We start from the raw sequence: 995,187 nt of genomic DNA, 5'->3' as shown, positions 1-995,187 counted from the left end.
TATACTATGTGTGTCATTACCTGAGGGTTGTAGAAATGAAGAAAAGACATAATTACGGTAAATGCGGTGGTATTCTATGTCAGGTTAATGTACATTTGTCGGCTGAAGTTTTGTTCGGTATCAGTTGAAAGTCGTCTTCTTTGCGCTGTGTTGCCCATTAGGTGTGAGCAAAAAGCTTTGTCAATGCCATTAGATTTACAAAAAAATGTTGGGCTAGCGTAAGTTTAAGAATTCTAGGGAAACTGGGGATCCATGGCAAAGTTCATCAAATGTCCATATCTCAAGTGGTCAAAACTTCTTCTTTGGTCTATCCGTTGTCTGTATAGTGTCTCGTCAACTTCCTCGTCCAAGTGGGTCTTTTTATCTTGGAGAAAAACCAGAAAAAAACAGGTGAAAGAAACGGACCGTAGAAATCGCATTTTCATCACATCATTGTTTCTATCATTGGGTCATAAATCAAATCCAGGTTAATTACAGTTTCCTCACTCCTCAAACTCATTACCTTAGTACGACGATTGCACCTCATTAAAGCCTGACCGCATCTAAATATCAAACCGATCGTTATGATAACACCTAAGATACATAGGAGAAACTTCCCAACATCCATTATGACTCCTTGAGCCCAGTCTCCCAAACCGGAGAACCAATTTCGCGGGTTCAACCATGACACCCAACCAGTCAGCTCATTACCTACAGCAGCAAGAGTGAGATTGTGTTTTCGGCGAAATTCCCACTTCAATTGGAGAATATCGTCCATCTTCTGGTCCATGACCTCGACCGGATCCTCGGTGCCATTCGTGATATACGTGCAACACTTCACGCCGTACTGTGTTGCCAATGTAACACAATATCCGCCTGTCACTGCTGTGAGGTAATTAAGAACCATTCTATGCTGCACCAGTTCTGTTTTATAAGCTTGAAGTTCCCTTCCAGTATATCTAAACGTGTCATCATACATTTCAGTGATATTATCTAACAAATTTGCGAGCGCCGATATGTATTTATAATTCAGCACTCCTCTAGCGGTGCGAGTGAAATCTAACGCGATTAAGAATTGAATCCCGGTGGATTCACTTATCAGATCAGAGGCCGGATGCTCTGTCTTCTCTATCAGGTGCCTTTTAACGACGTGCTCGTAATGGGTGTGAGTATAAGGAGCTTGGGCACCACAATGTATGTCTTTCATTTTATCATGTGTTACAGTCATTACTTCAGGCAATACTTTTCCAATATAACACAATCCTTCAGAGTTTGGGGCAAGCCACTTGTACGCCTTTCTCCCGCATATGAAATATGCATCATCGGGGAGAACATATGGGACGGAGAAGGACATAACCATATTACACACCTTCCAGGTGAAATCTCCTAACCCTAATTCTTCCATCTGCTTAATACACGTATCAGGTTGTACGATATGTGCACAGTATCCTGGTGATACTTCTCCAACTCTCGTAATCCTATTTCCTAAGGTGTACCTATACCGGAAAGATTTTCCTCTACTGGCTATGTGGCGTACAAGCTCTGTATCTGTAGGCATTCTATCTGCTCTATGCGAAAAGGTCATGGTGTGGTTACTCCATGACACTTCCCAATTTCCCGGTTTTCTGGGATTGGAGATGTTGAAACATAATAGGGACCTATCCACATGGTATTGGTGGAGCTTCAAACTAGGAGGGCTGGAGATATTAAACCTCCTGTCCACCGGTCTCCCACCATTTAACTCAAGTACCTCCCCTATCGTTAAAGGAAATGGTACTAGCCCTGATTTGCTATGACCTTGAGGTACTTGAGAGCATACCCAACAATCTGTTTTGTTTAACACATTACCCACTAAGGAGTGATAGTCACTCAATGGATGCCGGTCCATATGGATATTAAAACTGGATTGGCATTTCTTAATGCACCCATCTTCAATGACATTGTTACAGAGCCTACAGATACAGTTTTCTTCAGCTAACAATCCGTCACAATTTCTTCTATGGTCAATGCTATCGGATCGTTTTCTGATACTCGCCTTTGCTTGTTGGTTAGGTTGATCTTGGAAAACTACGCCTCCATCTTTATCATCAGAACCCATTCCAGAACCTCTATCGACCTCCATGGTACTCTCGCCGGAACAGACTGCTCTGGTCAACATCATGGTCAACAGGAAAATCCGGATCACAGTCTCTTGGGGCAAGTCCATCTTATAGGAGGAAACGGAGAAGAATGAGAAGGAGGAAAAATAAATTTGAGGGAGAGGGGATGGGAAGTGGAGAAAAACAATAAAAGGGAGTGGGGAGTCGACAACAGCTCTCGGTCTTCAAGGCTCAGGTGCCGCCTCAGTCCTCCTGGAACAGACACTCCAGTGATACAACCTCTACCGTCTGTTCCTTATCACGGGACTTCTCTGGATCAGCAACCTTCTTGCAGTGGGATGAATGGACCCAAGTCTCTCTCTCAGCAACCTTCAATGCCGTAGTGCTAGTCAATAAGACCTGGTATGGTCCTTCCCATCTGTCAATAAGGCAACCTGAGCGTAGAAAATTCCGTATCATTACATAATCCCCAGGTTCAATGTCATGACAATTACTATCAGGTAGATCAGGAATCACCAACTTCAGACTATCATTTTGATTCCTTAACTGTTTACTCATGTTAATCAAGTACTTTACAGTTACTTCATTGTTACATTTCAAATCATCCTGAGGGTTAATCATGGCATGCGGTTGTCGACCAAACAAGATTTCAAAGGGAGACAGATTAAGAGGGGACCTGGGAGTGGTTCTGATACTGTGCAATACAATGGGTAAAGCTTCTGGCCATGTCAATCCTGTCTCTGCCATCACTTTACTCAATTTATTTTTAATAGTGCTGTTCACTCTTTCGACCTTCGCACTCGCCTGTGGACGGTACGGAGTGTGCAGCTTGCTATCAATTCCCATCAACTTACACATTCCTTGAAAGACATCACCTGTAAAATGGGTACCCCTATCACTTTCGATTATTCTAGGGATACCATATCTACATACAAATTCCTGCACAATTTTCTTAGCAGTAAACATAGCGGTATTTGTAGCCGCAGGAAATGCTTCGACCCAATTTGAGAAAACATCTATACAAACAAGTACATATTTCAAATTCCGACAAGGGGGTAATTGTATAAAGTCAATTTGTATTACCTGGAAAGGGCCGCCGGCAGGTGGGATATGGGATGGTTCTGTAGGTATTGCCTTTCCAATATTCTTTCTCAAACAGGTAAGGCATGACATTGCTCTTTTACTCGCATGAGAGGAGAATCCTGGGGCGCACCAATAGGCTCTTACCAATTTGCACATCCCTTCCTTGCCTAGATGAGTCAGCCCGTGAGCTGCTTCAGCCAGACATGGAAGATATGCTCTGGGGGCTACTGGTTTACCATGTCCATCCGTCCAGAGTCCTGAGGACTCCTGACCACATCCCTTTGCCTTCCAGACTGCCTTTTCCTGTGTGGAACACAAATTTTGCATTTCACACAACTTCTGTGTGTTAATGGTATTAAATACCATCAATTGTGTGGTGTCTGTCTGTATGGGGGTAGCAGCTGCTAACTTAGCAGCTTCGTCTGCTCGGCTGTTACCAAGTGATACCGGGTCTTGGCTATATGTGTGTGCTTTACATTTGATAACAGCCACTCTGTCGGGTTCTTGTATCGCTGTTAGAAGCCTTTTTATGTGAGCTGCATGCGCTACCGGTGTATCAGCTGCCGTCATGAAATTTCTGAGGCGCCATAGGGCTCCGAAATCATGGACTACCCCGAATGCGTATCTAGAATCGGTGTAGATATTGGCTGACTTACCCTTAGCCAATTCACATGCTCTGGTTAGGGCGACCAGTTCAGCAACCTGGGCTGAGTGAGGTGGGCCTAGCGGTTCCGCTTCTATGGTGTCTTGGTCATCTACGACTGCGTATCCAGTACACAAGTCTCCCGAGTCTGACTGTCTATGGCAACTACCGTCCGTGTAGAACGTGAGTTCTGCATCTTCCAGTGGGTTGTCACTGATGTCAGGCCTTGCGGTAAAATTTTGGGTCAAATATTCCATACAATCATGTGTATCTTCCTTTGTATTAAATCCTCCTTCCCCATCACTCTCACCTTCCACCCTTTGTGCCTGACCAGGCACACCTGGGAGATACGTTGCAGGATTTAATGCACTGCATCTCCTTATGGTGATGTTTACGGGGGCCATTAGTGCCAATTCCCATCTTGTAAACCTCGCTGATGAGACGTGTCTGGTTTGGGCAGAATTCAATAAGGCTGATACTGCATGTGGCGTATGGATTGTGAGGTTGTGGCCTAGCACGACATCTTCGCTTTTTGTCACTAGCAATGCTATCGCAGCAACGCTTCGCAAGCATGTGGGGAGGGATCGCGCTACCGTGTCTAGCTGAGCGCTGTAGTATGCAACTGGCCTGCTGGCATCACCGTGTTTTTGGGTTAGTACACCTGCCGGGCAGCCAGCACTTTCTGTTCCGTATAGTTCAAAGGGTTTCCCATAGTCTGGCATACCTAGTGCTGGTGCCTGCGTTAGGCACTGTTTGAGTCTCTCAAATGCTGTTTCGGACTCGTCTGTATGCGAAATCCTATCAGGTTTGTTTGAGGAGACCATTTCCTGCAAAGGTAACGCCAAAATGGAAAACCCTGGGATCCAATTACGGCAATACCCACACATTCCTAAAAACGTTCTGATCTGTTGCTGGGTTTGTGGCAGAGTCATGTCTCTAATTGCTTGGATTCTATCAGTGGTCAGGTGTCTCAGTCCTTGTGTTAGACAGTGTCCCAAATATTTTACCTTAGTTTGGCATAATTGTAACTTGTCTTTGGACACCTTGTGTCCTGTGTCTGAAAGATGAAACAGGAGCTGCTTCGTATCCCTCAGAGATGCTTCCAGTGAATCTGAACACAGTAACAAATCATCCACATACTGTATCAATACTGATCCACTGTCTGGTTGGAAAGACTGTAAACAATCATGCAAAGCCTGAGAAAATATACTTGGACTATCTATGAAACCTTGGGGTAATCGAGTCCACGTGTATTGGACTCCTCTGTATGTGAATGCAAACAAATATTGGCTGTCAGGGTGCAGAGGTACCGAAAAGAAAGCGGAGCAGAGGTCAATAACAGTGAAAAATTTGGCAGTGGGAGGGATTTGCATTAGGATGACAGCTGGATTTGGCACTACGGGGAACTGACTCTCAACTATTTTGTTAATCCCCCTTAGATCCTGCACTAGTCTGTAACCCCTCCCCCCACTCTTTTTCACAGGGAAGATGGGACTATTAGCAGTGCTGGACGTTCTTACCAGAATGCCCTGTTGTAGCAAGCGCTCTATTACTGGGTAAACTCCTAACTCCACCTCTGGCTTCAGAGGGTACTGTGGGATTTTTGGAGCTATCCTACCATCTTTTACTTGTACAACTACTGGAGCTACGTTTGCCATTAATCCAGTGTCTTGTCCGTCTTTTGTCCAAAGTGACTCTGGTATCTGAGATGTCATCTCTTCTATTTGGGATGGATTCCTATTTGTCATAATGGTATGTGACATTAATTTCGATGGGGAGTCTAACATGTCTCGCACTTCCTGAGCGTGTTTCTCAGGTATGTCCAAGAATACACCTTCAGGAGTACAATAAATGACGCACCCCATTTTACACAGTAAGTCTCTTCCCAGGAGATTGGTTGGTGCCGATGCAGCCAGCAAAAAGGAATGCTTGGTATGCAAAGGCCCTATTGTAATCTCGGCTGGTTTGCTAACAGGGTAGTGCTGGACTACTCCTGTTACTCCCATGGCTGGAATTGTCCTACCAGTGGTTCTCATGCCCACTGTCGAATTTATCACTGACTTGGCCGCCCCTGTGTCTACAAGAAAGTTTAAAGTTTTACCAGCTACATTAATTGCGATCTCGGGTTCACTTCCAAGATTGGCAATTAATTTTACTGGCTGCAGATTACAGGTATGGCCACACCCCTATTGGGTATGGTGACCTCCCTGAATCCCGCTGGCAGCAACTACTTGTGAGGGAGATAGTTGGGAACTACCAGAGGCATGCCAGTCTCTGTTTGGGGGATATCTTTTTGTTTCCCCTGTATGTGGCTCATAACTCCGTTTCTGCGGACCTTGCTCCCAATGTCGTGTGTCGTGTCGTTGTCTAGGGGGTTGGTATGAGTTTCGTGGATTCTTTACTCTACAATCTCGTGCCATGTGTCCCTGTTTGTGACAAGAATAACAAGTAACCATACTTGACTTACCCACAGGATTTGGTGATACAAACAAAGGCTGCCTTGTGGTCAGAGCCTGTATACTTACTGACATTAATTTGTCACCTTGTTGTTCCCTGTGTCTGGTGATGTTTCTGTCGTGATCAATAGCAGCCTCTCTCAAAGTAGCCACAGACAGACCTCGCCAACATGGTTGTGTGGTCTGTACCCTAGTCTTCAATGACTCTTTTAAACCATCCATCAGTACCGATACTGCTACTTCCCGATGGTTTGTGTCTGTTTTAATGTCCTCTATGCCTGTGTATTTTGCCATTTCTAATAATGCTCTGTGAAAATACTCTGCAGCTGTCTCTGACTCCTTCTGATTAATGGAGAATATCTTATTCCATTTAGCTACTGCTGGGAAATACTCTTTTAACTGCAAGTTTATTCTTTTCACATTATCTTGGTTGTACACATCTGTAAGAGGTACATCATGATCTAGTCCGCAATCAGCTAAAAATTGAGTTGCGTCGACATTTGAGGGTAAACATGCCCTCAGCAATATCTGCCAGTCTTTATTGTTGGGCTCTGCAGTGTTACCTAAGTCTCTGATGTATTTTTGACTGGCAACTAAGTCTTTTCTAGGGTCAGGAAATTCAGACACTATGGTCCTTAATTCCATTCGGGAAAATGGAGTGTACATGGCAATGTTCCTAATGGGAGTGGCTCCTGATGCGTCTGTTTTCCCATTTGGCACTGCTATTACTCTAACAGGTGTAATTCTAACAACCTCATTCTGTGTAGATTCTACAGGCTGTGGTGAAATAGTTTCAGCATAATGCATGGTGCCGTACTTACCAGTTGATACGACCTCACCTATCCCTCCGCTAGGGGCCTTTACTAATCTCGTGGGTGGAGCTGTGCCTACTGTGGTCTCTGCTATGGTGGCTGCTAGAGAGAGCGCTGAAATCGTTGCCGATTCGTCCTCTTGATCACACTCCTGAGGAAAGTTCAAAACAGGGTACAACTTGCACGGGTTAATACTTGCATGGGTTAATGGGTTAACATTATCATTAACATTTACACAGTTACTAAGTGATTTTGTGTTACACCTTAGTGCGTCTTTCTCCGCAATCAACTTCTCTCCTGATATGTATGGTGGCGGCGGGGCCGTGGCAATCAGTTTTCTGTTAGAGCCAGATCCCGCCGCCTGAGCCAAACCTCTCTGTATCTCACCTTCCTGTTGCCACAACTGTAAATAATCATAATGCTGGATTCGTCTCTTTGTTGATTTTATGAGACATATCCTCCTCCTTAAATTTTGTAACACTTCTGAGCTGAAGCTCCCTACTCTTGGGAATTTCTCCCCGTCATGTACAGTCATTCTCTCCCATTCATCACATAAAGTTTCTGTGTGACTTCCATATTTCTCACACATTATATACCTGGCCGACCCAATTGGTCGGACCACTGAATCAACCCGAACCGAGGTTGATCGCCCCCTACCTGAACAAGTGGCCCCCATAGTTCGAAAGTGTTGCTTTATTTAGCCAACCCTTTACGCAAAACCAAATGCCAACAATAGGCTGACGGTGGCGGTTTACCGAGTACCCCACTCACTCGCCCACGCCGACCAATACGACCTGATCACACCGATATGGTGCTGGCGTACTCGACCTAGGGCCCCTGCGACCTGAACCTCTATTTACTGGAACCTGCGAGGGTTATCCGAAGAACACTTACTCTTTCCAGTAACTATTGGTTGCTGGATAGTTCCTGAGTGAGCAGCGAACTTCCCTTAAAATAAAAAAATTACACAAATCACGTTAGAGTGTACAGATAGCGTTTGTGACCCCTTTACTCTAATGGTATTAGGTCAGATTACTAACTACTGCACACACTTACGTGCGGTCCAGTCGTTCAGTACACAAACAACTAAGCTTATGTACGGAAAGACCAATGGAATCGAAACTTACGACTGCGAATTCCTTCAGCCAGAGCTTATATGGCCTATATGGGTGTTGCACCAACCCTTTTCGGTGTTGTGCCTGTGTACTGTATAGCGGACTTCCTTGTCGGCTGTACCTGGACCTCCTGGTCTGTTATGACCTCCTGGTCTTGTTACAGTATGACCTCCTGGTCTTGTTACAGTATGACCTCCTGGTCTGCTATACTCTAATGCTCAAAATTGTATATTTAACCAGAGATGCCTCCCTAGCCACCGTGCACGTCACTTACACGCATGTACCTCACGAGTACTCGACTTTTCTTGTGGTTCAACCTTTAAAAATTGTAAAAACACTCACTCATCACATGTACACTTTTGTTTCTATTTCTATTTCTGCGCAGAAATTTTTCTTCAGATCAGGTGTGTTACCAATTAGGAGCAGGATCTGTTAATTAAATTTCGGACACCAAAAAATAGACTTGCGTTATTTCTCGCCTCGCGTTATTTATCGCTTTGCGTTAAAAATCAACTTATCGTGACTTGAGCTACGTGGGCGTAACCGGACGCTCCATTGCGTAACGTACGCTGCGTGCGTCGGCCTTTGAAATGCGTACGCAAGTCTTTGTTAGAGACACGTATACGCAAAGCAAAGATCCACCGTAACACAAATTTATACTTTTATCAATGTAGATGATCCTTGATCATCTACCACACAACACACTGACTTCGCCTTATCTCCCAGGCAAAACTGTGTGTTTGTCTATCTTTTAACTATATTATCTTTACTCTTAAACTATGAAATAACGGCAAATCTTTTTTTTTAGCACTTCTATCAACTATAAAACTGGCAGACAGGAGAGTGATATACGAAAATGAAAAAGAAAAAGAAATGCAGATATATATATGTGTGCGTGCGTGTGTACGCAAGACAGAAAAATAAACAGTTTTAAAAGACACTAGCGTTTTGTTCTTACCTCCGGTTCCCGGATTCCTTCAGCACTCTTTACTTAAGCGAAGCAGACGCTTATCCTGTCAGCACTACGAGGGATACAACCTCCCGCCCTTTGCTGAGGGATAATGTCTGCTGATCTACCTAGTGCAGATATGTGAAGGACGGGCGAGCCGCCAATTGATAAAGCTGAATATTTATCGTATATAAATCACTTTAAGAGGTCTAAGAACACTGTACGCTATCTACGTAAGAAGTACCGTAAGGGTACGCAAATTGTGTAGCGATCGCTCAACCGTAGTCGAGACGCTCAAGCGTCACGTTCGCTTACGGCCCAGTGATCACAGGCAGGCACGCTATTGGCTGCCGACTAACGTAATGATTCGCTATAGCGTAGCGTACGCTCGGGACCACGAGGAGATCACCAGCGGTGCAGACGCTTACAACGTTAAACCTTTATATCTATACCTTTAACAGTGAGATACACAGTATACCTTAGTGTAGAGACAAAGTGTAAGTGCAACCTGGTGTAACCTGATTAACTACAAAGCTGCTTGAGCGTCACCGACGCTCAGAGAATACTTAACACTATAAAGAATACACAGATACCTGGGCTTAGGGTCCGAAACCTATTATATGTATTATGACTATTATACTTGCAAAAAGAATCACAGTACAAAGCATACACTACAATATAACATAAACCAACTAACCAGATAAACTACACAGGAAATACAATACAATACAATTAAAGGAAAATACGAGAGAGATAGAGAGAGAGAGAGAGATAGAGAGAGAGAGAGATGGCTCACAGTAAGACAATATGATTACGGAGAAAACTTACGCACAAGGGGAACGATCGCATGCGCCTCGATATCCAGCTCCCGATTATCAGCAATGAGAACCGTTGAAGAGAGAGAACTGGATACGGTCGGCCTGCCTATTTATGCCCCACACACAATACAATTCAATGGTCCCTACAATCTCATTGTTCATTGGACATAGGAATTCGGCTTCGTATTATAACAAAAGGTCATAGGTTGATTCATACAGGTGGGCTGTGACTATTTCCAACTGCTCAGGTGGGAGGGAAACTGGGTTTCCCGCCGCATGGGTAATAAAGTGCAAATAAAGTAAATGTTCATAAACTTCTTATGTCCATAACTATTCGCACGAGCGATTGATCTGTTTCAAACCAACACCGGAATATTTCTAATTAAATATTCTTCCGATGGATACTAAACACCACTGTATTACTCCTGTCTGACCCTTCGTATCAAACAAAGAGGGATTCCTCTGTTCATAAACATTCTATATTAACCAAACTTTCAGAATCTATCAAAGGGACCATGATCTACAAAATACATTATTAGTGAAAATATGTAATGATTGAGTTGCACGCTACGATCGCATAAACTCTACCGTAAATACGCATACCATGCGCCTGCGGGTGCCCGCGACTGTGAGTATGCGCACGTACGGGAGAGCGTACGCATGCGCAGCACGGACCTGTGTGAGGTGCAAATATGGTAGTGTGCATAGAGATATTTTTCTGACTTTGACAATGGTAACAAGGGACAGGACCATTTTTGTAGTTTATTAAATTCTACACACTGGATTTGAAATCCAAATTTTGATCCGATTGTCCGTTTGGGCATTATAGTTCACGCAACGCAAGCCACGTATCGGTAATGCCGTCATTTTGTCAACCCCCTTTTCATCCCGTTTGGTATATTAAAATTCTAAGTTTCCCATTTTTCCTATTTCCCACCTTCAGAATACCTATGTCAAATGTTATCTTCTTAACGTATTGGGAAGTAAAAGAAATTATGATGAGTGAGTGAGTGAGTGAGTGAGTGAGTGAGGGCTTTTGCATTTGTGTAGTATATTAAATTCTACACACTGGAGGTGCAAACCAAATTTTAATCCAAAAGCCTATTTGGGTGTTATCGTTCACGGAATGCAGGCTACACATCGATAATGACGTCATTATGTCAACCCCCTTTTCATCCCCTTAGGGGAGGTTTATTAAAATTTTAATTACGTAATTTTCCTATTTCCCACCTGAAGAATTCCTATGTTAAATTTTAGCTTCCTAACATAAGAGAATTAGGGGTCTATTGGATGGAGATAAAGTGGACAGAGATAAAGTACCAGCCAATCAGCTCCTGTTGGCGTCGGACCTCCCGTTGGTGTACGCTGGCCAGAACTTTTACCCAGGGAGCCTGTTCTGGGCCTTCCACTGTAAAGATTTTAAGGAAAACTTTACAAAGTGGTAACATTGGATTCCAGAAGACATACTAGAGGGTTGGGGTCCCAGTCAGATCTCCCATTGGCGTATGCTGGCCAGAAGTTTGGCACAGGGAGTCTGTTCGGGGCCTGCCACTGGATAGATTTGTAAGAAAACTTCACATAGTGGTAACATTGCATCCCTGAAGACATATTAGGGAGTTTGGGTCGGTCAGACCTCACGGCTGAATACTCCAGGAAGAACTGTGACAACTGGAGCCTGTTCTGAGCCTTCTACTGTATGGACTTGAAAGAAAACTTCACAGAGTGGTAACATTAGATCCCAGAAGACATACTAGGGGGTTGAGGTCCCAGTTGGACCTCCCATTGGTGTACACTGGGCAGAACTTTGACACAGGAAGCCTGTTCTAAGCCTTCCACTGTATGGATTTGGAAGAAAATGTCAGAGTGGTAACATTGGATCTCAGAAGACATACTAGGGGGTTGGGATCACAGTTGCACCTCCCGTTGGTTTATATTATGCAGAACCTTTACCCGGGGAGCCTGTTCTGGGCCTTCCACTGGATGGATTTGGAAGAAATATTCACAGAGTGGTAACATTAAATCCCAGAAGACATACAAGGAGGTTGGGGTAGGTAGGACCTCACGGTGGAATAATCTGGGAAGAACTGTGACAATGGGAGCCTGTTCTGGGCCTTCTACTGTATGGACTTGTAAGAAAACTTCACAGAGTGGTTTCATTAGATCCCAGAAGACATACTAGGGGATTGAGGTCCCAGTTGGAACTCCCATCGGTGTACACTGGGCAGAACTTTGTCATAGGAAGCCTGTTCTGGGCCTTCCACTGTATGGATTTGGAAGAAAATGTCACAGAGTGGTAACATTAAATCCCAGAAGACATACTAGAAGGTTGGGGTAGGTCGGACCTCATGGTGGAATAAGACGGGCAGACCTTTGACCCTGGGAACTGTCATAACCTTGACGAAATTTCTTATGTTTTAGGTCTTACCTCTGCCATCACTTCTACAGTTCAGCACACAAGCTGTAGTCTGTGTTTCCTGCTGCTAACTCTTTATTAGTCAACCGCATGAGAATTCTGGATTCTGTGTTCGGCAGCTGGTCTTTTTGCTCATTGTGCATAATTGTTAGTGAAGTCTATACATGCTGCCTTTATATAATGCTCTCAGTATTCCATGTGTAATCCTCAATATGATCCTCCATAGTGTCCCGCTTCCTGGTGTTTGGGCCTAAATCAAAAAAGTTCCTTCCAAAATCAGCCATGGACGTCGCCATCTTGGTTCCAGTCAGCTGACTCTCTTCTGTCCAATCCTGTGCAGTCTGATCCTCAGCTGACACTTCCAACCAATCCAGAACAAACCAGAGGTATGAAGCTTCCTGCTTTCAAGGGCGCAGGTTGCCAGTACCAAAAGTCACACAATTCAGTGTGTTAGCCATGTAACTACGCTCCTCTGTGCTCATAGGTATTGCCTTAGAACCTGCTATCCTTTGTGTCTCAGCATTCCAGTCTGGTTTCAGTCCAGTTTCAGTCCGGTGCCATTCCAGTCCAGTTCAACTCCAGTCCAGTTCCAGTCCTGCTCCACTCCAGTTCGGTTTCAGTCCGGTTCCACTACAGTCCGGTTTCACTCCATCCGGTTCTAGTCCAGAAAGTGTCATTATTCCGGTTCCAGCCTGGTCAGCACTCCTTCAGTCCAGTTTTACTCCAGTCCTGTTCTAGTTCAGAAGTGTCATCATTCTGGTTAGAGCCCGGTCAGCACTCCTTCAGTCTGGTTTTAGTTAGAGATGAGCGGGTTAGGCTCCCTGAGAATTGAACCCCCCGAACTTCAGTACCCAAGCCCGGATCAGGTTTTCCCGCCTGATTCGGAAACCAGAATGAGGCAAAACATCATCCCGCTGTCAGATTCTTGCCGCGCGTCGCCGCGCGTCGCCGCCATTTTCACTCCAGTCCCAGAGAGTGTAACGAGAGGATGAGTCTCCGTCCTCAGTGTCTGTGCAGGAGGGAAAGTGGGGTGGCGATTCCAGTGCTGTCTTGTGCTGCTCAGTCCAATGTAGTGTCTTATACTGCATCAATCCAGTCACAGTGCTGGTGTCCTCTGCTGCCATATGTCAAGTGTAGCTGTATAAGTTCAGTGCAGTGGTGCTGTGTTGTCCTGCATCAGTACAGTGGTAGTGTCTTGTGCTGCATCAGTCCAGTCACAGTGGTGGTGTTCTCTGTTGCTATATGTCCAGTGCTGCTGTATAAGTCCAGTCCAGTGGTGCCGTGTTGTGCTGCATCAGTCCAATGGTGGTGTCTTGTGCTGCATCAGTCCAGCCACAGTGGTTGTGTCCTCTGCTGCCATATGTTCAGTGCTGCTGTACAAGTCCAGTCCATTGCAGTGGTGCTGTGTTGTCCTGCATCAGTCCAGTGGTGGTGTCCCTGTGCTGCTGTATAAGTCCAGTGGTACTGCCGTATGTGTCCAGTGATACTGCCATATATGTCCAGTGATACTGCCGTATAAGTCCAGTGATACTGCCGTATAAATCCAGTCCAGTGGTACTACCGTATATATGTCCAGTGATACTGCCATATATGTCCAGTGATACTGCCATATATGTCCAGTGATACTGCCGTATATGTCCAGTGGTACTGCCATATAATTCCAGTGATACTGCCATATATGTCCAGTGGTACTGCCATATAATTCCAGTGATACTGCTGTATATGTCCAGTGGTACTGCCGTATAAATCCAGTCCAGTGGTACTGCCGTATAATTCCAGTGATACTGCCGTACAAATCCAGTCCAGTGGTACTGCCGTATAAGTCCAGTGGTACTGCCGTATAATTCCAGTGATACCGTATAAGTTCCAGTGATACTGCCGTATAATTTCAGTGGTACTGCCATATAAGTCCAGTGGTGCTGCCGTATAAGTCCAGTGGTACTGCCGTATAAGTCCAGTGGTACTGCCGTATAAGTCCAGTGGTACTGCCGTATAATTCCAGTGATACTGATGTATAATTCCAGTGGTACTGGTGTATAAGTCCAGTGATACTGCCATATAAATCCAGTCCAGTGGCACTGCCGTATAAGTCCAGTGGTACTGCCGTATAATTCTAGTGATACTGCCATATAATTCCAGTGGTACTGGCGTATAAGTCCAGTGATACTGCTGTATAAATCCAGTTCAGTGGTACTGCTGTATAAATCCAGTGCTTCTGCCGTAAAATTCCAGTGATACTGCTGTATAATTCCAGTGGTACTGCCATGTAAGTCCAGTGGTACTGTCCTGTACTGTATATTATTTACTCCATTTAAAGGGGTTATTAATATTTAATCCAAATCATTTTTACAGGGTGTGTCCTGTGTGGTGTAGGGGTACGCTCGCCTGTGCTTCATATTATTATAATAGCTCCAAATAAAAGGGTTATTATTATCCAAATTAATTTTACAGGCATTGCTGTGTGTGTGTGTGTGTTTGTGGTTTAGGGGTACGCTCTCCTGTGCCACCAATATTGTGCGTGTATTACATCTGGGCAAATTCCAGCACGTCCCATGTTGTTTGTGCCGCACAATTGTGTCGCTTAGTTTAGTCATACAGCTACCTCATTGCACCTCTTTTTCTACTTTGCATGATGTGCTGTTTGGGGCCTAGTTTTTTTAAGTGCCATCCTGTCTGCAACTGCAGTGCCACTCCTAGATGGGCCAGGTGTTTGTGCCGCACACCTGTGTCACTTAGCTTAGTCATACAGCCACCTTGGTGCAACCTTTTGGCCTACAAACAATATTGTGAGGTGTGAGGTGTTCAGAATAGACTGGAAATTAGTGAAAATGAATGTTATTGAGGTTGATAATACCGTAGGAGCAAAATTACTACCAAATTCTGTGATTTTAGCTGTTTTTATGTTTTTTTCAAAAATCATCCAGATCCAAAACCGAAACGCGAAAGGGTGGTTTTGGCAAAACAAATCCAGATCCAAAACACGAGCATGGAACCAGAACCAAAAACAAAACACAAAACACGAAAAGTGCCCGCCGCACATCTCTAGTTCTAGTCCAGTACGGTATCAGTTCTATTCGAAAAGTGTCATCATTCTGGTTCCAGCCCAGTCAGCACTCCAATCCAGTACCAGTGCAGTTCTAGATCTATATATTGTATGTTATTATTCCAGTTCCAGCCCAGGTGACCCAGTCAGGGGGCCACGACCAGCCTGTCAGGTGCAGCGAAACCCAAACCCCCTTGCAGGGATCCCTGGAAAAAACCACCGGTGGGGCAATACTCTGCTCCCCTGTTCTGGTTTCAGTCAACAACCTGGTGCTAGTTCTAGTGAATCATCTAACTCAGAGAGCCTCAAGTCTCTCTGACCTCATGAGCAAGAACTATATGAAACCATAAAGTTTTTGTCAAAGTACAGCTCCAAGCACCAGTAGCTCTGGCCTTATACTGGATGTATTTGGATGAACTTTAATTAACTGTAATAACTGACAGAAATAACCATAATTCAAAATAACTGACAGAAATGGATGTGGGAATACAAAAAATGTTGTGTACCCAAAAGCTTTGGCTTAGCAGCATTGATAACAGAAAATATTAAACCTATCTCGCAATGGACAAGTGATTATAAAACTGAACAGAAAGAAAAGCTGGAGATCAGGGCTACTGGCAACACCCCAAAACCAAAGTCAACACTGGGCAGCCAACTCATAAGCTACTAATTATTTTTAATATGTTTACAGTTAGATCCAACTCACTGATAACTTAATAACTGGAAAATTTAAATCCAGGCAACGCCAGGTACTTCAGCTAGTAGATTAATATTACCAACCTTACTGTCAGGTAAATTAACACTGACAGTCTACAGTATATACTGTATTTAATTTATAATAGTGGATCAATTTGCAAATTAATCCCATGAAAAAATATACAATTACAGTACTTGTACTTTACAATTATGTAAGTATGCTTAGATTCTTTATGTATGATAAAACATTAATAATAATAATAATAATAATAATAAATTATGATAATAAAATAATAATTAAAATACATGTCACTAGTAACAATACCAATACTGTACAAGTAACAGTAAACAATTAAATTAAAAAGAGTCTTGCAATGCCTATTCTCTTTCTAGAGGTAAATTAGCCATAAATGTATTTATTATCTATTTATTTAACAGTTTCTTATATAGCGCAGCAAATTCCGTTGCACTTTACAACCGGACACAATGATAAGACATTGATAAGACAAAACTGGGTAATAACAAACAGTCAGAGGTAGGAAGGCCCTGCTCGCAAGCTTACAATCAATGGGGAAATAGGCATTGATACACAAGGGGGGTCATTCCGAGTTGTTCGCTCTGTATTTTTTTCTCGCAACGGAGCGATTAGTCGCTAATGCGCATGTGCAATGTCCGCAGTGCGACTGCGCCAAGTAAATTTGCTATGCAGTTAGGTTTTTTACTCACAGCATTACGAGGTTTTTTCTTCGTTCTGGTGATCGTAATGTGATTGACAGGAAGTGGGTGTTTCTGGGCGGAAACTGGCCGTTTTATGGGTGTGTGTGAAAAAACGCTACCGTTTCTGGGAAAAACGCGGGAGTGGCTGGAGAAACGGAGGAGTGTCTGGGCGAACGCTGGGTGTGTTTGTGATGTCAAACCAGGAACGAAACTGACTGAACTGATCGCAGATGCCGAGTAAGTCTGGAGCTACTCAGAAACTGCTAAGAAGTGTCTATTCGCAATTCTGCTAATCTTTCGTTCGCAATTTTGATAAGCTAAGATTCACTCCCAGTAGGCGGCGGCTTAGCGTGTGCAAAGCTGCTAAAAGCAGCTTGCGAGCGAACAACTCGGAATGACCCCCAAGGATAGGTACTATCTATTGCATAGTTGTCCACCAGATTGCAAAGGTTCTTGGTGGGCAGCATGATATCACAACACAGCAATGATGAACCAGGGTCAATAGGAAGGGAGAGTGAAGAAAGAAAATATGTGGAGGATATGTGTGGACTGTACAGTGGTGATATAATTGAATAGGAAAGCTTATGAACGTAATGTGAGTGGTTCTGGAATTTGATAAGCTTGTATGAATAAGTGAGTTTTCAGGGAATGCTTGAAGGTTTGGAGACTAGAGAAGAGTCTTATTGTACGTGGTAGGGCATTCCACAGAGCAGACAGAAGAGATAATATATGTTGGTGTAGTATGGTTAATAGCCTTGTGTGTGAGTAAAAGTATTTTATATTAAATACCTACCGTATTTAATATAAAATACTTTTACTCACACACAGGTAACCAATGGAGGGACTGACATTGTGGGTCTGAAGACGATGAACGTCTAGTGAGGAAGATTAGCCTCGCAGCTGCATTCAGAATGGATTGTAATGGTAACAGTCTCTTCTTGGTAAGACCAGTAAGAAGACTATTGTAGTAATCTATTCAGGAGATAATGAGAGCATGCATTAGAATTTTAGCAGTGTCTTGTGTAAGGTATGGTCGTATTTTGGATATGTTTTTCAGTATGCATGTAACATAATCTTGAGACAGATTGAATGTGGGAACAAAGGACAGATCAGAGTCAAGGATGACACCTAGGCAGCGAGCTTGTAGGGTAGGGTTGATTGTAGAGTTCTCAACAGTGATAGAGATATCAGGTTGGTAACTGCTATTGGCCGGTGGAAATATAATTAACTCTGTTTTGGAAATATTAAGTTTGAGATGGCAAGATGACATCCAAGATGAAACAGCAGAGAGGCATTCAGTGACATGGCCCATTACAGTTAGAGACAAATCAGGGGAGTATAGGTAGATTTGAGTCATAGGATAGGTAGATTTGAGCCATAAACCATACTGGGACCTTTCCTGGCAGGACATTTTCCTGAGCCCCCCATTGTCTTTAATTTCTTAAAAATATTGTTTCCTTCTGATTTTTATATCAGTCATGTTGCAGAGCTCATCCAATCAGGTCTCAGCACACACTCCTCCGCTCAGCATCACATGACAGTTCTGTATTGGGAAGACTAAAGCAGCAGCAGGAAGAGAAGCAAGAAGAAAGAGGAGGCTGTAGCTTCATTCTTTAACATGTGGCTCTCATCTTAGCTAAACCACTCTCTGGTGTGTATTGTGTTGGTCCCTCATTATGATGCTCTGTGTATTGCATATCAATACTTTGAATTCTTTCTGTATTGTATGGTGGTGAGGAGAATGCTCTGTGTGTTTGGCTGGCTCTCTAATTTAAGATGCTTCTTAGGATGCTTTTTTAATATGTATGGTGCATACTAAGATGCTCCTTGCATTGTAAGATAACCACCAGGGTTCCCTCTTGATAAAGTATGTCAGTCACTAAGATGCTATCTGTATTGTATTAAAGACATTAGCATGCTTTCAATTTATTTTACAGTCCCAGAGAAGCTCTCTGTGTAGTCACTAGGATGCTTGTTGTAATGTATAATGCTCATAAGGAAGGTTTCTGTATTGTCCGTTGATTATTATGATGCACTCTGTATGGGATGGCAGTCACTAGGATTCTCTCTGTATTGTATATTGATCACTAGGATTCTCTCTCTGTTGTTTATTGGTCAACATGATTCTCTTTGCATTGTATAGTATTTACTGACATGCTATCTGAATTGTCATTCCTTACAATGTTCTATGGAAATCACTAGGTTGCTTCTCTAGTGTATGATTTTTCACTAGCATGTACTGTACAATAGGATTCCCTCTGTATTGTATGTTGCTCACTAGGATGCAATATGCATTGTACAGTAATCTCTAGGATGGCATAAAGGTCAGTGGGACTAGGGGTAGTAAGAAGTCAATTATTTCCAAAAATCCTTCCAATCTTTATTGTAAGCCGGGCATGCATTATAGCATTATCGGCCCGTTCCGCAGTATATTGGTGGTCGAGCCAATAATTGCTTAGTGTATGACTGTGACCGATCAGTGATGACCAGACATTCTTACCAGAAGTGCCGATGGCTTGATGGGCCGGTCTGACCTCACAGAGAGACAGGCTGGCCGAGCAGCACAGACTCCTGGTACTCTGCTCGACTGCCCATTACCTGGAGACAAGGACTCGTTGAGCAGCTCCGCCTCCCGGCGCTCTACTCAGCCACTGTACATACAGAAACACAGGGGCATGCCACATGGCCACGCCCCCATGAGCACATGACCCGCAGTATGCCAAGGCCCTTGAACCGCCACACTCCATCCCTGCTTGCAAAGGTTTTATGTTTTGCAGTTAGTACTGTCATTGGACTAACTAAGGGGGTCATTCCGACCTGATCGCTCGCTGCAGTTTGTCGCAGTGCAGCGATCGGGTCGGAACTGTGCATGCGACGGCGCCGCAGTGCACGGTGCATGGCAGCTTTCGTTACCTAGCGATCGCCTCTGAGACAGAGGTGGTCGCTAGGCGGGAGGGGGCTGAACGGCGGCGTTATGCCGCCGTTTAGGGTGAGCGGTCCGGCCAACGCAGGCATGGCCGGACCATTGGGGGGGGCGGGCCGTGGCGGCTGCGTGACAGATCACGCAGACGCTGTGGCCAGCGGGAGCGACGAGCAACTCCCGGCCAGCCGCAGGACCTGCGCTGGCCGGGAGTTACTCCTCAAATACAAAGGCATCGCCTCTGTGCGATGCTTTTGTATTTGTGGGGGGGGGGGGATGGCACTGACATGCGGGGCGTCCCCCCGCATGTCTGAGTTAACGATCGTAGCTGTGCTAAACTTAGCACAGCTACGATCATCTCGGAATGACCCCCTAAAGCATTACATTGATTGTAAATGACAGAACAGTGGAAAGTATGCAAAAGGTTATGTTCCAGTCAGACAGCCAAGGTCACAGTAGTGTGTATTTGCTGTTCCTGTGGCTACTGTTTATTTTTATGTGGTAGAAAGAAAACAAAGTTAAAATAGTTGAAAACTTTGTACTTTTGGATTTGGATATCTCCCAATGTCAAAGAACACCATTATCAGAGCACAGACCAGAGTACAGCAGCCATCAGCTCCGGGTCTCCAGAACTCAGAGTGGAATACTTGGAAGGTTTTTGCAATTATTCACTTTTTACTCTTAAATTATCAATAACTAAACTGTTTTTTTTTTTGTTTGCTATGTTTTAAATCTTAAAATGACATATATGAGATATAGGGATTTCTAATCACAGCTCAAATAATTTGGGACTTCATTTTAATTTTATGGCACATTAGTTATATTTTGTGAAGGAATCAGTGTATTGAGCTATTTAGATGAATTTAGGTTTTATATTTGGGGTCATGTGTTGTGCTTCCCATGACTTTTTTCCTTCTCTACAGATAACATCATGACAGTCCAAATCGTTTTGCCTCTTCTACTGGTTCTCATGCAGATTTCACTGGCAGAATTATCCTGTTCATCATGCAGAGCTTTCAGCCAACCTGTGCAAGCTCAGGTTGAGAAAGAAATAGCCTTGGAAGTAGCCAAGCAGAATATTCTCAGCAAACTTCACTTACAACAGCGTCCAAATATCTCACACACAGTGCCCAGAGAGAGCCTGGCACTGGCTTTGCTGCGACTGAATATCACACTAGATGAGGACCACTCAGTACAGCTGCCAACACAGAATGGTGAAGAGGATGAAAACTTGGGTATTGATCAAAACCATGAAATCATTAGCTTTGCTGAAATAGGTATGTGAGTTTGCTTTTTGAGAATGCCCCAATGAAGTATCCAAATGGTGTTATTAATATTATAGAATTATATGCTAATTCTGTATAGTATAGAACACTTAGGTGCTGATACTGAGTCGGACGCACTGCTGATATTGGACTCAGCGGAGTGCATGTGTTTATGTCGCACTGTGCATGCATCCAAGTAGTCTGCCCACAGAGACGGAGTTGCGATTGAGGCGCACAGCTGACGCATGGTCTCACAAATGTGTTACAAATGTAGTGAGTGCTTCTGGGCGGTGGCAGGGAGGTGGCTTATTGTGCACATGCAGATGGTCCATCTTATGGGCGTGTTCTGGGAGTGTCGTGGCGTGGGTGTGCTGTTGAAAGTATTTGTGTATTCAAATGCTCACACAGGAAGCCATACATGGACGGAGTATACAATGTAGCTCAGGGGATGGCTGGGCAGGGGGGCGGGTGCCACCTTCCCCCCGGGCCATTGCAATATAGGTGTTCCAGGGTCACATGACTACAGATTCCCTGAGAAAAACTGGGCCGCTTGCTTGAGTCTGCCCCCCAGCCCATGGTGTAGCTGCACTTGCCTCAGCGCTGGTGCAAGTTTACATGGTTCCACCAATGACATGGATGTACAGCAGGGAAGGATTTTGTACCGGTATTTGCATAAAGACGCAGGCGGGCGACCAACCGTCAATAGAGGCAGCTGCGTCTGACAAATGTTCATGACAAATGTTCACTGCATTATATGAGATTCTGATACATGTTATATATAGGCTATATATAACCAGGGGCATAGCCAGAACTTTGTGGTCCCGAGAGCAACATTTTGAAGGGGTCCCTGTCCTAATGCTTCTAGAGACACCTCTCACCAGCAGTTTAATTTTTATGCCCCATCACAGTGCCCTGCTTCATTTTCCGAACTACAGTAGTGTCCTAGTTAATGTTAGACCCTATAGTAGTGCCCTAGTTCACCTTATGTCACGGTGTAGGGCTCCTGGTACACATTATGCCAAAAAGTACCCCCATTTCACTAGAGATGAGCGCCGGAAATTTTTCGGGTTTTGTGTTTTGGTTTTGGGTTCGGTTCCGCGGCCGTGTTTTGGGTTCGACCGCGTTTTGGCAAAACCTCACCGAATTTTTTTTGTCGGATTCGGGTGTGTTTTGGATTCGGGTGTTTTTTTAAAAAAACCCTAAAAAACAGCTTAAATCATAGAATTTGGGGGTAATTTTGATCCCAAAGTATTATTAACCTCAAAAAACATAATTTACACTCATTTTCAGCCTATTCTGAACACATCACACCTCACAATATTATTTTTAGTCCTAAAATTTGCACCGAGGTCGCTGTGTGAGTAAGATAAGCGACCCTAGTGGCCGACACAAACACCGGGCCCATCTAGGAGTGGCACTGCAGTGTCACGCAGGATGGCCCTTCCAAAAAACCCTCCCCAAACAGCACATGACGCAAAGAAAAAAAGAGGCGCAATGAGGTAGCTGACTGTGTGAGTAAGATTAGCGACCCTAGTGGCCGACACAAACACCGGGCACATCTAGGAGTGGCACTGCAGTGTCACGCAGGATGTCCCTTCCAAAAAACCCTCCCCAAACAGCACATGACGCAAAGAAAAAAAGAGGCGCAATGAGGTAGCTGTGTGAGTAAGATTAGCGACCCTAGTGGCCGACACAAACACCGGGCCCATCTAGGAGTGGCACTGCAGTGTCACGCAGGATGTCCCTTCCAAAAAACCCTCCCCAATCAGCACATGATGCAAAGAAAAAGAAAAGAAAAAAGAGGTGCAAGATGGAATTATCCTTGGGCCCTCCCACCCACCCTTATGTTGTATAAACAAAACAGGACATGCACACTTTAACCAACCCATCATTTCAGTGACAGGGTCTGCCACACGACTGTGACTGATATGACGGGTTGGTTTGGACCCCCCCCAAAAAAGAAGCAATTAATCTCTCCTTGCACAAACTGGCTCTACAGAGGCAAGATGTCCACCTCATCTTCACCCTCCGATATATCACCATGTACATCCCCCTCCTCACAGATTATCAATTCGTCCCCACTGGAATCCACCATCTCAGCTCCCTGTGTACTTTGTGGAGGCAATTGCTGCTGGTCAATGTCTCCGCGGAGGAATTGATTATAATTCATTTTAATGAACATCATCTTCTCCACATTTTCTGGATGTAACCTCGTACGCCGATTGCTGACAAGGTGAGCGGCGGCACTAAACACTCTTTCGGAGTACACACTTGTGGGAGGGCAACTTAGGTAGAATAAAGCCAGTTTGTGCAAGGGCCTCCAAATTGCCTCTTTTTCCTGCCAGTATAAGTACGGACTGTGTGACGTGCCTACTTGGATGCGGTCACTCATATAATCCTCCACCATTCTATCAATGTTGAGAGAATCATATGCAGTGACAGTAGACGACATGTCCGTAATCGTTGTCAGGTCCTTCAGTCCGGACCAGATGTCAGCATCAGCAGTCGCTCCAGACTGCCCTGCATCACCGCCAGCGGGTGGGCTCGGAATTCTGAGCCTTTTCCTCGCACCCCCAGTTGCGGGAGAATGTGAAGGAGGAGATGTTGACAGGTCGCGTTCCGCTTGACTTGACAATTTTGTCACCAGCAGGTCTTTCAACCCCAGCAGACCTGTGTCTGCCGGAAAGAGAGATCCAAGGTAGGCTTTAAATCTAGGATCGAGCACGGTGGCCAAAATGTAGTGCTCTGATTTCAACAGATTGACCACCCGTGAATCCTTGTTAAGCGAATTAAGGGCTGCATCCACAAGTCCCACATGCCTAGCGGAATCGCTCCGTGTTAGCTCCTTCTTCAATGCCTCCAGCTTCTTCTGCAAAAGCCTGATGAGGGGAATGACCTGACTCAGGCTGGCAGTGTCTGAACTGACTTCACGTGTGGCAAGTTCAAAGGGCATCAGAACCTTGCACAACGTTGAAATCATTCTCCACTGCACTTGAGACAGGTGCATTCCATCTCCTATATCGTGCTCAATTGTATAGGCTTGAATGGCCTTTTGCTGCTCCTCCAACCTCTGAAGCATATAGAGGGTTGAATTCCACCTCGTTACCACTTCTTGCTTCAGATGATGGCAGGGCAGGTTCAGTAGTTTTTGGTGGTGCTCCAGTCTTCTGTACGTGGTGCCTGTACGCCGAAAGTGTCCCGCAATTTTTCTGGCCACAGACAGCATCTCTTGCACGCCCCTGTCGTTTTTTAAAAAATTCTGCACCACCAAATTCAAGGTATGTGCAAAACATGGGACGTGCTGGAATTTGCCCATATTTAATGCACACACAATATTGCTGGCGTTGTCCGATGCCACAAATCCACAGGAGAGTCCAATTGGGGTAAGCCATTCCGCGATGATCTTCCTCAGTTGCCGTAAGAGGTTTTCAGCTGTGTGCGTATTCTAGAAAGCGGTGATACAAAGCGTAGCCTGCCTAGGAAAGAGTTGGCGTTTGCGAGATGCTGCTACTGGTGCCGCCGCTGCTGTTCTTGCGGCGGGAGTCCATACATCTACCCAGTGGGCTGTCACAGTCATATAGTCCTGACCCTGCCCTGCTCCACTTGTCCACATGTCCGTGGTTAAGTGGACATTGGGTACAACTGCATTTTTTAGGAGACTGGTGAGTCTTTTTCTGACGTCCGTGTACATTCTCGGTATCGCCTGCCTAGAGAAGTGGAACCTAGATGGTATTTGGTAACGGGGGCACACTGCCTCAATAAATTGTCTAGTTCCCTGTGAACTAACGGCGGATACCGGACGCACGTCTAACACCAACATAGTTGTCAAGGACTCAGTTATCCGCTTTGCAGTAGGATGACTGCTGTGATATTTCATCTTCCTCGCAAAGGACTGTTGAACAGTCAATTGCTTACTGGAAGTAGTACAAGTGGGCTTACGACTTCCCCTCTGGGATGACCATCGACTCCCAGCGGCAACAACAGCAGCGCCAGCAGCAGTAGGCGTTACACGCAAGGATGCATCGGAGGAATCCCAGGCAGGAGAGGACTCGTCAGACTTGCCAGTGACATGGCCTGCAGGACTATTGGCATTCCTGGGGAAGGAGGAAATTGACACTGAGGGAGTTGGTGGGGTGGTTTGCGTGAGCTTGGTTACAAGAGGAAGGGATTTACTGGTCAGTGGACTGCTTCCGCTGTCATCCAAAGTTTTTGAACTTGTCACTGACTTATTATGAATGCGCTGCAGGTGACGTATAAGGGAGGATGTTCCGAGGTGGTTAACGTCCTTACCCCTACTTATTACAGCTTGACAAAGGGAACACACGGCTTGACACCTGTTGTCCGCATTTCTGGTGAAATACCTCCACACCGAAGAGCTGATTTTTTTGGTATTTTCACCTGGCATGTCAACGGCCATATTCCTCCCACGGACAACAGGTGTCTCCCCGGGTGCCTGACTTAAACAAACCACCTCACCATCAGAATCCTCCTGGTCAATTTCCTCCCCAGCGCCAGCAACACCCATATCCTCCTCATCCTGGTGTACTTCAACACTGACATCTTCAATCTGACTATCAGGAACTGGACTGCGGGTGCTCCTTCCAGCACTTGCAGGGGGCATGCAAATAGTGGAAGGCGCATGCTCTTCACGTCCAGTGTTGGGAAGGTCAGGCATCGCAAACGACACAATTGGACTCTCCTTGTGGATTTGGGATTTCAAAGAACGCACAGTTCTTTGCGGTGCTTTTGCCAGCTTGAGTCTTTTCAGTTTTCTAGCGAGAGGCTGAGTGCTTCCATCCTCATGTGAAGCTGAACCACTAGCCATGAACATAGGCCAGGGCCTCAGCCGTTCCTTGCCACTCCGTGTGGTAAATGGCATATTGGCAAGTTTACGCTTCTCCTCCGACAATTTTATTTTAGGTTTTGGAGTCCTTTTTTTTCTGATATTTGGTGTTTTGGATTTGACATGCTCTGTACTATGACATTGGGCATCGGCCTTGGCAGACGACGTTGCTGGCATTTCATCGTCTCGGCCATGACTAGTGGCAGCAGCTTCAGCACGAGGTGGAAGTGGATCTTGATCTTTCCCTAATTTTGGAACCTCAACTTTTTTGTTCTCCATATTTTATAGGCAGAACTAAAAGGCACCTCAGGTAAACAATGGAGATGGATGGATTGGATACTAGTATACAATTATGGACGGACTGCCACGGTTAGGTGGTATAAAAAAACCACGGTTAGGTGGTATATATTATAATAATAATACAATTATGGATGGACGGACTGCCTGCCGACTGCCGACACAGAGGTAGCCACAGCCGTGAACTACCGCACTGTACACTGGTTGATAAAGAGATAGTAGTATACTCGTAACAACTAGTATGACACTATGACGACGGTATAAAGAATGAAAAAAAAAACACGGTTAGGTGGTATATATTATAATAATAATACAATTATGGATGGACGGACTGCCTGCCGACTGCCGACACAGAGGTAGCCACAGCCGTGAACTACCGCACTGTACACTGGTTGATAAAGAGATAGTAGTATACTCGTAACAACTAGTATGACACTATGACGACGGTATAAAGAATGCAAAAAAAACCACAGTTAGGTGGTATATATTATAATAATAATACAATTATGGATGGACGGACTGCCTGCCGACTGCCGACACAGAGGTAGCCACAGCCGTGAACTACCGCACTGTACACTGGTTGATAAAGAGATAGTAGTATACTCGTAACAACTAGTATGACACTATGACGGTATAAAGAATGAAAAAAAAAACCACGGTTAGGTGGTATATATTATAATAATAATACAATTATGGATGGACGGACTGCCTGCCGACTGCCGACACAGAGGTAGCCACAGCCGTGAACTACCGCACTGTACACTGGTTGATAAAGAGATAGTAGTATACTTGTAACAATTAGGATGACACTATGACGGTATAAAGAATGAAAAAAAAACCACGGTTAGGTGGTAGGTATATAATAATAAATAATACAATTCTGGTCGGACGGACTGCCTGCCGTGTGCCGACACAGAGGTAGCCACAGCCGTGAACTACCGCACTGTACACTGGTTGATAAAGAGATAGTAGTATACTCGTAACAATTAGGATGACACTATGACGGTATAAAGAATGAAAAAAAAACCACGGTTAGGTGGTAGGTATATAATAATAAATAATACAATTCTGGTCGGACGGACTGCCTGCCGTGTGCCGACACAGAGGTAGCCACAGCCGTGAACTACCGCACTGTACACTGGTTGATAAAGAGATAGTAGTATACTCGTAACAATTAGGATGACACTATGACGGTATAAAGAATGAAAAAAAAACCACGGTTAGGTGGTAGGTATATAATAATAAATAATACAATTCTGGTCGGACGGACTGCCTGCCGTGTGCCGACACAGAGGTAGCCACAGCCGTGAACTACCGCACTGTACACTGGTTGATAAAGAGATAGTAGTATACTCGTAACAATTAGGATGACACTATGACGGTATAAAGAATGAAAAAAAAACCACGGTTAGGTGGTAGGTATATAATAATAAATAATACAATTCTGGTCGGACGGACTGCCTGCCGTGTGCCGACACAGAGGTAGCCACAGCCGTGAACTACCGCACTGTACACTGGTTGATAAAGAGATAGTAGTATACTCGTAACAATTAGGATGACACTATGACGGTATAAAGAATGAAAAAAAAACCACGGTTAGGTGGTAGGTATATAATAATAAATAATACAATTCTGGTCGGACGGACTGCCTGCCGTGTGCCGACACAGAGGTAGCCACAGCCGTGAACTACCGCACTGTACTGTGTCTGCTGCTAATATAGACTGGTTGATATTTAAAGAGATATTAGTAGTATACAACAATACTATACTGGTGGTCAGGCACTGGTCACCACTCCTGCAGCAAAAGTGTGCACTGTTAATTAATATAATTGTACTCCTGGCTCCTGCTAACAACCTGCAGTGCTCCCCAGTCTCCCCCACAATTAATTATAAGCTTTTAATTTATACATTGATGACTGTGCAGCACACTGGGCTGAGCTGAGTGCACACAGACTGAGTCACACTGTGTGACTGACTGTGCTGTGTATCGTTTTTTTTTTCAGGCAGAGAACGGATATAGCAGAGAGAAGTGAACGGATATATTATATTAAATAAAAGTTAACTAGCAACTGCACTGGTCACTGACTGTGGTAAACTAACTCTGTCTGCGACTCTGCACAATCTCTCTCTATCTAATCTATCTATCTCTATTCTAATGGAGAGGACGCCAGACACGTCCTCTCCCTATCAATCTCAATGCACGAGTGAAAATGGCGGCGACGCGCGGCTCCTTATATAGAATCCGAGTCTCGCGATAGAATCCGAGCCTCGCGAGAATCCGACAGCGTCATGATGACGTTCGGGCGCGCTCGGGTTAACCGAGCAAGGCGGGAAGATCCGAGTCGCTCGGACCCGTGGAAAAAAAAGTGAAGTTCGTGCGGGTTCGGATTCAAAGAAACCGAACCCGCTCATCTCTACATTTCACATTATCACATACAGTGCCACCAGTTCATGTTATACCACACTATAACGCCTCCACTTCATATTGTGCCACATTACAGTGCCCCCAGTTCATATTATGCCCCACTATAGTGCCTCCACTTCATATTGTGCCACATTACAGTTTCCCCAAGTTCATATTATGTAACAATATAATGCCCTCCAATTAATGTTATACCACATTACAATGAGCAGGTCCAAGGGCATAACTAGTGTGACAGAACCACATAAACAGTAAAGTCCAACTCACTTTATTTTTCACCACAGGCAAGTTACACAGTTTCATGCAGGTTCAAAGGTCAGGTTTTACAGGCAGCTTCAAACAGCAACAAAAGTCACAGCACAACAGGGTACAGTCTTCTTAGTTTATACAAAGAGCCAATGGTTCCTAACGTAGTCCCCAAACACCCCTCCTATTGCCTGGCTGACTACTTCAGCATCAGGAATAGTTTCCCAGCATCTCTGCTGCTTCTTTTACCAAGCTCACACAGGTGATTGTAATCATGCCTGCTGCTCGGGATCCATTCAATTTGCCGGCTGTCGGGATCCCGGCGGTCAGGGTGCCGATGCTGGAATCCCGCCACCCGACAATGCTGCCAGCCGGAATACCGGCGCACAGGGGCTATTTCCACTCATTGGTGTCCATGACACCCATGCAATGGGAATAGAAAATAGAACAGCTCGCCACCGAACCCACAGAGTGGCGAGCACAGCGAGCCCGCAAGGGGAATCGCACCGCTTTCCGTGCTGCCGGCATTCTGCCGGGCTGGATGCCGCTGACGGGATACAGACAGAGAGGGTAATACAGACCCTGCCGCTAATTAGGATCGCAGTGCAGTTTTCCAATATCGGCAAACTGCGCAGGCGCAGCAGCCACATTGCAGCTGCACAGCCACACACATTGCGGCCGCATCCCCAATGGACAGCAGTGAGTATTTTTGGGGCAGTGATGCTGTGTTGGGGGGTGGGGGGGGGGGTGCTATACCCTCTACTCTGGAAATATTGACGCAATTAGACTATTTTCATTGCGCCAATCTTCAAGTTTAAGTTCACTACCCAACCCCTAAAAAAATTTGCATGAAGATACATAGCCTATATGTTAACGGACCGTCTAAGGAACATAATTTTAAAAATGCGTTCAGCAGTTCCTGAGTTTATAGTAACATAGTATCTGAGGTTGAAAAAAGACAATTGTCCATCGAGTTCAACCTATTTGAGTCTCCTATGCATGATGATTTGACTAAAATTTCTGACTGATGCTGCTGTCAGCCGTTGCATTTTATCCCTTTTTGTAGTAACTATAATGCATGACTATGCACCATAACCCTGGATATCCTTATCCATTAGGAATTTATCTAACCCATTCTTAAAGGTGTTGACAGATTCCGCCGTTACAACTCCCTCAGGCAGGGAATTCCAAACACGTATCGTCCTTACCGTGAAAAAGCCTTTACGACGTATTGTGTGGAATCTCCTCTCCTCTAACCTGAGCGAATGTCCACGAGTCATATGTATTGATCTTACCAAAAACAGGTCCCGCGCAAGCTCTGTGTATTGTCCCCTTATAGATTTGTAGATGTTGATCATATCCCCTCTTAGTCTCTGCTTTTCCAATGTAAACATTCCTAGTCATTCAAGCCTTTCCTTGTATTCCATCGTCTCCATGCCCTTAATTAGTTTGGTCGCCCTCCTCTGAACCTTTTCTAGCTCCAGGATATCCTTTTTGTAGTATGGTGCCCAGAACTGTACACAGTATTCAAGGTGTGGCCTCACTAATGATTTATATAACGGGAGTATAACACCCTCGTCCCTTGCATCAATTCCCCTTTTTATGCATGCTAGTATCTTATTAGCCTTTTCTGCTGCCATCCTACTTTGGGAACTGCTGCTTAGTTTGCTATCTATGAGAACCCTTAAGTCTTTTTCCAGTACAGTATCCCCTAATGTTACCCCATTCAGTTTGTAGGTGTTATTTTTGTTCTTGCTACCACAGTGCATTACCTTACACTTGTCTGTGTTGAAGCGCATTCTCCATTTGGCTGCCCATGCTTCTAATTTAACTAAGTCGTTCTGAAGAGACTCTGCATCCTCCTCTGTATTTATAGCCTTACACAATTTGGTATCATCTGCAAAAATTGACACCATGCTCTCAAGATCTTCTGTTAGGTCTATAATGAAAATGTTGAACAATAGCGGTCCTAATACCGAGCCTTGTGGCACACCACTTAACACTTCAGTCCAATTTGAGAAAGATCCATTAACCACAACACGCTGCTCTTTGTTATCTAACCAATTCTTGACCCAAGTGCATATAGTGCCTCCTAGCCCTAATTCTTGTATCTTATAGATAAGTCGCATGTGTGGTACTGTGTCGAAAGCTTTGGCAAAATCTAAAAAGATTACATCCACGTCTTTACCCTGATCAAGGTTTGCACTTACTGTTTCGTAAAAACCAAGTAAGTTGGTTTGACAGGATCTGTCCTTCACAAATCCATGTTGATTCCTTTTAATGATTTTATTGGCTTCAAGGAACTTCTGAATACTATCCTTTAGAATACCTTCCAGTACTTTCCCCACTATAGATGTAAGACTTACTGGTCTATAGTTACCCGGTTCCGCTTTATTTCCCTTTTTGAATATAGGCACTACTTCTGCTATACGCCAGTCTTTGGGAACCATACCTGATATAACTGAATCCTTAAAGATCAAAAATAGCGGTTTTGCCAGTTCAGAGTGAAGCTCCATTAGAACCCTTGGGTGAATTCCATCGGGCCCTGGTGATTTATTAATCTTTAAATGTTTTAATCGGTCACAGACTACCTCCTCACTTAAATAAGCACCTATCAGTGGGATATTCTCATTATTGAGATTGTGTGTCAGTCCCTGAATTGGGTCCTCTCTAGTAAATACTGTTGAAAAAAATTCATTAAGTATGTCCGCTATGTCATTATCATTTTTGATTAAGACTCACAACTTGTCTTTTACAGGGCCTATACTCTCCTTCTTTAATCTCTTGCTATTAATGTATTTAAAGAATTTTTGGGGATTTGATTTGCTTTCCTTAGCTACTAGTTTTTCTGTTTCTACTTTAGCCGCTCTTATTTCTTTCTTGCATATTTTGTTACAGTCTTTATAGTGCTGAAATGATTCCACATTCCCATCAGATTTTTATTTTTTAAATGCTCACCTTTATCTCGTACAAACAACCAAACAAACAAACAAACGTTCCTTACCCATCATTGCCCGGGTATTTAGAGTTCTATCCGTTCTATTCGACTAAACTTGGGTTTACATGTCATCGAGATTGTCACCAATCAGCTTAGCGACCTCGAAAACTATGAATTTGACACTAATGTCGAACATATTGGACATTTTATTTTTCCCCCTTCTCACTCCCCCATACTGATGGGGGCTGAGCTTGGACTGAAAAGGCATCGGGAGTGTCACTATTTATCTCAGCAACCCTGAAAACTATGGTTTTATACATATCATCCCCTTCCCGCCCCCAGGGGGTGCTAGGGGTGTCTTACCCCCACAGTATTTGTGTCCAGATTATAAGTCATATGTGTACCAAGTTTGGTGTAAATTGCACCAGGCATTCCAGAGTTATGCTGGAACATACATACACACATTTGTATATATATATATATATATATAGATGTGTGTGTGAGTGATCATTAATTAGTCATGCTATTTATTTATTTATGTATTTAGCTAATTAGTAGTAGTTGTTGTTAGAGCATAGCGACGACATTTGATCTCAATCCTGTCTCATCTCTCATGTAGGCAGGCTCGGACTGGCCCATAGGGGTACAGGGGAAACCACCGATGGGCCCCACCGTCTCAATTATACATTATGAATATGTTACATGATACTGCACAGGACTGTGGTGTATTTTCTACAGTGCATTACTGTTATAAATCTGGTACATTATCATGCATGCACTAGCAGTATTTACTATATATATTATTTATCAAGGGGTCCAGACTGTCACAACTGAGGGCTGGAGACCGTGACTGGGAGCTTCAGTTGTAGGGGTTGACGTGTACCTGAAGGTTGGAGGAGCGATGGGACTCCTAGACATGCGTAAAGACTGTAGCAAGGACGCCCGAAGGCGTGACCACGACAACTGGAAATATCTTTCAGTGATTTTATTAAATGAAAAGTCATAAAACGTGCAAAAACAATAGAAAGTCACAAGTGGAAATTTAGGTGTGCAACTGGTTAATACCAGTAACCTGGAATGTAGAGAAAAGTTCTGTAAACTGTAAATGAAGCTAGGGTTCGCTGGAAAACTGTAAATGAAGCTAGGGTTCGCTGGAAAACTGTAAATGAAGCTAGGGTACGCTGGAAAACTGTAGTTGTTGAAGAGTGGCTGCTGGAAAGCCGGAATACAGACACAGGTGAGTAAGGTAATTTTGTAGAGGGTTAATCACAGAGGTGTCGTGTTACACCACAGAGTGTAACACAGAGGAGTCAGGCTTGAATGCAGGAGAGTTCACTGGAGAATCTGTAGAAGACTGCACACAGGAACCACTGGAGACAAATGAAGCACTGACATCTATCTGGCCCAGACACAGGATACTTATACCTGCAGCTATGCAGGCATTGGCTGGGCAATTATGCAGATTTCAGAGCCAGTAGATTGGAGGAGCTGGAACATGTGATTGCATCCAACATGGCTGCGCCCATGCTGGAAGTAAGATGGAAAACCTGGTTTGGAACACAATGTAGAAACATAGTAGTAATGGCGGCTCCGGCCGCAGAGGACAGGAGACGCCAAACAACAAGTGCATGCTGAGACACGTGGAAGGCCGCGGAGGGCGTACAACCAGAAGGGAGATAGTGTCTCAGTACTCGGATCGTGACAGTACCCCCCCTTTTAGGAGTGGCCCCAGGACACTTCGTAAGTTTTCCTGGCCATCTGGAATGGAATTTCTGGAAGAAGACTTGTGCCAACTTGGAAGTGGGGAATCCATGACAGAATCCATCGAGGAATGAACCCACGAACGATGAGGAACAGACAAGGAAACCAGTTGCCTAGTGGGTGACTGGCGGGATACTTTGTGTTGGGCAGATTTTGGGCAGGAGGCCCCAAATTCAGCAATGTCCTTTTTTAGGGTCGGCCACCAATTTGACCTGGAGACGAATTTTAAGGTCTTACGTATGCCCGCGTATCCGGCAAAGCGAAAGGAATGTGCCCGATGCAAGAGCTTCCTCCTGAAAGCCGGCTTCACAAAATTTTTCCCTGGCGGGGGCATAGAGTCCATCCTCACTGCGGAGAACACCACTGGATCAACAATATAATGCTTGACAGTAGACTCAGACTCATTTTCTTGCTCCCGGGAGCGGGAAAGGGCATCAGCCTTGTGATTCGGTGACCCTGGACAAAACTGTAGTTTGGAGTCTTGGCACGGAGGAGACAGGACATCAGAAGACTTGTAGGAGGATAGACGAACTGGAAGCTCTTTTTGGAGACAGGTCTCAGAGCAGGAAGGACCCCATGCCAGGATATGGGTCGACTTCCAATCAACTTGAGGGTTATGCAGACGTAGCCATGGAAGGCCTAGGACCACAGGATGGGTGGCCCTGGGGATAACCTGGAAAGAAATCAACTCTGTATGCTGATCCCCTACCTTCAGACGGATAGGTAGGGTCTTGGAGGTAATCACCGAATCAGGAATCCTACTGCCGTCCACGGCAGTTAGAGATATCGGTGATGACAGTCTCTCAGTGGGTAGAGACCACTGCTTAACGAAACTCTCTGTAATAAAGTTTCCGGCTGCTCCGGAATCCAATAAGGCAGTGAGATTCTTAGTACGCAGAGCCATCTGCAGAGAAACGGAGAGATTGCAGTTACTTGGAAATGGAGAGAAATTCGTCACTCCTAGCTGGTCTTCTCCTTGGTCGGCTAGGACTTGAGGTTGTCTCGGACGCTTGGGACAGGACTTGATAACGTGAGAAGATTCGGCACAATACAAACAGAGACGCTCAGCAAGACGTCTACTACGCTCTGCCTGAGATAAACGAGAGCGACCTATCTGCATAGGTTCCTCCCGAGACGGAGATGGCTGGCGAGGAATGGAAACAGTAGGAATCCTGGGAAATGTGGATCTTCCTCGTTCAACAGCCCTTTCACGGAACCGTAAATCGACCTTAGTGCAGAGGGAAATGAGCTCGTTTAAAGTTAAAGGCAAGTCTCTAGCAGCGAGCTCATCTTTGATACGCTCGGATAGCCCTCCCCAGAAGGCTGCATAAAGAGCGTCATCATTCCAGGAGACTTCAGATGCCAAGGTCTGGAATTGCACCAAATACTGACCGACAGTTCGCGTCCCCTGACACAGTCGAAGGATCTCTGAAGAGGCTGATGTCACTCGACCTGGCTCATCGAAAATCCGTCTGAACGTTGCCACAAAGTTAGCATAGGATGACAACAGAGCATCAGACCTTTCCCATATAGGTGAGACCCAGTCTAGAGCGGCACCAGTGAGTAGAGAAATAAGGTATGCCACCTTAATGCGGTCAGTAGGGAAACTGCTGGGTTGCAATTCAAATTGGATCTCGCACTGGTTTAGGAAACCCCTGCAGGCTTTAGGGGATCCATCATATTTAGCAGGAGTCGGCAAGTGAAGATAGGGAGCAGGAACAGGTATGGTGGGTGGGGACACCACCAGAGGCGCTGGAGTCGGCACACTGGACGCCCCTGATCCACGGAGGGCCGCTTGAATTTCATCCAGCCGGGAGGAGAGGTCCTGGAGACAGCGAACAACATGGTCCTGAGCAGCCTCCTGACGTTCAAGGCGGGTTGCCAATTCTTGTATCAGCCTAAGCGCTTGGGCCAGGTCTCCGGCTGGATCCATTTGGTCAGTGCTTACTGTCACAACTGAGGGCTGGAGACCGTGACTGGGAGCCTCAGTTGTAGGGGTTGACGGGTACCTGAAGGTTGGAGGAGCGATGGGACTCCTGGACATGCGTAAAGACTGTAGCAAGGATGTCCGAAGGCGTGACCACGACAACTGGAAATATCTTTCAGTGATTTTATTAAATGAAAAGTCATAAAACGTGCAAAAACAATAGAAAGTCACAAGTGGAAATTTAGGTGTGCAACTGGTTAATACCAGTAACCTGGAATGTAGAGAAAAGTTCTGTAAACTGTAAATGAAGCTAGGGTTCACTGGAAAACTGTAAATGAAGCTAGGGTTCGCTGGAAAACTGTAAATGAAGCTAGGGTTCGCTGGAAAACTGTAGTTGTTGAAGAGTGGCTGCTGGAAAGCCGGAAAACAGACACAGGTGAGTAAGGTGATGTTGTAGAGGGTTAATCACAGAGGTGTCGTGTTACACCACAGAGTGTAACACAGAGGAGTCAGGCTTGAATGCAGGAGAGTTCACTGGAGAATCTGTAGAAGACTGCACACAGGAACCACTGGAGACAAATGAAGCACTGACATCTATCTGGCCCAGACACAGGATACTTATACCTGCAGCTATGCAGGCATTGGCTGGGCAATTATGCAGATTTCAGAGCCAGTAGATTGGAGGAGCTGGAACATGTGATTGCATCCAACATGGCTGCGCCCATGCTGGAAGTAAGATGGAAAACCTGGTTTGGAACACAATGTAGAAACATAGTAGTAATGGCGGCTCCGGCCGCAGAGGACAGGAGACGCCAAACAACAAGTGCATGCTGAGACACGTGGAAGGCCGCGGAGGCCGCGGAGGGCGTACAACCAGAAGGGAGATAGTGTCTCAGTACTCGGATCGTGACACAGACCATGCACTAATGGTTAGCCAAGCCTCTAAGAATGGGCCCCTACCACTGCATTTCACCGGTGGGCCCTTCATGCCCCAGTCCAACACTGCATGTAGGTGGCATAGTGAGTATTACAGTATGGGTGCATTTTCTTTTGGTATGGTAGTGAGGTGTGTTACACTTTCCACCAGACAATATAATAGAGAATAACATTTTATAGAACTATTTCCTGCAAGTAAGGTATATACAGTACTGTAGCTGTCATTAAATGTAATTTCCAAAACCTCTACTATGATACTCTATACCGAGTACAAACCTTTCTCATATATTTTAGGCCATATAGGGCCCCAGACAAAGCAAACATGACAAAATACACATACTGACCAGTTTTTTGGGTATGCTACAGGTTATGTTTGCTTGTGTTCTTCCCTGTTTAATGCAAGCAGAATGTACACAGAGATAGTAGGGATACATAGGAAGCCTCTGGGATAACTTCTTGCTATACTGAATCAAACACTACCAGTCAAAAGTTTTAGGAAAACACAATTTTTCCAGTATTTGTTGAAATGTATTCAATTCCAGTCCAGTAAATAACCTGAAAGGGTACAAAGGCAAACCTCCCACCTGTCCCGATTTTTGCGGAACAGTCCCGCTGTCCCTCCCGCGTTCCGCAGTGGGAGGCTTCTCTGTCACTCGCTGCTCTGCTTGGTGCAGAGCAGAGCAGCGGAGAATAGACGCTGTCTATTCATGGGTGGCAGAACGACTGGGGGGCATGCTAGCAGCTCACACAGCGCTGGCCGTGCCCCACAAGTGACGAAAATGAGAGGCGTGGCAGGCGGTCGCGGCATGCCCCCTTTTTATGAGGCCACGCGCCCTTTTCGCTCATGCGTGCGCCTGTGCGCAGAGGAGTCCTGACTGGGACCATATAAAAGTTGGGAGGTATGATAAAGGTAAGAGGCTAAAAGAAAGTTTAGGTTAGCAAGAAGTGAAAAATAATGTAAATCTCAGAGTTATTAAAAAAGCCGTTAGCAGGAAGCAAGTAATGGGTTAAGAACGTAAAGCTGTTCTACAGCAACAAGAAAGAGTCTTTCTTGTGACATGAAGCACTGCCAGGGACTACTGAAGACTGGAAGAAGGTCTTATGGACCGACGAATCAAATGTGACATTTATACAGATGTAGCCACGTCATCTAGCCTGCAGCTTGCCGTATGTGCGGCAAGCCAGATGGGCAAGTGTGCCCGTGACTAGGACATGCGTATGCCTCTAAGTATGCGCACCCATAGAAATACATGGGCTGCTTACTAAGGCGCAGCTCGGTGTACAAAGACGCATGTGTGCCTAGGCGTGGCGTGTGTGGCCATGCCACAGGCTGGATGAACGTGGCTACATCTGTAATTCATTGTGTAGGGTTCAATATGCTATCGAGTAGGTGAACAGATGGTTCCTCAGTGTGCGGCATTTATTTATTAAGCGGTGTTTAAGCCCATGGTTTGCTATTAAAAGCATTGCTCTTTTAAATTTTGGGCCTAAACATGCTGGGAAGCGGCTTTGTAAAGAAACCCCTGTGACACCAGCTGTCAGACATGGATGAGAGTGGTCTGGCAATCTTCAGCTGACTTGCACATACAGGCTGGGCGGCCACAGCATTTTGCTAAAATAAAACAGACCTGCTTTTTTTTACCGTGTTCTGATAGGCATGCACGGATCCATGAGATCCGTGCATGTTTATCAGTGGGAAGGGGTGGGAAAGTGTTAAATTTGCAGGAAAAAAATGCGTGGGGTCCCCCCTCCTAAGCAAAACCAGCCTCGGGCTCTTTGAGCCGGTCCTGGTTGAAAAAATATGGGGGAAAAATGACAGGGGTTCCCCCATATTTAATCAACCAGCACCGGGCTCTGCGCCTGGTCCTGGTTCCAAAAATACGGGGGGGGGGGGGAAGCGTAGGGGTCCCCCGTATTTTTGAAACCAGCACCGGGCTCCACTAGCCAGGTACATAATGCCACAGCCGGGGTACACTATTATATTGGTCCCTGCGGCCCTGGCATTACATACCTAACTAGTCACCCCTGGCCAGGGTACCCTGGAGGAGTGGGAACCCCTTAAATCAAGCCCCCCCCCCCCAGCCACCCAAGGGCCAGGGGTGAAGCCCGAGGCTGTCCCCCCATCCAAGGGCGTTGGATGGGGGGCTGATAGCCTTTTTGTAAAGATGTGAATATTGTTTTTAGTAGCAGTACTACAAGTCCCAGCAAGCCTACCCCGCAAGCTGGTACTTGGAGAACCACAAGTACCAGCATGCGGTGGAAAACCGGGCCCGCTGGTACCTGTTGTACTACTACTAAAAAAATACCCCAATAAAAACAGGAGACACACACCTTGAAAGTATAAGTTTATTACATACATGCACACCGCCAAACATACATACTTACCTATGTTCACACGAGGGTCGGTCCTCTTCTCCATGTAGAATCCATGGGGTATTCAAAAGAGGGAGAAAGAGACGTATAGTCTCAAGGGGCCATGCACAGGCTATTAAACAGTATTAGTTTAAGGATATATAATTAATTAATTAATTAATTAATTAAGTAGTAACCAGCCAAGTTAAGAAAGACAATTGAAAGGGTAGGATACCTTCATTCCAATTAAATTGGGCTGGAGGTGCACCAGTAAGCAAAATGCAATCTGAGAAGGGACAAAAGGGAAGGACGATCATAGACGGTCGTCACCCAAGGAAGGCTTACTTTGTGGTGCACTCTTTTTTAATATAATTTGTTAATGTTATAAAATTAAAACTTAACATTTATTGAAAATATTAAAATGAAGTAGTCAGAAAAATAGGACACATAAACAGAGCAGGTTAATCATGATATGGTTTGCACCTGCTATAACAAAAAATATAGTCAAGGTATATGTATATTGATAATCAATTCATAATATAAATAGCTTATAATTAATTCCGTAGTGGGGATGACCCAAACAATTGTAATTGCAAAAATGCAGTATTAGAAAATGTGAAAAAAGTGAAATATCAATTGAATAATATTACGGGTTACTCCAAATTTCCAGAGATCTTTTTTGTTAAATAATTAGATCTCATCCTGAGAGTGTATACCCGTTGTGGCGGCCTCTGTCTATTTTATTGGTGTACAAAACCCTTTTTAAAGGGAGTAACGGTCCTCCAAGAGGACAGGAATGGCTTAAATATACGATCCAGCAATCTATAATAGTTGATATCGCACCTAATACATCAAAAGATCAATCAAGGGATAATCAAATAACAGTTAGTATCTTAATTTTTAAACAATACACGTTTGTAAATCAGTTTCTTGATTGTCCAGGTTGTTATAACGCTTACATCTCCCAATTGCGCGTAGTGACTGCTGTCAATAATACAGAACTAACATAGTAACAATTCATTGAGAGACATCAGATGTTGTATCTGTTAGTACCAACATTGTTTCATAGTGATATATACCTTGTTGCGAGTAAATGAGCTGCTCACTCGTTTTTAAGTTTGTATAGAAATCCATGGGGTACCTGTTGGAAAAATTCTACTCACATAATCCAGTGTAGATCGGTCCTCTTCTGTTCTTTGTATAATCCACGTACTTTGCAAAATAAAAAAAAAGGAACACCCGATGACGCACTGAAAGGGGCCCCGTGTTTTCACATGGGACCCCTTTCCCCGACTGCCAGGACCCCCCCCCCCCCTGACTCCTGTCTAAGAGGGTTCCTTCAGCCAATCAGGGAGCGCCACGTCGTGGCACCCTCCTGATTGGCTGTGTGCTCCTGTAGTGTCTGTCAGGCAGCACACGGCAGTGATGCAATGTAGCGCCTATGCGCTCCATTGTAACCAATGGTGGGAACTTTGCGGACAGCGGTTGACCGAAAGTAACCTCACCGCTGTCCGCAAAGTTCCCACCATTGGTTACAATGGAGCGCATAGGCACTACATTGTATCACTGCCGTGTGCTGCCTGACAGATACTACAGGAGCACACAGCCAATCAGGAGGGTGCCACGACATGGTGCTCCCTGATTGGCTGAAGGAACCCTCTTAGACAGGAGTCAGGGGGGGGGGGGTCCTGGCAGTCGGGGAAAGGGGTCCCATGTGAAAACATGGGGCCCCTTTCAGTGCGTGGTCGGGTGTTCGTTTTTTTATTTTGCAAAGTACGTGGATTATACAAAGAACAGAAGAGGACCGATCTACACTGGATTATGTGAGTAGAATTTTTCCAACAGGTACCCCATGGATTCTACATGGAGAAGTTGACCGACCCTCGTGTGAACATAGGTAGGTATGTATGTTTGGCGGTGTGCATGTATGTAATAAACTTATACTTTCAAGGTGTGTGTCTCCTGTTTTTATTGGGGTATTTTTTTAGTAGTAGTACAACAGGTACCAGCGGGCCCGGTTTTCCACCGCAGGCTGGTACTTGTGGTTCTCCAAGTACCAGCTTGCGGGGGAGGCTTGCTGGGACTTGTAGTACTGCTACTAAAAACAATATTCACATCTTTACAAAAAGGCTATCAGCCCCCCATCCGCCGCCCTTGGATGGGGGGGACAGCCTCGGGCTTCACCCCTGGCCCTTTGGTGGCTGGAGGGGGGGGACCCCTTGATTTAAGGGGTTCCCACTCCTCCAGGGTACCCCGGCCAGGGGTGACTAGTTGGGTATGTAATGCCAGGGCCGCAGGGACCAATATAAAAGTGTCCCCCGGCTGTGGCATTATGTACCTGGCTAGTGGAGCCCGGTGCTGGTTTCAAAAATACGGGGGACCCCTACGCTTTTTGTCCCCCGTATTTTTGGAACCAGGACCAGGCGCAGAGCCCGGTGCTGGTTGATTAAATATGGGGGAACCCCTGTCATTTTTCCCCCCATATTTTTTCAACCAGGACCGGCTCAAAGAGCCCGAGGCTGGTTTTGTTTAGGAGGGGGGACCCCACGCATTTTTATTTTTTATTTTTAACAATGTTTTTTTTTTTACGAAAGGTGCACAATAAAGCCCAGCACGGATTTCACAGATCCGGCCGAGATTCATTGTGTTAATGTCGGCAGTGTTTTACAATTCACTCCCGTAAAACACTGGCAAAAAATACGAATGACATCGACATCGGAAAATACGAAAATGCAGAATACGACAGCTTAGTAAATTAGTCGTAATAAATTCAAAAAGTTGCAATTTTACACTTTCGATGTCATTCGTGTTTGAACTTTAACCTCATTCGGAAAAATATGAATTTTAGTAAATATACCCCTACGTCTTTATACTCAGATATTGTGCGAAAATAATATAAATAATAAATGTTGTATCTGTCGAATTTGTATTGAGATGTCCACCAGCGGCTTTGTAAATCCAAGCGGCATCAGTCACAGATCAGTCGATTATTGGCCTTCCGAGTAACCATGTGGCTACTCGGAATGCCTGAAGAAATGAATGGCCTAATTCAGACCTGATTGCTATTGTGCGAAACCGCAAGGCGACTGATTATCGAATGACTGTGCATGCATACGGATCTAATGCCAGGCGCGAGGCCAAACTGCAAAAAAATCCATCGCTATGTGAACGCAGGCTGATTGACAGAAAGAGGATTTTTGGGGGTGGTAACTGGGCGTTTTCTGGGAGTGTCTGGAAAAATGTAGGTGTTCCCAAGTGTTTTCAGGGCGGGTGTGTGACGTCAGCTCCGGTCCGATCAGCCTGATTCTTTTGCATTGTAGGAGTAAGTCCTAGGCTACACACAGACTGCACAGACTGGAACAATCATTAGATGGTGAGTGAGTTACGAATGGATATGCAGCTGGCCGGTGTTTGTAAAGCTTTTCGCATGGCATATGCAGACTTGCATGGGGTGGTTTTACACTCTGTCTGGGCGGTGACTATCCGATCTCAAACCTCTGCAAGTTTGCAGAGGAGCGATAAGGTCTGAATTAGGCCCTAAGACCACAGCACCAGTGTACTTGTGTGTACAAGGATGCAGGGGCTGGCTCTAACATGCTATAAAATGGTCACATAATGCCCTTGTAAGGCTTCAAATTGTAGAATTATGCCAACACATATGATTTGTCTAGATTCCTGGAGTATTGGATTACGTCAGAGGTTCTCAAACGCGGTCCTCAAGGCACAGACGGTCCACTCAGCTCGCCACCGAGCCCGCAGAGTGACGAGCACAGCGAGCCTGCAAGGGGACTTGCACCGATTTCTGCCGGGCTGGATGCTGCTGCCGGGATACTGACAGAGAGGGTAATACAGACCCTGCCGCTAATGTGTCTCGCAGTACAGTTTTCCAGTATCGGCAAACTGCGCAGGCGCAGCAACCACATTGCATCTGCACAGCCACACATATTGCGTCCGCATCCCCGATGGATGTTACCGCAATGTGATTGACAGTGGTGGCCATTTGTGGGGCGGCGGCGCTGTGTTGGGGGGGGGGGGGCATCCCCTCTACTGAGATATATATATATATATATATATAGATAGATAGATAGATAGATAGATACACACACACACACTAGCTTTTTGCCAGCGGCTTCGCCCGCGTGGAAATATTCACGCAATTAGACTGTTTTCATTGTGTCCAACTTCAAGTTTAAGTTCACTACCCAACCCCTACAAACAATTTGCGTGAAGATACATAGCTTATATGTTAACGGACAGTCTAAGGAACATATCAATTTTAAAAATGCGTTCAGCAGTTACTGAGTTTATCTCGTACGTACGTACGTATGTACAAACAACCAAACAAACAAATGTTCCTTACCCGACATTGCCCGGGTATTTAGAGTTCTATCCGTTCTATTCGACTAAACTTGGGCTTACATGTCGAGACTGCCACCAATCAGCTTAGCGACCCCGAAAACTATGAATTTGACACTAATGTCGAATATATTGGACATTTTATTTTTCCCACCTTCTCACTCCCCCATACTGATGGGGGCTGAACTTGGACTGAAAAGGCATCGGGAGTGTCACTATTTATCTCAGCAACCCCGAAAACTATGGATTTTTACATATCACCCCCTTCCCACCCTCACCCCTAGGAATGCTAGGATTGTCTTGCCCTCAAAGTATTTGTTTTCAGAGTGTAAGTCATATGTGTACCAAGTTTGGTGTAAATTGCTCCAGGCATTCCAGAGTTATGCTTGAACATACATACACAGTCACATATACATCCATTTTTAAATATATATAGATGTGTGTGTGTGTGTGTGTGTGTGTGTGTGTGTGTGTGTGTGTGTGTGTGTGTGTGCGTGTGTGTGTGATCATTAAGTAGTCATGCTATTTATTTATGTATTTCGCTAATTAGTAGTAGTTGTTGTTAGAGCATAGCGACCACATTTGATCTCAATCCTGTCTCATCTCTCATGTAGGTGGCATAGTGAGTATTACAGTATCATACCCTCCAACATTTTACACATAAAAATCGGTACAAATTTGAAAGGGGGCGTGGCCACAGGTAAAGTGGGCATGGCCACACCCCTTTTCCTATACTTTCAATGGAAGTTTGGAGAGCCAAAAATCGGTACAGACCATAAAAAAAGGTACTGTACCTGCCAAAAAGGTACAGTTGGAGGGTATGCAGTATGGGAGCATTTTCTTTTGGTATGGTAGTGAGGTGTGTTACACTTTTCTCCAGACAATATAATAGAGAATAACATTTTGTAGAATTATTTCCTGCAAGTAAGGTATATACAGTACTGTAGCTGTCATTAAATGTAATTTCCAAAACCTCTACTATGATACTCTATACCTAGTACAAACCTTTCTCATACATTTTAGGTCATATAGGGCCCCAGACAAAGCAAACATGGCAAATTGAAAATACACATACTGACCAGTTTTTTGGGTATGCTACAGGTTATGTTTGCTTGTCTTCTTCCCTGTATAATGCAAGCAGAATGTACACAGAGATAGTAGGGATACATAGGAAGCCTCTGGGATAACTTCTTGCTATACTGAATCAAACACTACCAGTCAAAAGTTTTAGGAAAACACAATTTTTCCAGTATTTATTGAAATCTATTCAATTCCAGTCCAGTGAATAACCTGAAAGGGTACAAAGGCAAACCTCCCACCTGTCCTGATTTTCGCGGGACAGTTCCGCTGTCCCTCCCGCGGTCTGCAGTGGGAGGCTTCTCTGTCACTCGCTGCTCTGCAGAGCAGAGGAGAACAGATGCTGTGTGTGTCTATTCACGGGTGGCAGAAGGACTGGGGGGCATGCCAGCAGCTCACACAGTGCTGGCCGTGCCCCCCAAGTGACAAAAACGGGAGGCGTGGCAGGTGGTCGCAGCATGCCCCCTTTTCATGGAGGCCATGCCCCCTTTTTGCTCGTGTGCACACCCGTGCGCAGAGGAGTCCTGACTGGGACCATATCAAAGTTGGGAGGTATGACAAAGGTAAGAGGCTAAAAGAAAGTTTAGGTTAGCAATAAGTGAAAAATAATATAAATCTCAGAGTTATTAAAAAAGCCGTTAGCAGGAAGCAAGTAATGGGTTGAGAACGTAAAGCTGTTCTACAGCAACAAGAAAGAGTCTTTCTTGTGACATGAAGCACTGCCAGGGACTACTGAAGACTGGAAGAAGGTCTTATGGACCGACGAATCAAATGTGAAATTTATACAGATGTAGCCACGTCATCTAGCCTGCAGCTTGCCGTATGTGCGGCAAGCCAGATGGGCAAGTGTGCCCGTGACTAGGACATGCGTATGCCTCTAAGTATGCGCACCCATAGAAATACATGGGCTGCATACTAAGGCGCAGCTCGGTGTACAAAGACGCATGTGTGCCTAGGCGTGGCGTGTGTGGCCATGCCACAGGCTGGATGAACGTGGCTACATCTGTAATTCATTGTGTAGGGTTCAATATGCTATCGAGTAGGTGAACAGATGGTTCCTCAGTGTGCGGCATTTATTTATTAAGCGGTGTTTAAGCCCATGGTTTGCTATTAAAAGCATTGCCCTTTTAAATTTTGGGCCTAAACATGCTGGGAAGCGGCTTTGTAAAGAAACCCCTGTGACACCAGCTGTCAGGCATGGATGAGAGTGGTCTGGCAATCTTCAGCTGACTTGCACATACAGGCTGGGCGGCAACAGCATTTTGCAGCACCATGCAATACCCTATAGTCTATACCTAGTTGGTTAAAGGTTCATCCTACAGCAAGATAATGATCCAAAAGATACCTCCAGATTATAGGATGGCCAAACTGCGAAAAAATCCATCGCTATGTGAACGCAGGCTTATTCACAGGAATAGGATGTTTGGGGGTGGTAACTGGCCATTTTCTGGGAGTGTCAGGAAAAACGTAGGTGTTCCCAAGTGTTTTCAGGGCGGGTGTGTGACGTCAGCTCCAGCCAGATCAACCTGTTTCTTTCGCACTGTAGGAGTAAGTCCTAGGCTACACACAGACTGCATAGACTGGAACAATCATTAGATGGTGAGTAAGTTACGAATGGATTTGCAGCTGGCCGGTGTTTGTAAAGCTTTTCGCATGGCATATGCAGACTTGCATGGGGCGGTTTTACACTCTGTCTGGGCGGTGACTATCCGATCTCAAACCTCCGCAAATTTGCAGAGGAGCGATCAGGTCTGAATTAGGCCCTAAGACCACAGCACCAGTGTACTTGTGTGTACAAGGATGCAGGGGCATGCTATAAAATGGTCACATCATGCCCTTGTAAGGCTTCAAATCATAGATTTATGCCAACACATATGATTTGTCTAGATCCTTGGAATATTGGATTACGTCAGAGGTTCTCAAATGCGGTCCTCAAGGCACCCCAACGGTCCAGGTTTTAGGGATAGCTATGGCTCAGCACAGATGGTTGAATCAAATTGACTGAGGTGCTAATTAAGTCACCTGTGGCTAATTAAGTCACCTGGGCCGTTGGGGTGCCTTGAGGATCGCATTTGAGAACCTCTGGATTACCTGCTTTGAAGCAAGTTTATTATTAGTAAGCAGAACACCTATGGTAAGGGGTCATACTGTTCATCTGTTTCTCACTTTTATGGTGTCTACAAAGAACCTGCTACATGTATTGAGCAAGGTTGCATGACATCTAATTCTTAAAGGGACAGTGGCTCTCATTCAGCTTTGATTGCATTTTCAAAGCTACACACAGGCAGCTGTGCAAATGCAATTACTAAAAATGTTACACAACTCCTTGCTGCATTTGCGATCCTAGTGCTGTGACTGGTATCGCAGCCTGGGATTAACATTTTGATCGATGGTTGCGATGTTCACATACCTCCCAACATGACCCTCTCCAGGAGGGACAGAATGCTCTGCTTCTGAACTTTTCTCTTAATGTATGATTGCCATCACCTGTGCTCAAACACCTTTCTTATTCATTAACCTGTTCAACACAAGTGCCAGCAATCATAAATTAGGAGAAAAGTCCAGAAGCAGAGCATTGTGTCCCTCCTGGAGAGGGTCATGTTGGGAGGTATGTGTTCCCCACAAATGGCCAGCTCAGTAAGCATCAGTTTACTTAGGCTGGCCGTCACAGAGGGCATTGCAGTGCCAAGAAATCTGCATTTCTAGATGCAGACCTTGGAATCGCTATTCCCGGAAAATGGGTGCGACACTCCCCCACTTCTGGCAATGCCGGACGCAATCATTCCCTCTCTGCCCCCGAATGCCTCTGCCTGTCAGTCAGGCAGAGGCTAACGGAGGGCTGCCTGCAATCATGCAGGAAACATTCTGCACATGCAGTTTCCCGATAATCGTTGAAACTTCACTGAAGACCACAGTAGTAATCAGTACTGAATTAGCCCCAGTGTCCCAAAAATCACTTATACATCTGCCTCGGGTTCCTTTTCAACCTGTTTTTCAGTGCACTTTAGGGTGATTGTTGAATATACAGTTTTACACTATGTTTGTTGTTATCTTTTTTTTTCTAATGTGAATATCAGTATTTTGGGCCTAATTCAGCAGTTTTGCAAAGCAGCAAAAATCGCAGAAAATGCGGAAAATCACAAAATCTGCACCATATACCACAAAAACTGAGAAAATAAATACAACTTCTGAGACAAAGCAAAATCTGCGTATGCACTATGAGAAGTAGGCGTGTAGGGGGCTGGACTCGCAAAAACTACAAGCAGGGGCGTGTTGTGGGGCGTAGGCTGATGTTCGGTGCATACGCAATTTTTACAACTGATCGCACATTTATTTTGTGCAGTTTCTGAGTGACTACAGGTCTACCTTAAAATCTGCACAAGCTGACCTCAGTTGTAGAATGTTCCATGTATACTGCAATCATTGCTTCATTACACCCAGCTGAAGCAGCTCACACTGCTGACCACAATTCAGTTTATTCAGCTGCATTGAAACTTCTAAACATGTAAGGGAGCTTTAAACTCTGTAAGTTAACACGTGTCTTTATAAAATATATGTTAGTAGCCTAATTGTTTTTACACTTACTAACAATCGAGGTTTGACAACCACACTATTTTTTAAAAGCAAACATTAATTAACATTTCCAAGCATTTAGTTTTGTAGGATCTGCTTAATGTCTTTTAGCTTCCTAACAGTTTTTTTTATGCTTTTTAAGCAACCAACACGTTTTTTGTTAACAAAACATACCCACATACATTTGGATAATTTTTTTTTTTTTTGGGGCCAGGAAAGTAGGTAGTGCAATATTTGAGATTAAAACACAGTTGTTTGCAAAAATTGCAACATCAGAAACATGTAGTCATGTAAGCAAAAAATGCGTAAAATTGTAAATTTATATGCAAATAATGCATATTTTTTAAGGTTTTCTCAATATTTGCATATTTCACAAGCCCACCTTTTTTTGTAACATTAATTTAGTGTTGCAGTTTTTCTGTTTGGGCGTGCTTTCGCAATTTTGCGAATGCTCGCAATTTTTGTGAATTTTTAATTTTACAATCCTTACTGAATCTGCCCCTTTGTCACCATTATCAAACATGGAGAAAATAAGAATTTACTCACCGGTAATTCTATTTCTCGTAGTCCGTAGTGGATGCTGGGGACTCCGTAAGGACCATGGGGAATAGACGGGCTCCGCAGGAGACTGGGCACTCTATAAGAAAGATTTGGTACTATCTGGTGTGCACTGGCTCCTCCCTCTATGCCCCTCCTCCAGACCTCAGTTAGGATACTGTGCCCGGAAGAGCTGACACAATAAGGAAGGATTTTGAATCCCGGGTAAGACTCATACCAGCCACACCAATCACACCGTAGAACTCGTGATATTATACCCAGTTAACAGTATGAAATATAACTGAGCCTCTCAACAGATGGCTCAACAATAACCCTTTAGTTAGGCAATAACTATATACAAGTATTGCAGACAATCCGCACTTGGGATGGGCGCCCAGCATCCACTACGGACTACGAGAAATAGAATTACCGGTGAGTAAATTCTTATTTTCTCTGACGTCCTAGTGGATGCTGGGGACTCCGTAAGGACCATGGGGATTATACCAAAGCTCCCAAACGGGCGGGAGAGTGCGGATGACTCTGCAGCACCGAATGAGAGAACTCAAGGTCCTCCTCAGCCAGGGTATCAAATTTGTAGAATTTAGCAAACGTGTTTGCCCCTGACCAAGTTGCAGCTCGGCAAAGCTGTAAAGCCGAGACCCCTCGGGCAGCCGCCCAAGATGAGCCCACCTTCCTCGTGGAATGGGCTTTCACTGATTTAGGATGCGGCAATCCAGCCGCAGAATGCGCCAGCTGAATTGTGCTACAAATCCAGCGAGCAATAGTCTGCTTAGAAGCAGGAGCACCTATTTTGTTGGGTGCATACAGGATAAAAAGCGAGTCAGTTTTCCTGACTCCAGCCGTCCTGGAAACATAAATTTTCAAGGCCCTGACTACGTCCAGTAACTTGGAATCCTCCAAGTCCCTAGTAGCCGCAGGCACCACAATAGGTTGGTTCAAGTGAAAAGCTGATACCATCTTAGGGAGAAACTGGGGACGAGTCCTCAATTCTGCCCTATCCATATGGAAAATCAGATAAGGGCTTTTACATGACAAAGCCGCCAATTCTGACACACGCCTGGCCGAAGCCAAGGCCAATAACATGACCACTTTCCACGTGAGATATTTCAGATCCACAGTTTTAAGTGGTTCAAACCAATGTGATTTTAGGAAACTCAACACCACATTGAGATCCCAAGGTGCCACAGGAGGCACAAAAGGGGGCTGAATATGAAGCACTCCCTTTACAAAAGTCTGAACTTCAGGCAGTGAAGCCAGTTCTTTCTGGAAGAAAATCGACAGAGCCGAAATCTGGACCTTAATGGAACCCAATTTTAGGCCCATAGTCACTCCCGACTGTAGGAAGTGCAGAAAACGACCCAGCTGAAATTCCTCTGTAGGGGCCTTCCTGGCCTCACACCACGCAACATATTTTCGCCAAATGCGGTGATAATGGTTTGCGGTTACTTCTTTCCTGGCTTTCATCAGCGTAGGAATGACTTCCTCCGGAATGCCCTTTTCCTTTAGGATCCGGAATTCAACCGCCATGCCGTCAAACGCAGCCGCGGTAAGTCTTGGAACAGACAGGGCCCCTGCTGTAGCAGATCCTGTCTGAGCGGTAGAGGCCATGGGTCCTCTGATAACATTTCTTGAAGTTCTGGGTACCAAGCTCTTCTTGGCCAATCCAGAACCACGAGTATCGTTCTTACTCCTCGCCTTCTTATTATTCTCAGTACCTTTGGTATGAGAGGCAGAGGAGGGAACACATAAACCGACTGGTACACCCACGGTGTCACTAGAGCGTCCACAGCTATCGCCTGAGGGTCCCTTGACCTGGCGCAATATCTCTTTAGCTTTTTGTTGAGGCGGGACGCCATCATGTCCACCTGTGGCCTTTCCCAACGGTTTACCAACAGTAGGAAGACTTCTGGATGAAGTCCCCACTCTCCCGGGTGTAGGTCGTGTCTGCTGAGGAAGTTTGCTTCCCAGTTGTCCACTCCCGGAATGAACACTGCTGACAGTGCTAGTATGTGATTTTCCGCCCATCGGAGAATCCTTGTGGCTTCTGCCATCGCCATCCTGCTTCTTGTGCCGCCCTTTCGGTTTACATGGGCGACTGCCGTGATGTTGTCTGATTGGATCAGAACCGGCTGGTTTTGAAGCAGGGGCCTTGCCTGACTTAGGGCATTGTAAATGGCCCTCAGTTCCAGAATATTTATGTGTAGGGACGACTCCTGACTTGACCAAAGTCCCTGGAAATTTCTTCCCTGTGTGACTGCGCCCCAGCCTCGAAGGCTGGCATCCGTGGTCACCAGGACCCAGTCCTGTATGCCGAATCTGCGGCCCTCTAGAAGATGAGCACTCTGCAGCCACCACAGTAGAGACACCCTGGTCCTTGGAGACAGGGTTATCAGTTGATGCATCTGAAGATGCGATCCCGACCACTTGTCCAAGAGGTCCCACTGGAAGGTCCTTGCATGGAACCTGCCGAATGGAATTGCTTCGTATGAAGCCACCATTTTTCCCAGGACTCGTGTGCAGTGATGCACCGATACCCATTTTGGTTTTAGGAGGTCTCTGACTAGAGATGACAGCTCCTTGGCTTTCTCCTGCGGGAGAAACACTTTTTTCTGTTCTGTGTCCAGAATCATCCCCAGGAACAGTAAGCGTGTGGAAGGAACCAGTTGTGACTTTGGAATGTTTAGAATCCAGCCATGCTGTTGTAGCACTTCCCGAGATAGTGCTACTCCGACCAGTAACTGCTCCCTGGACCTCGCCTTTATTAGGAGATCGTCCAAGTACGGGATAATTAAAACTCCCTTTTTTCGAAGGAGTATCATCATTTCTGCCATTACCTTGGTAAACACCCTCGGTGCCGTGGACAGTCCAAACGGTAGTGTCTGGAATTGGTAATGGCAATCCTGTACCACAAATCTGAGGTACTCCTGGTGAGGAAGGTAAATAGGGACATGCAGTTAAGCATCCTTGATGTCCAGGGATACCATGTAATCCCCCTCCTCCAGGCTTGCAGTAACCGCCCTGAGCAATTCCATCTTGAACTTGAATCTTTTTATGTATGTGTTCAAGGATTTCAAATTTAAAATGGGTCTCACCGAACCGTCTGGTTTCGGTACCACAAACAGTGTGGAATAGTAACCCCGTCCTTGTTGAAGTAGGGGTACCTTGACTATCACCTGCTGGGAATACAGCTTGTGAATTGCCTCTAGTACAGCCTCCCTGCCCGAGGGAGTTGTCGGTAAGGCCGATTTGAGGAAACGGCGGGGGGGAGGCGCCTCGAATTCCAGCTTGTACCCCTGAGATACTACTTGAAGGATCCAGGGATCCACCCGTGAGCGAACCCACTGATCGCTGAAATTTTTGAGGCGGCCCCCCACCGTACCTGGCTCCGCCTGTGGAGCCCCACCGTCATGCGGCGGATTTGGAAGAAGCGGGGGAGGACTTTTGTTCTTGGGAACCTGCTGCGTGTTGCAGCTTTTTTCCCCTTCCTCTGCCTCTAGACAGAAAGGACCCGCCTGTTTTTCTGGGGTCGAAAGGACTGTACCTGATAATACGGCGCTTTCTTAGGCTGTGAGGGGACATGGGGTAAAAATGCTGACTTCCCAGCTGTTGCTGTGGAAACAAGGTCTGAGAGACCATCCCCGAATAACTCCTCACCCTTATAAGGCAAAACTTCCATGTGCCTTTTAGAATCTGCATCCCCTGTCCACTGCCGAGTCCATAAGCCTCTCCTAGCAGAAATGGACAATGCACTTATTCTAGATGCCAGCCGGCAGATCTCCCTCTGTGCATCTCTCATGTACAAGACTGAGTCTTTTATATGCTCTACGGTTAGCAATATAGTGTCCCTGTCTAGGGTGTCAATATTTTCCGACAGGGAATCTGACCAAGCAGCAGCGGCACTGCACATCCACGCTGAAGCAATAGCTGGTCTCAGTATAACACCAGTGTGTGTATATATAGACTTTAGGATAGCCTCCTGCTTTCTATCAGCAGGTTCCTTTAGGGCGGCCGTATCCGGAGACGGTAGTGCCACCTTTTTAGACAAACGTGTGAGCGCTTTATCCACCCTAGGGGGAGTTTCCCAACGTGACCTATCCTCTGGCGAGAAAGGGAACGCCATTAGTAATTTTTTTGAAATCACCAATTTTTTATCAGGGAAAGCCCACGCTTCTTCACACACTTCATTTAATTCTTCAGATGGGGGAAAAACTATTGGTAGTTTTTTCTCCCCAAACATAATACCCTTTTTTGAGGTACCTGGGTTTATATCAGAAATGTGTAATACCTCTTTCATTGCCTCAATCATGCAACGAATGGCCCTAGTGGACATTAAATTTGACTCATCGTCGTCGACACTGGTATCAGTATCCGTGTCGACATCTGTGTCTGCCATCTGAGGTAGTGGGCGTTTCAGAGCCCCTGATGGCCTTTGAATTGCCTGGGCAGGCACGAGCTGAGAAGCCGGCTGTCCCGCATTTGGCATGTCATCAAATTTTTTATGTAAGGAGTCGACACTTGCACGTAATTCCTTCCATAAGTCCATCCACTCAGGTGTCTGCCCCGCAGGGGGTGACATCACATTTATAGGCATCTGCTCCGCCTCCACATAAGCCTCCTCATCAAACATGTCGACACAGCCGTACCGACACACCGCACACACACACAAGGAATGCTCTTAAAGGAGACAGGACCCCACAAAAGCCCTTTGGGGAGACAGAGAGAGAGTATGCCAGCACACACCAGAGCGCTATATAATGCAGGGACTAACTGAATTATGTCCCCTATAGCTGCTATAATATTTACTGCGCCTCAATTTAGTGCCCCCCCCTCTCTTTTTTACCCTTTTCTGTAGTGTAGACTGCAGGGGAGAGTCAGGGAGCTTCCTTCAGCGGAACTGTGAGGGAGAAATGGCGCCAGTGTGCTGAGGGAGATGGCTCCGCCCCTTTTTCGGCGGACTTTTCTCCCGCTTTTTTCTGTATTCTGGCTGGGGTAATTACCACATATATAGCCTCTGGGGCTATATATTGTGGTTATTTTGCCAGCCAAGGTGATTTTATTGCTGCTCAGGGCGCCCCCCCCCCCCCCCCCCCCAGCGCCCTGCACCCTCAGTGACCGGAGTGTGAAGTGTGTATGAGGAGCAATGGCGCACAGCTGCAGTGCTGTGCGCTACCTTGGTGAAGACTGAAGTCTTCTGCCGCCGATTTTCCGGACCATCTTCTTACTTATGGCTCTGTAAGGGGGACGGCGGCGCGGCTCCGGGAACGAACACCAAGGACGGGTCCTGCGGTCGATCCCTCTGGAGCTAATGGTGTCCAGTAGCCTAAGAAGCCCAAGCTAGCTGCAAGCAGGTAGGTTCGCTTCTTCTCCCCTTAGTCCCTCGTTGCAGTGAGCCTGTTGCCAGCAGGTCTCACTGTAAAATAAAAAACCTAACATATACTTTCTTTCTAGGAGCTCAGGAGAGCCCCTAGTGTGCATCCAGCTCGGCCGGGCACAGAAATCTAACTGAGGTCTGGAGGAGGGGCATAGAGGGAGGAGCCAGTGCACACCAGATAGTACCAAATCTTTCTTATAGAGTACCCAGTCTCTATTCCCCATGGTCCTTACGGAGTCCCCAGCATCCACTAGGACGTCAGAGAAATACTGAATATATGTCATCTATTCCCAGTGCTCGAAGTACGGCAGTATATGGAGGTATGACATACCGCCACTTATTTTTTGCCACAGTGTGAAAAAGGTGTCGGTTGGCTCGGGTATGGTCCGTTGGGATGACCAAACTTAGGTCATTAGGTCGACCACTATAGCTGGACATCCATTAGGTCGACCGGTCAAAAGGTCGACATGAGTTTTTACACTTTTTTGGGTGTTGTTTTCTTTGTAAAGTGACGGGGAACCCCAATTAGTGCACCGTGTCCCCTCACCATGCTTTGGGCAAGGTGCCTCGATATGCTACCGCTGCGCTCGGCACAGGTTACCATTCCCAATTGTAGTCCACGTGGATTGTAAAGTATGAAAAAGTCCAAAAATGGATTTAAAAAAACCCTCACGTCGACCTTTTGACCTGTTGACCTAGTACACGTTAACCTAATAACCATGTCGACCTAGAGTCACTGTTGACCTAATGCATGTCGACCTAAGTGGTGTCGACCTAATGACACCGGGGGCACATATGAGAGCATGTGGGGAAGCAGGCTGCTGGTGATGAGGAACGGGAGACTCCGGGGGCACATCTGGGACATGTGGGGAAGTAGGCTGCTGGTGATGGGGAATGGGAGACTCCGGGGGCACATATGGGGGCATGTGGGGAAGCAGGCTGCTGGTGATGAGGAACGGGAGACACTGGGGACACATATGAGGGCATGTGGGGAAGCAGGCTGCTGGTGATGGGGAATGGGAGACTCCGGGGGCACATATGGGGGCATGTGGGGAAGCAGGCTGCTGGTGATGGGGAATGGGAGACTCCGGGGGCACATATGGGGGCATGTGGGGAAGCAGGCTGCTGGTGATGAGGAACGGGAGAACTGGGAGCACATATGGGGGCATGTGGGGAAGCAGGCTGCTGGTGATGGGGAATGGGAGACACCGGTGGCACATATGGGACATGTGGGGAAGCAGGCTGCTGGTGATGAGGAATGGGAGACACTGGGAGCACATATGGGGACATGTGGGGAAGCAGGCTGCTGGTGATGGGGAATGGGAGACACTGGGGGCACATATGGGACATGTGGGGAAGCAGGCTGCTGGTGATGAGGAACGGGAGACACTGGGGGCACATATGGGACATGTGGGGGAGCAGGCTGCTGTTGATGGGGAACGGGAGACACTGGGGGCACATATGGGACATGTGGGGAAGCAGGCTGCTGGTGATGGGGAATGGGAGAACTGGGGACACATATGGGGGCATGTGGGGAAGCAGGCTGCTGGTGATGAGGAACGGGAGACACTGGGGACACATATGAGGGCATGTGGGGAAGCAGGCTGCTGGTGATGGGGAATGGGAGACTCCGGGGGCACATATGGGGGCATGTGGGGAAGCAGGCTGCTGGTGATGGGGAATGGGAGACTCCGGGGGCACATATGGGGGCATGTGGGGAAGCAGGCTGCTGGTGATGAGGAACGGGAGAACTGGGAGCACATATGGGGGCATGTGGGGAAGCAGGCTGCTGGTGATGGGGAATGGGAGACACCGGTGGCACATATGGGACATGTGGGGAAGCAGGCTGCTGGTGATGAGGAATGGGAGACACTGGGAGCACATATGGGGACATGTGGGGAAGCAGGCTGCTGGTGATGGGGAATGGGAGACACTGGGGGCACATATGGGACATGTGGGGAAGCAGGCTGCTGGTGATGAGGAACGGGAGACACTGGGGGCACATATGGGACATGTGGGGGAGCAGGCTGCTGTTGATGGGGAACGGGAGACACTGGGGGCACATATGGGACATGTGGGGAAGCAGGCTGCTGGTGATGGGGAATGGGAGACTCCGTGGGCACATATAGGACATGTGGGGAAGCAGGCTGCTGGTGATGGGGAATGGGAGACTCTGGGAGCACATATGGGGGCATGTGGGGAAGCAGGCTGCTGGTGATGGGGAATGGGAGACACTGGGGGCACATATGGGACATGTGGGGAAGCAGGCTGCTGTTGATAGGGAACGGGGAAACGGGAGACACTGGGGGCACATATGGGACATGTGGGGAAGCAGGCTGCTGGTGATGAGGAACGGGAGACACTGGGGACACATATGAGGGCATATGGGGAAGCAGGCTGCTGGTGATGGGGAATGGGAGACTCCGGGGGCACATATATGGGCATGTGAGGAAGCAGGCTGCTGGTGATGGGGAATGGGAGACACTGGGGGCACATATGGGGACATGTGGGGAAGCAGGCTGTTGGTGATGAGGAACGGGAGAACTGGGGGCACATATGGGGGCATGTGGGAAAGCAGGCTGCTGGTGATGGGGAATGGGAGACTCCGGGGGCACATATGGGACATGTGGGGAAGCAGGCTGCTGGTGATGAGGAACGGGAGAACTGGGGGCACATATGGGGGCATGTGGGGAAGCAGGCTGCTGGTGATGGGGAATGGGAGACTCCGGGGGCACATATATGGGCATGTGAGGAAGCAGGCTGCTGGTGATGGGGAATGGGAGACACTGGGGGCACATATGGGGACATGTGGGGAAGCAGGCTGCTGGTGATGAGGAACGGGAGACTCCGGGTGCACATATATGGACATGTGAGGAAGCAGGCTGCTGGTGATGGGGAATGGGAGACACTGGGGGCACATATGGGGACATGTGGGGATCAGGCTGCTGGTGATGGGGAATGGGAGACTCCGGGGGCACATATATGGGCATGTGAGGAAGCAGGCTGCTGGTGATGGGGAATGGGAGACACTGGGGGCACATATGGGGACATGTGGGGAAGCAGGCTGCTGGTGATGGGGAATGGGAGACACTGGGGGCACATATGGGACATGTGGGGAAGCAGGGTGCTGTTGATGGGGAACGGGGGAACGGGAGACACTGGGGGCACATATGGGACATGTGGGGAAGCAGGCTGCTGGTGATGAGGAACGGGAGACACTGGGGACACATATGAGGGCATATGGGGAAGCAGGCTGCTGGTGATGGGGAACGGGAGACACTGGGGGCACATATGGGACATGTGGGGAAGCAGGCTGCTGGTGATGAGGAACGGGAGACACTGGGGACACATATGAGGGCATATGGGGAAGCAGGCTGCTGGTGATGGGGAATGGGAGACTCTGGGAGCACATATGGGGGCATGTGGGGAAGCAGGCTGCTGGTGATGGGGAATGGGAGTCTCCGTGGGCACATATGGGACATGTGGGGAAGCAGGCTGCTGGTGATGAGGAACGGGAGAACTGGGGGCACATATGGGGGCATGTGGGGAAGCAGGCTGCTGGTGATGGGGAATGGGAGACTCCGGGGGCACATATGGGACATGTGGGGAAGCAGGCTGCTGGTGATGGGGAATGGGAGACTCCGGGGGCACATATATGGGCATGTGAGGAAGCAGGCTGCTGGTGATGGGGAATAGGAGACACTGGGGGCACATATGGGGACATGTGGGAAAGCAGGCTGCTGGTGATGAGGAACAGGAGAACTGGGGGCACATATGGGGGCATGTGGGGAAGCAGGCTGCTGGTGATGAGGAACAGGAGAACTGGGGGCACATATGGGGGCATGTGGGGAAGCAGGCTGCTGGTGATGAGGAACGGGAGAACTGGGGGCACATATGGGGGCATGTGGGGAAGCAGGCTGCTGGTGATGGGGAATGGGAGACTCCGGGGGCACATATGGGGACATGTGGGGAAGCAGGCTGCTGGTGATGGGGAATGGGAGACTCCGGGGGCACATATATGGGCATGTGGGGAAGCAGGCTGCTGGTGATGGGGAATGGGAGACACCGTGGGCACATATGGGACATGTGGGGAAGCAGGCTGCTGGTGATGAGGAACGGGAGAACTGGGGGCACATATGCAGAGCCGGCCATAGGCATAGGCAAACTAGGCAATTGCCTAGGGCATTTGATATGCCTAGGGGCATCAGCAGCTTCTGCTGATTAAAATGATATGCGGCATGCCTATATTCTGTGTATAGCATTTTATATGCAGATACAGCCACAGTCTCACACAGTATATAGGCATGCTGCATATCATTTTAATCAGCAGAAGCTGCTTGTGCATCCTAGCCATATAGCAAAGCAAATAAGATGCATTTTTATTAATAAAAGGTGCCTGATGTTAGCATTGAGGCAAGATTTATGAGGACACATCTGTATCCAAGCAGAGGCAGAGGTCACTGTGTTAGTGGCAGTGTGAGTGCTGTGTGCATGTGAGTGGGTTGGTTGTGCAGTAGTGTTCGGAATATGTGTAAGGAGCATTATGTGTGTCATATAAAAATGCATTAATAATGTGCAACATATGTGTAAGGGGCACTATGTGTGTCATTATGTGTAGCAGGCCATTAATAATGGGAGGCATATGTGTAACAGGGTACTACTGTATGTGTGTCATTATGTGTATAGGGGCACTAATAATGGGCAGCAAATGTGTAGGGGTCACTATGCGTGTCATGTGTATAAGGGCATTAATAATGTGCGTCATATGTGTAAGGTACATTATGTGTAAAAGGGCATTAATAAAGGTTGTTATAATGTGTAAGGCGCATTATGTTTATAAGGACATTAATGATGTGTCTCATACTGTATGTGTAAGGGGCATTACTGTGTGGAATTATGTGTATAAATGCATTACTAATGTGTGGCATTATGTGTATAAGGTGCTTTACTATGTGGCGTTGCATATAGAAAGGGCATTACTTTGTCGTCTAATGTGAATAAAGAGCAATAGGGTGTGGTATAATGTGAATAAGGAGCAATTCAGTGTGATGTAATGTGAATAAGGAGCTCTACTGTGAGGAGTAATGTTTATAAGGTACAGTGATACTACTGTGGGATGTAATGTGAATTATGGACACTATCGCATGATCAAATGTGAATAAAGTTGCAGTACCGTGTGGCATAATTTGAATTGGGGTTACTATTGTGTGGCCATGCCCCTTGCCAGCAAAAACACACCCCTTTTTGGGTTGTGTGCCAAATGTGCGAATTGTTCCTATTTAAAATATAGGGGGTACAAACACCAAAATGAGGACTGTTATGGGTGAGGGGTGATGGTGCTGGGAAAGAGGTGCAAGGTCAGAGGCGGAATCCGCGGTGGTGCTAGGGGGCACCAGCCAAAATCTTGCCTAGGGCATCATATTGGTTAGGGCCGGCTCTGCACATATGGGGGCATGTGGGGAAGCAGGCTGCTGGTGATGAGGAACGGGAGAACTGGGGGCACATATGGGGGCATGTGGGGAAGCAGGCTGCTGGTGATGAGGAACGGGAGAACTGGGGGCACATATGGGGGCATGTGGGGAAGCAGGCTGCTGGTGATGGGGAATGGGATACTCCGGGGGCACATATGGGGACATGTGGGGAAGCAGGCTGCTGGTGATGGGGAATGGGAGACACTGGGGGCACATATGGGGACATGTGGGGAATCAGGCTGCTGGTGATGGGGAATGGGAGACTCCGGGGGCACATATATGGGCATGTGAGGAAGCAGGCTGCTGGTGATGGGGAATGGGAGACACTGGGGGCACATATGGGGACATGTGGGGAAGCAGGCTGCTGGTGATGAGGAACGGGAGAACTGGGGCACATATGGGGGCATGTGGGGAAGCAGGCTGCTGGTGATGAGGAACGGGATACACTGGGGGCACATATGGGACATGTGGGGAAGCAGGCTGCTGGTGATGGGGAATGGGAGACTCTGGGGGCACATATGGGACATGTGGGGAAGCAGGCTGCTGTTGATGGGGAACGGGGGAACGGGAGACACTGGGGGCACATATGGGACATGTGGGGAAGCAGGCTGCTGGTGATGAGGAACGGGAGACACTGGGGACACATATGAGGGCATGTGGGGAAGCAGGCTGCTGGTGATAGGGAATGGGAGACTCCGTGGGCACATATGGGACATGTGGGGAAGCAGGCTGCTGGTGATGAGGAACGGGAGAACTGGGGGCACATATGGGGGCATGTGGGGAAGCAGGCTGCTGGTGATGGGGAATGGGAGACTCCGGGGGCACATATGGGGACATGTGGGGAAGCAGGCTGCTGGTGATGGGGAATGGGAGACTCCGGGGGCACATATATGGGCATGTGGGGAAGCAGGCTGCTGGTGATGGGGAATGGGAGACACCGTGGGCACATATGGGACATGTGGGGAAGCAGGCTGCTGGTGATGAGGAACGGGAGAACTGGGGGCACATATGCAGAGCCGGCCATAGGCATAGGCAAACTAGGCAATTGCCTAGGGCATTTGATATGCCTAGGGGCATCAGCAGCTTCTGCTGATTAAAATGATATGCGGCATGCCTATATTCTGTGTATAGCATTTTATATGCAGATACAGCCACAGTCTCACACAGTATATAGGCATGCTGCATATCATTTTAATCAGCAGAAGCTGCTTGTGCATCCTAGCCATATAGCAAAGCAAATAAGATGCATTTTTATTAATAAAAGGTGCCTGACGTTAGCATTGAGGCAAGATTTATGAGGACACATCTGTATCCAAGCAGAGGCAGAGGTCACTGTGTTAGTGGCAGTGTGAGTGCTGTGTGCATGTGAGTGGGTTGGTTGTGCAGTAGTGTTCGGAATATGTGTAAGGAGCATTATGTGTGTCATATAAAAATGCATTAATAATGTGCAACATATGTGTAAGGGGCACTATGTGTGTCATTATGTGTAGCAGGCCATTAATAATGGGAGGCATATGTGTAACAGGGTACTACTGTATGTGTGTCATTATGTGTATAGGGGCACTAATAATGGGCAGCAAATGTGTAGGGGTCACTATGCGTGTCATGTGTATAAGGGCATTAATAATGTGCGTCATATGTGTAAGGTACAGTATGTGTAAAAGGGCATTAATAAAGGTTGTTATAATGTGTAAGGCGCATTATGTTTATAAGGACATTAATGATGTGTCTCATACTGTATGTGTAAGGGGCATTACTGTGTGGAATTATGTGTATAAATGCATTACTAATGTGTGGCATTATGTGTATAAGGTGCTTTACTATGTGGCGTTGCATATAGAAAGGGCATTACTTTGTCGTCTAATGTGAATAAAGAGCAATAGGGTGTGGTGTAATGTGAATAAGGAGCAATTCAGTGTGATGTAATGTGAATAAGGAGCTCTACTGTGAGGAGTAATGTTTATAAGGTACAGTGATACTACTGTGGGATGTAATGTGAATTATGGACACTATCGCATGATCAAATGTGAATAAAGTTGCAGTACCGTGTGGCATAATTTGAATTGGGGTTACTATTGTGTGGCCATGCCCCTTGCCAGCAAAAACACACCCCATTTTGGGTTGTGTGCCAAATGTGCGAATTGTTCCTATTTAAAATATAGGGGGTACAAACACCAAAATGAGGACTGTTATGGGTGAGGGGTGATGGTGCTGGGAAAGAGGTGCAAGGTCAGAGGCGGAATCCGCGGTGGTGCTAGGGGGCACCAGCCAAAATCTTGCCTAGGGCATCATATTGGTTAGGGCCGGCTCTGCACATATGGGGGCATGTGGGGAAGCAGGCTGCTGGTGATGAGGAACGGGAGAACTGGGGGCACATATGGGGGCATGTGGGGAAGCAGGCTGCTGGTGATGGGGAATGGGAGACACTGGGGGCACATATGGGGACATGTGGGGAATCAGGCTGCTGGTGATGGGGAATGGGAGACTCCGGGGGCACATATATGGGCATGTGAGGAAGCAGGCTGCTGGTGATGGGGAATGGGAGACACTGGGGGCACATATGGGGACATGTGGGGAAGCAGGCTGCTGGTGATGAGGAACGGGAGAACTGGGGCACATATGGGGGCATGTGGGGAAGCAGGCTGCTGGTGATGAGGAACGGGATACACTGGGGGCACATATGGGACATGTGGGGAAGCAGGCTGCTGGTGATGGGGAATGGGAGACTCTGGGGGCACATATGGGACATGTGGGGAAGCAGGCTGCTGTTGATGGGGAACGGGGGAACGGGAGACACTGGGGGCACATATGGGACATGTGGGGAAGCAGGCTGCTGGTGATGAGGAACGGGAGACACTGGGGACACATATGAGGGCATGTGGGGAAGCAGGCTGCTGGTGATAGGGAATGGGAGACTCCGTGGGCACATATGGGACATGTGGGGAAGCAGGCTGCTGGTGATGAGGAACGGGAGAACTGGGGGCACATATGGGGGCATGTGGGGAAGCAGGCTGCTGGTGATGAGGAACGGGAGACACTGGGGGCACATATGGGACATGTGGGGAAGCAGGCTGCTGGTGATGGGGAATGGGAGACACTGGGGGCACATATGGGGACATGTGGGGAATCAGGCTGCTGGTGATGGGGAATGGGAGACTCCGGGGGCACATATATGGGCATGTGAGGAAGCAGGCTGCTGGTGATGGGGAATGGGAGACACTGGGGGCACATATGGGGACATGTGGGGAAGCAGGCTGCTGGTGATGAGGAACGGGAGAACTGGGGCACATATGGGGTCATGTGGGGAAGCAGGCTGCTGGTGATGAGGAACGGGATACACTGGGGGCACATATGGGACATGTGGGGAAGCAGGCTGCTGGTGATGGGGAATGGGAGACTCTGGGGGCACATATGGGACATGTGGGGAAGCAGGCTGCTGTTGATGGGGAACGGGGGAACGGGAGACACTGGGGGCACATATGGGACATGTGGGGAAGCAGGCTGCTGGTGATGAGGAACGGGAGACACTGGGGACACATATGAGGGCATGTGGGGAAGCAGGCTGCTGGTGATGGGGAATGGGAGACTCCGTGGGCACATATGGGACATGTGGGGAAGCAGGCTGCTGGTGATGAGGAACGGGAGAACTGGGGGCACATATGGGGGCATGTGGGGAAGCAGGCTGCTGGTGATGAGGAACGGGAGACACTGGGGGCACATATGGGACCTGTGGGGAAGCAGGCTGCTGGTGATGGGGAATGGGAGACACCGTGGGCACATATGGGACATGTGGGGAAGCAGGCTGCTGGTGATGAGGAACGGGAGAACTGGGGACACATATGGGGGCATGTGGGGAAGCAGGCTGCTGGTGATGAGGAACGGGAGACACTGGGGGCACATATGGGACATGTGGGGAAGCAGGCTGCTGGTGATGGGGAATGGGAGACTCTGGGGGCACATATATGGGCATGTGAGGAAGCAGGCTGCTGGTGATGGGGAATGGGAGACACCGGGGGCACATATGGGACATGTGGGGAAGCAGGCTGCTGGTGATGAGGAATGGGAGACTCCGGGGGCACATATATGGGCATGTGAGGAAGCAGGCTGCTGGTGATGGGGAATGGGAGACACTGGGGGCACATATGGGACATGTGGGGAAGCAGGCTGCTGGTGATGGGGAATGGGAGACTCCGTGGGCACATATGGGACATGTGGGGAAGCAGGCTGCTGGTGATGGGAAATGGGAGACTCTGGGAGCACATATGGGGGCATGTGGGGAAGCAGGCTGCTGGTGATGGGGAATGGGAGACACTGGGGGCACATATGGGACATGTGGGGAAGCAGGCTGCTGTTGATGGGGAACGGGGGAACGGGAGACACTGGGGGCACATATGGGACATGTGGGGAAGCAGGCTGCTGGTGATGAGGAATGGGAGACACTGGGGACAGATATGAAGGCATGTGGGGAAGCAGGCTGCTGGTGATGGGGTATGGGAGACTCTGGGAGCACATATGGGGGCATGTGGGGAAGCAGGCTGCTGGTGATGGGGAATGGGAGACTCCGTGGGCACATATGGGACATGTGGGGAAGCAGGCTGCTGGTGATGAGGAACGGGAGAACTGGGGGCACATATGGGGGCATGTGGGGAAGCAGGCTGCTGATGATGGGGAATGGGAGACTCCGGGGGCACATATGGGGACATGTGGGGAAGCAGGCTGCTGGTGATGGGGAATGGGAGACTCCGGGGGCACATATGGGACATGTGGGGAATCAGGCTGCTGGTGATGAGGAACGGGAGACACTGGGGGCACATATGGGACATGTGGGGAAGCAGGCTGCTGGTGATGGGGAATTGGAGACACCGTGGGCACATATGGGACATGTGGGGAAGCAGGCTGCTGGTGATGAGGAACGGGAGAACTGGGGGCACATATGGGGGCATGTGGGGAAGCAGGCTGCTGGTGATGAGGAACGGGAGACACTGGGGGCACATATGGGACATGTGGGGAAGCAGGCTGCTGGTGATGGGGAATGGGAGACACCGTGGGCACATATGGGACATGTGGGGAAGCAGGCTGCTGGTGATGAGGAACGGGAGAACTGGGGGCACATATGGGGGCATGTGGGGAAGCAGGCTGCTTTTGATGAGGAACGGGAGACACTGGGGGCACATATGGGACATGTGGGGAAGCAGGCTGCTGGTGATGGGGAATGGGAGACATCGGGGGCACATATGGGACATGTGGGGAAGCAGGCTGCTGGTGATGAGGAACGGGAGACACTGGGGGCACATATGGGACATGTGGGGAAGCAGGCTGCTGGTGATGAGGAACGGGAGACACTGGGGGCACATATGGGGGCATGTGGGGGAACAGGCTTTTGATAATGGGGCATGTCAGGGAGAGGCTGGGCACAATTGGGGTACACAGGAGGCCATGCTAGGGAGATGCTGGGGGTAGTTGAGGATTCAGTGAGACAGCTAAGGAGGGTTCAGTGAGACAGCTATAGAGGATTCAGTGAGACAGCTAAGTAGGGGTCAGTGAGACAGATAAAGTGAGGTTTATGAAACAGCTAAGAAGGGGTCAGGTCAGGGTGCAGGTGGAGGAGAGAGAAGCAGATAATGAGAGATGGAAGCAGGGAGTAAGCGGTGCAGGTGAGAGAGAGGGAAGGGCTGAGAGGTGCAGAGGGTGAAAGAGGGAATTAGGGTGAGAGGCGAAGGGCTGAAAGGGTAACAGGGAGTGGGGGGTACAGGGGGTAAGTAAAGGAGAGAGAGAAGCAGGTCATCAGGCAAATTTACTAAGCCTTGGAGAGAGAGAAAGTTGAGAGAGATAAACAACCAACCAACCAACCAGCTCCTGTCATTTTTTCAAGCACAGCCTGTAACATGGCAGTTAGGAGCTGATTAGCTTGTATTTTATCTCTCTCCAAGTCTTAGTACATCTCCCCCACAGAGAACACAGGGTGAATAGCCTTACATCATATAATATGTTTTGTATCATACTACATAGTACTAAAATACTACATAGTACTAAAAAGAATCTAAAATTAATCTCATATTATCAAAATCCTGAAAGCTACTGGGGGCTTGAGGCAGCCCCTGAACCCAGCAATTCTATTAAAATTTCCATAATCGCGACTTATAAGTTCACACTTCGAGCACTATCTATACCATAGGATTTGAGACATTACATTATAACCAATTTTGTCATACTCTGGAACACTATTGAGTTCCTGTATCTTGGGTATTTTGGCATATTTGTATTATTTTTTGATTATTTAGTGGTCCTCAGTTTATACGAAGGGCTGTAAGTGCATAGTCGCCTTTTTTCTGCCTAGGGTCTGTTCCACTTTCTGTTTTTTTTTTCAAATCATAGATTGGCCAGCACAGTACCCAGACCTAGGGGTATATTTACTAAAGTGTGGGTTTATAGACGTGGAAACGTTGTCCCTAGCAACCAATCAGATTCTACTTATCATTTATCTAGCACCTTCTAAAAGATAATAGCTAGAATCTGATTGGTTGCTATGGGCAACATCTCCACTTCTATAAACCTGCAGATATACCCCTTTAAACCCCATAGAGCTGACTTGGAATTATTATTATTATTATTATTATTATTATTCTCAGTTTCTTATATAGCGCAGCAAATTCCGTTGTGCTTTAGAATTAGAACAACAGTAATAAAACAAAACTGGGTAAAAACAGACAGACATAGAAGTAGGAAGGCCCTGCTCGCAAGCTTACACTCTATAGGGAAATAGGCATAGATACACAAGGAGAGATGCTATCTATTGCATAATGGTCCACCAGATTGCTAGGCTCTTAATGGGTTGTATGATATGATAACTCCGCAATGTTGGCCAAGTGTCAGGAGGGTGTGAGAGTAAAGAAAGACAAAATATGTGATGTTATGTATACTGTACAGAGAGGATGCAATTAGATAGGGAAGCACTGAAGGTTATGTGGGTGGGTCTGGAATTTGATAGGCTTGTCTGAAGAGGTGAGTTTTCAGGGAATGTTTAAAGGTTTGGAGACTAGAGGCGAGTCTTATTGTGTGTGGGAGGGCATTCCACAGAGTGGGTGAAGCCCGGATAAAGTCCTGTAATTTTGATTGTGAACAAGTAATGCGTGTGGATGAGAAACGTAGAGCTTGTGCAGAGCGGAGAGGTCGGGTAGGGAGATATTTTGAGATGAGAGAAGAGATGTATGTTGGTGCAGTTTGGTTAATAGCTTTGTATGTCAGTAAAAGTATTTTATATTTAATACGGTAGAATATTAGTAACCAATGGAGGGACTGACAGAGCGGATCTGCAGACGATGAACGTCTAGCGAGGAAGATTAGCTGCATTCAAAATGGATTGTAGTGGTGAGTGCCTATGTTTGGGAAGACCGGTCAGGAGACTATTACAATAATCAGTGCGGGAGATAATGAGGACATGGATTAGAGTTTTTGCTTTATCTTGTGTAAGATATGGTCGTATTTTGGATATGTTTCTTAGATGTATGTAACATGATCTTGCAACAGGTCCTGTCTTAGAGGAAGAGGCCACGGATCTTCTGTGAGCATTTCCTGCAGATCCGGATACCAGGTCCTTCGTGGCCAATCCAGAACAATGAGTATTGTTCTCACTCCTCTTTTTCTTATTATTCTCAACACCTTGGGTATGAGAGGAAGAGGAGGAATACATAGACCGACTGGAACACCCACGGTGTCACTAGGGCGTCCACAGCTACCGCCTGAGGATCTCTTGACCTGGCGCAATACCTTTGTAGCTTTTTGTTGAGATGGGACACCATCATGTCTATTTGGGGCAATCCCCACCGACTTGCAATCTGTGCGAAGACTTCCTGATGAAGTCCCCACTCTCCTGGATGCAGGTCGTGTCGGCTGAGGAAGTCTGCTTCCCAGTTGTCCACTCCCGGAATGAACACTGCTGACAGTGCACTTACATGATTCTCCGCCCAGCGAAGAATTCTGGTGGCTTCCGCCATCGCCACTCTGCTCCTTGTGCCGCCTTGGCGGTTTACATGAGCTACTGCGGTGACGTTGTCCGACTGAATCAGCACCGGTCGGTCGCGAAGTAAGGTCTCCGCTTGACGTAGGCCCTCAGTTCCAGGATGTTGATGTGAAGATAAGTCTCTTGACTTGACCAAAGGCCTTGGAAATTTCTTCCCTGTGTGACTGCTCCCCAACCGCGGAGGCTCGCGTCCGTGGTCCCCAGGATCCAATCCTGAATGCCGAACCTGCGGCCCTCTAGAAGGTGAGCACTCTGCAGCCACCACAGGAGAGAAACCCTGGCCCCTGGCGACAGGGTGATCCGCTGATGCATGTGCAGATGTGACCCGGACCATTTGTTCGATAGGTCCCACTGGAAAATCCTTGCATGGAACCTGCCGAAGGGAATTGCTTCGTATGTCGCCACCATTTTTCCCAGTACTTGAGTGCAATGATGCACTGACACTTGTTTCGGCTTCAACAGGTTCTTGACTAGAGTCATGATTTCCTGCGCTTTTTCTTCCGGAAGAAAAACCCTTTTCTGGTCTGTGTCCAGAATCATGCTCAAGAAGGACAAGCTGCGACTTTGGAATATTGAGAATCCAGCCGTGTCGCTGTAACACCTTCAGTGAAAGGGATACGCTGTTCAGCAACTTCTCCCGTGATCTCGCTTTTATGAGGAGATCGTCCAAGTACGGGATAATTGTGACACCCTGCTTTCGCAGGAGCACCATCATTTCCGCCATTACTTTGGGCTTTCCACGGCCCCGAGAATTTTCACCAAACGGCAACGTCTGAAATTGGTAATGACAATCCTGTATCGCAAATCTCAGGTACGCCTGATGAGGAGGATATATGGGAACATGCAGGTATGCATCCTTTATGTCCAGCGATACCATAAAATACCCCCCTTCCAGGCTGGCGATGACCGCTCTGAGCGATTCCATCTTGAACTTGAACCGTTTTAAGTAAAGGTTCAGGGATTTTAAATTCAAAATGGGTCTGACCGAACCGTCCGGTTTCGGGACCACAAACAGGGTTGAGTAGTACCCCTTCCCCCTCTGAAGCAGGGGAACCTCGGCCACCACTTGTTGAAGACACAATTTTTGAATCGCCTGTAACACTATCTCCCTTTCCAGGGGAGAAGTTGGTAGCGCCGATTTGAAAAACCGGCGAGGAGGCACCTCTTTTCGAATTCCAGCCTGTATCCCTGGGAAACAATTTCCATTGCCCAGTGATCCACCTGTGATTGAACCCAGATGTGGCTGAAAAGTCGATAACGTGCCCCCACTGGAGCGGACTCCCTCGGGGGAGCCCCAGCGTCATGCGGTGGATTTTGCAGAGGCCGGGGAGGACTTCTGTTCCTGGGAACTAGCTGTGTTGTGCAGCTTTTTTCCTCTGCCCTTACCCCTGGCAAGAAAGGACGATCCACTTACTCTTTTGCTTTTATTTGAACGAAAGGACTGCATTTGATAATGAGGCGCTTTCTTAGATTGTGAGGGAACATAAGGCAAAAAATTCGATTTACCTGCTGTAGCTGTGGAGACGAGGTCCGAGAGGCCCTCTCCAATCAATTCCTCACCTTGTACGGCAAAAACTCCATATGCCTCTTTGAGTCGGCATCCCCCGTCCACGGTCGGGTCCACAAGACTCGCCTAGCAGAAATGGCCATAGCGTTTATTCTGGAACCCAGTAAACTAATGTCTCTTTGAGCATCCCTCATATATAAGACAGTATCTTTTATATGCCCTAGTATCATTAAAATGGTATCCTTATCAAGGGTCTCAATATCCGCTGATAAAGAATCTGTCCATGCTGCTACTGCACTACAAACCCAGGCCGATGCAATTGCCGGTCTGAGCAACGTACCAGAATGAGTGTAAATGGACTTCAAGGTAACCTCCTGCTTGCGGTCAGCAGGATCCTTGAGGGTAGCCGTATCTTGGGACGGGAGCGCTATCTTTTTTGATAAGCGTGTCAAAGCTTTGTCTAACCTAGGGTAGGATTCCCACCGTATTCTGTCCTGTGACGGGAAAGGATACGCTGTTAGAATCCTTTTGGGAATCTGCAGTTTTCTGTCTGGAGTTTCCCATGCTTTTTCGCATATTTCGTTCAGCTCATGTGAGGAGGGAAAGGTGACCTCAGGTTTCTTTCCCTTATACATGTGTACCCTCGTGTCAGGGACAGGGGGTTCCTCAGTAATATGCAAAACATCTTTAATTGCGATAATCATATATCGAATACATTTAGCCACCCTTGGCTGCAATTTTGCATCATCGTAGTCGACACTGGAGTCTGAATCCGTGTCGGTATCTGTGTCAACTATTTGGGATAGTGGGCACTTCTGAGACCCCGAAGGTCCCGGCGACATAGGGACAGACATGGGTTGACTCCCTGACTGTACCCTAGCTTCAGCTTTGTCTAATCTTTTGTGCAATAAATTTACATTAGCACTTAAAACATTCCACATATCCATCCAGTCAGGTGTCGGCACTGCCGACGGAGACCTAATATTCATACACTCCCCCTCCTCCTTAGGTGAGCCTTCAACCTCAGACATGTCGACACACGCGTACCGACACACCACACACACACAGGGAAGCACTTTTCTGAAGACAGGTTCCCCACCAGGCCCTTTGGAGAGACAGAGAGAGAGTATGCCAGCACACACCCCAGCGCTATATGACCCAGGAAAAAACACAGAATGTTTACCCAGTAGCGCTTATGTATAATGTATATGCGCCAATTATGTGCCCCCCTCTACTTTAAAACCCTCTTTCGCCATGTGTCAAGCAGGGGAGAGTCCGGGGAGCTTCCTCTCAGCGGTGCTGTGGAGAAAAAATGGCGCTGGTGAGTGCTGAGGGAGAAGCCCCGCCCCCTCGGCGGCGGGCTTCTGTCCCGCTCAAAATTACAAATAACATGGCGGGGGCTCTTTTTATACATGTACAGTGCCCAGCTGTACATGTATATATGTGCATTTGCCACCTTAGGTGTTTATTGCTGCCCCCCCTGCGTCCTTACCATTGACCGAAGTGTGTGAGGTGAATGGGAGCAATGGCGCACCGCTTCACTGCTGTGCCTTCTCTCTTATGAAGATCATTTCTTCTGCCGCCTCTGAAGTCTTTTCCTCACATACTAACCGGCTTCTTTCTTCCGGCTCTGCGAGGAGGACGGTGGCGCGGCTCTGGGACAGACGGCGATGGTGAGACCTGCTTACCGATCCCCCTGGAGCTAATGGTGTCCAGTAGCCTAAGAAACAGAGCCCTGAAACTCAGAGAAGTGGGTCTGTTTCTCTCTCCTCAGTCCCTCGATGCAGGGAGTCTGTTGCCAGCAGGCTCCCTGAAAATAAAAAAAACCTAACTAAAATACTTTCTTTTACAGGAAACTCAGGAGAGCTCCCTGAAAGCACCCAGTCTCCACTGGGCACAGTATCAAACTGAGGTCTGGAGGAGGGGCATTGAGGGAGGAGCCAGTGCACACCCAGATCCAAAGTCTTTCTTAAAGTGCCCATGTCTCCTGCGGAGCCCGTCTATCCCCATGGTCCTTACGGAATCCCAGCATCCTCTAGGACATTAGAGAAAAGCAGATGACCTAAGACTGAGCCTTGCGGTACTCCAACTGAGAGAGGTAGCGAAGAGGAGGTGGTATCAGAGAAACGAACACTGAAGGAGCGATTAGATACTGTAGGTAGGATGAGAACCAAGAAAGGGCTGTGTCCTGAATACCTAGGGATTGTAGTGTTTGTATGAGAAGAGAGTGGTCTAGAACACTGAATAAGTAGAGAGTAATGTCCTTTAGATTTAGCAGTGACCAAATCATTCACTACCTTAGTCAGTGTTGTCTGTGGAGTGTTGGGCACAAAATCCTGACTGAAGTGGGTCCAGTAGGCTGGGTGAGTTAAGAAAGTGTGTGAGGCGAGTGTAGGCAAGTCTCTCAAGTAGCTTGGAGGGGCATGGGAGCTGAGAGATGGGACGGTAGTTTGAGAGAGAGAGTTAGGGTCAGAGTTTTGTTTTTTTCAGAATGGGAGTAATCACTACATGCTTCTATAGAGAAGGAAAGATACCAGTAGACAGAGAGAGATTACAGATTTTAGTTAAGGTGGGGATGAGCACAGCAGACAGAGGTTTATTAATTTGTGAGGGTATAGAGTCAAGGGGAGAGGTATTAGAGTAAGCAGATGAAAAGAGTGCAGATACTTCATCTTCATTTGTAGGATCAAAGGAAGAGAAGGTGTTAGAGGGTTCAGGCAGGGAATTGAGTAGGTCACTTGCTGTGGAAGAGCATACCATTTCATTTAGGATCTTTTCAATCTTGTCCTTGAAATAGGAAGCAAGATCTTGCGCACTGACAGTGGCTGGTGGGTTGGGTGAGAGAGGGACAAGAAGTGATTTAAATGTATTAAAAAGTCGCTTGGGGTTAGAGGCTTGAGCAGAGATGAGAGATTGAAAATATGTTTGTTTGGCAGTGTCCAGAGCATTATGATAAGAGTGGTAGGTGGTCTTATATGTGGGAAAGTCACTTGAACTACGAGATTTACGCCACTGGCGTTCTACTTTACGTGAGAGTTTTTGTAGGTGTCTAGTGTATTTAGAGTGCCACGGTTGACATCTAAGTCTAGATGGAGTGTGATGGGTAGCTGGAGCCACTTCATCAAGTGCTGTTTCTAGAGTTTGGTTAAGGTGTGATACAGCAGTCTCAGGAGAGGTGAATGTAGAAATTGGTGAGAGTAGTGGTTGCAGAGAAGTTGGTAGTTGTTGAAAAGTAATAGCGTTAATATTTCTGCGGGTTAGAGGCGTATTTGTAGAATTTAGGGACATTGGGGTAAATTTACTAAGATGGGAGTTCTATTTAAGATGGGATGTTGCCCATGGCAACCAATCAGATTCTACTTCTGATTTATCTAGCACCTTCTAGAAGATAATACCTGAAATCTGATTGGTTGCTATTGGCAACATCCCATCTTTAATAGAACTCCCATCTTAGTAAATATACCCCCTTGAGTTTGAAGTAATGGAGGAGAGCATGCAGGTGATAAGGTTGTGATCTGAGAGAGGGAAAGGAGTGTTAATGAGTTCAGAAACAGAGCATAGTCTGGTGAATACAAGATCAAGACAGTGGCCCTCCTGATGAGTAGGGGAGTCAGTCCATTGGGAGAGGCCAAGAGAGGAGGTTAGAGAGAGTAGTTTAGAGGTATGGGAAGATTGTGGACTGTCAATAGATATATTGAAATCGGCCATAATGATGGTGGAGATGTCAGAGGATAGAAAGTGAGGGAGCCAAGCAGAAAAATCTTCCAGAAACTTTTTGGGTTGCCCAGGTGGGCGATAGCTGCAACACGCAGAAAAAAATGGGTGAAAATCCTAATAGAGTGTACTTCAAATTATGTAAATGTGAGTGAGGGAAGTGCGAATGAAAGGATCGCAGAGCGGCGGCAAACATTTTTTTGTGCAGTTTTAGAGTAGCTCAATACCTACTGTGACAAGAACACTGGGATAGTGTTTGAGGGCAGGTATATTTGTCCCAGGTTCTTGTCTTACATGTTTTAGAAAATGTTAACTTCTAGGAAAAATGCTTTTTGTTTTGTCTGAACCTTTTCAGTTTGCTGTAAAAGCTGGGTAAAGGCTCTGAGAGAGAGATAAGGCGAGTTCTAGACATTGGGCCCAGTTTGGGTCTTTGGCCTCACAGAGGGCTAATCAGGGTTTCAGCTGTGTAAGTGTGTTATAGTGCTGCTAACCTGATTAGTATGAGCAGACTGCCTGGGAAGGCTGCAGGATCTGTGTGTGAGAGACACGCTTTCTGATGCAAGTGAGCTATACAGTATGTACTGAAGAACTCTGTGTTTTGTTTAGTGACAGTTAGGAATATCTTATGTTTAGTTAGTGCCGGACAGGCAAGGTATTTTTATTTTGGGGTTTGTTTTATTTTCTGTTTCAATAAAACTGGCCGGGGTCAGTTGTACCAGAAACTGGACTTGTGTTGTTCCTCAGCTGCTGCGTGCTACCATATTCCCCAGGAAAAGGCGCCTTGCACCCTTACAGTGTTACAACTTGGTGGAGAATGCGAGCAACCCCGTTCTGCGCATAAGTGAAAGCAGCAGCTTTGTGAGGCCTGCAGAAAACGGTGGTTTATGCAGATACAGCCCAGTGTGAAGTTACTGAGACTCACCCCTGAGGGTTTGATATATGTCTTGGGTGAAAGCAGCTACAAAGCCGCCTGAAAAATCTGTCGACATGGAGGATCTGCTTAAAGCCTTGCTGCAAGCTACAGCGGCTCAGCAGGAGGCCAACCGACAGCAGCAGGTGGCAATGGAGGAAAATAGGAGACAGCAGCAGGTGGCTATTGACGAACTTTACCGGCAACAGCGTCAGGATAGAGAGGCCTTAACAGAAGTGGTGCAGAGCCTTGCAGCCCGGATTGGAGATGTGGCCGTCAGTGCTCCGACCAGCTCTAGTTCTGTACGGGCCAGTCACTTCCTGCAGAAAATGACAGAGGCTGACGATGTGGAGGCCTACTTGACCACGTTTGAAAGGACTGCAGAGCGTGAGAACTGGCCAAAAGCACAGTGGGCCAGTCTGCTGGCACCTTTTCTGTCAGGTGAGCCCCAAAAAGCGTACTTTGATTTAAGCCCTGCTGAGGCTCGGGACTATGATAAACTAAAGACTGAGATCCTGACCCGCCTGGGAGTCACGCTGTCAGTACGAGCACAACGGGTGTACCGTTGGGTGTACGCCATGGAGAAGCCTCCGCGCTCTCAGATGCACGACCTTATTCAGCTAACAAAAAAATGGCTACAGCCAGAGACATTAACTGGTCCCCAGATGGTTGAAAGAGTTGTCATGGACCGCTACTTGAGATCTTTGCCCATGGTCCTGCGCAAGTGGGTGAGCCATGGAAACCCGGGTACTGCTGACCAATTAGTGGACATGGTAGAGCGGTATTTGGCAGCAGAGGAACTACCGATGACCACCCAGCAACCCATAGATCCTCGACAGCGCCCTTCAGTAAAGACTGGTAAGACTGTTCCGTGGGAAAACGTTGCTGGGCGGTTAAGAGAACGCAAGGCTGGAGAGACTGTAAACACTGGCCCTGGAGACAGGCCAATGGGGCTAGAACGGTCTATGTTGCCCAAACGGGTTGATAATCGTGTGGTTAAATGTTTTAGATGTGGTATGCCAGGTCATGTTGTTGCCAATTGCCCAGTCATGCAAGAACCCATGCAATGTGATGCTGCCTTTGAATGTCGCAGAATGTCTTTCTTTGCTAGGTTAGCCTGTACTGTGGTACCTTCACCTGAGCTGGAAAAACAAATGTGTGATGTGTTCTTAGAGGGTAACCGGGTAGAGGCCTTGCTAGATTCAGGAAGTTTAGTTACCCTCATGAAAGCTGGGTTAGTGAACCCCTTAAAGGTCCAGCAAATACCTATTGGGGTAACTTGCATACATGGGGATACCCAACATTATGCCACTGCTGAGGTGAATATAGAAACTTGTTGTGGGTCAGCAATGGTTAAAGTGGGACTGGTCCCTACCTTGGTGCATGAGGCCATAATAGGGAGGGATTTTCCTCATTTTTGGAAACTGTGGGAATCACGGTTATCAACAGATGTGAGAAGTAAAAAGCCAGTTGATAATACCGGTGATTTTATGGATGTACGTGGGTCTTCGGAACTTTCTGGCCCTTTGCCTTTTGCTAGTTTGGCTGGGGAAGTGACAGATGGGGAGTCCAGTGAGGACCCTCTTGCCGGGAACAGAGACATAGTAGTTAGAACTGAAAGCGTGCCTGACCTGGAGGTAAAGAAGGATCTGTTTGCGTCTGAACAGTTAAAGGATCCTACCTTAATAAAGGCTAGAGAGAATGTTAAGATTGTTAATGGGGAACCTGTGGTACCAGGTGACAGGGTTACGTATCCCCACATGGCCATCTGTAATGAGCTCTTGTACCACATTGTCAAAAGGGGTGAGGATGTGGTAGAACAGCTGGTAGTTCCCCAGCCTTATCGGAGAACGGTACTAGATTTAGCTCATAGTCACGTTACCGCAGGACATTTAGGGGCAGAAAAAACCACTGAAAGAGTTTTACAAAGGTTCTTTTGGCCAGGGGTTTATAAAGAAGTGTCTGAATATTGTTCTTCCTGTCCTGAATGCCAGTATCATGCCCCTAGACCCCATTTCAGGAGCCCACTAGTTCCCATGCCTATTATAGAGGTCCCGTTTGACAGAATAGCCATGGATCTCGTGGGGCCCTTGTTAAAGTCTGCTCGGGGCCATCAGTATATCCTGGTAATTATGGACTATGCCACTCGATATCCTGAGGCTGTCCCTTTACGCACTATCACAACCAAGGCGATAGCTAGGGAGCTGGTGCAGGTATTTAGTAGAGTGGGAATACCAAAAGAAATTTTGACTGACCAAGGTACTCCATTTATGTCAAGGATCATGAAAGAATTGTGCAAGTTATTTAAGGTCACTCACCTCAGGACGTCCATCTACCATCCCCAAACTGACGGGTTGGTGGAAAGGTTTAATAAAACATTAAAAAGTATGTTAAAAAAGGTTGTTGAGAGAGATGGGAAAAACTGGGATTGTTTGTTGCCCTACTTGTTAATGGCCATCAGAGAAGTTCCTCAGTCCTCTACTGGGTTTTCTCCATTTGATTTGTTGTATGGTAGACACCCCAGAGGGCTGTTGGATATTGCCAAAGAGACGTGGGAAGGACAGCCCACTCCTTATAGAAGCGTTATTGAGCATGTAACACAAATGCAGGATAGGATTGCAGCCGTGGTACCTGTTGTCAGAGAGCACATGGAACAGGCCCAAAGTGCTCAACAGAGGGTCTATAACCGGAGTGCCAAGATACGGGAATTTGCTCCTGGAGATAGAGTTCTTGTTTTGGTACCCACTGTGGAAAGCAAATTCCTAGCTAAATGGCAGGGTCCATTTGAGATTAGGGAAAAAGTGAATGAGGTTAATTACAAAGTATACCAGCCGGGAAAGAGAAAACCCGAACAGATTTACCATGTTAACTTAATCAAACCCTGGAAAGATAGGTTGTCTCTGTCAGCGGAGCCTTGCCCTTCGGTGTCTTCACCCCGGTTGCTTCCCGCAGTGAAGGTGTCAGAGACATTATCAGCTGATCAGAACAATCAGGTTAAAGAATTTCTCATCCAAAATAGGGAGGTATTTTCAGAGCTGCCTGGCCGAACGACCATAATAAAACATGACATTGTCACAGAACCAGGGGTCAGGGTTCATTTAAAGCCATATAGGATTCCTGAAGCTCAGCGAGAAGCTATTTCTAAGGAAGTTAAAACCATGTTAGAACTTGGAGTCATAGAGGAGTCTAACAGTGAGTGGTCCAGTCCCATAGTGCTCATCCCGAAGCCCGACGGTAGCATACGCTTCTGTAATGACTTTCGTAAGTTAAATGAGGTGTCCAAGTTTGACGCATACCCCATGCCCCGTGTGGATGAGCTTGTAGAAAGGCTGGGAACAGCCAGGTTTCTCACCACATTGGACCTGACCAAAGGTTACTGGTAAATACCTTTATCTGATAGCGCCAAAGAAAAACAGCCTTTTCGGTTCCGGAGGGGCTGTACCAGTATAAGATGTTACCCTTTGGGTTGCATGGGGCTCCAGCAACCTTTCAACGGGCGATGGATAAAATTTTGAGGCCCCATAGAAAATATGCAGCTGCCTATTTGGATGATGTGGTAATTCACAGTACAGACTGGGGGTCCCATTTGGTTAAAGTACAAGCAGTACTGGACTCAATCAGAGAGGCAGGGTTAACTGCTAACCCAAAGAAGTGCTGCCTCGCAATGGAGGAGGTCAAATACTTGGGCTTCACCATAGGCAGAGGTCTGATTAGGCCCCAATTGAATAAAGTTGATGCTATTCAAAACTGGCCTCGTCCAGTGAATAAAAAACAGGTAAGGGCTTTTTTGGGAATTACTGGGTACTATAGACGGTTTATTCCTAATTTTGCGACCACAGCGGTGCCGTTGTCAGACCTTACCAAAGGGAAGCAGTCAAATGTGGTGAAATGGAACCCTGATGCAGAAAAGGCGTTCCAAGCGTTAAAAGTGGCTTTGTGTTCACAACCGGTGTTGATAACACCAGATTTTTCAAAATAATTTGTGGTACAGACAGATGCCTCAGAGGTAGGGATAGGTGCTGTGCTGTCCCAAACCAGAGATGGGGACGAACACCCTATCATTTATTTGAGTAGGAAACTCAATGAGCATGAAAAAAGGTATGCCATTGTGGAAAAGGAGGCTTTGGCCATTAAGTGGGCACTAGATACCTTGAGATATTACCTCTTGGGTAGACAATTCAGACTAGTGACAGACCATGCCCCTTTAAAATGGATGTATGTAAATAGAGGCAAGAATGCTCGTGTAACTAGATGGTTTCTAGCGTTGCAGGACTTTAAGTTTACTGTCGAACATAGACCGGGAACACAATTGGCCAACGCAGATGCATTGTCTCGCATCTTCTGTTTGGGGGCTACAAGTGTTCCGGCCCCTAGGTCGAAACAGGGGAGGGGGATATGTGACAAGAACACTGGGATAGTGTTTGAGGGCAGGTATATTTGTCCCAGGTTCTTGTCTTACATGTTTTAGAAAATGTTAACTTCTAGGAAAAATGCTTTTTGTTTTGTCTGAACCTTTTCAGTTTGCTGTAAAAGCTGGGTAAAGGCTCTGAGAGAGAGATAAGGCGAGTTCTAGACATTGGGCCCAGTTTGGGTCTTTGGCCTCACAGAGGGCTAATCAGGGTTTCAGCTGTGTAAGTGTGTTATAGTGCTGCTAACCTGATTAGTATGAGCAGACTGCCTGGGAAGGCTGCAGGATCTGTGTGTGAGAGACACGCTTTCTGATGCAAGTGAGCTATACAGTATGTACTGAAGAACTCTGTGTTTTGTTTAGTGACAGTTAGGAATATCTTATGTTTAGTTAGTGCCGGACAGGCAAGGTATTTTTATTTTGGGGTTTGTTTTATTTTCTGTTTCAATAAAACTGGCCGGGGTCAGTTGTACCAGAAACTGGACTTGTGTTGTTCCTCAGCTGCTGCGTGCTACCATATTCCCCAGGAAAAGGCGCCTTGCACCCTTACAGTGTTACACTACTCAGCGCTTGCGATCACTTCAGACTGTTCAGTTACTGTTTTGACATAACAAACATGCCCTGCGTTCGTCCAGCCACGCCTGCGTTTTTCTTGCCACGCCTGCGTTTTGGCAAACCCTCCCTGAAAACGGTCAGTTGACACCCAGAAACGCCCTCTTCCTGTCAATCACTCTGCGGCCAGCAGTGCGACTGAAAAGCTTCGCTAGACCTTGTGTGAAACTACATCATTGGTTGCATTTGTACGACGCGCGTGCGCATTGCGCCGCATACGTATGCGCAGAAGTGCCCTTATTTGCCTTATCGCTGCACAGCGAACGAATGCAGCTAGCGATCAACTCGGTATGACCCCCATAGATAGGTTAAAAGCTCATGAGTGTTAATAAGAGGGGAGTGGATTAATGAGGCTGCAATGTGTACAGAGCGATAAATAACAGGAATAGTGAAGAACGATGTCATTTTATAGAGGATACCATGAAGTGCTATTAGGAAAAACAGTTTGTGGAACATGGGCCAGTATTTACTAAAAATCCGAGTTTGGGCGATTTGTGTTTTTTTTTCTAAGTCCCAATCCGGGAATTCACTAAGCAGAAAACTCGGCAGTGTCTGGTCTATTCGTAATGGTTTAATTGGCAAAGTTCTGAAATACGAATGAATAGACCATCGGTCAAACGCAGCTGTTATTTCATACAATACGGGCATTTACTATTCATTCGTATTTGGGTGTTAGTCTCTGAGTGCTCAAGTGTGGGTCTACTTTTTTTCGATTCATTAAAAAAAGCAGCAAAAAAATAGACCTGCTTTTTCCAGTCGAGTTTGGATAACCATGCACGGATCAGTGAGACCTGTGCATGGTTATCTATGGGAAAGGGTCTGTTTAGTGTAAAAACAGGAAAAAAAATTGTGTGGGGTCCCCCCTCCTAAGCACAACCAGCCTCGGGCTCTTTGAGCCGGTCCTGGTTGAAAAAATATTGGAAAAAAATTGACAGGGGTTCCCCCATATTTGATCAACCTGCACCGGGCTCTGTGCCTGGTTCTGGTGCAAAAAATACGGGGGACAAAAAGCGTAGGGGTCCCCCGTATTTTTTGAACCAGCACCGGGCTCCACTAGTCAGAGAGATAATGCCACAGCCGGGAGACACTTTTATATAGGTCCCTGCGGCCCTGGCAAATCACTAACTAGTCACCCCTGGCCGGGGTACCCTGGAGGAGTGGGGACCCCTTAAATCAAGGGGTCCCCCCCTCCAGCCACCCAAGGGCCAAGGGTGAAGCCCGAGGCTGTCCCCCCAATCCATGGGCTGCGGATGGGGGGCTGATAGCCAAGTGTAAAATAAAAGAATATTGTTTGTTGCACAAGAACTACAAGTCCCTGCAAGCCTCCCCCGCAAGCTGGTACTTGGAGAACCACAAGTACCAGCATGCGGGGGTTAAACGGGCCCGCTGGTACCTATAGTTCTTCTGCAAAAAAAATACCCAAATAAAAAGAGGACACACACACCTTGAAAGTACAACTTTATTACATACATTCTGACACACACATACTTACCTATGTTCACATGCCGACTCGGCCTACGTCTCGACGGCGATTCCAGGGCACCTGAAAACAAAATTATACTCACCTAAATCCTGTGTGTCGTGTCCTTTTGTAATAATCCACATACTTGGCAAAACAAAAAAACGGAAACCCGACCATGCACTGAAGGGGGTCCCATGGTGAATTTACCAGGTTTTTAATGTTCTTTAGTGTTTTTTTCAGCTGTTGGTGTAACTGTTCTTTTTAAAATTTCCTAACTTTGTAATTTCCAAACTTCGTATATTTTTAAACACTGACAACGGCCCCCTCAGACAACTGCCCCATAACTGAATCCTAACATATACTAGGTCTAATTAAAAAAGGCTAAAGCTAAAGCCAATTAGACATCTAATCAGAGCTTAAATAACCCTGTGTTATGTAAACACCAGTCCATGTATGCTAATAAACTACACTCCACTGACCAACATCTATACAAGACATAATATCAACTATAAGCAAGTACTAATATAATACAAATACAATTACATACACTGCTAAATTATACATTGGTGTGAATTCAGATCAAGAGTTATAGTTTGCAGGAATCAAGGAGAAATTACATACATTGAATAAACAGCTGAGGATATTTGTGGGTTAATGCAGAGATGCAGGATTCATCAAAGAGAATGAACTGGACAAAAGGATGAAAGCAACCTACAGTACTAGCGCAACACATTTTTGGAATCTTCTATAAGAGTGTTGATTGTGTTTGATTTTCATTATAGAAAAATCCCTTTAGTGTGTTTGGAGGATATATCTGCAAAAGGTGCCTTCTTAGGTGACTCAAATGTAGATTCAATTTTGTTAAATAAAATTATTCTACGATTTCTTTTTTTTCTCCAGTCAATAAAACTTCAATAAAAACTGGAAAAATGGCAGTGGTCTAAAACTTTTGACTGGTAGCGTGTATATATTCCCTACAACACCCACACTTTGCATTGGTCTGTTATATCATTAGACATAGTTTTTTGTGCAGCTGTCTGTGTACCAGTCTTCATCAAAAACAACTCATTGCATTATTACAAGTCCATTATGACCAAACTGACTGGGAATATATCTTGTACCACCAGTGGCGTAAGTTCGTCCCAGTTGCCCGGAGGCAAGATAAATGTTGCCCCCCCCCCCCCCCCTATTTCCTATATTAAGATAAATAAATGTATGCATGTGTGTTTTGAAAAAAAAAGTATATACTGTATTTATACATTTAATTGTCTTTTATTTTAAATCCCACATTTCTTAGCAGTCAGACCCAGGATTAGAACCCATGACCTGTTACACTGACAGCAGACACTTTACTGATGGAGCTATTTGCTCCTGTACAGGAAACATGAGGATTCTAACTATATGAAGTTGCGTGTAATTGTCAGAGAAGTAGCTTCATATAGTTAGAATTCTCATATTTCCTATACAGGAGCAAACAGCTTCATCAGTAAGGTGACTGCTTCCAGTGTAATAGGTTGTGGTTTCTAATCCTGGGTGTGACCCTTGTAAAATGTGTTTATTCAGTATAATAAAGAGGGTGTGATTTGTAAGGTGCAGGGACCAGTGAGGAAGTCGGCCACTAAAAAGACAGCGACAGATATCAATTAACTTAATTCAATGGTGTCACAGAATGGGAGGAGAGGTGCCCCCTTTAGAGCAGGAGCCCGGCGGCAGATGACTCCGTTGCCTCCCAGAGTTCTGCCTCTGTGTACCGCCTCTTTCTTTTCCACTGTACCCCTACATACCAGCAGTACTGTAGCCTCAAATATGCTTTTGCACATATTTCACTTCCACCTCATCCCCCATTACCCATACCATTTACTGACCTTACCCTATTGCCATTCTTTTTGCAAAAGCCCCCCACGCTACTGTACAGATTACCAATTGAGAGCCTCCAGCAAAGACTCCTCCTTGCTAGACTGTTTACACAGACCATCAATTGTTGTATTTATTTTTTTCAGACACCGCACTGAAGAATTCTTCTGTCATTGCCATTTATCATGTACATACTGTACTTCCACTTGCGTAGGACCTACCTCTTTTGTACAGAACCCCTTTCTCTCTCTTGCATAGTCCTTGTACAGAATATGCATCACAGTTTCAGTTTTTTTTCTGGACTTTGTAGAGACTTGACCCTTACCTACTTCTAGGAGTTCCTGAGGTGTGGAGTCCTGCACTTCTTACCAGAACCTTCACCTGACATGTGCTCTATCTGAGGGTTTCAGGCAAAAATGTAGCATCGAACCTTCAGACAATCCATATGTCATGTGGAGTTTCTGCTTGGGGAAGTACAAAGTTGTCAGCGTCCGGAGTCTTACCGGTACGCTGGGGCTGGCTTCTCAGGCGGCGTGCGGGCAGCGGCGGAGGTGGGCTGCTATGCCGGGTCCGAGGGCAGCAGTGAGGGGGTCCGCTCGTGGCGGCGGGGCGCCGCTGCAGCGGGTCGCTCTTGCTGAGCCATTGCTAGGAGACCAGGGGCAGTGAGCTGTGTGCTATGCAGAAAGGTCTGCATTACTGGGCGCTGCCATGTTGGAAATCAAGTTTGAGGCATAGTTCTTGTTTCCTGTTTCTTCCAGCCAATCCAGGGGAAGTTCTCCCTATAAAAGGGGGCTGGTTTAGGACAGGGACGCCAGTGCTTCAAGTTACAACCCTGTTGTAGGTGCTTTAGCCTGTGCTCCCAGGATTATTGCCGTATTCTGGTTACTCCTGACCCTGCTCGGCCGGTTCTCTGTTGCTGCTGCAGCCCTGCCGTTCCTAGCCTGCTGCTGCCTGTGGAAGCGCTCCTGGAAAACCCGGTCCAGTAAGACTCTTTGGACACGGTCGGTCCCGGGTCTTCTGCCTCGCCTTTCAAGCCACACTCCACATATCTTCATCTCCAGCCACGTCTTTAACCACCATCCACAGTTCCGCAGTTCATAATCTACAGCCTCGTCTTTCAAGCCACAGCCCACAGTCCTTTGTCTCCAGCCACGTCTTTAACCACCATCCACAGTACCGCAGTTCATAAGCTACAGTCTCGTCTTTCAAATCGCAGTCCACAGTTCTTTGCCTCCAGCCACATCTATAACCACTATTCACAGTTCCGCAGTTCATTATTCACAACCTCATCTTTCAAGCCACAACCCACAGTTCTTTTTCTACAACTACATCTTTAAGTCATCGTTCACCAGCCACAGTTCTCTACCTCAGCCCTGTCCATAAGAACTACAATCTACTGACTCTTAGCTCCATTTACGTTCTTCATTGCCCCTTGTCCCATGAGAAGGAACTATATCCAACCCCCTCATCTCGTTCATCCACAGCCAACTACCTCCTTGGGCAAGTCTCAGCTGCCGGATCCTCAAACCTCGCTAGATGTGACAAAAGTATTGCTAGGACACAGGGCCGGCTCTACCATTAGGCAGCTTTAGGCGGTTGCCTAGGGGCGCCAGCTCCTGGAGGGCGCCACTGAATTCATCTAGCAAAAAAACTAAAGGATATCTCTGTATGCGGCCTCCTCCTTTTACACTGCGCTGGCTGCTGCTGCGGGTCAAATCAGATCCAGCTACCACTATCAGGCTGTACCACATAATGCCTCAGCGCTTCCTCTGTGCCGACATGAGTAACATCAAGTCATGTGAAGGCACATAGGAGGCGGATGTAACTGTAGTTTCCTAGTAGCTCCCACGGCCGCTCCTCATAGCCCTGATGCACCTCCTGCAGGGGGGTTGCACGTTAGGGGGCACCAGGTTGAAGCTTTGCCTAGGGTGCATAGAGACCTTGCACCGGCCCTGCTAGGACAGTACCTACCTACAGCTGCTGAAATATCACCAGGTCGTGAAGGCCCCAGTCTGAAAAATGTGATAGTGACTGTGGAGATAACACTGATGCCTCCAGTTTTTACAAGAATTTGAGTGCTTGCTATATTTACTCTTCCTTGTACTGTACAAATCAAACCTACAATAGGCAAAAATAGCAACCTGGTTTTGTATGGAGGATGCTAATAAGTTATAGGGCTGCTGTTAGAAGAAACTCAGACATTGCCTTCTTAATGTGGCTACCAGGTTAGACAGGTTTTAGGACATATGTCCAACAATGGAATACAGCCATTCCAGTTCAGAGATGACTGAGTAAAGGACAGAGGGGAGATACATATTGCAGTTTACAGCCAGTAACTAACAATGCAAATAGAGTTGGATGTAATCATCTCTGCGGATCATCCTGTCGTACAGAAAAAAAACCAAATCATCTATTTAGTGGACCCAATATGTAATTCATGGGTTGGGATCGTATGACCATCGGCTGGGATCCCGGCAGTCGGGATCCCGACCAATAGAATGCAGGCAGGGGGGCAAGCGCAACGCAGCCCCTTACGGGCTCACTGCGCTTACCACACTGCATGCTCGGTGGTGAGTCGAGCTCGCCACAGGTTTTATTCCCACTCTATGAGTATCATGGACACCCACGAAAGGGAATAGTCAGAGCCGTAAGTACGTGTGTGCCAGGTGTGCCTGGCACACAGCGCAGTCGCCCTGAGGGCGCAACTGGCCGCATCCCCATGACTTTAGTCAGCGGCATTGTAATAAGTCACACTGACTCATTACAAACCGCCTGAGAGGAGCAGCAGCGCCGGAGGCAGGGGAGGAGGAGGAGAGAGGGGGACTCGGGAGCAGCAGCAGCGCACTGTAATTGGTGGCGGAGCTGCTGCAGCTGTCCCTCTCCTTCCACATAGGCTGGCCGCCTCTGCTGTGAATGCTGAGATGCGCTTCCCTCATCCCAGCATCCACAGCGGCGGCATCCAGCCAATGTGGAAGGAGAGGGACAGCTGCAGCAGCGCTGCCACCAATTACAGTGCGCTGCTGCAGCTCCCGAGTCCCCCTCCCTCCTCTTCCCCTGCCCGGGATCTGCCAACAGCTGCAGCACCGAGGAGCCTGACTGCCTGTTCCAGCGGAGAGACAGTAAGTATTTATCATCTATTCTTTCTGGTGTAATGTGTAAAAAGGGAATGCTGTCTGCCGTAATGCGTCAAAAGGGGTACTGTGTGCCGCAATGTGTAAAAAAGGGGACACTGTCTGCCGTAATGTGTAAAAAGGGGGCGCTGTCTGCCATAATGTGTAAAAAAGGGGACGCTGTCTGCCGTAATGTGTAAAAGGGGCTCTACCTAGTGTAGTGGCACTACTGTGCAGCGTAATTTGAATAATGGAGACCACTGTGCACCGTAATATAAATTGGTGTTATTTTGTGGCCACACCCCTTCCCTATGAAGCCACGCCCACACACAGCGCTAAAATGTCTAGTTACTGCACTGGGAGTAGTCCCTGTGTGTCGGCATTCTGACTATTGGCATTTCAAGCGGTTGGGATCCCGGCATCGGTATACTGACCGCCTCTATCCCATTCCCTACCACCGGTAACGTGACTACATCCGGTTATTCATAGTATTGTTCAGCAAAGAAACATCTATAAATATTTTGTAAGAAAACATTTTCAGTTTGACCCCAGATAATATTTTTATGGGGCCTGATTCTCAGATGGGAGTAAAGCAAAAACAGAGAAAGTATCAGTGCACCTGGACAAACAAGCCAAACTGCAGTGCAAGGGATGCAAATGCATTTATATTTTTATGCATGCAGGGTACATTGGTTCATCTAGCCACTGAGAATTGGTGCCCCATCCCGATTTGGACACCAATCATCCTTATGCCACATTGATGCACTTAACTTGAAAGCTCATTGTTATTCAGTTACAATACACTTTATTAATTAACACATATCAATATATGCCATACCCAGGATTCAAACATAAAACCTGTTCAATTTTAATCAAATACCCTACTCATTGAGCTACTTGATCCCACATTAAAACTATGAACACTATATGAAGCTACTAGTACAGATGGAGCCACGCCAATCGTGGCTCTGTCTGCAACTAGGTGCGCCCTGCCGGGTGGACCGCTGGGAACGAATGGCACGCGCGTGTGTCGTAGACGTGCACGTGCCCCATTTACTTTGACAGGGAGCGTCTGTGTACGCTCGGCGGCAGGCCAAGGCTCAGGCGTCCCCAGGCATGCTGCTCACCCCAGCCTGCAATGCAGCCACGCTCAATAAGCTTGGCTCCATCTGTACTCTGTAAAAAAATAATCAGCATTGCAATTGAACAGATCTAAGTAGTGTGCAGCCACACATCCAATCTCTTCCAGCCACACACTACATAGATCTGCTCAGCCGCAATAACTCAGGCAATAGGCAGATAGCTGAATGAATAGATTGTTTGACTGCAATGCCACAAGCAATGGGTTTGAATCCCGGGTATGATTATATCTTGAAATTTAATAAAGAACAGTGTGACTGAATAACAAAGAAATCTCAAATTGAGTTCATAAATGTTGTATAGGTACAGTATTAGTGAGAGAAGGGGTCAGGGTAGGAAACAGGGGCGGTCAGGAGATGCTGGCCATTAAAAAGGGGAGAAGTTGAAAGTGAAAGCAATTAAAACAGATATTTGACAAGTGATGTCAACAGAACCCCCAACCTTGCAGCGTTATATGCGGTGCCCCCTCTGCGCACACCTATTTATGGCCCTGCTGTCATCCATTTGTTTCTTTAACTGAAATAAGCTATTCTTGCCATTGTATATATAAATACACTATGGGGGTCATTCCGAGTTGTTCGCTCGTTGCCGATTTTCGCTATATTGCGATTAGTCGCTTACTGCGCATGCGCAAGGTTCGCAGAGCGCATGCGCTTAGTTATTTTATACAAACGTTAGGTATTTTACTCACGGCATTACAAAGTTTTTTCATCGTTCTGGTGATCGTACTGTGACTGACAGGAAGTGGGTGTTTCTGGGCGGAAACTTGCCGTTTTCTGGGCGTGTGCGAAAAAACGCTGGCGTTTCTGGAAAAAACGCGGGAGTGTCTGAAGAAACGGGGGAGTGTCTGGGCGAACGCTGGGTGTGTTTGTGACGTCAAACCAGGAACGAAACTGACTGAACTGATCGCAGTGGCTGAATAAGTCTGGAGCTACTCAGAAACTGCTAAGAAATTTCTATTCGCAATTCTGCTAATCTTTCGTTCGCAATTCTGCTATGCTAAGATACACTCCCAGAGGGCGGCGGCTTAGCGTGTGCAATGCTGCTAAAAGCAGCTAGCGAGCGAACAACTCGGAATGAGGGCCTATATTTGATTACATTGAAAGTTTCACAAGCTGTGCTCTTCAGTAAGTATTGATAGAATTCATAGTGAAAAAGCCCTATGAAATGGTTAAAAATGTTCATCATATTCGATCTCCCAAACTCCCATGAGAGACTGGGAATTTCATTGAAGTGGTAAACAGAACACAGTGGGACGACAATATTTGTGGCTTATCATTCGCCCTACCACAGCATGAGGACACGATTTTGCTTATCATCCTGGTGCTCACAGTAGGCGTAATGATGCAAGTCATGTCACTATATACCACCCACGCCGGCTGCATGGAGCTTCTCACTGCATCATGGAGTTAGGATTGGAGCATGTCATCTGAAGCATGGAGTTAGGATTGGCGCATGTCATTTGAAGCATGGAGTTAGGATTGGAGCATGTCATCTGAAGCATGGAGTTAGGATTGGAGCATGTCATCTGAAGCATGGAGTTAGGATTGGAGCATGTCATCTGAAGCATGGAGTTAGGATTGGAGCATGTCATCTGAAGCATGGAGTTAGGATTGGAGCATGTCATCTGAAGCATGGAGTTAGGATTGGCGCATGTCATTTGAAGCATGGAGTTAGGATTGGAGCATGTCATCTGAAGCATGGAGTTAGGATTGGAGCATGTCATCTGAAGCATGGAGTTAGGATTGGAGCATGTCATCTGAAGCATGGAGTTAGGATTGGAGCATGTCATCTGAAGCATGGAGTTAGGATTGGAGCATGTCATCTGAAGCATGGAGTTAGGATTGGAGCATGTCATCTGAAGCATGGAGTTAGGATTGGAGCATGTCATCTGAAGCATGGAGTTAGGATTGGAGCATGTCATCTGAAGCATGGAGTTAGGATTGGAGCATGTCATTTGAAGCATGGAGTTAGGATTGGAGCATGGAGTTAGGATTGGAGTTTGGACTGGATTTGGACTTTGGCCCACTCACATCGGGTGGGATGCAGCAAAGTTAAAACTGTGGCCAAGGTGGTCATTCCGAGTTGTTCGCTCGGTAATTTTCTTCGCATCGCAGCGATCTTCCGCTAATTGCGCATGCGCAATGTTCGCACTGCGACTGCGCCAAGTAAATTTGCTATGCAGTTAGGTATTTTACTCACGGCATTACAAGGTTTTTTCTTCGTTCTGGTGTTCGTAATGTGATTGACAGGAAGTGGGTGTTTCTGGGCGGAAACAGGCCGTTTTATGGGAGTGTGTGAAAAAACGCTACCGTTTCTGGGAAAAACACGGGAGTGGCTGGAGAAACGGAGGAGTGTCTGGGCGAACGCTGGGTGTGTTTGTGACGTCAAACCAGGAACGACAAGCACTGAACTGATCGCACTGGAAGAGTAAGTGTGGAGCTACTCAGAAACTGCACAGAGAAGTCTTTTCGTAATATTGCGAATCTTTCGTTCGCAATTTTGATAAGCTAAGATTCACTCCCAGTAGGCGGCGGCTTAGCATGTGCAAAGCTGCTAAAAGCAGCTTGCGAGCGAACAACTCGGAATGAGGGCCAAAACCTTCATAATTGCTATTTTTGGAGGTTTGACTACTTTTTGCATATGCACCAATCTCCAGAATCTGATACATTCCAGATCTTAGATGCCATATTTCGCATTTCCCCCTGAGAAGGATCCAATTTGATCCATCCCAGTACCCCTTCGCGGCATGTACGGCACTTGACGCATGCGCAGAAGAACTCCAGGTCCTTTGCAATTTTCTTGAAGCATTCTACACTAATAACCCCCATTATGCTTGTGATGACTGGCGGGATGTTTTTTTCATGGGTGGGGTAAACAACACATGGATCTATTTATTAAGTGCATATCATATTACACGTGTTTCAGTGACCTGTATGGGGGGAATTCAAATGTTTGAAAAGTCGGTTGGGTGTCTGTTTTTTCCTGTCTATTAGATAGGAAAAAAACAGACACCCAACTGACTTTTCAAACATTTGAATTCCCCCCATATGTCTTATTCATTGTATGGTTTACCTCACACATTGTAACCAGATGGCTGCCCCACCACTTCAGGTAGGATGAAACAAAGGGGTCTACGTACTAAGCCTTGGATGCAGATAAAGTGGATAGAAATAAAGTACCAGCCAATCAGCTCCTAACTGCCATGTTATTGGCTGTGTTTGAAACATGACACTGGTTGTCTGGTCCTATATCTTTATCCACTTTATCTATCACCAAGGCTTTGTACATAGACCCCAAAGATACTTGGAACCAGTGATGGCTCCTACCTTCTTCTAGGCTGCTGCTACCCGTGCCCGTAGAGGAGGCCGCCAGCCACTGCCTACCGGGTTCCAGCACCTGCACAATAGATCTGGCAGGCGCAAGAACAAGTATGTGCGCATAACCGGTAATGGGGACTGCAGCAGCCCATAGATGCCAGCTAGGGCTCACGATGAGACCGGATGTGGCTTCCCTCAGGAAACACACTCTCTTCCACTCACAGCCTGGTCAAAAACCCAAAGGCTAAATATAGTATCAAGGGTACTGGCTGCATTGGGAGAGGAATCAGTAGCAGGAAAAAAGAAGTAATAATGCCACTGTACAGGTCATTGGTACGGCCTCATCTGGAATACTGTGCCCAGTTCTGGAGACCATGGGCCAGATGTAATGCAGTGCAAAACATCCGGAGCTCCATGATTTCGGACAAACTCATACATTATTTTACAAGCTGCAATCATTTACATGGCAAAACCAACCTGATTTTGCCTTGTAAATGTTTGCTGCTTTAAAAAAACTTATGAGTTTGTCCCGGAATCTAGCAGCTCCGGCCGTCTAGCACTGAATTACATCCGGATCTATATCTCAGAAGGATAAAATTACATTGGCGAGCATAAAAAGAGTGGTTACTAAAATGGTGCATGTTCTATATCACGAAACTTACCCAGAAAGACAAAGAATTCTTAAAATGTACAGTTTTTGGAGCCAGGAAGGGAAAGAGGGCACATGATAAAAACTTTCAAATATACCAAAGGTTTTAACAAGGTACAGGGGGGAAACATTCTTCAAAGGGAAAGAAATACTATTATAGGAGGACGTGCCCTGAGACTGTAGGTAGGGAGGTAGGTTCAGGGTAGTGGACAAGTGGAATAACCTCCCATCAGAGGTGGTTGAGGTAGAGCAATTTAAACATACTTGGGATTAGGCATATGAATGTCCTGACAAAGAAATAAGGACCAAATAGGGTTGAGGTTACCAAAATGTTAAAAACGGGGTAGACTGTATGGGCCAAATGGTTCTTATCTGCCGTCAAATTCTATGTTTCTATGTCTGGCAGTCCCAGAGGGAGGAAACACCTCCTAATGGGACTGCCTGTCCTGCAGGTGACTGTCAGGTACAGTTGCATTTCCAATAGGAAGTCACTGCCAGTCACAGTAAAGACAGTGCAGTCATGGACTGCAACTGGTGGAATGAGGTGTCAGATTTTAATGAGGGGGCTGTAGCCAGGGCCGGAGCTTCCACTAGGCAGCTTTAGGCAGCTGCCTAGGGGCGCCGGGACCTGAGGGTTAGCATAGTCCTACCTTTTACAGCCACTGCAATCCCCCAGAATGCATATCTTACAGTAGCCGTGACTGCTAAGCTCCCGTATTGCAGCCTCCAGCTCCACCTCCACCCGTCACAGGCAGTAACTTTGACAGCTCCTGGAGTCCTGGCTGGGGGTGACATGCAGCACTGCTCTGTCTTCATTCCAGGCTCTTTCACAGACTACTCTGTTTCAACTCTGCACTGCAGCCTGCAGGTAAGGTGGCTGCACAGTGCATTCTCTGCATTGATAAGGAAAGAGGGCGAGAGCAGAAGTGTGGTGAGGGGGTGGGGGGAGGAGATAAGGAGCAGGCATGCACACAGTCTGGGGGGATGAGCAGCAGCATGCACACAGATTTTGGGGGGATAGAACAGCAGATATTTACCAGAGTAGGGGGGAGGGGGTGAGAGCAGCATGCCTTTCATCTGAAGGGTGGGTAAGGGGAAGGGTGTGTAGTATGGTATGCCGGCGGCCGGGCTCCCAGCGACCAGCATACCGGTGCCAGGAGCCCGACCGCTGGCATACCGACAGCATGGCGAGCGCAAATGAGCCCCTTGCGGGCTCGCTGCGCTCGCCGCGCTGCAGGCACGGTGGCGCGCTAAGCGCGCCATGCTATTTATTCTCCCAACAGGGGGGTCGTGGACCCCCACGAGGGAGAATATGTGTCGGTAGGCCGGGTGTCGGGATTCCGGCGCCGGGATCCCGACATTCGGCAACCAGAAGACCACCTGAGAAAAGGGGCAGAAGGCAGAAGTTTTGCCTAGGGTGCCGAGAAACCTTGCACCGGCCCTGGCTGTAGCCCTGCAGCCCATAGGTAAAATCTGCCACTGCTTGGAACTGATTGTTATGTAAGGGCTCTGCCTCTAGCTTTAGTACACTGCAACTTCCCCACTCTATGTAATATCTTCTAGGCGCTGCCTTTTCATCCAGGGTAACCTGTGTAGTGCGCCCAAAATGGATGTCTCACATGGTACCTTTTGTTGGTGGGTTATGTAACCTGTGGAATTTATTAACCACAATGATTGCACCAATCCAGCATTAAGCTCATTGTGCCCATTATGTTCACTATTTTTCAGTTTGTTTTCTCATACGTCCTAGAGGATGCTGGGGTCCACTTCAAGACCATGGGGTATAGACAGTTCCGCATGAGCCATGGGCACTCTTAAGACTTTCCAATGGGTGTGAACTGGCTCCTCCCTCTATGCCTCTCTTCCAGACCTCAGTTTTAGAAATGTGCCCGGGCAGACTGGATGCACTCTGAGGAGCTCTACTGAGTTCTCTGAAAAGACTTGTTAGGTTTTTTATTTTCAGGGAGAACTGCTGGCAACAGACTCCCTGCTTCGTGGGACTGAGGGGGATGACGTAGGAACCAACTTCCTGAATTTCATGGTCTGCTTCTGGCTGACAGGACACCATTAGCTCCTGAAGGGTACTGAACTCTAGCCGTGTCTAGATGCTCACTCCCACAGCACGCCGTCACCCCCCTCGCAGAGCCAGAAGACAAGTGAGTAGAAGAAGATCTTCTATCAAGAAAAGTGACGGCTGAGGAATGGCACGACTGGTGGGGAGCGCAGCGCGCCATTGCAGCCCACGCACACAGGCTCTGCAGGGTGCAGGGCGCGGGGAGGGGGTGCCCTGGGCAGCAAAAATACCTATAAACTGGCAAAAAAGGGGGCATAAGATGCCTCTGGCACAGCCCTACCCCCAGCCAGTATAAATATCATAAAAGATGACTGAGTGAAAAACGCGCCATTGCGGGTGCGGAGCTTCTTCCTCAGGCAGCCAGCACACTGCTCAGCACCATTTCTTCTCTCTCCTCAGACTGCAGAAACAACGTTGGTCCTTTCCTCCACTTCTGACTACAAGTATCAGAGTGAAAATAAGGGGGGGCACAAGCGTTTTGGTGCATTACAAGTGTGAATTACTGTGTAAAAGCGCTGCTTGTCTGTGGGCATTCTGTGTTCACAGGCATTAGACACTGGCGCTGGGGTTGTGAACAGGCTGCTCCTAAACTGTGTCGCTCTGACAGATTTTACTGTGGGTCTGTCCCCTATAAGTCCCAGTGTGTCTGTGTGGGTGTTGTACACGTGTGTGACATGTCTGAGGCAGGGAGTTCCTCCCCAGAGGAAACCATGTTAGGGACACAGAGTTGTAATGTGGTGGCGCTGCCGGCACACCAAGAGCCTGCATGGGTGAAAGAAATACGTGATAGTATGCATCATATCAATAGGAGATTAGATAAATCTGAATCTCATGCTGAGTGCTGGAGAAAATCTGTGGAAGATGTGATTTTTCAGGGCTCTGTTCTTCCATCTGCAGGCGACCCCTCTGGGTCACATAAGAGACCATTTGCGAATATTGTGACTACTGATACCGACACGGACACTGATTCTTGTGTCGACGATAGTGACTCCAGAGAAATAGATCATAAATTGGCAATAAAATAGGATTTTAATACCTACCGGTAAATCCTTTTCTCTTAGTCCGTAGAGGATGCTGGGGACTCCAAAAGGACCATGGGGTATAGACGGGATCCGCAGGAGACATGGGCACTTTAAGACTTTAAATGGGTGTGAACTGGCTCCTCCCTCTATGCCCCTCCTCCAGACCTCAGTTATAGGAACTGTGCCCAGAGGAGACGGACATTTTGAGGAAAAGGATTTTGTTAAACTAAGGGTGAGATACCTACCAGCTCACACCACCACACACCGTACAACATGGCCTGTAACTACAACCAGTTAACAGCGTGAACCAAAACGATCAGCAACAGGCTGACCTTAACCAAAACACAACCATTGTGTAACATAAGCAATAACCGTTAACAAGTACTGCAGATAGAGTCCGCACTGGGACGGGCGCCCAGCATCCTCTACGGACTAAGAGAAAAGGATTTACCGGTAGGTATTAAAATCCTATTTTCTCCTTCGTCCTAGAGGATGCTGGGGACTCCAAAAGGACCATGGGGTTTATACCAAAGCTGCAGACCGGGCGAGAGAGTGCGGATGACTCTGCAGCACCGATTGAGCAAACATGAGGTCCTCATCAGCCAAGGTATCAAACTTGTAGCATTTTGCAAAAGTGTTTGAAACCGACCAAGTAGCTGCTCGGCAAAGTTGTAATGCCGAGACACCCCGGGCAGCCGCCCAAGACGAGCCCACCTTCCTAGTGGAATGGGCGTTCACCGAATTCGGTAACGGCAATCCAGCCGCAGAATGGGCATGCTGAGTCGTATTACAGATCCAGCGTGCAATAGTCTGCTTAGAAGCAGGAGCCCCAACCTTGTTGGAAGCATACAGGACAAACAGCGCCTCTGTTTTCCTAATATGAGCCGTTCTGGCTACGTAAATTTTTAAGGCTCTAACCACATCGAGCGACTTAGAATCAGCCAAGGCTTCAGTAGCCACAGGTACCACAATAGGTTGGTTCATGTGAAACGAAGAAACCACCTTTGGGAGAAATTGTTGACGAGTCCTCAATTCCGCTCTATCAACATGGAAAACCAAAGCCGCCAACTCTAACACCCGCCTTGCGGACGCCAAGGCCAATAGCATGACCACTTTCCAAGTGAGAAATTTCAACTCATCCTTTTGTGAAGGTTCAAGCCAATGTGACGTTAGGAACCGTAACACCACGTTAAGGTCCCATTAAGCCACCGGGGGCACAAATGGAGGTTGGATGTGCAGTACCCCTTTCACGAAAGTCTGTACTTCTGGAAGCATGGCCAATTCCTTTTGAAGAAAATAGATAAGGCCGAAATCTGCACTTTAATGGAGCCTAACTTTAGGCCCGCATCCACACCTGCTTGCAAAACATGGAGAAAACGACCCAGCTGAAATTCTTCCGTAGGCGCCTTCTTGGATTCGCACCAAGACACATATTTCCTCCAAATACGGTGGTAATGCTTCGCTGTTACCTCCTTCCTAGCTTTCAGTAGAGTTGGAATGGCCTCTCCGGGAATACCCTTTCGAGCTAGGATTTGGCGTTCAACCGCCATGCTGCAAACGCAACCGCAGTAAGTCTTGGAACACGCACGGTCCTTGCTGTAATGGATCCTCTCTCAGAGGAAGAGGCCAGGGATCTCCTATGAGTAATTCCTGAAGATCCGGATACCAGGCCCTCCGTGGCCAATCTGGAACAACGAGTATCGCCTGAACCCTCGTTCTTCTTATGATCCTTAACACCTTTGGGATGAGTGGAAATGGAGGGAACACATAGACTGACTGAAACACCCACGGTGTCAACCGGGGCGTCCACTGCTATTGCTTGAGGGTCCCTCGACCTGGAACAATATGTCTGAAGCTTCTTGTTGGGGCGAGATGCCATCATGTCTATTTGAGGCAGTCCCCAACAACTTGTCACTTCTGCAAAGACCTCTTGATGAAGACCCCACTCTCCTGGATGGAGATCGTGTCTGCTGAGGAAGTCTGCTTCCCAGTTGTCCACGCCTGGAATGAAGACCGCTGACAGAGCGCTTGCATGTTTTTCCGCCCAGCGAAGAATCCTTGTGGCCTCCGCCATCGCCGCTCCGCTCCTTGTTCCGCCCTGACGGTTTATGTGCGCCACCGCTGTTATGTTGTGCGACTGAATCAGGACGGGTAGGCCACGAAGGAGATGTTCTGCTTGTAGGAGGCCGTTGTAAATGGCCCTTAATTCCAGAATGTTTATGTGCAGACAAGCTTCTTGGCTTGACCATTTTCCCTGGAAATTTTCCCCCTGTGTGACTGCTCCCCAGCCTCGAAGACTCGCATCCGTGGTTACCAGGACCCAATCCTGGATCCCGAACCTGCGACCCTCTAGAAGGTGAGAACTTTGGAGCCACCACAGGAGAGAAATCCTGGCCCTGGGAGATAGGCATATCTTCCGGTGCATGTGTAGATGGGACCCGGACCACTTGTCCAACAGGTCCCACTGAAAACTCTGGCATGAAACTTGCCAAACGGATGGCCTCGTAAGCCGCCACCATCTTCCCCAGCACTCGAGTGCATTGATGAATCAACACTCTTGCCGGTTTCAGAAGTTCCTTGACCATGTTCTGGATTTTCAGAGCTTTTTCCAACCGTAGAAAAACTCTCTGTAGATCCGTGTCCAGAATCATGCCCAAGAACGACAGCCGTGTTGTCGGAATCAACTGTGACTTTGGCAAATTTCGGAGCCAGCCATGTTGCTGCACAACTATCAGGGAGAGCGCAACGTTTTTTCTTAACTGCTCCTGTGATCTCGCCTTTATCAGGAGATCATCCAAGTACGGGATAATTGTGACCCCTTGCTTGCGCAGGAGCACCATCATTTCCGCCATTACCTTGGTGAAAATTCTCGGGGCCATGGAAAGACCAAACGGCAACGTCTGAAATTGGTAGTGACAATCCTGAACAGCGAACCTCAGGTACGCCTGATGAGGAGGATAAATGGGGACATGTAGGTAAGCATCCTTTATGTCGACTGACACCATAAAATCCCCCCCCCCCCCCCTCCAGACTGGAGATCACTGCTCGGAGAGATTCCATCTTGAATTTGAAACTTTTCAAATACAGATTGAGGGATTTTAAGTTCAGAATCGGTCTGACAGAGCCATCCGGCTTCGGGACCACAAACAGGCTTGAATAAAACCCTTATCCCCGTTGTGATGGGGGTACCTCGACAAAGACTCGCTGCTGACACAGCTTTTGTATTGCCGCACACAGCACCTCTCTTTCCGGAAGAGAAGCTGGCAAGGCCGATTTGAAAAATCGGTGTGGAGGCACGTCTTGAAACTCCAGTTTGTATTCTTGGGTCACAATTTCCAGCACCCAAGGATCCAGGCCCGAGAGAACCCAGACCTGACTGAAGAGCTGAAGACGCGCCCCCACCGGTGCGGACTCCCGCAGGGGAGCCCCAGCGTCATGCGGTTGACTTGGCAGAAGCCGGGCAGATCTTCTGCTCCTGGGAGCCTGCCAGAGCCGGCGATCTTTTTCCTTTTCCCTTACCTCTTGCCGCAAGGAAGGATGACCCAAGTCCTTTCCGGAATTTCTGCGACCGAACGGACTGCATCTGGTATTGAGGCGTTTTCTTTTGCTGTGGAGGAACAAAAGGCAGAAAAGATGACTTACCCGTGGTAGCTGTAGAAACCAGGTCCGCAAGGCCTTCACCAAACAACACTCCACCCTTATAGGGCAGAGCCTCCATAGCCTTCTTAGAATCAGCATCACCATTCCATTGATGAGTCCACAACGCCCTCCTAGCCGAGATTGCCATGGCATTGACCCTTGATCCCAAGAGGCCAATATCTCTCACAGTCTCCTTTAGATAGACTGCAGCGTCTCTCTGATATGACCTAGTGTCAAAAGCACGCTATCCCTATCCAGGGTGTCCATTTCAGATGACAAGGTATCTGCCCACTTTTCAATCGCGTTACTCACCCAAGCCGATGCCACAGCCGGCCTGAGCAGCGTTCCCGTCATGATATAAATAGATTTCAAGGTAGCTTCCTGCCTACAATCAGCAGAATCCTTAAGGGCCGCCATCTCAGGGGACGGTAGCGCCACCTTCTTAGGTGGATGTTGACTCCCACCTAACCCTATCCTGAGAAGGAAACGGATATGCCATAGCAATTCTCCTGGGAATCTGCCACCTCTTGTCTGGAGTTTCCCAGGCCCTTTCAAAAAGAGCATTCAGTTCATGAGAGGGAGGAAACGTTAACTCTGGTTTCTTCCCCTTAAACATACAGACCCTTGTCTCAGGGACAGCGGGGTCTTCCGTGATATATAACACGTCTTTTATCGCCACAATCATGTATTGAATACTCTTAGCCACCCTAGGATGCAACTTTACATCATTATAGTCGACACTGGAATCGGAATCCGTGTCGGTATCAGTGTCTGCTATCTAGGTAAATGAACGTTTTTGGGACCCCAAGGGGGTCTGAGTGTGTGGCACCACCTCTCCCATGGATTGTCTCCATGCTTGGTTCTGAAACTCCGATTTGTCCAACCTCTTTTGCCACACTTTTATTTAAAACACTCCACATCTCAACCCAATCAGCAGTCGACGGTGCCGACGGAGTTACTCCCTCATTCTGTTCAGCCCCCCCGCGAGCCTCCTCCTGGGAAGAGCATTCAGCTTCTGACATGCTGACACACGTGTACCGAAACCCCCAAACACACTGGGCTAAAGGGGACAGACCCACAGTAAGGCCTTTTGGAGAGACAGAGAGGGAGTTTGCCAGCTCACACCCAGTGCCCCACCGGTCTGAAGAATTAAACAATGCCCCAGACCTATAAGCGCTGTTTTATAATAATAATAATAATAATAATAATAATAATAAGAACCAACACCAAATTTTCATGCCCCCCCTTGTTTTTAACACCCTGTTACTTGTTACAGCAGTGAAGGGCAAGGAGCAGCGTCTCTGCAGCAAGCTGTGGAGAGAAAATGGCGCTGGTCAGAGCTGGAGGACGAAGCTCCGCTCCCTACATGGCGTGCTTATGTCCCGCATTTTTTTATACTGGCGGGGGTCTCCTAACAGTGCCTCCGCACTGTATATACATGCCAGTCCTTATTTTTTAGGTTTTTATTGCTGCCCAGGGCGCCCCCCCTGCGCCCTGCACCCATGTAGTGCCTGTGTGTGTGGGAGCAATGGCGCGCAGCGCGACCGATGCGCGGTACCTCAGGAAGACTGAAATCTTTTGCTGCCTTCTCTGAAGTCTTCTTTGCTTCGGTTACTCACCTGTCTTCTTTCTTCAGGCTCTGTGAGGGGGGCGGCGGCGCGGGTCCGGGAACGAGCAGATAGGTGACCCAAGTGATCAGACCCTCTGGAGCTAATGGTGTCCAGTAGCCTAAGAAGCAGAGCCTTTCAACTCACAGAAGTAGGTCTGCTTCTCTCCCCTCAGTCCCACGATGCAGGGAGCCTGTTGCCAGCAGTGCTCCCTGAAAATAAAAAACCTAACAAAAGTCTTTTTAGAGAAACTCAGTAGAGCTCCCCTAGTGTGTGACCAGTCTCCTCTGGGCACAGAATCTAACTGAGGTCTGGAGGAGGGGCATAGAGGGAGGAGCCTGTTCACACCCATTTAAAGTCTTAAAGTGCCCATGTCTCCTGCGGATCCCGTCTATACCCCATGGTCCTTTTGGAGTCCCCAGCATCCTCTAGGACGAAGGAGAAATGTACAATATATGATTTTAGCTATAAGGGAAGTTTTGGAAGTCACGGAAGCCACTCCTGTACCTCAGGAGAAGGCGTATTTCTATAAAGAAAAGAAATCCAAAGTCACTTTCCCTCCTTCCCACAAGCTTAATACTCTCTTTGAAGGGATGTGGGTGAATCCTGAAAAGAAATTTCGTATTCCCAAGAGGATTCAAATAGCTTACCCTTTCCCAGCAGAGTTAACAGAAATTTGGTTTGGTTCCGCACAGGAAAAATGTGGTAATGATGAACATAGATTAATACACAGATTGTAGAAAACTGTTCAGGGAATGACCAACGATACTAAGTTTAAATTTAAAGATTCTTAATGAAGACATCTAAATAATTATTTGAGTTGGTGGTGCTCCCAGAGTCAGTAATGGTTAAGCAAAGAGAAGAAAAAAGAAAGACTCTGTGTTGGGGCACGCTTAGAAATTTGAAATAAGTTTATTAAAACTTAACATTTAATTAATAACGAATAAAAGTAATGAGGAGTTTGATACAAAAAAATTGTTCAAGAACACAAAGTAAACATATATATTGACAGAAATCAGGATAAGCCTGATACAAAATTATGGGCACCTGTGGTGAAAAATATACTGAAAAACATAAAAAATTACAAAAAATTAATATTATTAAGGTGCCTGAGTTAATCAAAATTCAAAATTGGAGTAGAGGTAAATGATATGTACATATAATCACCGCAGTGATAATTGTAGGTAAGCACCTAGTCTAAAACCTCATGAGAATAGATGAGAGGCACAAAGGTTCATAATTGAAATGTCAAATGACTGAGGGTAATCACCTGGTAGAGATTCTGTTTGCTAAAAGGCTAGATCCTTATAGATAACAAAGCATTTAAGATAAAAGTATGATTATTAAAGATACAAAAGAGCATTGATAAATAAGCCTAAAGGCAAAGCCAATTGTAGATAAATGGAAGGTTTGCGGGAAAGTTGGATAAGGAATAGGTAAGTTTCAGAAGTTGCTCTAACACTTCTGCTGTTTGTGATCAGAGGTCACAATCTTACTGCACCTGATATTCCCAAGAGGTCACCCTACTAGGTACTGATCAGGCTTATCAGCGCTTAGCTTCCAAGGTCGGATGAGATTGGGCGTTGCTGCTGAAATATGGCAGTAATAAACACTAGGACACAAATGAGAGAGTGTAATGAGTAGTGAGCAACAAGGTACTTCTGCTGTCCAGTTTCTAGCGCAGATTCTCTGTTGCTGTGAGCATTGCAGAGAGTGGTCTCGCATCTGGATGAGAGGGTACTAAAAATAGAAGTGAGATATGCTCAGAATAGGGAGGAAACCCTGCCTTCTGCTGTCCACTGTCTTATATAGATATATAGCGGACAGTGGATGAGAGAGGTGGGTTAGGCTTACCTATTGAAAAAAAGGGTGGTGGGAAAATTAGAAGAAGGAGAAGAAATGGTAATGTGGTGAGATCACAAATTAACAAAAAATTAAGTAAATTATGAAATAAAACAATCATGAAATCAACGATTAATTGGAAAAAGGAAAGTAAACACAGGCTGCATGGTAAAGGCTTACCAAAATGGGTATAAGACCCTGTTTATGCAGAAAGGATTCTGCAAAAAAGTATTACATTTAAAAGGAAATACCAGAAAATGGTTTAGAACAATAATTAAGGATCAAAAATAGCAAACATGGAAAAAAACAATATTGATTATATATCAGTATCAGTTAAATAACTGGAGTCCAAATGGGCACATACAATACCAGGGAGTCCCAAAAGTGATCTGAGCTAGAAAGAGTTCAGCATCACTGAGCACAGACGGACCGTTTCACCAGGGTGGCTTGTTCACTGTGTCAGGGCATAAGGAAAAAGCTGCTGTATTTAAGGCAGAGGAGGGAGGGAACTGGGAGGGCTTAACATCACTAGGGATTCCGATTGGTGGAAGTCCATAGTGACATCACCCTCATTTTAAATAGGGAATTGTGCTGAAAAAAAAAAAGGGAAACATCAAAGACATCAAAAACAGCAGAAGGCTGGCGAATGTTCTTACACCTGAAAGTGTAAATATAAAGTCATGAGGAGGTGGCTGCCGTATGAATAGTTCATTGAGATGTTCTGTATATCGGGATCCCGCGATCGCGTCAGACCGGAAGTGTCGTTCTTGGCCGGAAGTCATGTGGTCGCGTGCGTTCCGGAGTTTGCGTTTCAACTGGACGTCAGGCCGGAAGTAAAGTCATCCGTTTATGCTATGAGGCTGGAGTTGCTAGGTAACCGTTGTTAGATGGCCGGATATACGGAAAAAAGGTTTTATCACGGCTGGAAGTGTTGCAATGCATTCGTGCACTGTTAGTAGCTCATCTTATTGCCATAGTATGCATTAGTGTGGTGGATCTTCATGGCTTGGGTCACATAGGAAACACTGAAAAAATATAAAAATAATAATAATAATAATAATAATAATAATAATAATGATAAATAAATAAATAAATGGAAATATTGGATCTCCTAAAAACCGGGAGAGGGGAGAGAGACAAAGTGGTTAATTAGAGTATTGGTTGCGGATGACACACTTATCGAGTACCACAGTCGATTTGTAAACTCCCCTATGGTATATAACCCATTTCCATAATAGCAAGAGAGTCCCTTAGTGAATATTTTGATGTGATCATCCGTTAAGATTCTATTGGATAGGTTGATAACTTTAAGATGATCAGTTATTTCCTCCGGTTGGTTCTGACAGGGTATCTCGGTGGTCCCGGTTGCAGCCAATCTGTCTGGTCTCGCTGATTTTTTGCTCCCCCTCCTCGTCTTCCTCTTTGTCGGAACTTGGGTCTTCCTCCACCCCTGCCTGCCCCTAAAAAATGGGCTGATGTGTTAGCACTGGGTTCGTCTCGAAAATTATATCGATCAATCTCCCTATCGCCTGAGTCTGAGGGGTCTTCTCCTCCGGATGATTCTGCTTCTGATGAGGAATACCTGTCCTGGAATTTGGAGTATTCCCTGCGTGTATTCGTATGCTTCCAGTGAAAGACATTACCAGTCTTGAAGTCTTTCATGTCCCGAATGAATTTGTGTTTTTTTCTATCTGTAATCCTTTGTTCATAGGGTTCTAGATCTTTTTTAATTTTTTCAAAAGTTTCTTGGAATTTAGCATTTTTTTCCATTCCTCCAAATTTTTAGTGAGTTCTTCTATTTCTTTCTCACAGTCATTAAGTACCAGATGGTTATGTTTAAGTAACACAGCCATAAGGTCTTGTGAGCATTTCAGGAGTATACCTTCCCATTCTGCTGTCAGACTTTCAGTAATTAACTGGAAAGTGGGAAATATGTTGGGTCTCAAACCCCGTGGGGTAATTTTATTTTTATTATAACTTTCCATCGTTTTTATGTCCCAAGATGATCGTAGTCTTTTTTGTAGACAGGATCTTAATTTGTACAAATCAGATTCCCATCCTTTGTTACCGGATGGTGCTTCTGAGATATTGTCAAATATATCGTCAAGATTTTCAGGTATGGTATGTCTACTCGTCAGTTCATTTCTCAAGCTAAATGTTGCCATTTTATGATAAGTGTTGGCAGCTAGTTCCTAGTGTCCTGAATTATGAATCACGTATAAAGTTAGTGTATGTTAAATAAAAAATGTGCTTAATGAACATTCAGAAGTATCAAAAAGAAAAAATCTATTAGCAGAATAGCATTAATTATTAGAAAGCAGTATTGGTATATAAACCGTGCTGGAGCCTGAAACTGAAGATTTAATCAGCAGGGGTTACAGAGTTAACAGAAATTTGGTTTGGTTCCGCACAGGAAAAATGTGGTAATGATGAACATAGATTAATACACAGATTGTAGAAAACTGTTCAGGGAATGACCAACGATACTAAGTTTAAATTTAAAGATTCTTAATGAAGACATCTAAATAATTATTTGAGTTGGTGGTGCTCCCAGAGTCAGTAATGGTTAAGCAAAGAGAAGAAAAAAGAAAGACTCTGTGTTGGGGCACGCTTAGAAATTTGAAATAAGTTTATTAAAACTTAACATTTAATTAATAACGAATAAAAGTAATGAGGAGTTTGATACAAAAAAATTGTTCAAGAACACAAAGTAAACATATATATTGACAGAAATCAGGATAAGCCTGATACAAAATTATGGGCACCTGTGGTGAAAAATATACTGAAAAACATAAAAAATTACAAAAAATTAATATTATTAAGGTGCCTGAGTTAATCAAAATTCAAAATTGGAGTAGAGGTAAATGATATGTACATATAATCACCGCAGTGATAATTGTAGGTAAGCACCTAGTCTAAAACCTCATGAGAATAGATGAGAGGCACAAAGGTTCATAATTGAAATGTCAAATGACTGAGGGTAATCACCTGGTAGAGATTCTGTTTGCTAAAAGGCTAGATCCTTATAGATAACAAAGCATTTAAGATAAAAGTATGATTATTAAAGATACAAAAGAGCATTGATAAATAAGCCTAAAGGCAAAGCCAATTGTAGATAAATGGAAGGTTTGCGGGAAAGTTGGATAAGGAATAGGTAAGTTTCAGAAGTTGCTCTAACACTTCTGCTGTTTGTGATCAGAGGTCACAATCTTACTGCACCTGATATTCCCAAGAATATACAGATTTCTCTTTACTTACCTGCATCCATGATATGATGTATATATATGAACTGCATATGGAAGCGTTTGGAGTTTTTGTCATCTGATGGTTAGAAGTCGCACCCAGGGAAGCCCACTCTCCTTGCTATTATGGAAATGGGTTATATACCATAGGGGAGTTTACAAATCGACTGTGGTACTCGATAAGTGTGTCATCCGCAACCAATACTCTAATTAACCACTTTGTCTCTCTCCCCTCTCCCGGTTTTTAGGAGATCCAATATTTCCATTTATTTATTTATTTATCATTATTATTATTATTATTATTATTATTATTATTTTCATATATTTTTTCAGTGTTTCCTATGTGACCCAAGCCATGAAGATCCACCACACTAATGCATACTATGGCAATAAGATGAGCTACTAACAATGCACGAATGCATTGCAACACTTCCAGCCGTGATAAAACCTTTTTTCCGTATATCCGGCCATCTAACAACGGTTACCTAGCAACTCCAGCCTCATAGCATAAACGGATGACTTTACTTCCGGCCTGACGTCCAGTTGAAACGCAAACTCCGGAACGCACGCGACCACATGACTTCCGGCCAAGAACGACACTTCCGGTCTGACGCGATCGCGGGATCCCGATATACAGAACATCTCAATGAACTATTCATACGGCAACCACCTCCTCATGACTTTATATTTACACTTTCAGGTGTAAGAACATTCGCCAGCCTTCTGCTGTTTTTGATGTCTTTGATGTTTCCCTTTTTTTTTTTTTTCAGCACAATTCCCTATTTAAAATGAGGGTGAAGTCACTATGGACTTCCACCAATCGGAATCCCTAGTGATGTTAAGCCCTCCCAGTTCCCTCCCTCCTCTGCCTTAAATACAGCAGCTTTTTCCTTATGCCCTGACACAGTGAACAAGCCTCCCTGGTGAAACGGTCCGTCTGTGCTCAGTGATGCTGAACTCTTTCTAGCTCAGATCACTTTTGGGACTCCCTGGTATTGTATGTGCCCATTTGGACTCCAGTTATTTAACTGATACTGATATATAATCAATATTGTTTTTTTCCATGTTTGCTATTTTTGATCCTTAATTATTGTTCTAAACCATTTTCTGGTATTTCCTTTTAAATGTAATACTTTTTTGCAGAATCCTTTCTGCATAAACAGGGCCTTATACCCATTTTGGTAAGCCTTTACCATGCAGCCTGTGTTTACTTTCCTTTTTCCAATTAATCGTTGATTTCATGATTGTTTTATTTCATAATTTACTTAATTTTTTGTTAATTTGTGATCTCACCACATTACCATTTCTTCTCCTTCTTCTAATTTTCCCACCACCCTTTTTTTCAATAGGTAAGCCTAACCCACCTCTCTCATCCACTGTCCGCTATATATCTATATAAGACAGTGGACAGCAGAAGGCAGGGTTTCCTCCCTATTCTGAGCATATCTCACTTCTATTTTTAGTACCCTCTCATCCAGATGCGAGACCACTCTCTGCAATGCTCACAGCAACAGAGAATCTGCGCTAGAAACTGGACAGCAGAAGTACCTTGTTGCTCACTACTCATTACACTCTCTCATTTGTGTCCTAGTGTTTATTACTGCCATATTTCAGCAGCAACGCCCAATCTCATCCGACCTTGGAAGCTAAGCGCTGATAAGCCTGATCAGTACCTAGTAGGGTGACCTCTTGGGAATATCAGGTGCAGTAAGATTGTGACCTCTGATCACAAACAGCAGAAGTGTTAGAGCAACTTCTGAAACTTACCTATTCCTTATCCAACTTTCCCGCAAACCTTCCATTTATCTACAATTGGCTTTGCCTTTAGGCTTATTTATCAATGCTCTTTTGTATCTTTAATAATCATACTTTTATCTTAAATGCTTTGTTATCTATAAGGATCTAGCCTTTTAGCAAACAGAATCTCTACCAGGTGATTACCCTCAGTCATTTGACATTTCAATTATGAACCTTTGTGCCTCTCATCTATTCTCATGAGGTTTTAGACTAGGTGCTTACCTACAATTATCACTGCGGTGATTATATGTACATATCATTTACCTCTACTCCAATTTTGAATTTTGATTAACTCAGGCACCTTAATAATATTAATTTTTTGTAATTTTTTATGTTTTTCAGTATATTTTTCACCACAGGTGCCCATAATTTTGTATCAGGCTTATCCTGATTTCTGTCAATATATATGTTTACTTTGTGTTCTTGAACAATTTTTTTGTATCAAACTCCTCATTACTTTTATTCGTTATTAATTAAATGTTAAGTTTTAATAAACTTATTTCAAATTTCTAAGCGTGCCCCAACACAGAGTCTTTCTTTTTTCTTCTCTTTCCTTTCCCAGCAGAGGACAGGAAAAAATCGGAGTCACAGTGCACTGTCCAGGTTGACAAAGAAGGTAATTCTCCCTGTACCTGGTACGGCTTCGCTGAAAGAGCCGGCAGACCGAAAGATGGAAACTACATTAAAATCCATTTATGTTGCCAATGGTATGCTGCTCAGGCCCAATATTGCCTGCGCATGGGTGAGTCGCGCTATTGAAAAATGGTCGGAAAGTGTGTCATCAGAAATTAACACGATTGATAAAGATGAGATACTCCTTAAGTTAGGGAATATCAAAGATGCTGCCGCATTCATGCTAGAAGCAATGAAAGATATTGGACTCTTGAGTTCACAAGCCGCTGCCATGGCAGTATCGGCTCGGCGGGCGTTGTGGATTCGCCAGTGGAATGCTGATGCAGATTTCAAAAGAAACATGGAGGCTCTCCCATATAAAGGTGAGGCCTTATTTGGCGAGGGACTGGATGCGTTAGTCTCAGCGGCTACCGCAGGTAAGTCGACATTTTTGCCCTCTGCACCTGCACCGGCAAAAAAGACCTATCACCCACACATGCAGTCCTTTCGGCCCAATAAATATAAAAAAGTAAGAGGTTCCCCCTTCTTTGCAGGTAGGGGAAGGGGAAAGGGAAAGAAGTCCACAGCGGCTTTAAGTTCCCAGGAGCAGAAGTCTACCCCTACTTCTGCCAAATCTTCAGCATGACGCTGGGGCTCCCTTGCGGGAGGCCGCTCGGGTGGGGGCACGTCTCAAACTGTTCAGCCAAGGTTGGATTCTGTCTGGCCTGGATCCCTGGGTGTTACAAATCGTATCCCAGGGATACAAGCTGGAGTTTCAAGACGTTCCCCCATGCCGATTTTTCAAATCGACCTTGCCAGCTTCTCCTCCAGACAGAGAAGCAGTAACAGCGGCAATCCAAAAATTATGTCAGGATCAGGTCATAGTCCTGGTACCTGTGTCACAACAAGGGAAGGGATTTTATTCAAGCCCTTTTGTGGTTCCGAAGCCGGATGGCTCGGTCAGACCAATCCTAAACCTGAAAAATCTGAATTTCTACTTGAAATGTTTCAAGTTCAAGATGGAATCACTGAGAGCAGTGATTTCCAGTCTGGAGGAGGGCGACTACATGGTGTCTGTAGACATAAAGGATGCTTACCTGCATGTTCCCATTTACCCTCCTCACTAGGCCTATCTGAGATTCGCGGTTCAGGATTGCCAATACCAATTGCAGGCGTTACCTTTCGGTCTCTCCACGGCGCCGAGGTTATTCACCAAGGTGATGGCGGAGATGATGGTTCTCCTGCGTCAAAAAGGAGTCAATATAATTCCTTATCTGGACGATCTCCTGATAAAGGCGATATCCAGGGAGCAGTTGTTACAAAACATCACACTCTCCCTGTCGATACTCCAACAACACGGTTGGATCATAAATTATCCAAAGTCACAGTTGGAACCGACGACAAGGTTGTCTTTTCTAGGGATGATCCTGGACATGGAAGTTTAGAGAGTATTTCTTCCGGTGGAAAAGGCTCTGGAAATCCAGAAACTGGTAAAATAGTTATTGAAACCATCCAGGGTGTCGATCCATCAGTGCATTCGGTTGTTGGGGAAGATGGTGGCGGCCTACGAGGCCATACAGTTTGGCAGGTTCCATGCCAGAGTGTTCCTGTGGTACAAGTGGTGGGGTTCCCACCTACACATGCACCGAAAGATAATCCTGTCGATAAAAACCAGGATTTCGCTCCTGTGGTGGCTACACAGCTCTCACCTACTAGAGGGACGCAGGTTCGGAATTCAGGACTGGCTCCTGGTAACCACGGATGCAAGTCTCCGAGGCTGGGGAGCTGTTACCCAAGGAGTAAGCTTCCAAGGATGAGGGTAAAGTTAGGAAGCCTGCCTTCACATAAACATACTGGAACTGAGAGCCATTTACAACGGCCTTCAACAAGCGGTACATCTTCTTCAAGGTCATCCCGTGCAGATCCAGTCGGACAATGTAACAGCAGTCGCGTACATAAACAGGCAGGGCGGAACGAAAAGCAGAGCGGCAATGGCAGAGGTGACGGAGATACTCCTCTGGGCAGAAAGACATCTAAAAGCTCTGTCTGCAATATTCATTCCGGGAGTAGACAACTGGGAAGCAGACTTCCTCAGCAGACATGATCTCCATCCAGGAGAGTGGGGCCTCCACCAAGAAGTCTTCACAGAGGTGACAAGTCTTTGGGGAGTTCCTCAAGTAGACATGATGGCATCTCGTCTCAACAAGAAGCTTCAGAGATACTGTTCCAGGTCAAGAGACCCTCAAGCGATAGCGGTGGATGCGCTAGTGGCCCAGTGGGTTTTCCCATCAGTGTATGTCTTCCCTCCACTTCCGCTGATCCCAAAAGTGCTCAGGATCATAAGAAGAACAAGAGTTCGAGCAATCTTTATTGCCCCAGACTGGTCAAGGAGGGCTTGGTACCCAGATCTTCAGGAGTTGCTCCTGGAAAATCTTCGGCCTCTTCCTCTTCGCAAAGACCTGCTACAGCAGGGGCCGTGCATGTACCGCGGCTACGTTTGACGGCATGGCTGTTGAGCGCTGGATCCTAGCCCGAAAGGGTATTCCCAAGGAAGTCATCCCCACTCTTATTCAGGCCAGGAAGGGAGTAACGTCGAAACATTACCACCGTATTTGGAGAAAGTATGTATCTTGGTGTGAATCCAAGAAGGCTCCTACGGAAGAGTTTCACTTGGGACGTTTTCTCCATTTTTTACAGGCTGGTGTGGAGGCGGGCCTCAGACTGGGATCAATCAAGGTCCAGATTTCGGCCTTGTCGGTGTTCTTCCAGAAACAATTGGCCTCTCTTCCAGAGGTTAAGACCTTCGTGAAAGGGGTTCTGCACATCCAGCCTCCATTTGTGCCTCCGGTGGCACCATGGGACCTTAATGTGGTGCTGCAGTTCATCCAATCGGACTGGTTTGAGCCTCTACAGGAGATAGAGTTGAAGGTTCTCACATGGAGAGTGGTGATGCTTTTGGCATTGGCATCCGCACGGCGGGTGTCTGAATTGGGGGCCTTGTCTCACAAGAGCCCTTACCTAATCTTCCATGAAGATAGGGCGGAGGTTGAGAACTCGTCAACATTTTCTTCCAAAGGTGGTTTCTTCTTTCCACATAAACCAGCCTATTGTGGTGCCAGTAATTACTGACACGTTCACCGAGTTAAAGTCTCTAGATGTGGTTAGGGCTTTGAAAATCTATGTTGCTAGAACAGCTCGTATACGGAAAACAGAGTCGTTGTTTGTCCTGTATGCTCCCAATAAAATTGGGTGTCCTGCTTCCAAGCAGACTGTTGTGCGTTAGATCAGAAGTACGATTCAGCACGCTCATACTACGGTTGGATTGCCGTTACCGACGTCGGTGAAGGCTCATTCCACTAGGAAGGTGGGCTCATCCTGGGCGGCTGCCCGGGGGGTCTCGGCATTGCAACTCTGCCGAGCAGCTACTTGGTCGGGGTCAAACACATTTGCAAAATTCTACAAGTTTGACACCTTGGCCGATGAAGACCTCAAGTTCGGTCAATCGGTGCTGCAGGGTCATCCGCACTCTCCCGCCCGTACTGGAGCTTTGGTATAAACCCCATGGTCTTGAAGTGGACCCCAGCATCCTCTAGGACGTATGAGAAAACAGGATTTTGATACCTACCGGTAAATCCTTTTCTCCTAGTCCGTAGAGGATGCTGGGCGCCCGTCCCAGTGCATACTTTACCTGCAGTTTAGTTATTACTGTTACACAAGTTGTGTTATCTTCGTTCAGCATGTTGCTGTAATTGGTTCATGCCTGTTGGCGTGTGTTATGTTGAATGCCATGTTGTGCGGCATGGTTGAGGTGTGAGCTGGTATGAATCTCACCACTGGTATTAAAGTAAATCCTTTCCTCGAATGTCCGTCTCCCTGGGCACCGTTCTTATAACTGAGGTCTGGAGGAGGGGCATGGAGGGAGGAGCCAGTTTACACCCATTGAAAAGTCTTAGAAGTGCTCATGGCTCCTGTGGAACCGTCTATACCCCATGGTCTTGAAGTGGACCCCAGCATCCTCTACGGACTAGGAGAAAAGGATTTACCGGTAGGTATCAAAGGCCCTCATTCCGAGTTGTTCGCTCGCAAGGCGATTTTAGCAGTATTGCACACGCTAAGCCGCCGCCTACTGGGAGTGAATCTTAGCTTCTTAAAATTGCGAACGAAAGATTCGCAATATTGCGATTACACATCTCGTAGCAGTTTCAGAGTAGCTACAGACTTACTCGGCATCTGCGATCAGTTCAGTGCTTATCGTTCCTGGTTTGACGTCACAAACACACCCAGCGTTCGCCCAGACACTCCTCCGTTTCTCCAGCCACTCCCGCGTTTTTTCTGGAAACGGTAGCATTTTTTCCCGCACGCCCATAAAACGGCCTGTTTCCGCCCAGTAACACCCATTTCCTGTCAATCACACTACGATCGCCTGAGCGAAGAAAAAGCGGTGAGTAAAAATCCAAACTTCATAGCAAATTTACTTGGCGCAGTCGCAGTGCGGACATTGTGCATGCGCACTAAGCGGAAAAACGCTGTGATGCGAAGAAATTTTCCGAGCGAACGACTCGGAATGACCTCCAAAATCCAGTTTTCTTTGTGCTGTAATACTAAACCTGTGTGCTATGTTTTTGATGGTAGTAAAGCAACTTTGGGCTCAAATCAAATCAACACACGCCCTTCACGCCCTGCACTTAATCGGGAAATGGCAGTTACCTCACCTTAACCACTTGCCTGGCATGGTCGCATCAGATGTGACCACACCAAGCAGTGTTTTATCTGAGCTGGTCGCACAGGATGCGTCCAGTCAGATAAATAGCGTTAGCAGCGGCAGGGAAGAGAAACTTCCCCCCCACTGCTGCTGTCAGGGGGACCGGAAAGGTCCCTCTGCCTCCTTGCACCCTCCCCCAGTGCTGCCTATCATTGCTGATCGGTCAGCCTGGCAGGATCCCCCACCCCCCAGCAGCTGCAGACAATAGCTTTATTTCTACACTGCAATTTAGATTTCAGTTTGAACATACCACACCCAAACCTAACTCTCTCTGCACATGTTATATCTGCCGCCCCCCTGCAGTGCACATGGCTTTGCCCATCTGCTAAGAAATTTGCTGCTACGATAAACTCTGAATTACCCCCTATGATGGTGCTATATAAATAAAGGTTAATAAATACATTTAAGCTGCATAAAATCAATGTTTGAATTTTTTTATCTGCAGATAACTCTAAAGGTGCTCTTCACTTCCGTCTGTCTACTGAGAAAGAGAAGCGTGAGGAGATACACCAAGCACATGTGTGGATCTATCTGAAAACAACAACTCAGAGCAAGATAACCATTTCCGTGACCTGTAAATTCCTGCCCAAGGACCATTCAGTAAATGGCACAGTGCAGGCAAAAACTTTGAGTGGAAGTTGGTATATGGTCCCTCTACCAATGCTCAGTGGAAAAGCTCTTGGCGAGGGTGAAGAATATATATACATAACATTCAGCTGTTTGGATTGCCAGAATTCACTTCAAATGGATAACATCAGTCATGTCCATCGCCCATTCCTGGCATTGAAAGTGCGCAACAAGCAGGAGGACTCTCGAATTCGGAGGCACATCACTGAATGCACTGGTGACATGGATATTTGTTGTCTGAAGAAGTTTTACATTGATTTTAAAGATATTGGCTGGAGTGACTGGATAATTAGTCCAAAGGGTTATTACATGAATCTCTGTGAAGGAAGGTGTCCTCTTCACCTGGCCAGAGCCCCAGGTTTATCAGCATCTAGTTACACTGCGATCTTCAGCCTCATAAAGGCAAACAATGTATATTCTAATCTAAGCCTTTGTTGTGTTCCAACCAAGCGAAGGCCTCTCTCTTTTCTTTACTTTGATAGACACAATTCCATTGTCAAGACAGACATGCCTGATATGATAGTGGAAAGCTGCGGTTGTTCCTAATATATATTCTCAATTTTTTTTTCTCCCTCTCATTATTTTCCACTCACTATATTAATCAGGTTAAAGGCATACTCTGTCTGTGTCCCCTTTTAGTTTTAACGAAGACCACTTTCATTAGAGGGGGCTGCCAAAGAGAGCTTTTTACCTATTATTTTACCTATTATTGCATTGAAATGGTCAGAATAAAAATATATTTTCCCTATTTTTTTCTTCATTGATAGGTTGGTGGATGCAGATGATCAAAATTTGTTGTATTTACTAGCCTTTGCTACTGAGATAATTCAGAAGAAGGTAAATTCCTTTGAATAGACAGCTGATGTGCACCTTGGCTCTATGGGGGTCAGTCAGGTGCAGTTGGATTTGTTATCACTGCTGCTTCTTTGGAAGCAGCAGTAATAGCACTGTATGGTGATGTAGCTGGAGGCATCTATTACACGCAGACGCCTCCTGCCTCTGTAGTAATCCAGGCTGGGACACATTCGGAACAAAGCACCCACCATCGGGCAGCTTGCAGCACCCATGGTGCCGTGCAAGCCGCCCATCGCAGAGGCCAGCAAATCTCCATTCTATGACAGAGATTCTTGGACTCTTCCCTCCCCCTAAATTGTGGTGACACGCCTCCGTTTTTCCAAACGGAGTGCGCCGTTGCCGCCAAAATGTCGGATGTCGCAGGACCCATTCCACACGCACAGAACGGGTCCCGCGCATATGGGGAAAAAAAACGGTACTTTGCGCCGATGGTCTCAGGTGCAACTGCTAGGATGAGGCACCTGATCAATAGGGTGATTGTATCTAATGGGACATGAAAGCAAAAACTGGGATTAAGCGTAACAACATTTGCTCTGTGTATTACAGTTAAGTGAATGTACTGCAAAGACTTCAGTTCATATGGGGATTGTTCTGGCAGTTTTCTATGCTGTGTGTCTTACTGTACTTTCACAAAATGTTGCAAGTAATATATTACCTGTAAATTATTCACCTAGGCTGTTACCTTTCTCTCAAGAGCTTTCTCTTGTTGAACACATCAAATCATGCAACCTGTAAATGATTTCATTGTTCTGTTTCCTATAAATCTTTAGCAGAACATAAAATTAAAAGAAGTGTCAAACATAGGTAAAATAAATAAACCCTAAATACTGTACAAACGTGGCTAAAATAACAAACAGAAGTGTGAACAGGATATATGTACTATTATATTCATCAAACAAACTCTAATGATTTTGCTCATATATACAGTACGTACAGTAACTAGTTGAAAAATTTGTAGCTCAAAAGGACTTATACACTGAAATAAAATAAAACCTCTCTTTGCTGAAAATGTTTATCCTTCTTTACACTATGTTACAGTGCATAGGTTCCGATTTTTCCACTTTGAAGCAATCAATCTTTAAGTTTGTATCGATGACTGTAAAAGGCTGTTACTGGAAAGTATTGTAGATGTGCTGTGTGGCCTGATATAAAACCAAATCAATTCACAATGCATATACTGTACAGTGAGCTGTGCAAAGTAGGTCCTCAGTGTTCAGTCTTAACAGATTGAACTGTATTCAGTTAATAAACTGCTATACTAATGTATGCGAGGTAGGTTCTAATTTCACCTGATGTCAAGTAAATAGCTTATTCACTAAGGAGCTTTTCCTTTTTTCAGAAATGGATTACCAAACTACAGAAAAGGGAACGTTAAAAAATCACTATTCCCAGTTATATTTAATATTATCATTATTGCAATAGTATTACATATGTAATATGTATTGTTATTTCTGTACAAATGAGTACAAAATGAGTTCATCATTAGTATAAAAATTACCACATTCCCAATTAATATATAGCAATAACAAATAAAGATGAATATATTTAATCAGTAGGCTATATACACCAATCAATAACAGTAAAACCACCTGCCTAATATTATGTAGGTTCCCCTAATGCAACCAAGACAGCTCTGACCCCTCGAAGCATGGACTCCACAAGGTGTCCTGTGGTTTCTGACACCAAGAAGTTAGCAGCAGATTCTTTAACTCCTGTAAATTGTGAGACTGGGAGTCCATGGCTCAGACTTGTTTTTCAAGCACATCCCCCAGATGTTTGATAGTATTAAGATCTGGGGAATTTGGAGGCCAAGGCAACACCTTCAACTCTTTTTCATGTTCCTCAAGTCATTCCTGAACAATTTTTGCAGTATGAAAGGGCGCATTTTCCTGCTAAGCAAGGCCACTGCCTTCAGGGAATACCCTTACCATAAAGGGGTGTAGTTGGCCTGCAACAAAGATTGGGTAGATGGTATGTGTCATAGTAACATCCACATGAATGACAGGACCCCTGGTGCCATCTGTTCTCCAGGAAAACAACACACATGTACCCGGACATCCACATGATATAAAGAAAATGTGATTCCTCAGACCAGGCCACTTTCTTCTATGGCTCCATGATTCAGTTCTGACACTCATGTGTCTATTCTATGGGCTTTCAGTGGTGGACAGGGGTTAACATAGACACTCTGACCAGCCTGCAGCTACACCGCCCCAGGCACTGTATGTTCTGACACCTTTCTATCATACAGGAAAAAGAAAATGCAGGTGAACTGAGAATGCTAACAGGCAATATAATTTTTATAAACTCTACAAATAACATGGAGTATACGTATAAGTGAGGTTCTGATGCCCCCCTCACTTTTGACGATTTGCCGCCGAGGTGCCCAACGGACAACGGACGAACCAGCAGCAGGGGAGGGATGACGGGGGGAGTGAAGTTTCTTCACTCCCTGACGTCACCTGGCCCCATAGCCCTGCATGCTAATATGGACGATATTGTACAGATTGGCTTGCAGGCATAAATGACCCGGCACCAATGATGAACGATCTCCGGAGTGCGCATCGTTCACCGTTGGTGCCTACACACTGAAAGATATGAGCGATATATTGTTCATTTATGAATGATACGGTCATATCTTTCACAGATAACGTCCAGTGTGTAGGGGGCTTTAGTACATGTTTGGCCAAAAAGCTTGCCCATCCACCACATCAAAGTGAACCCCATCAGAGTCATCCCTAACATCCCTAATATACTAATATATGTCTCACTTTTATGGCGGTGTGCAGTTTAGTGGTTGGGAGGTTGCGGGGACACTCTTACACCGCTGCTGTAGCTACAGGGAAGTGTACTGGGAGAGGTGCTGCCCCCAGCGTCAGTGGCAAACGCAGGATTTCTAGAAGGGGGTTTCCAAATGCAATCCACAATTTCTCACCCTCTGGAACATGGAATACAATATTAATATTTAACACTATAGCTGGTCTATAGTATAGGCTTTATCAAACATATTTAATATAAATAAGATACTGTAAGTGGTCAACAAAAGGTTAAACATACCATAATAAATAAATAAATAAATAAATAAATACACAAACATAATAGAACCAGTACTGCACTTTATAAGAACACATTCTCCCACCTCATGGTAAAGCTCCTGTCTTTTTCCTGGTAGCTAGTTTCTTTCTGGTCCAGTGCACTGATTGAGGCCTTAGAAGCAGAAGAAGCTTCTACCCCATGGCATGTGCAGCAGCTTAAACTGCATGATGTGGCGGCAGCTCTAGTAATTGTATTATATGCCATTGCAATTGTCATAATTTGAGCTACTTGCCAAGAGGAGGGGGGTTTCCAGGCAACCGGAAACCCCCCCTGCGTTTGCCTGTGAGTGTGATGAAAAACTGGGGTTTGACACATGGTCACGCTCTCAAAATGGGACGGCATCATGGGGCATGGCTGATTGGGCATCATGGGGCAAAAACAAAAACAAATCCTTATTTTAAATGCTGAATAATTGCATAGACCTGGCCGTGAAACTCTGAGCTTTTCCCTAAGATGTGAACCTTGCACCTAATTAGATATGCCACTAAAATTTGTATACACAGTCATTGACTTTACGAGTGGTATATGTGAAGAGTGCATGATAACATAACAATATGGTTACAATTTAGGGCTATATATTTACTAAGGTGTGAGATTTCAGTAGAGGATATCTTGCCATAGCAACCAATCAGATTCTAGCTATTATATTCTAGAAGCAGCTAGATAAATGTTAAGTGGAAACTGATTGGTTGCTATGGGCAACATCTCAACTTCTGAAAAACTCGCACCTTAGTAAATATACCCCATAGAGTGAGAAGATAACCAATAGGATACTACTACCTCAGCACTGTTAATGCTCTGTGCACCACGTGAGTGAGGAACACTCACTATCGCAATTATATAGACAAGAAAGGCGAGCCCAAATTGAGAAACAACCTTTAAAATGTATTGAGAATTGAATGTGAACTCTATCTATCTATCTATCTATCTATCTATCTATCTATCTATCTATCTATCTATCTATCTATCTATCTATCCATAATTGGGTCCAGCACAGCTATGTTTATCTGAGTAATGCATGCAAACAGAACATCTTAGTTGCACCCAGTAGGCACAGCGTCCCACCACCCATGTCATCCAGCACACATTGATAGGAGGAGCTACCAGCAAATGGGATCTCTCAGCTTTGTGACAAAAGCAGTGACTGGTGCTACTGGGAGTGGACACGTGGTGGGATTGGCTGCAGTTGAAGAGGCACCAGCTAAAACCTTGCCTAAGGCACCAAGTTGGCTCTGGGACACATGAAATATATGAGAGTGTAGCAGTTTAGTTAGGTTCTATATTTTAGGTATTTTGTTGTGTAATAATGGTGTTAGAAGATATTGGAATCTGGCTATGTCAGATTCACATTGCTGCGCATTCTGTGTTATACTTGCAGTACCATGGTGGTCATTCCGAGTTGATCGCTAGCTGTTTTCGTTCGCTGTGCAGCGATCAGGCAAAAAAACGGCAATTCTGCGCATGTGTATGCGGTGCAATGCGCACGCGCGATGTACTTTCACAATGGCCGTTGCAATTTCACACAAGGTCTAGCGACGCTTTTCAATCGCACGGCTGGCCGCAGAGTGATTGACAGGAAGTGGGTGCTCCTGGGAGGTAACTGACTGTTTTCGGGGAGTGTGTGAAAAAACGCAGGCGTGTCACATACAAACGCAGGCGTGCCTGGGGAAGCGTAGGCGTGTTCATGACGTCAAAACAGGAACTAAATAGTCTGCAGTGATCGCAAGCTAGGAGTAGGTCTGGAGCTACTCTGAAGCTGCCCAAAATTATTTTGTAGCCGCTGTGCGATCCTTTCGTTCGCACTTCTGCTAAGCTAAGATACACTCCCAGAGGGCGGCGGCTTAGTGTTTGCACGGCTGCTAAAAGCAGCTAGCGAGCGAACAACTCGGAATGAGGGCCCATGTTTCACCACTGTTTTGTTGCTCAGTGCTATTGTGCAGCTTGCTGCAAAAGTGTGTTGCTTTATGTTCGTTTGCAGTTAAGTAAAGTTGAAGCAGCATGCTTGCTGATATCAACTCCTGGGGGTATATTTACTAAAATTCGTATTTTTCAGAATGAGGTTAAAGATCTAACACGAATGACATCGAAAGTGTAAATTTGCAACTTTTTGAATTTATTACGACTAATTTACTAAGTTGTCGTATTTTTCAATTTCGTGTTTTCCCATGTCGATGTCATTCGTAGTTTTGTAAGGTAGAATGCGGCCGATTTAGTGGTTTTGCGGCCGTGTTATGGGTTTTTTTTACGACTGCATCACATTTTAGTCACGGCATTTTCCTAAGTTTCGTTTTTGTCACTCGTCCGTGATTGGTTTGATTCGTGATGGAGGAGTGTCTGTGCACATTACTATAAAAACGCCCCAAACCGTCAGCACCTCGTGGGTTTAGCTAGTGGAGAGGTGAGAGGAAGGTGTGTTTGGAGTTGGTGAGTTTTTTGGAGTTTGTGGAGGATTTGAGGCGGATTTTTGCGATTGTTGAGTGCTGTACTGTGTGTGTAAGTAGTCTTATCATACTTGTTGTGTAGTTATTTAAAAGTTTGTCTACTTTTTTGTCCTTGGTTTTTTTTCACGTCTATTTTCATTGTTTGTGAGTGAGTGAGTGAGTGAGTGAGTGTGTGTGTGTGTGTGTGTGTGTGTTTGTGTGTGTGTGTGTGTGGTGTGTAGTGGTAGTGGAGGAGTGTGTTTTCTGTTTTTTTTCTCAGTGTTATTTGTTGTTTGTCCTGATTATGTCCCAGTCAGAAATCAGTGTGGTAGAGGAGGTGAGTGAGAGGGAGGAGGTGAGTGAGGTGGAGGAGGTGAGTGAGAGGGAGGAGGTAAGTGAGGTGGAGGAGGTGAGTGAGGAGGAGGGGATGGCTGCTGCTGCGGCCTCCAGTGATAGTGATGGTGTTGTCGCAGCCACGCACCACTACAAAGACTGGGCGCAATGTTAAATTCAGCTACGCTGAAAATATGGCTTTGGTGCGGGAGCTGATGAGGCATCATCGGCAGTTGTTTGGCCATGATGCTGCCAAGGTGTCGACACGTAGGAAGTCTGTTCTGTGGGGGAAGGTCATTGCGGCTGTGAATAGTGAGGGTGTGGTGAGGCGGACCGAGGACACGTGTCGTAAGCGTTTCTACGACATAAAGCGCTGTGTCAAGGCGAAGATGGCCAAGGAGGCTAAATCAGCCCGCCAAACCGGGGGTGGACACCCCTTCCGTGCATCTTATCGTGATTGGGAGGAGCCTGTGCGTGCACTCATTCCACCAGAAGTAGTTGGTGCCACTCATGTCCGGGATTCTGACCGGCCAAGGCAGGATGGTGAGTTGTATTTTTAGAATTAAAAGTGTAAACATCTGTGTTTTGTCCTTTGTTGTCTGAAATTTCATCAAGCTAATTGTGATTGTCAGTTTGTTAATTCTTCTAATGTGTTGGTGATGTCGTGCAGGCCTGGCCAACCTGTGGCTCTACAGGTGTTGCCAAACTACAAGTCCCATCATGCATTGCCTCAGTTTTGTTATTAGTGAATGCTAAATCTGTTGCAGGGCATGCTGGTATGTGTAGTTTTACTACATCTTGAGAGCCACAGGTTGACCAGGACTGATGTAGTGTTAATATCAATTATGTATATTTTTTTCCTTTTTTTTTTTTGTTTTTTTCTCTGGTTGCCTTGGCCTTTTCCTTCCGTTTGATATCAGTAGTAAATCTTTCTAGGTGTATTTTAAAGAAGTGTGATGAATATGTTTTATGCAAAGTGATTTTTTAATAAGATTTCTTAGGATTTATGTTTATGGTGTGTTGTTGTGGGTTGTCCTTTGTGTGTTTGATGTGTTTTTCATGCATATTTGTTTTGGCTTTTTACATTTTTGTGCAGATATTTGTGGCTAGTGTTTTCTGGCTTGAATTTAAATTGGTACCTTAGCGTGCAATATTGTGGTTGTGTCAAGCTATGTGATTTGGTTTTTAACCCTTATAATATTGTGCAGTATTTGCCTTTGTGTATGGATTATTTTGTGAAATTGTATCTTATTTAAAGTATACACACCCAATGAAGTCAGGCAGAAAAGCTTAAGCATCGTTTAGTTTACTTATCATCAGGTTCCACATATGTTTACATCACAATAAGGATTTTCAGAAAACATTGTTTTTCAAAAAAATGTTCATAAGGTAATTCTTCATATTTCTACAGTACGCCAGAGAAGCAGCACAGCCAGGCCACAGCCAACACTGCCAAGTGATGCAGATGGTGGGAATGCAGGTAAGAAATCACTGAAAACACATATTCAGCAAACACATAGAAACACAAAATGTTAATGTTTATCTTATCTCATAGGTTCTTCTTCTGCAAAACCCCCTCCACTAAGGCGCCCATCACAGGGCTCGGTGACTGTGCCTAGGAGGCCAACCAAGAGACGGCGTCTTGAGGCTGAATCTGCTGCACCATCATTACCACCCCAACGGCGCATCTCCACAGTGTTGTCCCTGCCACCACAAGCAATTTTGGCGAGTCCACAAAGCGAGGATCCACAATCACCTCAGCTGTCTGGTGAGTAAACATAAAAGTTATTTGTAACAAAATTAAAAAACAGTGTGGTCTATGAATTAACCTGGATAAGGCATAAATAAGTGATAAACCACTGATATGTGCAAGGTGATCAAGGCAGAAGCAAATCTGATCCTAACAGTCAAATTTCAGATTGGACCTGTTTGGCTTGTGCCTTTATCACCTTGCACATATCACTGGTTAATCACTTCCTTATGTCTTCTCCAGGTTAATTAATCTGCACCACTGTTTGTGTACATGCAAAAATAATGTATTTGTGTTAATTCAGAATCCAGGTAATAATCACAAACAACAAGCACATGGGCTTATTTTTGAGGTTATATTTTCAGATGTGATGTTGCCCATAGCACCCAATTTTACATTATATTTAATTTGCAAGAAACAGCAACATAAATGTAATCTATAATCCAATTGTTTGGCATGGCCAACATCACCATTTCTAAACATAGGCCACCTTAAGACATTTACATGCATTTTTAATGAATAATTTGTGCTTTACTTTATTTGTTTAATTTTTGCACACAACACTGACTGACTTGAACAATTTATGAGTGTGTTCCGAAACACATTTAATGTATTGTGTGTGTTTAACAAAAGGAAGGTTCATACACAATCTGTAAATGCATTAATTTTAAATTGAGACAGTTCTTCGTGTTTGCACATTCATTATGGCACAGAGTCCGACAATTCCCTAAATCATTTTTCAACTGAGTATGGAAAGTTAGAAGCCACATATGTCTACAAAAAGGTGAGATACCTAGTTAATTTGAGGCCACAATCTCTGTATCATTTTCAACATGAATATTATTAAGTAAGGCATGTTGACGTAAAGCTAAGAAATATTACAAAAACTAAATAGTGGCTGTTATCAACCCCATACAGAACCAGCCATCATGGACGAGGACCCCCAGCAGGAAAGTGACCAGCAGGCTACCTACACACTACACCTGCAGCCCATCGATCCTACCCAGCCAACCACGCCGCAGGACATAACACAATCACCCCAAACATCCCATAGCCCCCAATTGAGGCCAACACCACCCCAGCAACAAATGGCCCCTGAGTTTTGGAGCAGTTGGGCCACACAACAGGCGCAACACTATGCCTGTCTGAACACACACACCCAATACCTTGCCAGTCTGCCCCATCATCTGCCTCGCCTCAGTCGGAACTCAGGCAGACTGATAGTTCAGGTTGGCAGAATTGCAAATTCAATGGAGCAAATGCAAGCCAATTTACTCCGAATCATGGATGAACAACAGCGGCAGCAACAAGCCTCATACAAATTATCCAACACAACCAACTGATAAACGAAAACCTCTCCAGAATTATTGCCAACAACACTGCCACAAATACCCAACTGACTGCAAGCATACACAACCTGAGCCAAAGCATTAATGTGTTGGCATCCCAACAAATCAGCTCAAGCTCGGGAACTACAACACCAAGCCAGACCCCAGTTACCTCCCCTGTTAGACGCTCCAGCAGAACACGGACCAACAAACCAGGTCAATCCTCTGCACCAGCACACAAAAAAAAAAAAAAAAATGAAGGATGCAGCAAATCGTTGTTAACCAATAAAGTTTTGGGAATTGTTACACCAAAAATGTCTGTGTTCAAGCAAATCATTTTTCAACACCCAATATGTGTATGGTTTAATGTGCTAATGAGTGACAGTGTAAGTTATTCAAATTACAGTATAACTGTAAAGAACAGTATAAATAACAAACACTAACGCAACACAAACAACATTCACACCTACAATACATTTTATAAAAGTGTTTAGCCAAGGTTATTTATAACTAAATAATACTTACCGTTAAAATAACGCCGAATCACTTCTTGCCTTACCTGCCTCCCCACATCTGTACTCACACTGTCACCAGATGTTTCTAACTCCTCTACTTGCTGGCTGTTTTCTTCATCACCAACATGTGGCAGATGTTGACGCAAACACATATTATGAAGAAAACAGCAGCAGAACACAATCCTAGTCACCTTTGAGGGACTATACAACAAAAGCCCAGCAGACTTATCCAGACACCGAAACCTAGATTTCAGCACCCCAAAACATCTTTCTATCACATTCCGCGTAGACTTATGTGCATTATTATAATTGTGTTCAGCAGGAGAATCAGGTTGGGACAATGGAGTAAGGAGCCAAGAGTAGCAGCCATAACCACCATCACCTGAAAGACAGATATAGGTAACATTAGGACATGTGGATTATGGTAAATCACATACAAAAATCAGGAGGTTGAAGTTACCACACATACACACAACACACTTGGAACATACCCAGCAGACAGCCATCAGGCATTTGTCCGTCCTCAAACTTATCGAAGAGTGATGACTGACTGAGGATGAAGGAGTCATGGCAGCCGCCAGGGTAACCTGCAACCACACTCATAATTTTGAGATTTGCATCACAAACCACCTGGACATTAGTGGATTGGCCCATATGTCTATTTGTAAAAATATATTGCCTGCCCCTAGGTGGTCTCAGCTCAACGTGTGTGCAATCTATGGCACCCAGCACATTGGGCATGCCAGCAAGCTCATAGAAAGCTACCCTGACTGCATGCCACTGCGACTCCTGTGTAGGGAAGCAGATAGAGGCATCTATGTGGGGTTCCAAGACATCCAAAACCTGAGTGGACATTACAAAATATAAGGTGAGTGTCATGATCTGTAATCAATACAATACTGTGTTATATTACATAACAGAAGCAACACTTAGACATAGACGTGTATGTATGTTTAAACTCACCTGATTTAAATATTTTGAAAAGGTGGGCTGGGAGATACCAATTACATCGCCAGTCACAGCCTGGAAGCTCCCAGTAGCCATAAAGTGCAACACAGCCAGGAGTTTGTGCAGGCCTGAGACAGAGCGAGAGCGTGCTGTCTCAGGGTCTAGGTCCAGTTTGACAAGGTCATACAGACGGAAAATGTTGTTTCTATTTAGCCGAAACATCTGTATGACCCTATTATCGGACAATGCGTTCAAGTTTAAACGACCCCTAAAAAAACGAGGCCTGCGCAGCCTCCGCGGCACCTGTACAACCTGCTGACCATGTTCACATTAGAGATGAGCGCCTGAAATTTTTCGGGTTTTGTGTTTTGGTTTTGGGTTCGGTTCCGCGGCCGTGTTTTGGGTTCGAACGCGTTTTGGCAAAACCTCACCGAATTTTTTTTGTCGGATTCGGGTGTGTTTTGGATTCGGGTGTTTTTTTCAAAAAACCCTAAAAAACAGCTTAAATCATAGAATTTGGGGGTAATTTTGATCCCAAAGTATTATTAACCTCAAAAAACATAATTTACACTCATTTTCAGCCTATTCTGAACACATCACACCTCACAATATTATTTTTAGTCCTAAAATTTGCACCGAGGTCGCTGTGTGAGTAAGATAAGCGACCCTAGTGGCCGACACAAACACCGGGCCCATCTAGGAGTGGCACTGCAGTGTCACGCAGGATGTCCCTTCCAAAAAACCCTCCCCAAACAGCACATGACGCAAAGAAAAAAAGAGGCGCAATGAGGTAGCTGTGTGAGTAAGATTAGCGACCCTAGTGGCCGACACAAACACCGGGCCCATCTAGGAGTGGCACTGCAGTGTCACGCAGGATGGCCCTTCCAAAAAACCCTCCCCAAACAGCACATGACGCAAAGAAAAAAAGAGGCGCAATGAGGTAGCTGACTGTGTGAGTAAGATTAGCGACCCTAGTGGCCGACACAAACACCGGGCCCATCTAGGAGTGGCACTGCAGTATGTATGTATAAAGAAAGAAAAAAAAACCACGGTTAGGTGGTATATACAATTATGGACGGGCTGCCGACTGCCGACACAGAGGTAGCCACAGCCGTGAACTACCGCACTGTACACTGGTTGATAAAGAGATAGTAGTATACTCGTAACAACTAGTATGACACTATGACGACGGTATAAAGAAAGAAAAAAAAATACCACAGTTAGGTGGTATATATTATAATAATAATACAATTATGGATGGACGGACTGCCTGCCGACTGCCGACACAGAGGTAGCCACAGCCGTGAACTACCGCACTGTACACTGGTTGATAAAGAGATAGTAGTATACTCGTAACAACTAGTATGACACTATGACGACGGTATAAAGAAAGAAAAAAAAATACCACAGTTAGGTGGTATATATTATAATAATAATACAATTATGGATGGATGGACTGCCTGCCGACTGCCGACACAGAGGTAGCCACAGCCGTGAACTACCGCACTGTACACTGGTTGATAAAGAGATAGTAGTATACTCGTAACAACTAGTATGACACTATGACGACGGTATAAAGAAAGAAAAAAAAATACCACAGTTAGGTGGTATATATTATAATAATAATACAATTATGGATGGACGGACTGCCTGCCGACTGCCGACACAGAGGTAGCCACAGCCGTGAACTACCGCACTGTACACTGGTTGATAAAGAGATAGTAGTATACTCGTAACAACTAGTATGACACTATGACGACGGTATAAAGAATGAAAAAAAAACCACGGTTAGGTGGTATATATTATAATAATAATACAATTATGGATGGACGGACTGCCTGCCGACTGCCGACACAGAGGTAGCCACAGCCGTGAACTACCGCACTGTACACTGGTTGATAAAGAGATAGTAGTATACTCGTAACAACTAGTATGACACTATGACGACGGTATAAAGAAAGAAAAAAAAATACCACAGTTAGGTGGTATATATTATAATAATAATACAATTATGGATGGACGGACTGCCTGCCGACTGCCGACACAGAGGTAGCCACAGCCGTGAACTACCGCACTGTACACTGGTTGATAAAGAGATAGTAGTATACTCGTAACAACTAGTATGACACTATGACGACGGTATAAAGAAAGAAAAAAAAATACCACAGTTAGGTGGTATATATTATAATAATAATACAATTATGGATGGACGGACTGCCTGCCGACTGCCGACACAGAGGTAGCCACAGCCGTGAACTACCGCACTGTACACTGGTTGATAAAGAGATAGTAGTATACTCGTAACAACTAGTATGACACTATGACGACGGTATAAAGAAAGAAAAAAAAATACCACAGTTAGGTGGTATATATTATAATAATAATACAATTATGGATGGACGGACTGCCTGCCGACTGCCGACACAGAGGTAGCCACAGCCGTGAACTACCGCACTGTACACTGGTTGATAAAGAGATAGTAGTATACTCGTAACAACTAGTATGACACTATGACGACGGTATAAAGAATGAAAAAAAAACCACGGTTAGGTGGTATATATTATAATAATAATACAATTATGGATGGACGGACTGCCTGCCGACTGCCGACACAGAGGTAGCCACAGCCGTGAACTACCGCACTGTACACTGGTTGATAAAGAGATAGTAGTATACTCGTAACAACTAGTATGACACTATGACGACGGTATAAAGAAAGAAAAAAAAATACCACAGTTAGGTGGTATATATTATAATAATAATACAATTATGGATGGACGGACTGCCTGCCGACTGCCGACACAGAGGTAGCCACAGCCGTGAACTACCGCACTGTACACTGGTTGATAAAGAGATAGTAGTATACTCGTAACAACTAGTATGACACTATGACGACGGTATAAAGAATGAAAAAAAAACCACGGTTAGGTGGTATATATTATAATAATAATACAATTATGGATGGACGGACTGCCTGCCGACTGCCGACACAGAGGTAGCCACAGCCGTGAACTACCGCACTGTACACTGGTTGATAAAGAGATAGTAGTATACTCGTAACAACTAGTATGACACTATGACGACGGTATAAAGAAAGAAAAAAAAATACCACAGTTAGGTGGTATATATTATAATAATAATACAATTATGGATGGACGGACTGCCTGCCGACTGCCGACACAGAGGTAGCCACAGCCGTGAACTACCGCACTGTACACTGGTTGATAAAGAGATAGTAGTATACTCGTAACAACTAGTATGACACTATGACGACGGTATAAAGAAAGAAAAAAAAATACCACGGTTAGGTGGTATATATTGTAATACAATTATGGATGGACGGACTGCCTGCCGAGTTCCGACTGCCGACACAGAGGTAGCCACAGCCGTGAACTACCGCACTGTACTGTGTCTGCTGCTAATATAGACTGGTTGATAAAGAGATAGTATACAATACATACAACAATATACTACTATACTGGTGGTCAGGCACTGGTCACCACTAGTCACACTGGCAGTGGCACTCCTGCAGCAAAAGTGTGCACTGTTTAATTTTAAATTAATATAATATTATGTACTCCTGGGGGCTCCTGCTATAACAACCTGCAGTGCTCCCCAGTCTCCCCCACAATTATTATAAGCTTTGCCTTTTATACATTGATGTGCAGCACACTGGGCTGAGCTGAGTGCACACAGACTGAGTCACACTGTGTGACTGGCTGCTGCTGTGTATCGTTTTTTTTCAGGCAGAGAACGGATATAGCAGAGAACGGATATATTATATTAAAATAAATAAAAGTTAACTAACAACAACTGCACTGGTCACTGTGGTAAACTCTGTCTGACTCTGCACAATCTCTCTCTCTCTTCTAATCTAATTTCTAATGGAGAGGACGCCAGCCACGTCCTCTCCCTATCAATCTCAATGCACGTGTGAAAATGGCGGCGACGCGCGGCTCCTTATATAGAATCCGAGTCTCGCGAGAATCCGACAGCGTCATGATGACGTTCGGGCGCGCTCGGGTTAACCGAGCAAGGCGGGAGGATCCGAGTCTGCTCGGACCCGTAAAAAAAACATGAAGTTCGTGCGGGTTCGGTTTCAGAGAAACCGAACCCGCTCATCTCTAGTTCACATACCTGGTCCTGGTTTATTGTAGCCTCATGGAGCAGTCTCAGGTATCTCCCAGCAAACAAGAAATCTGTACTACACACGGCAGCAGCCATTTCAGAGTGAGAGTTGCTCAAAATGTGCTTGGGTCCCTTTTAAAGGGCCAAAAATTCAGGTGTGAGTAATGTATAATTGAAAACACATGTAAACACGCTTATCAAAAGCAGGTCTACTTTTTTTTAGGACTTTTTTACGATTTGTATTTTCTCACGACCACAAATGCATTTTCACGGTAGAGATTTAAAATACGAATGGTTAGTAAATGACTGTGATCCATGCCTAAACAGCCGTGTTTGACCGATGGTGTATTCATTCGTATTTTTTTTCATGGACTTCCAAAAAAATACGAATGGCCTCATCACTGCCGTGATTTAAGTTTAGTAAATTCCTGAGATGACACTTTGAAGAGAAAACACCATCTCGGTCAAAATCGGGACCTTAGTAAATATACCCCCTGGTCTTCATGTCTGTTTGTGTCAGTGAGCACTTACACAGACACAACAATTGGCGAAGAGTGGCTTCTGAACCCAGGCCACATCTGCTAGACCAGAAAGCAGAGGCAGTGTTTGTGAAGGAATCACCATGCACTCTGTTCAGCAGCAAGCACTGGTAAGGACCCACTGCTATGGCTCTACATATAGGCACCTTAAGTGACTTTGACATTGAAAAAGATGACTGGCTCCTCTATACTGAAAGGCTGGAACAGTATTTTCTGGCAAATAACATTGCTGTAGACAAACAAGTATCAGTACTATTAAGTGCGATGGGAGGAAAAGCCTATGGTCTGCTCCGCAATTTAATGTCCCCTGAGAAACCTGCTACTAAATCTTATGCAGATATTGTTAAGATTTTACAAGAACACCTGTCCCCTAAGCCTCTCCTGATAGCAGAACGGTTCAGATTTCATAACCGGAACCAAGAGGAGGGGGAATCAGTGGCTGCATATGTGGCAGAATTGAAAAGACTGTCTAAGCACTGTCAGTTTGGGGATGACCTGAATGATGGGGGTAATTCCAAGTTGATCGCAGCAGGAAATTTTTTAGCAGTTGGGCAAAACCATGTGCACTGCAGGGGGGGTAGATATAACATTTGCAGAGAGAGTTAGATTTGGTTGGGTTATTTTGTTTCTGTGCAGGGTAAATACTGGCTGCTTTATTTTTACACTGCAATTTAGATTGCAGATTGAACTCACCACACCCAAATCTATTTCTCTCTGCACATGTTATATCTGCCTCCCCTGCAGTGCACATGGTTTTGCCCAACTGCTAACAAAGTTCCTGCTGAGATCAACTCAGAATTACCCCCGATGTCCTTAGAGACCGTCTGGTGTGTGGGATTTTTAGCGGGAGTGTGCAAAAACGTTTACTAACAGAGACAAAACTTACGTTTACACGTGTAGTACAAGTAGCATATCAATGGAAACTGCAGCTAAGGATGTGATAGAGCTCCAAATAGCTGGCAAGTCTGCATCACAAGTTCACAAAATGGTAACAACAACAAAAACAATGCCCTTGCATGCACATGGTCCTCCATTAGAAGTATGCTACCGCTGTGGTGCAGATACACATTCATCCAGGGACTGTAGGTTCAAACATGAACTGTGTAGGAATTGTAACAAAAAGGGGCATATTAAACGTGTTTGCAGGTCGCAGGCATATCAGGCTGAGGCCACTGGCGGGAGAAAGAATCACAGTAGATAAAGGAATACATATGTTTTGAAAGACCACGAGGTGGACTCAGACAGCAGCAATGATCTGGGTAGTTTGGAAGTGTTTGCAGTGAAAGGGGGTGACAAGCAAGCAATTTGGGTCACTCCACAAATCAATGGCCACCCAATTAAAATGGAACTGGACACAGGATCAGCAGTCTCTGTAATGTCACAGCAAGAGTACTACAAATGCCATTTTAAAAATGTTAAATTAAACAAAACTTTGGTGCTGCTTAAAACATATACTGGTGAGAAAATGATTCCATGCAGGGTGTTGTCCATACTTGTGCAGTTTAATGGACTTATACACCGTTCAAAAAGGCGGCCCAGCATTGTGGGGTCGGGAATGGCTCCGAAAAATTCAATTAAACTGGTCAGTCATCAAAAGCATGAGCGTCACACACACCCTGTCTTTGTCCCTGAAAACAGTCCTTAACCAAGCTACAGCTGTTTGTCAACCAGGCATTGGGACTTTGCAACACATTAAAGGGAAGCTAGTGCTCAAAGATGGAGCTGTTCCCAGGTTCCATAAAGCGCGGCCAGTACCGTACACTATCAGACAGAAGGTGGTGCTAGAGTTAGACCAGCTGGAAAGTGAGAAAATCATATCCAAGGTGGATTGGAGCCCTTGGGCAACTCCAGTAGTTCCAATTGTAAAAAAAAATGGCACAGTACGGCTGTGCTGGGATTTCAAGGTCACCATAAATCCAGTATTGCAAACAGATCACTACCCGTTACCAAAAATTTAAGATATCTTTGCAAATCTGGCTGGAGGGCAGAAGTATAGCAAGATTGACCTAGCTGATGCATATCTACAAATGGAGATAGAGGATGATTCAAAGGTGTTCCTCACCATTAACACACACAAAGGACTTTACAGGTACATTCGTTTGATATTTGGCATTGCTTCTGCCCCTGCCCTTTGGCAACGAGCCATGGACCAAGTGTTACAAGTGGATCCTGGTACACAGTGATATCTGGATGACATTATTGTGACAGGTTCGTCTGATGCAGAACACCTCCAAAATCTTAAACTGGTGTTGCAGCGGCTTGAACAATATGGGCTTAGAGTCAAAAGTCTGACAAGTGTGAGTTCTTCATGGCCTCTGTGGCCTAACACGATTGATGCAAATGAACTACACAAATGGCAAGAAAAAGTGGAAGCTGTGTTGAAGGCTCCCCCGCCAAAAGACGTGTCCTAGCTTCACTCCTTCTTAGGGTTCATTAACTATTACCACAGATTCTTGCCTAACTTAGCCACAGTTCTGCATCCATTACACCAGTTGCTCCAGCAGGGTCAGAAATTACTATGGTCTACAGAATGTGAGCATGCTTTCACAAAGGCAAAGGACTTGATAACATCAGACACGTTGTTAACCCACTACGACCCCTCGCTTCCCGTTAGAGGGGCATAATGCCTCATCTTACGGCATTGGAGCCGTCATGTCACATACTATGCCAGATGGACAGGAGCCTCCAATAGCTTTTGCATCTCAGGCATTATCCAAGGCTGAATGTAACTATGCACAGATTGACAGAGAAGCCTTAAGCCTGGTTTGGGGAGTTAAACGATTCAATCAGTATTTATATGGCAAGAAATTCACACTCGTGACTGACCATCAACCGCTTTTGTCCATCTATAACCCTCACAAGGGTACTCCTGTCACGGCGGCTGTAAGGATGCAGCGCTGGGCCCTATTCTTAGGTGGACATTGCTACACTATAGAATTAAAGCGGACAGCACAACATGCTATTGCAGACGGGTTGTCTCGACTACCTTTACAGACTGCCCCATTGCCACAGACAACCGTGGATTTATGGAATGTTTTCACAATGACACAAGTGGAATGTCTTCCCATAACTGCCAGTATAATCAGATGTGAGACTGCTTGGGACCCTATCCTGGCTCAAGTTCTCACAGCCACACAAAAAGGGTGGGTTGCGCCTGTGCGTCGGCAGCTTGCCCCTTACTTTCATCGGAGGCTTGAGTTGACAGTTGATACTGGCTGCCTTCTCTGGGGGCTGTGGATCATTGTGCCTCTCAAGCTGCATGCAAGAGTTTTAGAGAAGCTCCATTGGATCATTTGGGCGTGCTTAAAATGAAGGCCCTTGCCAGAAGTTTTGTATGGTGGCCAGGCTTGGATCAATAGTTGGAGGATCTGGCCAGAGAATGTTCCGGGTTCCAATCTGTTCAAAATATGCCTGCTCCAGCACCATTGGATCCATGGTAGTGGCCATCCACTCCATGGCAGCGGATACATGTGGACTTTGGACTTGTGGGACCATTTCTAGGGTCCATGTTCCTGGTGGTGGTAGATGCCTGTTCCAAATGGCCTGAAGTTTTTACAGTTACTTCTACTACAGCTGCATACACGGTGGAAGTGTTGAGGAATCTTTTTGCCAGAACAGTTGGTTAGTGACAATGGCCCTCAGTTTACCACTGAAGAGTTCCAGACTTTCCTGAAGAAAAACGGAATTCGTCATATTACCTCCTCCCCATATCACCCGGCTACAAATGGACTGGCTGAACACTTCATACAAACCATAAAGCAAGCTTGCCGCTCAACGCGCACAGACAGGGGCACTTTACAACACAAGCTCTACAAATTTATTGTTTGCCTACAGGAGTTTGGTTCATGCCACAATGAATCAAACCCCAGCTATGCTGTTCCTGGGCAGGAACCTCAGGTCTTGACTGGATTTGATCAAGCCAGATATTCGTGGACGGATTCATGATCGGCAACTGAGTTTCTAAATTCAGGTGGTACCAAAATGTGAGATTTGAAAAATGTGTATTTCTTGCAGACCACACAAATCGGCGCACAAATGCTGCTTTTAGAGAAAAATGATCCAATTGGATAACACCCCGAATCCACAATATACAATAGAAAGGAAAAGATAGGGTCATTAATTTCATAAAGCGCATAAAATGGGAAGGTAATCAATCACTTTCCCATTAGAAGATATGGCTTATTGTTTTGCGTACCCCCACTCATGCTGTAAAGGGGTATCTGAAGCACATCAAGGTATCTTTATTCTTCTACATGCACAATCTGAATATCCACAGTCTCAATACAAAAAGAGGAGAAAAGCCTGGGTATCGTACCCCAACTCACACAGCTGTGTAGGTGTGTACTCCTATCAAGGTTTCTTTACTCTGCTATTCGGAGATGTGGTCTCTGGGATAAATTTCTAGTCCAGGATAACCTCATATGGATTGGTGCATAGGGAAAAAAACAACCAATGTGTAGTATCCCCTTTTCTATATGGGAATTAATGTTTTATAAAGGTTATTTCTATGTCAAAACCGCACCAAAGTCGATTTCAGTATATGTTGAATGGTTAATAGTGCATCATCATATAGAGACCCTCCACCGATCAATGGCATATATGCACGTACCCCAACTCACACAGTAGTAAATGGGGTGACTCCCGTAAAGGTATCTCTGAAGTGGTTTATAGGCGTACCCCAACTCACACGTAGATCAAGAAATTGGTTTTCGGAGGGGAGCAGTAAAGATACCTTGATGGGATTCATGTTGCTGATCTACGTGTGAGTTGGGGTACGCCTACAAACCACACATTCTGTGTGTTATGTGGACTACAGTGTGCTGTGGGCTATCTGATAGTTCTTTGTGACGCTCGACAATTTACCCATGCCCAGAAGTCTTTTAGCCGCCTGCAGCCAAAGACTTTGCCTATAGCAGCCGCCTTTCCAGGGCAGATTACGTCCACCCCGTACTCAGATGCCCCCAGTTTTTATGTATAGACAAGGTGGCTATTGGAGGCTGGTCAAGAGTAGGTTGCAGTATGGTGAGACATACACTAAACCCTATCTAGATACTGCTGCACTACACGCGGACAGAGAGAAATAACCGAATGCACATGATTGCAACAATACCCAGGTTGGACTATAATAAATAATTTGCAGTGAGTTCCTAAATGAGCTTGGCAGAGCAAGGCAAGGTACAGATAACAAGATTACTTAGCTGCAGGAGACCTCTGGATCCAGGCAAGGAAGGACAAAGCAAGACAAGGAAAGGTAAGGCTGGAGCTGTCTGAAAGTACTTCCAGGCTACGTCTCACATGTGCAGTCAGGAACTCAGGTGACAGGTAATGAACTCAGGATACTGGCAGGACAGGGTACACAGGATTCTGACTGGACTGGGTATCATCAGTGTTATAATAGCAACTGTACAGATTCTAGATTCACCAAGGAACAGGGGCCGGTCACAGGTACTATCAGGAACAATAAGCTTCAAGCTATAACCGGCATAAGATTCAAGGCAGGCTGGGAAATATTAGGAGCAACTGCCAATCAGAGCAGCCAGGTAGACTAGGTCCTCTGATCAAGAGACTCAATGCATCTGTTCAGACACACACACACACACACACACACACACACACACACACACACACACACACACACACACCAGGAAAACATGGGCAAATTATCTGACAGGTGAAACTGCACAGGCCACACATACAGGAGACAGGCTGCAGTTACACTTAACACAAACAAGTACATAAGAAAACCTGGAATGGTAACAGAAATACAACAAACTCACAAGATAAAAACATAAACAGGAATGAGCCACAGCGGTGGCTCATGACACTGTTATACTTGCAGTACCATGTTTCACCATGGTTTTGTTGTTCAGTGCTATTGTGCAGCTTGCTGCAAAAGTGTGTTGCTTTATGTTCGTTTGCAGTTAAGTAAAGTTGAAGCAGCATGCTGATATCAGCTCCTGGTCTCCATGTCTGTTTGTGTCAATGAGCACTTACACAGACACAACAAATGGCGTGTACTCTGATAGTGATCTGTGGGCCTAATTCAGCAGTAGATGGATTTGCAAAGCCGCACACAAGCGTCTTTGCAAATCCACCCACTGAAATGCAAATGCAGGAGGAGGTATCAGAAACCTCCTTGCTGCACTTATGATTCCAGCGCTGCGGCCTGGAATTAACATCGCAGCCAATGGTCTCGATGCAGATAGCTGAGTAGGCTTACTCAGGCTGGCCATTTGTAGGACACCTTGCGAGACCAGGAAGTATGCATGCAGAGATGCAGACCCTAACATTGCCACTCCCAGAAATGTGGGTGACAGGCTCCCGTTTCCGGAAACGCCAGCCGCCCCCACCCTGCCTCTGCCTGTCATTTAGGCAGAGGCAGAAGTGGGACTGCATGCAATCACTCAGGACCCATTCTGCATATGCACAGTACAAGGAATGTGCCTGCGCTCATTCCCAATAATCAGGAATCTGCCTAGGCATAGGTAACAGCGGCCTGTGCTGAATCAGGCCCAGTGTGCACCAGCAGTATGATATTGGTGTGACATCTGTATAGTGATCCGAGCACATGAGAGGTGTGATATCTGCATGACCTGTGTATATCACAGTGCGACCTTTATATAATGATTGTTGTTTCAGGTGTGTGATATTGTTATGACCCGTGTATAGTGGTCGGTGTATATGAGGTGTATGATATCATTGTGACCTGTGTATAGTGTTGAGTGTTTATCAGGTGTATGATATCAGTGTGACCTGTGTATATGGATGAGTGTTTATCGGGTGTATGATATCAGTGTGACCTGTGTATAGTGATGAGTGTTTATTGGGTGTATGATATCAGTGTGACCTGTGTATAGCGATGAATGTTTATCGGTGCATGGTATCAGTGTGACCTGTGTATAGTAGTGATGAGTGTTTATCTGGTATATGATATCATTGTGACCCGTCTACAGTGATGAGTGTTTATTGGGTGTATGATATCAGTGTGACCTGTGTGTAGTGATGAGTGTTTATCGGGTATATGATATCAGTGTGGCCTGTGTCTAGTTATCAGAGGGGTACATTTACTAAGGTGGGAGTTTTTTTTAGAACTGATGATGTTGCCCATAGCAACCAAACAGATTCCCCGTAACATTTATCTAGCTGCTTCTAGAAGATAATAGAATATTATTGGTTGCTATGGGCAACATCACCAGTTCTAAAAAAACTTGCACATTAGTAAATTTACCCCAGTGTGTATCGTGTCTAATATTGGTGTTACTTATGTATTATAACCAGTTTGTATCAGGTATGTGATACATAGGTGTGACCTGTGTATGTGATAATAAGATTATACTTACCGGTAAATCTATTTCTCGTAGTCCGTAGTGGATGCTGGGGACTCCGTAAGGACCATGGGGAATAGACGGGCTCCGCAGGAGACAGGGCACTTTAAGAAAGAATTTGGATACTGGTGTGCTCTGGCTCCTCCCTCTATGTCCCTCCTCCAGACCTTAGTTAGAGAAACTGTGCCTGGAAGAGCTGACAGTACAAGGAAAGGATTTTGGAATCCAGGACAAGACTCATACCAGTCACACCAATCACACCGTATAACTCGTGATAAACTTACCCAGTTAACAGTATGAACAACAACGGAGCATCAGATCAACCCTGATGCAACCAACATAACCCTTATTTAAGCAATAACTATGTACAAGTATTGCAGAAGAAGTCCGCACTTGGGACGGGTGCCCAGCATCCACTACGGACTACGAGAAATAGATTTACCGGTAAGTAAAATCTGAAGAGAGTATTGACTGCATAGGAGAGAAAAGAGTTAAACATCTGGGGAGGGGTGGACCTAGCTGTTAGGAAAGTACAGCCTTTAAGGGGAGGGCTTGATATATATAGGGAAGGCGAGGCCATTTTAAGTCTCTTGGTGATTTGGTTTCCCTCCCTCCCGCCCTGGTAGTTGGAGATTGTGGCACGTGGTGCTTTGGCTCTAAGTTGTTGGCTGTTTTCGTTGGCTATTTATTGGCGGAAAAGAACGGCAGTTTCGTATGGTAGAGAAAACTGTAGTGTTTTACAGTTTGTTGTGGTTTAGGTGCACTCACCTCCATCGACTTATGGCCGCTTGACCACCCATCCGGGAAGGCAGCGGCAGGGCACCCAGGAGCGGTGGGTAGCCACTGTGGGGGTTGAGTTGTCACCTATTACCGGTTTATGGTAAGCTTTTAGTAAATTTATAGGATTGAGTTATTTAAGTTAATTTAGATTAAGGAGCCGTTCTTTTGGGCCGCCACCATATGCCAGATGGAGCGGCATATTAAATTAATCTCTTTTTATTACAGGTTTCCTAATGGTTAGGGACAAATAAATAGCTAGCAATTTTCTGCCAAATTCAAGTCTCAGTGTCGTTATTTCTGGTTATGATTATGAATGCTTTACTTTCAAAGAAAGGGGTCCACCAAATATCACTAAGATGTTTATATTTTCTCTAACGTCCTAGTGGATGCTGGGGACTCCGTAAGGACCATGGGGATTATACCAAAACTCCCAAACGGGCGGGAGAGTGCGGATGACTCTGCAGTACCGAATGAGCAAACACAAGGTCCTCCTCAGCAAGGGTGTCAAACCTGCAGAACTTTGCAAAGGTGCTTGAACCTGACCAAGTAGCCGCTCGGCAAAGCTGTAATGCCGAGACCCCTCGGGCAGCCGCCCAAGAAGAGCCCACCTTCCTTGTGGAATGGGCCTTAACTGATCTAGGCAGCGGCAATCCAGCCGCAGAATGAGCCTGCTGAATCGTGTTACAGATCCAGCGAGCAATAGTTTGCTTTGAAGCAGGCGCCCCAAGCTTGTTGGAAGCATACAGGATAAACAAAGATTCTGTTTTCCTGACCCTAGCCGTTCTGGCTACATAAACCTTCAAAGGCCTGACCACATCTAGTAACTTGGAATCCTCCAAGTCACGAGTAGCCACAGGCACCACAATAGGTTGGTTCATATGAAAAGATGACACCACTTTTTGCAGAAATTGTGGACGGGTCCGCAATTCTGCCCTGTCCATATGGAAAACCAGATAGGGGCTTTTATGTGACAAAGCCGCTAAGTCTGACACACGCCTAGCTGAAACTAAGGCTAATAGCATGACCACCTTCCACGTGAGAAATTTTAACTCCACGGTTTCGAGTGGCTCAAACCAGTGTGACTTCAGTAAACTCAACACCACGTTAAGATCCCAAGGTGCCACTAGAGGCACAAAAGGGGGCTGAATATGCAGCACTCCCTTTACAAACGTCTGGACTTCAGGAAGAGAAGCCAGTTCTTTTTGAAAGAAAATGGATAGAGCCGAAATCTGGACCTTAATGGAACCCAATATCAGGCCCAAAGTCACTCCCGACTGTAGGAAGTGAAGGAAACGGCCCAGCTGGAATTCCTCAGTAGGGGCATTCCTGGCCTAACACCAAGCAACATATTTTCGCCATATACGGTGATAATGTTTAGCAGTCACGTCCTTCCTAGCCTTTATCAGCATAGGAGTAACCTCATCCGGAATGCCGTTTTCTGCTAGGATCTGGCGTTCAACCGCCATGCCGTCAAACGCAGCCGCGGTAAGTCTTGGAACAGACAGGGCCCCTGTTGCAACAAGTCCTGCCTTAGAGGCAGAGGCCATGGGTCCTCTGTGAGCATTTCTTGCAGATCCGGATACCAAGTCCTTCTTGGCCAATCCGGAACAATGAGTATTGTTCTCACTCTATTTATCTTATGATTCTCAGCACCTTTGGTATGAGAGGTAGAGGAGGAAATACATAAATCGACTGGAACACCCACGGTGTCACTAGTGCGTCTACAGCTATCGCCTGAGGGTCTCTTGACCTGGCGCAATATCTCTGTAGCTTTCTCTAACGTCCTAGTGGATGCTGGGGACTCCGTAAGGACCATGGGGAATAGACGGGCTCCGCAGGAGACAGGGCACTCCAAGAAAGAACTAGGAATACTGGTTTCACTGGCTCCTCCCTCCACGTCCCTCTTCCAGACCCCAGTTAGAATCTGTGCCCGGACAGAGCTGGGTGCACTTTAGTGAGCTCTCCTGAGCTTGCTAATAAGAAAGTATTTTATTAGGATTTTTTATTTTCAGAGAGATCTGCTGGCAACAGACTCTCTGCTACGTGGGACTGAGGGGAGGGAAGCAGACCTACTAACTGCGGATAGGTCATGCTTCTTAGGCTACTGGACACCATTAGCTCCAGAGGGATCGAACACAGGAACGCACCCTTGGTCGTCCGATCCCGGAGCCGCGCCGCCGTCCCCCTCGCAGAGCCAGAAGACAGAAGCCGGCGGGAGAAGCAAGAAGACTTCAAAATCGGCGGCAGAAGACTCCTGTCTTCATATGAGGTAGCGCACAGCACTGCAGCTGTGCGCCATTGCTCCCACATTACACCCACACACTCCGGTCACTGTAGGGTGCAGGGCGCCCTGGGCAGCAATTAGAGACCTCTTGGCAAAGTGGGCATATATACAGTTGGGTACTGTATATATGCATGAGCCCCCGCCGTTATTTTATTATTTTACACAAAATCGCGGGACAGAAGCCCGCCGCTGAGGGGGCGGGGCTTCTTCCTCAGCACTCACCAGCGCCATTTTCTCTCCACAGCTCCGCTGAGAGGAAGCTCCCCAGGCTCTCCCCTGCAGAAGCACGATAGAAGAGGGTGAAAAAGAGAGGGGGGGCACATAAATTTGGCATAAAAACAATGTATACAGCAGCTACTGGGTTAACACTATGTTACTGTGTGATTCCTGGGTCATATAGCGCTGGGGTGTGTGCTGGCATACTCTCTCTCTGTCTCTCCAAAGGGCCTTGTGGGGGAACTGTCTTCAAATAGAGCATCCCCTGTGTGTGTGGTGTGTCGGTACGTGTGTGTCGACATGTCTGAGGTAAAAGGCTCCCCTAAGGAGGAGATGGAGCTAATATGTGTGTGAGAGGGTGTCTCCGTCGACAACGCCGACACCTGTTTGGATATGTGTAAGTGCTAAGGTGAATTTATTGCACAAAAGATTAGAGAACAGACAGGAAATCTACCCATGTCTGTCCCTATGGTGCAGAGACCTTCAGAGTCTCACAATGCTCACTATCCAAAATAATAGACACTGATATCGACACGGAGTTTGACTCCTGTGTCGACTACGATAATGCAAAGTTACAGCCAAAAGGGCAGAAAAGTATTCAATATATGATTATTGTAATAAAGATGATTTGCATATCACTAATGACTCATCTGTCCCTGACACAAGGGTACACATTTTAAGGGGAAGAAAGCGGAGGTAAATTTCCCTCCTCTCATGAGGAAAAAGAGCGGGAATCTCCAGACAAGAGACTGCAGCTTCCCACAAAGAATTCTCAGGCAGTATCCTTTCCCCACTAGGGCCAGGATGTGATGGGAATCTTCCCCTAGGGTGTCACGTCTGCCCAAAAGGTAGCCCTAGCTATTCTCAGGGATCCTGCAGATAGCGTGCACATTTTGGTACACTACTCAGACCGGCGATTGTGTCGGCATGGGATTATATCGCTGTGGCGGCGTGGACAGGTACCTTATCAGCAGAAATTGAGACCCTAGTATGTATATATATATATGATGATACACTGGTTATGCTTATTATACTTACTATATACAATGCCCTGTGAAAGTATATCATGGCGGGAGGCAGAATATGAGCTGGATTGCGGTGGGTAATCTGTCCATCACTGCCGGTCTCACATCTGCCCATTAGCCAGTAATGCACATGAGTGTTATAAACTAATTTATTGATGTGGTACCCTATATTGCTATGATGTCTGTGATACACTCCAATTAACCGCGGTGGGTAATCCCCCCAGCGCCGCTGGTTCCACATCTGCTCAGTAATTAGTTACAAGTAGTTACACTCCATGCAATACACCATTGATAAGCTAACCAGTATTCCACTTCACTAATAAAGTAATCTATGTACTATTGCCATGTGTTAAGGGTGACCGCTACTGTGGATAATGGAACTATAGCCCACTCCCGGCAACCCCCGGAAGTGACGCGTGCGCTCCAGCAAAGACTTCCGGGTTGCGTTCCACGGTGCGCCCGATGCACCGATATCACACACATGGACGCAGCACACTTCCTGTGAATCAGGAAGTGATGCTTGCGGCTCAGCCATGCGTTCCACCCCTCTTCCTGTAAGTGTGGGGGCGGGACTGGTGCCCTTAGCTGGATACTTAATGGGGGCCGGTGAGGCAACATCTCTGTAATAACAGTTACCAAATATGCTGACCACGCTGTGATGATGACTGCTGTTACCACGCTGTAACTCCTTGACAAAGGTCCTGGTGTGGACCGAAACGTTGTAAATGGATATTACATTGGAACTGTGAGATTACCTTTACATTAAAAACTTTTTTTGCTGATTTATTGAAGTAAAGTCTGGAGAGTGCTATCAGTTCCACTAGGTGGATAATCCTGTATGTATATATATATATATATATATATATATATATATATATATGGAAAAGTTTGAATCAAAAGTGTGGTTGGTGCGCTACTTCCCTTCTTAACCAGTATAATATATTCAGGAAATGTCTTAGAATTATCAAACTTGCACTCTAGTTCCACAGGATACCCTGCAGACGGCAGCTCAGTCCTTCGGGGTGTCGCTAGGTTCAGTGACAAAAAAATCTGGAGAAAAGAGCAGAGGACAAGCGCCTAATAGTGCAGTAACTTCATACCAATTTTGGATATTTATAATGAAGTGTCTCTAGGTAATCTGCGTACCGGAAATTTGATTTTTAGCAGGCACATCAAAATTACAGCGGCTGATTCCTCCAGTTGGTTATCTGCACCACAACTGGTCACCGGTTTCACGTGAGCAGATGTCTCACAGAGAATGTCTTCCAGGAACTCCTAGCCTGTATGACAGAAGGCTGAGGTGGGATACTGCAGGAAATCCTGTACTGTATGACAGAAGGCTGAGACCGTGCTTTCTTGCGAATAATACCGACTGGAAGACATTCTCTGTGAGACATCTGCTCACGTGAAACCGGTGACCAGTTGTGGTGCAGATAACCAACTGGAGGAATCAGCCGCTGTAATTTTGATGTGCCTGCTAAAAATCAAATTTCCGGTATGCAGATTACCTAGAGACACTTCATTATAAATATCCAAAATTGGTATGAAGTTACTGCACTATTAGGCGCTTGTCCTCTCCTCTTTTCTCCATATATATATATATATATATATATATATATATATATATATATATATATATATATATATTAAAGATGCTGTCTTAAGAGATATATATCATAAAACATGCCCAAAGAGACATGAGTATACTGGGTCCTAGAGGCAAAGCTATGTCGATTTCTGCTTGACGTATCCTGTAGAATATGCAATGGACAGATGATGCCAACTTAAGTGGCATATGGAAGGCTGAGGATTGTGTGGAGAAGGGTTCTCGGACCTGGTCTCAACAGCTATAGCTGGTAATTCTGATATTTTGCCTTATATTCCTGCACAGCCTAGGAAAGCACGTCATTATCAAATGCAGCCTTTCGAACAAAGAAACAAGAAAGTCCGAGGTGCGTCCTTTCTTGCCAGAGGCGGGGGCAGAGGAAACCAGCTGCACAACACAGCTAGTTCCCAGGAACAGAAGTCCTCCCCGGCCTCTACGAAAATCCACCGCATGTCGCTGGGGCTCCACAGGCCCGGTAGGGGCACGCTTTCGTAAGTTCAGCCACAAGTGGATTCACTCCCTATTAGATCCCTGGGCAATAGATATTGTGTCTCAGGGATACAAGCTGGACTTTGAGAAGATGCCTCCTCACTGACGGCCATGCCGGCTTCCCCCCTCCCCGAGAGGGAAACAGGGTTAACTGCAATTCACAAATTGTATCTTCAACAGGTGGTGGTCAAGGTTCCCCTCCTTCAACAAGGAGGGGGTTATTATTCGACCATGTTGTAGTCCCGAAACCAGATGGTTCGGTCAGACCCATATTGAATTTAAAATCCCTGAACATATACTTGAAAAGTTCAAGTTCAAGATGGAATCGCTCAGAGCGGTCATCGCAAGGGAGGGGGATTTTATGGTGTCTCTGGACATAAAGGATGCTTACCTTCATGTCCCCGTTTATCCACCTCATCAGGAGTACCTCAGATTTGTGGTACAGGATTGTCATTACCAATTCCAGACGTTGCCGTTTGGTCTGTCCACGGCACCGAGAATATTTACCAAGGTAATGGCAGTAATGATGGTGCTCCTGCGAAAGCAAGGAGTCACAATTATCCCATACTGGGACAATCTCCTCATAAAGGCGAGGTCCAGAGAGCAGTTGCTGATTAGTGTAGCACGCTCTCGGGAAGTGTTACAACAGCACGGCTGGATTCTGAATATTCCAAATTCGCAGCTGATTCCTACGACGCGTCTGCCCTTCCTGGGCATGATTCTGGACACAGACCAGAAGAAGGTTTTTCTCCCGACGGAGAAGGCTCAGGAACTCATGACACTGGTCAGAGACCTCTTAAAACCAAAACAGGTGTCGGTGCATCACTGCACGAGAGTCCTGGGAAAGATGGTGGTGTCATACGAGGCCATTCCCTTCGGCAGGTTCCATGTGAGGACCTTTTCAATGGGATCTGTTGGACAAGTGGTCCGGATCGCATCTACAGATGCATCGGCTGATCACCCTATCCCCCAGGGCCAGGGTGTCTCTTCTGTGGTGGCTGCAGAGTACTCACCTTCTCGAGGGCCGCAGGTTCGGCATTCAGGACTGGGTCCTGGTGACCACGGATGCAAGCCTCCGAGGGTGGGGGGCAGTCACTCAGGGAAGAAGTTTCCAAGGGCTGTGGTCAAGTCAGGAGACTTGCCTTCACATCAATATCCTGGAACTAAGAGCCATATACAACGCCCTAAGTCAAGCGGAGTCCCTGCTTCGCAACCAATCGGTGCTGATTCAATCAGACAACATCACCGCAGTGGCTCATGTAAACCGCCAAGGCGGCACAAGGAGCAGGGTGGCGATGGCAGAAGCCAACAGAATTATTCGATGGGCGGAGAATCACGTACGAGCACTGTCAGCAGTGTTCATTCCAGGAGTGGACATCTGGGAAGCAGACTTCCTCAGCAGGCACGACCTACAGCCGGGAGAGTGGGGACTTCATCAAGAAGTCTTTGCGCAGACTGTAGGTCGGTGGGAACTGCCACAGGTGGACATGATGGCATCCCGCCTCAACAAAAAGCTACAGAGGTATTGCGCCAGGTCAAGAGACCCTCAGCCAAGAAGGACTTGGTATCCAGAGCTGCAAGAAATGCTCACAGAGGACCCATGGCCTCTGCCTCTAAGGCAGGATCTGTTGCAGCAGGGACCTTGTCTGTTCCAAGACTAACCGCGGCTGCGTTTGACGGCATGGCAGTTGAACGCCGGATCCTAGTAGAAAAAGGGATTCCGGATGAGGTTATTCCTACGCTAATAAAGGCTAGGAAGGACGTGACAGCTAAACATTATCACCGTATACGGCGAAAATATGTTGCTTGGTGTGAGGCCAGGAATGCCCCTACTGAGGATTTCCAGCTGGGCCGTTTCCTTCACTTCCTACAGTCGGGAGTGACTTTGGGCCTAAAATTGGGGTACATTAAGGTCCAGATTTGGGCCCTATCCATTTTCTTTCAAAAAGAACTAGCTTCTTGATAATGTTGATATTATGTTAGACCGCAAAGCTATACCTCTAAATACACTTTTACCGTAGAGCCGCTATGGCCGCTAGACTGCATACACGTGCTACGCACTTTGTACGCTATTTGCATACAGAGTCCTGCACGTGGTACGCACTTGGCGTACACACGCCGCGCTGAGTGTACGGAGTACACACAGTGAGCGCACACACAATTGATAACCTTTAAACCTTGTTAATGATACAATGTAATGATATGCTTACACTTTAAACCCTTAACAGTAAAGTACTGTAATGATGTAATACCTTTAAACATTAAGTAGCGCTGGCGATACAAAGTACTCGCAGTGCGTACACCTTATCAATGCTATACACCTTATACAGATAAATCTACTTTAAAAGCCCATGCAGGAAAGTGAAAACACAACACTGATTTGTAGTTGCAACCACAGGGTTCTAAGGCCTCAGTGGATTAATTCCAAAAGGTAAAAACAATACAAATCATACACTACAGGCTAACAAGTAAATCTAAACAGAATAATGGCTACAGAGAATATACATACGTGAGAATGTTCGCAAGCGCAACCCGAGTCGGTCCTCAGCTGGTTATACAGATAGCGTTTAGAGTCTTCTGACCGGCCAGGCAACAATGGTCCTTTTATACACAACATGCATACACAATACAATGGTCACTGTAATCTCATTGTCCATTGGACACAGGGATGTGTCTCTACATTACAGAAAAGGTCATAGGTGGATTTGAATAGGTGGGCGATGTCTTTCCCCAACTGCTCTTGTGGGTGGTATCCTCTGGATTCCCGCCGCATACATAAACTATAGTAAATACAGTTAATGTTCATATTCTACTTTTGTACATAACTATACGCAGGAACAAGCGTTCTTTCTCTGCCTAACAGCTTTATGTTACCCTCAAAATACCCTACAGCTGGATACTAGACATCACCTTCCAACCTTTATCTGACCCTTCCTATCATGCAAAGGTGAATCTCTCTGTCCAGGAACTGTTTAAACTATCAATACTCGCTGACATGGTCAAGGGGAACTATATCTAAAATGTACGCTATATGGGTTAAATATGTAATGTTCTAATAACACGCTACACGCTCACAAACTCCGCCGTAAATACCCATATCACGCGCATGATCGCCAGAGCGATCCTACGCAAATTGCGGATATGTGCACGCACGGAGGACTGAGTGCACGAGCAGCGGGCATGTGCATGGGGTTAGTACAAGGTATATGTATTACAATATTTTTCGACTTTGACAGTCCACCCTTTGGCAGTCAATAATAACTGCCACTATCTAAACATTAAACAGAAAAATATACAATACAATATCTATAAAATAATTGGATGGTAAGAGGAGAGGAGTAGGCGGGAAATGTATGACCTAGTGGGATAGTAAAAGCATGTATGTATGAAATCCATGTCTGAGGGGCATGTATCATGGTGCCGTACATGTTCTAGATAAGCTTCGAGGTATTGCGAAGTATACATTAAATCCTTCTTATCCCGTATTAAGGGTCTGTAAGTGGTCCAAAAAACACTACCGAGCTCTTTTCGGCTTCTTGTTCCAACAAATGGGGTGCACATTTAGTTGATGATACATGGAGGGGGAACATATGTGAATGCTAATATGTGGATATCACCTGTCGACTATGTGTGATACTACCTGAAGGTTGTAGAGATGAAGATAAGACACGTAACACAAATACATTCACATAACATTTGTGCAATCATTCTTGGGTGTTGGTTGAAGTCTTATCCGGATGGGTGTATTCTTGCTGTGGGTGTTAATCAAAGTCTTTAGAGTACACCGTTGGCGCTACCACCCTGTAAACTACAAAGTCATGTAATGTTCTTTTTAGTCCAAAAGAAAATTGTGCTTGCAGGATTCTCTTTTTTTCTTCTTTTTTCAACTGGATGTATCTTCTCCAGCGATCAATTCAGAATTTTCTTTATGTGTAGGTATTTCTTGTAAAGGAATATATTCAGTCTCAAGGCAAGCGACGTAGATGATCATGCACATACATTTGGGCTGTGACTAAAGATTGTAATACCAGGATAACACTCTACACGGAGACCGGAACTTTAACTCCCGGTGGGAAGGTGCCGTGTCCCTCCGCCGGTCGGCGCTGCGAGACGGGTGTCCAGGTGCGGTCACCGGGTCCGGGTTAAATATCTCACTTTCGCGAAGAGAAATTAGCTAATTCATCGTGAGCTTCTCTTCGCGAAAGTGAGATATTTAACCCGGACCCGGTGACCGCACCAGGACACCCGTCTCGCAGCGCCGACCGGCGGAGGGACACGGCACCTTCCCACCGGGAGTTAAAGTTCCGGTCTCCGTGTAGAGTGTTATCCTGGTATTACAATCTTTAGTCACAGCCCAAATGTATGTGCATGATCATCTACGTCGCTTGCCTTGAGACTGAATATATTCCTTTACAAGAAATACCTACACATAAAGAAAATTCTGAATTGATCGCTGGAGAAGATACATCCAGTTGAAAAAAGAAGAAAAAAAGAGAATCCTGCAAGCACAATTTTCTTTTGGACTAAAAAGAACATTACATGACTTTGTAGTTTACAGGGTGGTAGCGCCAACGGTGTATTCATTTATTATTTATTTATACACTAGCTTTTTGGGTGATTGGGAGTCACCAGAATACGCCCAGGCTGCTTTTTTCCTCCACCAAGCGCTATTCTCTGTTCCATATATATTTATTGTCAAAGTCTTTAGAGTGTCCATAAAAGTCTTTAGAGTGTCCATAAAAGTCTTTAGAATGTCCATCAAAGTCTTTAGAATGTCCATCAAAGTCTTTTCCGAGTGGATGTATAGTTCATCAAAGTTTCTTCCGAATGGATGTATTTTTGCTTGAGGGAAAAACAAAAGAGAAACGGGTGAAAGAAACGGACCGTGGATCACGTCTTATCACAACATTGTCTCGATTGATGGGTCATAAATTAAATCAGTTGTTGTAACAATGCCCCCGCTCCTCAAACTCATCACTTTGGTACTGCGCTTGCGCCGCGTTAAAAATCGAACACATCTAAATATAAAACCAATCATTATGACAACTCCCAGGATACAAAGGAGAAACTTTCCTACACTCACGATAACATTTTGAGCCCATTCTCCTAAACCTGAGAACCAATTGCGTGGGTTCAACCATGAGACCCAGCCGGTCAGTTCATTACTCACAGCAGTAAGGGTAAGGTTGTGTCTCCTTCGGAACTCCCATTTCAATTGCAAGATATCGTCCATCTTTTGATCTATGACCTCGGTTGGGTCATCAGTGCTGTTTGTAATGTACGTGCAGCACTTTACACCATACTGAGTTGCTAAGGTGACACAGTACCCGCCTGTCACCGCTGTGATATAATTGAGAACCATCCTGTGCTGGATCAGTTCCGTTTTATAAGCTTGCAACTCCCTCCCTGTATACCTGAAGGTGTCATCATACATCTCTGTGATATTATCTATCAGGTTCGCTAGCGCATGAATATACCTAAAATTTATAATTCCTCTGGCGGTACGGGTGATATCTAACGTGAGTAGGAATTGAATCCCGGTGGATTCGTGAATCAAATCAGAGGCTGCGTGCTCTGTCCTATCTATAAGGTGTCTATTAACGATGTGTTCATAGTGAGTGTGAGTGTAAGAAGCTTGAGCATTGCGGTGAATGTCTTTCATCTTATTATGGGTTATGGTCATAACTTCTTGCAACACTCTTCCAATGTAACACAATCCCTCTGAGTTTGGGGCAAGCCACTTATATGCCTTCCTCCCGCATATGAAATATGCGTCACCGGGGAGAACATATGGGACAGAATATGACATTACCATATTGCAAACCTTCCAAGTGAAAAATCCTATCCCTAACTCTCTCATCTGTTCAGTACACGTATCAGGCTGTATGATATGCGTACAGTACCCTGGTGATACTTCTCCAACCCGCATGGTCCTACTTCCTAGCGTATACCTATACCGAAAATACCTCCCACCGTCGGCTATTTGGTGTATAAGTTCAGTGTCTACGGGCATTCTATCGGCTCTGTGTGAAAATGCCATGGTTTGGTTATTCCATGTCACTTCCCAATTTCCCGGCTTTCGGGGATTGGAAATGTTGAAACATACTAAGGATTTATCCACATGATATTGGTGGAGCTTCAAACTAGGGGGCCTAGAAATATTAAATTTCTTGTCCACCGGTCTCCCACCCCTTAATTCAAGTACCTCATCTATTGTTAAGGGATACGGTACTAGTCCTGACTTGCTCTGACCTTGAGGTACTTGTGAGCACACCCAGCAATCTGTTTGGTTTAAAACCTTACCCACTAATGAGTGATTGTCACCCAATGGATGACGGTCCATGTTGATATTAAGGCTGGACTGACATCTCTGGATGCACCCGTCCTCAACTATGTTTTCACAGTTTCTACAAATACAATTTTCCTCAGCCAATAACCCGTCACAGTGCCTCCTAGTTTCTTGACTACCAGATCGTTTTCTGATACTCGCCTTTGCTCGGTGAATGTGTTGCTCTTGGAATTCTACAAATCCGTCCTTGCCATCAGAACCCATTCCAGATCCTTTCTCGACCTCTCTGGTACTCTCACCGAAACAAACTGCTCTGGTCAACAACAGGGTCAACAGGAAAACCCGGAATGCAGTCTCTTGGGGTAAGTCCATCTTGCTAAGGGGAGAGAAAAAGGAGCAAGGAAGGGGGGAAAGGAGGGTAATGGGAGATGGAGAAAATAATAAAAAGGAAAAAGAAATTTTGGTGCGACAACCGCCTCTGGTCTTATAGTTCTCTGTGCTCAGGTGCCGCGACAACAGTCCTGCCTCTCAACCTTCCCGGAACAGACACTCCAGTGGTACGATTTCCTCCACACTCTGCTCTTTGTCACGGGCTTTCTCTGGGTCAGCGACCTTCTTACAGTGGGACGAGTGGACCCAAGTCTCTCTCTTGGCAACCTTCAATGCTGTCGTGCTGGTCAGTAAGACTTGGTACGGTCCTTCCCACCAGTCAATAAGGCAACCTGAGCGTAGAAAATTTCGAATCATTACATAATCCCCAGGTTCAATGTCATGACAATTACTGTCTGGTAGGTCAGGAATCACCAGCTTTAGATTGCTGTTTTGATTCCTCAACTGCTTGCTCATCTTAACCAAATATTTCACAGTCACTTCATTATTGCATTTCAAATCATCCTGGGGGTCAATCATTACATGGGGTTGTCGACCAAAAAGAATCTCAAAGGGTGATAGGTTAAGGGGGGACCTGGGAGTGGTTCTGATGCTGTACAATACAAGTGGCAAAGCTTCTGGCCACAACAATCCTGTTTCAGCCATCACTTTGCTCAACTTGTTCTTAATAGTGCTGTTTACTCTTTCCACTTTCACACTCGCCTGTGGGCGGTACGGAGTATGCAGCTTACTATTAATTCCCATTAATTTGCACATAACCTGAAAGACTTCACCTGTAAAATGGGTACCCCTATCACTTTCAATTATCCTAGGGATACCATATCTGCACACAAATTCCTGCACAATTTTCTTTGCAGTAAATGTAGCAGTATTTGTGGCAGCGGGGAACGCTTCTACGCAATTTGAAAACACATCAATACAAACCAACACATATTTTAAATTTCTGCAGGGTTGCAACTGTATGAAATCAATTTGTATTACCTATAAAAGGGCCGTCTGTTGGCAGAATATGGGATGGTTCTGTTAGTATTGACTTTCCAATATTCTTCCTCAAGCAGGTAAGACATGTCATTGCTCTCTTACCCGCATGAGAAGAGAATCCTGGCGCACACCAGTAGGCTCTTATCAGCTTACACATACCCTCTTTGCCCAGATGACTCAGACCGTGTACCGCCTCAGCTAAACTTGGAAGGTATGCTCTGGGGGCTACTGGCTTACCCTGTCCATCTGTCCAGAGTCCTGAGGACTCCTGGCCATATCCTTTTGACCTCCAGACTGCCTTTTCCTGTGGAGAACACAAAATTTGCATTTCACTTAATTTTTGTGTGTTGACGGTATTGAATACCATCAGTTGTGTGATGTCTGTCTGTATGGGGGTGCTGGCTGCTGATTTAGCAGCTTCGTCTGCCCGGCTGTTACCAAGTGACACTGGGTCTAGGCTGTAAGTGTGGGCTTTGCACTTGATAACAGCCACTCTGTCATGTTCCTGTATCGCTGTTAGAAGTCTTTTGATGTGGGCATGCGCCACGGGTGTGCCAGCTGCCGTCATGAAATTTCTGAGGCGCCATAGGGCCCCGAAATCATGCACTACTCCAAAGGCATACCTAGAATCCGTGTAGATATTGGCTGACTTACCTTTAGCCAATTCACATGCTCTGGTTAGGGCGACCAGCTCAGCAACTTGTGCTGAGTGCGGTGGGCCCAGGGGTTCAGCTTCTATGATACCTATGCCATCTACGACTGCGTATCCAGTACACAAGTCTCCCGAATCCGTCTGTCTGTGGCAACTACCGTCAAAAAAAGTAAAATCTACGCCTTCCAGTGGGTTGTCACTAATGTCAGGTCTTGCAGTGAAAGTTTGGTTCAGATATTCCATACAATCATGTGTGTCAGTGTTTGTACTAAATCCTCCTTCACCATCATTCTCATTCTCCACCCTTTGTGCCTGTCCAGGCACACCTGGGAGATACGTTGCAGGATTTAGTGCGCTGCATCTCTTTATGGTGATGTTTACAGGGGCCATTAGTGCTAATTCCCACCTTGTAAACCGTGCTGATGAGACATGTCTGGTTTGGGCAGAATTCAGTAAGGCTGATACTGCATGAGGTGTATGGATGGTCAGGTTGTGTCCTAACACTACATCTTTGCTTTTACTCACTAGCAATGCTATCGCTGCAACACTTCGCAAGCATGTGGGGAGAGACCGTGCTACGGTGTCCAACTGTGCACTGTAGTAAGCTACCGGCCTGCTGGCATCACCATGTCTCTGGGTTAAAACACCTGCCGCACACCCAGCACTCTCTGTACCGTACAATTCAAAGGGTTTCCCATAATCTGGCATACCTAATGCAGGTGCCTGTGATAGGCAATGTTTGAGTCTCTCAAATGCCAGTTCGGACTCATCTGTGTGCGAAATCCGATCTGGTTTGTTTGAAGAGACCATTTCTTGCAAAGGTAACGCCAGTATGGAGAACCCTGGGATCCAGTTTCGGCAGTACCCACACATTCCTAGGAAAGTGCGGATCTGTTGCTGGGTTTGTGGCAGAGTCATGTCGCGAATCGCCTGTATTCTATCAGCGGTGAGGTGTCTCAGTCCTTGTGTTAAGCAATGCCCCAAATATTTCACCTTGGTCTGGCACAACTGTAACTTATCCTTTGAAACCTTGTGTCCCGTATTAGAAAGGTGAAACAGAAGCTGTTTCGTGTCTTTCAAGGACGATTTGAGTGAATCAGAACATAGCAGTAAGTCATCTACATACTGTATTAATACTGATCCGCTCTCAGGTTGAAAGGATTGTAAACAGTCATGCAAAGCCTGGGAGAAAATACTTGGGCAGTCAATGAAACCTTGGGGTAAGCGAGTCCAGGTGTACTGTACTCCTCTGTATGTAAATGCAAACAAGTATTGGCTGTCAGGGTGCAGAGGGACCGAAAAGAAAGCAGAACAGAGGTCAATGACAGTGAAGAACTTCGCAGTAGGGGGAATTTGCATGAGGATGACAGCTGGATTTGGCACTACGGGGAATTGGCTCTCAACTATCTTGTTTATCCCCCTTAGATCCTGCACTAGCCTGTAACCCCTCCCCCCACTCTTTTTCACAGGGAAGATGGGACTATTGGCAGTGCTGTACGTCCTAACTAGGATGCCCTGTTGTAGCAAGCGCTCTATGACTGGGTACACTCCTAATTCCACCTCTGGCTTCAGAGGATACTGTGGGATTTTTGGAGCTATCCTACCATCTTTTACTTGAACTACTACAGGAGCTACGTTTGCCATCAATCCAGTGTCTTGTCCATCTTTGGTCCAGAGGGATTCCGGTATCTGGGAGATCATTTCCTCTACCTTGGATGGACACCTGTCTATAACAGCAAAGTGTGACATTAACCTTTGTGGAGTCAGAGGCGGAACTACCGGCAGTGCAGGCAGTGCACTGCACTGGGGCCCGCCTCTGTCCAGGGGCCCAAGCATGTAATGAGTCAAACGGACTCATTACATGCCGCTGTGCGCTGCAGGCAACCGCTGCCCGCAGCGCACAGCCGCCCGGAGATAGGAGCTGAGCAGCGGTACAGACGGGGGAAGGAGGAGGGAGCCGGAGGACGGAGCCGCAGCAGCGCTTTGTTACTGGTGGAGGCGCTGCTGCTGCTGCTGCTCCTCTGCTTCCCTATAGGCTGTCTTCCGAGAACAGCCTATAGGGAAGCAGAGGGGCAGCAGCAGCAGCGCCTCCACCAGTAACAAAGCGCTGCTGCGGCTCCGTCCTCCGGCTCCCTCCTCCTCATTCTCTACTGCCCGGGAATCGTCGTCTGACGCAGCTGCACCGAGGAGCCTGAGGGTAAGTATAATTCCTCTTTCTTTCTTTCTTTCTTTCTTTCTTTCTTTCTTTCTTTCTTTCTTTCTTTCTTTCTTTCTTTCTCTTTCTTTCTTTCTTTCTTTCTTTCGCCTGCCTGCCGCAATGTGTAAAAAGGGGGGACTACCTGCCGCAATATGTAAAAAGGGGGGACTGCCTGCCGCACTGTGTAAAAAGGGGGGACTGCCTGCCGCAATGTGTAAAAAGGGGGGACTACCTGCCGCAATGTGTAAAAAGGGGGGACTGCCTGCCGCAATGTGTAAAAAGGGGGGACTACCTGCCGCAATGTGTAAAAAGGGGGGACTGCCTGCCGCACTGTGTAAAAAGGGGGGACTGCCTGCCGCAATGTGTAAAAAGGGGGGACTACCTGCCGCAATGTGTAAAAAGGGGGGACTGCCTGCCGCAATGTGTAAAAAGGGGGGACTACCTGCCGCAATGTGTAAAAAGGGGGGACTGCCTGCCGCAATGTGTAAAAAGGGGGGACTACCTGCCGCAATGTGTAAAAAGGGGGACTGCCTGCCGCAATGTGTAAAAAGGGGGGACTGCCTGCCGCACTGTGTAAAAAGGGGGGACTGCCTGCCGCAATGTGTAAAAAGGGGGGACTACCTGCCGCAATGTGTAAAAAGGGGGGACTGCCTGCCACTATGTGTAAAAAGGGGAATCTGCCTGCCGTAATGTGTAAAAATGGGGACGCTGTCTGCCGTAATGTGTAACAAGGGCACGCTGTCTGCCGTAATGTGTAACAAGGGCACGCGGTCTGCCGTTATGTGTAAAAAGGGGTAATCTGCCCGACGCTATGTGTAAAAATGGGGAATCTGCCTGCCGTAATGTGTAAAAAAGGGGAGCTGCCTGACGCTATGTGTAAAAATGGGGAATCTGCCTGCTGCTATGTGTAAAAAGGAGGAATCTGCCTGCCGTAATGTGTAAAAATGGGGACGCTGTCTGCCGTAATGTGTAACAAGGGCACGCTGTCTGCCGTAATGTGTAACAAGGGCACGCTGTCTGCCGTAATGTGTAAAAAGGGCACGCTGTCTGCCGTAATGTGTAACAAGGGCACGCGGTCTGCCGTTATGTGTAAAAAGGGCACGCTGTCTGCCGTTATGTGTAAAAAGGGCACGCTGTCTGCTGTAATGTGTAAAAAGAGGAATCTGTTCGCTGTAAGGTGTAAAAGGGTCTCTACCTGGTGTAGTGGTGCTACTGTGCGGCGTAATTTGAATAATGGAGACTACTGTGTTGGTATTATTTTGTGGCCACACCCCTTCCCCACGAAGCCACGCCACTATGTATTTTTGCGCGCGCCTACGGCGCGTACTGCCCCCGGGGTGGACTTGGATGGGGGGGGGGGTCCAAAGCATTTTGTCGCACCTGGGCCCACCGCTTGCTTGTTCCGCCACTGTGTGGAGTGTCTAACATATCCTGCACTTCCTGAACATGATTCTCGGGTATCTAAGAAGACACCCTCAGGAGTACAGTATATGACACACCTCATCTTACACAATAAATCTCTCCCAAGTAGATTAGTCGGAGCCGATGCAGCTAGCAAAAAGGAGTGCTTGGTCTGCAAAGGCCCTATCGTAATCTCTGCTGGTCTACTTAAAGGGTAGTGTTGCACTACTCCTGTTACTCCCATTGCTGAAATTGTTTTACCCGTTGTTTTCATACCTACCGTTGAATTTAACACTGACCTGGCTGCCCCTGTATCTACACTGAAAGGTAGTGATCTACCAGCTACGTCAACTGTAACCTCTGGTTCACTTCCAAGGCTAGCAATCAACTTCACTGGCTGCAAACTACAGGTGTGGCCTAACCCCTATTGTATGTTGTGACCCTCCCGCAGCGCGCTGGCAGCTACAATATGTGAGGGGGGTAGCTGAGAATTCCCAGAGGTCTGCCAGTCCTTGTTTGTGGGTTCGGTGGCGTTACCTAGTTCTCTAATAAACCTCTGACATGCGGCTAGATCCTTCCTGGGATCGGGAAATTCAGACATAATTGTTCTCAATTCTGTCCGGGACCAGGGACAATGCATAGCAATGTTCCTGACAGGAGTGATTCCCTGAGCGTCAGTCTTCCCATTGGGGACTGCGATCACCCTGACAGGATTTAGTTCAATAACATCATTCTGGGTTGCTTCTACAATGTGAGGTGCAATTGACTCTGCATAATGTACTGTACCGTACTTACCTGTGGACATGACCTCACCTGTCCCTCCGCTAGGGGCCTTTGCTACTGCTCTTACTGGTTGGGCCGTGCCCACTTGTGTGTCTTGTATGGTGGCTGCTAGAGAGAGTGCCGATATCGTGCTGGGCTCATCTTCTTGGTCGCAGTCCTGAGGGAAGTTTAAGATGGGATACAACTTGCACGGGTTAGCATTAATACATTTATCAAGTTCACTCTTATCATATATTGGTATGCCATTCTCTGTAGCCACTTTCTCTCCTGTAATGTACGGTGGTGGTGGTGCAGTTGCCATCAGTTTCCTGCTAGGGTTGGAACCAGCTGTTTGAGCTAATCCCCTTTGCATATCACCCTCCTGTTGCCATAAATGTAAACAATCATATGCAAAGTACAAAATACCAGTGTGTGCGTGTGTTGCATGCGCATTTGGCGCCAAAACAGAAATTTACAGATTTTAAAAAGAAAAAAAATAGCTTTTGCGTTCTTACCTTACGGATCCCTCCAGCATCCCTTCAAACCATGCAGGGCAGGCGCTTATCTAATCAGCACTTATTATATCCCCCGACCAAGAGAAGGTTTACAGGGGGATACCCTTCCGCCCTTTGCTGATAGATAAAGTCTGCGAAAACTCTGCTAGGCTGCGGGTATGAGAAGGAACCGGACGAGTCCCCAATTGATAATGTTGATATTATATTAGACCGCAAAGCTATACCTCTAAATACACTTTTACCGTAGAGCTGCTATGGCCGCTAGACTGCATGCACGTGCTCTGCACTTTGTACGCTATTTGCGTACAGAGTCCTGCACGTGGTACGCACTTGGCGTACACACGCCGCGCTGAGTGTACGGAGTACACACAGTGAGCGCACACACAATTGATAACCTTTAAACCTTGTTAATGATACAATGTAATGATATGCTTACACTTTAAACCCTTAACAGTAAAGTACTATAATGATGTAATACCTTTAAACCTTAAGTAGCGCTGGCGATACAAAGTACTCGCAGTGCGTACACTACACACCTTATACAGATAAATCTACTTTAAAAGCCCATGCAGGAAAGTGAAAACACAACACTGATTTGTAGTTGCAACCACAGGGTTCTAAGGCCTCAGTGGATTAATTCCAAAAGGTAAAAACAATACAAATCATACACTACAGGCTAACCAGTAAATCTAAACAGAATAATGGCTACAGAGAATATACATACATGAGAATGTTCGCAAGCGCAACCCGAGTCGGTCCTCCGCTGGTCATACAGATAGCGTTTAGAATCTTCTGACCGGCCAGGCAACAATGGTCCTTTTATACACAACATGCATACATAATACAATGGTCACTGTAATCTCATTGTCCATTGGACACAGGGATGTGTCTCTACATTACAGAAAAGGTCATAGGTGGATTTGAATAGGTGGGCGATGTCTTTCCCCAACTGCTCTTGTGGGTGGTATCCTCTGGATTCCCGCCGCATACATAAAATACAGTAAATACAGTTAATGTTCATATTCTACTTTTGTACATAACTATACGCAGGAACAAGCGATCTTTCTCTACCTAACACCTTTATGTTACCCTCAAAATACCCTACAGCTGGATACTAGACATCACCTTCCAACCTTTATATGACCATTCCTATCATGCAAAGGCAAATCTCTCTGTCCAGGAACTGTTTAAACTATCAATACTCGCTGACATGGTCAAGTGGAACTATATCTAAAATGTACGCTATATGGGTTAAATATGTAATGTTCTAATAACACGCTACACGCTCACAAACTCCGCCGTAAATACCCATATCACGCGCATGATCGCCAGAGCGATCCTACGCAAATTGCGGATATGTGCACGCACGGAGGACTGAGTGCACGAGCAGCAGGCATGTGCATGGGGTTAGTACAAGGCATATGTATTACAATATTTTTCGACTTTGACATTCTCTACCTGAAGTTCAGACGTCTGTAAAGGGAGTGCTGCATATTCAGCCCCCGTTTGTGCCTTCAGTGGCACCTTGGGATCTTTACGTGGTGTTGAGTTTCCTGAAATCACACTGGTTTGAGCCGCTTAATACCGTGGAGTTAAAATATCTCACGTGGAAGGTGGTCATGCTATTAGCCTTGGCTTCGGCTAGGCGTGTGTCAGAATTGGTGGCTTTGTCACATAAAAGCCCCTATTTGGTTTTCCATATGGACAGGGCAGAATTGCGGACTCTTTTCATATGAACCAACCTATTGTGGTGCCTGTGGCTACTCGTGACTTGGAGGATTCCGAGTTACTGGATGTAGTCAGGGCTTTGAAGGTTTATGTAGCCAGAACGGCTAGAGTCAGGAAAACTGAGTCGCTGTTTATCCTGTATGCATCCAACAAGCTGGGTGCTCCTGCTTCAAAGCAAACTATTGCTCGCTGGATCTGTAACACGATCCAGCAGGCTCATTCTGCGTCTGGATTGCCGCTTCCAAAATCAGTAAAAGCCCACTCCACAAGGAAGGTGGGCTCTTCTTGGGCGGCTGTCCGAGGGGTCTCGGCATTACAGCGTTGCCGAGCGGCTACTTGGTCAGGTTCAAACACCGTAGTGGATGCTGGGCGCCCGTCCCAAGTGCGGACTTCTTCTGCAATACTTGTATATAGTTATTGCTTAAATAAGGATTATGTTATGGTTGCATCAGGTTTGTCTGATGCTCTGTTGTTGTTCATACTGTTAACTGGGTAAGTTTATCACGAGTTATACGGTGTGATTGGTGTGGCTGGTATGAGTCTTACCCTGGATTCCAAAATCCTTTCCTTGTACTGTCAGCTCTTCCGGGCACAGTTTCCTTAGCTGGGGTCTGGAGGAGGGACGTGGAGGGAGGAGCCAGTGCACACCAGTATTCCTAGTTCTTTCTTGGAGTGCCCTGTCTCCTGCGGAGCCCGTCTATTCCCCATGGTCCTTACGGAGTCCCCAGCATCCACTACGGACTACGAGAAATAGATTTACCGGTAAGTAAAATCTTATTTTTTGTTGAGGCGGGATGCCATCATGTCTTCCTGTGGCAGTTCCCACCGCCTTGCAATCTGCGTGAAGACTTCTTGATGAAGTCCCCACTCTCCCAGGTGGAGGTCGTGCCTGCTGAGTAAGTCTGCTTCCCAGTTGTCCACTCCTGGAATGAACACTGCTGACAGTGCTCTTACGTGATTTTCCGCCCAGCGAAGAATTCTGGTGGCTTCTACCATCGCCACCCTGCTCCTTGTGCCGCCTTGGCGGTTTACATGAGCCACTGCGGTGATATTGTCTGACTGAATCAGAACCGGTTGGTCGCGAAGCAGGAACTCCGCTTGACGTAGGGCGTTGTATATGGCCCTTAGTTCCAGGATGTTGATGTGAAGGCAAGTCTCCTGACTTGACCACAGCCCTTGGAAATTTCTTCCCTATGTGACTGCCCCCCACCCTCGGAAGCTTGCATCCGTGGTCACCAGGACCCAGTCCTGAATGCAGAATGTGCGACCTTCGAGAAGGTGAGCACTCTGCAGCCACCACAGGAGAGACACCCTGGCCCTGGGGGATAGGGTGATTAACCGATGCATCTGAAGATGTGATCCGGACCACTTGTCCAGTAAGTCCCATTGGAAGGTCCTCGCATGGAACCTGCCGAAGGGAATGGCCTCGTATGATGCCACCATCCTTCCCAGGACTCGAGTGCAGTGATGCACTGACACCTGTTTTGGTTTTAATAGATTCCTGACCAGTGTCACGAGCTCCTGAGCTCTCTCTATCGGGAGATAAACCCTTTTCTGGTCTGTGTCTAGGATCATGCCTAGGAGAGGCAGATGAGCTGTAGGAACCAACTGCGACTTTGGAATATATAGAATCCAGCCGTGTTGCCGTTACACTTCCAGAGTAAGTGATACGCTGTTCAGCCACTGCTCTCTTGATCTCTCTTTTATGAGGAGATCGTCCAAGTATGTGATAATAGTGACACCTTGCTTCCGCAGGAGCACCATCATTTCCGCCATTACCTTGGTGAACATTCTCGGGGCCGTGGAGAGACCAAACGGCAACGTCTGAAATTGGTAAGGACAATCCCGTACCGCAATTCTGAGGTACGCCTGATGAGGTGGATAAATGGGGACATGAAGGTATGCATCCTTTATGTCCCGAGTCACCATAAAATCTCCCCCTTTCAGGCTTGCAATGACCGCTCTTAGCGATTCCATCTTGAACTTGAACCTTTTCAGGTATATGTTCAGGGATTTTAAATTAAATATGGGTCTGACCGAACCGTCCGGTTTCGGGACTACCACATGGTCGAATAATAACCCCCTCCTTGTTGAAGGAGGGGAACTTTGACCACCACCTGTTGAAGATACAATTTGTGAATTGCAGTTAACACTGTTTCCCTCTCGTGGGGGGAAGCCGGCAGGGCCGTCGGTGAGGGGGCATCTTCTCAAAGTCCAGCTTGCATCCCTGAAACACAATATCTATTGCCCAGGGATCTAACAGGGAGTGAACCCACTTGTGGCTGAACTTACGAAGGCGTGCCCCCACCGGGCCTAGCTCCGCCTGTGGAGCCCCAGCGACATGCAGTGGATTTTTGTAGAGGCCGGGGAGGACTTCTGTTCCTGGGAACTAGCTGTGTTGTGCAGCTTCTTTCCTCTGCCCCCGCCTCTGGCAAGAAAGGACGCACCTCGGACTTTCTTGTTTCTTTGTTCGAAAGGCTGCATTTGATAATGTCGTGCTTTCCTAGGCTGTGCAGGAATATAAGGCAAAATATCAGAATTACCAGCTATAGCTGTGGAGACCAGGTCCGAGAACCCTTCTCCACACAATCCTCAGCCTTCCATATGCCTCTTAAGTCGGCATCATCTGTACATTGCATATTCTACAGGACACGTCAAGCAGAAATCGACATAGCTTTGACACTAGGACCCAGTATACTCATGTCTCTTTGGGCATGTTTTATATATATCTATCTCTTAAGACAGCATCTTTAATATATATATATATATATCTATATATCCATATATATATATCTACATACTAGGGTCTCAATCTCTGCTGATAAGGTACCTGTCCACGCTGCCACAGCGCTATAAACCCATGCTGAGACAATCGCCGGTCTGAGTAGTGTACCAGAATGTGCACGCTATCTCTGCAGGATCCCTGAGAATAGCTGTTACGTCAGGACTACCTTTGGGCAAACGTGACACCCTAGGGGAAGATTCCCATCGTATCCTGGCCCTAGTGGGGAAAGGATACTGCCTGAGAATTCTTTGTGGGAAACTGCAGTCTCTTGTCTGGAGATTCCCGCTCTTTTTCATCATGAGAGGAGGGAAATTTACCTCAGCTTTCTTCCCCTTAAACATGTGTACCCTTGTGTCAGGGACAAATGAGTCATCAGTGATATGCAAATCATCTTTTATTACAATAATCATATATTGAATACTTTTCTGCCATTTTGGCTGTAACTTTGCATTATCGTAGTCGACACTGGAGTCAACCTCCGTGTCGATATCAGTGTTTATTATTTTGGATAGTGAGCATTGAGAGACTCTGAAGGTCTCTGCGACATAGGGACAGACATGGGTAGATTTCCTGTCTGTTCTCTAATTTTTTGTGCAATAAATTCACCTTAGCACTTAATTACACATATCCAAACAGGTGTCGGCGTTGTCGACGGAGACACCCTCACACACACATATTTGCTCTATCTCCTCCTTAGGGGAGCCTTTTACCTCAGACATGTCGACACACACGTACCGACACACCACACACTCAGGGAATGCTCATCAGAAGACAATTCCCCCATAAGGCCCTTTGGAGAGACAGAGAGAGAGTATGCCAGCACACATCCCAGCGCTATTAACCCAGGAATAACACAGTAACTTAATGTTAACCCAGTAGCTGCTGTGCATATTGATTTTTGCGCCTAATTATGTGCCCCCCCTCTCTTTTTACCCTCTTCTACCGTGTAACTGCAGGGGAGAGACTGGGGAGCTTCCTCTCAGCGGTGCTGTGGAGAAAAAACATGGCGCTGGTGAGTGCTGAGGAAGAAGCCCTGCCCCCTCAGTGGCGGGCTTCTGTCCCGCGTTTCTGTGTAAAATAATGGCGGGGGCTCATGCATATATACAGTGCCCAACTGTATATATATGCTCACTTTTTGCCAAGAGGTTCCTAATTGCTGCCCAGGGCACCCCCCCCCCCCGCGCCCTGCACCCTACAGTGACCGGATTATGTGGGTTTAGTGTGGGAGCAATGGCGCACAGCTGCAGTGCTGTGCGCTACCTCATATGAAGACTGGAGTCTTCTGCCGCCGATTTCGAAGTCTTCTTGCTTCTGTCACCGGCTTCTGTCTTGCGGCTCTGCGAGGGGGACGGCGGCGCGGCTCCGGGATCGGACGACCAAGGGTGCGATCCTGTGTACGATCCCTCTGGAGCTAATGGTGTCCAGTAGCCTAAGAAGCAGGACCTATCTTCAGTGAGTAGGGCTGCTTCTCTCCCCTCAGTCCCACGTAGCAGAGAGTCTGTTGCCAGCAGATCTCTCTGAAAATAAAAAAACCTAACAAAATTCTTTTTAGCAAGCTCAGGAGAGCTCACTAAGTAGCACCCAGCTCGTCCGGGCACAGATTCTAACTGAGGTCTGGAGGAGGGACATAGAGGGAGGAGCCAGAGCACACCAGTATCCAAATTCTTTCTTAAAGTGCCCTGTCTCCTGCGGAGCCCGTCTATTCCCCATGGCCCTTACAGAGTCCCCAGCATCCACTAGGACGTTAGAGAAATTGGCGTGACATCCATGTAGAGATAGGTTTAGTGTGAATACATCAATAAAACATACTGCCACTTCAATAGTTGCCATCTACTGTACTAGCAGCTGTCTCCCCTCTCCTCTCTCGCTCATGAAATCAAGGTCTGCCTATAATTATGCTGGGTATACACACCTATAGATATATCTGCAGATCAATTGATCTACAGATATATCTATGGACGGATGGGGTAGTGTGTTGGGCATACACATTGCCAATCCGTCGGGGACTGACGTCATGAAGTGGGCGTGCATTTTCACATGCCCGCCCAGTTCAGCTGTCAGTCACCGCTGCAGCTTGTGTACGGGCGGTCGTCTGACCTCCCGTAAACACACACCGGCATGCCAATATATCTAACGATATATTGGCCGTTGTAATACAAATGGGATGTATTTCACTTAGGCGCTTTCCAGCATTTACACGTCAATGGAGTATCTTCACACCCTTGTTATTTCTCCTTTTAAAATTTACAACCTAAAAAAAAAGTGTGTGCACGCTTGTCATATAGACAAAGCGTGGTTCACCACACATAAAAAGAAAAACAGACATTCGTATAGTGCAGAGATCCTTATGATGTTATTTGGCTTTCATATAACAAGTTTACACTCACAAAGCAATGTAGGATTGTAAGCACATCACGGATATATTGTCCGTTGCCTGTGCAGCAGGGCTGACGCGATATGTCTGTGAACGATGGAGTTCACAGACATATCGCTCGTACACACTGGTCGACGGCCCGCGATATATCGGCTATTCAAGAGGATGGGCGATATATCGACCAGTGTGTACACACCTTATGACAGTGGGTGTAAATAGATACAATACAAACGTAAGAGACTAAAAGCAAACAAAATATTTAACTATAGCACATTATTTATTACATATTAGTATGTTAACATTTTTTAAAGACAGCATTAAGAGTTGCCACCTGAAGGTGAGCTGTCTCTGTAAGCAGCACTGTGGGGGAGATGTAATAAGCAGTGAAAAGAGTAGGGAAGTGAACCAGTGGAGTAGTTGGCCATGGCAACCAATCAGCATTGAAGTAACATTTATAATTTGCATACTATAAAATTATACAGAGCAGCTGATTGGTTGCCATGGGCAGCTTCTCCACTGGCTCACTTCACTCTATTCACTGCTTAGTACATCTGCCTGTATCACAGTGTGTCACAGGCAAAAGGATGACATCACAGGGGCTTGTCAGGCCATTATAGCAGGCTGTCATAGAGGAAGCAGGTTCAGTTTTGTTCAGCAAGAAACAGATCATGCCAGTTTGCTGAATAATACCATGGATCTAGACAAGCAAACTAATGACACAGATTTAAAGAAAGAACTAGAGACTCTAAGAGTGCAACGTGCCCAACTACACGCTGAGAGTGTAGAGCTGCGTAAGATGATCTCTCTGATGCAGGAAAACCTGGTGCTACGCGCAGCTCTCCAAAAGTTCAATGTGCACGGCATACCCATCCTAGAGAGACACACCTTCACCTACAGAGGTAAGTGGTCCTATGTAACATTTTTTTCAGAAGTGACTTGAAAAGAGAAAAACTGCAAAATAAATCCCTGGAGGTCCTTTCAAGTCGTTGTTATGGTGATACCTGCGAGTAAGTCCATGCATATGCCATACTTATGGAAGGTCAAGATTGACAGTTTTGTACACAGCCCTATATGGCTACAAAAAGAGGTGGATTGGGATGGAAAACCAGCCTAGGAAATGTATGGAAGCAGCCCCAATGGGGATGTGGTCTGATGAGGAGGTGGGGTCTGTTGAGGGGGGCGGGATCCCTCCTCATAGGGCCTCATTGTACGCCTTGTGTCTGCTGCTGAACAGGGGCAGATTGGGAACTAAGGGGTACATTTACTAAGCAGTGATAACAGTGCAGAAGTGAGCCAGTGGAGATATTTCCACATCAACCAATCAGCAGCTCTGTATAATTTTATAGTATGCAAATTATAGATGTTACTTCAGTGCTGATTGGTTGCCATGGGCAACTTCTCCACTGGCTCACTTCTCCACTCTTATCACTGCTTAGTAAATGTACCCCTAAAAGAGGCCCTGTAAAATTTTGTAGAAGTGACCTGACATGAGCAGCACAAGAGGTATAACATAGCGTGTGGTCATGGCAACATCACTGGATGGCAGAGTTATTACTGCAGACATGGAATAACAGAATGAATGGGGACAATGCAGTGTACTGAGTGCGGTAGGCTGCCTGTCCTGTGGGGGGTGGGGCCACATGACAATACACAAAACGGGCCCCACAGACACGTTGGCCTACCAGGAATATTCCTGGTGAGCCCTATGGCTACAAACAACTATCCATTATACACAATTTGGGGCAAAATTTGAGCAATTTGGTGTTTCTACGCATTGTCTAGAATTGAGTCATAAAAGTGTTTTTTTTTTTGGTGCCTAAATATAAAAGTTCTATTTATTATTAGTTAGTGAAAATTAGTGCACAATACACAATCTGGCAAAAAACATTGGGGGTAATTCTGAGTTGATCGCAGCCTCAAGTTTGTTAGCAATTGGGCAAAACCATGTGCACTGCAGGGGGGGCAGATATAACATTTGCAGAGAGTTAGATTTGGGTGGGTTATTTAGTTTCTGTGCAGGGTAAATACTGGCTGCTTTATTTTTACACAGCAATTTGGATTTCAGTTTGAATGCACCCCACCCAAATCTAACTCTCTCTCTGCACATGTTACATATGTCCCTCCTGCAGTGCACATGGGCCCTCATTCCGAGTTGTTCGCTCGCTAGCTGCTTTTAGCAGCTTTGCACACGATAAGCCGCCGCCTACTGGAAGTGAATCTTAGCTTTGCAGAATTGCGAACGAAAGATTCGCATAATTGCAAATAGAAATTTCTTTTCAGTTTCTGAGTAGCTCGGGACTTACTCTGCCACTGCGATCAGTTCAGTCAGTTTCGTTCCTGGTTTGACGTCACAAACACACCCAGCGTTCGCCCAGACACTCCCCCGTTTCTCCAGCCACTCCCGCATTTTTCCCATAAACGGCAGCGTTTTTCCGCACACACCCATAAAACGGCCAGTTTTTGCCCAGAAACACCCACTTCCTGTCAATCACACTCCGATCACCAGAACGAAGAAATTTCTTCGTTAAGCCGTGAGTAAAATACCTAACTTTTTGGCAAATTTACTTGGCGCAGACGCACTGCGAACATTGCGCATGCGCAGTTTGTGACAAATCGCTCCGTTGCGAAAACCACTAACGAGCGAACAACTCGGAATGAGGGCCATGGTTTTGCCCAACTGCTAAAAAATTTCTTGCTGTGATCAACTTGGAATTACCGCCCATGTGCACTGCAGGGGGGGCAGATATAACATGTGCAGAGAGAGTTAGATTTGGGTGTGGTGTGTTCAATCTGCAATCTAATTTGCAGTGTAAATATAAAGCAGCCAGTACAGTGCCAGATTAACGTTCTCATGGGCCTAGAGCTGAAATTTATGAAGGGCCTATTGTGTGCCGCCACAAGGGGTGTGACCAGCATGGTGGGGGTGTGGCTATTGGTATGACGGTGTGACCAGTGCTGTATATATATATATATATATATATATATATATATATATATATATATATATATATATATGCGTGTTTGAAACAGAAAAATCTCAGCTCTTAAATTATTATATTACAATAATTATTTTCTTAAGAGGGGAGGAAAAACAGGGAAGAACAGTGGAAGATGGGAGGAAGATAAGAGGAAGATGAGAGAGCCAGAGATAAGAATAAGGGCTAGATGGGAGGAAGACGGGAGGGATATAGGGGGAAGAACAGTAGGAGATGGGAGGGAGATGGGAAGATGGCAGGAAGAAGGGAGGGAGACAGGTGGAAGAACAGGAGAGGCACATGGGGGATGGGAGGAAGAACAGGGGCTAGATGGGAGGAAGATGGGAGGGAGACAGGGGGAAGAACAGTCTGGTGTTCTGGTGAATGGGGTGGGGGGGATTAGCCTGGCGATGGGGTGGGGGGGGAATTAGCCTGGTGACAAGGGAAGGAGGGGTGGTTAGCCTGATAATAGGGGGAGGATGGGGATTAAGCTGGTGAGGGGGGGGGGGGGGTAAACCTGGTGACAGGGGAACAGGGGAAGGAGGGATTAGCCTGCTGATAGAGGGAGGAGGAGGGTGATTAGCCTGGTGACGGGGGGAGGAGGGCAAGGCCGGATTAAGTCCTCTGGAGGCCCAGGGCACCCAAGACAGGGGGACTATCCCTCCTGCCCATCAACCATTCCCTGGCTGCACCCGCCAAGCTCCTCCCACCATCCTTCCCTCCAACCCACACCCAACTATGCACTCACCCGACCAGTGCAGCAACAGGAGCTGTCGGGGGGATGGCCCCAGGTTGCAGGGTAGGGAGGGTTACATGAGGGGAGAAATGCAGCATGCCGGCGGCTGTATAATGCCCCACGTAGCCGTGCGGCACCTCACTTCCCCCTCCTTTCCGGCAGTGTGGCCAAGGAGACTCATTTAGGCAATCTCCAACCTTTGCTGCTGCTGGCGGTGGAGGTTGGAGAGGGGAGACAGCACCACAGCAGCTCTGGCCGGGAGTCCCATAACACAGGGGAGCCCAGGGTACTCACCCCCTGCCCCCCTCCCCCTTTATCTGGTTCTGGAGGAGGGGGGATTAGTTTGGTGAGGGGGGGTAGCCTGGTGACAGGGGGAAGAGGTGGTTAGCCTGGTGACAGGGGGAGGAGGGGGGTTAGCCTGGTGACAGGGGGAGGAGGGGGGGTAGTTTAGTGACAGAGGGAGGAGGAGGGGGATTAGCTGGGGGTGGGTGGTTAGCTTGGTGACAGAGGAAGGAGGGATTAGTCTGGTTAAGGGGTATTGCAGGATGTGTTATGTAATATTTTCTTTATATTACCAGTTATTGGAAGATGGTGGCTCCGGTAATGCTGGAATAGGGTGCTCTGGGGTACCTGTCCTACCAGCACCGGACACACTGCAAGTAAAATGGGAGGTCCGTCCATCCGCGGCCGCCAATGAAAGAAACAGGAGCTGTCCGGGGATCCAGCATGTGCTCCCGGGTAGGCTGGAGATGTGGTCCGGGCAGCCCGGCGCCCTTCTCGCTGTGATTTGTCAGCGGCGTACGCGGTAATAGCAGAGTCGGCCCTGGTCCCCTCCCACTAGTCCCCTCATTTCTACACTGTAGTGCCGCCGGATCCTCCCAGTGCCCTGCAGCTGGCAGTTATAGAGTGGAGGTGCTGGCTGGGTGGCTCTACTGCTGTGTCCACCAGACCACGGGACCAGGGCCGGCTCTGCTATTACCGCGTACGCCGCTGACAAATCACAGCGAGAAGGGCGCCGGGCAGCCCGGCCCACATCTCCAGCCTACCCGGGAGCACATGCTGCATCCCCGGACAGCTCCTGTTTCTTTCATTGGCGGCCGCGGATGGACGGACATCCGGAGTTGTAGAAGGAATTATTTTTTCCTATTTACAGCAGCACAGCAATATGTAGTTGCTGTGGGCCTATTTTGCTGGTGGGCCTGGAGCTGCAGCTCCATCAGCCCCATTGTTAATCTGGCCCTGTGCCAGTATTTACCCTGCACAGAAACAAAATAAAACACCCAAATCTAACTCTTTCTGCACATGTTATATCTGCCTCCCCTGAAGTGCACATGGTTTTGCCCAACTGCTAAAAAAATTCCTGCTGCGATCAACTTGGAATTACCCCCATTGTTTCATTCTTGAAAGCACCAAAACTCTATGGGGGATATTTACTAACTGCAGTTTCACCAATCCAATCCGCAGGTTCAGTTGTTGTTTTCCGTGCGGATTGTGAACCGTGCAGTTCGCTTAAGGCCAACTCGTACAGCAAATCGCTTAATTCAAACCACCAGATTCGATTTTCCAAAAGGAAAATCGTAAAGAACATCGGACCGTGCCTCCCAACTGTCCTTACAGCGGCGCAACAGTCTCAATTTCATGCAGTTTGTAGGATGTGCTGCTACTGCACACCGTGCAGACATCTACCTCCACATCAGGGTTTTTGTAATCTAGTCTACATTCCCAGATTACTATAGCAATGCCCTCGATTTTGGCAACAGTATAATGTTGGGAGGTATAGTCAAACCACCAGAAAAGAGTCAGATTTTTGTAGTGGTTTTGATAGGCAAGATTGCTCATATCACATGCTGTGAAAGTGTCGGAAAAATGTAAAAAGATGCCCTACTTTCACTCCTGAGCCAGCCTCAGCAGTAACTGGCACATTCTGTAATGGGGAAACTGGAAAAACGATCAGGGCTTCACACCAGAGGCGTAACTAGGGATGATGGCAAATAAAATATATGGAGCCCCTTAAAAGCTGTTCTTTAAAATGCTGATACATTTTTATCCAAATAAATACACACTGGAAACACAAATTAGGGAAGCCTGAGGAGAAGGCAAAACATCAGTATGGCAGCAATGAAAAGTTTAAAACCACATTCACACTCGCACTATTGATGAATGGAAATTTTAAGCGAACAGATGGGGACTGGTGGCCCACTCAGGTATCAAGTTATAGATGAGGGAAGAGGAGGTGACGAGGTCAAAGTCAAACAATGGGAGGCTATCACACAAAGGGAGGATACAGAGAAGTTCAAACGGGGAGAGAGATAGGTACCTATGCCGACAAACAGGTACACATCACATACAGGTTGGTGACAGACAAGCATTTTTATCAATATTATTTGTACTACAAATTATGTGAAAAAGGCTTTTTCACACCATTTTCACATGATTTTAGTATCATAGGAATGTATGAAAGGGCAATTGGAGGAGAATTCGCTAAATATATAATAGTATATGCAGACTTAAAAGGCTTAGGAACTGATTGCACAGTCCCAATGGGAAGTTGTTACCGCTTCTTATACCGCTGGAGGGAGAAAGTCCCAAAGGAAATTTCTTCAATTAGGAGCTTGATATAATAGTCTCAATCCTCACCAATATGCGGAGCTTTGCTTGCGGAATGAATCCCTGGTAGGCCTGTTATATCCACCATGTGTTGAATCTGAACATCCAGTATGGTCCGGGCACTTGTTTTGTAACGAAATGGTCGGTGATCAGGATGGCACCTGACGCGTTTCGCTGCAGGTCCTAATTGAAGAAATTTCCTTTGGGACTTTCTCCCTCCAGCAGTATAAGAAGCGGTAACAACTTCCCATTGGGACTGTGCAATCAGTTCCTAAGCCTTTTAAGTCTGCATATACTGTTGTCCAGTTATCACTAAAAAGGAACGGACACTTCTATTTTACCTCTATTAATTTTGTTGGTGATCATACTGATTTTGAATGGATATTTTATCAGAGTTATAATAAATGTTTTAATCTGTTTTCTTACAATCCATCTCATCTTGGTATCAATTGTATTTAGCGCTGCTATCTTCTTTATATTGTTTTGTTGGTTTTAGGTAATAGGATTGACTAATCCTATCTTTTATCGGCAGCATTAGAACATCAACCCTATTTGCGCCCGAGCAACAACCTTGGTTAATTCCTCTTTGTTGCATGACACCCACCAACTCAGATTTTCATGATACTTTGTACACTTGATTCTACCGCGTAGCTATTAACCCATGCCAAATTTTTCTTCTCTAGGCCTCACAGTTTTCGAAATATAGGGTGTCAAAGTTTAACAAAATTGCTGGGAATTGCCTCTACTGATGCTTTGTTTTTTTCTGAGGTGTATCTAGAAAAAAAATCACATCTCAGTGCCTAATCCACGTATGACTTTGAAAATGTGACCCTTTGTCAATCAAAATATGGAGATTCCAGTAAAAATGTTTTATCAATCTTACCTGACTCTGAGAGTTCATTCCTTTTCTTCATGCTTAATAATTTTTTTGTTGCAAAAAAAAAGTGGGTTCAGTTAGCATTATCAACCTAAGGCAGATGAGTTACCATGTCCCTTTTTTGTGTAAATTAAACCCTAAAATATACTTTCTGGGTGTTTTGAAGATAGTGTGGTCCATCCGGATATTCATCATGTCCTCCTTTTAGCTGTGCTGGGATTATGGGACTTGTTGCTCAGTTATAGTGGTGATTTACCTATTGTTGTTTTGGAGGGCGTGGGATTGGGCTGCACATAAACATTCTCACTGTATTAAAAAAAAACAACACAGTGATAATTGTGCTGAGGGCAGGCCCGGCGACAGGGGGGTCAAAGGGGACACCGGTACCGGGCCTCGGCGTTGTGAGGGGCCCCAAGGTCCGGCTGCAACAGTGCGGTAGCTGCATGGATGGATGTAATTATATACATCATGGCATCACACCACAATGCCGGCCACCCGCGGTGTAGGTAATAGCAGCATGATGCAGCTATTACCTACACAATGGGCATCGGCGTGGCGGCACAAAGCCGCGATGTATATACTGTAATTATCCAGCATGCCAGCATTACTATTACAGCGGTCCCCTTGTGGTAACTCTCCCCCACTGCCCCCAGGTCAGCTGTCCGGGGACAGCTCGGACAGCTGTCCCCGTGTGCAATGATGTTGCGCTATGCACAACGCTATGTCCTCCCCTCCTCTTCTCCCGGCCCGCCCTGACTCTGCTGTGGTATCTAACATAGAGGAGCGGCCGAGCAGTAGCAGGACTGTGACTAAAGAGACGTCAAGACCTGCAGACAGAATGAGCAGGCTGGCAGCTTGTGGGGGGGACTGGTCTGGATAACGGCAGATGTGTAAGTGTGCACTTTCCTGGAGTTTGGGGCTTTGTGTTTGGGAATGTCATGGATGCATGGATGGATGCATGCATGCATTACAGTACAGTCAGATCAAGGAATGTATGTTGTGGCTGGTGAAGGGGGGAGGTCAAAGGGGACACCCGTACCGTGCCCGAGGGTCAGAGGGGCCCGGCCGGGGATCAGGGACACTATTACGAGACTGCAGCTCCTATTAGTAGTTTTTAAACTAACTGCCTGTCCGCTGCCATTTAGCTAATTAAGAGTCTGGCCGCACAATCCTCCCTGCCCCCTCACTTGGTCCCTTCCCAGTGGTGCATGCAGCTGTCACAACATCATGACTATGATGCTGCGCTGGCCCTTCCATGTCTTTTGCCACTGAGAAGCATGCCTGATCCCGCCCAGCCTCCTCCCAGCGCTGGGCACAGACCTGTAACAGGGATATTTACAGACAGAGGGGTGGGGAGGCCCCAGAGCTATCAGTGTATGGGGCCCCAAGATTTCTGTTGCCGGCCCTGGCTGAGGGGTTCACAGGAACAGAGCTCTTTCTTGCAAACTCTATCCATGCATGCAAATTTGAATACACTCATGTGATATTTCCTACATTCATAAACACAATTTTTTTTTTTTAAATTCAATAAGTTTTTATTGGTTTTTCCAGTGCTTTAACATTTAAACAATGCCTAGGGCAGCTATAACAAACATAGCTTGACTAGACTTAAACACTTATACAAATAGAAAGTAATAAAACAACATGCTTACGGTATTTCATCAATAGCATAGTGTGACGTGGTGTTATGTACCTCATTCGAAGTCAGAAATAGCAACAGAGCAGTGATGACCCGGATTTTCTAAATATTATACACACATCTTATTATCTTTTGTCATGTCAGTATCGTGCCTTAGAATCTTTGAATCCGGCCGGCCATGGGCCACCCACCCCAGGGATCCCGCACAGAACACCCACATCGGTTAGTTAAATATATCTAGGGATCAGCATTATTCATCCGTGAAGCGAAATAGCGAGAGCTCAACCACTTTCCCCATATAGCAATAAACTTTTTTTCCGCATTCCTGGCCAGATATACAAATTTTTCATGTATGGTGAACCAGGTACCACTGGCGCTTAATCCGTAAAGATGTATATATAATAGACCCTGGCATGGGCTACCACAAGCACAATAGTAGGGGATACTACCCCTTGCTGGGGGTTAATACCCTGGATAGATGTGCAAACCAACAGAATAAAAACTGGGTATAAAATCACAAATAAACATTTATTGATTAAAACATACAATACATATTGGCTGCCAGTGCAATGGGACTCCAAAGGTGACTAGTGCAATTATAATGTCGACAAAGAAGCTCTCACCCTCTTTCTGTATTTCGGTGGGCTTGCTCAAACAAGAGCTGGTGTGGTCCTGGGCTGATATAGCCAAGCACCACCGCAAAAAACTTATCAGCAATAGGTCACCTCCAGTCCAAAAGTGTAGATCCTCAATCCAAAGCAACGCGTTTCGGTTCTCAGGGAACCTTTCTCAAGAAATGGATGAGGGTTCTTGTTCTGAAGTCGCCTTTATCCACTAAGGAATTCATATTGGAGTCAATTGACTTCATTTTGAAAAATAACTATTTCTACTTTCAGGGAGCCTACTACCTGCAGATCAGGGGAACCGCCATGGGCACAGAGTTCGCCCCTAGTTACGCCAACCTCTACATGGCCTACTGGGAAGCCTCCACGGTGGACCCTCTGAGAGGGCAGGGGGCGGGCCTGGTGTGCTGGTGGCGGTTCATAGATGACATCTTCGTGGTCTGGAAAGGTGGTGAGGCATCCCTTCAGGAATTCCAAACTAGGTTAAACTGCAACCAATTCAATATCAACCTCACCTACACTGTGAGCAATGAAGAACTGTCCTTTTTGGATTTGAGTATCTACATAGAGAACAACCACATCTGCACGAAAACCCACCGTAAACCAACCGATTCGAATGCTTACCTACATATCAACAGTGAGCATCACTACAGATGGCTGGAAAACATACCAGTAGGCCAGTACAAAAGATTAAAAAGAAACTGCACGGACAAGGCCACTTTAGATACACAGATGGATGAAATGACCAATCGATTTCGGGAGAAAGGTTATAAAGATGTACTTTTGGAAAAAGCTAAAGAGAAGGTGAAACAAATAGACAGAAAGGACCTCCTGAAAGAAAAAGAAAAAGAAAAAATCCAACAGGGAGAGAATCCATACCAATGGGCCTTCATCACGAGATATGGAGGATATCATAAGAGGATTGAAAATGTATTCAAGGATAATTGGCGTATACTGAAAGATGACCCGGTGCTTGGGGAACACCTACCCCCCAAACCGGTGTTCATCTACAAAAAGGATCATTTGGTCCAGAGTAGTCTTAAAGAAAACACGGTGATCAGAAGTTGTAACAAGGGATTTCATAGGTGTGGGGCATGTTTAATGTGCCGTACCACATACAAGAAAGACACACCACGCAAGATCACTGAATTTGAAGTTAATGGTGTCAAACATAGAATCAATGATTTTATAACCTGTCACTCTAGGAATATTGTATACCTATTAGAGTGCCAATGTGGACTAATCTATATAGGGAAAACATCGCGCCCTCTGAAGACGAGGACTTCTGAGCATATATACAATATTCGAAAGGGTTTGGAGACCCACCCTCTATCTGATCATTTCAGGACCATACACAACAAATGTGAAGGACATCTTAAAAGGTTCATAGGATTACAACAAATCAAAGCCAATTGGAAAAATAAAAACCTGGAAAAACGACTTGCACAATGCGAAATGAAGTGGATTTTTAATTTAGACACTTTAAAACCTAAGGGGCATAACGTAGACTTTGAACTTAAATGGTTTTTAGATTAAAAAACATTTTAAGTCAATCCAGATATTGATATTCCCTGGAGTCCCCCATTTTATATTTTATATTTGTTTTATTCTTGCTTTCTTCACGCATTACCATGCTTCTGTTTTAATTGTATATTCCTAACCATGTACTTAAAAAGTTTTAACCATCCCCTTCATTTTTATTTCTTTTACATGTATTTCCACGTCTATGGAATATATGGAGACAGTGTGGGATCCCACTGGGGTAATAGGGATGGACTGGCTGGGAATACGAAGTACCACAAAGGAAGGTAACCAGTGGGTATTCCCGGCTGTCTCCTGTTATGGCACTTTAGCACTTTTGCCCTGAAGAAAAATGGCTGAAGAGACCACACTCCATGAATAAAGCGTCTGCAGTATGGAAGTCCTACGATATGTATGGAATGCAAAGCATGTGGAACACAGCGTTGTCACTTCCGGGCGGACGAACAGGTGGAACGCAAACATACACACTACCGGAAGTAGACACGGGACTCCGCACACGCAACTTCCGGCTGGCGGATAGCGGAGGATAAGGTGCTTTTGGATCCAGGACGCGATAGGCACAAAGGTTGCACATTAGGAAAAGAGAGTGGGCAATAAATAAGATGGTTTTTTATAAGCTCTGAGCAAGAGTGAACGTTTTAAGATTAGAATGCATTCATGTCACTTCCGGTCTCAGAAACCGGAAGTGACAACATGATCAATCAATTGAGTCTCATTTACTGGGTATAAAGGCGACTTCAGAACAAGAACCCTCATCCATTTCTTGAGAAAGGTTCCCTGAGAACCGAAACGCGTTGCTTTGGATTGAGGATCTACACTTTTGGACTGGAGGTGACCTATTGCTGATAAGTTTTTTGCGGTGGTGCTTGGCTATATCAGCCCAGGACCACACCAGCTCTTGTTTGAGCTAGCCCACCGCAATACAGAAAGAGGGTGAGAGCTTCTTTGTTGACATTATAATTGCACTAGTCACCTTTGGAGTCCCAATTGCACTGGCAGCCAATATGTATTGTATGTTTTAATCAATAAATGTTTATTTGTGATTTTATACCCAGTTTTTATTCTGTTGGTTTGCACATCTATCCAGGGTATTAACTCCCAGCAAGGGGTAGTATCCCCTACTATTGTGCTTGTGGTAGCCCATGCCAGGGTCTATTATATATACATCTTTACGGATTAAGCGCCAGTGGTACCTGGTTCACCATTTTTTCTTTTGTTTACATTTGTTGGGAATTGGTGTTTTTTCCCCCAATTTGAACCTAGTATCTGGGCAGCTGTATTTGTTTCACTGCGCAATTCTGTGACTGTATATCTCTTCCCCAAATTTTTCATGTATAACAGAGGCATTAACCAGAGCAATCCAGGATTGTGGTGCTCGGGCTTCATTAGCCATCCACAGTCTGGCTATGCAAACCTTGGCTAGAGCACAGAGGTTTACAACATAGCGTCGACTGGGTGGATCTAGAGCCTCCTCATCTATAGTTGCCAATATACAAGATATAGGTGTAAGTACGGTAGAGGGGATACCCGTAGCCGCAATGGCACGTATAACCGCCTCCCAAAAGATTGACACCAAGGGGCATAGCCATATCATGTGCCAAAAGTCTGCTCCCAGACTGCCACACTTGGGACATTTTGAACTATGGGATACCCCTATATGTGACAATCTCAGAGGTGACATGTATACTCTGTGGAGCACGAACAACTGAATTTGTTGATATCTAACAGACGATGTTGAAAGCCGGCTCGATGCCAAAGCACCCTCCCACATATCATCCGATATTGGACCTAGATCAGTTTCCCACTTGGTCCTGAGGGCACCGAGGGGGTCTATATGATGCATTTGGAGTAAACGGCCATATATTTTGGAGACTAAATGACTGGATCCCACCGTCTGCAACATCAATTTGACCGGGGAATCAGTGAGTGTCGGCGGGCCATCGGGGAATTGGGCAGTCATAGCATGTCGTAATTGAAGGGATCGAAAAAAATACGCTGAAGGGACATTGAATTCCTGTTGAATCTGCTGAAAGGATTTAAAAAGCCCGCCAGTGTATAATTGTCCCAGTGAAGTTATTCCCCACGGTTCCCACACTTCCCTGACTTGAAGCTGACACAACTCCGGCAATCCGTATTTATTGTCCAGCGGAGTGTCAGGGTCAATGCCCTGCCCCTGCAATATCCGGTGTGCCTGCCTCCAAATAGTGATATATTGTTTAATAAGTGGTAGTGCCGACCCCTTGACGCCCCCACAGAGAAGTAATCTCAGTGGGGAGCCACCGGGATACTCCTGCAGCACCGTCTGCGAGTGCAGACTTGAGGTGTCAGAATCATTAACCCATTCCCATAGATGTGCTAATTGTGCTGCAAAGTAATAAAAACGAAAGTTGGGAAGAGCCAGCCCCCCTGACGTTCTGGGCCTGGTCAGAGTAGAAAGTTTCAACCGTGCCCGTTTACTAGCCCAGACCAAAGAGGACATCAAACCATCTATCTGTTTGAAAGTTTTCTGGGGGATATATATTGGGGATTGTTGTAGTATGTACAGGAGTTTGGGCTGAAAAACCATTTTCACCAAGTTAACCCTCCCTGTAACTGTCAGGGGCAGTTTCCCCCAGACTTTCACTTTATTGCGGAGATAAGATATTTGCGGTGTAATATTAAGAGAAGTAAATTTATGAGGGTCATTGGATACCCAAATGCCCAGATATTTAAAGGAATTCACCCACCTTAGAGGAAGAGCAACCATTGGGGAGGCCGGGACCTCGCCCTGTAGCGGTATAATGGAGGATTTCTCCCAATTTATCAGGAGCCCGGAGTAACCTCCGAACTTATTAATAATATCTAAAATCTTAGGCATAGACTCAGCATAGCGATCTACAAATAGCAGGATGTCATCGGCATATAAGGCTATTTTCTCCTCTCTGGTGCCCACTGTATAGCCAGCAATCTCAGGGTTCGCTCGCAGAAGACATGCAAGGGGTTCAATGGCCATCGCAAACAGGGTAGGGGACAATGGGCATCCCTGACGAGTACCTCTAGATAATGGAAAGGAGTGCGATACAAAGCCATTAACCGCCACCCTAGCCAGGGGAGAGGAGTACATCAAACGGACAAATTTGATAAAACTGGGGCCTATACCAAACTTGCGCATGATACTCCACAAATATTCCCATTCCACGGAATCAAAGGCCTTAGCGGCGTCCAATGAAACTACTATGGATGAGGTTGCCTCACGGGAGACCTGGAGATGGGTAAATAATCGTCTGAGATTAATGGATGTTGATTTATTGGGCATAAATCCCGTCTGATCTGGGTGTATGAGCTGCGTAATGACCTGATTTAATCTACATGCTAGGATTTTGGCCAGAATTTTAATGTCAGTCGGAAGAAGGGAGATAGGTCTGTAAGACTCAACTTTCCTATGGTCCTTATCGGGCTTCGGAAGGACAATAATCAATGCCTCCGCCATAGATAATGGGAGGGATTCCTGTGTAAATATCTGATTATATAACTCAAGTAAATGGGGGACAAAAAAATCTAAATGGCGTTTATATAACTCAGACGGTATGCCGTCGAGCCCCGAAGCCTTCCCATTGGGGGCAGCGGTGATCGCAGTCGCAATCTCCTCCGGTGAAATAGGTGCCTCTAGGAAGTCACGTGCCTCACAAGTCAGCAAGGGGAGCTGTATAGTCTGTAAATATTCTTCTAATTGCATCGGGGTACAGTCTAATTTAGAACTATATAACCTCCTGTAGTACGACACGAATTCCGACGCAATCTGTGGGGTCTGCAGTAAAGTGGTACCGTCTGAGGCCTCTATTTCAACCACGGTGCTAGCGGACCTCTCACCCCGTGCCAGGGAGGCCAGATATGAACCTGGCCTATCCCCGGAGGCGTAAAAGGCGTGAGAGGAGATGAGAAGTCTATGCTGAGTCTTTTCCATTAGATATTCCCTCCATTCCCCCTGAGCTGACAACCATGTAGATTTGGAACTATCCAAGCAATCCTGTAAATATTGTGCCTCTGCAGCAACACTTATGGTCTCTAGTTCGGACTCCCGGTGCCTGAAAAATGTTTTTAAATTAGCCACTCGTTTAATTAGGGTTCCCCGCAAAAAGGCCTTGAACGCATCCCATAAAGTAGAGATAGGCTGCCCAACCTTGTTTATTTCGAAAAATTCCCACCACGCGGCCACCAGATCGGAGCCATCTCCCATATGTACTAGCCAGAACGGATTGAACTTCCACACTGTCTGGCCTCTAGAACAATTAAAGTCCAGGATCAGTGTTAAATGGGAGTGATCCGATATACCCCTAGTCTCATATTTGCTATCCCGGACCCTAGGAATTAGATCGCTCGAGAGAAGGGCCAGGTCAATCCTAGAGAACGAGGAGTGGGAGTGTGAGAAACATGAATATTGTTTAACAGATGGATGTCTCAGTCTCCAGGGATCAACCAGGCCCAGCCCCGACACGACATCAGCAAAATCATTTCTACCGGAGTGTGGACCGGAGGGATTAGCTGAGAATCTATCCATCGCTTTATCCAACACATTGTTAAAATCTCCCACACAAACCACGGGTGTTCCTGGTGACAAGGCCATAAACCCTGCAACCTTTTTCAGGACATCGGAGGAGTACGGGGGAGGCACATACACGGACAGCAAAAGCAAAGGGGTACAGTGGATCTTACACTTTAAAAAAAACATATCTCCCCCATGGGTCCGTTTGCACTGACTCCAGTACAAAGGGAACAGTCTTTTTTACAAGAATAGAGACCCCCCGAGAGGCAGAAGTGTGTGTAGAATGGAATGCCCACCCTACCCAAGGCCTTTTAATGGCTAGGGTCTTGCTGCCCACCAGGTGGGTCTCCATAAGACATATCACATCTGCGGCATATTGCTTAATTTGCCGAAGCACCAGAGATCTCTTAATCTTATCATTGAGTCCCCGTACATTCCATGACAACATCCTAAGCCCTGCCATGAGTGGCCGTTTTGGTAATAATAGAGGCTGCAGCCCACAGCCAGCCAGATCCACACTCTTTGAATATAAGTAAAGGGCACCACCGCTCAAGTAATAGATTCGTAAGCCACACACACTCAAATTCTAAGTATCCATACCATAGACAACCGTAGCTATTAACTTCCCCCCTCCCCCCACCCTGTACACTACTCCCAACCTGCAGCATACTTGGATCCCTTAACCTAACACCGGCTCAGACCCAGAGCACACAACCAGTTATACTCTGGGTGGAGCCAATTATATAATGGCCCTAAGATAGAGAGAACAAAACCCAAACAAAATATCCCCAGCCATTTGACGAAATCGCCCCCATACAATAGAAAAAGGGGGCAAAACATACAAAGTCACCCCCCGGGACTTAAGAACAAAATATGAACGGGTATATTCGGGCCACTAATATATTCCTCCTCTCCCCCCAGCTCTCCCCTCCCCAGCATCCCAGCAATATGCATATAATGATTGGCCTGCGTGAGAAGAGTAACAGGATAGAAAATAGGGCAGGCAATTATCCCCCCCACCACCCTCACACCCCCAGGGAGCAGCACTGAGATATTTAAACATTTTTCACATCCTGCATCCCCCCAGTATATATGCAGATAATCTTATCCTGTACATAAACTCTCTTGCACCCATAGTCACAGGAATTAATCACGGATCAGCAAGAGCCCGTCTCGCCGGGAAGCGTCTATCCAGCCATACCATCGCCTCTCGAGGAGTCGCAAAAAATTTAGTCTCGCCATCAGCTACCACTCGTAATCGTGATGGAAAGAGCATGGCGTACGGCAAATCAAGTTCCCGGAGTCTCCTCTTAACAGGCAGAAATTGAGCTCTATCTTTCTGCACCTCCACCGCAAAGTCTGGGAAGACCGATATTGGCGACCCGTTCCATTTTAGGGGGCCTTTCGTGCGAGCAAGTTTCAGAACAGTATCCCGGTCGCGGAAGTGAAGGAACTTAGCGATGAAGGTGCGAGGTGGAGCCCCCGGAGGCAATGGGCGCATCGGAACCCTATGAGCTCGTTCTATGGTGAAATGAGTCGAGAATTCATCGGGACCAAATGCCTTCCGAAGTCATGTTTCTAGAAATTCCTCAGGAGATGAGCCTTCCTCCTTCTCGGGCAAACCAATGAAACGGACATTATTGCGACGTAAGCGTCCCTCCATATCCGTCAGTTTTTTGTGCACATCAGTCATCTGAGACTCCAAAGTATCTGTACGCCGTCCCAGTGGAGTGATAGTATCCTCGATAGTATCCTCTCACCCGTTGTAGGTCCTGATGGATAATGGAGAGATCAGACTGCGCCTGCCCAATTTTGTCAGCCAAGCGGGCCTCACTGGCTGTCACGGCATCCAACACTCTTTGTAACGCAGCATCAGGCGGTTCAGATGAGGCTGAGCTGTATGCAGGAGAGGGGGGCGAAGACTCAGCTTGCGTAGTTTCCCTCCTCTGTTGTTGGGGACCGGGGTTACGGACAAACTTCTCCATTGCGCCCGCCGCCGCGTTTTGTTGGCGGCCTTTCACCATCTTGGACAACACAATGCCGCCGTAAACGTCCAATTATGTATCAAAGCAATGCAGGCCGAGAGAGGGGACGCAGGCACTAGCGCGCCGTGTGAGGGCCAAGAGGCACGGGACAATTATATATATATATATATATATATATATATATATATATATATATATATATATATATATATATATATATATATATAAAGGACCAGTGTTGTTGATTGTGTTGCTGCGTGTCGGCACTATGGGTTCGGGAGCTGTAATCAGGATCAGGGAGTCGGGCACTTTCCCACTTTAACAGCCAGCACTTTCCTGGGGCAAAGCAATGCAGGTTTTCACTGTAACAGGCACCAGTCTCCAGGCACTTCCAGCAGGGGGGGTGTGGATAGGAACAGAACTGAGCCTGCTGCCAACCCCAAGATGGCGCCCGGGATACCCCACAATCAGCACAGCCGGTAGTATATCCCTAGGGGTGCAAGGGCTCCTGTATTAGGCAGCGGGGGGTGCCCTCCAGTCAGTGCTCAGGCCTTTCCAAGTTGCGTCCAGAGCTGTCAGGGGCGGGCAGCGGAGCTCCGTGTGCGCGCCCGCCAACCGCAAGATGGCGCCCGGCGGCTTTTCGTTACAGCGCGGCCGCGACAAGCGCCCTGGTCATCTGGCGGGGAAGAGGAGCAGACTGAGGCGCTGTTCGGGTGGCGGGGCCCCCGCGCTATCCACTCACCGGCCGCGGGGTATGTCAGGCAAGCCGGGTGGGAGGCGGATGGTGAAGTTCCCCTGCAGCACTATTCAAGATGGCGCCGGCTGCATGCAGATCTGGAACAGCTCACCCCTTCCAACGGTCTCAGCAGGGACACCGGGCACTGTATCCTCCCAAAACGAGGTCCAGAACGGGCAGCAGATAATGAGGTAGCCGTACAGGGCCACTTGTGCAGTCACTCAGGGGGTGCAGGATATAATCAGGATGTAGTCGGCTGGGGAGCTAGGAGAACACGTCCTACTCCATATCCCGTCAGGCCACGCCCCCCATAAACACAAATTTAGGTGAAAATATCACACTGCAATCGCATTTTAAATCTAGAATGTAGTAAATATGACCCTACGTGTGGCCTATGTGAAATACTTCATAAGTAGCTATTTTGTTTTTATATTCAGTAATAGGCAGTACAGGCTAATTAATACTATCGTGTTTTTCCCTTTTCTATTGCAATATGTCTAGATAAAGATGGGAATCTTAACAAAAGGCCTTCATCCACTAGTCAAGGTAAGCTCAGTCACACCCTTATTATTAATAGCAGAAAGAAGTGAGGTCATGGAGAATGGAATCTATGAGATGCTGCAAGATATTTGAGAGTATTTTCAGCCTAAGGGCGGTATCATACTACGTGCGGTGAGTTACCTTACCGCACGGTAATGACGTTTTTTTTTATCCCAGTAATGCTATTGGGCTATTCAATTACAGCCCATTTTTACCCTGTGGTAAATCACACATTATCGGACGATAAAACATGGGATCCGTGATAAGTTTGTGTACCCATGTGTTACCATCCGATAACGGGTCTCCTGGGGCTGGTTATTGGGGATTCTGCAGAAAAATCCCAGATAAGTGCCGGGCTATGGATCTAATAGAATAGCCCTGGGAGAATCCATTAGCTGCAGTAATTCACCGCAGCTAATATGATACCGCACTATGACTCCACTACAATAACTGTAATTCACAACCAGACCTGGCCAAGGACTAACTGTAGGCTGCTAGATAGGTAGCACAATAATGACTTGTGTAATGTTTGCCTGTTGCCGTAGAATAAAAGCATGCTGAAGCTCTCCAGCTATTGTGAACTGCAAACCCAACATGACCTCTGGCTAGTCGGGCATGTTGGTTCTTGTAGTTCACAAGAACTAGTGAGCGACGGTGAGTTTTTTTTTAATGTCTATTCTTAGAGTTGTTATTCTTTTCATTCAAGAAAGCCCTGTCTTCTTTTTTCTGAGATTAACCGATATATCAAGGCTGCTATTGAGCTGTATTTATTTGGTCAAATATGAGACTACATATATCAATGTGACAGATTTAATAAGTAGCTGTTCTTTTGGTATTCAGTGATTACCAGTACTGACTAATTATAATTAACACTAATGTTGCTTTCCTTTTTTTAATTGCAACACATGTAGATAAAGACAGAGATAATAACGAAATCCTTCCAACCTCTACTCAGGGTAAGGCCACTCAAATCCTTTTTGTTAACTTCAAAAGGTGCAATCACGGGGCGTGGCCTGGCTGGCAAACTGGAAGGCTGTGTTTTTGAGGAGCTCCAGGGCCCAGCTCATAATACAGCCATTAAACTAAAGATGAGCGCCGGAAATTTTTCGGGTTTTGTGTTTTGGTTTTGGGTTCGGTTCCGCGGCCGTGTTTTGGGTTCGACCGCGTTTTGGCAAAACCTAACCGAATTTTTTTTGTCGGATTCGGGTGTGTTTTGGATTCGGGTGTTTTTTTCCAAAAAACCTAAAAACCAGCTTAAATCATAGAATTTGGGGGTCATTTTGATCCCAAAGTATTATTAACCTCAAAAACCATAATTTCCACTCATTTTCAGTCTATTCTGAATACCTCACACCTCACAATATTATTTTTAGTCCTAAAATTTGCACCGAGGTCGCTGGATGACTAAGCTAAGCGACCCTAGTGGCCGACACAAACACCTGGCCCATCTAGGAGTGGCACTGCAGTGTCACGCAGGATGTCCCTTCCAAAAAACCCTCCCCAAACAGCACATGACGCAAAGAAAAAAAGAGGCGCAATGAGGTAGCTGTGTGAGTAAGATAAGCGACCCTAGTGGCCGACACAAACACCGGGCCCATCTAGGAGTGGCACTGCAGTGTCACGCAGGATGTCCCTTCCAAAAAACCCTCCCCAAACAGCACATGACGCAAAGAAAAAAAGAGGCGCAATGAGGTAGCTGTGTGAGTAAGATAAGCGACCCTAGTGGCCGACACAAACACCGGGCCCATCTAGGAGTGTCACTGCAGTGTCACGCAGGATGTCCCTTACAAAAAACCCTCCCCAAACAGCACATGACGCAAAGAAAAAAAGAGGCGCAATGAGGTAGCTGTGTGAGTAAGATAAGCGACCCTAGTGGCCGACACAAACACCGGGCCCATCTAGGAGTGTCACTGCAGTGTCACGCAGGATGTCCCTTCCAAAAAACCCTCCCCAAACAGCACATGACGCAAAGAAAAAAAGAGGCGCAATGAGGTAGCTGTGTGAGTAAGATAAGCGACCCTAGTGGCCGACACAAACACCGGGCCCATCTAGGAGTGGCACTGCAGTGTCACGCAGGATGTCCCTTCCAAAAAACCCTCCCCAAACAGCACATGACGCAAAGAAAAAAAGAGGCGCAATGAGGTAGCTGTGTGAGTAAGATAAGCGACCCTAGTGGCCGACACAAACACCGGGCCCATCTAGGAGTGTCACTGCAGTGTCACGCAGGATGTCCCTTCCAAAAAACCCTCCCCAAACAGCACATGACGCAAAGAAAAAAAGAGGCGCAATGAGGTAGCTGTGTGAGTAAGATAAGCGACCCTAGTGGCCGACACAAACACCTGGCCCATCTAGGAGTGGCACTGCAGTGTCACGCAGGATGTCCCTTCCAAAAAACCCTCCCCAAACAGCACATGACGCAAAGAAAAAAAGAGGCGCAATGAGGTAGCTGTGTGAGTAAGATAAGCGACCCTAGTGGCCGACACAAACACCGGGCCCATCTAGGAGTGTCACTGCAGTGTCACGCAGGATGTCCCTTCCAAAAAACCCTCCCCAAACAGCACATGACGCAAAGAAAAAAAGAGGCGCAATGAGGTAGCTGTGTGAGTAAGATAAGCGACCCTAGTGGCCGACACAAACACCGGGCCCATCTAGGAGTGGCACTGCAGTGTCACGCAGGATGTCCCTGTTATGATTCCCGTACTCCAGACCAGAGGAGATCGTATGGCTGAGGTCAGAGTACTGGGAAGATATGCTGGTTGTGGGAGCAGGAAAGCCTAGTAACCCCTGGCGCCCTAACTCCGTTGTCTCGCCCGTGTTATCAGAAATCCCCTGCGAGACTATGGTTGCTTGAGCCCATGGCAGCCGCGTTCGAAGGGCGGATTATGTCTGCCCAACCCCGATGCCCCCTCAGGTCTTAATGGGAGACAAAGGGAAATCCGAGACAGGGTGATAACAAGGGGCCCTCTGACTAAGCAACCAGGCCAGGGGTTACAAGCTAACTAACTAAATCAAAAGGTATGTGCGGACTAGCCGCCAGGGAAAAGGACAACCAAAGATCCACTGATCCGTTACTCCTATCCAGCACCGCTGGATACCAGAGTGGATCAGGGAGAGCGGAATCCTCCGCAAAAGCTCCAGGACACAAATATACTAAATAATAAACAGTAAGCTGACAAGCCGCAACACACGGCTGCGCCGTGACTCACGAACACCACAGGATGTTAAAGGTGCTCAGTCAGACTCCAGGAAAAGATGACAAATCTCTGAGTACAGGACCACTGAGGACAGGAACAACCGGCTTGAGCAGGACTGGATACTTTCTGCAACTGACATAGGCAAACAGGAAGCTGCCGACACCGACTTTCAGAACTGGAGGACAGGCAGAATCCACTGGAACTCAGGGTAGGACACGGGATCAGACACAGGGACTGACACAGGAATCCACACAGGGACTGACACAGGAATCCACACAGGGACTGACAAGAACCAGCTCAAACTTAAAGCAGACTGCAAACCAAGGAATATCATCAGCATCTGCTAACTGCAGTGAGCCAGCATATATCAGAGAGGCCTAATTAATTATCTCTAGCAGCTGGCCTGCTGCACGACTAAGCTGACAAGATGCAATCAGCAGCCAGATGAGGCTGAACACATGGGAACAAGCTGCAATTGCACAGACTCACCAGCGGCAGCAGACAAGAGTAATCCAAAACAGAGCAATGGGAAATCCTGGCATGCAAGACAACTAAATAAACATAAAATAGGAATGAACCACTACCTGTGGTTCATAACAGTATCCCCTCCTTAAGGGTGAGCTCCGAGCACCCCATGACACCCACGGGGAACATAAACAAAAGTATAACATGAAATACAGAACAAAACTGCAAAACAGGAATGAGCCACAGCCGTGGCTCATAACAGTCCCTTCCAAAAAACCCTCCCCAAACAGCACATGACGCAAAGAAAAAAAGAGGCGCAATGAGGTAGCTGTGTGAGTAAGATAAGCGACCCTAGTTGCCGACACAAACACCGGGCCCATCTAGGAGTGTCACTGCAGTGTCACGCAGGATGTCCCTTCCAAAAAACCCTCCCCAAACAGCACATGACGCAAAGAAAAAAAGAGGCGCAATGAGGTAGCTGTGTGAGTAAGATAAGCGACCCTAGTGGCCGACACAAACACCGGGCCCATCTAGGAGTGTCACTGCAGTGTCACGCAGGATGTCCCTTCCAAAAAACCCTCCCCAAACAGCACATGACGCAAAGAAAAATTAAAGAAAAAAGAGGTGCAAGATGGAATTGTCCTTGGGCCCTCCCACCCACCCTTATGTTGTATAAACAGGACATGCACACTTTAACCAACCCATCATTTCAGTGACAGGGTCTGCCACACGACTGTGACTGATATGACGGGTTGGTTTGGACCCCCACCAAAAAAGAAGCAATTAATCTCTCCTTGCACAAACTGGCTCTACAGAGGCAAGATGTCCACCTCATCATCATCCTCCGATATATCACCGTGTACATCCCCCTCCTCACAGATTATCAATTCGTCCCCACTGGAATCCACCATCTCAGCTCCCTGTGTACTTTGTGGAGGCAATTGCTGCTGGTCAATGTCTCCGCGGAGGAATTGATTATAATTCATTTTAATGAACATCATCTTCTCCACATTTTCTGGATGTAACCTCGTACGCCGATTGCTGACAAGGTGAGCGGCGGCACTAAACACTCTTTCGGAGTACACACTTGTGGGAGGGCAACTTAGGTAGAATAAAGCCAGTTTGTGCAAGGGCCTCCAAATTGCCTCTTTTTCCTGCCAGTATAAGTACGGACTGTGTGACGTGCCTACTTGGATGCGGTCACTCATATAATCCTCCACCATTCTTTCAATGTTGAGAGAATCATATGCAGTGACAGTAGACGACATGTCCGTAATCGTTGTCAGGTCCTTCAGTCCGGACCAGATGTCAGCATCAGCAGTCGCTCCAGACTGCCCTGCATCACCGCCAGCGGGTGGGCTCGGAATTCTGAGCCTTTTCTTTGCACCCCCAGTTGCGGTAGAATGTGAAGGAGGAGTGGTTGACAGGTCGCGTTCCGCTTGACTTGACAATTTTCTCACCAGCAGGTCTTTCAACCCCAGCAGACTTGTGTCTGCCGGAAAGAGAGATCCAAGGTAGGCTTTAAATCTAGGATCGAGCACGGTGGCCAAAATGTAGTGCTCTGATTTCAACAGATTGACCACCCGTGAATCCTTGTTAAGCGAATTAAGGGCTCCATCCACAAGTCCCACATGCCTAGCGGAATCGCTCCGTGTTAGCTCCTCCTTCAATGTCTCCAGCTTCTTCTGCAAAAGCCTGATGAGGGGAATGACCTGACTCAGGCTGGCAGTGTCTGAACTGACTTCACGTGTGGCAAGTTCAAAGGGCATCAGAACCTTGCACAACGTTGAAATCATTCTCCACTGCGCTTGAGACAGGTGCATTCCACCTCCTATATCGTGCTCAATTGTATAGGCTTGAATGGCCTTTTGCTGCTCCTCCAACCTCTGAAGCATATAGAGGGTTGAATTCCACCTCGTTACCACTTCTTGCTTCAGATGATGGCAGGGCAGGTTCAGTAGTTTTTGGTGGTGCTCCAGTCTTCTGTACGTGGTGCCTGTACGCCGAAAGTGTCCCGCAATTCTTCTGGCCACCGACAGCATCTCTTGCACGCCCCTGTCGTTTTTTTAAAAATTCTGCACCACCAAATTCAAGGTATGTGCAAAACATGGGACGTGCTGGAATTTGCCCATATTTAATGCACACACAATATTGCTGGCGTTGTCCGATGCCACAAATCCACAGGAGAGTCCAATTGGGGTAAGCCATTCCGCGATGATCTTCCTCAGTTGCCGTAAGAGGTTTTCAGCTGTGTGTGTATTCTGGAAACCGGTGATACAAAGCGTAGCCTGCCTAGGAAAGAGTTGGCGTTTGCGAGATGCTGCTACTGGTGCCGCCGCTGCTGTTCTTGCGGCGGGAGTCCATTCATCTACCCAGTGGGCTGTCACAGTCATATAGTCCTGACCCTGCCCTGCTCCACTTGTCCACATGTCCGTGGTTAAGTGGACATTGGGTACAACTGCATTTTTTAGGACACTGGTGAGTCTTTTTCTGACGTCCGTGTACATTCTCGGTATCGCCTGCCTAGAGAAGTGGAACCTAGATGGTATTTGGTAACGGGGGCACACTGCCTCAATAAATTGTCTAGTTCCCTGTGAACTAACGGCGGATACCGGACGCACGTCTAACACCAACATAGTTGTCAAGGCCTCAGTTATCCGCTTTGCAGCAGGATGACTGCTGTGATATTTCATCTTCCTCGCAAAGGACTGTTGAACAGTCAATTGCTTACTGGTAGTAGTACAAGTGGGCTTACGACTTCCCCTCTGGGATGACCATCGACTCCCAGCAGCAACAACAGCAGCGCCAGCAGCAGTAGGCGTTACACGCAAGGATGCATCGGAGGAATCCCAGGCAGGAGAGGACTCGTCAGAATTGCCAGTGACATGGCCTGCAGGACTATTGGCATTCCTGGGGAAGGAGGAAATTGACACTGAGGGAGTTGGTGGGGTGGTTTGCGTGAGCTTGGTTACAAGAGGAAGGGATTTACTGGTCAGTGGACTGCTTCCGCTGTCGCCCAAAGTTTTTGAACTTGTCACTGACTTATTATGAATGCGCTGCAGGTGACGTATAAGGGAGGATGTTCCGAGGTGGTTAACGTCCTTACCCCTACTTATTACAGCTTGACAAAGGCAACACACGGCTTGACACCTGTTGTCCGCTTTTCTGTTGAAATACCTCCACACTGAAGAGCTGATTTTTTTGGTATTTTCACCAGGCATGTCAACGGCCATATTCCTCCCACGGACAACAGGTGTCTCCCCGGGTGCCTGACTTAAACAAACCACCTCACCATCAGAATCCTCCTGGTCAATTTCCTCCCCAGCGCCAGCAACACCCATATCCTCCTCATCCTGGTGTACTTCAACACTGACATCTTCAATCTGACTATCTGGAACTGGACTGCGGGTGCTCCTTCCAGCACTTGCAGGGGGCGTGCAAATGGTGGAAGGCGCATGCTCTTCACGTCCAGTGTTGGGAAGGTCAGGCATCGCAACCGACACAATTGGACTCTCCTTGTGGATTTGGGATTTCGAAGAATGCACAGTTCTTTGCGGTGCTTTTGCCAGCTTGAGTCTTTTCAGTTTTCTAGCGAGAGGCTGAGTGCTTCCATCCTCATGTGAAGCTGAACCACTAGCCATGAACATAGGCCAGGGCCTCAGCCATTCCTTGCCACTCCGTGTGGTAAATGGCATATTGGCAAGTTTACGCTTCTCCTCCGACAATTTTATTTTAGGTTTTGGAGTCCTTTTTTTACTGATATTTGGTGTTTTGGATTTGACATGCTCTGTACTATGACATTGGGCATCGGCCTTGGCAGACGACGTTGCTGGCATTTCATCGTCTCGGCCATGACTAGTGGCAGCAGCTTCAGCACGAGGTGGAAGTGGATCTTGATCTTTCCCTAATTTTGGAACCTCAACATTTTTGTTCTCCATATTTTAATAGGCACAATTAAAGGCACCTCAGGTAAACAATGGAGATGGATGGATACTAGTATACAATTATGGATGGACTGCCGAGTGCCGACACAGAGGTAGCTACAGCCGTGGACTACCGTACTGTACTGTGTCTGCTGCTAATATAGACTGGTTGATAATGAGATGTAGTATGTATAAAGAAGAAAGAAAAAAAAACCACGGGTAGGTGGTATACAATTATGGATGGACTGCCGAGTGCCGACACAGAGATAGCTACAGCCGTGGACTACCGTACTGTACTGTGTCTGCTGCTAATATAGACTGGATGATAATGAGATGTAGTATGTATAAAGAAGAAAGAAAAAAAAAACCACGGGTAGGTGGTATACAATTATGGATGGACTGCCGAGTGCCGACACAGAGGTAGCTACAGCCGTGGACTACCGTACTGTACTGTGTCTGCTGCTAATATAGACTGGATGATAATGAGATGTAGTATGTATAAAGAAGAAAGAAAAAAAAAACCACGGGTAGGTGGTATACAATTATGGATGGACTGCCGAGTGCCGACACAGAGGTAGCTACAGCCGTGGACTACCGTACTGTACTGTGTCTGCTGCTAATATAGACTGGTTGATAATGAGATGTAGTTTGTATAAAGAAGAAAGAAAAAAAAAACACGGGTAGGTGGTATACAATTATGGATGGACTGCCGAGTGCCGACACAGAGGTAGCTACAGCCGTGGACTACCGTACTGTACTGTGTCTGCTGCTAATATAGACTGGATGATAATGAGATGTAGTATGTATAAAGAAAAAAGAAAAAAAAAACCACGGGTAGGTGGTATACAATTATGGATGGACTGCCGAGTGCCGACACAGAGATAGCTACAGCCGTGGACTACCGTACTGTACTGTGTCTGCTGCTAATATAGACTGGATGATAATGAGATGTAGTATGTATAAAGAAGAAAGAAAAAAAAAACCACGGGTAGGTGGTATACAATTATGGATGGACTGCCGAGTGCCGACACAGAGGTAGCTACAGCCGTGGACTACCGTACTGTACTGTGTCTGCTGCTAATATAGACTGGATGATAATGAGATGTAGTATGTATAAAGAAGAAAGAAAAAAAAAACCACGGGTAGGTGGTATACAATTATGGATGGACTGCCGAGTGCCGACACAGAGGTAGCTACAGCCGTGGACTACCGTACTGTACTGTGTCTGCTGCTAATATAGACTGGTTGATAATGAGATGTAGTTTGTATAAAGAAGAAAGAAAAAAAAAACACGGGTAGGTGGTATACAATTATGGATGGACTGCCGAGTGCCGACACAGAGGTAGCTACAGCCGTGGACTACCGTACTGTACTGTGTCTGCTGCTAATATAGACTGGATGATAATGAGATGTAGTATGTATAAAGAAGAAAGAAAAAAAAAACCACGGGTAGGTGGTATACAATTATGGATGGACTGCCGAGTGCCGACACAGAGGTAGCTACAGCCGTGGACTACCGTACTGTACTGTGTCTGCTGCTAATATAGACTGGATGATAATGAGATGTAGTATGTATAAAGAAGAAAGAAAAAAAAACCACGGGTAGGTGGTATACAATTATGGATGGACTGCCGAGTGCCGACACAGAGGTAGCTACAGCCGTGGACTACCGTACTGTACTGTGTCTGCTGCTAATATAGACTGGTTGATAATGAGATGTAGTATGTATAAAGAAGAAAGAAAAAAAAAACCACGGGTAGGTGGTATACAATTATGGATGGACTGCCGAGTGCCGAGTGCCGACACAGAGGTAGCTACAGCCGTGGACTACCGTACTGTACTGTGTCTGCTGCTAATATAGACTGGATGATAATGAGATGTAGTATGTATAAAGAAGAAAGAAAAAAAAAACCACGGGTAGGTGGTATACAATTATGGATGGACTGCCGAGTGCCGACACAGAGGTAGCTACAGCCGTGGACTACCGTACTGTACTGTGTCTGCTGCTAATATAGACTGGATGATAATGAGATGTAGTATGTATGTATAAAGAAGAAAGAAAAAAAAAACCACGGGTAGGTGGTATACAATTATGGATGGACTGCCGAGTGCCGACACAGAGGTAGCTACAGCTGTGAACTACCGTACTGTGTCTGCTGCTAATATAGACTGGTTGATAATGAGATGTAGTATGTATAAAGAAGAAAGAAAAAAAAAACCACGGGTAGGTGGTATACAATTATGGATGGACTGCCGAGTGCCGACACAGAGGTAGCTACAGCCGTGGACTACCGTACTGTACTGTGTCTGCTGCTAATATAGACTGGATGATAATGAGATGTAGTATGTATAAATAAGAAAGAAAAAAAAAACCACGGGTAGGTGGTATACAATTATGGATGGACTGCCGAGTGCCGACACAGAGGTAGCTACAGCCGTGAACTACCGTACTGTGTCTGCTGCTAGTATAGACTGGATGATAAATAATGATATAAAAAATATATATATATCACTACTGCAGCCGGACAGGTATATATTATATAATGACGGACCTGCTGGACACTGTCTGTCAGCAGAATGAGTTTTTTAATTTTTATAGAATAAAAAAACACCACACAAGTCACACGACGAGTGTACTTTTTCAGGCAGACATTCAATCACAATATACTATACTGGTGGTCAGTGTGGTCAAGTCACTGGTCACAGTGGTCAGTGGTCAGTCACACTGGCAGTGGCACTCTGGCAGCAAAAGTGTGCACTGTTTAATATGTACTCCTGGCTCCTGCTATAACCTATAACTGCTCCCCAGTCTCCCCCACAATTAAGCTGTGTGAGCACAGTCAGATATTATACATAGATGATGCAGCACACTGGGCTGAGCACAGATATGGTATGTGAGTGTGACTGAGTCACTGTGTATCGTTTTTTTCAGGCAGAGAACAAGAACAGAACGGATTATTAAATAATAATAAATTATAAAACTGCACTGGTGGTCAGGTCACTGGTCATCAGTCACTAGTATAACTCCTCCTAAGCTCCAGTAAGTAAATGAAGTGTCTCACTCTCACTCTCCTATCTATTTTAATTTCTAAACGGAGAGGACGCCAGCCACGTCCTCTCCCTATCAATCTCAATGCACGTGTGAAAATGGCCGCGACGCGCGGCTCCTTATATAGAATCCGAGTCTCGCGATAGAATCCGAGCCTCGCGAGAATCCGACAGCGTGATGATGACATTCGGGCGCGCTTGGGTTAACCGAGCAAGGCGGGAAGATCCGAGTCGCTCGGACCCGTGTAAAAAAACATGAAGTTCGGGCGGGTTCGGATTCAGAGAAACCGAACCCGCTCATCTCTACATTAAACCCCTCTTTCCAGTCTGTGTTGGACCTACATCCTCTACTGCCTCTTGCCCTGATCCCCCCTGTACTTGGTGTGTCGGGTTCCGGAGCCGGGGGGACCTCCTGCCTCCCTGCGGGTTGGGGCCTGCGCGCGTGGCTAAGGCCGGGGACTACAGTTTATGCTTGATCCCGGATGAGGTAGGCCCCGCCACGCTGAACACACTGCCGGTGTTGCTGAAGCCGCAGATACCTATGAGGAGAATATAGCAGCTTTGGGCTCTGGTTCTGGGGGCTCCTTGCCCCCCAGTGGGACGGTGACAACGGGAGCAAATAATGACCCGCCGTGGGCCGCTTTTTGCACGCTTCTGCATACGCTAGTTCATAAACTAACACCCCTTATGGGACCCCCAATGCCGGTGCAACCCTTTGTGGTCCCTGCAGCTAATCCGCCGTGGGCGAACGAGTTATCTGCTCAAATAAAGAAGTTGAACCAGTCCCTGACTACTAAAAAGTCTGACCGTCGTTCGCCTACGTCCAAGGGGTCCTCTAAGCGAACGCTTGTCTCCTCACAATCCACTGCTGTCACTGTCACCTCATCGAATGAAGACGGCACTTACACTGACCCCACATTTTCTGACTCAGATACGGCTGATGGGGACGGTGGTTCACATGTGGATGTTCCTGATCTTTTGGAGGCTATTAAGTTAATTTTACAGATTACGTATGATCCTGAGCCATCCGTTCCTCCTAAGAAACCAGATAGGTTCAAGCGTCAGAAGGTGATTAAACAAGTTTTACCTCACTCTGACCACCTAATTGATATACGTCAGGAACCATGGGAAAACCCGGGTGCGAAGTTTGTGCCTCAAAAGAAGATGCTGGCTCGCTATCCCCTCGCGCCGAAACTGTCTAAGAATTGGTAAACGCCTCCTCCAGTGGACTCACATGTGGCTAGGATGGTGGTTTCCTCAGCTCTACCGGTCACCACCGTCACGTCTCTAAAAGAACCTACGGATAAACGTGTGGAGGGTTGTCTGAAAGCGATTTACACCCTTACGGGTGCTGCACAAAGGCCCACTATTACAGCTACTTGGGCTGCAGAGGCCATTGAAGCATGGGCCTTGGAGTTAGGTGCTGAAATCTCCTCTGACCATGCTAGACAATGCTTGTCTTATATTGTCACAGCTTCTCGTTATAATAAAGAGGCGGCTTCTGATGCCGGTATCCTGGCAGCCAAGGCCTCTACTACATCATTCCTGGCTCGCCGGATATTGTGGATGAGATCCTGGTCTGTGGATCTGGACTCTAGAAAAACCCTGGAGGTACTCCCTTTTAGGGGAGATATTCTGTTTGGGGAGGATTTAAATAAGATTGTGGCTGACTTGGCTACTGCCAAAACTGCCTGTCTGCCAAGTACTGCTCCTTCTGTGTCGAAGGCTAAAGGTACTTCCTTTCGCCCCTTTCGTCCTTCAGGTAAAGCAAAAGGCCAGGCGTACAACAAGCAGGCCCGCATTTCCAAACATGGTAAGCCAAAGCCCAAAAGAGCCTGGGCGGCCCGTCAGCCAGCTTCCAAGACAGATAAGCCTGCCGCATGACGGGGCGGGCCTCCCTCTGGGGGATCCCAGGGTGGGGGGCCGGCTTCTAGGGTATACCCAGGAATGGTTGAAGACCACTTCAGATGCCTGGGTATGGAAGTCGTCACGCGAGGTTACGCCATAGCCTTCAAAAACCGACTCCCTCATCGATTTTGCCAGACAGATGTCCCTTTGGTCAAGACAAAGGCAAACACTCTACATTCGGTGGTACAGACCCTCCTGGATACAGGAGTCGTAGTACAGGTGCCTCTTGCGCAGAGGGGCCTGGGGTACTATTCTCCGCTGTTTCTAGTCCCGAAACCGAATGGGTCCTCCCGGCCCATTCTCAACCTCAAGGCATTGAACAGGTTTGTGAAGGTTTCCAGGTTCCGGATGGAAACCCTTTGCTCTATAGTTCTGGCCTTGGAACCTGGGAACTTCATGGTCTCTCTGGATATACAGGATGCTTACCTGCATATTCCTATAGCAGTGTCTCATCAGCAATACCTGAGATTTGCGATTGGCAACTGCCATTACCAGTTTTGGGCGTTACCTTTTGGTTTAACAACGGCTCAGCGAGTCTTTACAAAGTCATGGCGGTGATGACAGTGGTACTCCGCCGTCAAGGGGTCAGGATACTGCCGTATTTGGATGACTTGTTAATCCTGGCAAATTCCCCAGAACTTCTCCTGCGTCATCTAGATGTGACGGTCCGGTTTCTGCAAGCCCACGGGTGGCTCATCAACTGGAAGAAGTCATCCCTGATCCCTGCTCAGAGCATGGTGCATCTGGGAGCACTAGTGGACACTCACAACCAGCGGTTGTTCCTGTCTCAGGAGAAAGTCCTGAAACTTCAGGACAGGATTCATTGCTTCCTATCTCGTCTGCAAGTGTTGATACATTCGGCGATGCAGGTGCTGGGCCTCATGGTGTCAGCATTCGACATGGTGGAGTACGCTCAATTTCACTCTCGCCATCTCCAGAGGCCGATTCTAGCCAAATGGGACGGCCTGCCTCACCGGATCAGGTCTCAAATGATTTAATTGACTCCGGAGGTCCGTCTGTCGCTGCTCTGGTGGCTCCGGGACCAACAACTGTGCAGGGACCATCCGGTCTGGATATCCAACTGGGTCCTGTTGACAGATGCCAGTCTAAGAGGTTGGGGTGCGGTGCTGGAGCAACACTCCCTTCAGGGGCCGTGGACCAAGGAGGAGTCCCTCCTCTCGATCAATATTCTGGAGTTGCGGGCGGTCTTCAATGCCTTGAACCTAGCCCAGCATTTAATTCACACCGTCCTGTTCAAGTACAGTCGGACAACGCCACCACAGTGGCTTACATAAATCATCAAGGCGGCACTCGAAGCCGCCTAGCAATGAAGGAAGTCTCACGGATTCTACAGTGGGCAGAACGCCATCTACCGGCCATATAGGCAATATTCATTCCGGGAGTCCTGAATTGGGAAGCGGACTTTCTCAGTCGTCAGGACGTGCATGTCGGCGAGTGGGGCCTCCATCCAGAAGTGTTTCAACTCCTAGTGGAAAGGTGGGGCCTTCCAGACGTAGATCTGATGGCGTCTCGACACAATCACAAGGTTTCGGTCTTCGGAGCACGGACAGGGGATCCTCAAGCAGCATTCGCGGATGTGCTGGCGGTACCGTGGAGGTTTCGGCTGCCGTACGTGTTCCCTCCGGTGTCACTCCTGCCCAGGGTAATTCAGAAGTTCAAGCAAGAAAAAGGAATTCTGCTTCTCATAGCTCCAGCGTGGCCCAGACGGCACTGGTTCTCAGACCTGCAAGGTCTATCGTCAGAGCGTCCAATTTTACTTCCACAACGCCCAGACCTCCTCGTTCAGGGCCCCTGTGTCTACCAGGACCTAGCCTGGCTGTCTTTGACGGCGTGGCTCTTGAAGCTTCCGTCTTAAGGGCTAAAGGGGTTTCTGAGGCGGTCATTCAAACTATGTTGCGGGCCCGGAAACCGGCTTCGGCACGGATTTACTATAGGGTCTGGCATTCTTACTTTGGTTGGTGCGCATCTAACGATTATGACGCTTCCAAGTTTAGTATAGCCAAGTTGTTGGCTTTTCTTCAGCAGGGCCTGGACTTAGGCCTGCGTCTGGCCTCCCTCAAGGTTCCGGCACTTGTTTCTCCTGATCTGTCTCCCAAAGAGCGGTCTTTGGATGTGGTACGGGCTCTCCGTATCTATGTGAAGAGAACTGCTCCTATTAGGAAATCTGATTCTCTTTTTGTGTGTTTGGGTTTCACAAACGGGGCTGGCCTGCTCACAAGCAAACTCTGGCCAGATGAATTAGAATGGTGATTGCACATGCTTATGTGAAGGCTGGTCTCTCTGCTCCTGATCACATTAAGGCCCATTCTACTCGGTCTGTTGGACCTTCTTGGGCGGCCCAACGTGGTGCGACCCTTGAACAATTGTGCAAGGCGGCTACGTGGTCCTCTGTGAACACGTTCATAAGGTTCTATGCCTTCGATACTGCCGCTTCCCAGGATGCTTCCTTTGGACGCCGGATTCTTGTGCCCACTACAGTGCGTCCCCTCCCATAAGGAACTGCTTTAGGACATCCCCATTGTCCATTCCTTGTGGAGCCCAGTGTACTCCGCAGCAGAAAACGAGTTTTATGGTAAGAACTTACCTTTGTTAAAACTCTTTCTGCGAGGTACACTGGGCTCCACAAGGCGCCCACCCGGACGCACTTAGCTTCTTTGGGTTGGCATGGCATTAGCCGCTGACACGTCTTCTGTCGTGAGAATGCGGTGTTGTGGCTACTAACTGTTGTCGTCTCTTTTCCTGCTACTGCATTGGGCTGGTTAACTAAAAACTGAGCTCCCGTGCAGGGAGGCGGGGTTATATAGGAGGCGGCGCTATGCATTCTGGGAACAGTCAAAGCTTTGAGCCTGTTGGTGCCTCGAATCAAGATCCTACTCTACACCCCATTGTCCATTCCTTGTGGAGCTCAGTGTACCTCGCAGAAAGAGTTTTAACAAAGGTAAGTTCTTACCATAAAACTCGTTTTTTACAGGAAACCCACTTTAAGAAATCTCTTCATCCTGATTTAAAATCTAAGTCCTACCCCCTTACATTTCATGCATGTGACGCTACACATAAAAAGAGAGGAGTCTCCATCTTGTTAGCCGCCCACCTTACGTTCGAGTTTTTGGACAGTCATGTAGATAAATCGGGTAGATGGCTCATTCTTATTGGGAAGCTAAACAATATCCTTTGTACTCTTGTTAACGTCTATACTCCGAACCAGAACCAGGCCAACTTCTTTACAAGCTTGAATTCACATCTAACCAGACTTTGTAAGGGTGAGCTTATAGTAGCAGGAGAGGTTCTTGATGCTTTGTTAGATAGATCCTCCCCTTCGTCTCCTTCCCCTTCTAACCCTAAACGCTCGACATCGGCATCTCTTGTACTGTCAGAACTTTTGAAACTTCACCTACTTTATGACTCATATAGGTTGACTGATCCCCTGACTAGGGACTATACTTTTTATTTCTCTGTCCACAAATCCTATTCCAGGATAGACATGATCCTACTTAGCCGGGACCTATCCTCTAAATTGAAATCCGTCCATATACATCCTATGATATGGTCTGACCATTGCCCGATCTCTGTCGATCTCCATTCCATTGCCCCCCCCCCCCCCCCCCCTGCCTCTTGGCGGCTGAATGATTCCCTATTGCGTAGTCCGGAAGTTACTGACCAGATTAAGAGTTGCCTTACAGACTATTTTCTACTTAATGACCTCCCAGAGATTTCGCCTATTACCTTATGGGAAGCACATAAGGCTGTCCTACGTGGCCATTTGATCAGCCAGGCCTCTAGGTTCAAAAAGCCTCAGGAACCAAGCTTCCTTTCACTCTCTACCAAACTCCAGAGCCTTGAGAGACGACATAAACTATCCCCTACCCCGCCAACTTAGAGGCTTTGCTGGAAGCGAGATCCGCAATCTCGCTTTCCCTGTCGGAGCGCACAGCGAAGACTCTCCAGAGGCTTAACCAGACCTTCTATGAGAAATGAGTAGTGATGTGCACCGGAAATTTTTCGGGTTTTGTGTTTTGGATTCGGTTCCGCGGGCGTGTTTTGGATTCGGACGCGTTTTGGCAAAACCTCCCTGAATTATTTTTGTGGGAATCGGGTGTTTTTTTTACAAAAAACCCTCAAAAACAGCTTAAATCATAGAATTTGGGGGTCATTTTGATACCATAGTATTATGAACCTCAATAACCATAATTTCCACTCATTTTCAGTCTATTCTGAACACCTCACAATATTATTTTTAGTCCTAAAATTTGCACCGAGGTCGCTGGATGACTAAGCTAAGCGACCCAAGTGGCCGACACAAACACCTGGCCCATCTAGGAGTGGCACTGCAGTGTCAGACAGGATGGCACTTTAAAAAAATAGTCCCCAAACAGCACATGATGCAAAGAAAAAAAGAGGCGCAATGAGGTAGCTGTGTGACTAAGCTAAGCAACACAAGTGGCCGACACAAACACCTGGCCCATCTAGGAGTGGCACTGCAGTGTCAGACAGGATGGCACTTCAAAAAAATAGCCCCCAAACAGCACATGATGCAAAGAAAAAAAGAGGTGCAATGAGGTAGCTGTGTGACTAAGCTAAGTGACCCAAGTGGCCGACACAAACACCTGGCCCATCTAGGAGTGGCACTGCAGTGTCAGACAGGATAGCACTTCAAAAAAATAGTCCCCAAACAGCACATGATGCAAAGAAAAAAAGAGGCGCAATGAGGTAGCTGTGTGACTAAGATAGGCGACCCAAGTGGCCGACACAAACACCTGCCCCATCTAGGAGTGGCACTGCAGTGTCAGACAGGATGGCAGATTTAAAAAATAGTCCCCAAACAGCACATGATGCAAAGAAAAAAAGAGGCGCAATGAGGTAGCTGTGTGACTAAGCTAAGCAACACAAGTGGCCGACACAAACACCTGGCCCTTCTAGGAGTGGCACTGCAGTGTCAGACAGGATGGCACTTCAAAAAAATAGTCCCCAAACAGCACATGTTGCATAGAAAAAAAGAGGCACAATGAAGTAGCTGTGTGACTAAGCTAAGTGACCCAAGTGGCCGACACAAACACCTGGCCCATCTAGGAGTGGCACTGCAGTGTCAGACAGGATGGCACTTCAAAAAAATAGTCCCCAAACAGCACATGATGCAAAGAAAAAGAGGCACAATGAGGTAGCTGTGTGACTAAGATAGGCGACCCAAGTGGCCGACACAAACACCTGCCCCATCTAGGAGTGGCACTGCAGTGTCAGACAGGATGGCAGATTTAAAAAATTGTCCCCAAACAGCACATGATGCAAAGAAAAAAAGAGGCGCAATGAGGTAGCTGTGTGACTAAGCTAAGCGACACAAGTGGCCGACACAAACACCTGGCCCATCTAGGAGTGGCACTGCAGTGTCAGACAGGATGACACTTCAAAAAAATAGTCCCCAAACAGCACATGATGCAAAGAAAAAAAGAATCGCAATGAGGTAGCTGTGTGACTAAGATAGGCAACCCAAGTGGCCGACACAAACACTTGCCCCATCTAGGAGTGGCACTGCAGTGTCAGACAGGATGGCAGATTTAAAAAATAGTCCCCAAACAGCACATGATGCAAAGAAAAAAAGAGGTGCACCAAGGTCGCTGGATGGCTAAGCTAACCGACACAAGTGGCCGACACAAACACCTGGCCCATCTAGGAGTGGCACTGCAGTGTCAGACAGGATGGCACGTCCAAAAATAGTCCCCAAACAGCACATGATGCAAAGAAAAATGAAAGAAAAAAGAGGTGCAAGATGGAATTGTCCTTGGGCCCTCCCACCCACCCTTATGTTGTATAAACAGGACATGCACACTTTAACAAACCCATCATTTCAGCGACAGGGTCTGCCACACGACTGTGACTGAAATGACTGGTTGGTTTGGGCCCCCACCAAAAAAAGAAGCAATCAATCTCTCCTTGCACAAACTGGCTCTACAGAGGCAAGATGTCCACCTCCTCCTTTTCCTCCGATTCCTCACCCCTTTCACTGTGTACATCCCCCTCCTCACAGATTATTAATTTGTCCCCACTGGAATCCACCATCTCAGGTCCCTGTGTACTTTCAGGAGGCAATTGCTGGTGAATGTCTCCACGGAGGAATTGATTATAATTAATTTTGATGAACATCATCTTGTCCACATTTTCTGGAAGTAACCTCGTACGCCGATTGCTGACAAGGTGAGCGGCTGCACTAAACACTCTTTCGGAGTACACACTGGAGGGGGGGGGGGGGGGGCAACTTAGGTAAAATAAAGCCAGTTTGTGCAAGGGCCTCCAAATTGCCTCTTTTTCCTGCCAGTATACGTACGGACTGTCTAACGTGCCTACTTGGATGCGGTCACTCATATAATCCTCCACCATTCTTTTAATGGTGACAGAATCATATGCAGTGACAGTAGACAACATGTCAGTAATCGTTGGCAGGTCCTTCAGTCCGGACCAGATGTCAGCACTCGCTCCAGACTGCCCTGCATCACTGCCAGCGGGTGGGCTTGGAATTCTTAGCCTTTTCCTCGCACCCCCAGTTGCGGGAGAATGTGATGGAGGAGCTGTTGACGGGTCACGTTCCGCTTGACTTGACAATTTTCTCACCAGCAGGTCTTTGAACCTCTGCAGACTTGTGTCTGCCGGAAAGAGAGATACAACGTAGGTTTTAAATCTAGGATCGAGCACGGTGGCCAAAATGTAGTGCTCTGATTTCAACAGATTGACCATCCGTGAATCCTGGTTAAGCGAATTAAAGGCTCCATCCACAAGTCCCACATGCCTAGCGGAATCGCTCTGTTTTAGCTCCTCCTTCAATGTCTCCAGCTTCTTATGCAAAAGCCTAATGAAGGGAATGACCTGACTCAGGCTGGCAGTGTCTGAACTGACTTCACGTGTGGCAAGTTCAAAGGGTTGCAGAACCTTGCACAACATTGAAATCATTCTCCACTGCGCTTGAGTCAGGTACATTCCCCCTCCTTTGCCTATATCATAGGCAGATGTATAGGCTTGAATGGCCTTTTGCTGCTCCTCCATCCTCTGAAGCATATAGAGGGTTGAAGTCCACCTCGTTACCACCTCTTGCTTCAGATGATGGCAGGGCAGGTTCAGGACTGTTTGCTGGTGCTCCAGTCTTCGGCACGCGGTGGCTGAATGCCGAATGTGGCCCGCAATTCTTCGGGCCACCGACAGCATCTCTTGCACGCCCCTGTCGTTTTTTAAATAATTCTGCACCACCAAATTCAATGTATGTGCAAAACATGGGACGTGCTGGAATTTGCCCAGATGTAATGCACGCACAATATTGGTGGCGTTGTCCGATGTCACAAATCCCCAGGAGAGTCCAATTGGGGTAAGCCATTCTGCGATGATGTTCCTCAGTTTCCGTAAGAGGTTGTCAGCTTTGTGCCTCTTATGGAAAGCGGTGATACAAAGCGTAGCCTGCCTAGGAACGAGTTGGTGTTTGCGAGATGCTGCTACTAGTGCCCCCGCTGCTGTTCTTGCTGCGGGAGGCAATATATCTACCCAGTGGACTGTCACAGTCATATAGTCCTGAGTCTGCCCTGCTCCACTTGTCCACATGTCCGTGGTTAAGTGGACATTGGGTACAACTGCATTTTTTAGGACACTGGTGACTCTTTTTCTGATGTCTGTGTACATTTTCGGTATCGCCTGCCTAGAGAAATGAAACCTAGATGGTATTTGGTACCGGGGACACAGTACCTCAATCAAGTCTCTAGTACCCTGTGAATTAATGGTGGATACCGGAAACACGTTTCTCACCACCCAGGCTGCCAAGGCCTGAGTTATCCACTTTGCAGTAGGATGACTGCTGTGATATTTCATCTTCCTCGCAAAGGACTGTTGGACAGTCAATTGCTTACTGGAAGTAGTACAAGTGGTCTTCCGACTTCCCCTCTGGGATGATGATCGACTCCCAGCAGCAACAACAGCAGCGCCAGCAGCAGAAGGCGTTACACTCAAGGATGCATCGGAGGAATCCCAGGCAGGAGAGGACTCGTCAGACCTGACAGTGACATGGCCTGCAGGACTATTGGCTTTCCTGTCTAAGGAGGAAATTGACACTGAGGGAGTTGGTGGTGTGGTTTGCAGGAGCTTGGTTACAAGAGGAAGGGATTTAGTGGTCAGTGGACTGCTTCCGCTGTCATCCAAAGTTTTTGAACTTGTCACTGACTTCTGATAAATGCGGTCCAGGTGACGTATAAGGGAGGATGTTCCTAGGTGGTTAACGTCCTTACCCCTACTTATTACAGCTTGACAAAGGCAACACACGTCTTAACACCAGTTGTCCGCATTTCTGTTGAAATAACTCCACACCGAAGAGGTGATTTTTTTTGTATTTTGACCAGGCATGTCAATGGCCATATTCGTCCCACGGACAACAGGTGTCTCCCCTGGTGCCTGACTTAAACAAACCACCTCACCATCAGAATCCTCCTTGTCAATTTCCTCCCCAGCGCCAGCAACACCCATATCCTCATCCTGGTGTACTTCAACAGTGACATCTTCAATTTAACTATCAGGAACTGGACTGCGGGTGCTCCTTCCAGCACTTGCAGGGGGCGTGCAAATGGTGGAAGGCGCAACCTCTTCCCGTCCAGTGTTGGGAAGGTCAGGCATCGCAACCGACACAATTGGACTCTCCTTGGGGATTTGTGATTTAGAAGAACACACAGTTCTTTGCTGTGCTTTTGCCATCTTAACTCTTTTAAGTTTTCTAGCAGGAGGATGAGTGCTTCCATCCTCATGTGAAGCTGAACCACTAGCCATGAACATAGGCCAGGCCCTCAGCCGTTCCTTGCCACTCAGTGTCGTAAATGGCACATTGGCAAGTTTACGCTTCTCCTCAGACGATTTTGATTTAGATTTTTGGGTCATTTTACTGAGCTTTATTTTTTGGGATTTTACATGCTCTCTACTATGACATTGGGCATCGACCTTGGCAGACGACGTTGATGGCATTTCATCGTCTCGGCCATGACTAGTGGCAGCAGCTTCAGCACGAGGTGGAAGTGGATCTTGATATTTCCCTATTTTACCCTCCGCATTTTTGTTCTCCATTTTTTAATGTGTGGAATTATATGCCAGTAATATATCAATAGCAATGGCCTACTACTATATATACTGCGCACAACTGAAATGCACCACAGGTATGGATAGATAGTATACTTGACGACACAGAGGTGGGTAGAGCAGTAGCCTACTGTACCGTACTGCTATATATTATATACTGGTGGTCAGCAAACTGTGCAAAACTGAAATGCACCACAGGTATGGATGGATAGTATACTTGACGACACAGAGGTAGGTACAGCAGTGGCCTACTGTACCGTACTGCTATATATTATATACTGGTGGTCAGCAAACTGTGCAAAACTGAAATGCACCACAGGTATGGATGGATAGTATACTTGATGACACAGAGGTAGGTAGAGCAGTGGCCTTCTGTACCGTACTGCTATATATTATATACTGGTGGTCAGCAAACTGTGCAAAACTGAAATTCACCAAAGGTATGGATGGATAGTATATTGACGACACAGAGGTGGTTAGAGCAGTGGACTACTGTACCGTACTGCTATATATATAGTTATACTGGTGGTCAGCAAAACTCTGCACTGTCCTCCTACTATATACTACAATGCAGCACAGATATGGAGCGTTTTTCAGGCAGTTTTTCAGGCAGAGAACATATAATACTGGTGGTCACTGGTCAGCAAAACTCTGCACTGTCATCCTACTATATAATACTGCTGGTCCCCAGTCCTCACAATAAAGCAATTAGCACACTGAGCACAGATATTTGCAGCACACTGAGCACAGATATGGAGCGTTTTTCAGGCAGAGAATGTATAATACTGGTGGTCACTGGTTAGCAAAGCTCTGCACTGTTCTCCTACTATATAATACTGCTTGTTATGAACCACAGGTAGTGGTTCATTCCTGTTTTCCATATTTTATGTTTTAAGTTGTCTTGCAGGCCAGGATTTCCCGTTGCTCTGGTTTAAGAAGATTCTTGTTTGCTGCCAGTGGTGAGTCTGTGTAATTGCAGCTTGTTCCCATGTGTTCAGCCTCACCTGTCTGTTGATTGCACCTCTCAGTTGTGCAGCAGGGCAGCTGCACGACATAATTAATTAAGACTCTGTTTTATTCTGGCTCAGTGCAATTCACAGACGCTGGTGATATTTCCTTGGTTCCAGAGTTCTTGAGTTCTGAGCTAGTCCCTGCCAGTTCCTGAGCTCCTGTCTAGCAGTGTCTGTCTAGCTGCTTTGAGTGTCGGTTCCTGTGTCGATTCCAGTGTCGATTCCAGTGTCTGATCCTGTGTCCTGAAGCGTGAAGCGTTCCTGTCCAGAAGTCCTGTGGCTTTGTCTGTGCCTGGTCGAATATCTGGCTTCTTGGTGTCCACCGGTCTGTCGTTTGGGATTCTGCCTGTCCTCCAGTTCCGAGAGTCTGTGTCGGCTACATTGGGGGTTCCTGTCCGTTTGCCAGTATTTGTACCGGTTCCGTGAGTAGCGGCTTTGCCGCGTCCGTCGGCTCAGGCCGCAGTATTCTTTGGTTATAATTTGTTTCTGGTGTTTTGCAGAGGGTTCTGCTTGTGCTGTCACCGCCGGTACACAACGGTATTGTGTCGGCGAGTGGACAGCATTTCCTTTGTTGTTCTTTTCCTTTGGCGGCGTGCCGCACATATATTTAGGTTTAGGGTTGTTAGTAGCCCCTAGCCTTCTGTTTGTTTTAGCTAGAGGTCCCCTTGTTATTATCCTGTCTCGGTTCACGCCTTGTCTCAATCTAAGACCTGGGGGCATTGGAGTTGGGCAGACCTAATCCGCCCTTCAAACGCGGCTGCCGTGGGCCCAAGAAACCATAGTCACTCAGGCGTGAACGGACCACACGGGTGAAACAATGGAGGTAGGGTGCTAGGGGCTATTTCCACACCACACCTTGTTTCAGCGTCACGTTCTGGTGCTCAGGATTCACTACGCAACATCTCCCTAGTTCTGAGCACCAGGAACCTAACATTATCACCAGCCATACAACAAAAAAGAAATAAAGCTTTTTCTTTTTTGGCCCAGCCCGGTGTTTAAAAATCCAGTCCTGTCTAGAACTCAGTGTGCAGAATCCAGTCCGGTGTTTAAAAATCCAGTCTTGTCTTGTCTAGTTTAAATATCCAGTCCAGTCTTGTCTTGTCTTGTCTAGTCTAGTCTTTTATTGTCTAGTTTAAAATCCTCCTATGCCTACTATGCAAGCCCTGCAAGCATCTCTCTCAGCCCTGAACTCTGCTTTCAGTGCTTTGAAACCTGAGCGGCTGGAAGTTTTGCAGCAATCCTTAAAGCAACTGCAAAACCTTCTGACCAAAATTTTGCTTATCTTGCCAGAAGTTATTGAGAGTTCATCTACCTCAAAAGAGACTCTTGCTCACAATATGGTGACAAGAGAATCCTCAGGTTTAATTAGAGAGAAAAAGTTTGAAAGTTTTCTGCGGCCCAGGCTCTCAGAAGAGGAGCGTCTGCGTCGCAGAAACTTAGATTTATGCCTATATTGTGGGGGTTTAGGCCACTATCTGCAGACCTGTGAGTTGCGCAAGCCAAAAGTGTGGCGACAAGTCCTGCCCTCTGGCCAAGTTTAGTCAGGATACAAGACCTACTCCTGTCTCTACTGTGGAAGAGGTACTTGTCACACAACCCACACTAAAAAGCACTCTGTCCTATAATTGGGGTCCTTGAGCTAGGGAGCCCCATTATAGATTCAGGAACCAAAGGAGAATGTTTCTCTCCTCTCTTGATTTTCCTGTGGAAGCAGAGTTGCAAACCCCTGGAGTGGTGCCCGATGCCCAGGGTCCTGGAGTGGTGCCCGATGCCCAGGGTCCTGGAGTGGTGCCCGATGCCCAGGGTCCTGGAATGGTGCCCAATGCCCAGGGTCCTGGAGCGGTGCCCGATGCCCAGGGTCCTGGAGCGGTGCCCAATTCCCAGAGTCCTGGAGCAGTGCCCGATGCCCAGAGTCCTGGACCGGTGCCTGATGTCCAGAGTCCTGGACCGGTGCCCGATGCCCAGAGTCCTGGAGCGGTGCCCGATGTCCAGAGTCCTGGAGCGGTGCCCGATGCCCAGAGTCCTGGAGCGGTACCCGATGCTCTAGGTTATAGAGGGACATCGAATATTATTGCTCAGGTGTCAATACCAGAAGGGGTCTCAGAAGCTGTTACCCCAGGTAGAGTCTTGAAAAGCGCAACTCCAGAGAAGGTGTCTAAAACCATAGTTCTAGAAGGGAACTCGAGAAGCAAAACCCCAGAAGGGATCTTTGAAGTAATATCCCCAAGTGGGGTCTCGAGAGATGCAGCCCCAAAGAAGGGTCTAGAGGTTGCTTCCCCAGGAAAGGACTCAAGAGGCATAGCGTTAGTGGAGGTTCTGAAGGTTATAGCTTCAGCAAAGGTCCCGGAAGTCATAGTCCCGGGAGAAGTTTCGATAATTATCGACTCAGAGAGGGAGGCCGACGGCTCGGTCCCAGAGAGGGAGGCCGACGGCTCGGTCCCAGAGAGGGAGGCCGACGGCTCGGTCCCAGAGAGGGAGGCCGACGGCTCGTTCCTAGAGAGGGAGGCCGACGGCTCAGTCCCAGAGAGGGAGGCCGACGGCCCGGTCCCAGTGAGGGAGGCCGACGGCCTGGTCCCAGTAAAAGAATCCGAGGTGCTGGCCCCAGCGGGGTTCCCGAAGGCCACTGCCCCAGCGGGGTTCCCGGAGGCCACTGCCCCAGCAGGGTTCCCGGAGGCCACTGCCCCAGCGGGGTTCCCGGAGGCCACTGCCCCAGCGGGGTTCCCGGAGGCCACTGCCCCGGGTGGGGTTCAGAAAGTCACTGCCCCGGCTGGGGTTCAGAAAGTCACTGCCCCGGGTGGGGTTCAGAAAGTCACTGCCCCGGGTGGGGTTCTGAAAGTCACTACCCCAGGTGGGGTTCAGAGGGCCACTGCCCCAGGTGGGGTTCCGAGGGTCACTGCCCCAGGTGGGGTTCAGAAAGTCACTGCCCCAGGTGGGGTTCAGAAAGTCTTAGCCTCGAGTAAGGTCAATAGTGACCAGGTCCTAGCAAAGCACTCTAGCCAGTCAGATGGGAAGGAAGCAGATCCTGACTCTGTTGATATCTCAACATCTATAATCTTTGATGGGGACTTAGTCCAATTTCTGGTGCTTTACAAACACTATTACACCATTTTGTTGTTTAGACCATTTCTGGGCATCACTTCAGAGAACCTTGTGCTCTATCTGATATATTCCTTTAGAGGAGAGCCTTTTGAGTGGGCAACCATCCTAATGAAAGCTGAAGATCCCATTCTTCAGGATCCCCCGGCATTCAGTGATGCAGTTATTAAGAGATATGGTTCCAAAGAAATTGGTTCAGGTTCCTCTAGGTCACCCGTCTTATCTGCTGAGAGTTCACCGTATTCTGTAAATTCGGCACAAGAGTCTCAGCCCGTTGTTTTGACTGCAGGATGCGCTTTTCTCTCTTCTTCTAATAGAAGTACTTTGCCTGAAAGTTCAGCTCCCAAGGTTAAGAAACCAATCTCTGATTTGAACCCAGCCTTGCTGGGAGGTACCATCAGTTCAGACAATGTTTGGGGAATTACCTTGGTCAGACCTCAAGAACTTTGTAAAAATAAGAAGAAAAAGAAAAAGAAATGATTATTGACTCTTGCCTTGTTAAAAAAAAAAAAAAAAAAAAAGATTTTTTTCCCCCCTTGTCTTGTGTCCAGTGGCCACCATCAAGGGGGGGGGGGGCACCGTTACAAGCTGTTGTCACAGCTTGTTTCTGTTAGACCAGTGTGTCAGGTTTTTTTTTTATCCTTTGTTTTGGAAAGTCTGAATTTTGGGGTCCTTTGACCCCTCCTCAAGGGGGGGGGGGGTAATGTTATGAGCCACGGCTGTGGCTCATTCCTGTTTTGCATTTTATGTTAATACTTTTGTTTATGTTCCCCGTGGGTGTCATGGGGTGTTTGGAGCTCACCCTTAAGGAGAGGGTACTGTTATGAACCACAGGTAGTGGTTCATTCCTGTTTTCCATATTTTATGTTTTAAGTTGTCTTGCAGGCCAGGATTTCCCGTTGCTCTGGTTTAAGAAGATTCTTGTTTGCTGCCAGTGGTGAGTCTGTGTAATTGCAGCTTGTTCCCATGTGTTCAGCCTCAACTGTCTGTTGATTACACCTCTCAGTTGTGCAGCAGGGCAGCTGCACGACATAATTAATTAAGACTCTGTTTTATTCTGGCTCAGTGCAATTCACAGACGCTGGTGATATTTCCTGGGTTCCAGAGTTCTTGAGTTCTGAGCTAGTCCCTGCCAGTTCCTGAGCTCCTGTCTAGCAGTGTCTGTCTAGCTGCTTTGAGTGTCGGTTCCTGTGTCGATTCCAGTGTCGATTCCAGTGTCTGATCCTGTGTCCTGCCGTGAAGCGTTCCTGTCCAGAAGTCCTGTGGCTTTGTCTGTGCCTGGTCGAATATCTGGCTTCTTGGTGTCCACCGGTCTGTCGTTTGGGATTCTGCCTGTCCTCCAGTTCCGAGAGTCTGTGTCAGCTACATTGGGGGTTCCTGTCCGTTTGCCAGTATTTGTACCGGTTCCGTGAGTAGCGGCTTTGCCATGTCCGTCGGCTCAGGCCGCAGTATTCTTTGGTTATAATTTGTTTCTGGTGTTTTGCAGAGTGTTCTGCTTGTGCTGTCACCGCCGGTACACAACGGTATTGTGGCGGCGAGTGGACAGCATTTCCTTTGTTGTTCTTTTCCTTTGGCGGCGTGCCGCACATATATTTAGGTTTAGGGTTGTTAGTAGCCCCTAGCCTTCTGTTTGTTTTAGCTAGAGGTCCCCTTGTTATTATCCTGTCTCAGTTCACGCCTTGTCATAATCTAAGACCTGGGGGCATCGGAGTTGGGCAGACCTAATCCGCCCTTCAAACGCGGCTGCCGTGGGCCCAAGAAACCATAGTCACTCAGGCGTGAACGGACCACACGGGTGAAACAATGGAGGTAGGGTGCTAGGGGCTATTTCCACACCACACCTTGTTTCAGCGTCACGTTCTGGTGCTCAGGACTCACTACGCAACATCTCCCTAGTTCTGAGCACCAGGAACCTAACACTGCTGGTCCCCACAATAAAGCAATTAGCACACTGAGCACAGATATTTGCAGCACACTGAGCACAGATATGGAGCGTTTTTCAGGCAGAGAACGTAGATATTTGCACTTGCAGCACACTGAGCACAGATATTTGCAGCACACTGAGCACAGATATTTGCAGCCCACTGAACATAGAAACTGAGAGGACGCCAGCCACGTCCTCTCACGATCATCTCCAATGCACGAGTGAAAAATGGTGGCGACGCGCGGCTCCTTATATAGAATACGAATCTCGCGAGAATCCGACCGCGGGATGATGACGTTCGGGCGCGCTCGGGTTAACCGAGCAAGGCGGGAGGATCCGAGTTTCTCGGACCCGTGCAAAAAAAGGTGAAGTTCGGGCGGGTTCGGATCCCGAGGATCCGAACCCGCTCATCACTAGAAAGGAGACAAAGCCGATAGACTCTTGGCATCCCGCCTCAGGACACAGCGGGCGCGGAACAATATTCTGGCAGTGCATACTGATTCTGGCGGAGTTACATATGCCCCAGATGCCATAAATAGTGTGTTTCGGGACTATTATGCTAAACTCTATAACTTAGAGTCAGCCCCCTCGGGACCGGGTCCCCCGGATGTTTTAATTTCAGAATTCCTGTGTAGGGCTGATCTCTCCCGGCTGTCTGAATTTGACTCCTTGGAGCTGAAACATAGAATTTGTCGGCAGATAAGAACCACTTGGCCCATCTAGTCTGCCCCTTTTTTTTTTTTAAATATTATTTTTATCTCTAACCTTATTTGATCCTTATTTCTTTGTAAGGATATCCTTATGTCTATCCCATGCATGTTTAAATTGCTCTACTGTCTTAGCCTCTACCACCTCTGATGGGAGGCTATTCCACTTGTCCACTACCCTTTCTGTGAAATAATTTTTCCGCAAATTTCCCCTGAACCTCCCCCCCTCCAGTCTCAGTGCATGTCCTCGTGTCCTATTGCTTCTCTTCATTTGGAGAATGTTTCCCTCCTGGACTTTGTTAAAACCCTTGATATATTTGAAAGTTTCTATCATGTCCCCCCTTTCCCTTCTATGCTCCAAACTATACATATTGAGATTTCTTAGTCTTTCTGGGTATGTTTTGTGATGTAGGCCATGCACCATTTTAGTTGCCCTCCTTTGTACAGTTTCTAATGTATTAATATCCTTTTGAAGATATGGCCTCCAGAACTGAATACAGTATTCTAGATGAGGCCGTACCAATGACCTATACAGTGGCATTATTACTTCTTTCTTTCTGCTGCTGATTCCTCTCCCAATGCAGCCAAGCATCTGACTAGCCTTCCTCATTGCCTTGTTACATTGCTTACCTGCCTTTAAGTCATCTGAAATAGTGACTCCTAGATCCCTTTCCTCCTCAGTAGTTTCCAGTATAGTGCCATTAATACTGTATTTAGCTTTAGGATTTTTGAGACCCAAGTGCATGATTTTGCATTTTTTGGCATTAAACTGTAATTGCCAGATTCTTGACCATTCCTCTAGTCTACCTAGATCCTCAATCATTTGTTTTACCCCACCTGGTGTGTCTACCCTGTTGCATACCTTTGTGTCATCTGCAAAAAGGCATACTTTCCCTTTAATGCCATTTGCAATGTCACCAATAAAGATATTAAAAAGCACTGGTCCAAGTACAGATCCCTGGGGTTCTCCACTGGTAACATTTCCCTCCTGTGAATGCACTCCATTTACCACAACTCTCTGTTTTCTATCCTTCAACCAAGATCTTATCCATTCAATAATCCTAATATCCAATCCTAAACTTTCAAGTTTATTTAGCAGTCTGTGATGTGGAACTGTGTCAAAAGCCTTACTAAAGTCTAGATAAGCTATATCCATGGCTTCACCTTTATCCATCACTTTAGTCACACAATCAAAAAAGTCAATAAGATTTGTTTGACATGATATCCCCCCAGTGAATCCATGCTGTTTGGGATCCAGTAAATTGCCGGATTTGAGATAATCTACAACTCTTTCTTTTAAGAGTGTTTCCATCAATTTCCCTACTACTGATGTAAGACTCACTGGTCTGTAGTTGTTTGCCTCTTCCTTGCTTCCACTTTTGTGCAGTGGGACTACGTTTGCTCTTTTCCAGTCCCCTGGAATTACTCCTGTAGCTAATGACTGGTTGAATAATTCTGTCAATGGTGCTACCAGCACCTCTTTAAGTTCTTTTAGTATCCTTGGATGTATCCCATCTGGCCCCATAGATTTGTCCACTTTCAGCTTTGAGAGTTCTCTTAGGACCTTCTCCTCTGTAAATGTACTTGTTTCATTTTCCTGAATATCCCTGCAACTTAACTGTGGCCCCTTCCCCTCTCTTTCAGTAGTAAATACTGAGCAAAAATAATCATTAAGATGATCTGCTATTAAATTGTCTCCTTCAACAAGACTCCCAGTGTCCGTCTTTAGTTTTATAATTCCGCCTTTTCTTTTTCTCCTTTCGCTTATATACCTAAAAATAGTTTTGCCTCCTTTACCCACTGACTGGGCCATTTTCTCCTCAGCTTGTGCCTTTGCATATCTGATTACCTTCTTTGTCTCCTTCTGTCTAACAAGATATATCTTTTTGTCTTCATTATTTTGTGTCTGCTTATATTTCCTAAAAGCCATCTTTTTTGCTCTTACAATATTTGCTACTTCTTTTGCAAACCACACTGGCTTCCTTTTCCTTGTGTTTTTCCTAACAGTTTTGATACAAATGTCTGTTGCCTTCAATATTGCACATTTTAATGTTTCCCACCTCTCCTGCACTGTTTCCAAATTCCTCCACTCTGCCAAAGAATCGCTTACACATTTTCCCATCCCTACAAAATCAGCCTTCCTAAAATCCAACACCTTTGTTTTTGTATGGGACGAGTCAGTCTCTGTCTTAATGCTGAACCATACTGCTTGATGATCACTGGATCCCAGGTTTTCACCAACTTTTACGTCTGATAATCTGTCTCCATTTGTAAGTATTAAGTCTAATATTGCATCTTTCCGAGTGGGCTCCCTCACCAATTGGTGGAGGGATGCTCCCTGAAGGGAATTTAAAATGTTCCTACTTCTAGTGGAACTAGCAACAGACACCTCCCAGTTTACATCAGGAAGATTAAAGTCTCCCATGATTATTACCTCTCCTTTTAATGATTAAAAGGATATTTCCGACGAGGAGATTGCTGCCGTCTTGAAAAATTTTAAATCTTCTAAAGCCCCGGGCCCTGATGGCTTCTCGGTTTCATATTACAAAAAAATTGGCCCCATTTTGATCCCCCACCTTAGAGTCTTGTTTAACGTGGTCCTGCATGGCGCCCCGTTTCCAAGCACTATGCTGGAGGCTAGGGTGATAGTTATCCACAAGGAGGACAGGGATCCTCAGGACTGTGCTAATTATCGGCCGATATCCCTATTGAATTTGGATATTAAACTTTATGCCAAAAATTTAGCTTCCCATCTCAACGGTGTACTCCTGAGTCTGATACACTACGACCAGGTGGGATTTATCCCTGGTCGTCAGGCCAGGGACAACACTAGGAGAGCGATTGACCTTATCCATTTGTTAAACTGCAGACACTCTCCTTCAATTATCCTCTCACTCGATGCCGAAAAGGCGTTCGATCGTATCTCGTGGCCATTCCTGTTTCAGACTCTGCAGGCATTTGGGATATCGGCTGAATTTTTAACGGGAGTCTCTGCCCTCTACTCCTCCCCCATAGCTAAGGTTCTCACTAACGGAATATTATCCTCTCCCTTCCCATTATCTAACGGAACAAGACAGGGGTGTTTGCCATGGTCATAGAACCTCTGGCTGCTATGATAAGGAACTCTGACGGAATTCGGGGAGTGAAGACGGGCTCCCAGGAGTTTAAGATTTCGCTTTTTGCAGACGACGTACTGTTGTCTTTAACCCAGCCGCAATCTTCTCTCCCCGCCTTGTATCAGATCATTGAGGAATATGGCTCCTTATTGGGCTACAAAATCAATTTTATTAAATCCGAAGCTATGTTATTACATGTTTCTGGAGATCTTAAATGCTCCCTGCAGTCCTCATATGACCTTCGTTGGCAGACCAATAAGATTAAATATCTGGGTGTCTATATTACTTCCCACTATACCTCTTTATACTCTGAAAACTTCCCGCGGCTACTTACAAAGATTAAAACAGACCTGGCTAAATGGAGGTCCCATATTATATCCTGGCTAGGTAGGATTATTGCCCTTAAAATGACAGTAATGCCACAACTCCTCTACCTTTTTCAAACTTTGCCTGTGAGGGTTCCGGAGAGGGTTCTTAGGGATGCCCATTCCTCATTTGTAAGGTTTGTTTGGAACGATAAACCCCCACGGATAGCTTTTCATGTACTTCGGCTCCCGCGCTCTGAGGGAGGTCTGGGATTCCCCGATGTTAAACTTTATTATCTGGCTAGCCATCTGAGTCAATTGGTGGCTTCTTTTGTGCCCCAAGGCTCTATTGCCTGGATTGATCTAGCAGCCCTTTCACTGGGGCTCCGCTCACTGGCTTCGCTGTGGGGTCTGGGCAGTCCGTATCAGCTCACTCTCACAAACCCTTTGTCCCTCTCTAAAATTCCATCTTTCTATCTGGTATAAATCTCTTAGGAAATACAATTTGTCTTCCCCCTACTCCCCCCTCACCCCCCTCTGGGACAACCCTGCCTTCCCCGATGGGGTTTCATCTTCTCGCTTCACATCCTGGTTTAGTGCTGGGGTTCACGTGGTATATGATCTCTCGCTCCAAGACCACTGGATGTCGTTAGATGATATCAAATGTAAGTTTTCCTCTCTCTCCCCTCCTTTTTTTGAATACTTTCAGATCCGACATTTACTTCTTTCCCTGCCTCAAGCTGACGTTTTAGGGGAACTTACCTCATTTGAATCCTTGTGTACTAAAAAACCCATCGGTGGTGGGCTAATCTCGATGATCTATACTATGTTGGTTGGAGTTTCCTCGGGGCCGCGGACGCGCCATGAGCGGGAGAGGGACCTGGGTCCCCCACCAGACGATGCCTGTTGGGAGGAGGTACGGGAGGGCATAGCTAAAAGCTCTATCTCTACCCGACTCAAGGAGACATCCTATAAATTATATTATCGGTGGTATTACACCCCGGACAAATTGTCTAGGATGTTCCCTTCTGCTACTCCTGTTTGTTGGCGGGGTTGCGGTCAGCGGGGAACTTAGTTCCATATTTGGTGGACTTGTCCACTTATAGCTCGGTTCTGGAATAAAGTACTCGATCTGTTGAAATCTCTCTCTGGCTTGGGGCTTGCACTGGACCCATGGGTATTTTTATTGGCTCGACCGTTTCCAGATCTTGACCCTCTCCTAAATAAATTGTTTTCCCATATTTTTGTGGCTGCTAAATCTTTAAATCGCTAAAAATTGGAAGGCCCCCGCTGCGCCTACTATCCCTGCCCTGTACAATTATGTTTGGTTCGTGGCCAATATGGAGAAGATTACTTATTATCTGCATGACTGTCCCCATAAATTAGAACTCGTCTGGGGTCCCTGGTTGCTTATGATGTCTCCCCCACACTGATAGGCGACATATTCCCATGTTCATCCTACTTACGTATACCTAGCCATACTATCCCTGGATCCTCCCTCCGGACGCCATCTGGCTCCTCTCAATGTTAGATAGTTATTGCCAATTGCCTGACTTATATACATGTATCTATATTGGTATGTTTATACATTATATATTGTTATCTTTGGTATACTTCCCTCCTCATGGCCTAGATCGGCCCTGCCCTTTGCATCAGTACTTGTCCTTTTCTACTTTCCCCCTGCTTCCCCCCTTCTTTTCTCTCCCTTCTGCTCCTCTTTGTTTCTCTCTCTCTCTCGTAATGGGTCCCCTCTTGTAGGACTTCTTTGTTTATCTGTACACTGAAAATTTTTTGAAAAAAAAAACTCCACGGAGACTGGTTTTTACTTTGATGTTGTACAACAGAATCTGTTTTGTATACTTTTTTTGTCTCTCCTGGTATAAATAAAGAGTTTAAAAAAAAAAAAGGTGCAATCACTTCACTTCTCCTTTCGGACCCCTGTGCTACTGCATGCGCAGATCCCTCTCCTGGTAAATTGTGTGTTATGTAGCCCATAAGATACAATGGCTATCACATTCAACAGTAGAGCAGCCCCCATAGAAAACTATGTGGGCTGCTTTTGTGTCCCAAAATATACGATTTCTCCCACAAATATTAATTGAGAAACAAGCACCATTATCTGTGCTAGCACCTAAGTGCGTCATACAGAATTGGTCTAAAGGGGAAGAAGACACAAACAGGGGGAAAACAGAAGGTCTGTGCTGGTACCTGAATGCATTGGACAGACTGGCCTAGACAGAAAACAAAATATGGACTCTACTTTCCAAGGTCACTCTTGTCCCCTTGATTGCAATTTCACTGCACTCTAACCCAGCCTCTGCAAAAAAGAATACAGCCCATGCACACTGGCAATGCTAATTAAAGCTAGAGATGAGCTACGAACATGGGGATCCAAGTCAAATCCGATTCCTGCCTTGGGTTTTCCCGCCAAGCTCGGATTTCAAATCGAATCTGAACATCATCATTCCGGTGTCAGATTCTCGCAGGTTTTGGGTTCTATATAAGGGTGCCGCGGCCGGGACTCGGCGCCATTTCACTCTCAGGCACGCTAATGTATGCTGTGCTGTACTCTGCTATATTGGCTGTGCTGTGTCCAGACTCCAAGCTGTGCTCTATTATCAGTGTGTATAGAGGAACAGTGCTGTATGCTGTGCTGTACTCTGCTATATTGGCTGTACTGTGTCCAGACTCACAAGCTGTGCTTTAAATAGTCAGTGTGTACAGGGGCATGCTGCTGTATTCTGCACTGTATTTTGATGTATCGGCTGTGCTGTGTCCATCTAAAGTGGCTGTTCACAAGCAGAACTACACTGTGTATTGTCACTGTAAGTTGCAACAAAAAAAAAAGTATTACAAATATTTTTAAAAAGTTTTTTTTTTAAAGTAATTTTTTTTTTATTATTTTATGTATGCACAACCTGTGTGCACTGTCCACCTGTGTGGTTATTATTCATGTACATAATAAAATAAAATAAAACCCCTTTGAATTGCTGCAGTGAAACTTGTGCTACGAAGTGCTAAATAAAGATATTCTTGTATTGTTTGTACCGTTTGGTGTGCTTTACCCTAGTATGCTTTGTTCAGGTGCATCTATACGCTCTGCAACTCCATGCAGTTTGAATTGAACTGTGACTCTAAAAACAAACTTGCATCCTACATATTAAATGGGGAAAGTCTAGGGGTAACAGTATTGGAAAAAGATTTGGGAGTACTCATTGATAATAGGCTTAATAACCGTATACAATGTCAAAGCGCAGTAAAAAAGGCAAGTAAGGTGCTAGCATGCATAAAACGGGGAATTGAGACAAGGGACGAGAATGTAATCCTGCAGCTGTATAAATCATTGGTACGTCCGCACCTGGAATATTGTGTTCAGTTTTGGGCACCACTGTATAAAAAAGATATCGGTGAACTTGAAAGGGTTCAAAGATGAGCTACTAAATTTATTAAAGGGCTAGAGGGACTGGGTGACGAGGAAAGGCTTACTAGTTTGAATATGTATACACTGGAAAAGAGGCGACTAAGAGGATACATTATTAATATCTTCAAATATGTAAAGGGGCATTACAAAGAGTTATCAGCTAAATTATTTATTAAAAGAACACTGATTAGGACACGTGGGGACTCGCTGAGGCTGGAGGAGAGCAAATTCCGCACGCAACGGAGGAAAGGGTTCTTCACTGTTAGGGCAATAAGGATTTGGAATTCACTGCCAGGGAAGGTAGTAATGGCGGACTCTGTAAATGCATTAAAAAAAATTATTGGATATATTTCTGCTTGAAAATGATATCCAAGGTTATAACATTTAAAATATCGACGTTGTTAATCTGGGTGTAACATGATTTATAGTTGTTAACTAGTCATAAAACATTACTTCAGTAGGTACATTATAATCAACACAACTTAATACAGGCTGAACACGATGGGCATTTTGCCTCTATTCAACCTCAATTGCTATGTTACTATGTTACTATATAGTACCAAAAGTTTGGACACAGTTTCTCATTCATTTGAATGAGAAAGTGTGTCCAAACTTTTGACTGGCACTGTATATGTAAGTTCTATTGTTTGTACTGTTTGGTTCCTTTACACTAGTGCACTTTTTTTCAAAACCCTGTGACTCCACGCAGTTTGAACTGAGCTACGAGTTCAAAAGAAAAAAATACATATGGATCTATTGTTAGTACAATTCTGTGCACTGTACCCCAGTTACCTGTGGCAATGTTTCATAGATGTGCTATAAACTGCCGTATGTTTGGCCACTGCTCTGTCGCTTAATAACAAGCCAGCACGCTGTAGCCTTTGACCTCAAGCGGATGAAAACAATATTGTGAGCTGTGAGGTTGTCAAAATTGAGTGGAAATGAGTGGCAATTGAGTGACTGTGGGAACCTATCTGAAGGTAACAAAGGATTACCCTTGGTTGCTACAGTACATTGTGCATAGCGAATAACCTTGTGGGTTACCTCCTATCAGGAGCTTGACTGTCTGTTGCCCAGATGGGTCTCATTATAATACTTAGCAAATCTGTTACCTTATCAAGGGGACCTGCGCACAGGTCTCCAAAAACTCAACAGCTTATTTAGAGCAGGGCCTCTTGCTCACAACACACACTCCCATGCTTACACAATAAGTGGGGTCACTTTCTATCTGTCCCCAGACCTAAATGCCTTCACAGTGTAGTAGTCCAAGTGCCTAATACACTCCATATATTGAACATAGACCTATTTACTCCATGGTGTTGTGTGGCCTCTACATTAGCTACTCTGGTGTATCTGTGCTCAGTGTCCTATCCTATGAGGCAAAGTGTGGAAGGTCAGAGCCTTGCGCTCTTTATGGTGGTCAACTTTTTGGATGGGTAAGGCAAAATTGCCACAATACCACAGGCCTAGTGCTTAATTAAATATGTATGTGCTACGGGTCTAGTGGCTGAATTATTTGTTCCAATCCTGACTTCCTTCTTTTGGTATTATTACCATGGAGTCTTCTCTCTCACCTGGTGTGAGTGGTGTACTGGCTGTACCCGCTGCCATTTTGTGATCTCCCATCTTTGAGTCTCTGCTGGTGACTTTGTGCAGTAGGTGGTGTGTCCGGTACTGTGCCCCCCACTGCTAGTGCTGCTAGTACTCCAGATTTGGTTGATTCCATATACCTCTTGCCTGGGTCATTCCATGTCAGTTCATCCAGGCATGACAACCACCGACTCAGATTTTTATGATACTTTGTACACTTGATTTTGCCACGTAGCTATTAACCCATGCCAAATTTTTCTGCTCTAGGCCTCACAGTTTTTGAAATATAGGGGGTCAAAGTTTAAACAAATTGCTGGGAAATGTCTCTACTGATGCATTGTTTTTTTTCTGAGGTGTATCTGGAAAAGAATTCACATCTCCGTGCCTAATCCACGTATGACTTTAAAATTTTGACCCTTTATCAATCAAAATATGGAGATTCCAGTAGAAATGTTTTATCAATATTACCTGACTCTGAGAGTTCATTAGACATTCCTTTACTTCATACTTAGTATTTTTTTTGTTGCAAAAAAAGTGGGTTCAGTTAGCATTATCAACCTAAAGCAGATGAGTTACCATGTCCCTTTTTTGTGTAAATTGAACCCTAAAATATACTTTATGGGTGTTTTGAAGATAGTGTGGTCCATCCCAGAGCCTGCCCTAACCAATATGATGCCCTAGGCAAGGTTTTGGCTGGTGCCCCCTAGCACTGAGCTAATTCTGCCTCTGACTCTGCATCCCCTTTCCCAGAACCATCACCCCTTACCCATAGCAGTCCTCATTTTGTTGCTCCTACCCCCTATATTTTAAATAGGAACAGTGCGCACATTCGGCATACAGCCCAAAAAGGGGCGTGTTCTTGCCTGGAATGGGTATGGTCACACAATAATACTACCAATTCAAATTACACCACACAGTACTGCAACTTTATTCACATTTTATCATGCGATAGTGCCCCTTATTCACGTTACATCACACAGTATTACCACTTTACCTTATATACGTTACTCCTCACAGTAGTGCCCCTTATTCACATTACACCACACAGTATTGTTCCTTATTCACATTACACCACACCATATTGCTCTTTATTCACATCAGACCACACAGTAGTGCCCTTTCTACACGTTATGCCACACAATAGAGCACCTTATACACATAATGCCACACATTAGTAATGCCTTTATACACATAATACCACACAGTAATGCCCCTTACACATATGACACACATTATTAATGTCCTTATAAACATAATGCACCTTACACATTATTCTAACCTTTATTAATGCCCTTATACACATAACGTCCCTTACACATATATGCCGCACATTATTAATGACCTTATACACATAATGACACACATAGTGCCCCTTTCACATATGCCGCACACTATTAGTGCACTTATACACATAATGACACACACAATGCCCCTTACACATATGCCGCACATTATTAATGCCCTTATACACATAATGACACAAATAATATCCCTTACACATATGCCACACACTATTCATGCCCTTATACACATGATGACACACACAGTGCCCCTTACACAGATCCCGAACACTACTGCACAACCAACCCACCCTCACACAGCACTTACATGGCCTCTAAACTGTGACCTCTGCCTCTGCTTGGATACAGATGTGTCCACATACATCTTGTCTCAATATGCCATGCAGCAGGAGATGCCTGGCATAAGTCAGCTGGCAGCTCTAGGCCAGCTCTGCTAACGTCTTGCACATTTTTTTGCCAAAAATGCATCTTATTTGCATTGCTTCGTGACTAGGATGCACAAGCAGCTTTTGCTGATGAAAATAATATGCGGCATGCTAATATTCTTTGTGCGACTGTGGCTGTATCTGCATACGTGATTTCCAGGAATACACTGTAACGTAGCATTTCGTATGCAGATACAGCCACAGTCACACACAGAATATAAGCATGCTGCATATCATTTTAATCAGCAGAAACTGCTTGTGCCCCTAGGCATTCCAAATGCCCTAGGCATTTGCCTAGTTTGCCTATACCTAGGGCCGGCTCTGGTCCATCCGGATATTCATCATGTCCTCCTTATAGCTGTGCTGGGATTATGGGACTTGTTGCTCAATTATGTTGATCATTTACCTATTGTTGTTTCAGGGGGCGTGGGATTGGGCTGCACATAAACAGTCTCACTGTATTTAAAAAAAACAAAACAGTGATAATTGTGCTGAGGGGTTCGCAGGGACAGAGCTTTCTTGCAAGCTCTGTCCATGCCTGGAAATTTGAATACACTCAAGTGATATTTCCTAAATTCACAATGCAAACTTAGGCGAAAATATCACACTGCAATCGCATTTTAAAAATGGAATGTAGTAAATATGACCCTATGTGTGGACTATGTGAAAAAGAATTCATAAGTAGCTATTTTGTTTTTGTATTCAATAATAGGCAGTACTGGCTAATTAACACTATTGTGGTTTTCCTATACGTATAGATCTAGATGGGAATCTTAACGAAAGGCCTTCAACCGCTAGTCAAGGTAAGCTCAGTCACACCATTATTATTAATAGCAGAAAGAAGTGAAGTCATGGAGAATGGAGATGTTGCAAGATATTTGAGAGTATTTTCAGCCTAAGGGCGGTATCATACTACGTGCGGTGAGTTACCTTACCGCACGGTAATAACGGGCTTTTTAGCCCAGTAATGCTATTGGCTATTCAATTACAGCGTGTTTTTACAGTGCGGTAAATCACACATTATCGGGCGATAAAACATGGGATCCGTGATAAGTTTGTGTACCCATGTGTTACCATCCGATAACGGGTCTCCTGGGGCTGGTTATTGGGGATTCTGCAGAAAAATCCCAGATAAGTGCCGGGCTATGGATCTAATAGAATAGCCCTGGGGGAATCCATTAGCTGCAGTAATTCACTGCAGCTAATATGATACCGCACTATGACTCCACTACAATAACTGTAATTCACAACCAGACCTGGCCAAGGACTAACTGTAGGCTGCTAGTTAGGTAGCACAATAATGACTTGTGTAATGTTTGCCTGTTGACGTAGAATAAAAGCAAACTGAAGCTCTCCAGCTATTGTGAACTGCAAACCCAACATGACCTCTGGCTAGTCGGGCATGTTGGTTCTTGTAGTTCACATAAGGCCGGTCCGACGCATACGCGTGGTACGCGGCCACGTTGGGCACAAGAGTGTAGAGGGCGATACTGCAGACAGTGAGTCGCAGTCACTCACTTTCTACAGCACTGCGGCCGCCCTCTGGACAACTATCTCATAAACCCACTGACTAGGCGCGCGTACGGGGATGCCACAACACACCCGCTTCGCAGGTCAATAACCCCGCCAACCCTGCCCCGCATGACGCCTGCGGCCCATTCAGCACTCACAGCGCCTCCATCCCAGTGACTGTGTGCGCAATGGGATGCAAGGACGTCTCACAGTCTCTACCACTGTGCGGCTGCCGGCCATGCTGTGTCTGTGAGGAGAGACGGAGGAGCATGGTGCTCCTCTTTGGAGTACTGGATCTGGACGAGTCAGAAAGAAACATCTCTGTGGCAGTGGCTGCCACTTAGGCAGGAATGGTGAGTGTTTCCTGCCTTTTATCTTAAACTGCGTGCAGGGAAAGAGATGGGAGAGGGGACCAAGTAGGGTGAATATATAAGTAAAAATAAACTGTGTGTGTCAGTGTGCCCCTGCTCCCTGTACAATGTGTGTGTATGTGTGTGTGTGTCAGTGTGCCCATATACAATCTGTGTGTCCGTGTGCTCCTGGTCCCTGTGTGAGAATGTGTGCATGTGTGTCAGTGTGCCCCTGGGTCCCTGTACAATGTGTCAGTGTTACCCTATCTAATATATGTATGTGTGCAATGGCATTTAAAAAAAAAAATTCTTACAGAGCTAGCGGTACGCTGCGGCGGGCCATAACAAAGCAGGAGGAGGCAGTGCTGCCGGAGTAGAGGAGGGAACCCCTCCTCTCTGATACTGTTTGACTTGCCAGACCTCCGACGGAGGGCCGGCTTGAGGGTCATTCAAGAGCCTGCCATTGCTGGAACTATGGGACTATGGGGGTCATTCCGAGTCGATCGTAGCTGTGCTAAATTTAGCACAGCTACGATCTTCTTCCCTGACATGCGGGGGGACGCCCAGCACAGGGCTAGCCCTCCCCGCATGTCAGTTCGGCCCCCCCTTGCAGAAGTGCAAAGGCATCTCACAGCGGCGACGCCTTTGCACTTCAAGAGTAGCTCCTGGCCAGCGCAGCTTTAGCGTGTTGGCCGGGAGCTACTCATCGCTCCCCGGCCCGCAGCGGCTGTGGGCCGCCCCCCCATTCGGTCCAGCCACGCCTGCATTGGCCGGACCAAACCCACGAAACGACGGCCAAATGCCGCCGTTCCACCCCCTCCCGCCCAGCGATCAACTCTGCCTGTCAATCAGGCAGAGGCGATCGTATCCCTGCTACGGCCTTCGGCCGTCTGGCATGCGCCGGCGCATGCGCAGTAGGGACCCGTTCACTCTGCTGCGTTAAAATGCAGTGAGCGAATGGGTCAGAATGACCCCCCATACTCTCCACAGCCTTCCACTGTGTCCAGAAATGAACTGCTCACTTACTGCAGGTTAGAGAAGTTCTCTCTCTCCTCTCCCCTCTCCCTCCTTCCTCTCTTGCTCCCTCTCATGTTAACAGCCCTTGTTTCTCATACGTCCTAGAGGATGCTGGGGTCACCATAGAACCATGGGGTATAGAAGGGATCCGCAGGAGACATGGGCACTTTAAGACTTTGAAAGGGTGTGAACTGGCTCCTCCCTCTATGCCCCTCCTCCAGACTCCAGTTTTAGAATTGTGCCCAGTGAGACTGGACGCACTACAGGGAGCTCTACTGAGTTTCTCTGAAAAATACTTTTGTTAGGTTTTTTATGTTCAGGGAGGCTGCTGGCAACAGTCTCCCTGCTTCGTGGGACTTAGGGGAGAGAAGTATGACCCACTTCCAGTGAGTTCAAGGGCTCTGCTTCTGGCTACAGGACACCATTAGCTACTGAGGTACTGATCACTAGGTACGCCTAGATGCTCACTCCCGCAGCCGGCCGTCACCCCCTTACAGAGCCAGAAGTCAGAAGACAGGTGAGTAACAAGAAAAGAAGGCTTCTTCTTCAGTGACAGCATTTTCTGAGGTACAGCGCAGCGGGCAGACGCTGCGCGCCAAGCTTCCACACACAGCACTACAGGGTGCAGGGCGGGGGGGCGCCCTGGGCAGCTAAAAAACATCCTCATTATTCCACTGGCAAGAGGGGACATTAGTGCCACAGCACTGTCCTAACCCCCGCCAGTATAAATATTAGAAAAAGCGGGACAGAAGCGCGCCATTAATGGGGCGGGGCTTCTTCCTCACAGCTCACGGCGCCATTTCCTCTCCGCAAGCTGCAGAGACGTCGGTCCTCCTCACACTGACAAGTACCAGGGGTGCAAAACGGGCGGAGGCATGTCAATTGGTGCAATATATGTGATAGTAAAAGCGCTATAGGTCTGAGGCAGTTTCTTGGTGATTTTAGACCCGTTGATTTAGCGCTGGGTTGTGAGCTGGCAAATCCCCTCTGTGTCTCTCTGACAGACTTTACTGTGGGTCTGTCCTCTATATGCCCGGTGTGTCTGTGGGTGTTTGGTGCACGTGTGTCGACATGTCTGAGGCTGAAGGCTCTTCCCAGGAGGAGGCTGTATTAGGGACACAAACGGCTGCGGGCGTGATCCTGTCGGCACCGCCGACGCCTGATTGGGTAAATGTGTTGAACGCCTTGAATGCTAATGTGGCTCTTATTAGTAAGAGGCTAGATAAGTCTGAGTCTCAGACCCAGGCATGGAAGAAATCTGTGGAAGATATGTTATTGCAAAGTCAGGTCCCCTCAGGGTCACAAAAACGTACGTTGGCCCAGTTGGCAGACACTGTTACCGACACGGACTCTGATTCCAGTGTCGACTATAGCGATTCCAGATTAGATTCAAACTTGGCAAAAAAGCATTTAGTACATGATTGTGGCGGTTAAAGAGGTGTTACATATCACTGAGGACCCGGCTGTCCCTGATAAAAGGGTCTGTATGTATAAGGAAAGGAAACCTGAGATAACGTTTCCTCCCTCTCATGAACTGAACACGCTATTTGAAAAAGTCTGGGAAGGTCTTGACAGAAAGTTTCAGATTCCCAAAAGAATTACGGTAGCTTTTCCGTTTCCCTCGGTGGATAGGGAAAAGTGGGAGTCACCCCCCACTGTGGACAAGGCCCTGTCACGTTTCTCTAAAAAGGTGGCTCTCCCGTCACCTGACACGGCGGCCCTTAAGGATCCTGCGGATCGTAAACAAGAAACTAAGTTAAAGTCCATTTATGCGACCACAGGTACGCTACTCAAACCTGTCATTGCGTCTGCGTGGGTAAGTAGTGCTATCGAAAAGCGGGCAGACAACTTGTCTTCTGAAATAGATACCCTAGATTGGGATAGCATTCTCTTGACGCTGGGTTATATCAAGGACGCTGCAGCATACCTTAAGGAAGCTGCGAGAGATATTGGTCTTTTGGGATCAAAGGCCAATGCCATAGCAGTCTCAGCTAGGCGAGCATTGTGGATTCACCAATGGAATGCTGATGCTGATTCCAAGAAAAGTATGGAATCTCTACCATATAAAGGTAAGGCCTTATTTGGCGACGGCCTTGATGATTTGGTATCTACAGCAACCGTGGGTAAGTCATCCTTTTTGCCTTATGTTCCTCCACAACAAAAGAAAATGTACCACTATCAGATGCAGTCCTTTCGGCCCAATAAATACAGAAAGGGCCGAGGTTCTTCCTTCCTTGCTACTAGAGGAAGGGGAAGAGGTAAACGATCACCAGCCTTGTCAGGCTCCCAGGAGCAGAAGTCCTCCCAGGCTTCTGCCAATTTCACCGCATGACGTTGGGGCTCCTATGCGGGAGTCAGCACCGGTGGGGGCACGTCTCAAACTCTTCAGTCAGTTTTGGCTTTGTTCGGTCCTAGACCCATGGGATTTACAAATAGTATCCCAAGGGTACAAGCTGGAGTTTCAAGACGTTCCCCCTTGTCGTTTTTTCAAATCGGCCTTACCAGCTTCTCTTCCGGACAGGGAGGTAGTTTGCGACACAATACAAAAGTTGTGTCAAAATCTAGTTATTGTCAGCGTTCCCCAGTCAAAACAGGGAGAAGGTTTTTAGTCGAGCTTGTTTGTGGTCCCGAAGCCGGACGGCTCGGTCAGACCAATCCTAAACCTGAAATCCCTAAATTTCTACCTAAAGAAATTCAAATTCAAGATGGAGTCTCTCCGAGCAGTGATCTCCAGTCTGGAGGAAGGGGATTTTATGGTGTCGGTGGACATAAAGGATGCCTACTTACATGTTCCCATTTATCCTCCGCATCAGGCTTACCTGAGGTTTGCAATTCAGGATTATCATTACCAATTTCAAACGTTGCCATTTGGTCTGTCCACGGCTCCGAGGATTTTCACCAAAGTGATGGCGGAGATGATGGTTCTCCTTCGCAAGCAAGGAGTCACGATTATCCCATACTTGGACGATCTCCTGATAAAGGCGAGATCCAGGGACCAGTTGGTGCAAAACGTTGCACTCTCCTTGACAATTCTTCAGCAACATGGTTGGCTCCTAAACTTGCCAAAATCACAGTTGATTCCGACGACGCGGTTGTCGTTTTTGGGAATGATATTGGACACAGAACTACAGAGAGTCTTTCTTCCAGTGGAAAAGGCTCTGGAACTTCAGAGTCTGGTCAAACAAATTCTGAAACCAGCAAGAGTGTCAATCCATCAATACATTCGGTTGCTGGGGAAGATGGTTGCGGCCTACGAGGCCATTCAGTTTCGCAGGTTCCATGCCAGAGTGTTCCAGTGGGACCTGTTGGACAAGTAGTCCGGGTCCCACCTACACATGCACCGGAGGATAATCCTGTCTTCCAAGACCAAGGTATCACTCCTGTGGTGGCTGCACAGCTCTCACCTCCTAGAGGGGAGCAGGTTCGGGATACAGGACTGGATCCTAGTGACTACGGATGCAAGCCTCCGAGGCTGGAGGGCAGTCACAATGGGAGAAAACATCCAAGGAAGATGGTCAAGTCAGGAAACTTGTCTCCACATAAATGTTCTGGAGTTAAGGGCCATTTACAATGGCCTTCTGCAAGCGGAACATCTTCTTCGAGATCTGCCTGTACTGATCCAGTCGGACAATGTATCAGCAGTAGCGTACATAAACCATCAGGGCGGAACGAAAAGCAGAGCGGCAATGGCAGAAGCCACAAGGATTTTCCGTTGGGCGGAAAAGCATACAAGCGCTCTGTCAGCGATCTTCATTCCAGGAGTGGACAACTGGGAAGCAGACTTCCTCAGCAGACACGATCTCCATCCAGGAGAGTGGGGCCTCCACCAAGAAGTCTTCGCAGAGGTGACAGGTCGTTGGAGAGTTCCTCAAGTAGACATGATGGCATCTCGTCTCAACAAGAAGCTATAGAGATATTGTTCCAGGTCAAGGGACCCTCAAGCAATTGCAGTGGATGCTCTGGTGACACCGTGGGTGTTTCAGTCGATGTATGCATTCCCTCCACTTCCTCTCATTCCAAAAGTTCTAAAGATCATAAGAAGAACAAGGATCCGGGCGATCCTCATCGTCCCAGACTGGCCAAGGAGGGCTTGGTATCCAGATCTTCAGGAATTACTCATAGGAGATCCCTGGCCTCTTCCTCTGCGCGAGGACCTGTTACAACAGGGGCCGTGCATGTATCAGTACTTACCGTGGCTACGTTTGATGGCATGGCAGTTGAGCGCAAAATCCCAGCCCGTAAGGGTATTCTCAGTAAACATTACCACCATATTTGGAGGAAATATGTTTCTTGGTGTGAATCCAAGGGGGCTCTTACAGAAGAGTTTCGGCTAGGACGTTTTCTCCATTTTCTACAAGCAGGTGTGGATGCGGGCCTAAAATTGGGCTCAGTTAAGGTACAGATTTCAGCCTTATCGGTTTTCTTTCAGAAACAATTGGCCTCCCTTCCAGAAGTTCAGACTTTCGTGAAAGGCGTGTTGCACATCCAACCTCCATTTGTGCCTCCAGTGGCACCATGGGATCTTAATGTGATGTTGCAGTTCCTTCAATCACATTGGTTTGAACCTTTACGGAAGGTGGAGTTGAAATTCCTCACTTGGAAAGTGGTCATCCTGTTGGCCTTGGCATCTGCAAGGCGGGTGTCTGAGTTAGCGGCCTTGTCTCACAAGAGCCCTTATTTGATCTTCCATGAAGATAGAGCTAAATTGAGGACACGTCAACAATTTCTACCGAAGGTGGTTTCCTCTTTCCACATGAACCAACCTATTGTGGTGCCTGTGGCTACTGACGCCTTCGCTGAGTCAAAATCTCTGGATGTGGTCAGAGCTTTGAAGATTTATGTCACCAGAACAGCTCAGATTAGGAAAACAGAGGCTCTGTTTGTCCTGTATGCTCCCAACAAGGTTGGGTGTCCTGCTTCCAAGCAGACCATTGCACTCTAGATCTGTAACACGATCGGTGAAGGCCCATTCTACTAGAAAGGTCGAATCATCCTGGGCGGCTGCCCGGGGGGTCTCGGCATTGCAACTTTGCCGAGCAGCTACTTGGTCGGGGTCAAACAAATTTGCAAAGTTCTACAAGTTTGACACCTTGGCCGATGAAGACCTTAAGTTCGGTCAATCGGTGCTGCAGAGTCATCCGCACTCTCCCGCCCGTTCTAGAGCTTTGGTATAACCCCATGGTTCTATGGTGACCCCAGCATCCTCTAGGACGTATGAGAAAATAGGATTTTAATACCTACCGGTAAATCCTTTTCTCCAAGTCCCTAGAGGATGCTGGGCGCCCGTCCCGGTGCGTACTCTATCTGCAGTTATTAGTTGTGGTTACACACATGTTGTGTTACGTTTATTGTCAGCATGTTGCTGCAATTGTTCATGCCGTTGACTTGTGTTTTGTTGAATGCCGCGTTGTGCGGCATGCTTGAGGTGTGAGCTGGTATGAATCTCACCTTAGTTTAACAATAAATCCTTCCTCGAAATGTCCGTCTCCCTGGGCACAGTTCCTATAACTGGAGTCTGGAGGAGGGGCATGGAGGGAGGAGCCAGTTCACACCCTTTCAAAGTCTTAAAGTGCCCATGTCTCCTGTGGATCCCATCTATACCCCATGGTTCTATGGTGACCCCAGCATCCTCTACGGACTAAGAGAAAAGGATTTACCGGTAGGTATTAAAATCCTATTTTTTTTTTCTGCGTGTCTCTCCCACTAATACTTTCACTTCATGTCCCAGTGAGCCCTTTCAACCCAATTGACCCCCTTTACTCCCTCGTACAGGGACCTCAGATAACCTCTCCCTGTCACCCTCTGCCTCTCCCTGTCACACTTGGCTTGTGACCTTTCTTCCCATCACACTATGCCTCTCCCTGTCCTCCTCTCCCAGTCTCCCTTGGCTTGTCGCCCCCTCCCCGTCACCTTCTGCCCCTCCCTGCTAACCACCGCTTATCACCTTCTCACTTTAGCACCCTACCTTTTCCTTTCACTCACTGTCCATCACCCTCAGCCTCTCCCTATTACCAACTTCTCCCTGTCACCCATTCCCGGTTACCATCTCCCTGTCACCCACTGTTTCTCCGTCACACCCTGCATACTACTGTGTGGTGTAATATGAATAACGGACGTTACTCTGTGGTATAATGTGACTAACAGACACTACTGTTCGAATTAGTGTGAATTGGTACTATTCTGTGGCTATGCCTCATCCCCATGAAACCAGGCCCCTAAATATTCCACTCAGGGGCGCCAAATTATATATTCGCTTACCAAAAAAATTAGGCTCGGGCCGGCCCTGAGTTCACAAGAACTAGTGAGTGACGGTGAGTTTTTTTTATGTCTATTCTTATAGTTGTTATAAACCTCCTAATGATCATGTGTGGACCCCTTATTCAAAAGTAAAGCATTCAGTACCTTTAATACCAAGAAATAATGACACGGAGACTTGAATTTGGCAGAAAATTGTTAGCTATTTATTGTACCCTAACCATTAGAAAAACTGTAAAATGAAAATTTTAGTTAACATGCCGATTCAGCCGGCATATGGTGGCAGAAAAAAGAACGGCTATATTCAACTGACGATAACCTCAAAACATTAAATTTCCAAACTATCCTAATTTTAACACAAACTATAAAATAGGTAATAGGTGCCCGACTCAGACCCCCACGGTGACTACCCACCCTGATGGGTGATGACGCTGCCCCCGGACGGGTGGTCAAGCGGCCTTAAAAGTCAATGGAGGTGAGTGCACCTAAACCACACCAAACTGTAAATCACTGCAACTAACAAGACAAACTACACCTGCCGTTCTTTTCCGCCAACAGCGAAAGACTCTCCTCAGAGTCTTCGCACCGCCACCATACCCTCAACCTAACTCCTGCAACACGAGAAACAGATCCTCCAGGAAAAGCATCATCCCCTCATTGGACAGATGCACACCACTGTCACGAAACCGAATCCTAGGGTGGCGAACCACTTTGCCTCTGTGGGTCAACACCCACTTCGCCACCGCCCCATTCACCTTTTGCCTGGCCTCATCAATCAGGCGACCGTCCGCCAAACCTCGCCAACTCAACCTTGGCACCATCATAGAAAACACCAAGACACAATTGGTCCACGCTGCGGCCACACTGGCCAGATCCTTCATCATGGCCCACCGCAGCTCCAAAGATGTCCTCTTCCCCAGGTCGTTGCCACCTAAATGGACAACCAGCACCCAGGGATCCCATGCTCGCTGACCTGACTGACCAATCTACTCTTCAGATCTTTCCACATCATCCCCCGCCAACCAAGCCAACGAACGCCATGAGCCCTAGTAAACATCTGTGCCCCCTCCGAGGCCAAAAACCTGGCTGCCCAGTACACATAAGAGTGGCCAACCACCCAGATTGCCAAATCATCTTCTACCCAACCCGAAGAGAAGGAAAGGGGTAAAAAAATCGGTTAATAAGAATCTAAAGCAGAGTTTATTAAACGCATTAACCTGAAGGATCTGGCAAAAGAAAAAAATGGGGTTTTCGTGTCTTGCAGAAGTAACGGCCTAGCCGATCTGCACAATCTTCCAGCCAATTGAAGCAGAACATAAACACACAATGGGAAAAATCAAAATAATATATGGAAAATAAACGGGGGGGGGGGGGGGGGAAGGTATAACATGGGAAAAACATGTAAGAACTCAGCTGGAGGTGAAAGCGTAAAAACCTGCTGAGGTACTTTGATTTGAACTGATCCACCAAATTGTAGATTAGAATTCAGTCCGTCAAGTCAGGCAAAAAAATCGCAAAAGAACTCCAGACCCCCGCTGCCAGCAGCGGCGAGTGGCTAATCTCTGAGTAGGATAAACAGGGGAGACAAACGGACACACAACACAAGGACGTACTAAACTTTACAACATGACTTATACAACTACAAATAAACAGAACCGTTAGTCAAACAAACAAATCATGCAACGGGGCGAATATATCGTCTGTAACTCGATGACTTCCATCGCCCCACTGCCTGGATTTCCGCCACGGAAAGCCCTGCTGACGCAGCCGACGTCGCAGCCCCGATGCGGAAGGAATGCGTCCCGAAAGCAGCGGGTGGAAGGCCCAAGCTCGCCAGACAGCGACCCAGCATCCAACGAAACTGATATTTCGTCAAGGGCAGACCGTCATAATGCAGCAACCACGACCCCCGCCCACCGGGCCGAACTGCCGCATATTTCGATGCCAACCTCACCGGGCAAATGCTCTCCTCCAGCGACGAAACCAAGGTGACCCATCGACCTCTACGTACTTGGTCCGTCTTAGAGCGACGCAATCTGCACAGCAAGGACCTCTCACCCACCACCACGTCCTCGAGAAGCATGCGCGAATCCACCCGTTTAGATGGCGCTACAAGCTCCAAAATCCGAAAGGCTCCGTGGTAAGCCATGGAGAACGCCAACCGGAACAGAAGCGATTCAAAAATAGACGAAGCGATACCGCCAACCGCCTTGATGACAGCCGGTAGCAAGGCCGCATCAATGGGCCGCCACGCCTATCAGGCGGCGTTGGCGCCACGCGTGCCCACCCCTTCATTGCCTTAAGCAGAAGCCCGCTCTTTGTCACGTCAGAGACACCCTTGATTTTATTAAAGAACGAAATACCAGCTAAGTACCGGGACACCACCGCTCTGGTCCTACCCGTAACAAACAGCTGCCAAATAAAAGAAAGCATCATCCGATGCCCGCTCTTACCTTGTTGACTTCGTCCTCGGACAAACTCCTCCCACTCGCTCCAAGCTTGTCCGTAAGCCTTGAGCGTGTTCGGAGCCGCTGACCGCATCGCTAGACCCTCCAGTCCGGCCCGATCACCTGCCAGACATAACCGGGACATTGAAACCCTCGTTCATCGGCCTCTGGTGCCAACAAACGAAATCTCTCCCACTGACTTTGTGACAATGCGTCGGCAATTCCGTTCTCCAGACCAGGCACATGCTGCGCGCGGAACCACACATTCCTATGCAAGCATGTCAGCAGCAACGGTCCAAGCACCCTCAGGACCACCAGCGACTTCGCCCTCTGGTTATTGATCGCATGCACCATGCCCAGATTGTCACATCTAAACAAGATGCTGCGATGAGCCAGACGATCGCCCCAAACCTCCAGCGCCACCATAATGGGGAAAAGCTCCAGTAGCAAAAGGTCCTTAGTTAAACCCTCGCGATGCCATTCCTCCGGCCACGAAGCCACGCCCCAAGATCCCTCAAGGTAGCAACCGAACCCAGAGGAACCCGCCGCGTCGGTAAACAGCTGCAGCCGAGCGCTGTCGACCGTTGGGGCCTGCCAGATACGCACCCCGTTGAAGTCCCCCAGGAACGAGGCCCATACGGCCAAATCCCTCTTAATCTCGGAGGACAAGCAGATGAAATGATGTGGCCTGGCACACCCCGCCGTCGCCCTCTCCAGCTTCCGGCAGAAAACCCTGCCCATCGGGATTACCCGACAAGCAAAGGTCAAAAGGCCCAGCAAGGACTGCGCCTGCCGCAGCGTGACTTTGCGCGACCTTACGAACTGGCATATAGCTTCTCGGAGCTTCGCAACCTTGGCCTGAGGCAGGCGACATGACCCCGCTACCGTGTCGATTTCGATGCCCAAGAATGATAGACAGGAAACCGGCCCCTCCGTTTTATCTTCGGCCACAGGAACGCCAAAGTGAAAAAACAGAGTTCGGATGCTGAACAGCAAGTCGCCGCAGCGTGGCAAATTCGCCGGACCCACACACAGGAAGTCATCGAGGTAATGTGCGACTCCATGACCCCCTGACGAAGACTCCACGCACCAATGTAAAAATGTGCGAAAACGTTCAAAAAACGAGCAGAAAACGGAACATCCCATCGGCAAACATTTGTCGATGAAATACTCCGCTCCGATCCGAAAACCCATAAAACGGAATGAGCCCGGATGCAACGGTAGCAACCGAAACGCGGATTCCACATCGATCTTAGCCATCAGGGCCCCAGGGCCGTAACTACGGACCAACTCTAGCGCCTCATCAAACGACTGGTACACCACCGAGCAATGAGCCGGTGGTATCGCGTCGTTGACCGACGACCCCGACGGGTAAGAAAGATGCTGAATGAGCCGAAAAGCACCTGGAGTCTTCTTGGGAACTACCCCCACTGGGGAGATGACCAAGTTATCCACCGGGGGTGAGCTAAACGGTCCCTCCATCCTACCCAGCCGTAACTCCTTATCAACTTTCTCTCGCAGAACCGACGGCAAGGCGCGAGCAGACTGGAGGTTCCGGTGAGCCCGGACCGAAACCTCGCTCACAACAGGCAAGCGAAAACCAAACTGAAAACCCTGAAACAAAAACTGAGCGTCTGCACTATTTGGATACCACTCCAACCATTTGGCCATTGCATCCAAATTAATTGGCGTTGGTGCCCTGCGGAGCGCTCCCGCTCGCGCCGGTCTTGTGTAACTTTGCTTACCCCGCGCACCCTGACGACTGCCTTTAAAACAGGTAGAGGCTGGGTGGGAGCCGCCACATTGCAAGCACAAATGTCAAAACCGACACTGCTTGCCGAAGGAACAGGACGCATTGTTAAATGCGAAGCACTTCCCTTTCGCTGCGGCCTGCCCCTCCCACGGACGGCCAATCTACCTGTCTTGCACGATCCGCCGTCCCCGCCGGTCCCTTGGGCGGACGACCCTGCGCGGTGCCCGTCCGCCCCCGGGTTCCGGGGCTCCCTAGCGGGTTGAGAAGTCCGGGTGACCTGGAGCCAGACTTCCACGTCCTTGCAACCAAAGTCAATCACCTGCAAGCAGTCCTGTTTCTCCCGGAATTTCTCGTCATACATCCGCCATTCGATGTCTGACGATGTGTGCTGCATATCGTGTATTAAGTGCAGGTACCTAATGACGTTCATATGTTCGTCAGGCCTATCTTCTAGGTAACAAGCCGCAAGGACGCAAAAACCGGCCAGCCAGTTGTCGAAGGTACGGAAAGCCTCAGCCCCGATGCCCTTCTTAGCTGTCGCTGATTTATAGTCCTTCTTTGCGTCCTTCGTCAGGACGAACATAACAACATAATCGCCCCTGCAGATCTTCCTACGGCAGCTATCCTGCAACCCCCGCAGCACGGCCGTGTAATCGCAGTGGACTACCCCAGGCAAATCGCGGCGCTTCTTGGCCCTGCGAGCGGCCTTGCTAAGCCGCTTACGTCTCTTTCGCCTCTCCTGCTGCCCCGCCGCCCTCTTGGCGTATTTTGTTGCGCGCTTTTTCGCCCTAGTTGTGCTACTGACTTCGGACGCCGGCGACGACAGGGAAGAAGAAGAGGAAGAACTGAGAGAACTGGAGCGCGTGCTGGAGCCCGACGACGACTGCTCAACCTCACCTGATGCTGTCGACTGCTCGGACTAGGAATCCTCCGGTGTGGAAACTGCGAAATCCTCTTCGTCGCTCCCAACCATCTCAACTTCACCGCGATCACCTGAAGAAGAAGATGGAGCAAAGGACCCAGAAACCAATCGGGGCGCATGCCTAGCACTCCGGGGCGAAGGCGTCCCCACCTTGCGCCCTCGCTCATCCCGCACGGGACGGCGTCCTAGCTGCGCCGCGGCTGCCCCCAGATCACGGCAAGCGCGTGCAATTCGCTGAGCGCCGACCACGGCCGCGCACCGGACACGCTCGCTACCGCCCGCGTGCCGGAACGCCTTGCCGCCCCCGGGGATGTGGCCAGCGAGCCCAATGCCGCCACCACCGTTGACAGGGCCGACGCCAACTCTCCGGAGGGGTCCTGACCTCCCCAAAAATCACTGCCGGCACCCGCGGGAGCCCCCGCAGATGCCGGTGCGCGCCTCCCTGCCCGGCGCCCGGCAGGCGCCAACAGGGGGCCCGATGTCCGAAGCACCGACTGGCCCGCTGGGGAACCGGTGGCGCCCCTGACCACAAGCGGCGCGGTCCCCCACCAGTCTCTGCTCCCAACTTGTGCGTGCCGTCCGTCGCAAGCGCTGCTCCCGCCGCTATCGGCCCCCCGCGCGCGCCCTCCCCCTACAGGCCGGAGCTCCCTCCGCCCGCAGGGAGGGCGCCTCGGCGGGACTCCATGCTGCCCTGCTCGCCCCCGTTACGTCCCCCCCGCCGCCGCTCCCCGCCGGACTCCGGCTGCAAGGGAGGCAGCAGGGGAGATGAGGACACCAGTGGCGCCGCTGCGTGCACACGTGCGCGAACGGCGCCACCTGTTGAGAGCGCGGGCGTACGCGCACCCGCGTGGCCCGCTGCTTCCCGCCACTAACCCTCCGCTACTGTGCCCCGCTGAGAGGACCGTCGGACGAGACCCCGCGACAGGCCTCGTCCGACTCGCCACCGCCGCATGGGACATGGGAGACGAAACGGCAGCCTCCGTCGGCCGCCCAACTTGGCGTGCATGCGTGCGCCCGCGGGCGCCCGAACGCAGCACCGGAGCCGCCAACACTGCACCCGGAGGTGAGGGCCGATGCCCGGCCACCTCCGGGCGTCCTGCCTGTGCCCCCAGCCCTCCCCGCTGCCCGCGCCCGGACGGTAAGACCGGACCGGAAACCAGCGGCATGGAGGACCGAGTCTGCCGCGCCCCATCCGCACCGGCGCCCGCGTCGGCCCCGGAAGACGGGTAGCCGGCAGCTGGGCCAGCTAGCCCATCCTCAGGCCCAGACCCACCGCCTGATGAGCGGTAGCGAGCTGTGGTCCCGGCGGCACGGCGAGGGCGAGAGGCGGCCATCCCAAGCAGATTGTGAATTGAAGGGGAGTGGCAAGAAACACAAAGCAATGCAAAGCTAGCAAAACAAGCTAAAAAGTCTAGTGACTCTGCAATGCAGCACTCACCAGAGGCAATTCAGCAGCAAGAGAGACCAAGCTGGTCTAGCAGTCTCTATATATACTGAACCCTCCCCTCTCTACCATGGGCTGTACTTTTCCTCACAGTTAGGTCCACCCCTCACAGGAGGTTTAACTCTCTCTATTCCTATGCGGTCATTTCGCTCTCCTTCTTTTCCCTCAAGAAAGCCCTGTCTTCTTTTTTCTGAGTAAGATTAACCGATATATCAAGGCTGCTATTGAGCTGTATTTATTTGGTCAAATATGAGACTACATATATCAATGTGACAGATTTAATAAGTAGCTGTTCTTTTGGTATTCAGTGATAACCAGTACTGACTAATTATAATTAACACTAATGTTGCTTTCCTTTTTTTAATTTCAACACATGTAGATAAAGATGGAGATAATAACAAAATCCTTCCAACCTCTACTCAAGGTAAGGCCTCTCAAATCCTTTTTGTTAACTTCAAAAGGTGCAATCACTTCACTTCTCCTTTCGGACCCCTGTGCTACTGAATGCGCAGATCCCAATCCTGCAGGGACGGCCCAAGCTTATTTTTTTTATTAACCAAAAATCTATTTTGGCGCCCCTTGATGGGATAAAAGGGGTGTGGTCTTACAAGAAAGGGGTGTGGCTACACAATTGTACCTCCCGTGGTACAGGGTGATAGTGGGTGACAGGGAGATAATAGGGTGGGTGACTGAGGCAGGGGTGACAGGGAGATAGTGGATGACTGATGTCCCCAGTGCAGATACACATATCCCCACAGTGCCAAATATGCCCCCAGTGAATATACACATATCCCCACAGTGCCAGATATGCCCCCAGTGCAGATACATATGTCCCCACAGTGCCAGATATGCCCCCAGTGCAGATACACATATCCACACAGTGCCAGCTATGCCCCCAGTGCAGATACACATGCCTCCACAGTGCCCAATATGCCCCCAGTGCAGATACACATGCCCCCACAGTGCCAGATATGCCCCCAGTGCTGCTACACATGCTCCCACAGTGCCAGATATGCCCCCCAGTGCTGATACACATGCCCCCACAGTGCCTCCCACAGCGCCAGATAAGCCCCCAGTGCTGGTACATGCCCCCACAGTGCCTCCCACAGCGCCAGATATGCCCCCAGTGCTGATACATGTCCCCACAGTGCCTCCCACAGCGCCATATATGCCCCCAGTGCTGATACATGTCCCCACAGTGCCCCCCCCTGAATAAAAAAGTGCTGCTCACCTGCTGCTATGAGGGGAGGAGAGCGCATTGTGCGCCTATCCTACCACTCCGTCTTCAGTGGCGGTGTCTATCTAAAATTCGCCGCCGGCCCGTGAGCCAATCAGAGCTCGCGGTCCGGCAGCCAATCAGGAGCCTCAGCTGCCGGTCCGCGAGATCTGATTGGCTCACGGCCAGCGCAGAATTTCAGATAGACACCGCCGCTGGAGACGTCAGTGCGCGCCGGGCAGCGGTGGCCGGGAGCGGATCGAGCCGCTTGCTGGCACCACTGCGTAGCCCGCGTATGCATCGGGCCGGGCCTGCTCTCCTGGTAAATTGTGTGTTATGTAGCCCATAAGATACAATGGCTATCACATTCAACAGTAGAGCAGCCCCCCTATGTAGACTGGTTTTGTGTCCCAAAATATACGATTTCTCCCACAAATATTAATTGAGAAACAAGCGCCATTATCTGTGCTAGCACCTAAGTGCGTCATATGGAATTGGTCTAAAGGGGAAGAAGACACAACCAGGGGGAACACAGAAGGTCTATGCTGATACCTGAATGCATTGGACAGACTGGCCTAGACAGAAAACAAAATATGGACTCAATTTCACTGCACTCTAACCCAGCCTCTGCAAAAAAGAAAAAAGAACACAGCCCATGCACACTGGCAATGCTAATTAAAGCTAGAGATGAGCTCCGAACATGGGGATCCAAGTCAAATCCGATTCCTGGCTTGGGTTTTCCCGCCAAGGTCGGACTTCAATTCGAATCTGAACATCATCATTCCGGTGTCAGATTCTTGCAGGTTTTGGGTTCTATATATAGGTGCCGCGGTCGAAACTCGGCGCCATTTCATTCTCAGGCACGCTAATGTATGCTGTGCTGTACTCTGCTATATTGGCTGTGCTGTGTCCAGACTTCAAGCTGTGCTCTATTATCAGTGTGTATAGAGGAACAGTGCTGTATGCTGTGCTGTACTCTGCTGTACTGTGTCCAGACTCACAAGCTGTGCTTTAAATAGTCAGTGTGTACAGGGGCATGCTGCTGTATTCTGCACTGTATTTTGCTGTATAGGCTGTGCTGTGTCCATCTAAAGTGGCTGTTCACAAGCAGAACTACACTGTGTATTCTCACTGTAAGTCGCAAAAAAATAATAATAATATAAAGTAAAAAAATGTATTATTTAATGTATGCACAACCTGTGTGCACTGTCCACCTGTGTGGTTATTATTCATGTACATAATAAAATAAAATAAAACCCCTTTGAATTGCTGCAGTGAAACTTGTGCTACGAAGTGCTAAATAAAGATATTCTTGTATTGTTTGTACCGTTTGGTGCGCTTTACCCTAGTATGCTTTGTTCAGGTGCATCTATAAGCTCTGCAACTCCATGCAGTTTGAATTGAACCGTGACTCTAAAAACAAACTTGCATCCTACATATTAAATGGGGAAAGTCTAGGGTTAACAGTATTGGAAAAAGATTTGGGAGTACTCATTGATAATAGGCTTAATAACTGTACACAATGTCAAAGCGCAGTAAAAAAGGCAAGTAAGGTGCTAGCATGCATAAAACGGGGAATTGAGACAAGGGACGAGAATGTAATCCTGCAGCTGTACAAATCATTAGTACGTCCGCACCTGGAATATTGTGTTCAGTTTTGGGCACCAGTGTATACAAAAGATATCGGTGAACTCGGAAGGGTTCAAAGACGAGCTACGAAATTGATTAAAGGGCTAGAGGGACTGGATTATGAGGAAAGGCTTACTAGGTTGAATATGTATACACTGGAAAAGAGGCGTCTAAGAGGAGACATTATTAATATCTTCAAATATGTAAAGGGGCATTAGAAAGAGTTATCAGAGAAATTATTTATTAAAAGAACATTGTTTAGGACATGTGGGCACTCGCTAAGGCTGGAGGAGAGAAAATTCTGTATGCAATGGAGGAAAGGGTTCTTCACTGTTAGGGCAATAAGGATTTGGAATTCACTGCCAGGGAAGGTAGTAATGGTGGACTCTGTAAATGCATTTAAAAAAGGATTGTATAAATTTCTGATTGAAAATGATATCCAAGGTTATAAAATTTAAAATATTGACGTTGTTAATCTTGGTGTAACATGATTTATAGTTGTTAACTAGTCATAAAACATTACTTCAGCAGGTACATTATAATCAACACAACTTAAAACAGGTTGAACATGATGGGCATTTTGCCTCTATTCAACCTCAATTACTATGTTACTATATAGTACCAGTCAAAAGTTTGGACACACTTTCTCATTCACTTGAATGAGAAAGTGTGTCCAAACTTTTGACTGGTACGGTATATGTAAGTTCTATTGTTTGTACTGTTTGGTGCCTTTACTCTAGTGCACTTTTTTTCAAAACCCTGTGACTCCACGCAGTTTGAACCGAGCTGCCAGTTCAAAAGAAAAAAAAGAAAAAAACACATATGGATCTATTGTTAGTACAATTTTGTGCACTGTACGCCAGTTACCTGTGGCAATGTTTCATAGATGTGCTATAAACTGCCGTGTGTTTGTGCCACTGCTCTGTCACTTAATAACAAGCCAGCATGCTGCAGCCTTTAACCTCAAGCGGATGAAAACAATATTGTGAGCTGTGAGGTGGTCAAAATTGAGTGGAAATGAGTGGCAATTGAGTGACTGTGGGAACCTATCTGAAGGTAACAAAGGATTACCCCTGGTTGCTACAGTACATTGTGCATAGCGAATAACCTTGTGGGTTTCCTCCTTTCAGGAGCTTGACTGTTTGTTGCCCCGATGGGTCTCATTATAATACTTAGCAAATCTGTTACCTTATCAAGGGGACCTGCGCACAGGTCTCCAAAAACTCAACAGCTTATTTAGAGCAGGGCCTCATGCTCACAACACACACTCCCATGCTTACACAATAAGTGTGGTCACTTTCTATCTGTCCCCAGACCTAAATGCCTTCACAGTGTAGTAGTCCAAGTGCCTAATACACTCCATATATTGAACATAGACCTATTTACTCCATGGTGTTGTGTGGCCTCTACATTAGCTACTCTGGTGTATCTGTGCTCAGTGCCCTATCCTATGAGGCAAAGCGTGGAAGGTCAGAGCCTTGCGCTCTTTATGGTGATCAACTTTTTGGATGGGCAGGGCAAAATTGCCACAGTACCACAGGCCTAGTGCTTAATTAAATATGTATGTGCTACGGGCCTAGTGGCTGAATTATTTGTTCCAATCCTGACTTCCTTCTTTTGGTATTATTACCATGGAGTCTTCTCTCTCACCTCCTCTCTCTTCAGTCTTCCTTCCAGCAGCTCTTTCTTTTTTTCATTCCAGTGTCTTCTTTCTTCTATCTTTGGGAGCTCCTCTCAGATCCCTATCTGCAAGACAAACTGCTTCTGCCTGACTTACACTGATTAATTTGACCCTCACAGGTGCCTGTATTGCTGGTGCGAGTGGTGTACTGGCTGTACCCGCTGCCATTTTGTGATCTCCCATCTTTGAGTCTCTGCTGGTGACTTTGTGCAGTAGGTGCTGTGTCCGGTACTGTTCCCCCCACTGCTAGTGCTGCTAGTACTCCAGATTTGGTTGATTCCACATACCTCCTGCCTCGGTCATTTCATGTCAGTTCATCCAGGCATGACACCCACCGACTCAGATTTTCATGATACTTTGTACACTTGATTTTACCACGTAGCTATTAACCCATGCCAAATTTTTCTGCTCTAGGCCTCAAAGTTTAAAAAAAATTGCTGGGAATTGCCTCTACTGATGCTTTGTTTTTTTTCTGATGTGAAAAGAAATCACATCTCAGTGCCTAATCCACGTATGACTTTGACATTTTGACCCTTTATCAATCAAAATATGGAGATTCCAGTAAAAATGTTTTATCAATATTACCTGACTCTGAGAGTTCATTAGACATTCCTTTACTTCATACTTAGTATTTTTTTTGTTGCAAAAAAAAAAAGTGGGTTCAGTTAGCATTATCAACCTAAGGCAGATGAGTTACCATGTCCCTTTTTTGTGTAAATTGAACCCTAAAATATACTTTATGGGTGTTTTGAAGATAGTGTGGTCCATCCGGATATTCATCATGTCCTCCTTTTAGCTGTGCTGGGATTATGGGATTTGTTGCTCAATTATGTTGATCATTTACCTATTGTTGTTTCGGGGGGCGTGGGATTGGGCTGCACATAAACATTCTCACTGTATTTAAAAAAAAACAAACAGTGATAATTGTGCTGAGGGGTTCGCAGGGACAGAGCTTTCTTGCAAGCTCTGTCCATGCCTGGAAATTTGAATACACTCAAGTGATACACAATGCAAACTAAGGCGAAAATATCACACTGCAATCGCATTTTAAAAATGGAATGTAGTAAATATGACCCTATGTGTGGACTATGTGAAAGACTTCATAAGTAGCTATTTTGTTTTTGTATTCAATAATAGGCAGTACTGGCTAATTAACACTATTGTGGTTTTCCTATACGTATAGATCAAGATGGGATTCTAAACAAAAAGCTCTCATCCACTAGTCAAGGTAAGCTCAGTCACACCCTTATTATTAATAGCAGAAAGAAGTGAGGTCATGGAGAATGGAATCTATGAGATGCTGCAAGATATTTGAGAGTATTTTCAGCCTAAGGGCGGTATCATACTACGTGCGGTGAGTTACCTTACCGCACGGTAATGACGGGTTTTTTAGCCCAGTAATGCTATTGGGCTATTCAATTACAGCGTGTTTTTACAGTGCGGTAAATCACACATTATCGGGCGATAAAACATGGGATCCGTGATAAGTTTGTGTACCCATGTGTTACCGTCCGATAACGGGTCTCGTGGGGCTGGTTATTGGGGATTCTGCAGAAAAATCCCATATAAGTGACGGGCTATGGATCTAATAGAATAGCCCTGGGGGAATCCATTAGCTGCAGTAATTCACCGCAGCTAATATGATACCGCACTATGACTCCACTACAATAACTGTAATTCACAACCAGACCTGGCCAAGGACTAGCTGTAGGCTGCTAGATAGGTAGCACAATAATGACTTGTGTAATGTTTGCCTGTTGCCGTAGAATAAAAGCAAGCTGAAGCCCTCCAGCTATTGTGAACTGCAAACCCAACATGACCTCTGGCTAGTCGGGCATGTTGGATCTTGTAGTTCACAAGAACTAGTGAGCGACAGTGAGTTTTTTTTATGTCTATTCTTAGAGTTGTTATTCTTTTCATTCAAGAAAGCCCTGTCTTCTTTTTTCTGAGATTAACCGATATATCAAGGCTGCTATTGAGCTGTATTTATTTTCTCAAATATAAGACTACATATATCAATGTGACAGATTTAATAAGTAGCTGTTCTTTTGGTATTCAGTGATCACCAGTACTGACTAATTATAATTAACACTAATGTTGCTTTCCTTTTTTTAATTGCAACACATGTAGATAAAGATGGAGATAATAGCAAAATCTTTCCAACCTCTACTCAAGGTAAGGCCACTCAAATCCTTTTTGTTAACTTCAAAAGGTGCAATCACTTCACTTCTCCTTTCGGACCCCTGTGCTACTGCATGCGCAGATCCCTCTCCTGGTAAATTGTGTGTTATGTAGCCCATAGGATACAATGGCTATCACATTCAAAAGTAGAGCAGCCCCCATAGAAAACTATGTGGGCTGCTTTTGTGTCCCAAAATATATGATTTCTCCCACAAATATTAATTGAGAAACAAGCACCATTATCTGTGCTAGCACCTAAGTGCGTCATACAGAATTGGTCTAAAGGGGAAGAAGACACAAACAGGGGGAAAACAGAAGGTCTGTGCTGGTACCTGAATGCATTGGACAGACTGGCCTAGACAGAAAACAAAATATGGACTCTACTTTCCAAGGTCACTCTTGTCCCCTTGATTGCAATTTCACTGCACTCTAACCCAGCCTCTGCAAAAAAGAACACAGCCCATGCACACTGGCAATGCTAATTAAAGCTAGAGATGAACTCCGAACATGGGGATCCAAGTCAAATCCGATTCCTGGCTTGGGTTTTCCCGCCAAGCTCGGATTTCAATTCGAATCTGAACATCATCATTCCAGTGTCAGATTCTCGCAGGTTTTGGGTTCTATATAAGGGTGCAGCGGTCGAGACTCGGCGCCATTTCACTCTCAGGCACGCTAATGTATGCTGTGCTGTACTCTGCTATATTGGCTGTGCTGTGTCCAGATTCCAAGCTGTGCTCTATTATCAGTGTGTATAGAGGAACAGTGCTGTATGCTGTGCTGTACTCTGCTGTATTGGCTGTACTGTGTCCAGACTCACAATCTGTGCTTTAAATAGTGTGTGTGTGCAGGGGCATGCTGCTGTATTCTGCACTGTATTTTGCTGTATCGGCTGTGCTGTGTTCATCTAAAGTGGCTGTTCACAAGCAGAACCACACTGTTTATTGTCACTGTAAGTTGTAAAAAAAAATAATATAAAAACATTTTTTCTCTATCGTCCTAGTGGATGCTGGGGTTCCTGAAAGGACCATGGGGAATAGCGGCTCCGCAGGAGACAGGGCACAAAAAGTAAAGCTTTAGGATCAGGTGGTGTGCACTGGCTCCTCCCCCTATGACCCTCCTCCAAGCCTCAGTTAGATTTTTGTGCCCGGCCGAGAAGGGTGCAATCTAGGTGGCTCTCCTAAAGAGCTGCTTAGAAAAGTTTAGCTTAGGTTTTTTATTTTACAGTGAGTCCTGCTGGCAACAGGATCACTGCAACGAGGGACTTAGGGGAGAAGAAGTGAACTCACCTGCGTGCAGGATGGATTGGCTTCTTTGGCTACTGGACATTAGCTCCAGAGGGACGATCACAGGTACAGCCTGGATGGTCACCGGAGCCTCGCCGCCGGCCCCCTTGCAGATGCTGAAACAAGAAGAAGGTCCAGAATCGGCGGCATGAAGACTCCTCAGTCTTCTTAAGGTAGCGCACAGCACTGCAGCTGTGCGCCATTTCCTCTCAGCACACTTCACACGGCAGTCACTGAGGGTGCAGGGCGCTGGAAGGGGGGCGCCCTGGGAGGCAATGAAAACCTATTTTTGGCTAAAAATACCTCACATATAGCCTCCGGGGGCTATATGGAGATATTTAACCCCTGCCAGAATCCGTTAAGAGCGGGAGACGAGGCCGCCGAAAAAGGGGCGGGGCCTATCTCCTCAGCACACAGCGCCATTTTCCCTCACAGAAAGGCTGGAGGGAAGGCTCCCAGGCTCTCCCCTGCACTGCACTACAGAAACAGGGTTAAAACAGAGAGGGGGGGCACTAATTTGGCGTTAGAAATATATAAAAAAGATGCTATAAGGGAAAACACTTATATAAGGTTGTCCCTATATAATTATAGCGTTTTTTGGTGTGTGCTGGCAAACTCTCCCTCTGTCTCTCCAAAGGGCTAGTAGGTCCTGTCCTCTATCAGAGCATTCCCTGTGTGTGTGCTGTGTGTCGGTACGTGTGTGTCGACATGTATGAGGACGATGTTGGTGAGGAGGCGGAGCAATTGCCTGTAATGGTGATGTCACTCTCTAGGGAGTCGACACCGGAATGGATGGCTTATTTAGGGAATTACGTGATAATGTCAACACGCGGCAAGGTCGGTTGACGACATGAGACGGCCGACAAACAATTAGTACCGGTCCAGACGTCTCAAAAACACCGTCAGGGGTTTTAAAACGCCCGTTTACTTTAGTCGGTCGACACAGACACAGACAGGGACACTGAATCCAGTGTCGACGGTGAATAAACAAACGTATTCCTTATTAGGGCCACACGTTAAGGGCAATGAAGGAGGTGTTACATATTTCTGATACTACAAGTACCACAAAAGAGGGTATTATGTGGGATGTGAAAAAACTACCGTAGTTTTTCCTGAATCAGATAAATTAAATGAAGTGTGTGATGATGCGTGGGTTCCCCCCGATAGAAAATATGGGCGGTATACCCTTTCCCGCCAGAAGTTAGGGCGCGTTGGGAAACACCCCTTAGGGTGGATAAGGCGCTCACATGCTTATCAGAACAAGTGGCGGTACCGTCTATAGATAGGGCCGTCCTCAAGGAGCCAGCTGACAGGAGGCTGGAAAATATCATAAAAAGTATATACACACATACTGGTGTTATACTACGACCAGCGATCGCCTCAGCCTGGATGTGCAGAGCTGGGGTGGCTTGGTCGGATTCCCTGACTAAAAATATTGATACCCTTGACAGGGACAGTATTTTATTGACTATATTGCATCAAGAGTAAGTGCGATGTCCATATCTGCCAAAAGATGTTTATGGACACGACAGTGGTCAGGTGATGCAGATTCCAAACGGCACAAAGGTGTATTGCCGTATAAAGGAAGAGGAGTTATTTGGGGTCGGTCCATCGGACCTGGTGGCCACGGCAACTGCTGGAAAATCCACCGTTTTTTACCCTAAGTCACATCTCTGCAGAAAAAGACACCGTCTTTTCAGCTTCAGTCCTTTCGTCCCTATAAGAGTCATATCTGCCCAGGGATAGAGGAAAGGGAAGAAGACTGCAGCAGGCAGCCCATTCCCAGGAACAGAAGCGTTCCACCGCTTCTGACAAGCTCTCAGCATGACGCTGAGACCGTACAGGACCCCTGGATCCTACAAGTAGTATTCCAGGGGTACAGATTGGAATGTCGAGACGTTTCCCCTGCGCAGGCTCCTGAAGTCTGCTTTACCAAGGTCTCCCTCCGACAAGGAGGCAGTATGGGAAACAATTCACGAGCTGTATTCCCAGCAGGTGATAATTAAATTACCCCTCCTACAACAAGAAAAGGGGTATTATTCCACACTATATTGTGGTACTGAAGCCAGAAGGCTAGGTGAGACCTATTCTAAATCTAAAAAAATTTGAACACTTACAAAGGTTCAAATCAAGATGGAGTCACTCAGAGCAGTGATAACGAACCGGGAAGAAGGGGACTATATGGTGTCCCGAGACATCAGGGATGCTTACCTCCATGTCCCAAATTTGCCCTTATCACTAAGGGTACCTCAGGTTCGTGGTACAGAACTGTCACTATCAGTTTCAGACGCTGCCGTTTGGATTGTCCACGGCACCCCGGGTCTTTACCAAGGTAATGGCCGAAATGATGGTTCTTCTTCGAAGAAAAGGCGTCTTAATTATCCCTTACTTGGACGATCTCCTGATAAGGGCAAAGTCCAGGGAACAGTTGGAGGTCGGAGTAGCACTATCTCGGATACTGTTACAACAGCAGGGGTGGATTCTAAATATTCCAAAATCGCAGCTGATCCCGACAACAAGTCTCCTGTGCTTAGGGATGATTCTGGTGTTTCTCCCGGAAGAGAAAGCCAGGGAGTTATCCGAGCTAGTCAGGAACCTCCTAAAATCAGTGCATCATTGCACAAGGGCCATGGTAAAAAAATGGTGACTTCCTTCGAAGCAATTCCAGTCGGCAGATTTCATGCAAGAACTTTTCAGTGGAATCTGCTGGACAAATGGTCCGGATCGCATCTTCAGATGCATCAGCGGATAACCCTATATCCAAGGACAAGGGTGTCTCTCCTGTGGTGGTTACAGAGTGCTCATCTTCTAGAGGGCCGCAGATTCGGCATTCAGTTTTGGATGTTGGTGACCACGGAGGCCAGCCCGAGAGGCTGGGGAGCAGTCACACAAGGAAAAAATTTCCAGGGAGTGTGATCAAGTCTGGAGACTTTTCTCCACATAAATATAGCTAAGGGTAAATTTATAATGCTCTAAGCTTAGCAAGACCTCTGCTTCAAGGTCAGCCGGTATTGATCCAGTGGGATAAAACATCACGGCAGTCGCCCACGTAAATAGACAGGGCGGCACAAGAAGCAGGAGGGCAGTGGCAAAAACTGCAAGGACTTTTCGCTGGGCGGAAAATCATGTGATAGCACTGTCAGCAGTGTTTCATTCCGGGAATGGAAACTGGGAAGCAGACTTCCTCAGTAGGCACGACCTCCACCCGGCAGAGTGGGAACTTCATGGGGAAGTTTTCCACATGATTGTAAACCGTTGGGAATTACCAAAGGTGGACATGATGGCGTCCCGTCTGAACAAAAAACGGGACAGGTATTGCGCCAGGTTAAGAGACCCTCAGGCAATAGCTGTGGACGTTCTGGTAACACCGTGGGTGTACCAGTCGGTGTATGTGTTCCATCCTCTGCTTTTCATACCTAAGGTACTGAGAATTATAAGACGTAGAGGAGTAAGAACTATACTCATGGCTCCGGATTGGCCAAGAAGGACTTGGTACCCGGAACTTCAAGAGATGCTCACAGAGGACTTATGGCCTCTGCCGCTAAGAAGGGACTTGTTTCAGCAAGTACCATGTCTGTTCCAAGACTTACCGCAGCTGCGTTTGACGGCATGGCGGTGGAACGCCGGATCCTAAGGGAAAAGGCATTCAGGAAGAGGTCATTCCTACCCTGGTCAAAGCCAGAAAGGAGGTGACCGCACAACATTATCACCACATGTGGCGAAAATATGTTGCGTGGTGTGAGGCCAGGAAGGCCCCACGAAGAAATTTCAACTCGGTCGATTCCTGCATTTCCTGCAAAACAGGAGTGTCTATGGGCCTCAAATTGGGGTCCATTAAGGTTCAAATTTCGGCCCTGTCGATTTTTCTTCCAGAAAGAATTGGCTTCAGTTCCTGAAGTCCAGAAGTTTGTCAAGGGAGTATTGCATATACAACCCCCTTTTGTGCCTCCAGTGGCACTGTGGGATCTCAACGTAGTTCTGGGATTCCTCAAAACACATTGGTTTAAAACCAGTCAAATCTGTGGATTTGAAGCATCTCACATGAAAAGTGAACATGCTCTTGGACCTGGCCTGGACCAGGCGAGTGTCAAATTGGTGGTTTTTTTCTCAAAAAAGCCCATATCTGTTTGTCCATTCGGACAGGGCAGAGCTGCGGACTCGTCCCCAGTTCTCTCCCTAAGGTGGTGTCAGTGTTTCACCTGAACCAGCTTATTGTGGTGTCTTGCGCCTACTAGGGACTTGGAGGACTCCAAGTTGCTAGATATGGTCAGGGCCCTGAAAATATAGGTTCCAGGACGGCTGGAGTCAGGAAAACTGACTTGCTGTTATCCTGTATGCACCCAACAAACTGGGTGCTCTTGCTTCTAAGCAGACTTTTGCTAGTTGGATGTGTAATACAATTTAGCTTGCACATTCTGTGGCAGGCCTGCCACAGCCAAAATATGTAAATGCCCATTCCACAAGGAAGGTGGGCTCATCTTGGGCGGCTGCCCGAGGGGTCTCGGCTTTACAACTTTGCCGAGCGGCTATTTAGTCAGGGGCAAACACGTTTGTAAAATCCTACAAATTTGATAACCTGGCTAAGGAGGACCTGAAGTTCTCTCATTCGGTGCTGCAGAGTCATCCGCACTCTCCCGCCCGTTTGGGAGCTTTGGTATAATCCCCATGGTCCTTTCAGGAACCCCAGCATCCACTAGGACGATAGAGAAAATAAGAATTTACTTACCGATAATTCTATTTCTCGGAGTCCGTAGTGGATGCTGGGCGCCCATCCCAAGTGCGGATTATCTGCAATACTTGTACATAGTTACAAAAATCGGGTTATTATTGTTGTGAGCCATCTTTCAGAGGCTCCGCTGTTATCATACTGTTAACTGGGTTCAGATCACAGGTTGTACAGTGTGATTGGTGTGGCTGGTATGAGTCTTACCCGGGATTCATAAATCCTTCCTTATTGTGTACGCTCGTCCGGGCACAGTATCCTAACTGAGGCTTGGAGGAGGGTCATAGGGGGAGGAGCCAGTGCGCACCACCTGATCCTAAAGCTTTACTTTTTGTGCCCTGTCTCCTGCGGAGCCGCTATTCCCCATGGTCCTTTCAGGAACCCCAGCATCCACTACGGACTCCGAGAAATAGAATTATCGGTAAGTAAATTCTTATTTTTAAAAAAAGTTTTTTTCTTTTTTGGGTTTTTTTTTTTTTAAAGTAAAAAAATGTATTATTTAATGTATGCACAACCTGTGTGCACTGTCCACCTGTGTGGTTATTATTCATGTACATAATAAAATAAAATAAAACCCCTTTGAATTGCTGCAGTAAAACTTGTGCTACGAAGTGCTAAATAAAGATATTCTTGTATTGTTTGTACCGTTTGGTGCGCTTTACCCTAATATGCTTTCAGGGCCGGCTCCAGGCATGTTCGACTAGAGCGGCCGCGTGGGGAGCCACCCTTAATGGGCGCCGCACGCTGGCGCCACCATAGTCGTACCTGGAGCCGGCCCTGTACACTGCAGCTCTCCTCGCGGTCCCCTTTGACTGTGTGTGGCTGTGTGCGCTGCGCAGCGCCGGCATCTGACGTCAGACGCCGGCGCCACGCAGCGCGCATGGAGCGCTCGAGCGGCCGGGAACAGACAGTCGGTGCCCTCAGACGGCAGCACTTCCCCTCCCAGCGCCGCCGCAGGTATTGTGGGGATCATCGGGCACTGTGTGGGGGCATATCTGTCACTGTGGGGTCATATCTGCACTGTGGGGGTACTGGCACTGTGTGTGGGGGCATATCTGGCACTGTGGGGTCATCTGCACTGTGGGGGCACTGGCACTGTGTGGGGTCATATCTGCACTGTGGGGGTCATATCTGCACTGTGGGGTCATATCTGCACTGTGGGGGCACTGGCACTGTGTGGGGGCATATCTGTCACTGTGGGGTCATCAGCACTGTGGGGGCACTGGCACTGTGTGGGGGCATATCTGTCACTGTGGGGTCATATCTGCACTGTGGGGTCATATCTGCACTGTGGGGTCATCTGCACTGTGGGGGCACTGGCACTGTGTGGGGTCATATCTGCACTGTGGGGGCACTGGCACTGTGTGGGGGCATATCTGTCACTGTGGGGTCATATCTGCACTGTGGGGGCATTTATGTATCTGGCACTGTGGGGGCATTTATGTATCTGGCACTGTGGGGGCATTTATTTATCTGGCACTGGGGGCATTTATGTATCTGGCACTGTGGGGGCATATCTGCACTGTGGGGGCATATCTGGCACTGTGGGGGCATATCTGGCACTGTTGGGGCATATCTGGAACTGTGGGGGCATTTCTGTATCTGGCACTGTGGGGGCATTTCTGGCACTGTGGGGGCATTTCTGGCACACTGGGGGCATTTCTGGCACTGTGGGGGCATTTCTGGCACTGTAGGGGCATATCTGGCACTGTGGGGGCATTTCTGTTTCTGGCACTGTGGGGGCATTTCTGGCACACTGGGGGCATATCTGGCACTGTGGGGGCATATCTGGCACTGTGGGGGCATATCTGGCACTGTAGGGGCATATCTGGCACTGTGGGGGCATTTCTGTATCTGGCACTGTGGGGGCATTTCTGGCACTGTGGGGGCATTTCTGGCACACTGGGGGCATTTCTGGCACTGTGGGGGCATATCTGGCACTGTGGGGGCATTTACCTGCACTGTGGGGGCATTTATCTGCACTGTGGGGGCATTTATCTGGCACTGTGGGGGCGGGTGGTCTTCTGTTTGCCGGCGGTCGGGCTCCCGGCGCTCAGTATACCGGCGCCGGGAGCCCGACAGCCGGCATACCGACACTTATTTTCCCTCGTGGGGGTCCACGACCCCCATAGAGGGAGAATAAAATAGTGTGGCGCGCGTAGCGCACCACCGTGCCCGTAGCGTGGCGAGCGCAGCGAGCCCGCAAGGGGCTCATTTGCGCTCGCCAAGCTGTCGGTAAGCCGGCGGTCGGGCTCCCGGCGCCGGGATGCTGGTCGCCGGGAGCCCGATAGCCGGCCTGCCGTAGTGAACCCGTGGGGGCATATCTGGCAGTGTGGGGGCATTTCTGTATCTGGCACTGTAGGGGCATTTATGTATCTGGAACTGTGGGGACATATCTGGCACTGTGGGGGCATTTATGCATCTGGCACTGTGGGGGCATTTATGCATCTGGCACTGTGGGGGCATTTATGGCACTGTGGGGGCATTTCTGTATCTGACACTGCTGGGGGGCATGTCATGTGTAGCTGGCACGGCTGGGGAGCATATCATGTAGTGTTCCCGCTAGGCGTCTGTGGCTAGGCAATGAGTCTCAGTGCTCTGCCTGGCGCAAAGTGTCTAACGTGCTCTACCTGGCGCAAAGTGTCTAACGTGCTCTGCCTGGCGCAAAGTGTCTAACGTGCTCTGCCTGGCGCAAAGTGTCTAACGTGCTCTGCCTGGCGCAAAGTGTCTAACGTGCTCTGCCTGGCGCAAAGTGTCTAGGAGGTTCTACCTGGTGCAGTGTGTATTAACTGCACTACTGTGTGGTGTAATGCGAATTGCCACTATTATGTGGCCACGCACCTTTCCCACGAAGCAACGCCCCTAATTTTTTGCTGCGCGCCTTCGCCGCGCACTGTCCATGCTTTACCATATAGGTAGATGAGCACCAAGCATTACAGTATGTACATCATTTTGCCCTCCTAACTTAAAAATGTGCCCTCCCTGTGATCAGCACCCTGCCCTAAAAAGTGAACACTATCATGTGTAGCTGGCACTGCTGGGGGGCATATTGTGTGTAGCTGGCACTGCTGGGGGGCATGTCATGTCTATCTGGCACTGCACATTGTGTATCTGACACTATACTGGAGACATTGTGTGTAAGGAACACTACAGTGGCTGTTACGTGTAAGGCTGCTAATTGTGTGCGTAGAGGGTGTGTGAAAATAAATTTATTTATAGTCTAATAATATGAAGTTATGAGACCACGCCACTTTTCCAGAGGCCACACCCACTTTTCCTGGAGCGCGCGCGCCTTAGGCGTGCGCATAGGGGAAGTGGGGGGGGGGCGCTTTTACATATTCTCGCTCAGGGTACTAGTAGGCCTGGAGCCGGCCCTGTAAGCTTTGTTCAGTTGCATCTATAAGCTCTGCAACTCCATGCAGTTTGAATTGAACTGTGACTCAAAACAAACTTGCATCCTACATATTAAGTGGGGAAAGTCTAGGGTTAACAGTATTGGAAAAAGATTTGGGAGTACTCATTGATAATAGGCTTAATAACCGTATACAATGTCAAAGCGCAGTAAAAAAGGCAAGTAAGGTGCTAGCATGCATAAAACGGGGAATTGACACAAGGGACGAGGATGTAATCCTGCAGCTGTATAAATCATTGGTACGTCCGCACCTGGAATATTGTGTTCAGTTTTGGGCACCAGTGTATACAAAAGATATCGGTGAACTCGAAAGGGTTCAAAGACGAGTGTTACGCACACCAGTGCTAACAGGAGTATACCGGTGTATGAACAGAGAGGGAAGCGAAGCAAACTAACTCACAGACAGGATAACATAACATACACAGGAGGTGATGGAATAACTAATAAACACAAAGTGAACGGAGAAGCCCAAAGGCTCAGGAATTGGGTGTCTCCCTAGTGTCAGGAATGCTCAGATGGAATAGAGCGGACAATGAAACGAGGTGTAGTGATTTAACATGTGGAGCACCTGAAATGATGTTGCTAAGAGCAACAGAAAAAACCCCAAAGGGTTACCAACGGGTGTGGGAATAAACTCCTTGGTCAGAGATAGAAATATAGACACAAGGAGAGTATCCACAATCCTAACCCCCACTTGCAGGGCACAGGTTCAGCTTACTGCCACTAAACTGACACCTGGACGCCCTGCACAGTGAGGGAGGATTAAGCAAGCAGGTCTGAGAGTACAGCCGCAAACCTACTGGGTTCACAGAATAGCAAAAGAACCCCAGCAGGTCAAACAACTGACTCCAGTCTTACTGCTAGGTCCGGATTGGCAGAATGAAGTACCGAATCCCAAGGCCTATTCGCAGTAAGCAACAAGTAAATACAAAGTCACACAGTACTAGCTAACTCTCTGGAGCTGACTAACAAACAAAGATTCAGCAGCATTTGCCTAGCCTGAGAGGATGGTTTATATAGCAGGTGCTATCCACGCCCCACTCAGACCTCACAGACTGTGAGCACAAAACCAGCGCCGGATTCCCTGCCGTGCACAGAGCCTGTAACCACTACACAGTAAAAACCCGGACCGGAGTATCAGCTGCGCTCAGGTTACTTCGCTAACACTTGCCTCCCGGTTGCCATGGCGACGTGGCAGCACAGAGCAGGAGATCCTAACAACGAGCTACAAAATTGATTAAAGGGCTAGAGGGACTGGATTACGAGGAAAGGCTTACTAGGTTGAATATGTATACACTGGAAAAGAGGCGTCTAAGAGGAGACATTATTAATATCTTCAAATATGTAAAGGGGCATTAGAAAGAGTTATCAGAGAAATTATTTATTAAAAGAACACTGTTTAGGACATGTGGGTACTCGCTAAGGCTGGAGGAGAGAAAATTCTGTATGCAATGGAGGAAAGGGTTCTTCACTGTTAGGGCAATAAGGATTTGGAATTCACTGCCAGGGAAGGTAGTAATGGTGGACTCTGTAAATGCATTTAAAAAAGGATTGTATAAATTTCTGATTGAAAATGATATCCAAGGTTATAAAATTTAAAATATTGATGTTGTTAATCTCGGTGTAACATGATTTATAGTTGTTAACTAGTCATAAAACATTACTTCAGCAGGTACATTATAATCAACATAACTTAAAACAGGTTGAACATGATGGGCATTTTGCCTCTATTCAACCTCAATTACTATGTTACTATATAGTACCAGTCAAAAGTTTGGACACACTTTCTCATTCATTTGAATGAGAAAGTGTGTCCAAACTTTTGACTGGTACGGTATATGTAAGTTCTATTGTTTGTACTGTTTGGTGCCTTTACTCTAGTGCACTTTTTTTCAAAACCCTGTGACTCCACGCAGTTTGAACCGAGCTGCCAGTTCAAAAGAAAAAAAAGAAAAAAACACATATGGATCTATTGTTAGTACAATTTTGTGCACTGTACGCCAGTTACCTGTGGCAATGGTTCATAGATGTGCTATAAACTGCCGTGTGTTTGTGCCACTGCTCTGTCACTTAATAACAAGCCAGCATGTTGCAGCCTTTAACCTCAAGCAGATGAAAACAATATTGTGAGCTGTGAGGTGGTCAAAATTGAGTGGAAATGAGTGGCAATTGAGTGACTGTGGGAACCTATCTGAAGGTAACAAAGGATTACCCCTGGTTGCTACAGTACATTGTGCATAGCGAATAACCTTGTGGGTTTCCTCCTATCAGGAGCTTGACTGTTTGTTGCCCAGATGGGTCTCATTATAATACTTAGCAAATCTGTTACCTTATCAAGGGGACCTGCGCACAGGTCTCCAAAAACTCAACAGCTTATTTAGAGCAGGGCCTCATGCTCACAACACACACTCCCATGCTTACACAATAAGTGTGGTCACTTTCTATCTGTCCCCAGACCTAAATGCCTTCACAGTGTAGTAGTCCTAGTGCTTAATACACTCCATATATTGAACATAGACCTATTTACTCCATGGTGTTGTGTGTAGAGATGAGCGGGTTCAGTTCCTCGGAATCCGAACCCCCCCGAACTTCAGCCTTTTTACACGGGTCCGAGGCAGACTCGGATCTTCCCGCCTTGCTCGGCTAACCCGAGCGCGCCCGAACGTCATCATCCCGCTGTCGGATTCTCGCGAGGCTCGTATTCTATCGCGAGACTCGGATTCTATATAAGGAGCTGCGCGTCGCCGCCATTTTCACACGTGCATTGAGATTGATAGGGAGAGGACGTGGCTGGCGTCCTCTCCGTTTATAGTTACTGTTAGTAGTTAGTTGATCTGATTGCTGCTTAGCTTATTGTGGGGAGGATTGGGGAGAGCTGTTAGGAGGAGTACAGTCAGTGCAGAGTTTTGCTAGTTTTTTTTTAAACGTTCTCTGCCTGAAAAAAACGCTCCATACCATATCTGTGCTCAGCCTCAGTGTGCTGCATGATATATCTATGTATATCTGACTGTGCTGAGTGCTCACTGCTCACACAGCTGAATTGTAGGGGAGACTGGGGTGCAGTTATAGCAGGAATACAGTGCACACTTTTGCTGCCAGTGTGACTGACCAGTGACCACCAGTATATTGTCTGCCTGAAAAAGTTAAACACTCCTGTGGTGTTTTTTTATTTTATTCTATAAACGCATTCTGCTGACAGTGTCCAGCAGGTCCGTCATTCATTATATTATATAAATATTTACCTGCAGTAGTGTTAGATTTTTTTTGTTCATCTCTATCATCTTTATCATCTCTATATTAGCAGACGCAGTACGGTAGTCCACGGCTGTGGCTACCTCTGTGTCGTCAGTGCTCGTCCATAATTGTATACCTACCTGTGGTGGGGATTTTTTTTCTATCTTCTTCATACTAGTAGTTTAGGAGTCTGCTGACAGTGTCCAGCAGGTCCGTCATTATATTATATATATACCTGCAGTAGTGATATATATATTTTTTATATCATTATCATCTCTATACTAGCAGACGCAGTATGGTAGTCCACGGCTGTAGCTACCTCTGTGTCGTCAGTGCTCGTCTATAATTGTATACCTACCTGTGGTGGGGTTTTTTTTTCTATCTTCTTCATACTAGTAGTTTAGGAGTCTGCTGACAGTGTCCAGCAGGTCCGTCATTATATTATATATATACCTGCAGTAGTGATATATATATATTTTTTATATCATTATCATCTCTATACTAGCAGACGCAGTACGGTAGTCCACGGCTGTAGCTACCTTTGTGTCGTCAGTGCTCGTCCATAATTGTAAACCTACCTGTGGTGGGTTTTTTTTTCTATCTTCTTCATACTAGTAGTTTAGGAGTCTGCTGACAGTGTCCAGCAGGTCCGTCATTATATTATATATATAACTGCAGTAGTGATATATTTATATATTTTATATCATTATCATCTCTATACTAGCAGACGCAATACGGTAGTCCACGGCTTTAGCTACCTCTGTGTCGTCAGTGCTCGTCCATAATTGTATACCTACCTGTGGTGGGGTTTTTTTTTCTATCTTCTTCATACTAGTAGTTTAGGAGTCTGCTGACAGTGTCCAGCAGGTCCGTCATTATATTATATATACCTGCAGTAGTGATATATATATATTTTTTACATCATTATCATCTCTATACTAGCAGACGCAGTACGGTAGTCCACGGCTGTAGCTACCTCTGTGTCGTCAGTGCTCATCCATAATTGTATACCTACCTGTGGTGGATTTTTTTTTTCTATCTTCTTCATACTAGTAGTTTAGGAGTCTGCTGACAGTGTCCAGCAGGTCCGTCATTATATTATATATATACCTGCAGTAGTGATATATATATATTTTTTATATCATTATCATCTCTATACTAGCAGACGCAGTACGGTAGTCCACGGCTGTAGCTACCTCTGTGTCGTCAGTGCTCGTCCATAATTGTATACCTACCTGTGGTGGTTTTTTTTTTCTATCTTCTTCATACTAGTAGTTTAGGAGTCTGCTGACAGTGTCCAGCAGGTCCGTCATTATATTATATATACCTGCAGTAGTGATATATATATATTTTTTATATCATTATCATCTCTATACTAGCAGACGCAGTACGGTAGTCCACGGCTGTAGCTACCTCTGTGTCGTCAGTGCTCGTCCATAATTGTATACCTACCTGTGGTGGGTTTTTTTTTTTTCTATCTTCTTCATACTAGTAGTTTAGGAGTCTGCTGACAGTGTCCAGCAGGTCCGTCATTATATTATATATACCTGCAGTAGTTATATATATATATTTTTTATATCATTATCATCTCTATACTAGCAGACGCAGTACGGTAGTCCACGGCTGTAGCTACCTCTGTGTCGTCAGTCACTCGTCATCCATAAGTATACTAGTATCCATCCATCTCCATTGTTTACCTGAGGTGCCTTTTAGTTGTGCGTATTAAAATATGGAGAACAAAAATGTTGAGGTTCCAAAAATAGGGAAAGATCAAGATCCACTTCCACCTCGTGCTGAAGCTGCTGCCACTAGTCATGGCCGAGACGATGAAATTCCATCAACGTCGTCTGCCAAGGCCGATGCCCAATGTCATAGTACAGAGCATGTAAAATCCAAAACACAAAAGATCAGTAAAAAAAGGACTCAAAAATCTAAATTCAAATCGTCGGAGGAGAAGCGTAAACTTGCCAATATGCCATTTACCACACGGAGTGGCAAGGAACGGCTGAGGCCCTGGCCTATGTTCATGGCTAGTGGTTCAGCTTCACATGAGGATGGAAGCACTCAGCCTCTCGCTAGAAAAATGAAAAGACTTAAGCTGGCAAAAGCACAGCAAAGAACTGTGCGTTCTTCGAAATCACAAATCCACAAGGAGAGTCCAATTGTGTCGGTTGCGATGCCTGACCTTCCCAACACTGGACGTGAAGAGCATGCGCCTTCCACCATTTGCACGCCCCCTGCAAGTGCTGGAAGGAGCACCCGCAGTCCAGTTCCTGATAGTCAGATTGAAGATGTCAGTGTTGAAGTACACCAGGATGAGGAGGATATGGGTGTTGCTGGCGCTGGGGAGGAAATTGACAAGGAGGATTCTGATGATGAGGTGGTTTGTTTAAGTCAGGCACCCGGGGAGACACCTGTTGTCCGTGGGAGGAATATGGCCATTGACATGCCTGGTGAAAATACCAAAAAAATCAGCTCTTCGGTGTGGAAGTATTTCAACAGAAATGCGGACAACATTTGTCAAGCCGTGTGTTGCCTTTGTCAAGCTGTAATAAGTAGGGGTAAGGACGTTAACCACCTCGGAACATCCTCCCTTATACGTCACCTGCAGCGCATTCATCATAAGTCAGTGACAAGTTCAAAAACTTTGGGCGACAGCGGAAGCAGTCCACTGACCAGTAAATCCCTTCCTCTTGTAACCAAGCTCACGCAAACCACCCCACCAACTCCCTCAGTGTCAATTTCCTCCTTCCCCAGGAATGCCAATAGTCCTGCAGGCCATGTCACTGGCAATTCTGACGAGTCCTCTCCTGCCTGGGATTCCTCCGATGCATCCTTGCGTGTAACGCCTACTGCTGCTGGCGCTGCAGTTGTTGCTGCTGGGAGTCGATGGTCATCCCAGAGGGGAAGTCGTAAGACGACTTTTACTACTTCCACCAAGCAATTGACTGTCCAACAGTCCTTTGCGAGGAAGATGAAATATCACAGCAGTCATCCTGCTGCAAAGCGGATAACTGAGGCCTTGGTATCCTGGGCGGTGAGAAACGTGGTTCCGGTATCCATCATTACTGCAGAGCCAACTATAGACTTGATTGAGATACTGTGTCCCCGGTACCAAATACCATCTAGGTTCCATTTCTCTAGGCAGGCGATACCGAAAATGTACACAGACCTCAGAAAAAGACTCACCAGTGTCCTAAAAAATGCAGTTGTACCCAATGTCCACTTAACCACGGACATGTGGACAAGTGGAGCAGGGCAGACTCAGGACTATATGACTGTGACAGCCCACTGGGTAGATGTATTGACTCCCGCCGCAAGAACAGCAGCGGCGGCACCAGTAGCAGCATCTCGCAAACGCCAACTCTTTCCTAGGCAGGCTACGCTTTGTATCACCGCTTTCCAGAATACGCACACAGCTAAAAACCTCTTACGGCAACTGAGGAAGATCATCGCAGAATGGCTTACCTCAATTGGACTCTCCTGTGGATTTGTGGCATCGGACAACGCCAGCAATATTGTGTGTGCATTAAATATGGGCAAATTCCAGCACGTCCCATGTTTTGCACATACCTTGAATTTGGTGGTGCAGAATTATTTAAAAAACGAGAGGGGCGTGCAAGAGATGCTGTCGGTGGCCAGAAGAATTGCGGGACACTTTCGGCGTACAGGCACCACGTACAGAAGACTGGAGCAACACCAAAAATGCCTGAACCTGCCCTGCCATCATCTGAAGCAAGAATTGGTAACGAGGTGGAATTCAACCCTCTATATGCTTCAGAGGTTGGAGGAGCAGCAAAAGGCCATTCAAGCCTATACAACTGAGCACGATATAGGAGGTGGAATGCACCTGTCTCAAGCGCAGTGGAGAATGATTTCAACGTTGTGCAAGGTTCTGCAACCTTTTGAACTTGCCACACGTGAAGTCAGTTCAGACACTGCCAGCCTGAGTCAGGTCATTCCCCTCATCAGGCTTTTGCAGAAGAAGCTGGAGACATTGAAGGAGGAGCTAACACAGAGCGATTCCGCTAGGCATGTGGGACTTGTGGATGGAGCCCTTAATTCACTTAACAAGGATTCACGGGTGGTCAATCTGTTGAAATCAGAGCACTACATTTTGGCCACCGTGCTCGATCCTAGATTTAAAACCTACCTTGGATCTCTCTTTCCGGCAGACACAAGTCTGCAGGGGTTCAAAGAACTGCTGGTGAGAAAATTGTCAAGTCAAGCGGAACGCGACCTGTCAACATCTCCTCCTTCACATTCTCCCGCAACTGGGGGTGCGAGGAAAAGGCTCAGAATTCCGAGCCCACCCGCTGGCGGTGATGCAGGGCAGTCTGGAGCGACTGCTGATGCTGACATCTGGTCCGGACTGAAGGACCTGCCAACGATTACAGACATGTCGTCTACTGTCACTGCATATGATTCTCTCCCCATTGAAAGAATGGTGGAGGATTATATGAGTGACCGCATCCAAGTAGGCACGTCAGACAGTCCGTACGTATACTGGCAGGAAAAAGAGGCAATTTGGAGGCCCTTGCACAAACTGGCTTTATTCTACCTAAGTTGCCCTCCCACAAGTGTGTACTCCGAAAGAGTGTTTAGTGCCGCCGCTCACCTTGTCAGCAATCGGCGTACGAGGTTACTTCCAGAAAATGTGGAGAAGATGATGTTCATTAAAATGAATTATAATCAATTCCTCCATGGAGACATTCACCAGCAGCAATTGCCTCCACAAAGTACACAGGGAGCTGTGATGGTGGATTCCAGTGGGGACGAATTGATAATCTGTGAGGAGGGGGATGTACACGGTGATGAATCGGAGGATGATGATGAGGTGGACATCTTGCCTCTGTAGAGCCAGTTTGTGCAAGGAGAGATTAATTGCTTCTTTTTTGGTGGGGGTCCAAACCAACCCGTCATTTCAGTCACATTCGTGTGGCAGACCCTGTCACTGAAATGATGGGTTGGTTAAAGTGTGCATGTCCTGTTTGTACAACATAAGGGTGGGTGGGAGGGCTCAAGGACAATTCCATCTTGCACCTCTTTTTTCTTTAATTTTTCTTTGCGTCATGTGCTGTTTGGGGAGTGTTTTTTGGAAGGGCCATCCTGCGTGACACTGCAGTGCCACTCCTAGATGGGCCAGGTGTTTGTGTCGGCCACTTGGGTCGCTGAGCTTAGTCACACAGCTACCTCATTGCGCCTCTTTTTTTCTTTGCGTCATGTGCTGTTTGGGGAGTGTTTTTTGGAAGGGCCATCCTGCGTGACACTGCAGTGCCACTCCTAGATGGGCCAGGTGTTTGTGTCGGCCACTTGGGTCGCTTAGCTTAGTCATCCAGCGACCTCGGTGCAAATTTTAGGACTAAAAATAATATTGTGAGGTGTGAGGTGTTCAGAATAGACTAAAAATGAGTGGAAATTATGGTTATTGAGGTTAATAATACTTTGGGATCAAAATGACCCCCAAATTCTATGATTTAAGCTGTTTTTTAGGGTTTTTTGAAAAAAACACCCGAATCCAAAACACACCCGAATCCGACAAAAAAAATTCGGTGAGGTTTTGCCAAAACGCGTTCGAACCCAAAACACGGCCACGGAACCGAACCCAAAACCAAAACACAAAACCCGAAAAATTTCCGGTGCACATCTCTAGTTTTGTGGCCTCTGCATTAGCTACTCTGGTGTATCTGTGCTCAGTGTCCTATCCTGTGAGGCAAAGTGTGGAAGGTCAGAGCCTTGCGCTCTTTATGGTGATCAACTTTTTGGATGGGCAGGGCAAAATTGCCACAGTACCACAGGCCTAGTGCTTTATTAAATATGTATGTGCTACGGGCCTAGTGGCTGAATTATTTGTTCCAATCCTGACTTCCTTCTTTTGGTATTATTACCATGGACTCTTCTCGTTCACCTCCTCTCTCATCAGTCTTCCTTCCAGCAGCTCTTTCTTTTTTTCAGTCCAGTGTCTTCTTTCTTCTATCTTTGGGAGCTCCTCTCAGATCCCTATCTGCAAGACAAACTGCTTCTGCCTGACTTACACTGATTAATTTGACCCTCACAGGTGCCTGTATTGCTGGTGCGAGTGGTGTACTGGCTGTACCCGCTGCCATTTTGCGATCTCCCATCTTTGAGTCTCTGCTGGTGACTTTGTGCAGTAGGTGCTGTGTCCGGTACTGTTCCCCCCACTGCTAGTGCTGCTAGTACTCCAGATTTGGTTGATTCCACATACCTCCTGCCTCGGTCATTTCATGTCAGTTCATCCAGGCATGACACCCACCGACTCAGATTTTCATGATACTTTGTACACTTGATTTTACCACGTAGCTATTAACCCATGCCAAATTTTTCTGCTCTAGGCCTCAAAGTTTAAAAAAATTGCTGGGAATTGCCTCTACTGATGCTTTGTTTTTTTTCTGATGTGAAAAGAATTCACATCTCAGTGCCTAATCTACATATGACTTTGACATTTTGACCCTTTATCAATCAAAATATGGAGATTCCAGTAAAAATGTTTTATCAATATTACCTGACTCTGAGAGTTCATTAGACATTCCTTTACTTCATACTTAGTATTTTTTTTGTTGCAAAAAAAAAAGTGGGTTCAGTTAGCATTATCAACCTAAGGCAGATGAGTTACCATGTCCCTTTTTTGTGTAAATTGAACCCTAAAATATACTTTATGGGTGTTTTGAAGATAGTGTGGTCCATCCGGATATTCATCATGTCCTCCTTTTAGCTGTGCTGGGATTATGGGACTTGTTGCTCAATTATGTTGATCATTTACTAGAGATGAGCGCCTGAAATTTTTCGGGTTTTGTGTTTTGGTTTTGTGTTCGGTTCCGCGGCCGTGTTTTGGGTTCGACCGCGTTTTGGCAAAACCTCACCGAATTTTTTTTGTCGGATTCGGGTGTGTTTTGGATTCGGGTGTTTTTTTTCAAAAAACCCTAAAAAACAGCTTAAATCATAGAATTTGGGGGTCATTTTGATCCCAAAGTATTATTAACCTCAAAAACCATAATTTCCACTCATTTTCAGTCTATTCTGAACACCTCACACCTCACAATATTATTTTTAGTCCTAAAATTTGCACCTAGGTCGCTGGATGACTAAGCTAAGCGACCCTAGTGGCCGACACAAACACCGTGCCCATCTAGGAGTGGCACTGCAGTGTCACGCAGGATGGCCCTTCCAAAAAACCCTCCCCAAACAGCACATGACGCAAAGAAAAAAAGAGGCGCAATGAGGTAGCTGTGTGAGTAAGATAAGCGACCCTAGTGGCCGACACAAACACCGTGCCCATCTAGGAGTGGCACTGCAGTGTCACGCAGGATGGCCCTTCCAAAAAACCCTCCCCAAACAGCACATGACGCAAAGAAAAAAAGAGGCGCAATGAGGTAGCTGTGTGAGTAAGATAAGCGACCCTAGTGGCCGACACAAACACCGGGCCCATCTAGGAGTGGCACTGCAGTGTCACGCAGGATGTCCCTTCCAAAAAACACTCCCCAAACAGCACATGACGCAAAGAAAAAAAGAGGCGCAATGAGGTAGCTGACTGTGTGAGTAAGATAAGCGACCCTAGTGGCCGACACAAACACCGGGCCCATCTAGGAGTGGCACTGCAGTGTCACGCAGGATGTCCCTTCCAAAAAACCCTCCCCAAACAGCACATGACGCAAAGAAAAAAAGAGGCGCAATGAGGTAGCTGACTGTGTGAGTAAGATAAGCGACCCTAGTGGCCGACACAAACACCGGGCCCATCTAGGAGTGGCACTGCAGTGTCACGCAGGATGTCCCTTCCAAAAAACCCTCCCCAAAAAGCACATGACGCAAAGAAAAAAAGAGGCGCAATGAGGTAGCTGACTGTGTGAGTAAGATAAGCGACCCTAGTGGCCGACACAAACACCGGGCCCATCTAGGAGTGGCACTGCAGTGTCACGCAGGATGTCCCTTCCAAAAAACCCTCCCCAAACAGCACATGACGCAAAGAAAAAAAGAGGCGCAATGAGGTAGCTGACTGTGTGAGTAAGATAAGCGACCCTAGTGGCCAACACAAACACCGGGCCCATCTAGGAGTGGCACTGCAGTGTCACGCAGGATGTCCCTTCCAAAAAACCCTCCCCAAACAGCACATGACGCAAAGAAAAAAAGAGGCGCAATGAGGTAGCTGACTGTGTGAGTAAGATAAGCGACCCTAGTGGCCGACACAAACACCGGGCCCATCTAGGAGTGGCACTGCAGTGTCACGCAGGATGTCCCTTCCAAAAAACCCTCCCCAAACAGCACATGACGCAAAGAAAAAGAAAAGAAAAAAGAGGTGCAAGATGGAATTGTCCTTGGGCCCTCCCACCCACCCTTATGTTGTATAAACAGGACATGCACACTTTAACCAACCCATCATTTCAGTGACAGGGTCTGCCACACGACTGTGACTGATATGACGGGTTGGTTTGGACCCCCCCAAAAAAGAAGCAATTAATCTCTACTTGCACAAACTGGCTCTACAGAGGCAAGATGTCCACCTCATCATCATCCTCCGATATATCACCGTGTACATCCCCCTCCTCACAGATTATCAATTCGTCCCCACTGGAATCCACCATCTCAGCACCCTGTGTACTTTGTGGAGGCAATTGCTGCTGGTGAATGTCTCCACGGAGGAATTGATTATAATTCATTTTAATGAACATCATCTTCTCCACATTTTCTGGATGTAACCTCGTACGCCGATTGCTGACAAGGTGAGCGGCGGCACTAAACACTCTTTCGGAGTACACACTTGTGGGAGGGCAACTTAGGTAGAATAAAGCCAGTTTGTGCAAGGGCCTCCAAATTTCCTCTTTTTCCTGCCAGTATAAGTACGGACTGTGTGACGTGCCTACTTGGATGCGGTCACTCATATAATCCTCCACCATTCTTTCAATGGTGAGAGAATCATATGCAGTGACAGTAGACGACATGTCCGTAATCGTTGTCAGGTCCTTCAGTCCGGACCAGATGTCAGCATCAGCAGTCGCTCCAGACTGCCCTGCATCACCGCCAGCGGGTGGGCTCGGAATTCTGAGCCTTTTCCTCGCACCCCCAGTTGCGGGAGAATGTGAAGGAGGAGATGTTGTTGACAGGTCGCGTTCCGCTTGACTTGACAATTTTCTCACCAGCAGGTCTTTCAACCCCAGCAGACTTGTGTCTGCCGGAAAGAGAGATCCAAGGTAGGCTTTAAATCTAGGATCGAGCACGGTGGCCAAAATGTAGTGCTCTGATTTCAACAGATTGACCACCCGTGAATCCTTGTTAAGCGAATTAAGGGCTCCATCCACAAGTCCCACATGCCTAGCGGAATCGCTCCGTGTTAGCTCCTCCTTCAATGTCTCCAGCTTCTTCTGCAAAAGCCTGATGAGGGGAATGACCTGACTCAGGCTGGCAGTGTCTGAACTGACTTCACGTGTGGCAAGTTCAAAGGGCATCAGAACCTTGCACAACGTTGAAATCATTCTCCACTGCGCTTGAGACAGGTGCATTCCACCTCCTATATCGTGCTCAATTGTATAGGCTTGAATGGCCTTTTGCTGCTCCTCCAACCTCTGAAGCATATAGAGGGTTGAATTCCACCTCGTTACCACTTCTTGCTTCAGATGATGGCAGGGCAGGTTCAGTAGTTTTTGGTGGTGCTCCAGTTTTCTGTACGTGGTGCCTGTACGCCGAAAGTGTCCCGCAATTCTTCTGGCCACCGACAGCATCTCTTGCACGCCCCTGTCGTTTTTTAAAAAATTCTGCACCACCAAATTCAAGGTATGTGCAAAACATGGGACGTGCTGGAATTTGCCCAGATTTAATGCACACACAATATTGCTGGCGTTGTCCGATGCCACAAATCCACAGGAGAGTCCAATTGGGGTAAGCCATTCCGCGATGATCTTCCTCAGTTGCCGTAAGAGGTTTTCAGCTGTGTGCGTATTCTGGAAACCGGTGATACAAAGCGTAGCCTGCCTAGGAAAGAGTTGGCGTTTGCGAGATGCTGCTACTGGTGCCGCCGCTGCTGTTCTTGCGGCGGGAGTCCATACATCTACCCAGTGGGCTGTCACAGTCATATAGTCCTGACCCTGCCCTGCTCCACTTGTCCACATGTCCGTGGTTAAGTGGACATTGGGTACAGCTGCATTTTTTAGGACACTGGTGACTCTTTTTCTGAGGTCTGTGTACATTTTCGGTATCGCCTGCCTAGAGAAATGGAACCTAGATGGAATTTGGTACCGGGGACACAGTACCTCCAACAAGTCTCTAGTTGGCTCTGCAGTAATGATGGATACCGGAACCACGTTTCTCACCACCCAGGATGTCAAGGCCTCAGTTATCCGCTTTGCAGTAGGATGACTGCTGTGATATTTCATCTTCCTCGCAAAGGACTGTTGGAAAGTCAATTGCTTGGTGGAAGTAGTACAAGTGGTCTTACGACTTCCCCTCTGGGATGACCATCGACTCCCAGCAGCAACAACAACAGCGCCAGCAGCAGTAGGCGTTACACGCAAGGATGCATCGGAGGAATCCCAGGCAGGAGAGGAATCATCAGAATTGCCAGTGACATGGCCTGCAGGACTATTGGCATTCCTGGGGAAGGAGGAAATTGACACTGAGGGAGTTGGTGGGGTGGTTTGCGTGAGCTTGGTTACAAGAGGAAGGGATTTACTGGTCAGTGGACTGCTTCCGCTGTCGGCCCAAGTTTTTGAACTTGTCACTGACTTATTATGAATGCGCTGCAGGTGACGTATAAGGGAGGATGTTCCGAGGTGGTTAACGTCCTTACCCCTACTTATTACAGCTTGACAGAGGGAACACACGGCTTGACACCTGTTGTCCGCATTTCTGGTGAAATACTTCCACACCGAAGAGCTGATTTTTTTGGTATTTTCACCAGGCATGTCAACGGCCATATTCCTCCCACGGACAACAGGTGTCTCCCCGGGTGCCTGACTTAAACAAACCACCTCACCATCAGAATCCTCCTGGTCAATTTCCTCCCCAGCGCCAGCAACACCCATATCCTCCTCATCCTGGTGTACTTCAACACTGACATCTTCAATCTGACTATCAGGAACTGGACTGCGGGTGCTCCTTCCATCACTTGCAGGGGGCGTGCAAATGGTGGAAGGCGCATGCTCTTCACGTCCAGTGTTGGGAAGGTCAGGCATTGCAACCGACACAATTGGAGTCGGACTCTCCTTGTGGATTTGGGATTTCGAAGAACGCACAGTTCTTTGCGGTGCTACTGCTTTTGCCAGCTTGAGTCTTTTCATTTTTCTAGCGAGAGGCTGAGTGCTTCCATCCTCATGTGAAGCTGAACCACTAGCCATGAACATAGGCCAGGGCCTCAGCCGTTCCTTGCCACTCCGTGTGGTAAATGGCATATTGGCAAGTTTACGCTTCTCCTCCGACAATTTTATTTTAGGTTTTGGAGTCCTTTTTTTACTGATATTTGGTGTTTTGGATTTGACATGCTCTGTACTATGACATTGGGCATCGGCCTTGGCAGACGACGTTGCTGGCATTTCATCGTCTCGGCCATGACTAGTGGCAGCAGCTTCAGCACGAGGTGGAAGTGGATCTTGATCTTTCCCTAATTTTGGAACCTCAACATTTTTGTTCTCCATATTTTAATAGGCACAACTAAAAGGCACCTCAGGTAAACAATGGAGATGGATGGATACTAGTATACAATTATGGATGGACTGCCGAGTGCCGACACAGAGGTAGCTACAGCCGTGGACTACTGTACTGTGTCTGCTGCTAATATAGACTGGTTAATAAAGAGATGTAGTATGTATGTATAAAGAAGAAAGAAAAAAAAACCACGGGTAGGTGGTATACAATTATGGACGGACTGCCGAGTGCCGACACAGAGGTAGCTACAGCCGTGGACTACTGTACTGTGTCTGCTGCTAATATAGACTGGTTGATAAAGAGATGTAGTATGTATGTATAAAGAAGAAAGAAAAAAAAACCACGGGTAGGTGGTATACAATTATGGATGGACTGCCGAGTGCCGACACAGAGGTAGCTACAGCCGTGGACTACTGTACTGTGTCTGCTGCTAATATAGACTGGTTGATAAAGAGATGTAGTATGTATGTATAAAGAAGAAAGAAAAAAAAACCACGGGTAGGTGGTATACAATTATGGATGGACTGCCGAGTGCCGACACAGAGGTAGCTACAGCCGTGGACTACTGTACTGTGTCTGCTGCTAATATAGACTGGTTGATAAAGAGATGTAGTATGTATGTATAAAGAAGAAAGAAAAAAAAACCACGGGTAGGTGGTATACAATTATGGACGGACTGCCGAGTGCCGACACAGAGGTAGCTACAGCCGTGGACTACTGTACTGTGTCTGCTGCTAATATAGACTGGTTGATAAAGAGATGTAGTATGTATGTATAAAGAAGAAAGAAAAAAAACCACGGGTAGGTGGTATACAATTATGGATGGACTGCCGAGTGCCGACACAGAGGTAGCTACAGCCGTGGACTACTGTACTGTGTCTGCTGCTAATATAGACTGGTTGATAAAGAGATGTAGTATGTATGTATAAAGAAGAAAGAAAAAAAAAACACGGGTAGGTGGTATACAATTATGGACGGACTGCCGAGTGCCGACACAGAGGTAGCTACAGCCGTGGACTACCGTACTGTACTGTGTCTGCTGCTAATATAGACTGGTTGATAATGAGATGTAGTATGTATGTATAAAGAAGAAAGAAAAAAAAAACCACGGGTAGGTGGTATACAATTATGGATGGACTGCCGAGTGCCGACACAGAGGTAGCTACAGCCGTGGTCTACTGTACTGTGTCTGCTGCTAATATAGACTGGTTGATAAAGAGATGTAGTATGTATGTATAAAGAAGAAAGAAAAAAAAAACCACGGGTAGGTGGTATACAATTATGGACGGACTGCCGAGTGCCGACACAGAGGTAGCTACAGCCGTGAACTACCGTACTGTGTCTGCTGCGACTGGATGATAAATAATGATATAAAAAATATATATATATCACTACTGCAGCCGGACAGGTATATATTATATAATGACGGACCTGCTGGACACTGTCTGTCAGCAGAATGAGTTTTTTATAGAATAAAAAAAAACACACCACACAAGTCACACGACGAGTGTTTAACTTTTTCAGGCAATCACAATATAGTATACTACTAACTATACTGGTGGTCAGTGTGGTCAGGTCACTGGTCAGTCACACTGGCAGTGGCACTCCTGCAGCAAAAGTGTGCACTGTTTAATTTTAATTATAATATGTACTCCTGGCTCCTGCTATAACCTATAACTGGCACTGCTCCCCAGTCTCCCCCACAATTATAAGCTGTGTGAGCACAGTCAGATATATACATAGATGATGCAGCACACTGGGCTGAGCAGTGCACACAGATATGGTATGTGATTGAGTCACTGTGTATCGTTTTTTTCAGGCAGAGAACGGATTATATTAAATAAAACTGCACTGTCTGGTGGTCACTGTGGTCAGTCACTACTAAACTCTGCACTCTCTACAGTACTCCTAAGCTCCAGTAAATCAAGTGTCTCTGTTTAAAATCAATCTCACTCTCTCTCTTCTAATCTAAATGGAGAGGACGCCAGCCACGTCCTCTCCCTATGAATCTCAATGCACGTGTGAAAATGGCGGCGACGCGCGGCTCCTTATATAGAATCCGAGTCTCGCGATAGAATCCGAGCCTCGCGAGAATCCGACAGCGTCATGATGACGTTCGGGCGCGCTCGGGTTAACCGAGCAAGGCGGGAAGATCCGAGTCGCTCGGACCCGTGAAAAAAAACATGAAGTTCGGGCGGGTTCGGATTCCGAGGAACCGAACCCGCTCATCTCTATCATTTACCTATTGTTGTTTCGGGGGGCGTGGGATTGGGCTGCACATAAACATTCTCACTGTATTTAAAAAAAAAAAAAACAGTGATAATTGTGCTGAGGGGTTCGCAGGGACAGAGCTTTCTTGCAAGCTCTGTCCATGCCTGGAAATTTGAATACACTCAAGTGATACACAATGCAAACTAAGGCGAAAATATCACACAGCAATCGCATTTTAAAAATGGAATGTAGTAAATATGACCCTATGTGTGGACTATGTGAAAGAATTCATAAGTAGCTATTTTGTTTTTGTATTCAATAATAGTCAGTACTGTCTAATTAACACTATTGTGGTTTTCCTATACGTATAGATCAAGATGGGATTCTTAACAAAAAGCCTTCATCCACTAGTCAAGGTAAACTCAGTCACACCCTTATTATTAATAGCAGAAAGAAGTGAGGTCATGGAGAATGGAATCTATGAGATGCTGCAAGATATTTGAGAGTATTTTCAGCCTAAGGGTGGTATCATACTACGTGCGGCACGGTAATGACGGGTTTTTTAGCCCAGTAATGCTATTGGGCTATTCAATTACAGCCCGTTTTTACCCTGTGGTAAATCACACATTATCGGGCGAAAAAACATGGGATCTGTGATAAGTTTGTGTACCCATGTGTTACCGTCCGATAACGGGTCTCCTGGGGCTGGTTATTGGGGATTCTGAAGAAAAATCCCAGATAAGTGCCGGGCTATGGATCTAATAGAATAGCCCTGGGGGAATCCATTAGCTGCAGTAATTCACCACAGCTAATATGATACCGCACTATGACTCCACTACAATAACTGTAATTCCCAACCAGACCTGGCCAAGGACTAGCTGTAGACTGCTAGATAGGTAGCACAATAATGACTTGTGTAATGTTTGCCTGTTGCCGTAGAATAAAAGCATGCTGAAGCTCTCCAGCTATTGTGAACTGCAAACCCAACATGACCTCTGGCTAGTCGGGCATGTTGGATCTTGTAGTTCACAGAACTAGTGAGCGACGGTGAGTTTTTTTTATGTCTATTCTTAGAGTTGTTATTCTTTTCATTCAAGAAAGCCCTGTCTTCTTTTTTCTGAGATTAACCGATATATCAAGGCTGCTATTGAGCTGTATTTATTTTTTCAAATATGAGACTACATATATCAATGTGACAGATTTAATAAGTAGCTGTTCTTTTGGTATTCAGTGATAACCAGTACTGACTAATTATAATTAACACTAATGTTGCTTTCCTTTTTTTAATTGCAACACATGAAGATAAAGATGGAGATAATAGCAAAATCATTCCAACCTCTACTCAAGGTAAGGCCACTCAAATCCTTTTTGTTAACTTCAAAAGGTGCAATCACTTCACTTCTCCTTTCGGACCCCTGTGCTACTGCATGCGCAGATCCCTCTCCTGGTAAATTGTGTGTTATGTAGCCCATAGGATACAATGGCTATCACATTCAACAGTAGAGCAGCCCCCATAGAAAACTATGTGGGCTGCTTTTGTGTCCCAAAATATACGATTTCTCCCACAAATATTAATTGAGAAACAAGCACCATTATCTGTGCTAGGACCTAAGTGCGTCATACAGAATTGGTCTAAAGGGGAAGAAGACACAAACAGGGGGAAAACAAAAGGTCTGTGCTGGTACCTGAATGCATTGGACAGACTGGCCTAGACAGAAAACAAAATATGGACTCTACTTTCCAAGGTCACTCTTGTCCCCTTGATTGCAATTTCACTGCACTCTAACCCAGCCTCTGCAAAAAAGAACACAGCCCATGCACACTGGCAATGCTAATTAAAGCTAGAGATGAACTCCGAACATGGGGATCCAAGTCAAATCCGATTCTTGGATTGGGTTTTCCCGCCAAGCTCGGATTTCAATTCGAATCTGAACATCATCATTCCGGTGTCAGATTCTCGCAGGTTTTGGGTTCTCTATAAGGGTGCAGCGGTCGAGACTCGGCGCCATTTCACTCTCAGGCACGCTAATGTATGCTGTGCTGTACTCTGCTATATTGGCTGTGCTGTGTCCAGACTCCAAGCTGTGCTCTATTATCAGTGTGTATAGAGGAACAGTGCTGTATGCTGTGCTGTACTCTGCTGTATTGGCTGTACTGTGTCCAGACTCACAAGCTGTGCTTTAAATAGTCAGTGTGTACAGGGGCATGCTGCTGTATTCTGCACTGTATTTTGCTGTATCGGCTGTGCTGTGTTTATCTAAAGTGACTGTTCACAAGCAGAACTACACTGTGTATTCTCACTGTAAGTTGTAAAAAAAAATAATATAAAAACATTTTTTTTTTAAAGTTTTTTGCTTTTTTGGGTTTTTTTTTTTTAAAGGAAAAAAATGTATTATTTAATGTATGCACAACCTGTGTGCACTGTCCACCTGTGTGGTTATTATTCATGTACATAATAAAATAAAATAAAACCCCTTTGAATTGCTGCAGTAAAACTTGTGCTACGAAGTGCTAAATAAAGATATTCTTGTATTGTTTGTACCGTTTGGTGTGCTTTACACTAGTATGCTTTCAGGGCCGGCTCCAGGCATGTTCAACTAGAGCGGCCGCGCGGGGCGCCACCCTTAATGGGCGCTGCGCGCTGGCGCCGCCATAGTCGTACCTGGAGCCGGCCCTGTACACTGCAGCTCTCCTCGCGGTCCCCTTTGACTGTGTGTGGCTGTGTGCGCTGCGCCGCGCAGCGCAGCGCGCATGGAGCACTCGAGCGGCCGGGAACAGACAGTCGGTGCCCTCAGACGGCAGCACTTCCCCTCCCATCGCCGCCGCAGGTATTGTGGGGATCATCGGGCACTGTGTGGGGGCATATCTGACACTGTAGGGTCATCTGCACTGTGGGGGCATATCTGGCACTGTGGGGTCATCTGCACTGTGGGGGCACTGGCACTGTGTGGGGTCATATCTGCACTGTGGGGGTCATATCTGCACTGTGGGGTCATATCTGCACTGTGGGGGCACTGGCACTGTGTGGGGGCATATCTGTCACTGTGGGGTCATCTGCACTGTGGGGGCACTGGCACTGTGTGGGGGCATATCTGTCACTGTGGGGTCATATCTGCACTGTGGGGTCATATCTGCACTGTGGGGGCACTGGCACTGTGTGGGGTCATATCTGCACTGTGGGGGCACTGGCACTGTGTGGGGGCATATCTGTCACTGTGGGGTCATATCTGCACTGTGGGGGCATTTATGTATCTGGCACTGTGGGGGCATTTATGTATCTGGCACTGGGGGCATTTATGTATCTGGCACTGTGGGGGCATATCTGCACTGTGGGGGCATATCTGGCACTGTGGGGGCATATCTGGCACTGTTGGGGCATATCTGGCACTGTGGGGGCATTTCTGTATCTGGCACTGTGGGGGCATTTCTGGCACTGTGGGGGCATTTCTGGCACTGTGGGGGCATTTCTGGCACTGTGGGGGCATATCTGGCACTGTAGGGGCATATCTGGCACTGTGGGGGCATTTCTGTTTCTGGCACTGTGGGGGCATTTCTGGCACACTGGGGGCATATCTGGCACACTGGGGGCATATCTGGCACTGTGGGGGCATATCTGGCACTGTGGGGGCATATCTGGCACTGTGGGGGCATTTCTGTATCTGGCACTGTGGGGGCATTTCTGGCACTGTGGGGGCATTTCTGGCACACTGGGGGCATTTCTGGCACACTGGGGGCATTTCTGGCACACTGGGGGCATTTCTGGCACCGTGGGGGCATATCTGGCACTGTGGGGGCATATCTGGCACTGTGGGGGCATTTATCTGTACTGTGTGTGGGGGCATCTCTGTATCTGGCACTGTGGGGGCATATCTGGCACTGTGGGGGCATTTATGTATCTGGCACTGTAGGGGCATTTATGTATCTGGAACTGTGGGGACATATCTGGCACTGTGGAGGCATTTATGTATCTGGCACTGTGGGGGCATTTATGTATCTGGCACTGTGGGGGCATTTATGGCACTGTGGGGGCATTTCTGTATCTGACACTGCTGGGGAGCATGTCATGTGTAGCTGGCACGGCTGGGGAGCATATCATGTAGTGTTCCCGCTAGGCGTCTGTGGCTAGGCAATGAGTCTCAGTGCTCTGCCTGGCGCAAAGTGTCTAACGTGCTCTGCCTGGCGCAAAGTGTCTAACGTGCTCTGCCTGGCGCAAAGTGTCTAACGTGCTCTGCCTGGCGCAAAGTGTCTAGGAGGTTCTACCTGGTGCAGTGTGTATTAACTGCACTACTGTGTGGTGTAATGCGAATTGCCACTATTATGTGGCCACGCACCTTTACCACGAAGCAACGCCCCTGAATTTTTGCTGCGCGCCTTCGCCGCGCACTGTCCATGCTTTACCATGTAGGTAGATGAGCACCAAGCATTACAGTATGTACATCATTTTGCCCTCCTAACTTAAAAATGTGCCCTCCCTGTGATCAGCACCCTGCCCTAAAAAGTGAACACTTTCATGTGTAGCTGGCACTGCTGGGGGGCATATTGTGTGTAGCTGGCACTGCTGGGGGGCATGTCATGTCTATCTGGCACTGCACATTGTGTATCTGACACTATACTGGAGACATTGTGTGTAAGGAACACTACTGTGGCTGTTATGTGTAAGGCTGCTAATTGTGTGCGTAGAGGGGGTGTGAAAATATATTTATTTATAGTCTAATAATATGAAGTTATGAGACCACGCCCACTTTTACAGAGACCACACCCACTTTTCCTGGAGCGCGTAGGGGGAGGGGTGGGCGCTTTTACATATTCTCGCTCAGGGTACTAGTAGGCCTGGAGCCGGCCCTGTATGCTTTGTTCAGGTGCATCTATAAGCTCTGCAACTCCATGCAGTTTGAATTGAACTGTGACTCTAAAAACAAACTTGCATCCTACATATTAAATGGGGAAAGTCTAGGGTTAACAGTATTGGAAAAAGATTTGGGAGTACTCATTGATAATAGGCTTAATAACCGTATACAATGTCAAAGCGCAGTAAAAAAGGCAAGTAAGGTGCTAGCATGCATAAAACGGGGAATTGACATAAGGGACGAGGATGTAATCCTGCAGCTGTATAAATCATTGGTACGTCCGCACCTGGAATATTGTGTTCAGTTTTGGGCACCACTGTATAAAAAAGATATCGGTGAACTCGAAAGGGTTCAAAGAAGAGCTACTAAATTTAATAAAGGGCTAGAGGGACTGGGTGACGAGGAAAGGCTTACTAGTTTGAATATGTATACACTGGAAAAGAGGCGACTAAGAGGATACATTATTAATATCTTCAAATATGTAAAGGGGCATTACAAAGAGTTATCAGCTAAATTATTTATTAAAAGAACACTGTTTAGGACACATGGGGACTCGCTGAGGCTGGAGGAGAGAAAATTCCGCACGCAACGGAGGAAAGGGTTCTTCACTGTTAGGGCAATAAGGATTTGGAATTCACTGCCAGGGAAGGTAGTAATGGCGGACTCTGTAAATGCATAAAAAAAATTTATTGGATATATTTCTGATTGAAAATGATATCCAAGGTTATAACATTTAAAATATTGAAGTTGTTAATCTGGGTGTAACATGATTTATAATTGTTAACTAGTCATAAAACATTACTTCAGCAGGTACATTATAATCAACACAACTTAAAACAGGTTGAACATGATGGGCATTTTGCCTCTATTCAACCTCAATTACTATGTTACTATATAGTACCAGTCAAAAGTTTGGACACACTTTCTCATTCATTTGAATGAGAAAGTGTGTCCAAACTTTTGACTGGTACGGTATATGTAAGTTCTATTGTTTGTACTGTTTGGTGCCTTTACTCTAGTGCACTTTTTTTCAAAACCCTTAGACTCCACGCAGTTTGAACCGAGCTGCCAGTTCAAAAGAAAAAAAAGAAAAAAACACATATGGATCTATTGTTTGTGGCAATGTTTCATAGATGTGCTATAAACTGCCGTGTGTTTGTGCCACTGCTCTGTCGCTTAATAACAAGCCAGCATGCAGCAGCCTTTGACCTCAGGCGGATGAAAACAATATTGTGAGCTGTGAGGTGGTCAAAATTGAGTGGAAATGAGTGGCAATTAAGTGACTGTGGGAACCTATCTGAAGGTAACAAAGGATTACCCCTGGTTGCTACAGTACATTGTGCATAGCGAATAACCTTGTGGGTTTCCTCCTATCAGGAGCTTGACTGTCTGTTGCCCAGATGGGTCTCATTATAATACTTAGCAAATCTGTTACCTTATCAAGGGGACCTGCGCACAGGTCTCCAAAAACTCAACAGCTTATTTAGAGCAGGGCCTCATGCTCACAACACACACTCCCATGCTTACACAATAAGTGGGGTCACTTTCTATCTGTCCCCAGACCTAAATGCCTTCACAGTGTAGTAGTCCAAGTGCCTAATACACTCCATATATTTGTCATGACTGTGGTTTTGTGAACCCGGTGTTAGTGAAGTCTGTGCGGGCAACTGGGAGACTATGTGAATATTAGGCTGGTCTGTAGGAATCAGTGAGAAGAAGGAGCAATCCCTGACCGGGGATCGAACCCGGGCCTCGGCAGAGGAAGCCGTATCCTGACCACTGGATCACCAGGGACTTTGATAGCAGGATGATGAATGTATAGGTGAGACTGTACTGGATATAGTGTCACAGGAGTAGGTGCTTATGTACTCAAGGTTACTGGCAAGATAGTAAGACGGACTGGTTACTGGTGAGACTGGGATGCAACTGTAATGCGGGCTGGTACCGGATATAACTAGAAACGCAACTGAAAGTAGAACGATGACTGTAGCTATAACTCTAGTACGAGGCTGAAGAACCCTGCGGCTGTGACGGTAGAATACTGCAGCTGTGGTTTTCAGTTGAGACTGGAATACTGCGACTGTACCTTTAAGATGAAACACTGCAACTGTGCCTTTAAGTTGAGACTGTGGAATACTGTACTGTGCCTTTAAGATGAAACACTGCAGCTGTGTCTTTAAGTTGAGACTGTGGAATACTGTACTGTGCCTTTAAGATGAAACACTGCAACTATGCCTTTAAGTTGAGACTGCGGAATACCATACTGTGCCTTTAAGTTGAGACTCGTGGAAATACTGGATATCAATGGCAACACAAATGTAATCCAAACTGGGTAACAAAGGAACAGAGTTTTTACAGGAACTAAAATACAAGGGTTACCTTTAGGGAGCTCAGCTTCAAAGCTCACACAGAGCTGTGTGTGACACGAGGAACTGGCAGAGTTTCCAACTCCAGCCTTCAGACTTATACTTCCTGGTCCTTGGTGATTGGTGAGCAGTGTCAGGTGATTCAGAGCTGGCACAGGATTGGACAGCTCTGGGTCAGGTGAACAGTCACTGTCATGTGAGTACTCTAGACTAGGCTGTGAAGTGGAGCGAGGCCTAGCAGGCCGAGAGAACACTGAAGCCTGAACTTCTGCAAACAAACAGAGGATGCTGGCTTTTAGGCTTAAACTTCAGATTGCTGAATTCAGACTCACACCAAAGATTAATCACAGGTAGAGCTCGGTAACTATTACCTTCCAGGCAGAGAACTCAGGAAACTCATGGTGCTGACAAGCTGTTTATCTCAGTGAGCAAAACGGCACAGGATCCAGGACAGATGGCAGGGGTAAGTCACCAAATACGAGAACTACAGTCAGGATCGTGACAGTACCCCCTCTTCAAGGGTGGACTCCGGACACCCATCTTTGGTCTTAGAGGAACTTGATGAATAACTTGTACATAAAGATTCAGAAAAGTGGAAACCAGAGGGTCCAGAAACAAAATTTAAGCTGGATTCTTCAGAAGTCTTCCTGATCTTCATCTTCTGAACAGGTAGACCATCCATCATTGACAAAACTGGAATTTCCTTCATCTGAAAGGACTGAGGAATAAACTGTAGAAGGTTCCTTTCCTAGATTAGTAGTGCGAGAAGATTGTGCTTTTGAAGCTAGCACTCCACTGAGACTTAAATTAAATCTTGTTCTATAACGAGGACTTTTCATACCGAGACCTGTAGAGTTTTTTGGTAATTCTGGAACCTCTTCATGCGTTAAAGCATAACAGGAACGAACAGGACCTCCCAGGAAAGGAGTAGCATCATAAACTGGATCAAATTCAGAGTCTGAGTCCAAGTCTATTGGAAGATACCAGTCTTCTTTGGGAGTAACAACATCCATTTTATAAGCTGCATTAACAAGTTTAGAACAACACAAGGAACTTTGAGTGGAATCAATGGAAACATAACCAACTCTTAAATCAACAGGCTGTTGTCTTTGTACTGTTTTCCAACTCTTGGCATCCCTGAAATTCCTAATGTATTGGTTCATCAAGGCATTATCTTGCTCAGAAAGCGATGGGTCAAAAAAACGGAGCATTGGCTGAATATTCTGAAGACTGAGTGGAGGATAAAATTGGACTCAAGGATACAGATGCCACTGAACATTAGACTGAGGTACACATTCAGACATTAGGTCAATAGCCTTGGTATTTTTCTTGACTTTAGATGCTACAGCAGAATTATCCCAACATCGATGAGAAAATATCCTTTCTGAAGTTGCCTCGCTGGAATCCTCAAATGAGACTGAAAAGTCACTTGAAATCTCATTCTGGATGGAGATGCTAGTAATTTTCCCTGAAGCTGCGACACTCGCGTCTGCGACTGAGGCAAATGACTCTGATGACTGGATTGAGGAAGCAACATCATTATCCTTCTCAGCAATATTAGTCTGAAGTCCTTTATCCGAATCAGCAGATGGAACATTAGGTTGCTCAGACAAGCTTAGGGACAAAGCTGAGAAAACTGTACTCAGATCGGTATCCAGCTCTGTAGCACGTTCAGACTTTAAGTGAGTAGCCTTGGGATTTTTCTTGACTTTGGCGGCTACAGCAGAATTATTCTGATATTGATGAGAAGAGGTATTAGATTTCCCTGCAGAAGCTGTGGACTCAATGCTGGAATACGAGGAAACAGAATCAGAGACAGACGGAAGTCTAATTTTAGAACTAGATGATGGAAGTCCTTTACTGGGACTAACTGACAAAAGTCCTTTACTCGGACCAATGCTTGGAATTGGTTTGAGTCCAGATGAGCTTGAACTTACTGAAACTGGAGAAATCTTGGGCTGGACAAGTAGGACCGGATTGGATCCGAGGATACTTAAATTGGCTGGAACCAAAGGAGACTGACCAGGCTGGTCCTGGAATATTGCTGGACCAGCTGGAACCGGTACGGGCTGACCAGGCTGGTCCTGGAGTATTGCTGGACCGGCAAGAGCCGGGACGGGCTGACCAGGTGGAGCCTGGAGTATTGCTGGACCGGCTGGAACCGGGACGGACTGACCAGGCTGGGCCTGGAGTATTGCTGGACCGGCTGGAACCGGGATGGACTGACCAGACTGGGCCTGGAGTATTGCTGGACCGGCTGGAACCGGGACGAACTCACCAGGCTGGGCCTGGGGTATTGCTGGACCGGCTGGAACCGGGACGGACTGACCAGGCTGGGCCTGGGGTATTGCTGGACCGGCTGGAACCAGGGGAGACGGATTCCGGCTGGAACCGGAGTGAGTAGAATCCAAGTGTTCAGATGGTCCATCCTGGACCTGAACCATGCTGGATGCTAACATGGTGGTGCTCTCAGAAGACGGCGAACAGGAGTTCATAACTGCATCTGTAGCACAAAGATTCCCATCTGGAAACTTGACTCTGGATACTTCCCTTGGGGCTGAAACTGTGGTGACCCCTCCTGGGGTTGACGAATCAGACACCTCTCTCAGGGTTGCTATCTCCAGCACCCCTCCTGGGGTTGACAGATCAGACACTCCTTCCTGAGTAGAAGACTCATATGCCCCTACTAGAGCCTGAACACTGGATAACCCTCCTGGGGCTGCACACTCGGACCCCCTCCTGGGGCTGCACGCTCTGAACTCCTCACTGGGGCTGGACGCTCTGAACCCCCTCCTGGGGCTGGATGCTCTGAAGAACCCCCTCCTGGGGCTGGACACTCTGAAGAACCCCCTCCTTGGGCTGGACACTCTGAAGAACCCCCTCCTGGGGCTGGATACTCTGAAGAACCCACTCCTGGGGCTGGACACTCTGAAGAACCCCCTCCTGGGGCTGGACACTCTGAAGAACCCTCTCCTGGGGCTGGACACTCTGAAGAACCCCCTCCTGGGGCTGCACGCTCTGAACCCCCTCCTGGGGCTGAAGACACGGACGCCCCTCCTTGGGCTGTAGGCACGGACGCCCCTCCTTGGGCTGTAGGCACGGATGCCCCTCCTTGGGCTGTAGGCACGGACGCCCCTCCTTGGGCTGTAGGCATGGACGCCCCTCCTTGGGCTGTAGGCACGGACGCCCCTCCTTGGGCTGTAGGCACGGACGCCCCTCCTTGGGCTGTAGGCATGGACGCCCCTCCTTGGGCTGTAGGCACGGACGCCCCTCCTTGGGCTGTAGGCACGGACGCCCCTCCTTGGGCTGTAGGCACGGACGCCCCTCCTTGGGCTGTAGACACAGACGCGCCTCCTTGGGCTGTAGACATGGACTCCTCTGTGACTCTAAATGGCTTGAACATTCTTCTCTGGACGCCCATCTTGGGATAAGGTCTTTTAATCACCGGACCCCAGTCATAAATTTGAGTCTCTTTCAGAGTAGCCTTCTTGATAACCCCGTCAGCAGTAGCAGGATCGGCTACTGTGGATAACTTGTAGACATGAGCACTATGATACTGAGATTTGTCACCATTTCCTGGCTTGCAAAGAATGCAGTCTTTAACAAAATGACCGGAATTTCCACAGTAAAGACAGAGGTGTGGCTCCCTACGCCGCTGACGTTCAGCTTCAGAGAGCTTGGGCCGTGGATAGCTCTGAAGAAAAACTTTTCCTTGCACAGAGGAAGAAACACTATTAACTGGATGGGACAAAACAGGATCAACAACGTTGGTAGTATTCCTGAAGAGATCAGGCATCACAGAAAGAATACTAGACAAAAGTTCTTGTAACTGTAATAACTTCTGGTAGAAAATCTGCAGTTGGTCAAGAGTCTTAGTGCAGAAAGTCAGAGAATCTCTGGAGAACGAATTCCGCTGCAGACACTGTGCCAATTGATGCTGAGTCGACTCCAAACCCTCCAAGCGTCCTGCAATATTGCTTAGGAGGTCCTGCGTCAGACAAACACTTTCGGCCGGGTCCATGCAGCCAGTTCCTACTGTCATGACTGTGGTTTTGTGAACCCGGTGTTAGTGAAGTCTGTGCGGGCAACTGGGAGACTATGTGAATATTAGGCTGGTCTGTAGGAATCAGTGAAAAGAAAGAGCAATCCCTGACCGGGGATCGAACCCGGGCCTCGGCAGAGGAAGCCATATCCTGACCACTGGATCACCAGGGACTTTGATAGCAGGATGATGATGAATGTATAGGTGAGACTGTACTGGATATAGTGTCACAGGAGTAGGTGCTTATGTACTTAAGGTTACTGGCAAGATAGTAAGACGGACTGGTTACTGGTGAGACTGGGATGCAACTGTAATGCGGGCTGGTACCGGATATAACTAGAAACGCAACTGAAAGTAGAACGATGACTGTAGCTATAACTCTAGTATGAGGCTGAAGAACCCTGCGGCTGTGACGGTAGAATACTGCAGCTGTGGTTTTCAGTTGAGACTGGAATACTGCGACTGTACCTTTAAGATGAAACACTGCAACTGTGCCTTTAAGTTGAGACTGTGGAATACTGTACTGTGCCTTTAAGATGAAACACTGCAGCTGTGTCTTTAAGTTGAGACTGTGGAATACTGTACTGTGCCTTTAAGATGAAACACTGCAACTATGCCTTTAAGTTGAGACTGCGGAATACCATACTGTGCCTTTAAGTTGAGACTCGTGGAAATACTGGATATCAATGGCAACACAAATGTAATCCAAACGGGTAACAAAGGAACAGAGTTTTTACAGGAACTAAAATACAAGGGTTACCTTTAGGGAGCTCAGCTTCAAAGCTCACACAGAGCTGTGTGTGACACGAGGAACTGGCAGAGTTTCCAACTCCAGCCTTCAGACTTATACTTCCTGGTCCTTGGTGATTGGTGAGCAATGTCAGGTGATTCAGAGCTGGCACAGGATTGGACAGCTCTGGGTCAGGTGAACAGTCACTGTCATGTGAGTACTCTAGACTAGGCTGTGAAGTGGAGCGAGGCCTAGCAGGCCGAGAGAACACTGAAGCCTGAACTTCTGCAAACAAACAGAGGATGCTGGCTTTTAGGCTTAAACTTCAGATTGCTGAATTCAGACTCACACCAAAGATTAATCACAGGTAGAGCTCGTTAACTATTACCTTCCAAGCAGAGAACTCAGGAAACTCATGGTGCTGACAAGCTGTTTATCTCAGTGAGCAAAACGGCACAGGATCCAGGACAGATGGCAGGGGTAAGTCACCAAATACGAGAACTACAGTCAGGATTGTGACAGTACCCCCCTCTTCAAGGGTGGACTCCGGACACCCATCTTTGGTCTTAGAGGAACTTGATGAATAACTTGTACACAAAGATTCAGAAAAGTGGAAACCAGAGGGTCCAGAAACAAAATTTAAGCTGGATTCTTCAGAAGTCTTCCTGATCTTCATCTTCTGAACAGGTAGACCATCCATCATTGACAAAACTGGAATTTCCTTTAACTGAAAGGACTGAGGAATAAACTGTAGAAGGTTCCTTTCCTAGATTAGTAGTGCGAGAAGATTGTGCTTTTGAAGCTAGCACTCCACTGAGACTTAAATTAAATCTTGTTCTATAACGAGGACTTTTCATACCGAGACCTGTAGAGTTTTTTGGTAATTCTGGAACCTCTTCATGCGTTAAAGCATAACAGGAACGAACGGGACCTCCCAGGAAAGGAGTAGCATCATAAACTGGATCAAATTCAGAGTCTGAGTTCAAGTCTATTGGAAGATACCAGTCTTCTTTGGGAGTAACAACATCCGTTTTATAAGCTGCATTAACAAGTTTAGAACAACACAAGGAACTTTGAGTGGAATCAATGGAAACATAACCAACTCTTAAATCAACAGGCTGTTGTCTTTGTACTGTTTTCCAACTCTTGGCATCCCTGAAATTCCTAATGTATTGGTTCATCAAGGCATTATCTTGCTCAGAAAGCGATGGGTCAAAAAAACGGAGCATTGGCTGAATATTCTGAAGACTGAGTGGAGGATGAAATTGGACTCAATGATACAGATGCCACTGAAACATTAGAATGAGGTACACATGCAGACATTAGGTCAATAGCCTTGGTATTTTTCTTGACTTTAGATGCTACAGCAGAATTATACCGACATCGATGAGAAAATATCCTTTCTGAAGTTGCCTCGCTGGAATCCTCAAATGAGACTGAAAAGTCACTTGAAATCTCATTCTGGATGGAGATGCTAGTAATTTTCCCTGAAGCTGCGACACTCGCGTCAGTCGCAGACGCAAATGACTCTGATGACTGGATTGAGGAAGCAACATCAGTATCCTTCTCAGCAATATTAGTCTGAAGTCCTTTATCCGAATCAGCAGATGGAACATTAGGTTGCTCAGACAAGCTTAGGGACAAAGCTGAGAAAACTGTACTCAGATCGGTATCCAGCTCTGTAGCACGTTCAGACTTTAAGTGAGTAGCCTTGGGATTTTTCTTGACTTTGGCGGCTACAGCAGAATTATTCTGATATTGATGAGAAGAGGTATTAGATTTCCCTGCAGAAGCTGTGGACTCAATGCTGGAAGACGAGGAAACAGAATCAGAGACAGACGGAAGTCTAATTTTAGAACTAGATGATGGAAGTCCTTTACTGGGACTAACTGACAAAAGTCCTTTACTCGGACCAATGCTTGGAATTGGTTTGAGTCCAGATGAGCTTGAACTTACTGAAACTGGAGAAATCTTGGGCTGGACAAGTAGGACCGGATTGGATCCAAGGATACTTAAATTGGCTGGAACCAAAGGAGACTGACCAGGCTGGAACCGGGACGGACTGACCAGGCTGGGCCTGGGGTATTGCTGGACCGGCTGGAACCAGGGGAGACGGATTCCGGCTGGAACCAGAGTGAGTAGAATCCAAGTGTTCAGATGGTCCATCCTGGACCTGAACCATGCTGGATGCCAACATGGTGGTGCTCTCAGAAGACGGCGAACAGGAGTTCATAACTGCATCTGTAGCACAAAGATTCCCATCTGGAAACTTGACTCTGGATACTTCCCTTGGGGCTGAAACTGTGGTGACCCCTCCTGGGGTTGACGAATCAGACACCTCTCTCAGGGTTGCTATCTCCAGCACCCCTCCTGGGGTTGACAGATCAGACACTCCTTCCTGAGTAGAAGACTCATATGCCCCTACTAGAGCCTGAACACTGGATAACCCTCCTGGGGCTGCACACTCGGACCCCCTCCTGGGGCTGCACGCTCTGAACTCCTCACTGGGGCTGGACGCTCTGAACCCCCTCCTGGGGCTGGATGCTCTGAAGAACCCCCTCCTGGGGCTGGACACTCTGAAGAACCCCCTCCTTGGGCTGGACACTCTGAAGAACCCCCTCCTGGGGCTGGACACTCTGAAGAACCCCCTCCTGGGGCTGGACACTCTGAAGAACCCCCTCCTGGGGCTGGACACTCTGAAGAACCCCCTCCTGGGGCTGCACGCTCTGAACCCCCTCCTGGGGCTGAAGACACGGACGCCCCTCCTTGGGCTGTAGGCACGGACGCCCCTCCTTGGGCTGTAGGCACGGATGCCCCTCCTTGGGCTGTAGGCATGGACGCCCCTCCTTGGGCTGTAGGCACGGACGCCCCTCCTTGGGCTGTAGGCACGGACGACCCTCCTTGGGCTGTAGGCACGGACGCCCCTCCTTGGGCTGTAGACACAGACGCGCCTCCTTGGGCTGTAGACATGGACTCCTCTGTGACTCTAAATGGCTTGAACATTCTTCTCTGGACGCCCATCTTGGGATAAGGTCTTTTAATCACCGGACCCCAGTCATAAATTTGAGTCTCTTTCAGAGTAGCCTTCTTGATACCCCCGTCAGCAGTAGCAGGATCGGCTACTGTGGATGACTTGTAGACATGAGCACTATGATACTGAGATTTGTCACCATTTCCTGGCTTGCAAAGAATGCAGTCTTTAACAAAATGACCGGAATTTCCACAGTAAAGACAGAGGTGTGGCTCCCTACGCCGCTGACATTCAGCTTCAGAGAGCTTGGGCCGTGGATAGCTCTGATGAAAAACTTTTCCTTGCACAGAGGAAGAGACTCTATTAACTGGATGGGACAAAACAGGATCAACAACGTTGGTAGTATTCCTGAAGAGATCAGGCATCACAGAAAGAATACTAGACAAAAGTTCTTGTAACTGTAATAACATCTGGTAGAAAATCTGCAGTTGGTCAAGAGTCTTAGTGCAGAAAGTCAGAGAATCTCTGGAGAACGAATTCCGCTGCAGACACTGTGCCAATTGATGCTGAGTCGACTCCAAACCCTCCAAGCGTCCTGCAATATTGCTTAGGAGGTCCTGCGTCAGACAAACACTTTCGGCCGGGTCCATGCGGCCAGTTCCTACTGTCATGACTGTGGTTTTGTGAACCCGGTGTTAGTGAAGTCTGTGCGGGCAACTGGGAGACTATGTGAATATTAGGCTGGTCTGTAGGAATCAGTGAGAAGAAGGAGCAATCCCTGACCGGGGATCGAACCCGGGCCTCGGCAGAGGAAGCCGTATCCTGACCACTGGATCACCAGGGACTTTGATAGCAGGATGATGAATGTATAGGTGAGACTGTAGTGGATATAGTGTCACAGGAGTAGGTGCTTATGTACTCAAGGTTACTGGCAAGATAGTAAGACGGACTGGTTACTGGTGAGACTGGGATGCAACTGTAATGCGGGCTGGTACCGGATATAACTAGAAACGCAACTGAAAGTAGAACGATGACTGTAGCTATAACTCTAGTACGAGGCTGAAGAACCCTTCGGCTGTGACGGTAGAATACTGCAGCTGTGGTTTTCAGTTGAGACTGGAATACTGCGACTGTACCTTTAAGATGAAACACTGCAACTGTGCCTTTAAGTTGAGACTGTGGAATACTGTACTGTGCCTTTAAGATGAAACACTGCAGCTGTGTCTTTAAGTTGAGACTGTGGAATACTGTACTGTGCCTTTAAGATGAAACACTGCAACTATGCCTTTAAGTTGAGACTGCGGAATACCATACTGTGCCTTTAAGTTGAGACTCGTGGAAATACTGGATATCAATGGCAACACAAATGTAATCCAAACGGGTAACAAGGGAACAGAGTTTTTACAGGAACTAAAATACAAGGGTTACCTTTAGGGAGCTCAGCTTCAAAGCTCACACAGAGCTGTGTGTGACACGAGGAACTGGCAGAGTTTCCAACTCCATCCTTCAGACTTGTACTTCCTGGCCCTTGGTGATTGGTGAGCAGTGTCAGGTGATTCAGAGCTGGCACAGGATTGGACAGCTCTGGGTCAGGTGAACAGTCACTGTCATGTGAGTACTCTAGACTAGGCTGTGAAGTGTAGCGAGGCCTAGCAGGCCGAGAGAACACTGAAGCCTGAACTTCTGCAAACAAACAGAGGATGCTGGCTTTTAGGCCTAAACTTCAGATTGCTGAATTCAGACTCACACCAAAGATTAATCACAGGTAGAGCTCGTTAACTATTACCTTCCAGGCAGAGAACTCAGGAAACTCATGGTGCTGACAAGCTGTTATCTCAGTGAGCAAAACGGCACAGGATCCAGGACAGATGGCAGGGGTAAGTCACCAAATACGAGAACTACAGTCAGTATCGTGACAATATTGAACATAGACCTATTTACTCCATGGTGTTGTGTGGCCTCTACATTAGCTACTCTGGTGTATCTGTGCTCAGTGTCCTATCCTGTGAGGCAAAGTGTGGAAGGTCAGAGCCTTGCGCTCTTTATGGTGGTCAACTTTTTGGATGGGCAGGACAAAATTGCCACAGTACCACAGGCCTAGTGCTTAATTAAATATGTATGTGCTACGGGCCTAGTGGCTGAATTATTTGTTCCAATCCTGACTTCCTTCTTTTGGTATTATTACCATGGAGTCTTCTCTCTCACCTCCTCTCTCATCAGTCTTCCTTCCAGCAGCTCTTTCTTTTTTTCAGTCCAGTGTCTTCTTTCTTCTATCTTTGGGAGCTCCTCTCTGATCCCTATCTGCAAGACAAACTGCTTCTGCCTGACTTACACTGATTCATTTGACCCTCACAGGTGCCTATTTTGCTGGTGCGAGTGGTGTACTGGCTGTACCCGCTGCCATTTTGTGATCTCCCATCTTTGAGTCTCTGCTAGTGACTTTGTGCAGTAGGTGGTGTATCCGGTACTGTTCCCCCCCACTGCTAGTGCTGCTAGTACTCCAGATTTGGTTGATTCCACATACCTCCTGTCTGGGCCATTCCTTGTCAGTTCATCCAGGCATGACACCCACCAACTCAGATTTTCATGATACTTTGTACACTTGATTTTACCACGTAGCTATTAACCCATGCCAAATTTTTCTGCTCTAGGCCTCACAGTTTTTGAAATACAGGGGGTCAAAGTTTTAAAAAATTGCTGGGAATTGCCTCTACTGATGCTTTGTTTTTTTTCTGATGTGAAAAGAATTCACATCTCAGTGCCCAATCCACGTATGACTTTGAAATTTTGACCCTTTATCAATCAAAATATGGAGATTCCAGTAAAAATGTTTTATCAATATTACCTGACTCTGAGAGTTCATTAGACATTCCTTTACTTCATACTTAGGGGTAAATTTACTAACATTCGTAATTTTCGGAAAAAGGTCAAAGTTCAATCACGAATGACATCGAAAGTGTAAAACTGCAACTTTTTGAATTGATTACGACTAATTTACTAAGCTGTCGTATTCGGGTTTTTCTTTTGTTCCAATGTCGATGTCATTCGTGTTTTTTTTTCTATTTTTACGGCAGTGATTAGCAAAACACTGCCGACTTTTTAAAAATTAATCTCGGCCGGATCTGTGTGATCCGTGCTGGGGTTCATTTTTTTTTTTTTTTTTTAAATTAAACAGTGTAAAATTAAAAAAAAAATTGCGTGGGGTCCCCCCTCCTAAGCATAACCAGCCTCGGGCTCTTTGAGCCGATCCTGGTTGCAGAAATATGGGGGAAAAAATGACAGGGGTTCCCCCATATTTAAGCAACCAGCATCGGGCTCTGCGCCTGGTCCTGGTTCCAAAAATACGGGGGACAAAAAGAGTAGGGGTCCCCCGTATTTTTAAAACCAGCACCGGGCTCCACTAGCTGGACAGATAATGCCACAGCCGGGGGTCACTTTTATATAGTGCCCTGCGGCCGTGGCATCAAAAATCCAACTAGTCACCCCTGGCCGGGGTACCCTGGGGGAGTGGGGACCCCTTCAATCAAGGGTTCCCCCCCCCAGCCACCCAAGGGCCAGGGGTGAAGCCCGAGGCTGTCCCCCCCCATCCAATGGGCTGCGGATGGGGGGGCTGATAGCCTTTGTTGTAACTGAAAAGATATTGTTTTTAGTAGCAGTACTACAAGTCCCAGCAAGCCTCCCCCGCATGCTGGTACTTGGAGAACCACAAGTACCAGCATGCAGCGGAAAAACGGGCCCGCTGGTACCTGTAGTACTATTACTAAAAAAATACCCAAATAAACACAAGACACACACACCTTGAAAGTAAAGATTTATTACATACATGCACACAAACATACATACATACTTACCTTATGTTCACACGCAGGTCGGTCCTCTTCTCCAGTAGAATCCAAGGGGTACCTGTAGAAAAAATTATACTCACAAAATCCAGTGTAGATCGGTCCTCTTCAAATCCATTTGTAATCCACGTACTTGTGAAAATAAAAAAACGGTGTCCCGACCACGAACTGAAAGGGGCCCCATGTTTTCACATGGGACTCCTTTCCCCGAATGCCAGAAACCCACTCTGACTTCTGTCTAAGTGGGTTTCTTCAGCCAATCAGGGAGCGCCACGTTGTAGCACTCTCCTGATCGGCTGTGTGCTCCTGTACTGAATGACAGGCGGCACACGGCAGTGTTACAATGTAGCGCCTATGCGCTCCATTGTAACCAATGGTGGGAACTTTCTGCCCTGCGGTTGACCTAAAGTGACGTCACCGCTGAGCAGAAGGTTCCCAGCATTGGTTACAATGGAGCGCATAGGCGCTACATTGTAACACTGCCGTGTGCCGCCTGTCACTCAGTACAGGAGCACACAGCCGATCAGGAGAGTGCTACAACGTGGCGCTCCCTGATTGGCTGAAGAAACCCACTTAGACAGAAGTCAGAGTGGGTTTCTGGCATTCGGGGAAAGGAGTCCCATGTGAAAACATGGGGCCCCTTTCAGTTCGTGGTCGGGACACCGTTTTTTTATTTTCACAAGTACGTGGATTACAAATGGATTTGAAGAGGACCGATCTACACTGGATTTTGTGAGTATAATTTTTTCTACAGGTACCCCATGGATTCTACTGGACAAGAGGACCGACCTGCGTGTGAACATAAGGTAAGTATGTATGTATGTTTGTGTGCATGTATGTAATAAATCTTTACTTTCAAGGTGTGTGTGTCTTGTGTTTATTTGGGTATTTTTTTAGTAATAGTACTACAGGTACCAGCGGGCCCGTTTTTCCGCCGCATGCTGGTACTTGTGGTTCTCCAAGTACCAGCATGCGGGGGAGGCTTGCTGGGACTTGTAGTACTGCTGCTAAAAACAATATCTTTTCATTTACAACAAAGGCTATCAGCCCCCCCATCCGCAGCCCATTGGATGGGGGGGGACAGCCTCGGGCTTCACCCCTGGCCCTTGGGTGGCTGGGGGGGGGGGACCCCTTGATTGAAGGGGTCCCCACTCCCCCAGGGTACCCCGGCCAGGGGTGACTAGTTGGATTTTTGATGCCACGGCCGCAGGGCACTATATAAAAGTGACCCCCGGCTGTGGCATTATCTGTCCAGCTAGTGGAGCCCGGTGCTGGTTTTAAAAATACGGGGGACCCCTACTCTTTTTGTCCCCCGTATTTTTGGAACCAGGACCAGGCGCAGAGCCCGATGCTGGTTGCTTAAATATGGGGGAACCCCTGTCAATTTTTTCCCCATATTTCTGCAACCAGGATCGGCTCAAAGAGCCCGAGGCTGGTTATGCTTAGGAGGGGGGACCCCACGCAATTTTTTTTTTGGAAAAAAACCACTTTCCCACCCCTTCCCACTGATAGACATGCACGGATCTCATGGATCCCTGCATGCCTATGCAATCACGAATATAAAAAGCAGGTCTGCTTTTTTTTAGCACTTTTTTGCGATTTGTAATTTTTCACGGCAGTGTTTTCCTCTTTGGAGATTTGCACTTTTTAGTAAATTACCAAGTTCTACTAATTTGCTGGCGTATTTTGACCGATGGTGTATTCATTCGTATTTTTTTACAACTACTTCCAAAAAAATACGAATGCCCTCATCTCTGCCGTGATTTGAGTTTAGTAAATTACCGAGATGACACTTTGAAGAAAAAACGGCATCTCGGTCAAAATCGGGACCTTAGTAAATTTACCCCTTAGTATTTTTTTTGTTGCAAAAAAAAAAGTGGGTACAATTAGCATTATCAGCCTAAGGCAGATGAGTTACCACGTCCCTTTTTTGTGTAAATTGAACCCTAAAATATACTTTATGGGTGTTTTGAAGATAGTGTGGTCCATCTGGATATTCATCATGTCCTCCTTTTAGCTGTGCTGGGATTATGGGACTTGTTGCTCAATTATGTTGATCATTTACCTATTGTTGTTTCGGGGGGCGTGGGATTGGGCTGCACATAAACATTCTCACTGTGTTTAAAAAAACCGAAACAGTGATAATTGTGCTGAGGGGTTCGCAGGGACAGAGCTTTCTTACAAGCTCTGTCCATGCCTGGAAATTTGAATACACTCAAGTGATACACACTTAGGGGGTATACACACGGTGAGATTCGGACTTAACCGATTCTCACTGTGCGACGGGAGGCCGGGTCGGCACTTAGCCAATATCACAAACACATAATGAGTGTGCTTGCGATCCTGGTACTGTGCGATTTTGGCTAAGTGTCAATCTTGACTATCTCTTCTATAGAGATAGTCAAGATTTACTTGCCTGCACAGTCTATTTATTCTGCCGATGCCGACCGCGCAGGGCCGCGCATCGGCATCGGATCGGGATCGCAAGGTGACTGTCACCTTGTGATCAGCACTATCTTTTAGTCAGAATCGGAAGAAAAGATCTCACCGTGTGTACACACCCTTAGATGAAAATATCACACTGCAATCGCATTTTAAAAATGGAATGTAGTAAATATGACCCTATGTGTGGACTATGTGAAAGACTTCATAAGTAGCTATTTTGTTTTTGTATTCAATAATATGCAGTACTGGCTAATTAACACTATTGTGGTTTTCCTATACGTATAGATCAAGATGGGATTCATAACGAAAGGCCTTCATCCACTAGTCAAGGTAAGCTCAGTCACACCCTTATTATTAATAGCAGAAAGAAGTGAGGTCATGGAGAATGGAATCTATGAGATGCTGCAAGATATTTGAGAGTATTTTCAGCCTAAGAGCGGTATCATACTACGTGCGGTGAGTTACCTTACCGCACGGTAATGACGGGTTTTTTAGCCCAGTAATGCTATTGGGCTATTCAATTACAGCCCGTTTTTACCCTGTGGTAAATCACACATTATCGGGCGATAAAACATGGGATCCGTGATAAGTGTGTGTACCCATGTGTTACCGTCCGATAACGGGTCTCCTGGGGCTGGTTATTGGGGATTCTGCAGAAAAATCCCATATAAGTGACGGGCTATGGATCTAATAGAATAGCCGTGGGGGAATCCATTAGCTGCAGTAATTCACCGCAGCTAATATGATACCGCACTATGACTCCACTACAATAACTGTAATTCACAACCAGACCTGGCCAAGGACTAACTGTAGGCTGCTAGATAGGTAGCACAATAATGACTTGTGTAATGTTTGCCTGTTGCCGTAGAATAAAAGCAAGCTGAAGCTCTCCAGCTATTGTGAACTGCAAACCCAACATGACCTCTGGCTAGTCGGGCATGTTGGATCTTGTAGTTCACAAGAACTAGTGGGCGACGGTGAGTTTTTTTTATGTCTATTCTTAGAGTTGTTATTCTTTTCATTCAAGAAAGCCCTGTCTTCTTTTTTCTGAGATTAACCGATATATCAAGGCTGCTATTGAGCTGTATTTATTTTCTCAAATATGAGACTACATATATCAATGTGACAGATTTAATAAGTAGCTGTTCTTTTGGTATTCAGTGATAACCAGTACTGACTAATTATAATTAACACTAATGTTACGTTCCTTTTTTTAATTGCAACACATGTAGATAAAGATAGAGATAATAGCAAAATCTTTCCAACCTCTACTCAAGGTAAGGCCACTCAAATCCTTTTTGTTAACTTCAAAAGGTGCAATCACTTCACTTCTCCTTTCGGACCCCTGTGCTACTGCATGCGCAGAGCCCTCTCCTGGTAAATTGTGTGTTATGTAGCCCATAGGATACAATGGCTATCACATTCAACAGTAGAGCAGCCCCCATAGAAAACTATGTGGGCTGCTTTTGTGTCCCAAAATATACGATTTCTCCCACAAATATTAATTGAGAAACAAGCACCATTATCTGTGCTAGCACCTAAGTGCGTCATACAGAATTGATCTAAAGGGGAAGAAGACACAAACAGGGGGAAAACAGAAGGTCTGTGCTGGTACCTGAATGCATTGGACATACTGGCCTAGACAGAAAACAAAATATGGACTCTACTTTCCAAGGTCACTCTTGTCCCCTTGATTGCAATTTCACTGCACTCTAACCCAGCCTCTGCAAAAAAGAACACAGCCCATGCACACTGGCAATGCTAATTAAAGCTAGACATGAGCTCCGAACATAGGGATCCAAGTCAAATCCGATTCCTTGCTTGGGTTTTCCCGCCAAGCTTGGATTTCAATTCGAATCTGAACATCATCATTCCAGTGTCAGATTATCGCAGGTTTTGGGTTCTATATAAGGGTGCCGCGGTCGAGACTCGGCGCCATTTCACTCTCAGGCATGCTAATGTATGCTGTGCTGTACTCTGCTATATTGGCTGTGCTGTGTCCAGACTCCAAGCTGTGCTCTATTATCAGTTAGTGATGAGCGGGTTCGGTTCCTCGGAATCTGAACCCGCCCGAACTTCACCTTTTTTTTATACGGGTCCGAGCGACTCGGATCCTCCCGCCTTGCTCGGTTAACCCGATCGCGCCCGAACGTCATCATCCCGCTGTCGGATTCTCGCGAGACTCGGATTCTATATAAGGGAGCCGCGCGTCGCTGCCATTTTCACACGTGCATTGAGATTGATAGGGAGAGGACGTGGCTGGCGTCCTCTCTGTTATAGTAGAACACAGAGTGACTTAGTTAGTTATAATTGGGGGGACGGGGAGCAGCTGTTAGGGAGTACAGTGCAGGGTTTTGATTAGTTTAATCCTTTGTTTCTCTGCCTGAAAAAAAGTCTCCACCATATCTGTGCTCACTCAGTGTGCTGCACTGCTGCATGATATATCTGTGCTGAGTGCACTGCTCACACTGCCTAATTGTGGGGACTGGGGAGCAGTTATAGCAGGAGTACAGTGCACAGTTTTTCTGACAGTGACCACCAGTCCAGTATACGTTTGTCTGCCTGAAAAACACTGTGGTGTTTTTTTTTTCTTTCTTCATGCAAGTTTGTTTAGCAGTCTGCTGACAGTGTCGACCAGGTCCGTTATACAGTATATTATATATATAAGCACTAATCAGCAGTACGGTAGGCCACGGCTGTACCTACCTCTGTGTCGTCAGTGCACTCGTCGTCCATAAGTATAAGTAATACTATACTATCCATCCATCTACATTCTATACCTGTGGTGTTTTTTTTTCTTTCTTCATACTAGTTTGTTTAGCAGTCTGCTGACAGTGTCCACCAGGTCCGTTATACAGTATATTATATATATAAGCACTAAGCAGCAGTACGGTAGGCCACGGCTGTACCTACCTCTGTGTCGTCAGTGCACTCGTCGTCCATAAGTATAAGTAATACTAATACTATCCATCCATCTACATTGTATACCTGTGGTGTTTTTTTTTTTTCTTTCTTCATACTAGTTTGTTTAGCAGTCTGCTTACAGTGTCCACCAGGTCCGTTATACAGTATATTATATATATATAAGCACTAAGCAGCAGTACGGTAGGCCACGGCTGTACCTACCTCTGTGTCGTCAGTGCACTCGTCGTCCATAAGTATAAGTAATACTAATACTATCCATCTACATTGTATACCTGTGGTGTTTTTTTTTTCTTTCTTCATACTAGTTTGTTTAGCAGTCTGCTGACAGTGTCCACCAGGTCCGTTATACAGTATATTATATATATAAGCACTAAGCAGCAGTACGGTAGGCCACGGCTGTACCTACCTCTGTGTCGTCAGTGCACTCGTCGTCCATAAGTATAAGTAATACTAATACTATCCATCCATCTACATTGTGTACCTGTGGTGTTTTTTTTTTCTTTCTTCATACTAGTTTGTTTAGCAGTCTGCTGACAGTGTCCACCAGGTCCGTTATACAGTATATTATATATATAAGCACTAAGCAGCAGTACGGTAGGCCACGGCTGTACCTACCTCTGTGTCGTCAGTGCACTCGTCGTCCATAAGTATAAGTAATACTATACTATCCATCCATCTACATTGTATACCTGTGGTGTTTTTTTTTTCTTTCTTCATACTAGTTTGTTTAGCAGTCTGCTGACAGTGTCCACCAGGTCCGTTATACAGTATATTATATATATAAGCACTAAGCAGCAGTACGGTAGGCCACGGCTGTACCTACCTCTGTGTCGTCAGTGCACTCGTCGTCCATAAGTATAAGTAATACTATACTATCCATCCATCTACATTGTATACCTGTGGTGTTTTTTTTTTTCTTTCTTCATACTAGTTTGTTTAACAGTCTGCTGACAGTGTCCACCAGGTCCGTTATACAGTATATTATATATATAAGCACTAAGCAGCAGTACGGTAGGCCACGGCTGTACCTACCTCTGTGTCGTCACTCGTCGTCCATAAGTATAAGTAATAATAGTATACTATCCATCCATCTACATTGTATACCTGTGGTGGCTTTTAGTTGTGCGCAAAATATGGAGAACAAAAATGTGGAGGTTAAAAAAATAGGGAAAGATCAAGATCCACTTCCACCTCGTGCTGAAGCTGCTGCCACTAGTCATGGCCGAGACGATGAAATGCCATCAACGTCGTCTGCCAAGGCCGATGCCCAATTTCATAGTACAGAGCATGTAAAATCCAAAACACAAAAGATCAGTAAAAAAATGACCCAAAAATCAAAATTAAAAGCGTCTGAGGAGAAGCGTAAACTTGCCAATATGCCATTTACGACACGGAGTGGCAAGGAACGGCTGAGGCCCTGGCCTATGTTCATGGCTAGTGGTTCAGCTTCACATGAGGATGGAAGCACTCATCCTCTCGCTAGAAAAAAGAAAAGACTTGCGGCAAAAGCACAGCAAAGAACTGTGCGTTCTTCGAAATCACAAATCCCAAAGGAGAGTCCAATTGTGTCGGTTGCGATGCCTGACCTTCCCAACACTGGACGGAAAGAGCTTGCGCCTTCCACCATTTGCACGCCCCCTGCAAGTGTTGAAAGGAGCACCCGCAGTCCAGTTCCTGATAGTGAAATTGAAGATGTCAGTGTTGAAGTACACCAGGATGAGGATATGGGTGTTGCTGGCGCTGGGGAGGAAATTGACAAGGAGGATTCTGATGGTGAGGTGGTTTGTTTAAGACAGGCACCCGGGGAGACACCTGTTGTCCGTGGGAGGAATATGGCCATTGACATGCCTGGTGAAAATACCAAAAAAATCAGCTCTTTAGTGTGGAAGTATTTCAACAGAAATGCGGACAACAGGTGTCAAGCTGTAATAAGTAGGGGTAAGGACGTTAACCACCTCGGAACATCCTCCCTTATACGTCACCTGCAGCGCATTCATAATAAGTCAGTGACAAGTTCAAAAACTTTGGGTGACAGCGGAAGCAGTCCACTGACCAGTAAATCCCTTCCTCTTGTAACCAAGCTCGCGCAAACCACACCACCAACTCCCTCAGTGTCAATTTCCTCCTTACCCAGGAAAGCCAATAGTCCTGCAGGCCATGTCACTGGCAAGTCTGACGAGTCCTCTCCTGCCTGGGATTCCTCCGATGCATCCTTGAGTGTAATGCCTACTCCTGCTGGCGCTGCTGTTTTTGCTGCTGGGAGTCGATCGTCATCCCAGAGGGGAAGTCGGAAGACCACTTGTACTACTTCCAGTAAGCAATTGACTGTCCAACAGTCCTTTGCGAGGAAGATGAAATATCACAGCAGTCATCCTGTTGCAAAGCGGATAACTGAGGCCTTGACAACTATGTTGGTGTTAGACGTGTGTCCGGTATCCGCCGTTAGTTCACAGGGAACTAGACAATTTCTTGAGGTAGTGTGCCCCCGTTACCAAATACCATCTAGGTTCCACTTCTCTAGGCAGGCGATACCGAGAATGTACACGGACGTCAGAAAAAGACTCCACAGTGTCCTAAAAAATGCAGTTGTACCCAATGTCCACTTAACCACGGACATGTGGACAAGTGGAGCAGGGCAGACTCAGGACTACATGACTGACAGCCCACTGGGTAGATGTATTGCCTCCCGCTGCAAGAACAGCAGCGGCGGCACCAGTAGCAGCATCTCACAAATGCCAACTCGTTCCTAGGCAGGCTACGCTTTGTATCACCGCTTTCCAGAATACGCACACAGCTGAAAACCTCTTACGGCAACTGAGGAAGATCATCGCAGAATGGCTTACCCCAATTGGACTCTCCTGGGGATTTGTGGCATCGGACAACGCCAGCAATATTGTGCGTGCATTACATCTGGGCAAATTCCAGCACGTCCCGTGTTTTGCACATACCTTGAATTTGGTGGTGCAGAATTATTTAAAAAACGACAGGGGCATGCAAGAGATGCTGTCGGTGGCCAGAAGAATTGCGGGCCACTTTCGGCGTGCAGGCACCGCGTACAGAAGACTGGAGCACCACCAAAAAAACCTGAACCTGCCCTGCCATGATCTGAAGCAAGAGGTGGTAACGAGGTGGAATTCAACCCTCTATATGCTTCAGAGGATGGAGGAGCAGCAAAAGGCCATTCAAGCCTATACATCTGCCCACGATATAGGCAAAGGAGGGGGAATGCACCTGACTCAAGCGCAGTGGAGAATGATTTCAACGTTGTGCAAGGTTCTGCTGCCTTTTGAACTTGCCACACGTGAAGTCAGTTCAGACACTGCCAGCCTGAGTCAGGTCATTCCCCTCATCAGGCTTTTGCAGAAGAAGCTGGAGGCATTGAAGGAGGAGCTAAAACAGAGCGATTCCGCTAGGCATGTGGGACTTGTGGATGGAGCCCTTCATTCGCTTAACCAGGATTCACGTGTGGTCAATCTGTTGAAATCAGAGCACTACATTTTGGCCACCGTGCTCGATCCTAGATTTAAAACCTACGTTGGATCTCTCTTTCCGGCAGACACAAGTCTGCAGGGGTTCAAAGAACTGCTGGTGAGAAAATTGTCAAGTCAAGCGGAACGCGACCTGTCAACATCTCCTCCTTCACATTCTCCCGCAACTGGGGGTGCGAGGAAAAGGCTCAGAATTCCGAGCCCACCCGCTGGCGGTGATGCAGGGCAGTCTGGAGCGACTGCTGATGCTGACATCTGGTCCGGACTGAAGGACCTGCCAACGATTACTGACATGTCGTCTACTGTCACTGCATATGATTCTCTCCCCATTGAAAGAATGGTGGAGGATTATATGAGTGCCCGCATCCAAGTAGGCACGTCAGACAGTCCGTACGTATACTGGCAGGGAAAAGAGGCAATTTGGAGGCCCTTGCACAAACTGGCTTTATTCTACCTATGTTGCCCTCCCTCCAGTGTGTACTCCGAAAGAGTGTTTAGTGCCGCCGCTCACCTTGTCAGCAATCGGCGTATGAGGTTACTTCCAGAAAATGTGGAGAAGATGATGTTCATTAAAATGAATTATAATCAATTCCTCCATGGAGACATTCACCAGCAGCAATTGCCTCCAGAAAGTACACGGGGATCTGAGATGGTGGATTCCAGTGGGGATGAATTAATAATCTGTGAGGAGGGGGATGTACACAGTGAAAGGGGTGATGAATCGGATGAAGATGATGAGGTGGACATCTTGCCTCTGTAGAGCCAGTTTGTGCAAGGAGAGATTGCTTCTTTTTTGGTGGGGGCCCAAACCAACCAGTCATTTCAGTCACAGTCGTGTGGCAGACCCTGTCGCTGAAATGATGGGTTGGTTAAAGTGTGCATGTCCTGTTTATACAACATAAGGGTGGGTTGGAGGGCCCAAGGACAATTCCATCTTGCACCTCTTTTTTCTTTCATTTTTCTTTGCGTCATGTGCTGTTTGGGGAGTATTTTTTGGAAGGGCCATCCTGCGTGACACTGCAGTGACACTCCTAGATGGGCCAGGTGTTTGTGTCGGCCACTAGGGTCACTTAGCTTACTCACACAGCTACCTCATTGCGCCTCTTTTTTTTCTTCTTTGCATCATGTGCTGTTTGGGGAGTATTTTTTGGAAGGGTCATCCTGCGTGACACTGCAGTGACACTCCTAGATGGGCCAGGTGTTTGTGTCGGCCACTAGGGTCGCTTAGCTTACTCACACAGCTACCTCATTGCGCCTCTTTTTTTTCTTCTTTGCGTCATGTGCTGTTTGGGGAGTATTTTTTGGAAGGGCCATCCTGCGTGACACTGCAGTGCCACTCCTAGATGGGCCAGGTGTTTGTGTCGGCCACTAGGGTCGCTTAGCTTACTTACACAGCTACCTCATTCCCCCCCTTTTTTTCTTCTTTGCGTCATGTGCTGTTTGGGGAGTATTTTTTGGAAGGGCCATCCTGCGTGACACTGCAGTGCCACTCCTAGATGGGCCAGGTGTTTGTGTCGGCCACTAGGGTTGCTTAGCTTACTCACACAGCTACCTCATTGCGCCTCTTTTTTTTCTTCTTTGCGTCATGTGCTGTTTGGGGAGTATTTTTTGGAAGGGCCATCCTGCGTGACACTGCAGTGCCACTCCTAGATGGGCCAGGTGTTTGTGTCGGCCACTAGGGTCGCTTAGCTTACTCACACAGCTACCTCATTGCGCCTCTTTTTTTTCTTCTTTGCGTCATGTGCTGTTTGGGGAGTATTTTTTGGAAGGGCCATCCTGCGTGACACTGCAGTGCCACTCCTAGATGGGCCAGGTGTTTGTGTCGGCCACTAGGGTCACTTAGCTTACTCACACAGCTACCTCATTGCGCCTCTTTTTTTTCTTCTTTGCGTCATGTGCTGTTTGGGGAGTATTTTTTGGAAGGGCCATCCTGCGTGACACTGCAGTGCCACTCCTAGATGGGCCAGGTGTTTGTGTCGGCCACTAGGGTCGCTTAGCTTACTCACACAGCTACCTCATTGCGCCTCTTTTTTTTCTTCTTTGCGTCATGTGCTGTTTGGGGAGTGTTTTTTGGAAGGGCCATCCTGCGTGACACTGCAGTGCCACTCCTAGATGGGCCAGGTGTTTGTGTCGGCCACTAGGGTCGCTTAGCTTACTCACACAGCTACCTCATTGCGCCTCTTTTTTTTTTTCTTTGCGTCATGTGCTGTTTGGGGAGTATTTTTTGGAAGGGCCATCCTGCGTGACACTGCAGTGCCACTCCTAGATGGGCCAGGTGTTTGTGTCGGCCACTTGGGTCGCTTAGCTTAGCCATCCAGCGACCTCGGTGCAAATTTTAGGACTAAAAATAATATTGTGAGGTGTGAGGTGTTCAGAATAGACTGAAAATGAGTGGAAATTATGGTTATTGAGGTTAATAATACTATGGGATCAAAATGATCCCCCAAATTCAATGATTTAAGCTGTTTTTTAGGGTTTTTTGAAAAAAACACCCGAATCCAAAACACACCCGAATCCGACAAAAAAAATTTGGTGAGGTTTTGCCAAAACGCGTTCGAACCCAAAACACGGCCGCGGAACCGAACCCAAAACCAAAACACAAAACCCGAAAAATTGCCGGTGCACATCACTATTATCAGTGTGTATAGAGGAACAGTGCTGTATGCTGTGCTGTACTCTGCTGTATTGGCTGTACTGTGTCCAGACTCACAATCTGTGCTTTAAATAGTCAGTGTGTACAGGGGCATGCTGCTGTATTCTGCACTGTATTTTGCTGTGTCGGCGGTGCTGTGTCCATCTAAAGTGGCTGTTCACAAGCAGAACTACAATGTGTATTCTCACTGCAAGTTGCAAAAATAATAATATAAAAACATTTTTTTTTTAAGTTTTTTGCTTTTTTTTTTTAAGTAACATTTTTATTATTTAATGTATGCACAACCTGTGTGCACTGTCCACCTGTGTGGTTATTATTCATGTACATAATAAAATAAAATAAAACCCCTTTGAATTGCTGCAGTGAAACTTGTGATACGAAGTGCTAAATAAAGATATTCTTGTATTGTTTGTACCGTTTGGTGTGCTTTACCCTAGTATGCTTTGTTCAGGTGCATCTATAAGCTCTGCAACTCCATGCAGTTTGAATTGAACTGTGACTCTAAAAACTTGCATCCTACATATTAAATGGGGAAAGTCTAGGGTTAACAGTATTGGAAAAAGATTTGGGAGTACTCATTGATAATAGGCTTAATAACTGTACACAATGTCAAAGCGCAGTAAAAAAGGCAAGTAAGGTGCTAGCATGCATAAAACGGGGAATTGAGACAAGGGACGAGAATGTAATCCTGCAGCTGTACAAATCATTAGTACGTCCGCACCTGGAATATTGTGTTCAGTTTTGGGCACCAGTGTATACAAAAGATATCGGTGAACTCGAAAGGGTTCAAAGACGAGCTACGAAATTGATTAAAGGGCTAGAGGGACTGGATTATGAGGAAAGGCTTACTAGGTTGAATATGTATACACTGGAAAAGAGGCGTCTAAGAGGAGACATTATTAATATCTTCAAATATGTAAAGGGGCATTAGAAAGAGTTATCAGAGAAATTATTTATTAAAAGAACACTGTTTAGGACATGTGGGCACTCGCTAAGGCTGGAGGAGAGAAAATTCTGTATGCAATGGAGGAAAGGGTTCTTCACTGTTAGGGCAATAAGGATTTGGAATTCACTGCCAGGGAAGGTAGTAATGGTGGACTCTGTAAATGCATTTAAAAAAGGATTGTATAAATTTCTGATTGAAAATGATATCCAAGGTTATAAAATTTAAAATATTGACGTTGTTAATCTGGGTGTAACATGATTTATAGTTGTTAACTAGTCATAAAACATTACTTCAGCAGGTACATTATAATCAACGCAATTTAATACAGGTTGAACACGATGGGCATTTTGTCTCTATTCAACCTCAATTGCTATGTTACTATGTTACTATATAGTACCAGTCAAAAGTTTGGACACACTTTCTCATTCATTTGAATGAGAAAGTGTGTCCAAACTTGTGACTGGTACTGTATATGTAAGTTCTATTGTTTGTACTGTTTGGTGCCTTTACTCTAGTGCACTTTTTTTCAAAACCCTGTGACTCCACGCAGTTTGAACCGAGCTGCCAGTTCAAAAGAAAAAAAGAAAAAAACACATATGGATCTATTGTTAGTACAATTTTGTGCACTGTATGCCAGTTACCTGTGGCAATGTTTCATAGATGTGCTATAAACTGCCGTGTGTTTGTGCCACTGCTCTGTCGCTTAATAACAAGCCAGCATGCTGCAGCCTTTGACCTCAAGCGGATGAAAACAATATTGTGAGCTGTGAGGTGGTCAAAATTGAGTGGAAATGAGTGGCAATTGAGTGACTGTGGGAACCTATCTGAAGGTAACAAAGGATTACCCCTGGTTGCTACAGTACATTGTGCATAGTGAATAACCTTGTGGGTTTCCTCCTATCAGGAGCTTGACTGTCTGTTGCCCAGATGGGTCTCATTATAATACTTAGCAAATCTGTTACCTTATCAAGGGGACCTGCGCACAGGTCTCCAAAAACTCAACAGCTTATTTAGAGCAGGGCCTCATGCTCACAACACACACTCCCATGCTTACACAATAAGTGGGGTCACTTTCTATCTGTCCCCAGACCTAAATGCCTTCACAGTGTAGTAGACCAAGTGCCTAATACACTCCATATATTGAACATAGACCTATTTACTCCATGGTGTTGTGTGGCCTCTACATTAGCTACTCTGGTGTATCTGTGCTCAGTGTCCTATCCTGTGAGGCAAAGTGTGGAAGGTCAGAGCCTTGCGCTCTTTATGGTGGTCAACTTTTTGGATGGGCATGGCAAAATTGCCACAGTACCACAGGCCTAGTGCTTAATTAAATATGTATGTGCTACGAACCTAGTGGCTGAATTATTTGTTACAATCCTGACTTCCTTCTTTTGGTATTATTACCATGGAGTCTTCTCGTTCACCTCCTCTCTCATCAGTCTTCCTTCCAGCAGCTCTTTCTTTTTTTCAGTCCAGTGTCTTCTTTCTTCTATCTTTGGGAGCTCCTCTCTGATCCCTATCTGCAAGACAAACTGCTTCTGCCTGACTTACACTGATTAATTTGACCCTCACAGGTGCCTGTTTTGCTGGTGCGAGTGGTGTACTGGCTGTACCCGCTGCCATTTTGTGATCTCCCATCTTTGAGTCTCTGCTGGTGACTTTGTGCAGTAGGTGGTGTATCCGGTACTGTTCCCCCCACTGCTAGTGCTGCTAGTGCTCCAGATTTGGTTGATTCCACATACTTCCTGCCTGGGTCATTCCATGTCAGTTCATCCAGGCATGACACCCACCAACTCAGATTTTCATGATACTTTGTACACTTGATTTAACCACGTAGCTATTAACCCATGCCAAATTTTTCTGCTCTAGGCCTCACAGTTTTTGAAATACAGGGGTCAGAGTTTAAAAAAATTGCTGGGAATTGCCTCTACTGATGCTTTGTTTTTTTTCTGAGGTGTATCTGGAAAATAATTCACATCTCAGTGCCTAATCCACGTATGACTTTGAAATTTTGACCCTTTATCAATCAAAATATGGAGATTCCAGTAAAAATGTTTTATCAATATTACCTGACTCTGAGAGTTCATTAGACATTCCTTTACTTCATACTTAGTATTTTTTTTGTTGCAAAAAAAAAGTGAGTTCAATTAGCATTATCAACCTAAGGCAGATGAGTTACCATGTCCCTTTTTGTGTAAATTGAACTCTAAAATATACTTTATGGGTGTTTTGAAGATAGTGTGGTCCATCTGGATATTCATCATGTCCTCCTTTTAGCTGTGCTGGGATCATGGGACTTGTTGGTCAATTATGTTGATCATTTACCTATTGTTGTTTCGGGGGGCGTGGGATTGGGCTGCACCAGGGGCGGATTGGGAACAAAAAGCGGCCCTGGAAAAATTTGTACTAGTGGCCCGCATGGGCAGCACCAGAGGTGTAAGGTCTAGCCATGGGCCATGGCAGCAGCACCCTCCCCCCAAGACTTTCCAGATAGTGGGCATGTCCAGCATCAAGGGGGAAGTTAAAAAGAAATCAAATTAAATATTATGAGCACATTATATGATACACCTTCAGAATTTAGGAAACTATATCATTCTTTAGAAAGATATATTTTCTTGCTTATTACACCAACCGTATCCCAATCACTATTCGCTCAATCTTATATGTCAGCCAAGCAGGCAGACAGAGCATACACTAGATCATCTGCAATCACAGGCTAAGTGGCAAAGTAATTTTCATATATGCAAATTATTTTGCATCTTATTCATTATGTCTATAAAAAGGACCACATGTCCTCAAACAAAACAGGTCCCATGGGTGCGTCGGCCCACCGGGAATCTTCCCTGTAAACCCTATGGCCAATCCGCCCCTGGGCTGCACATAAACATTCTCACTGTATTTAAAAAATAAGAAACAGTGATAATTGTGCTGAGGGGTTCGCAGGGACAGAGCTTTCTTGCAAGCTCTGTCCATGCTTGGAAATTTGAATACACTCAAGTGATACACAATGCAAACTTAGACGAAAATATCACACTGCAATCGCATTTTAAAAATGTAATGTAGTAAATATGACCCTATTGTCACAACTGAGGGTTTAGGCTGACAGGAGGAAGCCTCAGTTGTAGGGGCTGAAATGAAATTAAACTTGGGAGGTTTAATCAGACCCCTGGACATGTAAGTGTAGAAGGATTACCCGAAGGTGTGACCATGACAACCAGGTTAAAAGTCAATAAAAGCTTTATTAACAGGCTCCGTGTTGAAACAACAGTATTCACAGTTGATAATAAGCAGTGGCAAATAATACAGTTCTTGGATCACTATAACCATAGAAGGTATCACAGAGCACTGGTAGGTTGAGGAACAGATGTTAAAGTCCTTTGATGGAATAACCTTACCAGGCCTGGCTGTAGTAGTGAAGGTAGCCGAGGAACACGCCAGTAGATGTATTAGATGAAGCTGGTAACTTGAATAGACTGTTGTAGATACTGGATGGAACCAGCCAGGTGGTAGAGACACGGAGTGGATGCTGAATGGAATCAGCCAGGTGATGAAGATACGGAGTGGATGCTGGATGGAACCAGCCAGGTGATGAAGACACGGAGTGGATACTGTAAGATGCTAGGGAGCGTGGAAACAGAAGAGTTGAAAAGAGGTTACCGGTGGTTGTGGATACTGCTGGTAAGTAGGGATCCGCTGGAACAACACCGGCACTTTAAGGAAACTGGATACTGCTGGAAGCTGACCGCTGGAAGCAGATGGGTTAAGAGCTGGAAGCTGGAATAGCCACGGAGGACTGCAGAGTCAGGCTGCACCGCAGGATGGAAGGCAGGTGCGGGTCTCTTAGTGGATGCTGGAGACAGGAGCTGGAACCTGGAGAAACAACCACAGGAGAGAGAGACTGGAACTAGGTTTGACAACCAAAGCACTGACCATTTCCTGGTTCAGGCACAGGATACTTATACCTGCTGCAAGGCAGGCATTGGCTGACCAATCATGCAGATTCCTCAGCGCAGCGGATTGGTGGAGATTGAACATGTGACTGGAACCAACATGGCTGCGCCCATGTTAGTACTTGGAGGGAAAGTTGGTTTGGAAAACTATGTGGAAACACAGCAGCAATGGCGGCGCCGGCCGCGGAGGACAGGAGACGCCAGACTGACAACTGCACACTGAGACACATGGACGACAGCGGAGGCCGCGGCAGGCATGAGACACCACTCTGACAACCTGCATACTGGAACACAGGAGCGGCGGCGGAGGCTGCGGAGGACAGGAGACGCCATACAGGATTCAAACATGGCACCGCTGTGACAGCATCTCAGAGTGACAGGAGGGATATGCAGAGTGTAGACACAGATGAGATCCGGCCCTGGAACGCTGAGCCAGCCTAAGGAGACATCTAAAAGGCAAGTAATGGCATCCAGATACCCGGATCGTGACAGCACCCCCCCCTTTAGGAGTGGCCCCAGGACACTTCTTAGGTTTTTGAGGAAACTTAGAGTGGAAATTCCGGACCAAGGCAGGAGCATGGACATCTGACGCATTGGTCCAAGAGCGTTCTTCAGGACCATAGCCCTTCCAGTCAATAAGATACTGCAAATGACCGTAACGGAAACGTGAATCCAGAATCTTGGCAACTTCATACTCAACTCCCCGTTGAGTCTGGACTTTAGGAGCCGGAGGAAGTGCAGAAAGAAACCGATTCAGGATCAGCAGCTTCAACAGTGAAACATGGAATGTCCTGGCTATTTTCAAGAAGGGAGGTAACTGGAGTTTGTAAGCAACAGGATTGATGACTTGTTCAATTTTAAAAGGACCAATGTAACGAGGTGCAAACTTCATGCTGGGAACTCTCAACCTCAAATTCTTCGTGGACAACCACACACGACCACCCACTTTGAGAGCAGGAACCGCTCTACGCTTCCAATCTGCAAACTTCTTGTACCTGAACGAGGCTTTGAGCAGGGCCGCTCGCACATTCTTCCAGTTGTTTGAAAACTGACGCAAGGTGACATCCACTGCTGGAACAGAAGTTGCTGGAAGCGGTTGGAATTCTGGAACTTTAGGGTGGAATCCATAGTTGATGAAGAATGGTGTTGAAGAAGATGAGGAATGGTATTGATTGTTGTGGCTGAACTCGGCCCAAGGAAGGAGTTGAACCCAGTCATCTTAAGAGGAAGACACATAAATGCGGAGGAAGGCCTCCAAGTCCTGATTCACCCTCTCGGTTTGACCATTGGTCTGAGGATGGTAAGCTGTAGAAAACTTCAACTTGACTTGGAGGGCTTGACATAAACTTTGCCAAAATTTGGCTACAAATTGTACTCCTCGATCAGAGATGATCTCTTCAGGAAGACCGTGGAGTCGGAAGATCTCTTGAATAAACACTTGAACCAACTTGGAAGCTGACGGAAGACTGGTGAGAGGTATGAAATGTGCCATCTTGGTGAACCGGTCAACTACCACCCAGATGGTATTAAACTTGTTGCACATAGGCAGGTCTGTAACAAAGTCCATCGACAAATGGGTCCACGGTCGACGGGGAACAGATAATGGAACCAGTTGCCCCGCAGGCGACTGGCGGGAGACTTTGTGTTGGGCACACTTTGGGCAAGAGGCAATAAACTCCATGATGTCCTTCTTCAGAATTGGCCACCAATAGGACCTAGAGATAAACTCAAGGGTTTTCTGAATGCCTGTATGTCCGGCAAAACGGGAAGCATGAGCCCAATGCATGAGCTTCTTCCTTAACACCGGCTTCACAAAACTTTTCCCTGGTGGGGGCGTAGAGTCCATCCCTACCGTGGAGAATGCCAACGGATTAATAATAGGATGCTTGCCCGAAGACTCCGACTCATTTTCTTGCTCCCATGAGCGGGAAAGGGCATCGGCCTTGCGATTCTGAGAACCCGGACAGAACTGGAGTTTAAAGTCGAACCTGGAAAAGAAAAGTGCCCATCTGGCCTGACGAGGGTTAAGACATTGTGCGCTTTTCAGATATAAAAGATTCTTGTGGTCGGTAAGTATAGTGATTGAATGAGAAGCTCCCTCCAACAGATATCTCCACTCCTCTAGAGCGAGCTTGATGGCTAGCAACTCCTGGTCGCCAATGGCATAGTTGCGCTCAGCTGGGGAGAACTTCCGGGAGAAGAAACTGCAAGGATGTAGATGACCATCTTTAGCCCTCTGGGATAACACCGCTCCTACTCCAACGGAGGAGGCATCCACCTCAAGGATGAAAGGAGAGTCGATGTCGGGCTGTTTCAGAACCGGTGCAGAGATGAACCGTTGCTTTAATAGATGAAAAGCTTGCGTAGCTTCTTCAGACCACTTGGACGGATTAGCACCCTTCTTGGTTAACGCAGTGATAGGCGCCACAATGGTGGAAAAGTCTCGTATAAACTTTCTGTAGTAATTGGCGAACCCTAAGAACCTCTGGACCCCTTTGAGGGTTAGGGGTATCGGCCAATTCTGGATTGCTTGTAGTTTCTCAGGATCCATCTCTAGTCCGGAACCGGACACAATGTAACCTAGAAACGGAATGGATTTGACTTCAAAAACACATTTCTCTAATTTGCAATAGAGATGATTGACACGGAGACGGGACAGAACCTCCTTTACCCAGAAACGATGTTCCTCTAGATTATTGGCAAAGATAAGGATATCATCTAGATAAACCACGACATGGCGGTATAGGATGTCTCTGAAGATCTCATTCACGAAATGCTGGAAAACAGCTGGAGCGTTGCTCAATCCGAAGGGCATGACGAGGTACTAATAATGTCCATCACGGGTGTTAAAGGCGGTCTTCCACTCGTCACCCTCACGAATCCGGATGAGATTGTAGGCACCCCTCAAATCCAACTTTGTAAAGATGGTTGCTCCGTTAACTCTATCGAAGAGCTCTGTAATCAAGGGTAAAGGGTATCGGTTCTTAAAGGTAATGTCGTTCAAACCTCTGTAGTCGATGCACGGCCGCAGGTCACCGTCTTTCTTCTTAACGAAAAAGAAGCCTGCGCCAGCTGGAGAAGAGGAAGTTCGAATAAAACCCTTCGCCAGGTTCTCCTTGATGTACTCCTCCATGGAATGCGTCTCTGGTAGGGACAACGGATAAGTTCGGCCTCGAGGTGGAACCTTCCCTGGGATGAGATCAATTGGACAGTCCCATTCTCTATGAGGAGGAAGGATATCAGCGGAGGCTTTACTGAACACGTCCGTGTAGTCTTGATATGGAGGAGGTGGAACATCAGACAACCTGGGGAAGGAAGAACAAACAGGAAGCACTTTGGACAAACAGGTCTCAGCACAGGAGGGACCCCATGCTAGTATTTGCGTAGTCGTCCAGTCAATCGATGGATTGTGGAGACGGAGCCATGGAAGGCCCAAAACCACTGGATGTGTGGCTTTGGAATCACTAGAAAGGAAATAAATTCTGAATGAAGAACTCCTACTCTCAGACGAACTGGTAGAGTCCTTAGAGAAATAACTGCGTCAAAAATCTTACTGCCATCTACGGCAGTCAAGGAAATGGACGAGGAAAGTCTCTCGGTGGGTAGGGACCACTGTTTAACATAAGCTTCGGTTATGAAATTCCCAGCTGCTCCGGAATCAAGGAGGGCAATGACGTTCCTATAAAGTTGAGCAATTTGAAGCGAGACTGGGGGATTACAATCATGAGGAGATTTAGAGGAGATCATTACTCCTAGCCGGCCCTCTCCTTGGCGAGCTAGGATTTGAAGTTTCCCGGACGTTTGGGACAGGCATAGATAGCATGAGACGGAGCTGCACAGTAAAGACAGAGAGACTCAGAGAGACGTCTTCGGCGCTCAGCGGGAGATAGACGGGAACGACCAATTTGCATGGGCTCATCTTTGGATGGAGATGGTTGACGAGGAGGAGGAGCAGAAGATTTTGGAATAGATGATCTTCCTCGCTCAGTTGCTCTTTCTCTGAACCATAGATCAACTTTTGTGCATAGTGAAATTAGCTCATCCAACTTAGAGGGCAAGTCTCTGGTAGCTAATTCATCCTTGATACGTTCTGATAAGCCATGCCAGAATGCAGCATACAGGGCCTCGTCGTTCCATGCCAGTTCGGATGCCAGGATTTTGAACTGTATAAGATACTGTCCCACAGTATGTGTTCCCTGGCGTAAACGGAGAATCTCAGATGAAGCAGAGGAAACCCGGCCTGGCTCGTCGAAGATGCGCCTGAATGTTGCTACAAAGTCAGTATAGGAGGACAGCAGGGTATCAGACTTCTCCCATAAAGGTGATGCCCAGTCAAGGGCTGAGCCACTGAGAAGGGAAATAATATAGGCAATTTTAGTACGGTCACTGGGGAAATTGCCAGGTTGTAGCTCCAAATGGATTTCACATTGGTTGAGAAATCCCCTGCAGAATCTTGGAGATCCGTCAAATTTTGCTGGCGTTGGAAGATGAAGACGTGGAGTAGAAATGGGTAAGGTGGGTGGGGTTACAGCTGGTGTCACTGTGGTGGACGCACCGGACGTGCCAGGTCCACGGAGGGTCGTTTGAATCCCATCCAGCCGGGTAGAGAGATCCTGGAGACAGCGGATGATGTGGCCTAGTGCAGCCTCCTGATGTTCGAGTCTGGCTGCCAGTTCTTGCATCGGCCTGGCCGCTTGATCCTGGTCTCCGACTGGATTCATATGGTCAGTGCTTACTGTCACAACTGAGGGTTTAGGCTGACAGGAGGATGCCTCAGTTGTAGGGGCTGAAATGAAATTAAACTTGGGAGGTTTAATCAGACCCCTGGACATGTAAGTGTAGAAGGATTACCCGAAGGTGTGACCATGACAACCAGGTTAAAAGTCAATAAAAGCTTTATTAACAGGCTCCGTGTTGAAACAACAGTATTCACAGTTGATAATAAGCAGTGGCAAATAATACAGTTCCTGGATCACTATAACCATAGAAGGTATCACAGAGCACTGGTAGGTTGAGGAACAGATGTTAAAGTCCTTTGATGGAATAACCTTACCAGGCCTGGCTGTAGTAGTGAAGGTAGCCGAGGAACACGCCAGTAGATGTATTAGATGAAGCTGGTAACTTGAATAGACTGTTGTAGATACTGGATGGAACCAGCCAGGTGGTAGAGACACGGAGTGGATGCTGAATGGAATCAGCCAGGTGATGAAGACACGGAGTGGATGCTGGATGGAACCAGCCAGGTGATGAAGACACGGAGTGGATACTGTAAGATGCTAGGGAGCGTGGAAACAGAAGAGTTGAAAAGAGGTTACCGGTGGTTGTGGATACTGCTGGTAAGTAGGGATCCGCTGGAACAACACCGGCACTTTAAGGAAACTGGATACTGCTGGAAGCTGACCGCTGGAAGCAGATGGGTTAAGAGCTGGAAGCTGGAATAGCCACGGGGGACTGCAGAGTCAGGCTGCACCGCAGGATGGAAGGCAGGTGCGGGTCTCTTAGTGGATGCTGGAGACAGGAGCTGGAACCTGGAGAAACAACCACAGGAGAGAGAGACTGGAACTAGGTTTGACAACCAAAGCACTGACCATTTCCTGGTTCAGGCACAGGATACTTATACCTGCTGCAAGGCAGGCATTGGCTGACCAATCATGCAGATTCCACAGCGCAGCGGATTGGTGGAGATTGAACATGTGACTGGAACCAACATGGCTGCGCCCATGTTAGTACTTGAAGGGAAAGTTGGTTTGGAAAACTATGTGGAAACACAGCAGCAATGGCGGAGGACAGGAGACGCCAGACTGACAACTGCACACTGAGACACATGGACGACAGCGGAGGCCGCGGCAGGCATGAGACACCACTCTGACAACCTGCATACTGGAACACAGGAGCGGCGGCGGATGCCGCGGAGGACAGGAGACGCCATATAGGATTCAAACATGGCGCCGCTGTGACAGCGTCTCAGAGTGACAGGAGGGATATGCAGAGTGTAGACACAGATGAGATCCGGCCCTGGAACGCTGAGCCAGCCTAAGGAGACATCTAAAAGGCAAGTAATGGCGTCCAGATACCCGGATCGTGACACCTATGTGTGAACTATGTGAAAGACTTCATAAGTAGCTATTTTGTTTTTGTATTCAATAATATGCAGTACTGGCTAATTAACACTATTGTGGTTTTCCTATACGTATAGCTCAAGATGGGATTCATAACGAAAGGCCTTCATCCACTAGTCAAGGTAAGCTCAGTCACACCCTTATTATTAATAGCAGAAAGAAGTGAGGTCATGGAGAATGGAATCTATGAGATGCTGCAAGATATTTGAGAGTATTTTTAGCCTAAGGGTGGTATCATACTACGTGCGGCACGGTAATGACGGGTTTTTTAGCCCGGTAATGCTATTGGGCTATTCAATTACAGCCCGTTTTTACCCTGTGGTAAATCACACATTATCGGGCGATAAAACATGGGATCCGTGATAAGTTTGTGTACCCATGTGTTACTGTCCGATAACGGGTCTCCTGGGGCTGGTTATTGGGGATTCTGCAGAAAAATCCCAGATAAGTGCCGGGCTATGGATCTAATAGAATAGCCCTGGGGGAATCCATTAGCTGCAGTAATTCACTGCAGCTAATATGATACCGCACTATGGCCCTCATTCCAGGTTGCTCGCTCGTTAGTTTTTTTCACAACGGAGCGATTTGTCGCAAACTGCGCATGCGCAATGTTCGCAGTGTGTCTGCGCCAAGTAAATTTGCTAAAAAGTTTGGTATTTTACTCACGGCTTAACGAAGAAATTTCTTTGTTCTGGTGATCGGAGTGTGATTGACAGGAAGTGGGTGTTTCTGGGCGGAAACTGGCCGTTTTATGGGCGTGTGCGAAAAAACGCTGGCGTTTCTGGGAAAAACGCAGGAGTGTCTGAAGAAACGGGGGAGTGTCTGGGCGAATGCTGGGTGTGTTTGTGACGTCAAACCAGGAATGAAACTGACTGAACTGATCGCAATGGCTGAGTAAGTCTGGAGCTACTCAGAAACTGCTAAGAAATTTCTATTCGCAATTCTGCGAATCATTCGTTCGCAATTCTACTATGCTAAGATACACTCCCAGAGGGCGGCGGCTTAGCGTGTGCAATGCTGCTAAAAGCAGCTAGCGAGCGAACAACTTGGAATGAGGGCCTATGACTCCACTACAATAACTGTAATTCCCAACCAGACCTGGCCAAGGACTAGCTGTAGACTGCTAGATAGGTAGCACAATAATGACTTGTGTAATGTTTGCCTGTTGCCATAGAATAAAAGCATGCTGAAGCTCTCCAGCTATTGTGAACTGCAAACCCAACATGACCTCTGGCTAGTCGGGCATGTTGGATCTTGTAGTTCACAAGAACTAGTGAGCGACGGTGAGTTTTTTTTATGTCTATTCTTAGAGTTGTTATTCTTTTCATTCAAGAAAGCCCTGTCTTCTTTTTTCTGAGATTAACCGATATATCAAGGCTGCTATTGAGCTGTATTTATTTTCTCAAATATGAGACTACATATATCAATGTGACAGATTTAATAAGTAGCTGTTCTTTTGGTATTCAGTGATCACCAGTACTGACTAATTATAATTAACACTAATGTTGCTTTCCTTTTTTTAATTGCAACACATGTAGATAAAGATGGAGATAATAGCAAAATCTTTCCAACCTCTACTCAAGGTAAGGCCACTCAAATCCTTTTTGTTAACTTCAAAAGGTGCAATCACTTCACTTCTCCTTTCGGACCCCTGTGCTACTGCATGCGCAGATCCCTCTCCTGGTAAATTGTGTGTTATGTAGCCCATAGGATACAATGGCTATCACATTCAACAGTAGAGCAGCCCCCATAGAAAACTATGTGGGCTGCTTTTGTGTCCCAAAATATACGATTTCTCCCACAAATATTAATTGAGAAACAAGCACCATTATCTGTGCTAGCACCTAAGTGCGTCATACAGAATTGGTCTAAAGGGGAAGAAGACACAAACAGGGGGAACACAGAAGGTCTATGCTGGTACCTGAATGCATTGGACAGACTGGCCTAGACAGAAAACAAAATATGGACTCTACTTTCCAAGGTCACTCTTGTCCCCTTGATTGCAATTTCACTGCACTCTAACCCAGCCTCTGCAAAAAAGAACACAGCCCATGCACACTGGCAATGCTAATTAAAGCTAGAGATGAACTCCGAACATGGGGATCCAAGTCACATCCGATTCCTGGTTTGGGTTTTCCCGCCAAGCTTGGAATTCAATTCGAATCTGAACATCATCATTCCGGTGTCAGATTCTCGCAGGTTTTGGGTTCTATATAAGGGTGCGCGGTCGAGACTCGACGCCATTTCACTCTCAGGCATGCTAATGTATGCTGTGCTGTACTCTGCTATATTGGCTGTGCTATGTCCAGACTCCAAGCTGTGCTCTATTATCAGTGTGTATAGAGGAACAGTGCTGTATGCTGTGCTGTACTCTGCTGTATTGGCTGTACTGTGTCCAGACTCACAATCTGTGCTTTAAATAGTCAGTGTGTACAGGGGCATGCTGCTGTATTCTGCACTGTATTTTGCTGTGTCGGCGGTGCTGTGTTCATCTTAAGTGGCTGTTCACAAGCAGAACTACAATGTGTATTCTCACTGTAAGTTGCAAAAAAATAATATAAAAACATTTTTTTTTTAAAGTTTTTTGCTTTTTTTTTTAAAGTAAAATTTTTTATTATTTAATGTATGCACAACCTGTGTGCACTGTCCACCTGTGTGATTATTATTCATGTACATAATAAAATAAAATAAAACCCCTTTGAATTGCTGCAGTGAAACTTGTGCTACGAAGTGCTAAATAAAGATATTCTTGTATTGTTTGTACCGTTTGGTGTGCTTTACCCTAGTATGCTTTGTTCAGGTGCATCTATAAGCTCTGCAACTCCATGCAGTTTGAATTGAACTGTGACTCTAAAAACTTGCATCCTACATATTAAATGGGGAAAGTCTAGGGTTAACAGTATTGGAAAAAGATTTGGGAGTACTCATTGATAATAGGCTTAATAACTGTACACAATGTCAAAGCGCAGTGAAAAAGGCAAGTAAGGTGCTAGCATGCATAAAGCGGGGAATTGAGACAAGGGACGAGAATGTAATCCTGCAGCTGTACAAATCATTAGTACGTCCGCACCTGGAATATTGTGTTCAGTTTTGGGCACCAGTGTATACAAAAGATATCGGTGAACTCGAAAGGGTTCAAAGACGAGCTACGAAATTGATTAAAGGGCTAGAGGGACTGGATTATGAGGAAAGGCTTACTAGGTTGAATGTGTATACACTGGAAAAGAGGCGTCTAAGAGGAGACATTATTAATATCTTCAAATATGTAAAGGGGCATTAGAAAGAGTTATCAGAGAAATTATTTATTAAAAGAACACTGTTTAGGACATGTGGGCACTCGCTAAGGCTGGAGGAGAGAAAATTCTGTATGCAATGGAGGAAAGGGTTCTTCACTGTTAGGGCAATAAGGATTTGGAATTCACTGCCAGGGAAGGTAGTAATGGTGGACTCTGTAAATGCATTTAAAAAAGGATTGTATAAATTTCTGATTGAAAATGATATCCAAGGTTATAAAATTTAAAATATTGACGTTGTTAATCTGGGTGTAACATGATTTATAGTTGTTAACTAGTCATAAAACATTACTTCAGCAGGTACATTATAATCAACGCAATTTAATACAGGTTGAACACGATGGGCATTTTGTCTCTATTCAACCTCAATTGCTATGTTACTATGTTACTATATAGTACCAGTCAAAAGTTTGGACACACTTTCTCATTCATTTGAATGAGAAAGTGTGTCCAAACTTGTGACTGGTACTGTATATGTAAGTTCTATTGTTTGTACTGTTTGGTGCCTATACTCTAGTGCACTTTTTTTCAAAACCCTGTGACTCCACGCAGTTTGAACCGAGCTGCGAGTTCAAAAGAAAAAAAGAAAAAAACACATATGGATCTATTGTTAGTACAATTTTGTGCACTGTACGCCAGTTACCTGTGGCAATGGTTCATAGATGTGCTATAAACTGCCGTGTGTTTGTGCCACTGCTCTGTCGCTTAATAACAAGCCAGCATGCTGCAGCCTTTGACCTCAAGCGGATGAAAACAATATTGTGAGCTGTGAGGTGGTCAAAATTGAGTGGAAATGAGTGGCAATTGAGTGACTGTGGGAACCTATCTGAAGGTAACAAAGGATTACCCCTGGTTGCTACAGTACATTGTGCATAGCGAATAACCTTGTGGGTTACCTCCTATCAGGAGCTTGACTGTCTGTTGCCCAGATGGGTCTCATTATAATACTTAGCAAATCTGTTACCTTATCAAGGGGACCTGCGCACAGGTCTCCAAAAACTCAACAGCTTATTTAGAGCAGGGCCTCATGCTCACAACACACACTCCCATGGTTACACAATAAGTGTGGTCACTTACTATCTGTCCCCAGACCTAAATGCCTTCACAGTGTAGTAGTCCAAGTGCCTAATACACTCCATATATTGAACATAGACCTATTTACTCCATGGTGTTGTGTGGCCTCTACATTAGCTACTCTGGTGTATCTGTGCTCAGTGTCCTATCCTGTGAGGCAAAGTGTGGAAGGTCAGAGCCTTGCGCTCTTTATGGTGGTCAACTTTTTGGATGGGCATGGCAAAATTGCCACAGTACCACAGGCCTAGTGCTTAATTAAATATGTATGTGCTACGGGCCTAGTGGCTGAATTATTTGTTCCAATCCTGACTTCCTTCTTTTGGTATTATTACCATGGAGTCTTCTCTCTCACCTCCTCTCTCATCAGTCTTCCTTCCAGCAGCTCTTTCTTTTTTTCAGTCCAGTGTGTTCTTTCTTCTATCTTTGGGAGCTCCTCTCTGATCCCTTTCTGCAAGACAAACTGCTTCTGCCTGACTTACACTGATTAATTTGACCCTCACAGGTGCCTGTTTTGCTGGTGCGAGTGGTGAACAGGCTGTACCCGCTGTCATTTTGTGATCTCCCATCCTTGAGTCTCTGCTGGTGACTTTGTGCAGTAGGTGGTGTGTCCGGTACTGTTCCCCCCACTGCTAGTGCTGCTAGTACTCCAGATTTGGTTGATTCCACATACTTCCTGCCTGGGTCATTCCATGTCAGTTCATCCAGGCATGACACCCACCAACTCAGATTTTCATGATACTTTGTACACTTGATTTAGCCACGTAGCTATTAACCCATGCCAAATTTTTCTGCTCTAGGCCTCACAGTTTTTGAAATACAGGGGGTCAAAGTTTAAAAAAATTGCTGGGAATTGCCTCTACTGATGCTTTGTTTTTTATCTGAGGTGTATCTGGAAAATAATTCACATCTCAGTGCCTAATCCACGTATGACTTTGAAATTTTGACCCTTTATCAATCAAAATATGGAGATTCCAGTAAAAATGTTTTATCAATATTACCTGACTCTGAGAGTTCATTAGACATTCCTTTACTTCATACTTAGTATTTTTTTTGTTGCAAAAAAAAAGTGAGTTCAATTAGCATTATCAACCTAAGGAAGATGAGTTACCATGTCCCTTTTTTGTGTAAATTGAACCCTAAAATATACTTTATGGGTGTTTTGAAGATAGTGTGGTCCATCTGGATATTCATCATGTCCTCCTTTTAGCTGTGCTGGGATCATGGGACTTGTTGCTCAATTATGTTGATCATTTACCTATTGTTGTTTCGGGGGGCGTGGGATTGGGCTGCACATAAACATTCTCACTGTATTTAAAAAAAACAAAACAGTGATAATTGTGCTGAGGGGTTTGCAGGGACAGAGCTTTCTTGCAAGCTCTGTCCATGCCTGGAAATTTGAATACACTCAAGTGATACACAATGCAAACTTAGACGAAAATATCACACTGCAATCGCATTTTAAAAATGGAATGTAGTATATATGACCCTATGTGTGGACTATGTGAAAGACTTCATAAGTAGCTATTTTGTTTTTGTATTCAATAATATGCAGTACTGGCTAATTAACACTATTGTGGTTTTCCTATACGTATAGATCAAGATGGGATTCATAACGAAAGGCCTTCATCCACTAGTCAAGGTAAGCTCAGTCACACCCTTATTATTAATAGCAGAAAGAAGTGAGGTCATGGAGAATGGAATCTATGAGATGCTGCAAGATATTTGAGAGTATTTTCAGCCTAAGGGTGGTATCATACTACGTGCGGCACGGTAATGACGGGTTTTTTAGCCCGGTAATGCTATTGGGCTATTCAATTACAGCCCGTTTTTACCCTGTGGTAAATCACACATTATCGGGCGATAAAACATGGGATCCGTGATAAGTTTGTGTACCCATGTGTTACTGTCCGATAACGGGTCTCCTGGGGCTGGTTATTGGGGATTCTGCAGAAAAATCCCAGATAAGTGCCGGGCTATGGATCTAATAGAATAGCCCTGGGGGAATCCATTAGCTGCAGTAATTCACTGCAGCTAATATGATACCGCACTATGGCCCTCATTCCAGGTTGCTCGCTCGTTAGTTTTTTTCGCAACGGAGCGATTTGTCGCAAACTGCGCATGCGCAATGTTCGCAATGCGTCTGCGCCAAGTAAATTTGCTAAAAAGTTTGGTATTTTACTCACGGCTTAACAAAGAAATTTCTTTGTTCTGGTGATCGGAGTGTGATTGACAGGAAGTGGGTGTTTCTGGGCGGAAACTGGCCGTTTTATGGGCGTGTGCGAAAAAACGCTGGCGTTTCTGGGAAAAACGCGGGAGTGTCTGAAGAAACAGGGGAGTGTCTGGGCGAATGCTGGGTGTGTTTGTGACGTCAAACCAGGAACGAAACTGACTGAACTGATTGCAATGGCTGAGTAAGTCTGGAGCTACTCAGAAACTGCTAAGAAATTTCTATTCGCAATTCTGCGAATCATTCGTTCGCAATTCTACTATGCTAAGATACACTCCCAGAGGGCGGCGGCTTAGCGTGTGCAATGCTGCTAAAAGCAGCTAGCGAGCGAACAACTTGGAATGAGGGCCTATGACTCCACTACAATAACTGTAATTCACAACCAGACCTGGCCAAGGACTAACTGCAGGCTGCTAGATAGGTAGCACAATAATGACTTGTGTAATGTTTGCCTGTTGCCATAGAATAAAAGCATGCTGAAGCTCTACAGCTATTGTGAACTGCAAACCCAACATGACCTCTGGCTAGTCGGGCATGTTGGATCTTGTAGTTCACAAGAACTAGTGAGCGACGGTGAGTTTTTTTTATGTCTATTCTTAGAGTTGTTATTCTTTTCATTCAAGAAAGCCCTGTCTTCTTTTTTCTGAGATTAACCGATATATCAAGGCTGCTATTGAGCTGTATTTATTTTCCCAAATATGAGACTACATATATCAATGTGACAGATTTAATAAGTAGCTGTTCTTTTGGTATTCAGTGATCACCAGTACTGACTAATTATAATTAACACTAATGTTGCTTTCCTTTTTTTAATTGCAACACATGTAGATAAAGAGGGAGATAATAGCAAAATCTTTCCAACCTCTACTCAAGGTAAGGCCACTCAAATCCTTTTTGTTAACTTCAAAAGGTGCAATCACTTCACTTCTCCTTTCGGACCCCTGTGCTACTGCATGCGCAGATCCCTCTCCTGGTAAATTGTGTGTTATGTAGCCCATAGGATACAATGGCTATCACATTCAACAGTAGAGCAGCCCCCATAGAAAACTATGTGGGCTGCTTTTGTGTCCCAAAATATACGATTTCTCCCACAAATATTAATTGAGAAACAGGCGCCAATGTCTGTCCTAGCACCTAAGTGCGTCATACAGAATTGGTCTAAAGGGGAAGAAGACACAAACAGAAGGTCTGTGCTGGTACCTGAATGCATTGGACAGACTGGCCTAGACAGAAAACAAAATATGGACTCTACTTTCCAAGGTCACTCTTGTCTCCTTGATTGCAATTTCACTGCACTCTAACCCAGCCTCTGCAAAAAAGAACACAGCCCATGCACACTGGCAATGCTAATTAAAGCTAGAGATGAGCTCCAAACATAGGGATCCAAGTCAAATCCGATTCCTGGCTTGGGTTTTCCCGCCAAGCTCCATCTAAAGTGGCTGTTCACAAGCAGAACTACACTGTGTATTGTCACTGTAAGTAGCAAAAAAAAAAGTATAAACTAAATGTAAAAATTTTTTTTGTTTTTTTTAAGTAAAAAAATTGATTATTCAATGTATGCACAACCTTTGTGCACTGTCCACTTGTGTGGTTATTATTCATGTACATAATAAAATAAAATAAAACCCCTTTGAACTGCTGCAATTAAACTTGTGCTGCGAAGTGCTAAATAAAGATATTCTTGTATTGTTTGTACTGTTTGGTGCGCTTTACCCAAGTATGGTTTGTTCAGGTGCATGTATAAGCTCTGCAACCCTAAGGAGTTTGAATTGACCTGTGACTTTAAAAACAAAACAAAAAATAAATTATATATATATATATATATATGAAGAATAGGGATGAGAATCAGCGCCTTCTAGTGTAGTAAATATGACTCTAAACAATAAGGACCTTCACCAATGAATCACACCCTTGAAATTATCAAGTTTAATTTCAAGTGGACATATCCACTTTTTATATCACGTGGGTAAAGTGAAGGATCAGAATCTGGACGACTTCTCATTCAACCATGAAATAACTTCCGGTTCCTCCGGTCCCCAGAAGTTTAATCATAAGACAAAAGGAGGGGGAAGGCCACAAATAGTGTAATAACGTTTAACACAATTTTTTGGCTTACACAAAGCATAATATGCCCGTACATTTAAAAAGACAGAAAACAGCTTATCTTATATGTAGTAGGTAGATCTGGTCAGTAGTACTCAACGCGTTTTGTCCCTGTGGCGTTAGCTGCCTGGACTTCATCAGGAGTATGTGATATTTTAATAATTTGGGATGGTGCGGAGGAAACTTTTAATCATTTTATAGCGCATATCAGTGATAACGAATACAATTTAATATTTACATACATGAGAAGCCAGGTGGAGATTGAGTATTTGGATCTTATTTTGAAAGGTGAAGGAAACAGGATTCAAACATCAAATTTTATTAAAAAAGTGGATGCACGTGATATAAAAAGTGGATTTGTCCACTTGAAATGGTACTTGTTAATTTCAAGGGTGTGATTCATTGGTGAAGGTCCTTATTGTTTAGATTCATATTTTCTACAGTAGAAGGCGCTGTTTCTCATCCCTATTTTTTCATATCCATTAAACTAAACCGTTTGGAACATCGGTTATTCGGAGAACAGCTGCCACCCTTCAACAGGGGAGTGTTGAATTAATCTGTAAAGTTGGATGTTCTTTCAAGGACTATAGACTCTGCATATTTATTTTTAGTTGGTGTAGCGCTTAATACCATCACCATCACTTTGGACACACTTTCTCATTCATTTGAATGAGAAAGTGTGTCCACGCTTTTGACTGTTACTGTATATGTAAGTTCTATTATTTATACTGTTTGGTGCCTTTACTCTAGTGCACTTTCTTTCAAAGCCCTGTGACTCCAAGCAGTTTGAACCGAACTGCGAGTTCAAACTAGAAAAAGAAAAAAACACATATGGATCTATTGTTTGTACAGTACTGTGCACTGTACCCCAGTTACCTGTGGCAATGTTTCATAGATGTGCTATAAACTGCCGTGTGTTTGTGCCACTGCTCTGTCGCTTAATAACAAGCCAGCATGCTGCAGCCTTTGACCTCAAGCGGATGAAAACAATATTGTGAGCTGTGAGGTTGTCAAAATTGAGTGGAAATGAGTGGCAATTGAATGACTGTGGGTACCTATCTGAAGGTAACAAAGGATTAACCCTGGTTGCTACAGTACATTGGTGGTAATTCCGAGTTGTTCGCTCGTTGCCGATTTTCGCTATGCTGCGATTTGTTGCTAAATGCGCATGCGCATGGTACGCAGAGCGCATGCGCTAAGTTATTTAGCACAAAACGTAGTAGATCTGCTGGTGTTCGTGCGGCGCTTTTCAGTCGCACTGCTGATCGGTGAATGATTGACAGGAAAGGGGCGTTTCTGGGTGGTAACTGAGCGTTTTCCGGGAGTGTGCTAAAAAACGCAGGCGTGTCAGGGAAAAACGCGGGAGTGTCTGGAGAAACGGGGGAGTGGCTGGCCGAACGCAGGGCGTGTTTGTGACGACAAACCAGGAACTAAACGGACTGAGCTGATCGCAATCTAGGAGTAGGTCTGTAGCTACTCAGAAACTGCAAGAAAATATTTAGTAGCAGTTCTGCTAATCTTTCGTTCGCTATTCTGCTAAGCTAAGATACACTCCCAGAGGGCGGCGGCCTAACGTTTGCAATGCTGCTAAAAGCAGCTAGCGAGCGAACAACTCGGAATGATTACCATTGTGCATAGCGAATAACCTTGTGGGTTTCCTCCTATCAGGAGCTTGACTGTCTGTTGCCCAGATGGGTCTGATTCTAATACTTAGCAAATCTGTAACCTTATCAAGGGGACCTGCACACAGGTCTCCAAAAACTCAACAGCTTATTTAGAGCAGGGCCTCATGCTCACAACACACTCTTCCATGCTTACACAATAAGTGGGGTCACTTTCTGTCTGTGCCCAGGCCTAAATGCCTTCACAGTGTAGTAGTCCAAGTGCCTAATACACTCCATATATTGAACATAGACCTATTTACTCCATGGGCTTGTATGGCCTCTACATTAGCTACTCTGGTGTATCTGTGCTCAGTGTCCTATCCTGTGAGGCAAAGTGTGGAAGGTCAGAGCCTTGCGCTCTTTACGGTGGTCGACTTTTTGGATGGTTAGCGCAAAATTGCCACAGTACCACAGGCCTACTGCTTAATTAAATATGTATGTGCTACGGGCCTAGTGGCTGAATTATTTGTTCCAATCCTGACTTCCTTCTTTTGGTATTATTACCATGGAGTCTTCTCTCTCACCTCCACTCTCTATAGTCTTCCTTCCAGCAGCTCTTTCTTTCTTCAGTCCAGTGTCTTCTTTTTCCTCTCTTTGGGAGCTCCTCTTTTATCCCTTTCTGCAAGACAAACTGCTTCTGCCTGACTTACACTGATTAATTTGAGCAAGAGAGAGAGTAAGTGGTGCATAGCCCAATCATGGGCAACTGTGAAGGGCTAATAAAAACTTGCTGTGGCTGTCTCTGATTGGCTGATGCACCATGAGTTGTAAATGGTTTGTGGTCGCCGCCATCTTTGATCTACCATAAAGTGATTGGACATCCTTGAATGTTCTCAGATTCAGACTTCTCAACACTTAAATAGAGTGCATACAAATGCCGGCAAATACCAGGGCAGACTTATTGGGACCTGTAGTCCCACCATAAAGAACAATATTATGATCTATTTCTGCTGCGGGGTACACTGGGCTCCACAAGGAATGGACAATGGGGTGTAGAGTAAGATCTTGAACCGAGGCACCAACAGGCTCAAAGCTTTGACTGTTCCCAGAATGCATAGCGCCGCCTCCTATATCACCCCGCCTCCCTGCACAGGATCTCAGTTTTGTAGTTGGTGCTGCAGTAGCAGGCACTTAAAAGAGGGGCTGCTCCAGGCAGCCCTAAGAAGATGCTGGCTCGCTATCCCCTCGTGCCGGAGCTGTCTAAGAATTGGGAAACGCCTCCTCCAGTGGACTCACATGTGGCTAGGATGGTGGTTTCCTCAGCTCTACCGGTCACCACCGTCACGTCTCTAAAAGAGCCTACAGATAAACGTGTGGAGGGTTGTCTGAAAGCGATTTACACCCACACGGGTGTTGCACAAAGGCCCACTATTGCAGCTACTTGGGCTGCAGAGGCCATTAAAGCATGGGCCTTGGAGTTAGATGCTGAAATCTCCTCTGACCATGCTAGACAATGCTTGTCTTATATTGTCACAGCTTCTCGTTATATTATAGAGGCGGCTTCTGATGCCGGTATCCTGGCAGCCAAGGCCTCTACTACATCAGTCCTGGCTCGCCGGATATTGTGGCTGAGATCCTGGTCTGTGGATCTGGACTCTAGAAAAACCCTGGAGGTACTCCCTTTTAAGGGAGATATTCTGTTTGGGGAGGGTTTAAATAAGATTGTGGCTGACTTGGCTACTGCCAAAACTGCCTGTCTGCCAAGTACTGCTCCTTCTGTTTCGAAGGCTAAAGGTACTTCCTTTCGCCCCTTTCGTCCTTCAGGTAAAGCAAAAGGTCAGGCGTACAACAAGCAGCCCCGCACTTCCAAACCTGGTAAGCCTAAGCCCAAAAGAGCCTGGGCGGCCCGTCAGCCAGCTTCCAAGACAGATAAGCCTGCCGCATGATGGGGCGGGCCTCCCTCTGGGGGATCCCAGGTTGGGGGGCCGGCTTCTAGGATATACCCAGGAATGGTTGAAGACCACTTCAGATGCCTGGGTACAGGAATTCGTCACACGAGGTTAAGCCATAGCCTTCAAAAACCGACCCCCTCATCGATTTTGCCAGACAGATGTCCCGTTGGACAAGACAAAGGCAAACACTCTACATTCGGTGGTACAGACGCTCCTGGATACAGGAGTCGTAGTACAGGTGCCTCTTGCGCAGAGGGGTCGGGGGTACTATTCTCCGCTGTTTCTAGTCCCGAAACCGAATGGGTCCTCCCGGCCCATTCTCAACCTCAAGGCATTGAACAGGTTTGTGAAGGTTTCCAAGTTCTGGATGGAAACCCTTCGCTCTATAGTTCTGGCCTTGGAACCTGGGGACTTCATGGTCTCCTTGGATATACATGATGCTTACCTGCATGTTCCAATAGCAGTGTCTCATCAGCAATACCTGAGATTTGCGATTGGCAACTGCCATTACCAGTTTCGGGCGTTACCTTTTGGTTTAATAACGGCTCTGCGAGTCTTTACAAAAGTCATGGCGTGATGACGGTGGTATTCCGCCATCAAGGGGTCAGGATACTGCCGTATTTGGACGACTTGTTAATCCTGGCAAATTCCCCAGAACTTCTCCTGCGTGATCTAGATGTGACGGTCCGGTTTCTGCAAGCCGACGGGTGGCTCATCAACTGGAAGGCATTTTTATATGTTATATTGTTACCTCAAAGAAGTGCGGCAATGGGATCCAAATATTGGGGTTACCCTGATACCTAGAAAGTCAAACGTTATGGGGATTTTTACAGAGTGTTCTGTTTGCACTTTATTATAATGTTACTTCAAGGATGTGTTACCTCAAGGATGTGTGGCAGTGGGATCCAAAGATTGGGGTTACCCTGATACCTGACAAACATTAGGGCAGGAGTCTTCATCCCTGATCCCTGCTCAGAGCATGGTGCATCTGGGAGCACTATTGGACACTCATAACCAGCGGTTGTTCCTGTCTCAGGAGAAAGTCCTGAAACTTCAGGACAGGATTCGTTGCTTCCTATCTCGTCCGCAAGTGTCGATACATTCGGCGATGCAGGTGCTGGGCCTCATGGTGTCAGCATTCGACATGGTGGAGTACGCTCAATTTCATTCTCACCCTCTCCAGAGGCTGATTCTAGCCAAATGGGACGGCCTGCCTCACCGGATCAGGTCTCAAATGATCTCATTGACTCCAGAGGTCCGTCTGTCGCTGCTCTGGTGGCTCCGGGACCAACAACTGTGCAGGGGCCGTCCGTTCTGGATATCCGACTGGGTCATGTTGACAACAGATGCCAGTCTAAGAGGTTGGGGCGTGGTGCTGGAGCAACACTCCCTTCAGGGGCGATGGACCAAGGAGGTGTCCCTCCTCTCGATCAATATTCTGGAGTTGCGGGCGGTCTTCAATGCCTTGAACCTAGCCCAGCATTTAATTCAGAACCGTCCTGTTCAAGTACAGTCGGACAACGCCACCACAGTGGCCTACATAAATCATCAAGACGGCACTCGAAGCCGCCTAGCAGTGAAGGAAGTCTCACGGATTCTACAGTGGGCAGAACGCCATCTACCGGCCATATAGGCAATATTCATTCCGGGAGTCCTGAATTGGGATGTGGACTTTCTCAGTCGTCAGGACGTGCATGCCGGCGAGTGGGGCCTCCATCAGAAGTGTTTCAACTCCTAGTGGAAAGGTGGGGCCTTCCAGACATAGATCTGATGGCATCTCGACACAATCACAAGGTTCCGGTCTTCGGAGCAAGGACAAGGGATCCTCAAGCAGCATTCGTGGATGCGCTTGCGGTACCGTGAAGGTTTCGGCTGCCGTATGTGTTCCCTCCGGTGTCACTCCTGCCCAGGGTAATTCGGAAGTTCAAGCAAGAAAAAGGAATTCTGCTTCTCATAGCTCCAGCGTGGCCCAGACGGCACTGGTTCTCAGACCTGCAAGGCCTATCGTCAGAGCGTCCATTTCTACTTCCACAATGCCCAGACCTCCTCGTTCAGGGCCCCTGTGTCTACCAGGACATAGCCCGGCTGTCTTTGACGGTGTGGCTCTTGAAGTGAAGCTTCCGTCTAAAGGGCTAAAGGGTTTTCTGAGGCGGTCATTCAAACTATGTTGCGGGCCCGAAAACCGGCTTTGGCTCGGATTTACTATAGGGTCTGGCATTCTTACTTTGTTTGGTGCGCATCTAACGATTATGACGCTTCCAAGTTTAGTATAGCCAAGTTGTTGGCTTTTCTTCAGCAGGGCCTGGACTTAGGCCTGCGTCTGGCCTCCCTCAAGGTTCAAATATCTGCCTTGTCGGTGTGGTTTCAGAGAAAAATTGCGACCTTACCTGATGTGCATACCTTTACTCAGGGCGTGTTGCGTATCCAACCTCCCTATGTGCCTGTGGCTCTTTGGGACTTGTCGGTGGTTTTGGAGGCGTTACAAGAGTCTCCGTTGGAACCTCTTGGTTCAGCTGACCTTAAGTGGCTTTCCCTTAAGGTGGTGTTTCTGCTGGCTATTGCTTCAACTAGAAGAGTGTCGGATTTGGGTGCCTTGTCCTGTAGTTCCCCATATCTGATATTTCACCGTGACCGGGCGGTTCTTAGGACTCGTCCCGGCTATCTACCTAAGGTGGTTTCTTCGTTCCACCTTAATCAGGAGATTGTTGTTCCGGCACTTATTTCTCCTGATCTGTCTCCCAAAGAGCGGTCTTTGGATGTGGTACGTGCTCTCCGTATCTATGTGAAGAGAACTGCTCCTATTAGGAAATCGGATTCTCTTTTTGTCTTGTTTGGGTTTCACAAACGTGGCTGGCCTGCTCACAAGCAAACTCTGGCCAGATGGATTAGAATGGTGATTGCACATGCTGATGTGAAGGCTGGTCTCTCTGCTCCTGATCACATTAAGGCCCATTCTACGCGGTCTGTTGGACCTTCTTGGGCGGCCCAAAGTGGTGCGACCCTTGAACAATTGTGCAAGGCGGCTACGTGGTCCTCTGTGAACACGTTCATAAGGTTCTATGCCTTCGATACTGCCGCTTCCCAGGATGCTTCCTTTGGACGCCGGGTTCTTGTACCCGCTACAGTGCATCCCCTCCCATAAGGAACTGCTTTAGGACATCCCCATTGTCCATTCCTTGTGGAGCCCAGTGTACCCCGCAGCAGAAAACGAGTTTTATGGTAAGAACTTACCTTTGTTAAAACTCTTTCTGCGAGGTACACTGGGCTCCACAAGACGCCCACCCTGACGCACTTAGCTTCTTTGGGTTGGTATGGCATTAGCCGCTGACACGTCTCCTGTCGCGAGAATGCGGTGTTGTGGCTACTAACCGTTGTCGTCTCTTTTCCTGCTACTGCATTGGACTGGTTAACTAAAAACTGAGATCCTGTGCAGGGAGGCGGGGTGATATAGGAGGCGGCGTTATGCATTCTGGGAACAGTCAAAGCTTTGAGCCTGATGGTGCCTCGGATCAAGATCCTACTCTACACCCCATTGTCCATTCCTTGTGGAGCCCAGTGTACCTAGCAGAAAGAGTTTTAACAAAAGTAAGTTCTTACCATAAAACTCGTTTTTTATGCCATTAACCTTGCACCCACTACCTAGATGCAGAGAATAGCCATGGACTGCTGGTTGATTCATGGGAGGGGGACCCCATTTTTGGGTGTCCCGTTTTATGGTATGGCAGGGATCCCCATGCTATATGCCTTCCACCTAAAGCATAATCCCCCCTCCCCATCTGGTACAGCCTGGTGCTGGTTATAGGAAAATTGTGGGTTCCTCACATCAGTTTTTACTCCAATTGTCTTGTATCACACCAGGCTGAGAAGTATGGGGCTGATTATTGATTTGAGTGGAGACTCCATACCTTTTTTTTAAATTAACATTAACATATTATTTACCTTTTAACCAAAAGAAGACTGGATAGATCATACTGACCTGTGCAGTGCTTCTCTTTGGACGAATTTGCCGTTGGTTTTTTTACCATTGGTTTTGAACTGAAAGCTTTAAACCAATGCCATTTAGAGCTGCAAAGTCCAACTGACATAGCTGTAAGGTTTCAATTGAAGCTAAAAGTTGATGGTTAGAAAATACAGATTATAACAGCGATAAATACAGCAATAACTGTTGATGTCAGTTGGTTTTGGATTAGAACCAAACCCGACCTTTAGTAAAATTAACCCATTGAATCAAAAATTAGCACATCTGTATAGATTAATATATTGATATAGTATCAATGGTAGTTGAATAAGTGATAAAATAGGAGAAGCACATATTCAGAGCACTAACAACTAAGGGCACTAACTAACAACCATAGAATCAACAACAGCTGAGTTGCATAGAGAAGCGCAGTATTAATTAAAACATTTGTACAGTAATGCTGGATAGACCAAGGGGAAAAGTAAGAGGAGTCCCAAATTAAGGTGCGTACACACGGTGAGATATATCTAGAGATGTGCACCGGAAATTTTTCGGGTTTTGTGTTTTGGTTTTGGATTCGGTTCCGCGGCCGTGTTTTGGATTCGGACGCGTTTTGGCAAAACCTCCCTGAAAATTTTTTGTCGGATTCGGGTGTGTTTTGGATTCGGGTGTTTTTTTTTAAACCCCCCTCAAAAACACCTTAAATCATAGAATTTGGGGGTAATTTTGATCCTATAGTATTATTAACTTCTATAACCACAATTTCCACTCATTTCCAGTCTATTCTGAACACCTCACACCTCACAATACTATTTTTAGTACTAAAATTTGCACCGAGGTCGCTGGATGACTAAGCAAAGCGACCCAAGAGGGCGGCACAAACACCTGGCCCATCTAGGAGTGGCACTGCAGTGTCAGACAGGATGGCACTTCAAAACATTGGCCCCAAGCAGCACATGATGCAAAGAAAAGAGAAAAAGAGGTGCACTGTGGTCGCTGGACGGCTAAGCTAAGCGACACAAACACCTCAATATCACAGGAATTATTAGTTCTAATCAATGGTATTATTGGTCCAAATCACTGGAAGAAAATGACAAAATCACTAGAATTATTCGTTCTAATCAATGGTATTATTGGTCCAAATCACTGGAAGAAAATGACAAAATCACTGGAATTATTCGTTCTAATCAATGGTATTATTGGTCCAAATCACTGGAAGAAAATGACAAAATCACTGGAATTAATTGGCAGTAATGTCGGGAATTATATCAAATGGCAGTACCACTGGACATATACGGAAGTGTCAGACAGGATGGCACTTAAAAAAATTGGCCCCAAACAGCACATGATGCAAAGAAAAGAGAAAAAGAGGTGCACTGTGGTTGCTGGACGGCTAAGCTAAGCGACACAAACACCTCAATATCACAGGAATTATTTGTTCTAATCAATAGTATTGTTGGTCCAAATCACTGGAAGAAAATGATAAAATCACTGGAATTATTTGTTCTAATCAATGGTATTATTGGTCCAAATCACTGGAAGAAAATGACAAAATCACTGGAATTATTTGTTCTATTCAATGGTATTACTGGTCCAAATCACTGGAAGAAAATGACAAAATCACTGGAATTATTCGTAAATATTTGTAGAAAGTCGCTGCTTTCTTATTACAGAAATGCTCAGATATTCCTGTGAATCCACAATCCCTTCCCAGAGGAAAAAGAAATTGAGAAACCGTTGTTTGAGAACGTTAGTTCTCTTTCCCTTACAAAGGAACAAACCACTTTCCGAGAAGACTGATGTTTTTGGGATTACGGAGACATAATGTTTTTTAATATAAATCCTAAAGCAGGCTGTGTATTAGAGCAAAAGAGTGCAAGAGGCCAGCCATGCAGTTTCTGAAATATTATGACAAAATGTTACTGTATTTCATAAGCACTCATTCCTAACTCTGCTAATAAGTACTGTTTGGTATACTGTATCTGGCTTCCATGAGGTAGTTGTCCATTATTTCAGCTTCCATTGACCTTTTTGAAAGTGGTAGAAGTTATCGATTCTTTTTTTTATTTTTATTTTCCCCTATTTTTAATTTTCTCCTGCATAGCCCAGTAAAATGTTGCAATGTTAAGTATTGACTTATGCCTTCTGGGGGTCCACTTCTTCACCAAACCCAGCCAAATCTCATCCTAACCCTCTGTTCCATGTTCTCTATGTACCCCATCTGTGTCACCCATGTCTGTCTACCCCACCCCTTTAGATTGTAAACTCTCACGAGCAAGGCCCTCTTCCCTCATGTGCTTATCCTTTGTCTTACTTTAATAATCTTCAACTGTACCACATCCAGCAGTCTTCTGCCACCTGATACTTATTCCAGTGTCATCTGCTGATGTAGCTATGTGTATTTACCCTGTACTTGTCCTAGGGTGGTCTTCTGTTTGCCGGCGGTCGGGCTCCCGGCGCTCAGTATACCGGCGCCGGGAGCCCGACAGCCGGAATACGGACAATTATTTTCCCTCGTGGGGTTCCACGACCCCCATAGAGGGAGAATAAAATAGTGTGGCGCGCGTAGCGCGCCACCGTGCCCGTAGCGTGGCGAGCGCAGCGAGCCCGCAAGGGGCTCATTTGCGCTCACCAAGCTGTCGGTAAGCCGGCGGTCGGGCTCCCGGCGCCGGGATGCTGGTCGCCGGGAGCCCGACCGCCGGCCAGCCGTAGTGAACCCCTTGTCCTATACTGTCATCAACTGTAAATTGCTGTTTTCCTGTTTGATTATTTATGTACTCTGTAATTGGGCGCTTAAGAACCCTTGTGGTGCCATATAAATAAAGGATAATAATAATAATAATAATAATAATATAGGGTGTATAATCCCCAGGTGTATCTCACACATCACACAGTACAGTATATAGGGTGTATAATCCCCAGGTGTATCTCACACATCGCTCAGTACAGATTACAGGATGTATAATCACCAGGTGTATAACACACATCGCACAGTACAGTATACATACTGGTCACAACAATGCAGCAGATATTGAGCACTGATCAGGATACTAGAAGTGACACAGAGCTGCAAGATACAGCAATGGCCTACTGTACTGTACTATATATGTATACTGCTGGTCACCAAAATGCAGCACTGTCCTACTATATACTGCTCACAATAATGCAGCACAGATATGGAATGGATACTTGCAGTGACACAGAGCTGCAAGATACTACAGCAATGGCCTAATGTACTGTACAACTATATACTGTTGGTCACCAAAATGCAGCACTGTCCTACTATATACTGCTCACAATAATGCAGCACAGATAAGGAATGGATACTTGCAGTGACACAGAGCTGCAAGATACAGCAATGGCCTACTGTACAACTATATACTGTTGGTCACCAAAATGCTGCACTGTAATACTATTTATGCTGCTCACAATAATGCAGCACAGATATGGAATGGATACTTGCAGTGACACAGAGCTGCAAGATAAAGCAATGGCCTACTGTACTGTACAACTATATACTGTTGGTCACCAAAATGCTGCACTGTAATACTATATATACTGCTCACAAAAATGCAGCACAGATATGGAATGGATACTTGCAGTGACACAGAGCTGCAAGATACCAAAATGGCCTACTGTACTGTACTGTACTGTACTATATATGTATACTGCTGGTCACCAAAATGCTGCACTGTCCTACTATATACTGCTCACAATAATGCAGCACAGATATGGAATGGATACTTGCAGTGACACACAGCTGCAAGATACAGCAATGGCCTACTGTACTGTACTGTACTGTACTACTATTATACCCACAATAAAGCACACTGAGCACAGATATTTGCAGCACACTGAGCACAGATATGGAGCGTTTTCAGGCAGAGAACGTAAATATTTTCAGCACACTGAGCACAGATATTTGCAGCACACTGAGCACAGATATTTGCAGCACACTGAGCACAGATTACGGAGCTTTTCAGGGAGAGAACGCAGCCACGTCCTCTCCGTTCAATCTCCAATGCACGAGTGAAAATGGCGGCGACGCACGGTTCTTTATATAGAATACGAATCTCGTGAGAATCCGACAGCGGGATGATGACGTTCGGGCGCGTTCGGGTTAACCGAGCAAGGCGGGAAGATCAGAGGCTGCCTCGGAACTAGTGATGTGCACCGACATTTTTCGGGTTTTGTGTTTTGGTTTTGGATTCGGTTCCGCGGCCGTGTTTTGGATTCGGACGCGTTTTGGCAAAACCTCCCTGAAAATTTTTTGTCGGATTCGTGTGTGTTTTGGGTTCGTTTTTTTTTTTACAAAAAACCCTCAAAAACAGCTTAAATCATAGAATTTGGGGGTAATTTTGATCCCCTAGTATTATTAACCTCAATAACCATAATTTACACTCATTTTCAGTCTATTCTGAACACCTCACACCTCACAATAATATTTTTAGTCCTAAAATTTGCACCGAGGTCGCTGGATGGCTAAGCTAAGCGACACAAGTGGCCGACACAAACACCTGGCCCATCTAGGAGTGGCACTGCAGTGTCAGCCAGGATGGCACTTCAAAAAAATTGTCCCCAAACAGCACATGATGCAAAGAAAAAAAGAGGCGCACCGAGGTCGCTGTGTGACTAAGCTAAGCAACACAAGTGGCCGACACAAACACCTGGCCCATCTAGGAGTGGCACTGCAGTGTCAGGCAGGATGGCACTTCAAAAAAATTGTCCCCAAACAGCACATGATGCAAAGAAAAAAAGAGGCGCACCAAGGTCGCTGTGTGACTAAGCTAAGCGACCCAAGTGGCCGACACAAACACCTGGCCCATCTAGGAGTGGCACTGCAGTGTCAGACAGGATGGCAGATTAAAAAAATTGTCCCCAAACAGCACATGATGCAAAGAAAAAAAGAGGCGCAATGAGGTAGCTATGTGACTAAGCTAAGCGACCCAAGTGGCCGACACAAACATCTGGCCCATCTAGGAGTGGCATTGCAGTGTCAGACAGGATGGCACTTCAAAAAAATTGTCCCCAAACAGCACATGATGCAAAGAAAAAAAGAGGCGCACCAAGGTCGCTGTGTGACTAAGCTAAGCGACCCAAGTGGCCGACACAAACACCTGGCCCATCTAGGAGTGGCACTGCAGTGTCAGACAGGATGGCAGATTAAAAAAATTGTCCCCAAACAGCACATAATGCAAAGAAAAAAAGAGGCGCAATGAGGTAGCTGTGTGAGTAAGCTAAGCGACCCAAGTGACCGACACAAACACCTGGCCCATCTAGGAGTGGCACTGCAGTGTCAGACATGATGGCAGATTAAAAAAATTGTCCCCAAACAGCACATGATGCAAAGAAAAAAAGAGGCACACCAAGGTCGCTGTGTGACTAAGCTAAGCAACCCAAGTGGCCGACACAAACACCTGGCCCATCTAGGAGTGGCACTGCAGTGTCAGACAGGATGGCAGATTAAAAAAATTGTCCCCAAACAGCACATGATGCAAAGAAAAATGAAAGAAAAAAGAGGTGCAAGATGGAATTGTCCTTGGGCCCTCCCACCCACCCTTATGTTGTATAAACAGGACATGCACACTTTAACGAACCCATCATTTCAGCGACAGGGTCTGCCACACGACTGTGACTGAAATGACTGGTTGGTTTGGGCCCCCACCAAAAAAAGAAGCAATCAATCTCTCCTTGCACAAACTGGCTCTACAGAGGCAAGATGTCCACCTCATCATCATCCTCCGATTCCTCACCCCTTTCACTGTGTACATCCCCCTCCTCACAGATTATCAACTCGTCCCCACTGTAATCCACCATCTCAGGTCCCTGTGTACTTTCTGGTGGCAATTGCTGCTGGTGAATGTCTCCAATTGATTATAATTCATTTTGATGAACATCATCTTCTCCACATTTTCTGGAAGTAACCTCGTACGCCAATTGCTGACAAGGTGAGCGGCTGCACTAAAGACTCTTTCGGAGTACACACTGGAGGGAGGGCAACTTAGGTAGAATAAAGCCAGTTTGTGCAAGGGCCTCCAAATTGCCTCTTTTTCCTGCCAGTATATGTACGGACTGTCTGACGTGCCTACTTGGATGCGGTCACTCATATAATCCTCCACCATTCTTTCAATGGTGAGAGAATCATATGCAGTGACAGTAGACGACATGTCAGTAATCGTTGGCAGGTCCTTCAGTCCGGACCAGATGTCAGCACTCGCTCCAGACTGCCCTGCATCACCGCCAGCGGGTGGGCTCGGAATTCTGAGCCTTTTCCTCGCACCCCCAGTTGCGGGAGAATGTGAAGGAGGAGATGTTGACGGGTCACGTTCCGCTTGACTTGACAATTTTCTCACCAGCAGGTCTTTGAACCTCTGCAGACTTGTGTCTGCCGGAAAGAGAGATACAACGTAGGTTTTAAATCTAGGATCGAGCACGGTGGCCAAAATGTAGTGCTCTGATTTCAACAGATTGACCACCCGTGAATCCTGGTTATGCGAATTACGGGCTCCATCCACAAGTCCCACATGCCTAGCGGAATCGCTCTGTTTTAGCTCCTCCTTCAATGTCTCCAGCTTCTTCTGCAAAAGCCTGATGAGGGGAATGACCTGACTCAGGCTGGCAGTGTCTGAACTGACTTCACGTGTGGCAAGTTCAAAGGGTTGCAGAACCTTGCACAACGTTGAAATCATTCTCCACTGCGCTTGAGTCAGGTGCATTCCCCCTCCTTTGCCTATATCGTGGGCAGATGTATAGGCTTGAAAGGCCTTTTGCTGCTCCTCCATCCTCTAAAGCATATAGAGGGTTGAATTCCACCTCGTTACCACCTCTTGCTTCAGATCATGGCAGGGCAGGTTCAGGAATGTTTGGTGGTGCTCCAGTCTTCGGCACGCGGTGGCTGAATGTCGAAAGTGGCCCACAATTCTTCGGGCCACTGACAGCATCTCTTGCATGCCCCTGTCATTTTTTAAATAATTCTGCACCACCAAATTCAATGTATGTGCAAAACATGGGACGTGCTGGAATTTGCCCAGATGTAATGCACGCACAATATTGGTGGCGTTGTCCGATGTCACAAATCCCCAGGAGAGTCCAATTGGGGTAAGCCATTCTGTGATAATGTTCCTCAGTTTCCGTAAGAGGTTGTCAGCTGTGTGCCTCTTCTGGAAAGCAGTGATACAAAGCGTAGCCTGCCTAGGAACGAGTTGGCGTTTGCGAGATGCTGCTACTGGTGCCGCCACTGCTATTCTTGCTGCGGGAGGCAATACATCTACCCAGTGGGCTGTCACAGTCATATAGTCCTGAGTCTGCCCTGCTCCACTTGTCCACATGTCCATGGTTAAGTGGACATTGGGTACAACTGCATTTTTTAGGACACTTTTGACTCTTTTTCTGAGGTCTGTGTACATTTTCGGTATTGCCTGCCTAGAGAAATGGAACCTAGATGGTATTTGGTACCGGGGACACAGTACCTCAATCAAGTCTCTAGTTGCCACTGAATTAACGGTGGATACCGGAACCACGTTTCTCACCGCCCAGGCTGCCAAGGCCTGAGTTATCCGCTTTGCAGCAGGATGACTGCTGTGATATTTAATCTTCCTCGCAAAGGACTGTTGGACAGTCAATTGCTTACTGGAAGTAGTACAAGTGGTCTTCCGACTTCCCCTCTGGGATGACGATCGACTCCCAGCAGCAACAACAGCAGCGCCAGCAGCAGTAGGCATTACACTCAAGGATGCATCGGAGGAATCCCAGACAGGAGAGGACTCGTCAGACTTGACAGTGACATGGCCTGCAGGACTATTGGCTTTCCTGTGTAAGGAGGAAATTGACACTGAGGGAGTTGGTGGTGTGGTTTGCAGGAGCTTGGTTACAAGAGGAAGGGATTTAGTTGGCAGTGGACTGCTTCCGCTGTCACCCAAAGTTTTTGAACTTGTCACTGACTTCTGATGAATGTGGTCCAAGTGACGTATAAGGGAGGATGTTCCTAGGTGGTTAACGTCCTTACCCCTACTTATTACAGCTTGACAAAGGCAACACACAGCTTGACACCTGTTGTCCGCATTTGTGTTGAAATAATTCCACACCGAAGAGTTGATTTTTTTTGTATTTTGACCAGGCATGTCAATGGCCATATTCGTCCCACGGACAACAGGTGTCTCCCCGGGTGCCTGACTTAAACAAACCACCTCACCATCAGAATCCTCCTTGTCAATTTCCTCCCCAGCGCCAGCAACACCCATATCCTCATCCTGGTGTACTTCAACAGTGACATCTTCAATTTGACTATCAGGAACTGGACTGCGGGTGCTCCTTCCAGCACTTGCAGGGGGCGTGCAAATGGTGGAAGGCGCAAGCTCTTCCCGTCCAGTGTTGGGAAGGTCAGGCATCGCAACCGACACAATTGGACTCTCCTTGGGGATTTGTGATTTAGAAGAACGCACAGTTCTTTGCTGTGCTTTTGCCAGCTTAAGTCTTTTCATTTTTCTAGCGAGAGGATGAGTGCTTCCATCCTCATGTGAATCTGAACCACTAGCCATGAACATAGGCCAGGGCCTCAGCCGTTCCTTGCCACTCCGTGTCGTAAATGGCATAATGGCAAGTTTACGCTTCTCCTCAGACGCTTTTAATTTAGATTTTTGGGTCATTTTACTGAACTTTTGTTTTTTGGATTTTACATGCTCTCTACTATGACATTGGGCATCGGCCTTGGCAGACGACGTTGATGGCATTTCATCGTCTCAGCCAGGACTAGTGGCAGCAGCTTCAGCACGAGGTGGAAGTGGATCTTGATCTTTCCCTATTTTACCCTCCACATTTTTGTTCTCCATTTTTTAATGTGTGGAATTATATGCCAGTAACAATAGCAATGGCCTACTACTATATATACTGCGCACAACTGAAATGCACCACAGGTATAGAATGTAGATGGATAGTATACTTGACGACACAGAGGTAGGTACAGCAGTGGCCTTCCGTACCGTACTGCTATATATGCTGGTGGTCCCTGTGTCAGCAAACTGCAAAACTAAAATGCACCACAGGTATAGAATGTATATGGATAGTATACTTGACGACACAGAGGTAGGTACAGCAGTGGCCTTCCGTACCGTACCGCTATATATACTGGTGGTCACTGTGTCAGCAAACTGCAAAACTAAAATGCACCACAGGTATAGAATGTAGATGGATAGTATACTTGATGACACAGAGGTAGGTACAGCAGTGGCCTTCCGTACCGTACTGCTATATATACTGGTGGTCACAGTGTCAGCAAACTGGACAACTGAAATGCACCACAGGTATAGAATCTAGATGGATAGTATACTTGACGACACAGAGGTAGGTACAGCAGTGGCCTTCCGTACCGTACTGCTATATATACTGGTGGTCACTGTGTCAGCAAACTGCAAAACTAAAATGCACCACAGGTATAGAATGTAGATGGATAGTGTACTTGACGACACAGAGGTAGGTACAGCAGTGGCCTTCCGTACCGTACTGCTATATATGCTGGTGGTCACTGTGTCAGCAAACTGCAAAACTAAAATGCACCACAGGTATAGAATGTAGATGGATAGTATACTTGACGACACAGAGGTAGGTACAGCAGTGGCCTTCCGTACCGTACTGCTATATATACTGGTGGTCACTGTGTCAGCAAACTGCAAAACTAAAATGCACCACAGGTAGAGAATGTAGATGGATAGTATACTTGACGACACAGAGGTAGGTACAGCAGTGGCCTTCCGTACCGTACTGCAATATATACTGGTGGTCACTGTGTCAGCAAACTGCAAAACTAAAATGCACCACAGGTATAGAATGTAGATGGATAGTATACTTGATGACACAGAGGTAGGTACAGCAGTGCCCTTCCGTACCGTACTGCTATATATACTGGTGTTCACTGTGTCAGCAAACTGCACAACTGAAATGCACCACAGGTATAGAATCTAGATGGATAGTATACTTGACGACACAGAGGTAGGTACAGCAGTGGCCTTCCGTACCTTACTGTTATATATACTGGTGGTCACTGTGTCAGCAAACTGCAAAACTAAAATGCACCACAGGTATAGAATGTAGATGGATGGTATACTTGATGACACAGAGGTAGGTACAGCAGTGGTCTACTGTACCGTAATGCTATATATTATATACTGGTGGTCAGCAAACTGTGCAAAACTGAAATGCACCACAGGTATGGATGGATAGTATACTTGACGACACAGAGGTAGGTACAGCAGTGGCCTATGTCAAAGTCAAAAAATATTGTAATGCATATGCCTTGTACTAACCCTTATGCACATGCCCGCTGCGCGTGCACTCAGTCTGCCGTGCGTGCACATATCCGCAATTTGCGTAAAGTAGCTTTCCACGGTCATGCGCCCCAGCGCGTGGTATGCGCATTTATGGTAGAGTTTGTGAACCATGGAGGGTTATTAGAACATTACATATTTAACCCAAATAGTGTACATTTTAGATATAGTTCTCCTACACCACATCAGCGAGTATTAATAGTTTAAACAGTTCCTGGACAGAGGGATTCGCCTTTGCATGATAGGAAGGGTCAGACAAAGGTTAGAAGGTGATATCTAGTATCCAGCTGTTGGGTATTTTAAGGGTAACATTCCGGTGTTGGTTAGAGAAAGATCGCTTGTTCCTGCGTATAGTTATGTGCAAAAGTAGAATATGAACATTAACTATATTTACTGTATATTATGTATGCGGCGGGAATCCAGAGGATACCACCCACAAGAGCAGTTGGGGAAAGACATCGCCCACCTATTTAAATCCACCTATGACCTCTTCTGTAATGTAAGGACACATCCCTGTGTCCAATGGACAATGAGATTACAGTGACCATTGTATTGTGTATGCATGTTGTGTATAAAAAGCCCATTGTTGCCTGGCTGGTCAGAAGACTCTGAACGCTATCTGTATGACCAGCGGAGGACCGGCCGGGTTGCGCTTGCGAACATTCTCACGTATGTACATTCTCTGTAGACATTATTCTGTTTAGATTTACTTGTTAGCCTGTAGTGTATGATTTGTACTGTTTTTACCTTTTGGAATTAATCCACTGTGGCCTTAGAACCCTGTGGTTGCAACTACAAATCAGTGTTGTGTTTTCACTTTCCTGCATGGGCTTTAGAGTGTATTTATCTGTATAAGGTGTATAAGTATCGATAAGGTGTACACACTGTGGTTACTTTATACCGTCAGTGCTACTTAAGGTTTAAGGTATAACATCATTGCAGTACTTTGCTGTTAAGGGTTTAAAGTGTAAGCATATCATTACATTGTATCATTAACAAGGTTTAAAGGTTATCAATTGTGTGTGCGCACGCTGTGTGTACTCTGTACACTCAGCGCGGCGTGTGTACGCCAAGTGCGTACCTCGTGCAGGACTTTGTACGCAAATAGCGTACAAAGTGCGTAGCACGTGTATTCAGTCTAGCGGCCATAGAGGCTCCACAGTAAAAGTGTAATTAGAGGTATAGCTTTACGGTCTAAGATAATATCGACATTATCAATTGAGAGCTCGTCCGGTTCTTCCTCATACCAGCAGCCTAGCAGATTTACGCAGACTTTATCTATCAGCAAAGGGCGGAAAGGTATCCCCTGTAAGCCTTCTCTTGGTCAGTGGATACACTAGTGCTGATTAGATAAGCGTCTGCGCTGCATGGTTTGAAGGGATGCTGGAGGGATCCGTAAGGTAAGAACGCAAAAGCTATTTTTGTTTTTAAAATCTGTACATTTCTGTTTGGCGCCAAATGCGCACGCAATACACGCATACACCTGTATTTTGTACTTTGCATATCTGTTCACATTTTTGCCGTAAGCATTGATTACTAGATTCATTTTGACCTGTACTGAGAAAATTTGTTGCTATTTAGTTAAAATATAGAGTTAATAGTTAAGGAAGTAAGTGTAAGACGCACACGCAGCCTGACCTAGTTGTAAAGGTTTATACAGTAGAAACTGTGTGGTGTGTTCAGTTAGCGATTATAGTTAAATATCGCTTACATTTATAGAAGCGTGAGTTTTGTAGCACTGCGGACGTACGGCCTTTGTACACGTGTCTTGTACAGCGTGCGGGACTGTGTACGCAATGTAAAGGCATACACACGTGGCGTGTTCACGCAACGTGCGTAAAAGTACGCCCGCTAAATACAAAGCACACAATAGCATTGTTTTAGTTTAGGCGCGAGACGGTAGCCACACGATAATAGCACAAATTGATCAGTGTCCAATATTTAGTTTAAATACCTTTTTTACTGTATTACCTCTGGAATTAAGACTGTTTTTCCTGAATGAAAGTTAATTTTATGTACAGAAAAACCAAAGTGTATATGAGTGAACGAGCGCGAGTGTGCAAACAATAAAGGTTTTGTGGACCCAGGGAATTCGGGATCCCGTAGGAGACCACACCAGGTGAGTGGACACTTGGTGGCGTGAGAGTGGCTTGCTCACGTTAACATTGATTAAGGTATAAAGGAGCAAGTAGTAGATACAGCAGACCAAGAGGTCAGCGAAGTCAGAAAACCGCTGACAAAGTCAAGCGAAGCTCTGAATACCTCGGCCTAAAAGGTCAGCAAGGTTTTGTATAGAGAGTGCAGCCCAGGGGGTTGGCGTAGTACCCATATAGGCCCGTTCAGAAATGCTCCGGCTGAGGTTTCGCAGTCTGAAAAAACGATTCCATTGGTCGTATAGCGGATAAGTAACAGTTACCTATACGCTGTGCGATTCTACCACGCGTTCGTGGGTGTAATGCTTAGGTCACCGCGATACCCTTTTATGCGTTTTGCCTAAAATCGCGGGCTCATTGGCGCTAGGTGTGGCACACGCAACGTGATTTGTGTAACAATTTTTTTTGTTTTAAGGGAGTTTCGCTGTTCACTCAGGAAATCTCCAACGACCAATATTTACTGGTTAGGGTAAGTCACTCCCATACATTTCCAGTAAATAAAGGTTACACAGGGGCCCTAGGTTGGGTACGACCGGCGCTGACGACAGTGTTTAGGTGTATTGGCCAACGTGGGTGTGAGTGGGTGAGAGCACTCAGAGGACTTTCACCGTTGCCTTATCACTGAGTATTTTGTTTTTTTATAGGAATTAGCTGAGAAGGCAATACCTGCAAAAGATGGGGGCCAGTTGCTCAAGTAAGGGACGATCAACCAGGGTTCAGGTTGATATTCCGCGGCTCAAGGGGTCGGCGAGGTACATAATGTGTGAGAAATATGGATCACACACAGAGGTTTTATGCAATGAATGGGAACGTATGACTGCGGAAGATAGGGAACCATTCCCTAAGGTAGGCAGTTTTAATCCAGAGGTGTTGCAGAATTTAAGGATTAGGATATGTCTGTTAAAATCCCGAAAAGAAAGGATCAGACACTCAAATTGTTTACATTTATGGCAACGAGAGAGTGATATGCAAAGGGAACTAGCTCACGCAGCTGGTTCCAACCCTAGCAGGAAACTGATTGCAACTGCACCACCTCCACCATATATTACAGGGGAGAAAGTGGCTACAGAGCATGGCATACTAATATATGATAAGAGTGAACTTGATAAATGTATTAATGCTCACCCGTGCAAGTTGTATCCCATCTTAAACTTCCCTCAGGACTGCGACCAAGAAGATGAGCCCAGCACGATATCGGCACTCTCTCTAGCAGCCACCATATAAGACACACAAGTGGGCACGGCCCAACCAGTAAGAACAGTAGCAAAGGCCCCTAGCGGAGGGACAGGTGAGGTCGTGTCCACAGGTAAGTACGGTACAGTACATTATGCAAAGACAATCGCACTTCACATTGTAGAAGCAACCCAGAATTATGTAATTGAACTAAATCCTGTCAGGGTGATCGCAGTCCCCAATGGGAAGACTGACGCTCAGGAAATCACTCCCGTCAGGAACATTGCTATGCATTGTCCTTGGTCCCGGACAGAATTGAGGACAATTATGTCTGAATTTCCCGATCCCAGAAAAGATCTAGCCGCATGTCAGAGGTTCATTAGAGAACTAGGTAACGCCACTGAACCCACAAACAAAGATTGGCGGACAGTGCTACGGGCATGTTTGCCCTCCAATATTGACCCTTTTAAATTCATTGCTGATTGTAAATTAGACGAGAGGTACCTCTCACTGATGAGTACACTCAGGAGAATGTACGACAGATCAATCTGCAGTTACGAGTATATTTCCCTACTGTTGTCAAGTGGAATAAAATCTTTTCCATAAGACAAAAAGAAGGTGAAGCTGCTTCTGAATATTTCCATCAAGCACTGCAGGAAATGGCTAGATACACTGGGGTCGAGGACATTAAGGAAAATGTACATCATAGAGAGGTAGCTGTGTCCGTATTAATGGACGGCTTGAAAGAAACGTTGAGAACAAGGGTACAAACCACTCAACCTAACTGGAGAGGTATTTCGGTGGCTGCATTAAGAGAGTCCGCTATCGACCACGATCTGAACATCATTAAGCACAGGGAGTCACAGGGGGATAAGCTGATGACCGTAAGTATCAAAGCCCTGACAACGAAGCCACATCAGCCTAAACCCCAGACCCCTGATGGTAAGTCGTATGTAGTAAAATGTTATAATTGCCAGAGGGAAGGACATTACTCACGGAACTGTAATTATAAAAGCAACGTATATCGACCCCCTAGACCAGAACATGACTCACAGCATAACACATGTAATTGGGATCAAGGACCGCATAGGAGGAATTATGAGCCTCATGCAGGGGAAACAAGGAGGTACCCACCTAGGAGGGACTGGCAGACCTCTGGAAATTCTCAGCTACCCCCCTCACATATTGTAGCTGCAAGCGCGCTGCGGGAGGGTCACAACATACAATAGGGGTTAGGCCACACCTGTAGTTTGCAGCCAGTGAAGTTGATTGCTAGCCTTGGAAATGAACCCGAGGTTACAGTTGATGTAGCTGGTAGATCACTACCTTTCCTTGTAGATACAGGGGCGGCCAGGTCAGTGTTAAAATCAACGGTAGGTATGAAAACAACGGGTAAAACAATTTCAGCAATTGGTGTAACAGGAGTAGTGCAACACTATCCCTTAAGTAGACCAGCAGAGATTACGATAGGGCCTTTGCAGACCAAGCACTCCTTTTTGCTAGCTGCATCGGCTCCGACTAATCTACTTGGGAGAGATTTACTGTGCAAGATGAGGTGTGTCATATATTGTACTCCTGAGGGTGTCTTCTTAGATATACCCGAGAATCACATTCAGGAAGTGCAGGATATGTTAGACACCCCACAAAGGTTAATGTCACACTCTGCTGTTATAGACAGGTGTCCATCCAAGGTAGAGGAAATGATCTCCCAGATACCGGAATCCCTCTGCACCAAAGATGGACAAGACACTGGATTGATGGCAAATGTAGCTCCTGTAGTTGTGCAAGTAAAAGATGGTAGGAGAGCTCCAAAAATCCCACAGTATCCTCTGAAGCCAGAGGTGGAATTAGGAGTGTACCCAGTCATAGAGCGCTTGCTACAACAGGGCATCCTAGTTAGGACGTCCAGCACTGCCAATAGTCCCATCTTTCCTGTGAAAAAGAGTGGGGGGAGGGGTTACAGGCTAGTGCAGGATCTAAGGGGGATAAACAAGATAGTTGAGAGCCAATTCCCCGTAGTGCCAAATCCAGCTGTCATCCTCATGCAAATTCCCCCTACTACCAAATTTTTCACTGTCATTGACCTCTGTTCTGCTTTCTTTTCGGTCCCTCTGCACCCTGACAGCCAATATTTGTTTGCATTTACATACAGGGGAGTACAGTACACCTGGACTCGCCTACCCCAAGGTTTCATTGACAGCCCAAGTATTTTCTCCCAGGCTTTGCATGACTGTTTACAATCCTTTTAACCTGAGAGCGGATCAGTATTAATACAGTATGTAGATGACTTACTGCTGTGTTCAGATTCACTTGAGTCGTCCTTGAAAGACACGAAACAGCTTCTGTTTCACCTTTCTAATACGGGACACAAGGTTTCAAAGGATAAGTTACAGTTGTGCCAGACCAGGGTGAAATATTTGGGACATTGCTTGACACAAGGACTGAGACACCTCACCGCTGATAGAATACAGGCGATTCGCGACATGACTCTGCCACAAACCCAGCAGCAGATCCGCACTTTCCTTGGAATGTGTGGGTACTGCCGAAACTGGATCCCAGGGTTCTCCATACTGGCTTTACCTTTGCAGGAAATGGTCTCCTCGAACAAACCAGATCGGATTTCTCACACAGATGAGTCCGAACTGGCATTTGAGAGACTTAAACAATGCCTATCACAGGCACCTGCATTAGGCATGCCAAATTATGGGAAACCTTTTGAGTTGTACGGTACGGAAAGTGCTGGGTGTGCGGCAGGTGTCCTAACCCAGAGACATGGTGATGCCAGCAGGCCGGTAGCTTACTACAGTGCACAGTTGGACACCGTAGCGCAGTCTCTCCCCACATGCTTGCGAAGTGTTGCAGCAATAGCATTGCTAGTGAGTAAAAGTGAAGATGTAGTGTTGGGACACAACCTAACCATCCATACACCTCATGCAGTATCAGTCTTACTGAACTCTGCCCAAACCAGACATGTCTCATCAGCACGGTTTACAAGTTGGGAATTAGCACTAATGGCACCTGTAAACATCACCATAAAGAGATGCAGCGCACTAAATCCTGCAACTTACCTCCCGGGTATGCCTGGACAGGCACAAAGGGTGGAGGATGAGAGTGATGGTGAAGGAGGATTTAGTACAGACACTGACACACATGATTGTATGGAATATCTGAACCAAACTTTCACTGCAAGACCCGACATTAGTGACAACCCACTGGAAGGCGTAGATTTTACTTTTTACACTGACGGTAGTTGCCACAGACAGACGGACTCGGGAGACTTGTGTACTGGATACGCAGTCGTAGATGACAAAGGTATCATAGAAGCTGAACCCCTGGGACCACCGCACTCAGCACAAGTTGCTGAGCTGGTCGCCCTAACCAGAGTGTGTGAATTGGCTAAGGGTAAGTCAGCCAATATATATACAGATTCTAGGTATGCCTTTGGAGTAGTGCATGATTTCGGGGCCCTATGGCGCCTCAGAAATTTCATGACGGCAGCTGGCACACCTGTAGCGCATGCATCCCATAATAAAAGGCTTCTAACAGTGATACAGGAACCTGACAGAGTGGCTGTTATCAATTGCAAAGCCCACACTTACAGCCAAGGCCCAGTGTCACTTGGTAACAGCCGGGCAGACGAAGCTGCTAAATCAGCAGCCAGCACCCCCATACAGACAGATGTCACACAACTGATGGTATTCAATACCGTCAACACACAAAAATTAAGTGAAATGCAAAATTTGTGTTCTCCACAGGAAAAGGCAGTCTGGAGGTCAAAAGGATATGGCCAGGAGTCCACAGGACTCTGGACAGATGGACAAGGTAAGCCAGTAGCCCCCACAGCATATCTTCCAAGCTTAGCTGAGGCGGCACAAGGTTTGACTCATCTGGGCAAAGAAGGTATGTGTAAGCTGGTGAGAGCCTACTGGTGTGCGCCAGGATTCTCTTCTCATGCGGGTAAGAGAGCAATGACATGTCTTATCTGCTTGAGGAAGAATATTGGAAAGTCAATACCAACAGAACCACCCCATATCCCGCCAACAGACGGCCCTTTTCAGGTAATACAAATTGATTTCATGCAGTTGCCACCCTGCAGAAATTTAAAATATGTGTTAGTTTGTATTGACGTGTTTTCAAATTGGGTAGAAGCGTTCCCCGCTGCCACAAATACTGCTACGTTCACTGCAAAGAAAATCGTGCAGGAATTTGTGTGCAGATATGGTATCCCTAGGATAATTGAAAGCGATAGGGGTACTCATTTTACAGGTGAAGTCTTTCAGGTTATGTGCAAACTGATGGGAATTAATAGCAAGCTGCATACTCCGTACCGCCCACAGGCGAGTGCGAAGGTGGAAAGAGTAAACAGCACTATTAAGAACAAGCTGAGCAAAGTGATGGCTGAAACGATTGTTATGGCCAGAAGCTTTGCCACTTGTATTGTACAGCATCAGAACCACTCCCAGGTCCCCCCTTAACCTATCACCCTTTGAGATTCTTTTTGGTCGACAACCCCATGTAATGATTGACCCCCAGGATGATTTGAAATGCAATAATGAGGTGACTGTAAAATATATGGTTAAGATGAGCCAGCAGTTGAGAAATCAAAACAGAAATCTAAAGCTGGTGATTCCTGACCTACCAAACAGTAATTGTCATGACATTGAACCTGGGGATTATGTAATGATTCGAAATTTTCTACGCTCAGGTTGCCTTATTGACAGATGGGAAGGACCGTACCAAGTCTTACAAACCAGCACGACAGCATTGAAGGTTGCCGAAAGAGAGACTTGGGTCCACTCGTCCCACTGTAAGAGGGTCACTGACCCCGAGAAAGCCCGTGACAAAGAACAGACTACAGAAAACATCGTATCACTGGAGTGTCTGTTCCGGGAAGATTGAGGTGGCACCTGAGCACAGAGAACTACAAGACCAGAGGCGGTTGTCGCACCAAATTTCTTTTTTTCCTTGTTATTATTTTCTCCATCTCCCATTACCCTCTTTTCCCCCTTCCTTGCTCCTTTTTCTCTCCCCTTAACAAGATGGACTTACCCCAAGAGACTGCATTCCGGGTTTTCCTGTTGACCCTGTTGTTGACCAGAGCAGTCTATTTCGGTGAGAGTACCAGAGAGGTCGAGAAAGGATCTGGAATGGGTTCTGATGACAAGGACGGATTTGTAGAATTCCAAGAGCAACACATCCACCGAGCAAAGGCGAGTATCAGAAAACGATCTGGTAGTCAAGAAACTAAGAGGCACTGTGAAGGGTTATTGGCTGAGGAAAATTGTATTTGTAGAAACTGTGAAAACATAGTTGAGGATGGGTGCATCCAGAGATGTCAGTCCAGCCTTAATATCAACATGGACCGTCATCCATTGAGTGATTATCACTCATTAGTGGGTAAGGTTTTAAACCAAACAGAATGCTGGGTGTGCTCACAAGTACCTCAAGGTCAGAGCAAGTCAGGACTAGTACCGTATCCTTTAACAATAGATGAGGTACTTGAATTAAGGGGTGGGAGACCGGTGGACAAGAAATTTAATATTTCTAAGCCCCCTAGTTTGAAGCTCCACCAATTTCACGTGGATAGGTCCTTAGTATGTTTTAACATTTCCAATTCCCGAAAGCCGGGAAATTGGGAAGTGACATGGAATAACCAAACCATGGCATTTTCACACAGAGCTGACAGAATGCCCGTAGACCCTGAACTTATACGCCAAATAGCCGACGGTGGAAGGTATTTTCGGTACAGGTATACTCTAGGAAGTAGGACCATGTGGGTTGGAGAAGTATCACCAGGGTACTGTGCGCATATCATACAGCCTGATACGTGTACTGAACAGATGAGAGAGTTAGGGATAGGATTTTTCACTTTGAAGGCTTGCAATATGGTAATGTCATATTCTGTCCCATATGTTCTCCCCGATGATGCATTTTTCATATGCGGGAGGAAGGCTTATAAGTGGCTTGCCCCAAACTCAGAGGGATTGTGTTACATTGGAAGAGTGTTGCCAGAAGTAATGACCATAACCCATGATAAGATGAAAGACGTTCATCGCAATGCTCAAGCTCCTTACACTCATACTCACTATGAACACATCGTTAAGAGACACCTTATAGATAGGACAGAGCACGCAGCCTCTGATTTAATTCACGAATCCACCGGGATTCAATTCCTACTAGCGTTAGATATCACCCGTACCGCCAGAGGAATTATAAATTATAGGTATATTCATGTGCTAGCGAACCAGATAGATAATATCATCGAGATGTATGATGACACCTTCAGGTATACAGGGAGGGAGTTGCAAGCTTACAAAACGGAACTGATCCAACACAGGATGGTTCTAAATTATATCACAGCGGTGACAGGCGGGTACTGTGTATGGTGTGAAGTGTTGCACGTACATTACAAACAGCACTGACGACCCAACCGAGGTCATAGATCAAAAGATGGACGATATCTTGCAATTGAAGTGGGAGTTCCGAAGGAGACACAACCTTACCCTTACTGCTGTGAGTAATGAACTGACCGGTTGGGTCTCATGGTTGAACCCACGCAATTGGTTCTCAGGTTTAGGAGAATGGGCTCAAAATGTTATCGTGAGTGTAGGAAAGTTTCTCCTTTGTATCCTGGGAGTTGCCATAATGATTGGTTTGATATTTAGATGTGTTCGAATTTTAACGTGGCGCAAGCTCAGAACCAAAGTGATGAGTTTGAGGAGCGGGGGCATTGTTACAACAACTGATTTAATTTATGACCCATCAATAGAGACAATGTTGTGATAAGACGTGATTCCACGGTCCGTTTCTTTCACCCGTTTCTCCTTTGTTTTCCCTCAAGCAAAAATACATCCATTCGGAAAAGACTTTGATGAACAATACATCCATTCGGAAAAGACTTTGATGAACAATACATCCATTCGGAAAAGACTTTTGATGAACAATACATCCATCCAGAAAAGACTTTGATTAACACTTTCAGCAAAGATACACCCATTCGGACAAGACTTCAACCAACACCCAAGAACGATTGCACAAATGTTATGTGAATGTATTTGTGATACGTGTCTTATCTTCATCTCTACAACCTTCAGGTAGTGTCACACATAGTCGATAGGTAATACCCATAAATTAGCATTCACATATGTTCCCCCCCTCCATGTATCATCAACTAAATGTGCACCCCATTTGTTGGAACAAGAAGCCGAAAAGAGCTCGGTAGTGTTTGTTGGCCCAATTACAGACCCTTAATACGGGATAAGAAGGATTTAATGTATACTTCGCAATACCTCGAAGCTTATCTAGAACATATACGGCACGATGATACATGCCCCTCAGACATGGATTTCATACATACATGCTTTTACTATCCCACTAGGTCATACATTTCCCACCTACACCTCTCCTCCTACCATCCAATCATCTGTAGATATTGTATTGTATATTTTTCTGTTTAATGTTTAGATAGTGGCAGTTATTGTTGACTGCCAAAGGGTGGACTGTCAAAGTAAAAAAATATTGTAATGCATATGCCTTGTACTAACCCCATGCACATGCCCGCTGCGCGTGCACTCAGTCTGCCGTGCGTGCACATATCCGCAATTTGCGTAAAGTAGCTTTCCACGGTCATGCACCCCAGCGCGTGGTATGCGCATTTATGGTAGAGTTTGTGAATGCATAGAGGGTTATTAGAACATTACATATTTAACCCAAATAGTGTACATTTTAGATATAGTTCCATATCGGCTCCACGGTAAAAGTGTAATTAGAGGTATAGCTTTACGGTCTAAGATAATATCGACATTATCACCTACTGTACCGTAATGCTATATATTTTATACTGGTGGTCAGCAAACTGTGCAAAACTGAAATGCACCACAGGTATGGATGGATAGTATACTTGACGACACAGAGGTAGGTACAGCAGTGGCCTTCTGTACCGTACTCCTATATATTATTTACTGGTGGTCAGCAAAATTATGCACTGTACTCCTACTATATACTGTCTACAATGCAGCACAGATATGGAGTGTTTTTCAGGCAGACAACGTATACTGGTGGTCACTGGTCAGCAAAACTCTGCACTGTACGCCTCCTATATAATATTATACTGGTGGTCCCCAGTCCCCACAATAAAGCAGCACACTGAGCACAGATATGGAGTGTTTTTTCAGGCAGACAACGTATACTGGTAGTCACTGTCAGCAAAACTTTGCACTGTACTCCTGCTATATAATACAGCTGCTCCCCAGTCCCCACAATCAAGCAGTGTGAGCACAGATATATGCAGCACACTGAGCACAGATAAGGAGCATTTTTTTCATGCAGAGAACGGATAAAACTGGTGGTCACTGATCAGCAAAACTCTGCACTGTACTCCTCCTATATTAATATACAGCTGCTCCCCAGTCCCCACAATTAAGCAATAAGTAAAGCAAGCACAAATATTTGCATCAACAATACACGGAGAGAACGCCAGCCACGTTCTCTCCCTAACATTTCCAATGCACGAGTGAAAATGGCGGCGACGCGCGGCTGCTTATATAGAATCCGAATCTCGCGAGAATCTGACAGCGGGATGATGACGTCCGGGCGCGCTCGGGTTAACCGAGCCATACGGGAGAATCCGAGTATGCCTCGGACCCGTGTAAAAAGGGTGAAGTTCGGGGGGGTTCGGTTTCCGAGAAACCGAACCCGCTCATCACTACTCGGAACCGTGTAAAATAGGTGAAGTTCGGGGGGTACGGATCTCGGAGAACCGAACCCGCTCATCTATAGATATATCCATTTGATTTTGAATATATAGTCAAAATCTCAAGGACAGTTAGTGCAAATCGCAAGGTGTTAGCCACCTTGCGATACCGATTCAATCCCGATGCGCACTCCCGCGGGGTCGGTGTCGCAAGGTTAGATAGTGCAGGAAAGTCAATTTGACTATCTAGTACTAAAATATAGTCAAAATTGGCACTTAGTCAAAATCACACATAGCCACTATCGCAAGCACACATAGTCAATATCGCATAGTCAAAATCGAAGATAGCCAAAATCTCACCGTGTGCATGCACCTTTAGATGTCCTTAGGGGCTCTTGCTTATTGGAATAATCTCCAAATATTATAGTGAGTTCTAATACTTTGTAAATTATGGGCATCTTGCCTTAGGATCTCCGGCTAGCTCTCTAATTTGTAGAGCTCTGTCCCTGCTGTAGTTGATGTTGGCAGGCTGCAGGCAGCGTAATCTCTAAACTGTGCACAGTGTTTAATTTGTGATGTCCATGTCGAAATGGGACCTCTGTGATTGGTTGCCACTTGAGGCATTTTGAAGAAAAATTTCCGGTGGAAGGGGATTCAACGTGCTAATCACCTCTCTGGTACTGAGCCAATTGTCAACGTGTTTCGTTCTGTGGTGGCAGAACATTAAAGGTGTGTTCTATTCTGATATATAGGCATACTGTGATTATCAATTTTCATCAGTTTTCTTTAATTGCCTAGTCTCGTACTTCACTTATTCAGCTTGATTGACACTACAACCTTATATAGGACAGGTAATAAAACAATTTATAACCGTTGCAGATAAATATAAAAATATAGAAAACAAAATACTAAAAAATATATAAACATATAAAAACAAAAAAAGCATCACTAATAAAGGTGATATTAATACTGATTTACACATGTCCTCATACACTATTGCTGAAATCATTCCAAGCAACCCCTCTCGGTGCTCCAGATCACAGGCAACTCAGCCACACAAAGCATCTTTCTTGCTCAAAATGTGCATCTTATTTGCATAAATAAAACAATTGGAGCGACAAAACTACATTACTGGCTTTCACTGATAAATTTGCTGTGATACATTTTTGTACGTCTCTGTGCGACTGAGTCTGAACTGTTTGACAGCGACTGAGTCTGAACTGTGTGACAAGGGCTCCAATGCGAGCCGCCACTGCCATTTCTCACACCAAATTTCAATGTCCTTCATCTGTGACTGGATAAGTAATTTCACTACAACTATGTCCTCAAGATTACATTTCCCAAATACCTCTCCATGCTTGGTCAATTCAGGATACACAGTAACTTTCATTGACAGTAGATTTGTTAGACACCATTATATTCCATAATATATCAGTTATAGCCAGAACCATCTGGCTGTGGTTACAGTTGGTGAAAATGTTCAAAGATCCATGTTGGCTCAGTATTGTAACAGATGCATCAAAATAAATCTCATGCTGAACATTAATCTTAATACACTAAGAACCCTAACCCCAGACTTTAACCCAAACCTCTCCCTAGCCATAACCCCTGCACCTATTACCTTAACCCAAACCACTAAACCAACCCTAATATCCTATACCTAATACCCTAACCCCAAACCCAATTGCCTAAACTAACCTACATACCCTATACCCTAGCCCAAAATCACTAAACCAACCCTAATTGCCTATCCCTATTACACTCACCCCTAACCCAATCCCATAATCTAACCCTAATACCTAGCCCAAACCAGTAAACCAACTCTAATTGTCTATTCCTAATAGCCTCACCCCTTACCCAATCCCATAAACTAACCCTAATACCCTAAACCTTAGCCCAAACTGCTAAACCAACCCTAATAGCCTATCCTTAATACCCTAACCCAATCCACTAAACCCACCCTAATAATCTAAGCCAGTCAACTAAACCAACCCTAATACCTCATCCCAAAGACCTAACCTCTAAACTAACCCTAACACAAACCCCTAAACTAACAATAATACCCTAATCTTAATACTCTAACCCTAAAACCCTAACATAGTAACATAGGGGGTCATTCCGAGTTGTTTGCTCGCTAGCTGCTTTTAGCAGCCGTGCAAATGCTAACCCGCCGCCCTCTGGGAGTGTATTTTAACTTAGCAGAAGTTCGAACGAAAGGATCGCAGAGCGGCTACAAAAAAAATTGTGCAATTTCAGAGTAGCTTCAGAACTACTCAGCGCTTGCGATCACTTCAGGCTGTTCAGTTCCTGTTTTGACGTCACGAACACGCCCTGCGTTCGGCTAGCCACACCTGCGTTTTTCCTGGCACTGCTGCGTTTTTTCAACACTCCCTGAAAACGGTCAGTTGACACACAGAAACTCCCTCTTCCTGTCAATCACTCTGCAGCTGGCAGTGCGACTGAAAAGCTTTGCTAGACCTTGTGTGAAGCTACATCGTTCGTTGTGAAAGCACGTCACGCATGCACATTGCGCCGCATACACATGCGCAGAAGTGCCAGATTTTTGCTTCATCGCTGCGCAGCGAACATTTTCAGCTAGCGATCAACTCGGATTGACCCTCATAGTCAATGAGATAAAAAAAGACAAATTGTCCATCGAGTTCAACCTGTATTATAATTCTTATACTATTCTATACCTAACTATAATTTAACTAGGGATGAGCGAGTTCAGTTCTCAGAGAACCGAACCGTACCGGACTTCACCATTCGAGCCCGGATCCGAGTTAGGCTCGGGTTTTCCCACCTTACTCAGAAACCAGAACGAGGCAAAACTTCATCATCCCGCTGTCGGATTCTCGCAGGGTTTGGATTCCATATAAGGAGCTGCGCGTCCGGCATTGGAGAGTGTAGAGATCTCCGTTCTCTCAGTGTCCGTGTCTTGTTCTATATTTGTCCAGTCACAGTGGTTGTGTCTTCTTGCTGCCATATGTCCATTGCTGCTGTGTTGTGCTGCATCAATTCAGTGGTGGTGTATTGTGCTGCATCAGTCCAGTGGTAGTGTCCTGTGCATCAGCCATCAGTCATTCCAGTGACCAGGCAGTCACAGTGGTTGTGTCCTCTTGCTGCCATATGTCCATTGCTGCTGTGTTGTGCTGCGTCAGTTCAGTGGTGGTATACTGTGCTGCATCAGTCCAGTGGTAGTGTCCTGTGCATCAGCCATCAGTCATTCTAGTGACCAGGCAGTCACAGTGGTTGTGACCTCTTGCTGCCATATGTCCATTGCTGCTGTGTTGTGCTGCATCAGTTCAGTGGTGGTGTAGTGTGCTGCATCAGTCCAGTGGTAGTGTCCTGTGCATCAGCCATCAGTCATTCCAGTTACCAGGCAGTCACAGTGGTTGTGTCCTCTTGCTGCCATATGTCCATTGCTGCTGTGTTGTGCTGCATCAGTTCAGTGGTGGTATATTGTGCTGCATCAGTCCAGTGGTAGTGTCCAATGCATCAGCCATCAGTCATTCCAGTGACCATGCAGTCACAGTGGTTGTGACCTCTTGCTGCCATATGTCCATTGCTGCTGTGTTGTGCTGCATCAGTTCAGTGGTGGTGTATTGTCCTGCATCAGTCCAGTGGTAGTGTCCTGTGCATCAGCCATCAGTCATTCCAGTGACCAGACAGTCACAGTGGTATACTCTGCTGCCATATTATTATTATTATACGGCAGCAATGGACATAACAAGTCCCTTACAGTGTTGCTGTGTTGTCCTGCATCATACCAGTGGTAGTGTCCTGTGCATCAGCCATCAGTCATTCCAGTGACCAGGCAGTCACAGTGGTATACTCTGCTGCCATATGTCCAGTGCTGCCGTATAATAATAATAATAATAACAACAAGTCGCTTACAGTGTTGCTGTGTTGTCCTGCATCATACCAGTGGTAGTGTCCTGTGCATCAGCCATCAGTCATTCCAGTGACCAAGCAGTCACAGTGGTATACTCTGCTGCCATATGTCCAGTGCTGCCGTATAATAATAATAATAATAACATGAAGTCGCTTACAGTGTTGCTGTGTTGTCCTGCATCAGACCATTGGTAGTGTCCTGTGAATCAGACATCAGTCATTCCAGTGACCAGGCAGTCACAGTGGTATACTCTGCTGCCATATGTCCAGTGCTGTGGTATAATAATAATAACAACAACAAGTCCCTTACAGTGTTGCTGTGTTGTCCTGCATCAGTCCAGTGGTAGTGTCGTGTGCATCAGCCATCAGTCATTCCAGTGACCAGGCAGTCACAGTGGTCATGGCCTCTTGCTGCCATATGTCCATTGCTGCTGTATTGTGCTGCATCAGTTCAGTGTTGCTGTGTTGTCCTGCATCAGTCCAGTGGTAGTGTCCTGTGCATCAGCCATCAGTCATTCCTGTGCCACATATTGTGTTATATAACTCCAGAAAAATAATGGAGAACAAAATTTTGGAGGATAAAATAGGGAAATATCAAGAACCACTTCCTCCTGCTGAAGCTGCTGCCACTAGCCATGACATAGACGATGAAATGCCATCGTCGTCTGCCAAGGTCGATGCCCAATGTGATAGTACAGGGCGTGTAAAATCCAAAAAGCCAAAGTTCAGTAAAAAGACCCAAAAAAAGAAATTTTAATTATCTGAGGAGAAATGTAAACTATGCCATTTACGACATGGAGTGGCAAGGAACGGCTGAGGCCCTGGCCTATGTTCATGACTCACATGACGATGGAAGCCCTCATCCCCCCGCTAGAAAAATTAAAAGAGTTAAGCTAGAAAAAGCACAGAAAAGAACTGTGCGTTCTGAGATGGCATCACAAATCTCCAAGGAGAGTCCAAGTGTGTCGGCGGTTGCGATGCCTGGCCTTCCCAACACTGGACGGGAAGATGTGGCTCCTTCCACCATTTGCACGCCCCCTGCAAGTGCTGGAAGGAGCACCCACAGTCCAGTTTCTGATATTCAAATTAAAGATGTCACTGTTGAAGTACACCAGGATGAGGATATGGGTGTTGCTGGCGCTGATGAGGAAGTTGACAATGAGGATTCTGATGGTGATGTGGTTTGTTTAAGTCAGGCACCGGTTGAGAAACCTGTTGTCCGTGGGATGAAGAAGCCCATTGTGATGCCTGGGCAAACTACCAAAAAAGCCACCTCTTCAGTGTGGAATTATTTCTCCACAAATCCGGACAACAGGTGTCAAGCCATCTGTTGGCTCTGTCAATCTGTAATAAGTAGGGGCAAGGATGTTAACCACCTAGGAACATCCTCCCTTATACGTCACCTGCTGCGCATTCATCATAAGTCAGTGTCAAGTTGTGAAACTTTGGGTAAGAGCGTAAGCAGTCCACTGACACCTAAATCCCTTCTTCCTCTTGTAACCAAGCTTCTGCAAGCCACACCACCAACTCCCTCAACATCAACTTCCTCCTCAGTCAGGAACGTCAGTAGTCCTGCAGGCCATGTCACTGTCAAGACTGAGGAGTCCTCTCCTAACCGGGATTCCCTTCGGAGGATCCTTGAGTGGTACGCCTGCTGTTGCTTCCGCTGCTGTTGTTGCTGCTGGGAGTCGATCGTCATCCCAGAGGGGAAGTCAGAAGACCACTTGTACTACTTCCAGTAAGCAATTGACTGTCCAACAGTCCTTTGTGAGGAAGATGAAATATGACAGTAGTCATCCTTTTGCAAAGCAGATAACTGAGGCCTTGACAGCTATGTTGGTGTTAGATATGCATCCGGTATCTGCTATTAGTTCAGTGGGACTTAGAGAATTGTTTGAGGTACTGTGTCCCCGGTATCAAATCCCATCTAGGTTCCACTTCTCTATCCAGGCGATACCGAGAATGAACAGAGACGTCAGAAAAAATGTCCTTAGTATCCTAAAAAATGCAGTTGTACCCACTGTCCACTTAACCACGGACATGTGTACAAATGGAACAGGGCAGACTAAGGACTATATGACTGTGACAGCCCACTGGGTAGATGTATGGCCTCCCGCAGCAACAACAGCAGCGGCACCAGTAGCAGCATCTCGCAAATGCCAACTCGTTCCTAGGCAGGCTACGCTATGTATCACCGCTTTCCGTAAGAGGCACACAGCTGACAACCTCTTACGGAAACTGAGGAACATCATCGCAGAATGGCTTACCCCAATCGGACTCACCTGGGGATTTGTGATATCGGACAACGCCACCAATATTGTGGGTACATTACATCTGGGCAAATTCCAGCACGTCCCATGTTTTGCACATACAATTAATTTGGTGGTGCAGAATTTTTTTTTAAATTACAGGTCCATGCAGGAGATGCTGTCGGTGGCCTGAAAAATTATGGGCCACTTTTGGCATTCAGCCACTGCGTGCCGAAGACTGGAGCGCCATCAAACACATCTGAACCTGCCCTGACATCACCTGAAGCAAGAAGTGGTAACGAGGTGGAATTCAACACTCTATATGCTTCAGAGGATGGAGGAGCAGCAAAAGGCCATTCAAGCCTATACATCCACCTGCGATATAGGCAAAGGAGGGGTAATGCACCTGACTCAAGCGCAGTGGAGAATGATTTCCGTCTTGTGCAAGGTTCTCCAACCCTTCGAACTTGCCACACGTGAAGTCAATTCAGAGACTGCCAGCTTGAATCAGGTCATTCCGCTCATCAGGCTTTTGCAGAAGCAGCTGGAGAAATTGAAGGAGGAGCTAAGACAGAGCGATTCCGCAAAGTATGTGGGACTTGTGGATGGAGCCCTTCATTCGCTTTTCCAGGATTTAAGGGTGGTCAATCTGCTGAAATCAGAGCACTACATTTTGGCCACCGTGCTCGATCCTAGGTTTAAAGCCTGTGTTGTATCTCTCTTTCTGGCAGACACAAGTGTGCAGAGGTGCAAAGACCTGCTGGTTAGTAAATTGTCAACTCAAGCGGAACGTGACCCGTCAACAGCTCCTCCTTCAATTTCTCCCACCATGGGGCTGCAAGGAAAAGGATAAGATTTCCTAGCCCACCCGCTGGCGGTGATGCAGGGCAGTCAGGAGCGAAAGCTGACATCTGGTCTGGACTGAAGGACCTGCCAACGATTACTGACATGTCTACTGTCACTGCATAGGATTCTGTCACCATTGAAAGAATGGTGGAGGATTATATGAGTGACAGCATCCAAGTAGGCATGTCAGACAGTCCGTATGTATACTGGCAGAAAAAAGAGGCAGTTTGGATTAGAGATGAGCGGGTTCGGTTACTCGGAATCCGAACCCGCCCGAACTTCAGCCTTTTTTGCACGGGTCCAAGCAGACTCGGATCCTCCCGCCTTGCTCGGTTAACCCGAGCGCGCCCGAACGTCATCATCCCGCTGTCGGATTCTCGCGAGACTCGGATTCTATATAAGGAGCCGTGCGTCGCCGCCATTTTCACACGTGCATTGAGATTGATAGGGAGAGGACGTGGCTGGCGTCCTCTCCATTTAAAATAGATTAGAGAAACACTTGATTTACTAATTGTGGGGAGCATTAGGAGTACTCAGTACAGTGCAGAGTTTTGCTGATAGTGACCACCAGTTTTATTTATAATCCGTTGTCTGCCTGAAAAAAAACGATACACAGTCACATACCATATCTGTGCTCAGCCTCAGTGTGCTGCATGATATATCATCTATGTATATCTGAGTGCTCACTGCTCACACAGCTGAATTGTGGGGGAGACTGGGGTGCAGTTATAGCAGGAGTACAGTGCACACTTTTGCTGCCAGTGACCACCAGTATATTGTCTGCCTGAAAAAGTTAAACACTCCTGTGGTGTTTTTTTTTTTTTATTCTATAGTATAAACGCATTCTCCTGACAGTGTCCAGCAGGTCCGTCATTCATTATATTATATAAATATTTACCTACAGTAGTGTTATATATATTTTTTTTCATCTCTATCATCTTTATCATCTCTATATTAGCAGACGCAGTACGGTAGTCCACGGCTGTGGCTATCTCTGTGTCGTCAGTGCTCGTCCATAATTGTATACCTACCTACCTGTGGTGGGTTTTTTTTTTCTATCTTCTTCATACTAGTAGTTTAGGAGTCTGCTGACAGTGTCCACCAGGTCCGTCATTATATTATATACCTACAGTAGTAATATATTTAGTCTATTATCTATACTAGCAGACGCAGTACGGTAGTCCACGGCTGTGGCTATCTCTGTGTCGTCAGTGCTCGTCCATAATTGTATACCTACCTACCTGTGGTGGGGTTTTTTTTTCTATCTTCTTCATACTAGTAGTTTAGGAGTCTGCTGACAGTGTCCACCAGGTCCGTCATTATATTATATACCTACAGTAGTAATATATTTAGTATATTATCTATACTAGCAGACGCAGTACGGTAGTCCACGGCTGTGGCTATCTCTGTGTCGTCAGTGCTCGTCCATAATTGTATACCTACCTACCTGTGGTGGGGTTTTTTTTTCTATCTTCTTCATACTAGTAGTTTAGGAGTCTGCTGACAGTGTCCACCAGGTCCGTCATTATAATCCTACAGTAGTAATATATTTAGTATATTATCTATACTAGCAGACGCAGTACGGTAGTCCACGGCTGTGGCTATCTCTGTGTCGTCAGTGCTCGTCCATAATTGTATACCTACCTACCTGTGGTGGGTTTTTTTTTTCTATCTTCTTCATACTAGTAGTTTAGGAGTCTGCTGACAGTGTCCACCAGGTCCGTCATTATATTATATACCTACAGTAGTAATATATTTAGTATATTATCTATACTAGCAGACGCAGTACGGTAGGCCACGGCTGTACCTACCTCTGTGTCGTCACTCGTCCATAATTGTATACCTACCTACCTGTGGTGGGTTTTTTTTTTCTATCTTCTTCATACTAGTAGTTTAGCAGTCTGCTGACAGTGTCCACCAGGTCCGTCATTATATTATATATACCTACAGTAGTTATATATATTTTTTTTTATATCATTAATTATCATCTCTATACTAGCAGACGCAGTACGGTAGTCCACGGCTGTAGCTACCTCTGTGTCGTCAGTCACTCGTCATCCATAAGTATACTAGTATCCATCCATCTCCATTGTTTACCTGAGGTGCCTTTTAGTTGTGCCTATTAAAATATGGAGAACAAAAATGTTGAGGTTCCAAAAATAGGGAAAGATCAAGATCCACTTCCACCTCGTGCTGAAGCTGCTGCCACTAGTCATGGCCGAGACGATGAAATTCCATCAACGTCGTCTGCCAAGGCCGATGCCCAATGTCATAGTACAGAGCATGTAAAATCCAAAACACAAAAGATCAGTAAAAAAAGGACTCAAAAATCTAAATTAAAATCGTCGGAGGAGAAGCGTAAACTTGCCAATATGCCATTTACCACACGGAGTGGCAAGGAACGGCTGAGGCCCTGGCCTATGTTCATGGCTAGTGGTTCAGCTTCACATGAGGATGGAAGCACTCAGCCTCTCGCTAGAAAAATGAAAAGACTTAAGCTGGCAAAAGCACAGCAAAGAACTGTGCGTTCTTCGAAATCACAAATCCACAAGGAGAGTCCAATTGTGTCGGTTGCGATGCCTGACCTTCCCAACACTGGACGTGAAGAGCATGCGCCTTCCACCATTTGCACGCCCCCTGCAAGTGCTGGAAGTAGCACCCGCAGTCCAGTTCCTGATAGTCAGATTGAAGATGTCAGTGTTGAAGTACACCAGGATGAGGAGGATATGGGTGTTGCTGGCGCTGGGGAGGAAATTGACAAGGAGGATTCTGATGGTGAGGTGGTTTGTTTAAGTCAGGCACCCGGGGAGACACCTGTTGTCCGTGGGAGGAATATGGCCATTGACATGCCTGGTGAAAATACCAAAAAAATCAGCTCTTCGGTGTGGAAGTATTTCAACAGAAATGCGGACAACAGGTGTCAAGCCGTGTGTTGCCTTTGTCAAGCTGTAATAAGTAGGGGTAAGGACGTTAACCACCTCGGAACATCCTCCCTTATACGTCACCTGCAGCGCATTCATCATAAGTCAGTGACAAGTTCAAAAACTTTGGGCGACAGCGGAAGCAGTCCACTGACCAGTAAATCCCTTCCTCTTGTAACCAAGCTCACGCAAACCACCCCACCAACTCCCTCAGTGTCAATTTCCTCCTTCCCCAGGAATGCCAATAGTCCTGCAGGCCATGTCACTGGCAATTCTGACGAGTCCTCTCCTGCCTGGGATTCCTCCGATGCATCCTTGAGTGTAACGCCTACTGCTGCTGGCGCTGCTGTTGTTGCTGCTGGGAGTCGATGGTCATCCCAGAGGGGAAGTCGTAAGACCACTTTTACTACTTCCACCAAGCAATTGACTGTCCAACAGTCCTTTGCGAGGAAGATGAAATATCACAGCAGTCATCCTGCTGCAAAGCGGATAACTGAGGCCTTGGCATCCTGGGCGGTGAGAAACGTGGTTCCGGTATCCATCATTACTTCAGAGCCAACTATAGACTTGATTGAGGTACTGTGTCCCAGGTACCAAATACCATCTAGGTTCCATTTCTCTAGGCAGGCGATACCGAAAATGTACACAGACCTCAGAAAAATACTCACCAGTGTCCTAAAAAATGCAGTTGTACCCAATGTCCACTTAACCACGGACATGTGGACAAGTGGAGCAGGGCAGACTCAGGACTATATGACTGTGACAGCCCACTGGGTAGATGTATTGACTCCCGCCGCAGGAACAGCAGCGGCGGCACCAGTAGCAGCATCTCGCAAACGCCAACTCTTTCCTAGGCAGGCTACGCTTTGTATCACCGCTTTCCAGAATACGCACACAGCTGAAAACCTCTTACGGCAACTGAGGAAGATCATCGCAGAATGGCTTACCCCAAATGGACTCTCCTGTGGATTTGTGGCATCGGACAACGCCAGCAATATTGTGCGTGCATTATATCTGGGCAAATTCCAGCACGTCCCATGTTTTGCACATACCTTGAATTTGGTGGTGCAGAATTATTTAAAAAACGAGAGGGGCGTGCAAGAGATGCTGTCGGTGGCCAGAAGAATTGCGGGACACTTTCGGCGTACAGGCACCACGTACAGAAGACTGGAGCAACACCAAAAACACCTGAACCTGTCCTGCCATCATCTGAAGCAAGAAGTGGTAACGAGGTGGAATTCAACCCTCTATATGCTTCAGAGGATGGAGGAGCAGCAAAAGGCCATTCAAGCCTATACATCTTGCCACGATATAGGCAAAGGAGGTGGAATGCACCTGTCTCAAGCGCAGTGGAGAATGATTTCAACGTTGTGCAAGGTTCTGCAACCTTTTGAACTTGCCACACGTGAAGTCAGTTCAGACACTGCCAGCCTGAGTCAGGTCATTCCCCTCATCAGGCTTTTGCAGAAGAAGCTGGAGACATTGAAGGAGGAGCTAAGACATTGCGATTCCGCTAGGCATGTGGGACTTGTGGACGGAGCCCTTCATTCGCTTAACCAGGATTCACGGGTGGTCAATCTGTTGAAATCAGAGCACTACATTTTGGCCACCGTGCTCGATCCTAGATTTAAAACCTACGTTGGATCTCTCTTTCCGGCAGACACAAGTCTGCAGGGGTTCAAAGACCTGCTGGTGGGAAAATTATCAAGTCAAGTAGAACTTGATCGGTCAACAGCTCCTCCTTCACATTCTCCCGCAATTGGGGGTGCGAGGAAAAGGCTCAGAATTCCGAGCCCACCCGCTGGCGGTGATGCAGGGCAGTCTGGAGCGACTGCTGATGCTGACATCTGGTCCGGACTGAAGTACCTGCCAATGATTACGGACATGTCGTCTACTGGCACTGCATATGATTCTCTCTCCATTGAAAGAATGGTGGAGGATTATATGAGTGACCGCATCCAAGTAGGCACGTCAGACAGTCCGTACGTATACTGGCAGGAAAAAGAGGCAATTTGGAGGCCCTTGCAGAAACTGGCTTTATTCTACCTAAGTTGCCCTCCCACAAGTGTGTACTCCGAAAGAGTGTTTAGTGCCGCCGCTCACCTTGTCAGCAATCGGCGTACGAGGTTACTTCCAGAAAATGTGGAGAAGATGATGTTCATTAAAATGAATTATAATCAATTCCTCCGTGGAGACATTGACCAGCAGCAATTGCCTCCACAAAGTACACAGGAAGCTGAGATGGTGGATTCCAGTGGGGACGAATTGATAATCTGTGAGGAGGGGGATGTACACGGTGATGAATCGGAGGATGATGATGAGGTGGACATCTTGCCTCTGTAGAGCCAGTTTGTGCAAGGAGAGATTAATTGCTTCTTTTTTGGTGGGGGTCCAAACCAACCCGTCATTTCAGTCACAGTCGTGTGGCAGACCCTGTCACTGAAATGATGGGTTGGTTAAAGTGTGCATGTCCTGTTTATACAACTTAAGTGTGGGTGGGAGGGCCCAAGGACAATTCCATCTTGCACCTCTTTTTTCTTTAATTTTTCTTTGCGTCATGTGCTGTTTGGGGAGTGTTTTTTGGAAGGGCCATCCTGCGTGACACTGCAGTGACACTCCTAGATGGGCCAGGTGTTTGTGTCGGCCACTAGGGTCGCTTAGCTTACTCAAACAGCTACCTCATTGCGCCTCTTTTTTTTCTTCTTTGCGTCATGTGCTGTTTGGGGAGTATTTTTTGGAAGGGCCATCCTGCGTGACACTGCAGTGCCACTCCTAGATGGGCCAGGTGTTTGTGTCGGCCACTTGGGTCGCTGAGCTTAGTCACACAGCTACCTCATTGCGCCTCTTTTTTTTCTTCTTTGCGTCATGTGCTGTTTGGGGAGTGTTTTTTGGAAGAGCCATCCTGCGTGACACTGCAGTGCCACTCCTAGATGGGCCAGGTGTTTGTGTCGGCCACTTGGGTCGCTTAGCTTAGCCATCCAGCGACCTCGGTGCAAATTTTAGGACTAAAAATAATATTGTGAAGTGTGAGGTGTTCAGAATAGACTGAAAATGAGTGGAAATTATGGTTATTGAGGTTAATAATACTTTGGGATCAAAATGACCCCCAAATTCTATGATTTAAGCTGTTTTTTAGGGTTTTTTGAAAAAAACACCCGAATCCAAAACACACCCGAATCCGACAAAAAAAATTCGGTGAGGTTTTGCCAAAACGCGTTCGAACCCAAAACACGGCCGCGGAACCGAACCCAAAACCAAATCCCGAAAAATTTCCGGTGCACATCTCTAGTTTGGATGCCCTTGCACAAACTGGCTTTATTTTACCTAAGTTGCCCCCCCCCCCTTCACCAGTGTGTACTCCGAAAGAGTGTTTAGTGCATCTGGTAACCTTGTCAGCGATCGGTGTATGAGGTTACTTCCACAAGATGTGGAGAAGATGATGTTCATCAAAATGAATTATAAATTCCTCTTGGTAAGACCTTTACCAGCAATTACCTACAGAAAGTACACAGGGACCTGTGATGGTGGCTTCCAGTGGGGACGAATTAATACTCTGTGAGATTGAGGATGTACACAGTGAAAGGGCTGAGGAATCGGAGGATGAGGATGAGGTCGACATCTTGCCTCAATAATAATAATAATAATAATAATAAAAAAATATAGAGCCAGTTTGTGCAAGGAGAGATTGATTGCTTCTTTTTTGGTGGGGGCTCAAGCAAACCAGTCATTACAGCCACAGTCGTGTGACCCTGTCACTGAAATGATTGGTTTGTTAAAGTGTGCATGTACTGTTTATACAACATAAGGGTGGGTGGGAGGGACCAAGGACAATTCCATCTTGCACCTCTTTTTCTTCATGTGCTGTTTGGGGACTATTTTTTTAAAGTGCGATCCTGTCTGACACTTCCGTATATGTCCAGTGGTACTGCCATTTAATTCCAGTGATTTTGCCGTATAAATCCAGTGATTTGGACGTATAATTCCAGCGATTTTGCAGTATAATTCCAGTGATATTGCCATTTAATTCCAGTGATTTTGCCGTATAATTCCAGTGATTTTGCCGTATAATTCCAGTGATTTGGACGTATAATTCCAGTGATTTGGACGTATAATGCCAGTGATTTTGCCATTTAATTCCAGTGATTTGGACGTATAATTCCAGTGATTTTGAAGTATAATTGCAGTGAGTTGGACATATAATTCCAGTGATTTTGCTATTTAATTCCAGTGATTTGGACGTATAATTCCAGTGATTTTGCCATTTAATTCCAGTGATTTGGAAGTATAATTCCAGTGATTTGGGCGTATAATTCCAGTGATTTCAACGTATTATTCCAGTGGGAATTGTTTGTGTCGCTTGGTTTAGTAATACAGTTACCTCATTGCACCTCTTCGACATCTTTGCATGAGGTGCTGTTTGGGGCCTAGTTTTTGAAAAGTGCCATCCTGTCTGACACTGCCGTATGAGTCCAGGGGTACTGCTGTATTAGTCCTGGGGTACTGCCGTAAAAGTCCACCAATTGCAGAATTTTTAAAAAATGACAGGGGCGTGCTGGAGATGCTGTCAGTGGACCGAACAATTGCGGCCCACTTTCGACATTCAGCCACTGCATGATACTACTAGATGGGCCAGGTGGTTGTGTCACTTAGCTTAGTCATACAGCAACCTCGGTGCACCTCTTTTTCTTCTTTGCATCATGTGCTGTTTGGGGCCTTTTTTTTATATATCTGCCCTCCTGTCTGTCACTGCAATGCCACTCCTAGATGGGCCAATTGTTTGTGTCGCTTGGCTTAGTCATACAGCTACCTCATTGCACCTCTTCTACATCTTTGCATGAGGTGCTGTTTGGGGCCTAGTTTTTGAAAAGTACCATCCTGTCTGACACTGCAGTGCCACTCCTAGATGGGCCAGGTGTTTGTGCCGCACACTTGTGTCGCTTGGCTTAGTCATACAGCAGCCTCGGTCAGGGCTGCCATCAGAAATTGTGGGACCCGGGACTGACAAAATAGACAGGGCCCCTCCCTCCTAAAAACAAAGATTTTGCCACACTGCTTCACCCCTATGTGATGTCATACATTGTGAGTGGAGTGTTGCGGACCTACAGGAATGGTTTACAGAGATCTGATGCAGAGATATGGCTTGTTTTAAGAAGTCCTCCTTGAGCATCAGCCAGCTGTTGAGTCACACACTGGTGCAGTTGTACAGGTATTGGTGGTAGGAGCCAGGAGTGGGCCCCTCTCTCTGTAAGGGCCTGGGACACCAGTCCCCACAGTCCCCCCCCCCTGATGGCTGCCCTGGCCTCGGTGCACCTCTTTTTCTTCTTTGCATCATATGCTGTTTGGGGCCTTTTTTTATATCTACCCTCCTGTCTGACACTGCAGTGCCACTCCTAGATGGGCCAGGTGTTTGTGGCGCCCACATTTGTGTCATTTAGCTTAGTCATACAGCCACCTTGGTGCAACCTTTTGGCCTAAAAACAATATTGTGAGCTGTGAGGTGTTCAGAATAAACTGGAAATGAGTGGAGTGGAATGTTATTGAGGTTAATAATACAATAGTATCAAAATTACCCCCAAATTCTGTGATTTTAGCCATTTTTGTTTTTTTCAAAAATCATCCAGATACAAAACCAAACCACGAAAGGGTGGTTTTGGCAAAACCAAGCCAAAACCAAAACACGAAAGTGGAATTAGAACCAAAACGCAAAACACTAAAAAGTGCCAGCCGCACATCTCTAAATTTAACTATAATGACCCAGATGAAGTTATGTTTTTAAGAACAACTATAATTTGTGCTGTTTCTAAAACTCATTCATTTTAAAAGCTATATCCTTTTTTTTTTTTTTTTTCCAGTTAGAAATTTATCTAAACCATTTTTAAACATATTGACTTAGTCAACCATTACTACCTTCTCTGGCAGAGAGTTCCAAATCCTTACTGCCCTTACTGTGAAGAACCCTTTCCTTCGTTGGGTATAAAATGTCCTTTCCTCTAACCTCAGAGGATGTCCGCGTGTCCTGTGTAGGGATTTTTTAATAAACAAATCACTTGATAGCTCCATGTATTGACCCTTTATATAATTGTAAATATTAATAATGTCTCCTCTTTGACGCCTCTTTTCTAGTGTAAACATATCTAACCTAGTAAGCCTTTCCTCATTATCCAGTTCCTCTAACCCCTTAATCAATTTTGTGGCTCACCCCTGAACTCTTTCAAGGTCCAAGATATCTTTTTTGTAGTGTGGTGCCCAGAATTCTACACAAAATTCAAGGTGTGGCCATTCCAGTGATAAATACAGTGACAGGATTACACTTTCATCCCTTGTCTCAGTTCCTCGTTTTATGCAAGCTAACACCTTATTTTTCTTCATTGCTGCACTTTGACATTGGATAGGCCATATGGTTCTTATCTGTCATCAAATTCTATGTTTCTATCTACCTTGGAACCATACATAGTATGTATTCCCTATTTGAACCCGCAGTCATTTCCTTAAAAAAATATATTAAGAATAATATTCAGATATAGTCAAAGTATTAATTTTCTTTGTAGGCAAGAAAACCAAGTGTCAACTATAGAACGTTAAATATCACCATCATATCACCACTTTTCCTCTTATCCTGAAGCTGCTGGAAAGGCTGTGTTTTGACTTTTTTTTTTTTTACAAAATGATTTTTTTTTAATTTGATTGTAAATTCTGTTTTTTAATAATCAATTAGCATACATTCAATAGGAACATTCCACTCTTAAACACAAGAATTGGAAGATAATACCAATCAACAACTAGAATGAAAACAATAGAATATGGCAGAACATTTGACATATACAATGAGAGCAAATTAGTTTGAAAAGAGAAAGAAAAGGGTAAAGAAGCTAGGAATGACAAATGGGGAGGATAGGGGAATAACACTATTTTGCTACTATTGTACCCTAGGTGTTAAATAGTGTGACCACATTATATGTATGTATCTTTCAGTGCTAGCTGGCTAATTTATGATTGGCCAGTTGTCACATATTGTTCATTGTTAGGCTAACTTGATTACTATGTTGCCTTTACACATTAGTCTTTAATGGAAATTGTTATTAGTTTGTTTACTTGTTCACTAATCAGTAGTGAAGAACCTTGCTAACGTCGCTGCCAGGCATCACCATGCATTTACAGGGACGGGAAGCGATGCCAAGCAACGTGGATGTAGGTGATGCCTACATATTCATGAGTACACTTACTGTTTGTTATGCTGTATATTTCTTGACAATAGCTCGATTAAAGGGCTGAATCGTTGAAAAAGACACACGGGGCCAGATGTAATGGCTTGTGAGACAGCCGAAGCTCCAAGACTCCGGACGAACTCGTACGTTTTTTTTTAAGCAGTAAACGTTTACAAGGCAAAACCACTCAGGTTTTGCCTTGTAAACGGTTGCCTCTTTAAAAAAACATATGAGTTCGTCCGGAGTCTCGGAACTCCAGCTGTCTCGCTAGCCACTACATCCGGCCCAAGGTGTGTATCGTTATTTTTCCCTAAAGACCGGAGTACAACCAACAGATTTCAACACTAGGTTCAGTGGAGGGCATCCGGCATTACATGAGAGACCAATTGAGTTCAGGAAATAACTACCAATATGAAGGGATTAAAATGGGCTGGGATGGGGCGGAATTGAGTTCTACAGAGAAGCCACCCCGCCTCCCACTTCAACAGATAATGCAGGTGGCACCACTGATGATCTGCTTTCGCCTCCCCCTTTCTAAGGTCCATGGTTCTCCTTCGCCTGAGGCCCGCCCCACATGGTACTCACACACAGTGTCAGTCAGCCAGCTTTCGTCCCATTGGATTCCTTTTCCGGCACGGCGTATTTGATGTCATGCTCTCACCACCGCTGAAGTGAAGGAGCAGGCCCTCTGAATGCTGAACACACAGTGAGAGGGGGCTAGAGGGACACAGAGAGGTGGGGAAGCTGCTGGAGGGACACAGGGCAGGGAGCTGCTGGAGTGACAGAGGCAGAGAAGTGGCACTACTGTGGGCATTATGTGTATAAGTGGCACTACTGTGGGCATTATGCGTAAGAGGCACTACTACTACTATGGGCATTGTGTATTAGGGGCACTACTACTGTGGGCATTGTGTATAAGGGGCACTGCTGTGTGGTGTAACATGTATTACTCTGTAGAGTAATGTGAATAAGGGGCACTGGTGAGTGTAGTAAAGTCAATAAGGTATACTACTATGTGGTGTAATATGAAACAGGGACATTACATTCAGTATAATGTGAATAAGATTGTGCTACTGTGTGGCGTAATTTGAATTGGGCATACTATTGTGTAACAACGCCCTTCTTTATGAGACCACACCCCTTTTTTTGCAACACTTGACTTTGGTGTGCACTGTCCCTTTGTTAAGTATAGGAGGTAGGGCACAAATTTATATTTTGCAGGGGGGGGTGCCAAAACCCTAGCACTGATAGGAGGGGGACTAGGTGGTGGGGGGAGAGATGAGTTCCACAACCTCTCTAGGACCGCTTTAAGACCTGCATACATACAAACAATTTTAAGACAGCACTCCTTTTACCCAATACAGGCTCCGGGGCCAGCTGTAGGTCCTCCCCAGCCAGGAGTCCAAACCTGCATACAATTCCAGCGGCACCCGGACGAAGAAATGATCACAGAAGTAGGATAAGAATGCAACGTTTCAATGCTTTACTTTTACATCGTTGTCAGGCAAGTATATACAAACATGAATAAAATGCTCACCTTATATCCCCACCATGTTTGCGGTACAGTGGAAGTCGGAAGCATGGCGCCCACAAATGACGTCATCTCCACTCACCCGTTGCAACAGTAACCGGCACTAACAAAAACAATATGTGACAAGACAGAAGATAAATATACTGTAGCACAGACAAGCACCATAACCATCACAATAGTACAATATACTCACAATAACAGTAGATATTGGATCACATGATGATTAATTAACACTTAAATAAATAGAACCGTAACTGGAGACTACACAATCTCATGCCTAAATAAACACATGCAAGCCTAAATTATCATTAAGGCACCGTGGCGTAAGAGTACCTAACCGGTGAATCCAGCCATATTCACAGTTATGTAATTTTAATGAGCGGTTACCACCATGTAAAGATGCCGGCACATGATCGATAATCATGTACCTCAAATTCGCCATACTATGGCCAGCCTCAACAAAGTGGTGTTACATAGAAACATAGAAACATAGAATTTGACGGCAGATAAGAACCACTTGGCCCATCTAGTCTGCCCCTTTTTTTTTTTTATCCTTTAGGCAATCTCAACCCTTTTTGAACCTTAATTCTTTGTAAGGATATTCATATGCCTATCCCAAGCATGTTTAAATTGCTCTACAGTCTTAGCCTCTACCACCTCTGATGGGAGGCTATTCCACTTATCCACTACCCTTTCTGTGAAGTAATTTTTCCTTAAATTTCCCCTGAACCTCCGCCCCTCCAGTCTCAGTGTATGTCCTCGAGTTCTAATACTTCTCTTCCTTTGAAGAATGTTTCCCTCCTGAACTTTGTTAAGACCCTTGATATATTTGAAAGTTTCTATCATGTCCCCCCTTTACCTTCTCTCCTCCAAACTATACATGTTAAGATCTTTTAGCCTTTCCGGGTAAGTTTTGTGATGTAGGCCATGCACCATTTTAGTTGCCCTTCTTTGTACACTCTCTAATATATTTATTAGAGATGAGCGGGTTCGGTTTCTCTGAATCCGAACCCGCCAGAACTTCATGTTTTTTTTCACGGGTCCGAGCGACTCGGATCTTCCCGCCTTGCTCGGTTAACCCGAGCGCGCCCGAACGTCATCATGACGCTGTCGGATTCTCGCGAGGCTCGGATTCTATCGCGAGACTCGGATTCTATATAAGGAGCCGCGCGTCGCCGCCATTTTCACACGTGCATTGAGATTGATAGGGAGAGGACGTGGCTGGCGTCCTCTCCATTTAGATTATAAGAGACTGAGAGAGATTTACTGGAGCTGACTAGGAGGAGTACTGTTACTGTAGAAGTGTAGAGACTGAGTGGAGAGAGTTTACTAGTGAGGACAGTGCAGTTTACTTTATAATCCGTTCTCTGCCTGAAAAAAGCGATACACAGCACACAGTGACTCAGTCACATACCATATCTGTGTGCACTGCTCAGGCTCAGGCCAGTGTGCTGCATCATCTATTATCTATATATAATATTATATATATCTGTCTGACTGCTCAGCTCACACAGCTTATAATTGTGGGGGAGACTGGGGAGCACTACTGCAGTGCCAGTTATAGGTTATAGCAGGAGCCAGGAGTACATAATATATTATATAGTGAGTGACCACCAGACACACAGTGCAGTTTATTTAATATATCCGTTCTCTGCCTGAAAAAAGCGATACACACAGTGACTCAGTCAGTCACATACCATATCTGTGTGCACTGCTCAGGCCAGTGTGCTGCATCATCTATTATCTATATATAATATTATATATATCTGTCTGACTGCTCAGCTCACACAGCTTATAATTGTGGGGGAGACTGGGGAGCACTACTGCAGTGCCAGTTATAGGTTATAGCAGGAGCCAGGAGTACATAATATATTATATAGTGAGTGACCACCAGACACACAGTGCAGTTTATTTAATATATCCGTTCTCTGCCTGAAAAAAGCGATACACACAGTGACTCAGTCAGTCACATACCATATCTGTGTGCACTGCTCAGGCTCAGGCCAGTGTGCTGCATCATCTATTATCTATATATAATATTATATATATCTGTCTGACTGCTCAGCTCACACAGCTTATAATTGTGGGGGAGACTGGGGAGCACTACTGCAGTGCCAGTTATAGGTTATAGCAGGAGCCAGGAGTACATAATATATTATATAGTGAGTGACCACCAGACACACAGTGCAGTTTATTTAATATATCCGTTCTCTGCCTGAAAAAAGCGATACACACAGTGACTCAGTCAGTCACATACCATATCTGTGTGCACTGCTCAGGCTCAGGCCAGTGTGCTGCATCATCTATTATCTATATATAATATTATATATATCTGTCTGACTGCTCAGCTCACACAGCTTATAATTATGGGGGAGACTGGGGAGCACTACTGCAGTGCCAGTTATAGGTTATAGCAGGAGCCAGGAGTACATAATATATTATATAGTGAGTGACCACCAGACACACAGTGCAGTTTATTTAATATATCCGTTCTCTGCCTGAAAAAAGCGATACACACAGTGACTCAGTCAGTCACATACCATATCTGTGTGCACTGCTCAGGCTCAGGCCAGTGTGCTGCATCATCTATATATATTATATATCTGTCTGACTGCTCAGCTCACACAGCTTATAATTGTGGGGGAGACTGGGGAGCACTACTGCAGTGCCAGTTATAGGTTATAGCAGGAGCCAGGAGTACATATTATATTAAAATTAAACAGTGCACACTTTTGCTGCAGGAGTGCCACTGCCAGTGTGACTGACCAGTGACCTGACCACACTGACCACCAGTATAGTTAGTAGTATACTTATATTGTGATTGCCTGAAAAAGTTAAACACTCGTCGTGTGACTTCACTTGTGTGTTTTTTTTTTTTTTATTCTATAAAAATAAAACTCATTCTGCTGACAGACAGTGTCCAGCAGGTCCGTCATTATATAATATATAATATATACCTGTCCGGCTGCAGTAGTGATATATATATATTTTTTATATCATTTATCATCCAGTCGCAGCAGACACAGTACGGTAGTTCACGGCTGTGGCTACCTCTGTGTCTCTGCACTCGGCAGGCAGTCCGTCCATAATTGTAATACCACCTAACCGTGGATTTTTTTCATTCTTCTTTATACATACATAGTTACATAGACATCTTCTCTTTATCAACCAGTCTATATTAGCTGCAGACACAGTACAGTACGGTAGTTCACGGCTGTGGCTACCTCTGTGTCTGCACTCGGCAGGCAGTCCGTCCATAATTGTATACCACCTAACCGTGGATTTTTTTCAGTCTTCTTTATACATACATAGTTACATAGACATCTTCTCTTTATCAACCAGTCTATATTAGCTGCAGACACAGTACAGTACGGTAGTTCACGGCTGTGGCTACCTCTGTGTCTGCAGTCGGCAGGCAGTCCATAATTGTATACTAGTATCCATCTCCATTGTTTACCTGAGGTGCCTTTTAGTTGTGCCTATTAAAATATGGAGAACAAAAATGTTGAGGTTCCAAAATTAGGGAAAGATCAAGATCCACTTCCACCTCGTGCTGAAGCTGCTGCCACTAGTCATGGCCGAGACGATGAAATGCCAGCAACGTCGTCTGCCAAGGCCGATGCCCAATGTCATAGTACAGAGCATGTCAAATCCAAAACACCAAATATCAGAAAAAAAAGGACTCCAAAACCTAAAATAAAATTGTCGGAGGAGAAGCGTAAACTTGCCAATATGCCATTTACCACACGGAGTGGCAAGGAACGGCTGAGGCCCTGGCCTATGTTCATGGCTAGTGGTTCAGCTTCACATGAGGATGGAAGCACTCAGCCTCTCGCTAGAAAAATGAAAAGACTCAAGCTGGCAAAAGCAGCACAGCAAAGAACTGTGCATTCTTCGAAATCCCAAATCCACAAGGAGAGTCCAATTGTGTCGGTTGCGATGCCTGACCTTCCCAACACTGGACGTGAAGAGCATGCGCCTTCCACCATTTGCACGCCCCCTGCAAGTGCTGGAAGGAGCACCCGCAGTCCAGTTCCTGATAGTCAGATTGAAGATGTCAGTGTTGAAGTACACCAGGATGAGGAGGATATGGGTGTTGCTGGCGCTGGGGAGGAAATTGACCAGGAGGATTCTGATGGTGAGGTGGTTTGTTTAAGTCAGGCACCCGGGGAGACACCTGTTGTCCGTGGGAGGAATATGGCCGTTGACATGCCAGGTGAAAATACCAAAAAAATCAGCTCTTCGGTGTGGAGGTATTTCACCAGAAATGCGGACAACAGGTGTCAAGCCGTGTGTTCCCTTTGTCAAGCTGTAATAAGTAGGGGTAAGGACGTTAACCACCTCGGAACATCCTCCCTTATACGTCACCTGCAGCGCATTCATAATAAGTCAGTGACAAGTTCAAAAACTTTGGGTGACAGCGGAAGCAGTCCACTGACCAGTAAATCCCTTCCTCTTGTAACCAAGCTCACGCAAACCACCCCACCAACTCCCTCAGTGTCAATTTTCTCCTTCCCCAGGAATGCCAATAGTCCTGCAGGCCATGTCACTGGCAATTCTGACGAGTCCTCTCCTGCCTGGGATTCCTCCGATGCATCCTTGCGTGTAACGCCTACTGCTGCTGGCGCTGCTGTTGTTGCCGCTGGGAGTCGATGGTCATCCCAGAGGGGAAGTCGTAAGCCCACTTGTACTACTTCCAGTAAGCAATTGACTGTTCAACAGTCCTTTGCGAGGAAGATGAAATATCACAGCAGTCATCCTACTGCAAAGCGGATAACTGAGGCCTTGGCATCCTGGGTGGTGAGAAACGTGGTTCCGGTATCCATCATTACTGCAGAGCCAACTAGAGACTTGTTGGAGGTACTGTGTCCCCGGTACCAAATACCATCTAGGTTCCATTTCTCTAGGCAGGCGATACCGAAAATGTACACAGACCTCAGAAAAAGAGTCACCAGTGTCCTAAAAAATGCAGCTGTACCCAATGTCCACTTAACCACGGACATGTGGACAAGTGGAGCAGGGCAGGGTCAGGACTATATGACTGTGACAGCCCACTGGGTAGATGTATTGACTCCCGCCGCAAGAACAGCAGCGGCGGCACCAGTAGCAGCATCTCGCAAACGCCAACTCTTTCCTAGGCAGGCTACGCTTTGTATCACCGGTTTCCAGAATACGCACACAGCTGAAAACCTCTTACGGCAACTGAGGAAGATCATCGCGGAATGGCTTACCCCAATTGGACTCTCCTGTGGATTTGTGGCATCGGACAACGCCAGCAATATTGTGTGTGCATTAAATATGGGCAAATTCCAGCACGTCCCATGTTTTGCACATACCTTGAATTTGGTGGTGCAGAATTTTTTAAAAAACGACAGGGGCGTGCAAGAGATGCTGTCGGTGGCCAGAAGAATTGCGGGACACTTTCGGCGTACAGGCACCACGTACAGAAGACTGGAGCACCACCAAAAACTACTGAACCTGCCCTGCCATCATCTGAAGCAAGAAGTGGTAACGAGGTGGAATTCAACCCTCTATATGCTTCAGAGGTTGGAGGAGCAGCAAAAGGCCATTCAAGCCTATACAATTGAGCACGATATAGGAGGTGGAATGCACCTGTCTCAAGTGCAGTGGAGAATGATTTCAACGTTGTGCAAGGTTCTGATGCCCTTTGAACTTGCCACACGTGAAGTCAGTTCAGACACTGCCAGCCTGAGTCAGGTCATTCCCCTCATCAGGCTTTTGCAGAAGAAGCTGGAGGCATTGAAGAAGGAGCTAAAAGGGAGCGATTCCGCTAGGCATGTGGGACTTGTGGATGCAGCCCTTAATTCGCTTAACAAGGATTCACGGGTGGTCAATCTGTTGAAATCAGAGCACTACATTTTGGCCACCGTGCTCGATCCTAGATTTAAAGCCTACCTTGGATCTCTCTTTCCGGCAGACACAAGTCTGCTGGGGTTGAAAGACCTGCTGGTGACAAAATTGTCAAGTCAAGCGGAACGCGACCTGTCAACATCTCCTCCTTCACATTCTCCCGCAACTGGGGGTGCGAGGAAAAGGCTCAGAATTCCGAGCCCACCCGCTGGCGGTGATGCAGGGCAGTCTGGAGCGACTGCTGATGCTGACATCTGGTCCGGACTGAAGGACCTGACAACGATTACGGACATGTCGTCTACTGTCACTGCATATGATTCTCTCAACATTGATAGAATGGTGGAGGATTATATGAGTGACCGCATCCAAGTAGGCACGTCACACAGTCCGTACTTATACTGGCAGGAAAAAGAGGCAATTTGGAGGCCCTTGCACAAACTGGCTTTATTCTACCTAAGTTGCCCTCCCACAAGTGTGTACTCCGAAAGAGTGTTTAGTGCCGCCGCTCACCTTGTCAGCAATCGGCGTACGAGGTTACATCCAGAAAATGTGGAGAAGATGATGTTCATTAAAATGAATTATAATCAATTCCTCCGCGGAGACATTGACCAGCAGCAATTGCCTCCACAAAGTACACAGGGAGCTGAGATGGTGGATTCCAGTGGGGACGAATTGATAATCTGTGAGGAGGGGGATGTACACGGTGATATATCGGAGGGTAAAGATGAGGTGGACATCTTGCCTCTGTAGAGCCAGTTTGTGCAAGGAGAGATTAATTGCTTCTTTTTTGGGGGGGGGTCCAAACCAACCCGTCATATCAGTCACAGTCGTGTGGCAGACCCTGTCACTGAAATGATGGGTTGGTTAAAGTGTGCATGTCCTGTTTTGTTTATACAACATAAGGGTGGGTGGGAGGGCCCAAGGACAATTCCATCTTGCACCTCTTTTTTCTTTTCTTTTTCTTTGCATCATGTGCTGATTGGGGAGGGTTTTTTGGAAGGGACATCCTGCGTGACACTGCAGTGCCACTCCTAGATGGGCCCGGTGTTTGTGTCGGCCACTAGGGTCGCTAATCTTACTCACACAGTCAGCTACCTCATTGCGCCTCTTTTTTTCTTTGCGTCATGTGCTGTTTGGGGAGGGTTTTTTGGAAGGGACATCCTGCGTGACACTGCAGTGCCACTCCTAGATGGGCCCGGTGTTTGTGTCGGCCACTAGGGTCGCTAATCTTACTCACACAGCTACCTCATTGCGCCTCTTTTTTTCTTTGCGTCATGTGCTGTTTGGGGAGGGTTTTTTGGAAGGGCCATCCTGCGTGACACTGCAGTGCCACTCCTAGATGGGCCCGGTGTTTGTGTCGGCCACTAGGGTCGCTAATCTTACTCACACAGCTACCTCATTGCGCCTCTTTTTTTCTTTGCGTCATGTGCTGTTTGGGGAGGGTTTTTTGGAAGGGACATCCTGCGTGACACTGCAGTGCCACTCCTAGATGGGCCCGGTGTTTGTGTCGGCCACTAGGGTCGCTTATCTTACTCACACAGCGACCTCGGTGCAAATTTTAGGACTAAAAATAATATTGTGAGGTGTGAGGTATTCAGAATAGACTGAAAATGAGTGTAAATTATGGTTTTTGAGGTTAATAATACTTTGGGATCAAAATGACCCCCAAATTCTATGATTTAAGCTGTTTTTTAGTGTTTTTTGAAAAAAACACCCGAATCCAAAACACACCCGAATCCGACAAAAAAAATTCGGTGAGGTTTTGCCAAAACGCGTTCGAACCCAAAACACGGCCGCGGAACCGAACCCAAAACCAAAACACAAAACCCGAAAAATTTCAGGCGCTCATCTCTAATATTTATATCCTTCTGGAGATACAGTATGGTCTCCAGAACTGGACACAGTATTCCAGATGGGGCAGCACCAATGACCTATACAGTGGCATTATCACTTCTTTTTTCCTGCTACTGATTCCTCTCCCTATGCAACCAAGCATCTGACTTGCCTTTCTCATTGCTTTGTTGCATTGCCTTCCTGCCTTCAAGTCACTTGAAATAGTGACTCCTAAATCCCTTTCCTCCTCAGTAGTTTCCATTATAGTTCCCTTTACACTATATTTAGCCTTTGGGTTTTTGAGACCCAAGTGCATGATTTTGCATTTTTTAGCATTAAACTGTAGTTGCCACATTCTTGACCATTTCTCAAGCCTTCCTAGGTCATCAGTCATTTGTTTTACCCCTCCCGGTGTGTCTACCCTGTTGCATATCTTTGTATCATCTGCAAAAAGGGATACTTTCCCTTCAATACCATGTGCAATGTCACCAACAAAGATATTAAAGAGAACTGGACCAAGTACAGATCCCTGGGGTACTCCACTGGTAACATTTCCCTCCATACATTGCACTCCAGTAACTACAACTGTCTGTTTCCTATCCTGCAACCAGGTTCTTATCCATTTAACTGTTTTATAATCCACCCCCATGCTTTTAAGTTTATTTAGCAGTCTGCGATGTGGGATAGTGTCAAATGCCTTACTAAAGTCTAGATATGCTACATCTACAGCTCCCCCTTGATCTGTTATTTTTGTCACAGAGTCAAAAAAGTAAATAAGATTTGTTTGGCATGATCTCCCACCAGTAAATCCATGCTGTTTTGGATCCTGCAAGTTGTTTGATTTAAGATATTCCACAACTCTTTCTTTTAATAGTTTTTCCATTACTTTCCCTACTACTGATGTAAGGCTTACTGGTCTGTAGTTACTTGCTTCTTCCTTGCTTCCACTTTTGTGCAATGGAACTGCATTTGCTCTTTTCCAGTCCTCTGGAATAGCACCTGTATTAGTGACTGGTTAAATAATTCTGTTAAAGGTGTAACCAGCACATCTTTTAGCTCTTTGAGTATCCTTGGGTGTATCCCATCTGGTCCCATTGATTTATCCACTTTTAATTTGGAAAGTTCTGTTAGGACCTTCTCCTCTGTTAATGTACTTTCATCTACCTTATTTTTATGAATGTCCTTGCAACTTAACTGTGGCCCCATCCCTTCTTCTGTAGTAAATACTGAGCAAAAATAATTATTTAGGTGATCTGCTATTGCCTTGTCTCCCACCACCAAATGCTCACTCTCTGTCTTAAGTCTTATTATTCCTCCATTTGATTTTCTCCTTTCACTTATATACTTAAAAAAAGTTTTGCCCCCTTTATCTACTGACTGGGCCATTTTCTCCTCAGCTTCTGCCTTTGCACGTCTAATCACTTTCTTAGCATCCTTCCATCTGTCAAGATACACCTCTTTGTCGTTAATATTTTAGTTTGTTTGTATTTCCTAAAAGCCATCTTTTTGCTTTCACACTAGTTGATACTTCTTTTGTGAACCACACTGGCTTCCTTTTCCTGGTGCTTTTCCTAACCCTTTTGATACAAAGGTCAGTTGCACTTAGTATTGCACTTTTCAGTTTTTCCCACCTCTCCTGCACTCCTTCCAAGTTCCTCCAGTCCACCAAAGAATCACTTAAACATCTCCCCATTTTTGCAAAGTCAGCCTTTCTAAAATCCAACACCTTTGTTTTTGTGTGACAGGAGTTGGATCCTGTCTTTATACTAAACTATACTGCTTGATGATCACTGGATCCCAGGTGCTCACCACATATATGTCGGATATCCTATCACCATTTGTAAGAATTAAATCTAACATTGAGTCTTTGCGAGTGGGCTCCCTCACCAATTGCTTGAGAGATGCTCCCTGTAAGGAATGTAGAAATTTGCCACTTGTAGCTGAACTTGCAAAAGACCCCTCCCAATTTACATCAGGTAAATTAAAGTCTCCCATGATTATGACTTCTCCCTTTGAAGCCATTTTAGTGATGTCCAACAAAAGGTTCCTGTCCAAATCCTGCCCCTGGCCTGGTGGTCTATAGATCACCCCAATGCGAATAATGTCCTTCTCCCTGGTTTCTATGGTGACCCAAAGGGCCTCAGTTTTGTCTTCAATATTTTGTATTAAAGTAGCATTTATGCTTTTTTTCACATACATTGCTACTCCTCCTCCTATTGTTCCCATTCTAACCTTTCTAAATAAATTGTATCCTGGTATAGTTATGTCCCAGTCATGATTCTCATTGCACCATGACTCTGTAATTGCCACAACATCCAGGTTATCCCTTGTCATTATCGCAATTAGCTCTGGAATTTTGTCTCCTAAGCTCCTAGCATTTGCACACATAGCTTTAATAATTTTGTCTGTGCATTTGTTATTAGTAGCCATGTCTAGACCGTACAACATAAATGACAAATTTAAAGTTGAAATTACCTGTTTGGGGATGTTGCTCAGTGTTGTTGTTGGTTTTTTTTTTCTTACTAATCAGGAATCACACTCTGCCCTCTACACCACAACTACACCTCACTAACTGTAAAGATATAGTACACCTGACCACAATGGCCAAATGATCAAAGGAGGTAAACACCAGAGAGCATGCAATAATAAACTTTGTTTCACTGTGCAACTTCCCCACACATGCAATGCCAATTACAAGCCAATCATGACATCAAAAAGCATACATGAGTTTGTATAAGAGAGAGCTGTAGTGAGCAGATTGGGGATGTCTTTTCATAGTTTAAATAGACAGATAATATTGGTATAGGTGAGAATTCAGATGGTTTTGGTAAGCTATAGACAAAAATTTGAGTAGTTGCGGATGTAGTGGAAAGGTCTTGCAGCGTTCCTATCACAGATTTAAATTATAAGTGTATGGGTTACTCAGGCTGGAGTAGTTTGATGTGTAGAGGAATTGGACTCAAATTTGTTTGAAAGCTGTCCTTTAGTGGTCCTGATTGTGGATTGATTGTTGTCCTTCTGTTTACCTTCGGTTTAACGTCGGTGTAACGTCGAAATTATGTTTAAACTTGTAGTTATCCTTTGAATAATGTCCTTTGAACTAATGGCCAACAAGCTTATGGCCCAAGCCTCCCTAATGCTCTTTAAGTAATGGACCAAGCATGTGAATACACTGATTACACCCAACTCCAATGATCCCTCCCCCAGCAATGGCTAGTAATAAAACAGTTTAAAGAAAATAAACGTACCAACCACTGAGATTTATCAGTCATGCCCTCATGCCTATACTCAGGAGATAACATTCCAATTTATCAATAGCAACCCATCATGTACATAAGCAATCTAATAAAAAAGCAGATTCCTTATGCCTATAGCAATGCTATCATTCTTAACACCCAATTTGCTAATTAGTAATTCAGTGCAATCAGTAGTGAAAATCTGCAGCTCACATTTTCAATAGACCTAGATAAGTATATATTCACAAGCAGTCATTTGTGTTCAATGTTCTGCAGGAGGCTAGTAGATGGAATTACCTAGATAAGTATATATTCACAAGCAGTCATTTGTGTGCAATGTTCTGCAGGAGGCTAGTAGATGGAATTACCTAGATAAGAATATATTCACAAGCAGTCATTCTGCGTTCTGTCAGTCTCGCGGACATAATACAACCCGCAAGGGCACTTAATAAAGTAAACAATGTACTTTGTTGTGCAGGTTACCTTATGTCGGATAAAGAATTTCTTCCCACTATAAGGATTGCAAAAACTTTCTCCAACTATCATATAGTGGCATGTTGTGCAATTAATACACATATAACACCCATTACGTCTACTTAAAAAATGTTGGGTAGGTGCTGGGTTAAATTTGTGATATCGGTCTTCATGACCCAATCACGAATATTCCGACCTCGTGTATAAAACAACATCAGTTTCTTGTCCTTTAGATTTAAATCATCGTCAGAACTCACAATAGGCCATAATTGTTTAGAAACCGCTCTGATCTCACCACAAGAAGTATTAAAGTGGTTTACCCACGGCATCCTATTCTCTAAAGACTCCTTCTTAGAGGCCTACAACAAAACCCCTCTAGGTCTAGCCAATGCTCTTTGTTTTGCGGACAATAAATCTGACAGTACCCTCTCGCCAAAAATGTCTCAATCATCTTATCAATATGCATAGCAGCATCAGCCTTATTACTACAAATTCGTCAAGCTTTCAAAAATTGAGAGAATGGCAACCCGTACTGCAAAGGTTTAGGATGAAAACTGCTCGAATGCAACAATGTGTTCCTATCCGTAGCTTTGATGTACAAATCAGTCGTTAAGCCATGTTCACCCAGCATAATGACCACGTCTAAGAAATTAATGGCACTATTACTAATCTAATAGGTGAATTTGATGGGGCTAGAGGACTCATTATGTGACCTGACAAATGATTCAAAACCATCCTGTGAACCCGACCACAACAAAAATAAATCATTAATATATATGGCATAAAATAAAATACTGCCAGATATATTGGGGTCAGCAAAAAAGATCTGGCGTTCAGCTTGGAACATGTACACATTAGCGTACGTTGGGGCCACATTGGACCCCATCGCACACCCTGACAGTTGTAGGTAGAACCTACCATCAAAAATGAAATAATTACATGTCAAAATCATAGTCAAAAGGTCCCAGATTAAGTCCATCTCCGGTCTCACATAAAGTGGGTTCCCAACCACCAAATCACGTACCGCCTGGATTCCACCCTCATTGGGGATCACAGTGTACAGGTTGGACACATCCAAACTGCTCAGCCATCAATTTGTAGGAATATTTTCAACAGCTGATAATTTATTCAAAAAGGCCAGTATGTACCCCGGATATCCCACAATACATGGTTGCAGCAGACTATCAAGATATACTGAACAGTTTTGAAACAGAGAACTATGTGCCAAAATAATTGGCCGTCCTGGGATAGTAGACAAATTCTTGTGATTCTTGGGCAGAGTGTAGATTAAAGGTGTCACAGGCCACTTTGGTATAAGGGCATTGCATTAAAACTGGGAAATCATCCCCTCATCAACAGCTTTAGATAACCTAGCAGATAATTTATGTGTAAACGCAATAGTAGGGTCATAATCAAGAGGTCTATACACATTTCAGTATCAGCTAGCTGACGTAAAATTTCATTCCTATAATCATCAAGGTTTTGTATTACTATTGCCCTGCCCTTATCAGCGGGGCGAATAATAATATCATTATAACCAGACAGATCTTTCAAAGCCTGAAATTCAGCCGCAGACAGATTGTTAGTATAAGACTCAGAACAGATATTAGGCTTAACATTATTTTCAACATTATGTTCTAACATTCGAGAGAAGGTCTTGATGGAAAAATTTAGTATAAGGTTCAAATGTGGATTTCTTCTGCAATTTACGTAATTGTGCAGGTAACACTTCTATATCATTATTATCAACATTTGCTTTAGACCCCGGAAAATGTTCATGCAAATTAAGCTGCCTGTTAAGCCTATATTATTCAATCTCCCAATCAAATTCCCTAAACCGTACCGTAGGTACGAAGGACAAACCACGACTTAGGACCTGTGTTTCAGTCACTGACAAACACAGAGAGAATAGATTAAATATTACTTTCTCCTCTGTATTGGCGGTCTGCCTGACCTTCTGCATCCTCGTCTTGTGGCCGCCACCTCTTTGGTCTCGCATCTGAGTGCATGTTAGTACTCCTAAAGGGGCACTATCCTCAATATTGCCAGCAGATGTACCGAGTCAGAGTCACCGTGGAATCTTTGCTGACGTCTCCGATTAACGGTCCCCTTCTATTGGACTCTGTACCTGTCAACATATACACTTTATTCTGGTCATAGTCCGCTGTAACTATTAAACTTGTGCTGCTTAAACTGTACCAAATCTCGTTTATATACGGCAACTTGTTTCTCCAACTTATCCACCCAGTTGGTACTAGTGTCAGCCTCCAAAACGCCTTTAAAAGATGTATCAAAGATTTAAATTTTATCACGGACCAATAGATAATTCCCTGCTTGCTTCCTCGATGACTAATAACATAAGGTCATAACTGCACTTGTTCAAAATTGCTATCCAGCATTTACAGAATGCCACTTTATGCCTCCCGATCGTGGTACAGGGCATTGCACATGGTGGGGATATAAGGTGAGCATTTTATTCATGTTTGTATATACTTGCCTGATGACGATGTAAAAGTAAAGCATCGAAACGTTGCATTCTTATCCTGCTTCTGTGATAATTTCTATATATATAAAATTCTGTTGTAGAACTGGTGGTACAGAACATATACTGTACTAAGGTAGAACCTTAGTTGGAATTGCTACATGTGTAGTAAGCTATTCAGTGGTTTTATTGTTGCTTAAAGCCATAACAAAAGAAATAGGTCACAGTCTAATTTTATTGATCAAATTGGAATTGAATTAGGTAGGGTGGCAGAAATAGCAACCTTGGCCACAGCCAGATAAGATCTTTGCATAAACCAGGGCGACACCTACCCCAGCACAAACTGGATTGGGCAGTACCACTTCCCCTCAATTGGCCTGACACTGGTCCCTTCCTGAGATAGTGACCTGGTCCTCCCTTAAGGTAGAGCTTGCTGTTCTCAAAAGGAAAGTGCCACCCAACCAGGGACGGATTAAGAGAGAAGAGGGTCCGTGTGCAGGCTTCGTGCAGGCCCCCTCCTCTCTAATAGCAGCTGCAGCACTGTAGACTCTGGCTTTGTGCATTGTAATACCCATAAGCCTGTGTCAGATATTTTAGACTCAAATATGGGTGTTATGATTCCAGCACTCTGGTCAGAGGAGATCTTATGGCAAGGACCAGAGCACTGGAACGGAATGCTGGGGAAGGGAGCAGGACAGGAAAATAGCCCCTGGCGCCCTAACTCTGTTGTCTCACCCGTGTTGTCAGAAATCCCCTGCGAGACTATGGTTTCTTGAACCCTTGGCAGCCGCGTTTGAAGGGCGGATTATGTCTGCCCAACTCCGATGCCCCCCGGTCTTAATGAGAGACAAAGGGAAACCCGAGACAGGGTGATAACAAGAGGCCCTCTAACTAAACAACCAGGCCAGGGGCTAAGCAAACTCAAAACTATAATATGTGCGGAGAAACCGCCAGGGAAAAGGACAACCAAAATATCCACTTGTCCAATTCTCCTACCCGGCACCGCCGAGTACCAGAGAGGACTTATGGAAGCAGAACCCTCCGCAAATGCTCCAAACACAAAATATAAAAGGTAAAGCGGCTGAGCCGCAACACACGGCAGAGCCGCAACTCACGAACACCACTGGATATAAAACGGTGATCAGTCACGACTCCAGGGAACCAAACGACCTCTTGGGATGAGATGACAACTACCGAATACCGGACTTCTGAGGACTGGAATGACCGGATACAGCAGGACTGGAAACAGACTCTCAGCAAACAAAGGCAGCATGCAGGAAGCTATTACCGGCATCTGTGAGAAGCCCTGGGAGTGTATTTAACAAGGAGTCCTCCAATCAGCTGCTAAAGGCTGATTAGAATAAATGCCATGCAGCTGCCTTGCTGCACGGCCAGAGAGCAGGTGAATATCTTAATTTCCTAAAGCCTAGCAATGGGGAACGCGGTCCGCCAGTGGCGTCCCCGTTGCTAGGGTCCGTGCGGCTCAGCGCGCCCAGCGTCTAGCGTTGCTAGGGAGCCGGCGGCTGTACGCGCACGGAGTCTCTAGTTGCTAGGCGCCGGGCCGCGCAGACAAGCGGACCCCGGCGCCTAACAGTACCCCCCCATGAGGAGGGTCAAGGAACCCCTAAAGCCAGGTTTCTGAGGAAATTCCCGAAAAAATGCCCTCTTGAGCCTCGGGGCATGAAGATCCTTATCCAGGACCCAAGACCTTTCCTCCGGACCATAGCCTTTCCAGTGAACTAGAAAATACAGCCGACCCCGGGACAATTTGGAATCGAGAACCTTCTCTACCAAGAACTCCTGTTGTCCCTGTACATCCACTGGAGATCTACCCTGAGAGATCTTCCGAGGAAATCTACTGGAAGAAACGTATTGTTTCAACAGGGAACAATGAAACGTATTTCCAATCCTGAGAGATCTTGGTAAACGTAACCGAAAGGCAACTGGGTTGACTCTTTTAATAATAAGAAATGGCCCAATAAATTTGGGTCCCAGTCTAGCCGAGGATTGTCGAAGCCTGATGTTGCGAGTCGACAACCACACCCTATCTCCCACCTTAAAAGTGCAAGGACGTCGGAGCCTGTCAGAAAATTTCTTCTCTCGAAAGGCCGCTTTTCTGAGAGCAAGGTGCACCTTTTTCCAAATGGCTCTGAGATGGGAGGTTAAGGTTAGCGAGGAGACTGAGGAATGATGAAAAAAAGAATTAGCTCTGGGGTGAAAACCAAAAACTGAAAAAAATGGAGACTCTTTAGTGGAGGAATGACAAGAATTATTGTACACAAATTCAGCCAACGGAAGAAACTCGGACCAATCATTCTGGAGTTTGGCTGAATACAAGCGCAAATATTGTTTCAATGATTGGTTAACTCGTTCGGTTTGCCCGTTGGATTGTGGGTGGTAACCGGATGTTAACGACAATTTCATCTTCAATGAGGCACAAAAACATTTCCAGAATTGTGCGATGAATTGTGGACCCCGATCAGAAACAATATCAGTAGGCAACCCATGAAGCCTGAATACATGGCGGAGAAACAAAACTGCCAACCCTTGGGCAGAAGGCAATCGGGGAAGAGCAATAAAATGAGCCATTTTACTAAAACGGTCCACTACCACCCATATGACTCGGAAGCCGGCTGAAAGGGGAAGGTCAACCACAAAATCCATGGAAATATGAGACCACGGCCTGAGAGGAACATTTAAGGGCATAAGTTGCCCGATAGGCAAGGAACGGGGAACCTTATGCTGTGCACAAACCCGACATGAATAAACAAATTCCTTGACGTCTTTAGAAAGACCAGGCCACCATACTGAGCGAGAGACTAACTCCAATGTCTTAGAGATTCCTGGATGCCCTGAAACTTTGTTATCATGAAATTCCGTTAAAACAGTAGCTCTCAAAAACTCAGGGACGTAAAGACGACCAGCAGGAGTAATTCTAGGAGCTTGGTGTTGAAGCTGTTTTAACTGGGTAAATAAATCTTGTGTGAGGCCCGCCCAGATGACCGAAGATGGAAGTATGGGGGTAACAGGATTGTTATTGTGAACCGGAAGAAAGCTACGTGACAGGGCATCAGCCTTAGTATTCTTGGAACCAGGCCTGAAAGTGATTATAAATTTGAAACGCGTAAAAAATAATGCCCAACGTGCCTGCCGGGCATTAAGCCGCTTAGCCGATTCAATGTATTGCAGGTTCTTATGGTCAGTCAATACCGAAATAGTATGTTTTGCTCCTTCCAGCCAATGCCTCCACTCCTCGAAAGCCCACTTTACCGCCAGTAACTCCCGATTACCAACGTCATAGTTGGATTCAGCGGAGGAGAATTTCCTGGACATAAAGGCACAAGGATGTAACTCCAGAGACTCCGGATCCTTTTGAGAAAGGATAGCCCCCACTCCAACCTCCGAGGCATCAACCTCCACCACAAAGGGCAATTCCGGATTAGGATGTGTGAGGACTGGAGCCGAGACAAAGGCTTGTTTCAAGGCCCGGAAGGACAACTCAGCTTCACGCGACCAGTTGGTAGGATCCGCTCCTTTCTTTGTCAGAGCTACAATGGGAGCAACCAGGTCAGAAAAAGAATGAATGAACCTCCTATAATAATTCGCAAACCCTAAAAAGCGCTGAATTGCTTTTAAATTGGTGGGTTGCGCCCAACTAAGGATGGCCTGGAGTTTCTTTGGTTCCATGGAAAATCCCTGAGGGGAAATTATGTACCCTAAAAAAGATACTTCCGTGACATGAAACTCACACTTCTCCAGCTTGGCATATAAATGATTCTCACGTAACTTTTGAAGAACCAGACGCACCTGGGTAACATGTTGTTCCATTGATTCAGAAAAAATCAGGATGTCGTCTAAGTAAACGACCACGAATTTCCCTAGGAAGTCACGGAGCACATCGTTAATGAGGTCTTGAAAAACTGCCGGAGCATTGGACAGGCCGAACGGCATCACCAGGTATTCGTAGTGACCCGACTGAGTACTGAAGGCCGTTTTCCACTCATCTCCAGATTTAATTCGGATGAGGTTGTATGCTCCTCTAAGGTCAATTTTAGAAAAAATCACAGCAGAACGTAACTGATCAAAGAGTACAGAAATCAACGGCAAAGGATAGGTGTTTTTAACTGAGATCTTATTCAGGGCTCTAAAATCAATGCAAGGTCTCAGCGAGCCATCCTTTTTCTCCACAAAGAAGAAGCCTGCACTTAAAGGAGATTTTGATGGTCTAATAAATCCTTTCTCAAGGCTCTCCTTTACATAATCATTCATAGCCGCAGTTTCTGGCCCGGATAATGCATATAATCTTCCCTTTGGCAATGCGGCACCAGGAATTAACTCAATAGCACAATCATAAGGCCGATGGGGAGGCAGAATGTCAGCATTGCCTTTGGAGAAAACATCAGCAAACTCCTGGTATTCCACCGGAATGAGTTCTGGAATGATAGCTGCTACTCTGACTGGAAACGTGATACATTCCTTATCACAAAAAGTACCCCATTGTGAAATCTCCCCCGACCGCCAATCAATGGTGGGATTATGAAAGGCCAGCCAAGGGTGACCCAGAACAAATGGAACTGCTGGGCAATGTGTAAGATAGAACTCGATTTTCTCGGAATGTAGAGCTCCTACTGTAAGTAGTACAGGGGGTGTACGGAGAGAAATAATCCCATTAGACAGCGGACTCCCATCTAAGCCATGCATGGTGACACACGTACCCAAAGGTAACTGAGGAATGCCTAAGGCCTTAGCCCAAGTTAAATCCATAAAGTTTCCTGCAGCTCCACTGTCAACAAAAGCCGACACCGAAGAACTGAGGCTGCCAAAGGAAACTTTAACTGGGACTAAAAGGGAGTTATTCGAGGAGATAAGCTGCAGACCTAGGTGAACCCCCTCACAATTCACCTGGTCAAAGCGTTTCCCGACTTGTTCGGACAATTACGAGCAAAATGTCCCTTACCCCCACAGTACAGACAAAGACCAGAATTTTGCCTTCTGGCTCTTTCTTCAGGAGACAGCCGGGAGAGACCCATCTGCATGGGCTCCTCTACGTCTTCAGGAATGGAATATACACACGGACTTGACCTTACAGGTGCTCCTTTTTCAGCCCTCCGCTCTCTGAGACGGCGATCAATCTTAATAGAAAGCTCCATGAGTTTATCGAGAGTCTCAGGAGCGGGGTACTGAAGGAGACTGTCTTTTATAGACTCTGATAAGCTGAGGCGAAACTGACTGCGCAGGGCTTGGTCATTCCAGCCACAGTCGTTCGACCAACGGCGAAACTCCGTACAATAAACCTCCGCAGGATTTCTACCCTGTCTGAGAGCGCGCAACTGACTTTCAGCGGACGCCTCTCTATCAGGGTCATCATACAAGAGCCCTAAAGACCCAAAAAAAGCGTCAACTGACAACAATGCCGGATCCTCTGCTCTTAAACCAAAAGCCCAGGTCTGACGATCCCCCTGGAGCAAAGAAATAATAATCCCGACCCGCTGAGATTCAGTACCCGAGGAAGTCGGTCTTAAACGAAAATAAAGTTTACAGGATTCTTTAAAATTAAAAAACTCTTTTCTATCACCAGAAAAACGGTCAGGCAAATGCATCTTTGGTTCAGGGACTACCCTTGGGGAAGCTCGCAAAAGATCTTCCTGCGACTTCACCCGAAGAGAAAGATCCTGAATCATCTGAGTAAGTTCTTGAATCTGGCTGACAAAGAGCTGACCAGGATTTGGCCCTAAACCTGTTGGATTCATGAGGCCGATAAACTCTCACAAAACTGAATGAGAAAAAATTAAACCCCGTTTAATTTTAAGTTTTGGTATGGCCGGTAATAATGTTATGATTCCAGCACTCTGGTCAGAGGAGATCTTATGGCAAGGACCGGAGCACTGGAACGGAATGCTGGGGAAGGGAGCAGGACAGGAAAATAGCCCCTGGCGCCCTAACTCTGTTGTCTCACCCGTGTTGTCAGAAATCCCCTGCGAGACTATGGTTTTTTGAGCCCTTGGCAGCCGCGTTTGAAGGGCGGATTATGTCTGCCCAACTCCGATGCCCCCCGGTCTTAATGAGAGACAAAGGGAAACCCGAGACAGGGTGATAACAAGAGGCCCTCTAACTAAACAACCAGGCCAGGGGCTAAGCAAACTCAAAACTATAATATGTGCGGAGAAACCGCCAGTGAAAAGGACAACCAAAATATCCACTTGTCCAATTCTCCTACCCGGCACCGCCGAGTACCAGAGAGGACTTGTGGAAGCGGAACCCTCCGCAAATGCTCCAAACACAAAATATAAAAGGTAAAGCGGCTGAGCCGCAACACACGGCAGAGCCGCAACTCACGAACACCACTGGATATAAAACGGTGATCAGTCAGGACTCCAGGGAACCAAACGACCTCTTGGGATGAGATGACAACTCCCGAATACCGGACTTCTGAGGACTGGAATGACCGGATACAGCAGGACTGGAAACAGACTCTCAGCAAACAAAGGCAGCATGCAGGAAGCTATTACCGGCGTCTGTGAGAAGCCCTGGGAGTGTATTTAACAAGGAGTCCTCCAATCAGCTGCTAAAGGCTGATTAGAATAAATGCCGTGCAGCTGCCTTGCTGCACGGCCAGAGAGCAGGTGAATATCTTAATTTCCTAAAGCCTAGCAATGGGGAACGCGGTCCGCCAGTGGCGTCCCCGTTGCTAGGGTCCGTGCGGCTCAGCGCGCCCGGCGTCTAGCGTTGCTAGGGAGCCGGCGGCTGTACGCGCATGGCGTCTCTAGTTGCTAGGCGCCGGGCCGCGCAGACAAGCGGACCCCGGCGCCTAACAATGGGTACTACAAGGACCAGGTTCAAGGTATGATCAGAGAAGCAGGCCTTTAGGTAAATTCTTCCCTCAGCACACATTGAACAAAAACAGTTTTTCTACAAAAACAGATTCTTCATTTATTATAATGAATATATCCTTTATTTGCTTAAGGCTCCAACAAGTTAAACCATACTTTCCAACTGTCCCAATTTTTGCGGGACAGTCCAGTTTTTTTGGAACTGTCCCACCCGTGGGCCGTAGTGTCCATTGTTGCATGTGCACAGCACCTATTCACTGGAGACTGAGGGGCTGGGTGCATGCCAGCAACTCACAGAGCGCTGGGCATGTCCCATTAGTGACAGAAAATAGGGGTGTGGCTCACAAGCTTTTCTATAGACCACGGCCCCATTCAGCTCTGGTGTGCCTTTGTCGCGTCAAGAAGTCCCGCTTCCCCATCTCCCGATGTTGGGAGGTATGGTTAAACCGCTCTAGTGCAGAAAGTTTGATACATGCAGACTATTGTGGTACTTGTAGTGCACTGGAAGATGTAACAACAGGCAGTCTATGGAAGTTAAACAGCTCTAGTGAGTAAAGTTCGATGAATGCAGTCTATTGTCATGCTTGTAGTACACTGGCAGATGCAACAGGCAGCAAAAGAAAAGACCTCTAAGCTATCCGTTATGCACTGCTCAAGTCTGGGGTAAGGCAAGGGGATTTAGTAAGCCCTGTACTCTTAGAAGTGAGGACAACTAACTGATACAGGGATGACCCCATTTTATGGAGGTAATACACATGTGCAGGTCAGTGGCGTGTGGTGGGGTGAGGCAGAGCCTTTCCTGTCATACTATTGTTTGAACCAGAGTTTTGACTGTATCAAGTATATAGAAAATACAAATAATATATTCAAAATATCTTCTTAGTATTTTAGTATTATTCTAATAATTTTTATAGTCAAAACACTGGAGTAAAAAGTCTATGGCAGGTGCTTATCTTTCCTGCACATCTCTGTTAAAAACTCACCAAATTTCCAGGAATTTATACTGCTACACCTGTGTATAATTCCCACCTGCAATCTTTGGCTCATATATTGTGTATAAATCTGGCTCTGGTGCAGGTCTCCGGGAACATGGTGCCTGCACCTTAGTCCCAGGGACAAAGCCACTGCAGTCTACATGCAATTTCTGTCTGCAATGCTAGCCTCTGCAGGACTCCTGGGGGAGGGGTAAGTGTAATAAAATGTGTTGGACCCTGCTGCACCCAGTATAGATACACCAATGCCTACTCTCCCGGAATGGCCGGGAGGCTCCCGAAAATCGGGTGGCCCTCCCGGCCCCCCGGAAGAGCAGGCAAGTCTCCCGATTACAGGGGTCCCCCCAAGCCCGGCCGCCCACTTAGCGAGTAAAGTGGGCGGTCCGGGCAGGCGATGACGCGATTCTTGTTGAATCACGTCATCGTAGCCACGCCCCCTGCTGTATAATGCCATAATAGCTGCATTACACAGCGGGGGCGTGGCTTACACGGCACGATCCCCATAGTCACGCCCCCGGACCGCCTCCGCCACGCCCCTGGTCCGCCTCCGGTCCGCCCCCTCTGCACACACATCGCAGCCCGCCCCCCTGCCGAACCGACCTGGCTGCTCTCTCCCGGAGAGAGCAGCAAAAAAGTCGGTAAGTATGCAATGCACCCATCCACTCTTGCCTGAAAACATTTTTACAAATGTAGGCATGATTTAGACATTTTAGTGAGATATGGATTTTCCCAGATCCATAAACTGCAAGTTTTGTGCAGGACAGTTGTAGCACTTCTGTTAGTAAGTCTTCCCTGAAATAACAGCTTTATCTTATAACATGCACACTAGGGTTTAGATTTGGAATGGTATTCTGCAGAGTGCTTGGTATAATTATTTATTAGGTCAAGTAGCAGAATAGATATTCAGTGTGCTGCATGTGAAAGACTTGATAAGTAACTGTGCTTATCCACTCAATGATATACAGTACTGTCTAATTAACACCAATGTAGATTTTCCTTTTATTCCTGCAATACATGTAAATAAGAAGATTAGAAAATAACCTCTCTAACGGTACCCCTAGTCATTCATAATCGTAATGTTTGGAATAGAAAGAGTTGATGTTAAGGAGGAAGGTAAGTTAAAGGGACAGTGAGGTGTTTCAGAGAATGTTCAGCCTTTTGAACTAAATAACAGTAGTTCAATCTTGGATGCATGCATCCTTGGAAAATAGAGACAGATTCAATTGCGGAGGTTTTTCCCACAGCTGCAGGGTTTTGCTATTTAATTAGAGGACTGAAAATGGAATGCAGTGATTTCAAATAATTAATTTGAAGAAAAATCACCAGGACTTGGTAGCAGCCCCCAACCGCTCCTCAAATGACTAATTAAGCTACTGGAAATTTCCAATTAATTTAATTTGGAATTACTCACCTTCCGAAGAGCTGTCTTCCTCAGCCAACGCCGGGAGCCAGGCTTTTGCAGCAGCGGTGAGTATGTAGTGTGTGTGTTCATGAGTGTCTGTGTTTGTGTGTGACCCCCGGTGTGTGTGTGTTACTCCCCCCTGTCCAGTGTCATTGCCTCTGGAGCTGGCCGTAAGGAGAACTACAACTCCCAGGATCCTTAGCACCTCCCAGTAGCCCACTTCCCTGTCGGAAGATGAAGGGAAGACCTCTTGGAGCTGATGAAACCATCGCAAAGTTTCCAAAAGAAGTCCGTTCTTCAGAAGAAAAAAACTCCTGTCGCTGGGTTTTCAGCGCTGACAACCCCATAACCATCTTTTTAAAATTGGATACTATGGGTATCGGGAGCGCACATACCTGCATTAATACAAGGTTATTTACCTTGCTAAACCTTGCTCCCAATTTAATTCACCCCTACGGTGGAGAACAGTATGGTCCAATAGGAAGCTAATGGTCCTCAGAGTAACTTTTACCTGCTAGTTATGAGTGCTGCATTGTATTTTTGGCTGTCTCCTAACAAGAAGGATGCTGGCTGCTATTTGTAGCAGCACACCTGTTTGGAATGCCTCCATACCTGACTCCAGCCTGATGAATCCTATGATTGGTTTCTCTACCTTTCAGTAGGGATAGATAACATGGTGTGTTACTTACCTCCCAACATGACCCTCTCCAGGAGGGACACAATACTCTGCTTCTGGACTTTTCTCTTAATGTATGATTGCCATCACCTGTTTTGAACAGGTTAATGGATAAGAAAGCTGTTTCGGCACAAGTGATGGCAATCATACAGTAGGAGGGAAGTCCAGGAGCAGAGCATTCTGTCCGTCCTGGAGAGGGTCATGTTGGGAGGTATGGTGTTATTACACAGACTGTAGCCTAGTCACTATTCATCCAGCAAGTCTCTCTGCTACTAGGTTCAAGCTGCAAGCACTATGCTTTTAATCAGTACACACCCAGCACCTGTTTCCCAGCAGTTAACCACCACTTGGCTGTGTTCACCTGCAACTAACTCCTCACAACTCCAGTCACCATTGTTTTGCTGTGATTCTACTGCACTCTCAGCTTCAGATTGTTCTTACAGTTAACTCCTGCATTGCTGTAATCATCCAGTAATCATTATCATAATCCAGTAATCATTATCCTATCCTGTAACCAGTGCACATACATTCCACCAGTCTTCACTCACCATATCTTGCCAAGCTTGTCTGCAGTTAGCATTTCCGTACCTAGTCTGCCTGCAATTAACTCTTGCCTTGCCAGCTGCTACACTCCAGGTTAATTACCTTGTGGTCTCCAGTCTATTGTGTGAGCCGCTACTGCTAGAAGTTTAAGTCCAGGTGGCAGCTCAGTACCATTGAGTGCACACAGTTCTATGGGAACAGAAGCGGCTGTTTTTGGCAAAAGACCCTCTGACTGGCTCTAGGGCTCTCACACAAATAGTGCTGGAGTTCCCTAACACTGCCGCAATCGACAGCATATAGGGTGTGAATGAATTAATGGTGTTGGAGTACCTTTATTCCGCAACTATCATTGCCACAGATGGTGTACACATCCCCTCTCTCTTGCCCTATAACAATAGAAGCAATCAAGCTGCAACTCTCTATTGTAAAGAGAAAATCCCAATAACAGGTGTAAACTGGGCTGGGATGCTGGGTATGCATGCAGTCTGTATAGTAAATTCATCAAAGCTTGGTTGGTCTGAGTTATAAAGCCACCAAAGAGAGTCGTGAGGTACTGTACCTGCATTGTAAAACTACCAGAGATTTGAGGATATGAATTTTAAACCAGTTTACATAACAGAGTTGAAACCGAATATATATCCTGCAGTGCAGCGCTAAGAACTCTTTGTATTTGTTATTCCCATCAGGATTGGTCATTCCTGGTACAGGTTGAGTATCCCATATCCAAATATTACGAAATACGGAATATTCCGAAATACGGACTTTTTCGAGTGAGACTGAGATAGTGAAACCTTTGTTTTCTGATGGCTCAATGTACACAAACTTTGTTTAATACACAAAGTTATAAAAAATATTGTATTAAATGACCTTCAGGCTCTGTTTATAAGGTGTATATGAAACATAAATGCATTCTGTGCTTAGACTTGGGTCCCATCGCCATGATATCCCATTATGGTATGCAATTATTCCAAAATACGGAAAAATCCGATATCCAAAATACTTCTGGTCCCAAGCATTTTGGATAAGGGAGACTCAACCTGTAGTTCTTTATAACTGCTCTATTTCTTGTGCAGGAGAATATCACATATATTACATTGAAACTGAATCGTGGTCACTATTGTGTTTTCATTCAGAGGTCAAAAAGATGTGCTCTCTCTGTTTTTTTTTAATAATATTTATGATTTTTTTAATTCTTTAATGATATTAAGATATGCTCAGTAATGTATATACTCTATTGCTCTCTGTATTGTACTGCGATCCCACAATGCTCTTTGTATTGTATACATGTATCCAGATTATTCTCATTCTCTCTATTGTATATTATATTTTGAGATGCCCTATTTATTGTTTAGAAATAGCTAGGATGTTTTCTGTATAATATATAATCACTTAGAATTTTATCTGCAGTAAATGTAGGTGACTAGTTTGCTCCATGAATTGTATACAGGCAACTAAAATAGTCTATAAAAACAATATATTTAACAAGCCTCCCACTGCCACATAAACATCATTGCCGCACGTGTGTCCACATTTACACGACTATGCTATTTACTACTACAGTGAGAAACGTTCCGTGAGTAGACTGAACCAGGGGATGCTCTGGTTCACACAAACACGGGAAATATTAACTTTGTTATATCTTCAATACATTGTGTTTTTGACTATTGCAACATTCGACCAAATTTAGACACATTGGGGGTAATTCAGACTTGATCGTAGCAGCAAATTTGTTTGCAGTTGTGCAAAACCATGTGCACTGTAGGGGGGGGGGGGGGCAGATATAACATGTGCAGAGAGTAAGATTTGGCTGGGGTGTGTTCAAACAGAAATTTAAATTGCAGTGTAAAAATAAAGCAGCCAGTATTTACCCTGCACAGAAACAAAATAACCCACCCAAATCTAACTCTCTCTGCACATTACATCTGCCACCCCTGCAGTGCATATGGGCCCTCATTCCGAGTTAATCGCACGCTAGCTACTTTTTGCAGCCATGCAAACGCATAGTCGCCACCCACGGGGGAGTGTATTTTCGCTTTGCAAGTGTGTGATCGCATGTGCAGCCGAGCGGTCGGAAAAAGTTTTTTGCAGTTTCTGAGTAGGTCTGAACTTACTCAGCCCTTGCGATCACTTCAGCCTGTCCGGTCCCGGAATTGACGTCAGACACCCGCCCTGCAAACGCCTGGACACGCCTGCGTTTTCCCTACCACTCCCAGAAAATGGTCAGTTGACACCCATAAATGCCCTCTTCCTGTCAATCTCCTTGCGATCGGTTGTGCGAATGGATTCTTTGCTAGAAGCATTGCACAGCAACGATGCTGTTTGTACCCGTACGACGCACGTGCGCATTGCGGTGCATGCGCAGTTTTGCCGTTTTTTAACTGATCGCTGCGCTGCGAAAATCATCAGCTAGCGATCAACTCGGAATGACCCCCATGGTTTTGCCCAACTGCTAACAAATTTGCTGCTACGATCAGGTCTGATTTACCCCCATTGTCTATTATAGGAGCCTCTGCTGGTGTTATTTTTTATCTGCCTTCAGACTGATACAATTAAAACTAAATAAATGTTACTGTGCCAACTGATTATCCTGAATACTTATATCCCTTTCACTTCTCCACTGCCGGATCCCACCTGGCAATTGGAAACGGGTCCTTCCCGGGTGGGATCCAGCATTGGAGACTCTCCTACACCTTTTAGCTGGCTGTCTGACCCGGCAATATGCCGGGTCGGTTGCCATAGCTGCCGGTGGCCAAGCCGGCAGCGGGGGCGGAGGCGGTTCTGGGAGATGAGCTCATCTCCGCGCCGCCTCTCCCTATCTAGTAAACGGGTCCCGGGTCGCAACGACCCGGGAATCCGTTTATGCAGCCACTGACCCGGTATTCAACCCGGGCATAACACTGCTTATAACAGAGGTTGAATTACCGGGTCAGACGACCCGGGAATTTGGACTTGGCGCTTTCACACCTCACACTGACCCGCGTCGACCCGGCAATATGCAGGGTCGATACCGGGTTATTTGTGTGATGTGAAAGGGGTAATATTAACAACCAGGGGGTAAATTTACTAAGGTGAGAGTTTTTTTAGAACTGGTGATATTGCCTACAGCAACCAATCAGATTCTATCTATTATCTTCTAGAAGCAGCTTGATGTTAAGTAGAATCTGATTGGTTTCTATGGGCAACATCACTAGTTCTAAAAAACTCCCACCTTAGTAAATTTACCCCCAGGATTACTATAATTGTACGTACAAGGACTTTTATATGTCTCTGGCTTTTTATTATTTCCGCTGATATCAGCTTTTTTATTGTCCCATATTGGTTATTTATGAGAACATTATATGTTTTTAATCTTTGCATATTAAATGTGTTTCTATTATGCTTTACATTCCTGGCTCTTTTGATTGATACATTGTTTATTGGAGGTGGTGTTTTTGATCCCATGAGCACTTTTATTATTTTCTCTGTTTTGTATATTTAGATTGGTGAGGAGTAAAACACAACTCCTCTATAGAAGCAAATGTGGGGACTTCCGGTTCTGGCGCCCATGTGAGGAGAAGCCGATTGCTGCAGCTCTCCTGCACCCTCGGTAACCGGAGCACACAGCGCCTCCCGCTCGCGGCTTTTCTCCGCACCTGGCGCACACTACCTGTGGGAAAGTGCTGGGGACTGGATGGAAAGGTTTCTGTCCTCCCCCATGCCCCCTAAAGCCCAGAGATCGAGGTCTGAAAAACGGCCGGGGGAATCCAAGATGGCCGCCGCACCTAGCTCACAAACAAGTCTGCAGGCTGCTGGCAGCATTAAACAGGCTTCTGCAAAACACATTTCTCCCTCAGGTGAGCCTGACTGTTCCCCTGCCTCTCCAGTGACTTATGCTGATGTAGTGAGAGCTGTTAGGGATGCCATGGAGCCTATCATGGATGCACATGCTGCTAAAATGCAGCAGGCAGTAAAAGATCTAAAATCCCAAATCAAGCAGTTATCTAAGACTGTTCTTACAAATGAACAAAGGCTGGGGGAGACTTTTCAGGATGTTGGGGATCTTAAGCACAGATATGATGAGCTCCAGAAATCTCACTTCCAGCTGCTGAACAAGGTTGACGATCTTCGGGTGCTGGGGCTCCCTGAGTCACTGAAAGGTCCTGATTTGACTTTTTTTTTACAAACGTCCCTCCTTGATTTGTTGCATATCCGAGATGAATGCTCTGGCTTAGTTATCGAGAGAGCCCACAGACTGGGTCCCCCACGTTCTTCACCTAATAGCAGACCACGTGTGGTTATATTGAAATGTCTGAACTTTCTCCATAAGGAGGCAATATGGACGGCATCCAGGAGGCATAGGAATTTACAATGGGAGGGAGCTCGTTTGGCCATTTTCCAGGACTACTCCGCGGAGGTATCCCGGGCACGTCGGGAATTTATCCCCCTTTGCTCCCGTTTGGTAAAGGCGAATAAAAAATTTGCTCTGCTCTTCCCTGCAAGACTACGCCTGTTTGATGGAAATTCTTTCCGGGACTTTACATATCTTGCAGATGCAGAGGCTTATGTTTCTGAGGCATCCAAGGCAGATGACGACTCCTCTCAGGCGGATGACACCCTGGATCGAGATGGCTGAGTATTGCTCCTGGACTTCTCTGTTTCCGGTTATATCTGCCAATTTAATTATTGCTGTAGAATCTGCTGCAGGTGTTTTTTCCCCCAAAAGAGACTTTGGTCTTATACAGCGGGCTGAACCTTTTTGCCTTGCTTTATGTTTTAGATTTTTCTTATTCATCTGTTGTCTTTTTGTGGCTATGTAATCTTTCTAGAATGGTTATATATGCTTAGCGGAGATATCTCCCCCTTCTTCTTATGTGACAGGCTGCGTTTTTCTTTTTCGGTAACATGCTCTGTGTGCTCTGATATTTTCTTGTTAGTTTTCCTATGTATATTTTCATATATTATGTTGCCGAGGGTGGGTAAGGGCGCCCCCTCCCTCATTTTTTCCTCAGGTTTTCATAATTCTGGCTGGCTCATTGGCGGTCTATGACGGCCTCTGTGCTTGCTTGAACCGGTTGTTCTCGTTTTCTGAAGTTATTATTGTCCTTAGCAGGACTTTCTTTCACAATGTTAATATTATATTTTGTGTGTTTTCTATGTTTCTGTCCCTCTTTTCTTCTCCCCCTCCCCTTCTCCTCCTTATGTGTCCACCCTGGTATGATTTGTATCCGTTTTTCGGCGGCTGTAGATATCATGATTACTGCGCAGGTTTTCAGGTTTTCCCAGTTCATTTGATGCATGGCTAGTTTGAGTGTCGGCACGTGGAATGTGGGAGGGATCAACTCCCCAGCTAAACGCAGAAAGATTTTGCTCTATCTTCGGAAGGTGGGGATGGATGTTGTTTTCATTCAGGAATCTCACCTTATGCCAAATGAGGTGGTAAAACTGAACACTATGGGTTGGTCTGTGGTAGCCTCTTCCTCCTTCTCTTCTAAGGCTAGGGGAGTGATTATTTTAGCACGGCACACGGTCCCTATCTCCGTCCATGCGATTTTAGATGACACTCAGGGTCGGTATGTACTGGCAGATGTCACATTGTATGCTTCCAGGTTCCTACTTTGTAATATTTATGCTCCCAATCAGTACTCTAAGAAATTTTATACGAACATGGTCACTAAGCTACTAAACTACTCTGAAATTCCTATAATCTTAAGTGGAGATTTTAATTTATATTCTTCTTTAACCTTGGATAAATCCCCCCCCCCCTCGCGCTCCCCCCTCGTTACCACGTATTGGTATCCCCTATATTTGCTCGCAGTTGTCCTTAGTGGATGTGTGGCGCGCATGCTACCCATTAGAAAGGGAATTTACATGCCTCTCAGCTGCGCACCACACGTTCTCGAGGATTGATTATCTGCTGTTATCTGACTCCTTTTTCTCAAAAGTGGCTGACTCTAAAATTGAGGATATCTGTATTTCGGACCATGCTTTATGCTGGATGAAATTGATGCTCCTCTCAGAAAAATCCCCTTTTCGCTCCTGGCACTTCCCCTCTCATTTAAGTGGCTCTCTGAAATTCCGCTCCTCATTAGATGCAGCGTGGCTGGATTATCATACGCATAATGGAGAAACTCTGAGCGAGGATCCTGCTCTTTTCTGGCAGGCGTCAAAATCAGTTATTCGGGGGCACATTATGTCCTATAGTAAAAAAAGGGATTTAGATTTAAACTCACAATATTTGGAAGCCCAGGCGGCTCTTACTCACTCTTTTCAGGAATTTAAATCCTCCCCCTCCCCTTCTACTAGGGAACGGTACCTTACACAAAAAACACTGTTTGATACCCTCCTTTCTCAAATGGAAGCTAAATATTCATTTTCAAGAGACTGTGGCATTTACAGATATGGCAATAAGTCTGGCAAACTGTTATCCCGTTTGTTAAAAGGCAGACACCCTAAGGTGGTCATTCACTCTCTGCTCACCCAAGGTGGGGACAGAGTACGGACCTCGGCTGAGATTGCTGAGGTGCTACAGTCTTTTTATACCACTCTTTATGCACGTCCTGTTATTAACCAGACCCACAAGTCTAGCTTTTGGTCTTCTACTGATCTGCCTCAAATGTCAGAGTCGCACTTTACCTCTCTTCTTGCAACTATCACCACTGAGGAAGTTTCTTTAGCAATAGCTGGACTGAAGACTGGGAAGACTCCGGGCCCTGACGGTTTTGCCAATGACTACTATAAAATTCTATCTACTAGACTGTGCGAACCTCTTTCTGTCTTATTTAATTCTTTTATGCAGGGTGCTTCCTTGCCCCAATATTTTAATTCCGCAGTCATAAAGGTTATCCCGAAGCCGGGATCCTGAGTCTCCCAGTTCTTATCGTCCGATCTCCCTTCTAAACACGGATTATAAATTGTTCACTAAAATCCTCTCGAATAGACTCAAATTCATAGTCCCTGATATAGTTCATACAGACCAGACTGGATTTGTCTGGGGTCGGCAATCAGTGAGCAATATCCGTAAGGTCTTGACTGTTATGCAGGCCTTTCAGCTTTCCAAACCCACTGACACTAATGTATTATTGTCACTTGATGCCGAAAAGGCGTTCGACCTGGTCACCTGGGACCATCTGTATGAAACGCTCCACCGCTTTGGTGCACCCGAGGACTTTGTCTCTCTTATTTCCCGATTATATGAATCTCCCTCCACTCAAGTTTTGGGGAATGGTATCCTCTCATCCCCTTTTCTTATCCAGAGTGGCACACGTCAGGGCTGCCCCTTGTCACCTTTATTATTTGCCTTAGCTTTAGAACCCCTAGCTGTTTTCCTGAGAAATTCTCCCAGATTTACAGGCATAAAAATAATGGACACCATGGTAAAATTATCACTGTATGCTGACGACATGCTTCTATTTATTTCTCATCCTGATACGTCCATCCCTGCGATTGTCTCCCTGATTGAACAATTTGGTTCCTTTGCGGGATACAAAATTAATATATCTAAATCCGAGCTTCTCCTCCTTTCAGGAGACTCTTCCCTCTTTCCATTACACCCGGTCCTGTCCCGATTCCCAGTGGCTCGAGAGAGTCTTAGATATTTAGGGGTTCAGATCCCTACTTCCCTCCCGGATCTATATGCGGTTAATTTTGGTCCTATTTTGTCCAAGGTGTCTAAAATCCTTACAGACTGGGCGTCTCTGCCCTTGTCTCTTATGGGTCGAGCAGAAGTTATTAAATCTGTTGTTTTTCCCAAGATTGATTATTTTCTTCTTATGCTCCCTATTGCCCTTGTTGAGAAAGATGTCCTTTTTCTTAAACAGTGTTTCACTAGATTTCTATGGGCAGGTAAACGAGCAAGAGTCCCCTACGCTAGGTTACAGCTATTACGTGAAGAGGGAGGTATGGGAATCCCGGATCCTGTTCTATTTAGTAAAGCAGCGATGTACCGGTATATCACAGACTGGCTTTGGGGCAGATCAGTATTTACGAACTTGCCACTTGAACTGGCCGTATTCCATCCTTTCTCACCTGCTGCACTCTTACACACCCCAAACTCCCGTCTCCCATCTGAGATAAAACATAATATTTTATTTTGGCATACATATCGGGCATGGCAGGCCACTCACACTAAAGCCCAGAGAAAACCTGACACCTCTCTTCACACTACGTTTTGGGGTAACCCATGTTTCCTTCCTGGCCTTGATAACGCACATTTTTTGAGTTGGAGAGAAAAGGGGATCGCAGCTATTAGAGACATATATGACCCAGGAGGCAACGCAGTGCTTTCTTTCTCTGATATCCAGATAAAATTTGGTATTTCCCACCGGGAATTTTTTATGTACCTGCAGGCTAGACACTTTGCTCAATCCCAGTCTCACCCAATAATTTCTCTGGCTACCACAGACCCGCTGCGCACCTTAATGGTGCTTACTAAAGATAGTCCTTACCATCTTAGTTACTTCAGAAACACCTTTAGGGTCTCATATAGAGACCGGCTCTGGGACTCCGCGTTATCTTCATGGTCCAGAGATATCCCCAATATGGGATCGTGCGCTGAATTGTTAGATAACATTTTACCCACTTTTAGGTTCTTATACTCTGCCTCTTTGCAAGAGGTTCACTTGAAGACGCTCCAAAGGGCATATATAGCGCCTAATCAGAGGGCACACATGGTCCCAGACGACACTGGCTGTTGCATCAAATATACTGCGCAGAGTGCCACCTTGTACCACAATATGTGTCTTGCCGGAAAATATCTAAGTTTTGGTACAAGGTGGTCGCTTATCTCAACACAGTATTTAACTTACGGTTAATAAAACGTCCGAGGGCTTGTTTGCTACTTGATTTTAGGGAGTGGTCTCTTGGGCCTGAAGATAGAGATCTTGTTCCGGTACTCTCTGTTATCCTGACAATTGCCAAGAAACAAATTCTTAATAATTGGATCAAACCGTCTACCCCTTCCTTTGATGGCTGTGAAACACATGACCCTCCGGATTATTTATTTTGAGAGGCGTGCTACTCTTCCTGATATTGAATTGGGGGTCAGGCGGTTTGCCAAGAAGTGGGAGAGGTATATTGATACTCTAGACCCGGATGTACAGTCGTTCATCTATAAACTTTTTGAGACCACAACGTGGTATCTATATAGACAAATCGATAGGGCCTCTTGACAACCTAGGCCCATGTACTGTTCCTTTGGGACCCCCTGCTGTTTTCTTAGGAAATGCAATTATATTAATTTTAATACCCCATGCTGTATGTTTAGTCTGATGCCATATGGGTACTGAACCTTCTCTTTGGTTAGAATGGCTAACCATGCCTGAATTACTTCTTTAATATTTTTACTTAGGACTTCTTTGGCCGCAACTCATTCATGATATGATTATACTTGTATTGTATTCCCCATTTGTTTCTCCCCCCCCCCCCCCCTCCTGTCTGTCTTCTTTATTGACCTCTCGGGTATACTGATGTCCTGTGAATCCTCAGGTAGAATTGTATGCTTAGCCTTAGGTATATGGTGATTTCTTATGCTAAGACGCACGTTGGTAATGTTTTCATCATTTCCTAGACCTCATGTAGGTTAAGATTGTTTATCCTTTACCTCTTACTCAAGCCTACAAGTACCGACTATGTATCTGTGGTTTCACTGATGTGGCTTAAAAGCACCTTACGATGGATTATTGTAACTATACCGGTTTCTCTCCGGTTTTTGGTATGTCTGTATCATGAAGGTCTTCCCTGTTCTTGTATTTCTATAAAAAATCTAATAAAAATTGTTGAATTAAAAAAAAAGAAAAAAAGAAGCGAACGTGGTACCGGCGTCACATTCCAATTTCCTATTGGAAACTTATTTATAAACAACACAGGCTCTTAATTATGCTTTTTTCTTTTTGTGTAAACTATATGTATTTATTTATTTATTTATTAACCGTTTCTTATATAGCGCAGCAAATTCCGTTGCGCTTTATAACGGGACACAATTAGAAGACAAAACTGGGTAAAAACAAACAGTCATAGAGGTAGGAGGGCCCTGCTCGCAAGCTTACAATCTATGGGGAAATAGCATCTATCCTTGTGTATCACTATCAATGCCTATCTATTGCATAGTTGTCCACCAGATTGCAAAGGTTCTTGGTGGGCTGTGTGATATCACATCACAACAGTGATGAACCAGGGTCAGAAGGAAGGGAGAGTGAAGTATTAAATATGTGGGGGATATGTGTGGACTGTACTGTGGGGATATAATTGTATAGGAAATCTATGACGGTAATGTGAGCAGTTCTGGAATTTAATAAGCTTGTCTTAATAGGGGAATTTTCAGTGAACGCTTGAAGGTTTGAAGACTAGAGGAGTCTTAATGTATGTGGTAAGGCATTCCACAGAGTGGGTGCAGCCCGAAGAAAGTCCTGTAATCGTGCAGGGAAGCACGTAATGAGTGTGGATGAGAACCATAGATCTTGTGCAGAGCAGAGAGGTCGGGTTGGGAGATATTTTGAGATAAGCGAAGAGATATATGTTGGTGTAGTATGGTTAATAGCCTTGTGTTGTAAATAACAGTATTTTATATTGAATACGGTAGAATACAGGTAGCCAATGGAGGGACTGACATAGTGGGTCTGCAGACGATGAATGTCTAGCGAGGAAGATTAGCCTCACAGCTGCATTCAGAATGGACCATAGTGGTGAGAGTCTCTTTTTGGGAAGACCAGTGGGGGTAATTCCAAGTTGATCGCAGCAGGAATTTTGTTAGCAGTTGGGCAAAACCATGTGCACTGCAGGGGAGGCAGATTTAACATGTGCAGAGAGAGTTAGATTTGGGTGTGGTGAGTTCAATCTGCAATCTAAATTGCAGTGTAAAAATAAAGCAGCCAGTATTTACTAGTGATGTGCACCGGAAATTTTTCGGGTTTTGTGTTTTGGTTTTGGATTCGGTTCCGCGGCCGTGTTTTGGATTCGGAAGCGTTTTGGCAAAACCTCCCTGAAAATTTTTTGTCGGATTCGGGTGTGTTTTGGATTCGGATTTTTTTACAAAAAAAGCCTCAAAAACAGCTTAAATCATAGAATTTGGGGGTCATTTTGATTCTATAGTATTATTAACCTCAATAACCATAATTTCCACTCATTTCCAGTCTATTCTGAACACCTCACACCTCACAATATTATTTTTAGTCCTAAAATTTGCACCGAGGTCGCTGGATGACTAAGCTAAGCGACCCAAGTGGCCGACACAAATACCTGGCCCATCTAGGAGTGGCACTGCAGTGTCAGACAGGATGGCACTTCAAAAAAATAGTCCCCAAACAGCACATGATGCAAAGAAAAAAAGAGGCGCACCAAGGTCGCTGTGTGACTAAGCTAAGCGACACAAGTGGCCGACACAAACACCTGGCACATCTAGGAGTGGCACTGCAGTTTTCTAGCGAGAGGATGAGTGCTTCCATCCTCATGTGAAGCTGAACCACTAGCCATGAACATAGGCCAGGGCCTCAGCGGTTCCTTGCCACTCCGTGTCGTAAATGGCATATTGGCAAGTTTACGCTTCTCATCAGACGCTTTTAATTTTGATTTTTGGGTCATTTTACTGAACTTTTGTTTTTGGATATTACATGCTCTCTACTATGACATTGGGCATCGGCCTTGGCAGACGATGTTGATGGAATTTCATCATCTCGGCCATGACTAGTGGCAGCAGCTTCAGCACGAGGTGGCAGTGGATCTTGATCTTTCCCTATTTTACCCTCCACATTTTTGTTCTCCATTTTTTAATGTGTGGAATTATATGCCAGTATCAATATCAATGGCCTACTACTATATATACTGCGCACAACTGAAATGCACCACAGGTATGGATGGATAGTATACTTGACGACACAGAGGTAGGTAGAGCAGTGGCCTTCCGTACCGTACTGCTATATATACTGGTGGTCACTGTCAGCAAACTGCAAAGCTAAAATGCACCACAGGTATAGAATCTAGATGGATAGTATACTTGATGACACAGAGGTAGGTAGAGCAGTAGCCTTCCGTACCGTACTGCTATATATACTGGTGGTCACTGGTCAGCAAAACTCTGCACTGTACTCCTCCTATATAATATACTGGTGGTCCCCAGTCCCCACAATAAAGCAGTGTGAGCACAGATATATGCAGCACACTGAGCACAGATATGGAGTGTTTTTCAGGCAGACAACATATACTGGTGGTCACTGTCAGCAAAACTCTGCACTGTACTCCTCCTATATAATACAGCTGCTCCCCAGTCCCCACAATTAAGCAGTGTGAACACAGACATATGCAGCACACTGAGCACAGATATGGAGTGTTTTCCAGGCAGACAACGTATACTGGTGGTCACTGGTCAGCAAAACTCTGCACTGTACTCCTCCTATATAATACAGCTGCTCCCCAGTCCCCACAATTAAGCAGTGTGAGCACAGATATATGCAGCACACTGAGCACAGATATGGAGTGTTTTTCAGGCAGACAACGTATACTGTTGGTCACTGGTCAGCAAAACTCTGCACTGTACTCCTCCTATATAATACAGCTGCTCCCCAGTCCCCACAATTAAGCAGTGTGAGCACAGATATATGCAGCACACTGAGCACAGATATGGAGTGTTTTTCAGGCAGACAACGTATACTGGTGGTCACTGGTCAGCAAAACTCTGCACTGTACTCCTCCTATATAATACAGCTGCTCCCCAGTCCCCACAATTAAGCAATAAGCAGCACAAATATTAATAATAAATGGAGAGGACGCCAGCCACGTCCTCTTCCTAACATTTCCAATGCACGAGTGAAAATGGCGGCGACGCGCGGCTGCTTATATAGAATCCGAATCTCGCGAGAATCCGACAGCGGGATGATGACGTTCGGGCACGCTCGGATTAACCGAGCCATACGGGAGAATCCGAGTATGCCTCGGACCCGTGTAAAATGGGTGAAGTTCGGTTTCCGAGGAACCGATCCCGCTCATCACTAGTATTTACCCTGCACAGAAACAAAATAACCCACCCAAATCTAACTCTCTCTGCAAATGTTATATCTGCCCCCCCCCCTGCAGTGCACATGGTTTGCCCAACTGCTAAAAAATTTCCTGCTGCGATCAACTTGGAATTACCCCCAGTAAGTAGACTATTGCAATGATCAATGCGAGAGATAATGAGAGCCTAGATTAGAGTTTTAGCAGTGTCTTGTGTAAGGTATGGTCGTATTTTGGATATGTTTCTTAGATGCATGTAACATGATTTTGAGATAGATTGAATGTGGGGAACAAAGGACAGTTCAGAGTCAAGAAAGACACCTAGACAGCGAGCTTGTGGTGTAGGGTTGATTGTAGAGTTCTCCACAGTGATAGAAATATCAGGTTGGTAACTGCAATTGGCTGGTGGAAATATAATTAACTCTGTATTAGAAATATTAAGTTTGAGGTGGCGAGATGACATCCAAGATGAAACAGCAGAAAGGCATTTCTTGACTAATTATCAAAACATACTGTAAGTAAATATCATAAAGATATTAACAAAGTATGCATATCTAGAGACCACAAGTAATATCTCTTATTGGATATTCATACTTTTGTTAATATCTTTATGATACTTGATGTTACTTGAGTGTGATAATTAGTCACCATGGGGCAGATTATATCCCGCTGTTACCGCTTTTCCTGAATGTATGAATTGTGATTTACCGCCTGCTTATGGGGTGTGCATAGCGGCATTTGTTTTAGCGAATATGCCGCATGCCTCTTTTATGGAGCCGCTGCCGTCTATGGCGACCCGTTGCTGTACCTTATGTATCAACAGGGACATTGCGATTATCGACTCATTATGCCTCCCTACTCTCTTCATCTCCTCCCGGCTGGCGTTGCTTGTTTTCTATTCGCTGCTTCAGTCAAACGGGTGTCCCTGTGCCTCGTCAGCATCTGCGTCCCTGAGGATCCAGTACGCATGCGCGGAGAAACAGTCACAGAGACCACCGGAAGGAGGCCTTCTGCGCATGCACAAGAGGAGATCCAGTGCCGGAAAGGAAAAGAACTATGAAGCGCGCATGCACATGGGGACAGGTGCAGGGGGACACAGCGGTACAGGTACTAGTGCGCATGCACGGGAGCGCAACTATCGACGCTATGAGGGCAGACTACACTTCACCGGGGGCAAGACATAGCGCATCGCTATGAGATGAGGCGGACATACATTAAGGTGATATGTGACAGCAGATCACAGCGAAAAAGCGGTGAAGTGCAAAAGCAGGAATACCAAACTTTTAGGGACTGATGATACATCTGCCCCATGTCTCTTATTTAGGACACTTATACCAGGTGGTCCACAGTACCTTACTTTATATATTTGACCCAATAAATCATAATCAATTTGGAAAGAGGATATGGTGGAGGGGTGTCTTGCGCTTGTGTTACTGAGGTGAGGTGTTGTGAAGGGATTACTGGGGTGTGTTACAGCACTTCCCTTAATATGGCTTGATCTGTGGGTTTTCTTCACTGATGATGTTCATATACTCATGATGAGTGTGCCCACATGAAATAATAGGATTTTAATTAACTACCGGTAAATCCTTTTCTCGTAGTCCGTAGAGGATACTGGGGTCCACATTAGTACCATGGGTTATAGAAGGGTCAACTAGGAGCCTTGGCACTTTAAGAAATTAATAGTGCTGGCTGGCTCCTCCCTCTATGCTCCTCCTACCAGACTCAGTGTAGAAACTATGCCCGAGGAAATGGACATACCTTGAGAGAAAAATTGAAAGGCCAGTGGTGAGATTCGAACCAGCACACACAAACCAAGAGGAAAGCCATGCTAACCAAACATGAACAGTTGAACCAACAACAATACTTAACAAAGTAACTGTGCAGGAAACACGAAGCATTGGGCGGGCGTCCAGTATCCTCAATGGACTATGAGAAAAGGTTTACCGTTAGGTAATTAAAATCCTATTTTTTCTTACGTCCTAGAGGATACTGGGGTCTACATTAGTACCATGGGGATGTACCAAAGCTCCCAAACTGGGTGGGAGAGTGCGAAGGTTCCTGCAGAACTGATTGACCAAATTGAAGGTCCTCAGCGGCCAGATTATCGAACTTGTAGAACTTAGCAAACGTGTTCAAACCCGACCAAGTAGCTGCTCAGCAGAGCTGTAAAGCCAAGATGCCCCGGGCATCCGCACAGGAAGAACCCACTGACCGAGTAGAGTGGGCTTGTACAGATTTTGGACATGGCAAACCTGCCGTGGAATGTCTGCTTTGAAGCAGGACACCCAATTTTAATGGGATCATAAAGGACAAACAGCGAGTCCGATTTTCTGTGACGAGCTGTTCGCTTTACGTACACCTGCAAAGCCCTCACAACATCTAGGGACACTGAGGTAGAGGAGGTGTCTGTAACCTCCGGAACCACAATAGGTTGGTTGATATGAAACGCAGACACCACCTTTGGAAGAAATTGCTGACGAGTTCTGAGTTCAGCTCTATCCTCATGAAAAATCAAGTAGGGGCTCTTGTGAGACAATGCCCCCAGTTCCGACACATACCTAGCTGAAGCCAGGGCCAACAGTGTAACGGTCTTCCATGTAAAACTTTACGTCCTCTACCTGTAAGGGCTCAAACCATTCCGATTGGAGGAACTGCAACACCACGTTGAGATCCCAAGATGCCGTGGGAGGCACAAAGGGCTGTTGGATGTGCAGAACACCCTTCAAGAATGTCTGAACCTCAGGGAGGGAAGCCAATTGTTTCTGGAAGGAAATGGATAAGGCCGAAATATGGACTTTTATGGAGCCCATGCGCAGGTTCATAGCCACACCTGACTACAGAAAAAGCAGAAAACATCCCAGTTGAAATTCCACCACAGGAAATGTCCTGTTCTCACACCAAGAGACGTATTTTTTCCAAATACGGTGGTAATGGTTAGACGTTGCCCCTTTTCTGGCTTGGATCAAAGTCAGAATAACCTTGTTCAGAATGCCTTTCCAGGCTAGAATTTGACGCTCAACTTCCATGCCGTCAAATGTAGCTGCGGTAAGTCTTGATAGACGAACGTCCCCTGCTGCAGAAGATCCTCTCGCAGAGGTATAGGCCATGGATCCTCCAGGAGCATGTCCAGTAGATCCGCGTACCAGGCCCTTCTCGGCCAATCTGGAGCAATTAGAATTGCATGAACCTTTTCCCTTTTTATTCTTTGGAGAATTCTTGGGATCAGTGGTAGAGGTGGGAACATATAATCCATCTGGTAAAGCCATGGAGTCGCCAGAGCGTCCACTTCCCACAGCTTGTGGGTCCCTTGACCTAGAACAATAGCACTTTAGCTTCTTGTTGAGACGAGAGGCCATCAGGTCTATCTGCGGAATTCTCCACCGATGTTTTAAGGACTCGAACACCTGTGGGTGAAGGCCTCACTCTCCTGGGTGCAGGTCGTGCCTGTTGAGGAAATCTGCTTCCCAGTTGTCTACTCCCAGAATGAAGATTGCCGACAATGCCATTGCGTGTCTTTCTGCCCAGAGGAGAATTTTTGTTACCTCTGACATTGCAGCTCTGGTCTTCGTTCCTCTTGTTGGTTTATGTACGTTACAGCCGTCACATTGTCCGACTGAACCTGAATGGCTTGATCTTGAAGAAGATGTGACGTCTGAAGAAGGGCGTTATATATGGCCCTTAGTTCCAGAATGTTGATCGGAAGAATAACCTCCTGACTTGACCATTTTCCTTTGAACTGTTCCCCTTGGGTGACTGCTCCCCAACCTCTGAGGCTTGCGTCGGTAGTTAGCAGAATCCAATTTTGAATCCCAAACCGGCGACCCTCGGTCAGGTGAGACGTCTGAATTCACCACAGAAGGGAGATCCTGGCTTTTGGCAACAGACGTATCCTCTGCTGCATGTGAAGATGCAATCTGGACCACTTGTCCAACAGATCCAGCTGGAAGGGCCTTGCGTGAAACCTTCCATACTGTAGTACCTCGTAAGAGGCTACCATCTTTCCTAGGAGGTGGATGCAAATATGCACTGATATCCGGGACGGTTTCAGGACTTCCTGCACCATTGACTGGATCACCAATGCCTTTTCCATCGGAAGAAACACTTTCTGTGCCTCTGTATCCAGTATCATTCCCAAGAACGGAAGTCTCCTTGTTGGGTCCAGGTGAGATTTCGGCAGGTTCAGAAACCACCCATGATCCTGGAGTAGGTGATTCGACAGGGCAGTGCTGTGCAACAGCTTCTCTCTGGACGGCGCCTTGATCAGCAGGTCGTCCAGGTATGGTATAATGTTCACCCCCTGCATGTGGAGGAGAAACATCATCTCTGCCATTACCTTGGTAAACATCCTCAGTGCCGTAGAGAGGCCAAATGGTAGGGCCTGGAACTGGTAGTGACAGTACTGCAATGCAAACCTTAGAGAAGCCTGATGAGGCGGCCAAATCGGAACATGAAGGTGCGCATCCTTGATGTCCAGAGACACCAGGAATTCCCCTTCCTCCAGACTTGAGATCACCACTCTCAGAGACTCCATCTTGAATTTGAACACCCTTAAATACGTGATCAGTGACTTGAGGTTCAATATGGCCTTACCGAACCGTCCGGATTCAGTACCACAAATAGGCTGGAATAAAATCCTTTGTTTTGTAGGGGAATAGGAACTGGAACAATGACCTGGGTCTGTACCAGTTTTCTGAATTGCTGCCTGTAAGGTCAAACTTGCTTCTGGAGAAGCTGGTAAGCCTGATTTGAAGAATCGGAGAGGTGGGAGTTCCTTAAAACTCCAGTCTGGAACGCTGTGTGATAAGATCTTTTACCCAGGGATCATGGCATGATGTTGACAAGATGTGACTGAAATAACCCAACCTGGCTCCCACCTGTCTGTCTTCCAGGCAGTGTGCGCCACGGTCATGCTGAAAGCTTTGAGGAAGCAGACCCGGAGGCCTGTTCCTGAGAACCTGTAGCAGCGGGTTTCTGGGTGTACCTCTACTCCCTTTGAAGATTGTAGAAGAACCCTTGGATTTGCCTTTAAATTTTGCTGTCCGAAAGGACTGCAGAGTTGGGGCAGAGTAGGTTTTCCTAGCTGGTGTTGCTGTGGAAGGAAGGTATGTAGACTTACCCGCCATAGCCTTGGATATCCACGTATCCAGTTAATCTCCAAACAGAGCCTCACCCGTGAATGGTAGGCTTTCCACGCCTTTCCTGGAATCCGCATCCGCAGTCCACTGGCATAGCCACAAGCCCCTGCGTGCTGACACTGCCATGGCAGTGGTGCAAGCATTCTCAGTATTATTATTATTCTCCTTTATTTATATGGCGCCACAAGGGATCCACAGCGCCCAATTACAGAGTACATAAACAAAATAATTAAAACAGGAAAATAGTGACTTACAGTTGAAGACAATATAGGACAAGGACGGGGTAAATAAACATAGCTACAGCAGCAGACTACACTGACAGAAGTATCAGGGTGGCAGAAAACCGGGGGATTTGGTGCCATTGACAACGTTTTAAGTAAGCGATGATCTAGTCAAATATTACCTTTGAACATAAGCTATATACTTATTATGGACTAAGTACGCAATTGGCGCACGGAGTACCGTAAGGGTACGCACTTAGCGTAGCAGACGCTAGGCCGTGGGCACGACGCACGAGCGGCACGTACGCTCACGGGCTTACGCTTAGTATCGAGCACGCTATAGGCGGCCCGAGTACCGTACTGCTACGCTGTTGGCGTAGCGGACGCTGTGCCGTGAGAATGAGACACGAGCGGCGCTGACGCTCACTGAATGACACACAGTAAACCTTGTTAACAACACGCTGTAAGGGTATGCTTATACTGTAAACCTTAGTACTGTAATATTACCACAATGTAACGCTTATTGACCTTGATAATATGAAAGCTGTTTGAGCGATTGAGACACTCAGAAACCCTTTACAATAACTGGTGAAACACACAAGACCTGGTAAGGTTCCAACACCTTCGTAGAAGATTCTTTTAGTATAAAAAGGGGAAAACAATTACAGCTTATACACTACAGACCTAACATCAATATCTAAACAGAATAACAAGAAATAAATGTGAACAATATAGCGAAGCGATCGCAAACACAAAGCAAACACAATGAGAACGAATGGCATACACAAAGAATAACAAAATGGCTACAGAGAAACTTACACACGTGGGAATGATTCGCAAGCGCGTCCTGGACCAGCCCTCAGCCTTCAGTGTGAAAACCTTTGTAGAGAGAGTGCGTGCTGGTCCAGCAATGGTGGCCTTTATATACACAGCATACAGTACGATACAATGGTCCCTACAATCTCATTGTTCATTGGACACAGGAATGTGTCTCTGCATTATAACAAAAGGTCATAGGTGGATTCGAACAGGTGGGCTGTGTCTATTTCCAACTGCTCAGGTGGGAGGTATCCTCAGGATTCTCGCCGCATGGATAATGAACCGCAAATATAGTAAATGTCTAAAAATTACTTTTAAACATAACTATACGCAGGAGTGAACAATCTCTTCCTAACCAACACTGAAATGTTACTATTAAAATACTCTACAGCTGGATACTAAACACCACCGTTCAACCTTTGTCTGACCCTTCATATCATGCAAAGAGGGATCCCCATGTCCACGAACCATTTACACTAAACATACTTGCTGACATTGTTAAGAGAAATACTATCTATAAAACACACTATTTAGGTTAAATATGTTGCGATCGAGTCGCTTGCTAGACGCTCACAAACTCTGCCGTAAATACACATCTCCATGCGCAGGAGATGTCGGAGCGTCCCTTACGCAACCTGAGGGGATGCGTACGCACGGGGGAGTGGGTGCACGAGTAGCGGGCATGTGCATTGGGGTTAGTACAAGGCATTGTGAATCACGATATTTTTCGACTTTGACAGTCCACCCTTTGGCAGTCACCAATAACTGCCACTTTCTAAACAATTCAAGCAGAAAAATATACATGTTATCATGAAATACCTCATTATGATTGGGAGTAGGGAGGAGAGGAGGAGGTGGGAAATGTATGACCTAGTGGGATAGTAAAAGCATGTGTGTATGAAATCCATGTCTGAGGGGTCATGTATCATCGTGCCGTACGTGTTCTAGACCAAGCTTCGAGGTATTGCGAAGTATACATTGAATCCTTCTCATCCCGTATTAAGGGTCTGTAAATGAGCTAACAAACTCTACCGAGCTCTTTTCTGCTTTTAGTTCCAACAAATGGGGGTGCACATTAGTTGATGATACATGAAGGGGGAGAATATGTGAGTGCTAATATATGTGCCTATATTACCTGTCGACTATGTGTGTCACTACCTGAAGATAGTAGAGATGAAGATAAGAAACATGCGTTATAAATGCAGTCGTATGAATATATATGTGTGGTCGTCCTTGGGCGTCTGTTGGAGTCTCGTTGATGTCTTGTCGAAGTCTTGTCCGGATAACTGTATCTTTGCTGTGTGGCAAGCAAAGCTCTTCAAGTGTCCATAAAAATTAAAGTCTCTAACAGTTCATCAAATGGCTGTGACAAAGTTCATCAATGGTCTGTATAATGGGTCATCAAAATCTTCTTCCGAGTCGGTGTCTTCTTACCTTGGAGGAAAACAAAGGAGAAACGGGTGAAAGAAACGGACCGTGGAATCACGTTTTATCACAACATCGTCTCGATTGCTGGGTCATAAATTAAACTAGTTGTTGTTACAATGCCTTCGCTCCTCAAACTCATCAATTTGGTACTACGCTTGCAATTCATTAAAATCCGAACACATCTGAATATCAGACCAATCATTATGACAACTCCTACGATACATAAGAGGAACTTCCCTACAGTAACAACAACATGTTGAGCCCATTCTCCTAAACCTGAGAACCAATTACGTGGGTTCAACCTTGATACCCAGATGGTTAGTTCATTACCCACAGAAGCAAGGGTAAGGTTGTGCCTTCTTTGGAACTCCCACTTCAATTGCAAGATATCGTCCATCTTTTGATCTATGACCTCTGTTGGGTCCTCAGTGCTGTTTGTGATATACGTACAACACTTTACACCATACTGGGTTGCTAGGGTGACACAATACCCTCCTGTCACTGCTGTGAGGTAATTTAGAACCATCCTGTGCTGGATCAGTTCCATTTTGTAAGCTTGCAATTCTCTCCCGGTATACCTGAAGGTGTCATCATACATCTCGGTGATATTGTCTATTAGGTTCGCTAGCGCGGTAATATACCTAAAATTTATAACTCCTCTGGCGGTACGGGTGATATCTAGCGCAAGCAGGAGTTGAATCCCGGTGGATTCGTGGATCAAATCAGAGGCTGCATGCTCTGTCCTATCTATAAGGTGTCTTTTTACAATGTGTTCGTAATGGGTGTGAGTGTAAGGAGCTTGAGCATTGCGGTGAACATCTTTCATCTTTTCATGGGTAATGGTCATTACTTCTGGCAATACTCTTCCAATGTAACACAATCCCTCTGAGTTTGGGGCAAGCCACTTATACGCCTTCCTCCCACATATGAAATATGCATCATCGGGGAGGACATATGGGACAGAGAATGACATCACCATATTACAAACCTTCCAGGTGAAAAATCCTATCCCTAACTCTTCCATCTGTCTAGTACACGTATCAGGTTGTATGATATGCGCACAGTATCCTGGTGATACTTCTCCAACTCGCATGGGCCTATTTCCTAGAGTGTACCTATATTGGAAATATCTTCCAGTGTTGGCTATTTGGCGTATAAGCTCTGAGTTGATGGGCATTCTATCGGCTCTGTGTGAGAATGTCATGGTTCGGTTGTTCCATGTCACTTCCCAATTTCCCGGCTTTCGGGGATTGGAAATGTTAAAACATATTTGGGACCTATCTACATGGTATTGGTGGAGCTTCAAACTAGGAGGAAAAGAAATATTAAATTTCTTGTCCACCGGTCTCCCACCCCTTAATTCAAGTACCTCATCTATCGTTAAAGAGTATGGCACTAGTCCTGACTTTCTATGACCTTGAGGTACTTGTGAGCACACCCAGCATTCCGTTTGGTTTAAAACCTTACCCACTAATGAGTGATAGTCACTCAATGGATGACGGTCCATATTGATATTAATGCTGGACTGACATCTCTGGATGCACCCGTCCTCAACTATGTTGTCACAATTCCTACAGATACAATTCTCTTCAGCTAACAATCCTTCACAATGTCTATTAATGTCATGGCTACCAGATCATTTTCTGATACTCGCCTTTACTCGGTGATTGTGTTGCTCTTGGAATTCTATGAATCCATCCTGATCATCAGAACCCATTCCAGATCCTTTCTCGACCTCACTGGTACTCTCACCGAAACAGACTGCTCTGGTCAACAACAGGGTCAACAGGAAAACACGAACTGCAGTCTCTTGGGGCGAGTCCATCTTACAAGAGGAGAAAGAGAAAGTTGTAATGGGGGAAAGAAAACAACTATGAGGGAAAGAAAACTTGGCGCGACAACCGCCTCCGATCTTGTAATTCTCGGTGCTCAGGTGCTGTGACAACAGTCCTGCCTCTCAGCCTTCCCGAAACAGACACTCCAATGATATGGTTTCCTCCACACTCTGTTCTATGTCACGGGCTTTCTCTGGGTCAGCGACCTTCTTACAGTGGGACGAGTGGACCCAAGTCTCTCTCTCGGCAACCTTCAATGCTGTCGTGCTAGTCAGTAAGACTTGGTACGGTCCTTCCCAACGGTCAATCAGGCAACCTGAGCATAGAAAATTCCGAATCATTACATAATCCCCAGGTTCAATGTCATGACAATTACTGTCTGGCAGATCAGGAATTACTAGCTTTAGATTGTTATTCTGATTCCTCAATTGCTTGCTCATCTTAACCAAATACTTTACGGTTACTTCATTGTTACATTTCAAATCATCCTGGGGGTCAATCATAACATGGGGCTGTCGACCAAAAAGAATTTCAAAAGGGGACAGATTAAGAGGGGACCTGGGAGTGGTTCTCATGCTGTACAATACAAGTGGCAAAGCTTCTGGCCACAACAGTCCAGTTTCAGCCATTACTTTGCTCAACTTGTTCTTAATAGTGCTGTTTACTCTTTCCACTTTCGCACTCGCCTGTGGCCGGTATGGAGTATGCAGCTTACTATTAATTCCCATTAATTTGCACATTACCTGAAAGACTTCACCTGTAAAATGGGTACCCCTATCAATTTCAATTATCCTAGGGATACCATACCTGCACACAAATTCCTGCACAATTTTCTTTGCAGTAAACGTAGCGGTATTTGTGGCAGCGGGGAACGCTTCAACCCAATTTGAAAACACATCAATACAAACCAATACATACTTCAAATTTCTACAAGGTGGCAATTGTATGAAATCAATCTGTATTACCTGAAAAGGGCCGTCCGTTGGCAGAATATGGGATGGTTCTGTTGGTATCGCCTTTCCAATGTTCTTCCTCAAGCAGGTGAGGCATGTCATTGCCCTCTTACTCGCATGAGAAGAAAATCCTGGTGCGCACCAGTAGGCTCTTACCAACTTGCACATACCTTCTTTACCTAGATGAGTCAGCCCATGTGCCGCCTCCGCTAAACTCGGAAGGTATGCTCTGGGTGCCACTGGCTTACCCTGTCCATCTGTCCAGAGTCCTGAGGACTCCTGGCCATATCCTTTTGACCTTCAGACTGCCTTTTCCTGTGGCGAACACAAATTTTGCATTTCACTCAATTTCTGTGTGTTGACGGTATTGAATACCATCAGTTGTGTGATGTCTGTCTGTCTGGGGGTGTTGGCTGCTGATTTAGCAGCTTCGTCTGCTCGGCTGTTACCAAGTGACACTGGGTCTTGACTGTACGTGTGGGCTTTACACTTGATAACAGCCACTCTGTTAGGTTCCTGTATCGCTGCTAAAAGTCTTTTGATGTGGGTTGCATGTGCCACGGGTGTGCCAGCTGCCGTCATAAAATTTCTGAGGCGCCATAGGGCCCCGAAATCATGCACTACTCCAAAGGCATACCTAGAATCCGTGTAGATATTGGCTGACTTACCTTTAGCCAATTCACACGCTCTGGTTAGGGCAACCAGCTCAGCAACCTGTGCTGAGTGTGGTGGACCCAGGGGTTCCGCTTCTATGGTGCCTTTGTCATCTACGACTGCGTATCCAGTACACAAGTCTCCCGAGTCCGTCTGTCTATGACAACTACCGTCAGTGTAGAAAGTAAAATCTACACCTTCCAGTGGGTTGTCACTGATGTCAGGCCTTGCAGTGAAATTTTGGGTCAAATATTCCATACAATCATGTGTGTCAGTGTCTGTACTAAATCCTCCTTCGCCATCATTCTCATCCCCTACCCTTTGTGCCTGTCCAGGCACACCTGGGAGATACGTTGCCGGATTTAGTGCACTGCATCTCCTTATGGTGATGTTTACAGGGGCCATTAGTGCTAATTCCCATCTTGTAAACCGTGCGGATGAGACGTGTCTGGTTTGGGCAGAATTCAGTAAGGCTGACACTGCATGAGGTGTGTGTATGGTCAGGTTGTGTCTTAGCACTACATCTTCGCTTTTACTCACTAGCAATGCTATCGCTGCAACACTTCGCAAGCATGTGGGGAGGGATCGCGCTACCGTGTCTAGCTGAGTGCTATAGTAGGCTACCGGCCTGCTGGCATCACCATGCTTCTGGGTTAAGACACCTGCCGCACATCCAGCACTTTCTGTACCGTACAGTTCAAAGGGTTTCCCATAATCTGGCATACCTAATGCTTGTGCCTGCGTTAGGCACTGTTTGAGTCTCTCAAATGCCAGTTCGGACTCATCTGTGTGCGAAATCCGATCTGGTTTGTTTGATGAGACCATCTTTTGCAAAGGTAAGGCCAGTATGGAAAATCCTGGGATCCAGTTACGACAGTACCCACACATTCCTAGGAACGTGCGAGTCTGTTGCTGAGTCTGTGGCAGAGTCATGTTGCGAATTGCCTGTACTCTATCAGTGGTGAGGTGTCTCAGTCCTTGTGTCAAACAATGCCCCAAGTATTTTACCTTGGTCTGGCATAATTGCAACTTATCCTTTGAAACCTTGTGTCCCATATCAGAAAGATGAAACAGAAGCTGTTTCGTGTCTCTCAAGGACGATTCGAGTGAATCAGAACACAGCAGTAAGTCGTCTACATACTGTATTAATATTGATCCGCTCTCAGGTTGAAAGGATTGTAAACAATCATGCAGAGCCTGCGAGAAAATACTTGGGCTGTCAATAAAACCTTGTGGTAAGCGAGTCCAGGTGTACTGTACTCCTCTGTATGTGAATGCAAACAAATATTGGCTGTCAGGGTGCAGAGGTACCGAAAAGAAAGCGGAGCAGAGGTCAATTACAGTGAAAAATTTAGCAGTGGGAGGGATTTGCATAAGGATGACAGCTGGATTTGGCACTACGGGGAATTGGCTCTCAACTATTTTGTTGATCCTCCTTAGATCCTGCACTAGCCTGTAACCCCTCCCCCCGCTCTTCTTCACAGGGAAGATGGGACTATTGGCAGTGCTGGACGTTCTAACCAGAATGCCCTGTTGTAGCAAGCGCTCTATTACTGGGTAAACTCCTAACTCCACCTCTGGCTTCAGAGGATACTGTGGGATTTTTGGAGCTATCCTACCATCTTTTACTTGAACTACTACAGGAGCTACATTTGCCATTAATCCAGTGTCTTGTCCATCCTTGGTCCAAAGTGACTCCGGTATCTGGGAAATCATTTTCTCTACCTTGGACGGACACCTATCTGTAACAGCAGTATGCGTCATTAACCTTTGTGGGGAATCTAGCATATCCTGTACTTCCTGAGCGTGATTCTCTGGTATATCTAAGAACACACCTCCAGGAGTACAATATATGACACACCCCATTTTGCACAGTAAATCTCTCCCAAGTAGATTAGTCGGAGCCGATGCAGCTAGCAAAAAGGAATGCTTGGTCTGCAAAGGCCCTATCGTAATCTCTGCTGGTTTGCTTAAAGGGTAGTGTTGTACTACTCCCGTTACTCCCATGGCTGGAATTGTTCTACCAGTGGTCTTCATACCCACTGTTGAATTTATCACTGACTTGGCCGCCCCCATATCTACAAGGAAAGGTAGAGATCTACCAGCTACATCAATTGTGACCTCGGGTTCACTTCCAAGGCTCGCAATTAATTTCACTGGCTGCAGACTACAGGTGTGGCCCCACCCCTATTGTGTGTGGTGACCTCCCCGCAGCGCGCTGGCAGCTACTACATGTGAAGGGGGTAACTGGGAATTATCAGAGACTTGCCAGTCTCTTTTTGGTGGGTACCTTCTTGTTCCCCCTGCATGTGGCTCATAACTCCGTCTCTGCGGTCCCTGATCCCAATTACGTGTGTCTTGTCGTTGTCTAGGGGGTTGATATAACTTGTGTGTGTCTTTAAACATACAATTCCGTGCAATATGTCCCTCTCTCTGACAGTTGTAACATGTTATTACATTTGACTTACCCACAGGGGTCTGGGACCTTGGCTGAGGTGGCTTTGTTGTAAGGGCTTGTATACTTACTGCCATCAGCTTATCGCCCTGTGACTCCCTGTGTCTTGTGATGTTCCGATCATGTTCAATAGCGGTCTCTCTCAAAGCAGCCACGACAGACCTCGCCAACTTGGTTGAGTGGTCTGTACCCTTGCTTTCAACACTTCCTTTAAACCATCCATTAACACAGAAACTGCTACTTCCCTATGATGCACATTTGTCTTAATGTCTTCTATTCCAGTATACTTAGCCATTTCCTGCAGTGCCCGATGGAAATAATCAGAAGCTATTTCACCTTCTTTTTGTCTTATGGAGAAAATTTTGTTCCACTTGACAACAGTTGGGAAATATACTCCTAACTGCAGGTTTATACGTTTTACATTGTCCTGATTGTACTCATCTGTGAGAGGCATCTCTTCATCTAACCTACAATCAGTGATAAATCTCGCAGAGTCGATATTGGGGGGCAAACATGCCCTCAGCACTGTCCGCCAATCTTTGTTATTGGGTTCTGCGGAGTTACATAGTTCTCTAACGAACCTTTGGCTTGCAACTAGATCTTTCCTAGGATCAGGGAATTCAGACATAATTGCTCTTAATTCTGTCCGGGAAAAGGGACAATGCATTGCAATGTTCCTGACGGGAGTGACTCCCGAAGTGTCAGTTTTCCCATTTGGGACCGCAATTACCCTGACAGGATTAAGTTCAATAACATCACTCTGGGTTGATTCTACAATATGTGGTGTAATTGTTTCTGTGTAGTGTACAGTGCCGTACTTACCTGCCGACACGACCTCACCTGTCCCTCCACTAGGGGCCTTTGCTACTCCTCTTACTGGTTGGGCCGTGCCCACTGTAGTCTCTGCTATGGTGGCTGCTAGAGAGAGTGCCGATATTGTGGTAGGCTCATCTTCCTGCTCGCAATCCTGGGGGAAGTTTAAGACGGGATACAACTTGCACGGGTTAGTATTAGCATCAATACACTTATCTACTTTACTCTTATCACTAATACATTTATTAAGTGCATTTTTATCATATACCAGTGTGCCATTCTCTGCAGCCATTTTCTCTCCTGTTATGTATGGTGGTGGTGGTGCGGTAGCTATCAGTTTCCTGATAGGATTGGAACCAGCTGCTTGAGCTAATCCTCTTTGTATCTCACCTTCCTGTTGCCATAACTGTAAATAATCATAATGTCTAATTCGTAGCTTCCCAGACTTTATTAGACATATCCTTCTCCTTAAATTTTGCAACACCTCAGGATTAAAACTGCCCACCCTGCGAAACTTCTCCCCATCGTTCACAGTCATACATTCCCACTCATTGCATAAAACCTCGGCGTGTGATCCATATTTCTCACACATTATATACCTGGCCGACCCAACTGGTCGCGGTACTAAATCAACCTGAACCTTGGTTGCTCGTCCCTTACTTGAGCAACTGGCCCCCATTATTTGCAGGTATTGCTTTCTCAGCGAATTTCCTACAAAAACCAAGTTCCCAGAGGTAAGGCGACGGTGAAAGTTCAACGAGTGCCTTCACTCACTCTCGCCCACGTCGACCAATACGCCCACACACTGCCTTAGCGCTGGCGTACTCAACCCAGGGCCCCTGCAACCTGAACCTTTATTTACTGGGGCGTGTGGGAGTATGCTACCCTCCCCAGTAAGTATCAGTTGCTGGAGAATTCCTGAGTGATCAGCGAACCTCCCTTAAAATAAAAAAAACCTACACAAATCACGTTAGAATGTACAAATAGCGTTTATGATCCCACAAAGCGTACGCAAACTGCGTAATGGGTATCAAGGTAACCAACTAATGCACACAATTACGTGCGGTACAGTCGCACTGCGTATAAGTAACTATTACTTATCCGCCGTACGACCAGCGGAATCGGTTGTTTAGGCTGCGAAACCTTCAGCCAGCGTATTCTCAAAACGGGCCTATATGGGTACTGCGCCAACTCCCCTGGGTTGCGCTCACTACCTCTGACCTTTCTTAAGTCAGGGTCTTCAGAAACTTCGTATAGGTACTTTTAACGGCTTTCTGACTTTAGCGGACCTTCTGGTCTGCTGTAACACTAATTGCTCCTTTTACCTTAAATCACTGTTAACGTGAGATGGCCTTCTCCCACGCCACCACGTGTTCACTTCACGGGTGTCTTTCTACGAGATCTCGAATTTTCTCAAGGTTCACCCAAAAGAAAACTTTACTTGCATACGCACGCTCTTTCACTTCATATATACTTTGATTTTTCTGTACAGAAAATTTCTTTCATTCAGGTAACACAGGTTAATCCCAGAGGAGATGCAGCAAGAGAAGGATCTTTTTAAACTAGTTTTAGAAAACTGAAAGAAATTGTGCTATTATCTCGTGGCTTCTGTATCGCCTTACTAAAACAATGCTATCGTGTGATTTGTATCTAGTGGGCTTATCTGTACGCACGTTGCGTAATTTACGCCACGTGTGTAGGCCTTTGCGTTGCGTACGCTGTCTCGCACTCGGTCAGAGACACGTGTACACAGGCCGGATACTCCACAGTAATACAAATAACACGCTCCTATAAATGTAAACGATGTTTAACTATAATCGCTTACCAAACACTACACACAGTTTCCTCTGTATCAACCTTTACAACTAGGCCAGGCTGTGTGCGTGCTTTACAATTACTCCCTTAAGTATTACTCTTTACTTTTAACTAAAATAGCAACAAATTTTCTCAGCACGTTATCAATGCAAATGGCTAACAGGAAGGTAGATATGTGAAAATACACAAATGAAAATACAGGTGTGTGTGTGTGTGTTGCATATGCAATTTGCACTAAACAGAAATTAAAACAGTTAAAAAAAACAAAAAAACAATAGCTTAACGTTCTTACCTTTCGGTTCCGGATCCCACCAGCATCCCTACAAACCAAGCGAAGCAGACGCTTATCTGATCAGCACTACCGTATCCCCAACCATAAACACGGATACAGGGGATACTACCTTCCCGCCCTTTGCTAATGGATAAAAGTCTGCCTGGTTCCGCTTGGCTGCGGATATGAGGAGGCCCGGATGATGCCCTCAATTGATAAAGTCAAATATTACCTTTGAACATAAGCTATATACTTATTATGGACTAAGTACGCAATTGGCGCACGGAGTACCGTAAGGGTACGCACTTAGCGTAGCAGACGCTAGGCCGTGGGCACGACGCACAAGCGGCACGTACGCTCACGGGCTTACGCTTAGTATCGAGCACGCTATAGGCGGCCCGAGTACCGTACTGCTACACTGTTGGCGTAGCGGACGCTGTGCCGTGAGAGTGAGACACGAGCGGCGCTGACACTCACTGAATGACACACAGTAAACCTTGTTAACAACACGCTATAAGGGTATGCTTATACTGTAAACCTTAGTACTGTAATATTACCACAATATAACGCTTATTGACCTTGATAATATGAAAGCTGTCTGAGCGATTGAGACGCTCAGAAACCCTTTACAATAACTGGTGAAACACACAAAACCTGGTAAGGTTCCAACACCTTCGTAGAAGATTCTTTTAGTATAAAAAGGGGAAAACAATTACAGCTTATACACTACAGACCTAACATCAATATCTAAACAGAATAACAAGAAATAAATGTGAACAATATAGCGAAGCGATTGCAAACACAAAGCAAACACAATGAGAACGAATGGCATACACAAAGAATAACAAAATGGCTACAGAGAAACTTACACACGTGGGAATGATTCGCAAGCGCGTCCTGGACCAGCCCTCAGCCTTCAGTGTGAAAACCTTTGTAGAGAGAGTGCGTGCTGGTCTAGCAATTGTGGCCTTTATATACACAGCATACAGTACGATACAATGGTCCCTACAATCTCATTGTTCATTGGACACAGGAATGTGTCTCTGCATTATAACAAAAGGTCATAGGTGGATTTGAACAGGTGGGCTGTGTCTATTTCCAACTGCTCAGGTGGGAGGTATCCTCAGGATTCCCGCCGCATGGATAATGAACCGCAAATATAGTAAATGTCTAAAAATTACTTTTAAACATAACTATACACAGGAGCGAACAATCTCTTCCTAACCAACACTGAAATGTTACTATTAAAATACTCTACAGCTGGATACTAAACACCACCGTTCAACCTTTGTATGACCCTTCATATCATGCAAAGAGGGATCCCCATGTCCACGAACCATTTACACTAAACATACTTGCTGATATTGTTAAGAGAAATACTATCTATAAAACACACTATTTAGGTTAAATATGTTGCGATCGAGTCGCTCGCTAGACGCTCACAAACTCTGCCATAAATACACATCTCCATGCGCAGGAGACGTCGGAGCGTCCCTTACGCAACCTGAGGGGATGCGTACGCACGGGGGAGTGGGTGCACGAGCAGCAGGCATGTGCATTGGGGTTAGTACAAGGCATTGTGAATCACGATATTTTTCGACTTTGACAGCGAAGGATAAGCACATGAGGGTTGAGGACCCTTCTCATGAGAGCTTACGTAAAGGGGAGGGGCAGACAGATGGGTGACACAGATGGAGTAGACAGTGTGCGTGGAACAGAGGGTTAGGATGAGATTAGGCTGAGTCTGGTGAAGTGGGTCCTCAAAACCCGTTTGAAGTTTTGTAGAGAGGTGGAGAGTCTGAGGGGGAGAGGTAGGGAATTCCAGAGAAAGGGAGCAGCACATGAGAAATCTTGAAAGTAGAAGGAAGTAATCAGTAGGCAGAAGAGGTGGCGTGCATTAGTGCACCGAAGAGGATGGGTGGGAGTGTAGAGGGAGATAAGGTCAGAGATGTAATTGGGAGAGGAGTGGGTGAGTGCTTTATAAGTGAGTGTGAGAAGCTTGAATTGGATTCTGAAAGGGAAGGGAAGCCAGTGAAGGGCTTGTAGGTGAGGGGAGGTGGATGTAGTGCATTTGGTGAGGAAGATGAGTTGGGCTGCAGCATTCAAGATAGATTGGAATGGAGAGAGGTAATTGTCAGGGATGCCAGTCAGGAGGAGATTATAGTAGTCCAGTCTGTAAATGACCAGTGAGTGGATAATGGTCTTAATAGCATCCTGGGTGAGAAAGGGTCTAATCTTGGAAACATTTTTGAGATGAAAATGGCAGGTTTGTGCGAGGTGCTGAATGTGTGGTTTGAAGGAGAGAGGAGTCAAGGATTACTCCAAGACAGCATACTAGGGGGCTAGAGGAGATAGTAGTGCTATCAATAGATAATTAAATTGTTGGAGGTGAGGTTGTGCGGGAAGGTGGGATGATCAGCTCTGTCTTAGACATATAGTAAAGAAACAGTTGGATATAGAAGTGAGGAGAGCAGGGGAGAGGTCGGGGAAGGAAAGGTAGATTTGAGTATCATCAGCATAGAGATGGTATTGGAAATTAAAAGAGTTAATAAGTTCACCTAAAGAGGATGTATAGAGAGAGAAAAAGAGAGGACCAAGCACAGAACCTTGAGGGACACCTACAGTTAGTGGAAGTGGGGGCAAGGTGGAGTCATGAGAGGAGACAGAAGGAATGGTCAGAGAGGTAGGAGGACAGCCAGAAGAGGGCCGTATCACGGAGAACAAGGGAGTGAAGGATTAGAGGGGGTCAGGATTGGCTTTCCGACAAGGCAGGTTTTACAGATGTCAGGATTGGCTTTCCGACAATGCAGGAGTTCAGAATGCTGGACAGAACCAGCAAGGCAGGTTTGTAGAATGCTGGATGAAGACAGCAATGCAGGCTTTCTGGCGTGCTGGATGGAACCAGCAATGCAGGTTTTCTGAATGTTGGGCAGAACCAACAGGGTAGGTGTTCAGAATGCTGGACGGAACGAGCAAGGCATAGATGCCGCAATGGAATGCAGAACAGTCTTTAGGTGCACTGGTATGGCCCTTTAATATCAGCCAGAGAGTCAGGTGGTGCTGTGATCAGGGGCAAACGCAGGATTTAGCGAGGGGGGTTTCTCTTGGTGGGTGTGTATGTATACGTGCATGTAGGTGTAATATATATATATATATATATATATATATATATATATATATATATATATATATATATATATACATACATACATACATACATACATACATACATACATACATACATACACATATATATGGAAGCAGAACGGCACTCATTGAGACTGGTATACCATAGAAAATCAGTACAGGACGCTGTAGCTGTTTGTCGACGTTTCAGAGTCTACAGTAACTCTGAAACGTTGACAAACAGCTACAGCGTCCTGTGCAGATTTTCTATGGTATACCAATGTCTATGAGTGCTGTTCTGCCTCCATACATATTATATGATTCTGCGGTACTAGTAAAGAGTGTCATAAAATCTGCACTCCACCCATACATAATTAAATGCCCAGGTGCCCTCCTAAGTCGACAGAGTCAGCTAGAATGCAGTTCAGATATGCTGACACTCTCAGGACTTAATTTGCAGCATAATAAATCCAGTAGACGGCGGTGCTTACTCCAACATTTTAATTTATTTTCAAACCGTTTTCAAGGATACCAGAAAACCATACATGTTCTTACCTATATAGGATAACACCCTGTGATCTCTGACGTCATCGGGAGCGGACGGTGTTTGCAGGGATAGCGGCATGGAGGATCACTGGATGTTATCCTGCAAAGGTAAGAAGAACATGTATGGTTATTTTTGTGTAACCTTGAAAACAGTTTGAAAAGTGGAAGCACCGCCGTTGCTGCAGATAAAGTCCTGATAGTGCCACTTGCATATCTGAACTGTACGTGTGTGTGTGTGTGTGTGTGTGTGTGTGTGTATATATATATATATATATATATGTATATATATATATAGAAACAATACTGTATGCTGTCTACGTCATTGAAAATTCCTAAGAGTGCCGTCCGGTATCGTTGCTGTCCATAGTCCCTCACAGGACTTTGGGAGGGCAGCCAGGTGCTATTCCATTATGTGGAGTGGCGGTCAAATGCGTTTTATATATATATATATATATATATATATATATATAACACATATATACACACACACACATAAACAAACACACATACATACATACATACATACATACATACATACTGTAACACTGTAGGGGTGCAAGGTGCCTTTTCCTGGGGAATATGGCAGCACGCAGCAGCTGAGGAACAACACAAGTCCAGTTTCTGGTACAACTGACCCCGGCCAGTTTTATTGAAACAGAAAATAAAACAAACCCCAAAATAAAAATACCTTGCCTGTCCGGCACTAACTGTCACGATCCGGGTATCTGGACGCCATTTCTTACCCATCAGATGCCTCCTAAGGCTGGCTCAGCGCTCCAGGACCGGATCCCATCTGTTATCCTAATGTTCACATTCCTGCATCCTCTCCTGTCTCTCTGAGACGCTGTCACAGTAACGCCTTATTACATCTGGCATGGCGTCTCCCGCGGCCTCCGCCGCCGTCCCTGAGCTTCTGCATGCAGAGTGTCAGAGTGGCGATTACGTCAGCCGCGGCCTCCGCTGTGTCCGCGTGGTTGGATGTGCACTTGTCAGCCTGGCGTCTCCTGTCTCCAGTGGCCGGCGCCGCCATTACTGTTTTCATTACCACATGGATTACAAACCAAACTTCCCTCCAAGTGTCTGCATGGGCGCAGCCATCTTGGATTCTGTCAGCTGATCATTTCCTCCAATCTGTTGTCAGTATTGTTAATCTGCATAATTGCTTAGCCAATCCCTTCCTTGCTGCAGGTATAAATACACTGTGCCTGAGCAAGGAAGGCGTCAGTGCTTTGGTTGTCAAACCTAGTTCCTGTTTGTCTCTCTCCTGTGATTGTCTTCCAGGTTCCAGCTCCTGTCTCAAGACTTCCACCATAGAGACCCGCACCAGCATTCCACCTGCGGTGTAGCCTGACTCTCCAATCCATTGTGGATTCATCTGTTTCCAGCTACAACATTACCAGCTTCCAGCAGAGTACAGCTTCCCTTAAAGGGCCGGTGTCCTTTCTACACTTTACCACTCTCCACCGGTATTATTATTTCTCCGCTCTCAAGTTCTACATTTCAGTTCATATTTCATCGCTCCCAAGTTAATTTATTATTTAACTGGTTCCAGCCAGTATCCACTCCGTGCTAACAACAGTCTGGTTCCAGCCAGTATCCACAGCAGCTGTTTTACCTTCAGCAACCCAGCTTTTCCTGGAACACCAGCTGGCACAATCCTGGGTTATCTCCATTGCTACAGTCGGGCCTGGTAAGGACTTTCCGTCTAGAAGATCATAAGAACTATCTCACACTACCAGTGCCCTGTGGCTCCTGCCATCCTGTAGTACCCAGGAACTGTATTTATTATTTGCTGACTTTTACGTTTTCTTTTACTGCTGCTGTGTTGCGGAGTTGTCATAATAAACATCATTGACTTTTATCTAAGTTGTCGTGGTCACGCCTTCGGGCAGTTATTATTCATGTTACTTACATGTCCAGGGGTCTGATACAACCTCCCAGGTTCCGGTACATCTCAGCCCCTACAACTGAGGCTGCCTCCCGTCAGCTCAGGCCCTCAGTTGTGACAGTAAGCACTGACCTAATGAATCCAGCCGGAGACCAGGATCAAGCGGCCAGGCCGATGCAAGAACTGGCAGCCCGACTAGAACATCAGGAGGCTGCACAGGGTCACATCATCCGCTGTCTCCAGGATCTCTCTACTCGGCTGGATGGGATTCAGACAACTCTCCGTGGATCAGGCGCATCTGGTGCGTCAACCACAGTGACTCCAGCTATAACCCCACCCACCTTACCCATTTCTGCTCCACGTCTTCATCTTCCAACGCCAGCAAAATTTGACGGATCTCCAAGATTCTGCAGGGGATTTCTCAACCAGTGTGAGATTCAGTTTGAGCTACAACCTGGCAATTTTCCCAGTGACCGTACAAAAATTGCCTACATCATCTCTCTTCTCAGTGGCTCCGCCCTTGACTGGGCATCACCGTTATGGGAGAGGTCCGACACCCTGCTATCTTCTTACACTGCATTCGTGTCAACATTCAGGCGCATCTTCGACGAGCCAGGCCGGGTAACCTCAGCTTCATCCGAGATTCTCCGTTTACGCCAGGGGTCACGTACTGTAGGACAATATCTGATACAGTTCCAGATCCTGGCATCCGAACTGGCATGGAACGACGAGGCCCTGTATGCTGCATTCTGGCATGGCTTATCTGAGCTTATTAAAGATGAGTTAGCTACCAGAGACTTACCTTCTAAGTTAGATGAGCTAATCTCACTCTGCACGAAAGTTGATTTACGTTTCAGAGAGAGAGCAACTGAGCGTGGAAGATCATCTGCTCCAAAATCTTCTGCTCCTCCTCCTCGTCAACTGTCACCATCTAAAGATGAGCCCATGCAAATTGGCCGTTCCCGTTTAACTCCTGCTGAGCGCCGAAGACGTCTCTCTGAGTCTCTTTGTCTTTACTGTGCAGCTCCGTCTCACACCATCAATGCCTGTCCCGAACGTCCGGGAAAACTCCAAACCCTAGCTCGCCCAGGAGAGGGCCGGCTAGGAGTAATGATCTCCTCTCCATCTCCTCATGATTGTAATCTCCCAGTCTCGCTTCAAGTTGCTCAACGTTATCGGAACGTCATTGCTCTCCTTGATTCCGGAGCAGCTGGGAACTTTATTACTGAAGCCTATGTTAAACGGTGGTCCCTACCCACCGAGAGACTTCCTTCCTCCTTTTCCTTAACTGCCGTGGATGGCAGTAAAATTTTTGATACTGTTATTGCTCTAAGGACTCTACCAGTTCGTCTGAGAGTGGGAGTTCTTCATTCCGAACTTATTTCACTTTTAGTGATTCCAAGAGCCACACATCCTGTGGTCCTGGGCCTTCCATGGCTCCGTCTTCACAATCCTACAATTGATTGGACGACTACGCAAATCCTGGCATGGGGTTCCTCCTGTGCAGAGACATGTTTGTTTAAAGTATTGCCTGTCTGTTCTTCCTCCCCCAGGTCGTCTGATGTTCCACCTCCTCCATATCAAGATTTCACGGATGTGTTCAGTAAAGCTTCTGCTGATATCCTTCCTCCTCATAGAGAATGGGACTGCCCGATTGATCTCGTTCCAGGGAAGGTTCCACCTCGAGGCCGAACTTATCCGTTGTCTCTGCCTGAGACTCATTCTATGGAGGAATACATTAAAGAGAACCTAGCAAAGGGGTTCATTCGACCTTCTTCTTCCCCAGCCGGCGCAGGCTTCTTTTTTGTAAAAAAAAAAGATGGTGGTCTGCGGCCGTGCATCGACTACAGAGGGTTGAACGACATTACCATCAAGAACCGTTATCCTTTACCCCTGATTACTGAGCTCTTTGACAGAGTTAGCGGAGCTACCATCTTTACAAAGCTGGACTTGCGAGGTGCATACAATCTCATCCGGATCCGTGAGGGTGACGAGTGGAAGACCGCCTTTAACACCCGTGACGGACATTATGAGTACCTCGTCATGCCCTTCGGATTGAGCAATGCTCCAGCTGTCTTCCAGCATTTTGTCAATGAGATTTTCAGAGACATTCTATACCGTCATGTCGTGGTCTATCTAGACGATATCCTCATTTTTGCCAACGATTTAGAGGAACATCGTTTTTGGGTTAAAGAGGTTCTGTCCCGTCTCCGTGTCAATCATCTCTATTGCAAATTAGAAAAATGCGTCTTTGAAGTCAAGTCCATTCCGTTTCTAGGGTACATTGTGTCCGGTTCCGGACTAGAGATGGATCCTGAGAAACTACAAGCAATTCAGAATTGGCCGGTACCCTTAACCCTCAAAGGGGTCCAGAGGTTCTTAGGGTTCGCCAATTATTACCGAAAGTTTATACGAGACTTTTCCACCATTGTGGCGCCTATTACTGCTTTCACCAAGAAGGGTGCTAACCCGTCCAAGTGGTCTGAAGAAGCCATGCAAGCTTTTCATCTTTTAAAACAGAGGTTCATCTCTGCGCCTGTCCTGAAACAGCCTGACATCGACTCTCCTTTCATCCTAGAGGTGGATGCCTCCTCCGTTGGAGTAGGAGCGGTGTTATCTCAGAGGGCTAAAGATGGCCATTTACATCCTTGCAGTTTCTTCTCCCGGAAGTTCTCCCCAGCTGAGCGCAACTATGCCATTGGCGACCCGGAGTTGCTAGCCATCAAGCTCGCTCTAGAAGAGTGGAGGTATCTGTTGGAGGGAGCTTCTCATTTAATCACCATACTTACAGACCACAAGAACCTTTTATACCTGAAGGGCGCACAATGTCTCAACCCTCGTCAGGCCAGATGGGCACTTTTCTTTTCCAGGTTCGACTTTAAACTCCAGTTCTGTCCGGGCTCTCAGAATCGCAAGGCCGATGCCCTTTCCCGCTCATGGGAGCAAGAAAATGAGTCAGAGTCTTCAGACAAGCATCCTATTATAAATCCGTTGGCATTCTCCACGGTAGGGATGGACTCTACGCCCCCATCAGGGAAAAGTTTTGTGAAGCCGATGCTAAGGAAGAAGCTCATGCATTGGGCCCATGCTTCCCGTTTTGCCGGACATACAGGTATCCAAAAAACCCTGGAGTTTATCTCTAGGTCCTATTGGTGGCCAACTCTGAAAAAGGACGTCTTGGAGTTTATTGCATCTTGCCCAAAGTGTGCCCAACATAAAGTATCCCGCCAGTCGCCTGCGGGGCAACTGGTTCCACTATCCGTTCCCCGTCGACCATGGACCCACTTGTCGATGGATTTCATTACAGACTTACCCATGTGCAACAAGTTCAATACCATCTGGGTGGTAGTTGACCGGTTCACCAAGATGGCACACTTCATTCCTCTCACCGGTCTTCCGTCAGCTTTGAAGTTGGCTCAAGTATTCATACAAGAGATCTTCCGACTCCACGGTCTTCCTGAAGAAATTATCTCAGATCGAGGAGTTCAATTCACAGCCAAATTCTGGCGAAGTTTATGTCAAGTCCTCCAAGTCAAGCTAAAGTTTTCCACGGCTTACCATCCTCAGACCAATGGTCAAACCGAGAGGGTGAATCAGGACTTGGAGGCCTTCCTCCGCATCTATGTGTCCTCCTCTCAAGATGACTGGGTTCAATTACTTCCCTGGGCCGAGTTCTGTCATAACAACCAGTATCATTCTTCATCTGCTTCAACACCATTCTTCACTAACTTTGGATTCCACCCTAAAGTTCCTGAGTTCCAACCGCTTCCAGCAACTTCTGTTCCCGCAGTGGATATCACCTTGCATCAGTTTGCCAATATCTGGAAGAGCGTACGATCAGCTCTGCTCAAGGCATCGTTCAGGTACAAGAAGTTTGTGGATAAGAAGCGTCGAGCAGTTCCTGCTCTCAAGGTGGGTGATCGGGTATGGTTATCCACGAAGAATTTGAGGTTAAGAGTTCCCAGTATGAAGTTTGCACCTCGCTATATCGGTCCTTTCAAGATTGAACAAGTCATCAATCCTGTTGCTTACAGACTCCAGTTGCCTCCCTTCTTAAAAATACCCAGGACATTCCATGTTTCCCTGTTGAAACCGCTGATCTTGAATCGGTTTCATTCCTCACTTCCTCCAACTCCGAAAGTCCAAACTCAACGAGGCGTTGAGTATGAAGTGGCCAAGATCCTGGACTCACGTCACCGTTACGGTCAACTACAATATCTTATTGACTGGAAGGGTTATGGTCCTGAGGAACGTTCATGGACCAATGCTTCTGATGTCCATGCTCCTGCCTTGGTCCGGAGATTCCATTCCAAGTTTCCTCAAAAGCCAAAGAAGTGTCCTGGGGCCACTCCTAAAGGGGGGGGTGCTGTCACGATCCGGGTATCTGGACGCCATTTCTTACCCATCAGATGCCTCCTAAGGCTGGCTCAGCGCTCCAGGACCGGATCCCATCTGTTATCCTAATGTTCACATTCCTGCATCCTCTCCTGTCTCTCTGAGACGCTGTCACAGTAACGCCTTATTACATCTGGCATGGCGTCTCCCGCGGCCTCCGCCGCCGTCCCTGAGCTTCTGCATGCAGAGTGTCAGAGTGGCGATTACGTCAGCCGCGGCCTCCGCTGTGTCCGCGTGGTTGGATGTGCACTTGTCAGCCTGGCGTCTCCTGTCTCCAGTGGCCGGCGCCGCCATTACTGTTTTCATTACCACATGGATTACAAACCAAACTTCCCTCCAAGTGTCTGCATGGGCGCAGCCATCTTGGATTCTGTCAGCTGATCATTTCCTCCAATCTGTTGTCAGTATTGTTAATCTGCATAATTGCTTAGCCAATCCCTTCCTTGCCTGAGCAAGGAAGGCGTCAGTGCTTTGGTTGTCAAACCTAGTTCCTGTTTGTCTCTCTCCTGTGATTGTCTTCCAGGTTCCAGCTCCTGTCTCAAGACTTCCACCATAGAGACCCGCACCAGCATTCCACCTGCGGTGTAGCCTGACTCTCCAATCCATTGTGGATTCATCTGTTTCCAGCTACAACATTACCAGCTTCCAGCAGAGTACAGCTTCCCTTAAAGGGCCGGTGTCCTTTCTACACTTTACCACTCTCCACCGGTATTATTATTTCTCCGCTCTCAAGTTCTACATTTCAGTTCATATTTCATCGCTCCCAAGTTCATTTATTATTTAACTGGTTCCAGCCAGTATCCACTCCGTGCTAACAACAGTCTGGTTCCAGCCAGTATCCACAGCAGCTGTTTTACCTTCAGCAACCCAGCTTTTCCTGGAACACCAGCTGGCACAATCCTGGGTTATCTCCATTGCTACAGTCGGGCCTGGTAAGGACTTTCCGTCTAGAAGATCATAAGAACTATCTCACACTACCAGTGCCCTGTGGCTCCTGCCATCCTGTAGTACCCAGGAACTGTATTTATTATTTGCTGACTTTTACGTTTTCTTTTACTGCTGCTGTGTTGCGGAGTTGTCATAATAAACATCATTGACTTTTATCTAAGTTGTCGTGGTCACGCCTTCGGGCAGTTATTATTCATGTTACTTACATGTCCAGGGGTCTGATACAACCTCCCAGGTTCCGGTACATCTCAGCCCCTACAACTGAGGCTGCCTCCCGTCAGCTCAGTCCCTCAGTTGTGACACTAACTAAACATAAGATGTTCCTAACTGTCACTAAACAAAACACAGAGTTCTTCAGTACATACTGTATAGCTTACTTGCATCAGAAAGCGTGTCTCTCACACACAGACCCTGCAGCCTTCCCAGGCAGTCTGCCCATACTAATCAGGTTAGAAGCACTATATCACTCTTACACAGCTGAAACCCTGATTAGCCCTCTGTGAGGCCAAAGACCCGAACTGGGCCCAATGTCTAGAACTCGCCTTATCTCTCTCTCAGAGCCTTTACCCAGCTTTTACAGCAAACTGAAAAGGTTCAGACAAAACAAAAAGCATTTTTCCTAGAAGTTAACATTTTCTAAAACATGTAAGACAAGAACCTGGGACAAATATACCTGCCCTCAAACACTATCCCAGTGTTCTTGTCACATATCCCCCTCCCCTGTTTCGACCTAGGGGCCGGAACACTTGTAGCCCCCAAACAGAAGATGCGAGACAATGCATCTGCGTTGGCCAATTGTGTTCCCGGTCTATGTTCGACAGTAAACTTAAAGTCCTGCAACGCTAGAAACCATCTAGTTACACGAGCATTCTTGCCTCTATTTACATACATACATTTTAAAGGGGCATGGTCTGTCACTAGTCTGAATTGTCTACCCAAGAGGTAATATCTCAAGGTATCTAGTGCCCACTTAATGGCCAAAGCCTCCTTTTCCACAATGGCATACCTTTTTTCATGCTCATTGAGTTTCCTACTCAAATAAATGATAGGGTGTTCGTCCCCATCTCTGGTTTGGGACAGCACAGCACCTATCCCTACCTCTGAGGCATCTGTCTGTACCACAAATTCTTTTGAAAAATCTGGTGTTATCAACACAGGTTGTGAACACAAAGCCACTTTTAACGCTTGGAACGCCTTTTCTGCATCAGGGTTCCATTTCACCACATTTGACTGCTTCCCTTTGGTAAGGTCTGACAACGGCACCGCTGTGGTCGCAAAATTAGGAATAAACCGTCTATAGTACCCAGTAATTCCCAAAAAAGCCCTTACCTGTTTTTTATTCACTGGACGAGGCCAGTTTTGAATAGCATCAACTTTATTCAATTGGGGCCTAATCAGACCTCTGCCTATGGTGAAGCCCAAGTATTTGACCTCCTCCATTGCGAGGCAGCACTTCTTTGGGTTAGCAGTTAACCCTGCCTCTCTGATTGAGTCCAGTACTGCTTGTACTTTAACCAAATGTGACCCCCAGTCTGTACTGTGAATTACCACATCATCCAAATAGGCAGCTGCATATTTTCTATGGGGCCTCAAAATTTTATCCATCGCCCGTTGAAAGGTTGCTGGAGCCCCATGCAACCCAAAGGGTAACATCTTATACTGGTACAGCCCCTCCGGAACCGAAAAGGCTGTTTTTTCTTTGGCGCTATCAGATAAAGGTATTTGCCAGTAACCTTTGGTCAGGTCCAATGTGGTGAGAAACCTGGCTGTTCCCAGCCTTTCTACAAGCTCATCCACACGGGGCATGGGGTATGCGTCAAACTTGGACACCTCATTTAACTTACGAAAGTCATTACAGAAGCGTATGCTACCGTCGGGCTTCGGGATGAGCACTATGGGACTGGACCACTCACTGTTAGACTCCTCTATGACTCCAAGTTCTAACATGGTTTTAACTTCCTTAGAAATAGCTTCTCGCTGAGCTTCAGGAATCCTATATGGCTTTAAATGAACCCTGACCCCTGGTTCTGTGACAATGTCATGTTTTATTATGGTCGTTCGGCCAGGCAGCTCTGAAAATACCTCCCTATTTTGGATGAGAAATTCTTTAACCTGATTGTTCTGATCAGCTGATAATGTCTCTGACACCTTCACTGCGGGAAGCAACCGGGGTGAAGACACCGAAGGGCAAGGCTCCGCTGACAGAGACAACCTATCTTTCCAGGGTTTGATTAAGTTAACATGGTAGATCTGTTCGGGTTTTCTCTTTCCCGGCTGGTATACTTTGTAATTAACCTCATTCACTTTTTCCCTAATCTCAAATGGACCCTGCCATTTAGCTAGGAATTTGCTTTCCACAGTGGGTACCAAAACAAGAACTCTATCTCCAGGAGCAAATTCCCGTATCTTGGCACTCCGGTTATAGACCCTCTGTTGAGCACTTTGGGCCTGTTCCATGTGCTCTCTGACAACAGGTACCACGGCTGCAATCCTATCCTGCATTTGTGTTACATGCTCAATAACGCTTCTATAAGGAGTGGGCTGTCCTTCCCACGTCTCTTTGGCAACATCCAACAGCCCTCTGGGGTGTCTACCATACAACAAATCAAATGGAGAAAACCCCGTAGAGGACTGAGGAACTTCTCTGATGGCCATTAACAAGTAGGGCAACAAACAATCCCAGTTTTTCCCATCTCTCTCAACAACCTTTTTTAACATACTTTTTAATGTTTTATTAAACCTTTCCACCAACCCGTCAGTTTGGGGATGGTAGATGGACGTCCTGAGGTGAGTGACCTTAAATAACTTGCACAATTCTTTCATGATCCTTGACATAAATGGAGTACCTTGGTCAGTCAAAATTTCTTTTGGTATTCCCACTCTACTAAATACCTGCACCAGCTACCTAGCTATCGCCTTGGTTGTGATAGTGCGTAAAGGGACAGCCTCAGGATATCGAGTGGCATAGTCCATAATTACCAGGATATACTGATGGCCCCGAGCAGACTTTAACAAGGGCCCCACGAGATCCATGGCTATTCTGTCAAACGGGACCTCTATAATAGGCATGGGAACTAGTGGGCTCCTGAAATGGGGTCTAGGGGCATGATACTGGCATTCAGGACAGGAAGAACAATATTCAGACACTTCTTTATAAACCCCTGGCCAAAAGAACCTTTGTAAAACTCTTTCAGTGTTTTTTTCTGCCCCTAAATGTCCTGCGGTAACGTGACTATGAGCTAAATCTAGTACCGTTCTCCGATAAGGCTGGGGAACTACCAGCTGTTCCACCACATCCTCACCCCTTTTGACAATGTGGTACAAGAGCTCATTACAGATGGCCATGTGGGGATACGTAACCCTGTCACCTGGTACCACAGGTTTCCCATTAACAATCTTAACATTCTCTCTAGCCTTTATTAAGGTAGGATCCTTTAACTGTTCAGACGCAAACAGATCCTTCTTTACCTCCAGGTCAGGCACGCTTTCAGTTCTAACTACTATGTCTCTGTTCCCGGCAAGAGGGTCCTCACTGGACTCCCCATCTGTCACTTCCCCAGCCAAACTAGCAAAAGGCAAAGGGCCAGAAAGTTCCGAAGACCCACGTACATCCATAAAATCACCGGTATTATCAACTGGCTTTTTACTTCTCACATCTGTTGATAACCGTGATTCCCACAGTTTCCAAAAATGAGGAAAATCCCTCCCTATTATGGCCTCATGCACCAAGGTAGGGACCAGTCCCACTTTAACCATTGCTGACCCACAACAAGTTTCTATATTCACCTCAGCAGTGGCATAATGTTGGGTATCCCCATGTATGCAAGTTACCCCAATAGGTATTTGCTGGACCTTTAAGGGGTTCACTAACCCAGCTTTCACGAGGGTAACTAAACTTCCTGAATCTAGCAAGGCCTCTACCCGGTTACCTTCTAAGAACACATCACACATTTGTTTTTCCAGCTCAGGTGAAGGTACCACAGTACAGGCTAACCTAGCAAAGAAAGACATTCTGCGACATTCAAAGGCAGCATCACATTGCATGGGTTCTTGCGTGACTGGGCAATTGGCAATAACATGACCTGGCATACCACACCTAAAACATTTAACCACACGATTATCAACCCATTTGGGCAGCATAGACCGTTCTAACCCCATTGGCCTGTTTCCAGGGCCAGTGTTTACAGTCTCTCCAGCCTTGCGTTCTCTTAACCGCCCAGCAACATTTTCCCACGGAACAGTCTTACTTGAAGGGCGCTGTCGAGGATCTATGGGTTGCTGGGTGGTCATCAGTAGTTCCTCTGCTGCCAAATACCTCTCTACCATGTCCACTAATTGGTCAGCAGTACCCGGGTTTCCATGGCTCACCCACTTGCGCAGGACCATGGGCAAAGATCTCAAGTAGCGGTCCATGACGACTCTTTCCACCATCTGGGGACCAGTTAATGTCTCTGGCTGCAGCCATTTTTTTGTTAGCTGAATAAGGTCGTGCATCTGGGAGCGCGGAGGCTTCTCCATGGCGTACAGCCAACGGTGCACCCGTTGTGCTCGTACTGACAGCGTGACTCCCAGGCGGGTCAGGATCTCAGTCTTTAGTTTATCATAGTCCCGAGCCTCAGCAGGGCTTAAATCAAAGTAAGCTTTTTGGGGCTCACCTGACAGGAAAGGTGCCAGCAGACTGGCCCACTGTGCTTTCGGCCAGTTCTCACGCTCGGCAGTCCTTTCAAACGTGGTCAGATAGGCCTCCACATCATCAGCCTCTGTCATTTTCTGCAGGAAGTGACTGGCTCGTATAGAACTAGAGCTGGTTGGAGCACTGACGGCCACATCTCCAACCCGAGCTGCAAGTCTCTGCACCACTTCTGCTAAGGCCTCTCTATCCTGACGCTGTTGCCTGTAAAGTTCATCAACAACTGCCTGCTGTTGTCTCTTATTTTCCTCCATTGCCACCTGCTGCTGTCTGTTGGCCTCCTGCTGTAGTCTCCAATTTTCCTCCATTGCCACCTGCTGCTGTCGGTTGGCCTCCTGCTGAGCCGCTGTAGCTTGCAGCAAGGCTTTAAGCAGATCCTCCATGTCAACAGATTTTTCAGGCGGCTTTGCAGCTGCTTTCACCCAGGACATATATCAAACCCTCAGGGGTGAGTCTCAGTAACTTCACACTGGGCTGTATCTGCATAAACCACCGTTTTCTGCAGGCCTCACAAAGCTGCTGCTTTCACTTATGCGCAGAACGGCCTGCTCGCATTCTCCACCAAGTTGTAACACTGTAGGGGTGCAAGGTGCCTTTTCCTGGGGAATATGGCAGCACGCAGCAGCTGAGGAACAACACAAGTCCAGTTTCTGGTACAACTGACCCCGGCCAGTTTTATTGAAACAGAAAATAAAACAAACCCCAAAATAAAAATACCTTGCCTGTCCGGCACTAACTAAACATAAGATGTTCCTAACTGTCACTAAACAAAACACAGAGTTCTTCAGTACATACTGTATAGCTTACTTGCATCAGAAAGCGTGTCTCTCACACACAGACCCTGCAGCCTTCCCAGGCAGTCTGCCCATACTAATCAGGTTAGAAGCACTATATCACTCTTACACAGCTGAAACCCTGATTAGCCCTCTGTGAGGCCAAAGACCCGAACTGGGCCCAATGTCTAGAACTCGCCTTATCTCTCTCTCAGAGCCTTTACCCAGCTTTTACAGCAAACTGAAAAGGTTCAGACAAAACAAAAAGCATTTTTCCTAGAAGTTAACATTTTCTAAAACATGTAAGACAAGAACCTGGGACAAATATACCTGCCCTCAAACACTATCCCAGTGTTCTTGTCACAATACATACATACATACAGTACATACACAAGCACAAACAAAAACCCACATACATACTGTACATAACACATACATACTGTACAAATACACACATAAACAAAGACTTTGAACTTACATATACACAGTGGGCTGGGAGCAGAGGCGTGGACGTGTGAGGACGGAGGGAGCCCCCGGCCCCCGGGACATTCGAGACTGTAAGCAGAGAGCTGCATACTTAGCTCTCTGCGGACTGTTTGCTGCAGCTCCGCTCCCGCGATCACGGTCGCGGCTTTTTTGCTGAGACGGAGACAGCGGAGACACAGCTGTCTCCGGCTCAAAAAGAAAATTCAGCTCATCAGGGGGGGTTTCCAGGTACTCGGAAACCCCCCCTGCGTGCGCCACTGTGCTGTGATGGTAATAGCACTCTGTCTAATACAGCTGAAGATGCAGGAGCTCTCTACAGACTGAGAGATAACAAAGCACTGACAGCTTGCCAGTGCTGGGACTTGGAACTTATACCCCTTGCTCACTGCTGACTGGATGAGGGATTCACATGATGAGGAAGTGATTCTGGATAGGGCCCAGGAAGGTCAGCTAACCAGGAACTGTCATGGCGACGTCTATAGCTGGTTTTGGAGGGAACTCCAGAGTTCTGGAACCACATGGAGGTAGTAATGGCCACAGAGGAGTCAGCGGAGACTGTATCTGGTGACCACTGGAGTCAGGGTGGTATGTAGTATAATGACAACATGGACAATGCTATGTAGGCACAGCATGGAGAGACTTGTTGAATTCAGTATTCACACTGAAGGTTAATCAACACAAGTGCATCTTGTTAGCAAGTCTCACTTTCCAGATAGAACTCAGCACTCAGGGAACTCATGGTACTGGTGAGCTGTTTATTTCAGCCGGGAGAAAACACACAGGATAAAGGGCCTAATTCAGACCTGATCGTAGATGTGTTAAATTTAGCACATCTACGATCAGCTTCCCTGACATGAGGGAGGATGCCCAGTACAGGGCTAGTCCACCCCACATGTCAGGCCCTACCCTCAGGGCCGGATTAAGCCTTAGGTATACCTCCCAACATGACTCTCTCCAGGAGGGACAGAATGCTCTGCTCCTGGATTTTTCTCTTAATATGTGATTGCCATCACCTGTGCTGCAACACCTTTCTTATCCATTAACTAATTCAATACAGGTGATGGCAATCATAAATTAAGAGAAAAGTCCAGAAGTAGAGCATTGTGTCCCTCCTGGAGAGGGTCATGTTGGGAAGTATGCCTTAGGTGGGCCCAGGGCACTTAAGACAGGGGAAGGGGCCAGGGGCAAAAGGGAGGGGTATTAGATTGTGCATACCTCCCAACATGACCCATTACAGGAGGAACAAAATGCTCTGCTACTGAATTTCCCTCTTAATATTATGATTGGTATCACCTGTGTTGAACTAGTTAACAGATAAGAAAGGTATTTCAACACAGGTGATTGGAATCATACATTAAGAGGGAAATCCAGGTAGAGAGCATTTTGTCCCTCCTGGAATGGGTATGTTGGGAGTTATGGGTTGTGTATATTAAATTTAAACCAATGGTGTATATTATATTTAGCCTAATAGTTTAATAATGCCTGGGTACTGTTTATAGTTCCACCTAATTGAGAGACAACTATTTTATAAGGTTTTCTTGTAGTGGAACAAAGACAACTTAACCTTAAAATAAACATAGAAAAATAAAATCTATCATTTATCTTGTCACATGCAAGAATAGCAGCAGTCTCTGTCCTACTTACACACTGGGACAGTACTCAGGAAAACTACTTGGTTCTGCTGCTGCACATGAGACAGAGCTAGTGATGTCGATGTGCTCCAGCTGGGGGGGGGGCCCTGACAGAGGGGGGCCTGTGGTACAGAATCCCCTGCACCCCCCCGCCCCCTTAATCTGGCTATGCCTACCCGCCACACTAGTACAAAAGCATCGCACAGTGGGGATGCTTTTGTACTTGAAGAGTAGTTCCCTACCAGCGCTGCTCCTACATGCTGGCAGGGAGCTAGTCGTCGCTGTCCAGGTCGCAGCGGCTGCGTGTGATGTCATGCAGCCACCGCGGCCCGCCCCCCGCACAGTCAGGGCACGCCTGCGTTGCCCGGATTGCACCCCCTAAAACGGCAGCCAAACGCCGTCGGCCCGCCCCCTCCCACCCAGCGACCGTGATCGCAGGGCTGAGATGGCCAGTGGCTGTCTGGCATGCGTCAGCTCACTGCAGAATCGGCGCATGCGCAGTTCAGACCTGATCGGCTGCTGTGCGAAAATGCACCGCAGCGATCAGATCTGAATTAGGCCCACAGGACAGATGGCAGAGGTAAGTCACCAAATGATATGATTTTAGTCAGGATTGTGACACAGTCCCCACTGCTTACCTCAGTTTTTTTTATATTTTCATGGAATTCTTATGAATTTTCTTATGCTGTTTTTCGCGGCATTGAAAGCTACTTTCTGGTATAGTCCCCACTGCTTACCTCAGTTCTTTCAACTATGTTATGGGTTTCTTATGAATTTTTCATTTACTGTATTGCCGTGTTGAAAGCTATTTTCTAGTACAGTCCTTACTGTTTACCTTAGATTTTTAACATTTTTATGACCTTTTTATGAATTTTCTCACGTTGTTAAAAAACTAGTGATGAGCGGGTTCGGTTTCTCGGAAACCGAACCCCCCCGAACTTCAGCCTCTTTACACGGGTCCGAGCCGTGCTCGGATTCTCCCGTGTGGCTCGGGTAAACCGAGCGCGCCCGAACGTCATCATCCCGCTGTCGGATTCTCGCGAGATTCGGATTCTATATAAGCAGCCGCGCGTCGCCGCCATTTTCACACGTGCATTGAGATTGATAGGGAGAGGACGTGGCTGGCGTCCTCTCCGTTATAGTCATAATAGAAAAGACTAAGAGTGACATTGTTATAATTGTGGGGCGGATTGGGGACGGGGAGCAGCTGTTAGGAGTACAGTGCAGGGTTTTGCTGATAGTAGTGAGTGTGACCACCAGTTTAATCCGTTCTCTGCCTGAAAAAAACGCTCCATACCATATCTGTGCTCAGTGTGCTGCATGATATATCTGTGCTGAGTGCACTGCTCACACTGCCTAATTGTGGGGACTGGGGAGCAGTTATAGCAGGAGTACAGTGCACAGTTTTGCTGACAGTGACCACCAGTCCAGTATACGTTTGTCTGCCTGAAAAACACTCCTGTGGTGGCTTTTTTTCTTTATACTAGTAGTTTAGCAGTCTGCTGACAGTGTCCACCAGGTCCATTTATTATACAGTATATTATATATATAGCAGTACGGTAGGCCACGGCTGTACCTACCTCTGTGTCGTCACTCGTCGTCCATAAGTAATAATAGTATACTATCCATCCATCTACATTGTATACCTGTGGTGGCTTTTTTTTCTTCATACTAGTTTAGCAGTCTGCTGACAGTGTCCACCAGGTCCGTTATTATTATTCTGTATATATTATATATATAGCAGTACGGTAGGCCACGGCTGTACCTACCTCTGTGTCGTCACTCGTCGTCCATAAGTAATAATAGTATACTATCCATCCATCTACATTGCATACCTGTGGTGGCTTTTTTTTCTTCATACTAGTTTAGCAGTCTGCTGACAGTGTCCACCAGGTCCGTTATTATTATTCTGTATATATTATATATATAGCAGTACGGTAGGCCACGGCTGTACCTACCTCTGTGTCGTCACTCGTCGTCCATAAGTAATAATAGTATACTATCCATCCATCTACATTGTATACCTGTGGTGGCTTTTTTTTCTTCATACTAGTTTAGCAGTCTGCTGACAGTGTCCACCAGGTCCGTTATTATTATTCTGTATGTATTATATATATATATAGCAGTACGGTAGGCCACGGCTGTACCTACCTCTGTGTCGTCACTCGTCGTCCATAAGTAATAATAGTATACTATCCATCCATCTACATTGTATACCTGTGGTGGCTTTTTTTTCTTCATACTAGTTTAGCAGTCTGCTGACAGTGTCCACCAGGTCCGTTATTATTATTCTGTATATATTATATATATAGCAGTACGGTAGGCCACGGCTGTACCTACCTCTGTGTCGTCACTCGTCGTCCATAAGTAATAATACTATACTATCCATCCATCTACATTGTAGACGTGTGGTGGCTTTTAGTTGTGCGCAAAATATGGAGAACAAAAATGTGGAGGTTAAAAAAATAGGGAAAGATCAAGATCCACTTCCACCTCGTGCTGAAGCTGCTGCCACTAGTCATGGCCGAGACAATGAAATGCCATCAACGTCGTCTGCCAAGGCCGATGCCCAATGTCATAGTACAGAGCATGTAAAATCCAAAACACAAAAGATCAGTACAAAAATGACCCAAAAATCAAAATTAAAAGCGTCTGAGGAGAAGCGTAAACTTGCCAATATGCCATTTACGACACGGAGTGGCAAGGAACGGCTGAGGCCCTGGCCTATGTTCATGGCTAGTGGTTCAGCTTCACATGAGGATGGAAGCACTCAGCCTCTCGCTAGAAAAATTAAAAGACTTAAGCTGGCAAAAGCACAGCAAAGAACTGTGTCGGTTGCGATGCCTGACCTTCCCAACACTGGACGGGAAGAGCTTGCGCCTTCCACCATTTGCACGCCCCCTGCAAGTGCTGGAAGGAGCACCCGCAGTCCAGTTCCTGATAGTCAAATTGAAGATGTCAGTTTTGAAGTACACCAGGATGAGGATATGGGTGTTGCTGGAGCTGGGGAGGAAATTGACAAGGAGGATTCTGATGGTGAGGTGGTTTGTTTAAGTCAGGCACCCGGGGAGACACCTGTTGTCCGTGGGAGGAATATGGCCATTGACATGCCTGGTCAAAATACAAAAAAAATCAGCTCTTCGGTGTGGAATTATTTCATAACAAATGCGGACAACAGGTGTCAAGCCGTGTGTTGCCTTTGTCAAGCTGTAATAAGTAGGGGTAAGGACGTTAACCACCTCGGTAACCAAGCTCACGCAAACCACACTACCAACTCCCTCAGTGTCAATTTCCTCCTTACCCAGGAAAGCCAATAGTCCTGCAGGCCATGTCACTGGCAAGTCTGACGAGTCCTCTCCTGCCTGGGATTCCTCCGATGCATCCTTGAGTGTAACGCCTACTGCTGCTGGCGCTGCTGTTGTTGCTGCTGGGAGTCAATGGTCATCCCAGAGGGGAAGTCGGAAGACCACTTGTACTACTTCCAGTAAGCAATTGACTGTCCAACAGTCCTTTGCGAGGAAGATGAAATATCACAGCAGTCATCCTGCTGCAAAGCGGATAACTGAGGCCTTGGCAGCCTGGGCAGTGAGAAACGTGGTTCCGGTATCCATCGTTACTTCAGAGCCAACTATAGACTTGATTGAGGTACTCTGTCCCCGGTACCAAATACCATCTAGGTTCCATTTCTCTAGGCAGGCGATACCGAGAATGTACACAGATGTCAGAAAAAGAGTCACCAGTGTCCTAAAAAATGCAGTTGTACCCAATGTCCACTTAACCACGGACATGTGGACAAGTGGAGCAGGGCAGACTCAGGACTACATGACTGTGACAGCCCACTGGGTAGATGTATTGCCTCCCGCTGCAAGAACAGCAGCGGCGGCACCAGTAGCAGCATCTCGCAAACGCCAACTCGTTCCTAGGCAGGCTACGCTTTGTATCACCGCTTTCCAGGATACGCACACAGCTGAAAACATCTTACGGCAACTTAGGAAGATCATCGCAGAATGGCTTACCCCAATTGGACTCTCCTGGGGATTTGTGGCATCGGACAACGCCAGCAATATTGTGCGTGCATTACATCTGGGCAAATTCCAGCACGTCTCATGTTTTGCACATACCTTGAATTTGGTGGTGCAGAATTATTTAAAAAACGACAGGGGCGTGCAAGAGATGCTGTCGGTGGCCAGAAGAATTGCGGGCCACTTTCGGCGTACAGGCACCGCGTACAGAAGACTGGAGCACCACCAAAAACACCTGAACCTGCCCTGCCATCATCTGAAGCAAGAGGTGGTAACGAGGTGGAATTCAACCCTCTATATGCTTCAGAGGATGGAGGAGCAGCAAAAGGCCATTCAAGCCTATACATCTGCCCACGATATAGGCAAAGGAGGTGGAATGCACCTGTCTCAAGCGCAGTGGAGAATGATTTCAACGTTGTGCAAGGTTCTGCAACCTTTTGAACTTGCCACACGTGAAGTCAGTTCAGACACTGCCAGCCTGAGTCAGGTGATTCCCCTCATCAGGCTTTTGCAGAAGAAGCTGGAGGCATTGAAGGAGGAGCTAAAACAGAGCGATTCCGCTAGGCATGTGGGACTTGTGGATGGAGCCCTTCATTCGCTTAACCAGGATTCACGGGTGGTCAATCTGTTGAAATCAGAGCACTACATTTTGGCCACCGTGCTCGATCCTAGATTTAAAACCTACCTTGGATCTCTCTTTCCGGCAGACACAAGTCTGCAGAGGTTCAAAGACCTGCTGGTGAGAAAATTGTCAAGTCAAGCGGAACGCGACCCGTCAACAGCTCCTCCTTCACATTCTCCTGCAACTGGGGGTGCGAGGAAAAGGCTAAGAATTCCGAGCCCACCCGCTGGCGGTGATGCAGGGCAGTCTGGAGCGAGTGCTGACATCTGGTCCGGACTGAAGGACCTGCCAACGATTACTGACATGTCGTCTACTGTCACTGCATATGATTCTGTCACTATTGAAAGAATGGTGGAGGATTATATGAGTGACCGCATCCAAGTAGGCACGTCAGACAGTCCGTACGTATACTGGCAGGAAAAAAAGGCAATTTGGAGGCCCTTGCAGAAACTGGCTTTATTCTACCTAAGTTGCCCTCCCTCCAGTGTGTACTCCGAAAGAGTGTTTAGTGCCGCCGCTCACCTTGTCAGCAATCGGCGTACGAGGTTACTTCCAGAAAATGTGGAGAAGATGATGTTAATCAAAATGAATTATAATCAATTCCTCCGTGGAGACATTCACCAGCAGCAATTGCCTCCAGAAAGTACACGGGGACCTGAGATGGTGGATTCCAGTGGGGATGAATTAATAATCTGTGAGGAGGGGGATGTACACAGTGAAAGGGGTGATGAATCGGACGATGATGATGAGGTGGACATCTTGCCTCCGTAGAGCCAGTTTGTGCAAGGAGAGATTGATTGCTTCTTTTTTGGTGGGGGCCCAAACCAACCAGTCATTTCAGTCACAGTCGTGTGGCAGACCCTGTCGCTGAAATGATGGGTTCGTTAAAGTGTGCATGTCCTGTTTATACAACATAAGGGTGGGTGGGAGGGCCCAAGGACAATTCCATCTTGCACTTCTTTTTTCTTTCATTTTTCTTTGCGTCATGTGCTGTTTGGGGAGTATTTTTTTGAAGGGCCATCCTGCGTGACACTGCAGTGCCACTCCTAGATGGGCCAGGTGTTTGTGTCGGCCACTAGGGTCGCTTAGCTTAGTCACACAGCTACCTCATTGCGCCTCTTTTTCTCTTTGCGTCATGTACTGTTTGGGGAGTATTTTTTTGAAGGGCCATCCTGCGTGACACTGCAGTGCCACTCCTAGATGGGCCAAGTGTTTGTGTCGGCCACTTGGGTCGCTTATCTTAGTCACACAGCTACCTCATTGCGCCTCTTTTTTTCTTTGCGTCATGTGCTGTTTGGGGAGTATTTTTTTGAAGGGCCATCCTGCGTGACACTGCAGTGCCACTCCTAGATGGGCCAGGTGTTTGTGTTGGCCACTTGGGTCGCTTAGCTTAGTCATCCAGCGACCTCGGTGCAAATTTTAGGACTAAAAATAATATTGTGAGGTGTGAGGTGTTCAGAATAGACTGAAAATGAGTGTAAATTATGGTTATTGAGGTTAATAATACTATGGGATCAAACTGACCCCCAAATTCTATGATTTAAGCTGTTTTTTAGGGTTTTTTGAAAAAAACACCCGAATCCAAAACACACCCGAATCCGACAAAAAAATTTCGGTGAGGTTTTGCCAAAACGCGTTCGAACCCAAAACACGGCCGCGGAACCGAACCCAAAACCAAAACACAAAACCCGAAAAATTGCCGGTGCACATCACTATAAAAAACATGCTGTTTATTGTGTAATAAATGTTTTGTACGTTAACATATTACACTATGGTTGCAGTATTTCATATTTCTCTTACATCCTAGAGGATACTGGGGTCCACATTAGTACCATGGGGTATAGACAGGTCCACTAGGAGCCTTGGCACTTTAAAAAATTAATAGTGTGAGCTGGCTCCTCTCTCTATGCCCCCCCTACCAGACTCAGTTTAGAAAATGTGCCCGGAGGAGCCGGTTACACTTTGGAGAGCTCCTGAAGAGTTTTCTACTTTTATTTTTAATGTTTGTTATTTTCAGTCAGGGCTGTTTAGGCAACAGCCTGACTGCTCCGTGGGACTTAGGGGGGAAAACCGCCCAACTTCCTATAGAGTTAATGGCCCCCCGTTTCTCTGCTGGCAGGACACTGAGCTCCTGAGGGAGCTATTCGCATGGCACACCATGGTGCAGCGTACCCTCCCACAGCAAGCCGCCACCCCCTAACAGAGCCTGAAGTTTGAAGAGTGGTGAATACAGCGCCGGCGTCCCGGTTAGCGGGTTGCCGGCAGGATTGGCGACACTAGGGTAGGAGCGCAGGCTGCGCTCCAGGGATGCTCAGACAGGACACACGCTACGGCGGGGTCCCGCTATGAGGGGCGCGCTGAGCCACCCATCGTACCCACACTGGCCACGCTTGCTAACAGGTGTCTCAACAGTTTGTTAGCACAAACTACAAAATCCTCAGGGCCAGTATAAATATTGTAAAGTGCGGGAAGCTGCGCGCCATTTTGGAGTCGGGGCTTCCCACTGAGCGGATCCAGCGGCTCTCCAGTGTCATTTCCCTCTGCAGTTCAGACACAGCAGCATTACAAGGGACACGCAGCTCCTCTGACAAGACCCCAAGTCTCCTCAGCGGTACCCGGGGGTCTTCGTGAGGGGGGGGGGGGGAGCAGTGTACATATTATAAGTACTACTTGGGTGCTTGGTTGTTGCGACCCAGCTTAGTTTTACTACTGCGACAGGGGCGCTGTGTGGCTGGCTCTGAACTCTGTCTCTCTGAGACTCTGCCTACATATACTGTGTTTTCACCTATTGGTGGTCATTCCGAGTTGTTCGCTCGTTATTTTTTTCTCGCAACGGAGCGATTAGTCGCTAATGCGCATGCGCAATGTCCGCAGTGCGACTGCGCCAAGTAAATTTGCTATGCAGTTAGGTATTTTACTCACGGCATTATGAGGTTTTTTCTTCGTTCTGGTGATCGTAATGTGATTGACAGGAAGTGGGTGTTTCTGGGCGGAAAAAACTGGCCGTTTTATGGGAGTGTGTGAAAAAACGCTACCGTTTCTGGGAAAAACGCGGGAGTGGCCGGAGAAACGGAGGAGTGTCTGGGCGAACGCTGGGTGTGTTTGTGACGTCAAACCAGGAACGACAAGCCCTGAACTGATCGCACTGGAAGAGTAAGTCTCGAGCTACTCAGAAACTGCACAGAGAAGTCTTTTCGCAATATTGCGAATCTTTCGTTCGCAATTTTGATAAGCTATGATTCACTCCCAGTAGGCGGCGGCTTAGCGTGTGCAAAGCTGCTAAAAGCAGCTTGCGAGCGAACAACTCGGAATGAGGGCCCTTGTGTGTGTAGGTGTCCCTTTACAATCATGTCCAGGGACTGTGTTTCTTGTATAGCTGAATGAGATCTTATTTAGCACCCCCTTAACACATTTATTAATCCTTCTGGCCTTTTAATTACACTTTCACTAGTATATTAATTTTTGTATATACAGTAGATTTTGTTTTCCTTTTATTAACACATACTAACACTTTACCTTCTCGCGTTGTGCTGCCCTAGGGTAGCTGTCTTTTGCCGGTTTGTGGGGTTCTGCACCCAGGATCCAGACCTAGAGTTAGGGACTACCAGCATCAGAGGAGCCTTGTCGGGACCTGGTGGCTTATCATACGTTTGTAAACTGTATGTAACTAAGACCTCTGGATTTCTATTCTATAAATATATGTATAGTCTTTCATGTCTTGGTACAGGTACAGCTCGGTGTGCTGGGGGACACCAGGGGTTAATCCCCAATGTATTTCTAGCTTAGACTACCCCCTCCCTTTCATGCACCTGAACTGTATTTCCTAATTGATTTGAGCAACTTACATCTTGTTTTGTACAGCTGAATGTCTCTCATCCCCTGTAGACTCACTACCCTGTACTCAGGATAGTGTTCACTCCCAGTCCAGTGGGGCTGAACCCCCGTGGTTGGCTTCCATTAAAGGGATGATTTCACATATTTCAACTAAGCTGTCTAATAATGAAAAGGAAACACAATTCTAGATGCAAAAATGGATGACCTGATACATAGAGATTCAGCTCCCATGCAACACCCCAAGCTCTCGCCATTTGCCCACAAAAACACTCTGGCCCAAATCATGCAGGGTGATACAGATCCTGATACATCAGATCCTGAGGAGGGGGAAGTGGATACGGGTGGGGGGGTTGCCATCCTGTCACAGGGAATACAGGCCCTCATTGAGGCTATCAGGACTGTCCTACATATTCCTGACAAGACGGATGAGGTTGAAGAGTCTTATTTTAATACAAAAAAATCGTCGGCTACCTTCCCAGCTTCAAAGGAATTAAATGCCCTCTTTGAAGAAATGTGGGTGAACCCTGATAAAAAGTTTTAGATCCCTAAGAGATTGATTTCTTCCTTTCCCTTTCCTGCAGAGGATAGGAAGAAATGGGAAAACTCGCCAATTGTGGACGCATCTGTGTCCAGGTTGTCGCGTAAGAAAGTTTGGCGATAGCCATGCACGGTCCTGCGCATCGCTATCGCCGGTGCTAGATTGCCCTGCATGCAGGCACAATCTAGCACCCAGCGGTGAAATGAGTGCCCCCCCCCCTGCTCAGCACACATTGCGCTGTGCTGAGCGGTCACTGATAGATCGCTCAGCACATATCTCTCCCCATGTGTACGGGGCTTTAGTCAAGTGTCTGGTACCATCGCTTTATTCCAAGCGGTTGTGAGTAGTATGTGTGACAATGGACAATTAGGCTTAGCACTCACCCTCCTGCAGTCCGCAACAACAAACAGTCTCTGATACTCACTCCAAACCTCACAGGTTATTTAAGTCTCTCCCGGACTCTGTCTTATACCACTTTCAGACATCCTCCAAAAACCCGGGATTTTGCACATGAACGCACATCAACACAGGATTTTGGCATGTCTGAAAGGCCCCAACCTGGGAACACGTTCCCGGGTTGCCAACCCTTCAATTAAGCAAGGTTTTTCCCGGGAATTAAGTCCCAGGTAGACAACCCAGCTTAGGTCTGAATGGTGCGACCCAGGAAATTTACTCCCAGATCGCGCCTACATGCCTGTGATTAGCATGTGTTTTTCTGGAAGGAGCGGGGCTGCCTGGAGGGGTCGCAGCCTAACAGAGAGGCGGCCTGTTGTGGTGAGGTCTGGGCTGGTGTGTGTGTTTGTGTGCAGGGCTGTCTTTTCATATGGGCTCAATGGGCTCTTGCCCAAGGGCCCAGGAATATAAGGGCACTAGGCTGACAGCTGAGGGTCCCCTCTTTCCAGGGGTACCAGATGTTTGAAAATCGGCCTTGGGGAATCGGAGATATCTGACTTGAAAGCAGTGGTCCCCATCCAAGCCTGTTAATTGCTCTTCCCAGCCAGATATCTCGGGTTCTGTCTGACAGAGTTTTTCTGCAGGTATAATCCTAAAGCTGTGTCTCTCCCCTTTTGGTGAATACTGGCAGCTTGTCTCTACTATGCCCAGAACCAGAGATATCAGCCATCCAGCAGCTGGTCCCTGCTCCAGCTCAACATGCCTAATATGCAGTTTTAGATTTTCATTGGTGAATTGCTCAGGCTCCTGAACTCTGATCCCCAAGTCCCCAGAACCTTCTGAAAGGTGGGGCTCTCTAGTTTTTTATCCTATTCAAAGCTAAGAAATATATTTTTAGGAACTTGAGATATCTGCTGTCAAGCAATCTGCCCTCCTACCGGAAAATTATACGTATTAAGCCCACTCCACTATCCACTCCTCCCCTACGTATTAAACACCCCCTACCACCCTGGAAGTCATGAACTAGGGCTTCTTCATTCAGCCCAATACCCCCTTCTCCATTTTAGCCCCATCTGTACAGTAAAGGAGTAATTAGTAGAACTTACTGCTCCAGGTCCTACATGCTGAGCGGAAGGTAGAACACCCCTTACTGCCGGCGGGACATCAAAGCTGCCACTGATAGCACCCCCCACCCCTACTGCTGAAGTAAGGGTAGAGGGCCCAGTGCATTGCTGTGCCCAGGGGCCTACATTGCTGTTAAGACGGCCCTGTTTGTGTGTATTAATTTGGCATGTGTGTATTTTAACATGTATGTGTGTGTTTGAGTGTGACGTGTATGTGTAAGACGTGTGTGTATATGACATGTGACATGAGAGTAGCCTGGTCTGCCCTGCTTCTGTCTGAAAGGGGTCCACCGGGACTGAGCAGGGAAATTCCAGAGTCGTATGTCTGAAAGGGGTATTAGCAGTTTCAGATCTCTCAAAATGGGCGCGCCTCTGCATAGGTGTGGTGGTGACCAACTGTGATGTCTCATGCCCCTCCTCTCCCGGTTTTCCACACTTGTGGAAGCACCCCACTGCTTTAACTGTGCAGTGCTGTTCTCCACCACCGCGTGTGACCCCCTGGTGTGCCCCCAGTCAGCTCTCCAACTCCACTCCTCGCCACACATCCAGCTCCTTCAGTGGCTTCTCTCCAACTACCATCACCACCCTCTTCTTCCAACAAGGCTCCACTTGCTCTCTCAGTCTCTATCCAATCAGATCCTGCCACCTTGCAAACAGGACACGTGACCTGTCTCTGGTCCATCCCTTAACCCCCGCTGTACCAGCCAAATGGGTCATCAGGTTGCACACACTGTCATTCCTATTTTAAAGGGGTATACACAACTGTCTCCGGAGTTCCACAACTGTAGTTTTTGGAGTATATGGCAGCCACTAATGCTGTCTGTGGTAATATTGCTGTTCCGGATACTGTCTGTATGGGTTCAGTATGATTTCCCAGGGGACTGGACACCCGCATCTCAATATCTGAAATGGAGGTAATTATGCTCAACCCCCCCCCCTCATTCGCTGCAGCCTAAGCCTAACACTCCCCCCTTAGTGGCTAAACCTAACCTCTCCCTAGTGGTGCATATCCCTAACCCCCCTCCCCGCAGCCTAGCCCTAACCACCACCATCCCCCCCTGCATCATAACCCCCCCTACCCCGTGTGGCACCAAAAACCAAACCCCCTCAGCCCTAACCCACCCGCTATACTTATAGTTGGGATGCCACCTATTGGGATTCCGACGATGGTCTCCTAACCCTGTTGGGATTCCGGCGTCGGCATTCTGGCAGGTGTTGGGATTCCAGCATCCGTATTTCAAAAGCTGGGATCCTGACAGCCAGCATCTTAACCGCATCCCCTCCATATTACATCATGGTCATGTAGGTAAAGGATGACTGCTTTCCACTGAGATGGTGGTCACTGTGATGATCATCCTGATTTGATTGTGACTAACTTGTGCTACTGTGCAGTGTAATGTAACTAACGGGCACTAATGTGCGGTGTAATGTGAATAACGGACGCTACTGTGCGGTGTAATGTGAATAACGGACACTACTGTGCAGTGTAATGTGAATAACTGACGCTACTGTGCGGTGTAATGTGAATAACAGATGCTACTGTGCGGTTTAATGTGAATAACGGATGCTACTGTGCGGAGTAAGATGAATAACGGATGCTACAGTGTGGTGTAATGTGAATAACGGATGCTACAGTGTGGTGTAATGTGAATAACAGATGCTACTGGGTGGTGTAATGTGAATTGTTTTATAGAGAATTGTTAGGGGAATTCGTTGGCGCTCCAAATGATCTCTTCTGCCTCCTACTTTTATCCCGGATCTATCCCAGAAGATCCAAAAGAAATTTTTTCATCTCAGTTTCATAGATACCGGTTCCTATGTACAGATTTGGCTGGTCTTCCTAATCCTTAATACGGGCGGTGCCCTCCGGCAGCCAATATTTTATTTTAATTTTTGGATTTCATCTTTGTTTTTTGTGAAAAGAATTTTTGTCAAAAAAGTTTTTATTAAAATTTACCACATATATATACGAGCCTCTATCTTCATGAAGAACAAAGATACCTTGATGCGAATGTAACACACACCAACATCGTGAGTACTGGTACGACTTTCTACACTTATAAAGATACCTTTACATGAGGAAATTGCACTTAACGAGTGTAAGTTAGGTACGCATTGTAGATATCCATGTCTATGTATTTTTAATACCATCTGAAGTTAAGATTGAACCACGATACAATTTTGGGAAAAAAAGATACCTTTACAAGTTTACCACCTATCGTTATAGTGTAAGTGGAGGTACGCACTCACTCTAAATGTGCGCCCGATTGGGAGACCTTCTAGCTCCAATCATCATTTAAAGAAACCGTTATGTGCTGTGATTTATTATTTATTGTGTAAGCTAGGTATATCCGGCAATAAAATAATATCGCATAAATCCATATAGAAAAAATTGGAACTAGAATATAACCTAGTTATTCCAATTTTTCTATTTACATGCACCATCCGAAATTCTTTGGAAGATTATCTTCAAAGAAAACAGAAGGAGAAGGAAGATCACTCACAATATCAGCACACCCTGATATTTAGATAAGTATTAGCGATTTATTCTCAGCGCCATCCCTCTTTTTCCACCTTTTTCCGGTGTAATGTGAATAATGGATGCTAATGTGCGGTGTAATGTGAATAATGGATGCTAATGTGCAGTGTAATGTAAATAATGGGCGCTACTGTGTGGTGTAATGTGAATTGGTACTATTCTGTGGCCATGACCCTACCACATAAAGACACGGCCCTACATCTTTGGCATGCATTGCCCTATTTTAAGTATGGAGGTGAGAGGGGCGCCAATTTTTCTAGTTACGGTACTAATAATTATTATCTTTTATTTTCCTTTCCTTTAACTCACTGTCTCCTACAGATCCTGAACAGCTTCACTCCTACCAGCGTGTATTAGGGGAAATTGCTTTACAGCTAGAGAGAAGGATTCTATTTTCAATATTTCCGGATCAACCTTTACTTCATGGATTTGTGGTCTCTAATATAGAGGAGAAGATTTACCAGGTACTGAGCATCACTGATATTACTCTCGCAATGCAAAGACAGACCTTTCTCTCCCACATGAGTCAGATTCAGCAACTCTGTAAAATATATAAAACGTGTGTGGCAGGGGAGTAAGTTCATACTAGGAGCTCAGAGGCTCCAGAGCTGGGGCTACAGTGCACATTGAAGCTCCTATTTAAAGCGAGGACTGCTCTGCAGCTTAACTTCTGGAGCCACCACTGTTGCCAACACCCCAATACCAGCAGCACCCAAACAAGCACTGCCCCTAAACCACATTCACTATCACCTCAGCAGCACCTAGTCATACATCCACCCACCTTCACTACCAACACCCCAAAAGCACCCACACACCCTCCCCCCCCCCCCCATTCACTGCCAACACCCCAGCAGCATTCCTCCCCCCATTCACTGCCAGGACCCCAGCAGAACCCAGACACACACGCCCCTTCCCCTATATTCACTGCCAACACCCCAGCAGCACCGAGACACACCATTCCCGTATTCACGTACATCATCCCAGCAGCACCCAGACACACACACAGTCCTCCTCCTTAATTCACTACTAACAGCCCAGCAGCACCCAGATCCACACACTTACCCCTGCAGCCACTACCAACAACCAAGCAGCACCCAGACACACACACTACTGCCCTTGGATTCACTACTGACACCCTAACAGCATCCAGGCATACACTGCTCCCCATGCATGCACTGCCAAAACCCCAGCAGAACCCAAACACACCATCCCTGTATTCACATACATCATCCCAGCAGCACCAAGGCACACACACAGTCCTCCCCCTGAATTCACTACTAACAGCACGCAGCACGCAGACACACACTCTCCTCCAATGCAGTCACTGCCAACACCCCAGCAGCATCCAGACACACCATTCCTTTATTTACAGCCATCATCCCAGCAGTACCCAGACACACACACCCTCCTCCTGCTGTATTCACTGCCAACACCCTAGTAGCACCAAGATACATACACTTCTCTCCTGCAGTTACAGCCAACACCCAAGCAGCACACAGACACACACACATACCTCCCAACATGACCTTCTCCAGGAAAGACAAAATGCTCTGCTCCTGGGCTTCTCTCTTAATTTATGATTGCCGGCACCTGTGCTGAAACACCTTTCTTATCCATTAACCTGTTCAACACAGGTGCTGGCAATAATGAGTTAAGAAAAAGTCCAGAAGCAGAGCATTGTGTCCCTCCTGGAGAGGGTCATGTTGGGAGGTACAGTATGCACTAGAGATGAGCGGGTTCGGATCCCTGAGATCCAAACCCTACCGAACCTCCCTACCCGAGTCCGGATCCGTGTCAGGCTCGGGTTTTCCCGCCTGACTCGGAAACCAGAACTAGGCAAAACGTCACCATCTCGCGGGATTTGGATTCCATATAAGGAGCTTCGCGTCCCCGCCATTTTCACTCATTGGAGAGTGCAGAGAGAGGACGTGTCAACGTTCTCTGTGTCCTCAGTGTCTGTGTCTTGTGCTGCATCTGCCCAGTCACAGTGGTTGTGTCCTCTTGCTGCCATATGTCCAGTGCTTCTGTATAGGGTGCTGTGTTGTGCTGCATCAGTTCAGTCACGGTGGTATCCTCTGCTGCCATATGTTCAGTGCTCCTGTATAGGGTACTGAGTTGTGCTGCATCAGTTCAGTGGTGGTGTATTGTGCTGCATAAGTCCAGTGGTAGTGTCCTGTGCATCAGTCATTCCAGTGACCAGTCACAGTGGTATCCTCTGCTGCCATATGTCCATTGCTGCTGTATAATAATAACAAGTCCCTTACAGTGTTGCTGTGTTGTCCTGCATCAGACAAGTGGTAGTGTCCTGTGCATCAGCCATCAGTCATTCCAGTGACCAGTCACAGTGGTATCCTCTGCTGCCATATGTCCAGTGCTCCTGTGCCACATATTGTGTTATATAACTCCAGAAAAATAATGAAGAACAAAAATGTGGAGGATAAAATAGGGAAAGATCAAGAGCCACTTCCTCCTAGTGCTGAAGCTGCTGTCACTAGCTATGACATAGATGATGAAATGCCGTCAACGTCATCTGCCAAGGCTGATGCCCAATGTGATAGTAGAGGGCATGTAAAATCCAAAAAGCCAAAGTTCAGTAAAAAGACCCAAAAACAAAATTTTAAATGGTCTGAGGAGAAACGTAAACTTGCCAATATGCCATTTACAACACGGAGTGGCAAGGAACGGCTAAAGCCCTGGCCTATGTTCATGACTAGTGGTTCAGCTTCACATGACAATGGAAGCCCTCATCCTCCTGCTAGAAAAATAAAGAGAGTTAAGTTGGTAAAAGCACAGAAAAGAACTGTACGTTCTGAGATGTTATCACAAATCCCCAAGGAGAGTCCAAGTGTGTTGGCGGTTGCGATGCCTGACCTTAACAACACTGGATGGGAAGAGGTGGCTCCTTCCACCATTTGCACGCCCCCTGCAAGTGCTGGAAGGAGCACCCACAGTCCAGTTTCTGATATTCAAATTGAAGATGTCACTGTTGAAGTACACCAGGATGAGGATATGGGTGTTGGTGGCGCTGAGGAGGAAGTTGATGCTGAGGATTCTGATGGTGATGTGGTTTGTTTAAATGAGGCACGGGGGGAGACACCTGTTGTCTGTGGGATGAAGAAGCCCATTGTGATGCCTGGGCAAAATACCAAAAAAAGCCACCTCTTCGGTGTGGAATTATTTCTCCACAGATCCGGAGAACAGGTGTCAAGCTGTGTGTTGCCTCTGTCAATCTGTAATAAGTAGGGGTAAGGATGTTAACCAGCTAGGAACATACTACCTTATACGTCACCTGCAGCGCATTCATCAGAAGTCAGTGTCAAGTTGTGAAACTTTGGGTAAGAGCGTAAGCAGTCCAACGATACCTAAATCCCTTCTTGTACCCAAGCTCCTGCAAGCCACACCACCAACTCCCTCAACGTCAACCTCCTCCTCAGCCATGAATGTCAGTAGTCCTGCAGGCCATGTCTGGGCAACACTGACGAGTCCTCTCCTAACCGGGATTCCTCGGGAGGATCCTTGAGTGGTATGCCTACTGCTGCTGCTGTTGCTGCCAACGCTGCTGTTGTTGCTGCTGGAAGTCGATCGTCATCCCAGAGGGGAAGTGGGAAGACCACTTGGACTACTTCAACTAAGCAATTGACTGTCCAACAGTCCTTTGTGAGGAAGATGAAATATGACAGCAGTCATCCTGTTGCAAAGCGGATAACTGAGGCCTTGACACTTATGTTGGTGCTAGACGTGCGTCTGGTATCTGCTATTAGTGCAGTGGGATTTAGACAATTGATGGAGGTATTGTGTCCCCAGTACCAAATCCCATCTAGGTTCCACTGCACTAGGCAGGCGATACCGAGAATGTACAGAGATGTCAGAAAAAGTGTTGCCAGTGTACTAAAAAATGCAGTTGTATCCAGTGTCCACTTAACCACAGACATGTGGACAAGTGGAACAGGCCAGACTGAGGACTATATGACTGGGACAGCCCACTGGGTAGATGTATTGCCTCCTGCAGCAACAACAGCAGCAGCGGCACCAGTAGCAGCATCTTGCAAATCTAAACTCGTTTCTAGGCAGGCTACGCTGTGTATCACCGCTTTCCGTAAGAGGCACACCCGCTGACAACTTCTTACGGAAACTGAGGGACATCATCGCGCATTGGCTTACCTCACTTAGACTCCCCTGGGGATTTGTGATATCGGACAACGCCACCAATATTGTGGGTGCATTACAACTGGGCAAATTCCAGCACGTCCCATGTTATGCACATTCAATTAATTTGGTGGTGCAGAATTTTTTTAAAAATTACAGGGGTGTACAGGAGATGCTGTCGGTGGCCCCAAAAATTGCGGGCCACTTTCGACATTCTGACCTGTCAACAGCTCCTCCTTCAATTTCTCCCACCACTGGGCCTGCAAGGAAAAGGATAAGATATCCTAGCCCACCCACTGGCGGTGATGCAGGACAGTCAGGAGCGAAAGCTGACATCTGGTCCGGACTGAAGGACCTGCCAACGATTACTGACATGTCTACTGTCACTACATATGATTCTGTCACCATTGAAAGAATGGTGGAGTATTATATGAGTGACGGCATCCAAGTAGGCATGTCAGACAGTCCGTACGTATACTGGCAGGAAAAAGAGGCAATTTGGATGTCCTTGCACAAACTGGCTTTATTTTACCTAAGTTGCCCCTCCCTCAAGTGTGTACTCAAAAAGAGTGTTTAGTGCAGCCGGTAACCTTGTCAGCGATCGGCGTAGGAGGTTACTTCTACAAAATGTCGAGTAGATGATGTTTCTCAAAATTAATTATAAATTCCTCCAGGAAGACCTTGACCAGCAATTGTCTCTGGAAAGTACACAGGGACCTGTGATGGTGGATTCCAGTGGGGACGAATTAATACTCTGTGAGGAGGGGGGATGTACACAGTGAAAGGGGTAAGGAATCAGAGGATGAGGTCGACATCTTGCATCTGTAGAGCCAGTTTGTGCAAGGAGAGATTGACTGCTTCTTTTTTGGTGGGGGCCCAAACCAACCAGTCATTTCAGCCACAGTCGTGTGGCAGACCCTGTCGCTGAAATGATTGGTTTGTTAAAGTGTGCATGTCCAAGGACAATTCCATCTTTCACCTCTTTCTTCTTTGCATAATATGCTGTGTGGGGACTATTTTTTTTAAGTGACATCCTGTCTGACATTTCCGTATATGTCCAGTGGTACTGCCATATAATTCCAGTGATATTGCCGTATAATTCCAGTGATATTGTTTTATAATTCCAGTGGGAATTGTTTGTGTCGCTTGGGTTAGTCAGACAGCTACCTCATTGCACCTCTTCTACATCTTTGCAAGAGGTGCTGTTTGGGGCCTAGTTTTTGAAAAGTGCCATCCTGTCTGCCACTGCAGTGCCACTTCTAGATGGGCCAATTGTTTGTGTCGCTTGGCTTAGTCATACAGCTACCTCATTGCACCTCTTCTGCATCTTTGCATGAGGTGCTGTTTGGGGCCTTTTTTTTTATATCTACCCTACTGTCTGCCACTGCAATGGCACTCCTAGATGGGCCAGGTGTTTGTGTTGTCCACTTGTGTCACTTAGCTTAGTAATTCAGCAACCTCGGGGCAACCTTTTGGCCTAAAAACAATATTGTGAGGTGTGAGGTGTTCAGAATAGACTGGAAATGAGTGGAAATGAATGTTATTGAGGTTAATAATACAGTAGGATCAAAATTATCCCCAAATTCTGTGATTGTAGCGGTTTTTATGTTTTTTTCAAAAATCATCCAGATCAAAACCAAAACACGAAAGAGTGGTTTTGGCAAAACCAAGCCAAAACCAAATAACGTAAGTGGAATTAGAACCAAAACACAGAAAGTGCCAGCCGCACATCTCTAGTATGCACACTCCTGCCCTTTGATTCACTACTAACACTCTAGCAGCATCCAGATATACACACTCCTCCCCCTTCAGTCACTGCAAACACCCCAGCAGAACCCACACACACACTCCTCCCTCTGCATTCAGTACCTACACACCAGCAGCACTAAGACACACTTTCCCTATAATGACAGCTAGCTTCCCCCCAGCACCCAGACACACACACACTACTCCCCCTGCCTTCATTGCCAACAACCCAGCAGCACCCAGACATGCACTCCTCCCACTACTGTCACTGCCAACACTGATTCAACAGAGTCATACATCCACCCGCCTTCACTGACAACACCCCAGCAGCACCTAGACACACACACACACTCTTCCTCATGCATTCACTGTCAACACCACAGCGGCACCCAGACGCACACACTCCACCCCAGAGGCGAATTTAGACCTCATGGGGCCCTAAGCAAGACATTGATTTCAGGACCCCCTTCCTCAAACATTCCATAGTACTATATAGGTTTAATTCATGAATGTACGCTGTGGCTGGTGTTTGTACAAGCGAGAGATTATTGGCAGACTGCGTATGTGTCAAGGTGGCTTTGCAATCTCGCTCGCAGTGAGGGTTGTGTGTGTGTTTGTGTGTCAATCTCTACAGCCATTGCTATGTAATAATAAGATTTTACTTACCGATAAATCTATTTCTCGTAGTCCGTAGTGGATGCTGGGGACTCCGTCAGGACCATGGGGATTAGCGGCTCCGCAGGAGACAGGGCACAAAAATAAAGCTTTAGGATCAGGTGGTGTGCACTGGCTCCTCCCCCTATGACCCTCCTCCAAGCCTCAGTTAGGATACTGTGCCCGGACGAGCGTACACAATAAGGAAGGATTTTGAATCCCGGGTAAGACTCATACCAGCCACACCAATCACACCGTACAACTTGTGATCTGAACCCAGTTAACAGTATGACAAACGTAGGAGCCTCTGAACAGACGGCTCACAACAATAACAACCCGATTTTTTTGTAACAATAACTATGTACAAGTATTGCAGACAATCCGCACTTGGGATGGGCGCCCAGCATCCACTACGGACTACGAGAAATAGATTTATCGGTAAGTAAAATCTTATTTTCTCTGACGTCCTAGTGGATGCTGGGGACTCCGTCAGGACCATGGGGATTATACCAAAGCTCCCAAACGGGCGGGAGAGTGCGGATGACTCTGCAGCACCGAATGAGAGAACTCCAGGTCCTCTTTAGCCAGGGTATCAAATTTGTAGAATTTTACAAACGTGTTCTCCCCCGACCACGTAGCTGCTCGGCAGAGTTGTAATGCCGAGACCCCTCGGGCAGCCGCCCAGGATGAGCCCACCTTCCTTGTGGAATGGGCCTTGACAGATTTAGGCTGTGGCAGGCCTGCCACAGAATGTGCAAGTTGAAATGTGCTACAAATCCAACGAGCAATCGTCTGCTTAGAAGCAAGAGCACCCAGTTTGTTGGGTGCATACCGGATAACAGCAAGTCAGTTTTCCTGACTCCAGCCGTCCTGGAAACCTATATTTTCAGGGCCCTGACAACATCTAGCAACTTGGAGTCCTCCAAGTCCCTAGTAGCCGCAGGTACCACAATAAGCTGGTTCAGGTGAAACGCTGACACCACCTTAGGAAGAAACTGGGGACGAGTCCGCAGCTCTGCCCTGTCCGAACGGACAATCAGATATGGCTTTTGTGAGACAAAGCCGCCAATTCTGACACTCGCCTGGCCGAGGCCAGGGCCAACAGCATGGTCACTTTTCATGTGAGATATTTCAAATCCACAGATTTGAGCGGTTTAAAATGTGATTTGAGGAATCCCAGAACTACGTTGAGATCCCGCAGTGCCACTGGAGGCACAAAAAGGGGGTTGTATATGCAATACTCCCTTGACAAACTTCTGGACTTCAGGAACTGAAGCCAATTCTTTCTGGAAGAAAATTGACAGGGCCGAAATTTGAACCTTAATGGACCCCAATTTGAGGCCCATAGACACTCCTGTTTGCAGGAAATGCAGGAATCGACCGAGTTGAAATTTCTTCGTGGGGCCTTCCTGGCCTCACACCACGCAACATATTTTCGCCACATGTGGTGATAATGTTGTGCGGTCACCTCCTTCCTGGCTTTGACCAGGGTAGGAATGACCTCTTCCGGAATGCCTTTTTCCCTTAGGATCCGGCGTTCCACCGCCATGCCGTCAAACGCAGCCGCGGTAAGTCTTGGAACAGACCTGGTACTTGCTGAAGCAAGTCCCTTCTTAGCGGCAGAGGCCATGAGTCCTCTGTGAGCATTTCTTGAAGTTCCGGGTGCCACGTCCTTCTTGGCCAATCCGGAGCCACGAGTATAGTTCTTACTCCTCTACGTCTTATAATTCTCAGTACCTTGGGTATGAGAAGCAGAGGAGGGAACACATACACCGACTGGTACACCCACGGTGTTACCAGAACGTCCACAGCTATTGCTTGAGGGTCTCTTGACCTGGCGCAATACCTGTCCAGTTTTTTGTTCAGGCGGGACGTCATCATGTCCACCTTTGGTCTTTCCCAACGGTTCACAATCATGTGGAATACTTCCCGATGAAGTCCCCACTCTCCCGGGTGGAGGTCGTGCCTGCTGAGGAAGTCTGCTTCCCAGTTGTCCACTCCCGGAATGAACACTGCTGACAGTGCTATCACCTGATTTTTCGCCCAGCGAAGAATCCTTGCAGTTTCTGCCATTGCCCTCCTGCTTCTTGTGCCGCCCTGTCTGTTTACGTGGGCGACTGCCGTGATGTTGTCCCACTGGATCAATACCGGCTGACCTTGAAGCAGAGGTCTTGCTAAGCTGAGAACATTGTAAATTGCCCTTAGCTCCAGTATATTTATGTGGAGAGAAGTCTCCAGACTTGATCACACTCCCTGGAAATTTTTTCCCTGTGTGACTGCTCCCCAGCCTCTCAGGCTGGCAACCGTGGTCACCAGGACCCAGTCCTGAATGCCGAATCTGCGGCCCTTTAGTAGATGAGCACTCTGCAGCCACCGCAGAAGAAACACCCTTGTCCTTGGAGACAGGGTTATCCGCTGATGCATCTGAAGATGCGATCCGGACCATTTTTCCAGCAGATCCCACTGAAAAGTTCTTGCGTGAAATCTGCCGAATGGAATCGCTTCGTAAGAAGCCACCATTTTTCCCAGGACCCTTGTGCAATGATGCACTGACACTTTTCCTGGTTTTAGGAGGTTCCTGACTAGCTCGGATAACTCCCTGGCTTTCTTCTCCGGGAGAAACACCTTTTTCTGGACTGTGTCCAGAATCATTCCTAGGAACAGCAGACGTGTCGTCGGAAACAGCTGCGGTTTTGGAATATTTAGAATCCACCCGTGCTGTCGTAGAACTACTTGAGATAGTGCTACTCCGACCTCCAACTGTTCTCTGGACCTTGCCCTTATCAGGAGATCGTCCATTTTCTTTGAAGAAGAATCATCATTTCGGCCATTACCTTGGTAAGGACCCGGGGTGCCGTGGACAATCCAACCGGCAGCGTCTGAAACTGATAGTGACAGTTCTGTACCACGAACCTGAGGTACCCTTGGTGAGAAGGGCAAATTGGGATATGGAGGTAAGCATCCCTGATGTCCCGGGACATCATATAGTCCCCTTCTTCCTGGTTCGCTATCACTGCTCTGAGTGACTCCATCTTGATTTGAACCTTTGTATGTAAGTGTTCAAATATTTCAGATTTAGAATAGGTCTCACCGAGCCGTCTGGCTTCAGTACCACAATATAGTGTGGAATAATACCCCTTTCCTTGTTATAGGAGGGGTACTTTGATTATCACCTGCTGGGAATACAGCTTGTGAATTGTTTCCACTACTGCCTCCCTGTCGGAGGGAGACGTTGGTAAAGCAGACTTCAGGAACCTGCGAGGGGGAGACGTCTCGAATTTCCAATCTGTACCCCTGGGATACTACTTGTAGGATCCAGGGGTTCACTTGCGAGTGAGCCCACTGCGTGCTGAAACTCTTGAGACGACCCCCCCACCGCACCTGAGTCCGCTTGTACGGCCCCAGCGTCATGCTGAGGACTTGGCAGAAGCGGTGGAAGTCTTCTGTTCCTGGGAATGGGCTGCCTGCTGCAGTCTTCTTCCCTTTCCTCTATCCCATGGCAGATCTGACTGGCCTTTTGCCCGCTTGCCCTTATGGGGACGAAAGGACTGAGGCTGAAAAGACGTTGTCTTTTTCTCCTTTATACGGCAATACTTCCATGTGCCGTTTGGAATCTGCATCACCTGACCACTGTCGTGTCCATAAACAACTTCTGGCAGATATGGACATCGCACTTACTCTTGATGCCAGAGTGCAAATATCCCTCTGTGCATCTCGCATATATAGAAATGCATCCTTTAAATGCTCTATAGTCAATAAAATACTGTCCCTGTCAAGGGTATCAATATTTTCAGTCAGGGAATCCGACCAAGCCACCCCAGCGCTGCACATCCAGGCTGAGGCGATCGCTGGTCGCAGTATAACACCAGTATGTGTGTATATACTTTTTAGGATATTTTCCAGCCTCCTATCAGCTGGCTCCTTGAGGGCGGCCCTATCTGGAGACGGTACCGCCACTTGTTTTGATAAGCGTGTGAGCGCCTTATCCACCCTAAGGGGTGTTTCCCATAACTTCTGGCGGGAAAGGGTATACCGCCAATAATTTTCTATCGGGGGAAACCCACGCATCATCACACACTTCATTTAATTTATCTGATTCAGGAAAAACTACAGGTAGTTTTTTCACACTCCACATAATACCCTTTTTTGTGGTACTTGTAGTATCAGAAATATGTAACACCTCCTTCATTGCCCTTAACAAGTAATGTGTGGCCCTAAAGTAAAATACGTTTGTTTCTTCACCGTCGACACTGGAGTCAGTGTCCGTGTCTGTGTCGACCGACTGAGGTAAAAGGACGTTTTAACGCCCCTGACGGTGTTTGAGACGCCTGGACAGGTACTAATTGGTTTGCCGGCCGTCTCATGTCGTCAACCGACCTTGCAGCGTGTTGACATTATCACGTAATTCCTTAATAAGCCATCCATTCCGGTGTCGACTCCCTAGAGAGTGACATCACCATTACAGGCAATTGCTCCGCCTCCTCACCAACATCGTCCTCATACATGTCGACACACACGTACCGACACACAGCACACACACAGGGAATGCTCTGATAGAGGACAGGACCCCACTAGCCCTTTGGAGAGACAGAGGGAGAGTTTGCCAGCACACACCAAAATGCTATAATTATACAGGGACAACCTTTATATAAGTGTTTTTCCCTTATAGCATCTTAATATATATAATCATATCGCCAAATAAGTGCCCCCCCTCTCTGTTTTAACCCTGTTTCTGTAGTGCAGTGCAGGGGAGAGCCTGGGAGCCTTCCCACCAGCATTTCTGTGAGGGAAAATGGCGCTGTGTGCTGAGGAGAATAGGCCCCGCCCCCTTTTCGGCGGGCTTCTTCTCCCGTTTTTCTGAGACCTGGCAGGGGTTAAATACATCCATATAGCCCCAGGGGCTATATGTGATGTATTTTTTAGCCAGAACAAGGTATTCTCATTGCTGCCCAGGGCGCCCCCTGCAGCGCCCTGCACCCTCCGTGACCGCTGGTGTGAAGTGTGTGACAACAATGGCGCACAGCTGCAGTGCTGTGCGCTACCTCATGAAGACTAAAAAGTCTTCTGCCGCCGGTTTCTGGACCTCTTCACTTTTCGGCATCTGCAAGGGGGTCGGCGGCGCGGCTCCGGGACCGGACTCCATGGCTGGGCCTGTGTTCGATCCCTCTGGAGCTAATGGTGTCCAGTAGCCTAAGAAGCCAATCCATCCTGCACGCAGGTGAGTTCACTTCTTCTCCCCTAAGTCCCTCGTTGCAGTGAGCCTGTTGCCAGCAGGACTCACTGTAAAATAAAAAACCTAAAAACTTTTTCTAAGCAGCTCTTTAGGAGAGCCACCTAGATTGCACCTTGCTCGGACGGGCACAAAAACCTAACAGAGGCTTGGAGGAGGGTCATAGGGGGAGGAGCCAGTGCACACCACCTGATCCTAAAGCTTTATTTTTGTGCCCTGTCTCCTGCGGAGCCGCTAATCCCCATGGTCCTGACGGAGTCCCCAGCATCCACTAGGACGTCAGAGAAAATATAGTGCTATTGTAAAGTGCCCAAGAATCTGTGTATGCCAGCCCCAACCCCCTGGCAGATGGTAGGGTATTATTGTTCTTAAATTAACACTGTAGTGTGCAGGCAGGCACAGGCAGATGCAGGCAACCGCAGAAGCACAAGCACTTACCTGACTCCTGAAGTCTTCAGCAGTGCACTCTCTCTGGGCACGTCCCAGCCGACTCCTCTCTCGCATGTGACATTATCGCATGCATCATGACATCACATGCACAACACACTGAGTAAGAAGGACGACACAGGCAGGGGTGGATTGGGATTGAAGACCAGCACAGGAAAGTTCTGAAGCAGTCCTAAATGAGGGGAAAGGAGGAGCCTGAGGAAGGGGGGGCGAGGCCTGATGGCATATCAAAATGGGCCTGATGGTATAAAAGGGGCACCCTGCTCCTTCCCTCACACCCCAACCACATCCTCTGCTCCATCACCCTGTTCCTCTCCTCATACTCTGGCCCCATCTTGTCCTCCAATAAAATTGACCCTGCCTCCCGCTGCTGTCACTACTATGACCCTTAGGAAAGTACTAGAGACTATGAGGGGAAATAGAGCCAAAAGTGTCACAGAGAGAGAGAGAGAGAGAGCGCGCATCAGTGAGAGTGAAAGGGTTTCAGAAAGAGAGAGAAAAGTGAGAAAAAAAGGGAGAGCGAGAGAGGGTGTCAGGTAGATCGACAGGGGAAGAGAGAGGGTGTCAGAGGCTGTCTGGGAAAGAGACAGAGAGATGTCAGAGATGGATAGACAGAGAGAGGGGGTGGGGAGAGAGAGAGAGGAAGGTGTAGTGAGCAGGAGAGATGGTGGTAGGGAGGGAGAGAGAGAGGGGGAAGCAAGAGAAAGAGAGAATGTCAGAGAGGGACAGAGGGAGATGTGAGCAAAAGAGAGAGTATCAGAGAGAGAGAGAGAGAGAGAGAGAGAGAGAGAGAGAGAGGGTGTGTGTCAGGGTGAGGGAGGAAGCAGGAGAGGGGAGAAAGGGAGAGAGTGTCAGAGAGAGAGAGAGAGAGAGAGAGAGTGTCAGAGAGAGTGTCAGAGAGAGAGAGAGAGAGAGAAAGGAGGAGCAAGAGAGAGAGGGTATCAGTGGGAGAGTGTCTCAGGGAGAGAGTGTTGGAGAGAGACATGGTGTTAGAGAAAGGGAGGAGTAGTGAGCAGGAGGAAGACAGAGGGGAGCAAGCGAGGGAGAGGGTGTCAGAGAGAGGGAGGGGTAGCAAGCAGGAGAGAGACAGGGGGTGTCAGGGAGAGAGACCGAGAGAGGGAGAGCAAGAGAGAGCTTGTCAGGGAGAGAGGGAGGTGGCGTGAGCATGAGAGAGAAAACATGTCAGGGAGAGAGGGAGAGAAAGGAGAAAAAGAGGGTGTGAGAGAGAGAGGGAGCAAGAGACAGGGTATCAGTGAGGGATAGAGACAGAGAGGGGAGCAAGAGAGGTAGAGAGAGGGAGAGAGGTAGAGAAAGAGGGAGGGAGGGGGAGTGAGTGGGAGAGTGAGTCAGGGAGGGAGAGAGAGAAATGGAGGGAGAGAGAGCGGGAGAGAAAGAAGGTGTCAGGGTGGGAGAAAAAATAAGATTTTAAACCTACCGGTAAATCTTTTTCTCCTAGTCCGTAGAGGATGCTGGGGACTCCGTAAGGACCATGGGGAATAGACGGGCTCCGCAGCAGACATGGGCACTATAAAGAAAACTTTAGAATGGGTGTGCACTGGCTCCTCCCTCTGTGCCCCTCCTCCAGACCTCCGTTAGAGAAACTGTGCCCAGAGGAGACAGACAGTACGAGGAGAGGATTTTGTTAATCCAAGGGCAAGATTCACATCAGCCCACACCATCCACACCGTATAACCTGGAATATACGAACCAGTCAACAGTATGAAACAGAACAGCATCAGTCAAAGACTGCACAAAACTGTAACATAACCCTTATGCAAGCAATAACTATATACAAGTCTTGCAGAATGTTGTCCTCACTGGGACGGGCGCCCAGCATCCTCTACGGACTAGGAGAAAAAGATTTACCGGTAGGTTTAAAATCTTATTTTCTCTTACGTCCTAGAGGATGCAGGGGACTCCGTAAGGACCATGGGGATTATACCAAAGCTCCCAAACGGGCGGGAGAGTGCGGATGACTCTGCAGCACCGATTGAGCAAACATGAGTTCCTCATCAGCCAGGGTATCAAACTTGTAGAATTTAGCAAAAGTGTTGAACCCGACCAAGTCGCCACTCGGCAAAGCTGTAATGCCGAGACGCCTCGGGAAGCCGCCCAAGAAGAGCCCACCTTCCTAGTGGAATGGGCGTTCACCGAATTAGTTAACGGCAATCCAGCCGTAGAATGAGCCTGCTGAATCGTGTTACAGATCCAGTGAGCAATAGTCTGCTTAGAAGCAGGAGCGCCAACCTTGTTGGCTGCATACAGGACAAAAAGAGACTCTGTTTTCCTAACCCTAGCCGTTCTGGCTACATAAATTTTCAAAGCCCTGACCACATCAAGGGACTCGGAATTCACCAGGTCCCTTGTAGCCACAGGCACCACAATAGGTTGGTTCATATGAAAAGAGGAAACCACCTTAGGCAAAAATTGAGGACGACTCCGCAACTCAGCTCTGTCCACATGGAAAATCAGATAGGGGCTTTTGTGAGATAAAGCCGCCAACTCAGACACTCGCCTTGCAGATGCCAAGGCCAACAACATAACCACTTTCCAAGTGAGATACTTTAATTCCACGGTTTGAAAAGGCTCAACCAGTGAGACTTAAGGAACTGTAATACCACGTTAAGGTCCCATGGTGCCACTGGGGGCACAAAAGGAGGCTGGATATGCAGCACTCCCTTCACAAAAGTCTGGACTTCTGGTAGAGAAGCCAATTCCTTCTGAAAGAAAATGGACAGGGCCGAAATCTGTACCTTAATGGAACCTAATTTTAGGCCCAAATTCACTCCAGTCTGTAGGAAGTGGAGAAAACGGCCCAGATGGAATTCTTCCGAAGGAGCATTCTTGGTCTCACACCAAGACACATACTTCCTCCAGATACGGTGATAATGTTTTGCTGTCACCTCCTTCCTAGCCGTTATCAGAGTAGGAATGACCTCATCCGGAATGCCCTTTTCAGCTAGGATCCGGCGTTCAACCGCCATGCCGTCAAACGCAGCCGCTGTAAGTCTTGGAACAGACAGGGCCCCTGTTGCAACAGGTCCTCTCTGAGAGGAAGAGGCCACGGATCTTCTGTGAGCATTTCCTGCAGATCCGGATACCACGCCCTTCGAGGCCAATCTGGAACAATGAGAATTGCCTGTACTCCTTTTCGTCTTATGATTCTCTATATTTTTGAGATGAGAGGAAGAGGAGGGAACACATAGACCGACTGAAACACCCACGGAGTCACCAGGGCGTCCACTGCTACCGCCTGAGGGTCCCTTGACCTGGCACAATACCTCGGGAGCTTTTTGTTGAGGCGTGACGCCATCATGTCTATTTGAGGCAGTCCCCACTGACTTGCAATCTCTGCAAAGACTTCTTGATGAAGTCCCCACTCTCCTGGATGGAGATCGTGTCTGCTGAGGAAGTCTGCTTCCCAGTTGTCCACTCCCGGAATGAATACTGCTGTCAGAGCGCTCACATGATTTTCCACCCAGCGAAGAATTCTGGTGGCTTCCGCCATTGCCACTCTGCTCCTTGTTCCGCCTTAACGGTTTACATGAGCCACTGCCGTGACGTTGTCTGACTGAATCAGAACCGGTAGGTCGCGAAGAAAATTCTCCGCTTGACGTAGGCCGTTGTATATGGTCCTCAATTCCAGTACGTTGATGTGTAGACAAGCCTCCTGGCTTGACCACAGACCCTGGAAGTTTCTTCCCTGTGTGACTGCTCCCCAACCTCGGAGGCTAGCATCCGTGGTCACCAGAACCCAGTCCTGAATGCCAAACCTGCGACCCTCTAGAAGGTGAGAGATACCCTGGCCCTGGGGGACAGGCTGATCATCTGATGAATATGTAGATGTGACCCGGACCACTTGTCCAGAAGGTCCCACTGAAAGGTCCTCGCATGGAACCTGCCGAATGGAATGGCCTCGTAAGACGCCACCATCTTTCCCAGAACTCGAGTGCATTGATGGACCGACACCCTTTTTGGCTTTAACAGGTCCCTGACCACGTTCTGGAGTTCCTGGGCCTTTTCCATCGGGAGAAAAACCCTTTTTTGTTCCGTATCCAGAATCATGCCTAAGAAAGGCAAACGGGTCGTTGGAACCAACTGTGACTTTGGTAGATTGAGAATCCAGCCGTGCTGCTGCAACACCCTCAGGGAGAGTGATACGCTGTTCAGCAACTGTTCTCTCGATCTCGCTTTTATTAGGAGATCGTCCAAGTACGGGATAATTGTGACTCCCTGCTTGCGCAGGAGCGCCATCATTTCCGCCATTGCCTTGGTGAAAATCCTCGGGGCCATGTAAAGCCCAAACGGCAACGTCTGAAATTGGTAATGACAATCCTGTACAGCAAATCTCAGGAACGCCTGATGAGGAGGATATATGGGGACATGAAGGTATGCATCCTTTAGAGAATCCGTGTCGGTATCAGTGTCAGCTACTTGGGATAGTGGGCGCTTTTGAGACCCAGAAGGGCCCTGTGACATAGTGAAAGGCAGGGATTGACTCCCTGTATTTACCCTGGACTCCTTTACCCTGGACTCCGCTTTGTCCAACCTTTTGTGTAATAAATTCACATTTGCATTTAAAACATTCCACATATCCAACCAATCAGGTGTCGGCGTTGCCGACGGATACACCACACTCATTTGCTCCACTTCCTCCCTAGAAGAGCCTTCCGCTTCAGACATGCCGACACACACGTACTGACACCCCACACACTCAGGGAAATCTCTAATCTGGAGACAGTTCTCCCAACAAGGCCCTTTGGAGAGACAGAGAGAGAGTATGCCAGCACACACCCAGCGCCAATGACCCTGGAAACACAATTCCCAGATATATATAGCGCTTTTTTATATTATATATATATTTTGACTGCGCCCAAATTATGTGCCACCCCCCCTCCTTCAAAGCCCTCTGTCACCGTGTTCAGCAGGGGAGAGTCCGGGGAGCCAGCTTCTCAGCAGCGTTCTGTGGAGAAAATGGCGCTGGTTAGTGCTGTGGGATCAAGCTCCGCCCCCTCAGCGGAGGGCTTCGGTCCAGCTCAAAATACAAAAAAAACCCTGGCGGGGGATTGTATATTATAATGCCATAGCTGAATATACCGTTTATGCCAGCCAAGAGGATTATTGTTGCCCAGGGCGCCCCACCTGTGCCCTGCACCCATCCCTGTGTGTGTGGGAGCAACGGCGTGCAGCATTACCGCTGCGCGTTACCTCAGTGAAGATCTGAAGTCTTCTGCCACCTGTGAAGTCTTCTTTCTTCGTATACTCGCCCGGCTTCTATCTTCCGGCTCTGCAAGGAGGACGGCGGCGCGGCTCTGGGACGAACGGCTAGGGTGAGACCTGCGTTCCGATCCCTCTGGAGCTAATTGTGTCCAGTAGCCTAAGAAGCAGAGCCTATCACTGAAGTAGGTCTGCTTCTCTCTCCTCAGTCCCACGGCGCAGGGAGCCTGTTGCCAGCAGGACTCCCTGAAAATAAAAAACCTAACAAAATTCTTTATTACAGAGAAACTCAGGAGAGCTCCCCTGAAAGCACCCAGTATCCTCTGGGCACAGGATCTAACTGAGGTCTGGAGGAGGGGCATAGAGGGAGGAGCCAGTGCACACCCATTCTAAAGTTTTCTTTATAGTGCCCATGTCTCCTGCGGAGCCAGTCTATTCCCCATGGTCCTTAGGGATTCCCTAGCATCCTCTAGGACGTAAGAGAAAGAGGGGAACAAGAGAGAGGGAGGCAGGGGGAGTGAGCAGGGGAGAGGTTGTCATGGAGAAAGAGAGGGGAGCAAGGGAGAGAGAGCGATAAAGCCAGAGGGGACCAACAGAGAGAGTGAGAAAGAGGTTGTCAGGGTGGGAGAGAGAGAGAGAGGGAGGGAGAGATAGTATGTGTGTCAGGGAGGATGAGTGAGTGGGAGAGGCAGGGGCAAAAGCAGGATTTTTAGGAGGAGGTTTTCCAGGCACACACACTCCTGCCCCTGCATTCACTAACACCCAGCCACAGACAGTACCCAGCCACAGACATTCCTCCCTCTGCATTCACTGCCAACACCTCAGCAGCACCCAGACACACACACTCCTCCCCTGCAGTCACTACCAACTCCTCAGTAGAACTAAGACAAGCACACTCCTCCATCTTCTTTCATTGCACCCAGATGCACACACTCCTCTCCCTGTATTCCCTGTACACACCCCAGCAGTACCCAGACACACCTTTCCTGTATTCATGGCCAGTATCGCAGCAGCACCCAGACACACTCCTCCACCTGCATACACTGCCAACATCCCAGTAGCACCCAGACACACACACACACACACACACACACACACACACACACACACACACACACACACACACACACCTCCCCCTTCAGTCACTGGCAACACCCCGGCAGCACTCGGATACACCTTCCCTGTATTCAATGCCATCACCCCTTCAGCAACTTGACACACACTCCTTCCCCTGCAGTATCTACTAACACCCCAGCAACATGCATACCCCCCCTGCAGTCACTGCAAGCACCCCAGCAGTACCCTTTGTTAAAGGATCACTTATGCTGAATTAAATCATTCAAGCAGTTCCTTTATGCTCAGGAAGGTAAACAGCATCAGGTTAGCTTGAGACAGCATAGACTTCACAGCATAGCCGTTTACAGTTCACAAGCAAATTGGTAATACAGCCGACTCCTCTCTCGCATGTGACATTATCGCATGCATCATAACCCCACACCCCCAGCCTATCATCCAAGCGCCTGGTTCACCATCGGAAGCCCTGTGGATCTGCACTGACACAACTTTAAATGCAGTTGTCAGGTACTGCTAATTAGCCTTGTTTGTGGTTTACCACTAGTCCTAGGAAAACCTGGACTAGATCTCATTACACGATGCTGCTTATTGCTCCATCTCTGCACACACCTGCTGCTCCATATTAACCTCATTGGAAAGCATACCGTCCCTGTCACACTACTTCCCCCTTACTTCAACCACTCTGGTGAAGCTATGAATTCACCCAGTGAGTACTCTGCCTAGCCCATATCTATTTGTGCTATCTATCCGGGAACACAACCTTCTATCACTTTCCAAAGTTCGCTTTCCTCCTCCTCCTCCTCCTCCCCTAGCTTTACCATAAGATTGCTCGGAGGATCGGGACCCACAAACCTCCTGGAATGGGCATCAGCATTGAGGTGCTGTCTCCCCAGATGATGCTGCACCTCAAATCTGAATGACTGTACAGCCAAAAACCAGCGGCCCACTACAGCATTCACTTCTTTGTTTGTATGCATCCACTGTGTCATGCCTGAGGGTTGGGTTTGGACAGGCGTTTGTGGATGGAGCCGACACAGAGGGAGTATAAATGAATTGAGGAGGCTTTAACCTGGTATGGTGCATGTACTTGAAAGAATCGTTGGTGATCTAGCAGTGACAAACCTAGAGGTAGATATAATAATAAATGAAGCTTTTATTAAAGAAAAACATCCATGATTCACTGCAGATACTGTATGCTGACAAAATATACCAGGTTAGCCACAGAAATGATGACCGGAATAGAACTGGATTGGACTGAAACAAAGTTCAAATAACAATAATATCCGGAATAGAACCGGAATGGGCTGGAGTGCTGACCGGTCTTGGTGCCTAATTCAGACCTGATCGCTAGGGTGCATTTTTTGCATCCCTGTGATCAGGTAATCACCACCTACAGGGGGAGGGGGTAATTGCTGTGCAGGGGTTCGATTGCTTGTGCAGAGAGTTGCACAAACAAAAGTTTGTGCAGTCTCTGCACAGCTCAGGACTTACTCTTCCACTGCGATGATCCAGCCCGGAGCTGACGTTAGGAACCCTCCCTTCAAATGGCTGGACACGCCTGCGTTTCCACGGACACTCCCTCTAACGGCCTCCTCCTGTCAATCTTCTTGCGATCGCCGGTGCGATTTCTTGCATCGTCCATCCCGTCGCAGTCCGGCGCTCCCCAGCGCTGGCAGGGCCTCGCGCCTGCACATTGCGGCGCTGCCGCATGCGCAGTCCAGAACCGATCGCTGCTGTGCGAAAACGATGCTCTGCGAAAAGGCACAGCAGTGATCGGGTCTGAATGACCCCCCCAGATCCAGAATCTTAACACTGATAGTATTGTAGAAAGACACAGTTGAAATAACATTAATATCCGGAATGGTCTGAAGTGTTGACCGGGCTTGATCCAGAATTTTGACACTGATAGCATTGAAGAAAGACACAGTTCAAATATAATAGCATCCGGAATAGAACATGGAACGGACTGGAGTACCCACTGGTCTTGATCCGGAATATTAACTAGAGATGTGCACTTGAAATTTTTCGGGTTTTGTGTTTTGGTTTTGGGTTCGGTTCCGCGGCCGTGTTTTGGGTTCGACCGCGTTTTGGCAAAACCTCACCGAATTTTTTTTGTCGGATTCGGGTGTGTTTTGGATTCGGGTGTTTTTTTTAAAAAACACTAAAAAACAGCTTAAATCATAGAATTTGGGGGTCATTTTGATCCCAAAGTATTATTAACCTCAAAAACCATAATTTACACTCATTTTCAGTCTATTCTGAATACCTCACACCTCACAATATTATTTTTAGTCCTAAAATTTGCACCTAGGACGCTGGATGACTAAGCTAAGCGACCCTAGTGGCCGACACAAACACCGGGCCCATCTAGGAGTGTCACTGCAGTGTCACGCAGGATGTCCCTTCCAAAAAACCCTCACCAAACAGCACATGACGCAAAGAAAAAAAGAGGCGCAATGAGGTAGCTGTGTGAGTAAGATAAGCGACCCTAGTGGCCGACACAAACACCGGGCCCATCTAGGAGTGGCACTGCAGTGTCACGCAGGATGTCCCTTCCAAAAACCCCTCCCCAAACAGCACATGACGCAAAGAAAAAAAGAGGCGCAATGAGGTAGCTGTGTGAGTAAGATAAGCGACCCTAGTGGCCGACACAAACACCGGGCCCATCTAGGAGTGGCACTGCAGTGTCACGCAGGATGTCCCTTCCAAAAAACCCTCCCCAAACAGCACATGACGCAAAGAAAAAAAGAGGCGCAATGAGGTAGCTGTGTGAGTAAGATAAGCGACCCTAGTGGCCGACACAAACACCGGGCCCATCTAGGAGTGGCACTGCAGTGTCACGCAGGATGTCCCTTCCAAAAAACCCTCCCCAAACAGCACATGACGCAAAGAAAAAAAGAGGCGCAATGAGGTAGCTGTGTGAGTAAGATAAACGACCCTAGTGGCCGACACAAACACCGGGCCCATCTAGGAGTGGCACTGCAGTGTCACGCAGGATGTCCCTTCCAAAAACCCCTCCCCAAACAGCACATGACGCAAAGAAAAAAAGAGGCGCAATGAGGTAGCTGTGTGAGTAAGATAAGCGACCCTAGTGGCCGACACAAACACCGGGCCCATCTAGGAGTGGCACTGCAGTGTCACGCAGGATGGTCCTTCCAAAAAACCCTCCCCAAACAGCACATGACGCAAAGAAAAAAAGAGGCGCAATGAGGTAGCTGTGTGAGTAAGATAAGCGACCCTAGAGGCCGACACAAACACCGGGCCCATCTAGGAGTGGCACTGCAGTGTCACGCAGGATGTCCCTTCCAAAAAACCCTCCCCAAACAGCACATGACGCAAAGAAAAAAAGAGGCGCAATGAGGTAGCTGTGTGAGTAAGATAAGCGACCCTAGTGGCCGACACAAACACCGGGCCCATCTAGGAGTGGCACTGCAGTGTCACGCAGGATGTCCCTTCCAAAAAACCCTCCCCAAACAGCACATGACGCAAAGAAAAAAAGAGGCGCAATGAGGTAGCTGTGTGAGTAAGATAAGCGACCCTAGTGGCCGACACAAACACCGGGCCCATCTAGGAGTGGCACTGCAGTGTCACGCAGGATGTCCCTTCCAAAAAACCCTCCCCAAACAGCACATGACGCAAAGAAAAAAAGAGGCGCAATGAGGTAGCTGTGTGAGTAAGATAAGCGACCCTAGTGGCCGACACAAACACCGGGCCCATCTAGGAGTGGCACTGCAGTGTCACACAGGATGGTCCTTCCAAAAAACCCTCCCCAAACAGCACATGACGCAAAGAAAAAAAGAGGCGCAATGAGGTAGCTGTGTGAGTAAGATAAGCGACCCTAGTGGCCGACACAAACACCGGGCCCATCTAGGAGTGGCACTGCAGTGTCACGCAGGATGTCCCTTCCAAAAAACCCTCCCCAAACAGCACATGACGCAAAGAAAAAAAGAGGCGCAATGAGGTAGCTGTGTGAGTAAGATAAGCGACCATAGTGGCCGACACAAACACCGGGCCCATCTAGGAGTGGCACTGCAGTGTCACGCAGGATGTCCCTTCCAAAAAACCCTCCCCAAACAGCACATGACGCAAAGAAAAAAAGAGGCGCAATGAGGTAGCTGTGTGAGTAAGATAAGCGACCCTAGTGGCCGACACAAACACCGGGCCCATCTAGGAGTGGCACTGCAGTGTCACGCAGGATGTCCCTTCCAAAAAACCCTCCCCAAACAGCACATGACGCAAAGAAAAAAAGAGGCGCAATGAGGTAGCTGTGTGAGTAAGATAAGCGACCCTAGTGGCCGACACAAACACCGGGCCCATCTAGGAGTGGCACTGCAGTGTCACGCAGGATGGCCCTTCCAAAAAACATTCCACAAACAGCACATGACGCAAAGAAAAATTAAAGAAAAAAGAGGTGCAAGATGGAATTGTCCTTGGGCCCTCCCACCCACCCTTATGTTGTATAAACAGGACATGCACACTTTAACCAACCCATCATTTCAGTGACAGGGTCTGCCACACGACTGTGACTGAAATGACGGGTTGGTTTGGACCCCCACCAAAAAAGAAGCAATTAATCTCTCCTTGCACAAACTGGCTCTACAGAGGCAAGATGTCCACCTCATCATCATCCTCCGATATATCACCGTGTACACCCCCCTCCTCACAGATTATCAATTCGTCCCCACTGGAATCCACCATCTCAGCTCCCTGTGTACTTTGTGGAGGCAATTGCTGCTGGTCAATGTCTCCACGGAGGAATTGATTATAATTCACGCCGATTGCTGACAAGGTGAGCGGCGGCACTAAACACTCTTTCGGAGTACACACTTGTGGGAGGGCAACTAAGGTAGAATAAAGCCAGTTTGTGCAAGGGCCTCCAAATTGCCTCTTTTTCCTGCCAGTATAAGTACGGACTGTGTGACGTGCCTACTTGGATGCGGTCACTCATATAATCCTCCACCATTCTTTCAATGTTGAGAGAATCATATGCAGGGACAGTAGACGACATGTCCGTAATCGTTGTCCGGTCCTTCAGTCCGGACCAGATGTCAGCATCAGCAGTCGCTCCAGACTGCCCTGCATCACCGCCAGCGGGTGGGCTCGGAATTCTGAGCCTTTTCCTCGCACCCCCAGTTGCGGGAGAATGTGAAGGAGGAGATGTTGACAGGTCGCGTTCCGCTTGACTTGACAATTTTCTCACCAGCAGGTCTTTCAACCCCAGCAGACTTGTGTCTGCCGGAAAGAGAGATCCAAGGTAGGCTTTAAATCTAGGATCGAGCACGGTGGCCAAAATGTAGTGCTCTGATTTCAACAGATTGACCACCCGTGAATCCTTGTTAAGCGAATTAAGGGCTCCATCCACAAGTCCCACATGCCTAGCGGAATCGCTCCGTGTTAGCTCCTCCTTCAATGTCTCCAGCTTCTTCTGCAAAAGCCTGATGAGGGGAATGACCTGACTCAGGCTGGCAGTGTCTGAACTGACTTCACGTGTGGCAAGTTCAAAGGGCATCAGAACCTTGCACAACGTTGAAATCATTCTCCACTGCGCTTGAGACAGGTGAATTCCACCTCCTATATCGTGCTCAATTGTATAGGCTTGAATGGCCTTTTGCTGCTCCTCCAACCTCTGAAGCATATAGAGGGTTGAATTCCACCTCGTTACCACTTCTTGCTTCAGATGATGGCAGGGCAGGTTCAGTAGTTTTTGGTGGTGCTCCAGTCTTCTGTACGTGGTGCCTGTACGCCGAAAGTGTCCCGCAATTCTTCTGGCCACCGACAGCATCTCTTGCACGCCCCTGTCGTTTTTTAAATAATTCTGCACCACCAAATTCAAGGTATGTGCAAAACATGGGACGTGCTGGAATTTGCCCATATTTCTCTATCGTCCTAGTGGATGCTGGGGTTCCTGAAAGGACCATGGGGAACAGCGGCTCCGCAGGAGACAGGGCACAAAAAGTAAAGCTTTTCCAGATCAGGTGGTGTGCACTGGCTCCTCCCCCCATGACCCTCCTCCAGACTCCAGTTAGATTTTTGTGCCCGGCCGAGAAGGGTGCAATCTAGGTGGCTCTCCTAAAGAGCTGCTTAGAGAAAGTTTAGCTTAGGTTTTTTATTTTACAGTGAGTCCTGCTGGCAACAGGATCACTGCAACGAGGGACTGAGGGGAGAAGAAGTGAACTCACCTGCGTGCAGGATGGATTGGCTTCTTGGCTACTGGACATTAGCTCCAGAGGGACGATCACAGGTACAGCCTGGATGGTCACCGGAGCCGCGCCGCCGGCCCCCTTGCAGATGCTGAAGTTAGAAGAGGTCCAGAATCGGCGGCTGAAGACTCTGACAGTCTTCTAAAGGTAGCGCACAGCACTGCAGCTGTGCGCCATTTTCCTCTCAGCACACTTCACACGCTGTCACTGAGGGTGCAGGGCGCTGGGGGGGGGGCGCCCTGGGAGGCAAATGTAAACCTATATACTGGCTAAAAATACCTCACATATAGCCCCCAGAGGCTATATGGAGATATTTAACCCCTGCCAAACTTCACTAAAGAGCGGGAGACGAGCCCGCCGTAAAAGGGGCGGGGCCTATCTCCTCAGCACACAGCGCCATTTTTTCTCTCACAGAAAGGCTGGAGAGAAGGCTCCCAGGCTCTCCCCTGCACTGCACTACAGAAACAGGGTTTAAACAGAGAGGGGGGGCACAAATTGGCGATATAAATATATATATATAAAGATGCTATTAGGGAGAAACACTTATATAAGGTTGTCCCTATGTAATTATAGCGTTTTTTGGTGTGTGCTGGCAAACTCTCCCTCTGTCTCTCCAAAGGGCTAGTGGGGTCCTGTCCTCTGTCAGAGCATTCCAGGTGTGTGTGCTGTGTGTCGGTACGTGTGTGTCGACATGTATGAGGACGATGCTGGAGGAGGCGGAGAAATTGCCTGTAATGGTGATGTCACTCTCTAGGGAGTCGACACCGGAATGGATGGCTTATTTAGGGAATTACGTGAGAATGTCAACACGCTGCAAGGTCGGTTGACGACATGAGACGGCCGACAAACAATTAGTAACGGTCCAGGCGTCTCAGAAACACCGTCAGGGTTTTTTTATAAAAAACGCCCATTTACCTCAGTCGGTCGACACAGACACAGACACGGACACTGAATCCAGTGTCGACGGTGAATAAACAAACGTATTCCTCATTAGGGCCACACGTTAAGGGCAATGAAGGAGCTGTTACATATTTCTGATACTACAAGTACCACAAAAAAGGGTATTATGTGGAAGTGAAAAAACTACCTGTAGTTTTTCCTGAATCAGATAAAATAAAATTAAGTGTGTGATGATGCGTGGGTTTACCCCGATAGCAAATATTGGCGTTATACCCTTTCCCGCCAGAAGTTAGGGCGCGTTGGGAAACACCCCTTAGGGTGGAAAAGGCGCTCACACGCTTATCAAGTGGCGTTACCGTCTCCAGATACGGCCGCCCTCAAGGAGCCAGCTGATAGGCAGCTGGAAAAATATCCTAAAAAGTATATACACACATACGGTGGTTATACTGCGACCAGCGATCGCCATCAGCCTGGAGATGCAGTGCTGGGTTGGCTTGGTCGAATTCCCTGACTAAAAATATTTTATTGATATAGAGCATTTAATAGGATGCATTCTATATATATGTATGCGAGATGCACAGAGGGATATTTGCACTCTGGCATCAAGATAAGTGCGTTGTCCATATCTCCCGGAAGATGTCATGGACACGACAGTGGTCAGGTGATACAGATCCCATACGGCACGTGGAAGTATTGCCGTATAAAGGGAAGGAGTTATTTGGGGTCGGTCCATCGGACCTGGGGGCCACGGCTACAGCTGGGAAATCCAACCTTTTTACCCCAAGTTACATCTCAGCAGAAAAAGACACTGTCTTTTCAGCCTCAATCCTTCCGTTCCCATGTGGGCAAGCGGGCAAAAGGCCAGTCATATCTGCCCAGACATAGAGGAAAGGGAAGTAGACTGCAGCAGGCAGCCCCTTCCCAGGAAAAGAAGCCCTCCACCAGTGGGGGGGTAGTCTCAAGAGTCTCAGCGCGCAGTGGGATCACTCGCAAGTTGACCCCTAGATCGTACAAGTATTATCCCAGGGGTACAGATTGGAGAGTCGAGACATTTTTTCCTCGCAGGTTCCTGAAGCCTGCTTTACCAACGGCTTCCTCCGACAGGGAGGCAGTATTGGAAAAAATTCACAAGCTGTATTTCCAGCAGGTGATAATCAAAGTACCCCTCCTACAACAAGGAAAAGGGTATTTGTCTTCCACACTATATTGTGGTACTGAAGCCAGACGGCTTGGTGAGACATAGTCTAAATCTGAAATCTTTGAACACTTACATAAAAAGGTTCAAATCAAGATGGAGTCACTCAAAGCAGTGATAGAGAACCGGAAAAAAGGGGACTATATGGTGTCCCTGGACATCAAGGATTACCTCCATGTCCAAATTTGCCCTTCTCAACAAGGGTACCTCTGGTTCGTGATACAGAACTGTCAATATCAGTTTCAGACGCTGCCGTTGAATTATCCACGGCACCCCGGGCCTTTACCAAGGTAATGGCCGAAAAGATGATTCTTAAAAGAAGAAAGGCATCTTAATTATCCCTTACTTGGACGATATCCTGAAAGGGGCAAGTTTCCAGAGAACAGTTGGAGGTCGGAAAAGAACTATCTAAAGTAGTTCTACGACAGCACGAGTGGATTCTAAATATTCCAAAAATCGCAGCTGTTTTCCGATGATACGTCTGCTGTTCCTAGGAATGATTCTGGGCATAGTCCAGAAAGAGGTATTTCTCCTGGAGGGGAAAGCCAGGGAGTTATCCGACCTAGTCAGAAACTTCCTAAAACCAGGCCAAGTATCAGTGCATCAATGCACAGGAGTCCTGGGAAAATGGTGGCTTCTTACGAAGCGATTCCATTCGGCAGATCTCACGCAAAAACTTTTCAGGGGGATTTGCTGGACGAATGGTCCGGATCGCATCTTCAGATGCATCAGCGGATAACCCTGTCTCCAAGGACAAGGGTGTCTCTTCTGTGGGGGCTGCAGAGTGCTCATCTTCTAGAGGGCAGCACATTCAGCATTCAGGACTGTGTTCTGGTGACCACGGATGCCAGCCTGAGAGGCTGGGGAACAGTCACACAAGGAAGAAATTTCCAAGGAAGTGTGGTCAAGTCTGGAGATTTCTCTCCACATGAATATACTGGAGCTAAGGGCAATTTACGATGCTCTGAGCCTAGGAAGACCTCTGCTTCAAAGTCAACCGGTGCTGATCCAGTAGGACATCATCATGGCAGTCGCCCACGTAAACAGACGGGGCGGCACAAGAAGCAGGAGGGCAATGACAGCAAGGATTCTTCGCTGGGCGAAAGATCATGTGATAACACTGTCAGCAGTGTTCATTCCGGGAGTGGACAACTAGGAAGATTTCCTCAGCATAAATGAATTCCACCCGGAAAAGTGGGAACTTCATCTGGAAGTTTCCACATGTTTGTAAACCGTTGGGAAAGACCAAAGGTGGTTATGATGGCGTCCCACATGAAGCGCCAGGTCTAGAGACCCTCATCCAATAGCTGGGACGCTCTGGTAACACCGTGGGTGTACCAGTCGGTGTATGTGTTCCCTCCTCTGCCTTTCATACCCAGTGTATGGAGAATGATAGGAAGGAGAGGAGTAAGAACTATACTCGTGGTTCCGGTTTGGGCCAAGAAGAACTTGGTACCCGGAACTTCCAGAGATACTAGAAAGGATCTTGATTCAGCAAGAATCATGTCTGTTCCATGACTTACCGCAGCTGCGTTGACGCCAGGGCGGGTGAACGCCGGATCCTAAGGGAAAAAGGCATTCCGGAAGACGTCATCCCTACCCTGGTCAGAGCCAGGAAGGAGGTGACCGCACAACATTATCACCGCTTAGGTGAAAATATGTTCCATGGTGTGAGGCCAGGAAGGCTCCACGGAAGAATTTCAACTAGGTTAATTCCTACATTCCTGCAAGCAGGAGTGTATATGGGTCTCAAATTGGGGTCCATTAAGGTTCAAATTTCGACCGGTCGATTTTCTTCCAGAAAGAAATTGGCTTCAGTTCCTGAAGTCCAGAAGTTGTTAAGGGAGTACTGCATATACAACCCCTTTTTGATGTCTCCAGTGGCACTGGGCGATCTCAACGTAGTTTGGGATTCATAAAATCACATTGTTTTAAACAACTCAAATCTGTGGATTTGATATATCTCACATGGAAAGTGACCATGCTGTTGGTCCTGGCCTCGGCCAGGCGAGTGTCAGAATTGGCGGCTTTATCTCACAAAGCCATATCTGATTGTCCATTCGGACAGAGCAAAGCTGTGGACTCGTCCCCAGTTTCTCCCTAAGGTGGTGTCAGCGTTTCACCTGAACCAGCTTATTGTGGTGCCTGCGGCTACTAGGGACTTGGAGGACTCCAAGTTGCTGGATGTTGTCAGGGCCCTGAAAATATAGTTTCCAGGTCGGCTGGAGTCAGGAAATCTGACTTGCTGTTTATCCTGTATGCACCCAACAAGCTGGGTGCTCCTGCTTCTAAGCAGACTATTGCTCGTTGGATTTGTAGTACAATTCAGCTTGCACATTCTGTGGCAGGCTTGCCACAGAAAAAAATATGTAAATGCCCATTCCACAAGGAAGGTGGGCTCATCTTGGGCGGCTGCCCGAGGGGTCTCGGCATTACAACTCTGCCGAGCAGCTACGTGGTCGGGGGAGAACACGTTTGTAAAATTTTACAAATTTGATACCCTGGCAAAAGAGGACCTGGAGTTCTCTCATTCGGTGCTGCAGAGTCATCCGCACTCTCCCGCCCGTTTGGGAGCTTTGGTATAATCCCCATGGTCCTTTCAGGAACCCCAGCATCCACTAGGACGATAGAGAAAATAAGAATTTACTTACCGATAATTCTATTTCTCGGAGTCCGTAGTGGATGCTGGGCGCCCATCCCAAGTGCGGATTATTCTGCAATACTTGTACATAGTTATTGTTACAAAAATCGGGTTATTGTTGTAGGAAGCCGTCTTTCAGAGGCTCCTTTTGTTATCATACTGTTAACTGGGTTTAGATCACAAGTTGTACGGTGTGATTGGTGTGGCTGGTATGAGTCTTACCCGGGATTCAAAATCCTCCCTTATTGTGTACGCTCGTCCGGGCACAGTACCTAGCTGGAGTCTGGAGGAGGGTCATGGGGGGAGGAGCCAGTGCACACCACCTGATCTGGAAAAGCTTTACTTTTTGTGCCCTGTCTCCTGCGGAGCCGCTGTTCCCCATGGTCCTTTCAGGAACCCCAGCATCCACTACGGACTCCGAGAAATAGAATTATCGGTAAGTAAATTCTTATTTTAATGCACACACAATATTGCTGGCGTTGTCCGATGCCACAAATCCACAGGAGAGTCCAATTGGGGTAAGCCATTCCGCGATGATCTTCCTCAGTTGCCGTAAGAGGTTTTCAGCTGTGTGCGTATTCTGGAAACCGGTGATACAAAGCGTAGCCTGCCTAGGAAAGAGTTGGCGTTTGCGAGATGCTGCTACTGGTGCCGCCGCTGCTGTTCTTGCGGCGGGAGTCCATACATCTACCCAGTGGGCTGTCACAGTCATATAGTCCTGACCCTGCCCTGCTCCACTTGTCCACATGTCCGTGGTTAAGTGGACATTGGGTACAGCTGCATTTTTTAGGACACTGGTGACTCTTTTTCTGAGGTCTGTGTACATTTTCGGTATCGCCTGCCTAGAGAAATGGAACCTAGATGGTATTTGGTACCGGGGACACAGTACCTCCAACAAGTCTCTAGTTGGCTCTGCAGTAATGATGGATACCGGAACCACGTTTCTCACAACCCAGGATGCCAAGGCCTCAGTTATCCGCTTTGCAGTAGGATGACTGCTGTGATATTTCATCTTCCTCGCAAAGGACTGTTGGACAGTCAATTGCTTGGTGGAAGTAGTAAAAGTGGTCTTACAACTTCCCCTCTGGGATGACCATCGACTCCCAGCAGCAACAACAGCAGCGCCAGCAGCAGTAGGCGTTACACGCAAGGATGCATCGGGGGAATCCCAGGCAGGAGAGGAATCGTCAGAATTGCCAGTGACATGGCCTGCAGGACTATTGGCATTCCTGGGGAAGGAGGAAATTGACACTGAGGGAGTTGGTGGGGTGGTTTGCGTGAGCTTGGTTACAAGAGGAAGGTATTTACTGGTCAGTGGACTGCTTCCGCTGTCACCCAAAGTTTTTGAACTTGTCACTGACTTATTATGAATGCGCTGCAGGTGACGTATAAGGGAGGATGTTCCGAGGTGGTTAACGTCCTTACCCCTACTTATTACAGCTTGACAAAGGCAACACACAGCTTGACACCTGTTGTCCGCATTTCTGTTGAAATACTTCCACACCGAAGAGCTGATTTTTTTGGTATTTTCACCAGGCATGTCAGTGGCCATATTCCTCCCACGGACAACAGGTGTCTCCCCGGGTGCCTGACTTAAACAAACCACCTCACCATCAGAATCCTCCTGGTCAATTTCCTCCCCAGCGCCAGCAACACCCATATCCTCCTCATCCTGGTGTACTTCAACACTGACATCTTCAATCTGACTATCAGGAACTGGACTGCGGGTGCTCCTTCCAGCACTTGCAGGGGGCGTGCAAATGGTGGAAGGCGCATGCTCTTCACGTCCAGTGTTGGGAAGGTCAGGCATCGCAACCGACACAATTGGAGTCGGACTCTCCTTGTGGATTTGGGATTTCGAAGAACGCACAGTTCTTTGCGGTGCTACTGCTTTTGCCAGCCTGAGTCTTTTCATTTTTCTAGCGAGAGGCTGAGTGCCTCCATCCTCATGTGAAGCTGAACCACTAGCCATGAACATAGGCCAGGGCCTCAGCCGTTCCTTGCCACTCCGTGTGGTAAATGGCATATTGGCAAGTTTACGCTTCTCCTCCGACAATTTTATTTTAGGTTTTGGAGTCCTTTTTTTACTGATATTTGGTGTTTTGGATTTGACATGCTCTGTACTATGACATTGGGCATCGGCCTTGGCAGACGACGTTGCTGGCATTTCATCGTCTCGGCCATGACTAGTTGCAGCAGCTTCAGCACGAGGTGGAAGTGGATCTTGATCTTTCCCTAATTTTGGAACCTCAACATTTTTGTTCTCCATATTTTAATAGGCACAACTAAAAGGCACCTCAGGTAAACAATGGAGATGGATGGATACTAGTATACTTATGGATGGACTGCCGAGTGCCGACACAGAGGTAGCTACAGCCGTGGACTACCGTACTGTGTCTGCTGCTAATATAGACTGGATGATAATGATATGAAATCAATATATATGTATGTATATATAATATCACTAGTACTGCAGCCGGACAGGTAGATAATATATTTATTAGGTAATGATGACTGATGACGGACCTGCTGGACACTGTCAGCTCAGCAGCACCGCAGACTGCTACAGTAAGCTACTATACTATAGTAGTATGTACAAAGAAGAAAGAAAAAAAAAAACCACGGGTAGGTGGTATACAATTATGGATGGACTGCCGAGTGCCGACACAGAGGTAGCTACAGCCGTGGACTACCGTACTGTGTCTGCTGCTAATATAGACTGGATGATAATGATATGAAATCAATATATATATGTATGTATATATAATATCACTAGTACTGCAGCCGGACAGGTAGATAATATATTTATTAGGTAATGATGACTGATGACGGACCTGCTGGACACTGTCAGCTCAGCAGCACCGCAGACTGCTACAGTAAGCTACTATACTATAGTAGTATGTACAAAGAAGAAAGAAAAAAAAAAACCACGGGTAGGTGGTATACAATTATGGATGGACTGCCGAGTGCCGACACAGAGGTAGCTACAGCCGTAGACTACCGTACTGTGTCTGCTGCTAATATAGACTGGATGATAATGATATGAAATCAATATATATATGTATGTATATATAATATCACTAGTACTGCAGCCGGACAGGTAGATAATATATTTATTAGGTAATGATGACTGATGACGGACCTGCTGGACACTGTCAGCTCAGCAGCACCGCAGACTGCTACAGTAAGCTACTATACTATAGTAGTATGTACAAAGAAGAAAGAAAAAAAAACCACGGGTAGGTGGTATACAATTATGGATGGACTGCCGAGTGCCGACACAGAGGTAGCTACAGCCGTGGACTACCGTACTGTGTCTGCTGCTAATATAGACTGGATGATAATGATATGAAATCAATATATATATGTATGTATATATAATATCACTAGTACTGCAGCCGGACAGGTAGATAATATATTTATTAGGTAATGATGACTGATGACGGACCTGCTGGACACTGTCAGCTCAGCAGCACCGCAGACTGCTACAGTAAGCTACTATACTATAGTAGTATGTACAAAGAAGAAAGAAAAAAAAAAACACGGGTAGGTGGTATACAATTATGGATGGACTGCCGAGTGCCGACACAGAGGTAGCTACAGCCGTGGACTACCGTACTGTGTCTGCTGCTAATATAGACTGGATGATAATGATATGAAATCAATATATATATGTATGTATATATAATATCACTAGTACTGCAGCCGGACAGGTAGATAATATATTTATTAGGTAATGATGACTGATGACGGACCTGCTGGACACTGTCAGCTCAGCAGCACCGCAGACTGCTACAGTAAGCTACTATACTATAGTAGTATGTACAAAGAAGAAAAAACAAAAACAAACCACGGGTAGGTGGTATACAATTATGGATGGACTGCCGAGTGCCGACACAGAGGTAGCTACAGCCGTGGACTACCGTACTGTGTCTGCTGCTAATATAGACTGGATGATAATGATATGAAATCAATATATATATGTATGTATATATAATATCACTAGTACTGCAGCCGGACAGGTAGATAATATATTTATTAGGTAATGATGACTGATGACGGACCTGCTGGACACTGTCAGCTCAGCAGCACCGCAGACTGCTACAGTAAGCTACTATACTATAGTAGTATGTACAAAGAAGAAAGAAAAAAAAAACACGGGTAGGTGGTATACAATTATGGATGGACTGCCGAGTGCCGACACAGAGGTAGCTACAGCCGTGGACTACCGTACTGTGTCTGCTGCTAATATAGACTGGATGATAATGATATGAAATCAATATATATATGTATGTATATATAATATCACTAGTACTGCAGCCGGACAGGTAGATAATATATTTATTAGGTAATGATGACTGATGACGGACCTGCTGGACACTGTCAGCTCAGCAGCACCGCAGACTGCTACAGTAAGCTACTATACTATAGTAGTATGTACAAAGAAGAAAAAAAACAAACAAACCACGGGTAGGTGGTATACAATTATGGATGGACTGCCGAGTGCCGACACAGAGGTAGCTACAGCCGTGGACTACCGTACTGTGTCTGCTGCTAATATAGACTGGATGATAATGATATGAAATCAATATATATATGTATGTATATATAATATCACTAGTACTGCAGCCGGACAGGTAGATAATATATTTATTAGGTAATGATGACTGATGACGGACCTGCTGGACACTGTCAGCTCAGCAGCACCGCAGACTGCTACAGTAAGCTACTATACTATAGTAGTATGTACAAAGAAGAAAAAAAAAAAAAAAACCACGGGTAGGTGGTATACAATTATGGATGGACTGCCGAGTGCCGACACAGAGGTAGCTACAGCCGTGGACTAACGTACTGTGTCTGCTGCTAATATAGAGTCTAGACTGGATGATAAATTATTGATAATGAGATGAAATCAATATAATATCACTAGTACTGCAGCCGGACAGGTACTATATATATTTATTATGTAATGACTGATGACGGACCTGCTGGACACTGTCAGGTCAGCAGCACCGCAGACTGCTACAGTAAGCTACTATAGTAGTATGTATAAAGAAGAATGAAAAAAAAAAAAAACCACGGGTAGGTGGTATACAATATTATATATATATATATATATATATATATATATATATATATATTATATACAATTATATATATATATATATATATATATTAAACTGGTGGTGATTGATTATTAAACTGGTGGTCAGGTCACTCACGTTGCAACTTGCAACTAGTACTCCGAGTCCTAAGCAGACAATCACAAAATATATTATTATAGTGGTGGTCAGTGTGGTCACAACAATGGCAGTGTGGCACTGACTCTGGCAGCAAAAGTGTGCACTGTACGTTATATGTACTCCTGAGTCCTGCTCTCAGACTCTAACTGCTCCCCACTGTCAGTGTCTCCCCCACAAGTCAGATAATACAATACACTTACAGTCACACTATCTAATCTATATCACTTCAGCAAGTAGTATAGTAGTATAGTAGTACTCCTCCTAATAATGCTCCCCAAAATTACTACTACTGTGTCTCTCTCGTCTCTACTGTGTCTCTCTCTTCTCTAAACGGAGAGGACGCCAGCCACGTCCTCTCCCTATGACTCTCAATGCACGTGTGAAAATGGCGGCGATGCGCGGCTCCTTATATAGAATCCGAGTCTCGCGATAGAATCCGAGCCTCGCGAGAATCCGACAGCGGGATGATGACGTTCGGGCGCGCTCGGGTTAACCGAGCAAGGCGGGAAGATCCGAGTCGCTCGGACCCGTGAAAAAAAACATGAAGTTCGGGCGGGTTCGGATTCAGAGGAACCGAACCCGCTCATCTCTAATATTAACACTGTTAGCATTGAAGAAAGACACAGTTTAAAAGTTTAAATATAATAGCATCCGGAATGGAATGGAGTGCTCACCGGGCTTGATCTGGAATATTAACACTGGTAGTATTGAAGAAAGACAAAGGGGGTAATTCAGAGTTGATCGCAGCAGCAAATTTGTTAGCAGTTGGGCAAAACCATGGCCCTCATTCCGAGTTGATCGCTCGCTAGCTGCTTTTAGCAGCAGTGCAAACGCTAAGCCACCTCCCTCTGGGACTGTATCTTAGCTTAGCAGAAGTGAGAACGAAAGGTTAGCAGAACTGCTCGTGAAAATTTTCATGCAGTTTCTGAGCAGCTCCAGACCTACTCCTACCTTGCGATCACTTCAGTCTGTTTAGTTCCTGCTCTGACATCACAAACACGCCCTGCGTTTGGCCAGCCACTCCCCCGTTTCCTCAGGCACGCTTGCGTTTTTTAGCACACTCCCGGAAACGGCCAGTTACCACCCAGAAACACCCACTTCCTGTCAATCACTCACCGATCAACAAAGCGACAGAAAAGCGTTGCACGCCCTTGTGTAAAACTGCATAGTTTTGTGTGAAAGTACTTCGAGCGTGCATACTGCAGCCCATACGCATGCGCAGAAATGCCGAATTTTAGCCTGATCGCTGTGCTGCGAACAACGGCAGCTAGCGATCAACTCGGAATGAGGGCCCATGTGCACTGCAGGGGGGGGCAGATATAACATGTGCAGAGAGAGTTAAGATGCATACACACGGTGAGCTTCAGGCTAACCCCGATTCTCACTATGCGACGGGCTAGGTCGGCATTGCAAGCACATGATGACTGTGCTTGCGATACTGACTATGTGCGATTTTGGCTAAGTGTCAATTTGCCTATCTTTTCTACGGCAAGGTGAGTTTCACCTTGCGATCTGCACTAACTTTTCTTACGATTTTGGGGATATGATCAACATCTACAAATATATAAGGGGACAATACACAGAGCTTGCGCGGGACCTGTTTTTGGTTAGATCAACACAGAGGACTCGTGGACACTCGCTCAGGTTAGAGGAGAGGAGATTCCGCACAATACGGCGTAAAGGCTTTTTCACGGTAAGGACAATACGTGTTTGGAATTCCCTGCCCGAGGGAGTTGTAATGGCGGAATCTGTCAACACCTTTAAGAATGGGTTAGATAAATTCCTATTGGATAAGGATATCCAGGGGTATGGTGCATAGTCATGCATTATAGTTACTATAAATAGGGATAAAATGCAATGGCTGACAGCAGCATCAGTCAGAAATTTTAGTCAAATCATCATGCATAGGACACCACAAATAGGTTGAACTCGATGGACAATTATCTTTTTTCAACCTCAGATACTATGTTACTATGTTACATTTGTGTGGGGTGTGTTCAATCTGAAATCTAAATTGCAGTGTAAAAATAAAGCAGCCAGCATTTACCCTGCACAGAAACAATATAACCCACCCAAATCTTACCCCCTCTGCAAATAATATGTCTGCTCCACCTGCAGTGCACATGGGGGGTAATTCAGACCTAATCGCTCGCTAGCAGTTTTTTGCAGCGCTGCGATCAGATGGTCACCGCCTACAGGGGAGTGTATTTTAGCTGTGCAAGTGTGCGAACGCATGTGCAGCCGAGCGTTACAAAAAGATCTTTTGCAGTTTCTGAGTAGCCCAGGACTTACTCAGCCACTGCAATCACTTCAGCCTGTCCGGGACCGGAATTGACGTCAGATACTCGCCCTGCAAACGCCTAGACATGCCTGGGTTTTTCCAACCACTCCCAGAAAATGTTCAGTTGCCACCCACAAACGCCCTCTTCCTGTCAATCTCCTTGCGATTGGCTGTGCGAATGGATTCTTCGTAAAACCCTTCGCACAGCAACGATCCGCTTTGTACCCAAGCGACATGCCTGCGCATTGCGGTGCATACGCATGCGCAGTTCTGACCTTATCGCAGCGCTGCAAAAAACGCTAGCGCGCGATCAGGTCTCAATTACCCCCATGGCTTTGCCCAACTGGTAAGTTTTCTTTATACCTTGTAGTATGGATTCATTGGATGTTGCAGTCAGCTGACAAAAGGAGCTCCAGGATTGGGCAGTGGAGGATCAGCTGATGGAATCCAAGATGGCAGCGCCCATATCCGGACTTGGAAGGAAAATCTGACTAGGCCCAAACACCAAGAAGTGAGCACGATAAGAAATAAACACTGAAACAATGGAAGACAGCGCTGTTAAGTTCTATGCACAGAAGCAGCAGCTACTGCAGGAGACTTCATGCTGGATCAGCACTGACGGACCTCTGGGAGCGATGTGTGGATACAGCGTGCGTGCACGGGCCAGCCATTTTTTAAGGCACTCAGTAGAAAAATCACGTATGAACCTGCTGTATTAACCCACCAGATCAATGTTCTGAGCTGGGATTTACATTTGGGTTTAGGCCATGTGAGGACTGCCTCCTCTTTACTGTGCTGAGGTTTAATCTGCCTTCTGCCTACAACAGGGGCATTTTAAGAAAGGAGGGGACCCGCGTGCAGCCTCTGTCACGGCCCCCCTCCTCTCCGGCAGCAGTAGACTCTGGCATAATGCCGGAGTCTACTGCACATGCGCATGTCTCAGGGAACATGGCGGCCGCGTCTTGTTCCTGGGGACACCTTCAATGCGCATGCGCAAATCACTCAGAAATGGCCGCAGTGGCCATTTTCCGAGTGATTTGTGCCTGCACGGCAGTGACACCATCGCAGGATTCTGGAGGGGTAAGTATAATGTATGGATGCAGTGTGTGTGGTGTGGGCCCTTCTGGACCCAGGGGCCTGTGTACACCGCACACACTGCCCCCATTATAGAAACGCCTATGGGCTACAATACATCCCAAGTATTTTGCCTCCACCATTCCAATGGCACACTTCTCAGGATTAGTAGTAAACCTGTGTACCCATAAAGGCTGTAACACTGCCTCTACCCTTGGAAGGTGTGACTCTCAGTCAGTACTAAAGAAGACAATGTTGTCTAAATATGTACCCGCATTCTCCCTGTGGGGCCAGAGTAACTTGTTAATAACCTCTGATGGTTTTGGTACTAAAACAATGAGATTATTCCATTCACTGTTTGATTCCTCTGTAACCCCCAGGTGCAGCATCTCCTCCACCTCTCACTTCACCACTGCCTGTTATGCCTTAGGTCTCTGCTTTATTATCACCCTGGGAGGGGCAATGTCATGCTGTATGATTTGGGTCTTTCCAGGGATAGCAGAGAACACATCTTGGTATCGTGCTACTAAACTCAGCACTTCCTGTTTTGGGCCAGGATTAAAGGGTGACTTCAATGGGTATCTGACAGTGGGGGTTTCTTTGCCACTAAAGAGGGATGACTGGCACTTTCTTTCCAGGCTTTTAACAGATTTATATGGTAGATTTGTGCTTCCTACCTTCTACCCTCCTTTTGAACCCTGTAGTTTACAGTTCCCACTGCCTCTATGACCTCATAAGGGCCTTGCCACTGAGCATACAATTTGCTTTCAGCGGTAGGCACAAAGACCAGCATCTTGTCTCCCGGTTTAAAAGACCGAACGACTGCGGTAACTTCGTAGTTACGTTTTTGTCGTTATTGAGTCCCGTCCAAATGCTCATTTAGAAGTGGCACAATCTGTCAAACCGGCCATACAGTTGGGACACAGTTGGCATGACTTGCTCTCACCCTTCCTTCAAACACATCTAAGATCCCTCTAGATTGCCTCCCATATTGGAGTTTGAAGGGACTGAAACTTGTGGAGCATTTGGGCACTTCTCGGACTGCAAAAATTAAATAAGCTAGGAGCGAATCCCAGTCACGCTTTTGTTAGGACACCGCCCTTTTTAGCATCTGTTTAAGGGTCTGGTTAAAGTGTTCTATTAGGCCGTCTGTTTGCGGGTAATAAACTGAATAGGTATCTACCTATCCCAGAGATGGAATAGGTAAAATAGATATCTACCTATCCTATCTACCTTTAACAGTCGGCACAAATCTTTCATTAATTTCGATACAAAAGGAGTACCTTCCTTGATCCGGCAAGACCTCTTTGGTATTCCCAAACTGTTACATAACATCAACAAATCCCAGGCAATAGTGTTAGATTTCATAATATGTAGCAATATGGCCTCTGGGTACCTTGTGACATAATCTACCACTAAGATGTATTGATGCTCACGATCAGATTTTTCCACCACTTTTATTGGATCCATACCAATCCTCTCATAAGGTACAGAGGTGACAGGGAAGGGAACCAAGGGTGCCCTAAACCCTGCCTGGGGTGCAGTCTTCTGACACACCGGGCACTCCTGACAATATTTTTTTTTTTTACTGCTGCATGAATGCCTGGCAAGAAGAATCTTAACTGTATATGCTGAAGAGTTTTCTTCTTCCCAAATGGCCACCCCACAGGTGAGTATGAACCGCCCTCAATACCAACTGCTCATGTGTCGGGGGAACCAACCAAATTGGTCTACTCTCTTACCCTGCAAATATGTTACACAATATAACAAATAATTTTTCATTGTAAAGTATGGTACACCGGTTGTTTGCACGCTAGCAGTTTTTAGCAGCCGTGCAAACGCTATGCCGCCTCCCACTGGGAGTGTATTTTAGCTTAGTAGAAGTGCGAACGAAAGGATCGCAGAGCGGCTACAAAATAATTTTGTGCAGTTTCAGAGTAGCTTCAGACCTACTCAGCGCTTGCGATCACTTCAGACTGTTAAGTTCCTGTTTTGACATCACGAACACGCCCTGCGTTCGCCCAGCCACGCCTGCGTTTTTTCGAACACTCACTGAAAACGGTCAGTTGACACCCAGAAACGCCCTCTTCCTGTCAATCACTCTGCGGCCAGTAGTGCGACTGAAAAGCTTCGCTAGACCTTGTGTGAAACTACATCGTTCGTTGTAGTAGTACGAAGCGCGTTCGCATTGGGAGTGCGACGCATGCGCAGAAGTGCCTTTTTTTGCCTTATCGCTGCGCAGCGAACGAAAGCAGCTAGTGAACAACTCGGAATGACCCCCACCATCCCTTGGTAAAGCAGTCATTGTTTTACCTTTCACTTCCACAACATTTTCAAATGCGTTTGTCAAGTTTGGTCTTGAGCAAAGTAATTTCCTTGCTGATGGGAATCCACTGTGCCTTGATCTCACTTTCCTCCTGCTGCTTACTGGCCAAGGAGGATGTTAAAGTCACCAAGCTTTGGTATACTGCAGAGCTTGGTTCTTGGAACATCTCTGTTGTGGACCGCCTGCTGTCATCACGCCAAGTAACCACCTCTGGTAGTAATGGAAAATCCCACCCTAGGATCAACGGGTAAGGCGGTCTAGCAGCTACTGTGGCTACCACCTTTAAGGACCAGCCTTTTTTCATTACCGGTAGTGCACCAGAGGGCATTCTTCATATCCATGTACACATATCATTTTCACCGGGGGTAGAACCTGATCAGCCCGGGTGGAACCAGTTTAGCAGAGATGATTGCCCTCCTCCTGCACCTTCTAATATAACAAGCTGGTTTCCACCGGGCAGTTCTACTGCACATGACCAGGCTCACCGCATTCAAAACATACACCCCAAGGTTTGTTATTCGCTTTTACAACTGCGGCCTGGGTTCTGGGCTTAGGTACCAGCTGGAACCCCTGCTTGCCTTTATTCAATTTCCCAAGAGTCAGATGGCATTCAATCACCGCTGCTAACTCCTCAAACGTTTGGAAATCAACCTGTAGGGCCCACTGTTGCACCACGCGGTCTAATACTCATACAGTGTGGTCCAAAGCAACCATCTCCACTATACACTGTGCCAAGTTTTTATCCAACTGCAATCATGCTTTATTTAGCCTGGCTAATTTGGCCAGCTGGACGCTGAATTCCTGAAATTCCTGAGCCTCGCTGGGCCCTGTCACTCCAACCCTTCTGAGTATGACCTTTTTAAGACGAGTATAGACATTTGCCGCAATCAGAATCAAATCCACATATGCTCTCTTAGGTTCCCCTGTGAGACAGGGAGCAAGTCTAGCAGCCCACTCGCCCTTGGGCAGTACGCTCAAAAGTGCACAGAAAAGCTTCAATATCATCAGATGGGGTAAGCTTCTGTAACACCTCTCGCGCATACCCACCTTTCATCATTTAAGTTAATTCCGCATGTAAAAACTGAATTTTATTCTGCTGACCGTGAATCATATTTTGCTGTCCTTGTGCTTGTGCTTGCTGCCCTACGACTAGTTCAGCAAAACTTTTTAACCTACCTGACACCCCCCCTCCCCCTGCATTTCCTTCTAACACCCCAGCAGCAAACACACTCCCACTGCAGTCACTGACAGCACCCTAACAGTACCCAGACACAAACAAACTTCTTCTCTGCATTCACTGCTAACTCCCCAGTAGCATCCAGACACTAGAGATGTGCGGCGGGCACTTTTCGTGTTTTGGTTTTGGTTCCGGTTCCATGCTCGTGTTTTGGATCTGGATTGGTTTTGCCAAAACCACCCTTTCGTGTTTTGGTTTTGGTTTTTTGGATCTGGATGATTTTCGAAAAAAAATAAAAACAGCTGAAATCACATCATTTGGGGGTAATTATGATCCTACGGTATTATTAACTTCAATAACATTCATTTCCACTCATTTCCAGTCTATTCTGAACACTTCACACCTCACAATAATGTTTTTAGGCCAAAAGGTTGCATCGAAGTGGCTGGATGACTAGGCTAAGCTACACAAGTGTGCGGCACAAACACCTGGCCCATCTAGGAGTGGCCCTGCAGTGGCAGACAGGATGGCAGATTTAAAAAATAAGCCTCAAACAGCACATGATGCAAAGAAGAAAAAAAGGTACAATTAGGTAGCTGGATGGCTAAGCTAAGTGACACAAGTGTGCGGCACAAACACCTGGCCCATCTAGGAGTGGCACTGCAATGGCAGACAGGATGGCACTTAAAAAACTAGGCCCCAAACAGCACATCATACAAAGAAGAAAAAGAGGTGCAATGAGGTAGCTGTATGACTAAGCTAAGCGACACAAGTGTGCGGCACAAACACCTGGCTTATCTAGGAGTGGCACTACAGTTGCAGTCTGGATTGCACTTAAAAAAACTAGGCCGCAAACAGCACATCATGCAAAGAAGAAAAAGAGGTGCAATGAGGTTGCTGTATGACTAAGCTAAGCGACACTAGTGTGCGACACAAACAACATGGGCCGTGCTGGAATTTGCCCAGATGTAATACACCCACAACATTGGTGGCGTTGTCCGATATCACAAATCCCCAGGAGAGTCTAATTGGGGTAAGCCATTGCGCGATGATGTCCCTCAGTTTCCGTAAGAGGTTGTCAGCGGTGTGCCTATTACGGAAAGCGATGATACATAGCGTAGTCTGCCTAGGAACGAGTTGGCGTTTGCGAGATGCTGCTACTGGTGCCGTTGCTGCTGCGGGAGGCAATGCATCTACCCAGTGGGCTGTCACAGTCACATAGCCCTTAGTCTGCCCTGTTCCACTTGTCCACATGTCCGTGGTGAAGTGGACAGTGGGTACAACTGCATTTTTTAGGACACTGAGGACACTTTTTCTGACGTCTCTGTACATTCGCGGTATCATCTGCCTAGTGAAGTGGAACCTAGATGGCATTTGGTACTGGGGACACACTACCTCAAACAATTCTCTAAGTCCCACTGAACTAATGGCGGATACCGGATGCACGTCTAACACCAACATAGCTGTCAAGGCCTCAGTTATCCGCTTTGCAACAGGATGACTGCTGTCATATTTCATCTTCCTCACAAAAAACTGTTGGACAGTCAATTGCTTAGTTGAAGTAGTACAAGTGGTCTTCCGACTTCCCCTCTGGGATGACGTTCAACTCCCAGCAGCAACAACAGCAGCGGCAGCAACAGCAGCAGTAGGCGTACCACTCAAGGATCCTCCGGAGGAATCCCGGTTAGGAGAGGATTCCTCAGTCTTGCCAGTGACATGGCCTGCAGGACTACTGACGTTCCTGACTGAGGAGGAAGTTGACGTTGAGGGAGTTGGTGGTGTGGCTTGCAGGAGCTTGGGTACAAGAGGAAGAAGGGATTTAGGTGTCAGTGGACTGCTTACGCTCTTACCCAAAGTTTCACAACTTGACACTGACTTCTGATGAATGCGCTGCAGGTGATGTATAAGGGAGGATGTTCCTAGGTGGTTAACATCCTTACCCCTACTTACTACAGATTGACAGAGGCAACACACAGCTTGACACCTGTTGTCCGGATTTGTGGAGAAATAATTCCAAACCGAAGAGGTGGCTTTTTTGGTATTTTGCCCAGGCATCACAATGGGCTTAATCATCCCACGGATAACATGTGTCTGCCCTGGTGCCTGATTTAAACAAACCACATCACCATCAGAATCCTCATCGTCAACTTCCTCCTCAGCGCCAACAACACCCATATCCTCATCCTGGTGTACTTCAACAGTGACATCTTCAATTTGAATATCAGAAACTGGATTGTGGGTGCTCCTTCCAGCACTTGCAGAGGGCGTACAAATGGTGGAAGGAGCCACCTCTTCCCATCCAGTGTTGGGAAGGTCAGGCATCGCAACCGCCGACACACTTGGACTCTCCTTGGGGAATTGTGATACCATCTTAGAAGAACGCAGTTCTTTGCTGTGCTTTTGCCAGCTTAACTCTTTTCATTTTTCTAGTGGGAGGATGAGGGCTTTCATCGTCATGTGAAGCTGAACCACTAGTCATGAACATAGGCCAGGGCCTTAGCCATTCCTTGCCACTCCATGTCGTAAATGGCATATTGGCAAGTTTACGTTTTTACTCAGACCATTTCAGTTTATTTTTTTGGTTCATTTTAATGAACTTTTGCTTGTTGGATTTGACATGCCCTCTACTATGACATTGGGCATCGGCCTTGGCAGACGACGTTGATGGCATTCGATCGTCTATGTCATGACTAGTGGCAGCAGCTTCAGCACTAGGAGGAGGTGGTTCTTGATCTTTCCCTATTTTATCCTCCAAATTTTTGTTCTCCATTATTTTTCTGAAATTATATAACACAATATGCGGCACAGTAGATCATAGCTCTACACCACACAGGGCAAACCCTGTAAAAATTATATTTGGATTAAATGTTAATAGCCCCTTTTTTTGGAGTAAATAATATACAGCACGGGACACTACCACTGGTCTGATGCAGGACAACACAGCAACACTGTAAGGGACTTATTATACAGCAGCACTGGACATATGGCAGCTGAGGACACCACCACTATGACTGATCATTGGACTGACTGATGCACAGGACACTACCACTGGTCTAATGCAGGACAACACAGCGACACTGTAAGGAACTTATTATACAGCAGCACAGGCCATATGGCAGCCGAGGACACCACCACTGTGACTGGTCACTGGACTGACTGATCCACAGGACTCTACCACTGGTCTGATGCAGGACAACACAGCAACACTGTAAGGGACTTATTATACAGCAGCACTGGACATATGGCAGCAGAGGGCATCACCACTGTGATTGATCATTGGACTGACTGATGCACAGGACACTACCACTGGTGTGATGCAGAACAACACAGCGACACTGTAAGGGACTTATTATACAGCAGCACTGGACATATGGCAGCAGAGGACACCACCACTGTGACTGATCACTGGACTGACTGATACACAGGATGCTACCACTGGTCTGATGCAGGACAACACAGCGACACTGTAAGGGACTTATACAGCAACACTGGCAATATGGCAGCAGATGACACCACCACTGTGACTGGTCACTGGACTGACTGATGCAGCATAAGACACTACACTGGACTGAGCAGCACAAGACAGCACTGTAATAACCATCCCACTCTCCCACCCACACAGACACTGAGGACGGAGACACGTCCTCTCACTACACTCTCCAGGACTGGAGTGAAAATGACGGCGACCCGTGGCTCCTTATGTGGTATCCAAGCCCCGCAAGAATCCGACAGCGGGATTATGACGTTTTGTCTCGTTCTGGTTTCTGAGTCTGGCGGGAGAACCCGAGTCGGTCTCGGATCCGGGCTTGGGACGTGAAGTTTGGTAGGGTTCGGTTCTCTGAGACCCAAACCCGCTCATCTCTACCAGACACACACACTCCCCCTTGCCACAGTTACTGCCAACATCCCAGCAGCACCCAGACCAGAGGCGGAACTACCGGCAGTGCAAGCAGTGCGTTGCACTGGGGCCCGCCTCTGTTCAGGGGCCCAAGCATGTAATGAGTCAAACTGACTCATTACATGCCACTGTGCGCTGCGGGCAACCGCTGCCCGCAGCGCACAGCCGCCCGGAGAGAGAGGAGAGGAGCGGCGCACACTGCAGCGGTACGGGGTAACGTGGAGGACGGAGGTGAAGGAGGGAGCCGCAGCAGCGCTTTGTTACTGGTGAAGGCGCTGCTTCTGCTGCTCCTCTTTTTCACTATAGGCTGTCTCTGAGAACAGCCTATAGTGAAGCAGAGGGGCAGCAGCAGCAGCGCCTCCACCAATAACACAGCGCTGCTGCGGCTCCCTCCTCCACCTCCCTCCTCCTCCTTCTCTACTGCCCGGGAAGCTGCACAAGGAGCCAGAGCCAACAGAGAGGGTAAGTATAATTCTTCTTTCTTTCTTTCTTTCTTTCTTTCTTTCTTTCTTTCTTTCTTTCTTTCTTTCTTTCTTTCTTTCTTGTCTGTCTCTTTCTTTTTTTATTTGTTGGGACTGCCTGCCGCAATGTGTAAAAAGGGGGAATCAGCCTGCCGCAATGTGTAAAAAGGGGGGACTGCCTGCCGCTATGTATAAAAATGGGGAATCTGCCTGTCGCTATGTATAAAAATGGGGAATCTGCCTGCCGCAATGTGTAAAAAGGGGGAATCTGCCTGCCGCAATGTAAAAATGGGGAATCTGCCTGCCGCAATGTAAAAATGGGGAATCTGCCTGCCGCAATGTGTAAAAAGGGGGAATCAGCCTGCCGCAATGTGTAAAAATGGGGAATCTGCCTGCCGCTATGTATAAAAATGGGGAATCTGCCTGCCGCTATGTGTAAAAATGGGGATTCTGCCTGCCGCTATGTATAAAAATGGGGAATCTGCCTGCCGCTATGTATAAAAATGGGGAATCTGCCTGCCGCTATGTGTAAAAAGGTAGAATCTGCCTGCCGTAATGTGTAAAATGGGGATGCTGTCTGCCGTTATGTGTAAAAAGTGTATGCTGTCTGCCGTAATGTGTAAAATGGGGACGCTGTCTGCCGTAATGTGTAAAAAGTGCACGCTGTCTGCCGCTATGTGTAACGAGGGCACGCTGTCTGCCGTTATGTGTAAAAAGTGCACGCTGTCTGCCGTTATGTGTAAAAAGGGGAATCTGTTCGCTGTAAGGTGTAAAAGGGTCTCTACCTGGTGTAGTGGTGCTACTGTGCGGCGTAATTTGAAGAATGGAGACTACTGTGCACCGTTTTATGAATTGGTATTATTTTGTGGACACACCCTTTCTCCACGAAGCCACGCCACTATGTATTTTTGCGCGCGCCTACGGCGCGCACTGCCCATGGGGTGGACTTGGATGGGATGGGGGGGGGGGCCCAAAGCATTTTGTCGCACCTGGGCCCACCGCTTGCTTGTTCCGCCACTAACCCAGACCCACGCTTCTCCACCTGCAGTCACTGCCAATTGCCCAGCAGCACCCAGACACACACACAGTCCTGCCCCTGCCTTTACTGCCAACACCCTAGCAGCACCCAGACACACACACCCTGCAGCCACTGACAACTCTTCAGCAGCACCATGACATATACACTCCCTCTCTGTTTTTACAGCCAACACCCTAGTGGCACCTTGACACACACACTTCCTCCCCCTTCCCAATCCCCACATCTCCCAGTATCACTTCGAACACCCCAGCAGCACCCACACACTCCCTGTATTCACTGCCAGCAGCATCCAGACACACACACACACACACACACACACACACACACACACACACTGATAAAGCCTAATATTTATCTTACTGAAAACCCTCTAATAGGTTAAAGAACACAGTACGCTATTGGCGTATGGAATACCGTAAGGGTACGCACGTTGCGTATCTAACGCTTAGCCGTGGTCGAGACGCACGAGCGGCACGTTCGCTCACGGCTTAGAGCATGCAGGCAAGCACGCTATAGGCTGCCGACTAACGTAATGGTACGCTATCAGTGTAGCGGACGCTCGAGACCACGAGGAGATCACAAGCGGCGCTGACGCTCACAGAGTTAAACCTTAACAACTATACTATAAACAATATACTAATGCTGTAAACCCTTGTGCAGTGATAAGGTGTAAATGCAACACAATGTAACCTTGTTAGTTTAAAAGCTGTATGAGCGTATGTGACGCTCAGAGAACCCCTTAGCAATATAATAAACAGTCAAATACCGGTCTAAGGGTCTAACGCCTTTTAAGGAAATTAATGAACGTTCAAAAAGAATAATACAATACAAGTTATACACTACCAAAATAACATAGAATATCTAACCAAGCAACTACACATAAAATACAATAAAGATACAATTACTTTTAAAGGGGGAAAGGGGAGAGAGAGAGAGAGAAAGTGAGAGAGAACGAGAGGGAATGGCTTATAACAATAAAGACAATATGATTGCAGAGAAACTTACGCACAAAGGGAAACAATCGCATGCGCCTTCTGGATATCCAGCTCCCGATTATCAGCAATGAGAACCGTTGAAGAGAATAGAGAGCTGGCCCAGATCGGCTTGTCCTTTTATACACTACACACAATACAGTACAATGGTCCCTATATTCTTATTGTTCATTGGACACAGGAATTCGTCTTCGCATTATAACAAAAGGTCATAGGTTGATTCATACAGGTGGGCTGTGACTATTTCCAACTGCTCAGGTGGGTGGGAAACTAGGTTTCCCGCCGCATGGATAATAAAGTGCAAATACAGTAAATGTTCATAAACTTCTTATGTCCATAACTATTCGCATGAGCGATTAATCCGCTTCAAACCAACACCGGAATATTGCTAATTAAATACTCTTCCGATGGATACTAAACACCACTGTATAACCCCTGTCTGACCCTTCGTATCAAACAAAGAGGGATCTCTTTGTCTATGAACATGCTACATTAACTAAACTTTCAGATTCTATCAAAGGGACCATAATCTACAAAATACATTATATGGTTAAAATATGTAACGATTGAGTCGCCCGCTAGACGCACATAAACTTTACCGTAAATGCGCATACCGTGCGCCTGCGGGTGCACGCAACAGCGAGTATGCGCACGCAAGGGAGAGCTCATGCACCCGCAGCAGGCACTCGCATGAGGTGCATATATGGCAGTGTGTAGCGTGATATTTTTCTGACTTTGACAGTCCACCCTTTGGCAGTCACCAATAACTGCCACTTTCTAAAGCATTTCAAAAAGAGAAAAATATATGTCATGTGTAAATACATTTCTATGATTGGGTAGGGGAGGAGAGGAGAAGGTAGGAAAAGGGTATGACCTAGTGAGATAGCAGAAGCATGTGTGTATGAATCCATGTTTGGAGGGGTCATGTATCATCGTGCCGTACGTGTTTTAAATCAAGCTTTGAGGTATTGCGAAGTATACATTTGATTTCCTTCTTATCCCATGGTACGGGTCTGTGGATGGGCTGTCAAACTTTACCGAGCTCTCTTCGGCTTTTGGTTGCAACAAAATGGGGGAGCACATTTTAGTTGATGATACATGATTGGGGGATATGTGAATGCTGATATCTGTGCCTGTGTTCCCTATCGACTATGTGTGTCATTACCTGAAGGTTGTAGAGATGAAGATAAGAAACAATTATGGTAAATGCAGTGATAAACTATGTGAGTTTAATATACATTTGCCGATTGAGGTCTCGTCTTGTGTCTTGTCTCGATGTACATGTTGACTGTAGTCTCTTTGTGCTTTTGCCAATAAACGCAAGCAAAGCTTTATCAATGTCCATAGACTTACAAAAAGTGTTGGGCTAGCGTAAAATTAAAGGTACTAGGGATATGGGGGATCTATGGCATAGTCCATCAGTTGTCTGTGTAAAAGGTTGTCAAATTCTTCTTTAGTCCATCTGTTGTCTGCATACAAGGTCGTCAAAATCCTCTTCCAAGCGGGTCTTTTTACCTTGGAGAAAAACAAAGGAGAAACGGGTGAAAGAAACGGACCGTGGAATCACATTTTCATCACAACATTGTCTCTATCGTTGGGTCATAAATCACATCCATTGGAATTATAATATCCTCACTCCTTAGACTCATCACCTTGGTACTTCGTTTACACTTCGTTAAAGCCTGAACGCATTTAAATATCAAACCAATCGATATGACAACACCCAAGATACACAGAAGAAATTTCCCTACATCCATTATAATTCCTTGAGCCCATTCTCCTAAACCAGAGAACCAATTTCGCGGGTTCAACCATGACACCCAACCGGTCAGCTCATTACCCACAGCAGCAAGGGTGAGATTGTGTCTCCTGCGGAATTTCCACTTTAATTGGAGAATGTCATCCATCTTTTGGTCTATGACCTCGACCGGGTCCTCGGTGCTATTCGTAATATAAGTGCAGGATTTTACTAGAGATGAGCGCCTGAAATTTTTCGGGTTTTGTGTTTTGGTTTTGGGTTCGGTTCCGCGGCCGTGTTTTGGGTTCGAACGCGTTTTGGCAAAACCTCACCGAATTATTTTTGTCGGATTCGGGTGTGTTTTGGATTCGGGTGTTTTTTTCCAAAAACACTAAAAAACAGCTTAAATCATAGAATTTGGGGGTCATTTTGATCCCAAAGTATTATTAACCTCAAAAACCATAATTTACACTCATTTTCAGTCTATTCTGAATACCTCACACCTCACAATATTATTTTTAGTCCTAAAATTTGCACCGAGGTCGCTGTGTGAGTAAGATAAGCGACCCTAGTGGCCGACACAAACACCGGGCCCATCTAGGAGTGGCACTGCAGTGTCACGCAGGATGTCCCTTCCAAAAAACCCTCCCCAAACAGCACATGACGCAAAGAAAAAAAGAGGCGCAATGAGGTAGCTGTGTGAGTAAGATTAGCGACCCTAGTGGCCGACACAAACACCGGGCCCATCTAGGAGTGGCACTGCAGTGTCACGCAGGATGGCCCTTCCAAAAAACCCTCCCCAAACAGCACATGACGCAAAGAAAAAAAGAGGCGCAATGAGGTAGCTGTGTGAGTAAGATTAGCGACCCTAGTGGCCGACACAAACACCGGGCCCATCTAGGAGTGGCACTGCAGTGTCACGCAGGATGGCCCTTCCAAAAAACCCTCCCCAAACAGCACATGACGCAAAGAAAAAAAGAGGCGCAATGAGGTAGCTGACTGTGTGAGTAAGATTAGCGACCCTAGTGGCCGACACAAACACCGGGCCCATCTAGGAGTGGCACTGCAGTGTCACGCAGGATGTCCCTTCCAAAAAACCCTCCCCAAACAGCACATGACGCAAAGAAAAAAAGAGGCGCAATGAGGTAGCTGTGTGAGTAAGATTAGCGACCCTAGTGGCCGACACAAACACCGGGCCCATCTAGGAGTGGCACTGCAGTGTCACGCAGGATGTCCCTTCCAAAAAACCCTCCCCAATCAGCACATGATGCAAAGAAAAAGAAAAGAAAAAAGAGGTGCAAGATGGAATTATCCTTGGGCCCTCCCACCCACCCTTATGTTGTATAAACAAAACAGGACATGCACACTTTAACCAACCCATCATTTCAGTGACAGGGTCTGCCACACGACTGTGACTGATATGACGGGTTGGTTTGGACCCCCCCCAAAAAAGAAGCAATTAATCTCTCCTTGCACAAACTGGCTCTACAGAGGCAAGATGTCCACCTCATCTTCACCCTCCGATATATCACCGTGTACATCCCCCTCCTCACAGATTATCAATTCGTCCCCACTGGAATCCACCATCTCAGCTCCCTGTGTACTTTGTGGAGGCAATTGCTGCTGGTCAATGTCTCCGCGGAGGAATTGATTATAATTCATTTTAATGAACATCATCTTCTCCACATTTTCTGGATGTAACCTCGTACGCCGATTGCTGACAAGGTGAGCGGCGGCACTAAACACTCTTTCGGAGTACACACTTGTGGGAGGGCAACTTAGGTAGAATAAAGCCAGTTTGTGCAAGGGCCTCCAAATTGCCTCTTTTTCCTGCCAGTATAAGTACGGACTGTGTGACGTGCCTACTTGGATGCGGTCACTCATATAATCCTCCACCATTCTATCAATGTTGAGAGAATCATATGCAGTGACAGTAGACGACATGTCCGTAATCGTTGGCAGGTCCTTCAGTCCGGACCAGATGTCAGCATCAGCAGTCGCTCCAGACTGCCCTGCATCACCGCCAGCGGGTGGGCTCGGAATTCTGAGCCTTTTCCTCGCACCCCCAGTTGCGGGAGAATGTGAAGGAGGAGATGTTGACAGGTCGCGTTCCGCTTGACTTGACAATTTTGTCACCAGCAGGTCTTTCAACCCCAGCAGACCTGTGTCTGCCGGAAAGAGAGATCCAAGGTAGGCTTTAAATCTAGGATCGAGCACGGTGGCCAAAATGTAGTGCTCTGATTTCAACAGATTGACCACCCGTGAATCCTTGTTAAGCGAATTAAGGGCTGCATCCACAAGTCCCACATGCCTAGCGGAATCGCTCCGTGTTAGCTCCTTCTTCAATGCCTCCAGCTTCTTCTGCAAAAGCCTGATGAGGGGAATGACCTGACTCAGGCTGGCAGTGTCTGAACTGACTTCACGTGTGGCAAGTTCAAAGGGCATCAGAACCTTGCACAACGTTGAAATCATTCTCCACTGCACTTGAGACAGGTGCATTCCATCTCCTATATCGTGCTCAATTGTATAGGCTTGAATGGCCTTTTGCTGCTCCTCCAACCTCTGAAGCATATAGAGGGTTGAATTCCACCTCGTTACCACTTCTTGCTTCAGATGATGGCAGGGCAGGTTCAGTAGTTTTTGGTGGTGCTCCAGTCTTCTGTACGTGGTGCCTGTACGCCGAAAGTGTCCCGCAATTTTTCTGGCCACCGACAGCATCTCTTGCACGCCCCTGTCGTTTTTTAAAAAATTCTGCACCACCAAATTCAAGGTATGTGCAAAACATGGGACGTGCTGGAATTTGCCCATATTTAATGCACACACAATATTGCTGGCGTTGTCCGATGCCACAAATCCACAGGAGAGTCCAATTGGGGTAAGCCATTCCGCGATGATCTTCCTCAGTTGCCGTAAGAGGTTTTCAGCTGTGTGCGTATTCTGGAAAGCGGTGATACAAAGCGTAGCCTGCCTAGGAAAGAGTTGGCGTTTGCGAGATGCTGCTACTGGTGCCGCCGCTGCTGTTCTTGCGGCGGGAGTCCATACATCTACCCAGTGGGCTGTCACAGTCATATAGTCCTGACCCTGCCCTGCTCCACTTGTCCACATGTCCGTGGTTAAGTGGACATTGGGTACAACTGCATTTTTTAGGAGACTGGTGAGTCTTTTTCTGACGTCCGTGTACATTCTCGGTATCGCCTGCCTAGAGAAGTGGAACCTAGATGGTATTTGGTAACGGGGGCACACTGCCTCAATAAATTGTCTAGTTCCCTGTGAACTAACGGCGGATACCGGACGCACGTCTAACACCAACATAGTTGTCAAGGACTCAGTTATCCGCTTTGCAGTAGGATGACTGCTGTGATATTTCATCTTCCTCGCAAAGGACTGTTGAACAGTCAATTGCTTACTGGAAGTAGTACAAGTGGGCTTACGACTTCCCCTCTGGGATGACCATCGACTCCCAGCGGCAACAACAGCAGCGCCAGCAGCAGTAGGCGTTACACGCAAGGATGCATCGGAGGAATCCCAGGCAGGAGAGGACTCGTCAGACTTGCCAGTGACATGGCCTGCAGGACTATTGGCATTCCTGGGGAAGGAGGAAATTGACACTGAGGGAGTTGGTGGGGTGGTTTGCGTGAGCTTGGTTACAAGAGGAAGGGATTTACTGGTCAGTGGACTGCTTCCGCTGTCACCCAAAGTTTTTGAACTTGTCACTGACTTATTATGAATGCGCTGCAGGTGACGTATAAGGGAGGATGTTCCGAGGTGGTTAACGTCCTTACCCCTACTTATTACAGCTTGACAAAGGGAACACACGGCTTGACACCTGTTGTCCGCATTTCTGGTGAAATACCTCCACACCGAAGAGCTGATTTTTTTGGTATTTTCACCTGGCATGTCAACGGCCATATTCCTCCCACGGACAACAGGTGTCTCCCCGGGTGCCTGACTTAAACAAACCACCTCACCATCAGAATCCTCCTGGTCAATTTCCTCCCCAGCGCCAGCAACACCCATATCCTCCTCATCCTGGTGTACTTCAACACTGACATCTTCAATCTGACTATCAGGAACTGGACTGCGGGTGCTCCTTCCAGCACTTGCAGGGGGCATGCAAATAGTGGAAGGCGCATGCTCTTCACGTCCAGTGTTGGGAAGGTCAGGCATCGCAAACGACACAATTGGACTCTCCTTGTGGATTTGGGATTTCAAAGAACGCACAGTTCTTTGCGGTGCTTTTGCCAGCTTGAGTCTTTTCAGTTTTCTAGCGAGAGGCTGAGTGCTTCCATCCTCATGTGAAGCTGAACCACTAGCCATGAACATAGGCCAGGGCCTCAGCCGTTCCTTGCCACTCCGTGTGGTAAATGGCATATTGGCAAGTTTACGCTTCTCCTCCGACAATTTTATTTTAGGTTTTGGAGTCCTTTTTTTTCTGATATTTGGTGTTTTGGATTTGACATGCTCTGTACTATGACATTGGGCATCGGCCTTGGCAGACGACGTTGCTGGCATTTCATCGTCTCGGCCATGACTAGTGGCAGCAGCTTCAGCACGAGGTGGAAGTGGATCTTGATCTTTCCCTAATTTTGGAACCTCAACTTTTTTGTTCTCCATATTTTATAGGCAGAACTAAAAGGCACCTCAGGTAAACAATGGAGATGGATGGATTGGATACTAGTATACAATTATGGACGGACTGCCACGGTTAGGTGGTATAAAAAAACCACGGTTAGGTGGTATATATTATAATAATAATACAATTATGGATGGACGGACTGCCTGCCGACTGCCGACACAGAGGTAGCCACAGCCGTGAACTACCGCACTGTACACTGGTTGATAAAGAGATAGTAGTATACTCGTAACAACTAGTATGACACTATGACGACGGTATAAAGAATGAAAAAAAAACCACGGTTAGGTGGTATATATTATAATAATAATACAATTATGGATGGACGGACTGCCTGCCGACTGCCGACACAGAGGTAGCCACAGCCGTGAACTACCGCACTGTACACTGGTTGATAAAGAGATAGTAGTATACTCGTAACAACTAGTATGACACTATGACGACGGTATAAAGAATGAAAAAAAAACCACGGTTAGGTGGTATATATTATAATAATAATACAATTATGGATGGACGGACTGCCTGCCGACTGCCGACACAGAGGTAGCCACAGCCGTGAACTACCGCACTGTACACTGGTTGATAAAGAGATAGTAGTATACTCGTAACAACTAGTATGACACTATGACGACGGTATAAAGAATGCAAAAAAAACCACAGTTAGGTGGTATATATTATAATAATAATACAATTATGGATGGACGGACTGCCTGCCGACTGCCGACACAGAGGTAGCCACAGCCGTGAACTACCGCACTGTACACTGGTTGATAAAGAGATAGTAGTATACTCGTAACAACTAGTATGACACTATGACGACGGTATAAAGAATGAAAAAAAAACCACGGTTAGGTGGTATATATTATAATAATAATACAATTATGGATGGACGGACTGCCTGCCGACTGCCGACACAGAGGTAGCCACAGCCGTGAACTACCGCACTGTACACTGGTTGATAAAGAGATAGTAGTATACTCGTAACAATTAGGATGACACTATGACGGTATAAAGAATGAAAAAAAAACCACGGTTAGGTGGTAGGTATATAATAATAAATAATACAATTCTGGTCGGACGGACTGCCTGCCGTGTGCCGACACAGAGGTAGCCACAGCCGTGAACTACCGCACTGTACACTGGTTGATAAAGAGATAGTAGTATACTCGTAACAATTAGGATGACACTATGACGGTATAAAGAATGAAAAAAAAACCACGGTTAGGTGGTAGGTATATAATAATAAATAATACAATTCTGGTCGGACGGACTGCCTGCCGTGTGCCGACACAGAGGTAGCCACAGCCGTGAACTACCGCACTGTACACTGGTTGATAAAGAGATAGTAGTATACTCGTAACAATTAGGATGACACTATGACGGTATAAAGAATGAAAAAAAAACCACGGTTAGGTGGTAGGTATATAATAATAAATAATACAATTCTGGTCGGACGGACTGCCTGCCGTGTGCCGACACAGAGGTAGCCACAGCCGTGAACTACCGCACTGTACACTGGTTGATAAAGAGATAGTAGTATACTCGTAACAATTAGGATGACACTATGACGGTATAAAGAATGAAAAAAAAACCACGGTTAGGTGGTAGGTATATAATAATAAATAATACAATTCTGGTCGGACGGACTGCCTGCCGTGTGCCGACACAGAGGTAGCCACAGCCGTGAACTACCGCACTGTACTGTGTCTGCTGCTAATATAGACTGGTTGATATTTAAAGAGATATTAGTAGTATACAACAATACTATACTGGTGGTCAGGCACTGGTCACCACTCCTGCAGCAAAAGTGTGCACTGTTAATTAATATAATTGTACTCCTGGCTCCTGCTAACAACCTGCAGTGCTCCCCAGTCTCCCCCACAATTAATTATAAGCTTTTAATTTATACATTGATGACTGTGCAGCACACTGGGCTGAGCTGAGTGCACACAGACTGAGTCACACTGTGTGACTGACTGTGCTGTGTATCGTTTTTTTTTTCAGGCAGAGAACGGATATAGCAGAGAGAAGTGAACGGATATATTATATTAAATAAAAGTTAACTAGCAACTGCACTGGTCACTGACTGTGGTAAACTAACTCTGTCTGCGACTCTGCACAATCTCTCTCTATCTAATCTATCTATCTCTATTCTAATGGAGAGGACACCAGACACGTCCTCTCCCTATCAATCTCAATGCACGAGTGAAAATGGCGGCGACGCGCGGCTCCTTATATAGAATCCGAGTCTCGCGATAGAATCCGAGCCTCGCGAGAATCCGACAGCGTCATGATGACGTTCGGGCGCGCTCGGGTTAACCGAGCAAGGCGGGAAGATCCGAGTCGCTCGGACCCGTGGAAAAAAAAGTGAAGTTCGTGCGGGTTCGGATTCAAAGAAACCGAACCCGCTCATCTCTAGATTTTACGCCGTACTGCGTTGCCAGTGTGACACAATATCCGCCTGTTACTGCTGTGAGATAATTAAGAACCATCCTATGCTGAACCAGTTCTGTTTTATAAGCTTGGAGCTCCCTTCCGGTATACCTAAAAGTGTCGTCATACATTTCAGTGATATTGTCTAATAAATTTGCAAGCGCTGATATGTATCTATAATTTATCACTCCTCTGGCGGTACGAGTGATATCTAACGCGATTAGAACCTGAATCCCGGTGGATTCATGGATCAGGTCAGAGGCTGGATGCTCTGTTCTTTCTATTAGGTGGCGTTTAACGATGTGCTCGTAATGAGTGTGAGTATAAGGAGCTTGGGCACCGCGGTGGATATCTTTCATTTTAGTATGTGATACAGTCATTACCTCAGGCAGTACTTTTCCAATATAACATAACCCTTCTGAGTTTGGGGCAAGCCACTTATACGCCTTCCTCCCACATATGAAATATGCATCATCGGGGAGAACATATGGGACGGAGTAGGACATAACCATGTTACACATTTTCCATATGAAATCTCCTAACCCTAATTCTCCCATCTGTTTAGTACACGTATCAGTTTGTATGATATGTGCACAGTATCCTGGTGATACCTCTCCAACTCTCATGGTCCTACTTCCTAGGGTATACCTATATCCGAAATATTTTCCACTGCCGGCTATGTGGCGTATAAGTTCTGTATCTGTAGGCATTCTATCTGCTCTGTATGAAAAGGTCATGGTTTGGTTATTCCATGACACTTCCCAATTTCCCGGCTTTCGGGGATTGGAAATGTTAAAACATACTAGGGATCTATCCACATGATATTGGTGGAGCTTCAAACTAGGAGGACTGGAGATATTAAACCTCCTGTCCACCGGCCTCCCACCACTTAGCTCAAGTACCTCCCCTATAGTTAACGGGAAAGGCACTAATCCTGATTTGCTATGGCCTTGAGGTACTAGAGAGCAAACCCAACAATCTGTCTGATTTAACACTTTACCCACTAAGGAATGATAGTCACTCAATGGATGCCGGTCCATGTGGATATTAAAACTGGATTGGCATTTCTTGATACACCCATCCTCGACTACACTGTCACAGAGTCTACAGATACAGTTCTCTTCAGCTAACAATCCTTCACAATTTCTTCTATTGTCAATGCTATCGGATCGTTTTCTGATACTCGCCTTTGCTTGTTGATTATGTTGTTCTTGGAAAACTACGCCTCCATCTTTGTCATCAGAACCCATTCCAGAACCTCTCTCGACCTCCATGGCACTCTCGCCGGAACAGACTGCTCTTGTCAACATCATGGTCAACAGGAAAATCCGGATCACAGTCTCTTGGAGCAAGTCCATCTTATTGGAGGAAATGGAGAAGAATGAGAAGGGGGAAAGAAACAATTGAGGGAGATGGGATGGGAAGTGGAGAAAAATAATAAAAGGGAACAGGAAATCGACAACTGCCAATGATCTTATTATTCTCAATGCTCAGGTGCCGTCTCAGTCCTCCTGAAACAGACACTCCAGTGATACAACTTCCTCTACCGTCTGTTCCTTATCTCGGGACCTCTCTGGATCAGCAACCTTCTTACAATGGGACGAATGAACCCAAGTCTCTCTCTCGGCAACCTTCAATGCTGTCGTGCTAATCAATAAGACTTGGTATGGTCCTTCCCATCTGTCAATAAGGCAACCTGAGCGTAGAAAATTCCATATCATTACATAATCCCCAGGTTCAATGTCATGACAATTACTATCTGGCAAATCAGGAATCACTAACTTCAGATTGTCATTCTGATTCCTTAGCTGTTTACTCATGTTAACCAGATATTTTACAGTCACTTCATTGTTACACTTCAAATCATCCTGAGGGTTAATCATAACATGCGGTTGTCGACCAAACAGAATTTCAAAGGGGGACAGATTAAGAGGGGACCTGGGAGTGGTTCTGATGCTGTATAGAACAATGGGTAAAGCTTCTGGCCATGTTAATCCTGTTTCTGCCATAACTTTGCTCAATTTATTTTTAATAGTGCTGTTCACTCTTTCTACTTTCGCACTCGCCTGGGGGCGGTACTGAGTGTGCAACTTACTATCAATTCCCATCAACTTACACATTCCTTGAAAGACATCACCTGTAAAATGGGTACCCCTATCACTTTCAATTATTCTAGGGATACCGTATTGTTATGCACACCAGTGCCTGCAGGAAAGTACTGGTGTCAGAACTGTTATGCACTCCAGTGTCTGCAGGAATGTACTGGTGTTTGAACTGTTATGCAAAACAAGTGGACTCACAGACAAACTGGGGAATATGACATAACGTACACAGAAGGTAATAGGGTAACAAAATACACACAAAGTGAACAGAGAAGCCCAGAGGCTAAGGAACTGGGTATCTCCCTTGTATTAGAACTGCACAGATGGAAAAAGCAAGATGTTGTGTTTTAATACGTAGAGAACCCGAAATGCTGTTGCTAAGGGCAACAGCAAAACCCTAAAGGGTTACCAACGGGTGTGGCAGTAAACTCCTTGGTCAGAGATGGAATGATAGACACAAGGAGAGTCTCCACAATCCTATTTCTCACTTGCAGTGTACAGGTTTTAGCTTACTGCCACTAAACTGACCCCTGACACCTAGCACAGTGAGACAGGATTAGACAGGCAAGTCTTAGAATACAGCCGCAAACTTGCTAAGTTCACAGAGTAGTAACAGAACCCCAGCAAGCTAAACGACTGACTCCAGTCTTACTGCTAGGTCTGGATTGGCAGAGTGTAATACCAAATCCCCAGGCCTATTTGCAGTAAGCAACAAACAAATAAAAAGCTACACAGTACTGGCTAACTTTCATGAACTGACTAACCAACAAAGATTCAGCAGCATCTGCTTACCTTGAAAAGAGGCCTTATAAAGCAGGTGCTGTCCACGCCCCACTCAGACCTCACATACTGTGAGCACAAAAACCAGCACCGGATCCCTTGCCGTGCACAGAGCCTATAACCACTGCACAGCAAAAGACCCGAACCGGAGTATCAGCTGCGCTCAGGTTACTCCACTAGCACTTGTCTCCCGGTTGCCATGATGACGTGGCAGCACAGGGCAGGAGACCCTAACAGTACCCCCCCTCTGACGAGGGGTCAAAGAACCCCTACCACCGGGTTTATCGGGGAACTGCGAGAAGAAAGAGCGTATCAGTCTGGGGGCATGAAGATCACAACTGCGCACCCACGACCGCTCCTCCGGGCCATACCCCTTCCAGTGCACCAAAAATGACAGCCGACCCCGAACCACCTTGGAGTCAAGAATCCTTTCAACAACAAACTCCCTCTGGCCACGTATCAGAAGAGGGGAAGGTCTTCCACTGGAAGAAGGATTACTAATCGCCCGTTTTAAAAGGGAACAATGAAATGTTTTATTGATACCCAAAGAACGGGGCAGATCTAACTGAAATGCCACCGGATTGATAACCCTGGTGATCTTATAAGGGCCGATGAACCGGGGCCCTAACTTATGAGATGGCTGTCTCAACTTCAAATTCTTGGTAGACAACCAGACGAAGTCTCCTAATTTGAAGCTGCAGGGTCTTTTCCGCTTATCAAAAACCCTTTTGGTCACTAATGACACAGACACAAGGGCTTTCTTCACTTTCCGCCAAATACCTCTAAGGACCGAAACCACAGAGGAACCACCAGGCGTGGAGTCCAGGGGGTCAAAAGAATTGGCCTTAGGATGATGCCCATACACACAAAGGAAGGGAGAGATCCCTGTAGCAGAGTGAGCCGCGTTGTTATAGGCAAACTCCGCCATGGACAGATGAGCAACCCAGTCAGTCTGACACTTGGAGACATAACACCTGAGGAACTGCTCCAAGGACTGGTTCACCCTTTCAGTCTGCCCATTAGACTGTGGATGGTAGCCTGACGACAAGCTGACAGAAATCTGGAGATCGGAACAAAATGCCCTCCAGAATTTGGCCACAAACTGGGATCCGCGGTCAGAGACCACATCAAGTGGCAACCCGTGGAGACGCACAACATGCAGCATAAATAATTCAGACAGGCGTCTGGCTGATGGCAGCCCAACCAGTGGAACGAAGTGCGCCATCTTCGAAAACCTGTCAACGACAACCCAGATGGCTGTCATCCCCGAGGATTTGGGCAAGTCCACCACAAAATCCATTGAAATGTGGGTCCATGGCTTAGATGGGATAGAGAGTGGATGTAATGGGCCAACAGGAACCCCTCTAGGAGTCTTATTTCGGGCACAGATGTCACATGCCCGAACCCACTGATCCACATCCTTAGCCACCGAGGGCCACCACACCGCCCTAGATAGCAACTCCCGAGTTCTGGCAATACCCGGGTGACCTGCCGACTTCTTGGCATGGAATTCCAGGAACACTCGCTGTCTTAACCTAGGAGGCACAAACAAAAGACCTACCGGAAGGTCTGGAGGAGCCTGCTCCTGTGCTCTAAGGACTAATGATAAGAGGTCCTGGGTAATGCCCACTTTAATACATGATGGGGAAACAATGGGCAACGGCTCCTCGGTGGTCTCCTGGATTGGAGCAAAACTCTGCGAGAGCGCATCAGCCTTGATGTTTTTTGACCCAGGGCGATATGTTATCAAAAAATTAAAGCGAGCAAAAAACAAAGCCCATCGTGCCTGCCTGGCATTGAGACGCTTCGCTGACTCTAAATATGCCAGATTCTTATGGTCAGTGAGAATTGAGACCACAAACTTAGCCCCCTCAAGCCAGTGTCTCCACTCCTCTAGTGCATCCTTAATAGCCAACAATTCCCGGTTACCCACGTCATAATTCATCTCGGCAGGCGAAAATTTACGGGAAAAGTAAGCACAGGGATGAAGGCGATTATCAGACACTCCCATCTGAGAAAGCACTGCCCCAATACCCATCTCAGAGGCATCCACCTCCACCACAAAAGGACGCTCTGGATCTGGGTGTCGCAGCACCTTGGCCGAAACAAATGCCCTTTTGAGACGGGCAAAAGCCGCTTTAGCCTCACAAGACCAGTGAGCAACATCCGCCCCTTTCTTAGTGAGTGCCACCAAGGGCGCCACTATAGACGAAAATCCAGCGATAAATCGTCTATAAAAATTCGCAAAGCCCAGGAAACGCTGAAGCGCCTTCAAACTAGTGGGCTGCACCCAATCCAGGACTGCCTGTACCTTGGAACCCTCCATTTGGAAACCTTCTGGGGAGATAATATATCCTAGAAATGCGATTTGCTGAACTTCAAATTCGCACTTCTCCAGCTTCGCCCCAAGCCGGTGGTCTCTGAGTTTCTGGAGGACTAAGCGTACATGCTTCCGATGTTCCTCCAGGGAATGGGAGAAGATTAGGATGTCATCTAAGTATACAACTAAGAATCTATCCAAATATTCCCTGAGCACATCATTCATGAAATCCTGGAAGACTGCCGGGGCATTACAGAGCCCAAAAGGCATCACCAAATATTCATAATGCCCTGAGTGGGTATTAAAGGCAGTCTTCCATTCATCCCCCTCTCTTATTCGGATTAGATTGTACGCACCGCGTAGGTCAATCTTAGAAAAAATGGTGGCAGTACGAAGCTGGTCAAACAAGACCGAAATGAGAGGCAGTGGGTATGAGTTTTTAATCGTGATACGGTTCAATTCCCTGAAGTCGATGCAGGGTCGCAACGAACCGTCCTTTTTACCCACGAAGAAGAACCCCGACCCAACTGGAGACTGTGAAGGTCTGATAAATCCCTTAGCCAAGTTCTCCTGAATGTACTCTGCCATAGCCTGAGTCTCAGGACGTGACAGGGAGTACAACCTGCTCTTGGGAAGCTTAGCATTTGGCAACAAATCAATGGCACAGTCATAGGGGCGATGGGGAGGTAGTACCTCTGCAACTTTTTTGGAGAACACGTCCGCAAAATCTGCATAACACCCTGGCAATCCTGGCAAACTTAGCTGCGAGAGCCTGACTGGAAGGCTCAAGCAACTCCTGAAACAATCAGTACCCCAACTAAGAATCTCCCCAGAGACCCAGTCAAATTGAGGATTGTGGGCCCTTAACCAGGGTAACCCCAACACCAATGGGGCAAAAGTACAGACAGTCACATAAAAGGACAATTTTTCAGAGTGTGTGGCTCCAATAAACAAAGAAATCTGGCTAGTGCAAGAGGTAATTTTACCTTGGGATAATGGTTCCCCGTTTAACCCACAAATCTCAATTTCCGATGCCAAGGGTACTAAGGGAACAGAGTGTTTCAGGGCGAATTGGCGGTCCATAAAAACCCCGTCGGCCCCACTGTCCACAAAGGCCTCAGTCTTGACAGTTTGACCGAGGATCTTCAAGGTCACCGGAATGATAAAAGTCTTCTTGGGAAATTCTGACTTCTGGCCTGACAGGATATTTCCCATCACCCTCAGGCCCTGAAGTTTTCCGGCTTTTCTGGGCATGATACTACCACATGACCTTTATTCCCACAGTACAAACACAACCCCTGCTGTCTCCTCCGCGTCTTCTCACGCGAGGATAGGCGGGTAGCCCCAATCTGCATAGGCTCCTCAGAAAATTCCTCAGAGTCTGAGGTTCCCTTGGGAAGGAAGGAAATCTCAATCTCCCTTTCAAGCCTACGCTCTCTCAGCCGTCTATCCACCCAGATGGATAACTGCATGAACTGATCCAAGCTATCAGGCAAGGGATATTGTACCAGTTGGTCCTTTATCTGGTTAGAAAGACCTCTTCGGTACTGGTGTCTCAGGGCTGGGTCATTCCACTGGGTATCATGGGCCAACCTCCGAAACTCCGTACAGTAAACCTCAACTGGCCTTCGCCCTTGCTTAAGGATCGAAATCTGAGCCTCGGCTGAGGCCGTCTTGTCAGGGTCATCATACAACATGCCCAGTGCCGTAAAAAAAGCATCAACACTTTTAAGCGACGGACAGTCAGGCTGCAACCCATATGCCCAGACCTGTGGGTCTCCTTGTAGCAAGGAAATCACTATGCCCACCCGCTGAATCTCCGACCCAGAAGACTGAGGCCTAAGCCGGAAGTATAGCTTGCAGCTCTCCTTGAAACAAAAGAACTGCGAGCGATCTCCAGAAAAACGATCCGGGAGATTTACTTTCGGCTCCTTAACCCCTGCAGGTGCTGCTGCTGCGGGAGCTCCGCCAGCAGCCTGGGAGGTGTGCATTTTAATGGACAAATCATTTAATTGTCGAGTCAGGACCTGCACCTGATCGACCACCTGTTGCAACGTATTTTGAGGGGTATGCTCCATATTTCCACAAAATTTCAACAGGAGTATTGGGCTGCTGAATATGTTATGCACACCAGTGCCTGCAGGAAAGTACTGGTGTCAGAACTGTTATGCACTCCAGTGTCTGCAGGAATGTACTGGTGTTTGAACTGTTATGCAAAACAAATGGACTCACAGACAAACTGGGGAATATGACATAACGTACACAGAAGGTAATAGGGTAACAAAATACACACAAAGTGAACAGAGAAGCCCAGAGGCTAAGGAACTGGGTATCTCCCTTGTATTAGAACTGCACAGATGGAAAAAGCAAGATGTTGTGTTTTAATACGTAGAGAACCCGAAATGCTGTTGCTAAGGGCAACAGCAAAACCCTAAAGGGTTACCAACGGGTGTGGCAGTAAACTCCTTGGTCAGAGATGGAATGATAGACACAAGGAGAGTCTCCACAATCCTATTTCTCACTTGCAGTGTACAGGTTTTAGCTTACTGCCACTAAACTGACCCCTGACACCTAGCACAGTGAGACAGGATTAGACAGGCAAGTCTTAGAATACAGCCGCAAACTTGCTAAGTTCACAGAGTAGTAACAGAACCCCAGCAAGCTAAACGACTGACTCCAGTCTTACTGCTAGGTCTGGATTGGCAGAGTGTAATACCAAATCCCCAGGCCTATTTGCAGTAAGCAACAAACAAATAAAAAGCTACACAGTACTGGCTAACTTTCATGAACTGACTAACCAACAAAGATTCAGCAGCATCTGCTTACCTTGAAAAGAGGCCTTATAAAGCAGGTGCTGTCCACGCCCCACTCAGACCTCACAGACTGTGAGCACAAAAACCAGCACCGGATCCCCTGCCGTGCACAGAGCCTATAACCACTGCACAGCAAAAGACCCGAACCGGAGTATCAGCTGCGCTCAGGTTACTCCACTAGCACTTGTCTCCCGGTTGCCATGACGACGTGGCAGCACAGGGCAGGAGACCCTAACACGTATCTACACACAAATTCCTGCACAATTTTCTTAGCAGTAAACATAGCGGTATTTGTGGCCGCAGGAAATGCTTCGACCCAATTTGAGAACACATCTATACAAACAAGTACATACTTCAAATTTCGACAAGGGGGTAATTGTATAAAATCAATTTGTATTGCCTGAAAAGGGCCTCCTGTAGGTGGGATATGAGATGGTTCTGTTGGTATTGCCTTTCCGATGTTCTTCCTCAAGCAGGTAAGGCATGACATTGCTCTCTTACCCGCATGGGATGAGAATCCTGGGGCGCACCAATATGCTCTTACCAACTTGCACATTCCTTCCTTGCCCAGATGAGTCAGCCCATGTGCTGCTTCAGCTAAACATGGAAGGCATGCTCTGGGTGCCACTGGTTTACCCTGTCCATCTGTCCAGAGTCCTGAGGACTCCTGGCCATATCCTTTTGACCTCCAAACTGCCTTTTCCTGTGTGGAACACAAATTTTGCATTTCACACAACTTCTGTGTGTTGATGGTATTGAATACCATCAATTGTGTGGTGTCTGTCTGTCTGGGGGTACCGGCTGCTAACTTAGCAGCTTCGTCTGCTCGGCTGTTACCAAGTGATACCGGGTCTTGGCTATATGTATGTGCTTTACACTTGATAACAGCCACTCTGTCGGGTTCCTGTATCGCTGTTAGAAGCCTTTTGATGTGAACTGCATGCGCTATCTGTGTACCAGCTGCCGTCATGAAATTTCTGAGGCGCCATAGGGCTCCGAAATCATGGACTACCCCGAAGGCGTATCTAGAATCGGTGTAGATATTGGCTGTTTTTCCCTTAGCCAATTCACATGCTCTGGTCAGGGCAACCAGTTCAGCAACCTGGGCTGAGTGAGGTGGGCCTAGCGGTTCTGCTTCTATGGTACCTTGGTCATCTACGACTGCGTATCCAGTACACAAGTCTCCCGAGTCCGTCTGTCTGTGACAACTACCGTCAGTGTAGAAAGTAAAATCTACATCTTCCAGTGGGTTGTCACTAATGTCAGGCCTTGCCGTGAAATTTTGGGTCAAATATTCCATACAATCATGTGTGTCATCCCTTGTATTAAATCCTCCTTCCCCATCACTCTCATCCTCCACCCTTTGTGCCTGTCCAGGCACACCTGGGAGATATGTTGCAGGATTTAATGCACTGCATCTCCTTATGGTGATGTTTACGGGGGCCATTAATGCCAATTCCCATCTTGTAAACCGCGCTGATGAGACGTGCCTGGTTTGGGCAGAATTCAACAAGGCTGACACTGCATGTGGCGTATGAATTGTGAGGTTGTGTCCTAGCACTACATCTTCGCTTTTTGTAACTAGCAATGCTATCGCAGCGACACTTCGCAAGCATGTGGGGAGGGATCGCGCTACCGTATCTAGCTGAGCGCTGTAGTATGCTACCGGCCTGCTGGCATCACCGTGCTTTTGGGTTAGGACGCCTGCCGCGCAACCAGCACTTTCTGTTCCGTACAGCTCAAAGGGTTTCCCATAGTCTGGCATACCTAATGCTGGTGCCTGCGTTAGGCACTGTTTAAGTCTCTCAAATGCCATCTCGGATTCGTCTGTATGCGAAATCCGATCAGGTTTGTTTGATGAAACCATCTCCTGCAAAGGTAATGCTAGAATGGAAAACCCTGGGATCCAGTTACGGCAATACCCACACATTCCTAAAAACGTTCTGATCTGTTGCTGGGTTTGTGGCAGAGTCATGTCTCTAATTGCTTGAATTCTATCAGCGGTCAGGTGTCTCAGTCCTTGTGTTAGACAGTGTCCCAGATATTTTACTTTAGGCTGGCATAATTGTAATTTGTCTTTGGAAACCTTGTGTCCTGTGTCTGAAAGATGAAACAGGAGCTGTTTCGTATCTTTCAGGGACGCTTCCAGTGAATCTGAACACAGTAGTAAATCGTCCACATACTGTATCAATATTGATCCACTCTCTGGTTGGAAAGACTGTAAACAATCATGCAAAGCCTGTGAAAATATACTTGGACTGTCTATGAAACCTTGTGGTACTCGAGTCCATGTGTATTGGACTCCTCTGTATGTGAATGCAAACAAATATTGGCTGTCAGGGTGCAGGGGTACCGAAAAGAAGGCGGAGCAGAGGTCAATAACAGTGAAAAATTTCGCAGTGGGAGGGATCTGCATAAGGATGACAGCTGGATTTGGCACTACGGGGAACTGACTCTCAACTATTTTGTTAATCCCCCTTAGATCCTGTACTAGCCTGTAACCCCTCCCCCCACTCTTTTTCACAGGGAAGATGGGACTATTGGCAGTGCTGGATGTTCTTACCAGAATGCCCTGTTGTAGTAAGCGCTCTATTACGGGGTATACTCCTAATTCCACCTCTGGCTTCAGAGGGTATTGCGGGATTTTTGGAGCTATCCTACCATCTTTTACTTGCACAACTACTGGAGCTACGTTTGCCATTAATCCAGTGTCTTGTCCATCTTTAGTCCAAAGTGACGCTGGTATTTGGGATGTCATTTCTTCTATCTGGGATGGATTCCTATTTAACATAACAGTGTGGGACATTAATTTTGATGGGGAGTCTAGCATGTCTTGCACTTCTTGAGCGTGATTCTCAGGTATGTCTAAGAATATACCTTCAGGAGTGCAATAAATGACGCACCCCATTTTACACAATAAATCTCTTCCCAGGAGATTAGTCGGTGCCGATGCTGCCAGCAAAAAGGAATGCTTGGTATGCAAAGGCCCTATTGTAATCTCTGCTGGTTTGCTAACAGGGTAGTGCTGGACTACTCCCGTTACTCCCATGGCTGGAATTGTCTTACCAGTGGTTCTCATGCCCACTGTCGAATTTATCACTGATTTGGCCGCCCCCGTATCTACAAGGAAGTTTAATGATTTACCAGCTACATCAATTGTGACCTCGGGTTCACTTCCAAGGCTTGCAATCAATTTCACTGGCTGCAGATTACAGGTGTGGCCACACCCCTATTGGGTATTGTGACCTCCCAGAATCGCGCTGGCAGCAACTACTTGAGAAGGGGGTAAATGGGAACTACCAGAGACTTGCCAGTCTCTTTTTGGGGGATACCTTTTTGTTTCCCCTGCATGTGGCTCATGACTCCGTCTCTGCGGTCCCTGATCCCAATTTCGTGTGTCATGTCGTTGTCTAGGGGGTTGATATGATTTTTGTGTGTTTTTCACTCTACAGTCTCGTGCAAAATGTCCCTCTTTATGACAGGAATAACAAGTTACCACATTTGACTTACCCACAGGGTTTGGAGATTTATACAAAGGTGGCCTTGTGGTCAGGGCCTGTATACTTACGGCCATTAACTTATCACTTTGTGACTCCCTGTGTCTGGTGATATTTCGATCGTGATCAATAGCAGCCTCTCTCAAAGTAGCCACCGACAGACCTCGCCAACATGGTTGCGTGGTCTGTACCCTTGTCTTCAACACCTCTTTTAAACCATCCATTAACACAGATACTGCTACCTCTCTATGATTTGCATTTGTCTTAATGTCTTCTATGCCTGTGTATTTAGCCATTTCCAGTAGTGCCCTATGAAAATACTCAGCAGCTGTTTCTGACTCTTTTTGCTTAATGGAGAAAATTTTGTTCCATTTGGCAACAGCTGGGAAATACTCTTTTAACTGTAAATTTATTCTCTTTACATTGTCTTGGTTGTACACATCCGTAAGGGGTACATCCTCATCTAATTTACAGTCAGCTAAGAATTGTGCTGAGTCGACATTGGAGGGTAAACATGCCCTCAGCAATATCTGCCAGTCTTTGTTATTGGGCTCTACAGTATTCCCTAGATCTCTAATGTATTTCTGGCTAGCAACTAGATCCTTCCTAGGATCAGGGAATTCAGACACTATTGCTCTTAATTCCATTCGGGAAAATGGACAGTGCATGGCAAAGTTTCTGACAGGAGTGACTCCTGAAGTGTCCGTTTTCCCATTTGGCACTGCTATTACCCTAACGGGATTAAGTCTGATAATATCATTCTGAGTGGATTCTACAGCTTGTGGTGAAATGGTTTCAGCATAGTGTATGGTGCCGTACTTACCCGTTGATACGACCTCACCTGTCCCTCCGCTAGGGGCCTTGGATACTAATCTTACGGGTTGGGTCGTGCCCACTGCTGTTTCTGATATGGTGGCTGCTAGAGAGAGTGCCGATAGTGTTGTTGACTCGTCCTCTTGATCACACTCCTGGGGAAAGTTTAAAACAGGGTACAACTTGCACGGGTTAATATTTGCATTACTCATCTTATTCATATTATCCTTAACAGTTATACAGTTACTAAGTGCCTGTTTATCACACATTAGTGCGTCATTCTCTGCAACCAACTTCTCTCCCGTTATGTAAGGTGGCGGTGGTGCCGTAGCTATCAGTTTCCTGATAGGGTTAGATCCAGCCGCCTGTGCCAATCCTCTCTGTATTTCACCCTCCTGTTGCCATAACTGTAAGTAGTCATAATGTTTGATCCGTCTCTTTGTTGATTTAATGAGACATATCCTTCTCCTTAGGTTTTGTAACACATCTGGGCTAAAACTACCTACCCGGGGGAACTTCTCCCCGTCATGCACAGTCATTCTTTCCCATTCATCACATAAAACCTCTGTGTGTGAACCGTATTTTTCACACATTACGTACCTTGCCGACCCGATTGGCCGGTTTACTGAATCAACCCAAACCGAGGTTGATCGCCCCCTACCCGAACAACTGGCCCCCATACTTGCAGGTGTTGCTTTCACTACCTCTGACCTTCAAATCAGGGTCTTCAGCGAACCCTTACAAAACCAAGATGTCCGGTGTAGGCCGACGGTGGCAGTTTACCGAGTACTCCACTCACTCGCCCACGCCGACCAATACGCCCACACACTGCCTTAGCGCTGGCGTACTCGACCTAGGGCCCCTGCGACCTGAACCGCTATTTACTGGAACATGCGAGTGTGATCCGCAGAACACTTAACCCTTTCCAGTAACTATTGGTTGCTGGATAGTTCCTGAGTGACCAGCGAACCTCCCTTAAAATAAAAAAAATTACACAAATCACGTTAGAGTGTACAAATAGCGTTTATGACCCCTTTCGTACGCAAATGGTACTGGTCAGGTTACTAACTAATGCACACAATTACGTGCGGTACAATCGTTCTGCACATAAGCAACTAATCTTATGTGCGGAGCGACCAGTGGAATTGAAAATTTCGGCTGCGAATTCCTTCAGCCAGAGCTTTAATGGCCTATATGGGTTCCGCACCAACCATTCCTGGTGTTGTGCTACTTTTCTCTATAGCGGACTTCTTAGTCTGCTGTACCTAGACCTCCTGGTCTGTTCCGGACCTCCTGGTCTGTGCTACAGTAGACCTCCTGGTCTGCTATACTCTAATGCTCAAACTTATGTTTAACAAGGGATGCCTCCCCAGCCACCATGCACGTCACTTACATGTATGTACCTCACGAGAACTCGACTTCTTGTGGTTCAACCCAAAAAAATTGTAAAAACTTATATATATACACTCACTCACCACATGTACACTTTAATTGTTATTTCTGCGCAGAAATTCCTTTCATTCAGTAAATAGTCTAGACCAGATGAGTCGCAAATTGGAGAAGGATCTATTAGCTTAAAATTTTGGACACTAAAATTGACTTGCGCTATTTATCGCGTTGCCTCCTTTTCGCCTGTTAAAAATAATACTATCGTGTGATTTGAATTATGTGGGCGTACCCGGACGCTCCGTTGCGTAATATACGCTACGTGCGTCGGCCTTTGTGTTGCGTACACTAGTCTCACCCTTTTGTTTGAAACACGTGTATGCCAGCCAGATATGTCCACAGAAATACAGTTAACATGTTTATCAATGTAGATGATCTTTAATTGTAATCATCTACCGAGCACCACACAGGTCTTTCCTTGTATCTTTAGGCAAAGCCGTGTGCGTGCTTTACAAATTACCCCTTAATGTATTACTTTTACTCTTTAACTACTAATAGCAACAAATCTTTCTTAGCACGTTATCAATTGTGAAATGGCAACCAGGAGAGTGATATGTGAAAATACACGAATGAAAAGAAATGCAGATGTATGCGTGCGTGCGTACGCAAGACAGAACAGAAAAGAAAAACAGTTTTTAAAGACACTAGCGTATTGTTCTTACCTCCGGTTCCGGATTCCTTCAGCACCCTTTACTAAGCGAAGCAGACGCTTATCTGGGCAGCACTACGAGGAATATTACCTCCCGCCCTTTGCTGACCGATAATGTCTGCTGAAATTACCTAGTGCAGATATGTGAAGGACGGACGAGCCGCCAATTGATAAAGCTGAATATTTATCTTACTGAAAACCCTCTAATAGGTTAAAGAACACAGTACGCTATTGGCGTATGGAATACCGTAAGGGTACGCACGTTGCATATCTAACGCTTAGCCGTGGTCGAGACGCACGAGCGGCACGTTCGCTCACGGCTTAGAGCGTGCAGGCAAGCACGCTATAGGCTGCCGACTAACGTAATGGTACGCTATCAGTGTAGCGGACGCTCGAGACCACGAGGAGATCACAAGCGGCGCTGATGCTCACAGAGTTAAACCTTAACAACTATACTATAAACAATATACTTATGCTGTAAACCCTTGTGCAGTGATAAGGTGTAAATGCAACACAATGTAACCTTGTTAGTTTAAAAGCTGTATGAGCGTATGTGACGCTCAGAGAACCCCTTAGCAATATAATAAACAGTCAAATACCGGTCTAAGGGTCTAACGCCTTTTAAGGAAATGAATGAACGTTCAAAAAGAATAATACAATACAAGTTATACACTACCAAAATAACATAGAATATCTAACCAAGTAACTACACATAAAATACAATAAAGATACAATTACTTTTAAAGGGGGAAAGGGGAGAGAGAGAGAGAGAAAGTGAGAGAGAACGAGAGGGAATGGCTTATAACAATAAAGACAATATGATTGCAGAGAAACTTACGCACAAAGGGAAACAATCGCATGCGCCTTCTGGATATCCAGCTCCCGATTATCAGCAATGAGAACCGTTGAAGAGAATAGAGAGCTGGCCCAGATCGGCTTGTCCTTTTATACACTACACACAATACAGTACAATGGTCCCTATATTCTTATTGTTCATTGGACACAGGAATTCGTCTTCGCATTATAACAAAAGGTCATAGGTTGATTCATACAGGTGGGCTGTGACTATTTCCAACTGCTCAGGTGGGTGGGAAACTAGGTTTCCCGCCGCATGGATAATAAAGTGCAAATACAGTAAATGTTCATAAACTTCTTATGTCCATAACTATTCGCATGAGCGATTAATCCGCTTCAAACCAACACCGGAATATTGCTAATTAAATACTCTTCCGATGGATACTAAACACCACTGTATAACCCCTGTCTGACCCTTCGTATCAAACAAAGAGGGATCTCTTTGTCTATGAACATGCTACATTAACTAAACTTTCAGATTCTATCAAAGGGACCATAATCTACAAAATACATTATATGGTTAAAATATGTAACGATTGAGTCGCCCGCTAGACGCACATAAACTTTACCGTAAATGCGCATACCGTGCGCCTGCGGGTGCACGCAACAGCGAGTATGCGCACGCACGGGAGAGCTCATGCACCCGCAGCAGGCACTCGCATGAGGTGCATATATGGCAGTGTGTAGCGTGATATTTTTCTGACTTTGACAACACACACACACACACACACTCCCCCTGCAGTCAGTGCCAACACCCAGGGCCGGATTAAGCCTTAGGTGGGCTCAGGGCACTAAAGACAGGGGGGGACCGGGGCAAAAGGGAGGGGTATTAGATTGTGCATACATCCCAACATGACCCTTTACAGGAAGGACAAAATGCTCTGCTACTAATTTCCCTCTTAATATTATGATTGGCATCACCTGTGTTGGACTAGTTAACTGATAAGAAAGGTATTTCAACACAGGTGATTGGAGTCATACATTAAGAGGGAAATCCAGGTAGAGAGCATTTTGTTCCTCCTGGAGAGGGTCATGTTGGGGTGGGTTGTGTATATTAAATTTAAACCAATGGTGTATATTATATTTAAACTAATAGTTTAATAATGCCTGGGTACTGTTTATAGTTCCACCTAATTGAGAGACATCTATTTTATAAAGTTTTCTTGTAGTGGAATAAAGACAACTTAACCTTAAAACACACATATAAAAATAAAATCTATCATTTATTTTGTCACATGCAAGAATAGCAGCAGTCTCTGTCCTACTTACACACTGGGACAGTACTCAGGTGGACTGCTTGGTTCTGCTGCTGCACATGAGACATAGCTAGTGATGTCAATGTGCTCCTGCTGGGGAAGGGGGCCTGACACAGGGGGGCCTGTGGTAATGTATCCCCTGCGGCCACCCCTTAATCTGGCTATACCAACAACTAGTGATGAGCGGGTTCGGTTCCTCGGAATCCGAACCCCCACGAACTTCACCCATTTTACACAGGTCCGAGGCATACTCGGATTCTCCCATATGGCTCGGTTAACCCGAGCGCGCCCGAACGTCATCATCCCGCTGTCGGATTCTCGCGAAATTCTGATTCTATATAAGGAGCCGCGCGTCGCCGCCATTTTTCACTCTTGCATTGGAAATGATAGTGAGAGGACGTGGCTGGCGTCCTCTCACTTTGTTTCAGGGGGCTGCAGTGCAAATATCTTTATTCTGGGGACCAGCAGTATTATAGGAGGAGTACAGTGCAGAGTTTTGCTGACCAGTGACCACCAGTATTATACGTTGTCTGCCTGAAAAACGCTCCATATCTGTGCTCAGTGTGCTGCATATATCTGTGCTCACACTGCTTTATTGTGGGGACTGGGGACCAGCAGTATTATATAGGAGGAGTACAGTGCAGAGTTTTGCTGACCAGTGACCACCAGTATTATACGTTGTCTGCCTGAAAAAACGCTCCATATCTGTGTTCAGTGTGCTGCATATATCTGTGCTCACACTGCTTTATTGTGGGGACTGGGGACCAGCAGTATTATATAGGAGGAGTACAGTGCAGAGTTTTGCTGACCAGTGACCACCAGTATACGTTGTCTGCCTGAAAAACGCTCCATATCTGTGCTCAGTGTGCTGCATATATCTGTGCTCACACTGCTTTATTGTGGGGACTGGGGACCAGCAGTATTATATAGGAGTACAGTGCAGAGTTTTGCTGACCAGTGACCACCAGCATACGTTGTCTGCCTGAAAAACGCTCCATATATGTGCTCAGTGTGCTGCATATATCTGTGCTCACGCTGTTTTATTGTGGGGACTGGGGACCAGCAGTATTATATAGGAGGAGTACAGTGCAGAGTTTTGCTGACCAGTGGCCACCAGTATACGTTGTCTGCCTGAAAAACGCTCCATATCTGTGCTCAGTGTGCTGCATATATCTGTGCTCACACTGTTTTATTGTGGGGACTGAGGACCAGCAGTATTATATAGGAGGAGTACAGTACAGAGTTTTGCTGACCAGTGACCACCAGTATTATACGTTCTCTGCCTGAAAAACACTCCACATCTGTGCTGCATTGTAGTATATAGTCGGAGTACAGTGCATAATTTTGCTGACCACCAGTATATAATATATAGGAGTACGGTACAGAAGGCCACTGCTCTACCTACCTCTGTGTCGTCAAGTATACTATCCATCCATACCTGTGGTGCATTTCAGTTTTGCACAGTTTGCTGACCACCAGTATATAATATATAGCAGTACGGTACAGTATGCCACTGCTCTGCCTACCTCTGTGTTGTCAAGTATACTATCCATCCCTGTGGTGCATTTCAGTTTTGCACAGTTTGCTGACCACCAGTATATAATATATAGCAGTACGGTACAGTAGGCCACTGCTCTACCTACCTCTGTGTTGTCAAGTATACTATCCATCCATACCTGTGGTGCATTTCAGTTTTGCACAGTTTGCTGACCACCAGTATATAATATATAGCAGTACGGTACAGTAGGCCACTGCTCTACCTACCTCTGTGTCGTCAAGTATACTATCCATCCATACCTGTGGTGCATTTCAGTTTTGCACAGTTTGCTGACCACCAGTATATAATATATAGCAGTACGGTACAGTAGGCCACTGCTCTACCTACCTCTGTGTCGTCAAGTATACTATCCATCCATACCTGTGGTGCATTTCAGTTTTGCACAGTTTGCTGACCAACAGTATATAATATATAGCAGTACGGTACAGTAGGCCACTGCTCTACCTACCTTTGTGTCGTCAAGTATACTATCCATCCATACCTGTGGTGCATTTCAGTTGTGCGCAGTATATATAGTAGTAGGCCATTGCTATTGATACTGGCATATAATTCCACACATTAAAGAATGGAGAACAAAAATGTGGAAGGTAAAATAGGGAAAGATCAAGATCCACTTCCACCTTGTGCTGAAGCTGCTGCCACTAGTCATGGCCGAGACGATGAAATGCCATCAACGTCGTCTGCCAAGGCCGATGCCCAATGTCATAGTAGAGAGCATGTAAAATCCAAAACACAAAAGTTCAGTAAAATGACCCAAAAATCAAAATCAAAAGCGTCTGAGGAGAAGCGTAAACTTGCCAATATGCCATTTACGACACGGAGTGGCAAGGAACGGCTGAGGCCCTGGCCTATGTTCATGGCTAGTGGTTCAGCTTCACATGAGGATGGAAGCACTCATCCTCTCGCTAAAAAACTGCAGTGCCACTCCTAGATGGGCCAGGTGTTTGTGTCGGCCACTTGGGTCGCTTAGCTTAGTCACACAGCTACCTCATTGCGCCTCTTTTTTTCTTCGCTTCATGTGCTATTTGGGGACTATTTTTTTGAAGTGCCATCCTGTCTGACACTGCAGTGCCACTCCTAGATGGGCCAGATGTTTGTGTCGGCCACTTGGGTCGCTTAGCTTAGTCACACAGCTACCTCATTGCGCCTCTTTTTTTCTTTGCATCATGTGCTGTTTGGGGACTATTTTTTTTGAAGTGCCATCCTGTCTGACACTGCAGTGCCACTCCTAGATGGGCCAGGTGTTTGTGTCGGCCACTTGGGTCGCTTAGCTTAGTCACACAGCTACCTCATTGCACCTCTTTTTTTTCTTTGCATCATGTGCTGTTTGGAGACTATTTTTTTTGAAGTGCCATCCTGTCTGACACTGCAGTGCCACTCCTAGATGGGCCAGGTGTTTGTGTTGGCCACTTGGGTCACTTAGCTTAGTCACACAGCTACCTCATTGCGCCTCTTTTTTTTTTTTTTTTTTGCATCATGTGCTGTTTGGGGACTATTTTTTTGAAGTGCCATCCTGTCTGACACTGCAGTGCCACTCCTAGATGGGCCAGGTGTTTGTGTCGGCCACTTGGGTCGCTTAGCTTAGTCATCCAGTGACCTCGGTGCAAATTTTAGGACTAAAAATAATATTGTGAGGTGTTCAGGATAGACTGGAAATGAGTGGAAATTATGGTTATGGAGGTTAATAATACTATGGGATCAAAATGACCCCCAAATTCTATGATTTAAGCTGTTTTTGAGGGGTTTTTGTAAAAAAACACCCGAATCCAAAACACACCCGAATCCGACAAAAATTTTTCAGGGAGGTTTTGCCAAAACGCGTCCGAATCCAAAACACGGCCGCGGAACCGAATCCAAAACCAAAACACAAAACCCGAAAAATGTCCGGTGCACATCACTACCAACAACCCAGCAGCACTGAAACACACACGCACTCTCCCTGCATTCACTGCCAACATCCTAGTTGCACCTTCCCCGCCCTTCCCAATCCCCACACCTCCCAGTATCACTTCCAACACTCTAACACACCCAAACACACAATCGTGGTCTTCTGTTCATACTATTTGCTGCTCCCACAACAACAACAGAGGCAGGAAGTCCTGAGAGTGTGAGGGGGAAGAGCTATCAAAGGTGGGAGGGGCCATTCACTCCAGCCTCTGTCCCTTTTATGTACATATGGACATATACAATGTTTCCTTGCTGAAGATCCATCTCTAGGCTGGGACAGGACTATGGGGTAGTGGGGTAGGTTCCCTGTGAGCGGGAGGGCTGCAACGTATGCACCCCTGGGCTCCCTGCTTATTCCTACTATGCGATGCATAAAGCAGAACCTAAAGCAATGGAGGAAGTCAGGGTTCTCCCTTATCTGCTGGTGCCTGGAGGCATCCGCCTTTGATTGTCTCTGGTATTTTCATCCCTGGTGTGAGGTGTTTTAAATGTTAAGACAGACCTATTTTTTTTTTTTTTGGAAGGAGGAGGGTGGTTGCGGGGGGGAGGGGGGGGGATATTACAACTCTTGTCCTAAACCTAAATTGTCTTTTCATTTTTTTTCCCACTTAACTGTCTATTAGAAAATCATGCGTAGCTCCACAATATTTTAAATAAAGCAAAAATAAAAAGTAATATGAGGACTGCTACCCAGAGAATATAGTATCTATAATGTTTACTAAACGCAGATTACATGAAACAGCTTAAGGCCGGTATACTATTAGCAGCAGTAATTTACCATTGCAAATAGGTATTTTTTATTAGCATTAGTATGGCTCTCTGAACATATACTATCTCTTAATATGGACTTGTAATCAGATTTGGTCTTTGCATGTATATTTGCCACAAGTATCTACACGTATGCTACCCATCGGTAAGAATCTCTGCACATATAGGGGGTGATTCAGACCTGATCGCTGCTGTGCGTTTTCGCACAGCGGACGATCAGGTCATAACTGTGCATGCATATGCACCGCAATGCGCACATGCGTCGGGCAACAACGCGCATTGCCGGTCAGCGGCAGGATGGTGTGAAAATTCGCAAGGTGATTGACAGGTGGAGGCCGTTTGTGGGTGGTAATGACTGTTTACTGGGAGTGTCCAGAAAAACTTATGCATTCCCAAGCGTTTTCAGGGAGGGTGTCTGAGTCTGGCCCTGATCAGCCTGTTCTCATCGTACTGTAGGAGTAAGTCCTGGGTTGCGCAGAGACTGCACACAGTGGATTTTTGCAGCTCGGCGTACACATGCGAGTGAATTTACACTCCCCCTGGAGGCGGCAACTATCTGAACGAAGGACATCAAAGTTAGCAGCCCAGCGATCAGGTCTGAATCAGCGCCATTGCTTCCACTAGCATAAGCTCCTCAGGCTAATGGAAAAGTAAATAATTGCATTCTCACTATTCTGCTCTCATCCTTACAGGTGACTACCTGCCCCTTGACCAAATCTGTGGATGAGGCCAAAAGATCTGTGTTATACCATCGGTATCATGATACCTTAAAAAAGCTAAAAAAACTTGGCTATGATAAGACTGTACACCCTTTTTTAGCAGAATACCTGGTGAACACTTATGGATTATTGAATGTCCAACCACCCATTGGAACCAATGACCGTGCTCCTTATTCGCAACACCCCGAGGAATTGCGAAACATGGTAGCTGCAGTCACGCCAACTGAAATTTTAAAAGAAGTCTACATCCTTCTTGAGTGCTTGATTTATTTGGCAGAGGATGCTGGAAAGCCACTTTTTTCCTGGTAGAGACGTGCATTCCCTCTAAACAACTAAATGCCACCAAAATTGCATGTCAGATACTTTTAAATATCACATACGTCCCACTCCAATAACAACCAGTATTTGTGGGTCCATCACTATACACATAGAAAATAAAGTGTCAATATCTGGTTTGCACTGGCTATTTTGTCATTTTTGTTATTAATGTAATTCTGCTCAAATAAGCACGACAACATTTTCAAACCATAATCGTACGCCACTATACAGTATAAGAATAAGTACTGTACTCCTATGGAAGAAACAGATCTCATTTAAGCATATCCAACAGACTTGGTGGTAAAGGCTTATAAAAAAAGTAGAGGGAACTGATAGGAGTGCCCTTGTAAGATTAAACACATATAAACAAAAGGAAAAACATTTACAGTACCCAAACATGATCTAGCTTGTATATCTAAATGCAATGCAAGAAGATTATTAAAAAGAGTATTCAATATTACAACAAGACCACTCAAAGATCTTATCCCACCTCAACCTACTGTTATCTACAAGAAAGGCATTCATTAGGGGAATCTCATTGCCCTAAGGGCTTAATTGAAGGTTGATTGCAAAAGCAAAATAATTCTCTAATGGGCAAAACCATGGCCCTCATTCCGAGTTGTTCGCTCAGTAATTTTCTTCGCATCGCAGCGATTTTCCGCTAATTGCGCATGCGCAATGTTCGCACTGCGACTGCGCCAAGTAAATTTGCTAAGAAGTTTGGTATTTTACTCCCGGCATTACGAGGTTTTTTCTTCGTTCTGGTGATCGTAATGTGATTGACAGGAAGTGGGTGTTTCTGGGCGGAAACTGGCCATTTTATGGGAGTGTGTGAAAAAACGCTGCCGTTTCTGGGAAAAACGCGGGAGTGGCTGGAGAAACGGGGGAGTGCCTGGGCGAACGCTGGGTGTGTTTGTGACGTCAAACCAGGAACGAAACTGATTGAACTGATCGCAGTGGCAGAGTAAGTGTCGAGCTACTCAGAAACTGCTTAGAAATTTCTAATCGCAATTTTGAGAATCTTTCGTTCGCAATTTTGCTAAGCTAAGATTCACTCCCAGTAGGTGGCGGCTTAGCGTGTGCAATGCTGCTAAAAGCAGCTTGCGAGCGAACAACTCGGAATGAGGGCCCATGTGCACTGCAAGTGGGGCAGATACTGTATAACATGTGCAGAGAGAGTTAGATTTGGGTGGGTTATATTGTTTCTGTGCAGGATAAATACTGGTTGCTTTATTTTTACACTACAATTTAGATTTCAGTTTGAACACACCCCACCCAAATCTAGTTCGCTCTGCACATCTAATATGTCTACCACCCCCCATCTTCCCGTGTTTTGGAATTCAGATTTTAAATTTGAATTTCAGGTTTTGGATAGCAAAAATTACATGATTTTAGCTGTTTCTCACGATTTTTTTCTAATCTGCACCAAAACACTTGAGGGTGGTTTTATCAAACCAAAACACAATTATAAATTAGAACAAATCCAAAATAAGTGGGTTCGCACTTCGCACACATCTGTACAATCAACCCCTATTTTCGTTATAGCAATGTGCTTCAAACTAATGACATTCAGATCTCTAGAGTCATTTTTGTGGCATCCTACATAATATATGAATACACTGTGGGTAAATAATTTGTTTATAATGTTTCTACGGTGTTCTGTTAATTGGTTTTTCAACAGCCTCGTAGTGCGGCCCACATACTGTTTTGAACAACTGCACTACAGTAAGTAAATAACTAGAACTGATATTTTGTTTGAATTTCATATTTGCTGAGCTTGACACGACTTCTGTTGTTTTATGTGACATGTCCCTACGTGTTACGCAGGATGTTTTACCACTCCCTGACTGCCATTCTGCAGAGTTTGGCAGCGGAGCAGTACCAGTTTAAAAAATGGCGCCTCAGCGTAATTTTTGAAATTCAAGATAGCTGCTGCAAGCCAATCACTACTCGCTGCGTCACTGCCCCGCCCCCTCCAGCTGACTTATATAAGTCAGCGTGAGGCAGCGGCATCAGTCCGACGGCGGAGCAGGAGCAGTGAAGAGCTCCTGAAGAAAGAAGACGCCGTGGAAGTCTTGGATGGGCGTTGGCTATGCAAAAGAGCTTAACAGCCGCCGCCTCCCAGGTGAAGACGCCGGAGGAAGACGCCAGAAGCCCTGGGAAGGCGGCGGCCATGCAAAAGAGCTTAAGGGCCGCCGCCCCCAGGTGAAAACCCTGACTAATAAAACTTTTTTAAGACGGTGTGGTGTCTTATTTTAATATTTTCTTTACAGGTGCCAGTGGGCCATTTATGTCCGGGCATGCTGGCACTTGTGGTTCTCCAAGTGCCAGCATGCTGGGGCAGGCTTGCTGGGACCTGTAGGCCACCTGTAAAGAACAATATTAACATACAATGAACCTCGCACCCATCGCCACCAGGGGTGCGGGGCATAGCACTGGGCTATCAGACCAGTGCTGGTTGTTGCTCAGGAGAGGGGACCCCATTTTAATTTTTTTGGTTCCCCACTTTCTGAGGAATTCCAGTCCTGGACCGACTAGCTTGGGGGTGCTATGGCATTCCCCCCCCCCCCCCGCTCCCCCCTTCCCCCCTCGCTCCTTCTGCCTGGTGCTGGTTTTAGTGATGTGTGGGGGACTACACTTTTTTTTTTCTCCTATGGGGGTGGGGGGTGGGGGAGGTGGTTAGCTGCCACTGCCTCCCCAGCTACTGAGCTCAATGCACATCACTGGGAACAGCATACCTCCCAACATGGCCTTCTCCAGGAGGGACAGAATGCTCTGCTTCTGGACTTAGCTCTTAATGTATGATTGCCATCACCTGTGCTGAAATGCCTTTCTTATCCATCATAAATTAAGAAAAAAGTCCAGAAGCAGAACTTTTAGTCCCTCCTGGAGAGGGTCATGTTGGGAGAGGGATCCGGTCTGAAGATCGACAGAGTCTAGGTCGACAATGTTTAGGTCGACCACTATAAGACGACAGTCAATATGTCGACATGGATGGAAGGTCGACAGTGTTTCTAGGTCGACATGTGCTAGGTCGACAGGTCTAAAGGTCGACATGAGTTTTTCACAGTTTTTTTTTGGGGATTTTTTCATACTTAACGATCCATGTGGAGTACGATTGGAAAAGGTAAAGTGTGCCGAGCGAAGCGAAGGCACCATGCCTGAAGCATGGCGAGCGAAGCGAGCCATGCGAGGGGACGCGGTGCACTAATTTGGGATCCCGGTCACTTCACGAAGAAAACGACACAAAAAAAATAAAAATCCTCATGTCGACCTTTAGACCTGTCGACCTAGCACATGTCGACCTAGAAACCCTGTCGACCTTCCATCCATGTCGACCTAGTGACTGTCGACCTATAGTGGTCGACCTAAACATTGTCGACCTAGACACTGTCGATAAAACGAACCACACCCGTTGGGAGATATGGAACAGGAGGTGTGCTAACTGTGTCACTCGGTCCTCTCCGTTGCTCCTCTTTGTATGCTGGGAGGAGGCATGGCTGTGGTCTGAGGATGTTCCAGCAGGCTCAGCAGTGCACTGCCACGCCTTCTCTCAGTGTTAGTGAGGACAGTCTTGGACTGTCCCACAGGGGTACAGGGGAAACCACCGGTGGGCCCCACTGCCTGGGGCCCCACCTCCTACTCTAAGGATCAGGTTCTAGACTGCGCACTTGAATTATACATTATACATATGTTACCTTATACTGGACTATGGTGTATTTTCTACAGTGCATTGCTGTTATTAATCTGTTAGTAATCTGGTACATTGTCATGCATGCAGCAGCTGAATTTACTGTATATATTTATGAAGGCGCCCAGACATTGCACTCTCTAATGGTTAGTCAAACCAATGAGGTGGGAGGCCACACCCCCTCAGCAGGCTGGCCACACCCCTAACATGGGCCGCTACCACTGCATTCCCCCGGTGGGCCCTAAATGCCCCAGTCCGACACTGAGTGAGGAGATATTAATGTGTTATGTGTCTTAAACGTGACTGCCAGCTACGTTATCAGAAATAAAACAAATTCTTGTTATTGTTGAAAGATGGTAGTTGTTAAAAAAGTAAAACTAAGTCGATTCTGTTAAGTAAAGTGGCCTTCAAATGGAGAAAATTACTGAATTAGGCCCTATATCTCTTTGTATATTTGTGTATAAACATCCTAGTGATATTTGGTGGACCCCTTTCTTTGAAAGTAAAGCATTCATAACCTAGAACCAGAAATAACGACACGGAGACTTGAATTTTGGCAGAAAATTGCTAGCTATTTATTTGTCCCTATCCATTAGCAAACCTGTAATAAAGAAATTAATTTATTATGCCGCTCCAGCCGGCATATGGTGGCGGCCCAAAAGAACGGCTCAATTAACCTAAATTAACCTTAAATAACTAATCCTATAAATTTACTAAAACTTATCATAAACCGGTAATAGGTGACAACTCAACCCCCACAGTGACTACCCACTGCTCCTGGGTGCCCTGCCGCTGCCTTCCCGGACGGGTGGTCAAGCGGCCATAAGTCGATGGAGGTGAGTGCACCTAAACCACAACAAACTGTAAAACACTACAGTTTTCCCTACAATACAAAACTGCCGTTCTTTTCCGCCAATAAATAGCCAACGATACACCAGTCAACAACTTAATGCCAAAGCACCACGTGCCAGAATCTCTTAGTACCAGGGCGGGAGGGTGGGAAAGCAAATCCACCAAGAGAACTAAGATGGCCTCACCTTCCCTATATATATCAAACCCTCCCCCTAAAAAGGCTGTACTTTCCTAACAGCTAGGTCCACCCCTCCCAAGATGTTTAACTCTTTCCTTTCCAATGCAGTCAATTCTCTCTCCTTTTTTATGTTTTAATTTATTTTTTGACATTACATCACTATTGATGCCATCTGTTTGTGTCAACATGGAGAATGGAATTTAAACAGCAATTACACTACACCATATATAATTAATTGGTATCATGTGACTTGCACTATTCAATACTCTTCTATATTATTTTACAATAAATATTTTAAAAGAAAAGGTGTAAAGACTTTCATTTCAGACTCTCACTAACTCTTATTTTAGAATTTTAAATGTTTTCAACCATTAACTGATACATAGAGTAGATAGACAGACAGACAGACAGACAGATAGACAGATATACTCAAATTTTCCACTTGATGGAGACAAAGCCCACATTTATCTACACTGTAGTGTAATTATCACTATTTACTTTACTTGAGACTAAGGTGCCTATCTGTCTAAATTTCAAGTCTGAGTCTAAAACGAACATTCCTTGCTACTGCATACAGTACTATTAATTAAATGGGTAAAAGCTTTCTCAAAACTTAATTAGTGAAATTATCAGACAGGGTGAAATTCTCAATTGGTTTCCATTTAAACAGGAAGACCGCACATAGGGGGTCATTCCGAGTTGATCGCTAGCTGCCGTTGTTCGCGATCAGGCTAAAAATTGGCATTTCTACACATGCGTATGGACCGCAATGCACATGCGTGACGTACTGGTACAAAGGCTTTTGTGGTTGTGCACAGGTTCTAGCGAAGTTTTCAGTCGCACTGACGGCCGCAAGAAGAATGACAGGAAGGGCGCATTTCTGAGTGTCAACTAACCATTTTCAGGGAGTGTTTGCAAAAATGCAGGCGTGTCTGAAAAAATGCAGGTGTGGCTGGGCGTTCGCTGGGCGGGTGTATGACGGCAAATCCAGACACGAATAGGCTAAGTGATCGCAAGCGCTGAGTAGGTTCAGAGCTACTCTGAAACTGCACAAACTGTTTTTGCAGAGCTCGGCTGCACATGCGTTCGCACTTCTGCTAAGCTAAAATACACTCCCCAGTGGGCGGCGGCATAGTGTTTTCACGGCTGCTAAAACTAGCTAGCGAGCGATCAACTCGGAATGACCCCCATAATGGTGAGCAAGTGCAAAAACTCAAATGAGAAATGTACGTAATTAACCGATGTCCGATACATTGCACATGCTCTGGACCTGTACTGAGCGTGTTCTGTATGGGTCCTGCGTCATCGGTCATAGAACAACTGCAGACATCAGTTGATTAACAGTCTGCAGCCATTTGGGGGCGCTGAGGTGCTCTCTTTCACAAAACAGAGGTGCATCACCTCCATTTGGAGGGAGTGCTGCGGCCAGGGGTGGTATTCATGTGACTGGCGGTCGGGTGACCTCCACCGACATCCCGCCCCCTCACTATCCCGATGGTCGGCATGCCGACCAACGGACTATTTCCACTCGTGGGTGTCCACGACACCCATAGAGTGGGAATAGAACCCGTGGCGAGCGCAGGGTGCCACCGAGCCCGCAGTGTGGCGTTGCGCAGTGAGCCCGCAAGGGGCTTGCTGCACTCGCCCCTCCCCGCCAGGATCCTGGCGTCGGTATGCTGCCGGGATCCCGGCGTCGGTATGCTGACCGGCGGTCTCCTTACCGCCGCTCAGACATACTACACCCGCGGCCAGGGTATCAAACTTCCAATGCAAATTTCCTGGCCTCAGCAACGACCCCAGGGATGCTCAGCTGGCCAATTGTGTTGCAGGTGACCCGATGCTGCGTCTGCGGGCACAGCAGAGGATCACACATACATGCAGGAGGTGTCTACTTATACCAGATGCCTCCTGCTACATTAACATATCTAAGCATCGCTGCCGCTTCCAAGTAAGTAGCAGCAGCAATGCTTATTCCATCACATCTGCATCACCCCCAGTGTGCTGAAAAGTGCTGGATCTCTTCCAAACAACTTGGGCAGTTGGGCTGCAGAAAAGACCAAAAGATTGGAACCCTGGGATGGCAGCATTCAGTGCCGCAGCAATGCTCCCCGGTGCCTAGTAGAACAGAAGAAGTGGGGAAAGCTGCCCGGAAGCTCCAGCAAGCTCTGCACATTACACGCCCAGAGTATACTCTGGACTGCTGGCCGCAGGGTACACTCCATGCAGTACCGTAACTAGACATTTTAGCACTGTATGCAAGAAACAGCATTGGCGCCCCCTCCCCCCTAAATTTAAATAGGGCCAGTGTGCGCGACAAAAATATAGGGGCATGGCTACATGCGGAAGGGGTGTGGCCACAAAATAATACCAATTCAGCATCTGTACAGTAGTCTGCATTATTCAAATTACGCCGCACAGTAGCGCCACTTACACACATTACACCAGGTAGAGTCCCCTTTTACACATTACTTCAGGTAGAGCCCCTGTCACACATTACACCAGGTACAGTCCCCTTTTACACATTACTTCAGGTAGAGCCCATGTCACACATTATGCCAGGTAGAGTCCTCTTTTACACATTACGCCAGGTAGAGCTCCCTTTTACACAGTACGACAGGCAGAGTCCCTTTTTATTTACAGATTTTGGCAGGCAGAGTCCCTCTTTTTACACATTAAAACAGCAGAGTCCCTCTTTTTACACATTAAAGCAGCAGAGTCCCTCATTTTACACATTACAGCAGCAGAGTCCCTCTTTTTACACATTACAGCAGATGAGTCCCTCTTTTTACACATTACAGCAGGCTATCACCGTGGAGACAAGGAGGGAGACTGTCAGCTCTGCACAGCGAGCGGGGGAGCGGGAGGGAGAGTGCTGCTGTCACACAGGGCACTGACGGGAGAGATAAATTACCCCGCTGCTGCTGAGGCTGCTGCTCCCGTTCCCCGGCTGTCCTTACGCAGTGGCAGGACGCTGCCACCGCCGCTTTCATACCCGGCACTGCACAGGACACCTCCCACTGTGAGCCTTTTCCCTGGGAAGGACACGCGGTACTAGAAGACAAGTCAGCGCTGTCTGCTGTCATCTCAAGGGCGGCCAATCGGGGACAAGGCGCACAATGAGCTCCAAGTACAAGTGCGCTGTGCACACATGTAGGTACGGCTATGCCTCCATGCACCCAGCTAGTCAGACGCAGGGACTGTTAGGCAGTGACGGTGCTGCCACTCAGAACCCTGCACCCTGGGTGATGGCACCATTGTACCATAGTAAAACAATTAAGTATCCATCATTGTTAGAATGGGAAATAAAATCTTTTTTCTGATCCAGGTTGTCCAAGGGGGTAATTCAGATCTGATCACTACTGTGCATTTTCGTACAGCAGGCGATCAGGTCATGCACCGCAATGTGCACAAGCGTCGTACAACGACAACAGGTATCGGTAGTCAGCAACGGGATGTTTGTGGGTGGCAACTGAGCATTTACTGGGAGTGTCCGGAAAAATGCAGTCGTGCCCAAGTGTTTTCAGGGAGGGTGTCTGACGTCAGCTCCGGCCCCGATCAGCCCGTTCTCATTGCACTGGAGGAGTAAGTCCAGGGTTGCACACAGACTGCACAAAGTGGATTTTTGCAGCTCAGTTACACATGCGATCGCACACTTGCACAGCGAAAATACACTCCCCCGGTAGGCGGTGAGCAGCTGATCGCATGGAAAGCAAAAAAAATGCAGCCCAGCGATCAGATCTGAATTACCCCCCATGCACGAAAAAACACATATAAAAATATCCCACAAAAAGACAGGGAAGGGCATCTTGTGTGCCTGGAGCAGCATAAACTTACCAGGCTGATCATTTAGCATGTTACTTTATATCACAGGTAGCTAGGGGTGGAGCTTTTGAGGGGAGGAACGCTGGGCTTGTTATTCTGAATTTGATTGGTTGTTGCAGGTTTAGGGGGTGTTGGCAACCTGCATATAGTAAACAATCTGGAAAGTTCTTTCTCTTTCCAGTCTGATTCGTTGGAGAGATAAGTGCTGTATACTGCCCTCTTTCCCTAATTCATTAAACCTTTCTCTTGTCACAGACGTGCAGCAGCAGCCACCACGCTTACTGCTTTGGGTGAACTGGTCTCCAGGGCGTCCCCTTTCCCTGCGGGCTCCTAGCTCCCGGCGTATGGGCAGCACTGCTGCGGGCGGTCCCCACCTCCATAGGTGCCGCCATGTTTGTCCACGTGGGGGCTGGTGACGTCAGCGCCGCCCCTCCACCAATCAGGAGAGGGCGGGAAGTTCAAATAGAGACGCCGGGCAGAGCCCCGGCGCCTGAGTATCGTCGCTTCAGAGCTACCCCCAGGCTCACACTGCAGGACTATAAGGAGTGTTCCCAGCCCTCTGAATTCCAGCCTCTCCAGTGTGCTCCCATCTCCCAGCATTGCAAGTGTGCTCCCATCTCCCAGCATTGCCAGTGTGCTTCCATCTCCCAGCACTGCAAGTGTGTTCCAATCTCCCAGCATTGCAGGTGCGCTCCCAGTCTCCTTGCACGGCAAGTGTATTCCAGCTTCCTGGCATTGCAAGTGTAACTTCAGTTCTCACGAACATTCAGTGTTCTTCAGCATCGTCCTCAAATCATCACTCATCTCTTCATTCAGTGTTCTTCAGCATCGTTCTTAAATCATCATTCATCTATTCATTCTGTGTTTTTCAGCATCGTTCTCAAATCATCACTCATCTCTTCATTCAGTGTTCTTCAGCATCGTTCTTAAATCATCACTCATCTCTTTGTTCAGTGTTCTTCAGCATTGTTCTCAAATAATCACTCAACTCTTCGTTCAGTGTTCTTCAGCATCGTTCTCAAATAATCACTCATCTCTTCGTTTAGTGTTCTTCAGCATCGTTCTCAAATAATCACTCATCTCTTCGTTTAGTGTTCTTCAGCATTGATCCCAAGTCATCATTTACGTCTTCATTCAGAGTTCCCCAGCACCATTCTCAAGTCTTCGTTTATGCCTCGTTCAGTGCATCTAGCCTCGCTCACGGACTAAGTTCACTACTGGTCCTGCATGAGGAAGACCTATATTCGTCCGTCTCTATTCCCACCCAACTACGGTTCTTCCACCCGACCATCAGAAGAGTCCCCAAGTTCTCAACTCTCTCAGCCCAGGTTTGTGACATCTCTTTGCTGTCATTAAAGCTTTCTCTTTGCTCTCACCTTCCTTATTTTAATATCTTTCCTTTCTGTCTTTCTAATTATCTAGGATGGCAAGTAGGCCTAGACACGCTGCGGGGGTGCCTGCGTGCTATGGGGATTGCAGTGCAGGAGCTGCAATGCCCTGGGAGGTAGCCACGCTCAGTCGAGTGGCAGGATTCCAGTGGGGCTGGGGGCGAGTGTGGCCATCAGGGTCCATGGTCGTGCTAGGCCTCCTAGTAGCGACACGGCTAGGAGTTGCTCAGCGTCACCGCCACTGCGTCTGGGTACTGTGCCGGATAGCGAGGTGGCTGCCTTACCTGGCGTGTAGGTGTCTGGGCCTGCGCCATGATGTTCCTGCTCACGGCTGCGGCGTCGTGGTCTGTGGGTGGCGCAGGGTTTTCCCGGCGGACGTGGGGCACGGCCAGCGGGGTCTTCCGCAAGGTCTGGGTGAGGCACGGGGTCCCGGCGGTAAGCTGGGGTCTCACTAAGGGCATCATTAGTTGCTGTGGCAGCAGGGGGGAGCGATGAAGAGTCAGGTGACAACCCGAGTCTCGCTAGCTGGAGGGCTGCAGGCTTGACTGGGAGCCTGGTCTCTTTATCCTCTGCTGATTGTGAGTCCCCTAGCTGGATGGCTGAGGGGTCTCGGGGGGTTGATATGGCTGAGCCAGCTGGCTCTGTGCGCGGCGTGTACAACGTTCCGCTGGTGGACAGTGCTAGGGAGCACGTTGCCCCCCCCATCTAGGGGGGAATCGCAGGGTTTATTCTAGGGAGCACAGCGTGAATAGGAGTCAGATTAGGGAATCTGAGCTGCCTCAAGTAGGGTCAGGTGATGCGAATAGCAGGAGGAGAGATAGGAGGCATCAGCGTTTCAGCTGTTCCCATGCTGATGCCGGCATGGATAGTGCCTCTGGATCTAGCGACAGGTTAGGGGTTTGCTTCCTACTGATGGGGGCCGTAGCTGTACCGTGCGAGGAAGAACCTATACTGATGTGGTTCGGGGGGTTCCGGGTCCCTCTGATGTAGGTGGTCTGGATGCTTCATGTATTTTGTCAGTCTGCGTTGTGGTAGTGTCTGCGGTAGTACCCCTGCTAACCACCGGACCAGGGTGGTCATTCCGAGTTGTTCGCTCGTTATTTTTCTTTCGCAACGGAGCGATTAGTCGCTAATGCGCATGCGCAATGTCCGCAGTGCGACTGCGCCAAGTAAATTTGCTATGCAGTTAGGTATTTTACTCACGGCATTACGAGGTTTTTTCTTCGTTCTGATGATCGTAATGTGATTGACAGGAAGTGGGTGTTTCTGGGCGGAAACTGGCCGTTTTATGGGAGTGTGCGAAAAAACGCTACCGTTTCTGGGAAAAACGCGGGAGTGGCTGGAGAAACGGGGGAGTGTCTGGGCGAACGCTGGGTGTGTTTGTGACGTCAAACCAGAAACGACAAGCACTGAACTGATCGCAGATGCCGAGTAAGTGTGGAGCTACTCAGAAACTGCTAAGAAGTGTCTATTCGCAATTCTGCTAATCTTTCGTTCGCAATTTTGATAAGCTAAGATTCACTCCCAGTAGGCGGCGGCTTAGCGTGTGCAAAGCTGCTAAAAGCAGCTTGCGAGCGAACAACTCGGAATGAGGGCCCAGGTGGGCAGGGTCACGCTGGCTCAACATCACGTGACGTAGCGTCCTTGGCCGCAAGTATTTCGAAGGCCATCGCACCTGCGTTAGCTGGTGTTGCCGAGATGCCCAAGCGGAGAATGCCTGCTAGGTTTACTGCTGGGAATAACGTGACATATGGGGAAGATATGTTTTTTTGTTTCCTCAGCTGTCGCAGCTACTGAAGAGATGGAAAGAGGATCGGCTGGTCAGAGTCAGGGTGCCGAGGTCGGTTACGGTGTTGCGGCTGGTACGCCTTGTGAGTCTTCCTCTGATCCCGGTTGGGCTAATTCAGATTCTGCTAGTAGTGGTAGTAGGGTGTCCTCTGAGAGTCAGGCCTCTTCCTCAGCAGATAGTGGTTCACAGGGCAAAATGTCTGGTTGGCTTCACAAGAAGAGGCGTAGGCATAGGGGATCAGATTCTTCCTTGGCTTCCACGTCGTCAAGGGATAGGTCATCTTCCGATGGCGGGGTACACAAGGTTAAGAAATGGAGGCGGCGGTCTTGCAGGTCTCCTAGCTCCGACTCTTCTCAGGTGTACGTCGAGTCGGACACTGTTCATTGCGCGAACACTGCTGTGCAGCGTGGTCTACAACCCCGGGCCAGGAATAGGATAAGGAAGTGGCGTTATATCAATATCTTTGCCCTCACGAGCGATGAGATACGCTGAAGGCTACATAAGCCTGAGGCCATATAAGAGCCCAATTTTTTGTGATTGGTTGTTTATGACTAAGCAGTTGCTAGGTAGATCATGGTTTTCGGTTGTATTTTCCTACAGGATTATAGGGCTGTCCGTCAAGGGTTTAGGGGTTGGTCTCAGGATAATATATAATCCATAGTCATGTGCCTCAGACTTCCTCTTACCATTTTGTATGGCCCAGGAAAGCTGAGTATATTGCCTGTGTTAATTGCCCTTGTGTACTGTACTGTTTGCCTTTTGTTTGCTTTATAGATTTAGTTGCTGCCTCCCTTGCCTTCCCTCCTCCTTTATTACTGTACCCTGCTTGCTGTATTACTGTGCGGTGTTTGCAGCCTCATCATGCCGCGTCCCCGCCGATCCGCCCACCCCTCCCGCCGCCTCGTGGAGGCCGCGGGTTCCCTGCGCCCGCGATCCCGGAGCGCGGCCCCCAGGTGGTTGCTCCCGGCGTCGGAGGTGTTGCGGCGGGGTCGGGCCGCTGTGGCCCGCGCCTCTGCCAGCGATGATCGTGCGGCCAGCGGACGCGCTGCCCATGCCGCTGCGGGGGATGTCTAGGCTGCGCCTGGCGGCTCCCTCGCCCAGCGCGGCTGGCTCCAGCGCGTCTCCCCTTTCCCCCTTACCCCACGTGGTGACTGGCGTCCGCGGGCGAGCTGCGGGGGGTGAGGGGGGGCAACAGCTGCAGGGGGGACATGTCACTGTGGGGCTACAGGGGTCTCCTGTGCCCTATATGCCTCAGGCCAGAGCTGCTGCGGATGGGCTCCCCTCGGCGGGGGGGCCATTTTCACCCATTTATATTGTTGGGGATGGGGCTGTTAGTGCAGGCCCCGGTACTTTAAGGGGGGTGGGGATTTTGCGGAGTGCCGCGTCGGAGGCCCCACGGGCAGTTTCGGTGCTGGGGTCCCCGGCTGGGGATCTCTCAGCGGGGGCATTTCCACTTGGCTCCCGGTCACCCGCTGGGTATCTGCGCGCGTCGGCATCCCCGGGCGTCGGGCTCCAGGCGCTTCCCCCCGGCCCGGTGGGGGCGGTGCAGCTGGTGACGACGCAGTCGTCCATTGCTGCTGCATTCCACCTATATTTTAACACACAGAAGAGCGGTCCTCAAGCGCTGCTAGGTTTTCTCAAAATAATTTCGTGAACACAGGTCTGTAGATATATACGAGAAGAGATCACCACAGCATCATAATAATCAGCTCTGATCTGTTCTGGAGTGGTCTCCTTTACTCACCGTTAAACAGTGAGATGCATGCACATAAAGGTATCTTTTTACTTGATATTCCACTTATTCATAATGGACTGTACTCATATGGAACAACACTCACCTGGGTCAAAGGACCCTATATGCACAAAAAGGTTTCTTTTTCCTCTGTCGTTTTCTGCGCCACACGGGTTTGCCGGGGGACAGTTTTTCCCCAGTGGCCTTCCCTGGCCAGTTGCGCAGGCGTTTCCCGCGTCCTCCGGAGCGCCTTTCACAGGCCTCCCGGTTTCCTCCACACCGCACTTTTCACCGTATTTTGCCAGTTCGACCGCTGACGTCCAGCCCACGTGGTCAGCCGGCGGCCCTCGGGTTGCGATCTCCCCCCCTGCCTTTGCGGGCTTGTATTTCGGGTCCTCCCCGGCTGGGGCGAACCCGTTGGCCCAATTTTGGTAGCCACCCCCCGCTCCTACTCCGTTCCATCCTGTTTCGTCAGGATTTCCCACGTCGCCTGGGTACCTTTCACCTCCCGCGTGGCTTCCTGCCTACGCCGTTGGTGGCGCGCCGGGGGTCGGGGCTACCTCCCCCCCCCACCATTTCGTCCTCCTCCATGGGGTGTCCTCCCCCGCCGCTGCCCGCTGGCCCCCCTCCGCCGAGCGAATGTGCTTTGCCCCCACTCCCGCCTGTTCCCCCCATTTCTGTTGATGCGCTGGTTTCTCCTGTGCCTGTTGTCCCTTCTGTTTCCTCCGCTCAGGTGTTGGCAAGTTCGGGGACTTCGTCACGGAGGGGCCGGAGGTCGGAGAGTGCTGCGGCCGCGGCACCGACGGGAGACGTTCCGCCCCAACCGGAGGCGGGTGAAGCGGATGACACTGTTCCGGGTCCTTCAGGTGCTGGTGAGCATGCTATTCCTTCTCATTGTTCTTCTAGCACTTCTTCCACCTCTTCTAGTAGTGTTTCTTCAGGTTCTCCACGGCGCCCGCATAAACTGGCTAGGCTTATTGCGCGGCGAGTGGCTAAGGAATCGCGAAAGGCGACGGTGGTTCCCTCTGATCCCCCCCGTTATACGGAAATGGTGCATTGTGCCAATACGGCCGTTACGCGGGGGGTTCGCAAGCGGATGCAGGAGAAAATCAGGAAGGGGAAGTACGTTGACATCTTCACCCTTATGGATGAGCTGCGGCAGGCTTTTGACGCGGCTAAGAAAATGGGGGGCATTGGGGAGAATGCTTTCCGTAATTTTCATCAGTGGTTGCGGGGTTTCTTGGTTTTCACGGCTTGCTACACCGAATCGCGGCCCGCAGAGTATCCCAACTTGGTTAAATATCTCTTTCTGGTGCATGATATGTACTTGAAATCCAAGGGCTCCGCTTGGCGAGATTACGACGAGAAATTCCGTCGTAATCAGGATGGTAACCCCATTTTACCCGCGGGTTTCAAGGATGTCGAGGTTTGGTTGGAGGTCACGCAGCAGGTTAAGCCCACTGCGGACGCCACGGGCAAGAAGCCCTTGGCGACCGGTGCTTCGGGTTCCCGCTCCTCGGGGAAGAGCAGGTGTTTTGCCTACAACGAAGGCAAATGCACCAGGGGCATAAATTGTCGTTTTCGCCCTTCGTGCAAGTTGTGCAGGGCCGGTCACCCGGCCAAGGACTGCACCTCGGCGGCGAGCGGTAAGCCCTCCGCTCCAGCCGAGGCTGGGGGAGTTGGTAAGTAAGGCTCCCTCCCCTATTCGGGTTCCCGAATTGCGGCGCTGGCTTAGTTTATAACCCGATAGGTCGGCAGCGTTATTCCTTTTGGAGGGTATTAGTCATGGTTTTCGCCTGCCCATTTCAGATTCGGTGCATGTGGTGGCGCGCCGGAATTTGAAGTCGGCTTGCGAATTCCCGCATGAGGTCTGGAGGAAAGTGGACGCGGAAATCGGCTTGGGGCACATGTGTGGGCCCTACGCCTTTCACCCTCTGCCCTCCTTGTGCATCTCCCCTGTGGGGGTGGTGCCCAAGAAGGCCCCGGGTAAGTTCCGCCTGATACAGCACTTGTCGCATCCTCCTGGTGTTTCGGTTAATGACTCCATTCCCGAGGCCGTGTGCAGGGTGCGTTATCAGTCTTTTGATGAGGCTCTGCGCTTGGTTCGGGACTGTGGTCCGGGGGGCCTGTTGGCGAAATTAGACGTTGAATCGGCTTTTCTGCTCCTTCCCCTGCACCCTGATTCCCTGCGGTTCCTGGGTTTCAAATTGGGGCTGAGTTTTACGTGGATCGGTGTCTCCCCATGGGCTGTTCAGTCTCCTGCGCCTATTTTGAGAGATTTAGCACTTTTTTGCATTGGTGCGTCCAGGCCGCCTCCGGCCACCCCGGGGTGGCTCACTACCTGCACGATTTTCTCTTCATGGGCCCAGGGGGCAGTTCTGTCTGTGACGATATTCTGTCGGTTGCCAGGTCCTTGTTCAAAAGGTTGGGGTTCCCGTCGCGCCGAACAAGTGTGAGGGCCCCTCCAGTTGTCTTAGCTATTTGGAAATTGAAATAGACACAGTGGCGGGTTGCTGTTGCCTCCCCGATGATAAAGTGCATAAGCTTTTAGGTTTAATTCACGATTGTTTGGGCAAGCGCAGGGTTCGGATTAAGCAGGTACAGTCGTTGCTAGGTTCCTTCAACTTTGCGTGCCGGATTATTCCCATGGGTAGGGTTTTCTGTCGCAAACTTGAACGGGCCACGGCGGGGACGGTCAGCCAGCATCACACTGTGTACCTCTCCCGCGAGATCAGGGATGATTTGCGAGTTTGGGCTTCTTTCCTGGTGTCCTTCAACAGGGAGGTTTTGTGGCCTCCCCCTTGTTGTTCCAACAATTAGCTCCAGTTGTTCACAGATGCCTCGGGCAGTCATGGCTTTGGGGCATTTTTTGCCGGGTCATGGTGCGCTGCTGCTTGGCTGTCCTCTTGGGTGGCACGGGGTTTCACCAAGAACCTCCTTTTGCTGGAATTGTTCCCGATCATCGTTGCCCTGGAGTTGTGGGCCTGCCAGTTCTCGAATCGGGACATCTTGTTCCGTTGCGACAACTTGGGAGTGGTGCACGCTATCAATAATCAGCGTTCTTCTTCTCCCCAGGCTTTGCGGCTGTTGCGTCATCTGGTGCTTGTTTGCTTGCGGGGCAATATTAATTTCAGGTCCCGTCACGTTCCCGGAATCGACAATGGGATTGCGGATGCGTTGTCTCGGTTCCAATTTGATAAGTTCCGTGAGTTGGTTCCGGGAGCGGCGACGGAGGGTTTACCGTGCCCGCCTTCTGTCTGGCAGATTGTTGAGTCGGGTTAGCTGCTCTGGCCAGGTGTGCATTGGCTCCTTCCACGCTCAGGGCGTATGATGCGGTCTGGTGTGATTGGTCGGTCTTTCAAAGTAGGTACGGTGTGGCAGGTGAGTCCCCGGCAGACGTTTTGATGGCCTTTGTTTGGGAGCATTATCGAGGGGGTAGGTCAAAAGCGGCCATGTCTTCTGCCCTTGCGAGCATTTCCTTTCACTCTCGACTCCACGGGATGACGGACCCCACCGGGTCCTTTGTCCTTTCCAGAGCACTTAAGGGATGGGCTAGGATGCGACCGGCGCCCGCGGACTCCCGTAGACCCATGACTTTGCAGCTTCTAACGGAGTTGCTGGGTGTGCTGCCTCGAATCGCGGCCTCGGAGTTCGAGGTGACACATTTTAGTTTTGCTTTTGCCCCAGCTTTCTTTGGGGCTTTCAGGGTGAGCGAGTTAGTAGCGTGCAGTAAGTCGTCTCGTGATTCCGGTATGCTTTACGGGAATGTGCGCCTGCAGGATGGCCTGTTGCTCTGTAGGATTGTGTGGTCCAAGACAGATCAAACAGGTCGGGGTCGCTGGGTGTCCTTGGAGACCCGGGAGAATGTGAGTGTTTGCCCGCTGCGGCTAGCGCAGGAGTATCTCCGGTTAAGGCCTTCGGGTGGCGACCAGTTGCTGGTGCATGCGCACGCTTGCCCGCTGACTAAGTTCCATTTTGCTGCGGTGTTTAAGAAATGTTTGGAGGCGCTGGGCTTGCGCGGGGCAGACTTCGGTACCCATTCCTTTCGGATTGGGGCGGCTACCCATGCCGCGGCTATGGGTTCCTCCCCGGCGGCTATTTGGGAGCTGGGCCATTGGAAGTCTGCCTCCTATAAGTCTTATGTTCGTTTTGATAAGATTTAGGTGCACCTGTTGCGCTAACCCAAAAACTTGTTTACTCGTCGGTTTTTGAACGCTTAGCGTTCAGGAATCGAGGGTGTGAAGTGAAATTTTTCAATTTTCCTCCGATGGGGCCTAATTTAATTTTTTGAGTTTTCTCCTTCACTTGGGTTATTTCTGTTTATTGCATTTATCTAAGTTTTGTGTTTCAAATTTCTGTTGTTAGGGTGTTTTTCTTTTTCAGCCGTCGTTGATTTTGGGGAGCAAGTGTGGCTGGTTGGTAATTCTTATATTTTTTGGGCGGCAAGGCATCCTATGGCACTTAGGACAGTTGACGTTTTTGGGACTAGGGAGTTCCATTGGTTAGGTGTTCGTAGTATGCTTTGGGGTGATTTGTTGCGGCTCCTTTTTCACCGTGAGCGCCGCTGGGGTCGCCCCAGCTGTATTGTCCTGCATTTGGGCGGCAATGATTTGGGCCGAGTTAAAGGCATCAACTTAATTTATCCATTAAGGCTGATTTGGTGGCGATTCGTTGTCACTGGACTGGAGTCCGTATTGTGTGGTCTGAGATAGTTCCGCGTTTTCATCGGCGGGGTGCGGTGCGTTTCTCTGCTCTTGAGAAGGCTCGCAAGAAGGTGAATTCGGCGGTGTCGCTGTTTGTTAGGGCCATAGGTGGTGTGGCTGTCAGGCATCCTTTACTTGTGCTGCGTAATAGGCAGTTCTACAAGGAGGATGGGGTTCACCTTTCTCCGGACGCAGTTCAGGTTTTCCTGGAGGATGTTTTTGGTCCTTTTCGTTAGGGATGTTTAGTTTTTCTTGTTTGCTTGTTTGGATGGCGGTGGCGGTTTTGTTAAACCTTTGTGGCGGGAAGTCGCTACCAACCAGCAGTCAAACAGGCATAAGTGGTCATTGCACCCTCTTTAGAAGGACGGCAGGTGTGTCCTTCCCTTGCGGGTGGACATTTACACGTTCCCCTGCGGGAACCGAACGTTTGCCAGAGATAAGAGTGGTGAGGCCAGCACAATGCGGGTTATGCAGGAAGGAGGCGGTGTTGTTGGTTAGTCCCCTCCTTGGTTTGTTGGATTTCATCTAAGTGACTGGAGCTGGTGTCTGGTAGCGGCTTTTCCTTTGCCATCCTCCAATCTAAATTTAACTTTACAATCTAAATTAATTTCAATTTCAATTACAATTATAGTTTAAAGAGTTGGTCAGCGATCAATAAATATTGTCTGACCTTTAAGTCCAGCTACCGTGTCCGTGTCTTTATTTCAGTGTGTGTCGTTTATTTTAGTGGTAAGCTAGCTTAAGAAAGGTTTATGTTAATCGCAAAAAAGTTATGGGCGCCTTATAGAAAATCGTTGCTAGTGGGCAGAAAAAAAAGGCGGAAAGGTGGAAATTGCTATTTTGACAAAGTGTTTTTAATAGAAATGAGCGAGTTCGGTTCTCAGAGAACCGAACCCTACCCGACTTCACGCTCCGAGCCCGGATCCGAGTCGGGTCCCCAGTGCTGCTGGCTGCTGTATAAGTCCCTTGCAGTTTTGCTGTGTTGTCTTGCATCAGACCAGGGGTAGTGTCTCTCTTGTGCAGCATCAGTCCAGTGACCAGTCACAGTGGTGGTGTCCTCTGCTGCTATATGTGCCCAGTGCTGCTGTATAAGTCCCTTGCAGTTTTGCTGTGTTGTCTTGCATTAGACCAGGGGTAGTGTCTCTCTTGTGCAGCATCAGTTCAGTGACCAGTCACAGTGGTGGTGTCCTCTGCTGCCATATATCCAGTGTTACTGGCGTATAATACTAGTGATATTACCGTATAATTCCCGTGATATTGCCGTATAAATCCTGTGATATTGGCGTATAATTACAGTGATATTACCGTATAATTCCCGTGATATTGCCGTATAAATCCCGTGATACTGGCGTATAATTACAGTGATTTTGCCGTATAATTCAAGGGATACTGGCGTATAATTCCTGTGATATTGCCGTATAATTCTCGGAATACTGGCATATAATTCCTGTGATATTGCCGTATAATTCCTGTGATATTGCCGTATAATTCTCTGAATACTGGCGTATGATTCCTGTGATATTGCCATATAATTCCCGTAATACTGGCGTATAATTCCTGTGATATTGCCGTATAATTCTCGGAATACTTGCGTATAATTTCCGCGTGATATTGCTGTATAATTCTCGGAAAACTGGCGTATAATTCCTGTGATATTGCCATATAACTCCCGTGATACTGCCATATAATTCCAGTGATATTGCTGTATAATTCCAGTGGGAATTGTTTGTGTCGCTTGGCTTAGTCATACAGCTACCTCATTGCACCTGTTCTACATCTTTGCATGAGGTGCTGTTTGGGGCCTTTTTTTTATATCTGCCCTCCTGTCTGCCACTGCAGTGCCACTCCTAGATGGGCCAATTGTTTGTGTTGCTTGGATTAGTCATACAGCTACCTCATTGCACCTCTTCTACATCTTTGCATGAGGTGCTGTTTGGGGCCTAGTTTTTGAAAAGTGCCATCCTGTCTGACACTGCAGTGCCACTCCTAGATGGGCCAGGTGTTTGTGTTGTCCACTTGTGTCGCTTAGCTTAGTCATCCAGCAACCTCGGTGCAACCTTTTGGCCTAAGAACAATATTGTGAGGTGTGAGGTGTTCAGAATAGACTGGAAATTAGTGGAAATTAATGTTATTGAGGTTAATAATACCGTAGGATCATAATTACCCCCAAATTCTGTGATTTTAGCCGTTTTTATGGTTTTTAAAAAAATCATCCAGATCCAAAACCAAAACACAAAAGGGTGGTTTTGGCAAAACCAAGCCAAAACCAAAACACGAAAGTGGAATTAGAACCAAAACCAAAACACGAAAAGTGCCAGCCGCACATCTCTAGGTTTTAAATAAAGTGGGGAGAGAACACATTTGTGGCCAAAGTCAGTGTGTCTCAGAAAATAATCCAGTGCAACTGCCGGAGAGGTAAAAGTGATATTTTCTGGCGGAGCATTAGAGAAAGGTTCTTCTCAATTATTTCATGTTAGGGACTCACTCAAATGAATGGCTCCAATTAGTCAACCTTAATTTTGATTTATTATTGATGTTCCACATTTTGCGATTATTTAGAAGATGCACATTTGTTGTACAGGGATCTTCTTTTCCTAAGGGCTGCATAGGGTTATCACAAGACCGCGGTGTTAGAAGAACAGAGTTTCATTGATCTTGCATTGCATCAGCTTTCCATTGCACTGCAGCACTAGATGGGCCATGAGCTTCTGTGAGGCACAAACAGTTACTGAATAAGGCCCAGTATGGAGTCTCATGGTGGCTTACAGCCAGGAAAATGTCTGGCATGCCAGGCTGAGGCATGCTGTGGGCACAGAGGTTAGCATTGCTTCCTCCCACAGTCCTACTTATAGTATGAAATAAGTTTCGACTGTAGAGTGGTAAGCTCCACTAGGACAGGGGCTCAATAACAACAAAATTCACTGCACAGTCATACTTAGTACTTTACCGAACCCACACATACTCAATTTGCCCCATCTGGAGCTGCTGTGGGGGTTCAGGAGGGGCTGTTAAAACATCTAAGGGGCTGCTTTATTTAAAAATTAAATATGAAAAAAAATAAACAAGACACACAGGTATGCTCACATGCGTGTAACTGGTACACATAGGTATGCTCACATACATGTAACTGGGAGCTGTGAAAAACAAAAATAAGGCATCTGCCACAAAATATGTAAAAAAAATGCAATAAAAAAGTGGAATTAAAGAAACCCCCAAGATTTTCACAAAATAAATCTCCAGACTCCGTGGAGGGGGAAAATATCCACTCTTGATCCTGTGGTATACACCAGTTTATTTGCATCCCAGCATTAAATCCGAGATTATCTTAATCCCTGAACATGAAGAAGGGGGTACAAATTTGGAGGCTTTGGCCCCTAGTTTTTCATTTTGTCCAGTAATGTGGTAATTATATATTTGTCCTCTCCGTTCCACACCAATATAGGAGTGGAGGTGAAAGCCTGTGTGTTGTTCTTGATTGCGTGTGCCTCTCTAATTTTTAATAACCTTGTTGACACTGTCCTCTTCCTCTTGCCTATTCTCATAATGTGAAAAGTCAACAAATAAGGAGGTGGTATGTTTGTAGCTAGCTATGATTCGGAGAACTTGGCGAGCTTTTTCCAAAGGGACCACCTCTCACTGAAATAATGGGTTTATTAAACTGTGCATGTCCTGTTTCAACAACATATATTTTCCAAGATAATTCCATCTTGCACCTCTTTTTTTTCTTTGCATGATGTGCTCTTTGAGGCCTAGTTTTTAAAACTGCCATCCTGCCTGACACTACAGTGCCATTCCTAGGTGGGCCAGGTGTTTGTGCCGCTCACTCGTGTCACTTAGCTTAGTCATCCAGTGACCTCAGTGCAACCTTTTGACCTAAATACAATATTGTGTGGTGTGAGGTGTTCAGAATAGACTGGAAATGAGTGAAAATTAATGTTGTTGAGGTTAATAATACCATAGGATCAAAATTACCCCCAAATTCTGTGATTTTAGCTGGTTTTATGTTTTTAAAAAAATCATCCAGATCCAAAACCAAAACCTGAAAGGGTGGTTTTGGCAAAACCAATCCAGATCCAAAACATGAGATGGATCCAGGTCCAAAACCAAAACCCGAAAAGTGTCCGCCGTACATCTCTACTTTGGATATCGTTCAGGTTTTCGGTCGTGGGGCTCTTATGTGCAAGATGGACATTGAATCTGCTTTTCGTTTACTTCCTCTGCATCCATCTGCTTTTAAGTATATGGGTTTTAAGTTGATCGATGGGTTTTACGGATAGGTGCCTGCCCATGGGTTGCTCTATTTCCTGTGCATATTTCGTGCATTTCAGTACCTTCTTGCAATGGTGTTTGCGAGAGGTCGTAATAACCCACTATTTAGACGACTTCTTGTTAGTAGGTCCACCAGGTTCGGATCGCTGCAAGGAGTTGTTGGAGAGTTCGCTGGCGCTTTTTGCTTCCTTTGGCTTAGCCGTCTCCATGGCGAAATTTTATTTGCTCTTTTGGGTTTGTTTAATTTTGCTTGCAGGGTGATACCAATGGGCGGGGTGTTTTACCGGAAGTTGGAGAGGGCGACGGTTGGTATTAGGAGGCCACACCATTTATTGCGTTAGTCACTGGAAATGCGTAGGGACCTGTCCATCTGTGATGAATTTTTATTTCAATTTAATCGGGTGTGCCTGTGGCAGGAGGTAGCCATTTCTAACACCGTTTTGCAGTTGTTCACTGATGCAGCAGGTGCCTCAAGATTTTGGGCCTACTTTGCCGGTAAATGGTGTGCGGAATGGTAGCCTGAGGAATGGGTGCGGAGTCGGATGATAGGGAATATGCTTCTTCTTGAAGTGTTTCATATCATGGTGGCTCTGGAATTGTGGTGCAATGAGTTGTGGAACCGCAAGGTTATCTTTTGGTGTGATAATCTTGGCGTGGTTTTCACCATTAATCCACAGAAGTCCACTTCTCTCCCAGTTCTTCGGGTTTTGGTGCAAATTGTTCTTAAATGCTTGGTGAACAACATTACGTTGCGAGCCAAGCATGTTCCCGGTGTGCATAATTAAATCACTTTCTCGTTTTGAATGGGAGCGTTTTAGGCAACTTGCACCTTCGGCACACACATTAGGTAATGTTTGTCCATCTTATGTGTGGCAGGTCATTCACCAAGAATGGAGGAACTAGCCCATAGATCCTTGGCGCCTGCAACGTTTGCCGCATATTTGGCTTCCTGGGAGCAATGTATGCGGTTCATAGTGGAGAGGGGCAACAGAGGTAAGAGTTTGAAAAAATGAATTCTTGCCTTTGTGTGGCACTTTTATGCTGCTGGGAAATCGCGTGCCTATGTCGGTCGGGTTCTAGCGGGAGTATCGTACTTTTTACGCCTTCGCGGGGAGAGGGACATCACCAAGTCCTTCTTTCTGTCAAGGGTGCTTAAAGGATGGGACAGGATTGTTCCACCTTTGCCTGACAAGGGGGGTCATTCCGAGTTGTTCGCTCGTTATTTTTTTCTCGCAACGGAGCGATTAGTCGCTAATGCGCATGCGCAATGTCCGCAGTGCAACTGCGCCAAGTAAATTTGCTATGCAGTTAGGTATTTTACTCACGGCATTACGAGGTTTTTTCTTCGTTTTAGTGATCGGAGTGTGATTGACAGGAAGTGGGTGTTTCTGGGCGGAAACAGGCCGTTTTATGGGAGTGTGTGAAAAAACGCTACCGTTTCTGGGAAAAACGCGGGAGTGGCTGGAGAAACGGAGGAGTGTCTGGGCGAACGCTGGGTGTGTTTGTGACGTCAAACCAGGAACGACAAGCACTGAACTGATCGCAGATGCCGAGTAAGTCTGGAGCTACTCAGAAACTGCACAAGCAAAATCATTCTCTAATGGGCAAAACCATGGCCCTCATTCCGAGTTGTTCGCTCAGTAATTTTCTTCGCATCGCAGCGATTTTCCGCTAATTGCGCATGCGCAATGTTCGCACTGCGACTGCGCCAAGTAAATTTGCTAAGAAGTTTGGTATTTTACTCCCGGCATTACGAGGTTTTTTCTTTGTTCTGGTGATCGTAATGTGATTGACAGGAAGTGGGTGTTTCTGGGCGGAAACTGGCCATTTTATGGGAGTGTGTGAAAAAACGCTGCCGTTTCTGGGAAAAACGCGGGAGTGACTGGAGAAATTGGGGAGTGCCTGGGCGAACGCTGGGTGTGTTTGTGACGTCAAACCAGGAACGAAACTGACTGAACTGATCGCAGTGGCAGAGTAAGTGTCGAGCTACTCAGAAACTGCTTAGAAATTTCTAATCGCAATATTGCGAATCTTTCGTTCGCAATTTTGATAAGCTAAGATTCACTCCCAGTAGGCGGCGGCTTAGCGTGTGCAAAGATGCTAAAAGCAGCTAGCGAGCGAACAACTCGGAATGAAGGCCAAAAGGCGGCCGATTGACGGCCTTTTGTTGAAGAGAATATTGCAGTCGTTGAGGAGTGTTTGCTCTTCTGACTACGAGGTCCGTCTCTTCCGATTGGCCTTTGTTATGGCCTTCCATGGTGCATTTAGGGTGGGCGAACTGGTGTTGGCATCTAGAACAGCAGTGTCGTCCATGCTGGCAAGCCAAGTCAACACACGTCCCAACGGATTGTGGTGTAGGATACAGCGTTCGAAGACTGACGTAGGTGGCAGGGGACGTTGGGTACGGAAGGGTCGCTGCCGCAAGCACCGCATTTGTTCCGTGGTTGCGGCTGGGGCTTACTTGGACCTGCGTCCTCAGTCGCCCAATGGATGGCTCATTCATTTGTATTGTTAACCTCTTACTAGTTATCAATTTCAGTCAGTTTTGAAACGATGTATCCTGCATTTGGGTCTGTCACCGGATGACTATGGGACACACTCGTTCCGCAACGGCGCTGCTTCTGCAGCCGCTGTAGCGAGTTGGTCCGAGGTGGACATCCGGGCACTGGGTAGGTGGAGGTCTGGTGTATTCAGACGCTACATCAGAACCTTTCCTGGCAGTGCGCCTGGAAAATGCTCAGTTACTCACAAATCTTGTATGCACAAGGGTATAGATTTCTGCCGCAGTAGAGATTACTGGAGTTTATTTTTCACATGAGGAGAAGGTATACACTCAAATTGTCAATGGTGATAATACTGCCATTCGTAATGTCAACACCAAAATGCCAACCTTTTTATTTTGTCAATATGCAGAACCATCTTAACCCAGGCTGGTGCCTACAGAGCTTCTTGGGAGGCAGGTAGAGAATGTTGCCCAATTGCTCTAATTCTGAATTATACACAATCAGAGTGGCCATGTAGCATTCTCTACCTGGCTCCCAGTCAGTGAATGGCTGTCACCATGCTTATTAGTGGATGGTTGGAGCTATCTGCCAATCAGTGTGCAGCATTCTCTACCTGCCTCTTAGCCTACAGCGAGACAGTGCATGTCTGTCAGCATGCTGTTGAGTGGAGGAAACAGAAGACTGAAGTCAAAGGGAAACAGATTTTCAGTCCCAGACAATACAGGGAGTTTTGAGGGGCCTGTCCTGCATAAATAATTCTATAATGAGTTCAAGGACCCCTGAGTCCAGGGGGGCCACACTTACGCATTATACTTACCTCTCGGCTTTCAGCACTGCATAAATCACTGGCAAAATGGTGCTGCCATTCTTTCTAAGATTTGCACATGTGCAGTAGACAAGTCACTGGGAGCATGGCACGGGCACTATATTTCCATAGACTTGTACATGTGCAGTAGATAAATCACTAGGAACATGGCAGGGGCACCATGTTTCTGGAGACTTGCGCATGTGCAGTAGACTCTGACACAGTGCCAGTCTATACTGCAAATGTGACAGTGACAGAGTGGTGAGCCACTGCACATGACCCAATCCTCTCTTAAACCTCTCTGGCTGGCCTGGGTGCCAAAATCCTCTGCTATGGCACTCTCATATCCTACATATGCAGACCTGCTTGCATCTTTTAAATATAGAAAACGGGGATATGGAGTTCAATTGGGACAACTGAAGGTTGAGGGACTTGGTTTGACGATGTGAAATGAATTTCATTTTGTTTTAAATCCCATATACCAGTGTTTCTCAAACTGTGTGCTGCGGCACCCCAACTTCAGGGGTGCAGTGGTCCGGAGACCCAGTCTGGGTCTCAACCATACATTCCTGCTGTATGTATTCCTGCCAAGCGGCTGCGGGAGGAAACCATGCAGAGAATCTATCACCACCACTGCACAGATACCTCGGTGATCGGATAGTGTCTGCACTTGCGGACATGATGTGGACGGAACGGAGGATTCAAGGGATGACAGAGAGCTGGGGCGGGCTCCGGCAGTGATGAATTGCCTTGCCTACTTCTCCCCAACTTAGCTGCCTATCAGGTTGGAGTGGGGAGGGTCAGCTGATGAACGGAAGCACCTCCACTCAGTACTTGGAGGAAAGACGTAAGTGAGAAAGTGTTTCAAACAGAGATGAGGATGGTTAGGTTCAGCAGCTGAGGTGGTACAAGGTAACAGTCTGTTAGGGTGAAGCATGGGGATTGTATGGTCCAGAGGCATAATTACTGGAGTCAATGGAGGCAGTTTGCTTTCAGATGCCAGCCTTAAAGGTGGCACCCTGACCTCCTCCATTGCCCCATTTTCTGTTTTATGTGCCCCAAACTAGGAATAAGCAGGGAGCCCAAGGGGGTATGTGCTGCGGCCCTCCCTCTCAAAGGGCACCTATCTCGGAGTCCCATCCCAGCCTAGGGACGGATCTCCAGCAAGAAAATCTTACCTAAATACATAAAAGGGGTGACGCTGAAGTGAATGCTCCTCCCTCCTTTGTTAGTTCTTCCCCTCACACACGCAGGACCTGCTGCCTCTGCTGTTGCTGTGGGAGCAGCAAATAGCAAGAACGGAAGACCCTAATCAGCAATAGGTTGTATTTAGATAGCTCTGAGATTTTGCTAGTTAATTGGGGCAGGAGTGTGTGTCTGTGTGCTGCTGTAGTGTTGCCAGTAAATGCACTGGGGGAAGGTGTGTGTCTGCGTGCTGCTGGGGTGTTATTAGTGAATGCAGGGGCAGTAGAGTGTGTTTTAGGTGCTGCTGGGGTGTTAGTAGAGAATGCCTAGGGTAGTGTGTTTCTGGATGCTCCTGGGGTGCTGGCTGGCAGTGAATACAGGGGGGAGATTGTGTGCCTAGGTGCTCCTGGGGCATACTTGCCCACCATCTTGAAATTGCAAGAGACTCACAAGGGGGGTGGGGCTAAATGTTTAGAATCAAGTCACCTAATGACATAAGAGTACCCTGTGGTGTTGGCAGTGCATGCAGGGGTGGTGGTGGTGTGTATGTGGAGTGTGCCAGGGTGCTGCTGGAGTGTTGGTAGTGAATGCAGGGAGGAATGTGTGTGTCTGGTGCTGCTGTGGTATTGGAAGTGAATTATACTTGCCTACTTTAAAAATCTGATACAGATGGCCAGTGATGGGGCGGGGCTGCACTATTTGCTTCATTAGGCACCACCCTCAAAATGCAGCGAATCGCGTGCAATGAATAGGGAGTTGGACAGGGACAAAATCATGCAATTAGCATAGAATTGCTGCACTAGGCCCTGCCCTCCTCTTCATGGATCATGATTTGACATATTATTCTACACATTGTGCCCGCTTCACTAGGAAGTGTGGTGGGATGAGGGAGAAGCATCCTCTCTTTCTGGAGCCCAGGATTCTTCTGCAGGGTCCAAGAGAGTAGGTAAGTATGAAGTGAATGCGGTCATGGGGGGAAAAGTGTATGACTGGTGCCACTGGGGTGTTGGAAATAAATGCACGGGGAGGGGCATGTGTGAGACTGATGTTGCTGGGGTGTTGGAAGTAAATTTAGGGGGAGGGGCATGTGTGACTAGTGTTGCTGGGGTGTTGGAAGTAAATGCGGGTGAGGGGCATGTGAGACTGGTGCTGCTGAGGTGTTGGAAGTAAATGCAGGGGGAGGAGCGTGTGAGACTGGTGCTGCTGAGGTGTTGGAAGTAAATGCAGGGGGAGGAGAGTGTGAGACTGGTGCTGCTGATGTGTTGGAGTTAAGGAGAGGGGAATGAATGTCTGGGTACTGAAGTGGTGTTAGTAGTGAATGTGGGAGTGGGTGTGATTGCATGTGTCCCAACTTTTTCATTGAAGAAAGAGGGACCCACCGCTGCGCGCTCTCTCAGAAATGGGCGTGGTCTATGGAAAAGGGGCGTGACTTTGCTGGAGGGCCCGCGATCGCGAGCCACGGCCCCGTTTTCACCACTGAGGGGGCATGCCCAGCGCTCTGTGATCCGCTGGCATGCCCCCTCTCCTTCTGTCTCCACTGAATAGATGCTGTGTACATGCGTCTATTCACCGCTGCTCCCAACTGCCCCCCCCGCGCGCGTGGGACACTGCGGTCCGCGGGTGGGACAACGGGACAGTCCCCAAAAAACAGGACTGTCCCGCAAAAATCGGGACAGTTGGGAGGTATGTGACTGGGTGTTGCTTTGGTTTTGGTAGTGAAAGTGGGTAAGGGAAGTACTGCTGGGAATGGGGTGTTGATAGTGAATGAGAGCAGAGAGGGGAACCAAAAACTCTGGACTATTTGTATGAACTTACGCCCCTGGTAGGACCACAGCTTTTACGCCGCAGATGGCTGCCTCGGAGCTACGCAGCTCAGCCAAAATACCTGTTTCCCCTTGTTTTCCCCTGCCCTTGTCTACCCCACCAGTGACCAAATACAGCAGGGAAGCCCTCCTAAGTTGGAGCGCTCCCGCGGTGCTTACCCCATATTCAGGCCCGTCGGCGGGCGGATAAGCGGCCCTTGCAGCCCTCGCTGCCCTTGCTGTCCTGTGCGGCAGGGATGCAGACGTCGTGGACACCAAAGTGGATGACCGAGCGGCCGGCCCTGGAAAGAGAATGACGGAGGCCCTTATGTCGGCCCTAGTAGAAGGACCTGGGCTCAGAGGAGAGGCTGTTGCGCAGGCCCCCAAGTGAGGTGGTGGCAGCGAGGGCACCGGTCTGCACTTCCCGTGATCCTGCTTTCGAACGTGCGCTCACTGGCAAATAAGTTCGACGAATTGTCCCTCCTTCTGGGCAGCGCAGGGTCAGGCATTACAGGGTCCTCCGTCCTCTGCTTTACGGAGACGTGACTGGACGACTATATTGCGGACAACCCCATGTCTCTGCCGGGCTTCAGTCTCTTCAGGGCCGATCACTCCAAGGTTCTCTCAGGAAAAATGAAGGGTGGTGGCATCTGCTTCTACATCAATGACGGATGGTGCACCAACGTGACGATCATAGGCAAATCATGTAGCCCTCACCTGGAGATGCTAAGTATCAACTGTAACCCCTTCTATTCCCCCTGGGAATTTGCCTCAATTGTCCTTGTGGGAGTGTACATCCCCACCCTCGCCTGCGCGAACAAAGCCCTGCACCACCTGGCCGTATGCATATCCGGCATAGAACAGAAAAACACCCAGACTCTCTGCTTATAGTACTGGGTGACTTCAACAGAACTAACCTGAGCAAAGAGCTACCTAAATACAAACAACAAGTCACGTGTCCCACTAGGAAAGGGCGCACCCTTGATCACTGCTACACTACCCTCAAGTCTGCCTTCTGGTCTATCCCGCGTTCTGCACTCGGCCTATCTGACCACTGCCTTGTCCACCTACTCCCTACCTATACACAGAAGCTAAGAGCGGTTAAGCCTGTCGTCAAGACTGTTAAGAAATGGACCAATGAGGCTAAGATGAAGCTCCAGGCCTGCTTTGACTGCACGGAATGGGGGGTCTTTGAAGCCTCAGCAACCGACCTGAACGACCTGACAGACACTGTCACATCCTACATCAGCTACTGTGAGGACATGTGTGTACCTACCAAGATTTACCGCATTTACAACAACAACAACAAGCCCTGGTTCAACACCCAGCTCAGGCATCTTCATCGGGCCAAAGAAAAGGCCTATAGCAGCAGTGACAGAGCACTATACAACCGAACTAGGGACTCTCTGACTAAAGGAATCAGGCTAGCAAAAAGCGGTTCTCGGACAAGCTGACAAACGATCTCTCCACCAATGACCCCATATCTGTATGGAAAGGAATGCAATCCATAACCAACTATAAGAAAACATCGAAGTCCATCACCATGCACCAAGAAGTAGCAGACGAACTGAACCACTTTTATTGCAGGTTCGCAAAAGAAGTCCCCTGCAACCCAAAGAATCACCTCTACGATGCCCTGAACACCGACGGCCAACTCCAGGCACTGCAAGCCGCCCAAGAAGAGGTGGAGGCATTGTTCAAAAGGGCCAAACCCAGGAAAGCTCCGGGTCCTGACGGAGTGTCATCATCTTCCCTAAGAGCATGTGCGGGTCAGCTCGCCCCCGTATTCACCAAGATCTTCAACAAATCGCTGGAGCTACAGAAAGTCCCTTCCTGCCTCAAAAGGTCTACTTTCGTCCCGGTCCCTAAGAAACCCTTTATCACGAACCTGAACGACTACAGGCCAATATCACTGGTGTCTGTGGTCATGAAAACGTTCGAGCGTCTGGTTTTGAATCACCTGAAAACTGTGACTGGCCCCCAACTGGACCCTCTACAGTTCGCCTATCGATCAAATTGGTGTGTAGAGGATGCAGTCAACCTGGGCCTGCACTACATTCTATAGCACCTAGACATTCCCAGTACCTACGCGAGGGTCCTGTTTGTCGATTTCAGCTCGGCCTTCAATACAATCGTCCCCAGCATCCTCCACCCCAAATTACTTCACCTAGGGGTCCCTGAAGCTACCTGTTCCTGACAGATAGGACACAGGTGGTGAAAGCGGGGGAATTCACCTTTCAAGCGCGGTCCATTAGTACAGGGCCCATCAGGGCTGTGTCTTCTCAGCCCTGCTCTTCTCCCTGTACACAAATGACTGCTCCTCAGAGGTGCAATCAGTAAAGATCATCAAATTCGCCGATGACACCACCGTCATCGGCCTCATCAAGGACAGGGACGTATCAACCTATAGACGGGAAGTAGACCGGTTGGCCCAGTGGTGCATCTAGAACAACCTTGAGCTCAACCCCCTCAAAACTGTCGAGATAATTGTGAGTAGAATAGTCAGGAAGAAGTCAGCTAGTACACCTCCGCTAATGATTGCTGACAGTGTGGTATCGCTAGTGGACTCCTTCAAGTTTCTAGGTACCACAATCTCCCAGGACCTTAAATGGGGGTCCAACGCTTACGCCACTGTTGGGAAAGCGCAGCAGAGGTTGCTCTTCCTCAGGCAACTAAGGAAGTTCAACATTCCACAGAAGCTTCTGCTCCTCTTCTACTCTGCGATTGTGGAGTCGGTACTGTGCTTCTCGATACTGGTATGGTACAGCTCCGCCAGCGCGAGGGACAGATGCAGGCTCCAAAAGTTGGTCAGAACCACAGAGAAGATCATCGGGGCCGACCTTCCCTCAGTCCAGGACCTGTACCTGTCCAGAGCTAAAAAGCGGGCAACGAAGATAGTAAAAGACCAGCTATACCCCAGCCACAGAATGTTTAACTTGCTTCCTTCAGGCAGGAGTTACAGGGCAGTCCACGCCAGGTCCACCAGAAGCCTCAAAAGTTTCTTTACCCAAGCGGTCCACCTGCTGAACTCCTGAACATTGACTGACTAGACGTACATGTAACTCACTTGTGTCCCTATGGTATAAAACTTGGTGGTTAGGTCAGGCCTCAATATTCGCCTTGAGATCAGATGGCACTTGTTGCAGTTGATGACCGACTAGCCATTTTGCACCGTCGTCTGGTCAGACATCGTGCCTCATTGGTTGGTAGGGCAGTCCTACAGCAGGGAGGTTTAGTGGTGACTCATGGCAGAATTTCCTTCCGGGACTAGCGGCTGTACTGGTCTGATGGTGTTCACCTGACAGAAGAAGGTTTGGCGATCTATTTTGAGGACATAATTAGAGTGTTGAGGTCCTGTTAGATTAGTTTTGGGTTGTGGTGGCAGGTTTGGAGGAACCTGGCAGTTGGCCGGTTCAGAACGGTTAGTTAACTTTTGTTTTATTAGGTTTCATTTTCTTAAGTTTTGGAATAGAGGTTTGGTTATATTTGATCTTTTTTGACTTATGGGCATCACTGTACCAGGTGGGCCCATATGCTATAGTTGATTATTATCATATGTGGATCTTGGGGCTTGTGGCCCAATTTTTATTCTGTAGGGGCGGAGTGTTAGCTCTGTCCTTACGAGTCATGTTGTTGTCAGGGGTAGAGGCAGGAGATCGACCCCTGGCCATGTAGGGGCAGATGGCCCGTGGTTGGGTTGGATTCTAGATGGTCAGGGATGGTGGCAAAAGGCCGATCCCTGAACATCTGGGCAGAAGTCCCTACAATATCTATTGTGTTATTATTTGATTTATATATTTTATATATATGTGATATTTGCCTTATGTTATTTATTCATGCAAATTTAACCGTTCTTCTTCCCGCCACCTTAGTTAGAGAGGGAGTTCTTTTATCTGAGTTTAGTTTTAATAGGCCTTCCTCTCATTCAATAAAAAGCTGACCCCTTTCATGTCATATTTCAGTTGTCAGTGTCCTTATTTATTTAGATAAGTGAGTTTGAATGTTGTGCGTATTCATCTGGCCGTGAGACGTTTATTTAAATACGTTATACAATACCTGGGGTACAGTATGCTTATCATTTATTTCACCTTTAGGAGTTCCTTTCAAGTGGGAGTCTCTGGGTTACAGGGAGGATCCATGGAATACTTGCCTACTTTTGAAAAAGCATTTCAGGGAGATTGTGAAAGTAACAGTTATCAGCGCTGATGTATACTTCTACATCTCAGAGATGTGTCATAAAAATTACTTACATCCAAATGTAAATGAACCCCAACGTTAGTAAGATCTACTTGTTGAAGACACTGATATTTTTCAGGATTTGTTCATGTATTGTGTTTTTTTACAAGAGGTTCTATATACTGTAAGTGGTCACGAGAAATCTATTGAAAATGCATGTAGCCATAGGGATCATTGTGCTTATAATAATTAGTGATGTGCACCGGAAATTTTTCGGGTTTTGTGTTTTGGTTTTGGATTCGGTTCCGCGGCCGTGTTTTGGATTCGGACGCGTTTTGGCAAAACCTCCCTGAAAATTTTTTAGCGGATTCGGGTGTGTTTTGGATTCGGGTGTTTTTTTTACAAAAAACCCTCAAAAACAGCTTAAATCATAGAATTTGGGGGTCATTTTGATCCCATAGTATTATTAACCTCAATAACCATAATTTCCACTCATTTCCAGTCTATTCTGAACACCTCACACCTCACAATATTATTTTTAGTCCTAAAATTTGCACCGAGGTCGCTGGATGACTAAGCTAAGTGACCCAAGTGGCCGACACAAACACCTGGCCCATCTAGGAGTGGCACTGCAGTGTCAGACAGGATGGCACTTCCAAAAAATAGTCCCCAAACAGCACATGATACAAAGAAAAAAAGAGGCGCAATGAGGTAGCTGTGTGACTAAGCTAAGCGACCCAAGTGGCCGACACAAAGACCTGGCCCATCTAGGAGTGGCACTTCAGTGTCAGGCAGGATGGCACTTCAAAAAAATAGTCCCCAAACATCACATGATGCAAAGATAAATAAAAATAAAAAAAAGAGGTGCAAGATGGAATTGTCCTTGGGCCCTCCCACCCACCCTTATGTTGTATAAACAGGACATGCACACTTTAACAAACCCATCATTTCAGCGACGGGGTCTGCCACACGACTGTGACTGAAATGACTGGTTGGTTTGGGCCCCCACCAAAAAAGAAGCAATCAATCTCTCCTTGCACAAACTGGCTCTACAGAGGCAAGATGTCCACCTCCTCCTCATCGTCCGATTCCTCACCCCTTTCACTGTGTACATCCCCCTCCTCACAGATTATTAATTCATCCCCACTGGAATCCACCATCTCAGGTCCCTGTTTACTTTCTGGAGGCAATTGCTGGTGAATGTCTCCACGGAGGAATTGATTATAATTCATTTTGATGAACATCATCTTCTCCACATTTTCTGGAAGTAACCTCGTACGCCGATTGCTGACAAGGTGAGCAGCTGCACTAAACACTCTTTCGGAGTACACACTGGAGGGGGGGCAACTTAGGTAAAATAAAGCCAGTTTCTGCAAGGGCCTCCAAATTGCCTCTTTTTCCTGCCAGTATACGTACGGACTGTCTGACGTGCCTACTTGGATGCGGTCACTCATATAATCCTCCACCATTCTTTTAATGGTGAGAGAATCATATGCAGTGACAGTAGACGACATGTCCGTAATCGTTGGCAGGTCCTTCAGTCCGGACCAGATGTCAGCACTCGCTCCAGACTGCCCTGCATCACCGCCAGCAGATGGGCTCGGAATTCTTAGCCTTTTCCTCGCAGCCCCAGTTGCGGGAGAATGTGAAGGAGGAGCTGTTGACGGGTCACGTTCCGCTTGACTTGACAATTTTCTCACCAGCAGGTCTTTGAACCTCTGCAGACTTGTGTCTGCCGGAAAGAGAGATACAATGTAGGTTTTAAATCTAGGATCGAGCACGGTGGCCAAAATTTAGTGCTCTGATTTCAACAGATTGACCACCCGTGAATCCTGGTTAAGCGAATTAAGGGCTCCATCCACAAGTCCCACATACCTAGCGGAATCGCTCTGTTTTATCTCCTCTTTCAATGTCTCCAGCTTCTTCTGCAAAAGCCTGATGAGGGGAATGACCTGACTCAGGCTGGCAGTGTCTTAACTGACTTCACGTGTGGCAAGTTCAAAGGGTTGCAGAACCTTGCACAACGTTGAAATCATTCTCCACTGCGCTTGAGTCAGGTGCATTCCCCCTCCTTTGCCTATATCGTAGGCAGATGTATAGGCTTGAATGGCCTTTTGCTGCTCCTCCATCCTCTGAAGCATATAGAGGGTTGAATTCCACCTCGTTACCACCTCTTGTTTCAGATGATGGCAGGGCAGGTTCAGGACTGTTTGCTGGTGCTCCAGTCTTCGGCACGCGGTGGCTGAATGCAGAAAGTGGCCCGCAATTCTTCGGGCCACCGACAGCATCTCTTGCACGCCCCTGTCGTTTTTTAAATAATTCTGCACCACCAAATTCAATGTATGTGCAAAACATAGGACGTGCTGGAATTTGCCCAGATGTAATGCACGCACAATATTGGTGGCGTTGTCCGATGTCACAAATCCCCAGGAGAGTCCAATTGGGGTAAGCCATTCTGCGATGATGTTCCTCAGTTTCCGTAAGAGGTTGTCAGCTGTGTGCCTCTTATGGAAAGCGGTGATACAAAGCGTAGCCTGCCTAGGAACGAGTTGGCGTTTGCGAGATGCTGCTACTGGTGCCGCCGCTGATGTTCTTGCTGCGGGAGGCAATACATCTACCCAGTGGGCTGTCACAGTCATATAGTCCTGAGTCTGCCCTGGTCCACTTGTCCACATGTCCGTGGTTAAGTGGACATTGGGTACAACTGCATTTTTTAGGACACTGGTGACTCTTTTTCTGACGTCTGTGTACATTTCTAGTATCGCCTGCCTAGAGAAATGGAACCTAGATGGTATTTGGTACCGGGGACACAGTACCTCAATCAAGTCTCTAGTTGCCTGTGAATTAATGGTGGATACCGGAAACACGTTTCTCACCGCCCAGGCTGCCAAGGCCTGAGTTATCCGCTTTGCAGCAGGATGACTGCTGTGATATTTCATCTTCCTCGCAAAGGACTGTTGGACAGTCAATTGCTTACTGGAAGTAGTACAAGTGGTCTTCCGACTTCCCCTCTGGGATGACGATCGACTCCCAGCAGCAACAACAGCAGCGCCAGCAGCAGTAGGCGTTACACTCAAGGATGCATCGGAGGAATCCGAGGCAGGAGAGGACTCGTCAGACTTGACAGTGACATGGCCTGCAGGACTATTGGCTTTCCTGTCTAAGGAGGAAATTGAAACTGAGGGAGTTGGTGGTGTGGTTTGCAGGAGCTTGGTTACAAGAGGAAGGGATTTAGTGGTCAGTGGACTGTTTCCGCTGTCATCCATAGTTTTTGAACTTGTCACTGACTTCTGATGAATGCGGTCCAGGTGACGTATAAGGGAGGATGTTCCTAGGTGGTTAACATCCTTACCCCTACTTATTACAGCTTGACAAAGGCAACACATGGCTTGACACCAGTTGTCCGCATTTCTGTTGAAATAATTCCACACCGAAGAGGTGATTTTTTTTGTATTTTGACCAGGCATGTCAATGGCCATATTCGTCCCACGGACAACAGGTGTCTCCCCGGGTGCCTGACTTAAACAAACCACCTCACCATCAGAATCCTCCTCGTCAATTTCCTCCCCAGCGCCAGCAACACCCATATCCTCATCCTGGTGTACTTCAACAGTGACATCTTCAATTTGACTATCAGGAACTGGACTGCGGGTGCTCCTTCCAGCACTTGCAGGGGGCGTGCAATTGGTGGAAGGCGCAACCTCTTCCCGTCCAGTGTTGGGAAGGTCAGGCATCGCAACCGACACAATTGGACTCTCCTTGGGGATTTGTGATTTAGAAGAACGCACAGTTCTTTGCTGTGCTTTTGCCATCTTAACTCTTTTAAGTTTTCTAGCAGGAGGATGAGTACTTCCATCCTCAGGTGAAGCTGAACCACTAGCCTTGAACATAGGCCAGGGCCTCAGCCGTTCCTTGCCACTCCGTGTCGTAAATGGCACATTGGCACGTTTAGGCTTCTCCTCAGACGATTTTGATTTAGATTTTTGGGTCATTTTACTGAGCTTAATTTTTTTGGATTTTACATGCTCTCTACTATGACATTGGGCATCGGCCTTGGCAGACGACGTTGATGGCATTTCATCGTCTCGGCCATGACTAGTGGCAGCAGCTTCAGCACGAGGTGGAAGTGGATCTTGATCTTTCCCTATTTTACCATCCACATTTTTGTTCTCCATTTTTTAATGTGTGGAATTATATGCCAGTAATATATCAATAGCAATGGCCTACTACTATATATACTGTGCACAACTGAAATGCACCACAGGTATGGATGGATAGTATACTTGACAACACAGAGGTAGGTAGAGCAGTGGCCTACTGTACCGTACTGCTATATAGTATATACTGGTGGTCAGCAAACTGTGCAAAACTGAAATGCACCACAGGTATGGATGGATAGTATACTTGACGACACAGAGGTAGGTAGAGCAGTGGCCTACTGTACCGTACTGCTATAAATTATATACTGGTGGACAGCAAACTGTGCAAAACTGAAATGCACCACAGGTATGGATGGATAGTATACTTGACGACACAGAGGTAGGTAGAGCAGTGGCCTTCTGTACCGTACTGCTATATAGTATATACTGGTGGTCAGCAAACTGTGCAAAACTGAAATGCACCACAGGTATGGATGGATAGTATACTTGACGACACAGAGGTAGGTAGAGCAGTGGACTACTGTACCGTACTGCTATATATATACAGTAGTTATACTGGTGGTCAGCAAAATTATGCACTGTCCTCCTACTATATACTACAATGCAGCACAGATATGGAGCGTTTTTCAGGCAGAGAACGTATAATACTGGTGGTCACAGGTCACTGGTCAGCAAAACTCTGCACTGTCCTCCTACTATATAATACTGCTGGTCCCCAGTCCCCACAATAAAGCATTTAGCACACTGAGCACAGATATTCGCAGCACACTGAGCACAGTCAGATATGGAGCATTTTTCAGGCAGAGAACATAGATATTTGCACTTGCAGCACACTGAGCACAGATATTTGCAGCACACTGAGCACAGATATTTGCAGCACAATTTGCAGCCCACTGAACATAGAAACTGATAGGACGCCAGCCACGTCATCTCACGATCATCTCCAATGCACGAGTGAAAAATGGCGGCGACGCACGGCTCCTTATATAGAATATGAATCTCGCGAGAATCCGACCGCGGAATGATGACGTTCGGGCGCGCTCGGGTTAACCGAGCAAGGCAGGAGGATCCGAGTCTGCCTCGGACCCGTGTAAAATGGGTGAAGTTCGGGGGGGTTCGGATTCCGAGGATCTGAACTGCGCATGTGTATGCACCGCAATGCGCCAGTGCGTTGCATGTCTGCAAAGTGGATTGCCGGTCGGCCACGGGTTTCTGCGAAAGATCCATTTGCACGGATGTTCACAAGGAGATTGACAGGAAGAAGGCGTTTGTGGGTGTCATCTGACCGTTTTCAGGGAGTGTTTGGAAAAACGCAGACGTGTCTAGGCGTTTGCAGGGATGGTTTCTGACGTCATATCCGGTCCCATACAGGCTGAAGTGATCGCAGCAGCTAAGAAAGTCCTGGGCTGCACAGAGACTGCACAAGATCTGTTTGTACAGCTCTGCTACACATGCGATCACACACTTGCACAGCTATAATACACTCCCCTGTAGGCGGCGACTATCTGATCGCAGTGCTGCAAAAATCACTGCCCAGCAATCAGATCTGAATTACCCCCTAAGATCCATGTTGATACTAAAAACATTGGCAGCCATGTTGGGACAGGGCCGGTTCTAAGACTTGTGGCGCCCCGGGCAAAATATGGGGGCGTGGCTTCAATTGGGGGCGTGGTCACGACGTTGCAAGAAAATAAATAAATAAAAAGAATACTTACCATCCCCGTTCCTGATCCAGACCCCCTCCGCCGGCGGCACCGCTCTTCTCCCCTCTCTCTTCTCTTCGATCTATGGGAGAGACGTTATTACGTCTCTCCCATAGAACAGCATAGACACTAGAGGTCAATTACGACCCCTAGTGTCTGTGCCACTATGCTGTGCGGTGCGCGATGACGTCATCGCGCATCGCACAGCAAAGGTCCTCTACACGAAGGGAAACTAGACCGTAGCGTCTAGTTTCCCTTCATGGAGAGGACCTTTGCTGTGCGGTGCGCGATGACGTCATCGCTCACCGCACAATTAAGGTCCTCTCAATGAAGGGAAACTAGACGCTACGCGTCTGGTTCCCTTCAAAGCGGGGGGGGCACAGCAGGGCACTGCGGGGGGCACAGTGGCGGATCTTGCCCTGGTGCGGCGCCCTCCGGATGGCGCCGGCGCCCTCCGGAAGGCGGCACCCCGGGCAAAAGTACCGCTTGCCCGTGGCAAGAACCGCCACTGTGTTGGGACTATTGATAACTTGACACAACCAGTTTGGCTGAGGAGAGACTGCAGAGAGAGAATAATATGATGATGATTATTATTATTATTGTTGTTATTACTATAGTGCCTACAAAACACTTATTTACACAATACAGTATGTAATCATTAACATCAGTCCCTAACACACAGAGGCGTCGGAATGGGGGGGGGGGGGCAAGGGGGCAGTTCGCTCCCACCAAAACAGGAGAGAGGCGTGTAAACGTTGATTTACATACAGGACTAAAAGCAACACTTTAAAAAGACATTCAATACACTTTAAATGGAGCCGCTGCGGCCGCTGTAATCAATCCTTAACCTACGTACTTTTTACACCATTAACGTACAAAGCCCCGTACCGTGTATGTACTTTGCGTACAAATGCCGCGCTGGCCGTACAAAGTACACGCAGTGCGTACACACCCAAAGATACTCCGTGAGCGCTTAGCAGCTACACGTGTGACTGAAATACACTTATAACCCTAGCAGGGAAAGGAGACACGACACCAGATTGTATTTAAAATGCCGGGTTCCAACACATCATCATATAATTACTGAAAGGGGGTTACAATAACAATATAATACAATAGAAAAATGGCTACAGTCAATGGTACATACATTTTAATTTCGCCTGCGCTTCCCAGTCTGGTCCTCAGTCATCAAGGTAGATGACCTTCAGAATCTGTGTGTGATCAGGCATACAGCTGGCTTTTTATACAATAGTCCAAAACCTAACTGTCACACTCGCGGCGCTGTGGCTGCCGCGCTTACCGCTCCGGGTGCGCTGGGTCTCCCGGCGGTCGTCGCCCCCGGTGTGCTCCGGGTCGTCACGTCTTGCTGGCGCTGCCTCCGGCGGGTTCCCGGGGTGTGGGCGCCGTCATTGCGCCCGGCATCCACGAGAGCGTGGTGATCGGGTGACGTCATCGTCCCCTTCCGCCAATCAGGAGAAGGCGGGAAGTTCAAAGGCAGACGCCGTACAGAGCCCCGGCGCCTGAGTATCGTCTTTTCCAATGATCACCAGTGCTAGCAGCGTTCAGCGTGTTCTCAAGCTGAACGTCTCCTGTGTTCCAGCGTTGCAGAGTATCTTTCAGTGGGACATTCCCTGTGCTACCAGCGTTACAGAGTATCTTTCAGTGGGACATTCCCTGTGCTACCAGCGTTACAGAGTATCTTTCAGTGGGACAATCCCTGTGCTACCAGCGTTACAGTGTATCACTCAGTGGAACCTTCCCTGTGCTACCAGTGTTACAGTGTATCACTCAGTGGAACCTTCCCTGTGCTACCAGCGTTACAGTGTATCACTCAGTGGGACATTCTCTGCGTTACCAGCATTACAGTGTATCTCTCAGAGGGACACCTCCTGTGCTTCCAGTATTACAGGGTATCCCTAAGTGGAACGCCTCCCAAACTTCCAGAGTTACACTGAATCTCAAATCCTCATTTATTTCTTCAGCATCACTCACAAGGTCTTCATTCTTCTGTGTGTTTCAACATCATTCTCAAATCTTCATTCATCTATTCAGCATCGCTCACAAGTTCTTAATTCTTCTGTGTGCTTCAACATCGTTCTCAAATCTACATTCATCTCTTCAGCATCGCTCACAAGTTCTTCATTCTTCTGTGTGCTTCAACATCGTTCTCAAATCTTCATTCATTTCTTCAACATCACTCACAAGTTCTTCCTTCTTTTGTGTACTTCAGCATCGCCCCCAAGCCTCGGCCACAACTAATTCTTTAGCATTACACGTCGGTTACAATGGCTAAGTTCTGCAGGAGGAAAACCTACATCCGGCCATCCCTGCTCCGGCTCAGCTGTGGTTCCTCTTCCCGATCATCGGAAGAACCCCCGAGTTCTCAACACTCCCAACCCAGGTCAGTGACACTAACACAAAGGAAACTGTAATCTCTTTGTCCATTGGACACTGGGATGGTCATTTACAGTACAGGAGAGGTCATAGGTCGGTTTGAATAGGTGGGCGATGTCTGTTCCAGGTGCACTTGCAGGTGGTCTCCTCTGGGTTCCTGCCGCATACCAAATGTACAGTAAATGCAGTTAATATTTATATTCTGCTCCTGCACATAACTATCTGCAGGAACGTGCGATCTTCTGCAAACCAACACCGGAATATTGCCCTTAATATACCCTACAGCTGGATACCAAACACCACCTTATAACCTAGTTCTGTCCCCTCCTATCCTGTAAAGGTGAATCCCTTTGTTCTGATACCATTTAAACTAGTGTAACTTGCTGGTGTGATGCAGGGAGACTATGTGTACATTGTGCACTATTTGGATTAAATATGTAATGTGTTTTTATGGCTTTTCCATGCGATCACAAACTCTACCGTAATTACTCATACCACGCGCTAATAAGCAGGACCGCGGGAGCGACCATACGCAAATTGCGAATATGTGCACGCACGGCAGAACAAGTACGCGCACGGAGGCCATCTGTGTGTAGTTTGTACGTGATGTGTGTACTGCAATGTTTTTCTACTTCGACAGTACACCCTTTGGCAGTCACCAATAACTGCCGCTAACTAATCAATAAACAGAAAAATATCTATACATTATATACAGGAGCTTGGATGATCGGGGAAGAGTTGTACGTGGGAAATGTATGACCTAGTGGGATAGTATAAGCATGTATGTATGAATCAATGTCTGAGGGGCATGTATCATTGTGCCGTATATGTTCTAAATAAGCTTTGAGGTATTGCGAAGTATACATTAAATCCTTCTTATCCCGTATTAAGGGTCTGTAAATAGGCCAACAAACATTACCAAGCTCTTTTCGGCTTCTTGTTTCAACAATGGGGTGCACATTTAATTGATGATACATGGAGAGGGAACACCTCCCAAACTTCCAGAGTTACACTGAATCTCAAATCCTCATTTATTTCTTCAGCATCACTCACAAGTTCTTCATTCTTCTGTGTGCTTCAACATCGTTCTCAAATCTTCATTCATCTCTTCAGCATCGCTCACAAGTTCTTCATTCTTCTGTGTGCTTCAACATCGTTCTCAAATCTTCATTCATCTCTTCAGCATCGCTCACAAGTTCTTCATTCTTCTGTGTGCTTCAACATCGTTCTCAAATCTTCATTCATTTCTTCAACATCACTCACAAGTTCTTCATTCTTTTGTGTACTTCAGCATCGCCCCCAAGCCTCGGCCACAACTAATTCTTTAGCATTACACGTCGGTTACAATGGCTAAGTTCTGCATGAGGAAAACCTACATCCGGCCATCCCTGCTCCGGCTCAGCTGTGGTTCCTCTTCCCGATCATCGGAAGAACCCCCGAGTTCTCAACACTCCCAACCCAGGTCAGTGACACTAACACAAAGGAAACTGTAATCTCTTTGTCCATTGGACACTGAGATGGTCATTTACAGTACAGGAGAGGTCATAGGTCGGTTTGAATAGGTGGGCGATGTCTGTTCCAGGTGCACTTGCAGGTGGTCTCCTCTGGGTTCCCGCCGCATACCAAATGTACAGTAAATGCAGTTAATATTTATATTCTGCTCCTGCACATAACTATCTGCAGGAACATGCGATCTTCTGCAAACCAACACCGGAATATTGCCCTTAATATACCCTACAGCTGGATACCAAACACCACCTTATAACCTAGTTCTGTCCCCTCCTATCCTGTAAAGGTGAATCCCTTTGTTCTGATACCATTTAAACTAGTGTAACTTGCTGGTGTGATGCAGGGAGACTATGTGTACATTGTGCACTATTTGGATTAAATATGTAATGTGTTTTTATGGCTTTTCCATGCGATCACAAACTCTACCGTAATTACTCATACCACGCGCTAATAAGCAGGACCGCGGGAGCGACCATACGCAAATTGCGAATATGTGCACGCACGGCAGAACAAGTACGCGCACGGAGGCCATCTGTGTGTAGTTTGTACGTGATGTGTGTACTGCAATGTTTTTCTACTTCGACAGTACACCCTTTGGCAGTCACCAATAACTGCCGCTAACTAATCAATAAACAGAAAAATATCTATACATTATATACAGGAGCTTAGATGATCGGGGAAGAGTTGTACGTGGGAAATGTATGACCTAGTGGGATAGTATAAGCATGTATGTATGAATCAATGTCTGAGGGGCATGTATCATCGTGCCGTATATGTTCTAAATAAGCTTTGAGGTATTGCGAAGTATACATTAAATCCTTCTTATCCCGTATTAAGGGTCTGTAAATAGGCCAACAAACATTACCAAGCTCTTTTCGGCTTCTTGTTTCAACAATGGGGTGCACATTTAATTGATGATACATGGAGAGGGAACACCTCCCAAACTTCCAGAGTTACACTGAATCTCAAATCCTCATTTATTTCTTCAGCATCACTCACAAGTTCTTCATTCTTCTGTGTGCTTCAACATCGTTCTCAAATCTTCATTCATCTCTTCAGCATCGCTCACAAGTTCTTCATTCTTCTGTGTGCTTCAACATCGTTCTCAAATCTTCATTCATCTCTTCAGCATCGCTCACAAGTTCTTCATTCTTCTGTGTGCTTCAACATCGTTCTCAAATCTTCATTCATTTCTTCAACATCACTCACAAGTTCTTCATTCTTTTGTGTACTTCAGCATCGCCCCCAAGCCTCGGCCACAACTAATTCTTTAGCATTACACGTCGGTTACAATGGCTAAGTTCTGCATGAGGAAAACCTACATCCGGCCATCCCTGCTCCGGCTCAGCTGTGGTTCCTCTTCCCGATCATCGGAAGAACCCCCGAGTTCTCAACACTCCCAACCCAGGTCAGTGACACTAACACAAAGGAAACTGTAATCTCTTTGTCCATTGGACACTGGGATGGTCATTTACAGTACAGGAGAGGTCATAGGTCGGTTTGAATAGGTGGGCGATGTCTGTTCCAGGTGCACTTGCAGGTGGTCTCCTCTGGGTTCCCGCCGCATACCAAATGTACAGTAAATGCAGTTAATATTTATATTCTGCTCCTGCACATAACTATCTGCAGGAACGTGCGATCTTCTGCAAACCAACACAGGAATATTGCCCTTAATATACCCTACAGCTGGATACCAAACACCACCTTATAACCTAGTTCTGTCCCCTCCTATCCTGTAAAGGTGAATCCCTTTGTTCTGATACCATTTAAACTAGTGTAACTTGCTGGTGTGCTGCAGGGAGACTATGTGTACATTGTGCGCTATTTGGATTAAATATGTAATGTGTTTTTATGGCTTTTCCATGCGATCACAAACTCTACCGTAATTACTCATACCACGCGCTAATAAGCAGGACCGCGGGAGCGACCATACGCAAATTGCGAATATGTGCACGCACGGCAGAACAAGTACGCACACGGAGGCCATCTGTGTGTAGTTTGTACGTGATGTGTGTACTGCAATGTTTTTCTACTTCGACAGTACACCCTTTGGCAGTCACCAATAACTGCCGCTAACTAATCAATAAACAGAAAAATATCTATACATTATATACAGGAGCTTGGATGATCGGGGAAGAGTTGTACGTGGGAAATGTATGACCTAGTGGGATAGTATAAGCATGTATGTATGAATCAATGTCTGAGGGGCATGTATCATCGTGCCGTATATGTTCTAAATAAGCTTCGAGGTATTGCGAAGTATACATTAAATCCTTCTTATCCCGTATTAAGGGTCTGTAAATAGGCCAACAAACATTACCAAGCTCTTTTCGGCTTCTTGTTTCAACAATGGGGTGCACATTTAATTGATGATACATGGAGGGGGAACATTCGTGAGTGCTAGTATATGTGGATATCACCTGTCGACTATGTGTGCCATTAACTGGAGGTTGCAGAGATGAAGATAAGACACATATATAAAAATACATTCACATACACATTTCGGGTAGGGCTGACGTCCTTTCCGGTTGGATGTATCTGGGCAGAGGGGGAGACAAAGAAAAACGGGTGAAAGAAACAGGCCATGAAATTCATTTGCAATCCTTATCATAACACTGTCTCTATGGATGGATCATTAATTAAATCTGCTGCTATAACAGCGCCCTCACTCCTTAGACTCATCAAATTTGTGCTGCGCTTGCGCCACGTTAGAATTTGAACACACCTGAATATCAAACCAATAATTATGATGACTCCCAGGATACAAAGGAGAAACTTCCCCACACCCATAATGACATTTTGAGCCCACTCTCCTAAACCTGAGAACCATTTGCGTGGGTTCAACCATGAGACCCAGCCAGTCAGTTCATTACCCACAGTCGCTAAGGTAAGGCTGTGCTTCCTCCTGAACTCCCACTTCAACTGCAAGATCTCGTCCATCTTCTGATCGATGATCTCCGTGGGGTTGTCAGTGCTGTTCGTAATATATGTACAGCACTTCACACCATATTGAGTTGCCAGAGTAACACAGTACCCACCTGTCACGGCTGTGACGTAATTAAGGACCATCCTGTGCTGGATCAGTTCCTTCTTGTAGGCTTGTAACTCCCTTCCCATATACCTGAAGGTGTCATCATACATCTCAGTGATATTATCTATCAAGTTCGCTAGCGCATGGATATACCTATAATTTATAGTTCCTCTGGCAGTACGGGTGATGTCTAATGCGAGAAGGAACTGAATCCCGGTGGATTCGTCGATCAAATCAGAGGCTGCGTGCTCTGCCCTATCTATGAGGTGTCTCTTGATGATGTGTTCATAGTGAGTATGAGTATAAAGAGTCTGAGCACTGTGGTGAATATCTTTCATTTTATCGTGGGTTATGGTCATTACCTTCGGTAGTACTCTCCCAATATAACACAATCCCTCAGCGCTCGGGACAAGCCACTTGTACGCTTTCCTCCCACATATGAAATAGGCATCATCTGGGAGAACGTAGGGGACAAAATGTAACATCACCATATTGCAAACTTTCCAAGTAAAGAAACCAATCCCTAGTTCTCCCATTTGCTCAGTACAAGTATCGGGCTGGATGACATGGGCTCAATACCCTGACGATACTTTTCCAACCCACATGGTCTTGCTTCCACGGGTATACCTATACCAAAAATACCTCCCACTGTTGGCTATTTGGCGTACAAGTTCAGAGTCTATGGGTATCTTATCAGCTCTGTGTGAAAAGGTCATTGTCTGGTTATTCCACGTCACTTCCCAATTTCCTGGTTTTCGGTAATTGGAAATATTAAAACACAATAAGGACCTATCTACATGATACTGGTGGAGCTTCAAGCTAGGGGGCCTGGAGATATTGAATTTCTTGTCCACCGGTCTCCCACCCCGTAATTCGAGTACCTCAGCTATTGCTAAAGGGTATGGTACTGATCCTGACTTACTCTGACCTTGAGGTACCTGTGAGCACACCCAGCATTCTGTCTGGTTTAAGACCTTACCCACTAGTGAGTAGTAATCACTCAACAGATGGCGGTCCATGTCGATATTAAGGTTGGACTGACATCTCTGGATGTACCCATCCTCTACTACGGTATATTCTCACAATTCCTATAAATACAATATTCATCAGACAATAACCCTTCGCATTGCCTCCAAGCTCCATGACTACCAGAGCGCTTACTGATACCAGCCTTTACTCGAGTGATGTGCTGCTCCTGAGATCCTACAAATTTGTACTCGCCATCAGAACCCATTCCAGATCCCTGCTCGACCTCTCTGGGACCCTCACCAAAACAAATTGTCCTGATCAAAACAGAATTACTAGCAGAACCCGAAAAGCAGTCTCTTGTGATAGATTAATTCCGTTAGGGGAAAGAAGGAGAATAAGGAGGAGAAAAAGAAAGGAAAATGCAGGGGGGGTGGGGTGAAAAAAGAAAATGGTGCGACAACCGTCCTAGATCTTGTTGCTCTCCGTGCTTAGGTGCCTTTCAACAGTCCTGCCTCTCAACTGTCCCGGAACAAACACTCTAGTGATACGAGGTTCTCTTTGCCTTGCTCTTTGAACACACAGTTCACTTGGAACACACAGTTCACTTGGAACACACAGTTACCAAACTACTTTGTCACAAGTTCTCTCCAGGTCAGCGACCTTCTTGCAGTGGGACGAGTGGACCCAAGTCTCTCTTTTGGCGACCTTCAATGCTGTCGTGCTGGTTAACAAGACTTGGTATGGTCCTTCCCACCTGTCTATAAGGCAACCTGAGCGTAAGAAATTTCGAATCATCACATAATCCCCAGGCTCAATGTCATGGCAATTACTGTTCGGTAAGTCAGGAATCACCAGCTTTAGATTTCTTTGTTGGTTTCTCAGCTGCTGGCTCATCCCAACCAAATATTTCACAGTCACTTCATTATTGCACTTCAAATCATCCTGGGGGTCTATCATTACATGAGGTTGTCGACCAAAAAGAATTTCAAAGGGTGATAAGTTAAGCAGAGACCTGGGAGTGGTTCTGATGCTGTGCAGCACTAGTGGCAAAGCTTCTGGCCACAACAATCCAGTTTCAGCCATCACTTTGCTCAGCTTGTTCTTAATAGTGCTGTTCACTCTCTCTACCTTTGCACTCGCCTGTGGCCGGTATGGAGTATGCTTGCTATTAATTCCCATCAGTTTGCACATGACCTGAAAGACTTCACCTGTAAAATAGGTACCCCTATCACTTTCAATTATTCTAGGGATACCATATCCACACACAAATTCATGCACAATTTTCTTTGCAGTGAACGTAGCAGTATTTGTGGCAGCAGGGAACGCTTCTACCCAGTTGGAAAATACATCAATACATACTAACACATATTTCAAATTCCTACAGGGTGGTAACTGTATGAAGTCGATTTATATTACCTGAAAAGGTCCATCTGTCGGAGGGATATGGGATGGCTCTGTTGGTATTGTCTTACCAATATTCTTCCTCAAGCAAGTAAAGCATGTCATTGCTCTCTTACCTGCATGAGAAGAGAATCCTGGCACACAGCAGTAGGCTCTTACCAGCTTGCACATACCCTCTTTGCCCAGATGAGTCAGACCGTGTGCCGCCTCAGCTAGACTTGGAAGATATGCTCTGGGGGCCACCGGCTTACCGTGTCCACCTGTCCAAAGTCCTGAGGACTCCTGGCCATACCCCTTTGACCTCCAGACTGCGTTTTCCTGTAGGGAACACAAATTTTGCATTTGAATTTACTATCGTGTGTTATCAGTTGTGTGAAGTAAACCGTCTCTGGATGAGACAAGAGAGGGGAATAATAGTAAATAAAAAAAGAAAATGTCAGGTTTGGCATTCACCAACAGGCTGTCACACCATCATGCATATCAGTGTCTGTACACAGTCTCCCTTCACCAGTATTCTCATTCTTCACCCTTTGTGCATGACCAGGCACACTGCATTAATACTGGTGTCCTTATGCTGGTGAGATATACTGGATTTGGGCAGATCTCTGAAGGACCGAGTAGGCGTGAGGCGTTTGAACTGTAATCGGGTCCATGTATTGTACCCTCCTGTTGGTGAACGTAAGGGATGAGGGGAAACTTTGAAGAAAAATCACACAGAGGTTAGGTAACAGATAAGTTTGTAGATGCAAAGAGGATTTTATAAAATTTGACAACTAGATTGGGCACTATGGGGAAGTGATTCTCTACTAGGTCTATACCCTTAAAAAAATTCCTATGTGTGTCGTATCTCTACTGGGACTATCCCAGCCATCAATCCAGTGTCCTGTCCATCCTAAGTTCATAGGGAACCCGGTATCTGTGAGATAATTTCCTCTACCTGTGATGGACATGCATCTAGAACAGTGAAATGCCACATATGTCTTTGTGGGTATCCAACATACTTTGTACTTCCTGGGCTGGAGCACGCTATATGTATACCATATCTAACAAAACCCCTGTTAAGTTAATCAGGGGCCATTTCTGCTAGAAAAAGAAGCAAAAGTTTAGAGGCCTCATCTTAACCCCAGCAAGTTTTGTCAAAGGGTAAAGTTGCATTTATTCCGTTCTTCCCATTAACCGAATCTGTGTTTTCTATATGGCTCGTGATTCCTTACTATATGTCCCTTGATCCCGTCTATGTGTTTAATAATGTATCTTGTTTTCTCTGTCTAGCTGTCTATATTGACTATGTGTTCTACTACTCTTACAATCTCTGGCAAAATGCCCTTCCTTTTTACAAATGTAACATATTCTCGGTCTTTTCCAAACAGCAGGGGTCTGGGGTTTGGGCTGATGGGACTTTCCTGTCAGAGCCTGTAGACTTATTGTCATCAGTTTATCCTCCTGTTGTTCCCTGCACCTAGCAATATTCTTGTGCTGTTTAATTGCGCACTCTCTAAGACAGGCTACTGTGACCCCTCTCCAATTAGGCAAAGATGTTTGTACTCTGTCCCTTACTGTCTTATTGAGCCCGTCCATTAGCACAGAGACAGCCACTTCCCTGTAATTCGCATCGTTCCCTATATTCGATACCTCAATGTATCTCTCCATTATTTGCAGAGCCCGATGGAAATATTCAGATGCCATTTCATTTTCCCTGTTTTATGGAGAAAATTCTTCTCCACTTAACAGTAGTGGGGAAATACAACTCTAGTTGCCTGTTAATTCGTTCCACATTCTCCTGATTGTTTCCGTCAGTCATAGGACTATCCGACTCTAATCTACAATCAGTGATACATTTTTGGGTGTCAATATTAGGGGGTAGGCACGCTTTCAAAAATGATTGACCGCAGCTCTGATCTGGACCACGGGCAATACATTGCATTATTCCTGGTGAGGATTACTCCCTGACTATCAGTTCCCCCATTGGGAGTTACTATTTCCAAGACAGGATGTAAACCTACCATTCCGTTCCTAATCTGTTTGATGTAAGGTGTTGTTGTCTCTGTGCAATGACCCGTCTGACACTTACCGGTAACTGTGACCTCACCAGTTCTCTCAATGGGGAATACTGTTACTGCTCTTACTGGTTGGACAGGCCCCACCTGAGTTTCCTGCAAGGTGACTGCCTGAATGAGAGCTGCGATTTGGCTGGGTCCTTCATCTTCCTGTGACCTATAACCTTGGAGAGACTTCAAAACAGGATACAACTTGGAAAAATTAGGGTTAATACATTTCTCTTGCATTCTACTATCATTTACAGATATACCATTGACTGTAGCCATCTCTTTCCTTTCGACCTGTGCCGATAATGGTGTCCGTGCCCTCATTCCTGCTTAGTTTGGAACTTGCTTTGCGAGTTTGTTCCCTTTGCACCTCCCCCTCTTGTTGCCACAGGTTTAAACACTCGTTATGTCTAATCCTTTGTTTTCTGGATTTAATCAGACATATTTTACTGCCTACATTCAACAGTACCTCTAGTTCAAAGCTGCCCACCCTAGGGAATGATACCCTAATGTTGTCAGTCATACGTACCCATTCTTCACAATAAACTTCAGCATTTGGACCATATTCCTCACACATTATAAACCTCGCGGACCCCTTGGGCCGCGACTTTTCTGCCTGAACCCTGGCTACCATACGTCTCTTAGTTGAGCAACTGGCTCCCATAATTGTGGGCCTTTTCCCACAAACACCAAAATACTCAATATAAGCCGACAGTGAAAGTTCTTAGAGTGCTTTCACCCACTCCCGCCCATGTTGGCCGGTACTGCGATACACTGTCGATAGCCAAGGCAATGTACCAAACTTAGGGCCCCTACTTTGACCTATATTTACTGGAAGTTTTTATGAGTGACTTACCTTTTCCAGTAAATATCTGTCATTGGAGATTTCCTGAAAGAGACCAGCGAAAACTCCCTTTATGCACTTGTACACAAATCACGCTTACGTATGCTCTATACAGTGATAATGATACCTCGATTTTACGCAAAAGCTCGTAAAGGGGTATCAAGTTGCACTATGTATCGCACCCACAAACATGCGGTCCAATCGCACAGCGTATAGGTACTTGTTACTTATCCGACATACGACCACTGGAATCGAATCACAAGCTGCGAAACCTCAGCCGGAGCATATCAAAAAAACTATATGGGTCACAACACAATTCCCTACCATGCTCCTGTGTAAGTCTCCTCACGACTTATGTATTCCAATCTATACTAATGTGAGTCAGCTGCCTCACTTCGCCAAGCCTCCACTCACTTGGTGTACCAACGATGGGATCCCGAATTCCCGGGGTTCAATACGTTCACTCCTACTTTCACTCACTCAAATACACCTTGTTTTTCTGTACAGAAAATTTCCACTCGTTCTGATCGGCAGCTTTTCCCCCAGAGGCAATACAGTTTAAACAAAAGTTTTCTACTAATCTGCTTTTGAAACTGGATAGTTATGTGCTATTGTAGCATGGCTACTATCCCACGTTAATTGAACAAAACTATCGTGTAATTTGTACTTAGCATCCGCACTCTTACGCACTTTGCGTAAACACGCGACCGTGCGTGTATTTTACGCTGCGTGCGCGGTCCTGTACTTTGTCCGAGCCACGTGTACAAAACCGTGCGTTCACAATAAAACAAATCCCACAACCTCTATAAATGTGAGCAATGCTAACTATAATCACTCACAAGCACAATCTACGCTTGTTCTGTGTAACCCTTTACGACAGGGCCAGACCTGCGTGTTGTGCTTTATATTTACTTCCTTAAATACTTTTATTTCAAATGTACCTATATAGCAACAAATGTATCCGATTTCACACAGATCTAAATAAATCTAGCAATCTAAATCTTGCGGCAACAATGTGAGAGAGTATGCAAAGTATCAGTGCCCTTTGTGTACGCTTTTGGTGCCCCCCAACAAATCACAGATTTTTAAATAGCTTTTTTCCTGTTTACGGGTTCTATCAGCACCTCTGCAGACCAGACAGAGCAGACGCAATCTAACAGCACACAAATAGGGTTTTTAGAACTTCCACTAATCAGGAAAAGGTTATGTAAAATAACTTTCCACCCTTTGCTGATAGATTAAGTCTGCTATGACCTGCTAGGCTGTGAGCATGTGAAAACCGGATCGAGCCCCCAATTGTAAACATTGATTTACATACAGGACTAAAAGCAACACTTTAAAAAGACATTCAATACACTTTAAATGGAGCCTTTGCTGCCACTGTAATCAATCCTTAACCTACATACTTTTTACACCATTAGCGGACAAAGCCCCGTACCGTGTACGTACTTTGCGTATAAACGCACGCTGGCCGTACAAAGTACACGCAGTGCGTACACACCCAAAGATACTCCATGAGCGCTTAGCAGCTACACGTGTGACTGAAATACACTTATAACCCTAGCAGGGAAAGGAGACACGACACCAGATTGTATTTAAAATGCCGTGTTCCAACACACCAACATATAATTACTGAAAGGGGGTTACAATAACAATACAATACAATAGAAAAATGGCTACAGTCAATGGTACATACGTTTTAATTTCACCTGCGCTTCCCAGTCTGGTCCTCAGTCATCAAGGTAGATGACCTTCAGAGTCTGTGTGTGACCAGGCATGCAGCTGGCTTTTTATACAATAGTCCAAAACCTAACACAAAGGAAACTGTAATCTCTTTGTCCATTGGACACAGGGATGGTCATTTACAGTACAGGAGAGGTCATAGGTCGGTTTGAATAGGTGGGCGATGTCTGTTCCAGGTGCACTTGCAGGTGGTCTCCTCTGGGTTCCTGCCGCATACCAAATGTACAGTAAATGCAGTTAATATTTATATTCTGCTCCTGCACATAACTATCCGCAGGAACGTGCGATCTTCTGCAAACCAACACCGGAATATTGCCCTTAATATACCCTACAGCTGGATACCAAACACCACCTTATAACCTAGTTCTGTCCCCTCCTATCCAGTAAAGGTGAATCCCTTTGTTCTGATACCATTTAAACTAGTGTAACTTGCTGGTGTGGTGCAGGGAGACTATGTGTACATTGTGCACTATTTGGATTAAAAATGTAATGTGTTTTTATGGCTTTTCCATGCGATCACAAACTCTACCATAATTACTCATACCACGCGCTAATACGCAGGACCACGGGAGCGACCATACGCAAATTGCGAATATGTGCACGCACGGCAGAACAAGTACGCGCACGGAGGCCATCTGTGTGTAGTTTGTACGTAATGTGTGTACTGCAATATTTTTCGACTTCGACAGGCACCATCCATAGCCCCAGACCCGCACGCCAGCGCAGCCGCCACCAGCATCTTCAGCGCTGCCCGCGCTGTATTGTAATGGGCAGCACTGAATCTGCCTTCCCCGTGTGTCCACCCAGCGCCGGCTCGGCGCATACGCAGGCTATGTAGCCGCGTAGAGCGCCGGTCAGTGGAGGGCACCGCTGCTGTCATGTTCACACACTGACTGTACAGCGCTTGCCTGCCCTCCACATCACAGCGAGCGGCTCCATGGTGATTGTCCTCCTCCGCCCAGCCCTACAGGCCACCCACCTGCGCGGCTGATTCCAGCGACTTCATGTGGCTCCATGGTGACGGTCCTCCTCTGCCCGACCCTCCACACCTGTGGCTTGCACAATATGAAGGTTAGAGGGGTCAGGTGGAAGGGAAGAGGGAGATGACCTCTTGTGGGACACAAATGGAAAGAGCTGCAGGAGGGACAGGGGGCAGGGAGCTGGTACCATGTCAGATACCTTTACACTCTCTCTCCTTTCTCTCTCCCTTCCTCTCTCTCCCTCCCTCTCTCCTCCCTCCCTCCCTCTCTCTCCTCTCTCTCTCCCTCTCTCCTATTTCTCCATTTTCTCTCTCTCTGTACCTTCTCTCTCTCCTTTCTCTCTCTCCCTTCCTCTCCCTCTCTCTTTCGCTCTCTCCTATTTCTCCTTTCCCTCCCTCCCCCTCCCTCTCTCTCTCCCCCTCCCCCTCTTTTCTCCCTCTCCCTCCTTTCTCTCTCTCTCCTATTTCTCCTTTCCCCCCCTCTCTCTTTCTCTCCTTTCTCTCTCTTTCTCTCCTTTCTCTCTCTCTCCCTCCTTTCTCTCTTTTTTATTTCTCTCCTTTCTTTCTTTCTTTCTTTCTTTCTTTCTTTCTTTCTTTCTTTCTTTCTTTCTTTCTTTCTTTCTTTCTTTCTTTCTTTCTCTCTCCCTCATTTCTCTCTGTCTCTCCCTCCATTCTGTCTCTCTCCTAACTCTCTCTCCTCTCTCTCTCTCTCTCTCTCTCCTTTCTCTCTCCACTATTATTATTATTATTATTATTATCATTTATTTATATGGCGCCACAAGGGTTCCGCAGCGCCCAATTACATAGTACATATGCACATAATCAAAACAGTGACTTACAGTTGAAATCAATTTTGGACAAGTACAGGGTAACTAAGCATAACTACACCAGTAAATGACAGAGATAAGTTCCAGGTGGCCCAAAAACTGTGATTTGGGCAGTTGAGAATTATTAAAGAAGAAAAGGGTGAGCACATGAGGGAAGAGGGCCCTACTCGTGAGAGCTTACTATCTCCTTTCTCTCTCTGTCTCCCTCCTTTCTCTCTCCTTTCTCTCCTTTCTCTCTCTCCCCTTTCTATCTCTCTCCCTTCTGTCTCCACCCCCAGTGTTCTTATCAATAGTTATGCCATTTATAAATAACTAATGGGCTATATCTGGTGTAATATGTATAATGGGCTCTACCTGGCATAATGTGTATAAGGGGCTCTATCTGGCATAATGTGTATAAGGGGCTCTACCAGGTGTAATGTGTACAAGCGGCTCTACCAGGCGTAATGTGTATAATGGGCTCTACTTGGCATAATTTGTGTAATGGGCTCTACCTGGCATAATGCGTATAAGGGGTTCTACCAGGTGTAATGTGTACAAGGAGCCACTCACTCCCAGCTGCTCCATAGTGTTCCGTACAGGTGCAAGTGACCCATCTATGGTGGCCAGAAGCTAGGGTCGCCAAATAGAGATTTTATCTTGGCCCCTCCCAACCAAAAAATGTTCTGACACCCCTGCTAACACAGTTCACATATATACATACCTCCCAACTTTTGTAATGTGAAGCTGGAAAATGAGTGGAGCCTAGTGAAAATGGGTGAATCCTCGGGATAAGGGGTGGGGATCATGCTACGATCCCCATTTTTTTATTTTGGGGGCGTGCCCAGCGCTCCCCAGAAGCTGGGCAGCCCCTTCTTCTCCTCCCAGCACTGTTTAGATGCCATGCGCATGTGCAAAGTAAAGCAGTGGTGATCACTGGTTCTCCCAACTGCCCCCCTGCCCGCGGGACATTGCGACCCACGGGAGGGACAGCGGGACAGTGTCCGAATAGCGGGACTGTCCCAATGAAATCGGGACAGTTGGGAGGGTATGTATATATTCTTTACCACATGTAAACACACAATAATTACTTTTGTCAGAAGCCCATAATCCTTCTCGTATGTCCTTGGAGTAAACTGGAGACTCGGAGGAGACCCACACAAAAACAGGGAGAACATACAATCTCCACACAGATAAGTCTGGAATCAAACCCCTTGTAAAAGCACTTTGAGGCAGATTTACAACGGACATTAAAGGGGACATTTACTAAGCAGTGATAAGAGCGGAGAAGTGAGTCAGTGGAGAAGTTGCCCCATCAACCAATCAGCAGCCCTGCATAATTTTATTGTATGCAAATTATAGATGTTACTTTAGTGCTGATTGGTTGCCATGGGCACTTCACTGGCTCACCTCTCCACTCTTATAACTGCTCAGTAAATGTCCCCCTAAGAGAGTTTCAAGATCAAAGCAGATGAGTGCAAGTGGAGGAACGCAGGGGAAATCCCCATAGCAAAATGCCTCCAGCTCTGACATATGTCTGTGATATACCTGCTGTCACTCACTGCTGAGTACATTGGCCCTCATTCCGAGTTGTTCGCTCGCTAGCTGCTTTTAGCAGCATTGCACACGCTAAGCCGCCGCCCTCTGGGAGTGTATCTTAGCTTAGCAGAATTGCGAATGAAAGATTAGCAGAATTGCGAATAGAAATTTCTTAGCAGTTTCTGAGTAGCTCGAGACTTACTCAGCCATTGCGATCAGTTCAGTCAGTTTCGTTCCTGGTTTGACGTCACAAACACACCCAGCGTTCGCCCAGACACTCCCCCGTTTCTACAGACACTCCCGCATTTTTCCCAGAAACGCAAGCGTTTTTTCGCACACGCCCAGAAAACGGCCAGTTTCCGCCCAGAAACACCCACTTCCTGTCAATCACAGTACGATCACCAGAACGTTGAAAAATCCTTGTTATGCCGTGAGTAAAATACCTAACTTTTGAGTAAAATAACTAAGCGCATGCGCTCTGCGAACCTTGCAACGAGCGAACAACTCGGAATGACCACCATTGTTATCTGCACTGCAGCAATTAATGAGCTGAAAGAGTAAATAAAGGAGTACAATATGATTTCAGTGAGAGATGGTCTGGCTCCCAACTTCCCCTCCCCTTCCCCTAAATAAACACCATCAGATTGCAATCCTCACTAGTGGCAAATTTGTGCAGCACCTACTCACAGTGATGGGCTAGATACACCTTTCAGTATTTGGGCAGAAGTCTTGGCTTTCAGGATGGTGGGACAGGTCCCTAAAATCAGAATTGTTATGCCTATTGGGGTAATTCAGACTGCATTGCTGCAGCGGCAGCGATCGCAGTCTGAATTATTTTGTGGAGTGCGCACGCACAGCGGATGCGTGCGCACCCCTGGAGCCTAGTGAGATGCTAGCAGCATCTCACTGGCTGCTATCGCCTCTGCCTGATTGACAAGCAGAGGCGGTAGCTGGGCGGGAGGGGGCGTGCCAACGGCGTTAGGGGGGGCGAGTTGCGGCTAGGGTTACCACTAGAGATGTGCACCGGAAATTTTTCGGGTTTTGTGTTTTGATTTTGGGTTCGGTTCCGTGGCCGTGTTTTGGGTTCGAACGCGTTTTGGCAAAACCTCACCGAATGTTTTTTGTCGGATTCGGGTGTGTTTTGGATTCGGGTGTTTTTTTCAAAAAACCCTAAAAAACAGCTTAAATCATAGAATTTGGGGGTCATTTTGATCCCAAAGTATTATTAACCTCAATAACCATAATTTCCACTCATTTTCAGTCTATTCTGAACACCTCACACCTCACAATATTATTTTTAGTCCTAAAATTTGCACCGAGGTCGCTGGATGACTAAGCTCAGCGACCCAAGTGGCCGACACAAACACCTGGCCCATCTAGGAGTGGCACTGCAGTGTCGCGCAGGATGGCCCTTCCAAAAAACACTCCCCAAACAGCACATGACGCAAGGAAAAAAAGAGGCGCAATGAGGTAGCTGTGTGAGTAAGATAAGTGACCCTAGTGGCCGACACTAACACCTGGCCCATCTAGGAGTGGCACTGCAGTGTCACGCAGGATGGCCCTTCCAAAAAACACTCCCCAAACAGCACATGACGCAAAGAAAAAAAGAGGCGCACCAAGGTCGCTGTGTGACTAAGCTAAGCGACCCTAGTGGCCGACACAAACACCTGGCCCATCTAGGAGTGGCACTGCAGTGTCAGGCCGGATGGCCCTTCCAACAAATACTCCCCAAACAGCACATGACGCAAAGAAGAAAAAAAAGAGGCGCAATGAGGTAGCTGTGTGACTAAGATAAGTGACCCTAGTGGCCGACACTAACACCTGGCCCATCTAGGAGTGGCACTGCAGTGTCACGCAGGATGGCCCTTCCAAAAAACACTCCCCAAACAGCACATGACGCAAAGAAAAAAAGAGGCGCAATGAGGTAGCTGTGTGAGTAAGCTAAGCGACCCTAGTGGCCGACACAAACACCTGGCCCATCTAGGAGTGGCACTGCAGTGTCAGGCCGGATGGCCCTTCCAAAAAATACTCCCCAAACAGCACATGACGCAAAGAAGAAAAAAAAGAGGAGCAATGAGGTAGCTGTGTGACTAAGATAAGTGACCCTAGTGGCCGACACAAACACCTGGCCCATCTAGGAGTGGCACTGTAGTGTCACGCAGGATGGCCCTTCCAAAAAACACTCCCCAAACAGCACATGATGCAAAGAAAAATTAAAGAAAAAAGAGGTGCAAGATGGAATTGTCCTTGGGCCCTCCCACCCACCCTTATGTTGTATAAACAGGACATGCACACTTTAACCAACCCATCATTTCAGTGACAGGGTCTGCCACACGACTGTGACTGAAATGACGGGTTGGTTTGGACCCCCACCAAAAAAGAAGCAATTAATCTCTCCTTGCACAAACTGGCTCTACAGAGGCAAGATGTCCACCTCATCATCATCCTCCGATTCATCACCGTGTACATCCCCCTCCTCACAGATTATCAATTCGTCCCCACTGGAATCCACCATCACAGCTCCCTGTGTACTTTGTGGAGGCAATTGCTGCTGGTGAATGTCTCCATGGAGGAATTGATTATAATTCATTTTAATGAACATCATCTTCTCCACATTTTCTGGAAGTAACCTCGTACGCCGATTGCTGACAAGGTGAGCGGCGGCACTAAACACTCTTTCGGAGTACACACTTGTGGGAGGGCAACTTAGGTAGAATAAAGCCAGTTTGTGCAAGGGCCTCCAAATTGCCTCTTTTTCCTGCCAGTATACGTACGGACTGTCTGACGTGCCTACTTGGATGCGGTCACTCATATAATCCTCCACCATTCTTTCAATGGTGAGAGAATCATATGCAGTGACAGTAGACGACATGTCCGTAATCGTTGGCAGGTCCTTCAGTCCGGACCAGATGTCAGCATCAGCAGTCGCTCCAGACTGCCCTGCATCACCGCCAGCGGGTGGGCTCGGAATTCTGAGCCTTTTCATCGCACCCCCAGTTGCGGGAGAATGTGAAGGAGGAGATGTTGACAGGTCGAGTTCCGCTTGACTTGACAATTTTCTCACCAGCAGTTCTTTGAACCCCTGCAGACTTGTGTCTGCCGGAAAGAGAGATCCAAGGTAGGTTTTAAATCTAGGATCGAGCACGGTGGCCAAAATGTAGTGCTCTGATTTCAACAGATTGACCACCCGTGAATCCTGGTTAAGCGAATTAAGGGCTCCATCCACAAGTCCCACATGCCTAGCGGAATCGCTCAGTGTTAGCTCCTCCTTCAATGTCTCCAGCTTCTTCTGCAAAAGCCTGATGAGGGGAATGACCTGACTCAGGCTGGCAGTGTCTGAACTAACTTCACGTGTGGCAAGTTCAAAAGGTTGCAGAACCTTGCACAACGTTGAAATCATTCTCCACTGCGCTTGAGACAGGTGCATTCCACCTCCTATATCGTGGTCAGTTGTATAGTCTTGAATGGCCTTTTGCTGCTCCTCCAACCTCTGAAGCATATAGAGGGTTGAATTCCACCTCGTTACCACTTCTTGCTTCAGATGATGGCAGGGCAGGTTCAGGCGTTTTTGGTGTTGCTCCAGTCTTCTGTACGTGGTGCCTGTACGCCGAAAGTGTCCCGCAATTCTTCTGGCCACCGACAGCATCTCTTGCACGCCCTTGTTGTTTTTTAAATAATTCTGCACCACCAAATTCAAGGTATGTGCAAAACATGGGACGTGCTGGAATTTGCCCATATTTAATGCACACACAATATTGCTGGCGTTGTCCGATGCCACAAATCCACAGGAGAGTCCAATTGGGGTAAGCCATTCTGCGATGATCTTCCTCAGTTGCCGTAAGAGGTTTTCAGCTGTGTGCGTATTCTGGAAAGCGGTGATACAAAGCGTAGCCTGCCTAGGAAAGAGTTGGCGTTTGCGAGATGCTGCTACTGGTGCCGCCGCTGCTGTTCTTGCGGCGGGAGTCAATACATCTACCCAGTGGGCTGTCAAAGTCATATAGTCCTGAGTCTGCCCTGCTCCACTTGTCCACATGTCCGTGGTTAAGTGGACATTGGGTACAACTGCATTTTTTAGGACACTGGTGAGTCTTTTTCTGAGGTCTGTGTACATTTTCGGTATCGCCTGCCTAGAGAAATGGAACCTAGATGGTATTTGGTACCTGGGACACAGTACCTCAATCAAGTCTATAGTTGGCTCTGCAGTAATGATGGATACCGGAACCACGTTTCTCACCGCCCAGGATGCCAAGGCCTCAGTTATCCGCTTTGCAGCAGGATGACTGCTGTGATATTTCATCTTCCTCGCAAAGGACTGTTGGACAGTCAATTGCTTGGTGGAAGTAGTAAAAGTCGTCTTACGACTTCCCCTCTGGGATGACCATCGACTCCCAGCAGCAACAACAGCAGCGCCAGCAGCAGTAGGCGTTACACGCAAGGATGCATCGGTGGAATCCCAGGCAGGAGAGGACTCGTCAGAATTGCCAGTGACATGGCCTGCAGGACTATTGGCATTCCTGGGGAAGGAGGAAATTGACACTGAGGGAGTTGGTGGGGTGGTTTGCGTGAGCTTGGTTACAAGAGGAAGGGATTTACTGGTCAGTGGACTGCTTCCGCTGTCGCCCAAAGTTTTTGAACTTGTCACTGACTTATGATGAATGCGCTGCAGGTGACGTACAAGGGAGGATGTTCCGAGGTGGTTAACGTCCTTACCCCTACTTATTACAGCTTGACAAAGGCAACACACGGCTTGACAAATGTTGTCCGCATTTCTGTTGAAATACTTCCACACCGAAGAGCTGATTTTTTTGGTATTTTCACCAGGCATGTCAATGGCCATATTCCTCCCACGGACAACAGGTTTCTCCCCGGGTGCCTGACTTAAACAAACCACCTCACCATCAGAATCCCCCTTGTCAATTTCCTCCCCAGCGCCAGCAACACCCATATCCTCCTCATCCTGGTGTACTTCAACACTGACATCTTCAATCTGACTATCAGGAACTGGACTGCGGGTGCTCCTTCCAGCACTTGCAGGGGGCGTGCAAATGGTGGAAGGCGCATGCTCTTCACGTCCAGTGTTGGGAAGGTCAGGCATCGCAACTGACACAATTGGACTCTCCTTGTGGATTTGTGATTTCGAAGTACGCACAGTTCTTTGCTGTGCTTTTGCCAGCTTAAGTCTTTTCATTTTTCTAGCGAGAGGCTGAGTGCTTCCATCCTCATGTGAAGCTGAACCACTAGCCATGAACATAGGCCAGGGCCTCAGCCGTTCCTTGCCACTCCGTGTGGTAAATGGCATATTGGCAAGTTTACGCTTCTCCTCCGACGATTTTATTTTAGATTTTTGAGTCCTTTTTTTACTGATATTTTGTGTTTTGGATTTTACATGCTCTGTACTATGACATTGGGCATCGGCCTTGGCAGACGACGTTGATGGAATTTCATCGTCTCGGCCATGACTAGTGGCAGCAGCTTCAGCACGAGGTGGAAGTGGATCTTGATCTTTCCCTATTTTTGGAACCTCAACATTTTTGTTCTCCATATTTTAATAGGCACAACTAAAAGGCACCTCAGGTAAACAATGGAGATGGATGGATACTAGTATACTTATGGATGACGAGTGACTGACGACACAGAGGTAGCTACAGCCGTGGACTACCATACTGCGTCTGCTAGTATAGAGATGATAATTATATAAAAAATATATATATATCACTACTGCAGGTATATATGATATAATGACGGACCTGCTGGACACTGTCAGCAGACTCCTAAACTACTAGTATGAAGAAGATAGAAAAAAAAAACCCACCACAGGTAGGTATACAATTATGGACGAGCACTGATGACACAGAGGTAGCTACAGCCGTGGACTACCGTACTGCGTCTGCTAGTATAGAGATGATAATGATATAAAAAATATATATATATCACTACTGCAGGTATATATAATATAATGACGGACCTGCTGGACACTGTCAGCAGACTCCTAAACTACTAGTATGAAGAAGATAGAAAAAAAAACCCCACCACAGGTAGGTATACAATTATGGACGAGCACTGACGACACAGAGGTAGCTACAGCCGTGGACTACCGTACTGCGTCTGCTAGTATAGAGATGACAATGATATAAAAAATATATATATATCACTACTGCAGGTATATATAATATAATGACGGACCTGCTGGACACTGTCAGCAGACTCCTAAACTACTAGTATGAAGAAGATAGAAAAAAAAAACCCACCACAGGTAGGTATACAATTATGGACGAGCACTGACGACACAGAGGTAGCTACAGCCGTGGACTACCGTACCGCGTCTGCTAGTATAGAGATGATAATGATATAAAAAATATATATATATCACTAATGCAGGTATATATAATATAATGACGGACCTGCTGGACACTGTCAGCAGACTCCTAAACTACTAGTATGAAGAAGATAGAAAAAAAAACCCCCACCACAGGTAGGTATACAATTATGGACGAGCACTGACGACACAGAGGTAGCTACAGCCGTGGACTACCGTACTGCGTCTGCTAGTATAGAGATGATAATGATATAAAAAATATATATATATCACTACTGCAGGTATATATAATATAATGACGGACCTGCTGGACACTGTCAGCAGACTCCTAAACTACTAGTATGAAGAAGATAGAAAAAAAAACCCACCACAGGTAGGTATACAATTATGGACGAGCACTGACGACACAGAGGTAGCCACAGCCGTGGACTACCGTACTGCGTCTGCTAATATAGAGATGATAAAGATGATAGAGATGAACAAAAAAAATATAACACTACTGCAGGTAAATATTTATATAATATAATGAATGACGGACCTGCTGGACACTGTCAGCAGAATGCGTTTATAGAATAAAAAAAAAAAACACCACCGGAGTGTTTGTTTAACTTTTTCAGGCAGACAATATACTGGTGGTCACTGGTCAGTCACACTGGCAGCAAAAGTGTGCACTGTACTCCTGCTATTAACTGCACCCCAGTCTCCCCCACAATTCAGCTGTGTGAGCAGTGAGCACTCAGCACAGTCAGATATACATATAGATGATATTATCATGCAGCACACTGAGGCTGAGCACAGATATGGTATGTGACTGTGTATCGTTTTTTTTCAGGCAGAGAACGGATTATAAATAAAACTGGTGGTCACTGGTCACTATCAGCAAAACTCTGCACTGTACTGAGTACTCCTAATGCTCCCCAAGTAGTAAATCAAGTGTCTCTCTAATCTATTCTACACGGAGAGGACGCCAGCCACGTCCTCTCCTTATCAATCTCAATGCACGTGTGAAAATGGCGGCGACGCGCGGCTCCTTATATAGAATCCGAGTCTCGCGATAGAATCCGAGCCTCGCGAGAATCCGACAGCGGGATGATGACGTTCGGGCGCGCTCGGGTTAACCGAGCAAGGCGGGAAGATCCGAGTCTGCCTCGGACCCGTGTAAAAAGGCTGAAGTTCGGGGGGGTTCGGATTCCGAGGAACCGAACCCGCTCATCTCTAGTTACCACCTCATCTCTTAAATTCTGGACACATATTAATTACACAGGTTCTGTGGCTGGCTGGCTTCAAGACTCCATTTCACCTGGTTTTAATCAGCCACAGAACCTGTGTAATTTATACGTGTGCAGAATTAAAGGGATGAGGTGGTAACCTTAGCCACCGTGGCTTTGTGACCCGGAATGCAGCAGGTAGCTCCCTGCCTGGGCGCAGGAGCTCCGCAGGTAGATAGCTACTCACCAGTTAAAAAGTATCGCCGCCATGCAATGCTTTTGTGCCTTTGCAGGTGGGGGGTGTGGGAGGTGGGAAGGGCCTGACATGCGGGGCGGACAAGCCCGGTGCTGGGCGTCCCCCCGCATGTCAAAGTAACTGATTGTGGATGTGCTAAATTTAGCACATCTACGATCAACTCTGAATTACTCCCTAAATTGGGACCTTTGGGAGTCAGACATTTTACAGTGAAACCCTATGGGAGCAGAAAAAAGGGGAGAAATGACTGAGAAATGACAGGAGAAAGTGCAGTGCCAGATATGGGGCCCAATTCAGACCTGATTGCTGCTGTGCTTTTTCGCCCAGCGGGCGATCAGGTAATAACTGCGCATACCTAATGCACCGCAATGTGCACACGCGTCGGCCAACAACAACAGGCATCGCTGGTCAGCGACAGAATGGTGCAAATATTTCATTTGCATGGGCGTTGGCAAGGTGATTGACAGGAAGAGGATGTTTGTGGGTGGTAACTGACCGTTTACTGGGAGTGTCCGGAGAAACGCAGGCGTTACCAAGCATATTTCAGGGGGGGTGACGTCAGCTCCTGACTTGATCAGGAAGTACATTTAGCACTGTAGGAGTATGGGGCATTCAGACCTGATCGCATGCTAGGTTTTTTCGCTGCGCTGCAATCAGGTCAGAACGGCGCATGCATATGCACCGCAATGCACAGGTGCATCGTACAAGTACAGAGATCGTTGCCCAGCGATGGATTGTATGAAGAATCCATTCGCAGAGCCTATCGCAAGGAGATTAACAGGAAGAAGGCTTTTGTGGGTGTCAACTAACCATTTTCTGGGAGTGGTTGGAAAAACGCAGGTGTGTCCAAGCGTTTGCAGGGCGGGTGTCTGATGTCAGTTCCGGCCCCAGACAGGCTGAAGTGATCGCAGCGGCTGAGTAAGTTCTGGGCATCTCAGAAACTGCACAAAGTTTTTTTGTACTGCTCGCCTGCACACATGCACTTTGTTCTCTACATTGCCTCTTCTACTGTTGTCTTATCATTTCAGTTTTTTACACACTAACATGTCCGACCTGGAATACAGATTTTGCACAATTGAATAGTTCAAGAATGTGATTATTTATATATTATCCAGGGCATATAGTATCTATAATGGGTGCAGGCTGTGCAGTAGTATAACAATGGTGGTGGACTTATGTGGCACCCCGGAACGTTGTGTGTGTGCCCCTTTAAGAGTCCTTTGCTGTAGCTCTGCAGCATGCTGGTGCAGGAGGAGTTAGCTGAGCCCTGGGTCCAGTCACGTGGCCAGAAGAGAGGGAGCTGATTGGATGGAGGCTGCTGGGAGAAGAGTGGAGTGCTGGGAGAAAGAAGTCTGGAGAGCGTGGTGTGTGCTAGCTGAAGATGGAACGTGGAGCAGAGCGGGAGCTGTATACTGGAGAGAGCCACAGGACACTGGGTGGTGAGAGCAGCGCTGCTAGAGACGAGCAGAGTGTCACCGGGGAGTGTTGCCGGAGAGCGGGTGTTGAGATGACACAGCCGGAGAACTCGACACACCCAGATTGATAAGATCCGAGATGAAATGATATGCTCTTCGGCAGCCAGTGACCTGCTTATTTCTTTACCTGAACCCTCTGGCACTCTCTCTTCATTTGATCCCACAAATGAAGATGAAGTATCATCACTCTTCTCATCCTTCTTCTCTACTACCTCTCCTCTTGATCCTTTACCCTCACAAATAAGTAAAGCTCTGTCTCTGGTGCCCATCCCTACCTTAACTAACATATGTAATCTCTTTCTCTCTACTGGTATTCTTCCTTCACTCTTCAAGCATGCAGTGATTACTCCCATTTTGAAAAAACAAAATTCTGACCCTAACTCTCTCTCAAACTACCGCCCTATCTCTCAGCTCCCTTGTCTCTCTAAGCTACTTGAGAGCCTTGCCTACACTCGTCTCACACACTTTCTTAACTCACGCAATTTATTGGACCCACTTCAGTCAGGCTTCCGTTCCCAACACTCCACAGAGATAGCACTGACTAAAGTGGTTAATGATTTGGTCACTACGAAATCTAAAAGCCATTACTCACTACTTTTTCTCCTAGATCTATCTGCTGCCTTTGACACTGTGGACCACTCTCTTCTCATACAAACACTACAATCCCTAGGTCTTAAAGACACAGCCCTTTCTTGGTTCCTATCCTACTTATCTAATCGCTTCTTCAGTGTTTGCTTCTCTGAATCTACCTCCTCTTCGCTACCTCTTTCAGTTGGAGTACCACAAGGCTCAGTCGTAGGTCTTCTGCTTTTCTCTATCTATACCTCATCTCTTGGTAAACTAATCAGCTCTTTTGGATTTCAGTATCATCTGTACGCAGATGATATTCAAATCTACCTATCCTCCCCTGATTTGTCCCTATCTGTACTGGGCCGTGTCACTGAATGCCTTTCTGCCATTTCATCTTGGATGACATCTCGCCACCTCAAACTTAATATTTCAAAAACAGAGTTAATTATATTTCCACTGGCCAATAGTAGGTACCAACCTGATATCTCTATCACTGTTGAAAACTCGACAATCTATCCTACCCCACAAGCTTGCTGCCTAGGTGTCATCCTTGACTCTGATCTGTCCTTTGATACCCACATTCAATCCAGTGGCGCACACAGGGGGGTTTCTGAGTACCCAGAAACCCCCCCTGATCAGCCAAATTCTTTTTTTCAGGGACGGAGACAGCTGTGTCTCAGTCTCTATACAAACCGTGATCGCGACCGTGATCACAGAAGCTCCTACTGTTGCTGCAGGGAGCTCTCGTCAGAATAGCTTAGCCTCTGCCCAGAGTAGTGTGGGAATTGCATCTTTCTGGGTATTTGTGTGTTAATGTTTGTAATGTATGTGTGAGTGTCTTATGTTAATATATACACTGCTCAAAAAAATAAAGGGAACACTTAAACAACACAATGTAACTCCAAGTCAATCACACTTCTGTGAAATCACACTGTCCACTTAGGAAGCAACACTGTTTGACAATCAATTTCACATGCTGTTGTGCAAATGGAATAGACAACAGGTGGAAATTATAGGCAATTAGCAAGACACCCCCAAAAAAGGAGTTGTTCTGCAGGTGGTGACCACAGACCACTTCTCAGCTCCTATGCTTTCTGGCTGATGTTTTGGTCACTTTGAAAGCTGGCAGTGCTTTCACTCTAGTGGTAGCATGAGACGGAGTCTACAACCCACACAAGTGGCTCAGGTAGTGCAGCTCATCCAGGATGGCACATCAATGCGAGCTGTGGCAAGAAGGTTTGCTGTGTCTGTCAGCGTAGTGTCCAGAGCATGGAGGCGCTACCAGGAGACAGGCCAGTACATCAGGAGACATGGAGGAGGCCGTAGGAGGGCAACAACCCAGCAGCAGGACCGCTACCTCCACCTTTGTGCAAGGAGGAACAGGAGGAGCACTTCCAGAGCCCTGCAAAATGACCCCCAGCAAGCCACAAATGTGCATGTGTCTAATCAAACGATCAGAAACAGACTCCATGAGGGTGGTATGAGAGCCCGACGTCCACAGGTGGGGGTTGTGCTTACAGCCCAACACAGTGCAGGACGTTTGGCATTTGCCAGAGAACACCAAGTTTGGAAAATTCGCAACTGGTGCCCTGTGCTCTTTACAGATGAAAGCAGGCTCTCACTGAGCTGACAGAGTGACATGTGACAGAGGTGACAGAGTCTGGAGACGCCAAGGAGAATGTCCTGCTTCCTGCAACATCCTCCAGCATGACCGCTTTGGGAGTGGGTCAGTAATGGTGTGGGGTGACATTTCTTTGGGGGGCCGCACAGCCCTCCATGTGCTCGCCAGAGGTAGCCTGACTGCCATTAGGTACCGAGATGAGATCCTCAGACCCCTTGTGAGACCATATGCTTGTGCGGTTGGCCCTGGGTTCCTCCTAATGCAAGACAATGCTAGACCTCATGTGGTTGGAGTGTGTCAGCAAACCTTCTTGCCACAGCTCGCATTGATGTGCCATCCTGGATGAGCTGCACTACCTTCGCCACTTGTGTGGGTTGTAGACTCCGTCTCATGCTACCACTAGAGTGAAAGCACTGCCAGCTTTCAAAAGTGACCAAAACATCAGCCAGAAAGTATAGGAGCTGAGAAGTGGTCTGTGGTCACCACCTGCAGTACAACTCCTTTATTGGGGGTGTCTTGCTAATTGCCTATAATTTCCACCTGTTGTCTATTTCATTTGCACAACAGCACAACAGCATGTGAAATGGATTGTCAATCAGTGTTGCTACCTAAGTGGACAGTTTGATTTCACAGAAGTGTGATTGACTTGGAGTTACATTGTGTTGTTTAAGTGTTCCCTTTATTTTTTTGAGCAGTGTGTGTATATATATATATATATATATATATATATAAAATCTGGGGAAACTATTTATACATTGTCCAAACAGTATTACACGATTTTTTGTTGTGTTTATTTCTCCCTTTTTATGTACAGCTCAATCACTAATGATTGGGAGAACCATCTACAGAAAATTAAAGGGGGGTATTGAAATTTCTTTTGTATACCTAGCGCCATTCATCTAGAACCATCTGTCTATTTATATGGGCTAGGGTACCATATTGCGAAACCACAGCTTTGCGTCCGCACCTGAATGACCCCAAATCTGCGGAATAGCTACTGTACATTGCATAAAATCACCTGGTGAATAATTTGGCCACTCAGTATATGACACCAAAAAAATGTGAACACTGAAAAAAATGGTGCCCGGAAAAAGGTACTGCAAAAAAGTTATCGATTAAAATCTGTAGTTGTTCTAGTGCAGTGCAAAATATGAAATGTTCCACCTGTTCCAATGGCTTGTAGCACTTTGATCCGGTGCACCAGTTTTTATAGATTTCTAATATAGAGGGAGATTTACTAAACCGTGATAAAAGTGTAGAAGTGAGCCAGTGGAGAAGTTGCCCATGGCAACCAATCAGCATTGACGTAACATTTATAATTTGCATACTACAAAAGTATACAGAGCAGCTGATTGGTTGCCATGGGCTGCTTCTCCACATTTATCACTGCTTAGTACATGTACGCCAAAGAGTCCAAATGTATGCATTTACAAATAGAAAAATCTTATCCATAACATAATTATAACCATTGTCATTATTGCATTAAAGCTAAATTCTTTCTGTCTCAATGACTCATTGACAGGAAAATCTGCTTGTTAAACAAATATAGACAGTGAAAGAATCAACTTCAGTATTGAGCAAACGTGACCTTTGCCTGATAGACAGTATTGATTTGCTGTTGGGAATGGCACCAAACCATATACTTTTCAGGGCCTTGTTACGCTGGTAAATGAAGCACTATGAAACAGATGCACTTAGTTAGTATTCAATATATATATATATATATATATGGGGAGCAGTGACGTGCGGTGAGGTAAATGGCTGGGGAGGCACTGGCTAATATCAAAGACAGATTTACATATATATGAACCCAATAGCAGAGCATGTCGGGGAGGGCTGCACTATGCTGTAGACCAGTGATTTTCAACCTTTTTCAAGTCGCGGCACACCGACCAAGATTTTTAAATTGCCAAGGCACACCATCAGTCCCCCCCCCCCAAAAAAAAAAACGAAGAAAAAAACACACACATTGGCTCCCATGGGGGGGGGGGAAACACACACACACACACACACACATTGGCCCCCACAGTAATTAAACAAATGCATTGGCCTCTGCAGTAATTCCACACATTGTCCCCCCCCGCCCCCCCACAGTAATACCACACATGGGCCCCCACAGTAATACCACACAACCCCCCCCCCCTCCCCCCCACACACACACACACAGTAATGCCACACATTGCACCCCAACAGTATTTCCACACACTGACTCCCACAGCAATTAAATAAATACAAATTCACTGGCTCCTACCTGGGAGTCAGTGGATATGAGGCTCATGTTTCACTCTCTCTGCCTCAGGCACTGAAGTTTATGCAGCCGGAGAAGCAAGGAGCAGCATGGGGTGAGAGCGGGCAGTTCATATTTCCCTCTCCCTACCTCCGTGTCTGCAGTGTATGCAGTCGGAGGACCAAGGAGCAGCACGGGGTGAGAGCGGGCAGCTCATATTTCCCTCTCCCTGCCTTCGCATCTGCAGTGTATGCAGCCGGAGGTGAGACAGCGGGCAGGTTAGCGGGCGGGCGGGCAGGACATGGTATGTGTGACGAGTCACGCTGCGTCTCATAGGTTACAGGCCAGCGCAGTCAAAACCAGATAGTCGGCGGCTAGGCATCAGACAACTTCGGCGGCACATCTGAGAACCGCTGGCGGCACACTAGTGTGCCGCGGCACAGCGGTTGAAAAACACTGCTGTAGACTGTGCAGACTACTGGCATATGTCATAAGGGACACATCCCTTAGCGCAAGTGACTGCACTGCCATTGCTAGGCACAGTACACACTGGCCAGAGTCACTTACAGTACAGTACATTATATAGTGGGCAGCAACTCTGGCACGCAGTCAGGCAGCCAGTGACATTGGGCCTAATTCAGACCTGATCGCAGCAGCAAAATTTTTCTCTAATGGGCAAAACCATGTGCAGTGCAGGTGGGGCAGATGTAACATGTGCAGAGAGATATAGATTTGGGTGGGGTGTGTTCAAACTGAAATCTAAATTGCAGTGTAAAAATAAAGCAGCCAGTATTTACCCTGCACAGAAACAAAATAACCCACCCAAATCTTACTCTCTCTGCACATGTTATAGCTGCCCCACCTGCAGTGCACATGGGACCTCATTCCGACCTGGTCGCACGCAGGCGGATTTTTGCACTGCTGTGACCAGGTAATCACCGCCTACAGGGGAGGGGGTTAGGGCTGTGTAGGGGAGCGATCGCTTGTGCAGAGAGTCTCTGCACAGCTCAAGACTTACTCAGCCGCTGCGATGAATCTTCTTGGAGCTGACGTTAGGATCCCTCCCTGCAAACGGCCGGACACACCTGCATTTTCTTCGTCACTCCCCAAAAACGGTGAGTTGACACCCCCAGACGGCCTCTTCCTGTCAATCTTCTTGCATTAGCCGCTGCTAACGCTTTCTTCGTTCTTGTCGTAGCTGCCGTCGCCGGGCAGCAAAGCGCCTGCTCATTGCGGCTGGCACGCATGCGCTGTTGATACCCGATTGCACGGCTGCAAAAAACTGCAGCGTGCGATCGGGTCGGAATGACCCACATGGTTTTGCCCATTAGAGAAACATTTTGCTTTTGTGATCATGTCTGAATTAGGCCCCTTGTCACTGTACCATACACTATAAGTAGGCTTTGTGTCCAGTTTCTTATGGAACACTTGTATTTCTCTGACGTCCTAGTGGATGCTGGGCACTCCGTAAGGACCATGGGGAATAGCGGCTCCGCAGGAGACTGGGCACATCTAAAGAAAGCTTTAGGACTATCTGGTGTGCACTGGCTCCTCCCCCTATGACCCTCCTCCAAGCCTCAGTTAGATTTTTGTGCCCGACCGAGCAGGGTGCAATCTAGGGGGCTCTCCTGAGCTTCTTAGATAAAAGTTAGTTTTAGGTTTTTTATTTTCAATGAGACCTGCTGGCAACAGGCTCACTGTATCGAGGGACTAAGGGGAGAAGAAGCGAACCTGCCTGCTTGCAGCCAGCTTGGGCTTCTTAGGCTACTGGACACCATTAGCTCCAGAGGGATCGAACACAGGCCCAGCCTCGGAGTCCGGTCCCAGAGCCGCGCCGCCGGCCCCCTTATAGAGCCAGAAGCAAGGAGAGGTCCGGAAAATCGGCGGCAGAAGACATCAGTCTTCATCAAGGTAGCGCACAGCACTGCAGCTGTGCGCCATTGCTCCTCATGCACACCTCACACTGCGGTCACTGATGGGTGCAGGGCGCTGGGGGGGGGCGCCCTGAGCAGCAATATTAACACCTTGGCTGGCAAAAATACATCACATATAACCCCCAGGGCTATATGGATGTACATTAACCCCTGCCAGAATCCATAAAAATGCGGGAGAAAAGTCCGCGAAAAAGGGGCGGAGCTATCTCCTTCAGCACACTGGCGCCATTTTTCCCTCACAGCTCCGTTGGAGGGAAGCTCCCTGGCTCTCCCCTGCAGTTAATACACTACAGAAAGGGTTAAAAAGAGAGGGGGGGGCACAATTTAGGCGCAGTATACAATATATATGCAGCTATAAGGGAAAACACTTTTTTGTAGGTGCTATCCCTGTGATATATAGCGCCCTGGTGTGTGCTGGCATACTCTCCCTCTGTCTCCCCAAAGGGCTTTGTGGGGTCCTGTCCTCTATCAGAGCATTCCCTGTGTGTGTGCTGGGTGTCGGTACGGCTGTGTCGACAGGTATGTGGAGGATAATGAGGTGGAGGCGGAGCGAATGCCTGTAAATATGTTGTCACCCCCTGCGGGGTCGACACCGGTGTGGTTGAACTTATGGAAGGATTACGTGAAAGTGTCAACTCCTTACATAAAAGGTCGACGACACGGAACAGCCGGCTACTCAGCTTGTGCCTGTTCCAGCGTCTCAAATGTCATGGGGGGCTCTAAAATCGCCCGCTACCTCAGATAACAGACACAGATGTCGACACGGATACTGACTCCAGTGTCGACATCGATGAGACTGGTGTACCCTCCAAATAGGTCCACCCGTTACAGGATTGAGGCAATGAAAAATGTATTACACATTTATGATTATACCCCAGGTACCACATAAAAGGGTATTGTGTTTGGTGAGAGAAAACTATTAGTAGTTTTTCCTACATCTGAGAAATTAAATTAGGTGTGTGAGGAAGAATGGTCTTCCCCCGGTAAGAAATTGATAATTTCTACAATGGTTATTGGCAGCGTACCCTTTCCCGCCAGAGGATAGGTCACGCGGGGACACACCCCATAGGGTAGATACAGCGCTTACACGCTTATCAGAAAAGGTGGCACTACCGTCTCCGGGTACGGCCGCCCTGAAGGAACCTGCTGATAGAAAGCAGGAGGTTACCCTATAACAGTGATTTTCAACCTTTTTCAAGTCGCGGCACACCGACCAAGATTTTTAAATTGCCAAGGCACACCATCAGTCCCCCCTCCCCCCCCAAAAAAAAAAAAACGAAGAAAATAACACACACATTGGCTCCCATGGGGGGGGGGGGGGGGAACACACACACACACATTGGCCCCCACAGTAATTAAACAAATGCATTGGCCTCTGCAGTAATTCCACACATTGTCCCCCCCACCCCCCCACAGTAATACCACACATGGCCCCCCATAGTAATACCACACAAGCCCCCCCCCCCCCCCCCCACACACACACACACACACACACACACACACACACACAGTAATACCACACATTGCACCCCAACAGTATTTCCACACACTGACTCCCACAGCAATTAAATAAATACAAATTCACTAGCTCCTACCTGGGAGTCAGTGGATATGAGGCTCATGTTTCACTCTCTCTGCCTCAGGCACTGAAGTTTATGCAGCCGGAGAAGCAAGGAGCAGCATGGGGTGAGAGCGGGCAGTTCATATTTCCCTCTCCCTACCTCCGTGTCTGCAGTGTATGCAGTCGGAGGACCAAGGAGCAGCACGGGGTGAGAGCGGGCAGCTCATATTTCCCTCTCCCTGCCTTCGCATCTGCAGTGTATGCAGCCGGAGGTGAGACAGCGGGCAGGTTAGCGGGCGGGCGGGCAGGACATGGTATGTGTGACGAGTCACGCTGCGTCTCATAGGTTACAGGCCAGCGCAGTCAAAACCAGATAGTCGGCGGCTAGGCATCAGGCAACTTCGGCGGCACATCTGAGAACCGCTGGCGGCACACTAGTGTGCCGCGGCACAGCGGTTGAAAAACACTGCTGTAGACTGTGCAGACTACTGGCATATGTCATAAGGGACACATCCCTTAGCGCAAGTGACTGCACTGCCATTGCTAGGCACAGTACACACTGGCCAGAGTCACTTACAGTACAGTACATTATATAGTGGGCAGCAACTCTGGCACGCAGTCAGGCAGCCAGTGACATTGGGCCTAATTCAGACCTGATCGCAGCAGCAAAATTTTTCTCTAATGGGCAAAACCATGTGCAGTGCAGGTGGGGCAGATGTAACATGTGCAGAGAGATATAGATTTGGGTGGGGTGTGTTCAAACTGAAATCTAAATTGCAGTGTAAAAATAAAGCAGCCAGTATTTACCCTGCACAGAAACAAAATAACCCACCCAAATCTTACTCTCTCTGCACATGTTATAGCTGCCCCACCTGCAGTGCACATGGGACCTCATTCCGACCTGGTCGCACGCAGGCGGATTTTTGCACTGCTGTGACCAGGTAATCACCGCCTACAGGGGAGGGGGTTAGGGCTGTGTAGGGGAGCGATCGCTTGTGCAGAGAGTCTCTGCACAGCTCAAGACTTACTCAGCCGCTGCGATGAATCTTCTTGGAGCTGACGTTAGGATCCCTCCCTGCAAACGGCCGGACACACCTGCATTTTCTTCGTCACTCCCCAAAAACGGTGAGTTGACACCCCCAGACGGCCTCTTCCTGTCAATCTTCTTGCATTAGCCGCTGCTAACGCTTTCTTCGTTCTTGTCGTAGCTGCCGTCGCCGGGCAGCAAAGCGCCTGCTCATTGCGGCTGGCACGCATGCGCTGTTGATACCCGATTGCACGGCTGCAAAAAACTGCAGCGTGCGATCGGGTCGGAATGACCCACATGGTTTTGCCCATTAGAGAAAAATTTTGCTTTTGTGATCATGTCTGAATTAGGCCCCTTGTCACTGTACCATACACTATAAGTAGGCTTTGTGTCCAGTTTCTTATGGAACACTTGTATTTCTCTGACGTCCTAGTGGATGCTGGGCACTCCGTAAGGACCATGGGGAATAGCGGCTCTGCAGGAGACTGGGCACATCTAAAGAAAGCTTTAGGACTATCTGGTGTGCACTGGCTCCTCCCCCTATGACCCTCCTCCAAGCCTCAGTTAGATTTTTGTGCCCGACCGAGCAGGGTGCAATCTAGGGGGCTCTCCTGAGCTTCTTAGATAAAAGTTAGTTTTAGGTTTTTTATTTTCAGTGAGACCTGCTGGCAACAGGCTCACTGTATCGAGGGACTAAGGGGAGAAGAAGCGAACCTGCCTGCTTGCAGCCAGCTTGGGCTTCTTAGGCTACTGGACACCATTAGCTCCAGAGGGATCGAACACAGGCCCAGCCTCGGAGTCCGGTCCCAGAGCCGCGCCGCCGGCCCCCTTACAGAGCCAGAAGCAAGAAGAGGTCCGGAAAATCGGCGGCAGAAGACATCAGTCTTCATCAAGGTGGCGCACAGCACTGCAGCTGTGCGCCATTGCTCCTCATGCACACCTCACACTGCGGTCACTGATGGGTGCAGGGCGCTGGGGGGGGGCGCCCTGAGCAGCAATATTAATACCTTGGCTGGCAAAAATACATCACATATAACCCCCAGGGCTATATGGATGTACATTAACCCCTGCCAGAATCCATAAAAATGCAGGAGAAAAGTCAGCGAAAAAGGGGCGGAGCTATCTCCTTCAGCACACTGGCGCCATTTTTCCCTCACAGCTCCGTTGGAGGGAAGCTCCCTGGCTCTCCCCTGCAGTTAATACACTACAGAAAGGGTTAAAAAGAGAGGGGGGGGGGGGGGGGCACAATTTAAGCGCAGTATACAATATATATGCAGCTATAAGGGAAAACACTGTTTTATAGGTGCTATCCCTGTGATATATAGCGCCCTGGTGTGTGCTGGCATACTCTCCCTCTGTCTCCCCAAAGGGCTTTGTGGGGTCCTGTCCTCTATCAGAGCATTCCCTGTGTGTGTGCTGTGTGTCGGTACGGCTGTGTCGACAGGTATGTGGAGGATAATGAGGTGGAGGCGGAGCGAATGCCTGTAAATATGTTGTCACCCCCTGCGGGGTCGACACCGGTGTGGTTGAACTTATGGAAGGATTACGTGAAAGTGTCAACTCCTTACATAAAAGGTCGACGACACGGAACAGCCGGCTACTCAGCTTGTGCCTGTTCCAGCGTCTCAAATGTCATGGGGGGCTCTAAAATCGCCCGCTACCTCAGATAACAGACACAGATGTCGACACGGATACTGACTCCAGTGTCGACATCGATGAGACTGGTGTACCCTCCAAATAGGTCCACCCGTTACAGGATTGAGGCAATGAAAAATGTATTACACATTTATGATTATACCCCAGGTACCACATAAAAGGGTATTGTGTTTGGTGAGAGAAAACTATTAGTAGTTTTTCCTACATCTGAGAAATTAAATGAGGTGTGTGAGGAAGAGTGGTCTTCCCCCGGTAAGAAATTGATAATTTCTACAACGGTTATTGGCAGCGTACCCTTTCCCGCCAGAGGATAGGTCACGCGGGGAAACACCCCATAGGGTAGATACAGCGCTTACACGCTTATCAGAAAAGGTGGCACTACCGTCTCCGGGTACGGCCGCCCTGAAGGAACCTGCTGATAGAAAGCAGGAGGTTACCCTATAAGATATGGTCACACACTAGGGCATTATATTGCGACCAGCCGTTGCTTCGGCATGGATGTGCAGTGCTCCCGCTGCGTGGTCAGATTCCCTGTCGGAAAATAACTATGGATAGGGACAATATTTTGCTGAAAATAGAGCATATAAAAGACGTGGTCTTATACATACGTGATGCACAGAGGGATATTTGCCGGCTGGCATCAAAAATAAGCGCTAGGTCCATTGCCGCCAGACGGGGGTTATGGACTTGGCAATGGTCAGGCGATGCCGACTCGAATCGGCACATGGAAGTTGCCCTATAAGGGGGTAAAACTGTTTGGGGATAGTTTTTCAGACCTCGTTTTCACAGCTACTGCTGGGAAATTGATTTTTTTGCCACAGGCTACCCCACAACAAAAGAAAGCACCGTATCATCAAGTACAGTCCTTTCGACCCCAGAAAAGCAAGAGGGCTAGAGGCTCATCCTTTCTGCCGAGAGGCAAAGGTAGAGGAAAAAGCTGCAACACACAGCTAGTTCCCAAGAGCAGAAGTCCTCCCTGCGTCCGGTAGGTCCACAGCATGGTGCTGGAGCTGCTCAGGCGGACCCGGGTACGGTGGGGGCCCGTCTCAGATATTTCAGCGGACAGTGGGCTCTCTCACATGGATCCCTGGGTCCTTCAAGTAGTATCTCAGGGGTACAGGCTGGAGTTCGAGACGTTCTTCCCCCCGCCGTTTCCTAAAATCTGCCTTACCGGCACCTCCCTCTGCCAGGGAGACGGTGTTGGTGGATATTCAACACTATAATCACAACAAGTGATTGTCAAGGTGCCCCTCCTTCAGCAAGGAAGGGGTTACTATTCCACAGTGGTTGTGGTACCGCAACGGTTCGGTGAGACCCATCTTGAAATTAAAATACTTGAACTTTTATATCAGAAGATTCAAGTTCAAGATGGAATCGCTCAGGGCGGTTATTACGAGCCTGGACGAGGGGGATTACAGGGTCTCCCTGGACATCAAGGATGCGTACCTGCATGTCCCCATTTACCCCCCTCACCAGGAGTACCTCAGATATGTGGTACAGGACTGTCACTATCAGTTCCAGACGCGGCCGTTGGAGTTGTCCACGGCACCGAAGGTCTTTACCTAGGTAATGGCCGAAGTGATGATACTCCTTCGCAAGAAGGACGTTTTTATTATCCCGTACTTGGACGATCTCCTGATAAAGGCGAGGTCCAAAGAACAGTTGGTAGTGGGGGTAGCACTCTCTCGGGAAGTGCTACAACAGCACGACTGGATTCTCAATATTCCAAAGTCACAGCTGGTCCCGACGACACGTCTTCTGTTCCTGGGAATGTTTCTGAACGCAGACCAGAAAAGAGTGTTTCTTCCAGTGGAAAAAGCCGAGGAGTTGTCATCTCTAGTCAGAGACATCCTAAAACCAGGACAGGTGTCGGTACATCAATGCACACGAGTCCTGGGAAAAATGGTAGCTTCGTACGAAGCATAATTCCATTCGGAAGACTCCACGCAAGGACGTTCCAGTGGGACCTGTGGGACTAATGGTCCGGGTCCCATCTACAGATACAACAGCGGATAACCCTGTCAGCAAGAAACAGGGTGTCGCTGCTGTGGTGGCTGCACAGGGCTCATCTACTAGAGGGCCGCAGATTCGGAATACAGGACTGGGTCCTGGTGACCACGGATGCCAGCCTTCGGGGCTGGGGTGCAGTCACACAGGGAAGAAATTTTCAAGGAGATTTCGCTTCACATAAATATTCTGCAGCTAAGGGCCATTTACAATGCCCTAAGCCAAGCAAGGCCCCTGCTTCAGAACCAGCCGGTACTGATCCAATCAGACGACATCACGGCGGTCGCCCATGTAAACAGACAGGGCGGCACAAGAAGCAGGATGGCAATGGCAGAAGCCACAAGGATTCTCCGATGGGCGACCTACACCCAGGAGAATGGGGACTTCATCCAGAAGTTTTCCAAATGCGGGTAAACCGTTGGGAATGACCACGGGTGGACATGATGGCGTCCCGCCTCAACAAGAAGTTGAAAAGATATTGCGCCAGGTCAAGGGACCCTCAGGCGATCGCTGGGGACGCTCTAGTGACACCGTGGGTGTACCAGTCGGTTTATGTGTCTCCTCCTCTACCTCTCATACCCAAGGTACTGAGAATAATAAGAAGGCGAGGAGTGAAAACCATACTCGGGGTTCCGGATTGGCCATGAAGAGCTTGGTACCCGGAACTTCAAGAGATGCTGGCAGAGGACCCTTGGCCTCTGCCGCTCAGACAAGACCTGCTGCAGCAGGGACCCTGTCTGTTCCAAGACTCACCGCGGCTGCGTTTGACGGCATGGCGGTAGAACACCGGATCCTAAAGGAAAAGGGTATTCCGAAGGAAGTCATCCCTACCCTGATCATAGCCAGGAAGGATGTCACCGCAAGACATTATCGCCGCGTTTGGCGAAAATTTGTTGCTTGGTGGGAGGCCATGAAGGCCCCGATGGAGGAATTTCAACTATGTCGATTCCTGCACTTCCTGCAAGCAGGGGTGACGTTTGGGCCTCAAATTGGGGTCCATCAAGGTCCAGATTTCGGCTCTGTCGATTTTCTTCCAGAAAGAACTGGCTTCACTGCCTGAAGTTCAGACTTTGGTTAAAGGAGTACTACATATTCAGCCTCCTTTTGTGCCTCCTGTGGCACTTTTTGGATCTCAACGTGGTGTTGGATTTCCTAAAGTCGCATTGGTTGAGCCACTTAAAACCATGGAGCTAAAGTATCTCGCGTGGAAAGTGGTCATGCTGTTGGCCTTGGCCTTGGCCAGGCGTGTGTCAGAATTGGCGGCTTTGTCATGTAAAAGGCCTTATCTGATTTTCTATATGGATAGGGCAGAGTTGAGGACTCGTCCTCAGTTTCTCCCGAAGGTGGTCTCAGGTTTTCACTTGAACCAACCTATTGTGGTGCCTGCGGCTACTGGGGACTTGGAGGATTCCAAGTTGCTGGACGTAGTCAGGGCCCTGAAAATTTTATTTTTCCAGGACGGCTGGAGTCAGGAAAACTGACTCGCTGTTTATCCTGATGGCACCCAACAAGCTGGGTGCTCCTGCTTCTAAGCAGTGTATTGCGCGCTGGATTTGTAGCACTATTCAGCTGGCGCATTCTGCGGTAGGATTACCGCAGCCTAAATCAATAAAAGCCCATTCCACAAGGACGGTGGGCTCATCTTGGGCGGCTGCCCGAGGGGTCTCGGCTTTACAACTTTGCCGAGCAGCTACTTGGTCAGGGGCAAACACGTTTGCAAAATTCTACGAATTTGATACCCTGGCTGAGGAGGACCTGGAGTTCTCTCATTCGGTGCTGCAGAGTCATCCGCACTCTCCCGCCCGTTTGGGAGCTTTGGTATAATCCCCATGGTCCTTACGGAGTTCCCAGCATCCACTAGGACGTCAGAGAAAAATAAGAATTTACTCACCGGTAATTCTGTTTCTCGTAGTCCGTAGTGGATGCTGGGAACTCCGTAAGGACCATGGGGAATAGCGGGCTCCGAAGGAGGCTGGGCACTCTAGAAAGATCTTAGACTACCTGGTGTGCACTGGCTCCTCCCACTATGACCCTCCTCCAAGCCTCAGTTAGGTACTGTGCCCGGACGAGCGTACACAATAAGGAAGGATTTTGAATCCCGGGTAAGACTCATACCAGCCACACCAATCACACCGAACAACTCGTGATATGAAACACAGTTAACAGTATGAAACGATAGAGCCTCTCAACAGATGGCTCAACAATAACCCGATTTAGTTAACAATAACTATGTACAAGCATTGCAGATAGACCGCACTTGGGATGGGCGCCCAGCATCCACTACGGACTACGAGAAACAGAATTACCGGTGAGTAAATTCTTATTTTCTCTAACGTCCTAGTGGATGCTGGGAACTCCGTAAGGACCATGGGGATTATACCAAAGCTCCCAAACGGGCGGGAGAGTGCGGATGACTCTGCAGCACCGAATGAGAGAACTCCAGGTCCTCCTCAGCCAGGGTATCAAATTTATAGAATTTTGCAAACGTGTTTGCCCCTGACCAAGTAGCTGCTCGGCAAAGTTGTAAAGCCGAGACCCCTCGGGCAGCCGCCCAAGATGAGCCCACCTTCCTTGTGGAATGGGCATTGACAGATTTAGGCTGTGGCAGGCCTGCCACAGTATGTGCAAGCTGAATTGTACTACAAATCCAACGAGCAATAGTCTGCTTAGAAGCAGGAGCACCCAGCTTGTTGGGTGCATATAGGATAAACAGCGAGTCAGATTTTCTGACTCCAGCCGTCCTGGAAACATATATTTTCAGGGCCCTGACAACGTCTAGCAACTTGGAGTCCTCCAAATCCTTAGTAGCCGCAGGCACCACAATAGGCTGGTTCAGGTGAAATGCTGACACCACCTTAGGGAGAAACTGGGGACGAGTCCTCAATTCTGCCCTATCCATATGAAAAATCAGATAAGGGCTTTTACATGATAAAGCCGCCAATTCTGACACTCGCCTGGCTGATGCCAGGGCCAATAACATGACCACTTTCCACGTGAGATATTTCAGATCCACGGTTTTTAGTGGCTCAAACCAATGTGATTTCAAGAAATTCAACATCACGTTGAGATCCCACGGTGCCACAGGAGGCACAAATGGGGGCTGAATATGCAGCACTCCTTTCACAAATGTCTGAACTTCAGGTACTGAAGCTAGTTCCTTTTGAAAGAAAATCGACAGAGCCGAGATCTGTACTTTAATGGAGCCTAGTTTTAGGCCCATATTCACTCCTGCTTGCAGGAAATGCAGAAATCGACCCAGTTGAAATTCCTCTGTTGGGGCCTTTTTGGCCTCGCACCATGCAACATATTTCCGCCATATGCGGTGATAATGTTTTGCCGTAACATCTTTCCTGGCTTTAATAAGCGTAGGAATGACTTCCTCCGGAATGCCCTTTTCCTTCAGGATCCGGCGTTCAACCGCCATGCCGTCAAACGCAGCCGCGGTAAGTCTTGGAACAGACAGGGGCCCTGCTGTAGCAGGTCCTGTCTGAGCGGCAGGGACCAAGGGTCCTCTGAGATCATCTCTTGAAGTTCCGGGTACCACGCTCTTCTTGGCCAATCCGGAACCACGAGAATTGTGTTTACTCCTCGCTTTCTTATTATTCTCAGTACCTTTGGTATGAGAGGTAGAGGAGGGAACACATACACTGACCGGTACACCCACGGTGTCACTAGGGCGTCCACCGCTATCGCCTGAGGGTCTCTTGACCTGGCGCAATACTTCTCTAGTTTTTTGTTTATGCGGGACGCCATCATGTCCACCTGTGGACGACCCCATTGATTTACAATCATTTGGAAGACTTCTGGATGAAGTCCCCACTCTCCCGGGTGGAGGTCGTGCCTGCTGAGAAAGTCTGCTTCCCAGTTGTCCACTCCCGGGATGAACACTGCTGACAGTGCTAGTACATGATTCTCCGCCCATCGGAGAATTTTTGTGGCTTCTGCCATCGCCGTCCTGCTTCTTGTGCCGCCCTGTCGATTCACATGGGCGACTGCCGTGATGTTGTCTGACTGGATCAGCACCGGCTGGTGTAGGAGCAGGGATTTTGCTTGACTTAGGGCATTGTAAATGGCCCTTAGTTCCAGAATATTTATGTGAAGGGCAGTCTCCTGACTTGACCATAGTCCCTGGAAATTTCTTCCCTTTGTGACTGCCCCCCAGCCTCGTAGGCTGGCATCCGTGGTCACCAGGACCCAGTTCTGTATGCCGAATCTGCGGCCCTCCAGAAGATGAGCACTGTTCAGCCACCACAGAAGAGACACCCTGGTTCGTGGAGACAGGGTTATTAAACGATGCATCTGAAGATGCGATCCGGACCACTTGTCCAACAGGTTCCACTGAAAGATTCTGGCATGGAACCTGCCGAATGGAATTGCTTCGTAAGAAGCTACCATCTTTCCCAGGACCCGCGTGCAGTGATGCACCGATACCTGTTTTGGTTTTAGGAGGTCTCTGACTAGAGAAGACAACTCCCTGGCTTTCTCCTCCGGGAGAAACACTTTTTTCTGGGCCGTGTCCAGAATCATTTCCAGGAACATTAGACGTGTCGTGGGGACCAGCTGTGACTTTGGGATATTCAGAATCCAACCGTGCTGGCTCAGCACTTCCTGAGATAGTGCTACTCCCACTAACAACTGTTCCTTGGATCGTGCCTTTATTAGGAGATCGTCCAAGTATGGGATAATTAAAACTCCCTTTTTTCGAAGGAGTATCATCATTTCCGCCATAACCTTGGTAAATACCCTCGGTGCCGTGGAGAGTCCAAACGGCAGCGTCTGGAATTGGTAATGGCAATCCTGTACCACAAATCTGAGGTACTCCTGGTGAGAATTGTAAATGGGGACATGCAGGTAAGCATCCTTGATGTCCAGGGATACCATGTAATCCCCCTCGTCCAGGCTTGCAATAACCGCCCTGAGCGATTCCATCTTGAACTTGAATTTTTTTATGTATGTGTTCAAGGACTTCAAATTTAGAATGGGTCTCACCGAACCGTCCGGTTTCGGTACCACAAATAGTGTGGAATAGTAACCCCGGCCTTGTTGAAGTAGGGGTACCTTGATTATCACCTGCTGGGAATACAGCTTGTGAATTGCCGCTAGCACTGCCTCCCTGTCTGAGGGAGCAATCGGCAAGGCGGATTTTAGGAAACGGCGGGGTGGAATCGCCTTGAATTCCAGCCTGTATCCCTGAGATACTATTTGAAGGATCCAGGGATCCACCTGTGAGCGAACCCACTGATCGCTGAAATTCCTGAGGCGGGCCCCCACCGTACCTGGCTCCGCTTGTGAAGCCCCACCGTCATGCGGCGGACTTGGAAGAGGAAGCGGGGGAGGACTTTTGTTCCTGGGAACCTGCTGTTTGCTGCAGCCTTTTTCCCCTGCCTCTTGACAGAAAAGACCCTCCTTTTCCCCGCTTGTTTTTCTGGGATCGAAAGGACTGAACCTGATAAAATGGCGCCTTCTTAGGCTGTGAGGGGACATGGGGTAAAAATGCTGACTTCCCAGACGTTGCTGTGGAAACTAGGTCGGAGAGACCATCCCCAAATAATTCCTCCCCTTTATAAGGCAAAACTTCCATGTGCCTTTTGGAATCTGCATCCCCAGTCCACTGGCGAGTCCATAAGCATCTCCTAGCAGAGATAGATAGTGCACTTACTTTAGATGCCAGCCGGCAGATTTCCCTCTGTGCATCTCTCATGTATAAGACTGAGTCTTTTATATGGTCAATTGTTAACAGGATCGTGTCTCTCTCTAGTGTATCAATATTTTCTGACAGGTTATCTGACCATGCAGCGGCAGCACTGCACATCCAAGCTGACGCAATTGCTGGTCTGAGTATAATGCCTGAGTGTGTATATACAGACTTCAGGATCGCCTCCTGCCTTCTATCAGCAGGTTCCTTAAGGGCGGCCGTATCCTGGGACGGTAGTGCCACCTTTTTTGACAAACGTGTGAGCGCTTTATCCGCCCTCGGGGGTGTTTCCCAACGTAACCTATCCTCTGGCGGGAAAGGGAACGCCATTAGTAATTTCTTAGGAATCACCAATTTCTTATCAGGGGAAGCCCACGCTTCTTCACACACTTCATTTAATTCATCTGACGGGGGAAAAACTACAGGTAGTTTTTTCTCCCCAAACATAATACCCTTTTTTGTGGTACCTGGATGTAAATCAGAAATATTTAACACCTCTTTCATTGCCTCAATCATGCAGCGAATGGCCTTAACGGGCATTAAATTTGACTCATCGTCGTCGACACTGGCGTCAGTATCCGTGTCGACATCTACTTGTGCCACCTGAGATAACGGGCGTTTTAGAGCCCCTGATGACTTTTGAGACCCTTGGACAGGCACGAGCTGAAGACTCGGCTGTCCCACAGTCGGCATGTCGTCAAATTTTTTATGTAAGGAGTCTATACGTGCACTCATTTCTTGCCATAATACCATCCACTCAGGTGTCTGCCCCGCAGGGGGTGACATCTCTGCTAAAGGCATCTGCTCCCCCTCCACATCATTATCCTCCTCAAACATGTCGACACAGCCGTACCGACACACTCCACACACACAGGGAATGCTCAAATAGAGGACAGGACCCACAAAAGCCCTTTGGGGGGACAGAGTAAGAGTATGCCAGCACACACCAGAGCGCTATATTTATACAGGGACTAACTGAGTTATGTCCCTAATAGCTGCTTATACTGTATACAGTGCCAATTTAGTGCCCCCCCTCTCTCTTCCCTCTTACTGTACTGTAGAAATGCAGGGAAGAGCCAGGGAGCTTCCTTCCAGCCGAGCTGTGAGGGAAAAATGGCGCCAGTGTGCTGAGGAGATAGGCTCCGCCCCTTTTTTGCGGCCTATTCTCCCGCTTTTTTTGGGGATTCTGGCAGGGGTATTTACCTCATATATAGCCCCAGGGGCTATATATTGAGGTATTTTAGCCAGCCAAGGTGTTTTTATTGCTGCCTCAGGGCGCCCCCCCCCAGCGCCCTGCACCCTCAGTGACCGGAGTGTGAAGTGTGTATGAGGAGCAATGGCGCACAGCTGCAGTGCTGTGCGCTACCTTGGTGAAGACAGGATGTCTTCATGCCGCCGATTTTCCGGACCATCTTCCTGCTTCTGGCTTTGTAAGGGGGACGGCGGCGCGGCTCCGGGACCGAACATCAAGGCTGGGCCTGCGGTCGATCCCTCTGGAGCTAATGGTGTCCAGTAGCCTAAGAAGCCCAATCCGGCTGCAAGCAGGCGAGTTCGCTTCTTCTCCCCTTAGTCCCTCGCTGCAGTGAGCCTGTTGCCAGCAGGTCTCACTGAAAAAAAAAAAAAAATTCTAAGACTATAACTTTCTAAGAGCTCAGGAGAGCCCCTAGTGTGCATCCAACCTCGGCCGGGCACGAAATCTAACTGAGGCTTGGAGGAGGGTCATAGTGGGAGGAGCCAGTGCACACCAGGTAGTCTAAGATCTTTCTAGAGTGCCCAGCCTCCTTCGGAGCCCGCTATTCCCCATGGTCCTTACGGAGTTCCCAGCATCCACTAGGACGTCAGAGAAAATAAGAATTTACTTACCGATAAATCTATTTCTCGTAGTCCGTAGTGGATGCTGGGCGCCCATCCCAAGTGCGGATTGTCTGCAATACTTGTACATAGTTATTGTTAACTAATCGGGTTCTTGTTGTGAGCCATCTATTCAGAGGCTCCTCTGTTATCATACTGTTAACTGGGTTCAGATCACAGGTTGTACAGTGTGATTGGTGTGGCTGGTATGAGTCTTACCCGGGATTCAAAATCCTTCCTTATTATGTCTGCTCGTCCGGGCACAGTATCCTAACTGAGGCTTGGAGGAGGGTCATAGGGGGAGGAGCCAGTGCACACCAGATAGTCCTAAAGCTTTCTTTAGATGTGCCCAGTCTCCTGCGGAGCCGCTATTCCCCATGGTCCTGACGGAGTCCCCAGCATCCACTACGGACTACGAGAAATAGAATTATCGGTAAGTAAATTCTTATTTTTTTTTTAGAGGGGGGGGGGTTCTATACATTTTGCTAATCAATGTCATATTAGTTATTAATAAAACCCTGCAAAAAGGGAAATAGAAGCTCTGCCTCTGTAATACTCCTTTCACGCCGCACAAATTACCCAGTATATTGCCGGGTTGACATGGGTTTAGGTGCGGTGTGAAAGGGGTATATTCCGATTTCCCGCGTCGCATGGCCTGGTATTTCAACCCGGAAATAAAGCAGGGTTATTCCCGAGTCAGGTGCACAGTGTGAATGGGATGCCGGGTCGATGTGATCCAGGATTCGTTCACACTATAGGGATAGGCGGCACTTGGGAGATAATCTGATCTCCAAGCACTGCCTCTGCTCACGTCACTGCGCACGTCACCAACCTGGTTTGGTGCCGTCAGTCTGAAAGGGGTCATGTGACCTGCTTTAGCGATGTGAAAGTGGTATGAGTCTTGCAGCAGCACCATGTCAGTACAGGGGGAAGGTGGCTGAGCTTTCTTCCTGGCAGAGACCTGAGCCTTCTCCACCTCCCCCCTGCCCCCCCCCCCCCCCCCCAACACACACACATACACACACACCCGCACAAACATACACACACACACACACACACACACACACACACACACACACACACACACACTACAGATTTTAATCATTAAGGAAAAAATAAATATATAGACTGCTGTTAATGTATACATTCTTACAAAATACAGTAAAGTGGACAGTACTGTGTCATATGCCACTAGAGAGTACCTCCATACATAACATAAGACCAAATTGGAAACGTGTCACATAAAATCTTGCCATGTAAGAGTGTGCATGGGCAGTCACATAACACTTGTACCTTTTTAATAGACTGTTTCTTTAAAGAAACCTCTTCCCCCTCAGCAGCAGTGCAGTGGTCAGCTATATGTTTGCTGGGACCAGTTAATGATAGCTTTCCCACACTATGGTGCCCTCAGCATTAAACCTTGCTGGATGATATGGTGATAGAGCTGGGGATCAGGCATTTCACTGATGTTTACCTGCCTGGTGATCTGTATGAGGAAGCTGTCTCCTTCTTATGGCTGTATCCCACGTTCAGTGCAGTACAGGAGAAGGAGGACGAGTGAGGTAGCTAATGCATATGCATAACTGAGGGGCGTGCCTTCAGCCTGTGTCAAGGCACGCATGTCAGAGCTGCCTCAAGCTGGTGCTGTTTTCAATGCAGGATTATGCCTGACTCGTGGCTCCGCCCCCAGATCCGCCCACAGCTCCGTACAGCATTTGACAGCTAGAGAGAGGCAGATCTCTCAGTGCCTCTCTCTCCTCTGCTCTCTGCATTTGCGGAGTGCTGCAACTTCATATTCCAATGACAATAGCATCATTTTATACTGATCTGTGTTCTAACACAAATCAATGTAAAAAAACAGCTATTTTCACTGGTATATGACAGATGAGGCTCTGCCTCCCCTGACTGCACGTCCCTGATGGGGAGCCACACCAACTGCCACCCTAAACACTGACAGACATCGCCAACCGGGACTCATTGGCAGTTGGTGGGGCTCCCCTATTTAAATTTTGGACTGTTCTGCAGCCCCACCTCTGCAACTGCCACTGGTAAGAAAGTTCAGGGACAAAGCATTTTGTACCTAATGGAATGAGTCATGTTGGAGGGTATGATATTGCTATATTGCTCAGGAAATAAACTGCTGGGACCAGTTAATGATAGCTTTCCCACACTATGGTGCCCTCAGCATTAAACCTTGCTGGATGATATGGTGATAGAGCTGGGGATCAGGCATTTCACTGATGTTTACCTGCCTGGTGATCTGTATGAGGAAGCTGTCTCCTTCTTATGGCTGTATCCCACGTTCAGTGCAGTACAGGAGAAGGAGGACGAGTGAGGTAGCTAATGCATATGCATAACTGAGGGGCGTGCCTTCAGCCGCCTGTGTCAAGGCACGCATGTCAGAGCTGCCTCAAGCTGGTGCTGTTTTAAATGCAGGATTATGCCTGACTCGTGGCTCCGCCCCCAGATCCGCCCACAGCTCCGTACAGCATTTGACAGCTAGAGAGAGGCAGATCTCTCAGTGCCTCTCTCTCCTCTGCTCTCTGCATTTGCGGAGTGCTGCAACTTCATATTCCAATGACAATAGCATCATTTTATACTGATCTGTGTTCTAACACAAATCAATGTAAAAAAACAGCTATTTTCACTGGTATATGACAGATGAGGCTCTGCCTCCCCTGACTGCACGTCCCTGATGGGGAGCCACACCAACTGCCACCCTAAACACTGACAGACATCGCCAACCGGGACTCATTGGCAGTTGGTGGGGCTCCCCTATTTAAATTTTGGACTGTTCTGCAGCCCCACCTCTGCAACTGCCACTGGTAAGAAAGTTCAGGGACAAAGCATTTTGTACCTAATGGAATGAGTCATGTTGGAGGGTATGATATTGCTATATTGCTCAGGAAATAAACTGCTGGGACCAGTTAATGATAGCTTTCCCACACTATGGTGCCCTCAGCATTAAACCTTGCTGGATGATATGGTGATAGAGCTGGGGATCAGGCATTTCACTGATGTTTACCTGCCTGGTGATCTGTATGAGGAAACTGTCTCCTTCTTATGGCTGTATCCCACGTTCAGTGCAGTACAGGAGAAGGAGGACGAGTGAGGTAGCTAATGCATATGCATAACTGAGGGGCGTGCCTTCAGCCGCCTGTGTCAAGGCACGCATGTCAGAGCTGCCTCAAGCTGGTGCTGTTTTCAATGCAGGATTATGCCTGACTCGTGGCTCCGCCCCCAGATCCGCCCACAGCTCCGTACAGCATTTGACAGCTAGAGAGAGGCAGATCTCTCAGTGCCTCTCTCTCCTCTGCTCTCTGCATTTGCGGAGTGCTGCAACTTCATATTCCAATGACAATAGCATCATTTTATACTGATCTGTGTTCTAACACAAATCAATGTAAAAAAACAGCTATTTTCACTGGTATATGACAGATGAGGCTCTGCCTCCCCTGACTGCACGTCCCTGATGGGGAGCCACACCAACTGCCACCCTAAACACTGACAGACATCGCCAACCGGGACTCATTGGCAGTTGGTGGGGCTCCCCTATTTAAATTTTGGACTGTTCTGCAGCCCCACCTCTGCAACTGCCACTGGTAAGAAAGTTCAGGGACAAAGCATTTTGTACCTAATGGAATGAGTCATGTTGGAGGGTATGATATTGCTATATTGCTCAGGAAATAAATGTATGTTCTGCTTTGGGGGAAAAATCCCATCTCAGCAGACCTTGACATCTGAAACCTGGTAAATAGCCTGTCCTTCCCCTAAATACAATATTTTCCTGTCTAGTGGTTAGCACATTAAGCAGAACTAACTTTAGTGTCAGTTATGCAGAACTAAATAAATTCTATTAACTATTAACACAGATGAATCCATTGTGCTGAACAGTATAAAAACTCACTCACTCTGATGAATAGCATACCAAGACTAGTTCATTCTGTTGAATACTATACAGTCAGCTGGGTCGGCAAGTTATGGGGACACTTGAGACTTTTTTTTTTTAATTCAGTGCTAATTGGGGTGTAGCCCCGAGCTATTAGTTGCTGCCCCTCCCTTCCCCCTCCCCTCCCCCCTTCCCCCTCCCCTCCCCTCCGCATTGATTTCCTTCCCGGTAGCTGGCCCTGTTCCTTTCTTCTTGGTAATTACATAAATCACATATTTCAGGAGTCAAAACTTAATTTTACCAACTCACATACTGAAGCCTATTCGTTGTTTCCATATGATCACCTATCTAATTAAACACATACAAGAAGCCCTTTTAATAGATTATAATCTGGCTATTGTATCCTTGGTAGGGAGTTTACATTGACCATCCATTCTAGTACATAGTTAAACATAGGCTAGGCTTGCTGTTTGCTAATGCTCTCTTTCTCTGAAATAAGCCTCTCTCCATGCTTTCATCATTCCCTGAGCAGCTCCACATCCTAAATTATCCTGGCAAAAGTAGCCGCTCTTTAACTAAGCCCCAGTGTTATAAACTCAGTTACAAAGACTTGAGCTATTAGGGGCAAATATGCTTAGGAGCTGCAGCCTCTACTACAGGGGTGGGGAACCAGCTGTTATGTGGCCAGTGATGGGTCATGTAGAGACTCCCAGGTCAGGTGTAGTTCATGTTTCTACACACAATTCTCTGCTATGGGTGAACCATCTAGCAGGCTAGGTTATGAAGCACAAGCTACTAAGAGGTAAGTCAATCCATTAAGAGTCTAAAGGGGTCAATCCAGTTAGCAGTGAAGAGTGTGATGTGCTGTTGCATTTAAATGCCGGCAATTGCACCCGATCTCGCACCCTTCACGGGCGGGTTTCAGCCTGAATTTGCCCAAATTGCTTAATGGGGTGAGTAGCACTTTTGTGTGAATTTGGGCCGCCGCAAAGTGTTGTCCCTGTATGGAGCTGCAAGGTAAATTGTGCATAAAAAAATACACAAAATCGGGCCGTGCACAGAAAAATACCCATTGATTCCACAGCCTGAATCCTGTTTATTTTGATGAGGGAAAAAGGCTATTTAATTGAATAGAATTTCCACGCTCCGCAAGGATTTTTGGCAGCAATTAGTTGCAGGGTAAATCGCTTATTGACTACCCCCCTAAATTCCTTTTGACCAACCTCCTCCAAGTGAACCCCACTGCCAGCCATGTCTGTAGGTGTTATACTTACTGGCAGCTCCCCAGAGGTGTGATTGATGACACATAAGGAACTCCTAGAGCAGGGGAGTTCCGACAGAACTGTTGAGAACAGCTCAGTTAACAATGTGGTCCTTTCCCTAGATTGTACCCAAGTATATGTGCATGTGCAGATCTGGGTCTGTGATGTCTTACGGAGTGCTCTAAATGCCGCAGCTGGTGTTTAAGGGCAGTGACAGGGAAGTGAAGAGCAGCTATTCAGGAAACAGGTACATGTCTGCCCCAGTTACTGGGTGTGCTGAAGACAGTCCAAGAATGCAGCTTCACTGACTTCAGCAGCGTGATTTTCCAGCCATCCTGAGTAACTTGAGGGTTACTCAGAACCCTAATGTGCATGCAGACATAGGCGTCGGAATGATGGGGGGGCAAGGGGGCAGCTTGACCCCCCCAAACATGATCGAGGCGCAGGCACTGGTGCGGGGGAGTGCTTCCTTCCTCATCCCCGTAAGCGGCTACAACTTTAAAAGCAATGTGCTGCCGCAGGCAGGGTGCGGGGCCCCTTCTGTACTGCCCGGCTGTCTCTTCACTGGTGATGTATTACTGGGAGGTGCCGGAATGCGACGCCTCCTCCCAGTAATGCATCACCAAAGAAGAGACAGCCGGCCAGTACAGAAGGGGCACTGCACCCTGCCTGCGGCAGCACACTACTTTAAAAGCCGCCCACGGGGATACAGAGGTAAGCGCTCCCCCGCACTGATGAAGGGGGGGGGGGGTTTGAAGGAGAGGAGACCGGCACCACGGGAGGGGGAGGAGGGGGGTTGAAGGAGAGGCGCAAAAATGAAATTCAAACTTGGCCCCCCCCCTGCGTGAAATCATTCTGGCGCCCCTGCATGCAGATGATCAGAAAGCAGTGTAGTGAAGTCGGCAGGAGGCGTCTATTTACACTAGATGCCTCCTGCAGTATTAGCGTATTATCGCACAGCCATTGCACACATAGATGCAGGGCCACTGCAAAAGTGTCCATCTCTGAATTAGGCCCTATGCTTGTAATATGATACTGTTTCTGCATTTGTAAAGTCAGTGCAGTGAGATTGTACTTATATTACAATTATTTATTATTATTTTATTTATTTATTAACAGTTTGTTATATAGCGCAGCATATTCCGTTGCGTTTACTTTGAATTTGATGTGTGATGTGAGGTTGCAGTGTGATATACTGTATGTGATATAAATGGAGTTTGACTGCATTGTAGTTATATGATTTATTTGGTGATTTGCAATGTTATTATACATACACGCTTCAATACTTACAACATAGGGATTGATTCAGATCTCATCGCAGCAGCAAATTTGTTAGCTAATGGGCAGAACCATGGGGGTAATTCAGACCTGATCGCTCGCTAGCATTTTTTGCAGCGCTGCGATCAGGTCAGAACTGTGCATGCGTATGCACCGCAATGCACAGGCGCGTCGCACGAGTACAAAGCGGATCATTGCTGAGTGATGGATTTAACGAAGAATCCATTCGCACAGGCGATCGCAAGGAGATTGACATGACAGAAAGAGGGCGTTTGTGGGTGGCAACTGACCGTTTTCAGGGAGTGGTTGGAAAAAAGGCAGGCGTGTCCAAGCATTTGCAGGGCGGGTGTCTGACGTTAATTCCGGACCCAGACAGGCTGAAGTGATCGCAGCGGCTGAGTGAGTCCTGGGCTACTCAGAAACTGCACAAGGTTTGTACCGCTTGGCTGCACATGCGATCGCACACTTGCACAGCTAAAATACACTCCCCTATGGGCGGCGACTATGCAAACGCAGGACTGCAAAAAACAGCTAGCGAGCGATCAGGTCTGAATTACCCCCCATGTGCACTGCAGGGGGGACAGATATAACATGTACAAAGAGAGTTAGATTTGGGTGGGTTATTTTGTTTCTGTGCAGGGTAAATACTGGATGCTTTATTTTTACACTGCAATTTAGATTTCAGTTTGAACACACCCCACCCAAATCTAATTCTCTCTGCACATGTTATATCTGCCTCCCCTGCAGTGCACATTGGGGGTCATTCCGAGTTGTTCGCTCGCTAGCAGATTTTAGCAGCATTGCACATGCTAGGCCGCCGCCCTCTGGGAGTGTATCTTCGCTTAGCAGAATTGCGAATGAAAGATTATCAGAATTGCGAATAGAAAATTCTTAGCAGTTTCCGAGTAGCTCGAGACTTACTCCTACACTGCGATCAGTTCAGCCCTGCGTTCGGCCAGCCACTCCCCCGTTTCTCCAGACACTCCCGCGTTTTATTCTGGCACGCCTGCGTTTTTCCGCACACTCCCAGAAAACGGTCAGTTTCCGCCCAGAAACACCCACTTCCTGTCAATCACACTCCGATCACTTCAACGATGAAAATTCTTCATTCGGACGTGAGTAAATCTACTAAGTTTTGTGCTTTAATACTTAGCGCATGCGCACTGCGTACCATGCGCATGTGCATTTTTGCCTTAATCACTCCGTTGCGAAAATCGTCAACGAGCGAACAACTCGGAATGACCCCCATGGTTTTGCCCATCAGGTCTGCAATCAGGTCTGAATTAGGCCCATAGATGTGTATGAAAGCAAATGTTTAATAATGGAATTTGTGGTAACAATATTTTGAGCTTATAAAGGTGTTTGGGTTACATCACCTAGACACATAGATGCTGGAACATCCCCTGTACACCACCATACATCCTTTTCCATCCTCACACACATGATATAATGCACACATACACATGATCAAATGTTACCAGTGGGTTAAAATGATTTCAGCATGCTGTGCAGTTTACTGTGTAGGCAGGGCCGGCTCCAGGCACGTTCCAGTAGAGCGGCTGAACAGGGCGCCACACTTAATAGGCACCGCCACATTGGAGCCTGAAGCCAGGTCCCTGCAGCAGCATCCATCCTACCTCCCGCCTCCTAGCAGTGGCTGTGCGATGACGAGGGGGGAATGCTGTGGGCGGGCCAAAGCTAAACTAGGTGCGCATTGTGCGGCGTCGGCGTCTGGTGCCACACAGCACGCACATAGTTTAGCTTTGGCCCGCCCACAGCACTCCCTCTCGTCGGCACGGCCACTGCTAGGACTGAAGACAGAGGCTACGAGGCGGGCCGTGGGACTGACACTGCTGCAGTGCTGTTATCCCTTCCCGCACAATCGGGACTCACCAGACCAGTTCTGCTGGCTGCTGTGCTGCGTCACAAGCCAGGTAGTGGTCAGCGCCGGCGGCGAACAGCAGAGCACTGTGCATCCAGACTGTATCCTCCTGTCCTGAGCAGTGTGTGCAATGAGCACCGACTCGAAGCCCTGCCTTAAGAGTTTTCTCATATGGTGCACTGCGACTGTTCTAGCAGTTTAAACTTCTCACCATTGCATATAAAGCCACTCCTGCCCCTCCAACACCTCCAACCTAATTTCTATCATTACCCCTAACTGGCACTGCTGGGGGGCATATCATGTGCATCTGGCACTGCTGGGGGGCATATCATGTGTATCTGGCACTGCGGGGGGGCATATGCACTACTGGGGTCATTATGTGTATTTGGCACTATACTGGAGACGTGTAAGGAACACTACTGTGGCTATGTGTAAGGCTGCTAATTGTGTGTGTAGAGGGGGTGTGAAAATACATTTATTTAGTTTGACAATATGAAGTTTCGAGGCCACGTCCACTTTTCACCATCCATATTTTCTCGCTCAGGGTGCTAGTGGGCCTGGAGCCGGCCTTGTGTGTAGGCCCCAAGAAAGCCCTGAGAACCAGTCTGTACATATACTTAAGACATCAGATTAACAAACCTTGAAGATAAGATTGTGTTGTTTATAACATAGAGTAGGTACACTGAAGATTCTGGCCCAGGTAGTTTTTAGAACTAGAGTACAGGGAATAGCCTATAAGCAGAAGATGTAGCTTTGTAAGCAAGACAGTATACTGTATGAGGGGGTCTTTCCAGTATGAAAATGTGATTCACCCTATGGCAGAGAGACACTCATATCTGTGCTTAGGACAATGGGGGTCATTCCGAGTTGATCGCTAGCTGCGGTTGTTCGCAGCGCAGCGATCAGGCTAAAAATCGGCATTTCTGCGCATGCATATGCACCGCAATGCGCAGGCGTGTCGTACAGGTACAATGAGCATCGTGGGTTTGCACAGAGTCTAACGAACATTCCAGTCGCACGGCCGAACGCAGGAAGATTGACATGAAGTGGGCGTTTCTGGGTGGCAACTGACCGTTTTCAGGGAGTGTTTGGTAAAACGCAGGCGTAGCTAAAAAATGCAGGCGTGGCTGGGCGGGTATGTGACGTCAAAAGCCGTTCCTCCGTTGTTAGAATCAACGCACACGAAGAGTAACTACAGGGCTGGTCTTGTTTTGCACAAAAAGATTTTGCAGGCGCTCTGCTGCACAAGCATTCGCACTTCTGCAAAGCGAAAATACACTCCCCGGTGGGCGGCGACAATGCATTTGCACGGCTGCTAAAAACTGCTAGCGAGCAATCAACTCAGAATGACCACCAGTATTTCTGCAATGACTGACCAACGATTCCAAGCATCAAAATAGAGGTGACAAATCTCCTGCAGACGATTAAAGATATGAAGGACATACAATACTGTATACTGTATAAAAACTTTCACGTATAGGTTGAGTAATGGCCCTCATTCCGAGTTGATCGGTCGCAAGGCGAATTTAGCAGAGTTACACACGCTAAGCCGCCGCCTACTGGGAGTGAATCTTAGCTTCTTAAAATTGCGACCGATGTATTCGCAATATTGCGATTACTAACTACTTAGCAGTTTCAGAGTAGCTTCAGACTTACTCTGCCTGTGCGATCAGTTCAGTGCTTGTCGTTCCTGGTTGACGTCACAAACACACCCAGCGTTCGCCCAGGCACTCCCACCGTTTCTCCGGCCACTCCTGCGTTTTTTCCGGAAACGGTAGCGTTTTCAGCCACACGCCCCTGAAACGCCGTGTTTCCGCCCAGTAACACCCATTTCCTGTCAATCACATTACGTTCGCCGGAGCGATGAAAAAGCCGTGAGTAAAATTACTTTCTACATAGCAAAGTTACTTGGCGCAGTCGCAGTGCGAACATTGCGCATGCGTACTAAGCGGATTTTCATTGCGATGCGATGAAAAATACCGAGCGAACAACTCGGAATGAGGGCCAATGATTCTTGTTTGCTTATCATTCTTCTGGATTGCATGCTGTTTTGTGGCTAAGGATTACAACTGGCGTAGTCAGCAGGATGTCATTCAGTAAATTGCACTGAAGGGTTGATCATTTTGATGCAGTGTTAATAATTGTTTTGGTAAATCATCGGTATATGTTTTTTTAAATTTGCAGTGTATGCAAAGTTGATAACTATATTGTTAAGCAACAGTTAAAATCTGTGAAAATATGTCTAATGGGATAGATGGTCAGATTGAATGATAAATTCATTGATTGATTGTGTTGCAGAAACAATGGATAGATGTAAAAAGGGACCATTTGTGCATCTCACTTATTAACAGTTTGTTAGTTTGGTTAACCCCAACCAAACTGCAGCTGAGTTAAAGTTTCAATTGATTGGGGTCTTTTAATTACATGCAATTGATGTCATTAATTATGCTTCAAAATGACACAGAGTTCAAGATTAAAATCATGTTTGAATTTCAACAAATGAAAGAATTGCTTTTAAAGAGAGCAATGCAGAGTTTGGAAAACAGAAAGAATAGACAAATTGATGATGAGACTAATACCTACACACTGGGCGATCTGACTGCAAGATATGAACGACCTCGTTCATTAATGAACGAGATAACGTTCATATCGTGCAGTGTGGAGGCAACAGCGATGAACGAGGCACGGCCCCGCGCTCGTTCATCGCTGGTGCCCCGTCAGCTGTGCATGCAGGCCAATATGGACGATCTCGTCCATATTTGCCTGCACTTCTGTGGAGCCGGGTGATGGGGGGAGTGAAGAAACTTCACTCCCCCCGTCACTGCCCCCTGTCGCCGGCTCGCCTGTCAGCCGTATCCGCCGTCGGGCAGCTCGGCGGCGGATCTTTAAATGTGTAGGGCCTTTTATTTAGTTTGTTTGCACTAACTGTATACAACAACAGTATATTGTAAGAATGAAGTTGAAACTGCAGATATAAAAAAGTATGATGGAACACACATACTGTACAACAGTGTGAAGTTTTAGCACACTCACATAGATGCAGAGGCGGATTTAGACCTCATGGGGCCCTAAGCAAGACACCAATTTGGGGCCCCCCTTCCTCAAACAATCCTCAGTGTGCCCCCCACAGACAGGTCCCCGCTCATTATGCTGCCCCCCAGTCAGTGTATGCTCCCCAATCTGCCCTGCGCCGATTATAGCAGGCGGATGGTAGTTATACTAGTGTATTTATTACCAGTTATTTATATACTGCACACATATTCTGCAGAGCTTTACAGAGAACAATTGGCCACCAGTCCCTTCCCCAGTGGAGCTTACAATCTATATTCCCTACCACGTGTACACATTCACGCTAGGGTTAATTTTGTTGGGAGCCAATTAAACTATCAGCATATGTTTGGATTGATGGAGGAAACCAGAGTACCCGGAATCCCATGCAAGCACGGGGAGAATATACAAACTCCACACAGAGCCATTGTGAGACTTGAACCCTTGAATTGAGTGCTGTGAGGCAGTAATGCTAACCATTTCACCATCTGCCCTTAAAATCACAGTGCGCACAGACAGGTGCAGGCAATTGGCACCTGGCAGCTATCTAGTCACTGACAGCCTGTCGGGAGTATTTAGACAGCCCAACTCTCAGAAATTTTCTGCAGAAGATCATAAATGCCCTCCTGATTCCATTATCGGTCGGCGAGCCCCCTGGGACCTACCGGGCCCTTGTGCCTGCTTTGGTTGCCTAGTGGTAAATACGCTACTGCACGGTGGTGAGTTTGCTAACGTAATTGTCAGACCTCGTATAATGGAGTCTCACTAAAGGCACTGATACATAGTCAATACAGTCACTGACTGAGGGGTGCAAAAATGGATATTATAACTTGGGATGGGGGATCTGCTAATAGGGGATAGGGAACGTGCTACTATCAGTGGGTAAGGGGGGGGAGGGACAGTGATATATAATGCCGGAACCCATACCTTATAATACTTATTATTACACCCATAGGTGTGCGCAGGGGGGGTGCCTGGTGCGCACAGGCACCCCCTAATGTCTGGCACCCCGATCTCACATGCCTGATGCAGCGATCGCCGAGCAGGATGATTACTGTCCCCTCTGCGTTGCACCCTGTCAGGACTGCATTACTGTCCAGACGCCTGGGTTAATCAAGGGTGCCACTGACACCGGCTTTCAAATTGCCAGCTCCACCTCCATGTACAAAAACAGTGCGATGTGACGTGATTATGTCATGCTGCTCACATGCCCACCCGTCACACCCGCCACATACACACCTCTCTCCTTCTATGCTATGCCAACGCCAGCCACTGATGAGGAGCAGCATGCAGCCAGCGTTCCTCTAAGGAAGCAGCAGCATTGACACGTCACTCGTTTTTCCAGCAGCAGCAGTACTAGTCTGTGACTGTCAGTGTCAGTTTAGTTACTGACTTGTAAAGAAGCTGCTGTAGCTTGCAGGGGAAAGAGAGGGGGAGCCAGACCAGGCTGAGGAGGAGCAGTGTAATTGCAGTGAGTGCCATCAGGGGTGTTTGTTTGGTGCACACAACAACATCTGGCAATGTATCTGCTTTATTAGGATTGGTACAAAGGTGGATATTTTATATGCGTTGACCATCAATAGATGGTGCTAGACACGCCCAAAAGGCGGTGCTAGACACACCCCTCTGACGGTGCACCCCCTAATAAAATGTGCTGCGCACGCCTGTGATTACACCCACTTACATTAGTGTTAACTGCATTATATATGAGTGCCTCTCCCCATCTTACTGATTGTAGCAGCCTAGTAGGTCCCCCATCACTTATAGTAATCATTATTACACCCCTCAGTGTGACTGTATTGATTATATATCAGTGCTCCACTGATTGCAGTAGGCATCTCCGATACACGGTAGTATTTATTTATTAACAGTTTCTTATATAGCGCAGCATGTTCCATTGCGCTTTACAATTAGAACAACAGTAATAGAACAAAACTAGGTAAAACCAGACAGACATAGAGGTAGGAAGGCCCTGCTCGCAAGCTTACAATCTAAAGGGGAAATAGTACTTAAAATAGAGCATTATAGCATATTGATATATCGCCAGTCAGTGTGTGCCTCCTCCCCAGCCATGATTGAAGCAGGCGGATGTTAGACACTGTACTTAAAATAGCACTGTTGTCCACCCACCACCCCACCTCCATCCACCACAGGAACACTACTGCAGGACTGGAGACACAGGCATGCGCTGGAGCTGGCACCCAACAGCTGTCTAATCATTGATAGCCTGCCTGAGAGTATTCAGCCAGCCCAGCTCTTGGACAGTTTTGGTGAAGCTCGTGGTCTGCCGGAAATGCCCTTTATACAGCCTTGTTGGCAGGCCCCCTGGGACCAGCAGTGCCTCCTGGGACTAAAAGGGCCCTAAGCAGCCACTTTGGCTGCCTTGTGGTAAATTGTCCACTGCATAGATGCAACCCACATAGTGAAGAAATCAGGGGCGGATTTAGAGGAAGAAGGGTTTGATGTTGATGCCCATATATGAGAGTGTAAGATTTCACAAACTGTAGGTGTAAAAGGGGGGGTGGGGTGGGGGGGTTGTTTTACAAATCACAGAGGGGAGAGAAAATTAATTCCTCATTCAGAATATCACAGACACAGCCGAAACTGTGATGAAAAATTGTCAGAAATGGCCATGCATATTTACAGTACAGATGAGGACACAATTGAATCTGACCAGAAGTGTGAATGTGGGGTGGTGGAAGATTATTGGAAGAAAATTGCACGTGCACCCATACTTAATGATTTTACCATTGAGTTTAAAGCTGAGAAAGGTGAACAAGATGGGATTTATGAGCAAATAAGCAATGCAAATGAGTTACCTGATAATTTTATAAAAGCTGGTGATAAAAAATGGCTTTGGGTGATACACATTGAATAAGGTGGTTGGTAACACACTGATAAAGATTTATGACATAGTATGCAACCCATTACAGACAAACTGACTATAGAATTGCCTGGTAACAGTGACTGTCCGTTTGTGCGTTATCATTCATGCAACGCAAGACACGCATCGTTAATGACATCATTATGTCAACCCCCTTTTCATTCCCCTTAGGGGAGGTCTATTAAAATTCGAATTTGGGAATTAAGAGAATTAGTGATGAGTCAGTGAGAGAGTGAGTGAGTTAGGGCTTTCACATTTATATATATATATATATATATTGTGACACTTACAGATAAAGGTTAAGTGCTGCAGCAACCATTACAGACTGTCAAACATCAGACAGGAGCTGTTGCAAAGACAATAGATCTGTGTTCTGAAAACTGGACAATTGTTAAGGCTATATGAGCTGTTGCTGACAATTGCGCACAAAAAACTGAATTTAGTCTAAAACATCAAATGCAAGTTGCCACAGAGACCAAGTTTATGGTGCCAGGATGCTGGGCTCAAGTACTGATGCTCTTGTCAAACCATGAAAGAGTTAAAGCTTTTTCTCTGACGTCCTAGTGGATGCTGGGGACTCCGTAAGGACCATGGGGAATAGACGGCTCCGCAGGAGACTGGGCACATCTAAAGAAAGATTTAGGACTATCTGGTGTGCACTGGCTCCTCCCCCTATGACCCTCATCCAAGCCTCAGTTAGATTTCTGTGCCCGGCCGAGCTGGATGCACACTAGGGGCTCTCCTGAGCTCCTAGAAAGAAAGTATAGTTTAGGTTTTTTATTTTACAGTGAGACCTGCTGGCAACAGGCTCACTGCATCGAGGGACTAAGGGGAGAAGAAGCGAACCTACCTAACTGGTGGTAGCTTGGGCTTCTTAGGCTACTGGACACCATTAGCTCCAGAGGGATCGCACACAGGACCCGACCTCGTCGTCCGTTCCCGGAGCCGCGCCGCCGTCCCCCTTACAGAGCCAGAAGCAAGAAGGTCCAGAAAATCGGCGGCTGAAGACTTCTGTCTTCTCCAAGGTAGCGCACAGCACTGCAGCTGTGCGCCATTGCTCCTCATGCACACCACACACTGCGGTCACTGATGGGTGCAGGGCGCTGGGGGGGGGGGCGCCCTGAGCAGCAATATTTACACCTTGGCTGGCATACCATATATAACCCCAGGGGCTATATAGGTGTAAAAATACCCCTGCCAGAATTACTAAAAAAGCGGGAGAAAGCCCGCCGAGAAAGGAGCGGAGTCATCTCCCTCAGCACACTGGCGCCATTTTCCCTCACAGATCCGCTGGAAGGATCGCTCCCTGGCTCTCCCCTGCAGTCCTGCACTACAGAAAGGGTAAAAAAGAGAGGGGGGGGCACAAATTTAGGCGCAGTATAATAGATATATGCAGCTATAAGGGAAAACACTCTTTATAGGTGATATCCCTGTGCATACTCTCCCTCTGTCTCCCCAAAGGGCTTTGTGGGGTCCTGGCCCTGTGTGTGTGCTGTGTGTCGGTACTAGAGATGAGCGGGTTCGGTTCCTCGGAATCCGAACCCGCCCGAACTTCAGCCTTTTTTGCACGGGTCCGAGCAGACTCGGATCCTCCCGCCTTGCTCGGTTAACCCGAGCGCGCCCGAACGTCATCATCCCGCTGTCGGATTCTCGCGAGACTCGGATTCTATATAAGGAGCCGCGCGTCGCCGCCATTTTCACACGTGCATTGAGATTGATAGGGAGAGGACGTGGCTGGCGTCCTCTCCGTTTAGAATAGATTAGAGAGACACTTGATTTACTAATTTTGGGGAGCATTAGGAGTACTCAGTACAGTGCAGAGTTTTGCTGATAGTGACCACCAGTTTTATTTATAATCCGTTCTCTGCCTGAAAAAAACCGATACACAGTCACATACCATATCTGTGCTCAGCCTCAGTGTGCTGCATGATATATCATCTATGTATATCTGACTGTGCTGAGTGCTCACTGCTCACACAGCTGAATTGTGGGGGAGACTGGGGTGCAGTTATAGCAGGAGTACAGTGCACACTTTTGCTGCCAGTGACCACCAGTATGTTGTCTGCCTGAAAAAGTTAAACACTCCTGTGGTGTTTTTTTTTTTTTATTCTATAGTATAAACGCATTCTCCTGACAGTGTCCAGCAGGTCCGTCATTCATTATATTATATAAATATTTACCTACAGTAGTGTTATATATTTTTTTTCCATCTCTATCATCTTTATCATCTCTATATTAGCAGATGCAGTACGGTAGTCCACGGCTGTGGCTATCTCTGTGTCGTCAGTGCTCGTCCATAATTGTATACCTACCTACCTGTGGTGGGGTTTTTTTTTCTATCTTCTTCATACTAGTAGTTTAGGAGTCTGCTGACAGTGTCCACCAGGTCCGTCATTATAATCCTACAGTAGTAATATATTTAGTATATTATCTATACTAGCAGACGCAGTACGGTAGTCCACGGCTGTGGCTATCTCTGTGTCGTCAGTGCTCGTCCATAATTGTATACCTACCTACCTGTGGTGGTTTTTTTTTTTCTATCTTCTTCATACTAGTAGTTTAGGAGTCTGCTGACAGTGTCCACCAGGTCCGTCATTATATTATATACCTACAGTAGTAATATATTTAGTATATTATCTATACTAGCAGACACAGTACGGTAGTCCACGGCTGTGGCTATCTCTGTGTCGTCAGTACTCGTCCATAATTGTATACCTACCTACCTGTGGTGGGTTTTTTTTTCTATCTTCTTCATACTAGTAGTTTAGGAGTCTGCTGACAGTGTCCACCAGGTCCGTCATTCTAATCCTACAGTAGTAATATATTTAGTATATTATCTTTACTAGCAGATGCAGTACGGTAGTCCACGGCTGTGGCTATCTCTGTGTCGTCAGTGCTCGTCCATAATTGTATACCTACCTACCTGTGGTGGGTTTTTTTTTTTCTATCTTCTTCATACTAGTAGTTTAGGAGTCTGCTGACAGTGTCCACCAGGTCCGTCATTATATTATATACCTACAGTAGTAATATATTTAGTATATTATCTATACTAGCAGACACAGTACGGTAGGCCACGGCTGTGGCTATCTCTGTGTTTGTCAGTGCTCGTCCATAATTGTATACCTACTTGTGGTGGTTTTTTTTTTTCTATCTTCTTCATACTAGTAGTTTAGGAGTCTGCTGACAGTGTCCACCAGGTCCGTCATTATATTATATACCTACAGTAGTAATATATTTAGTATATTATCTATACTAGCAGACGCAGTACGGTAGGCCACGGCTGTACCTACCTCTGTGTCGTCACTCGTCCATAATTGTATACCTACCTACCTGTGGTGGGGTTTTTTTTTCTATCTTCTTCATACTAGTAGTTTAGCAGTCTGCTGACAGTGTCCACCAGGTCCGTCATTATATTATATATACCTACAGTAGTTATATATATATTTTTTTTATATCATTAATTATCATCTCTATACTAGCAGACGCAGTACGGTAGTCCGCGGCTGTAGCTACCTCTGTGTCGTCAGTCACTCGTCATCCATAAGTATACTAGTATCCATCCATCTCCATTGTTTACCTGAGGTGCCTTTTAGTTGTGCCTGTTAAAATATGGAGAACAAAAATGTTGAGGTTCCAAAAATAGGGAAAGATCAAGATCCACTTCCACCTCGTGCTGAAGCTGCTGCCACTAGTCATGGCCGAGACGATGAAATTCCATCAACGTCGTCTGCCAAGGCCGATGCCCAATATCATAGTACAGAGCATGTAAAATCCAAAACACAAAAGATCAGTAAAAAAAGGACTCAAAAATCTTAATTAAAATCGTCGGAGGAGAAGCGTAAACTTGCCAATATGCCATTTACCACACGGAGTGGCAAGGAACGGCTGAGGCCCTGGCCTATGTTCATGGCTAGTGGTTCAGCTTCACATGAGGATGGAAGCACTCAGCCTCTCGCTAGAAAAATGAAAAAACTTAAGCTGGCAAAAGCACAGCAAAGAACTGTGCGTTCTTCGAAATCACAAATCCACAAGGAGAGTCCAATTGTGTCGGTTGCGATGCCTGACCTTCCCAACACTGGACGTGAAGAGCATGCGCCTTCCACCATTTGCACGCCCCCTGCAAGTGCTGGAAGGAGCACCCGCAGTCCAATCCCTGATAGTCAGATTGAAGATGTCAGTGTTGAAGTACACCAGGATGAGGAGGATATGGGTGTTGCTGGCGCTGGGGAGGAAATTGACAAGGAGGATTCTGATGGTGAGGTGGTTTGTTTAAGTCAGGCACCGGGGAGACACCTGTTGTCCGTGGGAGGAATATGGCCATTGACATGCCTGGTGAAAATACCAAAAAAATCAGCTCTTCGGTGTGGAAGTATTTCAACAGAAATGCGGACAACAGGTGTCAAGCCGTGTGTTGCCTTTGTCAAGCTGTAATAAGTAGGGGTAAGGACGTTAACCACCTCGGAACATCCTCCCTTATACGTCACCTGCAGCGCATTCATCATAAGTCAGTGACAAGTTCAAAAACTTTGGGCGACAGCGGAAGCAGTCCACTGACCAGTAAATCCCTTCCTCTTGTAACCAAGCTCACGCAAACCACCCCACCAACTCCCTCAGTGTCAATTTCCTCCTTCCCCAGGAATGCCAATAGTCCTGCAGGCCATGTCACTGGCAATTCTGACGAGTCCTCTCCTGCCTGGGATTCCTCCGATGCATCCTTGAGTGTAACGCCTACTGCTGCTGGCGCTGCTGTTGTTGCTGCTGGGAGTCGATGGTCATCCCAGAGGGGAAGTCGTAAGACCACTTTTACTACTTCCACCAAGCAATTGACTGTCCAACAGTCCTTTGCGAGGAAGATGAAATATCACAGCAGTCATCCTGCTGCAAAGCGGATAACTGAGGCCTTGGCATCCTGGGCGGTGAGAAACGTGGTTCCGGTATCCATCATTACTTCAGAGCCAACTATAGACTTGATTGAGGTACTGTGTCCCAGGTACCAAATACCATCTAGGTTCCATTTCTCTAGGCAGGCGATACCGAAAATGTACACAGACCTCAGAAAAATACTCACCAGTGTCCTAAAAAATGCAGTTGTACCCAATGTCCACTTAACCACGGACATGTGGACAAGTGGAGCAGGGCAGACTCAGGACTATATGACTGTGACAGCCCACTGGGTAGATGTATTGACTCCCGCCGCAAGAACAGCAGCGGCGGCACCAGTAGCAGCATCTCGCAAACGCCAACTCTTTCCTAGGCAGGCTACGCTTTGTATCACCGCTTTCCAGAATACGCACACAGCTGAAAACCTCTTACGGCAACTGAGGAAGATCATCGCAGAATGGCTTACCCCAATTGGACTCTCCTGTGGATTTGTGGCATCGGACAACGCCAGCAATATTGTGCGTGCATTATATCTGGGCAAATTCCAGCACGTCCCATGTTTTGCACATACCTTGAATTTGGTGGTGCAGAATTATTTAAAAAACGAGAGGGGCGTGCAAGAGATGCTGTCGGTGGCCAGAAGAATTGCGGGACACTTTCGGCGTACAGGCACCATGTACAGAAGACTGGAGAAACACCAAAAACGCCTGAACCTGCCCTGCCATCATCTGAAGCAAGAAGTGGTAACGAGGTGGAATTCAACCCTCTATATGCTTCAGAGGATGGAGGAGCAGCAAAAGGCCATTCAAGCCTATACATCTGGCCACGATATAGGCAAAGGAGGTGGAATGCACCTGTCTCAAGCGCAGTGGAGAATGATTTCAACGTTGTGCAAGGTTCTGCAACCTTTTGAACTTGCCACACGTGAAGTCAGTTCAGACACTGCCAGCCTGAGTCAGGTCATTCCCCTCATCAGGCTTTTGCAGAAGAAGCTGGAGGCATTGAAGGAGGAGCTAAAACAGAGCGATTCCGCTAGGCATGTGGGACTTGTGGATGGAGCCCTTAATTCGCTTAACCAGGATTCACGGGTGGTCAATCTGTTGAAATCAGAGCACTACATTTTGGCCACCGTGCTCGATCCTAGATTTAAAACCTACGTTGGATCTCTCTTTCCGGCAGACACAAGTCTGCAGGGGTTCAAAGACCTGCTGGTGGGAAAATTATCAAGTCAAGTGGAACTTGATCGGTCAACAGCTCCTCCTTCACATTCTTCCGCAATTGGGGGTGCGAGGAAAAGGCTCAGAATTCCGAGCCCACCCGCTGGCGGTGATGCAGGGCAGTCTGGAGCGACTGCTGATGCTGACATCTGGTCCGGACTGAAGGACCTGCCAACGATTACGGACATGTCGTCTACTGGCACTGCATATGATTCTCTCTCCATTGAAAGAATGGTGGAGGATTATATGAGTGACCGCATCCAAGTAGGCACGTCAGACAGTCCGTACGTATACTGGCAGGAAAAAGAGGCAATTTGGAGGCCCTTGCACAAACTGGCTTTATTCTACCTAAGTTGCCCTCCCACAAGTGTGTACTCCGAAAGAGTGTTTAGTGCCGCCGCTCACCTTGTCAGCAATCGGCGTACGAGGTTACTTCCAGAAAATGTGGAGAAGATGATGTTCATTAAAATGAATTATAATCAATTCCTCCTTGGAGACATTGACCAGCAGCAATTGCCTCCACAAAGTACACAGGGAGCTGAGATGGTGGATTCCAGTGGGGACGAATTGATAATCTGTGAGGAGGGGGATGTACACGGTGATGAATCGGAGGATGATGATGAGGTGGACATCTTGCCTCTGTAGAGCCAGTTTGTGCAAGGAGAGATTAATTGCTTCTTTTTTGGTGGGGGTCCAAACCAACCCGTCATTTCAGTCACAGTCGTGTGGCAGACCCTGTCACTGAAATGATCGGTTGGTTAAAGTGTGCATGTCCTGTTTATACAACATAAGGGTGGGTGGGAGGGCCCAAGGACAATTCCATCTTGCACCTCTTTTTTCTTTCATTTTTCTTTGCGTCATGTGCTGTTTGGGGAGTGTTTTTTGGAAGGGCCATCCTGCGTGACACTGCAGTGCTACTCCTAGATGGGCCAGGTGTTTCTGTCGGCCACTAGGGTCGCTTAGCTTACTCACACAGCTACCTCATTGCGCCTCTTTTTTTTCTTCTTTGCGTCATGTGCTGTTTGGGGAGTGTTTTTTGGAAGGGCCATCCTGCGTGACACTGCAGTGCCACTCCTAGATGGGCCAGGTGTTTGTGTCGGCCACTAGGGTCGCTTAGCTTACTCACACAGCTACCTCATTGCGCCTCTTTTTTTTCTTCTTTGCGTCATGTGCTGTTTGGGGAGTATTTTTTGGAAGGGCCATCCTGCGTGACATTGCAGTGCCACTCCTAGATGGGCCAGGTGTTTGTGTCGGCCACTTGGGTCGCTTAGCTTAGCCATCCAGCGACCTCGGTGCAAATTTTAGGACTAAAAATAATATTGTGAGGTGTGAGGTGTTCAGAATAGACTGAAAATAAGTGGAAATTATGGTTATTGAGGTTAATAATACTTTGGGATCAAAATGACCCCCAAATTCTATGATTTAAGCTGTTTTTTAGGGTTTTTTGAAAAAAACACCCGAATCCAAAACACACCCGAATCCGACAAAAAAAATTCGGTGAGGTTTTGCCAAAACGCGTTCGAACCCAAAACACGGCCGCGGAACCGAACCCAAAACCAAAACACAAAACCCGAAAAATTTCCGGTGCACATCTCTAGTCGGTACTGCTGTGTCGACATGTATGATGAGGAAAATGATGTGGAGGCGGAGCAAATGCCTGTGAATGTGATGTCACCCCCTGTGGGGTCGACACCTGTGTGGATGGACTTATGGAAGGAATTACGTGACAGTGTCGATTCCTTACACAAAAGGTTTGACGACATAGGACAGCCGGCTACTCAGCTTGTGCCTGTTCCAGCGTCTCAAATGTCATCAGGGGCCTTAAAACGCCCGCTACCTCAGGTGACAGACACAGATGTCGACACGGATACCGATTCCAGTGTCGACGACGATGAGACTACTGTTCCCTCCAATAGGTCCATCCGTTACATGATTGAGGCAATGAAAAATGTATTACACATTTCTGATAATACCCCAGGTACCACAAAAAAGGGTATTATGTTTGGTGAGAAAAAACTACCAGTAGTTTTTCCTGCATCTGAGGAAATAAATGAGGTGTGTGAGGAAGCGTGGACTTCCCCCGATAAGAAATTGATGATTTCTAAACGGTTATTGGCAGCGTACCCTTTCCCGCCAGAGGATAGGTCACGTTGGGAAATACCCCCTAGGGTAGATAAAGCGCTTACACGCTTATCAAAAAAGGTGGCACTACCATCTCCGGATACGGCCGCCCTGAAGGAACCTGCGGATAGAAAGCAGGAGGTTACCCTAAAAGCTATATACACACACACGGGCATTATATTGCGACCAGCCATTGCTTCGGCATGGATGTGCAGTGCTGCCGCTGCGTGGTCAGATTCCCTGTCGGATAATATTGATACTATGGATAGGGACAATATTTTGCTGACAATAGAGCATATAAAAGACGCAGTCTTATACATGCGTGATGCACAGAGGGATATTTGCCGGCTGGCATCAAAAATAAGCGCTATGTCCGTTGCCGATGCCGACTCGAAACGGCACATGGAAGTTTTACCCTATAAGGGGGTAGAACTGTTTGGGGATGGTCTTTCTGACCTCGTTTCCACAGCTACTGCTGGGAAATCGACTTTTTTGCCACAGGCTACCCCACAAAAAAAGAAAGCACCGTATTATCAGGTACAGTCCTTTCGGCCCCAGAAAAACAAGAAGGCTAGAGGCTCATCCTTTCTGCCGAGAGGCAGAGGTAGAGGGAAAAAGCTGCAATACACAGCTAGTTCCCAAGAGCAGAAGTCCTCCCCTGCGTCCGGTAAGTCCACAGCATGACGCTGGGGCTGCTCAGGCGGACCCGGGTACGGTGGGGGCCCGTCTCAGAAATTTCAGCGCACAGTGGGTTCTCTCACAGGTGGATCCCTGGGTCCTTCAAGTAGTATCTCAGGGGTACAGGCTGGAATTCGAGATGTCTCCCCCCCGCCGTTTCCTAAAATCTGCCTTACCGGCAACTCCCTCTGCCAGGGAGGCAGTGTTGGTGGCTATTCAAAAACTATATTCACAACAAGTGATTGTCAAGGTACCCCTCCTTCAGCAAGGAAAGGGTTACTATTCCACAATGTTTGTGGTACCGAAACCGGACGGTTCGGTGAGACCCATCTTAAATTTAAAATCCTTGAACACTTATATCAAAAGTTTCAAGTTCAAGATGGAATCGCTCAGGGCGGTTATTGCGAGCCTGGAAGAGGGGGATTACATGGTCTCCTTGGACATCAAGGATGCGTACCTGCATGTCCCCATTTACCCTCCTCACCAGGAGTACCTCAGATTTGTGGTACAGGACTGTCACTATCAGTTCCAGATGCTGCCGTTTGGGTTGTCCACGGCACCGAGGGTCTTTACCAAGGTAATGGCCGAAATGATGATACTCCTTCGCAAGAAGGGAGTTTTAATTATCCCGTACTTGGACGATCTCCTGATAAAGGCGAGGTCCAAGGAACAGTTGGTAGTGGGGGTAGCACTTTCTCGAGAAGTGCTACAACAGCACGGCTGGATTCTCAATATTCCAAAGTCACAGCTGGTCCCGACGACACGTCTTCTGTTCCTGGGAATGATTCTGGACACAGACCAGAAAAAAGTGTTTCTTCCAGTGGAAAAAGCCGAGGAGTTGTCATCTCTAGTCAGAAACCTCCTAAAACCAGGACAGGTGTCGGTACATCAATGCACACGAGTCCTGGGAAAAATGGTAGCTTCATACGAAGCAATTCCATTCGGAAGATTCCACGCAAGGATCTTCCAGTGGGACCTGTTGGACAAATGGTCGGGGTCCCATCTCCAGATGCAGCAGCGGATAACCCTGTCGGCAAGGACCAGGGTGTCGCTGCTGTGGTGGCTGCAGAGGCCTCATCTACTAGAGGGCCGCAGTTTCGGAATACAGGACTGGGTCCTGGTGACCACGGATGCCAGCCTTCGGGGCTGGGGTGCAGTCACACAGGGAAGAAATTTCCAAGGACTGTGGTCAACTCAGGAGAGTTCACTTCACATAAATATTCTGGAGCTAAGGGCCATTTACAATGCCCTAAGTCAAGCAAGGCCCCTGCTTCAGAACCAGCCGGTACTGATCCAGTCAGACAACATCATGGCGGTCGCCCATGTAAACAGACAGGGCGGCACAAGAAGCAGGAGGGCAATGGCGGAAGCCACAAGGATTGGAATGGGCGGAAAATCACGTGATAGCACTGACAGCAGTGTTCATTCCGGGAGTGGACAACTGGGAAGCAGACTTCCTCAGCCGACACGACCTCCACCCGGGAGAATGGGGACTTCATCCAGTAGTCTTCCAACTGATGGTAAACCGTTGGGAAAAACCACAGGTGGACATGATGGCATCCCGCCTCAACAAAAAGCTAAAAAGATATTGCGCCAGGTCAAGGGACCCTCAGGCGATCGCTGTGGACGCTCTAGCAACACCGTGGGTGTACCAGTCGGTTTATGTGTTTCCTCCTCTGCCTCTCATTCCCAAGGTACTGAGAATAATACGAAGGCGAGGGGTAAGAACTATCCTCGTGGTTCCGGATTGGCCAAGAAGAGCCTGGTACCCGGAACTTCAAGAGATGCTTTCAGAGGACCCTTTGCCTCTGCCGCTCAGACAAGACCTGCTGCAGCAGGGGCCCTGTCTGTTCCAAGACTTACCGCGGCTGCGTTTGACGGCATGGCGGTTGAACACCGGATCCTGAAGGAAAAAGGCATTCCGGAGGAAGTCATCCCTACCCTGATCAAAGCCAGGAAGGATGTCACTGCAAAACATTATCACCGCATTTGGCGTAAATATGTTGCTTGGTGTGAGGCCAGGAAGGCCCCAACGGAGGAATTTCAACTGGGTCGATTCCTGCATTTCCTGCAAGCAGGAGTGACCTTGGGCCTCAAATTGGGGTCCATTAAGGTCCAGATTTCGGCTCTGTCGATTTTCTTCCAGAAAGAACTGGCTTCACTGCCTGAAGTTCAGACCTTTGTCAAAGGAGTTCTGCATATTCAGCCTCCTTTTGTGCCCCCAGTGGCACCTTGGGATCTCAATGTGATTTTGGAGTTCCTGAAATCACATTGGTTTGAGCCACTTAAGACTGTGGATTTGAAATATCTCACGTGGAAAGTGGTCATGCTGTTGGCCCTGGCTTCGGCCAGGCGTGTATCAGAATTGGCGGCTTTGTCTTGTAAAAGCCCTTATCTGATTTTCCATATGGATAGGGCAGAGTTGAGGACTCGTCCTCAGTTCCTCCCGAAGGTGGTATCAGCTTTTCACTTGAACCAACCTATTGTAGTGCCTGCGGCTACTAGGGACTTGGAGGATTCCAAGTTACTGGACGTAGTCAGGGCCCTGAGAACTTATGTTTCTAGGACGGCTGGAGTCAGGAAAACTGACTTGCTGTTTATCCTGTATGCACCCAACAAACTGGGTGCTCCTGCTTCTAAGCAGACTATCGCGCGCTGGATTTGTAGCACTATTCAGATGGCGCATTCTGCGGTGGGATTACCGCAGCCTAAATCTGTAAAAGCCCATTCCACAAGGAAGGTGGGCTCATCTTGGGCGGCTGCCCGAGGGGTCTCGGCTTTACAACTTTGCCGAGCTGCTACTTGGTCAGGGGCAAACACGTTTGCTAAATTCTACAAATGTGATACCCTGGCTGAGGAGGACCTGGAGTTCTCTCATTCGGTGCTGCAGAGTCATCCGCACTCTCCCGCCCGTTTGGGAGCTTTGGTATAATCCCCATGGTCCTTACGGAGTCCCCAGCATCCACTAGGACGTCAGAGAAAATAAGAATTTACTCACCGGTAATTCTATTTCTCGTAGTCCGTAGTGGATGCTGGGCGCCCATCCCAAGTGCGGATTGTCTGCAATACTTGTAAATAGTTATTGTTACACAAATCGGGTTGTTATTGAGAGCCATCTGTTCAGAGGCTCCATTGTTATCATACTGTTAACCGGGGTTCCTATCACGAGTTATATGGTGTGATTGGTGTGGCTGGTATGAGTCTTACCCGGGATTCAAAATCCTTCCTTATTGTGTCAGCTCTTCCGGGCACAGTGTCCTAACTGAGGCTTGGAGGAGGGTCATAGGGGGAGGAGCCAGTGCACACCAGATAGTCCTAAATCTTTCTTTAGATGTGCCCAGTCTCCTGCGGAGCCGTCTATTCCCCATGGTCCTTACGGAGTCCCCAGCATCCACTACGGACTACGAGAAATAGAATTACCGGTGAGTAAATTCTTATTATTACATCATATTCAAAAAAGAGGGATTGCCTGTATCCAGGACATGGTTGACATTTAAGAGAACTATCAAGTTTGTCAGCATCGGAAAATGTGGACTATTTTACCTAATGCTGAAAAAGGCCATATGGACTTTGAAGTAAGAGCTACACAAGAATGGCAATTTGAATTATTTGTTTTCCACCAAGAAGATGGAAGATGAGTGCTATATTGAACAGCTACAAAACATTGTTATTCAGGAGTGACGTTGTCTCCAGCAGAGTGATACAAGATAAGGGACTATCCTGAAACTTGACAAAGACTTAAAGACTGTTGTTGTTATTATGGGATGTCTAAGAATATTTAATATTCAATACGTCAATTTTACAGAAAAATTGAGTATTTTGGGTTTTCTATTATTCATACCATATTGATTGATTGATTGATTGATTGATTGATTGATTGAATGGATGTGTTGTTTAGAAAATAGGAATATTCATATATTTTGTTAAGAAGAGGGTGGTAAACGGTTGAACTGTTGGGCTATCTGGTACAAAAACATACATTTATAATAAGATTGCTTGGAATAAATGTTTAGTACTGTAGTAGAAACAGAAACAGGTAGAGGAGCAGTAGTATAAGTAATTGTTTATTTTGTTGTATGTAATGGTTTATCTCACACTGCTTATTTTTCTTAAGCCAACAGGATGAATTCAGTTATATTGGTTGGAAGAGGAGATGACAAGATTTTTCTGGAGATGTGCTTGAGATGACCATGTCTAGAGAGCAAGGGCATAGCTATCATAGGTGCAGGCAGTGCCGCTGCTATGGGGCCTAGAGCTGAGAGGGGCCACCTTCCCTGTAAACGTTACAAGTGTTATATACATTTTTCGCCATTGGGTGGTACGTAGGGGTCCTTTCAAACTTTTTCCTTGGGACCTGCAATATATCTAGGTATGCCCCTGGACCTTGGACCACATTGTAATGTGGTATAAAATGAACTAGATGGCATTTTAATATTATATAATATGAACCAGGACACGGAATTGAGGCACAATATGAACGGGGAGCACTATGTATCTTAATGTGAATTGGAGGTACTGTGCGGCATAATGTCTACTGGCAGCTCTGAAATGTGACATAGGGTGAACTTAAGCACTACTGCGATTCATGAAAGAAACTAGGGCACTACTATGGGGCATAACATTAAATAAGGATCTACTATGGTTCAGAAAATGAACTAGGGCACTATTATAGGTCATAAAATTAACAATTGCTGCAGAGAAGTGTCACTCTAAAAGCACTGGGATGAGGGCCCTTTCAAGATGTTGCTATGGGGCCAACAAAGTTCTGGCTATGCCCCTGCTAGAGAGTGGTTTCTTTTACAAGAGACAGAGAGAGAGAGAGAGAGAGAGAGAGAGGCCACTAAGAGAGGATAGTTGCACAAGACTGAAGGTACAGCAATTACATCTACATTATTATGGAAAACTGAACTTGAGCCAAATGTTGGTTGACCCTAGGGCGGCCAATCCCGGGCCATTTTTTCAATCCCTGGATTACCGGGATACCCGGGACTGGCTGTTTTTCAATGTGTTCCAACCCCCTGCCCTAACCAGCCCAGATAACTGAACCTAATCTGGACGGGAGGGAGGGCCATTTGCTGTGAAGTCCGGCGGAAGGGTGGGTAGTGCAGGGTGGCAGTGAGGTCCAGTGGGTGGCTGTCTGTGCATCGTGACCTATGACTTCACATCAGGCAGCGCACAGTCGGGGCAAGAGGGAGCTGAGCAAGGGGAGCCAGGCAGCATCTGAGCCTCCTGAGGACACTCAACGCTGCCCGGCATAGAAAAAAACTAAAGTGGTGGCAATCCCGAAATCCCCGGGATTGGAAGCTCCAAACCCAGGATTGAATCCTGGACCTTTTTAGGCCGGAATCTCGGCATCCCGCCGATCACGAATAGGGAAGCCAATCCCGGGCCATTTTTTCAATCCCGGGTATCGGGATTGAAAAATGGTCAATCCTGGGATTCCCGGGATACCCGGGATTGGCTTTAGACTGTGTCCGGCCGCCCCCCACGCCCCGCCCCTCCCGCCCCCCCCCCCCCCCCCCCCACCCTGCAGACATAAAAAAACTCGTACCTGCACAGGCAGGTAGCGGGTGATGAGGAGCCGGCAGGTGAGTGCAGCGGAGCCGGCGGGTGAGTGTAGGGGAGCCGGGAGGAGGCAGCGGGTGAGTACAGGGTGAGCCGGGAGGAGGCGGCGGGTGAAGACAACCGTACTTTCCGGCTCGGCGGCTGCTGAAAGTGCAGCGTGACCTCACAGTCACAGGTCACGCTGCGCAGGGGGAGACAGGAGGAGGGAGTCGGGCAGCGTCTGAGCGTCCTGAGGACGCTCAACGCTGATCCCTCAATCCCCGGGATTGGAGCTTCCAATCCTGGGATTGAATCCCGGCCGTTTTTGGGCCTAAATCCCGGGATCCCCCCGATCCCGGGATTGGCCTCCCTAATCACGATATTGGCCACCCTAGTTGGCCCACACATACCAATATTTCCAAAGCATTATTGAACTGATTTTAATGGCATTAGTTCCCTATAAGTAACTGAATATTTGAAATAGTCATATGGTAATCATAGTATAGACTTTGCTATATTCAATATAATACTGTCACATTCTGTGTACTAAAATGTTGTAAAAGGCCAATACAGGTTTTGACAATGTTACGGGGATCATGTTTGTTATATGTGGCTGCAGAAATCATAGGGTGGTATGTTACCAGTGGGGTAAAATGATTTAGTCCAGATACTAGATAGAACCAAGGTACATGGAACAGCCTGTAAGCAGAAAATGTAGCTTTGTAAACAAAAAAGACAGTACATGAGGGGAGTCTTCCCAGAATGAAATTGGGATTCACCCTAAGGCAAAGATGCCCACATATCTGTGCCTAGGACACTGGGCCTAATTCAGACCTGATCGCAGCAGCAAATTTGTCAGCAGTTGGTTTAAAACTTGTGCACTGCAGGTGGGGCAGATATAACAATGTTTCTGTGCAGGGTAAATACTAGTGATGAGCGGGTTCGGTTTCTCAGAAACCGAACCTGCCCGAACGTCACCCATTTTACACGGGTCCGAGGCATACTCGGATTCTCCCGTATGGCTCGGTTAACCCGAGCGCGCCCGAACGTCATCATCCCGCTGTCGGATTCTCGCAAGATTCGGATTCTATATAAGCAGCCGCGCGTCGCCGCCATTTTCACTTGTGCATTGGAAATGTTAGGGAGAGGACGTGGCTGGCGTCCTCTCCGTTTATTCATTGTTGATGCAAATATTTGTGCTTGCTTAGTTATATCTTAATTGTGGGGACTGGGGAGCAGCTGTATATTAATTAGGGATGTGCACCTGAAATTTTTCGGGTTTTGTGTTTTGGTTTTGGGTTCGGTTCCGTGGCCGTGTTTTGGGTTCGAACGCGTTTTGGCAAAACCTCACCGATTTTTTTTTGTCGGATTCGGGTGTGTTTTGGATTCGGGTGTTTTTTTCAAAAACCCTAAAAAACAGCTTAAATCATTGAATTTGGGGGTCATTTTGATTCCATAGTATTATTAACCTCAATAACCATAATTTACACTCATTTCCAGTCTATTCTGAACACCTCACACCTCACAATATTATTTTTAGTCCTAAAATTTGCACCAAGGTGGCTGGATGACTAAGCTAAGCGACCCTAGTGGCCGACACAAACACCTGGCCCATCTTGGAGTGGCACTGCAGTGTCACGCAGGATGGCCCTTCCAAAAACTACTCCCCAAACAGCACATGACGCAAAGAAGAAAAAAAAGAGGCGCAATGAGGTAGCTGTGTGAGTAAGCTAAGCGACCCTAGTGGCCGACACAAACACCTGGCCCATCTAGGAGTGGCACTGCAGTGTCAGGCAGGATGGCCCTTCCAAAAACTACTCCCCAAACAGCACATGACGCAAAGAAGAAAAAAAAAGGCGCAATGAGGTAGCTGTGTGAGTAAGCTAAGCGACCCTAGTGGCCGACACAAACACCTGGCCCATCTAGGAGTGGCACTGCAGTGTCAGGCAGGATGGCCCTTCCAAAAACTACTCCCCAAACAGCACATGACGCAAAGAAGAAAAAAAAGAGGCGCAATGAGGTAGCTGTGTGAGTAAGCTAAGCGACCCTAGTGGCCGACACAAACACCTGGCCCATCTAGGAGTGGCACTGCAGTGTCACGCAGGATGGCCCTTCCAAAAACTACTCCCCAAACAGCACATGACGCAAAGAAGAAAAAAGAAAAAAGAGGTGCAAGATGGAATTGTCCTTGGGCCCTCCCACCCACCCTTATGTTGTATAAACAGGACATGCACACTTTAACCAACCCATCATTTCAGCGACAGGGTCTGCCACATGACTGTGACTGAAATGACTGGTTGGTTTGGGCCCCCACCAAAAAAGAAGCAATCAATCTCTCCTTGCACAAACTGGCTCTACAGAGGCAAGATGTCCACCTCATCATCATCGTCCGATTCATCACCCCTTTCACTGTGTACATCCCCCTCCTCACAGATTATTAATTCGTCCCCACTGGAATCCACCATCTCAGATCCCCGTGTACTTTCTGGAGGTAATTGCTGCTGGTGAATATCTCCAAGGAGTAATTGATTATAATTCATTTTAATGAACATCATCTTCTCCACATTTTCTGGAAGTAGCCTCGTACGCCGATTGCTGACAAGGTGAGCGGCTGCACTAAACACTCTTTCGGAGTACACACTGGAGGGAGGGCAACTTAGGTAGAATAAAGCCAGTTTGTGCAAGGGCCTCCAAATTGCCTCTTTTCCCTGCCAGTATACGTACGGACTGTCTGACATGCCTACTTGGATGCGGTCACTCATATAATCCTCCACCATTCTTTCAATGGTGAGAGAATCATATGCAGTGACAGTAGACGACATGTCAGTAATCGTTGGCAGGTCCTTCAGTCCGGACCAGATGTCAGCATCAGCAGTCGCTCCAGACTGCCCTGCATCACCGCCAGCGGGTGGGCTTGGAATTCATAGTCTTTTCCTCGCACCCCCAGTTGCGGGAGAATGTGAAGGAGGAGATGTTGACAGGTCGCGTTCCGCTTGACTTGACAATTTTCTCACCAGCAGTTCTTTGAACCCCTGCAGACTTGTGTTTGCCGGAAAGAGAGATCCAACGTAGGTTTTAAATCTAGGATCGAGCACGGTGGCCAAAATGTAGTGCTCTGATTTCAACAGATTGACCACACGTGAATCCTGGTTAAGCGAATTAAGGGCTCCATCCACAAGTCCCACATGCCTAGCGGAATCGCTCTGTTTTAGCTCCTCCTTCAATGCCTCCAGCTTCTTCTGCAAAAGCCTGATGAGGGGAATGACCTGACTCAGGCTGGCAGTGTTTGAACTGACTTCACGTGTGGCAAGTTCAAAGGGCAGCAGAACCTTGCACAACGTTGAAATCATTCTCCACTGCGCTTGAGTCAGGTGCATTCCCCCTCCTTTGCCTATATCGTGGGCAGATGTATAGACTTGAATGGCCTTTTGCTGCTCCTCCATCCTCTGAAGCATATAGAGGGTTGAATTCCACCTCGTTACCACCTCTTGCTTCAGATGATGGCAGGGCAGGTTCAGGTTTTTTTGGTGGTGCTCCAGTCTTCTGTACGCGGTGCCTGCACGCCGAAAGTGGCCCGCAATTCTTCTGGCCACCGACAGCATCTCTTGCACGCCCCTGTCATTTTTTAAATAATTCTGCACCACCAAATTCAAGGTATGTGCAAAACATGGGACGTGCTGGAATTTGCCCAGATGTAATGCGCGCACAATATTGCTGGCGACGTCCGATGTCACAAATCCCCAGGAGAGTCCAATTGGGGTAAGCCATTCTGCGATGATCTTCCTCAGTTGCCGTAAGAGGTTTTCAGCTGTGTGCGTATTCTGGAAAGCGGTGATACAAAGCGTAGCCTGCCTAGGAACGAGTTGGCGTTTGCGAGATCCTGCTACTGGTGCCGCCGCTGCTGTTCTTGCAGCGGGAGGCAATACATCTACCCAGTGGGCTGTCACAGTCATGTAGTCCTGAGTCTGCCCTGCTCCACTTGTCCACATGTCCGTGGTTAAGTGGACATTGGGTACAACTGCATTTTTTAGGACACTGGTGAGTCTTTTTCTGACGTCCGTGTACATTCTCGGTATCGCCTGCCTAGAGAAGTGGAACCTAGATGGTATTTGGTAACGGGGGCACACTGCCTCAATAAATTGTCTAGTTCCCTGTGAACTAACGGCGGATACCTGATGCACGTCTAACACCAACATAGTTGTCAAGGCCTCAGTTATCCGCTTTGCAGCAGGATGACTGCTGTGATATTTCATCTTCCTCGCAAAGGACTGTTGGACAGTCAATTGCTTACTGGAAGTAGTACAAGTGGTATGTTGAAATACTTCCACACTGAAGAGCTGATTTTTTTGGTATTTTCACCAGGCATGTCAATGGCCATATTCCTCCCACGGACAACAGGTGTCTCCCCGGGTGCCTGACTTAAACAAACCACCTCACCATCAGAATCCTCCTTGTCAATTTCCTCCCCAGCCCAAGCAACACCCATATCCTCATCCTGGTGTACTTCAACACTGACATCTTCAATTTCACTATCAGGAACTGGACTGCGGGTGCTCCTTTCAACACTTGCAGGGGGCGTGCAAATGGTGGAAGGCGCAAGCTCTTCCCGTCCATTGTTGGGAAGGTCAGGCATCGCCACCGACACAATTGGACTCTCCTTTGGGATTTGTGATTTCGAAGAACGCACAGTTCTTTGCTGTGCTTTTGCCGCAAGTCTTTTTTTTTTCTAGCGAGAGGATGAGTGCTTCCATCCTCATGTGAAGCTGAACCACTAGTCATGAACATAGGCCAGGGCCTCAGCCGTTCCTTGCCACTCCGTGTCGTAAATGACATATTGGCAAGTTTAAAAAGACTTAAGCTGGCAAAAGCACAGCAAAGAACTGTGCGTTCTTCTAAATCACAAATCCCCAAGGAGAGTCCAATTGTGTCGGTTGCGATGCCTGACCTTCCCAACACTGGACGGGAAGAGCTTGCGCCTTCCACCATTTGCACGCCCCCTGCAAGTGCTGGAAGGAGCACCCGCAGTCCAGTTCCTGATAGTCAAATTGAAGATGTCACTGTTGAAGTACACCAGGATGAGGATATGGGTGTTGCTGGCACTGGGGAGGAAATTGACAAGGAGGATTCTGATGGTGAGGTGGTTTGTTTAAGTCAGGCACCCGGGGAGACACCTGTTGTCCGTGGGACGAATATGGCCATTGACATGCCTGGTCAAAATACAAAAAAAATCACCTCTTCGGTGTGGAATTATTTCAACACAAATGCGGACAACAGGTGTCAAGCCGTGTGTTGCCTTTGTCAAGCTGTAATAAGTAGGGGTAAGGACGTTAACCACCTAGGAACATCCTCCCTTATACGTCACCTGGACCGCATTCATCAAAAGTCAGTGACAAGTTCAAAAACTTTGGATGACAGCAGAAGCAGTCCACTGACCACTAAATCCCTTCCTCTTGTAACCAAGCTCCTGCAAACCACACCACCAACTCCCTCAGTGTCAATTTCCACCTTACACAGGAAATCCAATAGTCCTGCAGGCCATGTCACTGGCAAGTCTGACGAGTCCTCTCCTGCCTGGGATTCCACCGAAGCATCCTTGAGTGTAACGCCTACTGCTGCTGGCGCTGCTGTTTTTGCTGCTGGGAGTCGATCGTCATCCCAGAGGGGAAGTCGGAAGACCACTTGTACTACTTCCAGTAAGCAATTGACTGTCCAACAGTCCTTTGCGAGGAAGATGAAATATCACAGCAGTCATCCTGCTGCAAAGCGGATAACTCAGGCCTTGGCAGCCTGAGCGGTGAGAAACGTGGTTCCGGTATCCACCGTTAATTCAGAGGCAACAATAGACTTGATTGAGGTACTGTGTCCCCGGTACCAAATACCATCTAGGTTCCATTTCTCTAGGCAGGCGATACCGAAAATGTACACAGACCTCAGAAAAAGAGTCACCAGTGTCCTAAAAAATGCAGTTGTACCCAATGTCCACTTAACCACGGACATGTGGACAAGTGGAGCAGGGCAGACTCAGCACTATATGACTGTGACAGTCCACTGGGTAGATGTATTGCCTCCCGCAGCAAGAACAGCAGCGGCGGCACCAGTAGCAGCATCTCGCAAACGCCAACTCGTTCCTAGGCAGGCTATGCTTTGTATCACCGCTTTCCAGAAGAGGCACACAGCTGACAACCTCTTACGGAAACTGAGGAAGATCATCGCAGAATGGCTTACCCCAATTGGACTCTCCTGGGGATTTGTGACATCGGACAACGCCACCAATATTGTGCGTGCATTACATCTGGGCAAATTCCAGCACGTCCCATGTTTTGCACATACATTGAATTTGGTGGTGCAGAATTATTTAAAAAACGACAGGGGCGTGCAAGAGATGCTGTCGGTGGCCCGAAAAATTGCGGGCCACTTTCGGCATTCAGCCACCGCGTGCCGAAGACTGGAGCACGACCAAACATTCCTGAACCAGCCCTACCATCATCTGAAGCAAGAGGTGGTAACGAGGTGGAATTCAACCCTCTATATGCTTCAGAGGATGGAGGAGCAGCAAAAGGCCATTCAAGCCTATACATCTGCCCACGATATAGGCAAAGGAGGGGGAATGCACCTGACTCAAGCGCAGTGGAGAATGATTTCAACATTGTGCAAGGTTCTGCAACCCTTTGAACTTGACACACGTGAAGTCAGTTCAGACACTGCCAGCCTGAGTCAGGTCATTCCCCTCATCAGGCTTTTGCAGAAGAATCTGGAGACATTGAAGGAGGAGCTAAAACAGAGCTATTCCGCTAGGCATGTGGGACTTGTGGATGGAGCCCTTAATTCGCTTAACCAGGATTCACGGGTGGTCAATCTGTTGAAATCAGAGCACTACATTTTGGCCATTGTGCTCGATCCTAGATTTAAAAACTACGTTGTATCTCTCTTTCCGGCAGACACAAGTCTGCAGAGGTTCAAAGACCTGCTGGTGAGAAAATTGTCAAGTCAAGCGGAACGTGACCCGTCAACATCTCCTCCTTCACATTCTCCCGCAACTGGGGGTGCGAGGAAAAGGCTAAGAATTCCGAGCCCATCCGCTGGCGGTGATGCAGGGCAGTCTGGAGCGAGTGCTGACATCTGGTCCGGACTGAAGGACCTGCCAACGATTACTGACATGTCGTCTACTGTCACTGCATATGATTCTGTCACCATTGAAAGAATGGTGGAGGATTATATGAGTGACCGCATCCAAGTAGGCACGTCAGACAGTCCGTACGTATACTGGCAGGAAAAAGAGGCAATTTGGAGGCCCTTGCACAAACTGGCTTTATTCTACCTAAGTTGCACACCCTCCAGTGTGTACTCCGAAAGAGTGTTTAGTGCAGCCGCTCACTTTGTCAGCAATCGGCGTACGAGGTTACTTCCAGAAAATGTGGAGAAGATGATGTTCATCAAAATGAATTATAATCAATTCCTCCGTGGAGACATTCACCAGCAGCAATTGCCTCCAGAAAGTACGTAGGGACCTAAGATGGTGGATTCCAGTGGGGACGAATTAATAATCTGTGAGGAGGGGGATGTACACAGTGAAAGGGGTGAGGAATCGGAGGATGATGATGAGGTGGACATCTTGCCTCTGTAGAGCCAGTTTGTGCAAGGAGAGATTGATTGCTTCTTTTTTTGGTGGGGGCCCAAACCAATAGGTCATTTCAGTCACAGTCGTGTGGCAGACCCTGTCGCTGAAATGATGGGTTCGTTAAAGTGTGCATGTCCTGTTTATACAACATAAGGGTGGGTGAGAGGGCCCAAGGACAATTCCATCTTGCACCTTTTTTTTCTTTCATTTTTCTTTGCATCATGTGCTGTTTGGGGACAATTTTTTTGAAGTGCCATCCTGCCTGACACTGCAGTGCCACTCCTAGATGGGCCAGGTGTTTGTGTCGGCCACTTGTGTCGCTTAGCTTAGTCACACAGCGACCTTGGTGCGCCTCTTTTTTTCTTTGCATCATGTGCTGTTTGGGGACAATTTTTTTGAAGTGCCATCCTGCCTGACACTGCAGTGCCACTTCTAGATGGGCCAGGTGTTTGTGTCGGCCACTTGTGTCGCTTAGCTCAGTCACAAAGCGACCTTGGTGCACCTCTTTTTTTCTTAGCATCATGTGCTGTTTGGGGACAATTTCTTTGAAGTGCCATCCTGCCTGACACTGCAGTGCCACTCCTAGATGGGCCAGGTGTTTGTGTCGGCCACTTGTGTCGCTTAGCTTAGCCATCCAGCGACCTCTGTGCAAATTTTAGGACTAAAAATAATATTGTGAGGTGTGAGGTGTTCAGAATAGACTGAAAATGAGTGGAAATTATGGTTATTGAGGTTAATAATACTATGGGATCAAAATGACCCCCAAATTCTATGATTTAAGCTGTTTTTGAGGTTTTTTTGTAAAAAAACACCCGAATCCAAAACACACCCGAATCCGACAAAAAATTTTCAGGGAGGTTTTGCCAAAACGCGTTCAAATCCAAAACACGGCATCAGAACCGAATCCAAAACCAAAACGCAAAACCCGAAAAATGTCCGGTGCACATCACTAGTAAATACTAGTGAAGAGCGGGTTCGGTTTTTCGGAAACCGAACCCCCCCGAACTTCACCCTTTTTACACGTGTCCGAGGCATACTCGGATTCTCCCGTATGGCTCGGTTAACCCGAGTGCGCCCGAACGTCATCATCCCGCTGTCGGATTCTCGCGAGATTCAGATTCTATATAAGCAGCCGCGCTTCGCCGCCATTTTCACTCGTGCATTGGAAATGTTAGGGAGAGGACGTGGCTGGCGTCCTCTCCGTTTATTCATTGTTGAGTTGATGCAAATATTTGTGCTTGCTTATATCATTGTGATGACTGGGGAGCAGCTTTATATTAATATAGGATGAGTACAGTGCAGAGTTTTGCTGATCAGTGACCACCAGTTTTATCCGTTCTCTGCCTGAAAAAAACACTCCATATCTGTGCTCAGTGTGCTGCATATATCTGTGCTCACACTGCTTAATTGTGGGGACTGGGGAGCAGCTTTATATTAATATAGCAGGAGTACAGTGCAGAGTTTTGCTGACAGTGACCACCAGTATACGTTGTCAGCCTGAAAAACACTCCATATCTGTGCTCAGTGTGCTGCTTTATTGTGGGGACTGGGGAGTCGGGACCACCAGTATAATATTATATAGGAGGAGTACAGTGCAGAGTTTTGCTGACACAGAGACCACCAGTATATATAGCAGTACGGTACGGAAGGCCACTGCTGTACCTACCTCTGTGTCGTCATTATATATACTATCCATCTACATTCTAATTCTATACCTGTGGTGCATTTCAGTTGTGCAGTTTGCTGACACAGTGACCACCAGTATATATAGCAGTACGGTACGGAAGGCCACTGCTGTACCTACCTCTGTGTCGTCATTAAGTATACTCTCCATCTACATCCTACACCTGTGGTGCATTTTAGTTTTGCAGTTTGCTGACACAGTGACCACCAGTATATATAGCAGTACGGTACGGAAGGCCACTGCTGTAACTACCTCTGTGTCGTCATTAAGTATACTATCCATCTACATTCTAATTCTATACCTGTGGTGCATTTTAGTTTTGCAGTTTGCTGACACAGTGACCACCAGTATATATAGCAGTACGGTACGGAAGGTCACTGCTGTACCTACCTCTGTGTCGTCATTAAGTATACTATCCATCTACATTCTATACCTGTGGTGCATTTTAGTTTTGCAGTTTGCTGACACAGTGACCACCAGTATATATAGCAGTACGATACGGAAGGCCACTGCTGTACCTACCTCTGTGTCGTCATTAAGTATACTATCCATCTACATTCTAATTCTATACCTGTGGTGCATTTCAGTTGTGCAGTTTGCTGACACAGTGACCACCAGTATATATAGCAGTACGGTACGGAAGGCCACTGCTGTACCTACCTCTGTGTCGTCATTAAGTATACTATCCATCTACATTCTATACCTGTGGTGCATTTTAGTTTTGCAGTTTGCTGACACAGTGACCACCAGTATATATAGCAGTACGGTACGGAAGGCCACTGCTGTACCTACCTCTGTGTCGTCATTAAGTATACTATCCATCTACATTCTATACCTGTGGTGCATTTTAGTTTTGCAGTTTGCTGACACAGTGACCACCAGTATATATAGCAGTACGGTACGGAAGGCCACTGCTGTACCTACCTCTGTGTCGTCATTAAGTATACTATCCATCTACATTCTATACCTGTGGTGCATTTTAGTTTTGCAGTTTGCTGACACAGTGACCACCAGTATATATAGCAGTACGGTACGGAAGGCCACTGCTGTACCTACCTCTGTGTCGTCATTAAGTATACTATCCATCTACATTTTATACCTGTGGTGCATTTTAGTTTTGCAGTTTGCTGACACAGTGACCACCAGTATATATAGCAGTACGGTACGGAAGGCCACTGCTGTACCTACCTCTGTGTCATCAAGTATACTATACTATACATTCTATACCTGTGGTGCATTTTAATTGTGCGCAGTATATATAGTAGTAGGCCATTGCTATTGATACTGGCATATAATTCCACACATTAAAAAATGGAGAACAAAAATGTGGAGGTTAAAATAGGGAAAGATCAAGATCCACTACCACCTCGTGCTGAAGCTGCTGCCACTAGTCATGGCCGAGACGATGAAATGCCATCAACGTCGTCTGCCAAGGCCGATGCCCAATGTCATAGTAGAGAGCATGTAAAATCCAAAAAACAAAAGTTCAGTAAAATGACCCAAAAATCAAAATTGAAAGCGTCTGATGAGAAGCGTAAACTTGCCAATATGCCATTTACGACACGGAGTGGCAAGGAACGGCTGAGGCCCTGGCCTATGTTCATGGCTAGTGGTTCAGATTCACATGAGGATGGAAGCACTCATCCTCTCGCTAGAAAAATGAAAAGACTTAAGCTGGCAAAAGCACAGCAAAGAACTGTGCGTTCTTCTAAATCACAAATCCCCAAGGAGAGTCCAATTGTGTCGGTTGCGATACCTGACCTTCCCAACACTGGACGGGAAGAGCTTGCGCCTTCCACCATTTGCACGCCCCCTGCAAGTGCTGGAAGGAGCACCCGCAGTCCAGTTCCTGATAGTCAAATTGAAGATGTCACTGTTGAAGTACACCAGGATGAGGATATGGGTGTTGCTGGCGCTGGGGAGGAAATTGACAAGGAGGATTCTGATGGTGAGGTGGTTTGTTTAAGTCAGGCACCCGGGGAGACACCTGTTGTCCGTGGGACGAATATGGCCATTGACATGCTTGGTCAATATACAAAAAAAATCACCTCTTCGGTGTGGAATTATTTCAACACAAATGCGGACAACAGGTGTCAAGCCGTGTGTTGCCTTTGTCAAGCTGTAATAAGTAGGGGTAAGGACGTTAACCACCTCGGAACATCCTCCCTTATACGTCACCTGCAGCGCATTCATCATAAGTCAGTGACAAGTTCAAAAACTTTGGATGACAGCAGAAGCAGTCCACTGACCACTAAATCCATTCCTCTTGTAACCAAGCTCCTGCAAACCACACCACCAACTCCCTCAGTGTCAATTTCCTCCTTACCCAGGAAAGCCAATAGTCCTGCAGGCCATGTCACTGGCAAGTCTGACGAGTCCTCTCCTGCCTGGGATTCCTCTGATGCATCCTTGAGTGTAACGCCTACTGCTGCTGGCGCATCCCAGAGGGGAAGTCGGAAGACCACTTGTACTACTTCCAGTAAGCAATTGACTGTCCAACAGTCCTTTGCGAGGAAGATGAAATATCACAGCAGTCATCCTGCTGCAAAGCAGATAATTCAGGCCTTGGCAGCCTGGGCGGTGAGAAACGTGGTTCCGGTATCCACCGTTAATTCAGAGGCAACTAGAGACTTGATTGAGGTACTGTGTCCCCGGTACCAAATACCATCTAGGTTCCATTTCTCTAGGCAGGCGATACCGAAAATGTACACAGACGTCAGAAAAAGAGTCACCAGTGTCCTAAAAAATGCAGTTGTACCCAATGTCCACTTAACCACGGACATGTGGACAAGTGGAGCAGGGCAGACTCAGGACTATATGACTTTGACAGCCCACTGGGTAGATGTATTGCCTCCCGCAGCAAGAACAGCAGCGGCGGCACCAGTAGCAGCATCTCGCAAACGCCAACTCGTTCCTAGGCAGGCTACGCTTTGTATCACTGCTTTACAGAAGAGGCACACAGCTGACAACCTCTTACGGAAACTGAGGAAGATCATCGCAGAATGGCTTACCCCAATTGGACTCTCCTGGGGATTTGTGACATCGGACAACGCCACCAATATTGTGCGTGCATTACATCTGGGCAAATTCCAGCACGTCCCATGTTTTGCACATACATTGAATTTGGTGGTGCAGAATTATTTAAAAAACGACAGGGACGTGCAAGAGATGCTGTCGGTGGCCCGAAGAATTGCGGGCCACTTTCGGCATTCAGCCACCGCGTACAGAAGACTGGAGCACCACCAAACAATCCTGAACCTGCCCTGCCATCATCTGAAGCAAGAGGTGGTAACGAGGTGGAATTCAACCCTCTATATGCTTCAGAGGATGGAGGAGCAACAAAAGGCCATTCAAGCCTATACATCTGCCCACGATATAGGCAAAGGAGGGGGAATGCACCTGACTCAAGCGCAGTGGAGAATGATTTCAACGTTGTGCAAGGTTCTGCAACCCTTTGAACTTGACACACGTGAAGTCAGTTCAGACACTGCCAGCCTGAGTCAGGTCATTCCCCTCATCAGGCTTTTGCAGAAGAAGCTGGAGACATTGAAGGAGGAGCTAAAACAGAGCGATTCCGCTAGGCATGTGGGACTTGTGGATGGAGCCCTTAATTCGCTTAACCAGGATTCACGGGTGGTCAATCTGTTGAAATCAGAGCACTACATTTTGGCAACCGTGCTCGATCCTAGATTTAAAACCTACGTTGTATCTCTCTTTCCGGCAGACACAAGTCTGCAGAGGTTCAAAGACCTGCTGGTGAGAAAATTGTCAAGTCAAGCGGAACGTGACCCGTCAACATCTCCTCCTTCACATTCTCCCGCAACTGGGGGTGCGAGGAAAAGGCTAAGAATTACGAGCCCACCCGCTGGCGGTGATGCAGGGCAGTCTGGAGCGAGTGCTGACATCTGGTCCGGACTGAAGGACCTGCCAACGATTACTGACATGTCGTCTACTGTCACTGCATATGATTCTGTCACCATTGAAAGAATGGAGGAGGATTATATGAGTGACCGCATCCAAGTAGGCACGTCAGACAGTCCGTACGTATACTGGCAGGAAAAAGAGGCAATTTGGAGGCCCTTGCACAAACTGGCTTTATTCTACCTAAGTTGCCCTCCCTCCAGTGTGTACTCCGAAAGAGTGTTTAGTGCAGCCGCTCACCTTGTCAGCAATCGGCGTACGAGGTTACTTCCAGAAAATGTGGAGAAGATGATGTTCATCAAAATGAATTATAATCAATTCCTCCGTGGAGACATTCACCAGCAGCAATTGCCTCCAGAAAGTACACAGGGATCTGAGATGGTGGATTCCAGTGAGGACGAATTAATAATCTGTGAGGAGGGGGATGTACACAGTGAAAGGGGTGAGGATTTGGAGGATGATGATGAGGTGGACATCTTGCCTCTGTAGAGCCAGTTTGTGCAAGGAGAGATTGATTGCTTCTTTTTTGGTGGGGGCCCAAACCAACCAGTCATTTCAGTCACAGTCGTGTGGCACACCCTGTCGCTGAAATGATGGGTTCGTTAAAGTGTGCATGTCCTGTTTATACAACATAAGGGTGGGTGGGAGGGCCCAAGGACAATTCCATCTTGCATCTCTTTTTTCTTTCATTTTTCTTTGCATCATGTGCTGTTTGGGGACATTTTTTTTTAAGTGCCATCCTGTCTGACACTGCAGTGCCACTCCTAGATGGGCCAGGTGTTTGTGTCGGCCACTTGTGTCGCTTAGCTTAGTCACACAGCGACCTTGGTGCGCCTCTTTTTTTCTTTGCATCATGTGCTGTTTGGGGACTATTTTTTTGAAGTGCCATCCTGTCTGACACTGCAGTGCCACTCCTAGATGGGCCAGGTGTTTGTGTCGGCCACTTGTGTCGCTTATCTTAGTCACACAGCGACCTTGGTGCGCCTCTTTTTTTCTTTGCATCATGTGCTGTTTGGGGACTATTTTTTAAAGTGCCATCCTGCCTGACACTGCAGTGCCACTCCTAGATGGGCCAGGTGTTTGTGTCGGCCACTTGTGTCGCTTAGCTTAGCCATCCAGCGACCTCGGTGCAAATTTTAGGACTAAAAATAATATTGTGAGGTGCGAGGTGTTCAGAATAGACTGGAAATGAGTGGAAATTATGGTTATTGAGGTTAATAATACTATGGGATCAAAATGACCCCCAAATTCTATGATTTAAGCTGTTGTTTAGGGTTTTTTTAAAAAAACACCCGAATCCAAAACACACCCAAATCCGACAAAACATTTTCGGTGAGGTTTTGCCAAAACGCGTCCGAATCCAAAACACGGCCGCGGAACCGAATCCAAAACCAAAACACAAAACCCGAAAAATGTCCGGTGCACATCACTAGTAAATACTGGCTTCTTTATTTTTACACTGCAATTTAGATTTCAGTTTGAACACACCACACCCAAATCTAGCTCTCTCTGCACATGATATATCTGCCACACCTACAGCGCACATGGTTTTGCCCATTAGCTAACAAATTTGCTGCTGCGATCAGATCTGAATTAGGCCCGCTATTTTCTGCGATAATTGATTCTGAGCATTAAAGTGGAGGTGATAGATCTCCCTCAGATGATGGACATATATACAAACTTTCACATATAGGTTGAGTAATGATTCTTGTTTGCTTATCATTTTTTGGGATTGCATGCTGTTTTGTTAACATCATTTATAAGAACCAATAAACTGTAATTCAGTATTTTAAAATGTACACAATGCAACTTGATAAGTAAAAAAGATAAATTATTTAATAGTAAAAACACATATTAAATAGTAAAACAATCCAATTATCCCAAGTTGTCCTAAAATATAAGAGAAAGTCCATATAGACCAGCCTAGAACCTGACACCCTTATGGACCTTTATTCACATCGAGACCAGAGGCTTTCATTTGGAGGACAATTTGTATCCTGTATTGACTGTCAACCTGCCAAATATTGCGAGTGCACCTTGCTAGCTTAGACTGTATGAACTGCCATTGTATCAACTGGGTAATGCTCTCCCACTTATTGGATATTATACCAGATTTTTTTATTTTATTAACTAGTGGCATACAGTGACTGAGGGGTTTATTCATGAAGCAGTGAAAAGAGTGGAGAAGCGAGCCTGTGGAGAAGTTGCTCATGGCAACCAATCAGCTGCTCCATACAGTTGTATAGCATGCAAATTGTAATTGTTACTTCAATGCTGATTGGTTGCCATGGGCAACTTCTCCACTTGCTCACTTCTCCACACTTTTCACTTCTTTATGAATAGACTCCTGAGTCTCAGTATATAAGGAGATGTCTAGCCCATACATTGAATCCATATTTGGGAATGGAGACATCTGACAATTAATTCCCTTCAATTGGAATGGTCTATATGAACTTTGCCTAATATGTTAGGGCCATTCAAGATAATTTGATTGTGTTTTACTGTCTGTATTTATATATGTTGTTTAATATGTATTTTTACTATAAAATGATTTCTCTTTTATACTTACCAAGCTGTGTACATTTTGATATTTATCTTCTATATGCCCTCAGTGCTGTTCTTTCCTTTATTTTCTTTGATATTTTATTTTCTCCTTTGAACAGAGGGGGTAATTCCAAGTTGATCACAGCAGGAATTCTGTTAGCAACTGGGCAAAACCATGTGCACTGCAGGGGAGGCAGATATAACATGTGCAGAGAGAGTTAGATTTGGGTGTGGTGTGTTCAATCTGCAATCTAATTTTCAGTGTAAAAATAAAGCAGCCAGTATTTATCCTGCACAGAAACAATATAACCCACCCAAATCTAACTCTCTCTGCACATGTTATATCTGCCTCCCCTGCAGTGCACATGGTTTTGCCCAATTGCTATCAAAAATCCTGCTGCGATCAACTTGGAATTACCCCCAGAAGCATAACTAGGGTTCTCATTAGAGATGAGCGGGTTCGGTTTCTTTGAATCCGAACCCGCACGAACTTCACTTTTTTTTTCACGGGTCCGAGCGACTCGGATCTTCCCGCCTTGCTCGGTTAACCCGAGCGCGCCCGAACGTCATCATGACGCTGTCGGATTCTCGCGAGACTCGGATTCTATATAAGGAGCCGCGCGTCGCCGCCATTTTCACACGTGCATTGAGATTGATAGGGAGAGGACGTGGCTGGCGTCCTCTCCATTTAGATTAGATTTAGAAGAGAGAGAGAGAGAGAGATTGCTGTGATACTGTAGATTAGAAGAGAGTGCAGACAGAGTTTAGTGACTGACGACCACAGTGACCAGTGACCACCAGAGACAGTGCAGTTGTTTGTTTTATTTAATATATCCGTTCTCTGCCTGAAAAAAACGATACACAGTCACACAGTGACTCAGTCTGTGTGCACTGCTCAGCCCAGTGTGCTGCACATCAATGTATTGTATATTAAGCTTATAATTGTGGGGGAGACTGGGGAGCACTGCAGGTTGTTATAGCAGGAGCCAGGAGTACATGATAAATAATATTATATTAAAATTAAACAGTGCACACTTTTGCTGCAGGAGTGCCACTGCCAGTGTGACTAGTGGTGACCAGTGCCTGACCACCAGTATATTAGTAGTATTGTATACTATCTCTTTATCAACCAGTCTATATTAGCAGCAGACACAGTACAGTGCGGTAGTTCACGGCTGTGGCTACCTCTGTGTCGGCACTCGGCAGGCAGTCCGTCCATCCATAATTGTATTATAATATATACCACCTAACCGTGGTTTTTTTTTCATTCTTTATACCGTCGTCATACTAGTTGTTACGAGTATACTACTATCTCTTTATCAACCAGTGTACAGTGCGGTAGTTCACGGCTGTGGCTACCTCTGTGTCGGCACTCGGCAGGCAGTCCGTCCAACCATAATTGTATTATATACCACCTAACCGTGGTTTTTTTTTCATTCTTTATACCGTCGTCATACTAGTTGTTACGAGTATACTACTATCTCTTTATCAACCAGTGTACAGTGCGGTAGTTCACGGCTGTGGCTACCTCTGTGTCGGCACTCGGCAGGCAGTCCGTCCATCCATAATTGTATTATATACCACCTAACCGTGGTTTTTTTATACCACCTAACCGTGGCAGTCCGTCCATGTGCTGATTGGGGAGGGTTTTTTGGAAGGGACATCCTGCGTGACACTGCAGTGCCACTCCTAGATGTGCCCGGTGTTTGTGTCGGCCACTAGGGTCGCTAATCTTACTCACACAGCTACCTCATTGCGCCTCTTTTTTTCTTTGCGTCATGTGCTGTTTGGGGAGGGTTTTTTGGAAGGGACATCCTGCGTGACACTGCAGTGCCACTCCTAGATGTGCCCGGTGTTTGTGTCGGCCACTAGGGTCGCTAATCTTACTCACACAGTCAGCTACCTCATTGCGCCTCTTTTTTTCTTTGCGTCATGTGCTGTTTGGGGAGGGTTTTTTGGAAGGGCCATCCTGCGTGACACTGCAGTGCCACTCCTAGATGGGCCCGGTGTTTGTGTCGGCCACTAGGGTCGCTAATCTTACTCACACAGCTACCTCATTGCGCCTCTTTTTTTCTTTGCGTCATGTGCTGTTTGGGGAGGGTTTTTTGGAAGGGACATCCTGCGTGACACTGCAGTGCCACTCCTAGATGGGCCCGGTGTTTGTGTCGGCCACTAGGGTCGCTTATCTTACTCACACAGCGACCTCGGTGCAAATTTTAGGACTAAAAATAATATTGTGAGGTGTGAGGTATTCAGAATAGACTGAAAATGAGTGTAAATTATGGTTTTTGAGGTTAATAATACTTTGGGATCAAAATGACCCCCAAATTCTATGATTTAAGCTGTTTTTTAGTGTTTTTGGAAAAAAACACCCGAATCCAAAACACACCCGAATCCGACAAAAATAATTCGGTGAGGTTTTGCCAAAACGCGTTCGAACCCAAAACACGGCCGCGGAACCGAACCCAAAACCAAAACACAAAACCCGAAAAATTTCAGGCGCTCATCTCTAGTTCTCATAGCCCAGGGCAAGATTAAGAATGGTGCCCCCTCCCCCCAAAAAAGATCCACAAAGTAAGGTATGTTTGCATGCAAATGGGCATGACCACATACCAGAAGGGGCACGGTCACAGGAAATGGGGTGTGACAATATGACATGCCACCTGTTTCTTGTCACACTGGGAACATTCTTTTCAATTCCACCTGCACCTTACCTATATGATGGTTTCTAACAATGTGGAACCTCTTTAGAAATGTATCCTCTAAGGCAGACTACTCATGTAGAAGATTACATCGTCCAGAAGATGCCTGTTTGTGTAGGAATATTAACAATGTCAGCATCATAAAACAGTGGTTTTCTAGACTCGTGTAACCTGTGTCAAATCCTGTCCCCTGCATCTCTCAGCCACACCATCTCTCCCTGCGTCTGCCACACCATCACCTACCCCATGTGTCGTCTCTCAGCACATCGTCACCTCCCCCTGCGTTGTCTCTCAACACACCATCACCTCCCCCTGCGGAATACATACTATTTACTTATGGGCTGGATGCCGGCTGTCAAGATCCCGACAGCGGCATCCCGCCCACCAGAATGCTGGCAGCGGGGCGAGCGCTAAGAATTCCCCTGCGGGCTTGCTGCGCTCAGCATGTTGCGGGTTCGGTGGCTTGCTGCGATTGCCACAGGTTCTATTCTCACTCTATGGGTGTCATGGACACCCACGAGTGGGAACAGCCCCTGTGCGCTGGGATTCCGATGCCGGTATCCTGACTGCCGGGATCACGACAGCCGCCAAATTGATTGCATCCCCCTGCATCGTCTCTCTGCACACCATCACATACCCCCTGTCTACCCCTCATCACATACCCCCTGTATTCTATGTGTAATACCCCCACATATGTATATGACATTTATTTTTGGGTCTTAAACATACACGGGTTCCCTTGGGTTTTACTGTCCCCTTACATATGGGGAAATCCATAAAGCCCATAGGAAGCCTGGGCTGCACTTTTGCTGACCCTGTCAGCTTGTACAGGGAGTTTGGTGCCACTGTGTTCTTTATTTAACCCCCTTGCACAGCAACAACACAGCCCGGGAAACTGGGACCCCACTGATTGGTCCCTGGGTTGAAAGGCAGACTGACCAAGGGGTGGTCTGTTACCAGAGCCCGAGGAGCCAGTTACGACAAAGGACGGGGGTGGGTTGGAGAGGGCTCACCCTTAAAAAGAGCATCACAGCGCGGGAAGGTGAGCCTTTCCTTCCCCAAGGAACCGAAGGAGGACCGCTCTGATAGAGGGATTAGGGAGAGTTGCCCTGCGGAGAGAGGAGAAACTGCACCATGGCAGAGTCCGGACCATAGCTTACCAGATCGGAGATTTGTGGAGCCACGCTGCAGAGCCAGAAGAAAGAAGAGACCGGAGCCGTCTACACTGAAGAAATTCAAACTTCCATCAAGGACTCCCCCTGCCCAACGCTGAGAAGAAGTAAAGCTTGCTGTGTCACTGCTAGGTGGATCAGGATTGGGGACTGCGCCGGCAGGAGCTGTCCACAGGAAGAAGCCAGCGGGAGAGAGGATTGCTGCTGACGGCCATCGCGAAGAAGAGTCGGAAAAGACCAACGCAGACAGCGGGACGTGAGGACAGGCGGTGCTCTGGACGTTCCCAGCTACGAGGACCCACGTCGAGGACCCCTTGCTGTCGGAAGGAGATGCACCGTGAGGGGAGGAGAAGATCCGGACCAGAGAGGAGCGTCCACCTGGCGGCGAAAGAGGAAGCGAACTCAGAAGACCGTGGACCCCTGCCCCTGGTGGCGTAGCACAATGCGGTGCCCAGCATCCCGGCCAGCGCTGAAGATCAAGGAACCGGTCGGAGGGCAGAAGCGCCGCAACAATGGTGAGACCATTGCAAAGCCCCTTCCGCTGCATCACTCTGCCCTGTAATACCCTTCCGCTGCCAGAACTCTGCAATGGGGACATGTTAAAGGGGGTAGGCTCCCCATAACTTAGTGCCCCGCAAATCTTATATGGGGGTGGGCTCCCCTCAGTAGCTGTGCCCCTGCATATGTATTAACAGGGGTAGGCACCCCTTACTGTGTTGTTTCCTAGCGTGGAAAAGTCATTATGGTTAGGCACCCTTTTCCCCAGGGCCAGTCAGTCATTGCTAGTGACCAGGATAGGTTTCCTTATACTCCTCTTTCCTGTGACGTACCTTGCATTGTCTTGCTGTGTTTGAAATGCTAAAGCAGTTGTATCTTATTCTATGCATTTGTGGTTATGAATAAGGGAATTTTAAGATGCCGAGAGGGTAATAGTAATGGTTATTATGTACATGTATTTTATTTAATGCTAAAGTTGCTAACTTAAAAATGTGAATTTCCCTGTGTATTTGCTGCTTAATTATTGAAGAAGTGTGTTCTTTCTGGTTATGTGCTCTTAGTGACTTATGTATGGTAAATGATTTTATCTAAGGATATGTACAAAGGCTGGTTTATTAGTGACTGTTCATGCAAGCTCCACCCAGCTGTGTCTGTAATGCTTATACCTATGTGCTTCTTACTACAAGGTGGCTCATTATTGACTGTTTATGCAAGCTCCGTCCAGCAGTTTCTGTTAATGCTTATACCTATGTGCTTCTTACTACAAAGGTGGATTTATTATTGACTGTTTTATGCAAGCTCCACCCAGCAGTGCCTATTAAAGCTTATATATCTGTGTGCATACTATTAAAAATGACGGTTATTTATTGACTGGTTATGCAAGCTCCGCCCAGCCATGCCTGTAAAGCATATACGAGACTGTGTTAAATAAAGACAACGCCAGCTTGCTTAGCTGTTCCTGCAACTCACCTGTTTGATTGTCATTGCTGGTTATCTGAGACTGTGTTAAATAAAGACAACGCCAGCTTGCTTACCTGTTCCCGCAACTCATCTGCTTGATTGTCATTGCTGGTTATGTGAGACTGTGTTAAATAAAGACAACGCCAGCTTGCTTACCTGTTCCCGCAACTCACCTGTTTGATTGTCATTGCTGGTAATATGAGACTGTGTTAAAAATAAAGACAATGCCAGCTTGCTTACCTGTTCCCACAACTCACCTGCTTGATTGTCATTGCTGGTTATACAAGACTGTGTTGAATAAAGACAATGCCAGCTTGCTTACCTGTTCCTGCAACTCACCTGTTTGATTGTCATTGCTGGTTATACAAAACTGTGTTAAATAAAAACAACGCCAGCTTGCTTACCTGTTCCCGCAACTCACCTGCTTGATTGTCATTGTTGGTTATACAAGACTGTGTTAAATAAAGACAACGCCAGCTTGCTTACCTGTTCCCGCAACTCACATGCTTAGTTGTCATTGTTGGTTATATGAGACTGCGATATATAAAGATAACGCCAGCTTGCTTACCTGTTCCCGCAACTCACCTGCTGATTGTTATTGCTGGTTATACGAGACTGTGTTAGGTAAAGAAAATGCCAGCTTATTTCCAAGTTACCTGTCGTGCACTTAAACTAAGAACTCTAAACATAATTGTTACAAACGCTGTCAATGTTACTTTTATTATTAATACCCTCTGATAGTGTGTTAAAATAAAATTGTGTTGTAACTATTGCGGGTCATTCTGTCTCTGCTCAAAAAAGGGGAATTTTATGCTACCTTCTCTGTCACGGTGGGCTGATAGCGACGAATTACCCGAAGCTCATCAGCTGTGGTTTAGGAAGATAACACACCTACGGACCAGGGTATCACATAACTCTTCTGGCATCATGAACAGGATCAGAGACTTCAGGTGAGCTAATCCCCACAGACACTATGGAGGAGGAGCTGCAAGCCTCAAGCAACAGCAGTGCCCAGGAGGGGGCAAAAATACAAACGCTGATTACAATGCCTTACAATTTCAGAACACTCTGGTTACCATGCTATTCTGGGGAAACTGCAAACAAAGAGTTAGAGAATTTAAAAGAGTTCAAGGCGAAAATTAGATCAATGTTCACCTTATATTCTCTAATGGAAACCAGAAAGTAGAAGTATTAAAGGGACAGTTTAAGGGACCAACCTTGAGGGAGGTCAATTCATGGCACGATTGGGAAAAGAAGACAGTAGACCAAATTTTTTAAAGACTAACCAAGATCTTTGAAATTAAAACCATATCTGAGCTGAAAACACATTTTTACGCTAGAACGCAACAACGTGGGGAATCCCTAAGGGACTTTGCTCTTAGTTTACAAGAAGCATTGAAGGCCATAAAACACTAATTAACCAGTTTATCGAAGGAACAAGGCGGGAAGCGTTAAGTCTCAACTCAAACTCCTGCAAAGGCAAACCCCTGAAGAAACCATCCTAGATTTCAAAGAGAATGCCATAAAAATTCTTGGCCCTAGCCAAGAAAAGGACCATTCCCGTACAGCATGTGCAGCGTATCAAGGGGGATATTGTGGAAGCACTAAGTAGGCAAGTTGCGGAACTGACTCATGAAGTCAAGTCATGGAAACAGAAACAGCAAGTACCACAGAGCAATTGGAGGATGGAGCGCCAGGTAAATTGACGAATGACACCCAGAGCGATGCAAGACAACTGGAGGGCCTCAGTTTGACATAGAAGGGCATCCCATATGCCGCCGATGTCAACAAAGTGGACGTGTGGAACAACAGTGTCAGTCGGAGTCTTTAAACGCGGAAGTCCCGCGGCAGTGGACCGACCCTCTGGAGACTTCCACCAACTAGGTCCAGAGAATGAGATGTGTCGTGCCAGATATGTGGGCCAGTGTCCAAAGTTAAACATCAATATTAATGGATCGATACCTCGGCTCTTCTTGATACGTGTTTGCCCCAACAAGGGTGCGTCATCACAGACGTACATGAAACTGGGGTGCCAGCAGTGATCCTGGGCATGCACATCTTACAAAATTGTCCTAATGAACTGGCAATTACTCTTAAGAATGAAGTTGAGGCGGTCCCAGCGCATGAGAAAAGAGATATTCAGAAAATGATGAAGAGTCCCCGGGCACAACAAAACTTTGTGAATGCCAATGGCCGCGTAGGGAAAATCCGGATTTCAGAGTGCGGCGCAGTAAGACTAGAACCAAACTCTGGAACAGTCCTCTGGTGCAAGAGTAAGATTGGGCCAGGGGCCATGACTATGAGGCGATGGTTGAACCAGATTCCCGTGGAACATCGTCAACGGCAGTCATCGCCAGAAGTGTAGTACGGGTCTAGAAGGGACAGTTGCCAGTCCAATTCTTAAATCCCTTTGATCATCCGGTTTATCTATATAGGAAGCAACCAGTCTCTGCGTTGACCAAAATAAACTTCCAAAACAGTTACTCCCTACTCGATTCTGTTGTACCAGCCAATGAACAAATAGAAAAGAATGTAACGGAAGGAGACAGACTGCTGTGGTGGGAAGCAATTGAAATAGGAACACCTGAGATCACAGAGGAACAGAGATCTGGAGTACTGAAGGTTGTTGGGAAAAATCAGGTGGCATTTAGTCAAAAACCAGGAGATTTTGGCTGTGTGGAAACTATACAACACCGTATTTCAACCGGAAATCATTCCCCGATCAGGGAGCGTCACCGCCCGTTAGCTCCGGCAATGTACCAACCTGTGAAGAAGATGCTGAAAGAAATGAAGGATCATGGAGTAATCAGAGAATGTTATAGTCCATGGGCGGCCCCGATGGTTTTGGTTCGGAAGAAGGACGGTACGCTACGGTTTTGTGTGGACTATCGCAAACTCAATCAAATTACTCACAAGGATGCTTAGCCACTCCCACATATTGAAGAGACACTGACTGCACTCAACTCAGCCAAATATTTTTCCACCTTGGATCCTACTAGCAGGTATTGGCAAATAACTGTGGTCCCGGAAGACAGAGAGAAGATGGCTTTCATTACACTAATGAGCCTGTATGAATTTGAGAGAATGTCCTTTGGGCTCTGTAATGCCCCGGGAACATTCCAGAGGGTTATGGAACATTGTTTAGGACATCAAAATTTTGACATGGTCCTGCTATATCTGGACGATATCATCATCTTCTCCAGATCGTATAAAGAACATCTCCAACATCTTGATTAAGTCTTCTGTCGATTCGCCGAGTACGGGCTAAAAGTAAAACCATCAAAATGTCACCTCTTAAAGTCGTCAGTGCAATACCTGGGTCACATAGTCAGCTCTGGAGGAATTTCCCCTGACCCTGAGAAAATTCGGGCAATACAAGAATGGTCGACGCCAAGTGTGGGCTTTTCTCAGTTTTGCTGGATACTATAGGCGCTTTATACGATACTTCTCTAAGATTGGCACGCCTCCCTTTAGTTTGCTCCCGGGTGTCTCTAAGGCTCGGACAGCCCCGCAGGGATCCATTCCATGGACTAAGACACAACAGCAGGCGTTCGATGCCTTAAAGACAGCCTTAGTGAGCACCCCTCTGCTAGCCTACCCGAGCTATGACCAACCTTTCAGATTATACACCGACACCAGTTATCAAGGCCTGGGTGCCGTTTTATCACACGTCCAAGGAGATCAAGAAAGAGAGTTATAGTCTACGCTGGACGAGGTTTAACCAAGACAGAGCGCAATGATAACAACTATAGTGCTTTCAAGTTGAAACTCTTGGCCATCGTATGGGCCATTACGGTAAAGTTTAAATACTATCTGGCTGCTTCATCATTCACAGTTTATACAGATATCAATCCTTTGTATCATTTGCAAATGGCACATCTGGGTGCCCTAGAACAACGGTGGTGCTCGAGATTAGCCAACTTTAATTTTGTGATTAAATATTGGAAAGGAAGGCAACATGATAATGCTGACGCTCTTTCCAGGCTTCCTCTGCATATGGAGGATGATGAGGATGACCACTGGGAAGAAGTAGAGTTACCACCGTTACCAACAACAGACATCCAACAAAAGTTGATCATCATTCCTCCCGCACAAACTGAATTGGGGGGCTAGCACAAACAAGGATCGGATCTGAGACAAAACCCATGGCGAGCCATTCAAGAAGAGAATGCCTTAATCACAGAAGCATCTGTTAGATTCAACAGAAGGATTAACCAAGGCTCAATGGTTATCCGCTGACCCTGACTTAAATAAACTTTGGAGACAGACAAATTTCGGGTGCAACACGGTCTGCTGCTTCGCTGCTCCATAAATCCTAAAACTCACCTTTCCACTCTTTAAGTTGTAATTCCACGAGCTCATGCCTCTTGCATATTGGAGCAATTCCACAATGAATCCAGGCATTTCGGACACCAAAAAAACTGAACATACTATAAAGAGGTGATTCTATTGGGTCGGCCTGCGAGAAGATGTCAAAGAATGGTGCCAGTCCTGTCTTTTATGTACTTTGAAATGAACACCTGACCAAATAAAAGAGCTGCTCTTCACCCCATTGAAAGCACTCGACCTCTGGAGTTGGTAGCCCTTGACCATGTCAAGTTTGATGCAAGTTGCAGGGGTTACCAGTACGCTCTGACAATCATAGACCATTTTACGAAATTCATTGTGGCAATCCCTATCAAAGACTTGTTGGCAAAAACTATGGCTGTCACATTCTGGAAACACTTTGTCCAACCGTATGGTTATCCAGAACAAATTTTGACTGATCAAGGAACTGGTTTCGAATCACAATTATTTGCGCAACTGTGTGAACTCTATCAGTGTCACAAAATGAGAACAGCGTACCATCCACAATGCAATGGACAAATGGACTATGTGAGAAAATCAATCAAACTTTGATCAACATGCTCCGGGCAATTTCGTTACCTGTGAGACTAGACTGGCCAAACCTTTTACCTGAACTGACATTTCTATACAATAATACTGTGCACTGTTCTACAGTGTATACCCTCTATTATTTAATGTTTGGTCGACACGGAAAACTTCCCATAGATTTACAGATGGAAGCACCTACAGTACTTGACAACATCTACCAACCCAGGGGAAATTGGGTGGAGGAACATCAAGGGAGAATTGAGGAATCCAAGATGTTGGATAAACAGCAAATGGATGGAGTGCATCAAAAGCAAGAGAACTATTATAATCAGCAAGCTAATGCTGAATCTTTGAATATAGGAGACAAAGTCTGGCTGAGGAAAAATGCACGTCACAGCAAACTGGATTCATGGTGGGAAGAGACCCCCTATCGGGCGATCGAGAGATCATACCCAGATCAGCCCACATATGTAGTTGCAACTGGAGATCAACGAAAGACTGTTCATCGTTATAGTCAACGCCTTTGTACCATCCCTTCCATAGAAGATTTGGACTCTGGGGCTCCCGTGACAGAGAGGTTAAGGGGTCTTTCTGAGTTGATCACACGTAGCAGCTTTTTGCTGCCCATGCAATCAACTAGGCGCTGCCTATGGGGGCGAGCATTTTTGCATAGCAAGGCTGCGAACGCTTGTGCAGCCGTGCTATGCAAAACATTTTGTGCAGTTTCTGAGTAACTTTCAACTTACTCACCTGCTGCAATGTCTTCAGCCTGCCCGGTCACGGAATTGACGTCAGACACCCACCCTGCAAATGCCTGGACACACCTGCGTTGGACTCACCACTCACCACTCCCAGAAAACGGTGAGTTGCCGCCCCGAGAACTCTTTCCTGCTGTCAATCTTCTTGCGATCGCTGCAGCGATCACTTTCTTCGTTCTTCTTGTTATTGTCCAGCACATGTGCAGAACCAACCCAGCAGCATGCAAACTGATCGGAATGACCCCCAAAGTTCTCCTGGAGACTAGCCAGTTTGCAATCCTTTGGATATGCTATGGTATACTGGGTACCCCATACCAGGGAATGGGTCAGGTGATGCAGATACCACAGAGATGGCTCCTGAACCTGTGGCAGAGGAGGAAGAAGTCAGTCATCCCATTAGAAGTACCAGGGGAATTCTCCCTCTGCGATACAGAGACTAAGGTATACAAACCCCAGTTCAGTCATGCATAAGAAAACTGTAAACACTGTATTCAACTGTTTTGAAATTTTGCATCCATACTCTGTATGCTGTGTATAGCTAGTGGTGTAGTTGCCTATATGTGAGGACATGTATAATATTAGGGGGCGGAATGTAATACCCCCACATATGTATATGACTTTTTTTTTAGGTATTAAACATACAAGGGTTCCCTTGGGTTTTTACTGTCCCCTTACATATGGGAAAATCCATAAAGCCCATAAGAAGCCTGGGTTGCACTTTTGCTGACCCTGTCAGCTTGTACAGGGATAGTTTAGCACCACTGTCTTCTTTACTTAGCCCTCTTGCACAGCAACAACACAGCCCGGGAAACTGGGCCCCCACTGATTGGCCCCTGGGTTGTAAGGCAGACTGACCAAGGGGTGGTCTGATACCAAGGCCCACGGAGCCAGTTATGTCAAGGGACGGGGGTGGGCTGGAGAAGGCTCACCCTTAAAAATAGCATCACAGCACGGGAAGGTGAACCTTTTCCCCCCGAGGGAACCAAAGTAGGACTACTCTGCTGGAGGGATTAGGGAGAGTTGTCCTGCGGAGAGAAGAGGAACTGCACCAGGACAGAGTCTGGACAACGGCTTACCAGATTGGAGGTTTGTGGAGCCACACTGCAGAGCCAGAAGAAAGAAGAAGAGACCGGAGCCATCTACGCTGAAGAAATACAAGCTTCCATCATGGACTCCCCCTGCCTGACGCTGAGAAGAAGTAAAGCTTGCTGCGTCACTGCCAGGTGGATCAGGATCGGGGACTGCGCCGGCAGGAGCTGTCCACAGGAAGAAGCCGATGGGAGACAGGATTGCTGCTGACGGCCACCACGCAGAAGAGTCAGGGAAGACAGACGCGGACAGCGGTACACGAGAACAGGTGGTGCTCTGGACGTTCCCGGCTATGAGGACCCGCATCAAGGACCCATTGCTGTCGGAAGGAGATGCGCCATGAGGGGAGGAGACAATCCGGACCGGGGAGGAGCATTCACCTGGTGGCGAAAGAGGAAGCAACCTCAGAAGACCATGGACCCCTGCCCCTGGTGGCATAGCGCGGTGCCAGCATCCCGGGTGGAGCTGAAAATCAAAAAAACAGTCGGAGGGGAGGGCAGAAGTGCCACAACAAGGGTGAGACCATTGCAAAGCCCCTTCCTCTGCATCACTCTGCCCTGTAATACCCTTCCGCTGCCAGAACTCTGCAATGGGGACATATTAAAGGGGGAAGGCTCCCCATAAGTTAGTGCCCCGCAAATCTTATATGGGGGTGGGTTCCCTCAGTAGCTGTGCCCCTGCATATGTATTAACAGGGGTAGGCACCCCTTACTGTGTTGTTTCCTAGTGAGGAAAAGTCATTAGGGTTAGGCACCCTTTTCCCCAGGGCCAATCAGTCATTGCTAGTGACCAGGATAGGTTTCCTTATACCCCTCTTCCCTGTGATGTATCTTGCATTGTCTTGCTGTGTTTGAAATGCTAAAGCAGTTGTATCCTATTCTATGCATTTGTGGTTATGAATAAGGGAATTTTAAGATGCCGACAGGGTAATAGTAATGGTTATTATGTACATGTATTTTATTTAATGCTAAAGTTGCTAAGTTAAAAATGTGAATTCCCCTGTGTATTTGCTGCTTAATTATTGAAGAAGTGTGTTCTTTCTGGTTATGTGCTCTTAGTGACTTATGTATGGTACATGATTTTATCTAAGAATGTGTACAAGCCTCTTTCCAGGCTTCCTCTGCATATGGAGGATGATGAGGATGACCACTGGGAAGAAGTAGAGTTACCACCGTTACCAACAACAGACATCCAACAAAAGTTGATCATCATTCCTCCCGCACAAACTGAACTGGGGGGCTAGCACAAACAAGGATCGGATCTGAGACAAAACCCATGGTGAGCCATTCAAGAAGAGAATGCCTTAATCACAGAAGCATCTGTTAGATTCAACAGAAGGATTAACCAAGGCTCAATGGTTATCCGCTGACCCTGACTTAAATAAACTTTGGAGACAGACAAATTTCGGGTGCAACACGGTCTGCTGCTTCGCTGCTCCATAAATCCTAAAACTCACCTTTCCACTCTTTAAGTTGTAATTCCACGAGCTCATGCCTCTTGCATATTGGAGCAATTCCACAATGAATCCAGGCATTTCGGACACCAAAAAAACTGAACATACTATAAAGAGGTGATTCTATTGGGTCGGCCTGCGAGAAGATGTCAAAGAATGGTGCCAGTCCTGTCTTTTATGTACTTTGAAATGAACACCTGACCAAAGAAAAGAGCTGCTCTTCACCCCATTGAAAGCACCCGACCTCTGGAGTTGGTAGCCCTTGACCATGTCAAGTTTGATGCAAGTTGCAGGGGTTACCAGTACGATCTGACAATCATAGACCATTTTACGAAATTCATTGTGGCAATCCCTATCAAAGACTTGTTGGCAAAAACTATGGCTGTCACATTCTGGAAACACTTTGTCCAACCGTATGGTTATCCAGAACAAATTTTGACTGATCAAGGAACTGGTTTCGAAAAACAATTATTTGCGCAACTGTGTGAACTCTATCAGTGTCACAAAATGAGAACAGCGTACCATCCACAATGCAATGGACAAATGGACTATGTGAGAAAATCAATCAAACTTTGATCAACATGCTCCGGGCAATTTCATTACCTGTGAGACTAGACTGGCCAAGCCTTTTACCTGAACTGACATTTCTATACAATAATACTATGCACTGTTCTACAGTGTATACCCTCTATTATTTAATGTTTGGTCGACACGGAAAACTTCCCATAGATTTACAGATGGAAGTACCTACAGTACTTGACAACATCTACCAACCCAGGGGAAATTGGGTGGAGGAACATCAAGGGAGAATTGAGGAATCCAAGATGTTGGATAAACAGCAAATGGATGGAGTGCATCAAAAGCAAGAGAACTATTATAATCAGCAAGCTAATGCTGAATCTTTGAATATAGGAGACAAAGTCTGGCTGAGGAAAAATGCACGTCACAGCAAACTGGATTCATGGTGGGAAGAGACCCCCTATCGGGCGATCGAGAGATCATACCCAGATCAGCCCACATATGTAGTTGCAACTGGAGATCAACGAAAGACTGTTCATCGTAATAGTCAACGCCTTTGTACCATCCCTTCCATAGATGATATGGACTCTGGGGCTCCCGTGACAGAGAGGTTAAGGGGTCTTTCTGAGTTGATCACACGTAGCAGCTTTTTGCTGCCCATGCAATCAACTAGGCGCTGCCTATGGGGGCGAGCATTTTTGCATAGCAAGACTGCGAACGCTTGTGCAGCCGTGCTATGCAAAACATTTTGTGCAGTTTCTGAGTAACTTTCAACTTACTCACCTGCTGCAATGTCTTCAGTCTGCCCGGTCACGGAATTGACGTCAGACACCCACCCTGCAAATGCCTGGACACACCTGCGTTGGACTCACCACTCCCAGAAAACGGTGAGTTGCCGCCCCGAGAACTCTTTCCTGCTGTCAATCTTCTTGCAATCGCTGCAGCGATCACTTTCTTCGTTCTTCTTGTCATTGTCCAGCACATGTGCAGAACCAACCCAGCAGCATGCGAACTGATCGGAATGACCCCCAAAGTTCCCCTGGAGACTAGCCAATTTGCAATCCTTTGGATATGCTATGGTATACTGGGTACCCCATGCCAGGGAATGGGTCCGGTGATGCAGATACCACAGAGATGGCTCCTGAACCTGTGGCAGAGGAGGAAGAAGTCAGTCATCCCATTAGAAGTACCAGGGGAATTCTCCCTCTGTGATACAGAGACTAAGGTATACAAACCCCAGTTCAATCATGCATAAGAAAACTGTAAACACTGTATTCAACTGTTTTGAAATTTTGCATCCATACTCTGTATGCTGTGTATAGCTAGTGGTGTAGTTGCCTATATGTGAGGACATGTATAATATTAGGGGGCGGAATGTAATACCCCCACATATGTATATGACTTTTTTTTTAGGTATTAAACATACAAGGGTTCCTTTGGGTTTTTACTGTCCCCTTACATATGGGAAAATCCATAAAGCCCATAAGAAGCCTGGGTTGCACTTTTGCTGACCCTGTCAGCTTGTACAGGGATAGTTTAGCGCCACTGTCTTCTTTACTTAGCCCTCTTGCACAGCAACAACACAGCCCGGGAAACTGGGCCCCCACTGATTGGCCCCTGGGTTGTAAGGCAGACTGACCAAGGGGTGGTCTGATACCAAGGCCCACGGAGCCAGTTATGACAAGGGACGGGGGTGGGCTGGAGAAGGCTCACCCTTAAAAATAGCATCACAGCACGGGAAGGTGAACCTTTTCCCCCCGAGGGAACCAAAGTAGGACTACTCTGCTGGAGGGATTAGGGAGAGTTGTCCTGCGGAGAGAAGAGGAACTGCACCAGGACAGAGTCTGGACAACGGCTTACCAGATTGGAGGTTTGTGGAGCCACACTGCAGAGCCAGAAGAAAGAAGAAGAGACCGGAGCCATCTACGCTGAAGAAATACAAGCTTCCATCATGGACTCCCCCTGCCTGACGCTGAGAAGAAGTAAAGCTTGCTGCGTCACTGCCAGGTGGATCAGGATCGGGGACTGCGCCGGCAGGAGCTGTCCACAGGAAGAAGCCGATGGGAGACAGGATTGCTGCTGACGGCCACCGCGAAGAAGAGTCAGGGAAGACAGACGCGGACAGCGGTACACGAGAACAGGCGGTGCTCTGGACGTTCCCGGCTATGAGGACCCGCATCAAGGACCCATTGCTGTCGGAAGGAGATGCGCCATGAGGGGAGGAGACAATCCGGACCGGGGAGGAGCATTCACCTGGTGGTGAAAGAGGAAGCAACCTCAGAAGACCATGGACCCCTGCCCCTGGTGGCATAGCGCGGTGCCAGCATCCCGGGTGGAGCTGAAAATAAAAAAAACAGTCGGAGGGGAGGGCAGAAGTGCCACAACAAGGGTGAGACCATTGCAAAGCCCCTTCCTCTGCATCACTCTGCCCTGTAATACCCTTCCGCTGCCAGAACTCTGCAATGGGGACATATTAAAGGGGGAAGGCTCCCCATAAGTTAGTGCCCCGCAAATCTTATATGGGGGTGGGTTCCCTCAGTAGCTGTGCCCCTGCATATGTATTAACAGGGGTAGGCACCCCTTACTGTGTTGTTTCCTAGTGAGGAAAAGTCATTAGGGTTAGGCACCCTTTTCCCCAGGGCCAATCAGTCATTGCTAGTGACCAGGATAGGTTTCCTTATACCCCTCTTCCCTGTGATGTACCTTGCATTGTCTTGCTGTGTTTGAAATGCTAAAGCAGTTGTATCCTATTCTATGCATTTGTGGTTATGAATAAGGGAATTTTAAGATGCCGACAGGGTAATAGTAATGGTTATTATGTACATGTATTTTATTTAATGCTAAAGTTGCTAAGTTAAAAATGTGAATTCCCCTGTGTATTTGCTGCTTAATTATTGAAGAAGTGTGTTCTTTCTGGTTATGTGCTCTTAGTGACTTATGTATGGTACATGATTTTATCTAAGAATGTGTACAAGCCTCTTTCCAGGCTTCCTCTGCATATGGAGGATGATGAGGATGACCACTGGGAAGAAGTAGAGTTACCACCGTTACCAACAACAGACATCCAACAAAAGTTGATCATCATTCCTCCCGCACAAACTGAACTGGGGGGCTAGCACAAACAAGGATCGGATCTGAGACAAAACCCATGGTGAGCCATTCAAGAAGAGAATGCCTTAATCACAGAAGCATCTGTTAGATTCAACAGAAGGATTAACCAAGGCTCAATGGTTATCCGCTGACCCTGACTTAAATAAACTTTGGAGACAGACAAATTTCGGGTGCAACACGGTCTGCTGCTTCGCTGCTCCATAAATCCTAAAACTCACCTTTCCACTCTTTAAGTTGTAATTCCACGAGCTCATGCCTCTTGCATATTGGAGCAATTCCACAATGAATCCAGGCATTTCGGACACCAAAAAAACTGAACATACTATAAAGAGGTGATTCTATTGGGTCGGCCTGCGAGAAGATGTCAAAGAATGGTGCCAGTCCTGTCTTTTATGTACTTTGAAATGAACACCTGACCAAAGAAAAGAGCTGCTCTTCACCCCATTGAAAGCACCCGACCTCTGGAGTTGGTAGCCCTTGACCATGTCAAGTTTGATGCAAGTTGCAGGGGTTACCAGTACGATCTGACAATCATAGACCATTTTACGAAATTCATTGTGGCAATCCCTATCAAAGACTTGTTGGCAAAAACTATGGCTGTCACATTCTGGAAACACTTTGTCCAACCGTATGGTTATCCAGAACAAATTTTGACTGATCAAGGAACTGGTTTCGAAAAACAATTATTTGCGCAACTGTGTGAACTCTATCAGTGTCACAAAATGAGAACAGCGTACCATCCACAATGCAATGGACAAATGGACTATGTGAGAAAATCAATCAAACTTTGATCAACATGCTCCGGGCAATTTCATTACCTGTGAGACTAGACTGGCCAAGCCTTTTACCTGAACTGACATTTCTATACAATAATACTATGCACTGTTCTACAGTGTATACCCTCTATTATTTAATGTTTGGTCGACACGGAAAACTTCCCATAGATTTACAGATGGAAGTACCTACAGTACTTGACAACATCTACCAACCCAGGGGAAATTGGGTGGAGGAACATCAAGGGAGAATTGAGGAATCCAAGATGTTGGATAAACAGCAAATGGATGGAGTGCATCAAAAGCAAGAGAACTATTATAATCAGCAAGCTAATGCTGAATCTTTGAATATAGGAGACAAAGTCTGGCCGAGGAAAAATGCACGTCACAGCAAACTGGATTCATGGTGGGAAGAGACCCCCTATCGGGCGATCGAGAGATCATACCCAGATCAGCCCACATATGTAGTTGCAACTGGAGATCAACGAAAGACTGTTCATCGTAATAGTCAACGCCTTTGTACCATCCCTTCCATAGATGATATGGACTCTGGGGCTCCCGTGACAGAGAGGTTAAGGGGTCTTTCTGAGTTGATCACACGTAGCAGCTTTTTGCTGCCCATGCAATCAACTAGGCGCTGCCTATGGGGGCGAGCATTTTTGCATAGCAAGACTGCGAACGCTTGTGCAGCCGTGCTATGCAAAACATTTTGTGCAGTTTCTGAGTAACTTTCAACTTACTCACCTGCTGCAATGTCTTCAGTCTGCCCGGTCACGGAATTGACGTCAGACACCCACCCTGCAAATGCCTGGACACACCTGCGTTGGACTCACCACTCCCAGAAAACGGTGAGTTGCCGCCCCGAGAACTCTTTCCTGCTGTCAATCTTCTTGCAATCGCTGCAGCGATCACTTTCTTCGTTCTTCTTGTCATTGTCCAGCACATGTGCAGAACCAACCCAGCAGCATGCGAACTGATCGGAATGACCCCCAAAGTTCCCCTGGAGACTAGCCAATTTGCAATCCTTTGGATATGCTATGGTATACTGGGTACCCCATGCCAGGGAATGGGTCCGGTGATGCAGATACCACAGAGATGGCTCCTGAACCTGTGGCAGAGGAGGAAGAAGTCAGTCATCCCATTAGAAGTACCAGGGGAATTCTCCCTCTGTGATACAGAGACTAAGGTATACAAACCCCAGTTCAATCATGCATAAGAAAACTGTAAACACTGTATTCAACTGTTTTGAAATTTTGCATCCATACTCTGTATGCTGTGTATAGCTAGTGGTGTAGTTGCCTATATGTGAGGACATGTATAATATTAGGGGGCGGAATGTAATACCCCCACATATGTATATGACTTTTTTTTTAGGTATTAAACATACAAGGGTTCCTTTGGGTTTTTACTGTCCCCTTACATATGGGAAAATCCATAAAGCCCATAAGAAGCCTGGGTTGCACTTTTGCTGACCCTGTCAGCTTGTACAGGGATAGTTTAGCGCCACTGTCTTCTTTACTTAGCCCTCTTGCACAGCAACAACACAGCCCGGGAAACTGGGCCCCCACTGATTGGCCCCTGGGTTGTAAGGCAGACTGACCAAGGGGTGGTCTGATACCAAGGCCCACGGAGCCAGTTATGACAAGGGACGGGGGTGGGCTGGAGAAGGCTCACCCTTAAAAATAGCATCACAGCACGGGAAGGTGAACCTTTTCCCCCCGAGGGAACCAAAGTAGGACTACTCTGCTGGAGGGATTAGGGAGAGTTGTCCTGCGGAGAGAAGAGGAACTGCACCAGGACAGAGTCTGGACAACGGCTTACCAGATTGGAGGTTTGTGGAGCCACACTGCAGAGCCAGAAGAAAGAAGAAGAGACCGGAGCCATCTACGCTGAAGAAATACAAGCTTCCATCATGGACTCCCCCTGCCTGACGCTGAGAAGAAGTAAAGCTTGCTGCGTCACTGCCAGGTGGATCAGGATCGGGGACTGCGCCGGCAGGAGCTGTCCACAGGAAGAAGCCGATGGGATACAGGATTGCTGCTGACGGCCACCGCGAAGAAGAGTCAGGGAAGACAGACGCGGACAGCGGTACACGAGAACAGGCGGTGCTCTGGACGTTCCCGGCTATGAGGACCCGCATCAAGGACCCATTGCTGTCGGAAGGAGATGCGCCATGAGGGGAGGAGACAATCCGGACCGGGGAGGAGCATTCACCTGGTGGTGAAAGAGGAAGCAACCTCAGAAGACCATGGACCCCTGCCCCTGGTGGCATAGCGCGGTGCCAGCATCCCGGGTGGAGCTGAAAATAAAAAAAACAGTCGGAGGGGAGGGCAGAAGTGCCACAACAAGGGTGAGACCATTGCAAAGCCCCTTCCTCTGCATCACTCTGCCCTGTAATACCCTTCCGCTGCCAGAACTCTGCAATGGGGACATATTAAAGGGGGAAGGCTCCCCATAAGTTAGTGCCCCGCAAATCTTATATGGGGGTGGGTTCCCTCAGTAGCTGTGCCCCTGCATATGTATTAACAGGGGTAGGCACCCCTTACTGTGTTGTTTCCTAGTGAGGAAAAGTCATTAGGGTTAGGCACCCTTTTCCCCAGGGCCAATCAGTCATTGCTAGTGACCAGGATAGGTTTCCTTATACCCCTCTTCCCTGTGACGTACCTTGCATTGTCTTGCTGTGTTTGAAATGCTAAAGCAGTTGTATCCTATTCTATGCATTTGTGGTTATGAATAAGGGAATTTTAAGATGCCGACAGGGTAATAGTAATGGTTATTATGTACATGTATTTTATTTAATGCTAAAGTTGCTAAGTTAAAAATGTGAATTCCCCTGTGTATTTGCTGCTTAATTATTGAAGAAGTGTGTTCTTTCTGGTTATGTGCTCTTAGTGACTTATGTATGGTACATGATTTTATCTAAGAATGTGTACAAGCCTCTTTCCAGGCTTCCTCTGCATATGGAGGATGATGAGGATGACCACTGGGAAGAAGTAGAGTTACCACCGTTACCAACAACAGACATCCAACAAAAGTTGATCATCATTCCTCCCGCACAAACTGAACTGGGGGGCTAGCACAAACAAGGATCGGATCTGAGACAAAACCCATGGTGAGCCATTCAAGAAGAGAATGCCTTAATCACAGAAGCATCTGTTAGATTCAACAGAAGGATTAACCAAGGCTCAATGGTTATCCGCTGACCCTGACTTAAATAAACTTTGGAGACAGACAAATTTCGGGTGCAACACGGTCTGCTGCTTCGCTGCTCCATAAATCCTAAAACTCACCTTTCCACTCTTTAAGTTGTAATTCCATGAGCTCATGCCTCTTGCATATTGGAGCAATTCCACAATGAATCCAGGCATTTCGGACACCAAAAAAACTGAACATACTATAAAGAGGTGATTCTATTGGGTCGGCCTGCGAGAAGATGTCAAAGAATGGTGCCAGTCCTGTCTTTTCTGTACTTTGAAATGAACACCTGACCAAAGAAAAGAGCTGCTCTTCACCCCATTGAAAGCACCCGACCTCTGGAGTTGGTAGCCCTTGACCATGTCAAGTTTGATGCAAGTTGCAGGGGTTACCAGTACGCTCTGACAATCATAGACCATTTTACGAAATTCATTGTGGCAATCCCTATCAAAGACTTGTTGGCAAAAACTATGGCTGTCACATTCTGGAAACACTTTGTCCAACCGTATGGTTATCCAGAACAAATTTTGACTGATCAAGGAACTGGTTTCGAAAAACAATTATTTGCGCAACTGTGTGAACTCTATCAGTGTCACAAAATGAGAACAGCGTACCATCCACAATGCAATGGACAAATGGACTATGTGAGAAAATCAATCAAACTTTGATCAACATGCTCCGGGCAATTTCATTACCTGTGAGACTAGACTGGCCAAGCCTTTTACCTGAACTGACATTTCTATACAATAATACTATGCACTGTTCTACAGTGTATACCCTCTATTATTTAATGTTTGGTCGACACGGAAAACTTCCCATAGATTTACAGATGGAAGTACCTACAGTACTTGACAACATCTACCAACCCAGGGGAAATTGGGTGGAGGAACATCAAGGGAGAATTGAGGAATCCAAGATGTTGGATAAACAGCAAATGGATGGAGTGCATCAAAAGCAAGAGAACTGTTATAATCAGCAAGCTAATGCTGAATCTTTGAATATAGGAGACAAAGTCTGGCTGAGGAAAAATGCACGTCACAGCAAACTGGATTCATGGTGGGAAGAGACCCCCTATCGGGCGATCGAGAGATCATACCCAGATCAGCCCACATATGTAGTTGCAACTGGAGATCAACGAAAGACTGTCCATCGTAATAGTCAACGCCTTTGTACCATCCCTTCCATAGACGATATGGACTCTGGGACTCCCGTGACAGAGAGGTTAAGGGGTCTTTCTGAGTTGATCACACGTAGCAGCTTTTTGCTGCCCATGCAATCAACTAGGCGCTGCCTATGGGGGCGAGCATTTTTGCATAGCAAGGCTGCGAACGCTTGTGCAGCCGTGCTATGCAAAACATTTTGTGCAGTTTCTGAGTAACTTTCAACTTACTCACCTGCTGCAATGTCTTCAGCCTGCCCGGTCACGGAATTGACGTCAGACACCCACCCTGCAAATGCCTGGACACACCTGCATTGGACTCACCACTCCCAGAAAACGGTGAGTTGCCGCCCCGAGAACTCTTTCCTGCTGTCAATCTTCTTGCAATCGCTGCAGCGATCACTTTCTTCGTTCTTCTTGTCATTGTCCAGCACATGTGCAGAACCAACCCAGCAGCATGCGAACTGATCGGAATGACCCCCAAAGTTCCCCTGGAGACTAGCCAATTTGCAATCCTTTGGATATGCTATGGTATACTGGGTACCCCATGCCAGGGAATGGGTCCGGTGATGCAGATACCACAGAGATGGCTCCTGAACCTGTGGCAGAGGAGGAAGAAGTCAGTCATCCCATTAGAAGTACCAGGGGAATTCTCCCTCTGTGATACAGAGACTAAGGTATACAAACCCCAGTTCAGTCATGCATAAGAAAACTGTAAACACTGTATTCAACTGTTTTGAAATTTTGCATCCATACTCTGTATGCTGTGTATAGCTAGTGGTGTAGTTGCCTATATGTGAGGACATGTATAATATTAGGGGGCGGAATGTAATACCCCCACATATGTATATGACTTTTTTTTTAGGTATTAAACATACAAGGGTTCCCTTGGGTTTTTACTGTCCCCTTACATATGGGGAAATCCATAAAGCCCATAAGAAGCCTGGGTTGCACTTTTGCTGACCCTGTCAGCTTGTACAGGGATAGTTTAGCACCACTGTCTTCTTTACTTAGCCCTCTTGCACAGCAACAACACAGCCTGGGAAACTGGGCCCCCACTGATTGGCCCCTGTGTTGTAAGGCAGACTGACCAAGGGGTGGTCTGATACCAAGTGTCACGATCCGGGTATCTGGACGCCATTTCTTACCCATCAGATGCCTCCTAAGGCTGGCTCAGCGCTCCAGGACCGGATCCCATCTGTTATCCTGATGTGTACATTCCTGTATCCTCTCCTGTCACTCTGGGACGCTGTCACAGTAAACGCCATATTACACCTGGCATGGCGTCTCCCGCGGCCTCCGCCGCCGTCCCTGAACTTCTGCATGCAGAGTGTCTGAGTGGCGATTACGTCAGCCGCGGCCTCCGCTGTGTCCGCGTGGTTGGATGTGCATCTGTCAGCCTGGCGCCTCCTGTCTCCGGTGGCCGGCGCCGCCATTACTGTTTTCATTACCACATGGATTACAAACCAAACTTCCCTCCAAGTGTCTGCATGGGCGCAGCCATCTTGGATTCTGTCAGCTGATCATTTCCACCAATCTGTTCTCAGTATTGATAATCTGCATAATTGCCTAGCCAATCCCTTCCTTGCTGCAGGTATAAATACACTGTGCCTGAGCAAGGAAGGCGTCAGTGCTTTGGTTGTCAAACCTAGTTCCTGTTTGTCTCTCTCCTGTGATTGTCTTCCAGGTTCCAGCTCCTGTCTCAAGACTTCCACCATAGAGACCCGCACCAGCATTCCACCTGCGGTGTAGCCTGACTCTCCAATCCATTGTGGATTCATCTGTTTCCAGCTACAACATTACCTGCTTCCAGCTCAGCTTCCAGCAGAGTACAGCTTCCCTTAAAGGGCCGGTGTCCTTTCTACACTTTACCACTCTCCACCGGTATTATTATTTCTCCGCTCTCAAGTTCTACATTTCAGTTCATATTTCATCGCTCCCAAGTTCATTTATTATTTAACTGGTTCCAGCCAGTATCCACTCCGTGCTAACAACAGTCTGGTTCCAGCCAGTATCCACAGCAGCTGTTTTATCTTCAGCAACCCAGCTTTTCCTGGAACACCAGCTGGCACAATCCTGGGTTATCTCCATTGCTACAGTCGGGCCTGGTAAGGACTTTCCATCTAGAAGATCATAAGAACTATCTCACACTACCAGTGCCCTGTGGCTCCTGCCATCCTGTAGTACCCAGGAACTGTATTTATTCTTTGCTGACTTTTACGTTTTCTTTTACTGCTGCTGTGTTGCGGAGTTGTCATAATAAACATCATTGACTTTTATCCAAGTTGTCGTGGTCACGCCTTCGGGCAGTTATTATTCATGTTACTTACATGTCCAGGGGTCTGATACAACCTCCCAGGTTCCGGTACATCTCAGCCCCTACAACTGAGGCTGCCTCCCGTCAGCTCAGGCCCTCAGTTGTGACAGTAAGCACTGACCTAATGAATCCAGCCGGAGACCAGGATCAAGCGGCCAGGCCGATGCAAGAACTGGCAGCCCGACTAGAACATCAGGAGGCTGCACAGGGCCACATCATCCGCTGTCTCCAGGATCTCTCTACTCGGCTGGATGGGATTCAGACAACTCTCCGTGGATCAGGCGCGTCTGGTGCGTCAACCACAGTGACTCCAGCTATAACCCCACCCACCTTACCCATTTCTGCTCCACGTCTTCATCTTCCAACGCCAGCAAAATTTGATGGATCTCCAAGATTCTGCAGGGGATTTCTCAACCAGTGTGAGATTCAGTTTGAGCTACAACCTGGCAATTTTCCCAGTGACCGTACAAAAATTGCCTACATTATTTCTCTTCTCAGTGGCTCAGCCCTTGATTGGGCATCACCGTTATGGGAGAGGTCCGACACCCTGCTATCTTCCTACACTGCCTTCGTGTCAACATTCAGGCGCATCTTCGACGAGCCAGGCCGGGTAACCTCAGCTTCATCCGAGATTCTCCGTTTACGCCAGGGGTCACGTACTGTAGGACAATATCTGATACAGTTCCAGATCCTGGCATCCGAACTGGCATGGAACGACGAGGCCCTGTATGCTGCATTCTGGCATGGCTTATCTGAGCGTATTAAAGATGAGTTAGCTACCAGAGACTTACCTTCTAAGTTAGATGAGCTAATCTCACTCTGCACGAAAGTTGATTTACGTTTCAGAGAGAGAGCAACTGAGCGTGGAAGATCATCTGCTCCAAAATCTTCTGCTCCTCCTCCTCGTCAACTGTCACCATCTAAAGATGAGCCCATGCAACTTGGCCGTTCCCGTTTAACTCCTGCTGAGCGCCGAAGACGTCTCTCCGAGTTTCTCTGTCTCTATTGTGCAGCTCCGTCTCACACCATTAATGCCTGTCCCAAACGTCCGGGAAACTCCAAATCCTAGCTCGCCAAGGAGAGGGCCGGCTAGGAGTAATGATCTCCTCTCCATCTCCTCAAGATTGTAATCTCCCAGTCTCGCTTCAAGTTGCTCAACGTTATCGGAACGTCATTGCCCTCCTTGATTCCGGAGCAGCTGGGAACTTTATTACCGAAGCCTATGTTAAACGGTGGTCCCTACCCACCGAGAGACTTCCTTCGTCCATTTCTTTAACTGCCGTGGATGGCAGCAACATTTTTGATGCAGTTATTTCTTTAAGGACTCTACCAGTTCGTCTGAGAGTGGGAGTTCTTCATTCCGAACTTATTTCTTTTTTAGTGATTCCAAGAGCCACACATCCTGTGGTCCTGGGCCTTCCATGGCTCCGTCTTCACAATCCTACAATTGATTGGACGACTACGCAAATCCTGGCATGGGGTTCCTCCTGTGCTGAGACATGTTTGTTTAAAGTATTGCCTGTCTGTTCTTCCTCCCCCAGGTCGTCTGATGTTCCACCTCCTCCATATCAAGATTTCACGGATATGTTCAGTAAAGCTTCTGCTGATATCCTTCCTCCTCATAGAGAATGGGACTGTCCGATTGATCTCGTTCCAGGGAAGGTTCCACCTCGAGGCCGAACTTATCCGTTGTCTCTGCCTGAGACGCATTCTATGGAGGAATATATTAAAGAGAACCTAGCAAAGGGGTTCATTCGACCTTCTTCTTCTCCAGCCGGCGCAGGCTTCTTTTTTGTAAAAAAGAAAGATGGTGGTCTGCGGCCGTGCATCGACTACAGAGGTTTGAACGACATTACCATCAAGAACCGTTATCCTTTACCCCTGATTACTGAGCTCTTTGACAGAGTTAGCGGAGCTACCATCTTTACAAAGCTGGACTTGCGAGGTGCATACAATCTCATCCGGATCCGTGAGGGTGACGAGTGGAAGACCGCCTTTAACACCCGTGACGGACATTATGAGTACCTCGTCATGCCCTTCGGATTGAGCAATGCTCCAGCTGTCTTCCAGCATTTTGTCAATGAGATCTTCAGAGACATTCTATACCGTCATGTCGTGGTCTATCTAGACGATATCCTCATTTTTGCCAACGATTTAGAGGAACATCGTTTTTGGGTTAAAGAGGTTCTGTCCCGTCTCCGTGTCAATCATCTCTATTGCAAATTAGAAAAATGCGTCTTTGAAGTCAAGTCCATTCCGTTTCTAGGGTACATTGTGTCCGGTTCCGGACTAGAGATGGATCCTGAGAAACTACAAGCAATCCAAAATTGGCCGGTACCCTTAACCCTCAAAGGGGTCCAGAGGTTCTTAGGGTTCGCCAACTATTACCGAAAGTTTATACGAGACTTTTCCACCATTGTGGCGCCTATTACTGCTTTCACTAAGAAGGGTGCTAACCCGTCCAAGTGGTCTGAAGAAGCCATGCAAGCATTTCATCTTTTAAAACAAAGGTTCATCTCTGCGCCTGTTCTGAAACAGCCTGACATCGACTCTCCTTTCATCTTAGAGGTGGATGCCTCCTCCGTTGGAGTAGGAGCGGTGTTATCTCAGAGGGCTAAAGATGGCCATTTACACCCTTGCAGTTTCTTCTCCCGGAAGTTCTCCCCAGCTGAGCGCAACTATGCCATTGGCGACCAGGAGTTGCTAGCCATCAAGCTCGCTCTAGAAGAGTGGAGGTATCTGTTGGAGGGAGCTTCTCATTCAATCACCATACTTACAGACCACAAGAACCTTTTATACCTGAAGGGCGCACAATGTCTCAACCCTCGTCAGGCCAGATGGGCACTTTTCTTTTCCAGGTTCGACTTTAAACTCCAGTTCTGTCCGGGCTCTCAGAATCGCAAGGCCGATGCCCTTTCCCGCTCATGGGAGCAAGAAAATGAGTCAGAGTCTTCAGACAAGCATCCTATTATAAATCCGTTGGCATTCTCCACGGTAGGGATGGACTCTACGCCCCCATCAGGGAAAAGTTTTGTGAAGCCGATGCTAAGGAAGAAGCTCATGCATTGGGCCCATGCTTCCCATTTTGCCGGACATACAGGTATCCAAAAAACCCTGGAGTTTATCTCTAGGTCCTATTGGTGGCCAACTCTGAAAAAGGACGTCTTGGAGTTTATTGCATCTTGCCCAAAGTGTGCCCAACATAAAGTATCCCGCCAGTCGCCTGCGGTGCAACTGGTTCCACTATCCGTTCCCCGTCGACCATGGACCCACTTGTCGATGGATTTCATTACAGACTTACCCATGTGCAACAAGTTCAATACCATCTGGGTGGTAGTTGACCGGTTCACCAAGATGGCACACTTCATTCCTCTCACCGGTCTTCCGTCAGCTTCCAAGTTGGCTCAAGTATTCATACAAGAGATCTTCCGACTCCACGGTCTTCCTGAAGAAATTATCTCAGATCGAGGAGTTCAATCAATTCACAGCCAAATTCTGGCGAAGTTTATGTCAAGTCCTCCAAGTCAAGCTAAAGTTTTCCACGGCTTACCATCCTCAGACCAATGGTCAAACCGAGAGGGTGAATCAGGACTTGGAGGCCTTCCTCCGCATCTATGTGTCCTCCTCTCAAGATGACTGGGTTCAATTACTTCCCTGGGCCGAGTTCTGTCATAACAACCAGTATCATTCTTCATCTGCTTCAACACCATTCTTCACTAACTTTGGATTCCACCCTAAAGTCCCTGAGTTCCAACCGCTTCCAGCAACTTCTGTTCCCGCAGTGGATATCACCTTGCATCAGTTTGCCAATATCTGGAAGAGCGTACGATCAGCTCTGCTCAAGGCATCGTTCAGGTACAAGAAGTTTGCGGATAAGAAGCGTCGAGCAGTTCCTGCTCTCAAGGTGGGTGATCGGGTATGGTTATCCACGAAGAATTTGAGGTTAAGAGTTCCCAGTATGAAGTTTGCACCTTGCTATATCGGTCCTTTCAAGATTGAACAAGTCATCAATCCTGTTGCTTACAGACTCCAGTTGCCTCCCTTCTTAAAAATACCAAGGACATTCCATGTTTCCCTGTTGAAACCGCTGATCTTGAATCGGTTTCATTCCTCACTTCCTCCAACTCCGAAAGTCCAAACTCAACGAGGCGTTGAGTATGAAGTGGCCAAGATCCTGGACTCACGTCACCGTTACGGTCAACTACAATATCTTATTGACTGGAAGGGTTATGGTCCTGAGGAACGTTCATGGACCAATGCTTCTGATGTCCATGCTCCTGCCTTGGTCCGGAGATTCCATTCCAAGTTTCCTCAAAAGCCAAAGAAGTGTCCTGGGGCCACTCCTAAAGGGGGGGGTGCTGTCACGATCCGGGTATCTGGACGCCATTTCTTACCCATCAGATGCCTCCTAAGGCTGGCTCAGCGCTCCAGGACCGGATCCCATCTGTTATCCTGATGTGTACATTCCTGTATCCTCTCCTGTCACTCTGGGACGCTGTCACAGTAAACGCCATATTACACCTGGCATGGCGTCTCCCGCGGCCTCCGCCGCCGTCCCTGAACTTCTGCATGCAGAGTGTCTGAGTGGCGATTACGTCAGCCGCGGCCTCCGCTGTGTCCGCGTGGTTGGATGTGCATCTGTCAGCCTGGCGCCTCCTGTCTCCGGTGGCCGGCGCCGCCATTACTGTTTTCATTACCACATGGATTACAAACCAAACTTCCCTCCAAGTGTCTGCATGGGCGCAGCCATCTTGGATTCTGTCAGCTGATCATTTCCACCAATCTGTTCTCAGTATTGATAATCTGCATAATTGCCTAGCCAATCCCTTCCTTGCTGCAGGTATAAATACACTGTGCCTGAGCAAGGAAGGCGTCAGTGCTTTGGTTGTCAAACCTAGTTCCTGTTTGTCTCTCTCCTGTGATTGTCTTCCAGGTTCCAGCTCCTGTCTCAAGACTTCCACCATAGAGACCCGCACCAGCATTCCACCTGCGGTGTAGCCTGACTCTCCAATCCATTGTGGATTCATCTGTTTCCAGCTACAACATTACCTGCTTCCAGCTCAGCTTCCAGCAGAGTACAGCTTCCCTTAAAGGGCCGGTGTCCTTTCTACACTTTACCACTCTCCACCGGTATTATTATTTCTCCGCTCTCAAGTTCTACATTTCAGTTCATATTTCATCGCTCCCAAGTTCATTTATTATTTAACTGGTTCCAGCCAGTATCCACTCCGTGCTAACAACAGTCTGGTTCCAGCCAGTATCCACAGCAGCTGTTTTATCTTCAGCAACCCAGCTTTTCCTGGAACACCAGCTGGCACAATCCTGGGTTATCTCCATTGCTACAGTCGGGCCTGGTAAGGACTTTCCATCTAGAAGATCATAAGAACTATCTCACACTACCAGTGCCCTGTGGCTCCTGCCATCCTGTAGTACCCAGGAACTGTATTTATTCTTTGCTGACTTTTACGTTTTCTTTTACTGCTGCTGTGTTGCGGAGTTGTCATAATAAACATCATTGACTTTTATCCAAGTTGTCGTGGTCACGCCTTCGGGCAGTTATTATTCATGTTACTTACATGTCCAGGGGTCTGATACAACCTCCCAGGTTCCGGTACATCTCAGCCCCTACAACTGAGGCTGCCTCCCGTCAGCTCAGGCCCTCAGTTGTGACACCAAGGCCCACGGAGCCAGTTATGACAAGGGACGGGGGTGGGCTGGAGAAGGCTCACCCTTAAAAAGAGCATCACAGCACGGGAAGGTGAACCTTTTCCCCCCGAGGGAACCAAAGTAGGACTACTCTGCTGGAGGGATTAGGGAGAGTTGTCCTGCGGAGAGAAGAGGAACTGCACCAGGACAGAGTCTGGACAACGGCTTACCAGATTGGAGGTTTGTGGAGCCACACTGCAGAGCCAGAAGACAGAAGAAGAGACAGGAGCCATCTACGCTGAAGAAATACAAGCTTCCATCATGGACTCCCCCTGCCTGACGCTGAGAAGAAGTAAAGCTTGCTGCGTCACTGCCAGGTGGATCAGGATCGGGGACTGCGCCGGCAGGAGCTGTCCACAGGAAGAAGCCGATGGGAGACAGGATTGCTGCTAACGGCCACCGCGAAGAAGAGTCAGGGAAGACAGACGCGGACAGCGGTACACGAGAACAGGCGGTGCTCTGGACGTTCCCGGCTACGAGGACCCGCATCAAGGACCCATTGCTGTCGGAAGGAGATGCGCCATGAGGGGAGGAGACAATCCGGACCGGGGAGGAGCATTCACCTGGTGGTGAAAGAGGAAGCAACCTCAGAAGACCATGGACCCCTGCCCCTGGTGGCATAGCGCGGTGCCAGCATCCCGGGTGGAGCTGAAAATCAAAAAACCAGTCGGAGGGGAGGGCAGAAGTGCCACAACAAGGGTGAGACCATTGCAAAGCCCCTTCCTCTGCATCACTCTGCCCTGTAATACCCTTCCGCTGCCAGAACTCTGCAATGGGGACATATTAAAGGGGGAAGGCTCCCCATAAGTTAGTGCCCCGCAAATCTTATATGGGGGTGGGTTCCCTCAGTAGCTGTGCCCCTGCATATGTATTAACAGGGGTAGGCACCCCTTACTGTGTTGTTTCCTAGCAAGGAAAAGTCATTAGGGTTAGGCACCCTTTTCCCCAGGGCCAATCAGTCATTGCTAGTGACCAGGATAGGTTTCCTTATACCCCTCTTCCCTGTGACGTACCTTGCATTGTCTTGCTGTGTTTGAAATGCTAAAGCAGTTGTATCCTATTCTATGCATTTGTGATTATGAATAAGGGAATTTTAAGATGCCGACAGGGTAATAGTAATGGTTATTATGTACATGTATTTTATTTAATGCTAAAGTTGCTAAGTTAAAAATGTGAATTTCCCTGTGTATTTGCTGCTTAATTATTGAAGAAGTGTGTTCTTTCTGGTTATGTGCTCTTAGTGACTTATGTATGGTACATGATTTTATCTAAGAATGTGTACAAAGTAGGGATGTGCACTTGAAATTTTTCGGGTTTTGTGTTTTGGTTTTGGGTTCGGTACCGCGGACGTGTTTTGGGTTCGAACGCGTTTTGGCAAAACCTCACCGAATTTTTTTTGTTGGATTCGGGTGTGTTTTGGATTCGGGTGTTTTTTTCAAAAAAACCTAAAAAACAGCTTAAATCATTGAATTTGGGGGTCATTTTGATCCCATAGTATTATTAACCTCAATAACCATAATTTCCACTCATTTTCAGTCTATTCTGAATACCTCACACCTCACAATATTATTTATAGTCCTAAAATTTGCACCGAGGTCGCTGGATGACTAAGCTCAGCGACCCAAGTGGCCGACACAAACACCTGGCCCATCTAGGAGTGGCACTGCAGTGTCACGCAGGATGGTCCTTCCAAAAAACACTCCCCAAACAGCACATGACACAAAGAAAAAAAGAGGCGCAATGAGGTAGCTGTGTGAGTAAGCTAAGCGACCCTAGTGGCCGACACAAACACCTGGCCCATCTAGGAGTGGCACGCAGGATGGCCCTTCCAAAAAACACTCCCCAAACAGCACATGACGCAAAGAAGAAAAAAAGAAAAAAGAGGTGCAAGATGGAATTGTCCTTGGGCCCTCCCACCCACCCTTATGTTGTATAAACAGGACATGCACACTTTAACCAACCCATCATTTCAGCGACAGGGTCTGCCACACGACTGTGACTGAAATGACTGGTTGGTTTGGGCCCCCACCAAAAAAGAAGCAATCAATCTCCCCTTGCACAAACTGGCTCTACGGAGGCAAGATGTTCACCTCATCATCATCGTCCGATTCATCACCCCGTTCACTGTGTACATCCCCCTCCTCACAGATTATTAATTCGTCCCCACTGGAATCCACCATCTCAGATCCCCGTGTACTTTCTGGAGGCAATTGCTGCTGGTGAATGTCTCCATCTCCAAGGAGTAATTGATTATAATTCATTTTAATGAACATCATCTTCTCCACATTTTCTGGAAGTAGCCTCATACGCCGATTGCTGACAAGGTGAGCGGCGGCACTAAACACTCTTTCGGAGTACACACTGGAGGGAGGGCAACTTAGGTAGAATAAAGCCAGTTTGTGCAAGGGCCTCCAAATTGCCTCTTTTCCCTGCCAGTATACGTACGGACTGTCTGACGTGCCTACTTGGATGCTGTCACTCATATAATCCTCCACCATTCTTTCAATGGTGACAGAATCATATGCAGTGACAGTAGACGACATGTCAGTAATCGTTGGCAGGTCCTTCAGTCCGGACCAGATGTCAGCATCAGACTGCCCTGCATCACCGCCAGCGGATGGGCTCGGAATTCTGAGCCTTTTCCTCGCACCCCCAATTGCAGGAGAATGTGAAGGAGGAGATGTTGACAGGTCGCGTTCCGCTTGACTTGACAATTTTCTCACCAGCAGTTCTTTGAACCCCAGCAGACTTGTGTCTGCCGGAAAGAGAGATCCAAGGTAGGTTTTAAATCTAGGATCGAGCACGGTGGCCAAAATGTAGTGCTCTGATTTCAACAGATTGACCACCCGTGAATCCTTGTTAAGCGAATTAAGGGCTCCATCCACAAGTCCCACATGCCTAGCGGAATCGCTCTGTGTTAGCTCCTCCTTCAATGTCTCCAGCTTCTTCTGCAAAAGCCTGATGAGGGGAATGACCTGACTCAGGCTGGCAGTGTCTGAACTGACTTCACGTGTGGCAAGTTCAAAAGGTTGCAGAACCTTGCACAACGTTGAAATCATTCTCCACTGCGCTTGAGACAGGTGCATTCCACCTCCTTTGCCTATATCGTGGGCAGATGTATAGGCTTGAATGGCCTTTTGCTGCTCCTCCATCCTCTGAAGCATATAGAGGGTTGAATTCCACCTCGTTACCACCTCTTGCTTCAGATGATGGCAGGGCAGGTTCAGGTTTTTTTGGTGGTGCTCCAGTCTTCTGTACGCGGTGCCTGCACGCCGAAAGTGGCCCGCAATTCTTCTGGCCACCGACAGCATCTCTTGCACGCCCCTGTCGTTTTTTAAATAATTCTGCACCACCAAATTTAAGGTATGTGCAAAACATGGGACGTGCTGGAATTTGCCCAGATTTAATGCACACACAATATTGCTGGCGTTGTCCGATGCCACAAATCCACAGGAGAGTCCATTTGGGGTAAGCCATTCTGCGATGATCTTCCTCAGTTGCCGTAAGAGGTTTTCAGCTGTGTGCATATTCTGGAAAGCGGTGATACAAAGCGTAGCCTGCCTAGGAACGAGCTGGCGTTTGAGAGATCCTGCTACTGGTGCCGCCGCTGCTGTTCTTGCGGCGGGAGACAATATATCTACCCAGTGGGCTGTCACAGTCATGTAGTCCTGAGTCTGCCCTGCTCCACTTGTCCACATGTCCGTGGTTAAGTGGACATTGGGTACAACTGCATTTTTTAGGACACTGGTGAGTCTTTTTCTGACGTCCGTGTACATTCTCGGTATCGCCTGTCTAGAGAAGTGGAACCTTGATGGTATTTGGTAACGGGGGCACACTACCTCAAGAAATTGTCTAGTTCCCTGTGAACTAACGGCGGATACCGGACGCACGTCTAACACCAACATAGTTGTCAAGGCCTCAGTTATCCGCTTTGCAGCAGGATGACTGCTGTGATATTTCATCTTCCTCGCAAAGGACTGTTGGACAGTCAATTGCTTACTGGAAGTAGTACAAGTGGTCTTCCGACTTGCCCTCTGGGATGACGATCGACTCCCAGCAGCAACAACAGCAGCGCCAGCAGCAGTAGGCATTACACTCAAGGATGCATCGGAGGAATCCCAGGCAGGAGAGGACTCGTCAGACTTGCCAGTGACATGGCCTGCAGGACTATTGGCTTTCCTGGGTAAGGAGGAAATTGACACTGAGGGAGTTGGTGGTGTGGTTTGCAGGAGCTTGGTTACAAGAGGAAGGGATTTACTGGTCAGTGGACTGCTTCCGCTGTCGCCCAAAGTTTTTGAACTTGTCACTGACTTATGATGAATGCGCTGCAGGTGACGTATAAGGGAGGATGTTCCGAGGTGGTTAACGTCCTTACCCCTACTTATTACAGCTTGACAAAGGCAACACACGGCTTGACACCTGTTGTCCGCATTTCTGTTGAAATACTTCCACACCGAAGAGCTGATTTTTTCGGTATTTTCACCAGGCATGTCAATGGCCATATTCCTCCCACGGACAACAGGTGTCTCCCCGGGTGCCTGACTTAAACAAACCACCTCACCATCAGAATCCTCCTGGTCAATTTCCTCCCCAGCGCCAGCAACACCCATATCCTCCTCATCCTGGTGTACTTCAACACTGACATCTTTAATCTGACTATCAGGAACTGGACTGCGGGTGCTCCTTCCAGCACTTGCAGGGGGCGTGCAAATGGTGTAAGCCGCATGCTCTTCACGTCCAGTGTTGGGAAGGTCAGGCATCGCAACCGACACAATTGGACTCTCCTTGTGGATTTGGGATTTCGAAGAACGCACAGTTCTTTGCTGTGCTTTTGCCAGCTGGAGTCTTTTCATTTTTCTAGCGAGAGGCTGAGTGCTTCCATCCTCATGTGAAGCTGAACCACTAGCCATGAACATAGGCCAGGGCCTCAGCCGTTCCTTGCCACTCCGTGTGGTAAATGGCATATTGGCAAGTTTACGCTTCTCCTCCGACAATTTTATTTTAGATTTTTGAGTCCTTTTTTTACTGATATTTGGTGTTTTGGATTTTACATGCTCTGTACTATGACATTGGGCATCGGCCTTGGCAGACGACGTTGATGGCATTTCATCGTCTCGGCCATGACTAGTGGCAGCAGCTTCAGCACGAGGTGGAAGTGGATCTTCATCTTTCCCTATTTTTGGAACCTCAACATTTTTGTTCTCCATATTTTAATAGGCACAACTAAAAGGCACCTCAGGTAAACAATGGAGATGGATGGATACTAGTATACTTATGGATGGACGAGCGACTGCCGACACAGAGGTAGCTACAGCCGTGGACTACCGTACTGCGTCTGCTGCTAATATAGACTGGATGATAATGATATAAAAAATATATATATATATCACTACTGCAGCCGGACAGGTATATATTATATAATGATGGTCCTGCTGGACACTGTCAGCACTGCAGACTCCTAAAGTAAGCTACTAGTAGTATCAAGAAGATTGAAAAAAAAAAAAACACCACAGGTAGGTGGTATACAATTATGGATGGACGAGCGACTGCCGACACAGAGGTAGCTACAGCCGTGGACTACCGTACTGCGTCTGCTGCTAATATAGACTGGATGATAATGATATAAAAAATATATATATATCACTACTGCAGCCGGACAGGTATATATTATATAATGACGGACATGCTGGACACTGTCAGCACTGCAGACTCTTAAAGTAAGCTACTAGTAGTATCAAGAAGATTGAAAAAAAAAAACACCACAGGTAGGTGGTATACAATTATGGATGGACGAGCGACTGCCGACACAGAGGTAGCTACAGCCGTGGACTACCGTACTGCGTCTGCTGCTAATATAGACTGGATGATAATGATATAAAAAATATATATATATCACTACTGCAGCCGGACAGGTATATATTATATAATGACGGACATGCTGGACACTGTCAGCACTGCAGACTCTTAAAGTAAGCTACTAGTAGTATCAAGAAGATTGAAAAAAAAAACACCACAGGTAGGTGGTATACAATTATGGATGGACGAGCGACTGCCGACACAGAGGTAGCTACAGCCGTGGACTACCGTACTGCGTCTGCTGCTAATATAGACTGGATGATAATGATATAAAAAATATATATATATCACTACTGCAGCCGGACAGGTATATATTATATAATGACGGACCTGCTGGACACTGTCAGCACTGCAGACTCCTAAAGTAAGCTACTAGTAGTATCAAGAAGATTGAAAAAAAAAAAAAAACACCACAGGTAGGTGGTATACAATTATGGATGGACGAGCGACTGCCGACACAGAGGTAGCTACAGCCGTGGACTACCGTACTGCGTCTGCTGCTAATATAGACTGGATGATAATGATATAAAAAATATATATATATCACTACTGCAGCCGGACAGGTATATATTATATAATGACGGACCTGCTGGACACTGTCAGCACTGCAGACTCCTAAAGTAAGCTACTAGTAGTATCAAGAAGATTGAAAAAAAAAAACACCACAGGTAGGTGGTATACAATTATGGATGGACGAGGGACTGCCGACACAGAGGTAGCTACAGCCGTTGACTACCATACTGCGTCTGCTGCTAATATAGACTGGATGATAATGATATAAAAAATATATATATATCACTACTGCAGCCGGACAGGTATATATTATATAATAACGGACCTGCTGGACACTATCAGCAGAATGCGTTTATAGAATAAAAACACCACACGATGAGTGTTTAACTTTTTCAGGCAGACAATCACAATATACTGGTGGTCAGTGGTCACTGGTCAGTCACACTGGCAGTGGCACTCTGGCAGCAAAAGTGTGCACTGTTAAATATGTACTCCTGCTATAACTGCTCCCCAGTCTCCCCCACAATTAAGCTGTGTGAGCAGTGAGCACTCAGCACAGTCAGATATACAACATAGATGATGCAGCACACTGAGGCTGAGCACAGATATGGTACTGTGTCACTGTGTATCGTTTTTTTTCAGGCAGAGAACGGATTATATTAAATAATAAAACTGCACTGGTGGTCACTGGTCAGTCACTACTAGTAAACTCTGCACTCTCTGAGTACTCCTAAGCTCCAGTAAATCAAGTGTCTCACTCTCACTCTCTATCTATTTCTATTCTAAACGGAGAGGACGCCAGCCACGTCCTCTCCCTATCAATCTCAATGCACGTGTGAAAATGGCGGCGACGCGCGGCTCCTTATATAGAATCCGAGTCTCGCGAGAATCCGACAGCGGGATGATGACGTTCGGGCGCGCTCGGGTTAACCGAGCAAGGCGGGAGGATCCGAGCCTGCTCGGACCCGTGTAAAAAAAGCTGAAGTTCGGGCGGGTTCGGATTCCGAGGAACCGAACCCGCTCATCACTAGTACAAAGGCTGGTTTATTAGTGACTGTACATGCAAGCTCAGCTGTGTCTGTAATGCTTATACCTATGTGCTTCTTACTACTAGGAAGCTCACTATTGACTGTTTATGCAAGCTCCGCCCAGCAGTTTCTGTCAATGCTTATACCTATGTGCTTCTTACTACAAAGGTGGATTTATTATTGACTGTTTATATATGTATCTGTGTGCTTCCAACTACAAAGGTGGGTTATTTAATGACTGTTTATATAAGCTCTGTCCAGCAGTGCCTATTAAAGCTTATATAAAGCTTATATATCTGTGTGCTGCCTACTACAAAGGCGTGTTATTTAATGACTGTTTTATGCAAGCTCTGCCCAGCAGTGCTTATTAGAGCTTAAATATATGTGTGCTTACTACTACAAAGGCAGGTTATTTATTGACTAATTATGCAAGCTCCGCCCAGCCATGCCTGTAAAGCATATACGAGACTGTGTTAAATAAAGGTAACGCCAGCTTGCTTACCTGTTCCCGCAACTCACCTGTTTGATTGTCATTGCTGGTTATACGAGACTGTGTTAAATAAAGACAACGCCAGCTTGCTTACCTGTTCGGATATACGAGGCTGTGTTAAATAAAGACAACTTCAGCTTGCTTACCTGTTCCCGCAACTCACCTGTTTGATTGTCATTGCTGGTTATACGAGACTGTGTTAAATAAAGACAACTTCAGCTTGCTTACCTGTTCCCACAACTCACCTGTTTGATTGTCATTGCTGGTTAGACGAGACTGTGTTAAATTATTATTATTATTAGCAGTTTCTTATATAGCGCAGCATATTCCGTTGCGCTTTACAATTAGAACAACAGTTATAGAACAAAACTGGGCAAAGACAGACATATAGGTAGAAAGGCCCTGCTCGCAAGCTTACAATCTATAGGGAAATAGGCATTGATACACAAGGATAGATGCTACCTGTTACATAATGGTTCCCCAGATTGCTAGGTTCTTAGTGGGTTGTATGATATGATCACCCAGCAATGTTGGAAGACAATGTGAGGTTATGTGGACTGTACAGAGGGGATGTAACTGGATAGGGAAGCATTGAAGGTTATGTGTGTGGGTCAGGAATTTGGTAGGCTTGTCTGAAGAGGTGAGTTTTCAGGGAAAGGTTTAAAGGTTTGGAGACTAGAGGAGAGTCTTATTGTGCATGGGAGGGCATTCCACAGAGTGGGTGAAGCCTGGGTAAAGTCCTGTAATTTTGAGTGGGAACAGGTAATACATGTGGATGAGAGACGCAGATCTTGTGCAGAGCGGAGAGGTCTGGTAGGGAGATATTTTGAGATGAGTGAGGAGATGTATGATGATGGTGCAGTTTGGTTAATAGCCTTGTATGTAAGTAAAGTATTTTATATTTGACACGGTAGAATACCGGTAACCAATGGAGGGACTGACAGAGCGGATCAGCAGATGAAGAACATCTGGCGAGGAAGATTAGCCTCGCAGCTGCATTTAAAATGGATTGAAGTTATGAGAGCCTATGTTTGGGAAGACCAGTAAGGAGACTATTACAATAATCAATGCGGGAGATGATGAGTGCATGGATTAAAGTTTTTGCAGTGTCTTGTGTAATATAAGGGCGTATTTTGGATATGTTTTTAAGGTGCATGTAACATGATTTAGAGACAGATTGAATGTGTGGAACAAAGGACAATTCAGAGTCAAGGGTGACACCTAGACAGCGAACTTGTAGGGTAAGGTGAATTGTTGCATTGTCAACAGTTATGGAGATATCCGGTTGGTAACTACTCTTAGCTGGTGGGAAAATAATTAATTCTGTTTTGGAAATGTTGAGTTTGAGGTGGCGAGATGACATCCAAAATGAAATGGCAGACAGGCATCCAGTGACACGAGCCAATACAGATGGTGATAATTCTGGGGAGGATAGGTAGATTTGAGTATCATCAGCGTACAAATGATACTGAAATCTGAAGAAGCTGATTAGTTTACCAAGAGAGGAGGTATAGATTGAGAAAAGCAGAGGACCTAAGACTGAGCCTTGCGATACTCCAACTGATAGAGGTAGAGAAGAGGAGGCAGAATCAGAGAAGTGAACACTGAAAGATCGATTAGATAACTAGGATGAGAACCAAGTAAGGGCTGTGTCCTGAAGACCTAGGGATTGTAGTGTTTGTATGAGAAGAGAGTGGTCAACAGTGTCAAAAGCAGCAGAGAGATCTAGAAGAATTGTAGGGTAAGGTGAATTGTTGCATTGTCAACAGTTATGGAGATATCCGGTTGGTAACTACTCTTAGCTGGTAGGAAAATAATTAATTCTGTTTTGGAAATGTTGAGTTTGAGGTGGCGAGATGACATCCAAAATGAAATGGCAGACAGGCATCCAGTGACACGAGCCAATACAGATGGTGATAAATCTGGGGAGGATAGGTAGATTTGAGTATCATCAGCGTACAAATGATACTGAAATCTGAAGAAGCTGATTAGTTTACCAAGAGAGGAGGTATAGATTGAGAAAAGCAGAGGACCTAAGACTGAGCCTTGCGATACTCCAACTGATAGAGGTAGAGAAGAGGAGGCAGAATCAGAGAAGTGAACACTGAAAGATCGATTAGATAACTAGGATGAGAACCAAGTAAGGGCTGTGTTCTGAAGACCTAGGGATTGTAGTGTTTGTATGAGAAGAGAGTGGTCAACAGTGTCAAAAGCAGCAGAGAGATCTAGAAGAATAAGTAGTGTGTAACGGCGTTTTGATCTAGCAGTGACTAGATCATTTACTACTTTGGTCAGTGCCGTCTCTGTGGAGTGTTGGGCACGAAAGCCTGACTGAAGTGGGTCCAATAAGTTGTGGGAGTTAAGAAAGTGTGTAAGGCGAGTGTAGGCAAGTCTCTCAAGTAGCTTGGAGGGACTGGGTAGCTAGGAAATGGGATGGTAGTTACAGAGTGTGTTTGGGTCAGAGTTGTGTTTTTTTAGAATGGGAGTAATCACTGCATGTTTAAACAGAGAGGGAAAGATACCAGTAGAGAGAGAGAGATTACAGATATTAGTTACGGTTGGGATAAGCACAGGAGACAAAGTTTTACTGACCTGTGAGGGTATAGGATCAAGAGGAGAGGTAGTGGAGTAGGAGGATGAAAAGAGTGTTGATACTTCATCTTCACTTGTGGGATCAAATGAAGAGAAAGTGCCAGAGTGTTCAGATAGGGAATTGAGCTGGTCGCTGGCTGAGTTAGAGCATACCATTTCATCTCGGATTTTCTCAATCTTATCCTTGAAGTAGGAAGCAAGTTCTTGTGCACTGATAGTATTAAAAAGTCGCTTGGGGTTGGTGGCATGATAAGAGATGAGAGATTGGAAATATGTTTGTTTGGCAGTGTCCAGGGCCTGACGATAGGAGTGGTAGGTAGTCTCATATGTGAGAAAGTCACTTGGATTTTGAGATTTCCACCACTGACGTTCTACTTTACGTGACAGTTTTTGTAGGTGTCTTGTTGATTTAGAGTGCCATGGTTGGCATCTAAGCCTACGTGGAGTGTGATGGGTAGCTAGAGCCACTTCATCAAGGGCACTCTCTAGGGTCTGGTGCAGGTGGGATACAGCAGTGTCAGGTGTGGTGAATGTAGAGATTGGTGAGAGAAGTTGTTGCAGAGAAGTGGAAAGTAGTTGAAAGTTTATATTGTTAGTATTTCTGCGTTTTAGAGGAGGCTTGCTTGGTTTTAGTGCCCTAGAATTTAAAGTAATAGAAGAGATTGTGAAGGTGATCAGGTTGTGATCAGAGAGAGGGAAAGGAGTGTTAATGAATTTGGAAACAGAGCAGAGCCTGGTGAACACAAGATCAAGGCAGTGGCCCTCCTGGTGAGTAGAGGAGTCGGACCATTGGGTTAGGCCAAGAGAGGAGGTTAGAGAGAGGAGTATGGATGCATGAACAGATTGTGGACTGTCAAGAGCTATATTGAAATCGCCCATAATGATGGTGGAGATGTCAGAGGATAAGAAGTGTAGGAGCCAGGCAGAATAATCTTCTAGAAATTGTTTAGGTTGCCCAGGAGGGCGATAGATAGCTGCAAATAAGACAACTTCAACTTGCTTAACTGTTCCCGCAACTCACCTGCTTGATTGTCATTGCTGGTTATACAAGACTGTGTTGAATAAAGACAATGCCAGCTTGCTTACCTGTTCCCGCAACTCACATGTTTGATTGCCATTGCTGGTTATACAAGACTGTGTTAAATAAAGACAACGCCAGCTTGCTTACCTGTTCCCGCAACTCACCTGCTTGATTATCATTGCTGGTTATACAAGACTGTGTTAAATAGAGACAACGCCAGCTTGCTTACCAGTTCCCGCAACTCACCTGCTGATTGTTATTGCTGGTTATATGTGACTGTGTTAGGTAAAGACAATGCCAGCTTATTTCCAAGTTACCTGTCATGCACTAAACTAAGAAAATAAAATTGTGTTGTAACTATTGTGGGTCATTCTGTGTCTGCTCAAAAAAGGGGAATTTTACACTTGCCTCTCTGTCACGGTGTGCTGATAGCGACAAATTACCCGAAGATCGTCAGCTGCGGTTTAGGAAGATAACACACCTACGGACCGGGATGTCACATATGCCTCTGTGTCTCCCCCAGGATCATGGGAACTGGGGAATCTGGGAGCTGGTAGTGGGGACTGTGTGAGGCCAAGCAGCTAGGAGCTCAGGAAACGTGATGCTGGCATCGCGGTCATGCTCCCTCCCAGCAGCAGCACATAAGTAAGTTAGCTACTTCTGCAGGAATGGCACAGAGCACCACAGGCCTAGCTCGGTGGCGCAATGGTAATGGGCGGGTGGGTGCCAGCATTGCAATGGTGGAGGCGGGCGGTGCAGGTATGATACTCTGGTCGGGGGCACCCCCCTCTGCTGTGCCTGCAACGGCGCCCAGGGAACATGTTCTGCTCAAACTACCCTAGTTATGCCTCTGCCTTTGAGTAGCAGCTAGAGGCAGCGCCGTTGTGGCCACTTGTTTTTGTCTTTGAATTTCCAAATTTTAACTTATTTTGAATTTTCACTGGGTACCTGTAGACCACCAGGCCAGGGAGAGGAACTGGACCAGTACCTATTGCAGCACATCACTAGAATGGCTTTTAAAGGAGAGGTCATAATCATGGGAGACTTTAATGTACCCGATGTAAACTGTGAGATTTCTCTTGCAAGTTCCACTAGAAGTGGTGACTTTCTAGAGTTCTTGCAGGGTATTTCCCTCAAGCAATTTGTGAGGTAGCCCACTCATAAAGACGCAATATTAGATTTAATACTTACAGTACAAATGGTGACAGAATATCAGACATAAATGTTGGTGAGAAACTGGGATCCACTGTTCATGAAGTAGTATGGTATACAGATGAAACTTAGAAAATTAGAATATCGTGCAAAAGTTAATTTATTTCAGTAATTCATCTTAAAAGGTGAAACTAATATATTATATAGACTCATTACATGCAAAGTGAGATATTTCAAGCCTTTGTTTGTTATAATTTTGATGATTGTGGCTTACAGTCTAAGAAAACCCCAAATACAAAATCTCAGAATACTAGAATACTACATAAAATCAATAAAAAAAGGATTTTAAATACAGAAATGTCAGCCCTCTGAAAAGTATAATCATGCATATGTACTCAGTACTTGATTTGGGCCCCTTTTGCATGAATTACTGCCTCAGTGCGGTTTCATGGATCAGCCTGTGGCACTGCTGAGGTGTTATGGAAGACCAGGATGCTTCAATAGCGGCATTGTTTGATCTTATGTCTCTCATCTTTCTCTTGGCAATGCCCCATAGATTCTCTATGGGGTTCAGGTCAGGCGAGTTTTCTGGCCAATACAGCACAGTTATCCCACGGTCATTGAACCAGGTTTTGGAACTTTTGGCAGTGTGGGCAGGTGCCAAGTCCTGCTGGAAAATGAAGTCAGCATCTCCATAAAGCTTGTCTGCTGAAGGAAGCATGAACTGCTCTAAAATGTCCTGGTAGAGGGCTGTGTTGACTCTGGACTTAATAAAGCACAGTGGACCAACACCAGCAGATGACACGGCTCCCCAAATCAACACAGACTGTGGAAACTTCACACTGGACTTCAAGCATCTTGGATTGTGTGCCTCTCCATTCTTCTTCCATACTCTGGGACCTTGGTTTCCAGTCTGTGTTAATTTGGGGAGCCATGTCATCTGCTGGTGTTGGTCCACTGCGCTTTATTAAGTCCAGAGTCACTAAAGTTCAGAGTAGTGTTCCAACAAACCCACCAGGCCCAGTATTTTTATATATTATATTGTAACAAGCTACCTTCCACCAGACAAGACGCTGACACAGTTGTATGAAGAAATGCAGACCATTTACTTCCACAGCATAGTAAACAGATTTTCTCCAGCAAGTTTCAGTGGGTACCTTAATTAGGCACCAGTTCACAAACAGCATGTACACAACCTCAGGTTCCCTGTCTCTAACCCACTGGCCCACCTTCTATCACCTGGCCACTTGTTGGCATCAGGAGCCCTGAGTCCTCACCCTAAGGAGGTTTATAAAAGTGTGGCACAGGTGTGCCTGATTACTGGGAGCGCTTGCTCCAATGCCTGGACTGGACCTGCATGGATGGGATCTCATGTGTGAAATTGCAGGTTATTTCTGGTATCAACAGTAATACAATAACATAATTTCCAACTGCCAGATAATCTTTGACACAACATTAAAGAGACAACCTGCTGTATCCCAACACCTCCCTGGGCTTATTCTTGGTCCAGCCCTAAACCCAAGTCGCCTTAGCTCGGGGCACCCAAACTGTTGTGCCCTTTCCTGCAAACACCCAGGGTGGCATCTGGACTGGACTGCCACATATGTATATTATCCACAAGCGTACCAGATGGGGCAGCCATGTTGGTCGCACTACGAAGGTTGCACTGTGGGAGGTGAGCCATACAAGGGCCCAGTGCATATATGGGAAAACTGACACTTGTGTAGTAGTATGATGTACCCTGTATGTAGGGCGCAATGGCAGGGTGTACAATCAGTGGATGTAAACATTGCAGGAAAAGCACACAGTGGGGTGGAAGAGAAGAAAAAAAAACAGGGGGTTAGAAAAACAATTGCAGGTAACCATGGCAGAAGGAAAATTAGGATAACATTATTTTGATAAGATCATAGTACGAGTGGGTATGAGAATGTGGGGAACACCCTCAGGAGCAATGGATATGTCCCTGCTGAGCCTGGTCCTGGTGCTCTCCCCCCACAGTTCCCTGCTCATCTTGAGGGTTAGGCCCAGGGTCAGACTTGATGTTCTCAGCCAGAGAGGTAGTAAGCATGGTCCTGGTGTTCTCATGGTAGACGTGAGGAGAGGCCACATAATGATCCGGAGTTTTGTGATTGTAACGCAGTCCTTCTGTTTTATTGTTGGTTTGTTTGACTTTCGGTTTTCCTTCGGTTTAACACCAGTATAACACTGCTATTGATTTTAGCTGCCACTTTATAACTAGCCACTTCATACTGTATATTAGGCACTGCAGTGTCCTAAAGAACTGGTGTCCTGACCTATACTGAATAAATAAGGCTACAAACACATGTTCCCCCTGATTACAACCACCTTCCCCACACAGCAACCCTCCACCTTCAGCAAAAGGTGTTAATCAAATCTAACAAATGTAAGGTCAGTAAACCACACTATCACTATATGTTCTTTGCATAATACAGTTACAAATCCACTAAGAACAACTTTCTAAAGTTTTAACCATGCAATGGAAGCTGGAATAGTCTGCAATATTGTTTACCTAGTAATACTTCAGTAAAAACAGTTGGAATGGTCTGCAATATTGTTTATCTAGTAATACTTCAGTAAAAACAGTTGGAATAGTCTGCAATATTGTTTACCTAGTAATACTTCAGTAAAAACAATTGGAATAGTCTGCAATATTGTTTACTTAGTAATACTTCAGTAAAAACAGTTGGAATAGTCTGCAATATTGTTTATCTAGTAATACTTCAGTAAAAACAGTTGGAATAGTCTGCAATATTGTTTACCTAGTAATACTTCAGTAAAAACAGTTGGAATAGTCTGCAATATTGTTTACCTAGTAATACTTCAGTAAAAACAGTTGGAATGGTCTGCAATATTGTTTATCTAGTAATACTTCAGTAAAAACAGTTGGAATAGTCTGCAATATTGTCTACCTAGTAATACTTCAGTAAAAACAGTTGGAATTGTCTACAATATTGTTTACCTGTTGATGAGAAGGGTAGTGGAGGAGTCAATTTGCAATCAATATCAGCTGAAGATGTAACTAATGGCATTCAGGTATAACACTGCTATTGATTTTAGCTGCCACTTTAAGCCAGTCGCTAGCTACAGCAATAATTCCAGAGGACTGGAAAATAACTAATGTACAATAGTTCTGCTGCAGTAGAAAGAGGCAAGTAACTACTGACCTGGGAGCCTTACATCAGTAGTAGGTAAAATAATGGAAAATCAAGACTATTATGTGACCAGAGATTGAAACGGTAAAAGTGGACAGTGGAGGAATCTCTGCATGCACTTTAAATAAAGATACAGAAGTATTAAACGCTCTAAGTATGCTTGATTTGGACGCCAGCATCATCATCAATCTGCTCCCTGGGAGTGACAAAAGGAGGCTATTAAAAGAACTTTTGGGTGATGGTGGACAGTCGGACAGGCATGATGCTATATGTTCATATTGGTGACTACTCTGTATGAGTTTTATGGATATGATATGGTGTATTGTAATGTGTTTATTGTGAGTGTCATATATTAAAAATAGTGCTTTTTAAAAAACAGAAACAAAACAATATTGCATTAGTTTGGTTAGGTGACATATGCAACTGTGTGTTCAAGTGTCACTGTATCAAAAATTTCCGAAATACGGAGTGTTCAGAAATACAGAATGGTTTGATTGAGACTGAGATAGCACCTTTGCTTTCTGATGGTTCAGTGTTCACAAACTTAGTTTCATGCACAAAATTATTAACCATATTGTATAAAATTACCTTCAGGCTGTGTGTATAAGGTGTATGTGAAGAATAAATACATTTCGTGTTTAGACTTGGGTCACCTCACATCCCCAAGATATCTCATTATTGTATGCAACTATTCCAAACTATGAAACATTCCGTACAAAATACTTCTGGTCGCAAGAATTTTGTACATTGGAGACTCAGGGCCTAATCCAGCAAAGGGCAAGCCGCCCCCGCATGCCGGGTCCCCATCCCCCCCGCTAAACAGCGATGCACTCACATCTTAAGGGTAGTCCCCTGCCTCTGCAACCTAGCTGCTAAGGCAGTCACCGGACCACAATGTTTTGGGTCATAGCAGCTGTCATGCAGCGGCCCGCCTTAAAAAAAAGAAAACGTGTCTGGACCACGCCCCCCCAAGTGTCCAGACCGTGCCCCCCCAATGCCTTGTTGCCGCCTCCAAAAGAGCATGTCGCCGCCCTGTCACTGCCCTCCACCTGCACTTAGATTGCAATCACGTGTGATTGCAATCTAAGCCCTCGGGCATTTGCGCAGCAGAAGTGCGGAAAATGCCGAATAGCACTTTCCGCACTTCAGCAAATTAAGCTGAATTAAGCCTTCAGCCTGTACTTGTTTTGGTTTCCATCACATATTTATGCTCGCCTGAAGGCAACCACACCAACAACAGTCAGAAATTGCCTGGAAGCGCGTTGGAACAAAATGCCACCTTATTTATATTATACTGTTACTGTATGGAAGGATCATGATTTCTTTATGTTACCTGATACTGACAGCCAGGGGTAGATTTAGGGGTCAGACTGCTCGTATGCACATTTTTGGCTGCTGCCCCCCAATCACCTCATTGCCCTCTTCATTTGGGGGCTAGCCCGGATGCCTTTAGACCCCCAAAGCAGCCTCAACCTCACACTACTACCACCTCCTGAACCACAATTTGCTGCCAATTGTCCCTGTGGGACAGCCAATTGGTGCGCCCAAGTGGGTCATGTGAGCCGCTCACCTAATATTGGCAAGGCAGGAGGTTTAAAATGAGATGCCGAGCAAGGCATTGGCTCCCCAGCTACGTTTATGCTTAGTTCTACTTACTGCAGCGCTAGCTGAGATTAATACTCGATAGAGCCAGCTGCTTGACTATACAAGGTCCAGCCTGGTTAAATCTACAGAGCCTGCTGCTTCAGTATTCCAGGACCAGCCTGGTTATCTACAGAGTCTGCTGTTTCAATATCCCAGGTCCAACCTGGTTAAATTCTACAGAGTCAGCTGCTTATTATCCCAGGCCCAGCCTGCTTAAATGCTTAAATTCTATAGTGCTTACTGCATTCTGCATTTCAATCTGCAAACAACACAGGGCCTAATTCAGATCTGATCGTAGCCGTGGCACACAGCGGCGATGATTTTGTACTTGACGAGTAGCTCCCTACCTGCACAGCTCCTGCGCGTTGGCAGGGAGTTACCCGTCGCTCTCCGGGTCGCAATGGCTGCATGTGACATCACGCAGCTGCCATGGCCCGCCCCCCAAATGGTCGGGCATGCCTGCGTTGTCCGGACCGTAACCCCAAAACCGAGTCCAAACTACGCCGGCCCACACCCTCCCGCCCGCAGACTGCCTCTGCCTGTCAATCAGGCAGAGGCAATAGCTGGGCTGAGATGGCCATGGGTTGTCTGGCATGCGCCGGCACACTGCGGAGCCAGTGCATGCGCAGTTCAGACCTGATCGGCTGCTGTGCGAAAACGCGCAGCAACGATCAGGTCTAAATTAGGCCCACAGTTCGATATCAGCCTGCAACCTGTTGGATAAAATGAATCTCCTATACAAGGAACTCTTCCTGTCTGCCTTATCCCTGTTTTATGCTGACCTTATTATCCCTTTAAACCAAACCTGGGCAAAGTGCGGCCCGCGGGCCACATACGACCCTTTGGCAATCGCTTTCCAGCCCGCATAGGCTCTACACCCACAGGCTCCCTGCACCATGGATGCTCGGGTCCTGCAGAACGCGCTGTGAATCACAGTCCTGTGTGCGCCTCAGCCAATACTGAAATGCTATTGGCTGAGGCGCACACAGGACGCGTGACTCACAGCACGTCCTGCAGGACACAATCGTTCCCCATTGTCCGCCTCCCCTGTCAGTCACCACCAGCATGTTCCCAAGGCGCCTCCTGATACGTCCGTCGTCCTTCCTTGCCGGACAGCGCGCCGCTCAGTCAGCACTATGCTGTGTGACAACTTTCTTAATTAGGGTGGCGTCTTCCCCTTATTCCCGTATCCACCGTCAGGTAATGTGTGCAACTCAATTAAAAAGAAGGGGTGTGCACCACAGTGCATAAAACCACTAATTTATTAGGACAACCACATACAATTAAGTATAGAATCACGTACTAACAGGGACAGCCAATTGGTGCGCCCAAGTGGGTCATGTGAGCCGCTCACCTAATATTGGCAAGGCAGGAGGTTTAAAATAAGATGCCGAGCAAGGCATTGGCTCACCAGCTACGTTTATGCTTAGTTCTGCTTACTGCAGCGCTAGCTGAGATTAATACTCGATAGAGCCAGCTGCTTGACTATACAAGGTCCAGCCTGGTTAAATCTACAGAGCCTGCTGCTTCAGTATTCCAGGTCCAGCCTGGTTATCTGCAGAGTCTGCTGTTTCAATATCCCAGGTCCAACCTGGTTAAATTCTACAGAGTCAGCTGCTTATTATCCCAGGCCCAGCCTGCTTAAATGCTTAAATTCTATAGTGCTTACTGCATTCTGCATTTCAAACTGCAAACAACACAGGGCCTAATTCAGACCTGATCGTAGCCGTGGCACACAGTGGCGATGATTTTGTACTTGACGAGTAGCTCCCTACCTGCACAGCTCCTGCGCGTTGGCAGGGAGTTACCCGTCGCTCTCGGGTCGCAGCGACTGCGTGTGACGTCACGTAGCTGCCACGGCTCGCCCCCCAAATGGTTCGGGCATGCCTGCGTTGCCCGGACCGTGACCCCAAAACCGAGTACAAACTACGCCGGCCCACACCCTCCCGCCCGCAGACTGCCTCTGCCTGTCAATCAGGCAGAGGCAATAGCTGGGCTGAGATGGCCATGGGTTGTCTGGCATGCGCCGGCACACTGCAGAGCCAGTGCATGTGCAGTTCAGACCTGATCGGCTGCTGTGCGAAAACGCGCAGCAACGATCAGGTCTAAATTAGGCCCACAGTTCGATATCAGCCTGCAACCTGTTGGATAAAATTTTTCTCCTATACAAGGCACTCTTCCTGTCTGCCTTATCCCTGTTTTATGCTGACCATATTATCCCTTTAACCCAGACCTGGGCAAAGTGCGGCCCGCGGGCCACATGGGTCTGGGACTCCAGGTCGACAACAAAAAGGTCAACACACCTTAGGTTCGACGTCAATTGGTCGACACACCTTAGGTCGACATGGACAAAAGGTCGACAGGAACAAGGTCGACATGGAAAAAGGTCGACATGAGTTTTTTATGTGTTTTTTTGTGTCGTTTTTTTCGTAGAGTGACCGGGAACCCCAATTAGTGCACCGCGTCCCCTCGCATGGCTCGCTTCGCTCGCCATGCTTCGGGCATGGTGCCTTCGCTTCGCTCGGCACAGATTACCGTTTACAATCGTAGTCCACGTGGATCGTTAAGTATGAAAAGGTTCCAAAAAAGAAAAAAATTGTGAAAAACTCACGTCGACCCTTTTTCCATGTCGACCTTGTGTCCATGTCGACCTTTTGTCCATGTCAACCTAAGGTATGTTGACCAATTGGCGTCGACCTAAGGTGTGTCGACCTTTTTGTTGTCGACCTGGAGTCCAGATACCGGGCTACATACGGCCCTTTGGCAATCGCTGTCCGGCGGCCCGCATAGGCTCTACACCCACAGGCTCCCTGCACCATGGATGCTCGGGTCCTGCAGGACGCGCTGTGAATCACAGTCCTGTGTGTGCCTCAGCCAATACTGAAATGCTATTGGCTGAGGCGCACACAGGACGAGTTACTCACAGCGCGTCCTGCAGGACACAATCGTTCCCCATTGCCCACCTCCCCTGTCAGTCACCGCCAGCATGCTCCCAAGGTGCCTCCTGATACGTCTGTCGTCCTTCCTTGCCTGACAGCGCGCCGCTCAGTCAGCACCATGCTGTTTGACAACTTTCTTAATTAGGGTGGCGTCTTCCCCTTATTCCCGTATCCACCGTCAGGTAATGTGTGCAACTCAATTAAAAAGAAGGGGTGTGCACCACAGTGCATAAAACCACTAATTTATTAGGACAACCACATACAATTAAGTATAGAATCACGTACTAACAGTGGCGGTATAAACCACAGCAAGTAACATCAGCATCATTGGTTCGGGCCTCCAACACAGTTCAGATTTTTCATGTGGCCCCCTATAGAAATTAATTGCCCACCCCTGCTTTAACCTGAGACACTCATGAATTACACAGGTTCTGTGGCTGCTTAAAACTAGGTGAAATGCAGGCTTGTAGTCAGCCAGCCACAGAACCTGTGTATTTCATGAGTGTCCCAGGTTAAAGGGATAATATGGTCAGCCTACCTGTTTCCATTGCCCACTGCATGAGGAAGACCTATACCAAACCTCCGCAGTCCCTGCACTCCACTGGTACCATTTTCTGATCATCGGAAATTATTATCTCCGAGAACAATATCTTCCAGTTCCATGACAGTGACACTTCCATCATTTACTGATCTATCTAAGAAAATAAGTCGTAATGGCGGAAAAAAAAAAAAAGAATCATCAGTCTGGTGTGTCGCCCCACAAAAAGTCCCGCCCCTGGGCATGTGCCTAATGTGCCTAGTGGGAAATCCAACATTGCTGACACCCCTAGGATGAGACACCCTGACACTCCAAATTGAGGCTACAGTCTCACACTGACCAGTTTTATCATGTAAATGTGCACCAGACTTATGGCTGCACAAGATACGCCTCCTAAAAGGCTCATCTAAAGATATCTGTAATCAAAATAGGACACATGTCCTAAATTCAGTTGTGGTCAATTCATTCTACTATGCGGTATTATTGGGTAGTACTCGGACAACTGAAGTCACACCACTTTGCCAGTAGGTCATGCCATTTTTACCTCTGGAAATTGTGATTGTCGTATGATAATCAAGAGTATGCTTATGCTATATTCAGATGTAGCCGGGCGCAGGTTACCCATGATGCATACGCATGGGCTTATGCATCGTGGGTGCGACGAGCTGCACCCAGTTGCAACTAATCACACCCGCGATCACATAATGCAATCTATGGCTCATGGGTGCAAATATACTGTATGTATGTGCCAGCAAACATACACATGAAACATGGCAAACGAGACGCAGACGCGCCCAGTCACAGCCATGCTGAGCTTGGCTATATCTCTACCATTTTGCATCATTCTGTTACAGAACAAAAAAAGTGGTACTGACCATGTACACAGTATAAGAACCGGTCCTCAGAATTACATGCACCAAATGAAACAAGTACTACTGTACAATGCAGTCATGCTTATATAGAGAATAGGAAGAGGTCATACAAAATTAAATGCGACATACAGTTCAAGGAAAGTGATACTGTAAAGTTAAACATTACCAGGGAGCAAAATTTGCTTTGAACAAGTTCATACAGTAGATTAGGACCATAACCTGAAATCATGTAGAGTTGTCAGCTATGCTTCTGCTTCTCTGCTGCTTTACAATAAACAACTGCACCTGCAATAGTTTCAATGACCTACATTCCCTTACTTGAACTCCTAATGCAAACAAGAAACTTTTAGTATTCTCAGCCATTTTTCCTTATATTTCACTACAAAATCACAACTTACAGTAAGAGGCATAACTAGGGTGGGTCGAGCAGGGCATGAGCCCTGGGTGCTGCGGCAGGCCCAGCAGAGAGGGGTGCTGCTTGCCAGGGCATCATACCCACATCGCCCGAATGCCTCTACCACTGCGCTGCTGTCGCTCTCCCACCTGTTACCACTGCGCCGCATAGCTAGGCCCGTGGTGCTCGGCGGAATTCCTGCAGCATGCAGTTCCCTTTCTCATGTGTTACTGGGAGGGAACATAACTGCGATGCCAGCGTCACGCTCCCTGAGCTCCCTGTTGCTTGGCCGCGCACAGTCCCTGCTCCCGGCTCCCAGGCTCCCGACTCCCATTCTTCTGGCTCTTGGCTGAAGGTAAGAGGGGTGAAGCGACACAGACAGGGAGACATAAAATAAAGGGAGAGGCGGTACACACACAGACAAACATGCGGAGACATAGAATGAAGGGTGGGGAGTCACAGAGAGGCATAGAATAAAAGGGGGGGCACACAGAGAGGCACAGAATGAAGGAGAGTGGGGGAGACACACCGAGAGGCAATGAATTGGGGGGGGGGGGCATACAGTGATGTGGAGACAACGCAGGGAAGATAAAGGTTTGGTTGAGAGACGACGCATGGTGTGCTGAGAGATGACTCAGGAGGAGATGATGGTGTGCAGGGAGACGACACACTGGAGGTAATGGTGTGCTGTGAGACAATGCAGGGGGAGGTGATGGTGTGCTGAGAGACAACGCAGGGGGAGGTGATGGTGTGCTGAGAGACACTGCAGGGGGAAGGTGATGGTTTTCCGAGAGACGACGCAGGGGGTAGGTGATTGTGTGCTGAGTGACGACTCAGGGGGAGATGATGGTGTTCTGAGAGACATCACAGGGGGGAGATGGTGTTGCTGAGAGACACAAGGGGCAGGATGTGAGTCTGGTATGATGTGGACCTTGTTAATATTCCTACACAAACAGGCATCTTCTGGATGATGTGATCTCCTACATGAGTAGTAAATACCGACTGACGCTGCTGTCTGCCTTCGAGGATACATTTATAAACTATCTTATAGGTAAGGTGCATGTAGAATTGAAAATAATGTTCCCAGTGTAACAAGAAGCAGGTGGTGTGTCATGTTGACACGCTTCATTTATTGGCCACGCCCATTTTTTGGCACACAAACATACTTTACTTTGTGGATTTTTTTTTTCGGGGGTGAGTGGGGTGAGCATCATTCATAATCTTGCCCCGAGCTCCGAGAACCCTAGTTACGCCTCTACTTACAGTATTTCTCTGCTTATAGCATCACCAAATGTCATACTTGCTGGCTTTCCCTAATGTCAGGGAGACTCCTGAAATAGTGGTGATCAGTGCTTAAAGTGGTCCTAGAGAGGTGGTGGAACTCCCCCCCCACCCTCCCCCACACCCGTAAAATAAAGGGATTGCATGCGTAGCAAAAGGGGTGTGGTCTCAAAAAAGGGGCATGGTCAGCCAATAGTATCCCCAATTCAAATTATGCTGTACAGTAGCACTATCTTATTAACATTACACCACACAGTAGTGTGCCATATTCTTGTTATGACACACATTAGTGCCCTTTATACACAAAGCCCACAGTAGTAGCACCCCAAATACACATAATTTCCACAGCAATAGTGTCCATTATACAATGCCCCCAGTAGTAGTGCCCCTTACAGTATGTCCCCAGGACAGCTCTCCCATAGCGCTGCACGCTCACACTACCTGAGCCAGAAACCAGAGCTCAGGAGTGAGCTCCTGCATCCGGCAGCCACTGAGAGGAAGAAGCTGGCGCCTGCTGGTAACAAAATCTCAGCGGGCACCTGACTTCGCCCTGGGTTAGTGTGATACCCTGGTGTTAATGAGGGCATGATAGAGTTATGTGTTATAAAAGTGTCTGAGCGGTTATAGCTCATTTCATATGACCTAAGTTAAAGAGATGCCACTTAGTTGGTAATTCTTAAATTCAGGACTTTTAATGACTTGAACTGTTGGCTATAAACCCCTCATGGAGGGTAAATGGGTCAGGCAAACAGTTAAGCATCACACTGGTTATATGGGCTCGTGGCTCCTAGACTTATCCAAATACACCAATAGTATGAACGACCGCTCAACAAGATGCTTTTGACAAGTTGAAGTTACTACTCACTCAAATGCCGATGTTAGCATATCCCTATTACAGCCAACCCTTTCAACCCTATACAGACACCAGTTATCAAGGGTTAGGAGCTGTCTTGTCATAGAAGCAACTGGGAAAAGAATGAGTAATCGCGTATGCGAGTCGAAGTTTGAAAAAGACTGAAAGAAATTATGCAAATTATAGCGCTTTCAAATTAGAGTTGTTGGCTTTAGTGTGGGTGGTTATGGAAAATTTTAAGTACTATTTGACCACCACTCCGTTTGTAGCTTTTACTGATATTAATCCCCTTTCTCATTTGGCAACGGCTCAATTAGGGGCATTGAAGCAACGATGGTGCTCTCGGCTAGCCAATTATCAATTCAACATCAAATACAGAAGCGGGAAGAGTAATCTCAATGCCAATGCCCTGTCATGACTACCCTTTAGAGCTGAAATTGTTTGTGAGGAAGATGAGTGGTAAGATGTTGAAATTCCAAAGTTTCAAGATCTGTTTGTCCAACAACAATTCATGTCCACCAGAGTACAGACAATGCACACTCAGAACACCCAGAGTGCAGCAGAATCAGAACCAGAAAAGAAGTGGCATCAAATACAGCAAGAGAGTTCGATCTTAACCAGGCTGAAAGCTCTGTTGCTTTCTGGGAAAATGTTAAATAAACTGGAGCGACAATCGACCAAACCAGAGCTACTTAAACTTTGGTGTCAATGAGATCATCTGAAATACACAAAGCACATCTTGTTCATTGTGGAATTAATCTGAGAACACATCGCCCCATCACTCAGACAGTGCTACCTTATCAGGAAAAAGACTTCCTACTTCAAGCATACCATGATCACTCAGGGCATTTCGGAGCTCAAAAATTGGAAACCCTACTTCATAAAAGGTTCTTCTGGATAGAGATGCAAAATGATATAGCAAGATGGTGCGTCAATTGTTCAACTTGTATCCTCCGCAAGCAAGCTCCAGCAAATCAGAAAGCTCCTCTTCATCCTATAGTGACTACCCATCCACTGGACCTAGTGTACATTTATCATATTAAATTGGAGTCTAGCCGAACTGGATACCAATATGCTCTTACCATTATAGATCATTATTCAAAATTTGCTGTGGCTCTTCCAGTACATGATCTAGCCGCAAAAACTACTGCAGAACTGCTTTGGAGAGCCTTCATTCATCCTTACGGGTACCCGGAAAACATACTAACTGATCAGGGGCCCACTTATGAGTCACACCTGTTTCAAGAACTATGGGGGTCAATCCAAGTTGATTGTAGCTGTGCTAAATTTAGCACAGCTACGATCATGAACTCAGACATGCAGGGGGATGCCCAGCACAGTGCTAGTCCACCCCGCATGTCAGTGCTGCCCCCCCCGCACAAATACAAAGCATCGCACAGCAGCAATGCTCTTGTATTTGTGGAGTAACTCCCGGCCAGCGCAGCTCCTGCGGCTAGCCGGGAGTTGTGTGTCGCTGCAGCGGCTGCGTGAGACATCACGTAGCCGCCGCGGCACCCCCAATGGTCCAGCCACACCTCCATTAGCCGGACTGCGCCTACTAAACGGCGGCTTAATGCCGCCGTTCAGCCCCCTCCCGCCCAGCGACCGCCTCTGTCTCAGAGGCGATCGCTAGGCAGCGATGACTGCCATGCGCCAGCGCACTGCAGTGCCAGCGCATGTGCAGTTTCGACCCGATCACTGCACTGTGACAAACTGCAGCGAGCGATCTGGTCGGAATGACCCCCTATGTACGTTATAAGGGTGCAAGAAGCTGAGAACTACAGAATATCACCCCCAATGCAATGGGTTATGTGAAAGGATGACTCAATCGCTGATTAGTATGTTAAGGGCTATTCCCTCACCTAAGCGTCAAGAGTAGCCAACATTTTTACCGGATATTATCTTTTTGTACAATAATACAGAGCATAGTTCTACTGGATACACTCCATTCTATTTACTGTTTGGTTGGGAGGGCAAATTGCCTACAGATTTGAGATAGGATGTGCCTTAGGAAATCGCCCAAGAAATAATTCCTCCTACAGATTAAATAAAAGAGCATCAGTGACGCCTAAAGACTGCACAAACCATTGTTAACCAAAGAATGGACCATGGGGATCATTCCGACCCGATCGCATGCTGCATTTGTTCGCAGTGGTGCGATCAGGTCCGAACTGCGCATGTGCCAACGCCGCAGTGCGCAAGCACATGCCAGATGGCTGAAGGCCATCATTGCCTAGCAATTGTCTCTTCCTGATTGACAGGCAGAGGCGGTCGCTGGGTGGGAGGGGGCTGGACGGCAGCATCAAGCCGCCGTTTAGGGGATGTGGTCTGGCCAACGCAGGTGTGTCTGGACTGTTGGGAGGGGCGGGCCGTAGCGGCTGCGTGACAACACACACAGCCCATGCAACCCGGTCAGCAAAGAGGTACTCCCGGCCAGCCACAGGAGCTGCGCTGGCTGGGAGGTACTCCTGAAATGCGAAAGCATCGCCACTGTGCCATGATTTTGCACTTCTGCAGGAAGGCCAGCACTGACATGCAGGGTGGAATAGCCCTGTGCTGAGTGTCCCCCCGCATGTCTGAGTGCCTGATAGTAGCTCTGCTAAATTCAGCACAGCTACGATCAACTCGGAATGACCCCCCAAGTGTGAAAGCGACAGGCCAATTCTTACAAAAAAAATGCTTTGGCTGAGCCTCTGAATATAGACGATTGGGTACTGAAAAAAAAACAATCATCACCATAGCAAGCTAGATAGTTATTCGAAAGCCATGCCTATCCAAGTAACAGGGATTCCACTACATGTGGTGGCAGTCTATCAGATAACAAAAGATGATGGACATTACTCATTAGTAGTGCATCGGAACCAATTGAGAAAATGCAAGACTTCAACTGCTCAAGATGAAAGGGCTGAAGATGTAGAGGCAGAGATGGTGAGCCCATTTACCGAATCCTTGCCCAATGATTCTTTAAAGGGTATGATGAGGCTGTTCTGGCCTGTATTAGTCTCTACTCATCCGGACACAATCGCTGTGACTGAGGAAACATCATCCCGCAATACTGAGAAAGAAGGTTACAATGTGCATGCCCCATGTAACGGAATGTGATGAATCCGATGTGAACGTTCCAGAATTCACTCCTGTACTGAGAAGATCAGAGAGAAGTACGCATGGGATCCTGCCTTCTCGGTACAGATATTAAAGAGATCATAGAAATTCCTGCCTTAGAAAGATAACATACTTAACCATTTATGTTTTACGAGTAAGTTATTGATAGTTTAAAGTGATGCGTGAGGACACGCAAAGTTAAAGCGGGGAGGTATGTAATGCCCTGGAGTTAATGAGGGGCATGATAAAGTTATGTGTTATAAAAGTGTCTGAGCGTTTATAGCTCATTTCATATGACCTAAGTTAAAGAGATGCCACTTAGTGTGGTAATTCTTAAAATTCATGTTGCCCTCACAGAGAGAAAATGATTTTTTATGACTTATATTGTCCTCACAGAGGAAAAGGGACTGTTGACCATAAACCCCTCATGGAGGGTAAATGGGTCAGGTGGACAGTTAAGCATCACACTGGAACTTACCTGACTCCGGCTCCGGTGACCCCAGGCTGTGCAATGGGATTCCGGCTTCTGCGACTTTGTTGAAGACGGTGGTCCATGGAAGGTGACGGCGGTGACTGAGGAGGAGGTCTGCCGGAGCTGAGTGAGGAGTGAAGTCCTCCCCCCAGCGATGCCTTCAGGGAGGTGACTGAAAAGCATTTAACCAACCGGTCCTGAGCAGCAGTGACTCAGTAGCAATGAGTGCATATACAGGGGAGGCAGGAGGCAGCTCCAGTCACCCCATATATGGTTAGGGGTGGACCAGCATAGACTCTGTCAGAGAAGGGCCTCCCACTGAAGGGAATTTAACACAGTACCTCATGATTATAAGTGATGTTTGAGGAATATTTCTAATTAAATTGGCTGTAAGGGCTAAAGGAGACAATATTGGGGGTAATTCTGAGTTGATCGCAGCAGCACGTTTCTTAGCAATTGGGCAAAACCATGTGCACTGCAAGGGGGGGGCAGATATAACATTTGCAGAGAGAGTTAGATTTAGGCCCATTATGGTGTGATAATGAACTAAAGTCAGTCAGCAAAACAGAATATATTGGCTTCATCTAGAGATGGACTTACCGTACAGCAATGCAGACACCGAAATTAGTAACTACTGTATATCAGCTGTTCACTCTGCTATCTTGTCATCTTGGTTTAAGCAAAGAAAGCCTCTCCTGCAAGCTGTAGTGAGCTAAACTGAATAGAAAATAATTTACATCAGTTCTGAGACCAGTGGTGCAAGTAGAAAAAATGTCTTACGGGTACTGTGTGCGCGCGCCGAAGGCGCGCGCGCAAAAAAATGGGTGTGGCCAAATGCCACATGGGGCGTGGCCAATGAAAATGGGGGCGTGATACACATATGGGGGAGGGGCAGATACACGTATGACCCCAATAGTGTCAGATACACGTTGCACCACAGTGCTAGATATACATTGCCCCACAGTGCCAGATACATATAACCCCACAGTGCCAGATACACATTGCCCCACAGTGCCAGATACACAAATGTCCCCAGAGTGCCAGATACACAAATGTCCCCAAAGTGTCAGATACACATTGCCTCACAGTGCCAGATACACATTGCCCCACAGTGCCAGATGCACATTGCCCCACAGTGCCAGATACACAAATGTCCCCAGAGTGCCAGATACACATTTCCCCACAGTGCCAGATACACATTGCCCCACAGTGCCAGATACACAAATGTCCCCAGAGTGCCAGATACACATTGCCCCACAGTGCCAGATGCACATTGCCCCACAGTGCCAGATGCACATTGCCCCACAGTGCCAGATACACATTGCCCCACAGTGCCAGATACAGAAATGCCCCCAGAGTGCCATACATTGCCTCACAGTGTCAGATACACATTGCCCCACAGTGCTAGATACACAAATGCCCCCACTGTGTCAGATATACATTGCCCCCCGTGCCAGATACAGAAATGCCCCTACAGTGCCAGATATGCCCCCAGTGCCAGGTATACATGCCCCCCTGTGCCAGATATCCCCCAGTGCCAGGTATATATGCCCCCCTGTGCTAGATATGCCCCCAGTGCCAGATATCCCCCAGTGCCAGGTATACATGCCCCCCCAGTGCCAGATATCCCCCAGTGCCAGGTATACATGCCCCCCCAGTGCCAGATATCCCCCAGTGCCAGGTATACATGCCCACCCAGTGCCAGATATCCCCCAGTGCCAGGTATAACATGCCCCCCCAGTGCCAGATATCCCCCAGTGCCAGGTATACATGCCCCCCTGTGCCAGATATCCCCCAGTGCCAGGTATATATGCCTCCCTGTGCCAGATATGCCCCCAGTGCCAGGTATACATGCCCCCCTGTGCCAGATATCCCCCAGTGCCAGGTATATATGCCCCCCTGTGCCAGATATGCCCCCAGTGCCAGGTATATATGCCCCCCTGTGCCAGATATGCCCCCAGTGCCAGGTATACATGCCCCCCTGTGCCAGATATCCCCCAGTGCCAGGTATATATGCCCCCCTGTGCCAGATATGCCCCCAGTGCCAGGTATATATGCCCCCCTGTGCCAGATATGCCCCCAGTGCCAGGTATACATGCCCCCCCAGTGCCAGGTATAACATGCCCCCCTCCCCTACTCACCGCTGCCGTCGCTGTCCTCCTGTCTGTCATGTGAGGGAAGGAGAGTGCAGCCTGCGCCTCTCGTTCCCCTCAGTCTTCGGCGGGTGTCTCAGTTTAATTCAGCGCCGATCCGTGAGCCAATCAGAGCTCGCGGGTGCGAGCTCTGATTGGCTCACGGATCGGCGCTGAAGTAAACTGAAACACCCACCGGAGATTGAGGGGAACGAGAGGCGCAGGCTGCACTCTCCTGCCCTCACATCAGAGGCGTGTGCGGCGGTGCGGCGTGGGGGAGGGAGGGAAGGAAGAGGAGCGGCGGCCCGTCGGTGTGGGTACGGCGTACCCACGGCTAAATTCTTACGGGTACGCCGTACCCACCCGTACCCGCCCACTTGCACCACTGTCTGAGACCCACCTAAGGAGTACCAGCACAGTACATTTTAGCAAACTAATTGCAGATAATTGGAGAAAGTTATATACAAACTAATTTGGGATACATCCCAGCTCCCAGACGTGTCATTATATTTGGAACTGTAGCCAGTTTTAATTAGCATTGAAAGTCACAAAACCTAATTGCATTGCACCTGCCAAAGATTATACAAATACAAAGAGTATTTATTTAATTTAGCTCTACAGGATATTAGGATATTATTCTGACTGTGTTTCATCTGTAAGACATTAATTCTTAGAGACTTCATGTGCACCAACGGAATGGCCATTAGTCACTGCACAGTATAGACATTCAAGAAAGAGTAATAGCGCTTGAGATAGTACTTTAGGAAGTAGATACAATAGTAGCTGTTGAGAGATTTTGCGGAGTAAAACAGTGTTTCTATATCAATTACTAACAGTATTTGGAAGCAATTAATTGATGTTTAATGTTGGTAATAATGGGGGTCATTCCGAGTTGATCGCTAGCTGCATTTGTTCGCAGCACAGCGATCAGGCTAAAAAACGGCAGTACTGCGCATGCATATGCGGTGCAATGTACGGGCACAACAAATGATGTCGTTTTGCACAGGGTCTAGCGATGCATTTCTAGCGATTGCCACAGAGTGATTGACATGAAGTGTGCGTTTCTGGTTGGCAACTGACGGTTTTCGGGGAGTGTGCAGAAAAACGCAGGCGTGCCAAGAAAAATGCAGGCATGGCTGGGCGAACGCTGGGCTGGGGTGTGACTTCATATCCGGTACTGAATAGTCTGAAGTGATCGCAAGCGCTGAGTAGGTTTTGAGCTACTCTGAAACTACACAGAATTTATTTGTAGCTGCTCTGCGATACAACCGTTCGCACTTCTGCTAAGCTAAAATACACTCCCAGTGGGTGGCGGCATAGCGTTTGTGCGGCTGCTAAAAACTGCTAGCGAGCGATCAACTCGGAATGACCCCCATAGTTGCTTACAATTTAACTATTCTTTCCTTCCAAGAAAGAGAGACCAGCTGAGATCGTCGGTTGCTGTGAAATAAAAACTATCTTTATTCATTTGAGTGTACAAATACCTGCTATTATAAGATAGTGCTAATCTAATTTATATAAATATTGATGTAGCCATTGGCGATTGTTTGTTTAGGGTATATTTGAGGCCTGATATTGAGAAATAAAGCGAATTGTTTTCATAACAATTGGTTGCAGTTCATAATTCGACCTCCCCTCTCTGTGAAGATCAAGAAGATCGAACAAAAAGGTACGGCTATTACAATATAACATTACATTGAACAGTGCAAAAGTTTTACATTAGGTGAGCCAGAGGAAGCGGAACTGCGTTCTGGCTCCTAATGGACCTGACGGAACGCAGTTCTGCCCCGTTCCGGATCACTTTAACCTCTGGTGGTGATCTCCCTGTCTCCCTGGAGACAGACACAATGGGGGTCATTCCGACCCATTTGCACACAGCGGTTTTTTGCTGCGGTGCGAAAGGGTGCGGAATGAGCATGCGCGGTGGCCGCTGTGCACGTGCGCGATGTTGCCCGGCGACAGAGGTTGCCGGGTTACGTCGCGTCTAAATAAAACGGTCGCAGGATGGACTGCAAAGACGATTGACAGGATGGAGGCGTGCCAGGGCGGATCCGGACCGTTTGGAGCCATTTTCGGGGAGTGGTGAGTATAACACAGGTGTGTCCAGCTTAACGGAGGGCAGAGGAGTGACGTCAAAGCCGGTCCCATCATCACTGGATCCATCGCACAGGGTAAGTATGTCCAGGCCCAGTCTAGTTTTGCTTGAAATTTTTTTTAGCTTAGCAGGGCCGCATAAGCATTCCCAGTCCTGCTAAGCTAAAATACACTCCCCCATAGGCGTGGACTAGTTGATTGCAGCAGCAGCAAAAAGTTGCTGGCTGCGATCAACTCGGAATGACCACCAATATACATACATAAATGAAATGTTTCCATCACTCAAAATCACGAAAAAGTCAATGGCAGTCCTGTTATAGTCCCTGAAAACATATTTCAAATAAACAAGGTACTCTCCAAGTTTAATCCTGATGTGGGCAAACAAGCAGACATCAAAACATTACTGGTTGGAGCCCATGAAGGACCTTAATCAAGGTAACAGAGTCACAAAAAAGAAATAGCCAACTCACCATGTCACAACTCCACCTTATATTGCCACGTGAATAGAGTCGCAAAAGTGGCACCTGTGAAACCTGAGAATCAGAAACTGGAAGTGTCATTATAATCTCTCTATCCTAAATAAACTTATCCCAATGTTGATCATAAAAGTGTAATTTATAATTCAACTCACCATATAAGTAGCCTGTACTGCACATGTTCACAGCAAAGTGTTAAGGCCAGGAGGTACAAATGTCCAAGTGGCTGGATGAAAGTACGGCCCTAGTAGAGGAATGGTGATTTGCCATGCGTTCTCTGAAGGTATAATTTTTTTTGCCCACATACTGTAAGCAAGGCCATCTGGGAAGCTCAATAAGTACATAACATATTTAGAGGTACAGGTCATTCTATATTTGATGTTTATTTTGGCCCTAGTACAGATGTGTTCTAATACATCATTGCTGTAGTCGCGCCAAACAACCCATCTCAGTGCACCAGGTCTTGTGTGATTCTGCTAGTGTTGGATGTCTAATTGTCCACATCTTTTTATGACTAAAATGCATCTCGTTTGCAACACAATGTGACTAGGGGGCATCAGGAGCCTTCGCTGATTATTGTGATATGCAGCACTTGTAAATCCGTGTAACGGAGTCTCTGAATCTGCATAAAAATGTTTTTTTTTGTTCATTCCAAGTTCCATTGGGTTCTCTATACAGACTCAGTCACACACATACAGTATATACAAGTGTCATATATTAAATTAATTAGCGCAGGCTCCTGGTGCGTCCTAGTCACACTGCATTGTGACTAAGGCACATTCTCGGCAGAGTTGCACCGGACCTGGTGGCTCACTCTTGCCAGGCACCTTGGTCTGTGTGGTGTATTGAGGCTAGATGTTTGAGGATACTTCTGTACGTGGATGCTGGAAACTTGCACCTCATTGCATTGCTCCAGAGGTCACACAATCTGCATATTGGCAGCATCCAATTTTGGGTTTACAAAACCAAGTTGTATTATACCTCATATCAAACTTAATTGAACATCCAGGGGCATAGCTACCATAGATGCAGGGAGTGCAGCTGCTATGGGGCCCAGAGCTGAGATGGGTCCACCTTCCCTGTCACAGTTACATGTGTTATATATGGGTGGTACATAGGGACCTTGCAAACTTTTGCCTTGGGGCCTGTAATATACCTAGGTATGCCTCGGACCTGTTTATTGTTATATGGTATAATATGAACAGGGTGCACTATAATGTAGCACAATACTGATTGTGTTGGAGGCACTATAGTATGACATAATGTGCACTGTTGAAATAAAGTGAACTATGGCACTACCAGGGGCTAAAGTGAGCCGGAACGGAATGGAACTGCGTTCCGTCAGTTCCACTTGGAGACGGAACGCAGTACTGCCTCCTCCGGCTCACCTAGCCCGATGTGTGCCCGGCACCGCAGGGAGATGCCGTGCGCCCGCTGAGATTGTGTTACCAGCGGGCGCCTGGCTCTCTCTCCACAGCGGAAGCTGGCGGCAGGAGCTCACTACTGAGCTCCGGCTTCCGGCTCCCGGCTCTGCCAGTGCGCGCTATGGGAGACACACCATAACGTCTCTTTCATAGTGCTGGGGAGCCGGACGCCAAGAGGATCACAGCGGTCATACGCAGGAGCGGGGCTTGGTAAGTATGGTATCTTTTTTTTAATTAATTGTGTTAGCGGCGCGTCTACTGGGGGCAAGCTACAGCGGGCTAACCACTGGGGGAAAGCTACTGGAGGCAAACTACAAGGGGTAAACTACTGGGGGCAAACTACAAGGGTGCATTACTACTTGGGACATAAATACAGGGGCACATTACTACTGGGGGCATTACTACTTAGGGGCAAACTACTGGGGGCATAACTACAAGGGCTAAACTACTGGGGGCATTACTATTTGGGGGCTAAACTACAGGGGGCTAAACTACAAGGCGTCAAACTACAGGGGGCATTACTACTAGGGGCTAAACTACAAGGGGGCAAACTACAAGGGGGCTAAACTACTGGGGGCATTACTACTTGGGGCAAGCTACATGGGGCTAACTACTGGGGGCAAACTACAGGGGCGCATTACTACTGGGGACATAACTACAGGGGTGGATTACTACTGGGGGCATTACTACTTGGGGCAAACTACTGGGGGCATTACTATTTGGGGGCTAAACTACAAGGGTGCAAACTACAGGGGGTATTACTACTGGGGGATAAACTACAAGGGTGCAAGCTACATGGGGCTAACTACTGGAGGCAAACTACTGGGGGCAAACTACAGGGGCGCATTAATACTGGGGGCATAACTACAGGGGCACATTACTACTGGGGGCATAACTACAGGGGGGCTAAACTACAGGGGGCTAAACTACAAGGGGGCAAACTACAGATGGGGCATAACTACAGGGGCTACACTACTGGGGGCATTACTACATGGGGCAAACTACATGGGGCTAAACTACAGGGGCTAAACTACTGGGGGCATTACTACTAGCGGGCTAAACTACTGGGGGCAAAACTGCAGGGGCTAAACTACAGGGGTCATTACCACTGGGGGCTAAACTACATGTGGCAAACTACACGAGGACTAAACTACAGGGGCTAAACTACTGGGGGCATTCCACTGGGAAGCTAAGCTAAAGTGTGGGTAAACTACTGGGGTCATAACTGCAGGGGCATTACTACTGGGGGCTAAACTCCTGGGGGCATAATTACTGGGGCTAAACTACAGGGGGCTAAATGACTGGGCGCATTACTACAGGTGACATTACTACTGGGGGCAATACTACACAGGGGCATTACCATTAAGGACATTACTAATGGGGGCACCACTAAAAAGGGCATTGTAAAGGGGGCACTTCATAAGGGGCATCACTCCTGGGGACATAAGGGGCACTACTACTGGGGGCATTTCATAAGGGGCACCACTACTATGGGCTCTATATAAGAGGCACTACCACTGTGGGCACTACCAGTACAGTGGACATTGCATAAGGAGCACTACTACTGTGGTAATTGTAAAAGGAGCGCTACGGCTGTGGGCATTGTGTATTACAAGGTGCTACTACTGTGGGCATTATGTGTATTAGGGGTGCTACTACTGTGGGCATTATTACTATTGTGTGACCACGCCCCTTTCTTTTTGAGACCATGCTCCTTTTTTGGGGCAGTAGTTTTATTGCATGGGCACCGGGGGGAGGGTCGAGTTCCACCACCTCTCTAGGACCACTTTAAGTACTGGGCACTACTATGGTTCAGAAAATTAACTGGGACACTATTATGGGGTATACAAATAACAACTGCTGTGAAGAAGCATCTATCTAGTATTTGGACAAGGGTCCCTTAAAAATGCTGCTATAGGGCCAACAAAGTTCTGGCTACGCCCCTGGGTATAGCTCATTAATAGGTCTTGTAGAATAGGCCCCTTCCGATATAATAATAGTGACTTTTTCTTACCAATTTGGGATCCGTACCCACAATTTCCTGATGCTTCCTGATGAACTTCCATAATGGTGAGGAATTTGTGTCTTACTGCATTGTAACAACCATCCAATCTGGGTTATTAACCCACATGTTAGTGTTCTTGTCTCTAGTCTTACGCAGGCACTTTTATCTGACAAATGATGAGTACTCTCTCTCAGCAAATCTCTCTGCCATTTCATTAAGCTGTAATACCTATACAATTAGATTCAGTGCTTGAAGTGGGGCGGTATACAGCAGCACGGCATACCACCACTTTGCGCCCAGACATAATGTTTTTCCTGCACAGCCGTGAATCCGACTCACAGCTGTGCAGACTACTCGCAGCTCTGCTCAGTGCATTCACGTCTGCACTTAGTGTCTGCTACATATGCAGACTATCACTCTTCTTCTCTCATTGGTGAACAGAGGGAGGGCAGGCTCCAGGGCTGCAAGTGTCATCCCACAGACCTGTCACCGCCGGGACCATGTCCTAACTATGGCCCAAATGTATTAAGCCATAAAGTGGAGAGTGATATAAAGCACCAACCAACCAGCTTCTGTCGTTTTTCAAACACATTTTGTAACATGGCAGTTAGGAAGCTGGTTGGCTGTTTCTTTATCACTCTATCGCTCTCAACTTTATCACTTTTTAAGGCTTAATACATTGGGCCTGTGTTGAAGGCAAGCTGCTAGCATAAGGTACACCGCCCATAACGCAAGATAGTAACCCCCCCGTGCACTGCTTCCAGCCAGCATCGCCGAACCAGTCTGCTACCCCCGAACCAAGAGTGTCCCTATTGTAGCTCCGGCCACATAGTGTCTAATCCAGACTGTACTGTGCCCCCCTGTTAGAGGCTGCTCACTGCCACACTGGGGACTCTTCCACCCGCCTTCCTAGGCTGAGAGAACAGCCACATACTGTAGCCCAGCCTCACATTACCGCATAGACTCACTTTGTCTTGTGGAGATCCACCAGCCTGCCATCTCCTTTCACTGGGTTACACTTCTCGGCAGGGGATGCACACAGCTAGTAGCAGCTACCCTATGGCTTCGTTCTGTGTGTGTGACCTTCACCCAGATGTCACCAAGGCCATGCTGCATGATAAATTTAGTACAGCAGGGTCTGTTTTCTATATGTGTCTGCAGGAACATGATCACACAGAGGTCCCTGGAAAATGCCTATGTCAACGTCCAACTGCCTGCAGATGGTGAGAGTCTGCATGCCTCATAGGGTTTTGTACAGCCATCGTCGGATACAGGTCCTCCAGCCATCTGAACTCTCATTCTGCATGCATAGGGCTGAGGAAGGGAAGAATTAGGTATATGGAACACTTCTGCAATCACATCTGTCTACATGCAGACAGTGGTTATTGGGAGTGGGGTGAGGGGCTTTTATGTATGACATTTTGTAGCAATACATTCTGGATTTGAACTGTGTGCCTTTTGGATGATTGAAATGGGTAAAAATAGAAAGAACCTATTTGAGGAGTGTATTGCTGGACTGATGTGTAGTGACATGTGCTGTTCTGTGCAACTGCAAGCAGCATATAAAGCGCCTGTCCATAAAATAACTCCTCCTTCATCAACCTCTGCCTGTCAGTCTCTGCTCATCACCCTCTGCCTCTCCCAGACACCACCTACCTTTACCTGTCACCCTTTACCAGTCACTCTGCCTCTCCCCATCACCCTCTGCCTCTCCCCGTCACCCTCTGCCTGTCACTCTCTGCTCATAACCCTCTGCCTCTCCTAGACACCACCTACCTTTCCCTGTCACCCTCTACCAGTCACTCTGCCTCTCCCCATCACCCTCTGCCTTTCCCCGTCACCCTATGTCTGTCACTTTCTGCTTATATCCTTCTGCCTCTCCCCCTCATCCTCTGCTTGTCACCCTCTGCATCTCCCGTCAACCCCTGCTCATTACTCTCTGCCACTCCATTACTCTCTGCCTCTGCTTGTTACTCTCAACCTCTCCTCTACTCATCATCCTCTGCCTCTCCCTGTCATCCTTTGCCCTTGCTTATCACCCTCTGCCCATCACCCACTGCATCTGCCCGAGGGAATGAGAGTGAAGAGGTAAGAGATGGAAGAAAGGAGTGGAAACAGCTAGAGAGGGATAGAGGGTGTCAGAGGTGCAGAGAGTAAGTAAGGAAAGAAGGAATTAAGAGCAACAGAGGTGACGTGAGACATTCAGGAAAGGTGAAATAAAACAGATAAGGGGAAGAAGTGGATGGACACGAGTGGTAGGGAACACAGGTTGGATAACTTCATATCATATAATATGGTTTCTTTTATATTTCCGAGTGTAAAACATATCTAAAATTGATTTTATGTTATCAAAAGTTTCTGGGGCTCTATGTGTACCCCAGATCCCTGTGGTTCTATTAAATTTGACCACAGATTATACATTATATGTATGTAGTTTAGGTGTGTCGGATATGCTTTGGTGCTTATCAAAGTTGGACAACAATTTAATGACACCCCTCACAGACAGACCAGTAGTCCTTCTTAACCACCACACCCAGTATTGTGATGAAGAAAAGGACAAAACAAGGACCTAATTTTGCAGTATGTGGTGATTCAGTTTGCCTAGCTATGGTGTGTCTGTCCAAGAGCAGAGGGAGCAATGTGGGATTATTGAATTAGGAAACATTCTTGACTTACATTTGGAGACAGTGCACACTGCTATAAGTGCCTTTCATGGAGCATAATCAGTAATAATGGGCATGTGTTTCAACATTGTTATGTTGAGTGTGTATGTGCATTGTTGAAAGAATATACACATCACATCACACTTTGTAATCATCATAGAAGAACATTTTATATTTCATACTTTTCGTCATTCTTGGATCTGATGTGTTAAGGATAAAAGACACTATAGGAAATTATTCTAGATGCGTCTTTTTAAATTGTGTATCTGGGAAGCAGCATTACATAATGCATAGAAAGTGCAGGTCCAGATTTTGAGCTTTACATAAGACAGTATCAGTGGACTTTACATAAGAGGCCACCAGTGCATGTTATTTTGTCACTTGGCAAGGCTGTGGGAAAACAAATTAAGCAAGCAGCTCACTCTTGTTTCCAAGTGTACTGTGACACAAAGGGGCATATTTATTAATGTTTTATTTACTAAAATAATGTGAAAAAGGGCGTTTTCACACCCTTTTCATATTATTTTAGTTTCATCTGAAGGTATTAAAGTATTATACCTGTACTTATAATGGGAAATGTGATCTTACCGAATGTACAAAAAAAAAGTAAAAAAATACCGCAGTGAGCCCTTTGATAATTACGCCAGCTTAAGCTGGCGTAATCACAGGGCAGCACTGGTATATACAGCCTTCTGCACTGCTTTCTCTGTCCCTAGGCTGAGAAAGCTGTGCGTGGACCCGGCAGTGTGATCAGCTCTGTGTGTCTGATGGACGCACAAGCTCATCACTGTGGACCGGCTAATTCAGACCTGATCACAATAGCAAACTTTTTTTCTAATGGGCAAAACCATCTGTGTTCAGTATGGGCAGGGGGAGGTGCTATATTTGGAACGTGTAGGTTTGAAGTTTGTCACAGCAGTTTAAAAGTACAACAGTTTCCACCTAGGTGTAGTGATGTACTAATCCCGCCTACTTTGGTGTTGGTTCCACCTACAGTTGATCTGGTGTCGCCCATGTGAGGCCACGTTTAAACATTTTTCCAGGACCACTTTAAGGGTCTAATTCAGATCTGATCGCAACAGCTAAATTTTTCTCTAATGAGCAAAACCATGTGCACTGCAGGTGGGGCAGATGTAACATGTACATAGAGAGATAGATTTGGGTGGGGTGTGTTCAAACTGAAATCTAAATTGCAGTGTAAAAATAAAGCAGCCAGTATGTACCCTGCACAGAAACAAAATAACCCACCCAAATCTAACTCTGCACCTTAAATCTTCCCCACCTGCAGTGCACATGGTTTTGCCCATAAGAGAAAGATTTTGCTTTTGTGATCAGGTCTAAATTAGGCCTTGTGTTAAAATTCATTTAAAAAAGTAGAAAAAAAATCATACTCACCTCCCCAAGGTACGGTGATTAGTGCTCCGGTCCGGGCTGCCAGTCATCAAGGTTCCCTGCTGCTCCTGTGACCTCCAGTGCAGTAAAGTGATGCAGCACAGTGGCAGCTCACTTTACAGGACCAGAGGTCACAGCATCAGGTGAAGGTTATAAGTGATGTTCATTTCTTTCAGTTTTGTTTGTGGTTATAATTTACATTAAAAGTCAGGATGCCAGGTAAAAGTGTTAACATTGCTTACAATTTTTATTATAATTATGTGTAATGATGGGACATTTTCCTCCCGGATATGCCAAATTACTAAGGACAGCCTACTAACATTTTTTTTGGTTTTAGTGTCAAGGTAGGGGAACAAGACAATCCTTAGGCACCACAATAAATGTTCTTTGAATTTACGTGACTAGTTGAATAAGTGCTTTTTAGCATTCAATGATTTGGAGGGATCCTTTAAATCATACAGATAACTACTATTTCGGAATGGTACCCCTACGGAGGCCAATCCCAGGCCATTTTTTTCCATCACCGGATTCGGGATTGTAAAACTCTCAATCCCAGGAGTCCCTGGATTGCAGTATGGATCAGTGTAGGCAGCAAGGAGAGTGGGTGTGGAAGGCAGTGAGGAAGGGTGTAGGGAGCAGCAAGTGAGTGTAAGTGTAGAGAGCAGTGAGGGAGCATAGGTGTAAGCAGCAGTGAGGAAGGATGAGTGTAGGGAGCAGTGAGGGAGGGTGGGTGTATGGAGCAGTGAGGGAGCGTGGGTGTAAGCAGCATTAAGGAAGGATGAGTGTAGGGAGCAGTGAGGGAGGGTGGGTGTATGGAGCATTGAGGGAGGGTGGGTGTAAGCAGCAGTGAGGGAGGATGAGTGTAGGGAGCAGTAAGGGAGGGTGGGAGTAGAGAGCAGTGAGGGAAAATGGGAGTACAGATCAATGATGGTGCATGGGGAGCACAGATAGGATGGATGTAGTGTGTGTATTGGGTACCTGGTTCTCCTGACCCCTTTCCACGCGTGTCCCAATTGGCTCCAGGCTTGTTGCTCTCAGTTTTAAAGCCAGCAGTCTTTTGCAGGGGTGTCAGCCCATCTTAAATTAGGATACTAATGGAAAACATGCCTAGGCACTAAAGTTCAATTAACCATATAACATAAGTTAACAATTAAGCATAGGTAAGTGTACATTTCAAGCAACCGAGATTCCCATTCGCTGCTGTAAATAAACCTCTGCAGATTTACAGAAATGAAGAAGAAAAATGAAAATTCAACTGCAATTGGGATTAACAGGTGAGAGAAAATGAAACCATAGAAAATGCCACTGTGTATCAAAGAGAAATGACCATGAGTTTATTTGTCTATGTTCATTTATATATTAAGACCAAATAAGAACATAAAAAGATACTGTGCACAGTATTACATAAATACGTAACAAGGAAAATCATTCAATTAATACAATGTTTCTGCAGTCCCTCACAAACTTGTGAATGGTATTGTGCAGAAGTATATACTGTATAAAGTATACAGGGCCGTTTCTAGCCCTTTTGGCGCCCCGGGCGGAAAAATAGGGGCGTGGCTTCATACAGGGGGCGTGGTCAGTTACGCCCCCTGTAGAGTTGTGCCCCCATTTGTGCCCCCTGTAGAGTAGCACCGCTTACACAAAAAAATAATAATAATACTTACAATCCCCGCTCCTGATTCCCGACCGCTGCAGACCTCCGCCGGTGCCGCTCCTCTCCTCGGATCTATGGTAGAGACGTCATGACGTCTCTCCCATAGCACAGCATAGACAGACACTAGAGGTCAAATATGACCCCTAGCGTCTGTGTCAGTCCCACAATGCTGTGCGATGCGCGATGACGTCATCACGCACTGCACAGCAAAGGTCCTCTCCACGAAGGGAAACTAGACGTGTAGCGTCTAGTTCCCTTCTCAGCGGGGGACCAGCGGGGGACACAGTAGTGGATCTTGCCATGGTGCGGCGCCCACTGGATGGCGCCGGCGCCCTCCGGAAGGCAGCGCCCCGGGCAAAAGTCCTGCTTGCCCGTGGCAAGATCCGCTACTGAAAGTATAATAAGTACGGCACTTACTACATCCACCGTACAGTCCGGGTTTGTAGGTAGTAAGTGAACTGAAGGGTCAAGGATGTGAATAAATGGCGGATAAGTAGCATTCACTGTAGAAGGAAGGTATGAGGCCGGTAGATGGACCAGGTATATACGTGGCGTCCCATGATGCTGGTAACCTGGTCGCTATTGCTCTCCTCGTTCACCCAGCTATTCGGGTCCTGGTCAGTGTATGGAGACATGCTAGTGCTGAATAGTTCTCCACCACCTGGGTATCAGGATGGGCAGCCATAGATACACAGACAGCGCAGGCAACATTTCAAATGTAGCACAAGCCACTAGCCAAGTGGAGCTGGCGGTCCAGCAGCCAATCAGGAGCCAATGCTGCGACCGCTTCCCTGATTGGCTGCCAGTCTGCCAGCACCGACTGGCTGGCAGCTGGTGTTACATTTGTCAGTGTGTCCATGGCTGCCCACCTAAGCTCCATATACCCCGCTGCCACCCGACCTGCACAGCCAGGCAGCATCTGAGCCAAGTGCTCAGCTCTGCCCGGCAACACAACACTGCGAATGCACAACCTAATCCAGCAAATCCCTGGATTGGAGGCTAAAATCCCGGGATTCAAATCCCATAATTTTTGGGCCAAAATCCCGGGATTGATGATTGGCCTCCCTAGATACCCCCTCTTCAGCATGGCATGTCAAGATAAAAGAAGAATGTGGAATACCCTAACATCACATCAGCTATCCGAACAGTGCCACATGGCAATGATCTGCCAGTGCCTACCCCCAGAATAGTACAGTCTGCAAGCAAATGAAGAGTTGTCGAGTGATCCACAGAGAGTTACTCAGGGTGATCTAAAGTAAGTAATCTAATTGAAGACCTGGAACCATCAAAACACAAAGCAGAGCTTCTTGAATCAATGTACAAGCAGAGAGTTACTCAGGGTGATCTAAAGTAAGTAATCTAATTGAAGACCTGGAACCATCAAAACACAAAGCAGAGCTTCTTGAATCAATGTACAAACAGAGGAATGTTCCAGAATGTCAAAGTGTCTGTATACAAGAGTTGGCAAAAGGACTTGATTCCATATTTTACAAATACAAAATAACATTGTAGTCTTCTGTAATGTAAATGGTTTCATGATAGCTTTGAATGTGGAGCACAAACCACGGGACTGGAGGCTGTCCATAGCTTCTTCAAATCTTATGCTGGGTACACACTAGGCCAGAGGTTGCCAAAAGGTCGATCGCGATCTACTGATAGCTTGCAGAGCATCCGCCGGTAGATCGCGACAAACTTAACTAAAACTAAGCAGCTCCCAGTAGTGATGTCAAGATGTCACCTGCGCGCTGTGAGGAGCCCACCGCCGCTGCTTCTCTTTGACTGCCTGGCCTGCCTATTGTGGCATGTTGTTATGGGGAGCTGTTGTTCTGCTGGTTGCCTACATGGTATGCAGTATTTGGCGGTGTTATTGAATTGTTATATGGGAAAAGGGGAGGAAGACTGGGGGCTGAGACAATTTAATATATGTTTTATATGTTTTTAATTTTTTTGTGAGGGGACAAATTTTTTTTTAATTGTATGGGGCAATGTGTTTTTACTACTGTGTGGGGGCCAATGTGTTTTTACTACTGTGTGGGGGCCAATGTGTTTTTACTCCCTTGTGAGAGCCAATGTGTTTTTACTCCTGTGGGGGGGTCAATGTGTTTTTACTCCTGTATAGGGGCCAATGTGTTTTTACTAATGTGTGGGGGCCAATGTGTTTGAGGTTTTTACCTGTGGCGGGCCAATTTGTGATTTTGGGTGAGACGGTCCCTACACCCTGTGCAGTGAGGAGTTCACACTTTCTTTTTGTTGTGCCACGCTCCCTTTTTTGGGCATGCGCTATTGTCCCACCTAGGTAGATCACAAAAGATTTTCAGCTTTCAAAGTAGATTGCCAACTCCAAATGTCTGGTTACCCCTGCACTAGGCGATATGTCCTCCAAACCGGTGGATTGAACCTACATATAATGCATATCGGGTAGTGCTCCTGCCTGCCGACATCATCCCATCTGCTGTGCTGCACGCAGATAGGACAACCTGGCGGATACCATTTAAAACTGTGTTGCTGCACAATGGCAATTCTCCAATGGCAGATCTGTAGAGACCTGAAGGGGATTGTAATACTGCCGAGCATGCAGATGAGAAATATCAAGTACTACTGTTTCATGTGTGACTAGCACAGCTGGGCTAGGTATTCATACTACAACAGATCCTTACACTACTGTGTACTACACTATTAGTTTTCTGGTACGCTGCCTGTCAGACTGCAGCGTATCATACACAAATTGTGTGACACTGTAGGTGGTTCATCCCCAGGGGTGCTGTGTTGTCCATCCAGGGGTGCACTGTCAAGCTAAGGGTGCGACCCCAGTGTAAAACAAATTAAAGCCACAAATAAAATTGAAAAAAATATATATATATATTTGTGCTATACCACAGTGTACTATACTATTATTTTTCTATGATACTGTCAGTCAGACTGCAGTGTATCATGTACATATAGGGCCTAATTCAGACCTGATCATAGCAGCAACTTTGTTAGCAGATGGGCAACACCATGGGGGTCATTCCGAGTTGATCGTAGCTGTGATAAATTTAGCACAGCTACAATCATCTTCCCTGACATGAGGGGGGACGCCCAGCACAGGGCTAGTCCGCCCCACACGTCAGTCCGCCCCCCCCCGCACAAGTACAAAAGCATCGCACAGCGGCGATGCTTTTGTACTTGTTGAGTAACTCCTGGCCAGCGCAGCTCCTGCGGCTGGCCGGGAGTTGATTGTCGCTGCCCCTGGTCGCAGCGGCTGCATGTGATGTCACAAAGCCTCTGCAGCCCGCCCCCCCCCCCCCCACGGTCCAGCCACGCCTGCTTTGGCCAGACCGCACCCCCATAACGGCGACCAAACGCCGCCGTGCCGCCCCCTCCCGCCCAGCGACCACCTCTGCCTGTCAATCAGGCAGAGGCGATCACTAAGAAATGACGGCCTTCAGACTGAAATCTAAATTGCAGTGTAAAAATAAAGCAGCCAGTATTTATACCCTGCACAGAAACAATATAACCCACCCAAATCTAACTCTCTCTGCACATTACATCTGCCACCCCTGCAGTGCACCTGGTGGCGAATTCAGATCTGATAGCTGCTGTGCGTGTTTTCACAGCAGCGATCAGGTCTGAAGTACACATGCAGACAGCCGACGGCTGTTTTAGCCGTGCGATCTCCTCTGCCTGACTGACAGGCAGAGGTGGTCGCTTGGCGGGAGGGGGTGGGCCGGCTGCATTTGGCCTCTGTTTAGGGGGCATGGTCCGGGCAACGCAGGCATGCCCGGACTGTTGGGGGGTGACATCACACGCAGCCACTGCGACCTGGGCAGCAATGAGTAGCTCACTGCCAGCGCGCAGGACCTGCGCTGGCTGGAAGCTACTCCTACAGTACAAAAGCATCGCTGCTGTGTGATGCTTTTGTACTTGTACGATGGGATAGGGCCTGACATGCGGGGTGCACTAGGCCTTTGCTGGGCGTCCCCCCGCATGTCAGGGAAGATGATCGTAGATGTGCTAAATTTAGCACATCTACGTTCAGGTCTGAATCACCCACATGGTTTTGCCCAACTGCTAACAAATTTGCTGCTATGATCAGGTCTGAATTACCCCCATTGTGTGACACTGTAGGTGGAACTGAACTGCAGTGTAATATACATTCTGACTCATAAACGTATTGTGTGACACTGTAGGTGAAAGAAAACTGCAGTGTTAGATTATTATTATTATTATTATTATTATTATTATTATTATTTCTGACTCATAAGTATTGTGGGGGTAATTCAGACCTGATCGCTGCTGTGCAGTCAGATCTGAACTGCGCATGCGTATGCACTACAATGTACTGGCGCGTTGGACGACTGCACCACGCATCGGTGCTTAGCGACGGGATGGTGCGAAAAAAGCACAGGCGATCGCAAGGTGATTGACAGGAAGAGGCCATTTGTGGGTGGCAACTGACCGTTTTACAGGAGAGTCCGGAGAAATGCAGGAGAGACTGGCATTTTGAGGGAGCGTGTCTGATGTCAGCTCCGGCCCCGATCAGCATGAAACAAACCCAGTGGCTGAGTAAGTCCTGGGCAGTGCAGAGACTGCACAAACTGATGTTTGTGTAGGTCTCCTACAAAAGTGAACACACACCTACACACACCATATAACCTTCCCCTGTAGGTGGCGACTATCTGATCGCAGAGATGCAAAAAACACACCCTAGAGTAGAGATCAGTTTTGAATTACCACCATGGTGACACTGTAGGTAAAAGTTAACCACATATTGTGTCAGACTGTAGGGGGAAGTGAACTGCAGTGTTAGATTATTATTTCTGACTCATACACATATTGTGACACAGTAGGTGGTAAAATTTTTGCACAAATTGTGGTGTGTGCTGTACCCTACTTCGTTCATGTTTGTTGATAGATATGGAGGACTAACAATTGATAGAAGAGCAGGAAGCACATACTAGTGCTGCAGTTGGTGCCACCAGTCACCAGTAGAGATGTGCACCGGACATTTTTTGTGTTTTGGTTTTGGATTCGGTTCAGCGGTCGTGTTTTGGATTGGGACGCGTTTTGGCAAAACCTCCCTTAAGAATTTTTGTCGGATTCGGGTGCGTTTTGGATTCAGGTGTTTTTTCTAAAAAAAAACCTCAAAAACAGCTTAAATCATAGAATTTGGGGGTAATTTTGATCCTATAGTATTATTAACCTCAATAACCATAATTTCCACTCATTTCCAGTCTATTCTGAACACCTCACAATATTATTTTTAGTCCTAAAATTTGCACAGAGGTCGCTGGATGACTAAGCTAAGCGACCCAAGTGGGCGGCACAAACACCTGGCCCATCTAGGAGTGGCACTGCAGTGTCAGACAGGATGGCACCAAACAGCACATGATGCAAAGAAAAAAAGAGGTGCACTGTGGTCGCTGGATGGCTAAGCTAAGCGACACAAACACCTCAATATCACAGGAATTATTTGGTCTAATCAATGGTATTATTTATTGGTCCAAATCACTGGAAGAAAATGACAAAATCACTAGAATGAAAAGCCAGTATCACAGGAATTATTCGTTCTAATCAATGGTATTATTTATTGGTCCAAATCACTGGAAGAAAATGACAAAATCACTAGAATGAAAAGCCAGTATCACAGGAATTATTCGTTCTAATCAACGGTATTATTGGTCCAAATCACTGGAAGAAAATGACAAAATCACCGGAATTAAATGGCAGTAATGTCGGGAATTATATCAAATGGCAGTACCACTGGACATATACGGAAGTGTCAGACAGGATGGCCCTTTTAAAAAAATAGTCCCCAAACAGCACATGATGCAAAGAAAAGAGAAAAAGAGGTGCACTGTGGTCGAAGGATGGCGGTCGCTGGATGGCTAAGCTAAGTGACACAAACACCTCAATATCACAGGAATTATTCAGTCTAATCAATGGTATTATTTATTGGTCCAAATCACTGGAAGAAAATGACAAAATCACTAGAATGAAAAGCCAGTATCACAGGAATTATTCGTTCTAATCAATGGTATTATTTATTGGTCCAAATCACTGGAAGAAAATGACAAAATCACTAGAATGAAAAGCCAGTATCACAGGAATTATTTGTTCTAATCAATGGTATTATTGGTCCAAATCACTGGAAGAAAATTACAAAATCACTGGAATTAAATGGTAGTAATGTCCCCAAACAGCACATGATGCAAAGAAAAGAGAAAAAGAGGTGCACCTCAATATCACAGGAATTACTCGTTCTAATCAATGGTATTATTTATTGGTCCAAATCACTGGAAGAAAATGACAAAATCACTAGAATGAAAAGCCAGTATCACAGGAATTATTTGTTCCAATCAATGGTATTATTGGTCCAAATCACTGGAAGAAAATGACAAAATCACTGGAATTAAATGGCAGTAATGCCGGGAATTATATCAAATGGCAGTACCACTGAACATACACGGAAGTGTCAGACATGATGGCACTTTAAAAAAAAACTTTTTTTTTTATATGACAGGGACAAACCCACTGTCCTAACAATTGGCAGGGCTGATTAAACAAACAGCCAGGGGGAATCAGCCTGAATCCAAACAGCCTGAATCCAGTTTCTAACCCTGGGTAATAATTTTTATTACCCAGGATATAATTATAATCACTAAGGATCCCCTGTAGTGACGTAGATGAGATCCCCCCCAGTGGACCCCCACATGGGAGTCCTTCCGCGTCACGCTGAGGACGCTAAGGGAGTAGATTCCAACCTCTGAACCCGTGCACCTGTAGAGGGTGCAGACTTTCTGCTCTTTCTATGGTCTAGCCTCGTGCAGAAGTAGGCCCTCACGAATTTTCTCGATCTGGCAGCCCAAGGGGACTGCATCAGAGAAGCAGAGTTACGTCTTCTCACAGGTGGTGCTGCGGAAGGATTTGTATTCAGAGTGTCCCCAAGCGGTGTCTCACCTGCGAAGGGGAGGTACCTCGTGGATTCGGTGTCTGCGTTCCATTCGCGGATCCAGAGACCTCTGCGAGCTGCTACTGCCATTTAGGATGCTCTAGAATTCATCAGCCCAATGTCCCTCATGGCTTTCACCATGAATTTAGCCGAATCCTTTATGTGACCTAGAATCAAGACAACATCATCCCTATGGATTGTATCAAGGTCTTCTATTAAATTGTCTGACCATTTTAACATAGCCCTAGCTACCCAAGTACATGCATTAGTGGGCCTAAGGGCGGCTCCAGAAGCCGTGTAAATGGATTTTAGAGTTGTCTCTATCTTGCGGTCAGTCGGCTCCTTTAATGAGGCCGAGCCTTGTACAGGTAATATAATTACCTCTGATGACCTGGACACCGAAATGTCCATTATGGGAGGAATCTCCCATCTCCTTCTATCCTCCTCAGGAAAGGGATATGTCTTAAGTACTTTATTGGGGATGTGAAAAACCTCTTCTGGGTTTAACCAGGATCTTTCAAATAGGGTATTCAACTCTTCCGAAACCGGGAATGTCACTAATGATTTTGCAGTTAGCATTCAAGAATTTTCCTCTATTTGTATAGGTATTTCTAGCACATCCCTAATGGCATTAATAAATTGCTGAATTTTATATTCCAATCTATCATAGTGCCCCCCTCTAACTTCTGTGTCGATCCCTGTGTCGGCATCGATGTCCACGTTGGCCTGCAAGATCTGTGTATCAGGAGCTGAGGGGGTCCTAGATGAAATGGACTGATCCATATCTAGAGCACTCTTCGTAGCTTTTTTCCAGCAACTTAATAGAATATGCCCTAATGAACTCTGAGGAATCTTATTTCCTAGGCTATCCAGCCATTCTGTCTCCATCCTAATGGGATGAAACCACTCAAGGCAATTCTGAGTACCTGGTACATTCTCCTCTGAGGAAGACACCTCCACAACCTCCAAAACATTTTGTTCTGACATGACACTGACCAGTGATACTGAGCACTGATCAGGATACTAGAACTGACACTGGGCAGTGAGAACAGCACTGGACTACTGTACTGTACTACTATATACTGGTCACCACAATGCAGCACTGATACTGAGCACAAATATTGAGCACTGTTCAGGATACTAGAACTGACACTGGGCAGCGAGAACAGCACTGGACTACTGTACTGTACTACTATATACTGGTCACCACAATGCAGCACTGATACTGAGCACAGATATTGAGCACTGTTCAGGATACTAGAACTGACATGGAACAGCAAGATACAGCAATGGACTAATGTACTGTACTACTATATACTGGTCACCACAATGCAGCACTGATACTGAGCACAGATATTGAGCTGATATTTAGTTGATATTGGGCTATTCAGGCAGAGAATGTAGCCACTTCCTCTCCGCTCAATCTACAATGCACGAGTGAAAATGGCGGCGACGTGTGGCTCTTTATATGGAATCCGAATCTCACAAGAATCCAACAGCGGGATGATGACGTTTTGCCTCGTTCGGGTTTTGTGAGTAAGGCGGGAAGAACTGAGGCTGCCTCGGACCCGTGTAAACCATGTGAAGTTTGGGGGGGTTCGGATCTCGACGAACCGAACCCGCTCATCTCTAGTCACCAGATATAAGTCCGTCAACGTCATCTACTAAGGCCTATGCCCAAGGGCATAGAAGGCTTAAGTCAGGGCATGTAAAATCAAAGAAGCAATATAAATTTTACAATGATAAAGAAAAAAACATCAAAAATAAAGTTAGCTACATAGAAAGATAAAATTGGTAATATGCCATTCACCACGAAGTGACAAGGAAAGGCAAAGGCCTTGGCCTTTATTTATGACTGTTGGTTCTGCCTCTTATGATGATGTAATCCCTTCTCTCTGTAGAAGTGTCAAAAAAAAATCTTGTTAAGGCACAGGAACCAACTGAGTGCTCAGAAACATCACAAATCCCTGAGAAGAGTCTAAGTGTGTCCGCAGGTGCCATGGGTGAGCCTGACCTTTCCAATACTGTACTCAAAGAGGAGGCTCCTTCCACCATTTGTGTGCCCTCTGAAAATGTGGGGATGAGCAGCACAAGTCAACATGCTGACATAGAAATTAATTTAAAAAGCCCATTGTCGTGCCTGGGCATAAGACAAATAAATCCACCTCTTGTAGCCTTTGTAAAGCCTTAGTAAATAAAGGTTACCTTAACAATCTAGGAACCTCCTCCCTGTTACGTCACTTGAAGTGCATTCATCAAAAGTTTTGAAAAATTGCAACACGTATTGAAAAACGTAACAACCAGTCCAGCATCACCAAGCTCCATTCTCTCTGTTAGATCCAAGTGCCTGCAATCTCCACCTCCAACACCTTCATCGTCAATATCCTAAATCTTGAACAGAAGTAGACCTGCATCCAATTTCATAAGCATGACTGACTCCTCTCCTATCCGGGCTTCTTTAGAGGGATCCTTGAGTGCTACCGCTGCTGCTGCTCTGAGTGAACCTTCATCCCAGTAGGGGACCAGGAATTCTACTTGTAGTAGTTTAACAAAACAATTGACTGTTAAAAATCCTTTGCAAAAGGGAGAAAATATGACAGCAGTCAACCAGTTGCACAGCGGATTACTGACGCCGTAACAGCTATGCTGGTGTAAGATGTGTGTCCAGTATCCACCATTAATGCAGTGTGTTTTAGACAGTTAATTGAAGTCCTGTGGCCCTGCTACCAAATCCCATCTAGATTCCCTTTCACTAGATAAGCAATTTCTAGTATGTACAAGGACTTTAAGAAAAACTTATTTAGAGTCCTCTGAAATGCCGTTGTACCCACTGTCCACTTAACCACAGATATGTGGACAAGTGGAACAGGGCAAACTAAAAGTTACATAACTATGATAGCCCACCGGGTGGGTGTATTGCCTTCATGAACACTAACAGCAGCAGCAGCATCTAACAAAAACCAACTAATTCAGAAGCAGGCTAGTCTGTGTTTCACCAGTTTCACTAAGAAACTGACTTTCACTAACAACTCTTAGAAAAACAATATGTCTTGCCCCACTTGGACTCTCCTGGGAATTTGTTATTGTGGACAATGCCACCAATATTGTGAGAGCATTGCAGCTGGATGAATTCCAACACGTACCCTGTTTTGCTCACACAATTAATTTGGTGACAGAGTTTTTTTCCAAAAATGACAGGGCCATGCAGGAGATCCTATCTGTGGTCCGAAAATTTTTGGGACATTTTCGACATTCAGCAAGTGCATGTTGAAGATTTTAGCACCTGATAGAACTGTTGAATTCGCCCTGCCATCAGCTGAAGCAAAAGGTAGTAACTAGGTAGAATTCTACCCTTTATATGCTCCAGTGGATGGAGAAGCAGCAAAAGGCCTTCCAAGGCCACACACCAACCTATGACATAGGAAAAGGAGGGAGAATATACCTTACTGAAGCACAGTGGAGAATACTTTCCATGTTGCGCAAGGTTCTCAAACCCTTTGAAGTTGCCACAGGTGAAGTTAGTTCAGATACTGTCAGCTTGAGTCAGGTAATTCCTCTTATTAGACTCTTAGAAAGGGAGCTAGAGAAACTGAAGGATAAAATAAAACAAAGCATTTCAGACTTGTATATCAAGCCCTTCATTCGCTTCGCCAGGATGCAAGGGTCATCAATCTCTTGAAAACAGATCACTATATTTTGGTAATCATACTTGATCCTAGGTTGAAGCTGTACATTGTATCTTTCTTTCTGATGAACACAAATCTGAAAAGATGCAAAGAGCTGTTGGTGAATACATTTTCTGCTCAAGTGGGACGTGACACAGCAACATATCCTCCTTCAGTTTCTCCAGCAACTGCTACTGCTAGGAACAAACTCAATTTTCCAAAGAGACCCACTGGTGGTGATGCAGCATAGTCAGCAAAACCGTATGACATCTGGTTGGGCATCAAATAACTGCCTACAATTTGTGACATGTCTACCGTCTGATATGGTCACCATTCAAAGATTGGTTGATGATTATTTTAGTGATAGCATCCGAATAAGCATGTCAGACAGTATGTTTCTCTACTGGCAGAAAAAAAAGCAATTTGGAAATTTGGAGGTGTTTGCACAAACTGGCTTTGCTTTACTTAAGTTGCCCACCCTCCAGTGTATACTGGGGAAAAAAATTCAGCGCATCCAGGAACCTTGTTAGCGATTGGCGTAGGAGGTTACTTCAACAAAATGTGGAAAAGGTGATGTTCATCAAAATAAATGACCAATTCCACAAGGAAGACCTTTATTGGTAATCACATCAAAAAAATACAGAGGCACCTGTAATGGTGGATTATAGCGGTAACTAATTAGTATTGTGTGAAGAAGATGATGTACGTATGTTGAGGCAGCAGCATTTGTGCATGTAGAGATCATTGCTAGCAATGTTCAATGCCCATTATCAGCTTGTTTTTTGGAGGCCCAAAAAACCCAATCATTTCAGCCACAAGTGGCAGTTCCTGCTGCTGAAGTGATTGGTTTGTTAAACTGTGCATGTCCGGTTTAATTTATACAACAAAAGGGACGGTGGGACAAGTCCATCTTGCACCTTTTTTCTTTGCATTATGCACTGTTTGGAGCATGAAGCTTTGCTGACTGTCTTCTTGTTTAGACAACAAACATTTTAAAAGTTTATTAAACTGCCACCCTGTCTGCCACTGCAGTGCCATTCATTTTCCTAGATGTGCCAATTTTAAGTGTCACATGTTTGTGTCACTCACTGGCATCGCTTAGCTTAGTCATCCAGCTACCCCGGTGCAACCTTTTTAGCCTAAACTGGATGAAAACAATGTTGTGAGCTGTGAGGTGGTCAAAATTGACTGGATATGACTGGAAATTAATGATATTGACGTTATTCATCCTGTAGAATTAATACAGGCACAAATTCTGTGATTTAAGCTGTTTTTATGATTTAAAAAATACAGATCCAAAACCAAAATACACAAGGGTGGTTTGGCCAAAACCAAATACAAATGCAAAACATGAAGGAGATATAGATCCAACACCAAAACCAAAACACAGGGGTCAGCATTCATTATACTGTACTGTAGTGCCCAAGCTCACATTATACCATATTGCAGTGCCCAGTTCCCATTATAACATATTGTAGTGCCCCAGTTCATATTATACCATATTGTAGTGCTCCAGTTCACATTTTACAACCAGTTCACATAATACCATATTGAGGTGCTGCAGTTCACATTATACCACAATGTAGTGTCCCAGTTCACATTATACAATACTATAGTGCCCCCAGTTCACATTATGCCATATTACAGTGCTCCAGATTACATTATACCATATTACATAAAAACATAGAATGTGACGGCAGATAAGAATTACTTGGCACATCTAGTCTGTCCCTATTTCACCATATTTTACCTTAAACCTTATTTGTTCCTTTTTTCTTTGTGAGGATATCCTTATGTCTATCCCATGAATGTTTAAATTGCTCTACTGTCTTAGCCTCTACCCCAGGGATGGGGAACCTTCGGTCCTCCAGCTGTTGTTGAACTACACATCCCAGCATGCCCTGCAACAGTTTTAGCCTGGCCAAATAGCAAAACTGTAGCAAGGCATGCTGGTATGTGTAGTTCAACAACAGCTGGAGGGCCAAAGGTTCCCCATCCCTGCTCTACCCCCTCTGATGGGAGGCTATTCCACTTGTCCACTACTCTTTCTGTGAAGTAATTTTTCCTTAGATTTCTCCTGAACCTATTTCCCTCCAGTTTCAGTGCATATCCTCGTGTTCTAATACTTTTCTTCATTTGAAGAATGTTTCCCTCCTGGACATATATCCTTGATATATTTGAAAGTTTCTATCATGTCCCCACTTTCTCTTCTCTGCTACAAACTATAAATATTGAGATTTTTTAGCCTTTCTGGATATGTTTTGTGATGTAGGCTGTGCACCCTTTTAGTTGCCCTTCTTTGTACATTGTCTAAATTATTAATATCCTTCTGAAGATATGGCCTCCAGCGTTGAACACAGTATTCTAGATGAGGCTGTACCAATGACTTATACAGTGGCATTATTACTTTTTTCTGCTGCTGATTCCTCTCCCTATGCAACCAAGCATCTGACTAGCCTTCCTTATTTCTTTGTTACATTGCTTACCTGCCTTTAAGTCACCTGAAATAGTGACTCCTAGATCTCTTTCCTCCTCAGTAGTTTTCAGTATAGTGCCATTAATACTATACTTAAGTTTTGGATTTTTGAGACACAAGTGCATGATTTGGCATTTTTTTTGGCATTAAACTGTAATTGCCACACTCTTGACAATTCCTCTAGTCTTCTTAGATCCACAATCATTTGTTTTACCCCACCTGGTGTGTCTACCCTGTTGCATACCTTTGTGTCATCTGCAAAAAGGCATACTTTCCCTTTAATGCCATTTGCAATGTCACCAATAAAGATATTAAAAAGCACTTGTCCAAGTACAGATCCCTGTAGTACTCCACTGTTTTCTATCCTGCAACCAAGATCTTATTCATTCGACCATCTTAGTATCCAATCCCAAGCTTTTGAGTTTACTTAGCAGTATGCGATGTGGGACAGTGTCAAAAGCCTTACTAAAGTCTACATAAGTTATATCAATGGCTCCACCTTTATATATTACTGTAGTCACATAGTCAAAAAAGTCAATAAGGTTTGTTTTACATGATCTACCGCAAGTGAATCCATGCTGTTTGGGATCCTGTAAATTGCTGGATTTGAAATAATCTGCAACTCTTTCTTTTAAGAGTGTTTCCATCAATTTTCCTACTACTGATGTAGGCTCACTGGTCGGTAGTTGCTTGCCTCTTCCTTGCTTCCACTTTTGTGCAGTGGGACTACATTCTCTCTTTTCCAGTCCTTTGGAATTAGTCCTTTTAGGTAGTGGCTGGTTGAATAATTCTGTTAATATTGTAGATTCCCAGTTCACATTATGCCATATTGCAGTGCTGCAGTTCACATTATGCCATATTGTAGTTTACCAGTTCACATTATGCCATATCAGAGGCGGAACTAACGGCAGGGCAAGCAGTGCGTTGCACTGGGGCCCGCCTCTGTCCAGGGGCCCAAGCATGTAATGAGTCAAACTGACTCATTACATGCCGCTGTGCGCTGCGGGCAACCGCTGCCCGCAGCGCACAGCCGCCCACAGAGGAGAAGAGCAGCGGCACAGACGGGGGAAGGAGGAGGACGGAGGTGAAGGAGGGAGCCGCAGCAGCGCTTTGTTACTGGTGGAGGCGCTGCTGCTGCTGCCCCTCTGCTTCACTATAGGCTGTCTTCCGAGAACAGCCTATAGTGAAGCAGGGGGGCAGCAGCAGCAGCTCCTCCACCAATAACACAGCGCTGCTGCGGCTCCCTCCTCCACCTCGTCTACTGCCCGGGAATCGTCAAGCTGCACGAGGAGCCTGAGCCAGCGGAGAGGGTAAGTATGATTCTACTTTCTTTCTTTCTCTTTATTTCTTTCTTTCTTTCTGTCTCTTTCTTTATTTCTTTCTGTCTCTTTCTTTCTTTATTTGATGGGACTGCCTGCCGCAATGTGTAAAAAGGGGGAACTGCCTGCCGCAATGTGTAAAAAGGGGGGACTGCCTGCCGCAATGTGTAAAAATGGTGAATCTGCCTGCCGCAATGTGTAAAAATGGGGAATCTGCCTACCGCTATGTGTAAAAAGGGAGAATCTGCCTGCCGTAATGTGTAAAAATGGGGAATCTGCCTGCCGCAATGTGTAAAAACGGGGGACTGCCTGCCGCAACGTGTAAAAAGGGGGAATCTGCCTGCCGTAATGTGTAACAAGGGCACGCTGTCTGCCGTAATGTGTAACAAGGGCATGCTGTCTGCTGTAATGTGTAACAAGGGCACGCTGTCTGCTGTAATGTGTAACAAGGGCACGCTGTCTGCCGTAATGTGTAACAAGGGCACGCTGTCTGCCGCTATGTGTAAAAAGTGTACGTTGTCTGCCGTTATGTGTAAAAAGTGTACGCTGTCTGCCGTAATGTGTAAAAAGGGGACGCTGTCTGCCGTAATGTGTAAAAAGGGGGACGCTGTCTGCCGTTATGTGTAAAAAGTGTACGCTGTCTGCCGCTATGTTTAACAAGGGCACGCTGTCTGCCGTTATGTGTAAAAAGTGTACGCTGTCTGCCGTAATGTGTAAAAAGTGCACGCTGTCTGCCGCTATGTGTAACAAGGGGATGCTGTCTGCCGTAATGTATAAAAGGGGGACGCTGTCTGCCGTAATGTGTAAAATTGGGACGCTGTCTGCCGTAATGTGTAAAAAGAGGAATCTGTTCACTGTAAGGTGTAAAAGGGTCTCTACCTGGTGTAGTGGTGCTACTGTGCGGCGTAATTTGAAGAATGGAGACTACTGTGCACCGTTTTAGGAATTGGTATTATTTTGTGGCCACACCCCTTCCCAGCGAAGCCACGCCACTATGTATTTTTGCGCGCGCCTACGGCGCGCACTGCCCCTGTTTTGCATGCAGGGGTGGGGCTCCGATGCCGTTTCTTGCACACAGTGCTAAAATGTCTAGTTACAGCACTGTTGCTAGGTATCCATTTCTCTGGCCCTGAGCAGGTCCCCCTCACCAGATCCTCTCAAGGGGTGAGGGGGTGGACTTGGATGGGATGGGGGGGGGGGGGGGGGGCAAAGCATTTTGTCGCACCTGGGCCCATTCCGCCACCGTGCCATATAGTAGTGCCCCAGTTAACATTTTACCATAATGAGGTGCTGAAGTTCACATTATACAATATTGTAGTGCCCCAGTTCACGTTATACCATACTGCAGTGCCCAAGTTCACATTATACCATATTGTAGTGCCTCAGTTCACATTATAGAATACTGTAGTGCCCTAGTTCACATTATGCCACACTGTGTTCTCTGCTGATTTGGATGCTGACCTATATATACTACTGCAAGTTGAGAGGAACTTAATTTTTTTCTTGTTTTTATAGTAACACACAGCATAATCATCACCCATCCAATCACAGTATTTTTTGAGCCGAGTTTTTGTCCCCTATCTGAGATTACAACAATTACAAGTGACACTAATAAAAATTACACATTGCGTATCAGGACTTCACTCACAATGCTGGAGATAGTAGATATTAGTGGGATTCTGAGTGGGTAAAGTAGATAGGCAAATATGATTCTTAGTTCAAGGGAGGTAGACCCCTAAGCCTGCGGACCCCATACAGTGACACTCCTGCACTCACTATAGTTACACCATTGAGGCAGGGTAGTTAATACAGGACATGGTAGTATAAAGCAGTATAGAATAAGACAGCATAGATTTAGATCCTTAGTCATACCTCCCAACTTTGATCATTAGAGAAGAGGGACTCCTGCTCGACGAAGCAACGTGCTCCTGGAAAAGGGGTCATGGCCTAAAAAGGGTACGGTTTCACAGTGATGTCACGATCGTAAGCCATGCCTCCCGTGTCCGTCACTGAGGGGGCAAGCTGGCATGCCTCCAGTCCCTCTGTCAATCGTGAATAGACACTACGCGTATGCGCACAGCGTCTATTCACTAGAGATGAGCGCCTGAAATTTTTCGGGTTTTGTGTTTTGGTTTTGGGTTCGGTTCCGCGGCCGTGTTTTGGGTTCGAACGCGTTTTGGCAAAACCTCACCGAATTTTTTTTGTCGGATTCGGTGTGTTTTGGATTCGGGTGTTTTTTTCAAAAAACACTAAAAAACAGCTTAAATCATAGAATTTGGGGGTCATTTTGATCCCAAAGTATTATTAACCTCAAAAACCATAATTTACACTCATTTTCAGTCTATTCTGAATACCTCACACCTCACAATATTATTTTTAGTCCTAAAATTTGCACCGAGGTCGCTGTGTGAGTAAGATAAGCGACCCTAGTGGCCGACACAAACACCGGGCCCATCTAGGAGTGGCACTGCAGTGTCACGCAGGATGTCCCTTCCAAAAAACCCTCCCCAAACAGCACATGACGCAAAGAAAAAAAGAGGCGCAATGAGGTAGCTGTGTGAGTAAGATTAGCGACCCTAGTGGCCGACACAAACACCGGGCCCATCTAGGAGTGGCACTGCAGTGTCACGCAGGATGGCCCTTCCAAAAAACCCTCCCCAAACAGCACATGACGCAAAGAAAAAAAGAGGCGCAATGAGGTAGCTGTGTGAGTAAGATTAGCGACCCTAGTGGCCGACACAAACACCGGGCCCATCTAGGAGTGGCACTGCAGTGTCACGCAGGATGTCCCTTCCAAAAAACCCTCCCCAAACAGCACATGACGCAAAGAAAAAAAGAGGCGCAATGAGGTAGCTGTGTGAGTAAGATTAGCGACCCTAGTGGCCGACACAAACACCGGGCCCATCTAGGAGTGGCACTGCAGTGTCACGCAAGGATGTCCCTTCCAAAAAACCCTCCCCAAACAGCACATGACGCAAATAAAAAAAGAGGCGCAATGAGGTAGCTGACTGTGTGAGTAAGATTAGCGACCCTAGTGGCCGACACAAACACCGGGCCCATCTAGGAGTGGCACTGCAGTGTCACGCAGGATGTCCCTTCCAAAAAACCCTCCCCAATCAGCACATGATGCAAAGAAAAAGAAAAGAAAAAAGAGGTGCAAGATGGAATTGTCCTTGGGCCCTCCCACCCACCCTTATGTTGTATAAACAAAACAGGACATGCACACTTTAACCAACCCATCATTTCAGTGACAGGGTCTGCCACACGACTGTGACTGATATGACGGGTTGGTTTGGACCCCCCCCAAAAAAGAAGCAATTAATCTCTCCTTGCACAAACTGGCTCTACAGAGGCAAGATGTCCACCTCATCTTCACCCTCCGATATATCACCGTGTACATCCCCCTCCTCACAGATTATCAATTCGTCCCCACTGGAATCCACCATCTCAGCTCCCTGTGTACTTTGTGGAGGCAATTGCTGCTGGTCAATGTCTCCGCGGAGGAATTGATTATAATTCATTTTAATGAACATCATCTTCTCCACATTTTCTGGATGTAACCTCGTACGCCGATTGCTGACAAGGTGAGCGGCGGCACTAAACACTCTTTCGGAGTACACACTTGTGGGAGGGCAACTTAGGTAGAATAAAGCCAGTTTGTGCAAGGGCCTCCAAATTGCCTCTTTTTCCTGCCAGTATAAGTACGGACTGTGTGACGTGCCTACTTGGATGCGGTCACTCATATAATCCTCCACCATTCTATCAATGTTGAGAGAATCATATGCAGTGACAGTAGACGACATGTCCGTAATCGTTGTCAGGTCCTTCAGTCCGGACCAGATGTCAGCATCAGCAGTCGCTCCAGACTGCCCTGCATCACCGCCAGCGGGTGGGCTCGGAATTCTGAGCCTTTTCCTCGCACCCCCAGTTGCGGGAGAATGTGAAGGAGGAGATGTTGACAGGTCGCGTTCCGCTTGACTTGACAATTTTGTCACCAGCAGGTCTTTCAACCCCAGCAGACTTGTGTCTGCCGGAAAGAGAGATCCAAGGTAGGCTTTAAATCTAGGATCGAGCACGGTGGCCAAAATGTAGTGCTCTGATTTCAACAGATTGACCACCCGTGAATCCTTGTTAAGCGAATTAAGGGCTGCATCCACAAGTCCCACATGCCTAGCGGAATCGCTCCCTTTTAGCTCCTTCTTCAATGCCTCCAGCTTCTTCTGCAAAAGCCTGATGAGGGGAATGACCTGACTCAGGCTGGCAGTGTCTGAACTGACTTCACGTGTGGCAAGTTCAAAGGGCATCAGAACCTTGCACAACGTTGAAATCATTCTCCACTGCACTTGAGACAGGTGCATTCCACCTCCTATATCGTGCTCAATTGTATAGGCTTGAATGGCCTTTTGCTGCTCCTCCAACCTCTGAAGCATATAGAGGGTTGAATTCCACCTCGTTACCACTTCTTGCTTCAGATGATGGCAGGGCAGGTTCAGTAGTTTTTGGTGGTGCTCCAGTCTTCTGTACGTGGTGCCTGTACGCCGAAAGTGTCCCGCAATTCTTCTGGCCACCGACAGCATCTCTTGCACGCCCCTGTCGTTTTTTTAAAAATTCTGCACCACCAAATTCAAGGTATGTGCAAAACATGGGACGTGCTGGAATTTGCCCATATTTAATGCACACACAATATTGCTGGCGTTGTCCGATGCCACAAATCCACAGGAGAGTCCAATTGGGGTAAGCCATTCCGCGATGATCTTCCTCAGTTGCCGTAAGAGGTTTTCAGCTGTGTGCGTATTCTGGAAAGCGGTGATACAAAGCGTAGCCTGCCTAGGAAAGAGTTGGCGTTTGCGAGATGCTGCTACTGGTGCCGCCGCTGCTGTTCTTGCGGCGGGAGTCCATACATCTACCCAGTGGGCTGTCACAGTCATATAGTCCTGACCCTGCCCTGCTCCACTTGTCCACATGTCCGTGGTTAAGTGGACATTGGGTACAACTGCATTTTTTAGGACACTGGTGAGTCTTTTTCTGACGTCCGTGTACATTCTCGGTATCGCCTGCCTAGAGAAGTGGAACCTAGATGGTATTTGGTAACGGGGGCACACTGCCTCAATAAATTGTCTAGTTCCCTGTGAACTAACGGCGGATACCGGACGCACGTCTAACACCAACATAGTTGTCAAGGCCTCAGTTATCCGCTTTGCAGTAGGATTACTGCAGTGATATTTCATCTTCCTCGCAAAGGACTGTTGAACAGTCAATTGCTTACTGGAAGTAGTACAAGTGGGCTTACGACTTCCCCTCTGGGATGACCATCGACTCCCAGCGGCAACAACAGCAGCGCCAGCAGCAGTAGGCGTTACACGCAAGGATGCATCGGAGGAATCCCAGGCAGGAGAGGACTCGTCAGAATTGCCAGTGACATGGCCTGCAGGACTATTGGCATTCCTGGGGAAGGAGGAAATTGACACTGAGGGAGTTGGTGGGGTGGTTTGCGTGAGCTTGGTTACAAGAGGAAGGGATTTACTGGTCAGTGGACTGCTTCCGCTGTCACCCAAAGTTTTTGAACTTGTCACTGACTTATTATGAATGCGCTGCAGGTGACGTATAAGGGAGGATGTTCCGAGGTGGTTAACGTCCTTACCCCTACTTATTACAGCTTGACAAAGGGAACACACGGCTTGACACCTGTTGTCCGCATTTCTGGTGAAATACCTCCACACCGAAGAGCTGATTTTTTTGGTATTTTCACCTGGCATGTCAACGGCCATATTCCTCCCACGGACAACAGGTGTCTCCCCGGGTGCCTGACTTAAACAAACCACCTCACCATCAGAATCCTCCTGGTCAATTTCCTCCCCAGCGCCAGCAACACCCATATCCTCCTCATCCTGGTGTACTTCAACACTGACATCTTCAATCTGACTATCAGGAACTGGACTGCGGGTGCTCCTTCCAGCACTTGCAGGGGGCGTGCAAATGGTGGAAGGCGCATGCTCTTCACGTCCAGTGTTGGGAAGGTCAGGCATCGCAACCGACACAATTGGACTCTCCTTGTGGATTTGGGATTTCGAAGAATGCACAGTTCTTTGCTGTGCTGCTTTTGCCAGCTTGAGTCTTTTCATTTTTCTAGCGAGAGGCTGAGTGCTTCCATCCTCATGTGAAGCTGAACCACTAGCCATGAACATAGGCCAGGGCCTCAGCCGTTCCTTGCCACTCCGTGTGGTAAATGGCATATTGGCAAGTTTACGCTTCTCCTCCGACAATTTTATTTTAGGTTTTGGAGTCCTTTTTTTTCTGATATTTGGTGTTTTGGATTTGACATGCTCTGTACTATGACATTGGGCATCGGCCTTGGCAGACGACGTTGCTGGCATTTCATCGTCTCGGCCATGACTAGTGGCAGCAGCTTCAGCACGAGGTGGAAGTGGATCTTGATCTTTCCCTAATTTTGGAACCTCAACATTTTTGTTCTCCATATTTTAATAGGCACAACTAAAAGGCACCTCAGGTAAACAATGGAGATGGATACTAGTATACAATTATGGACTGCCTGCCGACTGCAGACACAGAGGTAGCCACAGCCGTGAACTACCGTACTGTACTGTGTCTGCAGCTAATATAGACTGGTTGATAAAGAGAAGATGTCTATGTAACTATGTATGTATAAAGAAGACTGAAAAAAATCCACGGTTAGGTGGTATACAATTATGGACGGACTGCCTGCCGAGTGCAGACACAGAGGTAGCCACAGCCGTGAACTACCGTACTGTACTGTGTCTGCAGCTAATATAGACTGGTTGATAAAGAGAAGATGTCTATGTAACTATGTATGTATAAAGAAGAATGAAAAAAAACCACGGTTAGGTGGTATACAATTATGGACGGACTGCCTGCCGAGTGCAGACACAGAGGTAGCCACAGCCGTGAACTACCGTACTGTACTGTGTCTGCAGCTAATATAGACTGGTTGATAAAGAGAAGATGTCTATGTAACTATGTATGTATAAAGAAGAATGAAAAAAATCCACGGTTAGGTGGTATTACAATTATGGACGGACTGCCTGCCGAGTGCAGAGACACAGAGGTAGCCACAGCCGTGAACTACCGTACTGTGTCTGCTGCGACTGGATGATAAATGATATAAAAAATATATATATATCACTACTGCAGCCGGACAGGTATATATTATATATTATATAATGACGGACCTGCTGGACACTGTCTGTCAGCAGAATGAGTTTTATTTTTATAGAATAAAAAAAAAAAAACACACAAGTGAAGTCACACGACGAGTGTTTAACTTTTTCAGGCAATCACAATATAAGTATACTACTAACTATACTGGTGGTCAGTGTGGTCAGGTCACTGGTCAGTCACACTGGCAGTGGCACTCCTGCAGCAAAAGTGTGCACTGTTTAATTTTAATATAATATGTACTCCTGGCTCCTGCTATAACCTATAACTGGCACTGCAGTAGTGCTCCCCAGTCTCCCCCACAATTATAAGCTGTGTGAGCTGAGCAGTCAGACAGATATATAATATATATAGATGATGCAGCACACTGGCCTGAGCCTGAGCAGTGCACACAGATATGGTATGTGACTGACTGAGTCACTGTGTGTATCGCTTTTTTCAGGCAGAGAACGGATATATTAAATAAACTGCACTGTGTGTCTGGTGGTCACTCACTATATAATATATTATGTACTCCTGGCTCCTGCTATAACCTATAACTTTCACTGCAGTAGTGCTCCCCAGTCTCCCCCACAATTATAAGCTGTGTGAGCTGAGCAGTCAGACAGATATATATAATATTATATATAGATAATAGATGATGCAGCACACTGGCCTGAGCCTGAGCAGTGCACACAGATATGGTATGTGACTGACTGAGTCACTGTGTGTATCGCTTTTTTCAGGCAGAGAACGGATATATTAAATAAACTGCACTGTGTGTCTGGTGGTCACTCACTATATAATATATTATGTACTCCTGGCTCCTGCTATAACCTATAACTGGCACTGCAGTAGTGCTCCCCAGTCTCCCCCACAATTATAAGCTGTGTGAGCTGAGCAGTCAGACAGATATATATAATATTATATATAGATAATAGATGATGCAGCACACTGGCCTGAGCCTGAGCAGTGCACACAGATATGGTATGTGACTGACTGAGTCACTGTGTGTATCGCTTTTTTCAGGCAGAGAACGGATATATTAAATAAACTGCACTGTGTGTCTGGTGGTCACTCACTATATAATATATTATGTACTCCTGGCTCCTGCTATAACCTATAACTGGCACTGCAGTAGTGCTCCCCAGTCTCCCCCACAATTATAAGCTGTGTGAGCTGAGCAGTCAGACAGATATATATATAATATTATATATAGATAATAGATGATGCAGCACACTGGCCTGAGCCTGAGCAGTGCACACAGATATGGTATGTGACTGAGTCACTGTGTGCTGTGTATCGCTTTTTTCAGGCAGAGAACGGATTATAAAGTAAACTGCACTGTCCTCACTAGTAAACTCTCTCCACTCAGTCTCTACACTTCTACAGTAACAGTACTCCTCCTAGTCAGCTCCAGTAAATCTCTCTCAGTCTCTTATAATCTAAATGGAGAGGACGCCAGCCACGTCCTCTCCCTATCAATCTCAATGCACGTGTGAAAATGGCGGCGACGCGCGGCTCCTTATATAGAATCCGAGTCTCGCGATAGAATCCGAGCCTCGCGAGAATCCGACAGCGTCATGATGACGTTCGGGCGCGCTCGGGTTAACCGAGCAAGGCGGGAAGATCCGAGTCGCTCGGACCCGTGAAAAAAAACATGAAGTTCTGGCGGGTTCGGATTCAGAGAAACCGAACCCGCTCATCTCTACTATTCACCACTGCTCTGCTAAGCAGGGCAACGAGTGACATGCCTCCAAACTGCCCCCACCACTGCAGGACACTGCGGCTCATGGGTGGGACAGTGGAACATTCCCGTTTTTTGGGGGACAGTTGGGAGGTATGCCTTAGCTGTAATCTAATAATTTAATTCTTAGCCAATCCTTAGTTCTAACGAGGCTTACAATTCCAAAAAATCTAGGCTTCCCCACCAGAATCAGGACAGCTATAACGGGTGGTATTCAGTATACCGGTTGTTGGGATCATGGCGCACAGTATACCGGCGCTGGAATCCCGACAACTGGCATACCGACACCTTTTCTCCCTCTTGAGGGTCCACGACCCCCCTGGAATGGATAATAGATAGCGTGGCGGACGTAGCGCACCACCATGCCCGCAGCGAGCCCGCAAGGGGCTCATTTGCGCTTGCCACACTGACAGCAAGCCGGCATGGTATGCTGGCCGCTCGGGACCTGGCTGCTGGCAACTCATACTACACCCGCTAGAACAATGAGCGGCTTCTTCCTAGCTCTTCCTGCAGCTTTCCCTATCTGCTGCTGATACATTAATATAAATGTGTTTTTTCAGCTAATTACACATTAACACAACTCCCCCACACACACACACACATACACAAACACACACACCCACTTTGCACATATCCACGTCTACATATGGAGAGCCTTTTATTTCATTACAAAACTCACCATAACATGGTGATGATGACTAGTGATTCATACAGCATTTTCACTGATCAGAGGAGCAGTTCTGGCCACCACAGTAATAAAACTAGATGCTGGAAACCCCCACCAACAGGTTAGGACTGTTCACTTGGAATAGAGTCATGATGCCACACAGCATATTGAGCAATATTGGCATACAAGGTAATAGCTTTAGTACGGTGGAAAGGGAGAAGCAATCTAGTTTACTCAAGAGAGACAAGGTTATTGCTGACAGGATAATTTGATGCGTAGAGACAAGGATCTGGAAATCTGTAACGTAAATGCTGATCTAGAGGATTATTGATCTATATTACATATTTGTCCAGTGACTAGCACAGAAATAGTGCATCATTAAATGGCTCATCTAATGTTAAAGTGAATGTGATAATGGATCTCATTTCGCAGTTGATATACAGTATATGAGCTAAATCCCCTCAACCCCCCATCCCCCCTCGCCCTTCCCAGTGGCGTAACTAGAAATTTTTCTCCCCCAAGCCAAAAAATCCTTCGACGCCCCCCCCCCCCTCCCCCCCCCATACACCCGTAATTGGCACTAGCAAAGGTAGAAAAATGCAGGCGCGCTCTGGCAAAAAGGGGTGTGGCTTTGTCGAAATGGGCGTTGCTGTGCGTGGAGGGCGTGGCATTGCAGGAAAAGACTACCTTATACCCCAGTTTTGCAACCTGCACGCCCAGACGTTGGCCACCACAGGAAAGAAAAATAATCCTGATTCATGCCCCTTACATTATTTGTCATTTTTCCTCCTTATAGTAATGCCCAGTATACATTATTCCACATACTGCAATGGCCCTTAGACATTATTCCACACACAATCAGAGATCGCGCTGAGCCAAAAAAAAAGTGGGTCCCAGGGACCCTTCACTTTTAAAAATTGGGGTCCTACCGGTCTTTTTCTGGGTCCCATCGGAATGAAGGTTCTTATTAATTTTAATCTTGTTTGGACACTACAAAAGTGTTGCAAGATGGGGGGATGGGGGTGACAATGCTGCTGGGCTGTGTAGCATGCAGGACACCCTGCACCAGAGCTGTAACTAGACATTTTGGTGCCCTTAGGCAGAAGGTGAATTGGTGTTAGACCACTCAGACCATAAAGAATAGGTAGTGCGCGCCGCAGGCGCGCCGCAAAATTTTAGGGGCGTGGCTTCATAGGGAAGGGGCGTGACCACATAATAGTGTCAATTCACATTACACCACACAGTAGTGGCGCTTATACACATTGCACCAGGTAGAACCTCCTATGCACACTGATCCAGGTAGATCACGTCATACATTTTGCTCCAGGTACAGCACGTCATACACTTTGCACCAGGTACAGCACGTCATACACTTTGCACCAGGTACAGCATGTCATACACTTTGCACCAGGTACAGCACGTCATACACTTTGCACCAGGTAGAGCACGTTATCATACACATTGCATCAGGTAGAGCATGTTATCATACACATTGCCGCTAGGTAGAGCAAGTTATCATACACATTGCCGCTAGGTAGAGCAAGTTATCATACACATTGCCGCTAGGTAGAGCAAGTTATCATACACATTGCGTCAGGTAGAGCACGTTATTATACACAATGCGCCTGGTAGAACACGTTATTATACACAATGCGCCTGGTAGAGCACGTTATTATACACAATGCGCCTGGTAGAGCACGTTATAATACACATTGCACTAGGTAGAACACGTTATTATACACAATGCGCCTGGTAGAACACGTTATTATACACAATGCGCCTGGTAGAGCACGTTATAATACACATTGCACTAGGTAGAACACGTTATTATTAGAGATGAGCGGGTTCGGTTTCTCTGAATCCGAACCCGCCAGAACTTCATGTTTTTTTTCACGGGTCCGAGCGACTCGGATCTTCCCGCCTTGCTCGGTTAACCCGAGCGCGCCCGAACGTCATCATGACGCTGTCGGATTCTCGCGAGGCTCGGATTCTATCGCGAGACTCGGATTCTATATAAGGAGCCGCGCGTCGCCGCCATTTTCACACGTGCATTGAGATTGATAGGGAGAGGACGTGGCTGGCGTCCTCTCCATTTAGATTATAAGAGACTGAGAGAGATTTACTGGAGCTGACTAGGAGGAGTACTGTTACTGTAGAAGTGTAGAGACTGAGTGGAGAGAGTTTACTAGTGAGGACAGTGCAGTTTACTTTATAATCCGTTCTCTGCCTGAAAAAAGCGATACACAGCACACAGTGACTCAGTCACATACCATATCTGTGTGCACTGCTCAGGCTCAGGCCAGTGTGCTGCATCATCTATTATCTATATATAATATTATATATATCTGTCTGACTGCTCAGCTCACACAGCTTATAATTGTGGGGGAGACTGGGGAGCACTACTGCAGTGCCAGTTATAGGTTATAGCAGGAGCCAGGAGTACATAATATATTATATAGTGAGTGACCACCAGACACACAGTGCAGTTTATTTAATATATCCGTTCTCTGCCTGAAAAAAGCGATACACACAGTGACTCAGTCAGTCACATACCATATCTGTGTGCACTGCTCAGGCTCAGGCCAGTGTGCTGCATCATCTATTATCTATATATAATATTATATATATCTGTCTGACTGCTCAGCTCACACAGCTTATAATTGTGGGGGAGACTGGGGAGCACTACTGCAGTGCCAGTTATAGGTTATAGCAGGAGCCAGGAGTACATAATATATTATATAGTGAGTGACCACCAGACACACAGTGCAGTTTATTTAATATATCCGTTCTCTGCCTGAAAAAAGCGATACACACAGTGACTCAGTCAGTCACATACCATATCTGTGTGCACTGCTCAGGCTCAGGCCAGTGTGCTGCATCATCTATTATCTATATATAATATTATATATATCTGTCTGACTGCTCAGCTCACACAGCTTATAATTGTGGGGGAGACTGGGGAGCACTACTGCAGTGCCAGTTATAGGTTATAGCAGGAGCCAGGAGTACATATTATATTAAAATTAAACAGTGCACACTTTTGCTGCAGGAGTGCCACTGCCAGTGTGACTGACCAGTGACCTGACCACACTGACCACCAGTATAGTTAGTAGTATACTTATATTGTGATTGCCTGAAAAAGTTAAACACTCGTCGTGTGACTTCACTTGTGTGTTTTTTTTTTTTTATTCTATAAAAATAAAACTCATTCTGCTGACAGACAGTGTCCAGCAGGTCCGTCATTATATAATATATAATATATACCTGTCCGGCTGCAGTAGTGATATATATATATTTTTTATATCATTTATCATCCAGTCGCAGCAGACACAGTACGGTAGTTCACGGCTGTGGCTACCTCTGTGTCTCTGCACTCGGCAGGCAGTCCGTCCATAATTGTAATACCACCTAACCGTGGATTTTTTTCATTCTTCTTTATACATACATAGTTACATAGACATCTTCTCTTTATCAACCAGTCTATATTAGCTGCAGACACAGTACAGTACGGTAGTTCACGGCTGTGGCTACCTCTGTGTCTGCACTCGGCAGGCAGTCCGTCCATAATTGTATACCACCTAACCGTGGTTTTTTTTCATTCTTCTTTATACATACATAGTTACATAGACATCTTCTCTTTATCAACCAGTCTATATTAGCTGCAGACACAGTACAGTACGGTAGTTCACGGCTGTGGCTACCTCTGTGTCTGCACTCGGCAGGCAGTCCGTCCATAATTGTATACCACCTAACCGTGGTTTTTTTTTCATTCTTCTTTATACATACATAGTTACATAGACATCTTCTCTTTATCAACCAGTCTATATTAGCTGCAGACACAGTACAGTACGGTAGTTCACGGCTGTGGCTACCTCTGTGTCTGCACTCGGCAGGCAGTCCGTCCATAATTGTATACCACCTAACCGTGGATTTTTTTCAGTCTTCTTTATACATACATAGTTACATAGACATCTTCTCTTTATCAACCAGTCTATATTAGCTGCAGACACAGTACAGTACGGTAGTTCACGGCTGTGGCTACCTCTGTGTCTGCACTCGGCAGGTAGTCCGTCCATAATTGTATACCACCTAACCGTGGATTTTTTTCAGTCTTCTTTAAACATACATAGTTACATAGACATCTTCTCTTTATCAACCAGTCTATATTAGCTGCAGACACAGTACAGTACGGTAGTTCACGGCTGTGGCTACCTCTGTGTCTGCACTCGGCAGGCAGTCCATAATTGTATACTAGTATCCATCTCCATTGTTTACCTGAGGTGCCTTTTAGTTGTGCCTATTAAAATATGGAGAACAAAAATGTTGAGGTTCCAAAATTAGGGAAAGATCAAGATCCACTTCCACCTCGTGCTGAAGCTGCTGCCACTAGTCATGGCCGAGACGATGAAATGCCAGCAACGTCGTCTGCCAAGGCCGATGCCCAATGTCATAGTACAGAGCATGTCAAATCCAAAACACCAAATATCAGAAAAAAAAGGACTCCAAAACCTAAAATAAAATTGTCGGAGGAGAAGCGTAAACTTGCCAATATGCCATTTACCACACGGAGTGGCAAGGAACGGCTGAGGCCCTGGCCTATGTTCATGGCTAGTGGTTCAGCTTCACATGAGGATGGAAGCACTCAGCCTCTCGCTAGAAAAATGAAAAGACTCAAGCTGGCAAAAGCAGCACAGCAAAGAACTGTGCATTCTTCGAAATCCCAAATCCACAAGGAGAGTCCAATTGTGTCGGTTGCGATGCCTGACCTTCCCAACACTGGACGTGAAGAGCATGCACCTTCCACCATTTGCACGCCCCCTGCAAGTGCTGGAAGGAGCACCTGCAGTCCAGTTCCTGATAGTCAGATTGAAGATGTCAGTGTTGAAGTACACCAGGATGAGGAGGATATGGGTGTTGCTGGCGCTGGGGAGGAAATTGACCAGGAGGATTCTGATGGTGAGGTGGTTTGTTTAAGTCAGGCACCCGGGGAGACACCTGTTGTCCGTGGGAGGAATATGGCCGTTGACATGCCAGGTGAAAATACCAAAAAAATCAGCTCTTCGGTGTGGAGGTATTTCACCAGAAATGCGGACAACAGGTGTCAAGCCGTGTGTTCCCTTTGTCAAGCTGTAATAAGTAGGGGTAAGGACGTTAACCACCTCGGAACATCCTCCCTTATACGTCACCTGCAGCGCATTCATAATAAGTCAGTGACAAGTTCAAAAACTTTGGGTGACAGCGGAAGCAGTCCACTGACCAGTAAATCCCTTCCTCTTGTAACCAAGCTCACGCAAACCACCCCACCAACTCCCTCAGTGTCAATTTCCTCCTTCCCCAGGAATGCCAATAGTCCTGCAGGCCATGTCACTGGCAATTCTGACGAGTCCTCTCCTGCCTGGGATTCCTCCGATGCATCCTTGCGTGTAACGCCTACTGCTGCTGGCGCTGCTGTTGTTGCCGCTGGGAGTCGATGGTCATCCCAGAGGGGAAGTCGTAAGCCCACTTGTACTACTTCCAGTAAGCAATTGACTGTTCAACAGTCCTTTGCGAGGAAGATGAAATATCACAGCAGTCATCCTACTGCAAAGCGGATAACTGAGGCCTTGACAACTATGTTGGTGTTAGACGTGCGTCCGGTATCCGCCGTTAGTTCACAGGGAACTAGACAATTTATTGAGGCAGTGTGCCCCCGTTACCAAATACCATCTAGGTTCCACTTCTCTAGGCAGGCGATACCGAGAATGTACACGGACGTCAGAAAAAGACTCACCAGTGTCCTAAAAAATGCAGTTGTACCCAATGTCCACTTAACCACGGACATGTGGACAAGTGGAGCAGGGCAGGGTCAGGACTATATGACTGTGACAGCCCACTGGGTAGATGTATGGACTCCCGCCGCAAGAACAGCAGCGGCGGCACCAGTAGCAGCATCTCGCAAACGCCAACTCTTTCCTAGGCAGGCTACGCTTTGTATCACCGCTTTCCAGAATACGCACACAGCTGAAAACCTCTTACGGCAACTGAGGAAGATCATCGCGGAATGGCTTACCCCAATTGGACTCTCCTGTGGATTTGTGGCATCGGACAACGCCAGCAATATTGTGTGTGCATTAAATATGGGCAAATTCCAGCACGTCCCATGTTTTGCACATACCTTGAATTTGGTGGTGCAGAATTTTTTAAAAAACGACAGGGGCGTGCAAGAGATGCTGTCGGTGGCCAGAAGAATTGCGGGACACTTTCGGCGTACAGGCACCACGTACAGAAGACTGGAGCACCACCAAAAACTACTGAACCTGCCCTGCCATCATCTGAAGCAAGAAGTGGTAACGAGGTGGAATTCAACCCTCTATATGCTTCAGAGGTTGGAGGAGCAGCAAAAGGCCATTCAAGCCTATACAATTGAGCACGATATAGGAGGTGGAATGCACCTGTCTCAAGTGCAGTGGAGAATGATTTCAACGTTGTGCAAGGTTCTGATGCCCTTTGAACTTGCCACACGTGAAGTCAGTTCAGACACTGCCAGCCTGAGTCAGGTCATTCCCCTCATCAGGCTTTTGCAGAAGAAGCTGGAGGCATTGAAGAAGGAGCTAAAAGGGAGCGATTCCGCTAGGCATGTGGGACTTGTGGATGCAGCCCTTAATTCGCTTAACAAGGATTCACGGGTGGTCAATCTGTTGAAATCAGAGCACTACATTTTGGCCACCGTGCTCGATCCTAGATTTAAAGCCTACCTTGGATCTCTCTTTCCGGCAGACACAAGTCTGCTGGGGTTGAAAGACCTGCTGGTGACAAAATTGTCAAGTCAAGCGGAACGCGACCTGTCAACATCTCCTCCTTCACATTCTCCCGCAACTGGGGGTGCGAGGAAAAGGCTCAGAATTCCGAGCCCACCCACTGGCGGTGATGCAGGGCAGTCTGGAGCGACTGCTGATGCTGACATCTGGTCCGGACTGAAGGACCTGACAACGATTACGGACATGTCGTCTACTGTCACTGCATATGATTCTCTCAACATTGATAGAATGGTGGAGGATTATATGAGTGACCGCATCCAAGTAGGCACGTCACACAGTCCGTACTTATACTGGCAGGAAAAAGAGGCAATTTGGAGGCCCTTGCACAAACTGGCTTTATTCTACCTAAGTTGCCCTCCCACAAGTGTGTACTCCGAAAGAGTGTTTAGTGCCGCCGCTCACCTTGTCAGCAATCGGCGTACGAGGTTACATCCAGAAAATGTGGAGAAGATGATGTTCATTAAAATGAATTATAATCAATTCCTCCGCGGAGACATTGACCAGCAGCAATTGCCTCCACAAAGTACACAGGGAGCTGAGATGGTGGATTCCAGTGGGGACGAATTGATAATCTGTGAGGAGGGGGATGTACACGGTGATATATCGGAGGGTGAAGATGAGGTGGACATCTTGCCTCTGTAGAGCCAGTTTGTGCAAGGAGAGATTAATTGCTTCTTTTTTGGGGGGGGTCCAAACCAACCCGTCATATCAGTCACAGTCGTGTGGCAGACCCTGTCACTGAAATGATGGGTTGGTTAAAGTGTGCATGTCCTGTTTTGTTTATACAACATAAGGGTGGGTGGGAGGGCCCAAGGACAATTCCATCTTGCACCTCTTTTTTCTTTTCTTTTTCTTTGCATCATGTGCTGATTGGGGAGGGTTTTTTGGAAGGGACATCCTGCGTGACACTGCAGTGCCACTCCTAGATGGGCCCGGTGTTTGTGTCGGCCACTAGGGTCGCTAATCTTACTCACACAGTCAGCTACCTCATTGCGCCTCTTTTTTTATTTGCGTCATGTGCTGTTTGGGGAGGGTTTTTTGGAAGGGACATCCTGCGTGACACTGCAGTGCCACTCCTAGATGGGCCCGGTGTTTGTGTCGGCCACTAGGGTCGCTAATCTTACTCACACAGCTACCTCATTGCGCCTCTTTTTTTCTTTGCGTCATGTGCTGTTTGGGGAGGGTTTTTTGGAAGGGCCATCCTGCGTGACACTGCAGTGCCACTCCTAGATGGGCCCGGTGTTTGTGTCGGCCACTAGGGTCGCTAATCTTACTCACACAGCTACCTCATTGCGCCTCTTTTTTTCTTTGCGTCATGTGCTGTTTGGGGAGGGTTTTTTGGAAGGGACATCCTGCGTGACACTGCAGTGCCACTCCTAGATGGGCCCGGTGTTTGTGTCGGCCACTAGGGTCGCTTATCTTACTCACACAGCGACCTCGGTGCAAATTTTAGGACTAAAAATAATATTGTGAGGTGTGAGGTATTCAGAATAGACTGAAAATGAGTGTAAATTATGGTTTTTGAGGTTAATAATACTTTGGGATCAAAATGACCCCCAAATTCTATGATTTAAGCTGTTTTTTAGTGTTTTTTGAAAAAAACACCCGAATCCAAAACACACCCGAATCCGACAAAAAAAATTCGGTGAGGTTTTGCCAAAACGCGTTCGAACCCAAAACACGGCCGCGGAACCGAACCCAAAACCAAAACACAAAACCCGAAAAATTTCAGGCGCTCATCTCTAGTTATTATACACAATGCGCCTGGTAGAGCACGTTATTATACACATTGCACTAGGTAGAGCACGTTATCATACACATTGCGCCTGGTAGAGCACGTTATTATACACATTGCACCAGGTAGAGCACGTTATCATACACATTGCGCCAGGTAGAATACGTTATCATACACATTGCGCCAGGTAGAACACGTTATCATACACATTGCGCCAGGTAGAGCACGTTATCATACACATTGCGCCAGGTAGAACACGTTATTATACACATTGCGCCAGGTAGAACACGTTATTATACACAATGCGCCTGGTAGAGCACGTTATTATACACATTGCGCCAGGTAGAACACATTACTATACACATTGCGCCAGGTAGAACACGTTATTATACACAATGCGCCTGGTAGAGCACGTTATTATACACAATGCGCCTGGTAGAGCACTGAGGCACATTGCAGTAACCACTCACTTATCACCTCCAGTTGCACGAAGGGGCCGTTTGACACAAGTGGCTCCGCCCCCAGCAGCAACTCACTGACACTCACCATTTTTTCTGACAGCACAGTGCAGTGAGTGCACTGGCACAAGTAGCCAGCCTGGAGGAGCTCTATGTGAAATCGCAAGCAGAGATTGTTCTCTGGCAAGAAGGAGCTTGTCCAATCGCTTCCCCTGACGGGCTGGCCACTGCTAAATATACCGATAATCAGTTCCAACTGTGTCAAAGTAGTGGAGCCCCAGGTGCAATGGGAAAGTCAGTGTCACTGCACAGTTGTACTGATTACTGGTATATTTAGCAGTGGCCAGCCCGTCAGGGGAAGCGATCGGAGGAGCTCCTTCTTGCCAGCCTCTGCTTGCGATTTCACAGATAGCTCCTTCATGCTGCGGCGCCGGCTGGCTACTTGTGCCAGTGCACTCACTGCACTGTGCTGTCAGAAAAATGGTGTCAGTGAGGCCCTGACACTCTGAGCGGCCTCACATTGCACACACGGAGCTTGCAGCCCCCGGACATCCCGCATCTGCACCAGCTACTCCAGGTGAAGCGGGGCGATGCAGCACGGCCGGCTCCTGCTGGAAGGTAGTTGTCGGGTCTCGGTGGGGCGTTGAGCGGGTCCCGGGTAGGGGGGTGGCGGCGGGCAGATCCGGAGCTGTACTCCCAGTCGCAGAGGAGGGTGCTGGCGGCAGAGCGGCAGTGGAGCCGGATGAGCGGGGCCAGTCTGTCAGCCCTGCAGCACAGATTCATGTGCTGGCGGGGAGCAGGATTCAAAGCGGAAGATGCTGCAGGCTGTGATTGGATGGAGACTACAGGAGGTGATTGGCCGAGGAAACAGCCAGTCACCTCCTGCATTCCGCTGACAGGCTTAACACATGCAAACACATATTCAGATGAGCGCGTCCTGTGGGACCCGCTCATCTTCTAAATGTGAGTCCCGGGCGGCTGTTTCTGGGTAAAATACGCGCCATAGCGCGTTTTTGCGATCACTGACAATAATGCACATGACACAGTATGCACACACCGTAATGCCCCCGACACATTATGCCACACACCGTAATGCCCCCGACACATTATGCCACACACCGTAATGCCCCCGACACATTATGCCACACACCGTAATGCCCCCGACACATTATGCCACACACCGTAATGCCCCCGACACATTATGACAGGAATCGCAATGCCCGTTATACATTATGCTACACACTGCAATGCCCCTGATACATTATAGCACATACAATGTCTGTGACACAGTATAACACACACCACAATGATCCTGAGACATTATACCACATACCACAATGCCCGTGATATAGTATACAACACACCGTAATGCCAGATACATTATGACACACACTGCAATGTCCGTGATACATTATGCCACACACCGTAATGCCCATTACACATTAAGTTCTACAGTAAGGCTTCCAATTACTTTTAAATTACCTGCTCGTTGCCAGGGGTTTCATGCTCTTGGTTCCATGCACGGTGCCAGGATGTCATGCTCGTTGCCAGGGGTTTCATGCACTGGGTGTCATGCTCATTGCTAGGGGGTAGTGCTTGTTGCTAGGGCCGTGCTCCCAGTGCCACATATGCTCCCAGTGCCAGATATTCCCCCACAGTGCCAGGTATATGCACCCAGTGCCAGATATTCCCCCACAGTGCCAGGTATATGCACCCAGTGCCAGATATTCCCCCACAGTGCCTGCTTCCCCCCCCAGTGCCAGGTATATGCCCCCCCAGTCCCGGGTATATGCCCCCAGTGCCGGGTATATGCCCCCCCAGTGCCAGGTATATTCCCCCAGTGCCAGGTATATGCCCCCCCAGTGCCAGGTATATGCCCCCCCAGTGCCAGATATTCTCCCACAGTGCCAGATATTCCCCCCCAGTGCCAGGTATATGCCCCCAGTGCCAGGTATATGCCCCCCGTGCCATGTATATGCCCCCAGTGCCAGGTACATGCCCCCCCAGTGCCAGTTATATGCCCCCAGTGCCAGGTATATGCCCCCAGTGCCGGGTATATGCCCCCAGTGCCAGATATTCCCCCCCAGTTCCTGCTTCCCCCCCAGTGCCAGGTATATGCCTCCAGTGCCGGGTATATGCCCCCCCAGTGCCAGGTATATGCCCCCCCAGTGTCGGGTATATGCCCCCAGTGCCAGGTACATGCCCCCAGTGCCGGGTATATGCCCCCCCCAGTGCCAGGTATATGCCCCCAGTGCCAGGTACATGCCCTCAGTGCCGGGTATATGCCCCCCCAGTGCCAGGTATATGTCCCCAGTGCCGGGTATATGCCCCAGTGCCTGCTCCCCCGGCCTCCCCCTATGTGTTGGAGGGACACGAGCGCATCGCGCGTCTCTCCTGTGTCCCTCCTGGCTCTCCCCCGGCTGGTCTAATAAAGGAAGTGCCATTCGTGAGCCAATCAGAGCTCACGAACGGCACTTCCTTAGACCGGCTGGGGGAGAGCCAGGGAGGGACACAGGAGAGACGCGCGATGCGCTCGTGTCCCTCCAACACATAGGGGGGGGCCGGGGGAGCAGGCACCGCAGGGAGGGAGAGGAGATCGCAGATTGACATGCGGACGCTCGTCCGCATGTCAATCTGTTCTAAATCAGTGGCGCCCCCGCAGCCCCTCGCCCCCAAGCCACCGCGAGGACTGCGGGGGCAGTAGTTACGCCACTGGCCCTTCCTCTCCTGAACTTGTGCATGGGAAAGAAATATCTACTATATAAAAGTGAAAATATGTCCTTCTGACTGTCTTTCTTTCTATACAAATCCACAGTTTACAAGCGAAGATCGTGAAATTTGACATACAAGCGTATTAAAACACGGCGGAGGCAACTTAAAAAAATTAGAAATCCCTAGCACCAGGGCCGGCGCCACCATTAGGCAGCTTTAGGCAGCTGCCTATGGGCGGCAACACTTGAAGGGCGGCGCTGAGTGCAACAGAAAAAAAAAATGAAGGGAGTGACTGCTCTGCGCTCGCTACTAGGGATGTGCGGCACCCGCTCCCTGCTCACGCTGGCGGATCAAAACCTTCCCCTCTTGTGTCGCTCACTTCCCCCCCACCCTCCCTACCTGATGACCACGTAGAAGACCTGCACCCTGCGCCGGGTCGACAAAACGGCTAAGGAGCAACAAGGCTGCTGGAGCCCGAGGAGGAGGAGGCGGGGGCGGGACCTTCACTCTGTGCGGACAGGGCTAAATTCCCAACCACTAGTGGATCCCCCTGCCGTTTCTGACTTTAACCTGCAGTACGGGGGAAATTGACCCTCGTGGTCGTCTTCACCCGGAGCTTCAGCTGCTCCCCCACTCCTCCCACAACCTCGCAACTCAAGTTGACAAGAGGTGAGCAGCAGCGCAGGGACCTGCAGGAGCCGCACTCTCACTGGCAGCATCCGGCATCTGCTCTCTCTGCACCTATGTGCTCCGTGCAGCCGGGATAGAGCCACATCCTCCGACACCACCGTGTGGGACTGTTTTGCTGTGTGGTCTGTGAACCCGAAAGTACTAGACCGTTCAATACACGCTGTTTGCTATATCCTTGTCTCCAAGTGCCTATCTATTTTAGGGATGTGTATATATATATATATATACACGTATGCAAGGCCGTAACTACGTGTGTGCCAGGTGTGCCTGGCACACAGCGCAGTTGCCCTGAGGGCGCAACGGCCAGCAGCTTGTAATGAGTCAAATTGACTCATTACAAGCCGCCTCTGCTGTGTGCGCCGCACTGGTGAGGAGAGCAGCAGCGCTGGAGGCAGCGGAGAAGGAGGAGGAGGGAGGGGGACTAGAGCCGCAGCAGCGCTATGTAATTGGTAGAGGCACCGCTGCTGCAGTCCCGTCTCCTTCCGTATTGGCTGCCCGGCGATGCTATGAATGCTGGTATGCGGTTCTTTCATCCCAGCATTCACAGCGGCGGCGGGCAGCCAATACGGAAGGAGAGGGGACTGGTGCAGCGGCGCCTCTACCAATTACATAGCGCTGCTGCGGCTCCAGTCCCCCTCCCTCCTCCTCCCCTGCCTACATCGAGGGATCTGCCAGCACGAGGAGCCTGACTGCCAGCAGGGAGAGATGGTAAGTATCTCTCTCTCTCTCTCTCTCTCTCTCTCTCTCTCTCTCTCTATTTATCTATTCTGTCTGCCGCAATGTGTAAAAAGGGGACGCTGTCTGCCGTAATATGTAAAAAAGGGGACGCTGTCTGCCGTAATGTGTAAAAAGGGGGATTCTGTCTGCCGTAATGTGTAAAAAGGGGACGCTGTCTGCCGTAATGTGTAAAAAAGGGGACGCTGTTTGCCATAATGGGTAAAAAGGGGGACTCTGTCTGCCGTAATGTGTAAAAAGGGGGACGCTGTCTGTCGTAATGTGTAAAAAGGGGGGCGCTGTCTGCCGTAATGTGTAAAAAGGGTGACGCTGTCTGCCGTAATGTGTAAAAAGGGGACGCTGTCTGCCATAATGTGTAAAAAGGGGGACTGTCTGCCGTAATGTGTATAAAGGGGGATGCTGTCTGCTGTAATGTGTAAAAAGGGGGATGCTGTCTACCGTAATGTGTAAAAGAGGGACGCTGTCTGCTGTAATGTGTAAAAAGGGGACACTGTCTGGCGTAATGTGTAAAAGGGGCCCTACCTGGTATAGTGGCGCTACTGTGCAGCGTAATTTGAATAATGGAGACTACTGTGCACCATAGTATGAATTGGTATTATTTTGTGGCCATGCCCCTTCCCCATGAAGCCACGCCCCTATATGTTTTTCGCGCACCTACGGCGCGCACTGCCCCTATCTTGCAGGGGGGGGGGCGCCAATGCCATTTCTTGCACACAACGCTAAAATGCCTAGTTACGGCACTGCATGTATGTATTCCATGTATAGATGTGTCCACTTACATTTTTGCTTTATTACTCAGTTTGGCACAACATGCAAAATATGGCTAAACTGTTTTTCACGACTAGCGAGTGGTATTTATATATATATATATATATATATATATATATATAAAGTCCAGAGGTGAAGCGCACACACTTAAAGGATGTTAGAAGGGTGCCGTGTCAATTGTTATTGATACCATAGTTCCCAATGCTTACCCTGAAAGGGTTTAGACAAAAGGAGACCAGCACACCACCATATGAAAAAATATGAAAAACATTGGGTCAGCTACCCCATGATGAAGGTGTGACAACCGAAACGGGCCGTTGGGATGGCTGTTCTGCTTGAATACTGCTGAAAGCCTCATGATGAGTACTAAAAACTTTTTTCAAAAGGCCTGATAATGCTACTGATTCATTAAATGTTTTTCATATTTTTTCATATGGTGGTGTGCTGGTCTCCTTTTGTCTAAACCCTTTCAGGGTAAGCATTGGGAACTATGGTATATATATATATATATATAAAGAAAGAAAGCAAATCCCCACACTCCTCCAATGGTAAAGGTGACCCGGTGCCTTCAGTAAGAAGGATAGCTGAATTGTAAAAATATCTGCGGCACTCAGGGTCTTGTAATTAGGCAAAGTGTATTAACAATTCACAACGTGAAACATATACACACACACACATCTCTCCCTAATAATAACCCCTAATATTAACACCTTAACCCAAACTGCTAAAACAACCCTATTATCCTATCCCTAATTTTACCTGAGGGCAGGGGCGTATCTAGAGAGGAGGGGACCCGTGTGCAGTCTCCGGGTGTGGGTCCCCTCCTCTCCCATCCCGTAGCCGGCAGCAGCACTGTTAGTGCTCTGTCTGAGCACTAGAGACTATAGCACACTGCCAGAGTCTACAGCACATGCGCCGGTCTCTGAAAAAATGGCACGGTGACCATTTATTCGGAGACATACGCATGCGCTGTAGACTCTGGCAGTGTGCTATAGTCTCTAGTGCTCAGACAGAGCGCTAACAGTGCTGCTGCCGGCTACGGGACTAGGGAGAGGAGGGGACCCACACCCGAAGACCAGAGAGGTAAGTATTTAGAAGAAATGGGTGCAGTGTGTGCGGTGGGGGCCGCTCTGGACCCAGGGGACCGTGTGCACCGCACACACTGCACCCATTATAGATACGCCAGTGCCTAAGGGCTCGGTATTTTGGCAGGGGGGGATGCTGACTATTTGCCTAGGGTGCTGAGTAACCTTGCACCGGCCCTGCCTAGCACCCCTAGTGGTGGGACAGCAGCACAGAGTATGTCAGCAGATAGCATAACTGTGGAAGGGCTCGAGCAATTTACACCAACCTTGGTACACATCTGACTTACAATCTGGGAACAAACACTGTAGGGGTTAGACAACCCTAGCACCCCTAGGGTGAGGCAGCAGCACTGAGTATTTTAGCAGACAGCATTACCCTGGAATGCCTGCAGCAATTTACAACAAACTTGGTACACATATGACTTACACTCTGGGAACAAGCACTGTGGGGGTCAGACACCCCTATCAACCCTAGGGGTCGGACAGCTGCACAGAGTATGTCAGCAGACAGCATAACTGTGGAAGGGCTGGTGCAATTTACACCAAGCTTGGCACACATCTGACTTACAATCTGGCAGCAAACTCTGTGGGGGCTAGACACACCTAGCACCCCTAGCGGTGGGACAGCAGCACAGAGTATTTCAGGAGAAAGCATAAGTGTCGTATGCCTGGACCAATTTACAACAAACTTGGTACACATATGACTTGCAATCACATACAAGCATATGAAAACACGGTGGAGGCAACTAAAACAATTTGAAATCCCTAGCACCCCTAGGGGGAGACAGCAGCACAGAGTATATCAGGAGACAGCATAACTCCGGAATTGCTGTAGCAATGTACTAAGAAATTGGTACACATATGCCTTACAATCTGGGGACAAACACTGTGGGGGGAAGACACCCCTAGGGGTGAGTCAGCAGCACTGAGTATTTCAGCAGACAGCATAACTCTGGAATGCCTACAGCAATTTACAACAAACTTGGTACACATATGACTTACACTCTGGGCAGGGCCGGATTAACAATGGGGCGGGTGGAGCTGCAGCTCCAGGCCCTCCCATGAAAATAGGCCCACAGAACCATGGAGAATCCGCCGGAGACAGGAAAAAATATTTTCCTGTCTCACCACCAGCGGCCGTCCGAGGCTCCACTCTGCCCATTCAAACCCGACTGTGAACAACAATCTCCACACCCCAGACATACTTTCAAAGTGCGGCGCAGTGGAAGGCTTCAAATGCCCTCCCTGCGCTGCATAGTGTGCCTCCCCCTTCTCTGCGCCATGTGATGTCGCGCCGCATGACATCACATAGGCGCCACCGCGCAGTGCTCTGAGCGCGGGTGCCGCCGATGACAATGGGGGTGAGCTCAGGAAGTGAGCCGCCAGTGGATCCTCCTGACTGCCGGATGCTGCCTGTTGCTATACGCTGGCAGCACCTGACCTTCCTCCTGTCAGCACCTGAAAGAGGAGCCGAGTCAGGGGAACAGAGAGGAGAGAAGGTACGTAATCGTCAAGGTAGAGACCAAAACACAATCTGTGGGGGGTGGGGGTCATAATAATGGACAGAGGGGAACAATTATATAATAATGGACAGGGGGGGGGGGGGGGTGAGGAGGCACAATAATGGACTGCGGGGGAACTAATAGCAATGGACACAGGAGGGGATGACATAATAATGGACGGGGGGGCCAAATATTAATGTACATGGAGGGGAGGGTGGGACATAATAATGGACAGAGGGGAACAATGATATAATAGTGGACACGGGGGGGGGGGGAGAGGGGGCATTATAATGGACAGAGGGGGAACAAATAGCAATGGACACAGGATGGGGTGACATAATAATGGACATGGGGGGCATAATAATGGACAGAGGGGGACACTCTGCAAGATATATTTGGTATATATTTGTCTATTGATAAAATTGATAGGCAACTTCTCTTTATATAAATAAAACAATATTTATTATCCAAAACACATATAAAACCTACACAAAATTCACATAGACATATAAAAAAACACAAACATCAAACCCCTTTTTAGCTAAATTAGCTTATTCATATAGAGTGTAAATGGTTTCATCCGTTGTAGAAAAAATATATTGTAATAACCGTTCATACAAAAAATCCACTTATATATATTGCCGATGAATAATATAGAACAAGTTACCAAACCACGTTTAGTTCATTAGTAGGAGACTCTTAGATGGAAATCGTCACTTAAAGTTTGCATGTTCAGGTACCGGCCAGCCGCATCAGCACCCGACATGCTTGTGGATTGTTCCCCCGCCAAGCAAATTGGTACTGTAAGTTAATGAGCCAGAGAGGATGAAGATATCCCCACAAATACGTATCTGTTGGAGATCACGAATTCTACTTAAGCTTCCGGAGCACTACCAAACCTGCTTGAAGTGGGGCGCTACTACGGCCGAGGTGTGTGCAAGACAACAATATATATATCCTCATCCTGCACTATCCGTCTCATTAACCGATTTGCTTGACGGGGCAGCAATCCACCAGCGTGCCGGGTGCTGATGCGGCTGGCCAGAACCTGAACTTGCTAACTTAAGAGACGATTTCCATTTAAGAGTCTCCTACTAATGAACTAAACGTGGTCTGGTAACTTATTCTATATTATTCATCTGCAATATATATAAGTGGATTTTTTTGTATGAACTGGTACTATAAGAAATTTTTCCTACAGCGGGTGAAACCATTTACACCCAATATAAATAAGCCAACTTAGCTAAAAAGGGGTTTGATATTTGTATTTTTCTCTGACGTCCTAAGTGGATGCTGGGGACTCCGTCAGGACCATGGGGAATAGCGGCTCCGCAGGAGACAGGGCACAAAATTAAAAGTTTGACCACTAGGTGGTGTGCACTGGCTCCTCCCCCTATGACCCTCCTCCAAGCCTCAGTTAGGTTTTTGTGCCCGGCCGAGAAGGGTGCAATCTAGGTGGCTCTCCTAAAGAGCTGCTTAGAATAAAAGTTTGTTAGGTTTTTTATTTTCAGTGAGTCCTGCTGGCAACAGGCTCACTGCAACGCGGGACTAAGGGGAGAAGAAGCGAACTCACCTGCGTGCAGGATGGATTGGCTTCTTAGGCTACTGGACACTAGCTCCAGAGGGACGATCACAGGTACAGCCTGGATGGGTCACCGGAGCCGCGCCGCCGGCCCCCTTACAGATGCTGAAGAGAGAAGAGGTCCAGAAATCGGCGGCTGAAGACTTCCCAGTCTTCTTAAGGTAGCGCACAGCACTGCAGCTGTGCGCCATTGCTCTCAGCACACTTCACACCGCGGTCACTGAGGGTGCAGGGCGCTGGGGGGGGCGCCCTGGGCAGCAATGTAATTACCTTTACTGGCTAAAAATACATCACATATAGCCCCTGGGCTATATGGATGTATTTAACCCCTGCCAGGATTACAGAAAAAACCGGGAGAAGAGCCCGCCGTGAAGGGGGCGGGGCCTATCTCCTCAGCACACAGCGCCATTTTTCCCACACAGACCCGCTGGTGGGAAGGCTCCCAGGCTCTCCCCTGCACTGCACTACAGAAACAGGGTTAAAACAGAGAGGGGGGGCATTTTTTTGGCGATATTATTATATATTAAGCTGCTATAAGGGAAAACACTTACTTTAAGGTGGTCCCTGTATAATTATAGCGCTTTGGTGTGTGCTGGCAAACTCTCCCTCTGTCTCCCCAAAGGGCTAGTGGGGTCCTGTCCTCTATCAGAGCATTCCCTGTGTGTGTGCTGTTTGTCGGTACGTGTGTGTCGACAGGTATGAGGACGATGTTGGTGTGGAGGCGGAGCAATTGCCTGTAATGGGATGTCACCCCCTAGGGAGTCGACACCGGAATGGATGGCTTTATTTATGGAATTACGTGATAGTGTCAACACGCTACAAGGTCGGTTGACGATATGAGACGGCCGGCAAACCAATTAGTACCTGTCCAGGCGTCTCAAACACCGTCAGGGGCTTTAAAACGCCCATTACCTCAGTCGGTCGACAGACACGGACACTGACTCCAGTGTCGACGGTGAAGAAACAAACGTATTTTCCAGTAGGGCCACACGTTACATAATCACGGCAATGAAGGAGGCGTTACATATTTCTGATACTACAAGTACCACAAAAATGGGTATTATGTGGGGTGTGAAAAAACTACCTGTAGTTTTTCCTGAAATCAAATGAATTGATTGAAGTGTGTGATGAAGCGTGGGTTACCCCCGATAGGAAGTTGCTAATTTCAGAGAAGTTATTGGCATTATACCCTTTCCCGCCAGAGGTTATGGCGCGCTGGGAAACACCCTCTAGGGTAGATAAGGCGCTCACATGCTTATCAAAACAAGTGGCGTTACCGTCTCCTGATACGGCCGCCCTCAAAATCCAGCTGATAGGAGGCTGGAAAATACTCTAAAAAGTATATACACACATACTGATGTTATACTGCGACCAGCAATCGCCCCAGCATGGATGTGCAGTGCTGGGGGGGTTTGGTCGGAATCTCTGACTGGAAATATTGATACCCTGAATAGCGACAATATTTTATTGACTATAGAGCATTTAAAGGATGCATTTTCTTTATATGCGAGATGCACAGAGGGATATTTGCACTCTGGCATCAAGGGTAAGTGCGCTGTCCATTTCTGCCAAAAGAAGTTTATGGACGCGACAGTGGTCAGGTGATGCGGATTCCAAGCGGCATATGGAAGTTTGCCGTATAAAGGGGAGGAATTATTTGGGGTCGGTCTATCGGACTTGGTGGCCACGGCAACAGCCGGAAAATCCACCTTTTTTTACCTCAGGTCACCTCCCAACAGAAAAAGACACCGTCTTTTCAGCCTCAGTCCTTTCGTTCTCATAAGAACAAGCGGGCAAAAGGCCATTCATATCTGCCCGAGGCAAAGGAAAGGGTAAGAGACTGCAGCAAGCAGCTCCTTCCCAGGAGCAGAAGCACTCCCCCGCTTCTGAAAAGTCCTCAGCATGTCGCTGGGGCCTTACAAGCGGACTCAGGTCCGGTGGGGGGGTCGTCTCAAGAATTTCAGCGCGCAGTGGGCTCACTCGCAAGTCGACCCCTGGATCCTGCAGGTAGTATCACAGGGGTACAGATTGGAATTCGAGACGTCTCTTCCTCGCAGATTCCTGAAGTCTGCTTTACCAACATCTCCCTCCGACAGGGAGACGGTGTTGGAAGCTATTCACAAGCTGTATTCCCAGCAAGTAATAGTCAAGGTACCCCTACTACAACAAGGAAAGGGGTATTCTTCCACGCTGTTTGTGGTACCGAAGCCGGACGGCTCGGTGAGACCTATTCTAAGTCTGAAATCTTTTGAACACTTACATACAAAGTTTCAAGTTCAAGATGAAATCACTCAGAGCAGTGATAGCGAATCTGGAAGAAGGGGACTTTATGGTGTCCTTGGACATCAAGGATGCTTACCTCCATGTCCCAATTTGCCCTTCAAACCAAGGGTACCTCAGGTTCGTGGTACAAAACTGTCACTATCAGTTTCAGACGTTGCCGTTTGGATTGTCCACGGCACCCCGGGTCTTTACCAAGGTAATGGCCGAAATGATGATTCTTCTTCGAAGAAAAGGCGTATTAATTATCCCTTACTTGGACGATCTCCTGATAAGGGCAAGATCCAGAGAACAGTTAGAGGCCGGTGTAGCACTAACCCAAGTAGTGCTGCAACAGCACGGGTGGATTCTAAATTTTCCAAAATCCCAGCTGAGCCCGACGACACGTCTGCTGTTCCTAGGGATGATTCTGGACACAGTTCAGAAAAAGGTTTTTCTCCCGGAGGAGAAAGCCAGGGAGTTATCCGAGCTAGTCAGGAACCTCCTAAAACCAGGAAAAGTGTCAGTGCATCAATGCACAAGAGTCCTGGGTAAATGATGGCTTCTTATGAAGCGATTCCATTCGGCAGATTCCACGCAAGAACTTTTCAGTGGAATCTGCTGGACGAATGGTCCGGATCGCATCTTCAGATGCATCAGCGGATAGCCCCGTCTCCAAGGACAAGGGGGTCTCTTCTGTGGTGGTTGCAGAGTGCTCACCTTTTTGGAGGGCCGCAGATTCGGCATTCAGGACTGGGTCCTGGTGACCACGAATGCCAGCCTGCGAGGCTGGGGAGCAGTCACACAGGGAAGAAATTTCCAGGGAGTGTGGTCAAGCCTGGAGACTTCACTTCACATAAATATACTGGAGCTAAGGGCAATTTACAATGCTCTAAGCCTGGCAAGGCCTCTGCTTCAGGGTCAGCCGGTGTTGAACCAGTAGGGCAACACCACGGCAGTCGCCCACGTAAACAGACAGGGCGACACAAGAAGCAGGAGGGCAATGGCAGAAGCTGCAAGGATTTTTCACTGGGCAGAAAATCATGTGATAGCACTGTCAGCAGTGTTCATTCCGGGAGTGGACAACTGGGAAGCAGACTTCCTCAGCAGACACGATCACCACCCGGGAGAGTGGGGACTTCATCCAGAAGTCTTCCACATGATTGTGAACCGTTGGGAAAAACCAAAGGTGGACATGATGGCGTCCCGCCTCAACAAAAAACTGGACAGGTATTGCGCCAGGTCAAGAGACCCTCAGGCAATAGCTGTGGATGCGTTGGTAACACCATGGGTGTACCAGCCAATGTATGTGTTCCCCCCTCTGCCTCTCATACCCAAGGTACTGAGAATTATAAGGCGAAGGGGAGTAAGAACGATACTCGTGGTTCCGGATTTGCCAAGAAAGACTTGGTACCCGGAACTTCAAGAGATGCGCACGGAGGATCCGTGCACTCTACCTCTAGACTTACCGCGGCTGCGTTTGACGGCATGGCGGTTGAACGCCGGATCCTAAAGGAGAGGGCTCCGACGGAGGAATTTCAACTGGGTCGATTCCTACATTTCCTGCAAACAGGATTGTCTATGGGCCTCAAATTGGGGTCCATTAGGTTCAAATTTCGGCCCTGTCGATTTTCTTCCAGAAAGAATTGGCTTCAGTTCCTGAAGTCCAAGCTTTTGTCAAAGGAGTACTACATATACAGCTCCGGTTGTGCCTCCAGTGGCACCGTGGGATCTCAATGTAGTTTTGGGATTCCTCAAATCCCATTGGTTTGAGCCACTCAAATCGGTGGATTTGAAATATCTTACATGGAAAGTGACCATGCTACTGGCCCTGGCTTCGGCCAGGAGAGTGTCAGAATTGGCGGCTTTTTCGTACAAAAGCCATATCTGATTTTCCATTGGGACAGGGCAGAACTGCGGACGCGTCCTCAGTTTCTCCCTAAGGTGGTATCAGCGTTTCACCTGAACCAACCTATTGTAGTGCCTGCGGCTTCTAGCGACTTGGAGGACTCCAAGTTGTTCGACGTTGTCAGAGCCTTAAAAAAAAAAAAATATTTATATATATATATATATATATATATATATTTATATTTCAAGGACGGCTGGAGTCAGAAAGTCTGACTCGCTGTTTATACTGTATGCACCCAACAAGCTGGGTGTTCCTGCGTCTAAGCAGACGATTGCTCGTTGGATTTGTAGCACAATTCAACTTGCGCATTCTGTGGCAGGGCCTGCCACAGCCAAAATCTGTAAATGCCCACTCCACAAGGAAGGTGGGCTCACCTTGGGCGGCTGCCCGAGGGGTCTCGGCATTACAACGCTGCCGAGCAGTTACGTGGTCAGGGGAGAACACGTTCGTAAAATTCTACAAATTTGATACCCTGGCTAAGGAGGACCTGGAGTTCTCTCATTCGGTGCTGCAGAGTCATCCGCACTCTCCCGCCCGTTTGGGAGCTTTGGTATAATCCCCATGGTCCTGACGGAGTCCCCAGCATCCACTTAGGACGTCAGAGAAAATAAGAATTTACTTACCGATAATTCTATTTCTCGTAGTCCGTAGTGGATGCTGGGCGCCCATCCCAAGTGCGGATTGTCTGCAATACTTGTACATAGTTATTGTTACAAAAATCGGGTTGTTATTATTGTTGGAAGCCATCCTTTCAGAGGCTCCTCTGTTATCATGCTGTTAACTGGGTTCAGATCTCAAGTTGTACAGTGTGATTGGTGTGGCTGGTATGAGTCTTACCCGGGATTCAAAATCCTTCCTTATTGTGTACGCTCGTCCGGGCACAGTATCCTAACTGAGGCTTGGAGGAGGGTCATAGGGGGAGGAGCCAGTGCACACCACCTAGTGGTCAAACTTTTAATTTTGTGCCCTGTCTCCTGCGGAGCCGCTATTCCCCATGGTCCTGACGGAGTCCCCAGCATCCACTACGGACTACGAGAAATAGAATTATCGGTAAGTAAATTCTTATTTTATATACAGTATGTCTGTGTGAGTTGTGTAGGTTTTCACAATAATAAATATTGTTGTATTTGTATAAAGAGAAGACTCTATTTATCGATTTTATCAGTATTCAGATATATACCATCAATATTTTTCACAGTTTTTTCCCCATTTTATTGGGGACAAAATGCAGAACATACAGATGAGGGGGTAGCACAATACAGAACATACAGATGAGGGGGTAGCACAATACAGAACATACAGATGGGATCAGGAGCACAATACAGAACATACAGATGGGATCAGGAGCACAATACAGAACATACAGATGGGATCAGGAGCACAAAACAGAACATACAGATGAGGGGGTAGCACAATACAGAACATACAGATGAGGGGGTAGCACAATACAGGGCATACAGGTGAGGGGGGAAGCACAATACAGAACATACAGATGAGGGGGTAGCACAATACAGGGCATACAGATGAGGGGGGAAGCACAATACAGGGCATACAGATGAGGGGGGAAGCACAATACAGAACATACAGATGAGGGGGTAGCACAATACAGGGCATACAGATGAGGGGGGAAGCACAATACAGGGCATACATATGAGGGGGGAAGCACAATACAGGGCATACATATGAGGGGGGAAGCACAATACAGGGCATACATATGAAGGGGGAAGCACAATACAGAACATACAGATGAGGGGGGAAGCACAATACAGGGCATACAGATGAGGGCGGGAGCACAATACAGAACATACATATGAAGGGGGAAGCACAATACAGAACATACATATGAAGGGGGAAGCACAATACAGAACATACATATGAAGGGGGAAGCACAATACAGAACATACAGATGAGGGGGGAAGCACAATACAGGGCATACAGATGAGGGCGGGAGCACAATACAGGGCATACAGATGAGGGGGGAAGCACAATACAGGGCATACATATGAGGGGGGAAGCACAATACAGGGCATACATATGAAGGGGGAAGCACAATACAGAACATACATATGAAGGGGGAAGCACAATACAGAACATACAGATGAGGGGGGAAGCACAATACAGGGCATACAGATGAGGGCGGGAGCACAATACAGAACATACATATGAAGGGGGAAGCACAATACAGAACATACATATGAAGGGGGAAGCACAATACAGAACATACATATGAAGGGGGAAGCACAATACAGAACATACAGATGAGGGCGGGAGCACAATACAGAACATACATATGAAGGGGGAAGCTTAGTGCAACACATACAGGTATGGGAGGAGAGGGGAGGACAATGCAGAACATTCAGACATAAAGGAGTGGTGGTGAATGAGGAATATTTCAGCATTTAAGGGGTGGTATCTATGAGTAGTAGTTTTGTATACAGCATTGATTGATGTGTGACAGGTATTGAAATGCCTGGTGGGAAAGGTAGTGTAGCACAGGCAGCAATACTTACACCTGTGCCTGCACAAAGGTGGTGTGATATGTGCATATTACCAAAGGTGACTACTATCATGCAACCAAAATGTGTTTGTGAGGGCGGGGGTGTATATATATGTGTATGTGTGTATATATATATATATATATATATATATATATATATATGAGATGAGCGGGTTCGGTTCCTCGGAATCCTAACCCCCCCGAACTTCACCTATTTTACACGGTTCCGAGGCATACTCGGATCCTCCAGCCTTGCTTGGTTAACCCGAGCGCGCCCGAACGTCATCATCCCGCTGTCGGATTCTCGCGAGATTCGTATTCTATATAAGGAGCCTCGCGTCGCCGCCATTTTAACTCGTGCATTGGAGATTGAACGGAGAGGACGTGGCAGCGTTCTCTCCGTGAAAAGCTCCGTAATCTGTGCTCAGTGTGCTGCAAATATCTGTGCTCAGTGTGCTGCAAATAATCTGAGCTCAGTGTGCTGTAAATATCTACGTTCTCTGCCTGAAAAACGCTCCATATCTGTGCTCAGTGTGCTGCATATATCTGTGCTCACACTGCTTTATTGTGGGGACTGGGGACCACCAGTATTATATATGAGGAGTACAGTGCAGAGTTTTGCTGACCAGTGACCACCAGTATTATACGTTCTCTGCCTGAAAAACGCTCCATATCTGTGCTCAGTGTGCTGCATATATCTGTGCTTACACTGCTTTATTGTGGGGACTGGGGACCACCAGTATTATATAGGAGGAGTACAGTGCAGAGTTTTGCTGACCAGTGACCACCAGTATTATACGTTCTCTGCCTGAAAAACGCTCCATATCTGTGCTCAGTGTGCTGCATATTTCTGTGCTCACACTGCTTTATTGTGGGGACTGGGGACCACCAGTATTATATATGACGAGTACAGTGCAGAGTTTTGCTGACCAGTGACCACCAGTATTATACGTTCTCTGCCTGAAAAACGCTCCATATCTGTGCTCAGTGTGCTGCATATTTCTGTGCTCACACTGCTTTATTGTGGGGACTGGGGACCACCAGTATTATATAGGAGGAGTACAGTGCAGAGTTTTGCTGACCAGTGACCACCAGTATTATACGTTCTCTGCCTGAAAAACGCTCCATATCTGTGCTACATTGTAGTATATATAGTAGGAGTACAGTGCATAATTTTGCTGACCACCAGTATATAATATATAGCAGTACGGTACAGTAGGCCACTGCTCTACCTACCTCTGTGTCGTCAAGTATACTATACAGGTGATGTGTGAGGTGTTCAGAATAGACTGAAAATGAGTGGAAATTATGGTTATTGAGGTTAATAATACTATGGGATCAAAATGACCCCCACATTCTATGATTTAAGCTGTTTTTGAGGGTTTTTTGTAAAAAAACACCCGAATCCGACAAAACATTTTAGGGAGGTTTTGCCAAAACGCGTCCGAATCCAAAACACGGCCGCGGAACCGAATCCAAAACCAAAACACAAAACCCGAAAAATTTCCGGTGCACATCACTACACAAAACTAGAGATGAGCGCCTGAAATTTTTCGGGTTTTGTGTTTTGGTTTTGGGTTCGGTTCCGCGGCCGTGTTTTGGGTTCGAACGCGTTTTGGCAAAACCTCACCGAATTTTTTTTGTCGGATTCGGGTGTGTTTTGGATTCGGGTGTTTTTTTCAAAAAACACTAAAAAACAGCTTAAATCATAGAATTTGGGGGTCATTTTGATCCCAAAGTATTATTAACCTCAAAAACCATAATTTACACTCATTTTCAGTCTATTCTGAATACCTCACACCTCACAATATTATTTTTAGTCCTAAAATTTGCACCGAGGTCGCTGTGTGAGTAAGATAAGCGACCCTAGTGGCCGACACAAACACCGGGCCCATCTAGGAGTGGCACTGCAGTGTCACGCAGGATGTCCCTTCCAAAAAACCCTCCCCAAACAGCACATGACGCAAAGAAAAAAAGAGGCGCAATGAGGTAGCTGTGTGAGTAAGATTAGCGACCCTAGTGGCCGACACAAACACCGGGCCCATCTAGGAGTGGCACTGCAGTGTCACGCAGGATGGCCCTTCCAAAAAACCCTCCCCAAACAGCACATGACGCAAAGAAAAAAAGAAAAGAGGCGCAATGAGGTAGCTGTGTGAGTAAGATTAGCGACCCTAGTGGCCGACACAAACACCGGGCCCATCTAGGAGTGGCACTGCAGTGTCACGCAGGATGTCCCTTCCAAAAAACCATCCCCAAACAGCACATGACGCAAAGAAAAAAAGAGGCGCAATGAGGTAGCTGTGTGAGTAAGATTAGCGACCCTAGTGGCCGACACAAACACCGGGCCCATCTAGGAGTGGCACTGCAGTGTCACGCAGGATGTCCCTTCCAAAAAACCCTCCCCAAACAGCACATGACGCAAAGAAAAAAAGAGGCGCAATGAGGTAGCTGACTGTGTGAGTAAGATTAGCGACCCTAGTGGCCGACACAAACACCGGGCCCATTTAGGAGTGGCACTGCAGTGTCACGCAGGATGTCCCTTCCAAAAAACCCTCCCCAATCAGCACATGGTGCAAAGAAAAAGAAAAGAAAAAAGAGGTGCAAGATGGAATTGTCCTTGGGCCCTCCCACCCACCCTTATGTTGTATAAACAAAACAGGACATGCACACTTTAACCAACCCATCATTTCAGTGACAGGGTCTGCCACACGACTGTGACTGATATGACGGGTTGGTTTGGACCCCCCCCAAAAAAGAAGCAATTAATCTCTCCTTGCACAAACTGGCTCTACAGAGGCAAGATGTCCACCTCATCATCACCCTCCGATATATCACCGTGTACATCCCCCTCCTCACAGATTATCAATTCGTCCCCACTGGAATCCACCATCTCAGCTCCCTGTGTACTTTGTGGAGGCAACTGCTGCTGGTCAATGTCTCCGCGGAGGAATTGATTATAATTCATTTTAATGAACATCATCTTCTCCACATTTTCTGGATGTAACCTCGTACGCCGATTGCTGACAAGGTGAGCGGCGGCACTAAACACTCTTTCGGAGTACACACTTGTGGGAGGGCAACTTAGGTAGAATAAAGCCAGTTTGTGCAAGGGCCTCCAAATTGCCTCTTTTTCCTGCCAGTATAAGTACGGACTGTGTGACGTGCCTACTTGGATGCGGTCACTCATATAATCCTCCACCATTCTATCAATGTTGAGAGAATCATATGCAGTGACAGTAGACGACATGTCCGTAATCGTTGTCAGGTCCTTCAGTCCGGACCAGATGTCAGCATCAGCAGTCGCTCCAGACTGCCCTGCATCACCGCCAGCGGGTGGGCTCGGAATTCTGAGCCTTTTCCTCGCACCCCCAGTTGCGGGAGAATGTGAAGGAGGAGATGTTGACAGGTCGCGTTCCGCTTGACTTGACAATTTTCTCACCAGCAGGTCTTTCAACCCCAGCAGACTTGTGTCTGCCGGAAAGAGAGATCCAAGGTAGGCTTTAAATCTAGGATCGAGCACGGTGGCCAAAATGTAGTGCTCTGATTTCAACAGATTGACCACCCGTGAATCCTTGTTAAGCGAATTAAGGGCTCCATCCACAAGTCCCACATGCCTAGCGGAATCGCTCCGTGTTAGCTCCTCCTTCAATGTCTCCAGCTTCTTCTGCAAAAGCCTGATGAGGGGAATGACCTGACTCAGGCTGGCAGTGTCTGAACTGACTTCACGTGTGGCAAGTTCAAAGGGCATCAGAACCTTGCACAACGTTGAAATCATTCTCCACTGCGCTTGAGACAGGTGCATTCCACCTCCTATATCGTGCTCAATTGTATAGGCTTGAATGACCTTTTGCTGCTCCTCCAACCTCTGAAGCATATAGAGGGTTGAATTCCACCTCGTTACCACTTCTTGCTTCAGATGATGGCAGGGCAGGTTCAGTAGTTTTTGGTGGTGCTCCAGTCTTCTGTACGTGATGCCTGTACGCCGAAAGTGTCCCGCAATTCTTCTGGCCACCGACAGCATCTCTTGCACGCCCCTGTCGTTTTTTAAAAAATTCTGCACCACCAAATTCAAGGTATGTGCAAAACATGGGACGTGCTGGAATTTGCCCATATTTAATGCACACACAATATTGCTGGCGTTGTCCGATGCCACAAATCCACAGGAGAGTCCAATTGGGGTAAGCCATTCCGCGATGATCTTCCTCAGTTGCCGTAAGAGGTTTTCAGCTGTGTGCGTATTCTGGAAAGCGGTGATACAAAGCGTAGCCTGCCTAGGAAAGAGTTGGCGTTTGCGAGATGCTGCTACTGGTGCCGCCGCTGCTGTTCTTGCGGCGGGAGTCCATACATCTACCCAGTGGGCTGTCACAGTCATATAGTCCTGACCCTGCCCTGCTCCACTTGTCCACATGTCCGTGGTTAAGTGGACATTGGGTACAACTGCATTTTTTAGGACACTGGTGAGTCTTTTTCTGACGTCCGTGTACATTCTCGGTATCGCCTGCCTAGAGAAGTGGAACCTAGATGGTATTTGGTAACGGGGGCACACTGCCTCAATAAATTGTCTAGTTCCCTGTGAACTAACGGCGGATACCGGACGCACGTCTAACACCAACATAGTTGTCAAGGCCTCAGTTATCTGCTTTGCAGCAGGATGACTGCTGTGATATTTCATCTTCCTCGCAAAGGACTGTTGAACAGTCAATTGCTTACTGGAAGTAGTAAAAGTGGGCTTACGACTTCCCCTCTGGGATGACCATCGACTCCCAGCAGCAACAACAGCAGCGCCAGCAGCAGTAGGCGTTACACGCAAGGATGCATCGGAGGAATCCCAGGCAGGAGAGGACTCGTCAGAATTGCCAGTGACATGGCCTGCAGGACTATTGGCATTCCTGGGGAAGGAGGAAATTGACACTGAGGGAGTTGGTGGGGTGGTTTGCGTGAGCTTGGTTACAAGAGGAAGGGATTTACTGGTCAGTGGACTGCTTCCGCTTTCACCCAAAGTTTTTGAACTTGTCACTGACTTATTATGAATGCGCTGCAGGTGACGTATAAGGGAGGATGTTCCGAGGTGGTTAACGTCCTTACCCCTACTTATTACAGATTGACAAAGGGAACACACGGCTTGACACCTGTTGTCCGCATTTCTGGTGAAATACCTCCACACCGAAGAGCTGATTTTTTTGTTATTTTCACCTGGCATGTCAACGGCCATATTCCTCCCACGGACAACAGGTGTCTCCCCGGGTGCCTGACTTAAACAAACCACCTCACCATCAGAATCCTCCTGGTCAATTTCCTCCCCAGCGCCAGCAACACCCATATCCTCCTCATCCTGGTGTACTTCAACACTGACATCTTCAATCTGACTATCAGGAACTGGACTGCGGGTGCTCCTTCCAGCACTTGCAGGGGGCGTGCAAATGGTGGAAGGCGCATGCTCTTCACGTCCAGTGTTGGGAAGGTCAGGCATCGCAACCGACACAATTGGACTCTCCTTGTGGATTTGGGATTTCAAAGAATGCACAGTTCTTTGCTGTGCTTTTGCCAGCTTAAGTCTTTTCATTTTTCTAGCGAGAGGCTGAGTGCTTCCATCCTCATGTGAAGCTGAACCACTAGCCATGAACATAGGCCAGGGCCTCAGCCGTTCCTTGCCACTCCGTGTCGTAAATGGCATATTGGCAAGTTTACGCTTCTCCTCCGACAATTTTATTTTAGGTTTTGGAGTCCTTTTTTTTCTGATATTTGGTGTTTTGGATTTGACATGCTCTGTACTATGACATTGGGCATCGGCCTTGGCAGACGACGTTGCTGGCATTTCATCGTCTCGGCCATGACTAGTGGCAGCAGCTTCAGCACGAGGTGGAAGTGGATCTTGATCTTTCCCTAATTTTGGAACCTCAACATTTTTGTTCTCCATATTTTAATAGGCACAACTAAAAGGCACCTCAGGTAAACAATGGAGATGGATACTAGTATACAATTATGGACTGCCTGCCGAGTGCAGACACAGAGGTAGCCACAGCCGTGAACTACCGTACTGTACTGTGTCTGCTGCTAATATAGACTGGTTGATAAAGAGATGTCTATGTAACTATGTATGTATAAAGAAGAAAGAAAAAAAAACCACGGTTAGGTGGTATACAATTATGGACGGACTGCCTGCCGAGTGCAGACACAGAGGTAGCCACAGCCGTGAACTACCGTACTGTACTGTGTCTGCAGCTAATATAGACTGGTTGATAAAGAGATGTCTATGTAACTATGTATGTATAAAGAAGAAAGAAAAAAAAACCACGGTTAGGTGGTATACAATTATGGACGGACTGCCTGCCGAGTGCAGAGACACAGAGGTAGCCACAGCCGTGAACTACCGTACTGTACTGTGTCTGCTGCTAATATAGACTGGTTGATAAAGAGATGTCTATGTAACTATGTATGTATAAAGAAGAAAGAAAAAAAAACCACGGTTAGGTGGTATACAATTATGGACGGACTGCCTGCCGAGTGCAGACACAGAGGTAGCCACAGCCGTGAACTACCGTACTGTACTGTGTCTGCTGCTAATATAGACTGGTTGATAAAGAGATGTCGTAGTAGTATGTATGTATAAAGAAGAAAAAAAAACCACGGTTAGGTGGTATACAATTATGGACGGACTGCCTGCCGAGTGCAGACACAGAGGTAGACACAGCCGTGAACTACCGTACTGTGTCTGCTGCGACTGGATGATAAATGATATAAAAAATATATATATATCACTACTGCAGCCGGACAGGTATATATTATATATTATATAATGACGGACCTGCTGGACACTGTCTGTCAGCAGAATGAGTTTTATTTTTATAGAATAAAAAAAACAACAACACACAAGTGAAGTCACACGACGAGTGTTTAACTTTTTCAGGCAATCACAATATAAGTATACTACTAACTATACTGGTGGTCAGTGTGGTCAGGTCACTGGTCAGTCACACTGGCAGTGGCACTCCTGCAGCAAAAGTGTGCACTGTTTAATTTTAATATAATATTATGTACTCCTGGCTCCTGCTATAACCTATAACTGGCACTGCAGTGCTCCCCAGTCTCCCCCACAATTATAAGCTGTGTGAGCTGAGCAGTCAGACAGATATATAATATATATAGATGATGCAGCACACTGGGCTGAGCCTGAGCAGTGCACACAGATATGGTATGTGACTGAGTCACTGTGTGTATCGCTTTTTTCAGGCAGAGAACGGATATATTAAATAAACTGCACTGTCTGGTGGTCACTCATTATATAATATTATGTACTCCTGGCTCCTGCTATAACCTATAACTGGCACTGCAGTAGTGCTCCCCAGTCTCCCCCACAATTATAAGCTGTGTGAGCTGAGCAGTCAGACAGATATATAATATATATAGATGATGCAGCACACTGGGCTGAGCCTGAGCAGTGCACACAGATATGGTATGTGACTGAGTCACTGTGTGTATCGCTTTTTTCAGGCAGAGAACGGATATATTAAATAAACTGCACTGTCTGGTGGTCACTCACTAGTAAACTCTCTGCACTCTCTACACTTCTACAGTACTCCTCCTAGTCCTAAGCTCCAGTAAATCTCTCTCTCTTATAATCTAAATGGAGAGGACGCCAGCCACGTCCTCTCCCTATCAATCTCAATGCACGTGTGAAAATGGCGGCGACGCGCGGCTCCTTATATAGAATCCGAGTCTCGCGATAGAATCCGAGCCTCGCGAGAATCCGACAGCGTCATGATGACGTTCGGGCGCGCTCGGGTTAACCGAGCAAGGCGGGAAGATCCGAGTCGCTCGGATCCGTGTAAAAAAAGCTGAAGTTCGGGCGGGTTCGGATTCCGAGGAACCGAACCCGCTCATCTCTACACAAAACCCGAAAAATGTCCGGTGCACATCACTAATATATATATTTAGAGGGGAGGGACATTGAGGTGGCCGAAGGTAGGCAGTATTAAGACCATCATGGTGCTAGACATGCCGCCTTTACAGACCATTCCTCAATGCACTGGTTATGCCCTCCATATCATTAGTCACACACCCTTGGTGCTTGTCCCACCCCGTTTGGTGTCACACTATAGGCCCTTCATAAATTTCAGCTCCAGGCCCACGTGGACCTTAATCTGGCACTGACTCTGGGAACAAACACTGTGGGGCTCAAACACCCCTAGCACTCCTAGGGGTAGGACAGCAGCACAGAGTATGTCAGCAGACAGCAAAGCTGTGTAAGGCCTAGAACAATTTACACCAAACATGGTACACATCTGACTTACAAGCTGGAAACAAACTCTGTGGGTGTTAGACACCCCTAGCACCCCTAGGGGTGCGACAGCAGCACAGAGTATTTCAGGAGACAGCATAACTCCCGAATGCGAACAAACTCTGTGGGGGTAAGACAGCAGCACAGAGTTTTTCAGCAGACAGCATAACTCTGGAATGCCTGGAGCAATTTACACCAAACTTGCTACACATATGACTTACACGCTGGGAACAAACACTGTGGGGGTAACACACCCCTAGCACCCCTAGGGGTGGGCCAGCAGCACAGACTATATCAGGACAAGCATGATATATCAGTGATGACAGGGCTGTATTTGACAGGACCAGTGACATGATGTGAGGAGGGGAATGCACGTAGCACAATCCCACATACTGATAGTTATATAGTGGAAGTAGCACGGTCCCCCAGCAGCACAGAGTATATTAGGAGATATATAATGTGCTGTGCTATATAAGAAACTGTAAAAAAATTGATAATTTCACAGGGGCACAAACATGATGTGAGGAGGGGAAAGGAGGCAGCAGGAAGCCACAGACTGAGAGTTGTATAGTGGGAAGAGCAGGGTCCCTTGGGGGACCAAAAAGGGGTCTGGCCACTACACAAAGTGCATCAGGGAAGCAAGATATGCCTATATACTAGATCTCCAACCAATGTAAATTAACGAACAACTATCATTCTAATTTACCATCCTCATCTCGTAGCGAACGACGGGTATTCAGCTACAATGTTATTTATACTGTGTGTCTAATATTTACATTTATTTTTGTAAACAGACATTCTTAAAAACCCGGGCACCGTCGGGTACTCCAGCTAGTGTATATATATATATATATATATATATATATATAAAAGCACAGCAGACGCGGCACTACAAGTGACTTGCAAGAATAACAACTCTTAGGCCAGGCAGGTATGTAAAATACGATGTTTCAATGCCGCTTTATTAGGGCATTTTTCTCAGGTATAACAAATAACAGTAGTGTCTTACCTTATAAAGGCGTTCAATCACTCGGTGTGAGACAACGTGTGCCGGGCAGGGCGCCCGCCGCTCCGTTCAGCGCAGCGGAAGTGACGACGCATTACGTCACCTCCTGCTGCTGTGATCCCCATCACCATGACAACATGTAACACTGGGTATATCGGACACTGAAAACAAAGCATACATAACATGGTCTAGACATAGCTTAAACAAGTAACAGTCATGCGCGGCTACTACAGTATAACATGCAGGATGTTTGACCACACACTTAGCAAATGGATTGATCTAAAGGTGGGGCGTTGGTCAACATCAGGACCCTTGTGATATTAGTAGTACTACTTTTAGTTTACATAATGTGTTGTATCTACTAGTGCAGCTCAGACCTTATGGCTAGATCAACTGGGTAATTAAAAAGATACCACTGGTATATAGGGCCACGTCTGCTACCCCACAAATTATATGGGGATAATTATATTATTGGCAGCCCGTGGGTCCCGCAGAGAATCATATATCTCATTATACTGTATATCACAAAAAGCAAAAGAAAAAGAGGCAGACTGATTAACAATACTCAATTATAAAATACTGCTCACATAATAGCGGATATGAGTACACCCTACTAGAGAAAACTATTGAACCCGTAGGACTCGTTGAGTCCCCGTGGGTGAACCGTATTAAGCCGGTAGATCCTCCGGGCTTCTAATCTCAACAATTTGCCACCGCGATCACCGCCCCTAATAGAAGCGGGGACGTGGTCGATCATGCGGTATTTGAGGGTAGTAAGTGGATGCCGATATTGGGCAAAATGCCTGGCCACAGGCTGGTCACTGGTTCCCTTGCTGAGTGCTGCTTTAATAGCAGACCTGTGGGCTGCCATACGTTCCTTGAACATACGTTCGGTCTTACCAATATATGACAACCCACAGGGACACAACAATTGGTATACCACATACCGTGAGGCGCATGTAAGCGTGTGGTAAATAAACATGGTTTTACCCGAATGTGGGTGCTGGAATGTGTCCCCAGCAATCATATATTGGCATGTTGTGCAGGTACAGCGTATGCACCCCTTCTTATTAAACATGGGAGATGGGGGTGTATAGTTGGTAACATCGGTTTTTACCAGGATGTCCCGTAAGTTTTTACTCCGCTTATAACAGGACATTAATTTAGTATCATGTAACCTCAATTCAGGGTCCCCCTGGTTGATTGGCCAAAGTTTTTTAGAGATATTGTTAATTTGTGCGCTACCTACATGGTATTGTACCACCCATGGAATCATGGGGTTATCTTGGAGGTGCGCATGTGTGGGATCAATCAATGTACAGCGATCCACACTGAGTGCTTTGTCTTTAGCAGCCTGTAACAGTGACCTTGGATACCCCCTATCAGCAAACTGCTCGATCATTGCATCCATCTGTACATCAGCGAGCACCGGGTCAGAGGTAATACGACGGACCCGGAGGAGCTGGGAATAAGGTAAACCCCTTTTAAGTGGTTGTGGGTGAGAACTCCTATAGTGCAGCATATTATTTTTATCCGTAGGTTTCGAGTAAAGGGAAGTAACCACTTGGCCCTCCTGTAGTGAAATTTGGACATCCAAATAGTTAATGGCCTGATCACTAATGGTATAAGTAAATTTAATGGGGTGTTGCTGCAAATTATGTGTCTGAATAACTTCCTCTAATTTGGCTTTAGTGCCTTTCCAAATCAAGAATAAATCATCGATGTAGCGACAATAAAAAAGTATGTCAGTCGCTACATCGGGATCTGCAAAAAATGTGTGATGTTCGCTTTCAAACATAAAGATGTTGAAGTATGCGGGGGCCACAGGGGACCCCATCGCACATCCCTTAAGTTGCAGGTATATATGACCGTCATACAGAATTTTTTTTTTTTTGCAAAATCATAGATAAAAGCTGTAGACATAAATTCAAATCTGCCCCTTGAAATTCACCATGGTTAGCCAGAAAACGCTCTACTGCTGCCATACCCATATCATGGGGAATAACTGTTTAAAGATTTTGCACGTCTATGCTGCATAGTAGAACATTTGACTCAAAAACAGGTAACTGCTGTAATCTATGTAATAACGTGGTGGTATCAAGCAAAAAACGGGGGTGAGTTTGAATACATGGTTGAAATAAAGAGTCCAAATACAACGCAACAGGTTGGAACAGAGAGGATCTGGCCGAGATGATTGGGCGTCCTGGGGGTCTAACAAGGGATTTATGAATTTTTGGTGTCGTATATAGAATTGGTATGATGGGGTTGTCTGGTATCAATGCGTTCCGTAGTGTAGCTGAAATTCTGCCATCCTGTACTGCATTGTCCAATATTGTGGAAAGTTGAGTTTTATATTCGTTAGTAGGATCCTTACTAAGGCGGCAGTATGTATCTGCATCTGTAAGTTGCCTCTGGATTTCATCTTTATAGTCCTGCAAATTCTGGATAACCAGCGCGCCGCCTTTATCCGCAGGACGGAAAATAAGGTTGCTCTGTGCCGCCAGATGTTGTAAGGCATCATTTTCACTTTTTGTTAAATTATAGCGTATATTTGAGCTATTAGCCATCTGTTCACTGGTTTGTTGATCCAGCAACCGGACGAACGTTTTAATTGACGCATTATGCGACTGTGGTTCAAATTTGGATCGAGGGAGAATTTTCTGCAATTTTGTTGGTATATCAGAAGGTTCACCCAGCTTGGGTTGTTTATTAAAATGCTCTTTCAGCTTCAGTTGGCGATGTAAGCGAAATTTCTCTATCTGCCAATTGAAGGAGTCCATTTTGCAGTTTGGGACAAATGATAAACCTTTGGACAGTACTTGTTGTTCAGTGTCTGACAATTCATAGTCAGATAAGTTGACCACTAGTGTCTCCGATTTTTCGGGGGCCTTCCCACTCTGTTTCTTCCTCTGCCACTGGTGGCCGCGTCTGGTGTAGGGCCTCTGCCTTCTCGATTGTCCAATGGTCGGGCTCGACCGGCAACCCCTAAAGGGCGATGACCTTGCTGTTGCTGCATGGCTGAATCAGACTCACTGGTAGATGGAGTGTGTTCATGGGAGGATTCCAGATCTCTCTGTGGCTGTCGTCTCCATCTAAAGAATGGTCTCCTGTGGTCATATTGCTTAGATGAGTCAGTCCATTTATACACATTATGGTTATCGTAGTCACCATCAACTTTCATACGTTTTTGTGCCTTAAATTTAATTAGCTCATGCTTGTGGATTTGGAGTTGGCTATTTAATTTTTCATACCAATTACCACTGATGTCAGCTAGCAGTATTGGTTTGTGAATGGACTCAAATTCCGTGATTTTGGCTTTGATGGCGTTCATCTCTTTGGTGGATTGCTCTATTATTAGAAGCATCAAGTCCATAGAGCACTTATTAAGGATACCCACCCACTTTTTGCAAAAGGACAAATCATTACGGCCTATAGTGGGTGAGTTCCTTACCCGTAGACCACGGGGTATTTCTTTGGCTCTATAATAATCTGAGAGAGAGATGCAATGGTAATAATAATCAATCATAGTCAACCTGTGTGTGTATATATATATATATATATATATATATATATATATACAGGTTGACTATCCCTTATCCATAATTTAAAATCCCACATTTTTGGGTCCTCTAGGGAGATATTGACATATATATTATATGTATATATAGAAATATTATATAGATATACACTGTAATATATCTGTATATGTGTCATTATCTGAATTTTGTATATATATATATATATATATATATATATATATATAAAAGTACTTTTATAGATCAGTGCGCTTATCCTCCGTTCGGGAGTCCCTTCTAAGGGTCAGCAAATAACAGTCTCGTAAAGTCTCAATCCGTCACTGTCCCCAGTGAACTTATCAGGACCATCTAGGCCTTATGAGTACACTCCATACTTCCTGGCGGCAGCTCAGTTCTTCAGAAAATGACCTGGGTAAGTTCAGTCAATGAATTTCTAAAAAAAGTAGGGGAGAAGAACAAGCGCCTTATGGTGCAGTAATTTAATCAATAATGTATTGCAGACACGCCAGTAGAAAATTCCGTACTGGATGAAAACTTGTATCAAGGCCTATCAGTTTCTTGTCCAATAACTGCTCTCCACCTCCCAACATGACCCTCTCCAGGAGGGACACAGTGCTCTAGAGAAAGGGAAAAGTCCAGAAGCAGAGCACTGTGTCCCTCCTGGAGAGGGTCATGTTGGGAGGTGGAGAGCAGTTATTGGACAAGAAACAGATAGGCCTTGATACAAGTTTTCATCCGGTACGGAATTTTCTATTGGCGTATCTGCAATACATTATTGATTAAATTACTGCACCATAAGGCGCTTGTTCTTCTCCCCTACTTTTATATATATATATATATATATATATATATATATATATATATATAAAAAAGCAGAGATTAAATCGGCAGTCACAGGTTAAATGGTTTGTAGCCCTCCTCACAAGCATAAATGAAAAACCAAATTCTCCAGGGACCAGGGAGCAGGTAGCACTCGAAGACTTTTGAATGAAGTTTTATTAGTCTCTACGTTTCAGGAGATGAACCCCTGAAACGTAGAGACTAATACAACTTCATTCAAAAGTCTTCGAGTGCTGCCTGCTCCCTGGTCCCTGGAGAATTTGGTTTATTTATTTAAATACATATATATATATATATATATATATATACACACACACAGACACACACACACACACACACACACACACACACACACACACACACACACACACACACACACTATATATATAGATATAGATATAGATATAGAGAGAGAGAGAGAAAGACAGAGTGTCATTAGTGATGAGCGGGTTCGGTTCCTCGGGATCCGAACCCCCCCCCCGAACTTCACCCCTTTTACACGGTTCCGAGTCAGACTCGAACGTCATCATCCCGCTGTCGGATTCTCGCGAGATTCGTATTCTATATAAGGAGCCGCGCGTCGCCGCCATTTTCACTCGTGCTTTGGAGGTGATAGCGAGAGGACGTTTCTGTGCTCAGTGTACTGCAAATATCTGTGCTCAGTGTGCTGCAAATATCTGTGCTCAGTGTGCTGAAAATATCTACGTTCTCTGCCTGAAAAACGCTCCATATCTGTGCTGTATTGTAGTATATAGTAGGAGGACAGTGCAGAATTTTGCTGTGACCACCAGTATATATATAGCAGTACGGTACAGTAGTCCATTGCTCTACCTCTGTGTCGTCAAGTATACTATGCATCCATACATGTGCTGCATTTTAGTTGTGTGCAGTATATAGTAGGAGGACAGTGCAGAATTTTGCTGACCACCAGTATATATACAGCAGTACGGTACAGTAGTCCACTGCTCTACCTCTGTGTCGTCAAGTATACTATGCATCCATACCTGTGCTGCATTTTAGTTGTGCGCAGTATATAGTAGGAGGACAGTGCAGAATTTTGCTGACCACCAGTATATATATAGCAGTACGGTACAGTAGTCCACTGCTCTACCTCTGTGTCGTCAAGTATACTATGCATCCATACCTGTGCTGCATTTTAGTTGTGCGCAGTATATAGTAGGAGGACAGTGCAGAATTTTTCTTACCACCAGTATATATATAGCAGTACTTTACAGTAGTCCACTGCTCTACCTCTGTGTCGTAAAGTATACTATGCATCCATACCTGTGCTGCATTTTAGTTGTGCACAGTATATAGTAGGAGGACAGTACAGAATTTTGCTGTGACCACCAGTATATATATATAGCAGTACGGTACAGTAGTCTACTGCTCTACCTCTGTGTCGTCAAGTATACTATGCATCCATAGCTGTGCTGCATTTTAGTTGTGCGCAGTATATAGTAGGAGGACAGTGCAGAATTTTGCTGACCACCAGTATATATATATATATATAGCAGTACGGTACAGTAGTCCACTGCTCTACCTCTGTGTCATCAAGTACACTATGCATCCATACCTGTGCTGCATTTTAGTTGTGCGCAGTATATAGTAGGAGGACAGTGCAGAATTTTGCTGACCATCAGTATATGTATAGCAGTACGGTACAGTAGTCCACTGCTCTACCTCTGTGTCGTCAAGTATACTATGCATCCATACCTGTGCTGCATTTTAGTTGTGCGCAGTATATAGGAGGACAGTGCAGAATTTTGCTGTGACCACCAGTATATATATAGCAGTACGATACAGTAGTCCACTGCTCTACCTCTGTGTCGTCAAGTATACTATGCATCCATACCTGTGCTGCATTTTAGTTGTGCGCAGCATATAGGAGGACAGTGCAGAATTTTGCTGTGACCACCAGTATATATATAGCAGTACGGTACAGTAGTCCACTGCTCTACCTCTGTGTCGTCAAGTATACTATGCATCCATACCTGTGCTGCATTTTAGTTGTGCGCAGTATATAGTAGGAGGACAGTGCAGAATTTTGCTGACCACCAGTATATATATATAGCAGTATGGTACAGTAGTCCACTGCTCTACCTCTGTGTCGTCAAGTATACTATGCATCCATACCTGTGCTGCATTTTAGTTGTGCGCAGTATATAGTAGGAGGACAGTGCAGAATTTTGCTGACCACCAGTATATATATAGCAGTACGGTACAGTAGTCCACTGCTCTACCTCTGTGTCGTCAAGTATACTATGCATCCATACCTGTGCTGCATTTTAGTTATGCGCAGTATATAGGAGGACAGTGCAGAATTTTGCTGTTACCACCAGTATATATATAGCAGTACGGTACAGTAGTCCACTGCTCTACCTCTGTGTCGTCAAGTATACTATGCATCCATACCCGTGCTGCATTTTAGTTTTGCGCAGTATATAGTAGGAGGAAAGTGCAGAATTTTGCTGACCACCAGTATATATGTATATATATAGCAGTACGGACAAGTAGTCCACTGCTCTACCTCTGTGTCGTCAAGTATACTATGCATCCATACCTGTGCTGCATTTCAGTTGTGCGCAGTATATAGTAGGAGGACAGTGCAGAATATTGCTGTGACCACCAGTATATATATATATATATATATATATATATCTATCAGTATGGTACAGTAGTCCATTGCTCTACCTCTGTGTCGTCAAGTATACTATGCATCCATACCTGTGCTGCATTTTAGTTGTGTGCAGTATATAGTAGAAGGACAGTGCAAAATTTTGCTGTGACCATCAGTATATATATAGCAGTACGGTACAGTAGTCCACTGCTCTACCTCTGTGTCGTCAAGTATACTATGCATCCATACCTGTGCTGCATTTTAGTTGTGCGCAGTATATAGTAGGAGGACAGTGCAGAATTTTGCTGACCACCAGTATATATATAGCAGTACAATACAGTAGTCCACTGCTCTACCTCTGTGTCGTCAAGTTTACTATGCATCCATACCTGTGCTGCATTTTAGTTGTGTGCAGTATATAGTAGGAGGACAGTGCAGAATTTTGCTGACCACCAGTATATATATAGCAGTACGGTACAGTAGTCCACTGCTCTACCTCTGTGTCGTCAAGTATGCTATGCATCCATACCTGTGCTGCATTTTAGTTGTGCGCAGTATATAGTAGGAGGACAGTGCAGAATTTTGCTGACCACCAGTATATATATATAGCAGTACGGTACAGTAGTCCACTGCTCTACCTCTGTGTCGTCAAGTATACTACAAAAGTTCAGTAAAATGACCCAAAAATCAAAATTAAAAGCATCTGACGAGAAGCGTAAACTTGCCAATATGCCATTTACGAAACAGAGTGGCAAGGAATGGCTGAGGCCCTGGCCTATGTTCATGGCTAGTGGTTCAGATTCACATAAGGATGGAAGCACTCATCCTCTCGCTAGAAAACTGCAGTGCCACTCCTAGATGGGCTAGGTGTTTGTGTCGGCCACTTGGGTCACTTAGCTTAGTCACACAGCTACCTCATTGCACCTCTTTTTTTCTTTGCATCATGTGCTGTTTGGGGACTATTTTTTAAATCTGCCATCCTGTCTTACACTGCAGTGCCACACCTAGATGGGCCAGGTGTTTGTGTCGGCCACTTGGGTCGCTTAGCTTAGCCATCCTGCGACCTTGGTGCAAATTTTAGGACTAAAAATAATATTGTGAGGTGTTCAGAATAGACTGGAAATTAGTGTAAATTATGGTTATTAAGGTTAATAATACTATGGGATCAAAATGACCCCCAAATTCTATGATTTAAGCTGTTTTTGAGGGTTTTTTGTAAAAAAAACACCCGAATCCAAAACACACCCGAATCCGACAAAAAAATTTCAGGGAGGTTTTGCCAAAACGTGTCCGAATCCAAAACACGGCCGCGGAACCGAATCCAAAACCAAAACACAAAACCCGAAAAATTTCCGGTGCACATCACTAGTATATATATATATATATATATATATATATATATACAGTATGTATATATATATATATATATATATATTATAGTAACGTGCAGAGAGATAGATTTTGTGGAGTGTATTCAAACTGAAATCTAAATTGCAGTGTAAAAATAAAGCAGCCAGTATTTACCCTGCACAGAAATAATATAACCCACCCAAATCTAACTCTCTCTGCACATGTTATATCTGTCCCACCTGCAGTGCACATGGTTTTGCCCAATTGCTAACTTTTTAGGTTTGCTAACAACTCTGAATAACATCTCTGGTTAAATATATACACACACACACACACACACACACACACACACACACACACACACACACACACACACACACACACACACACACACACACACACACACACACACACACACACCCTTAAACACATTTGGCTGCCTTAGGCATGGGTAAGTTATCTGCAGTCAGCAGAGCAGCTTGCTTCTTCTGCTTGCAGCTAGGTCAAACTGCAAGCATGATTTTGCCTCCTTCTGCTTCTATGCGGCCACAGCAGTGTTGCATGTAATTTAGTGATGAGCGGATTCGGATCCTCGGGATCCGAACCCGCCCGAACGTCACCTTTTTTTGCACGGGTCCGAGCAACTCGGATCCTCCCGCCTTGCTCAGTTAACCCGAGCGCGCCCGAACGTCATCATCCCGCGGTCGGATTCTCGCAAGATTCGTATTCTATATAAGGAGCCGCGCGTCGCCGCCATTTTTCACTCGTGCATTGGAGATGATCGTGAGAGGACGTGGCTGGCGTCCTCTCAGTTTCTATGTTCAGTCGGCTGCAAATATCTGTGCTCAGTGTGCTGCAAATATCTGTGCTCAGTGTGCTGCAAATATCTGTGCTCAGTGTGCTGCAAGTGCAAATATCTACGTTCTCTGCCTGAAAAACGCTCCATATCTGTGCTCAGTGTGCTGCAAATATCTGTGCTCAGTGTGCTAATTGCTTTATTGTGGGGACTGGGGACCAGCAGTATTATATAGTAGGAGGACAGTGCAGAGTTTTGCTGACCAGTGAACACCAGTATTATACGTTCTCTGCCTGAAAAACGCTCCATATCTGTGCTGCATTGGAGTATATAGTAGGAGGACAGTGCAGAATTTTGCTGACCACCAGTATAACTATATATATAGCAGTACGGTACAGTAGTCCACTGCTCTACCTCTGTGTTGTCAAGTATACTATCCCATCCATACCTGTGGTGCATTTCAGTTTTGCACAGTTTGCTGACCACCAGTATATAATATATAGCAGTACGGTACAGTAGGCCACTGCTCTACCTACCTCTGTGTCGTCAAGTATACTATCCATCCATACCTGTGGTGCATTTCAGTTTTGCATAGTTTGCTGACCACCAGTATATATAATATATAGCAGTACGGTACAGTAGGCCACTGCTCTACCTACCTCTGTGTCGTCAAGTATACTATCCATCCATACCTGTGGTGCATTTCAGTTTTGCAGTTTGCTGACCACCAGTATATAATATATAGCAGTACGGTACAGTAGAATACAGAAAGAAGAATAAAACCAATGGCGCACAACAAAAGGGACCATGCATAGATTAATAAAATCACAACCTGATTTGCTTCAATAGGGATGTGACTGTCAATTCCTTGAGGTTAATATATCAACTCCCGATGTTGACCTCAAAAGAGAATAATAATAATAGTGCAACACTGTTTGGTATATATGGATCCCAATTTAATAATATTCCACTCACTCAAATTTAATTAAAATCACACTCACATTTAACAATGTGAGTGTGATTTTAATTAAATTTGTGAAAAAAATCCCACAGTGTTGCACTAAACATTTTACCTCCGAGGTGTTGATCTAAAGAAATACGGAAGAGACCACTGCTTTGGCTGGATCGTGAAATCATATATATGTGCTGTTTTTGTTTCCTTCATGTGAGTGGAATATTATTAAATTGGGATCCATATATACCAAACAGTGTTGCACTATTATTATTCTTCTCTTTTGAGGTCAACACCGGGAGTTGATATATTAACCTCAAGGAATTGACAGTCACATCCCTATTGAAGCAAATCAGGTTGTGATTTTATTAATCTATGCATGGTCCCTTTTGTTGTGCGCCATTGGTTTTAATCTTCTTTCTGTATTCTATGTTTCTTTGGGCTTTGGTGAACCCTCTGTTTAAAACTTGGCTGCACCCAGAGTGTTTATTGTGCAGAAATTAGGTTTTTTCCTTTATAGTACGGTACAGTAGGCCACTGCTTTACCTACCTCTGTGACGTCACGCATAGGCGTGCGCAGCACATTTTATTAGGGGGTGCACTGTCGGAGGGGTGTGTCTAGCACCGCCTTTTGGGTGTGTCTAGCACCATCTATTGACGGTCAACGCAATATAAAATATCCACCCTTGTACCAATCCTAATAAAGCAGATACAGATGTTATGGTGTGCACCAAACAAACACCCCTGATGGTACTCACTGCAATTACACTGCTCCTCCTCAGCCTGGTCTGGCTCCCCCTCTCTTTCTCCTGCAAGCTGCAGCAGCTTATTTACAAGTCAGTCACTCACTGACACTGACAGTCACAGACTAGTACTGCTGCTGCTGGAAAAACACGTGACGTGTCAATGTTGCTGCCGACCGCCTGTCAGTATTGAATTTGTCTTCCTAAGAGGAACGCTGGCTGCATGCTGCTCCTCATCAGTGGCTGGCGTTGGCATAGCATAGAAGGAGAGAGGTGTGTATGTGGCGGGTGTGACGGGTGGGCATGCGAGCAGCATGACGTAATCACATCACATCACACTGTTTTTGTACATGGAGGTGGAGCCGGGAGTTTGAAAGCCGGTGGCAGTGGCACCCTTGATTAACTCAGGCGCCCGGTCAGTAATGCAGTCCTGACAGGGTGCAGCGCAGAGGGGACAGTAAACAGCCTGCTCGGCGATCGCTGCATCAGGCATGTGAGATTGGGGTGCCAGACATTAGGGGGTGCCTGTGCGCACCAGGCACCCCCCCTGCGCACACCTATGACGTCACGTATACTATCCATCCATACCTGTGGTGCATTTCAGTTTTGCACAGTTTGCTGACCACCAGTATATATAATATATAGCAGTACGGTACAGTAGGCCACTGCTCTACCTACCTTTGTGTCGTCAAGTATACTATCCATCCATACCTGTGGTGCATTTCAGTTTTGCACAGTTTGTTGACCACCAGTATATAATATATAGCAGTACGGTACAGAAGGCCACTGCTCTACCTTCCTCTGTGTCGTCAAGTATACTATCCATCCATACCTGTGGTGCATTTCAGTTTTGCACAGTTTGCTGACCACCAGTATATAATATATAGCAGTACGGTACAGTAGGCCACTGCTCTACCTATCTCTGTATCGTCAAGTATACTATCCATCCATACCTGTGGTGCATTTCAGTTTTTGTGCGCAGTATATATAGTAGTAGGCCATTGCTATTGATAAATATATTACTGGCATATAATTCCACACATTAAAAAATGGAGAACAAAAATGTGGAGGGTAAAATAGGGAAAGATCAAGATCCACTTCCACCTCATGCTGAAGCTGCTGCCACTAGTCATGGCCGAGACGATGAAATGCCATCAACGTCGTCTGCCAAGGCCGATGCCAAATGTCATAGTAGAGAGCATGTAAAATCCAAAAAACAAAAGTTCTGTAAAATGACCCAAAAATCAAAATTAAAAGCGTCTGAGGAGAAGCGTAAACTTGCCAATATGCCATTTACGACACGGAGTGGCAAGGAACGGCTGAGGCCCTCTCCTATGTTCCTCATGACTAGTGGGTCAGCTTCACATGAGGATGGAAGCACTCATCCTCTCGCTAGAAAACTTAAAAGACTTAAGATGGCAAAAGCACAGCAAAGAACTGTGCGTTCTTCTAAATCACAAATCCTCAAGGAGAGTCCAATTGTGTCAGTTGCGATGCCTGACCTTCCCAACACTGGACGGGAAGAGGTGGCGCCTTCCACCATTTGCACGCCCCCTGCAAGTGCTGGAAGGAGCACCCGCAGTCCAGTTCCTGATAGTAAAATTGAAGATGTCACTGTTGAAGTACACCAGGATGAGGATATGGGTGTTGCTGGCGCTGGGGAGGAAATTGACAAGGAGGATTCTGATGGTGAGGTGGTTTGTTTAAGTCAGGCACCTGGAGAGACACCTGTTGTCCGTGGGACGAATATGGCCATTGACATGCCTGGTCAAAATACAAAAAAAATCACCTCTTCGGTGTGGAATTATTTCAACAGAAATGCGGACAACTGGTGTCAAGCAGTGTATTGCCTTTGTCAAGCTGTAATAAGTACGGGTAAGGACGTTAAACACCTAGGAACATCTTCCCTTATACGTCACCTGGAGAGCATTTATCAGAAGTCATTGACAAGTTCAAAAACTTTGGGTGACAGTGGAAGCAGTCCACTGCCAACTAAATCACTTCCTCTTGTAAGCAAGCTCCTGCAAACTACACCACCAACTCCCTCAGTGTCAATTTCCTCCTTAGACAGGAAAGCCAATAGTCCTGCAGGCCATGTCACTGTCAAGTCTGACGAGTCCTCTCCTGCCTGGGATTCCTCTGATGCATCCTTGAGTGTAATGCCTACTGCTGCTGGCGCTGCTGTTGTTGCTGCTGGGAGTCGATCGTCATCCCAGAGGGGAAGTCGGAAGACCACTTGTACTACTTCCAGTAAGCAATTGACTGTCCAACAGTCCTTTGCGAGGAAGATGAAATATCACAGCAGTCATCCTTCTGCAAAGCGGATAACTCAGGCCTTGGCAGCCTGGGTGGTGAGAAACGTGTTTCCGGTATCCACCGTTAATTCACAGGGAACTAGAGAATTGATTGAGGTACTGTGTCCCCGGTACCAAATACCATCTAGGTTCCATTTCTCTAGGCAGGCGATACCGAAAATGTACACAGACGTCAGAAAAAGAGTCACCAGTGTCCTAAAAAATGCAGTTGTACCCAATGTCCACTTAACCACGGACATGTGGACAAGTGGACCAGGGCAGACTCAGGACTATATGACTGTGACAGCCCACTGGGTAGATGTATTGCCTCGTGCAGCAAGAACAGCAGCGGCGGCACCAGTAGCAGCATCTCGCAAAAGCCAACTCGTTCCTAGGCAGGCTACGCTTTGTATCACCGCTTTCCATAAAAGGCACACAGCTGACAACCTCTTACGGAAACTGAGGAACATCATCGCAGAATGGCTTACCCCAATTTGACTCTCCTGGAGATTTGTGACATCGGACAACGCCACCAATATTGTGCGTGCATTACATGTGGGCAAATTCCAGCACGTCCTATGTTTTGCACATACATTGAATTTGGTGGTGCAAAATTATTTAAAAAACGACAGGGGCGTGCAAGAGATGCTGTCGGTGGCCCGAAGAATTGCGGGCCACTTTCGGCATTCATCCACCGCGTGCCGAAGACTGGAACACCAGCAAACACTCCTGAACCTGTGAAGTCAGTTCAGACACTGCCAGCCTGAGTCAGGTCATTCCCCTCATCAGGCTTTTGCAGAAGAAGCTGGAGACATTGAAGGAGGAGCTAAAATAGAGTGATTCCGCTAGGCATGTGGGACTTGTGGATGGAGCCCTTAATTCGCTTAACCAGGATTCACGGGTGGTCAATCTGTTGAAATCAGAGCACTACATTTTGGCCACCGTGCTCGATCCTAGATTTTAAACCTACGTTGTATCTCTCTTTCCGGCAGACACAAGTCTACAGAGGTTCAAAGACCTGCTGGTGAGAAAATTGTCAAGTCAAGCGAAACGTGACCCGTCAACAGCTCCTCCTTCACATTCTCCCGCAACTGGGGCTGCGAGGAAAAGGCTAAGAATTCCGAGCCCACCCGCTGGCGGTGATGCAGGGCAGTCTGGAGCGAGTGCTGACATCTGGTCCGGACTGAAGGACCTGCCAACGATTACTGACATGTCGTCTACTGTCACTGCATATGATTCTGTCACCATTTAAAGAATGGTGGAGGATTATATGAGTGACCGCATCCAAGTAGGCATGTCAGACAGTCCGTACATATACTGGCAGGAAAAAGAGGCAATTTGGAGGCCCTTGCACAAACTGGCTTTATTTTACCTAAATTCCCCCACACCAGTGTGTACTCCGAAAGAGTGTTTAATGCAGCCGCTCACCTTGTCAGCAATCGGCGTACGAGGTTACTTCCAGAAAATGTGGAGAAGATGATGTTCATCAAAATTAATTATAATCAATTCCTCCGTGGAGACATTCACCAGCAATTGCCTCCAGAAAGTACACAGGGACCTGAGATGGTGGATTCCAGTGGGGACGAATTAATAATCTGTGAGGAGGGGGATGTACACAGTGAAAGGGGTGAGGAATCGGACGATGAGGAGGAGGTGGACATCTTGCCTCTGTAGAGCCAGTTTGTGCAAGGAAAGATTGATTGCTTCTTTTTTGGTGGGGGCCCAAACCAACCAATCATTTCAGTCACAGTCGTGTGGCAGACCCTGTCACTGAAATGATGGGTTTGTTAAAGTGTGCATGTCCTGTTTATACAACATAAGGGTGGGTGGGAGGGCCCAAGGACAATTCCATCTTGCACCTCTTTTTTCTTTCATTTTTCTTTGCGTCATGTGCTGTTTGGGGACTATTTTTTGAAGTGCCATCCTGTCTGACACTGCAGTGCAACTCCTAGATGGGCCTGGTCAGACGTGTGTGTGTGAGCTCCTGAGTTCCACTCGAGTGTCGGATTACACCCAAGATCCCTGGAGCCTTTCCCAGCTGGGATGGAGCCTCCCAGGGGTAAGGAGAAGCAGTTTCCCCCGGTTATGGAGCCTGACTCGGGGGAACCTAGACTGTGCAAAGGCTCTGGTGCTGGGGATTCAAGTCCAGTGTCCCAGTCTGCTGTAAAATCATCCTGCATGCAGTCTGCTATGGAGGTTACTGTGGAATGCCCCAGCAGTGTGTCTGAAGCCTGTGGTTTATCTACAAAAACTGGCCTATCTACAATAGCTGGTTTGCCTACACCAGTGTCTCCTGATCCTGCAAAGACTACTCCTAGTTTGCCTATTAGTGGATCACCTGCTGCATCTGTTAATGGCCGGAGCGTGGAGTCTTATGTGGAGCCGTTGCAGAGTCCCGGGGGCTGTGCTCCCTTTTCGGCGGGTGCTGGCGGCGGAGTCTGGTGGTCAGGAGAGCCGGTGAAGACCTTAATAGGCAGCCCCAAGCTCCCCCCTGCAAGCGCTGTGAGTGGCGTCGGGACCCGGCGTCTGGAGGTGAAGCCGCTGGAAGGAGAGTGTTCTGCCGCTGGAGCCCCTGCTGACGCGACGGTGAAGAGGTTAGTAAGTCCGGCCGTCGACGGGTTCCCTGCGGGTGATCGCGGCTCTGTTAAAGCTCAGGGAGCGGAGGGCTGTATGAGGCTGGTTGTGCCTTCTGAGACTGGCGGTGCTCCGGCTGCGGGTGCGGGCGGCGCTGCAGTATCGGCTTCTGTGCCTGGTCACCGCATGAAGGAGCCTGCAGTGAAGAGTGAAGTGTCCGCTGGGTCCCTATCTGATCTGGGGGCAAAAGGTCGCTCTATAGATGCAGGGGCTGGTATAGTGACCTCTGGGGCTGCGGCACCAGTGTGCACTGCTGCCAGCCTTAATGTAAAAAATCAAAAGGAGGTGGAGGAGGCTTTGGGTGGTGATAAGGACAATCAGGGAATAAAGCCCCCTGCTAGTAATGTTCCATCCATGCCGACAGGTGTTACTAAAGTGGTTCCCCCCACATTAAGTTCGGCTGCCAATAAATCAGTGTCAATGATTAAGGAAGGTGACGTTCAAGTGGCGCCTATTTCTACATCTGCTGTGCTTAAAAAATATCCTGTGTGCCAGACTGGTGATGAGACATCTATGATTAAGGAAAAAGTGACTGGGGGCACGGTTGCTGTGAAAATTGAGGGGTGTCTAGTGAAGATGACCCCCTGTACAGTGAATTTAAGTCCCCCCGTTTCCATGCCATCTGGATCTGCTGAAAAGTCAGTGGCTGCTACCGATGCTACCGTGGGACCGGTGACCAGGTCCAGAGCTGTTAAACCTGTGGTAGCCCCTGCGAAGTTTATTGTGGGTAGCTCAGGGATCGGTGATGTCAAGAAACCAGCCACTGTGGCCTCTGTGTCAGAAACAAAGAAGCCGGGGCTGAAGTGTGATGCCTTGGTGGAGTCAGGTTCGTTGCTTGATGTGGTATCCTCTGACACTGAACAAACGCAAGCACAACTCTCATCCGCTGCAATTGGGGGTAATCTCCCTGCGACAATTAAGTTGGAGTGTATGGCGGCTGGTGCCCGGAGTGTATCCTCTGACCTGCCTGTGGAGGTCCAGGACAAAGTGACAGAGCAGTCTGTCTGCCTAGAGGTTTGTGAGACGGGTTTGTTGTCTGGCGACTCCCAATCTTCTTGTGGGACTAGCATAGCAATTATCGATGAGGGTAGTAAGGAGGTGGAGATGCAGGACTTTGCTAGCACTGGTGAATCGAGTATTGACATTGCTGAGTTGAAAATGTTAGTCGTTAAGAAGGAGATTTTGATTGCGGAGAAGAAGAGGAGGAGGAACACTTGTCCAAAATGGGAAAGGGAGAGGATGGAGGGAGACATACGCAGATTGGAGCTTGAATGTATGTGTTTGGAGGCCAGGATGCTAGCCCTTCGGAAAGAGCTGGAGGAAGAGGAGAAAATTGAGTGTGAGCCAAGTGGATCGACCGTGCCTGAGGAAGAGGATCCAAGGTGTGATGGTGGTGCTTCTGCTGGTGAAGATGCTGTGGATTCTGCAACGGATCAGGGCCTGGAGTGTAATGTTGCTAGGGTGGAGGAGGCGTCTCCTCTTTCAATTGTGGAACAGCGGTTGGATGGTGGTCTGGGAGGTGTTGCTGTTCAGGCTGGTGTTGCTTGCTCGGGGTCGACCTCCCAAGATCTGGCCTCCTCTGCTGGGAAGCAGGTTGCGTCCATGGTGGATCCGGCGCGTGCCGGTGAGATGGCTGAGGCGAAACTCCCCAATCTGCCTACGGGTGGTGGCGTTAGCAAGCCAAGCGTGGTGGCAGGGGTGAGTGGTGCCAAAGACGCCACTGGCACTAATGTTGATGGTGTCACTTGCTCTAAGGCTAGGGCTAAAATAAAACATGTTGCCGTGACTGGTGTTAAGAGTGTGTCGGTGGGTCCAGTGTCATTGTGTGGGCTTGCCCAAGGTCTTCCGGCGTTAAGGAAAGAAGATTTATCTGCAGAGGAGCGGGCTATTGTTGATGGTCTATATGGTAGCTTGGGCATACCTGTGAGATCCTTGCCAGCTATATCCATTATTAGAGCCTCTTTGCCAATAAAAATGCTAGTTCTGTATCTGTTGGGCAGGGTGCGGGGCAGGGTAATGTTGTGGGCTCTGTTGGGCGGGCCTCGCCTCAGGTAGTTCCTAAGCCGGGCTTGTCCTCTTATGCGGGTGCTGTCTCAAGTGGCAATAGGATTGTTGCTCCAAAGGTGTTTTCGTCTTCTGATCAGGCTGGTAAGCGTCGCAACGTGGTTTCACTTAAGTGGATAGGGGTTGAGGAACCCCCTTCTAAAGGGGATTTCCAGGAAATGGTGTTCTCATTGGGTTTCCATGCCCCTGATCTTTTTGCTTGCATCCACCCTGTTTAGACCCCTGACTACGACCTTAGTTTCATATCTTACCAAGGGCTGCGGGTGTTCTGGGAACAGTGGGAGCTGAAGAAGGGGTGTGAGCCGTATTGTCGCTATAAAGCAGCAGCTGTTACTCGCCAGGATAGAGTCCGTGCAACTGTATTGGTCAGGAATGAATCCCTCCCTGCTGCAGACATTGGCTATTGGTTAAGTCGATATTGCGACATCTTGTCTCCTCTGGTGAAGATTGATTTCACGAAAGGTGTGTGGGGTGGAGCCTGGTCGGCTGTGATCAGGCTTAGGCATAATGGTCAGGTGCCTTGCCATGTTCCCTCTGCTGCTTTCATCGGGAGAGATAAGATCCAATGTTTTTATCCTGGTCAACCTAGACAGTGTCACCGCTGCGGAGACTTTCGTCACCTAAGCAGTGACTGTACTGTCCTGAAATGTGCCCTCTGTGGTAAAACTGGGCACGTGGCGAGGGATTGTGGCAACGTTACCTGCAACCTTTGTGGGTGCGAAGGCCATCCTTATAGTAGGTGCCCCAAGGCCTCCCATAACCTTGAGGTTATGGGGGAGGAGCTAGAGAGGGAAATGGGTCGTTTTTTTGAGGAGGAGCGACGGGAGGTTGTGGAAAAGCAAGTGGCGAGGGCGGTGGTAGAGGAGAGCAGTGTGGTGAGGAAGGTGTCTGCTGAGGTGGATAAAGATGGCTTTCAGGTGGTTGAATCTAATTCGAGGAAAAGGTTGGCCAAAAGAAGGGATTCAGACCCTGGCATTTTTTGTGTTAATAGATTTCAGTTTAACTCTGAGGAAGAGTCTGAGGTGGAGGACGGTGATATCGTCTTATCTGAAGTGCAGCTTGTCCAGGTTTCAAAGGATAAACCCAAGAAACAAAGAAGGAGGTCCTCTGTTAAGAGTTCCTTTGGGGAAGTAGCGTCCGTGGTGGGGGGGAAGGGGTGTAGGAGGAGTGAAAGGAGGAGAAGAAGTAATGAGGTTGACAGTTCTGGTCATGTGTTTTCAAAAGTTAGATCGGTGGTAGCATCAGACACTGATGGGAATCCTCAAAGTTCAGTTGGGGAAGATGTGGGGGATTTTTCCCCCATGCCTTCCTGTACCCCTCAAATACTTTCCTCATTGCCCCAGGATCTCGTGGATCCTCCCCCTGTGGACCCTAGGTCCTTTCCCGCTTCTCCAGGTGCGGAGCCTCCTGATCCGGGTCCTCCTCATGATGATTTGGGCCGTGATATTTCTGCTGGTTTGGGGGAGGCTCGGGGTATGGACCTCTCTGTCTCTCCCATTGCAGGTGAGAGTGATACTGAGGATGTGTTTGTTGGGGAGGATGATCCTCTTCCCTTGGGGACTAGTTTTAAAAGGTAAGGCTGGTAGCCCAGAAAAACTTGAGAAAACAAAATGCCTACTATGACTTGCGAAGGAAACTTGATTTCTTGATCTCTGAGCGTGGAGATAGTGGGGAGATCTCTCGGGTGAAGGCTCGGATGAGGGAATTTCAATACAGTCCCATGGCTTCCTTGATTTTGGAGAGGGATTATGGAGCTTACCACTCGCCTGATCCCTGTCTGAATTGTAGAAAGTCGGTTGATCTGAAGGAGGTGCGGGGTTTGGTTGATTCTCTGGGTGTCCTTCGTGAGGATAGGGAGGGCATTCTGGGGGTCATCAGATCCTACTACTCCGATCTTTTGTCCGAGCAGCCACTCATCAGAGAGAGGATGGAAAGGTTTCTTAGGGAGACACCTGGGCTCGGGGGCCTTGATGCCTCTTTTGACTCTTTGGGAAGTGATGTGACGGCGGAGGAGATCAGGAAGGCCATAGACGGTTTGTCTATAAAGAAATCTCCGGGCCCGGATGGCTTAACATCTGAATTTTTTAAGGCATTTTCGGACCTTTTGGTTCCTCATCTTGTGGAGGTTTTTAATGAGAGCCTGGCTGAGGGTTTGCTCCCTACCTCCATGAGGTTGTCCGCCCTCATATTATTGTCCAAAGGTAAGGATCCATCTCGTGTTGAGAACTGGCGCCCCATCGCTCTTCTCAATACAGACAGGAAGATTTTGACAAAGGTGCTCTTCAATAGGCTGATGGAAGTTTCCGGGCTGTTGCTTTCTTCTTCTCAGCATGGTACCGTGAAAGGCCGTAGCACCTTTAGTGCTGTCCTTGACGTCCGGGAGGCTGTAGAGCGGTGTCGTGCTGAGAAGTGGGGAAAGTACTTGCTGGCATTGGATCAGTCTAAGGCTTTCGATAGAGTCAATCATGAGTTTCCCGCTTGTCAATGGTTGGGTAGGTCCTGCCTTCACGGTTAACTCCGGTGTCCGCCAGGGTTGTCCCTTGAGCTCCCTTCTGTATGTGTTCGCAATCGACCCTTTTGTCAGGAGGGTTGAAAGTGGTGCATTCGAAGGGGTGCGATTGGGGCCGGAGTGTCTGCTGAAGGTGGTGGCCTATGCAGATGACGTCACGATTGTCGTGTCGTCTACGACTGAGGCACGTGATGTGGAACACCTTATCTGCGAGTACTCTGGGGCCTCGTGCTCCATGATAAACCAAGACAAATGTGAAGCTTTCTGGATGGAGGAAGAAGGTGAGGAGTTCAGCCTTCCGGACAGCCTTCCCCGGGCCAATTCGTCAATCAAAATCTTAGGGATTTGGTTTAGTCGTGGTGATTATACCACTCTAAATTGGGTGAGTAGGCTGGAAGTTGCTGCCCATAAAGTAGAGAGCTGGAGAAGATGGAAATTTTCTCTCAGGGAAAGGGTTGACCTGTGTAAGACTCACCTGATCCCGGTGTTTCTTTATGTCAGTTATGTGTGCTGTTTGCCTCAATCTTTGTGGTCCAGGATTTATTCTTTGTTCTTCCTGTTGTTGTGGGGGAACAGGATGAATCTCGTTAAGAGAGGCATCACCTACAGACCGAGGGCAGAGGGTGGACTTGGTATGGTCAACCCTGTGGTGTTTTTCACCTCCACTTTTGTAAAGTTACATCTTGGGAGTCTGTTTTTGGAGGCCCCCCCTCGGTGGGTAGAAGGCTTTAGGGTTTGGGTGCACCCCTTTCTCAGGTCATGGATAGATGGCGGTCAGGTGAGAAACCTCCGAGTTGATAAATGCGGATACCTCCCGATCTACGTCATCTTGTGCTTGAAGGTGACAAGGCTATGGGGAATTTTGATGAGTGAAGTCAAAGGCTTCTCTAGAAGGGAGCTGGAGAGGAGCATTTTGCGATCTCATTTTTATGCCCAGCCATCGCTGAGGGACTGCCCGGGCAATGTGTACTCAGCTGGGTTGAATCTGATTAATTCTCGGGGGATCCCACTGAAGTTCAGGGACATTGCCTGGCTTCTTTTTCAAGGGAAGCTTTATGTTAGGGGGAAGATCGGGTTTCGAGGTGCCAGTGATCGTGTTTGCCCACGTGAGGAGTGTCCCGGGGTGGTGGAGACTGTGGACCACTTCTTGTTTGAGTGTCCCTTTAATGTAAAAATTGACAAAGCCGTTTCAGCCGCTTTACGCCTTCCGTGCCTTTCGGGGCTTAATTACCCTGAGTGGGCGTATGGGGCGTTCAAAAAGAGGTTTGGGAGGTTTGATTTAGTCACCATTTATTTAGTTAGTTTAGCGGTCAGGTATCACACTTGGTGTGCACGGTGTCTAGTTTCCCTTAGAAGGTTAGTCCTTCCCTGTACTGAGGTGGTTGGTACCATTCTTCACGAAGTAAAGAGGTTGATGGATATGGATCGAGGGAGGATGGATGCCGTCAGTTGGTCCAGGCTTTGGCGCCATCTGAGACTTCCTTGGTGGGTGGCTGAAGTCTTTCCTTCCTTTCATTCTTCTGGCTTTCTTTCTTTCACTCCCTGTATATTTTGTGTTATGGTTTTTTATGCTATGGTTTTAACATACGACTAAAAGCTCACCTCACTTTCTCTATGTTTGGATTTTGTTGTGTGTTAAGGCTTGATTTTGTACATATTGGTCTGTATATTGCTATTGATTGTCTTTTTGACAAACTATTATTAATCTTGCCAGTGCTATGGACTTTTGAGTTTATTTGGCATTGCCTCTTCATACACTAATCTGATATTATGCCATCGTAGTCGGACTAAAGACTTTGGACAATATTATTTAAGTATGGCTTTTGGCTGGTATCACCTTTGTTTATGTAAGTTAGTTTTTCTTTCGTGTTTGTTGATTGCTTTGTTTTGTTGTTGCAATTTTACTAATAAAAACATAGCCACTCCTAGATGGGCCAGGTGTTTGTGTCGGCCACTTGGGTCGCTTAGCTTAGTCACACAGCTACCTCATTGCACCTCTTTTTTTCTTTGCATCATGTGCTGTTTGGGGACAATTTTTTTAATCTGCCATCCTGTCTGACACTGCAGTGCCACTCCTAGATGGGCCAGGTGTTTGTGTCGGCCACTTGGGTCGCTTAGCTTAGTCATCCAGCGACCTCGGTGCAAATTTTAGGACTAAAAATAATATTGTGAGGTGTTCAGAATAGACTGGAAATGAGTGTAAATTATGGTTATTGAGGTTAATAATACTATGGGATCAAAATTAGAGATGAGCGGGTTCGGTTCCTCTGAATCCGAACCCGCCCGAACTTCAGGTTTTTTACACGGGTCTGAGCAGGCTCGGATCTTCCCGCCTTGCTCGGCTAACCCGAGCGCGCCCGAACGTCATCATCACGCTGTCGGATTCTCGCGAGGCTCGGATTCTATCGCGAGACTCGGATTCTATATAAGGAGCCGCGCGTCGCCGCCATTTTCACACGTGCATTGAGAGTCATAGGGAGAGGACGTGGCTGGCGTCCTCTCCGTTTAGAGAAGAGAGAGACACAGTATTTTGGGGAGCATTATTAGGAGGAGTACTACTATACTGTATACTACTATACTACTTGCTGAAGTGATATTTATAGATTAGATAATAGATAGTGTGACTGTAAGTGTATTATCTGACTTGTGGGGGAGACACTGACAGTGGGGAGCAGTTAGAGTCTGAGAGCAGGACTCAGGAGTACATATAACGTACAGTGCACACTTTTGCTGCCAGAGTCAGTGCCACACTGCCATTGTTGTGACCACACTGACCACCAGTATAATAATATATTTTGTGATTGTCTGCTTAGGCCTCGGAGTACTAGTTGCAAGTTGCAACGTGACCTGAAGTGACCACCAGTTTAATAATCAATCACCACCAGTTTAATATATATATATATATATATATATATATATAATTGTATATAATATATATATATATATAATATTGTATACCACCTACCCGTGTTTTTTTTTTTTTCATTCTTCTTTATACATACTACTATAGTAGCTTACTGTAGCAGTCTGCGGTGCTGTGCTGACCTGACAGTGTCCAGCAGGTCCGTCATCAGTCATTACATAATAAATATATATAGTACCTGTCCGGCTGCAGTACTAGTGATATTATATTGATTTCATCTCATTATCAATAATTTATCATCCAGTCTAGACTCTATATTAGCAGCAGACACAGTACGTTAGTCCACGGCTGTAGCTACCTCTGTGTCGGCACTCGGCAGTCCATCCATAATTGTATACCAGGCACCTACCCGTGGTTTTTTTTTTTCTTTCTTCTTTGTACATACTACTATAGAGTATAGTAGCTTACTGTAGCAGTCTGCGGTGCTGCTGAGCTGACAGTGTCCAGCAGGTCCGTCATCAGTCATCATTACCTAATAAATATATTATCTACCTGTCCGGCTGCAGTACTAGTGATATTATATATACATACATATATATATTGATTTCATCTCATTATCAATCATCCAGTCTATATTAGCAGCAGACACAGTACGTTAGTCCACGGCTGTAGCTACCTCTGTGTCGGCACTCGGCAGTCCATCCATAATTGTATACCACCTACCCGTGGTTTTTTTTTTTTCTTCTTTGTACATACTACTATAGTATAGTAGCTTACTGTAGCAGTCTGCGGTGCTGCTGAGCTGACAGTGTCCAGCAGGTCCGTCATCAGTCATCATTACCTAATAAATATATTATCTACCTGTCCGGCTGCAGTACTAGTGATATTATATATACATACATATATATATATTGATTTCATCTCATTATCAATCATCCAGTCTATATTAGCAGCAGACACAGTACGTTAGTCCACGGCTGTAGCTACCTCTGTGTCGGCACTCGGCAGTCCATCCATAATTGTATACCACCTACCCGTGGTTTTTTTTTTTCTTCTTTGTACATACTACTATAGTATAGTAGCTTACTGTAGCAGTCTGCGGTGCTGCTGAGCTGACAGTGTCCAGCAGGTCCGTCATCAGTCATCATTACCTAATAAATATATTATCTACCTGTCCGGCTGCAGTACTAGTGATATTATATATACATACATATATATATATATTGATTTCATCTCATTATCATCCAGTCTATATTAGCAGCAGACACAGTACGGTAGTCCACGGCTGTAGCTACCTCTGTGTCGGCACTCGGCAGTCCATCCATAATTGTATACCACCTACCCGTGGTTTTTTTTTTTCTTTCTTCTTTGTACATACTACTATAGTATAGTAGCTTACTGTAGCTGTCTGCGGTGCTGCTGAGCTGACAGTGTCCAGCAGGTCCGTCATCAGTCATCATTACCTAATAAATATATTTTCTACCTGTCCGGCTGCAGTACTAGTGATATTATATATACATACATATATATATTGATTTCATCTCATTATCAATCATCCAGTCTATATTAGCAGCAGACAGTACGGTAGTCCACGGCTGTAGCTACCTCTGTGTCGGCACTCGGCAGTCCATCCATAATTGTATACCACCTACCCGTGGTTTTTTTTTTTTCTTCTTTGTACATACTACTATAGTATAGTAGCTTACTGTAGCAGTCTGCGGTGCTGCTGAGCTGACAGTGTCCAGCAGGTCCGTCATCAGTCATCATTACCTAATAAATATATTATCTACCTGTCCGGCTGCAGTATTAGTGATATTATATATACATACATATATATATATATATTGATTTCATCTCATTATCATCCAGTCTATATTAGCAGCAGACACAGTACGGTAGTCCACGGCTGTAGCTACCTCTGTGTCGGCACTCGGCAGTCCATCCATAAGTATACTAGTATCCATCCATCTCCATTGTTTACCTGAGGTGCCTTTTAGTTGTGCCTATTAAAATATGGAGAACAAAAATGTTGAGGTTCCAAAATTAGGGAAAGATCAAGATCCACTTCCACCTCGTGCTGAAGCTGCTGCCACTAGTCATGGCCGAGACGATGAAATGCCAGCAACGTCGTCTGCCAAGGCCGATGCCCAATGTCATAGTACAGAGCATGTCAAATCCAAAACACCAAATATCAGTAAAAAAAGGACTCCAAAACCTAAAATAAAATTGTCGGAGGAGAAGCGTAAACTTGCCAATATGCCATTTACCACACGGAGTGGCAAGGAACGGCTGAGGCCCTGGCCTATGTTCATGGCTAGTGGTTCAGCTTCACATGAGGATGGAAGCACTCAGCCTCTCGCTAGAAAACTGAAAAGACTCAAGCTGGCAAAAGCACCGCAAAGAACTGTGCGTTCTTCGAAATCCCAAATCCACAAGGAGAGTCCAATTGTGTCGGTTGCGATGCCTGACCTTCCCAACACTGGACGTGAAGAGCATGCGCCTTCCACCATTTGCACGCCCCCTGCAAGTGCTGGAAGGAGCACCCGCAGTCCAGTTCCTGATAGTCAGATTGAAGATGTCAGTGTTGAAGTACACCAGGATGAGGAGGATATGGGTGTTGCTGGCGCTGGGGAGGAAATTGACCAGGAGGATTCTGATGGTGAGGTGGTTTGTTTAAGTCAGGCACCCGGGGAGACACCTGTTGTCCGTGGGAGGAATAGGGCCATTGACATGCCTGGTCAAAATACAAAAAAAACAGCTCTTCGGTGTGGAAGTATTTCACCAGAAATGCGGACAACATTTGTCAAGCCGTGTGTTGCCTTTGTCAAGATGTAATAAGTAGGGGTAAGGACGTTAACCACCTCGGAACATCCTCCCTTATACGTCACCTGCAGCGCATTCATAATAAGTCAGTGACAAGTTCAAAAACTTTGGGTGACAGCGGAAGCAGTCCACTGACCAGTAAATCCCTTCCTCTTGTAACCAAGCTCACGCAAACCACCCCACCAACTCCCTCAGTGTCAATTTCCTCCTTACCCAGGAATGCCAATAGTCCTGCAGGCCATGTCACTGGCAATTCTGACGAGTCCTCTCCTGCCTGGGATTCCTCCGATGCATCCTTGAGTGTAATGCCTACTGCTGCTGGCGCTGCTGTTATTGCTGCTGGGAGTCGATGGTCATCCCAGAGGGGAAGTCGTAAGCCCACTTGTACTACTTCCAGTAAGCAATTGACTGTCCAACAGTCCTTTGCGAGGAAGATGAAATATCACAGCAGTCATCCTGCTGCAAAGCGGATAACTGAGGCCTTGACAACTATGTTGGTGTTAGACGTGCGTCCGGTATCCGCCGTTAGTTCACAGGGAACTAGACAATTTATTGAGGCAGTGTGCCCCCGTTACCAAATACCATCTAGGTTCCACTTCTCTAGGCAGGCTATACCGAGAATGTACACGGACGTCAGAAAAAGACTCACCAGTGTCCTAAAAAATGCAGTTGTACCCAATGTCCACTTAACCACGGACATGTGGACAAGTGGAGCAGGGCAGGGTCAGGACTATATGACTGTGACAGCCCACTGGGTAGATGTATGGACTCCCGCCGCAAGAACAGCAGCGGCGGCACAAGTAGCAGCATCTCGCAAACGCCAACTCTTTCCTAGGCAGGCTACGCTTTGTATCACCGCTTTCCAGAATACGCACACAGCTGAAAACCTCTTACGGCAACTGAGGAAGATCATCGCGGAATGGCTTACCCCAATTGGACTCTCCTGTGGATTTGTGGCATCGGACAACGCCAGCAATATTGTGTGTGCATTAAATATGGGCAAATTCCAGCACGTCCCATGTTTTGCACATACCTTGAATTTGGTGGTGCAGAATTTTTAAAAAAACGACAGGGGCGTGCAAGAGATGCTGTCGGTGGCCAGAAGAATTGCGGGACACTTTCGGCGTACAGGCACCACGTACAGAAGACTGGAGCACCACCAAAAACTACTGAACCTGCCCTGCCATCATCTGAAGCAAGAAGTGGTAACGAGGTGGAATTCAACCCTCTATATGCTTCAGAGGTTGGAGGAGCAGCAAAAGGCCATTCAAGCCTATACAATTGAGCACGATATAGGAGGTGGAATGCACCTGTCTCAAGCGCAGTGGAGAATGATTTCAACGTTGTGCAAGGTTCTGATGCCCTTTGAACTTGCCACACGTGAAGTCAGTTCAGACACTGCCAGCCTGAGTCAGGTCATTCCCCTCATCAGGCTTTTGCAGAAGAAGCTGGAGACATTGAAGGAGGAGCTAACACGGAGCGATTCCGCTAGGCATGTGGGACTTGTGGATGGAGCCCTTAATTCGCTTAACAAGGATTCACGGGTGGTCAATCTGTTGAAATCAGAGCACTACATTTTGGCCACCGTGCTCGATCCTAGATTTAAAGCCTACCTTGGATCTCTCTTTCCGGCAGACACAAGTCTGCTGGGGTTCAAAGACCTGCTGGTGACAAAATTGTCAAGTCAAGCGGAACGCGACCTGTCAACATCTCCTCCTTCACATTCTCCCGCAACTGGGGGTGCGAGGAAAAGGCTCAGAATTCCGAGCCCACCCGCTGGCGGTGATGCAGGGCAGTCTGGAGCGACTGCTGATGCTGACATCTGGTCCGGACTGAAGGACCTGACAACGATTACGGACATGTCGTCTACTGTCACTGCATATGATTCTCTCACCATTGAAAGAATGGTGGAGGATTATATGAGTGACCGCATCCAAGTAGGCACGTCACACAGTCCGTACTTATACTGGCAGGAAAAAGAGGCAATTTGGAGGCCCTTGCACAAACTGGCTTTATTCTACCTAAGTTGCCCTCCCACAAGTGTGTACTCCGAAAGAGTGTTTAGTGCCGCCGCTCACCTTGTCAGCAATCGGCGTACGAGGTTACATCCAGAAAATGTGGAGAAGATGATGTTCATTAAAATGAATTATAATCAATTCCTCCGTGGAGACATTGACCAGCAGCAATTGCCTCCACAAAGTACACAGGGAGCTGAGATGGTGGATTCCAGTGGGGACGAATTGATAATCTGTGAGGAGGGGGATGTACACGGTGATATATCGGAGGATGATGATGAGGTGGACATCTTGCCTCTGTAGAGCCAGTTTGTGCAAGGAGAGATTAATTGCTTCTTTTTTGGTGGGGGTCCAAACCAACCCGTCATTTCAGTCACAGTCGTGTGGCAGACCCTGTCACTGAAATGATGGGTTGGTTAAAGTGTGCATGTCCTGTTTATACAACATAAGGGTGGGTGGGAGGGCCCAAGGACAATTCCATCTTGCACCTCTTTTTTCTTTCATTTTTCTTTGCGTCATGTGCTGTTTGTGGAATGTTTTTTGGAAGGGCCATCCTGCGTGACACTGCAGTGCCACTCCTAGATGGGCCCGGTGTTTGTGTCGGCCACTAGGGTCGCTTATCTTACTCACACAGCTACCTCATTGCGCCTCTTTTTTTCTTTGCGTCATGTGCTGTTTGGGGAGGGTTTTTTGGAAGGGCCATCCTGCGTGACACTGCAGTGCCACTCCTAGATGGGCATGGTGTTTGTGTCGGCCACTAGGGTCGCTTATCTAACTCACACAGCTACCTCATTGCGCCTCTTTTTTTCTTTGCGTCATGTGCTGTTTGGGGAGGGTTTTTTGGAAGGGCCATCCTGCGTGACACTGCAGTGCCACTCCTAGATGGGCCCGGTGTTTGTGTCGGCCACTAGGGTCGCTTATCTTACTCACACAGCTACCTCATTGCGCCTCTTTTTTTCTTTGCGTCATGTGCTGTTTGGGGAGGGTCTTTTGGAAGGGCCATCCTGCGTGACACTGCAGTGCCACTCCTAGATGGGCCCGGTGTTTGTGTCGGCCACTAGGGTCGCTTATCTTACTCACACAGCTACCTCATTGCGCCTCTTTTTTTCTTTGCGTCATATGCTGTTTGGGGAGGGTATTTTGGAAGGGCCATCCTGCGTGACACTGCAGTGCCACTCCTAGATGGGCACGGTGTTTGTGTCGGCCACTAGGGTCGCTTATCTTACTCACACAGCTACCTCATTGCGCCTCTTTTTTTCTTTGCGTCATGTGCTGTTTGGGGAGGGTTTTTTGGAAGGGCCATCCTGCGTGACACTGCAGTGCCACTCCTAGATGGGCCCGGTGTTTGTGTCGGCCACTAGGGTCGCTTATCTTACTCACACAGCTACCTCATTGCGCCTCTTTTTTTCTTTGCATCATGTGCTGTTTGGGGAGTGTTTTTTGGAAGGGCCATCCTGCGTGACACTGCAGTGCCACTCCTAGATGGGCCCGGTGTTTGTGTCGGCCACTAGGGTCGCTTATCTTACTCACACAGCTACCTCATTGCGCCTCTTTTTTTCTTTGCGTCATGTGCTGTTTGGGGAGGGTTTTTTGGAAGGGCCATCCTGCGTGACACTGCAGTGCCACTCCTAGATGGGCCCGGTGTTTGTGTCGGCCACTAGGGTCGCTCATCTTACTCACACAGCTACCTCATTGCGCCTCTTTTTTTCTTTGCGTCATGTGCTGTTTGGGGAGGGTTTTTTGGAAGGGCCATCCTGCGTGACACTGCAGTGCCACTCCTAGATGGGCACGGTGTTTGTGTCGGCCACTAGGGTCGCTCATCTTACTCACACAGCTACCTCATTGCGCCTCTTTTTTTCTTTGCATCATGTGCTGTTTGGGGAGTGTTTTTTGGAAGGGCCATCCTGCGTGACACTGCAGTGCCACTCCTAGATGGGCACGGTGTTTGTGTCGGCCACTAGGGTCGCTTAGCTTAGTCATCCAGCGACCTAGGTGCAAATTTTAGGACTAAAAATAATATTGTGAGGTGTGAGGTATTCAGAATAGACTGAAAATGAGTGGAAATTATGGTTTTTGAAGTTAATAATACTTTGGGATCAAAATGACCCCCAAATTCTATGATTTAAGCTGTTTTTTAGTGTTTTTTAAAAAAAACACCCGAATCCAAAACACACCCGAATCCGACAAAAAAAATTCGGTGAGGTTTTGCCAAAACGCGGTCGAACCCAAAACACGGCCGCGGAACCGAACCCAAAGCCAAAACACAAAACCAGAAACATTTCAAGTGCACATCTCTAATCAAAATGACCCCCAAATTCTATGATTTAAGCTGTTTTTGAGGGTTTTTTGTAAAAAAAACACCCGAATCCAAAACACACCCGAATCCGACAAAAAAATTTCAGGGCGGTTTTGCCAAAACGCGTCCGAATCCAAAACACGGCCACGGAACCGAATCCAAAACCAAAACACAAATCCCGAAATATTTACGGTGCACATCACTAGTATATATACATTGTGGCATAATTACATGCATCATTCGTTATAGTGGCAAAAGGCTTGGATTGGTTTGCAGAACACCAGACTGATGTGCCACATCTTCTATGGCCCTCCAATTCGCCTGATCTGTGACTTAGGAGTAGATGTACTAAGCAGTGAAAAGAGCGGATAAGTGAGCCAGTGGAGAAGTTGTCCATGGCAACCAATCAGCATTAAAGTAACATTTATAATTTGCAGACTACAAAATTATACAGAGCAGCTGATTGGTTGCCATGGGCAACTTCTCTAGTGGCACACTTCTCTACTTTTCTCACTGCTTAGTACATCTCCCCATTTGGCACTGTTTGCCTGGGTTCAGCATTGTACTGTTGGAACAGTTTCTGATGCGTCTCGAATAGAGATGAGTGGGTCCAGTTCTCGGAAACCCGGACCCACCCGAACTTTGGCATCCAAGGCGGGATCAGAGTTTGGCTAGGGACTTCCCGTCTTACTCGGATTCTTACTGCTGTCAGATTCTTGTGGGTTTTGGATTCTATAAAGGTCCCCGGTGATCTGCGCCATCTTCACTCCGGCTGTGGAGAGTGTACTGGACGGACGTGTCTGGCGTTGGATGGGTGCACTGTCTGTTGTATCAGTCCACAGGTGCTCTGCTGTATCAGTCCAGGAGAGGTGCTCTGCTGTATCAGTCCAGGCAGGTGCTCTGCTGTATCAGTACAGGAGGGGTGCTCTGTCAATTTTATCTGAAAGAGGTGCTCTGTCTGCTGTATCTTAAAGGGGTGCTCTGCTGTATCATTCCAGGTAGGGTGCTCTATCTGCTGTATTTGAGAGGGGTGCTCTGCTGTATCAGTCCAGGCAGGGGTGCTCTGTCTGCTGTATCTGAAAGGGGTGCTTTGTCTGCTGTATCTGAAAAGAGGGTGCTCTATCTGCTGCATCTTAAAGGGGTGCTCTGCTGTATCAGTCCAGGTGGGGTGCTCTGTCTGCTGTATTTGAAAGGCGTGCTCTGCTTTATTAGTCCAGGCAGGGGTGCTCTGCCTGCTGTATCTGAAAGAGGGGTGCTCTGTCTGCTGTATTTGAAAGGGATGCTCTGTTCATCCATCCAGGGGCTCCGTCCCTGTGTAAAATTAAAATAATAAAAGCTAAAAACAAAAAGCCTAAAATTATAATTATTTAAAAAACATTTTGGTTCTGCTGTACCCCAGTGTACTATACAATTTTAATTCTATTTTTATAAGTGCTGTGACACTGCCGGTCAGACCACAGTATATTATTCCCTACTCATACACATCTTGTGCAACGCTGTTGGTGAAGGTCAACCGCAGATTTTTACTATCATTTCTGACACATACACATATTGGGGGTAATTCCAAGTTGATCGCAGCAGGATTTTTGATAGCAACTGGGCAAAACCATGTGCACTGCAGGGGAGGCAGATATAATATGTGCAGAGAGAGTTAGATTTGGGTGGGGTGTGTTCAATCTGCAATCTAATTTGCAGTGTAAAAATAAAGCAGCCAGTTTTTACCCTGCACAGAAATAAAATAACCCACCCAAATCTAACTCTTTCTGCACATGTTATATCTGCCTCCCCTGCAGTGCACATGGTTTTGCCCAGTTGCTATCAAAAATCCTGCTGCGATCAACTTGGAATTACCCCCATTGTGTGATACTGTTGGTGAAGCTAAACTGCAGTGTGTAATAAAATATATTTCTGACTCATTTGTGTGACACTGCCGGTTGAAGCTAAAGCACAGTGGGGGTAATTCCAAGTTGATCGCAGCAGGAAATTTTTTAGCAGTTGGGCAAAACCATGTGCACTGCAGGGTAGGCAAATTTAACATGTGCAGAGAGAGTTCAATTTGGGTGTGGTGTGTTCAATCTGCAATCTAATTTGCAGTGTAAAAATAAAGCAGCCAGTATTTACCCTGCACAGATATAAAATGACCCACCCAAATCTAACTCTTTCGGCACATGTTATATCTGCCTTCCCTGCAGTGCACATGGTTTTGCCCAACTGCTAAAAAATTTCCTGCTGCGATCAACTTGGAATTACCCCCTGTGTGAAATAATATATATTTCTGACTCATTTGTGCAACACTGTCGGTGACTCTAAACTGCAGTGTGTAATAATATATATTTCTGACTCATTTATGCGACACTGTCGGTGAAGCTAAACAGAAGTGTGTAATAATATATATTTCTGGCTCATTTGTGCGACATTGTAAGCGCCGGTGTGTGATATAAAAAATAATACATATTTTTGACTCATTTGTGTGACACTGTTGCTGTACCCCACTTTGTGTTGATAGAAATGGAGGACAAACAATTGAAAGATCAGGACCCACGTACTACTACTAGTGCTGAAGATGCTGCCACTAGTTATGACAACGAAAGTCTGTCAATGTCATCAGCTAAGGCTGATGCTCAATGGCATAGAAAGCATGTAAAAGCAGAGAAGCAATATTTTACGGTGATAAATTCAGAAAAAAGTAAAGTTAGCTGACGAGAAATGTAATATGGCAATATTCCATTCACTACACAAAGTGGCAAGGAAAGGCTAAGTGTGTTTATGACTGGTGGTTCAGCATCTCATAATGATGATGTAAGCCTCCCTGTAGAAAAGTAAAAAAAAATAAACTTGTTAAGGCACAGGAACCAACTGTGCATTCAGAAATATCACCAATTCCCAAGGAGAGTCCAAACGTGTGCCAGAGTTGCGAAGTCTAAGCCTGACCTTTCCAATACTGCATAGGAAGAGGAGGCTCCTTCCACCATTTGTATGCCCTCCGCAAGTGTTGGGCCAGTCAACATGCTGAAATTGAGATTGAAGATGTCACTGTAGAAGTACACCAGAATGAGGAGGATATTGGTGTATCTGGTGCTAGTGAGGATGTTGATTATGAGGATATGGATGGTGGGGATGTGGTTTGTTTAAATAAGGCACCAGTGGAGACAGTGCCCACCATTGACCATGATATAAAAAAGCCCATTGTCATGCCTGGGTAAAAGTTTTTAAAAAATCCACCTCTTCTGAATGGAATTATTTCTTTACAAACCCAGTCAATAACTGTCTAGCCATCTGTAGCCTTTGTAAAGCCATTGTAAGTAGAGGTAGGGATCTTAACCACCTTGGAACCTCCTCCCTGTTACGCCACTTACATCACAAGTTATTGACACATTCATAAACTTCGGATAAGAACGTAACCAGTTAAGTGACACCTAGCTCCCTTTTCTCTATTGGATTCAAGCTCCTGCAAGCCCCACCACCAACACCCTCATCATCTATTTCCTCCTCAAAGAGGATCGGAAGTAGTCCTGTATCCAATTTCATAGGCATGAGTGACTCCTCTCCTGTCCAGGATTCCTCCAGAGGATCCTTGAGTGCTATGCCTACTGATGCTGCTGTTGCTGCTGGGAGTCGATCCTCATCCCAGAAGGGAATACAGGAAGACTACTTGTAGTTTAACGAAACAATTGACTGTTCAACAATCCTTTGCAAGGAAGATGAAGTATGACAGCAGTCACCCAGTTGCAAAGCAGATTACTGAGGCCATAACAACTATGCTGGTGTTAGATGTGCGTCCAGTATCCACCATTAATGCAGTGGGATGTAGACAGTTGATTGACGTACAGTGTCCCTGGTAGCAAATCCCATCTAGATTCCACTTCACTAGACAAGCAATTCCAGCTGTAGAAGGACATTAAAAAAAGTGTTCTTAGTGTCCTCAGAAATGCCATTGTACCCACTGTCCACTTAACCATGTATACGTGGTCAAGTGGAACAGGGCAAACTAAAGACGACATGACTGTGACAGCCCACTGGGTAGATGTAATGCCTTCCGCAGCAGCAACAGCACCAGCACCAGCAGCATCTCACAAATGCCAAGTCATTCAGAGGCAAGCTACGCTGTGTATCACCGGTGAGAACCTCTTAGAAAAACTCAGGGAAATCATTGCACAATGGCTTGCCCCATTTGGACTCTACTCAGGATTTGTGAGATTTGACAATGCCACCAATATTGTGAAAGCATTAACTCTGGGCAAATTCCAACACATCTCATATTTTGCTCACACAATTAATTTGGTGGAGCAGAATTTTTTTTTAAAAATGCAGGAGATGATGCCAGTGGCCCGAAAAATTTTGGGGCATTTTCAACAATCAGCAACTGCATGTTGAAATACTGGAGCACCAGCAAACACTCTTGAATTTTCCCTGCCATCATCTGAAGCAAGAGGTAGTAACAAGGTTGAATTCTACCCTTTATATGCTTCAGCAGATGGAGGAGCAGCAAAAAGCCATTCAAGCCTACACATCCACCTATGACATAGGGAAAGGAGCAGGAATGCACCTCAAGCACAGTGGAGAATAATTTCTGTGTTGTGCAAGGTTCTCAAACCCTTTGAAGTTATTCAGACACTGCCAGCTTGAGTCAGGTTATTTCCCTCATCAGGCTTTTGCAAACCCAGCTGGAGAAAGTGAAGGAGAAGCTGAAACTGAGAGTTTCCGCTAAGTATGTCGGACTTGTAGAATAAGCCCTTTGTTCGCTTTGCCAGGGTCATTAATCTCTTAAAATCAGATGACTATATTTTGGCGACCGTACTTGAGCCCAGGTTTAAGTCACACGTTGTGTCTTTCTTTCCAATGGGCACAAATCTGCAGAGATGCAAAGAGCTGTTGGTGAGAAAATTGTCATCTCAAGCAGAACGTGACACTGCAACATCTCTCCTTCAAGGAAAAAACAAAATTTTCCAAAGAGACCCACTGGCGATGATGAACATCACTAAGGAAAGACTTTTGGCATCTGGTCCGGACTGAAGGAGCTGTCTACAATTACTGACAAGTCTACTGTCACTGTATATGATGCTGTCACCACCTGTGTATTCAGAAAGAGTTTTTAGTGCAGCTGGGAAACTTGTCAGTGGGGGCGCACAAGGGCGCGCACAAGGGAAGATAAGTATAAACTTAACTACAGTACTATATAAGTGACTGCTTTTTGTTTTTCTCTGTCCTTTTGTATCTCTCCTTGTCCTTGATTGTATTGTTTTATCAATTACTGTTCTGTGTATATTGTTTCTCTTCACAGCTAGGCCATAGTACTGTATTGTATTGCATAGATTGAACAGTTTTTTCTTAAGGTAACAGGGAGTTAGACTTTACAAACAAAATGGGTGGGGCCGTGAATGAAAATCTCACTCAGTACATGTCGTTCATGATGTATGCGCACCGTCCCAGTGTGATTACATCTGCGCAAGGTGTGTGCGAATGGTTGTCCTGGAAGCCCAGGTAACTGATCTACAGCAAACCGTTACGCGACTGAGGGATATTCACAATCTCGAGCAAAGCTTAGATAGAATGGTGGAGGAGTTGCAGGAGTGGACACCGGTAGGTGAGGATAACCAAGTAGCTAGCTGGGTCATAGTTAGAAGGAAGAAAAAGAGGGGGAGGCACGACATCTCCGAACTACCAAACCCCAATATATTTGACCGATTGGATGAAGATTCAGAGGATGGTAGTGAGGAAATGGCGGAGCTGGAGGAGAATGTTCCCTCTAGCACCTGGAGAAGCAGTCCCTCCGGCACAGATGGGACAAAAGAAAGCAAGGTACCTAGTCTGCATGACCAACTACAAACCGATATCCAACCTTCCTTACCTAGGAAAGGTTATTGAGAAAGTGGTTGCAAATCAACTGGAAACCCACCTGACTACCCATGATATTTATGATCCATTCCAATCAGGATTCAGGAGAAGACATAGCACTGAAACAGCACTGGTGTGTGTGTGTTAAATGATCTTCTGATGGCAAGAGACAGAGGTGACTGTTCAATATTAATCCTTCTGGATCTCTCTGCAGCATTTGATACCGTGGACCATGGGCTTCTGATTGAGCGACTGATATGTACATTTTTGTGAACTGGATGGCACAGTCCTAAGCTGGTTCAAATCATTTCTCACAGGCAGGTATCAGAGACTATCGTCTGGAGTATACTCATCCCCATTACTGCCATTGCCATGTGGTGTCCTACAAGGTTCTATACTATCCCCCATGCTTTTTGCAGTATACATGCTCACGCTGGGTGAAATAATCAGGCGCCATGGCCTGGTCTACCACTGCTATGCAGATGACACACCACTGTACTTGTCCTTTGCTCCGGGCACTGATAACCCAATAGCAATCCTAAATGGCTGTCTAGCTGAGCTCCAGGAGTGGATGAGCGCCAGTTGACTGCGACTGAACCCGGATAAAACAGAGGTCCTTATGATAGGACCACAACATCAAAGGACAAGACTACAGCATAGCCAACCAACTGGACTTACACTTGTGGATTCAGAATTACAAACCACTGATCGTGTGTGGAATCTTGGCGTTGTCCTGGATGGGGGCTTGACACTTAAACATCAGATATCAGCCACAATCAAACCCTCATTCTTTCACCTGAGGAACATAGCCAGAATCAAGCACTTAATTCCCTCAGATGATCTGCCAAAAGTCATACATGCATTTGTATAATCTCGATTAGACTACTGTAATACTCTCTACCTTGGTCTCCCAGCAAAATAATTGCAGGGCTTCCAGCTGGTGCAAAACACAGCTGCCAGGCTGTTAACCAACCAGCCCCGTTCTAGCCACATAACACCCATCCTCTACTCCCTTCACTGGCTGCCTGTAAGATGGCGAATCATCTTCAAGATTGGCTTACTGAGTCTCAGAGCACTGCATGACCACGGCCCAAGGTACCTGAAGCAGCTTCTGATCCCATACTGCCCCATTACTGCGATCTGTAGATGAAGGACTTTTAGCAGTACCTAGAATCTTCCGTAATTCATCTGGGGGTCGAGCTTTTAGTCATGCGGCTCCGACTCTATGGAACTCACTTCCATAGAGTGCGAGAGGCCCCAACTATAGAATCCTTCAAAAGTAGACTCAAGACTTTCCTGTTTACTCAAGCATTTCCATAATGTCCCTTTAGTATCTTCATGCTTCTGTATTATATGAAAAGCTGTTCTGTACTTCATTATATTCTGTACTATATTATGCTATGTATCTGTTAAGTGCCTTGAGTCTGATTGGAGAAAGAGCGCTACTGTATATAAATAAAATTATTATTATTATTATAGTGAGAAGTTCTGATTATTTCGAATAAATATTTAAAATGCCAGAGTTAATATATGCTGTGGACGCAAGGCTCATCTTATTACCATATATGATAAAAGTGCGCTGTACATCACAAACACTACATCCCTTAAGAGAAAACAAGTACTCGCACACATTGTCTGAGGTCCAACGCTCAGAGATATATATTTATTTGATATTAAAAGGGTATGCATACAATATAACACATGTACAGTATATATATATATATATATATATATATATATACAACTCATGTCAGTCTGGCACTCCCTTCAACGGGAAAACATCACCTGCACCGGTGCCTTCATAGAAGTGAAGATACAAACTTGGAGATGCGGCACTCTGGTTCACTTAAGAAGCGACAAACGGGTGTGGAGTCCCAAATATAAGTCAACGTTTCAATATTTATTTATTGATGACAATATAAATAAATATTGAAACGTTGACTTATATTTGGGACTCCACACCCGTTTGTCGCTTCTTAAGTGAACCAGAGTGCCGCATCTCCAAGTTTGTATTTTTATATATATATATATATGGTGACATGGTTACAATTACACAAGAAGCAGATAGTTACAAAAGAATCCATTACAGCCAGCATACTTTACCCTGTCCCTCAATGCACAGTCCTCTCCATAACAAACAACATAACATAGCAAACAACAGCAACTAACCCTCTAAGTCCTAGAAACTGCCTATATCAAAACAGTGGGAGTTAACAGATTGTTGGTTTCAGGCTCCTTCCATTGGTACAGGAGAGGGAGGTCTCTCATTCATGATGTGTCATTGGTCAGTTCATATGCAAGCAAAGTCCAGCCTTGAAGATGACATCATAGGGATTAGCCATGCTGTCTTCCAGGGAGATTCTTTTGTTCACTTTAGAATTGTGGCTTCATATTCCTACATTTAATCATAACTAATTGTTGCAATGTGCTACAATCTAACCACAGCTATCAAATTAACACACTCATTCCCTTGATCATTTTGACTCCAAGCATGACATGTTTATCTTGTTTCGTTCCAATAACACATATATATCTGATGTTATAACTCTCTTATATAAATACATTATAATGTCTGGTGCTTGACATGTTCAATTTATGTGTTGTATGAAATATGTGTTGAATATATCTTTGTGGCTTGTCTGTGTGAATGCATATGCTACCATATATAGCTGTGCACACTGCGTGAATGCAAATGCACAGAGACCCATCTGAGGGGAGTTTACATGTGCTGTGTATGTAATATTTTTGACTTCGATAGTCCTCCCTTTGACAGTAGACAATAACAGTCATAACTGTCACAAAAAACATAATTACAAAAAATAATTCAAACAATAATCAGTGACCTAGACACATGCATGTATTCATTTCTCAAATCAGACATTGACCATATTTGGGGAAGACAGGGAGGAGGACGAGACATCCCCTATATGCCCTCGGCGGTCACGGGACCACTGGTTGGGTGTGGGATGACATTAAACCTATAGAGTATGCTGGGACAGTGCTATGGCCTATGATGTCTGATTTAAATGAACGTTGCTCACATACATGTACCTACGTCTTTGTACATTGATGTTCGGATTCAATAGAGGTTTTGCTGGGTAGAGGGAGAAAACACAAAAAAATCGTTAGACATATAAAATTTTCATAGTATATATGCCTATCACTCCCCGAACATTGTTTCCATTCCTGGATTGTATGCTAGGTCTGTTTCATCTTTAAACAGGGTTATTAGTAGTGTCCTTCCTAGATAACATAAACCTTCGGAGTTCGGGGAGAGCCACTCATACTAGAGATGAGCGCCTGAAATTTTTCGGGTTTTGTGTTTTGGTTTTGGGTTCGGTTCCGCGGCCGTGTTTTGGGTTCGAACGCGTTTTGGCAAAACCTCACCGAATTATTTTTGTCGGATTCGGGTGTGTTTTGGATTCGGGTGTTTTTTTCAAAAAACCCTAAAAAACAGCTTAAATCATAGAATTTGGGGGTAATTTTGATCCCAAAGTATTATTAACCTCAAAAAACATAATTTACACTCATTTTCAGCCTATTCTGAACACATCACACCTCACAATATTATTTTTAGTCCTAAAATTTGCACCGAGGTCGCTGTGTGAGTAAGATAAGCGACCCTAGTGGCCGACACAAACACCGGGCCCATCTAGGAGTGGCACTGCAGTGTCACGCAGGATGTCCCTTCCAAAAAACCCTCCCCAAACAGCACATGACGCAAAGAAAAAAAGAGGCGCAATGAGGTAGCTGACTGTGTGAGAAAGATAAGCGACCCTAGTGGCCGACACAAACACCGGGCCCATCTAGGAGTGGCACTGCAGTGTCACGCAGGATGTCCCTTCCAAAAAACCCTCCCCAAACAGCACATGACGCAAAGAAAAAAAGAGGCGCAATGAGGTAGCTGTGTGAGAAAGATAAGCGACCCTAGTGGCCGACACAAACACCGGGCCCATCTAGGAGTGGCACTGCAGTGTCACGCAGGATGTCCCTTCCAAAAAACCCTCCCCAAACAGCACATGACGCAAAGAAAAAAAGAGGCGCAATGAGGTAGCTGTGTGAGTAAGATTAGCGACCCTAGTGGCCGACACAAACACCGGGCCCATCTAGGAGTGGCACTGCAGTGTCACGCAGGATGGCCCTTCCAAAAAACCCTCCCCAAACAGCACATGACGCAAAGAAAAAAAGAGGCGCAATGAGGTAGCTGACTGTGTGAGTAAGATTAGCGACCCTAGTGGCCGACACAAACACCGGGCACATCTAGGAGTGGCACTGCAGTGTCACGCAGGATGTCCCTTCCAAAAAACCCTCCCCAAACAGCACATGACGCAAAGAAAAAAAGAGGCGCAATGAGGTAGCTGTGTGAGTAAGATTAGCGACCCTAGTGGCCGACACAAACACCGGGCCCATCTAGGAGTGGCACTGCAGTGTCACGCAGGATGTCCCTTCCAAAAAACCCTCCCCAATCAGCACATGATGCAAAGAAAAAGAAAAGAAAAAAGAGGTGCAAGATGGAATTATCCTTGGGCCCTCCCACCCACCCTTATGTTGTATAAACAAAACAGGACATGCACACTTTAACTAACCCATCATTTCAGTGACAGGGTCTGCCACACGACTGTGACTGATATGACGGGTTGGTTTGGACCCCCCCCCAAAAAAGAAGCAATTAATCTCTCCTTGCACAAACTGGCTCTACAGAGGCAAGATGTCCACCTCATCTTCACCCTCCGATATATCACCGTGTACATCCCCCTCCTCACAGATTATCAATTCGTCCCCACTGGAATCCACCATCTCAGCTCCCTGTGTACTTTGTGGAGGCAATTGCTGCTGGTCAATGTCTCCGCGGAGGAATTGATTATAATTCATTTTAATGAACATCATCTTCTCCACATTTTCTGGATGTAACCTCGTACGCCGATTGCTGACAAGGTGAGCGGCGGCACTAAACACTCTTTCGGAGTACACACTTGTGGGAGGGCAACTTAGGTAGAATAAAGCCAGTTTGTGCAAGGGCCTCCAAATTGCCTCTTTTTCCTGCCAGTATAAGTACGGACTGTGTGACGTGCCTACTTGGATGCGGTCACTCATATAATCCTCCACCATTCTATCAATGTTGAGAGAATCATATGCAGTGACAGTAGACGACATGTCCGTAATCGTTGTCAGGTCCTTCAGTCCGGACCAGATGTCAGCATCAGCAGTCGCTCCAGACTGCCCTGCATCACCGCCAGCGGGTGGGCTCGGAATTCTGAGCCTTTTCCTCGCACCCCCAGTTGCGGGAGAATGTGAAGGAGGAGATGTTGACAGGTCGCGTTCCGCTTGACTTGACAATTTTGTCACCAGCAGGTCTTTCAACCCCAGCAGACCTGTGTCTGCCGGAAAGAGAGATCCAAGGTAGGCTTTAAATCTAGGATCGAGCACGGTGGCCAAAATGTAGTGCTCTGATTTCAACAGATTGACCACCCGTGAATCCTTGTTAAGCGAATTAAGGGCTGCATCCACAAGTCCCACATGCCTAGCGGAATCGCTCCGTGTTAGCTCCTTCTTCAATGCCTCCAGCTTCTTCTGCAAAAGCCTGATGAGGGGAATGACCTGACTCAGGCTGGCAGTGTCTGAACTGACTTCACGTGTGGCAAGTTCAAAGGGCATCAGAACCTTGCACAACGTTGAAATCATTCTCCACTGCGCTTGAGACAGGTGCATTCCATCTCCTATATCGTGCTCAATTGTATAGGCTTGAATGGCCTTTTGCTGCTCCTCCAACCTCTGAAGCATATAGAGGGTTGAATTCCACCTCGTTACCACTTCTTGCTTCAGATGATGGCAGGGCAGGTTCAGTAGTTTTTGGTGGTGCTCCAGTCTTCTGTACGTGGTGCCTGTACGCCGAAAGTGTCCCGCAATTTTTCTGGCCACCGACAGCATCTCTTGCACGCCCCTGTCGTTTTTTAAAAAATTCTGCACCACCAAATTCAAGGTATGTGCAAAACATGGGACGTGCTGGAATTTGCCCATATTTAATGCACACACAATATTGCTGGCGTTGTCCGATGCCACAAATCCACAGGAGAGTCCAATTGGGGTAAGCCATTCCGCGATGATCTTCCTCAGTTGCCGTAAGAGGTTTTCAGCTGTGTGCGTATTCTGGAAAGCGGTGATACAAAGCGTAGCCTGCCTAGGAAAGAGTTGGCGTTTGCGAGATGCTGCTACTGGTGCCGCCGCTGCTGTTCTTGCGGCGGGAGTCCATACATCTACCCAGTGGGCTGTCACAGTCATATAGTCCTGACCCTGCCCTGCTCCACTTGTCCACATGTCCGTGGTTAAGTGGACATTGGGTACAACTGCATTTTTTAGGACACTGGTGAGTCTTTTTCTGACGTCCGTGTACATTCTCGGTATCGCCTGCCTAGAGAAGTGGAACCTAGATGGTATTTGGTAACGGGGGCACACTGCCTCAATAAATTGTCTAGTTCCCTGTGAACTAACGGCGGATACCGGACGCACGTCTAACACCAACATAGTTGTCAAGGACTCAGTTATCCGCTTTGCAGTAGGATGACTGCTGTGATATTTCATCTTCCTCGCAAAGGACTGTTGAACAGTCAATTGCTTACTGGAAGTAGTACAAGTGGGCTTAAGACTTCCCCTCTGGGATGACCATCGACTCCCAGCGGCAACAACAGCAGCGCCAGCAGCAGTAGGCGTTACACGCAAGGATGCATCGGAGGAATCCCAGGCAGGAGAGGACTCGTCAGACTTGCCAGTGACATGGCCTGCAGGACTATTGGCATTCCTGGGGAAGGAGGAAATTGACACTGAGGGAGTTGGTGGGGTGGTTTGCGTGAGCTTGGTTACAAGAGGAAGGGATTTACTGGTCAGTGGACTGCTTCCGCTGTCACCCAAAGTTTTTGAACTTGTCACTGACTTATTATGAATGCGCTGCAGGTGACGTATAAGGGAGGATGTTCCGAGGTGGTTAACGTCCTTACCCCTACTTATTACAGCTTGACAAAGGGAACACACGGCTTGACACCTGTTGTCCGCATTTCTGGTGAAATACCTCCACACCGAAGAGCTGATTTTTTTGGTATTTTCACCTGGCATGTCAACGGCCATATTCCTCCCACGGACAACAGGTGTCTCCCCGGGTGCCTGACTTAAACAAACCACCTCACCATCAGAATCCTCCTGGTCAATTTCCTCCCCAGCGCCAGCAACACCCATATCCTCCTCATCCTGGTGTACTTCAACACTGACATCTTCAATCTGACTATCAGGAACTGGACTGCGGGTGCTCCTTCCAGCACTTGCAGGGGGCATGCAAATAGTGGAAGGCGCATGCTCTTCACGTCCAGTGTTGGGAAGGTCAGGCATCGCAAACGACACAATTGGACTCTCCTTGTGGATTTGGGATTTCAAAGAACGCACAGTTCTTTGCGGTGCTTTTGCCAGCTTGAGTCTTTTCAGTTTTCTAGCGAGAGGCTGAGTGCTTCCATCCTCATGTGAAGCTGAACCACTAGCCATGAACATAGGCCAGGGCCTCAGCCGTTCCTTGCCACTCCGTGTGGTAAATGGCATATTGGCAAGTTTACGCTTCTCCTCCGACAATTTTATTTTAGGTTTTGGAGTCCTTTTTTTTCTGATATTTGGTGTTTTGGATTTGACATGCTCTGTACTATGACATTGGGCATCGGCCTTGGCAGACGACGTTGCTGGCATTTCATCGTCTCGGCCATGACTAGTGGCAGCAGCTTCAGCACGAGGTGGAAGTGGATCTTGATCTTTCCCTAATTTTGGAACCTCAACTTTTTTGTTCTCCATATTTTATAGGCAGAACTAAAAGGCACCTCAGGTAAACAATGGAGATGGATGGATTGGATACTAGTATACAATTATGGACGGACTGCCACGGTTAGGTGGTATAAAAAAACCACGGTTAGGTGGTATATATTATAATAATAATAATACAATTATGGATGGACGGACTGCCTGCCGACTGCCGACACAGAGGTAGCCACAGCCGTGAACTACCGCACTGTACACTGGTTGATAAAGAGATAGTAGTATACTCGTAACAACTAGTATGACACTATGACGACGGTATAAAGAAAGAAAAAAAAATACCACAGTTAGGTGGTATATATTATAATAATAATACAATTATGGATGGACGGACTGCCTGCCGACTGCCGACACAGAGGTAGCCACAGCCGTGAACTACCGCACTGTACACTGGTTGATAAAGAGATAGTAGTATACTCGTAACAACTAGTATGACACTATGACGACGGTATAAAGAATGAAAAAAAAACCACGGTTAGGTGGTATATATTATAATAATAATACAATTATGGATGGACGGACTGCCTGCCGACTGCCGACACAGAGGTAGCCACAGCCGTGAACTACCGCACTGTACACTGGTTGATAAAGAGATAGTAGTATACTCGTAACAACTAGTATGACACTATGACGACGGTATAAAGAAAGAAAAAAAAATACCACGGTTAGGTGGTATATATTATAATAATAATACAATTATGGATGGACGGACTGCCTGCCGACTGCCGACACAGAGGTAGCCACAGCCGTGAACTACCGCACTGTACACTGGTTGATAAAGAGATAGTAGTATACTCGTAACAACTAGTATGACACTATGATGACGGTATAAAGAATGAAAAAAAAACCACGGTTAGGTGGTATATATTATAATAATAATACAATTATGGATGGACGGACTGCCTGCCGACTGCCGACACAGAGGTAGCCACAGCCGTGAACTACCGCACTGTACACTGGTTGATAAAGAGATAGTAGTATACTCGTAACAACTAGTATGACACTATGACGGTATAAAGAATGAAAAAAAAACCACGGTTAGGTGGTATATATTATAATAATAATACAATTATGGATGGACGGACTGCCTGCCGACTGCCGACACAGAGGTAGCCACAGCCGTGAACTACCGCACTGTACACTGGTTGATAAAGAGATAGTAGTATACTCGTAACAACTAGTATGACACTATGACGACGGTATAAAGAAAGAAAAAAAAATACCACGGTTAGGTGGTATATATTGTAATACAATTATGGATGGACGGACTGCCTGCCGAGTTCCGACTGCCGACACAGAGGTAGCCACAGCCGTGAACTACCGCACTGTACTGTGTCTGCTGCTAATATAGACTGGTTGATAAAGAGATAGTATACAATACATACAACAATATACTACTATACTGGTGGTCAGGCACTGGTCACCACTAGTCACACTGGCAGTGGCACTCCTGCAGCAAAAGTGTGCACTGTTTAATTTTAAATTAATATAATATTATGTACTCCTGGGGGCTCCTGCTATAACAACCTGCAGTGCTCCCCAGTCTCCCCCACAATTATTATAAGCTTTGCCTTTTATACATTGATGTGCAGCACACTGGGCTGAGCTGAGTGCACACAGACTGAGTCACACTGTGTGACTGGCTGCTGCTGTGTATCGTTTTTTTTCAGGCAGAGAACGGATATAGCAGAGAACGGATATATTATATTAAAATAAATAAAAGTTAACTAACAACAACTGCACTGGTCACTGTGGTAAACTCTGTCTGACTCTGCACAATCTCTCTCTCTCTTCTAATCTAATTTCTAATGGAGAGGACGCCAGCCACGTCCTCTCCCTATCAATCTCAATGCACGTGTGAAAATGGCGGCGACGCGCGGCTCCTTATATAGAATCCGAGTCTCGCGAGAATCCGACAGCGTCATGATGACGTTCGGGCGCGCTCGGGTTAACCGAGCAAGGCGGGAGGATCCGAGTCTGCTCGGACCCGTGAAAAAAACATGAAGTTCGTGCGGGTTCGGTTTCAGAGAAACCGAACCCGCTCATCTCTAACTCATACACTTCTCTTCCATATATATTAATGAGCTTATTTTCTTCCAGGTGTGAATAGCCATTGTCTGATTGTTCCTGATTACCTCCCAATTTCCTGATTTCCTGAAATTGGTGAGATTTAAACATACCAGGGATTTATTTATGGTACTGGTGGATCTTAAGACTAGGGGGTCTAGTTATATTATATTCCTTGTCCACCGGTCCATCCATCCCCCCCCCCCTTCAAGTACCTCAGCTAACTCTAAAGAATATGGCACTAATCCTGCATCATTTGGTCTTCGAGGTACCTGTGAGCACATCAAACATTCCGTTTGGCTTGAGACCTTACCCACTAGTGAGTGGTAATCACTCAAGGGATGTCTGTCAAATTCTGCCTTATTGCTAGACTGGCATCTCTGGATGCACTCAGCTTCAATTATAGGGTCACAATAACTACAAAATACAGTATTCTTCAGACAATAGCCTATCACGTTACCTCCGAACTCCATAACTACTAGACCTTTGATTTTCTCTGGCTTTAACAAAGTGATAGTCTGATCCTGGGATCCTTTAAAGACATCACTTCTTTCTCCAGAACCAGTTCCAGCCCCACACCCAACTCCTCATGAAACCTCACAAAAATAGAATGTCCTGAAAAAAAATGTTTGTCAACGGGAAAAAGAAAGAACAAAACAAATCTTGCCCATAGCAAATCCATTACAACGACTGGTCTTTCTGTAATCTTTTAGTACGCTCAGGTAGTGTTCAACAGTGCCGCTTCTCAGTGTTCACGGAACAGACTCTTGGGTGATACTTCTGCGATCTCACTCCCTTTACGAGTTCCTTGCGATGGGAATCGTGGACCCAAGTCTCTCTCTCGGCTACTTTCACTGGGATCGTGCGGTCAACAAAACTTGGTACGGTCCTTCCCACCTGTCTATTAGGCAACCTGAGCATAAGAACAATCACACAGTCTATTGGTTCACAATCAAGCTAGTAGTTGGCATATCAGGAATCAACAGTTTCAAGTTCTTTTGTCAAGTTCTCAAATGCTGGCTCATCTCAATAAGGTACTGTACTGTCTCCTCATTGGTGTATTTCTGATCATGGTGTGGATCAATCATGACATGAGGTTGTCTTCCAAAAAAAAAAAAAAAAATTTCAAAGAGGGTGATTCATTAAGTGGGGAACTGGGAGTGGTTCCGATGCTACATAACACTAGTGGCAGTGTCTATGACCACAATAGTCCAGTTTCAAGCTATCACTTTGCTTCTACTCCTAAGAATACCATATCTACACACAAATTTCTGCACAATTTTCTTTGCGGTAAACACAGCAGTATTTGTGGTGGCAGGAAATGCCTCTACCCAGTTTGAGAAAACATCACTGCATACCAATACATAATTCAAATTGCTACATGGTGTTAACTGTACGAAGTCGATTTGTATTACCTAAAAAGGTCCGTCTGCAGGAGGAGTATGGGATGGCTCTGTTAGTACTACCTTACCAAATGTTCTTCCTCATGCAAGTAAGACAGGTCATTGCTTTCCTGCTTGCCTGAGAAGAGAACCCTGGTACATGCCAGTAAGCTCTTACCAATTTGCACATACCTTCCTTACCCTTGGTGAGTCAGACCATGTGCCGCCTCAGCTAGGCGTGGGAGATACGTCTTGGGGGCCACTGGCTTACCTTGTCCATCTCTCCAGAGTCCTGAGGACTCCTGACCATATCCCTTTGCCTTCCAGACCTCCTTTTCCTGTAGGGAACACAAATTTGCATCTCAATTTAACTGTTGTATGTTTGCAATGTAGAGTACCATGAGCATAACTCAAAAAGAAAAGAAAAAAAAAACACTCTAGAGGAGAAAAAGAAGAAAATATCAGGTCTGCATTCACCAACAGGCTGTCACTTATGTCTGGTCTCATAATAAAGGTCTGATCCAAATATTCCATACCATCATGCATATCAGTGTCTATACAAAATTTCCCTTCACCAGTATTCTCATCCTCCACACTTTGTGTATGGCAAGGCACACTGCAGTAATACTGGTGCCATCATGCTGGTGAGACATACCGGGTTCGGGAAGAACTTTGAAGGACCAATACAGCATGTGGTTTATGGACTGTCAAATCATGTACCAGTACTATGTCCCAGGTATTTAACCGTTGTCCTACACAACTGTAGTTTATACCCTGAGACCTGGTGTCCTGTCTGGAAGAGACGAAACAGAAACTGCTTCGTATCCGCCAGGGACGACTCAAATGAATCAGCGCACAACAACAAGTCATCAACATATTGTATCAGCGCCGACCCATTCTCAGGCTGAAAGGACTGTAAACAGTCATGTAGGGCTTGGGAGACAATACTCAGGCTGTCACTGAAACCTTGGGAGAATCGGGTCCATGTATTGTATCCCCCTTGTGAACGCAAAAGATGAAGAGGAAACTGTGAAGAAAACAGAATAGAGTTTGGTGACAGATAAGTTTGTAGGGGTTCACTATGGTATGCCGGCGGACGGGCTCCCGGTGACCAGCATACCGGCGCCGGGAGCCCGACCGCCGGCTTACCGACAGTGTGGCGAGCACAAATGAGCCCCTTGCGGGCTCGCTGCGCTCGCCATGCTACGCGCGCCACGCTATTTTATTCTCCCTCCAGGGGGGTTGTGGACCCCCACGAGGGAGAACAATTGTCGGTATGCCGGCTGTCGGGATCCCGGCGCCGGTATACTGTGCGCCGGGATCCCGTCAGTCCGCATACTGAAGACCACCCGTTTGTAGAGGTGGAGAGGATTTTATTAAAATTACAACTGGATTGGGCATTACGGGGAATTGATTAACTACTTGGTCTACCCCCTTAAAGCTTGTGCTTGCTGTATCACTACTGGGACTACCTCTGCCATCAATCCAGTGTTCTGTCCATCCTAAGTTCATAGGGAACCCGGTATCTGTGAGATAATTTCCTCTACCTATGATGGACATGAATCTAGAACAGTGGAATGCAACATTAGTCTTTGAGGAGTATCTAACATACCTTGTACTTCCTGAGCGGGAGTACAATATATGTATTTCACTTTTCAATTTACATAACAAAATCTCTGTCGATTAAGTTAGTCAGGGGCCACTGCTGCTAGGAAAAAAAAGAAAAGGGTTTAGCATCATAGATGTCACGATCCGGGTATCTGGACGCCATTTCTTACCCATCAGATGCCTCCTAAGGCTGGCTCAGCGCTCCAGGACCGGATCCCATCTGTTAACCTAATGTTCACATTCCTGCATCCTCTCCTGTCTCTCTGAGACGCTGTCACAGTAACGCCTTATTACATCTGGCATGGCGTCTCCCGCGGCCTCCGCCGCCGTCCCTGAGCTTCTGCATGCAGAGTGTCAGAGTGGCGATTACGTCAGCCGCGGCCTCCGCTGTGTCCGCGTGGTTGGATGTGCACTTGTCAGCCTGGCGTCTCCTGTCTCCAGTGGCCGGCGCCGCCATTACTGTTTTCATTACCACATGGATTACAAACCAAACTTCCCTCCAAGTGTCTGCATGGGCGCAGCCATCTTGGATTCTGTCAGCTGATCATTTCCTCCAATCCATTGTGGATTCATCTGTTTCCAGCTACAACATTACCTGCTTCCAGCTCAGCTTCCAGCAGAGTACAGCTTCCCTTAAAGGGCCGGTGTCCTTTCTACACTTTACCACTCTCCACCGGTATTATTATTTCTCCGCTCTCAAGTTCTACATTTCAGTTCATATTTCATCGCTCCCAAGTTCATTTATTATTTAACTGGTTCCAGCCAGTATCCACTCCGTGCTAACAACAGTCTGGTTCCAGCCAGTATCCACAGCAGCTGTTTTACCTTCAGCAACCCAGCTTTTCCTGGAACACCAGCTGGCACAATCCTGGGTTATCTCCATTGCTACAGTCGGGCCTGGTAAGGACTTTCCATCTAGAAGATCATAAGAACTATCTCACACTACCAGTGCCCTGTGGCTCCTGCCATCCTGTAGTACCCAGGAACTGTATTTATTATTTGCTGACTTTTACGTTTTCTTTTACTGCTGCTGTGTTGCGGAGTTGTCATAATAAACATCATTGACTTTTATCCAAGTTGTCGTGGTCACGCCTTCGGGCAGTTATTATTCATGTTACTTACATGTCCAGGGGTCTGATACAACCTCCCAGGTTCCGGTACATCTCAGCCCCTACAACTGAGGCTGCCTCCCGTCAGCTCAGGCCCTCAGTTGTGACAGTAAGCACTGACCTAATGAATCCAGCCGGAGACCAGGATCAAGCGGCCAGGCCGATGCAAGAACTGGCAGCCCGACTAGAACATCAGGAGGCTGCACAGGGCCACATCATCCGCTGTCTCCAGGATCTCTCTACTCGGCTGGATGGGATTCAGACAACTCTCCGTGGATCAGGCGCATCTGGTGCGTCAACCACAGTGACTCCAGCTATAACCCCACCCACCTTACCCATTTCTGCTCCACGTCTTCATCTTCCAACGCCAGCAAAATTTGACGGATCTCCAAGATTCTGCAGGGGATTTCTCAACCAGTGTGAGATTCAGTTTGAGCTACAACCTGGCAATTTTCCCAGTGACCGTACAAAAATTGCCTACATCATCTCTCTTCTCAGTGGCTCCGCCCTTGACTGGGCATCACCGTTATGGGAGAGGTCCGACACCCTGCTATCTTCTTACACTGCATTCGTGTCAACATTCAGGCGCATCTTCGACGAGCCAGGCCGGGTAACCTCAGCTTCATCCGAGATTCTCCGTTTACGCCAGGGGTCACGTACTGTAGGACAATATCTGATACAGTTCCAGATCCTGGCATCCGAACTGGCATGGAACGACGAGGCCCTGTATGCTGCATTCTGGCATGGCTTATCTGAGCTTATTAAAGATGAGTTAGCTACCAGAGACTTACCTTCTAAGTTAGATGAGCTAATCTCACTCTGCACGAAAGTTGATTTACGTTTCAGAGAGAGAGCAACTGAGCGTGGAAGATCATCTGCTCCAAAATCTTCTGCTCCTCCTCCTCGTCAACTGTCACCATCTAAAGATGAGCCCATGCAAATTGGCCGTTCCCGTTTAACTCCTGCTGAGCGCCGAAGACGTCTCTCTGAGTCTCTTTGTCTTTACTGTGCAGCTCCGTCTCACACCATCAATGCCTGTCCCGAACGTCCGGGAAAACTCCAAACCCTAGCTCGCCCAGGAGAGGGCCGGCTAGGAGTAATGATCTCCTCTCCATCTCCTCATGATTGTAATCTCCCAGTCTCGCTTCAAGTTGCTCAACGTTATCGGAACGTCATTGCTCTCCTTGATTCCGGAGCAGCTGGGAACTTTATTACTGAAGCCTATGTTAAACGGTGGTCCCTACCCACCGAGAGACTTCCTTCCTCCTTTTCCTTAACTGCCGTGGATGGCAGTAAAATTTTTGATACTGTTATTGCTCTAAGGACTCTACCAGTTCGTCTGAGAGTGGGAGTTCTTCATTCCGAACTTATTTCACTTTTAGTGATTCCAAGAGCCACACATCCTGTGGTCCTGGGCCTTCCATGGCTCCGTCTTCACAATCCTACAATTGATTGGACGACTACGCAAATCCTGGCATGGGGTTCCTCCTGTGCAGAGACATGTTTGTTTAAAGTATTGCCTGTCTGTTCTTCCTCCCCCAGGTCGTCTGATGTTCCACCTCCTCCATATCAAGATTTCACGGATGTGTTCAGTAAAGCTTCTGCTGATATCCTTCCTCCTCATAGAGAATGGGACTGCCCGATTGATCTCGTTCCAGGGAAGGTTCCACCTCGAGGCCGAACTTATCCGTTGTCTCTGCCTGAGACGCATTCTATGGAGGAATACATTAAAGAGAACCTAGCAAAGGGGTTCATTCGACCTTCTTCTTCCCCAGCCGGCGCAGGCTTCTTTTTTGTAAAAAAGAAAGATGGTGGTCTGCGGCCGTGCATCGACTACAGAGGTTTGAACGACATTACCATCAAGAACCGTTATCCTTTACCCCTGATTACTGAGCTCTTTGACAGAGTTAGCGGAGCTACCATCTTTACAAAGCTGGACTTGCGAGGTGCATACAATCTCATCCGGATCCGTGAGGGTGACGAGTGGAAGACCGCCTTTAACACCCGTGACGGACATTATGAGTACCTCGTCATGCCCTTCGGATTGAGCAATGCTCCAGCTGTCTTCCAGCATTTTGTCAATGAGATTTTCAGAGACATTCTATACCGTCATGTCGTGGTCTATCTAGACGATATCCTCATTTTTGCCAACGATTTAGAGGAACATCGTTTTTGGGTTAAAGAGGTTCTGTCCCGTCTCCGTGTCAATCATCTCTATTGCAAATTAGAAAAATGCGTCTTTGAAGTCAAGTCCATTCCGTTTCTAGGGTACATTGTGTCCGGTTCCGGACTAGAGATGGATCCTGAGAAACTACAAGCAATTCAGAATTGGCCGGTACCCTTAACACTCAAAGGGGTCCAGAGGTTCTTAGGGTTCGCCAATTATTACCGAAAGTTTATACGAGACTTTTCCACCATTGTGGCGCCTATTACTGCTTTCACCAAGAAGGGTGCTAACCCGTCCAAGTGGTCTGAAGAAGCCATGCAAGCTTTTCATCTTTTAAAACAGAGGTTCATCTCTGCGCCTGTCCTGAAACAGCCTGACATCGACTCTCCTTTCATCCTAGAGGTGGATGCCTCCTCCGTTGGAGTAGGAGCGGTGTTATCTCAGAGGGCTAAAGATGGCCATTTACATCCTTGCAGTTTCTTCTCCCGGAAGTTCTCCCCAGCTGAGCGCAACTATGCCATTGGCGACCAGGAGTTGCTAGCCATCAAGCTCACTCTAGAAGAGTGGAGGTATCTGTTGGAGGGAGCTTCTCATTTAATCACCATACTTACAGACCACAAGAACCTTTTATACCTGAAGGGCGCACAATGTCTCAACCCTCGTCAGGCCAGATGGGCACTTTTCTTTTCCAGGTTCGACTTTAAACTCCAGTTCTGTCCGGGCTCTCAGAATCGCAAGGCCGATGCCCTTTCCCGCTCATGGGAGCAAGAAAATGAGTCAGAGTCTTCAGACAAGCATCCTATTATAAATCCGTTGGCATTCTCCACGGTAGGGATGGACTCTACGCCCCCATCAGGGAAAAGTTTTGTGAAGCCGATGCTAAGGAAGAAGCTCATGCATTGGGCCCATGCTTCCCGTTTTGCCGGACATACAGGTATCCAAAAAACCCTGGAGTTTATCTCTAGGTCCTATTGGTGGCCAACTCTGAAAAAGGACGTCTTGGAGTTTATTGCATCTTGCCCAAAGTGTGCCCAACATAAAGTATCCCGCCAGTCGCCTGCGGGGCAACTGGTTCCACTATCCATTCCCCGTCGACCATGGACCCACTTGTCGATGGATTTCATTACAGACTTACCCATGTGCAACAAGTTCAATACCATCTGGGTGGTAGTTGACCGGTTCACCAAGATGGCACACTTCATTCCTCTCACCGGTCTTCCGTCAGCTTCCAAGTTGGCTCAAGTATTCATACAAGAGATCTTCCGACTCCACGGTCTTCCTGAAGAAATTATCTCAGATCGAGGAGTTCAATTCACAGCCAAATTCTGGCGAAGTTTATGTCAAGTCCTCCAAGTCAAGCTAAAGTTTTCCACGGCTTACCATCCTCAGACCAATGGTCAAACCGAGAGGGTGAATCAGGACTTGGAGGCCTTCCTCCGCATCTATGTGTCCTCCTCTCAAGATGACTGGGTTCAATTACTTCCCTGGGCCGAGTTCTGTCATAACAACCAGTATCATTCTTCATCTGCTTCAACACCATTCTTCACTAACTTTGGATTCCACCCTAAAGTTCCTGAGTTCCAACCGCTTCCAGCAACTTCTGTTCCCGCAGTGGATATCACCTTGCATCAGTTTGCCAATATCTGGAAGAGCGTACGATCAGCTCTGCTCAAGGCATCGTTCAGGTACAAGAAGTTTGCGGATAAGAAGCGTCGAGCAGTTCCTGCTCTCAAGGTGGGTGATCGGGTATGGTTATCCACGAAGAATTTGAGGTTAAGAGTTCCCAGTATGAAGTTTGCACCTCGCTATATCGGTCCTTTTAAGATTGAACAAGTCATCAATCCTGTTGCTTACAGACTCCAGTTGCCTCCCTTCTTAAAAATACCCAGGACATTCCATGTTTCCCTGTTGAAACCGCTGATCTTGAATCGGTTTCATTCCTCACTTCCTCCAACTCCGAAAGTCCAAACTCAACGAGGCGTTGAGTATGAAGTGGCCAAGATCCTGGACTCACGTCACCGTTACGGTCAACTACAATATCTTATTGACTTGAAGGGTTATGGTCCTGAGGAACGTTCATGGACCAATGCTTCTGATGTCCATGCTCCTGCCTTGGTCCGGAGATTCCATTCCAAGTTTCCTCAAAAGCCAAAGAAGTGTCCTGGGGCCACTCCTAAAGGGGGGGGTGCTGTCACGATCCGGGTATCTGGACGCCATTTCTTACCCATCAGATGCCTCCTAAGGCTGGCTCAGCGCTCCAGGACCGGATCCCATCTGTTATCCTAATGTTCACATTCCTGCATCCTCTCCTGTCTCTCTGAGACGCTGTCACAGTAACGCCTTATTACATCTGGCATGGCGTCTCCCGCGGCCTCCGCCGCCGTCCCTGAGCTTCTGCATGCAGAGTGTCAGAGTGGCGATTACGTCAGCCGCGGCCTCCGCTGTGTCCGCGTGGTTGGATGTGCACTTGTCAGCCTGGCGTCTCCTGTCTCCAGTGGCCGGCGCCGCCATTACTGTTTTCATTACCACATGGATTACAAACCAAACTTCCCTCCAAGTGTCTGCATGGGCGCAGCCATCTTGGATTCTGTCAGCTGATCATTTCCTCCAATCCATTGTGGATTCATCTGTTTCCAGCTACAACATTACCTGCTTCCAGCTCAGCTTCCAGCAGAGTACAGCTTCCCTTAAAGGGCCGGTGTCCTTTCTACACTTTACCACTCTCCACCGGTATTATTATTTCTCCGCTCTCAAGTTCTACATTTCAGTTCATATTTCATCGCTCCCAAGTTCATTTATTATTTAACTGGTTCCAGCCAGTATCCACTCCGTGCTAACAACAGTCTGGTTCCAGCCAGTATCCACAGCAGCTGTTTTACCTTCAGCAACCCAGCTTTTCCTGGAACACCAGCTGGCACAATCCTGGGTTATCTCCATTGCTACAGTCGGGCCTGGTAAGGACTTTCCATCTAGAAGATCATAAGAACTATCTCACACTACCAGTGCCCTGTGGCTCCTGCCATCCTGTAGTACCCAGGAACTGTATTTATTATTTGCTGACTTTTACGTTTTCTTTTACTGCTGCTGTGTTGCGGAGTTGTCATAATAAACATCATTGACTTTTATCCAAGTTGTCGTGGTCACGCCTTCGGGCAGTTATTATTCATGTTACTTACATGTCCAGGGGTCTGATACAACCTCCCAGGTTCCGGTACATCTCAGCCCCTACAACTGAGGCTGCCTCCCGTCAGCTCAGGCCCTCAGTTGTGACAATAGAGGCCCAATCGTATCTTCTGCAGGTTTTGTCAAAGGGTAATGTTGCACTTCTCTCGTTCCTCCCATTTGCGGAATTAGTGTTTACCAGTGGTCTTGTCCTGACGGAGAATTTTCTAGTACTGCAAAAAAAAAAAAAACAACAAACAAGCTTCTAGGTCATGCAAAGTATTCATTCAATTCTTCTCATCCCGTATTATGGGTCAGTACATGGTCCAACAAACATTTCCGAGCTTATCTAGACTAGGGCATTACTAGAAATGAATACTTCTTATGTGGTAATTAAAAAGAAATACCCGGGGGTTACCCTATCTCTGTCCGCTTTCCTACTGGGAAATACTAATGGTGGTCATTCTGAGTTGTTAGCTCGTTGACGATTTTCGCTATACTGCGATTTGTTGCTAATTGCGCATGCGCAAGGCACGCAGGGTACATTAGCTTAGTTATTTAACTAAAAACTTAGCAGTTTTGCTGTGGATCCTGAGGCGCTTTTCAGTCGCACTACTGATCGGTGAATGATTGACAGGAAAGGGGCGTTTCTCGGTGGTAACTGAGCGTTTTCCAGGAGTGTGCTAAAAAATGCAGGCGTGTCAGGGAAAAACGTGGGTGTGTCTGGAGAAACGGGGGAGTGGCTGGCCGAACGCAGGGCGTGTTTATGACGTCAAACGAGGAACTAAATGGACTGAGCTGATCGCAATCTGTGAGTAGGTCCGGAGCTACTCAGAAACTGCAAATAATTATTTATTAGCAGTTCTGCTAATCTTTCGTTCGCTATTCTGCTAAGCTAACATACACTCCCAGAGGGCGGCGGCCTAGCGATTGCAATGCTGCTAAAATCAGCTAGCGAGCGAACAACTTGGAATGAGGGCCAAGTGCAGACAGGATATTCACCATTTATGACGTTACTTTCTTGATATTTATTTTATTTTTGGGTTTTACTATATATGTACTTGAATGGCTCCATACTTACCAGTTCCACTGGTCTCCGCCACTTCCCCTGCAGTCTACAGCTCCTCTTTTACCAGTTGGATACTACTCCTCTGAGTGCATGAGAAATGGCTGAAACCAGTCAGGTCACCTTCTCCTCCTAAATAAAACTTTAACATCCATTAATACATATATAGGTTACATTCATATTTTTCATATTTTTATTATTTTCTATAGTTTGTATGCTGGCTGTAACTGCTTCGACATCTACATATGGCGGTGTACTTGCTTTCTCTTTTTACTTATTCATTGTTGCTACGAGTTCAAACAGTTATTATGTTTTCGTTCTTGTCTTATATGACTTTGGTTAAACAGATTTGTTTTCATATTACCTGCAATACCTCAGGATCAAAACCACCAATCACTTGAAATGATGCCCTATCATCCATGGTCATTCATACCCATTCATCACAAAAAGCCTCACCGTGTGGAACATACTTACCACACACTATAAACTGAGTGGACCCTCTTGGCCTCCACTCTCCAGCCCGAACCCTGGCTGCCGAACGTTTCTCACTTGTGCATTTGGCTCCCATTGTGGACTTTTTTAACACAATCACCAAATGGACAATGTAAGCAAACGGTGAATGTCCTTCGAGCTCTTTCACCAACTCCTTCTCCGCTGGAAAGTACCACGGTCCACTTCTGTAGTGACTGCCGCGTACCCAGTGAGGCACCTACCAGACCCCTCAACACTGGAAGTATGACGTGTATTAACAGCAATAAATCAATACGCCACCTTTTTCAGTGGAGGTTAAAAGCCTTATTTTTTCGGTATCCACTGGAATTTTCTTGGGTGAGAAACAACTTATCGATCACCCTTTCCAATGAATGTCTACCAGGAAGATTTGCTTAGAGAGAGTCAGTGAAAAATTCCTTTACTTTACACAAATCACATCTGCGTATGCTAACACAGCACGGATGATGACGCAATTTGTGCGAAATCATGCAAATGGTATCACATTGCGCCACGTATCACACACACGTGCGGTCCAATCGCACAACTCACAAATACTTGTTATTTATGTGCCTTATGATCATGAAGACAATTTTACTTTTATTAGAAGGGTATGTCTCCTTCACCTTGGGTGTTCTGGCTAACCCCACACCTGGCCTTAAACGTGCGGTTGAGAGCTGCCCCGCCACTGAAGCTTCTCCTAGCTTGAGTGTCTCGCTGTCGGGATCCTTTCCTGGGGTTCAATACATCCACACCTACTTTCAACTCACACTAATACACAGAAAAATATCACTCCTGTTGATTGGTAGCTTGTCCCAGAGGTAGTACAATTTAAACAAATATTATAGTAATCGGCTTTTAAAATCGGATAGTTACTCATTAATGTATAACTATGTATTTTATCCCACCTTAAAATTTACTTCTATTGTGTGGTAAAAACTTGCGCTCGTTACTTTACGCAACCTTGCATAAGCACACAACCGTGCGTGTAATCGTGCATACGTGCGTGTTCCCGTATGCACACTTCACGTACTTTACTGCCGTGCGTTCGCACCTAAATACTCCACACTTATCATGATCAAATTTATGTTTCTACTTCTTTTGCTTAATAGACAATACACCTTTGTTCCCTCACACACGCTGGAGGTCACCCACAAGGATAACTGCCCAAACTTTTAGGCTGGAGCAGAGTCCTGTATGTGTTTTACAATTTACCCACTTAAATACACAAAATGTATAACAAATAAATGTATCCGATTCTATGCAGATCTATAATGACTATTGACTATAATTTAAATGCTATGATTCAGATTGGATAGCTATCTTGCAGAACATACACTGATATAAATACCCATATTATATATATATATATATATATATATATGTATATATATATATATGCATAATACACATTATTTACTACACTTCTATGAAACCCCTCACCCAGCATATGTATTTGTATACACATACTGAATGAATGCAGTTCCTACAGAGTCTCTAATTTGCATGTCAACATATTGTTCACATGCTTGTGGTTGAATAGGTTCATTAACATTTCAATTGACCAAGCAGTGGGTTAACAAATCCTGGAAAAGGAAAAAAAAGCAAAAAAACTCTTCATCTGTTTGCAATTCTTACATTAAGCCAAGTATTTATCTCACTATTACTATTACTCTCACTAGGCCCAATTGAAACACTATTTGTAATTGACTATGGCATGGGTTAGTTAAATTCATTGGTAGCTTTTAAGAGGTGTTGGATTTGTACATATATATTATTTATTTGTAACAACGAAAATAGATTGCTTTAAACACACTGAAAGACAGCTGTTAGCTAAGTGGATAGAGTGACCTTCCTAAAATGGCCACTGCTCCTCACCCTTAATCCCAGCCGTGTGCATGGACAAAATGGTGGCCACCATGCGGCAGAATACCATGTGGCTAGCTCTTTTGTCACAAATAAATCACAAGTTATACAAGCACTGGAAGTTGCCCTAATAAACAATTCCCACTGCATGGTAACAATGCATCCACATGTTTTTTCAGCGCGAACAAAGCTTTGCTACTTTAGGACTATGATAGCAGTATGTGAATAGGCCTCAGCATGCTAACACAGCTATATCATACCTATGCACCAACTTTTAAATGCTCTTTAAATTTACTTAACAGATAAACAATCCAATCTGAATCAAACACAATATGACTTATTTGAAACTTCATTTAGCAACAATAAAAATACACTGTAGCATTTCAAATATTGTGCATTTTTTGTCACACTCACACAACAAAGAAATATATTGTCCCTTGAATTTCATATCAGCGCCTTACTGATAACACAAAAAACAAACGGCATGTGGTTCAGCAGCATCTAGTTGCATCCATCTTTAGCTGGTAGACCACAGCAGCGTCTGTACAGCGCATCATTAAGTACGTGATATCCCGGCTGTGAGTCCCCAACTGAGAAGTTCGGATAATTTCGAATAAATATTTAAAATGCCAGAGTTAATATATGCTGTGGAGGCAAGGCTCATCTTATTACCATATATGATAAAAGTGCGCTGTACATCACAAACACTACATCCCTTAAGAGAAAACAAGTACTCGCACACATTGTCTGAGGTCCAATGCTCAGAGATATATATATTTGATATTAAAAGGGTATGCATACAATATAACACATGTACAGTATATATATGGTTACATGGTTACAATTGCACAAGAAGCAGATAGTTACAAAAAAATCCATTACAGCCAGCATACTTTACCCTGTCCCTCAATGCACAGTCCTCTCCATAACAGCAAACAACAGCAACTAACCCTCTAAGTCCTAGAAACTGCCTATATCAAAACAGTGGGAGTTAACAGGTTGTTGGTTTCAGGCTCCTTCCATTGGTACAGGAGAGGGAGGTCTCTCATTCATGATGTGTCATTGGTCAGTTCATATGCAAGCAAAGTCCAGCCTTGAAGATGACATCATAGGGATTAGCCATGCTGTCTTCAAGGGAGATTCTTTTGTTCACTTTAGAATTGTGACAATAGTCAGATTGTGGTGGTAGGGGATTCTATTATCAGGAAGACAGATAGGGCAATCTGCTACCAAGACCGTGATCGTTGTACAGTCTGTTGTCTGCTGCGTGCTCGGGTACGGCACATTGCGGATGGGTAGAAGATTGTTGGGAGGGGCTTGGAAAGACCCGGCGGTCTTGGTGCACGTTGGCACCAACGACAAAGTTAGTGGTAAGTGGGATGTCCTTAAGAAAGATTATAGGGACTTAGGCCAGAAACTAAAGGCAAGGACATCTAAGGTAACATTTCCCATGCCACGCGCTAGCCCAGGGAGACAGAGGGAGATTAGGGAGGTAAATGTATGGCTTAGAGACTGGTGTAGGAAAGAGGGGTTTGTGTTCCTGGAACATAGGGTGGACTTCTCAGTCTGGCACCATCTTTTTTGTCACAATGGATTGCACCTGAATGAGGAGGGTGCAGCAGTGCTTGGGGGAAGGATGGTTAGAAGGTTGGAGGAGTTTTTAAACTAGGTGTCTGAGGGGAGGGTTTAGCTAGAAATTATGGGTCATGCAGTGAGAATAGTGAGAATAGAGGTAGTGAATGAAATGGGGGTGGAGAAGGCGGAGTGAAAGAGCAGCTGGCATGGTATTAACATGGGTACTAACAAGGGTATTACCAAAGGTATTGCCAAAACACTGACTGACGTTGATTATGGGTCACCATTACTGCATATAAAAAATGATGTCTCTAGCACAAGGGGAAATACTTATCTTAATTGTATGTATGTAAATGCTAGAAGCCTTACAGGTAAAAAGGGGGAACTAGAAGTCCTTGCAGCAAGCAAACAATATGATATGATAGGCATAACTGAAACTTGTTGGGACAAATCTCATGATTAGACAGTCAATCTAGAGTGTTATACGCTGTTCAGGAGAGATAGATTAAATAAACAGGGTGGAGGAGTATGTCTTTATGTATAGCCATTCTTGAAACCTAATATTTGGGAACATATTCACAAGGGGACTGTAAATACTGTTGAGACGTTATGGGTAGAAACTACATGTGGGGAAAAGGGAACAAAAGAGATAGTATTGGGGCTATGCTACAAGCCACCTGGTATTAATGTGTCTGATGGGGAAATGTTACTGAAGCAAATTGAAAAAGCAGCAGAAATAGGAGACATAATAGTGATGGTAGATTTTAACTATCTGGAGATAAATTGGACAAGTGATTCATGTGACACTCCTAGGGGTAATATGTTTTTAAACACACTAAATGATAACTACTTACTTCAACTAATTGAGGAACCAACTAGGTACAATGCAATCTTAGACCTGGTATTTACTAACAATGGGGAATTGATATCAAATATTGTAGTAGGGGAGCTCTGGGACACAGCAACCACAATATGGTCACATTCAATATCAGTTTTCATAAACAGTCCTATATTGGCTCAACTAGAACTCTAAACTTTAGCAAAGCCAACTTTGACATGATGAGGGAAGCGTTAAGGGACATTGAATGGGAAATTTTGTTTCAAGGAAAAAATACTACAGAGAAATGGGAGGTATTAAAATCACTGCTCGTTAGTAATACTTGCAAATTTATTCCCATGGACAGCAAACAAAGGACTAAAAATTCCAAACCAATGTGGCTTAACAAAAAGATTCTAGGAACTAATGGGCAAAAAAAGCGAGCATTAAAAAAATACAAATCAGAAGGGAATGCGGAGTCATTCCAGCACTATAAGGATTGTAACAAAATATGCAAAAAAACAAAAACAAATAAGAGCGGCTAAAGTAGAAACTGAAAAGCTAGTAGCAAAGGAAAGCAAATCAAACCCCCCACAATGTTTTAAATATATCAACAGCAAAAGATTAAAGAAGGAGAGTATAGGCCCTTTAAAGGACAAGCTGGGAGTTTTAATCAAAAACACTAAATGACATTTTGGACAAATTAAATGAGTTTTTCTCATCTGTGTTCACAAGAGAGGACCAGATGCAGGGATTAACACACAATCTCAACAAAGATAATGTCTCACTGCTAAGTGCTTATTTAAGTGAGGAGGTAGTCTGTGACCAATTAAAAAAAATAAGATTAATAAGTCACCTGGTCCCGACGGAATTCACCCAAGGATTCTCATGAAGCTTTACTCTGAACTAGCAAGACAGCTATTTCTGATCTTCAATGACTCACTTACATTAGGCATGGTTCTCAAAGACTGGCGTATAGCAGAAGTAGTGCCGATATTCAAAAAGGGTGGTAAAGCAAACCAGGTAATTATAGACAAGTTAGTCTTACATCTATAGTGGCGAAAGTACTGGAAGGTATTTTAAGGGATAGTATACAGAAGTTAATTGAAGCCAATAAGGTTATTAATAGGAACCAATATGGATTTGTGAAGGCTAGATCATGTCAAACAAACTTACTAGGCTTTTATGAAATGGTTAGTGCGGACCTTGATCAGGGTAAGGAGGTGGATGTATTCTTTTTAGACTTTGCTAAAGCTTTTGGCACAGTACCACACATGAGACTTATCTATAATTACAAGAACTAGGGCTAGTGAGCACAATATGCACTTGGGTCAGAAATTGGTTAGATAATAGGGAGAAGCGTGTTGTGGTAAATGGAACTTTTTCAAATTGGACTGAAGTACTACGTGGTGTGCCACAAGGGTCTGTACTTGGACCACTATTGTTCAACATTTTCATTAACAATCTAGCAGTAGATGTAGAGAGCATGGTGTCAATTTTTGCAGACGATACCAAATTGTGCAAGGTTACAAATATGGAGGGAGATACTGAGTCTCTTAGTTAAACTGGATGCATGGGCAGCAATATGGAGAATGAGCTTCAATACAGACAAGTGTAAGGTAATGCATTTTGGTAGCAAGAACAAAAATAACACCTACATACTAAATGGGGTAAAAATAGGGGATTCTGTACGGGATCAGTACGTAATCCCGCTGGACGGGATCCCGGCGGTCGAAATACCGACACCGGAATCCCGACAGGGATGGTGAGCGGAATACAGCCCCATGCGGGCTCGCTTCGCTCGCCATGCTGCGGGCACGGTGCCTCGCTTAGCTCGGCACACTATTATATTCTCCCTCTATGGGTGTCGTGGACACCCATGGAGGGAGAATATGTTGGGATTGTGGCGGTTGGGATTCCGGCGTCGGTATTTCGACCGCCGGGATCCCATCCAGCGGGATGTTGACCGCATCCCTTCTGTACTGGAAAAAGACTTAGGTTTTCACATAGATAGCAAACTAAACAGCAGTACCCAAAGTAGCAATGCAGCATAGAAGGCTAACAAGGTATTAGCATGTATAAAGCGGGGTATTGATGCAAGGGATGAGAGTGTTATACTCCCATAATATAAATCCCTAATGAGGCCTCATCTTGAATACTGTGTACAATTTTTTGGCACCATACTACAAAAAGGATATCCTGGAACTAGAAAAGGTTCAGAGGTAGGCAACCAAACTAATTCAGGGGATGGAGACAATGAAATACAAGGAAAGTCTTGCAAAGGTTAGGCATGTTTACACTGGAAAAGAGGATACTAAGAGGGGACATGATCAACATTATAAGGGGACAATAAACAGAGCTTGTGGGGGATCTGTTTTATGAAGTTCAAATTAATTGTAAAAATTTTTTCAATGCCAGCGTTAATATATACTGCGTACGCAAGGCGCATCTTATTACCATATACGATAAAGGTGCGCTGAACGTTGCAGCACTTTGTCCCTAAAGAGAAAGCAAGCAGTCACACACATTTGTATACTGAGGTCCAATGCTCAGATATATATATATATATATATATATATATATAAATATATATGGGAAAGGCAGATAAGATCGGAGCGACCACCGGTGGTAAAAACTATATGAGACTAGAAATATAAATTTAAAAGCAAAAGCGGGGTTTATTTATAACGAACGTAATTTGTTAAAAAGTGCTTTTAGACATAAAAGGCAACATACAAGGAATGCTTGTTTTTTTTTTTTTAATTAATTAAAATTAGAAAGTCGTATAAAAGCATTCAAAAAAGCATTCAAAAAAAGACATAGAGATAATGAATATGAAGGCAATAAGAATAGGTGCTAAAAAAGGGTCCTCGTACTCATAAAATAAGTACCATAGGAGATAATTGTGTATCTAAAATTAGCTAAAAAAAGAGATCTGATAAATAGAAAGAACAGCTTAACTTGAGGATTTTCAGTAGTAGCAGGAATCACCCAACGCGTTTCGTCTGGTCTGACTTCATGAAGTCAGACCAGACAAAACGCGTTGGGTAATTCCTGCTACTTCATGAAGTCAGACCAGACGAAACGCGTTGGGTGATTCCTGCTACTACTGAAAATCCTCAAGTTAAGCTGTTCTTTCTATTTATCAGATCTCTTTTTTTTAGCTAATTTTAGATACACAATTATCTCCTATGGTACTTATTTTATGAGTACTAGGACCCTTTTTTAGCACCTATTCTTATTGCCTTCATATTCATTATCTCTATGTCTTTTTTTGAATGCTTTTTTGAATGCTTTTATACGACTTTCTAATTTTAATTATTATTATTTTTTTTTTTAAACAAGCATTCCATGTATGTTGCCTTTTATGTCTAAAAGCACTTTTTAACAAATTACGTTCGTTATAAATAAACCACGCTTTTGCTTTTAAATTTATATTTCTAGTCTCATATAGTTTTTACCACCGGTGGTCGCTCCGATCTTATCTGCCTTTCCCAAATTCTTATCATCCTACACACGTACAAGTGTAGGTTTTATTTAAGATCTAGCAGACGCCCCATAAAGAAAGGGGAGTGGTGTTTAGAGATTAGACATTTTACTGGGGAACATAATAGACATACTGTGAAAAAATAGCTTTCTACTATTTTTTGGCGCTGTTAGTTCACCCTATATATATATATATATATATATATATATATATTTGATATTAAAAGGGTAATAACAAATTAAAATAACATATGTACAGTATATCATTAAGTATAACATGTATACATATGGTTACAGAGTTATAGTTAAAAAAGAAGCAGTTGCAGATACAGTTACAGCCAATATACATACACTTAGTTTCACTGGAATCAGGCTGCCAGTCATCAGGTAGGAGACTTCTGATAAGTGTGTGTGTGTGTGTGTGTGTGTGTGTGCGCGTGTGTGTGTGTGTGTGTGTGTGTGTGTGTGTGTGTGTGTGTGTGTGTGAGAGTGAATGAGAATGTGTGTGTGAGAGTGAATGAGAATGTATCAATGTGTCCTGCCTGATCCTGGGTCCCTCTTTTTATACAGTAAAATAATGGGTGTATACAATGGTGAGTTTCATCTTCTTCCATTGGTCCAGAGGCCAGACTTCTCAAGAACTCGACGACTCATAGGTCAGTGTGAGGGCTTTTGTCCTATGTTGCAAACACATGTGTTTGCCCCCAGGGTCATGCTGTGAGGCCAGTTTCAAGTCTCAGAAAGTCCTTTGTATTCATACATTTGGTCATAACTAATCGTTGCAATGTGCTACAATTTACCCATAGCTATCAAATTAATCCACACATTCTCCTGATCATTTTGACACTAGGCATGATATAATTAACTTGTTCCTTTCCAATAATACATATATATCTGATGTTACACTCTATTATATAAATACATTATAATGTCTGGTGCTTGACATGTTTTGTCTATGTGTAATTTATGTGTTGTATGAAATATGTGTTGAATGTGCCTTTGTGGCTTGTTTGTGTGAATGCGTATGCTACCATATATCCTGTGCACGCTGCGTGTATGCGCACGAACAGAGACCTCTCTGTTTGGAGTTTGTATGTTGTGTGTATGTAATATTTTTGACTTCGACAGTTTTTGGACACCCGCTTAGGTTAGAGGAGATGAGATTTCGCACACAGAAATGTAACGGTTTCTTCACAGTAAGGACAATGTGTGTTTGGAATTCCCTGCCTGAGAGAGCAGTAATGGCAGACTCGGTCAACAATTTTAAGAATGGGCTTGATAAGTGCCTAATGGATAAGAATATACAGGATTATAGTGCGTAGTCACGCACTATAGTTATTAACAAAAAAATAGGAATAAACACAACGGCTGACATTAGCAACAGACAAAATTAGTCCTAAACATAATACAGTGTAGGAGACCACAAATACTGTAGGTTGAAGTTGATGGAAAAATTGTCTTTTTTCAATCTCAGAAACTACGTTACTATGATCGGTGTAGGAGGTTACTTCCCCCAACTGTGGAAAGATGATGTTCATCAAAATGAATTACAAATTCCACGAAGAAGACCTTTACCAGCAATAACCTCCAAAAAGTACCAAGGGACCTGTGATGGTTGATTCCAGCGGGGTCGAATTAATAGCCAATGAAGAAGAGGATGTACACACTGATATGGGTAGGAATTGGCTGCTGATGGAGACATCGTGCCTATTTAAAGTACTTAAGCCAGTTTGTCTACTGCCCATTGCCAGCTTGTTTTGTGGGGGTCCAAACAAAGCAATCATTTCAGCCACAAGTGACAGTCCCTGTCGCTGAAATGATTGGTTGCTAAACTTTGTATGTAATGTTTATTATGCAACATAAGGACAATTCCATCTTGCACCTCTTTTCTTTGCATTATGTGCTCTTTGGAACATTTGTTTGACATAGTTTGTAAAACTGATATCCTGTCTGCCACTGCAGTGCCACTCCTAGATGTGCCACGTGCTTGTAACGCCCACTTCTGTCACTTAACTTAGTCTTCCAGCTACCTTGGTGCAACCTTTTGGCCTAAACTGGATGAAAACAATAATGTGAACTGTTAGGTGTTCAAAATACTGTAGACTGGAAATGAGTGGAAATTAATGTTATTGAGATTAATAATACTGTAGGAACAAAAACGGTTCCGGTATGAAAGATAGTGTCTAGTTAGACAGTCAATAGATAGACACCATATGTTAGATGGACATTAGGTCGACAGGGTCAAAAGGTCGACAGGGTCAAGAGGTCGACAAGTCAAAAGGTCGACAGGTCAAAAGGTCGACAGGGTCAAAAGGTCGACATGAAAATGGTCGACATGAAAAAGGTAGACACCATGTTTTTTGCATTTTTGTGGTTTGTGTGGATAGTTTTGTCATCTGGGACCCCCAATTGTAGAAAGGCATACCCTCGCGGGGCTCGCTTTGCTCGCCACGCTTCGGGCACGGTGGCTCGCTGCGCTCGCCACAAGGTTTATAACCAACTCTATGCCGACATGGATAGAGAAAGTATGAAATAATCCAAAAACATGTTACATTAAAAAAAAAACACATTTGTCTATCTTTTTATGTCGACAATTTTCATGTCGACCCTTTGACCATGTCGACCTTTTCCATGTCGACCTTTTGACCCTGTCGACCTTTTGACCCTGTCGACCTAATGTCTGTCTAATATATGGTGTCTATCTATTGACTGTCTAACTAGACACTGTCTATCAAACGGACAGGGGATACTACTCCCTGTGTTTGAGGGCATACAAACAAACGCCGCCACCTCCTGCAGTCTCTGGCCACGCTCTTGACCAAAACAATGGCTCCCTTTTGACACTCAGTCATGTCACGTGTACGACCCATGGTTCCACCTGGAAAAGAAACAATATCTCAACAAATTCTCATGGTATCAATACCTCAAACATTCACATTGATCATCCAATATATTTATTGTCACCATCTACATGCATTTTCACATCTCGTCGTTGATCTTATACCACTTGTCTTTCCACATTCCATATTATTTTGTCTGGTGTGTTTATTTGAACACAGTATAATAAATGTAATGAAGTACCATATAAATAGGGAATGTCTTCTTGAAAGTGTTAATAACAGTTGAATATTACATATAAAATTGCAAAAGCATAGGAACCTGCTGTTGTTCCAATATTATTACAAACTACCCAGTACTGACAATAGTCTGCCATATGAAATACAACTCCCTTATTATAGTAAAGCATGTAAGCACTGATTAGTTAGCTTTGCCAAGGGTTTTGTCTTATTTGTTCCAAAGTGGTTCTCAAACTGGTTAATTATCTCTAAAGATTGAAAATTTTAAATAAAAAATATGAGCTATGAAAAGAAGTTCAGTAATGGTTAGAGATGAGCGGGTTCGGTTCTCAGAGAACTGAACCCTACCGGACTTCACGCTTCGAGCCTGGATCCAAGTCAGACTTGGGTTTTCGCGCATGACTCGGAAACCAGAAAGAGGCAAAATGTAATCATACCGCTGTTGGATTCTCGCGGGGTTTGGATTCCATATAAGGAGCCGCGCAACGCCGCCATTTTGACTCCGGCATTGGAGAGTGTACAGAGAGGACGTGTCTCCGTTCTCTCAGTGTCCTCAGTGTCCGTGTCTTGTGCTGCATCTGTCCAGTCACAGTGGTTGTGTCCTCTTGCTGCCATATGTTCAGTGCTGCTGTATAGGGTGCTGTGTTGTGCTGCATCAGTTCAGTGGTGGTGTATTGTGCTGCATCAGTCCAGTCACAGTGGTATCCTCTGCTGCCATATGTCCAGTGCTGCTGTATAAAAACAAGTCCCTTACAGTGTTGCTGTGTTGTCCTGCTTCAGACCAGTGGTAGTGTCCTGTGCATCAGTCAGTCCAGTGACCAGTAACAGTGGTATCCTCTGCTGCCATATGTCCAGTGCTGCTGTATAATAATAATAATAATAATAATAATAACAACAACAAGTCTCTTACAGTGTTGCTGTATTGTCCTGCATCAGACCAGTGGTAGTGTCCTGTGCATCAGTCAGTCCAGTGACCAGTCACAGTGGTATCCTCTACTGCCATATGTCCAGTGCTGCTGTATAATAATAATAATAATAATAATAATAATAATAACAACAAGACCCTTACAGTGCTGCTGTATAATAATAACAAGACCCTTACAGTGTTGCTGTGTTGTCCTGCATCAGAACAGTGGTAGTGTCCTGTACATCAGTCAGTCCAGTGACCAATCACAGTGGTGTCCTCTGCTGCCATATGTCCAGTGCTCCTGTGCCGCATATTGTGTTATATAACTCCAGAAAAAATAATGGAGAACAAAAATTTGCAGGCTAAAATAGGAAAAGATCAAGAACCATTTCATCCTAGTGCTGAAGCTGCTGCCACTAGTCATGACATAGACAATGAAATGCCATCAACATCGTCTGCCAAGGCTGATGCCCAATGTGATAGTAGAGGGCATGTAAAATCCAAAAAGCCAAAGTTCAGTAAAAAGACCCCCAAAAAATTATTTTAATCATCTGAGGAGAAACGTAAACTTGGCAATATGCCATTTACAACAGGAATGGCAAGCAGAGTCGGCCCTAGGCATAGGCAAACTAGGCAACTGCCTAGGGCATTTGGCATGACTAGGGGCACCAGCAGCTTCTGCTGATTAAAATGATATGCGGCTTGCCTTTATTCTGTGTGTAGCATTTCATATGCAGATACAGCCACAGACGCACACAGTATATAGGCATGCCGCATATCATTTTATTCAGCAGAAGCTGCTTGTGCACACTAGCCATACAGAAATGCAAAGAAGAGGCATTTTCATTAAAAAAAAGGTGCCCAACGTTAGGAGAGCTGCCAGCTGACTCACACAAGACATCTCCTGCTGCATGTGTATTGAGGCAAGATGTATAAGGACACATCTGTATCCAAGCAGAAGCAGAGGTCACAGTGTTAGCGGCCATGTAAGTGCTGTGTGCAGGTAGGTTGATTGTGCAATAGTGTTCGGCATAAGAGGCATTATGCGTGTCATGTGTATAAATGCATTAATAATGTGCAGCAAATGTGTAAGGGACATTGGGGCAGATGTATTAACCTGGAGAAGGCATAAGGAAGTGATAAACCAGTGATATGTGCAAGGTGATAAAGGCACCAGCCAATCAGATCCTAACTATTAATTTACATACTGGAGCTGATTGGCTGGTGCCTTTATCACCTTGCACATATCACTGGTTTATCACTTCCTTATGCCTTCTCCAGGTTAATACATCTACCCCATTATGTGTATAAGGGCATTAATAAAGGTTGGAAGAATGTGTAAGGCACATTATGTTTATAAGGACATTAATAATGTGTGTCATATGTGTGAGGGGGCATTACTGTGTGGTATTATGTGTATAAATGCATTACTAATGTGTGGTATTATGTGTATAAAGTGCTCTACTGTGTGGCATAATGTATAGAAAGGGCACTACTGTGTGGTCTAATGTGAATAAAGAGCAATATGATGTGGTGTAATGTGAATAAGGAGCAATTCAGTTTGGTGTAATGTGAATAAGGGGCACTAATGTGAGGAGTAAAGTATATAAGATAAAGTGATACTACTGTGTGATGTAACGTGAATTAGGGACACTATTGCATAATAAAATGTGAATAAAGTTGCACCACTGTGTGGCATAATTTGAATTGGGTGTACTATTGTGTGCCCATGCCCCTTGCCAGCAAACACACACCCCTCTTTGGGCTGCGCGCAGAATGTGCACACTGTTCCTATTTTAAATATAGGGGGTAGGAACACGACAATGAGGACTGCTATGGGTGTGGGGTGATGGTGCTGGGAAAGGGGTGCAGGGTCAGAGGCGGAAATAGCAGCAGTGCTAGGGGACACCAGACAAAGTCTTGCCTAGGGCATCATATTGGTTAGGGCCGGCTCTGGTGGCAAGGAACGGCTAAGGCCCTGGCCTATGTTCAGCTTCACACGACGATGGAAGCCCTCATCTTCCCGCTAGAAAAATGAAAAGAGTTAAGCTGGAAAAAGCACAGAACAGAACTGTGTGTTCCAAGATGGTATCACAAATCCCCAAGGAGAGTCCAAGTGTGTTGGCGGTTGCGATGCCTGACCTTCCCAACACTGGATGGGAAGAGGTGGCCCCTTCCACCATTTGCATGCCCCCTGCAAGTGCTGGAAGGAGCACCCACAGTCCAGTTTCTGATATTCAAATTGAAGATGTCACTGTTGAAGTACATCAGGATGAGGATATGGGTGTTGCTGGTGCTGAGGAGGAAGTTGACGATGAGGATTCTGATGGTGATGTGGTTTGTTTAAATGAGGCACTGTTGTCCGTGGGATGAAGAATCCCATTGTGATGCCTGGGCAAAATACCAAAAAAGCCACCTCTTTGGTGTTGAATTATTTCTCCACAAATCCGGACAACAGGTGTCAAGCCGTGTGTTGCCTCTGTCAATCTGTAATAAGTAGGGGTAAGGATGTTAACCACCTAGGAAAATCCTCCCTTATACATCACCTGCAGTGCATTCATCAGAAGTCAGTGTCAAGTTGTGAAACTTTGGGTAAGAGCGTAAGCAGTCCACTGACACCTAAATCCCTTCTTCCTGTTGTACCCAAGCTCCTGCAAGCCACACCACCAACTCCCTCAACGTCAACTTCCTCCTCAGCCATGAACGTCAGTAATCCTGCCATGTCCCTGGCAAGACTGACGAGTCCTCTCCTAACCGAGATTCCTCGGGAGGATCCTTGAGTGGTACGCCTACTCAGGGGTGTATCTACCTATTGGCCAGGATGGCACTCGTCAGGGGCGCCGGCGAAGGTGGGGGCACCACTCAGCGGTGCTACCCATGACCAGGAGGTAGAATCACATAGCAGTTCTGTCCAGGGAGTCCGCGGACCCCGTTATGTATGAGGCAGGAGCATGGACATCTGAAGCATTGGTCCAAGAGCGTTCTTCAGGACCATAGCCCTTCCAGTCAATAAGATACTGCAATTGACCGTAACGGAAACGTGAGTCCAGAATTTTGGCCACTTCATACTCAACTCCCCGTTGAGTTTGGACTTTTGGAGCAGAAGGAAGCGCAGAATGAAACCGATTCAGGATCAGCGGTTTCAACAGAGACACATGGAATGTCCTGGGTATCTTTAGGAAGGGAGGTAACTGGAGTTTGTAGGCAACAGGATTGATGACTTGTTCAATTTTGAAAGGACCGATGTAACGAGGTGCAAATTTCATGCTGGGAACTCTCAGCCTCAAATTCTTCGTGGACAACCACACACGATCACCCACCTTGAGAGCAGGAACTGCTCTACGCTTCCTATCAGCAAACTTCTTGTACCTGAATGAGGCTTGAGCAGGGCCGCTCGCACATTCTTCCAGTTATTAGAAAACTGACGCAAAGTGACATCCACTGCTGGAACTGAAGTTGCTGGAAGCGGTTGGAATTCTGGAACTTTAGGGTGGAATCCATAGTTGATGAAGAATGGTGTTGAAGAAGATGAGGAATGGTTTGATTGTTGTGGCTGAACTCGGCCCAAGGAAGAAGTTTGGGAATAGAGAAGAGAGGGGAAATAATAAAAAGAAAATTTGTCAGATTTGCGTTCACCATCAGGCTGCCACACCATCATGTATATCGGTATCTATGCACAGTCTATCTTCACCAGTATTCCCATTCTCCACCCTTTGTGCATGACCAGGCACACTGATACTGGTGTCCCCCTATGCTAGTGAGATATACTGGATTTAGGCAGAGCTCTGACAGACCGAGTAGGCATGTGACGTTTGAACTGTAATCCTGTCAGTGAACGTAAGAGGATGAAGAGGAAACTTTGAAGACAAATCACAGAGTTTAGTAATAGATAAGTTTGTAAAGGCAAAGAAGATTTTACAAAGTTTGACATCTGGACTGGGCACTACGGGGAATGATTCCCTAATCGGTCTGTTCCCCTTTAAAAAAATATTTTTTTATGTGTGTTATATCTCTACTGGGACTATCCCAGCCATCAATCCAGTGTCTTGTCCATTCTAAGTTCATAGGGAACCCGGTATTTTTGAGATAATTTCCTCTACCTGTGACGGACATGCTTCTAAAACAGTGAAATGCAATATTAGTCTTCGTTGGTATTTTAACATATTTTGTGCTTCCTGGGTGGGAGCACTCTATATGTATACCATCTCTAACAAAACTCCTGTTAAATTACTTAGAGGTCACTTCTGCTAGGGAGAGAGAAGCAGAAGTTTAGAAGCCTCCTCCTAATCTCCGTAAATTCTGTCAAAAGGGTAAAGTTGCATTTATTCTATTCTTCCCATTAACCAAATCTGTGTTTTTCTATACTGTATCGTGATTCCTTACTATATGTCCCTTGATCCCGTCTATGTGTTTAATAACGTGGCTTGTTTACTCTGTCTAGGGGTCTATATTGGCTATGTGCTCTACTACTCTTACAATTTCTAGCAAAATGTCCTTCATTTTTACAAATGTAACATATCCTCGGTCTTTTGTTACTACTAGGGTTTTGTGGTTTGGGCTGATGAGACTTTGGTGTAAGAGCCTGCATACTTTCAATTCTCAGCCTCTCCTCTTGTTGTTTTCAACGCCTAACAATATTTTTGTGGTGTACAATTGCGCACTCTCTAAGGCAAGCTACTGTGACCCCTCTCCAATTAGGCAAAGATGTTTGTACTCTGTCCCTCACTGTCTGATCGAGTCCATCCATTAGCACAGACACAGCCACCTCTCTGTGATTTTCATCGTTCCCTGCATCTAATACCCCCATGTATCTATCCATTTCCTGCAGTGCTCGGTGGAAATATTCAGATGTCATTTCATTTTCCCTCTGTTTAATGGAGAAAATTCTTCTCCACTCAGTGGGAAAACACAACTCTAGTTGCCTATTAATTCGTTCTATATTTTCCTGATTGTTTCTGTCGGTCATAGGACTATCTGACTCTAGCTTACAATCAGTGGTAAATTTTTGGGTGTTAATATTAGGGGGTAGGCATGCTTTCAAAAATGTCCACCAATGTTGGTTTGTCGGTTCATACACATTACCCAGATCTCTGATAAATTTCTGACATCTGGCTAAATGCTTCCGAGGGTCGGGGAATTCTGAAATGATTGATCGCAGCTCATCTCTGGGCCACGGGCAATACATTGCATTATTCCTGGTGAGGACTACTTCCTGACTATCGGTTCCCCCATTGGGAGTTACTATTCCCAAGACAGGGTGTAATCCTACCATTCCGTTCCTAATCTGTTTTACTGTGTGGTGGTGTTGTTTCTGTGCAATGAACTGTCTCATACTTACCGGTAGCTGTGACCTCACCCGTTCTTTCATTGGGGAATATTGTTACTGCACTACCTGGTTGGACAGGTCCCACCTGAGTTTCCTGCAACATGACTGCTTGGAGGAGAGCTGCGATTTGGCTGAATCCTTCATCTACCTGTGACCTAAAACCTTGGAGAGACCTCAAAACAGGATACATTTAGCAAAAGTTAGGGTTAATACATTGCTCTTTCATATTACTGTAATTTACGTGTCACAACTGAGGGTTTTGGCTGACAGGAGGAAGCCTCAGTTGTAGGGGCTGGAATGAAATTAAACCTGGAGGGTTTAATCAGACACCTGGACATGTAAGTGTAAAAGATTACCCGAAGGTGTGACCATGACAACCAGGTTAAAAGTCAATTAAAGGTTTTATTAACAGACTCCGTGTATAACAACAGTATTCGCAGTTGATAAAAGCAAGTGGCATATAATACAGTTCCTGGATCACTTGTAACCATGAAAGGTATCACAGAGCACTGGTAGGTTAAGGAATGGATGTTAAAGTCCCTTGATGGATTAACCTTACCAGGCCTGGCTGTACTAGTGAAGATAGCCGAGGAACACGCCAGTGGAGGTATAAATGTAGTTGGTAACTTGAACAGACTGTTGTAGATACTGGATGGAACCAGCCAGGTGGTAGAGACACGGAGTGGATGCTGAATGGAATCAGCCAGGTGATGAAGACACGGAGTGGATGCTGGATGGAACCAGACAGGTGATGAAGACACGGAGTGGATGCTGGATGGAACCAGTCAGGTGATGAAGACACGGAGTGGATGCTGGATGGAACCAGACAGGTGATGAAAACACGGAGTAGATACTGTAAGATGCTAGGGAGCGTGGAAACAGGAGAGTAGTGAAGAGGTTACCGGTGGTAGTGGATACTGCTGGTAAGTAGGGATCCGCTGGAGTAACACCGGCACTTTGAAGAAAGTGAATACTGCTGAAAGCTGACGCTGGAAGCAGATGGTAGTAGCTGGAAGCTGGAATAGCCACGGAGGGCTGCAGAGTCAGGCTGCACCGCAAGATGGAAGGCAGGTGCGGGTCTCGTAGTAGCTGCTGGAGACAGGAGCTGGAACCTGGAAAAACAACCACAGGGAAGAGACACTGGAACAAGGTTTGACATTCAAAGCACTGACCATTTCCTGGTTCAGGCACAGGATACTTATACCTGCTGCAGGGCAGGCATTGACTGGCCAATCATGCAGGTTCACTGTGTAGCAGATTGGTGGAGACTGAACATGTGACTAAGACAAACATGGCTGCGCCCATGTTAGTACTTGGAGGGAAAGCTGGTTTGGAAAACCATGTGGAATCATAACAGTAATGGCGGCGCCGGCCGCGGAGGACAGGAGACGCCAAACTGACAACTGCACCCTGAGACACATGGATGACATCGGAAGCCGCAGCAGGCATGGGGCACCACTCTGACAACCTGCATACTGTAACACAGGAGCGGCGGCGGAGGCCGCGGAGGACGGGAGACGCCATGCTAGATTCAAACATGGCACCGCTGTGACAGCGTCTCAGAGTGACAGGAGGGACATGCATAGTGTGGACATCAGGAACACAGATGAGATCCGGCCCTGGAACGCTGAGCCAGCCTCAGAAGGCATCTGAAAGGCAAGTAATGGCATCCAGATACCCGGATCGTGACATTACGGATGTATCATTGACTGTAGCCTTCTGTTCCCCTTCAACCTGTGTCGACAATGGTGTGTTTGTGTTCTCATTCCCGCTAGGTTTGGAACCGGCTGCATATGTTAATTTCTCTTGCATATTGCCCTCTTGTTGCCATAAATTTAAACAGTTTGTGTGTCTGACCCTTTGCTTTTGTGATTTTATCAGACATATCCTAACCCTTAAATTCTGCAATACCTCTGGTTCAAAACTGCCTACCTTAGGGAATGGTTCCCTATCTTCCGCAGTCATACGTTCCCATTCATTGCATAAAATTTCTGCGTGTGGTCCATGCTTCTCACACATTATGTACCTCGCTGACCCCCTGGGCCACGGAATGTCAACCTGAACCCTGGTTGAACGTCCCTTATTTGAGCAACTGGCCCCCATATTTTGCAGGTATTGCCGTCCCAGCTAATCCTACAAAAAACAAAATACTCAATATAAGGCAACGGTGAAAGTTCTACGAGTGCTTTCACCCACTCACCGCCCACGTTGGCCAATACTACCAAACACTGTCGTTAGCGGAGGTACGTACCCAACCTAGGGCCCCTATGTAACCTCTATTTACTGGAAGTATTTGGGAGTGACTTACCCTTTCCAGTAAATATTGGTTGTTGGAGATTTCCTGAGTGACCAGCGAAACTCCCTGAACCTTTATTATACACAAATCACGCTTGCGTATGCTATATCCAGCGCTAATGATCCCGCGATTTTACGCAAAGCTCGTAAAAAGGGTATCACGTTGCGCTAAGTATTGCACCCTGTACAGAAAATTAACTTTCATTCAGATAAACAGCCTTAGTACCAGAGGTAATACAGTAAAAAAGGGTATTATTTAAACTAAATCTTGGACACTGAGCAATTTGTACTATTGTCGCGTGGCTACCGTCCCGCGCCTAAACTAAACAATGCTATTGTGTAATTTGTACTTAGCGGGTGTACCTTTACGCACGTTGCGTAAACACGCGACCGTGCGTACGTCTTTACGTTGCGTACGCAGTCCCGTACTTTGTCCGAGACATGTGTACAAAAACCGTACGTCCGCAATAGTACAAATCCCACACCTCTATAAATGTAAGCGATATTACCTATAATCGTTTACTTAACACAACACAGTTTCTTCCTGTATAAACCTGTTTAACTAGGCCAGACTGTATTTGTGTTTTACGTTTACTTCCTTAATATTTAGTCTATGTTTTAACTAAATAGCAACAAATTTTCTCAGTACAGGTCAAAATTAATCTAATAATCAATACTTATGGCAACAATGCGAGCAGGTATACAAAGTACAGGTGTATGCTTGTGTTGTGTACGTATTTGGCGCCAAACAGAAATTCACAGACTTTTAAAATAGCTTTGTATATTTACCGTACAGCATCCCTACAAACCATGCAGAGCAGACGCCATCTTATCAGCAATGAGATAGGATTTACCAGTGTATCCACCAACCAGGAGAAGGCTTACGTGGGATACCTGTCCGCCCTTTGCTGATAGATAAAGTCTGCTTTGACCTGCTTGGCTGCGGGTATGATGAAAAACCGGACGATGTCCCCAATTGATAATGTCGATATTATCTTAAACCATAAAGCTATACCTTTAAACATACTTTTATAATGGAGCTGCTGCGGCCGCTTCACTTGATAACCACGCTACGTACTCTTGTTAAACTTTAAACCTTATGCGTAATGCAATGCAGTGATGTTACACCTTAAACCTTATGCAGCGCTGACGGTATAAAGTACCCGCAGTGCGTACACACCTTATCAATACACTCTTAAACCTTATACAGTTTGATAATATAATACGCTTTAGACCCTAGCAGGGAAAAGAGGACACAACACCGATTTGTAGTTAAACACTGGGCTCCGAAACCTCAGCGTATATGTCTGAAAGGGGATAACAATACAATTTATACACTACAAAATACAACAGAGTAAAATGGCTACAGTCAATTGTACATATGTGAGAATATTCGCTTGCACAACCTGGACCAGTCCTCCGCTCATCAGGTAGATAGCGTTCAGAGTCTTCTGACCGGCCAGGCAGCAACAGGCTTTTTATATACTTCTTCCAAAAACAATACAATGGATACTGTAATCCCCTTGTCCATTGGACACAGAGATGCATCTTTGCATTACAGGAGAGGTCATAGGTTGATTTGAAAAGGTGGGCGATGTCTTTCTCAACTGCTCTTGTGGGTGGTCTCCTCTGGATTCCCGCCGCATACATAATATACAGTAAATACAGTTTATATCTATATTCTACTTCTGCACATAACTATACGCAGGAACATGCGATCTTCCTCTAACCAACACCGGAATGTTACCCTTAAAATACCCTACAGCTGGATACTAGACATCACCTTATAACCTTAGTCTGTGCCTTCCTATCATGCAAAGGTGAATCCCCTAGTCCTGGAATCATTTAAACTGTTGATACTTGCTGATGTGGTGCAGGGGAGCTATGTGTACAATGTGCACTATTTGGGTTAAATATGTAATGTTTTGATAACCCTCTATGCACTCACAAACTCTGCCGTAAATACGCATACCACGTGCAGGACCTCGGGAGCGATCATACGCAAATTGCGGATATGTGCACGCACGGCGGAACAAGTGCACGCGCAGCGGGCAGGTGTGTGTGGTTAGTACGTGGTGCGTGTATTACAATATTTTTTGACTTTGACAAGAGCTACTCCTAAAGTACAAGAGCATCGCCGCTGTGTGATGCTTTTGTACTTGTGCGAGGGAGGGGGTTCGGACCTGACATGCGGGGTGGACTAGCTTTGTGCTGGGCGTCCCCCCACATGTCTGTTTGACTGATCGTAGATGTGCTAAATTTAGCACATCTACAATCAGGTCTGAATTAGGCCCCATGTGCATTGCTGCAAGGATGCATTTGAACCTTGGATCTTTAGTCATTTACAAAAAAGTTGATTATGATAATCATACTTGCACAGTGCAAGTGTGTTTATTATAATAATTATGCCATGGGCATAATACGGTAGTGGCACTACTACTGTGAACATAATATGTAAGGGGCACTACTACTGTGTGTGTATAATGTGCAAGGGCACTACTACTGGGTAGGTATAATGTGTATAAGGGGAGGGGTACCACGGTGTAATGTGAATTAAGGGCTCTAGTGTGTGGCGTACCATTTATAAGGGATACTACTGTGTGCTGTAATGTAAATAAGAGACACTGCTGTGTGCCGTAATATGAATAAGGGGTACTATTGTGTGGTCATGCCCCTTCCGCATGAGATCACATCCCTATTTGACATACGCCTAAGGGGAGGGGGGGGGGGGGAGAGCGCCAGTCCATTGCTTTGCCAGGGGCGCTCAGACCCCTAGATACACCCCTGCGCCTACTGCTGCTGTTGCTGCCGCTGCTGCTGTTATTGCTGTTGGGAGTCTATCGTCATCACAGAGGGGAAGTCAGAAGACCACTTGTACTACTTCAACTAAGCAATTACTGTCCAACAGTCCTTTGTGAGGAAGATGAAATATGACAGCAGTCATCCTTTTGCAACGCGGATAACTGAGGCCTTGACACTTCTGTTGGTGACGTGCATCCGGTATCCGCCATTAGTACAGTGGGATTTAGACAATTGATGGAGGTATTCTGTCCCCGGTACCAAATCCCATCTAGAGAATGTACAGAGACGCCAGAAAAAGTGTTGCCAGTGTCCTAAAAAATGCGGTTGTATCCAGTGTCACGGACATGTGGACAAGTGGAACAGGGCAGACTAAGGACTATATGACTATAACAGCCCACTGGGTAGATGTTTTGCCTCTCGCAGCAACATCAGCAGCACCGGCACCAGTAGCACTATCTCGCAAATCCAAACTCGTTTCTACGTAAGCTGCGCTGGGTATCACCGCTTTCCATAAGAGGCACACCACTGACAACCTTTTTTTGAAACTGAGGGACATCATCGCGCATTGGCTTACCCCAATTAGACTCTCCTGGGGATTTGTGATATCAGACAACGCCACCAATATTGTGCGTGCATTACAACTGGGCAAATCCCAGCACGTCCCATGTTTTGCACATACAATTAATGTGGTGGTGCATAATTTTTTTAAAAATTACAGGGGTGTACAGGAGATGCTGTCGGTGGCCCGAAAAATTGCGGGCTATTTTTGACATTCTGCCCCTGCGTGCCAAAGACTGGAGCACCAGCAAACACTCCTGAACCTGTCCTGCCATCAACTTAAGCAAGAGGTGGTAACGAGGTGGAATTCAACACTCTATATGCTTCAGAGCATGGAGGAGCAGCAAAAAGCCATTAAAGCCTATACATCCACCTACGATATAGGCAAAGTAGGGGGAATACACCTGACTCAAGCACAGTGGAGAATGATTTCCATCTTGTGCAAGGTTCTCCAACCCTTTGAACTTGCCACACGTGAAGTCAGTTCAGACACTGCCAGCTTGAGTCAGGTCATTCCTCTTATCAGGCTTTTGCAGAAGCAGCTGGAGAAATTAAAGGAGAAGCTTAGATGGAGCGATTCCGCTAAGTATGTGGGATTTGTGGATGGAGCCGATCATTTGGTTTGCCAGGATTCAAGGGTGGTTAATCTGTTGAAATCAGAGCACTACATTCTGGCCACCATGCTCGATCCTAGGTTTAAAGCCTATGTTGTATCTCTCTTTCCAGCAGGCACAAGTCTGCAGAGGTGCAAAGACCTGCTGGTGAGTAAATTGTCAACTCAAGCGGAATGTGATCCGTCAACAGCTCCTCTTTCAATTTCTCCCATCACTGGGGCTGCAAGGAAAAGAATAAGATTTCCTAGCCCATCCACTGGCAATTATGCAGGGCAGTCAGGAGCGAAAGCTGACATCTGGATCGGACTGAAGGACATGCCAATAATTACTGACATGTCTACTGTCACTGGATATGATTCTGTCACCATTGAAAGAATGGTGGGGGATTATATGAGTGACAGCATCCAAGTATACATGTCATACTGGCAGGAAAAAGAGGCAATTTGGATGCTCTTGCATAAACTGGCTTTCTTTTACCTAAGTTGCCCCCACTCCAGTGTGTACTCCAAAAGAGTGTTTAGTGCAGCTGGTAACCTTATCAGTGATCGGCATAGGAGGTTACTTCCACAAAATGTGGAGAAGATGATGTTCATCAAAATGAATTATACATTCCTCCATGAAGACCCTGACCTGCAATTGTCTCCGGAAAGTACACAGGGACCTGTGATAGTGGATTCCAGTGGGGACAAATTAATGCTCTGTGAGGAGGGAGATGTACACAGTGAAAGGGGTGAGGAATCAGAGGATGAGGATGAGATCGACATCTTACCTATGTAGAGCCAGTTTGTGCAAGGAGAGATTGATTGCTTCTTTTTTGGTGGGGGCCTAAACAAACCAGTCATTTCAGCCACAGTTGTGTGCCTGAAATGACTGGGGGGATCCCAAACAAACCAGTAATTTCAGCCACAGTCGTGTGGCAGACCCAGTCGCTGAAATGATTGGTTTGTTAAAGTGTGCATGTCCTGTTTATACAACATAAGGGTGGGTGGGAGGGCCCAAGGACAATTCCATCTTGCACCTCTTCTTCTTCTTTGCATCATGTGCTGTTTAGGGGCTATTTTTTTTAAAGTGCAATCCTGTCTGACACTTCCATATATGTCCAGTGGTACTGCCATATAATTCCAGTGATACATCCGTATATTTCCAGTGGTACTGCCATATAATTCCAGTGATATTGCTGTATAATTCCAGTGATATTGCTGTATAATTCCAGTGATATTGCTGTATAATTCCAGTAGGAATTGTTTGTGTCGCTTGGCTTAGTCATACAGCTACCTCATTGCACCTCTTCTACATCTTTTCATGAGGTGCTGTCTGGGGCCTTTTTTATATCTGCCCTACTGTCTGCCACTGCAGTGACACTTCTAGATGGGCCAATTGTTTGTGTCACTTGGCTTAGTCATACAGCTACCTCATTGCACCTCTTCTACATCTTTGCATGAGGTACTGTTTGGGAACTTTTTTATATCTGCCCTCCTGTCTGACACTGCAGTGCCACTCCTAGATGGGCCAGGTGTTTGTGTTGTCCACTTGTGTCGCTTGGCTTAGTCATCCAGTAACCACGATGCAACCTTTTGGCCTAAAAGGTGTGAGGTGTTCAGAATAGACTGGAAATGAGTGGAAATGAATGTTATTGAGGTTAATAATACCGTAGGATCAAAATTACCACCAAATTCTGTGATTTTTATGTTTGGTTTTTTTCAAAAATCATCCAGATCCAAAACCAAAACACGAAAGGGTGGTTTTGGCAAAACCAAGCCAAAACCTAAATATGAAAGTGGAATTAGAACCAAAACCAAAACACAAAACATGAAAAGTGCCAGCCGCACATCTCTAGTAATGGTGAAGCTGGTTCAAAGCTGGTCAGTGGCTTCCTGACCTGCAGAATGTTGATAAACACATATTTGTCTGAGGACAACCGGAAGCACTCTGGGACTTAGAAAAATGCAAAAAGTATATTATAAGACCAATATTGCATAGCCCCACAGGCTTTTTTTTCTCAAGAATAAAGCATGTGGAGCTCTGCAATGATGGTCTCTTAAATATACATTTTTACGTTTCTCTAAGCCCCGGAGTGCGGCCTTTTATTTGTCCTAGGACAAATATGTGTTTTTTATATATACACCAAGGGCGTAGCTACCATTGGTGAAAGGGATGCAGTTGCTATGGGGCCAGAGCCGTCTCTGGGGCCCAGCTCTTCCCCTGCACCTAGCTGCTGAGCCCTGCTGGCTGCTTTTACCTTAGAAGTGTGCTGCTGCTCATGCGGCTGGCTCCGCCTCTCCTGAGTCCTAACTAATGATGGTTGGCGGCGTGGCTGAGTCTGCAGGGACATACCCGGGCTGCGGGCACTACTCATCCTCCCAGCGTCTGTGAGGAGAAGAGACTAGATGGAGCCGGCTGGGAGAGCAGCAGGTGTGGCTGCAGTTCAGCAGGCAGCAGCACACAGCTAACAAGTAAAACAGAAAATAACAGCGCCCCATTGGTGAGTGCCCACCCGCTGCAGGTAGTCCACGGAAGGGGGGGATCTTTAAGTAGTCGAGGGGAAGGGATCTTTGATTAATTCACAAGGGGGAGAGTGCCTCTTGCAGTCAGTCGTGGGCAGGGGGGCCTGACTGACTATGCTATGGGGCCCCAATGCGCATAGCTTTACCCCTTATATACACACTTCACTGTGTTACTTTGTTTTTTAGTTGTCACTAATGATGAGATTCAATTACCCATGGCAAATTGCCATGGGTAAAAATGGGGGGTAGCCTCGGGCATTAACATAACGTGTTAATGTGGATTAACTGGCATTAACCCCCAGAATGCATGAAAAGGTAACAGATTTGTGTGATAAAGCAGTTGCGGCACCCATTAACACCTGAGTTATCCAGTATTTTTTTGATCAGCTGACGCAAGTGAAAAGAAATCCTCAATAGCAGTTTAAAGGGATGCTAGCCAGTAGCTACAAACCCACGACTCATGCCACATCACCGATGCAGACTAGCACTGGTCATGCCCTCCACATAACTAGCCACACCCCCATGCAGTTGGTCACACCCCCTGCGACGGCACACAATTAGCTGTTCAGAAATTTTTGCTCCAGGCACATGTGGACCTTAGGGGCCTATTTATCACCATCCGCATCCAGGATGCGGATGACAGGTGCAAAAATCATCCAAACTCACACTGCGATAATTGATAACATCGCAGGGATGTATCAATTATCGTATGCAGGGACAGAGCTTGCGGTCAAGGTCTGTCCCTGTGATGACACTCCGCAGCATCATCGGGGTATTTTTCTGAAAAAATACCCCAATGTCCTGCTGTGCATGCGCCGCCCCCGCTGACATCGCCACTACCGCCGCCACCGCCGCCACCACCACCTGGTTGACCCTCCCCATTGCGACTACCCCCACGCGCAGATCAATATACTCACCTGTCCAGGGAGCCGGTCCGCGCTACTCCTGCTGGGCTGCCGGGTGCCGGATCCTGTGTGCTGCTGTGACCCCCGGTGCTGTAAAGTGCGCTGCCGCTTTGCAGCATCACTTTACTGCACCAGGGTCACATTGCATCATATGGGGAGCGGCGAGCAGGGCCAGATTAAGGTCCACATGGGCCTGGAGCTGAAATTGCTGAAGGGCCTATTGTATGCCCCTATATGGGTGTGACCAGTGCTGTGTTGTCATGACTAGTGACGTGGTGAGAAAGAGGGGGGAGAAGTGGGAGAGAGAAAGGGGGTAGGTACAGAGAGAGACACACAGAAAGAGTGAAGGTGGAGACACAAAGAGAGAAGGTGTAGGCAGAGAGAGAAAGAAGGGGGAGACAGAGAGAAAGAAGGGGTAGATACAGAGAAAGAGAGAGACAGAGGGAGAACAGGGAGACAGAGAGGGGGTGAGAGAGGGGGAGAGCGAAAGGGGAGGGGGAGAGAAAGAGGGGGGTGACAGAGAGAAGGGGAGGAGACACAGAGGGAGAATGGAGAGACACACAGAGAGAAGGGGGAGACAAAGAGAGAGAGGAGGAGAGGTGAGAGGGGGAAAGGAGACAGAAGTGGGGAGACAGAGAGAGAAAGAAGGGGGAGATATGGAGAGAGAGAGAAGGGGAAGATACAGAGAGAGAGGGGTGAGGGGGAGAGGAGAGAGAGAAGGGTGGAAACAGAGAAAGAAAAAAGGGATGGTCAGAGAGAGAGAGAAAGGTGAGATACAGAGGAGAGGGGAAAGTGGGAGACAGAGAGAGGGGGGAGAAGTGGTAGAGACAGAAAGGGGGAGAGAGGGTTGATGGGAGACAGAGGGAAGAGAGAGAAAGGGATACACAGAGATAGAGCGAGAAGGGGGGATACATATATATAGAGAGAGAAGTGGGGAGACACAGGGAGAGCATGGGGAAACGGGGTGAGAGGGAGAGAAGGAAAGAGAAAGGGAGGGGGAGAGAAAGGGGAGACAGAGAAAGAGGGGGAGAGAGAGAGAATGGAAGGAGCCACAGAGGGAGAAGGGAGAGACAGAGATTAGGGGGACACAGAGAGAGAGAGAGAAGGGGGAAGATACAGAGAGGGGGTGAGGGACAAGAGAGTGAGAGAGAAGGGGGAAGATACAGAGAGGGGGTGAGGGACAAGAGAGTGACAGAGAGAGGGAGAGAGAGAAAGGGGAGACATGGGAGAGGGAAAAGTGGGAGATAAAGAGAGGGGGGAGAAGTGGTAGAGATAGAAAGGGGGAGAGGGGTGATGAGTGAAGGGGGAAACACAGAGAGTGAGAGACAGAGAGAGAGAGAGAGAGAGAGAGAGAAGGGGGAGACCAAAAGAGAGAGAAGGGGAAGACACACAGAGAGAGAGAGAGAGAGAAGGGGGAGACCCAGAGAGAGAGAGAGAATGGGGAGACCCAGAGAGAGAGAGAGAGAGAGAGAGAGAAGGAGGAGACAAAGAGAGAGAGAAGGAGGAGACAGAGAGAGAGAGAGAGAGAGAAGGGAGAGACACACAGAGAGAGGTAGAAGGGGGAGACCCACAGAGAGAGAGAGAGAGAGAGAAGGGGGAGACCCACAGAGAGAGAGAGAGAGAGAAGGGGGAGACCCACAGAGAGAGAGAGAGAGAAGGAGACCCACTGAGAGAGAGAGAGAGAGAGAGAGAGAGAGAGAAGGAGGAGACCCAGAGAGAGAGAGAGAGAGAAGGGGGCGACCAAGAGAGAGAGAGAGAGGGGGGAGACCCACACAGATAGTGCGAGAAGGGGGGACCCACAGAGAGAGAGAGAGAGAAGGGGGACCCACAAAGAGAGAGAGAGAGAGAAGGGGGAGACCAACACACAGAGAGAGAAGAGGGAGACCCACACACAGAGAAAGAAGGGGGAGACCCACACACACAGAGAGAAGGGAGAGAGAGAAGGGGGTGACAAAGTGAGAGGGGAAGAAATTTGTGAGGGAGAAGGCGTAGAGAGTGGAAAGAGAGAGAAGAGGGGATACACAGAGAGAGAGATGGGGCTACAGAGAGAGAGAGAGACAGAGAAAGAGAAGGGGGTATAGAGAGAGAGAAGGGGAGAGGGGGGAGACGGAGTGAAAGAAGGGGGGAGACACAGAGAGAAGGGGGGAGCAGAGGGAGAGTGTGAGAGAGAGGGAACGGGAAGACACACAGAAAGAGAGAAGGGAGAGAGAGAGAGAGAGAGAGAGAGTGGGGAGGAGACAGAGAGAAAGAGAAAAGGGGGGGCACAGTGAAAGGGTTGAGACAGGCATCCCCTAACCCCCGAACAGGTGGCACTTTGTTAACATGTGACCAGGCATCCCCTCTCTGTACAGGCAGAGAGAGAGAGAGAGAAGGGGGAGACAAAGAGAGAGAGAGAGAGAGAGAAGGGGGAGACAGAAAGAGAGAGAGAAGGGGGGAGACCCACAGAGAGAGAGAGAGAGAGAGAGAGAGAGAAGGGGGAGACAGAAAGAGAGAGGGGGGAGACCCAGAGAGAGAGAAGGGGAGACCCACAGAGAGAGAGAGAGAGAGAAGGGGGAGACATAAAGAGAGAGGGGGAGACCCAGAGAGAGAGAAGGGGAGACCCACAGAGAGAGAGGGGGGGGGACTTACACTGATAGTGCGAGAAGGGGGGGCCCACAGAGAGAGAGAGAAGGGGGGCCCACAGAGAGAGAGAGAAGGGGGGACCCACAAAGAGAGAGAGAAGGGGGAGACCCACACACAGAGAGAAGAGGGAGACACACACACAGAGAAAGAAGGGGGAGACCCACACACACAGAGAAGGGAGAGAGAGCGAAGGGGGTGACAAAGTGAGAGGGGAATAAATTTGTGAGGGAGAAGGCGCAGAGAGTGGGAAGAGAGAGAAGGGAGGATACAGAGAGAGAGAGAGAGAGAGAGATGGGGCTACAGAGAGCGAAAGAAAGAGATGGGGGGATAGATATAGAGAGAGAAGGGGAGAGGGGGGAGACACAGAGAGAGAAGGGAGGGACAGAGAGAGGGAGAGAAGGGGGGAGCAGAGGGAGAGTGTGAGAGAGAGGGAAGGGGAAGACACAGAAAGAGAGAAGGAAGAGAGAGAGAGAGAGAGAGAGAGAGAGAGAGAGAGAGAGTGGGGAGGACACAGGGAAAGAGAAAAGGGGGGGGGGCAGTGAAAGGGTTGAGACAGGCATCCCCTAACCCCCGAACAGGTGGCACTTTGTTAACATGTGACCAGGCATCCCCTCTCTGTACAGGCAGCACTTTGCACCTTCGATAGTAGCAGGTCCCCATCGTTGGCGGCAGTGGCTCCGTATCTGAGGCGACGGCAGCAGTGGGTCCTCATCATCAGCAGGTCCGCATCAGCAGCGGGTCCGCATCAGTGGAGCAGTCAGCAGCGGGTCCCCGTCATTTGGATCTCGCGGCTTTCAGCTGCGGCAATAGCACGCGGCAGCATCCGAGAGGAGCAGGGGGAGAGAACATGACATGAGTGGAGGGGAGAGGCCGGACCGCCTCAGCCCGCGGCCATCCTCTTAGTACTGCAGCGCGTCTGCACAGAGGCGCAGGGAGGCCATTCAGCTGCGCCGCACTATGAAGTGCATGTGTAGTCGGACAGTAGGTGGGGTGGAGAGGTGAGGGAAGTAGTGGGCGGGGATTCGGACGGCAACTGACGGTGGTGACAGAATTTTTTTTTTTTTCTTGTCACCAATGTCTACCAGCACCATCTGGACTGGGCCTATTTTCATGGGGGGCCTGGAGCTGCAGCTCCACCCGCCCCATTGTTAATCCGGCCCTGGCGGCGAGCACCGGCTCCCTGGACAGGTGAGTATAATTTTTGTTTTTGTTTTTTACTTTTCTTTTATCCTTTTTACACTTTGATCAGCTTGTGTGTCCATCAGACACACATAGCTGATCTCTGGAGCCGGACAGTAGGTGGGCAGAGAAAGCTGGGCAAATGCCTCCCTATCGCAGTGCTGCCCTGTGCTCTCGCCAGCCTGAGCTAGCGAGATTATCACAGGGCACACTGCTGTATTTTTTCACATTTTTTTTTTTAGTAAATTTGGCCACATCACATTTCCCATTATAAGTATGGGGAATGCGATGTGGCTTACTAAAAAAAAGTGAATTAAAGTGTTTGGAGCAGTTTTTCATGAAAACTGCTCCAAATGCCCTTTAATACATTCAGGTGATACTAAAATAATGTGAAAAGGGTGTGAAAACACCCTTTTTCACATTATTTTAGTAAAATAGACCCCTTAATCTTGCACTGGGTTAAATGGTTAAATTTAATAAACACACACGCACTCACACGCACAAACACACACACACAATGCAGCCATTTAAGCGTGAACAGATGAAAACATATTTTGTTTTACCTGCAAGATGCTGTGAAAACTTAATTATCAAACAGGAAATTCAGCTGCCATGATAAAACTCAATCCAAGCAGTCAAGATTGCTCTCAAAACTACCAAATACGATTACACCAAATTGAATATTTGCAGCATTTCTGATTGATTCAAGTTAGAATGATAAGAATGTAACTAATGGGATACAAATCCAATGGAGGCACACAATGGTGGTAAATTCATGGTACAGGTTGAGTATCCCTTATCCAAAATGCTTGGGACCAGAGGTATTTTGGATATGGGATTTTTCCGTATTTTGGAATAATTGCATACCATAATGAGATATCATGGCAATGGGACCTAAATCTAAGCACAGAATGAATTTATGTTTTATATGCACCTTATACACACAGCCTGAAGGTAATTTTAGCCAATATTTTTTATAACTTTGTGCATTAAACAAAGTGTGTCTACATTCACACAATTCATTTATGTTTCATATACACCTTATATACACAGTCTGAAGGTCATTTAATGCAATATTTTTAATAACTGTGTGTATTAAACAAAGTTTGTGTACATTGAGCCATCAGAAAACAAAAGTTTCACTATCTCACTCTCGCTCAAAAAAGTCCGTATTTCGGCATATTCCGTATTTCGGATATTTGGATATGGGATACTCAACCTGTAGTGGCAAATTCTCTTGACACATAGGGCTCAATCCAATTAGGTGTGAGTCTGTAAATGCAAGTCTGTGAATTGGATTCAAGTGTAATTAGCAGTGTGAATTCGCCATCAGAACGGCTTGCAGCAACCAACTCGCCCCGAACTGGATTGACCCGATAGTAGTAAATCTGCATCAAAGATCACAATGTATTTAGGGGGTCATTCCGAGTCGATCACTATTGGGAACGCACGCTAGCAGCGTTTGCATGAGAGCGAACGCAACGCAAGACTGCAAACCCACGCCCTACGCGCACGATTGCAAACGCATGTGTAGCAGTGCAAAAAAGAGGTGTATACCATTCTGCATCTCACGGTAGCGATGTGTGTGCAAGGTTACAAATTGCATCGCTACCAGTACGTACTATTTTGCAAGTGTGCGTTGCCTTCGCTACATAGCTAATTAATTTGTACTTTCACATTGCATTCGCTAGCTTGCAAATAATCGCACAATGGGGTGTTTTTTTTCCCTTTGTCAAAGCAATCAAATGTATCAGCAAATACAAGAAGAAATTGTAATGTGATAGTTCAATTAAGTCATCAAACACTGTTAAAGGAAGTGTTTGACAACATTATTGGTCAATAGCATACATCAAATATGCCCACAAACATACTGAAAGATGAAAATATGTTTGTTGGCCTAGTTGCATCATACACTTACTATTTGTATAAATTCATTTTTATTTTATTTTTTGTAAAAATAGTGACCCACCAATAATGTTAAAAATGTTAAAGTTGGAGGAATCTAAATGGACACATTGAATAATCAGAGGCTAGCTGAAATTGTGTAAATTTTTTTGTACATTTTTAATTTACTGTAAAATAAAGACACAACACAATAGTTTAGTTATTTAGGATTTTTTTTATTGTGAATACAAAAAAAAATATTTTTGGGGGGGCTTTTTAAATTATAAAAAAAAACAATAACAAAATTAGAAAAAACAAATCAAACAATTAACAGTGGCCAGAAGGGCCTGGATGTGCGCTTGCATGGCCACTAATTCGGCCCGTATGGCCATATCTCATGCTCCAAGGTCAGGATCTGAAATAAGTGGACATGAATGTGTAAACTATTACATGAGCACACAATCCCATTTTTTTTTTAATAAGAAACAGAAACACTGAACATTTGAAATTCCACTGTACTGATGATTATGGACTTCACATATGCTAATTATTAATGTCATAAAAATTGTAAACGATATTTAGATTAAGGGGTATATTCAATTAAAGTCGGATCCATTCGGACATGTATTTGTCGGAATGGATCCGACAACCCCTACTCAATCCCATCTAAAATTCGACTTTTTCAAGTCGAATTTAGATGGGACTCAGAGGAGGAGAGGGGGGGGGGCGAACCACGGGGGGACAGCCAGCGGCAGCCAGAGGAGATCAGCGCTATGGAGTAGTGCTGCAGCAGGATGTCACTCAGCTGCCCGACCTCACGGCAGCTTCCACCTGGCTCCAGAAGCGTGCTGGAGCCGGGTAGAAGCTGCCGTGAGGTCGGGCAGGTGAGTGACATCCAGCTGCAGCGCTACTGTAGCGCTGATCTTCCTTTATGCCCACCGGCTGTACCCCCGTCTCCCTGCGGCTCCCCAGCCCCCTCGCCTACTCTGGGTCCATCTCATTCCGACATCATTTTGGTGTCGGATTGAGATGGTCGAAAAGGGGCCAAAACCTGTCGGATTTGGCCCCATTTTTGACATCAACACGTGGATCGGCAGCTATTCCGCCGATCCACGTGCTTTTCGACAAGTCGAATGCCTCGACTTGTCGAAAAGCTTTGAATAGATCACAGGTTCTCAAACTCGGTCCTCAGGACCCCACACGGTGCATGTTTTGCAGGTCTCCTCATAGAATCACAAGTGAAATAATTAGCTCCACCTGTGGACCTTTTAAAATGGGTCAGTGAGTAATTAATACACCTGTGCACTTGATGGGTTACCTGCAAAACATGCACTGTGTGGGGTCCTGTGGACCGAGTTTGAGAACCCCTGGAATAGATTGAATCAGGATTCGACCTTAAAAAGTCGAAAACTGCCGTCTTTTCAACAGACGGCAGTTTTCGACTGCAATTGAATATACCCCTATATATCTCTGTCCTTATGTACACTAAACACATAAAACATAGCTACACTGCATCTGTCATGTTTCCGTATCACTTCTTTCCAAATTCTATTTATGGGGTGTTTAAGGCCACAACACATCTTTGGTAATGGGGCCACACAAATCTTAACCTGTTAGACTAAAATGATTTCGTTAGCCTAGGCCTTTATTATTCCTTTTTAAACTCATTTTCATTAGCTAAATTAATGCTTTAGCAATGTGATTGGCTTACTATGATACTGTTTCAATTTTAAACTAGTCTTGCTTTAAATTCCTAAATAATTTTTCTTCGATTATGATTAATCAGGGCCTTCCTACCTCTATGTCTGTGCAGACCAACTTTGCCAAACATATTTACTTGAAATTACATCTGTAGCACTACCTGTGTGTTGGCCCTGTGTGTCTGTAGCTGCTGTGGAACTACGCATCCCAGCATGGCCTGCAATAGAGACAGCCTGCCTTAATAATCTAACTGTGGCAGGGAATGGTTGGATGTGGTTGCACACAGCAGCTGAAAGGACACAGGTTGAAGACACATGTTGTTTTATATTTATAATCCTGAAATGTTTTGGGATAAGAAAATTATTCTTACTAGGCTCCATTTCCGGACCATCATCTTCTGGGGCCATAGTGGCCCACTCACCCTCCTCCTCATTTTCGTATCCCAAAGTGGGGGTAGGAGGTTGGATGGGGAAGGGGCTTGAAAGGGGGTGGGAGGTTAGATGGGGAAAGGGCTTGAAAGGGGGTGGGAGGTTGGATGGGGGAAGGGGCTTGAAAGGGGGTTGGAGGTTGGAAAGGGGAGGGTGGTTGAGAGGGGGAGGTCAGATTGAGAGGGGAAGGGTGGTTGAGGGGGGTTACATTGAGAGGGGCAGGGTGGTTGAGAGGGGTGGTTAGATTAAGAGGGGGAGGGTGGTTGAGAGGGGTGGTTAGATTGAGAGGGGGAGGGTGGTTGAGAGGGTGGGTTAGATTGAGAGGGGGAGGAGGAGGAGGATTGATGGGGGGAGTGTTGTTGAGGGGGGAGGGTGGTTGAGAGGGGGATGAGGAGGAAGAGGAGGAGGAGGAGGATTGATGGGGGAAGGTTGTTGAGAGGGGAGGATTGATTCTCTTCCTCTTCTGTTTCCTGCCTTTTTGCTGTGCCTAAAAAGGTATAAACACACAAATATGTCATGATTTTATTACAATTTTTTTTTTTTGTAAATGTTTGTGTCATATGGTACCATTGTGTTATTTGTCAGATTACATTTATATTGTGTTTTTTATATCTTTGTAATAATTTTTGGTATTAAAATTGTAACTTTTTTTTGTAACATTTATATGCTATTCTAAATTACTCAGACATACAGGAATGTACTGTGCCACAAGAGTACACAGGAGTTCTCCGGTGGACCACTGTGCCTTGGCCTACCACCTGCCCCTCTAGGGTTCCTGCTCCAGCTTGTGCACTTTAATTATACGTAACACATATGTTAACTTACACTACGCAGGACTATGGGCATTTTAATGAAATGCATTGTGATTATCCTGCTTGCTGTAATTACTGTATATATTTATGAAGGACCACACTCCATGCACTCTAAACTTGTATGTCAAACCAAAGTGGTGTCTGTCTACAGCCTGTGTGGAGACTGGCCACACCCCTACACATGGGCCCTTACCACTGGATTCCCCAGTGTGTCCTGCAAGGCCTACCCCCACATAGTCTATATGCATACAGTATAGGTCTTATGTGTCATGATGTTTGCTAATATTGTTAAGCATTTTATGCTAAAATGCATACTCATGCAAACAGAGGTGTTAGTGTGGATTACTCACGTGCGTGGATTTGCTGACGGCAGCAGAGATCAGACCACCGCCGCTTGAGTTTGATGATGGTCTGCTTGCTGCGGACCCTCACCTGCAGTACTTTGCGGACCTCTGCATAGGCCACACATTTCCTCAAATTGGGAATGTAGGGCCCTGTGTGGCCTACGTGGTGGTCCATTATGGCGGTGAGGATCCGCAGCTCCCTCATGGAGAAGACTGCAGCTCGCATGGTGCCAATGGCATTTTTTTTACATGGGCTAATATTTATACTGTCTGCTAACTGTTGATTGGCCAAAATGTGATGGTGTCATCTGTACTGATAAACTTTATTAATATTACTGTATATCAACAATGTGTTGTGTGCTCCTCTTGCGTACTCATATGCGACTATTAGCGCCTGTCACTGCTAAAAATATCTCACTGTTATACATATATACAGTATATAAAACTCACCACATTTGCCAGCATCATTCAGCTAATCAATCCAGAATTGTAGTATTAGTGTGGCCAGGTGTATATGTTGTTTGGAAATAAAAAAAAAAAAACAGACATTAAAGAATAGGCTTACATGTGAAATTACAAAAAACATAAACCAATGTTAGCATTTTTATGTTTACATGAAAAAGTTGTATTTTAGAAACTACATAAAAATAATGATAAATAAAATATATATGATAACCACACAACAATACTGTTGTTCAATGGACATTTACAGACCTATCAAGTTCACAGTAATTTAATTTACTACTCAAAACACATACACATAGTGGTCGATATTACACATGTTCTGTTTGAGGTAATGTGCGTGTTATAATATTTTAATTTAGCTACCCCTGGAGTACTGATTGTTGGCAACCCTTTATGCATCTAATTTTTTAAAGCACGTTTGGCAAGATGTGTGATAATGGCAAACATTTTAACAATGTGTTTTTTCAAGATCTCTCTATTTAATATCACCCATTTATTTAAAATGTATGCCAGAAAAAATTCTACATTTTAGTACTCAAAGTTGGAGTCACATATGTTAAACCTGACACCATTTCAAATATCAATACTACCATAAACAATTAGTATAATATGTTCAGTACATAAGCATAACTGAAAAACTGATGCACTATTCTTGCCCTAACGGCTTGTCCGCACTGGGCCTCCATACCGCGCATCATTGTCCGCCCAACCCCTGGCCCCTCATCCTTTCTGGGCAATTCCTCAGTTTGAAGAAGCTCCACATGCCTCCTCACAGTAATATTGTGCAGGATTGCACACAGGACCACAATTTTTCTTACCATTTCCGGCAAATACATGAGGTCACCAACAGTGCGGTGGAGTACACAGAAGCGTCCTTTCAGGACGCCAATTGTGTGATCCACCAGCTGCCTAGTGGCTCTAAACGTGGAATTAAATGCAATTTGTAGCCCTGGCCTGGGTGTGCTGTAAGGAGTCATGAGACAGAGGGTACAAGGATATCCATGATCACCTGTAAAAACACAATACAATTATAAGTATAAAATTACCACAAAATCACATAAATAACCAACTCTTTAATACATGATGCCAATACAACTCACCCAATAGCCACGTGTCTTGGCCTTTCATCATTCTTAATCTTTGCCATATCCCTGATTGCCTATTCATGTGGGAATTTGTTTTGGTGCCACAAGTGGAACATGTGTCCCATCCACAACCCCAATAATGTGTGGGAAGCGACTACCCCCTTCCTGGAATTGCTGCTTCAACACAGCTAGGGACCCAACATCCAATAGCATTGATATGAACTGCTTTATATGCAGGATGATCCTTCACAGGCAGCAGCCAAAAAGAGAAAGCGGCAGCCACCTTTTACAAGGAGAGAGTTGGGGATTTTGGTATCACAAGCCATTGATAAAATCCATTTTGGAAACAAAAACATGGGTGTTGCAGCCAAAGACCTTATCTGTAGAGAAATTACTGACCGGATTAATGAAGTTGGCCCAATTGTCCGCGCACCACAGGAAGTCCGAAGACGGTAAGTACATACTGAGACACAAATACAAACACTACAGTATGTATTAAGTAAGATTACAGCAACATTTTTCAAGTGAAGTTGCCTATAGCAACCCAAACCAGGACATGTGTTTAAAAAGTATGTTTCACATTTACTTACATTTCATTTATTCTCTTTTCCCCAAAACCAATAAACATATGTAGTTGGGCCGACTTCAAGTCCTGCCTGAAGCAGAAAAAGGCTGCGAACTGGAATGCTTCGACGGCAACAGGGGGAGGACCACTCCCTGAGACTGTGAAGTATACAGATCTAGAGGAGCGAGCGATTATCTGTGTGTCCTATGAGGAGGTGGCAGGTGTGTCAGAAATGGACACCGACACACCTGACATGCTATGGCCACATGACTTGGCAGGTAATTTTCAAAACATATATTGTCAAGTGTTTTCTGTATAAATGTCTTAATTGAGTCTATTTTAAAAAATATATATATTTTTTTTTCAAAACACGGTACAGGAAAGGCATCTCACTGAGGCTGAGGCTGGGGGAGGTAGTGACACCTCCAGTTTGGGCCAGGAAATACCACCAGCCTAGCCCCACACTGGCACCCCCACCCAACCCTCCCGGTGACTCTTAGTGAAATAGCCAGTCATGGAGTTATAAACACCCAATTCCATGACATGATGACCTGGGAGGTACGTGAGATGTCCTTACGACTCACTGACATGATCACCTGTGTTCGCCAAGGTATGGCCGACCTCACCTCCTCGGTCCAACAATTGAACAACACAATTGGACAACTAACACCACAATTGGCCAAGGAATACAGACCATCGCTGGCATCCTTGCCCACAATGTAAGGGAGGAGCCAACAACTGGCCCATCCCCTACCCCTGCCCAGGAACCAGATCTCACTGGGCAGGGTCCTTGAAGGTCAGTTTGCAGACCGAGCAGTGAACAACATACACTTCAGGCAGGCCAGAAAAATAAGAATAAATACACTGCTCAAAAAAATAAAGGGAACACTAAAATAACACAGCCTAGATCTGAATGAATTAAATATTCTTATTAAATACTTTGTTCTTTACATAGTTGAATGTGCTGACAACAAAATCACACAAAAATTATCAATGGAAATCAAATTTATTAACCCATGGAGGTCTGGATTTGGAGTCACACTCAAAATTAAAGTGGAAAAACACACTACAGGCTGATCCAACTTTGATGTAATGTCCTTAAAACAAGTCAAAATGAGGCTCAGTAGTGTGTGTGGCCTCCACGTGCCTGTATGACCTCCCTACAATGCCCGGGCATGCTCCTGATGAGATGGCGGATGGTCTCCTGAGGGATCTCCTCCCAGACCTGGACTAAAGCATCCGCCAACCCCTGGACAGTCTGTGGTGCAACGTGGCGTTGGTGGATGGAGCGAGAAATGATGTCCCAGATGTGCTCAATTGGATACAGGTCTGGGGAACGGGCTGGCCAGTCCATAGCATCAATGCCTTTGTCTTGCAGGAACTGCTGACACACTCCAGCCACATGAGGTCTAGCATTGTCTTGCATTAGGAGGAACCCAGGGCCAACTGCACCAGCATATGGTCTCACAAGGGGTCTGAGGATCTCATCTCGGTACCTAATGGCAGTCAGGCTACCTCTGGCGAGCACATGGAGGGCTGTGCCGCCCCCCAAAGAAATGCCACCCCACACCATTACAGACCCACTGCTAAACCGGTCATGCTGGAGGATGTTGCAGGCAGCAGAACGTTCTCCTTGGCATCTCCAGACTCTGTCACGTCTGTCACATGTGCTCAGTGAGAACCTGCTTTCATCTGTGAAGAGCACAGGGCGCCAGTGGCGAATTTGCCAATCTTGGTGTTCTCTGGCAAATGCCAAACGTCCTGCATGGTGTTGGGCTGTAAGCACAACCCCCACCTGTGGACGCCGGGCCCTCATACCACCCTCATGGAGTCTGTTTCTGATCATTTGAGTAGACACATGCACATTTGTGGCTTGCTGGAGGTCATTTTGCAGGGCTCTGGCAGTGCTCCTCGCAGAGGCGGAACTACCGACAGTGCAAGCAGTGCGTTGCACTGGGGCCCGCCTCTGTCCAGGGGCCCAAGCATGTAATGAGTCAAACTGACTCCTTACATGCCGCTGTGCGCTGCAGGCAACCGCTGCCCGCAGCGCACAGCCGCTCGGAGAGGAGAAGAGCAGCGGCACGGATGGGGGAAGGAGGAGGAGGGAGGTGAAGGATTGAGCCGCAGCATCGCTTTGTTACTGGTGGAGGCGCTGCTGCTGCTGCCCCTCTGCTTCACTATAGGCTGTCTTCCGAGAACAGCCTATAGGGAAGCAGAGGGGCAGCAGCAGCAGCACCTCCACCAGTAACAAAGCGCTGCTGCGGCTCCCTTCTTCACCTCCATCCTCCACCTCCTCTACTGCCCAGGAATCGTCTGACGCGGCTGCACCGAGGAGCCTGAGCCGGCGGAGAGGGTAAGTATAATTCTTCTTTCTTTCTTTTTCTCTTTTTCTTTCTTTCTTTCTCTTTCTTTTTTCTTGTGCCTGCCTGCCGCTATGTGTAAAAATGGGGGACTGCCTGCCGCTATGTGTAAAAAGGGGAATCAGCCTGCCGCAATGTGTAAAAAGGGGGGACTGCCTGACGTAATGTGTAAAAAGGGTGAATCAGCCTGCCGCAATGTGTAAAAATGGGGGACTGCCTGCCGCTATGTGTAAAAAGGGGTAATCTGCCTGCCGCTATGTGTAAAAAGGGGTAATCTGCCTGCCGCAATGTGTAAAAATGGGGAATCTGCCTGCTGTAATGTGTAAAAATGGGGACGCTGTCTGCCGTAATGTGTAACAAGGGCACGCTGTCTGCCGTAATGTGTAAAAAGGGGACGCTGTCTGCCGTTATGTGTAAAAAAGGGATGCTGTCTGCCGTAATGTGTAACAAGGGCACGCTGTCTGCCGTTATGTGTAAAAAGTGTACGCTGTCTGCCGCTATGTGTAACAAGGGCACGCGGTCTGCCGTTATGTGTAAAAAGGGCACGCTGTCTGCCGTTATGTGTAAAAAGGGCACGCTGTCTGCCGTTATGTGTAAAAAGTGCACGCTGTCTGCCGTTATGTGTAAAAAGGGCACGCTGTCTGCCGTTATGTGTAAAAAGTGCACGCTGTCTGCTGTAATGTGTAAAAAGAGGAATCTGTCCGCTGTAAGGTGTAAAAGGGTCTCTACCTGGTGTAGTGGTGCTACTGTGCGGCGTAATTTGAATAATGGAGACTACTGTGTACCGTTTTATGAATTGGTATTATTTTGTGGCCACACCCCTTCCCCACGAAGCCACGCCACTATGTAATTTTGCGCGCGCCTACGGCGCGCACTGCCCCTGTTTTGCATGCAGGGGTGGGGCTCCGATGCCGTTTCTTGCACACAGTGCTAAAATGTCTAGTTACGGCACTGTTGCTAGGTATCCATTTCTCTGGCCCTGAGCAGGTCCCCCTCACCAGATCCTCTTCAGGGGTGAGGGGGTGGACTTGGATGGGATGTGTGTGGGGGGGGATGTGTGTGTGTGTGTGTGGGGGGGGGGGCAGAGCATTTTGTCGCACCTGGGCCCACCGCTCGCTAGTTCCGCCACTGGCTCCTCGTGTTCCTCCTTGCACAAAGGCGGAGGTAGCGGTCCTGGTGCTGGGTTGTTGCCCTCCTACGGCCTCCTCCACGTCTCCTGATGTACTGGCCTGTCTCCTGGTAGCGCCTCTATGCTCTGGACACTACGCTGACAGACACAGCAAACCTTCTTGCCACAGCTCGCATTGATGTGCCATCCTGGATGAGCTGCACTACCTGAGCCACTTGTGTGGGTTGTAGGGAGGCGATACAGGCACGTGGAGGCCACACACACTACTGAGCCTCATTTTGACTTGTTTTAAGGACATTACATTAAAGTTGGATCAGCATGTAGTGTGTTTTTCCACTTTAATTTTGAGGGTGACTCCAAATCCAGACCTCCATGAGTTAATAAATTTGATTTCCATTGATAATTTTTGTGTGATTTTGTTGTCAGCACATTCAACTATGTAAAGAACAACGTATTTAATAAGAATATTTCATTCATTCAGATCTAGGATGTGTTATTTTAGTGTTCCCTTTATTTTTTTGAGAAGTGTAATTTCTCTCCAGATGCGGTCACATTTACAAGCACCCATGTTGAATCTGTTCAAAACTGTATTATCAATGGCTTGTGGGACTAGAATGCCAAACTCCATCATGCTGAATGTGGTTTGCTGGCTTATCTTTTTGGTATTAGCCTGTGATGCATTAGCCCGTGAACTTGTCCCACCTTCCTCTTCATATTGGTGTCTGGATAGTTTGTTTTGGGTATTGTGGCCAGAATCTTCCTTAATTTGACCCACGTTTCTCAGGCAGGGTCATGACACCAGTCTCTTTTTGTGTTTGATGGGTAGTAGATGGGGGGGGAGTTGAGTAATGGGTACTGGCCCTCATTCCGAGTTGTTCGCTCGCAAGGCGAATGTAGCAGAGTTACACACGCTAAGCCGCCGCCTACTGGGAGTGAATCTTAGCTTCTTAAAATTGCGACCGACGTACGCGCAATATTGCGATTACAAACGAGTTAGCAGTTTCTGAGTAGCTCCAGACTTACTCTGCCTGTGCGATCATTTCAGTGCTTGTCGTTCCTGGTTGACGTCACAAACACACCCAGCGTTCGCCCAGACACTCCCACCGTTTCACCGGCCACTCCTGCGTTTTTTCCGGAAACGGTAGCGTTTTCAGCCACACGCCCCTGAAACGCCGTGTTTCCGCCCAGTAACACCCATTTCCTGTCAATCACATTACGATCGCCGGAGCGAAGAAAAAGCCGTGAGTAAAAATACTTTCATCATAGTAAAGTTACTTGGCGCAGTCTCAGTGCGAACATTGCGCATGCGTACTAAGCGGATTATCACTGCGATGCGATGAAAAATACCGAGCGAACAACTCGGAATGAGGGCCACTGTCTTTCTATTTGTTGCACTGGCAGGTGTTTGTTCCTGTGTCATGTTTGTTGATTTTGTTTGAAATAAATCATCTGTACAAATAGTAAAATGAGTTTTACAAAATATACTTTGTTGTGAAATGGTGTGTTTATTACTGTGGGTGTGTGTAAAAAGAGAATTTTTAGATTAATGTCTTTTTATATTTTTTATGGGTGGTAAAATTCATTCAAATCAGGGCATCTTGCCTATATCAAAATGATGGTAAAAAAATAAACATGTATGTTGCTCCTTACACAATATAATGCCATGAAGTTGTTTGGTTACTATGGGCAACATGCCATATTAAATATAACTGACAAGTTATCTAATTCATCCATAGCAATGTATTAGGAAAAGTAGCAGGTAATAACAGTATAGGGTAGGCTGAATTATGTTGGTAATGTTGTTATATGAAACACAAAACTAATGTCGGAATCTTGAAAACATGGCATGTATGTTGCATTTTAAGGTAATTAAGTGTGTTTTTACACTTGCAAAATGCACATAATTTCGACACAAAGCAGACATGTGGAACATGAGTAATACACATGTATTTGCTAGTAATACACGTGTGCTGCTTGTCATTGTAACCTAATTTGCTAAAGTTTAACATAAAAACATTTCCTGGGAGTGTAAATGTACATACCATCTGTGAGAGTGCTACAGCTACAATTGCAGTGTTGATGCGTTAGCATGTCAATCAGCTGCATTCTATTGCCAATGATTAGCTAGCTACGCCCTGTCAGGCACCTTTAGCAAGTGTTCGCTAGCTGTGCGCAGCCCTAAACCTACTGTGCTGTGAACTCCTGGTGTGTACCGGCAACGAGCAGCTTTGCCGTGGTGCGAAAACCACACCTGCTAACCTTAGCACACTCCCCCAAAAGACACCCACCTTCACGCCCCTTTTCACTAGCTAGCAAAGCCATTCCCCCGCACCGCCTTCAACACGCATCTTTGTCGTTGCGTGGCTGCGAACACAAAAAGCATTTGTACTTCTGCACATTCGTCGTACGGCTGACTTTGCACATGCGCATACAGTGCTTTGCGCGTGCGCATTTAGCTAAACTCCGCTGCTTGCGATGCGAAGATTTGCTGCGATCAACTCGGAATGACCCCCTAAGTGGAGGTAAGAACTTTATTGTATGCTCTGTGAAATGTGTTGGCAATTCTTACCTGAATAAATGGTTGTCATATCTATTTTTTTGTACAGCGGTGTGTGAATCCCAATGTTTAATCTTTAGTGCTTCCAGACTGTATGAGTGGTCAACGGTAACTGCAGTGTCTTCTAACCTGGATTCCTCCGATGATTATTCACATATTCTCAGTATCCTCACTGGGGCAAATAACATTTGTACTTCAGGTAATGCAACCTGAACCTGCACATCTCCTCGTCAAAAACTGGGGGACACAGTGGGGCGGTGCAGTCGCACGTGATCTGACCATGCTAGTTAAGTGGTTAATAAGTACGAAGCCCTAATAGAATTGCAACAGTTCAGAACCAGTTCATAAGTCAGTTAAAGGTAGATGGAGGTACAGGCAGTGGCGTAAATAGAAATGTTTCTCCCCCAAGCCGAAACATTCTCTGGCGCCCCCCCTTCCCCCCCCCCCATAATTGGCACTAGTAAAATGATGAATCTGCGCTCGCGGAAGGCGCGTGCCGCAAAAAGGGGGCATGCTCTTGCTGAAATGGGCGTGGCTTTACATAAAGGGGTGTGGCATTGCAGGAAAAGACTACCTTATACTACAGTTTTGCAACCTGCACGCCCAGACGTTGGCCACCACAGGAAAAGAATAATAATCCTGATTCATACCCCTTACATTATTTGTCATTTTTCCTCCTTATAGTATTGCCCAGTATACATTATGCCACATACTGCAATGGCCCTTAGACATTATGCCACACACAATAATGCTCATGACACAATATGCCACACACCATAATGCCCCCGACACATTATGCCACACACCGTAATGCCTGTGACACATTATGCCACGCATCAAAATGCCCGTTATACATTATGCTACACACTGCAATGCCCCTGTTACATTATAGCACATACAGTACAATGCCTGTGACATATTATGACACACACCGCAATGTCCGTGATACATTATGCCACACACTGCAATGACCCTGAGACATTATACCACATACCACAATGCCTGTGATACAGTATACCACACACCGTAATGCCTGTGAGACATACCACAATGCCCGTTATACCCTATGCCACACACCGCAATGCCCGTTACACATTATGCCACACATTGCAATGCCCCAGAGACATTATACCACATACCACAATGCCCGTGATATATTATGCCACACACCGTAATGCCTGACACATTATGACACACACCGCAATGTCCGTGATACATTATGCCACACACCGCAATGCCCATTACACATTAAGCCCTACAGAAAGGCTTCTAATTACTTTTAAATTACCTGCTCATTGCCAGGTGTTTCATGCTCTTGGTTCCATGCACGGTGCCAGGGGTTTTCATGCTCAGGGTGTCATGCTCGTTGCCAGGGGTTTCATGCGCTAGGTGTTATACTTGCGCATGAAGGTATCATGTGCTGGGTTTCAAGCTTGTTGCCAGGGGGTAATATTCGGGGGGAGGTATCATGTGCTGGGTTTCAAGCTTGTTGCCAGGGGGTAATATTCGTTGCCAGGGGTTTCATGCACTGGGTGTCATGCTCGTTGCTAGGGGGTAATGCTTGTTGCCAGGGATTTTATGAGATGGGTGTTGTGCTTGTAACCAGGGGGTAATGCTTGTTGCTAGGGCTGTGCTCCCAGTGCCACATATGCCCCAGTGCCAGATATTCCCCCATAATGCCAGATACACATATGCCCCCAGTGCCCCATATGCCCCCCAGTGCCAGCTACACACATACCCCCAGTGCCAAATATGCCCCCCCCCAGTGCCAGGTACTCATATACCCCCAGTGCCAAATATGCCCCCCCCCCCAGTGCCAGGTACTCATATACCCCCAGTGCCAAATATGCCCCCCCAGTGCAAGGTACAGATATACCCCCAGTACCAAGTACACATATAACCCCAGTGCCAAATATGCGCCACAAGTGCCAGGTACACATACATATACCCCCAGTGCCAAATATGCCCTCCAGTGCAAGGTACACATATACCCCCAGTGCCAAATATGTCCCCCCACCACAGTGCCAGGTACACATATACCCCCAGTGCCAAGTACACATATACCCCCAGTGCCAAATATACCCCCCAGTACCAGGTACACATATACCCCCAGTGCCAAATATGCCCCCCTCAGTGCCAGGTACACACCCTCCCCGGGCTGCCGCTGCTGTGAGTTTTGGGAAGGAGCCGGAGGGGCGGGAGGGCACAGCACACGCCTCTCCTGTGTATCCCTCTTGTGTCTCCAGCGCGGGTTCACTACGACCAGCATACCGGTGCCGGGAACCCGACCGCCGGTTTACCGACAGTGTGGCGAGCGCAAATGAGCCCCTTGCTGGCTCGCTGTGCTCGCCACGCTATGGGCACGGTGGCACGCTATTTTATTCTCCCGGGGGTCGTGGACCCCCACGAGGGAGAATAAGTATCGGTATGCTGGCTGTCGGGATCCCGGCGCTGGTATACTGTGCGCCGGAATCCCGTCAGTCGGCATACTGAAGACCACCCCTCCAGCGCGTGTCTGTCAAATGAAGTGACGGTTCGTGAGACAATCAGAGATCACGAACCGGCACTTCATTTAACAGACACGCCACTGCCGCTGGAGACCCAGGAGGGACACACAGGAGAGGCACGCGCTGTGCCCTCCCGCCCCTCCTGCTTCTTCCCAAAACAGCATCAATCAGTGGCGGCAGCGCCCCCGCAACCCTGCGCCTCCAAGCCACCGCAGTGGCTGCGGGGGAAGTAGTTACGCCAGTGGGTACAGGAAACATGGTGGCAATATCATTGGTCTTTCTAATGATTTCTCAAGTCCAACCTTTCTATTGTGGATTGTATCAACATTTTTCTTTTTTTTAAATATTCCATTCTGTTCTCTACCTGACCTGGAATCTGGGGATAGTAAGTACAATGTAATTTCTGACCTAGATTCTGGGGATAGGAAGGACAATGTAATTTGTGTGTTATCACTGACACCGTACATATTTATTTTGTTACCAGGCCAGTACCTTAGTCTGAGTTGCTGATCAAAGGTATTATAAACCTTGGAATAAAATCCTTAAGCAACTTTTTGCTGAACAGTAATATATCAACTTTTGATCATGGCTAGCCAATTAAATACATGTAATTAAGTGCACACAAGCACTGGAAATTAAAACACATCTTTATTTGTTCTAAAAATCAAATTGGATTTCTACCAAATATGGTGATTGTGCTGCTTTCTTTGTCTCCTCATCTTCGCCCTCTTATGTCTGACAAAGAGGGGCAAGAGGGAAAAGCCCAATTTTTATATAATTTCAACATTCTAATCATGTCAACGTATTCCAGGTGTCATTGTTTATGATGTCAACATTAAACTTTGTATGAACCCCTGTAATGGGGTTGTGGATACTCCTATGGACCCTTGTAATAGGGGACCATTGCTCCTGTAGACCCCAGTAATGGGGCATGCTCCTGTGGACCCCTGTAATGGGGGCATGCTCCTGTGGACCCTTATAATGGGGGCATGCTCTTGTGGACCTCAGTAATGGGGCATGCGCCTGTGGACCCCTGTAATGGGGCATGTTCCTGTGGACCCCTGTAATAGGGGCATGCTCCTGTGGACCCTTGTAATGGGGGCATTCTCCTGTGGACCATTGTAATGGGGGCATGCTCCTGTGGACCCCTGTAATGGGGCAATGCTCCTGTGGACCCTTGTAATGGGGGCATTCTCCTGTGGACCATTGTAATGGGGGCATGCGTCTGTGGACTCTTTTAATGGGGGCATTCTCCTGTGGACCATTGTAATGGGGGCATGCTACTGTGGACCCCTGTAATGGGGCATGCTCCTGTGGACCCCTGTAATGGGGGCATGCTCCTGTGGACCCTTATAATGGGGGCATGCTCTTGTGGACCTCAGTAATGGGGCATGCGCCTGTGGACCCCTGTAATGGGGGCATGCTCCTGTGGACCCCTGTAATGGGGCAATGCTCCTGTGGACCCTTGTAATGGGGGCATTCTCCTGTGGACCATTGTAATTTGGGCATGCGCCTGTGGACTCTTTTAATGGGGGCATTCTCCTGTGGACCACCGTGGACCCCTGTAATGGGGCATGTTCCTGTGGACCCCTGTAATATGGGCATGCTCCTGTGGACCCTTGTAATGGGGGCATTCTCCTGTGGACCATTGTAATGGGGGCATGCTCCTGTGGACCCCTGTAATGGGGCAATGCTCCTGTGGACCCTTGTAATGGGGGCATTCTCCTGTGGACCATTGTAATGGGGGCATGCGCCTGTGGACTCTTTTAATGGGGGCATTCTACTGTGGACCATTGTAATGGGAGCATGCTACTGTGGACCCCTGTAATGGGGCATGTTCCTGTGGACCCCTGTAATAGGGGCATGCTCCTGTGGACCCTTGTAATGGGGGCATTCTCCTGTAGACTCTTGTAATGCAGGAATGCTCCTGTGGACCCTTGTAAAGGGGGCATGCTCATGTGGACCCTTGTAATGGGGGCATTCTCTTGTAGACCCTTGTAATGCGGGCATGCTCCTGTGGACCCCTGTAATGGGGGCATGCTCCTGTGGACCCTTATAATGGGGGCATGCTCTTGTGGACCTCAGTAATGGGGCATGCGCCTGTGGACCCCTGTAATGGGGGCATGCTCCTGTGGACCAGTGTAATGGGGCAATGCTCCTGTGGACCCTTGTAATTGGGGCATTCTCCTGTGGACCATTGTAATGGGGGCATGCACCTGTGGACTCTTTTAATGGGGGCATTCTCCTGTGGACCATTGTAATGGGGGCATGCTACTGTGGACCCCTGTAATGGGGCATGTTCCTGTGGACCCCTGTAATAGGGGCATGCTCCTGTGGACCCTTGTAATGGGGGCATTCTCCTGTAGACCCTTGTAATGCAGGCATGCTCCTGTGGACCCCTGTAAAGGGGGCATGCTCCTTTGGACCCTTGTAATGGGGCATTTTCCTGTAGACCCTTGTAATACAGGCATGCACCTGTGGACCCTTGTAATGGGGGGCATGCTCCTGTGGACCCCTGTAATAGAGACATTCTCCCGTGGACCCCTGTAATGTGCAAGAGAGAGGAAGAGCAGTCACCTGTACTAGATAATGTAATAAGTTAAATCAGAAAAAAAGAGGAACCCCTATAAGTATGCACATAAAAGTATACTGTATTATATTATATGTGATCAAGGGGATGCTACTACAATATTCTAAATAGTGAGAATACAAGAAACAGAATTGTCTTATGGGGGTCATTCCGAGTTGATCGTAGCTGTGCTAAATGTAGCACAGCTATGATCATTGACACTGACATGTGGGGGGACGCCCAGCACAGGGCTAGTCCTTCCCGCATGTCAGTGCCCCCCCGCAGAAGTGCAAAGGCATTGCTCAGCGGCTATGCCTTTGCACTTCGATAGTAGCTCCCCACCAGCGCTGCTTTAGCGTGCTGGCCGGGAGCTACTCGTCGCTCCGCATGCCCGCAGCGGCTGCATGTGACGTTACACAGCTGCCGCGGCCCCCCCCCCCCCCCCCAACTGTCCGGCCACGCCTGCTTTGGCCGGACCACGCCCCCTAACTGGCAGCTTAAAGCCACCGTCCAGCCCCCTCCCGCCCAGCAACCGCCTCTGCCTCAGAGGCAACGACGGATGGCATGCGCCAGTGCATGCGCAGTTCCGACCCGATCGCTGCGCTGCGAGAAACTGAAGTGAGCGATTGGATCGGAATGACCCCCTATATGCAGTACACAGGAGTATGTACTAATTGGAGACATAAAAAAATAACTTTTATTATCACATATTAAGGAAACGGTTTTAATAAAGCGAAATATAGTAAAAAAATAAATAGAATTGGTCAAAAATCAAGAAAAGATTAATTAAAATCCTTGTCAATAGCTGTGTGTCCACTTCAGCATTAAATTGTTATGCATCATATTGTTTGGAGTATAATTTGTAATAAATAGTACAGTATCAATGTTATTGATGTGTGAGTCTCATATGCCTATCTCAGTATGACATGTCAGTCTACCAGGCATTACTCAATGTATGTACAAATATATATACACACACACTCATGCATATACCCCTGATATACATTATGCACTGCAATAGTAGGACACCTTATACTATCTAGTACTGGTGCCCTTTTCACATTATACCACACAGAATGAGCCGAAATTCACATTATACCACACAGAACGAGCCGAAATTCATATTATAGCACACGGTATGAGCTGATATTCCCATTATAGCAGACAGAATGAGACGAAATTCACATTATATCACACGGTACGAGCTGAAATTCACATTATAGCACACAGATTGAGCCGAAATTCATATTATACCACATGGTATGAGACGAAATTCACATTATAGCATATGGTATGAGCTAAAATTCACATTATAGCAAACAGAATGAGCCAAAATTCCCATTAGAGCACACGGTATGAGCCGAAATTCACATTATGCCATTTGGAATGAGAAAATTCAGGGAGAGTGAAAACAGGAACATAGGGAGAGGGACAGGGAAAGTGACATCAGGTACACAGGGATAGGGAGAGGGACAGCAAGGGCATACAGTAGGGACTAAGGAGAGAGTAATGCAGCAGGGTAAGATTACCTATTTAGCAGCGGCAGAGCTGAGGATGCTGTGGTCTGCGGTGCGGTGGATAAGGAGGCTGTGGTCGGCATGGTGCGGAGGAGGCAGCTGAGTGCAGGGCAGCTGAGTGCAGGGATGTAGCAGAGGAGGAGGCAGAGGGCGGCGGCGGTGCAAGGAGGAAGAGGCTGTGGTCGGCGGGACTGCGGCTCCTATGACCAACTACTAATTAAAATCTGCAGCGGACCGGCAGCCAATCAGGAGTGGCCACGCGGCTGCTCCTGATTGGCTGCTGGTCCGCGGCAGATTTGAAATAGTAGCGCCGCAGTCATAGGAGTGAGAGCTCGATGCAGCGGCGGGGGTCTTCAGACTCAGTGCTGGTATACCATGCCGTTGTATACCGCCCAGTGTATGTGTGTGTGTGTGTGTGTGTGTGTGTGTGTATGTGTGTGTGTATGTATATATGTGGTGCCACACTGCCGTGAAGATGATAATTGTGCACCACGGTAGTAAATATAGTGGTATTGTTGTCACCCACTGGGCAGTGAATTTATTGTATCTAAATTTATTGTATTTATTGTATTGAATTTATTGTATCTAAAAATCTGTGCTGCATGAACAATAGTCTGGGGGGACCCGCACGTGGGGGATATGGAGAGAGACTGGCCCTGCACGAGAATAAAACTGTTGGGTCCCGGCGGAAGGATACGGGGACTCGGGGAAAGGAGGTTAAGTGGAGCGAGGACTGGTCGGTTGGCAGTTGAGCAACGGAAGAGAGAGGGACTGAGCTAACGAAGCGGGGGAAGCGCTGTAAGGCTACGGAGCTTGAGGACAGGGATTGATCTCCCTTCGCGATCAGCGACTCTCACCTGGTGTTTGGCACCCAGCAGCAGTAGCGATGTGAGCTCTCCCTCGGCAGCAGTGAGCGGAAAATCCACGCCGGCGGGACCCGGGACGCAAGCCTCCAGCGGCGGTGGTGAGGAGCTGAGCTGAGGCGGCTGGCAGTGACGCAGAGATCCGGAGGGAGAGGAGAGGAGCGGCCTGTTGGTGAGTGACGGCCAGGGAGGCGGAGCCATCTATAATAAATAGAAACAAAGAGTCAGCCACAGCTGAGAGTATAGGAAAGGTACCTTAACTTTATTAATCCTACAACTCCACGCAGGCACACCACACAGAGAGTCAAGCTACCTGCAAATAGCAATAAGTGCAGTGTAATTTAGCATTGATTCAACACGTTCATATAGTAGTCCGGAGGCAGCAATTGACACAACTAGTAAGCGTCGATAGGAGAGAAGATTGTATCGCAGTTAAGAGCTATCAAATTTCCGGCAGGAATCAAGCCTCTGCTACCCTACTATACTATGCTAACAACAAAGAGAGGGAGTCAGTGTAATGCGTCCTAAAGTCAGGAGAATGAACTGAATCCGTCAAGTTACATAGATGTGCATGTCCACCCAGTGAGAGAGGAATACCAGTGACTTGGTAATGGAGTGACTAATAAATACCTTCATTAAGGCACTCACAGTCATTTAGAGTAACAGGGCGTTTTACAGATCTCCACAGTAAATTCTGAACGAGAGACTATAGCTTGGACGGGAATTAATTGGGATAGATCCACTGAGGGACGTCACCCATATTAAAGTGGTAACTGTATTCATCCATCGTTAAGGACAAGTTCAATTAACATGATAAAAGTAGTACCCAATTGAACTGCATTGTGAAGTCAGACTTGGGGAGTACCGGGGACTAACTGTAAAGTTAATTACTCTGTTGACAATGAAACCATATTGTGATGGTTTATCGAATTAATACTTATTTAACTTACCAGGAATTTCTTAAGCACCATTGCTATATCAATAAATTTAAATTAATTCTAAGCAACTAAAGGCAACGGTTATTTCTTAGGAGTTGTCCGACACACCTCTCAGCAAAGTTCTATACTGCTAAAGGTCCAGGCGGCAGGAATAAAAAGGTAACTCCACCAATCATCATATCCATCCAAACCCGATACTTACCTGGTTTGTCACATTGTGGCGTCACAAACAGGATTCGTACATGAGTCAGGGCTAGTCCCCGTGGAATCAAACGAAATGTCTCAAGGAGATGACCAGGCCCAATCAGTTGCAGGAGAAACATCTGACCGGGAAGGGCCCGCAATGCCCGCATCCGCCCCTATTACCATGCCATACTATTTTGGCGCACCTTAGCTCCTCACGTTTTCGGGAGATGATCCTTCCACAAGAGCAAAGGAATTTAGGGACTTCAAGGATCAAATCGAGGCTATGTTCCGGTTGAACCCGTTAAATGAATCTCAAAAGATTGAGATAGTCATAGGGCAATTGAAAGGCCTAGCGCGACGGGAAGTGAAGTCGTGGCCCGCTAGACAAAGGAAAACCACCAAAGAAATATTAGAGAAAATGGCTAACATGTATGATGCCAAGACACTGTCAGAACTAATGACGCGTCTCTATGCCAGGAAGCAACAGCCCCAAGAGGGTTTACGTGAAATCGCTGTAGAATTACAAGAAGCGCTACAAGCCATTAAACTGTGCGAACCCACTGAAATTATACCGGAAGACAACACTCTTATACATCAATTCATAGACGGAATTTATAGCGAACATACGAAGGGCCAACTAAAAATGTTGCGATGCCAAGAACCGACGTGCAGCTTCCAGGAGTTCAAGGAGCTGGCAATCAAGATTTTTGGGGATACGCCCCTGCTCAGACCATCTACTGTAACCTTGGAGGCAGTAGCACAAGGGAACCAGTCGACAGTTACAATTGATGCTCAAGACGTAATGAGAAGGCAGATAGCTGAATTAACCCAGGGAATGACGGAACTGTGTCAAGAGCTTAAAGCTTTGAAGGAAACGCCTAAGTCGCAAGGACAAGAGTGGCAAGGAGAAAGGAGAACACGTTATGTCAATAGAAGAGACGCGGCCTGGACTTCTCGCCGACTATCAACAGATCGATTCGACGACCAAGGCAGGCCTATTTGCCGACGCTGTCAGGAGAGTGGGCATGTGGAACGCAATTGTCAGCAACGGGAGCCTTTAAACCCCGATATCCCGAGGCCAGGGACCACCCTTCGGGAAAACCCTCCACAGTAGGTCCCGCACCTCGAGAGTGGTGGCCTCAGTATGTGGGTCAATGCCCATCGATAGAAATTAAGATCAATGGGGTTGCCATGACAGCGCTTTTAGATACAGGGTCTCAGGTTACCACTATCCAATGGAATGAGTTTGCTCGACACTGGGGAGAAGAGGATATGACCACACCACCGCCGGCCTGGTTGAACTTGCTAGCCAGCAATGGCCAAGGAATTGAGTGCTGTGGGTATTGGGAAGTGGAAGTGGAAATTGGTCAAGCTCAACTACCAAGACAGGGCTGTCTCGTTACTACGGTGGATGAGAAGAACTTTCCACCTGTCATCATTGGAATTAATATTCTTAGGAGTTGCCCTGAAGAATTAGTCACGATATTAAAAAAAGAATCATTCAATCGTACCTGCTTAGCAAAACGAACGTTACAACATGCCATTCGATTCCTCCAGTGCCAGCAACGGTTCGCACCTTCGAATGGAGAAATCGGCACTGTCAGAGTAGCTGAAAAGCGAACAATACTGTTACCACCAAACTCGGAAAACATTGTGTGGTGTAAGACCAGAATAGGACCCAGAGGAAGAAACTACGAAGCCATAATCGAAAGGAATCAAAGAGGCTGGACTGATTACTTCACGGTGGCTAGAAGTGTAGTAACGGTAAACCAAGGCCGAGTGCCTATACGAGTCTTAAACCCTCATAATCACCTAATTAGATTATATCGGTATCAACCTATTGCACAGATTTTTGAAGTTACGTTCCAAGATATAGTTGGCGTGGATGGCATGGGGCCCATTGTAGCTCAACAGAGCCTGGCAACAAGCAGCCCTACTGAAAAAGAGGAAGACGGCCCCTGGTGGAAAGGAATAACTATTGGTGATCAAAATACCCCGGAAGAATAAAAGGTGGGAGCCCTACATCTAGTAAAGAAGAATGAGAAAACCTTCAGTAAAAACCCATCAGATTTCGGGTACGTGGAGGGCATTCGACATCATATTCCGACAGGGAAGGCCGCTCCCGTCCGGTAAACACCATCGCCCTATCCCACCTGCGCTATATATCAACCAGTGAAGAGGATGATAGAAGAAATGAAGGCAACTGGAGTGATTAGAGAAAGTCACAGTCCTTGGGCCGCACCCCTGGTACTGGTCAAGAAAAAGGATGGAAGTTTGCGTTTTTGCGTAGACTACAGGAAGTTGAATTCAGTCACACACCGAGATGCCTATCCCCTACCACGAATAGAGGAATCTTTAGCAGCCTTGCGGTCGGCTGCTTATTTTTCCACCCTGGATTTAACTAGTGGGTATTGGCAAGTATCGGTGGCCCCAGAGGACAGAGAAAAAACGGCCTTTACTACCCCAATGGGACTATTTGAATTTGACAGGATGCCCTTTGGATTATGTAACGCTCCCGCCACCTTCAGGCGAGTAATGGAACACTGTTTGGGGTATCGTAACTTCGACATGCTCCTTCTTTACCTCGACGATATTATCGTCTTCTCCAAAAATTATCAAGAGCATTTACAGCATCTGGATGAAGTTTTCGGTCGACTCGCCAATTATGGGTTTAAACTGAAGCCATCTAAGTGCTATTTACTCAAGTCCAAGGTACAATACTTAGGCCATATTGTCAGTGCCAAGGGGGTGGAGCCTGACCCAGAAAAAGTAAGAGCGGTAAGAGACTGGCCTATCCCTACAACAATCCGAGATGTAAGACGCTTCTTGGGATTCGTAGGCTATTATAGAAGGTTTATAGCCAATTTTGCAAAAATTGCCGCTCCACTACACGAACTGTTAAGAAACGATTCAGGAAATGAAATAAGGAGGAATACCATCATCAAGTGGACGAATCGCCAGGATGAAGCATTTGAGAGATTGAAGACATTACTTACAGAAGGCCCACTCCTAGCTTATCCCAACTATGAGCTTCCATTTAAAGTGTATACCGATGCAAGTACTCAAGGTTTGGGCGCGGTCTTGGCGCAAGATCAGGAAGGAAAAGAAAGAGTAATTGCTTACGCAAGTAGGGGGCTAAGGAAAACCGAAAGGAATGATGAAAATTACAGTGCCTTCAAACTAGAACTATTAGCACTGATTTGGGCCGTAACAGAAAAATTTAAAGATTACCTGGCTGCAACTCCGTGTGTTATCTATACGGATAATAACCCCCTAGCACACCTCCAGACAGCGCGGTTAGGGGCGTTAGAACAGAGATGGATGGCCCGGCTGGAAAACTTCCAATATCGCATCAAATTCAGGAGTGGACGGTCTAATGTTAATGCCGATGCACTATCTCGACTGCCCGAAAGTCCGGAAGAAGTAGAGAATCAATGGGAAGAAGTAGAAATCCCTATGTTCGGACCAGGACCAAGTAAACAACGGGTGGCTGTTATTAACCATACAGAAATTCTCATCTCTGCAGGGATCGCGTTAGTTATGCCCAGGGGATTATGGTCCGCAGAACTATAGACCCAAGAACCCACCAGGCTGTGAATCAGATTATAGTGCCGCAACAACAGAAGGATCAGATATTACAAGCCTATCACGACCGTTCCGGGCATTTTTGAGTCAAGAAGACCGAGACAGCCATAAGAAAGAAATTCTTTTGGGGCTGCTTACGGTTGGACATAGAGAAATGGATAGAAAGGTGTTCTGCCTGTGTGGTGAGAAGAGACGTTCAGCCAGGGCAGAAAGCACCATTACATCCCATTTTTAGTCAACGCCCCTTGGACCTCGTAGCCTTGGATCATGTCAAGTTAGGGCCTAGTAATGCCGGATATCAATATGCCCTCATGATTATCGATCATTACTCATTAAAACCACGGCAGAAGTCTTCTTGAAGAGTTTTGTCCGACCATATGGGTATCCGGAACGCGTTTTAACGGATCAAGGCCCCGCGTTCGAATCGTTGCTGTTTACAGAATTGTGCAAAATCTATGGGTGTAGGAAAATTCGGACCACCCCATACCACCCACAAGGTAATGGGTTATGCGAGCAAGCAAACCAGACCCTATTGGAAATGATCCCGTCGATTCCGTTGCCCCAAAGACTAAACTGGCCTGCGTTGTTGCCAGAATTGACCTATCTTTATAATAATATGGAACATGCATCTACTGGGTATACACCATACTACCTTTTGTTCGGAAGGCTGGGAAAACTACCCGCAGATCTTGAGTTAAATACGATCCCAGAAGATGCCCTCGTCCCACAAACCGAATGGGTGACGGAGCATAAACGTCGCATTGAGGAAGCTAAGGAAGCGGTAGAAAGGAAGATGGAAGAAGTACATCAAAGACAGGAGGATTATTACAACAGAGATACGCTGGCTGAACCATTACAAGTCGGAGATAGGGTCTGGCAAAAGAACACTCAGCGTAAGAACAAATTGGATAATAAATGGGAACTCATACCATATATAGTAATTAACCTTCCCACTTCGGACACCGTTGTCTATGAGATAAAGAAGGAAGAAGGAATTGAAGGTAGAACGATAATGGTACATCGAAATCAGCTCAAGCTATGCGTATCCAAAGCAATGTCAGAGGGTGTACAAAGAGAAACCATTCCCGCAATAAAAAGTTGGGAAGATGCAAACCGTTATCCTTTACGAGATCCAGTTGAATTATTACTATTTATGGGTGGGCCCTTTCCATCCAGTAGAGGAGTTGTAAATGCACTACCGCCTGCAAGCACCCCAGTGAATGAGAACGTCATAGAACCCAAACCGGTTCAGGAAAATGAGGATGAGATCAATATGGAAATAAGCTCAAAAAGGCCGGTTAGAAGCACTAGGGGAGTCAAACCACTCCGGTTTAGACAATTGTAAGTCCACTCTAAGTATGCATGAGATATTGTATCACACTGATTTAAGTCATTAGTATACGCAGTAATTTAGGAAAATTGTAAGACATTTTGTAACTGTTCGGTGGAAAAGTAAGATGCATGAGGACAAGCATCATTTAAGTGGGGATGTATATATGTGGTGCCCCACTGCCGTGAAGATGATAATTGTGCACCACGGTAGTAAATATAGTGGTATTGTTGTCACCCACTGGGCAGTGAATTTATTGTATCTAAATTTATTGTATTTATTGTATTGAATTTATTGTATCTAAAAATCTGTGCTGCATGAACAATAGTCTGGGGGGACCCGCACGTGGGGGATATGGAGAGAGACTGGTCCTGCATGAGAATAAAACTGTTGGGTCCCGGCGGAAGGATACGGGGACTCGGGGAAAGGAGGTTAAGTGGAGCGAGGACTGGTCGGTTGGCAGTTGAGCAACGGAAGAGAGAGGGACTGAGCTAACAAAGCGGGGGAAGCGCTGTAAGGCTACGGAGCTTGAGGACAGGGATTGGTCTCCCTTCGCGATCAGCGACTCTCACTCGGTGTTTGGCACCCAGCAGCAGTAGCGATGTGAGCTCTCCCTCGGCAGCAGTGAGCGGAAAATCCACGCCGGCGGGAACCGGGACGCAAGCCTCCAGCGGCGGTGGTGAGGAGCTGAGCTGAGGCGGCTGGCAGTGACGCAGAGATCCGGAGGGAGAGGAGAGGAGAGGAGCGGCCTGTTGGTGAGTGACGGCAAGGGAGGCGGAGCCATCTATAATAAATAGAAACAAAGAGTCAGCCACAGCTGAGAGTATAGGAAAGGTACCTTAACTTTATTAATCCTACAACTCCACGCAGGCACACCACACAGAGAGTCAAGCTACCTGCAAATAGCAATAAGTGCAGTGTAATTTAGCATTGATTCAACACGTTCATATAGTAGTCCGAAGGCAGCAATTCTTGGGATTCGTAGGCTATTATAGAAGGTTTATAGCCAATTTTGCGAAAATTGCCGCTCCACTACACGAACTGTTGAGAAACGATTCAGGAAATGAAATAAGGAGGAATACCATCATCAAGTGGACGAATCGCCAGGATTAAGCATTTGAGAGATTGAAAACATTACTTACAGAAGCCCCACTCCTAGCTTATCCCAACTATGAGCTTCCATTTAAAGTGTATACCGATGCAAGTACTCAAGGTTTGGGCGCGGTCTTGGCGCAAGATTAGGAAGGAAAAGAAAGAGTAATTGCTTACGCAAGTAGGGGGCTAAGGAAAACCGAAAGGAATGATGAAAATTACAGTGCCTTCAAACTAGAACTATTAGCACTGATTTGGGCCGTAACAGAAAAATGTAAAGATTACCTGGCTGCAACTCCGTGTGTTATCTATACGGATAATAACCCCCTAGCACACCTCCAGACAGCGCGGTTAGGGGCGTTAGAACAGAGATGGATGGCCCGGCTGGAAAACTTCCAATATCGAATCAAATTCAGGAGTGGACGGTCTAATGTTAATGCCGATGCACTATCTCGACTGCCCGAAAGTCCGGAAGAAGAAGTAGAGAATCAATGGGAAGAAGTAGAAACCCCTATGTTCGGACCAGGACCAAGTAAACAACGGGTGGCTGTTATTAACCATACAGAAATCCTCATCTCTGCAGTAACTGATGACATTCTAAGTCAGCATGATATGGATTGGAAAAAGATTCAAGATGGAAGTCCAGTACTGCGACAACTCAAACAAATCATTTCTACAAGAAAAATTCCAAGCAGGACCAAACGACAAGGATTAGATCCCGAGCTCCTTCAGTTACTAAGGCATAGGAATCGCGTTAGTTATGCCCAGGGGATTATGGTCCGCAGCACTATAGACCCAAGAACCCACCAGGCTGTGAATCAGATTATAGTGCCTCAACAACAGAAGGATCAGATATTACAAGCCTATCATGACCGTTCCGGGCATTTTGGAGTCAAGAAGACCGAGACAGCCATAAGAAAGAAATTCTTTTGGTTCGGCTTACGAAATGGATAGAAAGGTGTTCTGCCTGTGTGGTGAGAAGAGACGTTCAGCCGGGGCAGAAAGCACCATTACATCCCATTTCTAGTCAATGCCCCTTGGACCTCGTAGCCTTGGATCATGTCAAGTTAGGGCCTAGTAATGCCGGATATCAATATGCCCTCATGATTATCGATCATTACTCCAAATTTATTGTAACAGTTCCGGTCCGGGATATCACCGCCAAAACCACGGCAGAAGTCTGTCCGACCATATGGGTATCCGGAACGCGTTTTAACGGATCAAGGCCCCGCGTTCGAATCGTTGCTGTTTACAGAATTGTGCAAAATCTATGGGTGTAGGAAACTTCGGACCACCCCATACCACCCACAAGGTAATGGGTTATGCGAGCGAGCAAACCAGACCCTATTGGAAATTGACGGTCGATTCCGTTGCCCCAAAGACTAAACTGGCCTGCGTTGTTGCCAGAATTGACCATATCTTTATAATAATATGGAACATGCATCTACTGGGTATACACCATACTGCCTTTTGTTCGGAAGGCTGGGAAAACTACCCGCAGATCTTGAGTTAAATACGATCCCAGAAGATGCCCTCGTCCCACAAACCGAATGGGTGACGGAGCATAAACGTCGCATTGAGGAAGCTAAGGAAGCGGTAGAAAGGAAGATGGAAGAAGTACATCAAAGACAGGAGGATTATTACAACAGAGATACGCTGGCTGAACCATTACAAGTCGGAGATAGGGTCTGGCAAAAGAACACTCAGCGTAAGAACAAATTGGATAATAAATGGGAACTCATACCATATATAGTAATTAACCTTCCCACTTCGGACACCGTTGTCTATGAGATAAAGAAGGAAGAAGGAATTGAAGGTAGAACGATAATGGTACATCGAAATCAGCTCAAGCTATGCGTATCCAAAGCAATGTCAGAGGGTGTACAAAGAGAAACCATTCCTGCAATAAAAAGTTGGGAAGATGCAAACCGTTATCTTTTACGAGATCCAGTTGAATTATTACTATTTATGGGTGGGCCCTTTCCATCCAGTAGAGGAGTTGTAAATGCACTACTGCCTGCAAGCACCCCAGTGAATGAGAACGTCATAGAACCCAAACCGGTTCAGGAAAATGAGGATGAGATCAATATGGAAATAAGCTCAAAAAGGCCGGTTAGAAGCACTAGGGGAGTCAAACCACTCCGGTTTAGACAATTGTAAGTCCACTCTAAGTATGCATGAGATATTGTATCACACTGATTTAAGTCATTAGTATACGCAGTAATTTAGGAAAATTGTAAGACATTTTGTAACTGTTCGGTGGAAAAGTAAGATGCATGAGGACAAGCATCATTTAAGTGGGGATGTATATATGTGGTGCCCCACTGCCGTGAAGATGATGATTGTGCACCACGGTAGTAAATATAGTGGTATTGTTGTCACCCACTGGGCAGTGAATTTATTGTATCTAAATTTATTGTATTTGTTGTATTGAATTTATTGTAACTAAAAATCTGTGCTGCATGAACAATAGTCTGGGGGGACCCGCATGTGGGGGATATGGAGAGAGACTGGCCCTGCACGAGAATAAAACTGTTGGGTCCCGGCGGAAGGATACGGGGACTCAGGAAAAGGAGGTTAAGTGGAGCGAGGACTGGTCGGTTGGCAGTTGAGCAACGGAAGAGAGAGGGACTGAGCTAACGAAGCGGGGGAAGCGCTGTAAGGCTACGGAGCTTGAGGACAGGGATTGGTCTCCCTTCGCGATCAGCGACTCTCACCCGGTGTTTGGCACCCAGCAGCAGTAGCGATGTGAGCTCTCCATCGGCAGCAGTGAGCGGAAAATCCACGCCGGCGGGACCCGGGACGCAAGCCTCCAGCGGCGGTGGTGAGGAGCTGAGCTGAGGCGGCTGGCAGTGACGCAGAGATCCGGAGGGAGAGGAGAGGAGCGGCCTGTTGGTGAGTGATGGCCAGGGAGGCGGAGCCATCTATAATAAATAGAAACAAAGAGTCAGCCACAGCTGAGAGTATAGGAAAGGTACCTTAACTTTATTAATCCTACAACTCCACGCAGGCACACCACACAGAGAGTCAAGCTACCTGCAAATAGCAATAAGTGCACTTATTAAACAGACTGAAAAGTAGTAAAAGACACACTGCAGTGTAATTTAGCATTGATTCAACACGTTCATATAATAGTCCGGAGGCAGCAATCGACACAACTAGTAAGCGTCGATAGGAGAGAAGATTGTATCGCAGTTAAGAGCTATCACATTTCCAGCAGGAATCAATCCTCTGCTACCCTTCTATACTATACTAACAACAAAGAGAGGGAGTCAGTGTAATGCGTCCTAAAGTCAGGAGAATGAACTGAATCCGTCAAGTTACATAGATGTGCATGTCCACCCAGTGAGAGAGGAATACCAGTGACTTGGTAATGGAGTGACTAATAAATACCTTCATTAAGGCACTCACAGTCATTTAGAGTAACAGGGCGTTTTACAGATCTCAACAGTAAATTCTGAACGAGAGACTATAGCTTGGACGGGAATTAATTGTAATAGATCCACTGAGGGACGTCACCCATATTAAAGTGGTAACTGTATTCGTCCATCGTTAAGGACAAGTTCAATTAACATGATAAAAGTAGTACCCAATTGAACTGCATTGTGAAGTCAGACTTGGGGAGTACCGGAGACGTGATTCATGTACTAATCTTACAAAGTTGTACGTACGTTTAACCAGCATTACTAGTCTGTTAGAGTTTTACCAAATGTTTTATGCTTGTATTCACTTATAACCGGCATGTTATTAGAGAAAGTTGGGTATCCATTTGTTTACAGGCGGAATTGACAGCACGGAGTAGTGTAATAAACACGGTTACTAACAGTAAAGTTAATCATTCTGTTGACAATGAAACCGTATTGTGATCGTTTATCGAATTAATACTTATTTAACTTACCAGGAATTTCTTAAGCACCATTGCTATATCAATAAATTTAAATTAATTCTAAGCAACTAAAGGCAACGGTTATTTCTTAGGAGTTGTCCGACACACCTCTCAGCAAAGTTCTATACTGCTAAAGGTCCAGGCGGCAGGAATAAAAAGGTAACTCCACCAATCATCATATCCGTCCAAACCCGATACTTACCTGGTTTGTCACATATATATATATATATATAAAATAGTTGTAGGACCGGCACTTCCTCATAATAAATATACTGCTCCGGTGTCCGTTCTTTCACATTGACAAAGGGGCGCTGCAGCCACGAAACGTTGTTGTCACATATGATGTTTATTTAATACATATCTATATTTGTAGAGGCAGCACCTTTATTCCCCCTTCCCCTGGCAGTTCCTCAACCATGGCAGGCAGCAGCTGGAGCCACTGTAAGGCACCAAGGTCCAGCGCTGTGTCGCATTAAAATAAAGAAACGCTGCATAAACTACAGCTCCCAGCAGGCCTTGCTTCTGTGAGCTCCGGCTTGTGGGAAAAAACAGAACAGGACAGATGTCCCTAACTGTTTATCTTCCGGCGCTGGTAGCAATGGTTAATTAATTAATAGTGCATCAAAAGCAGCTGAGTATGACAACTAGCTAGGTTGCCAACTGTATAGAAAACAAAAAGAGAAAAATGTATACTCTGCTCTTAATGTACACTGTATCTAATTAAATAAAACTATAGTGTGCAGTCTGTCATGTAAATTAATTGATTAAGTGAAACTTCAAAGATACGTATAAATCAGTTTGTATTCAATAATCTTTAAAAACGACACAATTTAAACAAACAAGCAGCATATGGTATGCAACAAATAACTATTGGGTCACCCAATAGTTATTTGTTGCATACCATATGCTGCTTGTTTGTTTAAATTGTGTAATTTTTAAAGATTATTGAATACAAACTGATTTATACGTATCTTTGAAGTTTCACTGAGTCAATTAATTTACATGACAGACTGCACACTATAGTTTTATTTAATTAGATACAGTGTACATTAAGCGCAGAGTATACATTTTTCTCTTTCTGTGAGCTCCGGCCGCAAGTGCTGCTGGGAGCTGTAGTCTATGCAGCGTTTTCTTTATTGTAACCTGGACCTCAGCACCTTACAGTGGCTCCAGCTGCTGCCTGCCATGGTTGATGCCGGGGCGGGTGAGGAACTGCCAGGGGAAGGGGGAACAAAGGTGCAAAGTGTATCTACCTCCTGGCCGTGGGTGGCACCGTCGGATGGCGCCCCTCCTCAGCTGGCACCCCTGGTGAGTGCCATCCTGGACAATAGGTAGATACGCCTCTGAGTGTAGAATACAGTATGATGATAGTGTATTATATAGCCATACTGTAATTATGGTATAAAGACACATTTTTATTAACTTGTGCATCTCAATATGTTGAAATATAGTAAAAAGACAGGTCCTGTTTTGTTATCAGTTGGTTATATTGATTTTGCTACTTAAGAATTCATATATTAGTCCTTTTGTTAGCAGTTTCAATAAACCCGCAGGGTGGATAGTTAATGTGCTATTTTATCCTGAATCCTATATTAGGGGTTCAGTAGTATCATGGTTGATTGCATACTGTTATTAGGATAAGTAGATGGGTAGAATGTCCCAGGATATGGGTCCCGTTTAATTGGCACTGCTTCGAGGTTAAGAAGGCTACTATGAATGGTGGTCTGGCAACCCCACAGCAGTAGGGGTGTATCATGGGTGGAGCATGTGTTCCGGGTGCTGGTGGGGATAGGGCGTGCTCCCAAGTGCAGATTTCTCATGACTTTATATGCTACAATTCTAGTGAGTGACTGCTGGGATCTCCCAACTGGCAGAGGCTTAGCGTGGAGACATGACACCAGGAGCAGGGTCATGTCACGGCACCCCCACCCACCACCACACACACATACATCCATACATACTGTACGTACGTACGTACGTACGTACGTACGTAAATACATACATAGATTCACACACATTTAGGCACAGGCATACATAAACACACAAATACAGTATACACAGATATACACACACACACACACAAAAATACACACATAAACACACAAATATACACACACAGATATACACACACAGATATACACAGATATACACAGACATACACATATGCACAGACATACATAAACACACACACATACTCACACATACTGTATACAAAGATATATAAACACACACACACACACACACACACACATACATGTATACACATTAGCACACAGACATATACACACACATTTACACACAAACACATTTACACACAAACACAGACATATACACATAAACACACAGTACTGTATACAGACATATACACACAGTATACACACAGTAATTCTCACCAATAGGGCAGGAGCAGAGCAGCAGCTCATCGTTCCTATGTGATTGACAGGCTGGACCTCCGTGGGTAGAAGGAAAGGGAAGGGTTGGCCACCACACTGCATGCATGTTCCAGATCACTGAATGCAGATCCCTGACAGCCAGGAAAGTTCTTCTGACAAGCCTTCAAACCTTTTTTCTCGAACTTCTCCCATCTTTATACCTTACTGTTGCTGGAAATGATGTGTGTGCAGGTGATGTAGTCAGGATGCCGGAGGTCGGGATCGCAGGGATCCTGTACCCAACCCGTGTGCAGATACAGCCGTACTCACTGTTACACACTGGTTCTCAATAGAGATGTGCACCTGACCATTTTTTCTGGATTTGGATTTGGCTCTGGCTTTGGATTTGCCAAAGCACAGTGACTGTTTTTGATTTTGGATTTAGATTTTTTTTCTTCAAAAATTGACAAAAAAAGCTAAAATCACATACTTTGAGCCCTTCTTTGTTCCTAGAGTATTATTAGGCTCAATAACATTAATTTCCTGTCAGTTTTGATCACCTCACAGCTCACAACATTGGGGGTAATTCAGACCTGATCGTAGCATCAAATTTGTTAGCAGTTGGACAAAACCATGGGGTTCTTTCCGAGTTGATCGATAGTGAAAAATGTTCGCAGCGCAGCGATTAAGTGAAAAAGTGGCACTTCTGAGCATGCATATGCGGCGCAGCGCGCACGTGCGACGTACTTTCACAACGGCTGATGTATTTTTACACAAGGTCTAGCGACTCTTTTCAGTCGCAATGCCAGCCGCAGAGTGATTGACAGGAAAGAGGCGTTTCTGGGTGTCAACTGACCGTTTTCAGGGAGTGTTCCAAAAAAATGCAGGCGTGCCAGGAAAAACGCAGGCGTGGCTGGCCAAACGCAGGGTGTGTTTGTGACGTCAAATCCGGAACTGAACAGTCTGAAGTGATCGCAAGCTAGGAGTAGGTCTGGAGCTACTCTGAAACTGCACATTTTTTTTTGTAGCCGCTCTGCGAACCTTTCGTTCGCACTTCTGCTAAGCTAAAATACACTCCCAGAGGGCGGCGGCTTAGCGTTTGCCCGGCTGCTAAAAACTGCTAGTGAGCGAACAACTCGGAATGACCCCCAATGTGCACTGCAGATGTGGCAGATATAATATTTGCAGAGAGAGTTAGATTTGGGTGGGTTATTTTGTTTCTGTGCAAAGTACTGTAAATACTGGCTGCTTTATTTTTACACTACAATTTAGTGTAAAATTCAGTTTGAACACACCCCACCCAAATCTAACTTTCTCTGCACATGTTATATCTGCCCCACCTGCAGTGCATATGGGGCCTAATTCAGACCTGATCGGTGCTGTGCTTTTTCGCACAGCAGCCGATCAGGTCTGAACTGCACATGCGCCGGTGCCCATTGCCGGCGCATGCCAGACAGCCGACAGCTGTCTCAGCCTGGTGATTTCCTCTGCCTGATTGAAAGGCAGAGGCTGTCGCTGGGCAGGAGGGGGCGGGCCGGCGGCGTTGTCCCGCTGTTTTGGGGAGGCGCTGTCCAGGTAAAGCAGGCATGCCCGAACCGTTGGGGGGACAGGCCGCAGCTGATTGGTGATGTCACACGCAGCCGCTGCAACCCTCACAGCGACGAGTAGCTCCTGCCGCGAGCGCATGGTGCTTCTCTTCAAGTACAAAAGCATCGCCGCTGTGCAGTGCTTTTGTACTTGTGCGGTGGGGTAGGGCCCAGGTCTGAATTAGGCTGAATTAGGCCCACGGTTTTGCCCAACTGCTAACAAATTTGCTGCTACCATCAGGTCTGAATTACCTCCATTGTTTTCACAAATATTGGCCAAAGGCTGCAGCAATTTGGCTGGTTAAGAAGCGTCAGAGCAGCGGCACAAGCACATGGCAGTTTATAGCAAATCTTTGAAACATTGCCACAGGTAACTGGGGTACAGTGCACAGAACAGTACAAACAATAGATCTAGTTTTGTTTTGTTTTTTAAAAAAAAAGCTTGGTTCAAACTATATGGAGTCACGGGGCTTATAGATGCACGTGAACAAAGCACACTAGGGTAAAGTTCACCAAACGGTACAAATAATAAAAATATATATTTGATTTTTCTGTTATTTTTTTTTTTTACTTGCAGTTTGGTTCAAACTGTGTGGATCACAGGGCTTATACATGTACATGAACAAAGCATACTAGGGTAAAGCACACCAAACAGTACAATTTACAGCAGAGCATGGCGCAGCACACAGCAGCATGCAGCATGCCACTTATAGACAGTCACTATATAGCACAGACACCTCTAACACTCTGGACACAGCACAGCCACTAAGGCAGAGTATACTGCAGCACACAGCAGTGTGCAGTGTGCCTCCTATACACAGTCACTATACAGTACTGCCACTTATTAGTCTTCAGACACCCCATAGTCACTACAGCAGAGTATAATGCAGCACAGCTAGTATAGCAGAGTATAGTGCAGCACACTGCAGAGTGCAGCATCCCACCTATACACAGTCACTATATAGCACAGACACCTCTAACACTCTGGACACAGCGCAGCCACTACAGCAGAGTACGAGTACTGCAGCACACAGCAGCATGCAGTGTGCCTCCTATTCACAGTCACTGTACAGTACTGCCACTTATTAGTCTCCAGACACCCCACAGTCACTACAGCAGAGTATAATGCAGCAAACGTGAGCGTGCTTGAGACTGAAATGGCTCTGAGTCCCGGCCTTGGCGCCTTATATAGAATCCGATGCCGGGAGGATGACATTTGGCCTCTACGTGGGATCCGAGTCTGGTGGAACACCTGAGCCGTGGCTCAGGTGGACTCAGATCCCCACTGTTTGGAGTGGTCCAGATTCAAAGGAATCCAGACCACTAATTTCTAGTACTCATGGAGCAGAACTTCAGCAGAGTGGGTGTCATACAGCTCCCCAATCAGTGAGTTTATGTTGGCACTGGGTAGTGGTGCAAGAACACTGGAATTGTTGTTGATTACAGGAACTTGCAGGTCTCTCTGCAGCTAAGTGGCAAACTGTGATGCTATAACACAGTCTCACAGATTCCTAAGATGGTTCCTCACATGCTCGGTGAAGATCTCTGTGGCCATCTTGGGATCGGGCATGAATCCTTCTTTGTGAACAGAAAGATTGGAGCCTGCGCAGTAGTGCACTCCTTTTTCACTCACTACAAGTGTTTCCATGTTACACATGTCACAAACATTTAGTTTCAGCTGTTCTGTGGCGACCTGTAAAACAAATTGACTTGACTTTAGCTTGGCTTTCTTGGAAGATTCATATGTTTCTTTATTGACAGCATGGGCCATACAAACAGTCGCTTAACTCACAAACTGCTGGGACTGCTGTCACAATCATGATTCTTGATGCTTTTCACAATTGTGGTTTTTAATTCTTGGAAAGTCTCTTTGCTTGTCTTGGATTTCCATTCACACTAATCAGACTTTAGTTTTGGTTTCTGGATATTTTGAGTATCACTAACTGCTAAGCTTGCAAATTCTTCATCATAACTGTTAGGTGGTTTGCCCATATTTTGTTCTTGTAGAAGATCTTCTCTGTGGTTGAACTTCCATGCTGATAGTGTCTGATTCTGATATTACTTCAGCTGCTGGTATGTCCACTGACACATATTTGTTCTGCATATAAACTTCCAGATTCTCTATATCTTGCACTGTTTTGTCAAAGATAACATTACTATACTTGGCTATATTTTTGGTATTTGGATTCCATAATCTGTAACTTTTGCTTGCATGGCAGTAGCCAAGCTTGATGCACTTTACTGATTTTTGAATCCAATTTGCATCTTCTTTCTTTTAGTACTGTATATGGACATACTGTAGGCAATGTTTCCAAAAACTCTGAGATGCCTTACTCTTTGGTTTCTCTTTGACCACGCTTCAATAGGTGTTATGTCTTTAGGGCAACTGTAGGAGAACGGTTCTCGAGATAATCTACTGTGGACATGGCTTCCTACCTCTGGGCCTAATTCAGACCTGATCGCAGCAGCAAATTTGTTCTCTGATGGGCAAAATCATGTGCACTGCATGGGAGGGCAGATATAACATGTGCAGAGAGAGTTAGATTTATATCCCGTTGCAAAAAACTATTATCGAAGCGACTGTTAGAAAATATATATATTATTCATTGATGGTATTATAATTTGACTTCTGAAGAAATGCATATCTGGTAAGAATCAGTAATTGGATCTTACCATATACTGGGACTCCAGTACATTATATAACAAAACTGTATATAAGTTGTGCGGTATGCTTTGGATTATTTGGTGGCATAAGAAATGCTTCCTGAATGGTGGCATATAATATCTACAGCCATATTGAATTTATTACTACATTGTATTTTACAGACTTGCTAATATCCTAATGCACAGGTTCTCAAACTCGGACCTCAGGACCCCACACAGTGCATGTTTTGCAGGTAACCCAGCAGGTGCACAGGTGAAATAATTACTCACTGACACATTTTTAAAGGTCCACAGGTGGAGTTAATTATTTCACGTGTCATTCTGTGAGGATACCTGCAAAACATGCACTGTGTGGGGTCCTGAGGACCGAGTTTGAGAACCTGTGTCCTAATGGATATTGTAGTAGAATCTAATTTTGCAACCTACAATCTAGTGCTACATTGAATTTATTATTACATGGTAACAAGACTACTTGTTACTAGATTCTGTGGATGATGGGACAGGAATATTGCAGTGTTAAACCTTGATGAATGATATAACAATTTACTGATGGGACTTAATGTTTTGTAATTGAGACTACAGCCGGCTTTAGATGGTTATGTGATCAAGTTGTTTCTAATTAATCCTTTTGCCCTGATGAAGCTTACGTGAAACGTGCACGTGGGCGTTTTAGAGCGGCGCTAGCACGCCGGCTCATTCACTATGTGTCCGCAATAACAAATGTATAAATGATAATGTGTTTGATACTTGCTGTAGTTGGGTGAAAATCGTGCACAATACATGGGATATGATTACAGTTAAGGGTGTTGAATAAGTCCATGGCCCAATGCGATAAAACGCACTGATTGAGATTAGTTCAGCAGTGGGACGTGTATGCTTAAAATGTGATAGAGCTAGTAGCTCAGTATATCGGTACCGGCACACTCTAAACAATCGAGCCAGTTTATTATGCAGATATAGCCTACTGATATCTGTTTGTCCATTTAAATCGGCATAGTGCATATGCACAAATAATGCAGGCTGTAGTATCAATGTGCAACAAACGTACATGGTAACATTGCTCATTTCTACCTAATTATTAGTAAATTCATCAGGTGGAGTAGCATTTAATCAATTAGTTCTGGAGTGGTATTCGCTTGCTTAAAATGTGTTAGAGCTAGTAGCTCAGTATATCAGTACCAGCACACTTGAATCAATTGAGCCAGTTTATTATGCAGATTTAGCTCACTGGCATTTGTTGTCCATTTAAATCGGCACAGCGCACAAGCACAAGCCTACTGATATCTGTTTGTCCATTTAAATTGGCATAGTGCATATGCACAATTAATGCAGGCTGTAGTATCAATGTGCAACAATTGTACATGGTAACATAGCTCATCTCTACCTAATTATTAGTAAACTTATCAGGTGGAATAGCATTCAATCAATTAGTTCTGAAGTGGCATTCGCATGCTTAAAATGTGTTAGAGCTTGTAGCTCAGTATATCAGTACTAGCACACTTGAATCAACTGAGCCAGTTTATTATGCAGATATAGCTCACTGGCATTTGTTGTCCATTTAAATCGGCACAGTGCACAGGCACAATTAATGCAGATTGTAGTATTAATGTGTAACAAAACGTACATGGTAATATAGCATACTTCCACCTAATTATTAGTAAACTCATTAGGTGAAATAGCATTTAACTAATTAATAATACACAGTCATTCTCTGTAGGATTTCTCATATGAAGCATGAATCCAGTAGTCTATCTCTAATCAGGGAAAGAAGAATCCACAGCTCCTAGCTGTAACTGTTGCAATGATTGTAGCAACATGGTTGCAACTTGTAAAAAAGCAACTTAACAGTTACAAGAGGGAGACATGAATGAGCTAACTCTGCTGTATTAAACCAGCACAGTATTTAGACTGAACGTGCCTCGAAACAGGAATATACATTGCAGAAAGCTTTGAATACATATGCTCTCCATTTATAAGTTAGCAATAGAGCAGCTGTTTGATGAGATAGTCATAATTGAACAAATCTGCATCATTGAAACAACTTAGTATTCAGGCCGTGGACATTTCACACATGTCCTCTGTAAAATATTCTATAGGTAAAATTTATAAGAGGAGTATGCATAAGGTGTAATGCAATAAGATAAGCATAGTGATATCTTATATGCGAATAAATACTGTGCCATTAAATCAGCATAATATATAGACACATTTCAATGGTGCATACGATTGGATGACGGAGTAAATGTTATAGAACTCCTTAGCTCCAGTCACAACTGTTATAGTGTACATAATAACAGGAGTGCAGAATGAGCAATTTTCAATTTTCAATACCAACAATCATTATGCACCTATGACTGTACTGTAACAATTATAGATTACAGTATCCTGTGTGCCAGAAAGAAAAGGGCCATCAATGAGCCATATTTGTCAAATTACATGTGGCAATGAATGCTCATTGACCTTGGGTGCAGGATAGATGTAGTCTGGTCCCATGATATGTGCAAAATCAAATAAAGATTTAACCACGGTATTATTACCGGTTATAAAACCACACTTGCTCATGATTCGAATTGATAAAAGTATTCCAATAAATTAAGAATTGTTTTGAGCAACTAACAATTTGTGGTTTATCTTAAACTGCAGTGAGATATATTCAAGCAATCATTAAAGGTATAAACATAATATGGACACATAGGCAAGATAATAATATTCTTATCTTTTATTAAATTTTGTTTCAATTTATGTATTGTTTGTGATTGTTGTCTTATAATTTTTCACGTTCTCAGGTACTTTTAACAAATCGTAATTAAAAGTTATATTTTAAGTATACATATCTTTCTCTCATAAAGTGCGCCAACAAAGAGACAATCCTTTCCCTTTCAGTATCTCTTCTTCAATTTATTGTCTATGGCGGCACCCCCACAAAATATTATAAATTAATTGATAATATGGTAATTGGGGCTTCTTTTGCTATTTGATTATTAGTACTACCAACTCAAATACAAGTCCAGTGCAGAGGGTTATATCCCTTTCCCCTTATCCTTGAATCTATTGTTTCTAATTATAGAAAGCTAATTCCCTAGATCTACAGTTTCATGAATTATTTTATTTTGTTGAAGATAATATATTATGATTTCTCAGATCTTTTTGAAAATCTTCAAGTCAGAGTTTAATACATTAAATGAGGCAAGAAACCAACTTGTATCGTTATATTGACATTATTGTTATAAGAATATCCGCTATAGTTTTTGATTTTTGTGGGAGCAGTGAATAAGATGTCTGTCTTTTTATTACATTTAGAGCACTGGGTATAGTCAGCAATATTTGGCCATATTTTTCTTGTATATGTTATAATGTCACATTATATTAACTATTTTTATAACATGTCTTTTATTTTCCTTCATCTTAATTAAATATAATATTATATTCTAATAATAGTCCTCTGTAGTAATAATAAGAACTAGCTGATGTGCCTAGTTTCAACAAATCCCTGCTTAGTGGGTGGCTGCAAATAACTGTCACAGTTTCCAGACCACCCATCACGTGCACAGGGAGAGTTTGCCAACTGTCATGTTTTCCAGAACACAAAGGTGATGCATTGCAAATGGCAGTTGGATGTTTTGCCACATAACTCCGAAAAGAAGCCACCAATTACAATGCTAATATTATATTTATATATTTTCTGCAAATCTACAAACCAAGACCTTTAATTTGGTAAATGATCTACCCTGCTTAGAGTCAGACAACGGCATCATAGAAATATGTCACTCATGAAATGTTGTCCTTCTGCTATTAATATATAGATAATTGCTCTAAAATTCTGTGTCCACACAAACATTGTTGAGTACTGTAGTTAAAAAGGACTAGCAAAAATCTTGGAATTAAGTGTCTCATTCAGAGATGTACGCAAACCCGACGGTTGTATACAACTCAGATGATGGGTGGACAGCTCATGCACAGGACCCGGTCTGCACATGTGCAGAACGGGACCTGTGCCATCACACGCAGTGCCCCTATGCCTCAGCATGATTGCCAGATTTTGGGGGTGGGTGGAGCTGGTCAGCGTTCCCAAAAATGGGGGTCCCTATATTCTGAAGCAGACTTCCTGGCCCCAACTTAGCAGTTCTTCCGGTCATTCTGAGTAAGCTGAGACTTAGATGGTTGAGGACTGGTGTTCTGATGCTGCATATCTGGACACAGCACTCTGATCGCAGACACTGACAGGAGGTATCTTTTTCCTACAGGCGCCTCCTGCTGCATCAGCATTTACAGGGACGTATTAAAGGATGGGTGACAGGGGCGGTCGTCCCGGGGCCTCCACACACTGCCTTTTCAACTGGAGCAGTCACCCTTCTGGCAGCACAGCTGCTCATTAACAGTAACCGCCGAGGAGCTTCACTGTGTACAGGAGGCCTCATAGGATAGTAAAGCTAAATCCTGCAAAACACTGTCCATGTCTGCTGCTCCCGCGCGCTGTCCCTACCCAGGCCTCTGCTCCCGCGTGCTGTCCCTACCCAGGCTGCTGCTCCCGCGCGCTGTCCCTACCCAGGCTGCTGCTCCCGCGCGCTGTCCCTACCCAGGCTGCTGCTCCCGCGTGCTGTCCCTACCGAGGCTGCTGCTCCCGTGCGCTGTCCCTACCCAGGCTGCTGCTCCCTTGCGCTGTTCCTACCCAGGCTGCTGCTCCCGCGCGCTGTCCCTACCCAGGCTGTTGCTCCCTGATGCGGGTATGTGAATGTGTTTTTAACAGTTGTGCACACAGGGGAAGGTGGGGGGGTTGACAGCAATTGTAGTAATGAGGACCCCCAAAACTTAATTGCCCCTGGGCTCCCACCAGCCTTAATTCAGCCCTGAGCATTTATACACATCGCTGCTGCATCCAAAGACAATGCAGCAATGTGCACTGTGTCGATCTCTGATTCAGGCACTATGTCAGGGAGAATTAAAGATCAAAGATTAAAGATTAATTTCAAAAGTTAAGATAACGTCTGGAAATGTTAGTGTCTATTTGCATAACAAGGTACATTCATTTTTAAATAGTATTTATTCTCAATGTTCCAGACAGAAACAAAATTAATTGATGTATGTGATTATTATGCTGTCAATATATCAAATATTTGTAACAAACTACTTAAAGGACCACTAAGTACAGTATGTGTGATGTTCGCAATCTACACTATATCAGAGTGCTGACAGCCTGACATCTAGAGGCAGCTAAAGCATCCTGCCACCCATGGCTGCCTGTTCTTCTAAGTATGAATAAATGAATGCCCACGGTGAACGTATACTATGCAGTTTTTTTATTGTTTTTATGAGAAGCACGTTTTCCTCACATGGCAATTTATTCAGGGGGGTGGAAAAATAGCATGGTGGACATATTTAATTTCATATAGGGATACATTTAATTTGCCGGCTGTCAGGATCTCGGCAGTCAAGATACCGATGCCAAAATCCCACCAGCCGGCATCCCACCAGCCGGAATACCGGTGCTACAGGACTATTCCCATTCGTGGGTGTCCACGACACCCATAGAGTGAGAATAGATTATGTTGCGAGCGCAGCGAGCCCACAAGTGGACTCTTTGCGCTTGCCCCTCTGCCGGCATACTGGCAGCGGAGAAACCACTGTCGGTATATTGCCAGCTGGCATCCCAGCCGCCGGTAAATCATACTGAATCCTTTATATACAGTACATCCAGAAAGTATTCACAGCGCTTCACTTTTTCCACATTTTGTTATGTTATAGCCTTATTCCAAAATAGATTAGGGAATGCAATATAATTCAGGTTGAACTCGAAGGACTTCTAGTCTTTTTTAAACCTTACCGACTATGTTACTATGTTACTATGTAAAATGGAATAAATTTATTTTTCCCTCAAATTTCTACATACAGTACCTCATACTGACAACGTTAAAAAAGTGTTCTTGAGAATTTTGCAAATTTATTAAAAATAAAAAACTAAGAAATCACATGCACATAAGTATTTACAGCCTTCACTCAATACCTTATTTATGCACCTTTGGCAGCAATTACAGCTTCAAGTCTTTTTGAATATGATGCCACAAGCTTGGCACACCTATCTTTGGGCAATTTCGCCCATTCCTCTTTGTAGCACCTCTCAAGCTCCATCAGGTTGGATGGGAAGCATCAGTTAACAGTCATTTTCAGATCTCTCCAGAGATGTTCAATTGGATTCAAGTCTGGGCACTGGCTGGGCCACTCAAGGACATTCACAGAGTTGTCCTGAAGCCACTCCTTTGATATCTTGGTTGTGTGCTTAGGGTCGTTGTCCTGCTGACAGATGAACCGTCGCCCCAGTCTGAGGTCAAGAGCGATCAGAAGCAGGTTTTCATCCAGGATGTCTCTGTACACTGCTGCATTCATCTTTCCCTCTATCCTGACTAGTCTCCCAGTTCCTGCCACTGAAAAACATCCCCACAGCATGATGCTGCCACCACCATGCCTCACTGTAGGGATGGTATTGGCCTGGTGATGAGTGGTGCCTGGTTTCCTCCAAACATGACGCCTGGCATTCATGCCAAAGAGTTCAATCTTTTTCTCATCAGACCAGAGAATTTTGTTTCTCATGGTCTGAGAGTCCTTCAGGTGCATTTGGGCAAACTCCAGGCGGGCTGCCATGTGCTATTTACTAAGGATTGGCTTCCGTCTGGCCACTCTACCATACAGTTCTGATTGGTGGATTGCTGCAGAGATGGTTGTCCTTCTGGAAGTTTCTCCTCTCTCCACAGAGGAATGCTGTAGCTCTGACAAAGTGACCCTCGGGTTCTTGGTCACCTCCCTGACTAGGGCCCTTCTCCTCTAATCACTCAGTTTAGATGGCCAGCCAGCTATAGGAAGAGTCCTGGTGGTTCTGAACTTCTTCCATTTACGGATGATGGAGGCCACTGTGCTCATTGGGACCTTCAAAGCAGCAGATATTTTTCTGTACCCTTCCCCAGATTTGTACCTCGAGACAATCCTGCCTCAGGGGTCTACAGACAATTCCTTTGACTTCATGCTTGGTTTGTGCTCAGATATGCACTATCAAGTGTGGGACATTATATAGACAGGTGTGTGCCTTTACAAACCATGTCCAATCAACTGAATTTACAACAGGTGGACTCCAATTAAGCTGTAGGAACATCTCAAGGATGATCAGTGGAAACAGGATGTACCTGAGCTCAATTTTGACCTTCATGGCAGAGGATGTGAATAGTTATGTACATGTGATTTCTTTAAAAAATAAATTTGCAACAATCTCAAAAAAACTTTTCTTCACATTGTCATTATGGGGTATTGTGTGTAGAATTTGGAGGGAGAAAATTAATTCAATCCATTTTGGAATAAGGCTGTAACATAACAAAATGTGGAAAAAGTGAAGCGCTGTGAATACTTTACGGATGCACTGTAAACCCTTCATTTATTTCCTGTATTTTATTTACTTAATCATACATAGTAATTAAAACCTATCTACATCACTCCCCTTTGCAGCGGTCTCGCCCCGACTCCGATTACAGTGCAGTTTGATGCAACTCTGTGATTACTCCTTATAACAATATGGCAGATATTCCCATACAGCAATAAGGACTCCACTTTCCGGGACTAGACAGCCACCGCTACTTCCTCAGAGAGGAGCGATCAGCACATTCTATAGATTTGGTGTGGCAATGATAATCCATCTGGCTGGAAACTCGGCACACTCGGAAGGTAAATATTAGCGTGGTGGCTGGGCTGTTAAGGTTGCCAATTATTTATTTGTTTATATTGGAAATGGACTATTAAGAGACCCACTGGGAATTATATATGTACTGGGACACCAGTAACAGATGCATTACCGCTAATTGCTGTATATACTAAATATATAGCTGCTTATACTGTTACTAACATTCTACACACTCACAGCTGCTAAACCTTGAAGTGTAAAGGGGAGTAGACAATAGGCGATTTCTGCCTAAAAAATAAACGATAACGACATTTATGTCGTTATCGTTTATTTTTAGCCTGAAATCGTGCAGTGTGTATGGGGGTGATATTGGTGACCGATGAACAATGCGCGCTCCTGCATGTCGTTTAGCGATCACCAATATTGAGCTGACATACAGCTCAACCTGTCAATGTCGAGCTGAGCTGCATGTTCGGGAATGCTGGCGGTGACGTCACTGAACATTATCGTTATCGATAACATTCAGTGTGTATGCACTATACCGTACCATACCGCTATATCATTCAACGATATAGTCATTCACCGCCGGCATTTACACATTGAGTAATGTGTACCAGCCATAACAAGTAGCAATAATATACCTCCCAACATGACCCTCTCCAGGAGGGACACAATGCTCTGCTTCTGGGCTTTTCTCTTCATTTATGATTGCCGGCACCTGTGTTGAACAGGTTAATGGATAAGAAAGGTGTTTCAGCACAGGTGATGGCAATCATAAATTAAGAGGGAAGTCCAGGAGCAGAGCATTCTGTCCCTCCTGGAGGGGGTGATGTTGGGAGGTATGCAGTATAGTTCACTATATATATTTCAAACTGACAGTGATCTGATACAGTTGTTTCTCTTTTTATTCTAATCGCAAAACAGGAGTCTGGAGCGAGTTTTTGAGACATTTACAGTAAAATGGGACCTGGCTAGGAGCCATTAGGAATATGCACTATTTGCGATTACCAGAACTTGTAATGTTATACTGCTGTCTTAAGAACTGCCTGTAAAACCTGAACTGCAAATCCTGCTTGTGAAGCTGTATCCTGCCTGAGGTGGAAATAAAGTACGTTAGATTATACTCCATCTATGTGATTCCTGTCACGTTATGAACTGATTTTTTTAAATAAATTATTTATTTAAAGTTTTAGTGGAATAACAACAATATTTCTAGAATACAGTATATTAATTATATTAATTGCACAGTCAATAAAGACACAGTACAAGAGCATACAGTATTTATGTAGAAATACGTAGAAGTGTATTAAGAAATGGATTCACAGTAGGAACCAAAATATCTTTTAACAGAATCAGATGAAAACCATTAGTTCCTCTAAAAAGACCATATAACATAACCTAAACGCACAAAAAAATGGGGAAAACAAGAGGAGGGAAAAAAAGGGGGGGGGGGGATGGCTGACAGAGGACATATGTATGTAAGCAGTGTGCAGATCGCTAACAAATATGGTTGCAAAACTCCAGGGCAGGAATCAGTATAATACACAACCGGGAATCCTGCAGGGATTTAACTTGAACTCAGCTATTGTGGAATCAGAGCCTTGTATGAAGAGAAGAGTTTGAAATCTAGCCACATAAACCATCTTGCAGTAAAATCAGACAGTCTCTCTGGGACTCAGTGCAATATGTCATCCATAGACATATAGAAATGCAACCTCTGGGGCCAATCCCAAATAGTGGGTGACAAAGAGGATTGGCAATGAAGCGGAATCACTGCTCTGGCTGCATTGTTCATGTGCTTAAGAGGAGACTTTATATACGGAGCTAGAGGGATGACTATATGATAAAATAACCAAAAATTAGGACCCGTGGGGACAAGAATCTCTGATGCCAAGGCTATGACCGCAGCCCAACATAGGACACTCAACGGGCAATCCTACTGAATTTGGGGCAATGAGCCTCTGTCCTTCTGACATCTCCAGCATGGAGAAGACACACTAGGGGAAAACTTCTGCAAATATCTGGCAATGGTACTATCTCTTTATCACCTTTTCTTTCATTTAAGACTTCATATCTGAAGAGCAAGCACTAACAATTTATTAACTATATTCAAATTGATCTGACTGCCTTTAGCAGCCATATCCCAGGCTCCCTGAAATGTTGTACCTACAGGAAGAGTAATGGTTAATAGAATTTGATATATAGTAGAGATGACATGTGTAGCGGTAGCATCATTAGTACATAGAGACTAAAAGGGAGTCAATGCTCTACCAAGTTAGGCAATCTCTCCTAAGTAGAAAGCGAAATGATGTAGTTGCATGTAAAACCAGTAATCCTGCTTTGACAAGCTTACCTCACTAGATAATCCCTCAGAAGATTTTAATACTCCCTCAAAGACAAAAAGGTTCCAGTGAATTCAGACCTAAAGCTGACCACCTGGATGCCACTCGACCCAAGGTTCCGGAACTAAAAAGTGGGTTATGTACTATAGGAATGAGAGGGGACACCACAGAGACCAGTCCTTGCTTGCAGCCTCTTCCATATCACTAGGGTCGGATGATCTGTACAAACTAAGTAAGAGCTCCACGCAATGACAGTCAAATGCAAATTGCTACAAGCAGATTCTGTTGCGACCCCCTGCTTCTCCTGTGATTACCTAAGCCAATCCACTATTCTACTAAGAACAGTAGCCTGGTAGTAGGCTAAAATCTCAGGATCTACCCCCTTGTGATTGCACTGGAACAAAACCTGGTTAAACCTCGACTTCCTGCCACCAAACACAAAATCACTGATAACGTTATGCACAGTATTTATTATTATTTATTTATTTATTACCAGTTATTTATATAGCGCACACATATTCCGCAGCGCTGTACAGAGAACATTTGGCCATTCACATCAGTCCCTGCCCCAGTGGAGCTTACATTCTATATTCCCTATCACATGTACACACACACATTCATACTAGTGTTAATTTTGTTGGGAGCCAATTAACCTACCAGTATATTTTTGGATTGTGGGAGGAAACCAGAGTACCCGGAGGAAACCCACGCAAGTACGGGGAGAATATACAAACTCCACACAGTTAGGGCCATGGTGGGAATCGAACCCATGACCTCAGTGCTGTGAGGCACAGTAGATAAATAGTGGGGCGGGAGGCCAACAGGTATTGTTCAGAACAGGTATAACAACCTGGGGAGTATATTAATTTTTACAACATTGATTCTACCAAGCCAGGAGAATTTCTGCGGGAGCCATTGAGAGATGTCTCATCGAATTCTGTTACGGGGAATGGGATTTAAATCATGAAGTCAAGATAGTCTACAATGTATTAATATTCCTAAGTATTTCAAATGAGTGTGGCGCCAAGGGAATGGGAACAAAGCCTGAAGAGCTAAGACAGTCTCCATGGAGACAGTAATATTCAGTGTTGTGGACTAATTCATTTTAAAATTTGAGAGCCATCTGAAGCAATGAAATTCCTCCATAAGATTGGGTATAGATGTCACCGGAATTGTTATCACCGCCAACAAGTCTTCTGCAAAAAAAGCTAGACGGTATTCTCGGGACCCCACTTGGAGGCCAGTTATGCTAGGGTTAGCCCTAACCGTCCTCGCTAGAACCTCCATACAAAGCACGAAGATCAGGGGCGAGAGAGCACAGCCCCGTCCTGTACCATTATGAACTGATTTTTTACTATTTGTGATATTTTTATGTGAGTTATGTGTGTGATAGAATTTTTGCAGTCAATATAAATATATATTTTACAAATGAACAAGCCTATTGTGTATTAATAAGGAGAGGGTATATAGATGTGTAACTTCATATATTTATAATAGAGGCACCTAGCGCAGTTATTGGTTTTTTTTTGTTGTTGTTCTGAATCTGTATGTCCTAAACAGGCCTTAATTACTTGCAGCAAGTCTTTTACAAATCTATTAGCAGTGGTGGAACTGTAGGAGGCAGTGGAGTCAAATGCCGCCGGGCTCCTGACCTGAAGAGGGCACCTCTCCTCCATTGTCCCCCACTACCCAATGATCCATCTCCGCTGCTGCATTATTTTTTTAGATGGAGGAGCAGAGCTGTGTCAGTGACACAGCAGCTGCCTCCTCGTATCTCCAGGGAGCTGGCACTGACTGCAGCTAGGGGGAGCTCCAGCGCACAGATCCTCGCAGGCCTTTCCAATTGAGCTGGCCGGGTGAAGCTCTCTCTGACTCTGTCCAGGCTGAATCCGATAGCCACAGGTAGGCACTGGCTGCACCTGCCTTAAAGTGCACTGTGCGTGTGTTTGGCGCATGTAGGAAGTGGTGGGTGCTGGGGGTGACTTTAATAAATGTTTACAGCACTGTGTTTATGTGTGTGCATGTTTTTAAGTGAGGTGTGTGTATATGTAAGTGTTTTTTAAAGGAAAGATGTGTGTTTAAGTGAAAGAGACGTGTCTGTGTGTTTAAGTGAAAGGTGTGTGTGTGTGTAAGTGAAAGAGACATCTGTGTATGTAAGTGAAAGAGGCATGTGTGTGTGTGTGTGTGTGTGTTAGCGAAAGAGGCATGTGTAAGGGAAAGAGGCATGTGTGTGTATAAGCAAAAGAGGCATGTGTGTGTAGGCGTGTAAGTGAAAGAGATGTCTGTGTGTGTAAGTGAAAGAGGCATGTGTGTGTAAGCAAAAGTCATTTGTGTAAGAGAAAGAGGCATGTGTGTGTGCAAGTGAAAGATTGTGTGTGTGTGTGTGTGTGTGTGTGTGTGTGTGTGTGTAAGTGAAAGAGGCATGTCTGTGTGTGTGTAAGTGAAAAAGGCATGTGTGTTTAAGTGAAAGAGGCGTGTGTAGGTGAAAGAGGAGTATAAGTGAAAGAGGCATGTGTGTAAGCGAAAGAGGCATGTGTATGTGTAAGTGAAAGAGGTGTGTGTTTAAGCGAAAGAGGTATGTGTGTAAGTGAAAGAGGAATGTGTGTGTTAAGAGGCACGTGTGTGTGCTTAAGTGAGAGGTATGCATGTGTTTAAGTGAAAAAGGCATGTGTGTTTATGCGAAAGAGGAATGTGTATGTTAGTGAAAGAGGCATGTGTGTGTGTAAGCAGTAGCGGAAGTCCGGGAGTCAATGGAGTCGGTTGCCACCTGGCTCCAGCATTGAAGATGGCACCTACTCCATTACCTCTGACAGTGCGGCTGTCCAGCTGCGGCTCCCATCTCCCGCATGACACGCCGGCTCCTGCCCCCTGACAAGTGCGGCTGGCCATCTCCGTCTCCCACATAATGATACCACATCTGGCCAGCTGCCTTCCCCCTGACAGTGCAGCTGCCCAGCTCTGGGTTCAGCCTGACAACACCACGGCGTCCATCTCCCGCCCCACAGTGCAGTTGCCCGGCTCCAGCTCCCACCTCACAGCACAGCTGGCCGGCTTCTGCTCCTGCCCCACAGCACCACTGCCCGACTCCTCCGTGCTGACACCCTGGCTGCCTGGAAATGGTGAGAACTTAAAGGTAACTGATGGAGGAGAGTGTCAGGGTGGGGACAGTGTGTGTGTCAATGTGGCTGTGTGTTTGTGCATGTGTGTATTTGTATAGATGTGTGTGTGTATGTGTGTGTGTGTGTGTGTGTGATTGTGAGTATGTAGATATGTGGCTATGTGTGTGTATATATGTGGCTATGTGTGTATGGGTGTACTATGATATACCGCCGGTCGGGATTCCGACTGCTGGAATGCCGACAGCGGGGTGAGCGCAAAAGAGCCCCTTGTGGGCACGGTGGCACACAACGCTATTTATTCTCCCTCCAGGGGTGTCGTGGACACCCAAGAGTGAGAATAGTTGTCGGTATCCTGGCACTGGTATGCAGAGCGCCGGGATCCCGACAGCCAGGATATCAAGTGCCTCCCGTGTGTAAAAGTAGTATAATGTGTGTGTGTATATGTGGTTGGGTGTGTATTTGTATATATGTGAGTGTGTGTGTATGCATGTACATGTGGCTATATGTGTATACCGGAACTGGGCCGAGGTGGGGGGAAGTCATACTTGCCTACCTGACCCTCTCCATGAGGGAGAAAATGCTCTGTTCCTGGACTTTCTGTTACATTCTCTGTGCTCCGAACGTAAGATACTGAGTGGGTAAGTCCCGAGCACCGGAACGTGACGCTGTAATAAGAACGAAGTACAGCAGCAACCCCTAGGACCCTAACTCCGTTGTCCCATCTGCGTGGTCAGTCTACGCCTGCAAGACTATGTGTTCTTGGGCCTACGGCAGCCGCGTTTGAAGGGCGGATTAGGTCTGCCCAAGTCCGATGCCCCCGGTCTTAATTTGAGACAAGGCATAAACTGAGACGGGAGGAGAGCAAGGGGACCTCTAACTAAACAATACTCAGAGCTAGGAGCTACTACTGAACTAAAACTAAACGTATGTGCGGCACGGCCGCCAAAGGAAAAAGACAACAAAGGTAATTCTGTCCACACCCTACACAGCACCGTCGTGTACCGGGGAGAACAGCTGGGGCGGAGAACCTCCGTAAAAACACCAGCAACAAGTATAATAGAAATTCTATGGCCAAGGCCGCAAGACGCGGCAAAGGCCGCTACTCACAACACCGGGGAAAACAACCGTAGGTGAACGGGAACCTCGAGATGACGGACACAGGTTTCTACCGACTGGAAGGCTGGAAGGACTCCAATGATTGGCTTCCGACACCAGGACTCAGTACCACAGGAACAAGGGTGAGCAGATCACAGAACACCAGACAGGGAATTCTCCAGAGCAGGAACAGCTCACAGGAAGCTATCACCGGCGTCTGTGTAAGGCACTGAAGGAGAATATAACAGGTCTCTGTACCAATAGCTGCAGAGAACCTAATTTGAAAATTTCGTGCAGCTGCCCTGCTGCACGACCACATGCTGACAGGTGCTAATTTCATTACATGGCAACGGGGAACGCGGTCCGCCTGTGGCGTCCCCGTTGCCAAGGAGCCAGCGGGTCAGTGCACACAGCATCCTGGCATTGCCAGGCGCCGTGCGGGGGAGCAGGGGGAGGCGCATCAGATGTGACGCGCCGGGACCATTGCATAGTAATGGTGGGGCGCTGGCGCGAGCCTCCATGTATATCAGTACCCCCCCCCCCCCCCGTTGAGGAGGGGTTAAAGAACCCCTATATCCGGGTTTATAAGGGATTTCCTGAAAGAACCACCTCCTAAGCCTACGGGCATGCAAATCCTTGTCCAGGATCCAAGACCTTTCCTCTGGGCCGTACCCTTTCCAATGAACCAAAAAATAGAGCCGACTATGAGAAAATTTCGAATCTAAGACCTTCTCCACTAGGAATTCTTGTTGACCCTGAACATCCACCAGAGGTCTACCCTGGAAAATTTTCCGAGGAAATCTCCTGGAAAGAACATATAGCTTCAATAGAGAATAATGGAAAGTGTTGCCGATTTTAAGTGACTTTGGCAACTGTAGCCGAAAAGCCACTGGATTAACTTTTTTGACAATAAGGAATGGTCCAATAAAGCTTTGTCCCAATCTAACCGAGGGTTGTCGGAGCTTGATGTTGCGGGTTGACAACCACACCTTATCTCCTACCTTAAATGTGCACGGGCGTCGGAACCTATCAGAAAAAAATTTCTCCCGGAAAGCAGCTTTCTTAAGAGCAAGGTGTACCTTCCTCCAAATAACTCTGAGACAGGAGGTTAAGGTCAAAGAAGCTTGATAATGGGGAGTAAAGGAATTAGCTCTAGGGTGAAAGCCCGGGACCGAAAAAAATGGAGACTCCTTGGTGGATGAATGACAAGAGTTATTGTAGGCAAACTCGGCCAGAGGAAGAGAATCTAACGAATCGTTCTGAAGTTTGGCAGTATAGAGACGTAAATATTGTTTTAATGACTGATTCACACGTTCAGTCTGCCCGTTAGACTGTGGATGGTATCCAGAAGTTAAAGTTAGTTTCATGTTTAGCGAGGCACAAAAACGCTTCCAAAAATGGGCAATAAACTGTGGTCCCCGGTCTGAGACTATATCCACAGGTAAACCATGAAGCCTGAAGACATGGCGGTGGAACAGAACTGCCAAAACTTGAGCGGAAGGTAATCGGGGTAAAGCAATGAAGTGGGCCATCTTGCTAAAATGGTCCACAACTACCCAAATCACCTGGAACCCGGATGAAAGAGGAAGATCCACCACGAAATCCATGGAAATGTGTGACCATGGCCTGAGTGGAATTGCAAGGGGCATGAGTTGCCCGACCGGCAAGGATCGGGACACTTTGTGCTTAGCACAATCTTGACAGGAAAGGACAAATTCCCTGACATCCTTAGAAAGATTAGGCCACCACACCGCGCAAGAGATTAACTCCAAGGTTTTAGCAATACCAGGATGGCCAGCAACCTTATTATCATGAAACTCTGCAAGGACACTGCCTATCAAGAACTCGGGAATGAATAGACAACCAACAGGAGTATTACTGGGAGCCTGCTGCTGAACCTGGAAGAGCTGTGTGAACAAATCCTGTGTGAGGCTGGCCCGGATGATGGATGTTGAAACAATGGGAGTTGCAGAAGAGTGGTTATTGTGAGCCGGAAGAAAACAACGTGACAGGGCATCGGCCTTGGTGTTCTTAGACCCGGGCCTGTCGGTGAGGATGAACTTGAATCGTTTAAAAAACAGCACCCACCGCGCCTGCCAAGCATTAAGCCGTTTTGCTGATTCAATATACTGTAAATTCTTGTGGTCCGTGAATACCGTAATGGTATGCTTAGCTCCTTCAAGCCAGTGCCTCCATTCCTCAAAAGCCCATTTGACTGCCAGCAATTCTCGATTACCAACATCATAGTTGTATTCAGCAGAAGAGAATTTCCTGAACATGAAGGCACAAGGGTGTAACACCAGAGACTTGGGGTCTTCCTGAGAAAGTATGGCTCCCACTCCAACCTCTGAGGCGTCCACCTCAACAATAAAGAGAAGATCAGTGTTGGGGTGTCTGAGAACTGGAGCAGAGACAAAGGCCTGTTTAAGGGCCCGGAAGGCAGACTCGGCTTGAGGCGACCAGTTGGAAGGATCAGATCCTTTTCTTGTTAACGCCACAATAGGAGCAACTAAATCTGAAAAGGCATGAATAAAACGTCTATAATAATTAGCAAAACCCAAAAATCGCTGAATAGCCTTCAAGTTAGTGGGTCGCGCCCAACTTAATATAGCCTGGAGTTTCTTAGGTTCCATAAAAAACCCTTTGGAGAAATAATATACCCTAAAAAGGACACCTCAGTGATGTGGAAATCGCATTTCTCCAATATAGCGTACAAATGGTTCTCCCGTGCCCTTTGAAGCACTTGCCGCACATGGACAACATGCTGTTCAGGAGACTCTGAGTAAATTAAAATGTCATCCAAATAAACGACCACGAACTTCCCTAGAAAGTCGCGGAGGACATCGTTAATAAGATCCTGAAACACCGCAGGAGCATTAGACAGACCGAACGGCATAACAAGATATTTGTAATGTCCGGACTGTGTACTGAAAGCCGTCTTCCACTCATCCCCAGATCTTATTCGGATGAGGTTGTATGCTCCCCTGAGATCGATTTTAGAGAAAATAACCGCAATGCAGAGCTGATCAAATAACACCGAAATCAATGGCAAGGGATAGGTGTTTTTAATGGAAATCTTATTCAAGGCCCGATAGTCTGCACGGCCTTAGAGATCCGTCTTTCTTTTCAACAAAAAACCCCCCTGCACTTAACGGAGATTTCGAGGGCCTAATAAACGCCTTCTTCAGGCTTTCCTGCACATAATCATCCATGGCCTTAGTCTCGGGGCCAGATAGTGCATACAGTCTCCCTTTAGGCAGAGTGGCACCAGGGACAAGGTCAATGGTGCAATCATATGACCGGTGGGGCGGCAGGATATCAGCATTACCCTTAGAGAAAACATCAGCGAAATCCTGATATGCCGAGGGTATGAGTTCCGGAGTGACAGCCGCAATCCCGGACTGGACGAGAAATACATTCTTTTACACAGGAGGTATACCACCGGGAAATTTCCCCAGACTGCCAATCTATGATGGGATTATGAAGGACTAGCCAGGGGTGACCTAAAACGACAGGCACAGCCGGACAATGGGTGAGATAAAACTCAATCTTTTCGGAATGTAATGCACCCACTGTCAACTGTACTGGGGGGAGTCCGATGGGTAATTACCCCATTAGAGAGTGGACCACCGTCTAGTCCATGCATAGTGATAGGTCTATCTAATTGAAGCTGCGGAACTCCCAGAGCCTGAGCCCAAGCAAGATCCATAAAGTTCACAGCAGCTCCGCTATCAATGAAGGCTGAAACAAATGAACTGAGACTTCCTGAAGAAATTCTTACGGGAACTAACAAGGAATCATTTGAGGAGATTAACTGCAGACCCAAGTGAACCACCTCACAATTCACTTGGTCAGAGCGTTTCCCTGTTTATTTGGGCAGTTACGCGCAAGATGTCCCTTGCCACTACAATATAAGCAGAGCCCTGAATTTAGCCTTCTGGCTCTCTCTTCTGGGGACAGCCGGGAGAGACCCACTTGCATGGGCTCCTCGACGTCCTCAGGGAGAGCATACACACATGGACTAGACCTGAAATTAGCCCCTCTTTCAGCCCTCCGCTCTCGGAGACGACGATCAATTTTGATAGCAAGCTCCATGAGCTTATCTAAAGTCTCTGGAGCTGGATACTGAATGAGACTATCCTTGATTATTTCTGACAGACGGAGGCGAAACTGACTGCGTAGGGCAGGATCATTCCAGCCACAGTCGTTCGACCAACGGCGAAACTCTGTACAATACGCCTCAGCGGGATTTTTACCCTGTTTAAGTGCACGTAGATGGCTCTCAGCCGACGCTTCCCTATCTGGGTCATCATCAGAGTCGGCCATAGGCATAGGCAAACTAGGCAATTGCCTAGGGCATTTGATATGCCTAGGGGCATTAGCAGCTTCTGCTGATTAAAATGATATGCGGCATGCCTATATTCTGTGTGTAGCATTTCATATGCAGATACAGCCACAGTCTCACACAGTATATAGGCATGCTGGATATCATTTTAATCATAAGAAGCTGCTTGTGCATTCTAGCCACATAGTAATGCAAATAAGATGCATTTTCATAAAAAAAAAAGGTGTGCCTGACATTAGCATTGAGGCAAGATTTATGAGGACACATCTGTATCCAAGCAGAGGCAGAGGTCACAGTATTAGTGGCAGTGTGAGTGCTGTGTGCATGTGAGTGGGTTGGTTGTGCAGTAGTGTTCAGAATATGTGTAAGGAGCATTATGTGTGTTATGTAAAAATGCATTAATAATGTGCAACATATGTGTAAGGGGCACTATGTGTGTCATTATGTGTATAAGGGCATTAATAATGTGCAGCATATGTGTAACAGAGTACTACTGTATGTGTGTCATTATGTGTATAAGGGCATTAATAATGTGCGGCATATGTGTAACAGGGTACTACTGTATGTGTGTCATTATGTGTATAGGGGCACTAATAATGTGCATCAAATGTGTAGGGGCACTGTGTGTCATTATGTGTATAAGGGCATTAATGTGCGCATATGTGTAAGGGACATTATGTGTAAAAGGGTATTAATAAAGGTTGTTATAATGTGTAAGGCGCATTATGTTTATAAGGACAGTAATAAGGTGTCTCATATGTGTAAGGGGCATTACTGTGAGAAATGTGTATAAATGCATTACTAATGTGTGGAATTATGTGTATAAGGTGCTCAGGTGCTCTACTATGTGGCGTTGCATATAGAAAGGGCACTACTGTGTCGTCTAATGTGAAAAAAGAGCAATAGGGTGTGGTGTAATGTGAATATAAGGAGCAATTCAGTGTGATGTAATGTGAATAAGGGGTTCTACTGTGAGGAGTAACGTTTATAAGGTAAAGTGATACTAATATGGGATGTAATATGAATTATAGACACTATCACATGATCAAATGTGAATAAAGTGGCAGTACTGTGTGGCGTAATTGGAATTGGGGTTATTGTGTGGCCATGCCCCTTGCCAGCAAACACGCCCCTTTTTGGGTTGTGCGCCAAATGTGCGAACTGTTCCTATTTCAAATATAGGGGGTACAAACACCAAAATAAGGACTGCTATGGGTGAGGGGTGATAGTGCTGGGAAAGAGGTGCAAGGTCAGAGGCGGAACCAGCTGTAGTGCTAGGGGGCACCAGCCAAAATCTTGCCTAGGGCATCAAATTGGCTAGGGCCAGCTCTGGTCATCATATAAAAGGCCTAAAGACTTAAAGAAGGCATCTACTGATAGCAAGGCTGCATCATCAGATTTCAACCCAAACGCCTAGGTTTGTGGATCGCCTTGAAGCAAAGACATCGCAATGCCCACCCGCTGAGACTTAGTACCTGAGGACCGGGGCCTTAACCGAAAATAAAGTTTACAGCCCTCCTTAAAATTAAAGAAATCTTTTCGGTTACCCGAAAAGTGGTCAGGAAGGTGCATCTTAGGTTCAGAAATCATACCCGGGGAGGCTCGTAAAAGATCTTTCTGTGACCTCACCCGAAGGGTAAGATCCTGAACCATCTGAGTGAGTTCCTGAATCTGATTGGCCAAAAGCTGGCTGGGATTCTGTCCTATTACTGCCGGATTTATGAGGACAGAATTTCAAGGCCACCCTGGTTTGAATATCAGATTAGGGTTTTTTTTATTTTTTTTATTTTATTTTTTTATATATATTTTGGGCCGGTGATAATGTTACGTTCTCGGTGCTCCGAACGTAAGATACTGAGTGGGTAAGTCCCGAGCACAGGAACGTGACGCTGTAATAAGAGCGAAGTACAGCAGCAACCCCTAGGACTCTAACTCCGTTGTCCCATCCGCGTGGTTAGTCTACGTCTGCGAGACTATGTGTTCTTGGGCCCACGGCAGCTGCATTTGAAGGGCGGATTAGGTCTGCCCAACTCCGATGTCCCCCGGTCTTAATTTGTGACAAGGCGTAAACTGAGACGGGACGAGAACAAGGGGACCTCTAACTAAACAATACTCAGAGCTAAGGGCTACTACTGAACTAAAACTAAATGTATGTGCGGCACGGCCGCCAAAGGAAAAAGACAACGAAGGTAATTCTGTCCACACCCTACACGGCACCGTTAAGTTCCGGGGAGGACAGCTGGGGCGGAGAACCTCCGCAAAAATACCAGCAACAAGTATAATAGAAATTCTACGACCAAGGCCGCAAGACGCGGCAAAGGCCGCTACTCACAACACCGTGGAAAACAACTGTAGGTGAACGGGAACCTTGAGATGACAGACACAGGTTTCTACCGACTGGAAGGCTGGAAGGACTCCAATGATTGGCTTCCGACACCAGGACTCAATACCACAGGAACAAGGGAGACCAGATCACAGAACACCGGACAGGGAATTCTCCAGAGCAGGAACAGCTCACAGGAAGCTATCACCGGCGTCTGTGTAAGGCACTGAAGGAGAATATAACAGGTCTCTGTACCAATAGCTGCAGAGAACCTAATTTGAAAATGTCGTGTAGCTGCCCTGCTGCACGATCACACGCTGACAGGTGCTAATTTCATTACATGGCAATGGGGAACGCGGTCCTCCTGTGGCGTCCCCGTTGCCAAGGAGCCGGCGGGTCAGTGCGCACAGCGTCCTGGTGTTGCCAGGCGCCGTGCGGGGAGCAGGGGGGGGCGCAGCTTAGCAATGGTCGGGCGCTGGCGTGAGCCGCCGCGTCTAACACTTTCCTGGTAATGTATGATTGCCATCACCTGTGGTGAGCTAGTTAATTGATAAAAATGTGTTTCACCACAGGTGATGGCAATCATACATTACCAGGAAAGTCCAGGAACAGAGCATTTTCTCCCTCATGGAGAGGGTCAGGTAGGCAAGTATGGGGGAAGTCAATATAAACTTTTTCGCCTCCGGGCGTCTGGTATTAACTTACGTCCCTGTCTATTAGGGCCAGGAGTTGTACTGGGCATTCCACTATTTTTTTTTGTTCATTAAAACATATAATTCAAAAATTGTGGCTTTTCTTGCTCTATTTTCATTACTAGAACTGAAAATCATCAGTCATTTACATCATCAACAATACACTTATGACCAACATATACAATTTCATACCTTCCAACATCACCCTTTCCAGGAGGGACAGAATGTTCTGCTTCTGGACTTTACTCTTAATTTATGATTACCAGCACCTGTTTTGAACAGGTTAATAGATACGAAAGGTGTTTCACCACATGTAATGGCAAGCATACATTAAGAGGGAAGTCCAGGAGCAAAGCATTCTGTCCCTCCTGGAGAGGTTCATTATGGGAGGTATGGAATTTTAGTATAACTTAAGCTCCAGCATTAACTAAATAAAATGACATTATTTAACAGGAATAGAACACATTTAATTTGGTTCATGTAATATAGAATCTATAAAATGCAGTGCTCTATAGCAGATAAAAATGAACCCCGCTCAGTACAGTACAAAGTAGGGAAGGCCATCGACCATTGATAATTCCAAATCATCAATGGATTATGGCCAATGTTTAATTCATGAGTGTCCCGGTTTAAAAGGATAATATGGTAAGCCTATCAAGCAGTATATTAGTACAGTAGTTCCCAAACGCTGCTCTCAAATCACCCTACCAATCCAGGTTTTAAGGATATCCATGGTTAAGCTCAGGTGACTTAATAGCTCAGTAAGTTTGATTATACCATCTGTGCAGAAGCATGGATATCCTTAAAACCTGAACTGTTAAGGTGCCTTGAGGACTGAGTTTGGGAAAATCGGTGTTAGTCAAAATTACATACCTACCAACATGACCCTCTCCAGGAGAGACAAAATGCTCTGCTCCTGGACTTCCCTCTTAATGTATGATTGCCGGCACCTTTTGAATAGGTAATGGATAAGAAAGGTGTTTCACCACACGTGCCGGCAATCATACAATAAGTGGGAAGTCCAGGAGCAGAGCATTTTGTCCCTCCTGGAGGGGGTCATGTTGGGAGGTATGAAATTAGCAGTTAGTCAAAATCATATATCCGTCCAAAGGGTAGTGTAAATCCGATGAGAGTTCGATCTGTGAAATACTTTTATACAGTTTTTGTGACATATGTGCAGTTTGGAAATAATTATTAGATGTGTGTAACAGGATTTGGAAACAGATTCAATCTGGAGAACAAATGATATTCCTGAGTCTAGTATGACGCCTTGCTTGAGGAGTTGAAAGACTAATACTCACTGCAATTCAGTGACTAAATTCACAAAGTACAGATGTGGTAATGGTTAGCATTCCTGCCTCACAGCATTTAGGTCATGGGTTCGATTTCCACCAAGACCTTAACGGTGTGGAGTTTGTATATTTTCCCCATGCTTGCGTTGGTTTCTTATCTGCTGTCAAAATTCTCATAGGAGTGGATTTGCATGATTCACATTGCTTATTCACCATGCAAGTGGCAGCTGCTGAAATACTCCCCTCCCATCATCCCTCACATGACTGTGCTTCCTTCTTCTCTTCCAAATTGAGGCAATCCAGGCGATGAAGTCCATTCCCTCATCTTATCCTCTCCTCTATGCACCTGCCCACTGGACCCCCTCCCTTCTTGCCTTCTCTGCTCCCTCTCCGCTTATCTCTGTCCTCTTTCCCTCACCATTCAAACTTACCTTGTCTCACCTGTTCTCAAAAAAACCAACCTCGACCTGTCTTCACCCACTAGCTACAGTACCTCCCCATTTCTTTTCTCCCTTTTGCCTCTAAACTGCTTGAGTGGCTTGTCTACAACCATCTCAACAGCTACCTCTCTGAGAACTCCATACTTGATCCCCACCAATCTTGCTTTCACCCACCTCACTCCACCGAACCCTGGTCAAAGTCACCAATAACCTGCTTTTGGCCAATTCCGGGGTATTATTTATCACACATTGGCCGGTATTCAATTAGCTGTGGCAAATTATTGCAGATAATGGATTCACCGGGGGCTATTCAATTAGCCTCGATACCTGGCACTTATCAGGGGTTTGGGTCCCTTGCCTTAGGAATAGGTGCCGCAAAAGAACATAGGTCTGCTGCTCATCTCGGGACCTATGTATTTTTGCACAAAAAATTAGGTGGGGGGAGTTATCATGCAGAATAATTGAACCTTTTTTCATGGCCACAGCACTATAGCAGCTAATTGAATTCCCCCTTACTCTGAGAGGAGACTTGCTTAGCGTACAGTCATAGTGGAGAGACATTCCGAACTCCCAGTATATGCCCTACTAAAGAACAATTTGGCTTGCTGTACTTTTCTTGTGCTGTGCTAACTGTATAGTAACCTTTTTTTCCTATTATTTGCAATTGTTCTACTGACAAATAATTTGTGTTGCAGAAAACAAATAAAACAAATAAAATTGATTGCGAGATAAATACAGAGGCACAAATATTAATAGCAAATATTTGTAAAGGTGAGAAAAGGAGAGTTATGGTAGACTTACCATTGTTAACTCTCTTTCTGAGAGGTACATTTGGTTCAATAGGGAAACATCGGGGTGTAGAGTGGATCTTTATCCAGAGGCACCAACAGGCTAAAGCTTTAGGCTGTCCCAGGATGCATTGGAGCCTCCTCTATAACCCTGCCTCCAGACACTGTGAGCTCAGTTTTGTTAACCAGTCCACCCTCTTTAGGAGAGATAGGACTAATAAAACGGGAGGCTGTGTTTGTCTATATGTTAAACCTTTCTAAAAACTGTATTTAAAAGAAGTCATTTATGAGGGGACTGGAGACACCGTGAAGTCATTGTGGGTTGAGATTTCGAGTGGGGGTAAAGATACAACAAAAATTCTAATAGGGACATGCTATAGCCAGATATCAGTGTGTCTGAGGAATTACTACTCTTGCAGCAACTCGAAAAAGCTGCAGGTATGGGGGACGTCATTATTGTTGGGGACTTTAATTACCCAGACATAAACTGGAACACCAAAACAGTAAATACAACTAGGGGTAATAGGTTCTTAAACATACTAAAAGATCACTACTTGTTCCAGGTAATCGGGTAACCAACTAGGCATAGGACTATACTGGACCTAGTACTAACAATGAAGAAATAATATCAAATACTAAAGTAGGGGAGACCCTAGGAAATAGCGATCACAATATGATCACATTCGATATCAGATTCCAAAAACAACAATATAAGGGTCTAACTAAAACTTTTAACTTTTAGAAAGCTAATTTCATATTGCTGAAACAAGCAATGAGGGATATCAATTGGGAAATTGTATTGCATGGTAAGAATACTGCTAAAATGTGGGATGTTTTTACAACTACGCTCAATAAGTACACTCATTAGTATATTCCCAAAGTCAACAAAAATAGGAGTAGGAAACTCAAACCAAAGTGGCTTAATAAGAGGGTCAAGGAACAAATGGATAAAAAAAGGCGTGCTTTCAAAGCATTTAAGTCTGACGGAACGGTGGAATCATTCCAGTTCTACAAGGAATGTAACAAAAAATGCAAAAAAGAAATCAGAGCAGCTAATATAGAAAACGAAATACAAATCACAAAGGAGAGTATAACAAACCCCAAAAAGTTCTTTAAGTACATAAATGGTAAAACATTAAAAAGGGAGAATATTGGGCCTTTAAAGGGCGAGTTGTATGTCTTGATTAATGATGATATGGATGAAGCAGATTTATTTAATAAATTCTTTTCATCAGTATTCACGAATGAGGACAGGTTGAAGAGAGTAGAGCATAACATAAGTTACGATAACGACCCGATGCTAGGTACTTGGTTAAATGAGGAAGTAGTCCGGGAGAGACTAAGTAAAATTAAGATAAATAAATCTCCTAGGCTGGATGGACTCCACCCCAGGGTTCTTATGGAACTTAATGTAGCGATATCGAGACCCTTATATTTGATTTTCAGAGAGTCAATTAGATCAGGAACGATACCAAAGGACTGGTGTATAGCAGAGGTAGTCCCAATATTTAAAAAGGGTATTAAAACTCACCCTGGTAACTATAGACCGGTAAGTTTGACATCTATAGTGAGGAAATTACTAGAAGGTATATTAAGGGACAGCATACTTGAGTACTTGGAAATTAATTCAGACAAGGATGTTGAGTCTCTACAGAATGACTTATCCAGACTTGAGGTCTGGGCGGAAAAATGGAGAATGAGGTTCAATACAGACAAATGTAAAGTTATGCACTTTGGAACTGTGGGGTCATTCCGACCCGATCGCTCGCTGCAGTTTGTTGCAGAGCTCGGGTCGGAACTGCGCATGCGCCGGCGCCACAGTGCGCCGGCGCATGGCAGTCGTTTGTTGCCTAGCGATCGCCTCTGAGACAGAGGCGGTCGCTGGGCGGGAGAGGGCTGGACGGCGGCGTTAAGCCGCCATTTAGGAGGCGCAGTCTGGCCAACGCAGGCGTGGCTGGACCATTAAGGGGTGGGCCGCAGCAGCTGCGTGACCTCTCACGCAGCCGCTGTGGCCAGCGGCAGCGACGAACAACTCCCGCCAGCCACTCCTGATATACAAAAGCATCGCCGCCGTGCGATGCTTTTGTATTTGTGCGGGGGGGGGGGGGGGGACGGCGGCACTGTCATGCGGGGTGGACTAGCACTGTGCTGGGCGTCCCCCCACATGTCAGGGAAGATGATCGTAGCTGTGCTAAATTTAGCACAGCTGCGATCAACTCAGAATGACCCCTTAAGAACAATCAGGCAGCCTATAAATTAAATGGGGAAAATGTAAGGATAACAGTTGTTGAACAAGATTTGGGAGTGCTCATCGACAATAAACTTGGTAGCAGTACGCAATGTCAAAATGCAGCAACAAAAGCAAACAAGGTGTTAGCATGCATTAAACGGGGAATGGAGACAAGGGATGAGAGTGTAATCCTGCCACTGTATAAATCATTGGTGCGGCCACACTTGGAATATTGTGTACAGTTCTGGGCACCTCACTATAAAAAAGATATCTTGGAACTTGAAAAGGTTCAGAGGTGAGCCACCAAACTGGTTAAGGGGTTAGAGGCACTGGATTATGAGGAAAGACTTAAAAGGTTAGATTTGTTTACACTGGAAATGAGGCGACTGAGAGGAGACATTATTAATATTTTTAAATACATTAAGGGACAATACAATGATTTATCAAATGATTTGTTTATCAAAAAACCACTACATAGGACATGAGGACACCCCCTGAGGTTAGAAGAAAAAAAATTCCATACACAATGGAGGAAAGGGTTCTTCAAAGTAAGAACAGTAAGGAACAGGGAGGCTGAATCTGTAAGACACCCTGAGTGAATGTATGAACGTCGGGTATAGATGCAATTTTTCTCTGAAACCACACCGACAAGGCAGATATGTGAACCTTGAGGGAGGCCAGACCAAGGCCTAAGTCCAGGCCATTGGCAGAAAAGCCAGAATTCTGGAAGTTCTGAATCTGTATGCATCATAATTCTTATCAGCACACCAGGTGAAGTAAGAATTCCAGACCCTGTAATAAATCTGAGCAGATTACGTTTTCTGGGCTTTTAACATAGTTTGGATGACCTCCTCAGAGATTCCTTTGGCTCTCATGAATGATGCCTCAAGAGAGCCAATGCCGTCTGGGCCATGCTGGAGCGAATAGAAGTAGAAATCCTCCTTCTTGTTTGAACTTCCGCAGGACCCTGGGCAGGAGTAACACTGGAGGGAACACGTAGGGCAGCCAAAAGTTCCATGGATCCCTGGTCCTTGATCCAAAGAACGGAACCTTGTGATTGTGTCGAGACGCAAGGACCTGAGTACTGGAACGTAATGCTGGGAAAGAGAGTGGGAACGGGAATAGCCCCTGGCGCCCTATCTCCGTTGTCTCGCCCGTGCTGTCAGAACTCTCTTGCGAGACTATGGTTGCTTGAGCCCATGGCAGCCGCGTTTGAAGGGCGGATTACGTCTGCCCAACTCCGATGCCCCCTCAGGTCTTAATGGGAGACAAAGAGAGATTCGAGACAGGGTGATAACAAGGGGCCCTCTAACTAAACAACAAAGCCAGGGGCTACAAACTAACCTAAAACTAGAGTATGTGCGGAAAACCGCCAGGGAAAAGGACAACCAAAATACCCACTTGTCCACTCTCCTACCCGGCACCGCCGAGTTCCGGAGAGGACTGTGGAAGCGGAAACCTCCGCAAATGCTCCAAAACAGAATACAAAATAAAGTGACCTAGGCCTCAGCACGCGGCAGAGCCGCCACTCACGAAACCACACGAGATCCTCTAGCGACTGTTGCGGGTAAATGAGGACCAGAAGACTCCTTGGGATGAGATGACAAACACCAAGATTCAGAGACTCTGAGGACAGGAATGACCGGACACAGCAGAACTGGAACAGACGTTCAGCAAACCAAAGCAGCATGCAGGAAGCTATAACCGGCGTCTGTGTGAGGCACTGAGAAGGCTTAAAACCTTGAATCCTCCAATCAGGGTTTCAGAGCCTGATTAACATAAATGTCGTGCAGCTGCCTTGCTGCACGACCAGAAAACATGTGTCTTTAATTAACTGATCGACCCTGCAACGGGGAACGCGGTACGCCCGTGGCGTCCCCGTTGCTAGGGTCCTGGCGGCTCGGCGCGCCCGGCATCCTAGCGTTGCAAGGGAGCCGGCGGCTCCGAGCGCACGGCGTCCTAGCGTCGCTAGGGACCCGGCGGCTCAGCACGCTCGGCGTCCCTCGTTGCTAGGCGCCGGGCCGCGAAGAGAACTCGGACCGCGGTGCCTAACAGTACCCCCCCCCCTTGAGGAGGGGTCAATGAACCCCTAAAGCCAGGTTTCTGAGGAAATTCCAGAAAAAATGATCTCTTGAGTCTAGGGGCATGAAGATCCTTATCCAGGACCCAAGACCTTTCCTCCGGACCATAGCCTTTCCAGTGAACCAAAAAATAAAGCCGGCCCCGGGACATTTTAGAATCAAGAACCTTCTCTACCAAGAACTCCTGTTGTCCCTGTACATCCACTGGAGATCTACCCTGAGAGGTCCTCCGAGGAAATCTACTGGAAGAAACATATTGTTTCAACAGGGAACAGTGAAAGGTATTTCCAAGTCTGAGAGATCTTGGTAAACGTAGCCGAAAGGCAACTGGGTTGACCTTCTTTATGATAAGAAACGGTCCAATAAATTTGGGTCCCAGTCTAGCCGAGGATTGTCGAAGCTTGATGTTGCGAATTGACAACCACACCTTATCTCCCACCTTAAAAGTGCAAGGACGTCGGAGCCTATCAGAAAATTTCTTCTCTCGGAAGGCCGCTTTTCTGAGAGCAAGGTGCACTTTTCTCCAAATTGCTCTGAGATGGGAGGTTAAGGTCAGCGAGGAGACTGGAGAATAATGAAAAAAAGAATTGGCTCTAGGGTGAAAACCAAAAACTGAAAAGAATGGAGACTCTTTGGTGGAGGAATGACAAGAGTTATTATAAGAAAATTCAGCCAAAGGGAGAAACTCGGACCAATCATTCTGGAGTTTGGCCGAATACAAACTTAAATACTGTTTTAATGACTGGTTGACTCGTTCGGTTTGCCCGTTAGACTGTGGGTGGTAACCAGATGTTAAAGACAGTTTCATCTTCAATGAGGTCCAAAAACGTTTCCAGAATCATGCGATGAATTGTGGACCCCGATCAGAAACGATATCAGTGGGCAAACCATTAAGCCTGAACACATGGCGGAGGAACAAAACTGCCAACCCTTGAGCAGAAGGCAATCGGGGAAGAGCAATAAAATGAGCCATTTTACTAAAACGGTCCACTACCACCCAAATGACTCGGAATCCGGCTGAAAGGGAAAGATCAACCACGAAATCCATGGAAATATGAGACCATGGCCTGAGAGGAACAGTTAAAGGCATGAGTTGCCCGATAGGCAACGAACGAGGAACCTTATGCTGTGCACAAACCTGACAGGAATGGACGAATTCCTTAACGTCTTTAGAAAGACTAGGCCACCACACTGAGCGAGAGACTAACTCCAAGGTCTTAGTGATACCCGGATGCCCTGAGACTTTGTTGTCATGAAACTCAGTTAAAACAGTGCCTCTCAAAAATTCAGGGACATAAAGACGACCAGCAGGAGTAAGTCTAGGAGCTTGGTGTTGAAGCTGGTTTAACTGAGTAAATAAATTCTGTGTGAGGCCTGCCCGGATGACCGAAGATGGAACTATGGGGGTAACAACAGGATTGCTATTGTGAACTGGAAGAAAGCTACGTGACAGGGCATCAGCTTTCGTATTCTTGGAACCAGGCCTGAAGGTGATTATAAACCTGAAACGAGTAAAAAATAATGCCCAACGTGCCTGCCGAGCATTAAGCCGTTTAGCTGATTCAATATATTGCAGGTTCTTATGGTCAGTAAAAACTGAAATAGTATGTCTAGCTCCCTCCAGCCAATGCCTCCATTCCTCGAAAGCCCACTTTACTGCCAGTAACTCCAGATTACCAACGTCATAGTTGGATTCAGCGGAGGAGAATTTCCTGGACATGAAGGCACAAGGATGTAACTCCAGAGACTCCGGATCTTCCTGAGAAAGGATAGCCCCCACTCCAACCTCTGAGGCATCAACCTCCACAATAAAGGGCAGTTCCGGATTAGGATGTCTGAGAACAGGAGCCGAGACAAAGGCTTGTTTCAAGGCCCGGAAGGACAACTCAGCTTCATGCGACCAGTTGGAGGGATCCGCTCCTTTTTTAGTCAGAGCTACTATGGGAGCGACCAGGTCAGAAAAAGTATGAATGAACCGCCTATAATAATTCGCAAACCCTAAAAAGCGCTGAATTGCTTTTAAATTAGTGGGTTGCGCCCAATTAAGGATGGCCTGGAGCTTCTTCGGTTCCATAGAAAATCCCTGGGGGGAAATTATGTACCCTAAAAAAGATACCTCTGTGATGTGAAAATCACACTTCTCCAGCTTGGCATATAAATGATTCTCACGTAACTTTTGAAGAACCAGACGCACCTGGGTAACATGTTGTTCCATCGACTCAGAATATATCAAGATGTCGTCTAAATAAACGACCACAAATTTCCCTAGGAAGTCACGGAGAACATCGTTAATGAGGTCTTGAAAAACCGCCGGAGCATTTGACAGGCCGAACGGCATCACCAGGTATTCATAGTGACCCGACTGAGTGCTAAAAGCCGTCTTCCACTCATCCCCAGATTTAATTCGGATGAGGTTGTAAGCTCCCCTAAGGTCAATTTTAGAGAAAATCACGGCGGAACGTAACTGATCAAAGAGTACAGAAATTAACGGCAAAGGATAGGTGTTTTTAACAGAGATCTTATTCAGTGCCCTAAAATCAATGCATGGTCTAAGCGAGCCATCTTTTTTCTCCACAAAGAAAAAACCAGCACTTAAGGGAGATTTTGATGGTCTAATAAATCCCTTCTTTAGGCTTTCCTGAATATAATTATTCATGGCCGTGGTTTCTGGCCCAGACAAGGCATATAATCTCCCCTTAGGCAAAGTGGCACCTGGAACTAGTTCAATTGCACAATCATAGGACCGATGGGGAGGCAGAATGTCCGCATTGCCTTTGGAAAACACATCGGCAAAATCCTGGTATTCCACAGGAATGAGCTCTGGGACGACTGCTGCACGACTGGATAAGAAATACATTCTTTAGCACAAAAAGAACCCCATTGAGAAATCTCCCCGGACCGCCAATCAATGGTGGGATTATGAAAGGCAAGCCAAGGGTGACCCAAAACTACAGGAACTGCCGGGCAATGTGTAAGGTAGAATTCTATATCTTCAGAATGTAAGGCTCCTACTGTAAGTACTACTGGAGGTGTACGGTGAGTAATTACCCCGTTGGAAAGCGGACCTCCATCTAAGCCGTGCATGGTGATACATCTATCTAACGGTAAATGTGGAATGCCTAAGGCCTTAGCCCAAGTTAAGTCCATAAAGTTTCCTGCAGCTCCACTATCGACAAAGGCCGCCACTAATGAACTGAGGCTGCCAAAGGAAACCTTAACAGGGACTAATAGAGAGTTGTTTGAGGAGATAAGCTGCAGACCTAAGTGAACCCCCTCACAATTCACCTGGTCAGAGCGTTTCCCGACTTGTTCGGGCAGTTACGAGCAAAATGTCCCTTACCACCACAGTACAAACAAAGACCGGAATTTTGTCTTCTGGTTCTTTCCTCAGGAGACAGCCGGGAGAGACCCATCTGCATGGGCTCCTCGACGTCCTCTGGGAAGGTATAAACACAAGGACTAGGCCTTACAGTTGTTCCTCTTTCAGCCCTCCGCTCTCGGAGACGACGATCAATTTTTATAGCAAGCTCCATGAGTTTATCGAGAGTCTCAGGAGCGGGGTACTGGAGGAGACTGTCTTTAATGAAATCAGATAAACCGAGGCGAAACTGACTGCGCAGGGCCGGGTCATTCCAGCCACAGTCGTTCGACCAACGGCGAAACTCAGTACAATAAACCTCCGCTGGATTTCTACCTTGTTTGAGAGCGCGCAGATGACTCTCAGCTGACGCCTCTCTATCTGGGTCATCATACAAGAGCCCTAATGACTTAAAAAAGGCGTCTACAGATAATAACGCAGGATCCTCAGCTTTTAAACCAAACGCCCAGGTCTGAGGATCACCCTGGAGTAATGAAATAATAATCCCAACCCGCTGGGATTCAGTACCAGAGGATGCAGGTCTTAAACGAAAATATAGCTTACAAGCTTCTTTAAAATTAAAAAAATCCTTTCTGTCACCGGAAAAACGGTCGGGTAAATGCATCTTTGGTTCTGGGACTACCCTTGGGGAGGCTCGCAAAAGATCTTCCTGCGATCTCACCCGAAGAGAAAGATCCTGAACCATCTGAGTAAGTTCTTGCATCTGGTTGACTAAGAGCTGACCGGGATTTGGTCCTAAACCTGTCGGATTCATGAGGCCGATAAACTCTCACAAAAACAGAATGAGAAAAAAAATTAAACCCCCTTTAATTTTAAGTTTTGTGGGCCGGTTATAATGTTGGCCGGTTATAATGTTATGATTCCAATACTCTGGTCTGGGGAGATCTTATAGCAAGGACCTGAGTAATGGAACGTAATGCTGGGAAAGAGAGTGGGAACGGGAATAGCCCCTGGCGCCCTATCTCCGTTGTCTCGCCCGTGCTGTCAGAACTCTCTTGCGAGACTATGGTTGCTTGAGCCCATGGCAGCCGCGTTTGAAGGGCGGATTACGTCTGCCCAACTCCGATGCCCCCTCAGGTCTTAATGGGAGACAAAGAGAGATCCGAGACAGGGTGATAACAAGGGGCCCTCTAACTAAACAACAAAGCCAGGGGCTACAAACTAACTTAAAACTAGAGTATGTGCGGAAAACCGCCAGGGAAAAGGACAACCAAAATACCCACTTGTCCACTCTCCTACCCGGCACCGCCGAGTTCCGGAGAGGACTGTGGAAGCGGAAACCTCCGCAAATACTCCAAAACAGAATACAAAATAAAGCGACCTAGGCCGCAGCACGCGGCAGAGCCGCCACTCACGAAACCACACGAGATCCTCTAGCGACTGTTACGGGTAAATGAGGACCAGAAGACTCCTTGGGATGAGATGACAAACACCAAGATTCAGAGACTCTGAGGACAGGAATGACCGGACACAGCAGAACTGGAACAGACGTTCAGCAAACCAAAGCAGCATGCAGGAAGCTATAACCGGCGTCTGTGTGAGGCACTGAGAAGGCTTAAAACCTTGAATCCTCCAATCAGGGTTTCAGAGCCTGATTAACATAAATGTCGTGCAGCTGCCTTGCTGCACGACCAGAAAACATGTGTCTTTAATTAACTGATCGACCCTGCAATGGGGAACGCGGTCCGCCCGTGGCGTCCCCGTTGCTAGGTTCCTGGCGGCTCGGCGCGCCCGGCGTCCTAGCTTTGCTAGGGAGCCGGCGGCTCAGCGCGCACGGCGTCCTAGCGTCGCTAGGGACCCGGCGGCTCAGCACGCTCGGCGTCCCAGCACGCTCGGCGTCCCTAGTTGCTAGGTGCCGGGCCGCGAAGAGAACTCGGACCGCGGCGCCTAACACCCTGTTCAATTGCTGGTCCTGTAGCCACCAGGTCAGCGACAGATGAACCTCCGGAGTCAAAGTGATCATGTGAGATCTGATCCGATGAGGTAGGCTATCCAACTTGGAAAGGATTAACCTCTGCAGAGGGCAAGAATGAAATTCAGCATACTCTACCATATCGAATGCCAACCCATCAGGCCAAGTACTTGCATCGCCGAGTGTATCAACACTCTGGGACGACAAAGGAAGCATCTTATCCTGTCTTAAAGTCTCAGGACTTTTTCTGGAGACAGAAACAGTCGTTGACTGTGTGTGTCCAGGAGTGACCCCAGGTGCACCATGCTCTGAGCTGGGACCAGCAAGGATTTCTTCTAATTGATGATCCACCCGTGGGCTTATAGGAAGCTTACTGTCAGTTGTAGATGACTGAGGAGGACATCATGGGAGTTTGCCAAAATCAGTAAGTCATTCAGATAAAGCAGGATCCTGACTCACTGGCTATGGAGATGGGCTGTCATTACGGCCATGACCTTGGTGAAGATCCGAGGAGCTATAGCCAGTCCAAATGGCAGGGCCTGGAACTGATAGTGGAGGTTGCCAATAGCAAACTGCAGAAACTGCTGATGCGACATGGCAATAGGTATATGCAGGTACGCATCCTGTATATCCAGGGATACGTTATAGTCTCTGGGTTCTATAGCCAGTATAATTGAGCGCAGTGGTTCCATACGGAACTTGGATACTCTCACAAACTTGTTCAGTGATTTGAGATTGAGTATAGGCCGGAAAGACCCATTGGGTTTCAGAACTAGAAACAGGTTCAAATAGTAACCTCTGCCTCTCTGGGCCAGAGGAACAGGCACTACCACTCCTGCATTCAGTCAGGAGAGAAGTCACAACCTTTTGCAAAGCTTGAGCCTTTTACAGATCCGAAGGGATAATCGTGGTGCAAAACTGGTGAGGGGGACATCTTTTGAAGGAGACTGCATACCCGTGAGAGACAACTTCTCACACCCATGCATCTGAAGTGGTCATTAACCAGACCTGGGTGAACTGCAGAAGTCGGCCTCCCACCCTGGGGTCCCCCAGGGGCAGGCCCACCCCATCATGTGGCAGGGTTGCCTTGTTTAGAAGCAGGCTGATGGGCCACCCAGGACTGCTTTGCCTTTGGGCTTCGTGGTTTTGGGAGCACGAGATTGTCTCGGGTATGCTTGACCTTTTGCTTTTCCTTGAGGATGAAAAGAATGAAAAGTAGTACCTTTAGCCTTCTGTGCAGAAGGATTAGTATTTGGGAGAAAGGCAGTCTTAGCAGCCGCCAATTCAGACACAATTTTATTTAGGACTTCCCAAAAACAAAATGTCCCCTTTAAAGGGGAGTACCTCCAATGTCTTTTTGGAGTCTAGGTCCACCTACCATGACCTCAACCACAGAATACAGCAAGCCAGGACAGACGTAGTCGACGCCTTGACTGCCAACACACCCACCTCAGAGGATGCCTCCTGAATGTAATAGGCGGTAGTGGTAATGTGAGACAGGTATTGTCTGGCATTGTCAGATATATCCTCGGGCAGCTCTTCCTCTAATGCCTGAACCCATGCTTCAATTCCTTTTGCAGCCCAAGAGGCCGCAATAGTGGGTCTATGTACAGCACCTGTAAGGGAGTAAATAGATTTCAGGCATCCCTCCACATGCTTATCTGCCGGTTCCTTCAGTGAAGTGACAGTGGTGACAGGCAGAGTGGACCACACTGCTAGATGAGTGACATGAGAATCTACCGGCGGTGAATTTTCCCACTTGTTACATAACTCTGCAGGGAGAGGATAGCGAGCCAAGGCCCATTTAGACAGAGGGAATTTCTTCCCTGAATTAGACCAGGGCTCCTGCCTGATGTCCACCAAATGGTCAGAATGGGGTAATAGATTTTTAACCACCTTCTGCCTGTTTAAACATATCAGTTTTCTTAGCCACAGTAGTGGAATCCTTATCATCAGTGATTTATAGGATTTGCTTAATAGCAACCACAAGGGCAGGGGCATCAATTGATTCAGTGTCTGACAGGACAGTATGAAACATCTGAGAGATTCATGGATTGTGAGGAGGAAGCAGCCCACTTAGATGACCCAGAGACACTAGAGTGATGTGAAGTAGATTTTTGTCTGACCAAGGAATGATTTCATTGCTGCAACTGGTTAGACAAATTTTCGCCAAATGTGGATTAACCATAGGGACAATTTGTGGCTGTAATGGCACAGGTGGTCCCATAGGGGGTATAAGGTATTCCACCAGAGTACCCAGTAGGTGTGTGAACGCAGCCCAGGGTGGCTCCTGATTGGTTACAGGAGCTGCGGACTGACTGGGAGATGTATGATACATAGTACACAGACCATCATACAAAGCTTACCCCTCTGGTAAATCTTTGGCGCATGCTCTGCATGATGCAGGAGTGTCCGCAGACTTACTGCCCTTCTTGTTAGAAATTGTACACAAATGCAACAACAGAGCGATAAAGCCAGACAGAGTACAATACCTGCGAATAAATCCATTAGTACAGATGAAGCCTCCCTTATCTTACCCCCAATAGTCACAAGCGTGCACTCCCGGTGTGACTAGGCGATCCATCCGCCTAGTCACGCCGGGAGTGCACAGAGCCGCTTCCCATTATAAGCGTCTCTGTCTGGGCGCGCGCCCTGCCCGGATGGAGATGTTCTCTATTAAAGTGAATGGGGTGCGTCTCCATCAGGGCGACCGTGCCCGTCCAGACGGAGATGCTCACAGCGTCTATGTGCGCCCAGGCGGGTGCGCCCAGTCACAGACGGAGCTACGACTAGCATGGCTCCATCTGTATGTGACTGTAGACACAGTACACAACACAGGAGAATAAATCCGGCATTGGCCATCATTCTGAGTTGCTCGTTCGCTAGCTGCTTTTAGCAGCCGTGCAAACACTAAGCCGCCACCCTCTGGGAGTGTATCTTAGCTTAGCAGAAGTGTGAATGAAAGGTTCGCAGCGCTGCTACAAAAAAAAGATTTTGCCGTTTCAGAGTAGATCGAGACCTACTCCTAGCTTGCGATCACTTAAGACTATTTAGTTCCTGTTTTGACATCACGAACACGCCCTGCGATCGCCCAGCCACGCCTATGTTTCCCCAGCCACTCCTGTGTTTTTATCTGACACGCCTGCGTTTTTACACACACTCCCTGAAAATGGGCAGTTACCACCCAGAAACACCCACTTTCTGTCAATCACTCTGCGGCCAGCAGTGCGACTGAAAAGCGTTGCTAGAGCTTGTGTACAACTGCATCGGCTTTTGTGAAAGTACGTCGCGCGTGCGCATTGAGCCGCATACGCATGCGCAGAAGTGACGATTTTTAGCCTGATCGCTGCGCTGGGAACGAAAGCAGCTAGCGATCAACTCGGAATGAGGGCCAATATGCGACTGAGTACACAGTAGAAATACATGTAATAGGTAAATACTGTGACACTATATATATATATATATATATATATATATATATATATTTATATATATATATATATATATATATATATGACCCTGACGCACCGAGTCCCTAAGGGTACAGAATGCAGTGATAGATATATCTGGGAAACACAGCACACACAGTCACAGGCAATGCAGATGATTATTATGACAATAAAACTGCACTGGACAAGTATATATGTACATTATATATATATATATATATATATATAGATACACCCAAAGACGGCACTCACTGGTCTCACAAAGAAATGCTGGACAACGTCCTCTTATCAACGTTTCGGGTTTATTTCAACCCGTCATCAGGATACACATAACAATTAACAAGTGACATGGACATACCTTAAATACCCCTCCATGCTGCCAAACGAGCACGCCAATCTCAAATCCCAGCCGTCTAATCAGTGTAACACACCCCTTTCCGGAAGTCCTATTACGTGAACGAAGCGCGCCCGGTTGCCCTAGCAACCCGTCAACAACACCCGGGCCATCAGCTATGACACGCACCATGTCACCATAGCTTACGTCTAATTTCCGACAACTCCCGTGCCGACTCCTCAATTACCAAAGTCATCAAATCAAAGGCACATTTGTTTAAAACTGCCACCCAACGGCGACAAAATTCATTATTGTACCTCCCAATCGTGGGAATATTTCGCACACTGAACCCACGGGGTATCTTTTTCTCTCTCTCTGGTATTCAGACAAAGTAATCCCATGCATTAAAAAGTCAGTCTCTCTTTTTTTCATTTTCAATAATGCAGCATAGACCTCTTCCATAGTTTTAACTCCCTCTGCATCCTCAAAGCGCTCTGTGAACCAAATTGCTTCAGTCTCACTTTCAGAGAAGCTCAAAACATCACCTAACGGTAAGGCGACTCTATTAAAGCCACCAGTATCTGGAGTCGTTGACTGTGACATCATGTAACCGAATCAGTATACTTGCAAAAAGTGCCTCAGTGCTGTGCAAACAAATAAAGTGAACTAGTGCAAAAAGACTACATTAACAAACTGTCTCCACAGTAAAAACTGAATCCAAAAAGATGCAGACAAGTTGTAATCCAGTGGTGACTGAAATGGTATCGTAATGCGAGAAAGTATATAAGCAAAAAGTTATAAGGGAATGGGGTGCTCAGACAGACTAAGTTGACTCAGATTCTTCAATCCCAGTACAAACTTGACTAGACAAATTCCAAAGGTCGGCACTCACTTCTGTCCCACATGTGTAGCTTGCCAAGGTGCTGCGTCGACAGAAAGCATGTAGATACACCCAAAGACGGCACTCACTGGTCTCACAAAGAAATGCTGGACAACGTCCTCTTATCAACTTTTCGGGTTTATTTCAACTCGTCATCAGGATACACATAACAATTAACAAGTGACATGGACATACCTTAAATACCCCTCCATGCTGCCAAACGAGCGCGCCAATCTCAAATCCCAGCCGTCTAATCAGTGTAACACACCCCTTTCCGGAAGTCCTATTACGTGAACGAAGCGCGCCCGGTTGCCCTAGCAACCCATCAACAACACCCGGGCCATCAGCTATGACACGCACCAATAACGGTGTATGCCAGCCATCGCTTCACTCAAAGACCAATCAAAAGCTGTGCCGCATTCCTCTCACGGAGCTCACCGGCCGCCGTAGTTGTTGCCTTAGCAACCTAACATAGCTGACCACAGAGGCCAAGCATATTGGATACTGTTAAACCTAGGGGCCTCAATGATCACTTCACTTACAATATGTATTGGTAATCCTGTGGGCTTTATGATCTGACCTATATATGAAGTTTTGATATATGGTATATTTGGTACAGTAATTTGTATAATCATATATATAAATAGGTCTAGTGGCTTCATTGATTTTTTTCTAGAATCGTACTTGCAGCTTATTCATTATTATTTTCTATGCACTAGCACTTTGTGTTGTGTTTGTATTATTTATGAGTTTGGGTATTATTGTGTTTTATGTAGGTATGTGGTGGTATTGTAAATCTGTGTTGCCAAACGGGTTGCCATGGATACCAGATGCTATGCTTGGCCTCTGTGGTCAGCTATGTTAGGTTGCTAAGGCAACAACTACGGCGGCCGGTGAGCTCCGTGAGAGGGATGCGGCACAGCTTTTGATTGGTCTTTGACTGAAGCGATGGCTGGCATACACCGTTATTGGTGCGTGTCATAGCTGATGGCCCGGGTGTTGTTGACGGGTTGCTAGGGCAACCGGGCGCGCTTCGTTCACGTAATAGGACTTCCGGAAAGGGGTGTGTTACACTGATTAGACGGCTGGGATTTGAGATTGGCGCGCTCGTTTGGCAGCATGGAGGGGTATTTAAGGTATGTCCATGTCACTTGTTAATTGTTATGTGTATCCTGATGACGGGTTGAAATAAACCCGAAACGTTGATAAGAGGACGTTGTCCAGCATTTCTTTGTGAGACCAGTGAGTGCCGTCTTTGGGTGTATCTACATGCTTTCTGTCGACGCAGCACCTTGGCAAGCTACACATGTGGGACAGAAGTGAGTGCCGACCTTTGGAATTTATATATATATATATATATATATATATATACATACATACAGTATATCAAACACAGCATGGTCCTAGACTGGAGGTATATATCAGAACTCTTCACACCGTAGCAAGGGATTACACCCCTTTAACCCTTGCACGCCCTTGGAGTGTGCAATATCTTTATTATATGGAGTATTACCTCCAATCATAATTTTGTGAGTGGTTAAATATTGCACTGACAAAGGGCATGCGATTGTTAAGGGGCCGTAGCACCTTGTGACGGCGTGAACATCGCATGCAGGGCACGATGAATCACCTAGTAGGTGGAGTGGCGGGTGCGGGGGAGATGCGGATGGGAGAGGGGGTCCAGGGGTGCCGGGGGTGGGGGTGCCGCGGGTGGGGGAGTCCTGAGCCACAACGGGTGGGGGAGGGGCGGTTGCAGAGGGGGGCATGGATTGGGGAGGGGATCCAGAGGTGCTGCGGGTGGGGGAGGGGTGGGTGTGAGGCACGGATGGGGGCGGGGGTCCAGAGGTGCTGCGGGGGGGAGGGGTGTGTTCAGGTGGGGGGTGATGGGGGAGGGGGTATATAGATGCTGCTATTGGGGGAGGGGCGGGTGCGAGGGGCCACGGATGAAGGAGGGGGTCTGTATGTGCTGTCCATGGGGGAGGTTCAGGTGGTTTAGGTTCAGGGGGTGGAGGTTGTATGTGCTGTGTTTTCTGGGTGTTGTTGTTGGATTGTGGAGGGTGGTGAAGTTACTGTGGTTGGTGGAATGGTGGTTGCGAGGGGTACCTATAATGGGGATGGGGTCCCCAAGATGCTGTGGGTGGTGGATGACCAGGCGGTGGCAAGACCATGGATGGGGTCCGCTGTATATGCTGCGGCCTAGGGGTGAGGGATGGGGGAGGGGACTGGAGGTGTTGTGCTTGGGGGAGTTGTGGGTGCAGAGGCCACGGGGATGCAGGAGGGTGTGCAAAGGTGCCATGGGAGGGGGAGGGCCACATGGGGTGGGTGGGTGGATGGGGGAGGGTATTGGGGTGTGTGGTGTGTGTAGGTGAGGGGGGAGTGGGGTAGGCAGATGGGGAAGGTTGTCTGGGGGAGCAGGGGGTGGTGGAGGGGTGGTGTATTTGTGGAAGGTGGGTGCCAGGTAGGCTATCTTGGTTGGGGGATGGTTTTGTGAGGTGCGGTGGGTGTTGCATAGGTGGATGGGTTGTCGTGGCGGGTGGGGTTCGTTGTCCGGTGGAGTTGTGGGTGTGCAAGGCTTGTGTTAGTTGGTGTGATGTGAGGGTTAGGGGGTCATGAGGGTTTGCGGTTGGGTCGGGGTTTGCACGGATAGGTAAGGGGTTTTGTGTGTGCAGGGTACGGGAGAGGGAGCATGCATGTTGGGGTTTGGGTGGGTGGAGTGTTCCTGCATGTGAAGAAGAGGGTGAGGTGGTTAGTGAAGGCTCAGGTGTGCTGGTGTTGCAGATATGGGACTGTGCGCTAACTCCCAGGCTGCTGCTGTGAGCTAATGAGTCGGCTGCAGAGGGAGGGAGCTCCGGCTCTGCAGCAATGTGCCGTGAGCATTGTCCCAATCTGTTCCGCTGCACAGAGCCCGCCCATTGTGAAGGGCGGCATGCCTCAACACTGTGTGCCCGCGTCAGGTGATGTTATAGTGGGTCAGGCGCTCGTGTCCCCACTACTGCGGTCTGGCTGTCATCCGACAGCCAGAGTGTTTTCCCAGGAGAGGAGCATGGTGTGACCTAAGGTTGCAGTCGGAGGAAGCTCCGTCAGAGCATCAATGGGGCTAGGTGAGTGTGGGGTCTGGGTGCCATCCCGCTGTACATGTTCTGCTCTGGCAGCCAGCCAGCACAACCCCCCCTGTCTGTAATCTGCAGGTGGTAATATAGGGGTGCATGAGGAAGGGATCGCCGGTGTGGGGTGTGGGTGTAAGTCGCCCAGCATGGTATTTACCCGTAAGAGGTGCGGCGGGCAGCCATCTGCTGCTTCCCGGGACCCTCCGTATCGCGTGCGTTCCCCTCCCTGCTGATGCTGTCAGGACCTGTGTCTGCTGCTACCACTTGCCATGGTCACCTCCCTACTGTAGGTAGTGTCACAGGGCATCTTGTACCTCAATCTGCTGCTGGCACAGGGCATGGTGTGTCTCCCAGCAGATGCAGTTGACTCCGACCAGCGCTGTGACTCCGCCAAGCGTTAGACACAAAGTCACAGATCTGGGCTAATATATAGGAGAAACTCGTACAATATAGCCTGTAAAAGGTACACTTTCTCTTTAGTAACGCTGTCTGTATAAAGACATGTAGAATACTCAAGTGGTTGTAAAGTTACAGGTGGCTTTACAAGGGAGACCTTGCCCTGCAGTCCCAGAGACTAGCCGCAACTATGCTTATAAGATTGGGGCCCAGCGTCTCAGTCAGGGAGTGAGGTAGAGTGTGAGGCAGCTCCAGGGTGGGGAAATCTACAGTAGATGTTACCCTGGGCCAGGGAGAGGCTACAGGTCAAGTGCCAGCTCCCCTATGCTGGACTTCCACCCCAGGTACCAGCGAGCCTTATTAAATGAGGCGTTAGTACACTTGACCTGTTCTCTATTGCCCTGGTGGTCTAGTGGGGTCCCTGCTCGGTGACAGTGTCCATGTCAGCGCCTCGACCCTTCTCCCTAGGTCGCGGACGGAGCGACTGCGACCGTGTGCCTAAAGCCGTAGCGTCTCCACCGCAAGTATCCAGGAACAGGCCGCGGGAGTATACAACGCCGCTTGGGAGGTGATGGAGCTGCAGCACTGAAGTGTCTCCATGACATACAGCGCTGACAGCCCAGTTTTGAAGAAATTTTCTGCCAGAAAAAGCTTTTTAAGGGCTGCATAGTGCAGCCTACCTGTTAAGTGACCTGCTACTGCAGACACCAACTGAAAACTGAGCTCACAGTGCCTGGAGGCGGGGTTATAGAGGAGGCCCCAATGCTTCCTGGGACACCCTAAAGCTTTAGCCTGTTGGTGCCTCTGGATCAAGATCCACTCTACACCCCTTTGTTTCCATGTGGAAACCAATGTAACCAGCTGCAGAAATATAGATAGATGCACATCCTTATCTATTATGTCTGTATATTCACAATGATTTAGAACCACAGCTGTGTGTTATATGCTGTTCGCAGATAAAACTGGAGCATAAGTCCCCTGGTTAGTGGTTTTCCTTGGAAATATTGTACTGCACCTGGCCACCATCAATAAGTACAGGTTCGAAGGTCTGTGCATGGGAAGTGTCCAAAAGGTGGACTATATTAACGTGACTCAACTTTAGGACATTTTAGCTCCTTTTTCGATATCCACAAAATGAAATTTATTAAGCTATATACACTTTGGGAATATATGCTATCAATACTAGTGACAAATCTGTTTGCTTGTCTATATTTAATGTGACAAACCATGTAACTCCATAGTTCATACAACAACATTGTTGCAACGTTAAAGGCTTCATTTCTGCACAGCCACAAATGACAAGTGTCCAGATTTATCAAGCTTTATAGAGTGATAAATTGCATGGTGATATAGGGGTGGTCTTCAGGTTGCCGGCTGTCGGGATACTGGCGCACAGTATACCGGCGCCATGACCCCCCTGGAGGGAGAATAAATAGCATGGCGCGCGTAGCGCACCTCTGTGCCCGCGGCGTGGTGAGCACAGCTCATTTGCGCTCGCCGCGCTGTCGGTATGCCGGCGGTTGGGCTTCCGGCACCGGTATGCTGGTCGCCGGGACCCCGGCCGCCGGCATACCATACTACACCCGTGATATAGGGGGTCATTCTGAGTTGTTCGCTCGTTGACGATTTTTGCAACGGAGTGATTAAGGCGAAAATGCGCATGGTACGCAGTGCGCATGCGCTAAGTATTTTAGCTCAAAACTTAGTAGATTTACTCACGTCCGAACGAAGAAATTTCATCATTGAAGTGATCGGAGTGTGATTGACAGGAAGTGGGTGTTTCTGGGCGGAAACTGACCGTTTTCTGGGAGTGTGCGGAAAAACGCAGGCGTGCCAGGATAAAACGCGGGAGTGTCTGGAGAAACGGGGGAGTGGCTGACCGAACGCAGGGCGTGTTTGTGACGTCAAACCAGGAACGAAACGGGCTGAGCTGATCGCAATGTAGGAGTAAGTCTCGAGCTACTGAGAAACTGCTAAGAAATTTCTATTCGCAATTCTGCTAATCTTTCGTTCGCAATTCTGTTAAGCTAAGATACACTCCTAGAGGGCGGCGGCCTAGCGTGTGCAATGCTGCTAAAATCTGCTAGCGAGCGAACAACTCGGAATGACCCCCATAGTACCAACCAACCAGCTCCTAACTGCCAAAACACAGGCTGTGTTTGAAATATGAGTTAGGAGCTGATTGGTTGGCACTTTATTACCGTGCAATTTATCACTCTACAAAGCCTGATAAATCTGGGCCTGTATTTTTAACTATTTCAGATGTGAATTTGAAGCTGCTGTTGTGCTGCACTGGGGTATGAAGAGCCCCCTGGGGAAAGCAGTGGTAGGGGCCCATGTGTAGGGTGGCTAGCCACTACAGAGGTTTAGCAAATCATTAGAGAGTGCGAGGTCTGGGCCCAAAAATAAATATATTTATTAAATACTGCTAGTGCATGTATGAATGTGTGATACCCAGGTAAGTATTCGGTTTGGATGTAATGGTAAGTATGTAGATAAATGTTGATGGAATTATCTTATTTTCGTCTCCTAGAATTTATCGTCTCAACTCTTCGCAGAGAGGTGAGGATGACAACTTCCATAGAATAAACTGTCACCTTTAGTTTGCGTTAGAACTAATTAGCAATTTATTAGAATATGAGTTGTAAAAGGAATTTCTTGCAGGTTAGATAAGCATTAGTTTTTAGAAACAATTACAATACAATACAATTTCAAATGTCAACAAAATGTTTCACAACAAGATGAATAAACACGTTTATTAAACTGCTCCATATCATTAAACCGTTAAAATGTACCGGTTATATGTAACCACAAATGCAAGCATACATAACACTTTGTGACTCCATAGAGTAATGTTGCTTTTACACCTAAACTTTAACTGTGCACACTACTAAGCTATTACCATCTATAATGAACCCAAGTCTGTCCATTCACTACAATTTAATTTAGGTTTGCTGTTGTCGAAGTAAAAAAAAATCACACACACACTCACATGTGCAAACTCCAAACAGAGTGGACTCTGTTCGTGCGCGTTGCCGCCGTGCGTGCACATACACGGATGCTACGTGCCCGGGCCTTGCGTATTAACGCATGGCAAGAGTATATACGGTAGCAAAACGCATTCACACAGAAAAGCCACAAAGACATATTCAATTCTTTATTCACATAGTGCATAATATACACAGTCTCCACACACTTTGCCAGAAACTTACATACACTTAAAAGGTAGAACAACAGAGTTATTCAGCTTTACAGGATGTGAGGGGATGGAGCAAGGTTAGGACATAGGGGATAATTCTGAGTTGATCGCAGCTGCAAGTTTGTTAGCAATTGGGCAAAACCATGGGGGTCATTCCGAGTTGTTCGTTCTGTAAATTTCTTTGCATCGCAGCGATTTTCCGCTTAGTGCGCATGCGCAATGTTCGCACTGCGACTGCGCCAAGTAAATTTGCTATACAGTTAGGTATTTTCCTCACGGCTTTTTCTTCGTTCAGGCGATCGGAGTGTGATTGACAGGAAGTGGGTGTTTCTGGGCGGAAACTGGCCGTTTTATGGGTGTGTGTGAAAAAACGCTACCGTTTCTGGGAAAAACGCGGGAGTGGCTGGAGAAACGGAGGAGTGTCTGGGCGAACGCTGGGTGTGTTTGTGACGTCAAACCAGGAACGACAAGCACTGAACTGATCGCACTGGCAGAGTAAGTCTCGAGTTACTCAGAAATTGCACAGAGATGAATTATGGCAATATTGCAAATCTTTCGTTCGCAATTTTAAGAAGGTAAGATTCACTCCCAGTAGGCGGCGGCTTAGCGTGTGCAATGCTGCTAAAAACAGCTTGCGAGCGAACAACTCGAAATGACCCCCCATGACCCTCATTCCGAGTTGTTCGCTCGCTAGCTGCTTTTAGCAGCATTGCACACGCTAAGCCGCCGCCCTCTGGGAGTGTATCTTAGTTTAGCAGAATTGCGAACGAAAGATTAGCAGAATTGCGAATAGAAAATTCTTAGCAGTTTCTGAGTAGCTCCAGACTTACTCAGCCATTGCGATCAGTTCAGTCAGTTTCGTTCTTGGTTTGACATCACAAACACACCCAGCGTTCGCCCAGACACTCCCCCGTTTCTTCAGACACTCCCGCGTTTTTCCCAGAAACGCCAGCGTTTTTTCGCACACGCCCAGAAAACGGCCAGTTTCCGCCCAGAAACACCCACTTCCTATCAATCACAGTACGATCACCAGAACGATGAAAATTCCTCGTTATGCTGTGAGTAAAATACCTAACTTTTCTGTAAAATAACTAAGCGCATGCGCTCTGCGAACCTTGCGCATGCGCAGTAAGTGACTAATCGCAATATAGCAAAAATCGGCAACGAGCGAACAACTCGGAATGACCCCCCATGTGCACTGCAGGGGAGACAGATTTAACACGTGCAGAGAGAGTTAGATTTGGGTGTGGCGTGTTCAATCTGCAATCTAATTTGCAGTGTAAAAATAAAGCAGCCAGTATTTACCCTGCACAGAAACAAAATAACCCACCCAAATCTAACTCTTTCTGCACATTTTATATCTGCCTCCCCTGCAGTGCACATGGGTTTGCCCAACTGCCAAAAAAAAATCCTTCTGCGATCAACTTGGAATTACCCCCATAGTGTTTGGTATCCAGACGTGCAGTATTTGTAGGTCTACTTTCCGGTTGTTATCTGCAGTTGATTGCATGTTTCTGCGTGTAGATATACGCAGAAATATAATATTCGCAAACTGTTATGATACTGTACTCAGGATATTCGACAGAAACCCAGTGGCGAACACCTGTAAGTACATCTGGACCAAGCATCGCCCACTGATTCAAATCAACCTATGACCCCACACGTACTGTAAATGACCTGCCCTCTGACCTATGAAAGAAGAGCTTACATTTCCCATTGTACTGTATTTGGACACATGTATAAAAGAGAGGTCTCCTGATCCAGGTTTGAGTCCCTATTTCTCTGAGGTCATCTTGCCAAGACTGACGGAGACCTGGATCCAGGAGTGCTCACGAACAAACGTATGTATTATTGGTTGTAGCTCTTCTCTGTAATATTGTTGTACCGTTTATCTGTATCTTTTAAGTAAATATTGTTGATGCGTTGGACCACAACATTACATTTAACTACTGGTGTTGCATTCCATTCTTGATTGGGGATAGGTGTATTCAGCCACACGTATCGCTGCATTGTGCGCATAGCGTGTCGGCGTGTTAACGCAATGTGCATACATATCTTAGCGGTTATTTATTTATGATTAGCAGCCACAGTGGCCCAAACCACAGTGTGATAAGGTATTGCTTTTCCTTGTAAGATTTAACCGAACTTCACAGTTGGGGGCTCTGTTCGGTTCACCTCATACTCGTGGAGTTGCAGGGCCTAACAGACTTTGGTCTAACAACAAAGGGTGGTGGACGCATCTAAAGTAAAACAATTTCTGTTGTTGTGTTAAAACTACCTTATGTTGTTAAACCATGTCTGTCTTGTATAGTCTCAGAGGTGCTGGTGCGAACTGAGGGACAGCAAGAAAAAACTATTTCTTTGTGTTACTTTTGGCGCGAAAATACGCACAAGAGTACAGATCATTTTGCATATATTCTCATATATTGTTGCCATAGGTTGTAGCAGTCATTATAGATCTGCATAAAATTGGATAAGTTATTTGTTATACATTTATTGCATTTGTTTATTGGGTACTTGTAAAGCACATACAAAACTTGGTCCTGGCCTAAAAGTTTGGGCTGCACTCAACGGAAGTTATCCACGTGGGTGACTTTCAGGGTGTGTAGGGATTAAAGGTGTATTGTGTATTAATTGCAAAATATTTGCATTTCATAAGTGAAGCTCCGTTCCGGCCTAAAAGTTTAGGTAGCACGTAGCGGAAGCTGTCCGGCAGGGGACTTCCGGTGCTCGAAGAGAACGTGGAAGCATTTATCTAACTGCTACAATACAAATACAGTGTTTTTATTGTATTACTGGAGTTGGGTAAGAGAGTGTGGCAAGCTGCGTGCAAAGGTACGCAGCTATACACATTTGCGTACGCAAATATACACATGTTATAATACAATAGTACGTGGATGCGTATACAGCGACGCACGGGTACGCACATGGACCCACAGAAGGCAGGAAACGTGAGTGCATATTTACGCAAGCGGAAGTTAGCAGCATACGAGAAGTTAATTTTAAGGTGGGATAAAAGAATTATAGTTAAACATTAACAAGTATTTATCTGATTTTAGACACATTACTGAAAATCTTATTATAAGTGTAGTACCTCTGAGGCAAGTTATCGACCAAAGGGAGTGATTTTTATTCTGTACAGAAAATCTAAAAGTGTGGGTTGTTGAAAAGTAAGTGTGAGTGGATTGCACCCCTGAAAAAGCGGGGTCACGTCGGTGAGGCACTGAGTTTGCAGAGGCTTGGTGGCGTAGAGGTTAGCGACCTCCCATATTAATTGGTATTGAGGCACATAGTAAGTGTGTGTTTTTTTTAAAGGTGAAACGTGCAGAGGATTGTGATATTTGGTGTTACGCTTTGGCTGTGGAACGCAGCTTGTGAATTTGACTCCCGTGATCGTAGGGCGTATAGATAACAAGTATCTATAAGCTGTGCGATTGGACCACACGTGTGTGTGATATGCGGCGCAACGTGATACCATTTGTGTAATTTTGCACAATTGCGTCATCATACGTGCTGTGTTAGCATACGCAGATGTGATTTGTGTAAAGGAAAGGAATTTTTTGCTAACTCTCTCTCAGGAAATATACCTGGTAGAACTTCATAGGAAGGCTTGGTGACATTTCCCAAGCGGAATTCCTGTGGAAAGAAACCAAAAAGATCAGGCTTTTAACCTCCACTGAAAAAGGTGGGGTATTAACTTATTGCTGTTAATACTTCATACTTCCAGTGCTGAGGGATCTGGTAGGGTCCTCACTGGGTACGCGGGGCAACCACTACTGGAGTGGACCATGGTACTGTCCAGAGGAGACGGAGTGGGTGAAAAGCACTCGGAGGAACATTTCACCGTAATCTCGAGTGGGCCATTTGGTGTTTGTGTTTTAAAAGTCCACAATGGGAGTCAAGTGGGCACGCGATGGACGTTCAGGAGCCAGGGTTCAGGCTGAGGAGCAGAGGCCGAAAGGGTCCGCTCGGTATATTATGTGTAAGAAGTATGGTCCTTATACGGAGACTTTTTGTGATGAATGGGTACGTATGACTGTTGAAGATAGGTCATCGTTTCCTAGGGTTGGTAGTTTTGAACCAGAAGTGCTGCAAAATGTTAGAAATAGAATATGTCTGATCAAATCCAAGAAACAAGAAGGAGAAATGCAAAGGGAACTTGCTCATGTAACAAGGTCCAAACCAGTCAGGAATATGAATGCGAGTGCACCACCATCACCATATGTCGATGGAGAGAAGGATGCCACAACCAATAGCATACTAGGAGATGATAAAAAGGCATTTGAAAAATTTATTAACCCTAATCCTTGCAAATTGTATCCTGTCCTAACTTCTTCCAAGAATTATAGTTCAGAGGAGGATGACAAGCCCAGCCTGATCTCAGCCCTCTCTCAGGCAGCCACCATACAGGAAACTCAGGTGGGCACAGCCCAACCGGTAAGAGAAGTGGCTGTGTCTTCCACTGGAGAGATGGGTGAGATCATAGCCACCGGTAAGTATGGGACTGTTCATTACACAGAGACAGTAGCTCCCCACAGTGAGACAAACAGGAATGAATTGGTTGGGTTAAACCCTGTCCAGGTAATAGCAGTTCCCAATGGGAGAACTGATAAGCAGGGAGTAACCCCCATCAAGAATATTGCAATGTATTGCCCGGAACTGTGGTCAATCATTTCAGAATTTCCCAATCCCAGGAAAGATTTAGCCAGATGCCAGAAGTTTATTAAGGATCTGGGTAATGCCCATGAACCCACAAACAAAGATTGTCGGACAGTGTTAAGAGCATGCCTACCCCCTAATATTGACACCCAAAAATGTATAATGGATTGTAAGATAGAGGCAGACAGTCCTAAATACACTGGGATAAGCGATATAAGGAATAATGTGAACCACAGGGAGGTGGCTGTCTCTGTGCTAACGGACGGACTCAAAGAGGCATTGAAAGTCAGGGTACAGACTTGTTTACCTAATTGGAGAGGGGTCACTGTAGATGCTCTAAGAGAGTCTGCTATTGAGCATGACAAGAATATCTTCAAACATAAAGAACAGCAGGGGGAAAAGTTGATGACGGTGAGTATACAGGCTCTGGAAGGCCAAACTACACAACCTATCCCCCAGGTGTTTGAAGAACCAAGAAGGAGAGTAAGTAGGTTCTACACATGTGGAAGGGAGGGACATTTGTCCAGGGACTGTATACTGAAAAGACCACAAGCCCCTAGATACGATCAACGTACACAAAACTACCCAACACATAGACGGGACCTAGGGACATATAGGAGTGATTTTGAGCCACATAGAGAGGAGACACATAGATTTTCCCCAAGGAGGGATGGGCAGGCCTCCAACTTATCACAGTTACTTCCCTCACATATGATAGCTGCCAACGCCCTCCGGGGAAACCAACAATACAGACAATAGGAAGGGGGTCACACCTGTATCTTACAGCCAGTGAGGTTGACTAATGGCCTCAGAGACGAACCTGAGGTCATGGTCAAGGTAGCTGGTACAAGACAACCTTTCCTTGTAGATACAGGGGCGGCCAGATCTGTACTAACCACTTCAACAGGAATAATGACCACGGGCAAAACTATTTCGGCAATGGGAGTAACGGGAAAAGTGCAACAGTATCCTTTGACTAGACCTGCAGAGGTTACGATAGGGCCCTTGCATACCAAACATTTATTCATGTTGGCTGCATCGGCCCCGACTAATCTACTTGGCAGAGACTTATTATGTAAAATGCGGTGTGTTATATATTGTATCCCTGAGGGTGTGTTTTTAGATATCCCAGAAGGCCATGCTCAGGAAGTACAAGATATGTTAGACACACCTCAAAGGCTAATGTTGCACTGTACCATTCTAGACACATGTCTATCACAGGTAGAGGAAATGATCTCACAAATACCGGGTTCCCTATGGACTAAAGATGGACAGGACACTGGATTGATGGCAAATGTAGCCCCAGCAGTTGTGCTAATAAAAGATGGCAGGATAGCTCCAAAAATTCCCCAGTTCCCTCTGAAACCAGAGGTGGAATTAGGAGTATACCCTGTCATAGAACGGCTGCTACAGCAGGGCATCCTAGTCAGGACGTCCAGTACAGCCAATAGTCCCATCTTCCCTGTGAAAAAGAGTGGGGGGAGGGGCTACAGGCTAGTGCGGGATTTAAGGGGGATAAACAAAATAGTCGAGAGCCAATTCCCCATAGTGCCCAATCCAGCTGTCATTCTGATGCAGATTCCCTCTACCTCTACTTACTTTACTGTGATTGACCTTTGCTCTGCTTTCTTTTCTGTTCCTCTTCACCCAGTCAGTACCTCTTTGCTTTCTCTTACAAGGGAGTACAGTACACCTGGACCCGTCTTCCCCAAGGTTTCATTGACAGCCCAAGTATTTTCTCCTAGGCCCTACATGACTGTTTGCAATCCTTTCAGCCTGAGAATGGGTCGGTGCTGATACAATATGTTGATGACTTGTTGTTATGCTCTGATTCATTTGAGTCGTCCCTGGCAGATACCAAACAGCTTCTGTTTCACCTCTCCCAGACAGGACACAAGGTTTCTAAGGATAAATTACAGTTGTGCCAGACAAGGAATAAATACTTGGGACACTGTTTGACACAAGGACTACAACAGCTGACCACAGACAGGATCCAGGCCATCCGTGACATGACTCTGCCGCAGACAGCAACAAATTCGCACATTTCTAGGAATGTGTGGATATTGTCAGAATTGGATTTCGGGGTTCTCTATTTTGACATTACCACTGCAAAAAATGGTCACTTCATGTAAACCAGAACGGGAGTCTAAACTGGCGTTTGAGAGACTGAAAGAGTGCTTGTCAAAAGCGCCAGCATTGGGGATGCCAGATTATGAGAAACCTTTTGAATTATATGGTACTGAAAGTGCTGGGTGTGCAGCAGGGGTCCTAACACAAAAACATGGTGATGCCATCAGACTTGTAGCCTACTACAGTGCACAGCTGGACACTGTAGCACGGTCTCTCCCCACTTGCCTACGAAGTGTGGCAGCTATAGTCTTGTTGGTAAGTAAGAGTGAAGACGTAGTGTTAGGACATGACTTGACAATCCATACACCTCATGCAGTATCAGCCTTGCTAAACTCTGCCCAAACCAGACATGTCTCATCCTCTCGGTTTACCAAATGGGAACTGTCACTGATGGCCCCTGTAATCATCACCATAAAAAGGTGTAACACACAAAATTCTGCAACTTATTTGCCAAGTATGCCTTGTCATGCACAAAGGGTGGGGGATGAGAATAATGGTGAAGGAGGATTTAGTGCAGACACTGATACACATGACTGTATGGAATACTTGAACCAGACTTTCACTGCGAGACCCGATATCAGTGACAACCCACTAGAAGACGTAGACCTTACCTTTTACACAGACGGTAGTTGCCACAGACAGACGGACTCAATAAACCTGTGCACCGAATATGCAGTTGTAGATGACGAAGGCATTATAGAAGCTGAGCCCCTTGATCCACCTCACTCAGCACAAGTCGCTGAGCTGGTAGCACTGACCAGAGTATGTGAGTTGGCAAAGGGTAAGTCAGCTAATATATACACGGACTCTAGATATGCTTTTGGAGTAGTGCATGATTTTGGGGCACTGTGGTGCCCTATTAATTTCATGACGGCAACTGACACACCTGTGGTGCATGCGTCACACATCAATAGACTGCTGACAGCCAAACAGGAACCTGACAGAGTGGCTGTTATCAAGTGTAAAGCACACACTTACAACCAAGACCCAATTTCACTTGGTAACAGCCGGGCGGACGAAGCTGCTAAACGGGCAGCCAACACTATTACACAAAGTACCACCACACAACTGATGACATTCAATACAGTAAATACACAACAGCTAATTGAAATGCAAGATTTGTGTTCCCTACAGGAGAAAGCGGTCTGGAAGGTAAAGGGATATGGTCAGGAGTCCTCAGGACTCTGGAGAGATGGACAAGGTAAGCCAGTGGCCCCCAGGGCATATCTCCCAAGCCTAGCTGAAGCAGCACATGGTATGACTCATCCGGGCAAGGAAGGTATGTTCAAATTGGTAAGAGCCTACTGGAGTGCACGAGGGTTCTCTTCTCAAGCAAGCAAGAAAGCAATGACATGTCTTACTTGCTTGAGGAAGAATACCGATCCATCCCATATCCCTCCTACAGACGGACCTTTCCAGGTAATACAAATCAACTATATATAGCTACCACCCTGTAGGAATTTGAAGTATGTATTGGTATAACATAGTAACATAGTATTTGAGGTTGAATAGAGGCAAATTGCCCATCTTGTTCAACCTGTGTGCACTGATGTTTTCTCAAACTGGGTAGAGGCATTTTCTGCCGCCACAAATACTGCGGTAAGAAAATTGTGCAGGAATTTGTGTGTAGATATGGTATCCCTAAGATTATTGAGAGTGATAAGGGTACCCATTTTATAGGTGAAGTATTTCAGGTCATGTGCAAACTTATGGGTATTAATATTAAACTACATACTCTCAACTAACCACAGGCCAGTGCGAAGGTGGAGAGAATAAACAGCACTATTAAAAACAAGTTGAGCAAAGTGATGGCTGAAACTGGACTGTTGTGGCCGGAGGCACTGCCACTTGTGTTGTACAGCATCAGAACCACTCCCAGGTCACCACTTAACCTATCACCCTTTGAAATTCTTTTTGGACAACAGCCGCACGTAATGATAGATCCCCAGGATGATTTGAAATGCAATAACGATACGACTGTGCAATACTTGGCTAGGATGAGCCAGCAATTGAGAAATCAGCAACGGAATTTGAAACTGTCAATTCCTGACCTACCAAACAGTAACTGTCATGAAATTGAACCTGGGGACGATGTGATGATTCAAAATTTTCTACGCTCAGGTTGCCTAATAGACAGGTGGGAAGGACTGTATCAAGTTTTGTTGACCAGTACGACATCACTGAAGGTTGCAGAGAGAAAGACTTGGGTCCACTCATTCCACTGCAAGAAGGTCACTAACCTGGAGAAAGCTCGTGAGACAGGTGAAGAAAGCCTGATATCACTGGAGAATCTGTTCGGGAAAGCTGAAAGACAGGACTGTCAAACGGTACCGGAGCGTGGTGAGAAACAAGACCAAGGACTGTCATCTTATTTTTTTTTTACTTCTTTTCTCCAACACCCTTCCCCCTTATTTTTTATCCCTGCCGAAATGGATTTGCATCGAGAGACTGTGTTATCCCTGTTCTGGATTTTTCTTGTGACTCTATTTTTGATTAATTTGTTTTTGCGAGGGCCCCCAAGAAGTTGAGCAAGGATCTGGAATGGGTTCTGATGAAGGAGATTAATTTGTAGGATCCCAGGATCAGTCCATCACTTTGTTCAAAGCTGGTATAAGTAAGAGATCTGGTAATCACTGAGTTCGGAGACAATGGGGGTCATTCCGAGTTGTTCGCTCGTTATTTTTTTGTCGCAACAGAGCGATTAGTCAATAATGCGCATGCGCAATGTCCGCAGTGCGACTGCGCCAAGTAAATTTGCTATGCAGTTAGGAATTTTACTCACGGCATTACGTGGTTTTTTCTTCGTTCTGGTGATCGTAATGTGATTGACAGGAAGTGGGTGTTTCTGGGCGGAAACTGGCCGTTTTATGGGAGTGTGTGAAAAAACGCTACCGTTTCTGGGAAAAACACGGGAGTGGCTGGAGAAACGGAGGAGTGTCTGGGCGAACGGTGGGTGTGTTTTTGACGTCAAACCAGGAACGACAAGCACTGAACTGATCGCACTGGCAGAGTAAGTCTCGAGCTACTCAGAAACTGCACAGAGAAGTATTTTCGCAATATTGCGAATCTTTCGTTCGCAATTTTGATAAGCTAAGATTCACTCCCAGTAGGCGGCGGCTTAGCGTGTGCAAAGCTGCTAAAAGCAGCTTGCGAGCGAACAACTCGGAATGACCACCAATGTGAGGGGTTGTTGTCTGATGAATACTGCATATCAAAACTTCTACCGAATCTGAACATCAGTGTGCAAAGACGTAGGTACATGTATGTATGCAACGTTCGTTCAGATCATACATCACAGGCTATAGCACTGTCCCAGCATACTCTATAGGTTGAATGTCGTCCCACACCCAACCAGTCGTCCTGTGACCGCCGAGCGCATATAGAGGATGTTTCATCCTCATCCTCATTCCCTGTCTTCCCCAACTATAGTCAATGTCTGATTTGCAAAATAAATACATGCCTGTGTCTAGGTCACCAGTTATGTGTTTGAAATATATATATATTTTTTAATTTCTGTTTAGTGTGACAGTAATGATAGTTATTGTTTACTGTCAAAGGGTGGACTGTTGTCGAAGTAAAAAAAAAATATCACACACACACTCGCACGTGCAAACTCAAAACAGAGTGGCCTCTGTTGTGCGCGTTGCCGCTGTGCGTGCGCATACACGCAAAACGTTTTCACACAGAAAAGCCACAAAGACATTCAATTCTTTATTCACATAGTGCATAATATACACATAGTCTCCAAACACTTTGTCAGAAACTTACATACACTTAAAAGGTAGAACAACAGAGTTATTCAGCTTTACATGATGTGAGGGGATGGAGCAAGGTTAGGACATAGTGTTTGGTATCCAGATGTGCAGTATTTGTAGATCTACATTCCGGTTGTTATCTGCAGTTGATCGCATGTTTATACGCAGAAATATAATATTCGCAAACTATTATGATACTGTACTCAGGATATTCGGCGGGAACCCAGTGGCGAACACCTGCAAGTACATCTGGACCAAGCATCGCCCACTGATTCAAATCAACCTATGACCCCTCATGTACTGTAAATGACCTGCCCTCTGACCTATGAAAGAAGAGCTTACATTTCCCATTGTACTGTATTTGGACACATGTATAAAAGAGAGGTCTCCTGATCCAGGCTTGAATCCCTATTTCTCTGAGGTCATCTTGCCAAGACTGACTGAGACCTGTATCCAGGAGCGTTCGTGAACAAACGTATGTATTATTGGTTGTAGCTCTTCTCTGTAATATTGTTGTACCGTTTATCTGTACCTTTTAAGTAAATACTGTTGATGCGTTGTACCACAACATTACATTTAACTACTGGTGTCGCATTCCATTCTTGTTTGGGGATAGGTGTATTCAGCCACACGTATCGCTGCATTGTGCGCATAGCGTGTCGGTGTGTATACGCAACGTGTATACATATCTTAGCAGTTATTTGTTCATGATTAGCGGACGCAGCCGCCCGAACCACAGTGTGATAAGGTATTGCTTTTCCTTGTAAGATTTAACCGAACTTCACACTTTTGCGATTCAGAATGTTCCTAGCGGTAAATAAAAGATACTTTAGACGTTCTGACTAAAAAATCCTGTTTAAGATGTTACTTATAAACACGTTAGTTTCTTTCTTTCATTTCACCATGGGAGACAGTGTTAAGAGTTATGACTCCGTCAAGACTAGAACAAGTTTAATAAATGCAGGTACTGTATTAGTCACGTGGTTGAAAACTATTTGTAATCCTCTCAGATTGCAGGAATATTATCATTTGCTAATCCTGACGTGACAGATTAATTGCCCAGGGATTAGGACGCAGTACACTGGGCAGCTCAATAACTACTGTTACAGCTGTGTTCCTACTGGGACACCGGTTCCTAACAGAGATGCAGGGTGCTGTAGGCTGAAAGTCTGTAGTAATCTGTCTTTATAAAGTCTGTTGGCTGTAGCTGTCCCTGCGCTACTATACAGATGGATTTGAGTTAATACATTATTACACTGCAGTGTTAATTTCTTAGTCTAAGTCTATTTAATAAGTGCACTTATTACTGCCTAGCAGGTAACCTGGCCGGATAGATGATGTTCCTACACTGAGGTATAGGGTAAAGGGTGCATATGATATACTGTACCTCTCTAGCACACTCAGCTGCCGCTGGCTTCTTTCAGCCTTATATCGCTGATGGCTCCACCTCTCATGCCGCCCCTCTCAACCTCTTAATGTCAGGGCTATAGTGATAGCTCTGCCGTCAATCACCAGCAGGCCATTCCCCCGGCCACCTCTATAGTCTCTGGCACCAACTTTTTCCCACCTCCTTGGATGGATAAGTATCCTCCTCCCGCCCAACGTTACCAGGTCTCCCAGGAGGATGTTAGCTCCAACCCCGCTGCCTTTCTCCACACACCACCGGAGATCACCGCTGCGGCTCCTGTCCAGATTGCTTGCACCTTCTCCTTCCCGGGGCTGAGGTAACCGCTCATGGGGGGGTCATTCCGAGTTGATCGCTCGCTAGCTATTTTTTGCAGCGCAGCAATAAGATAGTCGCCGCCTATGAGGAGTGTATTTTTGCTTTGCAAGTGTGCGAACGCTTTTGCAACAGAGCGGTACAAAAACAGTTTGTGCAGTTTCTGAGTAGCTCTTGACTTACTCAACCGCTGCAATCACTTCAGTCTTTTTGGTCCCGGAATTGACGTCAGACACCCACCCTGCAAACGCTTTGACACACCTGCGTTTTTCCAAACACTCCCAGAAAACGGTCAGTTGACACGCATAAATGCCCTCTTCCTGTCAGTCACCTTGCGATCGGCTGTGCGAATGGATTCTTTGTTAAATCCAACACCCAGCACGATCCTCTTTGTACCCGTACGATGTGGCTGCGCATTGCGGTGCATATGCATGCGCAGTTTTGCTGAGTTTTGACCTGATCGCAGTGCTACAAAAATTAGCTACGTGTAATCAACTCGGAATTAACCCCATAGTCCCTGCGCAGTTGTCTTTTTACACTCCCCCAGCAGGCACCGCAGGCTCCCTCTATGTCTGGCCGTGAGCAGTCCATGCGCTTAGTCCCTGCTCGCGCCGCCAGGCAGTCCACTATAGTCCAGGGACACTACCCACTGCTGTCTGGCTTCCCGGTGTGCAGCTTAGTATAGCCGCTTGTCGCTTGCTGGGGCATCCATTAATTACAGTCTAAGCTGTGCAGCCAGCTCCAACTCCCCTCGATGAGGGGGAATATATAAATAGTTATATTTCCCTCTGAGGGATCCAGAGTTAAGGAGCAGCATGTCATCATTTATATCTCCCTCTATGAAGGATCCAACATTAGGACAAATACTTTTTTATAATTAACTTTCTATATAGCATTCCATATATGAATTTATCATTAGCAGAACTATATATTTTAATATATTGGGGTGTTACAAATGTACCAGAATAATAACAGGATTGTACTGTAGAAAATACACCATCGTCCTGTGCAGTATAATGTAGCAAATGTATAATTCAAGTAGACAGTCTGGAACCTGATACCTAGAGGTGGCTCCTAAGGCAGTGGGGTGTACTCCTGTGAGCCAGTTCAATCCCTGGCTGCATGTAGGAAAATCAAGCTGCAAGATGTGTTGTTATTAAAGATTATTCCTGCTTGGCATCCTATCTCTGCCAGAACTGTAATATTTGTTGTTCCTTGTGAAGATTATTTAATGTGTGTTATTCTTATATGTTACTACAGTAGCTAGGGTTGCCGTCAATGCTTAAGACCATTTTGTAACACAGGAAAACCTTGGCACAAGTGGCACCGGAGGATGTTTTGAGTGGCGCCCACAGATCCATTCTCTCTGCCATTAGGTATTCTGCTCCATCCCTCTTGCTCCAGCTTCTACTAACAGAGAAGAGACATTTTCTGTATTATAGACCCTTTCCAAACTGAAGAACATAAGACTGTCCTGCATACCCAGCGAACCCTGGACCTCTGGTGAGTAAACCCTGCCTCAGTTAGTACTGTTGAATAACAGTACAACATAGCTTGGCCCCAGCCACTAACAACATCTTCAGATCTGAAGAATCCCTCACCAGTGATCCAAGCTTGCGCATAAGACGACGTCCATTGGGGCAAGCATGGTAGGGCAGCTTAGGGGGCAAAGCAGGAAGTAATATGATTGCAATTCGCTCACTTTACTCAGAAATTATACATCTGGGTGACTAAAGATTCCTAATTGGAATTGAAATGAAAAGGAATCTTTATTTTTAGGAGCTAGCCGCAAATAATTATAAATAGACCCAAATATATAAATAGAGAAATCCTCTTGTTGTGACCACTGGGCTTGATTCGGAGATTACATAAACCTGTTGGTTTCTGTACATTTCCAATGGTGGGGCAGCTGCGCATGCACAGGATGCATCAGGTCCAATATCACTTTGCAGTATAAAATTCTGCCATGTTATATTTGTCTTGTGTTGCATATCAATTCTAATGGTGGTCGGCTATCTCTGCATAATTTGACTCAGGATCAATGAGAAAGTTTATTGATCAGAAATGGTTGTGTATCTCCAATTATCTGTAGTTAAAAAAACCAAGTTCCTGATTCACGTCTGTACACAAACACGATGGTTTACATACCAATCCGATGGTTTGAGTTTTGCGCATGTGCAAAATAATCCCTATGTGATCACTCGCAGCCCTCCCACCTCCTCCCTTAGCAGCAGCATTATTGGCATGATTCAGCATTTGGGAGGCAGAGCACGACCATTCCACAACACGGGGGTGTTGTCCTTGTTTTGTAGGCATGCGGAGCCCAGTCTGCGTCGGCAAACTTCTTGGACCTGCCAGAGGGGGTCCGACGACCATTCTGCATAAACTTACACAGACTGGCCGAGTGCTGCAACCAGCGTGACCAATGGTCACTATGGTGATCCAATTCTGCTTCTCCAGAATCAGGAATCAGGCCCCACCGTTGTCTTTACAAACAAGGGCCCTCATTTCCGAGTTGTTCGCTCGCAAGGCGATTTTAGCAGAGTTACACACGCTAAGCCGCCGCCTACTGGGAGTGAATCTTAGCTTCTTAAAATTGCGAACGATGTATTCGCAATATTGCGATTACAAACTACTTAGCAGTTTCAGAGTAGCTTCAGACTTACTCGGCATCTGCGATCAGTTCAGTGCTTGTCGTTCCTGGTTTGACGTCACAAACACACCCAGCGTTCGCCCAGACACTCCTCCGTTTCTCCAGCCACTCCCGCGTTTTTTCCGGAAACGGTAGCGTTTTCATCCACACGCCCATAAAACGCTGTGTTTCCGCCCAGTAACACCCATTTCCTGTCAATCACATTACGTTCGCCGGAGCGAAGAAAAAGCCGTGAGTAAAAAAACTATCTTCATAGCAAAATTACTTGGCGCAGTCGCAGTGCGAACATTGCGCATGCGTACTAAGCAGAAAAACGCTGCGATGCAAAGAAAATTACCGAGCGAACGACTCGGAATGAGGGCCAATAGACGGTTACTTTATAATTTCAGGATCAGTTGCATAAGAAATTTCACCATTAATAGTTAATATGATTCAAGGTCATTGTGACACTTTCATTGATCATTGCTCATTCTCCCAGGTTTCTGACTGGGCTGAGAATTCCGTGGTTAAAGAGACATACGGTAGTCCAAGCACTGATTGGCAAAGTAAAGAAATAATCTTACAGTTCACATTTTGTTCTCAACATGAAGATCTTTCATCTACAGTTGGAATAAGTTTAATCGAAAAAGAAAAGAAGATAACTCAAGTATATTCATCATTTGCAGATGTATTTGATAAGAAGCAGGCTGAAATATATCAGCCTTACTGACAATAAGATTGTCCAATTGATTTGTAGCCGGAGTGCCGATGCCGTCCAGACACATTAATGCTTTGTTGAAAATCCTGAGAAAATATATTGAGGATACATTTCCTAAGGGTTTTCTTAGGTCATTCACTTATCCAGTATGGGCAACAATAATTATTTTGGAGAAAAATGATGGTAGTCTATGGCCCTGAACACATTATGAGATCTTGGGGCTTAATTCAGACCTGTTCGTTAGCAAGCAATTTTTGCACTGCTGCGATCAGATAGTCACCACCTACAGGGGGAGTGTATTTTAACTGTGCAAGCGTGCGAACGCATGTGAAGCAGAGCTGTACAAACAGATTTTGTGCAGTCTCTGCGCAGCCCAGGACTTACTCAGCCGCTGCGATCACGTCAGCCTGTCCAGGACCAGAATTGACGTCAGGAACCCTCCCTGCAAACGCATGAACACGCCTGCATTTTTCCAGACACTCCCCGAAAATGGTCAGTTGACACCCACAAATGCCTTCTTCCTATCAATCTCCTTGTGATCGCCCATGCAAACGGATCCGTCGCACAAACCTATCACTGAGCGGCGATCTGCTTTGTACCTGTGCGACGTGCCTGCGCATTTCGGTGCATATGCATGCGCAGTTTGGACCTGATTGCCCACTGAGCGAAAACACACAGCAGCGATCAGGTCTGAGTTACCCTCTTAATTTCATAACCTTGATTCCTGAACTCTTTGAAAGGATTTGATCTGCCAAGATCTTCACAAAGCTGGATTTGAGGTGGGATCTTCAATTTGATCCGAAACCACCCAAGATACAAGTGAAAAACTCTTTCATCTCGCAGTATGGACACTTTGAATATTTACTTATGCCTTTTGGTTTATCTAATGCCCCTTCCACTTATTACTTTTTTTGTTTAAGCTTTATTTTGTGATGTCCTTGATAAATTCATCATTATCTATCTTAACAATATTTTTATTTATTTTCAAGACCCTACAGAGCATCAGAAGCACATCTTGTAAAGATGAGGACAGCATAATCTTTATGCAAAATTAGAGAAGTTCATCGTTGGTGCCGGGTCGCTTATACATGCAGGCCAATATGGACAATCTCGTCCATATTAGCATGCATTGCTATGGGGCCGGGTGATGGGGAAGTGAAGGAACTTCACTCCCCCATCACTCTCCCCCGTCACCGTACGAGACAAGGTATGGGGTAGAACATTTCAGGGGAATGGTCAGTCACATAGCTACCCAACACGTGTGATACCTCTTTCAACCACTTAGACAAACCCTGACAACCATGGGGGTGTTACACTAACCTGTCTGATAGTCAGTGCCATGCACACATCATTCAGCGGAGCATCTTCTCTGATGACTGGTCTGGCCAACCCCAACCTACATCTAGGCGGACTGGAATTTTGCTCTAGTGCATGGTCCAACACAGACAAGGTACTTACCAAGACAGTGTCCTATTCTCTGTCCGCTTAACCTGTTCTCAAAGATTAGTTCACATACAAGCAAAATGGTATAACTAGAGGCGTCCAAGCATACGGTATCACTTGGTGCACAAAACAGAGCCCCCTAAGCGCTAAAGGTGTAGGTGCCTGAAAAAGGGTGTAGTCTCAAGGGAAAGGAGCATGGACTCATAGGAAAGGGTCTTGCCTAGCATTGTGGCGATGCAGAAGCAAAATAGTAGATCACAATTACCCAAGGCGCAAATCAGTTATGCAGCAGAACGGAAAAAGTGAGGGCCACTTGTCGAAGTCGAAATATTATACCCACATGCATCACGTACAAACACCACACAGAGTGGCCTCCGTGCGTGTGCTTGTTCTGCCATGCGAGCACATACCCGCACGCTGTGTACAATGGCTCATGAAGCCCTGCGTATTAGCGCGTGGTATGAGTAAATACGGTAGCATACTAGAGATGAGCGCCTGAAATTTTTCGGGTTTTGTGTTTTGGTTTTGGGTTCGGTTCCGCGGCCGTGTTTTGGGTTCGACCGCGTTTTGGCAAAACCTCACCGAATTTTTTTTGTCGGATTCGGGTGTGTTTTGGATTCGGGTGTTTTTTTCAAAAAACCCTAAAAAACAGCTTAAATCATAGAATTTGGGGGTCATTTTGATCCCATATTATTATTAACCTCAAAAACCATAATTTCCACTCATTTTCAGTCTATTCTGAATACCTCACACCTCACAATATTATTTTTAGTCCTAAAATTTGCACCGAGGTCGCTGGATGACTAAGCTAAGCGACCCTAGTGGCCGACACAAACACCTGGCCCATCTAGGAGTGGCACTGCAGTGTCACGCAGGATGTCCCTTCCAAAAAACCCTCCCCAAACAGCACATGACGCAAAGAAAAAAAGAGGCGCAATGAGGTAGCTGACTGTGTGAGTAGGATAAGCGACCCTAGTGGCCGACACAAACACCGGGCCCATTTAGGAGTGGCACTGCAGTGTCACGCAGGATGTCCCTTCCAAAAAACCCTCCCCAATCAGCACATGACGCAAAGAAAAAAAGAGGCGCAATGAGGTAGCTGTGTGAGTAAGATTAGCGACCCTAGTGGCCGACACAAACACCGGGCCCATTTAGGAGTGGCACTGCAGTGTCACGCAGGATGTCCCTTCCAAAAAACCCTCCCCAATCAGCACATGACGCAAAGCAAAAAAGAGGCGCAATGAGGTAGCTGTGTGAGTAAGATTAGCGACCCTAGTGGCCGACACAAACACCTGGCCCATCTAGGAGTGGCACTGCAGTGTCACGCAGGATGGCCCTTCCAAAAAATACTCCCCAAACAGCACATGACGCAAAGAAAAAAAGAGGCGCAAGCTCTTCCCGTCCAGTGTTGGGAAGGTCAGGCATCGCAACCGACACAATTGGACTCTCCTTTGGGATTTGTGATTTCGAAGAACGCACAGTTCTTTGCTGTGCTTTTGCCGCAAGTCTTGTCTTTTTTCTAGCGAGAGGATGAGTGCTTCCATCCTCATGTGAAGCTGAACCACTAGCCATGAACATAGGCCAGGGCCTCAGCCGTTCCTTGCCACTCCGTGTGGTAAATGGCATATTGGCAAATTTACGCTTCTCCTCCGACAATTTTATTTTAGGTTTTGGAGTCCTTTTTTTACTGATATTTGGTGTTTTGGATTTGACATGCTCTGTACTATGACATTGGGCATCGGCCTTGGCAGACGACGTTGCTGGCATTTCATCGTCTCGGCCATGACTAGTGGCAGCAGCTTCAGCACGAGGTGGAAGTGGATCTTGATCTTTCCCTAATTTTGGAACCTCAACATTTTTGTTCTCCATATTTTAATAGGCACAACTAAAAGGCACCTCAGGTAAACAATGGAGATGGATGGATACTAGTATACAATTATGGACGGACTGCCGAGTGCCGACACAGAGGTAGCCACAGCCGTGAACTACCGTACTGTACTGTGTCTGCTGCTAATATAGACTGGTTGATAAAGAGATGTCGTAGTATGTATGTATAAAGAAGAAAGAAAAAAAAACCACGGGTAGGTGGTATACAATTATGGACGGACTGCCGAGTGCCGACACAGAGGTAGCCACAGCCGTGAACTACCGTACTGTACTGTGTCTGCTGCTAATATAGACTGGTTGATAAAGAGAAGTCGTAGTATGTATGTATAAAGAAGAAAGAAAAAAAAACCACGGTTAGGTGGTATACAATTATGGACGGACTGCCGAGTGCCGACACAGAGGTAGCCACAGCCGTGAACTACCGTACTGTACTGTGTCTGCTGCTAATATAGACTGGTTGATAAAGAGATGTCGTAGTATGTACGTATAAAGAAGAAAGAAAAAAAACCACGGTTAGGTGGTATACAATTATGGACGGACTGCCGAGTGCCGACACAGAGGTAGCCACAGCCGTGAACTACCGTACTGTACTGTGTCTGCTGCTAATATAGACTGGTTGATAAAGAGATGTCGTAGTATGTATGTATAAAGAAGAAAGAAAAAAAAACCACGGTTAGGTGGTATACAATTATGGACGGACTGCCGAGTGCCGACACAGAGGTAGCTACAGCCGTGAACTACTGTACTGTGTCTGCTGCGACTGGATGATAAATAATGATATAAAAATATATATATATCACTACTGCAGCCGGACAGGTATATATATTATATAATGACGGACCTGCTGGACACTGTCTGTCAGCAGAATGAGTTTTTTATAGAATAAAAAAAAAAACACCACACAAGTGAAGTCACACGACGAGTGTTTAACTTTTTCAGGCAATCACAATATAGTATACTACTAACTATACTGGTGGTCAGTGTGGTCAGGTCACTGGTCAGTCACACTGGCAGTGGCACTCCTGCAGCAAAAGTGTGCACTGTTTAATTTTAATATAATATGTACTCCTGGCTCCTGCTATAACCTATAACTGGCACTGCAGTGCTCCCCAGTCTCCCCCACAATTATAAGCTGTGTGAGCTGAGCACAGTCAGATATATAATATATACATAGATGATGCAGCACACTGGGCTGAGCAGTGCACACAGATATGGTATGTGACTGTCTTGTACTCCTGGCTCCTGCTATAACCTATAACTGGCACTGCAGTGCTCCCCAGTCTCCCCCACAATTATAAGCTGTGTGAGCTGAGCACAGTCAGATATATAATATATACATAGATGATGCAGCACACTGGGCTGAGCAGTGCACACAGATATGGTATGTGACTGAGTCACTGTGTGTATCGTTTTTTTCAGGCAGAGAACGGATATATTAAATAAAACTGCACTGTCTGGTGGTCACTGTGGTCAGTCACTAGTAAACTCTGCACTCTCTTCTACAGTACTCCTAAGCTCCAGTAAATCAGGTCAATCTCTCTCTCTCTCTCTCCTAATCTAAATCACTGTACTCCCTAACAGCTGCTCCCCGTCCCCAATCCTCCCCACAATTATAACTAAGTCACTCAGTCTTTACTCTTTTCTACTATAACGGAGAGGACGCCAGCCACGTCCTCTCCCTATCAATCTCAATGCACGTGTGAAAATGGCGGCGACGCGCGGCTCCTTATATAGAATCCGAGTCTCGCGATAGAATCCGAGCCTCGCGAGAATCCGACAGCGTCATGATGACGTTCGGGCGCGCTCGGGTTAACCGAGCAAGGCGGGAAGATCCGAGTCGCTCGGACCCGTGAAAAAAAACATGAAGTTCGTGCGGGTTCGGATTCAGAGAAACCGAACCCGCTCATCTCTATAGCATACGCATTTGCATGGAAAAGCCACAAAGACATATCTGATATTTAATCCACTTAGTGCAAAATTTACACATAGTCTACACGCACCACACCAGCAAGGTACATTTGTTTCAGAAATGGAACAATAGAGATATTCAACTTTACAGGATGTGAGGGGACAGCATTAGGTAACGACATGGTGTTTGGTATCCACATGTACAGTATTTCAAGGGCAATATTCCGATCACAGTTTGCAGAATATAGCATGCTCCTGCGCATAGATATGCGCAGGAATACAAAATTAATATCTCACTGCAATTACGGTACTCCTGATATTCGGCGGGAACCCAGTGGAGGACATCTGCAATATTGGATAAAGGTGGTGGTTTGACAGAATGAACACATATAGACGATAAGCCAGGTGTTTTAAAGATACCTTTATGAGTGGAGATCACACATATGATGTGTAAGTGGGGTACGCACTCTTGATAAGCAGAATTTGAAGAACCATAGAGCTTAATCAGATTTTGTCATCTGAATATACTACACCATGATTTGTTTTCATGTTCTTTTCACATAAACAAAACGACGGGAGGACCAGACGGAATATATGACATCATCCAAAGAGTGACTGCATAGAGACCAAACTCCGTTACAGTGATTGGACTGGACTGGACTTAAGTATCACTCGTTTCAATAGAGTTGACTTAATCATACATTATTTTTGTCATATTCATATGGTGAACACAGTGAGCGCATTATGACTGGTTAATTTCTTTTTACGACTGTGGGGATGCAGGGCTGCCCCCAGAGACTCCCCCTGCACTGTCAGCTCCTTCTAAGTGACAGGAGTCTGGCGCTGCAGATAATGTTAGAGGGCAGCACCTGGCTTCCTGTCACTGCAAAGAAGCTGGCATTTTGGTGGCACCCACTGTGAGGATGGCACCCGGGTGGAGCTTGCACCCCAATAGTGACGCTTGTGGGTATAACACAGACTGTGGAACCATTAGCATGTAGAGCCAAAATGAATATATAACATTAATATAGTTCTCCTTCTGGCACACAGCTTCACATTCCTCTCTACATTTTACATTATGTGATATCATTGTCATCAACATTGATTGAACAAGGCTGTACTTGGAATATATCACACTTTCATATTTTAATTATGCTAATACTAATAAATTAGCACAGTTATAGTCTGTAAACTAACTGCATGATAGTACAGCTCAACTCTAATATACAGAATGGGATTCACTTTATTGGGGCATCATGTTATAAAGGAGCGAAGAAAGCAGGTTTGTTCACAGGAGGTTTTGGACTGGACAGTATACTCTGTGATCTGATGCATTGGTAAGGAAATGAGGTAACCAAGGCTTAAAGGAATTAATGCTAAAAGCAGTCACTCTGCAATTATCTGACCCAGTTTCATTAGTCCTCAGCAGAGAAATTGTCCAATCATATGTAAAAGTAGGACAGATAACTTAGTGATAGTAAGGATGGCATTACATATGTCAATACTTAAAATGGTTTAGAGATTGTTTACTGTATGTGCTTCCAGGGGATTCCTGGGTGAGGCCTTGAGATGTGTCTACCTCAGTTTAAGTCAATACAAAAGTCTGTAATAAGTACACTTAGCACACCTACGTCTGACAGCGGAGCAAGTGAATTGTTACTTAATGATGCACAGTACTTGGAAAGCTCCCTAGAAAGCAGCAGCTGCAGTGGTTGAATAATATGAATTGCACTGACCATTGACAACATGAACTACTATTAAGTCAAGCTGTATGAAAACATGTGCTGTACTTTAACACAAATTTAGACATTATTTGAAAAGTATCCATAGCCTTATATGTCTGTAAACTTATTTGCATGGCACAAATGATTTGCTTTGAATAGTCTCTGCCAGATAATCTTCACTGTTAACATGTCACAAGAGTTTGGAACTATTTATCAAGGGAGAAATCCCTATATGAATAGATCTCCCCTTCACCCTATGGGATAAATTCAGTTAGGCCAGAGGGGGGCGAGTTGCTGTTGCAACTAGGGAGGCCAATCCCGGGATCCCGGGATTTGGGCCCCAAAATGCCGGGATTTGAATCCCGGGATTCACGGGATTATACTGCGCATGCGCGGCGGCGGGAGGGTGGTTGTGTAAGTAATAGTACTTACTAATATTAGGCGGGCGGCAGCCATGAACAAGTTGAACGCGGCGGCATTTCAATTGTATCGCCGGCTGCCAGCCAATCAGAGCTGGCGGACCGGCAGCCAATCAGGGAAGCTGCAGCGGCAGCCAATCAGGAGCGACTGCTGCGGCCGCTTCCCTGATTGGCTGCCGGTCTGCCAGCTCTGGTTGGCAGGCGGCCGGTGCTTCATTTGAAATGCCGCCGCGTTCAGTGTGTTAATGGTTGCCGCCGTCTAATAGTAAGTACTATTACTTACACCCACCCTCTCTCCCTCCATGCAGTCAGTGCTCCCTATACAGCCTTCCTCCCTCCCGCGCCGCTACCAACCCTCCCTGCCGCGACCTACACCCTCCCTCCTGAGTCCTGCACCGCTACCTACACTCTTCCTTCCTCCCGCACCGCTACCTACACCCTCCCTACCTCCCGCACCGCTACCTACACCCTCCCTACCTCCCGCACCGCTACCTACACCCTCCCTACCTCCCGCACCGCTACCTACACCCTCCCTCCAGCGCTGCTCCCTACAACTTTCTCTGATCCCTACTGCAATCCCGGGAATCCCGGGATTGACCGTTTTTCAATCCCGAATCCCGGGATTGAAAAAACAGCCAGGGATTGGCCTCCCTATTTGCAACAGAGTAGAAACACTAGCAATGGCAGCTGTACTTTCCCTCCTCGTGGCCCGATCTCACCACCGGACTTATGGATTGTTGCATGCAGCCCTGTGGGGCTGCAAACAAATATCTGAGCGTCCTGCGCACTGGCGTATTTATAATGGGTGCAGTGTGTGCAGTGCACACGGGCCCCTGAGTCCAGGGGGGGGGTCACACACTGCACAAGCTGCACCCAATTTTTGAATACTCACTCCTCCGGAGTCCCGTGCCGACATCAGCAGTGCCATTTTCCCGGAGATCTGCGCATACACAGTAGAGTCTGAGCCCTCTAATGCTCAGATTCTCAGCACAGCCGGCACAGAGGAGGGGGCCATAATGGAGGACGCTGCACACGGGCTTCCTCCTCTCTTAAATCGCCCCGTCTTGTGGTACTGTGTGGCATACAGCCGACCTTACTCATGGCTGTGACTAAGTCACGTCTAATTCAACTGACCCCTATATCATAGTTAACCCAGACCAGTGATAAATTTTGCTGGAGTTCTGTGGTGATAGTTTACCATGCCAATTTAACACAGATAGCAGCAGTACATGTACTCTACAGTAGAGATGAGCGGGTTCGGTTCCTCGGAATCCGAACCCGCCCGAACTTCAGGTTTTTTTACACGGGGCCGAGCGACTCGGATCTTCCCGCCTTGCTCGGTTAACCCGAGCGCGCCCGAACGTCATCATCCCGCTGTCGGATTCTCGCGAGGCTCGTATTCTATCGCGAGACTCGGATTCTATATAAGGAGCCGCGCGTCGCCGCCATTTTCACACGTGCATTGAGATTGATAGGGAGAGGACGTGGCTGGCGTCCTCTCCGTTTAGACTAGAGTACTAGAGAGAGACACAAATTTTGGGGAGCATATTATTAGGAGGAGTACTACTTGCTGCTGATAGTGTGACCAGTGACCACCAGTTTAATTAATCCGTTCTCTGCCTGAAAAAAAACGATACACAGTGTGACACAGTCACATACCATATCTGTGCTCAGCCCAGTGTGCTGCATCATATGTAATACTGTATATCATTATCTGACTGTGCTGAGTGCTCACTGCTCACACAGCTTAATTGTTGGGGAGACTGGGGAGCAGTTATAGCAGGAGTACATATTTTAAGTACAGTGCACACTTTTGCTGCCAGAGTGCCACTGCCAGTGTGACTGACCAGTGACCACTGACCACCAGTATTGTGATTGTCTGCTGACCACCAGTATATTGTGATTGTCTGCCTGAAAAAGTTAAACACTCGTCGTGTGGTGTTTTTATAAACGCATTCTGCAGACAGTGTCCAGCAGGTCCGTCATTACATAATATATACCTGTCCGGCTGCAGTACTAGTGTGATATATATATATATATATATTAATTTTATCTCATTATCATCCAGTCTATATTAGCAGCAGACACAGTACGGTAGTCCACGGCTGTAGCTACCTCTGTGTCGGCAGTCGCTCGTCCATCCATAATTGTATACCACCTACCCGTGTTTTTTTTTTTTTCTCTATCTTCTTGATACTAGTAGCTTACTTTAGGAGTCTGCAGTGCTGACAGACAGTGTCCAGCAGGTCCGTCATTACATAATATATACCTGTCCGGCTGCAGTACTAGTGTGATATATATATATATTTTAATTTTATCTCATTATCATCCAGTCTATATTAGCAGCAGACACAGTACGGTAGTCCACGGCTGTAGCTACCTCTGTGTCGGCAGTCGCTCGTCCATCCATAATTGTATACCACCTACCCGTGGTTTTTTTTTTTCTATCTTCTTGATACTAGTAGCTTACTTTAGGAGTCTGCAGTGCTGACAGACAGTGTCCAGCAGGTCCGTCATTACATAATATATACCTGTCCGGCTGCAGTACTAGTGTGATATATATATATATATTTTAATTTTATCTCATTATCATCCAGTCTATATTAGCAGCAGACACAGTACGGTAGTCCACGGCTGTAGCTACCTCTGTGTCGGCAGTCGCTCGTCCATCCATAATTGTATACCACCTACCCGTGTTTTTTTTTTTCTATCTTCTTGATACTAGTAGCTTACTTTAGGAGTCTGCAGTGCTGACAGACAGTGTCCAGCAGGTCCGTCATTACATAATATATACCTGTCCGGCTGCAGTACTAGTGTGATATATATATATATTTTAATTTTATCTCATTATCATCCAGTCTATATTAGCAGCAGACACAGTACGGAAGTCCACGGCTGTAGCTACCTCTGTGTCGGCAGTCGCTCGTCCATCCATAATTGTGTACCACCTACCCGTGTTTTTTTTTTTTTCTATCTTCTTGATACTAATAGCTTACTTTAGGAGTCTGCAGTGCTGAGTCTGACAGACAGTGTCCAGCAGGTCCGTCATTACATAATATATACCTGTCCGGCTGCAGTACTAGTGTGATATATATATATATTTTAATTTTATCTCATTATCATCCAGTCTATATTAGCAGCAGACACAGTACGGTAGTCCACGGCTGTAGCTACCTCTGTGTCGGCAGTCGCTCGTCCATCCATAATTGTATACCACCTACCCGTGGTTTTTTTTTTTCTATCTTCTTGATACTAGTAGCTTACTTTAGGAGTCTGCAGTGCTGAGTCTGACAGACAGTGCCCAGCAGGTCCGTCATTACATAATATATACCTGTCCGGCTGCAGTACTAGTGTGATATATATATATTTTAATTTTTTTCTCATTATTTATCATCCAGTCTATATTAGCAGCAGACACAGTACGGTAGTCCACGGCTGTAGCTACCTCTGTGTCGGCAGTCGCTCGTCCATCCATAATTGTATACCACCTACCCGTGGTTTTTTTTTTTCTATCTTCTTGATACTAGTAGCTTACTTTAGGAGTCTGCAGTGCTGAGTCTGACAGACAGTGTCCAGCAGGTCCGTCATTACATAATATATACCTGTCCGGCTGCAGTACTAGTGTGATATATATATATATATTAATTTTATCTCATTATCATCCAGTCTATATTAGCAGCAGACACAGTACGGTAGTCCACGGCTGTAGCTACCTCTGTGTCGGCAGTCGCTCGTCCATCCATAATTGTATACCACCTACCCGTGGTTTTTGTTTTTTTCTATCTTCTTGATACTAGTAGCTTACTTTAGGAGTCTGCAGTGCTGAGTCTGACAGACAGTGTCCAGCAGGTCCGTCATTACATAATATATACCTGTCCGGCTGCAGTACTAGTGTGATATATATATATATATTTTAATTTTATCTCATTATCATCCAGTCTATATTAGCAGCAGACACAGTACGGTAGTCCACGGCTGTAGCTACCTCTGTGTCGGCAGTCGCTCGTCATCCATAAGTATACTAGTATCCATCCATCTCCATTGTTTACCTGAGGTGCCTTTTAGTTGTGCCTATTAAAATATGGAGAACAAAAATGTTGAGGTTTCAAAAATAGGGAAAGATCAAGATCGACTTCCACCTCGTGCTGAAGCTGCTGCCACTAGTCATGGCCGAGACGATGAAATGCCAGCAACGTCGTCTGCCAAGGCCGATGCCCAATGTCATAGTACAGAGCATGTAAAATCCAAAACACCAAATATCAGTAAAAAAAGGACTAAAAAATCTAAAATAAAATTGTCGGAGGAGAAGCGTAAACTTGCCAATATGCCATTTACCACACGGAGTGGCAAGGAACGGCTGAGGCCCTGGCCTATGTTCATGGCTAGTGGTTCAGCTTCACATGAGGATGGAAGCACTCAGCCTCTCGCTAGAAAAATGAAAAGACTCAAGCTGGCAAAAGCACAGCAAAGAACTGTGCGTTCTTTGAAATCCCAAATCCACAAGGAGAGTCCAATTGTGTCGGTTGCGATGCCTGACCTTCCCAACACTGGACGTGAAGAGCATGCGCTTTCCACCATTTGCACGCCCCCTGCAAGTGCTGGAAGGAGCACCCGCAGTCCAGTTCCTGATAGTCAGATTGAAGATGTCAGTGTTGAAGTACACCAGGATGAGGAGGATATGGGTGTTGCTGGCGCTGGGGAGGAAATTGACAAGGAGGATTCTGATGGTGAGGTGGTTTGTTTAAGTCAGGCACCCGGGGAGACACCTGTTGTCCGTGGGAGGAATATGGCCATTGACATGCCTGGTGAAAATACCAAAAAAATCAGCTCTTCGGTGTGGAAGTATTTCAACAGAAATGCGGACAACATTTGTCAAGCCATGTGTTGCCTTTGTCAAGCTGTAATAAGTAGGGGTAAGGACGTTAACCACCTCGGAACATCCTCCCTTATACGTCACCTGCAGCGCATTCATAATAAGTCAGTGACAAGTTCAAAAACTTTGGACGACAGCGGAAGCAGTCCACTGACCAGTAAATCCCTTCCTCTTGTAACCAAGCTCACGCAAACCACCCCACCAACTCCCTCAGTGTCAATTTCCTCCTTACCCAGGAAAGCCAATAGTCCTGCAGGCCATGTCACTGGCAATTCTGACGAGTCCTCTCCTGCCTGGGATTCCTCCGATGCATCCTTGCGTGTAACGCCTACTGCTGCTGGCGCTGCTGTTGTTGCTGCTGGGAGTCGATGGTCATCCCAGAGGGGAAGTCGTAAGCCCACTTTTACTACTTCCACCAAGCAATTGACTGTCCAACAATCCTTTGCGAGGAAGATGAAATATCACAGCAGTCATCCTGCTGCAAAGCGGATAACTGAGGCCTTGGCATCCTGGGTGGTGAGAAACGTGGTTCCGGTATCCATCATTACTGCAGAGGCAACTAGAGACTTGTTGGAGGTACTGTGTCCCCGGTACCAAATACCATCTAGGTTCCATTTCTCTAGGCAGGCGATACCGAAAATGTACACAGACCTCAGAAAAAGAGTCACCAGTGTCCTAAAAAATGCAGCTGTACCCAATGTCCACTTAACCACGGACATGTGGACAAGTGGAGCAGGGCAGGGTCAGGACTATATGACTGTGACAGCCCACTGGGTAGATGTATGGACTCCCGCCGCAAGAACAGCAGCGGCGGCACCAGTAGCAGCATCTCGCAAACGCCAACTCTTTCCTAGGCAGGCTACGCTTTGTATCACCGGTTTCCAGAATACGCACACAGCTGAAAACCTCTTACGGCAACTGAGGAAGATCATCGCGGAATGGCTTACCCCAATTGGACTCTCCTGTGGATTTGTGGCATCGGACAACGCCAGCAATATTGTGTGTGCATTAAATATGGGCAAATTCCAGCACGTCCCATGTTTTGCACATACCTTGAATTTGGTGGTGCAGAATTTTTTAAAAAACGAGAGGGGCGTGCAAGAGATGCTGTCGGTGGCCAGAAGAATTGCGGGACACTTTCGGCATACAGGCACCACGTACAGAAGACTGGAGCACCACCAAAAACGCCTGAACCTGCCCTGCCATCATCTGAAGCAAGAAGTGGTAACGAGGTGGAATTCAACCCTATATATGCTTCAGAGGTTGGAGGAGCAGCAAAAGGCCATTCAAGCCTATACAATTGAGCACGATATAGGAGGTGGAATGCACCTGTCTCAAGCGCAGTGGAGAATGATTTCAACGTTGTGCAAGGTTCTGCTGCCCTTTGAACTTGCCACACGTGAAGTCAGTTCAGACACTGCCAGCCTGAGTCAGGTCATTCCCCTCATCAGGCTTTTGCAGAAGAAGCTGGAGACATTGAAGGAGGAGCTAACACGGAGCGATTCCGCTAGGCATGTGGGACTTGTGGATGGAGCCCTTAATTCGCTTAACAAGGATTCACGGGTGGTCAATCTGTTGAAATCAGAGCACTACATTTTGGCCACCGTGCTCGATCCTAGATTTAAAACCTACCTTGGATCTCTCTTTCCGGCACACACAAGTCTGCTGGGGTTCAAAGACCTGCTGGTGAGAAAATTGTCAAGTCAAGCGGAACGCGACCTGTCAACATCTCCTCCTTCACATTCTCCCGCAACTGGGGGTGCGAGGAAAAGGCTCAGAATTCCGAGCCCACCCGCTGGCGGTGATGCAGGGCAGTCTGGAGCGACTGCTGATGCTGACATCTGGTCCGGACTGAAGGACCTGCCAACGATTACGGACATGTCGTCTACTGGCACTGCATATGATTCTCTCCCCATTGAAAGAATGGTGGAGGATTATATGAGTGACCGCATCCAAGTAGGCACGTCAGACAGTCCGTACTTATACTGGCAGGAAAAAGAGGCAATTTGGAGGCCCTTGCACAAACTGGCTTTATTCTACCTAAGTTGCACTCCCACAAGTGTGTACTCCGAAAGAGTGTTTAGTGCCGCCGCTCACCTTGTCAGCAATCGGCGTACGAGGTTACTTCCAGAAAATGTGGAGAAGATGATGTTCATTAAAATGAATTATAATCAATTCCTCCGTGGAGACATTGACCAGCAGCAATTGCCTCCACAAAGTACACAGGGAGCTGAGATGGTGGATTCCAGTGGGGACGAATTGATAATCTGTGAGGAGGGGGATGTACACGGTGATATATCGGAGGATGATGATGAGGTGGACATCTTGCCTCTGTAGAGCCAGTTTGTGCAAGGAGAGATTAATTGCTTCTTTTTTGGTGGGGGTCCAAACCAACCCGTCATTTCAGTCACAGTCGTGTGGCAGACCCTGTCACTGAAATGATGGGTCGGTTAAAGTGTGCATGTCCTGTTTATACAACATAAGGGTGGGTGGGAGGGCCCAAGGACAATTCCATCTTGCACCTCTTTTTTCTTTAATTTTTCTTTGCGTCATGTGCTGTTTGGGGAGTATTTTTTTGAAGGGCCATCCTGCGTGACACTGCAGTGCCACTCCTAGATGGGCCAGGTGTTTGTGTCGGCCACTAGGGTCGCTTAGCTTACTCACACAGCTACCTCATTGCGCCTCTTTTTTTCTTTGCGTCATGTGCTGTTTGGGGAGTGTTTTTTGGAAGGGCCATCCTGCGTGACACTGCAGTGCCACTCCTAGATGGGCCAGGTGTTTGTGTCGGCCACTAGGGTCGCTTAGCTTACTCACACAGCTACCTCATTGCGCCTCTTTTTTTCTTTGCGTCATGTGCTGTTTGGGGAGTGTTTTTTGGAAGGGCCATCCTGCGTGACACTGCAGTGCCACTCCTAGATGGGCCAGGTGTTTGTGTCGGCCACTAGGGTCGCTTAGCTTAGTAATCCAGCGACCTCGGTGCAAATTTTAGGACTAAAAATAATATTGTGAGGTGTGAGGTGTTCAGAATAGACTGAAAATGAGTGGAAATTATGGTTTTTGAGGTTAATAATACTTTGGGATCAAAATGACCCCCAAATTCTATGATTTAAGCTGTTTTTTAGGGTTTTTTGAAAAAAACACCCGAATCCAAAACACACCCGAATCCGACAAAAAAATTTTCGGTGAGGTTTTGCCAAAACGCGGTCGAACCCAAAACACGGCCGCGGAACCGAACCCAAAACCAAAACACAAAACCCGAAAAATTTCAAGTGCACATCTCTACTCTACAGTCCTTCTGCTATCAAAATCTCAGAATGGTGGAGATAAATTATATTAAATAAAGGATTTTTACAATACTGATTTTTTTAAAATGCGGTTGCGGTATGAAAATTTCACCCCAACGCGCAATGCAGTCCTGAAAAAGACAACTTGCAATTAACAAAATGGAAAACCTTTGTCCTGGTTATTGCCTATATGCAAAGTGATAATTACTGCTATAACTTTGATTCCACGTTCAGAGTCAGCAAGCAGCCTGCGCATGTGTAAGTGGTGCTGATGGAGGAGGACCCTTCACTTTATTTCCCATAAACTTTGCAAAGAGTAGCACATAGGCTACTATGGGGTAACACCATCTTAAGATGGTGTTAGCTGCAAGAGCTTAGCTCCAGTATGCTTCGCATTCCAGTGCTTGGTAAATCTGACCATTTAGCAGAAATTGAGTAAATATCTGCTGCAGTTCCTTCTCGTTTCATCCATTTCACTGCAAAATAACTCCAATAAATATTCTCCCAAGTTTGGGATTTCAGTTTCCATGCATAGGTCACAGATAGGATGACCTCTGATTGGTAGGGAGGGTTTAAAACAGCTTCCACCAGCACTCCACACTATGGCCTTGACAAAGACCAGACTGATCGAAATGCGCTGGAATGGAGTGTCAGATGGTTCTTGTGCACTTGTCCTTCCGGATTACATGCTGGTATCTAAACTTTCTCCTGTCCAGGCTGATTCCATCTGTGGAGAGAAAGTTACCTATACAACGCTATATACTCACCATCCTCTAGAAATGTGTTCAGTAAGGAACTATACATAAAGCTTGGAGTTCATTATCTTTATTTTGTCTATTAAGTGTGACACCTGTAGGGGTAACCCAACTGGGTATGGGTTGTTGGGTCGACTTAACTTAGATTGACAGTTATTGGGTCGACCATGGAAGGTCAAAATGCATTTGGTCGGCAGGGGCAATAGGTCGACATGTACTAGGTCGACAGGTCAAAAGGTCGACATGGGTTTTTGGACTTTTTCGTGTCGTTTTCTTCGTAAAGTGACGGGGAACCCCAATTAGTGCACCGTGTCCCCTCGCATGGCTTGCTTTGCTTACCATGCTTCGGGCAAGATGCCTGGCTGTGCTCGGCACAGGTTACCATTCCCAATTGTGGTCCACGTGGATCGTCAAGTATGAAAAAGTCCAAAAAATGTAAAAAAGAAAAAAAATTGAAAAACCCATGTCGACCTTTTGACCTGTCGACCTAGTACATGTCGATCTAATGACCATGTCAACCTTAATGACTGTCAACCTAAGCTGTGTCGACCTAACGACCGTATCCCACCCAACTACCCACGGGACCTTTCAAATTATTGCCATTTTGAGTAAAAAGAAGAAAACTAATTTACCATTTCATTTTTTGCCTACATCACAACTGGGTGTCCAATATGAGCTTGACATTACTACACCATAATTACCTCTGTTCTTCTATGGTGAATCCCCTGATTGTGAATAAGAGCACTACACTATCCTAAAGAAAATGATCTATCCTTTAGCACAAAGAAAGGGGAATTACCTATCTGAAATACTATCAGGATATACATGTTTAGTGTTTTATTTGTCTAAATACTGTATGCATATGATCCCTAGCACCAGAAGAGGATCTCCTACACACCTTTCTCATATTGTACATTATGTAGTGCTAGGTGACACCATAGGGTGGTAGACCATTTAGGGTGCTGCTGTGTGCAGAGCTTTTGGTTAACATTTTCACAGCTTTATATTACTGCTGGTGCAGCCATTATTCTGGAGCCCATAAAATGCAATTTTACATGTAAACTGTGCAAAAATGTACAGTCATCAAATACTATCTTCAGAAAAAACAGTATTAGCATTCTGGCATACTGCACTTACAGATGGAGCCTCGCTCATCTAGGCTTCTCTGCTGTGTCTAGGTGCACCAAGGCTAATTAGCATAAACCTTTCATCTGTTGTTCTCAGCTGCAATACAATACAGAGAGAACAATACAGCAGGGGATTAAGTCATTACAGCAGGGGATTAAGTCCAACTGCCTTGGCTCAATTAATCCTATTAAAGGGATAAATGAGGAGGTGTCAATCTGTAGCAATACCCCTTTTGTATCAAAATCTCATCTCCAACATGGTATTTGGAACATGGTTCCAATCCGGGTCAGACCTGGGATTTACCTCGTTTCCACCGTGGTGCTCCACCATTCACACTGATGGCTGATCCGGGTCGGCAATAACCCAGGTTTTTTGCTTGGTATAAAAGGGGTATAAGTAATTCTGGATACAGTATCTCTAGAAAAAGCACCTCAGCATGCACCTTTTTTTGTTAATGTGGAGGAAAAATATTTATACAGCAGTTTAGTAATATCTAGTGATGTGCACCGGCAATTTTTCGGGTTTTGTGTTTTGGTTTTGGGTTCGGTTCCGCGGCCGTGTTTTGGGTTCGAACGCGTTTTGGCAAAACCTCACCGAAATTTTTTTGTCGGATTCGGGTGTGTTTTGGATTCGGGTGTTTTTTTCAAAAAAAACCTAAAAAACAGCTTAAATCATAGAATTTGGGGGTCATTTTGATCCCATAGTATTATTAACCTCAATAACCATAATTTCCACTCATTTTCAGTCTATTCTGAACACCTCACACCTCACAATATTATTTTTAGTCCTAAAATTTGCACCGAGGTCGCTGGATGACTAAGCTAAGCGACCCAAGTGGCCGACACAAACACCTGGCCTATCTAGGAGTGGCACTGCAGTGTCACGCAGGATGGCCCTTCAAAAAAATACTCCCCAAACAGCACATGACGCAAAGAAAAAAAGAGGCGCAATGAGGTAACTGTGTGACTAAGATAAGCGACCCAAGTGGCCGACACAAACACCTGCAATACAATACAGAGAGAACAATACAGCAGGGGATTAAGTCATTACAGCAGGGGATTAAGTCCAACTGCCTTGGCTCAATTAATCCTATTAAAGGGATAAATGAGGAGGTGTCAATCTGTAGCAATACCCCTTTTGTATCAAAATCTCATCTCCAACATGGTATTTGGAACATGGTTCCAATCCGGGTCAGACCTGGGATTTACCTCGTTTCCACCGTGGTGCTCCACCATTCACACTGATGGCTGATCCGGGTCGGCAATAACCCAGGTTTTTTGCTTGGTATAAAAGGGGTATAAGTAATTCTGGATACAGTATCTCTAGAAAAAGCACCTCAGCATGCACCTTTTTTTGTTAATGTGGAGGAAAAATATTTATACAGCAGTTTAGTAATATCTAGTGATGTGCACCGGCAATTTTTCGGGTTTTGTGTTTTGGTTTTGGGTTCGGTTCCGCGGCCGTGTTTTGGGTTCGAACGCGTTTTGGCAAAACCTCACCGAAATTTTTTTGTCGGATTCGGGTGTGTTTTGGATTCGGGTGTTTTTTTCAAAAAACCCTAAAAAACAGCTTAAATCATAGAATTTGGGGGTCATTTTGATCCCATAGTATTATTAACCTCAATAACCATAATTTCCACTCATTTTCAGTCTATTCTGAACACCTCACACCTCACAATATTATTTTTAGTCCTAAAATTTGCACCGAGGTCGCTGGATGACTAAGCTAAGCGACCCAAGTGGCCGACACAAACACCAGGCCTATCTAGGAGT

At 46.5% G+C, this 995,187-nt stretch overlaps 1 protein-coding gene and 2 pseudogenes across 22 annotated transcripts; 2 read left to right on the top strand and 1 right to left on the bottom strand.

Annotated features, from left to right (window-relative positions):
* The first annotated feature begins 20,308 nt into the window (after window positions 1–20,308).
* LOC135010635 (thrombospondin-4-like) lies at window positions 20,309–529,517 on the top strand. 22 transcript variants are annotated; one of them, XM_063952396.1, is made up of 18 exons: window positions 20,309–20,397; window positions 20,667–21,020; window positions 179,521–179,565; window positions 180,471–180,515; window positions 218,859–218,903; window positions 234,180–234,224; window positions 239,510–239,554; window positions 240,457–240,501; window positions 267,391–267,435; window positions 268,322–268,366; window positions 288,548–288,592; window positions 289,495–289,539; window positions 308,421–308,465; window positions 309,882–309,926; window positions 314,305–314,349; window positions 315,766–315,810; window positions 451,115–451,257; window positions 529,035–529,517. In XM_063952396.1, exons 2-18 carry the CDS (start codon window positions 20,675–20,677, stop codon window positions 529,368–529,370), a joined length of 1,455 nt encoding a protein of 484 aa, XP_063808466.1. In that variant the 5' UTR covers window positions 20,309–20,397; window positions 20,667–20,674; the 3' UTR covers window positions 529,371–529,517. The 22 variants fall into 22 exon arrangements, with proteins under 22 accessions (XP_063808466.1, XP_063808469.1, XP_063808468.1 ...); XM_063952399.1 differs by lacking the exon at window positions 180,471–180,515; XM_063952398.1 differs by lacking the exon at window positions 234,180–234,224.
* LOC135051823 (5S ribosomal RNA) lies at window positions 99,674–99,792 on the bottom strand (annotated as a pseudogene).
* LOC135051812 (5S ribosomal RNA) lies at window positions 104,864–104,982 on the top strand (annotated as a pseudogene).
* Window positions 529,518–995,187: the final 465,670 nt, after the last annotated feature.

Source organism: Pseudophryne corroboree, chromosome 2 (assembly GCF_028390025.1).
Source record: "Pseudophryne corroboree isolate aPseCor3 chromosome 2, aPseCor3.hap2, whole genome shotgun sequence".
NCBI classification, from domain to species: Eukaryota; Metazoa; Chordata; class Amphibia; order Anura; family Myobatrachidae; genus Pseudophryne; species Pseudophryne corroboree.
The sequence above is the reverse complement of the archived record's forward strand: the minus strand, read 5'-3'. Positions and strand labels throughout refer to the sequence as shown.

Coding starts and splice junctions, on each gene's coding strand:
- LOC135010635 (XM_063952396.1), top strand. CDS start 20,675: ATGACAGTCCAAATCGTTTTGCCTCTTCTACTGGTTCTCATGCAGATT. Junction 218,904..234,179: donor GCCTTCAACCGCTAGTCAAG/GTAAGCTCAGTC, acceptor CAACACATGTAG/ATAAAGATGGAGATAATAAC. Junction 240,502..267,390: donor CTTTCCAACCTCTACTCAAG/GTAAGGCCACTC, acceptor CTATACGTATAG/ATCAAGATGGGATTCTTAAC.